A 1,153,433-nucleotide genomic window follows, 5' to 3' on the forward strand; every position below is an offset into this window, starting at 1 on the left:
TACCCTCTACAGTGATAGGGGAGGGGAGGAAGGGGTGAGAATTTAAAGGGAAATACAATGATTTTTTTTGATATAATGAATTTAAGCTGTCTTAACTGGACACCAGGATTATCCAGCTAGTAAATGTCAAAAGCAAAATTTGAACTTGAGTCTACTTGACCCCACTCCACTCACCTTCCACTTAACTGCCTCAAACACACAAGGAAACTGAGATTGAGAGTGCTTAAACAATTTGCCTAAAGTCACACAGCTGATAAATATCTAAGATGGGATTTGAACTTAGGTTTTCCTGAGTCCAGATCAGAACTCTATCCACTATACCACCCACTTATCTCTAGAAATTTCTTCAATGCCCTTCTTCTTCCATTTCTTCATACCTTGATTATCTTCCAAGGTCAGCTGAAGTTTTATCTTCTCTGCTAAATCTTCCCTAAGGTAGCCACCTGATTGGCTCTTTGCCTTTACTGACACTTCTCTTATCTGCACCAAGCAATCTTCAATAATATACAATCAAAGATGTGTCCCCCCAACTGATGTCAGTTGGAATCTTGCCTTCAATACCTCAGTTTAACTTCTGATTGCCTCAAAAAAAGTATCAAATATAAAATATGGGAACTGGCTATCCTATGCCATTGCCAAGCATTCACCAATGAGTCTCTTGACTTGGGTCAACCATTTTTCTTTAAAAATCATGAGTAGTTCACAAATCACAATTTCTTATAATCACAATTATACCTTTTCATGAAGTACTTTAGTGAATAGACTCTCTGCTGTTGCCATTCAGGCAGTTGTTTTAATAATGAGGTTTGTAATACAAGAGTTGGGAAAGGCTGCAATTAGTATTTGACAAGTACTTTGTGCCCACAATTTAAATGTCGATGGTATTATCATTCAGTTCCCTAAGATGCAAATATGATACTAAGCTCATCTGAGCTGCTCAGTGAAATGACTTATCACATTTATGGTCTTTTACATGGCTTAAGTGGGGAGTTGAATTTCATGGGCTTTCCCACCCACAAACTTTTGACAAAACTTTTTCATTAGCAACTCATAAAGGTTCATGTTCATAATCTCATACTCACTAATTCAAAAGACAAATATCTAAGGTCAGATTTGTCATGAAGATTTTATTTTATTTCAAAATAGTTCAGTGAGCCTATAAGTATAACCTTCCTATAGTACCAGTTATGCATAAAGTCCAATGATAAATGAACTTCTGAAATAATATTAACAAAAAATAGTAAATGCACATTTATTTCAATAATATAATCTGAAAACACCATATGTTTGTCTCCAAAAGGAGAAAGAAGACAATTCAGATTTGTAGTATGCTCCTTGTTAAGTGAAATAGAGAAGACTAAAGGAAAAAAAATATATATATATATATATATATAAATTCATATTAGCATGAGACAATTTGGGATATTTTTGAGATAAAGATATGTTTATTAGTCAACCTTTGGCATCTCAAAGTTCTTAATATAAGAACAACAAGATCAGTGTAGCAGAACCAGGAGTAAGAAGGAGGCATATTTGAACCAGAGAAATTTTAGAACTTTGCAACATTATCACTCAGCTGTACTATGAAAAGATCTCACAAGGATATCTTGTCCTCCCTCTTTCCAAGATAGAGAACTCTGAAACTGCAGTAAAATGAGACAGATTCAAATACCAGGCCAGAGGTTCTGACTTTGAAATTTGGGGTTTGTTTTTTTTTTCTTTGTTGGGTTTTTTTGCTGCCTATAAAATGTAAGAAAAATCAATGCCATCATTTGGTCCCTGGGTATCAACTACTGATTTCCTGCTTCTATAGATCAAATACCTGCCTCCCTGATTCTGACAATAGTGTGCATTATTGGAAGATTGACCTTCCAAGGGAAGCTGACAAGAAAACAAGAGATCTGAACATTCCCTTACAGGGCAACTTCTTATCGATAGCTAACGTTGCATTAGCACAGTGGCAACCTCTGGAAATGTCCTACGATTTCATTAAATTCAACAAACATTAGTTAACTACCTATTATATTCAAGTATTGTCCTAGGGACTGAGGACAGAAAACAATAATGATATAGTTCCTTTCCTCAAGAAGTTTCCATTCTACTGAAGGAAAATAATATGTACACAAAGAAGTAAATACAAACTGATTTCAGTGGAGAAGATACATGTATCAAAAAGATCTTATCTAGTGGGTAGAACTTGCCAACTCCAATATGGGAGATATATCATCATGTATTGGGAATAACAAAAAAGTATGGTTTTATTGTAGGGTGGGTAAAAGAGAATAAAGAGAAATAAAACTGTAGATCAGGGTGAGAGCCATATTGTAGGACTGAAGTGCCAGACTGAAGACTTTATATCCTAGAAGCAATAGGTAGTCAATGAAGATTTTTGACTAAGAGAATGGCATGATCTGATCCAGGAGAATGCAGGCAAATGTTTAACAATCAACTCTTCAAAAAAAGTGTGTGTGTGTGTGTGTGTGTGTGTGTGTGTGTGTGTGTGTGTGTGTGATAATATACATAAAGGACACACTTTAGTGTTTAGTCAGTATTCTTAATATTTTCTCCATCACTTTCTTAAGTCTAAACAATTAGCAAAGTACTAAATCCAACCCTGATTTTTGTATTTTCCCGTTTCCAAGGTGCAAATGTTCACATTGAAAATTTAGTAATTGGGGGTGGGGGAAGGGAAGTAAGATTGGGGAAAAATTGTAAAACTAAAACTAAATAAAATATTTAATTTAAAAAAATATAAAGGAAGGAGGCCTAGTAGTACCCAGATCTTTAACTGAATTATAAAGTTGTAATTAGCAAAATTATCTGACTAAGAGATAGAATGGTGGCTCACTGAAATTTAGAAAGTTACACAATATACATTTATAAATGAAGATAATAACCTTACGTTTAATAAACATAATTTAAAAACAACAAAAAAAGAGAATTTAGTAATTGACTCTCACAAACCAGTTCAAGCTGTTTCAGCATAGCCATGAATTCAGATCTGTACAAACTGGCAGCAGTGTATAGAATGGGTTGGAGAAAGGAGAGGATGCAATTAAACCTTGATATGCGAGGTTTTTTGTTTACCTGTCAATTGCTATAGAAGATAACTTCCTCCATGGGCATACGCATCATAGGGATGTGGCATATATCATCGCCATCATTATCATAGCCCACATCTATACAGCATTTTAAAATTTCCATCATGACATATGAACAATCACATTTATCCTAACAACAGTCCTATATGATAGATGGTAAGAATAGTATTACTCCCATTTTATAGAGGGAAAAAATAGGCTGACAGGTTAATTAATTTGTACATGGTCATTTGGCTCATAAATGTTTGGTGTGGGAATTGAATTCGGATCTCTCCTGACTCCAAATCCAGTGCTTTTCATCATAATGCTTAAATCTATTAGAACCAAATCCATTTACGAAGACATGACTTGAATAGCAGATCTGGGCCTTGCCAGACCATGACTAGGGCATACTTATGCTCTGATGCAAGAGGATGAGAGACGGAACCACACACACACATATTTGGGTTACAAAACCAGTCTGGAGTTGCATTCAAGGTCAGAATCAACCCATCAACTACTATTAATGGTATGGCTACCATGTACAAAGTCCTATATCACCTGTAATAGATACTGTGGCTACATTGAGATATAATTTATGATCTTTGTTATCAAGGAATTTACAGTCAAGATGAGAAGACAAGGCACAAACACAGGAAAAGTTATGTGACAATACAAGAATTAAATGCCAATACAATAGATAGCCATACAAGATATGTCTCAAAGTACTACATACATCATCTAGGACCATAGACAATTAATGTGATGGATTCAGGGGAGAGAGAAAGGGAAAGGCATATAGGAAGAGAGACAGAGAGAGACAAAGAGAGATAGAATGACAAAGGACAGAGACAGAGAGAGAAATGGATTAGTCAGAGAATCCTTCACAGAGGAGGAAGAAATTTTAGTTTGTCCTTAACAAATGTGAAAGATTTGAATAGGAAGGGAGAAAGGAGGGAGAAAGAGGGGGACATTCCAGATGGCATGAACAGCATGAAGAGAATAGGTATGTCAAAACCAAAGCACTTGGGGGGGTGGGGTGGGGAATATGAGTTTCAGAGGCAGTTTCAGAGGCAATGTGAACCTGGTGGAAAGAACACTAGAAAAGCAAGAAAACCTGAGTTTGAGTCTTACCACATCCTTATTTGTTATATGACCTTGATCACTTAAATTTATCAATCATGTATTAAGTAGCTATTGTGAGCAGAGCCCTGCTTTAGAATATGGGATAGGTATTCAGTATTTGAAAATGGAGTGGACAGGGGGCAGCTATGTGGCACAGTTGATAGAGCACCAACCCTGGAGTCAGGAGGACCTGAGTTCAAATCAAACCTCAAACCCTTGCTAATTACTTAGCTGTGTGTCCTTGCGCAAGTCACTTAACCCCATTGCCTTACAAAAAGGAAAAAAATACAAAAAGAAAATGGAGTCGACAGAAAACATAAATTAACAATGCAATAAATTACATTTACATAGTACTTCAAAGTTTACAAAGCATTCCAAATACATTATTTCATTTGATTCTCTTAGTAGTCCTAAGGGATAGGTAAGACCCATTTTACTATTCCTACTATAAAACTCAGGTTCATAAAAAAAAATAAATGACCTTGCTAATCTCTCCTGCCCCATCCCCTTATCTTATGAGAAAATGATTATAGGTAGTATTAGCCTTATTTTGAAAGACAATGAAATGAAGAGTTTGAGGGGTTAGGTGACCTCCTCTTGGTCAAAAAACTAATAGGTGTCAGAAGTTAAATGTGGAGTCCAGGTGTTCTGACTTCCAACCAAGTTCAACACATTACACATTATGCCATAATAACTCTCTAATGGCTCCCTTGGAAGTGCCCCCTCCCCTTCCTTAAAGATTGTGTGTTATAAGGAAAGAAGAGAGCTCTACTATCTATAGTTGTAGAATAGTTGTAAATTGTGATTTAAAATATTATCAGTATTTTCCCTGAAAACTAGTCATACTCCTTTTAAAGATGCAACTTTGAACTTCTTGCTGCAACCTTATGATGTGATTCATCCTATGCTGATGAGCCAAAATCCTTTCCAATTTAATTTCATTGACAGCAATTGGTTAAGCTCTTCTTATGTGTGTTTGGCACTAGGGATAAAAAGATAGAAAATGACACACAGTTTATAATTTAAGGATTGTACTTTAAGAAAGGATTTCCAATTTTATAATGGAAATCTATGGGGGAAAAGTTACTTAGTTTTAAGAAAATTTTTGTTTAGCCAATTTTTCTGAATTACAGCTAGTCCATAAAGTGATACTTCTGTTTGCCAATCAAACAAAGAATACCTTTATATGTTCATTTTTATTTCTTTTGGTATCTGCACTGGGCATAATAGCAGTTTAATAAAAGATGGGTGTGGGACAGTTGACCTGAACCAGGACTAGGGTCAGGGATGAGTGTGGTCAGTAAGTCCCGAATTCTCTGGAATTATATAAAAAGTCCTGTGAAAAATGCTCAAACTCTAGAGAAGGATTGATTTTTGCCCTTTTTATGACAATTTACACAATGCCTGGTACATACTAAGCATTTAATAAATGTTGACTGACACAAACTAAGGGTCCTTATAATTGTCATCATCATCATCATCATCATTATAATTAACATCTGTGTAATGCCTACTGAATGCCAGGTACTCTTACAACTTTATGAATACTATCTCATTTGACCCTCACAACAAACCTAAGAATTAGCTGATATTATAATCCTCATTTTATTGTTGAGAAAATTGAGGCAAATAGAAGTTAAATGGCTTGTCCTGGGCACACAGCTAGTTGGTATATGTAGTTGGATGTAACCTTAGCTCTTTCTGATGCTAGGTCCAGCATTTGATCCACTTCATCATCTAGCTGCTCTAAATTATATTTAAAGTTAGACACTGTAACTCTCATTTCACTCTACTAATGGAAGTCTGTACCTAACTCTGCAACATATAGTCTTATGGAATTTCACAGAGCTTAGAAAGGGTAAGATTGATCAAGGATGGGTCAGAGTCAGAAAGACTCAAGTTAGCTCTCTAATCAATATGCCATGCTGCCTCTTATCACTTTTATGGCAAAAAAAGTGTGATGAACGCCAATGAAACAGCGAGACTCACAAACCAGACAAGTAAGTGGGTGGGTTATAAATCAGAAGGAAAATAAGATAAGGGAGTAAATTGCCCAAATTAGTCAAGGATAGAGAGGGAAGACAACTAAAATTCAGAATTCCTCAGAAGGGGTTTTAAATTACAGAATGGACAACTGATAAATGTTAGGTGCTTACCAGTAAGACTGGTCAGCAGTGAATAGAGTGTCAGGCCTGGAGTCAGGAACACCTGAGTTCAAATCTGGTCTCAGACATTTAACAGTGTGATCCTGAGCAAGTCACTTAATCCTGTTTGCCGCAGTTTCCTCAAAAGCAAAAAGAATTGGAGAAGGAAATGGAAAACCTCTCCAAGAAAACCCCAGCTGGAGTCACAATTGAATAATACCAAATGTTCCACAATGAATAAATAATAAAGTACTTCAGTGATTACTATTATGAAAATACAGAATTAAGTGTTATGATATAAAAAAAGAAAAGTAATAGAACTTGATCACATAGAGCACATTTTCTTTTTTATCTTTTCTTTTTTAATTATTTCCCCCCAGATACATGTAAAAACAATTTTTAACATTCATTTTTAAAACTGAGTTTCAAATTCTCCTTCTTCCTCCCTTCACTAACCCCTAATTCCATTGAGAAGGCTACCAAATCGATATAAGTTTTACATGTGTAGTCAAGCAAAACATTTAAATAACAGTCATGTTATGAATGAAGACATTGATGGAAAACCCCTCTATAATAATAAAGTAAAAAAAAAAAGAATACTTAATCAGTATTCAAATACTATCAGTTCCTTCTCTGGGCATGGATAGAATTTTTCATCCTAAGTTCTTTGGAGTTGTCTTGGATCATTTCATTGCTGAGTATAGCTCACTCATTCATAGCTGATCATTTTACAATATTGTTGTTACTTTGTACATAGTACATTTCATTGTAAGTCCTTCCAGATTTCCTTTGAGAGTATCCTGCTCATCATTTCCCAAAGAATAGTATTCCATCACAGTTACATACCACAATTTGTTCAGTCATTCCCCAATTTTTACCTCAAAATTATTTTAATTTCCATTTCCCCAATTAATAGTGAATTAGAATATTTTTAATGTCTATTGATAGCATTGATACCTCATTTAAAAATGTCATCTTTTTGATCAGTTGAGGAATGACTCTTATTTTTTATAAATTTGACTCAATTCTTTTTTGTTTGAGAAAGAGGTTTTTATTGGAAAAACTTGTTTTAATATTTTTTTCCACATTTATTCTTGCCAACTCTATTTCCTTCCATTCTATTCCCTCCCATCCTCATTTATTCTATTCACTTTCTTCATTCACTTTGTCCCTTCTCAAAAGTGTTTTGCTTCTGACTAGCACCTCCCCCCAATCTGCCCTCCCTTCTCTTATTCCCTTCCCCTCCTACTTTCCTGTTGGATAGGATAGATTTCTAAGTGCAGTTGAGGGTGTATGTTATTCTCTTTCTGAGTCAGTTCTGATGAGTGTAAGGTTCATTCATTCCTCCTTACCACTCCACAGAAAAACTTTTTCTTGCCTCTTTTATGTAAAATAATCTACCCCATTCCACCTCTCCCTTTGCCTTGCTCCCAGTACATTCCTTTCTCACCCCTTAATTTTATTTTTTAAGATATTATCCCTAGGGGGGGCGGCTAGGTTGTGCAGTGGATAGAGCACCAGCCCTGGAGTCAGGAATACCTGATTTCAAATTCGGCCTCAGACACTTAATAATTACCTAGCTGTGTGGCCTTGGGCAAGCCACTTAACCACATTCATTGCCTTGCAAAAACCTAAAAAAAAGATATTATCCCTTCATATTCAACTCTCACCTGTTACCTATCTATATTCCTTCTAACTGTACTAATAAATGAGAAAGATCATGAGTTATCAATATTATCTTCCCATATTAGGATATAAACAGTTCATCATCATCATCATTATTTTTCCCTTTCTCATTTTTTTATGCTTCACCTGAATCTTATATTTGAAGATCAGATTTTCTGTTCAGCTCTGATCTTTTCAACAGAAAAGTTTAAAAGTCCTTTATTTCATTGAATATCTATCTTTCTTTCCTGAAAGAGTACTATCAGTTTTGCTAGGTAGTTTATCCTTGGTTGTAATCCAAGGTCTTTGGTCTTCCAGAATATCATATTTTAAGTCCTCTTACCCTTTAATATAGAAGCTGCTAAATCTTGTGCTATCCTGACTGTGACTCCATGATTATTGAATTATTTCTCCTGGCTGCTTGCAAGATTTTCTCCTTGAACTGGGAGCCCTGAAATTTGGCTACAGTATTCCTGGGAGTTTACATTTTGGGACCACTTTCAGATAAGTGGATTCTTTCAATTTCTATCTTATTCTCTGAGGCTAGAATATCTGCACAGTTTTCCTTGATAATTTCTCAAAAGATGATGTCTAGGCTCTTTTGTTTTGTTCATGGTTTTCTAGTAGTCCAATAATTTTTAAATTTTCTCTTCTGTAGCTATTTTTCCAATGAGATATTTCAAATTGTCTTCTAATTTTTCATTGTTTGGGGTTTTGTTTTAGTGTTTCTTGATTTCCCACAGTTATTAGCATCCATTTGCTCAATTCCAAATTTTAAGGAAATATTTTCTTCAGTGAGATTTTTGTGCCTCCTTTTCCACTTGACCAATTCTACCTTTTTTTGGTCCAGTTTCCTTTTTAAGTCATTCTTCTCTTTGTTGACTTCTTATAACTCTTTTTCCATGTGATATAATCTGATTTTCAGAGTGTTATTCACTATTTTTTGTGTCTCCTTTACCAAAATGCTGATTTGTTTTTCATGATTTTTGGTACCATTCTCATTTCTGTTTCCAATTTTTCCTCTCTCTTACTTGACTTTAATAATTCTTCTTGAGCTGCTCCATGGCCTGAGACCAATTACTGAAAATTTTGGATGTTAAGAGCTTTGACTTTTTTTTTTTTTAGTTTTTGCAAGGCAATGGGCCACTCAGCTAGGTAATTATTAAGTTTCTGAGGCCAGATTTGAACTCAGGTACTCCTGACTCCAGGGCCAGTGCTCTATCTACTGTGCCATCTAGCCATCCCCCCACTGCACCACCTAGCCGCCCCAGGAGCTTTGATTTTTCTATCATCTTCTGAGTGAATGTTTTGTTCTTTTTTGTCATCATAGTAACTTTCTATGGTCAGATTTTTTTCCTTTCTATTGTTTTCTCACTTCCCCATCCTGTGACTTGATTTTAACTCTTTGTTAAAGTGGGGTTCTACTTCCAGATTGGAGGGCACACTGTCTTAAACTTTGGGGGGTTTTGCAGCTGTTTTCAGACATTCTTCTAGGGATCTGCAAGTTTTCAGTTCTTCCAAAGTTGTTATGATCTTTTTTATTATTATTATTATTATTACTCTCCTGGCCTGTGCTCTGATCTACAGGTGATCACAAACATTCCTTTCTGCCCTGGAAGTATGAGGAGGGTCCCTGAACCCCTAAAGCAGCAATCTCTCTTGTGTTACTGCTCCTCCTCTTCTTGGGACTGCAGCTCAGGATTGCCACCCACATCAAAGTATAGGCAAAGTTCTGACTCAGTGATAGAAAAGAAACACTATAATCTCCTTCTGATCCACTTACCCTCTGTGGGTCAAGAGCTCCAGAAACAGCCGCCACTGTTGCTGATTCAGTGGCTCCCGAGGACCGCTCTTGGTCCACTGTGACTGGGTTTATGCTATGAAGCCTGTGCTAGACTATGTTCCATCTTACCCTGTTGCCACAGACTTGGCAGTCTCTGGGCTGAGAGGTCTGGAAACCATCAGTGCTGCCACTGACCCAGTTGCCCTGCTGCTTGATCCTGGATTTCTGGGGCTGCTCTGCAATCATTTCTCACCCTGGTGCATCAGATCTTTTCTCCTAATTTTCTAAGTTCTCTTGGACTGGAAAAAATTGTTTTATACCATCTTTTGGGTTCTGCTGGGAGTTCTACAATTTGTTTAGAGTCTTCCTTAAAGATATTTGTAGGGATCTGGGGGGAGAACTTGGAGCACACTTTCTAATAAAAGTGACAAGACAATAAACAAAAAAAAGAGAGAACAAAGTCCCAGGGATCTAAGTCAATGATCAGAAAAATAAAACTCTGAGAACAGGAATCATATTTGCTACTTTTCTAGTAAGTCTTTCAGTATTAAGTGCCATATACTACATTGACTAGGTATTGATAAATATCCAACAAAAACCCATTTTTATTTATGGATCAGGACCAAGGTACTTCCACACAGAATAATGCTCTGTAAAGCTAGAAATGAATGATTTAGTCTAAGGTGATACAACCCATCATTTCAGCATGAGGCTAATTCTGACTTTCTTTCTAGATGTCTATTACAAGGAGGGAAAGAAAGAAATCAATAAACTCCTGGAAAGAAGGAAACAGTGGCTTCCTAACCACCTGTGAGAAGGGGATAATCAGGTGGGTGACAAGAAAGAGAGAAATCACCAGAAAGGAAATTCTGAACAGGTTTCTGAACCACCTGTCATATTTGGGAATGGCAGGGAAAATAAAACTGACATTAGTGTAGTAGTTTATATGTATTATTATTATTGGCTCATTTGAGCCTTAAGATAACAGTAATAATACTAACACTCATGCACTTGCTTAGAGCTTTACATAGGCTTTCTGATTTGATCCTCACAACAATCCCAGGAGGTAGGTACTGTTACTATCCCCATTTTCAGAAGAGGAAATTGAGGCTCAGTGTGGTTAAGTGACTTGCCTAGGATCATACAGTTAGAAAGTGTCCAAGGCTATATTTAAACTCACATCATCCTGATTCCCAACCTAGTATTCCATCCACTACAAGATGGTGATCTAGGACATATCCAGAAGTTTTTGTTTTGTTTTATTTTGTCTCAGGCTTTGCTCTCTATCCTTAGAATGTCTTCCCTCCTCCCTTTATTCAGTGTGAAAAATTATCTATCTAATTTTTAAAGCCTAATTCAAATTTCACCATTCCACCTCCCCAACCCTCTTATGTCTTCCCTACCTCTGCCTGTTGGTAATGACTTTTGCCCTAAAACCTCACATACCATTTTGGGAGGAAAGGAGGCACTTCTGGTGATCTAGAGGAGTTCAGTGCTTCTTTTTAGAAAGTAGAGTAGAAGACCTTTTTTGGGTTGGTGTTTAGGTTTCAAACTGCAGATAAATTTATGAAGCATCAAAAAATGTCTTCAATGGACATTGAAGAAGTCCCACAATGATTGTGGTGGCAAACAAACTATGAAATTCAGTAAAATGTCTTCGTAATTTCCAGCATAAGCTGGTAATATGATGATTCACAGCATAATTATAGACGCTCTATAGCATGAATATCTAACCTTTTAGCTTTTCTGGGTGACATTATCCAACAAAGATTTGTCTAGGGTCACATATAGAATTTAGTATTTATTTATGATTACAATGTAACCCAAATTACCAATAAGTATACTAATAAAATATAATAATATAGTAAAGTATAATAAAATACAATAAAGTATAATAATAAAAATGAGTATTATAATAATAGAACATTTGCTTTTTAAACAAAAATTACGAACATGCCATTTTTAATGTGAACCCTGAGTCTGCTTTTTCAATATCAGTGCATCTATATCTGGTTTGATAGAGGTTGTAGCAATGCAAAGAATATTTTCAAGATGCTCGTTTGAAATTTTTGTTCTATTTTTATTTTTTGTATGCTTCATATGGGAAAAAGTTCTCTGTTGCAATTATGATGAATCATGTAACATTTTAAAATAAAGATCTTTTTTCCTATATGCATGTATTTTGTAAGATAAAAAGGAAAAAAACTCTAGAGGTTTGTGAGACCACACAATGTTAGTTATGTGAAAAAGTTGAGCTGTGTTAGTTAACAGTTGTTGAACTAATCTATGATGTTGCAATGCTGGCACATGCACTCATTCCTTTATTTTCCCATTACATAAAGTGGGCCTTTGAACCTATACATGAATGGGTCTGAGGCTCACACATATGGCCCATGGGCCATGGGTTGGACTCCTGCTCTACAGCTTTTGGTCTGAGACCTCAACAAGCAAATTCTTTCAATCCAGCAAACATTCCACAAACACCTACTGTGGGGAAATGTTTAGCATTGTGGAGAAATATAATATGTAGATGATGGATATGGTCCCTGATCTTTTAGAACTTTTAAGGATAACACAAACAGAGATAAGTGCATTCTACAGTAACACAAAATAGGCATCCCAGAGAAGTGCCTCCTTTCCCTAAAAAATGGTATGTGAGGTTTGAGGGCAAAGGTCACTATCAACAGGCAGAGATAGGGAAGACATAAGAAGGTTGGGGAGGTGGAATGGTGAAATTTGAATTAGGCTTTAAAAATTGGATAGATAATTTTTCACACTGAATAAAGGGGGGAGGAAAGACATTCTAAGGATAGAGAACAAAGCCTGAGACAAACAAAACAAAAAAAGAAACTTCTGGATATATCCTAAGGACAGTCATGTTCTAAGGACACTTGAATATATGGAAGAGAATAAGACTGGCACCTTATTGTTGGATGATCTTTCTGCAACACAAGCCTCAAGTGTAATCATAGGAGGAACAAAATCCCAGTTTGGAGTTTTGATAGAAGAACTCTGGACCCAGCAATGCAGAGCTGCTAACTTAGCCTTCTGTGAAGTGCACTGATTTTTGAGCTTGCAAGCAATTAACAACTCCCCAGGGATCATGGTACAAATCTTGAAAAATTTTGTCACAGACTTCTTTCCAGTTCATTAATATGCTGTAATTTAGAAGAGGCAGAGAGCACTGGGTGGGGGGGTGTGTTGGAGAGTACTGGTTTTGGAATAAGGAAGATGAAAAATTCACATTTTTACTCTAAACACCTAATCACTGAGAGCCCAAAGGTGAGTTCTTTTACTTACAAATTTGAGTTTAAGCCTCTTCATTTGTAAAATGGGGCAATAATATTGGCACTTACTACCTCACAGGGCCATTGTATTTTGTAAATGTTAAAGAGCCATGTAAAATCTGAGTGCATTTAGTTGAACAACAAACATATGTAAAGTTCCTAAAATGTGTAAGGCATTGTGCTAAGTACTTGTGATGTATAGACAAAACTAGAGTCCACTCCTGCCCTCAAATTCAAGATTAGCTAGAATTTATGGTATATAAAGAAGGAAAATATCATTGGATCATTAGTGGTGGTTGATTTTTCTATTAAGGTGCTGCATTTTCTTATAGTTCATTCCCTCCCCATATCCTTGCTTCCTCATCATCATCATTAGGGTATGGAATATTCAGATGGTTCAGCTGTTAATCTTCATCCTCATCATATGGTCAAACCAGTTTTTCTACTACTTTCTCAAACAAATTATAAAATGAGAAAGGGAAGAAAGGGAAAAGAAGAAAAGAAGGAGGAGAAAGAAGAAGGGAAAGAAGTTTAGTAATACATGACCCTCTTTAAAACTCATCTATTAGAACCTAAATAACTGTTATTCAACAAATCTTCATGTTGACTCCCAAGCAGATTCTTCAAATACCTTCAAAAGCAATCTTACAACCCTTGATGCTCAAACCATCTCAGGGAAATCCCCTCTCCAGGAAGGAAAGGAAGTATTGAGCACATCCTTCATTGGAAGAGGATTCAGGACCATAGCTACCACCCGATAGACTAGGAAAATTGCCAGTCAGAAGATATCTCTTTTGCACACCAACATAGCACATATATGTCCTCACCATAATGCAAGCTGTACATTCTCAGACAAACAAGGCCATCAAAGGAGGGTAGGACATTCCCTGAGAAAAATGAATTTTGTTTTCTTCCTGAGATATACTTTCTTGATGATAGAAGAAAGGGAGCCTCAGAGCTGCATAAAGAGTCAAATTAGTTTTTCTGACCACAACTCTTTCCAATCTGATCCCTCATTCCAGTCCCTGAACTCCTCAGTCATCCATAGTCAAGACAGTGACCAGCAGAAGATGAAGACTGCTCACACTATTCTAGGGACCTTTGACATCTCCAAATGAGATTCCCTGTTTTCTGTAGTATGTATCTGGCAGACCCAAGAATCATTGATGTTGACAGATATGGCAGCCTGTTTTAATAGAATGTACCCCAAGAAATGACACAGTTTCTCTTTAAAATGGTGAGGGATGAGGAAAAGAGGACACATATATCCAAAAATGCACAGAGATAAGATATACTTATCTCTTTGGGAAATGTTTAGTTCAAAAACAAATATGACAGCTTATGAAAAATATCTACTAGAAATGTATCATTAGTGTTTTTAATTAGAATATTCTCAAACTCATGCTGTAATTCTGCAACTTGAATGTAGAAGAGAGGCCTGTTATTTCATTGGTATGGGGTACTCCTTAGTAAGAAAATTCCTTTTATCAATTCAAGTCAGTAATTCTTCATCCTAAGGGTTTTTGAGAGCAATCCAGAGTACCAAAAAGTTAAATGAGATGCCCAAGGTTTCACAGAATTTTGAGTGAATGGCAGGACTTGAATCTACGTCTTTCTCACTTTAAGGCCAGCTCTCTATTCTCCATACCATTTTCAATTAACAAGTATTTTTAAAAATTAATCTCTTTTACTAAATCCCTACATTAAGTAATTAACCCCCCCAAAAATCCCTTCCTATATCTATATATATGTATTATATATATATATATATATATATAATATATATGTGTGTGTATGTGTGTGTGTGTTTGTATGTAAGCATCATAAAGCAAAAGAAAACAATTCCTTTGTTAACCATGCCTGAAAATGCATGTAGAATTTTAAAACTCATTACATATTGGAATGGTTGAATTTTCATTCTTTTTTTTTAAATATCACATTGATGAGAGTTCTGAGAACTTTTTTCTCTACAATGTTATTGAATAAATTGTTGTCCTAGTTCTGCTCACTTTGCTTTGCATCAGTTCTTCCTAGTTTCCTCTTAAATATTCCATTTCATCATTTTTATGGCACACAATTGTATTCTGTTATATCCATGTCACAATTTTTAGTTATTCCCCAAGAAGAGGACAGTCCCCTAGTTTCCAATTGTTGCCATTTGAAAGAAGTTGCTAAACATGTTTTTTGCACCAAGATAAATTTTCTCTTCTTTTGATTTCTCTAAAGTGTAGATCAATCAAAAGGAGGCCACTTATCAGGTATATTGGAGAAAGGGATGTAAGGCAACATGGAATACCCTCTGAGGTTCCTTCCACATCTATAATTCTAATAAAGGAACCTTCAAAATCTATATCCTAAGGGAGGCTTGGTGGCACAGTGGATAAAGCACCGGCCCTGGAGTCAGGAGTACCTGGGTTCAAATCCGGTCTCAGACACTTAATAATTACCTAGCTGTGTGGCCTTGGGCCACACTTCATGTTGACTCCCAAGCAGATTCTTCAAATACCTTCAAAAGCAATCTTACAACCCTTGATGCTCAAACCATCTCAGGGAAATCCCCTCTCCAGGAAGGAAAGGAAGTATTGAGCACATCCTTCATTGGAAGAGGATTCAGGACCACTTAACCCCGTTTGCCTTGCAAAAAAACCCCCTAAAAAATCTATATCCTACATACATATAAAGAAGATGGGGGCATAGATTAAGGACTTCTCATTCTAGATAGATGAATATGGGTCTGAAAAAGTCATAGAATCTATGACTCTAAGCTATAAGTTCAATACATTCCCAGTATATCTTGCCTTAAGTACTCTCTTCTCCCTCTCTTGATTTTCTCTCTCCTGCCCCCCACTAGCACCCCTAAAAATAGGCATAACTCTGGAAAGAAAAAGAAACCTGTGAGCAATTATCTTCCAAAGGGCTAGAAGTGATTTAAGTTTCAAACAGAAGGTATCCACAATCACTGGTAAGGGAAGGAAACCCACTTATGAAGAATACTACAAAGGAGAAAAATTTTATGTACCTCAAGTTTTTACTAAAATATTAAAAAATACTAAAATACAGATGTTTATTACTTACCTATTCTTGACCTCTCCAACTCACCTGTAAAATGAAGGGGAGTTAAATTTGATTCTAAGCACAGTGCCTGGTCCATAGTATGTGTTATATAAATGGCTGTTGACCTGACTTGATGGCCTCCAAGGTCCCTTCCAGTTCTAGACTTATCTTTGTAAAAGGTCATGTTCTCATTGGTTCCTTTACAACCTAGTTCTTTCTCTTTTCTGAGGTTGTGCACTCTATCTCCTTAAGATCAGATAAAGCAGTTATTAGAAAAAGATTGCTTCTTGTTGCTTTGCAATTTCAGTTTATTCTGCCAGGCTTATGATACTTCAGGATCTGTTGGGTGGGTGGGGGTATTGTGCCCCTTCCACGGTCAAGGTCAACAACAACTAGAGAAATTCTGCTCTTTGAATCACTGAAAGTCATCTTGCCAATTAAATCGCACTGTCCAAGATATGCCCTTCCTGAGCCCTTTACTCTGGCTTAGTTTGTTCCCATGGAAACACATAAAGAAGTTGGAATGAGACCAGTTATCAATTAGCTATACTAGATATTTAGCAGACAGACTGTAAACATGGGACTCTTTCATCCTGGGGTCTCTTCTCTCCCAATAACACAAGGGCATGGTGTCTCCCTCCTACCTGACCTTGAGGCTCTAATCAAGAGCAAGACACGCTGCTTTACACAAAGGATCAACTGAGGAAATGATTCCAGACATTATAGAGATTTAATTTCTCAAGGCCCCAAAACTTTCATAAACATCCTTGCTGCTGAGTCACACAGTCACCACCACTCATCAACGCTGGAATTATCCCTGATGCTGGCAGACATAAAACTAGCCTAGCTATTTCAAGTTGGGTCATTGGCTAGAAAAATAGAATACTTCTGGATTTGAAGTCAGAGGGATAGGTTCAAATCATGACTTTGCTGTTCTACTATCTCAGTGACCTGGGGCAAATAACTTACCCTTTCAGAGTCTTAGTTCTTTATCTAGAGATCAAGTTAGATGAACTCTTAAGTTGACTTCCAACTCTGTGGTCCTAAGACTGTCTTCTGCCAGCTACAAGTCTATGACTTTGCTTTCCCTCCCCACCATGACAACCAGTCTCCATTATCAATTGCCAATTGGTGAAGAATGCTCTACTTTATTTGCTTTCTATTTCCTCTGCAATCTTGAGCCCCAGAATTTCTTAGCTAACTCTCCCATCAGTAATGTAATATAAACCCTAAACAGAGGTTACTGCTAAAACTATGAAAACTCCACAGAGAAACTTCTAAACTCCTCCCATCTCATTCACTCCATTTATCCAATCCATTGCCAAGTCTTGCCAGCTCCACTTTGATGATAGCATTTCTTTTATACCTTCCCTTTTCTCTGTTCATATTGCTATGACCCTACTGATATAAGGTATAAAGCCTTCATCTTTTTACAAATGGCCTTTTGCAATAATCTTTTCATGATCACCTGCCTTATCACCCCCTCCCCTGCCCCACTTCAATCATCCTCCACACAGCTGCCAAAAAGTCATTGTCATAAAGCACAGTTCTTACCATGTCCTCAACTCAATAAATTCAATAAATTCCAGTGGCTTTCTATTACTTCTAGGATACAATAAAAAAAATACTTCTACTTGACAATTAAAACTCGTCCCAACTTGACCATTTCCTACTTTAACAATATTCTTACTTTATCACCTTCCACACATTTTTATAATCCAGTTACATAGTGTCCCACTTACTGCTCCTCATTCATGAGACTCCATATTCTATCTCTGTCCCTTTATACGGACTTTCCTCCATGACTGGAAAACTTTCTGTCTTCACCTCTGCCTCCTGAATTCCTTCAAAATTCATCTCAAATCCTACCTTTTGCAGGGGAGCTTTTCCTAATCCCTTGCCACTTGTAGTGTGTCCCTCTCAGATAATTTTCCATCTACTCTGTGGGGAATGAGATGTTTGGGGAAGACCAGCATTTCTGGTGCAAGCTCTTTTTTGGGCTGCTCATCCACCTTTGGTGTCTCCCTTTCACACAACTCTCACCTGTGATTTCAAGAAGCTGCAGCATACGAAAGTGCTACACCCCAGTAAAACCATTTAGGCAGACAGGCTAAACCAGGTAGTTGGCAAGTCTCCAACCCAGAGACCTTCCTCTGTGGGATAGGGAAAATGAAAAAAATTTGTTCCAATGACCAAAAAGGCAGCTGAAGTAGGAGCTATGGAATGCTTACAGTCAGTCACACAAGAAACCCAGAGTTTCCGCTGCATCTCTTTTGTCATGCCACTGGACTTCAATGACTCTGTAAGAGAGTGAGACTGTTGACTTTAGGCAATTCCACTTTACTTCAAACCACTTCATGAGCAAGTGAAGACACAGCTCAATGATATCACTGGTCCTTTTCACAAATGAAGGACAAACAGCAATATCAGTCCTCATATGAAACAATGGATAAACAACAACCCTATATGTATCTAGTTATTTAAGTGTTTCTGTCCCCCCTCCCATTGGAATGTGAATGGGGGGGGGTCAAGGATTAGCCACCTTGGTAAATGTTTATTTACTGACTGACATATTGACTGGCTAAGCCTCTCCTGTAATCTCCAGAAAATGCAGAATCCTGGCTTCTTTTCCGGAGAACAACACTCATGGCTTAAACTGCTTAAAGTTAAAGCAGAGAACAAAAGCAGTTCCTGCCCTGGGAACAACAATCATGCCTTCATTGTACTGTGATAGGGATCCATCTAGTCATTTGTGATCCTGGAAATTTCCCAAGACCAACTTAATCCCCAATGTTTTTCATTTTCATTTTCTAGACCCCAAATACCAGCTTATGTCTTCTTGTTCACTTAGCCTCCATTTCTGTTTATCTCTTTCTCCTGTCTGGCTTAGATCTCAAGATTGACAATCTCAATAAAATAATCAGAGACAGCTTTCATTTTGCATCATAATAAGATTCCTTTCAAAGTGTGTTGACAGTGTGGTCAGTGATATGGTTACTAGATTGAAGATTCAAGGTTGGTAAAATGATGCATTTCTAAAATTAGATACTTGAGAAATAAACCACTGAAACCAAATACACATGAAAGAGTTACAGAGATAAATCCCTTTATCCTATGGAGAGACATTTTTATTATAAGATCATGCATGGCATAATTCAATTCAATTTCTCAAATACTTATTTAGGGAAAAGAAGAAGCATTTATATAATACCTACTATGTGCCAGGTCTTGTACTGAGTATATTTTACCAAGGACCAAGTACTTTTTTAATGCTAAGTGCATTGTACTAAGTATTTTTTACTTTATTATTTCATTTGGTCCACACAAGGGGGAAGGGGAAATAGTAACAGTAAGAATAATCAACATTTACAGAACACTTTCTATATGACAAGTGCTTTACAATTATCATACCATTCTATTCTAACAACCACCCTAGGATGATTAATTATTCCCAATTTACATATAAGGAAACTGAAACAGACAGCAATTAAGTGACTTACACAGGGTCACATAACTAGTAAATATTTGAGGCTAAATTTGAACTAAGATCTTTCTGTCTCTATACACTACCCCATCACCTACTTCCATAAGTACCTGAATGGAGCATCCGGGGTCCTTTAATAAAGATATTCAGCTGCCGTCTTCATGGAGCATAGTTCAATTTAATAAACATTTATATATCTAGCACTTATTGTATACAAAGAATAGTAGGAAAGATAAATATTATCTTTCCATATTGAATATTATATTTATGAGCAATACATTTATGCTTTATTAAATTATCTCTAATATACTCATTCTATCATTTGCATAATTTATGTTACTTAAATATTAAATAATAACTCAGAATTAATACAAATATATTTGTAAGTTTTAGAATGTAGGGAGAGCTTATTTCCATTTAAGATGGAAGATTTCATGTCTTAAGCTTAGAGAGGATTTCAATAGGTGGGGTGATGGAGAGGATGTGTATTCTAGGATATTTTTTGTATTTTCTGTAACCAAAATCACAGAGGTCAGAAAGTACAGATTGTATTGGAGATAGGAAAAAGAATTGAATTTGATAGTAGTGTAGAGTAGATGGAGAAGAAGAATTTTAAATGAGGTTGAAAAGGTAGGCTAAGAGGCAAGTCAAGAAGAACCAGGACAAAACCTTTGGACTTTAGTCAGTAGGAAAATGGAAATTATTTTAAGATTCTGAGCAGAGAAATGAGGCAATCAGAGCTATGCGCATATAGGTTAAATAAACCTTCAGGCAATCAAATCAATTCAAATAACCAGAACATGTCATTCTCTAGCCAAGTTTGAGCAAATGAAATAGCCCTCCACTCTCCTTTAGTTGTACTTCCCTTACAGCTAGGAGTGATCACAAACCCCTCCAAGGCTGGTCATTCAAGTTGATTTTTGTCCATATGTGCACATATCTTCTGTCATAGATTTCCTTGTGCTCGATAGAGTCCATCCTCTGCTTAAAAAAATGATAATGCTGCTGAACTACATTTGATTTATATAACATTTATCTTCTGAGACATTTAAGTGTCCTCCACATGTGATATAATTCAGATAGGTACTGGACTGTAGTCTATTTATGCTTAAACAAAGCATAAATTTTAAACAAAATTGCAAGAAGAATGAAAGATGTTGAAAAAAATTGGAAACAAGTACTTTAGAAACACCATTTACATGCTAATGATTTCAGTGCTAATTGCAAATCATTTTACTCTTCCACTTAAACCTGCTGGATATTGCTTTCTGGGGGACCTTTAGACATCTCAGAATCAATATATCAAAAAGAAAATTCATTAACATCCCCCAAAAAAACCTATTCCTCCTCCAGACTTCCCTATTTAATTTGAGGGCAGCATCATTTCATCATCCTCCAGTCATTCAGGTTCATAACCTCAGAACCATCCTTGACTCTTCCCTCACTCCTCCCCCAACATGTCTATCAGTTGCTAAATCTTCTTGATTACACTGCCTTAGTGTCTCTAAAATCCATTCTGTTCCCCCCACTCACACAGCTAGCACCCTAACTCAAAACTTTCTAGTTCCTCACCCTGCTTCCAGTCTCCCCTCTCCAATTTATCGTACTCACAGGTGTACAAATGTTCTATGCAAGGTACCACTGAGACCATGTCCCTACTCTGCTCAGAAACCAATCTTGGTTTTCCATTGTCTTTAGGATAAAATTTCTAGTTCTTAACCCAGCATTTTCCTTTCATGCCTTTCCAACCTCATTTTAGTTTCTTGCCCTTTGTGAACTCTACTCTATAGATAGCCCAGGCTACTCACTGATACCTGAAATCAACATTCTATCTCTCATGCCTCTGGGCTCTTACCAAGCAATGCATTCCCTTATATTCTCTCTGATTCCAAGAATTCTTGTCTTCTTTTAAGAGTCAGCTCAGATGCCACCTTCAATAGGACCTGACCACCCTCCTTCCCTCCAGTTGTTAACTCTCCTTTCCTCCTCAGTTTTCCTAATGGTTACACTCTAGTTCCAGTACATGGGATGTTCCATGAAGGCAGGAACTATTTTGGTTTTCTCTCATAGTGGGAACTTGATATATGTTGCTTTAATTGAACTGGATTGAATTATATCAGGATTTCCCAAATTGTACTTCATGGAATCCTGGTGTTGACTGTGATGTGAATAGGGGGTTCTGAAGAAAAACTCCAGGCTAGTGATTTTTTTCCTTTATAATATTAAAAATGAATTATTTAGCTATCAAAAATACTTGTTATGTGTAATAATATATAGAGCATAATGTAATAACATATAAAGCATCAAAATAGGCTTAATTTCCTCTACTTTTACCCCCAATTTTTTCCATCCCTGCTTTTATCCTGAGACTTCTAGGTTATTTCCAGTTCCCTAGGTTTCAGTAAATTCCTTTTAATTATGGAGTCATTAGTCATAAAAAATCATTTTAATATACAAAGCTCATTTTTAAAATTTTGATAGAGTAAGAATAAATAGCAATTGTTTTCTGTTTTGGCAAGAAATTTTGAGGGTCTTTCCCTTATAGATTGATATTTGTATAATGGTAAATTTGGCCATCTTTTATCTCAATTCTTGCTTAGCTCATAGTCATTTATTGGATGTTGCCTCAGACAAAACAAGTTCTGGCAAGCAAGTCTATTTTAGAAAGACAAGGTCATCTACCACATTGGGGCCACCACCATCCATCTTGTCTTCTGTGTAACCACTGGGCTTTGATAACTCTGGATGAGAGAGTGAGGCTGAAAACCTTTCACAATTCTGCCTCACTTACATCCAATTCACTTCTATGTCAAAGACATCATCCTCATGATGTCATTGGTCTGCTTTGAAAATGAAGGACAAACAATAACAACAATAGTACAAAGAATCTTTAAAAAGGATTGTATGTGAAACCATCATCATTATATTTCAGACACCAGGGTATTCTATGCCAACGTGTTTTTAGAAGCAACCCTTAAACCTAGCGGCAGTTAATTGGTACAATGGGCAGAGCACTAGACTTGGAGTCCAGATATATCTGAATTCAAATGCAGCTCCAAGACACTCACTTGCTGTGTGACTCTGGGCAAGTCATTTAATCTCCATCTGCTTCAGTTTCCTCAATCATTAAATGAGGATAATAGTACCTACTGCCTAGAATTGTTTTGAGGATGGTAAATTGTTTACTTAACATAAAGAAATTGCTTAATAAATTGCTTATTGTTGCCTTGTTTTCTCCCTAAGCAAATCTCTTTTCTTACTTCTACCAAGGACCTTTCTTTGGCATCATTGTTAAAAAAAAAATATGACTTTTAATATTCTTCTTCTCTAGAGAGCTGGCTTTCAAGTCTTGGATTCCAGTTCTGCTTAACACACAATAGGTATATAACTATGGGTGAGTTACTCAGTTTCTCATTGGCAACTATTTATAAATTGTGGGAATTTTCACATCACTAGTTCTCTACATCGAAGAAATAACAGATCTGTCCTCCTTCTCTAATCCCCAAAAGTACTTAAAAATAGTATCATAAAATTTACAAGGGCTTTAGAAGTAATAATCCTCTTCCTTTAATGATGACTCTCAAGCCTAGATAAGGAAACAGATCAGTCCAAAATTATACAGGTGGTTTACATCAGAATAAAAGCACTACAATTTGTTATGATGAATGGGAGGCCAAGGGGCAAGTCTGTCCAATGCCCACAACAGCATAATTATCTACTAATTATAGGTTACTTTTCAGGAAATGGTGCTAACTTGAGATCAACCACAAGTTCTTTGATCTGATAAAATTTTAAATACCCCAAACCTTCTAGAATTTTCTGGAGAACTAGCTTTACTGTCACAAAAATATGTGTTCCATTCAGAGAAAGAACTGATGGAATCTTAATGCAGATTCTAGCATACTACTTTCATACTTTTTTGTGTACATGGTGTTTCCTTTTGTTCCTTTTCTTCTTTCATAACATGACAAATATGAAAATGTTTTACATGATTGCACAAATATAATCTATATCAAATTGGTTACCATCTCAGGGAAGAGGGAAGGGAGGGAAAACATTTGAAACTCAATTTTTCTTAAATGAATATTAAAATTTAGGGGGCAGCTAGGTGGCATAGTGGATAAAGCACCGGCCTTGGAGTCAGGAGTACCTGGGTTCAAATCTGGTCTCAGACACTTAATAATTACCTAGCTGTGTGGCCTTGGGCAAGCCACTTAACCCCATTTGCCTTGCAAAAACCTAAAAAAATGAATATTAAAATTTGTCTTTACATATAATTATTAAGAATAAAATGTTATTAAAATATACATATATGCTCAATTCCTTTCTCTAGCACTTAAGGTATGACCTTGGATAAGTTGCTTTCTCTTTCTTGGCTTCAGTTTCCTTCTCTGTAAAATGTAAGAGGCTACACTACAATATCTTTGAGTCCTCTTTGAACATTGACATTACGGGAGTTATCGCTGGGTTCACAACTTATAGTGAATAATCAAAATAGCACTTATTAAGTGACTGATATATGCCAACCATTGTGACAGCTAATTGTGTAACCATTGTCACTTAACCTCTCAGTGAAAGTCAATATCATTTCACTATTATGTAATAGAGGATCATAACCCAGATGTCCTATAAGGAACCCGAGGTTCCTTATACTAAGCCATACAGCCTCTCAAGCTTCTTAAACTATGGGGACCTTAGCAGTTCCAGGAAATAAAAAATAAAAATATAAACAACCATTAACTCTGACTACTTTAAAAAAAAACTTCAAAATCACCATTTGGATTTTTATTTGAAAAGTTCCAGGAGAAGATATCTTGTTGCAAGAACTATTTAGAATCTGCTTTTTCTTGGTAGGTCCCAAACTTTGCCATACTATTTGTTCTAATTGGGTTTCCAGGTGTAGTTCCCTCATAAAGTACACAAAAATACAACCTATACCAGAATTTAAAAAGTGGCCTTTACCTGCTGCCTAAACTAGACAAAACATGGCCCCAAAGGATAGAGCCAAATTAGAATGTATTTGGGAAATATTTAATGAAATAAATAAAAGTATAATCTTAAAACTAAGCCAGCATGCAGCCCTCAGGAATCCTTAAGTATGGATGAAAAGCTTGTTATTTCTATTTCAGTTTGATACCATTGTCCCACAGCACCTTTAGAAGGGCAATTTGTCTTCCCTGAGTTACAGGATTTTCGCCTCCCTCCAACTTCTTGAATAGCCCTGCAATAGCTAGTTAGGTAATGAAAGAGAGTGGATAAAGGGTTAGGGATTGGAATCAGAAAGACCCAAGTTCAAATCCTGCCTCAGATATTTAGTAGCTGTGTGGCCTTGGGCAAGTCACATAACCTTTCTCAGTTTATCTTCACATCCACAAAATGAGAATAATAATAGCACCTTCCTCCCAAGGTAATTGTAAAGAACAAATAGGGCAATATATGAAAAATCATTTGCAATCCTTGCTTTTGAAAGGCTAGCCCTTAGCAGCAACTCATGCTAGCTTTCTTCTCTTAAAAACTTCAAGCCTTAGTTTTCTGATCCAATATATTTCATGAGGAACAAGGTTTCAGGTATTACAACTCATCCTATTGCTGATGACTGCTAATGGGTCCCATCTCGTCAGTTAATAACTTAAAGCTTTTTTGCAGCAGTCTTTGACTTAATCAGGCTTTAACTTAATAGACAGAAATGGTTTGTGGACCAAATTGGACAGCATCAATATAGATCCTAGGCCATTAATGTCTCTTTGGGTGCCCTATCATAACACTGCTGCTAAAATCAGAGTTGGCATAAATGGTCTTGGGATATATTTGATCTCAATTGAAAATAGTGTCAAAGACAGCCTGTCCTGACTCTGCTTATCTACATTTGAAAGTGACCTGAGAAGACATGTAGCCCAACATCCTCATTTTATAGATGAGGAAACTGAGGTTTTGAATAGGGAAATGATTTGTCTGTGTCATCACAGCTACAAAAATGGAAAACCCAATGCTTCAACTCGGGTCTCTTAACTCTAATGCTTTTACCATACAAAAATTTATATTTAAACAATAATATTCTACTAAATAGATAAATGAGATGCATGCCTCCCTATAAACAAGTCAACTCAGTGAACATTTGCTAAGATCTTATATTGTTAAAGATACCTTAGTAGGTATTGGAAATATAGAAACAAAAGAGAAAAAAAAATCCCTGATCTTGAGGATTTTACATCCTACTTGAGGGTTTGAAAGAGAATGGGTGACATGATCTACTAGAAAGCTCTGATGTCTGTGAGCCAGATTAAAATCTTGCTTTGATCATTTGACTTGCTGTTTAATCATGGGCATGTCACTTAACCTCTCTTGGTCTCAGTTTTCTCATCTATAAAATCAAAAAGGTTGGGGCAGCTAGGTGGCAAAGTGGATAGAGCACTGACTGGAGTCAGGAGTACGTGAGTTCAAATGCAGCCTCAGACACTTAATAATTACCAGGCTGTGTGGCCTTAGGCAAGCCACTTAACCCCATTGCCTTGCAAAAACTAAAAACTAACTAAATAAATAAATAATAAAAAGGTGACCCTAGATGCCTTTTAAGGTCTTTCCCGTTTGATCTTAGAATTCTGTGGACACAGATAAGTTACAATATGTAATATGAGGAGGGGGAGAGCATTAACGGGGTTGGGGGGAGAGGCAGGACAACTGAGGAAGTTTGCATGGGGGAATATATTTCTGAGCTAAGTCTTGAAGAAAGATCAGCACTAAGAATTGGAGAGAAAGAAGAAGCATTTACCAGACATGAATAAACAAGCTCAGGGAAGAGGTAGGAGCTCAGTGTAGCTCAAACATAAAAATGCTTGAAGAGGAATGTTAGATAAAGTTCTATATTGTGGAGGTCTTAACTGTCCTTGAGATAATAGAGGTCCCTTTAAACTTTTAAGCATGACAGTGACATAAACCTATTTTAGTACTATTATCTTCCTCTGTGTTAATGATATGATTGGAAATATCTATGATGGTCTTAAAATAGACTTGTTAGCTAGTTACTGAAGTGAAAAAAAATCAAGAATCTGAGATTCAGATGGAGTTAAGTAACTTTCTTGGGGCCATCATGCTAATAAGCAGTCTGGTTGGGAAATATGTAACTGCTGCTAAGTTCCCTGTCCATCACACTGAAGGATAAAGGAAAAGATCAAGGAGTAGACTGTCTTGTAATTACCTCCAGCTGAAGGGATGTGCATGGCAGGCTAGCACTATGAGTAATGAGTGTGAATGCCTGCACCAGATTGTGAGGATGATCTGCTTAGGTTGCCATTATCCTCCAGAGTGGAGTGAACACTTAAATACACGGTCTTTTCTAAGCTGATTATTCCAGAAAAGAAAAACAAATGAAGAACAGAAAACTTCCTGAACTGTGTTCTTGAGAAACTGAATTTGGGACCTCAGTCCACCCTAGTGCTATTTTTTAAAGGTATGAATTATAGGGAAAGCTACAAGTGCAGCTTAATATGGACATTATTTGCATTGGCAGTGAAGTCACAGGAGAACACATATACACAGTTATATAAAGCATCTTTGTGAGGCGATTGTTTTATAAAGTTCAATTATAACTCAATTAACAAGGATTTATTAAATCTTAGAGGTAAAAAGAGTATATTACTGGCATGTTGTTTTTCAATTCTGTCCAACTCTTTGTGGCCTCATTTGGGGTTTTCTTGGCAAAGATAATGGCGAGGTTTGCCATTTCCTTCTCCAGTTCATTTTAGAGATGAGAAAATTGAGGCAAACAAGGTTCAGTGACTTGCTAAAAGTGTCTGAGGCCAGATTTGAACTCAAGAAGACGCATATTCCTGACTCCAGTCCTGGTACTCTATCTACTTCATTACCTAACTGCCCCATTAATGGGCATAAAGGTCAGCAAATGCAAAACACAGAAATTAGAGATGAAACATCACATGTGAGGAAAAAAGAGGACTATTTCACCAGATCTCAATAATGAGATGTTATATTTGAAACCCTAGTTCCTATGTGGTTTAGCAAGAATTTGAGGTGATTCTGAGAAGACATTTAAATACAAGAAAGAAAAAAGAAATGAAGCAAAGACTCAATTAGGATTTCTAATTTTAAAGACAGAATTTCTTCAGAGGTCCACCTAAATTATACTCATAAATTTTTATGTAAGCAGGATATTTGTCACTTTTGCAGGAATACATGAATCAATAATCAACATCAGATGAGTAATTTATTTCTGTGAACTCATAGAAATTTGATTGGACAGTGGAACCTGCCCTGGCTTAGAGATAATTTCTAAATTAGAGTATAAATTTTAATAGAGAAACTTTTTAATATATTTTAAAAACTAAACATAATTGGTTTCTGAATTAGATTTTATACATACAAAGATATTTTTCTGAGAAGGGAGTCCATAGGTTTCACCAGAGTGCCAAAAGGGTTCAATACACAAAAAAGGTTAGAAACTCCTGGTCTAGAGAGTGTCTGTGACACTGAGCTGTATTGAGAATGACCCAATGGAGTTGTCCAGAACTACTAGGAAAAGTGTTGTATTTCCATGTATGATCATATTTCCATGATGTAGATCTTTGTAATGGCACAGAATCCAGGCACAGGACAGAGATTCTTTCATGTTCCTATGTCAACCTTCTTAACATTTCATCAGCCTTTGCTATATTGACCACCCTCTCATTCTTCCTCCCTACTCTTCCATGATACTCTTAATTTATAGTTCCCTTTCTATCTATCTGATCAGCCTTTCTCAGACTCCTTTTGGTTCATGTTCCTCCTCCCACTCCCCTAAATTGAGTATTCTCCAAAAGTTTGTTCTTAGTCCTTTCCTTTTCTATGTTCTCTCACTAGCCAACCTCATTCATTCTCATTGCTTCAGTCATCACTGCTGACTCCTCAAACTCTATGTCATTGGGAACTTTCCCTTATCCCAAATCCAACTGTTTGTCCCAATGTCCAAATGGATTTCTCATGGACACCTAAAAATGAATGTATTCAAATTCCAGCTAATGTCTCACCTACAAGGAGCCTTTCCCAATACACCTTAATGCTGATTCCTTCCCTCTGATGATTATTTCCAATTTGTCCTGCCTATATTTTGGTGGTATATATTTGTTTTCATCTTGTCTCCCTCATTAGTCTTCGAACATCTTGAGATCAGGGACTGACTTGGTTTTGTCTTCTCAGCACATAATAAGCCTTTAATAAATGCTTGTTGACTAACTGAATTTAATCTCTTTTATTCCATCCACTTAATTTTTAGATTAGGAAACTGAGTCCTAGAAAGATTAAGTATCTTGCTTAAGATGGTTTCAGAGCTGCGGGTTTGCATTCAAGTACTCTGATTCTTCCCTATTCTAAATATCCTACCTATTTCATAGAATTTTTGGAGAGTGAGTACTATATAAATTTTAAGACATCATAAATGTTGTTGTTGTTATTAACATAATTGCTTTCACCTTAAGGGAGCAAGAATAAAGGTACCTGAGCTGTGACCTTTATGGGCAGGAAGGAGTCCAACAACCTTATGGTGAGGGAATGTCTTCAGGATATAAAGGCTGTTCTTTGTGAATATTTGGGAGAGAACAGATAGGGTCTGGCTAGTAAGTTGTTTGAATGGTACATAGACTGTGTTAGATTGTAAGGTCCTTGAAGGTAGGCACTTTATCAAAATTATATTCCCGATTTCATATTCTCTGGAATGCCAAGGAAAGAATTTCTGTTTTGTGTTCCCAATAGGATATTGGGAGTCTTTAAAGGTTTTGTCCAGTGTTGTGACTGCTCAAACTTGCGCACTAGGAAGATTATTTTGGTGATTGTGTGAAGGATAGACCAGAGTGGAAAGAGAATGAAGGACCAGGTAGAATTTATTCCAGTACTGAGTCCTTTGGGTTTAGGAACTCTTTTTGATTATTCCAGGTCAGGTACTCTTTATTATAGCATGTTCTTCAAATTATCTTCTAGAACTTTGTCTATATCTTTCCATTTTGCACATGCACAGACACACAGAAACACACACACACATATTTATAAATACATTCCTATATACATATATGTATATAGAAATATGTGTACATTGTGCATATTTGTATATGTATAAATATACACACCATATATGCATGCCTATATAGATTAAACATACATGCATGCATATAGGCCTATGATTCTATCACTTTAAGGAGTTCTCAATGAGGCACTTCCTTTGTGAATGCTCTTTATCTGCAATTTATAGTCTTAGAGAGTTGTGCTAAACATAAAGAGATTAATTGACTTTTCCAGAGTCACACAGAAGGTAAATACCTTTGGTACACCATTCTAAGGCAGCTTCCAATCATTTATGTCATATTTTTTCTTTGACCTTTTTATCATGATTATGGGCATACATATTAGATTCCTGTTCATTCCTCCCTGGCCTCCTATATGCTCCCAGAAGGCAGGAACTGTATAGGTTTTCATCTTTGCATTTCTGGCATCCAAAATGTAGTATTCATTAAAGTTAATTGATTTATCTGAAGAAACAACTCAAAAATCTGCTCATGCCTTTCTATTATCTGCATAAAATAGAAATTTGTTGTGGTTTAGTCATTTTCAGTTGTGCCTGACTTTTTATGATCCCAATCATGGTTTTCTTGGCAAAGATACTGAAGTGGTTTGCCATTTCCTTCTTCAGTTAATTTTACAGATGAGGAAACCAAGGAAAACCGGGTTAAGTGACTTGCCCAGGGTCACACAGCTAGTAAATATCTGGGGCCAGATTTGAACTCAGGAAGAGAAATATTCTTGATTCCAGTCCTGGCTCTCTATGAATCGAACCACCTAGATGCCTGGTGAATTATCAAAGATCATTGTAAATTGATAGCTGTTCCCCATCATATGAAAGTGCATCTTAAAAAACTTCATTCAATAGGTCAACCTATTCAATATCTTGGGCACGTTTTCCCAACCAACTCCTCTTGGCAAACCTTTCCAGAAGTCATTCTCCTTAAGAATAAAACAAAAAAGAGTTCCATAGAGGCCATGCTGAGGTTCTTCCATGAAACAACTAGTCATATCCATACTAACAAGTTTGGAAGCCCAGGAGATATCTCTATTCAAATATTCCTTCTGAATGCACAGGCTTACTTAACCCAGAATAATAGGGTCAAAGTGTGATAGGAGAAATATTTCTCAGTATAGAATTTTCTCCCTAATAGAAGCAGCATGGTCCAGTGGATGGAGGACTAGGTTTAGAGTCAGTAAAACTCAGAATTCAAATCCTGACTATGTTATGATGAGGGGAAATTTTCCTAGAAACTAAAATACTAGTCAAGAAACTAGATTACCTCAGAGCTTCTTTTTTCACTTCTAATCATCACCTTCTAAATAATAATTTTTGTTTTCCTTGAACTGGTCAATCTAAGTTATGGAAGCTCAAGGTTGGCTCTTGTATTTGCATGCTCCAATCACTGCATGCATCCAGTCCTTCCCACATGAACAAACGAAACCCCCCAAAACTTCTGTGATTCAGGCATCCAAGCCCTTTATGTAAAACTCTCCCACCCTATTTGTCTTGTGTAATTGTCTCATCCAAATAGATTCATGTGAACTCATTTTCCCCTTCACTTATATACTTCTATTAGGTATCTTTATAGCGACATACATGGGTGAAGTGAATAAAGCACCAGGACGTGCAAATTCAAGTTCAGCTTCAGACATATACTAGTTCTATGACCTTGAGCAAGTCAGTTAACCTCAATTACCTTTTCTGGGGGTCCCTTCTACCTTTAAATTCTCTGAAACTCCCAATTCTATTACTGTCATTTACCAGTTATATGTCCACAGGTGAATCACTTAACCTCTCTGAGACTCAGTTTTCTCATTTATAACATAGACACAATAAATTGGAATCTCCAACCTTAAAGATTATATATTGAAATTCTCATTTTTTACAAATAAGGAAACTAAGACTCGGAAAAGTTAAATGACTTACCCAAGGACACACAAATTGTGAGTAGAAGAAGAGGGTTTGAAACTAGGTCCCCTCACTCCAAATTTCATGTTGATTTCTTCATGATTATAACTTCAAAGCTACCTAGAACACTCTCTCAGAGGTTTATTGGGAAGAGTAAATGAGAAAATGAATATAACACAATTGACAAACCCTATAAAGATGTCAAATATTGCCAATATGTTACAAAACAATGATATCAAGCAAATCCTTATTCAAAACCTTGGAAAAAATCAAAATCTCTTATTAAGGAAAACATTGGTTCTCCTTGCAGACATTCCTGCTCTCTGTGCCTAGATTAGAATCATTTTGACCTTTTAGTGTGAACAAGTGCTGCTCTAAAACTAAGAACCTGGTAAGTGATGCATACAGGCTTCACTTGCTTTATGCTAGATATTGTACTAAACTCTAAGAATACAAATAGAAACAGGAAGAAAGATAATCCTTGCCCTCATAATGGTTACATTCTAATGAAAAAAGACAAAAGATTAGAAAAAAGTATGTGTGGGTATCCCTAAGAGGCATAATGGAGAGTCAGGGGTAAAACAGAATGACAAACAATATGGCTAGTCTGAGTTGTCTTTAAAATAAAGGGTCTAGGAGCAATAGTCAATGAGAGAAAAGGGTCCTGTGGACAGAGTCTACCTCCAGTGAGAGAAATCCAGAGAGGTGAAATAAAGAGACTTCTGGAATGAGATAGAGAAAGTATGATGAATTTGTCTACTTTCTTTTGTTATAGACTGGGAAAGAATGAGTCTTTTGCTAGATTCAGCAGTAATCAAAGACTGCAGTTTGAAGATATCTGAGAGAAATGATTTGATGAACATATCAGCTTTCCATTTATCTTGACATTTTGGGTACTATTTCTATATAGATAGAATTTTTTAAAAGAGATAATATTTGAACCACTTAATCAAAAGGCAAACATGTTTTAATTACCTATCATGTGTCTAATACCAGCTCTCACTCTCTCAGATCATTGCAAAAATATCTTTACTGAACTATAACTTAAGTTGTCCTATCAGTCATAACAAAGAAAAATATTCAGGAATCACATCTGAAAGAGCACCTGTATCTTCTGCAATGATGCATTATCACAGGATATTCTTTATCAAAAGACTCAACTACTAAATCTCTACCTAAATTTAATTCTAGAAAAACCATTGTCTCAGAGAAATTTGTCTACTTTCTTTTGTTAGAAAGTAAAAACTGAATAAGCCAGCAGGTGCCTCTTTTTGTCTTAACTGCCAGGAAGTTGAGTCAGATTCTATGCCCAGTTCTAACTTTTAGCTCATCTCAAGAAACAGATAGCTTTTACTTTCTATCCTCTCCTGAAGATGAACTTTGCTTGTTTTTTATTTCCTCAATGAGCTGTTTTTTCTTGATGTTAAATTTTGATCCCATCAGAGCATCAATGAATAAGGAAAATTTGTTCTATAGTATTTTTAAGGTTTACATAGCACGTTCACTCTCTGTGAAAGTTATCCTTATTTTGTTATCCTTATTTTACAGGTAAGAAAACATACTCAAGTTATTCAAATATAATTTAGGAAACATCTATTAGACAACCACTCCATGCAAGGAATTGATGGTCTCAAAATATAAAGACAAAAATGCCAGTCTTTTGCCTCAAATAGCTTTTACTCTATTAGATGGATAAAATTTGCACACAGATAAGTAAATGGAATTTAAAGGGAGTTATATTGCATGGGGAAATGCTACAAGAAGATGATGAAAAAGGGTAAAAACATCACTTGTACAAAAATATTCATAGCAGCTCTGTTTGTGGTGTCAAAGAATTGGAAATCAAGTAAATGTGCTTTAATTGGGGAATGGCTTAGCAAACTGTGGTATATGTATGTCATAGAACACTATTGTTCTGTTAGAAACCAGGAGGGATGGAAATTCAGGGAAGCCTGGAGGGATTTGCATGAACTGATGCTGAGTGAGATGAGCAGAACCAGAAAAACACTGTACACCCTAACAGCAACATGGGGGTGATGATCAACCTCGATGGACTTGCTCATTCCATCAGTGTAACAATCTGGGACAATTTGGGGCCCTCTGCAATGGAGAATACCATCTGTATCCAGAGAAAGAACTGTGGAGTTTGAACAAAGACCAAGGACTATTACCTTTAATTTAGGGGGGAAAAACCTGATATCCTATTGTCTGATCTTGCTATCTCTTATACTTTATGTTTCTTCCTAAAGGATATGATTTCTCTCTCATCACATTCAGTTTGGTTCAATGTATGCCACAGAAACAATGTAAAGATTGGCAAATTGCTTTCTGTGGGGGGTGGGGGGAGGGAAGTAAGATTAGGGGAAAAATTATAAAATGCAAAATAAATAAACTCTTCATAATTAAAAAAAGCTACAAGAACTTAAATGTGTTAATAAAAGAGTGAGTCTGCCTTTTGAATCATAACTCTGAATGTGAAGGAAGAGGTGCTGAGTTAGTTGCTTCTGCTTTATGGTCACTAGCTAGTAACCAAACTGTAGGATTACTCTGAAAGGAGTCTAACCTTGGGGTGTCAGGAAATGGGAGGGTATTAATTTCATTTCTTATTTATCTGTATAGATATTCACAAGTTAGGTTAGAAAACCCTCTTTTTTCTTCCAATTAATCTAATATTTGATCACAGGATCATAAATTAAGACCTGGGACCCTAGGAGTTATATTTTCTGGCAGCTAATTATCCTAATTTTCTCTCTCTCTCTCTCTCTCTCTCTCTCTCTCTCTCTCTCTCTCTCTCTCTCTCTCTCTCTCAAATGGGATTAAGTGGCTTGCCCAAGGCCACACATCTAGGTAATTATTAACTGTCTGAGGCTGGATTTGAACTCAGGTACTCCTGACTCCAGGATCAGTGCTCTATCCACTGCACCACCTAACCGTCCCTCTCTCTCTCTTTCTTGATCAGCATTGTGTATCCCATGTGTATGTGGAGTATAATATACATATTTAATATCAATATAAATACATTATATAGAGAAAGATAATAAATATAAGCATGTATATAATATAATTAAAATTAATAATAATAATAATAATAGTAGTAGTAGTACGACCTATCTCCCAGGGACATTGTGAGCACAGTCCTTGACACATAGTAGGCACTTAAATATATGTTTCCTTCCTCCTTATCAAAGATTCAAATACCACTATAAGGAACTCCAATAGGCACTCCCTCCTGCTGAAGGAGCATTCTGTTAGGAACATTTTGCTAGAAATAAAGTAAAGTGCAAATGCTAATGGCTGGTCTGTATGAATCAGCAAATGAAAAGAAATGGCTTTATCCAGAGAAGAGAAAGGAGGAAGGATCACACCTACTCCTTTTATCACTCTAGATTTAGATGTGTTTGCTCTGCTTAGGTTTGTTGTTATTGAGTAACCTCAGTTATGTCTGACTCTTTAGAACCTTAGTCAGGGTTTTCTGGCAAAGATTCTGTAGTGATTTGCCATTTCCTTCTCCAGTTCATTTTACAGATAAGGAAATGGAGGCAAATAGGGTGAAGTGACTTGCCCAAGATCACACAATTGTGAAGTCATGCAATGTCTGAGGTCATATTTGGACTCAGGAACTTCCTGACTTCAGGTCTGGTACTCTATCTATATATCCCCTTCTTAGGTTTAGGTGGGACTAAAGTGGATCTTCTGGTCATCTCGAAGAGAAAAGAGAGAGGACAATTTTCCATTAGAGTAAACAAGAGTTGGGAAGACATGGTTCAACTTTGTCCCTTCAGCATCTAAACAGACATTTTTGTTACTATGAGCCAAGGAATTATTTTTGTTATTGAATAGTGTAGGGAAGAAGCTAACCTGAAAAACAATTTGACCTGATCTTACTCACAAGTACTTAGCTGCTGGGCTTGAACTATAAGTGTGTGTGTGTGTGTGTGTGTGTGTGTGTGTGTGTGTGTGTGTTCCTAATATATTTGCACACATATATTGATATATACATATTAGTGTATATATATATATATATATATATTTACACATCTTTGTACCTACATATATGCTTATTTATTGTCTTCCTCTGTAATTTATAATATCCTAAATATATATATATATATAATTTTTTCCTTCTAGATTAAATGTTGATCAAGAAAAAGGACAAAAAAAGTTAGAATGGGTGCCAGAAAGTTTTTTCCCCTATGAATTCTCTTCATTTTGTCCTGATCAAGCCACAGCTTGATATACAGATATACACTGGAAAAATAACACTGTTTATAAGTCACATTTGGTCTTATGCAAGACGGAATTGGGAAAACATTGCTGTCTATATTCAAACCAACATAGGCAGCATTTTTTTCAGTATGGAAATAGGCTTAATTTCTTCTATTTTGCTCCAACATTCCCCTGACTGCCCTTTTATCCCAGAAGTATTCCATATGCACAGACCCTGCCAGACCCGTATTTATGGTTTCCAGCAACATGTGCCAGGTCCCAAAGAGTTTTGTTGCCAAATGAGTTTGGAAAACGTTTGACTACAGCTAGGCCAAGCAGCAGGGAAAGAAATCTTTCAGCCATCTAGCTCCTGTTCAGGGTGGCCACTGATCATGACAGCTGAATCATTTTTTGAATGTCTTCTATTTATCACAGGCAATATGGTATAATGGCTAGACTCTCAGATTTAGAGACCAGAGGACCTGGGTTTACATTCTGTTACTAATACATACTACCTATGTGATTTTTCTTGTTGTCAGCCATGTTCATGACCCCATTTGGGGTTTTTTTGGCAAAGATATAAAGTGGTTTGCCATTATCTTCTCCTTCATTTTATAGATGAAGAAACTGAGGCAGAGTCACACAAGTGTCTGAGGTCTGATTTGAATTCATATCTTCCCTATGCCAGGCCCAGCACTCTATCCACTCGGCCAACCAGCTGCCCTGTTGTGGGACTGACTATCGGCAAATCATCAAACCTTTCATTGGCCCTCAGGTAACTTGAGGTTACAGAAGAGTTCTTAATCTATATCTGTTGGTAGAAGTTTCCATACTGTGAATTCCCGACAACAATGAAAATAATAAATCTAGACTAAAAAAGTATGTATATAATTTCAAGTCCTAAACACATCACTTATATACTTATTGGACAATATAAGCCATTCAGAACACAGCTGCAAGAGTCAGAGAGAATGCAAAAACACTTGGAGCAACCATAATAGGTGTCATAAAACCCATGCACTAAAGCTCAAGATGTTTTTTCCCCTGAAAGAGCCCTGTGAGTTCACTCAGAGCCTATTTACTCTTATTTTACATACAATTCTCCAGCCCTTTCTTTATTATTCAATATCCACAGTGATGACATGAAATGATGGAATATAGATTTGGTCATAAGAAAGCTTTAAAGATGGAAGAAAATTTTGAAGTCATCTGGTTCAAGTCTCTCATTGTACAGTTAATGAAACTGAGTCCCAAGAGATTATGTGATTTGTCCAAGGCAAAATGTGTAGTAAATGACTGAAGCAGGATATAAACCCAAAACCTCTACCTACAATCCAGCCTACCTTTTATGCATCAATATGGCATTCATACCCCTTCTAGCACTATTCTCACAGTTTCCTTGACTGCGCATGAGGATAGTGACTCCCATGAGGATAGTGATTTCCATGAGGATAGTGACTCCCAATTGTCCTATCTCTATCTTAAATTCTGAAATTTACCTTAATTTATCTGTTCTAAAATAGTACAAGATAACTATCACTAACTAAAACAAGAGACTATCACTAACTAAAACAAGAGACTATCACTAACTGAAACCTAAGTAAATATACTCTGTCAATGGTATTCCTCTGATCTATTCTAAGAAAGAAGTGAGGAAACTCTGGTATCACCTAAACTTGAAGAAGCCATTTTGACTATAGGGGAGCACATCTACATTGTTCACAAAGTATTCCTTTAATAATATGTGTTAATTTTTTAATTTGTCAGGAATGAAAATATGAAGATATCCATCTTTTTTCTCTTATAAAAATGGAGACATTAGCTCTATGGCATCTTGCTGGTTTCCCAAGATAATTCAAAGATCACCAATGACAGATAGATCAGCAGTCATATCTTCCAGTACATTTGCAACCCTAGAATGTAATTCATTTGAATCTGATAACTTGAAGTCCCTGAAAAGAGTTAGCTCTTCTTTTCTCACTATTGTTTTATCCTTCCCATCTTCTGTGTCCTCCAGGACCTTGTTCCATTGATCATTCCCTCTCCCTCATCTTTATTCTCTCTCTCTTTACAGGTTCCTTTGTTGTCTATGAATATATTCAGGTCTTCCTATCTCCAAAACAAAAATAAAACATCCCTTAATCTTACTAACCTGCTAACTCTCTCCACCTTTTTATGGTCAGACTTCTATGAAGAATTATCTCTAATCATTTACTCATTTCTCATCTCTTGCAATCTGGTTTTCACATCTTCCACTCTACATGAACAGATCTTTACAAGGTAACTAAAGATCTCTTTTTCATTGAAAAATATATGGGTTTTTTTTTCTCTTCTGCCTTCATCTTGCTTATCTCCATTGTATAAAACACTTGTGACCCCCTTTTCTATTACTCTATCTTGGTTCTTCCACTTCTCTGAGCATCCCTCCTATCTCCTTTGCTACTTCCTCAACTTCTCCCCATTTTCCTAGTAGAATTTTAGGATTTAGAGATAGAAATCTTCTTAGACATTATCTAGTCAGGGCTATGAACCTGCTTTCTTAATATTCTGAGTCATGTCAAATCAACAAGAATTCATTAAGCATCTGCAATGTGAACAGTATTTCAATAGAAGTGGTTTTTTTGTAATCCTAAGTATTGTAGTTTATACTTTTAAAAACCTTATTTTGACAAGGAATCCATAAGCTCCACAAGACTGTTAAAGGAGTCTGACATACAAAAAAGCTAAGAAACCTTGATGAAGTCCAATTCTTTAATTTTACAATTGAGGAAACTAATTTACCTGCTCAGAGTGAGATAGGATGTCAGGAGGGTAATACCAGCATTTGAACCCAGATTCTCTGCCCCTACATCCAGTGTTGTTTCCATCCATTGTACCACACTGCTCATCACCTTAAATCTGGGTGTCCCTTATGATTTTGTGACTAACTGACTTGGACTTCTCTTCTTTTTCAGTGCTCTCTCCCTTGATGATTGCTTCTCTTATAGCTTTTAATTATCACTTCCATGCTTATGTGTCTCAAATCTCTATTTTTACACCCAACTTCTCTCCAGAGCTATAGTTCCACATTTCCAATTGCCTGCTGAATATATCTACCTGGAAAGTCCAGCCAGCACCTCAATCTATGTCCCAAACTGAACTAGTCTTCCTTCCAAATCCTGCCCCTTCTGCATACTTCTCCATTTCTATTGATGGAATCACCACCCTCCACTAAACCTTGAAACTTTAACATTATCTTTCAGTCTTCTCTCCTAACACCCAACACATATAACTAGATACCAAGCACTATAATTCTACAACAGCAAAATCTCTTACACCTGGCCCTTTTTTCTTTTCCAAAAACAACTATTTTATGTCAGTTCTCATCTCTTCTTGCCTTATACTACCTCAATAATCTCCCAACTGACTTTTCTGCCTCTATTCTCTCCTTTTCCAATCCACCCTCTACTCGCTGCCTGAGTAATCTTATGAACATAGAACCCATCACTTCAATCCTGTACTAAGAAAATCCTTGAAAGTTCCCCCCTCACTACTAATACAAATGTCTGTTCCTAATCTTTGATATCCTTCACAATTTGACTAGAATCTACTGACATAGCTATCTTAAGTTCCCTGCTGGACCTCCTTGTTGAACCTCCAACTGCTAATGTCTGAAATTACCTCCAATCTTTCCTTCCCGATTTTGTATGTCTCTAGCTATGGGTGTGTGTGTGTGTGTGTGTGTGTGTGTGTGTGTGTGTGTGTGTGTGTGTAAAATGTTTAGCTGCTTGGGCTCAGAGATTATTTTTAACCTTTGTTTGTAACTACAACAGTTAGCACAGTGCCTGATAAATAGTAAATATTTAATAAATGGTAGGGGTTTTTTGGATCACTTGGTTACTCAGATGAATGATACTCCCTTCACATGTTTTATATTTCACATCAAACTAGACTATTCTCCATACTCCATACCCCATTCTCATCCTGCACTTTGCTATTTCTGTAGGTTTGTTCACTGCTTTCTATGGCTAGAATACACTCTTCCTGACATCTGTCTCTTTGAAATCTCTCCATTCCTTCATGGCTCAGCTCAGATGCTAACTCTTCCCATATTCTTTCATGACCACCCCCAAAACCAGTTGAAAGTGGTTTTTCCCTCTCAATTATTTATCATTAAATCTGCACTGATAGACATCTCTTCTTCACTGATTACATTCATCTGTGCATATCATTTCCCCCATTAGACTTTATCAGTTTTAGAGAATGATCAATATCAAAACTATCTCTAAGCACAATGTGCTTAGCACCAGAGGAGCCAATTCACTTCCCCAATTTAGTGCATTTTCATACCATTTTCTTCAACATATGTAGGAAAAGGATCCTTGAACTAAAAGTCAAAAATGTTAGTGCTACCTGACTAGATCATAGAATAGAAAGTTAGAAAGGACCCTAGAACTCATCTTAAAAAGCCCTCTAATTTTACACATAAAAGGAAGTACAAAGAAGTGAAAGAATTGCCTAAAGGAGCATGCACACACGCACGTGCACGCACACACACACACACACACACACACACACATGAAGTGACAGGATTAGATATTTGAATCCAGTTCCTCTTATTCTAGATGTAATGCTTTCTGTTAAAGCACTTTATAATGTTATTGTGAGAAGCATGTTGTGTAAACCTTAAAGAATTATTAAAATGTGAATTATTATTAAACTATAAAATCTTGTTCAAGAAACCAGGAAAGTGCAAATGAGTACCAACATGATAGAGCTAGCCAAGATCTAATAACAAGCCAGGATCAAAGGGGTCAGAAAAAAGGTTCTTGTAAGAATTGCTGCTTGTCTTAAGATTTGAAGGAAACTAGAGATTCTAAGAAGAAAGGGTGGGAAGGAAAAATATCACAGGTATGGGATATTACCTGAGCAAATGTGTGAAAGTAGAAAATGAAATTTTACATATAAAAAACTTTAAGTAGGCCAAGAGAACAGCAGGACTTAGATAAAGGGTATTGAGGCAAGTTAAAGGAAAGGAGAGTACAGACTAATGGAAAGAATAATTGTTTCAATATAGGGAATGAACCTAAAAGGATAAGCTCATATATTTATTGAACCATTCAGCTTATAAAGCATTTTCTTCACTATAATCTTTTGATCTTCGTAGTGCAAATATTCAATACTTCAGTACTTTTGTAATATGGATAGCTAGATAGTTCACTGTCATTCATTCTCAAAGAAGACCATAACGTATGGAGTGTGATGTCGTGGCTTGCTAATGAATTGAATTCAAGTAAGGAAGGGTTGTTCAAAATCCAGCCTCACTTTCTTCTCTTGAGCTATCTGGGTTCAGTGGCAAGATACAGATCAGACAAATGATGGTCCCCAGACAGTTAAGTAACTTGAAAGAGATGTAGGATTTGGATCAGGAAAACCTGAGTATGAATCTTACCTCAGACATCATCGAGCTGTGTGACAAGGTACCGAAAAAACTCTCTGATTCAGAGTTCTCTCATTTGCAAAATGGGAATAATAATAACTCTATCCTATCAAGGTTGTAGCGAGGATAAAAATTTAACTGTGAAAAGAACTCTGTAAACCTTATGTTGCTACATAAATATTAGTTAGGATATTTTCTACTTAATAAAAATCAAAATCTCTCTATATTTTAGGAGATAATCAATGGAAGTATTATTGTACTCATTTTATAGCTGAGGGAACTCAACAACAGGCTTGCACACTGTCACACAGCTAAAAGGTAAAGAAGTTGGAATTGGAGCCCATATCTACAAAAGACAGGAGCTATGTGTTATGTAGCATGATAAGGGTTTTCTAAATAATGTGGCATGCCCTTAGAGGGAACATGAAACTGTCTTGGAAAGAGGGTGGATCTAAAGCAGTGATAAAAATTATCAACTTTTTAAAATACAACTCTTGCAAAAAGATAAACAGTTTTTCAATGAGAATAAAATTCAAATAAGGGTAAACAAAAGCAAGACTAGCCTGATAAATTTTCATCAAATGATAGTGAATACAGTGTAGCAATTATTTAATATCATATAAACAGATGACATCAAATTTGAGTCAATAAGCAAGGGTGGGTGGGTGTAGGTTAATAAAACAGATAAGTTGCATTGTTGGTTGCCTCCTGCATTGGCATGTAAAGTGTATATAACTCAAAGTGTAACAATTGTTTTTGAAAGTTTAAAAATAATGTTATCTGATATACAGTTCTCATCATATTCATTTTGATAAGAACTATAATATATATTGAACTGGTTTAAAAAACTGCCACCTTTAAAATTTGAAGTAATCGAAGAATTATTTTAGACAATTTGTGATAGAGACATTGGACTAGATGGCCTTTACAATTCTTTTCAGTTCTCATACATTATCATTTTCTAGACCTAAATAATGTCCTCAAGATTAAAAAAATAACAAGAGGAAAGCCTCCAGAACCTCAGACAGCTCCTGCACATGAGATTTATGAAGAGACTTGGAGGGGCTTATAATAAGAATGTAAGGATCACCTTAATAAAACATATGAAGTTACTGAAAATGTATTTCAAAAAACACAGAAAAGCAACAAAATAAGTGCCCAGAGAAGAGCAAAACAATTGCAAGGTAATTTACGATTCATAAGCCTTCATAATTTACCATCCAGCTTCCCTCAGGCTAGAATAAAATGTATATATTTGTTCAATACTTTTGTCTCTATCTGCATCATTGTGGTCATTTTTTAGACAATTAACTCCCAACCTTTTCTATTCCTTTGAATTGTATCCGAAATCATTGTTTTCCATTTTTTTTCCCTAAAAGAAAGTCTATATAGTATTGGTTTAATCTTTTTTCTCTCCATCCCACCCTCTACTCAGTCATCCTTCTTTCCTTCTGCTTTAATGGAGGGAATACACATTATGGGAGAAATTTTTCTGAAAAAGTTTTTCTATTACTGGAGTTTGGGGGTGGAGGAGGAGCTGAGTCAGGGAGCCCAGCTGGAACTTGATTGGTGGGGGGGATGATAAGTACTGTGATGAGGAGATTAGTACTAAAGCAGGTGTAGTCAATGAACCGATAATGTAGGCAGTTTATTTTAGGCTCAAATTGTTCTATGTGGCTTCAGTGGTAGGACTAGGACCAATAAGTAAAAGTTCCAGAAAGGCAGATTTTGGCTCAGTGCAAGAAGAAAATTTCTAACAATTAAAGCTGTCCTACAAAATAGAAAGGATGGTCTAATGGAATAATGAATTCTTCTTCCCTGAAAATTTCCAAGTGGAGGATGGATGGCCACTTGTCCAGAATATTATGCAGGGGATTCATGTTTCAACAGGAGGCCAAACTAAATGATCCAATTTCCCTTCCAAGCTTCTAAGTCACTGTAATAAGGACATACTAGTGCTAAAATAACCAGACATTTGCTCAATGGTGAGATGATATTCTCCCATATCTGGAAGTACTCCTTCCTCATCTGTGACTTTCATATTTCCTGTTTTTCTTCAAGACTCCTTCACCTTATGATCCACCTCTTCTTTGGAGACTGCCCCCCCACACACACTCAGGTATTAGGATTCTGTCATTTAAATATTCCTAGAGTACTTCGTTTAATCTTTCCATCTGCCCCTTTCACTCACTACTTTGTGTTATGCTTCTCTCTGTATTTATTATACTTATCTTCTAGGCCTCTAGTAGAATATGGGCCCTTTGAGAACAGAACATGTTTTATCTTATTTTTGTATCCAAAATGCTCCTTATAGTCTTTTTTGTGTCTATCTGCATACAGGTTAGAAGTAGGAAGTGAAGCCAAAAAGGAAAGAACACTCATTTCTTCCCTTGGTTCCTACCTTTGGAATGTGGTCATTGCCAACTATCTCCAGCTAGATCTTTTCTCTTCCCACCAGTCACCCATTCCCTAGTAGAGTCACTCTTGATTCTATGCTTGGGAAAAGTTTTTTGTGTGCAAGTTTGGACTGGAGGAACAGGGAAGGAGTAAATGAGGTGCACATCTCAGGAGCCTGACTTTGTCCCCAAAAGGAAAGAAAATATAAAGATTCAGTTTAGTTCTGCCTTTTGTGAAGTTAATTTTTAAAATGACAAGAAATCTAAACCTTATATAAGAATCAATTCTTCTTTCTGAATTTGACTAGCCTCATGAGCACTTTTGGACCATGGCTCAATTCCTAACCCTTTCTGTATTATCAGTTTCCCCTTGTGGCAGCCCACCCATTTGCATATAGGTCAACATACATCAACTGCAGTTAGATTTGTCTAGCCAGAAATAGAAATTCAAACTATGTAACCAGAAATTCAAAAAGTAACTTTTGGAAAATAGAATAAGCTTGAGAATTAGCTTATGCCCTTCTTGGGGAGAGAGAGAGGAGAAGGAAAAGGAAGATTATCTTTCACAGTCAGGTGCTTATTTTCCCAAATGGAATTTTAGCAACCACCATCTAATTCTAGTCACTGAAAGCAGAGACAGCTGCAATACCCAGGGATCTGGCAGTAGCCCTACAAGTTGCTGTGTCCAGGGTTTAGGCAGTAGCCCCAAACTCAGCTCTCTAGTTTTCTATGTGCCTGCTTCAGCTACCATTCAATTTCCATACTCTCTTGAAATGCATTATCATCACAACTGCTGCTGCTGTCACAGCTGACTGCCTTTCCCACTGCCACAGGCTCAGTCTGAAATTCCCAGTGTGGTGGAATTTCATCTCATAACTCATGCTCCCACATCCATGCTCATTCGAAGATTCATAATGGTCTCAGAACCTCAAAGGAGAGGAAGAAAATGGCTGTTGGTCCAAGACTACATCTCCCAGAAATCTATGCATTCAGACTCCAAATAGCTCCCTGCCATCACAACACTAGCCTGGTACTTTTCACCTAGCAGGCACCTGAAGATTATCTGTTGAAGTATTTGGTTAATTATTCCAGAGTATATTAATTTCCTCAAAATTTCTAAGTCAAGTAAAGGAAATATGGCATAATAGAGTTTGAGACCTAACCAGGAACACCTGAGTTCTCTGACATGCACTAGATCTATGGCCCTGGGCAAGTCACTTTAACTCTGTCTAAGGCTACTCTCTAAGACTGCAATAGAGCAGTTCATAATCTGAATTGGTAGAGAAAATTAACTCACTTGGGGTTCTTTGCATCAGTGGAAACAAAGGTTCGTACCCAAAGGCAATTAAGATTCTACTCTATGCATCTCAAACTTGGAATTCACCTGAACACAAGTGTAAGAGTCTGATAATCAAGGTGAGCTCTATGCCTATAGAGAAGGTATAATTGCTTTAAAATACTCTCTTTTTAAAAAAAAATGGGTTTTTGCTTCCCCTGTTCTAGACATGGAGAAAGAGGAGGTAAGGTTTCTTTCTTCATTTGATAAACAATAAAGCCTATAAGTTCCAAATCACAGCCTGAAAGTGGTGGGATGAATGTTAGAGATTTCTGGAAGCTCCAACAAGGATTCAAGTCACAGCTGCTTTCTTAGCAACAGGTCATTCTGTATCGCTTAGCATCCTGCATCTTTCTTTAAGTTCAAGAAAAGGAAGTGAAATGAACAGATGGATAGAGGCAAAGGGCTCATGGAGTCAGAAGCCCACCTCCCTGAACAGTGCTTATTCTCCTGGAGCCTGGCTCATACCACTAACCTTCCATGACCTTCATAGTGCCCTGTCTAGTACTGAGTCTCTATTTCTCTTAAAAGTTGGGAATATTTTTACTTGTCTCTTTAAAGATAATTCCAGTTAGATTTATGCCAAGAGGAAATCAATGGGATTTCAGAAAAACACACACTAAGAATAAGATGTTCATAAACAGCCCAAACAGATGGGGCTTAGTCATTTTGCTCTCCATGTTGTATATCATCCATCACTGCAGCAGAAACCAAGGAAAAGCAGCCTAGAATCATCCTCCTTTGATGTAGTGGACATTCATGTCTTCTTGAATATTGATCTTCTCTAAGCATCTTAGTGACCTCTGGAGAAGAAGATGCCATTTTCTAGGGAAACAAAGACTCCCACCACAGACAAAAAAAAATGTTCTCTTGATGTGGGCATGCTGATGGTTTCAGTAAAGAGGCCAGCATTGGACTGGGATATGAAGCTTTAGCAAGCAACCTGTTCAATCTTAAAAGCAGCTGGTCAAGGGTGGGAGTATTCACACACCTGTTGGTGGATAGGTAAAAAGTGTAAAATAGGTACATTGTCTTTTACCAGAAGGTGATATAGGAGGAAGGAGGTAGATGCGATGATTATATTGATGTACCATATTGATTTTAATATTGGCTACTCCTAAATATCATACTCATATATAGATGTGTGTGTATGTATGTATATGTAGGTGCATTTATATACACATACACACACTATAAAAAATAACAATTATCAGCATTAAAAAGCATTAAAAAGCATTAAAAAATTATCAGATTAAAAAGCTGATCATGAAGCTGAGTTCAAGTTGTGTTTCTATCACTTATTTTTCTGAATGACCTGGTGAGGCTGCTTAACCTCTAAAACTGCAGACAACTCTAAAACAAGGCACCTCAGAGAAGGCACTTATCTATATTGTTTGAAGCAATTTCATCATCTGGAAAATCTGTATATCAATGAAATCATGGGTCCAGTTCAATCTCTATCCCTATTCTTGAGTTTAATACAATTAAAATTTGTGGGAGGGGAAAATGAAACAGATATTCATATGATCAGAATAGAATACTGTACATGTGTCTGAATTATATACTCTTAAAAGCAGCTGATCAAGAGTAGGAGAATACATATATTGCCTAGACCAGTTAGAAGTAAAGTGATTTGCCCAGGATCACACAGTCAATATTTGTCTGAGGTAGGTTTTGAGCTCAGTATATTCTATATTTAAAATCTGTTCTCTACCCACTATACTATACCATATTGCCTTTCCCTAAGAGAAGAAGCCAATCTGAATTGGTAGAGGGAATTTCTTATTATATCTAAGCAACAAAAGAACAATTCCAGTCCCTATCTCTATGATTCATATATGCATTATGTGTGCATATATATAATGTATGTATGCATATGTGTATACATACATGTAATTTCATGGATATAGGAAACTCTCAGTGAAAAAAATTTCCTCTACCATTTCTGACTATCACCTTCTCTGTTTCTTTTAATTTTAAGAGATGCCTGTATATACTGGACCACAGCAACTTTTTGTGCTGAGTAGATATACATGTGTGAGTACATCTCTCTCTCTCTCTCTCCATATGTGTGTATGCATGTATGCATTGTGTATGTGTGAGTTTGTATATGTGTGTGAATGGACACATTGGAAATATGTATGGCATTTCCCCCCTTAAATTTTTTGCTAATAGGCTAATGATAAAAGAAAAGGAGGCAACATTAGCAATTTTGAATATTTTGAAAGAATTTATTTTAAATTATTTCATGAGCTAAGGAAGGTAAGAAATAAGGTTCAATTTTGTGACTCATAATAATAAACTGGAAAAGATAACAGAAGATAGAAATGGTGTTTAGGAGGTTATGGAAAGACAGGGACATGAATACAATGTTGTCAATTACTTCAGAGATTCTGGGAATCAATTTAGAGGAAGCTAAGAGGGTGAAAAAAATGACCATACTCTTTGAAGGAGGTTAATGATAAAAAGGAAGATCCAATAAATTCACCAAAATACTTGTAGAAACACTTTTCATAGTAACTAGATGCCCACGAAATAAAGAATGATTGAGCAAACTGTGATACAAAAATACAATGAAACATTACTGAGCTATAAGAAACTTAATATAATGAATACTGGGAAGCATGGAAAGATAGATGAACTGATGCAAAATGAAATAAACTGGAAAAGGAAAAATACTTAAAATGACTATACCGATGTAAAAATGAAAACAATAGATATTGAATGCTGTGAAATTATAATGATCCATCTGGTTCCAAAGAAGAAGTATTAGAATATGCTTCCTTCTCTTCTTTGTAGAAGTGAGCTATGGCTATGGAACACTATATTCATTTATTCAATAAATATTTATTAAACATATATTATGTGGCAGGCACAATGCTAAGCACTGGAAATGAAAAAAAACAGACAAAAGACAATCCCTGTTCTCCAGGAATTTACAATATAACAGAGAAGACAACATGCAAACAAACTCATACTCATATTACATAAAAAGAAAGAGAGAGCTACATGTAAGATAAATAGGAAATAATTAACAGAGGGAAGGCACTGGAATTACATAGAATGGTAGATTTAGTTAATAAAGTAATTAATTTGGCTTAAAAATCTCTCTCTCTCTCTCTCTCTCTCTCTCTCTCTCTCTCTCTCTCTCTCTCTCTCTCTCTCCCTCCCTCCCTCCCCCCTCTCTCTCCCTTTCTCTCATATTTTTGGTACAAGGGATGTTCCTATGGGAGGAGAGTGGAAAAGATATTTGATGATGTAGGCATAAAATCAATACAATTTTTAAAGGAAAAAAAGTCAGTTTATACACTACATGTAGAATATTAAGCTTTAAAGACATTAAAAATACCTAAGAAATCATTGTATCATCTTCTTGAACTTGAATTGATGATTGATTTAAAGACATTAAAAATACCTAAGAAATTATCATATCATCTTCTTGAACTTGAAGTGATAATTGATTTATCTTTGCTAGGAAGGATAGAGCTATACACTAATGACAAGGTCAAAAGAAGATACTCATATATCTGTATTTGATATGCTATGTATTCATTTCAGGGTCAATTTTTTTAAGAGTTGAAACATGTAACATAATGCCTTAAGACTGGCTTTGGAGTAATTCCCCAATATATATTGTTTGCTGGTATGTAAAACATATAGAGGAGGGGCAGCAAATTAGTGTAATGGATATGAGGTGCTCAGGAAGACAGAAAGACACACGGGTTTAAATCCAATGACTAGCTCCATAACCATAGAAGAATAAGTTAATCCCACAGTGCCCTAGGCAACTTTTCTCATACTATAAGTTAAAGATGAGATGTCAATTCAGACCAGTGGAAGGAATTTTCACTCTCAACACCAATTACCTAAAAAGGCGAAATACAGAAATACAGTACATACAGGAATATGATTTAGCAAAAGAGAATTTGCAATATGACTTAGAGAAGAAGGTCATGGTATTAACAGGGTATAAACTTGAAGGATTTTGTCATACTTCACTATACCTCCCATTAGTAAAAGATGCCCAGTTTTCACTACACCCTCCTCTCCATTGCAGAGAGATAATACCTTGAAATTGCTTGCTATAGAGTTCACCTATTGATTACATTGAAGCTGTTTCTACATCTATCATAGCCCTGGTCATGCATTCATCTTCAAAATATGTTGTTTGTGTTTTTGAGTCATTGATTATGTTTTGTGTTATTTTGTCCAGTTTGGGGGCCATTCCAACCTATCCAATATGGTACAGTTAGGATCTGCCTTTTTATATAAAATCCCTTCCCACTACTACTGATGCTAGGAGGTTCCTTTACTGCAGTATTTTGAAATCTACCGGGCTGTCCCCAACAGACCTGATAACAGAGATAGTACAAAAATTATTATCCCCATTTTACAAAGGACCATACTGAGATCTCTGCAAATTTAGGTTAACTGACCCACAGCCACATGATCAGTGAGTGGCTGAACTGGGGCTAGAGCCTAGGAAGGAAAGAAGGGAAGAAAAAAACCCAAGCATTTATTAAGTGCTTGCTTAATTACTTACTCAATTTATTAAATGTTTACTACATGCCAGGCACTTTACAAATATTATCTCATTTGATCCTCACAACCCTCAGAGTTAGGTCCTATTCCTCTAATCATTTTACATTTGGGGAAACTGAGGCAGATAGCAGTTAAGTGATTTACCTAGGGTCACACAGCTAGTACCCAAAGTTGGATTTGAACTCCAACTAGTTGCATCTAAATATGCAGTCTAGTACTTTTTGCCCTCTACTAGTAGTGTTTCTGACCTTCAGCCTGATTAACATTGAATATAGCACTTTGAGCCCATTAATATCACAGGCACCAGTTTCACCCTTATATTTTGAGTGCTTATGATGTAAGCTCACAGAGTGTGAGTTTACAGTGGAGAAGTAATGCTTCTATGATCTTTCAATCTGGACCAAGAAGCAAAAAGTTCATTGGAAAAGAGATATGATGATTCAGTGCATCCAGGCCAAAAACACTTGGGATGAAGTAAAACTGGGTCGTTCCACTTTTTCTTTAATTATCCAGATAATTCCCTTGACTTTTCACTTTACTTCTAATACACAGATTCAGCAAAGTAGAAATCTGACATTTATCCAGATTAACAATGTTAGTGCTGAAAGCATCCTTTGTGAGCTACTTCCACCCATTTTATAGGCAAGGAAACTGAGGCCAAGAGACATGAAATAAATTGCTCAAAAACACAATTTTAGTTTATAAAAACAAAAAGGCAAGGGGGTGGACTCAAATCCAGATCCATGGGAGTGTTCTTTCTGTTAATTCATGCTACCTCTCATTCTAGACTGTCAGATAATTTATCCCCCCCCCCATAGTTATTTCTACTATATTTTTGAGATTGGCTATCTACACTGGTCAACTTGACTAAACCATTGCTAAATCTCATAGAATTTGAGGATCATGAACTAAAAAACAACCTAAAAAACAACCACCTAATTTTCCATGTGAGGAAACTGAGGCCAAAGAGAGGTTAAATGAGTTGTTCAAAGTCTACTAGTTGCTAGTAGTAACAACAAAGATAGGATTTGAGCCCAGATCCTTTGACTCTATATGTAGCATTCTTTGCACTGTCCTGTATATCACTTAGGTTACTCTAAGCTTACACAAAATGAGGAGAGACTGAGTGTATAATGCAAGAAACCAATGTATAAAATCAGAGGTTCATGGAATCAGAAGAAAATTCATTTCATTTAAAGTTTCATTTGGGGCAGTACAGATGGAGGTCAAGTCTATATGCCAGAATTAAATGGACCATGGCAGGGCAGAATCCCTCAGTACAATTTGCCAAAGCCTGAACACTCTATCCATCCAATGCATAAAGAAGGATCCAACAACATTAATCAATGCAGACAGCTGATCTGAATTTTAAAAAAGGCCTAAATTTCTATGATTTTTTTCCTCAAAAGCAATTTTTTGCAATGAATTATTTGAATAATTCTTTGCTTTGCTTTGCTTGTAAGAGCTTGTCTGTCTGCTTTGAAGAAACCAAGATTTTAAAATTTTTATTTTAATTATATCATCAAATCTCCCACATTCTCTACTATTGAGTTTTCATATCTATTAGCTGAAGTTTATTTTCTAGACCAAAAAACTCAGTCTTTGCTGAATCATATCAAGAAGAAAAGTCAGCATCCCATTTTAAAATTAGGTTGTGACACATCATCAAATATAAATTCACTTGTGTTTCTATATCCCACCCCCACTAGAAACCAGTTTCATGAGATTCTTGAGTTTTTGAGACACAATTTAGATATAAAAATGTTTCCACACAGCTAGGCACTAAAGCACCAATACCAAAAGTGTTTGCATTCTGCTCTTGCAAAGAAGCAACCTTAAATAAATATTTTAAAGGATGTCTTCTAATCCTATGGTTTAAAAAATAATATGGAAAACTGAATTGCTCAATTCATATTTTGTTATGATGTGTATGGGGTAAACCTTGTTTGAGCATACATGTTGTCAATACATAATTTTGTGAGTAGACAATCACCAGCTCTTAAAGAGATCAATTTAAACTAGAGGGGAAAAAAAGATGGGTGGAAGTCACAATAGTACAAATTAGGTATTTTCAGTTCATTGTGCAATTTATATGAACTGTGTGTCTTTCAAGGGGAAAAAATGCATTTAGCTCTCTTCTAGCCATTTCAAACCCTATTGATATTAATTTTATTTGGGCAGATGATGTCTTTTCCAGGAAAACAGTTTCTGCATTGGCTTTCAATATGCAGCACACAAACCTACCCCATCGGGAACTACCCTAATGATATTTTCTTACTATTTTTATATTACTAATCTTAATCATCTTCTTATCCATTAATATATCTTTGGGGGATATGTAGAAGTATAACCATAAATAGGTATTTTAAATAATATAAAACATTTTTATAATATTAACATTCATATAGAAATAAATCACTGCCTTTCCATAAATAAAATGGGGCAACTGGGAACTGGAGACTGGCCAGTGCTGTCCTTTTATTTTTCTTTTTGCATCTATTAGTTTCTATCTAAATTGGAGGTTATATAGAAACAGATTGGGAAGCAAAATGAAAAGGATTGAAAAGGATTCTTTAACGACAAATGATAAGAGTGACGGTCTTCCAATAGTTTCACCAAGGTTGCTGTGGAAATGTTTATCGAAAAATCTTGTCTTTTTCTAGAAATTACCGCCACCTTCAGGTCGAGATTTCAGTCCCTGCCAGGGTTTTCCTTTTTCAAACACACTGAAATTCTTACTAAACTCAGAGATCATTCCACAAGACACTTTTAGAGCCACAATAGCCTTCTAAGAAATGAGTCTGATGACAGTAGAGGATTGGACCAGGCCTACTATGAGAACTCAAACATTTCTCTCCCTAGGCTATCAGCCGAGGCATGTGAAACTGGCGGGATTTTCGTGTGACCTGCTCTGACGCTGCTCGGTGGGACAGCCAGGGCTCTGCTGATTCTGCCCACACGGTCAACGTCCCCGAGGGAGTCTTCCGAAAGAGAAAGAGAGGAATTTTTGTAGCTCCACAAGCCCTTCATATTCAATCCAATGACTGCATTTGGCAAGTCACACAGTGGAAGGGAAAGAACAAGGCGACCTGTTTGTGTGTTCTGCAAGAAAACCCACAACCTGCCACAAAACCCTGGATGAGAAGGATGGATCCAACCTCATCCCCCAAGGCCCCCGCCTTTTTTTATCATTCCCCTTAGCAAGGGCACCTGCCCCTCCCTCCCATCTCTCTGGAGGGAAAACGATCGATGAAATGGATGACATCTGCTCCCTTTTCACTTCCTTCTACAGTTACAACTGAGTTACTCAAGGGCTGCATGTGGACTCTTCCCCTTGCCTCGGAGGCTCCCTAGAGAGAAACAAAACTCCAACCTCCCTCTACTGCTACATCCGTACGGGCTGCATTTCAGGATAGGGCTGCTGAATGCAACCCAACAATGAGCCAGAGACACAGACATAGACCTACCCCCACCAAAAGCAGAAAATCAAGATCAAACAAAATTAAAAAAAAAAACTTCCATTTAAATCAACCTCTGCGAATCGATGTCAGAAACACACCTGTCTCTGGACACACATATCCAAACTCCTCCCTAGAAGCGAAGTCCCTGACCTCTCCGCGCATACACAGGGCAGGACAGCAGGCTCCTTCCTCTCCATCTTTATAATACAGTGACTCCTATGACACCTATTTCTTCCTCTTTGTCCCCCCTTCCCTCTTCTTTGCCCCCACTTTTCCTTTCCCCCCTTCCTCATCTTTTCACTCCTATTTGCCTCAGTAAAGCGCTTCTTCGATCCCCTACCCAATCTCCTCATCCCTAATCCCTCTGGCCCAGTTCTCACTGCAGGGACGACGCCACGGGGCACCTAGAGAGCTGCTGCCCCTCGAGTGCCGGCCCCGGGCCACAGTGGAAACCCGGCTCCCTACGATTCCCTTCAGAATGTCAACCACACGGCGCGGCCGGGCTAGATGGGGGAAACTGGCCCCAAAGGCCCGGGGGTGGAGTGGGGGGTGGGGGGCCAACAGGACCCGAGAAGGCTCACAGAACTGAGAGGGAGGGGAAGGCTGAGCTTGGGGGGCGGGGGTGGGGGGGTGCAGCCGTCGCACTCACCTCAGTGTCGTAGAGCCGAAGGTCCAAGAAGTAGGGATACAAGAGGGACTCGTTGCGGATCTGCTGGATCGCCAGCTCCACGGCAGGCAGCACCCCTCGCCCGATGCTGCCCTTTGCCACGTTGTCCGTGAGTGGCATCAGACCCATGATGGACAGAGGTGGACTGTTGACCGGAGGCCCCGCCGCCCCCCGGGGGGAGGCCCGCGACCCTCCCGAGGCTGGGAGCAGCAGGAGCAGCAAGGGCAGCATCGGGGCGAGTCGCAGTCCCGGTGCAGCCCGGCTGGCCGCAGAGCCCGAACCCGGGCTAGAGGCCATGCCGCTCCCGCCGGAGAGACCCCGGTCCGACCTGCCCAGGCTCCTGGGCTGCTGCGGGCGCCGGGGCCACGAGCACCTTTTCATTGCGGCCGCATGGCCCGGGGCCCAGCGAGGGGCAGGCGGCAGCACCTGCGCTGGCTGAGCCTCCGCCTCCTCTTCCAGCCGAGTTCTCTGTCGGACGCGTAAAGGGCTTCCTTCCCCCGCCCGCCCGCCCGCGGCACCCCCGACAGTCGTCCTGGCAATGGCGCCTGCCGCCTCCCAGCTGTGCCAGCTGCTGTCACCCTCTGCCGCCGCCACCACTCACAACGGCAACAGATCAATCATTGCGAGGATCGGGGGAGACGGAACCGGAGCCGCGGAGGACCGGCCCCTCCGGCTGCCCTTTCTCCGGAGCTGGGGCTGCGGTGCTAGCACGGCTGCTGCCCCTGCCCCTGCCCCTGCCCCTGCGGCCACCGCCGCCGCCGCCGCTGCTGCTGCCCCTGATGCCGCCGCCGCCGCCGCTGCAGTCGTTGCTACCTTCTCCAGGCAGCCGCAGCCGCAGCCACCCAAGCTGGGACCCGCAGCAGTCAGCCCCTTCTGAATTCCGCCTTCTCTTCCTTCAGCTCCAGCTCCTAAAGCTGCATGATGGAGCCCCAGGCCCGAGGAAGGAGCAGTGGGCACGGAGCGGGGGGGGGGGGGGGGGGCGGGGGGAGGAGAGGAAGAGAATTAAAAATCACCCTCGAAATTTAGGCACAGGAAAATCTGGTCAGAAAATCCTGCCCCCGGGGACAGGGTGTGAGTCCTGGGGGTGGGGGAGGCTCCGGCGCTCCCTCTGTCTGGGCTTCTGCTGCCTCGGAGGCTTCTCCTCCCAAGCTAGGGGGAGAAGTGAGTGCCGCATTCCCCCCGAAGCCGAAGAAGCCGGAGGAAGCGCGAGGCCTCCCCGCGGGAGAGCCCGCCTCGCAGGAAGGCTGGTTCGGGAGCGCTCGGCCGGCCGGCTCCCCGCGTGGAGGAGGTGGCTGAGCCCCAGCGCCTCCTCCGCGCTCCGCGCTCCGCTCAGCCCCACTGAGGATGCGGCTGGGGCTTCTTCATTAGAGACGTGGCTGACGGTTACTGCTAGTAACCGGCGCTTGCACGTCGCTCGTGAGCTATCAGATGCTGAGCAGGTTATCGGGTAGAAGTGTCAGGAGACGGGGTTTGGGCAAATCCATCAACCAGCGGGGAAGGGGGAGTGTGTGTGTGTGTGTGTGTGTGTGTGTGTGTGTGTGTGTGTGTGATAGCAAGGAAGAGAACCGGCCCTGGCACACTCAAATGGCAGCAGCAGATGCCATATCAAAGTGTTTCCTGTGGCATCTGCATTGTTCCGGGTGGTCTGTGGATTCACTATCTCCAGATTCGGAATTCCAAGACGGTTCCATCAGGCAAGCATTTAAAACCCCTAATGGGTGTGAGTTCCACATTCTACCTAAGCTTCCTCTCATTCTGCTCAACACCCATTGCATTTGCTAGAAGAAAATCTGTCTATGTTATGAAGAGGGAGAGTTTTTCCCCTTTCCGCCAGTCAGAAACCAGAATACCTCAGAGCTTCTTTTTTCCACCTCTAGACAAAATTTTATGGCATCAACATTCTAAAGAAGAATTTTTGTTTTCCTTGAACTGGTCAATCTAAGTTATGGAAGCTCAAGGCTGGCACTTGTATTTGCATGCTCCAATCACTGCATGCATCCAGTCCTTCCCACACGAACAGACGGTACCCCCAAAGGCTTCTGTGATTCAGGCATCCAAGCCCTTTATATAAAACTCTCCCACCCTATTTGTCTTGTGAAACTGTATCATCCAAATAGATTCATGTGAACTCATTTTCCCCTTCATATAATAAAACTGAATACAATTTATATAGTTCTTTAAGGTTTGCAAAGCTAATTTCATGCTCATAAGAACCCTATGAGTTAACATTTACTGGGGTTCAGAGAGCTTAAACAGTACTTGAACCCAGGTCTTTTTAAATCATTTCCTACACTATCTACAATGCCCCCCCTTCTTCATAAAGGCCCCACCCAACATACTGGAGGTTCTACTTGTAAATCTCTTAAAATTGTCTAGTTTGCAAGCAAAACACATGGACTTTCCATCAGTTATTACTCAGTCTCTCTATGCCAATGGCCTATTTTTCTCCAATCTTTCTGATGCCATCCTTTATGCTTCCTCATGGATAAGAATTGCACAGAATAGGCATCCATCTCCAGCTACATTATTTGAGGAATCACTTAAATAAATGAGATTACAGATTCATTGAAGTATACATACATTGCAAGGAAACAATCTTATGAATACATAGTGTGTAAACTGACCTATAAATTCAATTCAAGTGAATGAAAAATATTTATTAAGCACCTACTCTGTACTCAGCGATGTACTAAGACCTAGGAAAGGGTCTTATTAAAGACAGACAAAACACAAAGCCTGCTTCCAAGAAGAAAAGTAAAACACAAAATAGATTATATGGTAAGTGGCATAAGAAAGTTATAACCACGTTTCTAGGGGGGGGTGTTTCAAAGAGGTTATATGAGCACTAAATTTCAAGAGAATATACATTCAAATGTGATTTTGTTCTGTGCTTCATTTTCCTCATCTAATATAAAGTGGTTGGATCAGGTTTTCTCTAAAGTCCCTTCTCATTCTATATCCTATGGTCCTACATACAATTAATGTTGTGTGTGGGGGGGGTGTAAACTAGGGGGGAAATGAAATAGGGTAACATTTAATATGGAACCTGAAGAGTTTTGAAAGGAGAGATGGGAATACAACAGTTTAGGTTAAGGGAATAACATGTACAAATGCACAGAGACTAGCATACAGAAAATGTTTGGAGAATTGGGAGTCAATATGAATTGTACTGAAATATAAGCCTGAAAAGACATTATTTTGATGTGGACCCTTGAATGGCAGGGAGAGGAATTTGGACTTGATTCAGGAGGAAACTATTGGAAGATTTTGAGTTGAGACATGATGTTAATTGAGAAGGGTTCCAAGAAAATTAGTCTAGAAGCTTGGTGTAGACAGAATGAGAGTGGGCAGAGAATATGATCAAAAACTCAAGTCAACAGGCATTCAAGTGCCTACTATGTGTCATCCGACTACGCGTTTGTGGATACAAAGAAAGTCAAAGCAAATAAACAGAATCCCAAAGGCAAAAAAAAACCCTCTCTTTCCAAAGAGTTAGAATTTGGAGTCAATTATAATTATATCGGGAGTTCTTGAATTGGGGACCATAGGACAGACTTCTAGGAATCTGGGAACTTTGATGAGGAAAACACCCTTCTATTTATGAAGACAAATTTATTTTTGTTTTTATTGACATAATATTGAAATTAAGCCATTTTCTTTCATTATGAATATAGGCATCAGATATTCTGAGGTGGGTCCCAGAGGCTTTATCAGACTAATAAAGAATCCATGGCATAAGAAAGGTCAAGGACACATGGTCTTAAACACACAAGCTTAAAGAGGAAACTTCAAAGTTTGTTAGTCCAATTACAATCTTTAGCATGAATCCTCTGCACAAAATTTCCGAAAAGTGTTTATTCAGTCTCTTCCTGAATACCTTCAGGAAAGGGAATAGCCAGTATTCCTAAGGCAGCATCCTTCCTTTTTCACACTAGCCATCTCCTTTCCAGATTCCCTTTTGCCCAATTTTCTGGACCACTGAAAACACTTTTAATTCTTATAATTATGTCTTGGGGCCTCTGACCTTCTGGCTGATGAATTCATGACCCAAACTCACTCTGTCTAGCTGACCCCAATCAAATTTCATATTCATAGGGTAAGTTTATCAATTAAGTGGTTAGTAGAGACTACAAATAACTCTTCACAATAAAACCCTGTTCCTATCTATTTTTATGATCTATATAAGCAACATGTCACACATATCCTCCATCTGACCAGATGGTTTGTAGAATAGGGGTAGGCACTTACAATTTCATCCATATAAGGTACTTACAGGAGAACAACTTCCCATTCTGATACTGTTCCTGATTTTCTCTGGACTTTAAAACCATTCACTCTCCATTGCTTACCCATCCTTGAACTTCCCTCAATGTCTGAAGCTTCTTCACTCTGTAACAATGTAGCACCCTTTCCCTTCATCATGGTCTATTCATCATAGAATATTCATCATCTTACTTTTTCCTAGTGTTGAGTTTCCCTTAAGCCTCTGTTTTGTGGAATGACCCTAAGTCTGAATGCCTTGTTTCCCTTCTAGCACTGATTCTGATTTTCTCTGGATTTCAAAACCATTATGCTTTATTCCTTGCTCTCATTTTCCTTTTCATCTTCTTTCTATATGTTTTCCTTATTTATAATGTAAATTCCTGAAGACAGGAACTAATTACTTTGGTTTGGATTTATATCTATGGTGCATAATAAATATATAAAAATGCCTGTTTTCTTCCTCAATACTTTCTCTATCAATGTAGACTGGCAACTTCTCTGTGATTTGCCTAAAGTCACATAGCCAGAATGAATCAAAAGAGGAATTGGAATCCAGGTCTTCCTGCCATAAAGTCTAGGTCTCTACAATATGTTCTCACTCTAGTTTGAGACACCTTCTTAGCATATTGTCAATTGTTTCTCCTTTGTTTTATCTTCACTCATATGCTTTCTTTCCATCACACTTTACCTTTTTTCAGGCTTTTAGGGTTTTCATGGTATTTATTTATTTGACAAAAAATTGCTACTCTCTTGCCTCATCTGTCAAATATGTTCTTTTGAAACAAAACTTGAGGGCGGCTAGGTTGCGCAGTGGATAAAGCACTGGCCCTGGAGTCAGGAGTATCTGGGTTCAAATGTGATCTCAGACACTTAATAATTAATTACCTAGCTGTGTGACCTTGGGCAAGCCACTTAACCCCATTTGCCTTGCAAAAACCTAAAAAAAAAAGATCTATCTTAATGTGACTTGTAATATAGCATTCCTTGTCACATAAAACATATTGGGGTGGCTAGGTGGCATAGTAGATAAAGTACTGGCCTTGGAGTCAGGAGTATCTGGGTTCAAATCTGATCTCAGACATTTAATAATTACCTAGCTGTGTGGCCTTGGGCAAGCCACTTAACCCCATTTGCCTTGCAAACAAAAAAAACCTAAAAAAAAAAAAAGAAACAAAGCTTGACCTCCCATTGTCATAATCTAATCATGAGTCCTATTTCTCAAAATATTGCTGTTTACTTATATATAGATGATAAGGAAGTGAGAGGTCCAAGAGAATGATAATAATGTATAGGATTGTGGATACACACATGCACAATTGTATGAATGCAAGAAACATTGTGAAGATGGAGTCAATAAGATTTAGTGACTGAATGAATGTGAAATTAGGATGAATCCCACCCTGATATTGCATGATTTTCTGATTTCAGTGGTTTGAATTTGGTGTCTGAAAAGATAGTGACATTAATAGAAAAAAATGCAAAATTAAAAGTCATTCTAAGGGGAAGATATTTTGGATATAGTAAGTTTAAGGTACAAGTGCGTGCTACAATCATTATTTTTAAAAAATACTAAGGGAGAAGCTGTGTGACATAGAAAATAGAGTACCTACTTGAAATCAGTAAGACCTGAGTTCATATCTTGCTTCAGGTACTAGTTATGTGATCCTAGTGAAGTCACAATTGCCTCCTAAAATACTAAGAACATCACTATGAGCATGGATGCCCTAAGTACAAAAAATCAAATCAACATTTATTAGATCCAAAGCCTGTGCTAAAGGAGGGTACAAAGATGACTTTATATAATATCAGAATTGGTCTTATATTTAATTTTATTTTTATTTAAGCCAATAGGGTTAAGTGACTGGCCCAAGGTCACACAGCTAAGTAATTATTAGGTTTCTGAGGTCAGATTTGAACTCCGGTCCTCTAGAGTCCAGGGCCAGTGCTCTATCCACTGAACTGCCTAGTCTCATATTGACTAGTTAAGGGAGATAAAGCATCAATTCATGTAAACTAATGCTACAGAATTTAATGCACAGTTCAAGACAAGTAATTCAGACTCCCACACCTGGGACTCTAGACTCTGAATGTTAAACTTTCCCCTTGGCTAGCTCAGTCCTTGGCTCCCTAAAAACTTCTCAGACATCTCTAAGCCATACAACTTGAATCACCCCCTCCCATACCACTGCACCTCTAGTTCCTCTTCTCAGTCTTGTCTTTCTCTATTATAATATCAACTCCTCGAGGGTAAGAACTATCTTTCTTTGGTTTTGTATCCAAGGTACTTTATACAGTTTCTGACATGGGATGAATGCTTTTCTCTCTCTCTCTCTCTCTCTCTCTCTCTCTCTCTCTCTCTCTCTCTCTCTCTCTCTCTCCCTCTCTCCCTCTCTCTCTCTCTCTCTTTCTCTTTCTCTTTCTCTCTTCCTTTTCTTCTCCTTCCCTGCCTCCCACCTCCTCTTCCTTCCTTCCTTCCTTCCTTCCTTCCTTCCTTCCTTCCTTCCTTCCATTCTGACAGTTGAAAGGTTAGAGAGGAAGACTATGAGCAATAATAGATGGATGGAAGGAAGGAAGGAAGGAAGAAAAGAGTGCTGGTAGTGTCAGAAGACAGCAGGGTAATATTGAAGAGATATTGTAAAGGTAATATTGACAGAGTTTGACAACTGAATATGGAAATGAGAGAGTAAGAAACCCATGATGATTACTAGGTTTCAAGCCCAAGGGACTTGGCAATTACATTGTTAATTTATTATAACTGTAAATTTGTGAAATTTCACCAAAAGATCATTTGACTATTCATCTATTTATAACATTTTCAAAATTAGCTCTATATTTAATAGTTCCCTATAATATCATTTTACCTAGCATTGGATTTTCATGGAACTAATTAACAATTTCAGGTAGAATATGATGCTAAATGATGAGAATATAAGAGTGATAGGTTGTCAAAATCCCTTCAAAGGAGGAAAAAGGACCTGCTACATTTCTTCTCTTTTTGCACATGCTTGGGCCTTACCTTGGGTAGAATGTAATTTAAAAAGGAAGCTACCAAAGACATCCCTGACATAACTCCCACTTTGAACTGCTAGTATACCTGAAATTCTCATTAAGAGGCTCCTTGGGAGTGTCAATTTGTCCTTGTGTTATAGTGTTCACTGACAGTATGGGATGCAGAATAGTGATTTTAATTGGATAAGAGGGAGGAATAAATCTTGAAAAAGGAGGCATTATGAAGGAGGGAAGGATTGGGGTGGGTGCCAAGGTCATAGGATCATAGATTTAGAGATGTAGAGATCCTTAAAGGCTATTCAGTCCTAGCTGGGAAGTGTCTGAAGAACCCAGGTATTTCTGACCTCAAATCTTTGTCTCATATGCTATACTAGGCTGCCTCCACCAATTCATGGCAAGTGTGTTTTGTTGGGGAGTGGAGTGAGAAAAAGTTGGGTATCTAAATAGTGTCATTAGAATTATGGGAATTTGTAAGAGAGGGAGGGGTTTTAGAAGAGTCTGTCGTTTCAATGAGAGCCCAAAGTGGAATGGAGGAGGGATGGTAGATAACCAGATTGGCCCAGGATCTCATCCAAACTATGCTGTGAAAACTACCTTACTTTATAACTGCTCCCACAGGATCCTGTGATTTCATTGTTTGAATATCACACCCTTATGCAAAATGAAATTGTAAACACAAGAGTTTCAGGTAAAATACTGAACCAAATGAAATTTGTCTTTATCACCCTCCCATTTGTTCATTCATTACATTTTTCTGAATCTGGATCCCCAGTCTACCTTGTCCCTACCCACTCCAAGATTCTTTCATTTTCATTTGTTCTCAACTAGGAGGCAGTCTGGTAGTAGTGTGTCAGTAAAATGTTAATGACTGACTAGGGGAGGGGAGAACATGGGGGATTATGCAGGGCACATTTTTTAAATTTTATTTATATATATATATATATATATAAATTTATTTTAATTTGCATTAAGATTTTCTCAATCATTTTCTTAATTCTAGAAATCAACAAAATAGTAAATTAAACCCAGATTTCTAGGCATTTGCTAATTTTTGAGGTAAAAAATGCTCATATTGAAAATTTAACAATCCATTTTTAAGAGCTTTTTCAAACTGGCTCCAGCACAACCCTTCTCCCTTGCTTCAGGTTCAACACCTACATTTGAAAGACTATGGACAGTACAAATTTAGACTATTTTGTTGATGATACACAGAGTTGAAAGATTAGTCTAGAATCACTCAATTACCTAAGTGACTGGACCTGTTTTAAGCACTCAGGATAAGAAAAAAGTGAAAACAATCCTTACCTTCAAGGAGTTCACAATCTAATCAGGAAGGCAATATGCAAATAACTCACATAAACAAGATATATAGATATAGGTATATAGATGTACATTGATAAATATATTTACACATTATACATATAGAAAAATACATATGTAATGATGTGAGGTATATAAAACACACACATTACATATCTATATATATTATAAATATATATATGTATATACATATTATAAATTAGAGATAATCTCAGAATGGAGGGACTAGCATTTTGGGGGTCTTATATTAGAGCTGTTAAGTCTAAAGATATGAGTAAAAACTTTTTTGAGATCTTCCAAAATATGTGATATTTGTCATTTTCAAAGATATCTCAGCTTCAATATAGCCAGATCATAACTTAATGGAAAAGTTAGGTCTTTATCCAGCCTTTTCCTCCATTTTAGCACATGAGAAACAATGTATCATGGCACACAAAAAGTCAGTTTTAAATTTATCAAGATCTGGCTTCAAGTCCCACTCCTAACAAAGACTAGCTTAATTTTCTTGTTCTGGACAACTCTCTTAAGACTATAAATTATAGATCTGCATTGGTAGTTGGAGTTTCTTCTTTGGTAATTGCCCATACTAATGAAATCATAGTCTAGACATCTGCTAGTATTCTCCCTTTTAAATTACCATGTGGTTTTATGTAGTTATGTAGTTTATGTCTGTTTGCATTTACTCCCTTATTACATATGTGTGCATGGTAGATATATTTTTTGAAGTAACAATAACTAACAAATATTGACTTTTATTTATATCTTTAGAATTTATCTTAATGAATGGCATGTAGCAAGAATTTAATAAATGCTTATTTATTTGTTCATTCGTTCACCTAATAGAATGTTAGCTCCCTGAAAGTAGACTGTTTCATTCTTTGCTTTTATATTTACAATACCTAACATTGTATATTTAATAAATGACTATTGACTGACCAATTAAAACAAAGTGCTATTCAGATGCTTATTCTTGTGTGGAGGTGATCCTGGGTTCTTTGATAAGGCAATAAAGTACAAGGTTAGACAATTCCTGCTTTCTAGAGACCCCTCTCCGATCACTACCTTGTTATAGTGGAAGAGCTTACATAAATTAGCGAAACTATCTAGCTATGATGTCTGGGGTTGTCCAAAATAATCATGGTGGAGAATTCTAACAAAAGGTGATACACTGGAGAAGGAAATGACAAACCATTTTAGTATTTTTTCCAAGAAGAACCATGAAAATGAGTTTGGCAAATTTTGGAAGCTAGATGACAGAAGAGCCTGAAGTGCCACGGTCCACAGAAAGATTCAGACAATAATGAATAAGAAACCAGCCAAGAGAGATTTTGAATATAGGATGAAAAATGCCCAATGTTTGACTCCACTTTCTATTCTTTCTAATCAATTTTTCAGAAAATATAAAGTTTCTTATACATTGATCCAGTGTTTTGGTTTGCTTTTTTTCTGACCTCATCTTTCTTTATTCAATATTCAATCAAAAAACATTTGTTAAACAATTACTATATTGCTGACAATGAACTATTAAGTCCTAGCCATTCTCCCCCTTCTTGACTGGTATTCTTTCTTTTTTATCCTGCTCCTTCCTTGAAACATCTGCCCCACCCACCATGTATACATGCATGGAACGCTTCCATACTTGGAACCTTCCAAAGTAGAAATGTTCAGTTTCGTAGCTAATTGAGGTCTCTCTGCCTCTTTGGTCAAGACTGAGAAAGCAAACACACAATCCCTGCCCTGCCCCATAGGATCTTCTCATTTTCTAACTAGAAAACATATGGGGCAGCCCTTTTCTGCTCAGGTGGTGCAGCATAGAGGATGGTGAACTCAGACAGGAAGATCTGAATTTGTTTCTTGCTTCAGACATTTATTAAGCATTATGACAGTGGGCAAATCATTAGCCTTTCTGTATCTGCATTCTCACTTGAATTGATTGCCTCTTGACTCTAAATCTATGATCTTGTGACCATAGTGCCTGAGGAATATATAGAATGGGATATAGAAGCAGGAAAGAGAGTCAAATGCATACAGGAGAATAGTGTTTGGTAAACCTAAAATTTCAACATATTGGGGAAAGGAATTCAATAAAAATTGTTGGGCAAAATGACAGTAACATAGTTCAGCACTCTGTACCCCCTCAGGATACTCTGTCTTGGAAGGAATATCCTCCATCTCATAGCTTTTATTATAAGCTTCATAACAGCCTCATCAAAAACTTGGAAATAAAATCATAAAGAAAAGTATGCACCCCAAACTATCAACATTTTGATAAAATAAAAATGCATATGAAGTCAAAATAATAGCAATAATATCTTATTTGTTCTTTGTTCCTTCCTGATCTCTTTTCCTTCCGTGCACTCCTAGGCTGTGATGCTATTATTTTTTATGACCCTAGTCAGCATTTGTATTATTCTAATCCTGCTTTCTTTTCTCTACTTTGTTTTGAAGGTTCCCTCATATTTTTTCTATTCTTCATATTTGTCATTTTGAGTGTAAGAGATTTGTACATTACATTAAACTACCATAATTCATACAGCCTTTCTTCAATCATCAGACTTTTTAGTTATTTCTAAATATTTTCAATCAGATAAATAGATGAAGAGATGTCAGGCAAAGTCAGAAACACAGACATACAGACACACAGATGATAGATAGATAGATAGATAGATGATAGATAGATAGATAGATAGATAGATAGATAGATAGATAAATGATAGTTAAAGCTTTTGTTAAATATGTATCCCTCCGGGCAGTTTAGGTGATGCAGTAGATAAAGCACAAGCCCTGGAGTCAGGAGTACCTGAGTTCAAATCTGACCTCAGACACTTAATAATTACCTAGCTGTGTGGCCTTGGGCAAGCCACTTAACCCCATTGCCTTGCAAAAAAAAAAAAAAAACCTAAAAAAAATATGTATACCTGCAAAGTGCCCCTTTAAAACTTACTGTTCTACATCCCATTCTTTCAATGGACACTCTAACATAATGACAAACTGACCCTCCCAAGGGACATCTTCAGCAATAAGAATGTCAAGTATACTGGCAGTTCAAAGTGGGAACTGTGTCAGGGATACATTTTGGTAGCTCCCTTCTTAAACCATATTCTACCTGAAGTAGGGCCCAAGTACATGCAAAAAGGAGGAGAAATGATGCAGGTCTCTTTTACTCTTTATAGGGGAATTTTGACAATGTATCACTCTGATATTCTCATCATTTATCAGTCTACCCTACTGAAAATTCTTAATTAGTTCCATGAAATTCAAAGTTTGGTGAAATGGCATTATAGGTAAATATTAAAGATATAAATGATTTTCAAAATGTTATAAATAGATGAATGGCCAAATGATCTTATGGTGGAGTTTCACAATTTTACAGTTATGTTGAGTTAACAATTTAATTATCAGGCACAGTCCTAGGCTAGAGATACAAACAAGAACAAATAATTCAATCCCTGGCCTCGAGGAGTTTTCATTCTAGTAGGGAGAAAATAATTTTTGAAATATAGCTAGAAAAAATGTTTTGTAGAGATACACATGGTATTTTTGATGAGGTGGAGAAAAAGTTGGGAGAGTAAATAGAATGTGGAAGAGAACATTTCTGTGGCTCCTCCTGAAATGGTGATCTGGATGATGGAGTAACCAATTAAAAAACCCAGAGCCTCAGGGTGGAGGTTTCTTCTTGATGGAAAGACAAATGGAATGAAGGTAGAGACATCTGAAGAATGAATGAACTGAGCATAGAATGAGGTAAATGTGAATATTTTTGTGCAGATAATTATTCTCCTTTCCCTCCACCACAATCTTCGAATATACTCATAGCAGTGGGGTCAATTCCAGAGTATTATCACTTTTGCAACATTTATAAATTATTGCCAGACTATTTTCCAAAAAAATTCAAAAATTTACAATTTCATTAATAATGTAACAACATGCCTCTTTCCTTTAGGACTCAACAACATTTAATTCTATTACTTTAAATGATTTTTTGGTAATTTGGTGGGTATGAAATGGTACCTCAAAGTTATTTTGATCTGAATTTCTCAAATAATGAGAGAATTACAGCATTTTGTCAAATGATTATAACAATTGAGAATTGTCTTTTCATATCTTTTGGCCATTTATTCATTGAGGAGTGGATAATAAGGATTCTGGATGTCAGTTTTTTCTCAACTATAATTACCACAATTTTTCCCCTACAATCTGTTTCTTTCCCTTTAACTTGGATACATTGTTGTTCAGAAAGCTATTTTTATTTTTGTATACTGAAAGGAAATATGACAAAATGGATAGAGAACTAGTCTTGGAAATAGGAAAACCTAGGTTCTAGTCCCACCTTGGTCATACCCTGGCTGTGAATGACCCTGTGCATATAGCTTCTCAATGCTTTCTGGGTAATTCTCTAAGATTGTCAATTAGAAGAAGGTGACTTGTATTGGTAGGAAGAGTTTTCTCATATGATAATTTTCAACACAAATTAAATCACAAGTTCAAGACTTATACCTAAATTCATTATTTTGTGAGAAAGATATTTCTCCTCTTCACATTGAGAAAAAGATAGCATGGTTCCATCTCCCCCAATTTTAAATTTTAAAAAATGTAATCATTGATCCAATTGGAAATTATTAAACTGATCCAATTGAAAATTATTAAACTATATGTTTAGTAATCTGAAATAATATCTTTACCATACTTCTCTCCAGTTTTCCCAAGGATTTTTGTTGACTTCCTTCCCTAGTTTTATAAATTACAAATACTAATATCTCTCATATGCATTTGGCTCTGTTTCTAGGTCCTAACCAGTTCTATTGCATATTTTTCCTTTTTTATGCAGCATAGAATAATTGCATAGTATATTCTGAGATTTGGTAGAGTAAGTCTCCTGTCATCACTATTTTTTCATAATTCCCATGTTGCTGTGGGCTGTGTTTCAAAAGGAAATCACTTGATAGAACCTGGAAACTATTCCTTCTTTCTTTTATATACCCAAGAGCAGGCAATTCTTTGAGGCTCACTTTAGCAAGGGATCATTGAAAGAATGGGGGAAAGGACCTTTCCTCCACCCTAGCAGAAACAGCAAACCATAGAAACATGGTGACTAAAATATGGTCTAGAAGGGTCTCTTACTGGACATCAGGATAATAGCTCCCTCTTCTGCTTCATGTTTCTTTGGCTGAATATGTGAGATTTGAGGTTAAATCTTGAGATGGATACATCCAGAGTTGGAGCAGAACTTGAGAGTTCAAGAATTCCTGGATCTGTCAGGTAGAAGTGACTGGTTAGAAGTGAAGTTTCTGTACTGGAGAAGATAATCACTGATGTGGTATAGTATATTCAGTAGTCTTGGAAATGTTCTGACAAAATTTAACTAACAAATTCCTGGAAACATAATAATTGTTTAGAAATCAAGCTACTGAATTGTGTCATTGTGTGCTTGTGAATGTGTCATTTCATTTTCATGTAGGAAAATTAGTTATCCCATACCTGATTTCAAATTGTACTTTATTATCTATTTACTTCCCTGACTCTTTGGGGAAGTTGTAGAAATGAGCCAAAACTTAAACCTTAATCAATTTTTCCCCCAAAGGTCCTTGGGAGGAGGACACAACAAACCACACATGATAAGAAAAGGGAGTCTAATCCCTCACATTAAAGGACAAGCCCTTTCAGGACTGAGCCATATTGGAATTATATGCATGTTGTTGTTCAGTCATTTCAGTCATGTCTGACTCTTCATGACCCCATTTTGGATTTTTTTTGGCAAAAAACATTCGAATTGCCATTTCTTTTTCTAGCTCATTTAATAGGCAAGAAAACAGGAAAACAGGGTTAAATGACCTACACAGAGTCACAGAGCTAGTAAGTATCTGAGACTGTATTTGAACTCAAAAAAAGGACTTGACTCCAGGTTTGGTGCTCTTTCTATTGTGATACCTATCTGCCCATGCATGGATTCAGAGAAATTCCCTTAATGGAATGCACATTAACACCCTAGTTTCTTGAGTCTAGCAGCTAGATATTACTAATCTCATCTGTTTGTCCATCTTTTGACCTATAAATGAAGGCCTCTAACAAAAAGCATATAATGATTGCAAGACCAAGGCATGAGGGTGCTATAGAAGGAATTTTGAATTTTGGAATTAGGGGAAACTGAGTCTGAATCTTAAACCTGTCCCTTAATACCTAATTGTTTAACTTTGAACAAGTTGCCCAACCTCTCTAAGCCTCTTTCCTCAGCTGAGGGGATATATGATCCTCAGCTCCAGATATGTGATCCAGTGGTACAACTTCCCAGTGCCCCAGGTGACCCTCTAGTTGCAGAGCAGATGTGGAATTCTATTGGCAGAGGTTTCCCATATGCTAATAAAATCATAGCTCTCAAATAACATATGAGTGTTGATGTATACATATAGAAGCTGTATTTTTTCAAAAAACCTTTTCTGCATCTATTGATAAATCATATGACTCACAGTCACCATCAACAGATATAGAAATGCAGTCATGGGTGAGATTACATGCCAGTATATTCCAAAATGCCACTATTACATTTTCATTTAAAGTTGTGAGGCATATAGTCTCTTTATGTGACAACCAAATGATCCATTTCCTATATTGTCCAATGATAAATCTGATCTATTGCCTTATAGATGATAGGGTTACTTACGGGTTACTTAATCCCAACCATCCTATCTCATCACCTTGGAGGCCACCAGCATGTCCATACTACTCTGTCTTGACGCCTTATCCACATTCTGATCATTCATTCCAATCCCCCCCAGATTTAATCCAACTTCTCTAATTCTAGAACATTATAATACTTATTCTTTCCTTGAAAAAAAATTCCCCAACATCCTCACTCTTTTCAATTAAAACTTCTACCATTTAAGTGCTTTGAGAACTGGATGTCTTGACAATATCATATCCCTTGCAGTTCATTCCACACTGTTTCTTCCTCCTTCACAGGGTCAAGAGGAGCAACTAGCATATCCCTTGTTTCCTTTATGCTTCCAGAACCTCCATCAATTATTTCCTCCATAAAGTTTCTTTATTTGAAGTCCATAAAATAGGGATAGGAACAAGCCTGGACTTTTGATTTCATTGGCATAGAGAATTCCCTAGATGATGAAACTTCCCTTTACCAATGCAGGTCCACACCTTCACTGCATTTCATAGTCTTTATTTGCTGGAACATTAGAGGTTAAATGTCTTACCCAGGGTCACACAGCCAGTATGTGATAAAGGTAGATCTTAAATATAAATCCTTATGGATCCAAGGGTAATTCTCTATTCACAATACCAAAATACCATGGAATCCCATTTTCCACATTCTTCCCATGCTTATTGGCATCATCTATCAAAAAACAAGATGCTACTAAATTTGTCTTATTTCAGTACCTTACTTACTATTCTTTTTCATACCATCCCATATTTCTACCCCATATTTTAAAAATCTAGCAAATAGATAGTGTTTTGATATTCATAAAGCACTTTGCAAATATTATCTCATTTTATTCTCACAACAAAACTGAGAGTTAGGTGCAGTTGTTTCCATTTTTGATAGATGAGGAAACTGAAGTAGACAGAGATTAAATAACTTGTTTGCACAGGTAATAAATGTTTACAATCTTCCTTTAAGTGAATTCAGGTTTTCCTGACTACAGGTCTAGAAGTCTGTCAACTGTGCCTCCTAGTTGCAATATCTTTCTGGTATCATCATGGTCTTCAAACTGCCTGGCTACATTATTTCTCAATCCCCTCCCCTCTAGTGACTTCCTTCTCCAACCTGATACATTCATCCACCAACATAGTTACAGCTTAGATGAGGCTCATGATTTCCAGGTTCTTCAACCTCAAAAATCCACACCTGGCCACAAACACCTACATTTATTTTTCTACCAGTTCCTTTCCATCACTAACACAAAAGCTCCTCTTACTTTCACCATAGTTTCTGGTCCTCATCCTCCCTGGTACTCTCAACTCATCTCCTTGTGTCTTCCTTTCCATTAAATCCTATCATTGACCCCAGTATCTGATGCTCTGATGTCAAACAATCTCATTTCCCCTGACCTTCCACTCTTCCTGAACTGTTCATCTCATCCTTGAATAACCCTTGTATTCTATCCTAAGGAGAGGTTCTTGGAAGTGAGTTATTACATGTGCTACAAAATTATGGTACCCAATCTCAGTTCTGTCCTTTCTGCTGCTAGGCAATCTTTCTATTCCTACTTATATCAATACCCTGTCTCATCCCCACAGCAACTGTTCTGGACCTTTTTCCTCTATCATTCAACACCCAGCCACACCCCACTCCTCCACACATATACCAGATGGCTTAGCCTCCTACTTCCCTGAGAAGATTGAGGCTGTCCAAAGGGAGCTCCTTCCTCCAAACCTCCAAAATTCTCAGCTTTATCACCCACTCTCCTCCTTCTCTCTGGCCACAAAAGGTGAAATTTCCTAACTCTCCAAGAAGGTTAATCCCACTACTTTTCACAGTCAAGCTTCTCAAAGAAGATAATGATCATAATTGATATTCATAGAGCTCTATGTGTCAATTATCTCCTTTATTCCCTACCCCCTTTCTCCTCTCTCCTTTTGAAAATAATGACAATTTTGCCTTTCTTTATATCCCCAGCACAGATCATGATGCCTGGACCATGAGGTGTTTAACAAATGCTTTTTGACTTGATTTGATACTCTCAGAAGTTTAATGATTTGTGGATCACACAATGTCTGATTCAAGATTCAAATGCAGGATCTCTCTCTTATTCCAAGATCAGTACTTTATCCACTATGTCCCCAGAGACCCAATACCTCTTCTTTCTTACCTACTACTCTCTCCTTATGCCTTTGAACTTCATGGCTACCATTCAATCAGATCTTTAGCTACTGTAGCCTGTCCTGGTTCTAGACAAACACTCCTTCAAGTGGAATCAAGGGGCAAGCTTCCATCATTATGATAAAATGTCTCTGTCCATCATTGGAGGCCCTCTGCTTTCTTGCTTCCTGTAACACTCAATCAGTGATTCCCCAGAATTTACAGCTTTTGCCCTAGCTAACCATAGATGGACATATTCTTGAAGAGTGTTGCTCCAGTTATATACTTCTTTTCTAGTGCCAGGCATCTACTTCCTTCCTAAAGCCTACCTTTTATGACTTTCATTTTGCCCTCCCATGTTCGTATAAGCTTAATGATTTTCTAGTGCCCCAGTTGTTCACTATGGTGTTATGATCCAGGCTGTTAGCTGGATAGTCATATAAATTGCAATGTCCAAGTATCCAAGTATTGAATGCCTTGCTTCTATGCTCACATAAGAATTTACATAGTATTTTTACCATTACCACCTTCTCCAGACCAATAGATTTAAGTCAATACTTATCCATCTCATTAGGGCTTCAGGATGGCATTAAATGGTTCCTGTCTGCAATGTAGCCCTCAAATGCCCAGGGACCCTGTTTGAAATTGCTGTCCCTTCCAAATCAGGCCCTTTCATTATAAAAGCCATCTACCACTGACTGGTCATAAAAATTAGAAACTATAATTTAAGTGTTAATTTAAGTCTTTTAATAGTGTCTGCTTCCAACTCCAATCCACAAATTTTAGATAATAGGAATAGCTCATATCTATATAGCCTTTTTAGGTTTACAAAAACCCTTTGAGAAAGCTAGTAAAAATATTATTCCCATTTAACTATGACACCCTGTTCACTCTGTCTACCTCTCTCTTTACCCCTGCCATGAAGAAAGGATGGGATTTAACTAATGGAATGCAGAGCAAAAAAAAAGGAATTGATTGCAGAAAATGATGTGGGGGGGAATCACGTTCAGAGCATTTTGAACTAAAGATATTAGGGTAAGAGAGAAGGCATAAAAGTAGAATGGTACATCTGTTGCCAACATTGACCCAAAGGACTAACAATGGTGGAACTTACTGGAGGCCCTTGCCAGTGACATAGGCGGAAAGTATTCTATTGAGTCACAAACTTTGCTAAGAATTTTATATGCAAACACAAGTAAAGACAGTTCTTGCACCATAGCATTCTAATGGGGAAAGATAATACATAAGAGGATTCTGGAAAAGTGAGTGAGTGGGTACCAGAGTTTAAAAATATAGTCAATAAGTGGCATTGAGACCTGGACCCTAGCTAAATAAAATAAAGACTTGCCTCTTAGTACCAGGAGTCTGAGGAGTAGAGTCCAAATTTCTGATGGAGATGGAAGGTGGATAGGATCAAGGTGAGGAGATAGCAAGGAAGAAGAATCAAAAACAAAAAGAAAAAAGAAAGAAGAAACCACTGACCTTCATCATTTCATCAGATCCTGAATTCTTGTCCTGAGTTGGTAAAAGTCATAGGTCTAGAGGTCCTGAGTTCTTGCTTAATGATTAACCTCATCAGGTATAAGCATCACTTTCAAATTGTGTTTATCATCTATATTCCCTGCCTTGCTCAAGGCAAAAATGTAAAGTACAAGGGAGACTTATAGCAAATTTGCCATTATGGTCATTATGTTTGCTAACTAGTGTGAATGAAAAGCCAATTAGAGTTACATTTCTCAATGCATGCTATGAAATTTGATTAATCAATATGTGCTAACAATACAAACATCAGTACCTCTAAGAACAAACCTGCATCTTTGAGGTCTTGGTCCCTGTATCTTATACCAGTGCTCATAGCAAAATTCCCTCTCTGCTCCACTGGAGGCCATATGTCTCCTTCTGAGGTGCTTATCTGTCAATTTTCCATCTAGCAGCTCTACCCTCAAGCAAATGGAAAGTTTAATCTCAAAAGGTGAAGAAGATAAGAGTCTATCCTAGTCCTGACTCAGAAGCAGGTTGATGACTAGGACCTCTAGTGTGTTTCATATAGGTCTATCTATGGGTGGTGCTAATCTGTTTACTGTATAATTTTGTTGGTAGTTCATTACAAAAGTCATTGATAGTTTTTTTCAATAAATATTTTTCATTATGAGTCTGACCTATAAGATATGCTAATCAGTTGTTTATGAACACACATATAAATTATTTACTAGATTATATCTCACAGGAGTTTAACTCATTAATGGGAAAAAACTCATAAGCCTAAGATAGCAACATTGGTGCTCTGTCTAGATGTCTATACTATCTTCTCCCTCCTTTTCTCCTAGGGAGAATAAGGAAGGAAGGAAGGAAGGAAGGAAGGAAGGAAGGAAGGAAGGAAGGGAGGGAGGGAGGGAGGGAGGGAGAGAGGGAGAAAGGAAGGAAAGAAGAAAGAAAAGAAGGGGGAAAGAGAGGATGGAATGGAGGGAGGAAGAGGGAGAGGGAAGAAAGAAGGAAGAGAGGGAGGAAATAAAGAAAGAAGTTTTTATATAATACCCACTTTATGTCAGGCACTGTTCTCATCTCATTTGATCCTTATAATAACCCTGTGAAGGGAGTGATATCATTATGCATATTTTATAGTTGAGAAAACTGAGGTAGACAGGTTAAGTGATGTGTGCAAGTCACATAGCTAGTAAGTGTCTGAGATTTGAACTCAGATCTTCCTGATTCCAGTTCTACCACTTCACTTAGTCCCAAAATTCTTTTTTGTTGGACAGGATCAGGATAGTATCTAGCAATGCCACCTGGTGGTTAAATACCAAATAAGCATTAGATTCAGAGTGGTGGCTTATAGTTTCAGGACTTAAACTTATTTCTTCTTGTTTCAAGTCCAGTGTTCTTTCTAATATTTTATATTTCTTCTTTAAACTGGCATGACCACAGAATCAGCAAAGATTCTGTGTATCTTCTCAAGATCAGGGACATAAATGGCACTTTTGACACAGATCACATACAATACAAATTGAGTTAAACTTTCATTTGATATATGTGCCTCAGAAATTTTCTTCTGTCCATGGTATGTCACTAGGTTTGGGGAATCTTCTCACATACTGCCTCACATACAGTCTGAAGATTAGAATAGACCTGATAATTTATTTCATTTGATATTCTTGCCAAATGAATAAGTTATTTCTGTACTCAATAAGTAGTCATTACACCTCTGGTTGAATGAACATGTCCATTGATAGTGAATTTACAACATTACAAAGCAGTTGATTTTATTTCTAGATTGATTTAATTGTCAAAACTTTTTCTTTTTATTGAACTGACATCTACCTCACTGTGACTTTCACCCACTGATCCTAATTTGCCTCTCTGGCAAAACAGATTATTTAATGCATTTTGTTTCCGAGTTGGGTTAAATGTATTTGACATCTATTTGGAGAGTGATTACTATGGCTAGACAACATGTGGCCAATAATAGGTGTCAAGACCCATGGGTAATAGTTCTAAAGTAGCCATAATGATTTGTGCCCTAAAAACATCCCCAATAGATGACAAAAAAGGCAAGCTCTGGTTGTGTGACATTGATCCTGCTACAGGGGAGATTTGAGGGGTCATCCATAAAATCATCCTTAAAGTGAAATTATCCAAAGCTTGTACCTAACCCAGTACCTTGCACATAATCATTTGGAAGACAAAAGCATTTACTTGAATGAATTATTATTGAATATTCAAAATGGGAAACTAGATGTGTTAATTGAATTGGTTAGAATAGCCATGAAAATGAGCTCAGGTCTGGTGTCTGAAAGGAAATTAGTAGAGAAAAAAAACTTAGAATCTTAGAACTGAAATGGTCTTTAGACTTAATCTATTTTAACTAAGTGACATAGTGGAGAACATTGGAGTCCTGAAATCAAGAGGATCTGAGTTCAAATTTGACCTCAGACACTTACTAGCTGTATGACCTTGGGCAAGTCACTTAATCCTGACTGCCTCCATCTAAAACCATCTACATTCATCCTGATTCATATCTGGCCATTGGACCCAGATGGCTCTGGAGGAGAAAGCAAGATTGATGACTTAGTACAGTGCCCCCTCACTCAAATTCAGTCCATATGCTTATCATGACATTACCTCCCTGACATCTTCAAGAATGAAGGACAAGCAATAGCAACAAATTTAACCCTTCACTTGATACAGGAATAACTTTCATAACACCTCTGACAAGTGGTCATCCTTACCATCTTTTAAAAATATTGTATTGATGTCTTTTGTTATTTTATGCCAATTCAACTTCTAAGTTCCACTCCACCCTTCGTTGTAACAAAGAAAACTAGCTAAACAAAATTGACTGACAAAATGACCAAGTTTGATAATATTCTGATAAATTTACTATCTCTTCACTAAATGCAGGGAAGTATGATACATCATCTGTTCTCAAGGGTCAAGTTTAGTCATTGAAATTAGTCTGAGTTTGGGTGCCTTTTATTGCTATTTTCACTTAGTACTTTAGCCATTTTCATAAGCCATTCTTGTGGTTCTGCTCGCTAATGACAACTTTATTTCATGAATTTTTTTCTCTGAATACTTCATATTTATTTTTTCTTATGGTACAATGATATTTCATTACATTCACATGCTACAGTTTTAGTCATTCTTCAATCATTTGAATATCCCTTTTGTTTCTTTTTGCTGTTGATTTTGTTGGACTACATATTCATTACAATACTAGTGAGCAGTTATTTTTTAAGATGGCAAAGCACTTTATATATATATATTTATATATATATATATATATATGTGATATATACATCTTTTGATCATTGCAATAAGCCCATAAAATAAGTATTATCATTCTCACTTCACAAATGAGGAAACTGAGGCTGGGAGACTTGCCCAAGTCATACAGTCAGTAAAAGTGTCAGGATTTGAACTCAAAGTATCTTGAATTCAAGTCCCATTCCACTACAGTATTTGCTCCAAATTGATCTTTTCCTTGAGAATTTTTAGTGACCAGGGAAATCACTCCTTTGTAATTAATTCCAGTTTTGCTAACAACTTCTTCCATTTATTAAGGGTTCACATTTCTATAACACCTTATAGTTTACAAAATAATTTTTTCTCACACTGCTATTTGAGGTAGTTTAATGTAGGTATTATTCTTCCCATTATAATGTGAAGTTACAGATACCAAGAGAGGGTAAATGGCATTCCCAAAGCCAAGCAGGAGTATTAAAGTTAAAATCAAACTCTCATCGGACTCTAAACCCAAACCTTTCCAGCACTCAAAATTTGACTCCATCTAACATTCACCCCCTGGGCTTAGTTTAGCCCTTGGAAACAACACAGAATATTGATGTCACTGAAAGGGAACTGGACAGATGCACATGATCAGGATAGGATGCTTTTCAAGTAAGAAATTACCCAGGAAAAGTGGTGTAAATGAAGGGTGCCATACAAAAAAATACCCAAACAAAACTCATAATTGAGGAAAAAAGATAGAATTATTTGTCAAGAATAAGGATTGCTTACATACTCCGCATATACTGGTGTTGCCAAAAGAACATGAGGATTCCAAGCATGTCAGGTGGACTCCATATGTAGAATTTAGGGAAGGATATGGCAAAAGGTTACAGGATGGAAAGGCATAGATAGGTGTGATCTACATTGTTGGAAGAAAGACCCTCATTGATAATGGTAATTTTCTGCAAGTAGCAACACAACTAAATTACATTTGGAGTATACACAGTTCTGTGATTGTGTTCAAAGCAGAACAATGTACAATAAAATTATTTTCAGAATTGGCCATCATCCTTTCATCAACATTGCCTAAGATAGCATTTTTTTTAAAGAACTAGAATAGACTGCTGGTTCCTATTAGGTTTGTGGTCACTTAAATCTCCTAACATCATAGGATGTTAGGAAGTCATGTCTTTCCTTTCCTTTTTGTGTTGACATTTTGAGCCTAAATGTAGACTTTTACAGCCATCCCCATTAAATTTCTACTTGTTGATTGTGGCCCAATTGTATAGCTTCTGGACATCATTTCAATCTTGATTCTGTCATTGAATTGAATTAAATTAAATTGAATTGAATTACAGTCTAAGACCTGGCAAGAAGCAATTCACTAAGTTATCATTTCTCTTCTTCCTTGAACTAATCATGGTCCTTGAATAGATAAATGACTGCTATATAATAATCTTTTCCTCCAGACAGCTCTTAAGGGCTTATTGGGAAACCAAAAGTTGAAGAAAGTATAAAGATAACTGCTGCTGAATTTAATAGTCCCTAAAGACTCTTTGATCTTATTCTGCCCATCTTCCTTCACACTAGGACCTGGATTTATCCTAAATCCTTTTTTATGTCATTTGTAGTTATGTAAACAGGTGTCTTGATGGTTAAATGCAGAAGTTTCTCTCTTTCTCATTAAAGGATATTGGTTTACCTCTGGTCATTTCTTGATCTTTGCTCTGTGTTCTGAAAAAAGCCTCTTGTATCCATTACTCTGGTATTATCAATAGATTTCCACCCCTTCCCTAACTCATTCCTTAGCCTTTCTTTATACATTTCATGGTTGATAAATGACATGAAAGGTCAATTAAATTTTCCTCCAAACATTCTCTGTCCCTGACTCAGCCCAGGATAGGTAGGATTCCTTTCTACAAACAATTTATTTGCTTTTGTGGAAAAGAAAGAAAACTGAGAACTCACAGATACCATAAATCAAATTAACAGTCAAGAAAGCTGCACAGTAGACATTGTGAGTGACAGATAACAAAATGTCTTGTATAGCCAGGCAAAGACAAAAAGCAGAGCAAATGTATAAAAAGTCAGGAGCTTGAGGAAGGCAGAAAAGAATATCACTATCATGAGAAAGCAGATCAAATTGTCATTTGTCGACACCCCTGTTTTGGGGACAGAAAAGTCATATAAGTTGCTTTTGCCTTTTGACCTTTTACCATTTGGGGGTGGATACATCTGAAGATAGGAATTGAAGATTGATGATTGCAGCTATGTCTCAGGAACAAATCTGTTGCATCCCCTAGATTCTGAGGAAAAGTGGTGCAATGATATGGGATAAAGAGGATAGATCTCTGTTATGATTCTCAAACCTTTGTGAGTCAGGGCAAGAATAACAGGCAGAGATATTAGAGATGGAACTGTTTCTATGGGCATAACTTGCCAATGCCCCATTCTCACTCTCTAGACTTATAAGAACCCTACCAACACACAGAGTCTTCTAGGAAACTATAGTACCTAGGTTACAATGAACAAGTTTGCAAACTCCTAAACGAGGGACCCTTACTTTGGAGAGACAGAAAGTGGTAGTTCTAGTTTTTTATAGCTGGGACTTTTATCTCTATAACTCAACTATAGATTTTGCCAAATACCAAAATACACTAATCCTACAGGATTCCTATGATCTAGAGGATAGTATCCCTCTACCTGTTAATTGGGTACTCCTAGAGTTATATTAGCAATAAGTTGGAAATACATAAATATATAAAATTTCATGAAAAATTTCAGCAAAATAGAATTGTTTGGAAACATTAGGGATTGTGCAATGGGTTTTCCTTCTGGGTATTGTTATTTCAATATGGGGGGGGAAGATTCTGCATCTTAAATACTATATTATAATAGAGTAAAATACAGATTTGAAACTGCAAAGGCTAATAATATTATCCACAAGAGAATATTGAAATATGCCTGGAGGTCATTCAATTCAATATAATTCAATATTTATTAAGAGCTAATTATACCTTGGACAGCTGGGTGATGAAGTGCTGGACCTGGAGTCAGGAAGAATCATCTTCTGACCTCAGACACTTACTATCTCGATGATCCTGGACAAGTCACCCTGTTTGCCTCAGTTTCCTCATATGTCAAATGAGCTGATGAAGGAAATGGCAGACCATTCCAGAATCTTTGCCAAGAGTAGGATATAATTGACATGACTAAACAACTATATCCTAGTCTTTGGCTGGTAATTGGGCTAAATAACAAATATTAAATAGACTTCCCTGCCCTCAAGGAGCATTGGGGTAACACAGCATGTATACAGATAAGTAAATATGAAGTCTCTGCAAAATATACCACCATGAATCTACTGCCTCTCCTGTTTTTTTTAATTCTTTGGAATAAAATGCCCTTTCTAGGTTCAGTTCTTCACTTCTAATCCCATCAACTGCTAACTCTAATTGATACTACCTCCCTCATTCTTCTCTCTCTCTCTCTCTCTCTCTCTCTCTCTCTCTCTCTCTCTCATTGAAGAGCCAGAGGATAGCTAACTCCTCTCAATACCATCCTTTCTAGAGGGTAGAAACTGGGTCTTTGTTCTTAGTCTGCTATACATCTGCTGCCTTGCCTGGATTTTTTCAACTCCCCAGAAGATCTCCCATGCCAGTACCCCTTAATCTCACCATTACCCACATACACACATCCACACCCAGCCCACACACCCACACACCTACATCCTCCCAGATCCCACTTACACACACACACACACACACACACACACACACACACACACACACTCTGCTTTCCTGCCTGCCTTTATATGTTATTCCTATTTCCCGTTAGATTGTAAGTCGTCATTTTAAAAAGAATTAATTGTATCCCCAACACTTAATATATTGTCTGATATATAGTAAGTGCCTAATAAGTGTTTATTGGCTTAAATTACATAATACCAGAAGGGAGAGAATGTTGAAGACAAGGAGATAGGGAAAAGCTTTTGTAAACCTTGGTACCTAAGATAAGGAGATGAGGAGCAGTGTCTTAAAATGCATAAGGCCTAAAACATAGGAAGTATTAAATAAATACTTGCTCACCTACTTAGTGATTGAATAAACACACATTTTTTTTCTAGGTGCTGAGAATATAAGGAAAAAAGGAATAAAAGCCTCTCTGTCCTCAAGGAGTTTACATTCCACTGTCTGACTCCAGAAAGCAGAAAGGGGAAAATGTTGCCCTTGGGAACTGAGGGGAGAGGGTTTCCTTGGAAAGCTAATATAGATTGAAAATATGAGACTAGTTTGGTTTAGATTAGGAAGAAGAAAGCATTATGATGTCAGGAACATAGAGTTATTAGGGGGAAAAAAGTTTAAGAGAAAACCTAACTAAATGAGAAAAGCTTTGTTGAAAAACCATGTACACAACTGAAATAGGTGAAATACTAGAAACTGGACAAAGGCAGATAATTTCTAAAACTCATCACCAGGTCAAAGTATCGGTCACCTATGAGCTAGGACAGACTGGGAAGACCTGGAGTTCCATTAGAGTGGGTTACTAGAGTACGGAGAAATGTACCAACATCTGATGAAATATCCAGACAAGATTTTTATCATTGACTTGATCATATAGAACAAGAAAAAAGCCTGGTTAGAGGATGGAACCAGAGTGTGAAATTTTCTTAGCAATTTATATAAGAAAAGAGTTGAAAGTACATGAGATTTCATGAAAAATTAAACAAAATGGAGTTGTTTGGAAACAGGAGTAACTCTGTAGTGAATTTTCCTCTGAAGCTTGTGCATATATATATACATATATATATATGTGTGTATATATATTTTAGGGTTCTTTTTGCAAGGCAATGGGGTTAAGTGGCTTGCCCAAGGCCACACAGCTAAGTAATTATTAAGTGTCTGAGGCTGGATTTGAAGTCAGGTACTCCTGACTCCAGGGCTGGTGCTCTATCCACTGCTCCACCTAGCCGTCCCCTATTTCTATATATTTTTTAAAACATCCCTGTATCTTAAATACTGTGTTGCCACAGAATACCTTTAAGAGTTATTTTGAACCAGCAAAGGCTAATGATATTTGTCCATAAGAGGATACTGAATAATGCCTAACAGAGTGCTTTGTATATAGTATGTGTTTAATAAATATTCATTGAATTGAATAGAGGTAATATGTGTACAGGATAGAAAGAACACAGAATTTGGAATCAGAAGACCAAGGTTTTGAATTTTGACTCTGCTGCTTATCACTGTTATTATCTTGAGTAAGTCATTGAACTTCTCTGGATCTCAGTTTCTTCATCTGTAATTGGATGGCTCATTGTAAGATGATCCTTATAGTCCTATCCAGGGTTCAATCCAGTTTTAAATTAGTTGAGCCTATGAGCACATGGATTGAATTAAATTTTCTGGTAGTAAAGCTGATGATACATTTTGAAGTCCCATACAACCACATATTTCCTCAGTCTAGGACTGGTCCTAAAAGAGGTGAAGCAGTAAAACCATTCCAAGCCTCTGAAAATAGAAGAAGTTTCACGAGAGAGGTGGATGCAGGTATGACAACCAAAAGGATGTTGGAGGAAGAATACCTTTTTCCATTGACTCTTCTCATACTTGTAAAGGTCAAATCTCGCTGTATAAGTGCATATGCATAAGTATCCATATATCTGTTTGTGTGTGTGTGTCTATGTACATAGATGTATGTGGAGAGATAGATGCGCAAATAGAATTCTGAGTTAGGAAGCTGAAGCAGTCAGTTGTGAATAAGAATACTTTTCCTCTTTTTCTGCTATACATCTACTGCCTTGCCTGGATTTATTCATTTATATATTGGTTTGAGGTTTGCAAAATCTCAAATATTACTTCATTTTATCCTCACAACACTAGGATCCTTACAAACTCATTTTATGGATGAAGAAACTGAGGCTCAGTTGTTCAGAGTTATAAAGGATGGATTTAATTCAAGTCTTTATGACTCCAAGTCATAAATAAGGTCATATTCCCTAGAACTTCTAGTTCCAAGTTCCACGAGGCTCCATGGGCTATGCTAGTTACCTACTCTGAACTGCTCCAATTACAGCAAGTTTATAAACAGTATCTTTTTGAAATTTACCATTTCAGTTCTATATATATATATATATATATATATATATATATGTGTGTGTGTGTGTGTGTGTGTGTGTGTATACACAAATATACACATACATAAAAATACATGCATATAATCAATGTATATTGTATGTATGCACACACACACACACACATGCATATTCTTCTTCTCATTGACTACTTTTCCTGTCTCAGCAAAAAAGTATATTAGAGATGTCTTAATAATGAAAGAAAATTCTGCAGGGGTGGAGGGTGTGGGATGATGAGGGAGGAAGGTTGACTTCAGAGCCACCTTTAAAAAGGGGGAATAGTGCCCTCTTATGGATTTTCATATGTGGCAATGGCTGAATGACAAAGGACCCTAATTCTGAATAAGCATTTGGGGGGCTCCAACTACTTAACTATATTCTATCAGCCTAGGACAATCTTAAACTCTTAGGATCGGTATATGTTTATTCAGGCCAAGTAGTTTGTGGGACTCTGGTGAATAATAATGTATCCTTTATTTACTCAGTGTTTTTGACTTGAAGTCAAATAGCCTGAATTAAAGTTCCAGTTCTATTGTTTACTAGGTGCATATTCTTAGACAAATCACTGGACCTCAGTTTTAATCATCTATCTCTAAGGATTTTGAAAAGTAAAAGTGATGTCAACCTTAATTAGTTGTCACAGTGGATAGAATGTGGATCCTGAAATCAGAAAGACTCATCTTCCTGAGTTTGAATCTAGCCTAAAAAAGTTACTGTGATACTTTGGGCAAGTCACTTACCTCTTTTGCCTCAGTTTCCTCATGAGTAAAATAAACTAGAGGAGGAAATGGTAAACCACTCTAGTATTTCTAACAAAAACAACAAACAAAACCCAATAGCAACCAAATGAGATCACAAAGAGTTGGACACAACTGAAAAAAAAACTGAAGAACAACAATAAACCTTTAAGTGCTGTGTAAATGTGTTTTTTTTAAAAATCATCCCTAGAAAGTGGAGTAACATTCATTTGCCACATACTTGAAGTTATGTTCCTTTCCCCAGGGTACTCTTTACTACTTTCATATTATTCCTGTCATTAGGTAACCAATCAAATAACAAGGCACTGTTCAACTCTACTATCGTAGTGCATTAAGAAACTATTGAGTAAACTAGGGAAATATCACAATTTATACCTATAATTCATCACTTTTCAGGTACAAATACTATATCATATTTGTTATTATTACATTTGCATAGTTCATACATCATATCAGTTCAATAAACATCCAAGCGTGAAAGTGGCTTTCTTGTGGAAAGACAGGAGAAGAATTCATAGCTAGGACATGTTGCAACACATTTCAATTTGCAACAGAAGTTATTTCCAAGGTTGACTGTCAGTTGATTGTTAGTAATTGTGCTGAATACAAGTGTTTGTTTATTTTCATAAATGCAAAAATAAGTGACCATTATTGAAAGCAAAGGATTTCAGTCAGAAATGGTATAAAATTACAGATTATGTAAGTGAGATGCTTGAAATGTTAACAGAAACTTATGGGAATGAAAGCATGTCAAGAGGAATAGATGGTGGATGAGGCTATAAGAACATGGGTGTTCTGAGCCAGGTCTGACTTGGGTCACTTAGACATTCAGACTCGGGACTGAAATGAAACAAGACACTCAAGGAGCATATAATGTTTAAGAAATTTAAATTTATTTAACAATATCAATGAAAGAATGTTCATCAAGGATGCAACATTGGTAGAGGTAAACATAGCTTCTCTTATCACCTTATTTGCCTTGATAGGTCAGAAGGTTATTTTTGACTTGCAAGGAAACAACCAGTCAGAGGAGCTCTGACTCCATTTAGGTGACTAGAAAACTGTCAATGGTTCAGTCCTTATTCTCCAGAATCAAGTCTCAAATGCTTTTTAAGGTGGAAAAAAAATACTATGCTAGCCTAAATGGTTTAGTAAATGTGAGCAGCACCAGTAGAAGTAGTAGTGGTAGTGGTAGTAGTAGTAGTAGTAGTAGTAGTAGTAGTAGTAGTAGTAGTAGTAGTAGTAGTAGTAGTACTCCTAGTACTCCTACCACAATAAGAAAGATTCTCATGACCATGGAATGGCCATGATCCAGAGAAGTCCATGGAGGAACCAATCATAAGAAGACTTTTGGAAACAGATTACTCCTTCATTATTTTTGTTCCTTCAGCATCTTCTGAACGTGATTGTGCCACTAGGTTATTCCTTGATATCATGTAGATGCCATGTTATTGCTTATATAACCCATGCCTTTTTGTAGTTGAACAAATCTCTGATGTTATCTTTTTGTCATTTTGAGTGTGCAATTCTTCATTGGACACTGCAAACTATTTATATCTGCCTTGCCTTTCCATTGAGTTTTAGGACATCCACAAATCTAATTCTTTGTGTCTTGTGGTATTCTATAATCTGCAACCTAGTAACATCATTAGAAGAATTACATTGTTTAAAAGATGGTACTCATCTTTAAGGAGAACTGTGGGATCATTGAGAACAATACAATCTATTCTCTTTTTCTGCTTCTATTAATTGTCCCTCTGTAGTGGTTGCCCACAACATAGGTAGTGATGAACCACATCCACATGATGTCCTGCTAACTGAGTATCATAGTCTGGGCAAAAGATATTTTCTATCCACTTATTTGTTTGTTTTTCCTCCTGTGTAGATAATTAGACCAATCTCTCTTGAGTGATTATGGCTCTCATTTAAGAGGCTCTGGAGTGTTCCCAAGTTTGAAATGTCATCCACAATTTATGTGGGGAAAGAAAACTAAATTGTTTGTATTTTTTGATCCACAGGGCCTATTGATAGGCACATGCCCTAAGGAAGTCAAGGAAAATATTAATAGCCTTCAGTGGTTGCAAAGAATTAATCTTGTATTCTTCATATTTTTCAGCCAATTATGTCATTGTTTTTCCTATAGAATATCTCATGGGGGCAGCTAGGTGGTATAGTAGATAGAGCACCAACCCTGAAGACAGAAGAACCTGAGTTCAAATACAGACTTAGACACTTAATACTTAATTAGTTGTGTGATCTTGGGTAAGTCACTTAACCGTGTTGCCTTGTGTAAAAAAAAGTTTGCTCATTCTCTTCTCATGCCTTCATTAAGAATGTCCCTCATACCTGTGGAGATTATTGTCCTAAAATTTTTTTCTAGAGTTGAGGAAGTAATTATGTGGGTCAATTAGTTCTTAATATATTCTTGATTGCCTTTTTTCAGTTATTATGATTCCTATGATTGCTCTCAAGCATTTGGCATTCTCTCAGATACTTTGAGAATGTGCGATCCCTTAGGCACATTTGGGATAGGCATTTACCTTTGAGCATTTGAAATACCTCCAACATGAATAACCTCTAGTACACTTGGGATGATCCAGCTATTTTTCCTTTTGGGGTTCTTTAGTTCTATTTCTACTTCCATGATGGAGCCTAAGAGAGCAAAGAACAAATGTATGGGCTCCACTTGTCATTGGTAGAGAAAAGAGTGTGTCTTAAAAATCTTGACACATCTCCATTTTGCCTCCATTTGTTTTCCTCCTTTCAATTTCATTTTTAAATGCCTTAGGTATAAACTGATTGAATTATGTGTCTCTTGCTATCTTCAAGTATTTCAAAGACTCTGATGTAGAAAAGAAATTTGATTTGTTTTGTTTATCTCCAAAAAGGATAAGAACAATAGTTGAAAAGAGGAAAATTTAACCTTGTGGCAAAGAAAAAGCTTCGTGGTAATTTAAATTATCCAAAAGGGATAATCACCACTTTCAGTGGTAGTGGTTTCCCCCTCACTGAAAGTTGTAAATCAACAGCTGGCTATTTATATGAAAGCTAAATTATAGTAGGAATTCTTCTCCAGGTCCAGTTTGTACAAAATGATCTCTAAGAGACCTGCCTGCTGTGATATTCTGTTGATTCTGTGTCTGTCAGGTATATGACTTCATGTTTCTCTTGCCTTCCTGCTGGGTAGGTTCTGTCATATGCCTATACATGTTTTATAATGGTTATTTCTCCATCCTCAATCTCTCTAGTATGTAAGTTACCTGCATTAGTGAACTCTTCCTTCAGAAATGACTTTTTATTCATGTATCTATATACATGTTGTATCCTCCCTATAGAATATAAACTCCTGGAGGGAAGGGGCTATTTCTATTTTTTGCTACCTAGAATGGTGCTGTCACACAGTAAGTCCTCAGCAAATGCAGAATTGAATTGAGTGGCATATATAACTTGGTTCTTCTTCTATCCAGGTCCTTAGTCCTATAAATTTTTTATGTTTTTGTTCTCTGTTCTCTCAGCTCCATAGGCATATGTACACATGTAAATATATGCATATATACATAAACATAAATGTGTAAGTATATATGCATATATGTCCATGTGTGCAAGTATGTGTACATATGTATGTGTGTGTTCATTTGCATGAATGTCATTTCAAGGGATGAATAAGGGGCAGCTAGATGGTACACTTGCCCTGGAGTAATGAGGACCTGATTCCAAATCTAACCTCAGACACTCACTGTCAGTGTGACCCTGAGCAAGTCATAACCTTAACTGCCTCAAAAAAGGAAAAGGGATAAATAATACCACAAAGTTAATTTAATTAGAGTACTAGATAGAAATCTAAGCTCCAGCCTGTCTTTGCTTCTGGGTGTATGTTACCTTAGACAAGTTCCTTTTCCTCTCTGTGCCACTACATAATGAAAGGGCTAGAGTGGGTGATCTCTAAGCTCATTTCTCGATCTTATATTCTATGTTTATGTGAACTCTTTTTTTGGCAAGACAATAGGGTTAAATGATTTGCCCAGGGTCACACAGCTAAGTAAATATTAAGTATCTGAGGTTGGATTTGAACTCAGATCCTCCTGACTCCAGAGCCAGTATTATATCCACTGTGTCACCTAGTTACCCCCTGTGAACTCTTGAGAGCCTTTTAACTAGAATTCAATTTCCCTCTCATTGAGTTGCCAGTCAATGTGGGACAAAGTTGCTCCTTTTGAGACCAGGTTGACCATTACATAATGACCCCAAAGGGGCTACCTGTTACCATGTCATCTTTCAAGAATGACGAGAGTTGTGTTTTCCCCCAGAGGTATGCTTACTCACTCAGGACCAAGGAGAGCTGCTGCTGCTTCCTCTAGACTTAGAGTAGGTCCTTAGACCCAAAGTTCATGCTTAGGTAATGGGACAGCTGATCCTCATATATTCTGAATGGTGATGATAATGATGATAAAAGTGATCATTCACATTTACAGTATGTGGCATTTTATGGTTTACAAAGCATTTACCTTGTCAGCAGATTCTCAATGAGCAGTACTGGGTTTCCATCTACTGGATCTGATTATAACTTCAGGAAAAGGAGAATGTTCAATTCAGGGCTAAGACAGGGATATTTTTACTGTCTTCACATATTCTTCTTTGGTGATTTCAACATTTTTTTTGAGCTCAATTATCACCATTGAATAGATAAACCTCAGAACTGGAGACCACCCTACTGTCTCATTAACTGCAGCCTTACATCATCAACTGCTTCTTGAACATATCCACTTGGGTGGCCATCATGGAGTAAAAACAATGTGGTATGGTGGAAAAAATGAAGGTTCTTCCAGAAGAATTTTGTACGCATTAACAGCAACATTATGTGATGATCAACCATGACGGACTTGCTCATCTTAGCAATATAATAATCAAAGACAATTCTAAAGGACCTGTGATAGAAAAATACCATCCATATTCAGAGAAGAACTAGGGAGTCTGAATGCAGACCAAAGCTTACTATTTTCAATTTTTAAAATTTATTTTATGTTTTTTCCCTTTTTTTTGATTCTTCTTTCACAAGATTAATATGGAAACATGTTTAACATAGTTCTATGTGTATAACCTATAATGGATTGCTCTCTGTCAGGGAAGGGGGCTGGAAGGGAAAGGAGGAAGGGAGAAAAATGTGAAATTCAAAACCTTACCAAAAAATGATTGCTAAAAATTATCTTTGTATGTAGTTGGAAAATAAATAATTTTTTAAAAAAGAAAGCAAAAGAAAAATAAAAAACAAAAGTTCTATAGTTAGAGAACCTAAGTTCAAATCTAACCTCTGAAAATGATTTACATTGAACTAATCACTTAACTTCCTTGGATTTGTTTTTTCATTTAGAAAATCATGGATTTGGACTTCAGTGGTGTTAAATTCAAATAGAAACTGATCCTGAAAGCCAAATATTAGCTTAGAAAACCCCAAATTAACATTATTGTATTTTTATTTATTTTGTTGATCATTTCTCAATTACATTTTTTAGACTTTGTAGCATAAAAATGATTTTTAAAAAATTCTTGTTTTAATTGATATACATTAGCAGATCTAAACTTTTTGAGTAGGATGCATAGGCTAGAAAAATTCTCTTTTTATCTAATTTTTATTTAAAACAACATGTTTTCACCAATCATCTTTTTTAAGGTTTTGACTTTTACATTTTTCTCCCTCACTCACTTCCCTCCCTTCTCTCCCTGGCAGAAAGCAATCTAATATAGGGCCAATCTAACATAGAGCCATATTACTCATGTTGTGAAAGAAGAATCGAATCCAACAGAAGAAAAGACAGAAGAAAAAAAATTAGAGAGGAAAAAAATAACAACACATAGAATGGCCGGTTTGGATTCCTCTAGGAATTTTTGTGGAGAGTTTGACACTTCCAGACTAGATGACCTATATAAGGTTTCTAAATCTATGATCAGTAGGTTCTGTTTCCAAAACAGAACTCATTATATTTCCCTCAAGTACATATCACACTCAAACTTTACTATTTCTGTTGAAATCACCACCATCCTTCCAGTCACTGAGTTCTGCAACCTTGGAATTATTTTCTTCATTTTCCATAAGTAATCAATGACCAAATCTGTTTGAGTATATCCATTCCTTCTCTATTCACATAACCTAAGTCAAGTTTGCTGAATAACTTTGGTTAAGAAATATCATTTCTCATCTGGGCTATTATTATAGATTTCCAATTGATCACCCTTCCTCCAGTCTCTCGCCTTTCCAGTTCCTTCTCCATGTTGCCCAATTGATACTCCTAAAACTCAGATCTAACCATATTATCCCACAACCCTCTTGTCTAGTCAAAAATATTTTTCCTTTGGCTTCTAGGATAAAAGAACAAAATCTTTATCATAACATCTATAGCCTTCCAGTCTTATTTTATATTGTTATTTAAGTGCATCATATTATATATATATATATGTAATTATATATATAATTATATATATAGATGTATAAGTATATGAGCACATTTAACCTTCTTGTCAAATTGACTTGTTAATTATTTCCCCCATATGACATTCCATCTCCTGTTCCATGTGTTTGGGTTTTCCCTTTTGCCTCTTATATTTCATTCTTCTTCTTTTGGGGGCAATTGGGGTTACATAACTAGTAAATGTCTGAGACCACATTTGAACTCAGGTCCTCCTGACTCCAGGGCCAGTAGTCTTTCTACTGTGCCTCCTTGTGCCCCACAAATTTGAAAGAACAACTCCCAGGTGTTAGTATTCTCTTCTTTAAATTACATGCAGCCTTTGTATTTACTTAATTTTTGAGTGCCTGTTTTATCAGGTTAGTAATAGTATGATAAATTTAATCCAAATTTTCCATTTAAATCTAATGTCTGGCTTAAAAGTGTTTCTTCTAAGTAGCATAGTGTTGGATTTTTGCTTTTAAAGAATTTCCTAACTCTTCTTCATTGGAGATGGCAATCCATTTATATTTAGTATTATAGTTATGAAATGTCTCTCTATGTAGGAACTTTTGATAAAATAGTAGAGTGATAAGTTGTAAGATAACTCAGGTCCCACTTTCTAGGCCAGGAGTCCATTTAACTAGAAAGTCCATTTAATTATGTATTCCTATCCATAGTGTACCAAGCGTTTGACAAGATCCACCATTAAGCTATTTCTAAATTTCCCTTCTATTATGTCAAAATTGCATCCTACCCTTCTATAATATAAAGTGAATACTGTCTGCCATTGATTGCTCTGTAGAAAGAATTCTTATCTTACAAATGACCCTTTCTCTATTGGTTGTCTAAATTGATTTTAGAGTTATTGACCTACCTTCAGGGTATCCTTTTGATGCATAACCTATCTTTCCATTTTCCCTTTAAAAAATTATTTAATTACTGAATTAAGCCACCACAAGCACCTAGAGTTATCTGTGAAAAAAGTAGTTTATATTTCTCCTACTTGGTCATTTTCAATTCTGGTCTCCCTTTTTATGTTGTCTGTTCAACTGTTGTTCAATCATTTCACTTGTGTTTAAACCTTCATTACCCCATTTGGAGTTTTCTTGGCAGAGATATTGGAGTGGCTTGCCATTTTCTTCTCCAAGTTTATTTTACAGATGGAAACTGAGGTGGAGAGGTTGAAGTGACTTGTCCAGGATCACACACACCTAAGAAGTGTCTAAGACCAGATTTGAACTTGGGAAGATGAGTCTTCCTGACTCCAGGTCCAGCATGTTATTCCCAGTACCACCTAGCTGTCCCCTTTTATGTCTACTCTTCCTCTCACAAACCTAGAGAAAAGTTTGTAATTAATCCTGCTTTTCCAAATTCAGGAGTCAGAGTAGAAAAAAAGAAGCCCTGCACAGCTGTGTGCAAAGTTTAATTTGATTTAAAAAAAGACTATCACAATTATTGTCTCTTCTGATTTCATGAATCAAGTTCCTTTTTGTAAAGGAGAATGTCAAGTTAGAAATGCTTTATGAAGCATTTCATATATACACATACTTATGAAAAAATTTTGCTAATACACCAAAAGCACATTTTTGTTTCTCTTTTGCTGCCCTCTGTAAGGCTAGTTGAAGCAAGAAAAGAGTCCTTTATGGATATCTCACATTCATGAATATAAAAGATTTGTCTGAAACAGCCCTAATGAAAGGCTTTAGTAAAAATAAAGACCAAATATACCAACTCTATAACTGATTATCCCCATAGGGAAACTATCTGGATATCAACATATATCAGAGATGAGAAATTTTTCCTATATAAAAGGAAAGTATATATTATACTTATTCCCCTCTCTGGCCTGCCTGCTACATGCTAAGTAAAATTTTCAGATGCTGGTATTTGTACATTATCAGATGCTTTGTGTTAGAACTAATCTCTATGCCTGGACAAGTCTACATCTCACTGCCAAAAATGTCTTAGCAAGTATGTTCTATTTCTTGATCATCACTGAAGACTCAGTCAACTATATATACTTGCTTCAATACTTTTGCTAGGATATGAGTTTTGTTGTCTTCTCCTTTTTCTCATGTGTTGGCAAATTTGCCACGTAACAATGTACTTCTAGAACATTTTGTTACTAAATGGTAGGGAGGCAACTTATCACCTCCCTAACCTCCAAATTTCTCAAACCAAACTGTCCTCATTTATGAGCCAAACCCTCTTCCATAATCTTCTCTCCTAGGCTGTATACTCCTTAATAACTCTCCCTTTCTTTCTTTCTAACATAAAACTGATTTGATTTTTCCTCTGCTTGTTACTGGTGATTATGCTGCATTTGGGGGTGCTTTTATTATTTTGAGGATAATGAAGGAAGAAGCATGACCAAGGTTGTCTTCCACCCAATAAACAATTTTTTATTAGGCATCTATTGTGGGTCAAGAACTACACTTGATAGTGAAAACAAAAGAACAAAATTAACTTACACTGTAATGGGGGGAAATAACATGCACATTATAATATAGATATAAAATAGGTATATGCAGAATATATTCAATGTATTCAGAGTAGCCTTATGGGTGAAAGTACAAATGATTGGGGAGAATCAGGAAGCATATCATGCTTGAAATGAGTCTTAAAAGAGTTCAGGAATACAAAGTGATTGAGATGAAGTCAAAATATAGGGGACATTTTCCTGTGAATATATAAGGTAGAGTCTGAGGTATATGATAGGACAGCAAGAAGACCAAGTTCATTGCAGTGTGTGTGGAGGGAAATAATGTATAATAGTATTGGAAAGGCAGAATGATGTTAGGTTATAAAGAGTTTTAATTGCCAAAGAGTGGAACTTATATTTGATCACAGAAGTAATAGAAAGTTTATTGACAGGGGGTGAGGGTAGGGGAATAATATAATCAAATTCTTACATTGAGAGATCACTTCCCAGTGGGTGTGGAGGATGGATGAATTGATATATGGAGAGATTTGAGGCAAAGAGATCAATAAGGAGAAACTGTTGCAAAAGGTCAGGTAAAAGATGATAATGGTCTAAATCAGGTGGTGGTTGCAAGGGATATATGAAATTTTTTAATGTAGAAATGATAAAGTTTGATAATTGATTGGATATGGAGGACGAGTAGAATGAAGAATGAAACTAAAGTTGCGAATTTGGATGAGAGGAAGGATGGCAGTAACCTAGAAAGAAAAGGGGGAATTCATAGGAAAGATGCATTTGGGATGTTCTGTGTGTGTGTGTGTGTGTGTGTGTGTGTGTGTGTGTGTGTGTGTGTGTGTATGTGTGGAGAAAAATGAGATCTATTTTTATATCTTCTTAATTTCATGTGCTTATGGAGTATACAGTTCAAAATATTTAATAAGCATGGGTGGACTGATGTTTGAGAGACACTAAGGCTAGATATATCTCAGTGAATTGGGAGTCATCTGCATAGAGATGACAACTGAATTTACAAGAGCTAATGAGATCACCAAGTGAAAGAGTATAAAAAGAAAAGTAAAGTGGGTCCAGGATAGAACCTTGGGGCAGGACATAGATAATTACTAGATAAAGGAGACTGAAGAGTAATTGTGCATGTAAGAGAATCAAGAGAAAACAGTGTCATGAAATCCACAGAGGAGAAAGAATCCAGGAGAAAAGGCATTCAACAATGTCAGCTGCTTCAGAGAGGTCAAGAAGGATGCTGACAGAACCAGAAGAACATTGTACACCCTAACAGCAACATGGGGGATGGTCAACCTTAATGGACTTGCTCATTCCATCAGTGCAACAATCAGGCACAATTTGGGGGTATCTGCGATGGAGAATACCATCTGTATCCAGAGAAAGATTTGTGGAGTTTGAACAAAGACCAAAGACTATTACCTTTAATTTTTAAAAAAATGTTATCTTATTCTGCAATTTTGCTATCTCTTATACTTTGTATTTCTTCCTTAAGGATATGATTTTTCTCTCATCACATTCAACTTAGATCATTGTATACCATGGAAACAATGTAAAGACTGACAGACTGCCTTCTGTGAGGGGTGGGGGGGAGGGAAGCAAGATTAAGGGAAATGGTAAAATTCAAAATAAACAAAATCTTTCTTTAAAAAAAAGAAGGATGCTGACTAGGGAGGGAAAAATCCATTAGATTTAGCCATTATGAGATCATTGATGATTTAGAGAGAGTACTTTCAATTTATTAAAATACCAGAATTGTGGGAGAGGAGAGTAAGAAGAACATGTAGTCCAGATAGCTTTCTCAAAGAACTTAGCTGAGAACAGAAAGAGAAATGTAGGATGATAGTGAGAGTTTTCTTAAAGATAGGGGAGGTAAGAATGTTTTCAGCAATCAGGAAAGGAACTAGTAGATAGGGAGATATTGAAGTTTAGAGAGAAGGAATAATAGTGAAGGCCATTTGCTGGAGAACATCAGAGGGCATAGGACCAAGGACACATGTAGACAGGTTGGCCTTGGCAAGAAATGTCATCACTTTATCAAAGACTGGAGTAAAAGAAGAAGATAGTGAGAAATGATGTCAAGGGGTTGTGAGTTGAAGATAAGGAGATAAGGAGAAAAGAGAGAGACCATTATTAATGGCCTTCATTTTTCTTAGTAAATATGAGGGAAGGTCCTCAACTGAGTGGATGAAAGTAGGGAATGCAGTGTAAGACTTGAGGAGAAAAGAAGTTTGTCACAGTTGCTATGGTAGGTTAGAAAGAAGATCAATTAAGGAGGAATAAAATCAGTCCCTTGCTGCAGTGAGGGGCCCAAATTGAGATTATGTAAAACAAATTTGCAATGAATAGGAATGGAAAACACAGATGATAGGAATAATTTAGGGCAAGGTATAGGGTATAGGACAAGAAAGCCAAGGCTTTAAAAGTAGTTGTTGTTGAATCATTTCAGTTGTGTCTAATCCTAATTGAGGTTTTCTTGGCAAAGATACTGCAATAGTTTGCCATTTCCTTCTATAACTCATTTTATAGATGAGGAACTGAGACAAACAAGGTTAAATGATTTGCCCAGAGTCACACAGCTAGTAAGTGTCTGAGATCAGATTTAAACTCAGGGAAATGAGTCTTTTGGATTCCAGTTCCACTGTACCACCAAAGTATCTTTTTCAAAAAAAAGAGGATGGGGGGCTAGGTGGTGCAGTGGATAGAGCACTGGCCCTGGAGTCAGGAGTACCTGAATTCAAATCCAGCCTCAGATACTTAATAATTACCTAGCTGTGTGGCCTTGGGTAAGCCACTTAACCCAATTACCTTGCAAAAAAAAGAGGATAGTGCTGTTATTTGTCCTTTGTTCTAGAAAGATGTCAGGGATGTGATGCCATAATATGGAAGTGAATTGGATTTAAGTGAAGGGTGTGTTTGTTTGTGTGTGCAAAGTCATCAGCTTCACTTCATCCTCTGGAGTCATCTAGATCCAGTGCCTAGATATAGATTGGGAGAACTGGAGGTGTGATGCTGTAGGATAGTGTAAAGTTGAACTTAAGGGTCAAGAATGGGAAGGATGAAGGTTACACAAATTCAACCAGTTTCCCAAAATTCTCAAGCCAGGAGTCATTCTTGCTTGAATGATCTAAATGTGCCATTTAATCATACCTCTTAAGTTATCTTACTTTGTTTCCTTGATCTTGGTTGGTTTGGGTATTTTAGCTTTGACAATTTCTCTGATGTGTTTTTGTGTGGTTTTTAATTGTATCAATGCCTTTCACTTTACTCACCTTCATTTTAGGACTACTGGGCTCTTCTCAGGATATTGATTCTCTACTGGACAACTTGATTCTCTGGCCTCAAAGATGTACTCTTCAATGGCCAGCTGCAGTATTTTTCAGTTCTTGGTTTGGTTGGGTGATGTTGCACTCTCTTTAGTTGGAAGGTTGCTGAGTTCTTTTCAATTATATCACTGCAAAGTTCAAGGATAATGATCCTCAGCTAAGTATCGGCAGAGGTCTTTACCATATGACTCCTTCAAGGCCTAACTTTTGCTGATGTCTCTTCCAGGCAGGGGATAGGAGATGTCTTACTTATCCTATTGAATATTCTGAGAAATTTCCAAAGTATATACTTCTAGGACTGAGCAAGACCTATAATTACATCTATAATTTGTATTTAGTTCTAGGAACTGTATTTTGACAGATTTTGATATCCTGGGTTATATGCAGAAGAAGATGATCACAAGACTGAGGGGATTAGAGAACATGATATTTGCTGAACAATTCAAGGAACTGGGTATATTTAATCTGGAGAAGAGAATCTTTAAATGAAATATGATAGCTATTTTTCAAGTTAAGGTCTAGCAAATGTGTATCACAATAGGATGTAAGTTCCTTGTCACAAAGAATTGTTCCAGTTTTTGTCTTTGTATACATTGCAATTGGCACATACTGGAGGATGAATAAATGGTTGGTTGATTCATTATTGGTTGCTTGATTCATTTTTTGATTCTGAAGAGTAAAACTAGGAATAATGAATTGAAGTTGCAGAGAGACAGATCTAAATTCCATTTTACAATCATACATGCTCTCTCTCCAGCTGGAGATTTACTGAGTTCTTTTCAACTAGAGGACTGTAAAGCTGTTTAGAAAAGGTACAGATTGCTGCAGGGGGTTGTGGTTTTCCCTTCCTCCTCCCCCACTCTGTCCCATTGAAAGTATCCAGGCAGAAGTGGTATAACCACATGCTGGGGATATTAAAGAGGAATTCTTTTTTCCCAATAGGCTAGATGCTGCTGATCAAATCATTTATTAAATACCTTCTCTGTACAAGTTCTGAGCAGACAAAGACATATTTTTTTTAAAATTTCATCAAAATGAGCTAAACAATAGAAACTTATTTCAACCTTTTAAAATTATCATGAGTTGAATCTCTCTATAATGTGGGGAGGTGTTAAGTCAGCATCTTTCCATAGGTACTTTTTTTTAGGAGTGATGTGAGTCACATATAGCCCATGGGATGTGTATCTGATGGAAAGATCACCGGCAATGGCGTCAGAGGACTTAGGTTCAAGCTCTGTCTCTGTTGCTCACAACCTGTGTGACCTATCACTTAATCTCTCTGGGCCTCAGCTTCCTCTTTAAAATGAGGAGGTTAGGGGTGGCTAGGTGGTGTAGTGGATAAAGCACCTGCCTTGGAGTCAGGAGTACCTGGGTTTAAATCCGGTCTCAGATACTTAATAATTACCTAGCTGTGTGGCCTTGGGCAAGCTACTTAACCCCATTTGCCTTTCAGAAACCTAAAAAAATGAGGAGGTTAGACTACTTGACTTTTTTCTTATTTTTATTTTTTCTTTATTGAAAATTTTTTATTTAATTTTTCCAAATACATGCAAAAATAATTTTCAAATGAATCACATATTACCCATGGGATGTGAATCTGACTTACCCTCTGAATTGAAGTTTACAAAATATTTATACACATTACCTTATTCTATCCTCAAAACAATCTTATAAGGTAAGTATTGTAGATGCTATTACTCTATTTTACACATGAGAGAACTGAAACTCATTTTACAGATGAGGAAACTAAAATTTCAAGAGGAGAAGGCAGTCAACAATGTCAACTACTTCAGAGAAGTCAAGAAGGATGCTGTCTAAGGGGAGAAAATCCATTAGATTTAGCAGTTATAAGATCATTTGATGATTTTAGAGAGAGTAATTTCAATTGAATGAGATGCCAGAATTATGGAAGAGGAGACTAAGAGTAACGTTTAATCCAGGTAGCATTCTCAAGGAACTTAGTTGAGAATGCAAAGAGAAATATAGGATGATAACTAATAGAGATACTACTAGCAAAATTTTATAGCCAATAAGTGTCAGAAGTAAATTTCATCTGGCACAAATTAGATTTAGAATAACACCTCACAACTGCATACTAATTTAAGCTCCAAATGGAGACATATCCTAGATATCAAAACTCATATCATAAACAAATTAATGAAGTAAGGAAGAAATTAATATGGATAGAAGTAGAGTTCACAATCAAAGGATAGTGAATATCACAAAAAGGTAAGGTGGACAAATAGAATCTAGAAATTTTTTGCATAAACAAATACAAAGCAGCTAGAATTGGAAGTTAACTGAGACAAAATTCTTTGTTGTAAGTTTCTCTAATAGAAGTCTCATTTTCAAGCCATTTAAGAAATTTATTCAGATATATAAGAATAAGAAACATTCCTCAAGTGATAAATGACTCAAGGATAAAAAGAGACAATTACCAGGGGAAGAAACCCATGCTCTTTATAGCCACAAGAAAAATGCTCCAAATCCCTAATAGTGAGAGAAATGCAAATTAAAGCAACTTTGAGGTTCATCTCATTCTCAGACTGAAAAAGAAAAAAAAAATGACAAATGTTGGAGGGATTGTGAGAAACAAGGCACAGTGATATATTATGACCTGGAACTATGACCATTCTGAAAAAATCTTGGAAATACAGCTCTCAGATTGCCAGGTTTGCATATCCTTTAAGCAGCAATACCACAAGTTTTAAAAAACTTAATAAATATCTCTTATTGAATTGAACTGAACTGTTAAGAAATGTTGAAAGGGACAGTTTCAGAGAAAACTAGATAAACTGATTTTCACTGAGAAAAACATGTAAAAACAAACTATTTTGAAAGACTTACAAATGATCAGCCATGATTCCAAAGGATCAGTGATAGTGAATGCTACCTACCTCCTGCCAGAGAGATGATGGATTAAATATGCAGCATGAGATTAAATTTCAACATGGCTAATAGGAAAATTAATTTTGCTTGACTATGCATATTTGTTGTAAAATAATTTGCTTTTCTCTTTTGAGAGGCAGAGATAAGAGGGAGAGAAAATAAATGCTTGCTAGTGAAAAAAATTATTTAAAAAAAGTTCTCAAACTCAGATCTTTACTGATAGATCTTGTACACAAGAAGATTACATCTTTTCCATTCCCTTCCAACTCTGATCCTCTGTTTCTCTAATGGATGTGGATCATTTTACCTACAATTTGTTGGATAGTTTGGAAGTATTTGAGTTTAAATCCGGCCTCAGACACTTATTAACAGTGTGACCCTGGACAAATCACTTAGCCCTGTTTGCCTTAGTTTTTTGCATCTGTCAAATGAACTGGAGAATGAAATGACAAACCACTCTATTGTCTTTGCCAAGAAAACCTCATTGGGATCATGAAGAATCGGACATGACTGAAAAGATTGAAGGACACCATTTGAAACAGTCTAATGGTAGGAACTGAGGACAGGTGGAAATGTATTTATTAAATGAGAGAATAAATTAATGGCTTCAGAGAAAGGGGAAACATTTGGAGAAGCATTTGTACAATGTCCTCTGCAAAGTCATTCAATAGCTCTAGCAACAGTTTGCTCCCTTTCCCTAGTCTCTGCTTCATAAAGTGCTGAGGCTCAGTGGGTGCTAGGAAACCAAATCTCTCGTCAGCAGCAAAACTGGCTGTATACTTCCAGGACTTTATTTTTTCCCAAGGGAAAAGCTAGGGCTCTCTGATCTGTGTGGGAGATATTTGTCCCCTCACTGTGCCAGCACCAATTGAAGAACTCACTAGGAGTAAGGGCAACAAGAAGAAAACCTATTTTATCTTTTCTGGAGTAACCACAGAAACTTCTTAGTTCTATTTGGGAAAGAATGAAAGGGAAAAGGAGGTGAGGAAAACATGTGTTTCCAAATAGAACACTAGTGAACTCAGCAAGAAGCAGGTTGGTTTGAATGAGAAGAGGGAGGCAGAGAGGAATCCCAGGGCTATTGACCCTTTCAGGTGACTACAGTCTATAGTTATGTATTGGTTACTAGCTGCTTTGTTACAGAACTGGTACCCAGTATCAGTCCTAGCAGCCTATTGTAGTGGAGGAAGGGAACCTTGGATAGAGCAAGAACTGGATTTGGAACTAGCTTCTGACACTTAGCTGTGTACTAATAAATCGCTTTAATCTCTATGAGTGTCAGTTTTCTCAACTGTGAAATAGAGACATCTATATTATCTTACTTTGCAAGACTGTCTTTTGGATAGAGTGGTGACCCTGATGTTAGGAAGATCTGATTTCAAATTCTGCCTCCATTACTAGCTGGGTAACTCTAGGCAACTTGCTTGATGTCTTCATGCTTCCATTTCTTCATCTATAAAATGGGAATAATAATAGTACTTTCTACTCTGGATTGTTATAAGGATAAAATGAAATAATTTTTGTAAAACACTTTTTCAAGTGCTAGCTGTTATTTTGGATGGAATCAGTATGTGTTTGTGGAGTTCTTTGTAACTATCATATTGCTTTATAAGCATTCACTATTTTATCTGCTTGATATTTTTTCCCAGGACATTAAGGGCATCAAGACCTATGGGATCTCTGCAGTTACAGTCTGGACCCCCATAATGCATAGTAAAAAAGTTCAGTGATATGGAAAGATTTGATGTGCTCTAATCCTGAATTCCGATTTATATTTTAAAAGTTAAAATATAAACCTATCATTTAAATCATGTTTATTAATACAAAACTTCATATCATTGAGATGTTTTGTATATTAAATAAATATTATAAAAACAAAATATTACTTTTTGATTGCAAACTCTCAAGTTGGCAAAAATGATTAAGAATGGCATGAAGTCATTTGCCCAATTTGAATTGAGGGTACTCCAACAAACCACATACTCCCTCTAGTGGTGCATGCAGGACTTAACTGCATCCTAACTGCATTCTGTACTATTTGAGATATAGGCAAAGTATAGATTTGGCTCTTGAGAAATTCAGGATACCTATACGCAGGCACACACACACACACACACACACACACACACACACACACACACAAACACATATACACACACCAGCCATAGCCTTGGGAATACTCTCTGATAACTATTCCTTAACAGAAAATGTAGTTCCAACTCCCAAACAAAAGCAGAAATTCCTTTGATGCATATGTAATCTCTATCAACCCTCTCCACAGCTTCCTTGATCCAGACCCTTCCCTGTGAACATGCAAGTTTCTATAGGTTTCCTTTCCTTAAACCAAACTTAGTTATGATTATATTGCTATCATTTCCTCTCATAATGCTGTCATTGAATAGGTATCAAAATTATTCCCTCCCAATATCTGTCCAACTTCTTTTTTAAAAAATTTCCACTTCTACCCACAGTTTTCATTTTCTTTCTTCTCAAGGTCCAGTTCTCTCTTAGTTAGACAATAATTCATTTTTTTCCTAGGTCATCCTGTATAGTCTTTGGTATATGTTAAGTCTTAAGCACTTATCACTGTTCATGGTATGCCAGGCAGGCACTGTGCTAAGTACTGAAAATATAAACTCAAGCAGAAGACAGCCATCAAAGACCTTATATTATAATGAGAAAGACAACAAATGAAGAAATTGACATGAGGTTCAAGAGAAAGCAGAGAGATTCAAGTACATGGCCAGGAGCATGACCAAGAAAGTCTAATGGGTCAGGAGTACAAGAATTAAGATGTGGTTGGCTTAGGCATCCTCCTTAAAAGGTTCTAGGAGGAACAAGCCAATCAGAGAGAGAGGCTAAGAGAGGACACTTTCAGTTTGTAAAGTCCAGGGGTGCAGAGAGGAGCCTCATAAAGAATGTTCTATGGCATGGTGGACAAAGTCCAAAAAAAAAATACAGAATGAATCCTGGAGAATAATGTTAGTAGATGTATTGCTTCTAGTGAGTACTTCATAACTTTAAATACAAATGAATTACAATTCATCTCAGAATTACAATCCCTAGGCACCAATTGAATTGAAGAAAAGCCCTTGATTAATTCTCATCACTGACAAGAATCCACTATATCATGACTACCTTCAAATCAGTCTCAGATTCCTTCCAGCTTCCTAAGGATGTATATAGAACAATTAGATTCCAGACAGGAATTCTGTTATCACAGAGATACAAGAAATAAGAGAACTCTCCTGAATAGCAAAGCTTGCCCCCCCACACACACATACCCCTCACTAGGATAGAAATGTATCATTACAGTATATATGACTGGAGTTCTGACAAGAACTTATATACAATAAATACTCCTAAAGAAATTAATACAATAAAGTAGTAATATGAGATCAAACATCAGAAATCTGATTAGAAATGGAGTGTAAAGGAGAGAAGAGAAAGAAAGAAATGATAAGTGATTAGAGTTGGATTTCTATTTAAGTCATCAGAGACAATAACTGAGGGTAGCTTCTAACTACCTTGGAGATTGATTTGTCAAAACTTTGTCAAAACTATTAATTATGCATCCATGGAAGCAAAGTGAGAATCCAATCACAAACCAGTAAGAGTTAGAAAGCACATTAATTAAAGCCTCTATGGGGAACTTCCATTGAACAAGTATAATGTTTGCCATTGAAGGCCACAAGTTAATGACAAGAGCAATGAAGAATAAAAGATCTCTCTTCTAGAAAGTTTGGAGGGCAAGGACAATTTTGCAGTGATATATAGTGATTATTTATTGGTAGGATTTGCCTCAGAGCTGGAAGGGACTCAAAGGTCACTGAAACCAACTCCTTCATTTTACAGACAATCAAATATCACTTTTGTTTAAGTCAAGTCACACAGGTGACAAGCATGAAAGGGAGGATGTGTTTGAGGTCCTTTGAGACTGTTATTTCCACTTGTACCACATTGCCTCCAAGGTATTTTAATAAGTTAATACCATTCTGCATTTCCTCCATCCAACTGCATTTTCCATGATGCTAACTTGAGGTTCCTACAACTGAAATCCAGTGAGAGATGCACCTGGACCCAGAGGATTTTATAATGAGAATAGGTGATGAGGAAGGAAGAGGAAGAAGCTAAAAAAGGCTCATGGAGCAAGGTTATAGCAGTGTTATCCAAGAATGAAGCAATTCTAATGTGTTTTTGTAAGATCTCTTCCTTCTCTCCCCATATCCCTCAAAGACCAAGTAGAATTGCTAGGCGTGAGAAGCTAAAACAAAGCAACCTAATGTAACTGATCATTACTGGGTGAGTGAGTGAGCTTAAATTATAGCTTGATCTTTTAATTTTTCAAAAAATATACATATATATATAATAAAACAGTTAATTTGTATAGGTATAATCGAGGGCAAGAATCCTTATAAGATAACAACAGATGGTTGAGTTCAACAATCCTCTGATCAAAGTAAAGCATGAAACAAGGAAACATATATCTGTCCAAGTTCAAACTGAAGAAATCTTCCCTGGAGATGATGACATCCTTCAGTTGTTCATGCTTGTAATTGGCTTACATGGATGACATCAAATATCAGAAAGCTGTAGAACTTCCTGAATACAACCCAGATCTCCTCATAAAAGTTTGGTCTGGAGTAGCTATGTGGTACAGTGGGTAGAGCAGAGTCAGGAGGACCTGAGTTCAAAACTGGCCTTAGACACCTAATCATTACCTAGCCATGTGACCTTGGGTAATTCATTTAACCGCATTGCTTTGCGAAAAAAAAGTTTGACCTGACCCATATACTCAGGAAAAAGCAAAAGCAAAAGGAATGCCTATTGTCCAGATTTGAATATGCAATTAGATAAGCAACATAAAGTGTTCATCCACCAGAACACTATACAGATATAGAGATATACAAATGTACATCTATGTACATATCTAGAGATGTCAATGTATATATTTCTATATCCACATTCCCCAAAATCTTAATTTAGCTTCAAACTTTAATAAATTTAAATGAGCAAATGATGTGCTGTGAAAAATGATGAAAAGGATGGTTTAAGAAAAACCTGGGAAGACATGAATTCAAAGTAAAGTGAGCAGAATTAGGAGAACAATTTATATAGCAACAGCAAAATTATAACTGTAACAGTTAGGACTCTGATTAACAAAATGACTCACCATAGTTCCAAAGGATTCATGATGAAAAATACCATTTCCTTCCCAATAAAGAACTGATGCATTTAGAGTATAGGTTAAAACAAGTATTTTCTCTTTTTTTTTTCTTTCTTCCTCCCAGGCTATTTTGGAAATATGTTTTGTATAACTTCATCTGTGTAAGGGGTAACTCTTGCCTTCTTAATGAGTAGGGGAAAGGGTGGAGAAGAAGAGAATTTGCAACTGAAAAAATAAAATGGAATAAAAAATAATTTTTAAAATAACTTTAGAAGAATGAATGCTAAAAACTTATGGAAAAAATATTTGAAAAGCTGGATTATTCAAAATTTTTAAAATAGTGGAATGCTTCTAATTAAAATTCAACATTAAACATCATCTTGCTCTTTATTTTGCTTGACATTTATTAAAAAAAACATTCATCAGTGACTGCAAGTGACTGAAAGGATTGCATTTGTATTGAAGTCATCTAAAGAACCAGATTTTAAACCATAATTCACTAAAAAAATCTAATGGGCATAAATCAGTGGACTGAGAAGATCAAGCAAAAAGACCTACTACTATCACTTCATAGGTATAAGAAAGTAGGGCAGTTAGATGAAACAGTGGGTAGAGTGCTGACACTTAAGTCAGAAAGATCTGAGTTCAAATTTGGCCTCAGACACTTACTAGTTGTGTGACTTAACCTAGATTTCCTGACCTCTAGGACCATCTCCAGCCCTACTGATTCATATCTAGCCACTAGACCTAGATGACTCTGGAAAAGAAAATGGGTCTTATGACTTAGCACAGCATCCCCTCATTAAAGTGTGCATGTCAGAGAATTACCTCCCTGATGTCAGTCTTCTTTAAGAATGAAGGACAGATACATGAGACAATGTCTTCAGAAACTATTGAAACTAAAAGAAATTTGAATCATTAAACTTTCACATGATTTTTTTGTAAATTTATAACAGTTGCACTTATGTGATTTTTAAATTTTAAAACTTCATGAAGACTTTTGTGATACTATATGCACATATGTATACCATCTATAAAGATATTTATAGAAGGATAGTATATAGATAGAAACATACATATACATACTCATACAGGTAGATTTCTTCTTTAGATATGACAAATTTTTAACAAGTTCAACTTAGAATTGAAAAGAAGAATAGTCTTTGGGAAATTGCAAAGATCCTTTAATGACCTGAAATTTCTTACTGAAACAAATACTCATCTTTTTAATACCAATATCCCAGTGGTTCTTTGTTCCATGAATCATAGTATATAACGATTTTTACAAAAATTTCAAATGTCTCACTCATATGGCAATGAAGAGGTAGGTGTATGGGTATGAGCAGTTTATACTTCTCTGAGAATCAAAGCATTTCACACCTATTACAGTTAGCCCTCCCACACTGCAACTTCCCCTATTGAGGTTTTGATGTATAACAGGTCAGCATAAGAAATTAAATTGAAATTTCTGGGAAGTTTTATAAAAGCCACAAAAGACACATGAATGCAAATAGAAACTTTACAAAAAATTTTAAAACTCAGAAATGCATAAATATATGTATAATATTATATAATGTCAATCCAATTTTATTGTAAGGTGCTGTAAACACTCCATAAAAGAAAAAGAAAAAAAAATCAGACTTCTTTGCTGGTAGGAACAAAAAATTTTATGTGGATTTTCCAGATGGCAGGAACATTGCACCCCAACCCCTATGTTGAGGAAGGGATACCAATATATCACTTATTTTCACAAAGTCTTTATGTTCAGTTTTGATGCTTACAGTATTTTCAAAAATCTCATTCTTCTGATCTTTGTTCTCACTAACAACATATAATAAATAAGGACACTTAGTACTGTTATTTTTCTTTTTTAAAAAGTAGATTCAAATGGTGTCCATATATATATATATATTTAAATATATAAATAAATATGTAAATAATAAATAAATTAAAATATAAATACAAATGAATATATAAATAAAATATATATTTTAAAAATCAATTCATATAATACAGGAGGAAATTGTTTCTATTCAAATCTCTATATCCTTCTTTGATAATTCTGAGATGTTGGGCTTAGAAGAGTTGAGAGAGCTTCTCAGCCTCATGGTGCTTCTCTTGTCACATACAGGAATACAATTTTCTAAAGCCTCTCTCAGTATTTTATAGTTTCAGAATAGAAAGAGAAAGGAAACCCAGAAACTTGATGCCATGTGGGAAGATCAAGAAATTCTCAATACAAGAATGAGTCCTTTGTAGCCAGGTACCAAACCAAAAGGAAATATAGAATGATTTGCTCTTCTGCACCACCACCTCCCTCCACAATTTGACCACCAAAACAGATTTATTCATACAGATAAAGTTTTCCAAGGATAGCATTCATGGATCCTTTTATCCTGGTACCATTCAATGAGAGTTAAGTGATTAGATTATAACTTTTGAGAAAGGTGTATGAAATAGTTTTTATTTTTTGCTAATCAATTTTCCCTTGATTAAATACTTTACTTTAAAAATGTATGTTTCCAGTCTTTTCAATAATTTTAGAAGTCCTAATATGTCTGGAATGAGTACTTTAGTTAGTTAAGATGAAATTATCATACAAATTACCTCATATAATGAGCTAAATCTGTGGAAATTTTAGAATAAATGGAAAATAGGTTTATTTAGAATCCCCATGAGAGGGATTATTTAGTAGTTGTCAGAGGAAGAGGATTTAAACAGTAGCAGGATTTGACTCTGAGAAAGATTAAAGTGAATACATGTGAACCAGATATGACTAGTGTCAATTGGCAGGTGTTCTATATTTCAGGATGTAAATCTGGAACATGACAAAAACTTGTCCACAATGGGTCAAATCTGACAATTACTACCTATCTCTGGTGATTCATGTTGAAATAAATGATATTTATAGCCAAAAATAAATCTAAAAAGCATTGCTGAAATATGGAGCTAGGCTCAAAGAACAATAAAACTGATTATACCCTTTAACCAAGCAATACCAATACAAGGCCTATATCCAGAAGAAATCCAAAATATTTATAGCAGCTCTTTTTGTGGTGGCAAAGAGTTAGAAATTGAGGGGTTACCCATCAAATGGGGAATGGCTGAACAAGTTGTAGTATATGAATGTTATGGAGGACTATTTGCTCTATAAGAAATCATGAATGGTTTAACTCTAGAGAAGCATGGAAAGAATTCCAGGAACTGACGCTAAGCAAAGGGAGAAGAATCAAAAGAACATTGTACCCATTAATAACAATATTGTAAATTGATCAACTTTGATGAATGCAGCTCCTCTCAACAGTTCAGAGAGCTAGGACTACCCTGGGAAACCTGTTATGGACAATGCCATCCACATCCAGAGGGGGAAAAACACAAAAGAACTATGGAATCTGAATGAACACAGAATTTGATTTTTTAAAATTTGATTTATTTTTTTCCTTCTTATCCCATGGTTTTCTTTTTTTCCCCTTAGGCCAGTATTAATGGGAATTATGATGACCTATTTAAGAAAAAAGAGTGCTTAGATACATTGGTATTATTTTTATCACTAATGCCAAAGGTACTCTACAAAAGAAATTTGGAGAAATGAGCAGTTAGTTAAAAAGAGAATATCTGAAAATGTAATATGGATTTCTGGGTTATAACTTAAGATAAAAGAGTGCCGGGCTCTTGGCCAGCACTCTTGTAGTTCAAACAATGAAAAATGGAGGGGTTTTTTTAAGTTTAATTTGAATCTTGCAAATCTGATCTAAAAGCTTTTAAACTAAAAATAGACAGTAGAGGCAAAAACTGCCCACAGTCAGTCAGCCAACATTTATTAAGTGCCAACTATGTGTGTTACAATACCGTGCTAAACATATCTCCCAAGTAACTGAGAAAAACAGGTACAACAAAGGAATAAGATTTTCAGCAGAGAGGACCACTAATTCATAGGAGGCAAAATTCAGTGACAAAACTAATTGTCCCACATAGCTTTACAAAAAATGTACAAAGTGAGTTATAAGGAAGGTAAATTATATAACAACACAAAAAGATAGCTATTCAACATCATTGTTATCATTTATACTTATTGTAATAAGACTTTTGAAGGGGCATACTTTTTTTCAGAAAAGAGAAAACTAGACAAACAGTGTAGTAATACTATATTAAAATGTTAGGCTTATATGAAGAAATCCAGAAACTAGAATGGGAAATAATTATAGAGAATATTTGGGCAATGGCAGGGAGACAATGCCATGGAAATAAACTAAAGAACACACAGTCAGAAGGAGAAAAGCAATGAGTGTGGGAAAAAATGAGGGGCCAGTGATCAGGGATTTCCACATGCAGACCTCTGATAGAATTTTTTCTCTGACAAAATTAAGAGTCCCTAATAAATTCTTCCCCCTACTCTAATTATCATTTCCTTTATCAAAAGACAAAGCTGCCAGTGAATAGAACTCCCATCCAGACTTTATTCTGCCATAACATTTTGCTGGAGTAGAAATGATGGGAACCCTAGAAGGTATTTCTAACTCTACCTTCAAACCAAAGTTAGAGATGGAGAGCAACCCTGGTATGTTTTTATTCCTACTCTAGATTTTTGTGGAAATATTTTCCCAAAACTCGAGAAAAAGATGGGTAGTATTTTATGATCTAAAATTCACATTACTAGCCTATTGTAAAAAAGAATGGGAAGTTTTTAAGAATAAAATTTTGGTGGATCTTGCTTTGGTGTTCATGCTTTCTGAGCTGCAGTAGGCTAAGCTGAATGGGTGTTCATGTTGTTTGGTATCAATATGGCAAGGACTTGGGAAGTAGCTGGATTGGGACTCAGAATAGCCCCTGAATTTTCAACCTGAATGATGAGAAAGGAAGGAAAGAAGGAAGGAAGGATCCATAGTCATATGAAAAATTGCTCTAAATCATTACTTATTAGAGAAATGCAAATTAAAGCATCTCTGAGGTACTACTGCACATCTCTCAGACTGGCTAATATGACCAGAAAGGACAGTGATCAATGCTGGAAGTGATGTGGGAAATCTGGGACACTAATACATTGTTGGTGAAGCTATGAAGTCATCCAACCTTTCTGGAGAGCAATTTGGAATTACTCCCAAAGGGCAATAAAAATGTCCATACCCTTTGATCCAGCAATACCACTACTAAGAGAGCATGAAAAAGGGTAAAAACATCACTTGATAAAAATATTTATAGCAGCTCTATTTGTGATGGCAGAGAATTGGAAATTGAGTGAATGTCCATCAATTGGGGAATGACTCAACAAATTGTGGTATATGTATATTATGGAACACTATTGTTCTATTAGAAACCAGGAGGGGGCAGAGAGGTGGTGCAGTGGTACTGAAGTCAGGATTACTTGATTTCAGATCTGTCCTCAGACACTTAATAATTGCCTTGGGCAAGTCACTTAACCCCATTACCTTAAATAAATTAAAAAAAAAAAGAAACCAGGAGGGATGGGAATTTGGAGAAGCCTGGAGGGATTTGCATGAACTTATTCTGAGTGAGATAAGGAGAACCAGAAGAACATTGTACATCATAACAGCAACATGGGGTTGATGATCAATCTTAACAGCCTTGTTCATTCCATCAGTGCAACAACTGGGGACAATTTGGGGGTATCTGTGATGGAGAATACCATCTGTATCCAGAGAAAAAAATTGTGGAGTTTAAACAAAGACCAAGTCTATTACCTTCAATTTAGGAAAAAACCTGTTATCTTATTAGGTAGTTTTGCTATCTCCTATACTTTATTTTTTTTTCCTTACACCTATGATTTCTCTCTCAAGACATTCAACTTAGATCAATATATAGCATGGAAACAATGTAAAAGACTAACAGACTGCCTTCTGTGTGGGATGGGGGGAAGGAAGTGAGATTAGGGGGAAAAATTGTAAAATTCAAAAATAAATAAAGGAAGGAGGGAAGGAAGGAAGGAGGGAGGGAGGGAGGGAGGGAGGGAAGGGAGGAAGGGGGGAAGGGAGGGAGGAAGTTACCAGAATGGCTACCAAGTTGTTGTAGATAATCTAAGTGATGATAAGAAAGCACCTAGCTACTTTCAATGAGTTCAAATCACTAGGGCTGAAAGAATAAGTATATGTGATTGCTGAATTATTTTGCTAATAATCCTTCAAAAAACACAGAGAATTGGGAGGTGCTACAGTATTGGGAGTGGTTGAATATTCTAATTTTTTAAAAAATCGAAAAGAATAGTTCTAGAAAAATTTAGATGAGTAAGCTTGATTCATAGTAGAATTCTAGAATGTATTCTTAGAATAATGGTTTGTAATCATTTAGAAAGGGAAGCCATGATCATTAAAATCCTGCATAGTTTTAACAAAAGCAGATCATGATAAACTACCTCATTTTCTTTTTTGATAGGTAAATGGGGGTATACCATAAAAACAACCTATATTTGAATAAAACATTTGATGAAGTTTTCTATGTTTTTCTTGTGGACAAGATGGAGAGATATGAATCTGAACAGAACTGGGCACTGACTCATCAATAAAATATGAGCATTGAACTTGTTTAATCTCAAATACTCTTCCTAACTCTAAATCTTTAGTGTCTGTGAGCTCTGGGTAGTTTATGATTGAGAATCTCAGAGGAAAGACAAAATAGCCATGTAGGAAAGACTATATTTGCCCAGCTATTCAGAGTCAGTATTTTATTCCCACTCTCAGATTCTAAGAGTGCATCAAGTCATTCATACTCCTGATCATTAGTCATGTAGGTAGTGAAAACTATCTCTTTGTTATGTTTGTATTGAGTCAGGAGTAATTATTAAATGACTAAAGGAAAATGATGTGCAAGAGAGACAAAATGGAGGATGTGAATTACTTATTCGGTTTATGCTGGATGAGTAATTAATACTTGAGAGTGAATATAAGAAAGGAAGAATCTCCAAATGTGTGTCCTTGAAGTCAGTTCTGTGTTAGGTTATAAAAACCAAAGCAGAGGATTTCTGCCTAAGGAACTAACTAGTTAGACTGTGAGTCCTGTACCAATTCTTAGAGAAACATATCAGCATTTTGCTGACCATGGGTTACAAAGTCATAGCAGAAAGGAATAGGAGATTGGTTTATTTCTGTCTCTATAGTTTCCACTTAGGAAAAGAAAGAAGCTTCAGAACAGGGACTTGTGTTTTGCTTTTTCCTGTAGTCCCAATGCTTAGCATGGTAGGAATTTATTAAATAGTTATTGATTTGACTTGGATGTATATGTAAATCTCAGGGTCTCTGATATTTATTGGGTTTTTTTTTTTGCAAGGCAGTGGGGTTAAGTGGCTTGCCCAAGGCCACACAGCTAGGTAATTATTAAGTGTCTGAGACCAGATTTGAACCAAGGTACTCCTGACTCCAGGGTCAGTACTTATTGTTTTAAAATAATATATCAAAGTGTATGAGAAAAGAGGGAATGACTTGTTGGGGAGAGGGTGGGGGTATCATATGAGATTACTGTGCTGATATGCTTAATTGTTTTACTTAACTATAAGTATCATGTGTGAACTCATTCAACCTTTCTGGAGAGCAATTTGGAACTATGCCCAAAGGGCAACAAAAATGTGCATACCCTTTCATCCAGCAATACCACTACTGGGTCTATAATCTGAAGAGATGATGAAAAAGGCTAAAAACATCACTTGTACAATAATATTCATAGCAGCCCTGTTTGTGGTGGAAAAGAATTGGAAATCAAGTAAATGTCCTTCAATTGGGGAATGGCTTAGCATTATATGGTTATATGTGTGTCATGGAACACTGTTGTTCTATTAGAAACCAGGAGGAATGGGATTTCAGCGAAGCCTGGAGGGATTTGCATGAACTAATGCTGAGTGAGATGAGCCAGAACCAGAAAAACATTTGTCTTTCTGGATACCCTAATAGCAACATGGGGGTGATGACCAACTGGGACAATTTGGGGCTATCAGCATTGGAGAATACCATCTGTATCCAAATAAAGAATTGTTGAGTTTGAACAAAGATCAAGGACTATTACCTTTAATTCAGGAAAAAACTGATATTTTACTGTCTCTTATACTTTATGTTTCTTCCTTAAGGATATGATTTCTCTCTCATCACATTCAATTTGGATCAATGTATACCATGGAAACAATGCAAAGATTGGTAAATTGCCTTCTGTGGGGAGTGGGGGGGAGGGAAGTAAAATTAGGGGAAAAATTGTAAAACTCAAAACAAATAAAATCTTTATAATTCAACCAAAAAAAATATAAGTATCATGGAATGGGAATTGTATATAAATGTTCATCAAAATACATCAATAAAACTTCTTTTTTAAAGAGAAAATGGAGGAGGAGGCAGCTAGGTTGGTACAGTGAATAGAGCACCAGCCCTGGAGTCAGGAGGACCTGAGTTCAAATCCCATCTCAGATATTTGATACTTACTAGCTGTGTTATCTTGGGCAAGTCACTTAGCTCTATTGTTCCACAAAATCCAAACAAAATACAATAGGACCTAAATCAAAGAAGAGGAAAAATAAATGGAGAGAAGGGGTAGGATATAAAAGATTGAAGAGGTATAAATAACAATTTAGGAATAAATTGTGAAAAACAAGAAAAGGAAAGTCAAAGGTTGAGGATTCAGTCCTAAGTAACCAGGAGACTGGTGATAACTTTTAAGAAGGAAATTAGGAAGAAGAGGTGATTTGAAAGGAAGATGATGCATTCAGTTTTTTACACACTAGGGTTGTGGCATTGACTGGATATCTGCATGAAAATTTCAAAAAGAGTAGTTGGAAGTGCTGTACTGTACCTTAGAAGAAAAATTGATAATGGAATTAAAAACTGGGGAGTCATCAGCAGAAACATGATGACTGCGCTGAAGAGATGAACAAGGTGGGGAGGCTAGGTGGGGCAGTGGATAGAGAACTGGCCCTGGAGTCAGGAGTACCTGAGTTCAAGTCCAGTCTCAGACACTTAATAATTACCTAGCTGTGTGGCCTTGGGCAAACCACTTAACCCCATTGCCTTGCCAAAAAAAAAAAGAGAGAGAGAGAAAGATGAACAAGAGCAGAAATTCAAAAAATTCAAAAGCAATTCAACAAATATCACATAGAAATAGAAAATTTCAGAACTGAAATGGATCCATAGGTCATCTTGTACAACCTGTACCTTCATAGTATCTCTGAAAATTGCTTACTCAGTCTCTTCTTGAAGATGTCTAATAATAAGGGAAATTACTAGCTCCTATTCTACTTTTAGAAAATTCCAGTGCTTGGGAAGCTTTCCTTTTCCTCCTGAGAAGTCACAATTTACCTATCTTTAGCTACTATCCATTTCTCCAATGCATTCTAAGACCAAATATGATTAATATTTTATCCACATAACTGGTCTTCAGAAAAAAAGGTGAAAAAGTCCATCAGTGCCACACCTAAAATTTTTTCCTTTTTTAAGCACTCCTTATTTCTTTCCCCTGACATTCGAATGATATGTTTTGGGTCACTAAATGGATTTTCCACTCAAAATGCACTGGCTTATCCTCCCAAAAATGAAGCGCATGGTAGTGAACATATTTCAAATCTGGTCAAACCAAAATAGAGTTTAGAAGGACTATCACCTACCTCATTCTGGGCACTGTATGTCTTTTTTAATGCAGTTTGAGATTACATTAGCTTTTTTTGGCTGCCATATCAGTGTTGACTCTCACTGAATTTGCAGCTCACTAAAACTTTCAGATCTTTTTCACAGAACAGTTGTCAAGTCTCTTCTTTTCCATCATGTATCTGTGCAGTCGATTAAAAAAAAAACCAAGTGTAAGGTTTTCTGTTTATCCCTATTAAATTTCATCTTCTTGGGTTTAGTTCATCATTTCAGTTTGTTGAGATTTTTTTGAATCATAATTTTGTCATTCAATGTGTTATCTATTTCTTCCAACATTTTATCCCCCACAAATTTTATAAACATACCATTCACATCTTCATCCAAGTAATTGATAAAAACATCTAATAGAAGACAGCCAAGAATAAAGTCCTATGGAATTCCATGAAAAATCTTGTCTAGGAACACTGTGGAGGCTTGTTTTTTTCTTTAAAACTATTGAAGCTATCTGTGTTGATTAGTTAAGTGCTCTTAATTAAGTAGGAAGACTAAGGCTTGAACTCTTAATGTAGTTTCCTTGGGGACTAAGTATAAAAGCAATGCATGGGAAATTAAGAGTTTCGCCTTTTAAGTTTTTAACTGGAAGAACAGCATAGGCAACAAAGAGTCTTAGAAGATGGACCAAACTGTATCAGTGCTGCATCTTCTTGAATATTCTTTCTTCTTATACTAGGTAAATGTCCTCTTGGAAAATGTTGAATGATATGAATGTCTCATTTCCTTCTCATTCTAAACTTGAAGCACTGGACCAGTGCAATATCAGACCTGCAATATCAGCCTTCAGATTGACATTGATCCATATTCAATTCTTTTTCATTCTTTATAATAAGGGATTATTACTTATATGTTCTAGTATCATGTCTGTTCTCCTAGAGATAACATATATTGACATTATCTGTTATCTCCTATAGGTATGTGTGAATATGAGGTGATGGTTTATAGTCTCCACTTTGCCAGACACAGCACCTCACATGTAGTAAGCATTATTAGCTCTTGAAGAGACTGGGCCAGGAATGCTAGCACACTACTGCCCATACTCTACACACTCCTATGGTAGGTATTCAAATGTTTATTGACTCAAAGAGTGATTCACTATAATAACCTTTATCATTGATAATATCAGCTTCTGTCCTATGACAGCTCTGTAAGACCCAGTCATACTAAAAAGTAGCTTCATTTGTAGCAATGTCTAGGATCTCTGTTTCCATCCAATGTGTATGTGTGTTCCCAGAGATATCCTGGAAAAGGTATAATGGTCATCTCCCTGGGAGGAAATGTATGCGCAGTACTTTTAAGTTTAATTTGCAATACGTGATACAATTTATAGAACACTAGCCCTAAAGTAAGGAGGACCTGAATTCAAATTTGACCTTAGATCCTTAGATCCTGGGCAAGTCACTTAACTCTGATTGCCTCAAAAAAAAACATGTTTAATCTGCATTAGTTACATTTTCTCCATGATTTTCTTAAGAATAGACAGAAAATTGCATGGACTGATGCTGAGTGAAGGGAGAAGAACCAGAACAGTAGACATACTAACAGCAATATTGTGTGATGATCAACTATGATGAACTTGCTCATTTTAGCAGTACAATAAAAGGCAGTTCTAAATGATTTATGATGGAAAATACCATTCATATCCAGAAAAGAAACTATGGAAGTTAAATAGAGATCAAAGCTTACTATTATCAATTTTTAAAGGTTGCCTTATGGATTATGTTTCTTCCTCTAATTTTTTTTCCTTTTTTGATTTGATTCTTCTTGCACAACACCATTAATATGGATATATGTTTAATATATAACTGTCAGGGCGAGGGAAAGGGAAGGAAGAGAGGGAGAAAAATGTGAAACTCGAAAACCTTACCAAAAATGATTCGCATGTGGTTGAAAAATAAATAAATAAAATATTTTTTAAACAATAAAAAGAATAGACAGTCAACAAAACAATAAACTAAGATCTGATTTTCTTTTTTCTGAGGTATAAATCCTCACACCTAAAACTAAACAATTAGTTCTTGAGGTCTGTCTGAGCTGGCTCCAGCACAGCTCTGTGTATATCTGTCCAGCCCGAGCAAAATGGAATGTATTTTTTATCTGAAAATTGTTTTTATAATGAAAAGACTTCAGTTTATTAACATAGATTAAACATGGTTTGTCTCGCAAACTGGAAGTGATAAATGATGGATGGTGCCTGATATGACTAAGAAAATCAAAGAAAATCTCAACAGATTGATTTGGACTGGGACACTGAGAATAGATGATATTAATTCTGTTGCTTATAAAAGTAACTTCAATATGAAAAGGGGGGTTGTGGGTGGGTGTGTTTGTTTTTAAAACCAGATGGTGTTTCCTGCCTGTATCTGCTCCTTGTACTTGTTTCCATGGAGATGGACAATAAGAGGCTCCAATGAGCTGTTCCACATAGATGGCACATACACACTTGCTACAACTGACCAGACTGTGTTTCACTCTTCAAGACGTTATGCCACTGTTAAGGTTCAGAAAATCAATGATCTTTGCTCTGTGAAGAAATCTGTTTTACTTATAATGTATAAATGATTCATTTTGTGTGCACTAAAAATAGTTTTTTTCCTTTGTAAAAAAAAAGCTAAACGTCAAGAGTTATTTATCAGATTTCCCTTCTGGATCATGATGGTCAATAGTGGAGGCATGCTTTGATTTCTAGACAAACTTATAAAATCAGAGAGACAGCCAGCTAGGTGACCTAGTGAAAATAGTCTGTTAGACTTAGTTCAGAAAGGTCTTAATTCTAATCCTGCCTCAGATTGCTCTGACCATGGGCAAGTCATTTAACCTCTTTCAGGTTCACTTTCCCTATCTATAAATGGGAATAAGAATATCCCATGCCTCATTGGGTTTTTGTGAGTATAGAATAGTTTTTTTCTTGTAAATTGCTCCCCAAACCTTATAATACTCCAAAAGTATTTATTATTATTATTATTATTATTATCATTATCATTATTATCTCACAGAAGAGACTCTCAGTAAAGGTACAGAGAAGTGAAGAAAACCAAATTCTTCTAGAACCTCAGAGAAGAAATTGATGATGAGACATTTCTGACTCTGTGGTTTTCAACTACAGTAAGGGGGAAAAAGTAATTGGGAACAATGGATTCGTTATCACAAATTCTGGACTTGCAGTCCCAATTTTGCCCTGAGTTTGACCTTGGATAAGTCAGTGTATTTCCCTCAGCCTGGGTCCTCATATCTGAAAGTTAAGACAATGCTGTTTGTGTTGGCCGCCTCGGAGTATTGTTCATTTAATTGATGAACATTTATTAAGAGCCTACAATGTACCAAATGACACACTAGACCCTGAGAATTTAGAAAGACCAATAGGAAACAGTCCCCACCCTAAAGAAGTCTTCATTTCCTTGGTAGAAAACAACATAAACACAAATTGGTAAATCTTGCCTCCAATTTTACAGAAAAAAAAAATTGAGACCATTTACCGAGAGTTCCCTCCTCCCTCTTTCTTGCCTTCCTCATTCAATATTTCCTCCCTAACCCATTTCACATGATGAAGTGACCTTATTCCTTACTGAGGATAACTCCTCTATTCGTGTAAATAATTCCTTCTTCTTCCCCTAGATTCCTTCTCCACCCCATTCCCTACCCCTGTCATTTCCATTCTTTTACTTTTTTTTTCAATCTCTCCCTTTCCACTGGCTTATTTTCTACTGCCTACAAACATGCCCAGATCTTCCCTATCCTGGGAAAAAACCCTCACTTGATCCTCTCATCCTTACTATCATTCTATATCTTTTTTTTGGGGGGGGGGGGGTAGGGTTGTAAGGCAATAGGGTTAAGTGACTTACCCAAAGTCACAAAGCTAGGTAATTATTAAGTGTCTGAGGTTGGATCAGATCCTCCTAACTTCCACTATGCCACCTGGCTTCCCCTCCTCTATCTTTTTTACCCTGTGATGCTAAACTCAAAAAGGCCATCAGAAAAGTCATTAAATGCCTCCATTCTCTCTCTTCTCTCCCTCTTCTTAACTTCCTACAATTTGGCTTCTGACCTTATCATTCCATCAAAATTTCTTTCTCCAATATTGTTAATGTGCCAAATACCATGACCTTTTCTCAATTCTCAGTCTCCTTGACCTCTCTGCATGACTTTGACACTGCTGATACCGTTCTCTTCCTTGATATTCTATTCTTGCTAGGTTTTGGGGACACAACTCTTCTGGTGCTGCTTCTCCTACTTATCTGATCATCCTTTCTTGGTCTCTTTTGCTAGATTCCTTATGAGGATCTTTGGTGTCCCTTAGGGTTTAGTCCTAGGCCTTCTTCTTTCTCTGTACTACTTCAGTTGGTAGTCCTATGAGTTTAATATAATTTTCAGGCTAATAATTCTCAAATCTACCTTTCCTACTCCAGTCCCTCTGATAATCTCCAGTCTTTTATTTCCAACTGCCTTTCAGACAGTCTTGAAGTAGACATCTTAAACTCACTATGTCCAAAACAGAACTTATTATCCTTCCCCCGCTGCGTCCTCCTCTCTTCCTATTTTCCTATCTTCCCAATTACTATAGAGGACAATACCATCTTTCTAGTCTCTAAGGCTTACAATCTAGAAGTTATCCTGGATTCTACAGTATCTCTCACCCCTCATACCCAAGCTATTATCAAAAGTCTATCAATTTTACCTTCTTAAGCAAGGTCCTCAAGCAAATTGAAAAGATGAGATCTCTCAAGCAAGTCCTCTTCTGTCTTCTGACACTATCACCAGTCTAGGGCAGGCCCCCGTCACCTCATGCCTGTTGGTGGGTCTGCCTGGTTCAAGTCTCTCCTCACTGCAATCCTTTCTCCATTCAGTAACCAAAGTGATTTTACTAAAGCACAGACCCAACCATGTCCTCCCCTGCTCAGTACACTCCAGTGGTTTCCTAAGGCTTCAGGATCAAATACAAAATGCTGATTGGCATTCAAAGTTCTTTGTAATTAGTCCTCTCCTGCCTTTTAATTTTCTTTCACCTTAAACTTCAACACATACTCTTTGATTCAGTGACACTGAACTCCTGACTGTTCTTCAAAAAAGACACTCCCTCTCAGCACCTGGTATTTTCCTGGCTATCCTTCATGCTTGGAAGGCTCTCCCTCTTTGCCCTGACTACTGACCTCCTTGGCTTTCTTTAAGTTCCAACTAAAATCCCACTTTCTACAGAATACCTTCTCCAATCCTTCTCAATTCCAGTGCCTTCCCTCTGTTAACTTTCCTGTTTTATCCCTTACATTGCTCATTTTGTATATATATTTGTTTACATAATGTCTTCCCTTTTAGATGATAAGTTCCTTAAGAACTTTCCCATTCTTTTGTATTTTGAATATTTAACACTGTGTCTGGCACATAGTAGGCACTAAATAAATGTTTGTTGATTATTAATTGATTTTATATAAAATAATTTATTGAGTAAGGCATTAATAAATACAGAGTTCAAGATAGGAGCCTATGTTTGATTTGAACTTCTGATATATCTAAAGTTTCTTGGAAGGTTAAGTCTGAAAGGGCTGTTGCTGTTCATCTTTTGTTCTTACCAGTGACATCACAAATATGATGTCATAACTTGCTTCTTAGGTCTTCAAAGGGCAGATACTATTACTTCTATTACTGCAATTAGAAAACATGGTGAAGACAGTTCATGCAAAACTTTCTCCTAAGAATCTGATTCACTCAGCATCCATACAAAGATCAGCTTTTAACTTAGATTCTAACACTAGTGAAGTACATGAATAGGAAATATGAGTAACAAGGTTTAACCCATATCATCTGCTCTAGAAGTCCTTCCTTCTGTGTGAAGACCTCATGCAGAACTGGAGGGGTAGGCTTGAGTTACATTGTGAAGGATTTTAAAAGTCAAACTCAAGTGTTTGTTTTTTAATGTTAAAGGCAATAGGAGTCACTAGATATTCTTGAGCAAGAGAGCTACATAGTCAAGATCTGTTCTTTCAAAACAACATTTTTTGGCATCCCAGGACAGAAACTAGAAATTAGAGAGACCAATTAAGAGGTAGTTGCAAATATCTAGACAAGAGATGAAGAGGGTCCTATATCAGAGTGAAGACTGGGTATAGAAAAGGAGGAAAAGGTGAAAGATCTTGCAGAAGTAGAATCAACAAGCCCTAGCAAATGACTGCATCTAGATACTGAGGTAGAAGAGGATGTTGGTTGAACATGGACAATGATTGGTGGATAGTGAAAGTCAAAAATTCATATGCTAATATTTTGAAACTGGATGATTGAAAAGATTGTTGTACCTTCAACAAGAACAAGGAATTAGGGTAATGAATTGTGCTTTGGACGTGTTTGGTTTACTGGTCTCTAAGATATGCAGTTGGAAATGCACAATTGGTAGTTGCTATAGAACTGGGACTGAAGTGAGAAACAACAATTGGATGTAGATCTGGGAGTTGTCTACATAGACAAGAGCACTGAAACACTTAGGAGCTGATGAGACTACTGAGAAAGTGTAGTGAGATGAGACCCAGGACAGAACACTGAGAAAAACTTGAACACAAGGAGAAGACAAGGATAACATTCCATCAAAGGAGACTCAGATAAGGAGAAGGGGAACCAGGAGAGATCAGTGTCATGAAAAACCTTAAGAAGAAAAAGTATCCAAAAGGAGGGGTGATCTACAGTGTCAAATACTTCAGGATGGTCAAGAAGGATGAAGACTGAAAAAACTTCATCAGATTTGGCAATTAAGAGATGACTGGAAACCTTGAAGAGAGAAGTTTCAGTCAACCAATGACATCAGAAACCAGGTGACCAGGCATTAAGAAGAAACAATAGGACATAAAAAGGAGACAAAAAAAAGAGAGTTATCTTTTTTCCCTCCTTAGGAATTTGGCTGTGAAAGGGAGGAGAGAAAGAAAACAGTAGGTTGAAGGGATGATAAGTTCAAGTGAACATTTCTCAAAATAAAAAAGATCTGGTTTCATAAAATGAAGATCTTTACTTGTTTACTGGGGAAAAGCTAGTGGATGAATAGTGAAAGACTGAAAATAAGAGAGATGAACAGAAGGACAAACAGCAAGGTTTGGAATTATAAGCAAAAATTAGAGGGGTTGATGTTGAGGAGAAGGACCAATTCTTGTTATGAGCTAAGCAATTTGCAATGATTTTAGAAATATAAACAACTGCTACTACTGGAATTAGGACCCAAGTCTGAGCTCTGACTCTGTGGTTATATGATCTGTCCTAGAGGAAGTCATTTCAACTCTGAGTTTTAGTTCCACCATTAATAAAAACGGAGATAACATTTGTTCAGCCTACTTTCAAGAGTTATTGGGAGGAAAGTACTTAGCAAATTATACAACTCTCTAAAAATAAGAGCTGTTAACCCTCCAGTATTAATAAGTGAGTGAAATATAACAGGACCATTAGTGGTGTGTATTTCAGTATTGGGTTTAAAGTAGTACTCTTAAACTAAAAAAAACTATTTTTTATTTTATTGAATTCAGAAAGCATAAACTCAATTCTTATTGTCTCTCTATCAGGCACATTTACCCCACTTCCAGCAAGACAAAAACATTAAGACCTTTTTATCTAAAGAAGGGCAAAACTTATCATTCTATTTCTTTTTTATCTCAATCTTTGTCCACACTTTCTTTTAGAGCATGAACAATGAATCAGAAAGAAAAATATGATTTTTTATTAGGTAGTTTTCTAATTATATGTTTGGTTTACTGGTCTCTAAGATATGCAGTTGGAAATGCATAACTGGTAGTTGATATGCAACAGCAAAGTTTTCTCCCTACCATGCTTCCCGTCCTCTACATATGTACAATTGTGTTATACTTATTTCCACATTAGTCACTCTATGAAAGAAGAATCGGGAAAAAAAGGGAAAAACAACAAGAAAGAAAAGGCAAAAAAAAGCAAAGCAAATTTTAAAAGATGAAATAGTATGCCCTGATTTGCATTCATATTCTATAGTTTTTTTCTCTGAATATGGATGGAATTTTCCATCACAGGTATGACCTTAATGATGAAAGAATCTATTTAAGTCTAACTTATTTGGGACTGCATGAAATGATGAATCTACAAATAGGAGGACCCCGAACCTTATTTGTCCTACAGTAGGCAGGCTATGTGACTGTGTTTTTCCAGGTGATAAGTTCAATCAATGAGTTTCTTTACAAATGTGAATGTTGTTTTTATTACTGATTTCATGACAGATGAGTGTTTATGGCATTAGAAGTTCAAGTAGATCACTCTAAAATTCTCTACTTCCTCAGTCAAACCAAAATTTATCTTCCTATAATTTCTTACTGGTTTCCTTCTTCTCTCTACCTGGAAATTTATCTCATGCTTTTCCCGTCCTACCCAGCTTAGTTGCTACTTTTTCTAGGGAACTTTACTTGATCCCCCCCCCCCCCCCCATTGGACCGGATTACTTTCCTAGTTTTCATAAAATTTATCACATTGCCTTTAAAGGGATCTATTCTTTTACCATCCTTTTTAGAATTAAGTCCAGTGAGGACAAGGAGCATGACTGGTTTATCTTTCTATTCCCATAGTACTAGCAAACTGTGTTGCATATAATGAGAATCTAAAAAATATTTATTTGAATAAATGGAACAAGGGGTTTAAGTACTCTTATCCAGAAAGTGGCAGTAAAAGAATATTGTCATTGTTTTGATAGGACATAACTATCATTCATCCTGCAATATTTATAATTTTTGTTTTATTCCAGATACTCATAAGATATCACTTATATAGGAAAAAAGTGCTTCTTAGAGAAAAGAAGGAAAGAAAAATTTGGGTAGGACCACAGTCAGCAAGTAAATTTAGAGAAGAGACATTGGAGAAGCAAGTATTTTTTTAGGGTTTTTTGGCAAGGCAATAGGGTTAAGTGGCTTGCCCAAGGCCACACAGCTAGGTAATTATTAAGTGTCTGAGGTCAAATTTGAACTCAGGTACTCCTAACTCCAGGGCCGGTGCTCTATCCACTGTGCCACCTAGCCGCCCCAAGAAGTAAGTATTTTTAAGAATCAGGAGAATTGTAAGTCATTCATTTTTGCCATTAATGTTTGACTAGGGTGAGTCTGGCAAATCATAGAAATATTGAACTAGAATACAAAGGAACCCAGATGGCATTCAGTACAACCCTTCATTTTGCAGATTTGGAAACTAAAGTTTGGGAGATTTCTTTAACTTGCCCTAGTTCAGACAAGTAGTGTTAGAGTTGAAGGGGGCAGGAAAAGAAACTCACATATCACACCCAAATATGCTTGGTCAACCATGCTTATTGCTTATCTCCCATTACTTCAGAAAAATTGTCTTTTCATGTTTATTCAACCAAGAATTTCTTCATTGAATAAAATGTATGTATGAGTAGACATAGGACCATATATCTGTAGTTGGAAGAATCTTTAGAGGCCATCTAGTCCATCCCTACCTCCATCCTATCATTGAGGAAATTGAGTTGCTGAGACCAAAAGACCAAGAAAGGCCTTATGGGGAAGAGTTCCACCTAAGAAACCCTTAGCATTATACGTGACTGCATAGATTTATATACTATTAGCATGGCATAATGGAAAGAACACTGGCTCTGGAGTTAATCAATTAATAATTTTTACATGCCTACTATGTGCCAGGTACCTACTGTTTTAAGGCAGCACACTTAGGTTTAAATCCCCTCTTATCCCTACTTTAATGCTTACTGCCTTTGTGTTTATAAGGAAATCACTGACCCCTCACTGGGCCTCAGTATTCTCATATGGCACATGTGAAAGCTGAATTGAATGCATACTGAAGAACTTTCCAGATCTGATCCTATGACTTATGGTTAATTATTGTTTATTTTATGAGATAGAGAATCCTGCCCCAGCATATTTTCCTCATTCACCCTCCAACTTTCTTTCCTCACCTCTCACTTGATCCTTCCATTTGCAAAAATTATAACAAACAAACAAAACTACCCAAGAGATGCCCAAGTTAGGAGAAGCGAGATGGTGGGATGAAAAAACATTGCAAAATAATTCAACTTTTGATCTTCGATACCTCCTTGACTCCCTCACTTGCCTCTCCTTCTGATTGGACAGCGCCAGGGCAGAGTGATAACTCCTCTCAAAGCCTTCTTTTATAAAGGGCTCCAGATTTTTTATGTAACTCTTCATTTTCCTGTCAATGGGTCTACTTAGTGTGACTCCACAGAACATCATTTCTCTTGCACTAGGTACTCCTTCATGACCCTTCCTCCTACAGCTTCCCTTTATGTATTGCCTTCCCCCATTTAATTCTAAGTTCCTTGAGGACAAAAACTGTATTTTTCTTAGATCCCCAACTTCTAGCTCAGTGTTTGCCTCAAAGTAGATCCTTAATAAATAAATTGAATTGCACATGACTTTGTGTTGAAATGGAGATACAACCATGTAATAAAGAAAAATATTTAAGCATAAAATGGGAATGAAACAGTCAGTAAACAAGAAAAGTTAGAGGACCAGAAGTTTCTAATTGAAATTAACAGAATCCATAGAGAGATGAGATTACAGATATTATTTATGTGAATCAATGTGTTTTGATATATTTTCTTATGTAACAATGTTTGATTTTTAACAATTGTTTTGTTTCAAAATGGTCCTCCAAGAAGTCATAAAAGGAAAATAGGTAAAAGAGGTTAAAAGACTTGTCTAATGTCACACAATTAGTGAGTACCTGAGATTGGGTTTGAATTCAATTCTTCCTAACTCAAGACCCAGTGCTCTAACCATTGTACCACCTAGCTGCCTGATACTTATTGAAAATGTATAGAAAGAACCTTTTATTTATTTATGTGTTTATTTATGTATGTATTTATTTATTTATTTTAAGATTTTGCAAGGCAATGGGGTTAAGTGGCTTGCCCAAGGCCACACGGCTAGGTAATTATTAAGTGTCTGAGGTTGGATTTGAACCCAGGTACTCCCGACTCCAGGGCTGGTGCTCTATCCACTGTGCTACCTAGCCGCCCTGAAAGAACCTTTTAAATTAAATAATAATGCATATACCCCAAACTCACAGACTTTTTAGCAAGTTTATTTTGGTTATTTTCACTCCTTCCCCTTTGGATTTTCCCATCCCTGTCTTTGACACCACACAGGAGGCAAAGAATAATTGATTCACTCACCAAATACTTATTTGATAGCTTGTTATGTAAAAGACATTCTAGGGGAGATTCAGAAATGTATGTCACATAATCCTTGAACTCAATTATTCACCATTTGATAGAATATGACCTCTAATTGCAGACCAGGTGCTATTCTACATCTCTGGAGGATGTTTCCTCAATAGGAATTCCCTCCATGGAAGATCAAAGATTCTATTTTTTAAAAAAATTGATATAGATTACAAAGACTTAAAGATAGACCCAAATCTGATTTTTCCTACCTTGTGAATGATCTAATGTCTTTCTCATATATACTATCCATTTCTTTAGTCATTGAATACTTTCAGTCAAATAGTCTAGTATTAGCATAATTAAATGTTCCATTTCTCTCTAGAACCCCCTCTTGAATTTGCCTTCTCCAATTGATTATGACCTATTTACAAATATGGTTCCAGGGCAAGAAGAAAAGCTATAGGAATGACAAAAGTACTCAAGCAAGTTGATCTCAAGATAATTGTTGGGGGGGGGTGGCTAGGTGGTTCAGTGAAGAGAGCACCGGCCCTGGATTCAGGAGTACCTGAGTTCAAATCCTACCTCAGACACTTAATAATTACCTAACTGTGTGGCCCTTGCCTTCCAAAAACCTAAACAAAAAAATAATTGCTGATTAAAAGAAGGGGGGGAAGCAGTTGCAAAACAAATGGTACCCAAAAGGCATAGTATACATATATCGCTTAAGAACGTAGCACAGAGTGATGAAATATATGTATCTTGGGCATTAACAAAATAGCATGGAATTAAAGTAGATCATATAGTACAGAACTGTCTACAGGTATAATGTTTACTGATCAGAATAGAATCCAAAATACTGTCTGCAGTGATTTATACATTAGAATGTTGGTCCATAATAGAACAAAAAACTGACAAGTCACCCAGCATGTGATGGACAAAGCACCAAATAACTCTTAGGAATAGCCTGACACATGAACAACTCTTTAGAAGGCTAGAAATATCAGATGTATTGGAATCAGCCTATTATATGAAAAGAACAAGCTCTTTCTGTAGCAAGGAGTAACACAGAGGATTACTTAGCTAACTGAATTTGCACTACTGCTTCTGTTAATTATTATTATTATATTCATAATAATATTTGTATATAAAGATATATTTATTTGTATTTTATACCAATTATATAATCATATCAGTATTACTATTATAACATTTTGAGTTTTATAAAGTATTTGCATATTTTATGTCATGTGAACTTCAGAACAACAACTCTGAGGAAGGCACTCGTATTTATTCTTTTTCAGATGAGGAAACTGAGGTTTAGAAAGGTTAAGCCACTTGCCCAATGTAATGTAACTGGTATGTATTTGAGGCAGTTTTTAAAGCAAGACCACAAACTGGGACCAGGAGACCCAAAACACAGTGAGAATCAAACATTCAACTCAATTAAACAAATCTGGTTTAGATATGAGGACAGAGATTGTAAATTGCCTCTCTTTGTATTTCCAGCAGGGGCAGCTAGATGGAAGATCAGATAGAGAATCAAGCCTGGAGTCAAGAAGACTTGAGTTCAGATCTAACCTCAAATACCAGCTATGTAATCCTGGGCAATTCACTTAATCCTGTTTGCCTCGGTTCCTCATTTGAAAAATGAGTTAGAGAAGGAAATGGAAAACCATTCCAACCATCATTGCCAAGAAAACTTCAAATGGATGAGATATGACTAAATAGCACTATCCCAAGTATTTGGCTCATAGTAGGGATTTAATAAATATTTATTGACTTAATTGACAGACTGAAGAGTTGCTTGCTAGGCACTGGAAAAACAGTAATAAATAAGATAATCTCTGCCCCCAAAGTTGTTTTAATCAAATATCAAGGATATAAGAAGTATGTAAACATACCTATCATTCAAAGTAGACAATCATATAGGCCAAAGAGACCAGGCACTATGAGGAATTTTAAGAGAGCAAGAAAACTTTTAGAGGCTTCATGGAGAGGGTGACACCAAAATTGAATACTTAGGAGAATTAGGGTTTTAAAATGAGGACCACCGTGGAAGGGGGAAGGATCTATTCTACAGATGGTAAGACAATATGAACAAAGACAGTGATATAGGAGAAAGTAGTACATGAAGAAATGCCTAATATAGTCCAGTTTGAGCTAGAATGCTAATGCCTGGAAGATAGATCAGAGTCAGACTACAGAGGATTCTGAGCAGCAGTTTGAGGATTTTCCATTATTTGGTCAGTAGTCAGGAGTCACTGACAGTTTTTGAGAAGTTTTTGAGTGATGTGATCAGGACAGTGTTTTAAGACGATTTATAGGTAAGGTATATTGAGGTTTTCAGTTCCAATACAGGGTGAATTTTTCAATGTGATGATGTAACACAGATCCAAATGTAAATTTCAGAAAGGTTTCTCTTTCTCTTCTCTAGGTCTTCTCTTCTTTCCTTCCCTTCCATATCTCTCTTTCCCCAAGCTATGATTCTAATGTGAAATTTAGGAGTAATGAGACATTACTCAGTCTGTGGTTAATAGACTTTGGACGTTTGCCTACAAAAGAATAGAATTTATCTAGGGCACTCTGGAAAGCCTGGGGTAGAACAGCAATGAGTTGAAGAAGACTAGAGGCAGAGGTATCCTCGAGCCAGCTTCCACAAGCTCAGGAAAGTCAATTGTTAAATGTTTTCAATGGGAACATCAATACCTTGGAAATTGGCAAGCACTAAAACTCAGAGTTTAGTTTTTATTGTTGTGTTGATTGACTATTCTTAAGAAAGTGATAGAGAAAATGATAATAATGCAGAATAAATTTAAAAGTGTGTCATGGACATTTGTGTCCATGTGTCCATTATTTTTTTCCTCACATGACTCTAATTGGAGTTCAGTGGCAATGAAAATCTTGATGAAGACAACTAGAAACAGCTGGAGTAGAAATTAAGAATGAGGTTTAATCAAACAAGGGGCCTAAGATATGTACATGACTAATGACAATAAAAGTTAATGACATAGGAAAATTCGGAGATCCAGACAAACTGCTATAAGAAATTTGAAGAAAGAGAACTTTTAGCTAAGGGGGAGTTCAGGAAAAGTTTCAAGAATAGGTGGCGGGTGGCTAGGTGGCATAGTGGATAAAGCATCAGCCTTGTAGTCAGGAGTACCTGGGTTCAAATCCAGTCTCAGACACTTAATAATTACCTGGCTGTGTGGCCTTGGGCAAGCCACTTAACCACATTTGCCTTGCAAAAACCTATAAAAAAAAAGAATAGGTGGCAACAGAGTTGGACCTTTAAGAAATGGAGGGATTTTCAAATGTGAAGTTCATAAAAGAAGAAACCATAGCAAGGATTTTGGAGGATCAATGGGAAAATATATGTGAGAAGTGGAATTCTCTCTCTCTCTCTCTCTCTCTCTCTCTCTCTCTCTCTCACACACACACACACACACACACACACACACACACACACACACACTCATACTCAAGAGCATACATAGAGATACCTTATTGTTCAAATGTTTCAACCATTTGGGGTTTTCTTGGCAAAGTACTGGAGTGGCTTACCATTTCCTTCCCCAGCTCATTTTACAGATGGCCCTGTAATTTGAATCCCGTAATGCCCAATCAGCCTTTATTCCACTGAATCACGCTGAGACAAAGTAATAGAGAGAGATAGAGAAATAGAAAGAAAGACAGATGGATAATCTGCCTAAATATATAAGTACAGATGAGCAAGCAGAGTGAAGTGACTTGCCCAGGGTCACACATCTAGTAAGTGTCTGTGACTAGATTTGAATTGAAGAAGATGAATCTTCCTGAAAGAAACTTTACATGATCATCATCATCATTGATTTAGAATTACAAAGGTCCTATGGGACCAAACCCTTCACTTTATGGAAGAGCTCAACAAAGTGATGTGCCCAAAATCACACATATAAGGGACAGCTGGGTAGTGCAGTAGATAGAACACCAGCCCTGGAGTCAGGAGTACCTGAGTTCAAATACAGTCTCAGACACTTAATACTTAACTGTGTGATCTTGGGCAAGTTACTTAACCCTATTGATTTGCCAAAAAAAAATCACATATGTAAGAAATGTGAGAGTTAGGATTTGAACTTAGGTCCTGAGACACTAAATCTAGTCCTCTTTCCACTGCATCATGCTGAGAGAGATAGACAGGCAGAACATCCATCTATGGACATACATATACACACACAAAACACATATGTATTCATTTAGTGTGTAAACATATATGTATATATGTATGTGTATGTATATTTGTAGCTAAGGCATCAAAGTTCCAGATAGGTTGTTCACATAACCATGTAAAAATATAACATCAAGGTAGCTAGATTTTTTTGAGCAATTACATTCAAACCAGAGGTCACGATACACCCAAGATACTGGAGGCTATACCAATGGAAATTAATAACTTGCATTATATGATCTTTATCTCAATTTTTTCTTCTTATAAAAGACAAAAAGTCATGTTTATGTCATTGGTTGTGACAAAATAACATATTATAAATCTCAAAGTAAAATCTTATAAATTACTTATTCTGGAGTAGGTAAATAGTTCATCTAGTCTTACATGGAAAAATATGCACTACAGTAAGAACTACTGTAGTTTTTTTTTTGCTTTAAATCTGTTTGGACACTTTCAATTTAAGTTGACATAAAACTACTTCTAATCTATGTTAAAAAAAATCTTGGTTAAATTTTCTTCAAAGTTTGCAGTATTTGCCTGCACTTAAATAATATTTTCATCCTAGCTGTGGAGCTGAGATAAACTTCTGACTATTGAAGAAAGGGAGGCTATCATTAGAAGCAAGATGGTTGTGTTCAAATATAAAAATGACAAACTTTTGTGCCTCAAAATATTATAAAAAATCATAAGGAAAGCAACAGAACAGGAAAACTCTAACAAACATAAGTAATAAAAGTATAATATATAAAATTTAAGAGGTTAATATTAAACATATGAGATTCTGGAGGGCAGAACATTGGTCCAGATGGTAGGATCTAATGGAACTCCATCTTACAGAAAGTTGTTGACTTGTTCATTCAAATAATGTGAGTGGTTAGGTCTGCCCCTCACATTCTGTGGAATATAGATGTGGTTTGGGAAAGAGAGACTAGGTCTAAAGATTGGATTATTATTGAGCACCAGATTTTTCATGAAGAAGTGGGTGGTGGGATAAGATAAATATTAGATTGGAGGGGAAAGGGAAAAGGGGACATTAGCAGGAGGTCTGAGGTTATAGCTCTGTTTGACTTTCTAGTATTTGGCAAGGAAGGATGGGTTAGCAGCCAAGATGGGTTACTCTACATTCTGGAGGTCACATAAAATAATTACTTCAAATTCTTAAAAGAAAGCTAAAACAACACCTCTTAGTTTCTATAATCAGGTTTTCTAGTTGTAAAAAATTCCTTGTGAGTTATGGCAGGAACAAATTTCATCTACAGGATCCTATGATACTTTCCCCCCTAAAACTGCTCAGGTTACTAGACAAATTTGATTACATATCTGCTCACACTCCTGTTTTCATAGCATTCCAGAATTTTTTCTTTCTTTCTTTTTTTTTTTTTTTTTTTTGCAAGGCAGTAGGATTAAGTTTCTTGCCTACAGTCACACAGCTAGGCAATTTAAGTGTCTGAGGTCAAATTTGAACTCAGGTCCTCCTGACTTCAGGGCCAGTGCTTTTTCCACTGCATCTCCTTAGTTGCCCCCAGCATTCCAGAATTTAAGATTTGAATGAGACTTTAGAAGTCATGAAGTTTTAACTCATATCAAACTTAAATTGCTCTTCAACTTCTACTAATCAGCTCTAGGTCTGTCTCCTGGAACTGAAAAGAATAAATCTAGTCAATATTCTAAATGAGAATTCTTCAAATACTTTTATATCAGAGTCTCAAGTGATAGAAAACTACATTTCCTCTGAGACTCTTGACTTCATTGATAGCCCTGTTTTAAGTTCATAGGACTTCACTTTTCATGGAATTGTATACTTAAGTCAGGGTTATTGTGTCTTGAGAGTGATAGAAACATTTGGACAGATAGTTTAAAAGATCCTTGATAAGAGTCTTAGACCATGTGGAAATATCTGTTTAAGGAGATCTACAGAGAGAAGTATCTGAAACTCTAATGGTCATATTCAGATATCCAGGCTTCCTAGAGTTCTTAAGGTTATGTGGATAGAGGTGAGCAGTCAACTACAAACTTTAAAGGAGCTTCAAGATTTGTTAAGTACAAGCAAAGATCTAAGTGTAATATAGATAGAAGATGGTTAACCACAGCAAGGACTCTGCTATGCTTTCTACATTTCAGGGAAATGAATCTGAAAGAGATAATTTTGATGAGAATCAGGGATAAAGTTGTATTCATTCAGGAATACGTGCTAAGATGCATGTTTTCCTCTTGCTATATTGTGTAATTCAGTTTTGATTAAAAAAAAAACCCTACTCAAGGTAGATGGGGGAGACCCTGAATTCAAATCTGGCATCAAACACTTGATATTTACTAGGTGTGTAATCCTGGGCAAGTCATCAATATTTCCTGATATGATACCCAGAGTTTTCAAAGACTATGTCAATAGAACACAATCTCTGGTAGTTTCTATTGATAAACTGTTTGCCTAAGACCTGTCTAGGTAAGTATTGAGTCTCAACAATAGTTACGGATAAGTGGTGATGAATTCTTAAGCAAATGCACTCCATTAAACAAAGAAAAATACAAAGTAAAAATGGCAATTATTTACATAACACTTTAAGATTTGCAAACATTTTGCAAATATTATTTCATAAATTTTTACAACAATCCCATTGTAGGTGCTACTATTGTCCCCATTTTACAGAAAGAAAATAGAAACTGAGAAATTGTGACAAGACCAGTACCACACAACTAGTTAGTGTTAGAGCAAGAATCTGAACTCAGGTCTTCATGAATCTGAGACCAGCATTTGTATGGCAGATAGATACAATCTATCTGCTTCATTCCTTTGTGGTCTTCATCTGCTTTGTCAGTGATAATGGCAACAGTAGAAAAAGGGATGCTAAGCATTCATAAACTTTTAGACCATCTATAAGACATGTAAAACTCAGAGAATGAGGGAGAAATAAAAAAGCTGTTATATTGGGCTATAAAGGAAGTTGTTGGTAGCTTCTAAGAGGTAAGCTTTATTAGTATTGCAGAGACAAATTATAAAAAAGAGGAAATTGAGATAAAAAATACATACCATTCATCCTCACAGTTTAAGAAGTTTATCAAAAGGAGGGAAGGAAAGAAATAGGACAATGTCTAGTGAAGTTTTTTGGTGAATTGGATTTTGGGTTTAGGAAGGATTGGGTGTTGGGAGATGAAGAAGGGGAGGCTCAATATAAGAGAATTCAGAGCAGAAGATAACAATGGAGAGGGAAAGGATGAAGATATTGAAAGAGATGTTAAATAAAGGGAGCAAGGGGCCTCAAAGATGGAAAAGGAATGGGATCAAAGGCATATAGGCTGGAATTAATTTGATGCTGGAGGAAAGGATAAAGCATATTCACAAATCAAATATGTTGAAGTAGGAAATGGACTAAAAACAGATTCTAACATTGGAAGACCCAAGAGCTTTAATTGAAGCAGAAAGTGATGGCATTTGTTGTCAGTAGGAAGTGATTCAAAAAATTGTTGAAAAAAATGAATTTGTAATGGTTCACATATCTTCTTTGTTGTCTAAGAGCACAAATTCAATTTGACAGACATAATAGCAGTATGATCCTGGCCAAATCATTCAACTTCTCTAAGACTCAATTGACCATTTGAAAAATGAAGGATCTGGAATTGATAATTTCTAAGACCAGACAACTAGCACTAAGTGCCTACTATGTACAAGGCACTATGTGAAGCACCATGAATTCAAAGAAAGGCAAAAATAAATAACAGGTCAAAACAGTCCCTGCTCTAAAGAAATTCATAATCTAATGCAGAGACAACATGTTAGCAATTGTAAACAAACAAAATATATGTAGGCTAAATTGGGAATAGTCTCAGAGGGAAGACACTAAGATTAAGGTGGACTGGAAAAGATTTTTTGCAAAAAGTGGGACTTTAGGCAGGACTTAAATGAAGCCAGGAGGCAGAGATCAAGAGGTGCAATGTTCCAGCATGAGAGATAGTCAGTGAAACTGATTAGTCTTTTCCTATCAAGCTATGAAGACTTCCAACAATTGAGAAGAATTCATTTCCATATGATGAAATTTACTGTGAATAACCATGAAATTCTGCATTTGGATTCTCAAATACTCAACTTTACAAATTTAAGACAAGGGTAGACATGACTAGACAAGAATTCATGTGATAAAAACTTGAGAAGTGTGGACTTAGTGGAATATAAGCCTCAATAAATGCCAGTGGTATGACATGGCAGTCAGCAAAGTTAATGGGATTTTAGGCTACCTGAAGAAAAGTACCAATGAAGGATATGTCCTTTACCTATCACTTGGTCAGACAGTTGAAATATCATATGAGACTGGAAATTATTTAGTGCAATATGCCACTGGAAATACTTTGTGAATAGAAAATAATTACTACTAAATTTATTATGTAGTTCCTAAATTTGGAAAACATTTTGAATAAGATGAATATATCTTTCAGTGTCTTAGTAATTAGATCAGTGGTCTTCCAGAAGCAGACCAGGATAAATGGTTTGGAGCAGGTGTGAAAAATCTGAAAAAGTGCCATTTTGCCTTATTCATTCAAGCTGTGGGCAGACTATTTGTATTTCCCTATTTGTTTGGATGGTTGAATGAGTCATGTTGACCACAAACTGAAGGAGCATATTTTGACTCACTTATTAAAAATAATTATTCTACATGTACTTTCAATAAAAATGAGCATTCACATACACAAGACTAAAAGAAAGCTAACCATGAAACCATTTAATTATTTCAGTCAGTTTGTTTTTTATCTTTAGATTAACTTTGACAACATAGTAGGGATAGGGCCTGGATCTTTTATTTGATCAGAATAAGAAACTTTCTTTTACCAAAGTAAGTCAACACCTTCTCTTCGAAGTATAGGCTTAGAAATTTGCCTTGACTCTGAGAGCATGTGAATTGCTCAGTATCAAACAACCAGAGCATGTCAGAGGTAATTTAGGAACTAAGAGCTTTTTGGTTTTGAGGTTGACTCAATGCAATAGATCATTCTGCCTCAGTAGCACAGTTCAGTGGTAAAAAACATTCCATTTGCTTTCTTATCTCTTCTGAATGCTTTCATTTCTGTATTCTTCTGGATTTTGCTGCTGTTGTTCTTTGATAGAGGGCAGCTAGGTGTCACAGAGTAAATAGAGTGCAGGACTTGGAGCTAGGAAGATTCATCTTACTGAGTTCAAATGGGTTCTCAGATGCTTGCTAGCTGTGTGACCCTGCACATGTCATTTAAAACCTGTTTGCCTCAGTTCATCATCCTCAAAATGAGTTGGAGAAGGAAATGGCAAACAACTCCAGTTGGGGACCCCAAATGGGGTCATGAAGAGTCAGATGCTACTGAAAAACAACTGTATAGCAAAATATATTTGTTTGAGTACCTAAAGATTATGTTTGTGTGTGTATAAACATATTTATTCTTATTTAGAAACATGACTGAGTATATGAGCCAATTATTCTGCATACTTCCTTTATGAGAGCAAATTACACCTTCTCAGTGCCTTCCCATCCTGTATGATATTCATGATTCTCCAAAATCTTATGGGGTCTAATAGAAGTCACTCATAGGTTAAGTGAACAGTTGCAGGAATTGCAATGGATGGGTGGCGGCTAGGTGGCGCAATGGATAAAGCACCGGCCCTGGAGTCAGGAGTACCTGGGTTCAAATCCGATCTCAGACACTTAATAATTACCTAGCTGTGTGGCCTTGGGCAATCCACTTAACTCCATTGCCTTGAAAAATCTAAAAAAAAAAAAGGAATTGCAACGGATGATCACTCAGTTTCTGACTTAGCAGAAGCATCTCTCACAAATGACCATTAGAACATCATCCACACCCTCAGCTTTGGAGACATTGTTGCTATTTAAGAGGTCTGCTATTGTTTCCCCAGCCAGGTCTTACATAGGGACCATAGTAAGCTAACATGGACCATCCAAATATTAACAACAGATCCAACAAGAGTAGTTCTCATTGCAGGAAGATTAGAGAATTTTCTAATGGAATCATAGAATTATAGTATCTCAGAATTGAAAGGGAATTCAAAAGTCATATAGTGCCACTTGGTTCTGAAAAAAAAGTCCATTATATAACATATGCAATTAATTGTCAGTCTGTCTTTGCTAGAACACTCTAGTGAGAGAAAATATACCACCCCTGGAGAAAAACCATACCACTTTTGGATAGCTGTTAGAAAATGTTTTTCTTATATTAAAAACTTCACTTGTCTTCTACCTTTCCTCCTATTTCTGCTCTCTAAAGCCAAGCAAAACAATTTTAATGCCACATGACAGCCTTTAAAGAATTTGAAGACAGCTCTCATATCTTCCCTTATTTTCAGTCTAAAGATTCCCAGTTCTTTTAGCTGATTCTCATATGTCATGATGTTAAAGCTCTTTACTGTCCACCTTCCCCTGCATGCTCTTCATTTTATTAAAGTTCTTCCCCAAAAAAAGCACTCAGGACCAAATATAATACTACAGATATAGTCTTTCTGGGAAAGAGTACAAAATCTCTATCACTCCTTTCATTATTATAGACTCTACTTCCTGAAATGGATCCTAAGAGAATACTAATTTTTTGATTACCAAGTAATGCTGTTGACTCAAAGTGAACATTCAGTTTTAATACAGCTCTCATCTTCACATGTATTGCAATTTAGACACAACTCCTCCTTGAGAGGTTTGATCCCCAGTATAATTACATTTATCCCTATTAAATTTCATTATCATTTGATTCATATTACAATGTTCTGACTTGTCTAGATCTCTTTGGATCCAGACTCATATTTGGAGTCAGCCATCATTCTCAGCTTTATGTCATCTGAAAATCTAATATGCATACATACTAATTTGACCTTTATCTTACTCATTAATTTGGATATTCTACTCTTCCTCCTCTGCTATGGAGCTTTCAATGATTTAAGACATAGTCTTCAATCATTTGTAGGGACATCAGTGCAAGGAAGATACAGCAGCTACCATACTGGATTCTGACATGAAGGATAGATTTTGATAGCCTACAAAAATGCATTCTGCCTAGTCAGAACTACCAAGGACTAGAAGTAGATGAAGCTGAGGGAAATGTTACAGCTACATTTGAAAATGAATTCACCTCTATGACCACTTAGCAGATTATCCCCACTTGAGGATTTGGTGGCTTTAGATGATATAATCATTCAATTGAATAACACAAAGACTAGGAAAAAGGTTGTGAGTTTGGACCTGGGAAGACCACATGGACCCTCCATGGCAATCAATAAAAGTTCAGTAAGAAATGTCAGACCACTAAAGGTTGAGGTATTGAATCACCCTATCCTATGAATCCAGTGTGGTACCCCAATTGCTCATAAGTGTCAATGAGTCAGGAATGAGAATATAGAAGGGAAGCTTAGGAAGACAGGAGAGATATAAAAATATAAAATAAGAGTCTAGTCAGAGGCCTTAGTTTCCTAAAGTATGAGTATAGTGAAGGCCCTTTAATCTACAATGGTTCTTACTATCAGTGAAACTCATGCACCCCTCCCCCCTCACTTTTCTGCTTCCCCTGCAAGCTCTTTGAGGGCAAGTCCTTGCTTCTTTCTGTGTCCCAATCCCTTAACATAGTACTTGGCACATTATAAGCTCTTGATAAATAAGATTTATCTACCTATCTATCTGGCCTTGTAGTTCAAGATGAAACTTCTGCAAGGATGAAGACCAGTTAGAGCCTGGGAAGGTAGACCTAGAGGTAAAAGATAAATATTGTATTTCCACTAGTTTTAAGAGAGTGTTTCCTTAGGCTCAAGGATACTGAGGAAACTAAAAATCAAGAAAAGCTTAATGGAAAGGACCATCTGCCTTTACCAAGTCTAGATCCTATTCTCCCATACACTCACAACTTTAAGATTTACTGACCCAGAATCAGCTCCTAGGTGCATACTTAGATGCCCTTCCTTTCTTACATTTATTGCAAAATATTCTGTTCTAGTTATCCAGAAATGAAATTTTTTAAAGTTTCATACTCTTTCTCTTTTCTCATATTTACATTCTACTTCTCTCACTTATCTACCTATCCCTATTCCATTACAAAAACACTTGAAGAATGGCTTTCATACCACTATGCCAGACAACAATCACTAGCTTAGAGATTAAAGACTTTTTTTATACAGAGGGAAAAAAACAGATGTGAACATTATATATTTTACATCTCAACATTAATTGCAACATAGCCCTGTGAGAATCTAATGGAGAAAAGCATCACAAATGCCAGGAAATATGGTTACCTTGGAGGCTTTCTCTATGTCTCTTATATCTTTACCTGCTTAATGCTTTATCAGATTTAACCTGGGAGGACCATGGGACAGGTGGCAGTCAATCATCTTGTACCTTAACCCTTGGTTCATAACTTTAGCTCTAGGAATGCTTATTAATGATATCCCTCATCACTCATCTCTCAACAACTAAAGGCCACTCTCATTCCTTCCAAATACAGAGTGGTACTTCATTAACTCATATCACAATGGTAATGATTAAACCAACCATTTAATAAAATTAATGATAAATGATAAAATCAAAGGATTAGTCACTTGTATCACAACATGCTATATTCCATGTATATCCTAGCTCTAACTCTTAAATCAACCTCTTCTCTCATGTTGGAGTCCATGTTTACTCCTTTCAGATTCCTAAGCTGAAACCTCCTATCCCCAACATCAAGAACAAAGAGAGATTGGATGTGTTTAAAATTTATTCATGGTACTTGCTAGGGAAGCACATTACTGATCATTCAAGGAATTTTCATAGTCTCTTTAGCAGTGGTTAAGTTCTGGACCTGGAGTTGAGCTGCTCCAGGAAATTCTTTCTGTTTTCAAACATGTTAAATATAGGGGTTCTTAAACCAAGGTATTGAACTTCTTTTACTAATTTTTTTGACAATTTCATTTCAAAATAATTGGTTTCCCCTTTCATCCTATGTATTTTACTCTACAGAGCATTTATATTGCACAGCATTGGACTTTTGAATCAGGAAGACTCATCCTCATGAGTACATGAAGAAATCATACTGTGTGACCCTGAACAAGTCATTTCCCTCATTTGCCTCAGTTACTCATCTGTAAAATGAGCTAGAGAAGGAAATGACAAATCACTCTAGTATCTTTGCCAAAAATACCACTACAATGGGGTCACAATGAGTCAGATACAACTGAAATGATTCAATTACAAAAACAATTTTACTATAATGCATTTAAATCATTATTCTGAAAAAGGGATCTTTGAGCTAAACCAGTCTGTGAACAGATTCCAGGATATAAAAAAGTTAATAATGTGCTAAAATGACAAATATGGCTCCAAAGAATAGGCATGAGAATTTACCTCCCTCTAAACCTTTTCAAGTGAGTGAGGGGAGTTTATGAGTGTGGAACATTGATTTTATTTTCTTTTTTTATGTAATAATCAGTTGAGCTGATTTTTGCGTTCTCTTTTTAAAAAATCTTTTTTACATTGGATGACTTTCTTGGAGGTGGAAGGTTTATAAAGGAAAATTTAGTATATATATATATATATATGTATATATATATATATGAACAATAGATATCAACAAAATTTTATTAAAAATAAAGACTCCCTGTAGTAGAAGACTATAATTACCATCTCTGTATTTCCCCAGTTTTTCTGTGTATTGCTCTGGCTCAGTATGGCAGGAGTTTTCCTTCCATTCTCAGGATTGGGCCATGACACAGAGGAAAGGCAGGAAAAAAACCTTTATAGTTTTTTGATCTACAGACAGTACTGTCTTCTGTAGCAATCTTGATTGACATTTCTGTATTTAGTCTCCAAAATCTTCATGTACTTTTCTGGGTTTATTGTCATATCCACACTAATCTGAGCCATGCTGCCAATAAAGTCAACTAAAAATTTCCAAATATTCCCAACAGAAATATTATCCCCAACAAATAATAACCATAAATTATGGGACTCTAAGGAAAATATCATGTTTTCTGCTTTTTTTTTTAACTTTTTGAATCCTTATGTACAAAGTATATTACAAGGTTTGGACAATGATAAATCAGTGTTACTAGTGACTGCTGTGAAGAGAATCTTTGGAGACCTTCCCTATTCTTTTCGATTGACATGGGATGCCACACTGACTGCCAGGATCAGTGGTCACAGAATATTGATGTTAATGCTACATTGTTATTGTTCATCCTTCATTTTCTTTTCTTTTTTACTTTTTTTAGGTTTTTTTTTTTGCAAGGCAATGGGGTTAAGTGACTTTCCCAAGGCCACACATCTAGGTAATTATTAAGTGTCTGAGACCAGATCTGAACTCAGGTACTCCTGACTCCAGGGCCAGTGCTCTATCCACTGTGCCACCTAGCTGCCCCTATCCTTCATTTTCAAAGAAGACCAATAATAACAATCATGGGGTAATATCTTGACTTGCCAGTGAATTGGATTTAAGTGAGGTAGAGTTGCACAAAGTAGTCAGCTTCACTCTCTCTTCCAGACTCATTCAAGTCTCATGGTAAGATGATAGAACTGATGATGGCCTAGGATGCAGAAGATGATTTTGTCAGCTTCATCATCTGACTAAGCTCTAACCAAGCTCCATAGCACCTGCTTCAGATACCTTCATGGCTTTTGGAACAAATTTTTCTTATCCACCCATTCAACTGGGAGAGATGCTTGGGGTGGACATCCCCTTATTCATCAACAGATTTGAGGCCTGTCATTTGCCCTAAATTTGGTTTAGACCATCTGCCCAAGAAATTTCTACTAGAAGGTGACTACTGTGCATGCTACAATTTCTTGAAGAGTTAGGAACAGGTGGACACCAAAAGTGGATGAGCAGCCCTGAAAAGGGCTTAGTAAGCCCTCACACCAGAGATATTAGTCCTCTCTCAACACTCCATACTCCCCTTATGCTACCTTATTGGCCTTTGGAAGTCATCCATGGGCTTGGTGTTTTTTATTCTACCTCTGGAACCTCAGCTGCAACATTACTTCCATCCCCTTATGTTTTTCCATATTTTAGCTTCTACTCTACATAATAAATTATTTGTATAGAAGAAATTTCACCAAATTAGAAAAAATTTAATATTTTTCAATTAAAAAATATTGACCCTGAGTCTTTAATATGTTGCACAACATGGAAAGGAAGTTTCTCTGAGTTCCCATCCAGGTTCTCTCTGTTAGGTGATTTAGTACAAATCTGGAATTAGAAAAACCTGAGTTCCAATCTAGCTTTAGACATTTATTAGCTGTATCTTATCCTCTGTGTGTTTCCATTTCCTCATTTGTAAAATAATAATAATAAATAATAATAATAATACCTACTTCCTAATATTGTTTTTTAGGGGTTTTTTTTGCAAGGCAATGGAATTAAGTGGCTTGCCCAAGGCCACACAGCTAGGTAATTATTAAGTGTCTGAGGCCGGATTTGAACTCAGGTACTCCTGACTCCAGAGCTGGTGCTCTATTCACTGTGCCACCTAGCTGCCCCCTAACATTGTTTTGAGAATAAAAATAAGTTAATATTTGTGAAATATTATAAGACTTAAAGTTATATATAAGTGCTAGCTTTAATTAAATATACATCACCATCACAACAGAATAAATGGCATAGTAGAGTACTCAGTCTGCAATCAAAAAGAATTGGATTCCATTCTTGCTACTGGTATGATTTGGGGTACATTGCTTAACTTTTCTGAGCCTATTTCCTTATCTTTAAAATGATGAAGTTGAATTAGGCATTCTCTAAGGTCCCCTCCAGCTCTAAATCTATGATTTTTCAGATTTTAATTCAAGCTCAAAGAATTATAGGCAGACAATTAATTTGGATTCATTGAATAATGGTATTTATTAAAATATGTATACCAACCACCATGCATTTATTAGTCATCTACTATATGCCAACAACTATTCTAGGTTCTAAGGATACAAATACAACAATGAAATAGTCCCTGCCCTCAATGGTTTGCATTCTGTTGGGGAAGATAACATATAAATAGAGTGCACTCTAGAGTATCTGACAAACTCCTGCCTCTCTCAGAAAAGCAGGATTAGTGTCACATTAATGCAGAGCAGTAAACCGAGCACCTTGAATGGTGGAATATATAGTTTGCTTAGCTGTGGAGATAAGAATAAAGAACAATGGATGGAATTTGCAGAAAGATAGATATAGGCTCAAATCATGGAAAAACTTTGGATAGAGTAATTCAAAAGTGGATCTTGAAGGATTTCCCATAGTTGGAACAAAGGAAGATCAGTATTTATCAAGTATGTTGTAATGCAGATTTCTGATCAGCAATGGCTATAAGAGGATGACTTCTCAAGTCTCTTCAATTATGAGATTCTGGGATTTCAATTTGACATGGTAAAGCTTATCAGAGAGATTCTTGTCTCTTTGAGACCTCAGGTCTTAGATATTTCCTTTCTCCATTATTGAGTGCTGTTTCTAGTACACAGATCACTGACTTACCAAAAACTTTTCATGTTTCTCTCATGCTTAAAAAAATAACCATTTAGGCTCTTTGCAATTTGACTCCCAATCTCCTTTTCTGGACTTACCCTACCCAGCTTCCTGTCATGCAAGCTTCTTCTAGACCACCAGAAGGTTTCACCATACCTTGATCCTATCTTAGACTTTTTCCCTCGACACCTTTTTGCCCATCATCCCAATGTTTAGAATGAAGCTTCCCTCTGGAATCTTTCCCTTTTTTTAATGGCCTAATTCAGCAGCCATCTCTTCCATGAGCTAAATTTGTTCTGATCCTTCCAGTGATCCCTTTTTTACTCTCTCTCTGTTTAGCATTATGGTTTACTAAACTGTCAGTTATTAAAAGGCAAGGAAGGTACCTCATTCCATTTTTGTAACCTAGCCCCTTAGCAAAAGTGCATTGTGCAGAGTAGGCATTTAAATGATGCTATACTGAATTCAAATCAAAATTTTTGATGTTATGGTAGACTACCTAGATCTTTCAGCTGTCCTTTTGTTTTATTTTTAAGATTCAAGGAAGAATATTTTTTGTTGCTTTTCAGTCATTTTTGAGTCATATCCAAGTCTCCACACCCAATTTGGAGTTTGCCGTTTCCTTCTCCAGATCATTTAACAAATGGGGGAACTGAGCAAACAGGGTTAAGCAATAGGGTTACACAGCTAGTAAATGTCTGAGGTTAGATTTTAACTCAGGTCCTCCTGAGTGACCAGCATTTCATTGTGCCATCTGGCGGCTTCCTAGGGATATTTTACTGTCAACAAAACTAACAAAAGCAGCTGATTGTAATTGAAATTTCTGTAGTCAAACTAATTTTGATCTCATTTTCATGGCATTAAGGATCCTTTTGAATTTTAGTCAAGTATGCTGCAAGTTATTTTATCTTTAAAACTATTTGACATAGAGGCATTAGTAAGAGAAATCATAAAATAAAATCAATATTTTATCTTTTTTCATAGAACAAATGTGGATGAAATAAAGTTAGATTCTGCAATTTTGTGTTATAGTCATTTCTTTAGTAGTGAAGATTCTGTTATTCGTTAAAATTTGTTTTAAGTCATGTTAACATGTGGGAGGCAGAGGAGTCATAATAGTGTGGCAAGGATGGTGATGAACTCAGACTTCAGAAATGCGTTTACCATGTAGGAATCCATATAGCAATCAAAAAGTCACTCTTGGGGAACCAAATGTACCACGGTTACCCTGTCAGAATCCAGTAAAGTTTATTACTATCAACAGATAAGATGCAATAAGTTGCACAAATGTCCATTGTAGAAAAAATGGGACATAATGGAATAAATATTCATGGGTGTAGGATAGGGTCAGCAAGAGAGTGCCCCATGAGACTATGATGAATAGTTCTAATCTTGCTAAAGGTTTATAATATTAATAGCTGCTGGAGACACAGGGAATATTACATTTATTTGTCTCATTCCCCCTTTTGACATTGTTGTAGTGATCTCAAGTAACTGGGGTAGTGTGCTACTCTCTTCTCTACTAAGAGTGCTCCTTTGTTAGGCACCCACATGTAATTTGGAACAAGTTTGGTCCTGGGAAGAGTAGTATCTAATGACAAAGTTTAGGTTCCCTTTTTCATAGTCTTTGACCAATTAAATTTCCATCCTGCACCCTGGGATGGAAATTTAGTTAATACTTAAATGATTGTGCCTGTCTAGAGTTTCTTCAAAAGAAAGAGAAAGGGGAGGCTAGGTGGAGCCCTGGAGTCAGGAGTACCTAGGTTCAAATCCAGTCTCAGACACTTACTAATTACCTAGCTGTGTGGCCTTGGGCAAGCCACTTAACCCCATTTGCCTCGCAAAAACCTAAAAAAAACAAAAAAAAAGTTATTCCATATATAAATCAGTTATGATACAGTACTTACTTGCTATGCACAAGAGGAAAGCTAAACACAACCCTTATCCCTTATAAGCTCATATTTGACATCCTCATTCAATAACCCAACTTAGTGCTACAGTTGTTGTTGACTAAGATGTTAAACATAAAGCAACTTTCAAGAATACCAGTAAAACATTTTACTTATCTCCTGGGCTCTGCACTGACTACACAACTTCCAGCATGTTAGTGCTGGCAAAATATCCAGAACTGAACTTATCCTCTTATTGGCAGCCATGCTTGAGGCTTCTCTCATATTTCCAATGAAGAATTTTTGGATCTTGTGAACGTATAATGTCACTATTGAACATATTAGTCTTGTGATAAATACAAATTTGTTTAAAATCAGGAAAGTACAAACATACACAAAAATGAACCTTAAACTCAAGTTCAGTCAGGCTAATTAGGACATATATTTTAGATACCATATACTCACAGTTTCAAGGAGGCCACGGTGAGGGGATGGCAAGCTACCCCTTCCTCAAACAGCTCTATGGAAGTTATTGAAATAATTCTTGAAGAGTCTATAGAAAAGGTAAGAGATTATGACACAAAGGATAGAGAGGGCAAAACAGACATTTTTTATTAGATAAAATGTAAAAGGTTTTATACAAATCAAAATAATTTAGTTAAAATTAGAAGAGAAACAGGTAAACAGAGAAAAAAAATCTTTGTAGCAAATTTCATTGATAAGGGTTTCATTCCTAAGATATACCAAAATATATCAGCTCTTAATTTTTCATTCACTCTATAATTATGGGGGAGGAAGGATTTCATTTTAGTCATTAAAACATTTTCCTTCATATTTGAAATTTTTGAAGTATTACTTCTAACCCAACCACTCAACTGAAACTATTCTCTCAAAGGCTACTAATACCTAAATCTGCTAAATCTAGTGTTATTTTCATTAGTCTTTATTCTTCCTGACATCTCTGAATCTTTTGATACTGTTATCTACTTCCTCCTTCCTGAACACACTCTCTCCCCTCTGATCCTTCCTGACATTGACCATTCCTTCTCATTCTCCTTTGCTGAAATGTCAGCTATGTCCCATTATATTTAGTTGCTCACAGGTTTCTTTTCTATGGCTTATTTTCTCTATCTTGTCAAGTATATTCTGTTGATTTTGTATGGGTCTTGGTCCCCTATGACAGTATAGTCAATCCCAAGGACTTTTCAGCATTATGATTTTCTGATTTTTTTTGTAAGGCAATGGGATAAGTGACTTGCCCAAGGTCACACAGATGGGTAATTATTAAGTGTCTGAGGTCAGATTTTAACTCAGGTCCTCCTGAATCCAGAGCCAGTGCTCTAATCACTGAATCACCTAGCTGCCCCAGCATTATTATTTTCTCTTTAAAAATTGTTCTTGAAGAAAATTCTAAATTTCAGTTAAAAAATAATAAAAATTGGGGTGGCTAGGTGGCACAGTAGATAAAGCACCAGCTGTGTGGCCTTGGGCAAGCCACTTAACCCCATGTGCCTTGCAAAAACCTAAAAAAATAATAATAATACTAAAAACTAACTTTTTTTTGCTATTTGAATTCTTTGATCCCATGAAATCTGTTTAAAGATAGAAATCTACCTCTTGCCTATGGATCCCAAGGTAAGATGGGATCATATATTGCTTCTAGGTAGATGATTACTTAACTAATATATCCAGTCTTCAGATTTCCCCTAAATTCCAAACCCATACTATTGGCTCCTTGCATACACCATAAATATACCTTAAATTTAGAATGTTCGAAACAGAACTCATTATCATCTTCTCCAAATCTTCCCTTCCTCTTTAGTTCCCTCTTTCTGTGTGAGGCTTCATCATCCTTCTAGTCACCCAGTTTTATAACCTTTTTACTTTTCCTATTTTCCCCTTATCTAATCAGTATGCCAAGTCCTGTTAATTCAAAAATATTCCAGGATATCTTTGTTATTTGACTTCTTTCAGTTCCTACAGCTACTACCCTAGTTCAAGTAAAGTAATTCGTCTACCTGACTACTATTCTTTCCCTCACCAATCCATTTTCCATCCAACCTCTAAATTGATATTCCTAAAACACAGATTTGATCATGTCATTTCCTTTGCTCAGTGGCCACTATTTCCTTTGCATAAAATAGCAATTCCTTATCTTGCATTTAAAGTCCTTCAAAATTTGCCTTCAACATATCTTTCCAGTTTGATCTCTTTATTCATTCCACATTGCAGCCTGACCAATCAAATTCTACTTGGGTGTTCCCTATACACAAAAATTCCATCTTCTATCTCATTGTCTGTGAATAGGTTTTCCTCCATCCCCTCTCCTTTACCTCTTAGAAATCCTAAATTCCTTCAAAGAAGAACTCAACTGCCACTTCATACCAAAGACCTTTTCTCATCTCTCAAGTTATTATTGTTCCCTTATACAAATTAATCCCTGTTTATCCTGTAACCTTATCCTATCAAGTGCCTTTCTCTCAAAGATAAAAGATGTTATATCCCATAGCACAAGTTTTCCCCCCAATCCTATGGATCACCTTAAGGTTCTTTGAACAATATTATGTCAGGAAGATAATACCACTATGTTTCTTCTAGCTGTCCTTTGGTAGCTTTTCTCTTAATGGAGGGTTTTAAACTAGTTCAAAATACAGTCAATGACTTTTGTTTGTTGTCATAATTTTTACCTAGTGAAGACCATGGCATACTTCAGGACTTCAGGAAACTGAGTCTCCAGCTTTCTGCATTGAATGTAGGCTGTCACTTATGAGCTAGTAGCAATGGACTACAATTCTATTGATTTCTAGCATGTTCTATATTTCCTTCAACTTTGTAATCAGTCCAAGAACTGATAAATTGGTCTCTTGGATCACTATATTTAGCAAAATGGTTTTATTTTCAATTCTGTGGAAGTTGTGGAGAATATAAAGTTGCCCATTATTATTCTGGAGAGTTTTATTTTGACATATAATTTAGATGGAGAAAGGTAATAAAATATCTGCTCCCTATATAGTTCATCATTCTGAGAAACCTTATTTTCCCCCAATCACCTTATTTCATTGACTTTTTTCAGTGATCTTTTAGAGACACTTGAGAGCATCATCAGTGTAAGTAAATATTCATTTATGTAAGTACAAAATATGTCCTTCCTTCTGAAAATGAATTCTGTTGATCTTGAAATAAGTGATAAGACACCACCTTGTGGACAACAGTGGAGCTTGGACAATGAAAGACCAATTTCAAAGATAATTTTTTATGAAAAACAGTGGTATCTCAAGGATGTGGATATTTTAGACCAAATAGCCCTGACTTCTCCCTAAAAATTTCTTAAGCAAGACTATTTGAGTTTAACACATTGATTGGAGAGTTCTCATCTGTAATGTTTGAGAGTAGATTAATAATATTACTACTGTTTTGGGAGTACTTACTCAGGATTGCCTGTCAAAGATGAATACAGTGACTTTTTCCTTCAGTCATATTGCAATATTATGTATATCCCAAATCAAAGTCTATGAGGGGACAAAAGAATATTTTCCTATTCTCCCATACCAGGGCAGAGTATGTACAAGTAAGCAGTATTCCAATTCTTTCTTGGTTTTTAACACTGTGAACTTCTGACTTGTGATTTATAACAGTTTCTTGGTATTATGAAAATCAAGGAATAGACATTGGAACAACAGTCTTTAAAGTCCTTGACAAGGGCTCACTATCCCAATTCTTGCCCATTCAAAGTAAATAATGCTTAGTTGATATATCATCTGAATTAAGCCCTTATGGAAACTCTCAGTTGAAAATAATAGGAGGTGGGAGCAACTAGGTGGTTCAGTGGACAGAGCACTGGCCCTGGAGTCAGGAGGACCTGAATTCAAATCTGATCTCAGACACTTAATACTTACTTAGCTGTGTGATCTTGGACAAGTCGCTTGCCAAAAAAAAAAGAAAGAAAATAAGAGGCTTATTAATTCATGGTTGGTAGATTGTGAACTGGTTTTGGGTGATGAAATCACTAGACTAACTCGGGGATGTAAGGTTTATGACTTTAATTCATAGGTTGCACAAAAGGTTTTAAAGTTATACAGAAAGTCCACAAGTTAAGTTCTTTGGAGAAGCAGAAAGATAGTGATTTCAGTATTGCTGAGATTTAAAAGATAAAAGAGACTAAAGGACAGGCCATGGTTAGCAGAAACTGAGGAAAAGAAAGCTAAAGTGAAGGCAGGAAACCAATGACCCTTAATAAGAGAGTAGCTACGTGGGAATCATGATTTGGTTCTTTAACAAGGTAAAGAAAGTGAGTTTTTAAGAGGATAGTAATGTTAAGCAAAAAGAGACAGTTAAAGGGAAAAAGGGCAACAACCATAAGACATGGCTGGGCTTAGATACAGCTGCATTGAGCTGGGATAACATGGGTCCAGCAATATGGAACTGGGATCGCAAGAATCCACCATGGAGAAAGGAAGGCAAAAGGAAACTGGGCAGCAGTTACCTGGCCAAGGGGCAGCATTTAAGGATTGATTAACACCTGACATAGAAATGGAGTCTATTGTGCATACTCTAAGGGGTTTAATTAACACCTGGTATAAAGTAGCATTTACTGTGCATTGGCGAGTCTGCTATGTCAGCCCCCAGGGTATGACCAAGGTCAGACACCTAGCCACCTACTGTTAAATCCAGGATAGATTAGGGATTAAAGTCATAGAGATACCTAAGGAGTGTTTGTGCTAAACAGAGTTTACAAAAAAAAAAACAATTTAGAATCAAGAACATTTTAAATGAACAGAAAAATTACAAGATTTCTTTCCAATATAAAAGGGTTACAACATTTTTCTGTGACCAGAGTCCCCTTGCTTCAAAAACATAGTATAATCATCTCTCTTATCCTGAGTACTCATAAAAATGAGGAAATGTTAAGCTGATTTACAGTCACAGATTAGTATCAGAACTTAGAATGGAAGAATCTTCCATATATATACTACACTGAAAAATGAAATTCTATGAAATGAAAACTCTATGATCAAGGCATCAACTTGATTAAAGAGGCAAAATTCAGAAGAAAAGATTAAAAAGTTTATTAGCACATCAAGATGGTGATCTGTCCTGGACCAACCCAAGATTCACACTGAGCACTGCTTTTATAGCTAATAGTGCCACATAAAAATATCAAGGAGGTGGACTTAGTACCCCTCTCAGTTACTCCCTAAGTATTTTTATTGACCCATCTTTGAAGAGGAATTAGTGAACAAGCAGTAGCTGCAGCCACATACACAGGAGAAGATGTGCCAAAAGTAACCAAAATCAAGCATGTTAAAACAGGGTGTCACTTCAAAATGACTGAAAAAGTGACCAATTTTACATAACACCTTTTCCTAACTTTGAAGATAACCTGGAAGTTCTTTTATTCGTTTCTTGGTGATTTCCTTCTGACAACAGTGGTTCTTTTGGATTTTCCATTTCTCAAGTTCCCCGAACCACTCCATCATTTCTCATCCTCAGGAGATATCTTGCCTTGCTTCAACTTGAAAATTCAGTTCAACAGACATTTATTAAGTATGTGCTATCAATTGGATTTAAGTGAGTGGGGGATTGTGCAAAGTCACCAGTTTCACTTTCTCCTCCAGAATCATTTGAGTCCAGTAGCCAGATTACTGGAGATAGCCCCAGTGCAGTGGGAGATCTAGGTCTTTTTAAGCTAGAGTCTAATCCAATTAATATTTATTAAGTGCTTACTATGTGCCAGGGCCTAGGGATGCAATTAATAAAAAAGATAATCCCTACCCTCAAGCATCTTGGGAAGGGTATCTTGATGAAATCCAAAGCAGAATTGTATATGTAAGGTGGAAAAAACATAAACAACCTAATTGGGAGAGGATAGAAATAACCCAAAAAAGGAAGCAGCAAAGTGGAGGGGGAAGGGGGCATACCAGAGGGAGGAGGTCCCTACAATAGGGGAAGGGATTTGGAGGAGTCTGGTATTTTATCCTGCAATCCTCTGATTGTACCAATGCAATCTCAGAATGCTCAATCACAGGTTGGGCACAGGGTAGCTAGATGGCAGAGTGAGTAGGGCACCAGCTCTGAAGTGAGGAGGAACTGAGTTCAAAATCCAACCTCAAGACTTACTAGCTGTATGAACTTGGGCAAATCACTTAACCCTGATTGCCTCGAATCCAGAGCCATCTCCAGTCATCCTTATCCTTATCTGGCCACTTACCCAGATGATGCTGGAAGAAAGTGAGGCTGTTGATTAAACACAGCACTCCTCACTCAAATCCAATTCACATGCATGTCATGGTATCCCCTCTTTGATGAATCAAGGACACCCATCATCACTATAGGTTGGGCAGAACTGTCCATGTGAACACCTGGGCTAGGTTCACATTTCTTTTGGGGGCTTCAATTCTGCCTTGCTCATAGAATACAGCACTCTCTCTGATGAGGGCATACCATTCTGGGTAGTCCTGTATCAGTCTAAAATATGCTACACAAGCAATTCCAAAGTTTTTAAGAGAGACCTTGAGGGTGTCTTTGTATGATTTTTCTGAGGGGTAGGAAGACTGAGGCTAAGGTTATTAATCAAAGCTTAAGTTAGCATCCTAATGTTGAGGTCAGAAGTGCTGAACTTATCTTGGGAAGGGTATCTTGTTCTGTGGAGATGAAATCCAAAGCAGAACTGTAGATGTAAGATAGACAAAATATAAAGGTTATAAGCTCAAGCTTCTGTAGCTATCTTTATCTTTAATATATTTCTATCTTTTATCTGTTATCTTATCATTCTGCTTAGTTTTAAGGAAGTCTATACCCCTCCTCTTCTATCAGCAACAACTAACATTACTAAGTGCCTACCACATGACTGTTAAAGACAATGGACGTTTTATAAGGTGGTATCAGACATAGTCTGGTCTTCAAGAACCTTACATTCTAATTGAGAAAGAAACAATATGTAGTGACTATACCCTGGACCACTCTCCCAGATCCACTTCTTAGGGTTTTCCTGAGTGCATTCGATATTATCTACTCCCATGGAGAGCCTAGAGAAGCTTTTCTGTTAGCACAGAGAACAAGTACCTTAGAGAGACTAGGGAGCATATGTAAGACATTCTGAACCTATTTTGGTAGGCTAATTCCATAGGAAATAGGTTCTTCGATTTTGTCAACTGGATGAAACTAGACTAACCTGTGAGTGACTGGAGCCAAACAGAGCAGAATGGAAACAGAATGGAAAGCATAAGATTCAGGAATCAAACAGAAGTTTAATTTCAAAATGAGGGAAACAGCTTTCAAACAAGGACACCCCCCCAGTGGGGGAGGGGACCTGCTTTTGTGTGTGTTGGGGGAGATCTCAATACTTAAATCAATGATTGTACAGTGTGCCGTACCCCATCAATACTGGGTAACTGCAACAATGTGGTAGGTTTGATTCATAGCAGGACTTCATGACTACATGAATACTTGTCTGAGTTTGTCAGGTGCTTTTCTGAGCTCAGAGAACTTCTGGTGGTGGTCAAATCAGTACAATTATGAAGTGCTTTACTGAGGTGAGTTCAAAGGTTTGTTATGCCAAGCTCAGGGTACAAGCTTGCTTCCTGGAAAACAAGGTGTCTCCCAATAGCTTGACAATTTGATTCAGAGGCATTCAATCAACTTTATCTCTTCTACCTTATTTTTTCTGCTTGTGCTCAAACTTTTTTTGTGTTTAATTAGTCTAACTTTTGTTAGTGGGGAGCTACAATGATATTAAGGGAAAGGTTTCTAGATGAAGAGATTAGAGATTGTAAAGTTTTGAATTTCAAGTGAGGAATATCTGGGACTCTCAAGTATCTAAAGCATCTTATTTTTGCAGCTAGTTCAGCATTATTGATGCCAAAAAGAAAGTAATGATCTTCAAAAGTTGTCTTCCAGACCCAGACCAACTGCAGAGGAGCCATGTGAGAAGTCAATTACCTGGTTACCTTCCTAGCATGGTCCATTAGCAGCAGAGATTTGAGAAGATTCAGGACAACTAAAGAGTCTTGCTCAATATAACACAGCAATATAGTGGAGTGAATCACAGCTAACTTAGTTAGGATCCTCTAGAGACAATTATTGATAATAGCTAGCATTTATTTCGGTGTTTAAGGTTTATAGAGTGCTTTACAAATATGTCATTTTATCCTCACAGCAACCCTGGAATAAAGCTGCTATTATACCCAGGCAGATTTCAGACCAATGACTTGCCCATATTCACGCAAAGTGTTTAAGGATGGGTTTGAACATAGGCCTGACTCCAGGCCTGGCACTCTATCCACTGTACCACCTAGCTATCCACCTAGTTATACTGACTCTAGGTCTAGCATTTATCTAAGAGAGTTAGTTGACCACATATATTCTAGATATACATATATACTAGAAGAGTTGACCTTGACCACATATATTTTTCCATACATGTGCTGCACTATGATGGTATTTTAAATTTGCACCTACTATTCCCCTATCTAGGATCATTTTTTACATTCTAAAATGGGTAGGGAGATAAGGATAGTTAATAGGGACTAAACAGAAGGCAGGAGAAATATCTCATCCTATGTAGCTGTCAACCTGAAATAAAGAAGACTTAAACAACAATAAAAACTAGGGCTTATAAGCTGGTTAAGGAAACAAAATATTAGATGGAAAAGGTGCTTTAAAACAAAAAACACCAGATATAATAAAAAAAATTCTGTTTGAATATCCTATTATAAAATAAAACAATCTTCCTATATGCTTTTCTATCATTCTAAGAAAAGTTTCCAAGATATTTAATTTGTAATACTCTTTTGCACTTCTTACTTTAAAAGTACATTTTTGAGAAAAGATGTTTTATTGAATTATTTGCTCAAGTACATATCATTGAAAACCTCACTCACCCATCCAGAGGATAAGATGCTGCTAAGGATCTCATAACAACATTCTTTGTAAGTAGGTGAATTCTATGTGCACAAATGAATTCATCCAAAAAATACTTATTTTAACAAAGGTCTGTGGCAGTGTGTCTGAATAGAGAAAGTAAATAATGTTAAATTGAATCAACTGAGTTATCTATAACAAAACATGTTCAGTTCTTAACCATGCTCAAATGAACTGCATATTACACCCACATAGACCACTACTGTCAAATCTTCTTTAAAACCTTGGGCAATTTGCTTACATTTCAGAGCATCCTCAATATAGCAGTGTTAATTCTACCTTAAAAAATTAACCCAAGTTAAAATCTGGAATTCCTTTTGAGGCAGCATAGATCTCATAAATTATTCTCCTTTAAGGTTAACCCTTTAGAACAAAACTGACAAGGTTTTAAATTTAATTATGAAATAATTTTAATTGTATATCTGTATCTACAAATATCCCCATAAAATTTTGAAAAAACTTAAGGACCCTATCATATATGTGAATATATAAATATAAACAGGCAGATGACAAGACCAAATGCTCATTTACTTAGTTGTTCAGGGTATAGAATCTCAGAATGTAAACAGTACAAAGTGCTAAAGTATTGCAACAACTATCATATGAAGAAGGATTTGCCCTGGTTATAGAGATTTTGCTCTAAGAGGAAAAAGCAAGTTGGGACTTCAGGTTGAAACCTAGAACGATCAAAGCTCCCTAGTTCCAGGTAAGAATAGAATAAGATGACAAGATTCTAACACCAGCTTCAGAATTAACTAGATGGGAAGATTTCTTGTATGGGAAGCTGAATCAAGAGGACTTTGGCAGTAGGTCACAGACTCTCATGGAGCTATTGATATTTGCCCTGAAGTGATGGTTCAAAGGATTCAACAAATTTGAAAATGAATCCTAAAAAAGAAAATTCAGTTCCAAAAGATTTTGCCTTAGATAGCAAAGTCTCATGAATCACAAAGGGATTGGATACAATTGTTATCAACCCTGACAAGCTCTTGCAATAAATTAGCTAGAGGAAAAAAAAGTTATTAGACCTTCAAAAAAATTTCATGAAAGATTTTGCATAACATTCTTTTCTTCTAATACTCTTTTTTCAAAGTAAAGTTTAAAATTCAATTTGATATAAAACAGCAGTTATTTAAATTTAGCAAAGTTATTAACCCTTTAAAATAAAAATACATTTCTAAGACTAGTCTGTTAAGACTAAGGTAGAGGGGGCAGCTGGGTGGCGCAGTGAATAGAACACTGGCCCTAGAGTCAGGAGGACCTGAATTCAAATTTGACCTCAGACATTTAATAGTTACCTAGCTGTGTGGCCTTGGGCAAGCCACTTAACCCCATTGCCTTGCAAAAACCTAAGGAAAAAAAGACTAAGAGATGTAAATAAATTCCTACTTCCTACTTCCACTTTCATCATCCTCTTATTAAGGAATGTTTGCAATTGGAAATCAGTTTTCTAAGGGATTAACTTTTCTTAGTGGAGCAACACACAAATTCTTTCACAGAGCTGTACAATTTTTCTAAATGCTAGATTTGAAACTTCAAGCAAAACCCATTACCAGTTGGGTGACCTCAATCTAGTTGAATGAATTCCTAAATTACCTTACAAAGAAAATCATACACTATGAAGACTTGGCTGCCACAAGTCAGTTTCCCCTGTGTTAACTTTTCTGACACCTCTTCTTAAAATCCCAAAGATTAGTGGGTGAATAATCTAATATTTGGATGAATTCTGTTTCACAACTTAAAACATGTCACCAACAGAACCAAAACATACTTATAATCTGCCAAGATAGTATCACACTTCGTACCAAATAAGAGATTTTTTCAAGTAATTAATAATTACATTAATAGTACTAAAAATACATATAAAGTTTTATCAATTTAGTTCCATAACTGCTATTACTAGGTTAACTTAACTTGGATCAAGTATTATATGTCATTACCATTAGAATTACTCTAGGTGGAGGACTGGTTTTTGACTCAAGTAAAAATTCTAATGGTCTGATGCCTTCTGAGCAACCCATCTTTAAGTCTTTGAGAGTTTTCACAAAGAGAATAGAGAGAAAGGAGCATTGAAAGTCACATTTACATAGTACTTGATAGAATAATATGGGCAGGACCTGTTTTTAAGTATTCTGTAAACAAAAATTTAAAATTTCCTTTTATAATTTTAGCACATATTGTTAAACAAAACTAAAGACTTACTAAAGGCTTTTACTCTGTGTGTTTTTTTGGTGAGGCAAAATGGTTAAGTGACTTGCCCAAGACCACACTGTTAGAAAATAAGCCCTAGCATGATTTTTCAGGATGCTTGTAATAACTCCCCCCAAAAAACCCAGTTAAGATTGTCAGCCAGATGGACACTTTTATTACGTCAGCTGTAACACATAACAGATGTATTGAATTATAAATTTTTATAAATATAATTGACATTAATACTTAAAATGATAATATAAATTTGTAAATATCCAAGGGGGTGTCTTTGGATGAGAGATAAATGCCTATGTAAACAGATGAATTCAAAACTTAAAATTGAATGACATAGAGATGACTGAATAATGTACACACTTTATAAGGTCTGGATGGAAAGACTAATCAATAAGGATAAGACTGAAATGTGCTTCAGGCATTTATATTCTTAAAACCAAAAAAAAGCCTGGTACAAGGGCAGCTAGGTGGCACAATGGATACAGCACTGGCCCTGGAGTCAGGGGGAACTGAGTCCAAATCCAGCCTCAGACACATTACCTAGCTGTGTGACCTTGGGCGAGTCACTTAATCCCACTGCCTAGCAAAAACAAAAACAAAAAAACAAACAACCTGGTACACACAAGCAGTTATAAATGGGTTGATTTAACCCTGCCAAATGTTTTGTGAGGTGGTTAAAGAAGTCTGCCAGTCCAGGATTCAGCCAGTACTCACTGCACTAAAGACATGAATGTCCTTGTTGAGAAGATTAAACGATGCCCATAGGAATGACTACCTATCTCCTAGCATCCCCTGAAAAGCCCTAATGCTTTTTGGGGGAGCAAAAAGATATAAGTCCTGGTCTTATTTTTGCAGAAATACAATATCAAGTGTCTGAAATCACATTTGAACTCAGGACAGGTGTCTTATCCACTGAGCCACCTAGCTACTCCAAGGCTTTCTCAAGTTACAATATTGACACTTAATATTCCTATAACAATTATAGACTGTTGAGTTATGGCCAATTAATTGCAGTTTTGTTATTCACTAAAAGTCATCAAAAACCCATTAAGAGGTTCTTTTAGCAACAAAGCTTACAAAAACAGACTATTCTATTAAGTTCTGCTATATTATTCACATAAGTATTACAAAGCATTTTTCTAAAATTATTTCAAATCGCTTTCTTAAATAAGCTTTTTGGGTGTTTTCAGTCATTTTCAGTTGTGTCCAACTCTTCATGATGTCATTTTGATTCTTCTTGAACTGGAGTGATTTGCCATTTCCTTCTGAAACTCATTTTACAGATAAGGACCTGAGGCAAGCAGGCTAAATGATTTGCCTAGATTCATACAGATAGTGTTTGGGGGAAGATTTGAACTCATGAAGATGAATCTTGTGATTCTAAGGTCAGTGTGTCATCCAGGTCTTCCTTTGATGTTTGTGCAATTAGCAAAAGTTCTCAAAAATAAAAATACATGACCTTATCAACCCTAAAACTAAGAATCTTAAAAATATAAAGTTAAAAATGACAGAAAATATGTTAGACATTTTTATTTTTAAGTTTTATTCTCTATGATCTTAGCTTTTCTTTTTTTAGGTTTTTGCATAAGTGGCTTGCCCAAGGCCACACAGCTAGGTAATTATTAAGTGTCTGAGACCAGATTTGAACCCAGGTACTCCTGACTCCAGGGCTGGTGCTTTATCCACTACTCCACCTAGCCACCCCTGTGATCTTACCTTTAAACTTTAAGGTATAGGCCTTTATTGTAATGACCACCCTTTGGACTGGGAAACTTGTTTATATAGAAACAGAATAAGGAAAATAATTAGATTCCTTTGTAGCCTAACATAAAAGTTGCACAATATCTCTGCCCAAAACTGTTCCTCAAAGACTTTCATCCTTGTATAATACTATCAGGTCTCTTGTTGCCTCTTCCTCAGGAAAAACTTCCCAGCTTCCTGATCATAGTTCTAAGTTTGTAATTAACATAAAGAAAGATACTCAGGAGGCTTAATTTCTTATTGATGAGACTCTAAAGAAGTTTTTTACTAGGATATATAGTTTTGAGAAATTAATGCTTTGACTATTCCCCATTTGAAGCCACAGAACTGCATCAAAAAGGACTCCAGAAGAAAGAAGAAATGAAATCAGAAGTTTGTTAATGTTTACTTTCTCCTTTTTGTGTTAATCAAAATGATGTCACTAATTAATTGTATTTTTTTTGTATAGACATTCATTTTCATAAAGTTTTCTCCCTCCTACTCTTGCTATTCTAGGGTGGGTGGAGGGAAGTCATTTAATATAGGTTTGTTTTGCAAGTAAGAAAAACTGTCAATGTTTGACAGAAATGTGCAATGATCACATTCCACAGATCTCCATTCCTATTCTGCTTCAACACTCAAATTCATTAGCTGCTAAGATTCTATCTTCTCTGCAACATAAGACCAGGAATAGCATTGTGTTATGTCCTCCTGACTTTCATAATTACGCCCAGGCCTCAGTAGTGTGACAAGTCTGTAGATATTGTTCTACTATGTCAAAAAAAAAAAAGATGATGAACTGTCAAGCAATGGAAAGATCTGGATGCAGTAGCTATATTCATTCCCCTGCTCCAATCTCTCATCTTTCCCCAATACATTTACATGGTAAAGTCAAATTAAAAGGCTTAATTGTGGTTATGGCACTGAGTTGGAAAGACATAGGTTCGTATTCTTCCTCAGATACTATGTTGGCCCTAGGCTATGTCAGTTATAGAACAACCAAAGAGGTCCAGAAAAAATATGAGCAACATAATGGAGGGAGAGGTAGCATTTCTTAGAGACCTATGGTTCCTAGAATGGGCGGGCAACAAACCTGAAATCTATCTATGAGAGAGGGGAAATGAGAATGGACTATGCATTTAAAGAACCAAGGAGAAAATTACAGAGATCAAAAGGAGGCAGTCTTTTTTGATTAACACAAAAAGGAGAAAGTAAACATTAACAAACTTCTGATCTCATTTCTTCTTTCTTCTGGAGTCCTTTTTGATGCATTTCTGTGGCTTCAAATATTGTTTCCAGAGAACCTCTTCAATTCAGGTTACTTTAAAAATTGGGTTAAGAAACTGTTCTACTTGAAACAGTCAAAACTCATTTTCATTACAAGGAAACATCTTTGATTTGCCAATTGTCACACATAGACCTTACTTACAAATAGAAAATTTTGAAAATTAAACTAATTTTGTTGCTGACCTTATCTTATTATTTATTCATTCCCTCATTTGGAGGATGCTAGTGCATTTAATAAAATAAACTTCCATAAAAATGAGGAGTCCATTGCAAAAGTGAATTCCTTAAAGATCTTATAAATTTTGAGTTTGTAGCATATACATTCAATAATCACTTTAGAACAATAAGTGATTTACAAATAATAAAACAGTTAAACCTTTTGCTTATATTTAAAATGAATCAAAAATCCTTAAATGAATAACTATCTATCTAGTTTTCAATACTTTAAAATAGACTGCAGCAAAGCGTGGCTGACAACAGATGCCAAGGCTACATATTAACTTCATTGGCAATTAGAACATGTCATAAATTTTTACACTTGATTTTAATATTATCACAGTAATTTTAATTGTTTTGAATATTAATCTAATGACAAAATGTTTCACAAATAGTAACTTTGAAAAATAGAAACTTTAACAGCTATAAGTAATATCACATTATTGAAATAGATTAGCTTATAGATTTGATAACTCAGTAGATCTTATAGAAATCACATTTTAAAATAAGCTTTTATAAAAGTCTTTTTCTGAGTGTTTTTTAAAAAGCAGCAATAAATATTCCAGATGTCAAAAAGACAATCACAAAAATATTCATGAAATACATTAATTGTGAACTTATAAAGTGATGGACATCTTATTCAATCTTAAAGCCCCCCCAAAAAAAACTCTTTAAAGTTCAAACCTTAGTATCAGTTCCCTTTGTTTTAAGATAAAGGGAAGATACCCACTTCACTCACTACAATCCTCTTTGTCTTAATTTAATCACTAAAAATAATCCCACTTTAAACCCTTAATTTATAGTTATAATAATAATAATAATAATAATAAATACATAAGCTTTTATCCTTACTAGTAATCATGGCTTATATAATTATTGACCAATATTTCTTAATATTAGAACAAAATTTTAATAACTTCTTAAGTTTATATAATACATAATCTAGTAATATACAGAAAATCAGTCCACATATATGATTATCTAGTTTAAAAATGAGCATATAGTTTAAACTTCAAATTTCTTAATTTATGTAGTCCCAGTTCCTTTTCCCTTCAGAACAAATTTTGGATGAAATCAAACCAAATCTGGACTTAGAAGTCTTTAACTCCTAATATATTCCTCCCATTTTTTAACTGATCAGATTGGCCTCTAAAATACACAAAACAATTTTTTCTTTCTGCAATTTCTAAGTGAAAAGTTAATATCAGAACAGAATTTTTGGCTTCTACATACTTTATTTCGGGAAGCCAATTATGGATCTTTTGTTTAATATGTTTATAAATGTAGAACCTATTGCTTTCTCTTAGGGTGGGGGGAGGGGGGAGGAGGAGGAGGAGGAGGAGGAGGAGGAGGAGGAGGAGGGAGAAAAACATAAAACTCAAAACCGTGCAAAAGAAATGATTGGTAAAAATTTACTATTGCATGTAGTTGGAAAAACAAAATATTTCTGAAACCAAACACTTATTTCATGAGAACTCACCGAACCAGTACTGTGTTCATTTTCATAATACTAGAATTTAGTCTACCCTAAACATGAGCATATCCTAAATCGTTACAAATCTGGGTTCCATGCTCCCAGAAAGAGTTCATAACTTTTCTTTTGATTTAAAGTTCTAATACATACACATATACACTCATACCTTTTACTTTTTATTTTACTCAATATATTATATTTACTTCTTCACATGCTTAAACCTATCTTATTATTTTTAATTTACTGTCCATTTAACCACATTTCAGATTATTTATTCTTTCTAATAACATTTCTTTTTTATGTTTTTAGCACATATGATTAATAACAGTTTTTACTCTTACAGTCAAATGTAATTAAATATTTAAACTTCTCCATCACATGAAAATTTTTCTTAAGTATGTTTTTAACCCTTTAAATTATTTGCAACAAAACATTTTTCAATTTATGGAGAGGAATAGGACATTTTAAAGTTTAAAATGCAGATTTTAAAAATGTATTTGTTTCACATATATTTTGAATCCAAATTCTAAATGTCCATAATATACCCTTCAGATCAACAGAATTTTATAAAGAATCTATAATTTGTAATCTTTAAAATACCAAATTAAGTCCAAATATCTATTTCTTAAGACAAACTTTTTGAGTTCAGAAGAGAGCATATTTTCTTTTTTTAAATTTAGAAAGAGGTGGACATGAGGGATCGAGGAGAAAAGCCAGCAATGTGAATGAGATAAAGAGAGGTAAGAAGAGGGGAGCTATAGAAGAAGCTATATAACTTCGTAGCCAGTTATCAGAGCAGAATTTTAAGAATTGATTGGACCATTTTTACCTAAGCTAGGAATAGGAATAGAGATCCCATATCCAGAATTGTTAAAAAGTAATCTACCCCATTTCCAAGTCAAAATTTTCTAAACTCACTTCTGTCAACTAAAACACTTTCGGAATGGGGTGGGATTTGAAAAGTTACAGATCTCTTTCCTGCCAAGAATCATGTCTGAGTACAGACCAAACAACCTGTCCCTCCTCAAAATTCTCATCTATCCTAGTAATACCAGCATTAAAACTGTCAACCCCTAAAACTATAAGAACTTTAAAAACAGAATTAAAATTAAATGACAGAAAATGTAGGTAAGCCATTTTTAAGTTTTATTCCCTATGATCTGACCTCTAAATCTTAAGGTTTAGATCACCTTTTGGACTGGGAAAAAGTTGATTTTAATATAGAAACAGAGAATAGAGAAAATCATTAATCTCTTTGTGACCTAACCATGAAAGTTGTACAATACCTCTGCCCAAAGAACTGTCATCCTTCCTGGCAGGACAAACCTCCCAGCATCCTGATCATTGTCCTCTTAAGTTTGTAATTATCATAGGGAGAGTAATTCCTTACTTACTGGTATGCAACTCTCTAAAGAAATCAATCTTTTAAACAGGATATGTAGTTTTGAGAAATTATGCTTTGACAACCTATTATTGAAAATAGATAGGAGTATCTATATGTTATAACGCAAATTTTCAAAATTAAACACAGCATTTCTAAACAGTTTCTACTATCACTTTAATGTGTAAAGTTCTCAAGTATCCAATTAGATTTTCTAATGAAATCCTATTTACCTTTTTAAAATATTTTTTTACTTTTGTATAGTGATTTTTATACATTACTAAAATATTCTTGATTAAGAGTAAATATAATACCCCTATCCCTCCAAAAATATAGACCTTTATGAGAAATAAAGTAAAAGAAAGAGAAAAAAATATGCTTCAATCTGGGTTCCAACACCACCAGCTCTGTCACAGGTGGATCACATTCTTTATGATAAGTCCATCACAAAAACTACTTCCATATTTTTCCACCCCTTGCCATTGCTGATTGCAACTTTTTCCATCTATACCTCCCCACTACCATATAGTATATTTTCTCTCTCCTTTCACTCTGTCCCTCTTCTAAAATGTGCTATAGGGTAGCTGAGTGGTGCAGGGGACTGATCACCAGCCCTGGGGCCACGAGGCCTAGAGCCCACATACCACCCTTGAGACCCAGCAACCACCTGGCCCAGTGGTCTCGGACAGGCCACCCAATCTGAGCCCCTTGCAAGAAGTAAAAAAGAAAATGTTAGCTCTTACTATTCTCTCCTATGATCGACCCTCTCCTCTTTCACCCACATTCCCCCCTTTCCCAGTCCCCCTTCTCCTTTTAACTCTAGATGTCTATATCCTATTGAGTGTGCATTCTGTTTCTTCTCTGAGCCACCTTTTGATGAGAGTGAAAGTTCCCTCATAACTCCTTGCCTTCCCCCTTCCATATCATTGCAATAGCTCATTGCAATAATATACATATATATATATATCTTTTATATGAAATATATTAGCCTATTCCACTGCTCCTTTCTCTTACTCCCAGTACATTTCCCTTTTAGCCGCTGATTCCATTTTTACATTATATTTTATCTTCAAATTCAGCTCCTGTGCTTCATCTATATAAGCTTCTTCTACCTACTGTATTAAATGAGAGGTTTCATATGAGTATTATCAGTATCATTTTTCTATGCAGGAATACACGCAGTTCATCATCATTAAGTCCTTCATATTTTATCCTTCTCCTCTGCTCTTTATGCTTCACCTGTCTTGTGTTTGAAGGTCAAACTTTCTGTTCAGCTCTGGTCATTTCAAGAGGAACAATTGAAATTCCCCTGGTTCATTGAAAGTCCATCTTTTCCCCTAGAAGAGGATGTTCACTTTTGCTGGGTAGTTGATAATTAGTTGCATTCCAAGCTCTTTTGCCCTCTGGAATATTATATTCCAAGCCCTACAAACTCTTAATGTAGTTGCTGCTAAGTCCTGTGTGATCCTGACTGCAACTCCACGACATTTGAATTGTGTCCTTCTGGCTACTTATAATATTTTTCTCTTTGACTTGGGAGTTCTGGAACTTGGCTATAATATTCCTGGGGGTTATTTTCTGGCTCTCATTCTGGGGGAGATCAGTGGATTCTCTCAATTTCTATTTTTCCCTCTACTACTATATCTGGACAATTTTCCTGTAGGAATTCTTTAAGAATGAGGTCAAAGCTCTTTTCCTGATCATGACTTTCAGGGATCCCAATAATTTTTAAAGTATTTTTCTTGAATTTTTTTCCAGATCAGTTGTTTTTTTCAATGAGATGTTTCACATTTTCTTCTAATTTTTTATTCTTGTGTTGTTAAAGCATTGTGTCTTGACTTCTCATTAAGTCGTCAGCTTCCTTTAGCTCTATTTTACATCTAAGGGATTTGTTTTCCTCAGAGAGCTTTCTTCTCTTCTTTTCCATCTGGCCAATTCTTCTTTTTAAAGCATTCTTCTCAATAACTTTTTGAACTGTTTTATCCATTTGACCTCTGCTGGTTTTTAACATGTTATTTTATTCAGCATTTTTTTGGATCTCCTTGACTAGGCTGCTGACTTCTTTTTCATGATTTTCCTGCATCTCATTTCTTTTCCCAATTTTTCTTCTATCTCCCTTACTTGACTTTCAATTTTTTTTTATCTCTGTCATAGCCTGAGCCTAACTTCCATTTTTCTTGGAGTTTTTAGACGTAAGAGTTTGTGCTTCCTCATTTTCAGATTGAGGATTTTGATCCTTCTTAGGATCATAAACAATGTATTTCTTAATGGTGTCCCTCTTTCTTCTCTGTTTACTCATTTATCCAGCCTGTGCCTGATTTTAGGGTGCTTCCTGAGCTTTTGAGTATTACTGGGATACCCCCCTACACACAAGGATCTCAGTGTGTGAAGCTCTAACTGCCTTCCTGGTCTGTGAATGATCAAAAGCACACCCCTCTGCCATGGGGCTGAGGTGGGGGGGGGGGGCTATTCTATAGGGAGCCTAGACTGTAATCAGGATCTGAATGTGATCAAAGCCCTAGAGTTCTGTTCCAGGTACAGAGGACAAACCTCGGAAGTCTCCCCACCTTTGGTGGGCCAATCACTCAGGGTTCAGCTGCCTGGCGGCTCCTGCTTGCCAGCTTCAAGCCTGCTTCCATTTCCTGGATCTGGGCTGCTGGGGCCACCAAGGGCCTTGCTGACCTTGCGGACTGCTGCAACCTCCCTGAGGGCCTGGGTTTTGCATGCTTCCTCTGGCAGAGATCTCCCACTGATCCTCCAAGTTGTGCCCAGTGTTCCCGGGGGTGTAGGTCAGGAAACTGCCCCTGCTGCCGTGAGCCACAGCTCCCAGACACCTTGGAGCTGCCTCCATGAGGTCATTCTAGCCCTGTAGAGTAGAGCCTTTCCACTGTTTTCCAGGTTACCTTGGTCTGGAGAATTGCCTCACTGGATCTTTCTGTGGGTTCTGTCTCTCGAAAATTTAGTTAGAGTCATAATTTTAAGATTTTTTGAAATATTATGGGGAGAACACCTAGGAGAGGCTCTTCTGTCACCATCTTGATTCCACCCCTCTATTTACCTTTTGATGAGCCATGTTTCAGACTTATTTTCTTTTCAATGAGTTAGCACTTATAAATTTTTTTGGTGGCTCAGAAGCCAGATAGTTCTCCAGATAAAAACTGAACCTAATCTACAAACCTTAATTTGGGGGTTCAATTAAACTAGAATTTACAATTTCTAATATTCAATATCAATTACCAATTAAAGTTTTCATTAATTAGAAACAAATTACTTAAAAAACAAGGTGTAAAAAATCAAGCTCTGATTCTCTGTGTAAATTATCTTTCTGACAATTTTGTTTGGCAGTGAGATTTGCATAGCTTAGTAAGTATCATTATCAAAGGAAAGGGACTTATTCAAATTGCAAAAACATCCTTTCTCAAACTGTTTATCATTGCTATTTTTGTTATTATTGGTTCATTAGTGCCAATACTTTCTCCTTTGTCCTTTCTTTTCCTTCTTTTTCTTCTACTAATTTTATTTTAAAAATCTTTTTTTTTTGCTTTTTCAAAAAAATTTTCTATAGTAATTTTAGAAATTCTTGTTGGGTTTCTATCAAATCTGCATTTTTCTTATGTACTATTACCACACCACCCTCTTCCTCCATCTCAAATCATGAAGGGGAGAAGGAAAAATAGCTTTTTAGTCAACAGAACACTTAACACAAGTGGCACTCCACAAAGACAAAATATATCCCTGACAGCTGTACTTTTAGTGGGAGCTGAGTGGTCATATATGGTCCATAATTCTGCACAGCAGCAATACAGACTCAGAGCTTTAACAGACCCTTGATTAGAGCCAGATGAACTTTGAGTGTCTCATTCATCCAGGCTGAACCCTGCTGAGTTTGAATTCAGATTGGAACAGAAGGTATTGATGGAGTTGAAAGAGGGGCACAAAAAAGTGCCTGGTTGGGCAGTACATCTTGAATCCCATCTTCCCAACACCTGACTTGTCAATCTGAATTTAAAGTAAAAATTAGGATCTTTTTAGCAGAGACAAAGGAATTGCAATTTGGGGCCAGAACTCAGAACCAGGGTGTAGCAGTGCCCTATTGGGAAAAATTAGGGGAGAGTAAATTACATTTCAACAAGGGAGGGAGTCTCAGGGAAGACACAGACTTGAGAAGCAGTTACTAAATTGTTTGAGTAATAAATAACTGAAAGTCAATGAGAAGGAAGATGGGTTGGGGAGGTTCTGATGTCTGGTTTCTATACTCAAGAAAATTGCATTCCCATAATTATCACCATGTGCTTGCCTTTTCTTCAGGAATGCTTAAAAATCTTCTGTTTTCATTCCCCAAAGGAATATACTCAAATTTTGTTGGGTAGTTTATTTTTAGTTATAATCCTAATTTCTGTCTTCTTGAATATCATATTCTTATTCTAAGCTCTCTTCTAGTTTATATTGGTGTCTGTTAAATCTTGTTTGATCCTAACCATGACCCCATGGTATCTATATATTTTCTTTCTGGCTACTTCTAGTATTTTCTCCTTGACCTGGAAATTCTGGAATTTGGCTAGAATATTTCTGCAAGTTTTCATTTTGAGATCTCTTTCAGAAGGTGATCCATGAATTTTTTCCAATTTCTAATTTGTCCTCTGGTTCTAAAATATCCAGGGAATTTTCCTTATAATTTCTTGAAATATTATGCCTAGGTTCTTTTCTGATCATTTGTCAATAATAATTAAATTATATCTCTTCCAATTGATTTTCAAATGGAAATCAGTTGATTTTCTAATGAGATAATTCACATTTTTTTCTATTTTTCCTTTTGACTATTTTACTGTTTCTTGATGTCTCATGGAATCATTAGCTACCACTTGCTTTAGATTTCCATTTTTTTTTTTTGTTTTTGTTTTTGTTTTTTGTTTTGCAGGGCAAATGGGGTTAAATGGCTTGCCCAAGGCCACACAGCTAGGTAATTATTAAGTGTCTGATGCCGGATTTGAAGTCAGGTACTCCTGACTCCAGGACTGGTGCTCTATCCACTGCACCACCTAGCTGCCCCTAGCTTTCCATTTTTTTAATGAGAATTTGTACTTATTTTTCCATTTATTTAATTCTGCTTTTTAAGTTATATTCTTCAATATTTTTATAGTTTTTTTAACCAAACTGTTCTCTTTTCACAATTATCTTACATTACTCTCAGTTCTTTCCTCATTTTTCTACTACTCATTCAATTTTTACTTTTGGTTTTTATTTATTTATTTTGTTTTTTGCAAAGCAATGGGGTTAAGTGGCTTGCCCAAGGCCACACAGCTAGGTAATTATTGTCTGAGGCTGAATTTGAACTCATACTCTTGACACCAGGACCAGTGTTCTATCCATTGCGCCACCTAGATGCCCCATACTCATTCAATTTTTAAATCATTTTTTGCTCTAGTTCTATAACTCTTCTAGGAATTCTAGTACTTGTGTCTAATATGCATTTTTCTTTGAGGCTTTACTTGCAGTGTTTTCTTCTCTGCATTTGTTTTTTGAACTTTCCTATCACCAGAGCAGGTTTTCTCACCCTGTTTTCACAGCTAATTCTTGTGGGGGGTGGTCTGTAAAGTATCAGTGCTTTCAAGGTGGCATGAATTGGGATGAGGTTTGTCACTGCTCTTCTGGTCTGTGTTGAGGTCCTTTCCTAGGAAGGCCCCTGCTCCCTTGCCACCACAAGCACTAGTGTTTCTCTCTCCTGAAACTGCAATCAGGCCCCTACTCCCTTATGACTGTAAGCTTCCTCTCCACTTTGGAACTGACAACCAGTACAATAGAGTTGCCAAACCATACTTCATTCTGCACCAAAGATCCACAATGAAGGTTCCTATAATGTCTGACTAGTTGTCCAATCTCATCTCTGGGCTCCTGGGGCTACTATTACTTTTGTTTGTGGTTCCAAGGCTCATAGTTGATATTGCCATCTCTATCTGGTCGTTTCTTTTTTTTTTTTAGTTTTTTTTTTTTTTGCAAGGCAATGGTGTTAAGTGGCTTGCCCAAGGCCACACAGCTAGGTAATTATTTTGTTAGGCCGGCCTTGAACTCAGGTATTCCTGACTCCAGGGTGGGTGCTCTATACATTCTGGCACCTAGCTGCCCCTGGTCCAATTTCTATCCTAAGTAAGATAGACTTCTTCCAACCTCCTAAATTGTATCTTGGTCTAGAAAAATGTCTCATTCCAGTCTTTTTGTTAACTATGTCACTTTATAATTCATTTTGACAGACATTATTTTAAAGTTGTTTATAGGAAAATATTGGCAGGGTTTGGTTGAAATGCTCCCTCTATTCTGATATGTTGACTTCTACTCTACCACTATTTTCTTGTCAAGCCAAACAGAATCTTCTCAGTTCTAATTTCCCTTGATGTGCCTAGAGCATCTGATAATTCTGACCAAGCTCTTCTCTAAATTCTCTCCATTTATGGCTTCTTGCTCCCCAACTCTTTTGCTCCTATTGTTTTATTTTAGTTACCTTCCTCCTCCTACTCTAATCTAAGCATCCATAAAGATTCCATTTTCAATCCTTTGTTCTCTTTTTATATCTCAGTAAGTCAATTTATCCATTCTCAGTCAGATTGAAATGCTCAAATGGAGAGCAGGCATCATTTCTTATTTTGAATCACTTACATTACTACTATAGGGACTTGCAAATAACAGTTGCTCACCAACTTCAACTAGGCATTTTCATGCATAACTGAATGCATTTTCCATATTTTCCAAAATGCAATTTCAGCAGAGGACTTTTATTTGAACTCTAGTCCCAAATCATTAACTACCTACAGGAGGACATTTTCATGTGTAAGTCACTATTACTTTACTTTGTATATCTTCTTCTCCCACAAATCAATTATCCCTCCTAAAGTTTTCCTACTCAATCAGTATTGAAATCTTGGATTAATTTTTATCTCTTCTTTGTCCTTCTTCATCCAGTGGTAGGATTCAAATAAATTAACAACTGGTTCTGTGCCCTAATGAGCATTTTTAAGTATACAAAAAGATATACTGAAATACAGTTTAATATTTAATGCATTTAACACTCAAATAAGAATAAAAGAGGTACATAAAACTAGATTATATTACTTACAGTAAGCAAACATATCCTTAAGAAGCAAAAACATACACATGACTATAACTGACAATATTGGGACATATGCAAAACCAAAACTCATTTTATCTATTCTTTTTTTCTTCTACTTCCATGGCTTCCAAAATGGGCAATAAGATAACTTTTGAAATCTATATTTATATTGGTTCACTGTGTCCCAGCTTCCTATTTATTTCACCTTTCGAGAAATACTAGCATACTCATATTTCAGGGGAATTTGGGGTGTAACACAAAGCAAAAACAAATGATAGCTTGTCACCCCCTGGTTGTTTGGCATTTTTTCTCTTTATGTTATGTTTGTTTACTGAAGTAACAAAAATGAAGGAATTAAAATGTAATTAAGAAATGAATAAATAAATATTACAAGCATAGTTCTGTTTTTTACCCATGGACAGAATGAACATTAGTACAGACACTTAGAAAATGATGTTGCACAGATGAATGTTAAAAAAGAGTAAGGAATGTAAATTTGTGATTTCCATAATGGACAGCTGCCCAGGAACCCAATTTAGAGAGAACCCCAATTACAAATGTCATGTATTAGTCCTGCTGAACCAGTGCAAATTGACTGAATCCCACCACTGCTTTCACCTTTATTGAACTTGTCACCAAATTCTGTCTTTTCTTTCTAAATGTCTTTGCTGCCATAGAACCACCAAACAATTCCAAGCATTACTCATCTTACATTTGCATTATTGCAATGGCTTCCACTCTATATACTGTAATACTATCAAAAAGTAAATATTGTATGACCAGAAAGGCCAATGATCAATGTTGGAAGGGATGCGAGAAATCTGGGACACTAATACATTATTGGTGGAGCTGTGAGCTCATCAAAACTTTCTGGAGAGCAATTTGGAATTATGCCCAAAGGGCAATAAAAATGTGCATAACCTTTGATCCAGGAATACCACTACCAGGTCTGTACCCTGAGGAGATTATGAAAAAGGGTAAAAGCATCACTTGTACAAAAATATTTATAGCAGCCCTGTTTGTGGTTGGCAAAAAATTGGAAATTAAGTGAATGATCTTCATTTGGGAAATGGCTTAACAAACTGTGGTATATGTATGTGATGGAACACTATTGTTCTATTTAAAACCAGGAGGGATGGGAATTCAGGAAGCCTGGAGGGATTTGCATGAACTGATGCTAAGTGAGATGAGCAGAATCAGAAAAACATTGTACACCCTACCAGCAACATAGGGGTGATGATCAACCATGATGGACTTGCTCATTCCATCAGTGCAACAACCAGGGACAGTTTTGGGCTCTCTGCAATGGAGAATACCATCTGTATCCAGAGAAAGAATTATGGACTTTGAACAAAAACCAAAGACTATTACCTTCAAATTAGAAAAAAAATGATATTATGTAATTTTTACTATGTCATACTTTATTTTTCTTCCTTAAGGATAAGATTTCTCTCTCATCATAATTAACTGAGATCAATGTGTACCATGGAAACAATGTAAAGACTAACAGAATGCCTTCTGGGGTGGTGGTAGGGGGAGCAAGAATGGGGGGGAATTGTAAAACTCAAAATAAATAAAATCTTTCTAAAAAAATGAATATTGTAGCATTTAAAAAAACCCTACCACTCCCTTACTCCCAAACTTTTCGAGGCTCATTACTTTGAGAGGATACAAATGACACAAACTGGCTTTTCAGGCCTATGTAGTCTGGCAACTTAATCTCTTACTTAAACATCCTATCCATCTATACCTGTCTCATTTTTTAAAAGAACATGTGGAACTCATCTGTACCTTCTTTACTTTTGATCATATTTTGTTCTGTCCTGAACACCTAAGGGGTAGTCTTCATTTAAAAACAGGTATCCTTTGATGCCTGGTTCAAGCCCTACTTCCTCCTCAGCTAACATTCATCTCTTCACTGAACTCTTATAAATGACAGTATGCAATTGATATTACTCATATGCTTTGTACACAGTATAAAAGCTTTTTCATTCATTTTTACCGTTTGAGTAATGCCTCATATTATTTATCTTTGTGGCATAGAATGTATTTGGATATATAGCTCTCAAATTAGAATGTAATTCTGTAAGTTGAGACTATTTCATACAACCTTTCTATCACTCAGGTGACTTACAATATCTTACTAATAATGACTCAGTAAATGTCTGCATTTATGGAGCAGGAGAAAGGCAAAATGTGCCTGTAAGTAAACAAAATCAACAAAAGCTGACAGGAAATAGGCTATGAATTTTTTAATTGAAATTTTGTTTCCAATTATATACCATGGTAGTTATTATTCAACATTCATCCATTTGCAAATTTATGAATTACATATTTTTCTTCCACCCTGATTCTTCCCTCTTCCCCATGGTGGCAAATAGTCTGGTAAAAGTAGTACATGTACATTTGTGTTTAACATATTTAGATATTAGTCATTTTGTGTAACGAAGAAAGATTAGAATTAAGGGGAAAGAAAGAAAACCATGAGATAAGAAGGAAAAACATAAGAGAAGATTTTTTTTTTAAATGAACACAGTATGTATTCAGATTCCATGTTTTTCCCCCTCTGGTTGTGGATGACATTGCCCATAGCAGAGGTCTCAGTGTTATCCTTGATCTCTGAACTGCTGAGAGGAGTTGCATCCATCATAGTTATCTTATAATGTTGTTACTGTGAACAATGTTCTCTTGGTTCTGCTCCCTTTACTTGGCATCATGTAATTCTTTCCATGCTCCTCCTAAAGTCCTACCACTCGTGATTTCTTATAGAACAATAGTGCTCCATAACATTCATACACCATAAATTTCTCAGTCATTTCCTAATTGATGGACATCCCCTCAATTCCCAGGTTTTTTAGGTTATGAATTTGTAAGAAATCAAGATGATAAAATGTCTGCACATCTTGAAATTTCAGTTTTGGTAAAGAATATGGAATAAGTGATTTTCACCCAAATTGAAACAACAGAATTTTCTCATTTTTGTCAGCTATCAAAATTCTGTAGGTCAGAATTTAGTAGAATATTGCCTCAATAGAGATCAATGTATACCATGGAAACAATGTAAAGACTAACAGACTGCCTTCTGCGGGGGGTGGGGGAGGGAAGCAAGAATAGGGGGGAAAAATTGTAAAACTCAAAATAAACAAAATCTTTCTTAGTAGAATATTATAGAAAAGTTTAAGGGATTTTAAATTTAGATAATAGATTTTTCTATTCCTGAAAGTTTGTTAACTTTCACTTGTTCCCTCTCCTGAAAGTTAGTTCTCATTTTAATTATTCTAGATGGTCTCCAAATGCAAGAAGTATGGAATTCAAAATTGGTAAATGTTTTATCCAGGTAAACTAAGAAATGCATTTAATTAGATTGATGTTATTTGACTGGCAGTATCTTTTGTTTTGGGTCTATGCTTTGTCAACCAGGCCAAAAATGATCTCCAATCTGTCTTTACAGAGCAGACCAAACAGAGTAGATAAGAGACAGGAAAGTCAGGGATCAAAAAGAAGTTTAATTTCAGAGTGAAGAAAATGCCAATTGCAAAGTTAGTCAAGAGCTTATCTTGCTGGAGGAAAGGCAGAGATTATATACATAAAAATCACAAGTGGGTTGGACCATAACAATCATTCTTAGGTCTTGAGTTGCTGTTCCCATAGCTGGTTCATGTGTGGACAATGGAGGCATTTTGGGGTCCTGTGGGAACAGTCTCCAAGTTCATTGTCTCAGAGTATAGAGTACAGAGTAGAGTACAGTGGGAATAGGAGTGCAATGTGAGCACATCAAAGAATGTCATAGAGGTTAATTCTCAGGTTTCTGAGATTAGATTACAGATTCCTAAAATCATAAATCCCTCAGTGAATACCTGGTACTGGCCAAAACAATCTACTTTGTCAGAGGTTAGATGATTCAGAGTGCAAAGTATTGTTATCCTAAGCTCAAGGAAACTGTTTGCTGAGCCTTAAGCTTTAGGAAACTGTCTCCAAAATATTTTTACAGCTTTGAACCTATAATATCATTTTGTGTTACTATCATATTAATTCTTTGGATGGTAATTTTAGGAAACCATTGTATGAGAAATGTTATTTTATAACTATTATTACTCTTTGGAGACTTCAGTCAAGTACTCTACTGACTCTTCTGTATTTATATAGGTATTCTTTGGTTTGCCCAAGTAAACTTTGTTATCTTGGAAAGTCTTAATGTTTATGAACCCATGCCAGATTTTTTTTCTGATTTTTTTTCTGATAATTAATTCTTTTAGTAGCCTTAAAAATTGTGCCAGTTTATACAAAAACAAAAGACTAAGTAAACATTATGACTCTAAATGAGATTTTAAAAATTTGATCCTGGAAGTAATAAACATGTCTGAAAAAAAGTAGAGCAAAGTATTGACTCTTGAATACATTTGAAAACCCACAGATATTTAACACAACAAATACCTAAATTCATGAGCTTTGGATATGGTTTAAGTTGTTTAGAAGGTTTGAAGTAGATTGAGACAATTGTAAAAAAAAAATTTGAATTATGATTTTTAAGATACTTTCTCTAGCTTAGAGTTAGAATTATTGTCCATGTACTGTATAGATCCCAAGGTAAGAGAAAGAACAAATATATGAAAACTGAAACTCTTCAAATTTCCAGATGTATTATATAGGTAGTTTGTTTTGTTGCCTTTCCTAGAACCCTCATATACTGTTTTTGTAAGAAAGGCTTAACTCTTAACTCACAAGCTAATGCAAAAGTTGACAGGTTATTACAAAAAGTTCACAGGTTACTACATAAAGTTTACAAGTTACTACAAAAAGTTCACAGGTTAAGTTCTTTGGAGAAGCAGCAAGATAGTGAGTTCAGTAGAAGAAGAAGGTGGGAGTGTTTGGGGAATCATGTTCCCCAGAACAAGATGACTTCCCACAGAAAATAAGCAAGCAGGGGATAAGTAGTAGAGAAGAGCAAATGGAGAGTGGGGGGGGGGGATATGGAGATTACATGCCTCCATAGTGGGCTACCTTCACTACAAAACAAGCAGGAATAGCAGTAGATAAGTAGTAGAGAAGAGTAAAGGGATCTAAGTATCATACTACTGGAAAGCATAGTCCCTATGTTTGTAAGAATTCGACTGGCTTTCACTACAAGAACTATACACTGGAAAGCTGTTGTGATTTTCTTAGTCTTATTACTAATAACATTACCTAGGAAACTTCTGCAAGTGGCTTGGAATCTAGAAATTCAATCTGTTAGAACAAATGCTTCTGCAAAATCTGCAGAAACAAGGTGGAAAACTTACACCAAGTATTGTTAACTGATACTTTTAGACACAAGATGTTGATTCAGAGATGTATGTCTCTGAGTTTGAATGAACCAAGCCAGACAATTTGTGAACCATAGTCTAGGACAGACCCCTTTGACAAATTCCAAGGGAAACTATTTCCCAGAAATAGACCACTTCACAAATTAGAAAACTAATGGAAGAAGCCTAAGGAAATGGACATTGTTATATCCCTTTCCCCTATGGTTTTTGTCTTTCTCAAAATACTTGTGTTTATTATCCATTTTTTGTTAAGATGCCATAACTCTCATGGAAAAATACCTCAGTGTTAGATTTAGAACACAAATCAAAGTTTAAAATTCAAGTTCTCTATGTTACTTCCTTATACAATTGTTCTTAATTATAATGAATGGAAGCAACTTAGATCTCTATAAGATCCTACTCTTGAGATCCTGCTCTTGAAGTCTGGGTTCCCTACCTCTGTGTGTGGATAATTTTGCCAAGTAATTGCAAATGTTTAAATCAATAGCTTTGGAAGTTGTATTGGATGCTATTGAGTTTTGCAAATGACTATGACAGTCCAATCTTATTGAGTTTTATTGAATGCTAATTTATATTTTAAAAAATAAATTTTAATCCAGGTCAAGAGGAGAATTGCTGAAAAGTTTGGGAGAAACTATTTTGTACTAAATTTGCTCTTATATAAAAATACAACTGAATATTTCAGAAGTTCCAAAAAAAATTTTCAGGAACTCTTCTTCATCCCAATAAAGAACAAAGCAGAAGCTTAATAAATGCTAATTGTCTGATAAAGAATAGTTTTCTTTGGTCTCTTGGGAATAATAGCTATCTCAAAACTGCTTTGTTATCCTGCTTTTAGAGGATAAGTGGTCATGGCATTCTTATGGTTCATGAGATCATGAAGAGCTGGACATAACTGAAGAACAAATTTCTCATGCAGTAGCTAGGCAAGGACTAGGAACATTTTTGGAACAAGTTCTCAAAGCTCTGCCCTCATATTCCCTGGATAAAGCAAATTTTCCCTTGGCAAGCATAGCTTCAATCACTAAGTTTATGTAGACAATCATCCTTAAATCTATTTTTATTTCTGGCCTTGACCTTACTTCTGAGCTCATTTCCTAAAGGAAATTTCCACCTAGGACATCTCCACTGGTAACTGAAATTCATTGTTAAGAATGGAATTCACCTTTTTACCTTTGGCATTTTTGTCTGGGACACCATCATTTATTTACTGATCTCCCATAATTTTAGACTAGAGGTTATTTTTGACTATTACTGGTCCCTTACCTCTATATTTCTCTGTTCAATACCTCTCCACAATATCTCTCAAATGTACTCTCTTCCCTTCTATTCCCACTGCCACTCCAATATGACCCATAGCACTCATATGAACTACATGGTAATTGTTGGAAGTTCACACCCCCAAAATAATGAGGTGGGACATAAGATGTCAGAAAGAATTCACAAGAGATATGGGCTCTCTCATAGGCAAGCAAGCATTTTATTGGGCAGGGTGATGGCACATTAGACTGAGAGCTGGAAGATAATTTAGCAAAAAAGTGGTCTGACACTCTCATAAAGGGAGAGGAAAAAGAGGGGGGAAAATGATCTTGTATAAATTTAAGTCTGTTCATGTCAAAAGTTAGAGCCACCAAGGGACAGGAGGTTTAGAACTAATAAATTTGTCTAAGAGGGTTTTTGGATATCAAAGAAGACACCAGGTATTGATAAGAAGGAATTAAGGCTCTAGGCAGACCAGGCCCCAATCCTCATGTTAAAGGTAAAAAGGGTAACAATAACCCTAAGCAGTGGACACTGATAATGGGTAACTAGGAGACAAAAAGACCTTGAGAAAAAGCAGAGGTAGGAACTGAAGTACCAGTAATTAAGTCATAGCTAGAATTTCTGGTTCTAGCAAAGACTCAGGAGGAACAGTCAAGATCTGAACGTTGGGCAGGGGGCTCATTAATTAGGACCTCCATCAGTAATAAATTAACATTTCAATTCTTTTCACTTTTAGCTAACAGAAGAATCTATAGTGGCTCTGGTGTATAATTTAGACTCCTTGCATTGTATTTAATTCTAACAGAATTCTACTTTTCCAGTCTTTTCTCAGATTATTTAATCTATGCTTTCTGTACCTTTAATATCTCTCCCCCTCTCTGAATCAAATGTTTCACTCATTCTCAGGCTTCTTTGCCTTTGCTCCAGTTATCTCTTTTTGTTGTGTTGCTTTAAGTGTGTTTTGTGAGTCACTTTGAAGACTGGAAAATGATTTAGGGGAAAGGGGAGTGCTTAAGGATACATGTGGATTCATTTGGTGAAGAATTCACCAGACTCTCAGACTTGGAGGAAAGAAAAGGCTTAAAATTTAATTCACAGGTTGCACAAATGGGTTTACCAGTTGCTACAAAAAGTCCAGAAACTACTACAAAAAGTTCACAAATGACTAAAATTTACAGGTTAAGTTTTAAGGATAAGCAGCAAGATAGTGTTTTAGTTAAAATAAAGAAGGTAAGTAAAGAGGAAACAACCACAAGTTGGGCTGGTGAGAATATCAAGAACAGTTGAGGAGGAAAGAATGTGAGTGGTTATTTGGGGGATCGTGTTCCCCCAGAGCAGGCTTCCTTTACAGGAAGACAAGTAATAAAGGAGGGGTTCATGCTCCCCCAGAGTGGGCTCCTCCAAAGCAGCTCACCTGAGGAGTGAGGTGAACTTTTAAGGAGAATATAGTTTGAGGGAAGATGTGTTGATGAGGGGTTGGCAGGTCAAAGACTTAATCCTTTCAGATTAAGACTGGGATCCCAAACCCTGTAGGACAGAGGCTTGTTTTGGGCCTGGGAACAAGGATTTCCTGAGTCCTTGCCAAGGAAGAGTACCTTACTAAAAGTTCTTTGACATTCTCTCATAGCAATGACAAAGGGATGGGGGAAGATTCATGGTCAGTACAGAAGGTTCAGTTTAATTTAACATTTCTCTGTCCAATAATTCCCCTACTTCAACTTCATAGAGTACTTTGTGCAGTTTTCTAAGGCACTAATGTAAAATTTTATTTCTAATTTAACTTTTCTCTTTTAAGATTCTTTTCCCTCTACTAGTCTGTATCACAGCGATTGTATATTGGCAAAGATACTGGAGAGATTTGCCATTTTCCTCCTCCAGATTATTTTACTGAGGCAACTGTCAGGCTGGATACTCTAATTCATTGAGTCCCCAAGATCTGCAACATTCCTCCCTTTTAACCTATGGAAGTATAAAACTCAACTTAAATACTATTTCTTTTTTTTTGTCAGGTTTTTGAAAGGCAATGGGGTTAAGCGGCTTGCCCAAGGCCACACAGCTAGGAGGTCGGATTTGAACTCAGGTACTCCTGACTCCAGGGCCCATACTCCATCCACTGCCCCTTAAATACCATTTCTTCCAAGAAACCTTATCGCTCCCCTTGTCGAGCAAGAGCTTCAGGCTTCAAAAAATTCCCCACCTGGCTCCTTTGGTGCCTGTGCCTTGTTCCTCACGCTAGCTGTGCTGGCCAGACCTTTCTTTGTAGTCTTCCCAGACATCTGGCCCAGACCTCCTTGCTGAATCTGGCCCAGTGCTCCTTATTGCATCTGGCCCAGTGCTCCTTACTGCACCTGGCCCAGTGCTCCTTACTGCATCTGGCCCAGAGTTCCTTACTGCATCTGGCCCAGAGCTCCTTACTGCATCTGGCCCAGAGTTCCTTACTGCATCTGGCCCAGAGTTCCGTACTGCATCTGGCCCAGTGCTCCTTACTGCATCTGGCCCAGAGCTCCTTACTGCATGTGGCCCAGTGCTCCTTACTGCATCTGGCCCAGTGCTCCTTACTGCATCTGGCCCAGAGTTCCTTACTGCATCTGGCCCAGTGCTCCTTACTGCATCTGGCCCAGAGTTCCTTACTGCATCTGGCCCAGTGCTCCTTACTGCATCTGGCCCAGTGCTCCTTACTGCATCTGGCCCAGAGTTCCTTACTGCATCTGGCCCAGTGCTCCTTACTGCATCTGGCCCAGTGCTCCTTACTGCATCTGGCCCAGTGCTCCTTACTGCAACTGGCCCAGAGCTCCTTACTGCATCTGGCCCAGAGTTCCTTACTGCATCTGGCCCAGTGCTCCTTACTGCATCTGGCCCAGTGCTCCTTACTGCATCTGGCCCAGTGCTCCTTACTGCATCTGGCCCAGAGCTCCTTACTGCATCTGGCCCAGTGCTCCTTACTGCATCTGGCCCAGAGTTCCTTACTGCATCTGGCCCAGAGTTCCTTACTGCATCTGGCCCAGAGCTCCTTACTGCATGTGGCCCAGTGCTCCTTACTGCATGTGGCCCAGTGCTCCTTACTGCATCTGGCCCAGTGCTCCTTACTGCATCTGGCCCAGTGCTCCTTACTGCATCTGGCCCAGTGCTCCTTACTGCATCTGGCCCAGAGTTCCTTACTGCATCTGGCCCAGAGTTCCTTACTGCATCTGGCCCAGTGCTCCTTACTGCATCTGGCCCAGTGCTCCTTACTGCATCTGGCCCAGAGCTCCTTACTGCATCTGGCCCAGTGCTCCTTACTGCATCTGGCCCAGTGCTCCTTACTGCATCTGGCCCAGAGTTCCTTACTGCATCTGGCCCAGTGCTCCTTACTGCATCTGGCCCAGTGCTCCTTACTGCATCTGGCCCAGAGTTCCTTACTGCATCTGGCCCAGTGCTCCTTACTGCATCTGGCCCAGTGCTCCTTACTGCATCTGGCCCAGTGCTCCTTACTGCAACTGGCCCAGAGCTCCTTACTGCATCTGGCCCAGAGCTCCTTACTGCATCTGGCCCAGTGCTCCTTACTGCATCTGGCCCAGTGCTCCTTACTGCATGTGGCCCAGTGCTCCTTACTGCATCTGGCTCAGTGCTCCTTACTGCATCTGGCCCAGAGTTCCTTACTGAATCTGGCCCAGAGCTCCTTACTGCAACTGGCCCAGAGCTCCTTACTGCATCTGGCCCAGTGCTCCTTACTGCATCTGGCCCAGTGCTCCTTACTGCATCTGGCCCAGTGCTCCTTACTGCATCTGGCCCAGTGCTCCTTACTGCATCTGGCCCAGAGTTCCTTACTGCATCTGGCCCAGAGTTCCTTACTGCAACTGGCCCAGAGCTCCTTACTGCATCTGGCCCAGGGCTCCTTACTGCATCTGGCCCAGTGCTCCTTACTGCATCTGGCCCAGAGTTCCTTACTGCATCTGGCCCAGAGCTCCTTACTGCAACTGGCCCAGAGCTCCTTACTGCATCTGGCCCAGTGCTCCTTACTGCATCTGGCCCAGTGCTCCTTACTGCATCTGGCCCAGAGCTCCTTACTGCATCTGGCCCAGAGCTCCTTACTGCATCTGGCCCAGTGCTCCTTACTGCATCTGGCCCAGAGCTCCTTACTGCATCTGGCCCAGAGCTCCTTACTGCAACTGGCCCAGTGCTCCTTACTGCATCTGGCCCAGTGCTCCTTACTGCATCTGGCCCAGTGCTCCTTACTGCAACTGGCCCAGAGCTCCTTACTGCATCTGGCCCAGTGCTCCTTACTGCATCTGGCCCAGTGCTCCTTACTGCATCTGGCCCAGAGTTCCTTACTGCATCTGGCCCAGAGTTCCTTACTGCATCTGGCCCAGAGCTCCTTACTGCATCTGGCCCAGTGCTCCTTACTGCATCTGGCCCAGTGCTCCTTACTGCATCTGGCCCAGTGCTCCTTACTGCAACTGGCCCAGAGCTCCTTACTGCAACTGGCCCAGAGCTCCTTACTGCATCTGGCCCAGTGCTCCTTACTGCATCTGGCCCAGTGCTCCTTACTGCATCTGGCCCAGAGTTCCTTACTGCATCTGGCCCAGTGCTCCTTACTGCATCTGGCCCAGTGCTCCTTACTGCATCTGGCCCAGTGCTCCTTACTGCATCTGGCCCAGTGCTCCTTACTGCATCTGGCCCAGAGTTCCTTACTGCATCTGGCCCAGAGTTCCTTACTGCATCTGGCCCAGAGCTCCTTACTGCATCTGGCCCAGTGCTCCTTACTGCATCTGGCCCAGTGCTCCTTACTGCATCTGGCCCAGTGCTCCTTACTGCATCTGGCCCAGTGCTCCTTACTGCAACTGGCCCAGAGCTCCTTACTGCAACTGGCCCAGAGCTCCTTACTGCATCTGGCCCAGTGCTCCTTACTGCATCTGGCCCAGTGCTCCTTACTGCATCTGGCCCAGAGTTCCTTACTGCATCTGGCCCAGAGCTCCTTACTGCAACTGGCCCAGAGCTCCTTACTGCATCTGGCCCAGTGCTCCTTACTGCATCTGGCCCAGTGCTCCTTACTGCATCTGGCCCAGAGTTCCTTACTGCATCTGGCCCAGTGCTCCTTACTGCATCTGGCTCAGTGCTCGTTACTGCATCTGGCCCAGTGCTCCTTACTGCATCTGGCCCAGTGCTCCTTACTGCATCTGGCCCAGAGTTCCTTACTGCATCTGGCCCAGTGCTCCTTACTGCATCTGGCCCAGTGCTCCTTACTGCATCTGGCCCAGAGCTCCTTACTGCATCTGGCCCAGAGCTCCTTACTGCATCTGGCCCAGAGTTCCTTACTGCATCTGGCCCAGTGCTCCTTACTGCATCTGGCCCAGTGCTCCTTACTGCATCTGGCCCAGTGCTCCTTACTGCAACTGGCCCAGAGCTCCTTACTGCATCTGGCCCAGAGCTCCTTACTGCATCTGGCCCAGTGCTCCTTACTGCATCTGGCCCAGTGCTCCTTACTGCATGTGGCCCAGTGCTCCTTACTGCATCTGGCTCAGTGCTCCTTACTGCATCTGGCCCAGAGCTCCTTACTGAATCTGGCCCAGAGCTCCTTACTGCAACTGGCCCAGAGCTCCTTACTGCATCTGGCCCAGTGCTCCTTACTGCATCTGGCCCAGTTCTCCTTACTGCATGTGGCCCAGTGCTCCTTACTGCATCTGGCCCAGTGCTCCTTACTGCATCTGGCCCAGAGTTCCTTACTGCATCTGGCCCAGAGTTCCTTACTGCAACTGGCCCAGAGCTCCTTACTGCATCTGGCCCAGGGCTCCTTACTGCATCTGGCCCAGTGCTCCTTACTGCATCTGGCCCAGAGTTCCTTACTGCATCTGGCCCAGAGCTCCTTACTGCAACTGGCCCAGAGCTCCTTACTGCATCTGGCCCAGTGCTCCTTACTGCATCTGGCCCAGTGCTCCTTACTGCATCTGGCCCAGAGCTCCTTACTGCATCTGGCCCAGAGCTCCTTACTGCATCTGGCCCAGTGCTCCTTACTGCATCTGGCCCAGTGCTCCTTACTGCATCTGGCCCAGTGCTCCTTACTGCATCTGGCCCAGAGTTCCTTACTGCATCTGGCCCAGTGCTCCTTACTGCATCTGGCCCAGTGCTCCTTACTGCATCTGGCCCAGAGTTCCTTACTGCATCTGGCCCAGTGCTCCTTACTGCATCTGGCCCAGTGCTCCTTACTGCATCTGGCCCAGTGCTCCTTACTGCAACTGGCCCAGAGCTCCTTACTGCATCTGGCCCAGAGCTCCTTACTGCATCTGGCCCAGTGCTCCTTACTGCATCTGGCCCAGTGCTCCTTACTGCATGTGGCCCAGTGCTCCTTACTGCATCTGGCTCAGTGCTCCTTACTGCATCTGGCCCAGAGTTCCTTACTGAATCTGGCCCAGAGCTCCTTACTGCAACTGGCCCAGAGCTCCTTACTGCATCTGGCCCAGTGCTCCTTACTGCATCTGGCCCAGTTCTCCTTACTGCATGTGGCCCAGTGCTCCTTACTGCATCTGGCCCAGTGCTCCTTACTGCATCTGGCCCAGAGTTCCTTACTGCATCTGGCCCAGAGTTCCTTACTGCAACTGGCCCAGAGCTCCTTACTGCATCTGGCCCAGGGCTCCTTACTGCATCTGGCCCAGTGCTCCTTACTGCATCTGGCCCAGAGTTCCTTACTGCATCTGGCCCAGAGCTCCTTACTGCAACTGGCCCAGAGCTCCTTACTGCATCTGGCCCAGTGCTCCTTACTGCATCTGGCCCAGTGCTCCTTACTGCATCTGGCCCAGAGCTCCTTACTGCATCTGGCCCAGAGCTCCTTACTGCATCTGGCCCAGTGCTCCTTACTGCATCTGGCCCAGAGCTCCTTACTGCATCTGGCCCAGAGTTCCTTACTGCATCTGGCCCAGAGCTCCTTACTGCATCTGGCCCAGTGCTCCTTACTGCATCTGGCCCAGTGCTCCTTACTGCAACTGGCCCAGAGCTCCTTACTGCATCTGGCCCAGTGCTCCTTACTGCATCTGGCCCAGTGCTCCTTACTGCATCTGGCCCAGAGTTCCTTACTGCATCTGGCCCAGAGTTCCTTACTGCATCTGGCCCAGAGCTCCTTACTGCAACTGGCCCAGTGCTCCTTACTGCATCTGGCCCAGTGCTCCTTACTGCATCTGGCCCAGTGCTCCTTACTGCAACTGGCCCAGAGCTCCTTACTGCAACTGGCCCAGAGCTCCTTACTGCATCTGGCCCAGAGCTCCTTACTGCATCTGGCCCAGTGCTCCTTACTGCATCTGGCCCAGAGTTCCTTACTGCATCTGGCCCAGAGTTCCTTACTGCATCTGGCCCAGAGCTCCTTACTGCATCTGGCCCAGTGCTCCTTACTGCATCTGGCCCAGTGCTCCTTACTGCATCTGGCCCAGAGTTCCTTACTGCATCTGGCCCAGTGCTCCTTACTGCATCTGGCTCAGTGCTCCTTACTGCATCTGGCCCAGTGCTCCTTACTGCATCTGGCCCAGTGCTCCTTACTGCATCTGGCCCAGTGCTCCTTACTGCATCTGGCCCAGAGTTCCTTACTGCATCTGGCCCAGAGCTCCTTACTGCATCTGGCCCAGAGCTCCTTACTGCATCTGGCCCAGTGCTCCTTACTGCATCTGGCCCAGTGCTCCTTACTGCATCTGGCCCAGTGCTCCTTACTGCATCTGGCCCAGTGCTCCTTACTGCAACTGGCCCAGAGCTCCTTACTGCAACTGGCCCAGAGCTCCTTACTGCATCTGGCCCAGTGCTCCTTACTGCATCTGGCCCAGTGCTCCTTACTGCATCTGGCCCAGAGTTCCTTACTGCATCTGGCCCAGAGCTCCTTACTGCAACTGGCCCAGAGCTCCTTACTGCATCTGGCCCAGTGCTCCTTACTGCATCTGGCCCAGTGCTCCTTATTGCATCTGGCCCAGAGTTCCTTACTGCATCTGGCCCAGTGCTCCTTACTGCATCTGGCTCAGTGCTCCTTACTGCATCTGGCCCAGTGCTCCTTACTGCATCTGGCCCAGTGCTCCTTACTGCATCTGGCCCAGTGCTCCTTTACTGCACTTGCTTTCCTTGCACGGAATGCTTTTGGGAGCCTGTAGGTGTCCTAACTCATCTTTTCCAAAACCAGACCAGTCCCGGGACAAATCCAATTTTCTGCTCCACTATGACACTCCATGCCTGAGGAGAACTGGACTTGTATTGGCTCTTAGGGCCCCGAGGTCCTGGAGGGTCCAGGGAGCCCTGGGGAGGGGGTTTTTAGTGCAAGGTGCGGCCTGCAGCAGAGGCTAGCCCAGGTGGGGCCAGAGGGCAAATTCTAGCACCGCCCACTTCGTAACTGAAGGAGCAGCGGGAGGCGCGGGGTCGCGTCCTCACGCATGCGCCGCCCGGCCCGGGCTGGGCCGGTCCATCAGACCAGAAGGGGGAGGGGGAGGAAGTGAGAAGAAGAAAAAGAGCGAGTGGAGACGGGGGCGGGAGAAAGAGGAGGTCCCGCCGCCTGCCCAATGGGAGCGCGCCTCTCGGCCCTTCCGCCCGCCTCTCCCCGCCCTTCTCCCGCGGAGATTTCCGCCTCAGCCGGCTTAAATGAGCTATCGCGGCTTGTGCGCGCTGCGGGGCGCGCGGAGGTTGTGTGGCCCTCCCTGCATCCGCGGCCTGGCGCTGCGGGCCGTTGGCCGCCTGCCCCCCGTCGCCCTCCCGCCCAGCGCCCCCGGGATTCTCCCCCTTCCTTCTCCCCGAGCTCCGGGCCGGCCGCGGGGCGCCGCTTCCCCGAGCTCCACGGCGACGCTGTCCAGCTCTCCGCCCGGGCCGTTCCCCACGGCCGGCTCCAGCGCCGTGATGAAGCACCTGCCCTACTTCTGCCGGGGACAGGTAGTGAGGGGCTTCGGCAGGGGCTCCAAGCAGCTGGGCATCCCCACAGGTGAGCGCTGGCGAGGGCCCCGGGCGCGGGGGGACGCTTCCTGGCCTCAGGAGTCCCCCTTGTGCTCGCGCGGCCCCGAAACCCAGGCCACATCCGGGGCCCCGGCGCGTGGGCTGGAAAAAACGGTCCGAGCCGCGCCACCCTTCAGGATCCTCGCCTCGCCCGGGCCTCCCCGCCCCCTCCGCGGGGCCGTAGTCACGGAAACCGCGGGCTCGGAAGTGGCGGGGCCGCGGCCCCGGCCGGCCTGGGCCTTGCCCTCCCCTCCGCGGGGCTCTGGGATCGCCTTGCTCCCGACTGCGCCGCGTTGCCGGCGGCGCTGGATCCCGGCCCACTAATTGCCCCCCGGATGTGAGATAACCTTTGGTTGTTTCCCTCCCACACCTTCCACAAAATACCCTGCCGGCTTGTTGGAAGGCTCGGCTGTGGGGAAGTCCCGAAACCCCGAGGTCATTTTAAATGATCGACTTCTGGGCTGGGTTTGCTCCCTGGTTTTTAAGGACCCTCGTTGAGGCCATTCAGAAATATTCAGTAGTTGCAGCAGAATGGTTCTTAAATGTTATGGCCGGCTTTGGGTACATTAAGAGCAGGAATAACTGACATTCATAAAATTCAAGGTAGATTTTCAGGGCGTTTTACATAATTTACATACACATAACACATTTTACATACATGATAATTCCCATTTTTATTGATGAGGAAACTGCAGTTAGGTAATGACCTTGGTTATACAGCTAAGTTTTGGCGAACTCAAAGTCTTCCAAGCCTTCAAACAAATGCTCCTACCCTTAGGCTTTACTGTTTCTTAAGGAAAGTGAGTCATTGAGGAAAAGAAAAATACCAACAAGTAAAAACATTGTTAATCATTTCAGTTCTGTTCATCTTAATTATTTTGAACAGAGATGGTGGGAAACCCACAACTTACTTTCCATGCTCTCCAACCAGGACTATTTTTAATATGGTCTTGGTACCTTCCCTTTTCTCTCTCCTCTTCTGTTCCTCCAAGTTATTTGAGTTGTAGGAGCAGCATAATAACAAGATTACCCAATTAGTAGATTACCTACTCTGCCAGTTTACTTTACAGCTTTTAAATCCAGAACTTCCAGAAGTTCTGGTCTGTTAAGACTTGATTCAATTACACTAAGCCTGAGGGTAAATAAGAAGGCGGGGAAACCTTCTTAGATTACCAAAAATGACCTTTGGTCTCCTTGATAAACTAAAAGTCAACTAACTTTAAATCATTAAATTGTATGTCAGCTGTGAAGCAGTATGTTTAATGTCATTTTTGAAATTGAATATCTAAGTCTGTAATGCAGAATTTATTCCTTCTTGGGCCCAAAATTACTTGAATATTCACCTGTTTTTAACTAGAGATCTGGTTAATGAAGGAACATATCTTGTTGATACTTAGAGGAAAAATTGATTTTAACATTACTGAAAGAAGAATGAGTTTAACAGAGTTTTTGATAGTTTTTAATCTTGATAATACAGATGAGAAGTCAGAGAATAGTGAAACTCAGTCTTTTACTTTCTGCATACATTTTTTTTAAGGTTTTATTTTTTTTGGTAAGGCAAATGGGGTTAAGTGGCTTGCCCAAGGCCACACAGCTAGGTAATTATTAAGTGTCTGAGACCAGATTTGAACCCAGGTACTCCTGACTCCAGGGCCAGTGCTTTATCCACTTTGCCACCTAGCTGCCCCTACATACATTTTTAAAGATCAGGACTTCCACAATTATATCTTAATTTATTAGTTGGAGAAAAGCATTGTACATGGTAATTCAGCCACAATCCAAATGCTTCTAAATTCTTTCCACATGACTCTCCCATCACTGATTAATCCTTAAGTAAAGCATAATTTTAATGAAGCAGTACACCAAAATCATTTCATTAAATATTTAAAATATTTAGGATACTGGTTTCACAAGGATAAAAACAACTTTTTTGTTTGTCAGATAACTTGTTATAAAAGTGACCCTGGATTCTCTAAGATTGGTCAGAGGTTCATGACCAGATGATTGGTGTGAATTGGAACAGGATTGGGGGGGGGGGGGGCTAAAGGCAATTGAAAGAAGGAAGAACCATTTTATCCATAGGAACATTGTTATGCATGGAACATAACTTTCTGTAATAGCTTAAAATCTCAATAGATGAATTAGTAGTCTTAAAGACAGATGAAATTCTATCATTTATTAGTTCCTGAAAACTCAACTTATGAATGTATTCCTTTAAATGAACCTACCTGCCTTTGAAAAAATATAATATGATAGAGCTAAGTGTTAACTCTTTTGGGTTGTTTTTTTTTTTAGGTTTTTGCAAGGCAAATGGGATTAAGTGGCTTGCCCAAGGCCACACAGTTAGGTAATTATTAAGTGTCTGAGACCGGATTTGAACCCAGGTACTCCTGACTCCAAGGCCAGTACTTTATCCACTACTCCACCTAGCCACCCCAAAGTGTTAACTCTTAATGGAACTAGAGGATTGGAGTTGGGATACTTACTCACTCATCTGGTTAGGGGGAACCCTGAAGTTTGGGAATGATTTTGAAGAGAGCTAACTGCTTCCTTTCCAGAAATTTTCTGTTGTCTAGTTTTAAGATCTACTAGAAATGATAACCCAGATAATTGGAAATTGTATTTCTTTTTATTTATGTATTTGAATTTTCCCTTCACAATGTTTCCCCTAATCTCACTTCCCTCTCCCCACCCCCAACAGAAGGCAGTCTAATAGTCTTTACATTGTTTCCATACTCTACATTGATCAAAATTGAATGTGTTGAGAGAGAAATCTTATGTCCCTAAGGAAAAAAAAATAAAATAATGAGATAGCAAAATTACTAAATAAGATAACTTTTTAAAAATTAAAGGTAATAGCCTTTGATCTTTGTTTAAACTCGACAATTCTTTCTTTGGATACAGATGGTATTCTCCATGGAAGATAACCCTAAAATTGTCCCTCATTGTTGCACTGATAAAATGAGCAAATCCATTAAGATTGATCATCAACCCCATGGTTTTTTTTTTTATAGTGTACAATGTTCTTCTAGTTCTGCTCATCTCACTCAGTATCAATTCATGCAAATCCTTCAAGGCTTCTCTGAATTCCCATCCCTCCTGGTTTCTAATAGAACAATAGTGTTCCATGACATACATATACCACAGTTTGCTAAGCCATTCTCTAATTGAAGGACATTTACTTAATTTCCAATTCTTTGCCACCATAAACGGGGCAGCTATGAATGTTTTTGTGTAAGTGATGTTTTACCCTTTTTCGTGTTCTCTTCAGGGTATAGACCCAGTAGTGGTATTGCTGGATCAATGGGTATGCACATATTTTTTGCCCTTTGGGCATAATTCCAAATTGCTCTCCAGAAAGGTTGGATGAGTTTATAGCTCCACCAACAATGTAATTGTGTCCCAATTTCCCACATCCTTTCCAGCATTGATCATTGTCCTTTCTGGTCTTATATTGGCCAGTCTGAGAGGTATGAGGTGTGGTACCTCAGAGATGCCTTAATTTGCATTTCTCTAATCAGTAAAGGTTTAGAGCAATTTTTCATATGACTATGGATCACTGTGATTTCCTTATCTGTAAATTGCCTCAGCATATCCTTTGACCATTTGTCAATTGGGGAATTGCTTTTTTTTTTTTTTAAATTTGACTCAGTTCTGTATATATTTTAGAATGAGTCCTTTGTCAGAAATACTAGTTGTAAAAATTGTTTCCCAATTTACTACATTTCTTTTGATTTTTGGTTACAGTAGTTTTGTTTGTGCAAAAGCTTTTTAATTTAATGTAATCAAAATTATCTAGTTTGTTTTTAATGATATTCATAAATTGCTTCCCTTTCCATAGATCCAACAGGTAAACTATTCTTTGATCTCCTAGTTTGCTTATAATATTATCTTTTATGGCTAAATCCTGTGCTTATTTTTCTCTTACCTTGGTATAGGGTGTGGGGTGTTGGTCTAATCCAAGTTTCTGCCACACTAACTTCCAGTTTGGAAATTGTATTTCTAAAAGAAGTAAATTCAGGGCGGCTAGGTGGTGTAGTAGATAAAGCACTGGCCTTGGAGTCAGGAGTACCTGAGTTCAAATTCCGTCTCAGACACTTAATAATTACCTAGATGTGTGGCCTTGGGCAAGCCACTTAACCCCATTTGCCTTGCAAAAATAAAAATAAAAAATAAAAAAGAAGTAAATTCATAATTGGAGACTACCCACCTTTGCCAGGGGAGAAGAGCTATGAGTAAGCACTAGCATAGGATTTGAGAGTATACATCTTTGTAAAAAGACCTGGTCATTTGATCCCTCTAGTGTAGACTGTTTAACCTAGTTTTGGAATTGGCATCTTTAACAACCTAAGAGAAGAAGAGGGGTGTTCTCATTTGGGAAGCTCAGTTATTAAGGTGGGCTGATTTGGTTCCTGCTTCAGAGATTGAATGGTCTTAAGAGTCTGGAATGTCTAGGGTAAGCCTTGGTGATAATGTCTAACTATCATATTGATGATGCATTTTAGTTTTTTGTATTTCTAAGACTGGTGTAAATATTTAATATAGAATTCTTCTCAACATTCATATCATATGCTTTTATTTAGCTAACTTTCCTGAGCAAGTAGTGGATAATCTTCCATGTGATTTATCTACTGGAATTTACTACGGTTGGGCCTCTGTAGGAAATGGAGATGTCCATAAAATGGTTTTAAGCATAGGATGGAACCCATACTACAAGAATACTAAAAAGTCTGTGGTAAGGTTTTTTTTTTTTTTAATACTGTAAAGTTCTGAAGACCTTGTTTGTATGCAAAAAAAAAGAAAAAAGAAAAACCAGTTTCCTTATTCATGACTGTTTAGTTTTTAAAGAATGAAATTCATATTATCAACACTATTTTGTAGTAGTAAAAAAAAATGGAAATTAAGAGACTATCTGTAAATTGGAATGGTTGAACAAATTTTGATATATAATTAACAGCGGAATTATTTTGTGTTAAGTATAATTCATTATGCCTCAGTACTTTGTACCATAAGAATATAAAGCCAAAACCAAACAACTTTGAAAGTCTTACCAGCTCTCATCAATGCATATACAAACCATCATTCCAAAGGACCAATGTTGAAGTATACCTACTAATCTACTGAGAAAAGATGTTATAGACTCATGTGTACGTAACGTGACATTTTTGGAGTTAACCAAAAGCAGAATTTTTTTATATATTTATACATATTTCTAGGGTGTCTTTTAAGAATTTTGCTTAATGGAGGAAGGAGAGAATTTTTGATCATAAAACATTTTTTAAAATTCTGTTTGCAAAGTACAGATTCTATTGCCCAATGATCTCTAATAATGCTTTTTTGGACTTCCTAGGAAACTCACATTATACATACCTTCAAAGAGGATTTCTATGGGGAAATGCTTAGTATAGTCATCACTGGCTACATCAGACCAGAGAAAAACTTTAGTTCACTTGGTAAGTTCTTAAATATTGTCATTCTATTTTTTGCTCTTAGAAGGATTTCTTTTCAAGAGAATAACCATATATTATGGTTATTTTACACCTCTTAATTACACAGCAAAAGATCTATTCCAGTGGGTACTTGCTCTTTATACCTGAACCTCAATTGATGCTAAAGAAGGAAAATGATTATTTGATATTATGTGTGTGTGTGTGTGTGTGTGTGTGTGTGTGTGTGTTGCCAAATAATGTTTTCCTACACAATATAAATTGGAAACTTAGGAGAACAGAAGTGAGTTTTAATGCTAAAAGCTAACATTTGTTTTACAGTTTCAAAGTATTTTGTATGCTTTATATTATTTGAGGAATTCTAAGAGATTAAGTACTATAGGTATTTTTTGACTCCATATTATACATGAGGAAGTTATTAGTAAGTGGCAAAGTTGAAACTAAAGCCCCAGGTCTTTATTCCAGATCCTTTTAAACGATACAACATGAAAGACAGTATGTTAATTAATCTAAGCATGACTTGATTAGATAGTATCAAGGAATATCTCATCTCAATAAAATCTTATTGATAAAGTATAAATTTATAAAATTATGATAATTTCTTCATGAATTTCTCATTTTGTGATAAATTTATATAGATTATATCAAGTATGACTTTCATTCTTCTTTATCTCTTCCCCTCACAGATGCCCTTATTTCAGCAATTCAGAGTGATATTGAAGAAGCTAAGAGACAATTGGATTTGCCAGAACATTTGAAACTCAAAGAAGATAATTTCTTCCATATGCCAGAAAGCAAAATAATGAATGGCCTCTGATCAAAAGTCATTTTATTTACATGCATTTTTTCCCTTGTATTCCACTACTTTTTTATCATTGCTGCAGCCTTGTATTTGGTTACCATAAGAAAATTTTCTTAATAGCTATGAATTACTTTATACAATACAAAGTAGTTGCCATTTTATGCTTAAATTAACGATGTTACATTAAACCCATCATGAAGTAGTACCAAAAAGGTTCATTTAAAAATCAAGATTTTTTAATATATATACAGAAGCTTCATGAAACACCACAGTTAAAGCTGAAAGCATAACAGGATCTTTGAGGTTTTTTTTATGATGAAAATATATGTATATAAGAAAACACCAATTGTAAGTCATTTGCTGATAAGAGATTGTTCTAGTGGCTAGGGATACTGTATAATGCTTCTGATTTCCAACTTCTAGACCTAGATGCCACGGAGAAGTAAAATGTGTGTTGTGTAAAGCTTTGGCAGTCTAATACTCTGAAAGGAAGAAATGGTAGAATTTGTGTGTTTGAATATGTAGTATTACATTTTGGTAAACTTGTGATTTTTTTTTTTTTTTAAACTTCATTTTATTTGAGATTATTTATTAAAAAGAAATTTATTAGGGTCAGATTAATGTACTGTTTTCCATTTTATATTTATTTTCATGCCCTGAATTTTTAGGGGTTTTGAATTTGAAAAAAAAAGTTCAGAACCATCCATATCTTTCAAATTTCCGTGCTTTTTTCCTGTTCTTTCATCATAAATGATAGTTTGTATTCGAAACTTTGAACCTTCTCTTAGAGCTCCTTATAAACTTGTTTCTTTCTATTCATAATATTCTTTTACATTTATGATTTTTATGCATAATTTGTATAGTATATAGTCCTTTCTACTACCATTAACTCTGAATGATAATAGATGTGCAAAGGTCATTCATTGGATTCCACTTTAGAAAAGCAAAACTTTAAACATTGCAACAACCTCAGTTTTTTAAAGTAACTCATTAAATGGGGGGGAGTGGGGAAAAAAGTCAGAATTAAGCAGTTGGATAGAAAAAGCCAAAGTTAAGTTAATTTTTCCCAGAGGGAAAACATTTGAAGGGCCAATTAAATTATAGAATATATTTTTAAAGTTATTTAACTTATTTTATTTGTAATTATGTATGTTAAACGTGTAAGCCTTTGCTGTAGTTGTGTAAATGCCAGTCTGACTGATACTTAGAACTTGAAAAAAATTTTAGATGGTTTACAGGTTAAAAACTTAAGAAAAATATTATTACAAGCATTTTTTTTTAGGAAAATGTACTTGGAAATAGTTTGCTTTCAGCCCTCAAATAACAGATTAGTTCTAGTTCTAGTTCTAGTTTATAGATCAAAATAGAAAAGAGTTTAGAAGAGATCTTAAGCCATCCCTAAATCACTTCCATTAACTTTTTAAAGGGAACTTCATTGTGTAGTGCCTTAAAAGATCAAACTGTTCAGGAGTAGACATTCTAAGAGTGTTAAAAAGAAAAGCAAAAGTTCAGGCTTAATAAACAATGATATTCCTTGAGGAAAATTTGCTGTTTAAAAAAAAGGCAAAAACTAATGGCAGTTGACTGGATGACTCACTTAAATTGTTTGATTACTTTGTAGAGGACTTGTTTGAACAAAGCAGTTCATGGGATTGCTTTTTTTTCCATTTTAATATTTAACAACATTTAATCAGCAACCTCATAATTTGTGTAATGATAAAATGTTAGTGACTTTGCAAATTAAAGATTAAAAGCAATTATTAAAAAACATGAATTCATGTTGTGCTTTTTATTGTTGGAATAACTTGGAATGAACAGTACTCAAATCACTTCTTTTGCTGTTAAAACATTTTGTGAACTAGTGTTTTGTTAGGTGTCAGCCATTTGATGTTTGGACTTTTAGGCATTGTAAAACATTGACAATTTAATGTAGTACAAAAAAATTGTTACTTGGAGGAGGGTTGATTTTGGATAATTTAATGTTTTTAGAAATTAAAATAAAACTTAATTCATTGTTCTTTTTCCTTTCCTGGCTTAATTTGAAGTTTTTAATCTCTAACTTGTGTATTTGTTCATTGTGGTTCTTTTAATTGAAACACTATATAACTTTGACAAAGTTTGGCAGCCAGCTAGCATCTGGTAGGAGTAATGAGTCTAACTTCAATGTCTCAGAAAAAGGGACTTCTGATATAGTTTCACCAACCTGGGGGCTGCTTCTTAGAATTCTGCTCCATTCTAGAATCCTGTCAGATTGAATACCTTGGCCTTTTTTGGTTAGGAAAAGTGTCAAGGTGAAGAAACATTAAAGGATCATTGTGTGTCAGTGGAATTATTCTAAGCCTTTAATATACAATGACTTTAACTTCATTCCTCAATCCACCCTCTATAAAGCTTTAAAATTAGTATCCAGCAAAGTTTTGGCTATCTTTAAGGTAAATCACAACAAACTCTGCAGTCCTTTGCATAGGCAGTGACCCTTGCCTGAAATTTTTTCCCTCTTTTCTCTATCTTGGAATCCCTAGGTTTCATTAAGGGTCATCTCAAAAGCTTGCTTTATTTTTTTGATTCTCCAGATTATTGTACCAAACCAAAATGTTACTATACAATCATATTACTTTGTAGTTATTTCTAAATATGCTACTTCCTCTATTGAATTTTAAGTTTTATGAGAGCATGGATTAAAATTTTTCACATAAAAGATATAGCACAGTACTTGATACTAAGGACACTTTCTTGGGATAGTTTAATTGGGAAAGAAAATATACTCAACCAAGTTATGAAAGAGATAAATGCAAAAAGGATTCATTTAAGGGGAGGTAGTCATGCCTTGAAAAATGGATTTCAACCTTTTAGAAGGCCATCCCAGTCCTGTCTTCCTGAGAAGTAGGAAAACAGGTGAAGGAACAGTTAAGTCATTTGCCTAGAGCCGGAAACTTACAGAGTTGAAGTAAGGGGAAGAACAGATGGGACTTTTATACTATTGATGCCTATCTTTGTGAACAATAATTTTGATTCTAACACAAAACACCAAAAGCATTTTATTATGTGAATCAAAGGACTTAGTTTCACACAAGTTGTAATGATTCTGAAGAGACTGACCAAAAATTTGAAGGTGTTTAAATGGAATGTTGGCCTTCTTGAAATGTCAAATGTATCCCTAATTCTTGCTACAAGGTCTGAAATAGAGTATATGCTACCTGTTTAATTGGTACAAGTTATTTTTATGGTTGGCACATTGTGTGACATTGCCCTTTGCACTTATTTCATGGAAGTTTGTCATTTTGAGATATCTACTTGTATCAACTTAGCAAAGTCAAACACGGTAGAGAAGTACTATTAGGGGGGTAGCTAGGTGGCACAGTGGATAGAGCACTTGGAGTCAGGAGTACCTGAGTTCAAATTTGGCTTCAGACACTTAATTACCTAGCTGTGTGGCCTTGGTCCCACTTAACCCCATTGCCTTGCCAAAACAAACAAACCTTTATGGTTATTAGGTCATTTCAGTCCAGTCTGACTCTGGATTCCATATGGGATTTTCTTGGCAAAAATACTGGAGTGATTTGCCATACCCTTCTCCAGCCCAATTTACAGATGAAGAAACTGAGGCAAACAGGGTTAAGTGACTTACTTGCCCTGGGTCACAGAGCTACTTAAGTATAGAGTCTTAATTTGAGCTCCAGTCTTTCTGATTCCCAAGACTGATGTATTTTCCATTGTATCACCAAGTTCTAAAACTTTCCGTTTTCCTTTATTGTTACTACAATTGGATCTTTTTCTCCAAGAATGTTCTCATTTCCATCTACAGGATTTCTTCAAGTCTCAAAACCCCATCTACAGGAAGTCTTTCCTAATCTTTAATTCTGGCATCTTCCATATTATTTCCTTTTTATGCTTATATAGCTTGTTTACATATATATATATGTATGTATATGTATATACATACATACATATATATATGTAATTTGTTTCCACAATAGATTATCTATCCAAGATTGCATTACCTCTTTTATTTTTTATTTTCTAAATTTTTGCTGATACATAATAGGCTCTAAATGCTTTTTGCAATTCCATCCATATATATGATTGCTTTAAAATGGCTGGAAATCATGCTCAAAATGACTAATACGTAAACATGTTAAACACAAATGTACATGTACAACATTCACCACTGAGGGGAGGGTGGAAGAAAAGTGTAATTTATAAAAATGCAAGTGGATGAATGTTTAAAAAAAACTTTCATATGTAATTGGAAAAAGAAAATAGCCCCCCCCCCCAAAAAAAGACCTTAAAAAGATTTGTAAAATTAAAAAATATAAAATGCTTGGAAAATTACTACCTTCTACCACATTGAATGAAGATTGAAAGTAGCCATATGGCCAAAGTTAATGCCTTTTGAAGTGCAGTGATTTTAAAGTAGCTACTCACTCTTGTTTAATTTTCAAAAAGAGCAGTGCTAAACATTATGAAGAAGTTTGACATCAACCTCCCCTGCCTTTCCTTCACCTTTTATTTTTGGTCATTAAGAATGGTATGTTTGAATGTTGTGTTGAATTTTCCATAGCTAACATTATCACATGTCAAACAATTGACTTCCTCCTACCCTCCCCAACATGCAAATTTATGGAAATTATTTTATTTTTTTATTTTTAGGTTTTTTGCAAGGCAGATGGGGTTAAGTGGCTTGCCCAAGGCCACATAGTGCTCTATCCACTGTACCACCTAGCCACCCCTGGAAATGATTTTTTAAAAAACCTGGTATTTCATTTGTGGGATTACTCAATTTACCATTGCTTATCTCTACCTTTGTGTAACTATGGAGGTGCCTTCTTAAGGTGTGTCAGCAGTGAATTTGGTGCATACACACACACACACACACACACATGATACATTCATGTTTATTATAGAAATATAGAACATCTACGTCTATATGAATTATTCTGGGTGTTAACAAAATAGGGTGAGCACAGTTTGGTTGAAATCACCTGATTAAGTCAATTGAGCAATTGACTAAGGTACTTAGAAATCCCTTATTTATAAGCAGAATAAAAGCTTCCTTTTTTTTTCCCCCTCTGATACCATCAGCTCTGCCTCTGGGGTGGATTGCATTCTTTATCATGCCATCAAAAAAGTTACTTCCATATTTTTCCATAGTTGCTGTTGCTGATTATAATTCTATCCATTCCTCCACACTCCCATTTATTATAGTTTCTCTTTCTTTTCACTCTGTCCCTCTTCAAATGTGTGCTATGGGGCATTCCATTGGTAAAGCAGACAGAGCACTGGCCCTGGGGCCAGAGGCCCCCAAGTACACATTCCACTCCAGAAACCCAGCCCCATGGTCTCAGTCAGGCCATCCAATCTCACCACCTTGCAAAAAGTAAAAAAAAAAGAAAGTGTGTGATGATCCTTTCCCATGATCCCCCCCCTCCCCTCCACCGTCCAATTTTCCCATCCCCTTTCCTTTTTTTCATCTAGATTTCTATGCCCTATTAAGTATGTATGTTTTTTCTGTCATTTCTGATAATGAAGGTTACCTCATTTCCCTTCACCTTCTACTACTTCCATACCATTGCAAAAGCTATTTCTTGATTCTTTTACATGAAATATCTTAGTATATCTTACCTCTCCTTTCCCTTTCCGTACATTCGTTGACTTTTCACCCATTGATTCCATTTTTACAATATATCATACCTTCAAATTCAGCTCCCTCCTGTGCCTTGTCTATAGATTCTTCTTTTAGGTGCTCTAATAAATGAGACAGTTCATATGAGTATTATCACCATCATCTTCCCAAACAGTAATACACACAGTTCAACATCATTAAATCCCTCTTAATTTACCCTTCTTGTCAACCCTCTCTATGCTTCACCTGAGTCCTGTACTTTAAAGATCAAACTTTCTGTTCAACATTTGAACATTTCAACATTTGAAATTCCCGTTTCACTGAAAGTCCATCTTTTCCCCTGGAAGAGGATGTTCAGTTTTGCTGGGTAGTTGATTCTCAGTTGCATTCCAGCTCTTTTGCCTTCTGGAATATTATATTCCAAACCCTACGAGCCCTTAATGTAGTTGCTGCTAAATCCTTCAGCTCCACGATATTTGAATTGTGTCCTTTTGACTACTTGTAATATTTTCTCTTTGACTTGGGAGTTCTGGAACTTGGCTATAATATTCCTGGGTTGGGGGGTTGTTTTTTTGGGATCTCTTTCAGGAGGAGATCAGTGGATTCTCTCAATTTCTATTGTTCTCTCTGCTTCTAGGATATCAGGGCAATTTTCCTGTAGAAATTCTTTAAAAATGAAATCAAGGCTCTTTTCCTGATCATGACTTTCAGGTAGCCCAATTTTTAAGTTGTCTCTCTTGGATCTGTTTTCCAGATCAGTTGTTTTTTCTTTTTTTTGTTGTTGTTGTCTTTGAATTTATTGGGGTATGTGTTTTAACAGAAGGATTTATTGTGTCAAAAGTATGAACAGTGATGCCATATTTTTGCAAAATTCCATATAATCAAAATGGATGGATCAATTCAGTGTTTTACCAACAGTGTATGAATGCTCCTTTCTAACCACAACTCCAACACTGACTATTCTCATTTTTATTATCTTGGTCAATTTTCAGGGTGAGAGTGAAAACTCAGAATTGTATTTACATTTCTCATTACTATTGACTTGGAGCAAGTTTCCAAATGTCAATGCAATTTATAATTTGCAATTCTTTCAAAAAAACCATTCATATCTTTTGACCACTTATCTATTGAGGATTGGCTCTTGTTTATTCTTTTTTTGTTTTCTTGCATGTCAAGGTAGTACTGGGAAGACAACTGGCACTTCATAAATTCTTCCTGTTGATTCATTTCAGAAAATGTTTTTGAAAATAATTGTGATGGGGCGACTAGGTGGTGCAGTGGACAGAGCACCGGCCCTGGAGTCAGGAGTACCAGAGTTCAAATCTGGCCTCAGACACTCAACAATCACCTAGCTATGTGGCCTTGGGCAAACCACTTAACCCCCTTGCCTTGCAAAAAAAAAAGGAAAATAATTGTGATATTCATTTATATAGAGAGAAATCTATCAGGGCCTGTGAAACTAGGTGTGAAAGTACTATTATCCGCACTGAAATTGAATATTCTCTTTTGCTCCCCTTTAAAAAGCAAGCTGAATCTTATTTCAAGACTCTTTCCTTAATTTAGGAAACTGGTAGAGTTTGATAGTCTTGCACATGGAGTCCCAAATTTCATGCCTGTGGGTACTTGGATTCATCAGGTGTTATCTTTCTGAGTTTATCCACACAGAGCAAAATGAGTGTGAGAAACCAAAGACTCCAACCGATAGCTGCTGCAATCCAACCATCTTCATCCATTCCATGCTTACAGCACTGGGCAGCCTCAGAACAGAAATCCAGATTGGAGCACTGTGCTATGAATGCCGAGTCTGACAGAGAAGAAGTAATGGATGAGGAGTTGTGTGTTTCTGCTAAGCAAGTTGTGAGGAAGGAGGCAGACAGGAGGACGAGGCTGATGGGACCGTAGATTACAGAGGGCAGCTGCTTCATGGTGGAGATGGGAGGCACCTCAGTTGTTTTTTCAGTGAGATATTTCACATTTTCTTCTAGTTTTTCATTCTTTTGATATTGCTTGTGTCTTGATTCCTCACAAAGTCATCAGCTTCCTTCACCTCCATTCTACATTTGAAGGAGTTGTTTTCTTCAGAGAACTTTCTTCTCTTCTTTTCCATCTGGCTAATTCTGCTTTTTAATGCATTCTCCTCATTAACTTTTTGAACTGCTCTTTCCATTTGACCCAGACTGGTTTTTAACATGTTGTTTTCTTCAACATTTTCTTTGCATCTCCTTCACCAAGCTGCTCCTTTGGTTTTCATGTGTTTTCCTACATCTTTCTTACTTGATTTTCAAAATCTTTTTTGAGCTCTATCATAATCTGAGCCCAACTCCTATTTTTTCTTGGATGTTTTAGATGAAGAAGCTTGGACTTTCTCATATTCTGTGTTTTGATCCTCCATGGGACCAAAGTAATTGTCTATGATCAGGTTCCTTTTTTTTCTGTCTACTCATTTCCTTAGCCTGAACCCTGGTTTTGAGGTGCTTCCCAAGCTTTTGAGTTGTTATTGGGACACCTCCTGCAAGGACCTCAGTTCCTTCAAAGTCTGACTGTTCTCCTGGCCTGTGCTCTGGTCTGTGGATGACCACAAGCCCTCCCCTCTGCCCTGGAGCTGTGAGGAGGGTCCCTGCTCAATAGCAGTGGGGGGCCTCAGGCTACAACCATGGTCTGAATACAGACAAAGCAGCAGAACTCTGTCCCAAGGATAGAGGAGAGACCTCAATCTCCCCCCACCCCCTTACTTTCCATGGGCTGAGCACTCTGGAAGCATCTGCTTGGCGGCTCACTTCTGGGTGGCTCTTAAGGCCTGTTTCCATTTCTTGGGGTCTGGGCTGCACTGATGGCTGCAGCTGCACTGAGGAGGGCCAAGTTGGCCTGGGCTTTGCACCTGCCCTGTCAGAGGTTTCTCCACTGACCTTCCAAATTGTATTTGATGTTCCCTGGGTTGGTAGGTCAGGAAACAATTTCTGCTGCCAGGAGCCTGTGCTCTCAGGGACCCAGGGCTGAAACTCCTCCTCTCCAACCCAGTGATCATAATTGCACTAAGGCCCCCTCCAACCCAGTTGAACAGAGCCTTCCCATAGTCTTCCAGGGTACCTTGGGCTGGGGAATTGACTCTCACTGGATCTTTCTGTGGGTTCTATCTCTTGAAAATTTAGAGTCAGATATTTAAAGTTTTTGAAATATTTTTGAGGGAGATCCTAGGAAAGGCCGTTCTCATGCCACCATCTTGGCTCCCTCAAAAAGCTTTCCTTCTTAACCCTTCAAGACCCCCTGTAATTATTTCCATTACTTTGAAGATCCTTTAGGATAAAGCACTCCTTTTACTAGAATGTCTGAAATCAGTTCTCCTGCCACATTCTCATGACCTTCCTTTCTGAAACTCCCCTTCCTACCTTGTCCCTGCTTCATCCTGGGTTGTGGAAATAGTATCCTTTGATTGGACAAGCAAAAGGTGATGTTTCAGGTCATACCTTCTGTTGGTCAAAGCTATTTAAAGCTAAAATATACCTCCTCTTTGGGGAGTCTGGCTCTCTAGCTAGACCACTCCCCTCATACAAGCATGCCTGAAGAATTCTCAGCTTAGAGAAATATCAATAAATGTGCTTGTTAATCTGATTCTGTTTTGCTTTTAAGGTCAAAACCTTTGGTACCATTTGTCCTTGGTTAGGACAAACTCTGGTTTTTGTTTTTGTTTTTGTTTTTGCAAGGCAATGGGGTTAAGTGACTTGCCTAAGGTCACACAGCTGGGTAATTATTAAGTGTCTGAGGTCACATTTGAACTCGGGTCCTCCTGACTTCAGGGCCGGTGCTCTATCCACTGCAGCACTTAACCTCCCCTGGTTAGGACAAACTCTTGAGAAGGTTAACATTTATTTCCAATGGGCCAAAATTCAATGAGGACCCTCTCATTTGGGGAGACATTTCACCAGTGCTACAGTTAAAGACAAAACTCAATGACCAACTTGCTAATGAACTTCTTTGTACTTTTAAGTTTGTCCTCTGACAAGAGTCTGTCACCTGGCCCATGAATTCTTTTTTTCCTTCCTTGTAAATGATACCAACACCAAAAAACTAATTTTCAATCACTTGTCACCTAATTTTTTTTTTAAAGAAAATCAATACTGAATATATTTTCCAATGATACATATGAGTGTTTTCTTTGACTTCCAAGTTACTTTTTTTTTTTAGTTTTTGCAAGGCAAATGGGGTTAAGTGGCTTGCCCAAGGCCACACAGCTAGGTAATTATTAAGTGTCTGAGGCTGCATTTGAACTTAGGTACTCCTGACTCCAAAGCCAGTGCTCTTATCCACTGCGCCACCTAGCCACCCCCAAGTTACTTTTTAAAAATAATGGATTGTGAGTGTGTTCGAGGTTTCTAGGAGCTGCAAAATAGAACAATAAATTTTTGTAATTAGAATAAATAGGTCAAAAATTTTTCCCCCAGCCAAGATATTTTAGAGAGGATAAAAGGGATAATTCAGTAAATTCTCCCAAGAACAGGGGGGAAATCAAGCTCATTAAGTGCTGTTTGGCTTGTATAAATGTATAAACCATGTTAAGTGGTAAAATTTTTCTGTTCTGTTTTGAAAATACATTGAATCCCAAACTTCTCAAATACATATTCTCAGCTAAACTTGCCCCAATATATTTATTATTACATTCCAACTATTATTAACAAATTCATTACCACTAACCTAAAACTTCCAGTCACATGAGTATTGGTCAATTAATTATCCTTTCTCTTAACCATGCCTACATTCTGAGATGCCTGAATTCTTACAACCTTAAATGGTTAGTAGTTTTGCTTTTCCACAGCAAGATTTATGAAAAGAAAAGTTGGACAATAAAAGGTGTCTAAAGGATTGATGCTTCCAGATTTAATCCCTTTCTGGTACCAATAATTTTCTTTCAGAAGCAATGAAATTACAACTATTGTGTATCAACCTCATCCTCTTGTCTCTTCCTAGTAACCTGGTTAACTTTCACCTGTCCTCAAATCTCCCTATTCCCAGATGTCTGAGTCTTTTTTTCTTAATGACATCAAGTACAGTGTAGTGGAAAGAATCCCTGGGTATCAACTTTTGCAATGACATGTGCTTGTTGAGATACCTTAGGCAAATTATTTAAGTTCTTAAGCATCTATACAGGGAATATTTGTACTACTTGTCTCACAGGGTTGCTGCAAGGTTCAAATGTTTCAATACACAGTTTTTGTGGTTGACATAAAGTGAGACATTGAAGTAGAGAACCCTGAAATAACTGAATGACAATGTTGAATTCATAGTTTAGATCAACATAAATTAGTGTAGAATGGGATTGTATTTTTTCATGATTTTTATTTTATTTCCCCCAAGTTACATGTAAAAACAGATTTTAACATTCATTTTTGTTATGAATTTGAGTTCTGAATTCTCTTTCTGCTTCCCACCCCATTCCCCCTCATTGAGAAAGCAATTTTATTTTGATGAAGGCTAAAAATGTAGTCATGCAAAACATTACCATAATAGTCATGTTGTGAAAATAAACATATAACCCCCTCCAAAAAAAGAGAAACTTCAAGAAAAATAAGGCAACATAAATATGCTTCAGTCTATATTCATACACCATCAGCTCTGTCTTGGAGGATGCATAATTTTCTTTATCATAAGTCCTTCAGAGCTGTCTTGGGGCACAGCATTGCTGAGAAAAGGGGAGTCATTCACAGCTGATCATTCTGCAATGTAGCCGTTACTTTGTACATAGTACATTTCCCATTACATCCAATATATGTCTTGCCAGGTTTTACTATTCATCATTTCTTTTTTTTTAGAAAGGTTTTATTGATTTTGAGTTTTACAATTTCCCCCCAATCTCACTTCCCTCCCCCACCCACCACAGAAAGCAGTTTGCTAGTCTTTACATCATTCCCATAGCAATCTAAGTTGAATGTGATGAGAGAGAAGTATCCTTAAGAAAGAAACATATAGCATGAGATATAGCAGAATTACATAATAAGACTTTTTTTAAATTAAAAATAATAGTCCTTGGCCTTTGTTCAAACTCCACAATTCTTTCTCAGGATACAGATGGCATTCTCCATCACAGATACCTCAAAATTGTGCCTGATTGTTGCCCTGTTGGTATGAGCAAGTCCATTGAAGTTGATCATCATTTCCATGTTGCTATTAAGGCATACAGTGCTCTTCTGGTTCTGTTCATCTTGCTCAGCATCAGTTCATGAAAATCCTTTCAGGCTTCCCTGAATTCCCATCCCCCCCGATTTCTAATAGAACAATAGTGTTCCATCACATACATATACCACAGTTTGTTAAGCCATTCCCCAGTTGATGGACTTTCCCTCAGTTTCCATTTCTTTCTCACCACAGAGCTGCTAATGAAAATTTTTCTACAGGTGGTGTTTTTACCCTTTTTCATAATCTCTTCATGGTATAGACCCAGTAGTGATATTTCTGGATCAAAGGGTATGCATGTTTTTATTGCCCTTTGGGCATAATTCCAAATTGCTCATTCCCCAACTGATGGGCATCCCCTCAATTTCCAGTTTCTTGTCACCAGAAAAGAGTTACTATAACTATTCTTAAGCATATAGGTTCTTTTCCTTCCTGTTTTTCCACTCTTCTAGAATATAGATGTGGCAGTGGTATTGCTAATTTAAAAGGTAGGCATAGTTTTATAGCCCTCTGAGCAAAGTTTCTAATTGCTCTACAGTTGTTATATCACAACTCATCAAAGAGTGCATTAATGTCTCATCTTTCCCTTCAATAGTTGTCATTTTCTCTTTCTGTCTTTTTAGCCAATCTGATAGGTATAAGGTAGTTCCTCAGAATTGTCTTCCAATTGTTTCTACAATCAATAGTGAGTTAGGACATTTTAAAAATATGGTCATAGATAGCATCGATAACCTCATCTGAAATAGTTCTTATCTTTTGATCATTATCAATTGGGGAATGGCTCTTAATTTTATGAATTTGACTCAGTTCTCTATGTTTGAGAAATGAGGTCTTTAGCAGAGAAACTTTGTTTCAATACTTTTCCCCCAAAGTTACTATTACTAACTATACTTCCTTCCATTCTATTTCCCCCACCCCCATTTATTTGAATCTCTCCTTTCATCCTGTCCTTCCTCCAAAGTGTTTTGCATCTGACTAGTCTCTTTCTCACTCTCCCTCCTTATAACCAACCTCTCCCCACCTTTCTACCAGTCCCTTCCCCTCTTTTCCTCTGGGATAAGATAGATTTCTTTACCCAATTAAGTGTGTATGTTATTTCTTCTCCAAGTTAGTTTCAATGAGAGTAAGGCGACACTCACTCCTCCTCACCTTCCCCCTCTTCCACTTACTGCAAAAGTTTTTTCTTATTTCTTTTATGTGAAATAACACATTTTACCTACCACTTTCCCTTTTTCCCAGCACATTCCTCTCTCACCCCTTAACTCCATCTTTTTAATATATTATACCTTCATATTCAACTCCCACTTGTGCCTTGTCTATATATGCTCTTAAGAAATGAGAAAGTGCAGGGCACAGTAGATAGAGCATCAGCCCTGGAGTCAGGTGGACCTGAGTTCAAATTGGGCCTCAGACATTTAATAATTATCTAGCTGTGTGATCTCGGGCAAAGCACTTAAGCCTGTTGCCTAGCAAAAAACAAAAAAAAAAAGAAAAGAAATGAGAAAGTACATATGAGTTATCAGTATCATTTTCCCATGCCGAAATACAAGCAGCGCAGCATCATTAACTTCTTTATGATTTGCCTTTCCTGTTTTCATATTTTTGCTTCCCTTGAGTCTCATATTTAAAGATTAAATTTCTGTCACCTCTGGTCTTTTCATCAGGATTTTGAAAGTCTCCTATTTCATTGAATATCCATCTTTTCCCCAGAAAGAGTATGTTCAGTTTTACTGGGTAATTGATTCTTGCTTGTAATCCAAGCTTTTTTGCGTTCTGGAATAATTCCAAGTCTCATTATCTCATAATGTAGAAGCTGCTAAATCTTGTGTTATGCTGACTATGATTCCATGATAATTGCATTGTTTCTTTCTGGCATCTTGCAATATTTTCTTTTTGACCTAGGAGTTCTGAAATTTGGCTCTGAATTCCTGCAAGGTTTCATTTTGAGATCTTTCAAGAGGCAATTGTTGAATTCTTTCAATTTCTATTTTACCTTCTGCTTCTAGACTATCAGGGCAATTTTCCTTGATAATTTCTTGAAAGATGATGTCTAGACTCTTTTTTTTTGATGATGATTTTCAGAGTCCAGTAATTTTTAAATGATCGTTTTTAGATATATTTTCCAAGTCAGTTCTTATTCCAATGAGATATCTCACATTTTCTTATAGTTTTTCATTCTGTTGGTTTTCTTTTATTGTTTCTCGATTCCTCACAAGTAAAAGTTATCCCTTCGCTCAGTTTTATATTTTAAGGAATTATTTTCTTCAGTGAGCTTTTATATCTCCTTTTCCTTTTGAACATTTCTACTTTTTAAAATATTATTCTCCTCATTGGCTTTTTGGACCTCTTTCTTCATTTGGCCAGTCTGGTTTTTAAGATGATATTTCCTACGTGTGTGTGTATGTGTGTGTGTGTGTGTGTGTGTGTATCTCCTTCACTTAGCTGCTGATTTGGTTTTCATGATTTTCTTACATCACTCTCATTTCTCTCCTCAATTTTTCTTGCACCTCCCTTATTTGACTTTCACAATTCTTTTTGAGTTCTTCCATGGTCTGAGACCAATTCATACTTTCTTGGAGACTTTGGAAATAGACACTGTGACTTTGTTATCTTCTTCTGAATGTATATATTGATCTTCCTGATGACCATAGTAATGATCTATGGTTGGATGTTTTTTCTTTTGTTGTCTACTCATTTCCCCAGTCTATAACTAGATTTTTAGTCTTTTTTAAGGTAGGACTCTAGTTTGAGAAAGGAGAGTGCACTATCTGAAGCTTTGAGTGTATTTTTCAGCTATTTTCAGATGCTTCTTAGGGATTTACAAGATTCCAATTCTTCCAAGTTCTTATAATGTAAAGGGAAGTTTGTGCCACTCTCTTGACCTGTACTCTGATATGTGAATGACCACAAGCACTCCCTTCTGCCCTGGAACTGTCAGGAGGGTCCCTGTTCAGCTGCATCAGTAAGCTCTCTTATGATTCTGCTCTTTTTCCTGGGACTGCAACCTAGATCTGAGTATGGGCAAAGCAACAGAGTTCTGCATCAGGGATAGCACTGAGTCCCCTGTAATCTATTTCCAACCTCCTTACCATCTGTGGGCTGTGAGTTATAGAAGCAGCTGCCACTACTGATTCAGTGGCTCCTGAGGGCTCTTCCTGATCTGCTGGGGTCTGGTCTGCACTGCTGAGGCCTGTACACTCTGGTACAGCACACTCTTTTTGCTGACCTTTCAAGTTGTCCTTCTTAGGAGCTCTCTGATAAAACTCATAAACTAAGGACTCTAACTAAACTTTCCAAAGACAGAACCCACAAAGGGACCCAGTGAGGCAGTTCTCCTACTCAAGGTAACCTGGAAAAGAGCAGAAAGGCTCTGCTCCCCGGGGTCGGAAAGGCAGCCTGCCAGAGGGGTGGCACGACAGGGCCAAAGAATTTCAGCCACCCAGAGGCAGCCCCAGGGCACTGGGAGCCGAGGCTCACAGCAGCGGAGTCTCCTGAGCTGCACCCCAACAAACACCGGGCACAAAGTGGGGGAACAGCGGGGGACCTCTGCCAGAGTGAGCACGTGGAGCCCAGCCCTCAGGGCACACAGAGAGCAGCACAGCCACCCCAGCCCAGATCCAGAAACAGAAGCAAGCTGAGCAGGTAAGCAGGAGCCCCCAGGGCATGAGCCCATTGAGCTGAGGGAGGGGAGTGAAGAGAGACTGCTGAGCTCTGTCCTCTGCCTCTGGAACAGGACTTTGGGGCTCTGACCACATTCAGATCCTGATGGAAGTCTAGGCCCCACCATAGAACAGCAGGCCCCCCCCCCCTCAGCCCCATGGCAGAGGGGGGCACATATAGTCATTCACAGACCAGGAGGGAGGACAGAGCCTCACACACTGAGACCCTTGTGGGAGTGCCCCAAAAGCTCAGGAAGCACCCCAAAACAAGGCCCAGGCTGGGAAAATGAGCAAGCAGAGAAACAAAAGGAAGACTATTGAGAAATATTTTGCAAATGAGCCCAAGAAGGATCAAAATACTCAGTCTGAAGATGAGGAAGCACAAGCTCCTACATCTAAAGACTCCAAGAAAAACAGAAATTGGGCTCAGGCATGACAGAGCTCAAAAAAGACTTTGAAAATCAAATGAAGGATTTGGAAGAAAAACTGGCAAAAGAAAGGAGAGAGATGCAGGAAAAACATGAAAATGAAGTCAGCAGCTTAGTAAAGGAAATCCCAAAAAATGCTGAAGAAAATAGCATGCTAAAAACCAGCTTAGGTCAAATGGATAAAACAGTTCAAAAAGTTATTGAGGAGAAGAATGCTTTAAAAAGCAAAATTGACCAGATGGAAAAAGAGATAAGAAAACTCTCTGAGGAGAACAAATCCTTCAGACAAAGAATAGAATTCAGGGAGATTGATGAATTTACCAGAAATCAGGAATCAATACTTCAAAACCAAAAAAATGAAAAATTAGAAGAAAATGTGAAATATCTCATTGAAAAAACAACTGATATGGAAAACAGACTTAGGAAAGATAATTTAAAAATTATTGGAATACCTGAAAGTCATGATCAGGAAAAGAGCCTTGACATCATTTTCAAAGAATTACTACAGGAAAATTGCCCTGATATTCTAGAAGCAGAGGGCAAAATAGAAATGCAGAGAATCCACCAATCCCCCCGAGAAAGAGATCCCAAAAAACCAACCCCTAGGAATATTATAGCCAAGTTCCAGAACTCCCAAGTCAAAGAGAAAATATTACAAGCAGCCAGAAGGACACAGTTCAAATATAATGGAGCTGCAGTCAGGATCACACAGGACTTAGTAGCAACTATATTGGAAGCTTGTAGGGCTTGGAATATAATATATTGGAAGGCAAAACAGCTTAGAATGCAGCCAAGAATGAACTACCCAGCAAGGTTGAATGTCCTCTTCCAGGGAAAAAGATGGACTTTCAATGAACCAGGGGAATTTCAAATGTTCCTTTTGGAATGGCCAGAGCTGAACAGAAGGTTTGATCTTCAGAAACAGGACTCAGGTGAAGCATGGAGATTGGAGGAGAGGGGAGAAATATGAGAGGCTTAATGAGGATGAACTGCATGTATTCCTGCATAGAAAAATGACACTGATAATACCTATATGAACCTTCTCAGGTAATAGAGCAGGTAGAGGGAGCTTTTATAGTTGAAGCACAGGAGAAAGCTGAATTCGAAGATAAAATATGGTGGAAAAATGGAGTCAATAGAAAAAAGGGAAATGTAATGGGAGAAAGAAAAAGGAGAGGGGGAATAGGCCAAGATATTTCACACAATAAGATTTTTTTTTTATTACAATGAGCTATTGCAATGATATGGAAGGGGGGGAGACAAGGGGGAATGAGGAAACCTTTGCTCTCATCAGAGGTGGCTAGGAGAGGAAACAGCATATATACTCAATGGAGTATAGACAGCTGGAGTAAGAAGGAGGGGGGAGCAGGGGGAAGGGGTGGGGATGTGAATAAAGGAGGAGAGGATGGACTATGGGGGGAGAGTGGTCAGATATAACACATTTTCTTTTTTACTTCTTTCAAGGGGCTGGGATTGGAAGGCCTGCCCAGGACCATGGGGCCAGGTGGATTCTGGGCCTAAGGGGTGGTATGGGGGCTCAGGGCTTCTTGGCCCCAGGACCAGGGATCTGTCTGCTGCGCCACTCAGCGACCCTACAGCAGAGTCAGAGTGAAAGGAGAGAGAAAATATAGTACATGGTAGTGGAGAAATAAGAAAGGAGGGAGTTGTGATCAGCAATGGCAATGTTGGAAAAATATGGAAGTAACTTGTGTGATGGATTTATCATAAAGAATGTGATCCACCCATGACAGAGTTGTTGGTGTTGGAACAAAGACTGAGGCACATCTTTTGTTATTATTATTTGGGGGAGCGTGCAGGACAAGTGGGGCTGGGTGGCCTGCCTGGGGCCACATAGCAGGGTGATCTTTGGGTGTCTGAGGCCAGATTTGGATCCAGGTGCTCCTGGCTCAAGGGCCAATGCTCTGTCTGCCACCCAGTCACCCTTATTATGATTACTATTTTATTTTATTTTAGGTCTTTTTTCCCCCTTCTTTTTGGTTTTTGCAGGGCAGTGGGGATTGGGTGGCTTTCATGTCACACAGCTGGGTGATTGTTGGGTCTATGAGGCTGGATGTGGGCTCCGGTGCTCGTGGCTCCAGGGCTGGTGCTTCATCCATTGCTCCACCTGGCCATACCTACAATTATTACTATTATTTTTTTAATGTTAATTTTTTTTCTCTCCCCTTTACTTTTTTCATCCAAGCAAGTCTATCTATATTCATGGGGGGAGGGGTATTTTGTTTACTTGTAAACAAGAACATTTTATTAATGTAAAAAAAATTTGTGCAAAATGAGAATAAAAAAATAAATTAAAAATGGAAAAAAAAACCTCATTATGTTTTAAGCCCTGAAAATGACTTGATCAGATTGTAAGCAACTGGAACAGAGTATTGTTTGTCTCTTTTTGTATTCCTAGCACTTTGCACAATGTATTTCTTAATAAATGTTGTTGGTATTTAAAAAAAAAATTTAAGGGGTCGCTAGGTGGCATAGTGGATAGAGCACTGGCCCTGGAGTCAGGAGTACCTGAGTTCAAATCAGACCTCAGACACTTAATAATTACCTAGTTGTGTGACCTTGGGCAAGCCACCTAACTCCATTTGCCTTGCAAAAAAACCCCTAAAAATAAATTAAAATATTTTTTTGACAAAAAAAAATAATGAGGCACTTACAAATCAAATCAACTTAGAGATTTCATATCACACCCAGCAGACTGGGAAAGGTGTTAGAAGGTGAGAAGAGTTGATGGAGGTATGAGATGATTGAAATATTTTGAAAAGCAATCTGTAAGTATGCAAAAAAAAGAGATGCAAATATCCTTTCTTCCTCAGATCCCACTTCCAGGAAGACTGAAAAAAATTGATTCCCCTATACACTCAACTATCTGTAGTAGCATTTTTTTAATAGCAGAAAAGAAATAAAAACAAAGTACATAAACATTGACTAGGAACTAGTTAAATAAATTGTAGTACATGCAATTGAATGTATGTAATGAATTAATGAGGTGAATGGTTTTAAAATTTTATGAATAGAAACAATAACATAAATAATATAAAGACTAAGCTTAGTGCAGTGATGGGCACATAAAGAACCTGAGCTAAAATAATTTTCAGAGGCAGGGAAATGGGCAGAGTATATAAAGTGTTGAGCCAGAAAGATTGGAATTAGAATCCAATTTCAGGCACTAGCATTGCGGTCTTGGACAAATCACTTAACATCTCTGAGTTTGCTTCTTCATTTGAAATGGGCTGTTGAAAAGATCATATGAGACAACATGTACAAAATATTTTGCAAATTTTAAATTGCTATATGAATGCTAGCTATTATTATAATATTGGTTTCACATGTTAAGGCTTAGGAGAGTTGTATTTTGAGTTTTGAATGGGGAAAAAACAGGAAAATGGACTTTCCCAAAGCATTCCATAGAAATTGTGACATCTCTATTCCTAGAATAGAGGGAAACATTGTGAATTTTACATAATTTTATGATCTATCTGTGGTGTTATCCTTCCCCCGCAGATAATTAAGAACCAATTTTATTAAGTATGGTTAGCAGATAATTTTTTTTCACTTTTTAATAATGTTTATTTCAACATACCTATGCATAGGGAAATACACTCATATCAGTTAATATAATGCAATTTAGTTTAACTTTACACTACAATTTGGACCAAAGACTTGTACATGGTTTAGGTTAAAAAAAAACAGGATTTGCACTCTGGTTTATTTTTTATCTATTACAAACGTATAAAAGATCCTCAAGTGCTGCTATAGCAGGCAGCAAGAACCATGAGAAATTTACCTTTGGTTTATTTCAGAAAATAATACATTTATTGCACTGTAAAAGCTTCAAACATGGTGCAACAAAACATTATAAAAAATGTTTCAGTGCCAGCTTACAAAAGTTCATTAACTAGTGTAGTCTTACAAAAACAAAGCATATGTACATGTGAAACAACTGCATTAGCTATCTGGATTCAGTTAATATTGTATGTAGATTGTGGATCTACACAAACCAATATTCAAGGATTTCCTTGAATTTGAGTAACACTATAAGCTCAGTTATTCTGCTGAGGTCAGCAAGGTGACAACATATTGGCTGTCAGTTTTCACCGTTTTGCAATTTATATATAAAAAAGAAAAAAACTTCAGCCTTTGAGTCTCAGTCCAGAATTGAGAACTACACTAACAAGTTTGAAATTTCTCAATCAAAACACACAGGACAATATGCAATGGGCTCTGCTTCTGTTTAAGATTATGAACCTTCAAATGCCAATCAATACATCCTCCCCACTCCCAACATAGTTCAAACTGAGAAGTGGCTCCAGAAATGGGCCAAGCATGAAAGACAAGAGCAGATTTACATCTAACAAGAGGCATCATCAACAAGCCTCCAAGAAAAATAAGCACCTATGACTGAAACCAAAAAGAGAAATAAGAAATAAATTGAAAATACTGAGAAAAGAAACATTGTGGTACACATAAGTTTAAAGAGCAAATACATATTTTAGAAGACCAACAGTATAAGTTAATTAGGTTCATACACTATAGTTTTTCAGTAGTTTGTTACCAATAATACAGAAGCATCAACTTACATATATGAATATAGAATGTTACTTCTTGTTACTTTCTCTTAATATATTGCCCAAAATTCTAGATTCAGTTCTATTCAAGTAAAAAATTGAAAGATGAGATTTTCATGCAAATACTAAATATTCCTAATAAAATTTCTATTTACTGGAAATTTGTATTTGGAATTATTGATTTACTTTAAATCAAAAGGCAAAAATACATAGCAATAAAGACAGTACCTAATATAGGCCTGACTGTCACAAAGTCCTTACTTGCTGAGAGAAGGGTCTTAAAACTTCCACTTTCTATGCAGTAAAACAAAAAGTTATCTTGCAGCAACATAGGTCTTGATCAGTTTAATGATCAAGTTATTTGTTAATTTGTTACATTTAATTTTTAAGTTTTTTAGACTAGTCTTAAAACTGGATTAGAATATTGCTAAAGCTCTTCAACATCTTTAGAGATGGCAAATTTTCTTGCTTAAAAGATTTGAAGGGACCTAATGAAGCCTCTTTCCAAAACTGAGGTTTCTGTAAGTCTCAGTTAAACACTTACCAAAAGATGGCAATTTTTATATTCATATACTATAAAAGAAAACCCAATAAAATGTACCCATGAATATTAAAACTAGGTGTTTTTTAAAGGAAGACATAACTAGTTTCATTATAAAAAATTTAAACATAAATATAGTTGCAACTTGATCTTATGTTGACAATGATTGTCAGAGCCTGGTATTCAACACCATTTAATTATACTCATTCATGCACACTGAACACATGCTACATCACACAACTTACTCCTGCCATGAGCTTTTTCTGCTTCCTTAAATCTTTGGCCTCCCAATACCAAGTTTCACACCCTTTAATCTAAAACTCATCTTTACATCGCTGCCAAAAGAAGCATCTCCCCTATCCGCTTGTCCATATTCCCCCCCACACCCCCACCTTCTACCCAAATTTCCCCATTCATTCAAGTTGTACTGCTGCACATTTGGGAACATGGATGAAATATGACCAGAACTCATTTTCCATGATCTGGTCCATGTCTAAGGATAACCTAAACAGTAAAATGACTTTCCAGAAATTCAAGATTAGGATTTCTCAAGGTTAATTTTCCTCATTGTGCTCAAACCCAATATATCTACCATGAAAACTTTTCAGATTAAAAAAAAATGGAAAAAAAACCCTTGAAGTCAAATTTTTATTTATTGTCTTTAGCAGCTTGCCAAAGAACCTATGAAAAAAGGACCACTAAGAAGAACTTGGTCCTAAAAAGATATCCCTTCTAGTGTCAACTGCCCATGACGAATCTGAATCGTTGTTTTTTTTTTAATAGCCTCAAGTTGGTACAAGGCAAGCTTGGACACACTCAGTGCAGGAGCTAGCAAAATGTGTCCTGAGAGTATATTGGGTCTTTTTTTTTTAATCTGGAAAGCACCTAAGTTAGAGTTAACTGTATTGGATACCCTGGTCACTCTCTTCATAGGGAGCTGGGGTGGATCTACAAACAACTATAAATGCCTTATCTTACCCCAGCTGAAACCATGGAGTATCCCAAGGTTTTGTATAACTTGAATGAAAAAAGGAAGAGGCAATTCCTCTCTTCTTTTTTCAATCCCAGGTTTGCTACTTACCAGCATATTATACTTATTTATTTGGATTAATGGCTATATGGACATTAGCCACTTAGGAAAAAATGTTTATATGAAAGGTTCAATTTATACTATGCAGTTTTGGAAGTAGCCATACCAAAATGGACTCAGGGGAAAAAAATCTATTGATGTTTTGGTTAGCAGATAATTAATAAAATGATGATCATTTAACTTTCTCACATAAAGTGAAGACCTGTATTTAATCTTTTGAAAATTAACATTCCCTGTCCAAGGTAATATTTCCTAAATTGTCCTCCTTCTGGTATTAACACTTTTTTAAATGATACAAGCAGGCACTGTGGCAGATGGATCAAGGTATCAGCATTCAAAACATTGCTCATCTTATACTTGGAAGCAGATGGATAGCCATAAGCATGGACCAAAGAGGTTACTGCATTGCCTTCAAAACTAGTTATTGACCGCAAGGCCATAGAAATAATTTTGAAACTTCATAAATTCCATGGTTCATTTGATATTTCAAGCTTCACTGGTTTTCTGAAAACATTATGTTTGCATCTTTTTGTAGTGACAAAAACCGGAAATTAAGGAGATGCCCATCATTTGGGGATCAGTCGAAAAATTATGATATATGAATGTGCTGTTCTTCTGTAAGAAAGCATAATTGAGCAGATTACAGAAAAGACTGGAAAGACTTGTATGAACTGATGCTGAGTAAAGTAACCTAACCAAGAGAACATTATACACATTAACAGCAATGTTGTGAAATGATCAACTATGATTGACTCAGCTCCTCCCCTTCAATGATCAAGGACAATCCTAAAAGATTTATGATGGGGGCAGCTAGGTGGCATAATGGATAAAGCATCGGCCTTGGAGTCAGGAGTACCTGGGTTCAAATCTGGTCTCAGACACTTAATAATTACCTAGCTGTGTGGCCTTGGGCAAGCCACTTAACCCCATTTGCCTTGCAAAAACCTAAAAAAAAAGATTTATGATGGAAAATGCCATCCATATCCAGAGAAAAAACTATGGTGTCTGAATGCAGACCAAAGTACATTAGGTTCATTTGTTAAAACATTTTTATGTTTTTATGCTTTTTCTCCCCCTCCCTTAGTTCTAATTCTTCTTTTCCAAAATGACTAATATGGAAATATGTTAAACACAATTTTACATGTATACCTTATATCAGTTGCTTACTGCCCTGGGGAGGGGAGAGGAAAGTGAAGGTGGTAGAAGAAAAGCTTCCAAAAAGATGAATGTTGAAATCTAGCCTTGCAAAAAATTGGAAAAAATAAAATAAAATAGCATAAAAAAAGAATTATGCCTGCATAACAAGCAAGTGGTACCTTGGTACTGTTTGATGTTTTGACCCTAGAAATATCAGTAACTATATTGTTGGCTTGTTAAATTAAAACCCTGGACTGACTTGGTTTATCTTCTAGGTGGCCTAGACTGCTTTTTAAAAACTTTGTTTTTAATGTTTATATTTGTCTTTCTCAGAGATCAGTGTTCCTTAGCATTTATGCTTAACTTTTGGAGAGACGGCAGATAGGAACTTTCCTAGTTCTTATCACTCTCCCTTAACAGGGACAGTACAGTAAGGAAGTAGCCACTGAATCCCTGTTTTTATTGATGGATCATGTGATATGCATTGCTGATATCTTAGAGCATGCCACTTTTCCTCCCCATCCTCACTTAATAAACCCAAGGGACTCCCTATCGCCTCCAGGAATAAATACAAAATCCTCTGTATGGTGTTCAAAGACCCTTATAATCCAGCTGACTTCCCCTTCTCCTCCATTCCTCATGCCTTTCCAGACTTCTTACACTTTATAGCCAGTCTCACCCCTGCCCCACCCCATCCTACCCCATTGAAACTCTTTTATTCTGACACTGACTTTCTGGCTATTCAAAGAACAAGATTCTGCACCTTCTGATTCTAGACATTTCTCTGACTGTCTTTTATGTCTGGAACACTTTCTCCCCTCATTTCTATGTTCTGACTTCTTTCATATCTCAGCTAAAATTTCATCTTCTGTTGGAAGCCTTTCCTAGTCCTTTCTAAATCTAGTGCCTTGCTGGGAGTCATTCCTGAAACAACTTTTGAATGAAGCTTCTAAATAGATCCTAGGGTGACAGAAACACCAAAAAAACCCATAGTGAAACAACTTTTCAGTGACATATCTTAGAGAAACTTCAGGAAAAAGTCAATTGCATGGGTAAAAGGGGAATACAGCCTAGTGGAGCTGTGAGAGCTGGAAAGCCAGCAAGAAGCTTTTAGCCACTGAATACAACTCTGCCAGCTGTGATGGTCACAACTCCATATGAGAAAGCAAGGTTTCAAGCTATGGGAAGCTGGTGCAGTGTTGGGTTGCCCTAGCACAGCAAGTACACTGTGAACACTGTAAACACCAGAGCAAAAAGTCCAGAACCAGAATCCCAGCCCCCAACAAAAAATAGGAAAAAAAAAACAAAAGCAAAACATTGGGACTATATACCCTATACTATAGGAACAGAGTTCAACTAATAAAATGATCAGAAAAAGAAAACCAATGCTAACCATTGACAGTTAGTGATGATATAAACATCATCTCAGAAAAGGAAAGCAGTGACAAAATGTCTACATGTGAAGCCTCTATGGGTTGATGAACTAGTTTTACTTACAAAAAGACTGCTTGGAAAAGCCCAAAAAAGGATTTTAAAAACCAAAAAAGGAAGAAGAAAAATTGAGAAAAGATATGAGAATCATGAAGGAAAATTATGAAAAATGAACTGAAGAAAACAATAATTTTAAAAGTAAAATTGATCAGTTGGAAAATAAAATTAACTAATTGGGAAAAAATCACCAACACTAACTGAAGAAAATAAAATCATAAAAACTAAAATTGGACAAATGGAAATGAATGACTATGTGAGACCAAGATTCCATCAAACAAAACCAATGGACTGAAAAAAAATAGAAGAAAATGTAAAGTACATCTTAGGAAAATGACCAACCTGGAAAATAGATCCAGGAGAGATAATTATGAGTTATTGGTCTCCCTAAATGCCACAATCAAATAAAGAGCTTGGATTTTATCATGCAGAAATTATGTTGAAAAACTACCTGAACATGCTAGAACTAGAATGTAAAATAGTCTTGAAAGAATCCATTGATTATCCCCAGAAAGAGATCTCAAAATTAAAATTCCATGGAATATTATAGCCAAATTCCAGAATTTCTCAGGTCAAAGAGAAAATACTGCAAGCAGTCAAAAAGAAGCTATTTAAGTACCAGAGTACAACAGTTAGGATTATGGTGGATTTATCAGTTTCAACATTGAAAGATCGGGGGTGGGGGGTGGAGGGAGACAAGATAGTGGCATGAAAGCTGGAATTCCCAGAAACTTGTTCCCCTCCAAACTCCAAAAGCCATCAATTATGACTCTAGTCAAAATTTAGAGGGGCAGAAAGACTGAGTGATATAATTCCTCAGTCCAAGACAACTTAGAAGTTCCACATGGAAAAGTCTGTTCCACCGGGACTGGGGATTGGAAAAAGCCCAGTGCAGCACAGCCAGGCTGGGCACCTAGGTCCATGGCAGAAGGGGCAGTTTCCAGACCTCTTGGCTCAAGGATCATGGGACAACTGGAAAGGGTTCTGAGAATTCTGCTGCACCAGAGCGAATGCAGAGTGGCACCAGCCTCAGAGCAGCTCTACGATGAGAACCTGTAGCAGGAGTTGGCAGAACCACCCAGCATGTCCAGAGCTCTCAGTCCATAAATGGCAAGGGAGTCAAGAGAGACTGAAGACATTTCTCTGCTCTCCCTGGGGCAGGACTCAGCTGTTTGCCCATATTCAGATCCAAGTTGCAGCCTGAGCCCCACAACACCACCATAGCTGAGCAGGGACCCTCCTCACAGTTCCAGGGCAGAGGGGAGGGCCTGAACACAGCAAGAGAGCAGTCAGAGCCTCTCATAAGACCTTAGAGGAATTAAGGTTCCTATAGGTTGTCCCCAAAGCCTCCCAAAGCCTTGGAAGTGCAGTAAATCAGTCGTAAGCTGAGGAAATGAGCAAACAACAGAAAAAGAAGAATCTAACCATAGAAAATTACTTTGATCTCATTGAAGATTCAGAAGATGACAAAACTGAAGGTTTTGTACTCAAAACCTCCAAGAGAAATAAAAAATGGCTCAGGCTATGGATGAGCTCAAAAAAGACTGTGAAAAGCAATTAAGAAGAAAAATTGGGAGGAGAAATAAGAGTGATGCAGATAAATCATGAAAACCAAGTCAGCAACTTGGTGAAAGAAATACAAAAATACTGAAGAAAATAACATATTAAAAACCAGTTTAGGCCAAATGGAAAAAGCAACACAAAAGGCAAATGAGGAGAAGAATGCCTTTAAAAAGCAGAATTGGCCAGTTGGAAAAGGAGATTAAAAAAACACTCTGAAGAAAATAACTCCTTCAAATGCAAAATTGAACTAAAGGAAGCTGATGACTTCGTGAGAACTCAGGAAGAAATAAAACTATGCCAAAAAAACCCCAAAATTAGAAGAAAATGTGAAATGTCTCATTGGAAAAACAACTGACCTTGAAAACAGACCCAGAAAAGATAATTTAAAAATTATTGGGCTACTTGAAAGTCATCACCAGGAAAAGAACCTTGACTTCATTTTTCAAGAAATAATATAGCAAAATTGCCCTGAGATCCTAGAAGCAGAGGATAAAATAGAAATTGAGGAATTCACCAATCACCTCCTGAAAGATCCCAAAAGAAAAACTTTCAGGAATATTTTAGCCAAACTCCAAAACTCCCATGTCAAAGAGAAAAATACTAAAAGCTGCCACAAACAAGTAATTCAACTACCATGGCTCCATAGTCAGGATTACACAGGATCTGGCAGCATCTACATTAAGGGCTTGTAGGGATTGGAATATGATATTCTGGAAGGCAAAAGATCTTGGTTTAAAATGGAGAGTCAACTATCTAGCAAAACTGAACATCCTTTTTCAGGGGAAAAGATGGACTTTCAATGGAATAGGGGACTTTCAAACCTTCCTATTGAAACAACCAGAGCTGAACAGAAAATTTGGTCTCCAAGTACAGGACTTGAGGAAGCCACAGTGGGGTAGATGAGAAGGACTAACTGTGAGGAATTTAATGATGCTGAACTTGTTGAATTCCTGAATGGGAAGAAGATACTGATAACTTGTTGGGAGCCAGGGTCTCTAAGCTGCTTGACACAGTTGTGGCAAGAAGACTCAAGGTGGCCACACTGCCTGATGGAAAATTTTCTTCATATAGGTATAGATATATATATGTATATATATATATATATATATATATATATATATATATATATATATATATATATATGTATGGATTTCATGTATACCAATATTTATAAGTCTAATATTGATTGCAATACTTACTCATCCTAATAGCAGAATGACTATAAAGGAAGGATTCCAGAGAAATTCCCTGAATAAAACAGATTGTAAACTCTGTACAAATTTAACAGGACTGCCTCCCCCTGAGGCATACGAAAGATTCCAACTTTATGAAATCTCTGGAAAACCCAACACTGGGAATTCCAAGGAGATGTCAGAATATATACAGGGAAAACAGATACAAGATGGGTTAGGTAGAATTTCTGGGAAATCAACAGTTTTGCCCCCCCTTACCATACACAGGAATATATGATAAAGATGGTGTAAGAATAGTCAGTATAGGTAACTGATATGTGAACTCTAACAGTCTTAGTTTATTAGGAAAGAATAAAAAAGTCACAGAAATTGTGGTTTCTACCAACAAGGGCTGAAAGGAAATTGGTTATTGAAGGAGTCAATGGATGAGTGGACAAGCACAACTACCCTTACTATAGGTTGTTAAGGGAGTGTATCGAAAAACATTACATATACAGAAACATAAAAAATATTCCATTAAATGAATTGCTTAATTAATAACTTTAAATGATTAATAATTTTACAATGCAGCAACAAACTAGGTAGCAGACAGGTTGAGGTCATCACAGTCTGAGCAGGGATAAAAATTAATTAACTACATGATTGATAATCAAACTTGTAACCACTACATGATCAAACTTTTAACCACATGAAATATATGATTAATAATGAAAATTGTAAACTTTTTTAACCAAGGAAATGATCTTAGCTTGCTTGCTTGATGCATACATGATTCTGAGACTATAAAAATAAATCTAAGCAGCAGACAGTCAGTCAACCTGCTCCTGCCTTTAACCCCTGTGTTGACTCAACTCATTTCGCCAACTCTATCCCTCCTGTCAGGTTCCAAGGACCCCGTGGAGGCTGGATCCCTGTAATAACTCATATGAACATTATCATTTATAAGAGTAGTTAGAAGGAGCATATATAGACAAGGTACAGGAAGGAGCTGAATATAATGGTATAATATAGTAAAAAGATGGAGTCAATGGGTGATAAAGGAAAGTACTAGGAGGAAGAGAAAAGAGAGGAAGAAGGGGCTAAGATTTCACACTAGAGTCAAGAAAAAGCTTTTACAATGGGAGTGGAATGGGGGAAGGTGAGGGGGTGAATGAGTGAGCCTTCATTTTCATCAAAAATGGCTCAGAGAGGAAATAATATACACACTTAATAGGGTATATAAATCTATCTTACCCTAGAGAAAGGTAAAAGGACAGGGATTGGATGGGGAGGGAATGGGGAAAGGGAAGGGGGGGAGTAGATGATAAAAGAGAGGGAAGATCGTGGGAGAGGGTACTCAGATACAACACACTTCTGAAAAAGGATAAGATGAAAAGGGAGAGAATGGAATAGATGAGGGGGGGGATAGAGGGGAGGGAAATACAGCTAATGATAACAACTGTGGGAAAAATACTAAAGCAACTTCTCTGGTGGCTATGATGGGGAAGGCTACTCATCCTAGAGACAGCCATTGGAATCTGAACAGAGACTGAAGTGCCCTTTTTTCTCTCTCACTATTCTTGAGGTTTCTCATCTTTTTTTGGGGGAGAGGGTTTATGATTACTCTCACAACAAGATTATTGTAATAATATAAAATAAGTGAATAAAAAATAATTACCTAAAAAAAAGAAAGATCAGGGGACCTGGGATATGATATTCCAGAAGGGAAAGGAGCTTGGATTGCAACCTAGAATCAACTACCCCTGCAAAATTCAACATATTCTTTCAGAAGAAAAGATGGTTTTTTAATGAAATAGAGGATAGAAAGACCAGAACTGAATAGAAAATTTGATCTTCAAATATAAGACTCAAGAGATGCATAAAAAAAGTAAATGGAAAGGAGGGGAAATGATAGTTAACTTTTGTGAACATTATTTCTCTTAGGTTAATTGAAAAGAACATATTTAGATAAAAGGTGTGAATATAAATTGTGATATGATCAAACTTTTAGATATTGATTGATTTTGCTTTACATGATACTTTAGCTCATATTTCCAAAAATAGTACTTGGAAAGAGGATCATAATTTGATGATATTATATGACTCTTGAGAATTGCCTTTCTAATGGGACAGTTGAGGAGAGTGTACTTGGACAGAGCAGTTATGGGTGTGACTATGAGGTAATGTTGCTCATGAATCAATCAATCAATCAACCCTTGAGACCTCATCAGGACTGACAGGAATTTATCTTGATAGAGGTTGTGGGTTTAAAACAGGTTTAAGATACTCAAGACATAAAAAGGATTATGCTAGGAGAAGGTGAGGCATTAGAGAATAAATAACTCCACATGAAGAGGCCCAAAGACCCATTAAAGTAGAGGGAAAGAAGGCAGGGTATGAGCACTGAATATATCTTACTCTCAAAAGATTTAGTCCAAAGAGGGAATAGCATACACTATCAATTTGGTTTAAAAATTTATTCTACCCTCTAGGGAATTGGGGAGGAAGGGGAAAGAAAGGAAAGGAAAGGACTGATAAAGGGAAGGGTAAAAGTAAAAGTAAAGGTAAAATTAAGATAAAAAGAAAAGTTAAAAATAAAAGGGAAAAGGACTGATATTAAAGAAGGGCTGATAGGCAGAAATCAGAAGCAAAACATTAGTGAGGATGGATAAGGAGAAAGGAAAGAAAAGAATAAACAGGGGAAGATAGCATGAAGGGAAATACAGAGTTAGGGAAATACAGAGTTAGTAATCATAGCAAAAAATGTGAATGCAATGATTTTTTTTCTTTTTCATGATTCCCTCACCTTACTTCTAATTCCTCTTTCACAACATGATTAATATGGAAATATGTTAAACATGAGTGTACACATACAACTTGTTCATTATCATAAGGCAGGGTGAGGGAAGGGATGATGGTAGAGAAATGTGGAACTCATAACTTGCAAATGGACGAATGTTGAAAACTACCTTTGCATGTAATTGAAAAAATTAAAGAACTTTTTAAAAAAGAAAAGAAATCATGTGGGGATGTGATTTCAGAAAAGTCTGGAAAGATTTCCATGAACTGATGCTGGGTGAAGTGAGCAGAGCCAGAACATTGAATACATTAACAGCAATGAACTTACTCTCAATAGAACAATAATCAAAGACAATTCTAAAGAACATGTGACAGAAAATATCATCCACATCCAGAGAAAGAACTATGTTGTCTGAATACAGACATATCATTTTCCATTTTTAAAATTTGTGTATTATATTGCCCCCTTTTTCATTTATACTTCTTTCACAACACAATTAATATAGATATACATTTAATATAGTTATTCATGTATAACTTAAAATAAATTGCTTTATATCAGAGAGAGGGAGGAGGGGAGGGAGGGAGAAAAATGCGAAACTCAAACCTCACCCAAAAATGATTGTTGAAAACTATCTTTGCATGTAGTTGGAACAATAAATAAAATATTTTTTAAAATAGCTAGTGCCTTCCTTTCTATACTTTGATACATATATATATATATACACACACATATGTATATGTATGTATATATTCCTGTATGATTGGGATGATGGAATGACCAGGTTTTGCTTTGTGCAGGAAATTTGTTTCAGGAGGGAATTTTACAAGGTACCCATTCCCCTAAGGAATAAGTCCCAGGCACAGGTCCATATTGGGATGGATCTGTTTTTGAACTCAGTTCAATAATAGGATGGTAAGAAAAGAGATAGGAGGAATAGAATTAAGGTATCTATCTCATAGGAATCCCAGGAAGAGTTGAAGGATGACCAACTATAGGGAGAAGCCCAGTTCTAGACCAACCTCCTTTTCCTCACCCCCATCCCACCTCAACCTCCCAAGCTAATAACTTGGTGCCCTAGTGCTCAATTGGCTGGTAAAGGATGAGTGGAGGTAGGGTCTTGAGAGACAATGCCTACTCACCCCTCACCCATGAAGGACAGGGTACACTTGAGAAGGGATCCTCCCAGAGGGTTCCCTTTCAACTTCTATGGTTATTCTCATTCTGAGACTAGGGGACAGTATTTGAGAATGTCCAGGAGAGCTGGGTTCTAGTTCTTCCTCTAATAGAGGCTCTGGATATCTATAAAATGAAGATTTGGACAACATAGTTTCTAAACTTTCTTTCAACTTTAACTAACTGTAAGTCTAAGAGATTGGAGCCCCCTTTTCTGTACTTTTGCTAAGTTTCAGTTTCATTATACTGAATGCACCTCAACTCTATGACCTTGGGCAAGTTATTTCTTCATTTTAGGGTCTTAGCTTCCTTTTCTGTAAAATTTCCATTTCCATGATTGAACTAGTTGACTAGCCTTAAGGTCAATCAATCAATCAATAAACATTTATTAAGCACCTGCAGGTACAGTGTTTAGCACTCAGGATACAAAAAGAGGTTTAGACCATATCTGCCCTCAAAGAGCTCAAAATCTAATGGGGGAGACAAAAAAGCAAAAAAAAAATCACAAATAAGTTATGTAGATAATGCATAGGAAATAATTCAGAAAAAGAAGGATCCTTCCAACTTGTTAACAAACTCTTTTGCAATAGGAGAATTTGCTTTTATGAATTCAAGTTTTTATGAACACCAGAAACTCTCATCATCAATGTACTTAAAGAGGACAAACTTATAAATCTGGATGACTTTAATGCTAGAGTAATCACAGACTATCCAAATACAGTAGGGAGTCCTTGAGAGGAATAGAGTCAGCAATAGCAATAGAAATGGTCACTTACTGCTGAAAGCCAACATTATAGAAATTTTAAGCTATTTTTTCCTGGGTAGTGATTAGACTTCACCTGGGTCAAATTGGGTTTAGTTTGGAGGGAGGCATTTTAAGAAGGACATTGATCTGGTTGGTTGGTTATTGTTGTTTGAGTTTGAGGAGGACTAAAATGACATCACTATGATGGGGTCAAGATACATTGTGTCTTAACTGTCACTGATCAGAGCAAGAAGATCTTGGAAGGTTCTATCACAGCTTGGGTGCAAAGAATCCATAAGAATATTTGGAATGAAGATGTCTCTAACTGCACATTTAACATTTCTTTTGAGCTACTGCAATTCTACTTTGTCCATAGTGCACAGCACCTTCTTTGATGCACCCAAAAATGATTGTTGAAAATTATCTTAGAATGTAGTTGGAAAAATAAATAAAATATTTTTAAAAATATCTAGTGCCTTCCTTTATATACGTTGATACATATATATGTATATATATGTTAGGTGGATTGATGCCCCTGTCACACATATCTATTGATTCCAAAGTTCTTCAGAGAGACATTAAGTGCCCTTATATTAGTTTTTCTGACCTCCGTGTGAGTATTTGTCTTGTGTAAGTTCTCCATAAAACAGTTTTTTAAGTAAACATGCTTTTGGCATTTGAACAAAGAAGTCAGTCCATCAGAGTTGCACTCTCTGCAATAGAGTTTAAATGCTTTGCAGAGAAAGGACCTCAATAGACAGTAAGCATCTTATCTTTCCAGGAGATCTTCAGACTCTTCTTAAGACAATTTGAATGGAAGCTATTCAGTTTCCTCGTTTGTTACTGATGTAACTGTCCAGATTTTACAGGACTACAACAATGAAGTCAGCACAACAGTTCTGTAGATCTTCAACTTGGTAAGCAGTCTAATAATTCTTCTCTTCCATGATTTCCTTCAGAGCTTCCCAAGCATTGAAATGCATTTGTCAACCTCATCAGCTAAGTGAACTTCCCTGGAAAGTATACTACCAAGGTAAATGAACTTATACATACAATCAAAATTTCTCCATTTCTTGTAACTGATATTTTCATTTGTAGATGGTGTGGTGCTGGTAAGTGAAGAACCTCTGGTTTCTTGTTGTTAATCCTCAGACCAAAATTAGCACCAGCAGCAGGGAACTGATCTATACTTTATTGCATCGCAGCTTCAGGATTGAGTGTACAATCATCTACAAACAAAAAAGTCACATACCAACTCTACCTCCACTTTAGTCCTAGCTTGGAGCCTTTTCAAGTTGAATAATTTACCTTCAATGTGGAAGCCGAACTTGATGCCATTTTTGTCCTTGTTGAAGGCATCTAGGAACATTGCTGAAAATATCATGCTATAAAGCATGGGAGTAAGAACATATAGTTACTTCACTCCATTGATGACAGGGAAAGTGAGAATATTATCCATTATCCAGAACCCACTGTTAAGAAACTGATAAGCAATAGTGATAAATTTATCCAGGCAACCAAATTTTGCCATAATTTTCCACAAGCCCTCATTACTGACAGTATCAAAGGCTTTGGTTAGATAAATGAATGCTTCCTTACAGACTGCTGTTCTGTTCTTGATATTTCTCCTTTGGTTGTTGACATCAATCATTCCTCGGCCATTTCTGAAACCACACTGGATCTCAGGTAGATGATCATTTTCTAGGTAGAGAATTAGACCAGTAAGGAGTACTCTGGCAAGAATCTTGCCATCAATGACTAAGAGAGAGAGAGAAACTCTCTTTGTGATTGTCACAGGGAAATTGTTTTCTTTCCTTTCCTTTATAGAGATGGACAATGGAGACATCCTTGAATTCTATGAACTTCCTCTTGTCATATAACCCAGAAAATTTCTAAAAGTTTTTGCATGAGTACCTTGTAAATTTCAGCATAGGTGTTTTGTCATATGAGAGGAGCCTAATAGCATTCAAAACCTCTTCTTCAGTTGGAGGTTTGACTACAGAGGAATTGACTTCAACCTGAGATGTATGGTCAATGGCATCAGCATCAATTGATGATGGCCTATTGAGAATACTATGAAAGTGTTCAGCCCAGCTATTTATCTCCTTGTCACTAATCAATGTGACTCCATCAGTATTGTATAGTTGAGACCCAATGGATTTTTGGCTCATAAATAGCATTTGGGAATCATAAAAATTCTTTGGATTGTTACTGTGAACATAAAACTGAATTTCATCTGCCTTCTTTCTTCCTGAGCCAATAATCCTGCATTTCTCTAAATTTCATTTGCCCTTTATTTTTTTTTTTAGGTTTTTGCAAGGCAAATGGGGTTAAGTGGCTTGCCCAAGGCCACACAGCTAGGTAATTATTAAGTGTCTGAGACCGGATTTGAACCCAGGTACTCCTGACTCCAGGGCCGGTGCTTTATCCACTGCGCCACCTAGCCACCCTTGCCCTTTATTTTTGATGGGGTTAAATGTTACTTTCTTAGAGAAGGATGAACTATCTTCCTGGTAAACCCTGTGGAGGTCTTCTTTATTTAGTAGGTTGTGAATTTCCCTTCAACAAACCAATTTTGATATTTATTCTGGTCCTTATGAGTACTGGTATTGTACACCAAATCTCTGACAGCTGCCCACTCCTTTTCTGCTCCATAGTTGGAGTTGACAACTATGTATTGGCTCAGCTTTCTTTCCAATTTAGTTGTTCATACTTGGATTAGAACTTTTATCTGTTGACATTGTCTTCCAGTAGTCATCTTGCTTTGGGGCTGCTGCTTTTATTGAATATCAATATTATAAGTTTATGATCAGTGTACACTCTTTTACATATCACCTTTGTCACTCTCACATCCTATCTCTTCTCTTTACAATGATATAGTCTATTAAATATCTATATTTGCTGTGAGATTGCATCCATGAAGCTTTATTGCATTTAGGTAAACAGATAGCAGTATTAGTGATGTGAAGGTTGGGAGACATAAAAATCTTCAGTAGTATGTGACCATTGCTACTGCTGTTGCTGACCCCATTCTTCTCAAGAACTCCTGACTTTCTGATAGTCTGTACCTACTCTGGCATTAAAGTCACCCAGAATTATACATTTGTTCTCTTTAGGTACATTGTTGATTAGAGTTACCAGGTCTTCATTAATTTTTTCTTTGCTTTCATCTGGGTTTGTCACTATGGGAACATTCTCACTAATGATGGTGTCATGGTGCTTTCCTGGAAGTGGCAATAATGTTAAGAGCTTGTCATCCTTTCTTTTTTGGGAGGCATGCAAACTTGTTGCCTAGATTAGTTTTGATTGCAAAATCTACACAAACTTCATGATGCTCTCTGTACTGCGGCCACTCTAGGAAAAAAAATGTGTCTACAGCTCCAACTTCCAGAGGTTGGCCTTCATTTGCCTACCATGTTTCTCTCAGAATTGTTATTTGAATGAGATACATGCTGAGTTTTCTCACAACAAGAGCTGTTTTTCATTCAGTTCTACTGGATTTGGGGGGTTGTCCATAAGTTTGTGCATATTTCATGTATTGATAGTGAGTAGAATTATCTTTGCAAAAGTTTTTGTACTTTGTCTTTTGACCTTAGGGTAGGCTCTGTGCTTACCTCAGCAAGCAGGTCAGGTAGGGGGAAAGCAGATAATTTTAGGGCACCTTTTCTAGCTACTTCCTCACACCAAGAAGTGAGAAGTGTGGCTCTTAAAAAAAAGAATTTGGAATTATGCCCCCCAAAACAATAAAACCGCATGCCCTTTGATCCAGAAATATCACTGCTAGATCCATTTCCCAGAAACATGCAAAAAAAAGAGGAAAAGGACTTGCTTATATGAACAAAAATTATTTAAAGATGTTCTTTTTGAGGTGGCTAATACTTAGAGCTGAAACTCAGAAAAGATGCTCATTAGTTGGTAGATGGCTAAACAAAACATGATATATGCTTATGATGAAATATTATTGTGCTATAAGAACTAACAAGTTGGTTTCAAGAAAATCTAGAAAGGCTTCCATCAACTAATAGAAAGTAAAATGAGTAGACCCAGGGTAACAATGTACAAGGTGAAAGCAAAATTGTACAAGGAAGAACTGTGAATGATTTAACAGTACAAAGATCTAAGACAATCCCAAGGAACTCATGATGAAGCATGTTATCTACCTCCAGAGGAAGAATTGATACTGCCAGAATACAGACTGAAATGCTATTTTTTCATTTTCTTTCTTTCATTCTTTTTTAAAATTTGTGTCTTCTTGTATAAAATAACCAAGATGATTGCACATATTTAACATATCAGATTGCTTACTATCTCAGAGAAGTGGGAAGGAAGGGGAAAAAAGAACAGAATTTGTTGCTCAAAACTTTGAAAATGTTTTTAAAAAGGAAGTCTATATTTGTCTTTTTAAAAATAGGCACTTCCATATATGATTATTAATTAATTCTTAACCCTTAGGAAAAAAAATCTTCTCAGATGCTCAGTGGACAGCCAAATCCCACTGTTGCTTAGTCCAGTGAGAAGTTGATATAATGGCCTAGACTGCTTATGTACAGAGTTTGTGATTATAGAAGATGCAATGTATCTACAGCTACTGTTTATTTTGTCACTTGTCTGTTGTCACAAGACTTTGAAAGACAAAATGGTATGGGCAATATCTTTTGACTAGCACAGAAAATGGATTTAAGTGAGGCAGAGTTGCTTGAGCTCAGTCTAACGCTTCCAGAATCATTGGAGGCCAGTGGCAAGACAAAAGTCAAGATAACCAGTTGTAATGGGTGACTAGAAATCACACTACAGGAGGAATGGTTGGTTTGCAAAGGATAAATTATTATAGTATGGGACAGATAAACAGCAATACCACAAAGGTACACAGGCAGAGATTTGGGAATGTTGTAGAGGAGTATCATGTTCAAATCAATGCAATAAACATTTAACTACCTCCTGAATTTAAAGGACAGCACTATTTTCCTACCAGTCATACTCCTTTGGACTTTGTCATGGACAGGAACGTCTTAATCCTGGCAGATCACATTAGCCTTGTAACTCACACCTCATCAGTATTCTCTATTAGAAGGGGGAGAGAGCCTTTTAGAACTTTCATTTAAGAAGGGTGTCAAAGATGGCGACAAGAAGGGAACCAGTCTTAGGCGCTCTGTGATAAAACTTGAAACTAAGGACTCTAACTAAGCTTTCAAGAGACAGAACCCACAAAGGGACCCATTGAGGAATTTCTCCCACTCAAGGTAACCTGGAAAAGAGCATAAAGGCTCTTCTCCCCGGGGTCAGAGGGGCGGCCTGCCAGAGCAGTGGCCCACCAGAATGCAAGAACTTCAGCCTCCCAGAGGCAGCCTCAGGGTGCTGGGAGCCACGGCTCACAGCAGCAGGGGAGTCTCCTGAGTTGCACCCGACAAGCACCTGGCACAAAGTGGGGGAACAGCAGGGGACCTATGCCAGAGCGAGCACGTGGAGCCCAGCCCTCAGGGCACATGGAGAGTAGCACAGCCACCCCAGCCCAGATCCAGAAGCAGAAGCAGGCTGAGCTGGTAAGCAGGAGCCCCCAGGGCATGAGCCCATTGAGCTGAGGGAGGGGAGTGAAGAGAGACTGCTGAGCTCTGTCCTCTGCCTCTGGAATAGAACTTTGGGGCTCTGACCACATTAAGATCCTGATGGAAGTCTAGACCCCCCCATAGAACAGCAGCCCCCCCCACCTCAGCCCCGTGGCAGAGAGGGGCACATATGATCATTCACAGACCAGGAGGGAGGACAGAGCCTCACACACTGAGACCCTTGTGGGAGTGCCCCAAAAGCTCAGGAAGCACCCCAAAACAAGGCCCAGGCTGGGAAAATGAGCAAGCAGAGAAACAAAAGGAAGACTATTGAGAAATATTTTGCAAATGAGCCCAAGAAGGATCAAAATACTCAGTCTGAAGATAAGGAAGCACAAACTCCTACATCTAAAGACTCCAAGAAAAACAGAAATTGGGCTCAGGCTATGACAGAGCTCAAAAAAAGACTTTGAAAATCAAATGAGGGAGTTGGAAGAAAATTTGGCAAAAGAAAGGAGAGAGATGCAGGAAAAACATGAAAATGAAGTCAGCAGCTTAGTAAAGGAAATCCCAAAAAATGCTGAAGAAAATAGCATGCTAAAAACCAGCATAGGTCAAATGGATAAAACAGTTCAAAAAGTTATTGAGGAGAAGAATGCTTTAAAAAGCAAAATTGGCCAGATGGAAAAAAAGATAAGAAAACTCTCTGAGGAGAACAAATCCTTCAGACAAAGAATGGAATTCAGGGAGATTGATGAATTTACCAGAAAACAGGAATCAATACTTCAAAACCAAAAAAAATGAAAAATTAGAAGAAAATGTGAAATATATCATTGAAAAAACAACTGATATGGAAAACAGACTTAGAAAAGATAATTTAAAAATTATTGGAATACCTGAAAGTCATGATCAGGAAAAGAGCCTTGACATCATTTTCAAAGAATTACTACAGGAAAATTGCCCTGATATTCTAGAAGCAGAGGGCAAAATTGAAAGGGTGAGAATCCACCGATCCCCCTGAGAAAGAGATCCCAAAAAACCAACCCCTAGGAATATTATAGCCAAGTTCCAGAACTCTCAGGTCAAAGAGAAAATATTACAAGCAACCAGAAGGACACAGTTCAAATATAATGGAGCTGCAGTCAGGATCACACAGGACTTAGCAGCAACTACATTGGAAGCTCATAGGGCTTGGAATATAATATACCAGAAGGCAAATTAGAATGCAGCCAAGAATAAACTACCCAGCAAGGCTGAATGTTCTCTTCCAGGGAAAAAGATGGACTTTCAATGAACCAGAGGAATTTCAAAGGTTCCTTTTGGAATGGCCAGAGCTGAACAGAAGGTTTGATCTTAAGATACAGGACTCAGGTGAAGCATGGAGATTGGAGGAGAGGGGAGAAATATGAGGGACTTAATGAGGATGAACTGCATGTATTCCTGCATAGAAAAATGACACTGATAAAACTCATGTGAACCTTCTCAGTTAATAGAGCAGGTAGAGGGAGCTTTTATAGTTGAAGCACAGGAGAAAGCTAAATTTGAAGATAAAATATGGTATAAAAATGGAGTCAATAGAAAAAAAGGGAAATGTAATGGGAGAAAGAAAAAGGAGAGGGGGAATAGGCCAAGATATTTCATATAATAAGATTTTTTTATTACAATGAGCTATTGCAATGATATGGAAGGGGGGAGGCAAGGGTGAATGAGGGAACCTTTGCTCTCATCAGAGGTGACTAGGAGAGGAAACAGCATATATACTCAATGGGGTATAGACATCTGGATTAAGAAGGAGGGGGGAGCAGGGGGAAGGGGTGGGGATGTGAATAAAGGAGGACAGGATGGACCATGGGGGGAGAGTGGTCAGATATAACACATTTTCTTTTTTTACTTCTTGAAAGGGGCTGGGATTGGAAGGCCTGCCCAGGACCATGGGGCCAGGTGGATTCTGGGCCTAAGGGGTGGTATGGGGGCTCAGGGCTTCTTGGCCCCAGGACCAGGGATCTGTCTGCTGTGCCACTCAGCAACTCTACAGCTGAGTCAGAGTGAAAGGAGAGAGAAAATATAGTACATGGTAGTGGAGAAATAAGAAAGGAGGGAGTTGTGATCAGCAATGGCAACGTTGGAAAAACATGGAAGCAACTTTTGCGATGGACTTACCATAAAGAATGTGATCCACCCATGACATAGTTGTTGGTGTTGGAACAAAGACTGAAGCACATTTTTTACTATTATTATTTGGGGGAGGGTGCAGTGCAAATGGGGCTGGGTGGCCTGCCTGGGGCCACATAGCAGGGTGATCTTTGAGTGTCTGAGGCCGGATTTGGACCCGGGTGCTCCTGGCTCAGGGGCCAATGCTCTGTCTGCCACCCAGCCACCCTTATTATGATTACTATTTTATTTTATTTTAGGTCTTTTTTCCCCCCTTCTTTTTGGTTTTTGCAGGGCAGTGGGGATCAGATGGCTTGCATATCACACGGCTGGGTGATTGTTGGGTCTATGGGGCTGGATGTGGGCTTGGGTGCTCGTGGCTCCAGGGCTGGTGCTTTGTCCATTGCGCCACCTAGCCATACCTACAATTATTACTATTATTTTTTTTTAATTTTAATTTTGTTTTCTCTCCACTTTACTTTATCACCCAAGCTAGTCTATATTCATGGGGGGAGGGGTATTTTGTTTACTCTTAAACAAGAATATTTTATTAATGTAAAAAATATTTTGTGCAAAATAAGAAGTAAAAAAAAATATATATATATATATATATATATAAAAAGAAGGGTGTCAGACTAGTCATCTGGTACCAGTCATTTCTCAATGACTGCACTCCTCTGGACATATATATAATACTTCCTTTTCCTACCCCTCCACCCACTCCTTTTCAGCTTCCCTTTATGTGTTGTATTCCTCCATTTCACTAAGCTTCTGATGGACAGGGATTATTTTTTTTTAATTTGTGTTTCTTACAATTTACAACTGTGCCTGTCATTTTTTTTTTTTTTTTTAGGTTTTTGCAAGGCAAATGGGGTTAAGTGGCTTGCCCAAGGCCACACAGCTAGGTAATTATTAAGTGTCTGAGGCTGGTATTGAACACAGGTACCCCTGACTCCAGGGCTGGGGCTCTACCCACTGCGCCACCTAGCCACCCCTGTGCCTGTCATATAAAAGACACTTAAAGGTAATAGTCTTTAGTCTTTGTTTAAACTCCACAATACTTTCTTTCGGTACAGATGGTATTCTCCATTGTAGATACCCTAAAATTGTCCCTGATTGTTGGGACTGATGAAATGAGCAGGCTTCTCTGAATTCCCATTCCTCCTGGTTTCTAATAGAACAGTAGTATTCCATAATGTACATATACCACTATTTGTTCAGCCATTCCTCAATTGATGGACATTCACACAATTTCCAATTCTTTGCCACTACAAACAGAATTGCTGAATATTTTTGTATAAGTGATGTTTTTATTCTTTTTCATGATCTCTTCAGGGTATAGATCCAGTAGTGATATTACTGGATCAAAGAGCATACACACTTTTATTGGCCTTTGGGCATAATTCCAAACTGCTCTCCAGAAAGGTTGGTTGAATTCATAGTTCCACCAACAGTGTAATAGCATCCCAGATTTCCCACAACCCTTCCAACAATAATCATTATCCTTTCTGGTCATATTGGCCAGTTTGAGAGGTGTGAGGTGGTTCCTCAGACATGCTTTAATTTGCATTTCTCTAATCAGTAAAAATTTAGAGCAATTTTTCATATGACTATGGATCTTTTTAATTTTGTCAATTGGGGAAATGGCTTGTTTTTTTAAATAAATTTGGCTCAATTCTCTATATATTTTAGAAATGAGTTCTTTGTCAGAATTATTAGTTGTAAAAATTGTTTCCCAACAATTTACTACATTTCTTTTGATCTTGGTTACAATGGTTTTGTTTGTGTAAAAGCTTTTTCATTTAATGTAATCAAAATAATCTAGCTTGCTTTTCCATCTCTTCCTTGGTCATAAATTGCTTCCCTTTCCATAGATCTGACAGGTAAACTATTCCTGGATCTCCAAGTTTGTTTATAGTATTGTCTTTTATGTCTAAATTCTGTACCCATTTTGATCTTATCTTGGTATAGGTTGTGAGATGTTGGTCTAATCCAAATTTCTGCCAGACTAACTTCCAATTTTCCCAGAAGTTTTTTTTTATCAAAGAGAGAATTTTTATCCCAGAAACTGGACTCTTTGGGTTTATCAAATAGCAAAAAAAAAAGTTATGTTATTCTGCTACCTCATATTTTATTTTTTTCCTTAAGGATATGATTTTCCTCTCAAGACATTCACTTATGATCAATGCTTTGGTCAAAGCATAGAAATAATATAAAGACTATCAGACTGCCTTCAGTGGGGGGGGGGGGTTGGGGGAAAGGAAGCAAGATTAGGGGAAAAATTGTAAAATTAAAAAAAAATAAAAATAAGAAAAACAAATAAAAAATAAAAGGCACTTAAAAATGTTTATTGACTGACTGATACTGATATAAAAGGAACACAAAAATAATCCTTGTCCTTAAGGAATTTACAATCTATTGGGTTAAACTGGAAAACCTTTCTAGTTTTGAGACTCATTTGTTTATTTCAGAGACTCAGGATAAGGCAATCATATAATTCAGTCTTTAAAGCACTAAAATTCAATGAATGAATGAGTTTTCATTTGGAAAGCATAGGTCAGGAATGATGACATATCTGTAATTTCTGGCCAGTGGATGCCTTGAGCTGTAGTTCTAATTAAGAAAGTCATATCGAGACTATCACCAATATGATGAGCCTGTGATATAGGATGTGTGGGCAGAGAAGGAATGGTTGAAACTCATTCCCCAATTGAGAAGTGGTCAAAAGATATGGAAAGATAATTCTCCAATGAAGAAATAAAAGCTACTATAGTCATATGAAAAATTGGTCTAAATCATTATTGATTAGGGAAATGCAAATTAAAATAACTCTGAGGTTCCTCCTCACATCTATCATATTGATCAACATGACTTAAAAAAGAAAATGATAGATGTTGGAGGGGATCTGAGAAAACTGGTATACTAATGCATTATTGGTGGAGTTGTGAACTGATCCAATCTTTCTGGAGAGCAATTTGGAATTATATCCAAAGGTCAATAAAACTATGCACACCCTTTGATGAAAAAGGGTAAAAAAATTTACATGTACAAAAATATTCATAGCAGTTCTTTTCCTGGTGGCAAAGAATTGGAAACTGAGGGAATATTCATCAACTGGAGAATGGCTGAACACTCAGACACTATTGTCTAGAAGAAATCTTGAGAGACAGGATTTCAAAAAAGCCTGGAAAGAATTATATGTACTGATGCTGAATGAAATGAGCAGGACCAGAAGAACATTATACACACTAACAATAACATGGGATGATAATCAACTAAGATGTATTTGTTCATTTCATCAGTACAATAATCAAAGACAATTCCAAAACACTTTCAATGGAAAATACCACCCATATTCAAAGAGGAAAGTTGATGTGGAGTTTAAATGCAGACCAAAGTTTACTATTATCAATTTTTTAAAAGTTGTCTTATGTATTAGGTTTTTTTCTCTCTAAAGTTTTTTTGCATTTATCTGGATTTGATTCCTTTTTTACAACATGATTAATATAGCTCTATGATTAGCATAATTGCACATGTAGAGCCTATATTAGATTGCTTTCTATCAGGGGAAGGGGGGAGAAAGGAAAGGGAGGGAGAAAAATATAAAACTCAAAACCTTGTTAAAAAAATGATTGGTGTGGGGTGGCTAGGTGGTGCAGTGGATAGAGCACCAGCCCTGAAGTCAGGAGTACCTGAGTTCAAAACCAGCCTCAGACATTTAATAATTACCTAGCTGTGTGGCCTTGGGAAAGCCACTTAACCCCATCTTCCTTGCAAAACCCTAAAAAAAATGATTGGTGAAAACTACCATTGCATGTTATTGGAAAAATAAATAAATTAAATCTAACCCCCCGCCCAGTAAAGAAGAGATGGTTGAGTGAATCATCTCAGATTAGACATAAAGCAGATCATAGGACCTGTGACCATCAATAGTGGGACTGACCTTTTGACCAGTAGCAAGACAGTAGGGAGAAACAGTCACATAGAAAAAAAAAACATAAAACATATATGTGGTTTTTGTTTTCTTTTGTTTTTGCATTTTTACTTATTCCTCTAGAGTTCATAGTTTTCAGGTAAACCTTAACCAAGAAAGATGTAAGGAGCATGACAAATGACCTTAGAGAAAATATTACTTGGTTTTCTTATTGAAAAAACTTTTATTTATAACCATAAGTATATGAAAAATTCTAGCAGTGACTATATACAGATCCTCATGACACCAAGGTCAATGGTGACCTCTGAAGTAGCTCAACAATTTCTATAACTGAATCATAAGTTCTATTTTTCCATACCCAAAATAAGTATATTGTATTAAGAGAAATTGGCTTTTCTGTTACCTCTTCAATTATAGAAGGAGGAAACTTAAAGAGAAGAATGGTATAGAGAACAAAGCAAAGATTTTAGCCCAGGAGTCTTTTTTTATAGATATTTTTTTTCTTCCAGTTATTTGCAAAGATACTTTTCAACATTCATCTTTTTTTAAACTACTCAATCAGTTTTTTCTTTATTATTTATTTTTATTTTTCCAATTGCCTATAAAGGTTGTTTTTTTAATATTTTGTTAACATTTTAACATTTGCAAGTCTATGAGCTCTACATTTTTTTTTACCACCCTCCTTTCCTTATTCCTCTCTATGGCATTGAACAATCTGGTAAAAGTTGTACATGTGCAATTCTATTTAACATATTAGTCATGTTGTGAAAGAAGAATTAGAACTAAGGTGGAAAAAATATGAGGAAGAAAGAAAAAAACATAAATGTTTTAAAAAGTGAACAAAGTATACTTTGGTCTGCATTCATACTCCATATTTTTTTTTTCTGGATATGGATGACATTTTTCCAACAAAAGTCTTTTTGTGGGGAGGCTAGGTGGTGTAGTGGATAGAGCACAGGCCCTGGAGTCAGAAGTTCAAGTCTAACCTCAGACACTTAATAATTACCTAGCTGTGTGGACTTGGGCAAGTCATTTAACCCCATTGCCTTGCAAAAAAAAAAAACCTAAAAAAAAAGAGTCTTTGAATTGTCCTTGTTCACTAAACTGCTAAGAGGAGCTAAATCCATCATAGTTAATCATCTCACAATGTTCTCCTGGTTCTACTTTCTTCAGTCAGCATCAGTTCATGGAAATCTTTTCAGTGTATCCCAGGAGTCTTAACCTTTCTCTGTTTGATTGTCTGTGTGTGTGTGTGTGTGTGTGTGTGTGTGTGTGTATGTGCTTCCTTTTGGAAGTTTGTCAAAGCATATGGAATCCTCCTCAGAATGATATTTTTAAATCCATATGTAACCTGGATTGGTCTGAGCATGTCTAGTTCAGACCTGAGTCATCTACAAAGTAGGTAGGACAACTTCCTTTTATTGACTATCTATCTATAGCTTTAAAACTCATGAGACTGAACCTGTTATTCTTTTTTGTTTATACTCTTTTCCCCACCCTTTTTATGCTGTTATTTTCTTCTTATCTGCTGTTCTCAGAAGCATGGATAACATGAACTGAACTGGTGAGAAGAGAAGGAATCTCTTTCCCCTGCTCCCTTTCTTACCCAGTCTCTGAGGAATGGATCTAGGAGTGTTTATTTCAGTTTTATGATGTTTGTCTTCAGCTTCAGGTGCTGGAGATGATTTTTGCAGACCCAAAGTTCAAGCCCTAATGATCTTAGAACCCTGAGAAGCTAGAGTTCCTGGAATTTGAGCCAAGGGTGGGGTCTGGCCTAGGAGCTCAACTAAATCATGAACCTAATCCTCCCCTCTTCCCCTGCAATTCAGGGGAGAAGAGGATTATGCCACCCAGGAGTTGGAAGAGTAATTTTTTATATTTGTCATTAAACCTTTGAAAGTAAATATTTCAGTGTAAAAGTTACTCTGACAGTGGCTAAATGGAAGTGAGGAGCACTTTCCCTACATTTGGGAAAACAACATTGGTAGGGGCTGGAAGAGATCTTTTTAAGAGTTCTATAGAATCCTGTGGGAAGAGTAAAATCTTTTTTTTAAAACACATAGTAAATTTATTTTTATTAAAGATATTATTTGAGTTTTACAATTTTCCCCCCATCTTGCTTTCCTCCCCCCCCCCCCACGGAAAGCACTCTGTCAGTCTTTACTTTGTTTCCATGTTGTACCTTGATCCAAATTGGTTGTGATGAGAGAGAAATCATATCCTTAAAGAAGTTAAGTCTAAGAGGTAACAAGATCAGACAATAAGATATCTGTTTTTTTTCTAAATTAAAGGGAATAGTCCTTGTACTTTGTTCAAACTCCACAGCTCCTTATCTGGATACCGATGGCACTCTCCTTTGCAGACAGCCCAAAATTGTTCCCAATTGTTGCACTGATGGAATGATCAAGTCCTTCAAGTTGGCACTCTCCTTTGCAGACAGCCCAAAATTGTTCCCAATTTTTGCACTGATGGAATGAACAAGTCCTTCAAGGTTGAACATCACTCCCATGTTGCTGTTAGGGTGTACAGTGTTTTTCTGGTTCTGCTCATCTCACTCAGCATCAGTTCATGCAAATCCCTCCAGGTTTCCCTGAAATCCCATCCCTCCTGATTTCTAATAGAACAATAGTATTCCATGACATACATATACCACAGTTTGTTAAACCATTCCCCAATTGAAAGACATTTACTGGATTTCCAATTCTTTGCCACCACAAACAGGGCTGCTACAAATATTTTTGTACAAGTAATGTTTTTACCCTTTTTCATCATCTCTTCAGGGTATAGACCCAGTAGTGGTATTGCTGGGTCAAAGAGTATGCGCATTTTTGTTGCCCTTTTGGCCTAGTTTCAAATAGCTCTCCCGAGGGGTTGGATGAGTTCACAGCTCCACCAACAGTGTAATAGCATCCCAGATTTCCCACAACCCTTCCAACAATAATCATTATCCTTTCTGGTCATATTGGCCAATCTGAGAGGTGTGAGGTGGTACCTCAGAGAAGCTTTAATTTGCATTTCTCTAATAATTAATGATTTAGAGCATTTTTTCATATGGCTATGGATTGCTTTGATCTCCTCATCTGTAAATTGCCTTTGCATATCCTTTGACCATTTGTCAATTGGGGAATGGCTTTTTGTTTTAAAAATATGACTCAATTCTCTGTATATTTTAGAAATGAGTCCTTTGTCAGAATCATTAGTTGTAAAGATTGTTTCCCAATTTACTACATTTCTTTTGATCTTGGTTACATTGATTTTATCTGTGCAAAAGCTTTTTAATTTAATGTAATTGAAATCATCTAATTGATTTTTGGGGATGTTCTCCAACTCTTCCTTAGTCATAAACTACTCCCCTTTCCATAGATCTGACAGGTAAACTAGTCCTTGATCTTCTAATTTGCTTATAGTATTGTTTTTTATGTCTATGTCCTGTAACCATTTGGATCTTATCTTGGTAACGGGTATGAGGTGTTGATCTAATCTAAGTTTCTTCTATACTAACTTCTAATTATCCCAGCAATTTTTATCAAAGAGGGAGTTTTTATCCCAATGGCCGGACTCTTTGTGTTTATCAAACAGCAGATTACTTATAATCATCTCCTGCTTTTACACCTAGTCTATTCCACTGGTCCACCACTCTATTTCTTAGCCAATACCAAACAGTTTTGATGACTGATGCTTTATAATATAATTTTAGATCAGGTAGGGCTAAGCCACCTTCTTTTGCACTTTTTTTCATTAAGCTCCTGGCAATTCTTGACTTTTTATTTCTCCATATGAATTTACTTACAATTTTTTCTAACTCGTTAAAGTAATTTTTTGGAATTTTGATTGGTAGGGCACTAAACAGATAGTTTAGTTTTGGTAGAATTGTCTTTATTATATTAGCTCTACCTATCCATGAGCAGTTGATATTTGCCCAGTTATTTAAATCTGATTTAATTTGTGTGAGAAGTGTTTTATAATTGTTTTCAAAAAGATTCTGAGTCTGCCTTGGCAAATAGACTCCCAGGTACTTTTATTGCCTGAGGTTACTTTGAATGGGATTTCTCTTTCTAGTTCTTCCTGATGTTTCTTGCTAGACATATATAGAAAAGTTGAGTATTTATGAGGGTTTATTTTATAACCTGTAACTTTGCTAAAATTGCTCATTGTTTCCAGTAGTTTTTTGGATGATTTCTTGGGATTCTCTAGGTAGACCATCATGTCATCTGCAAAGAGTGAGAGTTTTGGCTCTTCCTTCCCATTTCTAATACCTTCAATTTCCTTTTCTTCTCTAATTGCTGATGCTAACATTTGTAACACAATATTGAATAGTAATGGTGATAATGGGCATCCTTGTTTCACCCCTGATCTTATTGGGAATGCCTCTAGCCTCTCCCCATTGAATATAATGTTTGTTGATGGTTTCAAATAGATACTGCTAATTATTTTAAGGAACAGTCCATTCATTCCTACACTCTCGAGTGTTTTTCAGAGGAATGGATGGTGCATTTTGTCAAAAGCTTTTTCAGCATCTATTGATATGATCATATGATTTCTGATAGGTTTGTTGTGGATATAATTGATTATACTAACAGTTTCCCTAATATTGAACCTACCCTGCATTCCTGGAATAAGTCCTACTTGATTATAATTTATTATCCTAGTGATGACTTGTCATCATTTTGCCAAGATTTTATTTAGGATTTTTGCATCTATATTCATCAGGGAAATAGGTCTATAATTTTCTTTCTCTGTTTTAACTCTTCCTGGTTTAGGTAACAGTACCATATTAGTTTCATAGAAAGAGTTAGGCAGAGTTCTATCTTTCCCTATTTTTCCAAAGAGTTTATATAGGATTGGAACTAATTGTTCCTTAAATGTTTGATAGAATTCACTTGTGAATCCATCAGGCCCTGGAGATTTTTTTTTTAGGCAGTTCAATAATGGCTTGTTGAATTTATTTTTCTGAGATAGGGTTGTTTAGGTATTTAATCTCTTCTTCATTTAACCTGGGGAACTTATATTTTTGTAAATATTCATCCATTTCACTTAGATTATCAAATTTATTGGCATAGAGTTGGGCAAAATAATTTCGATTTATTACTTTAATTTCCTCCTCATTGGTGGTGAGTTCACCTTTTTCATTTATGATACTAGCAATTTGGTTTTCTTTTTTAATCAAATTGACCAGAGGTTTATCAATTTTATTGGTTTTTTTCATAATACCAACTTTTGGTTTTATTTATTAATTCAATAGTTTTTTGCTTTCAATTTTATTAATTTCTTCTTTAATTTTTAGAATTTCTAATTTGGTATTTAATTGGGGATTTTTGATTTGTTCTTTCTCTAATTTTTTTAGTTGCATGTTTAGTTCACTGATTTCCTCTTTCTCCAATTTATTCATGTAAGCATTTAGAGCTATAATATATCCCCTGAGAGTTGCTTTGAATGAATCCCATAGGTTTTGGTATGTTGTTTCATTATTATCATTATCTAGGATAAAATGGTTAATTCTTTCTATAATTTGTTTTTTGGTCCACTCATTTTTTAAAATGAGGTTATTCAGTTTTCAATTTGTTCTGGGTCTATATCTCCTTGGCCCAGTATTGCATATGACTTTTATTGCATTGTGATCTGAGAAAGATGTATTCACTATTTCTGTCTTTCTGCAGTTGATCATTAGGTTTTTTGTGTCCTAGTACATGGTCAGTTTTTGTATAAGTTCCATGTACTGCAGAGAAAAAGGTATATTCTTTTCTATCCCCATTCAGTTTCCTCTATAAGTCTACCATATCTAAGTTTTCTAACAATCTATTTACCTCCTTAACTTCTTTCTTGTTTATTTTATGATTCAATTTATCTAGATCTGATAGTGGGAGGTTGAGGTCTCCCACTAGTAGAGTTTTGCTGTCTATGTCTTCCTGTAGTTCTTTTAGCTTCTCCTCTAAGAATTTGGGTGCTGTCCCACTGGGTGCATATATACTCAATGTTGAAATGACTTTATTGTCTATGGTACCTTTTAGGAGGATAAAATTTCCTTCCTTATCTCTTTTAACACTATCTATTTTTGCTGCTGCTTTGTCTGAGGTAAGTATTGCTACCCCTGCTTTTTTTACTTCAGCTGAAGCAATATTTTGCTCCAACCTTTTACCTTTACTCTATATGTAGCTCTCTGCATCAAATGAGTTTCTTGTAAGCAGCATGTTGTAGGATTCTGGTTTTTAATCCACTCTGCTATTTGCTTACCTTTTAAGGGAGAGTTCATCCCATTCACATTCAAGGTTATGATTACTAATTCTTTATTTCCCTCCATGCTATCTTCCCTCTGTTTGTATTTTTCCCAGTTCCCCCCTTTATCCATATTCCCCAGTATTTTGTTTCTGAATACCACCCCCTTCAGTGTGTTTGCCCTCCTATATCACCCCCTCCCCTTTCTTTCCCTTTTCCCTTTGTCCCCTATATCCTTCCCTTCCTTTTGTTATTTCCCCTTTTCCCTCCACTCCCCATCCATTTCTCTGTCCCCCCTCCCCTTTTCCCCTTTTAATACTTGAAAGGTTAGGTGTTTTATAAGTTAACTGAGTATGTGTAGGTTGACTTTAAGCCAAATCTGATGAGAAGAAGATTCAGGTGTTTCTCCTCTGCTCCCTTCTTCCCCTCTATTACCATAGGTTTTTTTGTACCTCTTAGTGTAGAGATTTACCCCATTCAATCCCCTCCCTCCTCCAGTCTCTTTCCTGTCCCCCTTTTTAAGGAGGTAGTGTTTTTTAGATCATTCTATCTAAGTCATAGAAAATTCTGAGTGTCTGTCCCTTCTAGCTCAGTATATTCTATTGAATAGAGTCAAAATTCCTGAGAGTTATTACAGTCTTTCTCCCAAGTGGTGTTAAAGCCAGTTACATCCCATTAGATAGCAGTCTCATGGATAGGTCATGAATGTCCATCATTTCTGGCTAGGTGTATTCTCTCTCTGTTAGAGTTACAATTCTCAAGATTTATGAGAATCTTTTTTCCCCCCATGCTGGGATATAGCCAGTTTCAACTTACTGGATTGCATTTTTTTTTCCTTTTACTGCACCCCTCCTTTTTTTAACCTTTTCATGTGTCTCTTGAACCTCCTGTTTGATGTCCAAATTTTCTGTTTAGCTCTGGTCTTTTCATCAGAAATTTTTGGAATTCTTCCAGTTCATTAAATGTCCATCTTTTTCCCTTGAAGAGAAGGCTCAGCTTTGCAGGAAAGTAGATTCTTGGCTGCATTCCAAGCTCCCTCGTTCTTCAAAATATCTCATTCCAGGCCCTTCGATCCCTTAATGTTGATGCAGTCAGGTCCTGCATGATCCTCACTGTTGCTCCTTGGCATTTAATTTGTTTCTTTCTGGCTGCTTGCAGGATTTTTTCTTTTATCTGATAGTTCTGGAGTTTGGCCACAACATTCCTTGGTGTTTTCATTTTAGGATCTTTTTCTGGTGGGGATCAATGTACTCTTTCAATAACTACTTTGCCCTCTGATTCCATGATATCAGGGCAGTTTTCCATCACTAGATCCTGTAATATTAAGTCCAGGCTTTTTTTCTCTTCAATGTTTTCAGGAAGTCTTATAATTTTCAGGTTGTCCCTCCTCGATCTATTCTCGAGGTCAGTGGTTTTGTTGATGAGGTATTTTACATTTTCTTCTATTTTTTCTATATTTTTGATTTTATTTAACTGACTCTTGCTGTCTCATGGAATCATTAGTTTCTGTAGACTCCATTCTTTTTTGAGGGGGAGGAGTTTTCTTCATTAACCTTTTGCAACTCCTTTTCCAATTGGTCAATTTTACTTTTGAAAGAGCTTTCCATTTGACCAATTGAGGTTTTGAGAGAATTAATTTCTTTTTGCATTTGCTCATTTGAGGATCTGAGAGAATTATTCTCATTTTGTATTTGTCCAATTGTACTTTCTAAGGTTTTGTTTTCTTGTTGCAAGGTATTAATTGTCTCTCCCAAATTTTTAAGCTCCTTATTTCTTCAAGGAAATCTTCCTGTGCTGGAGACCAGATTGTATTCTCCTCAGAGGTTCCATTTCTCTCTGAGTTAGGGTCTTTCCCTTCCAGGAATTTTTCTATGGATCCACCTTTCCGCTGACCCTTCTTCATTTTGCTAAGACCTTGAGTCCGGCGGGGGGGGGGGGGGGGGGGGGGGGCTGGTTCACCGGGGCTTGGGATCGCTAAAGGCTTTACTCGAGTGCAGTTTCTCTGGATGGCCAGTAGGAGGTGTTGGTTGCTTTCTCTGGAGTGTCTGTGACCTTGACTGAGGCCTTCTCCTTTTGCTTGAAGGGAGGGGTTGGAGCTATTGAATTCTTTTGCCTTCAATCAATGGTGGGCTTTACCCTGGTCTGAGGTCATACCTCAGCTGGGCTGGTTCTTCTGCTCACAAACCTGGGCCTGAGGCAGAAGTAGTTTGCATTTGTTTGTTTGGGAGGAGGTCTGAGCTGCAAAGGGACCAGAGGAGCCCAGGATGGCATCCGCAGCTCTCCTGCACCAGAACTCTTCCCCCAGCCCCGTCCCCAAGCTCCAGGAGGACAGCATCAACACCAGCACCCGTCATCCAACCCTACCACTGATCCAGCAGTTCTGGCTCTTGGGCCCCCAGAACCCCGGCTCCAACTCAGCTGTCAATCTGGTCGATCCTGGGCTGATTCTCCCTCCGAGCCCAGACTCACCCGCCTGAACTCGGCCAAAGCTGCTGCCAGAGACAAATCCCAAGGTAGATGTCTTTCTCCTGGCTTTTCTTTCTGGGTTTTGTGGGTCGGATTTCTTTTAAGAGGTTTATTTCATATGATAGATGGGAAAGAGATCAGGAAACTTTAGAACTCTGCCTGTCTTCTCTCCACCATCTTGGCGGAAAGTCCAGGAAGAGTAAAATCTAATCTACTCTAGACTTTTAGAAAGTGGGAGTCAGGGTTGTGTATTACACTTTATAAAAAATAAATGGAACTGCCAAAGAAACCTATTATATTGGAGGGAAAAGATTAAGCATTTGGCAGGTGGTGGTTCCCTGGAGAGAGTGCAGGGCTTGAAGTCAGGAAGACTCATCTTCCTGAGTTCAAATCTGGCCTCAGATGCTTCCTAGTTGTGTGACCCAGGGCAAGTCACTTAAACTTGTCTGCCTCAATTTGTGGAGTTGTGTACTCATCCAATCTTTCTGGAGAGCAATTTGGAATTATGCCCAAAGGGCACCAAAAATGTACATATCCTTTGATCCAGCAATACCACTACTGGGTCTATACACTGAAGAGAATATGAAAAAGGGTAAAAACATCATTTGTACAAAAATATTCATAGCAGCCCTGTTTGTGGTGGCAAAGAATTCAAAATTAAGTGAATATGCTTCAATTGGGGAATGGCTTAACAAACTGTGGTATATGTATGTGATGTAACACTATTGTTCTATTAGAAACCAGCAGGGATGGGAATTCAGGGAAGCTTGGAAGGATTTTCATGAACTGATGCTGAGTGAGATGAGCAAAACCAGAAAAAGATTGTACACCCTAGCAACAATATGGGGGTGATGATCAACCTTGCTCATAATATGTACAAACCATCTTTAAAAAAACAACTAGAGGAGTACCTGGGTTCAAATCCCGTCTCAGACACTTAATAATTACCTAGTTGTGTGGCCTTGGGCAAGCCACTTAACCCCATTTGCCTTGCAAAAATCTAAAAACAAAACAACTAGAGCATAAATTACATTGATTAAGAACAAGAAGTTCATTAAAATATTCTTCAAATCAAATTCATTTGGCTGTTCTGCTTTGGAGTCTTGCTCATTCCATCAGTGCAACAACCAAGGACAATTTTGGGTTATCTGCAATGGAGAATACCATCTGTATCCAGAGAAAGAATTGTGGAGTTTGAACAAAGACCAAAGACTATTATCTTCTATTTAGGGGGGAAAAAGCCATTATCTTATGTAATTTTGCTCTCTCTTATACTTTATTTTTCCTCCTTAAGGATATGATTTCTCTATCATCACATTCAACTGAGATCAATGTATACCATGGAAATAATGTAAAGACTAACAGTATGCCTTCTGTGGGGGGATGGGGAGGGAAGCAAGAATAGGGGAAAAATTGTAAAACTCAAAATAAAAAAAAAATTTTTGCCTTAGTTTCTTCACCTGTTAATTGAGCTGGAAAGGAAATAGCCAACCACTACAGTTATCTTGGTCACCTAAATTGGATTCCAAAGATTTGGACATGACTCACAGAAACAAGAAAAATAAGCCTTTATTAAGCACCTATTATATCCTAAAAACTATGCTAAACACTTTATAAACATTATCTCATTTTATCCTCCCAACAATCCTGTGAGATAGCTCCTCATTTTATAGTTGAAGATTGAGGCAGACAACAGTGAAGTAATTTGCTCAAGCTCACACAGCTAATGTGTCCGAGTTCACATTTGAACTCAAATCTTCATGACTCTAGATCCAGCACTCTATTAAAATATATATATATATATATTTTAATAGAGTGCTGGATATATGTATTTATATATATATATTTATATATTTAACTCATCCATATTCATGGATTCCCTTGTAATGTCAATTTAAAGAACTCAGAAAACTAGGGTTCAAATCTCACCTCTGATACTACCTAACTGTGTGACCTTGTGAAAATTGTTTAACCTCTCCAAACAGAATGTCTTCAAGGATACCTTCCATCTTTAGAGCTATGAGACTATATTATAACTTTTCTGCAGCCATCTGCTCTAGTTTTAGATTTGAAGGAAACTCATTCTATCATACTTTAGGTCTATTGGTAAGTAGTTCTTTAGTCAGGTGGGTTTTATAGAAAGTCTTGTTTTAAGTCATAATCACACAAAACATGAACAAGAAACTCAATGATCCCAAAGGTACAATTCAACCTACCTTATCTGCCTTTCCTTTCATGTTGCCTTGACACCACTGGGGACTTTTTGGCATGTTTGAAATAGATTTGGAGTTACTCAGAGAACCTGGCCGTGAATCCTTACTCTGAAATTTGCTGATTAATTGGACAAATCCTTTCCTCTTTTCTGTTCTGTTTCAGAGGATCATACATTTAACCTTGGAAAGGTCCTTCAAGGTCACCTAGTCCAACTCCCTCATTTTACAGTTGAGTAAACTAAGGCCCAGTGAATTTAAATGAAATGCCCAAGTTCATGTATGGGATTTGAACCCAGACCCTGTGACTTCAGACTTTCCTATCCAAAAAAAGTATAACTTTGCTCTAAAAAATGACATAATCACTAAGATCTCTTCTCACTAATTCATGATTCCAGAGATGACTTAATCTGATCATTCTTTTTTTTTTTGTTTGTTTTTGAGGCAATGGGGTTAAGTGGATTGCCCAAGGCCACACAGCTAGGTAATTATTAAGTGTCTGAGATTGGATTTGAACTCAGGTACTACTGACTCCAGGGCTGTTGCTCTATCCACTGCACCACCTAACTGCCCCAATCTGATCAATCTTCTGTTGCCCTTCACATAGAATTCCTTTGACTTTCAGGTCACAATGCAAAATTGAGTCAGGTAAGTGATTCTGAGTTTGCATTCCCAAACAACTGGACAGATTATTGTAGAGTGGTAGGGATAGGCAGTGGACTTGGATTTTAAAAATCATGAGTGTTCTGGAGTCAGCTGAGTTCGAGAGAGCCAGTTGCTAAATTTTTAGTGTTGTCATTCACATGTTGAAAATCTACTCATGCTTCAAATTAGGACTTGATTTACTGATTTTTTTTAGACTTAATTGTTCAAGAAAAATGTTAATATTGCATATTAAATCTAAAAGTATTTCCTGTATATATTTTCCCCCCTGTAGAGGCTGTTATTAAACATTCATCAGGAAACCACTAAGTTGATCTGTTCTAAAATCCCCATTTTGTGGGTGGAAAAATTGGGTCCCAAAGAGGGGAAAGGGCTCTTTCAAGGTCACACACAATAAGTAATAGAGTCAGTATTTGAATCCAGGTCTTGAAACTTCCAGTTCAGTGTTCTTTTTAATACCTCACAATACTTCCTGTGTTGACATGGTTAGTAAAGGGACTAGGATCTGGAAAATTGTGATTGATAGAAGTTAGATAAAGTTGGAGTGGGAGAGGTTTTCCCATAAAATGGAAGTGTTGAGGGGAGATAGGTGGCACAGTGGAATCAGGAGAACCTGAGTTCAAATTTGACCTCAGAGATTTACTTGCTGGGTGGGTGGTCCTGAGCAAGTCACTACTCCTGGGGAAAAAGAAAAAGAACTCTTTCTTTTTCTTTCACAGCCCAGATTGTGCTTAGAAAAACAATATCTCTTACTTCCAGGACATAGTACTAGCATTAACTGCTATTCCTCTATTTCTTAGGAATCTACATTCCTTCTCTGATTTACAATGCTTTGGGAGAGGAAGGCTAGATCACATTTATTGAGGTATTTTCTTTTTACATGCAGTCCTTGCTGGATATTTCCCACTTGTAACTCCCCTTTCCCCCATTTTCCCCCACCAGGGGAGTCTTCCCTTGTAACAAAGAAAATCAGTTATAAGCAAAACCAACCACCATCATAGTGACATCTGATAGCATATACAACATTCCATACCCATAATCCCCCACCCCTCCTACAAAAGCAAACACATCTTTGTCTCTTTTTCTAGTTTTGTTTAGATTGTTTTGTTTGTTTGAATTGTAATTTCTGCCTTAAGTCTCTTTTCTCTTTAAGTCCTTCTCCTCACATCTATCACATTGATAGACTTAAATTATGGCTCTGATCCTGTGGATCCCTGCTTAATAAATTCTATTGACTTCCTATTACTTCTAGGACTAAATACAAACCTTCTGTTTGGCAGTTAAACTTCTTCATAACCTGACTACACCCTATCATATATATATATATAAGCACTCCACAGTCCATTATGGGGGATTAGTGAAGTTAATAGAATGCTTGAAAAGATGGGCAAATTGAAGGATCAATATTTGCCTCCACCAATTGTTTTGAGAAACTGCCTGGTGTGGTAGTTGATAATTATCCCTTCCAAGTTGAAACTTTTCCTCTCCCTATTTTAATAAATCACTGGTTGGCATAAGAAATTAAATGGGAATGTTGGGGGAAGTTTTGCAGAGGGGGCAGCTAGGTGACATAGTGGGTAGAGCACGGGTCCTGAAGTCAGGAAGACCTGACTTTAAATCTGATATTAGTTGTGTGACCTTGGGCAAGTCAGTTAACCCCATTAAATAAATGGGGTTAAATAAACAAACAAACAAGCAAAGAACAATAGAAGATATAAAAAAAGTTTAAAAACTCAAAAATGCATAAATTATATGTATAGTATTATATAATAACAATGTATCTTATCTTTTAATATCATAATAATTCAGACTTCTCTGACTTGAAGGGATGAACAAAAAGTTTTATGTGGATTTTCCAGATCATGGGATCCAGAGCCTCTAACCCCGGGATGTAAAAAGTATAACTATACTTTCCTTGAAGCTCCCCCCTTGGATACTAGCTGTGTGTCTTTTGGAAACTCACCCTGTTTTTGACCTCACTGGTAAAATGAGAGGATTGAACTAGATGTATGGTCTAGATTTTGAGACCAAGGTCCCTTACAACTCTAAATATATGAATGAATTAAAAAAGTCTTCTTGTTCTTTCTTTCTTTCTTTCTTTCTTTCTTTCTTTCTTTCTTTCTTTCTCTCTCTCTCTCTCTCTCTCTCTCTCTCTCTCTCTCTCTTTCTTTCATTTTTTGCAAGGCAATGGGGTTAAGTGACTTGCCCAAGGTCACACAGTTAAGTATTTATTAATTATCTGAGGTTGAATTTGAACTCAGATCCAACTGAGTTCAGGGACAGTGCTTTATCCCACCTACATTTTAATTTCCATTTCATTTCCCTGGCTCAAGTTATTGCAGTAAATCTGAAATGAGATCCCACCTCTAAGAATCATTTATTCATTTAATAAACATTAATTAAGTACCTACTGTGTGGACATACACCTTGTGAGGAACCAAGAGAGACAAAAGACCGTCTGCCCTCAAGGAGTTTACAGTCTAGATAGCAACCAAATATATATTTGATAAGAAATCTATATACAGGATAAATAGGAAAGCACTAGAACTAAGAGAAATTGGATAAGACTTTCTGTGTAGGTGAAATTTGATTTGATTTGTTTTTTTAATATATATTATTTTATTTTTTCCCATTACTTGGAAAGATAGTTTTCAACATTTTTCTTTTTTTCAAGTTTTTGTGTTTTCTACCCCCCCTTCCCTTCTCCCCATAGCAGTGAACAATCTAGTATAGGATGTGCCTGTACAATATTTTTTAACATATTTCCATATTCATCATGTTGTGAAAGAAGAAATAGACCTTAAGGGGGAAAAAACTATGAGAAAGAAAGAAAAAGCATAAAAGGAGTTTCAAAAGTGGACACAATATACTTTGGTCTGCATTCAGACTCCATAATTTTTTCTTTGGATATGGATGGTATTTTACATAGCAAATCTTTAAGGGTTGTCCTTGTTTACTGAACTGCTGAGTAGAGCTGTGGCCATCATAGTTAATTATATCAAAATGTTGTTGTTAATATGTACAGTGTTCACCTGGTTCTGCCCATAAAGATAGGATTTTAATCTTGACTTAAAGGAAGTCAGGGAGAGTCAGTAGTTGAAGTAGAAGAGAGAAAGTATTTCAGGCTTGTGGGGTAGTCAGAGAAAATGGTCAGAATTGAGAGATGGATTGTCTTATTAATAGAATAACCAGGAGACCAATGTCATGGAACCAAAGAGTGCACAGTGAGGAATAAGGTGTAAGTGAACTGAAAAAGGGGGGGTGGGGATGTTAGATTATGAAGGGCTTTGAATGCCAAACAAAGCATTTTTCTATATGAACTACTGGAATTTGTTGAGTAGGAAGTGACATGGTGCTTTAGAAAAATCACTTTACTGACTGAAGCAAGGCAGGCAGAACCACCAGGAGTCTTGAAATAATCCAGGTGTGAGGTGATGAGGTCCTACATTAGAGTGGTGGCAGTGATACAAGAGTAAAGGGGAAATGTCAAAGAGATGCTGCAAAGGTGAAAATGATAGACCTTGTAACAGATTGGGAGAGTGAGCAGTACACCGAAAGTATGAGGGATTGAGAGCATGGTGTTGCCCTAGGGACTGTGGGAGAGTACAGTTATTTTTTATTGTCCAAGCAAGACTCATTGCATTTACATACAAATACTATATCAAGTAAGAAAATATGTGTAGGGGTGGCTAGGTGGTGCAGTGGATAAAGCACTGGCCCTGGAGTCAGGAGTACTTGGGTCCAAATCCGGTCTCAGACACTTAATAATTACCTAGCTGTGTGGCCTTAGGCAAGCCACTTAACCCCATTTGCCTTACAAAAAAAAAAAACCTAAAAAAAATATGTGTAAATTACTTAGCACAATGCCTGGTTACATACATAGTAAGCTCTTGATAAATGCTTGCTCCACCATTTTGTTTCTACTTTTTGCTAAATTATATTTTGGTATATATGGGACATTTCTTTCTTTCTCTGACTAGCTTTTGAAGTGCATGCCCAGGCATGGGAGATTTGAATCAAAGTTTTCTTGAACAATCTTAACAGTTTTCTTGTACAATTCAAAATTGCTTTCTAGAATGTTTGGATCAAATCACAGTTCATCAATAGTGGATAGTGTATTTGTCTTCCCCAAACTTCTTCATTGTTGATGATTTCTTTTTGTCATCTTTTTCTATTTGCTACATGAGAAGTGAAAATTCAGAAGTTTTAAAATTTATATTAATCTTGTTAGTGATTTGAAGCAATTTTCTACATGTTTTGTGCATATATACATACATCTATAGTATACACACATGACAATTATTTGATTTTCTGGGACAATTACAATTTCAAATATTTGAAGTGTATAAATAATTTTTAACTGACATTTTATTTGTCTATAATCTAAATTTGTTCCTGTGTTCTCTCATTACTCCTCCATTTTAAAGAAGAAAATATGAGGAAAACAATGATCAAAATATTGAAAAAATATGAAAATACATAATATTCCATACCTCTCAACTTCACAAAGGAATGGTCATGCATGCTTTTCCTAATTTTACCATATCTTAACATCTCAGAAAGAGGGGGAGGGAAAGAGAAACTCTGGAACTTAAAAAAAAATGAATGGGAGGTGGAGTTACGATGGCAGAGTGGAGGTGGGATCTCCTGCAAACTTTCCCCCAACTACTTCAAATACCTTTAAATAATGACTCTAACCATATTCTAAAGTGGCAGAACCACAAAAGACTGAAACAATTTTCCAGTCCAAGAGAACTTGGAAGATCCAAGGGAAAGGTCTGTTACACTGGGTTAGAAAGGGCCTACACCTCAGTCCAGGTGTAGTCAAGTCCTGTGGGGCACCTGAGTCCCTGGGGTACCTGAGTCTGTGGAAGTGCTGTCTATTTTCCAGATCTTAGTCTACAAATTGCCAAGTTAATTGGGAAGCTCAGCAGGAAAACTCTGCCACACCAGAGTGAGAGGAGAACTCAGTTCAGCTCAGGTCTCAGGGCAGACCCAGCCTCAGGGTCCCAGGAACAGTCCTGGGGAGCCACCAGGCAGTGGCTTCCAGAGTGCTCAGCTCACAGACAGTAAGGGGGTCAGGGGAGATTGCAGAGATATCTCTGCTATCCCTGGAGCAGGGCTGTTGCTTTGATCATACACAGATCCAGGTAGCAGTCTGGGGCCCCAGTATCAGGAAAAATTTTTTTACTGTCATAGCAGAGTAGGGACTCTCCTCACAGTTCCCGTGCAGAAAGGAGTGCTTGTGGTCATTCACAGACCAGAACCCAAATCAGAGTCTCTCATAAGACCTTGGAGGAATTGAAATCCCTGGTGGGGATGTCCCTGAAAAAAGCTGTTAAAAAAACCCAAAAGCTTGGGACAGTGCTTTGTCTACCCTGGGAGCAGTGCCCTATCTTAATGAAGAGTGAAAATCAAGTCATAGACTGGGGAAATGAGCAAACAACAGAAGAAAAAAAATTCAACCATGGACAATTATTTTGATCCTATGGAGGACCAAAATACACACTCAGAATACAGTAAAGTCAAAATTTCTGCATCCAAAGTCTCCAAGAAAAATATGAATTGGCTTCAGGATATGGAAGAGCTCAAAAAAGATATTGAAAATCAAGAAGGTAGAGAAAGGATAGCTAGGTGGAACTGGATAGAGCACTGGTCAGGAAAACCTGAGTTCAAATTTGACCACAGACACTTAATAATTGCCTAGCTGTGTGACCTTAGGCAAGTCACTTTGTAAATCACTCCCAGGAGCTGGCCCTCAACAGATTCCCCCTTCTTAGGCATGTTGAAGCTTTAGATAGTGTGTTAGGACATCTATATTTTGTCCCAGAGGAAAAAGACATCTGAGACAAATGGGAATAATTCACAATATCAATAATAATGCAAAGATACCAGGAAGCATGCTCACTAATAGGTTCATAAAATTAAAAGTATGAAATCTATTAACAAAGTTAAACAAATTATCAATACTTGAGTCCATTTCCATTCTAGGTGCCAATGCAATATCATTAACAATTTCATGCAATTGATTCATATCCATAGTTATAGAATCATTATACCATATTCCATTCAAATAACTTTATATATTATCCAATGAAATATAATGCATTAATCAAACAATAAAGATCTTCATTAATTCTCTCCTGAGCATTTTCTGATAATTCTTGAATATATTTAGCTTCTATTTTTTCCTTATTCCTCACCTGTGCAGAAATAACTGTAGAGGTTGCTGCCACAATGGCCATCACAACATTAATATTCTAAACATAATGCAACTAACACATCTTTTTTGCCTAATTCTCTTTAATATCTTTTCTAAGAACTCATCAGCAGGAGACATATACCAGCTTTCTACCTTGGTGGATATTATAGCAAATTTTGGTTCTCTTATCATGAAAACAACATCATTATCCATCACTTCCTTATTTACACATGCTTGAATAGTGCAATTGTAACAGTTAACATTATACTTCCCTTTTCCTCTGATAATATTGACATCTTTGAAAGCTCCTATCATGAAAGAAATATCTGATCCTGTGCATGCAGTCACAGACAATTTCTTTTCTGAATAAGATATTTTGTCCAACGTCTTATTCCATTGTATATACTTTATCTCATCTATAGCTGCCATAGCCTTCCATATCTCTGAATTAGCTTATCCTATTTCTTGGTATATAATTGGTTTAATATAGCCTGGAATACCCCGTGGAATAACTCTATCAGGAGAATTCCACACTTGTAGCAAAATAGAATGATCATAAATTCTTCTATTTGGGATATGACAGGCAACCCAGGGTAGAAAATGTTCATATCTGAAATCCCAAGCATGTAAATTTAAACAAGGAGGTACTGTAGGAAATACCTTTTTAGCTTTAATATTTTCTACAAATGGAATTCCTGATATTTCTAAGGTCCTAAATGCTCCCATGTAATAAATATTTGGATGAGCTGAATGATTAGTTGTACTTAATTTAACACATGGTTCAACAGTAGATGTTTTACAAAAACATATAGGTGGGGGCGGCTAGGTGGCATAGTGGATAAAGCACCTGGAGTCAGGAGTACTTGGGTTCAAATCCAGTCTCAGACACTTAACAATTACCTAGCTGTGTGGCCTTGGGCAAGCCACTTAACCCCATTTGCCTTACAAAAACCCTAAAAACAAAAAACAAAAAAACCCATATAGGTGTCACAGTATTTAAACCAGAAAAATTATGCCTAACTTCTCTTCTCAGTATCTCTTCTTTGATATCTCCAGTAGGAACTTTGTTATATCCCCCAAAATTTGCAGCTCACTCTATTAATACATTTTCAGCCATACTCTTTCCCCATTGTAGAGTAGTGACCCATGGAGGGTTTTGAACATAAGTCCAATATTCAATTCCTTTTACAATCCCCAAATTCTTCATGAGTAATGTAAGCATCATAAATTATCCCATAAGTCCATGATGTACTCTCCTTTTGCATGATCCATCCTTCCTTCTTCTCTGATCTTTATCAATTTCTTAATTATTCATTTTCTGTATTACTTGATTCATCTGGTCTACATGGTCTGATGTTTCTTTCTGGTACCCAGACAGTTTCTCCATCTGTGAACAAAACAGAAGCATAGCCTCGACCCCAGGAATAATCATTTTCTTTGTTGATGCCTTAGGATCCTTCCATGTGACCATGACTGAAATTCATAGTTCTGGTGTGCATTTGAACATTGACTTGCAAGAGTCAGGTCAAGTAGAAATGTACACATGCAAGGTCATGATACAAAATCTACTGATTTATTTTTGGAAACTCAGACTTCTTATAAAAAAAACTTATCTCAGGAATGATGGGTTAAAGGAGACCTAGTTTCACAATTTCCTGGGTAAATTTACAATATTTATTCTTAGAAATCTGCATACTTCTTTATCAGAATAGCCTTTTACAACCACTTCTGGAGCCACAGATTGTCCCAGTTCAGGGTTCACTGGAGAGACAACAATTCCATTTAATGAGGAGACATGTGTAAATCACTCCCAGGAGCTGGCTTTCAGCATCACTTAACCTCATTGTTTTAAATAAATAAAAAGTTAAAAAATTTAAAAACAAGTTAGAGAAAAAAAATTGAGAAGAGAAATGAGAGCAATGTAGGAAAATCATGAAAGCCAAGTCAGCAGCTTGAAGAAGGAATTACAAAACAAAACTGAAGAAAATAATAATTTAAACTCAGTTTGGGTCAGATGGAAAAAGTAGTCCAAAAGGCTAATGAGGAGAAGAATGCTTTAAAAAGTAGAACTGGCCAGATGGAAAAGGAGATACAAAAGCTCTCTGAAGAAAATAATTCTTTTAAAAGTAGAATGGAGATAAGAGAAGCTGATTTCATTATGAGAAATCAAGAACCAATAAAACAAAACCAAAAAAACACTAGAAGTAAATGTGAAATATCTCATTGGGAAAAACAACTGACCTGGAAAACCGATCCAGGAGAGAGAATTTTAAAATTATTAGATTAAGTGAAAATAATGAACCAAAAAAAGTTTAGACTTCATTTTTCAAGAAATAATCTAGGAAATTTTCCCTGATATCCTAGAAGCATAGGGTAAAATAGAAATTGAAAAAATCCACCAATTACTTCCTGAAAGAGATCCCAAAATGAAAACTGCCAGGGATATTATAGCCAAATTTCAGACCTCCCAAGTCAAGCAGACAGAAAGAAACAATTCAAATATTGCAAGCAGACAGAAAGAAAATTCAAACCTCATGGAACAACAATGAGTATAATATAAGATTTAGTAGCTTCTATATTAAGGATTCATAGGGCTTGGAATATGATATTCCAGAAGAAAAAGAGCTTGCATTACAACTGAGATCAACTACCCAGAAAAACTGACCATACTCTTTCAGGGGAAAAAGATGGTTATTCAATGAAATATGGGACTTTCAAACTTTCGTGATGAAATGACCAGAGTTGAACAGAAAGTTTGATCTTCAAGTATAGGACTTAGGTGAAGCATAGAGAGGGTTAATGGGAAGGGCAAATTATGAAGGACTTAATGATGTTGAACTGCTTGTAAGGCAGCTAGAAGGAGCATATATAGACAAGGCACTGGAGGGAGATGAAGTTAAAGGTATAATATATTAAAAAGATGGAGTTAATGGGTGAAAAAGGAATGTACTAGGATATAGGGAAAGGAGAAGTAGTATGAGGTAAGTTACTTCACATAAAAGAGGCAAGGAACAACTTTTGCAGTGGAGTAGAAGAGGGTGATGGTGAGAGGGAATGAGCAAGTTTTCTCATCAGAAGTGGCTCAGAGAGGAAATAACATTGGATCTAAAAATCTATCTTACCCTAGAGGAAAATAGGAGAAGAAAGGAATGGGAGAAAGGGGATGGGGGAGGGAAGGGGGGATTGTAGGTTATAGAAGAGAGAGAGAGGGTAATCAGATACAACACACTTTAGAGGAGGCACAGAGTGAAAGGAGAGAGAATAGAATGAATGGGGGTAGGGAAAATAGGATGGAGGGAAGTTTAGCTAGCAATAGCAGCTATGGGTAAACAATATTCAAGTAATTTCTCTGATGGACTTATATTAAAGAATACTATACATCCCCAAAGAAAGAACTGATGATATCTGAATACAGACTGAAGCACACTATTTTTTTCCCTACTTTATTTTTCTTAAGGTTTCTCTTTATTTGTGTGTGTGGGGTTATGTTTACTTTTACAACATGACTATTGTAGTAATGTGTTTCATGGCCACACCAAGTAATTGGCTTGCTCAATGGGAGGAGGGGGATGGGAGGAAGGGAAGTGAATAATTTGGAAGTGAATAATTTTTTTGTCATAGAATAATACATAGTGCAGTGCCTTGCCAGACTTGTGAGGAGAGATAGACCTGTGCAGCTCCCCAAAACCCTTCTCCCGAGCTGGCAAGAGGGCTTCATGGAATAGCCTCTGCGCTTGACTGTATGGTGAAGGTGAGGCAGAGGAATACAATGATCACATCTGCACCAGTGGAAGTACAAATACAAAAAAACCTTATTTTATAAAACAATTCTTCAGTAAAGAAAGTGACTTATCCAAGATAATAGTTAGCTACTGGCTGAACAGGGATAAGACTCAAATTTCTTAATTCCCTATTCAATTCATTTTACTATCAGCCAACTATAGCTACCTTATATCAGTTCCTAGTGATTTTTCCTCACATGAAACAAACAAGTACTCTGGACACTTTATAAAAATCTCATTTTCATACTTCTGATACTGTTGATACCAGCTTCTTGATAGTCATTGATTCTGATTACTTTTTGATATGGTGCTTTGTATAAATAATCCTAACTAAAGAAATTACCAAATAAAAGCATTTTTTTAATTTGTATATCTGGGAAGGTTTATTGCCTTTTACTTTCCATTGACATTTTTTTTAGGAACTAATTCTGTCTGGGAAAAAAGCTGACCACCTATTTCATTCACACACACACACACACACACACACACACACACACACACAATAAATATATATATATATATATTTATATGTTTATTATTTTTGTTGGCTCTATTGTTTTGTTTCCTTGGCTGGTGCCAGGATTATGGGTCCAGTAAGGTAGAGTTGAACTAAGTAAGTTAAAGAGAAAGTCTGTTTTTGACCTCCATGCTAGGGAAATGGACCAAGTGATGGTAAAAATTCTTACTCAAACACAGATTTTTCCTCTTCAGAGAGAGCATAGTGTAGATCCAAGGCAATTGTTTAGTTTAATAAAGGGCAAAATACAAGTTTTTGAGATATGATACAAGGGATACAAATTTCCTATCTTTATTCTGGATAATCTCTTCTCACAGCTCTTATAGACACTTTTAGAAAACAGCAAAATCTCTTTGCCCAAGATTCTTTCCTTTGGTTGCCATCTTGCCTCCTGTGTTGTTTCTAACTGTTGTGCCCATGAAACCTGCTTTTCTTTTATATAGAATATACATTTATGTAGCATATAGTGAAAATGTTAATAAAATAAGTATTAAACTGCAAAAAACCCAATTCTTCAATCAAGTGTAATTTTTTTTTTGTGGCATCTAAACCCTTTGTGTCCCACTCTGCCAGAAGTGACCAACTGTAGATCATAGCAAAAAAATTTGAGAAGTTTGGCCTTGCAACCTGAATTAGGAGATGAAGAAAATTTGTCATTATTTTATGTGCCCAGTTTCCAGGTATGGTTGCAAGACCCATTGGAGAATTCAGAAGTAATGCTGACTATCAATGTCAACTATTGAGATGTAATGTGTACTTGCTAAAGATAATTGAGCTTGGATTGATATTTTTGAATAAACAAGGAGAATACTCTCCAGGAACTTCCACATGGCATTTCAACTTCAAGTTTAATTTAATAAAGGACATTTATGCCCAGGAATTCCTAGAGCTCCTAACAATCTCAGGAATCCAGTTTAAAAAAAACACAAGGAAGAAGAGATTGAAACCCAAGTTTTGTACCTCACACCTCTTCCCCCTATTCCCAGATTAACAAGCACTGACTAATTTATTGCCTTATTTCATATCTTTCCCTTCCAGTATGCAAAAGTTTTAGCTATTTGAGATTGTGGACCATAAATTTTGCATTTTGGAGAGGGATTCAGACCCACTACTTTAGTAGAAGTTTGGATTTTCCTTGCTGTTAGCCTGAAAGTTGATCATTTGTCAGTTTTACACAGCACTCTGTTGTTTTGTTATTGTTCTGCAAGTTGTTGTCTTGGCAAAACTCTCTAGAAAGTGAAAAGAGGCTCCTAAAGAGGTGAATATTTTCTTATATCTTAAAAAAATAAATCCTTCAGAATTGTCTTTCATCCTTATATTATTGCAAATAGCTGTCATTCACAATTCATCATCAAATAATATTACTGTTACTCTATACAATGTTCTTCTGGTTCTTCTCTCTTCACTTGGCATGAGTTCATATAAGTCTTTCCAGGTTTTTCTGATTCCTTCTACTCATCTTTTTTCAATATTTGATTTTTTCAATGAAATTTAATTGCAATTTTTAACATTCATTTTTAAAATAAAATTTTAAGTTTCAATTTTCCTCCTCTTCTTCCTACCTCCCTCCCCTTCCCTAAAGCAGTAAGTAATTTGATATTGGTTTTATATATATGTGTGTGTGTGTGTGTGTGTGTGTGTGTGTGTGTGTGTGCAATCATGTAAAACATTTCCATATTAGCCATGCTATAAAAGAAGAAACAGAACAAAAGAAAAAGCACAAAAAATATAGAAAATAAAATTAGTATGCTTTGATTTGCATTCAGACTCCATCAGTTCTTTCTCTGGATGTGAATAGTATTTTCCATCATGAATCTTTTGACATTATCTTGGATCATTTTTTTTTGTTAAGAAGAGCTAAGTCAATCATAGCTGATCATCTCACAATTTTATTGTTACTGTTATACAATGTTTTCTTGGTTCTGCTTACTTCACTTTGCATTAGTCATATAATTCTTCCAGGTTTTTCTAAATTTGCCTACTCACCATTTCTAATAAAATAGTATTCTATTGCATTCATATATCACAATTTGTTCAGCTATTCCTCAATTGATGGACATCCCTCAATTTCCAAGCTTTTGCCAATACAATAAGAGCATTAGAAATATTTTTGTACATGTAAGTCCTTTCTCTCTCTCTCTTTTTTTTAAATGATTTCTTTGGGTTACAGACCTAGTAGTGGTATTGCTAATTCAAAGGATATGCACAATTTTATAGCCCTATGGGCATAGTTCTAAATTGCTCTCCAGTATGGTTGAACCAGGTCATAGCTCTATCAGTAATGCATTACTGTCTTAATTTTCCTACATCCCATCCAACATTTGTCATTTCCATTTTCTGTCCTATTAGTCAATCTGATAGGTATAAGGCAGTACCTCAGAGTGGTTTTAATTTGCATTTCTTTGGTCATTAGTTATTTAGAGCAAGAGATCACCTTGAAAGCTAATATCATATAAGTGTATATAGAACTAAACTTCTAGTTCATTTTCTGAAACTAGAGATTTTTTTCTTTGAGTGAAATTAGCTCTTATTTTCTTTTCACTATTTCATGGAAATCTATTATTAATTATTATTATACAACTTTCTCAAAAAGCAGCATCTGGTTTCATTGCTTACATTAAGTTGAGCAATCAAAGGAAACAATCCAGTTGATCACACAGGTGCAGAGAGAATATTTGTTACACAGTGAAAGGAGAAAAAGAAAACTTTGTCAGAATTTTTGTCTTGAACTAAAGGACCTCTAGTCATGATAGTAGGAATAATATACAAAAATGAATCTATGATCTCACTGATTTTAAGCATTTCCTGTGTTACTCTTATCTATTTCTTCCTATTTTTGCTTTGCCCTAGTCCTTTTGTACCTAGTTCAATGGTATATTGAAAAATGTTTAGCAACAATTTAATCTGCATGTTTTATTTTCTCCATGACTTTTTAAGTCTAGACAATAACCCAAACAATAAAACAAGACCTAATTTAGAGCATTTGCAATTTTTTTTGGTGTAATGTTTTAACAATGAAATGTTATGTTTTAGGGAGTCAGTTCTAGCAGGCTTTAGAATGTGTCAACTAATAGGTTACCACCCAACACATACTTTTTCTTTTAGGTTTTTTGCAAGGCAAATGGGGTTAAGTGGCTTGCCCAAGGCCACACAGCTAGGTAATTATTAAGTGTCTGAGGTCAAATTTGAACTCAGGTATTCCAGGGCTGGTGCTCTATCCACTGCCCTACCTAGGCGTCCCAACACATACTCTTTCCAATTATATCATATCTTCTTGACATCTCAAGATTTCAAGGCAGTGCCCAAAATGTTTATTGGTTATTCCTTATATTCACTATATCCAAGTTGGTTGTCTTTACAATGTTGTTATTATATGAATTATTCTCCTACTTCTTCTCACTTCATTCTACTTTCTTCCCAAGTTTCTCTGAAATAATCTTTTTCTGTCATTTTCTATAAAGCTATATAATTTAATATATATTGATAGACAAAAATATATTGATATATTGATTAATATTAATATAGCATAATTAGTTCAGCCATTCTCTAACTGAGAAACTCTATTAATTAAAATAATGTTTGTGTACATCTGGGTCTTTTTCTTTTTTCTTTGACATCTTTTGCATATAAAATTAACTGGGTCATTATGAATAGTTTGTTGACTTTTGAGGCATAATTCCAAATTGCTGTCTAGAATGACTGGACCTGTTTACTGCATCTTCAATTGTGTATTACTGTGCCTATTTTCCTGTGGACCATTTAACAATTTTACTTTTCCTTTTTGTTAACTTACCATTTTGGTGTGAAATGAAATCTCACATTTGTTTTGATTTGTATTTCTCATAATAGTAATTTCAAGTATTTTAAAAATTTGTTCGTTGACAACTCGCAATTCTTCCTTTGAGAACTGCCAGTTCATATGGATGGTCACAAAGCATTTCAACATGATTTAAACACCAGCCCAGAAATATTAAAAGTAATCCAGACTTGGATGCGTTTTCAGAACCTGAGTATTTAACCAAAGTCCTTAACCACTGCTATTGTAATTGAATGTCTTAAAGCTTCAGGGAATGGTTAGAGTGTCATTAACAAGAACAAAAAAAGCTGTGAAGGGAAGCTATTTTTTTGGGGGGGGGTCAATCAAACAATATTTATAAAGTAATTTTGGGGGGAGGTAATCATTTAAGATAGGAGATGTGAACATGAGACAAGTTGAAGAGGGAATTAATATAGCCTGTAGAAAGAGGAAACTATCTGGTGGAAGGAGGAGAAATAATGAAAATGATAGAGAAGACACAAAAAGAAAGAATGGAGAGCGAGAAGAAAGATCTGGAATTGCAGGTACACAGTAAAAGTTAAAAAAATACATTTTGATCCAACAATTTTTATTGTTGGGGATATACTTCAAAAGTATTAACAAAAATAATAAAAAAAAGATAGCTATCTGTACAAAGATTTTCATAGCAACATTATTTACAGTTGGAAAAATAATTTAAAGTAACCTGTGCCCCCAAACAGGTAAATGATTCTATAAATGTGTCATATGAGAGGCAGCATGGCATGGTGAATACAATACCAGTCTTAGAAGTGGGAGGAACTGATTTCAAATTTGCTTATGATACATGCTAGCTTTGGGAACATTGGCAAATCATTGGGCCTCTCAGTTTTTCAGGCAATTCTGTATATTTACTCTGACAGTCAATTAAGGTGCTCAGTGGTTAGAGCACCAGACCTAGCGTTAGTGAGCGTAAGATGAAATCTGGCTTCAGACATATATATTTGCTATGTGATCCTGGGTAAGTCATGTCACCTCTGTCGAATCAGTTTCTTCAAGTGTAAAATAGAGATAAAAATATCACCTACTTCTCAGGGTAGTTATGAGGATAAAATATTTGTAAAATTCTTGACAAACTTTAAATTCCATGTATTGTTATTTTTATTTATTTATAGAAAAGTTGTTGATCTGCATTATTTATTGAAAAAATAATAAAAATGGTTTTTCTTAAATATTAAATGTCACATATTAAATTTCTAACAAATTATGGTGGATTCCCCCCTCTCCCCCAAGTAGAATAGGTGACAATGTGAAATGTTTTCAAAATCTTTAGACTGAAGGGGTGGCTAGGTGGCATAGTGGATAAAGCACCGGCCCTGGAGTCAGGAGTACCTGGGTTCAAATCCGGTCTCAGATACTTAATAATTACCTAGCTGTGTGGCCTTGGGCAAGCCACTTAACACCATTTGCCTTGCCTTAAAAAAAAAAAAAGAAAAATCTTTAGACTGAGATATGAGAAAAGACCATAGATTTGATTGGGAGGGGTCATTGATCACCTTTATTAATTAGTCTCAGGATTGTTACTTTACCTCTATGTGTTTCAGTTTCCTTATCTCTAAAATGAAGACATTGGACTAGATGGTTTCTGAAATACTTTCTAGTTTTAGAAAACTATGGATTTAGCCTGACCTCACAGGTTAACTCCAATTCCCCTTTTGCAATATGATTTTGTTCCATATTCTAGACCTTTGGTTCCTAAGTTCAAGGCAGGTGTGGGGGAGGTAAGGAGAACAAAAGGTGAGAAGTCAGATTCCACATACTGAAAAACCAGGACAACTTTCAAACAGGCATGTCATGCTTATATTTTTTCTGGAAGAAGGAAAAAAATGTTAATAATAAATTGAATATTAACCTTGCTTTCACTTAATCCAAGATGGTATTTTTTTTGCCATGTCACATTCTAGCATTCTACTAACATTCTACTCCATGACATATTCTATAGATCTGTTTTTTCCTAATAATTTAATAAGAGACACTTTTTTTACCATCTTAATGAACAGAAATCTGTTTTTTTTCCTTTTCCCACTCCTACCTCATAAGGAAGAAAGATAAAAAAAGAAAAAAGAAAGAAAATAAAGCATTTCTAGTAACTATGCATAGTCAGGTAAACACATTTCCTCTGGCTGTCTTCAAAAAACGTTGTCTTATTTTGCATCCTAAATCCATCAACCTATCTTTCAGGAGATTGGTACATTTCATCAGTACTCTGCTAGATTCATCAATAATCATTGAACTTATTATAGTTCTTAAAGCTTTCAAAGTTGTTTGGCTTTATAGTGCTGTTATTGTGTACATTTTTCTCCTGGTTTTTCTTCATCAATTTTATAAAAGTCTTTAAAATTGTTTTTTATGATATTAATATTATTGTATAAAAATATTCTTCTGGATATGCTTACTTCCCTTTAGAGCTCAAATAAAATTTTCTATATCTTTGAAGGCATGCATTCCTTCAGTCCTTATAGTACAAAAAAGTATTTTATCACATTCCTATTTCATGTCTTATCCAGCAATTCTTTATGGGTATTCCATTAGTCTTCAGGTTTTTTTTTTAAAAACCACCATATAAAAAATTAAACATGTCTATCTGTCTGACAGTTTATCAACATAAAGAAACCTTAAGACCTTTTTTTACTTCTTTGATCTCTTTTTTGCATATAGGCCTAGTAGTAGAGTAACAGGGTAAAAGGGTATGTGCTAATCAGTAATTTTTTTGTACTTAATTTAAAATTTTTTTTCCAAAAGTGGTTGTACTCATTTACACAGCCACCAACAGCGAATAAACAAACCAGTTTTTTTTTACAACATTTGAAATGTTTCTTTTTTTCATTTTTGTGAAGTGGAATGTGAGATTTGCTTTAATTTACATTTCTCTAATTAGTAGATTCTAAAGTATTTTTTTCATATGATTATAGATAAACCTAGATTTCTTCCCTTCTAAACTTCCTATTCACATCCTTTAGCCATTTATAATTGGGGAATGGCTCTTGTTTTTAAAAATTTGAATGAGTTCCTTATGTATCTTTGATGTTAGAGTTTTAACAGAGAAATGCCTCTCTTGAGCTAAGAACTTACTATTTGATTAAAAAAACTGCTGGAAAAATTGGACAACAGTATGAAAGAAAATTACATTTAAACCAAAAACTCCTACCTTGTTACCAAAATAAATTCCAGATGGATATTTAAATTAGATAAAAAGTAATAATATAAACAAATTAGAGAAGTATAGAAAAATTACCTATTAAATATATAGGTAGAAAAAAGTTCATAACATAGCAAGGGATAGAGAAGATCAGAAAAGATAATTGGGTAATTTTGATTATATGAATCTAATTTTTTTTTGTAAAACATTGAGACATTATTCTAATTCTATTTTTAAGCTTCATCACTGCTTTGCAATTTTTAAATGGCCTTTATTAAATAATGATTCATTTCTCTACTATTGTGTCAACTTGCATTCATCAAATTATAATTCAGTGTTTAATTCTGGTTCTAATTCTAGATTATTGATTCTCTTTCATTTATCTTTTTTTATAGTTTAAATCCAATACCATGGAGTTTTGCTACTTTTACATTTTTCTGTATAATTTGACATCTGATAGTGTAAGTTCCCCTTTCTCTTCCAGAATTTTTATATATTTATTCTTTTTATATTGAACTCTGTGAATATTAGTATTATTTGCAATAGCATAAATCTTATATAAACTTGAAAGGTATTGCTATCTTTACTCTATGGGCTATCCTTCTCTTCTTCCCGTCATGGCTTAGTACAGTGCTTGAGACATAGTAGGTGCTTTATGACTGAGTAACTGGTTTGATATAACCAAGCATATTGGCTATCTTTTCTGTTGCTTCATTTCTCTTTTATTTCTGCTTAAATATTTTTATATTTATATATATTCAATACATGTCTATATATGCTAATGTAAATAAAGTACTTGGTACATTTTTTTTATTATTGCAAATTGTATTTATCTCTATCCATTTCTTCTGCTTTTTATTAATGAAATATTGACATGATATGATGTTGATGAGGTTTGTTTTTTTCCTATCCAGTGATTGTACTAAGTGATTACTTCTCCTTAATCATTTTTGTTGTGATTATTGAATGTCTTTAGTATTCTAATATCAAACTATCTGCAAATAAAAATATTTTTAATTCTTTTGCCTTAGACTAGCCCTTTATTTTCTTTTTCTGGAATTTGTTATAACTACCATTATTAAAATGGTATCAAGTATTAGTGGTGAGTCTAGAAGTGCTTGATACTTGTTAGTGGGAAAGACAAATATTTTACTACTACATATAATGTTATCTCTTGCTTTTAAATAAATCCTTTTTAATATGTTGAGAAAAAGTTGTCCTACTCTAATACTTTTTACTCTATTATTTATTTATTTAGTCTGAGGATTTATGAATTTAGGGTAGGTATAATGGTTAGAGTTCCAGTATAGGAGTAATTTTTGTTTGAATTCTAATTATGTTTGCTCCTTAACTTGTCAGTGCCCCGAAGAAATACTCTAAAATTATGAATTATAAACTCCCATCAGTGGATTACAGGTTTATTGTTTTGAACACAGATAAATATATTTTATCAAAAAAGGTTTTCTATACCTATTGACATAAAGCTTTGATTTTTATCATTTCTCCTATTGACCGTTTCTTACATTGATTGTTTTCCTGATAGTGAATTTCCATACAAATCTAAATACTACTAGATTGCAATGAATAACTTTATATACATATATTTATATTTTAGGTTTTTGCAAGTCAAATAGGGTTTAAGTGGCTTGCCCAAGGCCACACAGCTAGGTAATTATTAAGTCTGAGGTCAGATTTGAACTCAGGTACTCCTGACTCCAGGACCAGTGCTTTATCCACTGTGTCACCCCAAGTTTTTATATATTGACATATTCTATTTACTAGTATTTTATTTTTTATTTTTATTTTTATGAATTATTGGCTAATGGTTCACTTTTTCTTAGGTTTATTGCACCAATTAAGATATCAGAGCAATAGTTGCCTCAAAGAATTAGGTGTGATAATGTACTAACATATTTTTTAAATTATATTTTATATGAGGTGGGGATTATTTATTTTTTAGGGCTTTTTTTTTTTGCAAGGCAATGGGATTAAGTGGCTTGCCCAAGGCCACACAGCTAGGTAATTATTATTTTTTTTTGATGGTTGTTAGAATTCATTTATGAAATTATCTGATTCTGATGTATTTTTATTGTGGTAGTTCAATAATGGTCTGTTTAATTCTTCCTTGTGAGATTGGTTTATTTAAATGTTCTATTTTGCCAATCTGAACATTTTATATTTTTTCATGATATTTGTCCATATTTTTTATATTTTCAAATTTTTTTGCATCTTTTTTGCTTTTATAATGTGAATCATTAAAAATATATAACAGACTATTTTATACCACCATATATTTTCAATTGTCCCTTGTATGACCCTCAATTTTGATATTTGATATTTTCTAAGCTGATTAGTAGTTTTGTTGTTGAAATATTTCAATACTTCAAGAATTCCAATATTGTATATAATATAAGTACTCCCTCCAATGATTCAGATTGCAAACTCTCCATGTCTTCTCATCCTATGTGATTATTGTCCATATTCTCCCCAAATCCTTCTTTAGTGGGTCAGCTAGAACACTAGCTCTGGAGTCAAGAGGATGAGTTTAAATCCGACCTCAGACACTTCATAGCTATGTGAACTTGGGGAAGTTTCTTAACTCCAGTTTCCTCTGAAAGAAAAACCTTGTTTGGATCTGCACCCAATGGGTCAGAAGTTTTTTGTTCTGTTTTTTAACAATGTATCAATTCTAGTATAACATTCAGGCTAACATATAACATCCATTTCCAACCAGTTTTACCCCATATAGTATCACCAGAAGAATATTGACATTAAAAAGGTGAGTTTGTTTTCAAGAATGACTTGGTGGGGGGGCAGCTAGGTGGCACAGTGGATAGAGCACCGGCCCCAGAATCAGGAGGAGCTGAGTTCAAATGTGGCCTCAGAGACTTATAATTATCTAGCTGTGTGACCTTCCGCAAGTCACCTAGCCCCACTACCTTGCAAAAAATAATAATAAAAAAAAAGAATGACTTGGGATCATTGAAAAGCCTAATAGACTTTTTTTTGTTTTTATTTTTGTGAGCATGGGATTAAGTGCCCAAGGTCACAAAGCTAGTAAGTCTGATGTTGGAATTGAACTCAAGTTCTACTGCCTGCAGAGTGAGAGCTCTATCAACTGCACTACCTACCTTGCCCAAACTGAAAGACTTTTAAAGATAATTCAATCTTTCTCTCCTCTCCTCCAGTCTTAGATTGATCTATTTATGGATACTTGGATTGTTCATTAGATATGCTATACAATAGATGTTCTGTAGTCATTTTATTTTCTCCATGTGGGTTGTTAAGTTGAATTAATTTGAATGAATATGGATCCCATTTAGGAGACTTCAAGATTTAGTCAGAGCAATTACATATAAAGAGGATCATTTGAAAGACCTGCTCATCTTTAGGAAATATTTTTCCAGGTACACTGTACACTGGTAGTTATTCATGGTACAGTGGAAAGTAAATGATTTGGAGACAGAAGAAATGTGTTTTAAATCCCACCTTGCAATTTGTGAGATGTAGACAAGGCATTTACCATCTCTGGTTCTCAGGTCTCTAAAATGAAGGAGTTTGATGAGATGGCCTTTGTGGTCCTCTCTCAAGTGAAATCTATGATCCTTCAAGTTGGAAGGAAGCTTTCAGGTCATCCAGTTTAATTCATACCCTTAGAAAATTCCCACTACAATTCCTAAGAAGTGGCTGTCTGTACTTTCTTTGAAACCGCAATTGATGGAAAACTTACAACCTCCCAAGGCATCTCATTCAATTTTAAGGAAATTCTAACTTTTGCCAAGTTTTTCCTTATAAGTCTAAATCTGTGTAGCTTCTATTCTCTGTTTCTAATTCTCCCTAAGGTGGCCAAGAAAACCTGATATAATTCCTCTTTCAAAAGATAGACTTTTAAATACTTAAAAACAACTTTTCCTCCCTTCTCTGCTCCAATCCTTGCTTCTGAGTCAGCCTTTTTTCTTCTGACTTTTCCCAAAAACTTGAAGACTGATGTTTCTCAAGAATAGGGAAACACCCTATCCAATGTCTGACCCTGAACCTTCCTGGCAGAGCCTCAGATTGTTGTGAAGACAAGAAGAGATAATATTTGTATAAGGCTTAGCATAATTTCTAGAGGATAGCAAGTCCTTAATAAATGCATGTTTCTTTCTCTTCCATTCCCACCCCTTGTCCACAACAGTTGGTCTATATGAGACTCTATTTCAGTCCTAGGAACTCAAAGTCATTGTTAAAACTCAAAGCTTCTTTGACAAGAACAGATTCTGATATTGCATTTGATTGTAACCATCTCAAACTAGGATGATAAGGCTTTGACTGAGAGGTGAAATTGTAGTATTGATTCCTCCTCAACAGATAAAAGTCTTGGTTTCTTTGGTTTATTATTTAGGAAGTACAGAGGAGATAATCACCCAAATTTTGAATGTGCTTTTAAAAGACAAAGGAGAAAGGCTTTAGTCTCGATTGATACTATTTATTATTGCTTTGAAGCTAAAAGGACTGGAGAAATTTCCTGCAAAGTTATTTGATGCTTTATAGACAAGAACTTTAATCTATACATATTATAGGTATAGATTGGCAATGTACCATTTGAGAAATATGAGTAAATGCTGGGTATGATAGTGGGTGCAACTAAGCAGCAGATTGTGGGGGCCTGGAGTTAGGAAGACCTGAGTTCAAATCTAATCTCAGACACTGTATGACCCTGGAGAAGTCTCTTAACCCTGTTTGCCTTAGTTTCTACATCTGTAAAATGAGCTGGAGAAGGAAATGGCACTGCTCCAGTATCTTTGTCAAAAAATTTCCCCAAAGGGGTCACAGAGAGTTGGTCATGTCTGGAAAATGACTAAAACAACAACAAAAGCAGGTGTTTTGGTAGAGTTCAGGACTTGAAGTCAGGAAGACCTGAATTTGAATTCTGCCTCAGATGTATTAGCTATGGGATCCTTAGCAAGTCTTTAACCTCTCTTGGTCTCAGTTTGCTTATCTGAAAAAATGGAGATCATAATATATAATTTACCATGGTTATTGTAAGGATCAAATTATACTCACATAAACATATACATATGTGGCATATGCATATATAAAATTAATATTATCTATTATCATTATGGTTGCAAGTTGTCATACTTATTACTTATTTGCTGTGTGTCTTTGGAAAAATACCTTCCCATCTCTTGACCTTAATGGACCTGACAGATGAGGGAAAGGTGAATTAATATTATTTCTCTAAGTACATAAAATTTTGTTACATATTAAAATGAAGGAGAAATCTGATCAAGTTCTCCTACCCATTTAAATTCCTATATTTGCTGACCAAGTCTTCCCAAGTGAGTAATTTTAATGTGGCATAGATTCTTTTTTTTTGGTTGGTAAGTATCAAGTGTCTAAGGTTGGATTTTAATTCAGGTCCTCCTGACTACAGGACTTGTACTCTATCCACTGCCACCTAATTGCTCCCCAACATGGATTCTAAGACAAGGAAAAGGAGGAAGATCACTTGCAAAATATAGATCAAAAATGACATTTATTGATGGATATTCTTTAAAACTGATCATAGACTCAGAAGGGCTGGAGATAGAGGATTCTACAAATTGAGAAATCTGCATCAGATCAATGGATATTTATTTGTGTATTTAGGGAGGTGTTTGGGGGAATAAGGGAGGGATAACTGCTCTTTAAAATGACTTTTCAGCTTATCTCTTTTATACATAAAACATCTTATTTCTGATGCGTATTAGTTTTTTTTCCTTACCAGGGGTTCTAGGACAGTGATTGGTGAAGAAACTATGCTATTACATGTTATTTTTGTGCTCTTATCATATTTTGAGATCTTTGAGCATCATAATTAGTTGAAATGGTGAAGTAGAGAGAAATGGAAAGGATGGAAGAGAAATTGAGTCTACTTTTTGTGGTTTTTGCTGAAATTTCAAAACAGTCCCACAGTTAAGTTGTCCACAAAGCTTCAGAGGTCATGGGTGCATAAAGAGCAAAACTGCCAAATATTGTGTGAATTTCTCATTGAATTTCTTAACGTCTCCAGTAGATTATTGCTGCAATAACATTAACATTCATTTTAGAGTTTTTTGTTTGATACTTCATATATTCAGATATCTTACATCTGATTGAAATATGAGATGGCCCAATATATATTTTTTAGCTGAAATTGACCCATGTTCAAGTTAAAGCAAATCAAATCTTAATATATGGGAAACTTTATATTCTTAGGAAATCAAACTGAAGAACTCAAACCCCTCCCCCCCATCTTTGAGTTTCACAGAACTACAATCTCTTCTAAATACTCACCCTACCCCCAGAAATTACTAGTAACTTCCCAAGTGGCTTAAGAACAGGCATCCCTTATTCCTTGTCTTCTAGGTAGAGAGTGGAAATTTCCTGGGCAGTAAGATCCCAAAATCTAAGGTTCTAACAGAGAAGCAGATTTGTACATCACCAGTCTTACTTATTGCCTCACAAATGTTGAGAGAAATTCTGTATATCTAGAGAGGCAAAATTTATCAGTGTTCTGAGAAAGTGAGGAGAGTTATATGTGTAGGACCCAAATATAAAGAGGAAACAGCAACATGGTATGCAGGGATGGGGAACTTTTTTCTGCCAAGGACATTTTGGATATTTATAGTATCATTTATTGGTTATATTTGATCAAACAGTTAATTCACCCCTAAAAAGCTACTAGATCTATTGAATTTTGAGTTCTGCCTGCAGGTACCTTGACTATGCCAGAGGCCTCTAATTATTAAGGGAAGAACCCAGAGAAGCAAGGGATTGAGACCTCTTTCTCCTTTACATATTTGCATGATGCAGATTTTAGAAGGAATAGTTTGCCTCTCTAAAAGTTTCAAATATGTTTTCCTTCTAGATGGAGTTCAAAGTCTTGAGGTAATGGATGGGATACATCTGTGGGCTAAAAAATGAACTGACTGGTATATTGCTATATGTTAGTGTTGCAGATGCAAAATGTATTTATTTTTAGGATTCCAAACTATAGGATTGTATTCATCTTGTGATGGGAGGGGGGAGTTATATAGGCCTTGTGTAAAAGTAGAGGTGACTGAAGAGAAAGAATTGGGTTTTATAAGATATTATTCATCATTTTATATCTTTTTTTAGTTGTTTGTGGGATCCTGTGAGTCTTTTGTATACTCTGTATTTTTGATAGGTTGAAATAAAGGCTCTCCTTTACCTAACATTCATTTATTACCTTGAGTGCTTATATGGGAGCCATGGATCCTGCTGGCAATACTTGTGGAATACACTTACACACACACACACACACATTATAATCTAAACAAGTTTTTTTTTAAATCGTCTTTATTTTTTCTCTTTTTTGCGTGTGTTTTTTTGTTTTTGTTTTTTGCCAGGCAATGGGGTTAAGTGACTTGCCCAAAATCACACAGCTATGTAATTATTAAGTGTCTGAGGTCAAATTTGAACTCAAGTCCTCCTGATTTCAGGGCTGGTGCTCTATCCACTATGTCACATAGCTGTCCCCTAATCTAAACAGCTTTAATAATAACTGATATATTTTTAAATTTTGCAAAGCAATTTATGAATGTTATTTCATTCAATCCTTAAAAGAGCTATATTGGATTGGTACTGCAGCTATTAGTATCTGCAATTTAGAGGTGAGAAATGAAGGATAGCTAGATGGCACAGTGGATAGAACAGAGACCTGAAGATCAGGATGACCTGTGTTTAAATCTCAGGCACTAGCTGTGTGACCCTAGACAAATCACTTAACCCCAATTGCTTCCAAAAAAATAAAAATAAAATAAAGATGAGAAAATGAAACTTGGAAATGTTAAGAGTCCATAGTTAAATAGCTAATAATTGTCAAGAGTGATTTAAACTCAGGTTATTACTTGCTCAAAGCCAGTTCCACCTACTTTCCCACATTATCCCTCCTGCTCTTAGAAAATTTAAAAGCAACTAATTTATTATTAAGGAGTATCTATCATTTTTATGAGAATCCAGTTTAGAAAATGGTAGAGCAATGGCGTACATTTGTAGTTTCTGTTGCAGGGGAGGCTGAGACTGGTCACTTGGTTTGGGGAGTTCTAAAATTGTCATAGGCTAAAGGTGATTGACTGGACTCAAGGTAAACCCCTAGGAATGGAGGGCCACTATCCTGCTTATAGAGGAATTAATCAGCCTATATTAAAAAAATGAAACATGTAAAGTTTCTGGATTCCTCAGTTTTGGAATTGACCTATGAGCAGCTGCTTGATTTGCAGTCTGGAGTAAGATAGGAAGATCTAATGTTACAAAAAGAGGAAAGAAGGGCAGAGTAGGGTAAGGGAAAGGAGAGGAGAAAGAGAAAATAGTGATAAGCCATAATCTTTCTGGACTTTCTAGACTTTCTAGAAAGTCTGAAGGTCTTCTGTCCCATTTCTTGACCTCATTCCTGTCCTGTCTATCTGCTTTTATAGAAATTAGTCCAATAGGAAGTAATAGCAATTAATGTTAAATGTGGTTGACAGCAAGCCACAGAGTCTAACCCCCTTGATCTTGAGCCTAGCTAATGTTTGTCTTAGCTATTTTCTTTTTTATACTAACTTTCAGAAATGTTCTGCAGTACTTTCCTAATCTTCCTGAGCTGCCAATTTTTCATTTAGAACTATTGAACTAAGATTCATATAAAGCTCAGATAGCTATAGCATTTATTATATTTTTCCACAGAATCATGTTTTTCATGAATTAAATTATAAATGAAATGGGAGCTACTACTTATTTCAATGGATAGTATCTAAATGTGACACATCATCAATATTGAGAAGCATATTGAACTATTTTATTTGCTATCAGCTTAGGAAGTCATGGAAAGATCTTGTTGTACCTTGTTTATATCATTTTAATCATCCACAAACATATATTAATCACCTTGGGTATTTTTCTTAATTCCCTGCCTGAGGTTACTATAAACACCAGTGCCATCATGCCATATCAACTGAAATCTTAGATTAGCTTGGAGTTAATTTTTTTCTTTTAATTTAGCATATCTCCCACATTTATATTTTTATCATTAAATGGAAATTATAACCTAATTAAATTGGATTGTGTTCACATATTATAAAATGATCCTCTGTCTTGAAATTACTTCCAAATCTATTTTCATTCTGGACCTGCACCTTCTGTCATGTGAGCCAATTAGACCAGGGCCTTTTTAGCCAAAGATGGTTCATACATAAAGGAACAGGATCCTGATGAATATCCATGAATTGAGGGGTGACTTCAAAGGATTCTCCTCATCTGTTTACCTGTGTCTATTTACCCTAGAACAGTTTCATTAATTGAACCCCCCCACACACAGACACAGACACACATACACATCCCACCCCCCCACAACTCCCCCCCCACACACATATAGACACATACCCCCAAAAGATACACACACACACACACACTCACACACAAAGCATCTTCTAGCTCTGCCCTGGCAGAAAATCCAATAAACCTTCCTAATCACCATGGACTATGCTGAGTCGTATGACTGCCTTCACTGAGTTGGTTTCCTGGGATTCAGTTATAATACCAAAGTCTGGAACTTTGCTTCCCTGAATCAGGTCAAAGTAGGTATGTCATTGATGGGAAGATCACAAACTTTCCCCCCTTTTTTGCATGAACATATAAATTTGCATAATCATGTAGATAAAAATAATAACAATCACAATCTGGATTCTTTGTAATTATAATGACCAAGAAGGTTGGTGCTTGAGTAGGGAAAATGCACTCACCACCCTTTTTTGCCATCGTGGAGGAATATGGATATAGAATATTCTATATGGTTTCAGATTTGTCTACAATGTTCGTTTTTCTAAGCTATTTTTCTCTTTACTTAAAAAAAATTTGTTATAAGGGATAATTCACAGCACAGGAGAGAATGAAAGATATAGACAGAAAAGAACATGATAGGAAAACAAAATATATCAATAAATAATTAAAAATCAGTTTATATACTGTGACTACACTTTATAATTAGAACTTAACATAAGGCTTTGTTTACATTCTTTAACCTTTCCATACTTTCAGTCCCATAAATCTAACTTCCCATTGCACTTCTCTACCTTGAGAGCCCAATCCCATTGTAGATTTAACATGTCTAATTATCTTCCTTTCCATGCCAGCTATTTTTCTGGTTTTCTCTATTTTTACCAATTGTGTTATTCTTCCTTAGTTACCACAACCTTATAGTCATGCTTGAATACTACTTTCTATTCACCAGATCTTCTGAATCTTCTTTTGCTCTGTTTTTTCATATCCATTTAGAAAGAAATCCCTATTATTTATTATAGAGACTGCTATCAGACATAGACCCTCTTCCCTAAGGACATCAACATCCATAAATACCATCCATAAATCCCTATTATGCCATCCCTATTACTTTCCTCTGAACCCAGGCTCTTCTACTTCCTGCTAGGATACTATAATATTCTCCTTTCTGTTTTCTTTGACTTCTGCTCCATCCAAGATATTCATGTCAGATTAATCTTCTTTAACAATCTTTTTTTACATGTTATCACCCTAATCTAAAGATTCCAATGGCTCCCTAATGCTTATAGGTTAAAGCCCAAACTTTTTGAATGCATTGGGAAGTTAAGGCCCCTCACAATCTATCACTTACTTGATTCTCAGATAGTATAGTTATCTTTTCTACATGATTGGGATTAGGGTGCAGCACCCCTATGATCTGGAAAATGCTCATCCCTTTGTACCAGAGAAGGAGTCTAAATTCTTATGGCATTAAAAGATAAAATATGTGATATTATATACCACTATACATATATTTTATGCATTTCTGAGTTTCTAAACATTTTCTACTGCAGGTTCCACAAAACCCCACACAAATTCCCCTTTATGCTTAATCTTATGCTAATCTTCAATATATCAGAACTTCAATAGGGAAAATTGTGATGTGGAATGTATACTTCTTCTATATATATACTCCAGTAAAACAGGTCTCATTTTCCCTGATCACACAGAATCCTTTTTTTTACTTTTGTGCTTTTTATTATATCATTCTTCTTGCCTGCAACTCCTTTTATATTGTATTTCTTTTTTGTAAATCAAAACTTTTCTACAAGGCCAAATAGGCCTAATCATGTCTTTGTGGACTGGTCCAGCTCTCTGTTCTCTGAGCTCCTATAGTACACATTATCTGTGTCTTTGTCTGACAGTACTCATGACTTCCTGCTGTTGCTTAAATTAAAATTCTCAAGGTCAGGAATCAAGTCTGATAACTCTATATTCCTACAACCTAACAAAACAGAGGCCTATTTTGTTGTTCAAGAACCTTCCCCAATAGATAAGTAGTCAATGGCTGAGAATTTTTCAAAAGCAAAATTGCATGCCATCACAACATATGAAAAATTTTTTTCAAATCACTAATAAGAAGAAAAATACATATTAGTAGCAATTATAGCTAGCGTTTATTTGGCACTTACTATTTCTCAGGTACTGTGGTAAGTACTTTTCAATTCTTATGTCATCAGATCTTCACAACAACCATGGGAGGGTTATTATTATTATTATTCCCATTTTAAAGTTGAGGACACTGAGTTAACCAGTGGCTCAGGGCCACAAGATGGAACATCTGAAGTTGGATTTAAACTAATATCTTCTCCAATCCAGGTTATCATTTTAGTCACCATGCTACCTAACCATGCCACATGTCCTAAAAATGTTAAGGGCTTTTTTTATATCATCCATTATTATTTCTCAAACTGGCAGTAGTAAAGAATGGAAATAGTATTAGAAGAGCTGTGGGAAGATAGGCATACTGTTGGTTAAGCACTGAAATTTTCCAACTATATGGGAAAAACAATTTGGAATCACCCAAGAAATGTTACTCTATAGTCTGTGACTTTTGACCTTCAGAGACCGCTATCAGACATAGACCCTCTTCCCTAAGGACATCAACATCCATAAATAGCAAAACATTCATAGAAGTGCTCTTTGTATTGGATAAAAATAAAGCCATCCAAAGAAGTAGATTCCTGTTAATTGGGTGAATGAATAAACAAAGCATAATTTATGAAAGATAATTGAGTAATAATACAATTTAAGAACCGAGACATAAGAAAATTAGAGGAAACAACTGAAGACTTTTATGAAATAATATAGAATGAAATTAAACAGAAATAAGAAAACAATATATAGTAATAAAAATAGGTGAAAATAAAGCTGAAAACAACCTAATTAATTATAATGATCAACATCAGTCCTGGAGAACAGATAATGGAACATGCTCTACTCCTTAATAGAGAGGTGGGGAATATTTGGACACAGAATGTAGGCAGACTATAGATTGCCAGGCAGGATCACTGTGTTAGTTGGTTTTGCTTAATAGTTTTTCTTTGATATTAGGGAAGATTCATTGAGAAGTGGGGGAAAGGACAAATATAAAAATAATGACTGGAACAAGAAAAGAAGACAGTAATAAAAGATGCCTTTTTCCCTTTTAATATTTTCTGTTGATCATGATGATTGCCTAGCAGCCAAGAGTGGTTTACATTAGGTCTTTTTTTCATGGTGGGAAAAGAGACTAGATGAATTCTCAAAATTACTTTTATCCCTGACACTGAGAGACTGCTTATTGTGAAACCTGTAAAAATATTTTTCACCCTTTCAAATTTTCTGAGGGAAAAATACTTGCTTCTAGAAAATCCTACTCCCATCTAAATCTGGAGGAATAAACAATGTTAGATTATGGTAATTATTTCCAGCCCCTTTGGGATGAAGTTTTTTTCCTTCCATAACAACATAGGCAGGGCCCCATTTTCTCAATCAATGTGATTCTCTGCAGTTCTCATCTAGTGCCATCTTGCCCTACTCTCTCTTTTCTCCCAAATCATAACCATCCCTTAAAGTCCATCTCAAGTCCCATATCTTCATGAAGCAACACTGAAAGGCATTCATTATATACTGGATCTGGCCTAGGATTATAGATTTAGAACTGGAAATGATGTCATTTTAAGGATCAGGAAATTAAGGTGAATGACATATTCAAAGTCAAATAGATATATGGTAGAATTTGGATTTGAATCCAGGTCTCTGACTCTAAAGTCAGTCTTCTTTCTAAGTACATCAACTGTGAGGAAGTGAGCACATATCCTGGTTCTATTACTGGCAAGGTAACCATGCAATCCTCATCAAGGAATTTAACCTCTTTCAGCCTCATTTCCCCCTACTTCTAAGTTTATTTCCACTCAAAATCTATGTTTCCATTATTAGCCTTCTTTCCCTAATCTAGTCACTGTAGCTGTCTCACTTTCTAAAGTGTCTAGTCACAACCATGCAATTTAATGACTTACTTAAGTCTCCAGTGTCTAACTTGAATCTTTTTTGTATTAATCTGTGATTTCATTAATTAAGGGACTCCCTGGTATGGAAACTCTTGATACTTATACAGAGTAGTGCCTTATCTTCAATTTATAGGTTAAGAAAGCTATCTGTGTCCCTGCAGTCCTTTCTCTGAGACAGTTACTTGGAACTTAATGACATTTTCTCCTATATGCTTACTTTTTACATACAAAAAAAACCTCTTAAAAAAACAACAATGTAAGCCTTCTTGTGTTTCTTGTGCATGTAAGAATGTGTTGGTGAAAGGATTGTGTAGTCAACAGTAGACTTTCATATTGCATTTATTTTAACCCTTTTTATAATTTCTGGTAGCTTCATTTCCCCCCCTTTCCTTTGGAGATAAAAATGCCAAATAATGAGATTAAAACAAAAAAAAAAGAAAGCTATCTGTGGCACTGAGAATTAGGGTGATTTGTCTATAGTCACAATGCAAGTTTCTATTAGAGGTAAAACTTGAACCCAGAACTTCTTGATTCCAAGACTAGCCTTCTAATCATTATATCATACTGTTCCTCACTGTTATGTGTTATTCTGTAATTATTATATGTACCTCTAAGTTTTACCTGTTCAAATAAACAAAAAGATTTAGGATCGTGGGGATCATGCCTTACATTTCTGTAATTTAGAGATCTAAGAACATAATAAATGCCTAATAAATGCTTCTGGGTTGATTGATTGCATCTCCATTACAGAGCAAAGTCCCCTTGTCCTTTAGCATTTATTTCCATTCTCCCCTCACATTTATATTCATTATCTTGAACATCCCAACGTATTATGCAGTCTTTTGGTATATTCCCAGGGCTCTTTGATTCATCAGAAAATTGCTAAGACTATTGCAAACAGAAAACAAAACAAAACAATTTATTTTCCCCTAATGTAGTTTTATCTATTAAACATTGTATGCATATTGTTGCAAAGCAACCTGAATATAATGTGACATTTCTTTTAACAGCAGATACAAAAAGCAAACTCTTTCCCATTGAAAGTTATAGCAACAACGTATTCTCCTAAGAAATCGAGGGTCTTACTAACTTTAAACAATGTATCATAAACATCAGTTCTTTTTACATGGGAAACAATGTCTAGATGTCTGAGGATCCCTGAAAATGCTTCAAAAATATCAAAAACAAGAGACACTATATCAGCAATATCAACAATGTTGGATGATCTCAGAGGGGTCTTCAATAAATAGGGAGAAATCCATTCTGGAAAGGTGGTTGATATATTTATATGCTCATATTTAAATATTGGATTGGAGGAGAAGCAATACAATTTTAAAAAGATTTGTGTAGTTGAAGAGAAAGTGTGGCATTAAGGATAGAGAAATGACCTTAGTATCAGAAAAACCTTTGTTCAAGGGGCGGCTAGGTGGTGCAATGGAATGAGCACCGGCCTTTGAGTAAGGAGTACCTGGGTTCAAATCAGGTCTCAGACACTTAATAATTACCTAGCCATGTGGCCTTGGGCAAGCCACTTAACCCCATTACCTTGCAAAAAAAAATCTAAAAAAAACCCCTTTGTTCAAGACTTATTAATGCCATATACTGACTGTATGACCCTGGGCAAGTCACTTAATCTCTTAATGCCAGAGGCAATTTATCTAAGACTAAAAGTTGCAAAGTAGGTGTTTATCCACACTTCTAGTGAGAGTTTGCTCATTTTTTATTCCTTACACATAGGAAATTGCAGGTTGGATGCTCTGCCCCTCAACCCTCAGTGGAGACAATTTTAGTTGATGCATGATTCCATGTAATATTGTGTGCATTTATGAGTCGGGGGGATATAAATAGCTGAGATCTTTTTAATCTTGGGTTCATGAACTTTTTAAAAAATATTTTGATAACTGATTTCTTTTATAATTCTATATATTTTATTCCCTTAAAAAACATTGCTTTAAAAAGGGGTACACAGGCTTCAATGAGATGCCAAAGGGGTCTAAAACACAAAAATTGTTAAAGCCTTACTTTTTTTTTAAAAGAGAGTTCTCTCAGACACTTAATAATTACCTAGCTGTGTGGCCTTGGGCAAGCCATTTAACCCCGTTTGCCTTAAAAAAAAACCTAAACAAAAGAGGGTTCTATTAAAGGAACATAGGAGTTTCAAGAAAGACTTCTTTACCATGAATGTAGGTGGTTGCACTTTCTATTAAGAAGATGCTTGCTTTAAAGGAAGGTAATTCAAGTATCATAAAAATAATGATTTCTTTGAAAAGTCACACAGAGACTTTTCACTACACATTATTTCCTTCCCTCCCCCACCTCTGCCCCACTGCACATAACTTGCAGAGTATCCAAACATAATTCATCTACTTCCTGATATTCTTATCCCTTCCTTTAAAAATAAACTTCTAAAGGGAAGAACAGCAGCACCATCTAGATCTGGCCACCATGGTGGGATGTAGTTTTTCTTAAGGGAACAATTTGATGGGAAATCTAAATAGCATCACTACTGTCATTTCTAAAAATAAGAGTTATCTCTATTTTTTAAAATTTTTTTTTACAAGGCAATGGGGTTAGGTTAAATAGCTTGCCCAAGGCCACACAGCTAGATAATTATTAAGTGTCTGAGGTCAGATTTGAACTCAGGTACTCCTGAGTCCAGGGCTGGTGCTCTTTCCACTGCCCCATCTAGTTGCCCTGAGAGTTATCCCTATTGAAAGTCTCTATGAAGAATTCTAGTTTGGCAGCAGACTTTTTTCAAAACAAGCCAACAATTAAAAAGGACTTTGTTTTAGTTATTTTTATAGTAAGGGTTGCTCTTTCTTCCTTATTTATTTCAGGAAAATACTCCCTTTTTGAAAGAATTCTGAAACTTGAACTCAAATATATTTGACATAAGTGTGGAATTCTATAGAAACAAAAGTCTTACAGGAAAATATTGAGAGGGGGAGGAGAGAGAGAGAGAGAGAGAGAGAGAGAGAGAGAGAGAGAGAGAGAGAGAGAGAAAGGGGGGGATCAATTTATTTCCTAAGAAATCAAATGCTGGATCTTTCTTTTACCCTTAGACTATTTCCAAATGCTCTACCAAGAGTCAGCAGATCTGAAAGCCTGCTTTGAAAAGCCTCCTTGATTTTGTAGCTAAAACTGTTTTGAGGAGAGAGGATATCTTTTTTAAAAATCACATCTGTTTGGGGGGTTGTAAATGCCAATTATCTTTTATTTCTTGATGTTTTTAACTGTTTCTCCAGAATAGTCTTGAGCTTTTGGAGAAAACAACCAAACCAATACAAGAGAGACAGTTATGCTCCTTTGAAACCTCATGGCTTTCTCCTGCCTGTGCATCCCCAACCATACCATTTGTGGTCCTTTGGTCCCTATTCTTGTCAGTCTTTAGCATTTCAAAGAGCTTTTAAGCCTAAGAAACCCTCTGTTGGTCATTGGTCTCCCTTGACACCACTTCTCTAAATTTATGAGAATATAAGCAATAGCTGACAACTTCAGCAGCAAATCTACTCCACCCATTGTATCATGTGCCAAATGCTAATATGTGTATGTGTGAAAGAGAGAGAGAGAGAGAGAGAGAGAGAGAGAGAGAGAGAGAGAGAGAGAGAGAGCACAAGCGCATTTTGGAAAATGTAATTTTTGTTAATCCTCAGAGTTTGACTATAGGCCAAAACTAAAACAGATTTTTAAAAGTAAGGGGAAAATAACAATACCCCAGAAAGTTTTAGAAAGTCCCAGAAACCACTCCCAAATCCTTTGTGTAGTGTGGAAATGGGAGACCTGTGGAGATATCTGATCACATGTAACTAGTAGAAAACTCACTTATTTTCACTCTGGCCTTTTACTGAAGTGAGGGTTGTGGTGCCTTGAAATATTACTCAGGGGAAAGATCTATTAATATTTACTTTTCTCTTAAATTCTGAATAAATATGGAGTGATATTTGAGTTTAAATATTCAGAAGAATAGAAAAAAACATTTGAAGATGTCTACAAAAGTCTGAGTCGGGTTTGCCAGCAATGAAATTACTCCCTAAAGTTAGTAATTTGGAGTGGAAAAAACAATTCTATCAATATACTGAATTTACTTAAATGAGTAGCTTTCATCATCATATTCCAACTCATCTTCATCATCATCATCCAGCAGACCATACTTAAATTTCCGATAGACTGTACCATCCTGACCCATGTAGACAATGTCATCATCTTCATCTTCATCATAGTCCCGATCTCTGTATTCAATAACTTGGTCCTCCTGGAAGTTGGTGCTCTCTCCAAAGCTGCTTTTATAGGAAGAGAAAGTCTTGTTTTGATTTGACAGTTTCTCATATCCAGCCTTGTGCATCTTTTGGGATTTGGCCCGGGACCTCTTCCAGACATAGATGGTGACCCCAAAGAGGAGGATCAGCATGATGGAGGAAGTGATGAGTAGACCTGTCCTCATTGCCTTCTCAGTCTTGGGTATAATCACACCATGTCGAAAGCTGCATTCTTCTGGAGAATGATAGAATCAAAGGAAAGCAAAACAGGACGAAAAAAAGGAGAATAAGTTTTGAAGATTGACTGCTTGTAAATTATATTCCAACTGCTAGAGGCACAAACTATGACTCTAGTTCCCATGGAGGTATTTATCTCTGGATGTTCAAAGAACTGAATTTTATTTTTCTGGACAAGAATTTCCAGGCCAGAGAGGGCCACAAAGATTTTTCCATACCATTTCCCATACCATTAGGGGTCAACTCAAAAAAGACTTTCAAATAGTCACCTGTGTTCTTCTTCCACCATGGGAAATACTGGAAAAGTCTATTCATGTTCTTAATTCTTACTTTCTTGGCATATAGATAAAGCCATTCATAATCTAGTTCCTACCTATTTTTCTGTCTTCTTTAATATTCTGTTCAAGTAAGAAAGATTTAAATCATGACTTGGGGTGGGGATAAGAATTATATTTTTAAAAATTTGTTTCTACCATCTGTCCTTATAATTTTCCTAAGTGAAAGGTTAGTCAGTCAACAAAAGATTATTTCCTTATTCCTGATTCTCAGAAGAATGGAAACTACCATACTGCTAAGGAAAGAATAGGAGTCAACAAAAGACAAATCTTTGTTTTTCCATCATCTGGAAAGTTGTAATTTGGAGTCAGTTGTCAGGTAATTTGTGGAGACCTCATCTTTATTCCTAAAATAGGGATGTTGCCTAAGTGAACTAATATGAAATAGAGAAAAGATTTCTTCTCTGGAAAGGAAACAGGGAGGGATACTTGAGGAAATTATGGTGATGTTAAAAAAAAGACATCAAATCAAGTTCATTTATTATTTTATTAATGCAGCCTAATATCTTAAGAGGTTTTTGACTTCTAGTTCATTTAGTTGACATATTGAGCTTGAAGTTACCTAATAAATGGACTTAGAGTCAGGAAGATCTGAGTTCAAGTTTGACCTCAGATACTTACCAACTATATGTTCCTGGGCAAGTTTAAGTTTTATCTGCCTCAGTATCCTCATCTATAAAATGGAGGTACTTATAGCATCTTTCTCCCAGGGTTATTGTAAGGATCAAATAAAATATTATTTGTAAGGTACTTAGTATGGTGCTTGACACATTTGTTGTTCAGTTGTGTCTGACTCTTTATGACCCCATATGCCACAATGTCCATGGAGTTATTTTGTCAAAGATAATAAAGTGGTTTTTAATTTCCTTCTCCAGCTAATTAAAGTAAACAAAGATGTAAGTGACATGCCTTCAAAGTCTGAGGTTAGATTTGAATTCAGATTTTTTCCACTCCTGGCTATGTGCTCTATCTACTGAGTCATCTAGCTGCCCCAGTTAAATGTGCCTGTCACATTATGGTACTTAGTATAATTTAAATTAATTTTTTTATATGTACTGTTTTCTAGCCAAACTTCTACCCCTCCTATCAGTGAAGCTGCATTATCTTTAAATAATAATTCAAATATTTATGTATTAAATAATATGTTTGCAAAATGTGTTACACAATTTGATTTTTGAAAGTCTAGCTCTCTCTCAAGCCAGGACTTAAATTTCAATCTTTAAATACAAGACTATTACAACACAGCTGCTCCTAATAATAATAATAATAATTATTATTATTATTATTATTATAATAATGATAATGATGATGATGATGATGATGATGATGATAAACAACCATATTTTTCAGCAACAGGAGTTTTGTAACCATTGTGTCAGTCATTATTTACTGTCAGCTTTCATGGCACCAAGTAGGCACCTGGTCATTATCTTTAATCACCCTTAAAGCTTCAGAGATTTATGTTTCCAACATGTTTTATTTTTAGGTTTTTACAAGGCAAATGGGGTTAAGTGGCTTGCCCAAGGCCACACAGCTAGGTAATTATTAAGTGTCTGAGACCGGATTTGGACCCAGGTACTCCTGACTCCAGGGCCAGTGCTTTATCCACTGCATCACCTAGCTGCCCCCCAACATGTTTTAATTATCTTTTTTCATCCCTTGTTAGTTCATTTCTCTTAGGGAACTATCCTAACCTTAGGAATGAAGATGAGATCCCTACAAATTGCTTTGCAATTCCCCAAGTATATTGTATCAAGGGTGAGTGTCCTGGTAAAGTCAGTAGTAGTTAGTTCATAGAAATTTATTAGGATTCCATAGAGTAGCCCCACAAAACTCAGTGACATTCTGAATGATACTAATAATAAAAGTGAAGCACTTAGCTGGCAGGTATTCACTGATATATGGAAATAAAATTCATCATCGGTATTGATATTACAAGGGTGTTTATTATTAATTGAAATACCAAATATGTAAGGACAGTGAGGTCTACACAAATATGTGTATGAGGAGTGAGGAAACTGTCTATTGTTGGAAGCAAGAAGGATTGATCAGTGTTTGGAACTGCAAAAGAGTGCTGTTGACAAAGCTGGTAGCAGTTATTCCATTCCATTCAATTCAACAAATTTTTTAGTAAGCACCTTCAATGTTTAAGGTTTTATGCTAAGTTATGGAGATACAAAACAAATAAAATACAAAACAAAACAAAATACATTCCAAGCCCTTTCTGAAAGGAGAGAAATATCTCTCCTTACCCTCTCCTTTGAGATAAGGGTGGGGCAAGAATTCAAGAAGATAGAGAAGCAAATGCAAGAGAGAGGGATATAGACTAGAAGAGATGGAGAAAGGGACAAGATGTGATTTCACTGTGATAGGAAGAAGTCCCTTTCCTAAAGTAGGTCAGTACTTCTCTGCCTAGAAAGCTAAAAGGATTAGAGACTTCTCCAAGGTCACAAATAAAAAGAAAATATAAATATAATTTTGAGTGAGAGAAAGTACTAACATTTGGAGGAGTCAACAATCTCTCTTCCCATCCCCCCCACCATAAGAAGTAGCACCTGAATTATACTCTGAATGAAGTTATTCTGGAAGTTGAAGGGGAGGAAGGAATGCATTCTAGATACTGGGTGGCCTGTGCAAAGATATGTACATAAGAAATAGATTAGCCTAAACTTAAATTTTCTTCATGTTCCAATGGAACAGATTTAAAGTATTTTGGTTGTACATTGGTAAACCAGAAACCCAAGTAGTGAGATGCTTTGTAAGCATAAATTTGCTTACAGTCTATTTTGTTGGAGAAATGCCACTTGAGACTTTCTTGAATGTTTAGTTGATTTGGCCATAGTCAGAGACTAAAGACACAGATACTGGTGGTTTGCTTGTGGGATTGGGATGCTTTTAAAATGTATATAGATGGGGCCACTAAGTGGTGCAGTGGATAAAGCACCGGCCCTGGAGTCAGGAATACCTGGGTTCAAATCTGGTCTCAGACACTTAATAATTACCTAGCTGTGTAGCCTTGGGCAAGCTACTTAACCTGACCCCATTGCCTTGCAAAAACCTAAAAAAAATGTATATAGACATATCTCACAAACAACCCCAAATGGACCTGTGATTTCAAGAGCGGAAAAAATTTCCAGTGTTGGAATTTTCTCTGCAGATAAAGATCTGTAGTTCTCCAGTAACCTATGGTCTGAGTTGCTTGAGGGTACTGAGAAAATAGGTGACTAATCCAGGATCACACAACTGGTATGTGCCAGACAATCAACACAAGGTCTTTCAGACTTCAGAAACTTAGGTGGCATAATGGGTAGAGCTCAAACTCTAAAATCAAGATAACCTGAAATCAAATTTGATCTCAGACACTAACTAGTTGTATGACCTCAGGCAAGTCACTTTACCCTGATTGCCTGGAATCTAGAGCCATCTCCAGTTGTTCTGATTCATATCTGGCCACTAGACCCAGATGACTGGTGACTTAGCACAGCTCCCCCTCACTCTAATCCAATTCAGGAACATGTCATGACATTACCTCCCTGATGTTATGGGCTTCACGACTGAAGGACAAACATTATCATATTATTATTATTCTGACTTCAAGACTAGTTTTTCTCCTTGGTCTCCTTTAGACATCATCCATTAATACCATTAATTAGTTCCATTAAAAACATGACCAGGTAAAACAACTCAATTTATTACATAGGAGCAACACCTCAGGCAATCAGTAAATGATTTCATAGTAGGCTTTGTGATATTACAGGGTTTGCTTTTTATGTTAGTCATATGATTAAGAAGCAATTTGGTCAGGGCAATGTTGGTCATACAAAATAGGGGGAATGAGGGTGTGGTGGGGAGGAACAGTTAAGTATTAAGGATCAAGGTTTCTCATTTGGTAGTTCTATCTCAACTATATCTGCTGGGTGACTCAGCGAATAAAGCTTTGGGCTTGAAGTCAGGAAGACCTTAGTTCAAATCTTGATGGAGTTAATACTATTTGGGATGAAGATGAGATTACACAGATTCATAGGATCATAGCTCTTGGCGGTCATTGAATCCAATCCCCTCATTTTAGAGATCCAAATCTGACCTCATATATTACTAGCTATAAAATCCTAGGCAAGCCACTTAACCTTATTTGCCTCAGTTTCCTACTCTGTAAAATGAACTAGAGAAGAAAATGGCAAACCACTCCAATATCTTTACCAAGAAAGCCCCAAAAAGGTTCAGGAAGAGTTAGACATGACTGAAAACAAATAACAATATCCCAACATTAAGACTTTGTTGACATCTTCCCTGAAGAATAAAGTAACAGAAAAAGAAACATAAAATGAAGTTTTTAGTCAAGGAAATCATCTCTGTCCATCCCTCATTCTCATCCTAACCAGTGAAAATTTCTATTTCTACTTATATTATATGCTTTCGTATACTCACCTGTGGTCTCTTGGCAATCACAGCAATCCTGAACATTTGTAGAATTTGAGCTGTTGCAGCAGTGAATACAGCGATAATCCTCAACATATAGCATCATATTAGCTGGGCACACAGTGCAGTTCTGGGGGCCTGGGCCCTTACACTCAATACAGCTCTCATGACATTTGTCACATTCAAAATTTTCACCCTGAAAATAACCACCAAGAAATTGATTTTTTTTAGATGCATGGGCCAGGGATGGGGAATAGGGAGGAATTCATGGAAGGGCACTTTCCGGAGGGCTTAGACTTGTTAATTCATAAAATCATATAAGGTTAGAGCTGAAAGGGGCCTAAAAGGTCAAATAATACAATTCCTCATGTTCAAAGGAAAGAACATTCCCCAAGAGGTTGACTGGCTTGCCTGAGGTCATATAGTGTACCAGATGGTTAATGGGAGAGTCCAAGTCCCCTGATAATTCAGTATTTCTATCACAGCTTATTACAGAATTTGGCAGAACTGGGCTCTGTTATCACAGCTAGGAAGTCAAGACATTTGAGCTATATAATACTATTGTATTGTATATAACAGCCCAGAAAACTACATCAATCACCTTCTTTCTCACTCTATGGTTACTTCTAATTCAGCTTTGTTTCAGTTTTTCAAGTCTCTAGGTTTTTTTTTTCCAAGCAATAGATAAAAGTTAGGAGAACCAGAAATTTTGGTTATGTTTTTGTTAACCTATCCTACTTTATTACTGATGTTGCAAAGCTTTCTTTCTTGAAAGGAAAGAGAGAGACACAGTGAACTCTCTGCAGCAGATCAGGGATAATCTGTTATTCCTAAATGACATTTTTCTTGTATTTGTGTCATTCTTTATTTTGAGTACTCTTGGAGAAGTCTTAAGCCATGCTGAGAATTATTCAAGGTGTTACACACTGTTACACACAGTGTAACACACCGTGTTACACACTGTTACACACAGTGTAACACACCGTGTTACACACTGTTACACACAGTGTAACACACCGTGTTACACACTGTTACACACAGTGTAACACACCGTGTTACACACTGTTACACACAGTGTAACACACCGTGTTACACACTGTTACACACAGTGTAACACACCGTGTTACACACTGTTACACACAGTGTAACACACCGTGTTACACACTGTTACACACAGTGTAACACACCGTGTTACACACTGTTACACACAGTGTAACACACCGTGTTACACACTGTTACACACAGTGTAACACACCGTGTTACACACTGTTACACACAGTGTAACACACCGTGTTACACACTGTTACACACAGTGTAACACACTGTGTTAATGGTTTGGAGCATTTATAAATTTGTGTCACAGACTTCAGTGGTTGCAGTATTGTCTTTGACAATATTTTCCAAACTTTTCCCTATCTGTTGGACATGCCTTGATCAAAGATTGTGGGACCCTCTTAGTCAGGACCCTTTTAGGGACAAAGGATCCTGGCATATAATGTTATCATCACAATCTTTTTACCCCAATACAATCATTATCTTGACTTTCCTCTTAGTTAAGGCAGTAAAGTGAAGAGAAAGACAATCTTGGAGTTAGGAAGAGCTGGGTTCAAGTCCTAATTTGCACTAGAAATCATTCTAATGATCAATGTTTCCTCTGAGTCCTCTGGCTAAGCCATAAGGGCCTACTCAGAAGGAAGCCTAATGTCACAGAGTGGAGTCCTTATTGGTATACCAGCTCCAAATGGTGTTGATTTCTTCCTCTATAATCTCTGCTATCTTGCCCTCTCTATTCACAATGCCATCATTTTAGTTCAGGCTCTCATGTCCTCTCACTCAGATTATTATTATTATGAAATCCTAAGTGATCTGTCTGTTGTCAAATGTGTTATTCCCTTTTCTTTTAGATGGCTATTATTTCCGAGTTTACAAAATCCTGTGAAGAATAAACATGGGTTAAGGAGTTGAGCTGTGGCCGCATCGATGAAATTCCACTCAGATTCATTCAATATTTAAGGCAATTTTTATGATGATTGTTTTTCAGTAATGTTTTATTCTATTCTGACCAGTCTGACCCTTTCAGTATTGAGAGTGAAGTGAATAGCAGGTAAGGCTCTAAGAAGCTTGCAGAGGCTTAAACTTGACCTAATTTCATAATTTTGTGTATGTGCTTTAACTTTGTTTTAGAACACAAGCTCCATGAGTCATATTTTCTCTCTCTGTGTGAGAGTGTGTGTGTGTGTATATGCTTTAAATCTTTGTATCCTTAGGAGCTGAGATAAGGCAGCAAATTTGTCTCTCTCTCTCTCTCTCTCACACACACACACACACACACACACACACAAACACACAGAGAAAATTGCAGTCACCCAGATAATAAATGTCTGAAGACAGATTTGAACTGAAGCCCTCTTTTTTTTTTTTTAGTTTTTACAAGGCAATGGGATTAAGTGGCTTGTCCAAGGCCACACAATTAGATAATTTATTAAGTGTCTGTGGCCGGATTTGAAGGTACTCCTGACTCCAGGGCCAGTGCTCTATCCACTGCATGACCTAGCCACCCCATGAAGCCCTCTTTATTCCACTTGTTGGTGCTCTAGTCACTCTGCCATCTAGCTATCCCTGCAGGAACTCAAAATGTCTTACCACAGAGAATGTGGAAAAAGCCATATATGTCAAAATTTCAATACCTTGCCAACTCTGTATTCTCCCGCAAGACAATCTGAACTGCAGATTCCTCCTAAGAGGTGGTAGCTCCACATGCAGGATAAGCAGTTCAAGGGTCCCTTTCCTAAAATAAAAGGGAAAAAAAAGACTTGCTTGTCAATATGTACATTCATGTCTTTGCTTTTAAAGAAATCAGTCTTTGAGAATCAGAATATGGAACAGGACAGAACCTTTGAGATCACCTCATTCTACTATTTTATTTTATAGATGAAGAAACAGAACCAGAAAGTGTCCAAGGTCACACAGGTACTCTGACTCCAAATCCACTGATTTTGGGGGTACTGTGTCAAGTTACATTGAGTATGATGGAGAAGCAGAAAGAGGATCTCTGTTTCTATGATCTGAAGTAAAATGGAGATTTAGAAATAAAGGCAATCCACATAGGCCACCAAAATGGGAAATTCAGGCTTAGATTATAAAGGGGGGAAAAAACTAAATAAATGTGTGTGTGTGTGTGTGTGTGTGTGTGTGTGTGTGTGTGAGAGAGAGAGAGAGAGAGAGAGAGAGAGAGAGAGAGATTACTCGTGATGGAAAAAAGAAACAATATCCTTCCCCTCCCCCCAGCATATTTTGTCCACTATTTAAGGAGTTTTTAACCTGATTTTAGGAGCAAAGATGTCATACTGAACCAAATGGCAGTAGTAGAGACCAATAACTTTTACTCTCCTCTCAGGTTTATGACAAATCTTATTTTCTTACAAATGGTTGTACATTTGGAGTTCCCATTTACTGTCCTTACCCAAACACAACAATGAGGACCACTATCCTCCCCAATGTAGGACACCTGGAAAATCATTCATCTAAAGAATTCCTAGTTAGTAATCAACAATCTACTTAAGTAAAACAGAGCTTACTATCAGTCCAAATCATCAAAATATTAAAATATAAAACTGAACAAATTCCTGTCTCTTTTTCTTTTTTTCAAACAAAGCACTGTACCTTCATTTACATACATGCAAAGCATTGCCATCTGGAGATTATCAGATCAGGTGACAACACATTTGAGTTTTAGTCTTAGCTCTGTCATTAATTCCTTCTTTCACTTTGGATGAATCATTTAGTTTCTCTGAGCCTTAGTTTTTTTCTCTTACTGAAAATGAAGGAACTGACCTATTCCTCTTAGGCCCTCTTGTAGTTCTCATTCTTTGGTTTTCTTATGAAGGCTGTTATAATTTAAAAGAAAGAATACTGTGTATCAAGACAGAAGACCTGAGTTCAGTAGTTTCCTTTGTCCTTCCTACTTGTGTGATTCTGGGTTAGTTTTAATCTCTTGGCCTCAGTTTCCTACTTCATAAAACAAAGGGTTTTGATTAGATGACCTCTGAGGGTTCTTTCCTCCTCTAAGTCTGTGAATCTATAATGATATATGAAGTTGTCTTTATTTTTTTGATAGGAAGAGTTTTTTGGTTACATGGCTACTTGTTCATCAAAATATGTACAATGTTATGGAGAGGCATAGATCCAAATCAGTGGAGAAGTTACCATAGAGATCAAATCATGATCTTTGAACTATCAAAGAACTGAAGTATACAGAGCTATTGTTTCCTGGGTGTGTTTTCTCTGCTCTCCCCAAACAGAACACCCCACCTCTCCCTTGATGTGCAAAATCAGTGCTAGAAATACTGGGGAAACATGGGCTTAACATCCTGCACTTAGAACTCAAAATACCTTTTATTATAGTCACAGTGCAATCAAGAGTGATCTGATGCAGGTGAAATAGTCTTATCATGTGTTAAAGAGACTTTTCAGGCTGGTCTGGGAACTTAACCATAGCATTGTCTCCATACTATGCTTCAAATAAACCAAATTGCCCAAAGGTTGTCATTTATACTTAACCTGGAGAAGAAAAGAATTAAGGGATCATGCCTGCTATGTGAAAAAGTATTTCCAGGGTAATTACAGGGAAGAGGTATTAGATCTGTTCTGTTTGGCTCCAGAAAGTAAAACTAGAAGCAATGAGTAGAAAAATCGAGATGAAGTCAGGAAAGTTTTTCTATTCTAGAACTTTTCAAAAGTGGAATAAATTTGTACCTTCTCATAAGAAGTGTATGAACAAGCTCAAAGACTAAAGCTTGCTTCCTTTTTATAGGGGGAATTCTTTTGGCTAGGAGTTGGAGTGGATGAGTAGATGAGACTTCTCCAAATATCCCTATTCTGTGATAAATTTAGGACATCAGATTGTCTTCTGAACTAATTCAAATTTTATTCTGAATGAGTTTTTTTAAATTCAAAATGCAGCAATATCATTGTGATATCTGGATTTACACATGATCTATCACTTTGATTCTTTCTCCTTTCACCTTCAATCTAAAGACTGTTTAAACAAGTATTTAATAAATGCTCATTATGTAACTGTACTAAGGACTGTGGGTACAAAGAAAAGCAAAAACAGTCTTGGTCTTCAAAGAAGAGGTAACATGTAAATAATTAGTTTCACACAAGATAAAGACAGCAAATTGGAGTATCTCAGACTTGATGGAGTATATGAGACCCATAAAAAAACTGGATCCTAGGTTTTTTCTTTCTTTTTTTCTTTTTTTTCTTTTGCAAGGCAAATGGGTTTAAGTGGCTTGTCCAAGGCCACACAGCTAGGTAATTATTAGGTGTCTGAGACTGGATTTGAACCCAGGTATTCCTGACCTATAGTAAAGCACTTAATAAATGTCTTTATCTCTTTATCTAGATCATATTGCACTTCCTTCCAGCAAAATGTAAGCTCCTTGAGGGCAGAGGTTGTTTCATTTTTGTCTTTATGTACCCAGTCCTTAACACACAATAGTTACTTTACTAGATGATAGTTGAATGGAGAGACAAAGACAATAACCTCCCAGCCAGTTCTGAGGGGAATGCATTTTCTTAAGATGTTTATTCATAAATCGTTGCTCCTAGGTGGCCTCTAAGTAACAGTCTAATTAAACTAACCCTTTCTTCTCAGAGAGTAATTTGCTCTTTTTTGGAAGAAGATAGGTATAAGTTTATGAATTCAAATGTGAGTTGCATCCCAGATGTGACTCTTTTCATTTGCCTTTGATGTTTGAGGAAGCTTCAGTTCTGACAGCTCTCCAAATCTAACACAAGTCCTGGATTCTTTTATGAGGTCTTTTCTTCATTCAAAGATGATGACATCAGGATGGTGATGCCATGAGAAGCACATGAATTGGAAGAGAGGGAGGGGATGCTATGCTAAGTCACTAGTTTCACTTTCTCCTCTAGAGCCTTCTGGGATTCAGTGGCCAGATACAGAATTAGGACAATTAGAGATGACCCTAGATGTAAGGCAAAAAAGTTAAGTAACTTGCCTAAGGTCACTTAGCTAGTAAGTGTCAAGTGTTTTATGCTGGATTCAAACTCCCATCCTCCTGACTCTAAGACCAGTGCTCTATCCATTGTGTCACCTAACTGCCTGTGCATTCCTTTACAGACTAGGATGAAGTCAAGCTGGAAGGTACTTAACTTGGCTAAACTATGTGACTTGAAACCATCAGGCCACTCTAATATTGACTGACTGACTGACAACCTCTTTATTACATGATGGGATCAATGCTGATTTCTCCCTATATTCTCTCTCCATGGGGTTGCCCTTTTAAGCCTATCCAGTACTCTGCTTAGAACAGCTCCAAAGGGAGTTTAAAAAAGATGAAAAATGAACTCTCCAAGGGGAGCCTTTTCAAAGACATCTTGTCTCAATTCATTTCTAAGTTTCAGGTTTTAATAAGATCTTGGGATTAGAAGAGAGGGATCTGGATGTAATTTCAGATGATCAAGATCCAAGAATTTTGCAAGTTCTAGTTTATACTAGAAACACACACATCACAAAATCCTAGGAAATTAGAAGATAGCTAGAAGCCAGATGATAATGCTAAATATACACAACATATGTGTGTGTGTGTGTGTGTGTGTGTGTGTGTGTGTATTGCAGAGAGAGGAGATAATTGATTACATTAGCCTTAAATTATTAAATTGATGAGGTCTTGGTGGTATTCCAAGCATGTAGGCCTCCTTGTTGCTTTGTGTTATTCATTTCTTTATCAAGTCAATGCAAGCCAACAAGCATTTAATAAATGCTCATTATGTAACTATGCTTAGGACTGTGGGTACAAAGAAAGGCAAAAAAAAAAAAATCCTGGTCCTCAAAGAGGAAGCATCATATAAATAATTGCTTTCATTATTTACTACCCAGAACTAGAATTGTTCAGTTGTGATTGTGTGAGAATCAACTACCATCTGGATGACATAGCTGGGTGCTAGAGTGAATAGAGAAGCTGTTTAAGATGTAATGCTTGCCCTTCAGGAGTTCTAACTAACCATGGAAACAAAATTAATACACACAAAACAAACAGAGAATGAGCAATAGTTAAATTTCATTATGCTAACTGGTTTAATAGACATTCAGAGGAGAGAGGGAAGGCTAAATATGAAACAAAAATAAATAAATAAATAAACAAACGGATGAATGAATGAACAAACAAATAAATAAATGATGATAAAAAAACACTGAAGAGGACTCCCTAGAAGTACAGAGAGTTGAAAACTTTGAAAGATGGGCAGAATTTGAAAAGCCAAGGAGGAAAGAGGATATTCTAGGGTGAGAGAACCACTGAATGCAAAAGCTTAATAGCAGGAAATTAGATAATAAATAGGAGATTTCAAGTGCTATTTAAAAATAAAATATTAATATTGTTCATAATAATAGCTCACATTTATACATTTTATAAAGTACTTTTCCTGGTATGAACCTTGGAGATTATTTTCTTAATTATTATATCTTGATTTTACTGATACAGAAACTGAGACTCAGAGTTTAAGTGATTTGCCAATGGTTACACAGCTATCTAGTATCAGAAATAGGATTTGAACCCAGATCTCCTAAATGCAAGACCAGAATCTTTCATAGTAAATTTAAGGGACAGTGAGATGATGATGTGCCCCCAAATGAAAAGCAGGAATCAAGCACACTTTTCCCTAGATGGCACCTCATGTCAAGATGTGAGTAATAAGAAATGTGGGTGGGTGGGCTTGATTTTTAAGGGCCTACAAAAGCAGGCAGTGCACAAAAATGTTGCTAAAATATCACAGTGGGAAGGCTTCTTGGAGATTAATAAGGAAACTGAGTCCCAAAGAGAGGTTATAACTTGTCCAAGTTACATGATGAGTTTGAGAAGAGTTGGAACTAGAACCCAGGTCTTCTGATTTATCACTCCAATAGAGTAAACTCTCTAGTACCATCAGATTAAGTATAAAAATCCTTTGCTTTTCAGAGTCCCTCAAACTGCCTTCCCTCCTTCATTTCTCATCTTTTTAAACCTTAAAGCCCACTATGTATTCAGAGACCCAATGACACTAACCTTTGACCTTTGTTTTATGATATTACATGATATTCCATCTCTCAGACAGTTTTTGTTGACTTCCTTCAAGTCTCAACTACTTTCTTTTAGAGGACTTTCTTCTCTGCCAGTGCCCTCCCTCTTTGATTATCACCAGTTCAACCTGTATTGACCTTATTTGTATTTGAGACTTGAGAAAGATCTAGCTTTAAAAAAGCCAGGGTTTTCCACTTCACCTGCGGCCATCTCCATTTGTCTTGAGCTATATCTTGAAAATGGAGCCAGATTATTCCAGGAAAGGAAAGTGAGGCTGGAGACTGCTGGGAAATCCAACTTATTTGCTAGTCATGACATAACCTTCCTGATGTCATGGTCCCCTTTGAGAACAAAGGACAAACAACAATCTTGTTCGTATATAGTTGTTGGCATGTTGTCTCCCCTTTAGACTGGGAGTTCCTCAAAGGGGGGGACTGCCTTTTTCCTCTCTATCTCCAACATTTAGCCTGGCACAAAATAGGTGCTTAATAAAAGCTAGTTGATTGACTGGCTACAGAAGTTTGGATTTGACGCAGGAGGTGACAAGAGGTCTTGCTGACTTTTGCATGCCCATATGATAAATTCCACTTAGAGACCACCTTTCTCACCTTTACACTCATTGCAGGTGGGATGACATCTCTCACAGGTATGTGTCCTGTTTTCTGTGTAGTAATGTTCAGGGCAGATACGATGACATTCTCCTTTAGAGTGGAGCAGGAAGAAATACTTGTGACAAGATAGGCAGTCTGTGGGGTGAGGACCCCAACACTCTCTGCAGTCTTGGTTGCATTTTTTACATAGTCCACTGGAATTATCTGCATAATATCTGAAATTAAGGAGAAAATAATGACTTTCAAAAAAATTGCATAGCTAAAAAGATCATTCATCTCTTTACTCTTTAATCACAACAATTCTATTTTCATATCTTTTTTTTATTACTATGTAACCTAGTGGTAGGGAGTAGTCAAATTTTCACTTAAAAGACTGGATTTTTCCATTTCCTGATTAAGAAGTTTTCCCACTTGAGGACTTTTTTGGTAGCTGATTCTTTTAGGGTTTTCTTTTTTTAATTATCCTGAGAGAGCTTAATCTGACCAACAGATTCTACATTTCAGACTCTGGCCTTGAGCCACATTAAAAGTAGAAAAGGAAATGGAGAAAATTGTGAATGGGTCTCTGAGTTATTTTTCTAGTCATTGCACAATTGGCTCAAAATGGGTGGCGACATTATAGAGGATGAGAATTTCAACATTAACAGATGGGTTCCAATGAAAGAACAACAAAAACATATTTTTAAGCCTCTCATGAACAACTGTAAGTCTAGTGTAACTCTAACCTACCACTTGAACTTGGAAAAATGGTAATTTTGGTAGGGTGTCAGTTTTGTTTTCTAAGTAATATGAGAGGAGGGGGATTATTAGCTAGAAGGAACCTCAAGAGATCATCTGGTTTTTCTCTCAATCTGGAGGACAGTCATAACTAATAATGTTGGTGGTGGATAGAGCACTGACCTTTGGAATCAGGAGATAACAGTTTGAATCCAACCTCAGATCCAACCTCAGATACTTACTAGCTGTATGACCTTGGGCAAGTCACTTAACCCTAATTGCCTCGCATCCAGGGCCATCTCCAGTTAGTCTGATTCAAGTCTGGCCACCGGATCCAGATAATTCTAGAGGAGAAAGTGGGGCTGGTGACTTCACACAGCACCCTCTCATTCAAATTCAATTCATGTACTTGTCATGGCATCATCTCTTTGACATCATGGTCTTCTTTGGGAATGAAGGACAAACATCAATAATGTTGGCACATAGGGCACAAAACCCACTCTTGGACAAGCACCATAAAAGAAGTCTCCACTTGGATTAGTCAGTATAGGGGGCAGCTAGGTGACACAGTGGATAGAGCACTGACCCTGGAGTCAGGAGGATTAACCAGCATAAAATGGGCAAATACCCCTCCAATCAACTTTAGGAAATTATGTTAAATAAATATATCAATTAAGTTAATTCAGTTGAGTGGGAGAAGAAATTAGTTATCTAGTGACTTCTAGCTTGTGAAGCATGGCACATGTTATATTTTTATAATCTTGAATTTCAGTGCACAAAGTACTAGTTACTCCTTCTGAGTCTGCTTCTATTTGGCAGAAATATACACTTAAACTATATTAGAAAGAACAAGGTTCTTGCTAGATTTCAAATATAGCAAAAATAGCGACAGATCAGCTTAGCATTCTCTTCTTAAGTGTCAAGATGAAAGGGAATATTCTTATAAACTAAGTCTGTATCTAGGAATTTCTCAATTTATTACATAGATGTATTGCATAAGCTGCTCCATTCAGATTCTATTAATGTTACTTAGGCAATATCATTAAGCTCCCAGAAGAAGACTTAGACATGGGAATCATCTTTGACTTACTGCATAGATGGTTGAGGGCTCCCTCAAGTTAATCAATCAAGACAAGTCAATTACCAAATCCATAATGTATTTGAAAAGTACAGAGATTAACAAGAATGATGTAAGAAAGGGTGATGGAGGGATTGTAACCCCAATGCCCAAATTATTTGGTCTATATTATATATATGTATATTTTGGATGAGAACTAGTATGGTGTAGTAGACCTGTATTCAAATCCTGCTTCTGACATAGACTAGTTATATGTATTTGGGCAAGTCATTAAATCTTCTTATTCTAGACAATTCTAAGAGATTAAGTTACAGCAAAGTAGCTAAGCAGTATTGATAGAGGGAGCTTCCTTACTGAAAGTTCCCTAAAGCAATGAGATGATGGGTTCAGTTCCCATTTCCTATTTTGTATACACTTATATGTACATATTGTTCATTCCTACTATGTTTAGTTCCACTCCCTCCACCTCCCACCTCCCCCATACCAAGAGTAGGAACTATTTCACCTCTGTTTTTATAACACCGACAATTAGTGCAATATCTGGCACTTAATAATTAAAACTGACATTTATACAGGGATTTGAGATTTGCAAAGTACTTTATAATTTCATTTAATTCTCCCAACAACTATGGGAGATAGATACAAGTATTCTATTCCCCTTCCCCTTGTCCCATTTACAATTGAGTTGAAAATGAGGCAGACAAAGGTAAAGTGACTTGCTAGCTTAGGAAGTGTCTAAGACCAGGTTTGACTTCCAGGCTTCCTGGCTCCAGGTCCCCTGCTCTATCACTTAGATGCATAGTATCACTGCTTAATAAATATTTGTGGACTATTACATTGATTAAGGGACTTAATTTCTTTGACTAGTAAAGCTTTCTTTTAAATTTGTCTCCAACTCATTTCAACAAATTACAATTACACAAACATTTATTGAATCCTCACTAATGTGTAAGATGAGAGTCAGTTGTGACATAATAGAAAGCTGGCCTTAGAGTTAAGAAAACCTGAGTGCAAATCCTTCCTCTGATCCTGTGTGACCCTGGGTAAGTCACTTAGCCTCTTAGTACTCTAGATAACTTGAGACTACAAGTGGCAGAAAAAATGCAATACTGTGTTGGTAGAAGAAATTTCCTCATTCAGGACTTCCCTATAGCTATGAAAGCTCAGGTATAGGTTTTATCCTGATCGAAAGCACTTTGGTATTTTCTGAGTTGGGGTAGCATAGTGGATAAAGTATGGGACCTGGAGTCAGAAGGACTCATCTTTCTGAGTTCAAATCTAGCCTTAGATGCTTATTAACTCTGTGGTCATAGGTAAATTACTTAAACCCGTTTGAATCAGTGTTCTCATCTGTAAAATAAACTGGAGAAGGAGATGGCAAAACATTTTGGTGTCTTTGCCATGAAATACAAATGAGGTCAGGAAGAATTGCATATGACTAAAAATATCTAAATCACAACAACATATCCTGAGCAGAGAAAGATGAAAACAGGATAGCCCTTAACCTCTAGGAGCAAAAAATATAACTGTAGGGCGAGTGGTGGAAATGACATTACATAGATAAGTATGAAATAAGGTAAAAAAAATGATACAGTAGGAGATATAAAATATTTAAGTAAAAAATAAGAGAGAAGGTAGATGCCACTGGGGAAGGCTTCATGGATGAAATGGCAACTGAACAGGGCTGCAAGGAGTATATAAAACATTTCAATGGGTGCATATGAAAAGATAGTGCATTCCAGTCATGTCCAACTCTTCAAGATTCCTTTTGGGTTCTTGGCACAGTGATTTGCCATTTCCTTCTTCCATGGATTAAAGCAAATAGAGGTTAAATGATTTCCCCAGTGTCACATTGCCATTAGGTATCTGAGGTCAAATTTGAACTTGGGTCTTCCTGAGTCCAGTGCTCTATTCAATGCCATCAGTTGCTTCATTCTAGGAATGGGGGTGGCCTTTGTGATGATTCATAGGTGGTAGAAGGCAGGGAATGAAATGGGTGAAGCAATGAGTACTCTGTGCCTGGAACACAGAGTATATTAAGGGAACCAAATAAAAATCAAGTTAAAGAAGGCAGTCAAGTAAAAGAGGGTTGAAGTTCAATTACTGATGGTCTTGAATGTCATTTAAGAGTTTGTAAGACATTCTTAGAATCATATAAACCTGGAAAACAAGTTTGGCAACTAGGTGGTACAGTATATAGAGCTCTGGGCCTAGAATCAAGAAGACTTGAATTCAAATCTGCTCTTAGAAATTTACTAGTTGAATGATTCTGGGAAAGTCATTCTCTTTTTCAATTTCCTCAAATGTAAAATGAGGATAATAATAGCACTTACCTCCTACTATGTTGTAAGGATCAAATGATATAATATTTTAAGTGCTGAGTATATTACCTGTATAGAGTAGGTACTTAATAAATGTCTGTTTCCTTCCTTCTGGATAGACTTGAATGCCAGAGAGAAACAGTATGGTGTACTAGATGAAGAGGTGGTCTCAGAATCATGAGGACCTATGTTCAAGATCCATTTCTGACATACTGACTGGCCTTGTATAAATCACTTAATATCTCAAATTCTTCTCTCTGTGATATTCTCTTAAGACTATAGTTAGAGAAGATTAAACTTGGTAGAAGTTCCTTATTTTCATGAAATCTCAGGTCCAGACTGAAAGCCCTTAAATTCAAGGGTCAAGAGTTTAAAAGGCACTCTTCATATCAAATACACCTGAAGAGGAAGTCAGAAGCCAGATAGCCAAACTTGAGTTTGTAAGACATTCTTACCCTTCCTCACATTTTAGCAGACACTTGTTTCCTGAATCAGCCTGAACCATCCTGAACCAGCCTGGGTGGCAGGATTGACACTGGTTGCTATGCTTCCCATCACATGTCTTGCAAGAGCTATGGCAGGGGAAACATTGGTGATTCTCTGTATCTGTGTAATAGTCATCAGGGCACTTTTCTACACAAGTTGTATCTGAAAAGGGGGGGAAAAAGAATTAGTATCATTCTCAGCATTCATTGACATCTATGAAGTGCCTACTTCCTCAAACCCTTGGAGTCTTCTCCTCTCAAACATAGGAAACATGTTCCCTTATTGCTGATGTGTACTGATATTTTTTTGTATGATAACAAATTTATATTAAAGAATGAAATTCTTTAAAGTGAAGTCAGAATTCTGAGATGAAGGTCTGTGTAGGGGGCAGTGGACAAGGAAGGGTCCATGAACCACTTTGGACTTATGGTAGTCCTTGTGGAATGGCTAGGATTTGAGAGGAAAGATGAGCAAATTTTCAAGATGAGAGGATTTCATAAGTAAAAGCTCTTAAGACAAAAATAAGGACATGTGTATGGCAAAACTTGGTGGCATTTTCCAAGATGAAGTGGATAGATCACTGCAGTTGGATTCAGAGTCATCCAAAATTATTTGACCTTTCTGGGTCTTAGTTTTCTCATCTATAAAAAGAGTGGATTGGACTGAATGATCTCTATAGTCTCTTCTAGCTCTAAATTTATGCCTTTTTAAATTCTCTCTTGGTCAAAGATCCTGGCATGGAAAATTCTGTCTTCCCCTCATCCCCCCCACCATAGACAATGGGAAAAATAGAATATGAGCAGTTTTTCAACCCTTGAAAGATTCTACTGCAAGATCTCCTTAGTCTATATGAAGGCAGGAACATTTCTATTTCACCACATATGATAGAATGTGGTGTGGAAGAATGTAAAGATTTTCTTCTTTTTTTTCCTTATTTTTATAAGTTTAATTATATAATTTTTAGATACCACATTTCTCTCCAAGCTTGGCTGGAAGTACTTGAGTATTCATAAATATGATCAACAGTTCAAATATTAGTCTGAAGCAGAAACAACATTGGTCTCTATTGCACTGTATAGTGCCTGAGTTACATACCATTAGGTGAATTTGATATTATGATTACTTCTGCCTGCCTGCCTTCCTTCCTTCCTTCCTTTCTTCCTTCCTTCTTTCCTTCCTTCCTACACTCCCTCCTCTCTTTCTCCCTTTCCTATATATTAGATTTGCTTATGACATCCCCACATACTACTTAGCTTTGGTGGTATCACTCAGGGCTAACCACACCAGATTTGGTTTCTGTCTCAGATAGTCAGATCCATTTGCTCTGCCTCAGAGAAGAGACAGATACTCACTGAGAAGAAGGCCATCATTGAGACAACTGAGGCACTCATCTTCAGCAGGTCCTGTGCAGTGAAAGCATTTCAGATGACAAGGTTTACAGGTCTGAGTCTTCTCATCTTTGTACTCAGAAAGGCTGCACTCCTGTTGGGTCACACAGGACCCCAACCATGTCCTTACCATGCCTTCTTTACAGGAAGCACACATCCAAGAAGAGGAGCAAGTCTTACAGGTCTCATGGCAACCTGCAGCAGGATAGAAGGTAAACTTTGGACTTCATTGTTTATGGTAGTATCTAAAGAAATTATTATCTAGTACATTGGGAAGATCATTGACTTTAGTGTCAGAGGCCCTTGATTCAAATTCTGTCTTTCTCACTATCTTGTCCTTTGTAACTCATTTAACTTCTCTTGACCTCAGTCTTCTCACCTTTAAAATGGGGGATTGAACTAGATGATCTCAAAGGTCTCATTGCTCTAAATCTATGATCTTTTCATCCATACTACCACCATATTCCCTAAAAAGATACTGCAAGAGGGTGAAACCAGTTTTCCAATTTAGACTGGGACATTTCTGGCTTGAATTCTAAGGCTCTGAGTAGAGTATAAGACCCCTGGGACCAAAGGGGAAGGGGGAAGTGACTTTGCTGTTACTTTCCTTATCCCAGGATAAGAGTCTCAGAAATATGACCTTTCTCCAGTCAGTTTTGGTGAAATGGAAAGAAGTCTGACCCTTAACTCAAGGGAGCTGGGTCATTTATATCTTGGCTCTACCACTAACTACCTGGGTGACTTTGGTCATAGCTCAGAGCATCACTTTTCTCATCTCTAAAATAGGCATAATACTGCCTATATAATTTACCTTACAGGGTTATTGTGATCATTTGTACTTTGTAAATCTTGAAGCACCACCTATATGTCATCTATTATGATTACCAATTTGATCAATAGCAAAGTACCATAGTGTCAAGGCTAAGCATTATGATTCCAAACAAAATTATTTTACCATGGCAAAGGGAAGTTTTGGGCAGATTGGTGGTGCAGTGGATAGAATACTAGACCAGAGACAGGAAGACTAATTAACTCTAATGGAAATAATTCCTGCTTCTGTTCTCTCAGACTTTCTAGGCTAGTAGGACAAATCAGAGTTTGGCAGTCATCTCTTTTATAGTAGTTATTGCTTCTCAAGACCTCAGTTTCCTATGATAAAACAAGAGGATTGGATTAGATGATTCCTTAGGTCTCTTCCAATTCAAATTCTATAATTCTTAGGAATTATAAAATCATAGCTCTAAAGATGCAAAGGGTCCCAGTGGTCAATTTGCCTAATTTCTCTCATTTTACAGATGAGGAAACTGAGGCCAAAAAAAGTGAAACCATTTTGCTGGATGTCACATCGTTTGTAAGGAATAGGTCTTTTGACTCCAAATTCATTTTTTTTGTCATAAAACAGGGTAAGGAAGTAGCAAAGAACCCATTTCTTCTTCTGCCAACAAAATTGGAATAATGGGAACTTTGCTTAACACTCAGTGTCTCTTTTATATTTTGTTAAGACTTTGGAGGGGTCCTTTAGTAGAGTTCTATTTGAAACTTCTGTAGTATCCTTCTCACAGATAGATTAAGATAAGATTATGAGTGGAAATGTGGAGAGTGGGGTAAAGCCAGAGATGTCTAACTAATTTTTTAGGGTCATGAAGCTCTGCTTGGTTGTTGTAGAACCAGAAGTTTTTTGTAGGGAGAACAGCAACATAAGGATCCCCACCTAAAAGCACACTCCTATTTCTCCATCTTTCCAAATTCCTTTCTGTATTGCAGAATATCTGAGATTCCTAAACCAGGGCATACAAATGTATTCCATAATTAGAGATTAGATTTAAAATGCAATAGTCCAAGAGGTAATATATAGAATTAAATTCACTCTGATACATAAATGACTGATATCAGACCCTTACCTGAAAATAGGAGAGATCATAGGATTATAAATATAGACTTGAAAGTCATCTAATCCAATGCCCTTCATTTTTCATGTGAGAAAATTAAAGCCAGAGAGAGATTGTTTCTTGCCCAAGGTCACATAGATAGTGTAGGACTGGAATTTGAATTTAGATCTTGAGACTCTAAATTCATTGTCCTTTTTACTGGAGGAAAGGCATAAACATTTTAAATAGTGTCTAGAATGTTCCAGGCACTATGCTATTCTCTCATATTATCTTCACAACAACCTGGAAAATCAGTACTGTAATGTTCCTTATTCTTACAGTTGAGGAAACTGAGGCAAACAGAGATTAAGTGACTTGCTCAAGAACACAGCTAATGTATGTTGAATTTGAACCTAGATCTTCCTAATCCTGGGGCCCAGCACTCTGTATCCTATGCCATTAAAAAGAAGGGAAAGACTAGTAGATTTAGGAGGCATCCTGGGAAAAAAGCTGAAAAAGGATGACTGATGACACTGAAAATAAACTTGATCACTTCCATAATGATACCTAGGACTGGTCAAATTTAATATTCTGAGGACTTATCTTTCATGGATGTGAAAATTTCCTCCCTAAAGCTCATTTAGACCTATCTAAAACTTATAGTTAAGAAGTTTGTTAAAAAGTTAAGACTTGTTTTTCTACTCTTCTCGCCCTCAATACATCATCTGCCATAGTATCCCATAATCTTTACCTTTACAGCCTTTGGAAGCTTTCTCATAATAAGTCCCATCTGGACATGCATCAAGACACCATCCATTAAAGAGGACCAAGGAATCAGGGCAAATTGTACAGTCCTGATCATCGGGACCATTGCATTCCTTACAGTTCTCACTGCAAGGGGAACACTTGTCGAAATCTTCATAGAAACCAGAGGGACAGTCCCGAATGCACATTTCATCATGCAAGAGGAAAGGGGTCATGCATTCTAAATCAGAAAAGAGAGGAACAGGTTATCTACCTTAGGAATTAGGGAATATATAAACTTTCCAGAGACATGTTCTTTCTCCCTAATAAAGCATGAGTTCCAAAAGGTCAAGTCTATATTTTTACTCCTGTGTATGGTCTCAGTCCCTAGCATAATGTTATCATTTAATACACACTTCTTAAATTGAATTTAACTGTATGCTTTAGGAACCTAAATAAAATGTTTACTTGATAGGTGAAAATCTTCCAGACAGAATCAACAAAAGTCTGTTTAATTCCATATTAGGGAAGGAACAAACTGTTTTAGGAATCTAATACTAGGTATCAAACCCCTCAGAGCCTGGATATGTTCTGTTTGTTTGTTGTAGACACCATCCACTTTTTGCCTTGGATTGAGAGCCAGGTTGATAAAATAAGCTCTATAATATAGTATATATTCTCTCTCTCTCTCTCTCTCTCTCTCTCTCTCTCTCTCTCTCTCTCTCTCTCCCTCTCTCTCTGTATATATATATATATATATATATATATATATATATGTATATATATATATATGTATATATATATACATATATATATATATATGTGTGTGTGTGTGTGTGTGTGTGTGTGTATGTATGTATATAGTACAGCATACTCTAAACTCAGTAGATTTCTTCAGCTGGCTAATATACATAGAAATGAAATCTTTTCATTCATTATTGGGAAACCCAACTGGGATATGCCCAGCTCTTTCTGGATACATGAATTGGTTGTTCCTCAAAGTGTCAATTTTTCCTTCCATCTCTCCAACATACCTTTACATGTTTTCTCATGTATACACTCTTGACACATCTCTGGACAATGTTTGCACATTCCATCCACAGCAATGTGCTGCTTGGGGCAGGATTTCTGGCACAGACCTTGGACCAAGACCAGGTCCTTTTCACATGAGAGGCAGATGGTGGCATTTCCTTCACATGTTTTACAAGCTAAGTCACAGGCTCTGCAAGTGCCATTTTCTGCATAAAATGCCCTACAAAGGGAAGAAAATAAGTGATGAGTTTGGGGATGTTAGCCATACTTTGTGCCATCTGGTAGTAGAGATATTTTAATAATCCAAAAGATGCAAATTTTTTGCCAGGATATGCAAATGACAACCTTTCTATAATTTGATGGAGAGCAGTAGCTGGGAATTGTTGCATCTTAGGTAGATGACATTAAATGTGCACAGGAATACTATAGATTAAGTGGGGCTAGTGAGGCCAAAGCTCAGAGAAGAGCACTCATTAGTCAAAGCTACCAAACTTCACATTTCAGTACTACTGTTAGGTTTTTCCTTTTCACTCTTCACAGATTGTCATTCTTCCAAAACAAAGGAATGTAGAATTTCCTTAAGAAACACATGTTTAGGGGCGGCTAGGTGGCGCAGTGGATAAAGCACCGGCCCTGGAGTCAGGGGTACCTGGGTTCAAATCTGGTCTCAGACACTTAATAATTACCTAGCTGTGTGGCCTTGGGCAAGCCACTTAACCCCATTACCTAGCTGTGTGGCCTTGGGTAAGCCACTTAACCCCATTTGCCTTGCAAAAACCTAAAATAAAAGAAACACACGTTTACAATTTCTTAAAAAATGGTATATATCCCTGTAAACTTGTAACTTATTTTGCTTCCAATTAGTACTGTACATTGTTATATGTTACATAACTTATTTAATTTGTCCTGAGTCTTTGAGAATAACCAATTCTGTTTCACTCTGACAAGTCAACAGACTTCTATAGAGTTTAAATTTACTTTAAAATTATATTAAATACTTAATTAGCACTTGATTCATATGCCAACTTTCAAACTTTCCTCCCCCCATTATTTTGGTCTAGGAAAATCCCTTTACCAACACAGATCCATCATTCTTGGTGACTTGTATAGACTCTACTGGGGGCACTCAGAAGTTCCTGGTGGATAGACTACTGGCCTTGGGGTCAAGAGGATGGCAGTTTGAATCTAGCCTCCGACACTTGCTAGCTTTGTGACTTTAAGCAAGTCACTTAACACTGATCACCTTGCATCCAGGGCCATCTCCAGTCATCCCGATTCATATCTGGTCACTGACTCTGGAGGAGTCCTCCCTGATGTCATGATCTTTGAAAATGAAGGACAAAATCATCTATTTGCTTAAGGTCATACATTAAGTAAACATCAGAGAAAGGTTTTGAACCTAGGTTTTCCTGACTCCTGGGCCTGCTCCCCATCCATCATGACATGCAGATAGCTTCCCATTTTCACTATTTATTTTTTTTTTTCTATTTGTGTGGGGCAATGGGGCAAGTGATTTGCCCAAGAACACATAGTTAGCAAATGTCAAATGTCTGAGGCTGGATTTAAACTAGGTCTCCTGATTCCAGGGCCCTGCTCTGTCCAGTGCAGCCCTTAGCTACTCCTTCACTATTTATTCTTGCCAACCAAATGCTAATTTGTACTGTAAAGGTTGTTAGAGGTCTCTAAACTTCAGTTGTCTATCTGGGACAGCCCTAGATCCTGCTCTGCTTTAGTAGATTACTGTATCCACAGTAATGATTTATTGTGACCAGAACAATCCATCATCACGTGCAGATCCATCTTGCCATGAACTTTTCCAAATGAGTAGGCTTTCCCTGGGGCCACCCATGAAATTTTTCTTGCTTGGAAGAATTCAGTGGAACTCACATTCAGAGGGCAGATGCTTTCAGAACTCAGGTTACCTTCCCTCCATAATGACACAATAAAGTTGGAACATAGTGGAGCTATGGTAATAACTATGGTAATTAGCACTAAAAACAGAAAAAAGACTAAAAATTAAAATTACAGTAAATATTTGCTAGAATCTAAAAGAATTATTTCCCTTTTTTCATCTGATCTGTATAGATTCAGAATTAGAGGAAATTTAGAGCTCATCTAATCTAATTCCCTCATTTCACGTATGAGGAAATAGGCTCAGAGAAATTGTGTGATACAGCTCTCTAATCTGCACCTTTGGTTCTACCTAGTTTCAATTCTAAGAAGCAAATTACTCCCAGGTTTAAGTTCCTTACCTCTAATCTCAGCTATGTTGCAAATTTAAACCTTAATGGATACCTTCTTCCTCATTCTTTTTTTCCTTTTTATTGGAGGGTTTGGCAAATTCCTTCCAATGCTTTCCTTTATAGAAGGAAAATTCTTCCTTTTCTGCCTCCATTTGTATATTGTTTCTCTTCTCCACCATTCCCCCCATAAGGTTATAAGCTCCTAAAGGAGGACAATTTTTTTTTTTTACCAACTGTATCCTTAGTTCTTGGGGGGGCAGTAAGATGACACAACAGACAGAGTACCAGATCTGGAATGAGGTAGACTCACCTTCTTGAGTGTTAATCTAGTCTCAGATACTTATTAGTTGTGTGAGCCTGTGCAAGACACTTAATTACCCTATTTGTCTCAATTTCTTCTATAAAATGAGCTGGAGAAAGAAATGGCAAAACCACTCCAGTATCTTTGCCTAGAAAATCCCAAATGTGGTTATGAAGAACTGGACATGACTGAAAATAAACAACAGCAAACAGTGTATTTGGAATAACAAATAGAATATATTTATTGGGTACCAAGGCAGAGGTTCACATTCAGTTGAATATATAATTCTACCGAATAGTCATCACAATTTGATTTGGGGATTCCAGTGAGACTGGAGCTCCCAGAGGAATAGGGAGGAAAGAGGTGGTGGTGTGCTTGGTTCCTTTTTTTTTTTTTAAGGTTTTTGCAAGGCAAATGAAATTAAGTGGCTTGCCCAAGGCCACACAGCTAGGTAATTATTGTGTCTGAGGTAGGATTTGAACTCAAGCCCTCCTGACTCCAGGGCTGGTGCTCTATCTACTACCTCACCTAGTCACCTAGCTGCCTCATGTGCTTGGTTGTCACTGTAACTTGGTTACATATGGAAGGAGGATAAGGGAGTTTGGAATGGGGGAACTAGGAAACAATCTGCTTCAATTTGCATTTCTGAAACTATTCAATTCTATAAACATTTATTGAATGTTTTCTATTTCAAAGGCACTTGGGATGCAAAATAAAAATTTAAATAGCTCCTATCTTCAGAAAGCTTAAATTTTATTATAACACAATGGGATAAAAGACATTCTTACTATTTTTTTATTCATGTACTTTTCTGAAACTGACTTCAGATGTAGTTCTGTATCCAAAATAGCAAAGTTCTTTCAGAATTTCCCACACTTGTAGAGGCTATGAAGGGATAATAGGATAGAAAGTGATATACATTAATTAGAAAGTAAGGAAGAAGAAAGGAGATTAGGGAGAAAAGTTAGAGTCAGATGCATAAATAAACAGAAGTTGTGAACAGATTGAAAAATACCTTTCCAATAGAAAGGAACTATAACTGCTTTGGGCCAAATAGATCTAGAGGATATACTTGGGAAATATAGCTATTATGCTGTCAGTTTGGTGACTCCATTTTAAACCTAGTTTAAAAGTTTCTCTTTGGACTAGGCAGCCCATAGGAAAGGATGACTGCTTGATGATCAAAGAAAGGAGGGGCTGAGGCAGCTCTAGTCTATCCCCTTTTAGATATGCACACCTGATATGTTTAGCCTTCATCAGATTATTCTTTCTTAGGGAGGGAGAAATAAAAATGTGGAACTCAAAAACTTACAAAAAGATGAATGTTGGAAACTATCTTTTCCTGTAATTGGAAAAAAATAAAATAATTTAACATAAAAAAAGAAATGAGCTTCTATCAGAGACAACTAGGTACTGCAATGGACAGAGGACTAGGCCAGGAGTGAGGAATAATTAACTTGAAATCTGGCCTTAGACACCTATAAGTTGTATGATACTGAGCAAGTCATTTAATCCTTATTCCCTCAGTTTCTTTGTCTGTTAAATGATCTGGAGAAGGAGATGGCAAACCATTCCAGTGTCTTTGTCAAGAAAACCCCCAAAGAGATCATGAAGACTCTGAAATGACTGAATAGCAAACACACCTATAAGATTGTCTTGTTCTTATTACAAAACTTGTCTAGAAAAGTAGCTAGGATGGGGATGGTTTGAGGGGAAGAAGAGTGTTGAAATTGTTCTGCTTGCATATACCACTTTTTTGACTTGAGTGCTCCAATAAACTCCTTTTTCCCCTTTCACATTTGCCTTATTCTTTCCTGTGAAGCACTAGCCAAGATTTTTTTTGACAATACTTCCTCCCCAGGAGGAAAGTCCAAAGTCCAATGCTGTCCACAAGTCTTACTTTGAGGCCCTCTGCTGATACATGCCATGCTTATTTATGGGTCGCCATTCCTAGGGTCTTGCCACCATGGTCATCTTTCCATGGTCCATTTTCCCCAATCCTATTCAGGCATAAATAAGGAAAAGACTCTCTGGGGTCAAGCAGCCCCCTTTACCAGTCCAGTTCCATTCATGTCCTCTGCACCGCTACTCCTTCCATCAACTGAGTTTTATTTTGGTGAAAATATTCCTCATTACAGTTCAGAAAGAAATGCTTTTAGGTGAAACTAGATGAACAAAACATCACTAAACTGTGGAACCAAGTTTGCATTCTCTAACTGAATTTCACATTAAAATTTAAAGCATAGGACAGCAAACCTCATCGATGGTGCCAGTTTTCATAGGGCTCTCTAGCTAAGAATGATTTCTACATTTAGCTTTGAGACAATCAAAAGCTGGTTGGGGCAAATATGCAGGAGAAACTTGGGAGAAAGAAAATAAGGAAATATGAAGAAAAAGCAAGACCAACCAGAAGGAAACAGACAAGTAAGACAGTTTTGAAAGTTGCACATTCAATTTATTTATATTTTTAATGAAATTAAAAATTTTAAAAAACATGCAAGCTTCATGTAATAGTGATTCATAGTTTCATGGACAGTTCTTCTGTATTCTATAATATCTGTGGAAATGCTTGGTTTCTGTTTATGAAATTTAGAATCCCTTTTTTTTGATGTTTGTTCTTCATTCTTTTTTTTTTAAGGTTTTTGCAAGGCAAACGGGGTTAAGTGGCTTGCCCAAGGCCACACAGCTAGGTAATTATTAAGTGTCTGAAACCAGATTTGAACCCAGGTACTCCTGACTCCAGGGCCGGTGCCACCTAGCCACCCCTGTTTGTCCTTCATTCTTGAGGAGGACCATGACATCCAGAAGGTGTTGCCATGACAAGCACATGAACTGAATTTGAGTGAGGGGTGCTGTGCTAAGTCACCAGCCTCACTTTCTCCTCCAAAGTCATCTAGGTCCAGTGGCCAAATATGAATCAGGAAGACTGGAGATGGCTCTAGATGTGAGACGATCAGGAGTAAGTGGCTTGCCCAAAGTCACACAAATAGTAAGTGTCAAGTGTCTGAGGCTGGATTCAAATTCCCCTCCTCCTGAGTCCAAGGCCAGTGTTCTATCCACTATGCCACCTAGCTGCCCTAATACATTTTTAAAAAAATAATAAATAAATAAATAAATACATAAATACATAAATAAAAGAAGACCATCTCCCAAGTATTTTGTTGTTATTGAGTCAAAAAGACAAAATGAAATCAGCCTGTACTCTCAAGTAACCTACATTCTACTAATCACCCATTGTTATTGTTGTTGAGTCATTTTATTGGTGTTTAATTTTTTTGTGACTCCATTTGGAGTTTTCTTGGTAAATATACTGGAGTGGTTTATCATTTCCTTCTTCAGTTCATTATATAGTTGAAGAAGCTAAGGGAAACAGGGTGAAGTGACTTGCTCAGGTTCACAAAGCTAGTTAGTATCTGAAGCTGAATTTTGAATTCAGGTCTTCATGATTCCAGCCCTGGCACTCTACTGCTACACCTAGGTACCCCTCAAATATTTACTATTTCTAGTTTTTCTATTAAGGTAATATAGTCTTTATTCTAGTCCTATGAAGAAACCAGAACCATTTTATTTAATTTCAGATTGGCTGTGTGACCTATTTTGGGGGTCAGTTATAGTTAATTTATTGAAGGTTTTCCAAAAGTCAATTTGAATTCTCAAGGTCCAGACTGCCTTTTTTAATAGACTGACTTCATGCAAACCTGTGAGGATTATTACTCTAAGGACCCATTTAATGAGATTGGTTTTGAAAGGTGGCCTTCACCTCAATATCAGGTGAATAGTTCCTGAGCAGTGAGGTCAGAACAGCCTTAAATGCTGGAAGAACAGGGTGGAGTTGGAAAAGGGGAGGCTGGGGCCACAGTCTAAGATGAAGGAAAACATAGTTCAGGCAAGTCATAGATCTCAGGAAGAGAGCTGGAATGAGAGATTTGGCAGATTTTGGAAGAAACTGCAGTGAATAGTATGTGTTCTTGCCAAAACCCTATTTGTGATCACAGCTAATTCAAAGATAAAGCATCACCTACTCAAGCTGAGGAAGGAACCACCCAGAAAGCAAGGTCAGGAGAGTATTGTTCATAATGGCATTAGGCTAAAAGAAGCATTCTACATCACACTGATCCAATCTAAATTCTCTTTCTATTTTCTACTTGAGTCTAAGGAATTTACTTTTTTTTTTCCAAAGGGAAATGAATGAGGAAAAATAATAGTCAATAATCTACTTATAGAGCTATTTTCCCCTTTTGGGGGAAAAATTCTCCCAATTAACTAGGGGAAAAGATATTAGGATTTGGTCCTTGCCTATTTTCCTAATTTCAAACCAATTTTGCAACATTGGGAGCTATGTTTTAAGCATAGCTTTAAATTCTTACTCTGCTTCAAGCTTGTAGATGAAAACCCTGTTTTGGGAGTACCTTTACTCAGTGACCCAAACCAAGGCTGCCATGATTTAGGGGAGAAAAAAAAATTCTCTGGTGGAAAGATGGGTTAAATGTAGTAAGGGATAGAGCTAACATATAAACCACCCAAGGGCTTCTATTCCCAACCCATCCTACAGTTTGCAAGGTCATTAAACTATTTTGTCCTCCTTCACATTGCTCTGGAAAAGTACAATTAGGTTTTCTGAAGGCCATTGGCATTCATTACTTGGGTGTCTAATTACTCTCCAAGACTGTTTTGACTTTAGTCTTGATCTAGGAAGGATGCTGGGAAAGGTAGGTGGTATAGTAGATAGAGAACTAGGCTCAGAATTAGTGACATACAAGTTAAAATCTTGCTCCAGATACTCACTAGTTCTTGGGTAAGTCATATAACCTCTCAGCCTCATTTTCCTCAATAGTAAAAATGAGGGGCTTGAAATTTATGGCTTTTACAATCCCTTCCAGCTCTAAATCCACAATCCTATAATTGGTAATAGAATGAAGGAAATACAAAAATAAAGAAATTCTAAGTTAGAAAGGACCAAAGAAGTCATTTTGACTATACTTGCTCAAGAGTCCCATAGATAACAATCCCTAAAAGTCTTCATCCAGCCTTTACTTAAAGTATTCAAGTGAGGAGGCACTGCCATTTTCTGAGATTCTTTCTAGTTGTTAGGAAATGTTTTCTAATATCAAGATAAAATCTTTCTTTCTCTGTAACTTAAATTTTGGTCCTTTGGGACCAGACAGAATTAGTCTTATTTCTCCTCTACCAACAACAATTCCATTAGGTGAAGATAGCTATTTTATCTCTTGGGGTAGGGAGGCAGTGCAGCCATAGAGCATTGGACCTGGAGTCATGAAGACCTTAGTTCAAATGAGAACACAGACACTTTCACTAGCTATTTGACTTTAAGCAAGTCATTTCATCCTGCTTGCCTTGGATTCCTCATCTGTAAAATAAATTGGAAAAGGAAATGGCTTCTCCACTCCACCCCAAATGGAGTCTTGAAGAGTTGGATGTAACTAAACAATATTTTACCTCTTCCTACCTCCCCATCCAAGTCTTCTCTTATTCAAGTCAACCACCTCCTTCAATGATCTCAAGGACATTCATGATCCTAATCAATCAATAATAATAAATAAATATGTAATTAAATATTAAATACTCAGCATTATTGCCCACCTTTGGATCTCCTCCAATCAATGTGTTTCCTAATGTATGATGCTCAGAGCTGAAGAAGATACTCAAGATATGGTCTGACCATGTCAGTAGAATTATCTCTTTCCTTATTCTGGACACTATTCCTCTTGTCATCTTTGTCTCCTAATCCCTTTTCACCTTCCTCCCCCTTTCCATCTAATCCTTATTCCCTCCCTATGTATATCTAGAGAATCAAAGGGACAAAGGGAAAGCAAGGCAGGAAAAGGAGGTAATGATTAGATTAAGGTTCTCTAGGCTAAGTAACAGGCAAATTCCATCTTGATAAAAGTGAACAGGAAGGCATTCATAAAAGTTACCAAGAAGGCTGAAGAAATCAAAGGCAGGACCTGATAGGGAGACAAGTCACACACAGTCCCTTCTCTTTGCTATTTTTCTCTGCTGATTATGTCCCAGATATGTTTTGGGGTTAAAACTGTATCTTGTTTCCTTTTTCAGTTTATAAGTAGCTAGTTAAAAGTAACAATAATAGGAGATAAGGTTGCAAAGGGGAACCTGAAAGTCAACCACAATCTGCCTGAAAGATCAATGGAGCATAATTTGCAAACTGTAACAATTATTCACCAAAAATCACATTCTGCTAATATGTGCTAAATTAGGTGAAGTCATCTATGTCTGGGCCTTTTGATCTTGTGATACATAAATCTCAGATAAGCTCCAGATGTCTGCAGTAAGACTAGCAGAGCATCAAATGATAGTGATAATTTTGAAATGATATGGATTTGTTTATCTTTAAACTGTGTCATCAGGGGAGGTGATGTCATGACAAGCGCATGAACTGAATTTGAATGAGGAGGTGCTGTGCTAAGTCACCAGCCTCACTTTTTTCTCCAAAGTCATCTAGGACCAGTGGCCAGATAGGAATCAGGACTACTAGAAATGATCCTGGATGCATGACAATCAGGGATAAGTGACTTACACAAGGTCACACAGGTAGTAAGTGTCAAATGTCTGAGACTGGATTCAAACTCCCTTCCTCCTGACTCCAAGGCCAGTGTTCTATCCACTATGCCACCAAGTACCCTAATACACTTTCTAAACATAATAAATAAATACTTAAATAAAAGAAGACAATCTCCCAAGTATTTTGTTGTTATTATTGAGTCAAAAAGACAAAATGAAATCAGTCTGAACTCTCAAGTAACCTGCATTCTACTAATCGCCCATTGTTATTGTTGTTGAGTCATTTTATTGGTGTCTGACTTTTTTGTGACTCCATTTGGGGTTTTCTTCGTAAAGATACTGGAGTGATTTATCCTTTCCTTCTTCAGTTTATTATATAGATGAGGAAACTGAGGGAAACAGGGTGAAGTGACTTGCTTCAAGTCTTCTTGACTCCAAGCCTGGTACTCTATCTACTGTAATACCTAGCTACCCCTTAAATATTTACTATTTCTAGTTTTTATATTAAGGTATTAAAGTCTTTATTCTAGTCCTGTGAAGAGACCAGGAGACATTTTATTTAATTTCAGATTGGCTGTGTGACCTATTTTGGGGGTCAGTTACAGCCAATTTGTTGAAGGTTTTCCAAAAGTCAATTTGAATTCTCAAGGTCCAGACTGCCTTTTTAAATAGACTGACTTCATGCAAACCTGTGAGGATTATTACTCTAAGGACCCATTTAATGAGATTGGTTTTAAAAGGTGGCCTTCACCTCAACATCAGGTGAATAGTTCCTGAGCAGTGAGGTCAGAACAACTTTAAATGGGGTGGAGTTGGAAAAGGGGAGGCTGGGGCCACAGTCTAAGATGAAGGAAAACATAGTCCAGACAAGTCATAGATCTCAGGAAGAGAGCTGGAATGAGAGATTTGGCAGATTTTGGAAGAAACTGCAGTGAATAGTGTGTATTCCTTGCCAAAACCCTATTTGTGATCACAGCTAATTTAAAGATAAAGCATCACCTACTCAAGCTGAGGAAGGAACCACCCTGAAAGCAAGGTCAGGAGAGTATTGTTCATAATGGCTTTAGGGTAAAAGAAGCATTCTACAAACATCACACTGATCCAATCTAAATTCTCTGCCTTCTACTTGAGTCTAAGGAATTTACTTTTTTTTTCCAAAAGGAAATGGATGAGGAAAATAATAGTCAATAATCTATTTTGAGAGTCATTTCCCCCTTTTTGAGTGGAAAAAGTCTTACAATTAACTAGGAGAAAAGATATTAGGATTTGGTCCCCACTTATTTTCCTAATCTCAAACCAATTTTGCAACATTGAAAACTTTGTTTTAAATAGGTCATCTAATCATCTACCTCAAAATCATGCCCTCCCCAACCCCTAGCATTGTTCCATCTTCATCTGGGTCCATAGTTATATGAATTACTTCCTTGTGACTTTTCTTCTTCTCATTCTCTTTCTTCACTACCCTATCCCCATTCTCACTTTAACTGACTCTCTATTGCTTCATTCCCCTTTTCTATATGTGTTTCTGTATTTTCTCCACCATTTCCCTCTTCACCCTCTGGGCTTTATTAAAGCCTCACTTTCTGCTGCCATGGTGATCTTTCCTGAAGAATATCCAAAGAACTAGACCTACATGCTGCATTTTTAAATTTCATAAATTAATTAGTAATTCAGTTTTGATATTTTAGTTTTACAACCTAGTTGACTCTCTTGCTTAAGTCTTATTTTCCTACAACTAAACTGTGAACTTTGAGAATGAGGATCAAATTTAATGGTTTTCCCTCTAGTAGCTCCCATAGGAATAAACATATAGTACGTTCTCAGTGAAAAGTTATTCAGTTTAATCAGTACTTTCTCTGCTTTTTCCTATGGTCCTTTGTAAAATGAGGAAGTTAAATCACAAAATTTCTAAGATACTTTCTAGTTCTAACATTCTATGATTTTGACTGTAAATATTACATAGAAGCAAAAAAAGAATACAATGCTACCCTCTGGATTAAAAGGAAGGAATGAAGCAAAGATTTATTGTGTGTACTACATATCCAGCTACTATGCTAAATGTTTTATAAATAATATCTCATTTGATTTATACAACAATATTAGTAGATAGGTACTCATATTAATCCCATTTTATAGTTGAGGAAACCATGGTAGACAGAGGTTAAGTGACTTTCCCTGAGCCATATAGCTAGTAAGTATTTGAGGCAAGATTTGAACTCAGATTACAGACACAGAACTCCCATCTCCTATAGAGTAAAGAAAAGGAGAGAAGTGATAGTTTGACCCCATTAGATCACAGGTAGAATGTTAGATCTCCATATTAGATTTCATTTTTCAGGAATAATTTTAAATAAGCTGAAGAATATTCAGAAGAAAGTGATTGGGTGGGAGATGGTGTCATAGAAGGATCAGTTGAAGGAAATGGGGATGTTGGCTTAGGAAAAAGAAAATTGAAGGAGGACATGATAACTGTTTTTAACTATTTGGTATGACTAGTTCTGCTTGGTTGCAGAGAGCAGAGTTAAGAGTAATGGGAAGTTGTAGAGATTCAGATTGAAGTATTGAAGTAAAGAATGCCTTAAGTCTTGATAGTGGAACACTATCCTTTGGGAGTTGGGCAGATTTCTTCTCACTGGTGATTATCAAGCAAAGAGTAATAGATCATTTGCCATATCATATTTGATATCAAGGAGAGGTTCCTTGGTTGAAATATGGGTTGGACAAGATGGTCTCTGAGTTACTGCAATTTTAGATTCCGTTCTGTTCCCCTGTCCCATTCAGAAAATGAGAGACTAGTCCCTTCACCTAAAAATGGAAGCATAGTGCCTAGCACTTAGTCACTTGATGAATGGTCATTAATTGACTGACTCGATTGACATAAGTAGCATCACCTGAAAAAATATCATTAAAAGGAGTAGAGCTTCTATTTGGACCAACAATGAGAACCATGATGAATTGAATGGAAGACAGCATCAAGAAAACACATTCATTTGAACTTTGAAGGAAATTATCTGTCTTATGTTGTCTGTAGAATCATCTGTATTATTACTGATTTTCTTTTCTAAGGAAAAAAGTTTAAATTAACAAGAATCTGGAACATTCTGGGAAACTCACATCATCATGAGTCATCAAGGAGAACTTGGGAAATGAGGGCTGAAGTTTTGAATTTATTTATTCAATGAACTCAAAGTATATTTTGACTGTTAAATCTATTTTTATTATTATTAATTATTATTATTATTTTTGCAAAGTAATGGGGTTAAGTGATTTGTCCAAGGTCACACATCTAAGTAATTATTAAGTGTCTGAGGTGGGATATGAACTCAGTTCTTCCTGATTCCAGGGCCTGTGCTCTAACTACTTTGCCACCCAACCTCCCCTAGTTTAATCTGTTCTTGAACTAATTGAAAACTAAAAGCTTAACAGCAACAATGGAAGATTTATTTGAGAGTTTGGTAACAGGAAGAGAAGGCAATCTGATTATGGCTTTTAAAAAATTACTATTAGAGGGCTGATGGAGTTCCTGAACAAAGATGACACTTAGAAGAATCAACCTAGATTAATGACTGGAAAAAAAATAAGTCCTTTCTAAAATATTATATTATGTTAATTGCTAGAGATACAAATAGAAAAAGTGAGGCAGTTCCTGTTCTTAAGTATCTCCTACTCAAAGGACACATAAGAAAATTTTACTGCAGGGTATTTAGACAGACTCTGAAATCCTAAGGGTTCTTTAGTGTGGTAGATGGCAAGGTCTGGGGACTTTAGATTTAAGTGCTGAGAGTTGAACAGTCTCCTTTCAAAATTGGGCAGATTTCCTCTTACTGGTGATTAATGAGCAAGGAAAGGTAGAAGATCATTTGCCAATGATATCATAAAAAGAATTCTTGTTGTATTATTGACTGGACAAGATGGTCTCTAAGGTTTCTCTAACTGTAGTTATATGATTCCATTCTGTTTTTAAGTCTCAGTTTCCTGACTGCTTATTTGAAAAATGAGGGATCAGTCCCTTCACTTAAAAATAAGATCAGACAGTTATAGGAACACATTTTGTGGTATCTAAGGATTGGAAATAAAGTAGGTGTCCATCAATGGGGAATTAACTAACCAAATTAGGGACATGAATATAATGGAACATTACTGTGCTGTGAGACACAAAGAACACGAGCAATACAGGGAAAGAAGACAAGACTTATGTGAAGTGATTCAAAGTGAAGTAACCAGAGTCAAGGAAACACCATGTCCACTAATAAACAGCCCCATAAACAATCCAAAACAAATGATGTAAACATTTTTAATTTATAAACTTGACCCCAAAGACATCTCCCCCCCCCCCCACTTCTTTGTGGAGGTGAGGGATCCTCTTCTGTGGAACATTACATAAAAACTCATATTTCTGATGTTTTGATTGATTTAGGTAAAATTTTTCACTTATTCCTTTTAAAAAAAATTATTATGAGGGATGACTGGAATGGGGAGAAGGAAAGATACCAAAGGAAACTTAGGTGACATAAAAACATAAGTTATCCATACAAATCCTTTTTTTTTAAATGAGGAAGAAAGAAATAGCTCTGGATTGAAATGGAACATTCAAGAGATAGTTTCTCTAAGACTTATAGGAAGAATCAATTGAGTTCAGCATCAGTGTGAAATCTGAAGCTCAGGGAAAAATGCTTGGGGCCAAATAACGAAATTACATTCTATACCAAAAGATTCATTCCAAGAGGTCAAGCTAGAAGAAAAGTTCTCAGAGGTGCTAAGAATCTTAGCAGTTTCTGCTATCTATCTGAATATCCAATGTTCTTTGCATCTGGAGCCTGAAATCTTGGTCTAGCATCTAATCCAAACAGGAAGGGGGGTGGGGTATGACTCCCAGGACTAGAAATACATGATTAGCCAATGAAAGAAGGAAGATGCTGAGAAAGATAAGGGCTAACTAGTCTCCTACACAGATTTTCTCAAAGAATGACATTTTTAATCTCCTTTCCAATCCCAGATTGCACCTTTTAAAAACTATTATCTATTTCCTTGGGGCATCTGGGTAATACATGGGATAGGGTCCTGGGTTTGAATCAGGATGATTCATCTTCATGAATTAAAATCAGGAGTTAGACATTTAATAGCTGTAAGTCACCCTGTTTCTCCTCTAAAAGGTGAACTGAAGAAGGAAATACAAAATTATTTCAGTATGTTAGCTAAGAAAACCCCAAAATGGGGCCAGAGAGAGTTGAACAACAACAACCTATTTCCTTTTACATTTTTTAAAATTGAAAGATGAATTTTTTGTATTTGTTTCCTAGAAATAAAGATAGGAGAGAAGTGGGAATCCTGTCTCTACTACTGCAACAATTCTAGGATTGAATTACACAGGTTGAATTACACAAATTGAAGAAAGGGTTGCAATGTTGACCAAAGGGAGGCTTCAAGAAAGCCTGAGGGTCTGTTCATAAGGGGGAGCTAATTTGAACTTCAGAAATGCCTCTAAATTCTTAAGAGAGTCTGAAGTCAAATAGCTGCTCAATACTGCCACAACTTTTCATGTAGGGCCTTAAGACTCTCAGACCACTTGGCTTTACCTCCAGGAGTAATCATGATTGTGCCAGGGATGTGTTAGGGTCAGAGTCAAAATAACAGGATCTTATTCCAAAGAAGAAATCTTTTTAACAGGAAGCAGGTTTTCCAAGTCATAAACTGGGTACAGTGATGAAGTTAAAGGATGAAGGGGTATCATTGAAAGAGATAAAAGGCAAAACTAATGCCTCCCTATGAGTTTAATTTGCAAATGAAGGAACATTTGATAACTTAAAAGTGTCTACTTTTTCTGGCACTAGAATGAACTATATTTGCTTAGTTTAGTGGGATAAGTGCTGCATGTGAATCCAGGAAAATTGGGTCAGAATCCTGCTAAATAACAGATACTAGCTATGTGACTATGGACAATTCACTATATCTCTCAAAGCTTCAGCTTCCCCTTGGAAATTAGAGATGATAATACACATACCAACCTATCTTAGGTGAGGAAGGAAGTTAGAAAAAATGTTAAAGTGATGTGCAAGTGTGAGTTATTGATAATGATAAGGACATAGGAGTCAAGGAGACATATTCTGTTGCTTAACTTTTTGATGTTCAAAAATTCTCTCTAAGAGTATAAATCACACAAGTACCAATCCACAATAGAGGAAAACTAACCTTTAAATCTTGCCTGATATATATATATATATATATATATATATATATATATGTATCTATGTATATGCATATATATGTTATGTATGTCTATATATATATCTGCATATGTATGTATATATATAGTTAATGTGTTGCATGACCTTGGATAAGTCATTTAACTTCTCAGAGGTATTAAACTTAAAAAGAAATAGAGACCACTGAATTGTACATAAGGACCCCTGTGGCCTGCATATTGATTTAGAAAATCACATATTAGCATTATCTATATGAGATGATAGTATTTTTTATTTATTTTATGAAATATTTATCAATTACATTTTAATCTAGTTGGTACCCACTGAGCTATAACAGGTATATGTTTGACACCTCCACTCTAGGTAACTCCCTCAAAATGTCCATTGGAGAACAGTTGTCAACATACATTTGCACAGGGAACCCCTCTCTGAGATCTCCCTTCAAGGATGGAATTGCAAAGCTGGTAAAAAAAAAAGTCCAAATCAAATTCTTGCCCCTCCAACTATTATCATCACTTCTACTCACCATATTGAACTGCCCCAGGGGTTCTAATGTTTCCATGATAATAATAATAACTCACATTGTTATTGTGGTCTAGGGTTTATAAAGCACTAGCCCAAGGGCCACGCTTGCCTGACAACTGAATAACTCTGGTTGGCAATGGAGAAAAAAAAAGACTGAAAATGTTTGAATGAAACTTTAGTTCAAAGTGGAAAGAACCCAAGATTTTGAGAAATACAATGGCACACTGTCTATGACTCTATGATGTACTTGCATTTCTGAAGGACCACAGTGTGTCTAGCAGTGATGATGTGGGTGGCCTTTCCCAGGGAGACAAAAGTGTGGAAGAAAACATTTTTCAGGAAGAACCTTAAGTGAATTTTAAAAGAGGGATGTGGGAAGACAGAGAAGATTTACTTACAAGACAGAGACAGATAAATACACAGACACAGGTACAAGCAGTTAATGAGAGAGAGAGACAGAGAGAGAGACAGACAGAGGCAGAGAGAGCGAAGAGAGACAGAGAGAGGCAGAGACAGAGACAGAGAGAGAGACAGAGACAGAGAGAGAGACAGACAGAGAGAGACAGTCAGAGAGACAGACAGACAGACAGAAACAGAGACAGAGAGACAAAGAAACAGAGACAGAGAAGACAGAGACGGAGAGAGGCAAAGAGACAGAGAGACAAAGAGGGAGAGAGAAGGGGAGAGAGAAAAAGTAGGAAGAAAGAGGGATAGGACATAGAGGGGGGGGAGAAAAAGAGGGGAAGAGGAGGGGTGGGAGATAGAGAAGAAGCAGGGATGGAGAGAGACAGACTTACTCAGGGCACTGTGTATAGCACCTGCCATGGTGCAGGTAGAGTGGGTGGTCTGGCTGAGACAGACACCTTAAGCAATTGTTCATCATCGAGCAATCCTCACAGTCATCTGTGCATTTCTCACATTTGCCACTCTTTTCTGAGGGCCAAGTTCCTTGGGGACAGGAAGGGATGCAGGACTGAGAGAAAAGATAGGCTCCTGGAAACACACCAAAGGGAAAATGTAAGAACATTTGAATCAAATTAGTCAGGTTTCTCTCTCTCTAAACTAGGAGTTCTTATTTTTTTTAAAGGAAAATTTTATTTATTTTGAGTTTTACAATCCCCCCCCCATTTTTGCTTCCCTCCTCCACCCCCACAGAAGGCATTCTGTTAGTGTTTACATTGGTTCCATGTTATAAATTGATCTCAGTTCAATGTGATGACAGAGAAATCATAACCTTAAGAAAGAAAAATAAAGTATGAGATAGTAAAATTACATAATAACGCTTTTTTTTCTAATTTGACAGTAATAGTCTTTGGTCTTTGTTCAAAGACCATGATTCTTTCTCTGCATACAGATGGTATTCTCCATTGCAGATAGTTCAAAATTGTCCCTGGTTGTTGCACTGAAGGGATGAGCAAGTCCATCAGGGTTGATCATCACCCCTATGTTGCTATTAAGGTGTACAATGTTTTTCTGGTTCTGCTCATCTTGCTCAGCATCAGTTCATGCAAATCCTTCCAGACTTCCCTGAATTCCAATCCCTTCTGTAAACCAGGAGTTCTTAACCTAGGGTCCAAGAACTTAAAGCTTTTTTTTTTTGAAAAATGTATTTTGATTTTCTTTGTCATCCTCTGTGTTTTATTTTGTTCATTTAAAACATTATTTTGAGGTTTCCCTAGAGACTTCCAAATGGTAAAGAAAGCTTATTAGTCTAAATGATATATTTATCTATACAAAGAATATAGGAACCAGAACCATATCTTTCAAAGTTCTGTCAATTCTCATAGTATCTGGGACAGTACTACCTAAGATACACCAAAATATCTAATAAGGATGTTCATTTCTGTCCAATTGGCGAAAACTACTGGAAGCTTGTATCCAGAAGAGTTCTAACTGGATGCCAAGAACTGGTCTGATCTTGGAGAAATAACTTATCTGACCCATCCAGTTATTTCACAGTAATAATTGAATTGTAGGAGTAGAAAGAAAATACAAAAAGGGTGGAGGAGGCCCAGCGACGCAAAGACAAACTTCATATTTCATAATCTTGCTTGAGGGTAGTTCTGTTCTTAGACATCAGATTAATTTCCTTATTGACTTTTACCAAAAGAACACTTCTCATAAGCTAGACCAGAAAGGTGCTTCACCATTGCTTACGTGCATGATTTATCAAGCCATGGCAAAGTATTCCAAGAACGACCATGGCAAGAGTTGAGTTCACATTACAAGGTTTGTTTATTTAACACCCTAGGTAGCCCCTTGCCAACTGCCCTGATGAAGGTATATTTTCCAAACCAGAGGCCAAGGGTTAAGCTTAAAGACTTAACCCTTTAAACTCTGAAATCCCACTAAACTTGATTGGATAGTGCTTCTCATGGCCCACTGTATCTAGGCCAGCTTTAGCCATGCTTCATTATATACCATCACAGTAGATAAAGTTGGAAAGTGTATTGGGCCTGGTATCAAGAAGACCCGAGTTCAAATCCTACCTCACACACTTATTAGCTCTGAGACTCTGAGCAAGTCCCTTAACTTCTGTCTGCCTCAGTTTCCTTATCTGTACAATAGGGATAAGAGTATATACCTTCCAGGTTTGTGGTGAGAGACAAAAGAGTTTTATATGCATACATTCACACACACACACATACACAGACACATATGGTATTCAATAATACATAGTAGATACTCAATAACTGCTTGTTCCTTAATGCCTCTCATTTCTCAACATCTACTATCAGTATATGACACTATCCCATTCCCTAAACTCATTGCACCTTTCCAATGCCTGGAATCATAAATGAATTCATACAGTTCTAACAACCCCTTGCAAAGGGGGTTAAGAAAGAGAGGGTAGAGGTTTTCCTCTTTGGCACTCTCCATGGGAATGAGGAGAGAAGGGAGAACTAGTTTCTGTGCAATGTGCAAACATACGCAAACATATTAGACTATAAGAGATGGCAAAATAGACAAAGGGAGAGAAGTATGACCAGGCATTTTTATTTTCACTCAGATAACAGAAGTACTGTGAGAAACAAGCTTTTCCCAGAGGAACAAACTATTAATCTTTAATTTTACAGAAGAATAAATAGACTAAAGACATGGAATGACTTTTCCAAGGTCATACCAGTTGTAGCACAGGCTAGAATTCATTTCCTAACTATGAATTTGACTGCTCAGCAGATCACTGAGTCACTCATAGAATCATTTAGATGAATATTAAGGAAAATGGATTATTTCAGAGGCACCTGCTTAGGAAAATAGCCTTGTGGAGTGGGAAGAGTTCTCTCAGTCTAGATTTGGAATTGAAAGATCTGGGTTTGATTTCTGACTCTGCTAGAAACACTGGATGTCATTTAACCTCTAAGACTTAAAGGGTTGAAGTAAATACTTTCTGGGGTCCCCTTTTATGATTTAAAATCCTTAAGATCATATGATTTTTGGTTTGTAGGGCTATTTGTTCAACAATAACAAAACCAAAATCTAAATAAACATTTTACAGCCCAAAATGAAGGTGTCTGAATTTTGGCCATTCATGATTTTGACCTCCCAAAAGAATGCAAATGTAGGAGCTGCCCTCTGCTGTCAAGTTCTTTCGAACAGCATCACCAACCTTTATGACAAGAAGTACACCCAGTGGCTGATTCATTACAGGTTTTACAAGAAGGATCACAAAGTTGATGTTTTCTCCAGTTACCTGTAAGAGGAGAAAGGGGGGAAGTAAATTAAATAGCTTACATGCAGAATGAGATATTTTTTTCATTATGCCAATTTAAAGCAAATATTTAATTTTCCAGAAAAATAATCACATTTGTTTTTGTTTGTGATACAGAGAAAGGACAGTACTCACTTCTCTCCCTGCATTCATATTCTAATATTCAGAGTTGGAATGGAAATAGGGACTAAATTTGCTATTTTCTTCAATTTAGTTTTTAAATTAGGAAACATTTATTTTCTCTCAATCCAAAATTTTAAAATTTCATTTCCTCCAAACCCAAAACATTTATAACAGATATGTCCAATCAAGGAAAACAAATTCTCACATGGGTTATATCATATATATATATATATATATATATATATAATATATATATATATCTTAAACATGTATTGATATAATAAAGAAATACATATATTATATATAAGATATATATATAATATATATATACATATAATATTTTTTGTATTGAATTGATCACCTCTCTTGACCCTGTGGAATGATGATTGTCATTGTATTGAACAAAGATTTCAATGAAATAGATAAACTTCAGATAACACCCTTTACCAATGCAAATTGCTACCTTCTTTGCAACTTATACTCTTGGACAGTTGCTTATGATTGAGCGTTGACCAGACTTGCTCAGGGTCTCAGAAACAATAGATGCCAAAAGTAGGATATATATGAATCCAGGCTTTCTTTCAATCTAAGGCAGTTAGGTAGTGAACAATGAGTCAGAATGGTTCTGTGTTCAAATTTTGCCTTAAATAGCTGGCTGTGGAACCCAAGAGAAGTTGCTTGATTTCTTGAAGTCTCAGTTTTCTCATCTCTAAAATGGGGATATAGTAATAGGACCTATCTCACAGAGATGTTGTGAGGATCAAATGAGATAATGTATATAAAGTGGCTATTAAACAACTCTATAAACGGTAGTTATTGTTGCTGCTGTTGTTGTTACTCTCCTCTATTCCATTCTCTCTCACAGGTATCTGTAAAGCCCCAAAACTTACAAGGTACCTCAGATGTGATTTTTTCAAACTTTCCCTGGACCCAATCTTTGCTCCAAATTTTGGTCCTTTAATTATGATGAACTCTCCCCACTTTAGTCCATAAACCAAAATCTGTCAACTTGATCTTCTTCAGGTACTACCATGACTTTCTCCTATTCAATAAACTCCAAGGCTCCCTATCACTTCTAGGATCAAATAGAAAGTCTTATGCCCTTCATAACTTGGCTCCCCCCCTTCCAGTCCCCTTAACCCTTGCTCCCTATAGATCAGCTCTACAGTTACACTGGTATTCTTGCTGTTCCTCAAACAAGACCCTCTATCTCTCAGCTCTGGGAATGTTCTCTGACTGCCACCTATTCCTGGAATGATCTACCTCCTCATCTCTGCCCCTGGCTTCCCTGGCTTCCTTCAAGATTCAGACAAAAATCCCATATTTCACAGGGAGCCTTTCCTGATCTCTCTTAATATTAGTGCCTTCCTTCTGTGGATTATTTCCTTTTTATACTGTATGTAGCTTGTTTGTACATAGCTATTGGCATGTGATCTCCCCCCATTGGATGATAAATTTCTTGAGGTGAGGGTCTTTCTTGCCTTTTTTGGGGGGAGGGGATTTTTGCAAGGCAATGGGGTTAAGTGACTTGCCCTGGGTCACACTAAGCAAGTATTAAGTCTCTGAAGCCAAATTTGAACTCAGGTCCTCCTGACTCCAGGGCCAGTCCTCTATCCACTTTGCTACCTAGCTGCCCCCTTGCCTTTCTTTATATCCTCAGCTTTTAGCTCTGTATCTGGTCCATAATAGGTACTAAAATATTTATTTATATGCACTGACTAGTGCATTTAGATGAGCTTTTCATTGTTGGGTCCCCAAGACATCCCTCCAAATGTTCTCATTAATGAAGTCCTGAAAGAGTTTCTTGGGAATAAGAATGGAGTCATACACAAAATGATGCCATGGATCTAGGATTTAGCCATCTTGTAATCTCTTAGAGCTTTTTCTATAGTATATAGTATTTCAGAAATGGCTGTATTCATATAGGGAATAAAATTTAGGTATTAGAATGAGTTTTGGAAGTAAAGGTATGTTTCACAAGTCCACAAGAAGTACAGAAGTGGAGAATGGTTCCCTTGTTCTCACTGATTATATTTATTGTATTTGAGGTGGTGGCCCATAGCTCCTTCCTCTTGGTATCATCACTCTGTATGTGTTGTCTTTCCCATTCAATAAAATGTCCTTGAGCAGGGACTTCCTTATGTTTGTCTTGTATTCTCTAATACCTAGCTTAGTTATTTTTTTAGCATATCATTAGGCATTTAATAAATATATTTCATTCATTTGAAATCTTCTCCATCTAAGTGAGTATCTTCAACTATGGACTTGACAGCAAAGATATTCAGTGGTTATGATGGAGACACTGAAAGAACCACCTCTAAAGTCAAAGTTCAACATTTTCCCTTTGGTATTAACCTTCTCATCTAAACCAAAATAATGGCAGCAGTAGTTGATTCACTGGTTATTTGAAGTAGCATGAGGTCAGTTAGTGGTGTGGCCAGAATTTTGGGGTAGTTTGATATTAGGAATCGTGAAAATAGGCTATTACTGTAATTAAAACACTGTTAACAATTTTTCTATGATAAACTGCAGCAATTTCTTTTATCTTTGTCAAGACCATAGAAACTACTTTTTTCTGAATTTTAGTTTATTCAGCATCAAGAAAAGTCATTGTTTCATGTCTACTACATTATCAAATCTGTGATCTATCAAGTTCTTGACATGAAAAATCATTTTAACATAAAAAAATCAGCTTGATTATTTTACATCATCAGCCAATTTTTTTGTGCCAGAGAAGAGCAATATAGCTAGGCCTGGTCCTGTTTTTTTTTTTTTGGTTGGTGCTGACAGATTAGGATTTAACAAGAACTAGTTTTTAGATTTGAAAAGGTTCCAAAAGGTTATTTAATTCAATCTCCAAACTTTTTAATAGTATCTCTGAACTGTTTGAACAATTTCAGGAATAGGAAGCTCATTTCCTCAGAAAATTAAGTCATTCTATTTTTAGATTAGCCTTTTTGTTAGAAAGTTCTTCCTTGTACTGATTTTTTTAAAAAGTTATATTTAATATTTTTTAATGACCAAGTATTACTCCACATATAACCCACCCTACCTTTCTAGACTTAGCTCATTTACTCTCCTCCATATATTATACAATTCAAACAATTGGATTAATAACTCCTTTCTAATACCGAAAATAACTACTTGTATGACTTTTCTCATACTATTCTTTCTTCCAGGAGTGCTCTTCTTCCCCTTTCTTCTAATCTGTGAAATTCCTACTCATTTATTAAATCCCAATTCAATTGCTATCTCATCCAGAAAACCTTGTATGATCCCTCTTAGGAAACATGTGTCTTTTTAAAAATCTCTCTAATCTCTAATTTGATTGATGTTTACAAGTTGTTGTATTATTAGTATCCATGTTTGGCTCTCATCTTATTCCTGGAATATAAGCCCTACAAGAGGTATTTGTGTTTGTTGAACTGCATAGAATAGAATAGAATTTGAAAATTCTATAAATACTTATTAAGTGCCTAATGTTTGAAAAACACTGGAGATAGCCTAAAGTGAATGTATTTGCCTTCAATAAACAGTGCACTGGGTCATATCTAGCCAGGTTTCAGTATTCTTTACATAGTTGACATTTAATAAATGCTGGTTGAATTGAACTCAAAAATTAAATGACAAACATGGTTTTCAGGTAGAAGGACTCTCTTTCAGTATCAGTATAAACCATTGCTTACCAAAAGGCTGGAAGAAAGGAAAAACATATAAAAATGATTCTTGTGTTCTCAAATTGAGACAGAGACTGAAGGACTGAAAAGGCATGAAGAATTGGTCAAGAGTAGTCTAGAGGACCCTCAACAAGACTGGCCTATGAATTCTTCCGAGGACTGCTTAATTTCAATGAACTGAGTCCAGAACTCATTTTTTTCCTTTCTCATTTGTTTTCCTTTCCATTATGAAAGAATGACTGATTGACAGACCACTTTTGCTTACTTCTCTATTATATCAGATATAATTGAAACTCATTTTCCAGCACTCATTTAAAATTCTGCAATATGCTCAGATGTCCACTAGAGGGGAATATGTACTAACATTTGAGGCTCCAAAGACTAAAGGAATTTATCCAGTTCAGTCTAAGGATTTTGAACACTAAATATAAGAAAGATTGTCTTTGTTATTTAAAAAAATGAGATTAAGGGTTTAATTTTAACAAGTTCACAGCTTTATATTTATTTCCTGACCTCAATCATCATGTCCCTCTTTTTCCTTATTCACCCATGGACTCATAGAATAAGAAAGGTCCTTGGGAAATGAAGTTATTTAGTCCAATTTGCTGCCTTTGGCCAAGATCACATCAAAATGATTTGAAATGGATAATTCTTGATTCTGTTCTTAAAGAATTCCAAGGTCGAAAAATTTCCTTTCTGGTTGGTACAAATCTCTATTGTTGCATTTCTTTGAGGAACTTTTATTCTTCATTAGTTGATCCCCTCCTCCCCCATCTGTATTTAACTCTTGAACCTCAGTTATACTTTTATCCCTCCATCACCCTTTCCTCCACTTTTAATGTTGATCTCTAGACCTTTCTTTCCATTATTCTGGTTATTTTTGACTCTTATCTTTATCAGAGGTACAAGGAAAAATTTTGTTTAAACTTAAGAGAAGAAACACTTGTGGGAGCAGTGTGGAAGGTTTAGAGAAAACAGTGGTAGTGAAGAGGGCAGTATGAACAGGATACTCAGCTCATTCTCACAAAAATTGATTGGTATCACCATAGAGAATAGGGTTTGGGAGATAGATTACACCTACAAAACAAGGCATGGTCACATTCTGCCTATGAGGGAAGAACACACAGACTTTACAATTCTTTGTCTGCTATGGGGAAAGAGCTCCAATCACCCCATTCTAGTTATAGTCTGGTCAAGTTCCTGACTAAGGAGGGTCTTTTAGGGAATATGCCTGCTTCCTGGACCTGACTTTTGCTAGTCTGTATCCCTGGGTTGACTCTTTGTCTGCCTGAAATGTCTAGGAATTAAAAGGACTTTTCCATTATGGTATATAATTAGAAAAAACACTGTGACAAACAGGATTAAGTGACTAGACTGGGATCATACAGCTAGTAGGTGTCTAAGGTCAGATTTGAATTCAGGAAGATGAGTTTTCCTGATTCAGGTTCAGCACTCTATCCATAAGGTTTGTAAAGCACTTTCTTTAAAAATGTCTTACTGTGGGGTGGCTAGGTGATGCAGTGGATAGAGCACTGGCCCTGGAGTAAGGAGTACCTGAGTTCAAATCCGGCCTCAGACAATTAATAATTGCCTAGCTTTGTGGCCTTGGGCAGCCACTTAATGCCATTGCCTTGGAAAAAACCTAAAAAAATAGTCTTACTTAAATTTGTCATTAAAGCTAGTAAGACTTCTAAAATTTCAGGTTTTAATATTTTTTAAAAAGTGAACTTGGAAATAACCTTTTTCTGCTTCCCCTCCTCTTTCCTCTCAACAAAAATTTTCTAAATATTTTCATCAAATACAAATGAACTTCTTTTTCCTTATTGTCTAGGCAGTATACAGTAGAATGTGATAGACAATTGAATTTGGAGTCAGGAAGACTAGGGTTCAAATCCTGACTTAGACAGTTACTAGTTGTATTACTCTAGACAAGTCCTTCAAACTCTCAGGGTCTCAATTTCTTCATCTATAAAATGAGAGGGTAAGACTTGATGACCTCAAGTATTCCTTCCAGTTCTAAATCTATGATCCTATGACCTAAACTTTTTTAAATGGGTATTTGACCTTCATTATAGTTGGCATGGAAAGCCCTGTTCAAAGAACCATGTCCATTGTTATGATAGGAATTTCAGAATAGGGACAAGGCTTATAGTAAATTGCTAGGATGTAATCAAGGACAAAAATGTAACTCAACTTAATCAGACTCTATGCTATGACTAGAGAGTTCATTAGAGCCAACTGGGAATATGGTTTTAGGATGTGCTGGAAAAACCCACAATTTTAGGATGTGTGTAGGGGAAATGTGAAAGAGATGGGTCTGTGACCTGCTAACCCTACCAGTAAATCATTTAACAGTATACAAATGATTTAACAGCCACATGACTTCTCTTCCCACTACTGCCTTTAGGAAACTGGCTGAGACCACCTTCTTCTTCAAAAAGCCAGTGGCCACACCTGAGCATTTTTACAGCTGTTTTTTTTTTTTTGTGTGTGTGTGTTTGATCCGGGTCACTAGGGAGGGAGGCCCTGATCTATGTGTTTGGTTATGCCTGCATTCATATAAACTAGAAGGAGCTGGAAGCTTTTTCTTCACTTGGGTTTAGGAATCTTCACCATCTCTGTGTATTTATGCTCCCAGGACCCAGCACAGTGCTTTATTCAAATACACAGGGAGTATTTCATAACTCTCAAAGGGAATTGCATAAGTATCTTTTTTTTTTGGTGTTTTTTATTTGTAGAGAAAGGGGCACAGGAAAAGCTAGGATAAGAGGAGGGAAATAACAAAATGCCTTGTTCTCCCTAGAAAGTGTACAGTAGTAGTGCCATATTGAGAATTTCTTAGACTTGACCTATCATATGATCCAGATTACAAATTGTCTCCTTTGGAAGATCTAATCCAGCAATTCAAATCAACAAGTATTTTATTAGCTGTGAATAAAGCATTGTCCCAGGCAGTTGAGGATAGGGAATGGACCTGTGATTTTATTGGTATTGGAAGGAAGGAAACAGACATTTATTAGGTGCTTATTGATCTGCTAGACACTTTGCTAAGCACTTTACAAGTATTATGTCATTTGATGGTCACAAAACTCTGGGTGGTAAGTGTTGTTAATTATCCCCATTTTGTAGATGATGAAGCTGCGGTAGACAGAGTTTAAATGACTTCTCAGAATTACAAATTGACAAAAATCTGGGACAAGATCTTTTTTCTTTTTTGAGGTAATCAGAATTATGTGACTTGTCCAGGATCACACATTTAGTGTTTGTGGTTGGATTTGAACTTGGGTCTTCCTTACTCCGGAGTTCATGATCTGTCTATGTACCACCTAGCTGTTCCTGGGGCCAGATTTGAAATCAGATCTCGAATCCAGTCCTGGGGTGTCATCTAGTTGCTCTAGAACTCCTGTATATAGGTACGATCCCCATCAATTCAGAGCAGCTCCTTCTCTGCAACTCAGCATGTGAGATAGTTGACTAAAGCACTGAGAGGCCAAGTGATTGGTTGGTCCATGGTCATTGTCTGTGATAAGCTTAACCAGTGAGATGGGGGGGTGATTGCAAAGGGGAGGCAAGACTTGAGCTCAAGCTCTACTGCTAAATCTGTACCCACTCACCATGCTATTTACCATATTGGGGAACAGAAGGATAAAAATTAAATGGACTGTGTTCTCAGGAAGCTTCTATTCTATGGGAGGAGTGGGGCACTCTTATAATCAGATAAACATATATATGATGTTTGTCCTTCATTGTCAATGAAGACCATGACATCAAGGAGGTGATGTCATAACAAGCATATGAATTAGATATAAGTGAGGGGGATGTTGTGCTATGTCACCAACCCCACTTTCTCCTCCAGAGTCATCTGGGTCCAGTGGCCACATAATTTGCAAAGGGAGAGAAGACTAAGGGGAAAGTCTTCCCAAAGGAGGTGGCTCATGACTTGAAATTTGGAAGAACACAAGAATGCTAAGAGGCAGAGAGGAAATTGGAATTTATTACAATAAACTGGGGTGGCTAGGTGGTGTAGTGGATAAAGCACTGGCCTTGGAGTCAGGAGTACCTGGGTTCAAATCCGGGCTCAGACACTTAATAATTACCTGGCTGTGTGGCCTTGGGCAAGCCACTTAACCCCATTTGCCTTGCAAAAACCTCAAACCCCCCCCCCCCCCCAATAATCTGAGTATATACCAAGTATTCTAATATATTCTGTACAAAATCTAAGAGGCAATAAATGGAGACCTGGGTTTAGAGAACAGCAAGGTCAGTTTGACTAGAATAAGATGGTGAAGGGGAGGAATGTGCAGTAAATCTGGAAAGATAGGATGAATCCTAGCTAATTACAATGACTTCTTTGTGATAAGTGATTTGGTTATAGAAACCCATGATCCATGCACATAAATAGTCCAATCCAGGAAATGGGGCAGGCATTCTCCCCTACCCTGGGTTAGTGAGAAAACTTATGGTGGTTTTTTGGTATTTTATTTTTGTAATTGCCATTCTCCCTCCCATCAATTAACCATTTGATTAAAAGTTCATTTTAGTCATTGGTGAGTCTGATCACATATGTTGATTATTTAAAAAAGATTCTTTGTTTAGAATGATTATACTATTAGTAGTCTGTAATCCCAGACACAGACAAGAAGCAATTATTTCCACTGGGGTGCAGCATGGGTGAAGGAATAAGTTGATTTTTTCCCCCTTACCTTTTACACAGGAATTCATCCAAAGAGAATGTTCATAACACCTAGACAGCTATAACTTCCCTTATTCACTAGGTCATTTGTCTGGACTGCCTCTACATTATTTCCAGTTCCATTGAATTCATGCAGGGTGACTCAGGTTTGCCTCCTCTAATCTCCAAGAAGTGACAGACTATGACTTGTTCTGGAGTAACCTCTGTCATTGTCTTACAATTTTAACTTTATTTTGAAGAAAAACAATAAACAGTGGAAAGACGGATGCTGGGGCCCACATGATCCTGAGACTTAATTTAAAAATTGACTACATGCATTTTCCATTCAATATCTAGCTCAATGTGTAAAATATGGTTTGTAGGCTCTACTAGGTTCTTAGTTTATTCAGTGAATAAACCTTTTTTTTTTTTTTTGGTCTGTTTGTCTAATGTCGAAGAAGATAGAGGTGAAAGAAACCTTTCAGGCCACTAGTCTCATCTTTTTGCCAGGTCATGAGAAATAATACTGTCTGCTTCATATAGACCTGATTAGTACCATACCTCACAGATGCTCTAATTCTCCTCCTCTTTCCCCTCCCCCCTACCTCCCCTTAAAAAGAAAAAAAAATCCTAGCTTTGGGTGGGAGAAAATTAAAGAGAGCTGGGTGTGGCACTTAAGCAAAGAAGAACAATCAAGACCTGATTTCAACTTGCAACATGCGTAGTCCAGTTGAAAGGATGTGTACTCACTTGGTGAATCAGGACTTCTCGGTCTCCTGGCTCCTTGCTTCATTTCATCATCTGGTACGCCAGATAAAATACAGATGTTCTCAGCTACAAACACAGACCTAGACCATTTCCCCCCTGGCTTGCACCTCCTTTTAAATGCCTGAATGCCAAACAAACTCATTTTCATCACTTTGGGCTCAGCTACACAGCTCACTGAAGATAACCCACTCTGAGTTGAGACTGATTTCTCCCTAGCTATGTTTCCAAAATAGGTATAGACGTAGAAAGCACCCCAAGTCCTCCTAAATATTGCCAATGGAATCACAGAACTCCTAGGTCCATTCCACCTTTCACTCACATGTGGGGGACGGTAGTAGGGAAGACCATACATGGGAATCCTTTCTGGACTCCAGAAAGAGATCTTAAGGCTGACCTAGATAGATCACTTCTGCAAGCTGTTGGAAAACTCATCTGTTCCCTCAGCTGCTGTTCCTGGACTGAAATGACCCCTTTAAAAAACCATTGCCTAGAAATCAAACTGAGAACATCTCTCATTTCACAAGCCTCTCTGGGTGGAATGTGAATCAGATTTTCCCAGCCGGATGGGTCATTGTTTGTGATAAGCTTAACCAGTGAGATGGGGGGAGGGAGGGGGCTTGCAAGCTAGCTTGCCTACAAGCCAGGTGTTCAACCCCACATAAGGAGAATTGAAAGAACAGTCAGAGCCTGGAATCTCACCTCTTCTCTATTCAAGTCAAAAGTTGGCCTGGACCTATTCTTAGAAAAGGATCACTTTTTTGTTTTAAAGGAACCACTCCAAATTCAATGAGATGAGTTAGGAGCACTGTTGGTAGCTCTCTTAGGATAAGCATACTCATGCATAAAAAATGGAAAGAATGCTGAATTTGGAGTCAGAGGACTTGAGTTTTACTCCTAACTCTGAGACATATCACCTGTGGGATCTTGGGCTAGTCTCTTCAACTCTAAGCTTCTGAGAAATGAGGATGTTGGACAGAATGAGCCCCATCTAATACTCTAGGGAACTACTGTTAACCTTAGATAACACCTCACTTAGTAAGAAAGACTTGGGGAAGGCTCAATTTTATCAAGGTAAATTTCCATCTGAATTTGGCAGATGTCAAATCTGGGAGGGGATAGGTACATCTGTCTGTAGCACTTTATTGATATCCAGAAATAGCTGGCCTGCTTTCATAAAATAATTTGAACCAGTGGAAAGAATATAACTCAGAATCCTGGAATGTAAACCCTGCCTTTGATGATTAATCTATGTGTGACTTTGGACAAATCACCTATCTTCTCTGGTCCTAAACTTCCTTATCTATAAAATGAAGGGATTTCACGAGATGGTACCCCAGGTAACTCATAATAGTCCCTATAAAATGAGGGACTAGATAGTCTCTAAATTCTCTTTTATTTCTTGATATATGATCTTATGTGCAAAACAGATCTATAAATTTCTCATGGTATCGGGTCATCAGGCAGAGCTTTCATCAATTTCTTTGTTGTTCCCTCATAGCACAAACCCTAGGTTCCTTTGACAAAAACTGTACTCAAGCAGTTGTCCAACCTGGATTTTCACCATTTAGCTTTTGGTTCATTGCCCAGGTCTCTTCTGTATGAGCTCTTATTTTGTTCAGAGTGGGGGGTAGAATAGGGTCCTAAAAGAAGTAGATGGACCCCTGCTGTTCCACCACTGAAAGGTACATACCGCTCCCGAATGTGTCCTGTCCGGAGGTCTTGGATGGGTCCACACACTTCCCATTCACCAGCTGTAAATCTTCTTTGCAGCTGCTGCACTTATCACAGCCAAGCCCTGTGCAGGTTTTGCAGGTTTTGTGACATGGTTCACATTCTCCAATTTCAGTGTCACTGTAGAAACCAGGACCACACTCTCTGACACAGATGTCACCTGGAAATGTAGAAAAGAAGCCATCAAGAACTGGCATTAAATGGTTTAGTTTAGATGAGATGATGAAGACAGCCCATGGCAAAAAAGATGTTTTGTCTTCTTTAGGTCATAAGAAAATAGAGTCAAAGTCCACCCTTAAACACAGGGGTCACTACTATTGAGGAACACTGTGTACTTTCCCACCCTAAACATTAGCTTCTTGGACCATTAGGAATCCACTGGAAAGACCTGTATTTTTAGCCACACAGCTTCCATCAAAATCAATGGGCCATCACAACCATCATTTAGTGGGATACTGTTGCCATTTTACAAGGTCACTTGAAAATTCCTGCTGTAGGACTGAATCTTGAGAGAAGATTTATGGGCCCTATATGATTGCCATTCCAGAGACCTAATTTCTGCATTATTCCCATAAGAATAAAGACATTTAAGAATAATAAATAAATAAATAAATAAATACTATGCTTAGGCAAAAAGAAGCCTTGGCTATAAAAAAGTCCCTTTTTTTCCTAACCAGATTAAAATATGCTCCATACTGCCAGGACATGGAGGATAAATCATAGATTTAAAACTGGAAGGGAACTTAGTGGTCATTTGGTCCATTTTTCTTCAGATGAGGAAACTGAGGTCCAAAGGAGTGACTTGCTCTAGGTCATAAAGGTGTTAAGTAGAACTGAGACTTGAAACCAAAACTTCTGTCTCTAGATCTACATTGAGAAATATCATAATCATTTTCTATATGATTCTTCCCTGCTTACCAAAGAGATAAAAGCCCTCTTCACACCAGTAGCATTCATTTTGGTCACAGTCCCCACAATATTTGCCACATTCTCTACATTCAAAGTCTTCCATGTAGGTCTTCTCAGGACAAGTTTCATAGCAGTGCTGCTTGAACCTATTGAGAAAGAATTTGAAGTCTTTCATTAAGTAACTTTTTCTAGTGACTTTTCTAGCAGGGCTATACACATTGTAGCCTGAACAGGGGTCTTCTGGAGCTAGCTTTTACTTGATCTTGAAAACAAATTGCTAAACTTTTAGTGAGCGGTGAAATTTCAGAATCAGCAAACATCACGAAGCAGGACTTGATTTATCATTTTGTTGATTGTCTAGATCTAAGTGTTACACATACTATTGCTTTCTTCCTCAGCCTACCAATCCTGCCTGGCTAGTTGGAAATACCAAAACAAAGGCTTTGGGATCTTTCCTTAACCTTTGGAACATCTTAAAGACATTAAAAATTGGGGCAGCTAGGTGGCACAGTGGATAGAGCAATGGCCCTGGAGTCAGGAGGACCTGAGTTCAAATCTAGCTCAGACACTTAATAATTACCTAACTGTTATGACCTTGGGCATGTCACTTAACCCCATTCCTTTAAGTATATACAAAAAAAGACATTAAAAACCAAGTCTTTTTTAAGTGGGTGATGCTACCCCTGAGGAACTTTTGTTTTATTTATTTATTTATTTTTAGTAAGGCAATTGGGGGGGGTAAGCAAGGTCACACAGTTAGATAATTATTAAGTATCTGAGGCTGGATTTGACTCAGGTCCTCCTGACTCCAGGACAGATACTCTACCCACTGTGCCACCTAGCTTCTTCCTGAGGAACTTTTCTATGAAGACTACAAATTGAACACAAATTCAATATTTATATTTCCCAGACTCTCAAATGTTTTAAGAAAGATGTCTCATATGAAGCACTATGACAGTCAATGATACAGTGGGTTTATTATGAATTCTAAAGGGGAGTACAATTGAAAATAGAAATGGGTTTGGATCTTTGCAGAAACCAATACTAACTTACATTTTCTACTATTAAAATGCTGTCTTCCCTATTAGAATGTAAGTTCTTTGGGAACAGGCACTGATATCAATTTCTTTGCTTTTATATTCCTAGCACTTGGTGAATGCTTAAGTGCATAATACGTATTCCTTCATTTATGGCTCAAAATAGTCTTCTGGAGGAGGGCACATGATAATAGTTTTACTGAATAGATGAGGAAGCTAAGGATCAGAGAGATGATATGGCATTTTTGCTAATGGTCACTTCACTCCAAGGCCCAGAGAGACCTTCCCTGCTCCAATTCCTAGAGATGTATCTTGTGAAGCACAGATTCCATGACTTCTACTCAGAGATATCTGTTTTCTTAATGTATCTCTGTAAATGAAGTTTGTAAAGTAGTTGAGGATCCTTTAGCTGACCAACTGCTATGTAAATGCCAGCTATGAGCACCATGACAAATTAATTTCCGTTCACTAAATGTCAACTGGCATACCTTATAATTATCAAACCTCAAATCCAGTTTGATTTGCATGTCTTTGTGCGTATGTGCTTTAAAAATGTAAAAGCAATATAAATAAGTAGCATAAGAGAATATCAGGTGAGGAGATGTATTCACCAGATTAGTACAAGATAAAATATTAACCAAGAGATGCCGGAGGAGAATTGTTGACATTATGTGAACTTAGGGACAGATAAGTTGACTATAGGAGAAATTGAGTGAGGTTTCCAGCGGTACTTCTTTCTTTCAAAAGAAATTTAATACTATATTTTCATAGAATTATAAAACTTTATAGAAGAGACCTCAGAGATATCTAATTAGCCATTCTCATTTTAAAGAGGAGAAAATTTGATGCCAACAGGTAAAGAGCCTTGCGCAAGCTGACATCATGGGGCAGGGCTCAAACTCAGGATTCCTGTCCTTTGCTCTGTCCACTACATAAAGCTTTCCTCTTATCACAAGAATCTTTCCTAAATCTGAATGATATACTACTTATACGATTTAGTCATTGGATTAGGACCAGTGATTTCATTGGTGTCTGGACCTCCTGGCAGGTTAATTCTTCTGCCATGTAGATATGCAAAACTTCTTGATCTTAAAGGAAACCAAGAAGTGAAGGGATTTGTCTAGGGTCACACAACAGACAGGTGATAGTGGCTGAACTTGAAATCAGGCCAATCTGATTCTGAGACTGGCTTTAACCATTTTATCAAGCTGCCTTTAAAGAAATTTGGCAATTGATGAGGTTAACTTAAATTCTAGCTTAATAAGAAGAAATTGTTATATCACAGGGGCTTTGCTTGATCCCACACAAAAACCCTGAGGTCTCCCCTTATTTTTGTGTGGGGTCTCAAATACTGTACAGAATCTTTGGTGTATGAATAAATTTGCACCTTTTCTTAGCTCTGGAGAAGATTTTTTCCCACACTCTGACTGGGTAATGTTACAAGGTCCTTCTAATGCCTAACCTGAAACTATTTTGCTGCCCTTTTAAGTACATTTTATACATATTATTTTGTTTTGCTAGTGGAAACTAAAGACAACTATTCACCAGGACCCAAATGATGTTCTTGAGAACTCACATCAAGGTTTCTCCAAAAAAAAAGAAAGAAAAGAAAAAAATTGGACAGCTAGGTGGTGCAGTGGATAAAGCACTGGCCCTGGAGTCAGGAGTACCTGGGTTCAAATCTGGTCTCAGACATTTAATAATTACCTAGCTGTGTGGCCTTGAGCAAGTCACTTAACCCCATTTGCCTTGCAAAAAACCTAAAAACAAAACAAAGAAAAGGAAGAAAGACAAAAGAAAAAAAAGAAGGAAGAAAGAAAGACAAAAGAAAAGCTTCCATAAACCAGGTGATCTAGTTTCTTGACCTATTATTAGCCTTGGGAAAATCACAAACTCTCTATGATTCAGTATCCTTCTCCATCCATGGTGGGAATAATATCATTGAGGATGTTGTCTATCATAGGTATTGTAAGCAAAGAAAGCTAAAGAAGACAGAAATCAAGATTGAATTCTGCATTCTTACTGGAGAAAGGAATTTTTTTTTTAACATGGGTTTAGGGGAATATGTTTTCTATTGGTTTTATTATTTTAAAGTTATCTAAGATGGAGGTGAATGGGAGAAAGGCATTTTGTAACATGATCAAGAGAAAGAACAATGCATGTCTATGTTCATGTTTTGATGAATTACATTAGAAATACTTAATGCTCTTGTGGATATGTGAATTTTAACATGTTTGCCAAAACATCAATTTCTCAATATGGTACCTAGATACTATTAGAAAAGAACATTTATATATGCATTTGTATATATATATATATATATATATATATATACATATATATAAATACATATATTGTATTACTATATATGATATCTCTCATATAGGACTATGTACTAGGCCTACAGTCTCATTGATACAGGGAATACCTAGATAAGGAAACTCTCTGCCAGTGTAAATCAACCCTGTCTCTACAACCTTTACTCTTGGAGAATTGTCTATAACACAGAGAACTTTTTTTAACTTTTTAAAAATTTTTATTTTTGCCAACTGCACTTTGCTTATAATCCTCCTGAATATTGTACTTTTAAAATAAGGGGCAGGTGACTTAGATAACATTAAAATAATAAAACCAATAGGAAACATATTCTCCTAAATCCACATAAGTTTACTTTCTTTGAAAACCAAGTTTTAGCAATATATGCAATCACTGAACATATTGCTAAAACCCTCGGTGTTCTAGACAATGTACATATCAGAAGCAGAACCTAGATCCAGGTCTTCATGATCGAATCTCAAGTCATTAGGCTATATTGCTTCTCACGATATATCATATTCTGTTATATGTATTATATATAATGATAAACTTTCAGTTATTCAAAGTAAAATTATCTAGTTTATGAATTAACCAGATCACATGTTTCTTTCTTCTTCCTTTTGCACTTGCTAAATTCCTCTGAAAGAGAAAGATTTAGTAGAAAGAGAGAAAGTGGCATTAAATTAGCTTTGTTTCCTACTGATGGCAAAGGGTGACAGCCTGTTGACTTGTAGAACATGTATGGAAGGGAAATGGAAACCAAAGTAGTAAGGTTTCTAGATTTTCTGTTAAGTTCACCTTCTCTCTCTCTCTCTCTCTCTCTCTCTCTCTCTCTCTCTCTCTCTCTCTCTCTCTCTCCCCCTCTCTGTTTTTTTTTGAAAACCTCTCATTTGTTGAGGACAGTTAAGGGTAGACTGTAGCTTCTGACCTCAGAATGGTCATTCTGAATTCAGGCCAGAAGCAGGACTCCATGTAAACAGTTTGGAAAAGTTTATTTAGGGGACTAGCATGATATTAGCGTCTGTCCATAAACAGGGGAGGTCCAAATCTTGGGAATGGACAACAAGGATTCCTAGACACCAGTGTCAGGCTGGATGACTTCCAGAATCAAGAAAGAAAGGGCCTCCTTCTGAGTCAAGAAAACAGCTGGACTATTATTTCTAAATCCAAAAAAAAAAAAAAAAATCACTCATTAATAGCCTGACAGTACAGAGTAGCTCCAGGCTGCTAGGCCTATTTGCTTTAATCATTGGCTATGGGATTAGGTCAGCATTGCTTAAATTGCAGAAAAGTTAGTGACAGTACTAGAATATGATGGAACTTACAAGTAATATCCCACAGCACAGGACGTGCAGGTTCCTGGATCATCTGAAATAATAAAAATAATCATTTATAAAGCACAATGAATTTCCCACTTAGAAAAAAATGGCCATTTAGAAGAAAATGACATTTGTTTTATTTTTAATGCTTTACCTAAAAAGAAAAATCAGGAATGTTTTTCTCACAAAGTGACAATGTCAAGGACTAGAACTTGAAGTCATATAAGTCATTCCAGGATGGTTCTTTCTAATCAACAAAGATCACCTTGACATCTGTTCTTCATTCCCTTATTAATTTCTTAATTTTAATATTAAAATAATTTCAGTGGTGCCAGGAATCCTAGTGTGAAAATTTCCTCCACCAATACAGACCTGCAAATCAATAGTAACTCAAAGTCTTAAAAGAGTAGTTTAGTAAGGAGACTCAGAGATTACAGGACTTGCCCAGGATCACATAGCAAGAATGTCTCAAGTCCTCTAAACAAATGCAACATGGATTAGTTACATTTGTTTTTTAAAAAGGCAAGTGAAATAAGAGTGCTCAAAAAAAATTGGAAACCATATTGGACACTGACTGCCCGGAAAGAGCAGGTTCAAACTCTTAAACTGTTAAAATGAGTTTAATAACTTTCATAAATTCAGATTCTGCTAAGGTCTGAAAGCACCTGTGTGTTGCATGTGTTGGCATTGACAAGTGCTTCTATACACATTTATAAAGGCTTCTGAGTATGAATGAGCCTGCCATTATGCCTTCTTTACTGGGAACAATATTCCTCCCCACTATCCCATACAGGTTAGGCTAGTTTTTCCTTAGAAGACATTGAAACTATTCTCAAGATAGTTCAGGGAACTAAAGGCTCCAGCTGTCGACATCAATTCTTGATATATAAACCAGTCCGAAGGAGCTCCACATGTTCTCTAATACTTGAATAATAAATGAAAATGAGCAACTCAAAGGGAAAGGAGCTTGATTCAGCAGAATAATCTTGTGGCATCCTTGATGCATATTCTTGTTGAATATCTTTCTCTGCCATGACTAAATAAATCACCTTTTGTTAAGTATTGAATGACATACTTGTGTTTTATTTCATTTCAATATCAGATTTAAATTATCAGAGGACTGTTTTAAGTCAGTCCTATCCCAGACCACTCTCCTTTTTTTTGGTTTCTGCAAGGCAATGGGGTTAAGTGATTTGCCCAAGATCATACAGCTAGGCAATTATTAAGCGTCTAAGGCTGGATTTGGACTCAGGTCCTCCAGACTCCAGGGCCAGTACTCTATCTACTGTACCACCTAGCTGCCCCCCAAACCACTTTCCAATGTCAGAGGTATCATTCAGAATGCCCCTTTGAAATGTAGACATTTGTTCTTAGTTCAAGTAACCACTGAAGATTCTGTACTTCCTAACCCTCTTGAAGAAGCTCTCTGTTCTCTTTACCCACAATGATTAGATGTATCTATGGTGTGATTAAAATGATCTTTTTCTTATAAATCTTAGAATTTGAAAGAAAGAGTAATGGAGAGACCTTGAAAAAATTCCTGAACATTTATCTCATTCCCTCTTTGTACTAACAGATTACATTTCTAAAGTGCAACAATTTATATTTCTAGAGAGAATTCAAGTTTACAAAGTGCTTCTTTCAAAACCACCCTGTGAGGTAAGGTGTGTAATTCCATTTTTCCGATAAATGTACTGAGATACAGAGATATTTCTTTTTTATTCTTTTCCCCTAGTTGATCATATTTTATTTTTTCAATTACATGTAAAGATAGTTTTCAATATTCATTTTTGTAATATTTTAAGTTCCAAATTTTTCTCCCTCCTTCCTTTCCCTCTCTATTCCCTAAGACATCATTATCTGATATTGGATATATATATCCAATATATATATATAAATATTTTTAATATGATTGTACATATATATATGTACAATCATATTAAAAATATTTTCAGATTAGTCATGTTATGAAAGAAGAATCAGAATAAAAAGGGAAAAAATATGAGAAAAAATTAAAAAGTGAAAGTAGTATGCTTTGATCTGCATTCAGACTTCATAGTTCTTTCTCCAGATGTGAATGACTTTTTCTTTTTTCTCATGTGTTAAATAATGTTTATTGTTAGCATTATTGCCTATAGTCTCTAAGATGCAGTTTTATTGTGCCTTTGCAAAGATACATATATTTTTTTAAAAATGGATCAAATTTCATATATATAGCTCTATATAATACATTGCAGTGCAACACTATTTTTGTAACATAATTATAGAAACTCTATCGAACCTCATAGCACAAAAGCAAAAGAAATATAGTCCTGAGTCATATGAACAAAATGATTGGATGATATTGCTTTCAACATAGGTTTGAATAAGAAAACCTAAAGGTGGGGGGGGAGAAATACCACACAGGCATGCTGTTTGCAATCCTGAGGAAATCAGTGGTTGACTTTTTTTTATCAAGTCTATTAGACTTGATAGATTTCTATTAAGTCTCTTAGAACTGTGATTACTATGAGGTACAGACATATTAAGTGAAGTGTCCAAGATCTATGTGTATGATAAGAGTCAGATCTGGAACTTGAATGCAAGACTTTTGGTTCTAAGACCAATGCATCTACCACTACATCATAATATTTACAAGGAGATCTGAGAAGCAATCCTATCTTTAAAAGCCTCAAGGGAATTCTTTTGCCAACCACTTGATTAGGAAACAAACCTCGTTATTAGTGGGCTCTTTTTTACAACTGGTTTCCATGACTAAATCTAACACAAAATGGAGAATTTCTATCTCTCTCAAAATCCTCTAAATACCTTAAGATAAACAGGTCATCCCCTTCTCTCATCTATGGGCTTACTGATGATATTTCCATTAAACTATGCCAAGAGAGAACATTTCTAGATCTTTAGGCTTTTTTCTTATTTCTCGTTGAGCTCTCCTTTGAGATAGTCTCTACACATTTGATTGAAGAACCATTCTAACATTATTTTGTATTAAAATTTTTGGTCAAACTCATTAGTGTCTTGGTAGGTCTTTTGGCAGAAAGAAATTTCTGCCAGCTATACAGAAGTTAAGGTTGAAATATTATTAGGAGAGTATCAACTGAATGTATAGATAATCTACATCGAATATAGTATCTAATCAGTCTCCTACCAGTACTGAGTTGAGTAACTGTGCATTTTTCCTAATTAAATCAAATTGGTTTCCTGCTTGCCTTTTTAATTGAGCTGTCTTTTATCCATCATAACATCCACATTTCATGTTTTTTCCCTAGATACCTAGATGATTCCTTTTATATATATATATATATATATATATATATATATATATATATATATATATATATATATATATATACAGGTAACTTAAGAATAACATATGAAGGGGTGGCTAGGTGGCGCAGTGGATAGAGCCCCAGCCCTGGAGTCAGGAGTTTGAGTTCAAATCCGGCCTCAGACACTTAATTACCTAGCTGTGTGGCCTTGGGCAAGCTACTTAACCCTATTTGCCTTGTAAAAACCTTAAAAAAAAAAAGAATAACATATGAAGACAGGCCTGGACTTTGAGTCAGGAGAGAATTAGGTTTAAATTCCAGCACTGACAGAAGAGACCTAGATTCAAAACTCAGTTATATGACCACAGGCAATTCACAGTCTCTCTGAGACTCAATAGTTTCATTTCTTAAACAAGAATAATAATAGCTATTTCAAAAGTTTGCTCTGAAGATCAAAAGGTATAATATACATAAAGATGGACTATATGAATGAGAACTGTCATTATCATCACATTACCACCACTGCCACCACCACCACTATTACTCTCTTCCTCCTCCTCACAGACCTACTGTGAGGAAAGAATTAGTAAACTTCAAAGACCAATTTAAATTGGGGATTCAACTGCATTGACTTTTTCAGTCTATTTCTCTAATTTGACAATATCCTTCCCCCATCCCCCAAAATCAAATCTTGTTCTTCAAGGTGCTAATCATGATTCCCTCCCAGGTTAATGAACTTATTCTCTCTTCCTTTATGCAGGTCACTGATGAAAATATAAGATATTATCATGTCTAAAAAAATGTATCCACCAACATTGTTTTGAGTTCAGGGACTTTTCCTGCTCAGTTGCATGGTGAACTGAGAACAATGGTTTCCATAAATGAATAATGCATAGAACAGTAATAGTTTCACATAACACCTTATGAATGCACATTCACAGCTCTCATTATTGCTAATTACTCTAAAGAATAATTAGTTTATTTTTAAAAAGTCTTCCTTCTCAGAAGACCCATAAGTTGCATGTTAGTTATATTGTACAGTAAAAGCAGCTTGAGTTAATCCAGAGATAGAAAACTGACCTTAGGAACTTGAACTTCATTCTAAAGCAGGTTTGGTTGATGAAAGATGGTATTTTCCAAAGGATGTTTCCTGGTTATATACCCACCCACCCACATATACACATACACACATAAACACACGCACATAGAGGCACACACAGCTTAGTCAAACTAAAATTGTTAGCTATTTTAAAAGTTGCTGTATAAACAATCTTTTTCAAATATTGTTAAATTATTGTCCTGATCTGACACATATTGGTTGAATAAACCTAGGCAAGTCATCTAATCTCTAGGTATTCTTCAGGCAACTTCTTTGCAGAGAATTTGTCAACCTACATTGGTAGTTAGAGTTTTCTTCATTCAAGAGTTACCAATATTAATGAAATCACAGGCCTGGTTCCTATCCCTAGCCCCAAATTATCAAGGAAACAGAATATATCTTGATAAAAATGTGGGCAGGGGGTTAGGGGTGTGTGTAGAATAACAATGTCTATTAGGATTCGGACAGAGCTTTATACAACTGGGGGGGGAGGTCTTCAGAAACAGTCACTAATTTCTATTTGTTTACATCCTGTTGCAAGAAAAACGTGTGAGGAGGATAGAATCTTTCTTTTTTGAGAAAGTTCACATTTACTATGTCCTTTTAGAGAAGAGGGTAGATAGGTTTGCAACATTGGTAAGTCTTTAGAGTTATTGATAATTCATGTTTCATTTCAAAATTTCTGTTTTCTGTCTGGAGGCATCAGTTATGAAAATACACAATGATCTCATGGAAAATTGACCCATGTCACCATGGAGATTTTGACTTCTCTTTGACTTTTTGCTTACTTCCAAAGTCCAAGTCATCCGCAAGTCTTCTTCATTCTACCTAGATCATAGAGCTAGAGTTTGAAGAGATTTCAGAGAACAAATGGTCTGACACCTTTAATTTGTAGGAAAGTGAGACCCAAGGGGGTTAAATGACTTGTCTAAAGTTTGTCAGATTGAATCCAGATTCTTTGAAAAGCATTAATACATTACCTTATATGTAGTAGAACTTAATGTTTATTTTTTTCCCTCTTTGACACCAGAGACACATCTCTCTCTCTATAGCGCCACACTTCCTTATTCATCTTCTCTCTATTCCTACTACCATTGTTCTTCTATAGATCCTCATTACAACCCTTCTGAGACTATTATGGTAACCTTTTAATAGGTTTTTCTGCATCAACTCTCTTTCCCCAGTAATAGGTCTTTTGAACAGATACCAGATAGTTTTTCTTTTGCATAGATTTTTTTTTTGTCACTTCTGTCTGTACACAAAAACCTTTAGCAGTTCCCCGTTGATTATCAAGTAAAATTCAAAAATATTTTGAGGACTTTTCACATTTTGGCAACATTATAAGCCATATTGTTATATTACTCACTCTAGCCAAACTCTGTTATTTGCTGTCCCTTACACATGGCCTGAATTTTCCAATCTCTGTGTCTTTGTTCATACTATTCTCTTTGCCTGAAAAATGCTCCTCACACTTTGCTTGCTGAATGTCTCTTCATTTAAAAATCCCAAATCAATGTCCCTTTTTCCTAGAAACCTTCTTTGATTCCTCTTCTTGGTAATAATCTTTGGCCTGCACTTCACTTAATATTTTGGTTTGTATGTATCTAATGCATTTATTATATAGCAGTGTGTATTATTACAATTACCTGCTTTTTATCTAATTGATCGTGAGCAAGTACCATACTTTACTAAACTTTGAATTCCCCTCTCTCCATTAGCATAATATACTCTGCATATAAAGGAAGTTTTATAATAATTTGTTGTTGGATTATTATTGTTATGATGATGATTTACCATCTCAGGACTTAAACATTAGACTTTGTGTTAACTTCTTTTTGAATGACCATTTCTGTTGAATGAACACTGTGGAAAAATTAGTACTTAAATCCCTCTCCTCAATAAAACAAACCAGAAAGATTCAGTTTGAATCAGAGAGAATCACAGAATTTGAATTAAAAGGGACTTCAGTGACCATCCAATCTAAGCAAAAATGGAATTGTTCAGACAAATGATTATCCAGACAGGACATGACCTTAGTTCGTGAACTCTAGGATGTCATTACCTTTTCATTATAAGAAAGAATTTTTTTAAATCATAGTATGATAAAATAATTCATAATGGGAGGATTGGAAAACTTTTATTTTCAGTTTTCCATTTTCCCTTCCTAAGCCCTTAGACTTTCAGTGTCCCTCCCCAGTGGCCCTTCTATTTGCTGTCCCTTACACATGACCTGAATTTTCCAATCTCTTTGTCTTTGTCCATACTATTCTCTTTGCCTGGAAAATGCTCCTCACACTTTGCTTGCTAAATGTCTTTTCATTTAAGAACAATCTCTGGGGGCAGCTAGGTGGTGCAGTGGATAGAGCACTGGCCCTGGAGTCAGGAGTACCTGAGTTCAAAACCAACCTCAGACACTTAATTACCTAGCTGTGTGGCCTTGGGCAAGCCACTTAACCCCACTGCCTAGCAAAAGCCTAAACAAGCAAACAAATGCACAAATAAATAAATAAATAGATAAATAAATAAAAACAATCTCTGTTATTCTCTAACCTAAACTCCCTGACTACAAATCATCAAAACTAAAGGTTTTTTTTTTTTGGTGTCATTTCTCCAAAGTCATGTCAGGTGAATCACACAGTCAATCTGAAAGGGTGAACACTTGGGAGTGTTCAGGGAGGGCTTATTCTAACTCTTACTTGAAAGTCCAGGAAACTGTAGCATGTGCATAAAACACATCCTGGTAAATTATCTTGCTAGTCTAGTTGAGGCTAAGTGACAGGCCCCAAATGTGTTGGTGAACTGGTGGAGGGTCTGGCCCAAACATGTGTAGACTTTCCCTGGTAGAAAGGGTGGAAGAGAACAATGTTCTAATATTGATATAGACAGTTGAACTATGAATTACGGAGCACTTAGAGTTTGATCAGACATCAAAGATGCCTAGGTCATCTCCTGAATCCTGGGCCTTCACCAGTCATCTTGACTTTTGTCTTGCCAATGGACTTTAGTGACTCAGGAAGAGAGAGTGAAGGCGATGACTTTGTGTAACTATCTCACTTCAATCTGATTCACATATAAATCAAATCATCATTCATAATATCATTGGTTCTCTTCAAAAAATAACATCAATAATCTGAAGAAATATTATACAACAAGGTATCCATGGATTTAAGGATTATTTTACCAGGTTAATTTTTTTAAACTGAGGGCTTCTGAATGGACTATTTCTTATTTGAAAGGAATGTGATTATATCTAAACAAGGTCAGAAAAGCAGAATCATCAACCTAGAGCTGGAACAGGGATATCAGAGACTAATTAGTTGAACTCTTTTATTTTCCAGGTGAGAAAACTAAGATGTAGGGATCAAGAGGTAGCATTATATATGGTGTCCCAAACATCTTAATACAGGTTTTAAACTATTTTAGTGATTAAAGCTTAAAATTGCACTAAGATTTTTAGGAAATCCTGTTCAATGGAAAGAACATTTTTCTTGGAGTTATAAGACTTAGACTCAGATACTGACTGCCACATAGCCATTTAATAGCTATGTAATCTTGGATAAGTTGCTTAACCTTCCAAGTCTCATTTCTTCATTTCTAAAATGGGGCTAATATTTGGACTAGCTATTTCATAGATTTGTTGTAAGGTAAGTCCTCTTCACAGCTTATGGTGTAAATGATTTGATTAAGGCAACCTTCCTTAGGTCAAACCCAAAATATTTATAAATTTGTAATTAAACTACTCCATCTAAAAATAATTGAAAAAAAGTTTGGGGTAGAAGTCAAGTGATGTATAGGGATATGAGACTATTAAGATCAAAATTTGATAATTTATGTTCTATCCCTTAGATTTCCATATTTGGGTAAATAAATTATATTCTTCTGGAGAAATTTTCCAGGTGAAAGCTATTAATGAGCAGGCTTCATATTGAGGTTTTAGCTGGGTGGGTAAAGATAATGCGGAGGTAGGTATTTTACATAGGAAATCTCTTAGATCAGATATTTGGGAACATGCCACTATAGGACCTAACATACAGGGTTGAGGGGGGCAGATAACTTGATTGCTCTGTTTTCTTTTTACTTACTTTTGAATGATTCTCTTTTTCCTTCTTTGCAAGTTTTTTCTATTTTAAAATTTTTATTTATTTAAGGCAATGGGGTTAAGTGACTTGCCCAAGGTCACACAGCTAGGTAATTATTAACTGAGGGTAGATTTGAACTCAGGTCCTGCTGACTCCAGGTCCAATGCTCTATACACTGTACCACCTAGCTGCCTCTCCAATTCTTCTACTTTTTTTCCCCTTAGGAACACCAGTCACGAACTAAAACCTTATCCTTTTCCATGGGGTGTGGCTGAAACAGTGGCAGATATTTCTAAAAAACTTTTTGGAATAATGCATTTGTTCATGCTTTTGGTGATTCTATCTCATAAAAGAAATGGATGACTTGGAAATGGAATTGTTCTTGACTTTATCATGATCTTGCTGAATAATCTTGAGCAAATTGCTTAGGGTTAAATTTTCTTAAAACAGATTCTTGTTCTCTTTATTAACTCTTGAAGTTTTGATAAAATATCAGTAAAATATCTTGTGTGTATGTGTGTGTATGTTTATGTGCAAAAGAGAGAAGCAAAGGCAGAAGGACAAGATTGAGAACAAATGAGACAGAAACAGAAATGAAGCAAATGAATCAAGAGACCAGAGATGGGGGAAGAGAGAGAGAGAGAGAGAGAGAGAGAGAGAGAGAGAGAGAGAGAGAGAGAGAGAGAGAGAGAGAGAGAGAAGAAAATGTAGCTTCTTTGTCTGGGAATGTCTACAATAGATATAGTTATTTCTAGAACTGTTTTTGTAGGTAATTGAAAAAATGATTAGTGATGCATATTCTCCTTGAGTAAATATGTATTTAGTTATGAGATGATGCCATCCAGATTTGAGAGAAAGTCACTGACACTTTTCACCCCACCCTGAGGATAATGACCTGGGTGAGAGATTTATGAGCCCCAAAGCTGTAACTAATTATAAGCCCCTAAAACACATAACTCAAGCAGACACTGAACTTACAATCCCTTTGAACAATTAGCAATCACATAGAACTTACTAACAGTTTGGTAATTTGGCCAGAAAAAAGACAGAAGAGAAAAAGAGAAATGTGATATGGTGGCATAGATACAGAATGATAGTGGTGTGTGTGTGTGTGTGTGTGTGTGTGTGTGTGTGTGTGTGTGCACACATGTGTGTGCGTGCATGTGTGTATGTAAGGGGGAGTCACTTACTCATCCTGTCCTTGCTGATGTCCAAGAACAATGAATAAATATTATTTTAATTGTTTGGCAGTACAATGCATGCAAACTGACAATTGAGAAGCATCCCCTGTAGAATCATGTGCTGGAAAGGACTTTCTAAAGTTATCTGAGGCTGTCTACATGTTGGTCAAAAATTAATTGAAGAAAGCAAATATATTGGAATTATCTGATTTGGTGATCTACCAAAATCACCATTGGACTAATATTGACCATATTCATTGATCCTGACTTTTTTTTATTACTCAAATAATATAAACACAAATAAATTATGGCTTTTTTCCCCCTTCTCCTACCTTAAGTCTTATAAATGATACCTAATTTACTCATAGGTAAAATCATCTGGATTGATTGCTATATGGACTAATAGAAATTGGGTTGCTATGGGGACAGCCTGAATGAATTCACTCTCATAATGACTGCTGGCACCATTCAATGACTCAAACATTCATTTTATCAAATCATTTATTGAATATCTCCTATATGTAGATCACTATATTAGATGTTTGAGGAAACACATTACTTGAAAATAGCTGAGTCCCTACCCTGGTGGAACTTACATTCTAGTAGTAGCACAGATTCTTATAATACACAGTAACTACCCAGTAGGATCATTTAATAAATAAAAAAAAAACAAATTTCAATACCACTTGCAAAGGAAAGGAAACATTGATCTGGAAGAGAAAGGAACCTCATTTGAGTTGAGTTTTAAAGGATATGTAATTTGTGATTAGTATTTTGAGGAAATGAATTTTATTAGGTTCATTCTTATCTTTCTATGTGCTTCTATATGTCTCTGGCGTAGGAGACAGGTCACTGGAATCGGGGAGACCAGAATTCAAATCTAGTCTCAGATTCTTACTATCTGTGGTACTCTGGGCAAATCACTTTATCTCTGTCTACCTCAGTTTCTTCATCTGTAAAATGTGAATGATAATAGCATCTACCTTCCAGGGTTATTGTGAGGATTAAATGAGACATTTTTAAATAAAAAGGGCTCTGCAAATCTCAAAAAAAAAGATACTTGTATATAAACAAATCAAGAGGCACAGTTGACAAAGGCACAGAGACGAGAGAACATAGGGCATGGTTGAGCATAAAACCGTCAAGTTTGGTTGAAACATGGAATCCATGGAGGGGAATAATTAACTGATCATCAAGAAATAATGAGAAATAATTGAAATGTTGAGTGGAGTCAGATTGTAATGGGCCTTGGATATGGGTTTAATTTTTATTTGTCAAACAATAAGGAGCCACAAATGTATTTTGAGAAGAGCAGTGTTGGGATCAGACTAGTACAGAAGGAAATTAGTCTAATGACTATATAAATGGTAGACTAAAGAAAGAGTGAGTGCTGAAAGATCTGTTAGAAGATTGTCATAATAGTTGGCAATGAGGATGCTGGCAAGGGGAATAAATTGTGTCAGAGAGGAGAGTGATAAGACATAGTAACTGAACAGTTGTGGGAAAGAGAAGGGAAAAAAGTCAAAGCAAATGAGGTTATGAACAGGAGAAAAATTAGATTAGTTTCACAGAAATGGTGATGTCAAAAGGGTAAATGGATTTAGCAGGAATGATAGGCTTCTTTTTTTTGTAAATGTTGATTTTGAGATGTTAAGAAAATATTGACATCCTATAGGCAGAGAATTTAGAGAAAAGATTTGGGGGACTTCTGAATAGAGGTGGTAGTTAAAGCAGTGGGAGTGAAAGCAATTGCCAAGGGAGTGTTTACAAAGAGAAGAGAGCCAAAGACAGACTGTTATGAAGATCCAATTAATAAATCAAGAAGAGGTTAAGAAGTCAACAAAGAAGGCAGAATGAGTGGCTAGGGAGTCAGGGAAAACCAGGAATGTGGGAGGTCTCTGAAGCTAAGGAAAGAGAAAGGAGACAGTAGGAGACAGTGGTCAAAAATGTTAAAAACTGTAGAAAAGTCAAGACAGATGAAAAGTATATGTGTGGGGGGAAGCCATTAGAATGAGTGATTAGAAGATTACTGATGATCTTTGGAAAAAAAAAAACATTTCAGTAAGGGGTATAGCAAGGAATTCAAGGAATAAAAAGGGGTCACAAAAAAGTTGATATAGAAATTTTTTTAAGACAATTGTCAGTAAAGGGTAGGAGAAATAAGGAAATATCTAGGTGACCGAAAGAGGCAATGCTAAGGCTTTCTTCATTTTTTGGTAGGGGGAATGGTTGAATGTTTATTACCATTGGATAAAAAGAGAATGGACTCAATGATTGAAGGAGTCGATCTCAGAGGTAGGATGCCTAAACTATTTCATTAATTTTCTAGTTTTTTTCTCTACCTCCTTCAAATCTTTCCTACTCCATTCTATGGTGTTCATCACTTGACCTATGTCCTACCACTAGATTTTGATTACTCTTGTGAAGAGTGAGGCTGATGACTTTGCACAGCTCTGCCTCACTTAAATCCAACTCACTTGCAAGTCAAGATATTAGCTTCCTGAAGACATTGTTCTTCTTCAAAAAAGGACAGAAATAAAAGCTGGAAGGGACTGCAAAGGGATTTAGTTTAACATACCCATATAAAAATCTTCCCTATACAAGGGAAATAGTCTTCAAACCTTTGCTTAAAAGACCTCCAAAGTGGGAAATCTCATTATTTTCTAAGACAGACAATATTTTACTCAACTAATTGCTAGGATATTTTGCCTTATATCAATTTTAAATTTGCCTCTTTGTAACTTTCAGCTGTTGTTCTTATTTCTGCCCTCCAGAACTAAACAGAATGAACATAATCCCTCTACCTGGTAACATCTTTTCCAAATATTCTTAGATAGCAAGCATCTTTCTCCTGTCCCAAGGCATTCTCTTTTCCAGGGTAAACATTCCAGTTGCTTGAATTAATTCTCATATGTCATGACTTCAAGACACTTCACCTCCCTGGTTGCTCTCCTATAAATAATCCTAGCTTATTAAAGTTCTTCCAATGACATCCATCACTAAACATAGTGCTTCAGGTATGTTTTGATAAGTGCAGAGTATATCAAGACTTTCAACTCCCTAGCTTTGTACACTGTAACTTTCTTCTCTCTCTCTCTCTCTCTCTCTCTCTCTCTCTCTCTCTCTCTCTCTCTCTCTCTCTCTCTCAACAATGGGGTTAAGTGACTTGCCCAAAGTCACACAGCTAGTATGTATTGAATGTCCAAGTCAAATTTGAACTCAGGTTCTCCTGACTTCAGAGCTGGTGTTCTATCCACTGCGCTACCTAGCTGCCCCACCTCACTACAACTTTCTTAATGCAACCCAAGATTACATTAGACTTTTTGACATCCATATCATACCATTGACTCATACTTGTCAAATACCCAAATACTCAGATCTTCCAAGGAACAGAAAGAAGTAAAGCACTCTTCCCGCCCCCCCAACCACACAGTATTCTGAATGCAAGCATAAGTTATATTGACTGACTTTGATATGGAGGATGGATTGTAGTTAGGAAGACCTGAGTCCAAATCCTTCCTCTAGCACTTATTAGTTGGGTGACCATGGTCTTAATTTTGTTGCACAGTCATTTCATTCATAACTAACTCTTCATTGACCCCATTTGGGATTTTCTTGTCAAAGATACTGAAGTATCTTCTTCAGTTTATTTTACAGATTGGAAAACTGACAAAAGGATTAAATGACTTGCCAGGTCACACAGCAAGTAAGTGTCTGAGGCCAGGCTTGAACTCATGTCCTCCTGATTCCAGGTCTGACAGGTTATCCATAGCACCACCTTTTATCCTCTTTCAAATAAAGATAACACCTGCCATATTTATCTCATGGTTTTTGTAAGACTAAAAAAGTATTTTGCATAGCCCTTCGAAGGGTTAAGTTTCAGTTATTTTTTATTATTATCATATTTGCTCTAATTTGAAGGCATTGCCAAAGGAGAGATACTTAGAGCAAAAATGAATTACTCTTTTGTATTTTGAACATAATATAGAGGTTCTAAGTTGGATTTAAGGGGGTGAATCAGAGGGAACTGAGCATTTGAGATGGTCATGTCCCATTTTCTATGTATAGAGGGATAGGACCTTCACCTGTGGTAGAGTAGAGGCAGCATCAAGATGAGGAAAGTCATTCTACCAGTGCAGGTTGGTACCTTCTCTGTGATTTATAGTCTTTGAGAGTTGCCTAAAGTGATGGTGTCAAACTCAAATAGAAATGGATCATTGAATCAATGATCCCTGAAGATCATATAATAAATTAGAAAACCACAGATTAATATTAGGTGTATTCTGTTGCATTTTTATTTTGTTAAATATTTCTCAATTATATTTAAATCTAGTTGTTGCTCTCTGAGTGTTACTAGCTTCAATGGGGCCCAAGAGCATGTTTCTTTTCCCCAATGATATACTTTAGTTAAAGCATTTCCTAGGATGCTGAGACTGCGGAATGTATCTAGTGAGGGTCAGAAAATGAAAGGTTGTATTTTTTTTTGTCTGAAAGAAGTGTGCATATGTGTGTGGGGGAATAGATAGATAGATAGATAGATAGATAGATAGATAGATAAAAAGATAGATAGATAGATGGATAGATAGATGGAGTCTGGAGCACTGGGAGAGTAAATGACTTGCTCAGGGTCACATAGCCAACATGTGTTAGAGAAAGTACTCGAACCCAGATCTTCCTTACTCTAAGACTAGTTCTCAGACCACTATTCACTATTGCCTCTAACATGAAATAATATAAATATTTGAATAAATTATACATAAATCAAAAAAGCTATTCATCCCTTCTTCCCTCCCTCCCTCCCTCATTCATCCATCTATCCATCCATCTATCCATCCATCTATCTATCTATCTATCTATCTATCTATCTATCTATCTATCTATCTATCTATCTATTCCCCCCACACACATATGCACACTTCTTTCAGACAAAAAAAAAATACAACCTTTCATTTTCTGACCCTCACTAGATACATTCCGCAGTCTCAGCATCCTAGGAAATGCTTTAACTAAAGTATATCATTGGGGAAAAGAAACAAAACACAACCTGCGTTTATCTCCCTTGCTGCCTAAACAGAAACACAACTGCTGAGAACAAAATTTATTCCCAAACAGATGCATTCACTGGTCATTACTTTTGCCCAAATTGCTAGTTTCACTCAAGCTTGTGTAAACAAGTCCTGTTATCTGAAAAATCTAAGAGGCATTCTCTGTGATTAACCTCCAAAGGAATATTTGCTCCAAAAAAAAGCAGATCCTTCAGTTTTATGTTTTTTAATATTTTGAATGTCTCTACCCATTCATCATCAAGAACATTTTCTTAAAGAAATGATGTTTTCCTTCATGTTTCTTTATGTTGCTATGGCAGCTAGATTACTTTCTACTCATTAATCAGAAGGCACCAACAAGATATTTATCTTTCCTCATAGGTTTGGATCTTTTGTTCATGGCATTTACCATTTATAAACTTCATAAGTTCTTGAAATAATCTTCTCCAAATGTGTTTCCTTTGATCTGATTGGTTTTCTATATTCAATGTGTTATTTTTTATCCTGTTTTTTTTCATTGAATTATTTGACAGATTTCATAGAAAACTAAGGATACATAAGGAAGCAGGCTAGTCTGAAGAGGAAGAAGACCTGAGTTCCAGTGTCAGTGGGCAAATTGCTTCCCCTTTCTGTTTTAGTTTCCACCTCTATAAAATGATGGGCCAGGGATGGGGGAAGGAAGAAGGGTTTGGAAAAACCTAATCTTCAAGATTCCTTCCAGGTCAGACAGATTATTTTCGAAGGTTTCTTTCAGTTCTGACATTCTGTGTTTTGACTGGGATGGCTAGGTGGATCCGTGAATTAGAGTCCTGGACCTGGAGTCAAGAAGACTCATCTTCCAGGGTTCAAATCTGCCCTCAGATGCTTACTAGCTGTGTTATCCTGGGCAAGTCTCTTAACTTTTTTTTGCCTCAGTTTCCTCATCTGGGAGGATGAGAAGAAAATTGAAAATTACTTCAGTATCTTTGACCAAATAGGTGTCATGAAGTTGGATATGAGTGAAAATGATTGAAAAAGGTTACTTCTAGGTCAGATACTTAATGTTCCAAGGTGCTTTCCATCTCTAATATTCTATATCTTGTAAATCCTTACAGTAATGAAGTTTTTGTGATTTATGTATGTGATTGATTTAATCTTTATTTTTCTTTTGCTCTTTGTAAACAAAGACCAAATTTGTTGATTCTTGAGTGACAGATGTCATATTATAGAAGGTGTGTCATATTGAAAAGTTGAAATTATTTTTGCATGTAAAAATGAATTTTTTGTTTTCTATAATATCTTTGAAACATTTTTTTCCATTACAAAAATTATCATCACTATCCCCATTTTAATTTATGGATCTTGGAGTTATTGAACTTTTGATAAATGAAAATCTAAGAATTAAGTGATGGCAATTCTTATTTTGCATCCTTCACTCAGCTGTGATTATACTAAACACAGGTCTCATAATGTCATCCTCCTACTAAAAAAAATTCCTGTTAACTCCAGATTAAGTATAAAATTATGTTTGGTAATCCAAACCCTTCATAAGCTATCCCATTTCCCAAAAGTGGCATAGTGAATAGAGTGCCAGACCTGGAGTCAGGAAGACTCATATTCCTAAATTCAAATCTGACCTTAGACACTTAGGTTTGTGGTTTTAGGCAAGTTACTTTATCTGGTTTTTGCCTCAATTTCCTCATCTGTAAAATGAGCTGGAGAAGGAAATAGCACAAACCAGTATCTTTGCTAAGAAAATTTCAAATGGAATCACAAAGAGTTGGACATGACTGAAATGAATCAATAACTCTGCCCCCCCCCCCACAGCTACACATACCTTTCCAGTCTTCTTACATCTTACCTACCCTACCATTTTCCCTGTGATTCCAATGACACTGACTTCCTTGCTGTTCCTCAAATAAGACATTCCCCATCTCTCAACCAGGTCTTTTCATTAGTTGTCCCTCATATCTTGAATGCTCTCCCTCCTCATTTCTACTTTCTAAATATCTGAGGTCAGATTTGAACTCTGGGTCCTTCTGACTCCAGGTCCAGCACTCTATCCACTGTACAGTTTATTTGTCAATGCAGATGATAGTTGTAACCTTTGGCAAGTAACTTAACCCTGACTGTCTGGCATCCAGGGCCATCTCCAGTTATCTTGATCCATATCTGGCCATCAGACCCAGATGGTTTTGGAGGAGAAAGTGAGGGTGGTGACTTAGCAAAGCACCACCCCCTCCCTCACTCAAATTCGATTCACAAGTATGTCAGGGCATCATCTCCTTGATGTCTTGGTCTTTTTTGGGAACAACAACAACAAAAATAATAGATGATAATGAGGTGAAAATTAGACAATACTAATCAAAGTCTTCTTTTCCCCAACCATACCTTATAAGTTTAAGGTAATGAGTGACTTTATGTGTTTTTATAGAATAATTATAACACTTTAAGGTTTATCAAACATTTTATGTAAATTATTCCATTTGATCCTCATGACAATTCTGTGAGATAAGAGCATTATTATTCCCATTTCATAGATGAAGAAACTGAGTTTCAGAGAAATTAAATAATTTGTCCAAGGTCATACAACTTGTATTTGCAGAAGACATCAAACTCAAGTCTTCCTGATGTTTCTGTCCTCTATAGCAAAGAAGTATCAAATATTATACCAGAAACACATTAAAATGTAACTAGGAAATATTTAACAAAATAAATAAAAATACAATAGATGTGGTTTTCTGAGTCAATATGTGGCCCATGGAGATTTTTATATGTGGTTTAATGGTCTTTATTTCTATTCAAGTTTGACACTACTTCTCTATGACCTATTGCTTCTCAGCCTAGAACCAACAATGTATTTTTGTGTGTTTATTTGAAAGGGATGGAGTTTAAGGGTGGGCAGTGAAACAGAAGAGAAGAAGTAGGGAATGAAGAAAAGATTGCCAATCTGTCTTCCCTTCACAATTCTCTAAAATGATTAAGATTTTTTAAATGTTTTATTGCTGAAGAATTTTGCATTAGTTGAAGTCAGGGTTTATACAGCCATACCTGGAGTGGTCACTGGTCATTACTGGTGAATTCAGGTTGTGCAGATACCTAGTTTTAATAATTCATGGAGAGAAAGCAGTTCATTCTAAAAATCATAGCTTCACACCTGCCAATAAGATAAACTGCAGGAGGCAATATTTCCTGGAGGGCTATAAGATGTTCTTTGCTCTAGTTGGCACAATGGTATTATAACAAGGAAGTCTAAGAGCTGAGGAGTCCAGTGAACAGTAAGATATATTACCTTTATAAACCTTAAGATTGATTTGAAATGAAACTTATGTGACTGTCCTAATACAGCATTCCCAGGACATTCAGGGCTGAAAGCAAGTAGGATTTCACAGTCTTGTCAAGCTGAAGTACAGAGAGAGCTAGTAATGACCTGGAGAATTTGTTTCTCCTTCCTACTTCATTCCCAACCCTCCCAATCAACCCAAATCATCACAATATTGAAATTGGCTGAATAGATATTTGAATTTCATCAAGTCATTTCCAGTTTTCTCTCCTCTTCCCTTCATGCTTTGTGAATATGGAAATAATCTAAAATAACCTTCACTTTCCTTATGCTGTGGAAATGCCACAGGACAGTTCTGTAAAGTTCACTGAGATTAGGATTTTGGTTTTATAATATTTTGCTTTGTGGTCTCCACTAGATTCCTCTCTCACTTAGCATTAAATTCTTTGTTAACAATATAATTGCATTAAAATCAATCAATAATAATTCAGTACTCTATATGAGACATTCTGCTTAGTTTTGGGAATACACAGATAAAATCAAAGTGGTCCCTGCCCTTAAGGAGCTTACATTCTATGCAGGAAACAACTTAAACATTTTTCAGTATAGCTCTGCTAAATAAATTCATGGTATTTCTGGAAGAGATTCTAGAACTGCAGGAACCAGAAAAGTTCTCCTGAAGAAGGTGGTACTTGAACTGAGTATCAAAGAAGATCAGAAATTCCAAAAAGAGGAGAGCAGCAAAGATACTGGAGGGGTTTGACATTTCATTCTCAAGTTCATTTTAAAGTTGAGGAAACTGAGGCAAATAGGGTTTTTGCCTGTTTGCCAGGGCAAACCAGTTAGGGTCACACATCTAGTAAGTGTCTCCAGAATGGGAGCCAGTCAGAGCACAAGTATAGTGATGGTAGAGTTGAAGGGTTAGAATGCAGAGTGGGAGGAAGGGAGTAAAATATAAGAAGACTGGACAGGTTGCAAGGGGCTAAGTTGTGAAGAACTTTAATTGATCCTCCAGTCAATAGGGAGTCACTGAAATTTGTTGGGGGGATGCAAATCAATAAGATCTGATCTGAGCTTTAGGGAAATCATTTAGGCAGCTGTGGTTTCTAGAAGAACAAATAGGAGGCTGTTGTAGTAATTGAGATAAGAGGTAAAAATAGGATAGTGACTATGTTGTAGAAATAGAAATGACAAGATTTAGTAGCTGATTGGATATGTGGGGTGAGGAAGATTAAGAAGATGAGGATGATACAGGGTGGTAATCTGGGTGATTAGAATAATGCGGGGTAAAGTTTGGAAGGGGTAGGTTTGAGAAGAAAAGGATGAATTCTATTTTGGACATAATATGTTTGTGATGCTTCTAGGAAATATATATACAATAGGCAATTGGTGATGAGGGTCTGGAGATCTGAAGACTAGGCACACACATGTACACACATACACACACATGTACACACACGTACACACATATATACACGCCAGCTAGGTACTGCAGTGGATAGAGTCCAGGATACAAGAAGATTCATCTCTAAGTTCAAAGCTGGCCTCAGACCCTTACTGACAATGTGATTCTGGGCAAGTCACTTTACCTTGCTTATCTTGGTTTCTTCACTTGTAAAAACAAACTTGAGAATTAAATGACAAACTACTCTAGAATCTTTGCCAAGAAAACCTCAGATGAGGTCATGAAGAGTTGGACATGACTGAACAGCAGAACATGTAAGTATGTGTGTATATATATATCTAATACAGAGCCATATGTATACATATATAATAAAAACATACATAATATGCATATATGTATATATTCCAGTTTATCCTGGAATATCATCTCATTTCAGATGCCATATATAAAATATTTATTCATATGTAATATATAACATAAATATATACAAAATAAAATATATTTTCAAACATAAAATTTATAATATATTTTAATATATCTGTTCATCTGAGAGGCATCTGTATTGTGATGATAATTGAATCTGCAGGAACTTATGAGATTGCCAAGAGAAATACAGTAGAAAGAAAAGAGAAGATATTTTCTTGGGTTACACACAAGTAGTGGATATGATATGCAGAATGAATCAGCAGACAGGAGAGTGGTTTGATATGTAGGAAGAGAACTAGGTGAGAGCAGTATCTTAAAAGTCTCAGGGAGAGTGAAGTATCCAAGGAAGATGAGACTTGAACAGAGGCTATTACATTTGGTGGTAAGGAGAATTTGCTAATTTTGGAAAGACTAATTTCAGTTAAATGATTGGATGAGATACTAGATTGCAAGGGGGTTAAGAGACTGAAAAGAGAGGAAGTTGGAGCACTGGTGAAAATAAGTGACATTTTCAAGGAAAATGTCTGAGAAAGGGAGGTGTGATAAGGATGGAGATACTGGTGTCAGAGTTTTTGGAAGCTGGAGAAACTTGAACATGTTTGTAGGAAACAAGGAGGGAACAAGTAGAAAGAGTAAATGGGATAGTAGTAGAAAGAAGATAAGAGATGATATATAATTAAGGATACAATTGGGGAATTGAGTGTGAGAAGGAGGTCACTTCATAAGAGACCAGACTAAAGGAGGAAATAGTGGAAATGATGATAGGAGGTTGGGACATGAGGAAGAAGAGTTGTCAGATTAGGAGGAGGAGAGAAGTCAGCCTCAATTTTTTAAAATAAAGGCCAGGTAAGGGCCACAAGTAAGAGTATCAGGGGAGGTGTGAGAAGAGAAGAGCAGGCATGAAACAATTGTTGTGAACAGACTAAAGAATTAATTAGGGAAGAGTGAAAGGATCATTTTCTTCAGAGCCCCCAGGAGCTTTCTAATTTAGATATAGCTTTCCTTCTTAATTGCCAGAAAGAAGTTATTGCCAAATTAATGGGGCAGCCTGAAGGAAAGAAGATTCATCTATCAGAGTTTATGTCTGACCTCAGAAGCTTACTAGCTTTGTGAGCCTAGGCAAGTCACTTAACTCCAGTTGCTTCAGTTTCTTCATTTGTAAATGAACTGAAGGAAGGGCAAACCACTCCAGTGTCTTTCCCAAGAACACTCAAAATGGAGTCCTCAAGAGTTGTACTTGACTTAAATACCTGAACAACTACAGTATGGGTATTTAGTAAAAGATAGATTCTGGGGCTGCTAGGTGGCGTAGTGGATAAAGCACCAGCCTTAGAGTCAGGAGTACCTGGGTTCAAATCTAGCCTCAGACATTTAATATAATTACCTAGCTGTGTGGCCTTGGGTAAGCCACTTAACCCCATTGCCTTGCAAAATCCTAAAATAAAAAAGATTCCTTGAGAGCCAGGAGTATTGTTTCATTCTGTCTTTTATTTTTAGAGCTACGCATAGCACCCTATACATAATGGGATGCTCAATATATTGGGTTAGACTGAATCTGAGAAATTCTGCAATTATTCTTTTATTAGCACCTCTGAATAAAAAACAATATGTATAAAAGCTGCTCATCAAAGCATTTCCTTTTTTCTTTTTTTTTTTTAAATTCAGCCTTTTATTCCCTAAATGAGTTATGGAGACAACTTTTGTTGTCCTCTGATACTTCTTAACTGACACTAATTATGTGCGTGAATTGAATTCCTTCCTTTACATTAGTTTCAGTATTTTTAGATCTAAAGATATTGAGAGAGAGGTAACATTGAACCTTTGGTCCAATCCCCTCATTTTACATATTGAGGAATCAGAGACAAAGGAAGGAGAAGTTACTTTCCCAAGATCACAGGCATAGTAATGATCAGAGAGGGACCTGAACCCCTCTCTTTGAAAGTTGGTGCTATTTCCATTTTTTCATGTTGTCTCTAGCTCTAATGATCAATGATGAATGCAATCTAAACTTTTCATTTTACAGATGAATAAATGACCCAGAGAAATGAAGTGATTTGCTTGGAACATATTGACCCAACTGGGCTTTTAGGATTTTCTGGATATTTCTAAAAACTTTTACTGGGAAGTAAAATCCCAGCCTGGACTGAACAAATTTATATACTCAACTAAAGAACAGAAATGAGCATGACCCAGTTACCATAACAACCCAAAAGAACACCAATGTTCCTTATCAGTTTTGTAGAAGATGAAAAAGCAAATTTTGAAATAGGACAATAATTAGCCATATATTTAGAAACATTTTGAAACCCCTGTGATTCATTCAGGACACCATGATTGCTTCTCTATACCCATTATAGTCAATCAGGTCTTCATGTCAGTAAGAACATGTAATTATCTTTTACAATGGTCTATTTGCTCCACATATCTAACAATTTTCATCGACAAGTTTTTTGGACAAATTTATTTATTTAGCCTTTTATCAGGATATTTATCATACATCTGCAATTGCAGAGTCTCAAAGCTGTTGAATGTAGTGTTCCTATTGTGTCCATTTGCAAGCATATTTCTTTTAACAACATTAATTTTATATATTCAGTACAGTATGATTAAGACCTTATTCCTCTTAGCTGGAGATATCAATGATATAGTAGAAAGAATAATGATTATATCAGAAGATTTGCCTTCTAATGCAGGCTTTGCTATATATTATATCCATTATCTCTATATGGTAAGTCAAATAATTTCTCTGGATTCACTGTTCCCATAAATATATTTAAAAAGTAGACTAGAGGACCATCAAAATCTCTTACAGATCTAAAGTTATAAGATCTTATGAGTATGAAAATCTCTTGCAGCAGTTTGGACTAGTAGTTATTGAGCACTGGACTTGGAAACAGAAAGATTTGGGATTAGATCCTGTTTTAGATGCTTCTTAGTTTGGGACTGTAGATGAGTTGGTCAGACTCTCTAAGCCTCAATTTTCTTATTTAAAAAATCTATAAAATCAGAATAATCGTATCTGTAGAATTTTTTTGACAAAGTTGCTCTGAGGTCCAAAAAAAGTGAGTTATAAACTTTGAAGTTCAATATAATTTTTAGTTCTTATTACTTATCACTATTAGGGACAGCTAGGTGTCATAGTGGATAGAGCACCAGCCTTGGATTCAGGAGGCTAGGAGCTTGAATCTGGCCACAGATACTTGTCACTTACTAACTGTGTGACCTTGGGCAAGTCACTTAGCCCTGATTGCCTCACATCCAGGGCTGTCTCCAGTTGTCCTGATTTATCTCTGGCCACTGGACCCAGATGGCTCTGGAGGAAAAAGTGAGCTTGGTGACTTAGCACAGCACCCCACCCCCCACTCAAATCCTACTCATGTGCTTGTCATGGCATCACCTCCCTGATGTCATGGTCTTTTTTTTTTTTTTTTAGATTTTTTGCAAGGTGAACGGAGTTAAGTGGCTTGCCCAAGGCCACACAGCTAGGTAATTATTAAGTGTCTGAGACCAGATTTGAAACCAGGTACTCCTGACTTCAGGGCCGGTACTTTATCCACTATGCCACCTAGCTGCCCTATGTCATGGTCTTCTTTGAGAATGAAGGACAAACATCATCAATTATTACCATTATAAATATTAAAAGAAAGCTTCTTATTCTTTATCCTTCTATGAAAAGCTTTCTATTCTGAGAGTTTGGGAAATAAATGAATGATATAGGGAAATAATTAAACATACAATAGAAACACAGGCATCAATTATGATCATAAATTTAGAGATGAGAAGATCTCAGTGGTTTTCTAGTATGACATCTTTTTTTCTTTTTGGTTTTAGTTTTTCTAAGGCAGGGGGGTTAAATGACTTGTCCAAGGTCACATAGCCAGGTAATTATTAAGTGGAAACTTTCATTTTTAAAACAGGGGAAAGTGAGGCTCAGAGAAATGGAATGATGCACTCATCACACAGATAGGAAATAACAGAGCCAGTACTTTGGACCTCAAATCAAAAGATTCATTAGCAGGTAGTGCTCTCACAACTTTCTTCTACATAAACCAACATTGAAGGTTATAGTTTTGAGAACTGAGTCTGAAGAAATGTCTCTTTTTTTCATGAAGCCTTATCTTTAGAAATGAGCAGTCCCTTCCTCTGAACATGCACAGACTCTGAATCTAAAGCTCAGAAGTTTTTGTCATGTTTCATTTTCAGTCAAATTTGACCCCATTTGGGATTTTCTCAGCAGAGATACTAGAATGGTATACCATTTCCTTCTCCAGCTCTTTTTACAGATAAGAAAACTGAGGAAAACAGTTAAATGATGACTCAGACTAGCAAGTGTCTGAGGCTGGACTTGAACTCAGGAAGATGAATCTTCCTGACTCCAAGTCATGTACTTTGTACTTGCAAAAGCTCACTGAATGGATGAATAAATGAAAGTCAACTCCTGATATTCCTCACAGGGGCTTTGATAATAGACCTGAGTGGTCTGGTGGCTAGCAGGGTTGATTCTGATAAATGGCTAGTTATATTGGATTTTTCAACATCATCAACGACTATCTTGCCTTCCTTACTAAGGATCTGACTACAAGTTGCAAGAAACTTTTGATCAAGTTCACATGAACAATAACTTGAGTCAGATCCAAAATTCCCAAGTAGATGATCAGCCTTAAGGTTGCACAGGATGGAGGTTTTTAGGTGGCACAGTGGATAGAACATCAGCCCTGGAGTCAGGAGTACCTCAGACACTTATAATTACCTAGCTGTGTGGCCTTGGGCAAACCACTTAACCCCATCTGCCTTGCAAAAATATAACAACCCCCCCCCCAAAAAAAAAAACCAAGGTTGCACAGGATCTCAGCAAAACAGTTTTCGCTCCATCAAAGGAGGAAATTGGTCTGAGTGACCTTGGAGGTCCTTTCCAGCACTAAAATTATAGAAGCCTATGAAATGAGGCACTGTTAATTGCACAGTCTTTCCAAGCTTACAGTATTTCTAGGCTGGAATCTCAAGGGTTTATCAGCTAAGGATGCATTTGAGCAAAGTAGATAGACAGTCAGGCAATGACTTTAGGGAGGTATTAGCCATGGGTGCCATAGTAGCTGGAAGCTGTCATCAACTTCAGTTTGCCTTCCACCATAGAAGGGACAATTATTGAACCCTGTGATGGATAATCATCATCACATTTTATCTCTGAAATCTCAATAGGTCAGTCTCTCCTGTTTGTTTAATTTTTTAAGCTATTCCTTAGTCAAGGAGCATAAACCAAATTTACTTCTGGACTGAAACCTTTGCTGCCAAATTTTTACAGCCCTAAACATAGTACTTTATTACCACTATAAATAACTTTTTCTAGTTCTGTTTCTATAGATCCTTTACTGCTGGGGGCTACCAGGTACTATTAATATACTTTAAAAAAATTCATATAGGGTTTTCAGGATGAAACTGGGCCACTTGGATAATGTTGCAAAAGTACCCACAATATCTCTGCTAAAGGTTATAAGTCTCCAATGCAAATACACAATTGGTTTGGGCAGTTAGGAGACTTAGCACATTTTTATCAGGCCACCTTTAAAAAATATTTTGTGTGTGTGTGTGTGTGTGTGCGTGTGTGCATATATATTATTCTTCAAGATTGGCTTTAAATAGTGCCAAAAATATGTCATCATTTGCAATGTTAGGGAGAATACTTTAGACTGGTGGTGATCTTTGTTTTTAAGCCCCATTTTCTAGGGATTCATGATGTTTTTTAATTTACATTGGCTCCATTCTGCTAATTAAATGGTTGCCAGCTGTCCCTGGTCCAGTTTAAGAATTTAAAAGACTGGGAAAGCTTCTTCTCCAATGTTCAACTTTTCCCAGTACTAGGTTACACTCATTACTTTTCTAGTGAAGGAGGTGAAGGAGGAGGTGGATAAAGATGAAGACTGGATATAAATTTCAGTTTACTCCTGTCTTGGTGAACTTGTTGAACTGTGATTGAGCAAGGAGGAATATTTTCATCCCACTCCTTTAACTCTTCTTTCTCCTTGTCCTCAATGATCCATAGCCTTCTAGCCAGCTGATACAGAACATTATTCACTTGTTTAGTTCAGATGACAGTTTCTTATTTATTTAGAATATTATTTTAAAGTTTTTGTTTTATTTTTTTTTAAATAGGATACTACAGATGGTTATGGATGGGTGAAGCTAATTCCATTCCTGATAGAAAGGTGATAGATTCAATGGTGGAGAAAAAGATAGGTACTTTTAGACTCAGCCATATAGATAAGTGTCTTGCTTGACTGCATATTTTTACAAGAATTTTCTTTTTTTTCAATTAGGGAGATAAGAGAGATAAGGGAGGCAGAAATAGGGTTCCCTTCCCCCATAAGAAAGAACAAGAGAATTGTTAAAGTGAAGAGAGCAGAAGGAAGACCACAAGAAAACACAGATAAGCAGGATAGCTTTGAAAGCAACATGTTGAACTTATCATTTATTATATACTTTTAAAAAAGTAAGCTGTATCTAATAGAAATTTGTAGTTTTATGGACAATCCTTTATTAAATAAAAATACTATTTTGTGTATTGAAATGCTCATTTTATTTGGTGTTTGATGTTTGTTGTTTAGAATAAAGAAAATTAATTTCAATTCTCCTTGGAAAGATATTCTGTTGTTCCACTGATAAGATTAATGTCTATAGCTGTTAAGGCATAGAAATATAGGCATGGAATTCATTAAAAAATGACTTACTCACATGTATTTTATGACTTAGAAAACTTTTTGCTCACAACCACCCTACAAATTAGGTAGTGAAATAGAATGGAAAACTATGTACAAGTGCTTCTAGGGATATAATGAGAAAAGTGAGACAGTCCCTTTTCTCAAGGAGCTCCCATTCTAATTATGAGATAACCCATCAAGGAGGGTTCAGTTGTGTGATAGACAGAAAAGCTCTTAGAGTTCAGCCTAGCATTGGTGGATCAGATGGCAATGCCTGGGGTTCTGTGTCAATGATAAGGCCCAGTGGCCTACCAGCTTACCAGGTGGTTTAGGAGACAGAGTTCTGAGCCTGTATTCTTCTTATCATTTTTTGGTAAGGTTTTTGAATTTTACAATTCTCCCCCTTTCCCTCCCTCATCCCTCCCACAGAAGATAGTCTGATAATCTTTACATTGTTTCCATGCTATGCATTGATCAAAATTGAATGTGTTGAGAGAAAAATCATATCCTTGAGGAAAAAAATTAAATATTAGAGATATCAAAATTACATAGTACATAAGACAACTTTTTTGAGTCTATATTCTTGAAGACCTGAGTTCTTACTGGTTTTAGACACTATGTGGGTGACCCTAGACAAGTCACTTAACCTTGTTTGCCTCATTTTCCTCAACTGTGGATATGTGATGATGATAATAGCACATATCTCCCAGGACTGTTGTGAGGATTAAATGATATATGTATAAAATGCTTAGCACAGGGACTGGGACAAAGTAGATATTATTAGAAATGCTAGCTTTTACTATTGTTGTTGCCATTATTATTAGAAGGATTCAGTTGATGGCTCTTTGAACATTTAAATGATGTAAAGAGGCATACTTGTTTGCATCATCTTAGAAATGGAGTAGTTCTTTAGAGTGATGAAGTATAGTAGTTCCCTGGGGCAGTAGCCTCAAATTCAAATGGAATGTATCCTTGCAGACTGCATATTGACTTAGAATTAATATCAATGAATTAACATTATCTACATTGAATTGCATTTTTACTTATTTTATTAAACATTTATGATGTGCATTTTAATCTAGTTGGGGCAGCATTCTAAAGTTTTATGGCCAGAGAATTTGACATTTTTACTCTGGGGTAACTCCATTAAGGATGGGAATAGGGGTATGCCAGGAAGGGGCTTCCAGCCCATGATGGGAGCTAGGCATAAGAGGCTGGGATGAATGAGAAGAAGGTGCTTGGCAAAGTCCCTGTGGAGCCTGGTCTGAGTAGGTCCTTGGGCTGCCTACTGATATGCACAAATATTATTGTTTCTGTTTACAAGGATACCCAGCTTAGAAAGGTAAAGAGACTTGTCCACAGTCACATATGCAATGGTAAGGATAAAATTCAAACTCAGCTCCTGCCTCTGAATATCATTCTCTACTCTACCACACTCTACTTTTCAGGATAGTTCTTCATCCAATTTTACTATTTCTGCCAGGTGGAGGAGAGGGACAATGGGATCTGTGCCTGCCTCCTTCTCCAACTTGTTGCCCTAATCACCAGAACCTGGCTATGCTTCTGATATATCTGCTCAGAGCCTGCCAACAGTGGTGGAAACCCAGCTGGGAGGAGACAGCTTTTATTGTTGAGGGTTCTATTTCCATTCCACTGTGAGGAAGAGATTTCAGAGAAAGGATGAGTTTGGCTATTTAATGAATTGTCCTCCTGTTCATTCCTGAAGGACCAACATTTTAGGCTCCCTGGATATACAGGCAATTTATTGTCATTCATCATGGGTTCAGCTCTAACTCAGATAGCTGCCTAAAGGACAGACAATCTGGGTCTCAACATTTAAGTGATTTTCCACCCACTTGGTTTAACATATTTTCATCTTGTTCGGGTTCCTGCTCTGTTACTGCCCCCCCCCCCAAAATATGAGAGATCTTCCTATTAATCATTAGATCATGTCCTGCTGTCCAACCTTGAAGCATTTTGGTGGTGGTGGTGGGCCAGGGAGGATCTGGCTTAAGCTGGCTTAAGGAATGGAAAAGAGAAGCCAGGTTGCAACTTTAATTTTGGAAGACTTCCTTGGGGGAGCTTCCAGATATTAGAGAATACTCAGCAAAGCATTCATCTAATTCTGTAACCAAAAGCAAGACCTAAATTGTTTGTTTGGTTTTTTTTTTTGCTACAGAAGAGGCATTATATTCAAAGCCGGATGGAAGTTACCATGGATAATTTCCTTTTGTTGTATCAACCTACTCTCTTCCCTATAGACTTGTAAGCTTTTTTCTCTCTTATCTAATATATATATATATACATATATTGATATATTAAGCCTAATATATTGGTTGTTATAAAAATATTGTGAGAGGATCACAATGGTGCAATATTCACCTATTATTTTGAACAACACTGATTTGTTCATATCTTTATTTTTTGCATATGTAGATAGTTTTATCTCCTTTGCTAGAATGTAAGTTTTTTTTAAGAGTAGGGATCACTCCATAAAGTCTAGCTGTAGGGAAACTTATCTCTTCCACATTGTGACTTTACCCATTGAAGTTTCAATATACCTCAGGTTGGCATAAGAAATTAAATAAGAATTTTTGAAAAGTTTTGCAGGAGCTACAGTCATGTGAAGGCCAGAAAGAACACAGAAATATTTAGAAATTCAAAAATACATTTTATATAAATTTATATATATATATGTATATATGTGTGTGTGTGTGTGTGTGTGTGTGTATGTATATTTGTGTTGCATATCAGCCTAAATTTTACAATGAGGTACTTAAGGAAAAAGAAAAAAATCAACCTTTTCCTCTTGTACAAAGGGAGAGTCAAACAATTTTACATGGAGTTTCTAGTTTGGGGACAGGGGAGATGATATGCCCCAACCCCTGCAATTTATTTCTCTGGGCCATTATCGAATTTATGAAGGACTTCCATGAAGTGTCCTCTATAAGTAAAGAACTGTGAGAGGAATTATTGGGAACAGAAAAGAAGCATCTGTCCTCAAAAAGCTTACTCTGTAGTAGAGACTACTCAATTTAAAAAAAATCCATTAAGTACCTACCACATACCAGCTAGGTGGCACAGTAGATGGAGCACCAGGCTGAGAGGAAGACCTGAGTTCAAATCCACCCTCAGACACTGTGTAAGCCTGGGCAAGTCATCAAATTCTGTTTGCCTCAATTTCTTCATTTGTAAAATGAACTAACTGGACAAGGAAATGAAAAACTACTCTAGGATCTTTGCCAAAAAAAAACCCAAATAGGGTCATGGAGAGTTAGACATGACTAAAATGACTAAACAACAATAACCATATGCCAGACATTGTGCTAGGCAAAAAAGATATAAATAACATAAATGAAACAATCTCTGCCCCTTCCTTCTCAGCAAAATTTAAAATTATTTTGTTTTAGTTTTTAACTTGGCAAAATCCAATGGGAGTACAGTTTCTTGTACCTGGGAGACAGTCACTAAATTTACTGAATGGAGAATTAGTGACAGTGTCATAAGAAATGACAAATATAAAAAATTCAGAACATCTCGGAAAGACTTATGTAAACTGATGCAGAGTAAAGGAAAATCAGGAAAAGAACATACCTAATGTCTTTAATCAAGTGAATGCAAGGACAAGAAAGAAAGAAAGAAAGAAAGAAAGAAAGAAAGAAAGAAAGAAAGAAAGAAAGAAAGAAAGAAAAAGAAAGGAAGGAAGGAAGATATAACATGATATAATAATGAACAAAAAGACTCAGAGAAGCTTTGAGGAAAGTTACCTTCCACCTTTCAGTGAAGAGGGACAATGAGTCTATAAAATATATAAAGACATAATATTTAAACACATATGTATATACAGTTATACACATGTACATGCACATATTTATACCTATAGCATGTAATAGTCTATCAGACATGATCATTGTTTTGGTTAGTTTTGATGAAAATTTTCTCTCTTTCAATCTTTGTTACAAGGAATAGCTTACTGAGTAAGGAAGGGGAAAAGGGCATATTCAGAAATAAATGTTATGTAAAAACAAAAGGCATCAACAAAAATCAGATCTCTGTTAAAAAAAAAGTTAGGGGCACAGCCAAGACAAGAACCCAAGTCTCCTGAATATTCCCCTCAGCCTATAGACAGTCCACCATAGAAAGTCAGTTTCCATAGTAAAGCCAGTATGGCTGATGATTCTCTATTGCCTTCTCACTTATACCTTCCTTTGGTCACAAGATCATTTCTCTCCCTCTCCTTCCCCCATAGTGGGCTGGTTACCAAATTGTTTGGCTCAGTTCTACTGCAAGAAGACGTGACCCAGACAGGCTTGGCTGGTAGTTCTACTTTTCAGGTCACTTATGAAATGAGGGGGAACTTCAATTATACCAGCTCAGGGGGAAAAATAGTGTAATAATCTAAGGAGCCAAGGGGATGAGCTAATTGTTCTAGATGTGAATTTAGGATGATGCCTCTTGGCCCTTTTCTTCTCCCCAAACAATAAGAAAGTGATAATACATGCAAAAGAAAGAGACTTTAAGAAACCCCTGGAGTTATATTTATTTTATTCCATTCCCCCCCAGGCTACTCCTGCCTAAAAGAATATTAATAAAACTAAGAAAAAATGCAGTCGCCTAATATACTACAGATTTAGTTTTCAAAGACTGTTAGCACTGGGAAGATCATGTCTATGGAAGTAACATGGTAGAATCAGTAAAGGACAAAAGAGCAAACCATCAGAGTTTATGTGGAGAAAAAAAAACTTGGAGGTCTTAGTGGTCTAATCCACTAAGTCATTTCTGGAACTTTACTATATTATATGTTTAGAAAATGAGAGAAAGAAATCTAAGCTTCTCAAACCTTCCAGTTCATAGGTGAGACCACTACCTGACCATTTTTGGATCCTGTTGTCTTTCAAAGATATTTATGACCTTCAAATTTGTCCAGAGAATGGAAGAGCAAAAGAAGGTGGTTAGGTAGCAAAGTGGATAGAGCCTTGGACCTGGAATCAACTAGCTCTATGACCCTGGGCAAGTCACTTCACCTCTGTCTACTTCAGTTCCTCAACTGCAAAATGGGGATGTTAATAACATTAACCACCCAAGGCTGTTGTGAGGATCAGATTAGATAATATTTGTGAAGCATTTAGCACAGTGTTTATTCAACTCTTGTTCCCTCCCTCTCTCTTTCCCATCTGACTCATTACTGAGAGGAAACTAGAAATGTGAGAAAACAACTCATGTTTTTGTGACCCAAGAAGTCTTACAAATCTCTCTGCTTCTAGTAATCCTGTAAGGTGGTCTACAATGGGACAATTAAAATGATTGTGCTTGTGTGTCTAGGATAATGTGGTTGAGGGATTCAATCTGTGATTAGTTGGTATTAGAGCTCCCAGGAAGGAAGATGTATCTCTCTATCAAGGCAGGTTGGCATTTTCTCTGTTGATTTATAGTTTTAGAGCATGGGTGTTAAATTCAAATAGAAATTGGGCCACTAATCATTTAGCAAGATCCCTGTGGGCAGAAAATTGACAGTTTTAAAATGTAATGTTATCCATGTTATATTGTATTTTTATTTTGTTTAATATTTCCTAGTTTTATTTTATTCTTGTTGGGGTCCATTCTAGAGTGGTATGGACAGCATGTGGTTCTCAGAAATGTGTTGACACCTCTGTTTTTTAAATGATTGTTCAGAATCCTGAGAGAATGCTATTTATCCATGGTCACACTGTCAATTTATTGGAGAGAGGAAGGGACTTGAATCCAGGGCTTCCTTGCTTCAAAGGCTCTCTATCACTATCTCTCTAACATCAGTAAAGAATATCAATTTCAAAAAATCAGCCAGTGCAAAATAGAGCACAATATGGTGTTTTGTTGAATTTTAATAAGAAATATGTTAATTTTAATTTTTAAAAATATAATTGAACTTTCAGATATTAGGCTTTTTTTATAATTTAGTAAAATTTATTATACTTCAGAGGTAACTAGATGGGGCAGTGGGTAGAACCCTGGTGGAACCAGCCACACTCATCTTCCTGAATTCAAATATGGACTTAGATTCTTAACTAGTTGTGTGACAGTAGATAAATCACTTAATCCTTTTTTGCCCAGTTTCTTTATCTTTTAAATGAACCAGAAAAGGAAATGGCAAGCCATTTCACCATCTTTTTCCCAGAAAACTCCAAATGAAGTCATGAATGATCAGAATGACTGAAAATGACTGAACAAGGAGATTCCTGACTCCGGACCCAGAACTCTATCCTCTGAAACATGGATCTGCCTTTATGAATGCAAAAGCACAAAAGTCATAAGATTATAAGATCTTAGGGTTAAAAGTAGAATTTTTAGGAGAATATATATAACTGACTCCATTTGGTAATATATTTGGTATTAGTACATTTCCCCCCACCCCACCTCTGTTACACAATGTTACTGAATTTCTTCTTTAGTATTGTCCTTCCCCAAACACTTTGCAGTTATAAAAGAAAACTCATAGGACTTCAAATAGTTTCAGGAACTCACATCCTTCCTTTTATCTTATCAAGTAAAGCACTTAGTTGGAGCTTAACAAATGCCTGATAAAGAAGCACATTTCTTTTGTCTGATGATCATCTTTTGTCTAAAGATCATCATAATCCTTTAAGGATCCATCTTCTTTTACTATAAATGGATTCCTTTTTTATCTACAGTTCTATGTGTACCTATTCAAACTTTTGGATCATGTAGCTCAGGAACAGTCTAGTTATCTACCTACCTACTATCTATCCATCTTTCTTTCTTTCTTTCTTTCTTTCTTTCTTTCTTTCTTTCTTTCTTTCTTTCTTTCTTTCTTTCTTTTCTTTCTTTCTTTTTCTCTCTCTTCTTTCTTTCTCTCTCTTCTTTCTTTCTTTCTTTCTTTCTTTCTCTCCTTTCTTTCTTTCTTTCTATCCTTTCTTTCTTTCTTTCTTTCTATCCTTCCTTCCTTCCTTCCTTTCTTTCTTTCTTTCTTTCTTTCTTTCTTTCTTTCTTTCTTTCTTTCTTTCTTTCTTTCTTTCTTTCTTTTTCTTTCTACTATCTAACTAGCTATGTCATTTGTAGAATTGGGAGACACAATGTCCATCACCACTGTATCACACTCTTGAGTAGATAAACTGCAGCATACCTGTCTGTAACCTTATTTGTTTAGCAGCTATCAAAAAAGTTGAAAATTCTCACAATAATAAATTTAGAGTGTGGGAAGTGATCAATTTAGATCTCTATTTTATTTAGACTCCTGGTTAGTTGAATTTGATTCCACAGGAGCAGTGTTTACTTCTCTTCTAATATATAATTAGTCAATCTAGTGAATCCACTCCCTTAACGAGGGCCTGATGAGTAAATGACCAAGCCCAGTGCTGTGGTGGTGACTCAATGACGGAAAGTTCCTGAGCTATTTTTGTTGTATCTCCACCCTTGTATCCTTTCACTAGGGGAAATAGCCCTTTGGCACTTGACCAACAGGTCCTATGAGTACTTGATCAATAGGTGACCCTGTCTTCATATTGCAGGAACTGCCTAGGAATCTATTTCCCAGTCTATTGTCCAACTTGGAGCCAATGGAAGACCATTAGCTTTGCCCAAATTTGAATAGTTTCTACCAGCTAATCTATTACAAGCATTAGCTGAAGGTTTTTTAAAAATGAGACTATATGTTTTAACTTCGTCTCTTCTGTATCATCTGGGCAGCAAGTACTATAAAACTAAGACTTTAAGGAAAGGAGGCATATCAGATCATTAGGAAGATCTGAGGTTCAATTCATTAGAGGGGACCATGGATGCTTTAAATAAAGTTCTATTGGCTCAGAGCTCTGCCTCAGTTTCTTTTATTATGGATTTAAAAAGATTGGACCCCACAAGAGTTGTAAAGGACCTTAAAGGTTATTGAATCTAATTCTTCCCTCCTCCCCCTTCTCATTGAATTTCTTAAAAGGCAATATGGGGGTGACTAGGTGGTGCAGTGGATAAAGCACCAGCCCTGGAGTCAGTAGTACCTGGGTTCAAATCCGATCTCAGACACTTAATAATTACCTAGCTGTGTGGCCTTGGGCAAGCCACTTAACCCCATTTGCCTTGCAAAAAAAACTAAAAAAAAAAAGGCAACAGGGTATTGGAATACAGAACCAGGAGGACTGACAGAGGTTTTGTAATATCCTAGGCAAGACATTTAATTATTCTGAGTTTCATTTTCCTCATATATAATATGAAAAAGTTTGGACTTGATGAAATCTCTAAGGTTCTTTCTGCAGCTAAGTGGCACAGTGGATAGAGTGCTGGTCCTAGAGTCAGGAAGACCTGGGTTCAAATCCAGATCAGATGCTTACTAACTGTGTGATCTTGGGCAAGTCACTTAACTGTTTGCTTCAGTTTCCTCAACTGTAAAATGAACTAGAGAAGGAAATGGTAAACCATTTCAATGTCTTTGCCAAGAAAACCCCAAATGGGGTCACAAAAGTGGGACAAGAATGAACAATATCAGCCTAAGGTCCCTTGGATGTTTGTATGCTTAAATCTATGCTATGATGAACATATGTTTGGATATGGAAAACACATGTTGTTGCTGGAGAGGTTTTTATGATACTAGGTTAACAAGGGTAGTAGACAAGGGAAAAAGCCTCATTGAGGGGAGACATGGTTTTTAATCTGATAATACATTCCTAAATTATAATGTAGGTGTAGTATCTCCTGTCATCTCCTTTCAAACTAGGTAAACTCTGGAGGTCTTCCCCTCTATAGCAGATGGAGATGATTCCCAATGACAGAGGAAAAATTAACTCTGACAGAGGGCTTGATCATACCTGAAAGTCATATCTTACATTCCCTTATGGAGATGGAAAGCAGAGAAAGAGGATGTGGGATGAGGAGCAAGTGAAGTAACATAGCTGTAGGGGTCACAGTGGGACTCTGGGGATCCATCAATAATGCTTGATTCTACCAGAATACTGTGAACTATGGGAGGAATGCTGGGAGATCCACAGCAGGTAATCTGCCTCCCATTGTCTGCAAGTGACAAAAAATTTATACAGATATTCAGGAAAGGATTTATCTTTGGAAGGTACATTTAAGAACTTGGTTGTAAGTTACTTTTTCTATGTGCTATAAATGAAATCTGTTTCTTTTGTGACCAGTTGATTTTGCAATTGGTGTCTATCTCAATATAATGAAAGATACCAGCTTTTTTAGATGAGGGATAGGAGCCAAGAAAAAGAGAATCCCCTCAGGTGGGCCTATATCATGAGAGGATTTCTGACATGGGGGTTATATGTTTTGAAAGTAAAACCCTCTTATCTGGTATTTATTCATTAAAAAGCCCTCTATTAACTAGTGCTTCTAGCCCATCCACAGCAGTGATAATTGATGTCAATAATTATGTCTCCAAGGCACTGTAAGGCTATGAAGGACTTCCTATATCTTCAAAGATTTAATATTATTCAGCATAGTTTGAATGTTGTATTAGATTCTGATTCTCTGAAAGTTGGTGATTCATAGGAGAAGTACAATGGTATAGTTGAAAGACACTATCCTTGGTGTCAGAAGACCTAAGTTCAAATCTTGCCCATGACACTTTGTGACCCTAGACAAATCTTCCCTTACAGTTGCCCCATCTGTAAAATTAGAAAGTTGCACTAGGTGGCTTTTGAGGTCCTTCTTGTTCCAGATCTATAATCTTGTTTGGTATAGATGGTAAATCTCGATTAAATCGATCTGGTTCCTGATCAGTGCTCTTAAGAATGAGTATGATATATTGGATGGAATGTGAGTAAGGTGTCCTGGAAGAAACTAGGTAAAGTTACAAAACAAGTGTTTTCTATTTTCTTCTGTTCCAGAGAAATAGATTTCTCTTCCCTTTCTGCCTAGCAAAAAGGTCCAATTCCTTAAGGATTTAATCCATCTTAAAACTTCCCTGGAAAATCTCCTTAATTACTCAGACCCACAGAGATCTCTTCCTCTACTTACTATCTCTATTCATTTGACTATTAGCATTTGTTGTTTTGACACATATCTCATGCTGTTGCCTCATGTTATTATTTAACTTTTTAGGTGTATGTATCTTGTCTCCTCTTCCATAGTAAGGGACTAGGATCATCTGGGATCAAATTTCTTTGTAGCCCCTATAGTAACAGTAAAAGGATGGCAGGGAATCCACAAATATTTGTCATGATGAAAATTCATAGGATCATAGATTTAACGTTAAAAGGGACATTAGCAGTCATTACATTTTGCACCTAAAGAAGCTGAGATACAAAGAAATTCAGTAACTCACCCAGTATCACACAATTTGGTTAAATAGGTGAGGCAGTATCTGAATCAAGGTCTTCATGACTACAAATCCAATCCAGTTTTCCTTTTCAGTATACTATAGTACCACTGTCTATTCATTCCTATTGATCAGGTTATAGGTATAGCATTAATCAAGAATCAACTGATAAGTCACATTGACACTTTTAAACTTTTAAACATGTTTCCATATTACTCATACTGTAAAAGAAGAAACAGACCAAAAGAAAAAAATTTCATGAAAAAATAAAGTGAAAATAGTATGCTTTGATCTGCATTCAGATTCTATCAATTCTTTTTGCAGAGAATAACTTAATCATTCATAATTGATCATTTTACAATGTTGCTGTTACTATGTACAATGTTCTCCTGGTTCTTTTCACTTCATTTTTCATCAGTTCATGAGTCCATGTAAGACTTTTCAGGTTTTCATGAAGACTTTTCTAACCTTCACACCCAACCCTTTGTGTTATCTCCCCCAGATGCTTTGTTTCAAACCTTTCCTTTGATGCTGATCACATTCTCCCTAATAATAAAAGTAATAATATTAATAATATTTATATTGCCTCTGCTATGTGCCAGAACCATGCTTTCTTTTGCAAATATCTCATTTGTTCTCTTTGGATTAAGAAATTTGGTGGTAGAGGGGAAAGAATGCTAGATTCAGTCAGGTGGACCTGGGCTCAAATCCCATCTCTGTTACTTCTTAGCTATATGACCATAGACTAATCATAGCATCTGAGTTTCTACTTCCTCATGTATAAAATAAGTATAAGAATATCTTCAGAGCCTATCTTAAAGGATTGTTAGCCTCTATAAAATAGCTTCTTGTAAAGCAATTTTAAAAATGCTATTCACATGCCAATTTTTATAATTATTTATTTTCCTTCCTTATTTCTAGTACTAAAATGTGAGCACCTCGAGGGCAGGAATGTGTCTTGCTCAATTTTATTACCCAGGTCTCTGCCTGGTGCCTTGATTCCTAATATGTATTTGTCTAATTGCATACTAAAACAACTTCATCCAATACTCTCCTCTGTTAATGAAGAAGAATGCTATATAAGATATTTTGCTTTAGCTTAATAAACTTATAATTCAAAAAATCTTGCTTAATAAAGAAAGGAATTTTTCATCAGAATATTTTGGGACTAAATGATATTTTCCAAAATGCTACAAGTTAACAGCTTGGAAGCAGAAAACTCTAACCAAATAGCAAATTCTAGATGGAATTTTTTTGTTTCCCCCTAAATATATCAAATTCAATATTTTCTGCATAGGCAGAGAAATAATCTTCTAATGTGCATTTCATGACATTTATTCACATCCTTTCTGTTCATCATCCTTTGGCAAGACCTGTAGAAAGTCCAGCTGTTTGCTCATGAAGGATCACTGTTTATTCAAGAATTGGTACAGAGTAAGAAATGTTCTGTATCTCTTATATAATCTGCTTTTTCTTTGTATCCCCAGTGCCTAGCACAGTGCCTTGCTCTTTGTGTCTATTGAACTATACAAAATATCCAGATGGAAATGGAAAATCCCAAGTTTAAAATGTCAGATGTTTCCAAACATTTGGCAAAGCATAGACAAAACATCTGGATTCTTGACTAAATTTTTCTACTTCCAGCCTCATCTTTGGTGTTGGGTAAAAATAGTTTGAGATTGAATCTACATATGAAGCTAAATTGTCATCAAAGGATTACAAACAAAGGCCATGCTTGAATCACCCAGAAGAGCCCCAAGAGAACTGGCAGCAAATTGCTGATAGTATGGGATTCCATGAGACATAATCATATCCTTCATCTCAGTGTTCCCTAAGAGAATGAGAGCTTCCTTTATGTTGCTGATTGTCTCTTTGCATATGAAAAAGGAAAGTTTGGTTGGAGAAAAGCAATATATAAATGAAGTACTAAGTTGTTTGTGTACCTTGCTCCCCATATGTCTCTTTTTTGGCCACAAGACTTCTTCATATAAATTCAACAGAGAATCTTTACTTGACCTTGGCTTAAGCCCCATTGAGCTCCACCACTGGGGTTTGGAGCATGAGATGATAGATACAGAGTTAAAAAAGATCTAAGAGGTTATTCAGTCAACCCCGTCCCCCTTCTGCCATTTTATAGCTAAGGAAACTGAAGTTAAATAACTTCTCTGATATCCCAGAGGAGGCAAAAATCAGAGGCAGGATTCAAAAGCTAATTCTCTAAGCTGGAATTAAAGAATTATTAATAGAATTTATTAATTTGGGGATGAATTTGGGACTATTGTTATTTTTTATTAGTTTTTATTTTTATTTAGTTTTTTCAGTTTATTTATTATTTATATATGGTTACTTATTATTAGTTATAATATGTGTATGAATTGTATAATATTTTAAATACAAGTATTTAAATACAAAGTCAACTAAATAAAAGAAAATAACTTAAAGGTAAGAGAATTCTTTCTTAAAAGGAAAAAATTGTGTTGTTTTTCTTTCTAAATAATATATAACTCAATTCATAGGAGGCTGTAGGGTGAAGAGAAACAGGGAAGAAAGTAAGGAAGAGAAGAAGGAAAAAGAAAAGGAATCAATAAATATTAAAAATACACAAGAGAACAGAAGTAAATTCAGAAGAAAAGAGACAATCAGGGAAATATTTCTATTATATTGAATTTAAAGTGCCTTATACCTTAAAAAAAACAAAACTATGCAAAATGGCTATTCACAATTCAATGAATAAATCTCTTTTATGTTAGTTGTACACAGACAGGTTCAAATCTGAGAAGTTCATAATACAATTTTAAAAGGATTAGAGGATTCAGTTCCTATAATATACATATTATATATATATATATATATATATATAATACATATATCCATCTCAAGTTCACTGTGCAAAGTTATCACATGCAAAATACCAAATGTTAAATTAATGTTCATAGATTCTCTAAAACTGATTGATTCTCCATGTCTTTTCTGACATTTTGCTACCATTGTTGTCAGAGAGGAAGACGATGCCCAGAACTGAGGGGTCATTTTGCATTTAGGTTTCTTCCATGTGTTGGTCACCATACTAGAAATATGCTTTTCTAGACTTGGGTTGGTTTTTAGAAAGCAGATGCCAACTATTACTAGACCATGAATTCTCCTGAAATTCTTTCCAACTAAGAAAACAACCTGCATAGCTTGTGTTCCATTAATAATGGCCTTTAATAACACAGGGATACCTTTGGGCCATCCTGAAGCTTTGCTATCAATACCTTATGACATAGAGTAAGGACAGCCTGGGACTATGGAAAGCATACTGCTTTAGAATCAGGGAACCTGATTTTTAGTCCAAGACCTTTGTACCCATGTGATCTTAGGCACTTAATTTAACCCTTCAGGTCTTGGTTTCTCCTCTTTGGGAAATAATAGGACTTGTCCTAGATGATTTTTTAGATCCTTCAACGTTTAAATTGATGCAACTATAGGTAATAGGAGTTAGAGAAAACAAAAGTCCATGCAGAGAAATCTCATCTATAGGTATTTTCAGAAGTATGTTAATACTATTTTATGGTGGAAGTATTTGAAGCATGAACTTCTATCAAATCATACACACACACACACAATTAAAATATGATTTTCAGGGGCAGCTAGGTAGAATACTCCATGGAGTAAGGACAACCTAATTCAGACATAGGATTTCTAGTTGTATGATCCTGGGCAAGTCACTTAAACCCCAAATACCCCTAAATATATACAGACACATGCATATATTTATAAACATATGTATAAATAAATCAGCTCAACCCTATGAGTTAGGTTCAATAAAGAGAATCATCATAGGACCATAGGTTTAGAGCTGGAAGGAATCTTAGAGACCATCAAGTTCAATTTTCTTATTTTACAGATGAGGAACCTGAGACATTCATAGGGTGACTTACCAATGGTCATACAGATAGTAAGTGTCTAAAGCAAAATGTAAATTCAGCTCTTCCTGAACTGAAATTCAATGTTAAATATTCATTCTACTATACTTCCTTTTATTCAATCCAGTCTAGACACCAGGTGATTTCCATTCCTTGTGACTCATAGAATCTTCTAATGTCCCTCACAAATCATTTAGGAACTGTCCTCCCCAACTAGAAAATCAGTCTTGTTGAACCCCCCCTCCAATACATTATTAGTGACTTAGTTTAGTTTTATTTGAGAGGTCCAAGATTCAAGAAGTCAAAGATGTTCACCTTGGTCTAAATTGACACTCATATTGATCCCTGAACATGTCAATTTCTATGGTCTTTACTTTGCATTCCAAACCTATTGACTTACAGAACTTCAATGAGTATTAAAAAATATATTTTTCCTTGGTCTTTGTTCTTTCTCAGGATACAAGACCAAGGACTATTACCTTTAATTTAAAAAAAAATGTTGTCTTATTATGTAATTCTGCTATATCTCATACTACATGTTTGTTTCTTTAAGGATATGATTTCTCTCTCATCACATTCAACTTAGATCAATCCATACTATGGGAATGATGTAAAGACTAGCAAACTGCCTTCTGTGGAGGGTGGGGGGAGGGAAGCGAGATTGGGGGAAAATTGTAAAACTCAAAATAAATAAAACCTTTCTAAAATTTGAAATGTATATATATATATATATATATATATATATATATATATATATATATATATATATAATTTCCTCTGTAGAAGAAGAGAGAAAAAAATGTGTTAATTTGAATTCAACAATTCTCTTGAAGCATAACAGGTACTTCTGCCTCCATAATAGAGTTTTAGACTTCACAGATAGCATTGTGCTGCCTGCATTTGAGGATTTCTAAGATTCTGAGCCTCAGGGAAGGTTTTATCAAGGAAAATCCCCAATCTCTCCCCTTTTGAGCTTTATCTTTGACATTTTCATATTGTTTCTAGTTCAAGTAGGCTTCATGAATCCAAGCGATTTGAGGCTGCCTTGCCTGAATTCATTTCTTTATTCATTATTTTCCAAATTCAGGAACTTTCTTCTCTCTTTTTTCACCTATTAAATTTATTTTGTGGTATAAGCCAAGAGAGGGACTGACCAGGGCCCAGGAGAAGAGTCCCAGAATCTTCCACCTGGTGCTAACCTCAAAGCACAGTTTTAAGGGGGGTACTAAAAGTCTTTTCTGATCTCATTAGCTATTGGTAATCTCTCCTTGTTGAAATTATTTTTATATGCTTACTTGCTCTATTCAGACTTTTTTTTTTCAGTCACGTTCCAACTCTTCTTGACCCCATTTTGGTTTTTCCTTGGCAAAATATAGAGAGGTTTGGTATTTCCTCCAAAAGTTCATTTTACAGATGAGGAAACTAAGATAAATAGAGTCAAGTGACTTGCCCAAGCTCACACAGCTAGTATCTGAGAACCATCAATGCTATAAGCATTGTGCCACTTAGCATAACCCCATGCTTACTTGTAGGTCCACTGTATCTCTTTACTGCCCTCCTCCGGTAGAATATGAGCCCCTTGAAGGCAAATTTACTTTCTTTCCCCCCTTTATCCTTAGGACTTATAAAACATTATGGGTCTTAAAAAGGGTATATTGATAGGGGCAGCTAGGTAGTACAGTGGATAGAGCACCAGCCCTGGAGTCAGGAGGACCTTAGTTCAAATCCAACCTCAGACACTTAACAATTGCCTAGCTATGTGACCTTGGGCAAGTCATTAAACCCCCATATATTTTTTTTTAAAAAGTGTATGTTGAACTGAATTGGACTGAATGATATTCAGAGAATCCTTCTAAGCTCGTGAAAAGCTAGTCTTGCCTTGGGTCCTAGCTCTGTAACACTAGCACACACTCATGTTTTCTTCCATGGGCTCTGAAAAGGATGAATGTGGAGCCAAGTTATAGATAAAGAGGGTAAGATGAAATGAGAAAGTGACATACCCAAACTGCAGCCCAGACATCCTTCTTCACAAGGCATGCAGTCTTCATAGTCTGGATCTTTTACTTCCCCTAGACAGTGAAGGAATTGAGAGCACTGAACTCATTTTTAATCAAAGGAAAGGACACTAATGGTTTAGAAAATCTATTGTTAAGTAATTTATTTTTTAGCAATCAGCCAAGTAATTAAGAAGTTGATAACTCCTTTCCAGGTTGTATATGTTACTCCCTTTTTTTATTTCCTTATATTAATTTAGTAGATTAGATCAGCTGTATCAAATAAAATGGGGGAAGAAAGTTTAAACTTTTGCAAGACAACTGGACTTAAAATCTAGTTGGTAGACTTATTTAAAAAATAGACACGCCACTGGGGATTGCAAAAGAACTCAGTATGAAAATGAACATTTTTATCTATCCCTTCAAACAAGAACCTTTTTATTGGCTTTAAATCCTCAAATACATAGGAAAAAAATAACTTCCTTAATAATTCTTACTAGAATGCTTTTCATCAAGAGAACTCATAGTCATTATTCACTGAATTGAAGATATTCTTAGTACAAAGGAAAGAAATCACTTCAAAAATTAAAAAAAAAAGACTTTAGTCTCCCACTTTCCCTGGGACACAGAATAAACTATAAGTTCAGTTGACCAGAGCTGCAACACCAAGCTGGAATTTATAGGGTACTGACAGTACTGAGTTTGTTCAATTGTTTTTTAGCCTCATAACACTGAATGTTTATTGTTCAGTTGTGTCTGACTCTCCATGACGCCACTGATGGGGTTTTCTTGACAAAAATACTAGAGTGGTTCGTGCCATTTTCTTTACCAGCTTATTTTACAGATGAGGAAACTGAAGTAAAGAGGGTGAACTGACTAACCCAGGATCAGTACTATAGGAAGTCACCAGATAGGGTACTTCTGCTTGGAGATTATACCCCAGGAGAGTTCCTCCAAGGCATTGCCCCAACCTGCTTTCTCTCCCAGAGGTAACTTCCCCAACAGGTTGCCTGGAAGATCTTCTTTTTATGGAGTTCTGTGTTTCAAGATGTGAAGATCTCCATTTACATACTCTTAATCTCTACTAAAATAAATTTGTCTTAGCATGTTCATTTGAGGTCACCTTTTTTTGCCGTTTACCTTGGGAAGTCAAAATTGCTCATTATTAACATGGGAAGCAGTTTTTTAATGAAGGTAGCCTCACTTATCTAAGTGTGTGATATATACTAGCACCTCATTAGAGAAATTCAGGTAGTTTTGTGAGCATTAGTAGAACATAAAGAGAAGTAGAATGTGGAAACTGAATGGTTTAATAGATAATATGTTGGATTTGATAGTGGGGAGAGTTGGGTTCAAATCCTGACAAAGCCATGTACTAGCTCTATGACCTTGAGCAAAACTCTTATCCTCTCTGATCTTGTTTTCTCATCTGTAAAATGAGGATAATAATAATAATAGAAACTACACCATAGAGCTATTGTAAAGATCAGATGGGATAATATTTGTGAAGTACTTTAGAAATTTTGTGGTGATTGTTTAAATGGGAGGTGTTACTATTTATTAGCTCCTTGATGATACATGTTTATTTTTTGTTTTTGTATCTATAACACCTGATAGAGTACTCTGCACTCAATTAATGCTTATTGAATGAATGAAATGCTTTTTCTCCAAAGACTCGGTCCTAGGTAATAGAAGCCAAGCCTTTTGATACCTAGTAAGTGAGAAAGATATGTACCTGTATGGGGAGGGAGGAGAGATTTGAAAGAAAAGAGAGCAAAATCAACATCTCCACTTTATATAGAGGGTAGCAAAGTGTGGTGAGGCCCACGGTCATCTGAAGTATCAGCCCTTGGGTTAATGAACAAGAGCTCCCAGTAGAATCAGCTTACCTTCTTTACATTCTAACTTCTGGCAGGTGTTGTTTGTGGGTAAGATGTAGTATCCTTGCAAACATTGAGTGCAGTAAGAGGAGCTACTGCAGAATTCACAGTTCTCAGGGCAGGAAAGGCAGGTATTGTCAGAATGGTGGTACCCAGCTGGGCAGCTTTCCCAGCATTCACCCATGTACAGAAATCGCTCCTTCCCAAGCTTGTCTGAACAGCAGAGAAGAAGAAAAGAGAGGGCAAAGATGAGAGAAGGCAAGGAAATAGTCACAAAATTAGAAAGAGAAGCTTTACCTCCAAGAGATAAAAAAAAATAAAATTGCTTTAATAGCAATCTCATTATTTTTTAGCCTGTAGATGTTGTATAACAGAAAGAACAATGAGATCTGAATTCTAATCCTGCCTCCAACATCTATTATCTTTATGACTATGAGTTAATCATTTAATTTTGCTGGACCTTGCATCCTTTTCTATAAAATGAATGGAATAACATCTGTACTAACTACTTCATAGGGTTGTTATGGTTTCAAATGAACTAATGTATCTAAAGTACTGTGCAAAATTTAAAGTACTCTGTTATACTCAGGTAGTAGTAGTAGTAGTAGTAGTAGTAGTAGTAGAAGAAGAAGAAGAAGAAGAAGAAGAAGAAGAAGAAGAAGAAGAAGAAGAAGATGAAGAAGGGGAAGGGGAAGGGGAAGGAGAAGGAGGAGGAGGAGAAGGAGAAGAAAGAGATGGTGGTGGTGGTGGTGGTGGTAGTGGTTGTGGTAGGAGGAGCAGGAGGGGAGAAGTTGTAATAGTAGTAATAGTAATAGTTGTAGTTATAGTTGTAGTTGTAGTTGTAGTAGTAGTAGGAGGAGGAGGAGGAGGAGGAGGAAGAGGAGGAGTAATTCTTATCCAAAAGATCTTTTATGGCATAGGGCAGAGAATGTTATATTTCAATATATATAATATATTGTATGTATGTATGTATGATAATATATAATATATTCATATAAAATAGGCATTCAATATATTCCTACTATTTGCTAGATGCCAGGTCAAGCATTGGGGCTGCAATGAGGAAAACTGAAGCAGTCCTTGTCCTTAAAGAACTTATATTATATTAGAGGGGAAATAACAATATATGTGTTGTTGTTGTTGAGGTATAGTTGACACTTTGTGATCCTATTTTGCATTTTCTTGGCAAAAGATATTGATGCAATTTGACAATCCTTCTCCACCTCTTTTTACAGATGAGGAAACTGAGGCAAGCAGGGTTAAATGGCTTGCCCAAAATCACACAGCTAGGTGTCTGAGGCTAATTTGAACACAGGAAGGTGAGTCTTTTTGATTCCAGGTCTGACCTTTTATTCACTGCAACCATATAACAAAAATAAGCAAATACACTAAATATACATATATTTGAAAGTTTCATTATGAATATAATACATGTAACATTATGCTACACATTATGATTTTTATATCATATCACATCTGATATAATTTGAACTCAGGAAGATGAGTCTGGCAGATTCTAAATCCAATGCTTTATCCACTGCACCACCTAGTTCACTCAGAAGTATAGTAATGTTCCCAAATTACAGAAAAACTAATATTTGAAAGGTTATTTAAAAATTTTTTAAATTAGCATATTTCTTATTAAAATTCAACATTAAACACCTTGAGCTTTAGTCAATTTTTGAACTTGGTATACATTCTCATCAACTAATGCTCAGTAACTAAAAGGATTCTATTTGTAATCCTAGCTCTAAACTCATCCAAAGAACAATATTTTGATGCACAAATGACAATTTTGATGAGATTCCATAAGAAAACATCGAATGGAACTAGGTTGGGGGACCAAGGTGATCAAATAGAGGATCTACCTCTACCTATCCATAGGTCTGAGAAAAGATCACCCAGATACTGCATTATATAATGATTGCCCCATCTTATTAAAATTGAAAATGTATTATGCAAAGTTTGCAAAACTAAATAATTATAAAAACAATTTAAATAATTACATTTTCAAATTATGTTTTTTACAAGTTTGGAAGATTTCTACTTCTAAAGTTTTTAAGGTTTAAACTTTTGGGACTTGCTGTGTTTGTAATTAAGTATTTGTATATCTATACCTATAATCAAACCTGTGATTTCATTGTATAGGCAACTTTCATTGAGGAATCATCCTTCACCAGTACCCACTGGGTAGCAGTTAGATAATTTGCAAGCTCAGCAAGATATCCATGGATTACAGAAAGATTGAATGGATTATCAATGGTCACATAACTAATCTATTACAGGCAGAACTTGAACTCAATTATTGAGTCTAGCTCTCTTCACTATGTCAAGCTGTTTTTTCAAAAATAAGATATATGCAAAATAATTTATGCAAATAGACTGAAGCAGAGTACCATGAAATGGGGGGAAAAGGATAAATATTTATTTTGGTTATTTTTTGGCCCATAGTCATATGGTTGCTAGTCTGGGTTAGAGACAGGATTGGAAAGCAAGTCTTTCTGAAACCAATATCAGTCCTTTAGTCACAATACTATGCTTCCTTTTGTACAGTGTCATTGGAAAAATGATGATTTATTTATAAATATCTCACAGGAAACGTGAAAGAAAAAATTCCACATATATACTTGTATTATGGCTGTTTTTCCAATGGTCTCTTTCCATACACAATATGAGGGCTTTGTGCGTGTGTGTGTGTATGTGTGTGTGTGTGTGTGTGTGAGATAAAGAGAGAGAGAAATATTTCTTCTTCATGAACTCACATATTAAAAGATTAACAAAGGGCCTAGATTACATTGCTTTATAAAATATCACATAACTTCCAGGAAGTTCTATAAGAAGTATGGCAGTACCACAAATTCATCATACATAATACAAAATACATTTTTAAATGAATTAAGAATGTATTTTGCAAAAAAAAGAATATATTTCAAAGAGAATTTAAAAGCATCTTAAGCATCTACATCTAATGTGTAGAAATCCAGTATTAAAGAACTTAAGTTTTTAAAAAATTATGAAATTGGGGCAGCTAGGTAGCATAGTGGATAAAGCACCGGCCCTGAAGTCAGGAGTACCTGGTTTCAAATCTGGTCTCAGACACTTAATAATTACCTAGCTGTGTGGCCTTGGGCAAGCCACTTAACCCCATTTGCCTTGCAAAAGAAAAAAACAAAAAACAAACAAACCTAATGAAATTGATGAACCTTTAATGCATTGGCTATAATTCATCACAAAGAAATACCATATTTCAATAATAATAAAAATAATATTTATATAATACTTTAGGATTTGTAAAGTTTTTGCCTTTGTCATTTCATTTGATCCTGACAGCTCTGAAAAGTAATTACTCTTTCTATTTTTCATATGAGACAATTAAGCCTAGAAGAAGTTGTCTCTTATTCAAGGCTCCAAAATTAAGTAATTATCTGAGTCAATACTTGAACTCAGGTCTTTCAGATTCCAAGTTTGGTGCTCTAAGCATATCCATGTAGATAAGATACTACAGTGGAGATGATGACCTTGGTGCTCTAAAGGAATACTTTCTATTTTCTTTAAAGGACTAGCAATGGGAAGCCAACATACGATTATAAAAAGTTGTGCTAATACACTCTTCAAGTCAGTTGACTGATGTTCATTATCAAAGAGCAACTCAGTGAGACTACAGTCTATTCAGTGAAAAGGGCACCCATGCTGACAAAATCATAAGCTTTTAGAATCACCCAAGATTTTAGGTCTCCCATTTGTCTCTAAACCTGTAGTTCCAAAACTTGGCATACACTCTTGTACATTTGTTGTTCAGTTCTGTCTGACTGGGTGACCCCATTTTGAGGGTTTTCTTGGCAAAAACACTGGAGAGGAGACAAACCTGGAGAGGTTTGTCATTTCCTTCTCTTAGTTCTTATACTTAGTAGTTACTTAAAAGTGTTTGTTGTTGGATACAAAGAGAACTGCTGATAATGTAAGATGGGAGAATGAAATTTAGGATTACTAATATATTCAAATCATGGGTGTACAATATTCATTTCATTAGAGAATGTATTAAGTAAGAGTTTAAATTAGTAATTAATACTTTCAATTTTATTAGTTAATATTTTAACTTTTAGACATTTTAAATCATTTAAAATATCTTGATATTTAAAAATACATTTTTTGAATTAGATATTGTATTTAATGTTAATCATAAAAAATTAACTTTAGCCTTCAAGTCATTTCAAGGCATCAAAGAAACTGAAATTAAAACTTAATTTTTTAAAAACTTAGAAAAATTCAGATTATAGAGTGAAACACAAAATATACTTTTTGTTTTGATACATAGAGGGCATTTACATAATAAGTACTCTTTGATTAATTGATGTTTGGGCATGCCCAGCACCCATCGTTCACATCTATAATTTTTCTTCTTCATAGCAAGATGTCACATAAATACTGTCAGATTGGCAGTAGAAGTATGTTTATCTCTGGTTTAAATTGAGTTACCCAGGATTATTCACCCAGTATCAGAGGCAGGATTAGAATCCAGGTCTTCTAATTCTATAATCAGACTCCTTCCATTGGGCAAAGGAATTAGTTTAAGTTGAGCATTTAAGGTATGATCTTCCTGTCAAACATCTTAGAGGCTGGTTCCTTTATTTAACTCCAAAGTGAAATGGCATATCTATCCATAGCTACCTTCTAATTGCAAAGAAAAAAAAATACAGTTGAATACATGTGCTAATCGAAGGTGATACACCTCAAATTTAATTTCCTTGTTGGGCTCTGTTAGAAATGCTCTTATTTGGGGCAGCTAGATGGCACAGTGGATAGAGCACCAGACCTGGAGTCAGGAGTACCAGAGTTCAAATTCGACCTCATACTTAATAATTACCTAGCTGTGTGACCTTGGGCAAGCCACTTAACCCATTGCCTTGCAAAAAAAAAAAGAAATGCTCTATATTAATTTTGATTTTGCATCCAAGGAGATCCAGTCCTCAAGAGTTTTGTTTCATCAGACACAAAGTTTTTATTCTATGATGACTTTTTGTCATTATTCCTAGAGTATGACTATACATAAGAAATATGTTAGAATGAGTACTCATTGCTGAGATTATTATTTTCAATTATTATTATATGATCATTATTCATAATTATTGATTAATAATAATTGGCATAATATAATGCTTTAAAATTTGCAAAATATTTATACAATATCTTTGTTTCAGCCTTTCAGCAATCCTGTCAGGTGGGACTGACAGATATTATTCCTGTTTTACAGAGAAGCAAACTAAGCCTTGCATCAGTAAGGTGTCTTGCCCAGGGTCATACAGCCCTTAAATGTCTGATGCAGAATTCTCTAAGTCTAGTATTAGACCATTAGGGTCACAATCAATTATAATGAAGTTCTTTTGACCAGAAACAGATGTTGTACATATACATACTTGGGAAGTTTCATTTAAAAACATTTCTGTTGTCTTCCCATTGTATTCTACCAAGGAGAAGAAAACAGAATAGATTGGAAGGGTGTGGGTATCTAAAATATTGAATCGATTTGGAAAGATTAGGAAGATATGTTGCCCTTGGTTTACCGATAAAGGTGCTTGTCCTGCTTTCCTTAGATATCTACCACAGGCCACTGCTCATTTATGATATCTGTCAAGCCTTGGCCCTATTTACAATGATCTAAGCATCCTTCCTTACAGATGATAATTGGGATCGCCCACAGGTTTAAAATGTCAGCTTTAAATCTTTGAATTTCTTGCCACAAGCTCATGGGACTTAAATCCATGTAATACCATAAAACCCTGGAATGACTCTAGACCAGCTTTAGATGTAGGGAGAGAGGGCAGCAGCCTACTCAGTGTGGTTTCAGAGGACAAAGCCTTTCATTCCAAACTCAGAGAAGAGGCTTAATATTCAGATTCCCCTGTGAGACAAAACTAGCAAATTCATACTCACATGGGGAAAGACTGATGAGATCGCCAAGACCCCGATGTCAAAGGAAAGGAACCAGGAAAGGGAACTACACAGAGTATATAGGACACAGAGTATAAAGGACACAAAAGTAGAAGACTGGGAAAACCTCAAAGGATAAACTTCGCCTGCTTCCTACGTCTATCACCTGCTATCTTTAACATGAATAAGGAAAAGGAGTGCAATAAGGTCATATAACATATGGTCCTGCTTTGTGACTGGATGAATTTATCTTTATATTCAGCAAGTTAGAGGGGAATATTTTTTTTGAACTTTTCATCCTCTATTTCATACAGTGCCAAAAAAGATTTTTTACTGAAACTTAAAGCAGCTTACTGTGTGTGTCCGTGTGTGTGTGTGTGTGTGTGTGCTTTTGAGAGAAATTCATGTTTTCGAATATCACCTGGTTTTTATACCTCTTCATCTTTGATGTTCCCCTTTGACCTAGTGACATACTAATAATAGAGCAGAGAGCAAACCCTCCACACCTTTTTCATTTTCTCTTTAGTAGCTTCTTGAAGGTAGTCTTGTGATCCCTGTCTCTTAGCAATGTGGAGTTTATAGGTTGTTTCAAAGTGACTTCTCCATCCCCATTGGATGCTTGGATTGGGGGTGGATTTCAAGTTGAGACACACATAAGATAGTATAAAAGAGTCTATGGTCCACTCTCACCTTTTTGTAGAAGGGTTGTCCAATACAATGTCATAACTAGAATAAGGCATACTGGGACTTTGTCCCAGAACACCAAAATTTAGAGAGTACCAACATTCAAAACATGTACTTTTTTCAACTATGGAAATAAAACTAGGTTTAGTACCTAGTAAACAAGAATAATTAGATAAATCAGGAAGCTGCCAAATGGGGAACATTGTCAATAATCACCATCTGTGAACCACAATCATAACTAATTCCTTCTCCTGCTGAATTGAATTTTTCTTAATTATTGTCATTAATTTTCATATTATGGATTATATAGTTGATTGAGGGTATCCTTGGGTAGCTTACTCCCAGGTTCTCTGTTGATGTGTAGGGAAGGAAGGAATTCACCAGCAGAAGGAATCTTTTTGCAGATTTCTCTGGGTCTTTGCTCTTTTTTGGGGGGTGGAGGATGTGGAAAATTGGACTACTTTTTTTGTAAAGCTATTCTAAATTTGTGGATTGGGGATAAAGGCCAGGACAAGGTTTAAAAAGAACAGTCCTTTATGTGACCCAAGGATTGCAGTGTGCCTATTACATTTCTGACACTTGATGAATCAGAGAGATCTGACCTACCCATCCATTCTCTTTTTAAAATTTTAAAATTTATTTTTAGCATTTAAAAAAAAATTTGAGTTCCCATTTCTCTCCCCACTTCCCATCTTCTAAGAAGGCAAGCAAAAAATCATATCAGTTAAGATCCCTTCAGTTACCCTTTCAGAGACATAAGCCTGTTATTAAAGGCTTCCCACAATCTAGTGTTGCTCCTCTTTTCTAACCTTATCATATCCTCTTCTCTTTCTATTCAATACTTCTGTCACATTAGATGATTTGTTATTTTTTGTATAAACCATGAACTTGACCCCCACCAGGTTTTTGTTCTCACTCTTCTTTATGTCCATAATGCCCATGGTTGAAATTCTTCCTACTCCTCTTTATAATCCAACTTAAATATCACTTTCTTCAGGAAACCTACTGTGATCCTCCTAAGTAAGTTCTCCTCAGGAACTCAAGTATGTTACTTGTAACTCTCTCATTTTTTTATATTAATATTATAGGTCTCTGCATATATATCCCATATTCCTTTTAGAATATGAGAGAAATGATTATTAGTAACTAATAATCTGGGAGATTTAGTTTCCTCTTTTTCTATTTTCAAGATCTTGGTCTCTGAAGTTTGAGTTAACCTTCTCTATCAGATCCTATGGAACTTTCAAGGAATCTCTAGTTCTGGGTGAATTCCTTCCATTAAGCTTGGGTGATGACAGACTTTTTGTCTAAATTGCCCAAAGTTGGGGAGTGGTCTGAGAATAGTGATAGACTTTCTTTTTTTCATTGTAATATTCATTCTCTCATTAATAGTTTTTTTATTTTAGGTTTTTGCAAGGCAAATGGGGTTAAGTGGCTTGTCTAAGGCCACACAGCTAGGTAATTATTAGGTGTCTGAGGCTGGATTTGAACTCAGGTACTCCTGACTCTAGGGCCGGTGCTCTATCCACTGTACCACCTAGCTGTCCCCTCTCTCATTAATTATTAACCAATTAGGGTTTGATTTTCAGGCTGGAGAATACCTATTCATTGAAGGGTATATAAACTGTGATCCTACTACTGTGATTGTTTTTGGTCTAAGAGAGAATTGGCCAAATGACCATTCTTTTATAAAAGTGCTGGAATTAGAACACCCTAACAGCAACACGGGGGGGGGGGGGATCATCAACCTTAATAGACTTGCTCACTCCATCAGTGCAACAATCAGGCACAATTTTGGGGTATCTGCAATGGAGAATACCATCTGTATCCAGAGAAAGAATTGTGGAGTTTGAACAAAGACCAAAGACTATTACCTATAATTTTTTTAAAAAGTTATCTTATGTAATTTTGTTATCTCTTATACTTTATTTTTCTTCCTTAAGGATATGATTTCTCTCTCATCACATTCAACTTAGATCAATGCATACCATGGAAACAATGTAAAAGCTAATGGACTGCCTTCTGTAGGGGGTGGGGGGGGAGGGAAGCAAGATTAGGGGAAAATTGCAAAATTCAAAATAAATTTTTTAAATGCTGGAATTATTAATAAAATAACTAATTCCTTAGAAATTATTTCTCTTCAAACTTGCAATTTCCATAAGTGTAAGCTCTATCTTATCTGAATGTTTTACATACTTCGGGTCCTAGGAAAACATTCTATACATAGTAAGCATTTAATCTAATTAAAATTAGGCAACATTTATAGATTTAAATCCCAAGAACTAAGTAACTCACACTTCTTGGCAGGTCCCCTACCAAAGGCAGGTCTCCCTATAAAAATATAAGGTTTTTGAGAACAACTTTCTTATGTTATATTTGTATCTTCAAAATTAGCATAGCATCCAACACTGAAATACTTTCATTCATTCATTCATTCATTCATTCATTCATTCTGAACTCATAGTTTTGAAGAATACTGATGAATCCAGGCTCACACCTTTTGTACAAGAGACATTGCTCCTAAATAAAGCTAAATGGTAACAGTTGAGGGAATAATCTGAGACAATAACGTATAAGCAGTTATCAGCTATTCTTACCTGTGCCACAAGCGGTACAGTTGGAGGGTTCAGGTCCTTGGCATTCTTTGCAAGTGTGGTGACATGGATGGCATTGGTTCTTAAATTCAAATTTCCCTGAGGGACAAGTCTGGACACAATAGCCATTGTCAAGGAATCTGGTGCAACAGGAGGAAGAACATGCAAGAATTACAGAAATCACAAAGGAAGAATTTTTTTACAACAGAGTACTAAAGTAATACTTGGCTTATGTCTTTTTGTTCCACACTGACTTTTTTTGTTTTATGATTCTACCACACTACTGAGTTCATACTTTACATTGATTTCCTACTTATCCCCCTTCCCCTTTTACCACTCCCTTTCCCTCTTTTCTAGATTTCTCAGAAAGCAACCCTGAGTAATTTGATTAACTTGGCTCACCTGCCTTGGAAGATCTGCGTGAGGTAAATACTCAGATACTAGCTGTATGACTCTGAACAAGTCACTTAATTCTGTTTGCCTCAGTTTTCTCATCTGTAAAATAAGCTGGAGAAGGAAATGGCAAACCATTCCAGTGCCTTTGCAGAGGAAACACAAAGAGGCAGATGCAATTGAAAAATGACTGAATAACAATAGTGACTGCCTGGGGGGAATATGGGGATAGAGGAAAAATTGAAAAGAAAGAAGGGATACTGTCCAGGGAACCCTGAGGTCCAGGGAGAAGTAATGATGTGAGCAGAAAATTTACCATCCAGATCCTGGGAAAGAGAGAAGGCAAAATGATAATATGCCATCATAAACTCATAATGGATTCAAGATAGAAATTTATTATACAATACAAAAAGGAGGGATTACTATCCTTTCCCCTATACACACAAACTTTCCTAGACCCCTCTTATGTTTCTTGGGATTATAGAGATCATATATAAAAATGAATTTAAGAACAATCAACGTGTGCCATTTTGAATTGTAAAAACAGTGTTTCTAAGCCCCTTCTTGGCCTGTTAGAGAACTGGTCTTTAGGAAAAAGTGGCGAGTATTCTCAACTAGAGAAGAACTGCTAATGGAGTGTGGGAAGAATGGCAGAACTCAATGAACATCATTTGCTGGAGGAGAGTAGAAATGCCAAACAATGGCAGGCACAATAGGGAACCTGGGTTGGATAGGAAAACTGAGAAACAAGAAGGGGCAATGAAAAGACAGTATAAGAAAGGAGATGATTGCCAGCTTCTTGAAGAGAGTGGAACTACCAAACAATGGAGAGCAATCAGCAATATCAATTAGAGAGGCAGGAAGTTAAAAAGTATTAACAATTAGTCATTTAACTGGCTCCCTTCATTCAGCTACCACTATACCATGGCCACTTCCTTATTTCTCTCCCCTACTTTTCATCTCTTGCTTTCTCAACAGTAATAAAACCAATGCCATTGCTTCTAGAAGACAGAATTTGATAGATTGACCTATGACTCCACTCATCCTTATGACTTCCCAGACCAAAACATCTTGGCCACCATTCCTTCCTTGAGAGCATGAACTGTTTTGTTTTTGTATTTGTATGCTGGAGCTTATCACAATTTTGTCATCACTGTGGACCATTTAGCCATGAAGAGAAGAAATCTAGAGGGGGAAAAATGCCCTAATAATCCTAGGATTTAAGTCTACCCAGGGAAGTAATATAAGTCCCATGAACTATGTAAGTTCCATATGTTTTTTACTACTTATATATAATACTATTAATATGTTGAACTTTGTTGATCTGTGTGTTTATAAGGGGAGCTGGTGATTACAACTGAGGTAGTGTCACATACTGAGACTCTCATGATAGAGATAATAATGATCACAGAAGTGAGAAATACTTCAATTGTACTTGACTTCTTTGGGTGAGGAAGAAACCATTGTCAGAGGTCTTATACTTTTCTTAGGGAACAATAGAGAAACAATCATTTTTCTCCTTCAAATTCCTGAAAAACTTTTCCTGTCATTCTCAAATGGCTCTCTTTGATTATCAAAAAATTAATATTATTTTTAAAAACTATCACATTTTATGGAATAGATATTTGTAGTTTACTAGGTGGTGTAGTGGCTAGAGCACTGGCCTTAGAGTCAGGAGGATGGGAGTTTGAAACCAGCCTCAGACAAAAACTAGCTGTGTGACATTGGGCAAGTCATTTAACCATGCTTACCTCACATCTAGGGCCATCTCCAGTCATCCTGATTCATATCTGGCCACTGTATCTTAGATGACTCTGGAGGAAAAAGTGAGGCTGGTGACTTAGCACAGCCCCACCCACCCCCAAACATGAAATTGATACCCATTTATCTGGGAGGAAATGTGATTGTAGTGAGGAGCAGTGTGATATAGTGGATTGGTTTGTTTTTCTTGGACTCAGAAAGACCTGTGCTCCAGTTCCATCTCAGACATTTATTAACTTATAAGAAAGTCACTTCACTTTTTTATGTCTCATTCTCCTCATTTGTAAATTGAAAAGGCTAAACTTGAAGGCCTTTAAAGACCCTTCTAGTCTAAATCTATGATGCTGTGATCCTCATTGAAAGAGATCTAGTCTTAAAATCAGAAGACCTGGATTCTTCTGTGCCATATACTTTGTGACTTAAGGTGAATCATTTCTAGACCTCAGTGTTCTCATCTAAAGAATTTGAACTGGATCAGGATCAATAAACTTTGAGCCAAGGGTCAAATCTAGCCTGTTGCCATCATAGATCACAGATCATAGTCCTAGTATAAGAGACTAAAGAGACCAAACAGTTCAACTTCCTTTTTTTTAGGAGGCTTAGAGAAAGAAGTCAATAATTTGTCAAAGTCCCATAGGTATCAACTTGTAGAACTAAGATTTGAACACAGGTCCTTTGATTTCTTTATTCTGCACTATTTTATAATGGGATCAGTGAGCTTCTGTTCCTCTCCCCCTCTTTGACTATCAAACACTACTCTTTCCATACAGTATCCTTAATGTAAGCAGCAATACTTCAGACTAGCTGCTGACTTTGTAGATTCCATTCGGGGCATACTCACAAACATCTGGCTACCCATGTCATCTAACCTCCACACCCAAGAAAAGCAAATTATCCTATCAACCCCACTATGCTTATAAAGAGAAAGCATCTTTCAGTGGTCAGATAGTTAATTCAAGTCAATGAGGAAAAACCCAGTTCCAAACTGGCTATGATTTTCAAGCATGAGATTTATCAAGGAAGTATTTGAGTTAAAGAAAAAAAATGAAGAAATGACATGTATGACATGTCCTCAGTATATGATGGTGATGGAAGGAATGGAAAGCAAGTACTAGATAAGAGCTTTCAAGGTTTCCAACCAAAAGCCTACTGGAAGATGAATTTAACATGAAAAAAGGAAAATGGGGGTACATTTATCCAATTTGCTCATTTTCTTATTAAATCTAATTGGAGGAAAGTGGGAGGGGGAAAGAGAACATATAAAATATATCATTACTTTATCTATAAAGGCAACAAAATGAGTTCTAGCTGAAAAATTATTTATTTCTGGGGGCGGCTAGGTGATACAGTGGATAGAGCACCGGCCCTGGAGTCAGGAGTACCTGAGTTCAAATCTAGCCTCAGACACTTAATAATTACCTAGCTGTGTGGCCTTGGGCAAGCCATTTAACCCCATTGCCTTGCAAAAACCTTAAAAAAAAAGGAAGAAAAATTATTTATTTCCCATTTGGGCTTCTCTCATGACAGGGTTATTTGTGAGTATCCTCTTTTCTCTTCTCTTCTCTTCTCTTCTCTTCTCTTCTCTTCTCTTCTCTTCTCTTCTCTTCTCTTCTCTTCTCTTCTCTTCTCTTCTCTTCTCTTCTCTTCTCTTCTCTTCTCTCTCCCGATTTCTTCCCTCTGTCTCTATGTCTATCTCACTTGGTCTCTCTGTCTCTTCTTCAGTGTCTTTGTCTCTTTCTGTCTCTTGACAGTCTCCATCTCTCTGTCTCTGTTTCTCTCTCTCTCTCTCTCTCTCTCTCTCTCTCTCTCTCTCTCTCTCTCTCTCCAGCTGTCTATCTATATCTCAATGTCTATCTCTGTTTCTCATTAAATTGCCTGGAAACTGTTGGAAGAGTCACATTCACATTTCCAGTTGCTTCTATTTACAAGGAGAGCAACAAATCTTCCTGAGAAGAGGAGGATGGATGCTTCCTTTTGGGCTCCAAGGAGACTGAGGGATATTCTCTTTAAAGTCATCTGTGGGACAGCTAGCTGCACTGCTCACATCACAAGGGCCCCAGGCCAAGTTTCCTCACTGCAAATCAGGAAAATTAAGAACTTCACCACTACCAAAATTCAGATTGTCTTGACCTTTTCATTACCAAATTGCAATGAGCCATTCACGATGAACAGAGATCTTACAGAGCAGAGGAAAAGTCAGAGCCAAGACCTTTAGCAGCTGGGCAGATGCAGTGTCCTCAGTGTTGGGGGTAAATATACCAGAACCCCCTAGGGTAACGTTCCACTCTGTGGTGTGTTTGATATGTGCTGGAACATATGATCTCAGGATAGAGTTATTATATCTTTTGTTTTCCTTTGCTGGCTTTCCCTAATTAAAGCCACTCATAATAATACTTAATGTAATTTCTTGGTACATAAATGTTCTAATGGAATCAAAACCAGGGGAAAAAAGTCCACAGAAATGGACCAAAACATTTTTGGATTTGAATAAGAGCAAAAGTAGCTTTTGAATGCTTTTTAATAAGTTGCCTATCTTTAACTAGGAAGGGGTGATTGGGGCTTTGACCCAGGGTATTACACTTAGAGAGTACTAATGAAACTTGCAATCAGTCCTTCAACATCATAGCAATAACAGCACTTAATACCTAGTCATAAAGGGTAATCAGTTAACAGTTGAAACACTAGATGTTAAAGTGAAATAAATTCTTTCCTGTCACCAGCCACACTTAAGAGTATACTTTGTACCATTTTCACTACATACAGTTTGTTGTACAAGTCCCAGTTTCAGAACTTTTTACTTGCAACTCTAGTCTTTAGGTCTTAATCCAAAATTCACTTTATTATCTAAAAAACCTTCAGAGTACAAGGCATACTATACAATTAAAAGTTGCTGCCTTTGTATTTCCCAATATCTTTGCAATTTTTAAAATTTTATTTTTAACTTATGGGATCAAACATTTCCATAATATAGTATAATTTTTAAAATGATTGAATATGAATCTGCAAATCTATTATATGCAATTTGCTATTCCATTTAAATATGTAAAATTTCTTTTTTCCTTTTTACTTTCTGCCCCTTCCACCACCCCCAGGAGATGGCTACCAATATCTTTAAAAGGGGCTTTTTCTTTAATTTTTAGTATTTTTGCAGGAAATATAATTAACCCAGTGAAATGGAAATGGGAAAGGTACAGATGTTACAGACCAGAGTTCATTTCCCCCATTCATTGTAAGGCAACTTACTGGTTTCAAGTTTACTAACATGGTCAGTGTTAGTTTATAATAATAGCAGAAGACCTAGTACCTCAAAAAGGGCAGAATTTTCACCTCCACTCAACATAAGGTTTAATTATTTTAATGACTAAAAAGAGTCCCTGTTTGGTTTCTTCCAAAATAAAAAAAGACCCTATTTTATTGCTGGAATAAGAGAGTTTTAGTGTTCATTTTACCTCTATTATCCCCTTCAAAATAGATTCTGAAAATCAAAATGGAAAGAGTTGACCACGATGAAGTGTGGATGAATTACTTGTGATGAACCAGGAAAACCTGGGTTCAAATCTTGCCTCTGAGTCTGCACAAATCATTTAAACTTCTTCATATATAAAATCAGAGGTTTGGATAAAATGTCTGTTCTAACTCTAAAGCCCTGGTCCTGCCCATAACATGTTAGAGGTATTCCAAGTTAAAGGAGAGAAAAGGGGTCTCGGTGGTTTAAAACATTCTCTCTGAATCTGATCTAACTTTAAGAGATCCAGTTTCAAGAGATCTAACTTCAAGAGATATCATTTTCCTCTCTCTCTAAAACCCATCCCTCTTCCCAACTTTCCTATTTCTATACTTGACCTCACTTTCCTCCCAGCACTCAGAAACCCATCAAGTTATCTTTGATTTTGTTCTCTTCTTTACATCTGATTAATTATTACATCTGTTCTCCCCCTCTGGAATCTCTCACCTCCATTTTTACTTCTCTCCTCACCTCTCTTTAGTTAAGGATAATATTTCTCACCTAGATCATTTTAAATAGGTCTAATAGGTCTTCCCACCTCATTGTCCATATAGGTGCCAACATAATCTTCCCATGACATTCCCTTACTCAAAAACTGACAGTGGTTGCCTAACTGTGCAGTTATGGTTCTTCAGAACCTAGTTATAACCTGGAGGCAGTGTCACAAAATAGTCAATAATTATTTTTAAGCTTCTACTTGCAAAGCACTGTGCTAAACCCTGAGGATACAAAGAAAGACAAAAGAGAGTTCCTGCCCTGGGATATCTTACAATCTAATGTAATAGAGAGAAAACTGAATCACTTGGAATCAGAAAAACCTGATCCTTTAGGACTCCCTCTCTAATACTATGCCTGGAATATACTCTCTTTATATCTTGACTTGATGATGGACTTCCCTTTTTTTTCCAAGGTCCATGCCAGGTGCCACTTTTCCCATTAAGCCTTTCTTAATCAACCTCAGTTAAAAAGTGATTCTTCCCCTCTCAAATTTTCTGAGAGTTCTTTGTTTAGACCTTTCCTTTGTCCCAACATAATCTACCACGTAGTGATTTTACTGATAACTGAGTATTAAACTGATTTTTCTATGGGGAGAGAAAAATTCCAGTATCTAACTGCATGAACTCCTGGGAATTGTAGTTTGGATAGATAGTATGAATCACCCCTCCCTCACCCCTTCTGTTCCTCTTAGCAAGAAAGTGAGACTACAGGAGAATATTTAGGTGAAGACCCTGACTGTGAAGCAGCTTCCTTCTGATGTTATATGATCCTTCTCCATCTTGGGTCTGGAGGAGACTCACAATATCCACTATAGTGGAACCTGTGCCACCATGTAACATCAACATATCCTAGAAAATCAGTCTACTGAATGCTACAGAAACCCTTTACATTATTGACCATATTTTCTCAATCTATTGCTATAACATTGAAAATCATAAAGCAAAATTTAAGAAACTTCTAAGGCAATGAAAAGATGCCTTATAAATTTAAGTAGATTAGATCATATTATCAATAATGACTTGCATGTGAAAGATAGTGCAAAAGATAGTGCCAAGGACATGAAGGACCCACTAGAAGAATAACCCCATTCATATAATGAGAATTTTCTTTTTAGAAGCTATATGGGATGACTTCTTAGGAGAGAGAGAAGAATGGACAATGGGGGAAATCCAGGAGATATAAAAACAAAATATAACATGAAGTTTTATTTAAAAAAAGCAAACTAACAGATAAACCAACTAAGGGATATTGCTACAAAATATTAGACATGAGAGACAGACCTCTAGAGGGATAGATAACTTGATGAATATTTATGAATTTTAGATGATAGAGGTAGGACTGGAAAGGACCTTAGATATCATTAAGTTAAACTGCCTCATTTTATAGCTTAGGAAACTGAGACCCAGAGAAGTTAGGTGACTTTTCCAGAATCACACAGTAAGTACCTGAGGTAGAATTGGAACCTAAGTCTTCCTGTCTTTAAATCTAGTGTTTTATTCATAAGAGTCATGGAGAAGGGGCACTAGGTGGTGCAGTGGATGGAGCACTGGCCCTGGAGTCAGAAGGACCTGAGTTCAAATCTAGTCTCAGGCACTTAATAATTACCTAGCTGTGTGATCTTGGGCAAGTCATTTAACCCCATTGCCTTGCAAAAACCAAGGAAAAAAAAGAATCATGGAGAACTGGAGAGGCTACAACCTATACTAGTGTAGGGAGCCCCTAAACTGATGAAGTCATGTTATGGAATCATCAGTGTATGGATTCCCATTTTTAGACTGAGGGTCCTTGAGGGAAGGAAATAGTATTTTTTCCCAATGTTGTATCTCCCACAACCTTTAAAAGGCCTTGAAAATAATGTTTGTTGAATTTTCTTAAAAAGCTAACAGATTCTGGCCAAGATGGCCTGGTTGATAATAGAATGAGTTGTGCATTTGGTTTTATGACCTCAGTGAAGTTAATAGAAAAGGACTGCTAAACTGACAGAATTCCATCCTTTGGGATTCCTTCCCTGGGTGAACCTGATGAAGAATAAATAGCTGGTGCCACATAATAGATGAGTCATTTAACCTCTCTCTCTCTCTCTCTCTCAGTCTCAGTTTCCTTATCAGTTAATGGGGATAATTAGGATCATCCACCTATCTCACAGGATGTTGTAAGGATAATTTATGTAAAGCATTTTACAAACCTCAAAACATTATATAAGTGAACATTATTATTGTTACTATTACCTTGTAATAGGGCAGCTAGTGCAGTTCTTCTGAGTTGGACCCTGGCACGTGGAACACGAGGTTTCACAGGGTAGGCAATGACCCAGGTCATCGATGTATTCTCCTGGGGAACAAAAGTTAGTTGTTTACTTCAGCCCCACAAAGCCATGCACGATGACTGCCTTGTCCTTCTGAGGGCAGCCAGACTTCATAGTGATTGCTTGCATAAGAAAGAAAAAATGGAGACACTCTAGAGAGACCCTGAACTCCTCCAGCTGCCAATTCTAAATCCTAACCTTACAACAACAACTTCTCCTCTCCCAGGGGCCCTCAGACTTGGACCCTTAGAAAGTTATGAGGCAATGACATATTTTTGGATCTGGTCTGTATGTGTTACAGATTTTAAAAGTCAGGGAAGGCCCAAGGGGCTTCCCAAGAGGACCCCTTCCTTGACCTCCTACTGATTTGCCTGTTAAAAATGAAGATTTGTTGTTCCAAAGGGGCTGTCATCTGGGATGAGGCAAAGTGCCAAGTAGGACCCATCTCAGAGCATGCCCACCATGAACAAAAAGCTCTGTGGATTGGCTAGGATAAGGAGGTAAGTCTAGGCTGCCATTTGGCAGTTGTAAGCTACATCTCACCCTGAAAGAGGAACAGCACTAAGATGGCTAGAGAATCCCTGACTTAATTTTTAAAAATTATCTTTTGCTAAGAAAACAACAACAATAAAATAACACATGAGGCTTTTTGACAGAAGCAATCAGTTGGTGCTGATTTCTAGTGACCCTACTCACTACAGAGCGAGTTGGAGGTAAAGAAGCAAAACAACCACCAACACATTGAAAGATACAGAATGATTCCATATTTATTCTTACTTCCTTAAAATCTATGTTCTTCTCTAAACGGACTGAACAATATAAGCTGAACTAAATGGTCTATTTCTTATTTCAAATGGCTCTCTTCCTCCATCTCTGTCTGGCTCTGTCTCTCTCTCTGGCTTCCAACACTCTATCCGCTACCTTTTCTCTTTTTGTTGTTTTTGTTTATTTTTTTGCAAGACAATGGGGTTAAGTGACTTGCCCAAGCTCCCACAGCTAGGCAATTATTAAGTGTCTGAGACTGGATTTGTCTTGGGTCCTTCTCATTCCAGGGCCTGTTCTCTATCCATGGCACCACTCAGCTGTCCTCTCTTTCCTGTCTTTTCCCACAGTATATACCTCCATACAATCTAGATACCTGGTTTAACTTTTTTTTTTTTTTTGGCAATACAAATGGGGTTAAGTGGCTTGCCCAAAGCCACACAGCTAGGTAATTATTAAATGTCTGAGGCCAGATTTGAACTCAGGTACTCCTGACTCCAGGGCCCGTGCTCTATCCACTACGCCACCTAGCCGCCCCATGCCACCTAGCTGCCCCTACACTGGTCTAACTTAAAAAACCTAAAAAACAAATTCTATCTTCCTATGCCATGACTTTGCCTGGATATCCCAGAGATTGCCTGGAATGACTTCTCTTCTAGCTTTTAGTTTTCCCTCATTTCATTCAAGACTCAGCGCAAAGCCTTGTAGGAGGTCTCTCCTGGTCCCATTGGCTATGGATACTTCTTTTAAATTATCTTCTATCTATTCAGAATAAATTTTGTATGGATCTAGTCATTTATATGATGTATAATCCTATTAGAATGTGAGCTCCCTGAGGACTATTTTTGCTTTTTTTTTCTCCCCAATGGTTAGCATAGTGCTTGCTGACAGATTGATTTCTCTTCTCCATTCATCTTTACCTCAGTAAGTAGGTGTGAGGCACTACCAGTTGTCTCACAAGACCAAGATCATGATAGGTAAGGGAAGATGATACAGACTTGGGTGGACCAACATAAGAGAGCAACTCTGCTTTGCTTGAGCAATCCATATAGTCAATACTCATCAGATCAGAATTAGGTATACAGGAATGATTTAAAGGATTAAAGATCCCAGTGTTAGCATCCCAGAGAGTATCTTTCAAACAGTCTATAATAATAACTCATATTTCTATAGGGTTTATGGCAATTTAATGGCCACAATTAAACTTGGCCCCCTCCAAGCTCTGGAGTAGAGCAGCAATAACTACCATACAACTTGACCAATTCTCTATTTTAGAATTGGCTATACCCTTGACCTTAACCTGGAACCTAGTTCTATGATGCCAAGGGGAGAATCTTGGATATCCTGTTTACTCTGGGGTCTGGCTTAGATCTTAGGAGATAGTTGCAGAAACTACCACTGGGTCTAAACTAACTTCCACCATATTTCCTGACCCCTTCTCAGGGGGAGGTACTTTTCAACTGTACCTGGCCCAAACTGCTCCCATGAAATGGGTGGGTGACCCCTTAGTTCTGCCAGGACCTCATCTAGATCTACTCACCTGTGATACCAACCATAGAATCCTGATAGTACAGATGTCCACGCATTGAGGCAGACCCAAGAGTAGTCTATCATACCACCTACCACCTTGCTGATACTGATCTATGTTCCCTTCAGAGAAGCCTAAAGTTCTTCTTAGCCTGCCCTCTAGAAGGACTTAATGGGCACTGACTGGACAATTAGATAGATAGATACATAGATAGATATAGAGACAGAGAGACAGATATAGAGATATCTATCTGTCTCTTTACCCATTATTATAAATCATTCTACTTTACATGGGTCAGTGAATTTTGTAATACATATTTAAATTGTTTATATAGAGAAGACTCCCTGAAAAAAAATTTACCTATCCTTTCACCCTGGAGGCTGCTCTGATCAATGGTGTCAAGGCATTTTTCTTCCAATAACCATATGGAGTAGTTGATAATAATATTATTCTCCTAATTTTACAGAATGAGGGTCTCATAGAGACAAATGTGGCAACATTCTCTAGTCAAGCTAACACAGATGCTCAAACTGAATGACCTACTGGAAAGATTAAAGGAGATCAGGTCCAGTGCTAGGGTAGGAGTCTAAGTTAAACATAACTTGCCCTGTCTGTCCCAGCAAAGGGGAGTCAAATGACTCTGAGGGTTGTACCACACCCATACCAGAGTCTCTGCTTTAATTATAGGCAGGGTAGAGAAAACAAAAGTGGCCTGTTGGAGGTCACTGAGAGGTTGCAGTGAGACATGGAAATTAATGTGGCCTCTGCACACCTCCAGATAACTTCATATGGCATTTGGGGGTTGTTAAGGGGTTCCCTGTCCCTCATATCCTGTTGTAGTAGGTCTGCCAAAGACAACTCTCCGTGGCAAGAAGAACTAGTGCAAATAGAGATGTAAAGTGGTGACATGTTTGTCCAACACCGTCTTTGGGAAAAGAGAGTCCCCCAGAAGCACATTTTCCAGTTAACTGAAATAGACTTATTTCAACATCAGAACTTTGAAAAGAAATACAGACTCTCTTAAAGCAAAATGGAAAGTGTGCTGCCTATTATATAAGCAAGGAACTTTGTGAGCCAACTCCTAAACCGTGCATCTCTCTCAAGCATGCCTGCCTCTTGACTTAAAAAAGAACTCTGGCCAAAGAACAGAGAGGAGTGAGAACCTGCCCCTGTCTGCATTTTCATATTTATGTGAATGTCCAATTAGTTACATAAACAGCTGCCCACAGGCCTTACAGGCACAAGTTTTCCACTGCAAGCTTGGAGATGAACAAACCAGATTCCAGGGACATAGTGATTTTTCTTTTGAATTGTTTGGGCAGCAAATTCTCATTGTCTGTCTTCATTGCATAATGAGTATGAATGATTGTGACAAGACTTTTAAACTCAATTCTTAGAAGGAAGTTGCCTTTTAATAGCAGCCTGGGGGGTCCAGTCTTGGGTTCTCTGGTTATTTATTCAACCTTCTGTATGATTGTTCTTTCTGTGGATTAGGCTCTTTTGGATTTACAGATGGAAGGGACCTTTCCATGATAGAAGGAAGCCCAGAGGTTATCTCGACCCATACTCTTCATTTTACAGAGGAGAACACTGTCCAAGAGCACATAGATTGCAAGTGGACAAACTGGTTTTTAAACCCAGGTCTTCTGATGCCAAATCATTCATGATCATTCTCTTCTTTTCAACTCTCAAAGTTCTATTCCCTCCTTTATCACCTTCTTCTTAACTCTATTTTTCCTCCCATTTCCAGTAATAAGGATAGGGTAGAAAAAAGGTGGTGGGGGCAGGGAATGGATAAGGTGGGCGAAGAAATCACCTCTAAAAATTGAAGAAGCATGGTGGTACAGAGGAATGAATATGAGATTTAGAATCAGATGATCTCTGGCCAAATTCTGATAGTACTTATTGCTTATGAAACTTTGTTCAATTAACATAACTTTTCTGGGCCTCAGTGTCATCATCCATAAAGTGAGAAAGCTGAACTAGATGACCTTTTAACATTCCTTTTAGCTCTAAATCCATGATCCTATCAACCCTCACCATTGAAAAATTTGAAATTAAATGACAGGGTATTTTTTTTAGGTTTTTTTTTGCAAGGCAAATGGGGTTAAGTGGCTTGTCCAAGGCCACACGGCTAGGTAATTATTAAGTGTCTGAGACCGGATTTGAACCCAGGTATTCCTGACTCCAGGGCTGGTGCTTTATCCACTGCGCCACCTAGCCGCCCCTGGGTATTTGTTTTTAAGTGAGAGAATATTTGTAAAAGATCTTAGCAGAGTTTCTGGCACATAAAACAAAATATAAATGTTTATTCCTTTCTCTCTTCCCCTTCTGTGTATGTAAAAAACAAAACTAAAGTCAAAATTCAGAAAAAATGAAGTCTATTTGAATAGATGTTAATTTTATAGTTCTAGCCTTTATTAGTATTCTTCTATTCATTTTAGTATCAAAGTATTCAATTTAGAATGTAAACTTACTAAAGACCAGATCAAACAAAAGCTTTCTTTCATTAACTTATTTTACCGAGCCTGTAATATAATTCTTCAGATATAAACTGAATATTCAATGGATAATAAGGAATGGGGTGAGTATAGGAATTCACATTAACTTCCCAGACAGGGAGAAGAGAATGGAAAAGTAGACTGAACACTCAACTCATTTGACATCTTGATTAACTCTTTTAGTGACTAATGATAGAACAGAACTCTATTTCTTTAGGAAGCCCCTATAATAGACTTGTAATAATAATAGTTCGTTTTTTCCTTTCTTGTTTGCTTATAATTTTACTGGTATGGGGAACTCCCAGTAAGGCAACTTCTTCAACCAATTCAATTGCAAATACTCTGCTACCTTTTGATTTAGAGAATTGCCCGGATAACTGAAAGGTTAGGTCATTCTTTCTTATTTTCATCTCCAATCTTATCACAGCTTCCAGCATAAAATAAGTGCTTAACATTAATTCATTTGATGACTTGTAAAGGGTCACACAGCCTATATCTGAGGCAAGATTTGAATTAAATTTTCCTGAGTCTGAAATCAACACTCTGTCTTCTATGATTTTTAATAATAGTATTAGTAATCACAAAAACTGACATTTATGAATTACTTTGAAGTTTTCAAAGGAGTTTACAAAATCTTATTTAAGCCTCGTAACAATCTTTTGAAGTATTATCACCTTCATTTTACAGATGAGAAAACGAACTAAGAGATCAAGTGACTTGCCAGTGTCTTCACACTGGAAATAATTTTTGATTGCTCAGTTTCTCCAATGTTCTTCAAAGTTTAGTCAAACACTGCCTCCCTAAAACCTTTTCTTCTAGGTTTCAGTGTTATCTTGAAATAATCTAGCATATATGTTGTATGCATTAATATGTGTATGTGTTATAGAATGATAAAAACCTGATAGAATGCAAGTTCTTTGAGGACTAGAATTGTTTCACTTTTGTATTTGTATCCCTAGCACCTCACACAAAACCTAGGACATAATATGGCTCATAATAAATGTTTGTTCATTAATTGATTTGGAATAGAGAAGACCTGAGTTCAGATTCTATCTCTGCTACTTACCACTTGTATGGTCTTGGGGAAGTCACTTCATCTCTTTGGTCCTTGTAATATGACATATATTGAACCAGGTGGCATCTAAAGTCCCTTGCAATTTTAAGCTTATGATTCAATGATCCTAAGTTTCAGCAGCAGGATCTGAATGCAGTTCTTCCTGAGCTGAGTTCAACCCTCTATCTACTAGGGCATGCTACATAGAGGCCAAAAACTCACTTAATATTCATCTTCTAAGCATCTCTCCATAACTACAGGGTGCTAATTAAAAACACTCCTGGCAGAGATGCCAATGTCTAGTTACCTACTTAAGGAATCTGCTGTTGTGATGACCTCATTAAAATAAATCTATAAATTCATTACTTTCCACCAGCCACAATAATTATGTACCATATTAATCCTGAAATGCCAACGCTCAACACTTTCAATGAGATGGGTGCTTATGAATTAAACATCCTCAGGCTTGTTTTTTTTAAGCACCTGCTAAGAAAATGGCAAGACATAGAGTCGGTAAGAAATTAGCACCACTATAGGTAACACTCAAATTAAGAGGCCATAAACCCAGACTGAATACTCAACATTTAAGCAGTTATACATAGAATTTGGCAGATCAGTATTTAATTTTAACTGAAAAAGACCAGAACCCTCTTTGCTTTATCTAGAAAATGGTTGCCTCTCTTTATGGGATTGGCCCAGATATCATCAACCATCTTGAACAGCCAGTTTGTTGGACTGAAGCTTGGCCAAGCTCCTAGTAGGAGCCTTGTTCTCACTGAGAAGTCTGGCAGATGGAGAGCTCTGTTGTTTCCATTTCTCTCAGGAATCATAGAAGGCAGAATGATCATTCTTAGCCCCCGGGGCTAAGGGGACAATCATTTCTCCATCATATTGCCTCACTCCCTTCTCCCATGTGTCCCTCCCATAGATTCTTTCTGGACTGTTGAGACAGAGCTTCCCTATGGAACTGACTGCTTTTGACCTGATAAGGAAGGACGCACTGCTCTTCTGTATGGTTTGTTCAGTAATACTTTGAGGAGCTGCTCTGGCACCCCTAGGGGTTGGCATCAGAACTGAAAGGATGGATCTTCACTTGTGGATCCAGCACATATGCAAATTGTTAGCCTTGTTCAGACTGCATATTGCTCAAGCATGAAAGAATTAGGAGCTGATTCTTTCAGCTCCCACTATCAATCTGGTTTTTGTCAGCAACCAGGCTGCTTAGCTTCACTTGGGCTTCACGGGGCACCTGCAGTAAAGGTGGCACCTGAATTTGTTTACTTTGGTAGCAATATAAATAAATGATATGGAGAGTCAGCAAGGAATACAGGGAATAAAGGGATGAGACTGAAATCAAGAAGACCCACATTCAAATTCTCAGATACCCACTAATCATGAGAGCAAGGGTAAATCACTTCACAGTTACCTGTCTCAGTTTCCTCATCTATAAAATGGGAATAATAATAGTATCTACTTTCCAGGGTTGCAGTGAGAATAAAATAAATAAATGTTTATGAAGAAACACCAGCTATTATTATTATTATAATGCCATTGTTTCCTCTTTCTTCTTCTCCTCCTCCTCCTCCTGCTGCTATTGCTACCATTGCTACTTTGTTGTTGTTTAGTCATGTCTGACTCTTCATGAGGCCATGGGCCATAATAAGCTAGGCCCTCTCGTCCTCCACTACTTCTCAAAGTCTGTTCAAGTTTACATTCATTGTAAACTAGCTATCCTTTTCCTCTCCCATCTCCCTTTTCCTTTTGCCTTCAATTTTTTCCCCAACATCAGGGTCTTTCCAATGAATCCTATTCTGTAATTATATGAATTAAGTATTTAATCTCCAGTTTCAGTATTGAACTTTTCAGAGAATTCTCTGTGTTAGTTTCTTTAAGTATTAACTGATTTGATTTACTAGTTGTCCAAGGGACTCTCAAAATTCTTCTCTAGAACTACTACTAACTTCATGTTTGGGTAGTATTATATGATTTCCAAAGTAACATGAGGTAGGAAGTGTAGTGATTATTGCCCCCATTTTACAGATGAAGTAACTAAAGTTCAGGAAGATTAAGTGATATAAATATAAATATATATATATATATATATTTATATTTATATATAAGGTTACTTAGCAAAGGAGTGAATGAATCTAGAATGAGAGTTCAATTCTTCTATTCCAGTTTGAGAATTGGTAAATGGCTGAGCATTGGTCTGTTCTTGTATAATTTATAGGATCATAGTGATAGAATGGACATTAGATGTCATAGGACTGTATATGTAAAGATGGTAGACAGCTTAGAGGTCTAGTCCAACCTCTTCATTTTGTAAATAAAAAAACAGAGGTAAGTCAGCTGAATAGCAAATCTGAATCAAGATTTTCATGATACCAAGTCTATTGATCCATCCACTATACTCTACTACCCCTCAGTGTTGCGACTTGCTTTATATCATATAAAGTAAATAGGCATAGGTATAGAGTAGAAAAGCAAAAATTAGAACTGAGGTCCTCTGAGATTTGGTGACATAAGTGGGATACAAGACTTGCACTTTATAGGGGAAGAAGAGTGCAGCAAATTGGGTAGCAAATAACACATTCAAACACTGTTTTGGTTCACACTATTATTTTTGCTGGGAAGATCATGCTACACTAAGGATTCTTAACCTGTCCTATGGCATGGACACTTTTGGCAGTCTGTTGAAGCAATGAATACCTTCTTAGGATCTTGATCCTAAATGCATAAAATAAACTACACAGGATTACAAAGGAAATCAATGTTATTGAAATTATCAAAATATTAAAAAAATCTTCAGAGACCCCAGGTTAAATACATCTATTCTATACATTTATACTCAGTTATAGTTATTTTGCCACAGATGTGTTTGTGTAATCTGGTAGCAGTTTCTTCCTGAGATGACTATACACACAGAACATTCCACTAAGAGAAGAAGAACCCCAGCTCCCATACTGTTTGTTTCCCCTTGGCATTGATTAAACACACTCCTAAAAATAGCTCCATCTGAATAAACGGGAAAAATGGTTCTGAATGAGGTGCTGATTGACTTTATTAAATGAATACTCATAATTCTAACCAAAAACAAAAATTAAAGCATGATTCTGTTGTTAAAATTGATTCTAGAGGAGACCAGCTTGGGAGGACAAGATGAACCTCTGTAAATACCAATGCGTTCTTCAGTCACAGTTTTGAATGAGAAGGTTTGAAAAGACTGCTCAATAGAGGCCCAGTGAGATTCTCAGCATATAATAGGAAGGGATCTCTTGGTATCAAATGAGAAAACATTAAATGGCATTAACTATGACTTTAAAAAGTTCAATGAAAATGACAACTTAGCCTTTTCCTAAAAATTACAAGCTATTAATAACCACATGAATATATGTTCTAAATCATGAATAAGAGAAATTCAAATTAAAATAATTCCACACCTCAGGTTTCACAACTCACATATTGGAATCAACTCTGCTTGATTGTTCACTCATTGAGGAATTCTTGGAAGGCAAGCATCTGCCCAAAACCTGGAGGCATGTACAAATAAATTGCTTTGCTTCCAAAGCAGTCCATTGGAGATAGATTGCCCAGGTACAGAGGTTAAGTCAGTGTCCTGGGTGATTACCTGAGTCTGGAAGTACAGATCTCATGACTATTATGATACAGAAATTGGACATGTAGTCTGTTGATAGGTCCTGCAAGTTGGAGAGTGCCTGGATCTTAAAATAAAACCAAATAATGTAAGTTTAGATCATTCCCATAAAGATTTTACAGGAGAAATCAGGAATCTGTCCTCATGATCACTTTTTAGGGGGGGGGGAGGAGAGGAAGAACAACATCATCAATTGTATTTTCCATTCTTTTGATATCTTTCTCTCTCTGAGACATTTTGTAAAGTTATCCCTTGATGCTTTGAAGATTGTGTTGCCTACAGCAAAGATTTCCTCAGTGTTTATTTGGCCTGTTCTTTCTGACTATATCTTCTTCAGTATATATATGTATATATACTTTCTTCATTTTGCTTAAAGGTATTTCTCACAAAATTGGGTCTGGACCACAGTTGAAACCATTGTGGCATTCAGAGTCCTAAGTAGTTTGAGAGGAGAACTAAACCTAGGGAGAGGAGAGTAGCCAGGAGGAAGAGAGAGTCAACATTGTCATGCTACTGTTAGGTCAAGAAGAATGAAGGCCATCATATTTAAGAGATAATTGGAAACCTTGCAGGGTACAGTTTCAGAGGAGAGAAGAGTTCAAAAGTCAAATTATAAAGATTTAAAAGTAAGTGAGAAGGAAAGAAGTGGAAGCAATGAATGCAGATTATTTTATCCAAGAATTTGACTGAAATGGAGGAGAGACATAGGATAAATAAGTACTTGGATGGAATGGCAAAATCAAGTGGAAAAAAGTAAACAAAAAAAGTCAAGAGAAGGTTTTGTTTTTATTTTAAATGATCTTATAAACCCAGACATGTTTACAGATAGCAGTAAAAAGAGACAACAGATCAGTCAAGAAGTATTCATTAAGGTCTCATTGTATGTGTGCTTGGCACTAAGCTTAGTACCTAGATAAAAAAAACAAATTTAAAATTGTTATTTGTTGTTCAGTCATGTCCAACTCTTCATGACCCTATATGAGCTTTTCTTGGTAAAGATCTTGGAGTGGTTTGCCAGTTCCTTCTCTAATTCGTTTTGCCGATGAGAAAACTGAGGCAAATAGGGTGTGTATATGTATGTGTGTCTATCTAAATCTATACCTATATCTCTCTAAGTATCTATCTTTAAGTATCTGAGGTCAGATTTGAATTCAGGAAGAATCTTTCAGATTCTAGATCCAAATTAATATTATTTTGTAACATAAATATCTACTATAATATAGATACAATATAAAATAAAATATCACATCATATAAACATTTCTATAAATACAATACATTATTTTACAATATGATAGACATATTATTTATTTTTTGAAAAAAAGAAAAATAGTACTTGTCCTTAAGCAGCTTATATTCTAATAGAAGAGATAACATAAATAATAGCTATTTAGGGGCGGCTAGGTGGAGCAGAGGATAGAGCTCTGGCCCTGGAGTCAGGAGTACCTGAGTTCAAATCCAGGCTCAGACATTTAATAATTACCTAGCTGTGTGGCCTTGGGCAAGTCATTTAACCCCATTTGCCTTGCAAAAAAAAAGACTAGCTAGCTATAAGCTACATAATGATAATAGCTAGTATTTATATAATTCTTTAAGATTTTCAAAGTGCTTTATTAATTTATTTCATTTGATACAACAACCCTAGGATATAAGTGGTTTTATTATCCCCATTTTTTACAGATGAGGAAACTGAGGATAAGTGACTTGTTTATAAGGTCACATCAGTAATAAGTATCTGAGGCTAGATCTGAACTCACTGCAGGTCCAGCACTGTATCCACCAAACTGCCTAGCTATAAGTAGGAAAAAGAATTCTGAGAAAGAAAGACATTAGCAGCTTTTGAAGTGGGAAAAGGTAGAATTTGAGTTGAAAGAAACCAGGAAAACTAGAAGGAAGAGTTATGTGTGGAACAGAATATTCACTGAGGACAGTCAGTGGAAAGATACAGATATGAGAAATATAAGTAAAGTAAATACAGAGGGCATGGGAGACTGTATATTGTGTAGGAGAGATTTGATATTAGAGGAAAAAGAGTATATGATGAAGGAGAGTAACTGCCAAAGGAGATGGGATAAACTGGGATTGAAAGTACAAATAGAAGGATTGACCCTGGTGAAGAAAAGGGCCATTCCTTTTTGTCACCCCCCCACCTTTTCTTTTTCTTTTTTTGAAACTTAAAAAAAAAATTTTTGCAAGGCAATGGGGCTAAGTGACTTGCCCATGGTCACACAGCTAGGTAATTATTAAGTGTCTGAGGTCGGATTTGAACTCAGGTCCTCCTGACTCCAGGGCTGATGCTCTATCCACTTTGCCACCTAGCTCCTCCCCCCCACTTTTCTTAACAGTCAGGAACTAATAAGGAAATAATGGGAGATGATGCTATAGGAGATTGAAATATATGCTCTATAAAGATGAAATATAGGCTTCATAAGATGTATAAGAAGAAGAGAAAATGGTCTCCATTTTCTGGGTAAACTAGGAAGTGATGTCATCAGTTAAGAAGGTGGGGGAAGCAATGAAGGAGGGGAAAAGAGAACATATGGAATAGCCATTCAGGGAAGGGAAACAGAGAGTTAATTAGGGAAGGGTAAAACATTTCCCCATTGCAATGAAGACCTACTTGAGATTAGACAAACTAGCTAACTAACATTTATATAGTGATTACTATGACAATTGCTTTGCATTTGATCCTCAAAACAATTCTGAGAAATAAGTAATTTTGCATATAAGGAAACTGAGGTAAACCAGAGTGAAGTGAGTTGACTAATAAATGTTTGAGATTAGATTTGAATTAAGTGTTCCTGAGTTCAAATAGGAATGTTATTCCTGAAACATTAATATCATTGTTTTAATTACTTCAAAGACTTTAATGCTTTTCCATCTGTTTCTTTTAGCCTCTGTTCCCCTCTGGTTTCTAGTTAACCTGCTATACATACATACATACATACGCACAGTATATACACATATAGTATACATGTACAAATATATGTATTAAATATATGCATACTACACACAATACATGTATGGGTATTTCTGAGTAACTCATGACATGTGTACATAGGAATGTGTATGTATGTTTCTATATCTAAATTGTCTATCAATCTTTGTCCTAGTCATAAACATATATTAATCAAATATGTGAATATATTTTTATATATATATATGTAATTGCACAAATATGTGTGTTTATATATGTGTATATATTTGGAAAATAATGTATTGATGGGGGGGGCTCTGTGTGATGGTTCCTTATGCCAAATTCTTTCTTGAAAATTATTCCATGACTTCATTGATTCATGTTTCCATGTATGTCTGCCTCTTTCACATACAAAAGAACTCAATGAAGAATAGGAAGGTGCTTGTCTGCATTTTCTATTGGCCAATCCAGGGCTTAAGGACTATGTCTTGGAGTTTGGATAAACCTAGAAAGGTAGGTTGGATCTTTCATTCATTCTCTACAGGAATAAGAAGCAAAGCAATTATATCCTGACCAAAAAAGCAGCAAGAAGGGCACTAGCCAGAAGTTTCCCTTGAGGATGAGTCTGGGAGATGTGCATCCTGGGCAGAACTTATCTAGGAGGTCCAGGGAATGTCTGACAATCTCTACTGGAGGAGACTTCCAATTATGGGATCTCAAGATCATTCTATGTCAATTATTTCTTCTTGCCAAGAGTTTCTTTTTGAGGGACTTTCTGAGAGTTCTTAGGTTTGCAGGAAAGACACTTAGAGACCATCTAGATCAATTATTTTACAGAAAAGGAAACTGAATAGTCTTCCAAGGGACAGGAAAATGTCTGAGGCAACAGGAAGAGGAAGGCAAGTATGAGTCTATGAAGTGGGACAAAAACAATGTCATTCTAAAGGATAGATATCACTGAGATAAGTCAGGATAGAGGAACAGAGGATGAAATAAGCAGAAATATAGAAAATCAAGATGTTTCATGGAACAAATACTGCAATTGTAGTCAGAACTCTTGAGTTAATTTCTAAGGACCTTTTAGCTCAGTGAAAACCCAATGTGGGTCATGCATTCAAGGAAGAGATTTGACTTTGGTTGTTATTGTTCAGTCATTTTTCAGAATCTTGCCCAACTCTTTGTGACCACTTTTGGGGTTTTCTTGACAAAGATACTGGAGAACTTGGTCATTTCCTTCTCCAGTTCATTTTACAAATGAGGAAACTGAGGCAAATAAGGTTAAGGGATTCACCAGGGTCACACAGCTAGGAAGTGTCTGAGATCAGATTTGAACTTTTTGTCACCTAACTGCTTTCAAGTTTAGTCAAGGATCATAGTCCGGCATCTATGGATAGGTTTCAAAAGTTTTATGAGCTTAGATGTAGAAAAAAGTATCCATCCTTATTTTACTTAACCTTTGTTTTCCTTTGTAATCGTGTGTATTTTAGTTCATGCATTTAAAGATGTTATTCTAATAAAGGGATAAAGTAGAATTCATGAGACTGCCAAAGAGATCCATGACACACACACACAAAAATGTTGGTTCAATCATTCTTTCTTTCTATTCCCCCTTTTGCCCAAAAGTGAGAGTACAGTACCATAGCACCTATACTCCTGGTGATGTGAAGAATAGTCAGTTTCAATTCCATTCAACAAAGACTCATTATACCACCAACTGGGTCCAGTGCTCACCACTGGGTCTCAACTGACACAGTGGGGTATGTGAAAGTCTGGGCAGCTGCAAGCCTTTGATGTTTTCCAGCAGGGTGGGTGGGTTCATTTACCCAGCAGCTGCTATCCCACTGCCAAGGACATCTGGAGTTCTTGAGGCCCTAGGTTTCCAGATTCCAAGTTCCTAGTCTTTTAGTCCCAGGGAATTACCAATTAAGCTTTCCTGTCACTTAGTTATTTCAGAACCCAAATTTCTTGGACATATCAAAGGCTCTTCTCTTTTGGGTCAAAATGTAAGACTTCCTGAAGATCACCCCCTGGAATGGTTTGAGTCCTGAAATGCAGACCCAAGAATAAAAATTAGTTTAAATCCTTTTAATTAACAAAGCAACCAGGGCAGCCAAGCACTAGGTTCTTTGTAAGCCAGGATCTGCCCTTGATTCGTCATTCCTCCAAATCCAGTGTTCCACATGAGGAAGAAAAAAGTTATAATGGTCATTACACCCTCTTGTTCCAAAATACGAGTCACAATGGACAAAACAGTCTACCTTCCTCCCTTTCCTTTTTTTGTCTCTTCCCCTTCCTCACTGAATACTGCAGAGAAGGTTTCTCTGAGCTTTTCTTCCCCCTCCCTCCTCCTCTTTCTGCTGAGGCTGGCTGTAAGAAATTTCAACCTAAACACTAATTAAAAGAAAAGAAGAGCCTGAAAGTAGGAGGAATTTGCATTCTAAGCCCGGAAGCCATAACCGCAACACTGTTGAGTACTATGCTGGAATTGACAATTTAGACTTTTATTGGGTCATCATTAACTACGGCCTATCTCTCACAAATGCTACTTGACCTAGAGGATTCATTCTTTTGACAAGTGACATGCATTCCCTATCAGTGCTGAGCTCAGAACACACAGGGCATCAATTCTCTTAATGATTGTGGAAGGCACTTGATTAGGTCAGGGTGCCATGCTTTATTCTGTCTCTGAACAATTTAAAGTTGTTTGGGAAAATGAGGAGGCTGGAAGGTTTTGGTTGCTGTGGTAGATAATAACAAGGAAAATAGACTTAATGGCCTCAGAAGCAGAGTAGAATAATTTTCCAAAGCTGAGGATGGGGTAAGCTGTGGTCATTTCATTTTGTTTGTATCATTAACCCCCTCCTAATTTGTCCTTTCATTTTTGGATTCTGGGGGTAATTTCTGAAATGTCAGATCATAAATTTAGGGAAGAAGGTATCTTCACAGTCATCTGGTTCCTACTTTTCAATTTAATAATTGAGGAAACTAAGGCTCAGGGAGGATAAGGTTCATTGCCCCACAATGGAATAAGTAGAATCATAGATTTAAGCGGTAAGTGGCCTGAGAGGTTATTGAGTCCAACTTTATCCTTTTATAGAGGAGGACTCAGACCCAGAGAGTTAAGGAACTGATCCATTGTCACACAAGTAATAAATAGCAGAAGCCGGATCTGAACCCACATCTAATGCTTTTTCTACTGTAGATAACTGACTGTCCTACTAAACTAGAAAGCCTGCAAATATGGACCTGGAGATAGTCTATATGTCTATCCCTGATGATTAGATTGGTTAAGAGATTCATCATCAGAAGGTTAGCTGCTAGGTGATTCAGTTCAATTCTGTGAGCACTTATTAAGCACCTACTATATGGGAACGTGGGATTAGGATTTAGAAATACAAATATTCCAAGTAAAAAAAAAAAGGGCTTCTCATTAAGGAGCTTAAATAAACAAAAAGATGTTTTATTGATGTGTTTTTAGTCATTTTTCATCTGTCACTTTTCACTAATTCCTTAAACCTTTTATTTCAAACAAGTGAAATCAGACAAAAAACTCAGTAGTCTTATCTAAAAAATATAGGATTTAAACTATTCTTGAAGTCGACTACTTATCTACTAAGAAATGAGAGGTCTTCTGAAGTCATGATTGGCCCCTGCTTTGATTAGAGTTCTGCAGTCTTTCAATGTTTTCCTTGATGTTATTTGTTATAATTTAATAAATTGCTTTCTTAGTCTTGCTTACTTTGTTTACATGCTTCACATGTCTCACCAAATTTGCCTAAATTCTTAATCTCCCCTTATTATATTACATTGTATTTATATTGCATGTATACATGATATTATATTTGTGTGTATATACATATATGGGGAGGAACTATACATATGGTTTTATCTTTATTCACCATAATGCATATACATATTACATATACCCATTATCTTTCTTGAAAGCAGGAACTTTCTCTTTTCTTTTTTTTAATCCCCAGAATCCTATCACAAACCACAATGCCTTAAGCAGAACAGGTACTTAATACTTGCTGGTCTTGTAGAAATCCTAAACACACACATCTAAAAATCAACTCATTACCCCCCCTCCCAAATTTTTCCCAAATACCACCATTCTTCCATTATCTAGGCTCCCAAATAGGTATAATTCCTAACACCTCGCTTTCTCTTAACCTCCATATCTACTCTATTGCAAAGGTCTGTTGCTTTTGCCTTCACAGCATCTCTTACCTAAGCCCTTCCTTTTTATTTATTTATTTTTGACATGATCACCACTTTAGTACAGATCCTCATTACCTCAAACATGGATGATTGATTGGTCTCCCTGCCACAAGTTTCCCTATTCCAAACCATCCTTCCCTCAATTGTCAAAGTAAAATTCCTAAAACACATGTATGATCCTGTTACTTTTCTATTCAATAAACTCCAGTGCCTTCTCATCACCATTAGGATCAAAGATAAAGTAATTTGGTATCCCAACACTTTCATAGTATGTTCCCTTACCTACTTTTCAGTTTTCTTAGACCTGACATTCCTCCTCTTCTTCCTTCCCCTACCATCACCACCACCACTAATTTATTCAGTGAGTCTGGCCTCCTTGTCATTCCTGAAACAAGATATTTCATCTCCCAAATCTGAACATTTTCACTAGTGGTCCCGATGCATGGAATGTTCTCCCTCCTCATCTCTGCTACTTGGCTTGCCCGGCTACCTCCAAATTTCATCAAAATCTCATCTTCTACAGGAAGCCTTTCCTCTTAATCTAATGCCTTCCCTCTTTTAATTATTTCTATTTTGTATGATTGTTTGTACATAGTTGTTTGCATGCTGTCTGCCCCATTAGTCTGTAAGCTCTCTGAGAGCAATAGCTGTCTTTTACTTTTCTCTCAGGGACTTAGTGCAATTCTTACTCACCACATAGTTGTTTTTTGCCCTTTATTTTTGAAAAGAACTAACGATATCACAGGGTGTTGTCTTGAATTCTGCATGAATTGGATTTAAATGAGTCAGATTTGCCCAAAGTCATCAGTTTCTCTGTCTCTTCCAGAGTCATCAAAGTCCAGTTGCAAGACAAAAGTCAAAATGACTGGTGATGGTCTGAGATGCAGTGGATTGCCTTGGCTTCTTTGATGTCTGACCAAACTCTAAGCATTTCACAGAATCTGCTACTTTAACATCCCATACACTACCACATAATAGAGTTTAATAAATGTTTATTGACTAATTGATTTATGACTCCTTATGGTGCAATGATATTTTATTACATTCATAGGTCAAATAATCATTTTCCAGTTAGTGGGCACCTACTTGTTTACAGATATATTATGGTATAATGAAAGGAATTTTCAACTTGGATCCAGAAGACTTGAAACTGGGTCAAAATTCTGCCATTTATTAGCATGGTCTAAGTACATAACCACTTTGAGTTTCAATTTTCAACACAATAAATACTCTCATATAATCCACCTCTCAGGGTGGTAGTTAAGAGAATGATTTGTAAAATACTAAGGAAGTATGAGCTGTTATCAACATCATCATTATTATCCTATTTAAAGGAAGAAATGAGATTTGAGTCGGATTGTGAACACTGAGTAGAATTTGGATAGATTAGAATAAGAAAGGGAATAGATGAGAAAAAAACTTCGATGATTATATGGGCATGGAAATGAATATGACATGTTATAGGACAGTGGGGAATTGGAAAGCACATGGTGATGAGTAATAAGAGAGAACTGAATAAGTAAAGTGGGGAGAAGTTATAAATGGTCTTAAAGCCAGGCAAAATAATTTGGATTTGATGCAGTCAGTAGACAATGGGGAACCAGTGAAAAATTTTTAGATAGGGAAAGGAATGTTTTAGTAAAATTATTTGGAACAAACTGAAGGGGGGGGAGGAACTGAAGGGAGAGAGGCCCATGTAGAAAGCTGGTGCAACAATGTAGATGTGAGATGATGAGGATTTGAAGTAGGTAGCAATAGGACTAGAAAAGGAAGGATAAAAAATGAAGTACATTTCAAAGAAAGAATCCACAGGACTTCCCAGTGCAGTGGAAAGAATATTTAATTCTAACATTATGGAATCTTAGTTTAAATTCATTTTCTGCTTGTTTGATCTTGAGATAGTCATTTAATTTCTCTGAGCCTCAATTTTCTCCTCTGTAAAATGAGGGGATCTTTTCTGGCTCTATAACTATGATCCTTTGATGATTGAATGGATGTAAGGGATGAAGGAGAGTGAAGAGGAAACAGATTAAACCCCATGGTTTTGAGCCTGGTGATTGGAAGTTTTGAGGTGCCAATGGCAGAGACAGGGAAGTTGGGAAGGGAGTTGGCTTGAATTTTTTAAAACCATTGGAAACTTGGCAGTATTTGTTATACACGTGGCCACAGATTGCTGGCAATATTTTGACAGTAGCTCTTAGATGAGCCTACTAAAAAAAATTACACTTCTGAGTCACTATAGACACCCAAAGGAGCAGAGTTGATGGAGGCCAAGGCATTGCAGGTTTTCCATAGCCCTGTATTTCCTAGAGTGATGCTACAAACAGTTGCAAACAAAATTCATCGTGACCAGATAATGGCATGTTTTGAAGGCACAATGAGGAAAGGAATGTCATTATCCTAGCACTCCTATGGAGTATGCTATTCAGACTGCCAGGTAGGAGGTTTGGTAGGAGAAACATGAATCTATATATGTTCCATGCAGAAAATTCCACCTTTAGTGAAGGTGGAAATTGTGACAAGTACACAAAGGATAGATAACTCTGATGTTAATAGTTTTAACAGGCTGACTTATGAGAGATAAAATCTCTAAAGCACTGTATCAAGTATTCTTGTTTGTTTATTTGTTTTTTGGCAAGGCAATGAGATTAACTGATTTGCCTAAGGTTGACATATCGGTGCCACCTAGCTGCCCCTACTATATCTAATTTTAAAGTCATCCTGAGCTCAGTGTTTTCTAATTTGTAATCCAAGCTGGGTGAAACAAACTGCAGGGGGTTATATACCTGGCCTGTGACCAATGACAGCCCTGGATGTGAGGTAATCAGGATTAAGTGATTCAGGATTATACAACTAGTAATTGTCAAGTGTCTGAGGTCAATTATTAGTTGTGTGACTCCAGATTTGGTGCTCTATCCATCTCTAGACAACCTGATCCATATTTAGTAATTGGATCCAGATGGTTCCAGAAAAGAGAATGAGGCTGGTGACTTAGCACAGCTCCCCCTCACTCAAATCCAATTTACATGAATATCATGACATCACCTCCCTGAAAGTCATGGTTTTCTTTGAGAATGAAGGACAAACATTACTACCAGTGATAGAGTCATTAATATTTCCAAAGACAATATTGGAGTATTTCGTTGTTGTTTTTTTTTAGTTTTTTTGCAAGGCAAATGGGGTTAAGTGACTTGCCCAAGGCCACACAGCTAGGTAATTATTAAGTGTCTGAGACCAGATTTGAACCCAGGTACTCCTGACTCCAAGGCCAGTGCTTTATCCACTATTCCACCTAGCCGCCCGGAGTATTTCTTAATTGAACTAAATTTCAGTTTTGGGTTTGTTCTGGGACTTTGCTTGTGAAGTTCATGATGAGTTATTTGTGAAATTTATTCAAGCAGCTAGGTGGCACAGTGGATTGAGTACCAGGTCTGGAATCAGGAAGATTCAACTTCCTGAGTTCAAATTTGGCCTTAGATACTTACTAATTGTGTAACCTTGGTAAGTTACTTATCACCGTTTGCCTCGGTTTTCTCATTTGGAAAAGGAAATGGCAAACCACTATTGTATTTTTACCAAAAGAACTCCACGTAGGGTCACAAGAAGATGAACATGACTCAGCAACAAGAAGGACAAAATCCATAGAACAACAGAATTAGAGACTGGAAAGGGACCTCAGAGGTCATCTATACCAACCCAAACATTAAAAGAATCCTCACTATAAATACACCTGGCAGGTGGATGTTTTCCTGAAGAACTTCAGACAAGGGAAATCTACCACATTTGAAGGTAGCTCACCTACTTTTGACAGTACTGATAGAAAGTTTAGAATGCTAGCATGGGAGCAGCTAGGTGGTGCAGTGGATAGAGCATGGCCCTGAAGTCAGGAGGAGCTGAGTTCAAAACTGCCCTCAGACGCTTAATTGCTTAGCTGTGTGATCTTGGGCAAGTCACTTAACCCCACTGCCTTACAAAAAAAATAGAATGATAGAGTGAGTAAGCATTGAGTACTGGATAGAGGGTGAGCCTTGTGGTTAGAAGAATCTGGGTACAAGTTCAATCTTTGAAACATATTGGCTGATTGACAATAGACAATCATTTAAGTTTCATTTAACTTTTAAAAAATGTATTTATTTATTTATATGATAAAATAAGCATTACCATAAAATAACATAATAAAAAAAATGATGGCATGTGAAATTGCGAATCTATTATGTACAACTTGCTATTTCTTTTAAATATATAATAAAGTTCTCATGGAAATTTCTTTTTCTTTCTTCCCTTTCACCTACCTTAGAGATAGCTACCAAGAGATAAAAATATGTATAATATGGATAAAATCATTCTATACATTCTCCTATTTGTCAGTCCTTTCTCTGGATAAAGATAGCCTCTTTCTTCATATGTCCTTTGCAGTTAATTTGGGTATAGACTTTTATGTTATAGACGGGTAACTTCACTAGGGCAGGGAGTTATTATACCCCAAAGAATTCCTTATACTGATAAAATCATAGGAAAAAAAGGGAAAATTACTTGTACCTCTTCATCAGCTCTTCAGCAAAAAAAAGAGGGTAGTCTATTTGTACGAATCAAGTCTAATATTAGAAAGTCTTGATTTTTTGTGTGTTTCTTAAGACTGACTTTTCACTTCCTTTTCACCTCACCTTTCAACAATCTTTTCTCATCCATCTGTTATTCTAGATCTATAACTCTCCATATGCTCTCCAATTCTCCAGATGAGACTATGCTTTCTGAGTTTGAGAGTCCATTGTGTCTAGCTAATGCCAAATCCAAACTATGCTCCAGACATTTCTTGTCATTCCTCTGCCCTTTTCAAACTCCTTGAAGGAACTAAGCCATTCATTTAAACCACCTTTCCCCCACCTCTCTCTGAGACAAATAATTAAATCAACACTAATTTTGCTTCCTAAAGGGATATGCCAATTGACTTTCCTCTGGACCAATTTATCATCCCAATGATTTCCCAGAACAAAACACTCTTCCATGTATATGTGGTCTCCACTTCTTAAATGGCAAATTCCTTCAGGATAATAATTGGGTTTTTTGTTTGTTTTGTTTTATTTGGTATTTGTATCTTTGGCACTTGGTATGGTATCTAACAATCCAGGGGTTTATTAAATGATTTTTAATTCATTCATTTAGCCATTAGCTCCCCATCCTGGAGAAAGTATTTCTTGGGAGGAGCATGAGGTTCTGAGAAAACACAACTCCAACCACTGTGCTAGTTCATATGGTTAGCATGAAACTGTCATTTCCTGTTTAATACTCAACCATTTCCTTCTTCCATTTGATCTTCCATGTAGCAAGATGTTACCATGTTAAAAAAAACCATTGGATTTCAAGTCTGTGATGATTTATCTATATGCTTGAGCAAATCACTTTACCACTACCCACTTTATTTTAATCATCTGCAGGTAAAGGGACTAGAAGGCCAGTTAAGTCTTTCCAAACTCAAACTCTATTATCCTATGAAAAGCATTTCAGTTGGAAAGAGGTTGCTGAGGAGGGGAAAGGAGATTCAAGGCAAAGATATGTTTAAGGAAAGACCATGGCATTTTTAACTTCCCAAACAAGAGAAACTCTTAGGCAATCATCAATCAATCAGTAAGCACTCAGTAAGTTCCTACTGTTTGAGCTTTGTTGTGTTAGCCATTAGAGAGGTAGATCTATAAAAATAAAAATTCTTTTCTCCAGGATCTTGAATTCTGACAGGAAAAATAACATGTATACAGACACACACACACACACACACACACACACACACACATATACAAAGTAGAATAAATGTAGATTTAATACATTAAAAAAATACAAGATAACTATATACAAAGGGTTAGGAAGAGAGTTCACTAAGCAGTTGGGGAAATGAGGAAAGGTTTCCTAAAGAAGGTGGTACTTTATCTGAATATGAAAGGAAGAGAAAGGTTCTATGAAATATAAGTAATGAGGGAGTGAATTCTAGGAATGAGGTACAGCCAGTACAAAGGGAAGGCAATAGGAGATGAATTATCTGTGTAAAGAACAGAGATACCAGTTTATCTGGACCAGAGTGCAAAAAGTACAATGAAACTGGGAAGGTAAGTTGGGGATCTGGATTTTTGCTGCCTGCAGGAGACAGAGAGATCTCTGTGCCTGTCTGAAGAAATAAAAGAGAAATGCTATTCCATTAGGTCCCTCAAAGGTCCCCTCACTAGAGCTGCCTAACAAACTGAAAGGATACCACTCTGAAGCAGAACCCCTACTTCTAAGTTATGATTAACAAGCTTTACATTGGGACATGTCTATCTCATCCCAATGATCCTGAACCCTCCCTTAGTTTATTATTCCCCACTGTGTACTCCTGCATTCCTATCTTCCTCAATCACACTTCCACCCCACCCCATTAAATATTGCATTATTAAGTTACCCATGCTCTCTGGAATACATGCTCCATAAGGAACAAACTTGCTTTCAGCTTTTTTTCCCCCTTTTTTCATTTCTTTCATTTTCAGTCTTTCCCTGAGATCTGCCTCTACCAAGGGAGTCTCACTGAAAGAATCTTCTTTCCAGAATTGGTTGTCCTTCTACAATTTACCCTAAGTCACTGGTAGAGGTAGGGGAGTTTTAATCATCCTTGCTCCCCATTGCCATTTCCAGGTCCTTCCTCTACTTCCATCACTCCACTATAGAGTGGAAAGGGGAGCTGTCTCTTCTCTGTCATGTTCTTGCCTAGAAATACTTGTGTCCAAAATCCCAGCTGTACAGTCCAAGAGTGATTTTCTGTTATTGTTCAGTCATTTTTCAGTCATGTTTGACTCTTCATGTCCTCATTTGGAGTTTTCTTGGAAAAGATCCTGGAGTGGTTTGCCCTTTCCTTTTTCAGATGAGGAAACTGAGGCAAACAGGGTGAAGTGACTTGCCCAAATTGTTACACAGTTAGTAATGTCTGAATCTGGATTTGAACTTAGGTGTTCTTGACTCCAGAGTTGGTGCTTTATCCTACAATGTACCTTCTAGCTGGCCTTCTGATTAGCATCCCTTCCATAGAAAATTTACTGCTTTTCTATTCTTGTACATTCATTCTATTCCTTTGGGTCTTGAAGGCACTTCTGACTTCCAGATCCCTTTAAAAGATAATAGTACCCCTAGGAAAAATAATATTCCAAGCTCTTGCTACCATCATAGTAATCTCTTCATGCCTATTAGCCTGGTCACTATGCCTCATACACAGCATTTTTCCATTTCAATTTTCCATCTCTATATTATTTCATTGACTGCCCCTGCATGCCTAGAATGGAATCCCTTCTTACCCCAGCTTCTTGAAGTCCCTAGTTACCCTCAAGATTTCTCTAGTGCTACCTTTTCAGGAGGCATTTCCTCACACTGCCCCCCCACCATTCTAAATGTCTTCCCATCTAAATTTACCTTGATTCTGTTTGAGTCATATGCACCAAAATGTACTGTTTCTCTCCTATTAGAATGTAAATATCTTGACATCAGGGACTGACTTTCATTCTTGTTTTTGTAATCACCTGTGTTTAATTGCTTGTTGTTTGTTTAATTATCAGTTATCAACTGAAAACTAGAAAATGTGAAGAAGTAAGAGGATAGGATTCTGACTAAAGAGAGCATTTGAGGAAGGAAAGGAGAAATGGCAAGGAAGGAAGAAGGGCATCTATTTTACAATTTTCCTGTATTTCCTAGAATGGGAAACTAGTGGATAGAACACTGGCCTTGAAGTGAGGAGGACCAGAGTTCAAATCCAATCTCAGACATTTGATACTATCTGTGTGACCTTGGACAAGGGTCACTTAACGTTGATTGCCTCATATCCAGTCATCCTGATTCATATCTGGTCACTGGACCCAGATGGTTCTGGGTCCAGAAAGTTAGGCTTGTGACTTAGCACAGCCCCCACCACAGCCCTCACTGAAATCCCATTCATGTGCTTTTCATGGTACATCATCATATTTTCTAGAATATTTTCAACTCCAAAATCAGCAAATGCAACAAATCTGGACTTTATTGCTTTGTTGATTGTCTAGAATTAGTAAAGTAAGGAGGAAATATCTAGAAAATGCTAGCCTAGCCAGCATGTCACAAAATTAATTATACCATTGTTGTAGAAGTAGGATTAAGGTTAGGCAGGTAAGGCAGTTGCAACACACAGTGGAAGAGGCAAAAAAAGAGGAGAACTTTTAATTCTACCTTATACAAATCCAAAGGGTTTTTCTCTGTAAGTTTCATGAGCATTCAGTTTTTTAATTATTATTTATTAAGGCAATGAGGTTAAGTGACTTGCCCAAGTTCACACAGCTAGGTCTGAGGCTGGATTTGAACTCAGGTCCTCCTGACTCCAGGGTCGGTTCTCTATGCCACTTAGCTACCCCAAGTATTCAGTTTTTAATAAATTAAGTAGTAAGTTTATAAGGAAGACTGAAAATCTTCAGAGTACAGGATATCAGTAACCCAGGTCATAAAATTCTATGTCCTTGGCACATGTCCTAAATTATCAAACCCTATGTAATGCATGTATATGAACTGAACATATGTGAGTCCTTGTTCTGTTGCTAATTAACTTCTTGGAATGACCTTGGTTGGACAAATCATGCAACTTCCAGTTCAGCCATAAAATGAAAGGGGGATTAAGGACATCAACCAATTCAACTTGAAAGTCTATTCAAGCTGACAGTTTTCTCTTTGTAAAGCAAAAGACAGGGTGGTGTGTAGGGGAAGGAACACTGGAGTTGGAATCAAAGGAGCTGAATTCAAATCTTATCTCTGTTACTACTTATTTGACTTTAAGCAAATTTTATTTTACCCTTCTATGCTTTATTTTTCATGTAGCCTACTCATAGGCTTCACTGTGAATATTTACAACTCCAAAATCAGCAAATGTTACAAATCTGGACTTCATTGTTTTGTTGATTGTCTAGAATTAATAAAGTAAGAGGGAAATATTAATCATGTAAACTTAAAGATATGTCATCTGACCACTTTCGTCCTTGTCTCCTCCCCTGTCTGATTAAACATTGACTTGCATACCACCGTCCAAGGTTCTTTTGCAAGTTCAAAATCAATAGTTTTATGAAAAGAAAAATTAAAATAGAAGAGATAGTCAATAACCATAGCTAACTCAAGTACATGGAGTAAAGATGGCAGTACTACTGAAATTAAATATTTTCCTCTATATGTAGATAAAAAGCAATGTCTTTGGATCATTTCTTAAAAATAATGAGAATACAATTTCCACAGAAGATTATATAAGAATTTCAAGGTGAATTATGAAGAGGAAGAAGTAGATTGGGTTCCTGTATCATGAAATAAAACAGTAATTATCAAAACTATCTGGTACTGGAATTAAAAATAGATCAATGGAACAGAATATATAATTCAGCATGTGAACCAAAGTTATTCACTAGACTAGTGCTAGAGAAATAAAAAAAATTTTAGAAGGGCTTCATTATTCAATTAAAACTATTAGAAAAATTAAGTAGAAGGATGGTTATAAAAAGTAAGAGTAGATCTCATATATATTTCAATAATTCCAAGTAGATCAATGATACATATATTTTTTAAATCTTTTTTAAATAAAAAAAGATGATATACTTATTAAATATGTGATGAAGAAGAAAGTTTTATCTATTGAGCAAATAGAAGAAATTATAAAAAGCAAAATAGTTTAATCTAATTATATAAAATAGTATCTATTCATTTAAAAATCAATGAATCCAAAATTAAAACAACAAAATAGATCAGAAAAATATTTTCCTTTAATTTATCTGATAGAAATTTGACATAAAAATCATAAACAGTTTACATAAATTTATAAGAGGAAGAGAAATTCCTCCAATGGACAAATGCTTAAAGGATTTATCAATAAATGGTTTTGGAAAAAAACCCAAACAAATTGTCAAGTATCATCTAAAAATGATTCAAATTCTATAATAATCATAGAATCAAACAACTCTCAGCTACCAGTTTACCTTCTTTCTACAAATAAATTGGCCAGGATCATTGGATCATAGACTTCAGAGCTAGAAATACATTTACCCTCCCTAAATTTAAGGTGAGGAAATCAAGGTTTGGCAAGGTTAAAATAACTTTTCCAGGATAGCACAGGTAAAATGCAGTAGAGACAGGATTTGAACTTGAATTTTCTAAGGCCAAAGTCAGCATCATTAATGAAAAGTAATAAAATTCAACAATGGTCAAGTAGTGGAAAAGCAGGTCATACTGCTGATGTTAGTATAATGTTAATCATACTCTGTTAATATCATCTTTTTGGAAAACAATACACTAAAACAAAAGTTCTTGGCTTGGGGTTTATCAATTTAAAATAATCATAATCATTGCACTTCAAAATAATTAATTTAATTAATAGTTTTAAGTATTTTATCTTATGCTTCAAAAATACTCTGAGAAGGGGTCCATAGACTTCACCAGTCTATAAGAGGTCAATGTCAAAAACCAAGAATCTCTGCTCTGTTCTAAAATTGTTTATACCTTTTAATTAAAGAATGAATAATAGAGGGTTATGTTAGGATTGTCCTATAAGGATGAAGATGGGACCCAATCTCTACAAAAATATTCCTAGCAGTTTTATTTGTGATAGCAAAAGACTAGAGGAAAATCCAGATATACAAGGATTGGGGAGTGAACGACTGAACAATTTGTGGTAATGATTAGGTTGGGAACATTAATGCCCATGAGAAATAAATGACAAACATGAAGGTTACAAAGATTTTGGCGAGACTCATATGAAAGGAGGGACTATAAAGAAAGCAGAATAAGGAAAAAATGCAACAAGGACTATGTAAATAATAACAGCCACAATCACAACAATAACATTACTGATTACACATAGGAATGAGAAGAAAAACTGATGATAATATTAGTAACAAAACAGAAAAATGATCAGGAAACATGAGAGCTATTTTTGTTGTTTTTTGTGTTAAAATTTACATCTAATTACCTGATAATCTAATACCTAAAATCTAATCTAATTAAGTAAATAATTTTGAGTTTATTCATTCAATTTGTTCGTTTTAAGTTCTTGTAGATGGTTAGGAATGGGAACTAGAGCTATGATTTCAGTGATATAGAAAACTTCCATTTGAGGAAATTCCCTCTCCAGGTCTGTACCTCTTTATAGATTGTTTTACAGTTGGTGCGTATTAAGCTTAAAATAAAATTTTCTTGTAAAAATAAATCCCCAAATCAATTAAATTAAGAGATATCTAAGGTCCCTTTCCTGTTTTTATTTTAAATTTAAGATCTTTGTATTTTCCCAGCACTCAACTCAGGAGTGGCTAAATAAATGTTTGTCAGATTATATGGAAACTCAAGAAAAGGAATAAGTTATTAGGATTGGGATGTCTGAACCTATACAAAAATCAAGGATGAGTAAATCTGATAGTTGAAAACTCCATAGAAACCAGATAAGATGAATGAAAATAAGATTTCAGAATCCTAGAAAGTCATGGATCTGGAGGTTAAAGAAAAGAGATGTCCATTTTAAATAAGTTTCCAGGAAATTACATGCAAGGCCCATTATCAATTTTTCATGCAGCCATATATAACAGCAAGGTATTCTTGGGCATATGTGGGAACTCTGGGAAGGGGATGGACTGTAACTTGAGTACTGGTGTTCCTTCATATGAAAGTGTCTGTTCTCCTCAACATGTGGTCCCGGAAGGAATGTGGGCTGCTCTTCAATTCTGAAGCTCCGGAAATGTTTCAGCTGCAGAAATCCATCACCAACTTGTCAAAGCTTATAGAGAAAACGTTTTAGTTGATGAAGTTTATAAAAATGGAGAACAAAAATTCAGGAATGAAGGCAGAACATGAAGGAGGAAACTTCCTCTGGCTACCACATGTCTAGAAACAGACATTTTAAACCAAGGGTCCATGAAGTCACAGTTATAACCAACTCACTATCATCAGCATCATTGTTGTTTTTATTTTACTAATGCCTTTTATTTTTATATCACAGTCATCCATCCCTGGTATATAGCCCATTCTCTCTCATCACACACAGAGCAAGACTTTCTTGTTCATAATGAAAAGCAGTTAAGCAAAAGGAACTGATATAACAGCTATATCAAATGATATATGCAGCATTCTATATCTATGGTCTGCACTTCTCCAACAAAAAAAAAGGGTGGAAAATTTCTTCAGTTTCCCTAGGACCACAAATGTATTATAATTATAGTATACAGAATCCAATTTCATTTTTGCTGCTTCTTTCATTTATATGATTCTGGCTATTATATATTATTTTCTAGGTTCTGGCTTACTTTGTTCTCCATGACTGTACCAGTTTTTCCACTGAATTCTTTATAATTGCCATATCTTTCTATACAATAATATTTCATTATGGTCATGTACCATTTTTTTTCAGTGATTAAAATCAATCAATCTACAAGTATTTTTCAAGAGCCTTCTATATGTAAGGCAATAAAGATAGAATTTCAGAAAATGAGACAATCCCTGATAATCAAGGGCTTACATTCTAATGGGAAAGACAAGAAGACAGATATATGAAAAACATACATAGAATAAACACACATAAATTCAAGGTAGTTAAAAATACAAGTTAAGCATGGAAGAGCACAGCATATAGAAAAAAAATCATAAAAGACCATGTAGTATATGGTTCTAGAATTGAGTCTTTTTTTTTTAGAATTTTGTCTTAAAAGATGAAGGGTTCTGTGGGACAGAGAGAAGAGAGTGCTTTTCAGCCATGGGAAGATCGACAATGAAAAGGCTAGAGATGGGAGATGGAGAGTAATGTTTGAGCAATAGCAAGAAAGAGTTTGTGAAGGACAATAATGGAAAGACAGATTGGGGTCAGGTTGGAAAGGGCTTTAAAGATAAACAGAGGGGGTTTTTCAGTAGCACAGGACCAACTATTACCTCTGTGCAGATGGTTTATAGGTCTATAATTCTAGCCTTATTCTCTCTCCACTCTCACATGACCATTTATCTATTGCACATCTTCAATTGAATGTCCCTTTGTCATTTCAAATTCAGTATGTACAAAATGGAATTCATTACATTTCTCTCCCAAACTCTCCTCTTTTCTTGACATCACAGTTTTAGTGGAAAGTACCATCCTTCAGTAGTACTCACTGAGGTTCACACCCTTGGAGCCAAAGTCATTTTCCAAAAGCACAAGCCAGATCACACTCCACCTTCTCAAGAAGCCCTGGTGTTTTTTCATTGCTTTTAGAATTAAATATCTTTTTTCCTGTGTGGAATAAGAGCCCTTTCTTATTTGTCCCCAGTCTACCTTTCAGACCTGTGGTAGCATATCATTCTTCATCACCCAGCTTGTTGGTGCAAAAAAAGTGGTCTAAGTCATCCCATCTCCATCTCTGGGTCTTAGTAACTGGAGGCTATCCCTCATACCTGAAATCCACTGCCTTCTCACCACCATCTCTGAGATTCCCTAGCCTCCTTCCAGGCTCAGCTCATGGACCATTTCCCACATGAATCTTTTCTAGGGGCTCCCTCTTGCCTCTAGCATCAAATACAAATTTCTCTTTCTGACTTTGACTTCAGTCCACATTTTCCAGGATTCTCACAAATCACTTTCATGCACTTCATTTCAGCCAACCTGTCTTGCTTGAACTTCCCTATCTTTTAGATTGCTCTCATAAAAGGAATGCTCTCTCTCCTCACCTTTACCTTATAAAATCCCCAGCTTCCTTCAAAGTACACTCTAGTGTCTTTTGGGAATATTTTGTATTTAATTTTCAACTTATATTTTTCTTTTTAAAAATATTTTATTTTTAATTTATGGGGAAAAAGAATTTCCATAGCATAGTATAATAATAAATGATGATTGCACATGAAAGTGCAAATCTACTATACACAACTTATATACTATTTCTCCCAAATAGAATATAATCTCTTTGAGATCAGGGATTGTTTTATTTTGTCTTCTTTTATTTGTTTTTCAAGAACCTGGCACAAATGCAAATATACAAATGGATCAGTGATTTTCTAGATTTAGTTCTCTTTAATGATGGTTTTCTAGGTCTGCTTGCTCCTCTTGAGGTTTGTTCGTATTGTCCCATAAGGGGGACCTACTTTGCTTTCTCCTGGCTTATAACCATCAAGCACTCTGATTGCTAACCTGTCATCATTCATCCTCACCATGTTGGTAGTCCTTCTTTTCTTCTCATGGAATTCCTTGATGACAACTTTTACTCCTCCTCATCCTTGGAGTTCCTCATTCATTATGTATTGCTCACACAAATAGTTATGAAAACATCTTAATGTATTTTTTTGTTTTTCATCAGTTGTTTCAGTTGTGTCTGACTCTTCATGACCCCATTTGAGATTTTCTTGGCAAAAATACTGGATGGAAATGATTTGCCATTTCCTTTCCAAACTTATTTTATAGATGATGAAAGTGAGACACACAGGGCAAAATGATTTGCTCAGGGTCATACAGTTAGAAGGGAAATGAGGTCAAATCTGAACTCAGAAAGATGTCTTCCTGTTTCCATAGTCAGCCCTCTATCCACTGTACCACTACCCAATGCAATTTTAGGTTGTATTAATAGAAAAAAAGATTACCAGAGGGCATTTTAAGAAATAACAATGAAAAATGTGAAGAATACAAAGAAATATGGAAAGATCTCTGTGAATGAAACCTTCCTACATTTTACACTAATCAGACCATACATATATGGAATCTTGTACCTCTATATGTAATAATTTTTATAGACATATATGAATTAGATTTCATCCAGAGGCAGCTAGGTAGCCCCATGATGCACAGAGCATTAGAATTGGAGTCAAGGAGATGTGAGTTCAAAACCAATTTTAGACACTTATTAAATTTGTGACTCAAGCATATTACCTATCCTCTTGCTGCTTCAGTTTTTAAAAAATGTAAACTACAGATAATTTTAGCATATGCCTAACAGGCAGGGAAAAGAATGTGATAGGATTTTTAGAGCAAAATTATTTGGAGGAAATATCGAGAAGAAGCCTGGAATATATTTAAAGGACTTGAAGTTTAGACTGGAAAATTTAGGTTTGAGGGGAGAGGAGAAAGGCTGGAAGACATGATAAATATTTTGGAGGGTTATCACATATAGACAAGACAATACATATTTTATCTTGCTCCAGAAGATAGAAGTAAGAGCCATAAGTAGAAATGATAAGGGAATGAATTTTAGTGTAGTATGAGGTAGACTTACAAAAACTTATAGTTATCTAGATATGAAATGACTGTCTTGCCAGTGATTATGGGAAAATAAATTTTTAACTGGAAGCAGGAGTATGCTGGTAAGTGTTTAATAGTTGGTTCTCTGAAAAAAATAAACATGACACACTTTTAAGTTTAATCTCCATTATAAACACTTTATCACTTTTTTCAATCTCGATGATCAACAAAATAATAAATCAGTATTTACTGATTTTTGATGTATAAATACTCACACTGAAAATTTAGCCAAGAAGGGCTGGCTCTAGTACACACCTAACTGGAAGGGATTTTAGAGGAATCTAATCCAACTTCATTTTATGGATGAAGAAACTGAGGTCCAAAGAGTTTAAAGGACTTGCCAAAATTCACACAGTAAAAGGCAAACCTGGTTCTGACCGCAGATCCTCTGGATTACCAGTCTCACATTCTTTCCATAGCACCATGAGGCCATTTGATAAGAGAGAAAGGATTAAAATAAAGGCCTCTAAATATCACTTAGAGTATAACAGAAGCCTTTATTACTTTGGTTAAGTGATTGGATGACATGACTTCCAAGGTCCCTTCCAACTTTTAGGTGTGTGGTATCAAATAAAATACAGCAACATGTCTGTTAGGGCAGGAAAAAAGTTGATCATGACTAAGGGGAAAGAGATACATTCTCAGCAATCCTCTTTGTTTGGACCCTTTGGCATTTGATGTAATTTTTTTTAAAGGATTACTAGATAAGGATTCAAAATGCAAATGCATTCAGAGAATTCAGAATGATCTGAATGGGACATGTGTGTGTTTTATATATTTTTGTATTTGTATGTCTTGGACACTTTTTTTCTAATAAAAAACTTACAATAAATGAGATAAGGTGTGTGAAGTGCTCCCTTAAAGCAAGGCTTGACATACAATATTAAAACTGTATCTCCAAGAGCAAAGCAAGCAGAGCTAGGAGAACAATTTATACAGTGAATATGACAATGTAAGGGGAACAATACTGAAACACCTTAGGACTCTGACCACTTTTGATTCCATAAGACGTGTGTGTGACATTTCCCTTGCCCCTGCAAAAAGAAGTCATATGTTGATACACATGGCCAATATGTTGCCTTGTTTGACTTTGTTGCTCTTTTTATTACAAGATGGTGGAGAGATAGAAGGGAAGTACTTGGGAAGAAGCAGTGATGTGAGAAGTCCTGTCATGTGTAACATCTTTTGTATACTCCCCTTTCTCACCTCTCATACTGCTACCATTCTGTTGCAGGCCCCTTATCATCTCACACCTGAACTACTGCGATAGCTTCCTCATGGGTATCCCTGCTTCAGGTTCTTCCCACTCTAATCATTCCTCTGCTCAGTTGTCAGATTGTTCTTCTTAAAGCACAGGTCTACCCACAAATTCCACCCCTATTCAATATACTCCAGTGGTTCTCTAACTCTTCTAGGATCAAATACAAAATTCTGGTTAGCTTTTAAAGTCCTTTATGACCTACCCCATTCTACCTTTGTTGGTTTCTCATACCTCAACTGCCTCTGCATACTCTTTAATTTATTGACAATGGCCCTTTTGCTGTTCCTTGCACACAAGATACTCCATTTTCTGATTTGGGTTGTCCTCATACCTGGAATACTCCTCAATACATTATCTCCAATCCTAGTTTAAGTCTCAACTAAAGTCTCAGCTTCTGCCAGTTCTCTTTAATTTTTGTGACTTCTGAGATTTCTCCCAATTTATCCTGTGTATATCTTGTTCACACATGATTGTATGAATATTATCTCCTACTGTGAACTCTTTAAGGGTAGAGTTTTTTTGGTTTTTCTTTGTATTAGTAGTGTATAGCACAGTATTTTGCCCAAAGATCCTTGTCCTTGAATCTTTAAGAGGATCAAAATATATTATTATATTAGAATTAATTGCATTGTGTCTAGGTATGGCTGATCAGACCAATAAAGCTTAGAATTCTCTCCCACAGATTGGGCACAAATAGACCATGTGAGCATTTGGAGGTGGGTTCTCTAAATTTATGCATCTTTGAAGTGAAACAAAGAGGATGGCTGAAAATAAAAAATAGCATATAAAATACATGTTTGAAAGGAGAAAAAATAGAGAAGAAAAGAAAGACAAGAAAGATATAATAAAAGAGAAAGAGAAAGAAATAATAAAAAGGAAGGGAAAGAAAAGAGAAAAGAGAGGAGAAAGAAAAGTGACATCTTACAGTATATCTTCCAGGTATACAGAACCTACTAAAGATGTTCAGTTAATATATTCATTGCATCCAGGAAGATGGAAACCACATGAGAACCATTATGAACTGTTTCTCCCATCATCCTTTGCAACTGATAGACCCCCCCCCAAACTAGTAATCTTGACATAAAAGTTTGTACCATAAAATGGACAAGAAGCAATAAAAACTAAAAGTACCCACAAACCAACCTTGAAAGACAAATTCAATTGAGCTTGGGCCAAAGGAACTTTCTGGCACTACCTGAGTGCAAAAGGGAAGGGCTCTGTTCTAAATGGGGGAAGGGTTGAACTGAGTCACAGCTGAACTCATCTGAGGTGTGATTGCCTAAAAAAGATGGCTTCATGTTTGGAAGCTTCATATAGACTAAGTAATTAATCTTGTGGAGTAGATGCTAAGTTTAGTTATTTCCACTTACTGAAGGAGGGGTTACAAGGCTGACGGTACTATCTAGATTTCAGCACCTGGAGCAAAGCCCCAGTCACTCCACCTTAGTTATGGCTCTGACAGGTTAAACAAAACTTCCATACCAAGTAAAGACTTTTGTTTTTATATAATTTCCGCTACCTCTCATTATGTGAACATAGCCTTGATTATAAGTCTTGCTCATTCTTATTCTTTCAGTAAAACTATGACCACAGTATAATTACACTCTAATACATGGGTGTCCAGCCTTTTAGCTTTTCTGGACTGTATGGCCCAACAAAATCTTGTCAAGGATTGCATATAGAAGTTAATATTTATTTATAACTACAATGAAATCCATATTTCCAATGAGTATAATAACAAAATGTAATAATGCGTCATAACATAGGCTTTGAAAGCCATATGTGATTTGTGGGCCATGGGTTGGACACATCTGCTAGTGGATTAGGGCATCACTACCGAATTTCCTTTGGGTATTAACTACAAGGCAATTTTGTAGGTCAAAGAATGGACAAGCAAAGTCAATCAATCATTGTCTTTCTTCAAGAACTTAAGCAGTTTGCCAATATCTTAAGTACCAGGAAACCCTTGATGAATATCAAGTGCTGAGACTATGGGAAAGAATGTAACCTAATTCAAAATCCATGGACATGATGTTTAAAGGAAGTGGGAATCAAATAAAGGGCTTTCCTTTTTTTTGGCTAGGCAGGTCAAGAATTTTCATATCCAGTTACATGAAAGAATTTGCCCAAATTGTATAAAAAAATATTGTTTCAACATCGGTCAGTTCATCAATAAGCATTGATTAAATAATTTCTATCTGCCCAACATCATGCTAAGTGAAAGAGATGGAAAGAAAGACAAAAGCATGGTCCTTGCATTTAAGGAGCTTAAATATTTATGTAGAAGTTATATATAAGATGGAAGAGAATCAAAGGGGGAAATAAATGGGGGAAAGGTAGACTAGGAAGAAAAAATATTATTATATTTTAAACAATTAACTTTGTAAATAACTCATTTGCAAAAATGAGGAACAAAGAGCAAGAGGGATAGGAATGAAATTAAAGACAGAATTATTTCTGCAATGAAAATTGGTTCTGGTGGCTGAACCATGTCCAGTAGTGAACCACAAAGGGTTCACAATGTATGTTCCTCCTCTTCCGACCTTTCTTTTTCATTTTTTTGTCTACCCTTGTGATTTAATCAGTGTAGGGAATCCATTCCTTTTTTTTTAGGTTTTGCAAGGCAAATGGAGTTAAGTGGCTTGCCCAATGCCACACAGCTAGGTAATTATTAAGTGTCTGAACCCAGATTTGAACCCAGGTACTCCTGACTCCAGGGCTGGTGCTTTATCCACTACGCCACCTAGCCGCCCCAGTGGGAATCCATTTCTTAATGTGTTAATACCCTCTGTCATGAGTAGTGGGAAAACATTTACATTTTATGATAGCAGAAAATTGTCTGGAGATACTGAAAAATTAAGGTATTTGCCTGTGGTCAGACAGTTAAAATTTGTCAGAAATAGATCCTGAGTTCAGGTTTTCCTGACATTAAGATTCAGAATGTGCTGCTTCTCCCTAGATTTTTTTAAATATGAAAAATGTAGTCATTATGAAAATCCTAGACAGCAGAGAAGTAGAAAGCAATAGGGAAACAAAGTCATTCCAAGAAAACTTGAAGCCTGAGGGGATGGGCAGAGAAGGAGGAGATTTTGCCTTGGGAATATTTGCAAGGTGGAATTTATGGGCTGTAGATGACTGCTAGACTTCATTTCCTATTTAGGTAGTGAAGATACTGCCTTCTCCCAGGGCAGTTTGCCAAGGTCCTCTGGGACTCCCAAAATGCATTCACCTAATATGCATAAAAATAACAACATTTATAAAACCCAATAAATAAACATTTATGAAATTCTTTCTTTCTTTCTTGCTAAAAACCTCCAGTGTGTACAAACATACCTTATGTGTCTCACTTTGTAGTCTCCTTGCTAAAACTCCCTCTAGATGAAATCTAGTTTGTCTCTATAGTCTAATTAGAATAGATAAGAAAATAATTCATTCATTCAATGAAGTTTTTGCATTATTTTTATACTCTTCATATTTGTCATTTTTTTTACATTGCCCTCCATTAATCTTCATCCTTCTAGCACTATTCTAAGTTCACGGGAGAAAAAAATAAAACTGAATCAGTTCCTGACCTGAAGGAACATACATTCTAGTGGTGAAAACAACATATACATATATACAGTTATTCCTTCTATAACTCAGAGGTAAGGGGCACAGCACAACCCTGCATCATACCCTTTCAGAGAGACCAGGAAAATTCATGTAACATTTTTTGGCCCTCCCTTCATATCAGAGAAGAAGTATGAATTTTTTCTTTTGCTTTTATGGAGTATTTATAGTACTTCATTATAAAATTTAGATTAAGTATTTGACCACAGGCTATATGTAGGTCAATATTAAGTAAAGATTAAGTAAAGATACTGAATGAGAAAGATCTTTTCATGTGTCATCTACTGATCTTTGCATGTCATTTGAAGCTTCCACAAAACTCCCCTTAAACTCTCCTCCTTTCTTCCCTACCTTCTGTCACTCCCTCCTTCCCTTCCCCAACTCTTTCCCCCTCCTAATGTCTGAAGGGTAAGATAAATTTCTAAACCCACTGAGTGTGTTAGTACCTCTTTGAGCCAAATATAATGAAGGTGGGACTCAAGCAATTTTCAAGCTTTTCCCTCCACTTTAATAAGTCCTTTGTACCTCTTTAAGTGATATAATTTACCCCATTCTGCCTACTCATTCTTCCTGTCTTACCACCATCCTTTTTTTATTTTAAACCATCCTATCAAAATCAACTCATGTTCATACCTTCAGTCTTAGTATACTCCCTCCAAAAGAGTTACATTTCTCAGTAGTTTTTAGTATCTTTTTCTTTTCCCTTATTTAGATTTCTAGGTTCACATATCTTGAGTCTCTTGTTTGAAGATAAAATTTTCACTTCAGTTCTGGTTTTTCATCAAGAAAATTTGAAAGTCATCTATTTTGTTAAATTTCCATTTTTTCCCCTGAAAACATTTGCTCAGTTTTGCAGGGTAGTTGATTCTTAGATGTAATCCAAATTCCTTTGCCCTCCAGAATATCACATTTCAGACCCTTCTTTTTTTTAAGGTTTTTACAAGGCAAATGGGGTTAAGAGGCTTGCCCAAGGCCACACATCTAGGTAATTATTAAGTGTCTGAGACTGGATTTGAACCCAGGTACTCCTGACTCCAAGGCTGGTGCTTTATCCACTATGCCACCTAGCCGCCCCCCTTCTATTTTTTAATGTTGATGTTGCCAAACCCTGCATAATCCTGACTGGTTCCTTGTTATATGAATTGCTTCTTTCTGACAGTCTGCAGGTTTTTCTCCTTGATCTGATAGTTCTGGAATTTGGTTGCAATATTTCTTGGTATTTTCATTTTGAGATTTCTTTTAGCAGGTGCTCGGTGGATTCTTTCAATGACTATTTTACCCTCTGGCTCTAAAATACCAGGGCAGTTTTCCTTGATGATTTCTTGAAAGATGTTGTCCAGGCTCCTTTTTGATCATTGCTTTCAGGCAGTCCATTAAATCTTTTTTTGTTTGCTTTTGCAAAGCAATAGGATTAAGTGACTTGTCCAAGGTCAGACAGCTAAGTAATTATTAAGTGTCTGAGGCTGGATTTGAACTCCAGTCCTCCTGACTCCAAGACCAGTGCTGTATACACTGATTCACCTAGCTGCCCCCCCCCCCCGCCCCAGTCCAATAATTCTTAAATTGTCTCTCCTAGATCTGTTTTCCAGGTTGGTTATTTTTCCAGTGAGAGATTTTACATTTTCTTCTATTTTTTCATTTTTTAAATTTCGCATTACTGATACTTGATTTCTCATAGAGTCATTTTTAGTTAACTTTTGCAACTCCTTTTCCATTTGGTCAATCCTGTTTTCTTTTTTAAAAAGAATTTGTTATCTTTTCCCCAAGCTTCTTGTGTCAGAGGAGAGGTTCTTTGCATCTTCTACATTGACAACCCTAGAGGTTTGCTCATTGGCTGAATGAGGGTCTGGGACAGCTGTGTTGGAGATCTTGCAGCTGGTTTGTTGTGCCATTGGCTTGCTGAACCTGGACTCCAGGGTTCTCAAGCTATTCTTTCTCTCTGGTAGCTGAGAATTTCTGTCTTGTTTTTGCCTTTCCTGCCATTGACCACGTTTCAGTTTCCTTCCCTGGGCATATTCCCGCTTCACCTGAGACAGACCTTGCTGGAAAATGCTCCACTCTCTTCTTTTGTGGGTACTGTCATTCCAGAATCCATTTAGAGGCTTGATTAATGTTGTTTCTGAGGGGAAACCCAGGAAAGATTAAGGAAATTCTTGGCTTCTCTCTTCCATCTTGGCTCCACCAAATTCTCATTCAATTTCTTATGCTTATTTGAGATATATTAAAACCACTATGGGGAAAGTTATTGCTTCTGATGTAGAGAATTTTGAATGTAGCAGAAACAAAATCTGTTAAATGGGTGGAGGTTCCTGCTCTTGAAATTCTGCTTTCATTGGACACTGTTGATTGATATCTTGTCCCTATTTTCCCTTTCCACTTAACTTTGGCTTGGACACTGGCAGACAGGAAATGACTTGTTAAAATTGGACATCAAGTACCTTGAGACAGGAAGGACCAGTGTGTGGTTTGCCATTGAGAGGTATCTGGCTCCAAGGTGTAGGGCCACTCCCAAGCACCACCCTCTGTCCAGAAGGATGGGACTTTCTTTGGCTCTTTAATCCATGTGGAGCTCCATGGGCCTCACCATGTGGCCTGGTTAACCAAGCCTCAGGGCTGCCTGGCCTTTTCTCTGTCTCTCTGTCTCTGTCTCTGTCTCTGTCACTCTCTGTCTCTCTCTGTCTCTGTCTCTGTCTCTCTCTCTCTCCCTCCCTCTCTCTCCCCCCACCTCTCTCCCCCTTTCCAGCCTGCCAGTCTTAGCTGACCTGCTAATATTAATTAGCAATCCATGTAGCTTTGCCTTAAACTCTTCTTAACTTTTCTATTACTTTCTTTTGTTCTGTAACTTCTTTTAATAAATCTCTATTCTCTTTTGCACCTGCATTCCTGGGTCAAAAGTGTGATTCTTCACAGTGGATAATCGAACAGTTGGCAACACTTCTATATTTATATCTTTATTTAGGAAGGCCGAGGTCATCCACTGCATACTGACCCATCACCAGTTATAATGACTTTTGTCTTATAATGGACTTTGATGACTCTGGTAGAAAGAGTGAGATTGATAACTTTGAGGAGCTCTGCCTCACTTAAGGACAGCTAAGTGATACTGTTGATAGTACTCTAGGAAGGAATCAGGAAGACCTGGGTTCAAATTTGATCTCAAAAACTTGTTACTTGTGTGACCCTGTTAAACTCTCTTTTTGCTCAGTTTTCTCATCCATTAAATGAGCTGGAGAAGGAAATGTTAAACCACTGTAGTATTTGCTAAGAAAATTCTAAATGGAGTCACCACTCAAATAACTAAACAACTATAGGGCTCATTTAAGTGCAATTCACCACAAAGTCAAGATATCATCCTTGGTGATGGTAATCACATCTTTGAGTTCCCTTTGAGAATGGACAAACAATAACATCAAAAAAGATATCGTACTAAAACATTATATAAATTTCAGTTATTATGAAAGTCAACAACAGCCCTTATGAGTAGATAATGGAGCTTCTAAAGATCCCCCCTTGAAAGTTATTTTCCAACTATTTTATATGCATCTGGTGTGTCCCTGTTTATTTACACATTGTCTCCTTCATTAGAATGTACATTTCTTGATGGTACAGACTGAGTTTGCTTTTTTATTTGTATCCTTACCTCTCAGCATAGTGCCTGGCATGTAGTAAGCCATTAAATTTTTTTTAATTTAAATGTTTTTAAGTAACTATCAAAGAGGATCATCCTTGATCTTGGTTTATGTTTTTGTAATTGAGAGTTGAGATGGTTAAATTATTTGTTAAATGGATTCAGGTGTTATAACTACACCTTAGGTGTAATTCTGCCTGTAGAAACTATACTCTCTGACTTAAAGCTTGGGTTTTTTTTCCTCCTTTTTTTGCACTTAATAATATTTTATTTTTTCCCAATTATATGTAAAGATAATTTTCAGCATTTTTTTGGTAAGATTTTGAGATCCAAATTTTTCTCCCTCCTTCCCTTCCCTTGCCCCACACCCCAAAACAGCAGGTAATCTGATATAGGTTATACGCATTCAATCAAGTTAAACATATTTCTATATTAGTCATGTTGTAAAAGAAGAATCAAAATAAAAGGGAAATATCATGAGAAAGAAAAAAGAATTAAAAAAGTGAAAATAGCATATTTTGATTTGAATTCAGATTCCATAGTTCTTTCTCTAGAAGTGAATGGTATTTTCCATCATGAGTCTTTTGAAAATGTCTTGGATCACTGTATTGCTGAAAAGAGCCAAGTCTATCATAGTTGATCATCACACAATGTTTGCTATTCCTGTGTACAATGTTCCTCGTACTTGAATACAATTTGCTAAGGATATCAGAGTAAGGCAAGAAATTCTATTTTCTGCTTTGAATGTTCCAGTGAATGAGCAGGATGTGGTAAGAATTTCTAGTTTTTAATGATCTTATAAAAACATCAACAGAGAAATGCACAAAAGCCCCTGTCATTCCTTAGAGACATAGAGTTGTCTGGAGAGTTAAATTGAGAAATAGCCAGGAGACATTAGATTCCTATTATTTGTGCTTATTAAGAACCTATTGACATATTCTTCTAGGCATCAATAAAGGCAATTAAACAGGCAGAGCTCATACCTTGAGGGAGCCTACATGTGGGAACAAAATAGTGATGTGATCGAACAAAAATTGTAGAACTGGACAAATACTACAGGAGAACACAGAATAGATAGATAGATAACATATATGCCAGTGTGAGATTTCTCACCTATTTGTGCCTTATTTATCCCCCCTTATTTGTTTTTTTTTTGGTATGGCATTGGGTTAAGTGACTTGTCCAAGGTCACACAGCAATCATTTAGTCTTCTGTAAGAAACACAAAGCAATTCATAAAGTTTCAAATTCACAAAGTTTCTAGGTTTAAATTCATAAATCTAAGATCATGAGTGGATCTAAGAGGCCATATAGTTCAGTCCCTTATTTTACAGAGATTCTCAAAAGATACATACATATATATATATATATATATATATATATATATATATATATATATATATATATTCTAAAACAAGAAGTATTCCCTCCTCTAATTTTTGAGGTCAGAGATCTAAGGTCAAATCTTTAAAACTCAAAGAGGTAATTTCTTTATTTTTTTTTAGGTTTTTTGCAAGGCAAATGGGGTTAAATGGTTTGCCCAAGGCCACACAGCTAGGTAATTATTAAGTGTCTGAGACCAGATTTGAACCCAGGTACTCCTGACTCCAGGGCCGGTGCTTTATCCACTACACCACCTAGCTGCCCTCAATTTATTCTTAAACTAGTTTCCTTATCTTCCCCAGGCTGAAAGGGTGATAGTTACCCAAAGGTCCATCCCACTACTGATCAGCATAAGAATTTTGACCTGTTTGGTTTACAAATTGGACTCATTTACTTCTCCTTAGACATCCTCGATAGCCTCTGTTTCTGGGGCTCACCCTATTGCTGGTTGATGTAATATAGAACCTCTTTAGCTAAGCTATTACAACTCAAGAAATCCCAGCCTCAACCTCTGTAGTATAGAGATTACAGGTGTGCACCATCATGTCTGACTTGGACCCATTATTATTAAAAAGGTTCCTGAGATATGGAAGTAAGAAGTGAATTATTGTATAGATAATTATTGAGATAACAAAAAAGAATGCAACATAACAGGCTCATAAGATTTTAGGTTTAGACCTAAAAGGAATCTTGGGGTTCAATGGATCCAATCCTTGAATTTTATAGACGAGGACATTGAGGCTCAGAGAGTTTAATTGATTTGCCTGAGGTCATATAGGTTCTAAGAAGCAAGACAGAGATTTAAGCTTAGGCTGACTATTTATCCTGTACCCTTGTCATATGGGCACCATGATACCTCACTCCTCAATGTTTGGGACATGTGGGTTAGGGAGAAGGAAAACGACAAGGATGAATTTTTTGGAGCACAGACATTTACATAAAAGAATAAAATACAAACTAATGATCTTGTGAAATGCCACCATGAGGCTAATTTAACCCTGCACTTTGACCTTTATGGTGTTTACTGAAGTATGTTGAAGGACTCTTTTATTTTCATCAAACCCTCTGCAATTTGATATAAATTCAAGTTTTCTGATAAAACTTTTTATCCATGCCTTTATGTCATGCCTTTAAGTCATCTATTAAAAAATTGCAACTTATTCCCCAGTTTTATGCACCTGTTATCCATTCTTTGATTTAAATAATAAATGCTTCACAATCACCATTTGATGTAGGTATTATCATCTCCATTTGACATATGAGGAAACTAAGTCATATAAGGATTAAGTTACTTACCAGGGTTACAAAAACATTAGGCTATCTGAGGCAGGTTTCAAATCAGGTCTGTTTGACTGAATGTACAATAGTTTATGCATTATACTATTCTCTCAAAAAAGTAATCCATTAATCAGAAAGTCAGTTGCCTTTGGTGTGTGGGATAGCCAAACTTGTTGAGTCACAGAGGCTTTCCTAGTTTTTTCCTCTTCCTAGGGACCAGCAAGTTTTGTCAGCTATTTTAACATTCCTTTTTATGAACTCCAATACTTCACAGGTTCCTGGCTTCAAGTAGCCAGTAGGTCCTGGAGGTACCTGTAAGTAAAGCCAACCCTTTCTGACCAACTAGGGCTTCTCTGAAGTCAAACTCCCTTCTAGAATGACCAAAGAAGATCGAAGTTCTTCAGAGTTCTCATAGATAGAATTAAATGATTAGGGCTGACAGTTCACAAATGAGTGAGTCAAAGAATTATAGGTTTATAAATGTCATGGTATAATAGGTTCATAGATTTAGAGTTTAAAGTCATCTATTTCTTTATTTCACAGATTAGGACTGTGAGACCCAAGGGTCACTTAATCAGTCAGTCAAATCAAAAGTATTATTTATATAATGTGTTATATGCTTGAGATAAAATGAAAGGTAACAGATAATCCCTGCCCTCAAAAAACTCACAATCTACTGGGGGGGGGAGATGACATGTGTTGACAATGTAATACATGAAATATTTAATGATATGATAAATTTGAAATATGTATAAACAAACTACATACAGGATAAGTTGGACAAAATTAACAGTAGGGAGTCACTAATATTAATCAAGTAATTGACCAAGATGTCCTATGTCAGTGAAGATTGAATCAGTCATATGAAAGATGGAAGTTGCCCCTTTGAAGTTAATCTAAACACTTCCCTGTGTATGAAACATCTATTGTCTTAAGAAGACAATTATTTAGCCAATTACATTATTTTTCAGTCATATTTGTCTTTTTATCTCTGGTACCTATCTGGCTGCAGAGAAAAGCTTCTAAAAAACAAGCCTGGGGACAAACCCAATCAAAGGTAGTCTCACAACTCATTAAAACAAATATAGTTAGTTGTTCATATGGTGGAACTCCCTGGGGTTCCAAGGCATAATAGGAAAGGCAACCCTAAGATGCAGTAAGAATGAAGGTAAGAACTCATCTGAAATAGAACCAATATAGGAAGTGAGCCATTTGAGAGTTTCTTTTTTTTATTTTGTTCTTGTTAATTAGATACTAAACTAAATTGTTTCTGTGTTACTGAAAAAAAAGTTTGAGTGTCTTTTCTCACATTTTTTGCAGAGATGGTGGACAGAGGCTGTTGAACATTGTACATTCTATGTGACTCAGTTGTTTATAAGATCCAAAGATCTAGAACTTGGAAATCATCTAGTCCAACCCTTTCATTTTGCAGGTGAAGAAACTGAGACCCAAAGTTCATATAGTTCTATATGGTATAGGAAAATTAAGGAACTCATCCAGAGTTACATTGTATTTGCTTTAATAGGGAATTATTGCTTCTTGAAATATCTGACCACTCTTCCTTCCCTCCGTGTACCAAGTGCATGTAAGAAAAGGTAAATTCTTAAACCACAGACTCTGAGAGTTCCTTAGAGCACAGAAAACACAAAAGCGACTTCAAAGACCACCTATTTCAACCAATAAACATCAAAGGAAGAATTTTCATTTTGGTCTTCTTATTGAAGTGCATTAAATGCTTCTTCCACTAAGACACTGCTGAATTCCTTTTTCTTTTTTTATCATTTGCTAGGGGGAAGGGAAACCATGATCAAGTTGTTTAGAAAATGGTTATGTGAAAACAAAATTTAAAAAAAATTTTTTTAAAGAATAAAGTGAAAGTGATATCTGATGAAATGTGATGTCCCAGTATAGAGCTTTGATCATCCTACCCTTGTTGTGGCTTTTCCAAGATGAACTGAGGACCATGACATCCAGAAAGGTGATGCCATTAAGTGAATTGGATTTAACTGGGGGAGAACTGAGCAAAGAAATCAGCCTCAATTTCGTCTTCAGAGTTGTCTTGGGTTCAGAGGTCAGATATGGATCAGGTTAGTTGGAAATGGTACTGAATGCAGTAGGAAAACAACTTGGCCTTGTGGGGGGATTTTTTCAAGGCTATGGGGTTAAGGTCTAGCTCAAGATCACATGGCTAAGTAAGTATTAAGTATCTGAGGCTGGATTTGACCTCAGGTCCTCCCGATCCAGGGCTGGTACTGTGCCACCTAACTGCCCAATCTTGGGAACACTTACCAAAGTCATCCTCCCTGCCTTTTCCTTCCAACATTTTTCTACTCTTTCTTCTCCGTTCAACTAGTTTAGAAATTGTGAGCCTCCCTCTCTTACTGATAAAGATTTCCTTGAAAGCCAAATGAAAAAGATAAATATTTATAGATGTTTCCCCATTGTGGCTATACTTTTGTAGTCTTTGCCTCTATTCTTCTGATAAGAGATCTCCTCTCTTTCTCCCTCACTACACACACACACACATGAGGGAATGGTATGCCATTTCTTTATCTATCACATTTACAGATGAGGAAAGGAAAGCAGGGTTAAGCAACTTGTCCAGAATCACAGAATTAGAATGTGTCTGAGGTAAAATTTGAACTCAGAATTTCTTGACTTCAGACCCAGGACTCTATTGACTGTGCCACCTAACTTCCCCTAGACATGAAGGACTGTCACTGAAAATGTATGAATGAAGAAATGGAATGTCTTGTGGGAGGAAGATCAAGGAGGTCAGTGTTGCTGCATCATGGAGTAATTGAAGGGTAGTGAAGGGTAAGAAGACTGGACAGTGAAAGGGGTAGGTTATGAGGTGGGTTTTAATAAGCCAGTGGATTTTTTTATTTACTCCAAGAGGTAATAGGAAGTGACTAGAGTTTACTGAGTAGAGGTGAGGAGTGACCTAGTCAGATCTGAACTGACTACAGTCAGGAAGATCCGGGTGCTCCTGGCTCAAGCACCAGTGCTCTGTCCGCCACCCAGCCACCTCTACTATTATTACTATTTTATTTTATTTTAGGTCTTTTTTTTCTTTTTTCTTTTTTTTTTGGATTTTGCAGGGCAGTGGGGTTGGGGTGGCTTGCATGTCACACAGCTGCGTGATTGTTGGGTGTACCAGACCGGATATGGGCTCGGGTACTCCTGGATCCAGGGCTGGTGCTCCGTCCACTGCGCCACCTGGCCATACCTACAATTATTACTATTATTTTTTTCATTTTCATTTTCATTTTTTTCTCTCCCCTTTACTTTATCGCTCAAGCGAGTCTATATTTTTTGTGGGGAGGGGGTATTTTGTTTACTCTTAAACAAGAATATTTTATTAATGTATAAAAACATTATTTGTACAAAATGAGAATAAATATTAAATTAAAAAAAAAGAAAGTTGAGGGGAGAATGGACTAGAGTAGGAAGAGACTTGTGGCAGGCACTGCATTCAGTACCATCTCCAATATTAACCAGCAGGTTAATATTGCAATAATGTAGATATGTGGAAATGAGTGTCTGTCTTGGGGGGGTGGCATTAGAAGACTATTCCAGGTCCCTTGACTCCAAATTAAGCATTCTTTCATCTGTACCAAATTTCTTCTACAAGCAAAGTTTTATATGGGCTCTGATATACTACACTCCCAATTGAACATCGGTCATTAATCTTGGTCTCACAAACTAAGCAATTTGGTCCTGCTGCCCCAAAATGACATTGCCAAGAGATCAGAATCACAATGGGTCATTTCCTGGTGTTTAGCTATTTCAGGTAAACACTTTATCCTTTGTAACTTTGTCTCCTCCAGGTTAATGGAAAAGAGAGATGTGGTGCCACTTACAGTCTGTGTGGTATTAGATAAATCATTCTCTCTGAAACTCAGTGATCTCATCTGTTCAATGAGGGTCTGTGGTAGGTGGCCTTGGAGGTCCCTTCCAGCTTTAAATGTTTGATTCATGGATTAAATTGAAGGAGGAAAACAGAATAAATGAATTATTGACCCAGAGTATTCTTTCCACAGCTACAATTCACGCCAGTTTGATATGAATTTAAGATTTTCTTTTGATTTAAGAATGGCATTCTTTTGCTTAATAAATTCCATTGCTTCCCTGTTTCTTTAGATTCAAATACAACTTTCTCTGTTTAGTTCTAGAAGCCCTTTAGAATGAACTCAATCCATCTTTCCAGTCCTTTTGCATATTACTCTCTCTCCCCTACACTATCCAACCCAATTGGTCTCTTGACTCCTTTGTGCCTTTGCATTACCATCCCCAAGTCTCTCCCTTTAATATACTTCAGAGATCCTCTCCCCTTCAATATGCAGGTCCAAGCAGCATCTTCTACATGAAACTTTTCCTGTCTTTCCTTCCCCAACTTCTAGTGTCCTCCCTCCCAAACTGTCTGACATTTTTCTCCTTTTTTGTATTTAGTCTTTATATTTAAATATGCCCTTGTTGTCTTCCTCATTAGAAGATAAAATTCTTCAGAGTAGGACTTGTTTCATTTATTGAATAAATCCTCAGAGCCATAATGTCTGGTGCATAGCAGGAACTTTCCTAGGTAGCTTGGTGGCATGGTGGAGAAACTTCTGGACTTGGAAATAGGAAGACCTAAGTTAAAATCCTCCCTTAGGTACTTGTGTGATCCTTAATAAATCACTTAATCTCTAAGGTTGTTTCATAAGGTGGTTGTGAGGATCAAATGAGATAATATATGCAAAAGTGATTTACAAACATAAATATAATTGATAATTATTTTTAATTTGTCCATTAAGAATCTGTTATTTTAAAATACTTGCTGATTACTCCATGCAAAGCACTGGCTATTTTCAAGGACGGAAGATGGAAGGTGAAGAGAATGTGTTTGATGAATCTCACAGCCTAATTCCTGTCTTGAAAATGGACCTGTTAGCCCAAACTTCCTCTTGTTCATGTTATTGCCCTTGGAACTGTCAGCTGAGTATAGAACCTTGTACCTGTGCCAGACACAGCTGAGGTCAGGTCAGCAACAAACCTGAAGAGGAAATTTGGACAGCCTCTTGCAGTGCACACCTTATCCTACAAAGTCAAGCCCCAGTGAGACTTTTCATTTAAGGCCTTTCATTAAGCCGACTAAAATGGAGCTGTCACTTCTTTAGCGGAAATAACCGCTCATTGCTTTTGTTCCATCTGAATGCCTCCTGGATGGGCAGATGAAAGAGGCAGCTTAGTTCTCAGGCTCTCATTCTTTGTGAAGGGGAAGAAGAGAGGAAAGGGTGAGGACCTTGGACAGATCAGTTAGCCTCTGGGAAAGGAAGATGAATGGCCTTCTTATAAACCAGGACCGGATAAATGCAGATTGGTAGAGTTAAGCCAGGGCCTCCAAGAAGAGGAAATATAACAAGGGAGGAGCCCTGAATGACCACTTAAAGGGGGACAGTCTTATCATGGACAGTTTCATTTTTAATAAAAACATGATGTGCTCTCTAGGGAAAATAATGCTGGTTCTTTCAATCTGTATCAACCCCAATGGACAAGATGGTTATTGAGGGAAAGAAATCATTTTATGATGTGGTCTTTGGAACTGCTTCATCAAGTTAATGATCCTGTCCTTGCTGGTACAAAATGAGAAGTGATATGATGTAGTGGAAAGAAAGCTAGCCTTAAAGACCTGGTTCAAGTCAACTGCTGTTACCAGTGACTGTGTGACTCAAGGCATTACTCAACCTCTCTGGACTTTAGGCAGATCTCTTACATTGCAGAGAAGGTACTGACCTACCTTGCCAAGGAGAGTTTCTTAATCCATGAGCTTCCAGTATCAATGAAATCACATTCCTAGTCACTATCCCTATCCAAATATGAAGCACATGTTTCTGGTTTTTAATTTTCTTTTTAATTTTTTAAAAATATTGTCAAAGCTTTTTACAATCTAGTTCAAGTTTCTTTCTGTGCTAGTTTCATACTACTCTCCCTTCTTCATCCTATGGGCCAGCCTAACTGGTTTATTTGCTCGTCTAACTATTCCTGTCTCTGTTCCTTTGCATAGGTTGCCCCCCATACCCTGAATAGACTTCCTCCTCAACCCTATTACTTCAAATCCTTACTTTCCTTCAAGGCTGATCTAAAATTCCACCTCCTATAGGAAATTGTTGCTACTTTCTTTATGTAATTACTTCATATTTCTTAATATGTGTATTTTCCCAAGTAGAAAGTCTTCATTTCTGCCTTTGTATCTTCAACACCTAGAACAGTGCTTGGTGCGAGTAGGACTATAACTGAATGGAAACTCCCTCATGGTTTAGATGAGTCTTCCTTTTTTCCCCAAAGCCATGCCAGCAAGAGTTGCAGAGTTTCCATTTCCCCAAGGTCAGGTGGTAACAAAGATTCTACAGCACTGTGCTGATTAACCCCATATATGGAAGGATTCAGAATTATCTCTCTGATAGGATAAAAATGAATCTGAATAATTATGCAAATAGGGCTCGAAATGCTTTGCTTGGATTAGCTAGATACTCCGGGAAAGATTGTGAGCCCATCTAGTCAATAGGTAGCAGGCCCGTAGGATGGGGCTGCATTAGGGACTAAGATAAAAGGGGGCTTGCATGCCTCCACACTCTGCACTCCTAGAGCTGTAACTCATATATTATGGAGGTTGTGTCCTCTTCTTGAAGAGTAAATTAACTACTTTTTGTTCTCTGGTCCAGGTCTTCTGATTATTTTGAGAACCAATGCTATAATACACAGTTCTTGTCCCATACAGTGCCTGGAATGTGCTTAATAAATCTTGAATGAAAGAATTTTAGGTACATGTAAGACCTTAGAGATCATCTGACCCAATTACATTTTATAAATAAGAATGAAAGCCAGAGTTACTTGCCCATAATCACAATGGCTACTTAGTAATAGAGCAATATTAGAACCTGGAGATTATGTACCAGTCCTCAAAAAGGAATATTTCCAACAAATAATTTGGAAGGATTTATAAAGTAAAATCTTAGAAAAGATTTGAGTGACCCATTAAAGGGAAAGTCCTTAGGCAGAGGATAAAAAGGTAGGGCATTATATTCCTTCTCTAATTTTGAAAGGAGCATTAAGAATGTTGTGTTTTGCTGATAATAGAAGTAGGTAATGCAGAACTCATTTTCTCTGATATGTAAATTTTACAAAGGGGGCAAGTCTAGGGACTTGCAAAATAAAACTTTTTTTTCCCCTCTTACAATGTGCACAATAGTCATACAGGCCTAACATTGGGCATCTGAAAGACGAAAGACGGAATCTAATTGTTACTCCTGGATCTGCCAAAACTCACTGAACTAAGCAGAACCAAAAAAGGAATTGGTGGTCCAAAAGGATTCTGACAGGCCAGAATAATGGGTTAAATTTTAATAAGATGAAATTTAGAAAGATAAGCCTTTGAATCAAAAATTGACAAAGTTCATGTTTAAAAAAATACCTTGGAGGCTTCAAGAAACTACGAACTCAAAATGAGTCCATGTTGTAGCAATAGACAATCTGATCCACTGTGTAATTACAGTAAATTTTATTTTTGTGTCAAACTTAGCATGTTTAAGATTTGAAGCACTTGTAGAGTGTTAGATTCTAAGCATTTCCACATCAAATATTGGTATCAGGAAGCTAGAAAAACATTAGATATTTTACTGAAACCACAGATTGATGGTAGCTGGTGTTGTTTGTGGAGATAATTTTACTGTAATACCATAGTTTGGTAATGTTAAACTGTTTTTTATTAAAGGCTTGAGTGAAATCATGGATGTTGTATTTATCAGATTTTACAATGATCCAGAGTTCTGGGAGAATGAGTTAAAATGAGGAAAGAGATAAAAAAGAGATAAAATGAGAAAACTGGAATCTAAGGGATAGATAGGCTAGACTAATGGGTTAAAACCAAGAAAGATCAAGTTTAACTAGAATAAATGTAAAACTTTGAAAAAAATCATCTCTACATGCAGGTTTGGCAAAACATGATTTAAAGATAGTTCATATGAAAACAAAAGTTTTATTTTAAAATCTTAATTTTTATTAGACTGTAAGCTCCATTCCAAAATGGACATGGAAGTGGAAAAAGCTAATAGGAATTTATGACATATTAACAAACTTTATCTATTTATGGTATCACTATATTCTTCCCTAATCAGATCACAACTGGCATATTGTGAGCAGTTCTGGGAGCAACATTTTTTGGAAGGAAGATAGAAAGCATAAGGAAGATGTCGATTGGGATAGTAAAGAGCTTCCAAATCAAGTCATATGAGGATGGTTTTAAAGAACAGGAAGTATTTTGTTTTGAGAAGAATAGTCTTAGAGGAAATGTAATCACATCTTGTAGATTTAAAAAAACGAGATTGTGTGGAACCTCACTTTGGGTGGCCCTACTGAGTAAAATTAGGACCAATGGGTAGAAGTGTTAGGTAAACAGATTTTTGGAGCACATAATTTGACTGTTCTAGAAATGAAAGGGTCTGCCTTAGGAGGTGATAATTTTCCTTTTACTTGATGTGTTTAAAGAAAGGCTAGATAATTATTTGGTGGAATCAGGGAGGATATTATCAAAGGGAATTTGTGCTACAGGTTTAGGGATAAGGTTACCTAATCTTTGACGTTCCTTTTAAGTATGGAATTTTGTGATTCTGTGGATGTCAAAACTATCTTTAATGACAGCCCATGGAATGGAGAGAAGAAAGGAATCATTACCTATACTGTGAATGGGAAAATTAAGTTACAATTCTGCTATGACTCCTTTTAAGATTCCACAGATGGCCAAGAATTGATTAAGAATAAAATCCTTACTGCCTGATTCTGATTAGAAGATAAGTTCATTGTCTTGCTCTACATTCTCTGAGGCTCACGGTTTAGCTACAGTTTAGAATAGTGAAAAGTTTTGGACTTGGGAGTCAGGAAGACCAGAGTTCAAAGCCTCACACTTGCTTACTGTGTGAACCTGAGCTAATTACTAAATCTCTTTCAGTCTTGGTTTTCTCATTTTCAAAAGAGAAAAAAATGTAAGAACAGAACCTATCTTATAGGCTTGTGGGGATCAAATGATATCTGTAAAAGTACTTTGCAAACATTAAAGTATTATAAAAGTGTTCTTGCTATTCTTTTTCCCATCTTACCATTCCTACAAATTTCAACTATTACCTTTAAATGATGAGTGATGGACAGGACTTTACCTCTAGCTCAAACTTTTCTCCTGAACTTCAATCTTGCATTTTCATGTTTTCAGTCTCATTTCTCAAAATTTCCTATTAGCACTTTGAGCCCATTGATACATGGATAGAACACTGAACTTTAAGTCAGGAAAGACTTGGGCTATAATCCTGCCTCACAAATTTGCTAGATGTATGAGTCTGTGCAAATCACTTAAATCCTCCATTTCTAGATCAGTAAAATGAGAGCAGTAGACTTAAAGACTCTACTCCTTTTTAGCTCTAAACCTGTCATCCTATAACATTTGTCAGTAAGACAGCTGACAGCTATTTGTAGCAATTGACTTTTTCTCATTTTTCTTCCCCAACAAATATATTCTAGTTTAAAGGTCTCAAACTTGTACCTGCAACAACTTTCTAGTACAGCCCAAACCAGATTAAAATATAATTGGGAAATGTTTAACAAAATTAATGAAACATAGATAATGTTAATTTGTGGTTTTCTGAGTCAATATGTAACTGCAGGGATCTGTTTCTATTTAAGTTTGATACCACTGGTTTGGCAAGAAGTTTGATAGAAGTAAGAACTGAAATAAAAGATCCTTGTCTCTCTCATTAGACATTAAACCCTAGACTAGACTGATTTCCTGAACCATATAATAGGGTCTATATTAGAGCTGCATTTCATATAAAGCCTACATTTGATTATCCACTGTTAATCTTTGAATTTTACTGGAAGTTAATGTTTTAACAAATAAGTCAGATGCTAGGAAGTATCAAAATAACTTGGCAATATTTATAAACATCCTTTCTCCCCATATACACATATATAATGTTAATTTTGCACTATACATTAACCTATATGTATATGTTATTTGATACTTCCTAGCAACACACACACCTATAAATAGGCAGATAGACAACTAGACATATAATTTCATATTCTGCCATATTCTGATGGTGATGATTAAGGACAAAGGAATGTACTTTAAGCAGCACCCAGGAGGGGTAGATGAAAGAAAATTAAAAAAACTCACAGAAGTTTTATTGAGTGAACCTTCATTTCAAATCCAACTAAAAGAAAAAGGACTTTCCTATCCCCCCAAAAACATACCCCCTAAACACATGGTTTATAAACAGATCAAATGAACAGGAACTCAGGTTAATTTAATAGAAAAAATAAAATATGGAAATAACATTGATTTTGGCCAGTATCAATTACAACATTTCTGCTATATTTTACAAAAAACAACTGAACATTTTACACATGTACAGTATTTTGTTTCTCAATAAAAATGAATTTGGATTTAACAATGGGTCACTAGTTTAAAAAAGCAAAAGGAAACAGTGGATACGAATTTTTGACTCTATAATAATGTTAGAGGCATTTGTTAAGAATCCAAACAAACTTTTTGCTATTCATTACATAATTATATCTCAATTATGAATATATATATTTATACATAATATATATATATATAAAACATTAACTTAAACTTTGAAAGCATTATGTTCTAGGTATTAATGTTATGTAGAGAAATGAGGCAGTAACAGACTAGTAGTTAAACCAGTATAAATATACTCAAAGTCTGAATGGCCAATGGAAAATGAAGGGGGTATGGGTGGGATTCCATAGCTTTCACAGTGACTGTGCTTTACCCCCCAAAACAGTCATAATTTATTACCTTTCCAATCACATCAACTTTGAGCTCCAGATGATTATAAGTTATTCTAGCTAAATAGATTCTTCAAACAAAACAAAACTATGTTGGGTTGGGATATTCTCTTGACCTTATTTTATGCTCCCAGTTATATTTGTCCATAGTACTAGACAGGTGGATACCTGCAAATTTAAGCCTGAGTTCAGTTCTTACAAGTTTCATCCCTGCTTTCCTAAAGCCAGGCATGGCCTACAGTGTTATAAAATGGAAAACAAGTTAATTAAACTCATTGCTTCTCTAGCTCCTCATAAGTTGACATGTGGCTCCATATAATTTTAATGCCATTGAAAAATATACTGGTGGGTTTTTTATTTGAAATGTGATTTAACAGTGATAAATCACTACAACAATGGACTGATTTTTGACTCCTTTTTTATTTCCTCCTCATAGATATAAATGCCAATTATTCTAAGGATGCAAGGTACTACAATGCAGAGAGCAAAATAACTACCCAATAGCTCCCAGGTTTAAAAAATACTTCTTTCACCCCAATTAAAAAAACCCAACAATCACAAAAAACCAAGTGCATCATCTGATTTTGGTATGTTTAAAAAAAAAAGGAGAGAGGATCCAGCTATGTTCCCTGATATATATCCCTCTTTCAATGTGTAGAGATCTCTTCAAACTGAGAAAGTTGGAACTGACAAGAAGTTGTATTTGGCTTCTTTTAATTCTGCCAACTGATCCAAAATAATTTTTCTCTGATGTTTAGTTTGCTTGTTACTGTAATGTGAAAAGGAAGTGAGAGAAAACCACAAGAGGGAAAAGCCCAGAAAACTGGGGACCATGAGAGTCTAGATCATGACAAGTTTAAAGAACAGATATAAGTAACAGAATAACAGAATTAGTAGTGGTGGGGTACAATTATGCCACCAAAATACTATTTTCCAGATGTGTTTTCTTCAGATAACAAGAGAAAACAAAACAGCACCATTAAACAAATTACCTGGCCAACTTGGGCACAAGCTTGAAAATGATTATGCCATTCATTAAAAATACAGGAAGTTAAAAAAAACAACTTGTTGATTCTAAGAAGAAAATCCTTCCATCACATATCTTCTAATGTGTTTGGCCCAACCTGGAAAGATAACTTTTTCATCCCCACTAGCCCCACTCCCCAGTAGTTATTATAAACAAATTAGATTCTGAAAAAAACTTATGCCAATGTGATAATGTAGATAGCATGGTCTACAATGCCAGTATTCTGGGACGGAGATGTGATGCTCACAACTCCTAAAAGTTTCTTCTTTAAATGGCGAGGGTGACCTTTGTTTATTTGATAATGAAACATGAACACCAATCACTCAATTCAATGACATTTGATGGGTAGAATGAAATGGAATTTGTATTTAAAAAAACTCCTAAATAGATATAGTTAAACCAATAGCAGCCAACCTGCCCTTGGTGAAACCCAGGCAGACTATTCCATTCCTTTGTACCCATGTTTGATTCCCATTTCCTTCATAAAGGAAGCCATAAGCAAACCTTTCAAGGAAGTAAGTTCAAACAAAACAAAAGAAAAAACCCAGCACATATCCCATGAAGTAAATGACAGTGGGTAGGTGTCAGTTTTCAACTTGGAAAGACTCTGGCCAAGAAACATGGGTATAGTTCTTGTGCATGATCATCATTCTCTCTTGTTTTTTATTTTTCCTGAAGTCTCCCTCCTCCCCTGACTATGGACACATGCACACAGAAGGACCAATGGGAGCATTTATTCTGTTTTAATCCACGTCAACCTGTCGAGTACTCTGGAGACACGTCTTTCATCATCTCAGAGGGGAAACAGGCAAGGAAAAAGAGAGGGTAGGGTGGAAGGAGGGAAGGGCCTCCAAAAACAAGGAAACCCTGAAGTTGACAGGAAATCAAATCGTTAGTTTAACCTTCAATTTTGGCATCAAATGCTTTGGTCACCACACAATACTGACTCTGTGATTCTGGACGCTTAGCACCAAGTGCCCAGTTATAAAAGGTAGGCTTGTTGTAGTTTTTTTTTCTTTTTCATTTAAGTTCTGACAAAACAGTTCACCATCTCCCTGCACAAACTTGAGAGAGAGACAAGAGCGAGAAAAGAGAGAGAGGTGGCTTTCTTGTTTTTCTTTTTCTTTTTCTTTTTTTTAATAATAATAATATGGAATAATCTAGAAGTCTACAGGAACAGAGGGATTCTGGGAAGAGGCCTGCTCAGCCTTGGTATGTACAAGTTTTACAACAGAGTTGCTGAAGGACCTTCCGCTGACAAAGGTTGTTTTTTTTAACTAGCATACAAAAGCTGCCCTCCGCCCATGATTCTTCCGTTGCTATTCCAGGAAGGGCCAGCAAGAAAGGGAGGGGAGTTGGAGACGTAGACAACATGGTGGACACCCATGGAAGAAGGTTTTGATTGGTCAGAGAGGTAGATTTGGGAAGGGAGGGTCGGAAGAAACCATTCAGGAGCAGTCAAGAAGGAAATTTGGTCCACCCCAAGTGATTTCAATCAACAGCATTGTTTCAAGAGGAGATATTGCAGTCCGACAGGGAGTGTGATTGGTATCCATTTTATGAAAAGAAAAAAACAACAAAAAAACAGATTAGAGAAAGGATAAATCAGAAATCAGTGATAAATACAGCAAAGAAATTTCATATTTTGAATTATCTAGAGTCAAAGAACATACAGTCAGTCATTCCTGAAAGAAACAAAAAACCCTTATGAATGCCAAACAGCAAGTGAATTTGTTTTGGAATATCTGATGTGTCTTCAGTGTTGTCAGCTCTGAATGGTTCAACAATATCAAATGGTACAACTTCTTTCACTTTCATCTACACAGTGCCCTCTTGCCTAAGTAAGGACCTTACCGGTCTATCAAGATTTTCCCAGCCTGGTTCATATGCTTACCAGCAGGGGTGCTTTCAATGGCGAGGACAGCACAAAGGGTATAGCTTGGATTTTAAAAATCTGTTAAAATTTCTGTAGCCCCAAATCACTTGAGTTTGTCCCAGAATGGCGTGAGATGTTGGCCTCTTCGAATCTCTGTGATTGTTATGGCACTAGAGTTCTTTAGAGAAGACAAGAGTATCTTTCTCCATACTTTGTGGACGGAGATTCACCTTTCCTGCCTTTTTAAAAGCCAAGGATGTCTACTTAAATGCCTTTGGTAAACATATAACTTTTGGGGACATATATATATATATATATATATATATATATATATATATATATATGCCTTCAAGTCTCTGCCACATATCTCTCACCACAGTACTGTGTGGGCAAACATCAAAATCAACTCTAGAGATGGAACTATTAGTAAACAATTCCAAAGTGATAGTTTGGGGAGGATCATTTTCATTCCTTCCATGTTCATTTGAATTTTATAATTCTCAGAGCCAAGGGACATACACTTACAGAGGGGTTAAAGGACAGACTCATTAGACTATGAGTTTCTTGAGAGCAGGTACTGCCTTTTACCTTTCTCTGTATCTCCTGACTATCTGGCACATAGTAGCAAATTACTAAATTCTTATTGAATGGCTTTGCATTTTCTGTTAATTTTTGCCTCTTCATGAAAATTCCAGGTGATTCCAGAGGTGAAAAGTAGTCAAAGGAAGGGAAAGAAAAAAGATACAAAGTCTTAATTATGATCAGTTAGGATTGTCTTTCAAAGTCACAATTTTTCCCCTTCTATAAAAGCTGTGACTTGTTTCTAGGATGACATAAATATATGCTATATGCCTGCAGGTAAGAAAGTTTGAGACCACTTATTTCTACACTGAAAAAAACTGGAAATAAAACTGTATTGGCACAAAAACAAAGATCCAACTTAGATAGAACTTGTCTGTATAAGAGATTAAAGGATCATAGAATGTTAAAACTAAAAAGTACAGTCTAAACACTTTGTATAGAGGAGAAAACTGAGGCCAGAGAGGTGATGTTACTTGTTCAAGTTCACACAGTCATATCTAATATTTTTATTCAGAGAATATCATGACTAAATGAATTAGATTTCAACCTCTCCTATTTCCATTGATTTGCCCTTTGTGCTGGGTAACTGTCCACTAGTCTGGCTTGGCAATTGAAGATTTTTGTAGCCTATTCCTTAGGCATAAAATATTGCTGAATGTAAATCATTCAATAGGACAGATAAATGTCCTAAACTAAATACCTGAGAAATATTTATTTATGACATTTTAAAATATGCAAATAAAGGGACCTGTTTTCTCCATTTTCTTGGTTATACAAGAATCAGCTACCATCACTCTTTCTTCCTTATAGAAGAAATGTTTTCTATTTCTAGGTAAAGGTTTTCATTAATTTTGTCATTCTATAGTTTATTTTTTTTTTTAGTTTTTTTGCAAGGCAATGGGGTTAAGTGGCTTGCCCAAAGCCACACAGCTAGGTAATTATTAAGTGTCTGAGACTGGATTTGAACTCAGGTACTCCTGACTCCAGGGCGTGCTCTATCCACTGTGCCACCTAGTCGCCCCCATTCTATAGTTTAAATAATTACAGGATTATGAATGGAAGGTAAGAATACCAGTAGAAAGCTTGTGCTAATTGCTGACAGTACTCTTTCAAACCATCAAAAGCCCAAATCTTACCAACCCATCACCCCCTTTAACAAAATTTAAACTACATGAGGTTTCCCCATAATCATGATCACAATTGATTAAACAGAAGATCAAATTAAAATTCCAGCAACTCACCATCCTTACAGATTGCTCCAAGGATGCAGGCCCCTGTATCTAAGAGATAATTACTAGGGCAACTGGTACAGTTTCTGTCTCCAGGACCACTGCAAGCCAGACAGCTGACAGCACATCTAAGAAACAATATAACGACTTTTTATCATTTTATCTCATACTACTCTTAGGAGAAGGCAAGCATAATAACATCTATTCCAAATTCCCTACTTGGAAATGACACAAAATCTTTTCTTAGGAGAATTGTTTAGTTCAACAATATTACAGAAAACACAGCAAGTAGAAATTTCCTTTAATGTTTTCTAGGTCTTGTACATTTAAAAGAGAGGAACAGTATTTCAAAGACTTCTGAGGATCATAATTCAGATCACATTGCAAATGTTACATTTTAATTCATAAATCATCCCCTCCCAACCCATTTGATCACATCGGCAGAATTAGAATAAAACTTGTTTCTCATTGTTCCTACCAGGCTCTCCATCTGTCACCATCAGTTTAGGTTTTAAAAAATACTTTTCTTGATTTTATTTGCTTCTTACAACAACCCTGTGAAGTAGGTGATATTATTAAATAGAAGGGCTTAATAAATTTTTAATACTTGATTAGGCTAAAAGTTCTCAACCAATATTTCTATGGCAAATATTTGTGACTAGTTTTATCATTCAAAAATTCTGGTTCCCATTGTATTCTTCAAGCAAAGAGTTCTAAGAGGAATATGGTATCTGAATGCTCTTTGAAGGAGAAAATGGACTTACCTTTTACAGGATTTGTAGCCACTCTCTAAAGAGTGGTCTAAATAATAGCTATTACTGCAGGTTTGCACACATTTCCCATCCTCCATGAAGTAGCCCTCACTGCAAGTAATGCATGTATCTGCTCCTGCTCCTTAAAATCAAGAGAAATAGGAAAGCCATTATTAGGATAGCTTCATCAAAGTTTCCAGAGCAGAAACCTCTTTCAAATGATTAGTAAAAATAACCCAAGAATATCCAAGTTCTGCCACAGAATTTTGGATATTGCATGCTTTGATGAACCTAGGTAGAGCTATTTACAAATCTCAGTGAAAGTTTGGAGATCAACTTTTAAATATTTTTTAAACTGGAATTGAAAACAGTTCCAGTTTAAAATAAGAACCACAACCAATATACATCCCTTTACAAAAACACACTTTAGAAAAGAGGAGAGCTACATAAAATTGCTAATTCCTTATAGAAATATAGGGAGGTTGGGGCTAAGTGACTCTCAATGAGAAATTCAAATTTGATGAATTTATGGCATTTGTCTTTGAGTGATAATTGGGAGAAAAGTGTACTTTACACAGAGACTATCCATGGATCATGAAGTTAAGAGTTTGAAAGGTTGGTAAATATCCTCAGCTTCATTTATAGATAAGGGAGACTAAGGAGGAAACAAGTGGAAATGAGGAAAATAATGGGCAAAAATCTATTGACTCTCAAATCCAGTATGCTTATTTATCTCTGTATCATGAGACCATTAGACATCTCCAGCATTGACTGTTTTTCCAAGACAATTTCCTATATTATACCTTAAAAAGTGGCACATAAAACCAAAGATGTACCAGAGGAAGGATGACCAAATCCACTGTCTCAGGAAGCACTTACCTGCACAAGTGGCACAGAAACGATGACATGGCTCACAGTCCCTTCCACTATAGAATTTCCCATCTTCACAGGTGACAGTACATTTAGATCCATGTAGGCTGGCACAGAAATTAGAGGTGTCATTTTAAAACTGGCAGGAGTAAGGTAAAGATGTGGCAAAGGAAAGACCTTGTTTTTATGAAAGGAAGTTCATCCAACAAAGACAACTAGATCCATTGAAGTTTCGTTGTAGGGAAATTTTGCTAGTATCCTTCTCTGCTTCCTAACATCTTGTATTTCAACTTATAATGACATTCAGTGCATATATGTGGCAAGTGAGCTTATCTTAAGTAAGCTTTTTTTAGAAACACATTTCTTTTTTAATGTTATTTTATTTAATTTTTTCCCAATTACACTTCTAAGTTCCACATTTTCCCACTTCTCTCTCTTACTTTTCCCTTCCCCAAGACAGTGAATAATCTGATATAAGTTATATATTCACGATCATGTTTCACTTTTTAGAAATACCTTTCATTAGAGGTAAGAAGAAATTAGTTAACATCTTTCAACCCAGAAATTTTTAGAAGATAATGGGGATAGAAAATTCTGTTCTGAAGAGCAGGAGAGAAGGAAAAGAAAAAGAAAGAAAAAGGTAGAGTATGCTATTAAAATTTTTACATGTGGCAATAATATACAATCAGAGGAAGGGCTATGGGGAGCAGGTATCTGATTTGATACAGACAAAGGAGGAATGTACACATATAAACACACACAACTTGGTGTACATTAAAATCAACAGGGAAACAAGTGGGGGGTGAAAATTCAATAAGAATGAGACACTTAAGAGGGAAGATATCTAGGGAAGGAAATCTTAACAATCTTTCTTGATCTGGAAGGAAAGATTATAAGGGGGAAAGATGGAAAAAAAGCATAAAAATGAAGGGGGAAAGATGGTGGGGGTGGGAAACTGTGTATTAAGAGATACCCTAGATTGCCTTTTAGGCAATTGAGGAATAACTGAAAAATCTATCATATAAAAAAGTAATGAAATATTATTATAAGAAATTATAAAAAAATAGTGAAAGATGGGACAGCTATGTGGCTCAGTGGATAGAGCACTGGCCCTGGAGTCAGGAGGACTTGAATTCAAATCCAACCTCAGATACATAATAATTACCTAGCTGTGTGATCTTGGGCAAGTCACTTAACCCCATTGCCTTGCAAAAACAAAAGAAAAATAGTGAAAGATAGAATGTTGGAGAATCCTTGGTAGTATGAACTGATACAGGGTGAAATAATTAAAACCAGAGAAAAGTGAATGCACGGACAGCAATAGGATAAAGAAAAACAACTTTGAAAGACTTAAGGACTCTGATGAATTCAATGATCGATTATATCTCTAGAGAACCTGTAATGAAGTATCTTATCCACCTCCCAAGGGAAGAGAGAGTATACTAGTGAAAAAAGATACCCATATCTGTCAATATAGACACTATGGGGATTTGTTTTACTTTATCATGTTTATTTGTTACATTTCTCCCTTTTTTTCCTCTGTTTTTAATGGGAAGATGGGTAATATGGGGGAGAACCACAATGATGCCAAAAAAAGACATCCATTGAAACATTCTTTTAAAAACATATTGAAGAGAACATAAAGAAATTAAAAAAGAAATTCAGATTAAGGAGGCCTTTTTGAAAATAACATAAAATTATAAACATTTTCTTAAATAGTATGAAAAGGAGATCTATGGTTTCCTCTAAAATTCTCTTTTTGTGTTCTCTTGTTTGTGAGCAATGGTGTGTGTGTGTGTGTGTGTGTGTAGTTCAGAATTTTATAAAAGAATCACTAAAAACACATGCAGCAATCCCTACCTTCAAGGGGATTACATTTAATTGGGAGGAAAATAGCAAATGTGGATAAAAAATACAAAGTAATTTCAAAAGGAAGCTCTAACACTCAGGAGAAATTTACAGACACTAATTCTGAAATTGTGCCTACTTTTACAAATTAAGAAACTAATGTTCAGAAAGGTGGCATAAGTCAGCTAAGGTCATACAGCTAATAAATGGCACTGTTGTAACTTAAGACTTCTTTCCACTGTGCCACACAGCCTCACCTAGAAAGAAGTTAAATCTTGTTCTTTTCTATTTGGTCTTAGAGAATAGGAAAAAAAAATCTTTCCCCTCCCTTTCAAAATACTCTAAAAACAGAGGTTATATTTTATTTAATACAATTTCTCAACCTGGTATTTTAGGCTATCCAAAGCCTGGCACCAGCCTGCTTAATTTCACTTTATTTGCAGCCTTATTTAGCTTTTTTTCCCCTTTAAATATCTACATTCAACTTCCTTTTTGGCTGACTCTCTTGTCTGCCTTCCCTCTATACTGGCTGCCTTACCCTCCAGAGAATGACTCCACTCCAGGGTTAACTTGATGACTTTTGAGCCCCCTTGCCCAGAACCACCATCTTGTCAGAAGCCCCAGTCCCACCACTCACTTCCTTTTTGGCTCCCTTTCAGTCTGCTCCACCTCCACACTGACTGCCTCAATCCCTAATCCCTCCTTTTCTAGCTACCTTCTAAGTGTTGTCTTCTTCCATTAGAATGAGACTAGTGAATGTCTTTATTTTTCTATCCCCAATGTTTTCCACAGTGTCTGGCATATAATAATTATTTAATAAATGCTTTAGGTTTTTTTTTCTCTCTCTTTTCTTCTTCCTTCCCTCTCTTCCCCCTATTTCTGCCTCTCTTTGTTGCTCTTCCCACCCATTCAGCATTTTACTTTCCAATTCTATACAATCTCCAACAAGAAATGTGATCTGCTGTCATCTCCACTTTTCAGAAAAAAGTCTTTGACCCCTTTCAAGACTTAAGATGATATCTCACCTGAAAAACCTTCCCTTGAAGTTCTTCCTTGAATTAACATATTTTATAATTATTGCTACATATATGTTTAGAAATATATATACATCTCTATACAAACACACACATATGTGTATATATAAAATCCTCACAGAAGAGAATAGAGTTTTCAGAGGATAGAGACTCTCACATTTTTTTTTGTTTTTGTTTTTGCAAGGCAATGGGGTTAAGTTACTTGCCCAAGGTCACACAGCTAGGTAATTATTAAGTGTCTGAGGCCAGATTTGAACTCAGCTACTCCTGACTCTAAGGCCGATGCTCTATTCATTGCTCTACAAAGCTGCCTCCTCACACATTTTTTTTTCATTGTATTTCCTTTGCCTTACAGATTTAATGAATGTTAATGAAATGATAATATTCTTGATAGTATATTAGTAAAAACTGTGTAATCTACTACTCACCCCCCCCCCCCCAAATTATATCTCTGGATCTCTGCATTCAAAGAAATTGACCTACGGCTGTTAATTACATGGTAATATTTCATTTGTCTCCTGGTTTTTCCATAAGGTATTCCTCATGTTTGGAATTTTCTCCCCTTTATACCACCATCCCTTCAGGGCTTAGTTCATATGTAATCTTCTACAGGATCCTTTTTTTTTTGACCCTTCTTAATTGTTAGTGCTTTCTTTTCTCTTTTCATATTATATACATATACATATATATATATATATATATATATATATATATACATATTATGTATTAGATTCTATCAGGAGAATGTAAGTTTTTTGAAGGCAAGGACTGTTTTTTCTTTTTTTTTTTTGTTTTTCACTTAATGAGACACGGTACATTGACACATTAGTGTTTTAGAATTTAGATTCAATTGGGCTACTATTTTATTAAAAAGAGCTTTGACTTCTCCCTTCAATTCTGAAATATATTGATTATGTGTTCTGTCTAGACTCTAGAGTACACCATACTGTAGAACTCTATGGAACAGAAAGAATAATATTCATCGTGTCCTACTCTGGGCAGTGTAATAACCAATGATACTTTCATGAAAATGCAATTTAAGTATGACTAAGTACAGTGCATTGGAAAAAATGTTCAAGTTGGAGCTATATGATCTGGGTTCAAATCAGAGCTCTGCCACTTTCTACATGTGGGGATGCAATGTTTTTGGCCCTCAGTTTGCTTGTTTTTAAAATGAAGGACTGGATTAGATCTCTAAGGCTCTTTCCAGATTTCATTATATGACCCCAAGACTTGAGTTTGAATCTCAGCTCTGCTATTAGCCACCTATGGGATCTTGAAAATTTCTTCACTTTTCTAGTCTCAGTTTCCCCATCTATAAAATGAGGGGCCAAATTAAATGATATTTAAGGTCCTTTTCAATTCTCAATCTACAATTCTATGTAATGAGAACAGAAGAAAAAAGGTTATATGGATTTATTGAAACCAAAAATTGGTTTTCTAATGCCAGTTCATTTGGATGTCTTCTTGCTTAAACACGTCCTTGGAGATGCACATAAGTGAACACTCTTTAAGCAAAGACTCATCTTTTGAAAACACCCACCTAAAAAAAAGTAAATTACAGGCATAGGAGGATGTCTTGACCTAAAAAAAGCTAAAACCTAGGACAGTTTGATTTCCTCTATTTAAATATCTTGATTGCTTTGTTCATTGGTAACATCTCTTATGGATATCACCTAGGCAAAAATTACCTACTGAAGAAAAAAATATCCAATGATAACAAACTTTTGTGTATACCATCTGATAATGGTACCAAGCATGGGGTACTTAAGATAAACAGCAATTGATATATGAAGGGTCCATGCTTATAATACCCATAATATTTCACAATTATCTTTGGATTAAAAATATCTTGTAATCTTTAATAAGAACTCAGTTTCAAGTGATAATTTCTACCAAGCATCTACCAGACATGATTGTCTATCATAGCATACAATCACAGGAGGGTATCAAAAGGATTAATGCAATTTTCTGACTTCATTTTTATAGTAATCTTTGACTTTTTGCTACAAAAGAGTAAAGAATATCTTTTAAATGTTTCTATGCCTTATTTACTCTTTTTCAGTGTATTTCTTTATAATCCAAATTAAATGATATATGCAGAACCACTTTGTAAACTTTAAAATGCTGAATAATGATATTTATTATTAAATTACATCCTTAAAGAAGATAGTATCTCCTTAGTCAAATAAAGCACCAGAGGTAGCGTAATGGCCACAAGGTGCTTTAATACTGAAGAAATGAGGGTATGTATATAGAGGGAGATTGTAAAGGTAAGAGCACGCTATAAATTATCTTTTAAAAAAAGTATATATACAGCTACTGAGTTCATTTGGTTCTTTCTTACCTTAAGCCATGTCTGCATTCGGTACAGTTCTGAGAATCAGTACATGTCCTGCAGTTTTCATTACATTTCCAGCAAAGGTTCTTATCTGATCAAAAAATAAAATAAAATTGAAGTTAGAAATCAATCAAGGGGTGGCTAGGTGATGCAGTGGATAGAGCACCAGCCCTGGAGTCAGGAGTACCTGGGTTCAAATCTGGTCTCAGACACTTAATAATTACCTAGCTGTGTGGCCTTGGGCAAGCTACTTAACCCCATTTGCCTTGCAAAAAAAAAGAAATAAATCCATTAATTTGATTCAACAAAAGTAAATGTAAATGTTCTAATACCTGCCATTTTCTCAATCTACCACATCAATATAAATAGGAAAAGGGTATATAAAAAACCAAGAAGATTACTAATTTCCTTGATAATTACTAAAAAACCCCAAACATTTAAAAAATTTTAATAGGATTTTTGCCATCCAAGAATCCTGATTTTGGAAAGGCAATCTTGGAGTGAGTCTTTTGTGTGTGTGTGTGTGTGTGTGTGTGTGTGTTAAAAGGAGGATAAACAGTTGTCCAAGAAACTGATGTATCAGGATGTTGTTAATGATTCTAATATGAAACTTAGGTTATTGTTATTTAACTTAACTATAATCATATATACCTGGGAGAAAAATTATGGTCTTAAACTGGGTTTAAATTACAAGATGTATTTAATTCAAACATATTCATAAAAGGTATAGTATTACTAATTACACATGTAGGCAGATAATGTGAATGCATGCTTATATTTACATTATTATGGAAAGTTATGTTTACTAAGCAGTTTCCTTTAGATTATGGTAGTCAATTTTAATATCAACAAATAATTTTCCTAATAGAATGCAGTATAAATTTCAAATTACTGATTTTCTCTAGAAGGGGACTATTTATGTATCTGTTGTTTATGAGGTAACTACTTAGATATATCATAGTATAATGGAAAGGTCTTGACTCCAAGCTCTGAAATTAGTTTTTTAATATAGCTACATGTTTTGAAATTTGTTTTGAAATTATTTGCATGATTATGAAAATAATTGAACTGTATTGAGTCTCAATTTCTTCATCTTTAAAATGGCAATAATCTATAATATTTTCCCCAGAATTAAATGAAAATGAAAAATTGATGATTCATATTTATGAAACTCTCTAAAGTTCATAAAAACAAATGAGAAAATATATGTAAAGAACACTAAAGTTATAAAAATGTCAGCTATTATTATTAGTTGTCCTTTCTCCACTAAATCACTTCTCTAATTCTTCTCTTTGTCATATTGTCTCTCTGGCCTAGTCTACCAAGTCAGAAAGATTTTCAGTAGAGTATAAATTGTGTATCCATCAGACAACTTCCAGTTTCACAAAGTGTGGAGAGCTACATCACCAGAAAGTTGAACACAGCAACTAATGAAGATAATTCTTCTTCAGCATGAAAAAGCTGTGATCTGCATCCATGGAGTTGTATTTAGGAGGAAGCCAGGGAACTTAGTAGACAGAGTGTTGGATCTTGAGTTAGAAGGCCTGGGTTAAAATCTAGTCTCAGATGCCGAATAGCTATGTGACTCCAGGCAAGTTCCTTAACCTCTGTTTGCCTTAATTCACCTTAAAGGAGACAGCAAACCACTCCAGTATCTTTGTCAAGAAAGCTTCATAAAGTATATGGTCAACCTGGTCATGAAGGTTCAGACACAACTGAATTATAACAAATTGTACTTATACTGAATATATAATGCACCTTTTGGCATAGTCAAGAAGTTTCTATATAGACCTTACTTAAATAGGAAGATTAATAAAACAAATATAAACAAGAATCATAAAGTAAGAAATACAATAACCAAGAATGTGAACATGGATGTTCAAATAAATTTTATTTTAAATTATTTGAATCTATCTTGTTATTTCTCATACTTTGGAAGATTGGTCAGTTTCAGCTCTGGATGTTATCACATAATGATAATGATCACCTTCCTCCTTCAAGACTCTGTTTCCCTAAATGAACAATAATTCTGTGTAGCTCTCCTTTCCCCCTAACTTAGTGTTTCCCCCCTTCTTTACCAAGTACTTGATTGTAGTTCCCACCCAGTCTTGGATGGAACCAACAAGAACTACTCAGGAGGCAAAAGAGATCAATGTGGTTTTTTTTTTTTTTGGTATGAAAATTTTTAATAGCCTTTGAAAACTATCATGTTTAGATAATATGCAAGCCTGGTTTCCACTTTAACATTTTTAGATATTTGTGCACATATTCTGCCACATTTTTACCCCCCTCCTAAAGTCACAACCAAATAAACACAAAAAACAACCCAAGGGTCTCAAAATCCCAACAATGATCAAATTTTGATTAATATTAACTAGAGTCTAGAATTCAGGAAAGAGGAATTTTCCTTCCTTAAAACCTTCCTTTAAATATAAACCCAACACCTTCTTTCTCAATTCCAAATAGAAGAAATGAACTTACTCATATCCTGATAAAATCCATCTGGGCAGGTGGTTAGACAAGAATTAGTTTCTTCATTCAGGAAGTAGCCGTATTTGCAAGACAGGCATTGGTTATGATGGCTTCCAATGCAAGACTCACAATTGGGGGCACATTTTCTACAGCGTTTCTTGTCTGCATGGTAGTGACCTGGAGGACAGCTTGAGACGCAGATTCTGGATTGTTGGGGGACACAAAATCGAAAGGTTGAATTAATCACTGATTCTTTCTTGTTACTCTCCTAATATATGAGAAACAACTAGCCACCTATCTCAGCTTCAAAATTCAGTTTTTACTTGTGTTTCATTTGTATCTTCTGTCCATGAATTCATTTGTAGTCTCTGAAGTCTTCTTCATCCTGGTGTTTTAATATACTGAATAGAAGAGAAGAAATCTCACCCCTTTGTTCTACATTGCTGTTTAATTCTTGCCTTCAATCAACAAACACTTATTAAGAGCCTACTATGAAGGACCTCTCATGGATATAAGCTAGCTAGAATGTCAAAGGGAATTTGAGTTAACCAGAAATAGATAAAGGAATGTTGTAATTTCAAATTCCAGTTATGTCATTTATAAGTTATTTGATGTCCAGCAAGTTACTTAATCTCTCTAGGCTCATTTTCTTCATCTGGGGATACCTGCACTATCTCTTTCACAAAATTTTTATAAAAATTAAATAAAACAATGTACATGAAGATCTTTGTCAAAATTATATAGTTATAAGCTGATATTATTAATAACATATTGGGAGTTATTGCTTGGGATGAAAAGAGAAGCTGAGAGGAGAAGAGATAATGTGTTTGAATCTAGATATCCTGATATTGCTCAAGAGGGAACAGTGAGTGGGGGGAAAGAATGAAGAGGAATTATACTCTTAGCCTCATTTTTCAGATCTGGAAAATAAGAGCATGTAACTCATAGGGTTGTTGTTAGGATCAAACACACACATGTGTATGTTGTAAACCTTAAGGATCATATATATCTTGATGATAATGATGTCAATGATGAAGATGATTATAATTTCCCTATAATATCTTTGGAAGTTAAGGGGTCAAATGGATAAAGTAAGCCTAGAGTCAGGAAGTCCAGAATTCAAGTTTGGCCTCAGACACTTTTAAGTTGTGTGACCATAGGCAAGTCGCTTGATCTCTATTCATCTTCATCCATTGGAGAAGGAAATGATAAACCACTCTAGTATCTTTGCCAAGAAAACACCATGGACAGCACTGGTGTGCTGTGGCCCCTAGGTTCACAAAGCACTGGACACAATGAACAACAACAGAATCAAGCCTTCCTTTTGAGAGGAAGATAGAAGTGAAATATTTTCAAAATTTTCCATGTGAACAAGCTGAACCAAAGTTTATGAACTGAACAGCATAAACAATGAAACTTACCGTGTATTGTTTTTCAGTTTGTAGTAGTAATGCAGACAATCATTGCAATGGTCTGGCCCAGGTCCATCACATCCTACTTTACTGCACTCAGGGTCACAAGGACCTTTGAGAATCCAAAAAGAAAATAAACAACATATTTTTAGAAAATGATTTTTTTAAAATGAGTTTGTATTTCTATTGCTTTATGTAGATCCCCTAGAAATAAATAAGACTGTTTAGTCAAGAGATGAATTTTTGACTTTCTTGAGAGGACATCTGATGCCTAAGACTATTCCCCTATAGGATAAAAACAAATTACGTTATGCATTGGCCATGAGAGTCAATGTGGTACAGTGGCTACTTTTGGAATCAGGAGGACTTGGGTTCAAGTCTTGTCTCTAAAACATTTAGACTTTTGGTGCCCCAAGTAACTCTCTAGGATTGAAAGTTACAGATGAGTTGCACTCTGTATTAGTAAAAGGAATTTTCATAGCAATGTCACTGGATCAAAAGCACCAACATCAATAACTATTCAGGACATAAAGAATGTAGAAGAGAAGTAAAGCCAGTGTTAGAAGAGAAATACAACTATTGCACAATGCTCATCTCCTTTGAGGTTAGCAAAGCAACACAATAAGCTTCAGTGGTACTGTGGTGAACATAAAATGTTACCATGACATTTGGCACAAACTTATCAGTATCTAGTCTTGGATTACAAAGCAGGAACTTTAGGCACAGATAATATTATTAACAATTATATCCTTGTCCACAGGCTAGTGGGCAAATCAACAAAGGAAAAACTACAAATAAAATTAAAAGTAAGGCAGTGAGTCCAAAACACCTCAAGACTTGGGACTGGCTCTCTATGAATCTACTATGTGTATATATACATACATATACATATATATATATATTGCCTGGCAGTGAATAAAAGAGAACAAACAATGAACAATAGCACTAGGCAGGAAGATGGGAAAGGTTTCATGTCTTTCCTATGGAATTTGAACTACTTCCTGATTGATGGTAAAGAGTCCAAGCTCTTGAAGTAGTGATAGAAAAGTCTGTCTTCTGGCCTCTTTTACTATTGTTTATAATTTGGAATCTTTGACCTTGTGATCTCTAGAGCCCTTCCCAGATCTAAAATTTATAACTCCACAATTCCTACCAGCAATATATCATACCCAATGGAGAGAAAGTAGATCTTAACAGTGATACGCTAAATCGTTTACTTCAAACAAAAATAGGGTTGTAAGAGGAATCTCTCTCTCTCTCTCTCTCTCTCTCTCTCTCTCTCTCTCTCTCTCTCTCTCTCTCTCTCTCTCTCTCTCCCTCCCACCCAGATAACAATGTTCTTACAGAATTGCAAAACTTCTTAGTTGGAAGTAATCACAGAGGCCTCGTAGTCCGAAATTTGTCCAAATACAAATTCTTTCTACAGCACACCCACATAGTCATCCTGTTGTGCTCAAAGACACATGCTCCTCCTATTGAGCAGCACAAACAAGGACATTTGTGATGTATTGTTTTTCAATTTGTACTAGTTATGCAGACAGAACATCTATCTATAATAGACAAGCTATTCCAACTTTTGTAGAGTAGGCCTCTCTGTAATTTCTACTTATTGTTCCTAGTTCTGCCTTTTGGGACCAAAAAGAACAAGTTTAGTCTCTCTCTCTCTCTCTCTCTCTCTCTCTCTCTCTCCCTCTCTCTCTCTCTCTCCAGAGGGACAGTCCCTCAAATACTTGAAGATGACATTATTTACTCTAAGACTCTTCTTTCCTTAGTTACTATGATTGAGCTTCATATGATATAATCTTGAAGTCCATCTACATTCTAGCTGTTTGCTTTTATAAGCTTTCTAGGATATACATGTTCTTCCTAGAATGAAGTAGCCAGAATATAACCACTGAGTTCACAGAGGATTTGTAAGGACAGTCTGAAATTTAGCAAGAATTATAGAATTATGAATATTTACTCTCTTTCATTTTTTTCTTCCCTTCCCCCTTCTTTTTTATTTTCATTTTTTTTTATTTCAGAGGCAATGGGGTTAAGTGACTTGCCCAGGCTCACAGAGCTAGAAATGTCTGAGTTTGAAAATGAACTCAGATCCTCTTTACTCTATCCACTGCATTTCCTAGTTGTCTCAACTATTTTTTAAATTATAAGATGAGTTCTAGATTGAAAGGAAAGTACAGTCATACCTTCCATGTCATAGGAACTAGGGGGGCAGTGTCATTTTGATCTGGAAAATCTTTATAAAATTTTTTGACCCTCCCTTCATAACAGAGAAGAAGTCTGAATTTTTTTCTTTTGCTTGTATGGGGTATTTGCTGTACCTTATTGTAAAATTTGGATTGATATTATATAATACTCTATGTATATTTTATGCATTCCTGAGTTACTAAACTTTTTCTGTGTCATCTGTTGGCCTTCATGTGTCATCTGTGGCTTTTACAAAACTCCCCCAAAATTCCCCACTTAATTTTTTATGCTGACTGGTAATATATCAAAACCACAATGGGCAAAGTCATTGTGAGGAAAGGATACTTGCAGTCATTTATATATATATATATATATATATATATATATATATATATATATATATATATATTAAAGGGCCTAAATAATGTTATACTAATTAATGACTGTAACTGCTTTCCACATGATGCAGTAAATATAATGCTGGAACAAGAGTCAGGAAGACTCATCTTCCTCAGTTCAAATCTGGCTTCAGACAATTGCTGGCTGTGTAACCCTGTTTGCCTCAGTTTCCTCATCTGTAAAATGAGTTGGAAAAGGAAATGGCAAACCACATCAGTATCTTTGCCAATAAAACACTAAATGGGGTAATGAGGAATCAGACATGGCTGAAAAATAACAACTACCTTCCTACAATGTTAAGTCTCACCATTCTAAAACTCTTAAGTATAATGCATGCTATTCCTATTTTTGAAATAGCTTATGGGGACTGATAAATAATATCTTTGTTCTATGGAATTGAATTTCAGCTTAGTTCTCTGTCTCATTGACTTGAAAAGCTTGTAGAGGCAGTGTGATTGAGACAAAGTCTCTGGGATAAGATTAATCGCTAAAGAGATCTATATGAATTCAGGTTAAAAGCCTGAAGCTTGGTTGGCTTCTGAAAAAAAAAAGGAAAAAACCAGATTTAAAATTTAAGCACTAAGGAGACTTTAGAGGAAAATGGTTCCTCCAATGGACATAATTTTTCACCAGATGATTGAAAAAAAATAAGGGAAAAAAAACATTTCTTCATCTTTGTTATGAGAAGTCTGCATAGTAAGTTACTTCAGTACTTTCCCTGAATTGTCCACTCTAATGTCAAAATAACCAGAGCTTAGCTTATATAACTCTTCTTTATGGATTATATGGTTCAGTAAGCTCAGTTCAAGTCCTAAGAAGAAAGAACCAAGAATAACATGATAAAGCAACAGGAAGATATACTTAAGTATAAAGTTATGAAAAATTTCCTAATAATTAGAGCTGCACGCAAGATGAATAGATGTCCTCAATAGTTAGGACAGTACCCTTTATCAGGTTCTTACCAAGGACCATTTGTGGGGATATTAAAAGAATTTTCTTTTCATGTATGATTTGGACAAGATGCCCATTAAAGTTCCTTATGACTTAAATTCCAAGACACTCTGGTCAGTTACAAGAGTTAACATGGAAACTATTCATGAATAGATGATGAAGGAGCTTATCTTTACTTAGTAAACCAACAGTAATCAAAACCATCCTGGAAAGAATAGCACCATAGAACAGACAGGAACATTTAAAATATACCTCATATATTTCTTTGTTATTTTTTTGATAAAGATGTGGGGGAAATCCTCTCTCTTTTTCTACAATAAAGATAATAAAATGGCCCATTGGATTTCTACTTGCATAGGAAAACCACATTGCCAAAAATAGAGAGCTTGGATGATTTAGCCAATTAGGTCCTGATTTAACTCAGTAGGTTTGGGAGCATTATAATCAAAGTTTACAAATTACTCTGAGACAATTCTTGGTGAAACTAGATTTGCAGGGATACCTAAAGATATTAGATTATGAGACATATCAACAAAGGGTTTTTCTCTTAATTCCTACAAGGATATTGGCATGAATTATAAAAAATGTGGTCTTCCCAAGGGTAATGTTAAGTGTGTAATTTAAGAATAGTTCTCTGATGTGAAAAGCTTATTTTCTGTTATGCAACAATTCCTTAATATATATATACAGGCATTCAAAGGAAAAGACATATATAAGTTAAAGTGAATTTGGAACATACTGAGAATTCATGGATCGGTCTTAGATTTTATCCCAAAGGGTACAATGACATCAAATCTTGTAAGAAGCCCAAGTCAGAGTTGATATATATTGTTTACTCAGAAATCAGAGATCCTCATTTTATATCCTACTTTTTTTTAGTTTTTTTTGCAAGGCAAATGGGGTTAAGTGGCTTGCCCAAGGCCCCACAGCTAGGCAATTATTAAGTGTCTGTGGCTGGATTTGAACTAAGGTATACCTGACTCCAGGGCTGGTGTTCTATCTATTGCACCACCTAGCCCCCCCCCCCATCTTCTTTTCTTAACTGTGATCCTAATAATTTTCTCAACTATGATCCTAATAACAATCTGCTCTGGATATGGGATGGGGTATGGTAGATTTGCTCAGTTTTGCTCTATGTACAATTTCTGACTTACCCGCATAATCATCTGTGATGTAGTCTTCTGTAGGGTCCTCCACTCGACTAGAACGTACACGTTCCACTCTGGGAAAGTCATTTGCTGGAGAGTAAGGCTGGATGGATGTTCCATAGAGGACCAAAGACCATTCTTTCAATTTGCCTTGGGAAAAAAAATCACAAAATCAGAGAATCACCAAATAGATTTTTCATCTTTTCTTCTGGCCATTTCAAAAAAAGATGAATAACTTTGGAAAATTAGTTGGAATTTGAGCTTGACATTTCTATGAATCATTGAAATAGTGGCCAGTCTTGAAACTGTGGATATGTGTGTACTCAGGGTAAACTTTCATCATTATGTCTACACTAGGTTTTCCCTACCATGGAGGTAAGCCTTTTTATTTTCAAACAAATATGTATGTATATTTACATATATATATATGTATGTATATATACTCTTACATGCATATATATAAATATAGTTGATCCTCCTACATACCTATCTCCTCCTCTCTTTAATGAATTTTATCCTATCCTTATGTTATATATTATTCTATCTCCTCACCCTGATACCTAAACAAGAACTTGTGTTAGGAAGTAATGTCAACAGATGTGTGCAAGTTATAGAAGTAACTTTTTATAAGGGGCTCATATGCCGTGAATTAGAGTGATTTTCCAAGAAGTATGAGAGTGAAGAGTCAAACCAGTCAATAAGCATTTATTAAATGATTACAATGTGCCAGACACTGGGCTAAGGAGTGAATATTTATATATTCTACAACTGGGAAAATTGGGAAAGCTGAGGGTGGAGAATTCCTTGCATTTAATAGTTCTGAGACATAGTAAGGATAAAGTTGATTAGGTGTCTGATTGAGTTTGTCACCAATATAGTGAGCTCCTGTGAATATAAGGCTAACAGGCTAGTTAAAGAGAGGAGCAAACTACTCCAGGAAAATGGTACAAATTAGAGACTTCATGCCAGTCAATAATGGAATCAGGTCCATGAGTAGCTACTGCATTTCCAGTCTGGATAAGACAGGAAGATACATTATTTAAAAAAAAAAGAAAAAGAACATGGAGGAGAATAGGGAAGTGTAATAGGGGAAGGAGGAGGATGAAGATGAAGGGAATCTAAGATTTAAAATTTCTGGATACCAGATTATGTGCCATCTCAGACAATCCCTGAATTTTAGTGAGGATTTCCTTTTCATAATGCATAAGAAACAATCATAAGAGAAAAAATTTCTATGTCAGTTGAACTACTTATTTTCTAGGTCACTTACTGAACTTTGCCTGACTATCCCCTAACATAAAACTTATCTGGTCATTACAACACACACACACACACACACACACACACACATATACACATATACACACATAAACACACACACACAATCCCAATTAATCTAATTCTGTCAAGTCTTTTCAGGAGAGTCAGATTGAACATTTTAAAAATTAGAACAGACTTGATGTATCACCTTCCTTGACAAAATTTCAAAAAATTTTTCTTCAGGAGAAATCTTTCTTACTTGTTTATTCATTTATATCTTGGTTTTATTGAAGTCCTTTGGTTCAAAAATAGTTTTTTGGCAAGAAGTATTATAAAAGGGACTTGCCATTGATTAGTATTCAATGATGAACTAAATATGAACTAAATAAGATGAAATAGCAGAAAGATAGTAAATGTCTTGGGCCATGCGCCTTTCATGAAACATAACATTTGCCTAAATACTGTGAAAATTAAAGCATTTAAGTTGATCCAAACTACTGCATATAAAGAACTGCGAGTGTGAGCTCTCCTCTGGCAATGTTTACCCAAGTGAAAACTTGGGAACCTAAAGAAAGTGTATTTTTAGGAGTATAGAATGCTGAACTTCTAAGAATAAATAGTGAAAAAAAGATAGTCAATAAGCATTTATTAATTGCTTACAATATGTCAGATGCTATGTTAAGCCCAGGGAATACAAAGAAAGGTAAAAAACATTCTTCTGCTTTTAAGCATGCCACTTATTAAATACTCTTTATTTTCCTATAGGGTGGTAGAGTGAAAAGAGCACTAAACATGGGATCCTGGGTTCAAATCCCCCTTCCAGAATTTACTAGTAATGTGACCATGGAACTGTCATTTGTCTTTCTGGATCACAGTTTCTTCAGTTTAACTGTATTATAATAATATGAGTTCACTTGAATATTGAGAGGAAAGTATTTAATACAAATTAGAACTATTATTTTTATTGCTATTATTTTTTCACTTTACCTGTTCCTCTTTTGAAGCCCCCTTGCTATCAGATGACTTTTTAAAGTCTATAGAACATCCAGAATTCCCAAGTACTCTCCAGGTTTAGTCTCTCACTTTTGTCATGTAACCCATATAATTTGTACTTAAGCGATGAAAAGTATTACTGAGAGATTGCAAGAAACTGATAAATAGATTGCTTTTATTCTTAAATGGTGGTATAAACCAGAGTAAGTTTCTTATTCATTTCATTCACCAAGCTCAGTAAAAGGACAGGAAGATGGGATAATGGGGCTGTTTGTTTTCCTACCTATCAACCACACTGAGATCTATTTCTTCTGTGTTAGTTCACAGCATCTCTGATAACCTCCCTCTAAGTTCTTTGGTGAGCACTGCTGCCTGATATATCTTGTTTCTTTCCCTTATGCTATTCCTTAAGTGCATAACAGACAAAACAGAACTGCGCTTGTCTTGTCATTCAACTCCATTTCCTCTCTTTGGGGTACTTTATAGGATATTATTTTGAGATTTGTAACCAGTACTATGATTTTCATTGAACTACTATCATGTTGGGGACTTCATTTTTCTCCCACTCTGGAAACAAATAGCCATGGGAATGGAGAAGGAGACAGGAGAGTCCATTACTGAAGAAGGGACATTCTGTTAAGCAATTGCTGTTCAAATAAGGAATGAGAAAATCTATGCAACTTGCCAGTATATAAATGTCATTTGCCTCCAGGGCAGCTTTAATGTGTAAAATGAAAATGCTTCACAAAACATATATTTTAATAATGGATAAACACAAATTCCAAATGGGGGCCAGCAACATTTCTATTCTGGACTGATTCCTCTATTTAATTTGGCCTGGAAGAACTCTATATTTCCAACCAAGCACCCAATAAAGATTTTCTTCTTCTTAAAGGTAGAAATCTATACTCCAAAGAAGTATCTACAGAAATGTAGTAGGTGTAGTAGTTTTTTCCCCTCTTATTAAAATCACTCTATCAAGAAGTATAAAATCTCTAAATATCATAGGATTTAGGGGCTATTGCACATCAACTATTAATAGCCATATGTTAATACTGCCTTAGTAAGGAAAAAAGCAAAAAAGAAAACTATACTGTTTGGAGTTAATGGGTAATAGGGTTGACAATTGAACTTTACCTTTGTGTGCCTGAAGTCAAAATAGAATCGATTTCATTTATATAGCTCTTTAAAAAACATTTCACAAAGCACTTTTCTTTTTTTTTCTAATCATGAGATTAGGACATAGCACAGTGTCTGTTACATAGTAGGCACTTCCTTAAAAATTTGTTTGATTGAGGTCAATTTTGCCAATATCATTTAGTTCTGTTTTTATAGATAAGTGAAAAGGTTCATCATTCTAGTGACTTGCAGGGTCTTGAAGCTAGTAAATGATTATGTCACTTTAATAAAATCTTCAATCTAACAACTAAAGAACTAAATATCTGTTATGTAAGGTACCGGTGATTTAAAGAGCTTATCTTCTACTATGGTAGCATAGTGGTGACTATAGGGATTGCACCACAGAAATATGTCAAATTATACATGATAATCTGAATAGGGGAAAGCTGTAAATCAATATTTATTAAACATTATCATGTGTCCAAGTCTGAGGATCCAAAGAAAAGCAAAAATATATTCCCTGCCCTCAAGAACTGTACAGTCTAATGGAGGAGACAACATGGAATAGCTAGGTGACTAGAGTTTTACCAGGCATCCCACTAGTTCGGTAGAGTTCTGTACAGCAACAACTCAGAGGAATAGCAAAGTCATAGGAAGTGCTTCAGGAGTCTCAGAGCCTATTCAATAAAGTATATAGAGCTGTGACTCTAATCTTCAAGGATCTCTAGTATGTGACTCCTACTTCTTTGACTAGTCTTATTTCAGAATCTTCCCTTTCATAAAAATTCTATTCTCTCCTGTCTACATTTGCTCACCTCATACCCCATGCCAAGAATTGAACTTTCTCTCTTTTCTACCTTTATCCCCTAACCTATCTATGGCTGTTGTAACTGAATCAGAAACTTGAATCCAGGTCTTTTGATTCAACTCTCTATTGAGCCACTATCATGTTATGGACTTCATTTCCCCCCCCACTATGGAAGCAAATAGCCATGGGAATGGAGAAGGAGACAGGAGAGTCCATTACTGAAGAAGGGACATTCTGAACACTGTAGTCAACCTGCTATGTACATGAAAACTATAGTCATTATTTCTTACTCTATGGAAGGGAAGTATGTTGAGATTCATGGGTCAAATAAAAGAGATTTCCTTGAGGGAGGGGATGAGGTCTTGGATATTGAGAGGTAATATAGTAAAGCTGATACAAAGCTATACTTGGAAGACAGGAAAACTTGTCTTCACATACTACCTCTGATAGCTACCAGTCATGTGATCCTGGGCAAGTGACATTTTTTTCTGAGCATCTCAGTTTCTTCATCTATAAAATGGGGCTGATAACAGCAATTACAGTGTCTACCTCATAGGATTTCTGAATAGCTTAAATGAGGTATACTGAAATGTAATGTACTTGTCAAGCTTCAAGCAATATAGAAATTACTACTACTACTATTATTATTATTATTATTATTATTACTATTACTATTACTTTGTTGAATTTTGCACCATTACAATGCCAGGCATGTAATAAGCCTTCAATGTACTCTGTTTGCCTGACAATTGTCACTTAGCTAGGGACCCTTTCTTAATTATCTAAGCATCAGCCAATTTTAAAATATCTATTATGATGAAGTATAGTGGTACAATGGAAAGGGTCTTTGATCTAGAATTGCAGACCTTGAGTTCAAATCTTATGCCTCACCTTTATTACTTATGATATATTAGGCAAGCTGCCTTAATCTCATTGCTTCTCAATCCTTCATCTATAAAATGAGTGTTAGAATTTATAATATTGTAAGGTTCTTCTCCCTCCAACTAGTCATCTTAAATGTCACCACTGTGTTCTGTGTAGGAGTCTTTACCCCCCACAAAACTTCAGGTAGCTGAGTCTAGTTTTCCTTCAAAACATGGAAGATGAGATCTGTGATCTGTACTTTTTTGAAGGATCAGATAATGGGTAATGGCAATATGGATTGACTCAGAGTTGCTTCTTCCCTGGATGACTATATGAAGAATGGATAAGATATTTGCCAATATAAGTTTACTTGTGACCTGATTGCAGAATGGTTGAAAAAACCATGATGGTGGGTGAATAGAGCATAGGAATGTGTATTAGTCTGTGAGACATGACCAGAACTGACTTTTACATTTTTTTAAATTTTTCCAACTATATGCAATGATACTTTCAACAATAAATTTTTAAAAATTGTATCCCATGTTGAAGTTGTATCAGGACTTACTTTATTCTATAAATTAATATCCCATGTTAGTGTGAAGACTGTTTGCCCAGTATCATCAGAGGGGCTTGAGTCATCCTGAAAAAGCCTTTGTTCTCATGGACATTCCCATGCTCCATGCATTGAAAAGGTTTTCCTACTTTCTTGGTTTTCAGGTTCATGTCACTCAAGAAAGAGGAGAATATCATCATTCATGCTCTCTACTGTGAACTCATTTAGTTGATATAGGAAAAATTCAATACCTTGCTTAAGTTCACAAATATAATTTATTAGGAACTCAAGGTGGAGTCACCTAAAGAAACTAATTTCCTTCCATCAATCATGTAAAGAAGTGAAGATCAGACATTTTAGTTTCTTTGTCTTTTCCCTATGAAACAAAAGGCAGATTTTGTTGGGGTAAAGGAGATAGTAGCTCACACTCTGCTGTGGGTCTGTTCTCACTACTACTGACTTTCTTAAATTGTGAGTTCCTAGTGGGCAGTTTCTGCATCTACCTAATTTACAGCCAAGCTCAGCTTGATGGTAAATATTTTGTACCCTACCTTATTTTTGATGATGGTAAGATAAGAGTCAATGTGATGGCTATTACAAACCAGAATACCATTTCATGTTCTTCCAATTCAGAAAGCAAGATTAGGAGGAAATTAGTGAAGACAGGTTCCTACCTGGGGTCTTGAAGTTCCTCAGCTGAGATGGAGTATCATAAACTTCCAGCACCCAGTCACCAGCTGCTTTTTCTCCCCAGCAATGGATGGTCATAAACTCCCAATTTTTGAATCCTTCCATAGAATGATCAAATAACCTAGAATAGAATCACCAAACATTTAAAATTATATTAGTTTTAAAAACTGTTGATGTATATCATCAATATTATTCTATCTGTAATTATCAGTACTCTTTACTGATACATGGAGAAACTTTATCCCTTCGAGAAAGGGCACCATCTCATAAATGGTACTAGTAGAGGATAAGGGTTAATCCTCATGCCATTGGTAAAGGGGCTCAGAGCTAAATGTTTATGGGAAGTTTTCCAGGCCAACATCAAGGAAAAATCAATGCAGTTTTAGGATGATGAATAAACGCAGACGAATGGTAAGTAGGCCTAATCAAGTATCTACCCACTAACCTCCTCCCTTCTCAGATTATGAAAAGATGCTTGTTCACCATGGCCAAAAGTGAAAGCTCTTAGTATCATAGATGAAGAAAATTTCATTCTATCAATGGTGTGCTGGAGGCTGATATGAAAGACACCCATATTTGAATGGAAAAACCATTTAATTTGGAGTTAGATGCCTAGGATTAAATTCTGTCTTAGATAATCATTACCTGTGTGACCCTGGGCAAGTTATTTAACCTCTCTATGCCTTAGTTTCCTTAGGAGTAAAATGAGAAAATTAGCTCAGTTGGTTTTCAAGGTTCCATCCCAATCTGAAATTATATTCCTATAACATAAGATCTTTGTTAATATAAAAAGAGAACTATCCAAGTAAATCAACCAGGATCTTCAAGGAATGAATGTTGGCAGTGTTTCTGTTATTAAAAGTCATAGTTTCCAGAGGAGAGCAATGAAACAGAAAAATAAGTCTTGGCTATTTATCTATATTGACTTTGAAAGAAAGAGAAAAGGAAGTGATAGGATGAATTAAATTTCAAATTTTTTTGTTTTTTTGCAGGGCAGTGGGGTTAAGTGGTTTGCCCCAGGCCACACAGCTAGGTAATTATTAAGTGTCTGAAGCTGGATTTGAACTCAAGTCCTCCTGACTCCAGGGAAGGCACTCTATCCACTGTGCCATCTAGCTGCCCTCTTCAGGTTCAATTTAACAAACATTTTTTTAAGCTGTTGATAATGCTTTGAATACAAAAACAAATATAATACATTTGGGGTTTCAAGAAGTTTTCATTCAAGTAGAAAGACTAGATTCTGCTAGATAAAGAGTTCTTCATTGGATAAAATATCCTATTTCAGTGAAGACTATATGAATTAGAATACTTTGTATTCTGTCCATGGGGGCTAAGTCCTGGGAATATGCTAGCAAACATTAAAAAAAAAAGCTCTCTGTAATAAAAAAAAATTACACATGACACAGTTTTAAATTTAATCTGCATTATTAACATTTTCTCCATTACTTCCTTAAGTTTAGACAATTTAAAAAAATAGCAAATCAAATCCTGATTTGTAACATTTGCCAGTTTCCAAGGTACAAATACTCACACTGAAAATTGAACAATTAGCTCTTAGAGCTGGTTCCAGCACACCACTGGAACTATATCCTAACTACATATTCATGTTTTCTACTTGATTTAATTTTTGTGCAAATAAAAAATATATTTTACTTGCAACAAATTTAAATGAACTTTTCCTAGGGAAGGGGAAAGGATCTTATTTCCCCCCAAAGCAAGTAAAAGTAGTTTTATTTTTAAATTAAAAAATTAAGTTCATAACATTAAAAGGAATTTCTCTGTTACATAGCATAAAATTACTATGACCTAGAGGGAAGAAAAAACTCAGTAAGGCTGATGATAGAGTAGAGGATTAAGGATAAATGAACCTTTGGCATATCAAGCTTCAAGGACTAACTTGAAATAATGTCCAAATTTTTGATAGCACAGTTTGGAGACTAATTGGCAGATGGAGATTTGATTTTCCTAATAGTATTATGGTAATTGAATTATGGAAGACCAGAGTGAAAAAGCAGAAACTTAGGTCTAAATCAGAATTCTGAATGAGGGGCTTACTTTATTAAGTTCTTGAAATCCAACACTGACCTAGGGGAATTGACTTTAGAGTTTACTACCTTGAAATAGAATTGACTAACAAGAATTTGGTAGGGCGTGAAAGAGTATATACTTTATTCTACAAGTCACCCCATAAAGAGTTAGATTTTCTTCCTGCCTGAACTATTTCGTGGTTGTAACTTAGACACCTTTGCAGACTTCCATCCAACAACTCCTTCAGGTCATGGAGAAGTCACTCAATACATCGAAGCAATAACTTACTGAATGCAACCTTTCCAAGTGTCTAATGTACACTCTGGGAGCAGCTGAGGTAATGGTAAAGTTTGGCTTAGTGCCTCATCCCTCAAAACTACAAAGGAGACTCCTTGAGGCGGCTATCATATGCTGGCCACACTTCTATTTTTGCAACTACGGCCAAATCTTGATTATTCAGGGGTCAGTTGTCCAATCTGTAGTTTAACTGACCCCATATTTCTTCTCTTTCAAATTTTTCCTTCCCACCTGACTGCCTTCATCTTAGTCATTTTTGCTATTCTCAAGCAACTGCAAGAATTTATACTGGAGATCTGACACTTCTAAATTCAACTTAAACCTGGCAGGAGTGGGATGGGGATGGGGAAAAAGAAAACAAAAACATTTTTAGAATTCTAACAAACGTCTCAGACTTCCGAATGCAAACAGACCTTGTCTACTAGGTCAGGAAGCAATGAATTATATAAGCCTCCTCATTTTGGCAGCCAGAGTTTGAATGTGGATATAAAGTAGGGAAAGCAAATCTCAAAGTGTCAATATTGTTATATATTCAAAGGTTTGATGGTGGAAAAGGTTGATGCTAATTTCTTTGGTTATCTGAGAATTTAGACCTCTGAAATTCACCCTGTTTCCCAAATCATAAGCATGTTGGTCAGATACAAAATCTATCTTTATAATATTTACTTGTAATTTGGACACAGTATCATGATCTACTTCCTCTTTATGAAATTATGGATTGTTAGCACTATAGACAGTTAGATGAACTAGTATGTAATGGAGAACAGGATTCTAGAATTTTTTTTTTGGAAATACAGAAGAAAAAAAAAACAAACCCAGACACAGTAAGAAGAAAATCAATGAAATGAGCCCCCCCGTGTTAACTATTGTAGGATCAAAATTTTAAGTTTAAACTAACAAAAATAATCTATGCCATAAATTCCCAAAGCCATTCAACATATTCCCAGATTTTAACTATAGATTTAGCAACCATTTGCTAATTTTTTTAAAGTAGTCTTCACTTCTGAATGTTGGCAGTGTTTCTGTTATTAAAAGTTTCTGTTATTAAAAGTTCTGTTATTAAAAGTAAGTTACATATCAGTGTCAGGAGACTACCAGGGTTGAGAAGGGGAGGGGAGAAGTTTCAATAGGAAATACAAGCAAGAAAGGAAGTAGATTTAAGAGAGATGGCTTCACAGCCAGAACGACTAAGGCCTAAGTCCAGCCTCTAACAATTTTTTCTTTTTTTGTTTTAAATTTATTTAAGGCAATGGTGTTAAGTGACTTGCCCAAGGTCACATAGCAAGGTGTCTGAGCCCACATTTGTACTCAGGTCCTCCTGATTCCTTGGCCAGTACTCTAACCACTGTGCTACCTAGCTGCCCCTGCAGCCTCTAACATTTAACTTGTTTGATAGCCCTGGACAAGCTCCTTAACCAGTCAGTGACAGTGTTGTCAAATCAAATAGAAATGGAGACCATATTAATCTATTCATAAATATCTTTGTGGACCATATATTTATTTAACTTGAAAATATAATGTTATCTAAATTTTATTGTATTTTTATTTTTTATATTAAATATTTCCCGATTACATTTTCTAAAAAAAATATTTATTTAAGGCAATAGAGTCAAGTGACTTGCCCAGGGTCACACAGTCTGAGGCCAAATTTAAACTCAGGTCCTCCTGACTCCAGAGCCTATGCTCTATCCAGTGTGCCACCTAGCTGCTTCCTTCAATTAAAATTTAATCTTGTTTGAGTTGTAGTCAGGAGTGTTAGGTGTTTGACACTTCTCTAAGGAAATCACTAAGACTACAAATTGCAGAGAAAGTTATCAAGTTTCATTTGTAAATGATTTCCTTCTTTTGGAGTTCTCTATGCTGATAAATTTATAGGTCTAATCCCCTCTCTTCTCACTCCCCAGTGCCCCCCCCCCCAATTAAAAGCATGGGCAAAGAATCAGACAATGTTTTATACAAATAGAGATATTTTATCTCAAATTATCCAAATTACCATACAAGTATAGGGCTATGCCAATCAAATGGATATTCTATATAATTATGTAAAATAACAAAATTCTTTTGGAAAGATAAAGGGTTAAATATATCAAGTGATATACTGAAAAAGGAGGAAGAGAAAGAAAGTCATTGTCAAAACTATTTGGTATTGAATTAAAAAAATATAAAAATAGGTCAATGGAACAGACCAAAAAAGCAAGACCTCTAACTACATGTGCAGCGTACTTTCTTAAATCAAAGAACATAAACTATTGAGGGATACACTGACAAAAAAAAATGCTGGTAAAGTTGAAAAGCAGTGTGAGAAAAATATTTCTAGATTCTAGATCTTACACAGTGTACAATAAATTCCAAATAATTGTTCAAATATAAAAAGGTATAAAATTATTGAAGAAGAGATAGTTGTTGGATTTTTTTACAATTATGAATAGGGGAAAATTGTACTTTGGGCATGGAATAAAAAAGACTTTAAAATGAAATATATAGTTTAAATTATATAAAATATAAATTTTTTTAGCAGAAATAAAATTAACTTAGCCAGAACCAGAAGAAAAGATACATTTTGGGGAAAATATCTTTTCATTGATATCTGACAAAAAGTCTTCCATCCAAAATCTATAGAAAATATATAAAATCAAGAGTCATTGCTCAGTAAGCTGGAGGTACAAGTACATGAGCAAATAGTTTTCAAAAGAAATAAAAGTCATAAATAATCATCTGAAAAATTCAAAATCAATAATAATCAGTTAAATACAAATTAAAACAGCATGATGGCAAAAGCTAGTAAAAGTTAATAAAAGATATGAAAATTAAATTTTTTAAAAGATATGAAAATATACTCCATTAATTCCAAACTATCTAGTATCAGATATTTGCCTCCTGCCAGTCTGAAACTTTTTTCTCCGTCTCCTTTCCTGCCCTCTTTGCTTGTTTTTAAATCTGTCTATCTATTCATCATTTTTTTTCTCTTGGTGATCTTATCAATTTCCATAGCTTCAATTAATAACTATGTATATGATTTCCAGATTTACATATCCAAATCTCATTTCTCTCATGATCTATGTGTATTATCAGCTTCCTTTACTTGAATGTTCCATACATCCATATTTCTGCCCCCAGGTTCCCTATTTCTACCAAGAGCACCACCTCCACCTATTCTTTTTTCATCCCTAGTAACTCAAGTGCCCAATCTTGGAGTCATATTTATATTTTCATTTTCCTTCATTCCTCATATGTAATCAGCTGTTAAGTCCTGTTGATTCTACTTCTACAATATTTCTCATATGCAGCCCCATTTCTCTATTCATGCAGGTATGACCATTGTTTAAGCTCTGATCACTTCTCATCCAGATATTTCAGCAATCTTAATTAGTATACCTTCTTCCAGAGACTTCTACTCTTCAATCCTTCCTCCAACCAGATACAAAAATGATATTCCTAAAATGCAAGTTTGGTCAAGTCATTTCCCTAGTCAGCAAGGTTCACAGGGAATCCAATGCCTTTAGGTTTAAATGTAAAATAGACTTCTACATTACATATTGGTACTGAAAGTCCTGTCACAAAAGTTAGTTTAGAAGGAGGGAAATCTGATCACATGAAGCAAAATGAGATCTTTTTCTAGACTCTGTGGGGACTAGACTATTGTGGAGTGGTTCTGGGAGAAAGCTTCCCCTGGATCCCAAACCCCATGGGAGATCATTTGAAAATGAACTGGGGCTCAGTGGGGAGAGGCTGAGACTTTCTACATCACCTCTGCTTTCAGACTAGGATCTTACCAAGGATGGGAGAAACTGAGGTCACAGGTATAAATCCAAGTTCTTTTCTTTTTTTTTGCAAGGTAGTGGGGTTAAGTGGCTTGCCCAAGGCCACACAGTTAGGTAATTATTAAGTGTCTGAGGCTGAATTTGAACTCAGGTACTCCTGACTCCAGGGCTGGTGCTCTGTCCACTGCGCCACCTAGCCACCCCCAACTCCCAGTTCTTAACAGTTATTATCCATGTATATTAAATAATAATAAATAATAAATAAAATAAATAATTTTAGAGAAGGGGTTATCCATTTCTACCAAGTGCCAACCAGTTGCTACTGTTAGTAAGGCAAGTCAGCCTAGCTGAAGCAGCAGGGTGCCCTGAGGGAAAGAGGGGAGGTAATGTGTGCAAGGCAAGTCAAAACGCAGCTACCATCTTCATATTCCTTTTTTTTAAATTTAAGGTAATGGGGTTAAGTGACTTGCCCAAGGTCACACAACTAGGCAATTATTATGTGCCTGAGGCTAGATTTGAACTCAGGTACTCCTGACACCGGGGCCAGTGCCCTATCTACTTTGCCACTGAGCTGTCCCCTATCTTTATATTCTGAAGGAGACAGGCTAGGATACTGAACCCAAGAAAACTGTCAAATCATCCTTCATCAGAAACTGGTGCCATTTTATCAGGGAAATGACATTAAATATGAGACATTAACATCTTCTTTGCCACTGCATCCTGGAGACTGCAGGGCCATTGTTCTTTTAAATGTGTTGTCTCCCTTTTGAAATGTGAGCTTATTCAGAAGAGGGACTATCTTTTTCTATTTGTGTCTTCAGTGCTTGGCACAGTGATTTGCACATGATAAGCACTTGGAAGATGATTTATTCTTTAAAAAAATTAAAGCTCCTTATGATATGATTCCAACCTATCTTTTCAAATGGATCTTACATTATTGCCATTCACACACACTCAATGATTCAGGCAAATTTGCTGACTTGCTGACTTGCCATAAATAAGTCTCTGAGTCTTTTCCAAATCCAGGCATTCCCTATGCCTAGATGGCTCTCCATCCTCATCTTTGCATCCTAAAATCCCTAATTTTCTTAAAAAACATAACTCTAGTGTCACCTCCTACAGAAGACCTTTTATGATATCCTCAGTTATTAATGTTTTTCTTCTAACCCTGAAATTATTTAGGTTTTACTTTGTTTTTATTTGTCTTTATACATGCTGATTTTTCCTAATTGGAACCTTGAAGGCTATAATGAATTTATTTTTCTCATTCTATTGACAACACCTACCACAAAATCTAGCATTATGGTTTTTCTAGAGAAGTTGTGTCAAGAACTGGTAGAAACATCAGTTGAATCAATTGATACTCTGGAAAACAAGAACTCTGAGGAAAATTACTAAAGAGATGGTACCCTTTCATGGTAAGATCACTATCCTAAGGCCCTACTCTTAGGATACATGGGGCTAGTTTTTCCTTAAAAAGTATTGAAACCATCCTTGAGATTAAATTGGCTCAGAGGACTAAGTATTAGGTCTTTGATATAAATTTCTATTGGCTATGTTGTGATTTTTCCTTCAATCTGGATGAAGACCAAAGACATCAGGAGGATGATGTCTTGACTTGCAGGTGAAGTAGATATAATTGAGGCAAGGCTGTGCAAAGTCATCAGCTTCTCTCATCCAGGGTCATCTGAGTCCAGTGGCAAGACAGGACAGAAAGCTTGGAGATGACTCCCAGATGCATTGGGAGACCTTGGTCTTTTGGAGCTCAGGTACTTTTTCAGGTCTTAGTTTGTCTGAAGCAATTTCCACTCAGTTATTTTAGGCTAGGTAAGAAATAAAGCAAAAGATGGCCTAATTTGTCTATTCTCGCCCCCCCCCCCAAAAAAAAACCCAAAGGGGAAGATCTTCAGGGTTCCTGGTCAGAACAGAAACTATTGCTATGTACACTGATTCTGAGGCAACAAAACCCAAACAATGACCAAGTGAAGATCTATTAAGTTTTCTAGTAACCTAGATATAGCACCAGCAATCAAAAGAACAAAACAAAAAGCATGAAGAAGCAGACTCTCCTCCTTTAGGTTTCTGTCTAAAAATTATTATGTGCAAAGCAAGGACTGAGAAGTCATGTTCAATTAAATCCATTCTATATCTCCTGCAAAATGTCCTTTTCTTGCTAAATGGTCTATGAGTATTTCATTTTATTCAAATCTTGAATCTGAACTGCCAGACTAGCCTGAGTCAGGCTGGTATATCTTAGATCCAGATACTGGATTGGTGAGGAACTTAAATGATCAAAAATATTCAGAATAATCTTATTCATGAACACAAAAGATTAGGAATGAAAAAAATTAACTTACCTAAAGATGGGGGAATACTTGAAAAATATGACATATAAACGACTATTTTAACAATGTAAGATATAAGAAATAAGAAGAATTCAGACAAAAATGAAGAACCTTGTGTAATAGGATACAGGATAAAGAAAACAGAGCCAAAGGTATGTTATATAAAATGGCAAATACAATCAACAGAGAGTCTATAAAACTTTTGTCAAAAACAATGGTCAATGTTAACACTAGCTTGACCAAATAAAGAATAAAACTTCTCATCTTTCTGTGAATAACCAATAACTAACATTTTTTGGGGGGAGGGAATGGACTTTGTTTCAGTGTTTATTAGGAAGTGTCTATAATGCCAAAACAAGAAGAAAAGTAGTGACTACTATGACTGAATAAGACTTGAAAATTCATGCTACAATTATTTTTACTTCTTTTATTGTAGAAGTCTTTGGATTTATAGAAAATACTAGATGTAGCCTAGCTGGATTTTTATCAAGGAATTTGATAAAATCTCTCCTAATAATTATGGACAAGGAGAGTTACAAGGTGAAATTGAAAGAAAAAAACTAGTAAGGATTGGAAATGAAAGGAAACTAAAACTCCTTCACACCTTTAGATTCTGTGAATTGGAGTCATAGAGTGGCCATTAAGGGATGACTTCAACCCAGAGGGGAGTCTATAATAAATGTGCTTCAGTCCTTAGCCCTATTATTTTGCATATATCTCATGACTCAGATGAATGCATAGAAGACATGCTTATTATATTTTTCATGTAATACCAAGCTTATATATTAAGTTACAAAATCAAGCCCTTAAACAATCTCAAGAGATTAGAAAGATAGGCAGATCTATTAAGAGGATACCTAAAATAAATGTACATAAAATTCTACATTTGTGTTCGAAATTAAATTCACAAGTTCACAATAAAGAAGAAACAGGTAAGATAATTATTGAGACTAAAATTGGGACTTTTGTAGATTACAAATTCAAAATGTTATAGGATAATGTAATTTTAGGAAACATTCAAAGACGTAGTGTCTTCAACTAGAAAGGCTAATGTTTCCCTACTTGTAGTGAGCTCCCCATTGATAAGAAGGATAAATAAACGTTAACCTAAGAGCAGCTAAGTGCAGTGGATAGAGTACCAGCTCTGGAGTCAGGAGGACTTGAGTTCAAATGTGACCTCAGACACTTAATAATTGCCTATCTGTGTGACCTTATATATTAAGTTACAAAAACAAGCCCTTAAACAATCTCAAAAGATTAGAAAGATAGGCAGATTATTAAGAGGGTACCTAAAATAAACCTACATAAAATTCTACATTTGTATTCAAAATTAAATTCACAAGTTCGCAATAAAGAAGAAACAGGCAAGATAATTATTGAGACTAACAAACTAAAAAAAAACAAACCTAAAAAGCCATCAACCTAGTCAGGTCACATCTAGAGTACAGTGCTCAGTTTTGGACACTACATGGTAAGAAAGACAATGATGAGCTGGTGTGCTCCCAGAGGAAGGACAGTAGATGGAGGACTAACTCAAAACTATGTCACAAAAGATAAGTAGAAGGTCCTGTGAATAAATCAATTTTGGAGGGGTAGAGACATAATTGTCTTCCACTATATGATTGGTTACCAGAGAGCAGAGTTAGGAGCATTAGGTAAGAGGCTGAAGAGAGGATATTTGTCTCAATATAAGTAGAAACTTCATAATAATGATATATATACATATATATATATATATATATATATATATATATATATAGAGAGAGAGAGAGAGAGAGAGAGAGAGAGGAAGAATAAAATAATGAATAATGTCAAAAAATAGAATGAATGAGTTTTCATCAGTGGGGGATCTTTTGGCACAAGCTGAATGGAGTACATATAGGGATAATTCAGTGGATATCCCTATTCAGGTATGGAATCAGACTGTACAACAATGTTTTCTTCCAAGTCTGAGATTCCATGAATTGTCGATGTCATTAGTTTGAGCACACTAAAATCAATACTAGATTAATTTTATGCCACTGTAACCATTTCCTATTAAATAAACAATGACTAACTCAGTTTCATAATTATATACTCAATGGAATGATCTATGCAAGGGTGACAAAAATGAAACAACTGGTTATCATAGTCTCATCCCTTCTAATAGCTTTCATCTGAGCTACTTTGGAGGAAGTTTGCAATAAAAGACTGTCATGAAATATAGTGCAGCTTTCAGAGGAATGATTTCAGCAAATAATTCATACTATTATTGTAAGAAGTGTTGGTTTTTTAAAAAAAAAAAAGGATCCTGCCAGCTCGTCAAGACAGTAACATTCTTCTGCACTGTTATTATGGTAACTAAAAAACTACAACATTAAAAAAATAAATCCAAGTATGTAGTTTAACGTGATTATTTCCAAATTGGTAAGTAGCAATTTCAGTCTCATCAGTTACTTCTCAAGTGCTATTTATCAATTATGCTCACCATGATATTTGACCGAACTGTTTAGAAGTTTCCGTTCCCCATTCCTATTTAAAGAGGATGTTATATTTCATTCTTTAACCTTCAGGTCAACTGTTGAGGTTTTGCTCCCTTAAGAGGTTCAGTCTTCATACTGTTTACATAAATTCTTTCCTAATGTGGTATTTTAAATATGCTATTAGGTTTCTATTCTTATCTAAATCTAGTCTTTTTATCATGTCATAAACAGAAATAGATTTAATCACAGTGATTTGGGATTTTGGAAAAATACTCAAATGGGTAAATTCTAGGATTTGTAGGTATCTCCATTTTCTGTCTGTTCAGATGAGCTCATTTATTTCAGTCCAGTGTCTCTGTGCCCCTTGGGCATTACTTTCTCCAGAATCTCCAAATGATCTCATCCCTGCTGTGTGTACAGGGTGAATATTTAATATTGACTCCCTGAACATTTATCTACTGCTGTCTGATTTTTGGCACATTTTACCCTAGTTAGATCAATATCAGATTGCAAACTCTTTTGGTAAATCACCATGCTACAACACTGAGCTCTTTGTAAATGCTTTTTGATGATTATGAAGATATAGAAATAGTGACTAGACTTGTGATTTAATTGATCTTGTGAACTCCCAGGTGAACAATATAGATTGGCAACATCCTGGAAGCTGAAAAATTGACTTGCCCTATCAGCTATGTCAGGGGCAGGATTTGAACCCAGGACTTCCCTGTTCTGAGGTCAGTTCTCTATCCATTACTGTACAGCTTTCTTTTTTGAGATTATGAAAGCTGTTTCAAAGATGAAAAGAGAGGAGGGGGGAAAATTTCCCAAGTTTTGCAAAGATCCATATAGTGCTTTGAACACTGTTGCTGGTTCAGTAGTGTGGAACACTTCATGATCCCATTTGGGGTTTTCTAGGCAGAGACACTGGAGTATTTTTCATTTCTCAAACTCATTTTATAGATGAGGAAACTGAGGCAAACAGGATTAAGTAATTTACCCTGGGATCACTCAGCTGATAAGTGACTGAAGCTGCATTTGAATTCAAAAAGATGAGATTGCTTGACTTCATGTCAAGTCCTCTATGCATTATGGTGCCACCTAGCTATTCAACCTTTAAACATGAGGATGTGAAAATTTGGGAACCTTCTCCTTATGCCTCTTAGAATTCCTATTTTTCTTTAAGACTCAGCTCAAATATCACCTTGCACAATCTTCCTGATCTTCCTAGGAGCTAGAACCCTAACCCTAAACCATTATATGTTTTATATCTAGGTGAATATATTTTAAATGTTTTAAATCTATGTGAATATACATGCCCACTTATAATTAAATAGGAATTCTATATTATATATAAAATATATATTACATGCATTACATATTATATCATACATAATGATATAAATTATCAATAAACATTTATTAGAGGTCTTACATGTGCTAGCTATTGTGTTAAATCTCAGATGATGATATTTGTCTTTCATTCTAGAAGAAGACCATGATATCAGGGAGGTGATGCCATGACAAGCACATGAACTGGATTTGAGTAAAGAGGTACTGTGCTAAGCCACTAGCCTCACTTTCTTTCCCAGTGCCATCAGAGTCCAGTGGCCAGATATGAATCAGGATGACTGAAGATGGTTATTCAGGGTTACATGATTTATCCAATGTCACACATGTCAAGTGTCTAAGGTTGTATGCAAGTCACTTAAATGTCTGCCTCAGTTTCCTCATCTGTAAAATGAGCTGCAGAGGGAAATGGCAAACCACTACAATGTCTTTTCCAAGAAAAGGATACAGAAAGAGACAAAAGATAGCTTCTGCCTTCAAGGAATTTCTAATCCAATGGGAGGAAAAACATGCAAATATCTTCAAAGTAAATTATTTATAGAATAAATAGTAAATTATTAATAATGGGAAGGTTATTAACAATGGAAAGTTAACAATGGGAAGGTACCAGAATTAAGGTTAGGGATGAATTCCCAGTAAAAGATGGAATTTTGAAGGGAATTTAAAAGGAACCCAGAGAAATCAATAGGTGGAATGGAAGAGGAAGAGCATTTCAACCATAAAGAATTATTGAAGGAAATATCTAGAGGATCTTTCATGTGGAATATAAAAGGCCAATATCACCCCACTGTGGTGGGAAGTAAGGTATAAAAAAGACTGGAAAGTTTGGAGGAGATTAGATTATGAAGGGTTTTGAATATCCAAGAGAGAATTTTGTATTTGATCCTGGAGGTAATAGAGTTAATGAAGTAGGAGTATGGAAGTTTAGATCTGAGCTTTAGGAGAATCACTTTAGTGGTTGAATGGGAGGATGGATTGGAGCAAGGAGAGAGTTGAATCAGGGAGATACACCAGCAGTCTACTGCAGAAATGAATGTGTGAGGTGATGAGAATCTGCATAGATTGTAAGAAGAGAAGGGGGTATATTTGAGAGATGTTTCAAAGGTAAAATCAATAGGCCTTGGAAACAACTTGGATATGGTGGGGAGTGAGGAGTCAAAACCTAGGTTTCCTGACTAAGGAACTGAGAGTATGATGATGCTCTCTACAGGGAAGATAGAGTAGGGAAGGTTTAGGAGAAAGCATAAGTTCCATTTTGGACATTTTGAGCATAAGATATCTCTTGGACATTTAATCTGAGATGTCCAAAACTCAGTTGGTGAGATAAGATAGGAAGGCAGGAAAGAGTTTGGGGCAAGATAGAGAGATTTTATGTATTGTTATCATTACCCATAGAATTATAATGTTGTTTCCTTAAAGAATGTTTCCAAAAGGAGGTTATTCTATTTTGCCTTTGCATCTATCATTAGATCCTAGCACTCAATCAGTATCTATTGATTAATTGCCCAGACAGTGAAGAGCTTACAATATTGTAAGATTGTTTTATGTATTTCACTGATATAGTATAACAGTATGATATCAATCCATTTAAATACATTACAGATTCTATCAGTATTAAGAACCCATCAGTGAACTGGAAAAGGCAATAATTAAGAAGTCATTAAAGCCTGAAGAATGTATTTGGAAAAGGATGATTTCCAGGATGCCATGGGTCTCTTTGATCTCTACCATTCCAACAGGAAATGGTACCTTTTCTGTACTGAAAGCCATAATTAGAAGCAGAAATATATGTTCATGTGTAATCAAATTTAGAAGTGGAGGCAAAGTATCAGCTTTCACTAAAGGGCCAGGATTTTTAAGTAGAGGATTAACATGCCTAAATCCAATCTAAAATAGGGATGGGGTAGATCTAAGAGGGGTAATGGAGTAGGGGGAGGAAATGGAGTAAAAATAACTTTTCATTTTTCCAGGGAATATCTCATGGCTGTGGAATGAAAAACAGGATTCCTAATAACTCTAGCCAGTCCAGGGAATAACTTTGTTACAGAACCCAGAAGTTACTGAATTTGAATATGGAGGATTCATCACAGAAAATGTTGCTTCTCTTTGTCATTGACTTTACTCCAAAATTTTGAAAAATGTCTGATACCCATCTAGCTTTCTGCTCTGCCCACCCACACCTCTTTCCAATAAGCATACCATTTGTGCTGAATATACTGTTTTTTCCATTAGGGCGGGAAGGTAGACAGGCCAAGGAGAGGACTGAAAGGGTGGGTGGGAGAAGAACAAAGGGAAGGGAGGAGAAGGAAATAGCCATTTGCCCATTCCAACACAGTTCTTTGTTTATCTTTCGATCCGGCCCACTAAATTAGCAACCTGGCATGCCAGTGGTGCTTGACTGCTGGGTTAATGGGGCACAAAAGCTTAAGCTGAACCAGTATTTTGAACACTGCAGATTTGCCTTCCAGGGCTCTGCACCTGCAAAGGCTTGAATAAACTACTCTCTTTTGAACAGCTGGTCTCCACAGGGGTTCAAGCAACTGCCTATCAGCTGGGAGAAGGGACTGCTGAGAGACTCCAGACTACCTAGACCTGACTTCTCAAAGACTTCAATCTATTCCTACTTACTGCCCATGAGTTGTGGAAAAAAATGGAATTACCTGGGATCGAGGAGAGAGACATAAGGAACCCAGAAGCTGGTGGGGGGGGGGGGGAGGAGAGGAGAGAGAGAGAGAGAGAGAGAGAGAGAGAGAGAGAGAGAGAGAGAGAGACATCCAAAGACTTCCTTACTGAATGGGGGAATGGCTAAGCAAATGAGGATACATGAATGCAATAGAATATTATTTTGCTTTAAGAAACAATGACTGTGATAAATACAGAGATATGTGGGAATACTTGCATGAAATGATGCAAAGTAAAGTAGAAAGAACCAAGATAACAATATTCACAAAACCCATGTAAATGGAAAGAATAAAAGGAGATAATAACAATTGAATGCTATGAAATTATAGTGACAAAGATGGACCTCCCAGAAAAACGTGAAAATACATCCCCCTAAGACCTGATTCTTTGTAGAGATGGAAATATAGGTATGAACCATTGAATATTACATCAGACTTTTTCTATTATTTTCATTTTGTGTCTTTTTTTCCCTCTTTATTATAAGAAATGGCTTTCTAGAAAGGAGTGGAAGGGTGAGAAATTTAAGTGACATGAAATATCAATAAAAAAATAAAAGTTTAATTTTAAAAAATCAAGCATTGTAGTTGCCTTTTATCCTAAGATATATATAATATATATTTACATACATGCATATATATATTTGCATGTACATATGTAATGATGCAAACATACATGTATTTATTTGTAAAACCAACCCTTAGCATTATACTCTTGTACATTAAAAGAATAAAGGGGAATCCAAGTTCAGCCTTCTCTGAATATTTGAATCTCTATCAAACTCTTTCATGGCATGGTTTTTCATTGTACCTAATAGCTAGGTTGCTGGTTTCTTACTATCCCCTGGGAGAGGAGGAGGAGGTGAATAGGATATCCTCCATATTACAATATGAAACCTTCATATTAGCTTGCTACTATGTTGATATAGGCAAAGGAAATGCCCAGTTTTGATTGGGAAGAGCCAGTCATCAGTAAAATTTGGGATAGGACAAAAAGGAAGCAACTTGAGTATGAAAACTACTATGATGATACACTGTACTTGAGAAGTCTACCTGGAAAAAGAATTCTCCAGAGTCCAATGTGAGGATTACCTCTTAAAAAATTTAAAGTTTTGAAAGAGGTTCTTTTGCTTTTTTATCTGTACTCTCTCTCCCTGATGCCTGGACAATTTTGTTTGTTTTTTGACAGCATTTATTTTTAAAAGCATTGTCATTAATACAATATCTTAGCAGCAGAATTGTTCATCAGATACTAGAGATAATACTGGAGGAGAACTTGGAGGTTAATTAGTCCAACAATTCCCATTTATAAGCAAGAAAATTGAGATCCAAAAAGAATAAGTGAGTTGCTCAAGGTCATAAAGGTACCAGTTGTCATAGGAAAGATTAGACCCTTGTCCTCTAAATTTACTCAATGCACCTTTCTCTATTTCTTAAAATGTAGGATTTTTTTAGTCACTCTCTCTGGGCCTCAATTTCCTTATCTGTAAAATGAAGGGAGTTGGACAAAGATGACTTTTAAGACAACTCTTGGCTTTAGAACCATGACCCTAAGTATTGCTTTTGAAATCCAGTCCATAGAAAAGCATTCTTTGTTCTGAATGCAAATCTCATCACAGGAGTAAACTAGAGTTTCCTTTCAATACTATCTATACCTTCTTTCCTTAGTCTTTAACATGGAGAACATATTTAAAAAACAGTGCCAAATGAAAGCTAATGAAATTTCTGTGTAACAGTTGTATTAGATAGATATGACAAAATGTTAGAGTTGGAACCTCCTCTTATAAATGAACACTATGGAATTTCACTGGTCAGTGAAGATGCCAAAAGAAGCAGACTCTCTCCCTTGCCTGTCACATCAGTAGGAAGGATCCGACTAACCTTTAGGGACATACAATCATAGGGAAATAGGGAATTGGAATGTTGCAGCCATGTGGTTAAGAACTCAGGCACTTAGGTAGTTCTAAGAGCCAGCAGCTGTTTTACATTTAAAGGGTCAGGAGTAAGTACTGACTTTCTCCCCCTCTCCCCACCCCCCACTCCCTCTCCCTCTCCCTCTCCCTCTCCCTCTCCCTCTCTCCCTCTCTCCCTCTCCCTCCCTCCCTCTCCCTCCCTCTCCCTCCCCCCTCTCCCCCTCCCCCCCCTCTCCCCCTCTCCCCCTCTCTCCCCCCTCTCCCCCTCCCTCCCTCTCTCCCTCTCTCCTCTCTCTCCCCCTCCCCCCTCCCTCCCATCATATTCTTTTTTTCCTTTCCTTTTTTCCCAATGAGAGACAAATGAGTCCAAGGCTTATTCTGCATCACCAAGTGCCAACCTTGCCCTCGTTTTTTTCTTAAAGAGTACAAATTATTCCCTTTGGGGGTAGTTAATTTATGGGCTCATAGATCTCAAAAGAGAATCAGAGTTCATCTACTCCAACCCCCCACTTATTTGACAGTTGAGAGAACTGAGACCCAGGGAAGTTAAGTGATTTTTCCCAATTTTCCCAAACCTCAAATAAACATTATTGTGGGATATGAACCCTCAATCTCTGACCAGAGTCAGTGCTCTTTCTTCTTTCTGTTTCACCTGAGCTTAATTTTTCCCATGCAGTGTATCAAGGGGATACCATTCACTCTAGCCCGAGGAGATCCTTTTAGGATGCCACAGGTTGATGCCCAGATGGATCCTAGTTCTTAAGACTGGGTTGGGGGAAAAGAAGGAGAAAGATCTTTAGAGATATATCCCCTGACTTTCTGGAATCTGTTGCTCTTCTCTCAAAGGCCATCACCCTGCACATTCATATTCAGCACTTTGGAAACAACAAAGCAGATGTTCTCTGTAAGACTGCTTTCTGAAGAATGCTCAGACAGATTGAAGCCAGTGACGATGTCATCTGCCAAATGTCTGTGATAGAATCCATAGAGCCTCTGACTCACAAGTTTCCTCGCTGAAGTCATTTTAGGGGAAGCCAGCATTGAAAAGCAAAATATGCAGGAGGGGGCTCCTGAGTGCCAAGGGGGCTCATTGGCCTAAGCAAACAGCAACAGTATGAGGAGGGACTGCTTTTGTCTAGAAGCAGGGGATAAGATCTCCACATGTGTAAAGCATACCTTTGTTCTTTAACATTTTACCAGCATACTCTTTCAAATGAAACCCAGATGAATAATGAATAAAGAGGGGAAAAAAGGAAGAAAGAGCCTTTACTGATGGGTTCAGTAACAACAGCTGGTACAACCCCCATTAATCATATAATCCTGAATCAGAAGGTCTTGCTTGACTTGAAAAGATGTTTTGGTCAGGTAGCCACAGTCACACAGGGGCAGCTGAAAGAACTTTTTCTTTTGAGAATGGGGAGCAAGGGGAAACCCCCAATTGATCTGATGCCAGAGTGTTGCTGTTTTGCACCTGCATGCATTTATTTTGGCAAGACTATAGTTCCTGTTTAAAAAATTAGGAATTGGCTTCTCACTCCTTGCACTGACAGCAAGAAGAATTTAGGTTTTTTTGTTTTTGTTTGTTTTTTAGGTTTTTGCAAGGCAAATGGGGTCAAGTGACTTGCCCTAGGCCACTCAACTAGGTAATTATTAAGTGTCTGAGGCTGGATTTGAACTCAGGTTCTCCTGACTCCAGGGCTGGTGCTCTATCCACTGCGCCACCTAGCTGCCCCAAGAACTTAGTTTTGAGAGAAAAAGGAGAGTTCTTTTACCCAGCAAAATAAAATGCCACTTGAAAACTCTAACTTGACATTCCTTGTCACTGTCACCCAGAAAAATTGATCTTTGCTTCCCTGCTCTATTTCCATTCCATTCCTTTCCCTTTTCCCTTTTCACCTCTAGTCTTATACCCATCTCATCTCTATCTTAACCTTCTCTATTTCTATAATATTACCTCTCATATAATCTTACATTTATACAAATACATATACATATATAGACTTAAAAACTATAACTTGTTACTTTTTGAACATGCTTACAATTACACATAGGTATATAAACTATGCATATATGTATGTACACATACATTCTCATACATGTGTTTTTAAGGTCACCTGAGGATTAGTCTAGTTAGGTTTGGAGAAACTCATCTGGAAGTTGGATACATACCAATGAATTCTTTGGCCACAGAAACTCTCAAAGACCATTCCTTTCCTAAAATCTCTGCTTCTGGGGCAGGCTTAACCATCCTTCTAGTCATTAAAGAGTGTAACCTAAGAACTACCCTCAACTCTTCACTCTCTCTCCCCTTCAGCTCTCTCCAATTGACTGCCAAGTCTTATCAATCAAAGGTTTGCTTCTATTCATTTTTCCTATTAGGGCTACCAACCAAGTTCAAACCCTTCATCTCTCTCACCTAAGCTACTGTAGCAGCTCCTAACTCGGTTCCCAATGGCATTCTTTCCTTTTATCAATCCCTTCTCCACATATTGGCCCCCTAACTTTTTGAGGTTATAGGACTGGTCACATTCATGAGTAAAGCAGATGACTGCTTAAGAATCTCCAATTACTCCCTATTGCAGCTAGAATAAAATATAACCTCTCCTACTTGACATTTGAATCTCCTTTCTTCACATTGTGGCTTCTTTTGCCTGTCTTTCCATCTTACCCCCATTGTGCTACATTTCAGGCAAACTGGTTTTCACAATGTGGGTGTTGAAGATGGGAGTGGGGATAATGGGGAGAGAATGTTGAGGTCAAGAGAAAGAATATGTGCCACAGGAGAGATTCTGTTAGAGCAAAAGGAATTCAGAGACACACAACTTTTGAACTAGAAGTCACCTTAGAAGAAATCTAGTCCAACCCTCTCTTTTTAATGTATCTCTCTCTCTCTCTCTCTCTCTCTCTCTCTCTCTTTCTCTGTGTGTGTGTGTGTGTGTGTGTGTGTCTGTGTGTGTGTGTGTGTGTGTCTGTGTAAGGAAGAGAGAGAGAGATAGGCAGACAAACAGAATCTTGCTCCAGATTACCCAGGTAGAGCTGGGGTTTAAAACAATGTCCTCAGATCCCCAAACTATTTTCCTTGTACCATTTTGGACTTACCCTATATTCAGAGAAAGCTTGCACGTGGACTGCACTATTTCATTAAACTGCTCCAGGCAGTTTACTAGATTTACTTGAAGAGAAGGGAATAAAGAACAAAAAACTTGGAATATCGGGATCCAATGGTCTTTCTAAACTAGAAGGAAGGACACAAAGGGCCTTAAGTAAAAGGAAAGTCCATAAGGGGAATCTTCAATTTTACTGTAACATTTTTATCTCATCATTCCAACAAACTGCATATTCTTTTATGCCTATAGATTACTCCCTTTGGAGTAGGTAGAAACTACTTAAGTAAATAAATAATAATTCCAATTCCCCTTATTCCCTACTCCTTCAAAATCTCAGTCAACATTTTTCTTTGTATGACTACCTTCCAAGTGATCTACCTATCCAATATCACCTTCAAAGATATATTACTTTCAGTCTGTTCTTTTGAATGAAAATGCTGCTTATTCCTATCTCTAAAGCCAGGTTGAAATTTGTCATGAGCACTATATTAAAAACTCACATGTATATAGCCCTCTGGGTTTCATAGGTTCAAAAGGTTAGAGAGTTCAAGCTGACCCCAAAAGCCATCTAGTCGAAATTCCCTTATTTTAGAAAAAAGAACAATGAGGTACAAAGGAATAAAAGAAGATCATGAAGGTATTAAATGGCAGTGGCAGGATATCAAACAAATGATCTAACTCCAAAGACTGTACTCTTTTCTAATGCATTTTCCTCATAGCAATTTGTAAAGTCGTAGCACAAGTATTATTGTTTTGATTTTACAAATGAAGGAAACAGGCTCAGATAAGTTGAGGGAGACACAGCTAGGGTCAAATACAATGTTCAAATTAAATCTTCTTTCTCCAGCAGAGGTTGTATTTTTACACATTACCAGTTTATGATCATAGGATGAAAGAGGTGGAGGCAGAGGAACCACAAGCCTACCTGTTGGCTAAAAGCTGAGACCTGGTTCCTGATGGTGAGGTCAGATAGATGGCCAAATCTCCTCTTCGAGGGTGGGTGATGGTGATGCGTACAACTACATGCTCCAGGTAGTTCACATGGTGGTTGGGGTTGTCAGAGCAGCCAGAAGCTTTGTAAATGGAGCGAACAGCACTGCTGGGTCGTATAGTTCTGGAATAGATGGAAAGCATCAAAGCCAGTTACTACCCCCATAGAACCAGAATCAGCACCACATCAGGCCATCAGCTTCCAAGTATGAAACCTGTTTTTGACTGTTCTCAGTCTCAAACTTAAGAAATACATTAAAGTGATAAGGAACTAAAGAAAAGGGAAGCACTAGATTTAAGAATGACTTGAGATTTCCAGGAAAAGGTGAGATTTTATTTGAAATTCAGAGGAAGTCAGGGAGGTCAGTCTTCAGAGGAAAAGAGGGAAAGAGCATTCCAGACATGGCAGACAGCCAGAGAAGATGTTTGGAGGCAATAGAAAGTCTTGTTTGTGGAAAAGCCAGGAAGCTACTGGATCAAAGAGTGTATTGGGAAACAACTTGTAAGAAGATTGAAAATGTAGGAGGCAGGTAGGTTATGAAGGGCACTGAACATCAGACAGCATGTTGTATTCAGTTCAAGAAGTGATAGGGAGGCACTGAAGTTTATTTAGTAGAGGGGGGTAACATAGTCAAATTTGACCAGTTTAGGAAAATCACTTTGGTGGCTGAATCGAGGATGGGTTAAGGTGAGGAGAGACTAGAAACAGAGACTCAACAGTAGGCTACTGCAACAATGAAGGTGTGAGGTGATTGGGTCTCACAAGAGTAGTGACTGTTTCAGATGACAGAAGAGAACATATTCAAAAGATGTTATAGAGGTGAAATAAATAGATCTTGACAAAATTTTGCATAGGGAGGAATGAGAGATAATCAGAAGCTAAGGATAATACCTAGGTTGGGAACCTGAGGGAATGGAAGGATGGCATACCCCTTTTCAGTAATGGGGAAGTTAGGGGGAGAGGGCATAAGAAGAAAAATAATGGTTTCTGTTTTAGGTATGTTGAGTTTAAGAAGTCTTCTGGACATCTAGTTTGAGATGTCTGAAAGGCAGTTGAAGATGTAAGATTGGATGTCAGCAGAGAGGTCAGCAGAGAAGCTAAGGAGAGAATCAAATGAAGCTGTATAGCAGGAGAAGAGGGCATGGGATAGACACTTGAGGGATACCTATAGTGGACATGATTCCTCATAAGAAATCTAGTAAATGAGGTTGAAAATGAAATAGAAATCCTATTATAGAATTTCTACTCTTATTGTAGACATTCTACAAATAGTAATAAATGCAAGATAATTTGAGGAGGGTAAGAATCTTAACAGCACCTTTGTAGCATCTGACTCCATTGACCATAATCTCCTGATGGATACTCTTTTAGCAAGATTTTCAGACAATGATCTTTCTGGATTCTCAGTTTTCTTTGGTGGTTAATAATCCATATCATATCCCCTGACTGAAAGGATATCCCCCAAACAAAAGCTTGGGCCCTCTTCTTCTTTCTCTTCCCCTGCTTGGTGACCTCATCTACTCCCATGGATTTAGTTATCAATTATATGCAAAAGATTTTGCAAATCATAGATTTATGTGTTCTGTTCTAGTCTCCTTCCTGCGTATCAGTCCCATTTCACCAAATACCTATCGGATGTTTCAAACTGGATATCACATAGACATCCAAAACTCAATATGCCCCCCAAAGAATTCATCTACCCTCATCCCAAACCACTACTCATCCATCTCTTTGGAGGGAAATATCCTCTCAGTCTCCCAAATTTACAGCCTTGCTTTTTATCCTTGAGTCCTTATCCTTACTTACTCTACCTATTAAATCTGTTGCCAGATCTTGATTCTAAGATCTTACTTATTATCCCTTCTGTTTACTCATCCAGTTGTCACACTACTTCAGGCTCTTATTATCTCTTGCTTAAATAATTAGACTGCTAATTGAGCAAAAGTTTCCTTACCTTATAAAAAGTTTTCTTGGTCTCTTTACCTGAAGTCTCTTTCCTTCCTATACATCCTCCACATCAATTCCACAGTCATTTTCTTTAATGCAGGATCATGCTACTCCTCTACTCAATAAACTACAGGGGCTGCTTATTACCTCCAAGATCAAAGTATTTCTCTCTTTGCTACTGTTTTACTTTCTACTTTCCGTTAAAGTCAATGAAAATAAGTAACAACTAGTTAAGTCTTTAGAGAATTCTTCAATATGTGAGTTGGAGGGAGTCTCTTAACATCTGCAGAATCTCATTTGTTGATCAGATAATCTAGTTTACCCCTCTGCCTATTTTCTCCGAGTATAAAAGGAAGATAATAGCTTTAAAGATGAGGAAACTGAAGCCTAGAGGTTGCAACCTTTGTTAGGTCTCTCAGATAGGAAGCAGCAAAGTTGAGATTTTTGTTCTTATTCCAAAGGTAATAACTTTTCTACTAGCATCACAATGAGATCAAATTGTGTACACTGCAGAAAGGGAATGGTGGGGACCTTTCATCACACAGGTTAATAGTTGGATCTTTTCATTAATCAAGTTAAAACTGGAAGACTTCTTAAGCATTCATTGAGTTCAAACCTCTAATATAAGAAAGGATAAAACTGAGGTCCAGAGAGTTGGAATCACTTGCCTAAAGTTGCCCAGATAACTTGGATATGAAGCCAGGTCTGCTGTTTCAACAGGTAGCTAGATTCAGGGAAGACCAAAGTTCAAATCTAGCCTCAGACATTTAGTAGTGGTTGTGTTGTCTTTGGCAAGTCTTTGCCATGAAATATTTTTTTGTAAAGTACTTGGCATGGTGTTTGGCATAGGTACTTCATATATGTTTGTTTTCTTCCTTCAAATATAGTGTTCCTTGTACAACATCTATGGCATGGGAGACTAATAGCTTATATACCACTGAATAGAGCAAAATTCCCAGGAGGGATAACTACAAAGGTGCCTGGAAATCCCTTCTGTACTGCTGAGACTGAGAAAGAAAATGATAAGAAAAATAAGAATGCTTTTCATTTCATCCTCTCCTGCTTCACTTAGTGGGTCAACATATTCTCCTGCAACTATGAACTGAACTTCTGATTGAGCAACTTAGAGAAGAAATCTCTACAGTACTTTTGGCTTGCATGGATTTAATTTGCATTTCAAGGATTTAATCACAGGATGCTAACATTACAGAGGAGAAAGGTTCTTTGCATGCCTCTTTTACCTAGATAGGTTGACTTGGTGACAGTTATATAGTTTAGTTACCAGTCTCTTCTTTCTTCCTTCTACATCTAAAGATCTTCCCTACATGAACCCTTTCCATCTTTCCAGACTTCTCAATTCCACCTCTTAGTATCCTTGTCTTCCTTGTAGACTTGAGTCAAACATCTTCTACAAATGACCTTTTCTGCTGGGGTCTTTCCCTTTAAGATTACCTTCTATCTAGTCTCAAAGCAATTTGTTTATATCTACCTATGTACAGATCATCTCTCCTATTAGAATGTAAGTTCCTTCTCCATAAGCTGCAGAGTGGGAAGAACCAGAACCATTTATATAATAACAACATTGTAAAGGCAAACAACTCTAAAAGACTTAAGAATTATGATTAATGATAAATATTAATAAATTATGAAAATTGTAGAAGACCAATGATATCTACCTCCAGACATAAAGAAATGAATTCAGGATGAAGAATCACCCACATATTTTCAGATATGAATAAATTTATTTTATTTGACTATGAATTTGTTAAATTTTCTTTCTTTTCATTTTTTCCTCCTTTATTCCTTCATTCTTTCTGCCTTTCCTTTTCCTATCACCTTTCCCTCCCAGACCCTTGCTCCCTGTCTAATTCTGTCTCTCTCTCTCTCTCTCTCTCTCTCTCTCTCTCTCTCTCTCTCTCTCTCTCTCTCGGTGACGACAGAGAAAGAAATGTTTGTTAATTGAAATTTTTTTTAAAAGAATGTAAGTTCCTTGAGGGCAGGGACTATTTCCACTTTCTTCATCTCCAGTGTAATACACATAATAAACATTTACTAAATACTTTGTTGATTCATCAGTGGCTTCTCTGTACAACCAACCAAGACAGATACTAAAAGTCAGTATATGAGGAATAATTGAAGATATTACTTGATTTGCCGGTCGGTACTCTCCACACAGACATGCTGCTGGGGGACAGTGGTCCATTTTTCGGCTTCCATCACCATGGCTTCTGCATCCATCAATCCAAATCCATAGAGGTGGCTCACTGTGGAAGGTGAACAAAATGTTGAAGCTCACACCAGGGAAGTATGGTGAACATTTATCTATTTTGAACATTGTCATTTAGATGAGGATTCAGATACCACCTTTGTCACCATGGCTCCCCTCTAGGCTATTTGGATTTAAGAATAAATTGGGGAAAGATATCAATTGACAGTATCTCTTCATTGATCATTTAAATGTTTTTTTCACTTAAGTGCATTTAGTCATGGAGCGGTAACTTCTTTCTACAGACCCACAAGTTGAAACAGTTATGTAGTCTGAAAAGATAAATCAATACACACTACTTTTCATAGGATAAATATTCACTATTAAGAACTACTTGATGGGGCGGCTAGGTGGCGTAGTGGATAAAGCACCGGCCTTGGAGTCAGGAGTACCTGGGTTCAAATCTGGTCTCAGACACTTAATAATTACCTAGCTGTGTGGCCTTGGGCAAGTCACTTAACCCCATTTGCCTTGCAAAAAAAACCTAAAAAAAAAAGAACTACTTGAGGAGCAGCTAGGTGGTACAGTGAATAGCGTACCAGCCCTGTAGTCAGGAGGACCTGAGTTCAAATCTGCCCTCAGACACATAATAGTTATCTAGGTGTGTGACCTTAGGCAAGTCACTTAACCCCATTACCTTACCAAAAATACCCTAAATAAAAAAGAATTACTTGGAAGCAAGACAATCTACTGAACTTTTTGGTTATACCTAAGTGGTTAAACTGAATGCCTCCAACAGACAAACTATTATTTTTCCTTTTTTCAGGAAAAGAACTAATTCAACTTCATGCATGCAAAAGAGGAAGGCTTCTAGATTTCTGTGAGATAATAATATTAACAATAATTCATTTATTTAGTCTTTTAAGGTTTGTGAAGCACTTTGTAAACATTGCTATTTCTCCTTTGCAACAACCCTGTAAAGCAGGTGTTGTCATTATTATCCTAATTTTACAAGTGGAAGTACTGAGGTTCAGAAAGATTAACTGCCTTTACCCTAAAACACTGTATGACAGATCTCATTGATCTTAAGATGAATTTGATATCACTTCCAGGATAACATATCTACACTTTTCTAAGTGTTTGGTTTTTCATTCAATTTAATTTTTAAATTATATATTTCATGATTGTGGAAGATTAACCTGTCCTTAACTCTCTGTTCAAATCCACCCTTACACTACTGCCAAACTAAACTGATCACCTAAAACTTGGCATTTATCATCAACACTCCCATGCAGGAAACCCTTTAATAGTTCCCACTGCTCACAGGATAAATTCCTTACTCTGCATCCCGGATTTTTAAGGTCCTCCATAATTTAGCCCTAATTTTATTTTTACTTCTCCCTCATGCAAATTCTGTGCCAACCAGGCTCATCCATTCAAAATTTCCTAATCCCATTTTGCTCATTTATTGCATTTTTTTCTTTCTGCACATTGTTATAGCCCTGCCTCAGTATCCTTCTCTTCCCTCAAGATTAAGTATTCCCTTCTCTACATGCCTATCCTGTTTTCCAATATCAGCATCCTCTCTCCTAACTAATTTGGATTTAACTATTTTGCATATATTATTTTTATATTTATTCTGTATATACCTATAGGACTTGTCCATCAGTAGAATACCTGTGCTTTGAGAACAGACATTGTTACATTGATATTGTTACAATTTCTATTGCCTAGCACAATGCCAGGACCTTTGTAGGTTTTTAAAGGAATGTTTGTTGGCTGATTCATCTCCTTCCTGAATTGCCTTCTCTGTCTCTCTTTATTTTCTAATCCCACTCATGAATCAGGGTCTAGCTCATTACTAGTGGGTTTTATTATTTTTCAAGAGGAAAGGAAATAACTCACAATTTAAACTTTGTAATGTAATTTCCCACACAACTCTGCTGGTAATGTTATTATTGTTGTTGCTGTCATTCTTTTATTTTATTTGATCCCTGAACCTGTGAGTCTGTGATTCCATCATTCTGCTAGGGATACTCCATTCACTGAAAAAGCTGCAGATCTCCTAAAATCAGTCAGCCAGTCCCTTAATAAACACGAATTAAACATCCCCATGTAAGATTTTGTTCCATGGTTTTATATAGCTTGTCTGTGTGGGTCAGAAGACCAGTATTCTAGCTACACACTATTGCCTCCAACCCTTATCTTAGGGACGAATGTAACTGAGGTTCCTAGAAGTAAAGTGGATTCATTAATTGAAGTAAAGTGACAAGTAATAAGTGATTAAAGGTTTTTTTGTTAGTCCAATCTTTTCAGCGTACAACAGCACAACTTCTAAATATCTTACTTTTATCTATGAACCTGTGAGACCTTAGGCAAGTCACATTTAAATCTAATAGTTTCTCAGGTTTTCATCTCATTGAGATACACATTACAATGTACCAGTTTCTTAAAATGCACTATATTTTATCCTCTTTTTGCACTTCTACTTGAACCAATCAAAGCAACACTCCCTAGCCAAATTTCATTAATCATATAATGTTATAGGTATATATATATATATATATATATATATATATATATATATATATATATATAACTGCTTAGAATGGCTGCCACAAAATTAAATCTTTGCATATTGGGATGTATTTCAGAGGGGGTGAAGAAGACAAGAAGGGCATAATTAAGAGGGAGAGACCTTTAAAACCTCTAGAGGGTGTGTATTGATAAATCAATATAGACTGAAGCATGGCACTTCTCTCAGGAAAATGTACATGCATTGTGTTTTAAAAGTATCCTTTAAAAGAATGGAATGAATCTTTCCATTCAGACTGCTCAGAGGGTCTAGGAAGAATTTCACACACTCTAATGGGTGTGAACTTCACCATAATCAATGTCAAAGTAGAACAGCATACAGGAACAAGCATTGTCATGTAGACATTTATTTATTCATTCAACAAGCATTTTATTAAACACTTACTAGAAGACAGACACTTAATAATTACCTAGCTTTGTGGCCTTGGGCAAGCCACTTAAGCCCATTGCCTAGCAAAAAATAAAAACCCCTAAAAAAAAAAAGGAGGGATTGAGAAAGCTCTTATTTTAGAGATGGCTCTCAAGCTGAGTCTGAAAAGAAGGTAGGGAATTTTAGAGAGTGAAGTGAAGAAGTGATTGTATTGTTCTTATACAAAAGGCTTAAGAGCTGGATGATAGAATACCATAAAAAGTGAAGACATTTATTTCTCTTTATTTCTAGAAATTATAAATCCAATAAAATTAAGGCATATATGAAAAAAGTTACCAGATATTATAGGCATGTTATACTTATTAAAACTAACAAAGAAAAAGGAAGTTTAGGGGAAAACATTATGCATTGTTTTAAAAAAAAGGAAATGCATTGATTTCCTTTCCATCTCATCTCTTTACTGTTTTGATTTTCCATCTGTGAAGTAGTGAATGAAGAATTTAAGAAGAGTATGAAGTATACTTGCATTACAGATAATAATGTTTAGCAGATGAATTAATGTGGAATGCTTTGAATGAATATCTCTTATTACCAAATTTTGTTCTCTAAAGCTTGAACTATAGACAAAAGTCCCTAAACCTGATCCAAAGTACATTGATGGCATGTTCTTCAAGGAAGTCACTGGCAGAAAATATGGACCTAAAGGAAGTATTGATCATAGTCGGTTTTTTTTTTTGTGATATCAGTAAAAACTGGAAATAATATGGGTGCCCATTGTTTGAGGATGGAATAGTTTTCCCTTCATTACAGTCTTTAATCAAAAGATAGGTAATCATGTTATATTTACTGTTATATTTGAGATTCCTTTTTGAGTATGGGGGTGGACCAGATGTCTAGGGAGATCTCTACTAACTCTAAAATTCTGGGAACCTGTGAATTGTGATATGTGAATATGCTGGAATATTAATTTTGCCATAACAAATGATAAATGAGATCTGAGAAAGTGTTCAAAATGATAAAAAATTGCCCAAAGCAGGGACATTTCTGCAAAATTTCAATGCACAAATTTGGATTTGGTGGACACATAATGAAATATATCTTTTCTTTATAGTAAGAACAATGTGGGTTAGAGAAAAGGGTGATCAAGGGAAGTGTTTGTTTTTGTCCCTGCATGAGAGTTCCCACTCTTTTGTACAAACCATGTTTCTAACCCCCAATATCTACAGCTTTCATGATTTCCCTTCCTCAAAGTACCTATGGCCTTTATGCTGAAGTTTTTGTGGTTTTTATTTTACTCCTAGCACAATACCCAGGACATAGGAGGCACCTGTAAGTACTTGTTGATTAATTTATCTTGGCTCCCTTCTGAAATCTAGTTGTATCACATGGGTTGGCAGCCTGTGCAACAGCTTTATCTGTGAGGTCAATGAGGGGTCTAGGTATAGAAAGGGATTATTGAGGGGAGGGGGAGGGCAGAAAGGGTAGAGCAATAACTGTTTCTTCTGGTGGCTTCCTTTGTTCTTTCCTTACCTTTTCCTGCCCTACCTTATAATAAATTTTCTTCCTATGTAAAATATTATCATTGCACTATTGATATTAGAAGGTAGACAGGAACAAAAAGTTTTGTCATGTACTATTTAATTATAAGCTTAATTAATGAGCTTCAATTGGCACCCAAGGTCCTCCTGCAGTTCTTGGAACTGCATTGATATAAAAAATATACAATATATGAGTTGACAAAAAAGGACTACTTATTTCACAAGTGTCAAATGTCTCTTCAGTGTATCAATGAGACTTGGAGATCATTGAGTGTGACCCCTTCATCTGAGAGAAGAGAAAAACTGATGACCTATCACAAACTTTCCAGTTCTTTGGTTCTTTTTGTGCCTTTTGACTCCTGAATTGGAGTTAAAAACAAGAGTAGGGTTTTACATAAAATAAATGCTTACTAATTGTTGCACATAATAAATGCTTAATAAATAGTTCACCGATGAGTGAAAAATAGAAGAATGATAAAGCATTATGTGGGCAAGAAGTCTACTCACAATGTTTGAAATAAATGATTTCCTCCTATTACCAGGAGAGGAATTAAAGAGGGCAGGTAAATGACTTATTTGATCTTCCCTAGGAGAGAACTGAGAAATCAAATCAACAAGCATTTAAGGGAATACAACTTGCCAGGCACTGAACTAAGCATTGCAAGGAAAGACAGAACTAGTCCTTACTTTCATGAAGCTCAGTCTAATGAAGGAAACAACATGCAAACAGTTATGTCCATATAGAGTGTATATAAAAGATAAACTGGAGATAATCTCAGGGCCAAGACTTTTGTATTAAAGGGTATAGAGAAAGCTTCTTTTAGAAGATTAGACTTTATAGCTATGTAATTTTGGACAAGTCACTTAATCCCATTGCCTTAAGTAAATAAAAATTTTTAAAAAATAGAAGATGAGACTTTAGCTAAGACTTAATTGAAGCCCAGGAGAAAGAGGAGAGAAAGAAGAGATTTCCAGTAAAGGATACCCCCAGTGAAAATAATGGAGTAGGGATTATCTTGTGTAAGGAACAGGAAGCAGACTAATGTCACTGTATTAATGAGTATGTAGAGATGATTAAAGTTTAAGAAGGCTAGAAAGGTAGAAGAGGACCAGGTTATGAAAGGCTGGAAGTGTGTGTGTTGAGGAAAGAGGGATTGGATTTGAATATATTATCCTTCAGGTTTAGAGTTGATCAGTTTCTTTCAATTTAAATGTTTCTTGTTCATTATTTCAATATCTTCCTTTCTCTCCATCCTTAACCCAAAAGGTTAAACTCTCCTCTACAAAAAAATTAATACACTGATCTTTGGAGTTCCTTGTAGTTGAACTGTCCTAATTTACATAGATATGTGTAAACTTGCCTCATTGTATCTTCCTAACTTCAGACTGTTCTATCCAACCATCATTCCAGGAAACCAGGGACTACCTATTTCCATTACCAATCTGTGTGTACCCTTCTATCTTTTGACCTGGGAATAGTAATCAATTCAGGATTATCATTGTTATTAGAAAAGGAATGATAACCAACTGCCCTATGGCAGAACTTAAACTCTGCAAGTTCTCAGTTCCCTTCTTTGACTCCCCATTTCCCTAAATGTGTTGTTTTGCTCTATTAGAATGTAAGTTCCATGAGGTCAGGAAATGTCTCTTTTTTGAATTTGTATCCCCAGGTCATTGTATAGTTTTTGGCACATAATAGGCCTTTAATGAATGTTTTTTCCACCATCCATATACACAGAAGGAACCTGCAGTTTAAATGAAGCTTTAAAAGTTATCTTATTCATTTTGTTTTTTCCCCTTTATGATTTGATTCTTCTTCCACAACATGATTAAAATGGATATATGTTTTAAATAGTTATGCATGTATAACCTATATTACATTGCTTTCTGTAGGGGCAAGAGAAGAAAAGGATGGAAGGAGATAAATGTGAAAATCAAAACCTAACAAATAGAATGACTGTTGAAAAATATCTTTGCATGTAGTTGGAAAAATAAATAAAATACTGTAAAAAATAAAATGCTTTTCCACATATACATTTCATTTGCAAACTTATGAATTCAGAGATGAAGGTGCTCCCTCTCTGAATTCTATTGGCAACCTCCTGACAACTTAGGAGATAATCTTTGAGAGTTGTTTTGACCTGAATATTGGTCATCTAGTGGCCAATCTATTTGAACCTTGCTAAGATGCTATTATAAAATCCTGCTTTAATATCTCATCATAATGTGGAGTTCATCCTGTACTTACCCCCTCCTCCCAAATCAAATGAATTTGCCTCAGGCACTAGAATTTCTAATTGGATTTTGCTTCCTTATGTGGCAAGTAGGGGGAGGGAGAGAAGAACCATGGGTGTGGAATACAGAAGCAATTATTGTGTCAGATAATTGTGTAAATGAAGGAAGGAGGAAGATGGGAGCATTAAGGGAATAAAATTATGTTATAAAAAACAAAAGGTAGCAATACACACATATGTGTATATATGTATACATATATAGTCAGTCACACATTCCTGCAATTTATTTTAAAATATTTTAAAGAGAAAATATATTTTCAATTAATGGAATTGATCCATTTTTGAACATTAGCAAAAGGTTAAAATTTTTATTTGTTAATAATTGTATTTGTAATTTATTGTATAATCTCTGTTCTAAGGTGATTATCAAATGTTTATCAAATATTATCAAAGTAAATTATCAAAATTAACTTAGTAGATCTTTAAAGAATTCACTTATGCAGTAGAATCCTGATTTTTATGGAAGTATATTTTTAAGTGGAATAGAATCTTCCAAATGGGGAATGAATGATTACAAGGAATAAGATAATGTCAAAAACAAAACTAGGTTAATTTCTACTTGTAACAGAATTATCTGTGTATAGTAACATGACAGTGGTCAAGTCAAACTGTAAATATAGATATAAATATATATTTAAAAACAAAATATCTATAAATACTTGTTAATATTAATTACTAAAACTGAGTGGAGAGAGCATGTGTTCAAAAATCTACATGTCTTAAAGGGAATGAGAAAACACAATAAAGAGTTTTGAATTCTCCTTATTCCTGCTTTAAGGTTTACAAAGCAATCCATATATATACTTTATTTTGAGCCTAGCAATGAGGTTATGAGGTTGCTCTCCTTAGAAGTACTACTAATCCTATTTTATAGATGAGAAAACTGAGTATCAGAGAATTAATAGACATATAGAATTATAGGTGAAGGGACTTTAGAGGTCACTGAATTTATTTTTTTTTTAAGGCAAATGGGATTAAGTGGCTTGCCCAAGGCCACTCAGCTAGGTAATTATTAAGTGTCTGATACCAGATTTGAACCCAGGTAGTACTCCTGACTCCTGGGCCGGTGCTTTATCCACTACACCACCTAGCCACCCCAGAGGTCACTGAATTTAAATCCATTAGTTGACATGTTGGGAAATTGAGACTTAGGGAGTTTAAATGACTTGCCCAGGGCTACAAGTCCTCTAGGAAATATAGAGATTTTAGCATAGGTCTTCCTAAGTCCAAGTTTTATGTTCTTTACATTAGTTTATGAGATGAACTATCCAGAAAAACACAATTTCAATAAAAAATGTGTGGGAACAATACAATATATCAATTCAATTTAGTTTGTATAGATTTCTAATCTATTGCCAATGAGTTACACATGTGATGTCTCAAAAATAAGTTCAATTTCACCATCTCATGATCTATCAGTTTCTGCCAAACAAATTAATATGATCCATTCTGGATTCTGTATTTTCTGAAGCACTTGTGGTTAAAAGTCATTGAAGCTTGTCCTAACCAGGCCCAGGTATGGCTTAACTGACTTAGGAGAAAAGACTTTCCAAGTCAGAAGGATATATCATTTTAGCACATTCTCCTGATTGAACTAAAATTGTCACGAAGGTAAGAAGACATGAAAAACTATACAGGCTCTCATTAGTTTTAGTTGAGTTTGAGATGAAAATAGAAGTCCTGACAACTGACCTTTAAGCACAGTTTCTATTTGGGGGAGTCCAATTCACTTCAGAAAAGCAGTTATAATTTAGCTAAGGCACAGTCCCAGGTAGGATGCTTAGTGGAATAAACAGAGCCAAAGAAAGATACTGATTAAAGGAATTCTCTAAATATCAGCTCTACAGAACCATCTATTAGACGTTTCAATATCTCTGAGGGACTAACAAGGATCTTAGCATAAAGAAAGTGTTTGACATGGCTTCTACTTAAGTTATAAATTTTTACATTAAAAAAGAATTATTTTTCTTAATCGTTAGCTCTCCCATCTCTCTCTTTTTACAGGTTTCCCCATCCTTGGAATGCATTCCCTTCTCACTTCTTGGTTGAACATTATTTCCCAAATAAACTCTTTCCTGATGTCCTTGATTATTGGAGAAGAAATCAGCTTTCTCAAATTATCTTCTATATGTATTATCTGTGTACATAATGTATCTCCCAGTAAAATGGAAGCTTCTTGCGGATGGTGACTGGTACCATCTTTATTTTTGTACCCACATCACCTTATACAATGCCTTGTATAATGTAAGCATGAAATAAATGTTTGCTGAATGAATGTTGGATTGTCAGATATTATTTATAAAGTTATTTTAACAAAGAAGGAGATGATTCATTAATGATACTGTCTTATCTTTTCAAAGCTTATGAACTTGACATGATCACCTAGCAGGGACACTCAGTCACACTACAAGATACCACCTACTGGTGAAACATAGAAACAGCACTTAGAAAGGGATCTCTGGTTTTAATAATATAGTCAAATTATTCTACTGAATAAATAATTTCTTGAGACTAAGGTAGACAGAGGAACTTGGAATGGTATATTGCTAACTTGGTCAGTGGATAGAGGACCATCAGACCTGGAGTCAGAAAGACCTGAGTACAAATATACTCTTAAACACTTTCTATGTGACACTGGACATGTCACTTAACCTCTGCCTGCCTCAGTTTCCTCAACTATAAAAAGAGAATAATAATAATAACATATACCTTGAAGGGTTATTGTGTTTATTGAAAGGGATGTTTTTAAAGTATAGTATCCAGTATATAGCTGGAACTTAATAAATGCCCATTTTATTTCCATTTAATGAACAATTTCCTAAATGAAACCTTTGTATTTATGGGCTCATAGATTTTAATCTGGGATGAGCTTAGAAAGAAAAGGGAAAGCAATACACACATATAGACCCTCTACTAAATGCAAGTACTATGCTGAGCATTTTATAAATGGAATCTCATTTAATCCTCGAAATAATCCTGCAATTTTTATCCCCAGTTTAAGGTTTAGGAAACTGAGGGAAACAAAAATGAACTGACTTGTCTGGGGTCTTTTTAACTAGGTAAGCAACTGAAACAATATTTGAACTCAGGTCTTTCAGATTTTAGGCCCAGCATCCTATACATTGAGCCACTTAGTTGCCTCTAGAGGTCAGAGAATCCAGCCCTTCCATTTTTATAAATAAGGAAACCAAGGCTGTGAGAAGCTAACTTGTCCAAAGAATAAGATAGTAAATAGAAAATCAAGGATTTGAACCCAGGTCATAATCCAGGGTTCTACAATGTTTCTATGAAAAGTACCAGACATCAGAAATAACAGAAGAATAATTTGGTAAAATTATTTGATGTAAAACAAATATTCATTTTCTATATTGTCTTCTATTATGTTAAAGTAATAATTGCTGAATTTCAGTCTACCAACTATGGCAAAGATACTAGAGTGGTTTGCCATTTCCTTTTGTTTATTTTACAAATGAAGAAACTGAACAAAGTGACTTCTGTAGGTCACACAGCTAGTAACTTTCTGAGGCTAGATTTGAACTCAGGACCCCCCCTAACTTCAGGTTTGGTGCTGTAAAATCTTTTGGTTGGATAGAGTGAAGTCAGACTCTATAAGGCTTTGACGACCACACAAAGGAGCTTCATAATGCTAGTATTAATGACACATTTCATTTCTGGCATTCATCTCAACTATTGAATAAATCACATTTCTCTTTATTATGTTTACAACAGAAATGGAGAAGAGGCCAGCCAATTTGAGGGGGGTGTTTACTAAGTATAGCGTAAGACATCAAAGAGATGCCTACACCTTTTGAGGTCTCTTTGATTCTTGGACAGCCACCTCTTCTGCAATTAGGGCCATCACTTCAAGCTTTTGACTCCTCTTCACCTACTAATTAAACCAGGTCAAATGTGGAGAGTATTTCTTAAGGCTTTGTCTTCAACACTTTCTTCCCCTCCCTACAGAAATCTCCTGGACTACTTCTATACAGATATGAAATCTATGCCTGACCTTTATTTTAAAGGGATCTTTGTTTTTAAAAATATAGTCGAATTATTCCACTGAATAAATAATTTCTTGAGAATAAGGTAGACAAAGGAGCTTGGAATAGTATATAGCTAACTTGGTCAGTGGATAGAGGACCATCAGACCTGGAGCCAGAAAAAAAAAACAGACTTTAAAATCTATGCCTTATTTTTGTCCTGCCTGAATTCCAGGCCCATATCTCCAAGTAACCACAGGGCATTTTTCCCTACTCAGTTGCCCCACTAATACCTCAAACTCAATGCATTGAAAAATAAACATTTTTATATCTAAACGTCCCCTCCTCTTAAACTCACTATTTATATCACCTTCATTTCTTCTTTGCATCTTATATGAAATCAGTTACCTTTACCTTTTGCAACTGTACCCCCTCCATTTACATAGTACAACCCCTCATTGAAACTAACTTGAATTTCTATCATAACTAACAGCTCTTCTTATCTTTGTACACTAACCTTTCTTCCCTTGACATAGACTTAGCCCCAGGAGCCCATTCTTTATATACCACCAAATTAATTTTCATAATGCATACATTTGGCTTTGCTATTTTTTCTGATGGAAAATCTTCAGTGGCTATCCATTGTCTAACATTTACTGTCACACTCCTTGTTCTAACAATCCAATCTCAACTCATTTTACTCTTTGCTATACATTCTACACTACAATCAAATGGATTATAATCTCTCTTAAATACAACAGCTAGATTCCTATCTCTATGTTCTTTCTCTCTATGCCTGAATGTCTTCTCAGTTCCTCTTTATAAACTAAATTTCTTCCATTCTTGTGGGCCATCACTAGTTGTCTTGACTTGCGTCATTCCACTGGACTCTCCTATAATTCTGGAGGACAGAGTGAGGTTGATGACTTTGCACAGTTCTGCTTCACTTAATCCAGTTTATGTTCATGATAAGACATTACCCTCATGATGTAACTGATTGAATTTGAAAGCCAAGGACAAACAGTGACAGCAAAAGACAACAATATTCCTTTTTTATTTTGGGGGTTAAGTGACTTGCCTAAGGTCCCTAGCTAGGTAAGTAATATATGTGTCTGAGGCTGGATTTGAACTCAGGTCTTCCTGACCCCAGAGTTGATGCTCTATCCACTGTGCCACCTAGCTAACACCCCCCTCCCAATCTTCCATTCTTAAAAGTCTAACTCAAATTCCAATTCCATGAAGGCTCCCTTTGATCCCTTAATGGATTCACCTGGTGAAAAAAGAAAAATAGAATTCATACAGAGAGTATGAGATATTTAGCATGTCCTGTAGTCATCTGTATATGTATCTTATCTTCCCATCAAAATATAAGCTGTAGGATGGCAGGATTAGCGTTTTATCTGAACTTCGTATTTCCCTGACACGATGTTTCTGAAGTTTAATTGAAGTGGATCAAATACTTGGCAGGTAATGAAATGCCATAATGCTCAGATGGAAACATCTTTACAGAACACCTTCAAGAGAAAGTCAACAATTCCTAAATTTTAGAATAAGATATTAGTTCATTGGAATAGTTCCCTTTAAAGACCAAATAAACAATTAAGGCTAGAAACAGAGAAACTTTGATTTCCTAGGGCTGAAAAAGACATATAGTTCATCCTCTTGGCCCTAGACATGTCCACACCTAACACATTCCAGACAGATGAGACTCTGTCTTGTTTTGAAGGCTTCCAGAGAATATGAACCCTCACCTTCCTTACTCCCTTTCTCCATCATCTCTCTCTTGCTTTCTGTTTTCATTTCATTATTAAATGAACACTCCAAAGATATGACAGAGACAAGATTGCTACTCTAGCATCTGAGAATTCAAGTTCCAGGCCCAGCATTCGTAACCCTATAGACTAAATTTCACAAGGTGCTTAGGATATAGAAAGCAAGCAATTGAATTCCCAGGGAGAAATGCACCTGTATTTTTATGCCTCTGTGTTTTGTATAAATCTCCAACACAAGTAGCAAATATGAGCCAAATCCCCACATGCCAGCCGTCACCAGGGCTGCTGAAGACTTTGCATGTGGGAAGCCTTCCAGACAGCTGATAGTTGGCTGTGTGCTGTATCTACACTTCAAAGCTCTTCTAGGGAAGGGTTTTGTCAGCAGCTGCAGGTAGTCAGACAAGCCCATCATTTATAGGGACAAAGTAATGATAATTTAGGAAAACATGACAGAGTTAACACAATTAGGAGATTCCCCTCCTTTGCCCTAGGCTCCTTTTCCACTTTGAGGAGAGAAAAGAGAAATGTCAGATCTAGTGTATTCCCTTCCTCCACCACTGTCTTAAAATCCCACACCTCCACTCACTTGCCCACTGTTAAACAAATGTCTAGGTTTCCTCAGCATAAGTGTGTGGTGACTCTTGAGAAGGGGTGGAAAGTTTTTTAGTCGTTGGTTTGGGAAAAGGTAGGCTTGCTTTTAAGAGCATATCCAGAATTGTCATTCATCTAGTTTTCAATACATCAAGAATACAATACACACACACACACACACACACAGACACACACATGCACATACACACACACACACACACACACACACACAGACACACACACATTTATTTACCAAAGTGGAATTCAGATTACGGAAAGTCTTTTGGCAAAAGCTAGTTGAAAGACAGAGTAACAGCTCTTGGGTATCTGTTTGGTAACAACCATATTCATTCAGTCTCTTGATTATCCAGGGGTCAAATGTGCTATTAGTTCATCATCAATAGATTATTCATAAACAATCCTCTACTCCAATTCTTCTCACATGGAGGGAATCATAGATTTAGAGTTATATGGGATCTTACCAACCTTCATTTCTTTATTATTTGATTTTTTTGACAAGGCAATGGGGTTAAGTGACTTGCCCAAGGTCACAATGCTAGGTAATTATTAAGTGTTTGAGGCTGGATTTGAACTCAGATCCTCCTGACTCCAAGGCCGATATAATATCCACTTTGCTACCTAGCTGCCCTTGACCTTGAGTTCTTATTTAAAGGTAAGAAAACTTAGAGATTTGAACTTTTCCACTGTTCCACCCACTATGACATAGTGCTTCTAAAATTCAAATCATTTATTTTTCTCTCTGATAGTGACAATTTCATTCCTAATGTCCTATCTACTCTTAATGCCTCATTAGGATATTGAAGCAACCTGTAACCTTGAGTTCTCATAGTTCTATGCAAATAGAACAAATCTGGTAGAATCAATCTAGAAAGAATATGAATATGTCTAGTAAGAAGGGAATAAAGAAGACATTCGAATTATAGGAAGTTCCATTTTACATTTGTAGCATGGTTGAAATGAACATAACATATTTGGGGACAGGAGAGAAAACAACTAGGAAAGAAAGAGAATGCCTCCTTGCTCCTTTGCTATTGTGATGCTATTGCTTCCACAATAGGAGAAAATATTTGATAGAGAGAGCCAGATCAAGAGTGTCTAAAAGACCAGATAGATAAGCCTTTATATTTAGGTAGCCAATATAGGCTTCTGTGCAAGGTCATATCATGATAAAATTGACATTTTGGGAATATTTGATAGAAATGCAACAGGATTGGAGTGGAAAGTCTAGAGGAAAGAATAATAATTAGATGGCTATTTCAGTATACAAAGCACAATGTAATGAGAACCTTGGCTAGGAAGGTAAAAAGAGGAATGGGAAAGGGTAGGATGAAAATCAACTATTAATTACAAAAGAAAAATTAGCAAGTTCTGTGGATAAAGGAGAAGGGAGAGCAAAAAAGAAAATTAGTTAAAAGTTTGCATAGTAGAAGGATCATAGTGCCATTGATGAAAATAAGGAATTTAGATTTGAGGAACTAGTTTGGGAGGAGAGGAAGATGAAAATAAGTTTTGTTTTTTTATATTTTAAATTTTAGTTAATGGTAGGAACATCCAAATGAAGATTCACTGATAAAATTAGATATAAAACTATAGCTTCAGTAAAGGTCAGAAATAATGTTTTCTACCTGGAGTCAGAGTCAGAGATTTAGATTTGGCAATCTTGATTTAAGCTAGAAGAACTATTCACTGGGTGTTCTCATTTCAGGAAATTTATTTCACTGAACTAGAAATGAAAAGATTGTTCATCAACTGGGGGAAATGTATAAACAAATATGATAAATGAATGCAATGGGATCTCATTATACCATTGTCATAACATAGGACAAAATAGACAGTATCAGAGAAACTTGGGAAGATTTGTATAGACTGATGGAGGATGAAATGAGCAGAATTAGAAGAAAAAATTATATTGCCACCCTGTTTTTTAAAGACAAAGGACAATGAAAGATATAAAAACTCTAATTAAGGCAATGACAGACAAATCCAAAGGACTAAAGATGAATCCTGCTATCCAGCTCCTAATGAGAGAGAGTGTGCTCAAAATGCAGAATAAGATTTTTAGATATGGGTAAGGTGGGGATTTTTTTAATAATTAATAATAACTAACACTTATATACTTATCATGTGTTAGACACTGTGCTAAGAGCTTAATAATCATTATCTATCATTTTCTCATTCAATCCTTATAAAAATCCTGGGGGGTTGGTATTATTATTATTATCCTCATTTTACAAACTGGAAAAGTGAAGTCAACAGAGATTAATTGACTTTTCCAAGGTCACACAGCTAGTAATGTTTGAGCTCACATTTGAACTCAGTTCTTCCCAACTGTGGGTCCAGCATTCTATTCACTGTGCTATCAAGCTATGCCCTCTTCATTCAACTTCTTACTACAATTTTTCCTACTACAACTTTTGTTGTTATTTGTGTCTGACTCTTTGTGACCCCATTTGGGGTTTTCTTAACAAAGCTACTGGAGTGATTTGCCATTTCCTTTCCCTACTCTTTTTACAGATGAGGAAACTGAGGCAAACAGGATTAAGTAACTTGCTCAGGGGCAGACAGCTAGTAGGTGTCTGAACTTTGCTACTTTGTTCCAGAATGCTCTACTACTTTTATCTTTTACCATTATCACATTCTATCTTGCATCATACTTATCTATGTGTATATGACTGTAAGTACCCTACGACTGACTGCGATTACCTTAAAAGGGCAGGAACTGAGTCATTTTTCTCTCCTTTTAAACTCTAGCACCAAAACACAGATTTCTGGACATAGAAAATACTTAAATATCTATTGAATTAAGGAAGCATTCTCATATAAGAAGGGAACATCAAATTTCCTTTGCTTTCTGAAAATCCCTTATTTACAACAAGCTCTCTTCTATAAAGAAACTCACTAAAAGTATCATAAACAGAAAGAAATATGGAGGGATTGGAAAAGAAGGAAGTGTCTAGCTTATGAAAATTTTTTCCCCTATTCTTGCAGAGAAATGACCCTTGGTTTTTTTTTTTCTAAAAGGAATTCTCTTTGAGTGTGAAGATACAAGTAATATGGAAAAGATTCTTTTATAGTCATACTTACTCTATTTTTTTTTTTGGTAGAGACGACCAGGAATGCACATATGGAGGAATGATACTGAGTGGCAATTAGCTTATTCTCATTTGTTAATTTGACAGAAATCACAGTATTCTTCATTGGATAACTTTGGAAATTTTGGTATCGCAATAAAATGATGCCTTTTCATTGAAGGCATCATCCTGATTCCCCAGTGTGTGAAAGGAGTTTAACTGCTTTTAAATGCCATACGGCCAGTGAGTTAATAGCAAATGTAAAAATTGAGAATTCAGATTCTGGGCAAAGGGACAAATAGTTCTATTCAAAGCAGGAGGGATGTTTCCAACTTTAAGGCAATGTCCTCGAATGCCATTCATTGTACCTCTTGTATGTTCTCATGACCTTATGATGAAATCACAAGGAGAACTGGGAAAACAGTACAGCTTGAAACGTCTCCTTGTATATTTGAATTTGCTTTATATTGTTATGGGTTCTGGCACTGATATCAAGATCTCCTGTATTTAAAATGAGGACAGATGAATACATCTGCACAAAAATCCTGTTTTTTAAAAGATACAACAACATTAAACTTTTCTTGGATCATGCTGGAAGTCCTGCTAATTCCTGGACTTGTTTCTACAGCTGGTGCAGGCCCTATTTACCACGCATGAAGTCTAAGGGTATTGAGTTTGCAGGTGGTCAAAGAAGAACATTCAGGCATTTCTAAAAAAACTGAGAGACACTATGGCCTTGGATTCTGAATGATCCTGTCTAAGCCCAAATAACATAAGTGGCCATTTGTTGGTTCTAACCCAAAGGGAAGAGTCTGAAATCATTCAAGGGAGTAAAATTAGAGAGCCATGTCTATGAAAACAATAATGATTTTTTTTTAAAAACAAACACAAATATTTCACAGTTCCATCACTAAATACTGTTTTCACTTATTTTGGAGCATACATGATGTGTTGGAAATGCATGACTGATGAGTCAGAACTGGTCATTTCAGTCACCCATTTGCCTGAGGTAAATCATGAGAAGTAGGGTGGTGATGTTTGGAAAAGAAAACCAAGTCTGAGGCAGGTAGCATAAAGAAATCAAATTTATGCTAATAGGATAGGATAGGGACTATACATTTGACTTGAGAGATTTAGAGAACTCCCTTGTGAGACTTCCTCTGAAATGCATAGGAAAGGGTTGGGAGTATAACTAACTGCTTATAGGAAGCAGAGATAGAAGGGAAGGGGAAAAGGTGGTCTCAGATAGAGATTTCTTTATGAAATGGAGAGAAAGAGAAAGAGAGAGGGAGAGAGAGAGCGAGAGAGAGAAAGAGAGAGAATGAGGAAGAAAAGAAGAGAGAGAAAAACAGAGACAGAAAGAGAGAAAGAGGCAGAGAAAGAAATAGATGAGGGGAGAGAGAGAGAGAGAGAGAGAGAGAGAGAGAGAGAGAGAGAGAGAGAGAGAGAGAGAGAGAGAGAATAAATATAGGAAAAATAGTCTTCAAATCTCTGTCCCTTTTTTCCTTTTTTGTTCATTCCTCTGCTTTCCTTCCTATCTCTGCTATTTACTACCTGCTTAACCCTGGGCAAGTCACTTATAAATTCTTAGAGTCTTGGTTTCCAATTCTGTAAAAAATGGGAATTAGACTAGATCATTTCTAAGTTCCCTTATAATTTTATATCATTGCTCTTTTGATAGCCCTATTTCCTTCAACTCTTCTGAAGGAATACATGTGCTAAATCCTTGCAAAAGTTACATGTCCTTAACTCTATTTCATTCATTCTACCCCTCCCCCCGACATACACCATCCTCATGGTTCATGCAGGTTATAAATCTACATGTCTTCTCGTCAGCAGTCATGAAATTATATAAATGAAATAGCATCTTCAAATCTTCTTCCTCAGGCTCATAAACTACCTCTCTCCCTGAGTTGTTTTGAGGAAAGTACTTTTTATCCTATGTAGTCATAAATGTATAAGGGCCTTCTTCCCAAAACATCAATAGCAATAATTATTTTAATCATTATAATAGGGATGGGGGATCCTTCTACCCACAAAGGCCAGCACCTTGAGGAGTTGTTCAGGGAAGAGGTGCCAAAAGCAGACCACTTATAGCCTACAACGCTCCCAAGGGCAGCTGAAGCAGGTAATTGGGAAATATTCAACAAAATAAACAGAAAATATAATAAAATAGATAATAATATGTTGTTTTTTAAGCTGAGAGGCTGCTAGTAAGAATCCTTATGTTCAGGTTACTGGCTCCCTTTTCTATATGAGCTTGATACTACCAGTCTAGGTTCCTGAGAGAATTAGGTGTTAGTACATCTCAAAGGCCACACACATGCATAGAACTTTATGGTTTACCAGCTTATTTTTTTTCATGATCTTATGGCCTATTTGAATAAATCTAAACTTCCCTCAATACATATGGTTCTTCAATCACGTTCATTTGTATGACAAAAACAATGAGAGCAAAGATAATGAGAGGGCACTGATATATTTCTATTTAAGCCTCACTGCACATTCTTACATTTTCTTTCTATCAACTATATTTGAGATTTTGAGACCCAAGTTTATTATAGTGTGATCATACTCAGTCCCTTGGTTGTGTTAAGAAAGCCAGGAATTTGGGTTATCGTAGATGATTCCTAATAATTATATGTGAAAAGGACATTGAAAAAGAAATGTATTTTGGGAAAGTTCAATGAACATTTTGGGTTAAGGTATATCAAGCATGAACTGAAGAGGCATAAATAAAACTTTTCAAGACTTTCAAGACCCATCTGTCCAGCCACTACCAGTTCACCAGGCCTATTTACCATGGACCTGTCTATCCTAGGGTTCTCCCTTTCCCTCTTGGTCTTAGAATAATAATCAAATTCATATTATCATTGCTAATGGCCAGAGTACAACAATCTCCTACCCTGCACAATCCATATAACGACCCAGACAAAAGCTCCTTTTCTAAATCACACCATCTTTCTTCTATATTTGTCTACCCAGAGTCTTAGGTAGTGAGTTGCATACAATATGAACTTAATAAATGTTGTTGTTCAGTCATATTTTCAGTCATGTTGAACTCTTCATGATCCCATTTGAGGTTTTCTTGGTGAAGATACTGGAGTGGCTTGTTATTTTCTTTTCCAACTCATTTTACAAATGAAGAACTGAGTTAAACAGGGTGCTCTATCCACTGCACTATCTAGCTGCTCCAGGTGATTATTTGCCAATTGTCTAATTGATTGATTCTCTTCTTTCTAATTGCCAGACCATTCCTACTTGAAAGAAGTGAAGTAATTTTGTTGTATGCTTTGTTTTATTTTTCTTCAGATCTGTGACTTCATCCCATAAGGATCTGTGAGTGTGGAAAGGTCCTCCTTTTTCAAATGTGGAATCTTTATAATAATTCTTTTGCAACTTATAGTCAAAAGAAGCAAAGAGAAAGAGGATAGAGGGTTAAATCTAGAGTCAGGAAGATATAATTTCAAGTCTGACCTCAGATACTTATTAGCTATGCGACTTAGGACAAGTCACTTAACCAAGCATCTACTACCCAGGCTTGTGAGGAAAAAATGAGATAATCATTGTGAATCGTTTAGTACATACAGTAGCTGGTAGATAATTAGAGCTTAATAAGTCCTTCCTTGCCAAAATGTTGAAAAAGCTACTCAGCCTGTTTATATCAGAGGAGGGACCTGAATGAATCCAGAACTTCCTAACTCTTAGGCTGTCTACTAACTTCTCCATTCTTCCACAAAAAGCTTAAAAATGTAAAATAATTTCTTAATTCCCTTAAATGCTCATGCCCTTTCTCTCAAACCATGTTTATTTTCCTATTTAGTATTTATTTCATTTTTAAACTCTTTATATTTGATCTGGATACATATGGGTAGTTGCCATGTCTCCTGTTAGAATGTAAAGTCGTTGTAAGTAGGTCTTCCTGCTTTGCCTTTTTATCCCATCACCTAGTACAGTGACTATCCCATAATAGGCACTGAATAAATAATTGTTTGTTAATTAAATCATGCTTCTTGCATTTTGTTCTTTTTCTTAGCAAGATATGTTTGGAATTCAATAGATATTCCAGGCTCCTAAGACATACAGGATTGGAGCCTTTGCTAAATATAAAACTGGACACATACCTTCATTTCTGCTCTGCAGCTATTTTCTAAGGGTGAAACATAAAAAGAAGGCAAATGAATTCCATATGAAGTCAGCAAGCACAGGACATAAAGAAGGTATGCCTTGTCGCCTCTGTCTGGCAACACAAAAGTTGGATTGATACAAAAGAGTACTGACAATTTGGAGTCGACTATGTTAGAGAGAAATGATATTAACACAAAACTGAAGAAAACAGGTAAAAGATTTAAATTGATACATAATACATGCTTCTAGTACCCCAGGGATGCACGCAATGCTCTATATTCTTAACTATCACCTATGAACATTTCAAGGTACATGCCAGTTGATAATAACTGTCTTTCATTGAGCCTTTGACAGACCAAATAACAAATGTTACTATTTCTATTGTAGAGTAAGAGAAGAAAGAGAGAGGTTAGTGGCTTCCCCAAAATCACATGGTACAACAGCATCCCGAAGAGAAAGTTCAGTCAAAGAAAATTTGCAAAAATCTTTCATGGCAATTTCTGGTCTAACATGTTTCAAAGAATAATCTTGTGTTAACATCCATTAGCTTGGATAACTTGAATGGTTTTTTTCGGAGACATCTTTTTTCTTTGGTTTTGCTTTTTTTTCAAGAAAAAAAGAAAATGGTTGCAGCAAAATGACAGAATATCACATCTTGCAACAACATAAATTTCAGTGTTTGAAAGGAGGCCAGAAGATGATAACAATCTATTAAATATAACAGATCTGAGGTCAGAAATAAATAGCTATGAGTCAAAAACATGTGTAAAATTATTATTGAATGACAATTTGAATCCATATTAGCACACTCAAATTTTTATATATAGGGAGTAATGATAATTACATATGCCAGGGCTATCAGTTAAAAAAGGAAGTTGTTTTTGAAATAAATGCTGAAAACATTTTCCAAAATTTAAATTTGCTACCCAAAGATCTAGAATTAGGCAAGGGCTCTTAGCCTGGCTCCATGAATTTAGTTTTAAAAAGTACTTTGATAAGTAATTTCAATAAAGTTTGTTTTCTTTATAATTCTATACATTTTAAAATGTTATTTTGAAAAAGGTTTCAAACACATTACCAGATTGACAATGGGATTCATGATGTCAAAAGGGTGTTGCTTAGAGACTCTGCTTTAAACCATGTGTCATACTGTAGGTATCATCTAGAATGCATCACCTGCTCCTTCATGGCAAAATGTAGCCCTAGCTCTTCTTCCAAATGGCTCAGATCAATTTTCTCTGGGAAATTTCTTTTAACCAAATCGGTTTTGATTCCAAAAAATACAATCAGCAAAAATCACCAGTAAATCATCTTCCTATTCCCACAAATACATAACAACATATGTATAAAGATAATCCTTAGGACTCAGATTAAGCATCACCTTCTCCAGGAAGTCTTCAAAATTGCTAGTGTCCCATTCCTCATCTTGCCGATTACTTTGTGTTTATTTTATCTATTTCTTTATATGAGCATTTTGTTCAGATAGAGTGCAAACTACTTAAATATAAGGTCCAATTCACCTTTGCATTTGTATTCCCATTAAAGCATATAGTAAATGCTTAGGGATTTACACTGATATACACGTATATGGTATGCAAGCAAAACTACAAATCTATCTGTATCTAAAAAAGGATACATGCATATACAGCCACCTTTTCAGAGGTTTTTGTTGTTTTTAAGAAATTGGAATTGAGACAGATGTATTTCACTAATATTAGGAACTTCTGGCACTTAGAGACTGCATTCACTAAATACAGATCATCAACTCATCTGTAAACAAGCATCTTAGAGAATTAATCAAGAGGTTTAGACACTTATCCATGACTCTACACCTAGTATATATTAGCAGCAAGACTAAACTGAGGGATTTCTGAATCAAAGGCTGACTTTCTACTGACCATATCATAATGACTCTCACCTTCACAGCCAACTATGTGAAAATACTTGTGGTTGTTCATAAAGAACTGAACAGATAACAAGCCTCAATACATTCATATTGTTGGGCAGTTAGGTAGCACAGTAGATAGAATGCCAGACCTGGATCTGGGAAGACCTAAGTTCAAATCTGTCCTCAGACACTGTGTGACCCTAGGCAAGTTGCTTACCTCTGTTTGCCTGTTTCCTCATATGCAAAATGAGCTGGAGAAGGAAATGGAAAAACACTCCAGTATCTTTGTCAAGAAAACTCCAAATAGAGTCATAAAGCCTGGAGACAGGATGATCTAAGTTCAAGTCTGATGTCAGATACTCATTGTGTGAACCTAGGTAAATTATTTAACCCTGTTTGCCATAGATTCTTTGTCTGTAAAATGAGCTAGAGAAGGAGATGATAAATCACTGTAGGGTCTTTGTCATGAATGCCAAATAGGGTCATGAAGAGATGGACAACACTGAAAAATAACAACATGGTATATGCACTATTTCTTCACATGTCATGATTGTAATCTATCAGTAAGGCCCATATTATTAATAGTTTAGACGCCATCTAAAATTCTTTTCCAAACATAATTTTTAAAATATCAAAATCCAAGTAACTCCAAAATAAAGACAGAAAAAAGCAATAAGTGACAGTACAATATTTCATTTAGAGTTGAAAGTTATGATGGTACCCAATGAAGACAAAGCCCTTCAGTTATACTAAAAATAAACATAATTGCAACTACAGAATACAATCCTTATCTGCTCATTACTGATAGACATCTGTCAATTAGAGATGTTGCCTATATTCCATATGATTTTTGGAATCTATCTCATTACATGATGGCCATAGCATATAGACAGATGAGCACATCCACAACTCACATAGATACAAATGCAAACATTTGTGTTCATGTATCTATTTTTTTAAGGTTTTTTTGCAAGGCAATGGGGTGAAGTGACTTGCCCAAGGACACACAGCTAGGCAATTATTAAGTGTCAGACCAGATTTGAACTCAAGTACTCCTGACTCCAGGGCCAGTGCTCTGTCCACTGTGCCACCTAGCCACCCCATCATGCAGCTTTATATTATTACCTATTTTATTTCTATACTATTGTATGTTGAAATATGGCAATAAGTTCTTTATTTTATTTAACAAGCATGCCAACAGTAACAAGTAAAAATGAGTGCTATCCTTTTAAGTCTGCTCACATATGCTCCATTGATGCTAGATGGATTCAGAACATTTGTGGATCTTCTTTTTAAAAAATGCTTTTAGAAAACCATATAAGAAGACTAGTCATGTTCATCTGTAGCCATATTGTTTTCTAATGCTGTAAAGTATTGAATTGACTTGATCCTACATAATATTTGACTGTAAAAAAAACAAATCAAACTTCAGAGGGCCAAGATTTGCTACCATTGAAAAGATTCCAGTGATATGTTGTAGACTCTGAAGGCAATTCAATAGAATTCTTTGAAAAATGAGTGTCCTTGAAAAATTGATAGTGTCCATCAAAAGACATGGTTTTGAACATGACAACATATATTTGAATATCAATATTGAGATGTAGTTATTAAGAAGCCAGTCACATTACTTTTATTATCACACTTTTCATAATGACCATGTTCCAATAAGTAAAAACAAAAAACCAAACTCACTAGCAGACTTAATTTAGTTTGACTAGCATACCTTCAACAAATTATTAAAAATCAATTTTGTAGGTCAAATTCAAACTAATTTGAAATACAGAATTTAAAATTAGCTAAATAATGAACAGGGACAAATTATAGGCATATTAACAGGCAAAGATCCAAGTTGCAGGAGATAAAAAATTATATTCAATACAAAAAAAATTTATAAATGCCTACTATGTATTAAGAATGTGTCTAGTGCTTGAATATTAAAACTGAATTGCAAAAAGCTCAATAAAGCATTCAGTGCTTTTATCTCATTTTAGGATAGGGGTAGAGACCAGACCTATGATCACATTATTAGGGATTCTTAACAGGGGGTGCATAAACATGTTTTTGCAAAATTTTTTGATATTTTTGATATTCAGTGTTATTTACATATATCTAAACATAAATATTTAATATATTTCCATGTAATCAAAGTATTTAAATATAATTTGTTCTCTTTACAATTCTGTTTTTGATTTATGCATTTAAAAATTATTCTGGGAAGGGGTTCATGAGTTTCACTAGATTGTCAAATACATCTCCAACAGACACAAAACAAGATTAAAAACATTTGTATTGGCATAATGTACCTTTCAGTGAGAAAAGTCTCCTTAAAAATGCACCTTATAGGGGTGGCTAGGTGGCGCAGTAGATAGAGCACTGGCCTTGGAGTCAGGAGTACCTGGGTTCAAATCTGGCCTCAGACACTTAATAATTACCTAGCCATGTGGCCTTGGGCAAGCCACTTAACACCCATTGCCTTGAAAAATCTAAAAAAAAAATGCACCTTATAGTCATAGAGACTTGCCTAGAGCAATGAGATGTTAAGTGACCTGTTAAGGATCACCTAGCCAGGAAATGTCAGAGGCAGGTCTGAACTCAGGTCTTTCTCACTTTGATGCTAGCTCTCTGTCCATTCATTATGCCATTGAAAATCCAACAAATAGCACTCTCAATTTGGAAAGAGCTTCTGTATATTCCATACCAAATATGTCACTTGGTCCTATTTTCCCCGAGGTTTAAGACATATTGTGGCATGTAGAGAAGTACATTCACTCTACAGTCAACCATGGTACTATTTATCATAGAAATGGCAGGCTGGTCAGTTTTGGGAATGTGGTTTTAAGATCACCTTAAAGTGTAGTTTTCATCTTCAAAGCACTTTGAATATCAAGTTGATAGTATTCCTCTTATAACAGGAATTAGTTACCCACGTTTTGCATGTTACAGACATAAAGTGGTTCATTGGTTTTTCACAAAGGCCACAGAAAATTTCAGTGGCAGACCTAGTATTAGTCTACTAAAGCTGTGGTAACACCACTAAACCACTCAGGGCATAACTGTATCTATATTAACTAATTGCATTTCATATATAGATAATAAAAAACACAAGCATAAATATTACTGTGTTATATAGAGGGTAGGTATTTAGCAAGAAATCAATCTGTACTCTAGGGGAAATAACATACCATCACTGAATTACTGAGCAGCATGAAGAAAGCTACAACTCTCTTATAAAAGGTTTCTTTCTTTTCTTTTCTTTCTTTCTTTTTCTTTCTTTCTTTCTTTCTTTCTTTCTTTCTTTCTTTCTTTCTTTCTTTCTTTCTTTCTTTCTTTCTTTCTTTCTTTCTTTCTTTCTTTCTTTCTTTCTTTCTTTCTTGCAAGGCAATGAGATTAAGCGACTTGCCAGAGGTCACTTTTAAGGTCACTATTAAGTGTCTGAGGCTGGATTTGAATCAGGACCTCCTGACTCCAGGGTTCATGCTCTATTTACTGTGCCACCTAGCTGCCCCAGAAGGAATATTTCTAAGCTTCCATTATTTAAACATGTGTTGAACCCTCTGTCCATAATAGAGTGGGAGGGCAAAGGTTGCATTGCAAATAGAGATAAAGATTATAGTTACAGATATTGCTATGGACAGATTTTTTTTTTTGCATAGTATATTGTGCTAGTATGTGTGTGAGTATGTATCTATTCTATTAGATGTTTAAGCAAATCATAGTATAAGAAAAATAATTTAAACTATTCTTAATAGAAAAACTCTGTTTCATAGGTAATGTAACACTCTTTGGAGCAAGGAGGTGTGTGGGCTTTCAATGCATACCAAATGCTAAATTCATTCAAGGTAATATATTAAATAACTATGATTATATTTTTAAAATTATGCAAAACTTTAAAAAATTATGCAGGATTTAAAAAATATAAATATACAAGATGCCTCTGTTCACAGACTTAATAACATAAAGCAGGCAGCAAGTAGTACAGTGGATAGAGAACTGGGCTTAGAATCAGGAAAACTCATTTTCCTGAGTTCAAGTTTGGCTTTAGACAAGTACTAGCTGTGTGACAAGTCATTTACCCTTATTTACCTCAGTTTCTTTATCTGTAAAATGAGCTGGTGAAGGAAATGACACATCACTCTGACATCTTTGCCAAAAAAATCCCCCAAACAGGATCACAGAGAGTTAGATATGACTGAGCAATGACAGTTTATAACACAATAAAATCTTGTTTCCTTACAATTTTTAGTCAAATGTGTAGCTATTAAAATGCAGGATGTGGTAGAAAACCATCTAGAATGTCTGTCTGATGGATGATTAGCCCATACATTTAACACCATATGGATTTAAAGACAGACATGACTGAAATGACTGAATGATAAAAACAACAGCCTATTTAGAGCTGGAAAGGACTTCAGTGGCCACTAACCCCAGCCTTTTCCTTATAGATGTGGAAATTGAACCACAGTTAAATGACTTGCTCAGATATATATAATAAGTATCAAGACAGGATTTGGAATGTGATTTTAATAATGAATTGGGTCTAGTAATTAATGAGAAGGGAGTAGACTAGATACTATTTAGACAGTTTCTCAGCACTCTGATAACCTTCCCTTAGAACAATCCAGAGGCAAGAAAGACAGCAGGTGCACATACAATGGATACAATGTGGTATTAATGATGATTTCAGTACTAGAATTAGCATAAGAAAAATCACCAAAGCCATTTAAAACCATAAAAGGAGGTAAGTCAATAATATAATGAGAGACCATGTATCCAAGAAATTTAGAAAGATCAGAAGAAGGATTCTAGAACTATTGGGAAGATCTAATAGAAGGAATCGTAGACAAAAATCACATAGGAAGGGAAATCATGTTTAGGTTGTAACCTGAACAGTTAAAGATAATAGTAACATTCTGATCTAAAAAATAATGAAAGAATTTTCCAATTATCTTGTTATATTGGGTAGAATAAGTATATCTTTCTCCCTCTGGGTAACTTATAAATAAAGATATAAATAGCTTTTTTTGTATGTGGGACTAAGGTTTTTCCAAGATGGGTAAATTGGTTCTAATTTCATTTCTATCTAGTTTATGGACTAGTTCACCTTAACCTTTCTCCATAAATGCATTGTGCATATTACTAGGTGAAATGATCTGCATATCTTTAATCATAGTTGAATTCCACGGGTACAACCTATGATAAAGCAAGTGGACAAACCATCTTATCTAGATGTCAAAGGGAGAACATCATTTGTACAAGGATATAAAAGAAAATAGGGAATTATGTCCATTCAAATGTCAATGCATCAGAAATAATTTTATAAGCTCCTGTTAAAAATGGAATACATTTAAACACTTCCAGATTCAATTCAACACGTGGCATGCTTAATGATCTCAGCACTTCTAATTATTTTTAATAAGTGTTACAAATTGAAAGCAAGTCAGGCAGGTATTAAAAATATATTGGCACATCTTAAAATGATCAGTCCTACCAGCTGAAATAAAATGATGGCAATTAAAAGTAATAAAGGTTGTTAAAAGTTAAGGCCTGGGATACTAAGAAGGCCTGTTAGACTGTCAATGGTTTTCCCTAGGCAAAGAAATCAGTTAGAAAATAAAAATATCTAGCAGTTTAGTGGTCTTCAAAGAAAGAGCTGGGGACTTGCAGCAACATGCTGGTAGTAAAAAAGAGACTTACATAGTCTGGGAGGGCAGTGAAATGGAAGGCGTGGTAAACTTGTTCACACTTAGTTGTCATTTTTGATTTTCAATGACATTTTTTTTCATTCTTTCGCCTAGTAAAGATGACAGAAGGTCCTAATTTATTATCTGACAGCTATTCCTGTTTCTTAATTAATACCGTTTAACTGCATACAGTCACAGAACATTTGAACATTTAAAAATATTTAGAGTGAAGATTTTCTTCATTTCATGCTATCAACTCATTATGAGTTCATACCCAGATCAAAGGGACAAACAGGTGGTGCAGTGGATCAAATATTAGACCTGGAGTCAGGAAGACTTGAGTTCAAATCCAGCCTCAGAAAATTACTATCTAGGTGACCTTAGACAAGTCACAACCCTATTTGCCTCAGTTCCTCATCTATAAAATGAGCTAGAGAAGGAAATAGCAAAATACTCCAGGATCCTTGCTAAGAAAACCCCCAAATGGGGATCAGACAACAACTGATATCAAAGATAAGGGTTAAGGAAAAAGTAACTCAGTAATTTAGCTTCCATATCCCTATATAATCTGGTGGGAATGGTAGTCATGACTAGGGCAAAGTATTTAGGCTCTAGTTTCATGGGTCCAGATTTAGTGAGAACTGGCAATATAGCAATCTCTCAGTATTAGAAATAATGGAGTTTAGCACCAAGGTATCAAGAATATTACAACTACTTAAAATAAGATATTCTTGATGAGTTTTTCCTTAGACTAGTCCCCTATCCCTTTGCACATACCTGAGGCAACATCTCTAGTGGGTTTGGAGGATGCATTTCAGGTTTCTTTTCACAGGCACAAACTTTGCTAGTTAGGACTCAAGGGGTTTTGCAGTTTTTCTCCATATTAGAATAATTCAAGTTAACCTTCAAGGAATACCTTAAAATGACCTTTAATGTCCTTAAAATATCCTTAAAAATGACCTTCCTCTTTGGCATTGATAGCATAGGATGAATTAATGGCTTTCACAGATTTGATTTCTTTGACCTCAGTAGCCAAATCCACTTCCCAAATTACATTCTGCATATTGAATTTGAGAAAGATTTTTAAAGTGCCGATTATATTGTAAAGTGATGTTTGAGGGGTTCTATGCTAAGGAGTGTTTTCTTTTTGTTTTTGCCACTCTAGTTAAGCTGTACTTTTGGTAGTCAGGGAAGGTTTAACCATATGTCAAATAATTTGAGACCTCAGGGAAAAGAAATGGAAATAAATTTTAGTTTCTAGATATTAATCATCAATAATAGCTAATAATTATGAGAACAGCTAATATTTATTTAGTGCTCAAGGGTTTGCAAAGAGTAATGAATACATTATTTTATTTTATCTTCACAATAATCCTGAAGAAGTTATCCTCATTTTACAGAAAAAGAGATTGAGGCAAAAAAGGAATTAATTGCTTTTCTTGAATCACAGAGCTAGTACATGTCTGAGTCAGAATTTGAACTCAGATCTTACTAATTCTCATTTAGCATTTTATTCAAGTCATCAACTTTCTACAGTCAAATCAGGTAAACTACACTGTTTAAGTGCACATATTCCACCTCCTTATCCCTCTCTTCTGACGTTCCATGGTCACAATCTAATGTATTATTTGTCAATAATAATCATTTAAGGGGCAATTAGGTGTTGAAGTAAATAGAGCACCAGGTCTGGAATCAGAAAGATCTGAGTTCAAATGCAGGCTCAAGCAATTACTAGCTGTGTTACCCTGGGGAAGTCACTTACCCTTGTTTGTCTCACTTTTCTATCTACAAAATGAACGGGAGAAGGAAATGGCAAACCACTTCACTATGTCTGCCAAGGAAATGGCAAACCACTTCACAATGTCTGCCAAGAAAACCCCATTTGGGATCATGAAGAATCAGACATGACTGAAACAACTGAACAACAAATCAAGTAAAGAAGACTTAGCTTGTCTTTCCAAAAATTGGAGACTCACTGACTTGGATTTGAATGTACTTAGGGTTGTAACTGGTTATGATAATAGCAAAATAATATATGTATAGAGAGGAAATAAAGGGAGAGGGGAAAAAAGAAATAATATTATAGATATTAATTGCAGTCACTTCTTAGAGTTTCAAATATGGTTCAGTGACATAATATTAAAATTTAAGATTTAGTCCTCAAAAGGCAAAATGTCATTCAATTACCTTTTTTTTATACCCCATCTGAGCCCTGAAAGATATGACCCTTTCCTTGACTTGCTGTATTACTAGGCTTCTGACAGTCTGTAAGCTTTCTTCCTCATATTAAGAATATAACATTTACATTTTTTATATTTTAAATATAATCCTTATATCATATATATTGCTATGGAATAGGATGGAACTGGATCTGTGATTTAATTAGTGGAGGGAGCTTGGGAGAGGGCATTATTTCTGATTTATATTGTACTTTCTCTGCCACTTCGAATCTTGAGTTGATGTCTGGGGCATTACGAAGATGTCAAACAATTAATCAACAATCACTATATGAATCACTATATGAAATGCCCTGGATATACAAAGAATAAGTCAGTACAAAGGCATGGGGTTAGGAGATGTAGCTTCTTGTGTGAGGAACAGTAAATACTGTGAAATGATTGGGCTATAAAATTCAAGAAGGGAAGGCAAGCAGAGTTTGAATGAAATATTAAATTGGTATTAAATGAACCCTCAAGGGGAGGGAGGCTGATAGGAGATATCAGGAGAGTTTGGAAATGGTAATGGGGAAGTTGGAAAAGGTAATGGGAAGCCCAGGACTGCTGACAACCTTTAGACAATGAAAAGGGGTGGTGATGGTGAGTTATGTATTAATGAGAATGATGCTCAAACTAGATAAAATGCTTAAGGTCACTCAGCAGGTCCAGGGCAGAGATAGGATCAGTGCTTCATTTAGTAAGATATTCTGCCTCTCATCAGCAGGATATAAAATGAACAAACAATTAGTGGGACAAATCTTAGTAAAAAATAAACAATAAACAAACAAATAAATAGATAAAGGAACAAATAAGGGCTACCTAAAATGAGAATTTCTTATTCCCCTATCAGGTGCAAAAACACTTTTGTCAGGATCTATTTATGTTTTTGTACATTTGGAAAATGGATCTACTTTGGGACATGCAACATTACATGGTGGATAAAGAGTGGACTCAGAACAATCTGGAGTCATGTCCTGACATATTGACTGGGTGACCCAGGCAAACAATTTCAATTTAAATGTCTTAAATGACTTCCTAAAGTTCCTAAGGAGCTTCCAAAATTCTTTGGTAAGGAGTTTCATTATGGAGAACTAATCTAACTGAATTATAGTTGGATCAAATTGGTCTAGAGAGTCAGGGGTCTGGATTGTGAATTTTGTCACCCGATGATTTTTATCTGAGAGCTATTATTTGACAATCAGGAAACAATATGTGTATTGAATATATTTGTCTCTATGTATAATACACATATATGTGCATATATATGTATATATATATATATATATATACATAGACATCTAAATATATTTGCATATAGTATATAATAATCATTCAGTCATTTCAATTGTGTCCAGTTTGCTGTGTCTTACAGTGTCTAAGATTGTATTTGAACACAATTTTTCCTAACTCCAGATCCAGCACCCTATATACTATGCCACTTAGCTGCCCATAGTATATAATAGGATTATATATGTATATATGGATGCATGTGTATAATATACACATATATTATCTTCATATAGATGCCATAAATTCTAATTCTATATGTCTATCTCCACATTCACATCTATATTCCTTGTTATATCTATATGCCCATATCCATCTCTCTATCTCCCCACATCTATCTCTATACCTACCTACCCCTCTACTTATTTATGTATTTGCACAGGGACTACCCCAGGGGTGTTGTGAGACTCAAATGAGATAATGGCTACAAAGCACTTTGAAAAATCTTAAAATGCTATGTAAATGTAAGTAATTATCATCATCATTATCAGATCCAGTCATTAGATCTTTGGTTTTGTGATGATTCCATTCTTTCAACCTTCTACTGAACTCTTGCTGAATTCAAGCCATACTTACAGAGCAATACCTGGGTGTACTGGTTTCTATTTATTTATCATTTTTAAATTTTATTTATATTTAACAATTGGCAGTGGAATTAGTGCTAAGGAGGGTAGGATGTAACAGGTATTAATAATCTGCATTATTAACACTTTTTTGAGTAGAGATAATCGATATCACAGAAAACCACATCTTGATTTGCAAGATTTGCAGGTTGCTTTGATTGTCACACTGAACATTGAAAGTTGGGCAAGTCAGTGTGACCTGTCTATGAGACTCCTAGACTTGACCTATAATTTCATTGATATCTGGAACTCTACAATTTATAATCTTAGAGAATTTCCTATATTAGTGAGATGTTAAGTGACTTTCCCAGAGTCATATAGTCAATACAAGTCAGAGGCAACACTTCATCCTGATCTCCTAGTTTTAAAGTGTTTGGTTGTTTCTTTTCTTTCTTTTTTAATCTGTGGTACTCCATCTCTATATTTAATCTTAGGATCATGGATTTAGGGTTAGAAAGTTAGAAGACATATAGTCCAGCCCCTTCATTTTACTGATAAAGTAATTTTCCCAAAATCACATTTGTATTAAGTGACAGAATTTGAATTCAAATTCAGAATCTTTCTGCTATAGCACATCAGTATCAAAATTCAGGAGTTCTTTTCTATTTTTTAAATTTTTATTTATTTAAGGCAATGGGATTAAGTGACTTGCCCAAGATCACCCAGCTAGGCAATTGTTAAGTGTCTGAGGTCAGATTTGAACTTCCTGACTCCAGAGCTGATGCTCTATCCACTGGGCAATCTAGTTGCCCCCCCATGTCAAGTTTTGTTTTGGGGCAGCAATGGGTTAATTGACTTGCCCAAGTCCACATAAGTAGTAAGTATTAAGTATCTGGGTACAGATTTGAACTCAGGTCCTCCTGACTTCAGGGCTGGTGCTTTAACCACTGTACCACCTGACTGTCCCTCAGGATTTCTTAATTCAATAACTAATAACTCCTCTACCTCAGCTTATCTTTTTCTCTTCTTTCTATGTTATGACTTTATTACTTAAGTGGCACACTCAGAATTTAAAATTTTAGTCCTCTGACTATAAATATAGCATGTTCCCTGCTATTTCACATTTTATGTAATAATTTAGATTCTTCTAACAGTCTATCTACCTAATGACTGCAATGTTATTAAGATATAGGAAATGAATCCATCCATCTATCTATCCATCCATCAATCCACCTCTCTATCTATCCATCATCTGCCTACCTATTTGCCTACCTACTTACTTATCTAACACTATTTTTCTCTACTAGTTCTAAATTTATTTATTTTTTGATTCTGTGGCACAGAGGTACAAAAGAAAAGTTGTTTGAAATGTAATAGACAGGGCTTGGCTAGACTGAATGTTCTTTAGAGTTTTCACAATTATTAATGACACCAAAGGATGCTAAATCTACCACTTTCTTACCCACAAAAAAAAAAAATCACAACTTCTGGTCTAAATGGTTTAGGGAAAATATATTTTTTTGCATAATTTGGGGAACTATTTTGAGCTGCTGGATGAGAAAATAATGAAACAGAGACTATATATTGTTTATCCAAATGTCAAGGGCTTAATGAGCATTGCTGATATGATTATAAAGTTATGAATAGCAATCTTAAACAGAGTCTTAGTATTACAAAATGATGGAAAAGCATAGGTTGTCTTAAGTTGTTTTGATTGCATCTAATGTATTCAGTGCCATAAATGTAGGGTGTGCACGGAGGCTTAGGGTGTGGAGGGAGAGAGAAGGGAGAAGTGGAATGGGGATGGGGATGACCAGCTGTGGGGGGGGGGGGAGGTGGAAGTATATGTGCCAAAAGTCCACATTTGTGAGAAATTGTTTTCTACATGTTAAAAAGATCAGAAAAGAATCAGAGGGGACAGTGGTACTTGGGTTCAGCAAACCCTTGAGAAAGTCTACTGACTTCCTTCTAAGTACCAGTTCCTGCTGAATCTTTGTTGAATGAACCCTTCCAAGTTTTTGCTGTTTTTTCAGCCTTCCTGGTTCATCTTCCAAAAGAAGTCAGCCCCTACTCTACTTTCAGTCACCTTCTTTCTCTTCTTTTCCTCCAATCCCTTATATTGCTGGAAGAGAGGCTAATAGTTTCCCATCTCTTAATTTCTGTTATTTAAAGGTGGGGGTGAATTGGGGAAATAATTTTGGAGTTTTTGGAATGGACAAAAAGAGATCCTCTTCTTCTCTCCCCCACTTTTCATCTTATGAGCATGGTTTAGATGACATATTGTCCTTGTCATCAACAAAATTACAATGCAATTCCACTGAGGACCAAGCCTGTTCAGAGTAATTCATCTATGAAAATGTGTACTTTAATTGTTACTCTTGGCAGCAGTCAAGGAGGAGAGTGAAATATTATGCTAAATATTGCCACGTGCAATAGTAATATGAAATTTCATTCTTGCCAGAAATGGTACACAACCCTACTGTCCCCCACCCTCTTTATGCTCAGGTTTGGATGTTGTGATTTAATCTAAATCTTGTGCTTTTCCCCTCTCCAAAACCAACAGAGGTTTAAAGAGAACTTCATTTCTTTATTGGAAACATTTGCTCTGGCTAAGCTGCCAAAAAATAACTAAAATTGGGGCTTTTATTTGGGTTAAAGTTGATTCCTAAGCTCCACAGAGGTTGATGTGTTTACTTTAGATTCTTTCCCCAATAAAGTCTGCTTTCACAGGTAAGGTTATGTTCAGGGGCACCTTTTATTCATCCTAATCTTCATGGAAATATGAAATTTACATACAAGTTGTAAATATGGAATCATATATATATATATATATGTCATTTTAAAATATTAATTGTAGTCTACCCTACATCATAGTATAGTCAATCTAGCACACTGGGGAGTGAGTATTGTCATAATGATCAAAGACAAAGACTTATGCCTTTCTTAGGAAAGTGTTTAAAATCACTAAATTGGAATATTTTACAAATGCAGATTCAATCAAAAACTATGTTTTTTTAAATTTAATTAAGGCCTACATGTCTCTAAAGTTTTGATTTACATTCACTTCTCATTAGTGTGAACAATGAATCCTATATAGTGGTAACGTATATTCAAATTTGTACTATTTGAAATTATGATTATATAGAATATAGTCATTGGTTCCAGTCTAATGGAAATAGGTCACGAAAATTCACATGATGTGACTATTTCAGGGGTTTCATTATTTGCACTGATCTAATTATACTCTTAATTTATTCATATTTCATATTTTCCTGTTTATTTTCTATATGTACATTTATAAAATTCAGATGTAATTTATAAAATGGGGTCCTGGAAGCATGTGAATAAAAAGATGTGCTAGCTTATCATAGAATTACAAACCATGGAATCTAATCATCTCATTGGAGAAACTGAGACCCAGAGAGGTCAACATATTTGTCAAAGGTCATACAACTAGTCAGTAGCAGAGCCAGCACTGAAATCCAAGTCTCCTAATTCCTAACCCAGTGTCATTCTATACATATTGCCTATGTATGAACCTCTAGATACTTTTAGAATTTTCTAATCATTCTTAAGCAATTTAAAACTTTATAAATGAGATTGTAGATATGGTTTAAGAAACTTTGAAAAATATTTAAAATTAAAGGTATTAAATAATTGGTCAACTACTTTCAAATAATGTACATAGAATATTCTGAGTAGAAATCTCACAACAAACACAAATATAGCAATGGTTAATGAAATGAATTATTGTCTAATGATTATCACACTAGATCAGCTATAGGAAGTATCATTCATTGCGAGGTTGCTTTATATGATTTTAAAAATCATAACTGAAATTATCTAAATTTTAAAAGTTTCAAACTTCAAAGAGGTTTTAAGAAAACCTTGATCTACTATTTCATGACCATTCAAGGTATCTTTTTTGTGAATGGTTCTTTTTGCATTCTTAAGGAAAGTTTGATGCCATGTGAAAACAAAATCTTTTGAAAAATAGCCAGCATAGCCTAAAGAGAGCTATTGTGAAGTTGGGTTAATTGGTAAGGCAACTTATACAGAGAGTGTTGCCTGAGAATATTCATCAGAAAAAGCAGGTTTATAAACATGCTCCAAATATTCCTCCAAAAATTATTCAAATAATGTCAAAGAACACTAACTTAGATGGAATTCTCACAGGTTAGCCATTATTTAAAATTTTTTCTGATTATTCTAAACTTGACTTCAAGAAGGAATTAAAAAGGGAAGTTGTCTAAAGTTTACTGAAAGATGAAGAACTCTAAGTGTCAACACTAAATTAAAAGTGTCAATTTGAGGGGTTTGTTTCCTACTCCCCCTTTAAAATTGGGGAAAAATTTAAAAATATATTTTGCCTGTGACAGTGAATATGAAAGAAGTTCTCACCCTTAAAACCAGCAGCATTGGTTTTCCAGTCATTAGCGCTCAAATGTCCTGCACGGGAAGTCCTTACAATAACATGCTGCACATCTCTCCAGGTCAGAAACGGACTGGGAAAAGACAAGGTAAGAATCATTGTACCAAAAAAAAAAAAAGATGGGGGAAGCAGAGAGTCACAAGCAATTCAAAAAGCAAAATCAAAATGGCGGAAGGACTGAAAACAATGGATTGGGGCTTTCTTTTAAAATTAACATTCTGCTAAATTTTCTATCCATTCTCACTCAACATGGAGAATGATTAATAACTTGTGAGTAGGCAGAAAATTGACTCATGGATTTAAGAAGTCACTGCATATCATTTGATAGACCCTAAAAAAAAATTAAAAGAAAATGCCTTATTAAGTGTATCCAACATTAACCACACAGACCCTGAATGATGCATCTTTCAATCATGCATAAGGGTTCGTGAAAGTCAGTGGCAAATTATATCAAAGTTTTCTTCAAGGCATTTCTATGTAGGTTGACAATAGATTGTCTTTTTGTAAGCAATTGCCCAAACCTGCTCTAGTTTAGTGGGTAACCAGGCAAATGGATTTATACTGCCATAAGAGCTTTGTATTATTTATTTGTCCATAGTGATAGATAAAGGAAAAGGCCCAGTTGTTCCTTCTTGGCAGGTTGGTAAGTTTTATTCAGGAACAGAAAAGTTTAGTATCAAACTCTGGCATGCAAGGCACAGGTCTATATTTTGGGGAAGGTTACTTTACAATCAGTTATCTACTTTTTCTTATTATATTTTATACCCATTTGCCATAACATGTAGATCTAATATATTAGACAAATAAACTAGTGGAAAGGAGATTATTTCTATTATAACCATCAAGTAACTCCACTACTAATAATAGATATCGAGGGGGACAGAAGTCATATTCTCATTAATGGACCTTATTTCTACAGATATATTTAATTTATTTTTTTCCTTTTTTAGGTTTTTGCAAGGCAAATGGGGTTAAGTGGCTTGCCTGATGCCACACAAATAGGTAATTATTAAGTATCTGAGACTGGATTTGAACCCAGGTACTCCTGACTTCAAGGCCGGTGCTTTATCCACTATGCCACCTAGCCACCCCAATTTATTTTTTTAAGTAAAAAAATTAACATGTTTTTATAGACACATCTGAAAGATGATACAAATTCAGAATACTTAATAATTTATTTTTCATTGATCTCACGGTGTCCTACAGAAATTTTACAAGTAATTCTGACATCTGTAGAAATTCAATTGGGTATAGGGTCATAACACAAAGATAGCCCTTTCTCAAAAGCACAATTGCACTGGAAGAGGGGAAGGCCTGTCTCCTGGAAAGTCTGGCCCCATCCCTCTTGGCATGGTTAACAAAGAACTCTCTTCCCTCCCTTCTCCCCACAACCTATGGGGCAGTAGGTAGGGTAAAACTGAAGGGAAAAGCTTGATGAAGGAGACAGTGAGATCCTCAGGAATTCACCATGTGGATTGGGGTCAATCTCCATCTGTCCTGTGTGGCATGAGGAGAGAAGGCTGGAAGAATGCTTTCGGAAAAGGTAATTCCCAACCCACTTCAGATATCAATCTTAGGGCAAAACTTCAATAATTCTTACTTTGTTTCAATTCAATTACTTTCTCTCCTTAGAGATCATAGCAGCTATAGATTTAGAGCTAAAAGGAATTTTAGAGTTAATTAGGTCCAATGTTTTCATTTTTGCAGACGAAGAAATCAAGCACAGAGAGAGTAATATAGCTGGATCTTTCTGACTCAAGTCCAGCATTGTATTTCCTATAATACTCTGGTGCCCTGATTTGTTTTTAAATAAAGGGGGGGGGGGAGACGGAGAGGGAGGGAGAGGGAGAAGGAGAGAATATATGGCTCCCATTCTCCCAGTGTTTGATTAGAGAATTAAATTTGATTATAAAAGAAGTGACTGAGATCTTAGGGAAGAGTAGAAATTTACTAGTCTAAGACATCTTAAGGGAATGAACTATAGTTTGTGCACCTGGATAGGGAAACATATCTTTAGGTACTGAAAAATCCTAAGTATTTATTTCATCTCTATCTCACATTGTTTTCTTGTTGATTTAATATTCAACTAAAAAACAATTTTTACCACTTCACATATGATTTTCATGTACTTGATATATTGACTATATTTAACTGTAGTGATTATAACCATAAGGGTTACATGCCTAGAGATACAGGAATACAGAAGTAAGATTATAGAATAGAATGGGTGTTGGGCTAAGATTCCCAAAGACTTGGGTTTGGAACATAACCTCTATACTTAACTATTTGTGCAACTTACCTTTGATAAAGTCATTTGATTTCTCTCTACCTCAGGCAGCTTCCTAGTACATATCTACTCATCAGAGTTCCCTAGGATATTCTCAATTATGTAGTTCATAGATTCAGAAAGGATCTCAGGGGTCAGGTCACTTGGCTTAATGCTTCATTTTTTTGAGATGAGAAATATGAGTTTAAGAGACATATTAAGTGACTTGCCCAAGTCTACATAGGTACTAAATGACAGACAAAATTTGAACCTGGATTCTCTGACACCAGAGTCTGGGTTTTCCTCACATTACCAAAGGTTACCAATAAATAGAAATTGAACTTTATTTTACCTCTCATTACCTCTTATTTTACCCTCTTATTCTGTCTGGTATGATGTCCTATAGAAGAGAGAACTAGGGATTAAAGGAATGCCTTGAGAACTGATATCTTTTCTTTTTTTAAGCTTTTCTGTGAAAAAAAATTCATAGTAGAAACCTTCTGTTTCTTTAAATATCTTTGAAAATATCTTTAATTTTTTTATTTTGAACTTAACACCAAATGAAATGTGTTTCAACATAAATAGTGGAACAGAGAGGACTATATTACACTACAAATTTCTATTATGTACAGTTTTTCTTTTAAAATATATATAATAGATTTAACATGTAACTTTCAAAAAGTGGTTATGAATTTCAAGACTAATAACTTTATGATAATACTAGAAGTAAAACTCACAAATTTGAAAAGTAAGGAGAAAATTCCTAAAAGAGGGCACATTTGGTTAATTTACTCTGTCATAGTTTTGCCATTAACCTATTCTAGAATTAAAAACAAGTAAGTCTCTAATATTCTTAGGAGAAAGGAAAGTAACTTGGAAGTGAATAGAGTACAGGAGTTAGAAGGGAGCATTAGTATTTTATTCTGTCCCAGCTTTGCCATTAATGTTTTAGAATTAATAACAAGTAATGCTCTTTCTAATTTTATTAGGAGTAAAACAGGTAATTTGTAAGTGGATAAAGAACAGGATTTAGAAAACTCTGGGTCCAAATCTCACTATAGGCACATAGTAGATTATTACTCTGAACAAGTTGTTCAACCTCTCCATCCCTCAGTTCCTCATCATAAAATGAAGGATTTGTATTTGATGCCTTCTAGGATCTCTTCAAGTTTGCTCTAAAGGTGATGCTGGGATGATCCCATACAGGACCACTGAAGGGTTAATCAAACAGGAGTCTTGCTCCAGAAAATAAATGGCTTGTTTGGAATTTTTAATGATTAATTCAGAATGCATTTAATAGATTAATCACATTAATGCCATTAAAGTTGGAAAATAATTGGTTCTCACCTAGTGATCCAGTCCCCTTTGAGATAACCTCTTTCAATTCCCCTACCTCATAAAAGTGTCTCCCTTCATCCATTTAAAAAAAAGTCAGTTTAAGATGTAATGAAAGTATATTATAAATAAGCACATTTCAGGCATTGTCTTATAATAGAACAGAATCCCCTTAAACCAAGAATAATACAATAGTTTAATGTACTTTTTCCAGTTAGGATTGGTTCAAATACAGTAACTTAAAAAAAAGCACTCCTGGATTAATCTAAGGGTTATCAGTTTGAAAATCTCTCTTTCTAAAACCAACAGTAGATAAGACCTAGGGAACTATATGAGACACATTTAACTTTAAATGACATGCTTGGGGTCATATGACTTGAAGCTCAGCATCCAGCCTCTATATAGAGTGTATACCATGCTTCTCTGGTATTTTCTACCATGTCTAGCTTTCATTAAGCTATACATATCAAGATTCACAAATTAGGAATTTATTCCTTAAGAAAAAAAAATCAAGCCCTATAATGTTACAAAGCATCCTACAATTAGAGTTATTGGAGGAAAAAAGTTGCTGGCTATAGTGCTTTGCTATCTAAAGGGAAAAAAAATAAAATAAGAGGGTCTTTAAATTTCACCTCCAACCCTTACTATACATGTGACTTAGGTAAGTTCTTTTTCTCAAGTCTCAATTTCCTCATCTATAAAATGAAGGGGCTGGATTAGATGGCCTCTGAATTCCTTTCCAGCTTTTGATCTATGCTCCTATTAATTCTTACATAATTACATCTGAACTAAAGATAGTTTAATGTACCTAAGCACCAAATGAAGAATAATATCTCTCATAATTTAAACAGCTACAGTTATTTAAATTTGGGACATCTCCTGTATTCAGCTTAGCTTGGATAAATGAGTCACATCCTTTCAAGCTAAGTTGCATGAACTTGTTCATAGAGTACATGCAATTGGAAAGGAGAAATGAGGTTTAGGAAATTGAAACTGTGGAAGGAAAGCAATAAGAATTCAGAAGGGAATAAACTGACATCATAAACTCCATAGAATCAAATATGCTTAAATTGCATACTATCTAAAGAAAAAGAAACAATGAGAAAAAAAAAAACCAAGTATCAAAGTTTCTGCCTTTTTGAAGTCAATCCATTTGCTCAAATAACATCAGAAAATTGTCTTTTCATTCTATTTCATAAGTACATATATATGGGTGGCTAGGTGGTGCAGTGGATAGAGCACCAGCCTTGGAGTCAGGAGTACCTGGGTTCAAATATGACCTCAGACACTTAATAATTACCTAGCCATGTGGCCTTGGGCAACCCACTTGACCTCATTGCCTTGAAAAATCTAAAAAAAAATTAATAAATAATATATATATATATATATATATATATATATATATATATATATATATATATATATATATAAGGTTTTTACAAGGCACATGGGGTTAAGTGACTTGTCCAAGGCCACACAGCTAGGTAATTATTAAGTGTCTGAGGCCAGATTTGAACTCAGGTACTCCTGACTCTAGGGTTGGTGCTCTATCCACTGTGCCACCTAGCCGCCCCAGTACATATATATAATTAATGTTTGGAGGAGATCCTTGTCTCTATAGTTATTGGATGCACAATTAGAGAGTTCCTTTATAAGGTCTCCAAAGTATCCAAGTACATAGCTGTTAAGTTTCTACCTATCTTTGCCCCCACAATCCTCAGGGAGCTCAAGATGATATTCAAGTAGAAATTACTATACATCTCAAAAAAATTAAGGATTAAAGCTGTTACCAATCCCAATTCCGAGAGACTAATCATGAACATGCTACCTACCTCTTGACAGAGGGTCAAAAGATCCAAGTTGCAGATGAGGCATATTTTCAGAGAGAATCAAAAGATGAATTTGTTTTGCTTGCTTTTATTTGTTGCAAGAATTGTATATATATATATATATATATATATATATATATATATATATATATATATATTGTATATATATATATATATTCTTTTGAGGAAGGATTTGGAAAAAAAAAGAGGGGAGTTGGCAATAATGTTTACTGTCCAAAGGGGGGGGGGGAGAAATAAAAGAGATTCTTTTAAGTACCTTTAGAAAACATTAGGGGCAGCTAGGTGGCGCAGTTGGGGCAGCTAGGTGGCGCAGTGGATAGAGCACCGTCCCTGGAGTCAGGAGTACCTGGGTTCAAATCCGGTCTCAGACACCTAATAATTACCTAGCTGTGTGGCCTTGGGCAAGCCACTTAACCCCGTTTGCCTTGCAAAAACCTAAAAACAACAACAACAACAAAAGAAAACATTAAAAGGTTGGCTGTGGTGGCACATACCTTTAATGTATGCTACCTGAGAAGTTGAAGTTGGTGTATCACTTGAGTTTAGGAATTCTGAATTGTAGAAGGGCTAAACTGATTGGGTGTCTGCACTAAGTCCAGTTTCAATTTGGAGAGGCTCTGGGACTGAAGGATCAGCCAGTTCATCTAAAAAGGGATGAATCTAGTGCTTAGCAGAATAGGTACTGGTATATAGTGGGTGCTTAATATATGGTTGTCAATTGACTGAACAGACCAAGGTTGAAAATAGAGCAAGTGGAAACTTCTTTGACGATAAACAAACAGAAAGGATTTATATGGAAATGCATTCAAGCAGGGCAAATTTGAAAGGAACATATTTATTTGTTCATTTTTTAAAAATTAAGCTATATGTAATAGAGATTCATGTTTCACATATTTTTCCTAATTTTTGACATGGAAATAATCTTCCTTTTTTGATGTTGCTCAAATACAACAGTTTGAAAAAGACACTTGAATTTAAAATTAAATTATAAAAAAATTAATTTTAAAAAAGTTAGGGATTAGTCTAATATATGAGAAGAGAGAGAAGTAGTATGTTGTAGTAGATAAAGTGATAGTTTCTGAAGTAGAAAGATCCTTGTTTATTTACAGTTCTCTGATATATATTGGCAGTGTAGTTCTGAGAAAGTTATTAAAACCATAAATTTTTAAGAAAGTACCAATTTGTATTTTCCTATGGGACATTAATTATATTGCAAAAATCATTGATCAGATTGTTTTTTTGTTGTTGTTGTTGCTAGGCAGTGGGGTTAAGTGGCTTGCCCAAGGCCACACAGCTAGGTAATTATTAGGTGTCTGAGGCCGGATTTGAACCCAGGTACTCCTGACTCCAGGGCCGGTGCTCTATCCACTGTGCCACCTAGCTGCCCCACAGATTGTTTTTTAATGTGAAAAAGAATGAAAAGAGGGAAATGGAGAGGGCCATAGGCATGCTGTAGAAATAGAAAGCATTCTGAAGCCCAGTTCCCCAAATAGATCTAGACTAGACCAAGATATCAGTATTCAGTCTTGGTTTCACAAATAATAGGTTGCAGTATGGAGAAATCAAAGACTATCAGAAAAGATGAAAATACTAGAAAGGTAAGAGAACTTAATAAAGCCTTGTAAGCCATTACACTACACACTTAAAAAATCTAAACTAACACAAAATCTTTTTATTGTTGTCTACATATTTTGGGTAGATTCTGAAAAAAAAAAAGATTAAATGCCTAATCTATATCAGGCAACGTGCTAAGTTCTGGGAATATAAAAAGTGGCAAAAGACAGTTCCTGAACTCATGGATGCACAATCTATTGATGCCAAATTAGGGCTCCATATAAAGTTAATCAGTTATAAACTTGGGAACTCTGAGTGTATGGAATCATAGCTTGAAAGAAATGAGCTTTATGGGTCATTTAAGACAATTCTAGTTTTTCAGATGAAGAAATTCAGGCCCTCAGAGGAAATATGAGAGACAGTTGGGTAGCACAGTAGATAAAGTATGGGACCAGAAGTCCACTAGACTCTAGTTCAAATATAGCCTTAGATACTAGCTTTGTGACTAGGCAAGTCACTTCACCTCTCTCTCAGTTTCTTCATCTATAAAATGGGGATAATAATATCCCCTCCCTCACAGGTTGGTGTAAGGAGCAAATGAGTTAACATTTAAGAACTTTGTAAATGCTGAATCACTATATAATGCTAGTTGAAAGTTACTACTATATATACAAATAACTAACATTTATATAATGTGATGAGCCAGTTCCTCCGTTAAGCACTTTACATTTATTATCTCTTTTGATTCTCACAATCACTCTGAGATGGAGGTGTTATTATCACCATTTAATAGATGAGAATCTTACCCAGGGTCACACAGGTAATAAGTGTCTGAGTCAGAATTTGAATTTAGGGTTTCTGAATCAAGGTCTGGGTACTCCTTCGGGTGCTCAGTTGCACCACCTAGTGGTAGTGCTGCCACTGCTGCCTCCACCACCACTACAAGTCACTACTATAGCAGTAGCCCAGTGATTTGAATCCTGCCATTCCACTGTAAATTCATTACCCATCCCCACTTATCCCCTTTGCTTTATTTAGGTTCAGAGGATTACAGATCCAGGATGACTAGAGAGGACCTCAGAACTCATTCCTGTCCAACCTTTTCTTCTTTTTTTTTTGAGAGGTGATGAAACTGGGGTCTGCGGAGGTTAAGCAATTTGTCCAAAGGGAATGCTGGTAGTATATCAGTCAACAGTCAAACAAGCTATTGTGAAGAGCTAACAATGCATTGGGTAGTATGATAAGCACTGGGGATATAAAGAAAAAGCAAAAACATGATCCCTGCCATCAAGGATCTCACATTCTTTTTTTTTTTAAGTTTTTTTTTTTTTTTGCAAGGCAAATGGAGTTAAGTGGCTTGCCCAAGGCCACACAGCTAGGTAATTATTAAGTGTCTGAGACTGGATTTGAACGCAGGTACTCCTGACTCCAGGGCTGGTGCTTTATCCACTGCGCCACCTAGCCGCCCCAAGGATCTCACATTCTAAGGAGAAGTGACATCAGAGGAAAGATTTGAATCCAGATCAGCTTACTCCAGGGTCAGGGCTAAAGCCACCATACTGTACAGGAAGGTCTATACTTTGCTTAAAAGGATCCAAATAAGAGAGGGGAAAAAACCACATGGTAAGCTATCTAGGCTGCTAACTGTTGGGGAACTGACCCAATAAATCACATATAACATATTATGTACTCTCCCTTGTTTCATACATTTACCTTGATATATTTTGACTTACCATTCACTCATACATTTTTCCACAGAATTTATGGGCAGTCTATCTTTTTTGGTCTGCTTTTAGGCACTAAAAGTCTAACTTTAAGCACATTATAAGAATAAAAGAGTAATTATATATATCAAGAAAATCATAGTAGCTATATGTGTGTAATCTCCCATGGTATTCTTACAATTTTGAATTGATTTACCACCATCATTTTCCTCTCCTCATTGAACCTTAACTGAACTGTAACCCCAAACACTTCCAATTTCCACCTACAAAAACAGGACAATTGATGGCACTATCTTCATCTCATATTCATGCAGCACTTTTGTTCTGAGCAGTTTATGGACCTTAATTCTCTCAGTACCAGGTCTAGAGGAACTAAGGAAAATCTCAAGAGAGGTATTTTGCATAGGATTTCTTTCTGCATTTATCAATGAAATTGTTGAGTTTTATGAAAAAGAATTATCTCTTCCTGAGAGTTGTTCAACCTAATCTTGCACAGTTAAGAATCAAAAGTTGGTAGTAAATCTTTGTTTTTAAAACCTAGGAAATTCATACATCTTAGCCTTCTCTATTGAGATGGATCTCTAATCTTATTTATTTCACTACATCCTCAAGATAATGATGCCCATTTATATTTCTACATTCTGTTCTACTCCTATTTATGTCCTTCATCAAATCTTCCACAGGGTGTCCACCCAACAAGGTAGTTGTCTTTCTCCGTATTTTTAAATCATATTTTTTCATACTTTTGGGGGGGGGGTCACAGGGAGTAGGAATTAAGGATATTCCTAGCCTCTTGTTGTTGTTCAAAACTATGAATTCATTTTTTTTTCCTGTTTTGGAAATTCAGATAAAGAAGCTCCCTTCACCAATGGAAATCTAGAACTCCTTTGGAACCTAAAAGCTTAGTTAGTGAGTTCCTGGGGGCCCTAAGAGTGACTTAGTCATGGTCATATAGCTTTTTTTTTTTTAGATTTTTCAAGGCAATGGGGTTAAGTGGCTTGCCCAAGGCCACACGGCTAGGTAATTATTAAGTGTCTGAGACCGGATTTGAACCCAGGTACTCCTGACTCCAAGGATGGTGCTCTATCCACTGCTCCACCTAGCCACCCTGGTCATAAAGCTTTTATGTGTTATAGGCAAGACCTGATCCTGCAATTCCCTGACTGCAACAACTCATTATATCATGAGGTATTTGCAAATTTATTGGAAAAAAAAAGAAATAGAAAAGTCAAACACAAATTCCTATTTAAAAAGTAAGCAAATATACTTTTCTCCCAAAATGGAATAGTTTTCACAATAATTCCAAACAACTGATTAATATGGAGAGAATCAGAAAGTTAGGTGATATGTCCAGAGTTATACAACCTCTAAACATTTAGCAATGGAAATTGAGCTCAGGTGTCTCTATTCTTCTGAACTCTATGTCTAGGTCTTCATTCACTATTCTCAACTTTATTATATATACATGCACACACATCTATGTATGTATATTATGTACAGAGTGTACATAGTTTTTATATAATACACGTATATACATACATACACACACACTATATATATATATTACTGTATTTTTATACTATGTATCTACTTGTCTCTTCTGAGCCCTTAAATACTGTGCCCTGAATGATTAAGACTATATTAAGCATGGGGCGACTAGGTGGTGCAGTGGATAGAGCACCGGCCTTGGAGTCAGGAGTACCTGGGTTCAAATCCGGTCTCAGACACTTAATAATTACCTAGCCGTGTGGCCTTGGGCAAGCCACTTAACCCCATTTGCCTTGGAAAAACCTAAAAAAGAAGATTATATTAAGCATACAGTAGATGCTAAGTATACTGGGTATTAAGCATATAGGAGTCATTTAATAAATACTTGTTGCTTAACTGATAACAGAGAATGTTCTCCCCTCCCCCAAGCTCTAAAGAAGAATGAAACTTGCATTAAGAAAAGCAGGAGTCACAATTCCATATGATGAAAAAACATTCTAAATTGAGTAACTATCCTGAATAAAATAATTTTCCAGCATCTAATGAAATTATCAGGACTTATCCATACCAGTTATAATATTGGACACCACAACAATAAACAGGGAAGAAAATTAGATTAATTTTTTTTGACCAATTCGTTATGAACTAAATATCTAACTTCCTGGTTCTTCTACAGCAATTGGAGCCTACATCAGTTACCTTTTATGTTTCTCAAGAATGAACAAAAAAGAAATGGGAGCAAGTAGCCATGAAGTGAATCTTATTGTACTGATGCCATAAAATCAGTAATCATATGAAAGGATTCATGTTGAGTCAAAAATGAAAAAAAGAAGCAAAACCAAGATGAATGCCATCTGAAATTTGTAAAAATTCCTGGAGTTCAAATAATTCTATGCTAATAAGTAGAATTGCAAGAAAAAGGAAAGAACATTACAGGAAGGATGAGGAATCTCCTTTGTCAGTAGATGGAGTTGATAATTAGAAAAGATCAATAGAATGTCATTTCTCATTACCACTAGCAACTGAACTCTGATTAAGGGGGGGAGGGAGGGAGGGGGAGAGAGAGAGAATGATGTGTATTTGCACATGTGCACACACGTACATGAGTGCGTACCTGAGTACATGCATTTAAAAATCTTTTTGCAAAAGTTTGAGACCTGAGATTAGATTTTGGCTAAAGAAATTACACTGCTATGTACTCCAGATGTGGAAATGGGACTTTGATATTCAGTAGAAGCAATTACTTGTGATCCATTCCATACAGGAGGCAAAATGAGAAAAAGGAAAGGAGCAAAGAGATAGAAAGTTGTTTTGGTTCTACCTGGAGATATAAATGTGGCTTCAGAATCTTGTCAGATTCACTCTCAGAACCTCCAGCCTCCAGTGGAAGGAATTTTCTCTTTATACACTTAAGGAAAATATTAATACCCTAAAGTGTGCAAAAACTAAATGACATCATATAATCTGAGGGTGTCAGAGTTATGAGGATTTTTTGGGTAAACCCTAGTTTATTTAGATATTTTTGTTGCTACAACCCAAAAGGTCAGAAATACATTTTTCTGAAAGCTACAAAGAAAAATGATATTTCTTGGTCAAACTCATCATTTCTCCCAGAATTCTTATTGTATAAGTCCTTGTCAGATAGTTTGATATTCAGACAGATGTAATTCTCTCCCTCTCTCCTGCTCTTTTTCTTCTCTGTCTCTATCTCTCTGTCTCTGTCTGTCTGTTACACACACACACACACACTCCATTCAGATTTTTTTATGGTTTATACTCAGCAACACCCTGATCTCTAATCTTTTTTCAAAAAAAAATTTTCCTGTGAATAGTCCATGATACTGAGGTTCCTCCAGAATTTCTGATTTTTTTCAACTAGCTCAAAGGAATCCATTTCTGGCCCTCAACTGCTATTTCAAAGTTTGTAAATCCTTGAAAAGATGAAAAGCATGACAACAAATGAGCTATTACTCTGGGCTCATCTTCTGTCTCACCATGAATAATAATGAACATGAGCTATCAAAATCCATGGAAACAAGTCTAAGTGCCTATGTGGCACTTTTCTTTCCAGCTGCTAGTACCTTTCTCTGTTTCACAAATTCACTTTTTTTTCTATTTTGTAAATAGTTTTGTATATCCTTACTTATGTACCCGCTCTTTCCACAATAGAATATAAATACAAGATGCTCCATCTCCTAACTCTGGAACTCACTGGTTTTTCCCTGTGGATAGTATTGTCTCTTTCCTCATCTCTTCTTTCTGACTTTCTTGATTTCCTTCAAATCTTAGCAAAAGTCTTGACATCTCTAATAACATTGACATTCCTCATCCTGAAGGCTTTCTCTCTGAAATTATCTCCCATTTATGATGATTATAGTCATAGTTTTGTATGTCATAGTTTTGTAAACACAGTTGCTTATATTTTGTGAACTCCTTGAGACCAAAGACTGTTTTCCTCCCCTACCTTGGAAGTACCTTGAAAGTACCTTGAAAGTATACAGAAGGTACTTATTGTTATAGATTTGCTGGTTCTTTATTTGCTTTGTCCCCAGCACAAAGGTACTTAATAAAGACTTGTTGAGGATTTTAGGTCTTAGGCAGAACTTGTTCCAGCTGTGTTATTTGAATCATTAAGTGCTATTGTTATTTTTGCTTTTATTTCCCTGCCAAACCTGGTCTAAAAAAAATTATGAAATGGGTATTCAAACCTTAGTCATTGGTTTATCATCCATTAAATTGATGAAAAATTTCATGATAGATAGGAATCAGGAAATGCCAGTGAGAGTGCTGAGACTAAGTACAGAATGCCCTGAATTACATTTTCTATCTCTAACAGATTGCCCTTTTCATCACTCCTCCTTCTCTCTAATCTTTCATTTCTTCCTATCTGTTCCTCTTCTACTACATTCAAACATTTTTAGGCTCCCTTACCCTTAAAAAAATCTTCATTCGGCCCTACCATTTCCTCAAGATATTTCCCTCAACATTTCCTTTTTTTTCCCTAGTTGAAATTCTAGAAAAATCTATCTATTCTCATTGTTTCTCTAAATTCTCTCATTCATTCTTTGTAATCTGCCTTCTAATTTCATCACTCAATTGAAACTTCTTTTTTCAAGTGCCAATAATTTCTCAGCTGCCAAATGTGGTAGTTTTTCCTCTGTCATTATCTTCTTGTACTCTCTACTGTTAAATACCCTTTCTGGATATTTTCTTTTCTCTCAATTTTTATGACAATCCTTCCTACTTGTTCTCCTCCCACCTCTATCTTCTCTAAATCTCTTGCTCATTCAGCATTTATATCAGGGCCCAATTAGGGTTGAACTCCCAAGTCTTCAGCTTGTGCCCATTTCCCTTTTTTCTCTATAATTTCTCTTTTTTTTTGTTATCTTCACAATTTACATGTGTTTAATTATTATCTCTATGCAGATAAATAACAAATCCATATATCTAGCCCCAGCCTCCTTCCCAAGCTTTAGTTCCAGATTTCTAAGCACTCATTGAATATTTCACTCAGCATGTCCAAAACTAAATTCATTATTTTTTTCTTCCAAACTCACTGCTCTTCCAAACTTCCAACAAAATAAGTATATTTAATTGGATGTTCCTTGATTTTATCTTTCATTAAAGTTTCTCTTTCAAGTTCAACAAAATTATGTTTATTTTGCAGCAAGTTGTAATGAAAAGAATCCTGAGGTTGGAGTCATGAAGACCCAGGCTTAAATTTCATCTCTGATACTTACTAGCTATTTGATTATGGGCAAATAATTTAATCTTTATGTGTCAGAAGTATCCCATTTGAGCTCAGTTAATGAGTTCTGGATGGGTTACAATCTGAGTTGTGGAGGAAGTTCACACAATGGCCATGATCACAAATGTTTCACATTCATATATCCCTATTCTTCGGATAATTTTGCTCAATGAAATAGTAATATACTCTACCAAATAACAGATTATCCAATTTTAATGAGCAATATACATAGTTGACATTGAAATTACTGCCTTTAGGGTTGTTGAAAATAGTACAAAATCTGACTTCTAACCTCATTATTTAAAGGAGCCTTATTAGACTTCATTCTCATAGTATATCTCTGCAGCATTTGAAACTGTTGAACACTATGCCTCTAGTAGTCTCTCCTCTATGGGTTTTTGTAATTCTGTTTCCTTGATTCTCGTCTCTTCCTTGCAGCAGCATCACCTATATCCAAGGCTCCTGAGTGCATGTCAAGTCCCTGAATGAAGTCATCTTCTTCTCATTTTGCCTTTTAGTGACTTCCTTAGATTATAGCTCAGATGGATTTTTTTATTTATCAGGTCTAAACAACCCTAGTTTCTTACCTAGAAATGTTTAAATAGAAGTCTAAATTTGCTATTTCTATTAAGGGTACCATTATTTTTCCATTCATGCAGGTTCACAGTCTCAGTTTTTTTTTGAACTCTTCATTTTTCCTCACTCCATATATCTAGTCAGTTGCCAAACCTCATCACTTCTATCTCTGCAACACCTCTTATGACTGTCTCATTCTCTTCATTCACATGGCCACCACTCCATAACCTCTAGACGGGGCAATTGAAATAGCATTTTAATTGGTCTCCTTGTCTCAAGCCTCACCCTAATTCACTCAGCCTCCATATAGTTGCCAAAAGGATTTTCCTAAAACATAGATTTGTCTATGTTACTCTACTCAGTAAATTCGCATGGCTCCCTAACGCCTTTAGAATCAGATATAAAAGCACAAACTTTTCTGTTTTGTATTTAAAGCCCTCACAAATTAGCCCCATCCTCCATTTCCAGGTTAGTTAAACATTATTACTCACAAACTAAGTTTTGTGAGTACTAACTAACCAAATTAGTTTTTTTTAGGTTTTTGCAAGGCAAATGGGATCCCAAAGTGTAACCCAAATTAGTTTTCTTACTATTCCTCATACATCACAATACACCTTCCATTTCTCTTCACATTCACTTGCTGCTCCATTCTTGAAATTTATTCCCTTCTCATGCCTACCTGTTAGAATCACTAATTTGTCAAAGCACAGCTCAGGTGCTATCTTCTGCCTTTCTGGTTCTCAAACTCCCCCAACCCCATTGTTATATTTCTTGTATATGGACATTCAAATATCTATGTATTTCCCTTAACAGATATAAAATAGCTTGAGGATAAAGATTGTTTTGCTAATCTACTCTTCCGTATTTTAACCAGTGACAAGAAGTTTTGATGACTACTTTTTTGTAATGGATAGAGTATTTGTCTTAAGAATTAAGAAGACAAGTTCAAATACTACTCAGGAACTAGTCATTATGTGACTTGGGACAAATCATATAACCTTGTTCTGCCTCAGTGTCCTCATCCATAAAAATGAAAATGTTGTTTTCAATGGGTTCTTAAGCCCTTTTCTGTTCTAAATCTAATTGCTGATTCTGTGAAGGCATTCTCCATTCTTGCATTTTTTTTTTCTTATGGCCCTTGAGATTCCTAATCTAGAAATACATTTTGCAATTATTTTACCTAGTTTTATAAATTATCCTTTTGAAATTTTAACCATATATCAATAAAAGTATGAATTAATTTTGGTAGTATTCTTATTTAATCATATTAGCATGATCAGCCATGAGCCAAATATTTAAGTTACTCGAAAAATTTAAGGAATATTTTATAACTTTATCTATACAATTTTTAGTGTGGATTTTTGTTCCCTGATATGTTACTAAGTTATTATCTCAATTAGTTTCTAATTCAAGCTAGGTCAAGCAATGGAAAGAGAACCATGTCAAGAGTCAGGAAGATTGATCTACCCAAGTTCAAAACTGGTCTCAGACAATTACTAGCTGAGTGACCCTGGGCAAGTCATTTAATTTTGGTTGCTTCAGGTTTCTTTTTGGTCTGTAAAATGAGCTAAAGAAGGAAATGACAGATTTGCATCTTTGACAAGAAAATCCCATATGGAGTCACAAAGAGTTGGTTATGACTGATGATAGTACAAGTAAGCCATAATATCATCAGCAAAATGGAATTCTTGTTCCCCCTTTTTGCCTATCTTTATGCTTTTAATTTCTTTTTCTTATTACTATTGCCAGCATTTCTAGAACTATATAAAATAGTAGTTGAGAATGGAGACAGCCTCAGTTTACGTCTAGATTTATTGGGAAAGTTTCTAGCATTTCTCTATTGCACAAATGATAATATTTGTTTTTATATATTTTCAATATCTATTTTTAAAAATGATTCTTTTATACTTATACTTTTTAGTATTTTTGCATAAATAGGGGTTGAATTTCTTAAAGGCTTTTATATTTTACTGATAAAATTATGTGGTTTTGGGTGTTTTGGTTTTAATAAGTTACATTATTTTCCTGAATCTTCCTCACATGCCTGGTATAGTGAATTTAATAAAAAAGTGAATTGAGATGGTTAGGTTGTGCAATGGATAGAGCACCGGCCCTGGAGTTAAGAGGACCTAAGTTCGAATCCAGCTTCAGATACTTAATAATTACCTATCTGTGTGGCCTTGGGCAAGCCACTTAACCCCATTGCCTTGCAAAAAAAAATGAATTGCTATAATAAAACATTTTATTTAAAATTAAATAAATTAAGTGATTAAGATTTCAGCAAATTTAAAAATGTTGACTGAAATATTCCCCCACCTCTATTCCTTATTTATTATTTTTTACAAGGGATTTCTGTCTTGTAAATATTAGAGAAAAAGACACGATGGGAAATTATAAGATATAGAAAATGAACTGTAACAAAAAATATATTTAAAAATAAATGGGAGCAGTTAGGTGACACAGTGGATAGAGCAGTGAGGCGGACCTGAGTTCAAATTTGATCTCAGACACTTAATAATTGCCTCACTGTGTGACCTTGGGCAAGTCACTTAATCCCAATGACTTGCAAATCCCACCCCACCCCCACCAAACAAACAAAGGAACTAAGGAATAAATGAATGAATGAATGAACAAACAAATAAACAAACAAACAAACAAACAAACAAACAAATAAATAAATAAATAATTGCAGTTGATTGACTAGGCAGAATTATACTAGTCCTGCTCTCTCAGGTGCACTGTATTACGACTTTGAAGAAAAATGTTTGATGCCTTATTAGGAACACTGAGGTAACATGGAACAATGAGATAGTGTTTAGGCCATTTGCTAATGGGATACATTCTTTTGTAACAAAAAATACTATTTAATTTTACAGGTAATGTATTTTAGTAGAGCTGACCTCAGAGTTAGAAAATCTAGGTACATGTTGCATTTCATACTGCTTCCATTCCCTGTACGTGTCAGTTAATTTCTTACTGTCCCAGACAGTTTTCTAAACCTAAGACTCTTATTGTAGAATAGGTGGCAAGTAACATTGGTAAAAGACATCTACCAATGAAATCTTAGGCATAATTTTCAAAATGAATGAGTGAATATGTTGGAAATAGCACTATGAAACACATCAATAAACAATGAAATTGTGTTTTTCACATATTTCTTCACACAAGTAGCACAATTTTCTTCCTTTTTTTCCTTATTCTGTCATTATAGTGCAAGCAGCATGTAGAAAGTAGTGTCATAATTGATATTACTATTAATCCAAAATGCTTCATAAAATTTTTATTCCATGAATTGACTAAAAATCTTACCAAAGATATACATTTTTTAAAAAACTCATTGTGTTGAGTCAATGATCATGTTGTTCAGAAACATGGAAACTTCAAGCATGTGATTATATTACTGGTACATCAATCAATCAATCAACAAATATTTATTTAGCCTGACACTGTGGTATGAAGAGCTGGGGATAAAAGTACAAAGAATAAATTCCTACTCAGAGTGAACTTATATTATAATGGGGAGAAAAAAAACACGCATCTATATATGCTAATAAATAGAATATCGAACAAGGGCAAATCCAAAGACACCAAAAATATTTTGAATCTCTTTAATTAAAGACAATTTATTTTTAAAAGATGTCATAGTAAAATCAATATTCACATTATATAGAATTATACTGTTTCCAATTACAGTATCATCTCTATTACTGATGCTGATAGGGGAGCTCAAGTCGAAGAGGAGCAATGGTTTTTCATAATCTATGACTCATTTATTCTTGGCTTTAGAATGAATTTTTAACTTCCTCATGCAGCTCGACAGAACCATAGTGCACAGAATGCTAAATTTGTCAGGAAGACAAATCTTGAGTTCAAATCTGGCTTCAGACACTTACTAGGTGGGTGACCTTGGGCAAGTCACTTAACCCTGTTTGTCTGTTTCCTCATCTGTAAAATGAGCTAGAGATGGAAAAGGCAAATCACTTCAATGTCTTTGCCAAGAAAATCCCAAATAGAGTCATGAAGAGTCAGATATGATTGAAAATGACTGAACAACAATGAAATCAAACAAATTTGGAAAGATAAGTAGGAGTCCTATTGCATTGGCCCTAACAGGCAATAGGAAGTCACTAAATATTATGGAGAAGGGAAGTGAAAGTCAGATTTCTGTTTAAATTTGGTATTTGTTTGGATGATGGTTTGAAAAAGTGAGAGAATATATGAGTAAGGAAGAACAATTAGGAGACTGACCCTAATATGTTGTCTATTAAAAGAAAAACTAATGTCAAAGTAAGTGCTTAGAATAAAGGGATAGGTGGCCTAGAGCATTGTTGGTTCATTCATTCATTTATTCAACAAGCATTATCCCTACTACATACAACATACTGTAATAAGCTCTGGGGACATAAAGATAGACAAATAGAAGTTCCTATTCTCAATGAAGATTTGCTGTCTAATGAAGGAGACAATATGCAAACAATCATCTACAAACTAGATATACACAGATGACTTGGGGTTAATCAACAGAAGGAAGAGACTAACATTAAAAAGGATCAGGAAAGACTCCTCATAGAAGATGGTGTTTTAGTTGAATTTGAAGGAAATGAGGAGGGAGAAAATTCAAGACATGGGGAGAATCAGAGAAAATGCCTAGACTCTGAAGATGAAATGTCTTGTACTAGGAACCACAAGGACAACATTGTCACTGAATTTCAGAGAACATAGGGTGAATGAGGTATAAGAAGACTGGAAGCAGCCACTAGAGTGTTTTAAATGGGGAGGTGACATGGTTAGATCTAAGCTTTTGGAAGACTAGGGTGACAGCTGAGTAAAGGAATAGAAGACTAGGTGTGAGGTGATAAGACTTGTACTGGGGTAGTGACAGAGGAGATAAGGAGATCAAAGCTGTTTAAGATGAAAACAAATTGTATTTAAAATCTTTGCTTGATATGAGGGATGAGAGTAAGGAATTAAGGATGGCACCTAGGTTGGAAACATGGACAGTAGGAGCTACCCTCAACAGAAATAGGGAATTTAGGAAGGGGAATGAGTTTAAAGGGGGAAAATGATAAGTTCAGTTGTAGCCAAGTTGATTTTAAGATATCCATGGGACATCCAGTTAAGATGTCCAATAGATGGGTAGAGCTCAACAGAGAGATTAAGGGTAAATAGACCTGAGAAGCATCAGCATAGAGATAATTTAATCTATGAGAGTTGCTTTCTTTAAATGTTATAAAACAGTGTCATGAAGATTAGAATATTTCTTTAAATTAAGTAGGATCTAAAAAACAAACTGTCATTGGTTTGAATATGTTGGTGTGTTAAGACACAACGAAGTTATATGTCTTGCTCCTAAGGAAATTTCCCATTCTTATCAGAGCAGCAATCTATTAAACCAAAAAAAGCACCCTATCCTTCTTTGCATTCTGAGATGACTCCTGAGTCTATTTCAACAAGTTTGGGGTTTATGGCAGCTTCCTCACAACTAATTTGCAAAGGGCTTACATCTGAGAAAGCTCAAAATGACATTTTAAGGGGGATTAAAATCCATGGAATATCAGATTTTACTAATGAATGAATCAATGACAACACAAGAGATCCCAACAAGTGAAGGAGAGATGAGGCCACCAACCCAGTTAGCTCAGAGGAATTTTATTTATCTTTAAGAAAAAAACAAACCCATAAATGGACATTAAAGTAGACACCATGCTTGTTCTAGTTGAACCTGGACATTGCCTAACAGTCAAAGATAGCAACACTAGAGAGCTCTTCAATCAAAGATCATTTTGCACCTGGGCAAAGGGAATACAGAAGAACAAGGGGAGGCAATGGGGGGGGGTTGTCCTCTACAGGAGAAGGTTTGGATGCAATGCTTCAAGGACTTGAGTAGGAGAGTGGAGGATGCTTTGATGACAATCTGCAAAAACTAGAACTGGGGGCAGCTAGATGGTGCAGTGGATAGAGTATCAGCCCTGAAGTTAGGAGGACCCAAGTTCAAATCTGACCTCAGAATTTAATAATTACCTAGCTGTGTGACCTTGGGCAAGTCACTTAACCTCATTGCCTTGCCAAAAAATAATAAATTAAAAACAACTGTATTGGATTTTCCACCAGAGGTTCAGAGTCATCTTGCCAAAGTAGAGGTTGGTTTGAGTACTCTGGTTCAGTTTTGGAGTTTAAATATATCTCACAAAATTAATAGAAGCTGTTGGGAAAGTGAACAGGGAAGAAACAATTTATATTGTATTTAAGGCTACCCAGAAAAATCTGCAAAAAAAATGATACAAAAATTACATCTGTTAAGCAAGGAGATTCTATTTCCAGAATGGTCAAAGGAATCCATGCAAGATCACAATGGAATTGTGCCAGAAAGAGTGATCAATGTGGTTTTCTTTGAACCTTCTCTGTATCCATTTGATATGATCAGAGGCAGGGCATCATCAATAGAAGCAACTTACAGCAACAGCACTATTATCTTTGAATAAAAAAAGTTCATGAGTGATGGAAGCAATTCCTGCAGTGCCATGGCTGGGGCTTCTTAGAGTCAGGCTACTTGGGTATGCAGCCCAAAGTGTGTGGTAAGTGCTACCTAAGACTAAATACCATACAAGACCAATAGTCAACATGTACTATAAAGAAAGTTGGAAATAATTTTGAAGTGAGTTGAAACCATTGAGGGGTAAGCTGGTGGGGTCCACACTGTCCTGGAGTCTTCAATCCAGAGGTCCCTGACCATTCATACAGGTAGTTTCCCAATGGATATTCTCTTTTACTCATTCTTCTGGACCCCTCTGCCCAGCTGGACCAGGGGTAAGGTGCAGCCAGTGAAGAACAGCATGCTGGAGCATTTCTATCTCCACCAATGGGGTAGAGCAGGGTAGGGGTGGGGAAATGGGGCCAGGTGGCTGTGCAGTATTAGATTCTGTGGTGGTGCCAGGGCAGTGGGAGGAGCACTCAAGATTTGTCTCTGTCTCTGTCTGTCTCTGTCTGTCTCTGTCTCTGTCTGTCTCTGTCTGTCTCTCTGTCTCTCTGTCTCTCTCTCTCTCTCTCTCTCTCTGTCTCTCTCTCCCTCCCTCCCTCTCCCTCCCTCCCTCTCCTTCTCCTGGTCTTATCTCCCCTCCAGAGTTCACCCCTTGTGGGTTACAGAAAGATGATCCCCCACAGAACTTTTCCTTGCTGGACCAGTTCCAAGGGACTGGTGGTCCCTCTCCGGGTGTGACCACTTTCCCAGAAACCTAGATGGATTGTCCTCTATGCAGCCCAAATGTGGGGTGCTGCTGCCCAACTCAGCACTATTGCTTTTGCTGTACCAGGAGCCCAGGTTCAGCAATACTGGCACCACTCACACTACCCATCTTGAAACACGGAAATAATATAGCATATCTATATAGCTATGAGAAGCATAAAAATCATTATCTTGTCACAGTGAAAACAAAGTTGAAATTATGTAACAAATTTGTAATGAACCAATTAGTATAGTTTAACGTTTTTCTTCGTTTTGTTAAGTGCAGTAGGAGCAAAGGCAATGTACATTTTAAATAATTCAAGATAGGCTTGGCAGAACAATATCAGTGATTGGATAAGTGGACAAGAGAATTGAAAGAATTGTCTGGTTCATCAAGTAATAAAGACAGGGAAGGGCTGACAGTGTATCTAGTACAAACATGATGGCCTGAAAAATAAATTAAGGATCAAGTTATTGGAGATCATGGTTAAGCAGAAGAATAAGAGTTGAGGTTGCACAGCAGAGAGGAGAGGTAGAATGCCAATAGACTGTAAGAAGATAAGGTAATTTCAGAGTTTATAAACAAGGAATGATGCATTTGTGCATGATGACAAGGCCTTTGTGTTTAGCAGATTTGGGATGAAGGAATAGGTTATGTGAAATGAATAATGAATATTGAGAAAATGTGAGGTTAGTATGAGGAAGTATCAATAAATATGATGAAGTTCCTTAGTATAAAGTCAGGAGTTGAGGAGGAGAGAATGACAGCCTAGCACTGAAGATATAGGAGGGGGTAAAAAGAAAAGAAGGGTCGTTAGATAATAGCTACCAGAATTTTGTTGGGTGATAGATATGAATTGAGGGGAACCTCAAAGGGAGAGAGCTTGCTGAGAGATACTGGAAGAGGTAGAGCCTGCAATGTGGAGCAAGAAGTATTCTAAATCCCCTATCTTGATCAGTGAGTTGAGGTGGGGGGAGGAATGATTTCAATTTAGGCTCCATTGATATGATGATAGTATACAGAATGGATGGAATGAATTAGATGTTTTTATGGTTAACTTTCTAATTTTGATTTCCTAGATGCTAGAATTGGAATGATAATCAACACAGATAAATCATTGAATCAAATTATATACAACACAGTATTAATTATTGCAGTGTACATACTCTCTTTAAGATGGAAACTCTTAGTTTTCAAAGCCATTTCAAAAGATTCCCAAGTTATTTCTTTCTAGTTAAACTTTAATCCACTTCTCTGAGTAAACAGACTTACTTCTGGTCCCTGAAGTGGTTTTTGGAACTGGGGTGCAAAGTATACATATCAATCTAGAAATTGTGATTTATTATAATCTTCAGTTTCTTATTTTTAAATAATACATAGAACTATCTAATATAATACATGTGCTATCTAATTAATAAGAAAATTCTCCATACAGGTATTAGAAAAAGAACAGATTCTTTGCTATTTATTGATTTTCTTTATTCTTTCATGATATTCCCTGTGAGTGGAAAGGTTTTCAGTCTTAACAGAGAGTACATTTCAAGGTAATTGAGCATCAAATGAGAGTTGTAACTAGGAATTCATGTGCATGAGGAAAAAATTAGTGGAAATAGAAGGTGGGGGAGAGGTAGGTGATGGCAAAAGACAGTCCAAATCAATCAGATGTTGTTATGCCAAAAATTTCTTAAGAGGATCTGACTAATGGTGAAGGTTCAATGGATGAGGAAACACTGAAGGTTTGAACTAGACTTTCTGAGGCCAAAGCCTCACAAATGGATCATTACTTAGAGCTCTAAGTGTTCATCATCTTCTCTTACAACAACTAATTGAGAATTAAATATGCTTTATTTTTTAGACAAATTCCAGTACTATTTTCTAACTCTAATTGTAGTGAATATGGTATAGAATTGAATTCAGAAGATCTGGTTTCAAACTCTGTCCTGATACTTATCAAATGTGTGACTTGAGGCAAATCAATTCACCTCTATGGCCCTTAGTTTTTGTCTTTAAAATGGTTGATAAGGGCTGCTCTATATGACCTTTAAGGCACTTTTGGACCTTATGGCTCTAAATCTTTGATCTTTTGATTCCCAGAAACAAAGATTTATAAGATTCTTTTATGCTTTAAATCTTTTTTTTTTGCTTTTTGCAAGGCAATGATTTAAGTGACTTGCCCAAGGTCACAGAGCTAGGTAATTATTAAGTGTCTGAGGCTGGATTTGAACTCAGGTCCTTTGGACTCCAGGACTGGTGCACTATCCACTGCGCCACCTAATTGTACTTTATGCTCTAAATCTTATAAACATATGTTAAGGCATTTAAAGAGATTTTAGAAACAATATATATTCACTAGAAATTTTGCCTCTATACCATGATTAATTATGGATTTTTCAATTCTCTAACTCCTTTTGCATCAACCATCCATACTAAACTGTTAACATCATTATGTCCATAGCCCTGTTCTCTAATTATCTTTGCTACACCATTAGCACTTAGTCATTTTGTATGTGACTCATGATTCCTCCAGCTGTTAGCACTTCTGCCCGTCACTATATATTTATTTGGGTTTGCATTCTGTTTCACCTCTGAATATTATGCCCCCTCAAAAGAATGTGGACTCTTTGGCCCTTCAGCTAAGAATGTTAATACTTTTATCTTACTCCTAGGATGATATGGCACAGTAACTGTTCTGTAAGGGGAATTTACTACATGCTTATTGATTGATTGAAGTGATGAATTCTAAGATCTCTTTCACTCAGAATCTGTGATCCCCATAAAAGAGAATTCACATATCCACATAATAAGCACAAACCACTCCACACTAGACACAAGAAAAGGACTAGAAGCAAGCTCTGAATTTTGTAATGGTTTTGATATGGGATTTACTAGGATAAGAGGGAGTCATTTCAATACTTTAAATACAAAAACAGGAATTTTTTTTAATGAAGAAGTCAAATGAAGCATTTATAGAATGCATTGAAATATGATTTGGGGAAAGTGACTACTTGGCAGCTTATGTGAAAACATAATCAACTTTTTTGGGGAAAAAAAACCCTCCCTATTCAGCTAATCTTTTTCTAAAAATAAAAGAGAGAAAGGAAGCTCAACAAAATAGTGTTTTGTATGTTACCATAGTCACTATCACAAAGTTACAAGAGAACAAAAAGTGCTTAAACCAACTGAACCTTGGCACCGAGTGAAATGCCAGAAACTTTAAATAACTTTTAAATAACTAAATAACTAAATTCATAAATTCGCCACCTTTCCTATAACACAACTGGAGCACTGGTATAAATTTCAACCAATCTGAATCTGTTATTATATAAGGTTCATTGACAATCAGTACACTAATCAAATGAAAGGGTATCAAAATATTATTTTTATATATATTCACATTTACATATTTCTATATAAATATAATTTCTAAAATCCTTTTTCAAAGAGGAAGAAAGAGAGATAAGGAAAAAGAGGAAGAAAAGAGAAAGGAAAAGAGGGAGGAAAAGGAGAAGGGGAAAAAGGAGAAAGAGAAAGATGTACAGTTTACATTGTTTTATAGCTATTAATACAGTAGAGAAAAATGTTTCTGGAGAATTTTCCAGGTGGTGGAACTGACATAACAGCACAATTATTAATGTCTTGAAAAATCCATTGATTATTTACCATTTAAAACAAAACATGTACCCTCCAGAGATCTAGTTCAGGTGTATTTCCTCAATCTTATTTTCTTTCTTTTTTTACTATTTCATTCAATATCATAGGGAGAGCTCAGAATTTGCTAAGTTATCTCCCTTATCTTCCCGGATTACTGCTTAATGGAAAAAATGTAGTTAAATAGTTGAGAGAAGGCCCTAAATATATTTTTTCCAACATATGTTATTGATAATACTTCCTCAATCCCTTTATACAGGTTGAATTCTCCCTAATACCAATATATACTTTTTGGGGATTGAAAGGAAAAATGTATAACTATTTTCACCTCTCACCTAAATATTATTCCACCTAGCTTTTATTAAGTGTATAGAGTTTTCTGAAAATGAAGTCATTCCTTTACTGAACTGTACAACTCATTGTACAGCAACATTAACAATCTTGGAGAGGATAGAAAGTATAGAATGCAATCTTCTTGAAGACAAAAATTGCTTCAGCAATGTTATATCTCTAATGCAGTGGCTGGCATATGATATAAGTAGATAGTTAAATACCTATGGATTGATTAGCACTTCAGAAAGTAATGATATGATTGTTATGAAGTTAATCATATCATAAGTATTTATTATCAAGATTTTCTCCTCCCAATTTTCAAGATATATCACCTTAGATTAAATGCATCACTCATTCTTTAGATCATTTATTACTTAGCAAAGCTACTTAATAAGTAATGATAGAAATTCCTCCATTCAACTTCCTGGTTCTTCACTGAATAGGAGAACATGTTCCATCTTCTTAGATTCAGTAGCAAAAGAACAGAATAGATAGGTTCACAATAAAGGATCACAGATTTTGCTCTGGAAAGGCATTTCAGGTCATCTAGGCCAACCCCTTCATGTTATAGATGATGAAACAAAAGCCAAGTTAGGGGACATAATTTGCCTGAATTGTTACCTAAGACATATAGATAGGAAATCTTGCAGGGCTAGATCCTCTGGCTCCAAATCCACCTGTCAAGTTGGAAAGGTTTTGATTGTGGGGTTAATAATTGTATAGCTCTATAGTACTCGAGGTCCAGCCTAGGTAAGGTAAGAGAAGATAATCAGCATAACTTTGACCACTGTGGGATAATTTTGCCCAGCCATATAAATAATGAGTCACCTACTTAGGTGAAGCTGGATTTCAATCTACTTCAAAGGAACAACAAAAATCATTAGCTACCAAAATACTTAAGTTGTTAATATAACAATGCATGGAGATTAAAGAGGAATTGCCTTTAACAGAGGTATCAAACAAGCACCCTATTGGCCAGTGTGACTAGAAACATTAAAATGTAATTGAAATATATTTGTACTTCAGTTAAGAGTCCTTTGCATCTCTTCAATAACTTTTCAATTTTTGTCATTTTCACTTACCTCACACTACCTAACCACTTCATCCAGCAAATTCACCCTCACTTTCAAACTATCCACTAAAACAAATCGGCACAACAAACCAAAACAATATAGGAGAAAAGGGTTGAAATCTAATTTGGGTGCCAAGACTTCACTGTTTGTTCTACTTTTCTCATTATAATTCTTCTCATTTACTAATACATGATATAAAGGGTGAGGCTTCATTCTTTTTTAGCTTTAGTTTTTCTAGACCAAGAATGTGATTTTTTTAAAACTTTGTTCTAATTACAACAAACTTGCACTTAAGAAAAAGAATTTAGCTGTTTCACAAAATTGATTATAATATGAATTTTTCTTCAATGCATAAATGTATTCAATATCATATATTTCATATTGCTGAATATGGGAAATTTCTAATGGAAAAATAATGCATTTTAATATATCTTTCATTAAAAGTAGAAATTAGAAAAAATATGAAAGGAAAAGGAGGGGAAGAAGAAAAATAGTAGGGAGGAAGAGAAAGAAGAAAAGGCGATGGAGTTATTCATGAAATCAATACTAAGTTGTAAAGCTGAATGTTTAGACTTCTTTATTTTAACCAAACTCCTTTATGTGATTAAGTAATTAATACCTAAAGAGCTGAACTACTCCAAATTAGCTAAAGCTTCAGTATCTTGGGGTCAAACTTTTACAAGTTCAAAAGTGAATCTCAACTTACTTTGACCAATAGCTTCTATTTTTATTTAAATACTTTGTAATTTTCCCCTCAAAAATGTAAAAGCAAATTATGAACACAAGAAAGTGATAAAATACCAGCGTCAATGGGAAGCTGGAAATTTAATAGAAAAGCAGTTTAGATAATGATTTAAGTTTTGTAAGAATACACCCTCTGACATACTCTCCAAATTTGAACACAGGTTTGGGCCCCAGAGGAACAACAGCAATACTACATGACTCTTGTGTTCTTTTTTCTATTCATAGAGTTTGCTCTTTTTCACTGCACAACTCTTGATTACTAAGGCTAGTTCTTTTGAGTCCATAGCTAAACTCTCTTCTGAACTATCAGTGGTTTAGTTTCTTAAAACTGCTTATGACCTAATGTATCTTCTATTTCCATATCTGTTTGAAGCATATGTCTGTTTCATCAATTAGGACTTAAACTCTCTTCAAAACTGAAAAACCTGTTAAAATTTTTCTCAAACCTTTCTATGAGCAAGTTGGGAAGTAGAGAGAGATCCCTTTCTTTTTCCTCTGAAGGACTATATTCTATAGAAAGCTCCCAAACCTGAAATGCCAATCAATTGGCAAACTAGGTCTTACAAAAGTCACCCAGAGGCATCCAGCCAATGGCATTGCCCCTTTGATTCACTCAGAAAAGAGTATTCACCAAAATACAGAAAAATTTTGCTGTGTGAATTATTCAATAGTGAATCCATTTTCAGGCATTCCCATGTCCACATTACATTCTTAAGAAAATTAAATAACCTTCAGAAATGGTTAAGTGCCTTCCAAAACTATGATATTTTTAGCTTGATTGTCAAAGTCAGTTTTGGGTGAACTTATATGAATTGCTATCTACAAATAAGCTTGTTTCTGTCTCTATGATCTTTGTAGTGTATTGAATGGAACTCTCTATATAAAAATTGTTTGCATTTCTTTTTGTCCCTTCTCTTAAATTACTGTACTCATGTCTTTATATTTATTGCACTAATTCCTTTATTTAAGAGCTCAGTTTCCCTTAGGCCCTTTTAGTTTGGAACCTTCAACTTCATGCTGTGAAAAATACATTGTTTTGAATTGTTAAATGGCCCATGTGATAATTATTTCATTTGTAATCACCGACTAGGTAGTCCCTTCCCACACAGCTGGAAAACTGCCAAGAAGAAAAGAGACTATATTATCAAACCTGACATATCAATGAATTTATGAGAAGAGAGCAACCATATATATATATATATATATATATATATATATATATATATATGTATATGTATATGTATACACACACACACACACACACACACACACACAAAGCATTTTTCTTGCCTCCTCCCTCTGATACCTGTAGTCTCAGTCAGTCCAAAATTTTTGCTTTGTCACTTATTTAATGATTTGTTATGACAAAAAAGTGAACAATGTGAAATAATGGCAAATAATAAAATAATGTCAAGTTTGTATTTTGTCTTTGTATTTCTTTGTATTTATTTGGTTAAAATCCTGCAGACTTGAGTGAAGTAAGGTAGAGTAAATTCTTGATTCTTATTTTCAACCCTTGAAAGACATGATTCAACAATAAAGCATTCAATAAGCATTTATTAAGCTCCTACTTCAGTCAAAGCCAAGTGCTGATGTATTGGGAGAGATAGGAAGATAAATGAAATATGGTTCCTGCCTTTCTTTGAGATTACAATCTATTTTATCTGTATGCACTGATCTTCTCAAACAGCTCTACATAGAAGCTTAATGAGAAAGGGGAAAAGCTTACATTATACCTCAATTCTTTTCTTAGTAGCTAAATCCTTTTCTACCTCACATTTGTGACCCCAGGAGAGAGAGGGCATCTCAGCCTGCAATGTCTGTGAAGTGAGATTTCTCCAAAAAAAAAGCACTAACTAGTCTTGGTGGTCTTTAGGGAAATTGACTACAGGCTGCTTAAGGCTAAGGATTTGTTTTCATCTTTCTACCCCACCCCCCTCCCCTCTAATAGGGTACCTTGCCTAGAAGACAACAGCATGTTTAAATTTTTGTTGAATTCAAGGAAATTGTGGCCATAAAAAAAGGAACTTGGACCACCTATTGTAATAATCAAAGCAGTCAATTCTCATGTACTTTGCATGCCTCAGTACTCGGCACACAGTCCTTGGCACATGAGCACTCAATATGTTTGTTGACTAACACTCAGCACAAGAAAGCTAATAACCCTAAAAGAGAATTATATCATAATGATAAAGTCGTCATATTATTAAAGGTACTGACATTTGTCCTTTACAAATCATTGATTAGAGGTCAATAAATGTTCTGATTTTCATCATTCAGTTTTTCTTTAGGAATTCTGCATTGTTTGAACTAGTGGGATGAGGTTATTACTTTAGACTAAATTTAGGAGAAATACCATTATTGTGTGCAAGAATTTGTCTGTAAAGTGAATTTTTTCCTACTTAAAATATTTTGAAATATTATGTACCTTAAGACAAGAACACAATTCAGGGTTAAATTTTGGAAGTGAGGCCAAAATGCTTTGGAATGAGGATTTAAGTCTACCAGGGCCACTGATAGGCTCAAGACTATTCATACACATTTAATCCAGAGATTACCTAGAAGAGAATCATGTTTTTTTCATGTCTGTTTCTTTGTGATTTTTCATGTCTGATTCTCTGTGACTTCATTTTGGTTTTCTTGGTAATGATGATGAAGTGGTTAACCATTTCTTTCCTCAGTTCATTTTTATAGATGAGGAAACTGAGGCAAAAAGGAATAAGTAATTTGCCCAAGGTCATACAGCTAATATCTGGGGTCAGATTTGAGCTCATGAAGATAAGTCTTCCAAACCCAGCACTCTACCCACTCTAGTGAATCTAGCTTACTTAATGGAATCTTACAGTATCTTAGTAGTGAGGTAGGAAGGGCCATTTAAAAAAAAGTCTTAACTCCCACCTTTCAGCAGTGGAGGAAATAGGGTCAAAGAGAGTAAGGAACTTATCCATGATCACATACTAGTAAGTGACAGGGCTGGGAATACAATTTGGGAATCTTCTGACACAAAACTGCATGTTTTCTACTTCTATAAACTAAGGGGGAAATAATTTACTGTAACACCCCCTTCCACACCCCTCAATTATTACTACATTCTGAAATCAGTGATGGCTTTGTCAACAATTGTAAGCATTCAGGGGTTCTTTGTGCACTTCTTTATGATATCTCTGATGACTTGCAGCTGCCTCTTGGAAGGAAAGAGCCCTCCTTCCGACTCATGGAAATGATGATGATGTCTATTTTTTTTTTGTTTGCATGTTTTTGCTTGCATGTACAAACTAATTTTTAATATTTTTAAAATGGCATGATAAGCATCTTACAAATCATTTCTCTTTAGGGTCAATATTATTGTTTCTATTCATTTATAGGATTTGGATAAAAATAGCCTATCTTATGTGGTCACTGGCGTTTTTGGCACCTGGCCTCTCAGAATCTGAAGCTACCTTAGGTATCAGTTAATATTAGAGAAAGAATCTCCAACTCTCCTGAGTTAAAGGGATTGGGGATATTTAGTCTTAAAGCAGAAAAGGCTGTGGGGAAGAGTATGATAACAGTAGATAATCTGAAAGGTTGTTCATATGGAAGTATTTGTTTTGCTTGACATTTCAGGAGAACAAGGAATAATGATTAGAAGATGCAGAAATGTTAATTTTGATTCACTTTAAAGATAACTCACTGTCATGGATGAGAGGGAGGGAAGGAAGACAGAAAAATATGGAACTCAAAAGCTTACAAAAAGATGAATGTAAGCTAATTTTGCATATAATTAAAAAATAAAAAATAACATTAAAAAAGTGTTTGTAAGGACTTACAAGGTTTTATTTTAAAAAAAGCCACCAGAATGCTAAAACACACCTATCAGAAACTTCATGAAGGTCCTCAAAAATGAAAAGAAAATAATATCAAAAGGAATTCAAGAAGCTGTTTTAACCCATCCATCACATGTAGTCTAAGTCTGAAATCATGATCCTTAGTCTTTATATATGCACTCTTGGGAATGTATCTGAGCTGTGTCTTGTACAAAATCAGTTTAGCTAATATTTTTTCTAAAAGACAATATACACAAATACAGAGTAGGAGTGTTTGAGATGGAGATTTCATGTGGAATTTTGGGGGTCCAATGTTTTCAGTGATATTATGTGGAGTGAAGAGGAGCCTTATGCAAACATTCTCCTGGGAATAAAGTACTGAATCTCAGTCCTCACTCTCATCCTCATCTGTTGTCACTTGGATATGCACTCTTGGCCAAGGTTTGAACTTGTTAGGTACAGCAAATCTATGGGAAATTCTTAGGTAGATTAGAAAGGTTGTACCCCTCCATGAGGTTGACCCTCATTCCCTTGAGTTGTTTCAGACTCTTTGTGACTCAATTTGGGGTAATTTATTGGTAAAAGATATTATCAATCTTTTTCTTCCAACTCCTTTTACAGAGGAGAAAACTGAGGCAAACAGGGTTAAGTGACTTGCCCAGGGTCACACAGCTAGTCTGTGCCATCTGAGTTCAGATTTCAATTCATGAAGAGGAGTCTTCCTGGCTCCAGGCCCAATACTCCATCCACTGCACAGCCTAGCTTCTCTATTCAGATTTTTATCTCTAAATTAGCTTTAAATCTGGAAGTTCAATGGGCTGGTCCAGTATATAGGCACTAATACCAACACTTTTTTTTAAAGTTCATCTTGAAATGTTTTTAAAGTGCCAAGAAAAAAAGGAATGAGAATTAAATTGTTTCCTAAAAAATGCATTATTTTTTAATTTATTGGTCAGCTCAATTATAATCTCATCTGTGTAAATGAGTCATTTAAGAATGAATTTAGGGCAGTTAGGTGGCATAGTGGATAGGTGGACTAACCCTGGAGTCAAGAGGACCTGAATTTAAATCTGGCCTCAAACACTTAATAATTATCTAGCTGTGTGACCTTGGGCAAGTCAATTAATCCTATTGCCTTGCAAAACAAAACAAAGCAAAAGAGTAGATTTAAAGAGTATTGCATGTGAGATTAAATAATGATATCATTGTTGCAGATAGGATATTATAATAAATTCTCAAATAATTGAGTTCCTCAGACTCAAATGAAGAAAACTTGATTATGATGTGTCACTATGTTTATGATTCTAGCATTTTTTTCAATTATAGGTTGTTTTCACACACACACACACACACACACACACACACACACACACACAATATATTGAGGACTATATCCCTCTTCCTATCTAAACACTACTAAAGTGTGAGCAGATTCTGTCCTCCCTTCCCTTGTTCATGTTTAAAAATGTTATTGGATATTTTTTAATATTGTAAACGACTTAAACTTAGCAAATTGAAAATGGTCAGGAGATATATTTGCAGGACTTATCTGCATGTCTATAATATGCAGACAATTCAAGGAGGCTTTTTAAAGTTGGAATAAATGCTCAACCTAATGAAAATGAGAGGGGTCTAAATTTACATAACAGGTTTCAATTGTTCTCTTTCACCCACGTTCTTGCTTTTAAAGTTCGAAAACTTCATGTTTAAATGACAGTGTTTGATATTTATAGTGATATAATATCAGAATTAAATAGAAACTTGTTGATATTGTTTAATCATGTTCAACTTTCTCTGACCCTGTGAATCAATCAAAGTACGCCCATACCATCCATCATATTTTCTTGGCAAAGTTAATGGAAAGGTTTGCCATTTCCTTCTCCAGTAGGTTAAGATAAATAGAAGTTAACTTACTTGCCCAGGATCATCCAGCTAATAAGTATCTGAGGTCAAATTTGAACACAGGTCTTCCTCAGTCCAGTCCCTCTGAGCCATCTAGATGCCTCAAAAATATAACCTTATTCTAATCTAGTTTTACAAAAGGAGAAAATGGGTATAATTATAGAATCTTAGAATTAGAATGTTGACAATCTTCCTCAAGACTTTTTATCTAGGGCTCATGAATTTATTCTTAAAAATACATATTTTGATAACTATATGTCCGTATAATCTTTGTAATTCTATTTAAAAACATTATTCTGAAAAATAATTCACCAAACAGGTCCATGACACAAAAAATGATAGGAACCATTATTCAATTATAATTCAAATGATTTGTTTTATGAATGAGACCCAGAACAGTGATTATATTCCTGCAAATTCCTTAAGGACAAGAAGAGTGATTTTTCCTCCCTCCCCTCTTTTCTTTTTCCTTTTTTTTTGATTTTTTTTTTTTGCAAGGCAATGGGGTTAAGTGACTTACCCAAGGTTACACAGCTAGGTAATCATTAAGTGTGTGAGGCCAGATTTGAACTCAAGTTCAAGTCCTCCTGACTCCAAGGCTGGTGCTCTATCCACTACACCACCCAGCTGCCCCTCCTTTTTTTTTTTCCATCTCTAATGTCTTTTCCACATCTCTAATGTCTTGCACTTCCTAGGCAATTAACAAAAATTTCATGAATTGTTCAAGGCCTCTAGTCAGAGGTTATATAAAATGCAAACATTTTTTGGTCCTTGATCATAGAAATTTCTTTTGAAAATTTAATTTCAAGTTTATAGTTTTATTTTGATTATTATTTCTACACAAAATCAATTACATTCTTTCATGCAAATCTTACTTTTAGATTTCTTCCAAAGGCAAGGAATTGAGATAAGGCATGATTCCACAAATCAAATATGTCACAATATCTAGTTATATCTCACTGAAATTTCATTTTCCCCCAAATTGATGCCTTAGATTATATAAACTCATGTTCCACAGTAAACTGCTCTCCTAAAATAAAGGACAGTGATTAATCACTCTGTGTGTGTGTGTGTGTGTGTGTGTGTGTGTGTGTTTGTGTGTGTACATATGTACGTACACATAGTGAGGGGTTGTGTTTGCACAGAGTATGAATTTGAATTTACTATTTTAACAGCTCAAACTCATGATTACCCTCAAATTTCTTCCCACTTATCTGTCTTCTCTCATCCTGTGAGGGAGCTAAATGAAACTTTGCTTTCTTCCCCAGTGGGATTATCATGATTCTTTGGGAAAATGCTTGTTTATTATTCAAGGTCAGCTGCAATGTCCTTGACATTCAGTATATCATTGAAGGAAATTATAATATCAGGCTTGACAAATTATACTGTTCATATACTAAGCTGTTGAAAGGAGAATGAGTTGTCTTATAATAGGTCAAATCTTGCTAGAGTTAACCCCAAGAATTTGTACCAAGTGCTTATCTTATGCCAAGAATTTATATACTGAAAATAATGATAAATAAGTAAGCCACAAGCTAAGTCTTAGAAAGTTTTTAACCTAGAGATTAGTTTCATGTATGATGACATCATTACAGCAGAAAATTCTAATGATTTGAGATATCTACTCATAAGTAACAATCTAGGAGATGAGTAAAATTAACTGTAGATTTTAATGCAGTGTTAAACTGTACCTCCCAGGGTACAATATGTCACTCGTAATTGGTGTGCCACAACAGATGATTTATACCCTATTTAAATGGGACAAATGAGATAAAAAAAATGGGAAGATAAGTAAAATATGTTCTAGTTTGTACATCTAGGCACTGGAGGGGAATTTAGAAGCTTCAAATAAATGAAAAAACAGGAACAATATTATTATGGATAGGGAATATGCTAAAGGCTATTTAGAAATGAATGATAATTTCAAGAAGCAAGTGACGCAGATTTTAAACCATCCAGACATCTGTTAAAGATCTATTACTCTGCCATGAGTAAAATAACTGATAAAACATTGATAACTAGCTTGTAACTTGTATTCTTTAAAGATGGAAGAAATGACAAGACAAATTGTTATTCTGCACATTAATATGAACAATAAATTACAGAAGTAGAAATGGCAAGAAACTTTTAAAGAAGAGATCACTCCATCTTAGAAGTCTTCATAGATGGACAAAAAAGAAGACTGACACATATCATCTGATTCTGGAAGAATGACTTTCAAAGAATTCAGAAAAAATAAAGGATAAGAAGGTCGCCATTCTGTAAGATTGTAAAAGGAAAGTGGTCTCAAGCAGGATGGGATCCTCTTAAGAATAAAATTCTGACAAAGAAAAGCCAGAAATGTTTCCAATGAGGAAGAAAAGAGGAAACTAATCTAAAGGAACCCAAGTGACCACACAGGGACCAACTCATATTTTTTAAACAACACATAAAAAGAATAACACAAAGATAACCAACTGATGACATTTACAAGAAATATGAAGAATAACAGACCCTAGAACATATTAAGTCTTGTATTTAGACCCAAGAATAAAGCAAAAAGTCTTTTTTTGGGGGGGGGACTAATAGAGACAAGGTCATTGAAGAGATAGGATGATTGATCAAGGTAGATAGGACAATGATAACTAGGAATAGAGAGATGTAATCTTATTGTCTTTACCCTCCCTCTACCATGAATAATTATCTGACTCTAATGTATAGACTAAAACTGAATAACAGGGAAATGAGATCTAAGAGATGGGAAGTGATAAGAGAAAACTAGCTTTTCAGTAAGTTCAGGTTACAAGGTCTGGGTAACCTATTTCCTATGAAAGAAAAGAAATTGCTAATAAAATTGCCAAACCACTTCCTGTGATCTTTGGAAAAATCTTGAGGAAAAAATAATTTAATATTTTTTAAATCCTAAAGAAAAGATAAGGCACTGCATGGAGCTGGAAGGGATGCCAATATCTCATAGAGAAATGGAATACGAAAAATATCAAAAGTTTAGAACTAACACACTAAAGCAAATAAAAGTAAATTAAATGGAGTTAAGGATAGAGGCCTTCATATGGGTTAGAAAATCTGAAAGGAAGGACTAATGACTTTTCAACTGTCTAGACCTGTGACATCAAATCAAATATAACCAAAAGCCTTGAAACCATTACAAGAATGTCTGGGGCGTGGGGGTGGGGAAGGTACTCAGCTTGATGTAGAAACCTTTTTGTTCATATTATCTATGTTTGACCATATATTTATTTATTTGTTTGTTTATTTATTACATTTTAATCTTGTTTGGACTACACTCAGGAGTGATATGGCTCATATGTGTGATATTTTTAGTTTAGACAGCATTTCATGTAACAAAAGTCAAAGGTGTTTTTATGGATTGCAAGAACTCTGGTGTAAAAGCAAGAAAAGTTAACAAAAGGTAAATAGCCAGAATGAGGAAACTCAGAACCCTTTGTTCTCCTCAAATTGACAATATTGTTTTCATTTTTGGGGTAACATATTTTATGATGAGCATTGAGAAATCAAACTACCCAGAGAAGGACAAGTATGGTAGGAGGCCTTGGAACATAAAAGGTTAAGTTAAAAGAACTTGGGATTGTTTACCTCAGAGAAGAGAAGACTTCAATAGACCAACTAGTCTTTCAAGTATATGAAGGCCTGTCATTTGAAAGCAAGATGAGACTTTTTCAACTTGACCCAGAGGGCAGAACTAAGAGAAATGAATAGGAATTCAAGAGGCAGATTTCATTGGATATAAGGAACTTGCTTACAACTTAACAACTTAAACTTTCCAAAACCAGAATGAGCTCCCTAGGAAAGTAATTGAGTTCCTAACTACTGAAAAGCCTTAAGCATAGGGTAAAGGATGAATTGTTAGGAATATCCTAAAGGAGATTCTATCTTGGGTATACTGGCATTAGATGTCCTGATGGGCCTCTTCCAACTCTGAGATTCTGTGATTCTAAGGAACAGTTGATAGCAAAAGACAAACTCCCTAGGTTTTACAAGCATATACTGAAGTATGTTGATATATGTACAGGAACTAATCTTCATGGCAGTCAGGCAGGTAACTCCAGTAGCTTTTTGATATTACAAAGATCAGAAACAACTACTTCCCCTACATCTCTAACAAAAATCTTCCAATCCCAGATAAAAACAAAATAAACCAATTGTGGGGGAAGTCATGAAAATGGGGAATGATGACATTCTGAGCCGCAGGGGAGGGAGGGTTGTAGAAGCACTACAGGAGAAGTGTCACCCATTAATAGAAAGTACAGATCAAAACTTACTTGGCTTCCAAGGCCAGGGCAATGATGCCAGCAGCCATTGGGGCTGAGGCTGATGTTCCTGTATGGTTGTCTGTGCAACGCTGCCTCAGGTCTGTGGTGATCTAGAAAAGAGGAAAAGAGAATTTTAGGGTGAAGGTGAGTAAACCCCCAAATGCCAAAAGTAAACTGTTTTCTGCAGCTAATAAGAGTCACATGTGAGAGAAGAAATAAAACCTTGAATGGGGGGGGGAGAAGAAATATCATCAAAAATGGAGGGAGGGGCAGCTAGGTAGCATAGTCGATAGAGCACCAGGCCTGGAGTCAGGAGTACCTGAGTTCAAATCTGACCTCAGACACTTAATAATTATCTAGCTGTGTGGCCTTGGCCAAGTCACTTAACCCCATTGCCTTGAAAAATACCTAAAAAAAGGAGGGAAAGAGAAGAGAAATGGAAATGGAGAGGAGAGAACTTTGAAAGCACTAGTTTGATGATTTTCAAAAGAATTTTAAATAATTTACACTCCTATGGAAAATTGCTTCAAATTGGTAATAAGAAAAATCAAAATCAAAATAAACAGTACTTAGTTCAGTTTCTGATGCATTGTTAAGTACTTAATGAATTCTGATTTGAGTTTTCACTTCACATTCAGAAAATTAGCAAATATGATCAACAAAGAATGGAAGAAGGCAAGGGTAGATGGCTTGTAGGAATGCATTACAGAATTAGTGGAGCTATGAACTGATTTAAAAAATTAAGAAAGTAATTGGGAATCTTACTTTTTTTTTAAACAACTGAAATGGAATTATCCTTATTCCAGAGGTACCATTTCTATGTATATAACCCTAAAGAGGTAAAAGGCAGAGATTCTAGCAGAACTTTTGTGGTAGCAAAGAATTAGATACAAAGTAATTGGTTATCAATTTGAATGTCTTACAACTGTACTTTAAGAAAGAACAAATTTGAAACAAATTGTGAGAAATGATCTATGTGTTGGTTAGTTTTACTAAACTAACTCTTTCCTTAAAAATCTTATTACAAAGGATGGATTTGGATGGGAAAGAGGGACATATTTAGAAATGAGTATGGTATAAAAACAAGAGATATCAATAAGATTTTTAAAATAAGATAAACTAAGATTTTTTTTAAATACTAGTTTTAATCTTCTACTTCAAATGCCTCTATGGCCAACTCATCTCCAAATAATCGTTTGAGTTGCACCTGTAAAGTGAAGGATCTGAAAATTGTGCTTAAAAATGAATTATCCATCTGTTGAAACAAAAATAAATACCAAGAGAAGCTTAGAAAAAATTCTATTCACACCCACATATTTTAGTCATAATTATATATGCAGTAGAAAACGTGTGGGGGGGGGAGAGAGAGAGAATAAGAATTATTATTAGAATGGAATTCAATGATTCATGAGAGTATGAACAAAGATCCCCAAAGACTTAAAAGAGCAATACAAACAATCTATGAATTAGCCTACACGTAACACAAATTTGTGGTATTGTTTTGTATACTTGTCATTATGAGTAGATTCAATGTTGTTCTATTTTCCTAGTAAAAATATAGGAACTAGATAAATAATGCCTGACCAGTATGAATCTATCTCAGTGCAGGAATGGTTGAACACCATGGCCATCCAATAAGTATTCAGTGGTTTGTGAGATGAGTTAGTGATCTCATTCTAGTTCCTAGTGGAAATCAGTAATGCAATTGGTTCCTTTCTTGGCCAACACAGCAGAAAGGTGAAGGCGGGTGGCAGAAAAACAATGACCCTTCTCTCTAATCTCTACATGTGGTCCCTGCAAGACAAGCTTGAGGATTAATGGGATTCAGTTTGTAAAGTGCACTTTAGCTACCCAGAAGAAAAGTACTACATAAATCCTTAATAAACTAACTGTGGAATTTCTTTTAAGTCCTACTAGAAACAAATGAGATCTTTCAAAGGAGAGGATCCAAAGATATCAGAACCAATTGAGAAGACCATATGCATGAAATTGGTGATTCTTTGCTGAAATCATAGAATTCTGTTAGAGCTGGAAGGAACCTTTGAGAGCAACTGGTTAAACATTCATTTTATAGAGAGCACCATCAATTTGTAGGACCATTCTTATTTTCATGTATTCTTTCTTTCTTTTCTTCTTTCCTTCTGTTTCATGCACAATAATTTACCCAGCTTTCTTGCCTCATAATATATATATTTAGAGAGGCACTGAAATACAGACTATGAAGAAGAAAAGATGGGAAATGGAGAATGTTACAAAAATCTATAGCCTGGCCACTAATAATCTAGCATGCATTATGAGCTAATCAAGATTCAAGTGCAAAAGACCTTGAAAATAGTTGAGAAGAAAGGGGAAAAAATTATATGTCTAATACAAAATGTTTATCTAGAAACCAGATTTGTATGTTTCACCTGGGACTAGATTTAGAAAGCAGTCTCTTCCAAATTGGTTTTAAAACAGATAAATTTGCCTCATGTGAATGTATACATTCTAGAAAGCAAAAAAATCACTAATCATGGGATTCATTTTAGAATGCACCAGTGATCAACTCTTTTATGGTCCTCGCATGTGTTGAAGTCCAAAGACAAGGTCTGTCTACATTTTTTTAGTTGACTTAATTCATATTTACCAAGTCTTACAGTCCCCTCTCTCTTCCCAGCAACATAAGAAAAGACTGAAGATTTTGCAGGATGTTTCCCCAATGGGCATTCACTTTGCTCATTCCTCAGCTGGGCAGTTGCTCTCAACCCTCAGAAACACATTTTGATAAAACACTATATCAAGAGTATGTACCATTTATGAACATATCAAATAAACACTATGATCATCCAAGACCAGGATTCCCATTTTTATAATGCCCAGTGCCAAATGAAATGACTTTTCCCATCCAATACTCTCATTTTGTGTACCCATCACTGACATAAATAAATTTAGGCATATCTTCTGATAAATCTGAGGAAATTGTTACATTATCTATTTATGTGTTTTTGTATCATCTATCTTCAAAAAGTCATCTTTACATTTTCATTCTCTAAAGTGATAATAAATATGCATCTACCACATTTCCAAAACCTGTATACACTTTTTTTTTCTTTCAGCAACTCTTCTTAAGGAAACTTGAGCCCATTCTCAATCTCCCCTCCCCCTCCCCCCTCCCCCAGGGAGAAAGAAAGAGACAAAGACTGCATCCTCATTCCCTTCTCTACTGGTTTCAAGTGGAAACTCCTGCAGGGCTATTTCAAAAGGCATTTACAGACAGTGGTGAAGATATTTAGGTGTAAATTACGGAAAGATCTAAGGCAGGGTTTTCATCATTAAAGGAGCAGTGCCTCATCAGAGAACTCTTGAGTCTCTTCTTGGAAAGAAAAGGCATAATAAGACCACCAAGGAACAAGCAAATTTCAAGAAGAAAAATGACATTCCCAATTCTGGGACCACATGAGGGTAGCCTCATTAATCACAATACATGCATAGAAACCTGATGGAGTCACAAAGCATGAGTTAAAAGGATGGTTAGCATTCAGTTGTCAGTTGGTTCCATGGGGGCAGGGAGCAGGGAGAATCTATATGCATCACCGAGATAAAGATAAAAAGGAAATTAAAGTGCTGTGTTTAAGACTATCCAAAAGTATATGGGTCTTAATTTCAGTCCTGGCTACATTTTTTTTTTTAGAGAACTGTAAATTCCTTGATCTCACCATTCAAAATGAAGGTTTTTTACCAATAGGCCTCTTAGATAACTAAGCAAATCCTATTTGTACATCTCTGAGTGAAATAAGCAGGGTAATGACACTAGGTCCCTGATAAAAGTTATCCCTGCTATCTCTAGTAGCAAAATTAGATGATCATCCACAGTAAATTCAACTAAAGATGTAGAGAGCTGATTAGTGAATTTGTATTAACACAGAAAGATTCCTTTGGAATTTTACTGGGGTCAGGTGCAGAGGGTAGGAAGGAATGTCTATCAAGTCTATTTGTCTTTATATGTTTAGAACAGAGATTCTTAAACTTGGGTTTGTGAACTTGATTAAAATATTTCAATAATTTCAATTCAACATAATTTATTTTATAATTCTGTGTTTTAATTTCTACATTTAATGATACTATTTTGTCTCTTACCTCCCCCTCACCCCCAAAGAATAAAAAAATTTTAGAATGTTTTGTTGAGTAAGTGAAAAAGGACAGGTGTAGAAGATCCAAATAGGATTTCCACTAAGAATAACGTCTGAGGTGATCATTATAGCTTTTAAAAGTTGTCTTATTTACTAGTATTTCTCATTTCATTAGTTGAGCCTTAGTTAGTGAACTAGAGTATTTTTATCTAGTGATTATATTTCTTGGTAGTAATTTAGCTCAAATGACTCATACACTCAAATGAAAAAGATTTCAAAGTTTTGCTGCATATGCTTTAGGTTTTCTGACATCATATGATCACACCAATTTCCCATATTTTGAGAAGACCATATAGTACCATATCAACTAAAAGAGCAACTGAACCCAGGGGGATTTTCTTTTAAAGCAATAAGTAATATTAGTTTGCTTAGCTGAAACAATTTCTACTATTATCTTTGTTTTTAAATATTGGTCAAGAAAAGTTGCTCTAGATGCCCTTGTGAAGGCTAATGGTAGAAATGAAAACCTAAATGTATTAATGAATAAAATATGTGATGATGATTTATTTAGTACAAAAGGATTAAAAAATAAGGAGACCATTTCCTTTTTAATGCCTATAGCATCAGCAAAGGTATAAAAACCAAACTTCTTCTGAAATAAACTTGAAGTGAGACACTCTTGGAGCAGTGAAGTCTTTTCACAATTGGCTCTCATATTTGATGTATTACTGTAATGTCTAAAAGGTGTCTATACATTTCTATCCATGAGTTTAGCTTACAAAAATTCTTTATCAGAAAAGACTCTCCCATCTTTTTCCATGTTTAGAATTTAGGAAAGATAATTAAATGGGTAAAATTGCATTTAAATTAGTATCATTGTAAAGAGGCCTTTGTGATATAAGTTTAGCAAATGGCTCATACAGAGCATGCTATAGTGATTTGGCCTTGGGGATTTTTGTGCAGTCAACAATCTGCTCCCCACCCCCCCATGTAATACCTACTCTATAATGAAGGAACTCATACATTTCTTGAGGGCATGGACAATCCCCTACTCTCTCTTTTTTTTTTTTTATCACTCCCTGCCATAGTGATGGACCTTGAACATAGAAAGTTCTCAATAAATGTAGGATAAATGAATCAATGACAGACCTATATCGATCTCTTCTTTCTCTGACTTCTAATGGCACTTTCTGTCTGGCTGATACATTTTGCCACTGAATCATACACTGGCTTGTGTTGTTTCACAATGCGTCTTACCTCTCCCAATGATGTATTTGGTAGAGGAACAATAAATACTTTTTAAATTTCATTTCTCAAGGACTGGAGAGCAGGAATACAATTTACTTTAAATTTTTAAATATAATTCTTATGTTCTGTAATTATATGACAATTATCCTTCAACTCTTCTTATCTTGTGGCAGTATCCATCTCAGTCTCAACTATTTGAGTAAGAATCATGTAAATGTTAAAACTATCTACCAAAACAAAATGGAAAAAAAAAATTTGTAAGTTCAGAGGCAGATAGGTGTTCTGTATACATGGGAGCTCCTATCTCCCATTAAGTTCAAAATAGTAGTTTATTTACTATGTCACTTTAAAAAATTCTTAAAGGAGTTATTGAATTACTTCAGTCATGTCCAACTGTAGTTTTCTTGGCAAAGATGCAAGAGGTTTGCTATATCCTTCTCCTGTTTATTTTAGAGATGAGAAAACTGAGGTAAACAGGGATAAGTGATTTGCCCACAGTCACATAGTTAACATGTGCTTGAGATCAGTTTTGAATTCAGGTCTTCCCGACTCTGATCCCAGCACTTTATCCCCTGTACTACCTAGTTGCCTTTTTTTAAGGTGGTGGTGGTAGGGAGAACTTATAAATAATGCAGTATAATTCTAAATAATAATATATGCATATATGTATATATATGATTTTAAGGATGCATATCATTACACTATTCCTGTGAGGTAGATATTATTATTATTATTATTATTATTATTATTATTATTATTATTATTATTATTATCTCTATTTTACATATGAAAAAAACTAAGTAATAGAGAAATCAAGCTATTGGCCTGGGGTCATACACTTAAAATATGTCTGAAGCACGATTTGACATCAGATCTTTTGGACTCCAAATTCTACTCCGTAAGTCCTTCACCACCTAGCTTTTAGCTTTATAACTTATAATCTAATGAGAGTTACATGAGGGACTTGCCCAAAATCACACAGTCAGTGGGGATAAGATTCTCAATCTGAACCCAAATCTTTCTGATTCCTAGGTTATTTTTGTCTGCTGGGCTGCATTGCTTTCCAATGCAAGTGTACTCAGGCTTAATCCTTTGACCCAGTAGCCAAAACAAAATAGCATATGATAGATTATGCTAATCATTGAATATAGATACAACTGTGTCAGAATGCCAGAGACCATAATGGGAGCCAAGGCAACCAGGAGATGCATTTGGCACATAGTAGGTGCTTAATAAATGTTTGATTAATCAGTTCAAAGTGCTATACAATTTTTTGAATGCAATCTAGTCAGATCTCAAGCTCCTTTAACTCTGGGACCAGTTCATTAACAATCTGAGTGACCATGCTTCTCATTTAGCAATGTAACAACATCATCTACAAAGAGGAGCCTCTTGCCAACAAGGGGAATCTATTGGGATTCTAGACATCTTCCAAAACAATTGCAAACCTAAGTATCTTTCAAGGAGCTCACATCTCTCACTGTAATCATATATATGCTTATTAAATACATTAACTTTTTTCTCTCCCATATGTGACTCCAATATGACTATGAGATTCTATATAGGAAAAAGGTTAAGTATACTTTATGAGAACTTAATTTATGTGCTGTATTCTGTATTATAGTCTATATATAAAAATATTAGCCTACTTGCATCTGTTTGAGATTGACCTTATTTCATTGTTAAAAGTAATTAGGATTCCTTCTAATGAGGGATCTCTTATCTACAAACTGCAAATCTGCAGTCATTTACCCAGGATCATACAGACCATATGTGTCTGTATCCCCAGAATTCTTTGACTGTCTATCTTATATTTCCTAATAGATGAACAGTGCTTATTAAGTGAATGTTTAAGTACCCAGGATATCAAAGTAAGAAGAAGTGTTAAGAGGAAATTAAAGATTAGGTGAGACATAAGCAGTCAAGCAGATTACAGTGAAATAGGAGACTAGCTTCAATATTCCACAGACAGGCCCACATTCAAACCACAAATGTACCCCTTGAATAAATAATCATACCAAGAACATTTGGAAAGTTTATAAACAACAGAAGAGAATTAATGTCTCTGAGAAACAGGACTGAATACAAAGGGAAATAATTCTAATCTGATGAAAATAAATTGATGACTTTATAGACAGAAAATCCTAAAAAACATACTCTTGTCTTTTTAATTTCTGTCTACAACCAGCCACCAAGGGACCATGGACTAAGGATCAAAGTCTATTGAGCAAAAAGAACACTATCTACTAGTATGAAATTAGGTCTCATTTTGAAGCCTAGAAGAGAGCTAGAAAATGAAAGGTTTGAGCTGATGCCTGATTACAATATATATAACATAAATATTGCTAATATAAATAAAAGTTTTGTTATATAGATAGAATGGATCACAATATCCCTCTGAGGTTAAGTAAATTGCCTACAGTCACATAGCTAATAGGTGGCAAGGTCAGAAATCCAAGCCAAGCCTTCTGATTCCAGGTCCAGACAATCTCTCCTCTATGCATATCCTATAGAAACTATGTCTCTTGGCTACCTGAACACAAAAACTACATGGCCTTAGGCAATTTGGAATGAAAAAGACCAATAATTTGAATGATGTACTGAGAAAAATAACCAATGAAATGGAGTAGGAAATAAGGATAAGAATTCTAAAAATAAACAAAAAACATTATTAACAGGAAAAAGAGACCAGTCAAGATTTACAATGTAGATTATGAAGACTGATGACACAGATTTTATTAGCCAGCTAAATATCACTGTATCCATTTTAACTCTCAAGCAACCCCCAAAAGGATGTATCTTTCATTCCTCCGAAGCAACCTATTGTGGAGTTAAGCATTTCTCTATGAGCAGACCATCAGATAGTGTTAGCCCATGGTATTGAAAGTACTATCAGTAGGATCTCAACCTAATTGCTTGGCAGCTGTTAGTTTTTTAAAATTCTCCCTCTGAGTTTTCACATCAAGTAAATAAACTCAGAGAGACAAGGTACAAAAAAAATAAACTGTGACTAGTTGTTCCAAAGAGTTAGGGGATCTGGAGTGCAAGTATTGGCTCTGAAACTAACTGAATGTGTCCTATTGCATGTCACATCAGTTTTCTGGAACTTATCAGGAAACTGGATAGGGACATGATCTTTCAAGGTCTTTTTTCAGCTCTGTAATTCTTTGAATATAAGAATGGTGATTACAGGGAAATCTAATGATCTCCTTGCACTTTCCTTTATCAACAGGAATGGGGAAAACATACTAGGTACCAAGATAAGAATTTAATAAAGGAAAAGCAGAGAAAACATGCAGAAAAATTACTGGAATGAAAGGTTAAGTTCAGAAGGAATGAAAACATCCCACCCAAACAAGGCAACCAAAAATAGCTAAAACTTTGGGAATGGATGGCCAGCATCCCAGGGCATAGAAAACCCACAGATCTTTTCAAGATAAAAAGTATATTTAAGTGCACAATAAATAACAAGTAACATTTTTTTAAAAAGAAAATTAGGCAACAAGTTTAAGTTGTCTTTGGATAAAATGACATAGGCAACATTATTTATATGTTAAATAAAGGATTGAAAGACAATATGGAGTAACTGAGAAAGGTTAGCCTTAGAGTCAGGAAAGACATAGGTACAAATCCTGCCTTTTAAACAAACTAGTTGGATAACACTAAGCAAGTCACTTAACTTCCTTGGATTCCCAAGCAACCCTCTAAATTGCAGACAAAGTGCTGATCTCTGCTCCCATACCATAAAAAAATCACAGATTCTCTCCCTTAAACCTCCAGTTAGATAGAAGGACCCAATTATATCTTTATATTTTTGTTTGTAGACAGCTGATGGACCTATGGATACATTGCTGCACAAGGATTCAGAATGTTCTAAGTTCAAATAAGACATCAGATAATTACTAACTGGGTAGCTCTGGGCAAGTCATTTAACTTCTGTTTGTCTCATTGGTTCCTCATTGGTAAAATGAAGATATAATGGCACTTACTTCCTCTGGTTGTTTTAAGGATAAAATGAGATTACATATGCAAAGCACTTTGCAAATCTTCAAGTGTTATATCATGATCCTCATTATTAACAAACTAACATGGTTCTTATATTATTGGACTTGAAGAGTCAATCTGGTCTAAACTTCCCTCTTCTCAAATGTCCCTTCTTGGAATGGAGAATTAAAAAAAAAAACCTAACAACATTCTAATATGGACTGCTGTTGTTGCTGAGCTTTTGTTCTTTTATTTTTTTAAGGATTTTGCAAGGCAAATGGGGTTAAGTAGCTTGCCCAAGGCCACACAGCTAGGTAATTATCAAATGTCTGAGATGGGATTTGAACCCAGGCACTCCTGACTCCAGGGCTAGTGCTTTATCCACTGTGACACCTAGCCACCCCACTTTTGTTCTTTTTGAAAATCAATGACATCATGAATGATCTTTTGACTTGTGCATTAATTGCATTTAAGGGAGGTAGAGTTGCACAGATTATCAGTCTTTGAAGTCCCATGGCAAGACAAAAATCAGGATGACTGGAGATGCTGCTAGGGATTCAGGAGATAACCTTGGTAATTTCCATGTCTAACTCTAAGCATTCTGCTGTGCCTACCTCAGCCACCTTTATGGTTGTTGCAAAAATTGTTCTCATCTACCCATTCGACAATGGAGAGGTCTTCCTGTGCTTGAAGGAGATATTACCTTAATTCTTTAATGGGTTTGAGGCCTGTTATCTACTCTCAACCTGATTTAGTCAATCTTTTGAAACTGGGATGCAGTCTCTGTACAAGCCACAGCTTCTCGGAGCCACAGTTGAGATTTAGGGGACAGATGAACACCAAAAGTGGATGAGACACCCTGAAAATGGTTCAACAAGCCCTTCCAGCAGAAATACGAGTCCTCCCTGCACACGCTACATACTCTAGTATAAGTAGAAGCAATAACTATGTAGGTCTTGAGTCAAGACTATCAGTTCTATAAGGCCTGAGGTCCTTGGTGGCAGAAGAGGAAATTTTTCATATTTTTATTTTGAATTTTTAAAAATAAGAATCAGAGTATGGCTCTTGAAAATATGAAATGATTCAGAGAATGATGTCTATTTTTTCCCTGTGTACCAGGTCAATCAGACAGTTTTATATATAGCCTCATCTGCTGGCAGGTTTATTATCAGTCTAAAAAATAAACTTAGAACTCTAAAAACATGCATTCATCAAATAGTTGTAAATAAATCTTGATACATGACTATTAAAAATACAATAAGTATAATCAACACATAAGCAAATGTATCTCAGAACTAATAATCATTTTTCTTCTCTGCTATGTTCTTTAAAATTAGAGGAACAAGAAAATAATTTTCAAGGCTATATAGTTACCAAAAGAAGAGAGGGTGAGATGGGACTTATAGGAAACATCTGAATATAGATTTAAGTTCTCATGCTCTTAATCTAGTTTTGATAAAAAAAAATCCCAAGAGAGAACGTGACATTAAAAAGGGAGTATGGTATTCATTTCATTTGTTCAAAAACTGAAATTAAAGGAAAAGGATGTAGTCTAGGGTTTAGCCTCATTCTACCATTTGTATACTAGATATCTAGGGAAATTAAGGTCCAGCAATTTTGAAATGACCTAAAACAAGGAAGGTAACCAGATCCTAGTGAACCCACAGGAAATTGGGGCCCAGGGTCTGACAAGTGACTATGTCAACTTCCTGCTAAGAAGTGTCAGATAACATGGCTAAACAAAGTGATAAATTTACACCACTAGACAGTTTACAAGCATGGCTTCAGGAAAGATAAAGGATGAAAAGGTGTCATAATGAAAAATTGTCAACACAGTGCTGGGCAGAAGAAAGAGAAGGCTGGGTGTTAAAATCTAGCAATACTGAGATTTAGAAGAGAGCTAGGAAGGCATATTGATGATTGACTGGAAAAACACAATTGAACATCCAAGTTACAATTGGTGCTGCTTATTTGAAAACTCACATCTATCTAGCTTTTGTTTTTAAAGAACACTAAAGTAATAGTAGCTGAAAACTTATTTGACTCCTTCATAGACTCATAGATTGTTAGAACTAAAAGGGATCTCGGAAATCACTTAATAAAGATATTCTTTTTCTTTTTGTGTCATGGGCCCCTTTGGCTATCAAGAGAAGCCTATGAAGGCCTTTTTAGCAGCATGTTTTTAAATAATTGGAGGAAAAATTTAGTAAAAATAAAGATGTAATTTTTTTAATCCAAGTTCATAAACCCCATGAAATCTATCCAAAGACTTCTCTAGCACAAACCCTATCATTTTATAGCTAAAGATGCCAAAGAGAGGGAAAACAATGTTGGCAGAAATCATATTAATAGCAACTAATAGTTGCATACAAAATTTATAAATGTTTTTACATATATTATTTCAGTTGATGTACAGAGTAAAATCATATAAGATATAACTATTATTATCCCCATAAACCATGGGAATGGAAGGCAGGGGCTATTTTGGCGGGGTAAGGGGCTCTTTTTTGTCTCTTAATAGTCAACACTTGGCATAGAACCTTGCACAAAATCAAAGTTTAACTAATGTTTGTTGAATTGGATTTTACAATAAAGAAGTGACTTGCAACATAGTGATAGAACTAATTAGAGGCAAAGATGGGAGTAGAAGACAGTTCTTCTGACTCCTACTAGTTTTCTTTCCATTCTATTACCTGACTCAGGATGGAATGCATATTTACCCTGAATCTGGCACTTGTGGAAGAGAATACAAGAGCTCTAGCTCTGAAATCACAGGAGGTAGATTCAAGTCCCATCTCTGTCACCTACTGCCTGTGTTACCTTGGGTAAGGCATGTCATTCCCCTGGGCCTCAGTTTCCTTATATAAGAGAAGATAGTGTAATTAGATGACTTCAGTTTCCTGCTAGTTCTAGCTATGATCCTCTGATGCTCTGAGAAATTAAATATAAGTAAAAAGACCTAAATACATAGTAAATTATTTTTTTTCTTAAAAAATGGTGAAAGTTAGGCAGCTGATCAACTTTCTAAGTCAGGGCTTATATGCATCTACTTATTCTTCCTCATGCAATACTGCTAATCAATTTTTCTTTACCTTGATATAAAGGAATTTTTAAAAAATAGACATTAGATTTAAAGACATACGATTTTCTTATCATAGGATTCTCCACTGCTATATGTTGTGGCCAGTGTAGATGAACACTCTTCAAGATACCATGGTTTCTTTCCACTTTCAGCAGTACTACTTATGGAGATAGTGTAGATACTGTTGGTGTATCCATCACAGGAGCAATGGTCTTTACTTCTTCCTCCATTTCCAGATGCCCAGACAAAAACAGAGCCAAGACCTCTTCGTCCCTGTTTGAAAACAATATATAATGAATAAACTACTTTGAAGAAAGACAGAGTTCTAGATGCTAGGTCTAAATTAAAAACAAAACTAGTAATGACAGCTAGGTGGTACAATGGATAAAGCACTGGGTCGGGAGTTGTCAGGAAGCCCTGAGTTCACATCTAACAGCAAACATTTATTAATAATAATCTCTGTCTACCTCAGTTTCCTCAATGATAAAAAATGGAGATAACACAATCTACCTTACAGGATGTCACACACACACACATACACACACACACACACACACACACACACACACACACACACACACATATATATGAGTTTAAGGTTTACAAAATACTACTTAAGGTATTTTGTTTACAAAACAACCCTTTTAAGGAAGATCAGGAAAACATTGATATCCTCCTTTTATGAAAGAGGAAATTGAGGCTGAAAGATTAAATCAAAGGCTTATAAATTTAAGTCAGGAAGTAATCTTACGGGTCATTAAATACAAACCCTTAATTTTGCAGATGAGTATAATGGTTCCAAAAAGAGTTAATTAATTTGACCCAGGATCATATAGCTAGTACATTTGAACCTAGGTATCCTGGCCCCAAGTCCGGCATTCTTTCCATGTTACCATGTTGCAAAATCTAATTGCATCAAAATGAATATAATGCTCGTTCTTATCAGGGTTTAAACTGCTCTCTCAGAGAATGGTATTCACTTTCCCAATCTAGAGTATTCCTGACACAATCATCTATCATACAGTGTCCCCAGTGGAATGAATCTTGCACAATAATTGTCATTAAATTTTCAGTACAACTGTAAGACATAGGTTAGGATTATTAATCCTATTTCCCAAGGATGTCAAGAGAGTAGGATAGGATGGGTAAAATTATCCTTGGACCATAAACCACATAAGTAGTTGAGTTGAATAAGAACATAGGTCTACTGAGACTCTGTATAATATATGACCCAGTAAAAATGTCTTTTCACTAGAAAACAGAAAACTGAACTTGGTGTCATTTTCTACTGGCCCATTTTCCTTTGAAATTCTCCATTATGACTAAAAGAATCTCATCATCTTACAAGATCACGTCACCTATTGGACTCATACTTCAACAGGACCCTCTGTCCCTTAGAGCTCTTTTAACTGGAGGGCAGAGAAGAGGGCTTCTCCCAGCTCCATTTAAGGAGTGCACCCAGGCCAGATGACTTTTTATTTCCTTTGAGCTGCAAGTCCCATCATGACCCCTCCCCATATTCCATGGCCCCTTCTCTCAGTTTTGTTGTCTTCCCTCACTGGATTGTAAGCCTCTTAAGGGCAGAGACTGTCTTTCTTTTTGGAAACTGTATATTTATTAATTTGCACAGTGCCTGGCAGTATAGTAGATGCTTAATAAATGCATTAAGATAAAGAATTCAACTACAAGATTATATGTTAGATAACCTAATTTTAAAGGAACCATAGTAGGTGAGAACTAGAAGGAGACTTAGGGGAATTACCTAATTTAATTGTGCAACTTATGTCACCAATCATTTCCATAATGAAGGACTACTTGTAATAATCTAGCATCATAACTTCCTAAATTAGGAAACTGATTCTCAAAGAAGTTAAATGACTAATCCAAGGTGACATGGGCTAATTAAGGATAAAATTGGGATCTCTAGTTCAGATCCCTAAGGAGCAACTTTTTTTTTCTTTGGTAGATTATTCTGTTTACAGTTTCAGGTACAATAACTATTTTACTTCTTTTAGAATATTATTTTGGAGATTCTGGAAAATATTATCTTGGGAAGAATCTACAAGAGAGAACACCCAAAATCTAGAGCATGTTTATATCATGGATCCCTTTGGCAGTCTGATGAAATCTATAAACTTCTCCTAAGAATAACATTTTGAAATGAACACAATGATAATAAAAAAATGAATAAACTACTTAGGGTTTCCAAGTTCTAATTATTTTGAGATACAGTTACTAAAATACAAGTTACTAAATACAAATTCTAATTATTTTGAAATACAGTTACTAAAATACTAAAATACAACTGAAATACAGTTCCTAAAATACAAGTTACAAATGCTTGATATATTGTAATTTAGACTAATTCACTCCAGAATTTGTACTCCTCCTCATACCAGGGAACATTTTTGTTAACTGAAACTCAAATATGTAAAGCTAGAAGAAGGCAACGATGACTTTAAAGAGATGGGTATCAAAGGATATGACCACAATTTTCAGATGCAGACATCAAAGCTATGCATAGTCATAAGAAAAATAGTCTAAATCACTACTGAATAGAGAAATATAAATTAAAACAACTGAGGTGCTACCTGATACCTAACAGAAAAGGAGAATAATAAAGGTTCAAGTAGATGTGGGAAAACTGCAACATTAATACACTCTTGGTGGAGTAGTGAAGTGCTCCAACCATTCTGGATAGCAATTTGGAACTATGCCTAAAGGGCAAACTGTACATACCCTTTGATCTAGCAATATTATTTCCAGGCATATCTCAAAGAGAATATAAACATTGGAAAAGGGGTTGCATATACAAAAATATTTATAGCAAATCTATGGTGAAGACCTGGAAATTGAGGGGAGGCCTATCAGTTGGGGAATGGTTGCAAAAGTGGCTTATGAATGTAGTATTGTGCTAAAAGAAATGATGGACAGGTAGATTTCAGAAAACTAGGAAAATTATGCACAGTTAGAGCAATATTGTGCGATAAATCAACTTTGATTGACTTAGCTCTTCTCAGCAACACAATGATCCAAGACAAACACAAGGACTCATGATGGAAAATGCTATTCATATCCTGAGATAAAACTTATGGAATCTGAATGCAATTGGAAGCACAAAATTTTTCCCTTTTTGTGGTTATTTTTTCATTTTATCCTGTTTCTTCTCTCATAATTTGAGTAATATAGAAATATGTTTTATATTATTGTACATGTATAAGCTATATCAGATCGCATGCTATCTTGGGAAGGAACAAGAGGAAAGGGGAAAAGAGAAAAATTTATAACTCAAAATCTTTCCAAAAAATGAATATTGAAAAATATCTTCCCAAAGCATAATGTAATTGGAAAAAAATAAAATATTATTAAAATTTTAAAATAATAAAATAGAAACTGTTACAAAAAAGAAAATGGGGAAATTCATTAAAAGAGCTAAGGCATGGAATTAGAAACTATATAACAGGGGTGGCCAGGTGGCGCAGAGGATATAGCACCGGCTCTGGAGTCAGGAGTACCTGGGTTCAAATCCAGTCTCAGACACTTAATAATTACCTAGCTGTGTGGCCTTGGGCAAGCCACTTAACCCCATTTGCCTTGCAAAAACCTAAAAAAAAGAAACTATATAACATATTCCTTATTGGAGGTTGTCAAAGAAACAAAGGGACTGGAAGATCTGTGAAGCCTCTACCAGATCTTTAGGAAAAAATGGTATTGTGCTTCATATCAGATGGTTCAAATTCAAATCCTGGCTCTGTTCCTCACTTGTTGTGGGACCCCTTGATAAGAAAATCATTTCTCTTGCTTTAATTTTCTCACCTGTAAAATAGGGGTTAGACTAAATCACCTCCAAAGTCCCTCTTGACTATTAACAAGTCTGTGATTCTGTATAACCCAACAAGTGCTTCACAAAACTTCACTCATTCTCTTAATGTCTTTACTGAAGATTGTTAAGAAGTGAGTATTTGATTACAATGTCACACAAAGAGATGAAGACTGGGCAAGGCTACCATTGCTATACAGCAGCAAGTCTCTCAATATAATCCTTTTTTTTCTTTGTATGCTCTCTCTCATGGCAATATATATATATATATATATATATATATATATATATATATATATATATACACACATTATTTGGTGGAATATATACAGTATTTAGTAGCCAAACTTGGTGTCAGGCAAATTTGAGTTTGGAACCCATCTCAGACACTAAAGGTCTGGCCCTTGGCAAGTCACAATTTATTTTTCTGGGTCTCAGTTTCCTTACCTATAATATTTGTGTTCACTGATCCTTAAGGTAATTCCTAGTTCTAAGTTTATGATTCAGTGATCAACTCCTTGCAGATGGTTTAGATAGCTCTGTCTAGATAGTCCATTGGATGTTCAAACTCATTGTCATGAAATGAATGTATAATCCTAGATTTTTCCCATCCTGCTTATGATACCATTATAAGGCACCTTAGCTCAAAATTTCCAAATCACCTTTGAGTTTTCTGTCTTCTTCACCTCTAAAATCAAATCAGGTTCTACTTCATATTGATTGTTCCTCTGTAACATTAATCTATTCATCCTCATCTTTCAGCTCTCACTCTTCCTGTCACATTAATTAAGGCACCTGCTACCTCTCATCTATGTACTGTAACAGACTTCTCTGTCTGGTCTCCTTATTTCTGTCTCCCAAACCTCTGATGATTCTCTCTTGGTCACTGATGTAGGGAATTCTGGATAAGGAAACCAAAACAGATTTGCAATTCTCCTGCTATCTGCTAAGACTGCTAAATAGTCTTAGAGAGTTACATGGGATAGAGAGAGGTTGAATAATTTGCCTGAGGTCACATATCCAGGTATGTATAAAGGTGAGATTTAAAGTCTGAGGTCTACCTTCTATCCATAGCATATGCTCAATAAATGTTTGTTGAAGTGAATTAAATTAATGTTAAGTATTTCCAAGGATTCTTCTAGAGGAAATATGACCCAAAACTGTCTCCCCACACATGCCCTCCAACCAGTCCTGTCTAAATGAATGAATGGCAACTAGGAAGAGCTCTGTTTCTACATGTGTTTATTGATGGATAGGCTCACAGAAGCAAATGGGACTGAAAATGCTGAAAAAAAGATAGCTGTCAGACATCTATCAAATCAATCTGAATCAATTAACAATTCAAAGTCATTTCATCAAGATGAATAGGTACCCTTCATTGATGTGCAGCATTTGGTGAGAGACAGAACTTTAAGGTGAGTGGAAAAAAACACTGAGACATCACATTTTCTGAAATTTAGATGTGTGTTTTTTAAATGTATGTCTTAAAAGAGGCAGAGGGAAAAATAAATTTTATGTGAATTCCCCAAAGCATAAGAAATTATGACATTTTCTAGACTAATATTAATTTTTTAGGTTTTTTTGCAAGGCAAATGGGGTTAAGTGTTTTGCCCAAGGCCACACAGCTAGGTAATTATTAAGTGTCTAAGGCTGGATTTGAACCTAGGTACTCCTGACTTCAGGGCTGGTGCTCCATCCACTTCGCCACCTAGCCACCCCCAACTAATATTAATTTTGAAAGCATTATGATAGAAAGAACAAAGTTAATAAGTACTCCTATAAATAGAGAAAGTACTGTCATGGAAAACTCACATTTTATCTCACACACATATCCAAAAATCAATTTTATAAATATCTGAAAATTCTGTTCCCTACCTAAATAATATTGTGAACTAGAAAAATATTCAAACATATAATATAAAAATAAAATTAAAAATTTGTTGTTGGTGATCCAGATTCATCATTTCAACCATATGAAAAAAAACTTACCACATAACAGTTCCCTCCATTTTATCCACATCTTATTGACTTCAGCAACTGTCTGAGGCACTGTGTCAGTCAACTTTCATGATAACATAGCTAATAAGTTTCAGCAACAGGACTTGAATCCAGGTATTCCTGATTCTAAGGCTAATGTTCTGGCCACTCTGGCATGTGGATAATAACTCATTATAAATTTAATTTTACACAAAGTTTGTTTGACCCAAAGGATATTGGAATTAGTATTCTTATTTGTCTATTTTGTTGAATTTGCCTTTATCTTCCCTCTCTGGAATGTATGTAGATGCACAATCTCTCACATTGGCCTTAAAGAATCTCAATCTCTCTCTCTCTCTCTCTCTCTCTCTCTCTCTCTCTCTCTCTCTCTCTCTCTCTCTCTCCCAGACTGAAGTTTAACTTAACCTTCCTATAGATTTATGAGTTTGAAGACTGTCAGTTTCCTGCTGGATGAACCATCAAACTGTAAGGTTTCAAAAATACTTAGTTTGAATACTAATATAGCTTCTTTAAAAATAGGTCAGACTGGGGGTAGGTGAGGATGCAGTAGATAGAGCACTAACCCTAGAATCAGGAAAATGTGAGTTCATCATATCCAGTCTTAGGCATATACTAACTGTGTGACATAATAAAAAAAGTCACAATCCCAATTGCCTCCCAAACAAATAAACAAAAGAATATTTGTATTCTCTCTAATATCTCAAATATTACCTCCACCCCTTTTTTGGGGGGGGGGGAAATCTGTGATCTCCTCAAGGGAACATGTTTGAGTGAGGTACTAAATCTTATTCACTTTTGTAACTTCCCCATTGCCTAGCATCAATAGATAGTAGTTTATTATATATTTAATGGTAAATCCTATTAAATAAAATAAAAATTAAAAATACTAGTTGGTGGAATGGATAGATAAATGAATGAAAATATTAACTCATGAAATGATGTTTTTGGTATCTGCAGTGTTTCTGTGTGTGTGTGTGTGTGTGTGTCTGTGTGTGTGTGTCTGTGTCTGATGTCTTTTTGTGCATCACAGTAAGATGACTCTCCATATCACTGAGGGAATCTCTCAATTAGCACACCATTTGCAATATCTTATCAGATTCAGAATGACCTCTACAAAATATAAAGCAAGAAACCTAAACAAATCCTTCTGTTAGCTTGGAGTTGAATGGTAGGGTGCCTTTAATTAATTATTAATTCTTTCCAAGGAAAGACTATGTGACCCAATCTTCCTCTCTTCTACCATTTAAGCTTTTCTCTTTTCTTTTTTTCTTTTTTAATGTGACAAGTACTTCTGTTTGCTTCATAAGATGTTCCATGCATCTAACAGAAAATGAATGAGGCTGTCTCAAGGGTCAGGATGTTCTTCCAAAATTACCTGCCCTGAGGTGGAACCAACAAGAACTCCTACTCCTTTCCAACTGCAGAATTATGAGGAGAAAATTGCCAATACTTTCAAGATTAGAGAATGTTATGACTAATGCATTTCTAAGATAAATTAGTAGAAACACTTTCACATACAGAAACTGGGTTTAAGATGATTTCAGACAGACAAAAAGTACCAAAATAATTTTTTTTCAAAAATTAAAAAGCAGCATACAATAAAAGAGAAATTTATCCTACACATTCTTTGTTAAAGTTTTAAAGAAAACTAAGAAAGAGAGCTCAGTGGACTGAAGACAGTCAATCTTTTATACTTGGATATCCTACAACAATATCCATCCAAGACTCTGAAATAAAAGTTGACAAATGATGAAATCATCCTTATTGAAAAAGCTTTTCATGTTCCTTTAAAAGGTTAAAGTACTTTTCTTCAAGTTAGTCTTCCACATTCTGCTTCTTTTCACCAAGATACAAAATGTGCACTCTCTATTCAGCTAATCAATAAATTTTTGTTTGGAATTATTACTGTATACAAGACCTAAAGCTGTATATCAAGTCTAACAGGGATTTAAAAAGTGACCTGCAAGGCTTGCTCATTATTCCAATGTGACCTAAAATAACAGCAAAGACTAGGTATATTTTCATGTAGATCTTGATGTTATTTAAGAATAAAGTGCTGTAACTTGGAGGATGATGACTTAACTTTTTTTTGGAAAAGATTAAAGATATGAGGTTATGGTGAGTAACAATATCCACCCCAACCTCTAGAATTTCTGTGCAGAATTAAGAATCATTATCTGAAGCAAATGAAGTGATAGGAAATTTAGATCATAATGAACATTCATTACAAACATTATGTCCTCTCTGGGAGGACACACACACACACACACACACACACAATGTTAAAACTACTTCAGAATTGAAGTTTAACTTAACCTTTCTATAGATTTATGAGTTTGAAGACTAATTATCAGTTTCCTGCTGGATGAACCATCAAACTGTAGAGTGTGAAAAATACTTAGTTTGAGGACTAATATAGATTCCTTTAAAATAGGTCAGAATAGGGGTAGGTAGGTGGTTCAGTGGATAAAGACAGATAACTGAAGGCAGTATTTATTCCACCATATATCCTTCTTCTCATGGAGTCAGAACTAGAAGCATATAAATATATATCTACTTATTTATCTTCTTTTGTTTTCTTCCTCATTCTTTCCTTTTTTTCATTATTTTACTTCCCCTCTTTCTTTTTGATTCTTTCTTTTTTCTTCTTGCTTTCTTTCCTCTCTTCTTCCCTCCTTTCTTTTCTTCCCTCCTCCCTTCCTCTCCTTAATTCCTTCCTTCCATTCTTTTTTTTCTTCATCAATCTCTGTCTCTCTTTGTTTTTGTATCAGTTCAGTTAACAATTACTTATTAAGAATTTAGATTAGAGACTGAAAGGCAAAAATAGTTCTACTTTCAAGAACTTTACATTCTAATGAGAATGTAAAATAGAAATAAATAGCTACATACAAGGTACAGCAGAATAGATGGAAGGCAACCTTGGAATTGTAGTTTTACAGAGAAAAGCCTATTGCAGAAAGTGTACTTTAGACTGAAAATGTTCCTGGGGCTAATTATATTGGAGGTTGGCGCATGGGGGTGCTATAGCTACAAAAGCAGAACTAGAAATAGTTTTGTATGGGGCAAAAAGACGTGTGTAGGTGAGGTAGTGGGTAATAAGAGAGAGAATAGTCTCTACTGTCTTTGTAGTTTCAGTGGGAAGAAGTGGTGCATTCAGGAGCTCTTCAAAAGTTGAGGGGAAAGACTAATTTCAGTAAGAAACAGAGAGGTGGAGAGGACCAATCAATTAATAACATTTATTAAGTACTTATCCAATACCTGGTACAGGCCTAAACATGGGATATGAAGGAAAAAAATGAGTCTCTGCTTTGAAGGCCCTTACAATCTTTGGGGGAAGAGCTAAATGGTTTCTGAGATTCTTTGCAGTTCTAAATCTATCATTCTAAAAAAGAATGCCATTCTGTGAGGCAGAAGGGCGGAGAGCATATTGGCATGGGGGATGTCTAGTGTTAAAGAACAGAGACAAAAAAAACTAAGCACTATGCGTAAGTTCATTTAATTGAACTATAAAGTAAGAGCAAGGTAGTAATGTATCATGAAGTGGGACAGCTGGGGCAGAGTTGGGGTCTTAAAAAAAACCAAACAGAATCTGCATTTTATTCTAGAGTATGCTTACCCAGGGATCTGAGAAATGTTTTTTTCTCATTTGATTTGTTGTTTAGTTGCTTTTCTCTGACTCTTCATGATGCCATTTTGGGTTTTCTTGGCAAAGATACTAGAGTGGGGTGCTATTTCCTTCTCCAGCTCATGTTGTTGAAAAGAAAACTAAGGCAAACAGGGATTTTCCCAGGGTCATACAGTTATTAACTGTCTGAGGTCAGATATAAACTCAGATCTTCCTAACTGCAGGGCCTTCCATTCTATTCACTGTGACACCCAACTTAAATTTCATAATACTTTCAATATAATAGTTTTCCTTTGTAATCCTATATATTTTAATATATGCATTAAAAATTTATATGAGAAGGTACCCAGAGGCTTTACCAGACTGCCGAAGAGGTTTAATGCATAATAAACTTAAGTTCTTTTTTAAAGGCAATAGGGAATCAGTAGAATTTATGGAGTTGGATGCCTGGAATTATGGTTACCAAAGGGAGAGGGGTCACCATGGGGAGGGCTCTCACAAGGAGGATATCTCCCTTTGATATCTGTACCCTGGTCAAAGCCCTACTTTCCTATGGCTGGAATTCCTCCTGCTAGAATGTGAGATGAGCTAACTACAAATTGTACCAAAAGGTTCAGTCAGATGCCTGAAGAGCTAAACTTTGACATACAAGAAAAACCTGGGCAAATGGGCTATTGTGAATGGCCAAGAGATAGAACATATAACTCATTGAATTTTTCTCTACTGTGGATAATGATCTATAAAATACAGAGAATAAACTTGATTAGGACGAAATTGAAGAAAAGGTCAGCAAAATGACATGAAGTGAGATGCTTCAAATGACCTTATGTTTCTAGTCCCAAGTCCTAGGTACTGAAAGAATTTGCAGAAGAAATCATGAACTGCTTTCAATAATCTTTCAGAAACTGGAGATCAGTAGAGGTGGTAGAAAAATGGAGACAGGTACAACTTGTCCCAATTTTTAAATAAAGGAACAAAAGACTACTCCAAATACTATAGACTAGTAAGTTTGATATCAATCCTTGACTTTGGAAAGGCAATGCATATAATCAAAAAAGCATCTTGTAGCTTGTGTCACCCAAGGCAAGCCCCTTTAACTCTGAATCTCTAAGGTACCTTTTAGGTTTAGAATTTATTTTCTATTGCTTCCTAAAAATACAAGAATGGGCTTTGCAATCACTAGTTTTTGAAAAAGTAACAGGGATTGTTAGGAATAAATATGTATATTAATAGTCATAGCTAACTAACCCAGAGTCTTGATTAGTGGCCAACTTAGAAGAAAATCTCTAGCAGTACACTTACTTTGGGGTTCTGTCCCTATTCAATTCTAGCTATTCAATTTTTATTTTAATCAATGACTTAGATTAAAATATACTTATAAGTCTGTGAATTACTTAAAGCTAGGAGGAATAGTCAAGAAGTGGGAAGGCCAAATAAAGAATATTTAAAATCTTAGCAGAATGACAGAATACTAGAAAGATAAAACTAAAAAAGAGGACAAATATAAAGGTATATAATTAATTTTAAAAATCAGCTATACAGGGGCGGCTAGGTGGCGCAGTGGATAGAGCACTGGCCCTGGAGTCAGGAGTACCTGAGTTCAAATCCGGTTTCATACACTTAATAATTATCTAGCTGTGTGGCCTTGGGCAAGCCACTTAACTGCATTGCCTTACTAAAAAAATAAAAAATGAAAAACTATACAAATAAAGAATGCATATATGTTATGTGGCTTAATGGTATTATATTTTAAAAAGACTAAAGGATTTTTAAAAAATTGGAGATTCAATATATATTAATAATGTGATGTTTCCAAAAAAACTTAATTTGACCTTAGACTACATTAAAAGACTATATTAAAATATAGTACATGCTATATAGTACCATATAGTTTTCATTAATAATATATAGAATTCTTATAGTATATTGAATTTACTTTTATATAGGATAAGATATAATATATCTACTATAGTCAGGCCACAACTAGACTATTAAGGTCAATTCTGACCACCAAATATTGAGTGGGAAGGAAAAACTAGAATATTCTGAAGAGGTCAAGTAGGAGAGTGATGAAATAGTTTCATCTTAGTAATACTATCAAGCAAACAAAGCAAATGGTTTGGCAAATTCCTCCCGTAACTTCCTGTTAGCAGTTTCTTTGTCCTAACCTTTCCTGACCTGTGCTGTAGCCTGCTCATTGCTTGCAAGAATTGATAGTTAAATTTTCAGTAGGAGTGTTTATTACATCTCAGAAATTTGCAAAATATGACTTGATTTATTGTTTTGTTAGCTGTCTAGATTTTAAAGTGACAGAGAAAAATGTTGATAATGAAGAATACATTTAAAAGTATATAGTACAAAAACCTACCTCTATCACCATACACTGGGGAACTCATTGTTAAACATTTGTAAATGTACCACAGTTCAAACTTGATGGAGAAGCTGGGTGCTGGAAGCCCAGCATGGCTGCTCATATCACTTGGATAACCTGGGAGTCACCAAGTATAATTCTTTACTGAGAAGGAAGGGTCTACCAGACCTGACTTGATATTGCTACCTCCACCTGATCTACTAATGTACATTTAGGACTTCTGGACCTTTCCATTTCCCCTGTAGAAACTCACTTGAATGTGTTGTCTTCCACAAATAGTGAGCTCTGGGAGAAAAGGTATTCTCTTTTTTTTTTTTTGGTTGTTTTCCTATTTGTGCTCCAGTACTTAATTCAGTGCTTGGGACAAAGTAAATGTTTAATAAATATGCTTTCATTCAACATAGATGGAGATAAATACTTTTTAAATTTTTTATTTAAGGCAATGGAGTAAAGATTGACTTGTCCAAGGTCACACAGCTAGGCAATTATTGTCTGAGACCACTTTTGAACTTAGGTCCTCCTGATTCCAGGGTGACACTCTATCCACTAATCAACGAAACCATAGATATTTTGAAATCCTGAATAAAGTCATCTAGAAGAAGGATATGGCTCATTCTGTGGCACTTTAAAAATTATTTAGTCTAACCCTTCCATTTTATAGTAGGGGAAAAATTGAAATTACCTGCTTAAAGTTATCATTTGAACCCAGATGTGATTGACTTCAAATTCTGCATATTCCAAGCTGCCCATGCCGTCTCCCTATCCATCATTGGTCAATGGAATCATAAGACTGATAAGATTTAGTGTTAAAAAGGACTCAACAGATTATCCAGTCTAGCCTCTTCAATTTAGAGATGAAGAACTGTGTCAGAGGGGTGAAGGGACTTGCACAATTTGTGACTACATAACCCTCACACTCCTCTACCCAGCATTAACTCAGAAGAAACCCTAACTTTCCAGCCCCTGAAAATTCAGATTCACATAACCAAAAAATCCAAAGGCCAAGGGCAAAGACAAAATGGCAGAATATAGAAAGACAGTGAGCTCCCTACAAAAACTACCAAACAAGAAAAACAACCTCCTCCAAACTGAACTAAAAAAAGCACTAGAATAAATTCTGATCAGGAAATCCAAGAAAAAGTCAGTGAGTCTTAAGTTCACTTAGGAAGAAGGAAAGTAACTTGTGGATACTGGGGAAGGGGTCTAAGGCATGAGTGAACTTCAGGAAGTACTGCAATGCAGGGAGAGGCTGTGGACCAGATCAAATAGAAGTTCTAGATATACATAAGACATTGCAAACTTGTACAGGATGCAGAAACAGGTGCCAAGTTGCAATGTTGTCATTCTGAGGGTCACAGATACAAGAAAGATTGAGGAGGGGAACTGTATTTAGGGATGTTTTCTTAGCTTTTGTATTTGTTGTTGTTCTTTAGGCATTACAAACATGTTCAACTCTTCATAACTTAATTTGGGGTTTTCCTGGCAAATTTACTTGAATTGTTTGTTGTTTTCTTCTCCAGCTCATTTGATAGATGAGGAAATAGGTAAACAGTATTAAGTGATTTGCCTGGGGTTGTACAGCTAAAAAGTATCTGAGGTCAAATTTGAACTCAGTGCTCTATCCACTGCATCACCAGTTTTACAGTTCAGTTTGCATGAAGTTAAATCATGACCTCCATGTACATGACTTCATTTACTATTATCTCAAACACAAATAAAAAGAGTGCTATTCTTTGTACTTTATAAAAACCTTGAAATGGCATGAGTTCTTCATATCCCCCCCCACACCTACCCCCTTCTTTCTTAGAAAAATAAAGCTGCCTAAGGAATTTGGCCCCTGGAGTCAATTATATTATTCAGAGAGATACAATTATTCACACACACACACTCACTAGTAAGAATTGTCCCTTATCCTGCATAAATCCACCATTTAACCATAAACACAAACAAACATCAGGTTCATTGCCATGTCATGGAAAGAACGTTGGATTTAGAAACAAATATGAATCCTGATTTAGTATTTTACTATGTGAAACCTTGGGCAGATAAATTAAATTTTCTCATCTGTAAAATGAGAAGATTCAATAAGATGCTCTCCAGCTCTAAAATCGAGTTCATAACAATGAATATTTTAAAGAAAATAATTCCATTTCTACAAACATGGCATGGAGGCTTTAATACTTGGCATATAGTAAGCATTAATAAATATTTATTGAATGAATAAATATTCAACAATAAACATTTATTAAATGCCTGTTATCTGTTATGTCAAAAATGGTACCCTCAAGAAATTGACATTCTACTAGGGATTATAATGTATACAGGGCTAAGTAAAATCAAAACTTGAATAGGAAGAAATACATAATAACTGAGCATGGGAATGATACTCTTAAATTTCATATGGTAACATGTTTTTGAACTGTTAGAACGGACTGCTGTTGGTTTCTGAAGAAACCAGACAGCTCAATTTCTCCATTACAAGAAGAGAGGCTATCTATGGCCCAAAGAGGGTAGGAGACTTTGCCAAGGTCACAAAATTAATTAGTGGTAGAATCAGATCAAGAACTCAGAATCTCAATGCTATCCCATATTCTCATGCTGGCTCTTATGAATTCTTATATATTAGTTAACTAAACAAATAGATGCTTAAATTCATCATCTCTCCCTTCCCTCAATAGGTTCCAAATTAACATTTTTAAAGCAATATACAAAAAAAACACATTTGTTCTGATTTTCTTCCCCCTCAACTTTTTTCTGTATCCTGCATTTATTTAATAATATAGATGTGTGAAGCAGCATTATCTAATAGTCCTGGACTTGAACTCAGCACATTTTTGTTTCTTCATCATCAAAGGTAGAATTTCCCATGTGCATCTTGGGATCAAAAAAGTATTATGTCTAAACAGGCATTTACACACACATACATATATATACATATATATATATATATATATATATATTTATACATATCTCTATATATCCACATACATATAAGCACATAAATATATGAATATATATGCCCACAAATGTGTGCAGATTTAAGCATTTTCTGTGTAAATACTTATTTATATATGTATATATTTAATATATATTATATATATATATATATATATATATATATACACACACACACACACACACACACACAGAAAGAGAGAGTGTATATGTATACATATGTGTGTGTGTGTGTTTTATTGGACTGGTAATTTCATCAGCATGAAAAACTCCAGGTGTAGAAACTCCAAGGGAGCCAATGTAGGTAGAATGGCAACTTCATAACTTACAGTCCTATAAAGATGCCTGAAGCACAGAGAAATTTGCAACACAGTCCAGTTCATTCAGTCAGTATACAACAGAAAGAAGACTTGAACTCAGACCTTCCTGACTCCAAGGGTGAGGGCAGATATACCTTATTATCTGACCACCTCTTCCTTTATCTGTTGGCAATGACAATGACCTTCCTTTTGTATGGAGGTGGATGATAGTGGTTTGGAGAATGTGGGTATTTCGTTTTCAAGTTTAATTAACTTGGTTGATTTAGAGAATAACCTCTTTTAAAGAATTAGTTCTTTGGGAAAAAGTATTGATGCTCTATTTCAGTTGTTGTTGTCATTTTTCTTTTGTATCCAACTCTATATGACCCCATTTAGGATTTTCTTTGCAGAGATCCTGGAGAGATTTGGCATTTCCTTCTCTAGCTCATTGTTTAGATGAGGACCTGAGACACATAGAGTTAAGTGGCTTTCCCAGGGTCACACAACTAAAGTGTCTGATGAGTTTTCCTGATTCCAAAGTGTTTTATCAACTGCATCACCTTACTGCCCATTAGTGCCATACCCTATCTCTTAAATATAGTTTAGTTTTGTTTAAAGTTGAGTGAAGGTGCTGGATCCTACATGAGCCAATGCTTAAACACCTTTAGTGTATTGCTATGTCTTTTTTGAAAGTTCTTTGCATAATTTTTTACATATTTTGATTTTACTTATATACATACATAGTATATCCTTCTAGATAAATTTAATCTCCTTAAGGGCAGAGAGTTTTCTGGTGAAGTCCCAGGACCTAGTAGAGTGCTTTATACATACCAAGAGAGGAAAAGAATAAGCATTTATTGGGTGCCTGCTATTTACCAGTCACTGTGCTAAACACTTTACAAATATTTTAACATTGAGCATTAGATGCTTAATAAATGATGAATTTAAGCAATCTTAATTTTATCAGTGTAGATACCCTCTACTCTGAGTCAAGAACTCAGGGTCACCTCCATAGCACAATAGACTTTAAGTGGTGAACCCTTTAAATATCCATAATAAATAATGTACAGTGCCAAACAATATGTTCTGAACCCTTCATTTATCACAAGCAAACCTGCCATCATTGAAATGAAAAGCCAATTTCCAATCTGCCAAACATTTCTTGCGTCTTTTATTATACTAAAACAGAGAGTATTTACAGAGCAAATAATCAACAGGATCCTGAGAAGACTAAAATTCTTGTAGGCTGGAGTGAACAAAAAGGGTATTTTTAGTGTTAATATTCATGACCTCTCTTGACATTGCACAGAAATGTGTCGTTAATTTTCAATTCCTAATGGGGAAACATCTGGAAAATTTCTTATCTCAAAAAATATTCACTATCAACAAAATCTATTTTTAAAAAGAACACAAAATATTTCTTATCCAGTAAGGCACGCAAAAAATTACTCTGTTTTGAAAGGTATCTGGAAAAGTAAGAAAGAATAAATCAACCATAATATAAAAGTTTATACAATGTTCTGAAGTTAACTTAGCATGAAAGATGGACTCACAATCAACAGGTTAATATTTCTAGCCTGACTTTCAAAGAAGAAAATATCAGTTGCAGTATTCTCATGTTACATTGGATTTCTAATATAACAAGGGTGATAGTCAAAAAAATGAATGTGACTGAAAAGGAATCAGATAAATTTTATTTTATCACTTCAAATGTAATAACTGCAATGATAATAATGAAGTGATTATTATGTCAGAAATTCTTTCATGGACTGACTGACAGAAGGCGAATTCCCATACTACAAATAGACACACTTTAAAATGAACTTGAGAGCTCAATGGAAAAACTGTATAGAAACTGGACCATTATCTCTGAGATCAAACAGGTACTCTTGATCACCTAGATAAAATTGATCAATAAAATCTTAATAACAGTGTTTTGAATAGATGTCACCATACCCAAGATTCATTATCTCCAAGCTAAATGGAATGAAAAGCTCTAAAATAATATGGAGTCCCAGCAAAACAAATTGATATCCTGTTGGAGGAGTTTAAATGGCTTATTATTCCCATTTCTCTACTGGAATAGTACTAAGGATTTTTTAGGGAATGTTGAGAGAATGAGCTTACATGATGTGCTGGTATTTTTAAAAATTACAAAGAGAGTAGTCATTTTAGTTACTTGTACTATAGTTTGTATAACATTAGATATGAAAGAATAATAGCAGGATAGTGAATTTTCCCAGGACTATTTCCATCTGAATCTCATCAAAAAAAGATGAGAATAAAAGAACAAGGAAGAGAGGTATGATGAAAATAGTAACTGACATTTATCTAGTATTGTGTTGTTCAGTTCTGTCTGATTCTTTGTGAACAACACAATACTAAATAGTGTTTGAAGAATAATTGTGAATGACAAAGTGAATTGAGTAACAAAAATACTCAAATCATTCTCAAAGGACCTATGAAAGAAGATGCTAGTCCCTCCAGAGAAAGAATTAATAAAAAGAAGTATAAATAATAATTCTAATAATAATAAAAGTATGGTTTTAAATAAAGAATAAATATGACAGATAGATAAATAGAGGCATATATCTATACATAGAAGTCTCTAATTATATACATAGAGATAGAGATATAGTTCTATATCTTTCTACCCATCTATCTATCTATCTACATTTGCATCAAATGGTGACCTTCTCTGGTGCAGGGTAGGAGGGGAGAAAATTTGAAACTTACAGAGTAAAAAAAAATTTAATTTAATTTAAAAGAATAATACAGAGCAATAACAGATTAGATGATTTGCCTTCAGTGACACAGTCATTGTCAGGGATGGAATTTGAACCCCATTGTTCATGTTTTTGAGTGACCTCTTTATTCAAACACTATGGGCAAGTATCATTATGAGTCATACATTCTCACTTCTTATTAGAACATAGCTTTTATTTATTTAAAAAAAATTAAACCTTATGCATGAATGGATAGCCGAAATTTCTCCCTGAAAAAAAGTAGATTGAATGTGTACTGTTTCCTATAAAAATGCAGATATTTGCATTTATACAGCAATCTTGCTTTTGTGATTTGTGTATCCAGTCACACCAGGTTGCAGATATATTCTATGGGAAGGACATTTTGAACAGATTCCAGTTAAAATCAATTTAACTTAGGTAGGACTAGTTTTTTGAAGACCTTCTTTCCTCTTTATGCCTACTCATAAATTGTTTCAAACTTTCAGAATAGTGCCAAACTAATTTAATAACAACCCATCATTTGTTAACAGGCTAACTGGTACCAGTGTTCCCCCCAGGTTTCCAGCTTATCAGATCCAAATACATGCCTCCCTAGTGGAATTGGTTAATATCATTATAGCTATTACTGATACTTTTATTATGCAAGCCCATTCATCTCCCCCTTCTCTTCCCTCCTGGTGAACATATGCCTTTGATTTTTTTGAGTGAAGAGAGATGTGTGTATATGAGTGCATGTGTAAAAGAGACAATGTGTGATTATAGAGACACTGCTTGCTTCCGGCAAACACTCCAAATATATACTCAGCAGCCGAAGTTGGTGAAGCAAAAAAGATGAAAAGGGACAGGGATGATGGGAGGGGAGGCACCAAGCAGAGTTCTCACAAGAGACTCAGCAGCCCAACATCTGATCATTAATGTCCATCAAATGTTTTGGCTTCCATCCAGTTCACTAGCATATGGGGAGGGACTGGGAATGGGATAAAGGCCACAGTGCCGACAGGGAAGCAAAGAGCCAAAAACTCTGACTTTCAACTCCACTATTCCAACTCCTTATACTTACAATGTCCAGCTGGGTATTCCCTGGCACAGCAGAAGAGATGATTCCAAAATGCAAACCTAAAAATAATACAAGGGGGAAAATGGAGTGGAGTGACCCTTCAGGGCTTCATGGACTCCATGGAGAAAGAATTCATTAAGCCTTGGCCAGTCTTTTGGTGGTGAGCTTCTGCAGTCTTTTCTCATCTAGTCTTTGGACAAGAAGCAAGTCTGCCACTTGGACCACACATTAAGACTTTTCCAACATAGAAGATTCTACAATAGTTCAATCTCCTTTGGTATAAATTTTTGAAGGTCACTTCCATGTAAAAATTAGACTTTGGAATGAGAAAATGATACTTTAAAATTTGTCTTCTCTGAAATATTTTCATCTTTTCAGTAAAGCAAGCTAGATAGGAGATAATTTTTTGCCTACCAGTCTTTTAGTATATGAATCATATAGGGGATCCTCACCAATTGTTCTTCTAACAAGATTGGAAATCTTTAAATGAGTTTCTACTTTATTAAGCAGATTCAGATTAGAGACAGGAGGCAAATACTAAAAAGGGAAAACTTTGTAACCTGAGGGATGAATTAAAGTGAGAGAGAGTGGGTTTTTTAAAGACATCTACAGGGATAACAAAAAAATTGCCAATATGGAAAAAAAAATTAAATAGAATTTTGTCTGGACAGGACTTTTTAAAATCTCTTAACTTTCAATCATGCCTTGACTTATTTTTAAAATAAGGTCACCTGTTATAGCATATCGGTACTTGGAAGCAAACCATTGTAATTTTGCTGCTACAACTGAACCTCACTACTGTGTCAATGACTGACAGTCTCATTAAGGTTCAGACAACAAGCAAGTTATGACAAACAGAAAGGGAGACCAGTTGATCTCTTGGGGAACAGGGTGGCATTAAACATGAAAATAAGGCACTATTACTACTTGAAATATTTATTGAGATTTGTCATCTTTCAAACATGAGAGTATTTTTAAGTTGATAGTAACTGCTCTTGTTAATGGATCTTATTTTAGAAAGGTTGTTCATACTTGAAAATAGTAAGTAGTTAGTCACAAAGACTTGATAAACATGGTGGAAATGGAAGACTCAGGCTGTCAATAGGTCCTAAAAGACTTCTCTTCTGGTTTATGATGTCTGTAGATACTTTGCAAAAGCAGAAATAAGCCATGTTACTTAGCAAGGATTCACAATTCTGAATGTATTGATGGCAAGAAGAGTAAGACACACACATTCCCTAATGAATTCCTCAAAAGATATAAATAAAAATAAATTTTAAAAGAAGAATTTAAAACTACTACCAACTATTTGAAAGACTGCTCCATATATATTAAGAGAAACTACAGTTCAAACTGACTCTAAGCTTTTATCTTTCGTGCAGCACACTGACAAAGAAAACAAGATGAGAAAGATTAAAGTTGGATATGTTGTGGAAAGTTAGGTACATTAATAAACCAGTGGAGTAGAGCTATGAAGTGTTCCAATCATTCTGCAAAACAAATTTGAATTATGACATGGATAATGAAAATATCCCTACCCTTTGAACAACACACACACACACACACACACACACACACACACACACACATATATATATATATATGTATATATGAATATGTATATATAAAGGAGGAGAATACAAATATCTCAAACTATTTAAAGATGCTTTTATAGTATCAGTACTATATACTATAGTATTTATAGTATCAATTTATATAATGCTTTAGGCATTTATATAGTGCTTTAAAGTTAACAGGGTACTTTACAAACCTATCTTCTTTGATAACTCTGGGAGTTATCATACAACAACCCTGGGAGGTAGGTGCTGTTATTATCTCTATTATATAGATGAGGAAACTGAGACAGAGACTGAGTGATTTTCCCAACATCACACAGTTAGTAAGTGTTTGGGACCAGATTTGAGCTCATATCTTTCTCACTTTAAGTCCAGTGTTGAATCACCTAGTTTCCTATAAATAAAATAGCTGTCTTTTGATTGGGGAAGAGTTAATAAAATTTTGCACTTGAAATTAATGAAATATTAGTGAATCATATAAATGATGTATACCTGGAAAACAGACAAACAGAAGATTTTAGTGAACTAATGGAAAGTGAAGGAAGAAGAACCAAGGAAACAATGTGTTCAAGGACTACAAATATGAAAATGAAAAGGTGAAAAGATATGAAAATTAAATGCTGGCTAATTAAATGAAAAAGCTTGGTTCTTGAGAAGATATGATAATGTATCTCCTTTTCAGAAGTGGAGGACTGCATGTAATATTAAGCTTGGTTGATTTATTAGTTTTTTAAACTTAATTATCTTTTATTTCTTTTTATTTATTATAATGATATTTATATGAATGTGTGTTTGTGTGGGTGCGTGTATATTTATATCTATCTAATCAGTATCTATCTATGGGGGAAACAAACATTTTTTAAGCTTTTTTATATGTCACTCGCTATGCTAAACATTTTGTAAATACAATCTCATTCAATCCTCACAACAACTTTGTAAGGTAGCTTCTATTATTATCCCCATTTATAGTTGTTGAAACTAAGGCAGGCAGAGGTTAAATAATTTACTCAGGCTCACAGAGATACTAAGTGTCTAATGTATTTTGGCAACAGATCTTAAAGATTCCAATCCTAGTGCTCTACCCAACTGTGCCATCTTGCTACACATATATCTATGTACGCATGCACACAAACACACACACACACACACACACACACACACACACACACACAAACACACATACAAAGCCAGTCAACACCTGTGGGCAGCTAGGCAGTGGCACTTTGAGGAGGTTACCTTTCTATGATTTCCTATCCATTCATTGTATCGATGGAGAAAGTGTATTGTGTTATATTATGAACTGCTTGATGTCTTAGTCACAGAACTCTCCCAAGGACTGGACAGTAACAATTTCATCCCAGAATAAGCATCAGTTGTATTCTAACAATATCTTTTGAGCCCTTGACTAATTTCTTATATATTCCTATATCAACAATCATTGGATATTGAGAAAAATCTGAGAAATTCAATACTAAAACCATAAGGCAATTAGATGGTATTATGTTTTGTTGTAAATATCCTTATTATTCTTTATTGTACTGTACTCCATTTCCTGTCTCCCTGCCTTTGCAATGTTTGTCTCCAGTGTCTGGGAAGTAGTTTTCTTGCTCTATGCTGCAGAATTCCTTTCTTCCTTCAAGACCCAGCCTAGTTGTGATCTTCTCCATGAAACCTTTCCTGACTTCCTCAACCACTACTGCTTTTCCTCTGAAACTATCTTGTATTTTATGAACTTGCACTCATCTAATCTCTTTTTATATGTTCTGTATATACTTATATATGTCTTTGTTGCATTCCATTAGAATACAAATTTTTTGGAGTAGAAATCACTTCATTCATTGTAATGCATCTATTATTGACCTGGCACTTAGTAGCTGCTTAATAAATTCTTATTGAATGATTGGTATCTTTCTTTGTCAGGTAATTCTATCTCTTTTGAAATACTAAGAATATTTAGTCATTTTTTGAAATCACTCAGCATTGACAATTCAAATAGCCCAAGGGACTTAAGAAAATTGGAAACTTTAAAAGAAGATTTAAATGCTTACCTAACACTTAATTTTCATCAGTTTATATACTTATGTATAGCAATGCTACTTCCTTCCTCATGTACTCAATATTACTTTATATTTTTTTTAAATGAAAGGAAATTGCAGAATTGGCTTGGAATATCTCTACTCAGTTTGGTTCCAGTTACCAATCTACGTGACCATTAAATTATAAATAGTAAAAATATGACTGGATTTTTGAGATTCCTTGGAGCATTGACTTTCTAAATCACTACTACTTTTTTTTAGGTCCTTGGTATCTGACCACACATTCAGTTTTGCTGATTTTTTTATATCCCCATTTCCCTTGGCTGAACTTATCTCTTGATTTATTGATTGACTGAGTCAGAAGGAACAAGGTGATGAAATAGTTTGCCCAAGATTTCACAAGAAGAGAATAGATTATCTTTATCCCCTTATCCTACTCCATCTAGCCACAAAACAACTCAATAGCACACAATTCTTTCGCTAAAGCATAATATTTCTGCTTTGGTTTGCTCCTCCTTCATTGTCTTAAGTCTAGACAATGTGACTAGGTCAGCAAACCTATGGTCCAAGGACCAAGTGAAGTTTGCTGCTTGTTTTTATAAATCTACCACGTATTTTTGTTTTAAGAATAATTCCTACCTTTTAGGGATATATTTGGTCCTTGAGGTCATATTTGGCTGGTCTGGTCAACCAACAAAACATAAAAGAAGCCCTGGTTTATAGTGTGAGTTGTAATCCTCACCCCGAAAATGTAACAATCGGCTATTATAATCTAACTCAAAACAGGTTCTCTAGAATATCCTAGCTGTGTGAAGAGTGGCAAGTAACTTAACCTCTTAATGCCACAAATAACACTCTAAAATTATAAACTGAAGGTATGCCGCCTGCCCATGGTGATGGAGTTTTCTTAAATTGATAAAGCTTCAGATCAAAACAAAATAAAAACATTGATTTTTGAATAAAAGTAGGATGTAAACTTCCTGAGAGCAGTTTCATATTTTGGGAGTTGATTGAATTAGACACTCATTGTCTAATCTTTTTTTTTAGAGTTTTTTTTTTGCAAGGCAAATGGGGTTAAGTGGCTTGCCCAAGGCCACACAGCTAGGTAATTATTAAGTGTCTGAGACCGGATTTGAACCCAGGCACTCCAGGGCCGGTGCTTTATCCACTACGCCACCTAGCCGCCCCACTCATTGTCTAATCTTGAACTGGTATTATAGACCAATATTCTGATAATAAAGTGATGAAGTCAAAATATTCCTATATTTTCATTGATTTCTAGAGGTTATTGAAACCGTATGTCTTTAATCTTTTCCTTAAATGATCTTGACTTTCTAACCAATGTGACACATGTTTCCATTTCTTTGCCCCCCAGATTTCTGAACCATTTTGTATATGCCATTGATCCACTTTTCAGGTTGTTTTAAATGAATAAAATGAAATATGTGGCATTATAAATGAAATCAATTTGTTGAAATGTAGTTATTAAAATAGTAAACTCCAGAGATCTTATGTTAAGAACTTTTGTTTAACCACTTTTACATTAATTCTAGAAGTGCTTCAGAACAATATCTATGAATAATCCATTTTTTACTTCATCAACTTTTTATTTAACATTTTATTTGTTTTCCAGTTATATACAATAGTAATATGTACCCATCATTTTTTGCAAGGCTCTGAATTCTACAATTCCCCCCCCTTCCCTTCCTTCCCCTTCCACAGAAGGCTGTCTGACAGTCTCTACATTGTTTTTATGCCATACATTGATGTAAATTGAATGTTATAAGAGTAAACATAAGAATAAACATAACCCCCCCCCCAAGAAAATGGAAATCTCAAGAATAGAGAGAGAGCGAAAAAAAATGTACTCAGATTTCAATGTTCAGATTTCAATGGCTCTGTCTCTGGGGTTAGCTGCTTACTTTACCATGAGTCCACTGGAGAAGTTGGTTCAATATTTTTCCCTTAGTTGCTATTAGTAGCTGTACCTCCACTCTATTTCTGTCCACTCTCATTTATTCTATTCTCTCTCTCCTTTCATCCTGGCCCTGTCCAAAAGTGAGTTGCATCTCCCTAGGTCTTCCTTCTCTTCTATCACCTATTCCCCCCTTCCCTACCCCCATTCCCCCTCATCCCATCCCTTTTCTCCCATCCTTCTCCAGGGTAAGATAGATTTCCTCACCCTATTAAGTGTGTATGTCATTTCCTTCCTGAGCCATTTCCGATGACAATGAAGGCTCACTCATTCCCCTTTGCCTTTCCCGCTCCACTCCATTGAAAAAGCTTTTTCTTGACTCTTATGTGAAATCCATCTCCTTTTCCTTCCTCCCAGTACTTTCCCCCATCGCCCATTGACTCCATCCCTTTACCACATCATACCATTAGATTCTTCTCCTTCCTATGTCCTGTCTATATATGTTCCTTCTAACAGCTCTTATAAATGAGAAAGGTCATATGGATTATCAATATCTTCTTCCCATGCAGGAATACAAACAGTTCAGTATCATTAAGGTCCTCATAGTTAGTCCCTCTCTTCCATTCCCTCTATGGTTCACCAGCATCCTGTACCTGGAGATCAAACTTTTTGTTCAGCTCTGATCATCTGGATAGGAAAGTTTGAAAGTCCCCTGTTTCATTGAAAGTCCATCTTTTCCCCAGAAAGAGGATGTTCAGTTTTGCTGGGCAGTTGATTCTTGGTTGTAAACCAAGATCTTTTGCCTTCTGGAATACCACTGAATAATACATTTTGCTATTTACAAATTCATCTGTAGTTCATAATGTGATAGCACTTTCAATTATAGAATTTTACTTTCTAGTCCTCAAGTCTGGTTTGCAAATGTCACACAATCCTAGGAATTGTGGGGACCATGGAGAAAAATAGAATATGGAATATGACTTCTATGTCTATTGTAATATGAACTATTAGGATTATTTGAATTATATAATTGTGCTATATTAAATAGCAATAACAAAAAATGAAATACTGTGAAATTATAACAACCTAGGTTGTTCCCAAAGAAGAAACATGAAAATGCACTTTTCTCTCTTCTTTGTTAGAGCTATTGTACACTATGACTCTACAATATACATATAATGTGCAGGCTTAGTTGCTTTCTTGGTCAGATTTGTCAAACAATTCTTTTCCCTTTAAAATTTCTGTTAAATGGTTTTGCTTTCAGGGAGAGGATGGAGGACTATTTTGAGAAATGAAGGCACTAAAAAGGCAAGATATATCAATAGAAAATTTAAAATTATGCTACATTAATCCCATATCTATATACATTTGATCAATCCTTTTTAAAGAATATTGAGGGTTGGGGCGGCTAGGTGGTGCAGTGGATAGAGCACCAGCCTTGGAGTCAGGAGTACCTGGGTTCAAATCTTGTCTCAGACACTTAATAATTATCTAGCCGCGTGGCCTTGGGCAAGCCACTTAACCCCATTTGCCTTGCAAAAACCTAAAAAAAAAGAATATTGAGGGTACTATTAAATTACTATGCATTGAATAATTTCATGTAGAGAATAAATAGGACACAGATTGGAATTCAGTAGTCTCTGTATTTTCCTGGTAGTCAGAAAAAGGAAAGGGGGCAGAATCATACTTACTCACTGCTAAAATGTCTTCCTTGATGTAGTTTAGTATGACTGACATAATCTCAGCATATTTGGGAGAGAATGGTTATTAATTGGCAATAATTCTGAAGAACTTTTGAATCTAGTTTCTTCAATGGAAGCAGTTACTGCCAATTATACTTTTTTTTTTTTTTTTTGCAAGGCAATAGGGTTAAGTGGCTTGCCCAAGGCCACACGGCTAGGTTATTATTAAGTGTCTGAGGCCAGATTTGAACTCAGGTACTCCTGACTCCAGGGCCGGTGCTCTATCCACTGTGCCATCTAGTTGCCTCCTTCTTGTACCTTCTTTACACACACACTGCAACTACTATCATTCAAGTCCTCTCACTTAAACTTTTATAATAGCTTTTCCTAACTGGTCTTCCTAATATTAAGCAATCTCCTCTTCAGTCCATCCTTCCTATTCCTAATAGATTAATCTCTGACCACATTTAATTAGTCTATTCCAAAACTATTTCATGGTTTCTCATTACCTATCAAATCAAGAATTAGGCAGTTATGTGGCAAAATGAACAGAATACTGGATGTGGAGTCAGGAAGATCTAAATTCAAAAATAGCCTCAGATAACTTACTATTTGTGTAACCCTGAACAAATCATTTAACCTTTTTCTCCTCAGTTTTCTCTTCTATAAAATGGAAATGATAATAGCTTCTACATCTCAAAACTGTTGTGAGGACAAAATGAAGTAATAATTATTAAGCTCTTTGTAAATTTTAAAGTACTATATATGTTCACTATTATTGTTTCTAGAGCTTTGTTACTATATAAGTATTAGATAGAAAAAGATAAGTAAAGTGTCTTGCAAACCTGAAAATATATATGCAAATTAGCTTTTGCTATCATTGTGATTATTATTATAATTATGAGTATCATTGTTATTGTTATTACCAGCTCTCAATCTAGATATTCAAGGCCTCCACTACAATTGATTCCAAGCTTACAACACCTCATCATAGACAGACAATAGCTACAGGCAAACTATTTTAATTGACACTTGTTTTGAACTTTTGCTTACTTCATCATTCATCATTTAATTTCAAATCCCTTTCTATTTTGATCTTGCCTCTATGGCCCAATTCGTATCCCATCTTTTCCTCAAAGCCTTTCCTGATAGTCTTTCTTTCTGCACAGTTATACTTTCTTACAGTGCTTTGTCTGTATGTCTTTGTTCTTACCTGGCAAGGCATTAGAAAGACATCTTCATGAGTTCAAATCAGACTCCATATACTTATTATGTATCTTAGATTCTTACTTGTGACTCTGGGCAAGTCACTTAACCCTATTTATCTCAGTTTCTTCATCTATAAAAATGAATTGGAGAAAGAAATGGAAAATAACTCCAATATCTTTGCCAACAAAACCCAAATGGGATCAGAAAGAATCATACATGACTGAACAAGAACAAATTCTTCCTCTCATCAGGGCTATTTACATACACTTCTCTCCCCGATATTAGATTATAAGATTCTTGAGAACAAAATCTGTGTTTTACCTCATCCCAGAGCCTAGCTTGGTGGTTTGTAGGGAATGGAATCTTACTATAAAGGTAATGAAAGAAAGAATATTTTTTAAATCTTTTTTTTACTTTATTGGCTTTATATATTTCCTGTCATAGGATATTCTGGTTAAATGTTATATAAACCAGGATATTTTGTGTATTCATGGAATAATCCTTGATAAACTTTTTCAATTACATGGTTGGCGTCTTTAAAAATAAACAGCAACCAAAAAAAAAAAAACCCTAACTTTGCTCCTTGCCATGTTCTTCTAAGGATAAACAGTGATATCCTGAAGAAATCATTTCCAAATTATCTCTGGGACTAGTTCCAAATTTATTCATGGTTGAATATGGCCACTTTAGATACAATTTATATTTATAACACTATGAGGTTTGCAAAACACTTTCTGTAGATTGTTTCATTGGACCATGATGTAGATTAGAGATCATTATAGAAATGTTTGTATAACTCAGTCACATTGGCTTTTGTCCCCTTTATTTTTTTAGTGTCACTGGGATACTTGATTTAAATTCTATGTTGTTCACTCTGTTCATTATCTCCTTCCTTAGATCTACTTTTCTTTTGCTTCCTCCTAAAGTTCTTATAGTTTTCTTTAAACCCTCTACTAAATATTAGGCAGGATTCATATTTTTCATCACTTCTACCTTCAATTTTCCCAGGATTCTTCTTGATTAATTTTCATATTTTATTTATTAATTTTTCTCTACTAAGATACAATTAGAGGCTTCTAGAATGATACTTATGAAAAACTGTCTTTCATTTGAGGATCTATATGGCTAAGTTCAGAGACAATAATCACTGGAAGTTTGGTAGGATTTTTGGAGGAGGGGAATGAGGCAGAGCACAGGCACACTCACAAAGACCTGTTAGTGGGGAGAATCCTTGGTAAAATTAGAGGGGTGGATGAGAAGGTCTCTGAGTTCCCTTCCAGTTGTACATCTATGATTTATAACAGATCCTGAACTTGAAGGGACACAAAAGGTCAAAGAATCTAATCTCTTTATTTGATAAATGAGGAAACTGAGGAAGTTTATGGGATTTACCTCAGTTTACACAGTTAGTAAGCATCATAAGTAGGTTTTGAATCATGTTCCTGGATGCATTCTCTCCTTTTTCTACTTTACTACAAGTATACAAGGAAATCACAAATTCTTGAAATATTCCTTATTTCTATAATCTTTCAGATAGTGCTCATTTTTGCCCTGCTGATTAATAATAATAATTGCTGACATTTGTGGATCATTTATTTTAACCACAATGTATTTTGCAGACATTATAACTTCTGCTTTGCTGAGCTAATTATATAAGGAATATTCCAAACTGCCTATTCCACTTTTTTCTTTTGTAGTCAGAATATCCCCCCTTCAAAAAAAGAAAGAAAAAAATATAGTTCATTTAATTGCTGCTTCTATTTTCCTTCTGCTTCTATTTTCACATGATATGATTTTATCTTTCATTTTGATATCATTTAACTTTAACTGATGATAAGCAACATTTTTATCTATTATTAATCATATTATTTAACCATCAAGGAATTTGCTGTTCATATACCTCGGTATAGTAATGATATAGCTCAGAATGACTCTGGGATTACCTGCTACCTAATTCCCTTTGAAAAGACATACATATAATTTACATGTGCCTGGTGATGTGATGAGTTCCCCATCTATCCTATTCCATTTGTCTCTAAACATTCTACGTCACTTTCCACATGTTTAACAAATGTGCTAATCATTTCTTGAAATAGATATAAACATAAAATATATGAAAATATATGTGTATGTATATAAAATGATATTCCCTGTAGTATATTCTCTAATTTCTCTCTTCTTTTATTTCTTAACACTAGAGACACCTAGAAGTTCACAGGAGGTCAAAAAAAATCCCAGAAATGAACCAGGAATAAAACTCAAAAAGAAGCCTAGGTCAGAGAAATTACATTCTAATAAACTGAATGAATGTGCAGATTTGATTTCTAAGACACTGTAGGGCATATTTAAAAGATCAAGGGGGTAATCAGAGAGGCATTATAGCATTCAAAAGGGGCCAGTGTTCCAATTCTCAAAAAATGGAAAAAAAGATGGAAACTGTAAATTGCAATTAGTGTGCTTAGTTGTGATTTTTTGGAAGGTCATGATTCCTGACTTTTAACCAAAAGATCTTATGACAAGGAGCCAAATCAGACCTCACAGATATTGATACTGGGTAGGACAAGATTTGGCACTAGAATATAGCACTGCATAATATCTCTAATTAAAAAAAAAGATTGCAAAAAAGGCAAGTAGTAAGGAATACTAAGTTGATAAACTCATTTTTAAGGAGAAATGGAGGGGATAAACAAGATAGAGAACATTTGGGCAAAGATCTTTGGAACTATAATTAAAAACTGTCATTAGAATGCAAATACCACTTAGAAAGAAGAAACAGCTCACAAGCCTGGCATGGAGGCTTAGTATAATAATTATAGTATTGATTGGTTATTAATCAATTATATTGACATCTGCTGGAATTCTCTGTCAAATGCTATAATGACAGTATCATCCTTTAGAAAGTGAAGAAATCAACAGGAGAAATATTCAGAAACTAATTCTCACCAAAAAAGCAGCAGCTAATCCATGTAAGTGATGAGAACCATGGGGAGATGTGGTGACTGAATCTTAGAGTGTGCATAATAATAGAGGAGAAGAGGAAAGTCAGAAATAGCTCAAAATGTTATATTTTATTTCAGGAGAGTAGGTTTTTGAAGAGTTAAGAATAAAATGGGTAGAATCACATGACTTAAAATTCTACAAAGGAAATCAACACAGAAGTAATAAAATGCTTCAAAGAAAAATCTCAAGGACACAAAGAGAAATAATTCTCATAAAAGGGAAAAGGGGAATTGCCCAAAGAGTTTGATAATACACAGGAAACTCCTTAACAAATATAATTTTTAAAATATGTATAAAAGTGAGGACAGGGAACTAAGGATGATGATGATAATCCTATCCCAAAATTATAGTGGTAGGACTATTCAAACCGAGAATGAGCTGAGATTGGGGGTAGGGGAATATTAAGAATAACAAGAAGAGGAACAACTAGGTGGTACTGTGCATAGAGTCAGGAGGCCCTGAGTCAGGAGGAGTTCAAATCAGAAACTTAATAATTGTTTGGCTGTGTGCCCTTGGGCAAGTCACTCTTAACCCCATTGCCTTAAATAAATTAAGAAAAAAAAAGGATAACAAGAAGAGGTTTTTGTTTGTTTAAGCCATATTGCGGGGGGGGGGGGGGGGGGAGAACTTATAAGACTACTGCTTTGAAAGGAGGAGATAGTAAAGGATGAGGGAGAGAAAATAGAACTACTCAACTTACTTCAAGAGAAGTAAAAAGATAGCAAGAGAAGACCTAGCTGACTTTTATGAGTTCAACAAGCCTGAGCCATATGAATTACATCCTAGGATACTGAAAGAATGTGAAAATTTGGATTTCTGAGTCATTTTAGAATGTATTTGAAAAAAAATCAAGGTTAATGAATGAGGCCCTAAAAAAGGGGTCAGTATTCCAATTCTCAAAAATAGAAAAAGATGGAAACTGTAAACTACAAGCATGTGCTTAACCTTTATTCCTGGAAAAAAATTCTAGAATATACTACTAAAGGGATGGCTAATAAATATCTAGAAAGGGATGTAATAATCATAAAAGTTTCAGTAAGGTCTCATCAAACAGAGGTCAAGATGGGACAGTAATTCACTTTTAGATGTAATCATTTTTTCAGTTTGTTTTGCTTGTTATTTTTCTTTAATAAAAGGAAGGTTAAAATGCTGACTGGCATACCAAATATCATGTGAAAAGTAGAAAGCATCAATAATTTATTTTATAAAATCTGGTCATACTATACTAACCTCATTCTGTTTTTCAGTGTTTCTAGACTGGTAGATGAGAGGAAAGCTGTAAATATGCTATAGTTTCCCAATAGAACTGACCTGTGGGATTTAATGAAAATGTTTATTTTATTCTTGGGGCCAGTTAGGGAGATATGGGCTAGAATACAGGACAGTCAAGTTAACTTAAATGTGGCTAAATAAATCATTCTACATCATCTTATTAGGAAGTCATCAAAGGAGTGCCCTGCAAAAACTGTGCTTACATATGTACTGCTGAATTCTTTTGTATTTTCTTAAATCAGACCCAGATAAAGGCTTAGGAAGGAAGGCAACAGGTAATTTGTTGGATGACAATCAAGGTTTAAGGAGATGTTGATTCATAAGAACATTGAACTAAATACATTAAAATAAATTTAACATGGATGGATGTGAAGCATTACACTTGGGTTCAAAAATTAACTTCGCAAGTTCAAGAATAGGAATTCTTGCCTAAGTAGCAGTTTTGAAAAAAAATCTGCATCTTTTAGTAAAGGGCAAATTCAATATTTGCAAATGTGAAGTATTTTAAAGGATTCATGGTGTCCAGGACTAGAAGGCAGCCTCCTTTTAAAAAAATATTAGTTATAGGGGGTTGCTAAGTGGTGCAGTGGATAGAGTACTGGCCCTGGAGTCAGGAATACCTGAGTTCAAATTCGACTTCAAACACTTAATAATTACCTAGCTGTATGGCCTTGGGCAAGCCACTTAACCCCATTGCCTTGCAAAAAAAATCTTAGCCAGACTTTATTTGGAATATCGTGGATATATTATATTATATTATATTATATTATATTATATTATGAAGGGCATAATTTGAAAAGTATCTGAAGTGGGGAAAGAAGTATGGTGAAGAATCTCTTGTTATACTAAAGATGAAACACAGATTAGGATGCTTTGTTATCTGATACACATCACTGGATACTATTACCCTTGATGAGATAACAATCACAACACTATTAATAGAACTAAATATTTTCATTAAAAAATGGAAAGTACTATTTCAGTTTTGTTACCCTTTGCTTTCTCAAGGACAATGACTTCATTTGATATCACTGACACACACACACACATACACACAAACACACAGACAAACATTTTCAATGACTCCATTAGTCTAATTTTCAAAGACCTCTTCCTTTAACCTTATTTTCCCAGATTACTTAGTAACTGATTACAACATTAGCAGCCATCAATTCATTTTCTACTATATTTAAATTTGGGTGCTAGCTTCATTCCCTTTACTGTCCCTCTGCTCTCCTCTATAATCTATTACCAAATTCTGTTAATTCCAGATCACAGTGTTTTACATACCCTTCCTCTATATTCCTATTGTTTCTACTTTAGTTCAGGTCCTCATCATTCATTACCAGTACAATCTAATAGCATTTCAGTATAATTTGTTAAATTATATTGAATTATAATTTTATCCACTTTATCTCTTTTCTCCAATCTATCTTAATACTTCTGTAAACTAATACTCCTTTTGCATAAATCTGGTCATGCCATTTGATAGTTTAACACCCTTCAATGACTTGTTTCCTACCAAGTTTAAATATTTATCCTAATGCATATTAGGATTCTCTAGGATTTGTTATCAATCTACCTTTCCAGCTTGATCTCATACTTCTAGTATATATATGTATGTATGTATATATATATATATATATATATATATATATATATATATATATATAGTAGGCAGTTAATACATGTTATCTGGAATACCTATACCTATTACTTCTATTGAATTTCTACTCATCCTTTAAAACCTACTTCAAATGTCAAGATTCCCTCCTCTTATTAATGCTTCCCTGATTCATCCAATTATTGATAACTTCTCATACACTAGACATCACACAGTATTTAAATTTTTTTCTATCTTTGATTAAATTGAAGAATTATCCTACCCTTAATATTAAATCTTATCAAAAGCTGGGGGGCCAGTTCCTAGGCCTTCTTAGGGACTATTGTAAATTTACTGTAGTTTATCTAGGATTTAGTAAAGATTTAAAAAGAAATTCTCATTCTATTCTTGGAGAGATGGAGAGATAGGGGCTAAAATATAATACAATCAAGAGTAGACTAGAATATGAAAGAAATTCATATTCATATTCAGACTCAAAGAAAAATCATAAATGCATTCAAATCCTGACCTCTATCCACCCTTCCAGTTATGTCATATAATTAACCTTCATACATATTTTGGTCCAGATCAAATTGGTCTTATTGTTATACTCTCATACCTGGTTCTTCATCTTCCAATCTCCATACTTTGGTGCCAGCTATATTCCATTTCTCCCTCTTCTTCTCTTCCTCTTAGAAACCCTAGTTTTAAGAGTTAGCTTAAGAACCACTTTGTTAATGAAACCTTTCCTCATCTCAACTGTTAGTAACTCCCATTTTGTATGTACTTTATGTGTAATTGCTGTCTCTACCATTTCTTTTTTGAATTTTAGAAAGGTTTTATTTATTTTCAGTTTTATAACTTTTGCCCCAATCTTGCTTTCCCCCCACCCCCAAGAAGACAGTTTGTTAGGCTTTACATCATTCCCATAGTATGCATTGATCTAAGTTGAATGTGATGAGAAAGAAATCATATCCTTAAGGAAGAAACATACAGTATGAGATACAGCAGAATTACATAATAAGACAATTTTAAAAAATTGAAGGTATATAGAATTTCTTAAGAGGTAGAGATTAACTTTCAATTTTTGTTTTTGTAACCTAGCACTTGGATCAGTAGCTGATACAATATTAATTCTATGTATATGCTTCCTATTTGATCAATGTGATATAATTTATAGCATTTGCTTTGAGGATTTAATTGGTCTTGTCATGTGCCCTGGCTGTCTTAGATGACTAGCATGAATATTCTCACTTGTTTTCTAGTTCCATCTTGTATATTTTTGGTGAGTTTTTTTCAGGCAACAGGTTTAGATTGTCATTATATTCAACATCACCCTTTTCTTACAACTTTCTACAACTTTCCCTATGAAGTGTTGTTTTTACTCTGTTCTTGAAGAGGACCATGAAGAGGATGCCATGACTTGTAAGTAAAATGGATTTAAGTGAGTCTGGGGGATTGAGGAATTGGATTTTATCTCATAGTGAAAATTGTGACATTAACATTCACAGAATGTTTGAATTCATAGGTTTTAAAACTATCATTACATAGTGTTTTCAAACATTCCAAAGATTACCTTACCCCAACCATAGCCACTCCCCTCACACTGTTCAGAAAGTATTTAAGGCCCACTTTGTATTTATTCTGGTAATCACCTTTAGTTTCATACATTGGAAATAAGAACAGATCTTGCCAATTTTTCATCCTGAGAGAACACTGTCTTGCATAATGACTGTTAATTGTTTCATCAATTTTGGTGCATGAGTAGCATAATAAGCATCTTCATGAGGTCAAAATGTTTGCAACAAACATTTGAGTGGTGGGTTTTTAATTGTTTAACTTGGAGAAGAATAAATTGCCGCTTGCTGACTTGAGTCTGGCTTCATCTAAGGAGTTTCTAATAGGGTCAAAATCCTTGTACTAGGAAGGAGAATAATGGCTGCAGGGCATCATGATGGGTAATGTAGTCATTGACCCATTAACAATCCAGGAAGCACAAGATTCCTATACTCTATGTGGTAAATCTATGTGAAGGACCCCTCCCCCCCCAAAAAAGAGAGTTTGCCCCTTTTTTGTTCAGTGAAAACTGTGGTGTTCAACATTAACTAAGTGGGAAGGTCTTTATAAGAAAATCTCCATAAAATATGAGCTATTATTAAAAGCAAAGTAGTTTTTATCTTCATTCTGACTACAGGTTTGAATATCAATATCAAGTCTGAAGATGTTTCTAATATGTGGATATGGTTAAATATGTTTAATTTTTAGAAATAATTTTTTCCTTTTTCAAAATATGTCCCATCTTATTCACAAAAGGATTTTAAATGTACAAATATCTCAGTGGGATCTTTCTTCATTTAAAACCACCAAACCAAGTAAACAAAAGAATCCTTTATGCAAACTATTCCCTTCTTGTTTGCTAACAAAAGATATATATCAACACTCCCCAGGACAAATAAAGCAGCAGCCCAGAGTGCAAATGCCTTTTTGTAGATAGTCCTTGGAATCACTTTGTTACCATCAAATGAAAAACAAAAGAAAATAAAGACACAAAAGTATGAGAAAATTGTGAATTTCTTTGGGAAGGATATATCTACAAGGCTCTCCAGCTTGGGAAGAGCTGGGGGCAGGATCAAATGTTTCCTGTTTTCCTTTATAGGCATGTTTAAATTTCATCCCACTTTTGCCTAGTATATGAATTGAATTTAAGATGACTAGGATGGCTCCTCTCCTCCTCCTCTCTACTTGACATGTAAATACAGGGATGAATAGTGATAAGAAGAATAGGAGAGGTAGGATCAAGAAAAAATGAATTGAGAAAAGTGAGTGTGCAAATTAAAATGACCATACCATTCCTCTTCTCTTTACCCCACACAAAGTCTTATATAATAGTGACTGTGCTTGAGAATGTCATTAAAGAGAGTACGTTGGGAAGGCAGGTGTTACACATCTATTGAGCATTACCCTCTGGCTAACAAGCACTCAGTTTCCTATTATCCCCTTTCTATATGGTCTATTACTCACTCCAGGAAATGTTTGATGTTCCAAATATCACATGTTTTTCTCTTCCTAGGTGCTAACAGCTCCAACATGATTTGGAATGAACTGAATCTAACAAAAAGCTAACTGGCCTTGGGTTTGATGTGACTATTTACAGGAGCATTTAGAAAATACTTGAAATAGTCTAGAGACTATTTAGTCAGTTAAATAAAGTTAGGAAATATGCTTTGTTGGGGAGGAATCTGGAAAAGATATTTTATGACCTATGAACAATACACTGGCAAAAGTATGGTGGAGGAAACCCTATATTACCTTTATTGCTCAAATGACTACAACATATTTTTATGGGTTAAACTTAAGACTCAGATGCTAGTTATTGCTGGCTCTGAATCTACCCTTGGCTGATGCTACTAATTTTATTCAACAAACACTTCATTGTCTGTATTCCAGGCACTTGTAGGTATTGGGATATAAATATGTACATAAAACAGACCCTGTTCTCCAGTTTATAATGCAATTTGGAAGGAAAGACATTTACATATGTGGGATGGAGTAGTCAAAAGAGCACAAAATTTGTAGAAACAATGCCCTTGATTAGATTTCTCATTCTGATACTTTTATATCCTATATGTGCCTGGGTAAGTGATTTTACCTGACTTTCAATTTTCTCATGTGTTAAAATTAAGGTATTGGATAGGGATTCAGGTTCCTTCCAGTTTTCAAGCTATGGTTTAATAAGGGAGCAAGATGAATGTATTGGAGAGGTTTAGGCAAAAATATGGATAAAAATTTGTGGAAAAAAAGAAAGATCATCCGAAGTTCTGATGAGTCATTAGAAGGCTTCTTACTGAAAGAACCTAAAGCACCTGAAGGACTTGAAACCATTTTCTCTCTCTTCCTTAGTTGTAAAATCGTGATTATTTTATATCATTTATATGTTGATATTTTGGGCAAGAATTCAAAACCTAGTTTATGGAGGGTCTGGAGGGTCTGTTGTTTGTTTATTCCAAGCTTTGATTTTTTGAGTATTTGGCAAAATACTTAATCAAATTTGGTTAAGGGAATTCAGCATATTTCCACCTAAGGTTTGAACTCTTTTATCCCAATAATATTCCTTAGGTTCCTAAATATTTAAATTTGAAGTTGAATGTAAATTTTTAACAAATGGGCTATTATTGATTAAATTGTAGGGTATATTATATGATTGCAAGAAAGATATTAGGAATAAATATTTGAACTGTTCTAACTTAAATGGCTCATCTTTTCAACAGCAACCTACAGAAAGAAGAATATGTTTTAATCCAAGGGCTAGCCTAACAATAATCACATCATTTAATTTTACAATCATTTGTTTTTTAGGTAGCTCCAGGAATGAGAGTCTAATTAACTATTTAAAACTTGATCTGGGGGCAGCTAAGTGGTGCAGTGGATAGACCACCAGACTTGAGTCCAAATTTGACATCAGACCCTTACCTAGATGTGTGATCTTGGAGAAGTCCTTGGATGTAACCCTTTGCTTGCAAAAAGGCAACCCCCCCCCAAAAAAAAACTTCATCTCAAGCTGTAGAAGGACTCTAAGATAGCTGTAAATTGAAATAAGAAGAAAAGTTCTCTTTCAAAAAAAAAGAATAAAAGAAAAGAAACCCAAAGTATCTTTTGATCAGGAAATAGCTATAGAACAAATACATTCACTTTTTATTCCATTCCCAACCAGTATCATCAGAGGACTGTAGTAATGACTGCCATATTTTCACTTGGGGTTTTATGACATAGCCATAACAATTTACCTGACAAAGGTGGAGACAAGCTATACTATTTTTTCCACACTGTTATTTCAATGACTAGTTTTGCCCACACATTCTCATGAATTCCCCCTCTCAGAATCCCAGCTGATTATGTAAACCTATCCCTTCACAGTAGATAGTAAATAAATCCCCCACAAGTCCATTTACACTTGGCAAGAGAAAGGTGCCAGAGCTAAGTTAAACATGTTTTTCCCCCTATTTTAACCTATATATACACAGATACTATATGTCAGCATAGGGAACTCCTAAACTGGAAATTCCCTTCACTGATGCAGGTTTCAATATCCTTTGTAGGTATTACAAACTTCCAGAAATTAACTTGAGGCATATAGAGGTCAAGTAACTTGTCTAGGTCTAAATGTCTTGTCAGGGTGGGTTTGAAACCCAAGGTTTTCTGGACTCCAAACTTAATACTTTGTCTAGTATATGAAAATTGACCTGAAGGCATATAGAACTGCAGAACTTTAAAAAATAAAAGGTCTTTGGAAATCCCCTACCACCACCACCATATTTTCCGACCTCTACAAAATGAAAAGAATGAGACCCAGAAAATTTAAATTAAATTAAATTCCTGATGTAATACAGGAAGTTGATGACATGGTCAATGTCTACTTCAGTCTACAATATAACAACACCTCTTAAGATTTAGATAGTTTGTTGCTATTTTTCAGTCATTTTCCCCCCAGTAATATCCTTTTCTTCATGACTCCATTTGGGGTTTTCTTGGCAGATACTGGAATGTTTGCCATTTCCTTCTCTAACTCATTTTTTACAGATCAGTTTTAAGGCAAACAGGGTCAAGTGACTTGCTTAGAGTCACATAGCTAGTAAGTGTCTGAGACCAGATTTGAACTCAGAAAAATGAATCTTGCTGCCTCCAGGCTCAGTACTCTATCTCTGAACCACCTAGCTTCCCTTTCTACTTCTGTACCATTATAAATTAATATAATGGACATATTTTATTTTATTTATGGTATTTCTGGGTATATGACTAGAATTCTGCTTTTTCCTCTGGAGGACTATATATATATATATATATATATATATATATATATATATATATATACACACATATACATATATGCACTCTCATCAGAAAAACATCATAGGTCAGGCAAATGCTGTGGACATGTGGTCATGCTGATGTATATCTCTCTGCCTCTACTCAATAATGCACATACATCCTAGTGATAATTTTCAGATGCTTCAATTTACCTATAACCATTTCACAGGGTTATTTTGAGGAAAATAGTGTTAAATTTGAGTAATAATAATGATACAATATAGAGAAATAGGATGGCTTCTTTAATTGAATTGCTTCTTACTGCTCTCATTCTTAGTTTTTAAAGAAAGGGATATAAAAACATGGGTATATATATATATGTATATATATATATGTATATATATATATATATATATATATATATATATATGTATATGTATGTGTGTGTGCATATGTGGGGCTAGGTCAGTATCCTCATCTGTAAAATGAGCTAGAGAAAGAAATGGAAAACCTCTCCAGTCTCTCAACCAAGAAAATCCCAAATGAGGTAGACTCTTAGAACACAATGAAAAATGGCTGAAAACCAACAATGTACCTATCTAAAAAAATAAAGAAAATAATAAGCATGATGCAATGAGGTTGCTTGCTAATATGTGTATAGTACTTTCTATGTGACTTGCACTGTCATAGGCATTTTATAAATATTACCTCATTTGATCCGCTAAACGAACCTGGGAGTTAGGTCTATGATTTTCTCCATTTTATTGATAAGAAAACTGAGGCTGAGAGGTTAATTGACTTATCTAAGGTCACACAGCTAGTAAATATCTAAGGTTGGGTCTGAGAAATCTAGGTGTTATAAAAAAACAGCAATATTTTTTTCCAAAGAAATGCAGTATCTACTTGAGTTAAAGAAGGAAACTGGCATCTTACCACACAACCTTATCAAAGAATCCTTAGTCAGGAACTTTCTCTCTGACACTTCTGGCTCCAAAAGTTCCAGTTTTTCATTATGGATATTGTTTTCTGTTTAAAATGCCTAAAGCTTATTTGATATAACCTTTACATTATTACCATTCCCATTGAAGGACTGCTTAGAGTTCTTCATTATGTAGAATAAGTTGACAAATATAACCTGACCCCAAGGTATACTTGATACTCCATTTTTTTCTCTACCAAATCCTGGATCATGTTGCCATTTCTTCAGCTGACAATTCATCTCTCAGGGAAACATTGTATTATTGTAACTGAAATAGTTAATCGTGTGTGTAGTTTTATAGTGGAAAAACAATTGAAAATGCTATGAGGTAAACATTAATATAATTCCCACTAAGGGAAAGTGGAATTCTTGAATTCTTGGAACTCAGTAACAAATATTCTTTTCCTATGAACCAATTTAACCCACAATAAGTGTAGGTGTGTGTGTGTGTGTGTGTGTGTGTGTGTGTGTGTGTGTGTGTAGAGGTGTATAAAATAAAATTTGAAGGTCCAATATACAAAAGACAGTATATATATATATATATATATATATATTTATAACAAATACAAATATTACAAAGGTAAGACAAATAAAATGTTAGTAAAAACAAAAGCTTACCAATCTCACACCAGTTTCAAAGGCTTGCCGGGTTAGAGGAGCAGGTCCATCTACTGTCTTGCCATCATCATCTGGGCCCCAGCTAGCACTGTAGATGGCCACATATTGGGGATTGAAACCAACTGATTTTGCTTCAACCATATCTGTTACATCTCCATCTAGCATTCGTACTCCTTTGATAAAAATACAAAAGTCAAATGAAAACCAAGATAGTATCTGAAGCTCCAAGCATAAAATGATGTTGTGACTGACTTTTTCTTTGGAAGAGGAAAAAGAAATATCTCTTTATCTGCATGTACATATTTTGTTTTTCTTGGTTCTTTTTTGATGACATTATCTAACTTCATATTTTCCCATCAGGGATTCAGGTCTTAATATTCCTACAGAATTTGGAAAGTCCTTCATCTACCATGCTATCTCTAAACTTAGTAGGCTGACATAATCTTAAATATGACTTCATTGTTGATTTATTTGCTTAATAAAGTAATTAGTAAATATATTCTGTATTCAGGAGACACTTTCCTTCTAAGAATCTCAGAGGATTTGACCAATGTTCAGTCATTAATCTTCATTTTAGTATATCCTTCTTGGACAAGTGGGAATTATTATTAACACCATTTTGAGAAGAAGAAGCCAAGCCATCCATATCATGAATATTAATGAATGGTATTAATTAATATAACTCGATGTTTTTCTCAAATAAAATATGTTCAAAATATTAAATTAATAATAGGTCATCATATAAAGAGATACTTTCAATGATATGTTTTGCCACTAAATTTATAATTTTAGGATTCTAAAATATATGTTACTGGGAGAAGAAAAAGATTCATACATATTAAATAAATCTAGCAAATTAACTCCCTTGAAGATCATGTTCCCTAGTAGGACATTTTTGAATTTTGTCTAATAATAATAATGATAGAAACAACAATAAGATCTAGTATTTTTATAGTGCTTTAAGGCTTTCAAAACAGTTTTCAGCTATTATCTCATTTGATTCTCATCAACAACCTGGCATTTATGTGCTATTATTGTCCTCATTTTAAAAATAAGGACATTGAGGCAGATAGAGATTAAGTGATCTGCACAGAGTTATAAATGTCTGAGGTTGGAGTTGAATTCAGGTGTATGGGTTTTTTTTTTTTAGATTTTTGGAAGGCAAATGGGGTTAAGTGGCTTGCCAAAGGCCAAACAGCTAGGTAATTATTAAGTGTTTGAGGCTGGATTTTAACCCAGGTACTCCTGACTCCAGGGCTGGTGCTTTATCCACTGAACCACTTAGCCACCCCAATAATTCAATTATTAATAATTCTTTTTAAAAGATAAGGACACAGTGATTGAAGATAGGTTCAACAGACCAAATGATCATAAAGATAGAAGAAATCTCAGTCAACATCTGGTCAAATCCTCATCCTATACTTGTCAAAAAACTAAGAGGTTAATTAAAGAAAATGATTCAAATAGATATTAAAAACTTATGCAATGTCATACAGTATTAATTGATCAAACCTGAATTGAAATCAAAATTCTCTGATTGCAAATCCAACATCCTTTCTACTACACCATGCTACCTCTCAATCATATGTCTAATGAATATCAGAGGCAATAATTTCTCCTTCTGCTATACATCATTGGTAATGCTCTGCACATAATAGTGGACAGGTATTTGCTGATTTAAGTATTAAAAATCTGTCACTATCAAAGAAAAAGATAGACTATTAAACTTCCATTTTTATATATATTCAGTATTCTTTTTTTTAGCATCAAGAAATTTCTTAGACCCTCAGTTAGTAGCAGGTATAATGCAAGTATCTCCTGTTTGATAAAATACCTAATGACAAAAAAGCAATTATTAATTCATAATGCTTTTAAAATAAATTGAATCTTCATTTTTTTTTTTAGTTTTTGCAAGGCAATGGGGTTAAGTGGCTTGCCCAAGGCCACACAGCTAGGTAATTAATACGTGTCTAAAATCAGATTTGAACTCAAGTACTTCTGACTCCAGGTCTAGTGCTCTATCCACTGTGCAACCTAGCCACTCCAAATCATCATATTTTTTGAAAAATGATAATACATATTAATTATTCAACCTATAGAAGAAATCAATAAAGCATTTAATAAATATCTACTCTATGTCATGTAGGTGGCAGTGGATACAGTGCTGACCCTGGGATCAGGAAGACTTAAGTTCATATCTGACCTCAGACACTTACTAGATGTGGGAACCTTGGCAAGTCACTTAACGTCATTTGCCTCAGTTTCTTCCTTTGTAAAATGAGCTGGAGAAGAAAATGGCTAACCATTCTAGGATCTTTACCAAGAAAACCCCAAATGGAGTCACAAAGAGTCAAACATGACCAAAAATGAATGAATGAGTTCTGAGTTAAGTACTGAGCTCAGAATGACAGGAGATTCAGAAACAAAATCATCTCTCCCCTGAAGGAATTCATATTCTGACAGTGGTATCTTCATATATTTTATATCTATCTGTCTATCTATCTATCTATCTATCTATTCCACATGTGGATTTACAAACTTGTTGTAATAGTGAGTTGAGAACCATTACTGTTGATTCAGAATATGAGCATTAAATGGTCTAAAATATCTATTTTACCAGGTAGCTACTCAGAAAAATATCTAATCAAACATGGCAGTTAAGAGATCTTATGTGATCTTAGGCTCTATTTTAAACAACAAAGTACTCAGAGCAAAAAGAATTCTAGCCCTGCTGTATTTTACTTTAGTGAGACCATATCTGATCAGACTACATGCATTCACTCATTTCTGGATACCAGAGTTTTAGAAGGTCAGTGTCAGGTTATAATAAGTTCAGGAATGGAATCATTCCATACAAAAATCAGTAGAAGGCACTTGGGTTCATTTTTCTTCTAATTGACTTTAAAAATTATTTTTTCCCCATTACCTTTTTTTCTAAATACAATAATAGCACTTATATATTAAAGCATTTTACAAATGTTATCATATTTATTCTTGGGGTTTTTTTTAGGTTTTTGCAAGGCAAATGGGGCTAAGTGGCTTGCCCAAGGCCACACAGCTAGGTAATTATTAAGTGTCTGAGACCGGATTTGAACCCAGGTACTCCTGAATCCAGGGCCGGTGCTTTATCCACTGTGCCACCTAGCTGCCCTCATATTTATTCTTACAACAACTGAGGAGGTGGCTACTATCATTTTTCCTTTTGCAAATGGGGGAAATGAGTCAAACAGTGGTTAAATGACTTAACTAGGATAATAAAGCTAATAAAGTATCAGGCTGGATGCGAATTCAGTTCTTCCTGACTGAAGATCCAACACTCTAGTTGCTGTGCCACTTAACTGCCTCTATTTTTTACACCTGCATAGATCTTTTGTAACAAAGAATTTTTTTTAAGAAGGGGAAAAACCCTAAGACCATCAACCAAAGCTGACACCATACTCTAATGTTCTGCACTCAGCCTTAACCCAGAGAAGTGGTCTTTAAGAATTTGAGGCAAAGAAATAGCAGGTGAAAGAGTGATACATTTGCTTAGTTAAGCTCAATAGGACAAAATCATAATGGGTCAAGTTTCCTAAGAATCTTCCTTGTATTAAATCTTCATACAGACTTACTGAAAATAAAAATGAGCTGTCTCAGAGTCAGTGATTTCTCCATTACTTGCAGGATTTCAAGAGAAGGTTGCATATCCACTGACAGTATTCATGTTGTCAGAGATACTCTAAAACAAAGTATACCTCCTTAACCATAGATTAGAATGGAGGACATTGCAAATTGTTTCTAATTCTGAGTTCCTTTGATTCTATAATCCCAAAATTGGTGGTCTAAGGTAGTGGAGTATCAGCAAATGTTAACCACTGTCTCTTCTTCAAGAATGCATACAAGACATACTTTTAAGTTTATTTTACATTATTATGTCAATCAACAAAAAATAAATAATTTGTTAATTACTTCATTAATTAAAAAACAATTATGTGCATTTGAAAAAATTGTAGTACAGTGTTTGCTGGTATAAATGTTCACATTGAAAATTTAACATTTGGCTGCTGGTTTGAATTCTAGTACCCTCCTAGGAAAGGAAAAGAAAAAGAAATATGAAAGTAAATATAGATTAATGTGACTAAGACTATGCTGAAGTCAAGATAAGAGAATGTTAAGTTCAGAGGATAAAAATGCTTTTTTAATCCAGGAAGCTAAAAAACTATATTGAGATTCAGGTTGTTTGGTACAATGGTGGGAAAAGAAGAGGAGTGCGATAGAGTCACTCAGATATCTGGTCAAAGGAATAGCCCACAGGTGGTGGGGGAAGCCATTCCAGAGATCGAATTCAAGGAACCCACCCCCACAAAGAAGGAAATAGGCCAGGTGGACATATCTGAATGCTGTCAACAGCAAGGAGGAATTAGGAAGACCAATGATTGAACTGAGAAAGTAACTGATATGTGATATGGAAATGAACTTGGCAACAAAGAATGGGACTTATCAACAAACTAATTAATGGGGCTTGAAGAGGCCCATGGGAGTTGTAATAAATAATAGCTAATATGAGGACAGAGAGAGAGAGACTCTTAAGGACAATCGAGAGAGGTGATATCTATATCAGAAGAAGGATAAGGAAGAAAGTATTAACAAGAACCACATATAAAGATTTTTATTTCTTGTAGTAGAGGAATCAAGCAAGGCTGCTGGGATTAGCCCAGCACTTCCCTGATGCAGTTTCATTCTTCTTACCCATAACATGGGAAGTCTTAACCTATAAGAACACAAAGGAGCTCATTGACCTATGTGATTGGCCTGGGAAAGTAAAGCCTGTACAGCATGTCTGTTTCCTCTAAAGTTAATAGGAAGGACATGTAGATACAATAGTTTTCAAATAAGATCCAGATTCCTCTATATGTGGATAGAGAGGGCGAGGGTAAAGATAATAATACCTATTCAGCTACTGAATGGCTGAATTTTTTTTTCTGTTATTTAATCCGTATTTGGATCATGCATTTATTTTTTGTTTTTATTGCCTCTGGGAAGGAGGGGTGGTATTACATATATATATATAATATATATATACACACACATATATTCATATATGGGCATATATATGGGCATATATATGCATACACACAGTATATGTCTATAAATACATATAGATAAACCTATAAATAGGCAGTTTAAGAATTCTCACAGTGTGATTTTGGAAAACAGAATGGTCTTTGATTTTAAGCAATATTAAAATGAAAAAAGTAAGCCCCCAAAAGATTAAAGACATTTGAATAGAGTAACAGCCACATGAACATGGCCTGGCGGTAAGAATTATGACTTTGGAGATCGCAATATAAATTTTAACTTTATAACTTATTTTTCATGCCACCATGGGCAGGTCTTAACCTCTTTGAGTATTAATTTACCCCTGTGTAAAATTAAAAGATGAGTAATTGACATTTGAGCCCTTCCAGCTCACGACTTAAGCCATAAAATCTAGACAACTATAGAGTGGTGCTTTTAATCTTATAAAAATAAATATATGTAATTCATGTTGAATGTTGACATATTTTACTCATGCAATTTAGAATGTGCTTGTCATAAATATGGATGTCATAGTCATAAATTTATTTTTGCTGAGATTTTTTTTTTAGTTTTTTGCAAGGCAAATGGAGTCAAGTAGCTTGCCCAAGGCCACACAGCTAGGTAATTATTAAGTGTCTGAGGCCGGATTTGAACTCAGGTACTCCTAACTCCAGGGCCAATGCTCCACTGCATCACCTAGCCACCTCTTTTGCTGAGATTTTAAGGAAGAGTGGTCAGTCATACATCTTAGTATCTTCCAATAGAATCAAAAGTAAGGGAAACTTTCAGAGAGTGATACTATTCTCAAAGTTTGAGTAAATTTAGAGCAATTACCAACAATCAGGTATGTATAGCAAAAATTTTGCACTTTGAGGGATTTTTATAGTAATAAATGATAGTAATAAGGAGGAACAAATAAAGCATATCTGTGTATTAGGATATGGTATAGCAGAAAGAGAAGAATTTAAGGGCATAGGTGTTGTTTTCAAAACAGCAACCATTTATTAGCATAGAATTCAAAAGACAAAAAAGTATATGCCAAGTGAAAAGTTGATTAAGATAATAATGTTAGGTGATAACATCAAAATGCTTGCTTTTCAAATAAAGGGGAAGGAAAAGAGAGAATTTGAAGCTCAAAAATTTTAAAAATGAATGTTAAAAAATTTTGGTTATATGTAATTTAGAAAAAATAAAAATAAAATGTTAAAAAAAATTTATGTTGGGAAATGGGACAAGAAGTGGCATGACCCTAAGTGTCAATAAGAATCTATTTGTGCTTCCATTCTAGATGAGCAAACAGATTCAGCATGCAGAGAAAAGAAGGTTTTGAAGTAAGATGAATTCAGAGCTTGCTGACTCTCGGTTCTTTATCACTTAGTTACAGAGGGTGGGGCTAATGGCTGCCAAGAGGACCTACAAAGAAGATCTTGTACTTGCTGACACCAGAAGGAAGACTCTTTGCCCATTTCTAGACTTACACGCTGTAGATTAACAATCATAATGTATCACTGTAGATGCCAGACCACAAAACCCTGAATGAGACCGGCTCAGCCAAGAGAAGAATCAACACAACATAAGGAAAAGGCCTCTGTTTACAAGGCACAAGCTTTTCCTGGAATAGCAGCTGTGGACAGACTGCTTTGACTGTACTGGTATCTTCCCCTTGAGTTGAACTAGAGAAGTACATATATCCCCACCCCTAAGGTGCTCCTGTGTGCTACAGTGGTCAAAGGGAACTAGCTATATGAATTATTATTGTATTTTTCCCATATTATATTATTATTATTGTGTTAAATTATATATAATATTAATATATTAATACAATATTATATTATTATATTATATATTCTCCATATATTTTTGAGTTATTGCTGATGCCTTTTTATTTGAATTCTTCACTCTCTTAAGCTACCAACTCAGAAAAATTAATACCACTAAAAAAAGTGTCACACAATTTTATACTGATTTTCTTGAGTGCTTCTAATAAGCTTTCCACACACATATTGGTCCAAATCTAGGATACATTTCCCTCCAAATAAGACTCATAGAAAACCTATGTGATGTCTAAAAGAGGCTTTTATTAGTAAGTTGTTTGAGAAAGTGCTTCTCAAACTTTAAAATGTTGCAGAAAAGTAAACATTAAGTTCTTGCATGCTAAAACCATTTTTGATTTCTAGAAAAAAATAGGTTTCTCTCTAATCAGTCTATTTGTTATCATCATAATTTTGTATATTCTTTTTTGTTCTTCCTTAAGGACATCCAAATATAGACAAGGTCAGAATGATGCAGGGGAAAGAGAGCTAGATATAGAAGCAAATTGTTCTGACTTCAATTAAATACTGCCTTTAATACTTGATAGCTATATGACTAAGGGCAAGTCATTTAACCTTTCTAAGTCTTAAACAAATCTCTAAGGTCTTAAATTATAGACATGTAGTCTGATCTGCCTTCCTTAAAAGAAGGTACCCTATCTACAAATTCCTTGACATATTGGCACAAATACAGAGATATGCATACAAATTATTCTTTTCAGATAGATGTCATTTGAGAAACATGGGCTACATGTGGACCAATGTGGCATTTGTTGTTGTTTATTGTTGTTCATTTGTTCCGTTTGTGTCTGACTCTTCATAACCTCATTTGGAGTTTTCTTGGCAAAGATATTGGAGTGGTTTACCATTTCATTCTCCAGCCCAATTTACAGATGAAGAAACTGAGGCAAACAGGGTTAAGTGACTTTCCCAAGTTAAAATATTTAAGCAAACCCATAATATTGGGGTTGAATAATTAAATAATTCATAAATAATTTACAGTATTAGTTTGTTGTAACCTTAAAGCTGAAAATAAGTGAACATCTGTATAAAGTTGGAGCAGAAAGATCAGTTAAATTCTCCTCCTGTTTGATAGATTAAACCAAATCTTTCCACTGCCTGGCATACTTATTATTGAAACTTCCCACCCAAGCACCAGATGTAATGTTTCAGCACTGCAAGGTCAAAATTACTACCTTCACAGAGGGCACTGACAATCCCTATGCCAATTAAAGAGACAAGTTTCTGAGTGACCACCCCTGAAGGCTATAATTGCTTTTAACCGCATGCATATCATGACCATTTAATCCTTGGCAAAAGTTGAAGACTGTTATGCAAACAGATTTCTACCTCTGTTCAAAAAAGCTTGTTGAATGTCTTTAAGAAAAATTAAAAAAAAAAGAAAAAAGGAAAATAAGGTTCTTTGGTCTTCACATACCTCCAATCTTGGCATTGAATGCAATCCCTACTGTGCAGTGTGAGTTGTTTGCTGCAGCTGCCACTTCTCCGGCACAACGCGTCCCATGTCTGCAGGCAGAACACACACATGTTTTCTAAAGTAAGTGAAACCATCCACGTAGACCACTTGAGCTTAACCATTTGGATTCTGGGTATTTCTGGATGTTCCAGATCCAGGAGGATTACTTATGATTTCTATCACACAATTTTAATGTTTAATTATATGTTTCTTATCATTCAGTTTCATATTCATTATTCTTTAGTCCTAGGATAAACTGGGTAGGCACTCAATAAAATTTTATTGACTAGCTGACAAGGGAGCTCTTTAGGTCATCTCCTTGACAGCAGGAATCATGGGATTTATTCCTCTTTCGCGTCACCCTGTAATTTCATAGTGTTGAGCATGAATTAAACAATCAAGGAATATTGATTGTTTGATTGGTGTTGAAATCAAATGAGTATTTCTTTATATTTCAGATGAGCAAAATTCTTTGTACCTTATTAATAACACTTCAAAATACTGCTCCATCTTGCAGTTTCTCATACCTCAACTACTTCACAACCCTCTGTTATGTTAACCTCTCTGAACACAAAATCTGATATTTCCCTGAAGAAAAGCCTTTGCTTCAATTAAAGAAAATATTTATTATTAAGTGCCTATTGTGTGAAAGGTGCCATGGATACAAAATTAAATAGCAGGATCCATGACTTCAAGCAGTTTATATTCCATTTGGAAGGTAGGAAGTGATGACGTCAATGGAGAAATCTACAAAGTGTGCTCGAGTAACTGAGATTTGAGCAAGTCCATGAAATCTTTACCATGGAAGCAATCAGCTTGAGCTAAACCCTTAAGGAAGAGAATCACTTGCAATGACAGAGATGAGAAGTGTATTCTATACATGGGAAACAGCCTATGAAAATGCAAAGTGGCCAGAGATGTCAGTAAGTTTAAGTTTGGGGACCAGCCTGTAGCACTAGTGAGGCTAGAATTTAGAGTGTGCAGAGAGAAGTAATATGCAATAAGCCTAGAAAAGTAGAATGGAACCAAAATGTAGAGAGTCTTAAATGTCAGAATAATAACATTTATGTTTATTTGATCCATAATAGGGAAGCCATTTTACGGCTTTTAAGAAAGAAAGAAATAATCAAACCTATAGTTTAACAATTTTAATCTTCCCATTGTTGATTGAAAAAAGTCTACACTCATCCAGCTGACAGTCAAAGTGTTAAGAATCTTGTACCCACATGACTTTCTAGACTTATCTCACACTAAACCTTCATGATTTCTCTATGCTCCAACCAAAATGGACTGACTATATTCCCAAATAGATTTCCCTCTAGCTAAAATGTACTCAATCTCCATTTCCTATTTTTGAGTTGTCAAAAATCATACCTATCCTTCAAGGTTACCTCATATTTGATAATCTCCACATCTGGAGAACCATTTGTCCTGGATATGAATATGAATTTCCCTTAATCACAATGATCTAGCTTGAACGGATATAAGGCCAGACATATAGTCCATATTTGGATATGGAAGCAGTTACCATTATATAAGTTGTTTATGCTTGATGATACCATTTAAGTCTCAGAATTGGATGATGCAAGCTTTGTCCTAGGCCCCTACAACTGTCCAAGCTAGGGGGGCAGACCTCGCATTGCTTCCCAATAGGAGATAGAAGCTTGTGGTTAGAGCTTGCTTGTTTGTCTATTTGTGGGGCAATAGTGGAGAGTGGACAGGCGGACATAGAGTCTACCAGATAAGGGGGAGAAGGAGACTAGGAACCTGGGGAACTTCTAAGCAGATTTGGGCTATGCAGACTGAAATATGTGTGGGCTTAATCTTGTACAATAAAAAAGTTATATATCTCTCCAAGCCTCCTCAGCATCTAGCAAAGCAGACCTCAGGAGAAGAGAAAAAACCCCCAGAGCTCCTGCCTTACAATTGATGTACCTGGTAGAATTTGTCTAAGGCTAAAATCTGGGCTTGTAGTGATTTGATTTGACTTATAATTGGTGTCATGATCAGGATTGGTATTTGATTTGCAATAGCCTTCCTTGATTCTCTATGGTCAGAAAATTTTTTTCCCCTTTATTGAACTCCAGTTACATTTTATACTTCATTTATGGCACATGGTACATATTTTTATCATATTTTAAAATTAAATATATGTATATTTTTATGAAAATAAATAAAATTTCTTGTAGATTGATTTTTTTTCTTTAGTATAAAAGCCCCCTTAAGGGAAGGGTGCATTTATTATCCATCTTTGGTTTCCTGAGAGCACCTATGACAGGCCCATCAAATGGGTTTTTCTTACCATCAACTGTTTTTTCTCCTATTCATGGCCTGTTGAATAAAGTTCAAGAAAAAAATCACAAAACCTTGCTGCATGGGCTCACTACAAATTTATGTCCTGTTTGCTCAACTGGGCCCTCACTAAGACAAGGCAACCTTTTTTTTTTTCCTCATGTCTAATTAAATTATTATCTCACTCACCACACTAGCTCTTAAACCTTTTCAACCCTTCTTTATCTTCCAGTAGCTCTCTCTCTCTTCCAGCCTTCTCAACTGAGAACCTTGCTTCATGTTTTACCGGAAAAAAAAATAAGGTCACTCACTAAGAGCTCTCTTCCTTTTCATTTCACATCATCAAGATAACTTCAATTACTAACTCCTCCTTCATCTCTGTCTCAAATGGAGTCATAGTCTGACTCCCTACCAAAGCTAATAGAAGCAATTGCAGAAGCAATCCCATTTCATCTCATCTTCTCCCACAGATTGCCTGCTCTATCATTACTACTCTCATTTATTTTCCATCTCTCCTTGTCTACTGGCTGCTTCCCAATAGTCTACACACATGTTCATGTCTTTCCTACATCCAAAAAAACTTTCAGTTGATTCATTAATTCCCACTAGCTATCATCTCATTTATCTCTTCCCTTTTGTGGCTAAACTCTTTGAGAAGGCCATCTATTTTAGATACTTCTACTTTCTCTTGTCTCAATCTCTTCTCAATGCTGAGCTATCTGATTTCCAACCTCATTAATAAACCAAAACTGTTCTCCCCAAAGTTACCAATGACTTCTTAATTGAATGACCTTTTTCTTCACTCAGTCTTTATCCTTCTTGACCTCTTTTCAGCCTCTGTAACTTTCAATCACCCTCTTCTCCTTAATATTCTCTTTTCTCTAGATTTCCATCACACTACTCTATTCTAGTTCTTCTCTTTCTTTCTGACCAGTCCTTCTTCTCCTCCCTTGATGGGTTTCTCTCCACCCAGATTATGCCCAAAAACCATGGTTGCTATCTTCCAAGACTCTATCCTGGGTCCTATTTGCTTTTCTATCTTATATTTTTTCCCTTAATGACATCACTAGCTCTCATAGATTTAATTATTAATGCTATGCTGATAATTCACAAATCTACTAATCTCACCCTAACATCTCTCCTACGCTCCAAACTTTCATCTTGAGTTGCCTATGAGATATCTCAAATTGTATTTCCCATAGAGAACTGAAATTCTAAATGTAGGAAACAGAAATCTTTCCTCCCAAACTTTTCCCCATTCCCAACTTCCCATTACTGATGAAAGTACCACTAATCTTCCAGTCACTGAAGCTCACAGTCTAGGTATTATCTATCCTCAATTGCTCAATCACCTATCACTTCTTCTTTTACAATGTATCTTTTTTTAAAAGGTCTTTTTTTTTGCAAGGCAAAGGGGTTAAGTGGCTTGCCCAAGGCCACACAGCTAGGTAATTATTAAGTGTCTGAAGCCAGACTTGAACTCAGGTACTCCTGACTCCAGGGTCAGTACTCTATCACTCTATCCACTGCACTACCTAGCTGCCCCCCCCCCCACAATGTATCTTGTATACACTCTCTTCTCTACTTTGATAGAGCCACCACATGGGTGCAGTTCTCATTACCTCATGCCTAGATTGCCATAATAGCCTTTTGATTGGTTTCTCTGCTTCAAGTCTCTGTCAACTTCAGTCTATCTTACACTCCACTATTAAATTAATTCATAATACACAGGTCTTACCATGTCATCCCTCTATTCAATAAACTCCAGTGTTTCACTATCACTTCCAGGAATAAATATAAAATCCTCTGCTTAGCATTCGAACCCTTTTACAGTCTGTCCCCATCTTACTTTTCCTATCTTCTTGTATAGTTTTCTATCCAATAATACAGAATGTTATGCTCCCTTAATGTTCCCAACATAAGACACTTCCTATTTCCTGACTTTAGGCATTCTCATTGCTGTTTTATGTGTCATGTATGCCTCCTGGACCAATTGATTTCATTCAAATCTCAGCTAATTTTCTACAAGATGTTTTTTCTGCTCCCCATTATTGCTGACATCTTCTCTCTCCTGATCATCTTCAGTTTTTCTTGTATATTGTCTGTTTGCACATGGCCATTTGCATGATATCTCAGCCATCAGATACTGAGCTCCTTGACTGCAGGGGCTATCTTTTGGGGTTTTTTTTAGTAGGGGGGAGGTTGGTGGTTGTTGTTGGTGGTGGTAGTTTGGCTTTGTTTCTGTTTTTTTGTTTTTTGGTATCCTCAGTGCAGTATAGTCCCTGGTACAAAGCTGGGGGTTAATAAATGCTTATTCACTGACTGTCTTGCAAAAAGTAGATACTCAACATATATTTGTTGAATGAATGAATGAATGCAAGAAGAGAGGGCTTTAACCAGGTATTTCAAGTACAAGCAGGTATCTGAAAGGGAATTTAAAAGGATCATTTAGCCTGATTCTCTCATTTGACAGATGAGGACACTGAAACTCAAAGAAAATGTCATATATCTTATATTCAAATTTGGAATTGGAGGAACTATTTGAAATGTGTCTGAAGGCATATTTGAAGTAAGGAAGATGTCTTGCTGACTACAGGCTCAGGATTTTATTCACTATATCATTTAGCTGCCCTAAAGATGTCCATGTGCAAATCCATAAATAAGTCCATAAATTTGTCTACCTTTTGTAGACAAAATAAGAAATACATCACACACACACACACACACACACACACACACACACAGACACACACAGACACACACACATATATGTATATATATAATTGTATTGTGTATATGTATTATAGTTAACCCTTCTGCATCACAGGAGTTAAGGACCTGGCACCTCTACAATCTGGAAAATTCATATAAAATTTCTGACCCTTCTTGCATACCACAGAAGTCTTTTTCTTTTCTTTTTCTTTTCTTTTTCTTTTTTTTTAAATTTATTTAAGGCAATGAGGTTAAGTGACTTGCCAAGGTCACAGAGGTAGGCAATTATAAAGTGCCTGAGGTCAAATTTGAACTCAGGTCCTCCAGACTCCAGAACCAGTGCTCTAACCACTACACCAGTTGGCTGCCCCCAATTTTTTTCTTTTATAGGGGGGTTTGCATAACCTTATTGTAAAATTTGGGTTGATATACAATACCATACATATATTTTGTGCTTTTCTAAGTTTCTAAACTTTTTCTGTCATCTGCTGGCCTTTGTGTGTTGTCTGCAGCTTCCACAAATTCCCAAATAATTTCTTACATCAGCCCATGATATATCAATGGGGCTATCATGAGGAATGTGGAAAATTGGGAAATGGGAAAAATCATGGTATGGAAGGGAGAACTTGCTAGTTTTCAAAGGTATATAAGATATAACTATGATTTTTACAGTAGTCATTTAATGCTTAACTTATAGTAGCTTTTTTCTCTTTATGTATTTTCTCAGTCAACAGATATAAATAGCAATCACTAAAGGGAAGAAGAGTTCCCCAGAATGGTCTCTTTTGTTACAAAAAAAGGTCTTCCTATTTGAAAATGTGGGGAATGGTGAGTTAAATGAAATAACCAAGGTCATACATCTAACTAATGGCACAGCTGGTACTCATCTCCCAGTCTGTTTATTACAACCATGATGCCTCAATACATGCTGTCCTCTGGTATGGGATTTTGCTGATGAGGGTACCATTTTTGTGAAAAAGGAAAATATCTGATTCCCAGTCTCAGTTGCTGATTCATGCATTTTAAATATCAGTTAAGTAGTATATTATAGTCTGCAGTAGTAGCAGGTTCAAAATGCTGGCTCCAAAGTATTTAAACAACCCACAGTCTTCAGATGACAATGTTCATTTCTCTCTGAAAAGAAGTACCAGTCATCTTTGTTAAAAAATTTATACTCCTATTTGCACTGATTTGGCTCAGTGTTTTGACTTGGATTTAAAACAAAGTATGGAACAAAAGGATAACAGGGCAGTCCAATTGAAGTTCAAATGAATGAAAAAATTTCCTTTTATTCCTAATTCATGGAGAAAATGAGTGGTCAACAACAGCTGTACCAAGGATGCTATTTTAGTGTGAATCAACAAACAAAAAATATCCAATTCAGCATGTTTACCCTCTGAAGAGCAGGCTGACCCAGAGCATTAGAACCATCTGGGACTCGGCATATGGAAAGCCTGGATACAGCTAAGTGACAGAAGGTGAGGAGGGTAAAGAAAGTAGATTTCTGGTACCTTCCCCACCCCAAAATTAAGGACATTACAAACCCATAGCTTTCAGCTAAACATAACCAAGGTGCAGCCTAGAGAGAAGTAGGATTGGAGTAGCAAAGTCCTAGGTTCAAGCCCTGACTCTGACATGCCCTGGCTGTGTGACTGAGCAAGTCACTTAACTTCTCAGTGGCCTGAGACAATTCTCTAAGACTCTTAGGTGTAGACAGTTGCCAATTTGTATTGATTGATAAAGGGATAAATTCCTTAACCAATGAAATAAAAAATATGAAAACAACAACAAAAATGATTTATAGTTAGCCTTTCCCTTTCTCCCTTTGTCCCTCCCAGAATTCTACATTTGGTCAATAAATCATCTTTTAAAAATATCTTGTTATCTTTTTCACAGTTCTTTAACAGAGATTTCCAAGAGATGGCAACAGAAATAACAGACATTTAGTATGAACTCACATTTCCCAAGTTTTAAAGAAACTAGACAGTAGACAGATTCAGATCTTATTACAATTTTGGCTTAGAATATGACCATATGATTCTAGTGCCTGATAATTATAATATTTATTATAGTTAATTTGCTAAAAATTCATTAGTTATACAATTAATAATTACAATTATTTATTTTGAATATAGCTTGCTTTGGGCATTTATTTGCACGTTGTCTCCCTCATTATCTTGTAAGCTCCTTGAGGGCAGGGACTATCTTTTGCTTCTTTTCATATCCTCAGCACTTAGCATAATATCTGACACCTATTAGGCACTTAATAAATGTTTATTTGATGATTGATAAATTCATGAATGAGGCATAAAAGTCATACAATATGAAGTCCAATGGAAGAGATTACAACTGAGTAGGACAAAGGAAAACTCAGCAGATAGTGTCGGTCCTGGAGTCAGTAAAACCTGAGTTCAAATTCAGCCCCAGATACTAGTTGCATGACTGTGGCAAATCATTTAACCTTGCTTACCTCACTTTCCTCATGTGTTAAATGAGCCAGAGAAGGAGATTTCAAAATATTCCAATATCCCTGCCAAGAAAATCCTACCCCCCCCAAATAATAGGATCACAAAGAGCCAAATATGATATAGAATGACTAGACAAGAAAAATGAGCCATCACAAGATTTAGACCAAAAATCAGCTGGGTTTAATTCACAGATTTCTTATGCCCAAAGAGCAACCAAACTGTGCAACTACTAGGTTAATATATACCCAAAGAGATTATAAATGTGCAAAAGTCTTTATAGCAGCTCTTTTCTTGATGGAAAAATATTGGAAATTGAGGAGACACTCATCAGTTGAGGAATGGCTAAAGAAGCTGTGATTTATGAATGTAATAGAATACTATTGTGCAATAAGAAATGATGAGCAGGCAGATTTCAGAAAATTTTGGAAAGACTTGCATGAACAGAAAGCAAAATGAGCAGAACCAGGAAAATATTTTACATAGTATCAGCAGTACTGTGTGATGATTAACTATAGATGGCAGTTCCTCTCAACCACATAATGTACCAAAACAAGTAAAAAGAACTCATGATGAAAAATGCTGTCCACATTCAGATAAAGAAAGGATGGGCTCTGAAAAACAGTGGTACACTAGAGAAGAGAATGGCAAATCATTCTAACATATTTGCCAAGAAATTCCCAGGGACAAGTCCATGGAGTCACAAAGAGTGGGATGTCTGAAAAACTAAACAAGAATGATAACAAGGACTTGAGAGTCCTTATGGAAAAGTAAATTAGCTGACTTCAGACTCAGAATACCTGGGTTCAAATTCTACCTCTGAAATATATTAGGTAATTTATTCAACTTCTCAATGTGCTTGACAACTAAGAACATAAATTGTGAAGAAGTTAGCAACCAATTTGACAAGAGAATTTCCTCATATAATATTTCCCTCTATCAATTAAATCACAAAACCAGTCCCTATCATTTAGCAAGCAAGGACATAAGGGATCAAGAATTTCAGAAAGCAATGCTTTCTTGCCCACAAAGATGTCTGAGTTAATTGCTGAATAGAATAGAAGAAATGTTGAAATTAGCATCAGAAGATATGATTTACGGGTTAATTGTGAGCTAAGTCTGATGGTCAATAACCTAAAGGATCATTTTGGAAGGGTAGCAATCATTCCTTGGGGACAAAGTCAAAGTGACTTTCTAGGGATTTTGGAAAACACAGGATTTTAAAGAACCATTACCCAATATATTTCTCAGCTACCAGGTGACATTCCTAATTGACATAGGGTCAATTGTTATTGAATATCCATCATATATGAGAAGTTTTCATTTTGGAAGGTGTTTGAGTATAATTTGCCCTTTTAACTGAAATTATATTTGTCAAAGAATTTTGTTTAGGATACAAAATATTTGGGGAAGAAAAGAATATAGAAGTTTATATGTATATTTGCTAAAAAGGGATCTAAGTGATGCAGGAGATAGAGTCCAGACCTGGAGTCAAGAAGATTCATCTTCATGAGTCCAAATCTACTCTCAGACACTTCTTGTGAACTTGGGCAAGTTACTTACTCATATTTACCTCAATTCCTCCTTTGTAAAATGAACTGGAAAAGGAAATGGCAAAGCAATCCACTATTTTTGCCAAGAAAACCCCAAAAGGGCTTACAAAGAGTCAGACAGATGAAAAAGGAATGAATAAATAATTTTATAAAGGTCATTTTAAGTAACAATTTCTAATTGCCCATGCTTTGCAGTCTCAAATCTTGAATGCAAACTAGCATTTTTGCATCACAATTTTGGGTTTTTTTTAGTTATGATCCTATTTAGTTTGACATTGAGTAAGGGAAATGGGACTTTATTCTTTTATTACTATTGATGACAATATATTGTTCCATACTTGCATGATAAATTATTCAACTGGAGTTGGAAGGAAGAAAACTGATGGGAATCTTAAAGATGAAAACTAAGAAAGAAGGGAGTACACCCTTAAAACTGGAATGATACCACATCTCCTATGCAAGAACTTACTGAAGCTCATTAGGAAGGAAATAACTTACACAGTGAGACACCTTTAGGAAGCCAATTAAGATAATGCTTTCTGAATGATTGTAGTTACCCATACTCTGTGGAGTCTTGGCATCCATAGCCTATTCATCCTTTTGATCATTGTAGAAATAGTTTTCCTTCAGCATTAGACAAACCTAGTTTCAATTCAATCCAATGAAAAGCAGTTATTCATCACCCCTTATGTAACAGACACTGAAGGTACAAAGAAAACAACAAAATTATCCTACCCTCAGGGATGTTGCATTCTAGTGGGGGGAAACAAATGTATACATAAATAAGAATAGGCAGAACATAAACAGAATAAATAGAACATAATTTTGGCAAAAATTAGGGTGATAAGAGCACTAATGAACAAGTCTAGAAAAAAAGACCTCTTTATAGGAGATGACTCCAGACAATCATTAAGGGAAACTTGAAACATAATTACCATTATTCAAAACTGTAGTCAGAAAAAATGGTACAATACATATACAATACAATGCAATATGATACAATACAATACAGTACAATACAATACAATACATAACACAACATAATACACTCTCAAGTCTGTTTTTTGGGAACATGGTAGTATTATTGGCAAGGTGGAATGGGATGTGGAGAAGGGTACAATAAAGATGGGGAGGAATGTCAATAAAGCAGGTTAGAGGATGGATGCTGTTAAGCCTTTAATTTTGCTCCTCAGGAAAAGATGAGAAATAGTCTATGGAAGATAAAAAACAATTACCTAGTCTAAATATTCCAAGGCTAATTTAGCAAGATTGTAATGTAGTGGAAAAGAACACATGACTGGGAGTGAAAAGACCTGGTTTTGTTGTGGTACCTTGGGTAAGTTTTTGTTTTCTTGGAGTCTCAGTATTCTAAAAATCTCAGAATCCTAAGATAAAGTTCAAACATGAAAATATATTAATAAAAATTGTGTAACAGATTATATGTTTATATGTTATATTATATGATTATATGTTTAACTCACTGATATTAACATTAGTGTATCATATTAATGTGCTAGAAAATATGAAAAAATATAAAATTAGTGTATCATGTTAATGAGCTGAACAATGTTTTTGCTGACTGATTAAAATCGTTGTGATCCTAGATACAGGTAGGTACTCTTAACTTGGGGTCAGAATTTGCTGTTTTAAGAATATATTTTGGGGCAGCTAGGTGGCGTAGTGGATAAAGCACCAGCCTTGGAGTCAGGAGTACCTGGGTTCAAATCCAGTCTCAGACACTTAATAATTACCTAGCTGTGTGGCCTTGGGCAAGCCACGCAACCCCATTTACCTTGCAAAAAAAAAATCTAATCTAAAATCTAAAATTATATTTTGAGACCTATTTAAATAATGTCTTTTGTGATCTTACATATTTCAGGCTTTGAATTTTAAAAGTATTATTTTGAGAAGGGATTTATAGGTTTCAGCAGATGCCAAAGGGATTCTTGACTCAAGAAAGGTTAAAAAAAATCAAAAACAAAAACAAAAACAAAAAAATCTCCTATCCCAGAAAATGTTTTTTAAGCTTGATGTAAAACTTCTCAAAATCAAAGTATTTTTCTTTTCTCTTTTTTGGCATGGATGGGAGAGGGAAGGAAAAGTGGTTAGTGAATTGTGCCTAAAAATATTTCCTTATTTTTTGCCTTAAAGTTTGGGGTATCTTAGACAAAATGGTTAACAATATTCTTGTTCATTTGGTTCTAGAACTCTAAATAACTTGTAGAAAACCAATTAAAAATATAGTTTTCATCAAAGCATATGCCCATATAGCTGTGTCTATAAAAAGAGAGAGAAAAAATTATGTCTGATATCTTCCAGAGACCTGTGCTGGAGCACTATGACAGTAGAAAGAATAATGAGTCTGGTGTCAAAGGCTCTGGGTTCAAATTCTATAAATGCTAATCTACAGGGATTTTTCACAAAGACCTTCATCTTGTAGGGCTAAGCTACCTAACCTGAAAAATGAGGATGCATGGGTGAGAAAACCTCTGAGGTCTCATTCAGTTTTAAATCTATTATCTTATGGTCATATCCTAACATATTCCAGCCCTTAGAACAGACCAGGAAAAGAGTTTTCTGAGGTATAAAATGATTGTAATAAGAAAGACTTTTCCAGGAAATATTTATGCTTGCCTATAATGCCATGGGCTGTATGGTAGAACAGATTGGAAACTAATAGGACGTCCTTTTATACTTCATTTTGTATTGGAGCATAACCTGGAAAGGGTGTTAAGAGGTTATGAGGGTCAAAAGGAGTTAAGAGCTAGTCTAAGACTCCTTTATCCTTCCGAAATGATGACTATTTTGACAAAAAAGAAACCAAAAATCCAGTTTCCCCTTCATCTGATTCTTTCCCTCATTTAGTGACAATTTTTGTTCAGGTTCTCATCATCTCTCTCCTAGATTAATCCAATAGTCTTCTTCCTACTGGATCTCTGGAGAGAGGAAGGAACTAAAGTTATTTAAAGTCTGCTAAAACATTTCTTCCTAATAATCTGAAAAAAATAAGTAGGATAAATTATTATTCCCATTTTATTGATGAAGAAACAGACTCAAAGAGATTAAATGAATTTTCTATGCTTATAAAGTTATTTAAATCCATATCATCTAATGCAAAGTTAAATATCTTTTTCATAATACTGAAACATATGCATAAATATCTATCCATAAATAACTCTCAATATAGATTAAGGTCTTCACTTTTTAAAACCTATTGGCTTTTATACTGAGATTTATGCAAACTTTTATCTGACTCCATATTACCCAGAGAATTCAGGCTATCTCTATCATATCTCCCCTCATAGAAAGCAAGTTCACAGTATAAGAGGTTTAGAGTTGGAAGAGACCTTAGAGTTCATAAAGTCCAACCCACTCATTTTACAAATAAGAAAACTGAGGCATGGGGAGGTGAAGTGATTTTTTCCCACTGTCATAAAACAGCTGTTTGAGGCAGGATTTAAACTCAGGTCTTTCTGACTCCAGGCCTAATGTCCTCTTCACTGTTATCCAGGTAGGTGCCTCTTATCCTCCCCATAGTCTTTTGATTTATAAAACAATGTGCTGAAAATCATGCATTATATAACTAAGGTTTGCTAATATACTTCCAGAAAACCAAAAACAAATAAAAAACAATCTGCTTTTTTAAAGAATGTCTTTTCCATAAGACATCTGTCTGATTCTCTGAGATGAATGTCACCTGAAATCCCAACAAACAGTAGCAAATGAAATTTTTTCTTTTTCTAGTAGTAGAAATATCAACATTTTCTTTAATAGCTCATAGGATTCAGTTCTTAAAAGAGATTTTAATTCCATCTAGTCCAAATTCTTCATTTGACAAATTAGCAAATCCCAAAATATTTAACTGATTTGCCCAAGGACAAAAAGGTAGCAAAATGAGAACTAAAATATGACTTCTCTCAATCCATGTTTAAAGATCTTTCCATGAAACACAGCTAATTTTGTTATTTCTTTCAATATAATATGTTGTTGTCTCTAAAGAAATACTTTCTATCATACATATGTCATATCCAAATACTCCAGGCCGAAGTTTCTCTCTTCTAAATTGATTTGCTTATAATGTGATATTATTTTAATTAAAAATGAATCTAATAATTAGAGCTCAACCAAGCATAGTAGGTACTGAGAGGCCACTACAAATCTAAAGATAATGAAAGAAATAATGACCTGTATCAAATTGCAGTTTTGATTTTTTTTCAGGTCTATTTCTCCTCAAAAACATTTCCCTTTTCAAAGCTGTATGCTGAAGAAACATAATACTGCCTAGATAGTATAATTTATTTTATGAATTCACATAATATTTCAACCTGATATATACATGTATTTCTAGGTGGATTTCCATTTTAACAAATATCATGATGTCCAATTTGACAAAATGGGGTTATTACCATGTTCTGACCTAGACTAAGATAGTTTTTGTGATTTAGATATACCAAGTTCTCTTGAATTAGAAGTCTGGGTTATAGTTCCTGCACATTTAGCAATCAATCTATTGAACAGAAATATTTCCTTTTGGTAAATTATTTAGGCATGGTGATTATTTTGATACATGCAAAATGCTCTGTAGTGCACAGTGGGGAGAATGAGGATATGTAGTCACAGGATCTGGATTCCAAGTTCAGTTCTGTTACTTTCTAACAACCTGTGTAGCCTTGGGCTAATTATTTAATATCAATTTCTTCAGCTGTAAAATGAGAAGGATTTGATTGCCTCTAAGGTCCATCCCAGAACTAAAACTTTGTTCTGTAACATTTCACTAGATTTATGGGCCCTCCTCAACAATATGTATTACTACTCCTCCACATTTTCTCATGCTGAGGCACTGTTGCCTCAGTTTCCTCATAGAAGAAAGTGGCCTTTCTGTGATTCCTTTAATATATCAAGTATACCAATATACAAAGCAAGCAATCTGAATGTTGTTTCTCATTCTTGCTACATGACTGGCCCTTATCTTTATTCAGGTATGTTTGTCCCCAGATGACTTTGATATAATCCTACTGCATTTGTAAATCATAACTTGGTGCAGTCTACTTATAACTATTTGCATTTTCCACTGCCTTTTGGACCACTTGCAATTTTTATTCCTCTAAGGTTGTGCTATTCCATGGTTCATGGCCACATAGCATCAAAAGGAAAATATTGCTATTACACATATGGACATAGCAGCAGTGGAGAGTTTGGGATCATTGAAAGCATAGCATAATTTCCCAAATGACATCCAGCTGGATTTCATCTTTCTTTACAATACTATACCTAGCTCACCCTACATAGGCAGTCCCTATTCAGGATACATAGACCAATGGGCTGCTTTGCCAGGCTTTTCAGACAGCTGCATGGTAAAAGTCTCCATAAAAAAATCTAAGATAATGAGAACAATTGTTAACAAGAAAGCCTTGAGGACACACTAGAAAGAGAGAATTAAGTATTTTAGGGCTTGAGAAAGACTCCAGGTGACCTAGATAGGGATAGAATCTGTGGGGAAAAGTGGTTCAAAAGGTAAATAGGTCTTATGAGAAATTATCTGACTAAAGTAATAACAGGAAAGGGGGAAACCTTCTCACTCTTCTCCCCTATTGCCTTTTTTCTTAGCCTTTCACATAGCCATCTTTGCCAATGACCCCCTAAGAAACCACTGGTTGGTATAGTAGAAGCAGGAGAAGAAAGAGGGTAACCTTTCAATATCATTGGCACAAGTCTGTCCCTCCCTAGAACCAGCTAATGCCTATCACAACCTTATTTTGTTTTTGTTATTTTTTATGATTTCTATTGATTTTTAAAAAATATAAATTTATTTATTTTCCACCTATGTGCAGTGATAATTTTCAACATTTTTTGGTAAGATTTTGGGTTCTACAATGACAGCAAGTAATATGATATAGGTTATACATATATAACTATATTAAACCTTTTTCTATATTAATCAGGTTGTGAAAGAAGAATCAGAACAAAAGGAAAAAATTCATGAGAAGGAAAATTAAAAACATAAAGCAAAAACAAATTTTAAAAACAAAAATAATCTGCCTTGGTCTGCATTCAGACTCCATAGTTCATTTTCTGGATGTACTACCTTATTTTGTGATATAGAGACAAGCAATTTTATTTAACATTTGACACAGATTTCATCATCTTTTAAATGAGGGATTAGTTTAGATATTCTCCATACTTTTGTCTTCAATTTTAATAGTTTATGAGATTATCTCCTTTCTATGTCTTATCAAGTGCATTAAAGTGGAATTCTACCTGTAAGTATATGCTGTTTTGAAAGCAAAAGTATTTGTTGATTGTATGTGTTAGAGTGAATGAGTAAATATGTTTTTGTTGTTCAGACATGAATGACTCTTTGTGACCCCAATTGGAGGTTTTTTTTGGCAAAGATATTGGAATGGTTGCAATTTTCTTCTCCAACTCATTTTACAGAGAGGAAACTGAGACAAATAGTGACAAGCTTTGCCCAGTGTTACACAGCTAGTAGGCATCTGAGACCAGATTTGAAATCTGCTCTTCTTTACTCCAAGTCTGTACTCTATCCACTGTACCACCAAGCTGGCCCTGAGTGTGTTGAGTACAGATAAAATCATATTTGTAAATAAGACAAAGTGACAGTGTCTTGAACTTGTTTCAGAAACAACCAGGAAAAAATCCCAACGTAATTATGCACATTACTGTGACCTTTGCCAAGTCCCATACTCCACCTTTGCAGGTCAGACTATAGGTTGGGGAAGAAAAGGTAACAAGAGCAGTTAATCTTTTTCTTGAGTCATTGAAGGAGATTGGGAGATTTGTTCATTGTCAAGAGGATCAATGATCAGAAAACTTCTCTTGAGAAAGGAAAGAAATGTGCAGGGAAGGGCTAAATTACTAACACAATGATGGAATTTGTGCATCCTTTCCTCATAGCCCCAGTACAGTCTAAGTTAAATTTGTTACCCACCTTAAATATTTCTCTCTCAAGTCTTTGTCAGGTACAGTTTGTTAACAAACTATTATTACTTATTTAGTAAAGGTGATTGTTCCTCATGGGAAGAATTTGATAAGAGAAAAGATGTCAAACTCTGACATGCATGCTAACCATCGGAAACGCTTCATTGAAGCATTTCTGCAATTTCACAGGTCTGTGATGGGGATTTCATTTCCTCAACTGATAAATTATTTACTTCACTTGCATGTGAGACAGCACTTATATAATAGCCTAGATACACATGTGCCCCAGATGTATAACTCTGGTCCAGAGAAGATATTTTGCCCAATGAGATATAACTTTAGGTAAGACACTGGTGTGGAGAAAAGATCTTTAAAGTACAAATAGGAAAACAAAGGGTAAATTGAATTGTTATGGCTCTTCCTTCCTTCACAAGTGAATATCCAAAATGAATACTGTTATTTCAGATGAACCAGACTAGCTTTGCCACTTACTAGCTTTGTGACCCTGAGTGAAGCATTTAGTCTCTCTGGGTCTTAATTTCCTCTTCTATAAAATGGGCTGGATATGACTAGATGTTATCGAAGGCCCATTTTAGTTCATACAGATCAGATTATTTTCTATATGATAAAGGGTCAATAAAGTATCAGGAAAATATATATATATATATATATATATGTTTATAAATATGACATCTTCTGATGCCAAAAAGCAATGTTTAGATTGGTATTTAACCTTGAGATATCCCCAGAAAGAACATAAGACAGATAATGTATGAGAACATATCATTAAATCAAGATGGAAGATTTATAAATGGAAAAATGTCCTTGGCAAAATGGCTGTACTTTTTTCATGAAAATGGAAATTGCTCTAGAATGGCTCAATATCAACTATTGCTTATTCAGTATAGGAATATTTGAGTTATGGAGTCTTAGCTCCTATATTTTCTGACTTTTTGACCATGTCACTGCTTCTCAGAATTTTCCACAATGGGTCAGCAGAAGGAAGATGGAATTAAAGTAATAATTATAATTAAACTAGCCTTTAGTTAATACTTTAAGGTTTTCAAAAAGCTTTACAAATATTATCTCATTTGATCCTCATGATAGCCATGAAAGGGAGGTGCAATTGTTATTCAAATTTTAAATGTGAGGAAACTAGGTTAAATAAAAGTTAAATAACATGCCCAAGGTCATATGGCTAGCAAGTATCTGAGGCTAAATTGGAAAGGTCTTCTTGACTTTAGGCCCAGTATTCTATCCAATGTGCCATTGAACTTCCTCTATATAGTTCAGACCATATTGAAACTTCTTCACAACCATTCTGATGGAATGAAAAGTGATTGAACCAATTGGCAAAGAGTGGGATTCAATTATTTAGAGATTTCATGTACGTATACTATATTTTAAAGCAAATTATAATTTCTAAAATCATAAAACTGTATCTCATTTAAAGGGGAAAAGGATAAAATAGGTTGGCAAGTAATTTTTTTCTCTGCCTCCCACCCTGGCCACTTTAAAACTGGAGAATTCTGGATCCTCGCTGTTAACCAAATGGTATTCACAGCTCTCAGCTGGCACTGGGCAGCTGAGAATCTAAAACTGAGAATGCTTATTCCATTTCCATTTCCATGGCAACTAGTCACCAACTGGTGAAAACAAGGTAGATCAAGTTTTTGAATAAGAATGTTGAAATAATTGTGATTTTATAACTTCCTTTTTGCCTTTGGGATGGGGAGGGTAGCTGGTGATCCCAGAAGTACACAGAAATGTCTGTGCAGATAAACAATTTGCTACTTTCTAGTTGTCAAAGCTTTTATTTGTGTTCAGAGGAAACTATTGGGATCCCACTAGAATTTTCTGTCACTCTTTGGAGAAAAGTGGCCATATAAATCCAATAAATAACGTATATAATAAAAGGAGTAAATAAAACATAAGGTTTTATGGATTTCTGCCAGGAAACCTTGGGGCAGCTGAGCAAACTTCAGAACCTCTTTTGATTTTTTAAGAATGTTCCCCTTTCCCTCATGTCTCACAGACAGTGTCTGAAGGAAGAGAAATGTATTGAGGTCAGAAGAAGACTCATAGTCTTGTGGGGACTTCGAAGCATCCAAGTATTGGAAACTGCTATGAGCAGAAATACTACAAAAATTAAGCACTTAAATAAATGAGACAAATTAATTTTCATTGAAGGCATATGACCATTGATACCCATCCTTTATAAACACAAACCATCTCCTTTTGCTACCTTCAGGTATTTGACTGTAGAAATCTTGCCTTTACCTTTTAGATTTTTAAGAGACTCCTCATGGAACAGGGACAAAATTTTTGTTACCTGACAGATTGCAAATTAAAAATGAGTCTGCAAATAAGTCCTGACAAAGTTGTATTTAGTGCCACAGACCTCAAAAGGACCATTAAGACCTATAACCACCCATCTGTCACAAGGCAAAGGCAGGCACTATATCCCTTAGAAATATAGGTAGTGTCTGTCTTTTTTTTTTTAAAGGAAAGACTTTCTGATGTCAAAAGGAGAACAGCCAGGCAGGAGAGGTTGCTCTATTGGTCAATTTTGGTTACATGGTTTTTAATACAAAGGAGGGTTCTGAGAAAGAGTGGGGGAAGGATATATATTGGAAATGACTATGATGTTTTTAAAGTAGACATCAATAAAACTTTCCCTTTTAAGTCAAAAAAATACAAAAAAGCCTTCTAGCTGCTCAGCCTCATACTCTTGCGACTCAGAAACTTTTTTTTTGGACCTATCTGTGATTTCATTGGAAATTCTCAGTGAGGTAATTCCATATAAACACAGATCAGCTCCTTCTCTATAACTTATAACCTGAGAGTTTTCTATAGTGCAGAAAGATCAAATGACTTGCCCAGGATCAAACAGTCATCTTGTATTAAAGTATATATTAAATGTTTTATTATATTAGAATGTATATGATATGCTTATTATATAATACTATTTTATACATTGAGATTTAATGTATGCATATTATATTTCAATGTCAGATTATAGCTTTTAGAGTCATAAAACTGTCTCATTTAAAGGGGAAAGGGAGAAAATTGGTTGGCAACATTTCCTTCTCTACTTCTACCCTGATCACTTTAAAACTGGAAAAATTATATATAGTATTATAAATGATAATATATAATATTTATATGTTATATGTATATGGAGATATATACAGGTATACCCTCATATAAATATACATAATTGCATACATACATAATATATACGCATGTATATGTTTGTATATGTGTGTATAAGCTTTCATTAATTTACAAGTCTTAAATACATGTCTTCCTGACTGTGAAGACTTAAACATCTATTATACCATGCTCCCTCTCCTCAGAAACTAATATGCAGGAAATTCACTCATGGATAATTCTTGTAATTTCCATTGCCCAAACTTTGTTTTCTTCTGCTTTTGTTTCCAGAGAAAAACCTACAGAGGAATTTACTTATCTTTCCCTGAGAGGAACTTGGAGGAAACAGGGAAGATTTTTTTTAAATGTAGGTAAGAGTCAGAAATCTGAACATGATAGATTCACACTCAGATGTAGAACCTGATTTTTATCATTAAGATGAAAACAAGAGTAGTACCTGAAAAAATGGTGGGGAAGGGATAGTAAATATCTCAGAAAACTTCTCCTGTCTACTTCATTCCAAGTCAATTGAATTAAACTGAATTCAAATCAATTAATAACCACTAAGGATACACTGCTATAATGTAGGGTATACTTGAAAAAATGTTGAAGGGTCTTAAGTTAGAGGCAGCTAGATGGTAGAAAGGATCTGGACCCAGAATCAGGAAGATCTAATTTCAACTCTTGCTCCACAGAGTTATTAGTTGTATGAAATAGTGCAAGTCTGAAACTCATTGTCTTCATATATAATCTAACAGCACTTAACTCAATATATTGTGAGGATGAAATGAGATGATGTATTGTAAAGTAATTTGTGAACTTTAAAATGCTATGAAAGGTCATCATCATCATCATCATCATTGTTGGCAGTGTCATCAGAACATTCCATTTTGAACTGAAATTCTGACACCTGGGTACTTTGTGATCCTGGCTAGGTCACTTCATCTCACTGTCTCAGTTTTCTCATTTATAAAAGGGGGAAAATATTGCTAATGCTATATAGGTACAGTTAGGCAGCATGGTAAAAAGGAGTGATGGATTAATCAGGAATATCTGAGTTCAAAATCTCTCCCAGATACTTCCAATACTAGCTATATGATCCTGAACAAATCATTGAACTTCTCTCAATCTCAATTCTCTTATCCATAAGTGAAGATAGCACCTATATAAGGTTATTATGAGTCAAACCAAATAATATGTAAAGTATTATATAACTTTTCTTCTTAACTATCTGAAGGATTAATGTGAGGAAAGTATTATGAACACCTTAGAGTATATATAAATGTGGATTGCAAAGAAAAATTGATACTCCAGGTTTAATGAAGAAGATTCTTAAAAAAGAAGAGAATCAGATAAGGTTTCATGGAGAAGATAGCATGTAATTTGGGTTTTAAAGGATGGGTAAACTGTATTTCAGAGAGGTTGGAGAGTGAAGATGGGAAAACCTTTTACGAGGTTATTCAGATAGTCTAGATGAGTTGTAATGAGGACCAGGAGTGAGAGTGATGTCAGGGGGATAAAGTGAAAGGGAAGAATTTGAGAGATGTTGTGAAGATGGAATCGACAGGATTATGGATTTAGAGTTGGGAGGAAGTTTAAATAGAAAACAGTCTAATTCCCTCATTTTATGGGTAAAGAAAAAAGAAAGTTTAAGTAGTGGTAGTGGCAAATCTGGAATTTTAAAGTAGAAGGAAAGAAAGTAGAGAGAAAAGAGTCAAAGATAAGCCCAAAGTAACAACTTTAGGAAATGGAGTAAGTATTGTAGAAAAAGAAATAATCAGAAACAGAAATGGGCTTAGGGGAAAACTTGAGTTTTGAAATATTATTTTTGAGATACTTTTGGCAATCTGTCCAGATGGAAATCCTGGGAGCAGATTAAGGAGAAAACAACTCAAAAGAATGGTCAAGACTGGAAATATTAGGACTTGGAGTCAACTGAAAGATTTTAGAAGTGCATGTGATTTCCAAGGGAGACGACTGCTAAATTTTCATTGTGAGCATTTGTACCTCAGAAATCAGCAAACTCTACAAATAGGAGTTTATCATTCTATTGATTATCTAGATTTAAGGAAGTGACCGAGTAAATGATAAGCATGCAGATTTTTCTTAAATGTGTGCATTTTACCATGCATTTTACCCTGAGAGTTGGTTTTTAAAATATCCCAGCATACCACTGCAAATTGAAGCATAAATTCTTCAGTTTAGCTTTTTAAGCCCTATACTGGCTCCAACTCATCTTCCTGAGATCCATGGACATCACTTACCCTGCTGCATTTCACAATCCTTTCTGTTCCTTACATCACCCATCTCCAAGCTTTTGCTTCTTGCCTTACCTAAAGCAGGAAATGCACTTTCTTCTTACCCCCACTTCCTAAAGTCCTTCTCTTAAGACTCCATGACAAAATGATCTCTAATATCCCATTAAGCTGTAATATTCTAATACTTTTCATGATCTGGGGAAAAATAGAATAAAATATCCTAGGGGAGTGGGGGAAGGGATGACATTAAAACAGACATGGTGTTAGTTCTCTGTAATCTTAGTGCAGATCAGATTTCTTTAAATTTTCTCCTTGTTTCTTATTTTAACCCCCTGTATGTTTCCATCTTGTAATTAACAGGAAAACAAAGTAAAGGAAACAGAACCCATAAGGAAGCTATGTGATATTATTTCAGAGACAAAGCAAGGCAATTAATGGTGAAGTGAAAAGAGAGTTGGATTGGGGGAGTATCATGAGATTTGGAGACCTAACACTACCAATACCCTATGTGAACAAGGAAAAGTCATTTCCTTCCCTCTCCTACTGTCAGGAGTTCAGATAAGGCCATGTTTCAGTTCATGATTTAAGTGGACAAACATTACTGTTCAATGTAATGAGGCATCTGGTCATCATTTCCCTCAAGACAGTCAATCCTGATAGTCTGGAGGTTACTTTAGACAGAATCTCATAAAATTAGACATAAGTCTACCCCTTTAATACATTAATGGTATTGCTGCTAGACTTTGTAGCTGAATAAAAAATATCTTCACATAAATCATTTGTCTTGCAGTTACCTTTTTTCTCCATCTCCTCTGCCCACAAACCCTTGTAAAAAATCAGTTCTCTTTCATTACAACAAATTCAAAGGACAATGTATCATCCCTCTCAATAGTACACTGCTGCATAATAGCTTTAATGAAGTTTTTTTGTCATCTCTTTGAAATTATCTAAAATTTGAATATTCTTGCCTTTAAAATTTTAGATATATATTTTTCTTCCATAAAAATCATTTAAATGGATATGTCATAAAATAACAGTGGTTGGAACAGGATATAACAAACTGTTCACAAAGATTTAATGGAAACTGAAGCAAAGGAAGCCTTCAAAGGAAAAAAAAAACTTTGAGAAAGAAAGTTGGGCTGATAACATAATGGGAGTGAGGGATGAGCAATTGACAGTGCAAGTGATTTAAAGTCAGACAACTCAAGGAGGACTCTCAGAACAATGACTGAACTCACCATGATGAACTTATGGAATTACAGACAAGTTACACAGACAATGGAAGGGGACAATCTTGGGAGAGAATATCTATGGGGTGAGATAGGTCTACTCCCTTTATTCTCTGCATATATCTTTTGTGTGCTGTTTTATTTACAGGCTGTTTCCACCATTAGGGCAGGGACTGGTTGTATTTGTTTTTCCTTGTAACTGCAGCATTCAGCACAGTGTCTGACATATAGTACATACCTAATAAATGCTTACTTAATCACTGGAGCTAGTAATAAAATAAAGTGTTCCATGCTCTGAATAAATATTTTGTAAAATATTTTAATTAATTCATTAATTAATATGAAAATACTTCTTAAATTTGTATCAGTCTTCCTGGTAGTGTCAGATATTCACTGAACCAGTTTCTTCAACAAAAACATAGGGGGTTGAACTAGTCATTTCTTTTGTCTTTTGCAGCTTAAAGATCATGCACTTTCTAATTAACTTTCTAATTAAATCACTCATGATTTGAAGTAAAGGAAGATGTCTGCCATTTATTTCAGAGTCCAACATCTATTTATTTGTATGAATATTAGTCTTCTGTAAATTATTTTCCTTTTTCCTACTTATATGAACTGTGCCCCATAGATTTTCCTTTTGTGATTAAGAGAAAAGGGGTGGAGAAGAAGAAAGATGAAAAAAAGAAGATAGAAAAAAGAAGGAGAAGTAGAGAGGAAGAAGGAAGAACAAAGGAGGAGGAGAAGGGAAAAAGTGAAGAAAAAAATTCTAAGAGTTATGTGGCCTTATTTTAGAGCTCAGTCAAGGAGACACCATATTTTTAATGTTGAAATGTAAAGAGAGCTGGATTAGCTAGGAATCATTAGACTTAGGGGCCTAATTACTACTAGTTGATTACTAAAAAAAAAAACCAAAAAACTAAGATTACCGTGACAGTCCAAAAAAAAACAAAACCCTGATGTGAAACATAGAAAAGTCTAATTTTTTTTTCTAACAATGGATGCTATTCTGGGCACTAGATCTGTAAAATCTGAGAATCACAGACAAACATTTCAAAAGATTTCCCAATTCCTAACCAGCTGTCTGTTGGCCATTCCCATTTTCTCTCCCTAGCTTTACCTAGTTAAAGCTACCACAAACCTGTATTATGTTACTTGAGTTGCCTTCTTATTTCAGGTGAAGGTTGGCACACCACCTGGAAAAATGCCTCTCATCTAAAGGTTAATTAATTCATAATTCCCTTTCAGATTTTTTATTTAGAGTAAGAAATGGTTCAATGTTAATGAACACAGCTGCAGGTGATAGGCAACATTCCTCACCTTGAGAATTGATCTATTATTTTTAGTCTAAACTGATGCTAGTCTTTTGATCTGTAGAAACACTTTGAAAATGAATTTCTGTACCATCTTTTAATTCTTTCTAGTCTGCCAAGTCTTTTATAATACCAAAAAACTCAAGGGACTGGTTGACTTAAAGCCCTTCAGCTCTTCATGTCACTAATGCTACAGTCTAATCCATTTGAAACTGTCACTACTGAATCTATTGAGATGATAAAGTTTAGGGGAACAGCATTAAAGGCCATTTTACTATATGCCTGTTTCAAATATCTCAAGAAACATCATTATCTTGTTATGCTAATAATTCACAAAACATAATCTTTATACAAATGGGAAAAGAATAATTTCTCATTTGGAAATGTTCTCAACAAAAGCAGCTCTCATTATCTAAAGATATGTTCAAGTTTTGAGACTCTGGGGCATTTATTAATTCTCAGGTCAAACAGAAATGAAAAAATAAATATGACCACAGGTAATTGTACATACTAATGGGAAGAAAGAAAAGCAAAGATAAACAAAATTCCATTTAAAACTAACGTTTTAACTCCAACAAGAATCATAGAATCTCAGTATTTGATTGGGTAATTATGTATTATATACCATAGTTGCAACATGAATCAGTAAAAGCATGTTTTCCTTCTTTTTTTCTTTGTATTCCTAGTGCCTGGCACAAAGCAGGTACTTAATTACACACACTATTATAAACATTAAGGAATGCTTGTGAATTGAATTGAATTGAATTAATCCATATCTTTCTTCCAACTGATCCTTGATAAAAGAGGCCAACTTTTACTTGACCAACATACTTAGATATTTTGAATTTCTAACCTCCCTAATCCACTTAGGAAGATACAAATGAATTGAAATACATGAATCAGAAAGGGATCTTGTTGCTTCCTTTAGAAAGCTGCTGGAGTTGTGATATGGTATCAGAGGGACAATGTAATGCAATAGATAGGGCACTGAACTTGGAGTCAAAATAGACCTAGAATCAAATCATCTGCCTTCTCTTTGCCTCATTTTCTTCACCTATAAAATGAAGGGGTTAAATTTGATGGTTTTGTAAGGTCCCTTCCAGATCTAAATTTATGATACTATGAAAATTAACAACCATTATGAATTTATAGTGAGAATGCACCTCACATGCAATGAATTACAAGTCACTTTAGAGTTTTAAAGCAAGTGATGCAGGGTGATTTGACTAGCAAAGGATCAGTGCACACCAAGATGGCATTACAGAGATCAAAGGGACCCAACTAGTAGATAGAAAGAACTCTTTAATCAATCTAAGAATAGTAATGATGGCAACACTGAACTTTGTCATTGAAAAAAGAGATCTTACAAGTGAAACTGTTCAGAGAAGCTCCTAACATGGCTTAGACCAGCATCTTTCCAGATTTGATGAAGTATTGAAGTTAAGAAGACATTTGATTTTCCTCTCCCACGTCTCCTTTCAGAGGTGAGGAGACTATGGAAGTAGACCACTACTAGTCAATCAGTTGATAAACAATAAAATGAGTCCTAACATATCAGGTGATATACCACATACTGGGGAAACAAAGAAAGTCAAAAGATAGTCACTCCAATCAAAGAGCTCACCGTTTAATGGGGGGAAACAACATGCATAAAAATATTCAAACAATATATTTACAGGAGAAATAGGACATAATTAACAGAGGAAAATTGCTAGAACTAAGAGGGGTTGAGAAAAAAACTTCTTGCAAAAATTACGAGATTCTATGAGTCTTGTTGGAGTTAAAACGTTAGTTTTAAATGGAATGTTGTTTTATCTTTGCTTTTCCTTCTTCCCATTAGCTTGTACAATTACCTGTGGTCATATTTATTTTGCATTTCTGTTTGACCTGAGAATTAATAAATGCCCCAAAGTCTCTTGGTTGTTAGTTGAAATTAAAAGAAGGCATGGAAGCCAGTAGAGATAGGACTACAGGTATGAGAATAGTAAGGAAAAACTCTGAGATTGAGAGGTAGGATATTTTGTTTGTGAACTAGCCAGGAGGCCACTAGCACTAGATTGAAGAGTATACTATGGGGAATAAGGTGAAGGGGACAGAGGTTATGAAAAACTTTGAATGCTAAACAGGAATTTATATTTAATCTTAGGGCAATAAGGAGCCACTACAGATTATTGAGTAGTTAGAGTGATATGATTGAATCTGCACGTTAGGAAAATCATTTTAGTGGCTAAATGGAAGATGGATTAGAGTAAGGAGAGACATGAGAAAGGAAAATTCAATAGTAGATTATTACAACAAAGCAGGCATGAGATGATAAGGGCCTGTACCAAGATGGTGGTGGTAGTAGTAGTGGCAGTATTAGAGGAGAGAAGAGGGCATATTAGAGATATTGCAAAGGGGAAATCAACAGATCTTGGCAACAGATTGGAAATTAGGGTAAGAAATAGCAAGGACTTTTAGATTGAGAACATGAAGAATTGGGAGGATGGTGACACTCTCTACAGTAATAAGGAAGATAAAGATAGGGGAGCTATATGGGGAAAGATAATATAGTGACTTTAAGATGTCTATTATATGTTCAATTGGAGACATCTGAAAGGTAACTCTTGACTGAAGGAATCTTTCTCTCTTATGAACATTTATAAGTTGCATTGCCTAGACCAGTAACTAACCACTTAACATTTGCTAATTTAACCATCCTAAAAAACTTGTGAAGGAAAATGCCATCCACATTCAGGAAAAAAGCTATGAAATCTGAACGCAGAGCAAAACATTCTTTGTTCTTTTTAGAAAACCTTTTATGCTTTTTCTTTCTCATGATTTGTTTTCCTTTTTGTTCTAATTCTTCTTTTATAATTTGGAAATATGTTAAACACAATAGTAATATACAATCTATATCAGATTTCTCACTGACATAAGGAGGGAAGGCAGGGTGGTGGTGGTAAAATGTGGAACTCAAGAGCTTACAAAAGAAGAATGCTGAAAGCTACCTTTGCATGTAAATAGAAAAAATAAAATAGCGTAACACAATTTAAAAAAATTTACTACCTTATCCTAGAACCATAGATTTAGAGCTAGAAGAGACCTTTGATATCATTGAATTCAACCTCCTCAATTTACAGATGAGGAAACTGAGGTTCACTAAGGATAAGTGATTTGTCCAGAGTCACAAAGCTAATCAATGTCTAATGGCAGAATCTGATCTCAAGTCTTTCTGACTTCAGGTCCAAGGTCCTATCCCCTGTATATTTTCAAATGTACTTTAATTTCCCCCAATTTAATTTTAATTTCCTGAGTTTTTAAGGGACCATGATTAACACCTCTTTGTTGCTTCCACAATGTCTCCTGTGGGGACCTAAACACCACATGTACTCAATGAATATTGATTGATATAATTCCTGAACTCTCATTAAATGGCCCCTTTCAGTGCAAACAGATACTTGAGAGATATACTTTCTCTTCCTTGATGGAAAGCTGCTATGTCCCTAGGGTGTATAATTTTTCAACCAACATTCCCTTTAAAGTAATCAAATACACAAGATATAGAAATAGGCTAGATAGGCATTAGACATATTAGAAAAAATAACCCAGTCAAATGCATACACATAATGGAAGAACTTTTTCTGGAGTTATTAAATTTTAGTGTTTATTCAAACTGATATATGGATTAAATAGTAACAAATGCACAATCTTATTAATATGGGTTCTGGGCCTGTATCTTCTGATCTTGTGTGATCCTTTTCCATGACCTTTCATAGAATTCTTATCTCTTATTTTCCATAGATTGATTCTATCCTCTCTGGAAAATCTTCCTTTAAGTCTCTTAATATTCCATGAGTACCAAGATAGCATTTGGACTATCTGCTGACCTTTGTTCTTGCTATCACAATGTGGCATGCTACCTCCTGTTCCAATTAACTTTTTTCTTTCCTTTTTTTAAAATTTTCTGGTATCATGGTTAATATTTATTAAATGCCATGTTTCTGTTTTTAATCAAACATTTGGATCATTGAACTACCTCAGTATTCTCTATTTGAGTTCTCAAATATTTAGAGGTTGCCTAAGTTTTGTTGAACTCAATGGAAATTCAATGTAAATAGATAATGCTGCAAAATAAAAATGTGGTGGGAAGATTGTTTTGCACTGAGTATAACCTATTTCTTAATATTTAAATATATTAAAATAATGAGGTTTTATCATTCCTGGTGTAAAAGTTATAGTTATTGATATGCTGCAACCTATATATATTCCACCCTCCACTATTCTTGGGGTCTGGGTTGGCTCTTAAATCAGAGGAAAAGAAAATCTAGATTAATTAAATGGTTTGTCCAATGCCACACATTACAATGGTATTTACTTACTACTTATGTGGTAGATGATCTCTAAGCTGTCTTTCATCCCTAACTCCTATGATAAGAGGAAAAGTTAGGATCCAAACCTACATCAAACAACCACTGTCTTTGGACACAAACATTCGTAAATAGTTTATAGTAAACTAGACTCTCTCTAACTGAAATTTTGTTGTCATTCAATTGTTTCTAACTCTTTGTGACCCCTTTGGGGTTTTCTTGGCAAAGATGAGAAAGGTAAGGCAAAAAAGGTTAAGAGCCCAAGGTCACACAGCTATAGAGTTCCTTGAAGTCAGATTTGAACTCACATGGAGGAGTTTTACTGACTTCAGACCTAGTATTCTATTGACTGTGCTACCTAGTTTGTAAGTGAAATTTTTCTAACCTATTTAAATCCTATTCCTTCTTCTGCAAGGAATTCCTTCTTCTCCTTTTCCATCACTGACTCTCCCAGTCCCATATATTTTATATATCACCCACTTGTTCCTTTTTGATAAACTGCCTCATGATACAGCTCATAGGACTTTGCATTGCTATTTGGCACTTGAACTATTATTTAACTTTCAAGTCTTATTTCTCCAATTTGATTTTTCACAGCCATACAAATTGGAAAGATTGAAAGAAAGTATAACCAAGAAACTATCTAAAATTCTCATTTTATCCATTGACTTAAAATTTTTAAGATGCATGGAATTTTAAGATTCAGAAGAGACCTTGGTCCAATACGATAGACAAATTCTTTCTACCATATTTTTTTCCATTAAGCCTTGATTTTAAAAACAAAACCTACCAACAAGCAAAGATACTGATTCTTTGTATTTCAAGATCTGCCCTTGAAGGTATCGGTTATGTATTGTAATTTGACCCCTGCACAGGAATAAGAATATAGTAGATTCTCAATAAATGTTTTTGTTGTTAATGGGGAAAAAAACATTTTCATCAAATGGCCACATAATAAATCTGTCCATCGACTGATAATTAACCCTTCCTTGGCTAAACTGAAGGGAAATGACTTTTATCCACAGAAAGGTATTTCATAATACTATGTAAAAGTTGATTCTCTTATGGAGAATTAATGGATAGTTCAGTATGACTCTGAAGATCAGCACTAGAATGCACAAGACTGCTTCCATCCACATCTGGTCCTTTTTTCTTCATCTCCCAAATAAGACCTAATATTACTGAGCCTACTGAACCCATAGTTTAAGGAATAAGCAGTCTGAGATGTTTTTTTTTGACATTGATTTGGTATGTAGGTACTGGTCTAATCTACATAATAAGCTACTAAGAGCTATAGAACTATTCATAGGTAGGCAGAGAAAGCAATTTGAGCTTATTAAAATTTTAAAATTAATATAATTATAGCAACAATATAGTTCCAAATTCTAAGAACACATAGGATTTGTATATGTATATGAAAACTTTAATTATTTAACATTCCCTATCTACTAAAAGACTATAAAAGGGGGAAGTTAGGTGGCACAGAGAATAGAGCACTGGCCCTGGAGTCAGGAGGACCTGGGTTCAAATCTGCCCTCAGACACTTAATAATAACCTGGCTGTGTGACCTTGGGCAAGGCACTTAACCCCATTACCCTGCCAAAAAACCAAAACAAAAAACAAAAACTAGAAAAAATATTTTTTTCTTGAAACCAAAGACATGGTAAAACATGAATGGGAGTTATTATAATTTATTAGCTAAAACAATATATCTATATGTGAATGAATATATCCATTTATATGCATCCACCTGCATATGTATGTGTGTGTATGTGTATAGGCATATAAATGCACATGTAAACACAATTTTATCAGTAGTTATCTATTGATATAGCTATAACATAGATATATTTATAATATGCAGAAATAACAACCTATATTATAATAATCTATCTAATATATTTATGATACATAATTATATTATAGATGCAATAGATTTAGATATAATATATATACAAGATATATATACATATAATATGATGTGTAGATATATTGATAAATGTAGATATAATATATACTCATAATATATAGATATACTATGCTATAGAGATATAGCTTTAACATAGATATATCTATAATATATACATAGATATAACTATCTAGCATATATTTTTTAATAATCTATGTTTCACAGTTTTGTCTGGTTTATAGATCATAGGATCATAGATTTTAGAACAAGAAGGAGCCTCAAAATTTACCCAGGTGGAGCTGACCTTATTTTATAGATTAGGCTAGGAAAGTGAAAGGACTTGCCCAAACTACATAGCTTATTCATGTATTGATTAAGCACTTACTCAGGATCAGGTAAACTGGCTAAACATTGCAGATAAAAAGAAAGGCAGAAAGAATCTCTTTTCTCAATGAGCTTACATTCCAGTCTAGGACCCATATTGTAATGAAATATATTCAAGATACATACCCTAGAGCAGGAGTGGGGATCTTTATTTGTTTTTTGCTAATGGTCATTTGAATATTTATAACATACACAAGTCAAAAAAGAATGATCAAGTTCCAAATTAGTCTGCTATATTTGGACAAAAGTTTAATTAATTCATCCTTAAAAGCTCCTACATTTATTGAATTTCGAGTCCTGTCTGTGGTTGCCATGGCAGAGAAGGAGGATATTCCTTGCCCCTGCCCCAGAGGAAAAGACACTAATGGAAAGTGTCAGAGGTTGAGTTTGAACCCAGTTGTTACTTACCCCAAGTTCATGTTTTTCACCATGCCATAATGTCTCCCACAAATTTATATTTATGCATCTATACATATTTGTACTAAAAAAAGAAACAACATTCTTATTCTGATCTAAGACAAGAGAATAATCCTAAGGGGCTAAGTCATTTGTTCTTTATTTCAGCCAGACAGAATTAACCATTAGGTTATTTACCCCTGAAAATTGAAAAGATTGTAATGGGAATCCTGATAGCAACTCTTCTAATAAAAATAAAATGAGGAAATAAGATGAAGAGAAAGTAGAATGAATTGATCAGTCAAAAAAAATCTCATGTAGAAATATAAAATATGAAAGAAGGATATTCAGATCCATTGTAAAAGGATCTGATGAACCTCTCTGAATGGAGATTTTTCCCCCCCTCTCCTACCACCTTGGAATGTGATTGGGGAAAATTATAGCTTCAGTGTCCTTCCTTACAGAGAAGAAAAGTTACAAGCTTCTTTTTAAGCAGTTAACTTACAACCCTAAACTAGCAAGGGCTACTTTAAGAATTTCATTTTGGAAAATTCATTAATTCTTCATTTAAATCAGCAAATCAAATCTGTAAACATGCAATGACAATCACTGGAAAGTTGATAAATAGGAGCATAAACCGGAAAACAGAGAAACTGTAGTAAAAATGGCCAGAGGCAGTCTGTCTGAAGTAAGGTTTCAGTAATTCAGTAAAGGAAAGCTTTGAACCAATTTCTCTTGTTAGTCATAAACTGGAGCACCTCACTTACTATGGCAACAATTTTCCAAGCCATCTAGACCTTGGTACACAGTAGGCATTTATTAAAAACTTGTTGATTGATTGTCTGGCCCAGAGGAGAATTCAGTCACAGGTGTTTAAGACCATTGAAGTAAAGAAATCTAAAGATATTAAAGACACTGGCAAATGATAAACATCCACTGATTTACAATTGTTTGCCTTATCTAACTAAGTATCTCAGTGTATAGAGTGTTGGGTGTAGGGTCAGGAAGATCTGAGTTCAAATCCAGTCTCAGTCACAAATTGTGTGACTGAGCAGACACCTTTCTTTGCCTTAATTCACTGAAGAGTGAAAGAGTAAATCGCTTCAATATAATTTCCTAGAGAATCTTATGTACACTTTGGCCCAGAAGGTCACAAGAGTCAGATACAACTGAATGGCAATGAGAGTTGTAATTTATCCACATCTATACGTTTATTTACAAATCGCTCCATCTATCCAGTAGCACACCCACTTTGTGAATGACTTGGAAAAATCTTGCTGTAAGTGAGGCACTCCAATTCATGATTCTTAAATTCTGATTCTTTTAAGAAGGAAACAGTGAAAAATTCTGACCCTCAATTAAAGAAGGTCTTAATGGGAAATTCTAAATGTTAATCAACCTACATTGATAATGAATAACTGATATAATATGGTGCAGTAGATAAAGCAAGGAAGGCTGATCCTGAGGTTTTTAAAGCCTCGGATACTTACTAGTTATGTAGCCCTGGGCAAATCATTTAACCATGTTTGCCTCAGTTTCTTCATCTGTCAAATGAATTGGAGAAGGAAATGGTAAACTACTCCAGTATTTTTGTCAAGAAAACCCCAAAATGGGATGATAAAGTCAGATATGATTGAAACAGTTCAATAATAACAACAAAACCTAGCCACAAGGTAAATGGGATGGTTTGCATTTTGAATTGGGGCAAATTATAGAGATAGGGGTATTTTTTCCCTTTAGTGTACTTATCCTTCAGAAATAGAAGAGTAAATAACTTGGAAAATATAGAAATCAGGCAAATGGAAGAGGGGATCAGGTAGTGAAGTGAAAGTAAAGTATGTACTGGGGAACCACAGATGGGGAAGAACTTGGGATGAAAGATATATATATATACATATATACATATATATATATGTATATATGTATATATATATATATATATATATATATATATATATATATATATGAAAGATGAAAGGAAGAAGTGGCATGGAATTCCTGAAACAATCCATTAATCAAAAGCAGGTTGTTCTTATGCAAAGAAGAGTGGACAAGAAGTTAGGAGACCTGTTTTTATTTTTTATGTTTTTCCCTAGTTTTGCCATGAACTAACTAGAAAACCTTGAACAAGTTTTTGTTTTTTTCCTTTCTCTGGACTTCAATTTCTTCCTCTCCAAACTTGCACCATTGAACTAAATGATTTCTACAGTTACTCTTCAAATGCTTTTACCACTATTTAGAGATATGTATGAGGGTTCATGGCTATTTCATGGCTAATGGATAAAGCAAGGGGTATCAATTTTCTGAAACTGATGATACAGTAAGCTGAAATGAAGTGATCAAACAGAGTTCACAGTAAATGCTTAACTTAACCAAATTCCAGTGAAGACTACAGGAGAACTCAGAGCAGACAATTCCTCTCTAACACACCCAACTAAAATTTTAATGCTTGTAATGTATCCATTGCAGAAGGTTTCTGTTTCCCTTAAAGGTCAATGACATTTCACCTTTGTAGAGAAATTCATATCCTAGGGTATAGGACTTCCCCGAGTGAAGAAAGGAAAGGATTCTATTATTCTCATATTCTCACCTAAGGTTAGGTTTAATATTTGGCTCTGGTAAGAGAATATTTCTTAAATAGTCTCCAGTTCCTACATTATTTTTCATGGCATTCAGGTTGTTGGAATTATTCCAAAAGAGCAGGAATCAGTCTTGCAATTCTGGGAAAAAGTCTAGTAGCACACTTGGCTAACCTCCAGTCCCATCAGTATTTCCCCAAAGGAAGTCATACAAAATTGGAAAGTTAAACTTTCTCCCCCTTCAACCATGTGATACTACCTGCTCTTTGAGAATAAAGAAAAGAATAACATAAGAAGATAAGAAATAAAATAAAAATAGGAAAAATAATAATTTAACATTACAATTATAAAGCATTACACTTTTCCATAATGTTTCCAATTCCATTAAGCAATCAGTTTGTGTCAACTACATAAGCAACAACTGAATTATTTCCTTTGCTTAAGTTGCAATGAAGTGATGGAGCAGAGTCCACAGTGTGTGCCTAAAGCTACTAAATCTCTATTCCAGAAAAAAAAAAAAAAGACTGGACAACTCAGTAACAGAAAATTCTTTTCCAGTACTTACAGTTGAAAATTTCAAATGGTTATGATGTATTTATTGCAAAGAGTTTCTGTTTCTTTCTTCCAAAGTCAATGGTATCTTATCAGTATAAGGAAGTATATAATCTAAGGAATATATAGCATCCTTTAGTAAAGATCAATCAAGATGAAAGGTATAGAAAGAATAAAACTCACTTAAATCATTCCCTTTGTCATATCCAGTTTGTCCTAATAATTTTCTGTGGTAAAGTAGATAAAATATGGGGTCATGAGTCAGTAAGACTTGTTCAAATGTGATCTCAGACATTGTCTAGCTGTGTGACCCTTTACAATTAATTTAACTTATGTCTGCCTCATTTTCTTTATCAGTAAGATAAAACTTATAAGAGTACCTACATCCCACAGTTGTAAGGATAAAATATAATAATAATTGTAAAGTGGCTTACAAAACCTTAAAGTATGTATATATATATATATATATATATTATTCTTCCTCTTCTTTTATCATCATCATTATTATCATTATTATTATTGTTAGACATGATCTATTTGTTCACATTCTATCAGCATATGATTTGTTCATGTGATTATCACACATTATTTAGAATTTCAAAAGCTACCTGTAGCAAACAAATTTAATGATGGAGATGTCACAGTGACTAACAAAGAGTTTCTTTATTGGTAAAATGGGGATAATAATGGTATCCCTCTCATAGGGTTGTAAGAGAGGAATAGAGGAGATAATGTATATATAGTGCTTTGTGAATCTTCAATCACTACCCCTATGAGGGCTGTCATTATTCCTCAGAGCACAACTATACAACACACTAATAGATAGCTCAATATTATGTCCAATCACCACTTAGTAAACAACTTTCTAATAATCATTTTCTAGGAATTTTGAGTCTGATCTTGAGAATTTAAGAGATTAGGGTTAATGCTTTCATCAATGTTCCCCAAACTCTCCAGAAGAAGCAGGATTCAGCTCCTTATCTTTCTCGAACAGTCAGTGACCAAGCTGAACATAAGATTCAAATTGTTTGACTCTTGGCCTTGTGTGCAGCCTTTCTAGGTTTCATATGAGCCAGTAAGCTAAGCTTTTAATTCCACTCTTTTCTACCACCCTCTCTTCCCTCCCCCCTCCCCATGGCAGCAATATATGTACAATCATATTTAATATATTTCCATATTAGTCATGTTATGAAAGAAGAATCAGAACTGGGGGAGACCATGAGAAAGGGGAAAAAACATAAAAGAAGCTTTAAAAAGTGAAAACAGTATGCTTTGGTCTGCATTTAGACTCCATAGTTTTTTCTATCACAAGTTTTTGAATTACCCTTGGTCACTGAGCACCTGAGGAGAGCTAAATCATTATAACTGATCATCACACAATGTTACTGTTAATAATGTGGAAAATGTTCTGCTGGTTCTGCTCACATCACTAAACATCAGTTTATGCAAGTCTTTCCAGGCTTTTCTAAGAAACTATGAGTTCAGTCATTCCATAATTAATGGACATGCCTCAGTTTCCAATTTTTACCACAACAGAAAAAAGGTTCTATATTTTTGTACATGTGGGTCTTCTTTTCCTTTTTTATGACCTCTTTGGGATATAGAGCTAATAGTGATATTGCTAGATCAAAGGTTATACACAGTTTTATTGCCCAAATTGCTCTCCAGAATGGTTGGATCAGTTCACAATTGGTGTCCCAGTTTTCACATTCCCTCCAACATTGATCTTTTTTTGGTCATTTCTTCCAATCTGAGAGGTGTGACATGGTACCTAAGAGTTGTTTTAATTTGCATTTCTCTAATCAATAATGACTAAGAGAATTTTTTCATATGATTATAGATTGTTTTAATTTCTTCAACTGTTCATATCCTTTGGCAATTTGTCAGTAAGGGAATGATTTGTATTCTTATAAATTTCACTCAATTCTCTTTATATTTTAAAAATGCATCCATTATCAGAAACTCTAGCTGTGAAAATTGTTTCCTAGCTCTTTGTGTTCTTTCTAATCTTGGTTGCATAGACTTTATTTGTAAAAAAAGCCTTTTTAATTTAAAAATAGCTGAAATTATCCAATTTGTAATTTATAATGTTCTAGTCTATCTCTTATTTGGTCATAAACTCCTTCCCTCTTCATTGATCTGGTACATAAGCAATTCTTTAATCTCCTAATTGAGCCAAAACTATTTAGGAAGGAAGAAGCCATACTCTTTTGCAGAACATCAGACTGCAGAAATCTTGCCCTCTCACATTTGTAAGAGTTTGCAAATACATTGTATAACTATTGATTATTTTATACAAATGAACAAAGAAACTACACAGTACAATCCTAAACTGAACTAAAGCAATAAATTTTGATATTCAATGGCTCCTTTTGTTAAAAAATTATAATTCTGGAACTTGTTAAAATGACATTTTGCCTACAGGGCATCTTTTATTCAATATGGATTTGTGCTTTCATAATTGGATATAGCTTCCAGTGAAGAAAATCCCTCTATCAGTGAAGATCATAGATTCTTCTATAACTTATTATAATTTTGGTGAAGTGTCTAAGAACACTGAATAGTTGTCAGTTACATTTATATAAAGATTAAAGTTTTCAAAGCATTCTATAAATATTATTTCATTTTATTCTCATAATAATTCTGTGGGGATAGAAGCTATTATAATTCTCATTTTATATAAAGAAACAAGTATAGATAGGTTAAGTGACTTGCCCAAAATCACATGATTAAGAAGGGTCTGAGACTAGATTTACACTCAGGTCTTCCTGACTTCAAATTCAGCTTTCCATTAGCCCTGCTATGCTGCCCCTGAAAAATAACAGAGACAGACACTTTGGTTGACGACAAGTTGAGCTCCCCCCCCCCAAATGTACTTCTTCTGAGAAGACTTCTGAGAAGTCTCTGGGCAGCATAATATAGGAATTAAGATCACCTTACTCTTCAAATGACATCTTTTGGACAAACTGATTAAATAGTTACTATATGCTATAATTTAGGTCCTGATTCAATAAAAGAATGACTTTGATTCCTTCAAAACCTGAAGAGATCTGGGTTCAAATTTTTCTCTGACAACCACTAGCTGCAAAAGTTAATTAACTTCTCTGGCCTTCAGTCTCTTCATCTGTATAATAGGCACAATAATGCCTACAAGTATCTACCTCATGGAGTTGCTGCAGTAGATAGAGCACCAGCCCTGGAATCAGGAGGACCTGAGTTCAAATCTAGACACTTGACACTTGATACTTGACTTGACACTAGCTGTGTGATCTAGGGCAAGTCATTTAGCTCTAATTATGGCATATCTAGGGCCATCTCTGTTCTAGATCCATATCTGACCACTGGCCCTAGATGTTTCCAGAGAAGAAAGTGAGGCTGATGACTTAGCACAATACCCCCCTCACTCAAATTCAAATAATATATGTGTCATATGGCATCATCTCCCTGATGTCATGGTCTTCTTTGAGAACAAAGACCAAACATCATAATTATTGATTTTAATATCCTATGTAAACATAGATTATAAGAAATGTGTTTTTGACTGCCCTTATGGATAAAGGATTAATAAACTCCTAAATCATCAAAAGGAAGAAAAGAACAAAAAGTTCTTCAGATTCCACTGATAGAATCATTAACCTCAGAATAATGAAGAACTATATTTTCATTAGCTATTCTTAAAAATAAAGGGGGATGAAATCTAAAGACATTCTAAGTAAAAAAAAATTCTTACAAAGATTCAGCTTTCATTTGTGAAATGCATATACATGCAGACAACCCTTTCTTATCTAGTATCCTTTTCCTGGAGGACTCTGCCACCTTCCTTCTAATTTTAGACTGGTAAAGGGATTAAGATGGAAGCCCTTGAAAGGAATTCAATCATACCAAACTTGGATTCATTATAATCAAAATGATCTCATGTGGGTTCAAATTTTCTCTTTAATAAAAAATGCAGAATTAGTGAGAAATGAATTCAATATGTACCATAACAGAAGTCCAAGTGAATAATGCTAATTCTTTAAAGAGATTACAATGTGAGCTCCTAGAGTTAATTAATCTGTGTATCCTACAATTTAAATAAGTACAAAATTTGTCAGTCAAGTCTTTTAAACATAATAATCTGTGAAATGGACCATTTCTTCTGTGATCATAAATTTCAAGTTTCTTATTATCATTAATACTACTAATAAATGGCATTTATATAGCATTTCTTTCTTTCTTTCTTTCTTTTTTAGTTTTTGCAATGGGGTTAAGTGGCTTGCCCAAGGCCACACAGCTAGGTAATTATTAAGTGTGGGAGGCTGGATTTGAACTCAGGTACTCCTGACTACAAAGCCAGTGCTCTATCCACTATGCCACCTAGCCGCCCCTTAAATAATTTGGAGGGGTAGGTAAATACCCCCTTGTGGACAGGATTTTTTTTTAGATTTTTCAAGGCATTAGGGTTAAGTGGCTTGCCCAAGGTCACACGACTAGGTAATTATTAAGTGTCTGAGGTCGGATTTGAACCCAGGTACTCCTGAATCCAAGGCTGGTGCTCTATTCACTGTGCCACCTAGCTGCCCCCTATATAGCATTTCAAAGTTCACCAAAAGCTTTACATACATTATAAAATTGAGACCCATAACAACATGCCTAGATAAAATTACAGGCACTATTATCCCCATTTAAGTGGATCAGGAACCTGAGGCTCAGAAAAAATGTTTTGTTCAGAGTTACAGTTACTAAATGTTAAAGGAAGAATTTGAAAATGGCGCTTCCTAACTTTAAGGCCAGGATACTTACTCTTTACTATTCAGTCTTACATGTTTGCCCACAAAGAGAGACTGATTACATTTCACCACTGCCTGTTTGGTACTCACAAAGCCATCTGTGTTCATAAATGTTGAGGTTATAAAATAAGTTACAAGCAAATGTAGACAACTGATTTCTGAAACCTAGTGTAAGGTGAAGTATGAATTTTCTTTGACAGTGCTGGACCATTTTACTCCAGGCTGAATTTATCCAAATCTATTTGGTTAAATTCTATGCATCAAGGAATGAAACTCTGCTTATTTGGATATTTGGTTAATAGTTCTAAGTGTGGTCTGGCTCTCTGACATTGTTAAAATAGTTCTCTTGTTATGATAAATGGGATAGAAAACAGTATTTTCAGTTGCTTTGCTTCAGAATACTTTCTTCATATAACTTTTTATAGTTAGTTGTTGAGAGAATAAGAAGGCTGCAGAAAAGTATATGTCCATTCAAACTTTTGTTTCTACATGGCTAGAATTTGAAAACCAAAAATTATATTATTTGAAAGAAAAAAATTCCAGTATAACAGCTCTAAAATCAGAAAATGGGAACAAAAGAGGATGAAAAATCCACTTTTTTGGAAAATTAATCTTTAATCTGTGGGTCAATTTATTTTTCAAAGTAATTAGATGCTGCACCCATTAGACATATACAAACAACTGTGTGGTATCATACCACACTCAATATGTTTCTTTGACTTTTAAGAAGGAAGGGCTTTCAATCAGATGCATCCTAGGGAAGGGATGATCTAACCTAGTCATCAATAATTCATTTATCAGAAATAGAAGTCGTGGTATGAAATGCCAGGAGATTGTTTCATTTGCAAGGAGGCATTTTCTATTTTAAACCAAGAACAATTCAGTCAGTTTTACTTGGCAGGCTGATGTAAGTGGGAGAACTGCTAAATGTGAGGCCAGGGCTTTATGGTCCCCTCTAAGAAGGCTATTTCTCCAATATCAATTATTCAAGTCTGACATGACATGCCACCATTCAGGAACTAGCACAACCCATGAGAAAGGGATTTTTATAACTTTTGCAAATGAAAGGTCTTTTGTTCACGTCAAAGAGTCAATGTAAATAGAAGCATTTAGATGAAAGAGGTTATTTTCATAAAAGTTTGTAGGGTAGTTTGCTCTATCCTTGGAAAACATTCAAGGTGCCTGTGCCCATTCTACTGGCCCTTAAGGGACCACTCCCCAGTTCACACAGGATCACAGAATTAGAGTTGGTTAAAGGCATTTGAGTCAATCCCTTCATCAATAAGCACTTACTATGTTCCAGACACTCTTCAAAAACCTGGGGATATAAACAAATGCAAAAAGAGTCTCTGTTCTCAAAGAATATACATTCCAGACCTTTTCATTACACTGGAGAGACACCATGTAAACGAATATGAGCTGTGAAGGCACTGGCAGCTCAGTAGGGAAGAGTAGGGGGGACTTTAATATGAGGGTGGTGGAGAGAACCTTTTTTTCTGTCAATGTCCAAAACTCAAAAATTAGTCCACTCTATTTGATTAAACATTAAATTGATTCACCATTCAAAAGCTCTTAGATTTATTGAATTTCCAGTCTCCCATAATGTTGCCTAAGCAAAATGATTTTTGGAATGCTTTCACAGGACATTTCCCCCAACTTGGGTGAATTTTAGTTGATTCTTGAAAGAAGTCTGGGAAAGGAAGAAATGGAAGTAATGGGGAGAGCATTCTAGGTAGGCAGGACAAGCAGTTAGTTGAAAAGAAAAGGATGGAAGATGCTAGAGTAATGCTGTGTAAACCAATATAGCAACATCATAGAGTGAGTGAAAGGCATCCAAGTGAAAGAAGACAGGGAGATCATTTAGTCCAATGTCAGGCCTGGAATAAGGAAGGTCCCTGTTCCAATCCAACCTCAGACACTTGCTGTAGGAACTTGAGCAGGTAGTTTATCTATAGAATGAGCTGCAGAAAAAAATGGCAAACCACTCCAGTATCTTTGCTAAGAAAATACCAAATGAGGTGTTCATGACTGAAAACAACAATAGTCCAAGTCCTTCATTTAACACATTAAAAACTGAGACACAGAAATATTAGGTGACCTAGAATCAGAGATCTCAAGATGGAAATGACTTCAGAGGCCATCTGGTAAAATTCCCTTGATTTATAGCTCAGGAAACTGAGACCCTTGGGGGTTTAAGGATACCAAGGTCACATAGGTAGTATATTAGACAGGGACTTCTTTTCCACTCAAATGCATGGTCTCTAAGGTTCCTTCCAGCTATGATCCTTTGATGTGAATTTACATAGGCAGTGAAAACTTCTCTGCCTTCAACTCCAGTGATCTTTCCACAATGCCATACTAACCAATTGGGAAAGTGTGCCTAAGGGCACTAAAGACTAGGTAATATCCTCCTAGTCCTGGCCAATGAGAAAAATCCTTTGCTAATACCATCTTATATCAAGGGTATAAACATAAAATGAGGAAAACACCAACTTTAAAAAAAGCTACCATTACCTACTAGGTTTTTCATCTGTAAAAAGTGTATATATGGACCCTGATGTCCCTCTTAGCTCTACATTTCTAATTTATCACGTGATCTACTCAAGAGGGAGACTGGGGTCAGTTTGTACTTGCTGAGAAAAATCCACTTAAATTCTCACTGTAAGTAATAGATTTGCAAATGCTACAAATCATGCTGAGTCATTTAAGAAAATGTTAATAATCCATTAAACTTAAAAGTGTATGATACATATGGAGAATTGATCGTTAAATTTTTACCAACACATCTCTCTATCTATGCTTGAAGTATTCTGATTTATAGTACTTGCCTCTTAAAGGAAAGACTATATCTGTGTCTGAATAAGTCAGTGCTAATTCTAAACTTGAATAAAATAATTTCTATAACCCTAAAAAAGCAAAAGGGGAAAAATGTATCCACTTATTGGGTTCCTTGTGATAAAATGTTTTAACCTGATTGTTTAATAAGCAATAGCTATGAAAACAAACATACCTATAAGCAATAAACATACCTATAAGTTTACTGTTTTATATTCAATTAGTGGACTCCTATAAGCTTAGGCTGTTTTTAACCTAAATGCCTGAAATCAAGCCCCCTTCTCAGCAGAAATAAGATTAATCAGCACTTTTAAGAATGAAAGAACAACAAAATGTCTTAGAAAGTAGGATGACTTCATCCACAGCTGATTGCCTTCTGCTCAGTGGAAAAAAATAAGTTCTATTGCAGCAAACTCCCAATGAAATATTCTCTATTTCACTGCCAGTGTATACCAGTCTAAGCACAATTGTACTAGAACTCTTTATACCCCACAGTAAACAAGACTGCATTGAAATCATGAAACTGGGCACTATCTTTCTGGACAGATGGGTGGGGGGTGGAGTATGGAATTGGTAAGTCAGACAGGTAGGTAGCTACTGTGAAATGCAGTCAGCAGGAAATGAGTGACTTTCTAAGCAAGGGCACTGGGAAGGTTCAAAAAACTATTTGCAAAATTGCAGCTGAAGCCACAACTCATATGCAAGGTGGGTATTGTAGATGCATCCATCTGTCAGCCACACCTTTCTTTAGCAATGATCATCAATCCTTTCATTTGTTGACATTAATGATGTAACAATGCATAGACATTGGCAGTGAGGCTCTAAAAACCAACTGATTATCTGGACCTACCTTCTTTCCCTCAATGTCCTTGGACTTTATGACTTATTTTCTATATATTCTTTGGGACTTTTCTTCCTCCCACTGTTCAGATTAAGAATTCTGTGACTAGTAAACACAAATCATTTAACATCTAAAAACCCCTTGGTAAATCTCTAATATGCTAAATTTTACATGAGTTGTTCATCTACAACTGTGGTGGGAGTTTCTATGTCAAGAATTTCCTAAAACAATAAAATCACAGGTTCAAAAACTAATAACAGCAACACCAACAACTTTGGATCATTATTTAAAATGACTTGAGACAGAGAACTGAACTTCCTGCCAAGATGGTAGAGAGAAGACAGGCACTGTGTTAAGTGCTACTCTTTCCCCTCAAAAATAACATGAAAGAAACCTCTTAACAGAAATTAAATTGACAAAACCCAGAAGAGAAACTAGGAGAAGAACACCTACCAACAAGGTCTGTCTCAGGAGACCGTGGGTGAACCCTGAGACAAGAGCAAAGGGTCAGCACAGGGATAGCAGGGTGGGGGGAGGAAGCCAGAAGACCACCTCAGGTTCAGACTTTGGTGAGCACAGAGTTTCAGAGCACACCTGGAGAGCAACCAGCTGGGCCTGAGACCCGAGCTCCATACTTTCAGTGGAGCCCTTTGCCTAGAACAAACAATAAACAACCCCCCACCCTCTCAGGTTCAGGAGTGGGCAAGAGTTCACTCTCTCCCCTAGGGCTCAGCACATTGTTCAAGGTCAATTCAGACCCTGCTGTTGAGGACCTCAAACTCTCCAGAGAAAGCAACCAGCATTTCCTACTGGCCAACCCTTGGAATTACTAAGCCAAATGAACAAACCCTCTAGGATCTTTAAAAGCAAACCTCTGCCCAACACAAGATCCTAGAAAGATGAAGGAAGGCCAGTGTACAGAGGGGGGGCATGGAGAAATACTTGGAAGGAATAGATTCTAACCCAGAGAGATCTAGCACTTCTGAGGAGAATATGAATTGGTCTCCAGTCCAGAAAGACTTCCTTGAAGAAATCAAGAAGTTTAAAAATCAATTGGAAAAATTGGGAAAAGAATCTCAAGGGAAAATTAATACCTTGCAAGAGAAAATTAACATCTCACAACAAGAAAACAAATCCTTGAAAAATACAATTATTCAGAGGTGGCTAGGTGGTGTGGTGGGGGGTGGCTAGGTGGCGCAGTGGATAAAGCACTGGCCCTGGAGTCAGGAGTACCTGGGTTCAAATCTGGTCTCAGACATTTAATAATTACCCAGCTGTGTGGCACTTGGGCAAGCCACTTAATCCCATTTGCCTTGCAAACCCCCCCCCCGAAAATACAATTATTCAAATACAAATTGAGAATAATTCTCTCATACCTTCAAGTGGGCAAATACAAAAAAGAAAATGATCCTCTCAAAACTAAACTTAGGCAAAATGGAAAACTCCTTCAAAAATAGAATTGACTAACTGGAAAAGGAGTTGCAAAAGGTAAATGAAGGAAATTCTTCTCTTAAAAAAAGAATGGAATCAGTGGAAACTAATGACTTTGTGAGTCAACAAGATTCAATCAAACAAAAGCAAAAGACTGAAAAAAAGAAGAAAATATAAAATACCTCATCAGCAAAACCACTGACCTCAAGAACAGATCAGGAAGGGACAATCTGAGAATTATAGACCTTACTGAAAACATTGAAAAGAAAAAAAGTCTGGACTTAATATTACAGTATTTAATGATGGAAAATTGCCCTGATAGCATGGAACCAGATGACAAAATAGTTATTGAATGAATATATCAATGCCACCTCCAGAAACAAATGCTAAAATGAAAACACCAAGGAATGTTGTGGTCAAATTCCAGAACTATCAGTTAAAAGAGAAAATCCTGTGAGCAACCAGAAAGAAACAATTTAAATACCAAGGAGCCACAATAAGGATTACATAGGACCTGGCTGCATCAACATTAAGGGATCAAAGGGCTGGAATGAGATATTCTGAAGAGTAAGGTGCTTGGAATGCATCCAAGAATCTATAATCTGGTATAGCTGGGTCTTCTCTTTCAGGGGAAAAGCAGAACATTTAATGAAATGGGAGACTTTCAACATTTGCTAATGAAAAGACCAAAGCTAAATAGAAAATTTGGAATCAAACAGAAGGCTCAAGAGACACATGAAAAGGTTAAAAAAAAGGGTAAAGAAAAAAACTGCTATCCAGTAAGTTGAAACTAGCTATATCACCACTTGAGAGAAAGATTCTCATAACTCTTGAGAATTGTAAGTGTATTAGAGAGAATATACTTAGCCAGAAGTGATGGGCACTCATAACTTTTCTGTGACTCAGACAGAATGATTTGAAAACAATACCTCCTTAAAAGGGCAGACAGTAAAGAGATGAGGGGATGGAGGCGATTGAATAGGATAAATCTCATTACATCAAGAGGTACAAAAGACCTATTGTAATTGAGGGGAAGAAGGGAGGTGATGAGAACCACCTGAATCTTCATCTCATCAGACTTGTCTTAAAGTTAATTTACATACATTCAGTGAAGTAAAGAAACTTATCTTACCTTTCAAGTATTAAAAGGAGAAAAGGGAAGGGGGCAGAAGGGGGGGAAGGGGAAATAACAAGAAGGTGATGAAGGGGAAAAGGGAAAGAGGAAAGAAAGGGGAGGGGTTGATATAGGAGGGCAAACAGACTGAAGGTGGAAGTATTCAGAAACAAACCACTGGGGAATATGGATAAAGGGGGAAAAATGGGGAAAATATAAACAGAGGGAAGATAGCATGGAGGGCAGTAAAGAGTTAGTAATTATAACTTTGAATGTGAATAGAATGAACTCTCCCATAAACCTTAAGTGAATAGCAGAGTGTATTAAAAACAAGAATCCTGCAATATGATGCTAACAAGAAACTCATTTGAAGCAGAAAGATACATCTAGAGTAAAGGTAAAAGGTTGGAGCAAAATATATTTGGCTTCTGCTAAAGTGAAAAAATCAGGGGTAGCAATCCTTACCTCAGACAAAGAAGATACAAAAATAGATACCATTAAAAGCAATAAGGAAGGAAACTATATCCTCCTAAAAGATACTATAGACAATAAATTAATTTCATTAATAAATATGTATGCACCCAATGGTATAGCATCCAAAGTCTTAGAGGAGAAGTTGAAAGAGCCACAGGAAGACATAGACAGCAAAACTCCACTAGTGGGAGACCTCAATCTCCTGCTCTCAGATTTAGATAAATCTAATCATGAAATAAACAAGGAGGAAGTTAAAACATGTAGATATGATAGACTTATGGAGGAAATTGAATGGGAATAGAAAAGAATATTTTTTTCTTTAGTACATGGCACTTACACAAGAATTCACCATGTACTAGGGCATAAAAACCTAATGATCAATTGCAGAAAGGCAGAAATAGTGAGTGCATCTTTTTAAGATAATAATACAATAAAAATCATATGCAATATTGGGCCAGGGAGATATAGACCCAGAAACTAATTGGAAACTAAATAGCCTCATTTTAAAGAATGAGTGGATCAAGCAACAAATTATAGAAATAATTAATTATTTCATCCTAGATAATGACAATAAAGAAACAACATACTAAAGCCTATGAGATACACTCAAGGTGGCTATCAGGGGATATATTATATCTTTCAATGCTTACATGAATAAATTAGAGAAAGAAGAACTCAATGAACTAAATATGCAACTAAAAAAATTAGAGAAATAACAAATTAAAACCCCCCAATTAAATATCAAATTAGAAATTTTAAAAATTAAAGGAGTAAGTAATAAAATTTAAAGCAAGAAAACTATTGAACTATAAAATAAAACCAAGAGCTGGTTTTATGAAAAAAACCAATAAAATTGATAAACCTCTAGTCAATTTTATTTTAAAAAAAAGAGAGAAGAAAACCAAATTTCTAGTATCATAAATGAAAAGGGTGAACTCACCACCAATGAGGAGGAAATTAAAGTAATAATTCAGAATTATTTTCCCCAACTCTATGTCAATAAATTTGACAATCTAAGTGAAATGGATGAATATTTACAAAAATATTAGTTGCTCGGATTAAATGACGAGGAAATTAAAAACCTAAATAACCCTATCTCAGAAAAAGAAATTAAACAAACCGTTATTGAACTCCCTAAGAAAAAATCTCCAGGGCCAGATGGATTCACAAGTGAATTCTATCATACATTTAAGAAACAATTGGTTCCAATTCTATATAACATTTTTAGAAAAATAGGTGAAGATGGAACTTTGCCTAACTCTTTCTATAACACCAATATGGTGCTGATACCTAAACCAGGATGAGTTAGAAGAGAGAAAGAAAATTATAGACTTATCTCCCTGGTGAATATAGATGCAAAAATCCTAAATAAAATCTTAGCAAAATGATTACAACAAGTTATCACTAGGACAATACATTATGATCAAGTAGGATTTATCCCAGGAATGCAGGGTTGGTTGAATAATTAGGAAAACTTAGTTTAATTAATTATATCAATAACAAACCTATCAGAAGTCATATGATCATATCAATGGATACTGAAAAAGCTTTTGACAAAATGCAGCCAACCATTCCTACTAAAAACACTAGAATGTAGGAATAAATGGATTGTCCTCAGAATAATAAGCAGTATTTATCTGAAACCATCAACAAGCATTATATGCAATGGGGATAGGCTTTCCCAGTAAGATCAGGGGTGAAACAAGGATTTCCATTATCACCACTACTATTCAATATTGCATTAGAAATGTTAGCTTCAGCAATAAGAGAAGACAAAGAAATTGAAGGAATTAGAATTGGGAAGGAAGAGACAAAACTCTCACTCTTTGCAAATAACATGATGTTATACCTAGAGAATCCCCCAAACTATCTAAAAAACTACTAGAAATAATTATCAACTTAAGCAAAGTCCTCATAAATCCTCAACATTTCTATATATGACTAGCAAGATACAGCAGGAAGAGCTAGAAAGAGAAAGCCCATTCAAAGTAACCTCAGACAATATAAAATACCTGGGAGTCTACCTGCCAAGGCAGACTCAAAAACTTTTTGAAAACAATTACAAAACACTTCTCACACAAATAAAATCAGATTTAAATAACTGGTCAAACATCAACTACTCAAGAATAGGTCGAACTAATATAATAAAAATGACAATTCTACCATAACTAAACTACTTGTTTAGTGCCCTAACAATGAATATTCCAAAAAATTACTTTAATAATTTAGAAAAAGTTGTAAGTAAATTTATATGGAGAAATAAAAAGTCAAGAATTTCCAGGGTTTCAATGAAAAAAAGTACAAAAAAGGTGGCTTAGCCTTACCAGATCTAAAATTATATTATAAAGCAACAGTCATCAAAACTGTCTGGTATTGGCTAAGAAATAAAGTGGTGGATCAGTGGAATAGACTAGGTACAATAGCAGGAATGAATATAGTAATCTGCTGTTTGATAAACCCAAAGAGTCCAGCCATTGGGATAAAAACTCTCTCTTCAATAAAAACTGTTGAGAAAATTGGAAGTTAGTGTGGAAGAAATTTGGATTAGACAAACACCTCACACCCTATACCAAGATGAGATCAAAATGGATGCAAGGTTTAGACATAAAAAACAATATTATAAGCAAACTAGAACATCAAGGACTAGTTTACCTGTCAGGTCTATGGAAAGGGAAGCAGTTTATGACCAAAGAAGAGATGGAGAACATCATTAAAAACAAACTAGATAATTTTGATTACATTACATTAAAAAAGATTTTGCATGGACAAAACCACTGTAACCAAGATCAAATAAATGTAGTAAATTGGGAAACAATTTTTACAACTAGTATTTCTGACAAAGGACTCAAAGGACAAAGGACTAAAATATACAGAAAAATGAGTCAAATTTTGAAAAAAAACAAGCCATTCCCCAATTGACAAATGGTCAAAGCATATGCAAAGCCAATTTACAGATGAGAAAATCAAAGGGATCCATATTCATATGAAAAATTGCTCTAAATCATTACTTATTAAAGAAATGTGAATTAAAGTATCTCTGAGATATCACCTCACACTTCTCAGACTGTCCAATATAACCAGAAAGGCCAATGATCAATGCTGGAAGGGATGTGGGAAGTGTGGGACACTAACACATTGTTGGTGGAGCTATGAACTCATTCAACCTTTCTGGAGAGCAATTTGGAATTATGCCCAAAGGGCAACAAATATGTGCATACTCTTTGATCCAACAATACCACTACTGGGTCTATACCCTGAAGAGATGATGAAAAAGGGTAAAAACATCACTTGTACAAAAATATTCATAGTAGCCCTGTTTGTGGTGGCAAACAATTGGAAATCAAATAAAAGTCCTTCAACTGGGGAATGGCTAAGCAAACTGTGGTATATATATATATATCATGGAACACTATTGTTTTATTAGAAACCAGAAGGGATGGGAATTCAGGGAAGCCTGTAGAGATTTGTATGAACTAATGCTGAGTGACATGAGCAGAACCAGAAAAACATTGTACACACTAACAGCAACATGGGCGTGATGATCAACCTTGATTGACTTGCTCATTCCATCAGTTCAACAACCAGGGACAATTTATCTGTATCCAGAGAAAGAACTGTGGAGTTTGAAGAAAGACCAAGGACTATTACCTTTAATTTAGTAAAAAAAAAAAACCTGATATCTTATTGTCTGATCTTGCTATGTCTTATACTTTATGTTTCTTCCTTAAGGATATGATTTCTCTCTCATCACATTCAACTGAGATCAATATATACCATGGAAACAATGTAAAGACTAACAGAATTCCTTCTGTGGGGGTGGGGGAGGGAAGCAAGAATGGGAGGAAAAATTATAAAATTCAAAATAAATGAAATCTTTCTAAACAATAAAATGATTTGAAAATAAGGTGTTCAGAGTCAGTATCTCATAGGGATCTAGGTGGCACAGAAGGGCTAGAAGATCCAAGATCAGATCTTACCTTAGACATTCTCTAACTGGTTGACCCCAGATAAATCACTTAACTTCTGTTTGCTTGAGTTTTATCAACTGTAGGGTTAGGATAGCAATAGTATCTACATCATATTATAATTGGGAGTATCAAATGAGGTAACATTTGTAATATGCCAGCCACGGTACTTGGCAGAGAGTAGGCCCTTAATAAATAATTTGTCCTTTCTTCCTAAAAAGATCTGAATGGATGCCTTCTCAATTTTTTTTCTTGATAAACAATGACCAATGACATAAGGCTGGCCCATAGATCCACCATTTGAAATGTACCATCTGAGCCTTGCTTACATTTCCCATACTTTTCTCCAAAAAAAAAAAAAGAGAGTTGCTTTTAGGGGTAGCTAAGTGGTGCAGTGGATAGAGCACTGGTTCTGGAGTCAGGACCACCTGAGTTCAAATGTGCCCTCAGATATTTAATTATTACCTAGTTGTGTGACCTTGGGCAAGTCACTTAACCCATTGCCTTGCAAAAAGAAAACCAACCAAAATAAAAGAGTAAAGGACAAAAAAGATACTTTCAAAATGGATTCAAATAAATCAGTAATTGTGATTAGAAAGTAACTTCCCCCCATCCCCACCTTGTGACTGCTGTAGCCTGAGTACTATAAATTGATAATCAGGGTTCATATATAAGCTATAGGGTCACCAACCTTCAATTTGGACCCTTGTCTATGGTGCTTTCAAGTAAGTGTTGCATACTAGCCCTTTCACCAATGACACAAGATTTACATTTGACTCATTTGACTGCTATTGTCAACAGTTTCATAAAGTTTTCTGCAACCAGTCTATTATGATTCTCTGTGGAAAGCAGGAAACCATATTACTGTATTTCTCCATGTATAAGCCACCCTTTTTTCAAACAATACATTTTTTTTCAAATTTCAGGCCCCAAAATTAAAGTATTTCTTATACATGGGGAAATATGTTATATACAAAATTCCTGAAGTAATATGCCTTCATTCAAAGTTATTGGACTATCATTATATGTCTTCTAGTTACTTTTTTGTAAAAAAGGGCAAGTATTATTCATATTCACTATATGAGTTTGAACATTTAAAAGAATGTAATAGTTACACATAAACATTTTTGCTACTGCCTCCAACATCCCTAAAGAAGACATAGATACATAAAATCCAATGAGAAAATCTAGAGAAGAGCATAATAACTCCACAAAAATTCTTAATGGTAAAACCCCAAAATAAAGACCTCTCGCAAGACAAACAACTTATGTTCTGAAGAGTTATGATGAATATGAAGATTCTTTGATCATATATGTAAATTCAAATTAGATTAGAATGGAAGTTCGAGTGAGAGATACATTGTTTTCTACTTATCCTCATTGTCTACCATAGAGTCTAGCACACAAAAGGCAACTGATAAATGCTTGTTAATTGCTATATTATATTTTAAACAAAAATTAACCAAAAAAGGAATGACAAAATCAAAAGCAACAAAACAAAAACAAAAGATACCATAAGATTATCAGCAAAATGACCACACTTTTTTTTGTTTCCCATTAACTATAATTGTATTACCAACAAGGAAAAAAAGCAAAGAAAATGAATGGGCTTTCTAGAACAGAGATTAGGTGGGCAGCAAAGGTCCTGTAGTCTGTATTAAGACTAAATTTGAGAACTTTGCATTAATCTTAGGCATTTAAAGTATTCAGATAATTGATAACAGATGAAACTTCAGTCCACTGTCACTCTGGTACAGAGGGAAAGAACAATGACTTTGCAGGACCTCTGTCACACACCATCTGTATGACATAAGGTAAATCATGACTCTTCCTGGGATTCAGATCCTTCATCTATAAAATGAGAGTCAAACTAGATTATTTCTGATGTAAAAATCTATGATCCTATGACCCAAATACAGTGGGGGAAGGGGGAGACTATGGTATAATGGGGAGAAGAAGAGAAAGAGAATGGAAAAAAAAATACTTTAAAAATAAGTAAGGCCTATCTATGAAAGTGGGCCAGTAAATAATCAGCTCTGACTTTTTGCTTCCCTAAACCACCAAACTGTCATTTAGGGTCCTAAAAAAACGTTCTACTTGGTTTGGGTTGGTGTCTTCTTCAGAGCTGCATAGCTATATAATAGTTCTGTGTTGTGGCCAACCTAGCATAAAAGGTGAATTCTAGTAATCAAACAAGAGATAGGGTTGATTGTTGTTCTAAGATTGGGTTGGGTGGATGAGGTGTGAGGGTAAGAATGGATCTGTAATTTAAAGGGTTTGGAGAACATCCAGTATGGAATCTCCCTCTATTAATAGAGAGCAGAAAACTACCTATAATTTAAAGTAGTTTTAAATGAGTAAATTTTTTTGTATCATGGACCCCCACCCCCACCCCGGCAGTCTGGTGAAGATTGTTGACTCCTCAGAAAAATGCCTTTAAATGAGTACAATGAAATAAAAATGAAATCAATTATATTAAGATAAAGATGATATATTCCCCCCCCCATCCAAGTTCATAAACTTCATGAATTCTATCTCTAGATTCAGGGAGGTTCAAGAACCTCAGGAAAAGACCCCCTTTCTTACAGAGTTGCATATGACACTAAGAGATTAAGGAATTCTTTGCATCTCTCTACCCCCCAAAAAAGGTTTGTTTTCTAAAGACCCATGATAATAGTGTGTTGGAAATAAAGCTTGAAGCCAGGTCTTCCTAACACCAAGGCCAGTCCCCTCTCAGCTGTGCCAATCTGTCTTTCTAAGATGAAGATTAGACTTTTTTTCAAAAGATTCCTATGAAAATACTTCCCATAAAATGAGTAGAAGGGAAAAGTTCTACTTGAAGTAGGCAAATGTCAGACACACCAAGTCACCCTGCACTCGGCCTTACTTGTTCTCATTGCTGGCATCATAACGAGGCATTGGGTCGAAATCATTCCCATTCACGTCAAAACTTGCCTGAGAATCCTGGAGCCAAAAAAAGAGAAAGAGAAAAAAAAAGAATGATGGAATCTCATTAATTATCCATTAACTCCCAAGGTTCATGCATTGTTTAACAAGATCCTACAAATGAGTAATTAGGTTAACTAACATTCTGGTAGTTGGTTGATGATAGTGTTTTAGGAAAGGGTAGTTAATTCAGTAACAATTACAAAATTAGCATTCTTGATTTTCCCTTGTACAGAGAGGAGGAATTTCATATAGGATGTCAGTAAAGATATACCATGAACAAAGACAAAATTGGAGACTATTTAATTTTTTTTAAAACTAGTGCCTCTCTTCTCCTTAGAAAACAATCCAGTCTTTTGCCTACCATTATCAATATCTCCAAATCTCCATTGCTTTTGTCTATGTATTCCATGCTCACTAGCAAGTCCTTTTTATACCCCTAAGTTACTTCCTTTTCAACAGGTCAAAGATATCAATAATTCCAACTTGCTGAAATCCTATCTCTTCATGTAGTCTTCCTTGTCAAATCAGAAATAAAGGTAAGTTCCTATTGATAGTCTTCCAAATCTCAACATCCTTACCACATTCTCTGAGGGCAGGAAGTCTGTCTTATCTAAAGTTTGTATTTCTCCCAGGACCTAGAACAGTGCTCTACCAGTAATTGCTTGATAAAGGTCTGTTGAATTGAATTCAGTGTGCAGTTCACTCAACACATCTCGGATTACAAAATCACAAATAAGGGATGTACCAAATAAAGATTGTGCATAAATATCCATTAAGTTATGTTCCCTTAGAACCACTACTCAGCAGAATATATTAACCTAGTTCCAAATATCACACACTTTAAAAAGAATTCATATACTTTAAAGTAAGAAAATAATTTCTATTTTGAAATAATTTATAAGAGCAGCTCTTTTGTGGTGGTAAAGAATGAGAAACTAAAAGTTGTTCATCAATTAAGGAATAGGCTAAGCAAGTTACAGTATGTGAATATGATCAAATAGTATGATACTGTAAGAAATATGAAGGAGAAACTATATGCATTACATATATATATATATATATATATATATATATATATATATATATATGTCCATAATGCATAGATGGACATAGTCATTGAGTATTTGTTTTGCTTAATTATATACTATACATTTTTTAAATGAAGTTTGGTTCTCTTTCTCATTGGGAAGGGGAGAAGATGATTTTCATTGCTTAAAAAAGAGTTAAATTTTTAAAAGTCTAGAATTTAGTTAGACATCACTAATTCATATTGTCTTTTATCATCCCACCCCCACCAATTAGTCAAATTAATAAGGTAATATCATAGGTGCCACATTCCATATGTAAGGTTAAAAAAATTTTAGAACTTTTAAAAAAAATCTTGAAGAATAATATGTTCTAGATCTGGTGAAATATGATAACCTGGATTTTAGAATGATTCAAATTTCCATTACTGAAAGTTTCCTCAAAATTCATAAAAATAATTCTAAACTTTCCTATATATTATAAATATTTCTACTTTAAAATACTGGTGAAAATATGGAATTATGTTTTTCAAGATTATACATTTATAAGCTATATCAAATTTACCATTTTAGGAAGAAGAGAGGAGAGGGAGAAAATTTGGAAGATAAATATTTTAAATGCATTTTAAAATTATCTTTATATGTAACTGGAAAAATAAAATACTATTAAAAATTAAATATGGATGAAAATACTTTTTTTAATTCTTATAATTATTGTTTCTGTCATCACTCAAGACTCTTCCTACTGAATGCAATTTCCAGCTCAAGCATTCATTTCTATTCATTTTTTATGACTCAGTCCAATTCATATGACATGGCAAGTCTTCCTTTTCATGTCTTCAAGGTTCAAAGTCACCACTTCCAATGCTTTATTTTGATATGAAGTTCCCTCCCATAAGAAAAAAAAGAGTGATCAGATGAGTAAGATTGAATCAGGTAGAAGTAAAAGTGATATAGAGTGATGAACTTGGAATCACAAGACCTTGAATATGTCTCTTTTCTATAAATCTTCATTTTTTCATCTGCAAAATTATATGGTGGAGTAGATGACATGTAGGCCCCTTTCATCTCTAGTTCTATGATTCTATCTTACATAATAACCTTGTCGAAACAAGGCAACAAGATGGAGACAGGAATAAACTTTTATTTGGAGATAAGAAATGCTATGGGGCAAAAGTTTTCAGGTCCTGACTTTATTGTTAACCATCTCCAGCTAAAAAGAACTTTCCTGAAGGTATTCAAATGGAAGATATCCTTGAATCTCTTAGTCTCAGTTTCTTTACCTATAACATGAGAGAGTTGTACTAAATGATTTCTCATTTTAAAAGATAGGTTTTAAAAAGATGAGTTTGGTATGAGGGATGTGAACTAGATGATTTTCTGTGCCTTTCCTCCTCAAAGAAATCAACTGATTAATTTCACCATGTTCCTTGGACATTGGTCATTACTATTCCCCCTAGTTTAAAGGAGAGGATAAGAGACCAGACCTCTGAGGGTACAACTAGGAACAATGGAATTAAGAGATAGAAAGGCAGATAAAGACTTTGAATAAGAGAAGACATCCCAATAGAACTAGTCCAAAGTGGAATGAATGGGCTGCTTTAGGAATTAGGGGGTTCCTCCTTCTCCAGATGGCTTCACACAAAGAGTGGACTGCCTCATTTATCAAAGTAGAGACTTTTTTTAGGTACAATTTGGACTAGATGGTCTCTAACATTTCTTCCAACTCTGAAATATTTGATTTTTTAAAATAAGGATTACCAATGTAATATAGCTTATATTTACATTGACATAGAGAAATGATAACAGAAAGACTGAGCCAAAACCCAAAGTAATCCCGCCTTCAAGAAATGAGCTAGGAAATTATCATGTCTAAGTGATTTAAATATAACATAGCTTTTCTCATTCCTTTGCTCTCATAAGAGTAGCTTCTGTTAGGAAGATAATTATCTGTTTGTATGTTTCCATTGGACAAAGCGAAAGAGGAAAATGCCTCCTCCAAAATCTTTTTTCTCTTTCAAACCATGATTCTTTTCACTTTAGAATGAGATGTTGAAGACAAATGTGGAATGAGTGGTGGTGCATTTGAGTATCTTGGCCATTTGTTGCCAATGGGAATTGGGGTCACCAATTAAAGACAGAAATTGAGAGTTACTGAAAACTAAGGAATTCACATACTCCCTGGGATTTTAAAACTGCTCAGGATTTATTACAAATTAATATAAAGTAAACAGGTTAAAACTTCTAGAAAATCAGTAAGCACCTGGGGGGGTCCATGGTGAACCACCAAGGCCTAGAATGGGAGACCGCATGGCCTAGGAAGGAAAGAGATATGCAGACATCCTGCAGGGTGTAAGGTAGAGTCAAAAAGAAGCAAATGCTTCCTCTTAAATATACTTCTGTAGAAGGCTGCACAAAGGATGGCACTTGGGGAGTGAGTGGTCTAGCACCTGGGCCAGGTATACTGCAATGGGCAATCTACATAACTGATCCTTACTGTCCCAAGGTACATAACTTCCAAGTTCAACATGTCATTTCCTGTTGCCAATATCAATGGGAAATGGAAGCTGGGGGTGGGGGAGGAGACAGAACATAAACAACAGGGGTCAGTTTACATTTCAGGAGCAGTCTTCCATAATTAACAAACTTTAACAGCATAAAAGATTATAAAATTTGTTTCTAATTATAAATTTCCTATATTCACAATTCTCTGCATCACATTTGGGCTTGAAAAACAAATGATGACATGGACTAAAAAATATTCTACATGAAAATGGGGAATAAAGGTGATCTTTTTATTAAGAAACCACAATGCAAAGCAATGAGAAAATAAAAAACAGAATGCTTATATCACTTTGGATTCACTTAGGCTATATGAATGGATATTTACGGGATTCTTTATTTAAAAAAATCAAACATCCAAGTTTTATTTTTGTTTACATGGCATCAAGTAACCATTTAACCAATCTGTGTTTTTTAGTGGGCTGATTGTTTGGCAGAACTATACCAAATGAATCGTTGCTCTGATAATATCAAGAAAAAGCATTGTAATGGTCAATTTTTTGGATTGGATTACATTAGTTAATTTTAAAATCACATTTTCTGAAAACTTGGTTTCTGAGTTGCTAAAAAATAAACAACGTAAATCTAATTATGCATGCTCAGAGAAATGATTGCATTTGAGAAACTGTACATGATGTTCTATTTTAGATGCTTAAATGGATCATCCCTCAGCAATAACAGGGTTTAAAAACAGGTACTCAAATCATAGCATTAGGAACAGGGCAGTAAATGGATAGAAAGCAGAAAATTAAAAAAGGAAAGTAGATGATAGGATAGGGATGGAGAGAAGAACTGATTAATGTGCTATAAACTTTTATTTTCAGAAATAACAGCAAGGTAAAGTAGATAAATATGTCTGTTCGTGATCAATGAAGGTCTGAAGAAAATATCTCATATTTCTATTTTTACAGAATTAATATTATGGTATATTCATAGAGGGAGTCATCCTATACTAATGAAATCATAACTCTGGATTAATCCACATACAGTTTTCTATATATGTTTGTCCTTTACTTGCAGAGAAGATCATGAAATGCCATGACAAGTACATGAATTGGATTTTGAGATAAGGGGGGTGCTGTGCTATGTCACTAGTCTGCTCCAAAGTCATCTGAATCCAGTTATATTCACATACGTATACAAATTCACATGTGCAAGTGTATATGTGTCTGTGCACACATATGTGTGTGCATGTATGTGGTATGGGGAGTTGATCATGAGACTCATAATAAAATAAATACCATCTACCCCCCCCCAGTCTAGGAGCTGAAATCACAGAATATAAGACAACAACAAATGCATTAGGTTTTTCAATAAAGCATAAAGAAATCAGCCATATTTGGTGAAATTAGAGGTCAATTTTATTACCCCTTTACAAACAAAGAAAAAATCTTCAAACTTTATTGAATTACAGGACAACTGACAAGCCTGAACACTTCTTTCGAAATAAATGGTCACATCCTTGGTAGACATCTAAAAAATATCTAGACAGTTAACAAAGATAGGATATAGTACTGAGGAATGTCTGTCTCACTTGGTAGTAGAGGAGAGTCACCTTAAGCTGACTCTTAAGAGAAAATCACTCTTGGCCTTTTTTCCTTGCTCCTTTCTCAGAAGGGAATAGTAAGTTAAAGGAATTCTTTCTCCTCTCTCTATACTACATCAGAAATGGATTTCTGCAGGGAAACAATTCACCCAGAGACATTGTACACAGGAGGGAGTAGACTCAGGGAGTCCCACTGAGCAATCTGCTCACTAAAAAAAGATGACTGTGTCCAGGAATAGAGCTGTGTGAAAACACATTAAGAAGAGAAAGTAACCAAAGTCATATTACCAGAAATGCTTCTGCCTTTTGTGCTCTCCCTACCATACTGTCTATATGTGTCCTTCTTTTTTTTCCCACTGAGTGCATATTGGTGAAAGAGCAAATTCCATGGTCACAGGAGAAAAATTTTTGATACTATTGTTCCAACAAAATGTCTGTTTTAAGTAAATCAGTAAATGTGTTTTAAATAATATCTTCAATTTTTAAATTAAACTCTAAAACTAAGTCCACTGATTGACTCTAATAACCTATAGTTTAGAAGTACAGACTCACAAAGCATCTTGAATCTGAGGTAGAAATCACCCACTGGAAAACCAATCTTTGAAAACTGAATTGGGGAAATAACCCAGATATGATATTATATATTATATATATTTGAAAATATATCTATTACATATTCTATATCTACTCTAATGGTATGTATATATATATATATATATATATATATATATATATATATAACAAAAAAGATATGTGGAAAATATGTAATTTAATATCTGGGCTATAATATATATTAAACATTTGGATTCTAGTATATATTTTAATATATAACTTGATTATTATATCAACTATTATCCATATCACTATTTATCAAATATGTATTAAATTTTATATATACATATCTATATATAAATGCTTAGATTATTTGGGCTATATATAATATCTGGGCTTTTTTATTTCTAGCTAGCTAATATTGGGTTAATTCCCCAATTCAGTTCTTGAATATGGTAGGTTAAATCTCTAGAAAGTGATTACAACCCCCCCATTCAAGATATTCTGTGAGAGATAGACAGATAGAATAAGATTAAATATAGATATAATATATATATTCATATATAACATTTTGCTTTTAATTCTAAAAATTACTGTTTATCAGAGTTGAATCCACCTAATATCATTAGATATTGTATAGTGATGATGATGACAGACAGAATTTATATAGCCCTTATAAATCATGAAGTGATATACATAGAAACTTCGATCTTCATAATCATGGGGTAGGTAGTACAATCATATCCATTTTAAGAGGGAAGAAATTGACTTAGAGATTAAGTGCCTCATATAAGATATACAGAGAGAGAGAGAGAGAGAGAGAGAGAGAGAATATACACACATATATATATATGCATGCATATATATGTAGTAATACTAATTTATTTATGTATTTTCTCCTTCAATAGTTTAGTACTTTGAAAGGAGGAACTACTTTTTCTTTCTTGCTTTTTTCCATTTTTTGACATTCCAGACACTTAATCCAGTACATGGTACATAAGATTCTCCTCATAAATTAATATTAGTCAACAAGCAATTAATTGATGATTTAATCATTGATTAACTCCATTTGTTCCTGATCCCAAGTGCAGTATTGATTATTACTGCAAATATCCTCCTCATGTTCATGAGTTTAAATCTGACTTCAGATAGATAGTGATGATAGAACTTTGGTGATCAAGGTTTTCAAGAGAAACAAACAAAAAATAAGCAAACAATTTTTCTCCCCTGCCCCCGAACCAAGGACTCCCAGTGCCTAGTCCCTCGGATTATGTTGCTTTCATCATATGACAAAGATTTCAACAATGGAAAGGTACAAAACTGCAGCAGTTAGAGCCTTTAACTCCAAATAGATCCATAGGAAAGACACAGAAAACACTTACGTAGTTCTTCACCAAATCTGGATGAGTCCTTTCGATGCCATCATCCAAGATGGTGACCACAACATCTCTTCCAGTGTAACCTCTCTTCCAAGCCCCTTCAATGTTCATATCTGACTGACAAGGGTGAGTATTATCACTGCAGTGCTGAAGGGGAAAAAGGAGAGAGAGAAAAATAATTGGTCTATGGAGATTCCTGGATAGTCAGAAGAAAAAGTAATTAACCTGCTTCTTGGTATAATATATAAAAGTTACAACAACTGAGGGGATTAATTGGTAGAAGTGATACACAGTTCAGCATCTTCATGAAGTTAGCAAAGGAGGAAAGGGAAACATAGCCCAAATGAAATGATTTGTTCTGAGATTTCTTTCCATGGATACAGAACATTAAACTAACCCTTTGGCAGAAGAATAACAGAAAGTATGTCTGAGCAAATGTGGTGCAGATGATAGAGGACTGACCCTAGAGTCTGAAAGAATCATGTTCATGAGTTTAAATCTGACTTCAGATACTTACTAGTTTATGTGATCCTGGACAAGTCACTTGAACCTGTTTGCCTCAGTATCCTTCTCTATAAAATGATCTGGACAAGAAAATGGCAAACCACTCTTGTATCTTCGTCACCCTCAATGGGGTGACAAAGAGTGAGACACAAATGAAATGACTGACCAACCACTCATATCTAAGCAAAGGAATCATAAGTAGATCTTATATTTCAATGATATTAGCTGCATGCAAAATGAATACATAGGCACCTATAGCTTAAAAATACTACCCGGACCAAAACCAGATGACAATTAAAACTCTAATAATTTCTATCCTGGAAACTAGTTCAGAATCATATCTATCTCTAAAAGAGTTTTATCAAAATCAGGAGATGTGCTACTGTCAAAAAAACATATAGCCAGGAGAACAAAGAGTCTCTCTAAAATGTGTTCAATGAATCATGGGAAACTGTAGTCCTCTGATTTGTGAGTACAGAAACAGTGAGAAGGGGCGGCTAGGTGGCGTAGTGGATAAAGCACTGGCCCTGGAGTCAGGAGTACCTGGGTTCAAATCCGGTCTCAGACACTTAATAATTACCTAGCTGTGTGGCCTTGGGCAAGCCACTTAACCCCATTTGCCTTGCAAAAACCTAAAAGAAGAAGAAGAAGAAGAAGAAGAAGCAGCGAGAGATTCATTCCAGGGAATAAGATTGTAGGAAGAAAGGCAGAAGACAAAGGGGCAATAAAATGGGGATAGAAATCTAAGGGAAGTAAAAAATGATCTGCTGGGACAGCTAGGTGGCACAGTGGATAGAGCACTAGCCCTGGAGTCAGGAGGACCTGAGTTTAAAGGTGGCTTCAGATGCATAATAATTGCCTAGCTGTATGATCTTGGGCAAGTCACTTAATCCGATTGTCTTAAATAAATATAAATTAAATACATAAAAAAGTGATCTGCAAACATTCAATTTTAGAGGCTATATAACCATACTTGTTTGCCATAGACCTATAAGATAAATAAACAAATTTGGGATCCTTATGCTGCCATGTGCTCCCCTCTCTCACAAATAATTGTGTCCTAGGAGTCTATCCTTTTCAAATAGTCATTTTTTGATTCTTTAAAGATAAAATGTTTTTAGGGTTTTTGGTGTGGGGAGCAGGATGGAGCTGAAAAAGAAACATGGAGTAAAGAGAGAATCTGTAAAATAATAATCATAGTAACACTAACCATGCTCTAGCTTTTGCAGTTCATTTTCTCATTCATTTTCATAATAATTTAATACTTTATCCAGCAAAAAATATGTAAATAGAATCCTTTTAGGAACTTCTTTTCTATCTATCTTCATTCTTCTACAAATTCACTTTGGTAGATTCCTTGTGTTTTCTTTTTCTTTTTCTCTTTACTTTTTGAAATATTTTATTTATTTTGAGTTTTACAATTTTTCCCCTAATCTTACTTTCCTCCCCCCACCCCCCACAGAAGGCAATTTGCCAGTCTTTACATTGTTTCCATGATATACATTGATACAGATTGAATGTGATGAGAGAAATCATGTCCTTAAGGAAGAAACAAAGTATAAGAGATAGCAAGATTAGACAATAAGATATCAGTTTTTTCCTAACTTAAAGGTAATAGTCCTTCGTGTCTGTTCAAACTCTGCAGTTCTAGGGGCAGCTAGGTGGCGCAGTGGACAGAGCACCTGGGCCCTGGAGTCAGGAGTACCTGAGTTCAAATGCAGCCTCAGACACTTAATAATTACCTAGCTGTGTAGCCTTGGGCAAGCCACTTAACCCTATTGCCTTGCAAAAACCTAAAAAACAAAAACAAAACAAACTCCACAGTTCTTTCTCTGCATACAAATGGTATTCTCCATTGCAGACAGTGCCAAATTGTCCCTGATTGTTGCACTGCTGGAATGAGCAAGTCTATCAAGGTTGATCATTGCCTCTATGTTGCTGCTAGGGTGTACAATGTTTTTCTGATTCTGCTCATGTCACTCAGCATCAGTTCATACAAATATCTACAGGCTTCCCTGAATTCCCAACCCTCCTGGTTTCTAATAGAACAAGAGTGTTCCATGATATACATATACCACAGTTTGCTTAGCCATTCCCCAGTTGAAGGACTTTTACTTGATTTCCAATTCTTTGCCACCACAAACAGGGCTGCTATGAATATTTTTGTACAAGTGATGTTTTTAACCTTTTTCATCACCTCTTCAGGGTATAGACCCAGTAGTGGTATTGCTGGATCAAAGGGTATACACATATTTGTTGTCCTTTGGCATAGTTCCAAATTGCTCTCCAGAAAGGTTGGATGAGTCCCTGTGAGTTTTCTTGATGGTTCCTAAAACATGCATTTTTTTTTCTTGGACATGGTGCATACTACATTGGGAAATGTATAACTTGTAAAAAGAAACAATAACAACACATTATTTTTTAAAAACAAAATAATAAAATAATTATACATTGTGCACTTAAATCTGCTTCAGATGAATGACAGATTTGATGCTCTTTACTTACTTTTCTAGGCACATGTTGGTTGGTTTTTGTTCTCAAAAAGGATCAAAATAATGTCACTATGTGGTGATTAAAGTATAGTGTGTCTGACTGTGACTGATGAGACTAAAACAAGCATGGAGGATCCTACCACATATTGGATACAAATAAGTCATAAAAACATTTGGAGTGGAAACGTCTCTAAATTTGTATATCTGGGGTCAGCTAGGTTGCATAGTGGTTAGAGTGTTGGCCCTGAAGTCAGGAAGACCTGAGTACAAATGCAGCCTCAGATGTTTAATACTTGTGTGACCTTGGGCAAGTCACTTAACCCCAATGCTTTGCAATAACCAAAAAAAAAATGATGTAGCTCACATTTCTTCTGAGTTACTTAGGTAGCTATAGCAGTAGACACATATATGTACATATACATATACATGAGCATCATGCATATACACACAGGGTATCCAAAAAGCTTCAGTGTAGTGTTGTCTACAAATGCATATACATGTGTATGTAGACATGTCTATATAGTCATATTCTTCCCTTTTTTGCACTTGACCATCAAGTTAAAGTGATCATATCTCAAATATCAAAATTTGAATAGGAAATTAAGGCATAATGTCATCCATTAAATAAAACTACATAAAGGAAGAGGAATAATTTTACATCAAAAACTTCTTCCTGAATTTTATTATTATAGTATTACTATTAAAAATTGGCATTTATATAGATTTAAGATTTGCAAAGAGTTTTACAAATAGTATGTCATTTGAACCTCAAGACAATCCTGTGAGCTAAATGCTGCAATTATCCATACTTACAATTGAGGAAACTGAGGTGAAGAGATTAAGTGATATTTCTAGATTCATATAGCTACTGAGTATCTGACTAGATTTGAACTTCAGTTTCCCTGACTCTCTGTCCAGTGTGCTAATCACTGAGCTACCTAGCTATCACAGTAATTTATTTTTACTTATTATTTTCAGTTCACAGAGTAAATATCAACACACAGAGAAACATGAGACTTATTGAAAGATATAATATTCATTGACTATTATGAACTATTATTTAATTGCTGTATTGTATCTTTAATTAGTAAAAGTCTCTCAAAAAAGAAACATAGCTTCATTGATCAAATGAAATTAATAATTGATTACTCACAATAAGAAAACAATTGATCCTGTGATTTCTTAATGGAGAATACTTCCTCTCCCAGTGCTGGTCAGTAGCTATTCTTCCACTTGCTGGGCACCAAAATGAACAATAGGATGACTTTATATTGGAAACCACTGTTGATTTCAAATTTTACCGCCTTTTTTATTTCTATTTTTGTTTATTTAAAGAAAATTTTGGGGGGGCGGAGCCAAGATGGCCACAAGAAGGGATTGAGTCTTAGGCACTCTCTGATAAAATGCATAAACTAAGGACTCTAACTAAACTTTCAAGAAACAGAACCCACAAAGGGACCCAGTGAGGCAGTTCTCCTACTCAAGGTAACCTGGAAAAGAGCAGAAAGGCTCTGCTCTCTGGGTTGGAGGGGGCGCCTGCCAGAGGGGTGGCCAGCCAGAACAAAGGAACTTCAGCTTCCCGGAGATAGCCCCAGGGCACTGGGAGCCATGGCTCACAACAGCGGGGTAATCTCCTGAGCTGCACCCCAAGGAGCACTGGGCACAAAGTGGGGAAACAGTGGGGGACCTCTGCCAGAGCAAGCAGGTGGAGCCCAGCCCTCAGGGCACACAGCCAGCAGCTTGGTCTTTCCACAGCCCAGATCCAGAAACAGAAGCAGGTGGAGCTGGTAAGCAGGAGCCTCCAGGGCATGAGCCCATAGAGCTGAGGGAGGGGAGTGAAGAGAGAGAGAGTGCAGAGCTCTGCCCTCTGCCCCTGGAACAGGACTCTGGTACTCTGACCACATTCAGATCCTGATTGCAATCTAGGCCCCCCAATAGAACAGCAGGGCCCCCCCACCTCAGCCCCATAGCAGAGGGGGGCGCTTATGGTCATTCACAGACCAGGAGGGAGGACAGAGCCTCACACACTGAGACCCTTGTGGGAGTGTCCCAAAAGCTCAGGAAGCACCCCAAAACAGGCACAGGCTGGGAAAATGAACAAGCAGAGAAACAAGAGGAAGACCATTGAGAAATATTTTGCATAGGAGCCCAAGAAGGATCAAAAAACTCAGTCTGAAGATGAGGAAGCACAGGCTCCTGCATCTAAAGACTCCAAGAAAAACAGAAATTGGGCTCAGGCTATGACAGAGATCAAAAAAGACTTTGAAAATCAAATGAGGGAGTTGGAAGAAAAACTGGGAAAAGAAAGGAGAGAGATGCAGGAAAAACATGAAAATGAAGTCAGCAGCTTAGTCAAGGAAATCCAAAAAAAATGCTGAAGAAAATAGCATACTAAAAAACAGCTTAGGTCAAATGGATAAAACAGTTCAAAAAGTTATTGAGGAGAAGAATGCTTTATAAAAAGCAAAATTGGCCAGATGGAAAAAGAGTTAAGAAAACTCTCTGAGGAAAACAAATCCTTCAGACAAAGAATAGAATTCAGGGAGATTGATGAATTTACGAGAAATCAGGAATCAATACTTCAAAACCAAAAAAAATGAAAAATTAGAAGAAAATGTGAAATATCTCATTGAAAAAACAACTGATATGGAAAACAGACTTAGGAAAGATAATTTGAAAATTATTGGAATACCTGAAAGTCATGATCAGGGAAAGAGCCTTTACATCATTTTCAAAGAATTACTACAGGAAAATTGCCCTGATATTCTAGAAGCAGAGGGCAAAATAGAAATGGAGAGAATCCACCGATCCCCCCCCAGAAAGAGATCCCCAAAATCCAACCCTTAGGAATATTATAGCCAAGTTCCAGAACTCCCAAGTCAAAGAGAAAATATTACAAGCAGCTAGAAGGACACAGTTCAAATATCGTGGAGCTGCAGTCAGGATCACACAGGACTTAGCAGCAACTACATTGGAAGCTCCTAGGGCTTGGAATACAATATACTGGAAGGCAAAAAGAGCTTAGAATGCAGCCAAGAATGAACTACCCAGCAAAGCTGAATGTCCTCTTCCAGGGAAAAATATGGACTTTCAATGAACCAGGGGAATTTCAAATGTTCCTTTTGGAATGGCCAGAGCTGAACAGAAGGTTTGATCTTCAGATACAGGATTCAGGTGAAGCATAGAGATTGGAGGAGAGGGGGAAAATATGAGGGACTTAATGAGGATGAAGTGCATGTATTCCTGCATAGAAAAATGACACTGATAATATTCATATGAACCTTCTGAGTTAATAGAGCAGGTAGAGGGAGCCTTTATAGTTGAAGCACAGGAGAAAGCTGAATTCAAAGATAAAATATGGTGTAAAAATGGAGTCAATAGAAAAAAAGGGAAATGGAATGGGAGAAAGAAAAAGGAGAGGGGGAATAGGCCAAGATATTTCACACAATAAGATTTTTTTTTATTACAATGAGCTATTGCAATGATATGGAAGGGGGGAGGCAAGGGGGAATGAGGGAATCTTTGCTCTCATCAGAGGTGGCTAGGAGAGGAAACAGCATATATACTCAATGGGGTATAGACATCTGGAGTAAGAAGGAGGGGGGAGCAGGGGGAAGGGGTAGGGATGTGAATAAAGGAAGAGAGGATAGACCATGGGGGGAGAGTGGTCAGATATAACACATTTTCTTTTTTACTTCTTTCAAGGGGCTGGGATTGGAAGGCCTGCCCAGGACCATAGGGCCAGGTGGATTCTAGGCCTAAGGGGTGGTATGGGGGCTCAAGGCTTCTTGGCCCCAGGACCAGGAATCTTTCTGTTGTGCCATTCAGCTACCCTACAGCAGAGTCAGAATGAAAAGAGAGAGAAAATATAGTACATGGTAGTGGAGAAATAAGAAAGGAGGGAGTTGCGATCAGCAATGGCAACGTTGGAAAAATATGGAAGTAACTTTTGCAGTGAACTTATCATAAAGAATGTGATCCACCCATGACAGAGTTGTTGGTGTTGGAACAAAGACTGAAGCACATTTTTTGCTATTATTATTTGTGGGGAGGGTGCAGGGCAAATGTGGCTGGGTGGCCTGCCTGGGGCTACATAGCAGGGTGATCTTTGTGTGTCTGGGGCCGGATTTGGACCCAGGTGCTCCTGGCTCAAGGGTCAATGCTCTGTCTGCCACCCAGCCACCCCTACTATTATTACTATTTTATTTTATTTTGGGTCTTTTTTTTCCTTCTTTTTGTTTTTTGCAGGGCAGTGTGGGATTGGGTGGCTTGCATGTCACATGGCTGGGTGATTGTTGGGTTTACGAGGCTGATGTGGGCTCGGGTGCTTGTGGCTCCAGGGCTGGTGCTTTGTCCATTGTGCCACCTGGCTATACCTACAATTATTACTATTATTTTTTTAATTTTAATTTTAATTTTTTTTCTCTCCCCTTTACTTTTTTCATCCAAGCAAGTCTATATTCATGGGGGGAGGGGTATCTTGTTTACTCATAAACAAGAATATTTTATTAATGTAAAAAAACATTTGTACAAAATGATAATAAATTAGTTAATAGTAGTTTAAAGTAATAAAAGTTAATAAAAGTAATAAAAGTTAAAAGTCTTAAATAGTAAAAAAATAAAGAAAATTTTGTTATGTAAATAAAAAAGGGCAATAGCTCTGAAATTCAGTGATCTTGGTTTGAATTGTAGGTCAGCTACTTTTCATCTATTCCACTTTAGGCAAGGAATCTCACCTCTCTGAACCAAAACATTGCGAAATTGAACTGGATAATAACTAGGACCTCTTCCAGTTATAAGTCACACTTGTCAGGGGTCTCTACTGTACAGAGAATTGCATTATGTTATATAAGAACATGATCCTTTGAATTCAAGGAATTTATAGTCTAGTAGAGGATTAAAAACTTTGGTTTTCCTATTCTTTCTACTGCTGCCCTTCCTATCCCATCTTGATATTTGATGATATTTGAAGATATTGATTTGATATTTGAAGATCTTGATTTGTGAGTAAGCTCCTTATAGTCATATCTTTTCTACTAGGTCTTTGTATTCACAGTAGCACATGGCAGCTTGGTGGTAGAATGGACAGAGAGATGAATTTGGAGTCAGGAAGATCTGAGTATAAATCCTGCTTCAGATACTAGTTTCTGACTATGAATAGATTACTTAACCTTTCTCAGTTTCAATGTTCTCTTCTGTAAAATGAGGATGAGAACAGTACCTAACTCAAAGAATTGTGGTTTATATCAAACAAGTTCACTCATGCAAAATACTTAGCAAACCTTAAAGTACTGTATATCTATATGTATACATATGCCACTTATTCTCACTTATTGGGTAGCACAAAGGATAGAGCACCAGGCATGGAATCAGGATGGCCTAAATTCAAATTCAGCTTTAGACACTTACTAGTTATGTAACTCTAGGCAAATCACTTAACCTTGTTTGCCTCAGTTTGCTTATCTATAAAATGAACTAGAGAAGAAAACAGCAAATCACTCCATTACCTATGCAAGAAAACTCCATTTGGGGTCACAAAGAGTTTAACATAACTGAAATGACTGAACAATAAGAACAAAAATTTTTATTTATTGGTATTTTAATATTTTGTGCAGGGTAAATATTTAATAAATATTTCTAACATTAAATATTTAATGAAAAGTATATTTTTAAGATGTACTAAATGAGGTCCAAGGGGGAAGGATGTTACCAACAAGGATCACAGATTTAGAGCTACAAAGAAACATGGAGACCACCAAGTCCAATGTCATTTATTTTACAGAGTAAAATGGGAAATGGAAAATTCTGCTCTGGCCAAGGATTCCAACTTCTCTCCCTACCAAATCCTTTACCAGAGTTGCTAATATGACCAAGAAGGAAATTTAACTGATTGGAGTTTCATTTTTAATTTCCTTTCATTTCCTCTGCCCATCTGTGGTAGAGATGCTTACAAGTGGAGACCTGGCCAAAATCAGAACAAGAGGAAGAAGGAGAATGAAAGGAAATGGATAATCCACAAACTGGATAACTATACTGGGAACAGATGATGCCTGAATTTATAATTATAACTCTTTGAAAAAAAACAGTCATCTCTGGAAAACATGAGAGTTAAGAGGACAAAAATTCCAGTTCTTCATTTTACCCATGTTTATTACTCTGATTTTAGCATTATAAATGAGAGCATTGCTTTTTTTCCCCTTTGTATCTTAAACAAGTATCTTGTCTGTCCTTATTCTAGTCATACTTTTAAGATTCAGATAATATTCTTCCTTTTTCTTGAGGATGCCTCTAATAAACCAAAAATGACTCCATAAGTGATTTTATTCTTTCATAATCATTATCATGGCCATCACCATGATGTAATTTCTATAATTTGAAAATGAAAACATGAATATGAATTCCATTACAATTGTAAGTTCTACTGTCATAACACTTATTTTGCAGGCAAAAAAAATTAGAAAGATCAAGTGTAGAGCTGGATGGCACAATTCATAAGCACTTTCCTTGGAGTCAGGAAGGGACTGAATTCAAATGTGACCAAAGACACTAGCAGTTCTGGACAAGCCACTTAACTCTGATTGGAAAGGAAAAACAAAGAAAAGGAAAGAGAAAGAAAAAGAGACAGACAGACAGAGAGAGATAGAGAAACAGAGAGAGACAAAGACAGAGAGAGATAGAGAAAGAGAGAGACAGAGAGACAGAGACAGAAACACAGAGACATAGAGACACAGAAAGAGACACAGAGACAGAGACAAGGATAGAGAGACAGAGAGACAAAGACAAAGACAGTGAAAGAGACAGAGACAAAGAGATAGAGAGAGAGACATAGAGAGACACAGTAGAGAGACAGAGACAGACAGAAACAAAGACAGAGAGACAGAGACACAGAGAAGCAAAGAGAGACACAGAGACAGAGAGAGAGAGAGAGAGAGACAGAGAGAGAGAGACAGAGGGAAGGAAGGAAAAAGGGTAGGAAAGAGGGAAGGAAGGAAGGAAGGCAGGAAGGCAGGCAGGTAGGCAGGAAGGAGGAAGAAGAAAGAAAATGCCCAGATTTTCCTGACTCCAAACTCAGCCCCTGATTCATTATACCATACAAACTTTCTACATGCATATGTTCCCTTTTGTTCATTTGTCAGTCCCTGAGTGCATGAACATGTGTTCCTGTCTTAAATCTCCTACTATAACACTGGAAAGAACATGCACTTTGGAATCAGAAGACCTGGGTGTGAATTTTAGCTTTGACAATTACTCAGGGTGTGAATATGGGCAAGTCATTTATCCCCTCTAAGTTTCAGTGTTCTTCCCTGGCAAATATGGACAATATTACTTACTAGTATTGCCTAGTTCACACGATAGTTTACAGGCAAAGCATTTTGTAAATATTCATACTTTAGCGTAAGCTCCTTAAGGGACTCTGTCTTATTTATCTTTCTATGCCTCTCAGACACAGTACAGGTGCTTTGCACATAGCTGGTATTTAAAAAATGTTTTTGAATGAATGAATGAATATATTAACTACTGATTGTAAAAATGGAATTCTTTTCATTTAAATAATGTAATGCACACAAGAGTCAGAATTTTCATGGTAAGATGGACTGCTTAGATGATTCTGAAAAAACTAATTAACAAAGGCATCCCCCCCCTTCAGAATGTATTCAGATTTTTTTTAACAGTAACTCTAAATCCTGACTGTTAAGTTTTCTAACACTGCTTAGCAATGGAAAGGAGAACAAGCATTGGATTTGATGTTCCAAGAACTAAGTCTCAATCCTAACTCTGCCATTATCTGTGTGAACTTGGGCAAGTCACAACCTCACTTTGCCTTATTTTTCACATCTCTAAAAGTAGATTAGATTAGATATAAAGTCTGAAGTGACTTCGAGCTCTAAATGTCCCCAAAATCTACTGTTTCTCTGAGTAAAGTTGGTGATTTTTTTCCCAAAGGCATTCAGAAATGAGCTATTGTAAAATATAATGCACTCACTCAAAATTAATTGATGTTAATTGGAATCAGTCTATTTCAGAATCTTTCAAAATGTCATTCGTTGCCTGGAAGAAATGGTATGTGAATTGGGCCCTCCCTTTTCTTTTGACAAAAGAATCTTTTAGCACAAATATCAACCACCAGCAATAGTGAAAGGCATTAGCAATGAATATCAAGAATACTATATCAAGCCTTAATCTGTTCCCCAAACTCTAGGTCTATGTAATTGGGTACTTGTTTGACATTTCCACCTGAGATATGTACTGTAGGCAACTCAATCGCAATATATGCCAAATGGAACTTACTATCCTTGCTCTCAAAATTCTCCCTCAAAATCCTCCCTTTTCTTAATCCCTTTTCTATTATCCTTCTAGTCATTGAGCTTCATTACACTGGAGACTTTTCCTAACTTGCTCCCTCCCACCCCCTACTACTGAACACATTCAAATGACTGCCAAGTCCTGTAGATTCTATATTCATACTTCTTGCATTACTCTCTCCTCCCTTCCCCACCCTCCTTGATACATATACCCTTCTCTCTACTCTTGTATCACCTGTCATTATTTGAGTCCTTATCACTTCCTACCTAAATTATTGCAATTATCTCCTATTTGCTCTTCCTGTATCAAGTTTCTCCCCTCTTGAATATATCCTCCATAATCTGCCTAATTTATATTCCTAAATCTGTTCAAGTTGATCTCCTTCAGTGGTTCCCTGGTCCATGGGAGTCATGTTCCCCATCTATTTCATATTATGCCATATCATATGCTATCCATATAAGTCAAATAGATTCTAATTATTCTCAACTTACTGTTTTATTGATTGATTGATTGATTCATTTATTTTGCAGGGAAATGGGGTTAAGTGACTTGCCCAAGGTCACACTGCTAGGTAATTATTAAGTGTCTGAGGCCAGATTTGAATTTAGATCTTCCTGACTCCAGGGCCAGTGCTCTATCAACTGCTCCACCTAGCTACCCCCATACTATGTTTTATTGCTTGATACTGTGCCTTTCTACAGGAAACTCCCAAACTCTGTCCTCACCTTCACTTCTTAAAATCTCTAGTTTCCTTCAAATCAAAATTGGGTAGCCAGATCTTATTCCATCACTTTTTAACTCTTCTGGCTTTCAAAATTACTTATTTTCAAAATTTACTTATTTTAAATCTTCTCTTCCCTTCCCAAAGCTCCCATACCTCTCTCTTCCCCTTTTCTTTCAACTTAAGGCCTTACCTCGTCAAAAAAATCAGATCATCCTTTCCTCTTCTCTTTTCACCCCTGATCATTACTACTTTTTCCTTCTTTCCACCAGTCTCTGTCAGATACTACCTTTTCCTTGCCAAGGCCAATCCCTCACATGTGTGCTTGATCCCACCCCTCTATCCTCTCCAGCAGACTGTATACTCAATTATTCTCTTGCCCAAATTGTCCACCTCTCCCTACCTACTTGTCTCTTCACTATTGTCTTCAAACATTTGCAAGACTTCACCATGCTTGAGGTGTTTGCTATGCTTGACACTATTGACCATCCTAATAACTATTCCCTTCTCTGAGTTTCCCTAACCCTACTTTCTCTTGGTTCTTTCATTTTTTTCTTAACATTTTCTTGATAACTTCATTAGCTTCTGTTTTACTATAATGTCTATACAAATGACTTACATTTGTTTATCTAGCCCTAGAATTCCCCACAATACTAATTGCCTACTGAACATTTTAAAGTAGTTATCTCAGGAACATCTCAAACTCAACCTGTCCAAAATTTAATTCATCCCCACCTCCAACACTCCTCCACCTTCCCTAATTCTGTCAAAAATAACATTTTTCTACTCTCTCAGGTTCATAATGTAGGCACTAGTTTGGACTCCTCTCTCTCTCTCTCTCTCTCTCTCTCTCTCTCTCTCTCTCTCTCTCTCTCTCTCTCTCTCTTTCTCTCTCTCAACTCATATAACCAATCATTTGACAAATCTGTAGCATCTCTCACTTCTGACTAATTCTTTCTATTCACACAGTGGCCACTATCATTTAGGTCCTCCCTCCTAAATTATTGCAACAGCTTTCTAATTGGTCTCTCTGCTAAAAGTTTTCACCACTTCCAATTCATCCTACCCACTGTTACCAAAGTAATTTTCTTTAAGTATAGATATGTCTATGTGACTTTTCTATTCAGTCAACTCCAGTGGCTTTCTATCACATCTCATAAGCAATACAAGCTCTTCCATTTACCTTTTTAAATCCCTTCAAAAACTTGATCTCAACATCTTTCCAGCATCATTAAATATTACTTCCCCTCCTTCACTATGATATAAGCTAACTTCCTTCTCTCTCTTTTCAAGATACATATGTATGTATTTATGCAAAGACACATTATAGTGAGAATAAGTTTTATTACCTTAAAAAAGATAGTAGGAATAAGTTTTTCAACTTCATACTACCTCCATTTTGTTTTAAACTTTCATTTTGTGACTGAATTACTTTGAGAAAAGGTGATTTCTAATAAGTTGTTCCTCCATAATAAAATAAATGCTTGTATGTTGTTGTTCAGTCATCTCAGTCGTGTCTGACTTGTTGTGACACCATTTGGGGTTTTCTTTGCAAAGATGCTGGAGTGATTTACCATTTTCTTCTCCTGTTTATTTGACAGATGAGGAATTGAAGCCAACAGGGTTAAGTGACTTTTACCACACAGAAGTGTCTGAGGCCAGACTTGAACTCATGAAGATGAGTCATCTTGACTTCATGTTTTGACCTTATCTACTCTACCACCTAGCTTCCTTTGAGTATTATGAACTAGGAAACAACATGGGTATGTTTTAAAATAATAATATTAATTATAATAAATATATCATATAAATATTTATAGAAATATAAATATTATAATAAATTATAATAAATAAATGATTTAAATAATAATATATACTCTATTAGACAGATCATCAATGGAAAAAATAAAAACTTTTTAAAAAACAATCGAATTTGCTGTAAACAAATTAAGAATACCCATAGTTGGAACGATTCAAAACACAATGGAGACCCTTGCCAAGAACTTGCCCTTGAGTCAAGGGCAGACTCTTATATTTCTTTCACTTGAGACCTAAGTGTCTCCTGTTAATTTGAGGACTGTGTTAGTGGAGACTTGACAAGTTACTACCTTCTAAAAAGGACAGGCTCTTTTTCCTTTTTTGTTCTCCTAGCAATTATCACATTGCTTGATACATAATAGGAGACTTAACACATATTTATGGACTGATGACATTCACACACACATGACTTCTTTTTTGGGGGGGGTGGAAATAAAACAAAAATTTATTAAAAAGGTTACAAGACACAGTAAGGGCGAGAGAGAGAGAGAGAGAGAGAGAGAGAGAGAGAGAGAGAGAGAGAGAGAGAGAGAGATAAAAGAATAGCTAAGTAGCCTTGTCTGGGCCATTGTCAGAGAAGACTGCAGGCCACACACATGACTTCTGAGTACCATGTCTGCCTGGAATGTACTTCCTCTTCACCTTTGCTTCCTAGAACCCTTCCTTTCCTTCAAGATGAAAGCTCAATCACTGGTCTTTCCTAATCCTCCAGTTACTATTGGCCTCCCTCCCAAATTGCATAGTATCTAACTAATTTCTGGTTATTGTGTATATGCTTATGCATACCCTTGTTTTCTTCCTATTAGAATATAAGGTTCTTTGTCATAAGGACCATTTCATTCTTTGCTTTATATTCACAGGTCTACTAGTACAGAGTCTGACATTTGTTGCCCATTGATAACATTTTTAATAGAATATCTATTTCTTAGTATTGTTTTGTTTTAGTCTTTTGTATTTGAGAATATAAAATATAATCTTTTTTTAAGTTTGTTGAATAATACAAGCAATTTTGTTTTGAAATTTTCTCTCAGTAATGATGCTGAGGACCAGTATAGAAATTCACTTAAGTAGATCCCTGATACTTGCATATGAAGGCAATGGTGAGAAAACATAAATTTATTTGGAGCTCCTAAAAACCATTCAATTTTTTTAAGAAAGATTTTATTTATTTTGAGTTTTACAATTTTTCCCCCTTTCTTACTTCCTCCCCCCCCCCCCACAGAAGGCATTTGGTTAGTCTTTACATTATTTCCATGGTATACATTGATCTCAGTTGAATATGATGAGAGGGAAATCATATCCTTAAGGAAGAAAAATAAAGTATAAGATAGTAAAATTACATAATAAGATAACGGTTTTTTTTCCTAAATTGAAGGTAATAGTCTTTTGTCTTTGTTCAATCTCCACAATTCTTTCTCTGGATACAGATGGTATTCTCTTTTGCAGATAGCCCAAAACTGTCCCTGGTCATTGTACTAATGGAATAAGCAAGTCCATCAAGGTTAATCATCATCCCCATGTTGCTGTTAGGGTGTACAGTGTTTTTCTGGTTCTGCTCATCTCACTCAGCATCAGTTCATGCAAATCTTTCCAAGCTTTCCTGAATTCCCATCCCTCCTGGTTTCTAATAGAACAATAGTGTTCCATGATATACACATACCCAATTTTGTGAAGCCATTCCCCAGTTGAAGGACATTCACTTAATTTCCAATTCTTTGCCACCACAAACAGGGCTACTATGAATATTTTTGTACAAGTGATAGAAAATCATTCACTTTTACAAAAAAGGAAGTTAAATATTAATTAGATTCATGTATTTTCATTAGAAACTAATATATTTAAATGCAAGCTGTAAGCTAAGCTACACAGCATTGACAAAGTATTTAGAAATTTAACTTCACGTACACATAGAAATCTTCACAGAAATGATAATCTGCTGCCCTTGATCTTTCATTTCCACAGCCTCTTTTTTTCTGTAGGACTGAGATTTTAAGAAAGAGTTGTGCAAGCTGCCTCTATCCATACCAGGGTTATAGGCTCATCCTCTTATAAACTCCTATGGGTGTGTCTACTTCTGTAGTATCCACATAAACACTGCAATGTTTGCTCAGTGAAAGAACAATTTATTCCAAAAATAAACACCTTTGTTATATAGTCTAACCATCATTTTCTTCACACTGGGGGAGAAAACACCACCCACTTCAATGTTTTCTAAAAATTTCTGAGGGATTCTATTGAACTGCCAATTAACATTGCTGCCAATAGTTTGCTTAACTTTGAAACCATCTGTTGTCCATTACTACCCATTCCTATTAGTGGTAGCAGCTCACAGAATGAATTTCTGATTTTGTTAAATAGGAAAATGAAAATCAATATATGTATATATATGCATATACATTTGTTTTATAAGCAACAATAGAAACAATTCTATTCCATGTATTAAGGGATACCTGTACCTTTCTATCCTCAGAACAACTTGGGATAAACTAATTCATAACTGGACTTCCCTAGATGTATGCTAGGGGTTGGGGGGGTGGGTAGGGTAAACAGAGCGGGGGAAAGGGTTAGTTTTTGAGGGAAGGACATGGGTCATGATTATGGTCAAGAAATATTATAGCAGGGCAAAAACACATGCAAATCCAAAAAAAGAAAAAATATGCAAAATCTAGTGAAAGGACAAGGTTCAGATGAAACTTCAGAACAATGAAGTCCATGAGTCTTAAGTCCCTGAACTTAAGTCAAAAGGTAAAATCATAGAAACTCCAGGTCAGAAGGATCTTTGAGGTTATCTAGTCAACCTACCAAACAATGTAATACAAACATGCTTGACAAAGGGCCATTCAATTCTTTGTTTAAATAACTCAATTGATGGGGAAATCACTACTTAACAGAGCAGTCCACTTTCTCACTGGACAGTTCTGGCTTTCTTATATTGATCAACCTGCCTATTTATCATTTGTAAAAACTTATGTCCCACTGCTCCTGTTTATGAAGCATTGAAAAAATAGGTCCCTCTGCATTGGACCAGTCCTTCAAATATTCAAAGATATCTCTAAATCTTCTCTTCTGGTTAAACATTTCTAGGCAAATGATCACTGCAGAACAACATCAACTCTGGAACCCAAAGTCTGACTTGGAAGTTTTTCTGTCTTAACTAGGGAGGGAATATTTTGTAGAAATGTTACAAAGAAGAAAATTTTCATTAATAGGCATTAACTCAAGTATGTATACCTGCTCCTAATAACTGTAATTCCCTGCATTATGGAAAGTCATAATTTTAAAACAGTATTTTACTGATTCCATTCCTTTCATTGATCTACCCATATACCAGACTGATGGCTCCCATGGATTAAGAATCCTGAAACCCTGACTCACAAATAAAGCTCATAGACCATGAAATTTCAGTGGTGGAAAGGATCTTGAAAATCACTTTATTGTCTAATTTTACATTTTATAAATTAGAAAACTGAGACCAAGAGAATTTAAGTAACTTGCCTAAGATCACATTGTTAAATGAAATCAAGTCTCAGTCATCCAGAAATCCTGGTTTCTATGACTATCCAATCTATGGATTGTCCCAGGATGTTGCAGTATACTAAAAAGGCCTTTATAATGGATCAAACATTTCAATGCAATGGTTAGGAAGCAATGTGCTAAGGAAGGGGCATGAAAATCATGCTATTCCATCATTTATTATAGTCTTGTGTAGTTCCTGATCTCTGAATTATAAAATATAGCATGGAGTTTATATAGTTTTCTTTCTATCACATTAGTTAACTATATACACACACATATCAGTAAATACACAACAACCATATGATTCAGTGGATAGTCAGGAAGACCTGAGTAAAAAATGCCACTTCAGTCATATAACTAATTTTATGTGATCCTAGACAATTCATTTAAATACTCTGAGACTCAATTTCCTCAACTGTAAAAAGAAGATAATCATAGAACCTACCTCCAAGTATTGTAAGGCTCAAATGAGATAACATATGTAAAACAATTTGCGTAATGTTAAAGCACTATGAAAATGCCAGCCATTATAAGGATATTTTGTCACAATGCCTAACCACATAAGAATTGTTAGTAAGACTTTACTGATGTTTTCTCACCCATTAGCTCTGCATGAATGATTTCATTTTTTTGTAAAGGGCAAATTCTTATTCTGAGATACTTAATTGAAAAATTTTATGGAAATCAAGGTCATCACCAAAAGCAATAATAAATAATTAGAAACCAGGAAGAAGGGACTGCTAAAAAGAGAAGCTGTCTGAGGTGGGTAAGACATAGTTTCAGACAGGAGAAAATGAGAACAAATTCAAAACTTTACTCATTTGAGGATCAAATCATCCAGGATGATTATCCAAAGGATCATTGGGTGGTCTACTAGATGTAGCCAAATAAGTAACTGTTAGATCAAGAGCAATGATTCAAATACAAAATATTTCTTTTATTCCTCTTCTTCCTACATATTGTGATCCTCAGTGGATCTTACCCCTCCAGACAAATCTTGAATTAATAGTTTTAAATCTCCCTTAAGTGATCATCACACTCTTTATCTCATCGTGTAAGAATCTGGTTTGAACTGTAGTCAATTCTTACTGCATCTATCTAATGGTGCTAAATGATATCCAGGCTCTATAGAGTCTGCTAGATACCATCACTTGGATGTTCCACTGCCACAGAGTCCTGTCCATGTTTCTTTCTATGACAGTTACTCTTCTCTCTTCAATAAATCTTCAGGCATTTATTAAGAGTCATGTCTTGTGATAATTTGAAGGGGTTAGAGGGGAGAGAGGAGAGAAGATACAAAGAGGATAAATGGAATCATGTCTATTTATAAGGAAGTTATACACTTAGACTGATCTTCATGACCCTTTTCTTTAACTTTTCTAATCAATCCTCCACATCCTGCCAGATTAATTGCCCCCAAATTTAATTTTTCATTATTTCACCACTCTACTCAAAAATTTTTAATGATTCCCAAAAATCTAACCTCCAAGGTATTTAATTTCCTCTATAATCAAACCAAAGTCACTCTTCTAAACAAACACCCCAGTTCCATTACATTAGTCTATTCATCATCTTCCAAGGATATGTTGTTTTCTGTCTGGCTCAATGCTCTCTACATTTTGAATGCCCTTTGTTTGCCTTCATGGTTATCAAAATCCTTTCATTCTTTTCCATACCAATTCAAAAAGCACAGAACCCAATTTGGTATTTATATTTTTTAAAAAAAATTATTTAACACACACTTAAAGCAAACTGATGGAAATAGCAAAGTTGTAGTTGTTCCCTCCAATGATGAGTAGATGGATGAAAAAAATTCATTAAGTGCTTATTATGTGCCAGATATGCAACACATTGGAGATGAAATAAAAAAAATCATTAAAAGAGACAATCCTGACCTCAAAGTGATTATAATCTAATAGGAGTGTTATAATAGAATTTGAAACCCATTAGGGTTTCACTTATTTCCTGCATATTATTAAGCTGCTTTTTTTGCAGATATATGTTTTATTTCTTTGTATAACTGGAAAACCCTAAGTCCAAGACAATTCACTTTTCATTTCAATTAACATGTGTTAATTGAATTACATGTTAGACACTATGCTAGGTTCTGACTCTGTGTGTGTGTGTGTGTGTGTGTGTGTGTGTGTGTGTTTAAAATAGCTTTTTTACCTAAAGGAATTTCCTTTCATTTTGTATATCACTTATGGTGCTTAGCATTATGTCTTAAAAATATTGGCTAACAAGACAGAAAAGGAAAATGATGAATGCTGAGGAGATGTGAAAAAATAGGAAATACTAATTCATTCTTGGTGGAGTTGTGAACTGGTCCAACCATTTCAGAGGACAATTTCAAACTATGTCAAATGATATATATATATATTATATATATATATATATATATATATATATATATATATATATATATATATATAAAACTATGTGTACCCTTTGTCTCAGCAATACCATCTTAGGTCTGTGTCACAAAGAAAATACAAAAATATTTATAGCAGTTCTTTTTTGTAGCGGCAAAGAATTGGAAATTGAAGGAAATGTCCACCCATTGAAGAATGACTGAACAAGTTGTGTTATATGATTATAATGAAATACTATTGTGTCATTAGAAATTACAAAGGAAAAAGTTTCAGAAAAACTTGGGAAGACTTACATGAATTGTTACAAAGTGAAGTGAATGGAAGGAGGAGAACATTGCTCACAATAATAGCAATATTGTAACTATTGTGAAAGACAAACCTACTCTGTTCAAGACAATAATCCAAGGCAAATCCAAAAGACCCAGGAAAAATGCTGTCTACCTCCAGAGAAAAAGCATATGAACTCTGAATGCAGATTTAATCATCCTTTTTTTAACCCTTCTTTATTTTTCTTGTTTTATTTTTTTTTACCACAACATGGCTAATATGGAAATGTATTTTGCATGGCTTCATATGTATAAAAGATATCATATTGCTTGCTTCCTAAGTGGGTTGGGGAAGAATGGGAGGTAAAGAAAAATTCTGAAATGCCAAACTTTTAAAAAAGAAAATTAAAATTAAAAATAAATAAAAGGAATGTTAGTTGCTCAACATTTGTTAATTATTGGTTACTTGAAAGCAAAATTTAAAGGAAAAAAGGAGACATTCAGAATGATTGCTTGGTTTTTTATTTTTTTTTCTTTTGCAAGGCAATGGGATTAAGTGACTTGCTCAAGGTCACACAGCTAGGTAATTATTTATTAAGTGTCTGAGTTTGGATTTGAACTCAGGTCCTCCTGACTCTAGGGTCCATACTTTATTCACTGCGCCACCTAGCTGTCCCATATTGCTTAGTTTATATGAATGAATGAATGAATGGATTAATTTAAGGTTTTTACTTTTTTTCTGTGCAAGTGAGTATGGTCATAAACTTCAACCATTTAAATGACCAAAGCAAAAGGTCCAGGAGAGAATATGTATGTGTGTGTGTGTGTGTGTGTGTGTGTGTACATATATATATATATATATATATATATATATATATATATATATCTTTGATTAATTTATTTTCTTTCCATCACAATTATTGAATGAGAAGAAAAAATTTATTTTTGGGCACTAGACAAGCCAGGTGGTCCCAAATATTTAATATTCTCCACAGATGTCAACAGAGTTGTTAAATAGACACATGAGATCACTGACTTACAAGTTGGAGGGGAGGTGGGGATAGAAGGGAAGGGAAGATAATTCTCCTGACTGGTGGGAGAGGCACTCAGCAGTGCTGTGGTTTGTTTTTCTCTGAAATGACACAGTGCATTGATTGAAATGAACACTTGCCAACTGTTTTCTGAGTTTGAGGATATGTGACTTTAGATGCATATATAGTCCCTTTCAAAACAGTGTTGTGCAAATTTCCATGGATTGAAGAAGGGTAAGATGGACTTCCAGACTGACTGTGAACCAAGAACAAAATTTTCCTTAATTGAACCTAAATTATTCCACTTTCTCCCTAAATTGAGCAATTGGGAAACTGTTTGCATAGGGATGATCTCTATTAAAATCTTTCCTTTAAGTGCCTTCAATCTAAGAAGCAATTCCTTCACTGGAGCTTGTGGAAAATGGATTTTAGAAGCAATAGGGTGGCATTACTTAATAATTATGGGGAACATTAACAGGAAGTCAGACTTTTTCTTTTCTAAATGTAATTTATTTGTTTGTGTCATTCAGGAAATTCTGTTTGCATAGAAACCTTTTATCCTCTTGGTCCCCTCTGTGAATAAATCTGTCATGGTGTTGCCTGAGGTTACCTCTCATCTCTTTCTTAAAGGCCTCTGGGACAACAACTAATAGAATAATTGTTTTCTTTTTTTATCATGAGTAGGAAGCTATTTCAATGTGGAGAGCTAACTAAATTCTGAACTTATCTGCTTCAGCAATAATTCTGTTTTTCCAAAGGCCCCAAGGTAAGTTTGAGGAAAAATGATGGGCAAAGATTTTCATTAAAAGTTTACTTCCAAATTGGAGAAGCATGAAATCAAAAGGAGATATAGTCAGTTAAGTTTTAACAAGATTTTAAAAATATTCTTTCATATACCACTTTAAATTTATGTAGCACATTTCAAAAGAGCTTGAAGTGTTCTGGGCATACTAACTCATTTCTTTTCACAACCTCCATTGACTTCTACCCTGGTATTGTGTGTTGATATGAAGCTGACTCTGAGCTCTAGAATGCTATGCTAATGTAACATAGCTCTGACAGGTCCTACCATGATGGAAAGGTTTGAAATAATATATTGGTATCTATATTTCCAATCCAGGATTTAAAGGAATAGAGAAAAGAATTGACTTCAGTTGACCTAACTGTAGGGTTTCTTGATAAGAGATTTATGTTTTTGGTTTTTTTTTAAGGTAATTGGGTTAAGTGGCTTGCTTAAGGTCACACAGCTAAGTAATTATTAACTGTGTGAGGCCAAATTTGAACTCAGGTCCTCCTGACTCCAGGACTTGTGCTCTATTCACTGTACCACCTAGCTGTCCCATAAGAGGTTTTTAATAAAGGCTTAATGAATATAATGAATAATACACAAAATGATTTGGCAGACAAAAGATACTTGATGACACCCTGGGTTTCTTAATCCTGTTCTGATCCTGAGAAGTGATATAGCCTACATTCCAGAAGAAACTATCCCATCCCCAAATAGCAGACTTGATTTGAATGATTCACACTATTTTATACTCAGGAAGACAAAAAGGGAACTAGAGCCTTTTGCAAGTGGACCTATCTATGATAAGGAGGCCCAAGGACTTTTGAATACATGAACATGAGGAGACAAGATAAAGATAAGTACAGGGGTTTGTTAGAATAACAACTATGATGTTTATTCAGGATCTGTATTAATAGAATTTTCAATCATTCTAGATAGTGCAGTAGATAGATTATGAGACCTTGAGTCAGGAAGACTTATGTTCCTGAGTTAAAATGTGGCCTCAGATACTTAACTAGCTATATGACCTTGACCAAGTTACTTTACCCTGTTTGGTTCAGTTGCTCATCTATAAAATGAGCTGGAGAGGAAAATGGTAAACCCCTCCTGTATCTTTCCCAGGAAAGCCCCAATAGAATCACAAATGAAACAACTGAACAACAAAAATATCCAATACATCTGCATCAGGGCAAATGTGTCTAATCTGATAGAAGAACATCAGTCTATGGGTTTGTCATCCAAAGAACAGTTAAAGTACATTTATAGTAGCTTATCTCAGAAAGACTAGCCACTAGGTGAATTTTCCAATTTGCAGCAATACATGGAAAAACCCTTGTGCAGTTCAGATCATTGATGGTGAAAGGACTAGCTACACACTCAACAATTACTTCATGAATCCTTGAAACACTAAGATATTTTCACTTCTCTTACATCCAGAGCCTGTTCTACTGCCTCTTCCAGTGGCAGTCCTCCCTACTCACAATAGCATTACCATAAATTTTTTGCTGTGATATTTGTCCCCCCCCCCCCAAACTGTCCTGGGGCCTGATTAGCCCAGGAGATTAAGAGTTTAAGATAAACCTCCTTTGGTTTTCCTAAAGGTCTCTGGTCATACTTGATGGCATATAAAAAGTTCATTCAATTAAGAGTCAAGGCACCTCAGACTTAGGGCATGTCCCAAGAACAAAGGAGTCACCACCCTCAGACTTACTGATCTAATATATTTCCTCATAGATGCTAAGGGTAACATGGAGTATGTCTACTCAAGCTAAGTAATGGAGAATATTTTTATTGAATAGCTTTTCTATGCAAGTAAATCACCTTTTGCAACTCATGAATAATGAGTTGAATAATCTATAAGTGTCTCCTTTAATTTCAATGTGGAAACTAAACTAATCGGGTATAGGTTTAAGTGTAAACTCCTTTTATACCATAATGATCATCTACACTGATGTTATTGTGTCCCAAGATCTTTCCCTACAAGAAATCTTTCATTTCTAAATTTTCCCCCCTCCAACCATTGAAGTAGTTCGATCCAATTAAATCCAGTTCAATTCAATGAGCATTTAATAAATGTCTACAATAAATAAAGACCCTACTGTTGTTAGGAATACAGAGAAATAAAACCAGAATTTCTAACTACAAACCTGTTGTCATTTGGCAGGTCTTAGCTGTTCTAAGATTCTTCCCATTCACTGACCCCTTTCTTTCTTTCTTTCTTTCTTTTCTGTCTGCTTTTATATAAATTCTTTTAGTATATTATTATATTTACATATATAAATAACCTAAAGACAGATGCATAAAATTACAGAAAAATAAAACTTCCATTTACAAATAAAAAAACAATTCATTATAAATAGTTTTAATCTTCATTGAGAATTTTGTTTCTTGTTATAATAGTATATTATGTCAATGTAATACTTAACTACAATTTCCTAATGCCTTCCATGGATTCTCTCTAATTTAATTTGTGACCCATTAAGGTGTATCATATAAGGATATAAAAGGTATACTGTTGACTCAAAATTCCAAGAGCTCCTAAGAGAATTCTTCTATTTTGCTTTATTATGCCAAGCTGTCTAGTATGTTTGTCTAAAAGATAATAAAATCCATGGATTAAAGAGAAAGTTTCTCTGTATATACAGGTGCAATTCTTAAAATTGAGTAAATCAAAAATGTTTAAAATAGATACATTGGAGATATAATAAATAGAACAGGCAGTGTTTCACATTAGACCACACATTAAAGGGGGAAAAAAAGTCATTGATGTTTCATCTTTCAGCTGTAAAAATGAATTACCAGAAGCCAACAGATTCTAGCAATTTTTTGAAAAAGGTCCAAAAAGCAAAAAAACTGGAAAGATTGATACTACTTAAGTACATGGAAGCCTAGGGGCAGTAAAGTTAAATTGAAAGTAAGGTGTCCTAGTCAGAGAAACAGGAGACTCAGATTTTAATGCTGCCTCTCCCAAGGATATATTGTGAAATACTGAGGAAGTTACTTATTCTCTCTCTGTGCCTCAACATTCTCATCTGTAAATGGGAGAATTGGCTTAGATGATCTCTAAATTGCTTCTATTTGTAGCAGAAGATAGAAAGAGGCATGGAGAAGGAAAAAAAATCTAAAACTAAGAATTTAAGCCTTTTACTATATTTTTTGTAATGCCTAGCACTTTGCTGGACTTATGATATAGGTGGATGAGTTTGTGAGTTTAATTATCTTATCATCTAAACATATAAATGTGTTATTATATGTGTGTGTGTGTGTGTGTGTGTGTGTGTGTGTGTGTGTGTGTATTCTATAATTAGTATGAGAGCAGCTATATGGTACAGAGAATAGAGTGATCTGCCTGGAGTCGGGAAAACTCATCTTCCTGAAGTTCAAATCTAGCTTTAGACATTTACTAGCTGTATGATCCCAGGTATGTCACTTAAACCATGTTTACCTCAGTTTCCTCATCTATAAAATGATTTGGAGAAGGAAATTATAAATCACTCCATATCTTTGCCAAAAAATCCAAAAAAGGGATCATGAGATCTGAAATAACTGAAAATATTCTGATATATTATAAATATAAAATTAGAATCATAGTGTGATATATGGTGATGTGCATATACCTACAATGAAGCTGTATCTTCAAGAATATCTTCAATAGAAAGAATTTGAGAGAAAGCTGAAAACACAAATATACAAACACTACTTCTCTATGAAATGTTCTATTCATCTTATGTTTCTTCAGTTACTTCTTTTCAACTCTTAAAGCAAGAATGAGCTCCATTGGGGGTGGCTAGGTGGCACAGTGGATAAAGCACTAGCCCTGGAGTCAGGAGTACCTGGGTTCAAATCCAGTCTCAGACACTTAATAATTACCTAGCTGTGTGGCCTTGGGCAAGCCACTTAACCCCATTTGCCATGCCAAAAAAAACCAACCAACCAAACAAACAAACCTAAAAACCTAAGAGTGAGCTCCATCATATAAAACCCTCTGATAAAAATCAGCTCTGACCACTAACCCTCCCCCTGGCAATATCATGACCTTGCTACCAAGCTCCTCTTGCCTGACTTCATAGTTCCCTCTTCATAGTTCCCTCTCAGAATAAAATGAGAAGCTTATAAGTCATTCAACAGTTTTACAAAAGGGGATTTACTTTCCCTTAGAACCAGAGGTTATTTAACAAGAATTGTTGTGGTTTGATCAGATCCAATTCTTCATAATCCTAGTTGGAGTTTTCTTGACAAAGATACTGGATTGGTTTGCCATTTCTTATTCAGCTCATTTGATAGATGAGGAAACTGAAGCAGTGACTTGCCTAAGGTCACAGCTAGGGCATGTCAGAGGAAGCATTTGAACTTAGGAAGACAAGTCTTTCTGACTCCAAGCAGGATGATCTATCCACTGCACCACCAAGGTGTCCCCCAAGAAGTATAGCCATTGAAAAAAATCTTGATTGAAAGTCAGCTAACTAAAGGATACCATTAGTGAATTCAGTTGAGAGATGCCCCCTTTCCATTGTAATTGACCAGCTAAATCTCCAGTAGCTTTATGCTCTCTTTCCCCTCCTCCTCAGGTGTTCATAGCCCTACTTGTATCAGGCTTCTTTGACAATCTGGTGGTCTATGGAGTCCTTTTAGTAAAATATTCCTAAATGTATGAAATAAAATTAATAAGATTATTAAATATATCAATTATGTTCAAAGAAAAATTGAATTTTTTTCTTCATCCAAGGTCAGAGATCCCCTGAAATTTTCAAGTATTAAGAATTCCTATGCCAATTAACAAAATGCTAATGAGACTAAGAACAATCTGACAAATCTGGGGGGAAAACATCAATGTTCTGATTATTCACAGTTTTTGTATTACTCAATTTAGTCCTTTGTTATTTCATTTTACCCTCAGGTGATGCATCTCATTTAAAAGAACACTGACTGTAAACCAGAATCAAATCCTTCCTCTGATGCTTGTTAACTCTATGATCATTGGCAAATTATTTAATCTTCATGGGCCTCAGTTTCCTTATCTGTAAAATAATAGAGTGGAACTAGAATAAATATACCATCCTATGAAAGAAGTAGGGGTGGAAAAAGAAACTCAGAAATCCTTTTGTTCTGAACACGATAAAAAGCAGTTTGACTTTCTATAGTTTTTTTTTTCATTAAATAGTCTTTCCAATCAAAGAACAGACTGACTTTTCAGTAACATGACTATAAAATTAGTCAACTATTTCCTTAACTAACACAATAAGACTAGAAAAGTGGATTCCAAAAGTATCTGAATGGGATAAAAATGGATCATATTCATTTTTAATCCATATTCAAATCTAATAAAATTAAATTCAAAAGAAATACTGAAGTTAAATTGAAAACCTGGATTCAAAAAAATTAACTCCACAGGTCAAAAATGTGAGAGATATAAATATATAAGAATCCTATGTTTAGTTCATATGATAAGGACCCAGGAGTTTTAGTGGATTTAAAGTCATTGAGTCGACAAAGGTGATGTAGACTAAAAAAAAAAACAACTAACATGATCTTAGGCCAAATTGATAGAACTATTGTGTGCACAGGAAAAAAGGTCATTATCATATTCTATATTATGCTCTGATCAAATCAAATTCAGACTATTGCATTCAGTCCTTGCTACATATCAACCTGTGTATCTACTGATAAGTTGGAGATTATGTGAGGAATATCAAAACTATTTCTTGTGAAAATCAGTTGAAAAAGGTGAGGATATGGGGCGGCTAGGTGGCATAGTGGATAAAGCACTGGCCTTGGAGTCAGGAGTACCTGGGTTCAAATCCGGTCTCAGACACTTAATAATTACCTAGCTGTGTGGCCTTGGGCAAGCCACTTAATCCTATTTACCTTGCAAAAAAAAAAAAACCTAAAAAAAAAGCTGAGGATAATTAACCCATAGAGAATAATGGAGGAAGATGATGCCAATAGCTGTCTTTAAGTATAGAACAGCTTCAAGCACTGAAGTATAATGTCTCACAAGGGACAGCCAGGATCAGTATATAATAATGTCATAGAAACAGATTTTTGCTCAATATAGGAAAAACTTTTTTAAAAATATTACTTTGCCTCAATAGTGAAAGGAAGAAGGAAGGAAGGAAGGAAGGAAGGAAGGAAGGAAGGAAGGAAGGAAAGAAAGAAAGAAAGAAAAAGAATAGAAAGAAGGAAGGAGAGACAGGAAGAAAGAAGAAAAGAGGGAGGGAGGGAAAAAGAACATCTATTAATCATTATGTACAAAGCACTAACCTACTAAATGTGGATTAAAAAATATTAATAATCTTGCCTGTAGTAAGTGATGCTTGTTGTATTGAATTGACTTTTAATGTGGTTAGTTTCACAGATGAACACTTAATCTACACACCTTCAGCAGGAAGGAAAATAAGTTTTACAAAACTATTTGTCAGAAGTCATCACTAATATATATTGGAGCAGGGTGCAAAGATTTCTTTTTCTAAGGGAAAGTATATATATATTTTTAAGAAATAATAATTCAGGTCCTCAAATTAAGACTTTAACATTGAAATGTTAAATGAAATTATATACTAAGGATATGGTATAGTTCTAGATAGTATAACTCATCAAAAACCAAAGGTTAGGTTGACATGAAAGTGAAGTGGAGAATTGAGGTAATTATTCTGATATTTAGAGAAAAGTACTGACACAGTACTTTTAGTGAAAAAAGGATTGGGAAAAAATGATGGGAAATTCTTTCCATGCAGATGCCAATGATTTTTCCCTTTCAATTTTCTCCCACCTAATGTGTACCAGGAACCTCCAGGCAACCCAGGAGCTCATTTTTTTTTGTCTGCAGATAACAAGGCCCTTTAAGTGACCTGTGCTTTTGACAACCTCACTCTTTTATAAATTCGCTGGCATGTCCCAAAGAGATGGATGGCAGGCCACAGTTTGTTTTTCCATATTAGATTGTGAGAGAAATATGAAGAGTATGTTGAGCCTGTCCAATATTGAGACCTCACTTAAGACTTTGGCCCTGTTACAAAACAAATCACTGCAATAATGCCTCAATTAGAGAATGAGGTAGAAATGGAGGAAGAAACCTCAAACTCAAATACTTTTCACAGGAATATGTTAACCTAAGTATCCATTTGGACTTGGGTGGTCCTTTCTTAATCTATTTCTTCCTTTTAACAGAAATATCATTCTCCATGGTATCTTCCATTTCAATTCAAGAAGGTCCCCACTAAAGGCAAAATATTGTTCTGGGCTAAGGATACAATAAAGAAAAAGCAACATAGATAGACCCTTCAATTAATTTATAAGCTAATAGGGAATTAACACAGCAGATAAGTGGTACAGCAGATAGTATGCCAGGTCAACTTGTCAGGAAGACTCATCTTCCTGAGTTCAAATCTGACATCAAATACTTACTAACTGTGTGTCTCTAGGCAAGACACTTAGCCCTGATTGCCTCAGTTTCCTTACCTATAAAATGAGTTGGAGAAGGAAATTGTAAACTGCTCTAAATCTCCCACAAAGATTTGAACAGAATTCAACAACAGCATCCATTTTGTTTCAAATATCATAATGAACCTGGGAAGAAATATAGATTACACCCAAATATGGTATGTATAAGATGAAGATAATAATGGTAACTATGTATCATGATAGTACCTTTGTTATGAGAGTAAAATTAGTTAATCCACATAAATTATTCTGAAACTATAAAGCATCATATAAATGCTAGCTATCTTAATAATAGCTATTACTATTAGTTACATTTTACAAATTATAAAGTCATGAAATAAATGCAATTCATTGTTTATACCCTAAATCTGAGAAATCAGTGATGAAATCTTGATTCCTCTTTGTGTTCCAATGGGTCATTCTTAAAATATGCTATGTCTATGAGGGTCATTTCTCTAGTTAAAGGGACAGCTAATTGCAATATTAATGTCAGCAATGTGAGGCATAAAAGACATATATCACTATACAATGAAAAAGAGTATTGATTTTGGAGTCATAATTACATAGGTTTAAATGTCAGCTCTGCCACATACTAGTTATATAGATGCAAAACTCATTATGAAGCTCCCTATACTGATGAAATCATATGTGTCTATGTTATACATTTATATAAATATTGTATGTGCATATATCTGGCATATATAAGGTTTAGTAGATAGAATGCAGACTCAGAGCAGATCCCTAATTAAGACTTGTTGATTGAATGCTGACCCATAGTCAATTCTTAATAAACACTTAGTTGAGCTTATAAGAAGCAGGAAGACCTGGAATCAAAATCCTGCTTTTGATATTTACTAAATTTGTGATCATAGGCAAGTTGTTTGACTCAATATTATTGTTCATTTTTGTCTGACTCTTCATGACCCCATTTGGGGTTTTTTGGCATAGACACTGATATAGGTTGCCAATTGCCTCTCCATTTTATAAATAAGGAAAGTAAAGCATACAAGATTAAGTGCCCAGGGTGACATAGTTAATAAGTGTCTGAGACAGATATGAACTCAGAAAGATGAGTCGTCATGAGTCCTGGACCTATCCCATCGACCATTTAGCTGTCCCCTCCAACCTTGATTATTCAAAGATAAACCTATGTGAAATGGAGATAATACCATCCCAATATCTACTTTTCCTAGGTTATTGTGTCATGTCTCCTCTGTTAAATCCATGACCTCCTAAATTCAAGTATCTGACAAGTGTCTATTCTCTGTCCTCTTCTTTTTTTTTCTTTATATTTTTTCTCTTGGTCGTTTAATGGAAGGAACTTTAATGGAAGAGACCAAGGGGATGTTTGAGGCAAATGAAAAAAAGAGAAATCAAAAGTGCCTCCAGGGTATCAAGGATTTCTCTTGGTTTAGTCTTTTCCATACCTCACATTTTTCCAGGGCCATGACTTTAATGCAATATACTTTACTTACTGATTGGACAACTACAATAGTCCCTTAATTTGTCTCCTCGTTTTCAGCCTTTGTAGTCCTCAAAACCCTTGTGAGATTAATCTTTAAAAAGTCACAACAAGATAAAATAATTGCAAAGCTTGAGAACTTTTAGTAGTTGAATAAAATCCCAATTCTTTACCCCTGACATTCAAGGTTCTCCACATTTCAGTTCTTTCCAGCATTATTCTTCCTCTCTATTTCTTTTCTCCCCCACCACATGCTCTGTGGTATATCCAAGTTGGGAGAATCCTGCTTTATCAGAACAGTGACTAAGAATGTTCATTCCTGGGGAAAGTACCACAAAAAATATGCTGAAATCATATAGCAGAAGAAGGGAGGACATTCCCCTCTGGGATGGGGCTTTAGGTATGAAGAAAGAGATCCTGGGACACTGTCAGAAAGGTGCTAAAGGAGAGGTTGCCATTTTAGGAAATATCAGGGACAATAGATCAAGGAAAAGAAGATGAATGCATACTAGCCAACCATCTGATAGCTTCTGATATTAACTAATTATTCATTCTATTTGGACCAAGATTTGTGGATGACTGCAATTGCTATGAGTACCCTCCAAGCAAAGCACCCTAGTTACCATGCCCTATTTGCATATCCAGGGATTATAATTTAGGGTAAGTCAATTAATAAAGGCAGAAAATTATACTCAAGAAAAAAATAGAAGGGGGTGGTGGGTTGACAGGCAAGTGGGAAATAGACACAGAGAGAAAACAAGAAAAAAATAAACATGTGTTACTGAAATGAAGAGGATTGTATGTACCATAATAGTCCTTTGACTTGTTGGGAGCAAGGACAAAGAAGAGTACTAGACTGTTTATAGTGAGTGCAGTAAGAAAGGCAGTTTGACCAGTCAACAAGCTTCTACTAAGGAGCCTACTATGGACTAGGAATTGAATTGTTCAGTCCATCAAACAACATTATCAAGGACAGTTTTATATTCATAATAAGACTGAGTGAAACTAAATAAGCAGCAATTAGGTAGGAGGAGAAAGCTTTTTATCTTTGTTTCCCTGCAAGCAAGATTGGAAAAGAAAGATCAGGATATCTTGCCTTGATCTTATACATTTAATTTGATCCCTTTTCTCACAAAATATAGATAATGATAATTTATATAAATTCTGACTACATTAAAATTAATTGTACAATCAACTACCCACCTAAGGTGAAAAAAGAGGTATGATTAAAAATTCTGGGAGTTGATAAATTTTTAAGTACCGTTCAATTATTGATGTATATTTGTCTGCACCAACTAATTTGTAAGTATATCAGGGGCAGGATACAAACAACTATTCTATAATAGCCTCATCCCAAAGTACCCAAGCAGGTTGCCAGATTTACTGCAGGTAACTAATATTTTTAATTAGATGTTGATTTAATGATGAAAGATTTCATAGATTTTATAGCAGAGAATTAATGGATTGTCTTTTGAAATCTTAGACAGTCACATCTCACTTCAACATTCTTTAGTGTCTACTTTAGTGTCTACAAAGAAATGCTTTGTGCTTTGTGCTTTGGACTATAGATAGCCCCTGCCCTCAAATAGCTTATATTCTACTGGTGTGGAAACAACATGCACTTAGACAAGTAAACACAAAAGAATATATATATATATATATATACACACACACACATATATATGTACACACCTATATACACATACATATACATGCATATGATTATATGTATATATGTGTATGTCTATAAATGTATATTGAGAGAGAGAGACAACAAGAGAGGCAGATGCAGAGAGAAAAAGGTGGTGAAGTGGATAGAGCACATCTATCTTTCTGAGTTCAATTCTGGTCTCAGATACTTTCTAGGAGAATGTCCCTGGGCAAATCACTTAACCCTGAGTTAGAGAAGAAAACAGAAAACCACTCCAGTTTCTTTGCCAAGAAAACACCCCAAATGGGGTTACAGAGAGTCGGGATATAACTTAAAAAACAACAACAAAACTAAAGTTATTTTAGAGGAAGGAAGAAAAAGCTAATTGGAAGGAATCTGGAAATGTCTTACATAGAAGGTGGAACTTAAGAAACAGGCTTGATGGGAATCATAAATATACTTATATTCTGTTCCATTGGATTTTGCCTCATATATATTGAACTGACCTTTCTATAGTGAGCAGAGGAACTTCTTAAAACGAGGCATTTACAGATATCACGTAATACACCCAACTCATGAAACAATATGCTACAGCAAAATTGAGATTTCAGGCCTGTTGCCATTTAAAACAAAAATATTTTGTCATTTTAAGTAGACTTCACAAATGTATTCTGTCATGTCCTGAGACAAAATCAGGGATAGTAATAAGCAGAGGTCCCTTCATGTATTATTACTGTATGCTATATTCTTGGAAAATAAATCTAGTTGAAGCAAAAAAGAAATCTTACCTCTGATAAGCAATAAAATCAGTCCAGATAACTACAAAAGAGACCACTTTTTATTCTCCCTTCTAAGCCAAATAAAAATAATTGCCAAATGTTACCTGACATCTTGGCTTTTATTGGTTCCTTTAAGAGAAGAGCTTACATATGAAATTTGCAGATATTGCTCTGAGGACAAAGACACATAGATATTGTCATACCTTTGTAGTCCAATAATATATCTCAGCCTGTCTTCCACTGGATCCAACAAATGAATGTTAGAAAAAAAATAAGCATTGTAGAAGATACTTGATCAACTACTCAATAGACTATCCTTTAAAGAAGATTGCCTCCAGAGTCTGGGAGAGATTTTTCATGTCCCAAAGTATAAAAAAAAACCCCAAAATAACTGAGGAATCCATTCCATTTTTATGCTGCACCAGTCAAATAAAATTTCAGGTGCTATTCTTAGTTTTAAAAAATCTTCTTTCAAGAATCTAATGGAGTATTTTCCTTAGTAAACATTCTGCAGAAATATCTAATGACTATTAAAAACTATTTCTTCTAAAAAATTTGCATGCCACCCTACAGAAGGCTTACATAACTGTGGTATATTCTAGCAGCCAGAAATTCACACTGAATTTGTCTCACATCAGTGAGAGAGAGAATGAAAATAAGATTGGTGAGAAGAGCTTTGCCATTTATAAGATAAAGGAACTACTTGCTTAGTTATCCTTGACAGCAGTATTTTATTTCTTCTAAGTCATACATAGAGACAATTTGGTACAGAGGATAGAGTTTCAGACCTGAAGTCAGGATGAGCTGAGATCAAATTCTGCTTCAGGCATTTAATTCTTCTAGAACCTTGAGCAAGTCACTTGATCTGTATCTGCCTTGGTTTACTTATCTATAAAAATGAGAATAATAATAGGACCTACATCCCAGGACTGTTGTGAGAATCACAAGATAATAATTGTAAAGTGCTTAACACAGTGGCTCCACATAGAAAATAACTATCATATTTTTCCATTTATAAGATACTCTGATGTATAGGACACATTTTAATTTTAGGGCCCGAAATTTGAAAAAAATGTGTTACATAAAGTTATTGAATTCAAGTTTTATTCATCATAAAATTCATATAACTCCTCATCACTGCCATCCATTAGCTTATCCTCATCTGCATTTAATGACAAATCACTGTCTTAGGAGAGGCTCTGCCTGCTCTCCTGCCTGTGCTCTGGTCTGTGGTTGACCACAAGCTCTCCCTGGGCAAGTCTGGTACATGGATGTATGCTCAGTCCATTCCATTTCATGAACCTGAAGCAGCACTTGTGTCCTTTGAAATCAGTAACTTCTTTTTCATAGTAATTCTTCTTGCCTCTTGCTGAACCATCTTTGTTGACAAAGGAATTCCAATGGCCTTATGCTCATCAGTCCATATCTTCAATTTAACTCAGGCCGTTTTGCTGACTCACCTCTCATGGTCTTCTGCAGGGGTGGGCATTTTCAGTAGGGTTTCTTTTTCCTGTAGCCAGTCTTGGATTGTTTTCTGAGTTGGAGGAGGACCAAACTGACATTCAGCAGCACAATTTCCATTCACTTTTGCAAACTGGATCACTTTTAACTTGGATTCAGCACTGTACAAAATTTTTTTCTGAGCCATTTCTGGGCAGAATATGGCAAAATGTAACCTAATATACCAGTAACAAATGTGAAACAATGAGTGCAAGGACAACAAGTGCAAAAAAGTGGGAAATGCAAGTAAAAAAAATCCACAACCATTGTATAAGATGCTCCCAGGTTTTAGACCCCCAATTTTTCGATAAAGGGTTTGTCTTATACATGGGGAAATATGGTAAATAAATGTTAGCTATTGTTTTTATTATTTGTATATATGGGTTTGTGGGATTGTTCAAATAAGACAGCTTCCTATAGCTCACTAGTCTATCACTAGAAAAGGAATATTAAAGCTCCTTGTATATTGGAAGAAGTGGCAATTTTTTGTTGTTAGATAGGACAGATTCTTTCATTTCAAATTGAACTACTCCTTAAAAATGATGGCACCCTTATTTGAAGACAATATCCATTAGTTCAGTTCATTAGGAGAAGTCATGTAGCTCAAGGAATAATTCACTGAATTTTGGAAGACCTAAGTTTACATTCGACCATAGACACATAATAGTTGTTTTATCTTGGACAACTCAGTTAAACTGTTTCCTAAACTAAAAAAAAGGATAATAATAGCAACCTTCTTAAGGCTATTATGAGGATAAAGTTATAGGACCAGAGAATTATCTAAGAATTATCTTTGGATTTGGAAAACAAAACTGAAAGAATGGAATCCAGATGAGGAGATGATAAGGGAGTACCTCATTCTTTGAATTAGATGAAGTCACTAGCCTTGGACAAAATAAGAGTACAAAGAACAAAAAAGCCAACAATGGGCACATGTGAGTACTGAGCTACTATCAACAGAGAACAGAAGAGGTGAACCAAAAGAGGAGATATGCAAATGGTTATCACATTGTTTTTTAAGGGGAAAAGGGCAGTCTTCAAACAATTTGCCAGAACATTTCAAGCAACTTGAGATGATTAACTTAAGAAATTTTAGAGGAGACAGGACAGTAACCTATTCTGAAGGCACAAGTATCTGAAGCTTTTCAGGGATGCTTTCACTCGACAAGCTTTTCTTAATCTGCTACTTTGTGTACATCCCTATGATAGCAGCTGAAGAAGTTATGTAATTCAAATAAGACACCCTTGTGGTGCTTTTAAAAGAGTCAGCTTAGAGGTGGTGCAGTGGATAGTCCCAAAGACTAGAATTCAAGTTTGGCCTCAGATACTTTCAGTTGTGTGACCATGGACAAATCACTTCATTTCTCTCTGTCTCAGTTTCTCTACTTTTAAAAGGGGGGGGGTCATTACAGCACCTACTTTTCAAGGTAGTTATGAGGAAGAAATGAGGAAACAGTTTTCAAATGCTTTGTAAATGTTAAAGGACTATATAAATGCTAGCTATTCTTATAATTACAGTTCAGAGGAATAATTCTAGAATTCCAGTCAACTGCTTAGATGTGGTTAATTGCAAATTTACTTGCCACAATTCCATTCTGTGGCAGAGAGGAAATAGCATACAATTATAAAGTGCCACTCTACGTAAGATGGATCTCTCAAATACATCTAGAGTTGAAGAAACAGTATTTAATTTTTTAAACATGATGGATTAATATTTACCCATGAACCTCTTTTCTTGCTTGTTGTATCATTAGCTTTATTCATTCATTTCTAAGAAGTACCTAAGAAACAGTGGTGTGCTTAAAAAGGAATAAGAGGAAGAGTAGAGAGGACCTGAAATATATTCATTCTGTGACCCTGGGAAAATCATTTAACCTTTTAATTGTTTCTTGATTCTACTCACCTTTCTGTCTTGACCAACTAAGGCTAGAACATTAGTGCTAATTTGAAGTTCTGCTTCTATGGAATTTCCTCATTTAATCCCATGTGGATCCCTGCTTTTTTTTTTTAAGTAGATTATTCAAGGTGGGGAATAGGTGATCACTTAATTCATTTTTGGTTAATACCAGGGTTATTTCCCCAGAGTAGAAGCTAAATTTCAAAGACTGTGGTGTTTTCACACATTTCATTAAGGAATGAAAGATATTGGGTTCACCTTTATAAACTAATTTATTCTCAAATAAATTACTTTTTTCAAGTTTGTCTTCCTTTCTCCTATCCACCTGGAATGTATCAAAATATTCAGAAATGGACCTAAAATATCCACTTACTGTTTGAGTTACCTCATTTATCCCTTGGGTGTAATCCCAGAAATAACTTTAAGTAGTCAAAGGCAGGTCTCTTCAAAGCAAAACACTAAATAAGTTTGTGAAGCTCAGCAAAACCTTCTTATCCTTCCCTTGTACTAAAAGTTGGAATGGAATAAAGTTCTCACTTTTTTATTCATTCATTCAAAAATTTTCTTCACTGTTGTGTAGTTGGATATAGATTTGGTCTAGCAGCTCAACATTATGTTGGAAGGGTGGTAACATGATTTTTTTGTGCCATTTTAAAAGTTTCTTCTTTATACTCTAGTGCAAAACTTTCTTGTCTTGTTTAATAAATAAAACTCTCTTTTTAAATAAATAATTTAATAAAAATCTTTTTAATAAATAAAACTCTTTTATTTGACTATTTTACTTAAGTCTAAGAGGGAAGTTAGAGGAGATAACTAATCAGAAGTCATGTTTTAAGAGAATTGATATATATCACAGTGTATCTGATCACAACTCTGTCACCATATCTAAAACCAAATTTTTTCCCCAAATTCCATTTCTCAACACCCAGACTTGAAAACTTTGTCACTTTTTACTCCTCTTTCTCCATCTGCCTCACCTTCCCCCATCCCAGCCACCCATGCTACCAGTTATTAGGTATTGTTATTTATAGCTAAGCAATGTATCTTACACACACACACACACACACACACACACACACACACACACACACACACACACAGAGACATATAATTCAGGGTTTTGCTGGAACCAGCTCAGGCTGGCTAGCAATAGTCAATTTTTAAATGTTCAGTGCCAACTAGTAGAAATCAGCAAATGCTCTAAAGCAGGGCTTGATTTATTATGTTGATGTTTGTCTAGGAAAAAATGGCTAAGAACCCTTGACCTATTATAAGAACATAAGGGTAGTACAGCAGCTATCTGCTGAAGGAATGAAAGAATTAATAAATGGATTACCACTTTACTCTTTTTCCCATTGGGACAAACATCTTTCTCTATTTCTTCCCCATTAGTTGCACATTAGGCTAATGCTTCCATTGAGTTGTCTGAGCTGAATACTAGATCTTTTTTCCCCTCCTGATAGGGTAGAACTAATTCACAGCTCATTAGAGTAAAAGACTAGTTTAAATTATTTGATCACAATGTGTGTTCTCTTTCATTTGTTTGGAATGAATTTCATCAACTTTGTTTGTTCCTTTGGACCACTAATCTTTCCTGGCTTAGGGGACAGTGGGAAGTAGGATAGAAAACTGCTACAGAACAAACAAGATTTCTTTTAACCCATTTTCCTCACCTGCTCCTTTCACCAAATAATGAAAGGACTTTTTTAACCTATCCATTTCCTGATTTTTTTTTCCTTTGGGGGGATTGGCCGTGCTTCAAAGAATTTTCATCATAGATCTTGAAGTTCCTTCAGCTGAGTACCAGTTCCAATGCTTTAGCCAAGAATAAGTATCTTTGGGATCCCTGAAGACAATTATGATGCTCTGTTTTTAGGACAAGGCAACCATTATGGCAAAGTGAATGCCTGTTTGCATTCTTCTCAAGCTACCAAGTGCTTACCCTACAATAATAATTGAATCCTTCTCTTTTGACTTGGATCTGACTCCTAGGTGCTAAAAATGTTAAACATTGAAGGACCTTTTCTATATATCAAATTATAATTATGATCAATCAACTAACAAATATTGAAGCACATACACTATACTATTGTTGGGCCATGTCCTTCCTAAACCTCATTCCTATAAGGTATTATAGACTCCATCGACTGAGAAAAGTGAAACTAAGATTTTGAATTACTTTTTTAAAACTAGTTCAATCAAAATAAAGAGAAAAGACCCAAAATCCCACCTCACCCCACAAAATTGGGTAATGCACTTGACGTATGACTTATGCTGAAAGCTGGATGCACATTCTCTAGTCCTGAAGAATAAAACTTATTTTCTGATGTTTCTCATCTTCCTCTTCACCCTTAGAATTACAACTTGATTTAAAAAAAAAGACCTGACAGCCAACCCATTGAAGCATTGTTCAAACAACTGGTGGTCCTTATACCTGCAAATATTTCTAATATGGGGATCTTTTTATCCACAAGCTAAAGACAACAAGGAATCCTTTGTTGGCACACTTGTACTCTCTGGTCCAGTCTCTGCCAGGCCTTCTCTTGAGCAGATATGCCAATTAAGTTCAATCTATCTCAACCCAGTGCATAAACATACAGAGGCAAAAACTAAATCATCCCTGACCCCAAGGAGCTTACATTTTATAAGAATAAATAGGATTCATAAGATCTTAAGCCCAATCCTCTGTTTTAGAAACTGAGGCCAGAGAACTTAAATAGCTAACCCAACATTCCACACAAATAAAAGATGACAAATCTAGGATTCAGAACCAAGTCTTTCGCTCCAAATCCAATGTTTTAAATATACATACCAAATAGTAAAGGAATCTACCATTTTATTGGTATAGAGAGCTCCCAATAGGGAAACTTGTTCTAGGAACAAAGTTAGGGCAACTCTTTTGCAATTTGTAGTCTTAAAATGTTGTCTATGATTATGGAAATGTTAAGTGACTTTCCCAAAGTCACACAGTCAGAATGTATCAGAAACTGGACAGGAACCCAGGTCTCCCTGACTCAAGGTCAGCTTTCTGTCCACCATATTACATTGCTGATCATACCAGGTATGATGATCATGTTCCACCCAGTCCTTCCTAAACACTTCATCTTATTGTAGAAAAATTAGGTTCTCAAAGGCTATTACAGTGAGAGACAAGCCCCTTCAATGTTGAAAAGTTTCAAATACAGGCTATGAGGAGCTTTACAATCTTACAATCTTCCCAAACCCACAATTCATATAAAAAAGCTGCCTACTTGGATACCGAACCCAGTTAAATCCTTAAAATATTCAATAAATATATGTAGGTGACTGATTTTTGATACTGAATTTGTCATTGGTGGTACCAGTAATGCAATGGTAGGTAATGAGGGCCATTTAACCTGTCAATCATGGGGTAATTACCTTGTTGTCATCTTTAACCCTGTCAAAGTCCTTCCAGGAAGGGAAGACAATTATGTACTATTTAGAAGAGAGATTCCCAAATTACTTCCTTTATAGGATGATAGATTTAGAGCAGGACAAGACCTCAGGTCACCTAGTCCAACCCTCTCCTTTCATAAATGAGTAAACATAAACCCAAAGGTGAAATAATTACCAAGGTCACTTAGCTAATAAGGGGTTGAGCTGGGATTAAAGCCCAGGTCCTTTGACTATCTCTGTTTCCATTGCAACACACCTTCCAACCAAGTGGAGATAGTTGTAACTGTAGATGTGATTAGTTAACTCATTTGGGTAAATAGATTTGTGGAGTCTTTTCAGCCCTCATTGGTTGCTCTGTTAGTCACAGCTCCAATTTGGGCATTGAGTCATCTTTTACTAGAAATCATGTTGTTTTTTTGTGAAAGTAATAACACATCCTTGGGCAAAGATTTTCCTTAATGAATAACTCATTTACTGATATCAGTGTACCTTGAACTGACCTAATCTCCTCTGGCTATAAAGTCTCAGATTTGTTGATTTAAGTCTTCATCTAAACTTATCTATTAAGCAGTTTTTCTAGGTCCTAATTTCTGCTTTCTCCTTCACTTCTCACCTACTATTTAAAATAATTGATCAAGATTATACTTTGGTTTATTTTCACCTATCCCCTGCTCAGCTGGGTGGTACAGTAAATAGAGATCTACTCCCTTTGTTATCATGTACAAGTCACTTGATGTCCTTCTGCCTCAATTTGCTTATTTGTGAAAGATGATAATAAAATCACCTACCTCCCAGAATTGTTGCAAAGATAAAATGAGATAATATTTATAAAATGTTTAGCAAATCTTAAAACACTAAATGAATGCTAGTTATTATAATTATTATTTATAGGAGAAGAAATATTAAAGAATGAGCTTATCCAATGCTAGGGACCTCAGAAAGTTTCAAGTTCAACATCTTCAATTTTCAAACAGAGAAATTAAGGTTCAGAAATGTTAAGAGACTTGTCCAAGGTCACATAGGTGACAGAGACAGAATTTGAACTCAAGTTGTGGGATTATAGGATCAAAGATTTAAACTGAGAAGGGCCTTAGAAGGTATCTAATCCAACCTCTTCATTTTATAGATGTGGAAACTGATACCGAAAGATATTAGAGTCTTACCCAAGATTATACTGATGGTGAATTGCAAAGTGAAGATTCAAATCCAGGTTTCTTGTCCCCAAGGTCTTTTTACTAGGCCCCATTGCCTCTAGTCTCACTTTTGAGATCTCAAGAAGTTGGATGATTTTCTCATCATCACTAAGGTACTAAATAGCAGAAAAAACCATTCAAACCCAGATCCTCTATGTCTAGACAAAACATCCATTCCATTAAGATATGCTGTTCCCACCTAATAAAGTCAGTTTATGGAGAATGGATCAATTCCAGAAAAGGAATTTTGTCATTTTACAACAAAATGCAGCCAATCAGTCAACAAACATTTTATTCAGCCTCTGCTAAGTGCCAGATATTTTGTCAAATACTATTCTTAATAATGGAGGATGGGGGAAAGAAGCCAAATTGTTTTCTTTTTCTTTTCATGGATTTCAGCCAAAATAGAGGGAACTCATGAAAGATCTGATGCTTTCTTATCAAGAGAAAAATGAATTAGTCAGCAGAGCTCATCTTGAACTACGTTTCTCACATATTTCCTTTGAACTTGATAATTGGTGAACACTTTTAAAAAGATGGCCTAAAGGCCAAAGAGAGAAACTGCTTTTTTTTTTCAGGTTCCAAAATAGGGAGGGTTTGAACATTGACTCCTCAACTTTTGCAAACCCTATTTTTGATGTGGTCTGAGTGGAAATGAACATATCTAACAAAAAAATAAAGAAATGACATAGCAGCATGTTTCTAGTCTTATGGAATTGACTAATCTCAAAAGAGAGGTCTAAAATTTATTTTTATGGGTGTTAGCAGAAACAATATGTTGCTCAGTAGTTTAGATATTTTTTAAGGGTATCAGAGAACTTGAGAACTAAAAAAGAATGATACAATTCATTAAGCACACTGTTGGTAGAGTTATAAGTTGGTTCAACTATTCTGGAAAAACAATTTGTAGTTATTTGAGAAACACTAACCTGTTTAAATCCTTTGACTTAAAGATCTGCTACTGGTCGTATACCTCAAGGAGGCTGGTGATTTAAAGAGAGGTCATACAAATAAGACAAAATGGGTGTCCTAATGATTGGCTGACTATTGTATTGTATATTTGTATTGTATACAAATATAATATCACTGCAATGTTAAGAAATGAACATCAGAAATGCAGAGATATATAAGAAAATTTGTATTAAGTATTATAGAGTTAAGAACACAGAACCAAGAGAAAAAATACATGACTATTACAATATTAAAATATCATTTAGAAACTAGGAAAAATATATTACACTTTCTTTTCTAAATGGCTCTATCCTCTTTCAGCCTCCCTCTTTCCACAAACTCCACCTTGATAACTGCTTTATTAACACTCTATAAAGGGTAGATATGGAAGTCTATATTGAAAATAATGGAGAACTTGGTGATAATGATGTTTTGTCCTTCATTCTCAAAGAAGACCATGACATCAGGGAGGTGATATCATGACAAGCACATGAATTGGATTTGAATGAGAGAGTGCTGAGTTAAGTCACCAGTCTCTCTTCTTCTCCAAAGTCATATGGATCCAGTGGCCAGATATGAATCTGGATGACTGGAGATGGTTCTGGATAGGAGGCAATCAGGGTTAAGTGACTTTCCCAAGATCACATAGCTAGTAAGTGTCAAGTGCCAAATTTGAACTCCTGTCCTCTAGACTCTATAGGACAGTGCTCTATCCATCTTGCTGTCTAGCTGCCTCTAGAACTTGGTAAACTGGGAATAAAACTACATTTTGGGAATCTCAGGTGAGGATACTCCTTCTACCAATGTAGATTGGCACCTTCTCTGCATCTTAGTATGTTGCCTAGAGCATTGAGAAGTTAAATGAATTTTTCAAGGTCCCAAAATCAGAAATGAGATATGAACCCAGGTTTTATTGAGATGGAGGTTGGGTCTCTATTCACTATGGCAGGCTGCCTCTCATGTTTGGGGTATTTTTTTGACACTTTAAAATTGTTTTTTTTTTTAAGGAGATATATGTGTTTTTTAAATGTGAGCATTTCCATAAATATCTCAGAGGTAATAGAAATTAGAATTCTTTTTCATCTGTGAGAAAGAAGAGGAGAGTACAACCATGTATATAGATTTAATTTTTAATGGAAGTGTAGGTAGTCTAGTTTTTGTACTCTTGGATATTTCCAGAGAAAAACAGTTCTAGGAAGACACTATGGCAAAAATATCTTAAGGATGATAATCCCAACAGCCCAAGAAAGACCACAAGGCAAGATACAAAAAGGTAGTTTCTGTGGGAAGAAACAAGCCTATCTCGAAAAAAGTCAGAGGCTTAGAGTAAATTCATATTTACTTCGTGCTAGTTTGAATTCTAGACTCTATGTCACTGAAAGGAAATACCTGGCCTTATTGAAAAGAAAACTTGAATCAGAGAAGAAAAAAGAGAGGAACATAGCAAAGTTTTGTTTTAGGGGTATGCTTTTTGGGGGAATGTTAATAGAATTAAAAGATCATATTTTAGTTTAGTCATTTTCATTCATTTCCAACTCTTCATGATCTTATTTGGGGCTTTCTTGGCAAAAAATACTGTATTGATTTACCATTTCCTTCTCCAGTTCATTTTACAGATGAAGAAACTAAGGCATTCAGGGTTAAGTGACTCACTAAGGGTCACCCCAGTAAGTGTCTGAGTCAGGATTTGGACTCAGGAAGATGACTTTTCCTGATTGTAAGCCCAGTGCTTTATCCATTGTACCACCTAGCTATCCATTATAAAAATCACAAAGAGGAATGTAGAACTTTTATAGTTCAACCTCTTCATTTTTTCAGTTGAGCACACTGAGATAGTGAGATCAAATAACATGCTCAAGGTCACATGTATAGTAAATGGTAGAGTGAAGATTCAAAAGCATGTTTTTTGACTTCAAATATTAAATTCTTTTCAGTTATTTTATATTGAGGTTTTTGTTTTTGTTTTGATTTTTTAAAATTTGCTTGTTTAACATAGTCACTGAGATTCAATTTACTTGTTTAACATATGCTAGGGCAAAATTATGACAAGTGTTGAGGTTAGCTTGATAACTTCAATGTTGGGCTTAGCCACTATATAATATTTATTTCTTTCCCTGATAAAGGGATTGGACATTTTAGAGATGAAATAGGCTTTAGAGATGTCTAATCCAACTTCCTCAGTTTACATGAGTAAGCTAAGGACTGGATAGAAAAGAAATCTTCTTCAAGGTCACAAAACTAGTTAATGATAAAATTTGGATTAAAAACCTCCTATCTCTTGACTCCCTATCCAGTGATCATTCCACTACATCATTCGCTATCCTGCCTTTTGTCTCTGCTCTTTTTTACTGAGGACTCTTGATTCCGTCCGGCTGTGCCACATGGTTATATATTTCTACCATGTTGCATTTTCAATTTAAAAAGCTAAATGGGATGTTTAAAAAGGATGATTCCAAAGCTGCCAGGCCAATAATACCGTAAACTCCACCAGTTTTTATTAGAGTTAAGTGAGAGTATAAATCATCAGAAAGGCTCAAGCGCGCCAACCACAGAAACAGCCATGTTCCACACTCTTGGAGCACTGAATCCCATCCAGTTGGCTGAGAAAGTACCATGTGGCTTAAAATCATTTTTCACAATTACTGTCCTAGTTAGTCAATCGTTTTTGGCAGATAGATCCCCCCCCACACACACACACACAAACACAGCAGAATTCAGTTAATTCTCACTCTGCTGATCTGCAAATTTGAAAAAAATTTGCAAAAGAACTAACCAACATGCCATCATGAAACCCAGTGTCATTGATTTAAAGAAAGAGTCAGAGACAGAGACAGAGAGTGAGAGAGCATAGAGGGGAAAAAAGTTCCCCCATTCTACAACTTTATTTTAATAACTACATAGTTTAAGCATGTCATCATGTGATGAAGTTTTTAATGGATGGAACATTAGACTGAAAGGTCAGGAAGGCCTGAATTCAAATGCAGTCTCAGATTCTTACTTACTGTGTGACTCTGGGTAAATCACTTTACCTCTATCAGCCTTAGTTTCTTCATCTATAAAATGGGAATAATTATAGCACATACCTCTAAGGGATGTTGTCAGGACAAAATAAGATAATATTCTTAAAGAGTTTCCTAAACTTTAAAATGTCATGTTAATGTAAATTTTATCATTAATACTATCTGCCTTCATTTCCTTTTCTATAAAATAGGGATAATAATAGTACTTGCCTTGTAAGGTTGTTGTGAGGATAAAGAGTGAAAAATTTTGTAAAATACTCTGAAAGCTTCTTTTTTGTTTTTATTTTTGCAAGGCAATGGGGTTAAGTGACTTGCCCAAGGTCACACAGTTAAGTAAGTATTAAGTGTCAGACTGGATTTGAACTCAGGTCCTCCTGACTTTGGGGGCTATGCACTGCACTACCAAGCTGCCCCTATGTAAATTTTCAAGCATTAAAAATGCTAGCTACTATTAATAATATTAATATTATCCTCAGTTGAAAAGACAGAATCTCTTAGCGGGTATATTTTAATGAAATTGTTCAACTTTTTTAAGATGGCATTTGTGGTCAACTTAGTATAGAGAAATAATTCCCATAAAGAAGGGACAAAGGTACAGATATACACCTACTCTGCAATTTTTGGTCTCAGAGAACTGTCAAGGCCCATAGTCCAGAAACCCCTAAGGGTTCTCAAGAGCTTTTTAGGACATCCATATGGTGAATACTATTTATTCAGATATTTTAATTTCAAAAAACAAGTAAAAAAAATGCAAAGAAAAAACCCACTTAAACAAAAGTTGTGGAGAGTCCTCAACATTTTTTTAAAGTTTAAAGAGTTTACATAGGCAACAAGTTGGTTTATGGATAGATTATTGGACTTTTCCCCCAGAGTTCAAATCTGGTCCCAGACATTTACTAGTTGTGTGATTCTAGACAAGTCACTTAACCCTATTTGGTTCATTTTCTTCATCTATAAAATGAGATGGAGAAGAAAATGGTAAATCACTCTACTGTTTTTGTCAAGAAAACTCTAAATAGGGTGCAGAGAGTCAGACAAGATTGAAATGAATAAATAACAAAGTGAGACCAAACTTTTTTGAAAACAAAAAGTTTGAGAACTGCTAGCCCAGAACATCAAGAGATTGAGTGATTTGATCAGTCATAGAGTCAGTATGTGTCAGAAAAGAAACTGGATTTTCACTCTGGTCAATAAACATTAGAATTTTGTCAGTTTCATTTTAAAAAGTATTCATTAAAATGACTTGCCCATGTGATATTATTTATTATGAATTTTTTATCAAAATCATCACTGGTTCTGATGAGGTAAATAATTTCATACCAAGGTAGTTTACTAAATAATAATTGTTATATAAGGGTATAATTACTTATAGTAATGATTAAGATATTAATTATATTATTATTATTATTCTTTAGTAACTAAATGATAAAAGCACTTTCATGGTATTGTATGGTTACCATGTTAATATAATTTCCAAAATTTTATTCGAAGGGTCTTCCATAAGAAGCTCAAATGCTAAATTCCAACAGTTTGTATTAGATCAGTAAATTCCTTAGTAACTCTGATCAATGAAAACTTAGAACTCTCATTAATATATACAGCAGCCAAGATTCCAGAGGTCTCAAGATGAAACACATCGCCTACTAATAGAGAGGAAATAGACTGGGAGTGGCAGATTGAGACACATAGAGGGTTTCCTCATTAGAATATTCTCTGAACTAAGAAAACCAAATATCTGGACCAAACTTTAAAAAAATCTAATAGGCTTTTGATCGTTATTTACATAAAATATATAATATACATATAATTTTGAATTATCTTTTAGGAAGAAATGTTTCAAGTTTGGTCATCCTTAATTTTGGACCCTTAAGGTTCTTTATTAATATTTTAGAGGCTTTTCCAAAAGCAAAAAAAGAAAATGGCCAGATAGACAGATTGCCTAATTATGTTAAAGTCATCTATATTGTGAGCTTTCAGTGACTTCTCAAAATGTTGAGTTATCCCTAGTGTACTTTCCTGTCACCCACAGTCATAATTTCCTGCAGCACTCAAAAATAGCATATAATCAGAACTTATTTTCACTCTGAGCAAGAGCAGTGACCCTATAAAAGGAAAACAACTTTGAATGTTAAAGGGGCCAACCAACCAAATGGAAAAACTGTCAGTGAGACCAGGTAACTGTCATAAAAATCAAGCTTAAATTATCCAGGATAGGTTCATGTGAGCACTTAGCAAATGAAATCTAGGTTTTAACTTCAGACTTTATTTTCTCTAATTATAGTTTACTTTTTTCAATAAGCAAAAACCTGACATCTCCCTCCCACCCATCACCACTCTGCATTGAGAATGATAACCTCATTCTTTAAAAGTTCTGCTTTTGAAGCAGCTAGGTTGTGTAGTGGATAGAGCACCGGCCCTGAGTCAGGAGTACCTGAGTTCAAATCTAGCCTCAGACACTTAATAATTATCTAGCTGTGTGGCCTTGGGCAAGCCACTTAACCCCACTCTCTTGCAAAAAAAATAAAAAAAAGTTCTGCTTTTCTGTCTCTTTTTTTGGGGGGGAGGGGGTACTTGGTAAAACAATGGGATTAAATAACTTGCCCTGCTAATTAGTATAAAATATCTGAGATTCTGCTAACTACAGGGTCGATGTCTGTTTTTTTCCCTCTTACAGACAACTATGGAATGGTCAGAATAGCTTTCTGGAAAAATATCAAGCTGTTGATATCAGGCTTTTTTAGAAATTGTACCTGGTGGTCACTGGAGACCTAGAAATTCTGTGGATCCTACTCTTACACACATCTCAAAATAAAACAAAAACAGCTTATATTAAAATCTACATGGAGTAGTGAGAAAGACTCAGATTCAAAGACTCTAACCTTCAACATACATTAATTGTCCAAATCTGAGCAAATCCTAACTTCTCTTACCTACAATATTTATAGTCTGCAAGAATACAAATTGTAGAAGGCATGCCTATCTGTGCTGGTAGTAATTCCTCACTGAGATAGCCTCATGCCAACGAAATCACATATCTTGCCTTAAAAGGTTCATTAATGATAAATAAATCAATCTATTGATTTTTCTTCCTTGGTTTTGTTTTCTGATTTTTCACCCCTTAATTGGAAAGCTAGAGTGATCTCTCTCAAGAAAATCTCAATCGTTAAACCTTTCACTTTTTCTCTCTTGGTGCTTACTGTTATATAGAGCTAAATTCAATAAAGTAAAAAAATATAATTAACAGGGTTCTATTCTCTTTTAGCACATTAATTAATCTCCATTAATTGACTTTGGAGAAAAAACAACACTCCCTCCCACTATTTGAATACAATGTCTAGTCCCAACAGAAATTCATCAAACAGTAAGGATTTGGACTCTATGAATTAGAGTCAATGGTTTTTATTGTTACTGTTTGTACTCACCATATACCACATGCTCGGCCACTTGGGATCATTGAAGTAAGTAGACTGGGCACCACTGAGTTCAAAGTCCCTCTTTATCCTTCTTTTAACTACTTGTTGTTGTATCCACTCCACCTGCCAGGGAGAAGAACATGATAAATATTGACATTCCATAAAGAAAATTTGTTGAGGTCATTTATCATTGACCAAACACAGTCCATGTTCCAGGCTTCTTTTAAGGGAATTTATATGGATCTTGGATTAGGGATTCTTGGCAATCCAGTCATTTTCAGTTGGTATAGTGGAAAAATCAAGAGACAGCTGTGTTCAAGTCCTGGCCTTCATACTGGCTATTTGTGTGACCTTTGGTGTGTTACTGAAAGAATCTGAGTCTTACACACCACCAACCTCATAAGATTAGTTGGGATGAGGTAGGCATTTTGCAAACCTTAAGATTATTTTTAAAAACTACATTTTATTTTTTGACACCATAAATTACAGAGAAATTGCTGATCTGCATTGATGAAGGGAGTTTCCTCATATAAAAGAACTGATAATAATAAATTAATAAAAAATCAATAAGCCATAAATAAATTATTAATAAAATCCTAGGTCCAGTCCCTGTCCTTATATTTCATTAACAGTTTATTATAAATTGATGTTATTAGTAAAAATATTATTTTTATCATTTATATTTGTATATATGTCCTTCAAAAAAGCTCATAAAACCTTTTATAATCACTCATAAATTTTCTGTATTAGAGGAACCTAGCCTGGTTTGTCAAGAGACCTGACTTTCCTCGAAGAAGGCCATGACATCAGGGTGGTGAATTGGATTTGATTGAGTGAGGTGCTGTGCAGAATCACCAATTTCACTTTCTCCTCCAGAACTATCTGTATCCAGTGACCAGATATGAATTAGGATGACTAGAGATGGCCCAGGATGCGAGGCGATCAGGGTTAAGTAATTTGCTCAAAGTCACACAGATGATAAGTATCAGGTGTCTGAGTCCAAATTTGAACTCTGGTCCTTCTGACTCGAGGACTAGTGTCCTATCCACTGCACCATCTGGCTAGGTTGTAATTCAGATGGCATAGTTTTCCTTTCTGCAGCTAGCTGGGGCTTATTCTAGACAAAGCATTTTTGACATGGGATCTAAAGTTCCTGAGGGTGGGAGACTTGGGAGGACAATTCCTTTTACAACAAGCTTAATGACCATAACAGAAAGAAAGTAATCTCATTTTTCTCCCCTCCTCCCCCTCCTTGAGGACTCTAGATCCATTTTAACTTTTAAATTACCAGCCAATGTGGAAAACCTTTACAATTTTTTTTAAGTGCCCCCCTTTGTTAAAAGATTTTTCCTGTCAATTACTAATTTAGTCATAATGCATTCAAAAGATTAGTACAACCATTACCTATCTCATCTCCAAGAGAAGAAGGGAGAGAGAAATCAGAAGTCTACTGTTTGGTGAGTCAGTTTTGATGGACTCATTCAGGGAAGTTTTTAAGACTGCTATTGTCTGCATAATTGAGGCATTAAATGGGGGAAAGAGGCCAAGGTACTGATTAATAGATTAAATTACTCTATGCTTCAAATACAAGGCCAATAGGATATTAAGGTCCTAAGCGAACTGCCTGAGCTACAAGAAACATAAGACAGAATGCATTCACAGATATCTTCCTTCATATTTAATGCAAAGAAACATCTCCAACTCCAGTTCAAAACAAGGATAAGGACTTTGATTTAATTTTACCAATTAGTATACCAGCATGTATTAAGCAATTATAGGCCAGGCATTGTGCTAAGTACTAGGAATACAAAGAAAGATTAAAAAAAAGTTCCTACTTTGAAGGAGTTCACAAAGTAGTAGGAGAGAGAACTTGAAAACAACTATTCATAAATAGGTAACATACAGGATAAATTGAGGGAAAAGTAATCTCACAAGGAGGGCAGCTAGGGCAGTGGATAGAGTGTTGGTCCAAGACTCATCTTTCCTGAGTTCATATCTGGTCTCAATCACTTACTAGATGTGTGACCTTGGACAAGTCACTTAATGCTGTTTGCTTCAGTTTCCTCATCTGCAAAATGGATTGGAGAAGTGTTAGGGACTGTTGTGTGTGGGAATACTGTAAATCTTCATCACCTGGTGCCCTTGAACACCAGAACATTGTTTTACTAAGTGCCACAGGAGTGGGAGTGTATTAGAGACTGGGAAGGATATTTAAGCACTTGTATTCTGGCAAATAAACTGAGACCTTGGTGTACAAAGGGAGAACTTGTTTTCCTTGTCTCCTGCCCTTTCAATGTTCACCTGGGGAAAGCTAAGGGAGTCCAGAAAGGGACCCAACAGAGAAGGAAATGGTAAACCACCTTGATACTTTTGATAAGACAACTCCAATTGAGGGTCACAAAGAGTTGAATATGACTGAACAACCTCATAGGGAAGGTATTAAGATTAAGGAAGACTGGGGGTGGCAAAGTGGATGAAAGTGTTGGCCCTGGAGTCAGGAGGACCTGAGTTCAAATCCAACCTCAGACACTTAATAATTGCCTAGTTGTTTGACTTTGGATGAGTCACTTAATCCCATTGCCTAAAATAAAAATAAATAATAAATAAATAAAAGATTAAGGAGGGCTAGGAAAGGTTTCTCTCAGTAGAAGAGGTTTTTCACTGAGATTGATGGGAGCTATGGAAGTTAAGAGGCAGAACTATTCTCCTTGAGAAAATTCTCTCTTCCAATACAGGTCAGCATCTCAAGAGCAGCTGAAGTAGAAAGAGAATGTGAATCTATCTTTCATATCAATTAAATCAAGAATCCTCTCTGCTCTCTGTAATGCAAGCACTTCATTATCCTAGCTAGGTGTTGTAAGCATAGACTCTGGACCCTCTGGAGGAGTTGGGAAGGTTTAGGTTTGAATCTCATCTATGATACTTATCTCTGTGACAAGTGACAACTTTCCTCAACCATGTTTCTTATTCTCTAAAATGGGGATAACAATAGCCGAAGCATTAACCTCAAAGGGTCCAAACACAATGAATATTTTATTGTTTCAATAAAAATGGCTAGCTTAGAGATCATGGCTCTTTAAGTAAATATCGCAACCTCTTTGTGGTTAAGGCCACAGCTCAGCATCATACTTGCGGTTTCACTGACAGCTCATTTTACCCAGATAATGGGACTAAATAAACAAATTGGAAATCATGTTCTGGCAATGGACTCTGGGTCTTCCCTTGTGTAAATTTGTACTAAAAATCTCTGCTTTGCCCTCTTCTTTCCCCTTCTTCACCATACCCTTAGCCCCCTCTACCCTCACACTTAGCAATAAAATACCAGTTTCACTTTTTCCCCCTATTCTTACTACTAATGGCCTATTGCCAGAAATGATCTAGAAACTGAAAGGATTTATTTTTTTCCTATCTACATCAAAATCATATATTGTCACATGACATAGCATTTCTCAAAGAAATGTCTTTTGAAGCACATTGTCATCAAGAGAGGACTTTCCAATTCTTTGCCATCACAAACAGGGCTGCTATGAATATTTTTGTACAAGTGATGTTTTTACCCTTTTTCATAATCTCTTCAGGGTATAGACCCAGTAGTGATGTTGCTGGATCAAAGGGTATGCACATTTTTTTTTTGCCAACAGTGCAACCATCAGGCACAATTTTGGAGTATCTGCAAAGGAGAATGCCATCTGTATCCAGAGAAAGAATTGTGGAGTTTGAACAAAGACCAAGGACTATTACCTTTAATTTAAAAAGAAAAAATACATGCTATCTTATTATGTAATTTTGCTATATCTCATACTTTATGTTTCTTCCTTAAGGATATGATTTCTCTCTCATCACATTTAACTTAGATCAATGCATATCATGGAAACAATGTAAAGACTAACAGACTGCCTTCTGTGGGGGGTGGGGGGGAGGGAAGCAAGATTAAGGGAAAAATTGTAAAATTCAAAATAAATAAAATTTCTCTTAAAAAAGAAAAGTACAGTGGCAGCCAAGTGGCACAGTGGATAGAGCACTGGCCCTGGAGTCAGGAGTACCTGAGTTCAAATCTGACCTCAGACACTTAATAATTACCTAGCTGTGTGGTCTTGGGCAAGCCACTTAACTGCATTTGCCTCACAAACCCCTATAAAAAGCACAAAAATAATAATGATAAATAAATGTTAATACTTGCTCAAAAAAAGAGAGAGAGAGGACTTATTCTTCAATTAATATATTAGAAATGATCTATGAAAATCACCTGAAACTCTCAAATACTGGTCTTAGCAAGTTATGTTGTTGTCATTTTTTTCCCTTAAGAAGAAATACCTAAGCTCTACTTTGCAGCACTTTCTCCCAGCAGTCCTTAATTAGATTAATTAGAGAAGCAGAATACTGGATTTAGAATTAGGAAGAACTTCTTTTAATTCCTACAGTTGACACTCAGTTGTGTGACCCTTGACAAGTCTCTCAACCTCACTTATCTTCAGTTTTCTCAGCTGTAAAGGGTTAATAAGACCTTGCTACTTATCTCTAGAATTCTTTTGATGAAAAGGCAATGTAAGTATCTATAGGTTTTAGTGCAGTTTAAACTATTAAAGCTTTTTCTTTTCTAAATGTTTTAATAAATTGAAGAAGGCCTTTCTTGTACTCTCCTCATCCTCCAGTCACTAAAATATCTTCATAAAAATACCTCTTCCCATCTTTCCCAATCTTCTTTACACATTACAGCTAGGTCCCAATTAAAGTAAATAATGAAAGCTTGAGGTGTTCTCTTTACAGTTATTCCTTTTACCTGGAGACTTTCCCCCACTGTGGTTTCAATGTATCATAGGTCAATAGAAGATATTCAATGGGAATTTTGGGGAGAGTTTTTCAGAAGTTATAGACAGATGACAAAGGTCAGCAGAAAACACAGAAAAAGTTTAAATGTGTAGTATTATGCAATATCAAACAAAATTTTACAGTAAGGTACTATAAAAGTTCATAAAAATTCAGACTTCTTTAATATGAAGAGAAATTCAAAAAAATTTAAGGGAATTTTCCAGTTGTGAGGACACAGTGCCCCTAACCCCCTCGATCGTGAAGGGGATAACTGTATTTGATATCCCACTACATATTTCCCTAGGGCTGAAAGTAGTGACCATATTTAAATCATTATAACTTTGAATAGTATGGGTTTGAATACATACAAACATTTCATAGAATTGATATGTGTGTATGTATGTATGTACTAAATTCTATACCTGCTACAGTCTAGACAGACTAGACTACTAATTGATCCTTATGAAAAACATTCTATCTCCTCTCCTTTGCTCTCACTCTATCTCATGCCAGAAATGTTCTTCCTCCTCATGGTACCTTTTCAATCTCAATTTTCCTTTAAGATTCAGCTTAAATGCTACCATTTCTTGCCCCTGGGACCAGCAATTGATATAGAGTCTCCCTCTTCAGGGTGCATATATCTTGTATGTGTTGTTTTGCTTCATTAAAGCTTTCTGAGGGCAGGCACTGTTGTTAGGGTTGCTTTTCTTTGAATCCCTCACACTTAGCAGAGTGCTGATATATGGCAAGTACTTAATAAATGTTTGGTGATGTATAGATGACTTTCAAATGTATAATTCATAATTTATATTGATATGAATCAGTCCAAAAGGTTGATATTCATTGTTCATCTTATAAGAAGTTAAAAGGCAAAGACTACATATTTGACCAGTCTAAATCCAATGAACTAGATCCCCACTTAAATAGGAAGCAGTCTTAGAGGCCAAATAAGCCAAACAGATGAGGAAACTGAATCCTAGATAAAGAAATTTTCCCAAAATTACAGAGGTAGTTAAATGACAAAACTGTGAGGTCATTCTGTGCATTGGCCACAGCTTTGAGCTAAGGTATGGGCAATAGCATTGGACAAAAATAGAGTTGAAGGTTTCTTTATAAAGAACTCATTCCACACTGCCCTAAATTCCAAACTGCCAAAGGACACATGCACAATCCAAAATAGTGGTCAGGTATGCCTTGAAAAGCAAACAAAGTTAATGAAGAGGCTCAGATTCTGATAACTTATATTTTGGAGGTATAGCTGCATGTGGATCTTGTTAACAAGTCAGTTATATCAATATTTGTTCAAAAATGATTTTCATAATTTCACTGAAGACTCCCTCTGCCTTTGCATCTCTTTCTCTCCCTCCCTCTCTCACTCTTTCTCTCTTCCTCCTCTCTTCCTTGCTCTCTCTCTTTCTCTCTCTCTCTCAGATATACACACTTACACAAACACTTATATAAATACATGATTTTTCCCCCATATGAATTAATAGATTTAGGATTGGAAATGACCTTAGAAGTATTCTAGTTTTACTTTGTAATTCTATACTTGACAAAATGGCAATCAAAAGAAGCCAAGTGATTAGCTTAAGATCACACAAGTGGTACATAATAGAATCTAGATTTAAACCAGAATTCTAACAATTCAAGTTCCACTTTCAATAAAATTCTTTCCCAATTGCAAGTGTCTTACCTCTTCCTAAATTACACTGCATTTATTTTATATTTTCCTATGTATAGTCATATGTGTACATGCTTTTGCTTCTAGAATGCAAGTTCCTCAAGGGGAGGGGCTGTTCGTTTTATACACAACACACACACACACACACACACACACACACACACACACACACACACACACACTGCCTCATATTATGGGTACTCAAAAAGGATAAAATTGATGTCATAATCCCAATAGCCTTTGCTGCTTCCACAGAAACTGCTCACTCTTTTCTGTACCTGCATTTTTCCCAACCATTCTAACCTTTCTTCAAGATCCATCCATTTCCGACCATCTGAAAAGAAAGTGATGTCTTTCTCTTCTGAGCTCTCAATGAATGTATTTTGTTTGCACCTCTAATATATATACCGAATCTGTTCTGTATTACATTTGTGTGCCTATCTTCTCCTTTCTCCTAAAGAATTCTTAACATGGGTTCTGCTACCTTGTTCTTCCAAAATATATTTGGATAATTGTCTTACTATAGAATAAGTTTCCTCTGTAATCCTTTGTATTCTATACTGTATCTTTGAAACCATTATTCTGGCAGTGGATCCATAGCTTTACCAGATTACCAAAGGGACCATGATAAAAAAAAAAGTACCTCTATTCTATTCCCCATACAGGCTGATGTGTATCTTTTTACTTTATTTTTCTTGGGGTTTTTTGCAAAATGATTAATATGGAAATATGTTTTATGTGACTTCACATGTATAATAAGTATCATATTTTCAAATACACAAATGAATGTGGATTTATCCACAGTTGGAATTTCTTCAATACAGGGAGAATTTTTCTAATAATATAGTATAAATTGTGTTGCAAAGAAACTGCAATATAAAATATTTTCTCATTACCCTTCTAAATAGATGGGGAAATAGCTAGAAAGAGAGAGGGAATTTTAAAATCAGAGCTTTACAAAATAAATTTTAAAAGTAAATCTTTATTTTAAAAGAAATTTCAATATAAGAAAAAGAATCCACCTTTTAAATAATAATTTTCTTCAGATAAGGGATTTTTATTTCATTTATATATATATATATATTATATTTATATATTATATATCTGTGCATATGTGTGTGTGTGTGTATCCTCAAAGGCTAGACAAAGTATATACAGAATATTTAACAACTAAAGTATTTTGCAGAAGTGTTGTCATTTCTAAAATTTGTTGCATACTCATATAATCACAGAGTTCAGTAATTGTTGGGTAACAAGGAATTTTACCTCAATGTCCTACCTCTAAGTTGCTCTGTCATAACCTAGGGTTATAGTATCAAAGAATATCTCAGTGATCATTTTAGTACCAAAATATCATGTGCACCAAGGATGGTTGGCCACATGTAACCTGAAACTTTTGTTCTTTTCAAAAACACACATTCTGGGATTGGGAGAATTCCATGAATGGAAAGACTTCATTTATATTTTAAAACTTGTATTCTTTCTCCTGTGCCATAGTCCCTGAAGGAAAAAAAATCTCAGGAGTGATGGATTATACAGGTTTCATTCCTTGCCAGAAGGGTCTGTGACAATAAATGATATATTTCTGACATCTCAATGAAGCCATGTTTAACTATGGGGCACAGAGAAATAGTTTCCTTGTTTTCACTGATTTCATTTCCCAAAGTTCCATTTCCTAAATGTCGAGGAACAAAAATTAAGCCTGAATGGAAACAACATAATTATTATTTTGTGTCTTCATTAATCTCCTTACCTACTATATAACAACCACATTTAGCTACCTGCTATTCACAGAGCCCTTTTTCTTTGTTACAACATGGTATACTGGAGAAGAAAATAAGCAATTATTACATACCTACTCTGTGCCAGGCAAGTGTGTTAAGCTCTTTACATATCACAAAAAAGCACTTTACAAGTATCCTTTCATGAATCCTAGGAGGTAGAGTTTTATTTCCCGCATTTTACAGTTGAGGAAACTGAGGAAGGCAAAAGTGAAGTGATTTGTTCAGTCCTCACAATTAGTAAATATTTTTATTTTTATTTGAATTCATCTTCCTAATTCCAGGTCCAGGATTCTATCAACTGCAATACCATGCTGCCTCAATTGATGTGAAGTCAGAAACTTTATTTGGAATCCTAACTCTGACCCATACTATCTATGGGAACAAAGGCAAATCAACTAGACTCTCTTGGCTTGAGCTTTTTTATTTACACATTATGGAGTTTGGACCATATTAGGCACTAAAGATTTTTCCAGCATAATGTCCTGAGGTTATATAATCTGTATCAAGTACCAGTGGAAAAAAGTATTAGTGATATTTTGTGGTCTTTCATTTGTTTCAGTAGTGTCTTGATTCTCTGTGACTCCATTTGGGGTTTACTTGGCAAAGACACTGGAAAGATTTGCCATTTCCTTCTCTGGCTCATTTGATAGATGAGAACACTGAGATAAAGGGTTAAGTAACTTGCCTGAGATCACACAGCTAATAAGTGTCTGAGATGAGATCTGAACTCAGACCTTCCTGTTTCCAGGCATGACTCTCTACTCACTTTGCTGCCATACTGTCTGAGTGCCATTTAAATTGCCACAAATCCTCCCAAAGTTATCATATGAAAAGAACTTTATAAATGTTATTCTAAAAATGTTACAATTTCTGGGGCATCTAGGTGGCATAGTGAACAAAGCACTGGCCCTGGAGGCAGGAGTACCAGAGTTCAAATCTGACCTCAGACACTTAATAATTACTTAGCTGAGTGGCTTTGGGCAAGCCACTTAACCCCATTGCCTTGAAAAATCTAAAAAAAAAAAAAGTTACAATTTACAAACACACCAAACTCTCTTAAATTCCTCTCTTAAACAATTTGGTGTAAAGATAAGCATAAAAAAGGGAATAGACAATTTTGAAGGAATTTGGTTCTAAAATCAGAAGTTGTTAAAAATGGAAAGCTCTCAATTGAACCAAGTGTATGGGGATATGTGGGTAAGTTGAGATAAACAATAATTTAGTTTTATTTCATTTTGTGTTAACAGTGGTTATGCACGTGTAAATGTATTGATATCAGGCTGATTCAAAATTATTTAAGTAGATTAAACTGAATTTCTGTCCTTCGGTTAGGCCTTTGTCAGTTGAGTGGATATCATGTCAAATACATAATTCATTGTTTACTTTTGTTTTGCTTTGAAGTTTGTAGATTTTTAAGAATGAATATTATTCCAAGGAAACATGCAAAAGTTATGACCCTTAAGGAGCATACTTTAATAACTGTAAGAGATATTGTAGAGGCTGTTGGTGTGAGTTTTTTAAAATTTTCTTTTGAGAGAATAAGTCTAGGAAGCTTGGGCACTGGATCTGGAATCAGCAAGATTTTAATTCAAATATGTCCTAAGTCACTTACTAGCTGTGGGACCCTAGGCAAGTCATTTAACCTCTCTGCCTCAGTTTCCTCAACTGTAAAAAGAGAATGATAACAGCACCTTCTTTGCAGGGTTATAAGGATCAAGTGAGATAATATTTGTGAAATTCTTAGCACACTAACTGGGACATAAGTACTTAATAGATAATTGCTGATTGAATGACTGGGAAAAAATCAAGAAGACAAAAGAATTTTTTTAAAAACAGCTATTAAACATTGTTAGGGAGGGGAAAAGTGCTCATTATGGATAACACAACACAAAGACTGGAGTATCAATAACTGTAAGAAAGAAGATAACTTTTACTGTTGAGACTTTAAATTTAAATTAAATTAAAAATTAAATTTTTACCAGAACTATGACAGAAGTTCAATTGATTTGGACATCTTCAGAAAAAAATCCCATTTGCATAATGATTTGGCTGCAGTTTTGTTTTGTTTTGTTTTCTTACACTGGAACTGGAAGTTTTATCTTAACTGAAGCAATGATAAATTCTAACAAATACATTGAAATACTAAGAAATACAATTGTTTCAGATTTACAGAAATTTCCAAATGGAAATAGAATTGCTGTCTGACCTTGATTCATGCTACTTATCACAGAAAGTGGCTTCAATGGCCTGGGAATTCTCCTGATTGGAACTCCTTTGAAATTCTAGGAGCTATATACATCAGTGCTAGGCTTAGGGAGAGAATAGTTTAGCAAAAGAACACAAAATATCAAATGTGCTAAGTATGGGTTCATGATGAAAAATTAAAGAATTTGTGTAAAAAACAAAAGTTTTTAAAGTTATAAAATAATCATAAATTTTAATATTCTCATAAAATTTATTTTACTTTGTTCCGGCTATTCCAACTTCACTCCTCATTTAGTTAGAACCATTCATTCCACAAGATTGCTGACAAGGCAAGCAACCTAAGTCTTTTCAGCAACAAAGGCTCATGTGAAGAGTTGCTACTATGTCATTAAATACATTCTATCATGTTATGGAATGACAGGAGTACACAGGTTCATGTGGTTTTAGAGGTATCACAGTGAGCAAGCTATGACAGTAGCATGAAAAATGCATGAGGACAAGTTGCCTTTCCCTGAGATCTCCACTCTGCCTTCCACCATCCACTTCTCACAATGCTTATGAATAAATGAATAAACAAAATAACATTTATAAAATGTTTAGCATGTGTGCAAGGTAAGTTTATTTACAAAAAAAACACCAAAAAGGGTTTTTTTTTAAAAAAAGTAACACAGTCTCTGGTCTCAAAGATTTCAAACTTTAATTGAAGGAGATGGCACATCAAAAAATATCAAGTTAGTAAATTATTGGAGAAACCCAGAAGTCCTCTTCTCTCTACCCCCACCTAAAAGAGCTGATGGAAAGATCCAGGGGTTCTTGAATGAGATAAGTAAAGCTGACAGAACCCTGATTCAGAGACTGATAAAAACCTCAAGGACCTTGACAGCCTATCAAGGAAAGTTTTGTGGGTTTTCAATTTCATCAAAAAAGAATTAGAATAACGACCTCATCTAATGGTGGGAGCAACTGGGGCTGAGGGACAAACTAAATGAAAGGGAAGGGTTGAGTCACAGAAAGGGCAAGAAAGGAGGGTGAAAGGGAGGTAAAGTGAAGAATCATTTGAACTTTACAATAACCTTGAGATTTTTATTATGCCTATTTTATAGTTGAGGAAAAGTGAGGCAAACAGGGGTTAAGTGACTTACCCATAGTATCTAAAGCCAGATTTGAATTCAGCAAACAGAACCCAGTCCTCTATCTGCTGAATTATGTGAGGACTTCTCAAAGGATAGGGTAGGAAAGAGGCCTACTTTCTGTGTCCTGAAATCCATTCTCTATCTTCCACCAGTGTACATTTGGACACGAAATATTCTGTACCTGGAGAATGTTTTCCCTCTTCAGCTCTACCTTCAGCTCTACCCTTATCTTTTTTTTTCAGGGAAGAATACAGATGCTACCTCCTCTGTATAGTTTCTCCTGACCTTCCCAAACTTTAAGATTCTCTCTCATGCCTCAATTTTCCTATCATCACAATTATTGGCGTACATTTTATATTCTACTGCTGTAATCTCACCCACCCATCCCTACCATCACCACTGATAGAATGAGGCCAGAGATTGCCTTACTTTGTCTTGCACATACAAAAATTAGCATCGTGGAAATCAGTAAAGTTTTTTGAATTTTAAAGTGAATTTAAGTTTTTTATTCCTTATGTTTGAAATGAATTGAATTTTTTATCACTTACATCTGTATAAGCAGAATATGCGTAAAAACCAAAAAAATTTTCATATTTTTACACTCCTTAATTCATTTGCTCCTTAGGGAAGAAGAGAAAGATAGAACAATGGCTTGATGCTGGAAAGATTTGAGTTTAGACCAACATCAGATACTTACCTATGGTTCTGGGTAATCACTTAACCTCTCTCAGACTCTGTTTACCCATCTATAAAATGAAAGGGCTGAATTTGATGGGCCCTAAGGTCCCTTTTTTTAGTTTAAAATCTAAGAACCTATAAACCATTGAGAATGCTATTATTCCCATTTTGTAAAGAGGGTTAATGAGTTCTGACATGGTAGAAGATTTGTCTAAAGTAAGAGAAATTTGAGTTCAAATTTCTCCTTAGTCACTTATCAGAACACTTATGTGTTCAAATTAATTTGGAAAATTTATATGTTTAATTTAAAAAAATAATTCAGGTTTCAAAAATTTTCATTTGCCTAGTTTGATCAGGGAAATTTTAAAAGGACTATGTAAATAACAAAATCTTTTTTTCTTTTTTGCTAACATGAAAACTCTTCTATCTGATACCCCTCCCCCCTCTATTTTGTAGACACTAAAATCCTGCTTTTCTCCCCTAAATAATTTCAACATGATTTATTTGAAAAACAATTTCCTGGTTTCTTTACTGCTTCCTGAATTTATTTTCCCCTTGAAAATAGGATGTCTGAAAGGGATAGCATAACATCACTAGCTATAACTATTGAGCAGGCAAATCTACTATGAAGGATGAATGTCTAAGAACCAGGAAACCAGATGTACTCAATATTATTAGTTCAGTAGCTCTGAACATGTGGTATTATGTACTATGTGCATGGAACTGGACCAGTTATCATATAAAGAATTTTAAAAGAAAGAAATCTAGGTTCAATACCAAAAAATCATATAAAGAAATCAGAGAATATTTAAATATTTCATAACATAGAAGTCACATGTACAGAAAAGGTTTTATTGAAACAAAGGAATGGGTGAAAAGAAAATTTAATTTATTGCAGAAGTATAGAGAGAAGATTGGACAAGCAGATAAAAGGTCTCAGTTCTTGGCCCTGTGACATTAGACATTAGACATGGGCTTCTTTTACCAAGATATATTTTCATTTTAAATATGGCTATAACACAGTCTGGTCTGATCAAATACCATCTATGTGCAAGATATTATAAGGTCAAAATGAAGAAAAATAGAACTTGTCCTCAAGGAGGTCACATTCTATTAGTGGGGTGGATGAACATGGATCAGGGGTATTAAAATCTGCAAACTGCTAAGTTTATACTTAGGCCAATTCTTTACATAACAAGCGGACTCTGTCTTTAATAAAGGTGTGATTTAGCTAGGCTTGTCTATACCAAAAATACTATGCTATGTTGCTCAGACTTGTAGACTTCATGATATCGGTGGTGCTGGTAGCTGTGATCCTGATGATTGTTGTTATGATGGTAGTGCTGGTAATAAAATGCCAGAGATTTGAAGTTAAGCATCATTTATAGAATTGACCCTAAAGGTATAAAGGAGCTCTAGCCTGAAATATATGATGAGGATTCAATGGCAGCAGTGCTGATGATAATACATAAGCTTACATACTTTATCCCAGTCTCTTTACTTCATTACAAAAAAATGCCATCAATCATTAAAAATGAAAAGAAAAAGGGTAAGAGCAATCTAAGACCATTTCTATCTAATCTCTAGGTAATGTAATGTAATATTTAGAGCATTAGGCATGGATTTTAGGAATCCCTGAGTTCAAATCTCTCCTCAGTCATTTATGAGCTTCATGATCCTGTTCAAGTCACTTAAACTCTCTGAATCTAAGTTTCCTCATCTCTCAACCCTTCCAGCTCTAAACCTGATGATCTATAATATGAGCTATAATATCAAAAGACCACAAAAATAACCTTATTTTTACATAAATTTTATAGTTTAGTTTTTTATATTTATTGTGTTAAAATATTATTATTAAACATGATATCAGATAATTATATTATGTGACATATTATTATTGTATATAATGTGATATTTATATAATGCTTTATAATTTAAATTTTCTATAAACACTATCTGATTTCATGTTTATAGCAATCATGTAAGATATATAGGATAAAGAGCAAATCCCATTTTTCCACTTTATGGAGAAATAAATATATTTAATACTTTATAATTTTAGTAATTTCATAATTTACTGTTATAATTTATAATTTTATTAATCCTATTTTATTTAATGTTTATGACAAGCATATAAAAATAACTAGAGCAAATTCTATTTTCCTATTTAATAGATAAAGAAATGGAGATCAAGGAAGTCTGTGATTTGCCTAATAAAAGATTTTACTAATTTAAGGTTTGCAAAGCATTCTACATGTATTACTCATTTGGTCTTCACAATAAATATCCCTGGGAGGTAGGTGCAGTTATTATCCTCATTTTGGAGATTAAAGCAAAACAAGACAGTAAGAGGTACCCATGGTCACAGGACTGATGCCTGCTTGAGTTAGGAATTGAACTCAGGGTTTTTGATGCCAAGTTCATTTCCTCTTCATTGTACCATCTAGTTAGTAAGTGGTAAAGATGAAACTGGAACTCATGTTCCTAAGTCCAAATTTAGTACTTTTACACTAAATCACATTATCTGGTAACAACATATACCTAATTTTTCTATTAATGAAAACTAATTTCCATGGTGTAATTCCAATGTATTTTCTCATCATAGGGCATCAAAGAGAGCTGGAAAAGACCCCAGAAATCATGTAGTCCAACCCCTTCATAACGTCTAGAGAGATCACATGACTTGCCCAAGATCATACATGTACATCATACAGGGTTCGATCCTCTGCCCTTTCTTCAGAAATCTTTCTATAGCACCTCAAAGACCCTAATGGTCTCCTTCTCTCTCAGTACTCTCTTCATCCTCTTCCTTTTACCTCTCGCTTTCCTAATTTGTTTTGGTTTTGAAATGGACTTGTTTCTTTCACCTTAGCCACTTCAATCTCACTAGTACCAAAAGTTAATCTCTAGATAGATATGAAAGAACACTATCTGACAAAGTAGCTGTTGACACAGCTCAAGAGCCTGGGAAATTATTCCAGATACCAGCATTCATTTCTCTAACTGCAGGGGTCTAAAGTTGGATAAAAGTCAGTGAATCCCACAATTATAAGTGATGCATTCTCATAAAAAAAAGGCAACATACTTCTACAGTGGCAAGTCCACAACAAAGTGGATGACATAACCATACTAAGGGAATATGATTTTAAAATCCAGATGTTAGTGAAGACTATGGAAAGGATCATGTTTCCTTCTACCAGTATACTGTGATTGAGAAAGACCATGAACAACAATGGTCTTTCTAATTTTTATCTATAATAAAGAGAAAGAAATAATTTGAAAAGCTTGTTGAAATCTTCTAAATGCTAATTGATCATTTCAGTGTGAAAATAGGACTAGAATATGATTACACAAAATGTTGAACATATGAATTAGAAATAAGACAGAAAAATTTCTCTTATCAATCATGAATAATTTTAATAGTGACAACATTGTTATATGTGATAAGCAACTAACATCATCACAAGAAATAAATAATTGAGAAACAAGTGATTACCCATATGATAATCTTTTTTTTCCCTTTTTAAATTTTTTCCCCCCTTAGTTTATGGAATAAAACAAGCATTTCTATAAATAGTAAATAAGAAAGATGGCTGCAAATAAAACTATCATTTCACTATTTATAACATGCCATTCTTTTTTTTTCAGATTTTTGCAAGGCAATGGGATTAAGCGGTTTATGCAAGGCCACAAAACTAGGTAATTATTAAGTGTCTGAGGTCAAATTTGAACTCAGGTACTCCTGACTCCAGGGCCGGTACTTTATCCACCATGCCACCTAGCTGCCTGTAACAGTACTTTCTACAGAAATTTAGCCAATATAGAACAATAACCACAAGAAGGAGGTCAAAACTTTTTAAATTCATGGGAGGCAGGTTATTTAATTTCCATTTACTCAAAGTGATTAAAAATTGTAATATAAGAAGTATGTAGAAGAGACCTAAACAAAAGAAACTTTACAATTCCTGATTCCAGTAAAATGACAATAGTGGCAACTTTTATTCTTGTAGCACTTTTTTCTAATCCTTTAAGATATATAATACCCCTGCTTATAAAAATCATTGTAGATTTATTTATTTGTGTTTTGTCAATATTAAGGTCTTAGCTGGAAAGTGTCATGATGATGATTAAGACCTTTACATAGCGATTGCCCCTGACAGTGTTGAAAAGAAGGATGATGATCCCTGGAAGATGAACATAGGGGCTTATGAAATGTTTATTGAATTTACCAATTAATCCAATTAATCTCCAATTTTCTGATTAAGACCTTAAATTATTACGTTTGAAGGCAATGATGTCTTTAAGTTTTGGAAATAGTTAAGTTATGATAAAATTTTGATTCCTACTGCTTAAAACAATAATTTCTATGGTTGTAGTATGCTATCATAGAATCACAGATTTTTTTTATTGAAAGGTACTTCAGTATCCAAAATGTCCAATCCATTCCAAAAAAGTAATTTCAGCATATCCACCAGCATCTATTTGTCATGGAGAAACAGCCATTTCCCAAAGCATCCCCTTTTTCTTTTAAGCAGTTCTAACTGTTGGAAAATTGGCTTTGTACTAATCTTAAATGTTTCTTTTTAATTCCTCCACAGAGCTTTTAAGAGTTCCTGCATTCTGAGGTCAAATGAACATGCCCAATCCCTCTTCCATGTTAAATTAAAGTCCTTCAAATATTTTAACACAACAATGGTAGCTTACCTGAGTTTTCTCTGCTGACCAAATATCCAATTCATTCATCACAAGAACTCAAGATGTTTTACTATCCTTCACTAAAAGAATGCTCTCGGCAAGTCAACATTTTGATTAAACATTGGAATCCAGAATGAAACAAATACTTCAGACATGATCTGATGAGGATAGAATACCAAGGAACTATCACCTCCTGATTTCTAGAAACTATGTCCCTCAGTACAGTTCAAAATCATATTTACTTTTTCAATGCCACTATCATAGTAATGACTCATATAGAACTTTGTAATTCATTGATTATTCTCTAATCAAGCCTCTTCTCTCATATATTTGTAACATTCATTTTTTGAATACAAGAGTAAGATTTTATACTTATTTATACTGACTTTTGTCTTATTAGATTGGGCAGAATCAAGATAAATACTTTCTCCAATAATACCTGTTACATTCAGATCTTTCCATCCTGAGCAACCTACACCCATTTTATATAAGATTCCAAAAGATTACCCTTTCAAAGAATAAAAATTAAAGATAATCCAAAGATTAAAAGATGTATAATGGGTATAACAGGACCACCATCACCAAAAGTGACTTGCATGTTTGAATTGATTTAAAAGATATCAAAACCATTGCTGAGTAATAATGAGTTAGTCATATAACAAAAAAAAATGAGAGGCATATCAGCAGTTGGTGAGCTCCACTCAAAGTCTTTGCTCAATCCATTAGGGGAAGATTATAGCAGAAAATAGACAAATTACCAAAGACAGAAAAGTTTCCATTTGTATGGGCAAAAGAAATATCCTTCCTAATAAGATCAAGTAATTATGTAAATATCTTTTTAAGTAGTAAGACAGAATTCAGAAAGAATTGAATTCTAAAATACTTAAAACCAATTCTAATGTCTATATGCCCCCTGAAGTTAAATTTTTCATATTTGATTAAATGCAATATTAATGCAATGATTGATATGGCAAAATACATAATCCTTTATTGCTTTCCTCAAAGATCAAGATTAACATTAATACTGAATTCAAAATAAAATGTCATGACTTCAATTTGTAAAGTATTTGCTTTCAGAGTAATCTCTTTTTAAAGAAGCATAAAAATTGAAGAAATATAATTAAACATCCATCTATTCACTATTTAGAACAGATTTAAGTTACAGTTCTTTCTGCACATTGCATGGTTAGAGTTTTTGATATTCCTAAGAATGGCAATTGTAGCTTAAAACCAAAAGTCTGTCACTTACAGGATTCTTTACTCTGTTTCTTTTACTGTCTTTCAATTCTCTCATTGAATGAATCACTAAAGATCCTCCTAGATCTGCATTTGGAAATATTGGATGCCCTCAAATTGTTTATCAAGTTACTACAAAGAACTACTTTGTTTTTGACAGATGCTAGAAATGTTCATTTAAACACGGATTAATGCAATAAGAGGCAAATGCTGGCTAATTGGAGGGCAGTCCTTGCCATTCTTCCCCCCAAACAGTGTTCAGCATGGGCAGAGCTGGTAAACAAGAGTCAGGGAAAAGAAATGTCTTGTAGAAAAATTCTTCAGCCCTCTGCTCTTCAATATCAAACACTCTATTGTCTAGCTCCACAATGAAGACTAAGATAGTCATAGTCATATGAGGTGGTGGAGAAAGAATCTCTTTTTATGAATTCAGTTAGAACACCTTAAAAAACCCCAACAACTAACACAGTGTGATTAAATTGGAACTTCCTAGTTTGACTGTTTTTACACTTCTAAGCAGCTAAAAACTTTGACTTTTAGATTCCCGCACCACTTCTATAAATTTGAAGAAAAAAAGATTCAACTAGAAGCATGTTAGAGTCAGTTTGATTTTGGTCCAGAGAAGAGATTGTTAAATTTTTAGTTTGAGTATTAACATCTCAGAACTCAGTAAATACTACAAATCAGGTCTTGATTTACTATTATCTTGATTGTCTAGATTTAAGAGAGTAATGGAGAAATTATTTTTAAATCCTCATCATAATATAAATATATAATTACATATCTGTAATTATATATCATATCACATCATAATTATCATTTCAGCATCTAAATTGGTTCTCTGGACACTAGATATTAATTTTCTCAAATAGTTAAATTTCTTAAATAGCTAAATCAGCAGTCAAGTTAACTGTTTTGAAACCTGTATGATGGTTATCCTTTTGAAAGAGTAATTATATGTGATATTTGTAGACAGTTTGTAAATATTTTTTAATAGTATTTCGTATTTTCAATTGAAAGGAATGTGTATTGTGTATACATTCTTCCCCCCAAAGAGCAGCTGTGATATTTTAGAAATAAGTTCTGAATTTTCCTTTTATATTGTTTTAGTCTCAGAATAATCAACACCACTAGTAGGGAGTAAGTTCAGGAGATGCCTTACCCAAGTCACATCTCAACATGGAATCGCATCACCAACAAAAGATCATCTATCTTTTTCTTGAAGATCTCCAAAGAGATGGAATATATTACCTTCTTTTTTTAAATTTATTTATTTTTTTATTAAAGATATTATTTGAGTTTTACAATTTTCCCCCCAATCTTGCTTCCCTCCCCCAACCCCACCCCCATGGAAAGTAATCTGTCAATCTTTACTTTGTTTCCATGTTGTACATTGATCCAAATTGAGTGTGATAAGAGAGAAATCATATCCTTAAGGAAGAGACAAGAAGTCTAAGATTTAACAAGATCAGCCAATAAGATATCTGTTTTTTTTCCCTAAATTAAAGGGAATATTCCTTGAACTGTGTTCAAACTCTATGGCTTTTTATCTAGATACAGATGACACTCTCCTTTGCAGACAGCCCAAAATTGTTCCTGATTGTTGCACTGATGGAATGAGTGAGTCCATCAAGGTTGATCATCACTGCCATGTTGCTGTTAGGGTGTACAGTGTTTTTCTGGTTCTGCTCATCTCACTCAGCATCAGTTCATGCAAATACCTCCAGGCTTCCCTGAATTCCCATCCCTCCTTGTTTCTAATAGAACAATAGCATTCCATGACATACATATGCCACAGTTTGCTAAGCCATTCTCCAAATGAAGGGCATTTACTTGGGAATCTATTACCTTCTAAAGGCAATCATTTCCATTTTCAGAAATTTTTAATAATTCATACGTTTTAGTAGGATGGGAAGGGGAGATTTTCCTCCTCCAATCAATCTTGGAAATATTGCCTCTCAGCAACTTCTAACCCATTCACCCTATTTTTTGCATTCTTAGATTCAGCAGAATAACTTTAAGGCTTCTTCCTCAGGTTAGTCTATCAAGTCTTTGAAGATAAGGATCATGTTCCCCTCATATTCTTTTCTCTAGTCTAAATGTCCAGAGTTCCTTTGGGATCATTTTTTAAAATCCTCATCATAATATATATATATATATATATATGTATAATTACATATTCATAATTATACAATATCATATCACATCATAATTATAATTTCACCATCTAAATTGGTTCTTTGGACACTTGATGCTAATTTTTTTCAAATAGTTAAATCAACAATGTGGTTAACCATTTTGATACTGGTATCCATGGTCTACATTCCTTTTGATTTCCTAATCACATTCTTATGGATGCTTTGGTTCGGCACTGTCTTTCCTAAAACACAACTATTAAATCTGAGTACCAGTCTCCAGAGGTTAGAAGCAGTATAGAACACGACATCTTTCTTGCTATTTATGCTTGCTTCTCTCAGGGTGTTTCTATTTAATAGTCTTTCTGTCAAAAACTTGAACTGACTAGCTTGCCAAGGGGCTAACTCACTAAAAAAGACTGAGAATTGAATACTTTATCAGGGAAGAGAAGATTCCACATTATAGCTCTGATTTTGCCTTAGTTTGCCAGAGCTAGGAAGAAATACAATTCTTAGCACCTTATCAACTTAGACCCCTTCTCAAGGCAATCCAGTCCAAGTTCATGTTGGCATTAACTGCCCATGACTATCAACATATTGAACCTACAGTTTACAAAAACCCCAAGACTGATTTTTATACTTTCTCACATACATTTAAAATATAAATAGAGTCATAGTCAGGGGTCTTGATTTCAGTCCAGTGGTACTTTGATTTTCTGGAGTGAGAGGATGGGGAGTGGACTTCATCAGTTAAAAAGAAGAGAGTTTTCAACTTGACCTCCTGTTCCCAAGTTTTTAGGGTGTCTACAAGATCAGAGAAGCAGTTTGCTCTGGCTCCAGACCTTCTAATGGTGTAGGAGAGGTGTAAATGTTCTCTACTACATAAAACTTTCCCTTTCTCCTACAGAAGACAAGAAAATAATCTCATCATAACTTTGCAGTTTAGTAGGGGAAAGAAAAAAAGGAGGAGATACTATGGTTTCTTCTTTCCAATGAAATAAAAATAGAATTGTGGGAACCTTAGAGTTTTTACTTTGGAATAATAGGAATGAGAGAGGCTATGTGCTTCTCTATGTGTGTGAGTATGTGTGTTGTATGTGCTTTTGCAGATGTGTGTTCAACATGTATGTGTTATATGTGTATATACAAACACATATAAACATGTATATAAATATGTTTAGGTTCATGCTCAATTGCTTTTTTTTTACTTTAAAGAAACATGGGGGGAGGAGACAGATGTGTGTGTGTGAGAGAGAGAGAGAGAGAGAGAAGAAGAAGAAGAAGAAGAAGAAGAAGAAGAAGAAGAAGAAGAAGAAGAAGAAAGTTAACTTGGAAGACAGCAAAAGCTTAGGAAACTATAGAGAGTTACCTGAGAAATCTGCAAAGAAGAGGGCATGCCAAATTTTCCAGAAATCATCACAATTAGAAATTGGAGCTATGATGGTGTGATTGGTGCTATGGACTGGACAGACCTAAAAAGTACAAGGTGGGCCCTAACTGACAAACTACTAATGTAGGTTTTCACTGGGCTTTCTTTTATCACCACTCTTATCTTTCAGTTTGGGGAAGGGGAGAAACTAATTAAATTCTAACATACAGAGGCAGTGTGGTGCTCTGGAAAGTCAATGGATTTGAATTCAGAGAACCTCAATTCAAAGTTCTGACTTTGGAAATCTCTGGTCCTCAATTCTTCATATGTAAAGTGAGAGGCTTTGACAAGATCATGTCTATGGTTCCTTCTCACTCTAAATTTGTGATTTTATGGTCCAGTTCAAACATTTATAAAGCATTCACTATAAGCAGAATACTGCAATAGCTGATGGGGAAGACATATATAAAAATAGCATGCCTGTTAATGACCAAAATCATCACCATTATCATCATCATAAAAATTGGTGTCAATATAGAATTTTTTAACATTTAGAAATTCCTTTTCATTATACCTCACTTGAGTCTTGCAACAAGCTATAAGATAGATAATTCAGTCATGATGAACCCCATTTCACAGAGGAAAACTAGGTTCATAGAGTTAAGTAACATGCCTCTGGTCACATAGTTGATAAATGTCAGAGTCAGAATTTAGACCTAGTTCTTCCTGACTCCCAGTCCACCATGCTATGCATGATGACACACCCCTATACTGATGTATATACAATCAGTCAAGAGACATTTATTAAATGACTACTAAATGCTCACTATAGATTGTTTCCATTGTTTTCAATCTATATCTTATCTGAACATGGGTTTTTTGCATGTTATCGCCTTCATTTAATTGTGAGTTCCTGCAGAGTAGGGATTCTCTTGTCTTTCTTTGTATCCTTAGTATTTAAAAGTGTTCATATATAATAGGTGCTTAATAAAGGCTTATTGATTGACTTCCAGGAACTGTGAAGGACACTGGTAATACAAATACAATTAATGAAACCATCATTTGCCCACAAGAAGATTATATTCAAATGAAGAACAAAAACATCATTAGATAGATGATAAATAGATGCATGGATAGATAAATGCATAGCTAAATAAATGAAAGCACAGACAGATATATAAGTAGATGAATGCATAAACCATAATAATAAAGATATATACACAAATCTATATATGTATTCAGGAAAGTGTGTATGTGTGTGTGTGTGTGTGTGTGTGTGTGTGTGTAAATAACCATAATGCCAACTAAGACAGGATAGGTATGTAAGGGAGGTATTTCAAAATGCTCTCTTGCTATCAAAACAATAGAATTATGGTCATTTTAAAAAACTGCCATCATCCATTGATTTATTTAATGAAGAGCTACCCTGTAGGGGCTAAAGATACATACCTTTCAGCTTCAGGGGAAAAATGTAATCCCACATCCCTAGGCAAATAAGAAAGGAATTGAAATGTACTCTCCTAAATCCAGTTGCCTGAGGCAAACTAAATGTTTTCTCAATTGGAGAACTATTTCTACACCTCAGAAACCACTGACAGGCCTTCCAGCAAGGTGTTATTTCACCTTCATTTCAGTCCTGCAGGTCTGAGCACATGGAAAAAAAAAAAAAACATGGAGCAGAGAGTGATGAATGAGAGAAACTGCTTGGCATGAACTTTCCAAAACCCCATGTGAAAACAAGCACTTGCCATGGCTTCCAGCTCCCTGGCAGCCTTGGTCTGTGTCTCGGTCCAAGAAGAGCACTAAGACCAGCCACTTCACTGGAGTTCTCTCTTTTCTGGACTCATAATTTCACAATAAACAATAGGAGAGCTGGCTTTGGGGGAAAGAGAGAGAGAGAGAGATTGAGACCATATTTTCATCATTATCATCAAATCAGTTGCATTTTCTATTAGAACACCCAGAAGCTGCAGATTTCTTCTTATGCCCCTTCTTCAGGATGTGTATGCTCTGAGTGGCATGCCCAGGGCCCTCATTTTTTAAAATTTTGGGAAATTGGATATTATTTCTCCAGGGGACTATGAGTAGTTTTCTGCTTTCCTTCTTCCCTCTACCCTTTCTTCCTCCCCCCTCCCCCAAAAAAGGAATTATTCTCTGGCAGTTGAAGGCTGCCAATACAAGACAAATAAATGTTTGTTGAATTGAGTATGATTTGGCCTTCACTATGGCTGATGGCACCCTGTTGCTTCTTGGCCATTTACAAAAGGACCTCCAAGATTCTAACACCTGCTATATCAACTCCTTAGAGACCCCTTTCAATCTGGCACTTTCTAACTTAAAATTCAACACAGAATTGACATAGTGCTAATATAGAGAGAGGCTGGGGCAGCTAGACCAACCAGTGAAAAGAGTACCCAGCCTAGAGTCAGGAATACTGATCTTGCTGAGTACAATTTTGACCTTGGACATTTATCAGCTATGAAACCCTGGGCAAATCACTTAATCCTATTTATCTCAGTTTCCTCATTTATAAAAATGAGCTAAAGATGGAAATGGAAAGCCACTCCAATATCTTTGCCAAGAAAACTACAAATAGGGTCATGAAATATGACTGAACAAAAACAATTAAGAATATTATCAAAGGATGAGTAGGAAATCAGATCTTTGATTTCACTAGAATTAAGCACTTCTAAATGAGAAAACTTTTTCTACTAATGCAGACTATCATTTGTTCTACAATGTATAGTCTGAGAATTGCCTGGGGTACTGAGAAGTTAAGTGAGTTGCTCAGATAATGCAGCCAGTTTGTATTAGAGAAGAAACTCAAATCCAGTTAGATTCTGAGACTGATCTATCTACCATACTTCCCTGACACCCAGGAGATATTTTGGTAGCTTTGGTTAAAAGGAAAGTTGAACACAACCATGTATTTTTCTATTTAAAATTTTGACAATAAATCTTTGTTTTATCCATCTTTTCAACCTCTGTAGGTAGCTCCTATTAGAGTATGTTGTGCATAATCAATATCCAATAAATAGTTATTGAGTAAAAACTTATGAATGCCATCTTTCATTAAAAGAATCCTGGGGAGTTTGGATATATCTATAGTGTTTAAGTTTCTAAGTATGGCAAGGAAAGAAGAGTCAAACCTTATAGCTTCATACAATTTTTAGATTTCTCATTTTAAAATTGTGGGAAAAGTCTAAAGGAGTAGTATCAAATTTACCTTATATCTAGCACTATTTGGGGGATAGCTAGGAGCAGCCTTGGTTTGGGAAAGGAATACTTGTTGACAAGAGATAAACAAAATTCTATAATTAGTATCCATATGAAAAAGTCCAGTTGTCTCTCAGTTCAGGTCTATAATGGATAAAGAAGTTAAATTTTGGAGAGAAGTTAGTTTCACATGAAACTGACCAAATGCTGTCATTTGGTAACTTTCTTTTTCTCCCAAGGACAGGATTAGTTCATTTATTTTTTGTCTGTGTAGCCCCATTAAAAAGCACCATTGATTGATTTATAGCAAATATGAAAAAAATTATGATACTGGTAACTAGCATTCATTTAGGGCTTCCATGGGGTTAGGGGAATATGGGATAGATTTTGGGAAAAAAAATTCCATGTTTTATCCCATTTAATATATCTATAGGTTCATATATCTAAAGTTGGAAGGGACCTCAGAGAGTATATGGTCTTCCCCTGCACACACATTTTGCATATGATGAAGGATCAAGAGATTAAATGACTTGCCCAATGACATGCATGTAGTGAAGACTAGAGGCAAAAATTTGAACCTAAATGTTCTGACTTTAGAACGAATACCCTTCCAAAAGTATCTCAGAAATCATCTGCACTTTACACATAATGAAACAAAAGCAAAAAGAAGTTAATTGTCTTGTCCAAGGAAACACAGAGATAATGATGATGACATAAAGCAGGCTACCTGATTCCCAGAAAATCATTCTTTCTGATTCCCACAGAGAAGAGGAGTTAATAAGGGATAATTGAAATAGCAAACCAGCAACAATAATGAGGATACATGTGGATTGAGGGATTAGGGAAGAGAAAGAAGGAAGAAACCCAATCCCTAACCCTATTAAGTGGAGGACTCTTAAAGTGCACCCATAATTGATTATTCAGAGGGAAGGGGAAAGGAATATGAATTTATATAGTGCTAAGAGCTTTTACAAATACTCATTTAATTGAGTCCTCAGTCCCTGAAAGTGAAGGCATGTAAAAATGTTCCCAGCCCCTAGGATGAGACTAACAGCCTGAGGACTGAAGGCAAGCTGCCAGGTGTGTCAGAAAGAGAAAGTCGCCACAAGCTGAGGAATCCTTTAGGCACAGTCCTAGCAGCAATAATAGGATTTTTCTTTTTTTTTTTCCTGCCAAGGACTCTTTATGGCTTACAAAGTTCAAGACATGTTAGTTTCTTAAAAAAAAAAAAGCTGACTCTAGAATGCTGGGCTCCTGTTTAAAAGGGCATTCAGGGTACTCAGCTCTCCAATCACATCCACATTGGGGCACCAGATGCCCTGGATATACAAAAAAGCCAAAGGAGGCACAGAATGATTTTTTTACCCAGCCTCAGGCCATTACAAACAACCCAATCAAGAGCAATTCCTTCTCTAGCCCTTCAGCACCAATCAAAACAACAACAAAATTACATCTATACCCAGGTGTCTGAGATAATACACTGAACACAGACGGTGGTATAGACTTAATGGAAGACAGACTTTTGAACTTCACTCTTTCTTCTGCCACTGTTCACTGTGTGATTTCCAATAAGTCATTTAACCCCTGAATTTCAGTTTTCTATTCTGTTAATCACAATCTATATTCATTGGATTTAGATATGGAAAGGACCTTAGAGTTTATCATATATAATCCCCTCATTTTACACATCAAAAAAAACAAACTGAGGCAAAGAGAAATTAACTGATTTGCCCAGTGTCACATAGCTAGGATTATGAGATTATTGACTTAAAATTGAAAGGGATCTTAGAGGTGATCAAGTACAACCACTAATTTTAAAAGGAGGAAACTAAGGCACAGAGTATTTAAATGATTTGTCTGAGGTTGCACTATTAAAAAAGAATCTGAGAAAGGATTCAGATGCATGTCTCCCTGACTCCACATTTAGCATTTTAACAACAGGACATACTGCTAATTCTATATAATTCAAATTTCGAGGTCACTTTAAATCCAACTTCCAGGATATAAATCTAGATTAACTAAGACAAATCAATCAGTCAACAAATATTTAAGTACCTATAATGTTCCAAGCACCATGCTAAGTTCTGAGGATACAAATATGCAAAAGAAATAGTCCTTGTCTCCAAGGAGCTTACAATCTAAAGGGGGAAGACAGCACACCTATGATGGAAAAGTGCAAAGTGCAGTCTGGTGAGAAATGATAAAATAGTCAACTTGGATGCCCTTATAAAATGAAGAAAGTACTAGGTCCTTCCTATCTGTCTCTAATTCATCTCAAACTGTCTATAAGAAATCTCCATTCATGTTCCCCCTTCACTTGAAATCCAACATTTTCAAAGCTGAAATCATTTCTGCTCAAACTAACTCCCTTTCCCTTTTTTCTGACTTGGAATTTTGAGATTAAATGATCTCTCTTGAGGTTCCTCCAGCTCTATGATTTTTATGGTTGTCCCTCAAGGTCAAATCCTATTACAGCAAATTCCATAGAATAATCATTGTAGTGGACTTGTGAAGGTTTAATTGGTTTGTGAGGTAGCTATATATGTAAAGCCTAAAAAAAAATTATGTTATGATAAATGTTCAAGCAAGAAGGTGGCAGTGGCTAGAGCTCTCAGACTGGAATCAGTAAGACCTGAGTTCAGACCTGCCTCCAATACTTGTTGTATGATCCTGGGCAAATCACTTAACCTTGTTTGCCTCAGTTTTCTCATCATAAGAGGTGTTGGAGAAGGAAATGTCAAACAATTCCAGTTTTTTGGCCAAGAAAACCCTAAATCAGGTCACAAAGAGTAGGAAATGATTGAAACAACTGAGCAACAACAATGATAAGTGTCAGCTATTGTTACATCCTGGCAGCTTGGTGAAATGGATAAATTGTTGACTGGAGTCTCCAGGAAGTTCTACGCTGAAATCCTGCCTGAAGGTATCCTTTATAAAGGCATCCAAGTTAACCATCTTATTATTTCTCACCAGACTGCACTTTACACTTTTCCATTATATCTCCATGTGTTAACTATTTCTCCCTTTCTACTTCGCTTGGTGTGCTGTCTTCTCCCTTTAGATTGTAAGCTCCTTGGGGACAAGGACTGTTTCTTTTGCATATATTTATATCCTCAGAATTTACCATGGTGCTTGGAACATTATAGGTACTTAAATAAATATTTGTTGACTGATAGATTTGTCTTAGTTAATCTAGATCTATATCCTGGAAGTTGGATTTAAAGTGATCTAGAAAGGACTGAGGTTAAATGACTTGCCCAGGGTCACAGATAGTAAAAGAACTGAAATGAGATTTGAATGCAGGTATTTCTGACTCAAAATTGATTACTCTATTCATTAGAGCAGATTATGTCTATTCATTATTCATTTTTGCCTCCTTCACATCTCTACCCCATAGTCAAGCACAGAGTTCTTGTGCTGTAGATATTTACTAGCCCTGTGGAATTCAGAGTCTCAGTTTCTTATCTGAAAATTGAGACTAATATCACCTATTTTTGTAAAGAACCAAATATGAATAAGAAATAATATGTATGTCTTCATTCACTATATAAAATTAATTATCATTATTATTTCTCTGATTTTTCCAGAATATTTCTTCCCAGAAAAGAAAACGTACTTTTTAATAAAATTTGGGAAACAAATCTTTTGTCAGGTCATGTGTTCTCATTTTGTGTTAAGAAAACTGCATTTATAATGAAGTAGTGAAATATGGAATAAACACAAAGGGATACCATCATTAGGAATTCAGAGACAAAGGAACTATGAAAAATACATTCCTGACAGAATGAGGATGATGTGTTGCTGTCTTGCTTGTTGGCAAAGAGATACTCCATTTATGACTTTTTTTTTAAAGGAGCGCTACAAGTGGCAATGATAATGATGTGATTCTTTTACATTTCTAGCTCTTCTAAACAGAGCAAAACCTGACTGTTGGTTACATTGTCATGGTCTTTGTTCTCCAATCACCAGTCTAAGAAATCCCTGACAGACATTTGGGTCATTTCCCAGACTATAAACAATCTGTCTAGACTGATTTCCTTAAGAACTTCCTGAGAGATAGTCCCTTTCTCCAATATACCTCCAGGGTGAAAAGAATTGTCTGATCTTCAATCCTACTCAGCCTCAAACACAGGAATATACACATATAAAATATACAATGCATTAAACATTATTATACTTAGCAACATAATCACTTATTATCTAGGTCTTATATTAGATATCAAAGCTATCTGCATTTTTGTCTTATTCCCCTACTAAACTATAAGTTTCCTGAAGACAGGGATTAGGTTTTATAATAACAGTGAACATTTAGTCCTCATCTGTAAAATAAGATGGGTGAGGGAGATTTGGACTAATTTAGGGATTCTTAATCTGGAGTTGTTAAATTTAAAAAAATATGGTAACTACATATATTTTAAATTTTATTTCATTTTTGATTTATAAAATAAATATAAATAAATAAAATCTTTTTAAAAAGTTTTTTGCAAGGCAAATGGGGTTAAGTGGCTTGCCCAAGGATACATAGCTAGGTTATTATTAAGTGTCTGAGGCCAGATTTGAACTTAGGTACTCCTGACTCCAGGGCTGGTGCTCTATCCACTGTACCACCTAGCTGCCCTAGTTCCATAACATAGTACAATAAAAAAAGATGATTGATTGAACTTGAAACTGCAAATCAACTATTCACAACTTACTATTCCTTTCAAATATACAACAAAATTATTATGTACAGTTCTTTTTTCTTTATTTTAAAATAATTGGTTTCCTATATTTTTATTTTATTTTATGCTTTTTAAAGACATTCTTCTGAGAAGGGGTCCACAGGTCATGCACAAAAAAATGATGTAAATAAGGTTAATTAATGGTTTATTCCATAGAATAAATGAACTGAAAAGTTCCTCATACATAGTCTCTCTAGAACTTTAAACTTTGCCAAGTGCTTTACCTATATTTTTTCCCATTTAACAAGGTAAAGTAAGTATTGTAGGTATTCTTATTTCCATTTTACATATGAGGAAATGGATTAAGAGAAGTTAAGTGATTGCTTCAGATTGCTACACAACTAGCAGGTGCTTGAGAAGGGATTGGATTTCAAGTCTTTCTGACACAGTTCTGATACCCTACCTACCCATTGTGCTATATTGCCATTGGTAGTTCAAATGATACATTGATAATTGTAATGGAGACAACCAGAAGCCATATGTGCTTCCCAGACCAATTCTTCTGCTAAAGGATTTGCATTTATAGATGTGACAAAGCAATCCTTTTTCTTGGTTCTATGATGGTAGCAAGCGGTGCCTATGTCAAAGAGCACTAGACATCGAGCTACCAGAAAATCATCCATCTGTAGTCTTTAAAGGAGCAGCTAGGTTGTTGAGTGGATAGAGTGCTGTCCAGAAGTCAGAAAGACACTTCCCGAGTTCAGATCTAATCACAGACACTTGCTATCTGTATGACCCTGGACAAGTCATTTAACCCTGTTTGACTCAGTTTACTCATCTGAAAAATGATCTAGAGAAGGAAATGTCAATCCATTCCAGTATCTTTACCAAGAAAATTCCAAATGGGGGCATGAAGAGTCAGACACACTTGAAAAAAGACTGAAAAACAACAATCTTCCAGAAGACTATAATAAAAATTAAATGGTATTATTTCACATTTTAAGTCATTGTCAATGTGCATTTATAAATCACTGATGCTCTGAGAATTTCTTTTATAATAGAGAAAATAGATACATGTCCCATCCTTGAACTATCCTGCACATTGCATACCTTTCAATTTCCCTTTGAGGAGAACATAGATATAACCTAAATCTAAGTTTTAAGTGATTTTCCTAAAGACCCTAAGATATGAGTATAAAGAAGTAAAGAAGATGAAAATAAGCCTTAAAACACCAGACTCTCCCAGGATAGAATCTGGTATTTATGTACCTTCACAGAGTGAAGTACTCCTTACAGGAGAAAGGCATCTTCATTCCTCCAGCCCAGTGCTGGTTACCAGACTTTGATGAGGATAAGGAGAACTACAGAGATTAATTAAGAGACTGACCCAAGGCAATGCAAGATGTAACTTCAAATCCCAGATTATCAGACCCCCAAACCATATTTGGGCCACTATAACAATGCTATTCATTCTGTAACAAAACCCACCCTTATTTCTTAATCAGCAATTAGACTCAAGAAATCAGTCTGATCTGTCCTATGTAATTGTTTGGGTTTTGTCTTCATTTCCCCCAGGGATGCTATAGGATGGGTCAAAAATTGAAGAGAATAACCAGTCATTCATCAGTCATTTAATGAGGAGCCATACGTGCCAAGTAAATGCAAATCCAGTCCAACCTTAAGGCTAGATTTCCCTCAAGAATCTTCTACTCTACAAGTTCAATGTCAAAATTCATACACATTTATTAAAAGCCTACTTATTTGCAAGTTCTTAGGGACACAAAAGCAAAAACACAGTTCCTGTCCTCAAGGAATTTGCACAGAGGGGTGGGGAATGGATGAAGAAAACATTTTTCATGATTTCTAGATACCATAATGAAAAGTAAAAACAAAGTCATTTAAATTAATAATAGTGCTAATGACTGGGGAGGAGCAGAACTGAGAATACTTCACATAGGAGGTAATCTCTGAACTATAATTTGAAAAAAGTTAAAGATTTTAAGAATGAAATACCCTGGAGTTGGGGCAGATAGGTGGCGCAGTGAACAGAGCACCGGCCCTGGAGTCAGGAGTACCTGGGTTCAAATCTGGTCTCAGACACTTAATAATTACCTAGCTGTGTGGCCTTGGGCAAGCCACTTAGCCCCATTTGCCTTGCAGAAACTGGAAGGAAGGAAGGAAGGAAGGAAGGAAGGAAGGAAGGAAGGAAGAAAGAAAGAAAGAAAGAAAGAAAGAAAGAAAGAAAGAAAGAAAGAAAGAAAGAAAGAAAGAAAGAAAGAAAGAAAGAAAGAAAGAAAGAAATACCCTGGAGTAGAAGATGGTGAGTCTATCTCAGAGTCAAGAAGGGTTGAATTTAAGTCTCTTCTCTGGCACATGGTGGCTGTATGACTGAGCAAGTCATGCAAACTCTCAGAGCCCTATAGGATGAGTTGTAGAGAAGATGTTGACCTGAATTGTTAGGGGAAGTCACTGTGAGAATACCAATGAAACTACAGAGTTAGTTTAAAAAAATAAAATAAAATAAAGGGAGATTCTAAGAGGTACAGATATTCAATGCAACCTGACTCATTCATAAAAAGAATAAAAAGGAATCTAAAAGAAGGTTTCTTTGAAGAAAAGGTTGAAAAGAAACCATTAGTCAAGGGTAAATAAACAGAATCCATCAAGTGGTTTGCTCTTCAAACCATGTCTATTACAAGAGTTAGTCTCTAAAAAGCTTAACTGTTATGGGGGTGCCATAAACTACTAGCTATTGGTGATAATGTTATTTCTACCCAATTCCTGAGTCTGGGAAGTATCTATAGAACAATGTACTTTCAGATAGAGAATACCAAAAGAAAGATGGAAAGTACAGCAAGAGAAGGCAGATCATTTTATAAGCACAAATTGCAATGTAACTGGCAGCATTAATTGGCTCTATTTGAGCCAAAAATATTTCCTAGATGGTAAAAAGGGACAGAGAAGTGAATAGAGGAAGAATCCAAATGACTGTTGTCCTGGCCATCATTTTGGGAGAGATTGACTGTTATATTTGTCTTTTCAGTTAAATTTGTATGTATTCCATTATCAGCAACACCATCTTCAAAGAAAAAAGGAATAATGATAGACTCCTGTGTGTTTATTATAATCCTGCAGATTTCTGTTTTTAGGAAAGCACAGAGACCAGGTTTTAAACAATGTGCCATGGGCTGCTGGCAGCTGGACCACAACAGCTGAAGGCAAGCCTGCCTTCTGTACTGCAATCAGGAGAATTGAGCTAAGTCTGAGTAAAGACCTTGGGCAAATTGAAAGACTGCTAATAGGGATAAACTCTGCAAAGATCTGTAGAAACACAAACTTTACTAATTACTTTTACATCCTTACAAACACAATTTCCCCCAAGCCCTTTCTCTCCCACCCCAAGATTGAGGAAAAACACCATCAACTTTGGGAGGAAAAATACCACAAACTGTTTGATTTGAGGAATTATTTCCATAGGAATGTAGACCAAGAGCAGTAAGAATCTTTGAAGGTTATTTATTCTATCCCCCTTCATTTGCAGATGAAGATACTAGGACCCAAAGAGTTGACTTGTTCAAGTTCACATAGGTAGTTAGAATTTGAGCTTGAATTTGAGCCACATTTCTGACTTCAGAACCAGTGTGCTATATCAAGCATTCAAAGTTATTTGACAAATGTTCTTTCATTATTGAAAGTGAACCCTGAATGAACTACAATTAGAAAAGGCATACCTTATAAATGAATGCATAAAAACAAATTAATTAATGCTTGTATAGATAGATAAATGAACAAAAGAATGAATGGATAGATAAAATAAACACTAAAAAGATCAGTAAGGTAATGTTACTTTCTGCTACCACTAAGATCTGAAAAGTTATTCTTAGATGTTAGTAGACAAGCAGAAGGCTCTCAATAATATTTGTTGAATCAAAATAAATCATAAATTATAATTCAATCATTAAAATTGAATTCTATCCATGTCTACTCATTTACTAGAATTAGTCTTTTTAGGTTTTATATCTATACATATTCCTTTGTTGTCATTTTTTCAGTCATCTCAGTCATGTCCAATTCTCCATACTCCATTTGGGGTTTTCTTGGCACAGTTAATGAAGTAGTTTGCCATTTCCTTCTCCAGTTCATTTTACAGATGAGGAAATTGAGGGAGCAATGATTTGCCCAGGGCTATATATATCTAGTAAGTGTCTGAGACTATATTCCCTAACTCCAGGATCAGAATTCTATTTACTGAATCACTCAACTGTCATGTACACATACTCACACAAATACACAAGTATTTATATACTATATCTATATCTATCTCTATATCTATATATCTATATCTATTCTATATCTCTATCTCTCTATCTCTATCTCCACTAGAGATAGAGATAGAGATAAGTAGATATTCTCACACTCTGAAGTTGTTCACTTCAAAAACTAATATGCCCTCTCTTTATATACTCCAGCATATCCTCACTTTAAATTTGCCAGAACTGTTGACCTAAGAATCATGTCAGTAGAAACATGTTATTTCCTCAGCCCTGTCAGAATCTGGTTCTACATCAGAGCCAAGGTCACTATCTCCTCCCAGAGCACAGTATAATCAGAGTCATACTAAAACAGGTGTCTGTCTGGCTTACTTTCTACAATGTTGCAAAAGAATGAGCCTAAGTCATGAGACAGTGATTTCGTCATTTGTCCATCAGTTGACTGTTTTAGGTAGAGTAATCCCTTCTTTCCAAATTCTACTGTACAAAACATATACTAATGGACATGTTACTAATGTTGCTTTACAGATTTTATATCATCTGTTCCTTGTAAGAATCCTGCATTATAGGTAAAACAGCTATTATTTGCATTCTCTAAGTAAAGAAGATGATACTCAAAGATTTGCCTATATATGTAAAAGAAAAGATTTGAATTCATATATTTCCTGTCTGAGTCCAACATGTTGCTTCTTAAAAGTAGCCTTCTACAAATGATTTTATTGATCATTGAAGATTTGAGGGATTTAAGACAATCTTAATGAAAACATATTATATGGCTAGAGAAATTACCCAACATTTCAGACTTCGGTTTCCTCATTTGTAAAACAATAGGATTGGAGGATATGATTTTTAAAGGACCTTTCCAATTCCAAACCCAATAATACATAATAAGACTGGCCTTGGACAAAACCCAAAGGGGAAAAAATACCATACTCAAGTAAAGCTTTTCACTTTCTCTGACCATAAACTTCTAAATGCTAGAATAAAGTACAATGCCTTACCCATCTCTCCAATACCTCCTAATGCTATCACTCACTCCAGATGAGCCCAATTATATGTACCATTTAGGAACCACTAGCTTTTTGCCTGCTTCTAAATATCTGGCTAACATCACTGAATTATAATCATCATCTTTCCCCAAAAAATATGACAGCTTCTCAGGGTTACAAAACCTGTTGGAGACATGTGCCACTACTCCAGGCTTTTAAGGGATAGCTATGGTTTAAAACTTAACATACCATTGCTTTGAATACCCTGCCCTCCACAGGAGAATCAACAACAAATGGAGATAGATCCCTATTGGAAGTGTTTTCTCTATTCTTGTCAAAGAGCTACTCTGTCACATTCCTATTCGTCAGAATCCAGCTGGCACTGGGATGCATCATCCCAAAACAGTTTCTCTGCCCATGTGTTAGCTTATTGCCTGGCCCCTGGCCCAGCTGTACTATTAGCTTCTCCCAGAATGCCATCTCTCTTTGGTTCTGATGCCAGGATATTGTGATCCACATCCATCTCTGGTTATGGTGCAGTGCAAAGAACTCTGGATTTGGAATCAGAGGAATTGCATTCAAAACCTGATTCTGCCGCTCATTATCACTGGTGTGACTTGAAGCAAGGTACAACTTCTCTGGTCCTCAGCTATCTCTTTTGTAAAGTGAAGGGGTTAGACTAGACTAGATTAAATGACTTTCATGGTCTCTCCCAACCCTAAAATCCTTGATCAATCTGAAAATGTCCCAAAATTATAATCTAATAATCTCTTCATACAAACTGAACAAGGCTGAAACAGTGAAGTTGTTAATGATTTATACATTACAACAAAAGCATTTAAGTGACCTTTTTTTGGATTTTAATACTTTCTTCCTTCTGTCTTTACTTCATAATAAAACTTTTCTACAATTGAATTTCCTTTTTAGCCTGAATGATATCATTTGTCTCTTCTAAAAAAATTTTTTCCTGGATTTTAAAGATTCTTAAGGCGTCAATTGTTTTGATCTTTAGAGATCAGCTAAAAGGTGAGATGATCAATCCTCATTGTTTCAAAGCTGACCGTGCCCTAGCTAACCAAGTTGCTGGAGCCAGATCAAACTAGAGAACTGATAACTAATTTTTCAACATAATTTATACCTCAGAAATCAGCAGATGCCACAACTAATGATTAGATTCATTCTTTTGTTGATTGACTAGATTTGAGAGTAACAGAGAAAATATTAATAATGCAGATTCACCTTCAAAGTGTGTATTGTAAACATCTTTTGGTTTTGTTTTGATTTCTTAGAGAACAGATAGCAGATCATTTAATAATTCCCAGAATACTCCTACTTTTAAAGTTCTTTGATTCTCAAGTTTATTAGAAAATTACCATTGTTCATTTAAGACTGGAGTTTTGATCAGATAGAACATAAAAGGAATTTATCAGGAATAGTTTTGGGATGTATATATGTATGTATACATATATATATATATATATATATATATATATATATACGCACACACACATGTCTTCAGAGTTTGCTATTTTTGCTCAGACTACTCTATGATCCAGTTCTTAACCTGGGATATGTGAACTTTAAAAAACTTGATAATTGTTTCACTGAATTCCTTTATAACCCTCATTTTATACATTGAAAAACCTTATTCTTAAAAGGGATCCACAGGCTTCACCAACCTGGTAGATTGGGTTCATCATGATACAAGAAAGGTTAAGAACCCCTATTCTAATCTTATCTTGCTTCCCTAAATCCAACTTCTTCCAGATATAGGCTGGTTAGTTCAGCTGGTTCCTAATAAGAACACACTACAATTGGATTCCCATTTGGATCAGAGAATTTGCTTAATACAAAAGAAAATTATATTCCATGGTCAAAAATTCACTCTATCCTTATTTCTTCTGTTTAGAAATATGCATTGGTAATTTTGGAGAGGTCTAGTAGTGGATGGTTCAAGAAAATAATACCTTTACTGAAAAGAAACTTAAAAATTATGTTTAACTGATGCTGAGCTGACATTATCAACATATCATATAGCATTACTATTTCTCAAACTGCTTTGTACAAGGTTAACATCCAGAAAATACTTCTTATTGTCTATAGAAAAGCAATTAATTTACTGAAAGTACAGAGCAAAATGTTCTGGTGAACTCTGCCTTTGACTCCACCTCTGGAGTACAGGTCTAATTTAGTTGGCATTATAGGACTGGACAAAGTAGTCCATAATATCTTCTAGTCTAGAAAGGTCCAGTAAACCACCTGAAGTTGAGTTGATACTGGTGTTATTTTAGGATGCAAAAGAACAGTACTTAATTATTGTGTACAAGGCAAAAGAGAACTCACAGTTAGATTCAGCCATAGACCAGTATGGGTTGGAAGGTTAGGTCTGAGATAAGGTATTCTTTCTAAACAAAGTTGCCTATACTACTAAACATTCCCATTCAATTTAAGGGGATAAGTTTTTTTCTCCTAATAGCTAAGGTACTTATTAAACCAGTTAGGAAACAAGACAAATAAAACCCCACATGAATTTTCATTCTTGCCCAATAGTTAATGCAAATGTTATTGCAGTTGAATTTTAAAGGGCATTATAAATACAAAATAAGAACTTTATAATCAGAATTTTTGTTTATTTAAAAAAGAGGGGAAGAAGTTAGAAACCTTCAGAAAGTTATTAACAAGCAGACCAATTACGAGGATAAAGGTTTTAGACATATAACAGACAGGAAAATAGAGGCAAACTATGTTTCTCAACTAGTGACTATTGTGAGTTAAAAAAAAAACCCTAAAAATTCTGTTTCTGAAGAAAGCTTATCAAGATGACTTCTTTCATTCTTTTCTAGTAATAATTCTAGTAAAAATTTCATTTACATTTCCATAAATCATTAAAAATAAGTTGAAACAAGAGTCACTAATTTGTTATTTTATTTTAAAAACACTCTTTTTTTTGTTTACATGCCACATATAATTCTATGATCTGCAAGTATTTCACAATCTTTGCAGTTAAAACAGATGGAGAAACTAAGGCACAGAGGGACTGCCAAACAAAAGCAAGGCCACACACACAAAATCATTCCCACAGAGCTACTGAACCCATCTCATCCATTTTCAAAATCACAACTTCATCAATCAAAACATGTTTCTTTGCTGATACATATCCATTTTTTCTTTTTAATCATAAGAAAATATACATTTTAAAAAGCATACAGCTTTTTACAAGCAATGGTTTTCTGAAAAATTGGAGTATAATGCACATTTCTGGGATACTAATAATTATGCCTCATCTTTGGGAAATAATGTGATCTAGTTAGTTATCCAAAGTTTGAATCCTGGCTTGGGTAATCATTTGTGGTTTTAAGATACTTTGCTCTTTCCACTATCCTACCAGAGTCACCTTTGTTAGACCATTGCCATGGATTTACATGATACTTTCAGAGGCTCGATTAAACATATGGGGAAGGAAAAGAGCTGTTGAACTTAAGAGTCACCTGAAAAATCCAGGGACTTCTTAATTCTTCTCTCACCTTCACAAAAACTCTCAAAACAACTCAACCAAAACCTGTCCCCAAGAATGGTGACTGATGCCTGAAATTCCACCATTAGAATTTTATCCTTTTAACTTTTAAAGGTTTTGATCCTCTGCATGTCACAGGCCATTGCTGTGCTTAACTCTTTTTTTGTTACCAGGGAGGGTAAGGGATGATGATGCAATATAAGGGGAAATAACTCAGATATCAAAAAGGAAAGACCATGGAAATTTCATAATGAAAATTCTCCTGTGAAGTCACTTAAAGTGGTTATCCATCACCTACTCATGAGTATGAATGAAGGATTGGAGAATATATATATTGCTCTCAGGAGAAACAGGTATTTAGTCATACTCAGGTAGTAATGGAGGAAGCAGTGAAAATCAAAAGGAAATAAAACGAAGGAAGAGAATTTCAGGAACTAGAGAACATTATTTCATAATTTTATGTAGGATTAGAAATAGATTCCCTTTTGTATCCAAACATTTAAAATTTCTCTGTTTTCCCTTTATTTCATTTTATTATATTTCTTTGAATCTGATCTCAAAGGTTCAGTTCAATTCAACTAATATCAATATGGAGCCTTCTCTTTCTCCTCCTCCACAGATTCAATGTAATAAAAACATTTGTATGAATTTTTAAAACATTTTGTGGGAACCCCTCTGACTATTCCCCTATAAACCCCCATTCTCTCACTAATAGCCAGGTGATCTTTTCTAGTTGTACATTTTTTCAGAGATAATTCCATAAGCCACTTCTTGAATATTGGAAATAGGCTAAAGTTTACTTGAACACAATATTTCTCCATTGTCCTTTGGATCACATACAAGTTTGATTCCTTGAAGACTAGGATGGTCTATGATTCACAAACATTTATAGCAACATTTGGAGAACATTTGTATTATAAAGATGGATCTGTGCACCAGAGATTACTAAAAGTACTGCATAATTTTCCAAATATAATACAGTCCACTCTTCGTCCTGTTCTATTCTGGACCTAATTCACTTCCCATTTGCAACAACTATCCCAAATATATTTAATTAGGACTCAATGAACTGAACATCTAATAAATGTCACAGTCTAGCAATACACATTTTTTCTCCATTTAGTTTTGCTAATACATGTATTGTTAAGCTGATTACGGCTCATTAAGAAAGACCTATAATGTCCTAGGGTTTGATAGAATCGTTACAATAGTGAATAATATGGACAGACAAGGCCATCTTGAGGATCTCTTCATTTATAATGAATCTCTCTTCCATTCTAACCTTACACAAAAAAGATAACCTTAATTACAAGGTCAAGAATTAATGACCTATAAATTAAAACAATATAGAAAAACACTATTCATTGACATGATTTATAAACTAGGCTGTTCATATTTTTAAAGGGAGCATGTATTTTAACTTTTTTTTTAAGAGTATAATAAAAAGCCAAATTCAATGCAAGCCAGATGAAAGGAGACCAACCACCACTCCATCTAAAGTGTTCTAATTCGACAAACTGTCTTCAAATTCAAGTGGCCTGTAGATTAAAATACATGAAAAAAAATGTGGTCTTTGAAGTAAATGCCCTTTCCAATAAGTGTTCTTCTGGATAAGTTTTGCTGTATGAGGAATCAGGCGTCACTTTATTATCCCCATGTATCTGAGATGAGCTCAAATAAAATTTGGCATGGCATTAAAACAAACATATTCAAAATGTGCAAAGAGATTTTTAAAGCACACCCCAAGTCTGAATTTCCATGTTGGGAAGGATGAGGTATGAAAATCCATCTGCACTCAGGCTGATTTGCTGCCAGAATTCATATCTAAAGCCTAAACAAGGGAGTTGCAAGCAGGATACTTCTATCAGATATTATCAAATATATCTTGGATGATCACAGACCTTCATTCTGGATGATCAATGTGTTTGTGAGCATGCAGCAGTTGGTGCAAAGATTTAAAGAGCTACATTCTTACTCTAGCCAAAACTCAGATCATACCCCAAATTAAAAATTGAAGTTATTAAAACCCAGTGAAAGTATTCAGATGACTAAAGATGTCACCAAAAGGGGGAGGGTTTATAGAATATATTTTGAATAACCAATAATTTCTACTGAAAATAATTCATGATATTTATCTCCCCCTTCCCCCATTTTACCTAAAAGCTCTCCTTCATTATTGCCTTCTGGAAGCTCCTTCCTCAAATCAGAGACATCTACAGTGAACTTTTTCATTAATAGAACTGCCACAGGTGTTAGTTCTTTCAAATCTTTTTTCTTTGCATATGGATATATATATATCCACAGAACATATATCCATATATTCATTTGTTTATGCTACTTGAACCTTTGAAAAATGATGCTCATTCAAATTCATCACGTACTACTTTCAGTTTTTGAGAACACTGGCTAAAGACTCTACCTCTACACCTATCCAAAGTGTTCTGACTTCTGGGTTTTTATTCTCACTTGCATATAATGAAGACTATCACTGATAGGGTGATAATCACATTGACAGTGTAATAACAAATATATATATATATATATATATATATGTATACATATATGTATTTATTTATGTATGTTTATAGATTTATTTATATAACTGTGTTATTTGTGTGAAGTGAAATAAAATCAAAAGCACTTTTAAACTACTTTCCAAGAAGAAAAAGCAACAGACAAATGAATTTGAATGATAATCTTTGTTTCAATGGTTCAAATACCATATTTACAGTGCTTTTCTAGACCATGTATAGGCAATATATCCTCAGTTGATTTGACCTAAAAGAGGCCCTGAACCAAGGCATTTCATGCTAAGTTGGGGAGTCAGTGAAGGGCACACATTGAACTACCTCTATGTGGGGGGGGGGGGGGGGGGGGCGGAGCCAAGATGGCGACATGAAGGAATCCAGTCTTAGGAGCTCTCTGATAAAAACTCATAAACTAAGGACTCTAACTAAACTTTCGAGAGACAGAACCCACAAAGGGACCCAGTGAGGCAGTTCTCCTACTCAAGGTAACCTGGAAAAGAGCAGAAAGGCTCTGCTCCCCGGGGTTGGAGGGGTGGTCCGCCAGAGGGGTGGCCCACTGGAGCCAAAGAACTTCAGCCTCCCGGAGGTAGCCCCAGGGCTGTGGGAGCTGCGGCTCGCAGCAGCGGGGGAGTCTCCTGAGCTGCACCCCTAGGAGCACCAGGCACAAAGTGGGGGAACAGCAGGGGACCTCTGCCAGAGTGAGCAGCCCAGCCCTCAGGGCACACAGCCAGCAGCTTGGTCTTTCCACAGCCCAGAGCAGGGAAACAGAGCCGGTAAGCATGAGCCCATTGAGCTGAGGGAGGGGAGTGAAGAGAGAGAGAGACTGCCAAGCTCTGTCCTCTGCCTCTGGAACAGGACTGTGGGTCTCTGACCACATTCAGATCCTGATCCCAGTCTAGGCCCCCCCTATAGAACAACAGGGCCCCCCCACCTCGGCCCTGTGGCAGAGGGGTCGCTTATGGTCATTCACAGACCAGGAGGGAGGACAGAGCCTCACACACTGAGAACCTTGTGGGAGTGTCCCAAAAGCTCAGGAAGCACCCCAAAAAAACAGGCTTAGACTGGGAAAATGAACAAGCAAAGAAATAAGAGGAAGACCATCGAGAAATATTTTGCAAATGAGCCCAAGAAGGATCAAAATACTCAGTCTAAAGATGAGGAAGCACAAGCTCCTACATCTAAAGACTCCAAGAAAAACAGAAATTGGGCTCAGGCTATGATAGAGCTCAAAAAAGACTTTGAAAATCAAATGAGGGAGTTGGAAGAAAAACTGGGAAAAGAAAGGAGAGATATGCAGGAAAAACATGAAAATGAAGTCAGCAGCTTAGTCAAATCCAAAAAAATGCTGAAGAAAATAGCATGCTAAAAACCAGCTTAGGTCAAATGGATAAAACACTTCAAAAAGTTATTGAGGAGAAGAATGCTTTAAAAAGCAAAATTGGCCAGATGGAAAAAGAGATAAGAAAACTATCTGAGGAGAATAAATCCTTCAGACAAAGAATAGAATTCAGGGAGATTGATGAATTTACCAGAAATCAGGAATCAATACTTCAAAACCAAAAAAATGAAAAATTAGAAGAAAATGTGAAATATCTCATTGAAAAAACAACTGATATGGAAAACAGACTTAGGAAAGATAATTTGAAAATTGTTGGAATACCTGAAAGTCATGATCAGGAAAATCATTTTCAATCATTTTCAAAGAATTACTACAGGAAAATTGCCCTGATATTCTAGAAGCAGAGGGCAAAATAGAAATGGAGAGAATCCACCGATCCCCCCCAGAAAGAGATCCCAAAAAACCAACCCCTAGGAATATTATAGCCAAATTCCAGAACTCCCAAGTCAAAGAGAAAATATTACAAGCAGCTAGAAGGACACAGTTCAAATATCGTCGAGCTGCAGTCAGGATCTCTCAGGACTTAGCAGCATCTACATTGGAAGCTCATAGGGCTTGGAATACAATATACTGGAAGGCAAAAGAGCTTAGAATGCAGCCAAGAATGAACTACCCAGCAAGGCTGAATGTCCTCTTCCAGGGAAAAAGACGGACTTTCAATGAACCAGGGGAATTTCAAATGTTCCTTTTGGAATGGCCAGAGCTGAACAGAAGGTTTGATCTTCAGACACAGGACTCAGGTGAAGCATGGAGATTGGAGGAGAGGGGGGAAATATGAGGGACTTAATGAGGATGAACTGCATGTATAGAAAAATGATACTGATAATATTCATATGAACCATCTCAGTTAATAGAGCAGGTAGAGGGAGCTTTTATAGTTGAAGCACAGGAGAAAGCTGAATTTGAAGATAAAATATGGTGTAAAAATGGAGTCAATAGGAAAAAAAGGGAAATGGAAAGGGAGAAAGAAAAAGGAGAGGGGGAATAGTCCAAGATATTTCACATAATAAGATTTTTTTTTTATTACAATGAGCTATTGCAATGATATGGAAGGGGGGAGGCAAGGGGGAATGAGGGAACCTTTGCTCTCATCAGAGATGGCTAGGAGAGGAAACAGCAAATATACTTAATGGGGTATAGACATCTGGAGTAAGAAGGAGGGGGGAGCAGGGGGAAGGGGTGGGGATGTGAATAAAGGAGGAGAGGATGGACCATGGGGGAACAGTGTTCAGATATAACACATTTTCTTTTTTTCTTCTTGCAAGGGGCTGGGATTGGATGGCCTGCCCAGGACCATAGGGCCAGGTGGATTCTGGGCCTAAGGGGTGGTATGGGGGCTCAGGGCTTCTTGGCCCCAGGGATCTGTCTGCTGCACCACTCAGCGACCCTACAGCAGAGTCAGAGTGAAAGGAGAGAGAAAATATAGTACACGGTAGTGGAGAAATAAGAAAGGAGGGAGTTGCGATCAGCAATGGCAACTTTGGAAAAATATGGAAGTAACTTTTGTGATGGACTTATCATAAAGAATGTGATCCACTCATGACAGAGTTGATGGTGTTGGAACAAAGACTGAAGCACATTTTTTGTTATTATTATTTGGGGGAGGGTGCAGGGCAAGTGGGGCTGCATGGCCTGCCTGGAGCCGCATAGCAGAATGATCTTTGGGTGTCTGAGGCTGGATTCGGACCCAGGTGCTCCTGGCTCAAGGGCCAATGCTCTGTCTGCCACCCAGCCACCCCTACTATTATTACTATTTTTTTTTATTTTGGGTCTTTTTTTTTCTTTCTTCTTTTTGGTTTTTGCAGGGCAGTGGGGATCGAGTGGCTTGCATGTCACATGACTGGGTGATTATTGGGTTTACGAGGCTGGATATGGATTCGGGTGCTCGTGGCTCCAGGGCTGGTGCTTCATCCATTGTGCCACCTGGCCATACCTACAATTATTACTATTATTTTTTTTAATTTTAATTTTTTTTCTCTCCCCTTTACTTTTTCGCCCAAGCAAGTCTATCTATATTCATGGGGGGAGGGGTATTTTGTTTACTTGTAAACAAGTATATTTTATTAATGTAAAAAAAACATTTGTACGAAATGAGAATAAAAATTAGAAAAAAGTGAAAAAAAGAGTAAATCTCTCACTGAAAAACATACAATAAAAAAACTTCTGCAAATGAAAAAAAAAGAAATACCTCTATGTGATGTCTTTGTGTATTCTTACTTTCTTGGTTTCTTTTACCTCTCCATCCTATTTATATACAGTACTCTAAGTCTCCACTGCTATTCTCTAATATTATAGCTGTGATTTTTTGGCAGGGAGTTCAAATGTAAAAAGCTAGCAGTTTTAATTATAACTTCATTTGATCTAGACAAGAACCAGGACATTAGCCATGCAATAAGTTTGTACTAATCACAGTGATCTTTATAATAAGAAAATGGCAAACCACTTCAGTATATTTGCCAAGAAAATCCCAGATGGAGTCACAAAGAGTTAGACAGAATTAAAACAGCCAAACAACAACACAACATTGTTTGCTTCCATTCTTCCTAAACTTTGACTAATGCTTGAGTGGAAGTGGCAGTTATGTCAAGGATGTATCTCTGTTCAACCCCTTAGGATTCAGTTACTAACAGGGCCCTGGAAAGTTCACAGGCAACACAGGTATTTAAGAATTTTAAAAGGACAATTTTAAATTGACTTAAATTAAATGTAGATATGAGCAGTAAACCTAATTTGCACAGGAATAGGACTAGGAAGATGAATGATCCATATTTCTGGTAGTTCTTTCTGTAAGTCAGAATGAACAGGGTAGTTTCTTTTAACTAAAATGTTAGATGAATTAGAAAACTTCTTTGTCATCCAAAGGTCAATATAATTGCTGGCCCTGTCAACAACTATCAATAACCTACCTGCTAAGTTAGCCAACAAAATCTTTTTGATCTCTAATGCAGTTTATCGGCTTAATATCTTCAGCTACCAAAGGTGAAAATAAACTTTCCTACAGTCACACTTTCCCCTTCCTAAGGCTATAAACTCAATGTCCAAAGCATTTTGATGGAAATCTTAAAGAACAAAAGAAAAAAGGAGGACATTATTCCTGTTTTTAAATAAAATCCTATGTTTAAATAGAATCTGTGGCTTCTCTACACATTGTCCAGAGACAATAGGGAAAAGGCAGACTTTTCCTTTTCTTCTACTAAGGTTAAAGGAAGTATTGCACAAAGGAAGATCAGGATTTAAATTCTGCTATTTATTACTTGTGTCCCATAATGTCAATAAGCATTTATTAATTGCCTACTATGAGTCAAACACCATTGTAAGCACTGGAGATAGAAAGGTTAAAAAAAATCCATGATCTTAAGGATCTAAGAGATAACTTTGCAAATAACTTTGTACAAACAAGGGCTAGAGAGGATAAACTAGAAACAATTAACAAGGCAAATCCACCAGCATTAAGGGCAATCAGAAAAGTTTCTTGCTGAAGGTAAGACTTAAACTGGAACTTGAAAGGAGTTAAGGAAAGCACCCTATGGAGATGAGGAAGGACAATGTTCTAGGCATGGGGGAGCAGTCAGGAGTTGAGAGATAGTCTATTATGTGTGAGAAACAGAAAGGAGGCTGTCTTTTGTTATTAGATCACAGAGTGAGTGATGGATAGTTATGTATGAAGCCTAGAAAGGTAGGAAGGGTCTCAGTTTCCTTTTCTATAAAATTAGAGGGAGGAGATGAACTCAATGTCCTCTAAGCCTATTTAGAATTCTGCCTGTGGTGCTGTTCAAATTATCAAATGTTAAGTCTTTTTATCTTTTCTCCTTACTTCTTACAAGTTCCTGCACATGCCCTCAGCAACCCTAAAAAAGTCCCTAAACATTGCCTTTGTTTGAACAAAATGCACCCTGGAAGCAGGTTCCCCTTTCCAAATGGCAAGTGTCCAGGGTTGTGGCTTCTCAAATTTTGTACCAGAACTCTTGCCAAAACAAAACCACAAGCCTGTGGTGAAATTTATCTCTTCACCAACTTCTCAACTAACTAGACCTTGTATCAACCTGAATTACTCTTAAGCAATTTGAACTGGTGGAACCACTGCTACATAGCAACAGAATGAAATATTTATTGGTAGTTGCTACTATCTATTCTCTTTCCTGTCCCTCTTTCCTAATCCATTCTTTGTCCCTTCCTCCCCATCAGAGCATACCCATATCTACATTTGTTAATGTTTAGAAAAGAATGATGGCTTCCAAAAATGAACTCTTTCTCTTTAAATTTCTTTTTTAAATTATTTTGTATGTTACTTTATAATAACTTTTCCATTTACTTATCTGATTACATGTATATAATTCCAATAAAACATAAACTCCTTTATAACAGGAACTATTAGAATCCATCTCCCTTTTGGGGGGCCACCAGGACTTATCATACTTCCTAAATTTACTGAATTGAATTGATTCTAGCCTCTGAAAATAATGTGGAAATTTAAATATTTTCCTGTTTTTGAAGTGGAAAATATCCCTACTCACTTGGAAAAAAAAGTAAAAAGAAAAAAATGCTATGAGACTGAAATTTGAACCATGAAATCTAAATGGTGAAATAACTCTCAAAGCAACAAAGCTAAAACAAAAAATAATCCAGACTGCATAATGTTTTATGGAGCAGAGATTTCACAGGAGATAAGTTACTGAACAATGCCTTTCAAGCCCATTCATTCTAACAATGAGTTACACTTAATTTCTTCTGTTTCTTTGGCCATATGATGTCCTGGATATTTTACAAGTAAAACCTAATTGATTATATCTACCATAATATACTAGAAAACAAAACATCATACTGTAACCTCTTAGAAAGATGTGGATTATGTTTTTTTTCCCTTATGATTGATTTTTAAATATTTTTTAAAAAAGTCCAACAGTGTGGTATTTAAAGCTCCAAACTTCCAAATTACACAGCAAGTGTGATGGTATGCCAGCTTCTCTGAGGGGTTTTCTCAAACACAAACTTGAAAACATGGCAAATCTGAATAGGGAGGTCTCCTGATTTCTTAGTTACAAGGGGAAAATCAAATCTGAAGAATATAAACATTTGAATTTCTCAACTGAGACTCCTTCAGAATGTCTATCCAGTCAATCAGGTTTAGAGAAAAGGAGTTGCCCCCAAATTGGCTAACAAGGGGATAATAACAATTTTTGACATACTTTGGAGTCAAATTTGGGTTAGACTAGGAATGCTCTATTAATGATTTATTTTATCTTCTTTGACTCTTGAATAATCTAATCTCAAAATTCTTTGAGAGGTTTCACTTCTGACCCTGTATCTTATCAATTAATAGTTCTAGAGAAACTGGTTAGGTCATACATAGTCATATCCCTCAAAATGAGTTCTGTGAAGAAAAATTTGAAGACAAGGAAATAAATTATGGAGCTTCTAAGCTATACAGTACCAGTTTAAAGGAGACTTTTTTCAATCACTACTATTCTCAACCATTCTCAAGCCATCACTTTCAAATTCTTCACATTGATCTTCTTTGTTTACCAGGCAATCTGAAATCTAATAGCCAGGAAAACTAGAGACATAGAAGCAGTATAGTATCAAGGGAGACCACTGAACCTGGGATCAAGAACTCTGACATTTAATCTCATTGCTGTTGCTGTCTCACTTCAGATGGGTCATTTAATCTCTCAGGAACTCACTATGATTACTAGTAACTCTCTACTATCCCTGCCAAATCAATTAGAATTTATTAAGTATCCATTATGTTCCAAGAATTGTTCTAAATTCTAAGTTTACAAAGATGAGCAAAAAACAGTCCCTGATCTCAAGGAAAATCACATGAATGCAAATGACTATTTTCAAATATGCCAATGAGGGAAGGAACTAGCATTAAGAAAAATCAGAAAAGGGTTCTTGCAGAAGGTAGGATTTCAACTTCATAAAATACTCCATTAGATAATATTGATTTCATTACCTTTTGGGAAAGATCATTTGCTGAAAATTAGAATTCCTGACCACTTTTCTTTACTTTTTTCTTTGACTCATGGAACAAACTATTTCATGAATCTGGGTTTTGGTTTTCCTTTCTAATAGGGTGACCACATCTCTATTTTATTTTATTTTATTTCAATTAAATTTTATTTTATTTTCTCATCTGCAAACTCTCCCCCCCCCAGGTGGAAAACAAAGAAAAATAAACCCCCTATTAAGCAAAACAAGATCTCACTGATTTCTTCAGAAAATGTGTTTCAAAATACACTCTGATTCCATCACCTCTCTAACAGAAGGCAGCATGTTTCATGAGGCTTCTGGAATTATAGTTGGTCATTGTGTTGATAAGAGTTCCAAAGCCATTTCTCCTTACAAAATTGTTTTATAAATTGTTCTTCTGATTCTACTCTGTATCAGTTCATACATATCTTCCCAGGTTTCTCTGAATCTATCTCCTTTATCATTTCTTACATGACTTAGAATTCCACCACATTTCTTATACCATAACTTGTTCATCCATTCCTCAATTGTTGGGTACTCTTGAGAGCTTCTAATTTTTGGCCACCACTAAAAGAGATACGATATGTTTGTGCATTTTGGTGCATTTTCTCTGTCTTGGATCTCTTTGGGATATAGACCTGGGAGTGGTATCTCCAGGTCAAAGTGTATGCACAGTTTAATAGATTTTAGGGCAAAGTTCCAAATTGCTTTACAGGCTGGCTACCAGTTCACAATTTACCAATGGGGTACACTGACGTACCTGTTTTCCCATAGCACCATTAAAATTTGTCACTTTTCTTTTTTTTAATTAACTTTGCCAATTGGATGAGTATGAAATGAAACCTCAGAGTTGTTTTAATTTGCATTAACTAATTATTATTCAGAGCATTTTTTCATGTAACTATCAATGTCTTGGGTTTCTTTCTCTGAAAACCACCTTTTCATATCTTTTAACCATTTATCAATTGAGGAATGACCAGATCTCTAGGAAATTGTGTCTTTTTTTCAAACTTTCTTCCCAGTATCCCATGATGACTTCTAGAGAAAACCACTCTCTCCCTTCATTTATAAGTACAAGAAAAGAACATATCTCCATTAAGAAGGATTCTCATGAGGCCAGGCTGGTCAGATATATATCCTGACTAGCTAATGAGTGTTGTTTAAAATTATATAAGAAGCAATGTGGTATATTGTGAGAATGTACTTTGGAGTCAGAAAAACCCAGGTTCAGGTCTAAACTCTGACACAAATTATCTAATCTGGTCATATCCGCTGACTTATAGATGCTTCCGGGAAACCTTAAGACTACAAGTTTCAGAGCAATTTGCATTTATGTAGAGCCTTTCTTCATTCCCTACATCAGTGACATCCATCCCCACACCTTCTCCCTCCCCACATATCCCCCAAAATGTGGCATACAAGCTGATTTCAATACTAGTCAATGAATGAAAATAAAAATCTCTTTTTCAATATCTCCCCTTCCTATATCCTTCTATTTCATAAAATTTAGGAACCCACCATAAAATAACTTACTACCTGAACTATCCATCAGAGATTACAGTATCCTTATAGTTTTAAGTATTTTTTATATCTATCTATCTATCTATCTATCTATCTATCTATCTATCTATCTATCTATAATATCACTTTGTTCCCCTTCCCCTACCCCTGAGTTCTTGTTTTCTATTAACCCTGTCCAATGCCAGGTGGTAAGTATGTATGGAGAGAGTATGTAGACATTTTTGCTAGTCTAATAAATACATATATGCAAGAGCAGAAAACAAGAAGATCAGATCATACTGAACCTTAATTACAACATGGTCAGATTTTTAAATAATTAAAATAAAATTGGCATCTGCCTTCTATTCAAAATTTAATCAATGCCTGATTCCCCCTTCTCCCCCAAGCAGTTTAATTGTCTGAATCCTGAACTCAGCTCTTTATATGATTGCAGTCTTTCCTTGTGTTCTTTTTGAAGACTGCAACTGAGAAAGGTCTTCTGTTAAATGTGATGGTTGACTATTATAAGCAAATTTTGGAGACTCTAAAAGCATTGATAATTGTCAGTTATTAGATTCACCATCATTCTCTATGCATTTTAATCAAAACATAACCCAAGGGCTATTTCTTGACCCTTGTTTATCATTTATGACTTAAGGAGAATCAAGTATTTGTTTCTGTCTCATGATTAAACTCAGCTCTGATTACCAAGTCATGGGGCAACAACCTCCTTAATCTGGACTATTATCAGTGCTGCTGAGCAATGTACAAGAGGGTCAGTGGAAGGCAAACAAAAAGAGTGAGAAGGACATAGTAAAATAAGAAAGAAAGAAAAGGGTTAGCTGGTAGTGAAATGGTAGTTAGCAATTTCTGTACTTGGGGGCAAGTTTAGGGTGGGAGAGAGGACAAGGGATTTTGAGAAATGGAAGAAAATCATAAGAGCTCTTCTACAAACCAGTCATGTTTTAATTGTGCCCTCTCTCTTATTTTCTGATTTATCCTGAATCGGTTATTATGAATACATGATCTCTTCAGTCACTTTTGATTGCCTCAGTTTTGCACAGTTTTCTTTCATTCCCTGGGTATGCATACTTTTTTTTCTTTGCCTGGAGAAACCAAAGTTATAACTAGGATAGGACAACCAGGCCTTGGCCCCAGGGTCCTTAAATTTAAAAAAAGATTTGAAAAATACTTGCACTTCTTCAGCAAATAAAAATATCCAAGTTTAGAACCTAGTTATTTAAAACTGAAAGCTAACCTTCTTTCACTCTGTCCCCTGAGACTTTATATCAGGTGATCTCCTCCTTGCCCTGCTCTTTTCCCATCAGTGTCTTCCCAAGAGGCAGCCTCATGATGTTAGGTGTCTCCTCATAAATCCCTGTGGCCCATACTCTGAAGTCTCTCCCTGCCCCCTCCCAATTGTCTTTTTTCTTTTAAAGTCTGTGACTCGTATCTTGGGCATTGCTCTTTTTGTAGTTATTGGTGCATACTAGAGGGAGGAACCTTTTCCTGCAACCTTTCTTTGCTACTAAAAAGAAAGGGCATAGGCCCCTCTGTCCTTCAGTCTCTGTTAGCAGCACCCTCTTCTTACTTGTAGGATGATTCTATCAATCATTTACTCCCATGAAGCACCTCCATTTAAATTTAAAAACTGAAGCATGGAGATAAAATCACTCTGGTCACACAAGTAGGTCAGGTCAATAAGGACTAAAAACAGGTCAGGAATAGCCTTTGGCAATGAGGTCAAGTAGATGAGGTATATTTTGTGTGTTTATCTCTCTGTGTATTTTAAGGCCACCAAAGTCTAAATTTATTTCTGCCATAATATTATCTGATAAACACTTAAAGCAAGGATTGACTGTCTTCCCAAAGGGAGCTCCACTTATTCTGGGCCAGAGGTATATGGATGAAAGATATTCATCACCTGACGGGGAACATCCCAGGATTAGTTCAAAGTCTCATGTTGGGAAGGGAAGGGAAGATCCAGGATCATTCATAACCTTTGAACTGGAAGGGTTCTCAGTGATTATCTAGTTCAATTCCCTCATTTAGATTGAGTCAGGGATTTAAGTAACTTTCCCAATGTCAAATAGGGAGTAAACATACCTACTTAAACCCAGTCCACAGATTTTAGAGGCCTGTCCTCTTCTCCCTAAGCCATATTGCTTCTATAAGGTGGGCTTAGTTCCCAATTTTGGATACCCACGTGCTTTTCTTCACAACATGGCCACTGTGATGATAAAAGTCAGGTGCTAGAGGTTGCCAGTTCTTGACTTAAAAGTTTTCTTTTCCTATTCATCTTTCAAAACCCAATTTTAGTAGTATCTTTCTATTCTCTTTTACTAGAAGGTCTGTCTCTCCAATAAACTCCATACTTGCCATGTATTTTCACATCCTATCTCAGATTATGATACAAAATTATAGATTTAGATCTAAAATAGACTTTAGTTAGAAGTCATTAGGCCCAACTCATTTTACAGAACAGGAAACTGAAAAATCACAGACATTGAGTGATTTGCCCAATATTATATAAGTAATAAGTAGCAGAATTAAGATTTAAATCCCAGATATTCTAAATTCACAAACTCTTAGAAGTCAGAAGATCACAAATTCTTGAAGTCAGAAAACATAGGGTTTATCCCTGCCTCTGCCACAAACTTCCCCTAAATAGAACATTTAATACCTTTGGGCCAAAGTTTTCTTATAAGTACAATAAGGAAATTGGAATGTCATCTACATGACCTTTGGAAAGTTATCTGGTCTTTCTCGGTCTCTTATCTCCTATACTAAGTGAAAAAGACTGAAACTCATAATCATTCCCTGCCTTAACATCATATCATAGATAATCTCCAGACTAATTGTCCATTTCCTTCAACCACTTAAGCACGCATTTATTAAATATTTACTGTGTGCAGAACAAAGTATCCTAGAGGTTGTACAAATGAGAACTACAGGTAGGTTCCAATAAGTATGACTAACAAAATCCCCTGAAGTGGTCATAAGTATTTGAATTTTTCACTATCTGAAGTCCTAATTATTTAAAGTATGGTCTTTGGTTCCAGTCCAGTGAAAAGAGACAGTATGAATTTCAACAATGTGACCATTATGTGAGATTCTTCAATTGGGCTAATTGGGTCCCAGCTGTGGCCCATGGAGCTTCTAGTTCAATGAGAGAAATATAACATATCAAATTACAATAATACAATATAGTATTCACACAGGTGCATAAGATATTAACACAATTTTTTTCTACAGTCCAAGGGTATCAGAAAGTTTCATGGAAGAGACTCCATTTAAATCAGGAATGTCTAGCTCTCAGCACATTTGGATAGCAAAGATGAAGGATAACATCAGAATCTAATTATTGGTGATGTGAACATACTTTCCCATCTCAGATTAGTAATTCTTAATACATTTAAAAATGTTCTCTGGTGACTCACTCAAACAGCTTCCCACTACTCTCACCTCAAATGGATTTTTTGAATTTTATTACTATAGGTTTTGTTAGTGTTGACAAGAGTAGTTAGCCATTCAATCAATCAATTTTCATCGATAATAAAGGAAGTTCAATTTTATACATCTTTTAGCTCAAAGTTTTACATTGAAGGAAATATAAGTGAAGGAATCTTGAGCACTTCAGAGAAAATGAGCTCTACATAAATCTAACAAATATCTATTATTTTTTATCAGTTTTATCATTCTACCACTATGGCTACTGGTGGTTTTCCAATTACATTTATCTTAAATGAAAAGCCAAAAATTTTACCCATTCAGATCTATACCTGCTTTAATCAAACATTCATAAAATTGTCAAAGAATTAAAAATATAAAGTATCCTTTTATTAAAATATCAGAATCCATTCCCACGTAGGCACTCCCTGCCATAAAGTTGTTTCTACTGCATGGAAACCTATAGCGCCTCAGACAGCCCCTTGTATGAATACTTGAATTCAGTAATGATTTGTAGAGAAGACCTAATATTAATTTACATTACTAAGTGTACTCCAGTCTGTTTTGTTTTGGAGAAAGGTTAGTAAGCAAAAAGATAGCAAAACAAGGTTTTTTTTTTAATTCTGTAAAATAAAAAGAAAAACAAAGTCTGCAAAACCTTTAGTGTAGAATTTTGAGCTCTGCCAGGCTGCTACAATGCTACAAAGCTTTTTTCACTTGTGTTACTACAGCATAATAATTCTCTCAGGATGCTATTTGTTCATGTCATTTCAAAACATAATAAAAGCATAGAGTTAAAATATAGGAACTCTTTTTTTTATTCTTGGATATTTCTCTCATATGATATTTCTGACCCCAGAACTCTAAGATGGTTTGGTTTTAGTTTTATGTTTTTAGTTGTTGTTATTATTATTCTGTTATTGCTTTGAATTTATTTAGGGTATACTCAGGCAGGACTTAAAAAGAAAAAAAGGCAAGGAGCCATGGCATTAACTGAAGTGAGTAACCACCCAGTCAGTGAAATGTTCATTGTGTGAACTTCCTGAAGGACAAGGGTGGGTTTACTCTTCCTTTAGACTGAAAACAAAAACACTTTGGGATTTTTTTTTAATTTCATGATCCTTCCCAGGCTCCCACCAAGACATCCCACATTCCCTATCTGATTTCTCCCTTCTACATTATCTTTTAAATGCACCATTTTTTTTCTTGTTGGCTCCCTTCCAGTAAACAAGAGTATATACATGACTTGCTTCAGAAAAGCAGCTCTTAAAATGGGATTATTATAATAATGATAATATTATTAATTACAAATATATATATATATATTAACCCCAGATTAAAAACTTCTCTTCTGAAGCAATTTATAAATTATTTATATTTATATATGTATGCATATACATACATATATATCCCTTTGACCTCAAGTAGTTTCCAGAACAACACAACGCTTTCCCAAAAAGCAAGAAAAATGAAAATACAACAAAACCCAAGAAAACCAGATTTTTTTCTGAGTTGCACTGCTCTTTCACAAAGACTAGTTCTCTTTGTTTCCTCCTTCTGAAACACATCATTCAACCAATAAGGAATTATGGGACAGTCTAACACCAGCCCAGAGGTTCAAGTTCTCATGCATAGACAACTCAGAGTGGGACAATTTGTGTCCTCATTAAGGACAATGGCAAAAGCTGATGCCTTCCTACCCTATAGATCAAATGCTCTACTTTCATGAAAGCAGTAGTAGTAATCTCCTTCTAAGGACCACATTAATCCTCTTCCTTTCAAGAAGGGATTTCAATAACCATGGTTCTTCTTTTTGTTTGTATACTGGACCAATGCTAATCCTGTCTGAATCAATGGTAACCTACAAATGCCTTATGATCTCTTCTCCAATTATTCATCTTTTCAAGGGTCTGACTGGAGGTGTAAACTTCCAGTTTCCTTAACACCATCTTTTTTCAAGACCTCCTAACCTCTGATAGAGGATGAACCTAAATAGTCTAATCTCCTGGGAGGATTCTCCCCTGTCAACAAAGTACATTGGTCATCTTCATGGCAAAAAGGACATTGATTGGTCCATTCTTCCAAAGATCTTAAACAGTTTCTATAACAGAGTGTGGGGATCATTGATTTTTTTGGTCTCTGATGAGTCTGGTTTAGGCAATGTTTATTATTGACCTAAGATCCAAAACCCCTGCATCTCAAACATTACCTCTGAGCCCTCAAAATTCCTTAATGTGAGTCACCACCTACCTGTCAAATCAATGGAATTCTTTCATTATATACCAACTCTCCTAACATTGGACTCTCTCTAAAGGAATAGTCTTCCTCAGAGGACAATATAATCTCCTAAGACTTTGATATTGCTGAGGCATATAATCACTTGCTCTGCCCAGGCCCTAAGCAAATGCTCCCTGGAAAAGGAGCTACTTTTCCATTCCTCCCAGATCTTTTTCACTTCCATTGAAGGCCAGACTCCAGCATCCATGGTCATCATACTAAATGCATCAGTTCCAAAAGCTCATCATAGCTATACTTTGAAATGCTGAGGCCTCTAGCTATTCTTGTTCATTATTAATATTCTCATGACCACCTAAAAGCTCTCTTCTAGAGTCTCAGTCAGAGGTCTAGTGTCACTGCAGAACAGATCATCAATGATCTCAATTTGTAGATGACAATTCAGATCAAGAAAGATTTAAGAGAATTATCCAAGATTAGAATTTGAATCCTGGTCTTCTGACTCTCAGTCTGATACTCTTTACATTGTAACTTGCTGCCTGCTCTAAAGAGATTAGTTTCCTCCCAGAATTTGTTTCTTCATCCTCACTGGTTCTGCATATCCCTCTCGGTCTAAAAATTTCCCCTCCTTCCAGTTGTGCGGTATTTGAACAATTTGAACTGTCAGTCGGGTTCCCCTGTGAGGCAGCCATTACTATTCACACGTTATTGCTTTCCTTTGTCCTTGAAGAAGACCATGACTTGCAAGTGAATTGGATTTAAGTGAGGGAGGACTTTGCAAAGTGACCAGTCTCACTACCTCCTCCAGAGGCTTGGGGGTTCAGTGGTAAGATGTAGATCAGGATGACTGGAGATGGTCCCAGATACAATGGGAGACTTTGACCTTTTTAAGCTAAGATCTTTTCCAGGTCTCAGTTTGTCTGAGGCAATACTCACTCCACTTAATCTCTTCCTGCATTTCAAAGTATAGCTATAAGGAACTTTCTGGAACTGATACATTTAGTGTGATGACCCTGGATCCTAGAAATTACCTTTCTGATGTCATGGTCCTCTTGAGAAGGAAGGATAAACAACAACCTGTTTAAACAGTACATTTTAGAAGGAGGAACCTTGGAAGAGTCAGAGGAGGCTTCTTTTTGGCAAGGCAATGCAGATCTAAGAAATCTGATTATTCTGATGGCTTTCTTTATGTCTCTATATTCCTATGTGTTGTGTAAATCTTTGGCAAAGGTCTTGTGCATTGATTGTGCTATAAACTCTCCCTTAGTCAACAGTTAATAATTAAGCATCTACTATGTGCCAGGCTTCATTGGCACATAATGTAAGCCATCTCTCTTGTGTGTAGTCATATTAATTAAGGCCTCAAGTCTGCTGGAATAGGATGCTCTGGAGAGTTATCCTTTAACTTTTCATCCATGCACTTTTAAAATATTTCCATTACACATTGTTTACCAAAATTTTTATAGTTTAGAGACTTATGTATATTGTGGAATTATGTCCTTCTAGTCAGAATATGGGTATGTCCTTTGCAATAGGGGTATCCCCAACCAGAAAGAATCCTATTGCTTTGAAAAGAAATTATATTAAAAATAACTCCTTTTGAAAAAATAGTTAAATTTATTGATGTAGTTTATTTTGGAACAAGAGACTTCTATCCAAACTCTTCTATTCCACTACTCAACAAAGTGCCCCTTCCAATGTTTATTGGTTATTTACAGAAAGAAAGCAGTTGGTCATGAACTTGATAGTATTGCCATAAACTTATACCTCTCTTTCCCAAGCAGAAGTAATGACCTATTTGGAATCTCCTGCAACTACCCTCACCCCCAATTTCCACATAACTTACCCTGACAGGTCTATGAAATAGGTATTAAAATTGAGCCTGCACTAACCTAGGAAGGTCAGAGTCTGCTCCTATTACCCCTAGAACATAAGAAGGGAAACAATGGCAGACTCAAATAACAGTAGAACTCCTGGAAGTTCCCATGGGTTTAATTACCATATCTGAGCTGACCTATCCTTCCACAACCTCTCTGCTAACCTGCAATCTTGCATCTCCAGCTTTTTTTTCAGATATTTCCACCTGGATGTGCAGAAGACATCTCAAATTCAACATATCCAAAATAGAACTTATCTTTTTCGCTGTATCCTCCTCCTCTCCAACTGCTATTACTTCAGAAGGTAGCACCATCTTTTCAGGCCTTCAGGCTCACAATCTAGGGGTCATCCTCACTGTCTCTCATCCTCTATTATCCAATCTGTCATCAAGACCTGTCAATTTGCTTTTGTAATGTCTCTTGAATATACCCCATTACTCACTCATTCACACACACACACATACACACACACATTTACTTTTCCTTCCTCTGACACTGTCACCACTCTGGCACAGGCCTTATCACCTCATGTCTAGACTGCTGCAATAGCCTGTTAATGGCTCTGCTTGTTTCAAGTCTCTTCCCACTCTAATCCATCCTCCATTGAGTCATTAAAGTGAATTTTCTAATTCACAGATACATCACACTCAATAAACTTCAGTAGCTGGCTCCTTAGCATCTCCAAGATCAAATACTAAATTCTTTGTCTGGCATTCAGTTGCTTCATGACCTAGCCCCCTGCTATCTTTCCAGTCTTTGCACACCTCATACCCCTACAAATACTCTTTGGTTTAGTGAAACCAGCCTCCTCATTCCATGAACAAGACTCTCCATCTCTCAACTTTGGTTATTTTTTGTCTGATGATGTTCTCCCTCCCTTTTCATCTCCTCCCACTTTCTTCCATAGCCTCCTTTAAGTCCCAATTAAAATCTCATTTTCTATAGAAAGACTTTTACAACCCCATTTAATTCTAGTGCTTTTGCTTTCTTAATTATTTCCTACTTATGCTATTCATAACCTGTTTGTCCCATTAGATTCCAAGAACCTTGAGGGCAGAGACTATTTTTTTTTTGTATCTTTACCAATAAGCAGTACCTGGAACACTGTGGACACTTAATAAATATTTATTAACCTATCAACAATTTTAGAACTGGCACAATTACCTAAATAGGGCCACTCCTGCTTTATCACAAACCAAGCAACAATTCCGCTGCAATTCATAAGTCTGTACATTAATTCCAGGAGACCCTTAAAGATAGTGGGTAGAGGGAAGGAAAATCAATTCTCCATTATTCTAGAGTTATCTGCCAGGTCCCATGTCCACTAAATATCCTGCAACACAGGCATGCCAGAAAAAAAGAGGGGAAGTCTAGAATGTATTGTCCAGGATGTGGCTATGGCTGACTCTTCAATGACACAGGATTATCCTTGCTTAGCCCTTTAGTATAGTCTATGCATTAAGCCTTTTCTTTCTTTTTTATGTGTTGTCTCCCCACCATGAGATTATAAGCACTTTGATGGCAGAGTGCCGTTTTATTATTTTTTTTTAGGTTTTTTTTTTTTGCAAGGCAAATGGAGTTAAGTGGCTTGCCCAAAGCCACACAGCTAGGTAATTATTAAGTGTCTGATACTGGATTTGAACCCAGGTACTCCTGACTCCAGGGCTGGTGCTTTATCCACTACACCACCTAGCCACCCCTAGAGTGCCTTTTTAAAAAAATATTTGTGTGGCTAATGGTTAGTATGGACTTGGCCAATAGTAAGTGCTTAATAAATGTTTATTGGCTATAGACTAAGAGAGATTTAAAAGCACATCTCAACACATAAGACTTTTTCCAAAGGCATACACAACACACAGGAATATAGAGATGCATAAAGAAAGCCATCAAAATAGTCAGACTCCTCAGATTCATGGTTCTGCCACAAATGAGCCTCATGATACCAATCTAAACACTAGCCCAAAGACCTAGACTATCTTTACTTTTACTTTTTTCTTATAGGCAGCCTTAGAATAAAGGAAGACTAGAGCCACTTTTAAGACTATTGGTAACAGCCTCTGCCTTCTTATACACTCCATCATTTGCCATGAATTCCTGGTTGTGACAACACTTTTAGACTATATTTGAAGTATTTGAGACTTTGGTTCACAGAATCAGGGGGGAGGTAAATTAGAAAGCCCAAAATATAAAAAAATACAGAAATCTGTCCATATTCATAAATCCTAGATCCTGAAAAATAGTATAATTGTGCTTTTTAACTTCTTAAATAACTTGTGTTTGATTTATAATAATTCCACATGAGGTCTGAAATGTGAATCATCTTAATTACAAAAGATCAAATAGGCCTTGGAAAGTTAACCAACAGACGAAAAACATGATTTTGCTTCAACTATTTGGCTAATTCAGAAATGGCCCAGCAGATTGCATTTCCAGAAATATTCAGTTCTGAGTCAGAAACAAGGGTGAGAAATTTCAATCGACTGGCAACTTTAGGATGCATTGCTGTAACCTCCAGAAAATTGGGTAAAGAAAATAAGGTGTCTTTTATATCACTGAAATACAATGGTGCAAACATGTATATTGTGTCATAATATTTTGGATAAAATTAAACAAGGCAAGGCATGGAACATAACAGAGGGCAGGACTCCAAGTTGTAAACCCAATCTGCACATTAATTAAAAAGACTGTCTTTTGCTTTAATAAATAAAATCTTTAAATGATTCCTTCCCCTCCCCCAAAAAAATCAAAACCCTCTGGGTCCTCCTCATTTTAAAACTACTCCTTTCATCATGTCCAAACAAAATTGGAAAAGGAGTTATCAGGCTAATAAAATAATATTGCAAAAAAAAATAAAGAAATCATGACAAGTAGGTATAGTCACCTACTATTCATATGTTTACTAAATTACTTCTCCCTAGTTGGTTCCTTCCCCAAATAGAGTGAATGGGTGAGAAATCAATTTTTAAAACAAACTTCACAAATGACAATAATGATATTATGTCACATTTGAAAGTTTGTAAAATGTTTCATGTACCATAATTTCATTAAAGCCTCACAATCTCTGGGAGGCATGCATGATAGGTGTTAATTTCATCATTTCCAATGAGGAAACTCAGATTCAGAGAAATAAGGTGATTTGCTCATGATTACTGAGAAAGAAAATGCCTGGGGTGAAATCTGAGCACATATCTTCCTGATAGTAGGAGAAAAGACATGGAATTGGAATTAGAAAAGCCAGGTCCAAATCCTTCATTATCATCATAGCTAACTTTTATAAAGTGCTTACTATGTATCAGACACTGTGTAAATAAGCACTTTAGAAATATTTTTCATTTAATCCTCATAACAACTCTCAGAGGTGCTTTTATAATCCCCATTTTACAGATAAGGAAACTGAGGCAAAGATTAATGATTTGCCCAAGGTCACATAACTACTAAATAACTGATGTTGGATTTGAATTCAGGTTTTCCTGACTCTGGAGCTTCTATCCACTGCTCCATCTAAATCACTATGTGACATTGATCAAGTTGCTTAATTTCTCTGAGTCCAAATATCCCCATCTATAAAATAAAGATATTAAGACTAGATGGGCTCTGAGGTTCTTTCAAGCACTCAGTCCTATCCTATTACTAAGTGATATAAGATCCCTTTCAGCTTTAAATCTATAACCTCCTATTATGTACTTCCTCTTAGAAGTACAAAAGTATTAACAATTAGCTTTTCTCCTTGCATCCTTATTCCTCCCCCTTATTATCCCTGCTCCCACTGTAGAATGTTGTGAGATATTCCATTAATAATATCTTCACAAATTCTGGAAGTGATGTGAGAGGAATGAGGTATTATTTCTTGCATCTTTATTAGTAATATTTGGGATGGAGAGAGAGGCCAGGTATATGAGTCAAGGATTTCCTCTCTGGTACAACAGATGACAATATTTTTGTCTTTCATTAGTTTCTCAGAGCTCTTGTCTCCCCACAAGCAGCAAGAAATCCTCCAGGGCAGTAAGGTTTAAACCAAACACTGATACTTAAATTATGGTAGGGATGTTAATATATATGAGACAAAGAAACTCTTTCATTTTCAGTGATGTCACAATCTAAACTGTTGTCCCTTATGTTGACCTGAGGCTTGCCATAAGGATTCCACATCAAGCTCTATCCTTGTGATTTTCTCCTATAAAAGTAGCATTAGTCATTTTTTTCTCAAAAATACAGATACAATGACTATAGACAGATCTCCAAAGTGCAAACTGAGGTTCAGAATCAAAATAAATTCCCACAATGACCAGTCTCTGTGGACAACTTAAGGGTTCCATAATTTAGTTATATGATAAAGGCATATCAGTTAAAATCAAAGTACTGTTGAGCACTCACCTGACTAGTAAACCAAGACCCTAGATAAGACATAATACAATTCAATTCCTGAAACATTAGACTTCCCTGGAGCTATCATCTCTAAGGATGACATTACCAATGAAAAATGGAGAAGTTTTGACTTCTGGTTTGCATCCAACAGATTCTTCTTACCTTTGGTTCCATTGAAATGAAACTGTGGGTTCCTCGGCTTGAGAGAACAGATCTTTTAATTGTCCTGCTATGGTAAAAGTGATAGTAATCTTTCAGTGCACCAATCTGTAAATGGGAGAGAGAGAGAGAAAGAACAAGAGAAAAAGATAGTTTTAATTTATGAAGAAGTTCTATGCCCTCTGTAAAAAAAAAAACAACAAACCTTTAAATTATACAATTCCCTGCCCTGCTGATATGTTACTTGAACCTTGGTGATCACCTTTCAAAAGGACATTCGATATGAAATGGATGGAGTGTGTGTCCTTGAGGTAGGAACTGTGCACAATCCAAGATTATAATGGAACAGCTCAGCCTGCTTGTATCTCTCTTTTTTAATGTTTAATTTATATGCAGCATTTTAAATAATTCTATATCAATCTATATGCACACTGTCTTCATGTAGGAAGTCAAAAAATCATCAAATAGCTATATGGTTATTAAAAAACATTCCATCTCCCTTGCTTATAGATATGGACTTTAAAACCCTATTGTAAGATTATATCTATCATTAACTTCAGCAAAAAGAAGTACTAGGCAACAGGCCATTCATAAAGAAAATGTCACTCTGAATTTGTTCCCTACCTTCAGACAACAGGATCTGTTATTATGGTGTTTATTCATTTGATGAGTTCTAATGATGGGCTCAAAAAGGATGAGGTGAAGGACAGAGAATGGAAATGAGAATTACTCATCTAACTTGCCTAATAATCTGTTTCTATAACATTACTATTGTGCCCTTAATCTATTATCATCTTTACCTATTTTAGCCACCATTTTTTCATACTCTTGCCAAAGTTAAAAATCATAAAGACTATTTCATATAAACTTGTAAATAAGTAACAGTATACCCTTAAAAACAATCAAAACAAAAAATTAGCCCAACTTCAAATCCTAAATAGTAAAACTGAAAGCAGTTAGCTTGTACATTGGAAAAAAGACTTGATAGGGCATCAAGGAACTTGATTCTGTTTCTGACTGGTCACCATGTAACTTTGGGTGAAGATGGTTGCAAAACCAGTACTTTTTAAAATTTTTATTCAAGGCAATGGGGTTTTTAAGTGACTTGCCCAAGATCACACAGCTAGGTAATTATTAAGTCTGAGGCCATATTTGATCTCAGGTCCTCCTGACTCCAGTGCCAGTACTCTATTTACCACTTAGCTGCCCCCAAAACCAGTACTTTAAATATGAGCAGTACTCATTATCTTCTCTTCTCTTCTCTTCTCTTCTCTTCTCTTCTCTTCTCTTCTCTTCTCTTCTCTTCTCTTCTCTTCTCTTCTCTTCTCTTCTCTTCTCTTCTTTTTGCAATGTGGCTTAAGTGATTTGCCCAAAGTCACATAATTGTTTGAGGCTGGATTTGAATAATAGTCCTACTCACATCAAGACCAATACTCTCTCTCTACTGCCCCTTCTAGCTGCCCTATCACTACTGTTTCCAAAGAACTTTCAAATGCATTATTTCATGGGAGCCTCATGTTAACTTAAGGATGTGAGCTGCTAGTTATGGATTTTCACTCCATTCTAGGCAAGACACTCATTCCCAGAAAGTTACCTCCCTATAGATTATGATTTTTTTCTTGGTCAAACTAACTCATTTACAATAGTAGTGGTAATCTGTGGAAAAACTGCCAACAGCAAAGAAAACACAAATCTTTCAAGTGTAGATGGAGAAAATTTGACAACTCAAGGAAATTCTGTGACATGTTCAAAATTACACAGCTAATTAATGGTAAAGAGGGATTAGAACAAGGTATGTGCTAGAGCCAGCTCTATTCTGCTCAGTAGATACTACTGTTAAATGTTAAGTGTGAGAATTTACTCAGAAATTGGCAATTGACAAAACTGATTTGTTTGTGTGGTTGGTTGTCTAGAATTAAGGAAATGTTACTGAGAGAGACTAAACTTTAAATAGAATATGAATACTTTTTTTCACTCAGGAGAAACTGATTGTTAAATAATGTACAGTATCCCCTAATTAGAACCCACATCTTTTGAGTTTGGGTACTTTTAAGTGCTACACTAGATGATCTTTTTAGAAGTCAAGTCACTTAACTTCCAAGTTCTCAGATTTCTTTTCTGAAAATGAGAGAACTATTTGTCCACTGTTCTCCCCTTCCAGAATTGGCATGCTATGATTTAAAATTCTGCATTTTTTCTTTTTCTTGTCCATTAACTATCCAGGATAAATAGGCAAATGTTGAATTTCATAGCTCAGTTTAGTGATAGAAATTCAAAACAATACAATACAATACCACTTGCTGGTCCCCATAGGATAATACCAATGAGAAAAAGGTTTTGCTTGTATTGTTCAAAAGTAAGGATCTCCTAAAAAAAGATAACCTACTGAGAAAGTAGCTTCTGTTAACATTTAACAATACCTCCTTTGCAACTTAAAGTTTTAGGAAGGAATAAATCATGCTCAACGAATTAATAGAATACCATTATGCTGAAAGAAATGACTAGAAGGATGGGTTTTGAGAAACCTGGGAAGGCTTGTATGAATTAATATGATACAGAGTGAAATGAGTAGAATCAGGAGAAGAATTTATGCAGCAACAACAATATTGTAAAGACAAACAACTTGGAAAGATGCAATTAGGTGGCCAACAAAACCTCCAAAAGAACAGTAAATGAAACATGCCAGTCATCTTTTGAGAGGAAGAAACTGAAACAGATATTTTTAGACATGGCCAAAGTGGGGATTTCTTTTTCTTGATCATGTAGAGTTGTTACAAAGCTTTTGTTTTATTTCTTATATGTTTTTCTATGAAAGAGGTTGTGGAAAGGAAAGAAAATAAATACTTGTTAAAATTAAAAGCATAAAATAAAATTTAAAGATAATGACTTAGTTGTCAAGGTTAAAGGCTGAGGTTAAGGGATCCATCCAGGATCGTGCAGGTAAATGAAATCATGTACACAATGCACTTTTCAAACCTTAAAAAATTATCCAAATTTTAGTATTATTATCTACAGAGTATATTTCTTTAACTGCATACCCCTCTGTTCTATTTCTATCCTCTGTCATACACACACACATACACATACACTCATATCCAGAATAAAAATAGTCATCAATGTCATTTTAAGACTTTTTTTAATTTTAAAAATCATTTTAACAGTTGACAGAGAAGTAGGAAGCAGAATAGTGTATGAACTGAATGTTTTAAAGGAAATACTCTACTTGACTTTGGACAGAAAAGCTGGTTGAGTTCTGAAAAAAAAGTCTGAATTAAATCTCCAAAAAGGAAGGAGTAATAACAATTTAAACCCCTAATCTCAATGATCTTAGGCACTGAGACAATAGCAAGCAATAAATGCAGCTACCCAAGTGTCCCACAGTGTATTTCAAGAGGGGATTTACTGTCCAGTTCTGAGATTCCAAAGGGCTGCATAGACTTGGAGAACATCCCCATAATCCTTTAAAAATCTTCAAAACCACAACTAGACTAAGCATTCAATCAATATAGCTTTTGTGGAGAGTTCATGATTATTTTTTTCCTAAGGATTTTTGTATAAGTTGGGCAAAGTGTAGGAGAAGCTGGAAATAGGGAAAAGAGAAGGAAAGGAAGTAGCAGCCTGAGGATGAACCTAGAACTAGGAGGGGGGACCTTTGTTATTCCTGATAGAATGGAAAGCTCCTATAAAAAATCTCTCATACAAAGATTTATCTAAAGTCTATACTTTGACTTATCTGCTGATACATTTAAGGCCCAATTCATACTCTTACACATAATACTTTTTCAATCAATTTATAAGCACTTATTAGTCACCTATTATGGGCAGGCTAGGGATACTATGACCTTAAGTGATTTGCCCAATGTTACAAGGCTAGTAAATGGCAGAGACAGGATTCAAATCCAAGTCTTCTTGGATACATGGAAATATGAAACCTGACCAAATTTATTATTCTTGAACTTTCATTCCCCTCCTGTCTCAGTTTCTGTCTCTACAGACATTGCCACCATAACTAAAGCTGCCTTCTCACCTTGGCACATCTCTCCACCATGCTGGCTCCTTTGTTATTGATGATATCCTCCTGGGCCTCCACAATGGGGAAGGAACCAACCAGGCCAGACATCCTTCATTCCCCTCTTAGTTCTGCTTTTAACTCTTTAATCTTCCACACCATCCCCCTTCATTACAGTAACTCCTTCTAATCTGTTGTCTTCCCCATTATAATATAAACTATTTGAGGGCAAGAAATGTATTTCTTTTTGTTTATATTCATATTTGTATCACTAGCAATGAGCTCATATATAAGTGCTTAATAAAATCTTATTGCCTCACTTTGCCTTGGTATGTCATTTGATCCTATAGAGATATTCTAAGCCCTGAGATTCTCAAAAGCATAATCCTTTTTCAATTGGGACTGGGACTCTGCAAGTTTGGTAGGCCGCTTACTTGTCCTACTGGCTAGTAGGTGTCATTGAATCCTTTATAAATCTGGACAAGAGCAATATTCAAATAGTTCCACTGCTTGGCACAAGTCATTTCTATTCCAAGAATATCATTTTTTTAAAGGCTGTCGATCTCTCTTGCCTCTTTAATATGTGTATTCCTTAAGGACAAAAGTTGTACCTTTTAATATGCATTCTACTGCCCCTAGCATTCCTTGATCATTTAATAAAAACTAAGAAGAAAAATGCTGAAACATATGTAAAGAGTCATTCCAAAGAAAGGCATTGCATGAAAACACAGCTCAGTAACATTATCTGTAACCCAGCATTCTATTTGTCTCCTCTGCAGTTGGGCAAAGCAAATGATACCTCTATTTAGATGCTGTACAACAGCAACCAGGACTAAAACAAGGAACAATATATAACCAGCACAGAAACATTTTTTAAATAAAACAGGAGCTCTATGAGTAGATGAAGCACAAAAAATCAATAAAAGATAGATCAAAACACAACCATTTCCTCAATACTACATAAATAAAGAGGATGATTCTCTCTATTCTGAGCCCTCAAACTCTTCTTCACTAATACACATACACATAAATAGAGTATGAACTTTTTAGATCTGTAACGTGGAAGAACTACCCTATGAAAAATTACCAAGAAAAATTGGTCTTCAGATCTTTTCCCCCTTCCTGTCTTAAAACCACTATCCCTGGCTTCTCTTATTTATTCTCTCTAACCCCAGTAGATCAAAATTACACTCATAAATTAATTTGCACAAAGGTGTAAATTTGCACAAAGGTCTCATTTGCATTTCAATTGGGAGAAAAATTAGAAAATAATTGATTTTATATAAGATTTTCTACATACATTTATGTACCTATATGTGTATATAATAATAATAATAATAGCTACTATAGATATAGAACTTAAAATTTGCAAATAACTTTATATATGTTAACTCATTTGATTCACACAACAAACCTGGAAGGTAGGTTCCGTTATGATTCCTGTTTTACAGATGAGGAAACCGAGAAACAGTGACATTAGGTATCTTGCTCAGGGTCACACAACTCATTCATGTCTGAGATAGGCTTTTAAACTAAAGTCTCCTTGACTCCATGTTCTGTTTTCTATTCACCACATCACCTAAATGCTTACATTTATCTACATCTAAGTCACTTGTGCCTCACAGTATCTCTGTAAAGTAGCATACAGGTAATGAAACTGAGGGTCAGAAACAGTAAGTGAGCAGTTCATAGCTAGTAAATATCTAAGGCAGATTCAAAAACCCTGCTCCTCCTGATTAAATCCAAAATGCTATCTACTATATCACACATAATGAATCTGAATGGCAAAAATTGAGGTGCCCATGGTATAAGAAATCTGGTGAAACTAGGGATCTTTTCCAGTTCACCTGAAATTAAATCACATAAATCTCGTCATAAATAGTCCCCTTTACTTCTGTCTTTATTCCTCTCCCTCTCCCCTACCTTTAATATTCTCTTCTTCTCTTCTCTCCTCCTCTTTTCCCCCTCTCCCATGCTTTCTCCTCCTCCTTTCTCTCCTCTCCCTCTTATCTCTCTTCCACTCCTGATATCTCTCTCTCTTCCCCACCCCACCCCCATTTCTCTCTGTCTCATATCCGTCTAAGAATAAAGTCCCCTAACCTCTTTGGTCCTTTTGATCAATATCAGATCATACAATCTCACTACTTCCATGTTACTGTTTTCTGCCCTTTCAAACATAATCTTTCCTACCTTACATCAAGTCACCTCTAAGACAAAGATCAGTAACAATAGCTCCAAAGCATATTTCGTTTTCCTCTATTTTATTTTTATTTTCTGACTTTTTCTGCTTGTCTTTAAAAGCAGCTGAGAGACTGAGAACCTAAAAATATCAATTTTTTTAGTTAAAAAATATATCTTCAGGTAAGACCATTGGATGCATTAGATGTACATTCTACTCTCAAAAAGGTACTTTTTATTCTAACTTCCAGAACACTAATAATGAATACTGAGGAAGAAAGGAGTCCATTTATTAAAGACCTGCTGCTCCAAAGTCATTACCTACTATTTTCTTCTCTCCTTTTGTTCCCTTCTTTTCCAACTTCTCCCAATTTTCTTGCTTTCAGAGCCCAATCATTTCTATCCAACAACTATTTTCACTGAGAAAACATACAAAGTAGGGAAGCACTAGACAAAGTAAGCAATACATATGAATGACCTGCCCCTAATTTTTAGATGTACTTTAGAATAATACCTTAGTACCTCCAAAGTGCTCTGAATTATGAGATTCTTCTTCCTCAAAGCAAAATTAAAAGGTAGCTAATTGGGCATTTCCCAGAGGCTTAGAGAGGGGAAATAACACTTTTTCCCTGGTCATGAACACTTTCCACTTTCCCCATGCCTCTCTTTCTAGTCCTCTGAAGATATACTAGACACTACTCTGAAGAAACCTCTTTTGGAGGGTCCACCTTACCTTCAAAACCCTCTTCCTGATTTGAGAAAAGATATGATAAAATTTCTTTCTGTTCAGCTGCTGCTGCCAAACTCTCCCTCTCATTAATTTAATACCAAGAGTCACTATAATTATGAATTTGTTCCTTCCTAATCATATTGGGATAGAAATATAGTTGGAAAAACAGATAATCATTCCAAACCAAAAGTTACCAGAGTAGGACTTTAGACTTGCACAACTGATAGAAATTTTCACTTTTGCCTTTCTTATTATTCAGTCATTTGTCAGTTGTATCTGATTCTTTGTGAGCCCAAATGGGTTTTCTTGGAAAAGATACTGGAGGGAGAAGCTAGATGGCACAGTGGATAGAGCACTAGCCCTGGAATCAGGAGTACCTGAGTTCAAATCCGACCTTAATAATTGCCTATGTGACCTTGGGCAAGTCATTTAATCCCATTGCCTTAAATAAAATTTTTTTAAAAAGAAGATACTGGACTGGTTTGTCATTTCCCTCTCTGTTTCATTTTACAGATGAAAAAAGCTGAGGCAGAGTTAAAGGACTTGCCTATGATCACACACCTAATAAGTGTCTGAAGTCTCATTTGAATTAAAAGAGTCTTCCTAACTATGGGATCAGCACTCTAACTATTGTGTCATCTAACTGCCTATCTTGTCCTTCTACTCAATTATAATTTTTATTCTTAAATCTGACAAATTATTCTCCTAGAAGACGTATTCCATAATATCTCCCCAATCAGGAACTCAAATATCTGGTAGCCTCATCAGATACACAATAATGAGAACCTTGTTAAGTGATTCCAAGAGAAATGATAATGCATTTACATACATCATTCAGTCCTAGAGTAGGCATTTGGTCATATGTGTGATTTTACCATCGTATGAAGGTAATCCTTCAAGTGGGAAGGGAACTAATTCCCTGCACTGGAGTTACATTGAAATTGCTGACACTGCCCAAAGGTTAATACAAAGAGACATGTCTTGCTAATAATTAAGATGCTCGAGACTCAGTGTTTGAGCTCTTCAGAAGAACTATGTAAACTCTGAACAAAATCCATTTTAATCATAATACTGCCTAAAAGAGAACTCCAAATAGAATGTTAGGGCAGGACCTATTATCTCCCACCCATCTTCCTCCTGTTACTGAATTTTCTTACAACTTCCTTGGGATAAAATCATTTGCATGGGTAGACCCGACTTTACCATCTTCAAAAGTTGATATATCTATCCTTCTTGACTAAGAAACAGCTGGAATAAAGCACAGGAAGATCACTGACTATCTTTTCAGGTCTATATAATGCCCAGAATATTTTAGAATCACCAAATTTTAGAGCTGAAAGAAACATCAGTGTTTGAATCCAATCCATTGTACCTGAACAAAAATTCTCTGTGCAAAATATTTGATAATTTTCCTTTCCCAGTGAAAGGAAATGCCCTATCTCTCAAAGCTAACCATTCTAATAGTAGATTAGTATAAGTGTAGGAAGTATTTATTGTACTCTATAAATTTGAATTTATTTCTTGGCAATTTCTATCCATTGTTTTGTGAACTGAATTCTGGGTCTGAACAGAGGAAATCTAATCAAGGACAGCCTTTCAAACATTAGAACTGAGTTCACCTCTCTGAGTCTCCTCTTCTCTGGACCCAAAATCCCAGTTCCTTTAATTGATCATCACCAGACATGAATTTGAGGTCATTGATTCTGTAAGTGGCTCTCCTCTAAATGGTCGATTTTAGCAGTTGATTCTCCATTTTCTACACCATGAAAACAAAAATGTGTGGCTAATGCAAACCATTGTTCTATGCAAAAGTCATTTATATTTAGCTTTGAGATAAAGGTAGAAGAGTGTGCTTGGAAATGTAGATGTACCCTCAAATGCTCAACCCCTTTGTGATAATTCCAAGTCCATGTATCACCTGAAATTTGTTCAACTGAAAAATGCTGGGAGAAAAGTCCAGATCATTTTATTTGAACCCATAATCAAGTAATCCATTCTAAAGTATTTATGCCTTGACTATAAATGCTAACAAAGCATGTCATAAATGCATATCAATGATTTGGTTGAAGGAATGGAAAACATTGAAAATTGAGTAGAACTCCATTCTGATGCTGGTATCAGGAGATAAAAATAATATCCATGTCAAAGACTCTGTGGGATAATCAAAGAGATAGAATATCTCTGAGGTTAGCAAAAAAAAAAAGTATAATGTATTTTTTTAAACTCATAGATCTATAGAATTTTAGAGTATCAAAAAATTGCAAAGAGTATCATCTAATCTGTGCCCTCATGGAATTCAGGAATATGCTCCACAAATCTCTGACAGATGGTTATGACCTTTTCCTTGAACACTTCCAGGAAACTGATCCCTTTGAAAATGGTCCATTCCTTTTGGGAACATTCTGGTTGTTGGAAAGGTCTTCCTTACATTGAATTTAAATCTATTCCATTTATAGCACCCTAAGATCATAGATTAAGAGATGGAAGGAACCTCAGATGTCATCATAGCCAATCCCACACATTTTAAATATGAAGAAAATGAAGGTCAGAATAATGAGGTGATTTCCTCAAGGTCACTGGAAATTACTTAGCATATGTTTTGAATTTAATTATGCATGCATATATATGCATATATACCACATATGTACACATATATACTTTAAAATATAATAAACACTATGTATAATATATCATGTATAAAAATGTTACATGCAATAAGTTATATTTTGAATTGCTTAGATAAAAACATATTTTATACTTAATGTCTTCCTTTTAATATACTTTAATAATATATTGATATATATATATTTTAATAAATATTTTAAATATATTTTAATGATGTATTAATAAATATTTTAAAATAAAATATGGGCAGTTAGGTGATGTAGAGGATAGAGGGCTGGTACTAGAGTTAGGAAAACTCATCTTTCTGAATTCAAATCAGACCTCAGACAGCTGTGTGACACTGGGCAAGTCACTTATGCCTATTTGCCTCAGTTTCCTCATCTGTGAAATGAACTGGAGAAGGTAATAGCAAACCTCTCTAGTATCTTTGTCTAAAAATAATAAATGAGGGGATGCTAGGTGGCATAGTGGATAAAGCACCGGCCTTGGAGTCAGGAGTACCTGGGTTCAAATCTGGTCTCAGACACTTAATCATTACCTAGCTGTGTGGCCTTGGGCAAGCCACTTAACCCCATTTGCCTTGCAGAAACAAAAAAAAAGTACCATAAATTAAAAATAACAAATGAGACATTGAAATGAATGAACAGCAACAATAAAAAATAAAATAATTTTATATGTTAATAAATATGTTGTTATATTAATGGAGCATAACTAAAATACATTATGTAATAATAATAAAATTAAAATTTTTATAATATATAAATATAAAATGATAAAATCTATATGGAATGACATAAAATACAATAAATAAATATTATATGTAACATTATAATCCAAATCTATTTGAGTCAGCACCTAGTGGTATAACAATTCTGAATTTTTTGTCCTCACCACCTCTTTACACTCATAAAAATTATTGATGACCACCAGAAATCTTTTGCCTATGGGAGTTATAATTATTAATATTTATTATCATATTAGAAATTCATGACCTAGTATTAATATAGAAACAGTTTTGACCTCATAGAAACTCTGAAAGGGTCTTGGATTACCTGACCACACTTGGGGAGCTGCTCATGTAGTGTACAGGGTTCTACCCAGGATCTAACAAGTTTTAAGTCAAAGTTTTGTCTTTAACATACTTTCTATGTGATCTTGGGCAGGTTATTTAACTACTTACAGCTCTAGGCATTTCTCTGAGACTGTAAATTATAGGAAAAATGCAGATCACCATTGGCAAAGGAATTTTCCTCACCTGATAATTGTCTATATCAAAGAAATGATGGAGCCCTATTGTTACCCTATACATATCAATAATAATGTTTGTCCTTAATTTTCTTTTTTTTTCTTTGCAAGACAAATGGGTTAAGTGGCTTACCCAAGGCCACACAGCTAGGTAATGATTAAGTGTCTGAGGTTGGATTTGAACTGAGGTACTCCTGATTCCCGGGCTGGTACTCTATCCATTGTGCCAGCTAGCCACCCCTTGTCCTTAATTTTCAAAGAAGACCACACCATCAGGAAGGTGATGCCATGATAAGCATGTGAACTGGATTTGAGTGGGAGGGGCTGTACTAAGTCACCAGCCTCACTTTCTCCACCTGAGTCATCTGGTTCCAGTGACCAGATATGAATCAGGACAACTGGAGATTGACCTGGATGTGAGACAATCAGGGTTAAATGACTTGCCTAAGGTTGCATATCTAGTAAGAGTAGTGTCTGAGGCTAGGTTGGAATTGCCCTACAGGATCTGAGTTCAAATCTGTACCAGATATTTAATAGTTACTTAGCTGTGTGACCTTGGGGAAGTCACCTAACTCATTAACCTACATGTTATTTCTCCCTAAAAGGACATAATTAGTTAACATTTTTATAGCATCTACTATGTTGAGCTAAATGTGTTACAAATATCTCATTTGTATTATAGCCTACATACTGTATAACGATCTTGGTAAGTAAGGACTTTTATTATTTCCATTTGCAAAAGTAGAAGAAACTATAACTATCTAAACTTGAATTTGTGTCTTAGACCAAGCCCAGCATTCTACCCCATGTACTACCTAATTGCTTGTTGAAGGCAGGAATTATTTCTTTTTTTATCTTCGTATCTCAATCATATATGGCCCTAGTACTACATCAGGAACATAATATGTTTTCAATAAATTCTTGTCACAAAAATATGGAGAAAGAGTCAGACAGTATCTTTGGGGTCAATTAGCCCAACCTTCTCTTTGGAACTTAAATTTCTTGCTTAAGTATTGGTAGTATCAAATGGGAGTTAAAATGTGGACTTGGGTCCTCTGACTCCAAGTGTTCACATTATTTTGCTGCCTCTTTTGTAGAACTGAATAAGAGGCAGACCCAGGATTCAAACTCAGGCCCTCTCACTATGAATCCAGTTTTCCTTCTGTTTTCCACATTCTACTTGGAACAAAAGAGAAGTTTTAGCCCTTTTCCATATAACAACCCCTTAGGACACTGAAGACTCACATGACTTTTTCTCCAGGGTAGACTTTCTTTATTCCTTCAACTGTTCTTTCTGTGTTGTGATTTCAAATGTTCTCACTAGTCTAGATGCTATTGCAGAACACTTCAATATCAATTTATTGACAATATCATTGATCTAAGCTAAGAACAACTTTATAGGCATTCTGTTACAGTATGTGTGGTATTTTAGATACATCATTTCATTTTTAAAAAAAGAATTTGAAAGACTTTCATCAGAGGGGCCCCTACTGTATTCCAAACACTTCCATTTTATTTGACTTTCCTCAGACCACTTCATGTGGCAGACCTGCATTGAGTAAGGATTGGATGTGCTCAGGTCTGATGGCACAACCTGAACATTAATTTTGGTCCTTTACCTCAGGAGTGATTCCTTCCCTTAGGGGGAAAAACCTATGGCACTGCTCATCCCAAGATGGGCTGGCATACATAGTCCATGTTTTAGACAAGTGGAGGAACTTCATATATTTACAACTTCCTGCTAATATGGCGAATCTCTTATAGCTCTAAATCTATGCTATTATGATCTTAATTAATAGGGAAAAATACTAGGAAGTAGAGAATATGAATTCAGAACAAAATTCCTCATTGTGATGATGACACAGAGTTTTGTGACATTTCATAAAGTCTCTTTTTAAGCTGTCAGCTGGAAAGGAAATTGGGAGTCAGATTCCCCAGTTACCTCTCCCCATAAGAGTTTTGACAATATAGTGAATATGACCATATTGAACAGACAAGAAAACTATATACAATATAGACTATCGTTGACTTAGAGTGATGCAAAACTATTTCACTAGGGTAAAGTAGAGTAACTAGGGTAAAGTAGATTTTTCCAAAATGATCTTCCTATTGGGTAGTGGACTCCAATAGGGGCAGAAAACAGGAATGAGCTTCTGGAGAGATAAGGCTATATAATAATAACTATAAAAATAATTTATGTTTTAAAATTTGTAAAACTTATAAATATCCTCACAATATGGGGTTGCTAGATGGCACAGTGGATAGAGCACCAGCCCTAGAGTCAAGAGTACCTGAGTTCAAATCTGGCCTCAGACACTCAATAATTACCTAGCTGTGTGGCCTTGGGCAAGCCACTTAACCCCATTGCCTTGCAAAAACCTAAAAAAAAAAGTAAATATCCTCACAATAACCAGGGGAGATAAGTGCAATTATTATTCATATTTTATAGGTGAAGGAATTGAGGCAGGCACCAGGTTAGATTTTAATTTTGACTCCAGGACCAATTAGCAACTTTAGAGATGTGATTTCCAGTGGGTTTTTTTTTACCTTAATCTATAATACCCTAAACTACTAGGGCTTGATTATTAAAAAAAAACTGCCCAGTTTTCATTTTCCAATGTGAGGCCCTCTTCCCCTATAATATAAGGTTGCACTAGCTTATTTCCCAGCCCTCAACAACAGAATCTAAAGAGGACTCACTCCCTGTAGCACACGGGTTCATGAACACTCGGATGGTCAAAGGTCAAAGACTAAAAATTTACTATTTTTTCTACATGGGAGCAGATACAATTATTCCATCACAACTTGGCCTTCTGCTTTCTTACCTACAGGGATCTGTGTTCCTCATTTTTGTTTTTCTCTACTTTCTTAGTATCCTAACATTGTATATATTTGTTTATCTCACTGTTTTGGCCCTGGTCAGATTATGCAAGACATTCCTATATCTTTGTCACTGACAAAGTCCCTTATTGATAGCAATTCTACAGAATGATTATGTTTGTCTCTTTTCTATAACTTTTTGCCAAAAGTATACTAGTTCATGGGGTCCCAAGACCTAATGGGGAGTGGAGGTTACTTGGAGGCCTTTAGCTTTTTGCACAAAAATATCCTGGTTCATGGGATTTTTGACCTACTGGAGGCTGGAGGCTAGCCAGACTACCCACCAACTTGGGGATTGTAAGATTAGATTCTGTACATGAGGGAGGAAATGTTATAGAAGAATTGGGAGTCTATTTATAACACCAGAGAGATAAAATCAAGAAACTTATCACTGCAAAGATAAATAAATTACTAGAGATCAACCAAAAACTTTAAGAGGAGAGGCTTAGGGGAACAGAAAAAAAGATTCACAAGTCAGCAATCACTGATAAGAACTCAAATGAATTCCAGGGTTAGGTAAAAAGTCAAAGGGTAACAAAAGGAGATGTATAACAGTGTCAAAGGGTATCAAAGCAATTTTCTCCCAAAGTCACATAAGGGAATGTTCTGACTCTTTCCAGATTATGGTTTACATACCCATCATGGTTTCCATTCTCTAGATGCACCCAATTTTTCAATGGCCCTTGGAGGATGCTCCCAGAACATTATTCTAAATGTGGTCCGATAACAGCAGAATACTATTTCCCTTGATTTGAACACTTTAAATAATGTACCCTAAGTTTGAATAAATTATTTCAGCTGCCATGTTGGCTTATATTTGGTCAATTCAATACTCCTATATCTTTTCCCTACAATTCTCCACAACTCTAAACCTATAAGACTGATGCTTTTTAAATCAGACTAAAGGACTTCTATTAGAAAAATTTTTAGATTTGGAGTCAGATGACCCTTTTCAAATCTAGGCTCTGTCATTTACTACCTATATGACCTTGGGGAAAGTATTTAATGTCAAAGTTCTCATGAATGAATGAAGCATTTTTTACTATGTACAAATCACTATGTTAAATGTTGGAGGTAGTAATAGAAAAATAAGACAGTTTTTGCTCTCAAACAGGGTGTTAAACCTAACTCTCTCCCAGCTCTCATTCTATCATCCTGCTGTTTGATTCTGATCCCTAGCAAATTTTCTCTTGTTAGTTTGGACTCATTGTGTCAGCTGTGGTGATATTTCTGGATTCTGGTTTTGTCATCTATGCATTGGCCAAGTCATCTCCCAGTTAATATTCCTGAAAATTTGATAAGCATGTATTTTGTATTGAGTCATATTTTCTTCCTAGAGAGTTCTGCATAACATTGATTTCTAACTACTATAATAGATAGGTAAGGAGCAGATAGGGTGGTGCTAAATAATGTATCATTATAGTGAGATACTTGGATAAACAGGTCTGATTGGAGAAAGGTCTGATTTTCAACTGAGTTAGATAACTGTTACTTTTATTTTTTTAATTTGGAAAATCAAACCCTCTAATTTCTTATCATGATACCATGCCCTAGCAACCTAATATACTTCAATTCATTTCAAATTTTGATAGTTTCAGTTTAGATTTAAATTAATATACTTTCTGCCTTATTACCTAATAATGAATTAGAAATGTCAGACCAGTAAACTGCTAAGAGAAGCAGCATAACTACTAGCATCTAGCAAGTACTTAATAAATGTTTGATTAGATAATAAATGAATCTTTTTTTTTTAAAGTAAACAGAGCATTGGAATTTCAGTCAGCAGACTGAGGTCTGAGTTTCACCTCCAATAGGGAACTAATGGTGAAAGCAAAGGCAAGTCAATTAACTTCTCAGAATTACAGTTCCTGTAAAATGGGTACAATTAGATATATATCTTTTAGTATGGTATAGTAGCTAAAGCACCAATCTTGTAATCAGGATGATCTGGGTTCAAATCCTAAATGTGTAACTCTGGGCAAGTCACTTAACTTCTATGCCTGCTTGTTCCTTTATAAAATGAGGAGTTGGAATGGCCTCTGAGTCTCCTTTAAACTATAAATCTATAATCCTATGAATTAACAAAATTGTGGATGAAGATGCTTTGTAAATCTTAAAGCTCAATTTATAAATATGTTATTGTTTTCTATTAGAATGCAAGTTCTTCTATGCCCAAAGGGCAACAAAAATGTGCATATCCTTTGATCCAGCAATACCACTACTGGGTCTACACCCTGAAGAGATGATGAAAAAGGGTTAAAAACATTACTTGTACAAAAATATTCATAGAAGCCCTGTTTGTGGTGGCAACAAAATTGAAAATCAAGTAAATGTGCTTCAATTGGGGAATGGCTTAGCAAACTGTGGTATAGGTATGTCATGGAACAATCTTGTTCTATTAGAAACCAGGAGGGATGGGAATTCAAGGAAGCCTGGAGGGATTTGTATGAACTGATGCTGAGTGAGATGAGCAGAACCAGAGAAACAACAGCAACATGAGGGTGATGATAAACTTTGATGAACTTTATCATTCCATCAGTGTAACAATCAGGGACAATTTGGGGCTGCCTGCAATGGAGAACACCAGCTGTATACAGAGAAAGAATTATGGACTTTGAACAAAGACCAAAGACTATTACTGTCAAATTAGAAAAAAAAGCATTATATTATAATGTAATTTTACTATCTCATACTTTATATTTCTTCCTCAAGGATATGATTTCTCTATCATCACATTCAACTGAGATCAATGTATAACATGGAATGAATGTAAACACTAACAGAATGCCTTCCGTGGGGGTGGGGGAGGGAAGCAAGAATGGGGGAAAATTGTAAAACTCAAAATAAATAAAATCTTTCTTAAAAAAATAAAATAAAATCTTTAAAAAAATGCAAGTTCCTTGAGATCTAGGACTACTTCCTTTTTGACTTTGACTTTCAGCTCCTAGAACAATTTCTGGCTTTGAGGAGACAATAAATTATGAAGGGATCAAGGAATGAAAAGAACATATGATAAATAATCAAGACTACTAGTTTCAATTCTACCAATATCTAATTGATTTGCTTTCATACCTTTAGGGTTGTGTTGTCATATTTTAAAAATTCACTTAAAAGTAATTCCTTAGATCCTTTTCACTATCTAAGAGGTAGTGTGACATGATAGCAAAAGCATAGATGGGGCTTTGAATCAGAAGACCTGAGTTTGAATTCCAGTTTCTAAATTGTATGGTCAAATTATATGAAGTCACCAAGTCTCCTTATCTTTAAAATAGGGATAGGAATACCAGTATTATCTATCTCACAAGGTATGTGATAAAGCATTTTGGATTCAGTTTCCATTTTTCAAACAGTTGATGTCTGAAATGTAACATAAAAATACCATTATATTATCTTTCTTCAGAAGAGAACTTTACCATGACTATTTACATTCAATTATCATTGTGAAAAGTTAAAAAGAAAGATAAACCTCATCTGTAAGTGATTCCAAGAAGTTAAAATAAATCCTCTTTAATATTTAAATTATTCCCACCTGTAGGTAATGCACAAGAAGAAGACAAAGTATTGCAATCCAAAGCAAACCAGGTGCTTTGCATCTGTTTTTTTTTTCATCAATCACTATCTTGGAAATTTGGGGTGTTTCTCCATTTACCTGTGCATAAAGGGTTGTAGGATAAAAATTGCACAAATTAGAGGCTGAACTCCTTCCCAGCATTCTCTTGCCCAGCAGTTTGAGAGCATCATCAAGATACAATGTTTAGTAGTTTTTGACTTTATTAAAAAAAGGCCAATGAACCAGACTTTGTTGACAAAATTAAATCATATATTTTCTTTTTTAATAGTATTTTTTCAATTACATGAAAAGAAAATTGATAATATTAATTTTTATAAAATTTTGAGTTCAAATTTTCTCCTTCATTTCCTACTCTCCCCCTCTCCCTAATATAATATATTTTCAAAGAAGTCAGGAAAGGGAAAATGCTATTATAAAGAACCAGGATGACTTCCCCAGAAACACATTATGTCAGACTAGCTCCCATTTCCTTTTTTGACAGAGTTACTGGAATAATTTATATTTCAGCAAGATAATTTACAAAGTCTCTGATAATATGACAAGATAGATATGGGTTAGACAGCAATACAGTTAGATGGTCTTAGAACTGGTTGAATGTTTGGACACATAGCATAATCATTAATAGTTTTATGTCAGTTTGGAAGAAGATATCCATTAGTCTAAGGGCCCTAAGTGGTGCAGTAGATAGAGCACTAATTTTGGAGTCAAGAGAAACTGAGTTCAAATCCTACCTCAGACACTTGACACTTACTAGCTGTGTGACCTTGGGCGAGTCACTTAACTCCCTGATTGCCTCACATTCAGGGCTACTTCCAGTGGTCCTGATTCATATCTGTCCAGAGGAGTCAAATGGCTTCAGAGAAGAAAGTGAGGCTGGTGAATTTGCACAGCATCTCTCACTCAAATCCAATTTGATTGCATGTCATGGCATCACCTCTCTGATGTCATGGTCTTTGAGAATAAAGGACAAACAACATAACAGGACCCTATGAAGGTATCCTTTTCCCTATGTGGTTTATCATTTTTATCAATCACTTGATTAAAAATATAGATAGCACATTTGTCATATTTAATAATTTCATAGATAGCATTTTTGTTGTGCTTCAAAGTTTTCAAAGCCCTTTGCAAAAATGAGCTCATTTTATCCTTACAACAAGCCAAGGAGATAAGTGCTAATATCTGCTTTGTACAAATATAGATGTTAAATGACTTTCCAAAGATTAAGCTGCTATTAATTTCTCTGAAGCTGAATTTGAACTCAGGTCTTACAGTCTCCAGGGTCAGGGATATATCTACTGGCCAAGATCAGGAAGTGAACATTCAAAAATAACTCTATAAGCTAAAATGTACAATAAATATAGATTAAATCTCAAAAGATAAAATTGCAAGTCAACAGCATCATATAGCAGCTAAAAAAGATATCTTAGGTTGTATTAAGAAAAGGCTACTTGGGCAGCCAAGTGGTGCAGTGGATAGAGCACCGGGCCTAGATTTAGAGTACCTGAGTTCAAATCCTGCCTCAGACACTTAATAATTACCTAACTGTATGGCCTTGGGCAAGCCACTTAACCCCATTTGCCTTGCAAAAACCTTAAAAAAAAGGATACTTCCTAGATTTAGCAGAATGGATAGGTAAGTGGTACAGCAGATAAATTGTTCAGCTTTGGAGACAGGAGGACTTGAGTTCAAATGTGACCTCAAATACTCACAAGATTTGTGATCCTGAGCTAGAGAAGGAAATGGCAACACACACACACACACACAGAGAGAGAGAGAGAGAGAGAGAGAGAGAGAGAGAGAGAGAGAGAGAGAGAGATTACTTTAATCTGGGGTAATTTTAATTTAAGAAATTTTGAAATGGTGAAAATGATGGTGACCAGGATGAGAAATAGTCATTACTGAAGGAAGTATGTTTATCCTGAAGAAGAGAATTCTTCGTGAAGCTATGATAATTGTCACCAAGTATTTGAAGTGTTTGTCATGTTCTGTTTATATTTTAATCTACTTAGCTCACTTTTAGTGGCCATATTTATTGTAAAGTGCAAAAAAGAAATAAAGTAAAAGATAGTATTAAAGTAAAAATAGTATTTGGAATACAAAATTTGAAATAATTTCACATTATTTTTCAATAGGGGAAGGAAGTTATAAAAGATTGGTTTGGATACAAAGTCAATCAATGTCACACTGTTGATCAATAATCTTTTATTTGATTGACAAGGCATTCTTGCAACTGTTTTCATATGGAAATGATGCATAATCTGTGCTTTGGGGAAAATTAAGTGTTTTGATAAAAATATCATCAATTCAACATTTGTTGACCATTTACTACATACAAATATGCAAGTATGCTAATACAAAGACAAAAAAGTCCTTATTGTTAGAGACCAGATTTCATCTATTCAATTGTTATATCTTTATAATGTGCCCAGCCATCTTATCTTTGCCAATACCTAGAATATAAGTAATTGAAAATGGACACAAGGTGTGTGAAAGAGAAGAAAGAATATTGAATTTTACTACTGATATTCTATAATTCTTCTAGATTTCTTTCTATCTCCCAGACTCCTTGTCATAATAAATTCACCCATTTACATACTGGCAATGAATCACAGAATCACATAATATATATTTTAAGATGCAAAAAGTCTTAAATATTTTTATCTAATCTTTTTATTTTATAGAGAGTAAAACTGAGACCTAGAAATTATGCAATTTACTTAGAACTAAATTATCCATTTCAAAGAACCTCTCTGCTACTTCAAAATTTTGAGTTTACACTATTTTATATAACAAATATCAAATGAATGAAACATCTGTTGCTTTTACTTTTTTTCACTCATTTGTTTCCACCTCACTAATTTAGAGCATGAGAAACTAAGAAAAATTGAATTTATGTCAATAAAATTCATGTTTTCACTTTTGACAAATAGAACAAGCAGTTAATTTGAATTATGAATCATTTTAAATAAAGCCTGCTTCTCAAACAGAAAAGTCAGGAACCCTTTGGATATTAAGGGATTCCCAGGAGGTTCCAAATATTATAATTGGCACTGGCTTATTTAGCATAACTTTCTCCCTGCATCTGTGTCAACTCTGAACAATGGAACTGGCTTTTCTCCTCTGTGCTTCCTCTGGTCAATTCTCTCCCTTTCAGTAGTACATAGTTCATCTCCCTAGGAAGATTAATCAAACAAACCAAACAGGAGTTAATTAGTTCACTTCCTGCCCTCTCTTGCCAATTTGGATCTGTGATTTCATCAATATAGTAAATTCACTGTGTGAAAATTCCTGCCACCATGTTATGTGTAACTTATAGTCTTAGAGAATTTTCTAGGACACTGGGAAGTTAGGTGACTTGCCTATGGTCATTTAGTATGTATATATCAAAGGCAGGCTATAAGCCGGATTTTTCTCAGAACCCAATGCCTCTATCTCTGATGTCACTGCAATCACATTCTATATGAATATAATTGTATTAGTCATTATGATAAATATAAAAATTAACAGTTTCTGCCTTCAAGAAGATTTTATTGTGGGGGTAAAATATGCATACAAATAATTAATTGTAATGCAAATTATACTATAATCAATGTGCAAGAGAAGTTCAGACAGACTGATAGGAAAAATTCAAGAAAGGAAAGACTTGTGACTTCATACAGGTAGGGGTGTTTGAACTGGGTCTTGAGGAGATGATAGAATTTCAGTAGGTAGAGATGTAGGGAAGGACCATTTCAGGCATGGAGAAATCAACATGAAGGATCAAGAAATGGTCAACAGCTAATTGTGGTTGGGACATGTAAGGATGAATGGGGAGTTGGCAAGTAAAAAAGTTTAAAAGGTATGTTGGGCCTTGAATGCCAGAATAAGTAGTCTTCTTCCTTTTGTTCAGTTAGCAATAGGGAGTCACAGATAGGTTTTTGAGTAGAACAGGAATATTGTCAAATCTGCGAATAAGGAAAATTACTCTGTTGATCATGATGGTACTTGAGACCTCTCAGGATTGTTGGGAGTGAGATAACATTTGAAAAGCACTCAACACAGTGACTGTACCATAGTGATGATGATGATGATGATATTTGTTCTTTATTCTCAAAGAGATCATGACATCAGGGAGGTGATTCCAGGATTAGCACATGAATTGAATCTGAATGAAGGGATATTGTGCTAAGTCACCAGCCTCACTTTCTTCTTCAATCATCTGGTTCCAGGGGCCATATATGAATCAAGATAACTGGAAATGGCCCTGTATGTGTGGCAATCAGGGGGTTACATGACTTGCCCAATTCCACACAGCTGGTAAGTGTTAAGTGTCTGAGGCTGAATTTGAACTCCCATCCTCCTGATTCCAAGTTCAGTGCTCTATTCACTGTGCCACCTAGCTTCTCCTCTATAACATAGTACTTATTTAATAAAAATTAATTCCCTCTCCACTTTCCTTCTACATGAAATCTTTCCTGATGGTCCAATTTACAAGTAACTCCTGCTCCTAAAAAATTATTTGCATTTTTAATATATTTCATACACTTTTGTATATGGTTATATCTGTAGGTGATGCATTAACTTTTAAATTATCAGACCCTGGAGAGCACTTTCATTTTTGTTTTTATATCTTTATTGGTAATTATAGTGTCAGATATATGCAAAACATTTAAATGTGTGTTGATTGTTTGAATAGAAAGAGAAGATACAAGTTACAGAGAGAACAGTAAAGAAGTTTTTTATAATAGTACAGGCAAGAAGTAATGAAAGATGAATTATGAGGATGATTTTAGGAATGCAAAGGGAAAAAGTTAATAATGGAGATAGCCAAAAGACTTTGCAACTAACTACATGTGGATAATGAGAAGGAAAAAGTTAAAATTAATTATGAGGGTTTAAGCCTATGTGACTAGGAAAATGTGCAACTAATATGAAAATTAGAGAGAGAGAGAGAGGTCAGATTTGGAAGAGAAGATGATGAATTCAATTTTGTATGGGTTGTATTTGAAATGTTAGGAGAATATTCAGAGTATGAAATCCAGCAGACATTTGGAAGCATATGATTGGAGAAAGATCAGGACTAGAGATGTAGATTTAAAAAAAATCATCTGCCTACAAGTGACCATTGAAATCACAAAACTAAGATTCCTAAAGGAAAGACTGCAGATAAAGAAGAGAAGAGGGCCAAAGTTAATCTTGAAAAATTGTCAAATTTAAGATATTAGAAGAAGAGCCAGCAGAGACTAAAAGCAAACAAAGAGATGAGAGGGGCCTGACATTGTCCTCAAGGAACTTACAATCTTGGAAGAGAAGACAAGCAATCAGAGAATATTATGAGTTAAAATTATGTATTACAAGACTCTGGAAATAAATACAAGTGCTGGGGTGGCTAGGTGGCACAGTGGATAGAGCCCCAGCCCTGGAGTCAGGAGGACCTGAGTTCAAATTTGACCTCAGACACTTAATAATTGCCTAGCTGTGTGACTTTGGACAAGTCACCTAACCCCATTTGCCTTGCAAAAATAAATAAATGAATGAATGAATGAATGAATGAATAAAAAAATAAATGGATGAAATAAATACAGGTGCTAATGGACCTGGCTTTGGACTCAGTATAGATAAGGAATGGCATTTCTTGGGTAGAATTGTCTCCCAGGACTTAATGGCAAACATTACTGATAAGCATTCAAGAAGGGTTTTCTCCCTCCATTGGAGTTATTCTTGGTAATCACTTTGAGGCAGCATAATTAGCATTTGTGCAGAATGGCAGCTTATAACTTCAAAGATTTAGAGCCAGAAAAGACCCATGGATATCATCTAGTCAAAGTCTCATTTTATAATTGAAAAACTGGAAGTCCAAGGAAATTAAATGGCCCACCCAGTATTATCCGGAGTAATAATCTTGATCCATTGCTTTCAAATTCAGGGCTCTTAATACTCTACTACATGACATCTTAATCATCTGGTCAAAACAAAGGGGATAGGAGAGGGGACAGAAACACCTGTGTGATGGCCAAAAAATGGATGGATTTACAAGTCAAGTTGTAATGTCACACCCCAAGATAGATATGGAGCTAGGCTCATTTTGTGTAATATGTGACTACATACTATTGATGTACATTTCAGTCAATCAATAAACAATCAATCACATCTATGATGTGTCATAGGTAAGAAAAGGTTGATGCACTGCTTGGGGGGTGGGGGAGAGAGGAAAAATCCAATATTCCCTAACCAGCATAGTAATTTAGGAAAGATGAAAAACATATAAATTAGAAAGCAATTTGGAGTTCATATATATAAAAAATATTAAGCCTACTCTCTTCAACACAAGTGTTTCACTAAGAACCTAGCGACTATATCCAATATCTAAAATTACATAGTGAGAACAGAAGCACTAGGATTCATTAGCAACATGGACAACTTTTGTTTCATCAAATTCAGTAATAAGACATGATTTCACAACAATTTTGGCTCAAAAGAAATATATTTGATTATCATGAAAGGTCATCATTATCATCATCATTAAGAAGTACAGGGGCAACTAGGTGGCGCAGTGAATAGAGCACCAGCCCTGGAGTCAGGAGTACCTGAGCTCAAATCTGGTCTCAGACACTTAATAATTACCTAGCTGTGTGGCCTTGGGCAAGCCACTTAACCCCATTTGCCTTGCAAAAAAAAAAAAGTACAGTAAAAAGTAAAAATAAATATATAGCTGATCTTGTCAAAATATAGATTAATAGCATTGAAATTATTTTTTTATGAAGAGATTCATCATTATTTTTAAAGAGTTAATTTTAGGGCTGTTTTACTATATGTCAGATACCAAAGAATCTAACATATAGTAAAACAGCCCTAAAATTAACACTTTAAAAATAATGATTTATCATGGACCCCTATTTAACATAGTGGTCACATGATGTCAGAGATATAGGAATATTATAGGGAATTTTAAGGAATGTTGTAACAAAAGCTATTGCTTGCAGGAAGAAACAACAAACCAGGACTGAGCTAAGAGATTACCTGACCAGGAAACACGAAGCAGGGCTTAGATTCTGAAAGGAATCAAGACAACCAGGTGAACCAGAAAGTAGGATGAGAAATATTAGGAAGAAAATATTGGATGAAAAGGGGAACATGGACAGATTGAGAGGAAAGATTTGGCAGAAATCTCACGTGCTCTGTCTGGCCCAGTGGAATCACGTGGGTTTTTTACAACAGGTAACTAGGGTGAAGAATACAGAATTCTTAAAAATGTCAAAAAAGGGACTTCAGTCTTGACTAATCTGCCACTGTAGTTAGTACTATCATCCTTACTTCAATTAGCTTGATTGTTCATTTTTTCTGCTCTTCTCAAAGTAAACAAAATACGTATACATTTCATATTTTATTATTCACCTTTATATATATATATATATATATGTATATATATATATATATATATATTTAATTTAGTTTGGTTTTTAATCAGACTTGTGATTCCATTGGTAAAGGTAATTTTGGGGATGAAAAACTCTTCACTAATATAGATTAGCAATTGCTCTGCAACTTATAGTTTTTAAAAGTAGCCCAGGGCACTAAAAAATTACATGTCCATAATTATACAGTCAGCATATCTCAAAAACTTGATCTAGGATCTTCTGGACCCCCCAAAATAGTTCTCTAATGACTATACCACTCTAATATATAGCTATACAAAAATACATATTTTTTGTGTAATACATATATACATATACTTGTATATAACACATAGGCTTTGCATTGTGCATGTAGGTGATGCTAATGGTTAAGATTTGCAAAGAATTCACTCCCACAATATCTATCAATAGTTCTGTGTTACAGATGAATAAATTGAAGTTAAGAGTAGCTATATTGGGGAGTCTAGGTGACATAGTGGAAAGAGCACTGAAGTCAGGAGGACCTGAGTTCAAATCCAGTCTCAGACATTTAATATTACCTAGCTGTGTGGCCTTGGACAAGTCACTTAACCCCACTGCCTTGCAAAAAAAAACCCTGAAAAAAAAAGTGGCTATATGATATGCCAATTAGTGGTACAGTCATAATCTGAGCCAGGTTACCTGATTCTGAAACCAGGTTAGGGCATCTCAGATATCCTCTAACTGTATAATCTATCTACAATTTGCTATAGGAGTTCATATTTGGTTTTTTCCCCCTTAATTAGAATGAATGCTCCTTTTGAGTAGATATTGCTTCATTCTCTGTATTTTTGTGCTTAGTGTTTAGCACTGTATCTGGTATTTAATAGGTACTTACTAAGTATTTGTTGACTGTGACCTTTGAGACTTTGGTTGAGTTGCAAGATATGAACAAATTTACAAGGGTGAAGGATTTCCGGTGACATTTTGTTTTCTTTTGAGCATTTAGACACATTTTTATTATTTGTTGAATGTCTTTCAAAAATGTCAATGACATTATGGTTTTCTGGAATGGTATACAGAATCCCACCTTTACAACTTCTACTCATCCCATTCCCTCTGCTCTCTCTATTCTTGTCTAAATCCTTTCCATTAGATCATAAATAAAGTTAAACTGGGTAATATATATAACCTAATACAATCTAGTCATTTCATAGAAAAGGAAATTAAGACCACACTATGGGAAGTAACTTATCTAAAGACACACAAGTAATATTTCAGAATGAAGATTTAAGACAAGGTCTCCTGACTACAAAGCTATTATACTTTCAACGACAAAATATTTATTTTATCTTCTACTTCATACATAAAGCCTTCCCTTATCACCACCCCTTCTTTGATGATAAATTTTATTTTAAACCCTGTTACATTTATTATATCCATCGGTCACTCTCTGTATATACACCCATATGAAGAAATGTGTACAGGTGTATATGCATATTTATGCATCTCTGTTTCTCCCTCTTTGTTTCTCTCAGCATTTGGCAATTGCTACCTTGTATTGTTTTCTTTTTTATATGCCTCTTTGTATCTCAACATCCACACTGAAGAATTATTACACACACACATATGACAGCATCATCATTTCCTGATTCACTTGGGGATAAAGTGTGGGGAGGGAAGGGGAATGTGTCTAGAAGAATAGTGGGTTTAAGGAAAGAAGCTAGTCAAGGCATCTGCCTAAAGGAGATCTCCCCGGTCAGAAATATCTATCTACCTAGGGCCTTCCAAGTGTAATTACACACAGAATCCTAAACTACCTCAAAAACTCCTTGCTCTTGCAAAAGAGATAATGCAGGAAGCATCAAATAAGAAAGAAAATACCAAGTATGGAGTCAGAAACTGTTTCCTCTTCTCAAATCTGATCTTGGCAATAATGATGACAAATGAGCCCCATGTTCAGTTTATCCAAGGATGCAATTGGAAAAACTCTGAATTTTAAGTCAAGCCTGAGCATCTGGGTTTGAGTCCCAACCCAACACTTGCTACACATGAGATCTTCCACAAATCACTTAACATCTCTAAAACTCAATTTCTTCCTTTGTAAAATAAAAAGAAGGGTTGAAATGACTCTAAGATCTTCCCCAGATGAAAAATTTATGATCCTATAAGCCAAAATGCAGAAGATTGTTAAACTTAGTTGCTAAGTTCTGCTGGTTCTATCTCTAAAATGTCTTACTATCCATTCCTTTCCATTTATATTGCAATTCTCAGGTTAAACCTTCCTTTTGCATTTAAAAACTATTAGAATCATCTCTGTCCTAACTCTATACTTCCTGATTAATCTTTCTAAAGTATATTGATCAACTTAAAAATGCTTCAAAGCTTTCCTATTACTATTTCTCTATTACCTAGAGAATTAAACTCAAACTCTCCACCTGGCATTTGAGGTTCATACAATATGAATTTTTCCTCCTACCACTCCCCTACTTATACTTAGGGCTTTAGTCAATATGAACTGGTTAACCAATCTTATTTCCCTAAAATGGATGATGAAATATCCTTCCCTCTCCTGCTAGAAATATGAAAGAGGATCATAGGATTGGAATGCTACCACAAATGCTATGTGGTTCAGGTTCAAACATTGTGAATTAACTATTTTGCTTTTTTTCAAGGAAAGGTTCAGGTAGAGGGGAGGAGTTTTACAGGAAAACAATATCTTTAAAGACAAAAGTTCTTCATACATACTATTCTTAATTAATCTTTATTGATTTGTTTATGAAGTTATTTTAAAAAACAAATTTTAAAATGACATTCATTTCTCTTCAAACACATCCCAAGCTTTCCAATGAATATGACTTTTGAAATTGCTTTTCCTTTAACAGAATTTCCATTAGAGGCACCAATCAAACTACTATATCTTTTTAAAAGTCAAACTCAAATGTCCATCTCATTCAAAAAGACTTAATCTCTCCTAATTTTCCACATCCAAATGTAATACCTCTTTCCTCTAACCTTCCAAAATGCTTTCTTTATATTTCTGTGTCACTGATTACATCCTATTTTGTCACAGCAAGAATCCTAGACTTGGAATCAGAATACATGGAAATAGTCACTTTTTAACAGCCATTTGACCTTGGACAAATCACTTTGTAGTGGAAGCTCAGTGTAACCATCTACTAAATTGGCACAACTACATTAGTTATATATGGATAAAATCTACTAGTACTTTCTGTGCTATAGGAATAACTGAGAAAAACATTGAGTAAAACTTGAAGCCCTATATAAATGAAAATTGTTAATCTTAAAACATTTATATACTTGTCTTCTCCTCTACTAGATTGAACTTCTTGAAGGTAGAGGCTGATTCAAAATTTCATCTCTGACAGTACCTACATGACATGAAAACCTTATATATAATTAGAATTCAGTTCAGTTTTCATTGCATTTTGTAAGGTTTTTAATTTTTGTAGAGTTTAAACTTTTATGATGCAGCAGGGGCCAATCTATATTTAAAATTAAATTGGATTTTATATAGGATGATATTCAGTGTTCATTTCTAGGAGATTATTAACAACATTAATAATTTTCAAAATGTTAAAAGAAGTACTATGTTATCTTTGACATAATAGCTTGGTAGATATTCAAAGCTCTTTGGAGACAAGAAAACTTGAAACTAAAAATCCATAGGTGATTTAAATACTAATGTTTTAAACTAAAGTTTAAAAGGATTGTCTCATAACCTCTTAATTATTTCACATCCCAGTTCATATAAAGCTATCTTTTCTCATCTTTTTCTGCTTCCCCATTCAGAAAAATAGAAATCAAAATGCTGTCTATACCTCTATACATTCTAAAACTCAGATCTGTGATTTTGTTGGGATAGTGAATTTTCCATAAGAATTCTCTTTTGGGGCGGCTAGGTGGCACAGTGGATAAACCACCAGCCTTGGAGTCAGGAGTACCTGGGTTCAAATCTGGTCTCAGACACTTAATAATTACCTAGCTGTGTGGCCTTGGGCAAGCCACTTAACCCCATTTGCCTTGCAAAAAAAAAAAAAAAAAGAATTCTCTTTCCACACATGGAAAAACACTTTTGTATTTTTCTCAACTCAGTCTTAGAAAGTTGTTTGGGAAACCACTGAGAGGTAGGGTCTTGCTAGGGTCACCAACAGAGGGCATGCCAAAATTAAAACTATGAACTCAGGTCTTCCTTAACTCCAAGATTAGCTCTCTAAGAACTATGCCAGGATACCTCTCAGAGCAGAAGAATGAAAAAGAGTTTTATTCCTTTTCCCTAGTAAGATGTTGCTATATCTCAACAGATGACTTGAAAGAAAAAAATTATTTTCAACTTTCTTTTGGGGTGCTTGTCAGTATTGTGAAGATGTATAAAATCACATAATTCTGTAAGCAGATGTTTTTCATTTACAAAAAAACAACCCCCTAAAAACAACAATAACAATAAACTAAGTCTTATCTCCAATAGACTTAGCATTGTTTTCTCTAGAAGTCATGGTTTTATGTACTTGATCTGCCTTCAAAATTTAATTTTAAATATACAATTGGCATCAAGGTAGCAGAGTAGATAGAGTGCTCAGGACAACCCATATTCCTGAGTTCAAATCTGACCTCAGACACCAACTAGCTGTGTGAAAATGGGTAAGACACCTCACACTATTTGCTTCAATCTCATCTATAAAATGAGCTGGAAAGGGAATAAGCAAATCACTTTAGTATCTTAGGCAACAAAATCCCAAATGGGGTCACAAAGAGTCAGACATGTCTGAGAATGACTGAACAACAGCAACAACAATGTATGTGTTTGTGTCTGTGTGTATAAATATATCCATATATACAATTTATATGCCTCCTTTCTCCAAAAGAAAAAAAAGGTTTTTGAGCATTGCAAATAGCCTTAGTGTGAATGAACCTCACATCAGCAAAATGGAAATTGAGTTGTAGAATTTGTTCCAGATTTTGTTTAGATCTCTCTTTCTTTCTTGCAGCTCCTGGGCTTGGGATGATCTGGAAAGTTAATTACTCTCCTTTTTACTTAAAAGGTCCATTGAATCCACAATGTTTTCTGTGCTCGCCAAACAGTTTGAAAGAAGGTAGTTTCATTACTGTCACCAAGTAAATGTTTTCTCTATCTACAAAACTGAAAGTCAACAGATAAGTTTAAGCAAAAGATTCTATATTATTATTATTATATATACATATATACAATACATATATATATATATATATATATATGTCTAGCATGCAAAATTGCTATAAATGATGCCATGGGAGCTACCTCAGTATGGAACAGTAGCCTCCTTTCTTTAGGGAACTGAGCTCTGGCAATGACTCTGGGTAGGCCCTCCATACCTGTTCCCTTCTTAGGGAGGCCAGGGCCTTCCTATTGATCTGTCTGTATATTTAGGTGTGCCATAGCTACTTGCATCTTATCTTCCCCATTAGAATCTGAGCTTTTTCAAAGGCAGGTACTATTTTTGCCTTTCTTTTTTTAATGCTAGGCTTGGAATCCCAGGCATACCTGAATTCAATTGTAGCCTCAAACATTTACTAGCTGTGTGACCTTAAGCAAGTCACTTAACCCCTGTCTTCCTCAGTTTCCACAAATGCAAAATGGGAATAATAATAGCTGCCTCTTCAAGACATTGCAAAGATCAAATGAGATAACTGTAAAATGCTTAGCTCTGTTCCTCCCATAAACTAAACTCTATATAAATATTAGTTAGTAATAGTAGGAGCTGTATTAGTAGCAGTGATAGTAATAGTTGTAGTATCCTTGGTCCTTAGCACTTAATATATGAATATTGACAATGAGGCTACCACCCTATCTTTCACCAGGTTTCCTCTCACTCAACTCTCTGTAAAAGAGAGAAAAATTTCTAATTTTCCCACTATCCTGCTGTCTCTGAGAGGTGCACACAGTTTTCCCTCAGGCTTTCTGAAAAGTGGCATGAGACCCACAAAGGCCAGCAAAAGTAAAAATGAACAAATACATTATCTCTTAACCTCTTAGGAGTCAATGACTTTTTTTTTTTACTGACCCCATTTTTTACTTTTCATAAGGTCAGTAAGACCCTATGCCATCTGGACTAACACATGCTTGCAGTCTTCTAGCTAGGATAGATTCTGATTGAACACATCAATAAGCTACAAGAATATTCTTTCTTTTAAAAAATTATGGACAATGGTAATAGTAGTAGTTGTAGGTTCTGGACACTGACTCCAGAGTCAGAGGACTTGGCTTCAAATAGCATTTCTATTATTAGTAACAGGGTGGAACTTGAGAACCTCTTAGAGTCTCAGTTTCCACAACTAATACATAAGATGACCAGACAGGATGGCCTCTGAATTCCCACCTACCTAAAATCTATGATCCTATAAATTTTTTTCCTAGGGAAGGAAACTTTGGTTTGAAGAAGACCCTTGATTACCTACCATTGCTACCATGGATAGGTTTCAGGCTTCTCTGTAAGACCTGTCTTCCTGGAAAATCTTAACATCTCTGGGCCATCTTGAAATCTTATCCTTACCCTTATGCCCTGGCTAAAAAAGGTACTTTCCCATCTAGTATCCAAGGAATTAAGTCAACTGACTTCAGATGTTACAAGGAATATTTTTCCCTTTGAATAGAATAATGAAAAAGAATATTCACTCAAATTTAAAAACCTTGATTTGAATTTTGCCTCTGATGCTTAAAACTAGATGTGAGACCTTCGGAAAGATATCTAAAAATTCTAAAGTCAGTTTCCTCATCTACAAAATGAAGCAAGGGTTCTGAATCTTTTATGTATAGTAGATTCCATGATGGCAATCTGGCAAAGTTCATGAACCCCTTATCAAAACAATCTATTAAATATAAAGTTCATGTTAAATTAGAGATAATTCTGTATCCAAACCCTAGGGAATCAGCAAAGATTCTAATAGAAACAATTGGAAACAATGGTAATGATTGTAAAGTTACAGGCTATAAAATAGCATATCCCCATAAAATAAATAGCATTTCTTGCATCATCATCATAATAATAATGAAATTCAATAAGCAAAAATACAAAGGGAATTTCCATTCCCAGTAACTAAAAATGCACAAGATATCTAGGGGTCACTCTGAAGTACACAAAAACCTGATACAATTCCATTATAAAGTACCCCCTTAAAGAAATAAGAACAGCTTTAAAAGCTAGAGAACTATTTAATGTTTATGAATAGACTGTGTCAACATAATAAAAAGACAAAGCTATCAAAGTTAATTTGCACTTTTAGGGCTATACCAATCAAATTATCAAAGGGATACTTTAAAGAGCTTGATAAAATAAAACCAAAATTCCTTTGGAAAAATAAAAGATCTACATATCCAGGGAAGTTATAAAAGAAGTATGGATGAAGGGGAAATAGCACTTTCAGATCTCAACTAAAAAGAAGCAGTCATTAAAACTATCTAAAGTTGCTTTAAAAATTGAGAGATAAAACAATTGAACAGACTAAGAAAGAATTAGAAGCAATGGAACTCTATAAATCTCTATTTTATTAAAAAATAACTTCCAAGAAAACTGGAAAGCAATCTCAAAGAAATTAAGCGTGGAGCAACATCTGACACCAATGGTAGGAGACCAAAATGAAAAAAAATTCTTGCAGTTGTATATTGGCTTGTGAAACAATAAATCAACATTATCTATGTTGTATTGTATTTTTATTTATTTTGTTATCTACTTCTAGTTACATTTTAATCCAGTTCAGTACTCAAGTTTTGGTACATGATGTCAGCTGGTCTCTTCCTAACACTATATTCTATAATACATTCTAAATGAATATGTGACCCTACTAATAAAGATCAAACAGAAAAAAAAATTAGAAATGAAGATCATATATCTCTCACAGTGATAGGTAGGAAATGTATTCTTAACTAAATAATGGATAGAAAACAATTAAAAAAGACAAAAATAGATAACTTTGATAATATTAAACTGAAAAGACTCTTACAAATGAAATCAATGAATATAGGATAAATAGGAAAATGGTCAAATGAGGAGGGGCATCTTTGTATCAAATTTCTTTTATAGAGGTTTAGGAGACAAGAAACTAATATGTCTGTGTATATGTGAGTTTATGTATGTGTGTGTCTGTGTGAAAAACCAAATCATTACTCAATAGATAAATTGCCAAATAATATAAAAACCCCATACTATTAATTATATGAACCCACACTCTAAATCACTACATCAAAGCAACCTTGAGATTTCATCTCACACCCTGCAAATAAGCAAAGATGGGTAATAGTTGAGACTAGTCAACATTGAATAAATTGTGAGAAGATGGGTACACTAGTACATTGTTGATGAAGCTCTGTATCAGCACAATTATTTTGGAAAGTAATTTGGAATGATGCAAATAAAGTGATGAAAATGTCCATATTCATTCACCTAGGGATTTCATTACTGGAGTTTTCTGACTATTTCAATATATTGATTAATTATACCTATTTTTCTTCTTTTTCCTGAAATAATTTTGTTACTGGGATAACCCTCTGAAAGACGAGAGGGAATAAATGGTACAAAAGAAAAAGTAAGTAATATTTAAAAATATCAATACTTATTTTTAAATGTTTTACTAACTCATATTTATATAGTACTTTAAGGTTTGAAAAATACTTTTTACTCAATCCTATCCACATCATTTTTACAATATCAAAATTTCCTTAAATCTGAATAATGACAATAAGAGATATGCAGGTGTTTTAACTACTCAGTGATCTCTTTGAGAGTATTAATTATTAATTCCCTCTACCTTAATTGGTAGAGGGAACTGCCTCACTTTAGAAGTTCCCAATATCAATGAAGCCTCAGGTCTAGTCTTAACCCTGCCCTCCTCTTCTCCACAAAGATCTACATCAATGATAATAGGAAATTATTCTGACAAATGAAGAAATAAGTCTACATCATGCATTTTGGACTTATTCTAGAGGTTCCTGTAGTCTTGAAACATAATGTATGCATTGTATTAAGATGCCATAAATTAATATTCCAAACATTCAGCCTTGCTGGATTGGTGTGCATGTGCATCTCTCAGATAGATGATCATAATTTGTAAAAGAGCTGGGCTTCACAAGGTTTCTCCCTGTTATTTCAATCATGCCAGTGCTGAATAGCCTAGCTATGAAATATATTTTAAGCTTTAATAAAGTGAAATGATAAAGCCCCTGGGATAGAGGGGTAGGGGTGGGAAGGAAAGAATCCAGCATTTACTCCTATTTAAAATAGATCATGTTAATTTGAATTCTTACAGTGACTGAGTTAGATATGCTGATATGTCAGTATTCTTTTATTTTAGTTCCAGCATGAGAGCTGCAGAAGAATAAAGGGAACTTCCAATGCACAGAATGATTGATGCCAGAATTTACAGGCCAATCAAACTGTTTCAACAAACTCTTAATATTGCCAGTGATAACCTAGGAATTCAGTGCTTAACCAATTGACTGGAGCTGAATGCTGCTCTGATGGGTAAGAATATAGTTATTATAACATGTCACTTAACTGTTAAGAGTTGATTAATTTTTGCTCTTTCCCCCATCATCTCATCTCCTACCCCCACCCTAAGATGCCTTCTTGATTCTGGCTCCCCTCAGGAAAGAGTTCAGCTATTCAAGGGGATAGAAAGAGATATTCATACTTTAGTCACTAGTGATAATTTACTTTATCCACATGATTGTTCCTATGATGGAATTATCCCACCCCTTAAACTTTGTACTGTGTCCTTGCCTTTAACAAACCAGTTTCATGAAGGATGAATAGAAGTCAGATTCAATCAGAAGCAGAAACATAGATAGGGGGAAAATACAGTTCTGGAATTGTGTTCCTCAAAGTTCATATAAATGAGAGATGGAAAGGGAGGTGGAGAGAGAAGGAAAGGAAGAGGAAGAAAAGGGAAGGGGGGTGAGAGGAGGAGGTAGAGAAAAAAAGGAAAGTGGAAAGGAGAGAGAGAGAGAGGAGGCGGGGAGAGGGAAAGAAAATTCATTCTGCAAAATACCCTCTAAAGAAATATGTAAACCTAAAGAATTTGAAATCCGTTTCTGGGTAAATATTTGAATCTTTCTGAGGCCAAAAATAATGGATAGAAAGGCACATAACTAGAGAGAACCAAGATTTATTGAAATATTTCTTTTGCTTTAAGCTTTTTTCCCCCATTTTGTTATAGGGTACCAATAAGTATGGAAAACATGGTATAATGGAAAAATCCATGATTTTGGTGAGAAGTGACCTGGAATTATATCATGAATATGCTAGTTGCTGCCTGATGATAAGGACATTTATAAGTTCCAGGCACTCTGCTAAGCACTGTACAATTATTATCTCATTTGATCTTTAAAACAACTCTGGGATGTAGGTGGTATTATTATCCCCTTTTTATAGATGAGGAAACCCAGAGACATAGAACTTGGAAGTATTTGAAGTATCTGAATTCTGGTCTTCCTGACTTTAGGTCTAGCACTCAGGTCACTGTACCACTTAGCTGTCCAGCAAGTCACTTTCTAGACAGTTACCTTATCTGAAAAATGATACTAGATGACTTCTATGTTCATGTAGGTACAGTTAGATGGTTCAGTGAAAAAAGAGCCAGAACTAGAATGAGGAAGACCTGAATTCAAATCTTGCCTGAAATATAAATCATGTGACTCTGGACAAGTAATATAACTCTGTCTCAGTTTCCCTATCTGTCAATTGAAGAAATGATAAATCACTCTAGTATCTTTACCAAGAAAAACCCAAATGGGGTCATGAAGACTGGGACAAACTGAATGCAATTAAACAAAGTTTACATGGAGTCACAAAATCTATGGTTCTGTTACAAGAAAAGTCATTTTCTCTTTTTTTTAAGAGTTAGAGATCAGAAGCTCACAAATAAGAAAACCAGCTCTATCAAAGCATTGAGCATTTCTCTTTAATTTACAGTCTCAGAATTGCCTAGGATACCTAAGAGGTTAAGTGATTTGCTCCAGGTCAAAGAAAATATTCTGAGTTCAAACTAATACTTCCTGGTTTCAAGATAGATTTCTACACATATTGCCATGATTCTCTTTAATAGACATATCTGTACATTATTGAATATAGGCATAGTTCAAATGCACACTTCTATTATATGTTATCTCAGATACTAATTGACAAAATCTTAGAATAAAGATATTTCCTCTTTCCTGGTAATGAGGACACGAAGCTCTAATATAAGGGCAAAAGTCAGTATATAAAAGGAATACAGATACAGTAGGATTCAAGCAATAAATTTTATGGAACACTGTCATGCTGTCACAACTCAGAGCCCTTTATGGTAATACTAAAGCAAATCTATCCAGTAGAGTTAATAATTAGTTAAAATCTGTTACAAGTTAGTGATGCACAATCAAGTCATTCAAGTCTCATGATGAGATAGCAAGTTCATAACACAATTAATTATACAAATTATATATAGCTCATTGGAATTTTTTCATTTTTCTGGAGGTTCTTACTTTAATATAAATTATATAAAAATCTGTATAAATGAAAGAAAAATGTTCTTTAGGAAGCCCAGTTTCCAGTTACAAGCTTGAAATTTGTTAACAGAATTTTCAATTCTCAATTGTTTTGTATATTTGTTATACTATTTAAGTATCTGGCAGTACTATTGGTTACATTTATAGAAAGTCATATTTTTTAGTGAATGTTATTGAAAAAAGTGAAGTATAGTGGATGGAAGGTTAACCTTGGAATCAGGACTAGATAGCATCAAGATCCACTCTGACACATCTTAGCTATGTGACCCCAGGCAACTCCTTGAATTAGCCCAATCAACTCTTTAAGACTATTAGGTGAGAATCTACATGGATAGAATGAGTTTCCCAATCAGAAGTTCCTGGTACCAGGTTCAGTTCCATGCTATACCATATAAATTATGTCAAGATATAAAGTAACAAAGTGACAAACTGAGACTTAACATTCAAAGTCTAACAACTGTCTCAGTGATAAGATCTTAATGCAAATCAGTAACCAAACCTTAACTGATCTACTTATTTTCATCTGAAGGAAAGGAAAAATATCTTAGGAATTATTAAGAGGTCAAATGGTAAAGAAGAAAAGATCCCTCACTAACTCAGGAGTCAAAGGCCAGGGGTTTGAATTCTGAATGAAGCCTCCTATTTGCTAGTTGTGAGATCTTCTGAAGGCCAAGCATTTCATTCATTCCTTCCTTCATTTATTTCAATAGACCTTCATTTATTTATTATGTATATAAACAAAGGAAGGAAGGGAATGAGAAAGGGAAGAGAGGAAGAAGGAAAAGGGGGGGGAAAGGGAAGGGAAGGGTAGTGTTTGTGAACATTTGGAGTGGATTTTCTAAATTTTTGCATCTCTAACACAGAGCTAAGATTTCACATGAATACCTGTATGTAGGAGACTCAAGAGACCAGAATATGAGAGCCAGAGAGAGATAACTTCCCAAGTTAGGGTATTGTTGATATTTTTGTTTGAGGAATGGTAATTATTCTCACCTCTAACATTTAAAATCAACTGTATGAATATGAGCAAGTCAATTAACTCTGAGTCTCAATGTCTTCTAAGATCCTTTCTAACTCTAAATCTGAATCTGTGAGCCTTCAAGTAACAAAGACACTTGAACCCTTGAAAAATTGTGGGTGAAGACAAGGCAGTCCATGAACTTAACTATTGAACTTTCCTTTTATATTAGGTAATAGGAAGGCAAATACTTAGTTCAGGTTAATTCTGTGGGCAGAAGCTAGAAGAGTCCTGAGATTCAGGAGAGTTGGCAGGAGGACAAACTTGACCTGGTGCTGAGGGGGTATCTGGGGCTAAAGAGAAAGGATGTTGATGTCCCAGGAACCAAGGAAGCTGAAATAAGCAACTCTGACTTTTTATGGAAGTAGAGATTAGCATGTTAGGAAAGGGAACTGGAAATTACTATAAACTCTAGTATATGTGAATTCACATTACCTGCTAAACTGAGAAAGTGGTTATGTATAATTTACTTAAGATACTCCTTACATAGTCTGTTCTCAAGAATTTTCTCTATAATAACAGTTTAAATAGTTGAAATAGATGACTAGTTTGGTTGTACAGCAGAAAGAATGGTACAAAGAATCAAGGGAGGAGAAATGAAAGAAGGTTATCCTCTCAGAGTATATCCTCTCAGAAGTAACCTTGATTCCTTAGGTGGTAATGATAGAAAATAAAGCTTTAGAATTTCTAGCTGAGGGGCAGCTAGGTGGCACAATGGTATAGAGCACCAGCCCTGGAGTCAGGAGTACCTGAGTTCAAATATGAACTCAGACACTTAACCCCATTTGCCTTGCAAAAACATAAAAAAAATTAAAAAAAAAGAATTTCTAGTTGAGCTCCATCTTGCCATGATCTATAGTAAAATCAGCTAATAATTATTTAGTTTTAAATTTTACAAAGTAGTATAGTTTTTAAATTTCCCATAAGGAAATTGAGACATAGTGAATTGTCTGAGGTCCTATAACAAAGGTAAGAGAGTCAGAAGTTGAACATCTCTTGATTCTAAGTCCTGTCCTTTCCATAAGCACAATATTTCTCACCAACTGCCTATCATTTTTCTACCTACCTAAGAGGAAAAATAAAATAATGAATAGTCATATTTAAAGATAGTCAGTCTTGGGACAGCTAGGTGGCACAGTGGATAGAGCACCAGCCCTGGAATCAGGAGGACCTGAGTTCAAATGTGATCTGACATTTAATAATTACCTACTTGTGTAACCTTGGGCAAGTCACTCCTATTGCCTTGCCAAAAAAAAAAAGGATAGTCAATCTTAAGACCTCAGTTCAGGTTTCACCTTTAATAAATGAGTATATTATCCTGGGCTAAGTCAATTAACCTCTTGGAGCTTCAGAAAACTCTCTAAGATTATAAATAGGTGCCTTGCATTGGTAGAGGGCATTTCTTTACTAGGAGTTGCCTACACTAATAAAATCAATAATAGGTCTAGAATGATCTCTATTTCTATTTCTATGTCTCTCTACATACCTGTATCATCTATCTCCATGTCTTTTTTATTTTTGGATATTCTGAAATATTCTAAAATTAACAAAATTTTATTGTCTCAGATAGTATGGATATGTAGTTTGCTAAATATTCTGACCAAATTCTTCCCCTTCTATTTGCAAGCTGGGAGATCTTCTGAAGGTCAGACAATGTCTCAGTTACTGTGGATTTCCAATGAAGCATATGGTGAAGAAATAAAATCATGAATATAACACACTCAACATTTCACAGGTGGCTGTTTATTATGTACATACATAGAGGAAGGAAGGAAGGAAAGAAGAAAGTTAGAAGAAAGGAAAAAACCCTTCTGTAATAACATAGGTATTTTATATCCATTAGAGGTGTGCTGATAAATGCTGAGCAATCAGCTCTCTGACTGAGACTGAGAGGGGAATGTTCATGATACACTTTCTTTTTTTTTTCCCTTAGGTTTATGGGAGGCAATGGAGTTAAGTGACTTGCCCAGGACCACACAGCTAGGTAATTATTAAGTGTCTGAGGCCATATTTGAACTCAGTTACTCCTGACTCCAGGACTGATGTTCTATCCACTGCGCCACCTAACCGCCCCCATAATGTACTTTCAAATTTAATCAGCATTATTATTTTTATAGGGAAATATTGGTCAAAAGCTCAATAGTTAGGCTCATGTTCATCCTTACCCTTTCTCCATCCATCGTTTTTTCAAGGGTAAAAGTTTCTTCAGAATTCAAAAGGTCACAGACTCAGATTTAGTCCTGGAAGGGATCTTGGAAACTAATTCAACTAATCATTTTCTCTATTATCTTCTTAAGTCTGGATGCAGTCAACAATAAATCAAGCATTTGGGCAGCATTTGTTGATTTCTAGGATTTAAATGTTCTCAATGAAAAATCTAACAATTGGCTCTTATAAGCTAGTTTCATCTGGTATTAGCACATCCCCATAATGATATGTAGATTAATATATCAGTTGCTACCTGCACTGGAGTTTCCTTTTATAGACTGAATGTTGAGTTTAGAAATAAAGACACATTTTGTATATGTACTCACACATATATGTATGTCTGCATATGTATATACAATATATAAATACATATACACATATAGAAAGAGACTACAACTGCATTTGTCTCCATTAAATTAGTAGCTCATTATTTGGGGATGTAAAAGCACTACTTGGAGAAACTATGCTCCCAGATAATTGAATTTCCTTTTAGATAATACTGTTGCCCTGTGATTATATTTTTAAAACTTTAACATGTATGTATGTATGTATGTGGATATATATACATATATTCACACATATACATTCAAACACATATATAGTATATATGGATAATATGTGTATATATACATGCACACATGTAAAATATCTATTTGTCTAGATCAGCCCATGTAAACTATGCAACCGCATACATTTGAGAAATTGAAAATGAAATCTAGCAAATTCTAGAATCTTAAGGGAAAAAATTCATATGCTAGAGTAGAACATTTGTAACATTCACATTAGATTTAATTTCATACTATTTAGTATTTAGCATCAATGAAGACACAATATGTGACTTTCATAATGTTTTTTACATTTATGTCACCCTTAGGTTCCTCACTAAAATGATTTCAACTTTTAGCAAACAACAAATCAGCGAACCCTTCCTTAGGACATTGTTATGTCATTCAACAAAGGAAATCTTCCACTTTGGCTTTATTTCAAATATATAATTTGTTAGACAGGTTTCATATCTCAATTGATATTCATCATGTACATAACAAATAAACCATTGATCTTACTTATAAACCTGTGCTACCCAAGGCTTAAAACTAAATGATGATAGACCATAAATTGAACATAAGATCTAACTAAACTTTTCAATTGTGAAAGTCACTATTTAGAAACTTTAAAAGTTAGGGTTAATCAAGAAGTTAACATCAATCAAGGATGTGGTCTAACAGCAAAAAAAAAAAATGTTTTCCTGTAGGCAAGGGAAGTACTGTTCTCAGGGAGTTTACAATCTATTTCAATAGACTATGCTATACATGTGAAAAAATAAAACAGTTCATAGTCCAGTGCTACATTGTGTGATATTTATATCTGTGTATGATATATACTATTGACAAATTGTCAGCTCCTTGAAAACAGGGACTACAGCTATTCCTTCCACATCCCAACTTTCCCAATTAATACATTGTGGGTCAGCATAAGAAATTAAATGGGAATTGTTTGAGATTTTTGCAGAAGTTTCAGAGAAAACAGAAAAAAGTTTTTTCATACAGTAGTTTTACTTCATATTGACTTACACACAACCTATGACCTAATGTTTAACCCAAATTTTACAATAAGAAACTGCAAATATTCCATAAAAGAAAAAAATTCAAGTTTCTCTGATTGAAAGGAGTGTCAAAAAATTATATGAGGATTTGTCTAGATCATGGGGACACTGCATCCCTAACCTTTGTGATAACTCTATTATTGGGAGGGTATTTATAACCCCAAGTGCCTAGCACAAAGGCATTGTTTATTGAATTGATTTGAATTGTCAACAAACTAAGTTTTTTAAAAAACTTTGTTATACATTATCATCACTGTGTTCTGGAATAAAAATTATTTTTCTAACATGGTCTCTGAGTTACCAAACTTTGGATTATAAATTCATAAATTTAGAGCTGCAAACGACTCTATAGGTCTATTTCAACCTGATTTTCTAGGGCTAATCTAGATGAAAACTGGGCCCAATCTTTAAAGTATATAAAGTCAGACAGAAGAGTCAGGAGAGATAGGAGAGCTAACACTGTGTTTATTCTCATTTAAATTTGTTACTTATTTAGGGATGAAAAAGCCCTGCTTGAGGCAACTTTTTCTCCCAGACAATTGAATTTCCTTTTAAGAAATTCTGTTTTCCTGCCCCTTTTTTAAAACTTTAATTTAGCATCACCAAGGGGCATGACAGGTAAATCAGAGAGAACAACATCTAACCCAGGGCTTCCGCCTAATGCTTTTTTTCTTCTTCTGTCATCTTGTTCCACCTTGTTCAGGAATTTACAAAGATCAAATTAGATAGTGCCTGTTGCTGGACTAATGATTCCATCAAGATAATGTCCCCCCCCCCCACCTTCACCTGACCCAAATTGATATGCTGAATACACTCTCCCTTTATCCAATTTGAATATGGAGAACTCCAGGCTCAGAACTGATAAAAAGTGACATAGGTAAGTAGAAGACCCATTCTCGAAAACATGACCAAATTAATCAACTGAAAAAGTCTCTTATTTTAAATAAGAAGAGACTTTTTTTGCCAATGCATGGTGTGATACTGCTTGACCAATTGAATATTTCAGATGATATTTCTGAAATGCTTTAGACCTGGAAGACTTGAGTGATCACCTATTTCAGACCCCTCATTTCATTAATTAGCAACCCTGATGCTCTGAGAAATAAAATAACTGATCTAAAGTCACACACAACAAATGTCAAACTCAGACCTGAAACAGAATTTGGCACTCTTGCCGCCATACCACAGCATCTCCATAAGTGAACATAACTTCTGCTCAGTTTGTAATCTTCAGTCATCTGTAGTGCAAAGATAATCACTGATGTTTCCCAAGTTCTATACTTTCATAGTAAGTACCTCTATTGGTTGTACCAAGAGCCTTCTGAAAATGATTGAGTCACCACAGACCTTTATGAAAGTCAAATACTGCTTTACTGAGCTGAATCCTCATTCCGAATACGCTTTGGCTGTGCTGGAATTTCGCATTAAATTGGTCCTTTTAGGGGACCCTATTCTTCCTATTTCTCATATAGACCTATACCTAAATTCTTGCCTGGGGATGTTTTCCCCAAGATTTAGAAATGGAAGGAACTTTATAGGTCATCTACTCTAAACCCGTAATTTCACATAGGAAGAACTTGCCTGAGGTCACCCTTGAAAGTAAGTGTTAAACAAAGGTGGAAATAAAGTCCAAGTGCTTTAGACCTTGATTAGAGAGTTCTTTCTACAATACTATACCTACTCAATGTCTAAATGTTCCCTAGGGAAGGTAGCATTCAATGAGGTGAAGCTTGAAGGATCAGTGGATACTCACACTATGAATTCTTATTTTCACCTTACAAAAAAAGGTTCTTTTCCTTAGGCTTACCTGGAGTGATCATGCAAGAGTCCCAAGGTTGGATGTCATAAGCAATAGAGGCAGAATATTTTCCAAAAAGGCTTGGACTTTAGAATCTACTCATTTAATGGAACAACTGATTTATTGGTCTTTATGAGCTATAATGTAAGATAACATACTTTAGGACTTTCTTTTTAACTAAGAGAAACCACCAGAAAGACTATTATTAACAGAACAAATGTGGGATGAGTCATGTTGCTTTTTTATGGGTTTGCATTGTGTTCTGTATTAATGTATGTTAATATTTTGCATTTACAAAGTAATTTTATGCCAATATCTAGGAGAAAGGGGAGAGGGAAATACTTAAAAAATATGTCACTACCCCTGTAAGGTAGATCAGTTGAGGGTGTACATAGGGCAAGGAGACTAAAGCAAAGATTGACTATGACTTGTCCATAATTATAATGCAAATTAGATGCAATTGTAGGAAGCAAACAGCAACAAGAGTGCCCATTTCACTGTTCTATCCAACAATTTTCAAAGTTTTTTAGATAGACTAGAAGCAAAGACAATGAGGTCATTAGGCAGCGGATGGTGCAAAGGATAACATGCTGGGCCCATAGTTAGGGATACTTAAGTTCAAATGAGGCTTCTGACATTTATTAATTGTGTGAGCTGGGCAAGTCATTTAACTTTTGTGTCTCATTTTCCTCTACCATATGATGAAGATAATTGGATTTTAGTAAGGATGCAATGAGATAATATTTATTTTTTAAAAATTTTGGCATATAGCAAGTGCTATGGCAATGCTTTTTCCCTTTCCTTCCTTTTCCTATATCTCCCACAACTAAATAGTGATAGCTTTTTACCTTAAATAAAGGTGGCATTGAGTGGCAAAAAGGAAAAAAGGGAATCCTTTTATTTCGCAAATAGCCAGTGTTCTACTGACTAATAAGAACTAATCATGTAAGATGATCCATAGCCCATTTCCAAAAATATGATGAGTCTTTGCCGGGAGTTACTGAGTAATTATTTCTAAGTGAAATGGTTTGGCTTTTCCTAGCTCTGTACCAGAAATTGAGAAATGGAATCCCATATAGTACAATTACATGTACTAGTGGATGCCTAGGGTGAATGCACTGTAAGTTTCTAAACTCAATTGTTGTGCACATTTTCCTATAAGACCCCAGGTCCTCAGATTATTGTTCTTCTCTGCAATATGTTCAGACTAATTCAACAATGGTCAATTTTATTCATGTTGAATATTCTCATTGCTCCAGAAAGTAAGGTTTAGGCATGGACTAAAAGATATGGAGAGATTCAGCATATTTTCATAGCTAAAAACTTCTTATCACAGGAAAAGAAGGGTTAGTAAAATGCAACAGTCTTTAAGCATTTATTATTCATGTCTATATGGTATAATAAATAACACTTTGGTCAAACTGGTAAAAGAATCAATCCAAGGATTTGTTATTGTTGTTGTTTTTATAAATCTTCAAAAACTTCAATCTTGGCATGAAGATCAAAGTATATTTTCCCAAGAAGGAATCACACCACACATAGCTGAGTGGATGGAAAAATCTAAGAATATATCATTCAAGATACCTCTTTGATGCTAACACCAAATCAGCAAAATGCTGATATTAATGTGACTGGGATAGCAAGTGAATATTGATAAATAAACATGTCTAATATAACACATACTAAGAGTGGATAAACTCAGGAAGATCTACCTTTGACACAAAACGGTTATGTGACTGGATAGTTCATCTAGCCTCTCAATGCTATAAGCAGCTTTCTGAGACTAAAGTTGCAGAGTGTGGCAATCCACTTTAATAGACAGCCTTTCCTCACTCAGGAATTCCCTGTACCAATGAAACCACAAGTCTAGTTTTTACTATATAATATATATATATATATATATATATATATATATATATATAATTTGAATATAATATATAATTTGAATATAATATATATGAATACACATATACATATGCTTATACACATAGTAGATAGAAGTGATTGGTTTTGAAGTCATGAAGACTTCATATTTCTGACACATCCTAGTTCTTACTTATAACACATCCTTCTCAAATTAAATTATCAGTTTTCTAAGAACTGAAACCATAAATTGTAGAGAAGATGCTTCATTGGTAGAAAGGGTTGTCTCACTCAAGAGTTTTAGTCTCTATCACTTGAAAAAAATCTAACCCATTTATTTGACCAACTTGTCACTGGGGCCTAGAGGATGTTGGATGATTCGCCTAAAGTCACACAGGTAGCAAGTGGCAAAGCCAGGATTTAACACTATGTTTTCTGACACCAAAGCCAACACTCTTTCTTCTAGTCAAATAGGCAGGGAAAAAAATAGGTGCCACTTCAAAGCATTTGTTGTATGCCAACAACTACCTGTCTCTGGACTTCACTTCCTTCCTCTAAACCCAGTCTACACACTTTCCTATATGATTTTTCTTCATTCATTTTATGTAAGCTCTTTGAAGATAATTGCTTCTTGTATGTCTAACATTTAGCACAGTGACTGGCACATTGTAAAGTTTAAAAAGTACTCTATTTAACATCTCCTATATATTGACATATTTTTAAAAAGTCTCAATTAGTACAAATAATAAATCTCCCCAAAGTGGTCATGCATTATTCAAATTTGCACTACATATTTCCATTGGGTTAGAAGTAATTACCATATTTTATATAATTATAACTTTTACAAGGAGGAATTGAAATACATGGAACCACTTCAGGGGATTCATTATTCAAAGTAATCAGGACTTAGATATACTCACAATAATAGCATTCTAGAATACAGGGAGAAATGTGGAACACCTTACAACAATGGAAGAAAACATTAAATTAGAGGTAAATACAAAACATTATAGAACACAAACCATTTAAAAGTCATGTTGTGATACATTACTCTAATTTCAGGTATATGCAAGGTTTTCTTCTAAGTTCTAGATTCTTTTCCTTCTTCAGTTTTTGAGCCAAACATTTCCTGGAGGGCATACTTGTGGAGTTAGTGAAACTACCAGTAAAACTATCATTACATCAAAATAAAACTGCAAATATGGTGCAAATAATTGACAAAGTATGTGCAAAATCATTGTGGTGTAGTGGATTAAAGGCAGACCTTGGAATTGGGAAGACCTGGATCAAAGCTTACATCTCTGATGCTTTCTGATTATTATTCCTTCTTCTCATCTGCCACCTCTTTCCTGAGATCCCCAACTCCTCCCTGGTGACTCCTCCCTGGTGACTCCTCAAAACCACTACATTTAGAAGATTCTTAGTCATATCTCACTTCACTGACTCTGATCCTTTCCTCAGACTTCTTCTTACTTTCTTCCTTCCCAAGCACTTACCAGTGGCCTAGTATTCCCTAGGGAGTACCATCCTCTATCATTTCCAACTTACCTTGTCTTCTATTAGAATGTAGTATCTCTGAGTTTCTCTTGAGATTTGCCTATATTTGCATACAATGCTTAGCACAATGCTATGCATATAGCAGTAAACATAATATACATATAATAAGCACTTAATAAATTATCAATCTGTCACACTACTAAGCAAATCAATTGAACTCTTTATGACCCAAGAGATTCTCTAAGGCTAAACTACAGTCTAATTGAAGATATATTATCACTGAAGGAAGTTTTTCCACTAGGGGTTCCCCACAAGGTTAAAATCACAAATGTGTACTAAGACTTTGATGATGATGATGATGATGATGATGATGATGATGATGATGATGATGACAATGGAATAAAAGGAGGAAAAAGATGTACAAGAACAAGAAGAGCAAGAAGAAGAAAAAGAAGAAAAGGAAGAGAGGAAGAGGAGGAAGAGGAGGAGACAGTAGGATAGAAGAAAGTTTTAGATTTTTTTCTTTTGGAAGTCATTCAGTAAGTTGGTTCATTCTGCTGACCTTTTCTTTCTCTCTTTTGTATTCTTTACTCTAAGGGATTGTTTTCTGGGAAGGAAGAACACTTTAAGAAATATAAGTGATACGTAAAAAAAGAAAAGTTATATAAGAGTCACAATATGGCACAATTAGAATGAACCCACTTATCATTGGGAAATCTAGTTTTTTAATCAGTTACCCTATCAGTTTGTACACTCTCCACATTGACTTGTATTTTTTTAAAAAAGCCTGGCACTGGTCTTACTGGATCAACCAGCAAAGCTTCCTAATCTCAAGCCAAAAATACTTCACAATTAATTTGAATTACCTGTATCTAAGCATCTCAGATAAATTGAATAAACTCTAAGTTATCTGACATTCTATTAAACTGGCATTTCCAAAAGAGATGAATACTAATTCAAGTAGTAGTTCACAAACATATTATCAAACAGATTATAGGATTTTTTTTTAAAGAAGATGCCAGGGTAAGCCTAGATAAAATAGTAGAAAGCACTGAAACTGGAATTAAAATTTAGTATCAGACACTTACTAACTGTGCCACCTGAAAAAGTTCACTTAATTGTTTCTCCTGTTTTCTCATTTGCAAAATGGACAACAATAGTACCCACCTCCCCTCTAAAGTGCTCTGCAAATTGAAAATATTATTTATAGGTATTAAATAGTGAAAATATTGATGAAATGGTGAATGTTTGATAATAAATCATTCAAATCTATGTTCTGCTTTCTTTCTCCTTCTTTCTCCATTTTTAAAAACTTTTGTGCAAAGAAAAAACCATTCAGGGAATTGGACCATATAATAGCTTTAATTAACCATTCTTCAACAATGGCCAAGCCATAAAAATATGTAAAATGAAAGAGATTGGTTCAGTTAGCACAAATCTAATTATATGAACAGTAAAAATAATTCAGAATACCTAGTCTACTAATCATCAATCAGCATCCTCTAGGCCTCAGGTGTTAGGGTGATCAATAGTTATGATCATTATTATTACTTGTTGTTGCTATTCAGTCATTTTTGTTTGTATCCGTGACATCATTTGTGACTTTCTTAGCAAAAATACTAAATGTTTTGCGATTTCCTTCTTCAGCTCATTTATAATGAAGAAAACTGAGACAAACAAGCTTACACAGCTAGTAAATATCTGAAGTTGGAGTCTTCTTGATTCCAAGACCAGTGCTCTATTTCACTGTGCCATGTAGCTACCTTCTATTATTATTATTATTATTATTATTATTATTATTATTATTATTATTATCATCATCATCATCATCATCATTTTCTAGGTAACATTCTAATCAGAGATTAAAGATGACCATGCTACGATCATCACCCTTAATATAAGCTCTTAAAGTATCAGATGATTCAAAGTTCAGCAGATTTAAATTTTGTTTTTAGTACATTTGACTTTAAATTCTTTGAAAAACCGTGTATGTGTTTTACTTACATGATTATTAAAATGTATGTATGTTTATACAAGAGAATAACTTCAAATATTAAAGAATAAATTTATAATTAAACAAAAACTAGTTCGCAATTAATTCTGATCCCCCCGCCACTATGGACACACACTAATGTTAATTCATATACTATCTTTACATATTGTTTTCATTTTCCTTTTATCTTTGTAATTTCAGAAAAACTTTAATCATCAAATCTTGACTATTATCATGAGGGACAGAGCCAAGATGGCGACAAGAGCTGATCCTGTCTTGGGCACTCTCTCATAAAACTTCTAAACTAAGGACTCTAAATTTTTGAGAGACAGAATCCACAGAGGAACCCAGTGAGGCATTTATCCTACTGAAGATAAACTGGAAAAGAGCAGAAAGGCTCTCTCCCCAGGGTTGGAGGGGTGGTCCGCCAGAGCAAAAGAACTTTACCTCCCAGAGGCAGCCCCAGGGCACTGGGAGCTGCAGCTCACAGCAGCAGTGGAGTTTCCCGATCTAAACCCCAGGGAACACCAGGCACAAATTGGGGGAACAGCAGGGGGGATCTCTGCCAGAGCAAGCATATGAAGCCCAGCCCTCAGGGCACACAGGAAGCAGCAAGCAGCTTGGCCAAGGCAGTTCCGATCCAGGAAAAAGAAGCAGGCAAAGCCTGTAAGCAGGAGCCCCCTGAGCTCTGTCCTTGGCCCCTGGAACAGGAATCTGGGGTTCTGACCACATTCAGATCCTGATCCCAGTCTAGGCCCCCCCATAGAACAGCAGGCCCCCCCATAGAACAGCAGGCCCCCCCACCTCAGCCCTGTGGCAGAGGGGGCTGCATATGGTCATTCACAGACCAGAAGGGAGGACAGAGCCTCACACACTGAGACCCTTGTGGGAGTGTCCCAAAATCTCAGGAAGCACCCCCAAAACAGGCTAAGGCTGGGAAAATGAGCAAGCAGAGAAACAAGAGGAACACCATTGAGAAATATTTTGCCTGTGAGCCCAATAAGGGTCAAAACACTCAGCCTGATGATGAGGAAGCACAAGCTCCTGCATCTAAAGACTCCAAGAAAAAACAGAAATTGGGCTCAGACTATGACAGAGCTCAGAAAAGACTCTGAAAATCAAATGAGGGAGTTGGAAGAAAAACTGGGAAAAGAAAGGAGAGATATGCAGGAAAAACATGAAAATGAAGTCAGCAGCTTAGTCAAGGAAATCCAAAAAAATGCTGAGGAAAACAGCATGCTAAAAACCAGCTTAGGTCAAATGGATAAAATAGTTCAAAAAGTTATTGAGGAGAAGAATGCTTTAAAAAGCAAAATTGGCCAGATGGAAAAAGAGATAAGAAAACTCTTTGAGGAGAACAAATCCTTCAGACAAAGAATAGAATTCAGGGAGATTGAAGAATTTACCAGAAATCAGGAATCAATACTTCAAAACCAAAAAAATGAAAAACTAGAAGAAAATGTGAAATATCTCATTGAAAAAACAACTGATATGGAAAACAGACTTAGGAAAGATAATTTGAAAATTATTGTAATACCTGATAGTCATGATCAGGAAAAGAGCCTTGACATCATTTTCAAAGAATTACTACAGTAAAATTGCCCTGATATCCTAAAAGCAGAGGGAAAAATAGAAAAGGAGAAAATGCACAGATCCCCCCAAGAAAGAGATCCCAAAAAACCAACCCCCCAAGAATATTATAGCCAAGTTACAGAACTCCCAAGTCAAAGAGAAAATATTACAAGCATCCAGAAGGACACAATTCAAATACCGTGGAGTTGCAATCAGCATCTCACAGCACTTAGCAGCAACTACATTGGAAGCTCATAGGGCTTGGAATATAATATACCAGAAGGCAAAAGAGCTTAGAATGCAACCAAGAATCAACTACCCAGTAAAACAGAATGTCCTCTTCCAGGGCAAAAGATGGACTTTCAATGAACCAGGGGAATTTCAAATGTTCTTGTTGGAATGGCCAGAGCTGAACAGAAGGTTTGATCTTCAAATACAGGACTCAGATGAAGCATAGAGATTGGAGGAGAAAGGGAAAATGTGAGGGACTTGATGATGAACTGCATGTATTCCTGTAAAGAAAAATGACACTGATAATACTCATATGAACCTTCTCAGTTAATAGAGCAGGTAGGAGATTTTATAGATGAAGCACAGGAGAAAGCTGAAATTGAAGATAAAATATGGTATAAAAATGGAGTCAATAGAAAAAAAGGGAAATGTAATGGGAGAAAGAAAAAGGAGAGGGGGAATAGTCCAAGATATTTCACATAATAAGATTTTTCTTTATTACAATGAGCTATTGCAATGATATGGAAAGGGGGAAGGCAAGGGTGAATGAGGGAATCTTTGCTCTCATCAGAGGTGGCTAGGAGAGGAAACAGCATATATACTCAATGGGGTATAGACATCTGGAGTAAGAAGGGGGGGGCAGAGGGAAGGGGTGGGGATGTGAATAAAGGAAGAGAGGATGGACCATGGGGGGAGAGTGGTCAGATATAACACATTTTCTTTTTTTTACTTCTTGCAAGAGGCTGGGATTGAATGACCTGTCCAGGACCATAGGGCCAGGTGGATGCTGGGCCTAAGGGGTGGTATGGGGGCTCGGGGCCTCTTGGGCCCAGAGCCAGGGATCTGTCTGCTGTGCCACTTAGCTACCCTACAGTAGAGTCAGAGTGAAAGGAGAGAGAAAATATAATACATGAAAGTGGAGAAATATGAAAGGAGGGAGTTGCGATCAGCAATGGCAACAGTGGAAAAATATGGAAGTAACTTTTGTGATGGACTTATAACGAATGTACTCCACCTGCGACACAGTTGGTGGTGCTGGAACACAGACTGAAGCACATTTTTTTATTATTATTATTTTTGGGGGGTGCAGGGCAAATGGAGCTGGGTGGCCTGCCTGGGGCCGCATAGCAAAGTGATCGTTGGGTGTCTGAAGCTGGATTCAGACCCAGGTGCTCCTGGCTCAAGGGCCAGTGCTCTGTCCACCACCCAGCCGCCCCTACTATTATTACTATTTTATTTTATTTTAGGTCTTTTTTCTTCTTTTTTTGGTTTATGCAGGGCAGTGGGGTTGGGGTGGCTTGCATGTCACACAGCTGGGTGATTGTTGGGTGTATGGGGCTGGATATGGGCCCGGGTGCTCCTGGCTCCAGGGCTGGTGCTCTGTCCACTGCACCACCTGGCCATACCTGCAATTATTACTATTATTTTTTTAATTTTAATTTTAATTTTTTTTCTCTCGCCTTTATTGCTCAAATAAGTATATATTTGGGGGGGGGGGGAGGTACTTTGTTTACTCTTAAACAAGAATATTTTATTAATGTATAAAAAATTGTTTGTACAAAATGAGAATAAATAAATATTAAATTACAAAAAATCATCAGATCTTCCAGTGGGAAAGAGTCCCAAGGGGGTCTCCTGACAAAACTTCCCTCAATAGCTGTGAATGGAAATCTGATGAAGCAATTCATACCCTCAGAATTCCCCATGTCTCAGTCTACTTTCTACATCTCCCCACTAATGAATATAAGAGGTGGAGGAATCAAAACTAGTTCATCAGGAAATGGTTGGAGACCTCTGGTTTTCTGATAGATCTCAATTTCAGAATGATTATCATTAATTTTTCTAAATATTTTTGAGAAAGCCAGCCAATGGCACACAAATCTGGTATCAATTAAATCTACTAGTCATATTCAGAGCTAAAATTTTTGCCAAGGCTAACTATATTAAGCTATAGAAACTATAGTAAGCTAAGTAAAACTGGAGTAAACTTTTTCCAATATTAGGAGATGAATGTAATTATCAATTCGTCAGTCAGTCAGAAAGTATATACTAAGCAACTAGAATACCAGACACTGTGGTAAGTATAGAAGATACAAACACCAAGGAGGATGCATTCTGATCAAGAATGCAACCTGTATATACATGCATATACACATGCACACACACACACACATACACACATATATATACACACATATATACATATACACATACTTACATATATAAATACATAAATAAACAAGATATGAACAAAGAATCTTAACTTGGAAGAAAAGTCAGATTGGAGGACAAGCAAAGGTAACCTGCAAAAGGTGGCACTTGAGCTCATTCAAGGAATGGGGGCATAGCTGGGTCCAAAAATAGAATTTTAAGTGTGATAATTGACAAGTAGAACAGTAGGGTTAAAATGGAGTAAAATGATGTGTAAAAAGACTAGAATGGGGGCAGCTGGGTGGCGCAGTGGATAAAGCACCAGCCTGGAGTCAGGAGTAGCTGGGTTCAAATCCAGTCTCAGACACTTAATAATTGCCTAGCTGTGTGGCCTTGGGCAAGCCACTTAACCCTATTTGCCTTGCAAAAACCTAACAACAACAACAACAACAAAAAGACTAGAATGGGAAGAAAGGTCCAGGCTGTAAAGAATTTTGTATCAATCAAGAATTTATGTTTCATTCTTGATAGAGAGCCACTGAAATTTGTTGGTGATATGGTCAAATATGTAATTTAGGAAAATCAATCCTATAGCTATATAGAAGATGAGTTACAAAGGGAAGAGATTGAAGGATTTCAAAATTATCATCAGATTAAACTTTTGAAAGTTTCCTATCAATGGAACCACAAGCCACCTACTTTTCATACTTGTCATTTGTTCATTCAGCATATATTTACTGAGCACCTTTGATGTTTGAGGCCCTAAATAAGGTCTCAAATAATATAGAAAAAGAAAACTTATTCAATATTTTCAAGAAGTTTAAAATCTGGAAGGGAAATGATGCATGCACACAAATAACCATAGTATTAAGTAGAAGAAATGACCCCCTCCACCAGTATTCATATAGGTTGAGTTGGTTTCATAATTACAAAAAAAGTTGCAAGCCTATTATTAGTAGACTATGTATTCTGAATTATTTTTACCATTCATTCAATTAGATTTGTGCTAATTGAACTAATCTCTTTCACTTTATATATTTTTATGGCTTGACCATTGGTGAGGAATGTTTAATTATAATTATTATATGGTTCAGGTCCATGGATGGTTTTTCCTTTGCAAAAACTTTTTTTTAATGGAGAAAGAAGGAGAAAGTAAGCAGAACTTAAGTTTGAAGGCTTATTATCAAACATTCATCTTCTTATTAATTTATTAATCTTTGTGCTTACCAATATTTTCCAGTATTTAATACCTACATATATGCTAGGATAAAAGATGCTTGGGATAGTAAATCAACTTCTCACCATCTCAATACCCATTAATTCAGCCATGTCTATAGCAGTCTTTTCCATCTGTAACCATATGAACATTATTAAATGAATATGCACTATTCATTTTGTCTTTCTTCTCTTAGGAAAATGACATCTCAATTGTACCCCAGGGTTAAAATAAAATTGTTGGTGGGGAGTAAGGAAATTCTATATATCTCCAAATATCAAAGACTTCAAACTAAAATGTTACTACGCTTAAGAAACTCTTTTAAATTTAACCCATGAACTGACCAAATAGTTATAATTAAAATGCTATCTCAAAGGTATTTGATATTAAATTCAAATAGCAATTCAAAGTTCATCATGATTAAGTCCCATCCCCAAGAAAAAATATTATAGCTATTCCTTGTTATAAGTTGATTTACCAGGAAGAACTATTTATAAAACTATACCTTTACATATTATTTTTTCTTTCTAGTTCTAGCGAAGTCAAAGGCATCTTTCTAGGATTCAGATTAACAGTTTCAGCATCATCCTTAATACTTCTATTTCCTTTACATATTCTCCATGTCCAACCAACTGTCAAGTGTACTATATTCTACCTCCATAATATATCTCTCATTTGTTCTCTTCTCTCTTAATACCATGGGTTACAAACCTGGTTTAGAGCCTTCATTAACTTTCCCTTGAACTATTGCTCTATATTTTTAATTGGCCTCCTGACTTTAATTTTTTCCCCTCTCCAGTCAACCATTAACATAGATTTCAAAGAAATAAAAAGTGTGACTCATGTTACTTCTCTGCTCAAGAAACTCCAATGATTCCTTATTACCTTTTGAATCAAATACAAATTCTTCTGTTTTCAATTTAAATAACTCATAATCTAAATTACCCTTACATTATATCCCTTACCATATTCTACTTTCTAGTGTAGTTAATTTATTTTCTCTTCACAACATAAATCACTCCATCTTCCACCTCTGCTTTTGTGACATACCTAGAATGTACTTCTTCCTTATCTGATCCCCCCAAGTTATTTGTGGTCACATACATAGCCTAGAATTACTATTTATTTTTGTATTGAATTCCACGTTTACATTTTGTTTCCTCCTAATAGAATGTAAGAATCTTGAAGAGCGACTGTTCCATTTCTAACTTTATTTCCCCAACAGAATGCTTAATTCTGTTGATTCAGTCATGTCTGACTTTGTGATGCCAGGTGAGGTTTTCTTAACAAATATATTAAAGTGGTTTAGGAAACTAAGGTAAACAGGATTAAGTGACTTGCCCAGATTTACACAGTCAGTGTCTGAGGCCAGATTTGAACTTAGGAAGGAAGATAAGTCATTCTGACTCCAAGCCTGGCATTCTGTGTACTAATACAAAGAAGGTACTTAATGAGTACTGTTGAAAAAATTGAATGGATGAATTCTTACATGGATTAAACAGTTTCAACCAAGTATCTTGGGGACGGAGAATCAAATAGTTTGAAAAATAACATTAACTTCTTGGAAAGACTGATGATTTTATCCTTGTGCTACTACTTCTACCAATTCCTCCCTATTTCTTGAGTTTTCAGCATATAACAGGTAAGAAGTTAATTCCTAAGACTTCTTGTTTGAAGCTTTTCTATCTTGATAGGTTATATACTCTTTTGGAATAGCCTTAGAGAACCAAGAGACACATTCAGGTCATAATAAGGCATCATATTAAGGTTTTGGTGAAGAACCATTACAGGATAAATATTTGCTCAATTTAAAACCTCCAGTAGCAGCTAGGTGGCACAGTGGATAGAGCAGCACCACTGGAGTCAGGAGGGAGTTCAATTCTGATCTCAGACTCTTAATACTTACCTAGCTGTGTGACCCTAGGCAAGTCACTGAACCCCATTCACTGCCTTTCCAAAAAACAAAAACAAAAAAGAAATTAAAAAAATAAAGGCTCCAGCTAAAATGGCATCTTTTTCCTGGGTAGGCTTTGACCCTGCCCCCCCCCCAGCCACTCCCCATCTCCAGTAAAACAGATTCCAAGGTTGGTTTTCCTACTTCTTCCTTCTAACTATGCATCCTTGCTTTCCTTTCTCCATATCAAAGCAATGTATGATTCTGCTCACCTTCAGCTTTTCTACACCTTCTAAAGACCCCTGCTTAGTCTTGTTCCCACTAAAGTTTCATCTGATACCACTGCTTATCTACTGCAGAAAGAAAACTCAGAAGCTCTTCCATCCAAACCCTTTCTTTTACAGATGAGGAAAATGAGACTAGTAGCTGTTAAGTGATTTGTAGTCCAAGGTATGGATACAGGAACTATCCGATACAGGTAGTAGCTATCAGAGAGAGGATTTAAAACTGAGAAGATTGCCTCCAATGTCAGTGCTTGATCCTCTGAACTACGAGAGTAGTATTTTTTTTACCCACTTTAATTCAAATTTGGAATCAAGAATTATAAACTGATAAAGGAAAAAAAAGCATAGCTATTTCTCATGAGGAATCTGTCCATGATAAAGTCTCAATGTTTGTGTACAATTTGTCACAGGTTCAGTCTAAACAAACATTGATGATTCCTCTTGAGAGGCAAAATATACAAATTAAGCTTCCCCCCCTTCCCCCCCTCCAACTCTTTCTTTCTGCTGGCCTGTAACTGGTTAGCTCAGTCTGTTGGAGTATTCTGCTAATGAGGTCAAAGTCCCTGGAGTTCTCTGGTTTTGGCAGTCTAATGAATGCCTGCACTCACACTCACCAAAGGAATCTTCCAGGAGTGAACTGTCCTTTTTCCTGAGGGGCAACAGATTCTATAGGTGACAAAGACTTATCAGGTAATGTAAGAGTGTGACCACGAACAAACAAATAAGTGAAACTCGCTAGGGCCTCAGTTTCTCCATCTGTAAAATGTAGGGTTTTTAGAACATCTTTGAGTTCTCTTCCAGCTTGAGATCTGTGATCCCGTGATCCTACAATACTATGAGGTAATGGGAGGTGTCAGCAACTAACCAAGGTGATGTTGTTAGTCCCTCTTTTAGAATCTAAAGGAATGAAGGCCTTCAAATGCAAATATTCCACTAAAAATACAAATTGTAATCTTCATAATGAGAAGAAAACACAGATATTCTTCTCTTTTTCTTTTGAGAATGTTAAGCTTTTTGTATCATCTCTGATTTTTATTTTGACTTGCATAGTCTACCTTTCTTCAAGTCCAATTCTTAGTGAACAACCCTATCCTATTACTGCATGTCTCTTCTGTTATACAATTTTCCAAAGTGAAAAAACAAGCAAAAAAACAAATCCGAGCCCTAATATAAGCCAAGTCTTGCTTCCCAAAAAGTCAAATATATATACTCTAGTGTTAGGTCTCACTTCCTACAGATACTTTGGAAAAGGTTTACCAAAGCTGTGACTTCTCCCAATTTGTGCTGGGTCAACCTATACCTTTAAGAGTTCACTGGGAAAAGACCATGAATACTTCCAAAAGAGCTCAAGTACAACTTCAGAAACAGCAAAAACAGACAAGTGCATGCACCCGTGTGCACAGGCACACGCGCGCACACACACACACACACACACACACACAAAGAGCCTGGGTCCTAAAGGAAGAGCAATGATTCTAGGTGTTTCAACATGGTAAAGAAGATTCAAAACAAAAAAAGTATTAAAGAAGAGAAAGACAAGTCCTTGTCCTTCATTGACCAAGAGGAAATGACTTATTGGCATGTCTTTATTTTTTCCTTGTGGGTTCATGGATCAGAGCAAATATGAGGCAAAATTTACCAATGGAACCTATATCCTGGTCTTAACTAGCTCCCCCCAAAGAATTATTGATGTCTTATTTCAATCTTATATACTAATAAAAGTAGCTGAAATTGTTAAAAAGTTAATAATAGCAACTCATTTATAATAAACATTTTGAGGTTTGCAAAGTGATCTACATATATTATCAATGAAAGTAATTTTCTTTTGCTAAAGTTATTTTATATCTGCAACTTAATTACTTGGCTTATAGTGAACAACTAACTCTTGACTTGAGTGAGACAAATAAGTATTAAAAAAAGGCTAAGGTCATGTTTTTAATGGGATATCTCAACTAAATGAAAGCAAATGAAGGATGACTAAGTAGTACATTTGGCCCTGCCAAAGCAATGACACTGCATGTGTGAATTGATTTTACTACCCCCAGGACTACTAAGATAGTGTTACACTCCTTTGATCTGTTGAGGAAATGATTTACACTGTAAGTGAGCAGAATTTTTTCCAATTCCTATTGCATCAGTTCCAGGGGGTCCCATCCATAACCTCAAAGGCTCTGAACTTTGTAATTAGTGCCATCAAAGCTACTGGAAATAATGTTTTGGAGAAAATGGTCATGGTGTTAGTTACCCTCTACTAAACAATTCTTTGTTTTAAAGAGAAGTATTTGAAAAACCCCGATCATAGCATAGAACTTCATTTTAAGGCTCCTCATAAAGGCCAGGAAAGTCAGTTTGAAATGGCAGTGTACATATATTTGAGAAAGTAGGATTTGGTGACTTCTTCCACTTGCTGTGCCAGGATACGGCAGAACTCCAGTCCTGTCTAAGTAACTGTCTGTGACTGGATCCAGCAGGCCCCAGGTGTTTCCTCAGCTTGCTATTCTTGAGGCTGCTTGGATCCAAATATTTTCTCACTCCCTTTGGATCTAGAAAGGATCCAGGTGCTTTTGAACTAAACATCTGTAGAATTAGAGCAAGCCAGGTGTTTCCTTACAGGTTGAGCAAGGATGGAGCAATGTGTGCTCAAGATGAATCAGGATTCAAGGTAACCTAGTATATGATGTGCCTTTGGAAAGATAAATCTATACTGGATAATGAAACAACTAAGTTCAATGTTAATCTCCACTGGTTTGTCATTAGCAGTTGTTCTGTGAGTGCATCTGAAGACACTCTTTTAAGAGTGAATTTCGAGAAAAAGATTTACCAGAGTTTCAAGCAAGCCTCTAAATGAATACTCACTCCCTCCCTCCCTCCCTCCCTCCCTCCCTTCCTTCCTTCCTTCCTTCCTTCCTTCCTTCCTTCCTTCCTTCCTTCCTTCCTTCCTTCCTTCCTTCCTTCCTTCCCAAATTCTACACTTCCTCTGTTTCTCCAGAGGACCTGCTCCACTGGGGGACTTTTCAAGAGCCTGGAGGCTGCTGCTGCTGCTGCTGCGGCTGCGGCTGCGGCTTCCGCTGCCTCTGCTGCAGTCTGGTCAGTGCAAGTAGGACAGTGCCGAGCACAGGCGAGCTGGGATACAAAGAGCGTGACCTCTCTGCGCCGCCTCCTCCTCTGGCCTCGGTTAAGGATGGGAGCCAAACTAGGTTTGGATTGAAACTCCCTCCCTTTCCCTCCCTTCTTCCCCGCCACCCTGGCAGGGTCTGCGGCCGTGGCAGCAGCATTGCTCGCAGCAGCAGTCTCAGCCCGCCGGCCAGCCAGCCAACCCGAAACCCCACGGGTTTATTTTTTATTTTTTATTTTTTATTTTTTATTTTTTTTTTTGTCCAATGCCAACCGTAACCGACCTCCTCCAATCTCGTTGTTCGGTCACAAGTGGCTTTGTGAAATAGCAGCCCCAGGTTCCTATTCCCTGGAAATAGCATAAACGGCTTACGGATGTGCAACCCTGGAGACTTTCTAAGAAACCCTGTGTTCTGGGGATCTCTTTATCAAGGCAGCAGCAGCAGTATCCTTTCACCCCTCAGATCCGGCGTCCCCCCACCTCCCATAGTCCCCAAGGCCAAGCCACAAGAACACTCTGACTGTAGGAGTGGGGAGTCCCAGAGCGAGAGGCCTGGGGCGGGGGGAGTTCCCATTCCTCTTGGAATTTTCTCCCACCTCCACCCGCCTTCAGCTCCGGTAGATCCCGTACGTGTCTGGGGAGACGCGTTTCCCCAGCTCCTCCCAATTCATTCGGTTTCTTGGGGGGGGGGGAGGTTGTAGTTTGTTTTGTTTTGGTTTAGTTTTGATTGTTGTTGATTCAAAGGTTGGGATGAAGGAGTGAGGAACAAAAATAAGAAAACTAAAGAGATGGATCAAGATTAATTATCCCTGAGTTACCTGGGGAGGGCTTGGGAGCTGGGGAAAAGGGGAACACGTAAATTTCACGTAATGCAGGACTTTAGCTAAGCTGTCTTGTTCTGCTTCCTATCAGTCATCCCTACAGAATCACCTAATTTTATCTATATTTTTAAATGACTGGACAGGTTGGGGGGGGGGGGAGACGAAGGAGGAGAAGAGATTAAGGGGGTGTAATCTGCATCTGTGAATGGTATAATTATTATTTAAAAATAAAATAAATCCCCTATGAATATGATTGAGATTGAGCAATATCTTTTTACCTGATGCACTCTGAACTCAGTCCGCCCTCCCCTAACCCGCACCGGGTAGCCCCAACACAAGACATAAAACCTTCCCAGACCAGACCTCGCTGGCAGTTCTTCAGGGAGAAGTTTCCAGCCTCCACCCTCATTACCACCCCTACATCTAGACCCTCCGTTCACTTCCACCCCTCCAGGGAGCAAGACAGAAGAGGAGAGATTCTTCCAAAATATGCCACAGGGCTTGCACCAAGGGAAAGTCCTCTTCCAGCACACACCCCTCCCGGCCCCGTCTTCACTCCCCACTCCAAATGTCCTTCTCTTCTGCGCTCCACTGTGTGCAATCTCCAGACTCGGAAACTTCTTTCTCATCTCTAAGTCGGTGCTACCTAATTTACCCTCTTCCCTGTCTGAGCCAACAAACGCTTTATTTCTAGACACTCCCCTTTCAATAAGATCCAATTATTCACACACACACACACACACACACACACACACAGACACACACACACAGGAGGAGGAATGTTCAAGAGGACTAGAGTTGAAGGAAAGCACCACCCTCTCCCTAACTGCTCCGAACCACTTGCAAACAATCTCGAGAATTTTGTGTAGTGTGTGGCATGCGTACGGATTGTGTGCGTGTCCCAGGATCGCACGGGGAGGGGGGGGTGTGAGGGGACGACCCGGGAAGGCAAGCAGCAGCACATCTGGAGGTAGGGGAAGTGGAAGGCTAGGGGGCGGGGAAGTGAGCCGCTAGCTTAGCTTGTTCCCCGGGTCCGCTGCCAGAGTTATCTCCACTGCTGAGGCTACAGCGGGAGGCGGGATGGGAAAGTTTCAAAGAGTCCGGGGTGAGGAAGGGGAAAGAGGGAGATAACAAAAGGGATGGGGGGGGCGAGGAATGTTGCGGGTTACCTGTCCAATATTGATGAATCCGTATTTGCTAGCTATCCTGTTGGCCTCTGGGAATCCCCCGGCGATCTTTACAGCCCAGTGGTTAGTGTACACGCGCGTCCTACACACGGGCAGCAGGCAGCCCAAAAGGAGGGCCAACACACAGAGCAGGTCCAGTCGCCCCAGGCAGCAGCGACTCCTCCAGCCCATCGTCCTTCCTCTTCCTCGAGAAACCACACCAATCAACGCAACTTCTTCCCTTCAAAGCTCCCTTCCCCTAAGCTCTAGCGGCTCCTTAATGTTCACCTCTTCCAGGCAGACGATCCCCAGCCGCAGCAAGAAACCCTTCCAAATTTAGGTGGAAGAAACTAGAAATAGCTTGGAATATTGCATTGGACCTTGTGCTGGTTTTTTAGACCATTTCTGATTGTTAAGGTGAATTAGCCTGTCCTCTCCTCTTCAGATGAAGTGAGCGGATAGGGGCTGCTCTCCCAGTTTTTTAAGATTCGTTAGATTTTCTCTTTACAGATGAGTGTTTTGAGTTTGTCTTTCTTCTTCACAGCAGTTCTTTACCTCCTCCACACTCCTCTTCTTTGCCCCCCCCCACTTGATTCTCTTCCCTCTTCTTCCTTCTTTTTCCCTAAGGCCCAGAGAGCAGCAGCGGCAGCAAGCAGCAAGCAGCAGCAGAAACAGCAGCAGCAGCAGCAGCAGCAGCAGCAGCAGCAGCACAGCAGCAGCAGCAGCAGCAGCACAGCAGCAGCAGCAGCAACAGCAGCAGCAGCAGCAGCAGCAGCAGCAGCAGCAGCAGCAGCAGCAGCAGCAGCAGCAGCAGCAGCAGGCAGTGTGAGTGTTGGCAGCTGAGCGCCTCTTCGGCTCGTCAGACTCAGAAACCTCCCTCCCTCCCTCCCTCTCTCTCTCTCTCTCTCTCTCTCTCTCTCTCTCTCTCTCTCTCTCTCTCTCTCTCTCTCTCTCTTTCTCTGTCACTGTCTCTTTCTCCTCTCTTCTCTTTCTCTCCCTCCCTCCCTCTCTGAGTAGTGAGTGTGGAGTGTGAGTTGAAATGGCAGCAGCGCCTTCTCTGCATAAATGACTCTCTCCCCCCACACACACCCCCTACACAACCCTTCTTTCCCACCTCCCCCTCACCCCCTCCCTCCTCCCATCCGAAAGGAGTACGGATCCAGGCTCTAACTAGGTCCTAGCGCCGACTGTTTTCTCTAAACCTCCGGAATCCCGGGCACGAAGAAAGCGCACCATGTTATCTGCCAGAGAACCTGGTGGGTTCCGGGGTTTGAGGTTCGCCCTCCTCCACCTGGTACTACTTCCTGAAAGACTGGAGAAACATACAGCCGAGTGACCTAGAGTCCTTCATCCTTGGTCTGAACGTCCCTTAACTGCTAGCAGTTAAGAAGGTCAGCTTCATGTCAATTGCCTAAGGAATAACCTGAGATTTTCACTTCATTAATTCTTCATACTTTTCACCAACTGTTTATTTTACAGATTCTATTCCAGAGAAGGAGCATCAACTCATTATAATATCCTCAAAGGCAAGGAAAGTAATGGACTTGGTGACATCTAGAAAAGCAGTGCATTCCAAACTACGCAATTCTTTGGGAAAATAAAATTCTTCAATTTAGGTTTTTTTTAAAAAATGAACATTCCTTTTGAAATAAGGTAGAAGTTGTCCGGTCCAAAGGGAATAAGGGTCTGCTCCTTGCATTGTCTAAATTTTTAGTTTTTTTTTAAACAAAGTAGGGCAAAAGTTGTCCAACTTTTCAAGTACCCCCTGTACTGGAAAAAGCAAATGATTTCAATAAAAGGGCACAAAATGTAAGGTTCTGAATAAATATACCTCGCCTGCCAACTCTAAGTCTTTATATACAATAATACTTGCACACACAAAAAAGCACAGAAATAGTTTGTCGAATGCCCTTCTACTTCAGTTCTGCCCCTCCCCCATCTGGCCAAGTGATTTCTCAGCAAAAGAGCAAAATTGTCTCTTCTGAATTATATTTATAGGTTTTCGGAATATTGGCTCTCCTTCAAATCAGGACAAGGATTTCTTTCTCTTTCTAAATCCTATATTACCATTAATATATTGTAGAAAATTAATTTATCTCAATCCACAGCTTTTCAAAGTATTTTGCCTTAACTTTCTCTTTAAGGGATTTTCCAATAGTGAACTAGCACTCCTATGAGATTATTATAGAGCATATTTGTTTATTTCTTCAATGTATAGATTGAAAATATAAAGTTGTAGAGACTACTCTGCATAGATGTTGAATTTTAATACATTCCCCTCCCCCCCCAACCCAGTAATTTTCTATTGCAACAAAGACAAATGAGATTAGGTAGTCAACTCCAATACTGATCATTGGCATATATATGTATATGGAGGCTGTTTAATTTCTTTACATAAACTCAAAAGTAAATCAAAATCAAACTGAGAAGCTTTCAAAGGGAGAGAGACAAATAGTCTTTATGTCTTGTGGATATTAGTCTGTAGAAATCAACTCACACTGTCCTCAAAGAAGGTTAATCACCACTAAATCAGATTAAACCACCACCTTATGAGTCAAGTTTTTAAGCATTGATCTGTGTTTGCTTCAGCATTCTTATTCTCTAATTGTTGAGTTCTGTGATACTTCCTTTTGAAAAGAAAATTACCTATGACTTTTAAATTTGGAATGCAACTTAGAAGACTAGCTATATCTCCACAGAATCTAACTCCCTTATGGTTTGGGTTGTTGTTTCCAAGGACTAGTTGTAAAATTGTTCATTGATTTTTTTTTCTCCATGGACTCTTTCTTTTTCTTCTTTCCAATAACAGTTTTTCCTTCTTGCACCATGCCCTTATTGGCATGCGTAACAGTTGCTATGTTGAACAGAAGTGAGAATTTCTAAGTAAGGTAGGAAGTAGACAACCACTTTTCTGCTTTGTAAACCAATACCTGGACCAACATTTAACTTACTCAAAAGACATATTCTTCCATTTGAATGAAAATATTTTAGGAAAGGGAAACCAGTTCTGGAAACCAAACAGATTTGGAACCACCATTTACTTCTCAAATGAAACCAAATCCTTATTTTAGGTCTTGACTCATTCATCTTATTCTCCATATTTACCATAGACACACACACACACACACACACACACACACACACACACACACACACACACACACACATAAAGACCCCTTTCTACTTTAATTTTCTTTCCCATTCCTAGAATAATCCTCTAATGGAATAAAATCTCCAAACCTTCTTCCCTTGGTTTACATCTAGGCATCCTTTATTTCTATTATTCTCGAGTTTCATTTGATGAAGCTGATTAGCTTAATTGATGAAAGTTTATAGTCTAAAGTAGAAAGGTCTTCAGGATAGTTTAACTTAAAACCAATGGAGGCCAGGGGAGAGGTCATGTTGGAAATCCAACTAGATCTATTATATATAACCCTTTTTATATGGCAACTATTAGCATTTTTCTCACTTAAAAAACGGAGCATTGTTATTTTAACTTAGTAAATCAATGTCTGAATTCTTGTTTCTATGATTACAGTGACCTAGGCTATTTCATTTTTATCCAATATCCATTCCATTTAACTAGAGTGAGACACAAAGAATGGAGAGTGGGCCTCAGGAAGAGTCCAAAAGGGTTCAAAGCCTACTTCTGACTCAGACTGACTGTGTGGTCCTGGGCAAGTCATTTAAACTTCCACTGCCCCCAGGCAATTCTCTCAGACTGTAAATTGCAAAACAATTGGAGTTTGCCCCTGTGCTAGGAGCTTCCTCTGTGGGAGTTTCCTATAACAAAGAAAGAAAAGGTACAGTTTTCCACCCCTGTCCCCAAGCACATTTAGAAAAAAGCTTCTATTGAAGATATTGAAACCAGACCAGTGTTAGGCAACTGTGTGGATTTCTCCCCATGCAGATCTCACTAAAAATAAAATAAATGAATGAATGGATAAAAATTCATAGAAAAAGAAAGAAAGAGAGAGAGAGAAAGATAAAGAAAAAGAAAGCGAAATGAACACCACTGAGCATCTTAAAACCCTATAAAGTAGCCCCTAACCCTCCAGAATCCTGAGAGAGGTCTCATTCAATTATTTTTCAAGTTTCTTAGCTAGAATTCAACTTAATAAAATAAAATAAAACCTTACCAACTACATGAAAGGAATTACACCAGCTTTTGTGGATACAGAAATAAAAGAACAAAATAATTGCTTTCAAAGAGTTTATACTCTTAATATATGAAAATAATAACCAATATTTATATGCATTTTGTTTGCTATGTTCTCTATAAGAATGTATGTAATATACACATGACATTAATCCATCTTTTGCAATAACTCTGTGAGGTGGGTGCTATTATCTTTACTTTATAAATGAGGAAAGCAAGATTGAGAGAGACTTTGTTATTTGGTCAGGGTTATATAGCTAGTGAGTTTCGGAGATAGAATCTGAACTCAGGTCTTACAGTAGGCTATCTACTATATTACCTAGCTTCCCATTTTACAACTATGTGGAATGGAAAACAGTTTGTGATATTTATACAGTACAACAAGGTAATCAAAATCATATAGAAACAAGTACCACTAGACTATGTATAAGCATCCTCTTGCCTGCTGCATATTGACTTAGAAAACTATTTATTAATATTATGTTTAATTACATATTTTTAACTCCAAATTATAGTTTAATCTAGCTTATGTAGAAACTGAGAGTGTTACAGACTGCTAATATAGTCCTTGCCTGCCTTATCTGATACATCAGCTATAGGGGTTTAGAAAAGGTCCTTCAAGAAAATTTGAAAGGAGAGATCATGTTCAGTTAGGGCATATTTAGGAAGACTTCTGAAATGAAAAGTAGCCACCAGATTGGACTCTGAATGAAGAAATAAATTTGGAAGAAAAAGAAAAGTGGGATTTCTTAAGAGAATTCATGAATGAAAGAATGAAATATCTGGTGTTTCCCTAAGCTCTAGAGATACAAATTTTTCCTTTGTTAACCCTAAAACCAATTGTGATGCTAGAACTCAGTGAAAGACTATTCTTTTCCTGTATCCAGGCAGAATTACAAAGTCTTTGGTGATATTAGATTTTTAAATTTTTTAAATTTATCTTATTTTATTTTTTAATTTATGGGATAAGACAAGCATTTCCATAACAAGGTATAATTAAAAAAAGATTGCACATGAAACTGAAAATCTATTCTGTACACCTTGCTATTCCATTTACATATGTAATAAATATACATATAATAAATTTATTTACTTTTTTGTTCTTTTTTCCCCTTCCTTTCCCTCCACTATTAGACACAAATAGGTCAAAATTATTTTAATCATATTTTATTTATTTGGTAGATTTTTTTAATGTTTGTATCTGAATCAGAAGCTCTATAGGGTTGGGAATCAAAGCTGTGATTTCATTAGTAAAGGAAACTCACTCTATCAATGCAGCCTTCCCCTTCCTTTGCAACTTATGATCTTAGTGGAGCTTCCAAGTCAACGGTGTCAGACATTGCTGTCAGAATTCATTGTAACTTCAAATACACCCTAGAAAGACTTGGATCATATTAAAATATAACTGGGAAATATTTAAAATAAATAGAAATAGAATAAAAGTTGTTATTGTTATTCAATCATGTCTGACTCTTTGTGACCCTATAGACCATTTTGGTAAAGACCATCTTGGTAAAGATGTTGGAGTGGTTTGTGACTTTCTAGTTCAGGTAATCAGAGGTTAAGTGACTTACCCAGAGTTACACAGCTAGAAAATATCTGAAGCTGGATATGAATCAAGGTTGTCTTCCCAAGACCAGGCCTAGAGCTCTATCCACTGGTCTACTACCTGCTCTTCAAAAAGGACACAGATAATGATGGATATACCCACTGGTATCCTTATATATGGCTTAGTGTTATTTCCCTCCCCATTTCTACTTGAGCCTGACACCACTGATCTAGAGCATTTAGAAGTTAAGAAGCTTGCCTTGAGTCACACAGCTACAATATGTTAGAGGTAGGATTTGATTCCAGTTCTTCCTGCTTGACTTGAAGACCAGCTAGCTCTCTTTCCTTTCTGACTCACCAGCTCCTCTTTCATACTCCTGATTTCTCATAGTAGCATGCATTATGGAGGCAAATTTGCTGAATTTAAGAAAGAGAAACTCAAAAAGACTTTAAACATATGTGTTTCAACCCTCCTCGCCTATTTTTTGTTATTAATTGTTTCAGTTTTATCTGACATTTTGTAATTCCATTTGGGATTTTCCTGGAAAAGATAATGAAGTGTTTTACCATTTCCTTCTCCAACTCATTTATTGATTTGCCCAAGGTCACACAGCTAGTAAGTTTCTGAGGTCAAATTTGAACTCAGGTCTTCCTGACTCCAGGCTCCATCCACTGAGTCTTCTAGTTGCCTCGTGCATTATTTTTGCCAAAGAGAAAATTGGGAAAGATGGAAATTCATCAGTAAGAACTCCTAAACTTAGGTGCCCAGGGTATTTAACTGCTCATTGTTTTTTTTTAATTTGGTCCATCATGAACAGGACTTGGTACTTGGTAAATTTTGTGAATAGTATTTATGTAATCAAGTACAAAAAAAACTCTAAAAATTTGCCTCAATAATTGACTTTCAAAAATTATTTATTTTTTATCAGTATAGAAAAATGATCTCCAGATTTGAATGGTCTACAGACTGAATTTTAATTGTCTCTTTACTATCCTGGAACTTCACTAAACAGTGATTCCTCAATTTGCTATTTCTTAAAATGAGAATAATACTTAAACAACCTATTTTACAGTTGTTGGAAGGAATGGATTTTGCAAGGTCTTAAGGTGTCATAGAAAAGTGAACTACTACTATTATCATTATTACAGAATGACTCACACCAAAGAATAATGATCTGAAGTCAGGAGAGACTAGTTTTGCATTCCTGTACAAGTCTATTAATCTCACCGAGTCCTGGTTTCCTCATCAACACAATAACTGAAAAAAATATTTACATTTAGTACATACCCCAAGAGTTGCTAATGAGGAAGATGGTTTGTTAAACTTTAAAACATTATAGAAAGGAGCCACTAGGTGGCACAATGGATAGAGCACCAGATCTGGAGTCAGGAATATCTGAGTTCAAATCAGACCTCAGACACTTAATAATTACCTAGCTGTGTGATCTTAGACTAGTCACTTGACCCCACTTCCTTGCAAAAAAAATACCATAGAAATATATCATTAAAATTAAAAGGTGAGTAAATCTCTTTAATTTTGATATGTAAATTTCACCTGTCTTCAGGTGAAGAACTGGATACCAGTTGCTAGTAGTTACTTTTTATTTGACCATATTGATATTTATTTTGTATTCACACTATATATTCTTATATAAGTATATATTTATTCTCCACTAGAATGTAAGATCCTTGAAATTATGGATTTTTTCCTTGTTTTATCTTCTTTATATTTGTATTGCCCTGCAGTGTGCCAGGCATATAATGATGCTTAATAAATGCTTTGTGATTGATTGGTTAGACCTGTGATTCTATTCCACCTTTTATCTTCATCTCCCTTTCTAATAAAGATTATCAGATTTTTCACCTCTCTTAATGACTTTAAGGAGGCTGCAAGCCCAAGTTATGATAAACAGTAAACTCCTATTATTAATATCGATAAGTAATGCTGTCTTCAAACAAAAAGTATATTGAAATTCCCTGAATACAAGAACTAGGATTGGACCTTATATCATATTTTAAAGAGATTTTATAAATTATCTAGTCCATCCCTCTCATTTTACAAATGAGGAAATGTGTCCAGAAAAAAGCCAAAGAAGACAATTTGACCAAGAATGCATAATTAGAAAGTAGCAGATACAGATCCAAAATTCAAACCCAAGTCTTCTGATTTCAAGTTCAACATTCATTTCATTATATTATGCTTACAAAGCTCTAGATCACAGCAGACCTTAAAATCTAATAGAAAAATGAAACCAGACAAGTACTGGTAAAGGCAGGCTTAGTTCATTATTCATCCCATAATTCGCTACCAGTATCACACAGTTTATAATCCTATAACTCATTGTCATGATCCCACCATCACCATGACCCCTTGGAAGAATGATTATTCCATCTCTCTTCATTGTGTCATTTCTACTTCCTTTATTTTCATCAAATCATATCTGTGTTAAAAAAAACTACAAGATGGAAGTTCTTGTAGTTGGGAGAACATTGTAAAATAGTTGGAATCTGCAGATCTGATCTGAATCCTCCTTTTTATTTTTAAGACTATAGTAAATTTCTTTACCTCTCTAGGTTTTCATTTCTTTATCTATAACTATGATAAATCAAAGTATTTTTAAGGTTCCTTACATTCCTTAACATTCTGTGATCCAACTTAACTTCCCTTTTCCTCTCTTAATCTCATCTCTAGTTCCCTCCCCCCTCACTGATGACAACTTTTTATTCCTACAATAGATATCTCAGAACATCAGGGAATCCATAATCCCATCATTGGAGCATTCTCTATAACTATGAAGATTGTAACTCAGACATATTAACTCCTATGTTATCATTTTTTTTCCTATCTGATGTTAGTCTTGCATAAAGAATCTATGATCTGGCACATAGAAGATGATCAATAAATGCATTTTGATTGACTGATTGAAAGGAAAAAATATTAGTCTTTCCATCTAGACTTTTTAATATTCAATTGGTACCAGGGCAGCACTCAAGTCACCATCTCTTATCCTTCAGTCTTAATTAGCCCACCTCATTTTCTGATCATATGGATGATGACTTTTCAACCATTCTATTTCTATTAAGCTGTGACCTAAATATCTCTCTATTGTTCATTGGGTTGCTATGTAATATCACTGCTGTTGGTGTTAAAAAAATTATTTTGTGTATGAGGGAGCTTTTGAGGATTGATGAAAGCAAAACATGGTCTCCCAAATCAAATCAGTGCCTTATATAAACCAAGAAAACAAACATAGTTTTCAGGGTTCTGAGTGGTCAATAATATTTTTCTTTATTGCCTGCAACCTTGTGAAATATGGACTATTACTACTGTGCAAATTTTTTTATTTTTTAATCTATTTGAAGTTGACTTTGATGGGGCTAGTTGTTCATCTTCCCAGGCAATTTATTTTAAAATATCTTTTCTTTTTACCTTCATTTCCAAAAATATCCTTCCTTCTTCCCTACCAAGACAGCCAACCTTGTTACAAGAAAGGAAAGAAATGAAACAGCTCAGGAAAATTAACCATCATATCTACTAAATCTTACTTTACAAAGGAAGCTAGAGCTGAATTTTCTCATTGCATTTTTGAGACTAAAGTTGATCATTATAATTATACATCTTACATTTCTTTTTTTTGGCTTTTATTATTTGCATGAGCATTGTTATAATATATATAATATTAATATAGGCACAGTATTAATAAGTATATTGATTATAAGTGCATGAATGGATATATTTAGGTTCTGCATACTTTATTCTGCATCAGTTGATATACTAACCTTGAATTCTGAATAGTCATTATTTCTGATGTTAGAATGTATATTCTGTTTATGAACCTCAATTTGTTTAGTTATTCCCTAATTGTTGTCATATACTTTGATTCCATTTCTTTCATCCTATAAAAATGTGCTTCTATGAATAGATGGGACCTTTTCCCCATGTTAGAATGACAAGATAGGTCAAAAGTATCTTTTCTCCTTGGCATCAGTATAGTGTTGTAAGGGAAAGAGTTCTAGATTTGGAATCAGAGGATTTGGATCCTCATTCTGCTACCAAAAATCTGTTTTATTTATCTGGAATTCATATTTCCGACATGTAAAATTAAAGGATTGATCTGAGGTTTCACCTCAGAATCATGAATGTTAGTGAAGTTGTAGAAAGATATACTAATGAATTATTAGTAAAGCTGAAACCAATTTGGAATTATGGGCATAATGTGACTAAAATGACTATATCCTTTGACCAAGATGTTCCTCCCAAAAGCTCATCACAAAAAGAAATACTTAAACTCTGAAACTCAGTTTCCTCACCTGAGATGAAATGAGGGATTTTTGGCTAGATAATCTCTGGGCTACCTTCCAGCTCTAAATCTACATTTTTTGCTACACACTATTGTTAATATGTAAATATATTACATATCTTATAACATATGATATTTTGTATATATTATTTATTTTTAAGTTGTTCACTTGTTGACTACCAAGGAAACCAAAGTTCATTTCCCTGAAAACCCCAAGACAATTTCATTGGTGGAAAAAATACTTAGAAAGAGAGGATATGATTTCCAACTCCTGTTTCATGATTTTCTAGTATAAATGTGAATTCCTTTTATTTTTTAACTCCAGCTTCATTTTTTTAAAAGACCACGGGATCCAGAAAAACATAGAACCAAATGTGATAGTCCAGTAACATTGTGCCCACTTAAGTCCTATGACTTAAGAATTACTTGAATTGCTGTTAATTCAAGACCTGTGAAAGTTCACTAACTCTTAAGAGACTTTGAGACAAACACTTCTTTCAATTTTCTCAGCTATGAACTATGTGAGTCTATCTAATAAGGCATCAGGAACAAGAATATTTATATTGACCACATAGTTGCTTCATGATCCATCCTGTACATGAAATTTTTACAGTAGTTATTCTAATACTATGCCAGAGTTAGGATTTGTGTGTGGGAGAAAATTATTGAGTACTATATATTGATTTTTAAATAAACTCTGGCATTATTGAGTCTCAAGTACATCTTGGTCTAGAAAGAGTAAGTCTAGGTCAAATTCTGAATAAAAGAATAGGAAGTCAGTTTGATCTTATTGTTCTTCTAGTGTTTCTGTAATATATTTTCTTGTGCCCAATCAGATATGAGTTGGCAAATGTATAGCTCGTTGTATTTTGACATTTTGACTGTAAGTTGAAGAATGGGAAGAACTTTATCTAGAAAATGTCAATAATTCAGATATCAGATACATATTATTCAAATCAGCTAAGCTTTATTGGAAAAAAAAGACAAGCCAAAATATGTTTTGGTCAATGGAAGAAAAACAGTATAGAATGAATAGAGCTAGGAGCTGTAGAGGTAATATATGAGGTAAAGGGGTAGGAGATCTGCCAGTCTTTCAAACAATGACTATCTATCCTCATTTCTATTTTCATATCTGTTCTCAAAACCATCCTTATACCTGTACCTCTTTCTATCCTTGATCTATCTTCATATTCATCTTCTTATCTATTCTTATGTACATCCTCCTGTCTATCTTTATTTATAACCTTTTATCTAAGGACAAGGGAATGAAATAGCAACAGTAAACTTTGCTATAAGCATGAGGATCAAATGGAATTTTACCCATTATGCTCTGGACACCAGTAGTAAAAAGCTGCTCTTCTTACAAAATGGGTTTAACAGAGTCCAAGGTATGAAGAAATAATTGGAAAGATCTGGGACAAAAGTAAATGCTTATCAGTTGGGGAACAGAAAAAACATTGTATTACATGAATTATATGTAATGGAATCTTAGTGTGCTGTAAGAAATGTTGAATGTAATGGATACGAAGAAGAGCAGAAAGATTTACAAAAGCTGATGCAGTTAAATAAGCAGAGCCAAGAAAGAATATATACACTATGACTTAAACAATATAAATGGAAAGAACAACCACACAAAAATTGAAAAATGAATGTTGCAAAACTACAAAGAATCAATTTGTTCCCCTAAAGAAGAGTTAAGAGAAGATATTCCCCTCCATTAAACTAGGAAAGTTCGGGCTCCATAGGTGTGAAACATAACATAAAATGTCCTATGTTTTTAAAATTTGTGAATTAGTTTTGCTGAATTAGTTTTTTCTTCTACTTCCCTCTTTTTTACACACACACACACACACACACACACACACACACACACACAGAGCATCTTTTGTTATAACGACTCTCTGGGAAGAAGGGGTTGGGGAAGAATATAAAGAGAAATCTCAGCAATTTTAAAAATAGGATTAAAAAACTTATAAATTCACTCTTCCCTTGGGTTTTGTTTATCTAGTGCTGATATGGCAATGATCTCCTTTTCTTTAATTTAGATATCTTCAGATCATTGGGAGTCTGATTCTACTTTTGACCCATTCCTCTCTGTTCTAGGTAATTTGCCTAAAGCAAATCATAGCTTGTTGTTATAGATGGTTTTCTCACCCCATATTCCCTTAAGGAAAAATTAATTGACAACTGAACATCTGCTCAACAGGCAAGAGACCAATCACCATAAGAACTAGGCCACCATCATATTGTCTCCTAAGAAGGTTCCTAGTATACTATATTTATTTTCATTATAGTCAAAATTTTGGATGCATGTTCACATTTCCCCAGTTCACATATCTTCAGTTCACATTTCTAGTGAGAGTCCCAAACCCTACTCAATAGAATGGCAGAGCTATGATGAAAATTAGTTCATACACTCAAAGAATGAATATGTTGCCATCACTCAAACTCACTTGAGAGAAATCATTCAAGTAGACTTCTCTTTGTATAATATATAGAGTATATAGAAATGTTAATGATTTATTCAGTTTTATTTGAAGTCCTGTAACTTTGCTAAAGTTGTTGATTATTTCATCTAGCTTTTTAGTTGATTCTCTAGGGTTTTCTAAGTGTATCACCATATCATCTATAAAGAGCGATAATTTTGTTTCCTTATTTCATATTTTTATTTTAATTTATTAATTTTATTTTTCTTATTTTATTACTATAGCTAACATTTGTAGTACAATATTGAATAATAGTGATGAAAATGTACATCCTTGCTTCCTCTATGATGTTATTGGGAAGGACTCCAGTTTATCTTCATTACAGATAATGCTTGGTCTTGCTTTTGAATAAATGGTACTTGTCAATTTTAGAAAGTCTCCATTGATTTCTCTGCTTTTGGGTATCTTTAATAGAAATGAGTATTGTATTTTGTTAAAAGTTGTTTCTGCATCTATTGATAAAATCATATAACTTTTGTTTTTTTTTACTAATATGGTCAATTTTACTGATAGCTTTCCCAATATTGAAGTATTCCTAAATTCCTAGTATAATTTACCTGGACAGAGTGTTTGATCTTTGTAATATATTGCTATAATCTCTTTGCTAGTATTTTATTCAAATTTTTTTACCTCATTAAAATAATTAAAAAATTAATCTATAGTTTTTCTGTTTTTATTCTCCCTGGTTTAAGTATCAAAACCACACCTGTGTCAGAAAAGGAATCTGATAGGATGCATTCTTTACCTATTTTTGGAATAGTTTGTATAGTATTTGGATGAACTGTTCCTTAAATGGTTGATAAAATTTACTTCTAAATCCATCTGGTCTTGTAGGTTTTTTTTTAACTTAAGGAGTAACAATTTATTTTATTGTTCAGTTTATTTTTTCTAAGATAAGGTTGTTTAAGTAGTCTGCTTCCTCTTCCATTAAAAAGGAAGAGGAAGCAGATATTATATGCCATTTAATCTTGGCATATAATTGGGAAATTTACTGGTATATAATTGGGAAAATAGCTCATAATTGCTTTAATTTCATCTCTATGGATTGCACATTCATCCTTTTAATTTTTGAAAATAGTAATTTGGGTTGCTTTTTTCTCTTTTTTTAAAAAAATGGTATTAGTGACTATTTTTATTTATTTATTGGTTTTTGCAAGGCAGTAGGATTAAGTGACTTGCCTAAAGTCATACAGACAGGTAATTATTAAGTGTCTGATGTCAAATTTGAACTTAGGTCCTCCTGACTCCAGGGCCAGTGCTCTATCCACTGTGCCACCTAGCTGCCACCCCCCCTTTTCTCTTTTTAAAAATCAATGAAAGGCTTATTTTTTTATTATTCCCCCCATCAATAAAACTGACTCCTACTTTAATTTATTAGGTCAATGTTTTTTGTTTGTTTTCATCTTTATTAATCTTTCCTTTGATATGCAGAGCTTCCATTTTGGTGTTTAATTGGGAATATTTATTGTGTTCTTTTAAAAAATTTTATAGTTACATGCTCAATTCATTGGTCTGTTCTTACTTATTTTAATCTACATGTTTAGACATAAATTTCTCCTTGGTATTTCTCATTGTTGCAATTCTCTTTAATAAAATTATTCATTATTTCTTTAATTTGTTCTTTGACTTATTCTTAAGAATTAGATTATTTAATTTTTAATTAATTTTTTATCTGCTTCCACAACTCTTTATTGACTTTAAGATCTGAAAAAAAGTACATTTACTATTTCTGTTTTTCTACATTTTCTTAGGAAGTTTTTATATCCTAATACATGATAGATTTTTGTCAAGGTGCTACATACTGCTGAGAAAATTATATATTCTTTTTTATTCCCATTTTATTTTCTCCAGAGGTCTATCATATCTAATTATTCTGAAATTCTGTTTGTCTCCATAACTTTTTTAAAATTTGTTTTCTGATAAGATTTATCTAGCTGTGATACAGTAAAGTTGAGTTCCTCAACAAGTACAATTATGCCATCTGTTGCCTTCTAAGTCATTTAACTTTTTTCTTTAAGAATTTGGATGCTATACTATATGGTGCCTATATGTTTTGCAAGGCAATGGGGTTAAGTGGCTTGCCCAAGGTCACACAGCTAGGTAATTATTAAGTGTCCGAGGCTGGATGTGGCTGGATTTGAACTCAGGTATTCCTGACTCCATGGCCAGTGCTCTATCCACTGCACCACCTAGCCACCTCTCCTTCAATGCTTTAAACAAGATTGTTTCCCTGCTTATTTCTTTTAGTTAGTCTATTTTTCCTTTGCTTTGTCTGACATCATATTCATTACCCCTGCTTTTTTAAATTGTAGCTGAAGCATAATAGGTTGTGTTCTAGCCTCTTATTTTAACTGTTTGTGAACTCTGAATGCAGCTTGAATCATGCTCTTTTTTATGTATTTTTTGCAAGGCAATGGGATTAAGTGACTTGTCTAAGGTCACACAGGTCAGTAATTATTAAGTGTCTGAGGTTGGATATGAACTCAGTCCTCCTGACTCCAGGGAAGGTACTCTATCCACTATGCCACCTAGCTGCCCCTGCATCCTTTTTTTTAATCTTTATTTTTTTTAGTGTTAGTATGTATGTTTCTTTTGTGACATGACCAATGACTTCAATATTTCTTGTCTTCTTAAGGGGTGGGCAAGAGGTAAGAGGGAGAATTTGGAAGACTTTTTTTTAGATGAATGAATTTTTTAAAAAATGAATGTTAAAAATTTTACATGTACTTGGGAATTTTTAACAAAATAAATATGCATAAATAAATAAAATACACTTGAATTTTTAAAAATATAAAAGAGAAACTTGTGCAAGAATCACTTTAAACATGTACAGCCTTCACTTTGAGAAAATATTTTCATGAGTATGTGATTTTGTATGTGTGGGTCTATGAATGTGAAATGTAACAAGGTAGTAATAAAAGCACTCTTTTTGTTTCCTCTTACATTTTTCTTCTATATATTTTAGAATATTTTTGTTGCAACTCTTTTAAAAAATTATCTACTACTTCCAAATCCTACCCACCCTACTTCCCCCAACTCCCTGTATAAGATCCTTCTTGTAACAAATATATATAATTTAGAAAAACAAATCAACTTATTGGCCATGTCTGAGAAAGCCTATCTTTTTTTTTGTTTTCTTGACCATTCCCTTTCTGTTATGAAGTGAGAGTTGTGTTTTATCATCAGTGTATTAAAGTCACACAATAGGTGAGAGAACTGAGACTAAAATCCAAATCTGAATCCTAATCTAATAACTCTTTCTTTTACATCTTTCTGTCTCTCTTCATTACCTAACAAAAAATGATTATTACTTCTGTCTTTTCTAGTCTCTTTTGGAATCATCTCTCTTTTGCTGTAAAGCTTTAAAATTTCCCTTCTTCTGCTCTCTATAATCTAATCCCTCGGTATATTCTTTAATTAAATGCAACAACTGTTTGGAGATAAAGTATTTTTTAAATAAATATTTTTGCAGTACCAAAGAATGCTATGGGATATGCTATAATGTAGCAGGAAAAAATAGCATAGAGCTTTATTTGGGGGCAGGGCTCCTCTAATTACTATCAGTCTCAGTTTCTCTAATTGTAAATTTGGGATTAAAATTTTTTTTCTTTTTCTTTGAGTGTGGAACAGTAACAGTGAGCAAATGCCAAGAGGTGGAAGAAAATCAATAGTATGGCAATATAAAGATAATAAGAAAAAAATGTAAAAAGCATATATTCTTATCCCTATATTGATTAGCAAATTTGTTTTTTCCTTTAAAGGTACTAAGAAATGGGGGGGGTAGATTATCTATATCAGCCATGTTATCTATAATTATGATTAAACATAGATAAATATATATATATATATTCATGAAATGTATTATTTGCATATATTTATATAAATATATTATTCTCTTCAATCAAATATCACAAGTTTACTTTCACCTATGACTTAGTTGCTTTTATATGTTTAGGGCATAATTTTGTGGGTAATATTCACAATGAAGACTAAGAGAATTTAGGAGCCAAGTTTGGTTTTCCCCTTAAAATCACCAGACAAAGGCATCCTAGTGGAATGATTCTGATTCCACAGTAGAAACATTCATATCAATCATTTTTTAAAATAATTTTTCATAAATAGTTACTACACTTGATACATATTTTGATGCATATTTGATACAGTTTTGATATATGCAATATTTGATATATATTGATACATATATTCAGTTAACTTGATCTATTGGATTCTCTCTAGTTTTGAAAATGAATTATTCATGTTAATTCACTAAGCCCATGTTTATTGACCTAATTTATGCTATAAAGGTATAGATTCATGGGGAACACACAGTGTATAGAGTACCAGTCCTAGACTCAGGAGAGCCTGAGTTCAAATTTGACCTTAGACACTAGCTATGTGACCTTGAGGAAATCACTTAACCTGATTACCCTTCCCTTCTATCTATCTCCATTTATCTAGATTAGCAGAATGAGAAGTCTTCTCATTCAACCATTTAATTTTATATTAAATGATTTACCTAAAGTCACATACATAGTAGCTTAGGTGGAATTCAAACTCAGGTGCTTGGGCTCCAAATCCAGCTTCTTCCCATTTCTTCTAAGTTAAATGTGATATCATTAAGCCTAGGACAGAATTTTTACATATCTTAAGTAAATGATCTATATACCCACTCAGTATCACAAACTTGCTTTTCTTCACTATAACTAAATTTTAGTTTTCAAGTTAGAAAGGATTTTAGAAGTCACCACGTCCAGCTATTTCATTTTAGAGATGAGGAAACTGAGGCATAGAGGAGTAAAAGTGACTTGTGCAGAATCACACAGCTAGTAAGTGCCTGAGGTGTGATTTAAATGCAAGTTGTCCAAGTCTGGTTTCCTATCTAATGTCATTTCTACCTTTTTCATCTTGATATAATCATGACTTGATTACTGCAATAGCCTGCTGGTGAATGTGCCTGCCTCAAGTCTCTCCACATTTCAATCCATCCAGTCTTCAACCTCTGGAGTTATTTTCTGAAGTTCAATCATGTCATTACCCCTACTGAAGAAATTCTTTTGGTTTTCTATTCCCTTCATAGAGAATGTCCCTCTGACATCCAAAGCCCTTCATAACCTACTCCCATCCAACCTTTCCAGTTTTCTTACCCCTTCCTCCCTAATATGTTTGTTTTGATCTGATGAAACTGACCTCCTAACTGTTCTTTGAACCAGATAATTCATCTCTTTTATCTGGGTATTTTCTCTGGTTTTGCCTTATGCCTTGAGGACTCTCCCTCTTCATCTCTGACTGCTAACACCTGGCTTCTTTTAAGTGCCAACTAAAATCTCATCTTCTAAAGGAAACCTTCTCCAGTTCCTCTAAATTTCAGCACTTTCAATCTTTTCCTTCCATTAATCATTTTCTACTTATTCTGTTTAAAGCTTGATATATATATATAATACATATATATACATACATACATATATATATATATGTATACATTTATGTCCTCTCCCCCATTAAACTGTAAACTCCTTGAGGGCAGAGACTGTTGTTGGCCTCTTTTTGTAGCCCCAACACTTAGTACTATACCTTGCACAAAGCATTATTAATTTTTATGAATTGAGTATTACCCCAAGGTATTTCTATTAATTATTCTGTTTTCTCTTGTAAGCATATGAAATTGCAAACACACAGTATATTATATAGGAGAGAAATGGATATTTAAATGAATTGGATAGAGAGTTGGTATTTTTAACATATTTTTTTTGTAATTTCTGAGTAAACTGCCTATAACTCAGAGAGAAAGTTAACAAGATGGGACTGGGGTGGTACCTGAGTAGCACTGCTTCTAACCTAGCATGAGTATGCATCTCCACACCTTCAAGTCAAATAGTAGCCTCTGTCATTTATATAGTGGTGGACAGCATGTCAGATACTCTACAAATGTTATCTTGTTTGATCCCTAAAACAGGAATGTAAATCACATAAGTATTATTTTCCCCCATTTTATGCAAGAAGATGTTTAGTCCCCCCTCAAAGTAAAATGAACTGGTCTATCTCACACAACTTATCAGAAGTAATCAGTATTCAGATCAAGCTCTTCTGACTCCAAGTCTATTCCCCTTGTGCCCCCCCCATCACACTGAACCTGGTCCATATGGGGATCCAAGGTGGGGGGGTTACACATGCTTCGAAGAAGTTTAAGATCTAAACTGAATTTCAATGCAAATTTTTTTTCCTCCTATACTTCCATTTCAGGCATAAATCAGTGTTAGAAGATCTTTTTAAGGCTACTATGCATAATGACTAATTCAAGTTATCATGCATTTGAGGGTTGGAGAGAGGGAAGAGGACCTTTTAAGTCCTGAGGAAGCTTTAGCATCTTGTGACAGAACAGAAACCCAAACCATTATGTTTGCCTTTCCCCTCTATGAATCTTTTATGTTTTTAAGGATGCAATTTGATCTTTTTTTAAAACAAGGAAATGAGGTTAAGCCCAAGGTCACACAGCTACACGATTATCTCTGAGTTTGAATTTGAACTCGGGTCCTCCTGACTCCAGGGCCAGTGCTCTATCCATTGCATCACCTGGCTGCCTCACCGATTTTATCTTTAGTCTATCCAAGTACATGTAAAAGTAACTCCTGATATAAGAATGCTACTGTAATTCATTCAGCACCAATATGATTGAAAGAAATACCTATAAAAAGTAAGGCAGATGCCCAACCAAAAGTCCGAAGAAAGAGAAACAAACTATCAACTTAGATTGAAAAAGAAACAAACTATACATTTTAGAATTTTATAATCCAGTCCGTAGAATGTATTTGTTACATCCTAGGTGACATCTTACAGTCTAGAAGATAGTGTGTATATTTTTGTTTACTGTTTTTAGCCCCTAAGCAATATTGACATTTTAAAATTAATCCCCCTGGAGCAGAAGTGACTGGAATCCACAATCCAACAACCTCATTCAGAGTTAATAAAATATCTGGAGACACTGTGCATACATATTAAATGACACCACTCTTTAAGAGATTTATGGTTTAATCTGATCATACTCAGGCAGTTAAAGCCAACTCAAAATGAACATCCTCAAGGATCAAGCCTAATGACTGCTCTTACAACTTTCATATTGAAGAATGACCAGAAGAAAAATTGCAACTGGTTACAAAAGCTTTGGTTGAGATGTTGCCTAGCGTTAGTTTAAATTCCTTCTGCCTTTCATAGACAGAAAACTGATTCTCTGATGTTTGCTTTATTAAGTTTGGTTTACAAAATGGACTATATATATGCAGTTTTTTTTTTCGAAATAATTTATCATAGAGAGAGTGAATGGACAAAGAATCCTGATGGGGATTTACTGGGAAAGTCACCAAAATTGTTATGGGTGATAATTAACTAATTTGAATGTAAATAGTTACTAAGTGAGTTTAGTTGGTTGCACTGATGTCCCTTGAACACACACAAATACATTTTACCTTTTGTTAGTTTCATTTTTATTTGGCTTATACCTATATATCTATATTTATATCTATATATCTGTATCTATACACACACACACACACACACACACACACACACACACACACACACACACACATTATCCTCTACCTTCTCCCCCTTAGAAGACAAGCTCCATGAAGTTAAGAATTTGAATGAGCTGATACACAATATCTAAAATAATATAAGTGAAAACTACACCACTAAAATAAAGCTACACTTAGAAAAAGATATAAGGAAATGTATCTCCTTTCTTTAAAGAAGTGGGGTGGGGGTAGGGTGGTGGCCTATGGATACAGAATTATTGCATTTGTTGTTAGTAGCTTATGAATCAATGTGTTTTGCTTAATTGTTCTTTGTTACTTGAGAAGACCCTCTGGGCTGTGGGGGTGGAAAGGGGAAGTATATTCGGAAATGACTGCAATATAAAAACAAAGGCCATAAATAAAATTTTAAAAATTTAAATAGAGGAATTAAACATTTATTTTTTTTAAATTAACAAGCATTTATTTTCTTTTCCTTCCATTCTTTCAAAAAAAAAAGTTGTAACAAATAAGTTTAGTCAAATAAAACCAAAACTTGCTTTTGGCTATATCCAAAAATGTATGTCTCATTCTATATCTAGAGTACATTAGCTGTCAAGAAGTGGGTAGCATTCTTCATCATCACTTTTCTGGAATCATGCTTGATCATTGATGAATTGATCAGAATTCCTGAGAAAAAGAAAAGAAATTTTTAGATAGATCAGAGGTTTTTTTTCCAAGAGACACATACTAGATTTGTTGACCTTCATTCCTTTTACATTCAAAGACAATAGAGACATCCTTCCGTGATTTAATTGATTGCCTTGTCTTATAGTTCACATGATGGGCATAAACAAATAAAAGAAGAAGATAATTTCATTTCATGGATCAACATATGTTGAAGAAAGTCGAGCAGGATTTCTATAAATATTTTGACGATTTTCTCCAAGTAAACCAAATCATCACATATACAAATACATAATGACTTCAAAAAATGTTTGGAATTAAGGAAATGCAATAATTCAAAGACATAGATAATAGTGTGGTTACATTCTTGTATATCATAAATGCCATCTTCAGTGAGAGAGATGGAAAAACACTGGACACGAGCATCTCATAGAAGGGCAAAAGGAAACTGACCAGATCTCAGAAAGTAAATTAATTTGGAATAATGTAAAAGTCACTGTAGGTTTGGTTTTTGGTGTACAAGAGATCACCAACTACTAAAAACAAGGGTGGACCAAACTATTTTTATAGGACCATGAAATAAGAATAGTTTTCATATCTCATTTGGGGCTGTATTTTGCCAGTGTTATTCAAATTTATTTCAATGTGACTGTAAAAAATTTCCCAAGAAACTAGATGGTGTCTGAGTTTGTATTGTTTCTAGTTCCTACTCTTGGTTTTCTTCATCTTCATCTTCATCTTCCCCTCCCCACTATATTTCCCACATTGCTCTATAGGAAATAGTGAAGTTAAGGAATTTTAGAGATTTGGTTGTGAAAAATGCCCTTGCCACTAGGGGTCATTCTGTTTCAGAAATTGTCCTCTAGTCTAATAACAGGCCTACCTAATTAAAAAGAACTCCTCTCTCCCCCATATTAGCCATGTTGGAAAAGAATACAGGATAAAACAACAAAAATAGAAAAAGTAAAAAAAAAGTGAGCTTCAATATGCATTCAGAGTTTATCAGTTGTCTTTCTGGAGGTGGATAACATTTTTCATTATGGGTCCTTTGAAATTGTCTGGGATCACTACTGATTAGAGAAGCTGGGTTTTTCATAATTTGACATATTTTCAATATTGCTTACGTCACTTTTTCTTAGTTCATATAAGTCTTTCCAGACTTTTCTGAGACCATTCTTCTTATCATTTCTTCTAGTACAATAATATGACATCACAATCACATACCACAACTTGTTCAGCTATTTCTCAATTGATGGGTGTCCCCTCAATTTCCACTTCTTTGACACTATAAAAAGAACTGCTATGAATATTTTTTGTACAAATAGGTCATTTAAAAATTTTCTTTAATTTCTTCTGGGATACTCCAAATTGTTCTTTGGAATGACTGTATTAGTTCACAGTTCTACAAACAATGAACCAATGTCCCAGTTTTTCCACAGGACCTCCAGTTTTTGTCATTTTCTTTTTCTGACATGTTAACCAAACTAACACGTATGAGATAGTGCCTCTAATTTTCATTTCTCTAACCAACAGTGATTTTCAAGGGACTATTAACAGCTTCGATTTCTTCTTAAAACTGTTCATATTCTTTGATCAGTGTTATTAACTGGAGGAATGTTTCTTTTTTTAATAAATTTGATTCACTTCCCTAAATATTTGAGAAATGAGGCCTTAATCAGAGAAACTTGTGGCAAAATAATTTTCCTAGTGTCCCATTTTCCTTCTAATTTTGTTGCATTAGTTTTCTTTGTGTAAAAACTTCTGAATTACTTGAAATCAAAACTATCTATTTTACTTTCTGTAAATCTCTTATTTGGACATAAACTCTTCTCTTAACTATAACTATGACAGGTAATTTTTTTCTTTGCTACCCTACTTTATTTAGGACATCAATTTTATATCTAAATTATCTGTTCATTTTAACATTATTTTGGAATATTATATGAGATCTTGGTCTATATCTTTTTTCTTCTAAATGGCTTTCCAGTTTTCCCAGCAATTTTTGTCAAATATTGAATTCTTTCTAAAGCTTTGATCTTGAATTTATCAAACAATAAATTGTGTACCTCCAGTATTTCTCTGATTCATCACTTTTCTTGATCAATTTGGTGATTGTCACCTTGTAATATAGTTTGAAATCTAACTGTGAAGTTGCTTAGCCGTATATAATAATAATAATAAAGAGAATTTTGGGCCTATTCTATTTAGAATCCAGACAAAAAAGAAGTTAAGAATGGTCTTGTATCAGTCCTCAAGCTGGGTGAAGAAAATCCCTTTTAAACTATGTGAGACATTTTATTGAGAGTAGATTTCAGACAAATCCCTTGCTCAAATAAAGAAGAAAATGTTACAAACTCTTCTGATCTGGAAAGCATATAAAGGAAAACTTAGGAAGAAATTGGTCAGAGAATAAGAAGAAATTATAGAATTAAAAATCTAAAAATATAGTCCAAAATAAGACCTTTTCCCCATTTTCAATGTCACTATAGCAACAAATAATTTACATTTATGGAAGAACAACTCAAATTTCTATATTAATTTTGTTTTGCATCATAATACTGTATATGTCTTGTATATACACTGTTGTTTGTATGTTGTTTCTCCCTCCCCTGTAGAATGTAAGATCCTTGAGAGAACCATTTTTTTGGCCTTTCTTTAGGTCTCTAGCTCTTAATATTGGGTCTAGTACTTAACACATAGTAAGTACTTAATACTTATTCAATGACTATCTATAGTCATTGTCCACTTTAGGTAGACAGTATAGCTATTCTTTTTTTTGGGGGGGGGGGTAATCATTTATTTATTTATTTTTCCATTTACATGTAAAGATAGTTTTCAACATTCATTATTCTGCAAGATTTTGAGTTTCCCATTTTTTCCCCTTTCTTCCCTCCTCCCCCTGTTAGAGAGAAATCTAATATAGGGTTCAGTATAGTTATTCTTACTGGAATTCCAGAAGGATCAATCAAGGTAGGAAATTCCCTTACAAACTTTCAATCTATCTCTGACTTGGTCACTAAATCCTAGAGAGGTGCCTGAAGCACATGAAAATTCATCAGGTGAGAAAGCAAATATTTATTAAGTAGTCAACTATAACATGCCAAATACTGTACTAAAGCAGTTAAAGTTATAAAGATAAATGGAAAATAATGCCTATTCTCAAGGAGTATATCATTAATATCTGTATGTATATATGTATACATGCTTTATATATATATATATATAAATATAAATATATATATATATATATATATATATATATATATATATATATATATATATATATACACATCTAAGTATAAATATGGGGGTGGGGGAGTTAGCTCCAATGTGTCAAAACAAGAAATAACAAAAAGGGGTAGATAAGAGAAATAACACGGTGTTAATGTGTTAAACAAAGTGCAAAGCCAAGTCTATGTCCTATTATCCCTTTACAAAGTGTGAAGCAGTTTCCTGATTAAAGTAAAAGAATAGTTTGTCTTTGGCTGCCTAAAGATTGGTCTTTCCCTTGATGATTTGTTTTTAAGATACTAAGCTGACCAACCCCAGGAACAGCTGGGACAGTCAATCCAACAAACAACTGGGTGGAATGTGACCCCTGTGTCTCTTCTAGAGAGCTGTAAGAGGGTAGGAGGGGATTTGTGCCTCCTCATTGCCTTTGTCCCCACCTCCCCTCACATCCCCTCCCTCTACCCCCTGCCTGGCATCTTGTAGGGGATCTACTTCCTCAGTAGAAGACACTGCTTCCAGCAGGGAGCAGAGAGAGTGTAAAAAGACAGAGCAGGAAGTTGCTTAAAGGAATATGATCCTTGGAATCAGAGGAGTGAGTCAATTGTGGATTCAAGGGAGAATTAGCCATAGTAAATAGGGGTTGAGCTATATAGGGGAATAGGCCCCAGGGGACCTAGGATGTAGCTCCGCTGAGTTACAGTTCCCAGAGGGTCACAATATGGAGACACCTTAAGAGAAAGGCCATCACTTATGATAAAGAATACTATTCATCCTAAAGACAATTGATGGTGTCTGAACACAAATTAATACATACTTTTTTTTTTTACTTTATTTTTCTAGAAGTATATCTTTTTTTTGGGGGGGTTATGCTTATTTTTACAACAATGACTATTGTAGTAATGGTTTTCATGACTACACATTTTTAACTTATATCAAGAAACTTGCTTTCTCAATGAGAGACTGGAGTAAGAGGATGACAGAGAATTCAAAACTCAAGGTTTTAAAAGTGAATGTTCACACTTGTTTTGGCCTGTAATTAGGGAAAAATAAAATAAAATAAAATAAAATTTTTAAAAGGGAAAGAAAAAGGTCAACAGGGCCCTGAGGTGTGATAGACATGTCTCGACCATATATTGTTTCCCGAGAGGATGCTTCATTATCAGTGTTGTGACAAAGTTGGGCCCTCTTTTTTTTTTTTTAGATTTTTGTAAGGCAATGGGGTTAAGTGGCTTGCCCAAGGCCACACAGCTAGGTAATTATTAAGTGTATGAGGCTGCATTTGAGCTCAGGTACTCCTGACTCCAGGACCAGTGCTCTATCCACTGCACCACTTAGCCACCCCGGGCCTTCTCTTTTTGCTAATGTTACATGTATTTGTAGGAGACTATATCCCAAGTCTATAGAGGAAATATTTATAGCTACTGTTCTTGCTCTGTTGTTTTAGTAAATGCCTTTGCTTTGAGTTGATTATGTCTTCTGGCTTGCTATTAAAGTTAACCATATTAGTTGGCACTCATGAACTAAATCTCTGGGATCCAAAATGCAAACCTGTGATTGCTAGATGTAAAGAGAGGATCCAGAAAAGATACTACACTGAAGGGTCTTCCTCTTTGAGAAATTTGTTCTTTTCATGCAGTTTCAGAGACTTTTTTTAAGCTAGATTCTCTACTTGGTACTCTCTTTAAATACTCTAATTTTCTAACAATAACATCAACCCTAGGTTGTTTTTTCTTTTTCTTTTCAAATGTAAGCAAAAATCAGGGTTTTTTTTTTGTAATTTCCTTTACAAATGAGACCAATTTCTTTAAGATAATTAAAAAATTTTTTCTCCCTCCCTTCTTCCCTCCCCCCCACAGAAAGCAATATTATAATGTTATGAATAAAGAATCAAATCTGAATGCAAGAAAAGAACATTAGAAAGAAAAATGACATAATGCATAAGGAAACTTAAAGAGAAAACTTTTTCAAGGCTGAATCCTTAAGTTTGAATATATATTTTGTATTTCTGTATCCATTATGAATATGAAAATCACTATGAATAGAATGAATGCTATCTTTTGAATACTGAAGCCTATTGATTTGCCTAAAGTTTGTTTGTTTGTTTCATTTGTTTGTTTTGTTGTTATGCAGACCTAAATTCAGGATTTCATTGAGTTGATTTCTAGTCTCCAGAAAGTATTATCAATCAAGTCACTATCCAGCCTTTCCAAGACAAATTTACTTCATACTTGGCATGGATATTTGCCATTTAGCTTTAATGTGGTCCTTAAGACAATTTTTTTTAGATGGAGATTTGTATCACTCCTCCATTCATATTTGCTACACTAGTTATTTACTGTTTTCACCATAAGTGACAGTGTACTCTATTTTTCATAGTGCAAATATGGTATAGATATGATTCTTGTTGTCATATGATATGAAGGGAGAAAAGTATGGAACAGCTCTTACTCACAGATTGCTTTTGATTTATTCTTGGTATCAGATAATAAATGAAGTGGTTCTTAGTGCCACTTACTGGTGGAAATAAGCAATGACCTGGTGCAAATAAGAATTTCTAATTAATTCTCATATTAGACTGATGGAAACACTATACATTCTTTGAAGGGAAAATAAAGAGTGAGATTGCAGGTTTCATACCCCAAAGATATGTCAGGACTCATTAAATCTAAACCTGGAGAAAAATGAAGTCTAGAAGAGGCCAACTGACTTGCCTGACCTACTCAAGAAGCTTTAGTGGCTTCCTATCACCTGTTAGATAAAATATGGATTCCTTTGATTAACATGTAAAACCTTTTTCAGCTCAACTCCAATCTACCTTTCGAGACTAATTTCATGCTATTCCTCATCTTGCATTCTATATTTTAGTCAAATTGTTTTATTTGCTGATCATTATACAAGACATTTAATTTCCTAACTCCATACCTTTGCATAGAGTAGAATGCTATCCTTTCTCATTCCTTCCTTTTAGAATACCTTTTTACTTTCAAGATTCAGTTGAAGGATCACATTATTCCCAGACAAGATTTTTTTAAATTATTCTGAATTATTTTGTATTTCTTTTCTGTATGCATGTTGTTGTTTTTTTTTCCTAATAGAATGTAAGGTTCTTGAGGGCAGGGATTGTCTAGTTTTTCTAAGTCTTCCCCCAAATCTAACACAGTCTTGATATAGAGTTGGCCCTAATTATATATATTTGTTATTGCCAGAATTTACACTGAAAATAAGATGCAAAGCTGGAACCTAAAACCAGATCATTGGTTCCAAATTCAGGGATCTTTTTTATAGCTTACTAATTCAATACTTATTGATATATAGCTTAGAATGTTTTAAGAAAATCTTCAATTGAATAAATATTGCTTTAATTATTTTAAGCTAATCCAAATACTCTTTGGAATTTCTAAGGATAGTTTTGGTTCAATTCAATTCAATAAACATATAATTTAAATGTCTATTCTGTAATATACTGGATTAGTGTAATATACAGTATAAGGCACTGAAGGGGACTAAAAAAAGTTTGAAATAAACAGTTTCAGTTTTCTCTTCTGTAAAGTGGGCAGAATGGTTTTGATGTCTTCTAAGGTACATTTTATATCTTTGTTGCCATGATCTGCTGTAGCCCATTGCTATGTTTTAAAAGTATACCATTTTTGAAAAATGATCAAAGCAGATTGTATTTCCTTAATTTCTTTTTTTTTTTTTGTTTTTTGGGATTTTTTTTTGCAGGGCAATGGGGTTAAGTGATTTGCCCAAGGTCACACAGCTAGGTAAGTGTTAAGTATCTAAGGTCACATTTGAACTCAGTTCTTCCTGACGTATCCACTGTGCAACCTCACTGCCCCTATTTCTTTAATGTCTAATAACTATTCCAGCTCCTGATGGAAACTAGTAAATAGTTTTTGAGGTTGGCAAATTTAACAGTCTCAATGAGATTTCCCAAGTTTCCATTATCCCTTTCCCCATTCTAATCCTCCACCCATTTCTATTGGAATATTTCATTGCAGACAAGGCTTGTATCAAATTCATTTTTGGATCACCCATGACATCTACTCACTATGACATCTTCAGCATAGTAGATTCTCAATAAATGTCGTTAAATAAATGAATCTTTTTGTTTTACATAGCACTTTGCTATGTTTTCTGCTATTTTGGTCTTTATGATATTTCCTCTTAACTCAGTTGTCATAAATTTAAAAAATCTTTCTCTACCTTCTTTTCCAATCCCCCCACCCCCCTTCCCATTATTAGAGCTTTTGACTGAAGCCACTAGAGGGGGACATGATAACACAGAGATGAGTAGGATAATACTCCCTATTCCTAAGAAATCAGATTAGGATGGAAAACAAACATAAAGAAATGCATTACTTTATGATAATGACAGGTAGACTTCAGATGGGAGATGCAGAAATAGAAGTCCAGAGATTACTACTGGTACCTGCCAATCAAGACACATGAACCTAACTGGTCTTAGTTCCTCTATCTGGAATGGGAATGTTCTTGGGAGAGGCAGCTAGGTGGCTCAGTGGATAGAGCACTGGGTTGGAGTCAGGAAGAATTAAGTTCAAATCTGACCTCAGATGTTCATTAGCTATGTGACCCTGAACAAGTAATTTAAGCTCTGTTTACCTTAATTCATTGGAGAAACTATAAACCACTTTAAAATCAGTCTGCCAAGAAAACCTCATATGAGATCACAAAGAATCAGACATGACTGAACAACAACAATGTTACATAGGAAGAACTATGGAAATGGAGAGAAGATCTGGGTTTGAAATTCAGCTCTGCTCTTTATCAGCTATGTGACTTTGGGGGAGAAATCAGTTAACTATTCAAGACTTGAGTTTTTTCATTTGCAAAGTAAAGGACCAGATCAGGAGATTTTAACCTGGGATTCATGAATTTTTAAAAAATGATGTGTATTTTAATGAAATTGGTTTCCTTTTTAATCCTATGTATCAAAAACATTATTCTAAGAAAGAGTTAATGAATTGTCCAAAGCATAATGCTAAAAAAAGGTTAAGAACTCAGACTAGATGATTTCTTAGATACTTTCTGATTCTAAATCTATGATATTATCATATTCACATTTGCTCTTTCATTCCGGTTAGGGACTAACTGGATTTAATGAGGGAACATATAAACAACACCTTTAGTATACAAGAAAACAATGTATAACAAAACAGTAATTATTTTGATAAGCACTCAAATAAATTAGAGTTCTAGCACAAATAAAGCATAATTGACTAAAGCACAAATCTTAGTACAGTAATACTCTCATGAGCAAATTTTTTAGACAATCAATCTTTTAAAAAACAATACTTCCAATAAAACAGACTTGTAAATCATAAAACCAAGAAAGTCTCTATGAATCATGCAAAGGAGAGCTCTTTTCTTATAGCTAGGTGACAAAATGCTTCCTCTCTGAGCTGAGTACAGGAATGTGGTACTAAAGGGGGCCCTGGAAGAGTTTATAGGGTATAGACCCAAAGAAGAAATAGTAATGATGGGGTGAGGGCATGAATTCCAGATAGAATTTTATTTTGTGGGGGGAAACATTGGTTAAAAATCCACTCATTGGGGCAGCTAGGTGGCATAGTGGATACAGCACCAGACCCTTGAGTCAGGAATACCTGAGTTCAAATGCAGCCTCAGACACTTAATAATTACCTAGCTGTGTGATCTTGGACAAGCCACTTAAACCCCATTGCCTTGCAAAAACCTAAAAACAAAATCCACTCTTTGGAAGGTTAAAATACTTAGAAGTTCTCCACAGTGTAGGGTAGAATTTTTTTGGAAGAATTTGAGTACAATTTGTAGGGTACAGAAAACAATTTTAGGAATGTTGAGGCAAGGATTCTCAAGAGCTATGAAGAAGAAAAGATGTAAAGTTTTAAAAATAAAATATTGAACTTTATTATTGTCCCCTAAAAAGAAACCATAAAAGTAACAACTCTCAGTCCATATGCCTACCTTTCCACCTCTACAAACATGTTTCTGAATCATCTACACATATATTGATAGCATATGGCAGGTAGTTGGTGTAGTAGAGTACTGGGAGGAAGACTCATATTCATGAGTTCAAACCTGTTCTCAGATGCTTACTGTGTGACCCTGGACAAGGCCTTTAATCCTGTTTACTTCAGTCTCATCTGTAAAATGATCTACCACTCTGATATCTTTGCCAAGAAAATCTCTCAAAGAATAAGACCTGACTGAAAATGACTTTAAAAATCCCAACAAAATTGAGAACATTCTTGAAGAATGTTTGAAGAGAGGAAACCAGGAAAAGTGTTGAAATTGACATTCTGTAATAGATCAGTCCTTTAGAGTAGAAAGTTGAAGAGAACATATAATCCTACTGTATTTATTGGTTTGTTGGGTATTAAAAATTATTTAGGACAACAAAATGATGTTTTTGTGGGTTACCCTCCAAAACTTTCTCCCATGCATATATTAAAATCCTAGATTTCTTGAAAGTTGTAACAATGTAGGGTTTTCCCTGAGTCCTATGATTAGAAATTTCAGAGTAGTATGAAACTAAATGTCCAGACCATCCCCATCCATATATTCACCAAAGATGTTTCCACTCCCATTTTCATGATGCTTTTCAAATTGAAGATTTACCTCTCTGTGTGTGTATTTCGTTCTCTCTCTCTCTCTCTCTCTCTCTCTCTCTCTCTCTCTCTCTCTCTCTCTCTCCACTCTCCCTGCTCTCTCTGTATATTTCTCTTTCCCCACCTCCCTCATACATTAGATCAAAGCAGTGTGATACAGTAGAAGAGTACTGACTCTGGAGTCCAAAGACTTGGATTTAAATCTTGCCTTTTTCACTTACTTCTTCTTTGACTTTGGGCAATTTGTATAACCACTATGGCAATAATTCCCTAATTATCCTAAATTTTAGGGAATTAATCTAGGTGATCTCTGAGATCCTTCCAGCTTTAGATGGAAATTTATGATGAAGTGCATTAAAATGAATCGAAGAATTAATGATTCATTTCCCTCCCTCCCTTATATTGAACCTTAAGATTCTAATCCAGTGACAGTGTATGATTAAAAGTCATTTGGAGTTTCCTGTACAACTTATGGAAAACCATGTATTTCTTACTGAATTTAGAGTTGGAAGACACATTAGATAAAATTCAATCCAATCTTATTTCATTAGTGAGCAAACAGGTCAAATGAAGTATAGTTACCTCCAGCAGAGCCAGGACTCAAATTTGGGTCCTAGGTCTCTGTTGTCATAACTAATACTTTCTCAAGACACTCTTCTGTCCCCTGGGAACCATAATACACACATTTTGCACAAACTAATAATAGTGGCATCGATAAGAAAAATATTTAGTTTATTTAACCTTATATTACATGAAAAATTTATTATTACATAATTGTATAGTTATTTTAAGTTTTCATAGTCCTTTTCTTATACCTTGGAAGAAAATAGGGCAAGTATAATTCCCATTTTTACAGTCAGGAAAAGTAAGGTTCTCTAATTTGAATGAATTGCCCAAGGTCATAATAAGTATATGAAGCAAGATTCAATAAATTTCAATTGTATGTGAACTTTGTATCATGATTGTTTTTTTTTTTAGGTTTTTGCAAGGCAAATGAGGCTAAGTGGCTTGCCCAAGGCCACATAGCTAGGTAATTATTAAGTGTCTGAGACCCGATTTGAACCCAGGTACTCCTGACTCCAGGGCTGGTTCTTTATCCACTGTGCCACATGATTGTTTTAATGAGTGGGGAGTTAAAGAATGATAATACTTTGATTTTTTCAGAAGTTCAAATTGTTTTCTTTGCCCAAATGTTAAGACCATAGGTATATTGCAGGAAGGATGTCATTAACCTCTATTACATTTCATGGGCTTTAACTTGTTCCATAGTTTCTAGTGAGTCTGAAATGAGCAGTCTAAAATGGAATTTGGCTTGGTATTAGTGTCAAATCCCCACGGTATTTGGAGAAAAGAGATGTATTTGAGGCAAGAGCATGATCTTTCTTCAACTCCTGGCAAGCAGTCCAAACTGATTCCAACCTCTAAGTTGAAAGAGACCTCAGAGTTCAAATAATTCAACCCTCATATGTACTAAAATATTCAAAACAAGACAGCCCATTCTGATTCTGAACATTTCTAATCATTGGAAGGTAGGAGATGGGATTTTCATATCTGATCAAATTACTGGCTTTCTGAAACTTCTCATTGTTATGAGTTCTTCATTTGGACGCAAGCAAATGAAGTCTACTTCCTTCTTTCATAACACAAATCTAAAAATAGTGAGTATCATATCCTTCCAATGAATACTCTTTTCCAAGCTATGTATCCTAAGTTTCCTTAATTGACTGAACCATCAAAAGATAATTTTAAGTCTCCTCATTATTTCTAATACCTTTGTTGGATACATTCAACTTTTTAAAAGTCTTTTTATTATTGGAATATCTATAATTTGTGTTATTTTTCTCCATCCTTATGCTAGATGAAAAAAGATTTAATGCAATGCATTCCCCATCTTAACCTCAAATCCCATTCTATAACAGTTCTTGTATTGATCTTTTTTTTTCTGGCAGAATTGTACTTGGATACAAATGTATCATTATAGGGCAGAGGTTCCTAATCTGTGTCCCATAGATTCTCAGGTTTGTGGATATATTTCAGGGAATCCATGAACTTGGATGGGAAACAAACCAATTACATCTTTCTTGCAATATACGGTAATTGTTTTCATCTGTGATTTAATGTATTTTATTTTATTCATTTAAAAACATTAGTTTGAGAAAGGATTTCTAACAATTACTAAAAGGTTCCACAACACAAGAAAAGTTAAAAACTCCTGCTCTAGATGAAGATAAAAAATTTGAAGGTAAAATACAAAGCAGTTGGATACTGAAATATTATCAAATGAGCCTGAAGTTTAGCAAAATTAAATTTTCACAAAATATCTAAAGTTCTGTCCTCATGAAAGTTATACTCTGCATGTACACAGGTAAATAATAACAAGACAATTTGAAGGAGAGTACATTAACAAGAAAGGGGGGGTGTTGATATTCTTTTTACATAGTATCTTTCCATTATACCCCTGTAAAAGTTCTTTATCATAATCAAAGCAGCATTCTCACATATATGACACTCTCTCGGTTTTTTTTTTTTTTTTGCAAGACACTTATTAGTTCCTAAGCCTGGAATTCACTTTCTCTTCATCTCACAAAATATAGCCTAAATAAATATTAGGCATTTGGGGAGGGGAAAAGCACTTGCATTTGAGGAGATAGGAAAGCAGGAGATGGTGTGTGATCTGAGTTTTGAAGGAAACAAGGATCTGAGTAGGTGAAGGTAAAGATAAAATGTATCCTATGCACAGGGTACAACCAGGGTAAAGTCATACTGGGAGACAAAGTATCATGTGAAGGTTTAGCAACAAAATTTGTCTTTTGAACCACAGAATATATGAAGAAGAGAACTGATATATTCTGATCTCTCTCTCTCTCTCTCTCTCTCTCTCTCTCTCTCTCTCTCTCTCTCTCTCTCTACCTACCTATCTATCTAAAGAACATGGAAAAGTTGATTGAAATCAAGATGTGAAGGATTTTTAAACCCAAACAGGAGGGACTATGAAAAGATAGGCACACTGAAGCTTTGTGGCTGGAACTGTAAATCTATGCAATAATTATGAAAAATAATTTGAAAATATGCAAAGTAACAAAATAGACATATTCTTTGACTTAAAGATTTTAGTGCTGATTATATATTCCATTGACATCACTGATGAAGAGAAAAACAGCATCAAAAATTCATTGACAGTATGTGTATGGGAGGATCTGGTAGCAAAGAATTGGAAACAAAAATAGATGCTCAATGATTGGGAAATGTCTAAATAAATCATAATGTATGATTTTAATTTGTTTTATGACTTACTAGAAATGACAAATAAGTTGACTATAAAGAAATGTAGAAAGTCTTATGTTCTCTCTCTCTCTCTCTCTCTCTCTCTCTCTCGCTCTCTCTCTCTCCCCATTTCTTTGCTCTCTCTTTATATTTCTCTCCCCCCCCCATTCTGTCCCTCTTACATTAGATCAAGGCAGTGTGATACAGTAGAAGAGTACTGACTCTGGAGTCCAAAGACTTGGATTAAAATCTTGCCTTTTTCACTTGCTTCTTCTTTGACTTTGGGTAATTTATATAACCACTATGGCATTAATTCCCTAATTATCCTAAATTTTAGGGAATTAATCTAGGTGATCTCTGAGATCCTTCCAGCTTTAGATGGAAATTTATGACAAAAATACATTAAAATGAATTAGCAACAGCAAAGTAAATAGAGTAATCTCAACAATACAATTGAAATTTTTTTTTTGGTAGATTATCATGGTGGAGCCAAGATAGTGGTAAGAAGCTAGGAAGCTCCCAGAACTCTTTCCAAAATAACTTTTAATGAAGTCTCTAAACAGAAACATAAAATGTCAGAAACCCCCCAAAACAGAATGAAACAAGTTCTTGACTCAAGATATCATGGGAGCTTCAGAAGAGCTCAATTTCATGTGGATAAAAGGAGAGTATAGTTCAGTGTTGGCAGGAGAGCTATGCAACAGCACAAATGCAACATAACTCCTAACTCATCAGGCCAAGAATGAAGGTTCCAACCCAACTCAGAAGGCAAGGTTCCAGCCCAGTGTAATAGGCAGGACTGGATTGGGGAGCCTTATTGCGGGGGAACAAACCATGAACACCTGAATTGCCAGTGAAGAAAGAAGGACCAGACCCCCTGATCACAGCACAAAAAACTTGGGACTATACCACCTGTGCCCCAGGAGCAGAGCTAAATTATCAAAATGGGCAAAAAAAGAAGAAAAACCACTCTAACCATAGATAGCTACTATTCTGATAGGGATGATAAAAACAATATCTCAGAAGAGGAAAGCTGAGACGAAATGCCTACATATGAAGCCTTAAAATAGGTTATGAATTGGTTACAATTTCCAAAAGACCTCTTGGAAGAATTCAAAAAGAATTTTAAAAACCAAAGAAGAAAAATAGAGAAAAGAAATGAGTCATATAGTAGAATTATGAAAAATTGACTGAAGAAAACAAAATCTTTGAAAGTAAAATTGGCTAAATGTAAAAAGAAATCAACTCCTTTAAAAAGTAAAATTGACCAAATGAAAAAGGAAAACTACTCTTTTAAAAGTAAAAATGACTGACTGGAAAACAAATGTAGCTCAACAAAAAGCAAAATTGACTTGGACATTGAACTGGAAAAGGAAATACAAAAACTAACTGCAGAAAATAAAACACTAAAAATTATAACTGGACAAATTGCATTGAATTATTGGTGTAAATGAAAGTCATAATCAGAAAAAGAGCCTGTATAATAAAAGAAGGTTATTATGGAAAACTGTCATAATATCATAGAAGAAGGCAAACCAATTCTTGAAAGAATTCATCAATGACCCCCAGAAAGAAGTCCCAGAATAAAAACTCCAAATTTCAGAATTCTCAACTAAAGGAAAAAATACTGCAAGCAATCAAAAAGGAGCAATTTAAATATCAGTGAGCCACAGCCAGAATTATACAGAACTTATCAGTTTCAGTCAGTCTGATAGGTGTGTGATGGTACCTCAGAGTTGTTATGATTTGCATTTCTCTAATGGAAAATGATTCGAAGCATTGTTTTTTCATATAACTATAAATAGCTTTAATTTCTTGAATTGAATGCTGCCTGTTCATAGCCTTCTCCATTTATGAATTGGGGAATGACCTATAATCTTATAAATTTGATTCATTTTTTAATATATTTTAGAAATAAGTTCTTTATCAGAAACTCTAGCTGTAAAAATTGTTTTGCAACTTTGTGGCTTCCTTCTAATCTTAGCCACAATGGCATTATTAGTGAAAATCCTTTAAATTCATTTTAGTCAAAATCATCTATTTTGCAATTTATAATGTTCTCTCTTATTTGGTCATAAATTTCTCCCCACTCCATAGACTGGACAGAATATTTTCTTGTTCTCTTAATTGGTCTATGGTATGGTAAAAGGTGTGAGATGTGGATCTGTGCCTAATTTTTGCAATACTGTTTTCCAGTTTTCCTAACAGTTTTTGTCAAATAGTGAGTTCTTATCCAAGAAGCTAGTTTCTTTGAGTTCATCAAATAGTAGAACACTATAATTATTTACTACTGTTTTTGAAGCTACTCTAATACACTGATCCATTACTTTATTTCTTTTTTGTTGTTGTTGTTGTTTTATTTTTAAATTTTATTTATTTAAGTCAATGGGGTTAAGTGACTTGCCCAAGGTCACACAGCTAGTCAATTATTAGGTGTCTGAGGTTGAATTTGAACTCAGGTCCTCCTGACTCCAGGGTCAGTACTCTATCCACTGTACCACCTAGCTGCCCCCCAATTACTCTATTTCTTTTTTTCTAGGTTTTTGCAAGGCAAACGGGGTTAAGTGGCTTGCCCAAGGCCACACAGCTAGGTAATTATTAAGTGTCTGAGACTGGATTTGAACCCAGGTACTCCTGACTCTAGGGCCAGTGCTTTATCCACTACACCACCTCTATTTCTTAACCAGTACTAGGTAGTTTTATAGTTTTAGATCTGGTACAGGTAGACCACCTTCCTTTGCATTTTTTCTATCAATTTATTTGATATTTTTGACCTTTTGTTGCTCCAGCTGAATTATTACTTCCTTTTCTAGTTCTGTAGAATAGGTTTTTGGTAGTTTGTTTGGCATAGCACTGAATAAGTCATTTAATGTGGGTAAAATTACCATTTTTATTATACCAGCTTGACCTAACCAGAAGCAATTGACATTTTTCCAATTGGTTAGATCTGATTTTATTTGTGTGAAAAGTATTTTTCAATTGTGTTCATACAGTTTCTGAGTTTGTTTTGGGAGGCAGATTCCCAAGTATTTTACATTGTTTACAATTTCTTTAAATGGAATAACTCTTTCTATCACTTGCCCTTTGGCTTTACTATTCATATAAAGAAATGTTGATGATTGATGTGGTTTATTTCACATCCTACTACTTTGTTGAAGCTATCAATTGTTTCAAGTAGGTTTTGGGGGGTTGATTTGGGTTGATTTTCTAGGGTTCTCTAAGAATGTTATATTATCTGCAAAGAATGAAAATTTTGCTTACTCACTGTCAATTCTAATTCCTTCAATTTCTTGTTCTCATTGCTAAAGTTATCATTTCTAATACTATATTGAATAGTAGTGGTGATAACTGGTATCCTTTCTTCATCCCTAATCTTATTATAAATGCTCCTAGTTTATTCCCATTACATATAATGCTTGTTAATGCTTTTAGATGAATACTGCTTATTATTTTAAAGAAAACTCCATTTATTCCTGTACTCTCAAGTGTTTATAATAAGAATGAGTGTTTTAGATTAGAATATAATCTTCTTGAGGACTTCTGGCCAAGATGATGGAGAGAAGATAGGCACAGTTCTAGTCTCCTGATCTCTTTCCCATCAATCACATGAAACAAACCTCTTAAAAGAAATCTGACCCACAAAACCCAGAAAGAAAAGCCAGGAGAAAGAACATCTACCTCAGGATTTGTCTCTCCCAGCAGCACTGGACAAATTCAGGTGGGTGACTCTGGGCTCAGAGGGAGGATCAGCCCCAGATCAGTGAGATTAGCAGCTCAATTGGAACTGGGAGTCTGAGGGCTGGAGAGGTGGACCTGCTGGATCAGTTGTGGGGCTAGACAGCAGGGGCTTGTGTCAACTAGGGAGCAGAGGCACTGGTATTGGTGTTGTCCCCTGGGAGCTTGCTGACAGGGCTGGGGGGAGAGTTCTGGTGCAGGAGAGCTGCTGACACCATCCCTGGGCTCCTCTGGTCTGAGCAGCTCAGAGTCCCATTACAACTCAGACCTCCTCCCAAACAAAGAAATGCAAACTAATTCTGCCTCTGGCCCAGGTGTGTGAGCAGAAGAACCAGCTCAGCTGAGGAATGACCTCAGGTCAGAGTAAAGCCCACCATTGATTGAAGGCAAAAGAATTCAATAGATCCAACTCCTCCCTTCAAGCAAAGGGAGAAGGCCTCAATCAAGGTCACAGACACTCCAGAGAAAGCAACCAACACCTCCTATTGGCCAGCCAGAAAAATTGCACTCAGTGAGTAAAGCCTTTAGCGATCCCAAGCCCCTGTGAACAAGCCTCTCCCCAACTCAGGTCTTAGCAAAATGAAGAAGGGTCAGCGGAAAGGTGGATCCATAGAAAAATTCTTGTAAGGGAAAGACTCTAACTCAGAGAGACCTGGAATCTCTGAGGAGAATATGATCTGGTCTTCAGGACAGAAAGACTTCCCCCCAAAAAAGAACAGAGTCTACAGAAACTAATGACTCCATGAGACAGCAAGAGTCAGTTAAGCCAAATCAAAAAGTAGAAAAAATAGAAGAAAATGTAAAATACCTCATCAACAAAACCACTGACCTCGAGAATAGATCGAGGAGGGGCAACCTGAAAATTATAGGACTTCCTGAAAACATTTAAGAGAAAAAAAAAGCCTGGACCTAATATTACAGGATCTAGTGATGGAAAATTGCCCTGATATCATGGAATCAGAGGGCAAAGTAGTTATTGAAAGAGTACATTTATCCCCACCAGAAAAAAATCCTAAAATGAAAACACCAAGGAATGTTGTAGCCAAACTCCAGAACTATCAGATAAAAGAGAAAATCCTGCAAGCAGCAAGAAAGAAACAATTTAAATATCAAGGAGCCACAGTAAGGATCATGCAGGATCTGGCTGCATCAACATTAAGGGATTGAAGGTCCTGGAATGAGATATTTTGAAGAGCAAGGAAACTTGGAATACAGCCAAGAATCCACGATTCCTCAAAGCTGAGCCTTCTCTTCCAGGGAAAAAGATGGACATTTAATGAAATGGAAGAAGTCTAAAAATTTCTGATGAAAAGACCAGAGATAAACAGAAAATTTGGACATCAAACAGTAGGTTCAAGAGACACATGAAAAGGTTAAAAAAGAAGGGGGGGCGGTAAAAGGCAAAAGAATGCTATCCAGTAAGTTGAAACTGGCTATATCCCAGTATGGGGGAAATATTCTCATAAATCTTGAGAATTGTAACTCTAACAGAGAGAATATACCTAGCCAGAAATGATGGACATTCATGACCTATCCATGAGACTGCTATCTAATGGGATATAACTGGTTTTAACCCCACTTGGGAGAAAGACTCTAATAACTCTCAGGAAATTTGACTCTATTCAATTAGAAGATACTGAACTAGAAGGGACAGACACTCAGAATTTTCTATGACTTAGATAGAATGATCTAAAAAACACTACCACCTTAAAAAGGGGACAGGAAAGAGATGGGAGGAGGAAGGGGATTGAATGGGGTAAATCTCATTACACTAAGAGGTACAAAAACCCTATGGTAATAGAGGGAAAGAAGGGAGCAGATGAGAAACACCTGAATCTTCTTCTCATCAGACTTGGCTTAAAATCAGTCTACACATATTCAGTTAACTTAAAAAACATCCAACCTTTCAAGTATTAAAAGGGGAAAAGGGGAGGGGGATGGAGAAAGGGAAGGGAGGAGAGGGGGGGGGGGAAAGGGGGAAATAACAAAAGGAAGGGAAAGGAAAAGGGAAAAAGGGAAAGGGGAAAGAAAGGGGAGGGGGTGATATAGGAGGGCAAACACACTGAAGGGGTTGGTATTCAAAAAGAAAATACTTGGGAATATGGATAAAGGTGGGGGGGAAGGGGAAAAATACAGAGGGAAGATAGCATGGAGGGCAATAAAGAATTAGTAATCATTACCTTGAATGTGAATGGGATGAGCTCTCCCTTAAAACATAAGCAAATAGCAGAGTGGATTAAAAATCAGAATCCTTCAACTCAGTTGAAGCAGATAGATACATATAGAGTAAAGGTAAAAGGTTGGAGCAAAATATATTTTACTACAGCTGAAGTAAAAAAAGCAGGGATAGCAATCCTTTTCTCAGACAAAGCAGCAGCAAAAATAGATAGTGTTAAAAGAGATAAGGAAGGAAACTTTATCCTTCTAAAAGGTACCATAGACAATAAAGTCATTTCAATACTGAATATATATGCACCCAGTGGGACAGCACCCAAATTCTAAGAGGAGAAGCTGAAAGAACTACAGGAAGACATAGACTTCAAAACTCTACTAGTGGGAGACCTCAACCTCCCATTCCCAGATCTAGATAAATCCAATCATAAAATAAACAAGAAAGAAGTTAAGGAGGTAAATAGATTGTTAGAAAAATTAGATATGGTAGACATATGGAAGAAACTGAATGGGGATAGAAAGGAATATACCTTTTTCTTTGCAGTACATGGAACTTATACAAAAATTGACCATGTACTAGGACATAAAAACCTAATGATCAATTGCAGAAAGGCAGAAATAGTGAATACATCTTTCTCAGAGCACAATGCAATAAAAGTCATATGCAATACTGGGCCAAGAAGATATAGACCCAGAACCAATTGGAAACTGAATAACCTCATTTTAAAAAATGAGTGGACCAAAAAACAAATTATAGAAAGAATTAACCATTTTATCCTAGATAATGATAATAATGAAACAACATATCAAAACCTATAGGATTCATTCAAAGCAACTCTCAGGGGATATATTATAGCTCTAAATGCTTACATGAATAAGTTAGAGAAAGAGGAAATCAATGAACTAAACATGGTACTAAAAAAATTTGAGAAAGAACAAATCAAAAATCCCAAATTAAATACCAAATTAGAAATTCTAAAAATTAAAGGAGAAATTAATAAAATCAAAAGCAAAAAATCTATTGAATTAATAAATAAAACCAAGTTGGTATTATGAAAAAACCAATAAAATTGATAAATTTCTGGTCAATTTGATTTAAAAAAGAAAGAAGAAAACCAAAGTGCTTGTATCAAAAATGAAAAAGGTGAACTCACCACCAATGAGGAGGAAATTAAAGTAATAATTTGAAATTATTTTGCCCAACTGTATGCCAATAAATTTGATAATCTATGTGAAGTGGATGAATATTTACAAAAATATGTTACCCAGGTTAAATGAAGAAGAGATTAAATACCTAAATAACCCTATCTCATAAAAAGAAATTCAACAAGCCATCATTGAACTCCCTAAAAAAAAAATCTCCAGGGCCTGATGGATTCACAAGTGAATTCTACTAAACATTTAAGGAAAAATTGGTTCCAATTCTATATAAACTCTTTGGAAATATAAGGAAAGATGGAACTCTGCCTAACTCTTTCTATGAAACCAATATGGTGCTGTTACCTAAAACAGGAAGAGTTAAAACAGAGAAAGAAAATTATAGACCTATTTCTCTAATGAATATAGATGCAAAAATTTTAAATAAAATCTTAGCAAAACAATTACAACAAGTTGTCACTAGGATAATACAGTATGTTCAAGTAGGATTTATTCCAGGAATGCAGGGTTGGTTCAATATTAGGAAAACTTTTAGCATACTCAATTATATTAACAACAAACTTATCAGAAACCATATGATCATATCAATAGATGCTGAAAAAGCTTTTGACAAAATACAGCATCCATTCCTATTAAAAACACTAGAGAGTGTAGGAATAAATGGACTGTTCCTTAAAATAATTAGCAGTATCTATCTGAAACCATCAACAAGCAGTATGCTCAATGGGGAGAGGGTAGAGGCATTCCCAATAAGATCAGGGGTGAAACAAGGGTGCCCATCATCACCACTACTATTCAATATTGTATTAGAAATGTTAGCCTCAGCAATTAGAGAAGAAAAAGAAATTGAAGGAATTAGAATTGGGAAGGAAGAGACGAAACTCACTCTTTGCAGATGACATGATGGTCTACTTAGATATCCCAAGAAATCATCCAAAAAACAACTGGAAACAATTAGCAATTTTAGGAAAGTTGCAGGTTATAAAATAAACCCTCATAAATCCTCAACTTTTCTATATATGTCTAGCAAGATACAGCAGGAAAAGCTAGAAAGAGGAATTCCCATTCAAAGTAACCTCAGACAATATAAATTACTTGGGAGTCTATTTGCCAAGACAGACTCAGAATCTTTTTGAAAACAATTATAAAACACTTCTCACACAAATTAAATCAGATTTAAATACCTGGGCAAATATCAACTGCTCATGGATAGATAGAGCTAATATAATAAAAATGACAGTTCTATGAAAACTAAACTATCTGTTTAGTGCCCTACCAATCAAAATTCCAAAAAAATTCTTTAACGAGTTAGAAAAAATTGTAAGAAAATTCACATGGGGAAATAAAAAGTCAAGAATTGCCAGGAGCTTAATGAAAAAAAGTACAAAAGAAGGTGGCTTAGCCCCACCTGATCTAAAATTATATCATAAAGCATTAGTCATCAAAACTGGTATTGGCTAAGAAATGGAGTGGTGGACCAGTGGAACAGACTAGGTGTAAAAGCAGGAGATGATTATAGTAATCTGCTGTTCAATAAACCCAAAGAGTCCAGCCATTGGGATAAAAACTCCCTCTTTGATAAAAACTGCTAGGATAATTGAAAGTTAGTATGGAAGAAACTTAGACTAGACCAACACCTAACACCCTTTACCAAGATAAGATCCAAATGGTTACAGGACTTAGACATAAAAAAACAATACTATGAGCAAATTAGAAGATCAAAGACTAGTTTACCTGTCAGATCTATGGAACGGGGAGCAGTTTATGACTAAGGAAGAGTTGGAGAACATCACCAAAAGCCAATTAGATGTTTTCAATTACATTAAAAAGCTTTTGCACAGATGAAACCACTGCATCCAAGATGAAAAGAAATGTAGTAAATTGGGAAACAATCTTTACAACTAATGATTCTGACAAAGGACTCATTTCTAAAATATACAGAGAACTGAGTCATATTTTTAAAACAAAAAGCCATTCCCCAATTGGCAAATGGTCAAAGGATATGCTAAGGCAATTTACAGATGAGGAGATCAAAGCAATTCATAGCCATATGAAAAAAATGCTCTAAATCATTAATTATTAGAGAAATGCAAATTAAATCTTCTCTGAGGTACCACCTCACACCTCTCAGATTGGCCAATATGACCAGAAAAGATAATGATCATTGTTGGAAGGGATGTGGGAAAAATGGGACACTATTACACTGTTGGTGGAGCTGTGTACTCATCCAACCTTTCTGGTGAGCTATTTGGAACTACACCCAAAGGGCAACAAAAATGTGCATACCCTTTGACCCAGCAATACCACCACTGGGTCTATATCCTGAAGAGATTATGAAAAAGGGTAAAAACATTACTTGTACAAAAGTATTTATAGCAGCCCTGTTTGTGGTGGCAAAGAATCAGAAATCAAGTAAATGTCCTTCAATTGGGGAATGGCTTAGCAAACTGTGGTATATGTATGTCATGGAATACTATTGTTCTATTAGAAACCATGAAGGATGGGATTTCAGGGAAGCCTGGTGGGATTTGCATGAACTGATGCTGAATGAGATGAGCAGAACCAGAAAAACACTGTATACCCTAACAGCAACATGGGAATGATGATCAACCTTGAAGGACTTGCTCATTCCATCAGTGCAACGATCGGGAGCAATTTTGGGCTGTCTGCCAAGGAGAGTGCCATCTGTATCCAGATAAGGAGCCGTGGAGTTTGAACAAAGTTCAAGGACTATTCCCTTTAATTTAGAAAAAAAAAACCAGATATCTTATTGTCTGATCTTGTTACCTCTTAGAATTCTTGTCTCTTCTCTAAGGATATGATTTCTCTCTCATAACACCCAATTTGGATCAAGGTACAACATGGAAACAAAGTAAGGACCGACAGATTGCTTTCCATGGTGGGGTGGGGAGACAGAAGTAAGATTGGGGGGGAAATTGTAAAATTCAAATAATATCTTTAATAAAAATTAATTTAAAATACAAAAAAAGAATGAGTATTTTATTTGTCAAGGTTTTTTTCAGTATCTATTGAGATAATAATATGATTTCTCTTAGTTTTGTAATTGATATGGTCAATTATGCTGATTGTTTTCCTAATATGGACCCATCTCTGCCTACCTGTTATAAATTCTACCTGATGATAATGTATTATCCTAGTAATAACTTGCAATCTCTTACAAAATTTTATTTAAAATTTTTGAATCACTGTGCATTAATGAGATTGGTCTAAAATTTTGTGTGGTGTCATAAAAGGAATTTGACAGAATATCTTATTCACTTTTTTTCAAATAGTTTATATAAGGGGTCAATTGGGTGACACAGTGGATAGAGCACCAACCCGAGAGTCAGGAGGACTTCAGGTCAAATCCAGTCTTAGATACTTAATAATTGCATATATGTGTGTTCTTGGGTAATTCATTTAACCCATTGCCTTAAATAAATAAAAACTTTTTAAAATAGTTTTTTATAGAATAGGAATCAATTGTTCCTTAAATGTTTGGCAGAAATAACTTGTAAATATATCTGGGTCTGGAGATTTTTCTTAGGGAGTTTATTGATATTTTCTTCAATTTCTTTTTCTAAAATGGGTTATTTAAGTATTTTTTTCCTCTTCTGTTAATTGGAGTAGCTTATATTTTTGTTAATGGTCATCATTTAACTTAGATTTTGAAATTTATTGGCATACAATTAGACAAAATAGCTCTGAATTTTTATTTTAATTTCCTCCTCATTGGTGCAGTTTCACGCTTTTCATTTTTGATACTGATAATTTGGTTTTTATCTTTCTTTTTTACTCAGATTAATTAAATGTGTATCTATTTTATTGCTTTTCCCCACAAAATCAATTCTTAGTTTTATTTATTCATTCAAAGGTTTTTTACTTTCAATTTTATTAATTTCTCCTTTGATTTTCAGAATTTGTTATTTTGTATTTGATTTGGGACTTTTAATTTGTTCTTCTAGTTTTTTTAGTTGCATGCCCTATTCATTGATATCTTCTTCCTTCACTTTACTCATTTAAGTATTCAAAGATATAACATTTCCCCTTAAAACTACTTTGGCTGCATCCCATAAGTTTTGGTATGATGTCTCATTGTTTTAATTGTCTTGAGTGAAATTGTTGATTATTTGTATGATTTGCTGTTTGGTCCATTCATTTTTTGAAATTAGATTAGTTAGTTTCCAATAAATTTTTGCTTTGCCTTTCCATGATGCCTTATTACATGTAATTTTGACTGTATTATGATGTGAATATTTAATATTTCTGCCTTTCTGCATTTGATTGTAAGATTTTTATGCCCTAGTACATGGTCAATTTTGGTACTGGTGCCATGTACTGCAGAGAAAAAGATATATTCCTTTCTATTTTCATTCAGTTTCCTCTAGAGATTTAGCATGTCTAGGTTTTCTGCAATTCTATTCAACTTCTTAACTTACTTCATTATTTTGTGGTTAAATTTAGTTAATTCTGAGAGGGGGAGATTGAGGTCCTCCACTATTACAGTTTCATTGTGATGTCTTCCTGTAATTCTTTTGGTTTCTCTTCTAAGAATTTGGATTCTATGACACTTGGTATATATGTTTAATAATGATATTACTTCATTGCTTATCGGTCCTTTTAAGAGGATACAGTTTCTCTCCTTTTCCCTTTTAATGAGATCTAGTTTTACTTTTACTTTGTATAAGATCAGTATTGTTTCCTCTGATTTTTTAACTTCCACTGAGATATAACTTATTTTGCTCCAGCCTTTTGCCCTTACCTTGTGTGTATCTTTTTGCCTCAAATGTGTTTCTTGTAGACAATATTTTAGAGGATTCTGGTTTTTTATCAGTTCTTTTATATGCTTCTGTTTTATGGGGAGTTCATACCATTCACGTTTACAGATAAAATTAATAACTGTATTTTCCTCCATGTTATCTTTCCTTGCTTATACTTTTCTGTTTCCTTTTTCCATGTCCCTCCTCACAAATGTTTTGCTCCATTTCCTCTTTAACTTTCTTTTTAAGTTTGACTTTTTTACTTTTCCTTCAACCTTCCCTTTTTTCAGTCCTTTTTCTTTTCTTTTATCCCCCTACTTCTCTGTAGAGTGTGATAGATATTAAACGCAATTGGGAATATATTATTCCCCTTCTTGGCCAAATCTATTGAGAATAGGATTTGCTCAGTGTTCACCCTTACCCTCTTTACCTTTACTGTAATAGGTCTTTGTGTTTCTTCATGTGGTGTTCTTTATCCTTTAATAGCTATCCTCCTCCTGGTATAATTCTTCTTTTCGTATCTTTATTATTTTTTGATTTTGTTTTTAATGAGATCTATTTTTGTAGTTGCTTTATCTGAGATAGGAATTGCTACCACTGTCTTTTACACTTCAGCTGAAGCAAAATATATTCTGCACCAGACTTTTACATTTACTCTATATGTATCTCTTTGCTTCAAGATGTTTCTTGTTAGGAGTATATTGTAGGATTCTGTTTTTTAATCCAATCTGCTATCTACTTCCATTTTATGGGAGAATTCATACATTCACATTCAAAGTTATAATTACTAACTCTTTATTACCCTCCTTGCTATCTTCCCTCTGTATTTTCCACCCATTTTTACCTTATTCCTATTCACCAGTATTTGGCTTCTGAATACTACTTCCTCCAGTTTTTTTGCCCCCTTTTATCCACCCCTTCCCTTTTCTTTCCCTTTCTCTTTATCACTTCTTGCTTTCCTTCCTTCTGTCAGCACCTCCTTTCCTCCCCTCCCTTTTCCCTTTTTATCCTTGAAAGGTAAGATAAGTTTCTAAACTCAACTGAGTAAGATTCAGGGAGTTCTCAACTCCTCCCTTCTTCCCCTCTATTGCAATAGGTCCTTTACACCTCTTCATGTGATGTAATTTACCCCATTAAAATTTCCCCCTTCCTCCTTTCTCATTACTGTCCCCCCTTTTTAATGAGATATTATTTTTAAATCATTCCATCAAAGTCATATATATGTCATGAATATCCATTCCTTCTAAATATGTAAGTGACTTGCCCAAGGTCACACAGCTATGCAATTATTAAGTGTTTGAGGCTGCATTTGAACTCAGGTCCTCCTGACTCCAGAACCAGTGCTCTATCCACTGCACTACTTAGCTGCCTCTAGATTTACAATTCTCAACAGTTATGAGAATCTTCCTCCCAGGTGGGGATATAACCAGGGTTATATCTGGTTATATATAGGGTTGATCTTATTAAATAGCATTTTTTTCTTGTCCCCCATTTACCCTTTCATATGTCTCTTGATCTCCACTTTGAAGACCAAATTTTCTGTTTAGCTCTGGTTTCTTCATCAGGAAAGATTGAAAATCTCCTAATTCATTAAATTTCCATCTTTTCCCTTAAAGAGAAGGCTCAGTTTTGCTGGATAATGAATTCTTGACTGCAATCCAAGCTTCCTTGCTCTCTAGAATATCATACTCCAAGTCCTTCTATCTCTTAATGTTGATAAAACCAGGTCCTGTGTTATCCTGACTGTGGCTCCTCTGTATTTGAATTATTTCATTCTGGCTGCTTGCAGGATTTTCTCCTTTATCTGATAATTCTGGATTTGGTCACAATATTCTTTGGCATTTTCATTTTGGGATCCTTTTAGGAGAGAATCAATGTATTCTTTCAATGACTATTTTACCTTCTGGTTCCAGGATATTAGGGCAGTTCTCCTTCACTATATCCTGAAGTATTGATCTAGGTTTTTTTTTTCCTTCAAGGTTTTCCAGAAGTCCTGTGATTCTTAAATTGTTTCTTCTTGATCTATTTTCCATGTCAGCTCTTTTTTGCCAATGAGATATTTTACATTTTCTTCTACTTTTTTCACTTTTATAATTCTGTTTAACAGATTCTTGTTTCCTCATAAAGTCAGTTTCAACAGGTTCCAATCTTTTTTTAGAGAAGAGTTTTCTTCATTTACCTTTTGGATCTCCTTTTGTAATTGGTCAATTATATTTTTGAAGGAATTATCTTTTTCCATTTGCCTAAACTGTGTTTTCAAAAGATTTTTTTCTTATTGTAAGATGTTAATTTTCTCTTGCATAATGTTAATTTTTTTCTTATGTTTCATTTCCAAATTTTTTCATTTTATTTTTAAACTGCTTTCTGATTTCTACTAAGAAGTCTTTGTGGACTGGACACCAATTCATATGCTCCTCTGAAGCTCCATCCCTTCTGTCCTCCTTTTCTGAGCTAGTATCCTTATCTTCAAAATAACATTCAATGGATCCCACTTTGCGCTGGCCTTTCTTCATTTTGGGTCTTTTCCCTAGAGTTTTGTCTTGGGGGAGGGGCTGGTTTTCAGACCTTCTATGTTAAAATTCCTAGAAGCCTTGTTCACTGGGGTTAGAAACTCCATGGCATTACTCAGTGGGCATACAGTAAGGAATGCCAGAGATTTCTTTGGATTGTCTGTATTGTAGATATTAGTAGCCCACTCCCTAGGCCTGGGGCAGGATCACACAATCTGGGATGGGTCTGTAATCAGCACTGGGGGAGAGCTGCCCCCTGTACCTGGGCCTTAGGGCAATGTGCCAATATCTGGGCTGTTTTGATATTTGTTCTGGAGAATGTCAGACCTTCCTATGGGACAAGGAGAGGGGGCTCAGCTAGAAACATAGGGACTCCTCCACTGAAAACATGAGGAACTCAGAGCCCTGGTCTTCCAGACCAGCTGTGGACCCTCTTCTACCACTGTTCTCAGGTTAGTTTCTCCCCTCAGGCTGTTGCCCCTGTACTGGGTCTCTACTCTCTGCCCCTGGCACAGCCACGCTCCTCTGTGATGGTCCTTACTTGGAGATATTCCCTTCAGTTCTTCTGTGGGTTTTGTGGATTCAAAAATCTATTAAGAGGCTTGATACATGTTGGTTCTGAGGTAAAGCCAGACGAGCTTAAAACAGTGCCTGACCTTTCTCTGTCAACTTGGTGGAAGTCCTCAGTAAACCTTTCTTTGTTTAAAAAACCTGGACTGAGGAGTTTATATCCCTAAGGCAATAGGTCTAGTGTTTTAGGCTGAGGCTGGGAAAATGGAGAGAGAAAGAGGGGAATCCATTTGAATTACTGTATTTATTCTTTTCATACTTTAATGAAGGTTAATTTTTTGATATTATGGTTCACAAATGTTGTATTTATTTAACCAATAAACATTTATTTTTTTCAGGTTTTTGCAAGGCAAATGGGGTTAAGTGGCTTGCCCAAGGCCACACAGCTAGGTAATTATTAAGTGTCTGAGACCAGATTTGAACCCAGGTACTCCTGACTCCAGGGCCTGTGTTTTATCCACTGCGCCACCTTGCTGCCCCCCAATAAACATTTTTAAAGGTCTAATATATATCTATACATATCTATAAGATATAAATATATAGTTATGTCCATAAGAGAAAAATATATATCTATAAGATAGTCTATATCTATATCTATATCTCTATATATCAATCTGTCCATATATATACATATATATATGTATATATATATATATATACATATATATATGAACAACTAGATGACACAGTAGATAGAGCACTGGCCTTGGACTCAGGAGTATGGGAGTTAGGATCTAACCTCAAACACTTGATACTAGCTGTGTGACCTTGGGCAAGTCATTTAACCCTGATTGCCTCACACCTATGACCTTCTTTAGTCTTCCTGATTCATATCTGGCCACTGAATCTAAATGTCTCTGGAGGAGAAAGTGAAGTTGGTGACTTAGCACAGCACCCCCTCACTCAAATTCAATTCATGTGCTTTTCATGGCATCACCTCCCTGACGACATGGTCTTCTTCAAGAATGGACAGACATCATCACTATATAGTAGGTATAGATGTATCTTTATCTATAGCTATATAACTATACATTTATATATATCAGACTCTTTGCTAGATACTGGGAATATAATCAATGAAATTCACAATGAACTTTCTAATTGAGCAAACAGCAGATACTTATAGAAGCATATGCAGAACAAAGATCAAGAGAATAAATACAAAGTAGTGAAATACAAGATAGATTGGGTGGTAGGAAATTAGCAAAGGCTTTAGCTACAACTGGAAAGAATTCTAAGAAGATGAGGAAGAAGGGCAAATTGAAATCCTGAACCTGAATCAAGCAAGAAGTTTTGCGCTGGGCCTGAACTTGATTAAGCAGGAAGAGAGAAAGAAACCATACAAATAATGCTGAAGATATAGAAAAAAACATGACTTGGCAACTGATTGAATGGCTTACATGGATTACTGGAGGGTGAGAAGTTCAAAGCTAGGAACTTGGGTAATTGAAAAAAGTAGAGATGCTCTGGATAGAAACAGGCAAGTTTGGAAGCACTCAACTTTCTCTTCTTCTTTTGCCCTTTCAGGTCATGCCAATTCTGATGATTTTTACTGGAACTTTGTCTAAAGGACTATTTTCCATAGATGTCCTTTCCTCCCTTCCCCCTACCTTCCTCCTGACTGAAGGTTTTGCAGCAGACCTACTGGAATGGTTTAGCTTTTATTTACTTGATTAATTACAAAAAAAAAATCTGCCAGTCAACTGATTTCCTTATTATGGTGCCATAAGGAACCATTTGCTTATGAGAATGACAAAGTTTAAAAGGAGATCACATGAATTTTGGGGACTTGGCAAACATGAGATTGGAATGAAATTCAATCACTGTTTGCATCATAAGTAGGAGTGATTCTGGGCCCAGATTCCTCACCCAGGGCCTTATAGAATAGAATACTAGAATACAAATCAATGTTCATTATTGTTTTAATTAATTGGTCAGGTTAAAGATGAATGAGAGATCTTATATATTTTATAGTATTTTAATTAATTTTTTTCTAATTAGATGCAAATATAGTTTCACCATTCATCTTTTTATAAGCTTTTGAGTTCTACATTTTTCTACCATGAGAAAACTTTTATCTTAACATAGTGGTTAGATGACAGGCATTCATTTGTATTATCTTAAAAAATCAAAATTTATCCCAAATGTAGGCCATCAAAATGGAAAATATTGATTATATCTACACCTTAAATTTTCACATATCAGTCCCTTAGAAGAGAGCTAATTCTGAACAAAGGATGAAAACAGAGAGGCCAAAAGGGAAGAGCCTTTGTAAGGAGTCTGCATTTTGGTACTACATCTCAAGAGCTATCATTTTTTTAAATTTTTTTTGCCAGGCAAGTGGGGTTAAGTGGCTTGCCTAAGGCCATACAGCTAGGTAATTATTAAGTGTCTAAGGCCGGATTTGAACTCAGGTACTCCTGACTCCAGGGCTGGTGCTCTATCCACTGTGCCACCTAGCCACCCCAAGAGCTATCATTTTTGTTGGACAAGGAGAGTTTTATTTGATTTCTCTCTTCTCTCCAGGGTCAAGTTCAAACTACTTTATCTGGCAATACAAACTGGTTCAAATCTACCTTCCTATCCTCATTACATATTACTTGTCTTCATTCACTCTTTGATCCAGTCAAAATGGTATCTCACTTATGATACTCTTTTTTTTTTTTAGGGTTTTTTTTTTTGCAAGGCAAATGGGGTTAAGTGGCTTGCCCAAGGCCACACAGCTAGGTAATCAGTAAGTGTTTGAGACCAGATTTGAACCCAGGTACTCCTGACTCCAGGGCCGGTACTTTATCCACTGCGCCACCTAGCCGCCCCTATGATACTCTTTAAAAAAAAATGTTTAGTATTTCATTTCCCCTTAGTTACATATAAAAACAATTTTTAACACTTGTTAATACTTTACGTTTCAAATTCTCTTCCTTCCTCCCATCCCACCCCATCCCTTAATTCAAAAGCAAGCAATTTGATACAGGTTATAAATATTTAGTCATACAAAACATTGCCATAATAATCATGTTGTGAAAGAAAACATACTCCCCCGAAAAAAAAGAAACCTAAAGAAAAATAAAAAAATATGCTTCAAACATTCAGACATCAACAAACTCCTTTTCTGAGAATAGATGGCCTTTTTCAAGTTAAGTCCTTCAGTGTTTTCTTGGGTCTAACTTGGGTTAGGATTGTCTATTGCTGAGAAATGCTAAGTCATTCACAGCTGAGCATCTTGCAATATTGTTACTTTTTTCAGTGTTTTTCACTTTGCACACCTGATATTCTATTTCAGTGCTTTTTCCACAGAGTGCCTCTTAAATCTGTAATTTGCTTCCTTCTCACCTCTGGTTTCTTAGGAAAGCAATATACACAATGACTACAATAATGTAAATGGAGAAAATGTCAGTAACAACACAAACAAAATTGATTGTTTAAAAATTGCATTGATTAAGCTTGACCCCAAAGAAGAGTTATAAAAAAGATACTTGCCCCTTCCCTGCCTTTGCAAAAAGTGGGAAGACATGGCCCTAACACACTGCATATAATTTCAGGTGAACTTTTTTCAATGTGGTGATTAATATAGAAGATATTTTTTTTATTTTATTGCCATGAGCTATTGCAATGATATGGAAGAGGGGAAGGCAAGGGGGGCGGGGTGAGGGAACCTTCACTCTCATCAGAAATGGCTCAGACAGGAAACAGCATGTACACTCAATAGGGTATAGGCATCTAGAGTAAAAAGGAGAGAAGGGGGAAGGGGGAAGGGGGGTGTGGGTGATAGAGGAGAGGGTAGTTAATAGGAGAGAATAATCAGATATAAAACAATTTCTTTTTTACTTCTTGCAAGGGGCTGGGATTAGGTGGCATGTCTGGGACCACAGGGCCGGGTGGTTGTTGCTCAGAGGTGGTATGTGGGCTCACGGTCTCTTGGCCCCAGGACCAGTGATCAGTCTGCTGTGCCACTCAGCTACCCTACAGAACATTAGAAGAGGGATATTGTGAAAGGAGAGAGAAAATATAATATAAGGTAGTGGGGAGGTATGAATGGAGGGAATTACAATCAGCAACAACAGTGGAAGTAACTTTTGTGATGGACTTATCATAAAGAATATGATCCACCTGAGACAGAGCTGATGGTATCAGGACACAGAGTGAAACACATTTTTTTCTCTTTCTTTTACTTTATTTCTCGCGGGTCTATGTTTTTTTGGGGGAGGGGGTATTATGTTTACTCTTAGGCAAGAATATTTTAGTAATGTATAAAAAAAATCACTTGTACAATGTGGTGATTAGTTTTGCTAAACTTTTCCCCCCTTTCCTTTATCTTTTAAAAATTTGTTGTCATAAGAAATAATACAGGGGAAATAATGTAAAAGGTAAAAATAAAATGTAATGGGGGGGACTAGCCAATGAGACTGCAGACCTTACTCTCTGATGATTCCCAACAAACATGTAGAACTTTGGATGGTGCTATTAATAGAACAATGGGCTTCAGAAAGAATTTTTTAAGTTATTTTGAAAAATTTTTGGCATAGGAGTAGGGAGCCTTCATATATATCTTTGTAATTGCCAGTCCCTCAAAAGAAACAGGGTTTGAAGGAAAGAACCTTAAATTTGGTATCAGAGGGCCTCAGTTCAAATTTGACTCTTCCACTTACTGTGTGTTACCTCAATCTTTTTATCTATAACAAGGTGTTGGTCTCAGTATCCAAGGTCCTTTACAATTCTAAAATTATATAGAACATAGATTAACTCTAAAATATGAAATCTGGATACTTTTAAACCCAGAGCTAGTTTCTTGATACTTTGGAGTTCCTTGTAGAGGATTTGGGGGAGAGAAGATCACTTTGAGTAATTTTATAAACTGTTGCAGGTCCATTTCTTGTAATCAGAGAAGCCAGAGTTGGTATCTTGTATAACAAAACGTCACAGATAGCTTCCTCTAGATGCCTCTATTTATCTTAATAAAAGCAATAACCTTCTTGTAGATGACTCCAAGGTCAATGAGAAACTCATATGCAGAATACTTAAATATATCAGAATATTTAAATATTTCTCACCTACCTATGTATTTAGAGTGCTAAGCCCTTCATATAGATTCGCACAATGAGATGATTTGGTCTATATTCTACAATTGCATAAAATAAGTATATTTATATCTTCAATTATTTTTACATAATTTTTAACACTTTAATTTTCATTGTATATATCTTGAACGTATATAGTTGTTTGCATATTGACTGTACCATTAGAATACAAGTTATCTGAGAGCAGGCACCCTTTTTATCATTTTCTTAGTAAAGCAAGTGCTTGATAAATATTTTATGATGATGATGATCTTATTTAAAAGACTTATAGGAAAAAAGTTTTCTAATCAAAAAAGTTTTTATTTATTTATTATTTATTATTTGGTGATTTTATTATAGAACATATTTTACTTTTCTTTAATATGCTAGTTTGTATCAAGATCCAAGTTTCACTAAAATGGAAAGATAAATGAATAAGTAAGTAAATGATTGAATGAATGAAAAGGCATTTATTAAGTATTCACAATGTTACAGTTACAGTGTTAAATGTTAGGAATACAATACATCAAAACAAAACAATCCCTGAGAAAAGGGATAGCTATGAATATAATTGCAAATTCTACTCAAACATTTTTCACTAAAGATTTAAAAATAATTCCTTGAATAATTCTTTGAAAAACTTGACTTGATTCTCCTAAGCAAGTCAACATAGAGATTAACACTATGTAATTTGATGTGAAAATGGGCACAAGGCAGATAAACAAAAAAGATTTGGGAAATACAGTCTGCAATTAAAAAAATGTAAAAGGCTAAATGTTTTCTGATTACTCAGAAACCTCTATCTGAATAAAATGAATACTTTTTTAAAAAAGTAAAAATCAAAAAGTGCTGAACATGGTCAGTACTAAATACTATGACAAAAATGAAATTGTCTATGTATGAGCAGATTGGATTTAACTACTTGCCAACCTGAGAGCCATTTTTGAATAAGTTGAATACCCCAGTTCAATCATTGTGAGAATCAAGACCAAATTAGAGAAAAGGATGAAGATGAGAAGATAATGTAGCATGTACTCACACCACCTTCAATCTTATGCATTTAAACAAATTGTTAACTCTGAAAATGGGAGAATAAAGGTCAAGATATTTCTTAGAGAAACTTAACTTTAAAAACAGAAGACACATCAAAAATACCAAAATAGATCTAACATTGCTTTAGCCTGCAAACACTTGATCTCTTTACTGAATAGAGAAACATGGAAGCCAGTGGGGTATCCTGGTTTACAACAAAATTTCATTCTCAAAATCATATATATCTGAAGGATAATTGCAGATAGCATCACTTTAAAAATAACAAAAAAAGGGTAAAGGGAAAAAAAGGAAAATGGGAAAAGCTTGGCATAAAACCCAATTGGGGCAGACAATTTTTAGAGTATATATAGATGAAACCAGAAAAAGAGCAAGAAATAGGTTGAATTCAACAAATAAGCTGAATAGATTTGCTCTAGCTATATATTTGAATTATTGATGACAGTAGAACCACCACAATTGGGTTCTAATACTCAAGTCCTGCATTATTTGAGGAAGTAATTGAAAAGATTAATTTGGGAAGAGTGGTTGGGCAAAATAAATATCTTCAGAACAAGTTTCTACTGGAGGTGGCAATTTTAAAGGCATTCAAGAATCATTCTCTTTTGTATTAACTTTATTTTTTAAAAAATTAATGATGCCTTTTTTATAGAACTCTTTTTGTAGCCTTTACCTCCTTCATATCCCTGCTCTAATAGAATCTCTTCTGATAACAAGGAAAAACAGTTAAGCAAAACCAACCAGCACAATGGCCAAAATATTATAGCCTATGCAGCATTTCTTAGCTTATAGTTAACAAATCATTAGCTATGTGTGTTTTATTATCTGTTCAAGTGAAGTAGGGTTCTTCAGTGGAAAGAGCATTGAATTTTGAGTCTTGAGGACTTAGGTTTGAATTCTAGTTTTGTCAGTCATTGCTTAGATAAATCAACTAGCCTTAAAATGAAGATGATCTTTGAGATTCTTTTCAACTCAAAATCCATGATCTTGTACCTATGATATTGGTCAGGAATCAAGTTTAAAGTATTTATAAGAAAGGAAATTTCAAAATTTTAGAAAAGATCAGAAACAGTATTTTAGCCAAAATTTTAGCATCTGCTGCCCAGAATCCTATTTAATATAGAATATAGAAGTCTGACACATAAAGAGAATATGCTTGATAATAATATGGTAGCAAAACGAGCATCCTTTCATAGAAAACCTTTAAAATAGACTATATAATCATATTCACAAGTGACTAACAAGTAAAGAGAATATAATATCCAGACTTGTTTATTGTTTATTGACTAAAAACAATGACAATGGAGAAAAAACATTTATTTTCCTTTATAGATCCATCTCCTTTGGACATCAGTATGAAGAGAGCTATAAAAAAGATTATCAATACCATATGCTTTCCAAAGCTGTAAAAATCACTGTAATGGGAAGAATTCTGAACAAATTTTAAATGGAAGAATCGAGGTTCTCTTTATATTCATGTACATTAATAATATCATGCTGCTGGCATGCAATTCTATGACACTATGGATTTTCTCAAATGAAATTTTTGACCATTCAGAAGACATGGCTTGGTCATCTACCCCCGCATCCTCACCCCCACTCCCAAGTCCCCTAAAATCTAAAACTAAATGAGAATACATACTAAGAATATATAATGTTTAAGGTAAATTCAGTCAATGTGTGAAAGTCCATTGAGTTAGTTGATTAATACATGTCTCTTGGATAGACATGAACTGGGCCTAGAAATTAATAGAAGGAAAGCATCCTGGATTGCTTTTAAGAAAATGTTAAATACTTTCAAGGATCTCAAAATGTCCCCTGCCACAAAACACATCTTTTTTAAACTAAAGATTTTCCTATTGTTATAAAGCAGTAGAAAGGTATATCATGACTATAATCTAGACTGCAATCTTTTACCAATGATCTCCACACATACACATACACACACACACACACACACACACACACACACACAAATGAAAAAAATACTGTTGAGGACACAAAATCAAAAGAGGTGAACTGTTCATGAAGAGATGGTGAAAGGAAATGTGGTATTAAATAAAATGTTAAGTGACCTAGAAGAGGCACTGTCTCTGAAGTCAAAGACCTTGATTCAAATTCTACCTTTGTCATTTACATTTTTTTAACTTTTAAGGCACCAGGGTTAAGTGACTTGCCCAAAGTCACACAGCTAGGCAACTACTAAGTGTCTGAGGCCAGATTTGAAATCAGGTCCTCCTGACTCCAGGGCCAGTGCTCTGTCCACTGTACCACCTAGCTGTCCCAAACTTTTATTTTTTAGCCTATGTGACCTCAAGCAAATCATTCATTCTCTCTGTACCCTGGTTTCTTCATATGTAAAATGGAAGAGTTGGTTGAAGTGTCTTATAGGACCCCTCCTAGATTAAAAACTACCATTCATGATTTATGGGGGAGGGAGTTAATAAAAAACAGAAAAAAAACTGAGAAGTTGATATTTTCAGTGATGGAGAGATGGAGGAATTGGTCATAGAGATGAGATCATGAATCCATTAAACTACTGAAGCATAAATTAGCTTTTCTAAAACTGGCTGAATTGGAAGAGGGGAGTAGGAAAGAGAAGCAGAACAAAAAATGGTTGAATGAGAAGGTAGAACTTGTAGCAGTTAAGGGATGGTGGGAAGGGACAACTATATGGAAAATGGGAAGAATAAGGAAATAAAAGCAGATATCTTTTTTATATCTAGGATATAAAAAAGGATATAAAAAAAAAGCTAGGAAAGACATAGAATTTTAAGAGTGAAAAAAATTGGTTGATGAAATTAGCCCAAAGGGTGAAGCATAATGGATAGATGTCTTCCTGGAAGGATATCTCTGGTGGAGAACAGCCCAATGAAGGAACTTTTATCATGGTTGCAAATGATTAAAAGATAGGAGTATATTTAATATATTGAATAATAGTATCAAGTTCCAAAAAGATCTCAGTAGGGTATAAAACAATAGGCCACATCTAAAAGATTGAAATTTAATAGAAAACAATGTGGGTTATTTTAATTTTTAATTTTATTTTTTCAATGAACATAAAGCTGGTATCTCTGTCCCACTTATAACCCCTGTCCTCACATGGTTAGATATTTAATAAATTATTATTTAATGACAATATGGAATTATTAAATATTTTCAAACATGGAAGTGACATGACTTCATAAATTCTTATTCAGAAAGGTATTTTGGGAACTGTGTGAAAGTTGTGCTTGAGAAAGAAGAGACTAGAGTAAGGGAAACAAGTTAAAAAGTTATTTCTGTAGTCTAAGGGAAAGGGTGAAAGATTTTGAATCAGCCTGGTGACAAGGTAAGAGAAGATAAGAAGACCTTTCTAAGAAATGTGATGGAATCAACACAACTTAGTAATAAATTGGATGTTTGTCAGGGTGAAGAGAAAAAAAGAGAGTGAAAAGTGAGTAAAGTTTCAAGCTTCAGTGATTGGGAGAATGGTGGTACTCTTAACAGAAATGGAAATGTTGAGAAGAGAAGCAGTTTGGATGGAGAAGGACTTAATGAATTTAGTTTAGTCATAATGAATTTGAGCTCTAACTGAATATTTAATTAAATTGTCTATAAACAATTGGAGGGAGCTAGAAGACTGGAACTCAGGAACAAGATTAGATCTGAATGTGTAGATTTGACAATCATCTACAAAGACATAAGAATTAAACACAAGGGAGAGTACAAAATCATGACAGGAGAGAGTGTAGACAGAAGAAAAGAAGACTTCTCTCTTTTTTTTTTAAGGTTTTTTTCAGGCCAAATGGGGTTAAGTGGCTTGTCCAAGGCCACACAGCAAGGTAATTAATTATTATTAAGTGTCTGAGGCCGGATTTGAACTCAGGTACTCATGACTTCAGGGCCAGTGCTCTATCCACTGCACCACCTAGCCACCCCAAAAGAAGACTTCTCACATATATTTGGGAAATTGTCACTCTTAGAAAGTAGATGAAATAGACTGAAAAGTTCATTGCAACAGGAAGAGAACCAAGAGAAAATAGAGTCATAGAAATCAAATGGTGGAAATATTTGGAAGAGGGAATGATCATCAGGATTGACTGTTGAGAGAGAGAGAGAGAGAGAGAGAGAGAGAGAGAGAGAGAGAGAGAGAGGAGAGGATAATAGGAATAATGAACTGGAAAAATTGGAAGAGAGTGAGGGGTCAAAGATCATGCTGAGAATGAAAAATCAGATTTTGGAGGAAAGAGGCATAAGAAGTGGTAGAAGGACAAGAGTTTATGTTTAGGAAGAAGAATTTTAGAATTTCATATCTTAGAGATGGGAGTTTAACTAATTTTTATGTATTTTTAAGTATTGGTGAGGTCTAATGTGTGATCATGCCTGTGAGATAGAGTTGAGCATCATGGATAATGATACTGTGGGCATCATGAAAAGATGGGAACATAGGAAAGGAAGGTAAAAATCAAAGAAGTTGATTAATTTGAAAAACCAGGTTGCTTAAGGTGTTATCAATATGAACATAGAAGTCACCAAGGATGATGGGAAGTGATAGGAGGGAGAGGAAAGAGAGTCAGAGAGACAGAGGAGGGAGAGAGAGAGAGAGAGAGAGAGAGAGAGAGAGAGAGAGAGAGAGAGAGAGAGAGAGAGAGAGAGAGAGAGAAACAGAGACAGAAAGACAGAGAGAGAGAGAAATTGGAGAGAGAAAATGAGACATTATTGATATTTGGTAAATTATAGGAGGAAAGACCAAGACTGAATATTATAATTGGGAAATATGAACTTTAAAGGAATGGAAGTTACAAGGTTTCCAGGATAAGGTCATATTCCTTTGAGGTCCAAAAGATGGAAGGACAATGAGAGCAGGGATCTGGGGTGAAGATGAGTTTGTTAATAACAGACCTAGGGGACATAGTGAAAAGACAGAAAACGGAAAGGATAAGTTGAGATTGGGAAAAACCTGAACTGAGCTGAATAGGAAAAGTAGAAATAGAAAGTGGAAGAAAAAAAGTGGTTTGGAATAATGAGGGTTTGAAAAGCAGAAGGTAGGATTCAATTAGTCATGAAACATCACTGTCTCTAAAGAACTAAAAATGAGGGCAATGAAGAGTGATCACACCAGCTAATCAGGTGATCACACCAACAGGTTGCAATATATATATATATATATATATATATATATATATATATATATATATATACACATATATAAAGAGGCAGCATGGCTTACTGGAAAGAACGCACAACTATTCAATTTGAGTTCAAATTCCCACTGACATTTGGGCAAGTCCTTTAAACTCACAGTCCTCAGTTTCATAGATCATAAAATTACTGTACATTTAATTTATCTACTTCATCTGAAAGAACAGAAAATAGGAAAAGATGGAATGACTTTCACAAGATCAAGTTGCTAATTTGTAGCAAAGGCAAGACCACAACCCAGGTTTCCTGATTCTCACTTTTTAATATATTCTATTGCTTTTTGTTCAGGGCTTACTATGTGCTATGTAATGGGGGTAAGCATAAGATACAGAAATCTCATTTTTTGGTTAATCTCATGCTAATAATTTCCAGTTTAACTTCTATTTCTCTCCTATGAACATAATGTAAGCATCAGAAGCACCCCAAAATGACATGACATTTTTCAGCTTACAAAATTATCCAATTCATTAAAATAATTTGGGTCCTTACCTTTCATGGAAAGTCATTTCATCCACAAATGAGGATAATTGAATGCATTTCAGTAGAGAAACAAAGACAGCTTTTTGCCACCTTGCCCTGCTGTTGAAAAATTAAACCCTATAGTACATGAGGAAATTAGATTACTCTGAGAAAAATGTCATTTGTCCTGGCAGCCATCCAAGTCAATAGTTCCAAAGTCTGTCAAATCACCCCTTTTTCAACAGCACAATGAAATGGATGATCAATTACCATATACAATGTTGAATTTTAACATTCTCAATTTTTTAGTGACTTCTATGTAGAAAATATTGTCATTTAAAATCTGTTTCCAAGTTAGTATAGAGAACTAAAAATGGACTCAGAAGTAAAGGAGAAAAAAAGTAGGCTATTCAAATATATATATTAATGTAATCAAATATATTATTGAAATATTGATATTAAATTGTTATTGAACATATGGATATGTAAATATTTATATGTATCTTTTAGAAGTATGTAATCTTGATATGCAGTTAATATTTATTAAAATGACTGTTGATAGCATCTGAGCTTAAGAAGTTCTCCCTCAAACACATAAAGTAAAAATGATTTTCTTAAGCTATTCTTTCTTGAATCATGCCAAAATAAAGTTATGTCAGCAATGGTTACCAGAAGGGGAGGGTAAATGATATCTTTGATAATGAAGTTGACTTTGTGAATTCTTTTTCAGGCATATTTGGATTTAGATTCAGAAGACCTGGGTTCAAATTTCAAGATGACTATTTTTTTTACATGTAGAGCAAATAATATTATCTTTGGGGGTCTCAGTTTTCTCATTTGTAAAATGGCCAGTTTCATATAGTAAGTTTCCTTTGGACTCTAAATCCATTATAATATGTTTAGTTGTTTGTTGTCTATTATTGAAGAGGACTAAAATGATATCACTATATTAGAGAAAAGTTATAGTGTGTTTGACTGTAACTGGTCAGACCAATACTAGCTCAGAATGCTCTGCTACTGGTTGTACACAAATAGTCCATGTGAACACCTAGAGTGGGTTCTCTAAGCTTGCACATCTCAAGTTTCTTTTGAGTTACTTCAATTTTACGTTGCTCACAGAGCACAGAACCTTCTCTGATAAGACATACCATACTGGGCAGTCCTGTGCCAGGGTATTCCATCTTACACAATCATTTCCAAAGTTCTTTAGAGATACTTTGAGAGTGTCCTTGTTTTGCTTCTTCTGATTTCCCTGTGAATATTTGTCCTGTGTGAGTTCTCCATAAAATATTCTTTGGCAATCATACTTTTGACATTTGAAAAAATTGACCAGCCCACTGGAGTTGCACTCTCTGGAGGAACATTTAAATGTTTAGTAGTTTAGATTGAAAAAAGATCATGGTGTTTCATATCTTATTCTACTGGGTGATCTTCAGAATCTTCCTATGACAATTTAAATGGAAGAGATTCAGTTTCCTACTATGATTCTAGGAGACTGACCAGTTTTCACAGTCATACAACAATGAGATCAGCACAATAGCTCTGTAGACCTTCACTGTTGTAATCAATCTAATGCTTCTCTCCCACACTTTCTTTTAGACTCTCCCAGACACTGAACTAGTTCTGCCAATGCATGTGTCAACCTCATTATCAATGTTTACTTCATTGCAAAGTATATTGCCAAGGTAAGTGAATTAATCCACAATATTCAAAACTTCTTTATTTGCTGCAACCATTGATTCTTTTGTAGAAAATTAAACAAAACAAAACAAAATCCGCACTATCCACAAAGTGCTATGAATTGGTCATAGGGACAGCTTTACCAACTCCAAAAATCACATAATTTAAGAGAAGAAATTATATAGCTAGCTTCATTTGCAGAAAAAAAACCCACTATCCCATGGATATTGAGCTTGGAATACTTATTCCTAAAAAAAAATCTATCTGTGTTGAGTGCATCTCCAATTAGAGTATGGATAAGAGAATAATGTTTGTTCTTCATTTTTGAAGATTATGACGTCAGGGAAGTGTTGCCATGATAAGCATGTGAACTGGATTTGAGTGAGGGCATACTGTGCTGTCACCAACCTCACTTTCTCCTGCAGAGCCATCTGGGTCCAGTGACCAGATGTGAATCAGGATGATTGGGGATGGCCCTGGATGTGAGGCAATCAGAGTTAAATGACTTGCCCAAGGTCACACAGATATTAAGTGGCAAGTATCTCAGTCTGTATTCAAACTCCCATCCTCTTGACCCCCAGATCAGTGCTCTATAAACTGTGCTACCTAGCTGCCCTCAGATAAGAGAATAGGATGCTGTGAAAGGAGGTTTTAACATGTAGAAGCCTCCTATAGATACTAGGAATCCTCCAAATCTTGCTTTTTACATAGTAGGATCCATTCTCAGGGATTACCATTGAAATTTTAGCTAACTGGAAGCATGGAAAAGACATAATCATGTTCTTTCATGGAAAAGCAAGAGATAGAAATGAAAAGATTTGCAAATTAAAAAAAAAGATAAAAAAGCTCTAAGTCCTTCCAGATTGTCTAAGTATGAAGTAGAGGGTATTATACTTTTTTTCATGACTTAAATGGAAAAAAAAGTAAATGCAAAGCAGAAATGACATCAAAAGGAATTCTAGTTTATATAAGTCACTGACTGAAGTCAAAATGAAAAGACAAAAGACTTTTTTTTTTTACTAATTTTAGAATTGCCGACAGAGGACATCTAGTGGCTTTCAGTAGCAACTCTACACATGTCTCTGTGATGTCTGGATCTGTTAGAGTAAGGACAATAAAGTTCTCATTCAAACCGTGTCTAATTATAGAGTTCTATGAAGATAGACTTTTATCCACCTCCACAGACTAATAAATAGCCTTATCCTTTTCTGCTTGCATTCCCAGCTTTTCTGTTCATTTTCTCATTTGCCATTGACAGGGGGACAGGTTGAAGTTATTCTTGCTCATGATTAAACACCAGCCTCATTGGGACTGTCTCTAGGTAAAATTTCATTTTGTAGACAAAGTTTTCAATTTCTCCTACTTTTCATTTTGGGTGCCTCCATATATTCAATTGGAATGTCTTCTCATTGTATTGTGGAAAGAGTGTTATTTTTAGAGCTAAAATTCAGATCCCACTTCTGCTTCTTACTATCTATGTGGCCTTGGTCAACCATTCATGTTCACTGATTGTTGGGGTCATTTATTTATTTATTTGTTTGTTTGTTTGTTTATTTGTTTAGGTTTTTGCAAGGCAAATGGGGTTAAGTGGCTTGCCCAAGGCCACACAGCTAGTAATTATTAAATGTCTGAGACCAGATTTGAACCCAGGTTCTCCTGACTCTATGGCCGGTGCTTTATCCACTGTGCCATCTAGCTGCCCCTTTTTGGGCCTTTAATCTGAAATGAGGTGATTGAACTAGATGACCTTGAATAACCCTTTCCATTCTAAATCTGTGATGCTATGATCCTTGAACTCAGTACCCTTACACTGCTTCCAGGCCCTCATTTGAAAATGTCCTAACGAGATCTGTGAACCATCCTTTTCCCATAATATGCTACCTGGTTATCCCAAGATTATTTTCTCCTTGAAACCACAAAATTAATTATTATAAGATTATTCATAATAATAGCTAGCATTTTTTACATAACATTTATATTTATATAATAATAGTTACCATTTAGGTTTATAGCCATTTATAAATATTACCACACAATAATCCTGGAAGTTAGGTTCTATCATTTTCTCCTTTTCATAGATGTAGAAAGTGAAACAGTCAGAAAATAAACATTTATTAAGGGCCTACTATGGGGCAGACACTGTGCTGAGACCTGGAAATGTAAAAATACAAAGGAGAAATACAGTCCTTACCCTCAAGCAGCTTACCAACTTTTAAAGCAGACACAAGTTAAGTGACATGCCTAGGATTACAGGGCTAATAAATGACTAAAACTGGATTTGAACTTAGGTCTTCCTGTCTTCGTGTCTAGTATTCTATCTGCTATAGCATTTAATTCTCTCTCTCTCTCTCTCTCTCTGTGTATATTTGACCTTTTCCACATATGCTTAATCATATGAGATAATTAGTTAAATCAATTAGTTAAATCCATGCTCATGTGATAATCTTAAATTCATAGGGTCACTGACCTATAGTTGCAAGGAGCCTCAGAGTCTATCTAATCCAATCTCTTAATTTTACATATGAAGAAATTGAGCCTTAGGGAGGTTAAATACTTTGTCTTAGTGATCATATCACTCACAAGCATCAAAGGTGATATTTAAAAACAAATTCTCTGACTCTTGAAGATGTAACCTATTTACACTAAAAAATGAACTTTAAGGAAAGACCCCACCTAGACTCATAAATACACATAAATATACACACTGAGATTAGTACTTATCTTTTAGTAGCAGAGAAATAAAAGCAAAATAAATATTCATTGATTAGGAGAATGGCTAAACAAAGTGTGACACCTGAATACAATGAAATATTAATGCATTGTAAGAAATTATGAATATGATGAGTTTGTGTAGCATGGGAAGACATAAACTAATGCAAAGTGGATAAGCAAAAAAAAAAACAATACAAGAGCAAATAATGAATTCCCCTTTAGGTGGTCAGATTATTCAAACATACAGCGCCTCTTTCTACTGGATTGGAGCTGTATACACAATGAAAACAATAAAGTAAAGGGAAAGAGTAATAGCAAATGAATGTCATGAAATGATCATGACTACATTTATCTCTAAAGAAGATGTTTCTCCTCTTCCCCCAGGGGGGAGTTGTATATAATTTCAAATTTTGCACTCAATGTATAGTATAGTTTGAAAAGTTTTTTCTCATCTTTTTAAAAATTTCCTTGTTCTAGGAGTAGTTTACTTGTCAGATTTATGGAAAGGGAAGCAGTTTATGAACAAGGAAGAGATGGAGAACATCATTAAAAGCAAAGTAGATAATTTTGATTACATTAAATTAAAAAGTTTTTGCACAGATAAAAACTACTATAACCAAGATGAAAAGAAATGTAGTTAATTGGGAAACTATTTTTACAACTACTATTTCTCACAAAGGACTCATTTCTAAAATATACAGAGAACTGATTCAGATTTCCCCCCAAAAAAAGCCATTCCCCAATTGACAAATGGTCAAAGGATATACTAAGACTATTTACAGATGAGGAAATCACAGCAATCCACAGTCATATGAAAAATTGCTCTAAATCATCACTTTTTAGAGAAATGCACATTAAAGCATCTCTGAGATACCACCTCATACTTCTCAGACTAGCCAAAATGACCAGAAAGGACAATGATCAATGTTGGAAGTGATATGGGAAATCTGGGACACTAATACATTGTTGGTGGAGCTGTGAACTTCTGGAGAGCAATCTGGAATTATGCCCAAAGGGCAACAAAAATGTGCATACCCTTTCGTCCAGCAATACCACTACTGTGTCTATACTCTGAAGAGATGATGAAAAGGGGTAAAAACATCACTTGTACAAAAATATTCATAGCAGCCCTGTTTGTGGTGGTAAAGAATTGGAAATTAAGTAAATGTCCTTTTACTGGGGGAAATGTTTTAACAAACTGTGGTATATGTATGTCATGGAACACTATTGTTCTATTAGAAACCAGAAAGAATGGGAATTCAGGGAAGCCTGGAAGGATTTGTATGAACTGATGCTGAGTGAGATGAGCAGCACCAGAAAAACATTGTACACCATAACAGCAACATGGGGGGTGATGATCAACCTTAAGGGACTTGCTTATTCCTATAGTGCAACAACCAGGAACAATTTTGGGCTACCTGCAATGGAGAATACCTTCTATATCCAGAGAAAGAATTGTGGAGTTTGAACAAAGACCAAATACTATTACCTTCAATGTAGAAAAAAAAAATCCCATTATCTTATTATGTAATTTTGCAATCTCTTATACTTTATTTTTCTTCCTTAAGGATATAATGTCTCAGGGGCGGAGCCAAGATGGCAACAAGAAGGGATCGAGTCTTAGGAGCTCTCTGATAAAACTCATAAGCTAAGGACTCTAACTAAACTTTCGAGAGACAGAACCCATGAAGGGACCCAGTGAGGCAGTTCTCCTACTCAAGGTAACCTGGAAAAGAGCAGAAAGGCTCTGTTCCCCAGGGTCAGAGGGGCGGCCCCTGGAGGGGTGGCCCACCAGAGCGAAAGAACTTCAGCCTCCTGGAGGCAGCCCCAGGGCGCTGGGAGCTGTGGCTCACAGCAGTGGGGGAGTCTCCTGAGCTGCACCCCGGGAGCACCAGGCACAAAGTGGGGGAAGAGCGAGGGACCTCTGCCAGAGCAAACACGTGGAGCCCAGCCCTCAGGGCACACAGCCAGCAGCTTGGTCTTTTGGCAGCCCAGACCTGGAAACAAAAGCACATGGAGACAGTAAGCAGGAGCCCCCAGGGCAAGAGCTCATTGAGCTGAAGGAGGGGAGTGAAGAGAGACTGCCAAGCTCTGTCCTCTGCCTCTGGAACAGGACTCTGGGGCTCTGACGACATTCAGATCCTGATCCCAGTCTAGGCCCCCCCTATAGAACAACAGGCCCCCTCCACCTCAGCCCCGTGGCAGAGGGGGGCGCTTATGGTCATTCACAGACCAGGAGGGAGGACAGAGCCTCATGCACTGAAACCTTTGTGGGAGTGTCCCAAAAGCTCAGAAAGCACCCCAAAACCAGGACCAGGCTCGGAAAATGAGCAAGCAGAGAAACAAAAAGAATACTATTGAGAAATATTTTGCAAATGAGCCCAAGAAGGATCAAAATACTCAGTCTGAAGATGAGGAAGCACAAGCTCCTCCATCTAAAGACTCCAAGAAAAACAGAAATTGGGCTCAGGCTATGACAGAGCTCAAAAAAGACTTTGAAAATCAAATGAAGGAGTTGGAAGAAAAACTGGGAAAAGAAAGGAGAGAGATGCAGGAAAAACATGAAAATGAAATCAGCAGCTTAGTCAAGGAAATCCAAAAAAATGCTGAAGAAAATAGAATGCTAAAAACCAGCTTAGGTCAAATGGATAAAACAGTGCAAAAAAGTTATTAAGGAGAAGAATGCTTTAAAAAGCAAAATTGGCCAGATGGAAATAGAGATAAGAAAACTCTCTGAGGAGAATAAATCCTTCAGACAAAGAATAGAATTCAGGGAGATCGATGAATTTACCAGAAATCAGGAATCAATACCTCAAAACCAAAAAAATGAAAAATTAGAAGAAAATGTGAAATATCTCATTGAAAAATCAACTGATATGGAAAACAGACTTAGGAAAGATAATTTGAAAATTGTTGGAATACCTGAAAGTCATGATCAGGAAAATCATTTTCAATCATTTTCAAAGAATTACTACAGGAAAATTGCCCTGATATTCTAGAAGCAGAGGGCAAAATAGAAATGGAGAGAATCCACTAATCCCCCCGAGAAAGAGATCCCAAAAAACCAACCCCTAGGAATATTATAGCCAAGTTCCAAAACTCCCAAGTCAAAGAGAAAATATTACAAGCAGCCAGAAGGACACAGTTCAAATATTGTGGGGCTGCAGTCAGGATCACACAGGACTTAGCAGCAACTACATTGGAAGCTCATAGGGCTTGGAATACAACATACCAGAAGGCAAAAGAGCTTAGAATGCAGTCAAAAATGAACTACCCGCCAAGGCTGAATGTCCTCTTCCAGGGAAAAAGATGGACTTTCAATGAACCAGGGGAATTTCAAAGGTTCCTTTTGGAATGGCCAGAGCTGAACAGAAGGTTTGATCTTCAGATTCAGGACTCAGGTGAAGCATGGAGATTGGAGGACAGGGGGGAAATATGAGGGACTTAATGAGGATGAACTGCATGTATAGAAAAATGATACTGATAATATTCATATGAACCATCTCAGTGAATAGAGCAGGTAGAGGGAGCTTTTATAGTTGAAGCACAGGAGAAAGCTGAATTTGAAGATAAAATATGGTGTAAAAATGAAGTCAATAAAAAAAAGGGAAATGGAATGGGAGAAAGAAAAAGGAGAGGGGGAATAGTCCAAGATATTTCACATAATAAGATTTTTTTTTTATTACAATGAGCTATTGCAATGATATGGAAGGGGGAAGGCAAGGGTGAATGAGGGAAAATTTGCTCTCATCAGAGATGGCTAGGAGAGGAAACAGCAAATATACTCAATGGGGTATAGACATCTGGAGTAAGAAGGAGGGGGGAGCAGGGGGAAGGGGTGGGGATGTGAATAAAGGAGGAGAGGATGGACCAAGGGGGGGGAGAGTGGTCAGATATAACACATTTTCTTTCTTACTTCTTGAAAGGGGCTGGGATTGGAAGGCCTGCACAGGACCATAGGGTCAGGTGGATTCTGGGCCTAAGGCGTGGTATAGGGGCGCAGGGCTTCTTGGCCCAGGACCAGGGATCTGTCTGATGCACCACTCAGCGACCCTACAGCAGAGTCATAGTGGAAGGAGAGAGAAAATATAGTACATGGTAGTGGAGAAATAAGAAAGGAGGTAGTTACAATCAGCAATGGCAACGTTGGAAAAATATGGACGTAACTTTTGCAATGGATTCATCATAAAGAATGTGATCCACCTGTGACAGAGTTGTTGGTGTTGGAACAAAGACTGAAGCACATTTTTTGTTACTATTATTTGTGGGAGGGTGCAGGGCAAGTGGGGCTGGGTGGCCTGCCTGGGGCCACATAGCAGGGTGATCTTTGGGTGTCTGGGGATGGATTTGGACCCAGGTGCTCCTGGCTCAAGGGCCAATGCTCTGTCTGCCACCCAGCCATCCCTACTATTATTACTATTTTATTTTATTTTGGGTCTTTTTTTTCTTCTTTTTGTTTTTTTCAGGGCAGTGGGGATCGGGTGGCTTGCATGTCACATGGCTGGGTGATTGTTGGGTTTACAAGGCTGGATATGGACTTGGGTGCTTGTGGCTCCAGGGCTGGTGCTTCGTCCATTGAACCACCTGGCCATACCTACAATTATTACTATTATCTTTTTTAATTTTAATTTTTTTTCTCTCTCCCCTTTACTTTTTTCGCCCAAGCAAGTCTATCTATATTCATGGGGGGAGGGGTATTTTGTTTACTTGTAAACAAGAATGTTTTATTAATGTAAAAAAACATTTGTACAAAATGAGAATAAAAATAAATAAACATAAAATATAAAATATATATACTTAAAAAAAGGATATAATTTCTCTCTTATCACATTCAGCTGAGATCAGTGTATACCATGAAAACAATGTAAAAACTAACAGAATGCCTTTTTTGGGGGGGTGGGGGGAGGGAAGCAGGAATGGGGGGAAAATTGTATAAGTCAAAATTAATAAAATATTTCTAAAGAAAAAATGAAACTTCCTTGTTCTAAAGAATGACTCCATGTGTAGAGTAAAGGATAAGGTATATCAGAGGATATTATATTTAAGAAAAATACAAATAACAATAAATTTATTTTTAAAAAGGAACAGTACTTTTAAAAATTTGGTAATTCAAAGAAGCAGTTCCAGTATTAATTTCAGGAGATATTTCAGCAAACCTTAAATCTTATTATGCCCCCCCCCGTAATTTATAATTTTAGAGATTTGCCTAGAACAAAGTTTAAATGCTTTGACCAAGGGGTGTCAGAGGTAGACTTTGAACATAGCTCTTTTTGGCTTCAGATTTGGCTCTCTATATATCCTATGCCAGGCTCCCTCTTTTTCAACCTGTGATCTTATGAATAAGTTAACATTTCCAGTCTTAATCTTAGGAGATATTTCAGCAAATTTTAAATCTTATTATCTATGTATCTAAACATAAAACTGACTATGAGTATGATAGAATGGAAAGAATAAGTCAGAGAATCTGGTTTCAAATCTCACCCTTACTACTTTCTACCTAGGTTGTGCAGTGTATAGATAGATAGTGCATAAAGTTTGGAGTCAGTAAGACTTCAGTTCAAATCTAGATTCAGCTAAATGGTCCTTGGGCAAGTCACTCAATCTTTGCTTGCCTCAATTTCTTCAACTGTAAGATGTAGATAATACTAGCACATTCTTCCAAGGAGTTTTGGGAAGAATAAGTAAAATAAAAAGTTATCTCTTTCACATAATAGGAATTAGGGGTGCTCAATCTTGAAAATCCATGTAACATTTTTGACCCTCCCTTCATACCAGAGAAGAATTCTGAATTATGATGGCATTAAAAGATAAAAATGTTGCTATTATACTAGACAAATAATTTATGCATTTCTGAGTTTTTATACTTTTTCAGGGTTATCTGCTGGCTTTTGTCACATATGGCTTTCACAAATTGTCCCACCCCAATTAACAGTTAATTTCTTATGCTGACTCCTGATATATTGAAACCACAATGGGGAAAGTCATAACTTTTTCTGTTAAAAAGACCAAAACAGCACAAAGTCTGACATATAGTAGGAATTGTGTAAATCCTTATTCTCTTCTCCTTCCCATTCCCCTTATTCCCCATGGGACCTTAGGTGGTCACTTGTCTTCACTGATTCTTAGGTTTCTTTGACTGTACAAACAATAGGACTAGCTTAGATGACTAGATGCCCTTCCAGTCTTGAGTCTATAGGGTTAGGATTGGACCTTTGATTCTTTGGTACAGGGAATTCGTGGATAAAGAAATTCTTTCCAGTGACGCATATTGTACTACCACCCCCAATTTATAGTTTTAGAGATTTGCCTAGAGCAACTTTTAAATGCATTGGCCAAGGGGTGTCAGAGGACGACCTTGAACATAGCTTTTTTTGGCTTCAAGTTTGGTTCTCTATATCCTATGCCAGGCTTCCTTTCTTTGAATCTATGATCTTATGAAATGAAAAGAGTTGGAGCATCATTGCCACATAAAACTGCAAAAATAGTAGTTGAAGAAAAAATGGGAAAGTCTGGAGAGGGACATAATTATGTCATCCTGGTAGGATTTCTCATTGGCATAGGAAAGGTAGCAAATAAAAATGAAACAGAATGGCTTTCTCTGTTCTCATTGATCAAAGAAGCTGCACATTTTAACACTTAATAGCCCAGAATCTGATTCACTTGATCAAGAAGAAATGAATCTTAAAGTGCATAATATACTACCTGTTGTTGTCATTGTTTTATTGTTATTATTATTATTATTATTATTATTATTATTAATGAAGAAAACTGGATCTGCCAAATGAAAAGAGAAGAAATTCATTCTAGAGGAAATATGATCTTCAAGCAGCTTTAAGGATCATTCTTCAACATATCACAAATTGGGAAGAATGCAGAGCCGGGGTGGGTTAAGGGAGGAGATCATAGCAATTCCTTTTGGTACAGCTAGATGGCAGAATGGCCATAGTAGACTTGATGTAGGATCAAGAAGACCTGAGTTCAAATACTATCTCAAACACTCAAAAGCTGTGTAGTCTTAGCCAAATCGCTTACCCAGTTATCTGTAAATGGGGGTGGGAGGGATTGGGAATGGGCTAGTTTCCACCTTTCAGTTTGTTATAGGAATTAAATTAAACTTATAAAGTATTTTGTAAATCTTAAAAATTATGCAATTATTAGCTATAATTTTCATCATCATTATTATTAATGATGAAGAAGTAGCTATCAGCAACTGCTCCACTAGTAGAATAATGAGGCTCAGTGGAAAAAATGTTGGATTGGAAGTCAGGAGAGATCTGGATTCAAATCATACCTTTGATATTTACTGTATGCTCATGGAAATGTCCCTTCTTTGTGTTTATTTCCTGATCTTCTTAAAATGCATATAATGATATAAGATTACTGGAAAAATCAAATGAGGTAGTATTCATGAAACACTTAGAAACTCAAAAAGTTTTAAAGTCAGGTACTATCATTTTAGTGAACCATAGGATTATCTTTCTCCAAGGAGGTCAGGGAATGAATGGCTCAGGAATTGTCTCCATCTATATGGATGGCCCAGATAGACAGTATGGTTTTCTTCTCATACTCAGACATCTATGATATCCAGCTCCTTCTGTCTGTCCAATTCTAATACCTCTCCCACACTGAGGGGAAGATCTGATGTCCCAGTATCTCAGTCAACATGGGACTGAGTCCTTGACCAAAAGTCTTAAGCATGACTTGATTAACCTTGATGGACTTGTTCATCTCATCAGTGCAACAATCAGGGACAATTTTGGGCTATCTGCCATAGAGAATACCATCTGTATCCAGAGAAAGAATTGTGGAATTTGAACAAAGACTAAAGACTATCATCTTTAATTTAAAAAAAACCCTCTGATAACTCATTATGCAATTTTGCTATCTCTTATACTTTATTTTTTTCCTTAAGGATATGATTACTCTCTCATCACATTCAACTTAGATAAATGTCTATCATGGAAACAATGTAAAGACTAACAGACTGCCTTCTGGGGGGGGGGGGTGTGGAGGGAAGCAAAATTAGGGGAAAAATTGTAAAACTCAAAATAAATAAAATCTTTCTAAGAAAAAAAGTGATCTGATTCCCTATCCATTCAATGGATCATCTTACTTTTTTATTCCAAGTTCTAAATAATGGGGGCAACTCACCCTTTTCTCAGGAATTTTAAATCTAGGGTAAGTCAACTTGATTTTAAAGATATTTTGAAAATTGCATTTCAATACAATTGATTTCCTTTGCAGTCTCATATTTTATTTTATGCATTTAAAAATATTATCCTGAGAAGGTTAGTTTAGGTTTCATCAAACTTTCAGAGGAGTTGATGACACACAAAAAAATGAAGAGCCATTGCTTATGTCAGTAATGCCCCAAACTCAGAGAATTTCTAGGCTATTTTTGTCCAGCCCCAATATATTCAGAAAACAGTATGATTCTAGTTCCTCATTCCCTCATCTTCTTTTCCCTCCCTATTAATAGTGGTACCAGGAATCAACTGATTTCTAATGCTCCTCTATGCCTCTGCTCAATGAAAACAGCCCTAAGTTAGGTATTAAAAGAAAATGAATTGTGTGTCCCCTTCTAGAAAGCAGAGAAGCATCTCCAGAGAAGCTGAACCTTCAAAGTTAAGGGAAATGTAGTCTACTTCCTTTCACTTTCATCAGACACATCATAAGGCACCCACTATCTCCTCTCCTGAAGTGGACAAAAGTTTCCCATTGATTAGATTACATCAAGTAAAAGAATAAATAAAATTTGACATAAAATTAAGAAAAATTTAGATTGAAACAAAAATAAAAACAATTTATGAATATGCCAGAGAAAGTGACAGATTTTGGAAGTTGAAGTAAAAAATATAAGACCCTAAAAATAAAGAAGAAAAGTGGACCACTATCCAAGGACATAGAAGAAAACTTTCTAAAGAACAGACCAAGTAATACTATTCATGTAGAGAGAATATAACTACATCTTCATGGAAAAGTCCATGATTTATCAAAGTACACAACTGTTAACTTAAAGAATTACAAAGACTGGGTCAGCTAGGTGGCTTAGTAGATAGAACTGGCCCTGGAGGAACTGAGTTTAAATCCAGTCTCAGACACTTAATAATTACTGTGTAATTATTGTAGCTGCATAACCTTGGGCAAATCACCTAACCCCATTGCCTTGCAAAATAATAGCAACAAAAAGAATTACAAAGACAAATAGTAAGCTTTGAGGGGGAAAAACAGAAGCTTCATTTAAAAAACCCAATTAAAATAACATTGGACTTTTCAAAAGTAATGAAGGAAAAAAGTTAAAATTTTACAAAATATATATAAAAGCATTCAAAATCGACCTAATCTTCCAAATTACACTTGAAAAGGGAAGAATTCACATTCAATGACTGATAACATCTGGAAAAATTTGTCACCTCAAAGTCATCTTAAAAGACCCTAGAGGGCCTTCATATCTGAAGAAGCAATAGAAGAAAAATCCAGTCATTTACAAGAGCTTAATAAAAAATAATGATGTGCTGCAAGCCTGCTAACAAACATATTTTGTATATATGTATATAAATAATTTAGTCATCTCCTAAAATGGTAACGCAATAATCAATTTAGAACATGGGTGAAAATATGTCATGATTAATGTTGATATCTTGTATGAAACATAGTGGTTTCCAAAAAAATTTAAAGCAAATATAACAGAAAGTACAATGGGGAGGTGTAAAGGATATGATCAAGTTGCAACATAAAATTAATAGAAATTTTGAAGATTAGGGGAAAAAGATGTCATCAAGGGAACGTATCATAGGAAAAGAAGAAAGCGATTAGGCATGGTCAAGAGATAGCAACTGGGTAGCCAAGAAATAGCAAATGGGTAGCAGATTATGTCAAGAGGAAATGAAAAGGCATTCAGAACACTGAATTTTCAATTTGTGATGAATTTATGGGAGGAAATGGACAAGAGTAGATGAATTTCAATCTGTATCATTGAAGAGTTTAACATAATAAGATGATGAATATATTTTAGCATTATAATTAGAAGAGTGAAAAACACAAATATGCACCCATTATTTTTCCTCAAAAGGTAGTTTTATTGTTATTACTGGATATATTAGGAATCAATATGTTGTTTGAAGAAAACACATTTAATGTAAAATGATATAAATTTATTAAAATTTAAAAATTGGTCAAATATATTATGAAACTGTAACAGAATAGGCAACACTGGTTTCTAAATATGGAATATGGAAGGAGACAGAGTAGGGCATTACAAAATTGTGAGAGAAAAAATGTATAAAATATATACATTCTTTCCATATGGCAAATAATGCAAATTAAATTTAAAAGGTTATGAAAATTAGAAGAAATATCAATAAATATAGTAACAATAGAAGTAGACTTCAACTACTTCACTACTACATAATTAGAATATAATGAATTAAATAAAAAAGAGTAATAATAAATCAAATATTTGAACTGCTTATTTAATGTTAGAATAAACTAAATGGGAGAATCAGGGAATATACATTATTTTCAAGAATACACAAAATTCTAAAAATTAAGAAATATTAGTTCAAAGAGAAGTTAGATACATTTTAAAAGACAGTGATAATATATACTTTATTTTCAAGTCACAAATAAAATTAGAATTGAATAAAATCAAAAGTATAAAGTTTCATGAAAACTCAAAAACTATTAAACAATGATTGAGTTTTAACTCTTCTTTTGTTTTAACTCTTTAGAAGAAATCATAAAAATAAAATATTTAAAGGATAATAAGACTGATATTAACAAATGTAAACCTAAGTTGCATTAGTCAAAATGATTCTGAGAGGTAAATATTCATAGCTGAATTTTCACATTATTAATAAAAGGTACAAATTAAATGAATTAAACTTTCACCCAAAGGCATTAGAATAGAAAAAGAACAGTTAGCCAAAAATAAAGAGTGAGGGAATTTTGAGAGTGTCTTTTTGTGTGTGTGTGTGTGTGTGTGTGTGTGTGTGTGTGTGTGTGTGTGTGTATGAGGGGGAGGAAGGAGGGGGCAAGAATAACTTGAATTGATAAATAAAACTAAGAGGCAGTTGTTTGAAATAGCCAACAAAATTTACAAACTGTTATAAACAATAAAAAAGTGAACAAAACAGATCAGTAAACTTTGCAAAGTCATTTCATCAAACACAAAGAAAGTGAAGGTTTTTGTTAGGAATGCTATTAACCACTATAGTCCTACAAATTAAAAAAATGAACAAAAATAGGATCACAAATTGACTATTATCTAAGAAAATTCTAAATTAACTTAATAGAAAATTCATTAGTTAAAATAAATAAATTTTGCAAGAAGAACAAGTCATTAAAGGATTGCTCTGTTTATCCTCATAAGGATCCTTTCTAGATGGATTCACAAGTAAATTCTTTAAACTGTCCAAGAACAAACAATCCTAATATTACTTAGATTATTCATAAATCCAGATTAAAATGAAACTATAGTACTTAAAATCTTTTTGGAAGAAAATATAGTGTTGATTTTCAAACTTGGCAAAGATAGAAAAACAAAAAAGCATGGTTGTAAACTAATTCTCATAATGAATATAGATGAAAAAATAGTAAGTAAAATATTGGCAACAAAATACAGCAACATATTAGAAACAATATTTCACATGATCAAACAGATTGATTCAAGCCTGTCCCAAAAGCAGAAAAACATAACACAAGGTGGAATCAACAGGGACTCCAAAAAAGGAAGATTTCTGTTCAAATTCTTTGATACTTATTTTCTGTCAAACTTTGGTCAAGTCACTTAAATTAGCTATTATTTTCCTTATCTGTAAAATGAGGACATTGAATTAGTTGATCTCTAGGGTTCCTTTCAGTTCTAAATCTATCATCATATATAAATCAATACCCCCCTAAAGATCACATCAATAGATGCAGAAAAAATAACTAAACTAGGATAATATCTGGCATTCATCCAATAATGACTTTTAAAAATCTAATAAAAATAGGAAAGAGAGACTCTTCGTAATCTATCCAAAAATACCTACTATAATCCAAGAGTCAATATAACATGCAATTGAAAAATATTAGAAATGTTTCCACTAAAAAAAGATACAAAGTATTGTGTCCAAGTTCCTTTATGCAGTAAATATCACAGTTCGGATCCTTTGATTACAAAGGCAGTGACCATTTTGCAATAATGATGACTAAATGCATGAACATTAGTAAGTAATTTGGCATTTGTAAAACAGCAATGATTAAGCCTATAGTGCATATCTAGCAGAGTTGTTATGAGATTCAATTGAAATTATATAAGTACTACTCTATCTAAATGTTAGTTATTATTATCTGTGTCCATGAGAATTTCAAACCATAGATCACCAAAACTGATAAAAAAAAATTAGAGAGAAAATAGGACAGGCATGTATATTTTGCAGGAAGCATAGATTCAAGTCCTAAGTAAATGAATGAATGAAACAACTATTTATTAAATTTTATTAAAATTGCCATCTTCATTGCACTGCGCTAAGTGCTAGAGATAATATGGAAAATCAAACAGTTCCTCTTCTCCAGAAATTCATATTCTAATAAAGCAAGAAAACACAAATGATAACCCAAAAGGACTTCAATGAAGGTGCTGACAAAGGTAAAATGATCTTCCTATGTCTTTTAATGTTACCAACATAAGTGTACTCCCTTAGTTTATGATGGTCAGAGACAGAGAGTTGGAACAGATTCATCGGCAAATCAAGTTTTTCTTCCTCCATTCCCATATACCTAAAGGCATGCTGGTAAATGTTTAACAATTGGCTCTCCAGAAAAAAAAAAGATATGAGCACAACCCACTTTTAAGTTTAATTTGCAATAGTAATGCTTTCTCTATGGTTTTAAGTTTAGATAATAAAAAGATTGATAAACTCATTTATTGATATAAAAATGCCTTCACTGAAAATGAAATAATCATGTCCTTCATGTTGTTTTGAGCTTGGCTCCAACATCCCCCTGCATATTTCCTTCTTGCAATTACGTAAGAATATGTGGCTTAAAAATTCTTCTTTCCTACAGTAGTATGACTTCAGTTACATCCCTGCTGAGAGTATCCTACTTTGTCTCTGTGTTCAGAATTCCTTAAACAATATTTTTCCTTACTAGTTCCTTTTTGCAGTGAGAGTCCCACACTGACTCCCTGTTAAGAAACCATGGAATCAATCCTACCTCTTGCAAATAGAAGAAATGATAAAGGGCAACTCTGGTCAATCCCTAAAAATACAAGTAGGGTATGGGGTAACGAGAACAGAATTGATAAGACCGAAACTGTTTCTGCAAAATACAGCAATATTGTTCAGGGCCATAGCATCCATGTTAATGAATGTTTTGATGAGTCATATGAAAAAAAGAGATAGAAAAGAGAGATGCAGATGTGAGTCTGAGAAAGGTATTTGGACAGTTTCATTAGCAATTTGATAATGTGTTCATACAGAGAATAAGAATACATTATTACAAGGAAAAATGTTATACAACGGCACAGACTCCTTTATACATTCATGAAAGAGGCAAGTCCTTGTGTGTGTACAAGTTTAAGGTCCCCAACTACTCCTGTGTCTTAGAAATCAATAAATAAGTAGTCTTTATAATTTAAAGAGCACTGTACCTAGGGTCCTCCTGAATCATGGGAATGGGGCAGATCCTGCTGGGAGGTTGCTTTAATAATAAAAACTGCTAACGTTTTTAAAGAGTTTACTGTGTCAAGCATTATGCTAAGCACTTTACAATTATTCTCCTTTGATCCTCACAATTATCCTGGGTGGAAGGTGCTGTTATTACCATTTTATGTAAGTGGAAACTGAGGCATCTAGAAGGTAAGTGATTTGCCCAGGGTCACGCAGTTAGTAAGCGTTTGAATTTCTCTTCCTGACTCTAGACTCAGGCTTTCAAACTAATGTACAACGTAGCCAATTTACCCAGATTAGGATTTCTGTTGGAGTTAAGAAATCCATCTTTTGGAGGGAGGGAGTATGTGGTTACATAGGAGCATAACTGAATCTTTTGAGAAAATTTTGGGTCAGGCTCAATCTGGTCGAGGTGCTGTTTAATTTGCAGAGGGCTTCTCCAACCTGTAAAATACTCAGCATATTTCAAACCACTGAGTGATAGAAAATGATTTAGGGAATGGTTCTTGACCTGGACCTACTTCTGTACCAGATATTCCAAGACAGACTTCTAATTTGGCATCAGCTAATTTTTTAAAAACTATTTCATAAATCTAGATATTTAAACAATTTTGAATCCACCCAAGTATGCATTATCTGGGCTAACTGCTTTCATTTTTTACCATAAGGAGAGCACTAGAGACTGTTAAATGTTTTACCAAAACCCAGGCATATGGGGCAGCTAGGTGGTGCAGTGGATAGAGCACCAACACTGGAGTCAGGGGTATCTGAGTTTAAATCTGGCCTTAGACACTTAATAACTACCTAGCTGTGTGGCCTTGGGCAAGCCACTTAAACCCTTATGCCTTTCAAAAAAAACTAAAAAACAAAACAAAACCCAGACATAGTGTATTTATGACAGTCTCTGCTTTATCTAAACTAAAAGGAAATTAGATTATTTTGGCATTACTAGGGTTAAATATGTTGATGTCAAGTATCACTTCCTTTTATAAGGACTGTGAGCTTTTATAAAGGTTGTTTTGTGAAAACATCATTTAATAAGAGATTTATATATAGAAAAACTCCCCGTGGGGGCACATATTCACTTAGAAAATGATATATTATCATTATCTATATTTTACTGTTTTTTAAAAAAATTATTAAATATATTCCAATTACATTTTAAATAAGGTTCATATTGAGGAATGATATGATTTTGTTTTTGACACCTTTGTTATAGTTTATATATTAATATTCAGGAAATAACTAGTTACTGTTATGTAATGTTTGTCCTTCATTTTTTTTTTAGATTTTTGCAAGGCAAATGGGGTTGAGTGGCTGGCCCAAGGCCACACAGGTAATTATTAAGTGTCTGAGATTGGATTTGAACTCAGGTACTCCTGTTTGCAGGGCTGGTGCTCTATCCACTGTGCCACCTAGCCACCCCTTGTCCTTCATTTTTGAAGAAGATCATGATATTAGGGAGGTGAAGCCATAACAAATATGAATTGGATTTGAATGAGGAGGTGCTGTACTAAATCATCAGTCTCACTTTCTCTTCCAGAGCCATCTGGGTCCAGTGACCAAATATGAATCAGGACTACTGGAGATGGCCCTGGATGCAAGGCAAGGTCATATAATTAGTAAGTGGTAAATTACTAGGGTTAAATATCCAGTCCTGAAGCTGGATTCAAATTCCTACTCTGCTGACTCCAAGGCCAGTGTTCTATCCACTGTGTCACCTAGCTGCCAATATCAATGACTTTATTCACCATCATCAGTTATTTTGACTTTTAACTTGCTATTGGACTTTGATGATATCTTTATTACAGTCAGGCTCACTTATAGCCAATTCATGCATGAGTAAGACTTCACCCTTGTGATTTCTTTGGTCCTCTTGAAGAATGAAGTATCAACATCATCAACAAAAACATGAATTTAACATCACTGGTTTACATAATTCTAAGAACATTGATGAATAAACCTTACAGAAGAACAGCAAACACATTAAATTGAATAAATAAAAAATATTTCCATCCACAGTAACAGAGGAATACTATATTTAGATGTAAAAAACATGGTCTCTGTTGTGTTATACAAGTAGTAGTAATTGTGCTTAGAAAGAAGAAACTGGGGTGACTAATTGGTGCAGTGGATAGAGCACCAACCCTGGAGTCAAGAGGACCTGAGTTCAGATCCGGACTTAGGCACCTAATAATTAGCTAGCATTATGGCCTTGGGCAAGACACTTGCTTTGAAAAGAAAACCCTAAAAAAAAAAAGAAAGAAGAAACTAGGCAAAAGGGTTGAATCAGATCAAGTATATACTGAGGAAATCTATGTGAGAGGAAGAATTCATGAATTACTTGGAAGCATTCATGAATTACTTTCTAAGGGATCTCAGGAAGGGAACAATATCAAATGAATGGGGAAAAAAAGTCACAGATATGAATCTTCCAGAAAGAGAACATCAGTATCTACTGATTCATATGCTTATCTATTTTTCTCATATTTATAGATTCTATGAAAATGATCTGCATGTATATCAAAGGTATTCATGGTGAAACAATGAAAAGGAAACAGGTGACCATCACTGGCCACCACTATATACAGTTTCCCCCAATAGGAAGGAAGACTAACTTCTTTTTTTTTTTTGGAAGACTAACTTCTAAGAGGGAAAGGATTCTCTTTGCTGTTATTTTCATGTTATCAGCCCTCAGATACACCTTGGAGCTCAGTAAGTATTTAATGAAACCTTTTTCACTCATTCATTCATCCAGATAGAAAATGCATGCTGTTAACTGTTATGGAATGGACAGAATAAGCTGATGCCCTCTCTAGTCTCTGAAATAAATTGCTCAAATTCAGTGTTCAGGTTCAAGTTATGTTATTAATTGTTAATGTGACATTAGACAAACTGTTATATCCAGGCCTAAATTTCTTCTTCTAATTAAGAGTTGATAACTTCTAGCTCAACCATTCTGCTATTTCATGTGTTTAAACCAAGAAACATCAGGATTTTAATTTAGATTTAGATATGATCATGCATCAGAGAAAGGCCAGCTCCTCCAACAAAGCCAAAGGAAATCCAGAAGAAATGGATGAGGGGACACAGATTGAAGCAGAAGCCAGAGATGGATACGGGCAGTTTAAAGAAAAAAAGAGGATAATCTGTACTAAACCAGAGCCATCATCCTAAAAACCTACTTCCAAATGGAGGAGCACAGTGGATTTTTTTCTAAATGCTTTACTAGTTATATAAATTTTAGAAGTTTCTCAAACAAACTTAGAAAAAAACACTTTCTAACATTTCCAATATAATCCTCCTTAGTCTCTGAATCTTATTTCTTGCAAAGATAACGACAAATTTCTCTCCATTTTATCAATCATTCTGCCATTGATTGAAGGACCTTTGTTAACTTCTAATTTCAAGATTTGACCTTTACTTATGAAATTTTCAGTACTGTTTTAATTCTGAAAAGCGGACCTCATTAAAAGCAGATGTATCAGTTAACTGAACACTGATGCATACTCATCATGGAAGAAAATGCCAAAATTATTCCTAGTGGGTTTTTTTAAGGGACAATTTTCAGGAACAAATTCAGGAAGTTGGTATGATAGGGACAACCTTTGCTTTGCTATCACTTCATTTAGGGTTTTCATCTTCATGATTCAGGCTATATGAGAATTCACAATAGAAACAATCCTTTGGAGTTCTTCCAAAAATCTTTTTTTTTTTACTTTTAAAACTTCTAATGTATTTCTTTATTTCTTTATTTATTCTTATTTTGTACAAATAATGTTTTCTACATTAATAAAACATTCTTGTTTAAGAGTAAAGATAATACCCCCTCGCCTCAAAAAATATAGACCCGCATGCACAATAAAGGGGAGAGAAAAAAATTGAAATTAAAACAAAAAAAATAATAGTAATAATTTTAGATATGGCCAGGTGGTGCAGTGTATGTAGCAACAGCCCTGGATCAAGGAGCACCTGAGTCCAAATCTGGCTTCATACACCCAACAATCACCCAACTGTGTGACCTCATGCAAGCCACCCCAACCCCATTGCCCTGAAAAAACCGAAAAAAGACCCAAAATAAAATAGTAATAATAATAGTAGGGGCAGCCAGGTGGCAGACAGAGTACTGAACCTTGAGCCAGGAGTGCCCAGGTCCAAATCTGGCCTCAAACATTCAACAATCACCCAGCTATGTGACCCCAGGCAGGCCACACAGCCCCATTTGCTTTGCAACCCCCCAAAGAATAATAATAATAATAATAATAAATGTGCTTCAGTCTGTGTTCCAACACCTCCAGCTCTGTCATGGGTAGATCACATTCTTTATGATAAGTCCATCACAAAAGTTACTTCCATATTTTTCCACCATTGCCATTGATGATCACAACTCCCTCCATTCGTAATTCTCCACTACCATATATCATATTTTCTCTCTTCTTTCACTCTCACTCTGCTGTAGGGTAGCTGAGTGGCACAGCAGACAGATCCCTGGCTCTGGGGCCAAGAGGTCCCAAGCCCACATACCACCCCTTAGGCCCAGCACCCACCTGGTCCTGTGGTCCTGTACAGGCCATCCAATCCCAGCCCCTTGCAAGAAGTAAAAAAGAAAATGTGTTATATCTGACCACTCTTCCACCCATGGTCCATCCTGTCCTCCATCACTCACATCCCCCCTTTTCCCCTGTCCCCCTTCTCTCCTTCTTACTCCAGATGCCTATATCTCATGTAATAAAGAAAAATCTTACATGAGATATTTTAGCCTATTCCTCCTCTCCTTTTTCTTTCTCCCATTACATTTCCCTTTTATCTATTGACTCCATTTTTACATCACATTATATCTTCAAACTTAGCTCTCTCCTGTGCTTCATCTATAAAAGGTCCTCCTACCTGCTCTATTTCATGAGAAGGTTCATATGAATATTATCAGTATCATTTTCCTATACAGGAATATATGTAGTTCATCATCGTTAAGTCCCTCATATTTTCCTCTTCTCCTCCACTCTTTATGCTTCACCTGAGTCCTGTATTTGAGGGTCAAACCTTCTGTTCAGCTCTGGCCATTCCAACAGGAACATTTGAAATTCCCCTGGTTCATTGAAAGTTCATCTTTTTCCCCGGAAGAGGATATTCAGTTTTCCTGGGTAGTTGATTCTCAGTTGCATTCTAAGCTCTTTTGCCTTCTGCAATATTATATTCCAAGCCCTATGAGATTTTAATATAGTTGCTGCTAAGTCCTGTGTGATCCTGACTGCAGCTCCACAATATTTGAATTATGTCATTCTGGCTGCTTGTAATAGTTTCTCTTTGACTTGGGAGTTCTGGAACTTGGCTATAATATTCCTGGGGGTTGTTTTTTTGGATCTCTTTCTCAGGGGGATTGGTGGATTCTCTCCATTTCTATTTTGCCCTCTGCTTCTAGAATATCAGGGCAATTTTCCTGTAGTAATTCTTTGAAAATAATGTCAAGACTGTTTTCCTGATCATGACTTAAAGGTATTCCAATAATTTTTAAATTATCTTTCCTAAATCTGTTTTCTATATCAGTTGTTTTTTCAGTGATATGTTTCACATTTTCTTCTAATTTTTCATTCTTTTGGTTTTGAAGTATTGTGTCCTGATTTCTCATAAAATCAGCAATCTCCCTCAGTTCTATTCTTTGTCTGAAAGATTTGTTTTCCTCAGAGAGCTTTCTTATCTCCTTTTCCATCTGGCCAATTCTGCTTTTTAAAGCATTCCTCTCCTCAATAACTTTTTGAACTGTTTTATCCATTTGACTTATGCTGATTTTTAGCATGTTATTTTCTTTAGCATTTTTTTGGATCTCCTTGACTAAGTTGCTAACTTCTTTTTCATGTTTTTCCTGCATCTCTCTCATTTCTTTTCCCAATTTTTCTTCTATCTCCCTCACTTGATTTTCAAAGTCTTTTTTGAGTTCTGTCATAGCCTGAGCCCAGTTTCTGTTTTTCTTGGAGTCTTTAGATGCAGGAGCTTGTGCTTTCTCATCTTCAGATTGAGCGTTTTGATCCTTCTTGGGATCACAGGCAAAGTATTTTTCAATGGCGTTCCTCCTTTTTCTCTGCTTACTCATTTCTCCAGCATGTGCCTGGTTTTGGGGTGCTTCTTGAGCTTTTGAGTGTGTGAGGTTCTGTCTTCCCTCCTGGTCTGTGCATGACCACAAGTATACCCCTCTGCCTCGGGGCTGAGGTGGGGGAGGCCCTGATTTTCTGTGGGAGGCCTAGACTGTGATCAGGATCTGAATGTGGTCAGAAGCCCAGAGTCCTGTTCCAGGGACAGAGGGCAGAGCTTGGCAGTCTCTCTCAACTCCCTCCCTAGGCTCAGCACCCTCATGCCCTGGGGGTTCCTGCTTACTGACTTCTGCTTCCTGTTCCTGGATCTGGGCTGCTGTGCCCACACTGTTCACTGTGTGCCCTGAGGGCTGGGCTTCATGTGCTTGCTCTGGCAGAGGTCCCCCCCTCTGTTCCCCCAAGTTGTGCTTGGTGCTCCCTGGGGTGTAGATCAGAAACTCCCCTGCTTCTGTGAGCCCAAGCTCCCAGCACCCTGAGGCTGCCTCCAGGAGGCTGAAGTTCCTTCACTTTGGTGGGCCAACCCTCTGGTGGGTCACCCCTCTGACCCTATGGAGCTGAGCCTTTCTGCTCTTTTCCAGGTTACCTTGGGTTGGAGAATTGCCTCACTGGATCCCTCTGTGGATTCTGTATCTTGAAAATGTAGTTAGAGTCCTTAGCTTACAAGTTGTAAGAGAGAGTACCTAAGAGACTACCCTCTCTTGTCACCTGCTTGGCTCTGCCCCCTCTTCCAAAAATCTTGCTTTTTTAATGTATTTTCTATGAATTCCACCTTGTTCTGTTTCAGGACAACAGAATAAGGTACAGTGGCATGTCCAGCTTTCAGACTATTAACTTGAATTAAACATTTGATGAGTTTGGCAAGTGATTTGACCATAGCAGTAGTGAAGCAAAGTCTCCACCTTCTCCTGTGAATATCAAGGTCAGTATCTTGGCAAATTGTTCATAACTACATCCATTATTGTTTGACCAGAAGCTTGACAATGGCAGGAATGTTCTAGCGATACTTTATATTTATCCTCTAGTACCTCATAAAGTGTTCTATACATACTAGATGCTTTATAAATATTTGCTGAATGGGGGAGGCTAGGTGGCATAGTGGATAAAGTACCAGCCTTGGAGTCAGGAGTACCTGGGTTCAAATCTGGTCTCAGACACTTAATAATTACCTAGCTGTGTGGCCTTGGGCAAGCCACTTAACCCCATTTGCCTTGCAAAAAAAACCTAAAAGAAAGAATATTTGCTGAATGAATGAGTGAATAAACATATGATCATCTATTCAGATTCATGACTTAATGAGGGGGGATAAGTTTGCAAAATGTCAAAATAAGAGCTGATTGCTTTTTCTTGTATTTTGGGTGATAAGGTGATTTAATATTTGTAGAAGATCTCTCAGATTTATGACTGTTTATGCTCAAAGAATCATGGGCCCTGGAATAGAAAGAGATCAAAAAATCAAACTCTTATCATCTTATAGGTGAGGAAACATGGTGAACACACCAGAGGATCAAACAGTCTGTTTACCAACTATATTTTACTATCATCACATTGCAAAACCTCTTTTTCACACTTCTGACTCATAAATATATGGATTATGATCTTGTCACCCTCTTTTGAGAAAAAAATTTTATATCTTGAGTTTTGATAATGGTCCCTCAGAGCCAAAAAGTTTCTATTGTTCATTGTTAATTATTATTATTGTTGTTATCAATTGCTATTTGATAATGTTCTATTCTCTGTCTTCTCTCCTCTCAATGTTTCTGCAGCTTTTGATAATGTTGATTACTCTTTTCTCCTAGATAGTCTTATCTTTCCTCTCTCAGTTTCCATGATACTGTTCTCTTGGTTTTCCTCCCACCTTTTAAATACCTCAGTATATATTGCTAAATAGTCTCCATTTCATACATAAGAACTGTTGGTGCATCCTCAAGGTTCTTTCCTGAGACATATGTCTTTTGTTTCTACATTCTTTCTTCATGACCTCATCAGGTCCCATGGGTTAAATTATCATATCTATAAAAATGACATCCAGATCTTAAAATTTTCTTGTTTCTCTACTGAGTTTCAATTCTACATTGACAACTAATTTTTGTTGGGCATTTCAAATAATATGTGCTATGGGTATCTGAAATTCAGCATGTCCAAAACAAAACTCTATTTTCTCTACCACCCTGCCCCATTTCTATTTTTTCCTATTTATTTTAAGGAAAAGGGCATATAAATAATCATCCATTTCTATACACAAAGGGCAATAAAAATGTACATATTCTTTGATCTAGCAATTCCACTACTGGATTTGTATCCTGAAGAGATTATTAAAAAGGGTAAAACTCCCACATGTACAAACATATTCCTAGCAACTCTTTTTTTTTGTAATGGCAAAAATTGGAAATTGTGGAGAATCTCCATCAATTGGGGAACAAATTGTGGTATACATATATAATGGAACATTATTGTTTCATAAGAAATCATAGGGGATGAGATTTCAGAAAAGCCTGGAGACTTGCATGAATTGGTATTGATTAAAATGAACAGAACAAGAAGAATATTATACATACTAACAGAAACAAGGATAATGATCAACCATGGTGAACTTGTTCATTTCAGCAGTATAATAATCAAAAACAATTTTAAAAGACTTGTGATGAAAAATGCCATTCTATATCCAGAGAAGGAACTGTGGAGATTAAATGAAGACCAAAGCTTATTATCTTCTATTTAAAAGTTATCTTATGTATTATATCATTTTTTTCTCTTTAAAGTTTTCTTCCGTTTGGATTTGAGTCTTTTCTCAAAACATGATCAATTTAGATCTATGTTTCGCTTGGTTATAAATGTAGAGACTATATCAGATTGCTTTCTGTCAGGGGGAGTGGGGAGGGAAAGGGGGGGGAAGGAGAAAAATGTTAAACTCAAACCATTTCCAGAAAATGATTGGTAAAAACTACTGCTGCATGTAGTTGGAAAAACAAATAAATAAAATTTATTTTTTAAAAAAAATCTTCCATTTCACTTAAATTGTCAAAATTTTTGGCATATAGTTGGACAAAATAGCTATGAATTATGTATTTCTTTCTCATTGGTGGTGAGTTCCCCATTCTCATTTTTGATACTGATAATTAGGTTTTCTTCTTTCTTTTTTATCAGATTAAATAACATTTTATCTTTTTTTTTGCTTATTTTCCATAAAACCAACTCAGTTTTAGTCACTAGTTCAATGATTTTCTAACTTACAATTTTGTTAATTCCTTTTTTGGCTTTCAGAATTTCTAATTTGGTAGTTAATTGGGGATTTTAATTTTTTCCTATTTTTTTTAGTTTTGTGCCCAATTCACTGATCTCTCTTTCTCTATTTTATGAGTGTTTAGAGATCTAAAAGTTTCCCTAAAACTGCTTTGATTGTATCCCATAAGTTTTGGTATGATATCTCATTATTATCATTGTCTTGGATGAAATTGTTGATTATTTCTATTATTTGCTATTGTTCCACTCATTTTTTTTAATTAGACTATTTGCTTTACAATGAATTATTAGTTTATCTTTCCAAGGCCCTTAATACATATAAGCTTATTGTATCATCATCTGAAAGCTATGCATTGAATATTTCTGTATTTGTGAGAATTTTTTTTACTCTAATACGTGAAAAATTTTGGTGTAGGTGTCATGTAATACAGAGAAAAAGATAAATTCTTTTCCATTCCGATTAAATTTTCTTTTTTTTAAATTAATTTTTATTAAAGATGTTATTTGAGTTTTACAATTTTCTCCCCAATCTTACTCCCCCCGCCATGGAAAGCAATCTGTCAGTCTTTACTTTGTTTCCATGTTGTTCCTTGGTCCAAATTGGGTGTGATGAGAGAGAAATCATATCCTTAGAGAAGAGACAAGAATTCTAAGAAGTAACAAGATCAGGCAATAAGATATCTGTTTTTTTCTAAATTAAAGGGAATAGTCTTTGAACTTTGTTCAAACTCCACAGCTCCTTATCTGGATACAGATGGCACTCTCCTTTGCAGACAGCCCCAAATTGCTCCGGATTGTTGCACTGATGGAATGAGTGAGTCCTTCAAGGTTGATCATCACTTACATGTTTCTGTTAGGGTATACAGTGTTTTTCTGGTTCTGCTCATCTCACTCAGCATCAGTTCATGCAAATCCCTCCATGCTTCCCTGAAATCCCATCCCTCCTGGTTTCTAATAGAACAATAGTTTTCCATGACATACATATACCACAGTTTGCTAAGCCATTCTCCAATTGAAGGACATTTACTTGATTTCCACCCATTAAATTTTCTACAGAGGTCTATCATATTTAACTTTTCTAAAATTCTATTCATTTTCTTAACTTCCTTCTTGTTAATTTTGTGGTTAGATTTATCTAATTCCAAGAGAGGGAGTTTGAGGTTCTCCAATTTATAGGGTTTTTTTGGGTTTTTTTAGGTTTTTTTTGTAAGACAATGGGGTTAAGTGACTTGCCCAAGGCCATACAGCTAGGTAATTATTAAGTGTCTGAGGCCAGATTTGAACTCAGGCTGGTGCTCTATCGACTACACCACCTAGCCACCCCCACCCAATTTATAGTTTTGCTGTCTATGTCTCCCTGTAATTCATTTAGAACCTTTTCTAAGAATTTGGATCTTATACTACTTGGTGCATGAATGTTTAATATCGATGTTACTTCATTGCCTATGGTACATTCCTTCTCTCTTGTAATGAGATCTCTTTTGCTTTGCTTTGTCTGAGACAATGATTGTTACTCCTGTTTTTTATTACTTCAGTTGAAGCACCATATATTCTTTTCCAGCCTTTTAGCTTTACCCTTTGTGTATTTCCCCTGCTTCAGATGTGTTTCTTGTAATCAAGACATTGTCGTATTATGATTTTTAATCCATTCTGCTATCCACTTTCATTTTATGGGAGAGGTCATCTATTCCAATTTACAATTAGTAATCCTAACTTTATTTCCCTCCATCTTATCTTCCCCCATTTTTACTTTTCTCTTTCCTTTCCTCCACCTCTCCTTGCCAATGTTTTGTTTCTAACTGCTGCCTTTTTAAATTATCAATCCTTTTCCTTTCCTTCTCCCTGTCCCTTTTCATTTTTCTTTCTATATTATTTTACCTTTACTTTCACATACCCTTCTTCCCCCTCTTTTCTCCCCACCTCCCTCATCCTTGTAGCATAGGATAAGTTTTTATACCCAATTAGGAATATATGTTATTCACTATTTGGGTCAAATCTGCTGAGAGAAAGATCTTCTCAGGGATTTCACCTTCCCTTGTTTCCTTTAGCTATAAGCATGTTCATGTGGTGTAATTTATCCTCTAAAGTCTTGGTTTCATCTAGTATAATTCTTCTTTTTAATGTCTTTATTGTTTTAACCTTGTAACCACAACCTCAGTCAAGTTATGCTCCTTTTATCTATTCTAAGAGAAGTACAATTTTCAAGGGCTGATTGATTGATTGAGTTTCATAAGTGACATTACCTCATAGTCATCTCAGACACAAAATCTCTGTCCAAGTACATTCCCCTCATCTGAAAGGGGATGTGTTTAGATATATACTTCTTAAGAGCCATAAACAGCATCAAATTTAATCAATTTATATCATCCCCTCTTTCTAAGTACCATCTCTAGAAATACAATCCTCATGAGCTAAAGTATTATGTAAAGCAAAATTATTTCATGATCCATATATGCCCATAATCTTTAATTATAATTTCTATTATTGTAGCTAATTATCAAGTAAAGCAAAATTGCTTCATAGTTAATTTATGTCCAAACTCTCTAAGTACATTTCTTCCCCTGTCCCTATATAATATAATCCTCATTAGCTAAAGGATCAAGTAAAGCAAGATCACTTCATGATCCATGAATATCAACAATATCTAAGGTCATTAACTTCAACTATATTCAATACTTGAGTTAAAGTATCAACTAAAGCATCTTCCCTTTTATGGTTAATCTACAACCATATTGTTTTTCTAATTATATTTCTTTTAACTATCCTGAGAGAATTAAAATTCTCAATGATTACAAATATTATCTTCTGATATGGTGATATATCTGGTGGTTTAATGTTGTTAGCTAGCCTTTTTTACTTTTCTTTTTAGCTTTTTATGTATCTCTTGAGTCTGGCTTTAGAAGGTTGAATTTTCTATTCATTTCTGGTCTTTTTATCAGAAAATTTAAAAATTCCTCCACTTTACTGAAAGTTCATCTTTTCCCCTGAAAGAATATGCTGAATTTTGAAGGGTATTTGATTCTTGCTTCTAATCCAAGATTCTTTTCCCTCTGGAATATCATCTTCTAGGAATTCTGATTCTTAAATGTTTATGCTAATAAGTTCTGTGTAATCTTGCCTATAGTTCCTTGATATTTAAATTGCATCTTTCTTTTGACTGTTTGCAGTATTTTCTCCTTTATCTGAGAATTCTTAATTTTGACTACAATAATCTTTGGAATTTTTATTCTGGTATCTCTTTCTGGACATGATTGGTGCATTCATTTAAGCACTATCTTAACTTTGTCTTCTAAGATACTAGGGCAGTTTTCCATGATGATTTTTTTAAGGTTTTTTTTTTTTTTCAAGGCAATGGGGTTAAGTGGCTTGCCCAATGCCACACAGCTAGGTAATTATTAAGTACCTGAGGCCATATTTGAACTCAGGTACTCCTGACTCCAGGGCTGGTGCTCTATCCACTGTACCACTTAGCTGCTCCTCCATGATAATTTCTGAAAATATATTTTCCAAATTCTTTTTTGATTTAGATTTTCAGGTAGACCAATAGTTCACATATTATCTCCCTTGAATCTATTTTCCAGGTTGGTAGTATCCCAAGAGATACTTTGCATTTTCTTATATTTTTTCAACCTTTTAGTTTCATTTGCCAGAATCTTGGTATCTCCTAGCATTATTAATTTGCATTTGTACAATTCTAATTTTTAGGACTTTATTTTCTTCAGTTAACTTTTGTGTTTTCTTTTCCAGATGGTTAAATTTACTTTTTGATAAGTTTCATTTCTTTTCTAGTTGGTTGATTTTGCTTTTTGATGATTTATATTCTCTTTCCATGTGGTCACTTTTACTTTTTAAAAGATTTGATTTCTTCAGTCAATTTTTCACCTGCATGGTTCTCATTTCTTTTCTCCATTTTCCTTCTAACTCTCTTCTTTGGTTTTTAAAAATACTTTTTGAGCTCTTCCAGGAGATCTTTTTGCATTTGAGGCTAGTTTATGAGCTCCTTTGAGGCTTCACATGTAGGGATTTTCTCAATCCTTTCCACTTCTGAAATGGTATTTATAGCATCCCTTTCAGAATAGTAGTTTTCTATGTTTTGGGATTTTTTTGACTCATTTTGGTAGTTGACCTCTGCTCTTGGGGTTCAGGGATTATAGTCTTAAGTTTTTTGGAACTGGGAATGGATTCCAGTCACTGGTTTATCACTTGTCAAAATGTTGTCTATGATAACATATTGCTTATTTATGGCAAACTATTGCTTATTTCGAGATTTGTTCCCAACCCAGTCTGTTGTACAAGTTTTCCCAGGACTCAAGTTTTATCTTCCAAACTAGGGTTAGGACGCTCACTACCTGCCTTCTGCCATGCTGGCTTTTTGATCTGGGACCTGAGCTGCTCTGACTAAAAGCTTCACATAGGTTTTCCAACTCTCCAACATTCTGGGCCAAACTTCTCTTTACTGAAGTTCCACCATGATATCTTGAGTTGAGAACTTGTTTCCCTCTTTTTTGTTGTTGTTGGGATCTGTAGCTTTATGGTCTGTATAGAGGTTTGATTTAAATTTTTTTCAGGAAAAGCTTGGGAAGCTTCATAACTTTGCACTGCTATCTTGGCTACTCCCTGGAAGTCTGATTATTTATAGGAATGAGAAAAGAGGGAATAAATACTTAAATAACCCAATTTCAGAAAAAAAGAAATGGAAAAATCCATCAATAAACTCCCTAAGAAAAATTTCCAGGGTCAGATAGATTTACAAGTGAACTCTACCAAAGATTCAAGGGACAATTAATTCCTATTCTATATAAGCTACTTTTAAAAAATAAGAGAAGGGTGGCTAGGTGGCATAGTGGATAGAGCACCAGCCCTGGAGTCAGGAGTACTTGAGTTCAAATCTGGACTCTCAGACACTTAAAAATTACCTAGTTGTGTGGTTTTGGGCAAGCCACTTAACCCCATTGCCTTGCAAAAACCTAAAAAAAAATAAGAGAAGAGTGAGTTCTGCCAAATTCCTTTTATGATACCAATACAGTTCTGATAACTAAACAAGGAAGAGCCAAAATAGACAAAGAAAATTATAGACTCATCTCACTAATGAATACTGAAGCATAAATTTTAAATAAAATTTTAGCAAAGAGATTACAGGAAATTATTACTAGGATGATACACCAAGATTGGTTGGATTTATACTAAGGAGGTGGGGATGGGTCAAAATTAAGAAAACAATCATCATAATTGGCTATATCAATAACAAAATTAACAAGAATCACATGATTATCTTAATAGACTCTAATAAAGGTCTTTTGCAACATACAGTATCAGTTCTTATTAGAAACATTAAAAAGAAAAGAAATAGAGTTTTTCTTAAAATGATAAGTAATATCTATTTAAAACAAGCATTATATGTAAATGGAATAAACTAGCAACATTTCCAATAATATCAGGGATGAAACAAGGGTGTCCATTATCACCACTACTATTCAATATTGCATTAGGAATGTTAACTTTAGTAATAAGAGAAGAAAAAGAAATTAAACGAATTAGAATAGCAATGAGGAAACAAAACTTTCACTCTTCGCAGATGATATGAGAGTGTGCTTAGAGAACCCTAGAAAATCAGCTAAAAGCTACCTGATACAATGAACAAATTTGGAAAAGTAACAGGTTATAAAATAAACCCATATAAATCATCAATATTTCTATATTTGAAAACAAAGCTCAAAAGCAAGAGATAGAATATGAAATTCCATTTAAGTAATTTTAGGCAACATATGATACTTGGAATCTACCTCCCAAGAGAAATCCAGTAACTGTCTGAACACAATTACAAAATACTTTCCACACAAATAAAAATGTCAATTGCTCATGATTAGATCGAGCTAATATAATAAAAATGACAATTCTACCCAAATTAAATTATATACATATACATATACATATACATATACATATACATATACATATACATATACATATACATATACATATACATATACATATACATATACATATACATATACATATACATATATATGTGTATATATTCAGTGCCATACCAAAAATAGTAACAAAATTCATCTGGAACATCAAAAAGTTAAGAACATCAAGGAAAAATACAAAGAAAGGTGGCTGAAGTGTTCCAAATCTAAAAATAGATTATAAAGTAGCAGTCAACAAAACTATCTGGTACTAGTTAAGAAACAGAGTAATGGATTGGTAGATTACATTAGGTACAAAAGAAATAGTAATAAATGGTTATAGTACTCTACTGTTTGATAAACCAAAAGATACAAGTTTCTGGGATAAGTACTCAGTATTTGATAAAAACTGCTGAAAAAACTGGACAATAGTATGGCGAAAACTGGATGTAGACCCACTTCTCACACCCTATACCAAAATAAGGTTAAAAGATTTAGACATAAAGGGAGATATGATAGACCAATTAAGAGAGAAAGAAATATTCTATCCATTGAATGTATGAAGAGGGAAGAAGTTTATGACCAATCAAGAAATAGAGAACATTATAAATTGCAAAATGGACGATTTTTACTATTTAAATAAAAAAATATTTTGTACAAATAAAACCAATGAAGCCAAGATTAGAAGGAATACAGAAAGTTGGGAAACAATTTTCACTCCTACAGTTTCTGATAAAGGATTCATTTCTAAAATAAATCAAGGACTGAATCTATTTTATAAGATTACTAATACATGTCGAATTATATGAAAAGGCAGTTTTAATTTATAGAAATAAAAGCTATTTATAGTCATATGATAAAAGCTCCAAATCATTATTGATTAGAGAAATGCAAATTAAAACAACTGTGAGATACCACCTCAAACCTATCAGTTTGAAAAAGATAACAAAAAAAGGAAAATGGTCAATATTGGAAAAGTTGCAGGAAAATTGGGACACTAATGCATAGTGCATGGAATTGTGAATTGATCCAACCACTCTTGAGAGCAATATGGAACTAAGTTTAAAGGGCAATAAAACTGACCATGCCATTTATTTCAGTAATACCACTTCTAGGTCTATATTCCAAAGAAATCATCAAAAATGGATAGTCTCACATGTACAAAGATATTTATAGCAATTCTTTTTTAGTGACAAAGAATTGGAAATTGAGGGGATGAGCATCTATTTGGGAATGACTGAACAAGTTATGGTACATGAATGTCATGGAGTACTTTTGTTCTGTAATAAATAGTGGATGGCTGAACTTTAGAGAAGCATAGAAGGACTAGCATGAGCTGATGCCGAGTGAAGTGAGTAGAACCAAGACAACACCGGACACAGTAACAACATTTTAAGATGATCAGCTATGATGGATGCAGCTCTTTTCAAACATTTGGAGATCAGGGACAATTCTGAAAGACCTATTATGGACAGTGACATCCATATTAAGAGAAAAAATAACTTCGGAGTCTGAAAGCAGAACAAAGAATATTATATTCACTTTTTTGAAAAACTACTTTTATGTTTTTTCTCTTTCACATGATTTTTTTGTCTTCCCTTTAGTTCTAATTCCTCTTTCACATGACTAGTACAGAAATATGTAAAGCACAATTGTAAATGCACAGTATTTATCAGATTGTTCACTGATATGGGGAGGGGGGTGGAAAGAGAAGGTGGTAACAAAATGTAGAACTCATAAAACTTGCGAATGGATGACTGCTGAAAACTACCTTAGCATGTAAATGGAAAAATAAAATAAAATTTCAATAAGGAAGATACCATGTTTCCTGTCACCCAGGATCATATGCTTGGTGTCATCCCTGACTATTCACTCTCACTTATACCCCCCCATATGTAAACCTTTGCCAGATCTTGTCATTTCTAACTTTTCTACTGAATCCCTTTCTCTCCACTCTCCCAACTACCATCTAGTTCATGTATTCATCACCTTTTGACTGGTACAAAGCAATGAGCTGCTAATTGATCTCTGTACTCTAATCTATCCTCCTGACAGCTTCCAAAGTAATTTCCCTAAAGTACAGGCCTGACCAAAAGTCCCCACCCCAGAGAGTTCACATATCACTCCTTATCACTTCTACAATCATATAGAAACTTCTTTAATTGACATTTAAAGCTCTTCACAAACCTACACTTATTGTACCTTTTGAGAGTCAGTCACATTACTCTCCCAGTTATAAATGGTCCGATAATAATGAATTTTCTGTCATCCTCACACATAATACTTCATTTTCCAACAATATACCTTTTCATTGCCTAGACCTTATGCCTGAAACTTTCTTTCCTCCTCACTGGGTATTCACTGTTTCCTTCAAAACTCAGCTCATATTTTTTTAAGAATTCTTTTTAAAAATTAAACAATTAAATTTCGTTTAAACACTTTTTGAAATTTTGAATTTCAAATACTCTGTCCCTTCATCCACTCCCTCACTCATTAAGAAGACAAGTAATATGATATCAATTATCATGTGAAGTCATGCAAAATAGATACGTTTATTGTACATGTTGCCTAAAAAAAAGGTAAGAAATAAAAAACAAGTGAAAAAGTTACTTTTTAATTTTCACTCAGAGTTAATCAATTCTCTCTATGGAGGTAGATAGCATTTTTTATAAAAAAAATTCTTTGGAATTGTCTTTGATCATTTTATTGATTAGAATAGATAAGGCTTTCTCATTTGATCATCTGTACAATATTGCTATTACTTAGTACAATGATTTCTTGGCTCTGCACTTCAATTTGAATCAGTTCATATGAGTCTTCTTATGAATCAGTCATGTAAGTTTTTTCTGAAACCATCCCCCCTCAACATTGTTTATAGTAAAATGTTATTCCTTCACAATCATAGCCCATAACTTTTTCAGTCATTTTCCAAATGATGCATGCCTTTTTCAATTTTCAACTCATTGCTACCTCAAAAGAACTGCTATCAATATTTTTGTACATATAGGTCCTTTTCCTTTTTCTCTGATATCTTTGGGATACAAAACTAGTAATAGTATTTCTGGGTTATAAGATAAGCAGTTTTATAGCCCTTTGGGTATAATTCCAAATTGTGTTTTTTTATATTGGATGAACCAGTGCACAATTCCACCGACAGTGCATTCATATAATATTAATGCATTAATATAGTTTTTTCATATCCTCTCCAGCACCTGCCATTTTCCTACATGAGCAATAATTCCTGAATGAATTAGCAATTTGATATCAGTTCATTCTGAATAATAATAATAATAATACAATCAATTGTAATTTCTTTCTATTTGTGTTTTTCATTATCAGTGAACAGAGGACTGCAAAAAGAGAAGTAATGATTGGTCTTGCTATACAGGTGCAAAAAATTCCTCGATAAATTTAGAAATCCATTTGGTAGATTAAGATGAGATAAAGTAATAATGATATTATTTTAATTATATATTTATTATTATTGTATATTTATATCACATATAATTATGATAATTATAATAATATAAATAATTATTATAATATTATGTATTATATATTTATTATATATACATTAAATAAATGTCCAAGACTTTTTTGCCTTTCTGTGAAAGTGAGTCAGTTGCTGTTGCTGTCAAGGAAGAGTATAAGTTGATTCAATGATGGTGCCTCTGTACTTAATTGTTCCTTTTTTTCTCTACACATACAGAGAAAAAACTTTCTGTGGTGGTGGTGGAGTTAAGGATAATGACTAGAATGTAGGAACTAAATTATGGTAGTGAAAGGAAATGTTTGAATCTGAAGAATGATGTCCATATTCTACCTGGATAGATATATACTCTAAAACATAGATAGCAGAAGAAGCAGAAAATATATTTCCATTTTATCCTTTATCTTTTAAATATGGAAGTTAAGAAGATCATTCATCTTCTGTTTGCCTCAGTTTCTTCATCTGTAAAATGAGCATTATATGGATTAAATGAAACAATGATTGTAAAATACTTAGCATAGTGACTGCTCACTAGTAAGCACTATTTAAAATATTGCCTAGTATTAGTTATTTTTATTCCAAACTGAGACAGTATAAAAACTATATGCACCCATGTAAAAATACAGGCAAGTATTCATGTTATATACTTGCTCCTTGAGGGAAGGTACTATTTTTTCTTTTTATTCTAAGCATTTAATATGGAGTCTAGTGGTAGGCACTTGGTACTTATTTCTTTATTGCCTAATTATTATGTGGTAGACAAAAGAGATTTCTGCTATTGTAGACAATAGAATGATAGAGAGATAGAAAGCTACATGGGGAGATAGATGTTTGCTAAGATGTACAGATGTACAGATAGAATCAGGAAATGTTGAGCTTAGATGTAGCTTTAAGACACTTATTAGCTGAGTGACCCTGGATAAGTTACTTAAACTCTCTTTACCTTGATCTAAAGAAGAAGGAAATGGCAAACCACTTCAGTATCTTTGTCAAGAAAACCCCAAGGATGTTATAAGTGTACTATTTTGCCCAGAAGGTCATAAAATATTTAACATGATTGAACAAAGAATAAAAGATAGTATTAGATGCTATTTCAGAAATGTATGGAATCCTTAGACCATTGCAAATTAGATGGATTATCTTGTACCTAAAAATAAGGAAAAATTTATTCTTGCACTAACACACTTTTAAAATGTTTCCCATGGAAAAAAAAAACAGAACTGATTTTCCCATTTGAGTGACATGAGCATAACTTGAAACTATCCTAATCATGGTATTGTCATTTGAATGATAGCATGACCAGATCAAATATTGAGAGTAAAGTCAATGAAATGGGAGAATTGGATGCAGATATATGAAAAGTCACTGAAATAGTAGAACTGGATATAAATATATGCTTATCAAAAGAGCATAAGTTGGTTATTTTAAGTTAGAAAGTTAGAAGATGTCTTCAAGTTAGAAGGTATCTTACAGGGCATTCCTTTGGAGAGATATGAGACACAAGGTAGAGATTTTCTGTTGGGGGAAGAGTAATAAATATTGTACAGCATCATTTTTATAGAAGATATTAGTAAAGTTAAATAATTCCCCAAAGTTATTAAGAGGCAAAAGTCAGAGTTAGAGCCTGTGGACTGAAATCCCAGATTCTTCTGGATCATCATAGCAGAAAATTCAGGAGCATTAAATCTCAGAGCAAAAATTGCAATTAGAAACTTTAAGATGGTTTAACTCTGAAGACAAGAACATGGAGTTTAAAAATACTATGTCCTATCTTTTTTACATTTCAATTCAGACAAAGATACTGCTACTATAAGCTTTTAATACTTACAACATTTCCATTTTGTTTATTATTTAGACCTCTGTATCCTGAAGTTTGTTAATTATACATAATATAAAAGGAAATTAAATTATGTTGCAAGTTTCAATTTACATCTAATATTAAAATGATACTGATGTTTAATGAAATAAAGAGATTTGCAAAATAACAACCTTGAGAAAAGAGAAAAAAGGAATTTCATTAGATTGAAAAATATAGTTATCATCTAAAGTATTTTCTCCTCAAACTTCTAAGTTCTTTATTCTTCATACCTATAATAATTTACATTACATTAATGAAGATAGCCAGTCAGTCAAGACATTTATTAAGATCTTATTGTGTGCTAGGTTGGGGATACAAAGAGAGGCAAAAGACAGCTCTGTCCTCATGGAGCTCACATCTATTAAAGAAACTAGCAAGATGCCTGTAGGCTAGAGTGGATCACAAATATCAGCGACTGTTGCTGGCTCATATGCATAGAAATGGCAGGCCTGGGGAACAGGTATGTTTATGAAACTGTAAGTTCTGCTTAACCATGTAGTTCTTATCCCAAGTTTATTTTTATGCCAATCAGGCAGCATTATAGGAACTGAGAAGAATTTTAACCAAGTAGCTCCCACATAACTCCTGTGAAGGGTTTTGGACTGGAGTCAGCTAAATGAATTTTGGAGTCAGAGAGACAATTAGGGCTTTAGAAGTAGATAAAAGAAATTTTCTTATCCTGTATCAGATGGTTGACTTGAAGCAATTCAAGTGAACACCTGGAGACAATCAGTCATAAAGTAAATCTTAGCCTGGAGCACTGTACTGGATTTCATTGGCAGCCTGATGGTGGCTTATATCTCTCATCTCTGGCTAAAAGAGCTTTAAACCTACTTATGCCAAAAAAAGGTGTACACTCCAGCAAATGGCAACAGAAGGCCTTGAAATGACTGAAGGTTAGCAAAATGTACAATTAGAAATCTCCAGTAGAGAGTGTTCCTGCAACTTCTGAGGTGATGCCCAACAGATCTACACAATGACATTATAAAAAAAAAAGTAGTATCTCAGGAATATTGTAAACCTAAATTACCCTGTGAGTCCTGGACATGGGTCCCTATGGGTATGGCCTTTACCGATATTCCTTGGCCTCCTGTTTTGTTTAATTGTTTGTTTCAGATTTTTTGGCAGGTGTTATTTCCTTTTGCAATTTACCTAGCCACAAATATTCTCTTTATGAGTATGCCTCATGTATATATTCTTTGATCACATAAGTTCTTTGTATTTGTTTTTTCCACCAGTAATTTTGGCTGAATGTGAGAATCTTTTCCTATCTTAATTTAATATCCATCTTAAGTGTTTTTCTTTTGAACTTATATGTCCTCAAGGATCATAAAAGTAAATAAACATATAGTGAGGATAGGAAAAAAGAGGAAATCTATAATTCCTTTTCTGTGTAAGAAGATATGTGGCACAAAAGGGAGCAGTTAAGGAAATCAATAGAAAATTTTGGAATTTGGAGGAAAGAAGGGAAGTGAAACTTGGTTCCTACAGTACAAAAGCAAACTTTTGGGGGGCCAGAATCTGTTTTAAATGTCCCATATTGAAAATTAGTGAACTCTAAATTGAGACATGGGTTGGCTAAGGGGAATAGTGTACATACAGAATGTTGGGTCTCCATTCAGAAAGACTCATCCTGAGTTCAAATTTGACCTCAGACACTTACTAGCTGTTTAACCCTGGGTATGTCACTTGATTCTATTTGCCTCAGTTTCCTCATCATTAAAATGAGCTGAAGAAAGAAATGGCAAACAACTTAATATTTTTACCAAGAAAACTCCAAATAGGATCACAAAGGGTTGGACATGACTAAAAAAATGACTGAACAGGAATAACAATAAACTGATGTTTTTACAGTGTCTACTGATAAATGACAGCCCCTTTTAATTGTAGGTTTAATCTTTTTAAGTTTATATATTTTAAAATTACCTTTACGAGTGTGACCTAGAAGTAATATAAAGATGTATATTCAAAGTTGACTTTTTTTCTATTAGTTTTTCCTTCTTACTTTATTAGTCACTTCAGCATTTCCTCTTTCATTTATCATCCTGGAAACTCTTGGTATTCCATAAGTCTCAATGACTCAACCTACATTTGCATTTCATAGGACATTAATAAAATTAACTAAGAATTTTCCAATTCAAAGCCTGACTATAAAACCAATGTGAATTTCATTCAATCAAGTATGTAAAAGTTTTTCATAAGGGAAAATTGCTTGTCCATAAAAATTTGTAACATTTGGACTAAAAATGATTGAAATATATGTTACAGGTAATATGGTGATGATTATTTAAGGGTGCCAAAAGGAAGAAAAAACCCAGGCAAACCTTTTGGAATGATAAAACATATGTGTTAAATAGGTAAAAATGAAAAATTTGACCCTGGAAGTAAAAATCACAGATATGATGTACTGGAAGCCAGCTGTGCTTTTAGAAACAAAGGGAGCAACAGCATTGAAATAATTATGTTTATCTTCTTCTTTTCCTTGAAACTGTTGATTGTCAAAATGTGTCTAAACTTAACTTTATACAATGATTTGGGCCAGATTTGGAGAGGAGGAGACAAAAGCTAAAAGTTTCTTCAATTGCCTTTTTTCTGCAATTGATATTCTATTTTATTTTTCCAATTACATGTTATGAAAGCTTTCCAACATTCATCCTCATGCATATGCATATTTATAAGTTGCATAATTTCCCTCCACACTCCCTTTCTACCTCCCTCCCTTCAATGGTGAACAGTCTGGTGAACATTGCTCATATACATTTGTGTTTAACATGTTTAAAGATTAGTCATTTTCTGTATTAGGAATTAGGACTAAGGGAAAAGAAAGAAAATGATGAAATAAGAAATAAAAAACATAATAGAAATCTTTATTTATTTATTTATTTTGAATTTTTCGATTTTTTCCCTAATATTGCTTCCCTCACCTCATCCCCACAAAAGACTGTCTGATAGTCTTTACATGATTTCCATGATTTCCATTGATCAAAATTCAATGTGTTGAGAGAGAAACCATATCCTTAAAGACAAAATAAAATATAAGAGATAGCAAAATTATATAATAAGATAATTTTTCATTAAATAATTAAAGGTAATAGTCTTTTGTGTTTGTTTAAACTCCACAATTCTTTCTTGGGCTACAGATGGTATTCTCCATCACAGATACCCTAAAATTGTCCCTGATTGTTGCGCTGATGAAATGAGCAAGTTCATTAAGAGTGATCATCAACCCCATGTTGCTGTTATAGTGTATAATATTCTGGTTCTGCTCATCTTGCTCAGCACCAGCTCATGAAAATCTTTCCAGGCTTTTCTGAATTCCCATCCCACCTGGTTTCTTCTTTATTCTTTTTTAAGAAAGATTTAATTTATTTTGAATTTTATATTCCCATCCCCAATCTTGCTTCCCTCCACCAACCCCTGAAGAAGATAGTCTGTTTGTCTTTACATTGTTTCAATGATATATATTGATCTAAGTTGAATATGATGAGACAGAAATCATATCCTTAAGGAAGAAACATAAAGTATAAGAGATAGCAAAATTACATAATCAGATAACAGTTTTTTTTAAAAAAATTAAAAGTAATAGTCTTTGGTCTTTGTTCAAATTCCACAATTTTTTCTCTGGATACAGATGGTATTCTCCATTACAGATAACCCTAAATTGTGCCTGATTTTAGCACTGATGGAATGTACAAGTCCAGTAAGGTTGACCATCACTCCTGGTTCATCTCACTCATTGACAATTCATGCAAATCCTTCCAGGCTTCCCTGAATTCCTATCCCTCGTGGTTTCTAATAGAACAATAGTGTTCCATAATATACATATGCCACATTTTGTTCAGCTATTTCCCAACTAATGGACATTTACTCAATTTCCAATTCTTTGCCACCACAAACAGAGCTGCTATGAATATTTTTGTACAAGTGATATTTTTACCCTTTTTCATGATTTCTTCAGGGTATAGACCCAGTAGTGGTATAGCTGGATCAAAGGGTATACACATTTTTATTGCCTTTTGGGAATAATTCCAAATTGCTGTCCAGAAAGGTTGGATGAGTTCATAGCTCCACCAAAAATGTATTAGTGTCCAAGATTTCCCACATCCCTTCCAACATTGATCATTGCCCTTTCTGGTCATTGGCCAGTCAGAGAGGGATGAGGTGGTACCTCAGAGATGCTTTAATTTGCATTTCTCTAATCTGTAAGGATTTAGAGCAATTTTTCATATGATTATGGATCACTTTGATTTCCTCATCTGTAAATAGCCTCTGCATATCCTTTGACCATTTGTCAATTGGGGAATATCTTGATTTTTTTTTTATAAATTTGTCTCAGTTCTCTATATATTTTAGAAATGAGTCTTTTGTCAAAAATGCTAGTTGTAAAAATTGTTTCCCAAATTACTACATGTCTTTTGATCTTTGTTTCAGTGGTTTTGTCTATGTAAAACCTTTTTAATTTAATGTAATCAAAATTATCTAGTTTATTTTTAAGGATGTTCTCCACCTCCTCCTTTCTATCTCCTGCTCCATCTCCATCTCCTGCTTTCCTTTCCATAGATCTGACAGGTAAACTATTCTTTGATCTCCTAGTTTGCTTATAATATTGTCTTTTATGTCTAAATCCCAACCCATTTTGATATTATCTTGCTAAAGAGTGTGAGATGTTGGTCTAATCCAAGTTTCTGTCTTACTAACTTCCAATTTTTGCATCAATTTTTTATTGAAGAGAGCATTGTTATCCCAAAAGCTGAATTCTTTTGGTTTATCAAATGGTGGATTACTATAGTCATTTCCTGCTATCTCTTTTGGCCTAGTCTATTCTACTGATCCGCCAATCTGTTTCTTAGCCAATATCAGATAGTTTTGATGACTGATGCTTTGCAATATAATTTTAGATCTGTTAGGATTCAAACTTTTTTTTATTAAATCCCTGGAAATTCTTGACATTGTATTTCTCCAAATGAACTTACTTACAATTTTTCTAAATTATCAAAGTATTTTTTTTGGAATTTTGATTGGAAGGGCCCTAAATAGGTAGTTTAATTTATGTAGAATTGTCATTTTATTATACTAGATTGACCTAGTCAAAAGCAGTTGATATTTGCCCAGTTATTTAAATCTGATTTTATTTGTGTGAGAAGTCTTTCATAGTTGTTTTCATAGTTTCCTTGTCAGGCAAGCTCCCAAGTATTTTATATTGTCTGAAGTTACTTTGAATGGTATTTCCCTTTCTGATTCTTGCTGATGTATCTTGTTAGTAATATAAAGAAATTATGAGGATTTATGAGGATTTATTTTTATATCCTGCAACTTTGATAAAGTTGCTAATTGTTTCTAGTAGTTTTTTAAACTTTTTTTTAGGATTCTCTAGGCATATAATCAAGTCTTCTTCAAAGAGTGAAAATTTTGTTTCTTCCTTCCCATTTCTAATTCCTTCAATTTCTTTTTCTTCTCTTTTTTTGCTGAAGCTAACATTTCAAACATCATATTGAATAGTAGTGGTGATAATGAGTTTCCTTGTTTCACCCCTGATCTTACTGGGAATGCCTCTATCTTATCCCATTGCATATAATACTTGTTGATGGTTTCAATTTTTTGTATGTGTCATGTGCTGCAGAAAAAAAGTATATTCCTTTCTATCCCTATTCAGTTTTCTCCAAGGGTCTATCATGTCTAGGTTTTCTTACATTCTATTTACCTCCTTAACTTCCTTCTTGTTTTTTTTTTATGGTTAGATTCATCTAAAGCTGAGAGTGGGAGGTTCAGGTTTCCCACCAGTAGAGTTTTGCTGTCTATGCAACTCCTTCAACTTCTCTAAAAATTTGGATGCTATTCCACTTGGTTCATATATATTTAGTATTGAAATTGCTTTATTGCCTATCATATCTTTTAGGAGGATATAATTTCCTTCCTTTTCTCTTTTAATGAGATCTATTTTTGCAGCTGCTTTGTCTCAGATAAGGATTACTATCCCTGCTTTTTTCACTTCAGTTGAAGCAAAATATATTTTGCTCTAATGTTTTACGTTTACTTTATATGTATCTCTCTGCTTCAAATGAGTTTCTTGCAAGCAGCATATTGGGGGATTCTGGTTTTTAATGTATTCTGCTACTCATTTACATTTTATGGGAGAGTTAATCCCATTCCCATTCAAAGTTAAAATTACTAACTCTTTATTACCCTCCATGCTATCTTCCCTCTGTTTGTATTTTTCCTCTTTTTCATTTTATCCATATTCCCAAGTATTTTGTTTCTGAATAACACCACCTTCAGTGTCTTAGCTCCCTTATATCCAACCCCTCTCCCCTTTCTTTCTCCTTTCCCTTTGCCCCTTCTTTCTTCCCTTCCTCTGTTAATTCCTCTTTTCTTCCCCCTTCCCCTTTTAATACTTGAAAGGTAAGTTAAGTTTCTTAACTTAATTGAGTGTGTGTATGTTAACTTTAAGCCAAGTCTGATGAGAGTACGATTTAGATGGTTCTCACCTCCTCCCTTCTTCTCCTCTATTGCAATATGTTGTTTGCACCTCTTTGTGTAATGTGATTTACCCCATTTAATCTCCTCCATCCTTCCACCTTTTTATTGTCCCCCCTTTTTAAGGAGATATTGCTTTTAAATTATTCTATCAGAGTCACAGATAAGTCATGAGTATCCATCACATCTGGCTAAGTATATTCTCTCCATTAGAATTATAATTCTTGAGATTTATGAGAATCTTTCCCCGAGGTGAGGATATAACCAGCTTCATCTTAATGGATTGTAGATTTTTTCTTTAACCTTTTTTTTACCTTTTCTTGTATCTCTTGAATGTCCTGTTTGAAGTCCAAATTTTATATTTAGCTCTGATCTTTTTATCAGTAAAAGTTGGAAGTCTCCTCTTTTGTTGAATATCCATCTTTTCCCCCGGAAGAGAAGGCTCAGTTATTTTGCTGGATAGTGAATTCTTGGCTGAATTCCAAGCTCCCTTGCTCTTTGGAATATAACATTCTAGGCCCTTTGATCCCTTAATGTTGATGCAACCAGGTCCTGTGTAATCCTTACTGTGGCTCTTTGTTATCTGAACTGTTTCTTTCTGACTGCTTGTAATATTTTCTCTTTTATCTAATAGTTTTGTAATTTGCCACAATATTTCTTGGCATTTTCATTTTGTGATCCCTTTCAGAAGGTGATTGATGTATTCTTTGAATAATGATTTTGCTCTCTGGTTCCATGATATCAGGGCAATTTTGCATCACTAAATGCTGCAATATTGAGCCCAGGCTTTTTTCCTCATCAATGTTTTCAGGAAGCCCAATCATTCTTAAGTTGTCTCTTCTGGATGTATTCTAGAGCTCAGTGGCTTTGCCGATGAAGTATTTTAAATTTTCTTCTATTTTTTTCAGTTTTTTGGTTTTAACATATTCTTAGTGTCTAATGAAGTCATTAGTTTCCACAGATTCTCTTCATTTACCTTTTGCAACTCTTTTTCCAATTGATCAATTCTATTTTTAAAGAAGTTTTCCATTTTTCCAATTGAGGTTTTGAGAGAATTATTTTCTTTTTGCATTTGTCCACTTGAATTTTCCAAGGATTTGTTTTCTTGTTACAAGGTGTTAATTTTCTCTTGAGTTTCTTTTCTCTATTTTTCAAATTGATTTTTAAACTCCTTCCTGATTTCTTCAAGGAAGTCTTTCTTGGCTGGAGATCAATTCATATTCTTCTCAGAAGTTCTAGATCTCTCTGAGTTAGGATCTTTGTCTTCAGGGTGGTTTTGTATGTAGCCCCCCCTCTATCACTGGACTTTCTTCATTTTCCTAAGATCTTGTGTTGGGCAAGGGGCTGGTTCATAGATCTTTGGTGTTGAAATTCCTAGAGGATTTGCTCACTGGATTTAGTAACTCCAAGTGAGGCTTCCATTAGGGGGGTGCTGGTTGCTTTCTCTGGAAACTCTGTGACCTTGATTTGAGGCCCACTACCTAGGCCTGGAGTGAGTAGAGACTACTGCTGGATACTGTTATCCTTTAACAATGTGGGCTGTGCCTTGCACCTAGATAGTTAATCTTTTTATTCAGCTGAGGGAGCTCTGCTGCCCATGCCTAAACCTGGGGGTGGGGTGGGGTTGTTGTTACTGTGTTTGTTCTGGGAAGAGGGTTCAGTTGAAAGTATGGGGCCCAGGGCCTGAGCTGAGCTGAGCTGATTGATGTCCAGTTGCACTCTGTAACTCTGTTTTGGAACTCCCCCTCCAGCTCCCATACTACCACTCCCACAGCCAATGCTTCCACAGATGACCTTAGGTTTGTCCTTGGGCTTCACCCCATTGCCCCTGGGCTGACTCTCTGTTCTCTTCCCCCAGCTCACCCACACTCCCCTGAGAGAGACCTTGTTGGTAGATGTTCTTCTCCTAGCTTCTTTTCTGGATTTTGTCAATTGAATCTCTGTTAAGAGGTGTGATTCATATTAGTTCTAAGGGAAAGCCAGGAGACCCTAGCACAGTGCCTGACTTCTCTCTGCTATCTTGGCTGGAAGTCAAAAGTAATTTTTAAAAAGTTAATGTAGGGTGCAGCTAGGTGGCGCTGTGGACAGAGCACTGGCCTTGGAGTCAGGAATGCCTGAGTTCAATTCCGGATTCAGACACTTAATGGTTACCTAGCTGTGTGGCCTTGGGCAAGCCACTTAACCCCATTGCCTTGCAAAAATCTAAACAAAACAAAACAAAACTTTAATGTAGTGATTATTCAGAATCTGTAGGTTTTTTGTTGTTTAGTTTAGTCTTGTTTTCTTCCTCTGAATGTGGATAGCATTGTGCACAATAGATCTCCTAGGATTGTACTAGCTCTCTGGAATGCAGAGAGTAGCTACATCCTTCAAGGGTGATAAACTCACAATGTTGTTGTTAATGTGTACAATATTCTCTTAGTTCTTCTCCCTTTCCTCAACATCAGTTTATGTAATTTGTTCCATGCTTCTCTATAGTCTGAGCATTTATGGTTTCTTATATGACAAAAAGTTCTCCATCCATATTCATTAGCATTCATATTCCATAACTAGGTCAGTCATTCCCTAACTGATGGGCATCCCCTCAATTTCCAATTCATTGTCACAACAAAAAAGAACTGCTATGAATATTTTGGAACATGTGGAACTTTTCCCATTTTTAATGATTTCTTCTGGATACAAGCCTAGTATTGTCATTGCTAGAAAAAAGGGTTTGATCAGTTTTATTTCTCTTCGGGTATAGTCTCACATTGCTCTCCAGAAGGTTTGGATCAGTTTACAACTCCATCAGCAAATTAAAGTTACAATCTTCCCACAACCTCTTAAATATTGATAGTTTTGCCTTTTCTGTCATCTTAGCCAATCTGATAGGTGTGAGCTCATAGTAGTTTTAAATTGCATTGCTTCTAATCAGTAATGATTTGGAGCGTTTTTTTCATATGATCATATATAGCTTTAATTTCTTCATTTGAAAACTATCTCCTCATACCTTTTGATCATTTATTAATTGGGAAATGACTTCATTACCTTATAAATTTAATTCAATTTTCTATATATTTTAGAAACGAGATCTTTATCAGAACCACTAGCTGTGAAAATTGTTTTCTAGCTTTCTTTTGTCCTTATAATCTTGGCAACATTGGTTCTATTGGTGCAAAATTGTTTTAATTTAATGTAGTCAAATTCATACATTTTGTATTTTATAATGTACTCTGTTTCTTGTTTGGTCATATATTTCTCCCTTTTCCAAAGATCTGACAGAGTATTTCTTGATCTGTCAATTGATCTATGGTATTGCTATTTATGTCTAAATCCTGTATCCTTTTTGACCATATTTTAGTATAGTATGTGAGATATGAATCTATGTCTAATTTTGCCCTACTATTTTCCAGTTTTCCCCAGAATTTTTGTCAAATAATGAGTTTTCATCCCAGAAGCTAATGTCTTTGGGTTTGTCAAACAGTGGTTTATTGTAGTTGTTTACTACTGTTTATTTTGAGCCTTTCCTAATCCACATTACTCTATTTCTTAATCAGTACCAGGCAGTTTTGATGACTACTACTTTATAAGATGGTTTTAGATGTGGTAGAGTAAGGCCAAATTCCTTTTTCATTTTTTTTTTGTATCAATTCCCTTGACATTCTTGTTGCTTCATATGAATTTTATCTACTATTTTTTTCTAGCTCGGTAAAATAATTATTTGGTAGTCTGATTGGTATGGCATGAATAAGTAATTTAATTTGGGTAGAATTGGCATTTTTATTATATTAGCTTAACCTAATAATGAGCAATTGACATTTTTCAAATTGTTTAGATAGACTTTACTTGTATGAAAAGTGCTTTGCAATTGTGTTCACATAGTTTCTGGGTTTTTCTTGGGAGGTAGATTCCAAGTATTTTATGTTGTCTGCAGTTACTCTTTCAATCTTTTGTTCTTAGACTTTGTTGTTCATATATATGCTGATTATTTATGTGAGTTTATTTTATATCTTGCTACTCTGCTGAGTAGCAATTGTTTCAAGTAGTTTTTAAATAATTTTCTCAGGTTCTCTAAGTTTACCATCACAATATTTGTAAAAGAATGAAAGTTTTGCTTCCTCATTGTCAATTCTAATTCCTTTAATTTTTTCTTCTCTTATTGTTAAAGCTAACATTTCTAATACTATATTGAATAGTAATGGTGATAATGGGCATCCTTATTTCACCCCAGTCTTACTGGAAATGCTCTTGGTTTATCCCCATTACATATATTATTTTAAGGAAAACTTTGTTTATTTCAATACTCTCAAGTGTTTTCAATAGAAATGGATGCTATATTTTATCAAAGGCCTTTCCAGCATCTTTTGAGATAATTATATGATTTTCTATTGGTTTTGTTATTGATATGTTCAATTACATTGAGAGTTTTCCTAATATTGAACCATCCCTGCCTCCCTGGTATAAATTGGCTGTAATAGTAACAATAATAATAATAATTTGCTGTAATCTCTTTGCTAAAATTTTACTCAAGATTTTTGCATCAGTGTCCATTAGGGAGATTGGACTATAATTTTCTTTGTCTTTTTTGGTTCTTCCTAGTTTTGGTATCAGCACCATACTGGTGTCATAAAAGGAATTTAGTAAAACTCCTACTATTCTTTAAAATAGTTTAAATAGAATTAGAATTAATTATTCCTTTAATATTTGGTCAAATTCTCTTGTAAATTCATGTGGACCTGGAAACATTTTTTAATGAGTATATTGATGGTTTTGTCAATTTCTTTTTTCTTCAAATGGTTTTATTTAAGTGTTTTATTTCCTCTTCTGTTAATCTGGGCAGTTTGTATTTTTTGTAAATATTCATCCATTTCACTCAGATTATCAATTATATCATTGGGAAAAATAACTCTGATTTACCTCTTTAATTTCTGATTCATTGGCAGTGAGATCACATATTCATTTTTGATATTGATAATTTGGTTTTCTTCTTTCTTTCTTTTTAAAAATCAAATTAATTAAAGTTTTATCTATTTTATTAGTTTTTCATGTAAGCAACTTAGTTTTATTTATTAAGTTAATGGTTTTCTTGCTTTCAATTTTATTAATATCTCTCCTGATTTTCAGAATCAAATTTGGTATTTAATTGGGGATCTTTAATTTGTTTTTTCCCTAGCTTTTTTAAATTGCATATGCAATTCATTGATCTCCTCTTACTCTTTTTTTATTCATAAAAGCATTTGGAGATATGAAATTTGCCCACAAAACTGCTTTGGCGGCTGCACCCAATAAATTTTGGTAAGATGCCTCATTATTATAATTTTCTTGGGTGAAATGATTGGTTATTTCTATGTTTTTTTGTTTTATCCACTCATTCATTAAAGTTGTTATTTAGTGTCCAATTATTTTTTGGTTCATCTTTCTTTTGTTTTGTTTCTTTTTTTAGTTTTTTCAAAGCAATTGGGTTTAATGACTTGTCCAAGGTCATATATCTAGGTAATCATTAAGTGTCTGAGTCTGGATTTGAGCTCACATCATCCTGACTCCAGGGCTGGTGTTCTATCCACTGTGCCACCTAGCCACCCCTTGGTTTATCTTTCAATGTCCCTTCATTACATAAAATTTTTATTGTATCATGATCTGAAAAGTATACATTTATGATTTCTGTCTTTCTGTATTTTATTGTAAGGTTTTATGTACTATTATATGGTCAATTTAGGTGTAAGTACCATGTACTACAGACAAAAAGGAATATTCTTTTCTATACTCATTCAGTTTTTTCCAGAGTCTATCATACCTAAATTTTCTGAGAATTTATTCACCTTCTTAATTTCCTTTTTGTTTATTTTCTGGTTTAATTTATCTATTTCTGAAAGAGGGAGATTGATATTCTCCATTATTATAGATTTACTGCCTACATTTCCTTGTAAGTCATTCAGCTTCTCCTCTAACAATTTGGTTGCTATACCACTAGTTGCATATATGTTTAAAAATGATATAACTTCATTGCCAATGGAGACTTTTAAGAAGATGCAGTTCTTTCCTTATCCCATTTAATGAGATCTATTTTTGCTTTTGCTTTATCTGAGATCAGGATCCATACCCCGAGTTTTTTTCTTTGATGGAAACATATTATGTTTTGCCTCGGCCTTTTATGTTTACCCTGTGTGTATTTCTCTGCTTAAAATATTTTTCTTGTAAACGTATTGTAGAATTCTGGTTTTTAATCCATTCTGCTATCTGCTCTCATTTTATAGGAGAGTTCATCCTGTTCACATTTACTGGTAAGATTTTTAATTATTTATTTCTCTCTATGCTATCTTTCCCATTTGTATTTTTCTCTTTCCTTTCCTGTTATTTGTCCTCACCAATGTTTTGTTCCCTTTCCCCTTTAACTTTTCTTTTAAATTTTAACTTTGTTTACTTTCAATTATACCTTCACCTTTCCTTTTATCTATACCTTTTCCTTTTCTGTTCCCTTACCCCCCCACTTCCTGATAGAGAAGGACAGATTTTTAAATCCATTTGGAAATGTATTTTATTCCCTCTATGGAACAAATCTATTGAATAGGATTTACTTAGTTTTCACATCTTCCCTTTCCTCTATTTTGTGGCTCTTCATTTGGTGTTATTTATCCACTAATGACTAGCCTTCTCCTTCTTTTTATGTTTTTATTGTTTTCAAAATACTATCAAAGTACAATCAATCAAATTTTGTTTGCTTGATTGTTTGACAAACAGTATTGCCTTATAATCACTAAGTACCCTCCCCTCTTCTGTCTCATTAGAAAAATATATCTCAAGAGTCATGAAACAAATCAAATTATGAACATTTTATACTTTATCCCCTTTTCATGTACCCTCCATGGACACACAATTCTTATGAATTAAAGCATCATTTAAAGTCTAAACATTTTATGAATCATTTGTACCCCACCCAAGCATACTCCCTCTCCCTCACTCCCCCTCTTTAACTCTCCAACCATGGAACTTAAATCCTCCTTAACTAAAGTATGGATTAAGGCAAGATCTCTTCTTTATCTCTACATGCCCAACCATTCTAAGTAGTTCCCACCCACCCCCCCCATTGTACTACAAACCTGTAAATATCTAGAAAAATCACTTCTAATTTATTTAGCTATAGAGTCTCTAAATACTCTAAGTACTGGGACCCTCCCCACTGACTTGCTATCTAGTTTCTGGGACCTGGCCTGCACTGTAGGTAAAAGCCTCCAGCTGGCTTTCCTTCTCTTTCATCTAGCTAGACTTCACTTCCTCTTTTCCCCTGAAGAGACAAACCTCCATGATGTCTACAAAACTTGTTTCGATCTTGTATTATTTTGGTGGGATTTGTAGCTTTTACATTTGTATAGAATCTTCATTTAATGTTGTCTAGGGAATATCAAATGTTCTGAGAGCATGCTAGTTTCATACTGCCAACTTGGCTTTGTCTGAAAAGTGTCTTCAATGGCTTAGTGAGTCTAATTCTCCCTGAAATAAAAGCCTGGTTTAAAAAACAAACAAAACAACAAAACTCTACCAATAATCTTTGATAGTCATCACCATATCAAATTTATTATTCCAATGACATTAATAGGGGTGGCTAGGTGGCGAAGTGGATAGAGCACTGTCCCTGGAGTCAGGAGTATCTGAGTTCAAATCTGACCTCAGACACTTAATAATTACCTTGCTGTGTGGCCTTGAGCAAGCCACTTAACCCTGTTTTCCTTGCAAAAAAAAAAAACCCTAAAAATTTTTTAAAAATAAGTTCCAATGGCAATATATTTGTTGATATTTTTGATGATGATCCCAAGGTACACAACTGTCTTACCTTTCAATTTCTGACCAGTTAGGGAAAATCTCATATTGTTTTCCTCCCTCCTTTCTGAAGATTCAGTCCAGGTCATTTGCCTAAGCCAAACTTCTAAATTCATTCACCTGAATTTTTTTTGAGGGGGAGGCATTGTTTTGCTTTGAGAAATGAAGGAAAAAAATGGTAGTTACTTAGTCCAATCCTCTCCCTTGGACAAATATACTCTAATAGAAAACAATTTTTTTCCTGTTTCTTTGAAGTCTTAAATAAATATGGTAACAGGCATCTCAAGTTGTATCAAGTTGAAATGTTTCAAGTTGTGGCAGTGATTGGGACCCAAATGTTCAGGAGCAACATAGAAACCTTTAAGACTGAATATCAATGTATTTGAAAAGTCTCAAGTTGCTATGAACGGCTTAAGTATGTGCAAAGGAGTATCAATGCAATTTTAAAATTTGCTATTTTGGTGTTATTCTAGGGTCCAACAGAAATTTCACTGATGTTGGAGAGTTTTCATTATCTGTCAAGTAGGCTGTCCAAGACTAGGATACCTTTTGCAGTCCTTTGCTTTAGTCACAATTTGGCAGGGATAGGTAGTGTTGTCAAAGGGATCTTTAGGCAGGAGTTGACAATGGTCTAATAATGTACTATTTGGTCACCTATATCAAACCTCAAGTCAGCTGTGAAAACAAACCTCCTCACAGTTTATTTCTCAGTAGGAGATATTGTCCAATTCATTTGATGGGAATGTATGTATTATCTTTTTTTAATTAAAGATGTTATTTATTTTGAGTTTTACAATTTTCTCCCACTCTTACTTCCCTCCCCACCTCCCCCACAGAAAGCAATTTGTCAGTCTTTACATTGTTTCCTTGTCGTACATTGATCCAAATTGAGTGTGATGAGAGAGAAATCATATCCTTAAAAAAGAAACATAAAGTTTAAGAGATAACAAGATCAGACAATAAGATAGGAGTTTTTTCCCCCTAAATTAAAGGGAATAATCCTTGAACTTTGTTCAAAATCCACAGTTCTTTATCTGGATATAGATGGTATTCTCCACTGCAGACAGTCCCAAATTGTCCCTGGTTGTTGCACTGATGGAATGAGCAAATCCATCAAGGTTAATCATCACCCCCATGTTGCTGTTTGGGTGTACAGTGTTTTTCTGGTTCTGCTCATCTCAATCAGCATCAGTTCATGAAAATCCCTCCAGGCTTCCCTGAATTCCCATCCCTCCTGGTTTCTAATAGAACAGTAGTGTTTCATGACATACATATACTAGAGTTTGCTAAGCCAAGGGAATGTATGTATTATCTTAAGATATTCCAGTCATATCTCCAGTTGCAACTCTTTCACCAGCAACAATTGGTTCCCCAAATTTTTTAATGATACACTGTATCAGAAGGTTGATCTTGGAAGTCAGTTCTTCCTTTAGTTGGATCAGATCAGTTGACTTTCCAAACTACATGACTGAAATTAAATTTTATCACCTTCATGTTCTGAAAATATTCAAAGGTGGTAATTGTATTAGTTTTCATAAGGAATTAGTACACAATCTCCTGGGCCAACAATGTTGTTACAGGACACATCTTTAATAGATATGATAAATCAACTCATCATTAGAATTATCCTTCAGATTGATCTGAAATAGAAATCCCCTTTCTTCCCAGGATCCCACTTTGATCCCTTGATTCTGACCTTTAGACTGGTGGAAGCAAATATGATTGACCTTTTTCAAGCTGACCTCATTTTAGATGCAGGAGATCTTTGGGCTAGCAACTTTTAACAGCTATAGTAGCTTCTGGTAGAGAGTCAATAGTGGACTCCTTTTTGATCCCTAAAGTTTGTAGCTGTATTTCCGAACAGTCACAGAAGAACAGAAATGCAAAGTATTATTTGAAGTACATCTCTAAATGACTGTCAATACCTCATCTTAATCTTTAAAAGTGCTTTGCCTTCTTTGTCTTTGTTCTTACTCTCTGGTTTGATGCCAAGTTATTTAAATCCATTTCACTGAAGTTGGTAGGTAATTAGAGAACAATTAAAGGTTTTGGACTTGGAGTTCACATGGTGAGAGATAAAACTTAATAGGGTTAAATTAGAATAGTAAAAGATAGTCAGGAAGATTGGTCATGGCTATCATTAACATCATGGTCATCAACATCATCATCATCATCATCATAACTTTTATATAATACTATAAACAAAGCACTTCACATTTGTTATCTCATTGAAATCTTCAAACTATAACTAAATAAGCTTGTCAAAGAGCTGGATAATTTCCTTAATGGTTGGTAAAAGTGCTCCAACATATTTTTCCACATATTTTAGATTTTACCACAGATTTCAAAACCTGAATGGCTTCAACAAGAACAGATCAGTCAGTTATTCAATAAGCACACCGTCTTTGTGCTAATGGCTAAGAACTAGAAATACAAAGAAAGACAAAAAATAATTCTAACTCTTGAGTAGCTCACAACCTATCTTAAAGACAACAGGAAAACAACAAAGTAAAAACAAGTGATAGACAGTTTTTGTTTTAGGTAAATTTACATTATGCAAATTTTTCTCCAGCTGGTTGGTGGCAGGACTCCAGCAATTGTAGCTCTGGTGCAGTCCTATGCCAAGAGTCTTTGGCTCAGACACTAAAACTGCTACTCACTCCTACACTTAGCTGGCTCATTGTAGGGGTGAGGCAGGCACTGAAGAAGCTCAGGCTGTGGGAGATGAAAAGTTAAGGAGAGGGCAAGACAACACAATGACCCACAAGGAGAGAGGGGCAGATCTGCATAAAGATCTTCTCTCAAGTGGGCACTGACTATAGATCATTGGTTTAGGAGTCAAATTGCCATTATAGAGAAACCATTCATCTGAGTTCTTCCAACATTCCCCTCAAAACAATTTTAGAATAATACCTCAAATCAAATTCTGAAGTGGCAGAGCCAGAAAAAGGTCAGAATGAGACATTTCTTTCAATTTAAGAGGTCAGAAGGAGAAATCTGTGAAGAGAGTATGGAGGCTTACTTAGAGTTCATGTGGATGACAAACTGGTGGTGAAATTTCTTAATGGTGACAGATGAAGCAGCAACTTCAGGAGCTCTCAAATAACAGGCAGTAAGAGCCTGTCAGTTGGTCAGGAAGATTACAGAGGACTCTTGGGTTAGCACTGGACAGAGGATCAAATGTTTGGAATTTTTTTGGCATATTCATTGATATATTCATTGCCTATACCTACTTCTTATTTTCTCATCAATAATAATAAAAAATATTTATTGAGAGCCTACTCTGAGAAAGGCATTGTGTTAAGGCTTGAGATAGAAATACAAAAGAAAAAAAAGACCCTGATGTCAATTTTTTCTGTCCCAAAGAAAAAAATAAAATAAAATACTTGAGTCATAGTTCAAAAACAGAGAGGAGTCCTTTTGTTCAAGAGAGAGAGGGAACACTAAGAACCAGTATTCCTTAAGGGCTCAGAGCATCTGAGAAACAGTATCATTTCCAGTTAGTTCCAATGGAGCAGAAACCTGAGGAATAGTATTGATTGCAATTCCAAGAAGTGAGGGGTCCCTTCCTAGGTTAAAAATCAAAATACAGAAGAGGAGAGCAGTGACCACTTCTCTTCCCAGATCATATCATCTTGTATGCACTAAAAATTTCTATAATCCTAGAATAAATTCTGAAAATAGCAATGTGAAAAACCCTGAAACTTAAGATAGGATAGAAATATTAAATATATCTTTTTTCAGATCACAATGCATTAAATTATATTTATTAAAAGGATATGAAAACACAGATAAAAATTAATTGGAAACTAAATCCTAAAGAATGAGTAGGTAAAAGAACAAGTCATGGAAACAAAAAATAATTTCATTAGGGCAACTAGGTGGTCCAATGGATTAGAGCACTGGCCTTGGAGTCAGGAGAATGGGAATTCGCATCCCACCTCAGATACTTGACATTCAATAAATGTGAGGCCTTTGCAAATCACTTAATCCTGATTGCCTCACATCAGAGGGTCATCTCCAGTTGTTCTGATTCATATCAGGCCACTGGACCCAGCTGTTCTGTAGGAGAAAGTGAGGTTGATGCCTTAACAGAATACCCCCTCACTCAAATGAATCCTTCCAGGCTTCCCTGAATTCCCTTCCCTCCTGTTTTCTAATAGAACAATAGTGTTCCATCACATACATACACCACAGTTTGCTAAGTCATTCACCAATTGATGGACATTTGCTCAGTTTCCATTTCTTTGCCACCACAAACAGAGCTACTGTGAACATTTTTGTATAGGTGATGTTTTTACCCTTTTTTGGTAATCTCTTCCAGGTATAGACCTAGTAGTGATATAGCTGAATAAAAGGGTATGCACATTTTTGTTGCCTTTTGGTCATAATTCCAAATTGCTCTCCAGAAAGGTCAGATGAGTTCACAGCTCCACCAACAATGTATTAGTGTCCCAGATTTTCCACATCCCTTCCAACATTGTTCATTGTTCTTTCTGATCATATTGGCCACTCTGAGAGGTGTGAGGTGTTACCTCAGAGATATTTTAATTTGCATTTCTCTAATAATTAGTGATTTAGAACAATTTTCCATATGACTATGGATTGCTTTGATTTCTTCATCTGTAAATTGCCTTTGCATATCTTTTGACCATTTGTCAATTGGGGAATGGCTTGTCTTTTTTTTTTTTAAGTTTACTTAGTTCTCTGTATATTTCAGAGAGGAGTCCTTTGTCAGAAATACCAGTCATAAACATTGTTTCCCAATTTACCACATTTCTTTGTATCTTGGTTACAGTGGTTTTGTTTGTGTAAAACCTTTTTAATTTAATGTAGTCAAAATTATCTAGTTTATTTTTAATGGTATTCTCCATCTCTTCCTTGGTAATAAACTGCTTCCCTTTCCATAGATTTGATAGGAAGACTATTCCTTGTTCTCCTAGTTTGTTCATAATATTGTTTTTTATGTCTAGATCTTGTATCCATTTTGATCTTATCTTGGTATAGGGTGTGAGATGTTGGTCTAATCCAAGTTTCTTCCATACTAACTTCCAATTTTCTCAACAGTTTTTATTGAAGAGAGAGGTTTTAACCCAAAAGCTGGACTCTTTGGGTTTATCAAATAGCAGATTACTATAATCAATTCCTTCTATTGCACCTAGTCTATTACACTGATCCACTTCTCTATTTCCTAGGCAATACCAGACAGTTTTGATGACTGATGCTGTATAATATAATTTTCGATCTGTTAGGGCTCAAACCTTTTGCACTTTTTTTTCATTAAATCCCTGGAGATTCTAGACTTTATTTCTCCATATGAATTTACTTACAATTTGTTCTAACTCATTGAAGTAATTTTTTGGAATTTTGATTGGTAGTGCACTAAATAAGTAGTTTAATTTTGTTAGAATTGTCATTTTTATATTAGCTCAACCTATCCATGAGCAGTTGATAGTTGCCCAGTTATTTAAATCTGTTTTTATTTGTGTGAGAGGTGTTTTGTAATTGGCTTCAAAAAGTTTCTGAGTCTTCCTTGGCAGGTAGACTCCCAGGCATTTTTTATTATCCAAGGTTACTTTGAATGGGATTTCTCTTTCTAGCTCTTTCTGCTGTATCTTGTTAGTCATATATAGAAATGTTGAGGATTTGTGAGAGTTTATTTTATATCCTGTGACTTTGCTAAAGTTGGTATTTATTTCTAGAAATTTTTGGATGATTTTTGGGGATTCTCTAGGTATACCATCAAGTCATCTGCAAAGAGTGAGAGCTTTGTCTCTTCCTTCACTATTCTAATTCCTTCAATTTCTTTTTCTTCTCTTTTTTGCTGAAGCTAACATTCCTTTTTTTCTTTTTTTTATCACTTTATTATTATTTTTGCTTCCAAAGGGAATTGAAGGCAAAGAGGTGCTTGGGGAAGCACCTTCTATCACATGAAGTAAATTCATTTGTAAAAATTACTGCCCTAGAAAAATACACATTGCTAATTTGTGGGCTACAACTCACCCATTTCTGAGGACATTGGAGAGGGGGGTGTGTTCAGAGGAGGTTGGACAGGAAAAAGGGAAAATGCATGTCAGACTGGTTCACATGGATGTGTGTATGGGAGGCAAATTGAATACACTTTTGGGGTGTAGAGTCTTTTAAAAAAATTCTTGTGTATTTTTCTTAAAAATGAAACCTAAACTGCCTTCTGTCAGGTTTACTGTGTACGTTATGTGTGAGAAGGGCAGTTTGAGGATTTTGTTGTTTCATGCAGTATAGTAAAAATGTGGTGATGATTTTTATCAACTGATGAGTTTTAGTGGAAAGATTTTGGAGGCTGGGGGTAAAAGGAAGAGGAGAAGGGTCACTGGAGATAACTAGAAATCCACTTACTCTTCATTTCCAACCAGAACCTGGTGAGTCGGTGGTGTGGGGCTGGTGATAAAAATGAAATTTCTATCCAAACATGACTGCTGTCATATGAAAGTCAGGGTAGTAATGAAGCTAACATTTCTAATATGATATTGATTATAGTGGTGATAGTGGGCATCCTTGTTTCACCCCTGATCTTATTGGGAATGCCTCTAGCCTATCCACATTGCATATAATACTTGTTGATGGCTTCAGATAGATATTGTTCATTATTCTAAGGAACAATCCATTTATTCCTATGTTCTGTAATGCTTTTAGTAAGAATGAGTGCTGTATTTTGTCAAAAGCTTTTTCAGCATCTATTGATATAATCATATGATTTCTGATAGGTTTGTTATTGATATAATTCATTATAATGACAGTTTTCCTAATATTGAACCAACCCTGCATTCCTGGGATAAATCCTACTTGATCATAATGTATTGTCCTAGTGATAGCTTGTTGTAGTCATTTTCTAAGATTTTTATTTAAGATTTTTGCATCTATATTCATAAGGGAAGTAGATCTATAATTTTCTTTCTCTGTTTTTAACTCTTCCTGGTTTAGGTATCAGCACCATATTGGTGTCATAGAAAGAGTTAGGCCTATTTCTCCAAAGAGTTTATATAGAATTGGAACCAGTTGTTTCTTAAATGTCTGATAGAATTAACTTGTGAATCCATCTGGCCCTGGAGATTTTTTCTTAGGCAGTTCAATAATGGCTTGTTGAATTTCTCTTTCTGAAATAGGGTTATTTAGGTATTAATTTCCCCTTCATTTAATCTAGGTCATTTATATTCTTGTAAATATTCATTCATTTCATTTAGATTATCAAATTTATTGGCATAGACTTGGGCAAAATAATTCTGAATTGTTACTTTAATTTCCTCCTCATAGGTAGTGAGTTCACCTTTTTCATTTATGATACTAGAAATTTGGTTTTCTTCTTTCTTTTTTAAAATCAAATTGACCTGGGGTGGCTAGGTGGTGTAGTGGATAAAGCACTGGACCTGGAGTCAGGAGTACCTGGGTTCAAATACGGTCTCAGACACTTAATAATAATAATTACCTAGCTGTGTGGCCTTGGGCAAGCCACTTAACCCCATTTGCCTTGCAAAAAAAAAATCAAATTGACCAGAGGTTTATCAGTTTTATTGGTTTTTTCATAAAACCAACTCTTGGTTTCATTTATTAGTTCAATAATTTTCTTGCTTTTGATTTTATTAATTTCTCCTTTAATTTTTAGAATTTCTAATTTAGTATTTAACTGGGTTTTTAATTTGTTAATTAAATTAAATTCTTCTGTTTGGTTAATATGAAAGTAAATTCTGAATTCTAAGGATATTTCAAAATAAGTGGGGGGGATCTACTTGTATAAAAATATTTATAACAGCTCTTTTTCTGATGGAAATTAATTAAAAATTAAGGGGATGTCCATCAGTTGGGGAATGGCTAAACAAGTTCTGGTATATGAACATAATGGAATAGTATTGCAGTATAAGAAGTGATGGGCAGGCAGATTTCAGAAAAACCTGAAAGACTTTCATGAACTGATACAATGTGAAGAAAGTTGGGAGAGTATTGTATATTGTTACAGCAACATTGTACTATGGTCAGCTATGAATGGCTTAGCTCTTCTCAACAAAACAATGGTTCAAAATAATTCCAAAGTACTCATGATGAAAAATGCTATCTGTACCCAAAGAAAGAACTAATGGAGTCTGAGTACAGATCAAAGCATAATTTTTTCACTTACTTTTTTCATTTTTTTCTTTTGGTCTTTTTCATCTATTACAACCTGATTAATAGGAAATTATATATTACATGAATATATATATATATATGTATATATATATATATATATATATATATATATATATATATATATGTCAAATTGCTTGCCATTATTGAGGGAGGAGGTAAAGGAGAAAGAAAACTTGGAATTCAATTTTCTTTTAAAATGAATGTTAGAGGCAGCTAGGTGGTGTAGTGCATAAAGCACTGGCCCTGGAGTCAGGAGTACCTGGGTTCAAATCTGGTCTCAGACACTTAATAATTACCTAGCCATGTGGTCTTGGGCAAGCCACTTAAACCCGTTTGCCTCGCAAAAACCTAAAAAAATGAATGTTAGAAGTTATCTTTACATGCAATAGGAAAAATAAAGTACTATTTTAAAATAATTTAAATATGTGACATTCCAAATTATGGTTTGATGAATTCCTGTTTCCTTTATTTCATCCTGCTGATCAATCTGTGATGTTATTTTTTTATGTAATCTGTGATCTTAATGTGGCACTCTTCTTTTCAATGACTTAGGCCATAACTCATTGTCTTATTATCCTGTAAGACTCTTGACACTTCCCAAATTCCTGTAAATATACTACAGGTTTCTCCAATGTCAGTGACTTCCATTAAATCATTCACTGGGGGAACAGTGCTGTAGAGAATTGAATACTTTCAGGGGTATTTCACAATGATGGCCCATTGTGGGGATCTTAATCACTTTCTGAATTCTAGGCTTGCTGCAGAGACATATTCTAAAAGAATGAGAAATAAAAGGTACCTTTCTAGGAAGACTGGAGGGCCTCAAGGTTAGAAGAGAAAAAAGAGCTTTTGTTAAGAATTGAAAATGATTATTATATTTTTTTCTGAGTGTTCTGGATATATGTTTGTTGCTTGTTTATGGTAGTCTTTAGTTTTCATTGTTCTGGTAGTGGTGTCCCTTCAGCAAATTAGGTTACTGAAAAGAAAATTATAGCTTACATCTACATATTGACTTACTTCCAAGGATTCAAGATCCTTGAGTGAAGTGATGGCAACTGCTTCCAGTTGGTTATAGGCTGTGTCCCCAGGATGGCTCTGAGACATTTAAACAATCAGTCCATTTAGTCAATGCAGGAAAGCAATTGTGTAAGAGGTAGAGTTGAAAAAATTATTTGACATTGTGTAGGAATTAAACAAATTAAACCTTAGTATAAAAACCATTGTACAGCAAAAATCTTAGTACCCCAAATTCTTTTAAAGGATTAGGCTTAGCAAACACTATGCTGGTATTCTATCCAGTCTGCTTTCATTTTCCTTTTGTAGTCATAGTTCAAACTTTCTGTACTCATTGCTCTATGCTTTGAGAAGAAATGTGGTATGGTATAGCATCATCAACATCATCATGTATTATTATTATTATTATTAATATTATTATTATATGTTCAAAGGTTTGCAAAATACTCTAAATATTAACTTATTCTATCCTCAGAATAGTCCTAAAAAAAGAAAAAAGAAAAAAAAGAAAAGTCCTATGAGAGAACTGCAATTATCCCCACATTTTATGTAAGGAAACTAAATCTCAGAGAAGCTAACTGAATAGTTTGGGGTCACATAGTTAATGTGTCTGAGGACTATAAGTTTGAAGTTGTGCCATGCCTCATCTTGGAATCAGAAAGAACAGAAAGAACAGGGTTTCAAGTTTTGCCTCTGACATGTCAATCAAGTGGCAAGCATCTATTAAGCATCTATTATGTTAGATAATGTATTAAGTGCAGGGACTAGAAAGACAAAAATGAAACCATCTCACATAGTAATTGAGTAACCATGATCAAGTTCCATAATCTTTCAGTGCCACAGACAACTCTTTAAGATTATAAGTAGGGACAGTTAGGTGATGCAATGGATAGAGCACTGATCCTAGACTCAGGAGTACCTGAGTTCAAATCTGGCTTTAGACACTTGATACTTACTAGTTGTGTGACCTTGGGCAAGTCACTTAACACCATTGCCTCACAAAAAAGAATATTAGTAATAGAGAGTAGCTGACCTGTATCTGTGGAAGGAATGTCACAGCCCCATTTTAACCACTTAATTTAATTCCCATTTGTAAATTTTATTTTATCTTCTACTGACAAATATGCAAATTTAAATACATGAAAAGAACCAAAACAGTAGAAATAAAAACATAAGAACACCAAAGACTCAACCCAAATTAATCACAGAAAAAAAATAAAATCCAAAACCAAATCCCCAAGATGATTAAACAACAATGTGGAAGAAATTGTTGTGTATGATTGTATGTGAAACTATATCTTTCAGTTATTTATTAATTGTTTAGAAAACATGAATACTGGAGATATAAGATATAAACGATATTTTCTATTGTATTTACCATGAAGTCTGATGTTGTTTGATATTATCTTTCTTGATATAAAGTTAAGTATTTTTTGGTTCTTCATTTTTGGTCTTTATCATCAGATATCCTTCCACAATTTTGCATTATTCATTGTCATCCTAAATTATGTATAAATGTCCCATTACATTCTTGTACAACAATTTCTTTAGACATTTCCCAAATGTTATGCATATAGTTTGATTCCAGTTGCTTGATGCTTCAAATAATTTTGCCATGAATATTTTTTTTTGTTCAAATGGTTCTTTTCTTCTTTTTACTCACCTTTTAGGCTATAAACCCAAAACTAAGATGGCCAGGTCAAAGAATATGAACAGAGTATTCTTAGAAGAAGAAACAGAAGCTATCAACAACTACTTGAATATGTCAATCTAGACTTTTGGGTCATGGCACCAACATTAGTATGGACAAGACACTTACCTATTCCGCAATATCTCTCAAAAAAAATCCACAAGAAAACAAAGACATAGAACAATTGCAGCTGAAACCACATAGCAAGAGAGACCCTTAATAAGGCAAAAATCTTTGTGAAATAGTATCAAAGAATGTTAATCTTTAAAGTACTTATATGGTTCATTTGCCCAAAAATTCACCATCATTCCTGGAAAAGAAGTACATATTTTGAAGACTTATATCAGGGCATCAAATTGAGCTTCCCGTTTGCTGCTGAGTTTATTTTGTATACGTCACTTCCTGCTTACCCTAAAAATCAGTAACAAGTGGTAGACATGAAATCTGCCTAGTAAGTGAGAAAAGGTATGGAAATTCCATTGCCTCCTTCTGGGAGAAAGAAAGGAAATGGAGGACTTTCAGGGAGGAGCCATTAGAGATCCCACTCCTGAAAAAGAACAAAACAGATTCTCAACTCTAGACATCAGGGTGGATATTCAATGGAGGTCTGTCTCTTGGTGGAGTGGGGGTAGGGGAAGTAGAGACAGCTGAGATCAGAAAATAGAAAAGCTAGCAGGAAATTTCTAGTCACAGAAAAGCCCAGGTCCCAGCAGTTAGGAAGTAACCCAGGTCCAGGATCAGCTAGATAGAAAACCAGTAGGAAAGGTCCCAACCCCAGAGAAAGTCTGAGCATGAAGAGCACTGGGGAAACAGATAGGATTTGGTTGGGAACAAACCACTGCATAGGTAGAACCTGGACGCAAAGGAGGAAACAAACTTTTCCATAGGCAAGTCTGGACTGCATAGACAACACCTTGGATAATGATTGGCAGAGGATCAGATCCCAGTCCCACCACAAAAAGTTCAGGACTACACTCCTTATACCTTAGGAGCAGAATTCAACTATCAAAATGAGCAAAAAACTCAAATAAGCACTTACCATAGGAAGCTACTCTTCAGATAGAGATGATATAAATGCCATCTCCAGAAGAAAAAAGGGAAGTCTATAAATGAAGTCTCAAAGGAGTTTATGAATTTACTTCAAATCCAAAATCTCATGAAGGAACTTAAAAAAGATTTCAAATGCCAAAGGAGAGGAAGAAGAAAAATGGAAAAAAGAAATGAGAGTCATGCAGGAGAATTATGAAAAATGACTGAAGAAGCCAACTTCTTTAAAAGCAAAAATGACCAACTGGATAAAAAAATGTAAGTCATGAAAAATAAAATCAGTTAATTGCAAAAAGAAATGTGGCGGGGGACTTCCAGCCAAGATGGGGGAGAGAAAACGGACATGGTTCTAAAGTCTCCTGATATTTCCCCACCTATGGCATGAAACAAACCTCTTAACAGAAATCTGATCAACCAAACTCAGAAAGAAGAACCAGGAGAAAGAACATTTACCTCAGGATTTGTCTTCTGCAGTCATGGGTGAGTCCAGGGTGCAGAGGGCAGATCAGCTGTGGATCAGCCTGATTAGTGGCAGGGTTGGAGCCCGGGAGCCTGAGGGCCTGAAAACTGGAACTGCTTGATGAGTAGTGGGGCTAGAGCCTGGTTGACCACGGGGGCTTGGGCCAATTAGGGAGCAGAGACATTGGTGTTGGCGCTGACCCTCCGGAGTCTGCTGACAGGGCAGGGGGGAGAGTTTGGTTGCAGGAGAGTTGTGGACATCATCCCTAGGCTAATCTGGTCAGGAGGAAATCCAAATCTATGCCTCCATTAGGGCTGAGTCCTCTTCCCAGAACAACACAATTACAGACTACTTCTGCCCCAGGCACAAGTATGTGAGCAGAAGAACCAACTCAGCTGACAATAGGGAGAGGGATGACCTCACCCCAGCATAAAGCCCACCACTGATTGAAGACAAAAGTATTTAACAGCTTCAATCACTCCCACCAGGCCAAGGGAGAAAGCCTCAATCAAGGTCATGGGCAATCCAGAGAAAGCAACCAGCAATCCCTACTGGCCAGCTGGAGAAATTACACTCAGTGAGCAAATCCTCCTAGCACTACTGGCCAGCTGGAGATATTGCACTCAGTGAGTAAAGCCTCTAGGAATCCCAACACTAAACCTCTCTGAACCAGCCCCTTCCCATTTCAAGGTCTTAGCAAATTGAAGAAAGGTCAGTGGAAAGGTGGATCCATAGAAAAATTCTTGGAAGGAAAATACCATAACTCAGAGAGACCTAGAACATCTGAGGAGAATATGATCTGGTCTCTAGCACAGAAAGACTTCCTTGAATAAATAAGGAAGGAGTTTAAAAATTAATTGGAAAATTTGGGAAAAGAAGTCCAAGAGAAGATTAAAACCTTCCAACAAGAAAACAAATCATTGGAAAAACAATTGGACAAATACAAAATGAGAATAATTCTCTCATATCCTCAACTGGATAAATACAAAATGAGAATAACTCCCTCAGATCATCCATTGGACAAATACAAAATTAGAATAATTCTTTCGGATTCTCAATTGGGAAAATGAAAAAAAAGAAAATAATCCTCTCAAAACCTCAATTGATCAAAAGGAGAACTCATTCAAAAAATAGAATTGACCAATTGGAAAAGGAGTTGCAAAAGGTAAATGAAGAAAACTCCTCTCTTAAAAAAAGAATGGAGTCTGTGAAAACTAATAACTTCATGAGAGAGCAAGAGCCTCTTAAACAAAACCAAAAAAAAATAGAAAAAATAGAAGAAAATGTAAACTACCTCATCAGCGAAACCGAGAATAGATTGAGGAGGGGCAACGTAAGAATTACTGGACTTCTTGAAAACATTGAAGAGGGAAAAAAAAGCATGGAAATAATATTACAGGATCAAGTGATGGAAAATTGCCCTGATATCATGGAACAAAAGGGCAAAGTAGTTATTGAAAGAATACATCGATCCCCTCCAGAAAGAGATCCTAAAACGAAAACACCAAGAAATGTTGTGGCCAAATGCCAGAACTATCATTTAAAAGAGAAAATCCTGCAAGCAGTCAGAAAGAAACAACTTAAATATCAAGGATCACCAGTAAGGATTACACATGATCTGGCTGCATCAACATTAAGGGATCAAAGGGTCTGGAATAAGATATTCCAAAGAGCAAGGGAGGTTAGAATGAAGTCAAGAATCTACTGTCCTGCAAAGCTGAGCCTTCTTTTTCAGGGGAAAAGGTGGACATTTAATGAAATGGAAGAATTACGAAAATTCATGATGAAAAGCCCAGAGCTAAATAGAAAATTTGGACATCAAACAGGAGGTTCAAGAGACACATGAAAAGGTTAAAGGGGGGGGGTAAATAAAAAAAACTTGCTACCCAATAAGATGAAACTGGCTATATCCCAGCATGGGAAAAGATTCTCATAACTCTTGAGAATTGTAACTCTAACAGAGAAAATATGCCTAGCCAGAAGTGATGGACATTCATGACTTATCCATGAGACTGCTATCCAGTGGGATGAGACTGGCTATAACCCTACTTGGGAGAAAGACTCTACTTACTCTCAAGAATTGTAACTCTATTAGTTAGAAAATCCTTAGCTGGAAGTGATGGATACTCAGAATTTTCCATGACTCAGATAGAATGTTTTAAAAACACCTCCTTAAAAAGGGGGAGAGAAAGGATATGGGAGGAGGGAGGTGATTAAATGGGGGTAAATCTCATTACATTAAGAGGTACAAAAGACTTATGGTAATAGAGGGGAAGAAGGGAAGAGATGAGAAACACCTGGATCTTCCTCTCATCAAACTTGGCTTAAAGTTAACTTACACACATACTAAGTTACCTTAAAAAATATCTTAACTTTCAAGTATTAAAAGGGGGAAAAGGGAGGGGGAACAGAGACAGGGGTGGGGAGAAAAAGGGGGAACTAACAGAAGGAAGGGATGGAAGGGTAAAGGGAAAAAGGGAAAGGGGAAAGAAAGGGGATGGGTGGATATAGGAGGGCAAACGCACTGAGGGGGTGGTATTCAGAAACAAAATACTGGGGAATATGGATAAAGGTGGGTAAAAGGGGAAAAATACAAACAGAGGGACGATAGCATGGAGGGCAATAAAAAGTTAATAATTATAACTTTGAATGTGAATGGGATGAACTCTCCCTTAAAAATGTAAGTGAATAGCAGAGTGGATTAAAAACCAAAATCCTCTAATGTGCTATTTACAAGAAACTCATTTGAAGCAGAGAGATACACATAGAGCAAAATACATTTTGCTTCAGCTGAAGTGAAAAATGCAGGGATATCAATTCTTATCTCAGACAAAGCAGTTGCAAAAATAGATAGCATTAAAAGAGATAAGGAAGGAAACTACATCCTTCTAAAAGGTACCACAGACAATAAAGTGATTTCAATACTTAATATATATGCACACAATGGGATAGCATCCAGATTCTTAGAGAAGAAGCTGAAAGAAGACATAGACAGCAAATCTCTACTAGTGGGAGACCTCAACCTCCTGCTCTCAGATCTAGATAAATCAAATCATAAAATAAATGAGAAAGAAGTTAAGGAGATGAATAGATTGTTAGCAAAACTAGATATGATAGACTTATGGAGGAAAGTGAATGGGGATAGAAAACAATATACCTTTTTCTCTGCAGTACATGGCACTTATTCAAAAATTGACCATGTACTAGGGCATAAAAACCTCATGATCAACTGCAGAAAAGCAGAAATTGTGAATACATCTTTCTCAGATCACAATGCAATAAAAATCATGCAATATTGGGCACGAGAGAGATACAGACCCAGAACTCATTGGAAACTGAATAATCTCATTTTAAAGAATAAGTATATCAAGCAACAAATTATAGAAAGAATTAATATTTTATCCTAGATAATGATAATAATGAAACAACATGCCAAAACCTATGGGATTCACTCAAAGAGGCTGTCAGGGGATATATTATATCTTTAAATGCTTACATGAATAAATTAGAGAAAGAGGAAATCAATGAACTAAATATGCAACTAAAAAATTAGAGAAAGAACAAATTAAAAACCCAGTTAAATATTAAATTAGAAATTCTAAAAATTAAAGGAGAAATTAATAAAAGCAAAAGCAAAAAAATACTGAATTAATAAATAATACCAAGAATTGGTTTTATGAAACCAACAAATTTTTAAACCTCTGGTCAAGTCAATTAAAGAAAAGAAAGAAGAAAACCAAACGTCTAGTATTATAAATGAAAAAGTTGAAATCACCACCAATGAGGAGGAAATTAAAGTAATAATTCAGAATTATTTTGCCCAATTCTATGCCAATAAATTTAACAATTTAAGTGAAATGGATGAATATTTACAAAAATATCAGTTGCCCAGGTTAAATGAAGAGGAGATTAAATACCTAAACAACCCTGTCTCAGAAAAAGAAATTCAACAAACCATCATTGAACTCCATAAGAAAAAAAATCTCTAGAGCCTGATGGATTCACAAGTGAATTCTACCAAACATAAGCCATCATTGAACTCCATAAGAAAAAAATCTCTAGAGCCTGATGGATTCACAAGTGAATTCTACCAAACATTTAAGGAACAATTAGTTCCATTTCTATATAAACTCTTTGGAAAAATAGGGGAAGATGGAACCAATATGGTGCTGATACCTAAACCAGGAAGAGTTAAAACAGAGAAAGAAAATTATAGTCCTATCTCTCTGATGAATATAGATGCAAAAACTTAAAATCTTAGCAAAACAATTACAACAAGTTATCACTAGGATAATAAATTTTGACCAAGTAGGATTCTTTCCAGGAATGCAGGGTTGGTTCAATATTAAGAAAACTGTTAGTATAATCAATTATATCAATAACAAACCTATCAGAAATCATATGATCATATTAACAGATGCTGAAAAAGCTTTTGAAAAAATACAGCACCTATTCCTACTAAAAACTAGAGAGTGTAGGAATAAATGGACTGTTCTTTAGAATAATAAACAGTACCTATCTGAAACCATCAACAAGCAGTATGCTCAATGGGGAGAGGGTAGAGGCATGCCCAATAAGATAAGGGGTGAAACAAGGATGCCCATTATCACCACTACTTTTCAATATTGTGTTAGAAATGCTAACTTCAGCAATTAGAGAAGGAAAAGAAATTGAAGGAATTAGAATTGGGAAGGAAGAGGCAAAATTCTCAGTCTTTGTAAATGACATGATGGTATATCTAGAGAATCCCAATAAATCATCCCCCAAACTACTGGAAACAATTAGCAATTTTAGGAAAGTTGCAGGATATAAAATAAACCCTCATAAATCTTTACCTTTTCTATACATGACTAGCAAGATACAGCAGGAAGAGCTAGAAAGAGAAATCTCATTCAAAGTAACCTCAGACATTATAAAATACCTGGGAGTCTTTTTGCCAAGGCAGACTCAGAAACTTTTTGAAAACAATTATGAAACACTTCTCACACAAATAAAATCAGATTTAAATAACTGGGCAAACATCAACTATTCATGGATAGGTAGAGCTAATATAATAAAAACGACAATTCTACCAAAACTAAACCACCTGTTTAGTGCCCTACCAATCAAAATTCCAAAAAATTTCTTTAATGAGTTAGAAAAAGTGATAAGTAAATTCATATGGAGAATTTCCTCGGATTTAATGTAAAAAAACAAAAGAATGTGGCTTAGCCCTACCAGATGTAAAATTATATTATAAAGCATCAGTCATCAAAACTGTCTGGTATTGGCTAAGAAATAGAGTGGTGGACCAATGAAATAGACTAGGTGCAATAACAGGAAATGATTATAGTAATCGGCTGTTTGTTAAACACAAAGAGCCAGCTGTTGGGACAAAAACTCTCTTTTCGATAAAAACTGATGGGAAAATTGGACCTTAGAATGGAAGAAACTTAGATTAGACCAACAGCTCACACCCTATTCCAAGATAAGATCCAAATGGTTACAGGACTTAGACATAAAAAAACAATACTATAAGCAAATTAGAAGATCAAAGACTAGTTTACCTGTCAGATCTATGGAAAGGGAAGCAGTTTATGACTAAGGAAGAAATGAAGAACATCAATAAAAACAAACTAGATGCTTTTGATTACATTAAATTAAAAAGCTTTTGCACAGACAGAAACCACTGTAACCAAGATCAAAAGAAATGCAGTTAACTGGGACAACTAATGTTTCTGACAAAAGACTCATTTCTAAAATATAGAGAACTGAGTGAAACTGAAAAATAAGCCATTCCCCAATTGAAAAATGGTCAAAGGATTTGCTAAGGCAATTTACAGATGAGAAGATCAAAGCAATCCATAGTCTTATGAAAAACTGCTCTAAATCATTACTTATTACAGAAATGCAAACTAAGGATTCTCTGAGGTACCACCTCACACCTCTCAGACTTGCCAGTATGACCAGAAAGGATAATGATCATTGTTGGAAGGGTTGTGGGGAATCTGGGACACTATTACATTGTTGGTGTAGCTGTAAATTCATCCAACCTTTCTGGAGAGAAATTTAGAACTACTTCATACCCTTTGATAGAACAATACCACTACTGGGTCTGTACCCTGAAGAGATGATGAAAATGGGTAAAAACATCACTTGTACAAAAATATTCATAGCAGCCCTGTTTGTGGTGGCAAAGAATTGGAAATCAAGTAAATGTCCTTCAATTGGGGAATGGCTTAACAAACTGTGGTATATGTATGTCATGTAACACTATTGTTCTATGAAACCAGGAGGGGTGGGAATTCAGGGAAATCTGGAGAGATTTGTATGAACTGATGCTGAGTGAGAAGAGCAGAACCAGAAAAACACTATACAACTTAACATCAACACGGGGGCAATGGACTCGCTCATTCCATGAGTGCAACAATCAGGGTCAATTTTGGGCTGTCTGCAATGGAGAATACTAACTGTATCCAGAGAAAGAATTGTGGAGTTTGAACAAAGACCAAGGACTGTTATATTTAATTTAGGAAAAAACCTTGATATCTTATTGTCTGATCTTGCTATCTCTTATACTTTATGTTTCTTCCTTAAGGATATGATTTCTCTCTCATCACATTCAATTTGGATCAATGTATACCATGGAAACAATGTAAAAGACTGACAAATTGACAAAAGTAAGATCAGGGGAAAAATTGTAAAACTCAAAATAAATAAAATCTTGAAAAAAAGGAAAATGAAATGCAAAAGATAACTAAAGAAATAAAACTCCAAAATTAGAATTGGACAAATAGCTTCTATGAGATACCAAGATACCATCAAACAAATCAAAAGACTGAAAATATTGAAGACAATGTAAAATAGCTTAAAGAAGAACAAATAACCAGGAAAATATAGCCAAGAGAAATAATCTACAAATGATTGATCTATACGAAAACCTAGATCAAAATAGTTATTGGAAAATGTCTTGCAGGAAATTATCATGAAAAGCTGTCCTAATAAACTAATTCAAGACAAAATAGTCACAGAACACCTCCATAAAGAGACCCCAGAATAAAAACTCTAAAGGCTATCCATCATAGCCAAATTCCGGAATTCTCAATTAAATTGCTTGCAGCCAAAATGAAGCAAATACAAATATTAAATTAACTACAATTGTATTAAATACAAAGGAAGCACAGTCAGAATTACACAGTACTTATCAGCTTTAACATTAAAAGATTAGAGACCTGTAAAATGATATTTTAGAGGGCAAGGGACCTTGAATTATAACCAGGAATTAATTACTTTGAAAAATTTACCATTCTGTCAGGTGAAAATGTGAACTTTCATTGAAATAGAGGAGTTACAAAATTTCCTGATTGAAACAACTGGAGTTGAACAGAAAATTTGATCTTCAAATACAAAACTGAAGAGGTGCATTAAAAAGATAAATGGAAAGGGGGGAAAAGAAATGCTAGTCAAGAACATTTAACTGTATACATCTTTACAAGAGCAGATAACACTTGTAACTCAAAGGAATTGTATTTCTTTTAGGACAGTTAAAAGATTGAATATTGTTGAAGAAATTGTATTTAGAGGTTACGGGTATGTTTAGTACTTGTTCTTGTCCTTCATTATCAAAAAAGAACAAAATGGCATTACTATATTTGAGACAAATTACATTTTGACAGGGACTGATCATACCAATAAGTGCTTGAAATGTTCTACCACAAGTCAGGAACAAATGAACCTGTGAACACCTGATTGTTTACTCTAAACTTATGTATCACATACTGCCTTTGAACTGTTTTAATTCTGCCTTGTTCATAGAGCACAGCACTCCCTCTGATGAGGGCATTATATGCTGTGTAGTACTGTGCCAGTGTCTCCCATGATGTACAATCAGGTTTTTTTTGACAAGACAATGGAGTTAAGTTACTTGCCCAAGGTCACACAGTCAGGTAATTATTAAGTGTCTGACCTCATATTTGAACTCAGGTCTTCTTGACTCTAGGACCAGTGCTCTATCCACTTTGCTGACTAGCTGCCCCTCCTTCTAAAGTTCTTTTTTTTTAGGTTTTTGCAAGGCAAATGGGGTTAAGTGGCTTGGCCAGAGCCACACAGCTAGGTAATTATTAAGTGTCTGAGACTGGATTTGAACCCAGGTACTGCTGACTCCAGGGCCAGTGTTTTATCCACTGTGCCACCTAGTTGCCCCCTTCTTCTAAAGTTCTTAAGAGAGACCTTCAGTACTCAAGAGAGACCTAAGTACGGGGACAGTACTTAGAATACTTAGATGCTCTCTATATAACTAAATCACAAAGTGACCTTAATTTACCAGGTACTTTAGTTAAGGAGTGTTGCAGGATGACAGGGAAATAGGGTAGGAGCATATTTAGGATTGGTCAAAAATAGATTAGGATATGATCTTGCCTTAATTTATACTTTAGTTAACAAGGGTTATAGTACTATGATTGAAGTGCTAAAGTGACAGACGGAGAGAGTGTATCATATACTTTGGTTTGGGAGAGCTGTAGGATTATAGTTGAGTACTATAGAGACAGAAGAAAGAGTCTATTTAGAGGGACTAGATATGAAAACATCATGAAGTGATTTTGTTTTGCTTGATGCTTTGGCTATAATTGCAGAGAGTGTGGTCAAGGGGAGAGGGAGTAGGGGAAGAGAGGGATATATAAATGGTTCGTGAAGTGATTGGACTTTTCATGATGCTTGGGCTCATGAGGATTATGTATACATGGAGGAGATCAATGAATTGGTCATGCAACTAAAAAAGCTAGAAAAAAGAGCAAATTAAAATCTCCAATTAAAACCCAAATTGGAAATTCTAAAAATCAAGGGAGAGATTAATGAAATTGAAATCAAGAAAGCCATTTATTTAATAAGTAAAAGTAGGAGTTGGCTTTATGAAAAAAATACAATGAAATTGATAAACCCTTGGTTATTCTTATTAAAAAAAGAAATAATATCAAATGAACTGTATCAAAAATGAAAAGCGTGAACTCACCAAAAATGGGGAGGAAATTAAAGGGATAATTTGGATCTAATTTGCCCAACTATATGCCAACAATTTGACAACCTGAGGAAAATGGATGAATATTTATAAAAATATAAGCAGGTAAGATTAACAGATTAATAATTCCATTTCAGAAAAAAGGAAATTGAAGAAGCCATCAATGAACTCACTAAGAAAAAGTCTCCAAGTCCAAACATTTAAGGAACAATTAATTCCAATTCAATATAAACTGTTTCAAAAAATAAAAGGAAGAGTTCTACCAAATTCCTTTTATGATACCAATATCATGTTGATAACTAAACCAGTAAGAGTCAAAATGGACAAAGAAAATTATAAACCAATCTCCCCAATGAACATTGATACAAAAATCTTTTCTTTTATTTCCAATTATAGGTTATGAAACCTTTTTTCAGCATTCATCCATGTACATATTTATAAGATGTACATTTTCTACCACCCTCCCTTCTCATTTTCCTTCCCTGAGTGGGGAACAGTCTAGTAAAAGTTGTACATATACATTTGTGTTCAATATGGTTACATACTAGTCATTTTGTGGATGGGGAGTTAGGACTAAGGAAAGAAAAACACAAGAGAATTTTTTTTAAAAAACAGTGAACATAGTATCTATTTAGATACTGTGTTTTGTTTGTTTGTTTGTTTGTTTTCCTCTGGATGAGGATGGTGTTGTCCATAGCAGGATCTCCTAGATGTCTGAATTGTATCCATCATAGTTGGTTAAGTGACAATGTTGTTGTAATGTGTACAATTTTTTGGTTCTGTTCCCTTCACTTATCACTTTTTTTGTAATTCTTTCCACGCTTCTCTAAAGTCTGACCATTCATGGCTTCTCATAGAGCAATCATATTCCATAACATTAATATATCACAATATACCATGATCAAGTGGGATTTAAACCAGGGAAGCAGGAATGGTTCAATATTAGGAAAACACTCAACATAATTAAACATATCAATACCATAACTAACAGAAAATCATATGATTATCTCAATAGATGCTAAAAAAGCCTTTGATAAAATGCAGCATCCATTCCAATTAAAAATAATAGAGAGTATAGGAATAAATGGAGTTTTCCTTAAAATAATAAATAGTATCTGTTAAAGCCATCAACAAACCTTATATGTGTTAAGAATAAACTAGGAGTATTTTCAGTAAGACCAGAGGTGAAGCAGATGCCCATGGGAAAGGAGAAAAGGAAGCATTTAAACTCAACCAAATTTTAAACTAAAAGGGAAAAGAAAGGATGTGAAGGTAGCAAACTTGTTAACTTTGAGGTCCCTTCTAATTTTGAAAATCTATTATTTTATGATTCTAACTTTGAGACTTCTGAGAACCATTGGTAAAATGAGCAAGTAGGACTAGATGATTTCAAGTCCCATTTCAGTTTTATGATTTTGTGAATCTTGGTACCTAGGGTCACTTGTGGAAATGGACTATAAAAAAGTGAAAGTTACACCTGGCAGTTAGCCAGTTTTCCATTATTCCCATTTCCACTATTCCATTATTCCTCATCATTTAAAAAATATCTGGTGCCATTCTGATGTGCAACTCATTCAGTCAAATAAGGCACATGCTTTTTTGGTCTAGCTTAGATGGCAAATTGAAAAGGACCCCTCATACTTTGGCTCCAGCTTCTCTTCCCTAACTTTTTACGTTATTACCTAGCACATATTCTCTTCCCAACTTTTCTATTTTTGCTCAAGATACATTTATTTCTATTGTTCTTGATTTTGAGTTGTCTATTCTGTATGTTCTACTGGAGGTATCTAACAGTAAATGGTAATGAGGAACTGACAATGAATAATTGAACATAATGGAGTTTATAAGATTTCCAAGAAAGGATGCAGAGAGAAAATTAGAGAGGAAAAGAAAAGAGAATAAAAGAAGAAAGAATAGAAAAATATTAGAGTGATTCTGGAAGAAATCTATGAAGTACATCTCTGCATAAAGGTTGCTATTGTTTTTCCTCCATTCTCAAAGAAAACCATGACAAGAGGATGTTATGCCATGGTATGCAAGTCCCTTGGATTTAAGTGAGGGGATGTTGTATACAGTCACCAGCCTCACTTTCTTCTTTGGAGTCATCTGGGTCCAGTGGTCAGATGTGAATCAGGATGACCAGAGAAGGCCCTGGATGCAGTGGGAGACCTTGGTCTTTTAAAGCTAGATCTTTCCCAGACCACATTTTTAATGAGGTATTTTGACTTCTGTCACTAAAGTTAGGCAAGAGAGAGATGAGGGAAAGAGGCCAAGAATGAACTTCCAAAAAAATTAACTTGGGAGGGTAAGACTCTCAGGGTTTCTGACCTTAGCAGAAACAATTGCTATTTATATACACTCTGAACCAATCTGGGCTCAATGACCAAGTGCTCTTAGTCTGAAATCAACTGTTGGCCTATCAAGAAGAGCAAGAAAGGAAGGAAAGAAAGAAAGAAAGAAAGAAAGAAAGAAAGAAAGAAAGAAAGAAAGAAAGAAAGAAAGAAAGGAAGGAAGGAAGGAAGGAAGGAAGGAAGAAAGAAAGAAAGAAAGAAAGAAAGAAAGAAAGAAAGAAAGAAAGAAAGAAAGAAAGAAAGAAAGAAAGAAAGAAACAAGATAACAAGGAAACAAAGAAACAAAGTCTACTGCCAAACAGTCAACATAAAGTTCATTGCATAGGTATCTGACTATTCAGGAAAAGGGTTAAAAGTTATAATAGACAATTAAGAGGATAATGTATAGGAGATGGAAAATATGTTTATTTGCTGCACAGAGGTCAAGAAGAATGGGAAATGAGAAAGGATCATCATATTTGACAGTCTAGAAATCATTTGGTAACATAAGGAAGAGTAATTTCAATGGAATGTTTTGGTCAGAAGTCAGTTTTTACAAGGGCTTGAGAATTAGGTGAAAGATTAGTAATATTAGTCAAATTAGGGACTTAGGCTGTGAAGAGGAGGAGAAAATTGGACAGCAACTTAAGGGGAGAGATGACCTAATCAAATCAAAATATATACACTATACAAAAATATTTATAACATTTCTTTATGGGGTCAAAGAATTGGAAATTGAGGGGAGGCCCATGATTTGGTGAGTGGCTGAATGAGTTGTGGTATATGAATATAATGAAATACTATTATGCTATTAGAAATGATGAACAGGAGGCTTTCAGAAAAACCTGTGAAGATTTATATTAACTAATACAAAGTGAAATGAGAAAAACTAGGAGACAGAATAGCAACAATATTGTATAATGATCAAATGTGGATGACTTACCCATTCTTATCCATATAGTCATTTAAAGAATTTAGGATGGAAAAATGCTATCTCCAGAGAAAGATTTTATGGTGTTTGAATGCAGATTGAAGCTTATTTTTTTAAAGCTTTACTTATTATTCCTGTACTTTTTGGTCTTTGTTTTCTTTTATAACATGGCTAATGTGGAAATGTTTTGCACAACTGTACATGTATAATTTATATTAAATTTCTTGCCTTCTCAAGGAAGGAATAAGGGAGGGAGAGAATTTGAAATTCAAAATTTAAAAAAAAGGAAGAAAAAAATTTGTTTATATATTACTGAGAAAAAATAAGAATAAACAACACATGTACAAGGAGAAAAAAACAAAACAATTGTAATTCCCCAGATGGAAGCAAAGATTTACTTTTATAGTTTCCATATTAATAATAGGATTCACCAAGTCAATAGCAGGATTAAAAAACAGAGAAGAGTAAATTAAAGAGGAAGGGAAGGAAGATGAAGGAAGGGTAAATTATAAAGAGGAAAGGACAGAAGGAGAGGATAGGGAAGGAAGGAGAGGATCCTAGCTAGAAAGAACTCTGAATAATGATCAGCCAACGTATGTCTTAACAAAGTATAAAATATTCTATACCCATAGTTTACCACATCCTTAGTGAAATGAGGAAGTTGCTATTCCACATCTTTATTCCTGGGTCAAAATTGGTTGGTATAATTACATAATCTTCAGCTTGATACTGTTCTTTTCCAAATTCTATTATTCTAATAATCAAGAAGGAGGAGGATAGTTATAGCATATGACAATAATTAAATGATATTAAAATAAATGAATAAAGTGATTCTTTTAATAAAGGCCTAAATTTACTCAAAAGGGAAAGAGTTACCTAGGCAAACTCTAAGGAGCCTTCCAGCTCTGAATCAATGGTCCTATGATTTGGGGACAGAGAAAAAGGACATTGGCTCAAGTCTCATTTGACACTAATCTCTCCACATGATTCTTTTGCCTTTGTGCAATTTTCTGTTCTGTCACATATGGTATGAACACCCCATGTTAGTGATATCCGCCTTCATCAGAACTCATCATAGAGTGAGCCTCACAGTATCTTTTTGAAAAGTTAATTCTTTAATTGACCCCACAAGCATCATAGGCTTTTAAAAATCCTTTCATCTTTGCATAAATCTTTTCCCCCAGTCAGAATGTTTTATTTTTCTCTTCCGGCTTCATTTTTTTTAAAAGGAGTATTCAGACAGCCAGTTCTCACACTTTCAAATTGTGAAATCTGAAACATGACAGGCAAACCCTACTCACCTCAGGGGGCAAAAATAGCCAGGAAAAGAGAAAGGAATTCTTATTTTCCAAAGTGTTAGTGAAAGCTCTGTAGTTTTTCACAGACAGATGTTCATATGTTGGTGTTTTTCAGTCATTTTAATATTGTTTCAATTATTGCTGCTGGGAGTTTTTCCTCTTTTTCACTTTAGAATTCACTAGGCCTTAAACATAATAGGCATTCAATAAATATTTATTAAATGTTTAAAGCCCTTCTTAATAATCTCTCATCAACAAGAATATAACAGAATTTTAAATTTAAGAAACTGATGGATTAGGTTGAAAATTTCCACTAATATGGTACCTCCCAAACTTGGATGGGGGAGGTATAGAGGAAAATATGTAATTGGAGTCAGTCATTCAATCAATATGTATTTATTAAGTACCTACTATGAGATAGGTGTTAACTTAGGTACAAAGAATATAGATAAAAAAATGAAACAATTCTTATTATCAAAGACCTTCTGCAAAACACCAAAATGAACCTTGACTCTGGAATCAGAAGATTCAGGTTCAAGTCCTATTCCTGATATTTAATACCTGTATCAAGACCTTAGCCTCCCTAGGTTTGAGCTTCCTCATCTGTAAAATCAAGGGGACCAAATGGCAACTGATGTTCCCTTCTATCTCTGTTTTTATAAACCTGTGAATTCTATATGTGGAAAACAACATATACATATTTATATAAATGCGAAGTAAATATAAAGTAACTGGGTAAAATTAGAGGCTGTGTTTGTAGTATGGAAGATTAGGTAAGTCCTGGTTCAGAACCTGGCTCCTGTATCTTTTGACCTATATTATGAGAGAAAAATAATTTTATTGTTTTGGGCCTCAGTTTCTTCATCTGTCAAGTGAAGTTAATTTTTACATAATTTTCCTCATCGGGTTGTTGTAAGGAAATTGCTTTGCAAGTCTTAGAATTTTGTATAAATGTATACTACTAGTTTAACATGCCTTGGGGTGGGGGTGGGAGTCAAAATACCTCTCTTATTATCTTCTAACTCTTTTCTAGGCCTACATGTCATTATTTTGATGATTTGGAACTAATGATTTCAAGTGAGGATAATTGTTATCAGACAAAAAAGTAAATAGTAGATTGTAAATAGAATTATTAGCCTAAATACAAACTCATTTTATTATATCTAGGGTTGATTCCCCACAATGTCCCCTTCCTACAAATGAGTTTTGCATGAGAAGCCAGTGGAAAAATTTAATTCACAGAAGAGAAATTCATTTTTTAGCAGTCATTAGTGGTACAAAGCTAATCTAGGCACATTGTGCCTTAAACATAGTAGACATTCAATAAACATTTATTAAATGTTTAAAGTCCTTCATAATGTGTATTCTTTCTAAATTCCCATTCTTTCTCAGTCTCAATCCATCCCCCTCTCTCTTTATACTCTAGAATCCAGTGACACTGACCCCCCTATTCTTCCTCCCACACTCTACTTAATCTCCTACCCCCATACCTGTTCACTGGCAGGCCCTCATGCCTGAAATTCTCTTCCTTCTCAACTCTGATTTCTGGTTTTCCTAATATCTCATCTAAAGTTGCATCTTCTGTAAGAAGTCTTCCCCAGTCCTTCATAATCAGAGATTATCTCTAATTAATCCTGATTATTATTTGTTTGTACATAACTGTATACATGTTTTCTCCCTCAAGAAAAGGGACTGGTTTTTCTCCCCCTTTTTCTGTATTCCACAGTGTGTGGAAAACAAAGTTTGGAATATAAAACTTAGAAAGTTTCACAAATGCTTCTTGACTCAATTAGTTGAATTGAAATATGTGAGGGAGATTTATATTTAATAGCACAGAAACCCATTTTTTAATTTTATAAATGGAAGATGTTATGTTATATCCTTTACGGCTTAGGTTAGTGAACTAGAATCTCAATTTACTTAAATGGGAACTTTAATGATGAAAGTCTTAAGGGACTGGTTAGTTTTGCTCTATTACTTTTTTAAAAATCTCTTGCTTTCTTGCAAAGGATGGTTCACTGGATAGTGGGGTGGAGGAAAGGGATACAATAGGAGATGAAGACTGTGAAAACAAAAGCTATAATAAATATAAAAATGTTTAAAACAATGAAAATATGGGAGCAATTTGAAACAATTTAAAGAACACTATATTAAATAGAATTGAATTTGAATACCAAATCTATCACTACAAAACAAAATGACTAAGTCATTTTGGCTATTATAAAAAATAAAATCAAAGGACATTTAAAGAAGTATACTAGGCATTCAGAGAAGACTGATAAATAGAAGTATGTATAGAATAATTTCATACACACAATCACACAGATACGTATGAATCAATGAATGAATACATGTATTTGTATCTAAAGCTACCACATCAAGGGTTGGGGATGATGGAAGAAGAAAAAATTTTACCTGGCAACTTTGTTGTATATTTGGATTGGAATAGCAACCAATATATGGTAGATTTGTAGTTTCATATGTCATTTTTATTAATTTTGGGTTTTTTTTTGTTATAAGTGATTTGCCCAAGGTCATATAGCTAGGTAATTATAAGATGTCTGAGGCCAGATTTGAATTTGGGTCCTTCTGACTCCAGGGATGGTGTTTTATCTTATCCGCTTTGCCACCTAGCTGCTCTATCATTTTTATTATATTGTGTTTTAAAATATAATAAATATTTATTAAATGCTTACCACTTAACAAGCACCATGCTGATTTAAAAAAAAAATTAAAATATGTGCTTGACAAACTTGGCATCGTGCTAAGCACTGGTAATGTAGATTAGATAGAAGATAACTCTTGTCCTCAAAGAATTTACTATCTAATGAGGGAAAACAAAAGGCAAAGAAAGTTGAAAGAATTTCAACTAAGATTATATGGCTTAAATGGCTGAAGGTTTTGGTTTCCTTTTTGGTTTTCTTTTCTGTTATAAATGTAAAAAAGACTATTTTAGAGCTTGGTATTATTATTATTATTTTAGAGATGCTTATTAATGACATCTTTCCACCCCCACCCCCAAACAAAGTATTTTCTAAAGCTCAATCTAGACAGTTTAGGAGGAATTGATGATGGGTAGAATCTAAAAGAAAATGAAAATCCTCCCTCCCCTATTCATTGTGACACCAATGGCAAAACAATTTAAATTAAATATCTTATCCTAATTATTTAGTGCTCTATTAGACTGTATATATATATATATATATATATATATATATATATATATATATATATATCTTGCTTGTTCTCATTTTCATTGCTCTTTGAAGTCATCTCCTTTACCACAGAAGAACTGAATCAACTATGAACTTTTATAAAATGGACACTAGAATTGTATGACATGACTTTTGTTGGTCATAGTCAGGGTCTGTGATTACAACTGTTTAGGCAATGTCCAGTGTAGAAGTCCCTTTATCAATGCAAATCAGTGCTCTGTCTGTAAATGATAGCCTTTGAGAGTTGTTTGAGACATGGAATATTTGAGGACAAGACTTCTATCTATTATATATTCTAGCTCTTTTACTATGAATAACAGACTTTACCAATTATGACCAGAAGATGCTGCTGCTTCAAACACTAAATCCTGGAAGACACATTCAAGGTCATCTCATCTGATCCCCTCATTTAATACATAAGAAAATGAAAGTCCAGAAAGTAAATAATTTTTTACATGATCACACAAGTAGTCAAAGAAAAAGAGGGGTTTGAACCTAGTTCTTCACATTCCAGTTATGATGTTCTTTCCATTGCAACATTTGTAAAGTACTTCAGTGAATTTTAAGGAAAAAGGTAATTATAAAATCATTATAGAATAATAATAATAATAAAATATAATAAATCAAAGAAAAATTAATGCTGACATTATAAATGAGGAAAAGGCTTGCTGGACATATTATAGCATACTCAATGAACAGGTCAAAAACCTAAAGAAGTCATTTTAGAAGAAGTAGATACCACTTTACTAAATAAACTAATATGACTTAATAATAATCAAAAGGCTGATAAACCAGGCATATGCTCTTAGATTTTTTATTAACTAAAATTGAAAATTATTTACCATTGGAAGAAGTCTATGAAATGACCAAGATTCAAGATGGGATTCAAAAAAGTGACAAATACATAAACTCAGTCAATAATTTTTGGACAAGGAAATGGTGAATGACAACTTTGAATTTATTTTTGGAAAAATAAAAGTTTATGGTGGTAATTTATGACAAGACTATTGCCACTGGAAACCACAGACAGTTTATCCTTAAGGAGTCTGGACTTAGTGATTATTGTAGATTATACTAGCAAACAGTGAGACTGGGCCATACATTGCAGTGCACTGTAAATGTTTAATTTCTACTGAATACTCAGTGAGGCATGACCTGGCAGTAAGAATTAGGAATCAGAAACTCTCTGATTTTTATAGGTGGTAAATGAAAAATTCCCATACCACAAATACAGTCCCCAAAATATCCTGGTGTTCTTGGTCAATAAACTACTAGAACCCTTATCTTATTATAGATCAAATTATTGCCCACAGTCATTTGAAAATAATTATCTTATTTCTCTCAGGAAGAAAGGAGAAGATAAAGAGGAAGGGGAAAAAACATGTTTAGCCTTTCCTGACCCAGTTAATCGCTTGATAATATTTATTGAGTGATAACTCTGCATGGAACATACTGTACCAAGTGTGGCAGAGAGTTATAAAACAAGATACAATATCTGTCCTGAAAGGCATCGTAATAGTTTGGTAGCCAGTCGAGGAAGAGAAGGGAGAACCAAAACTCTCAAGAAATAATCAGTAGCCTAACACACACACACACACACACACACACACACACACACACACACATGCATGCATGCACACACATGCACTCATTCATTCAAGAAAGCATCTCAAATTTGTTTGTTAGGTTATTGACTGGGAGTTTTGACCCATTATAGCTATATGTACAATTACACATATTTATGCATATACATAAGTGTCATATATGTATATGTTTACATATGTCTGTGTTTTTGTTTATGCATATATATGGATGTGTTTATAATTGTCAGGCTAGCAACCACAACAACAGTAACTCCAACTCCAACAACAACAGCTGTATTTTCATAGTCAAGCACTGTGCTAAGTTCTTCACAATTAATACCTCATTTGATCCCCAAAACAACTCTGGGCAGTAGATACTGTTATGGTCTCTAACATATATTGATCTTAGCTTCTCTTAAGACATTTTTCTATTGAGAGAATGACAGGAGTTAGAGTTAAGAAGATAAGTACGGTACTGAACTCTCATCAATGCTACACCAGTTACAGGAAAACAGCCATTATTTCTAGAGATCTACTGATTTGTACACAGAAATCATCCTTGATGACTTATGACTTGAGCAAAAATGCCACTCCAAAGCTATTGTGAAATAGGTTTTTTATAATAGTATTTTATCTTTATAATTACATGTTAATACATTTTTATATTCATTTTTTTAAAGTTTTTGGTTTTTGCACAGGTCACACAGGTAAATGTTAGGTATCTGAGGCTGGATTTCAACTCAGGTCCTCCTGACTCTAAGGCTGGTGCTCTATGAATTGCATCTCCCAGTTGTCCCTTGATATTCATTTTTGTAATTTTGAGTTCCAAATTTCTCTCCTTCTCTTTCTTTCCTGTTCCCTTCCCAAGGCAGTAAGCAATCTGATATAGACTATACATACACAATCATAAAAATCATATTTCCACAATAGTCAGATTGTGAAAGAAAAATCAGAACAAAAGGAAAAAAAATGAGAATGAAAAAAACAACAAAAAATTAAAACAGTATTCTTCTATCTGCATTCAGACTCCATAGTTCTTCTGGATGTGGATGCCATTTTCCATCCCAAGACTTTTGGAATTGTCTTAGATCATACTGCTCAGAAAAGCTTAATCTATTGTAGCTGATGACTGCACAATGTTGCTATTACTGAGTATAATGTCCCCCTTGCTCTGCTCACTTTACTGAGCATCAATTCATGCAAGTTTTTCTAGGTTTTTCAGAATCTACTTTTTCATTATTTCTTAGAGGACAATAGGATTCCTTTACTTCATATACTTATTCACACACACACACACACACACAACTTATTCAGTCACCCCCCCCACCGCCAATTTTTAATTCACTGCTACCAGAAAAACAGCTAGTATAAATATTTTTGTACATGTTGCTCCTTTTCCTTTTTTAATGACCACTTTGAATTGTTTTACTGGCCCAATGATGTTTATGAAAAAGTCTGATACATCTTCTCTTCAAAGCATGCTTTGAAATTAGACTGTTGATTTAGTGAAAATAATAAGTAGGCAATCTTTTTATTTGAATTATGAACATCTTGCCCCTTTTAGGAAATAAGGCAGCGTCCAGTTCCTTTGGGAGGCACAATTGTATCCAACTAGGGACAGAAAACAGTATCAGAGGTATTGCAAGAAAAGTATTTTTAGTGAAAGCATGCTATTCAAGGAGGTTCTAACTTTGGCAAGAACAAATTGATCTCTTAACTTTTCTCCATGCATAACCATCTCACCTCCCTCCTTTGAGTCTTTATATTGGTGGTCCACAATGTCTAGAATGCACATTCTTTTCCATTTCTCACACACTTCTCACTTCTTATTATGGGTCGCTTTGAATTCCTAGTTTTCTTTGAAATATAGCTCAGGACCCAGCTCTTATGAAAGTTAAAGCTTTTATTTATACTACGCCCCCCCCCCCCCATTTTGAGCATTTTCCTTCCTCAAATGACTTTTTATATATTTTGTATTTATAATCTATATAATAACAATAATAGCATTTATATAGCACATAGTATATTCTAGGCACTATGATTGTTATTTAGTTATTTTTCTCACAACAATTGCATGAGGTAGATGTGGTTATTATCTCCATTATACATTTGAGGAAATTGAGGAAAATAAAGGCTACATAACTTTCAATTTTCACACAGTATTTGAGGTTAATTTGAAAGTAAGTCTTCCTGAATCCAGGTCTAGTTCTCTAACTACCGAAACACCTGACTGCCTGAATGATTTGTTCCCCTCAATAGACTGTAAGGTCCTGGAGAGTAGTCTTTTTAATCTTGCCTTTGTGCCTCTAGCAATTATCCCAGAGAAGACATTTAATAATATCTGTTTCATTGTTTTATAACTCTGTCCACAATCACTGCAACATACACGTGTGCTTTTTCTAAATTCCTTTTGTTATTTTATCAGTTTTATATGGGGGTATATACCTCCCCTTCCACACTTCCTGAGTCTTCCCTTATAACAAAGTTTTGAAGATAAGGGGGGAGGGGAACTGACTTAAAAAAGCACCAACCATCACATTGAGTTTACCTGAGAGTATATACAATATTCTACACTCATCTTTTCCATTTCATCAATGAAGGGAGAATAGAAGTATTTTCTCAACTCTTCTCTATATCCAGACTTATTGACTTCCCATTTTGATAGATTTTTAAAACTGATACAGATTTCTACATGGAAATTTTTTGCAAACATTTAGATTCTGAGTTTTAATTCTTAGAAGAAACAATATACAATTGGAACCTTTGACTAAAGAGAGAATTTGGAGTACTGGGAACCATGACATTATTTCTCTTTAGTCAGAGAGTTGAATGTATATCAAAACTTCTTTGAGACTTGGGACAATAATATTTAAACCAATCATAGTATATTGGATTTAGAGTTAGGAGGAAACTCAGAGGTCAGTAAGTCTAACCCCTTCTCTAAGATTCAGACTTAGAGAAGCTGTCACTTGTCCAGGGTTGCATAGTTAATAAATATTTTGGGCATAATTATATCCAATCTTCCTGACTCCAAGATCAATGCATCATTCATTATGGCATTCTGCCCATACCAGAAATGCTTGATGGTGCAAGATTCCATTGATAAAACAGTTGGGATCTTTGAAGATTAGAACAAAATTTTCCTGATTGTTATTATTAACAAGTATGAGAAAGTATTCCTTAATTATATTCTCCTATTTAGGGATGAGAGGGATAGCCTCAATAGAATACAGTCTTTGCACAGCATGAAAATTTTAAAAGCGTATCTCCATTTTAACAACCTTCACTAGTTTAGAGGTTATAAATAAAATGTGCTTATCCCATTCCACTGAGGCTCATGTCTTAATTCTGTCAGTCTAATAGTAGAATTCAAGATGCTGATTTAAACTTCTTTGTCTCTTGGTGATGAGAAAAGATGTGCATTCTGAATGACATCCCAACTGGGTCTTACTGAATTAGAAATGAGTATTATTTAAACAAAAATGTCTTATTAAGATGTCAGATGTAGAAAGACAAAAATAAGACAAATTGATAGATAGACCTCTTTTCTTGGGAATTGATAAGGCATTTTAGGATAGATCTATCTTTCATCTAGAGAGATTTTCATAGTGTTTTTATCTTTATGTGTTTGTGTGGATTTTTTTCCATTAATAAGGATCCTTGCTGAGCATTCAAACCAAATTTTCTGTTCTGAAACTCATTAGATCAGGGTGAATAAATCAATAACTTTATCTTTTCCATATTTCCAATTGTCAATGACAGGGGTAGTTGATGGAAGTAACTGAAGATGGTGTTTTTGACCTTCCTTTGAGGACTGATGTATGCGTTTCTCTCTGTGCATATCTCTGGAGGTGTTGATTAGAGAGGAAAAAAGAACATTTTATTTAAATCCTATCTGCCAGTCTTGAAAAAACATACTAGTTGCAGAAATGAAACTATATTATATGTAGGAATGAGTAGAAGAAACTGTCATCTCTCAAGTTAGCATATTCCTGTGTGCTAAGAAGTTATATGTATATTCTATCTTAAGGCTCAAATAAAATAAAAAAAGTGTTTAGCAGAATGTTAGAACTGAAAGATACTTTTAGAGCTCATAGGCCAACCTCTTTATTTTATCTGGAAAGACACTGAGATTCTGAGAACTTTAGTGACTTATAGATTCATAGGCTTTCAAGTGAGAAGAGACTTCAGAGAACATCTGGTTCAATCTCCTTTTTTTATAGGGAGAACTTTAGAAATTAGTGTTTCCAAAGGATCATAAATTTAGACATTACAGATGTCTAGTTCAATCCCCATCTAGTTCATATTATTAAATAGATGAAGAAATTGAGACCTGATAATTTTGAGTGAAGTACCCAAGGTCACACACCAGGAAATTATTGCAAAGCCAAAGTTCAGTTACCAATCTTGGCTCCTGTTTTTTGATCTTTCCACTGGATCTATTATAAGAAAATAGATCTAGACATGGAATGTATTTCAAAACTCAATTAGTCCCATTCTCCATTTTACAGAGGAGGGAATTGAAGTTGAGGAAAGTAAAATGACTTGTTCAGCCTTGTGTAGGTAGTAAGGGGAATTTAACCCAGGTCCTTTAATTCTAGATCTGAGACTGCTTTGTGACCTCATGAAACTATGAACTCATATCCAATCTTATCCTGAGTTCCATGCCTATGAGACACCTCTAACTGAATATTTCATAATTAACACAAATTTTATCATGTTTAAATGGAACTTGTTTGTTTCAGTTGTTTCAGCCATTTCCAACTCTGTGACTCCATTTGGGTTTTCCTTGGCAAAGATACTGGAATATCTGCCATTGCCCTCTCCAGCTTTTTAGAGATGAGGAAACTGAAACAAAAGGTGACTTGCCTAGGATTACAGAGAGATAAGTGTCAGAAGCTAGATCTGAACTTGGGAAGCTGAATCTTCCTGACTCCAGGCCCAGATCATTGTCCACTGTGATACCTAGTTCCTCCTATAACCTGTGATATTTTTCCTTTTAACAACCATTCTTCTTGACTTTGTTATTTCTGCTAAAAGTTCCACTATTTTTCCAGGCACATTCAGGTTCAAAACCTGGGAGTCATGCTTGATTCTTTATTCTTCTTTACTCCCTACCTGATCCTTTCCCAATCCAAGCAGCTGTCAAATCTTGTCAGTTTTACCTGGAAAACATTTCTTCTAATTCTTCTTTTCTCTCCATTTCATAATGCTACCACCCTCATTATCTTTCACCTAGACTAATGTGACCTTATAATTCATATCTCAGCTCATTGATGTCTCCCCTCTCCAACCTATCCTTCACATAGCTGACAAACAAAAATTTGACCATATAGTTTCCTAGCTCAAGGAACATAAACGGCCTCGTATTATTTTGAGTGCAAAATAAAACTTTTTAAGCCTTTTATAATTTGACTCTAGACACCTTTGCAAACATTTTTCACATTACCTCCTTTTATGAACTTTGAGTTCTGTTGAAATCAGTCTTCTTATTTTTACACAGATTTTGCTTTGTCTGTCTCCCAACTCTGGAATTCACTCTGCTTTCATATAATTTTAAAATTTTCACTTCCTTCAGATATCTTCTCCTATAGGAACTCTTTCCTAGTCAGCTATTTGTTTTTTTATTATTTTTCTCCCTCAAGATATATTGTAATTTTAAAATTTGTTTTCATAAGGGATACTACCTTAGGGTTACTAAGTTTGTTTAAAAAATTGTTAACTACATTTCAGTATAATTGCTTTCCTTTGTGATCCTGTGTATTTTATTTTTATCTGTTGAAAACATTATTCCAAGGAGTCCACATGCTTCCCCAGACTACAAAAGGACCCATTCTATATAAAAGGTCAAAAACCTCTGGCTTAGGTGCTGAAAGAAAACTCTTTAGGGAAAGGCTGTTTTAGTCTTTGTAACCTCAGATATGTTAATATGTGTTTAACGAATGTTTGTCTCTTGTCCACTACCTCTGAAATATCTTCTCTTTCCCTTCTACCTTTTCATACCATAATTTCTGATGCCTTTTTTGTGGTTGTATTTGGTAGCCAATGGCATAGCAAGAATTATTTGTCTCCTTCAACAAAATTTCAAATAGCATCCCTTTTTGTTGATTTTTGATACAGTGGAAGTGTGAGAGATTTAGAGCTGGAGATGTAAGTTCAAATGACCAGTATAGCCACCTGTGTGAGTTGGAGCAAGTTTTAAATTCTCTGGACCTCAATTTGCTCAACTGTTAGATGGGAGAATTAGAAGAGATTGACAATTTCTCTTTTGGTCAAACTTCAAAACTAACAATTTCTAGTGCTCTTGAAATTTAAAAGCTATTCAAGTAGACTTGTGCCACTAAGCAGAAAGAAGTGGCATGTTGGAAGGGTCTAATTATGCCTTCAGTTTCAGACTAGATGGTAGAGGAATTAGGAAGATACTATTTTTTCTGGAATATCCTTGCTATTTCTCTCAAATCATGCAATATTTATTGACTTCCTATACTTGGTCCATTTCTGTTATGACCATCTGCTAATTCATGACAGAAGAGTCTTCATTAATTATTGACATAATAATGAAATCAGAGTCATATATGTTTAAATATATATATATATATATATATATATATATATATATATATATATATATATGTACTGTCAACCCTAAAACTGTAAAAACTTTAAAAATATAGGGTTAAGCAAAAATAACATAAAATATAGGTTAGGGATTTTTAATTTTTATCCTCTAAGATCTTACCTCTAAATCTTAAATTGGAGGCCATTAAGGAAATGATCATCCTTTGGACTGGGAAAGGGTTGATTTTTTTATTCAGAAACAGAGAAGAGAGAAAATCATTAATCTCCTTTGTGGCCCAACCATGGAAGTTGTACAATATCTCTGCCCCAAACTTGCTTCTCAAAGACTATCATCCTTGTACAATACTATTGGATCTCTTTTTGTTTCTTTCTGGCAGGTCAAGCCTCCCAATATCCTGATTATTGTCCTCGTGAGTTTGTAATTAAAATAAGGAAAGATACCCTGGAGTCTTAATTTCTTCCTTACTGAATTGTGTAGACTGAGTACTCTCTAAAGAAATAAGTATTTTACCAGAATTATAGTTTTGACATTACATAATGTATATTTATGTGTATACTCTTAAAATAGGAGATATTCTTGCCTAATTTCCTTATTTTACATATGGAAAGATAAGGTTTAATCACTGAAATTTCCCTCTCTTAATAATCTTTATGACTCATTTCCTTACCCAAGATAAGCCTTTGGAGAGGTTAAAATTTGATTTTTGTCACTCTAAAGGCCTAGCTACTCTGAAAACACCAAGGTTAATTATACAGAACAAAGGACAGGTTCATTACAAATGGAAAGAAATTTTTAAAAAAGTAATAGAAATAGATTATTTCATCAATCATTCAATAAATATTTATTAAGTTTTTTTCTAAGGGTCAAGTATGGTACTCTACCAGATATACCCTCACTGTTCTCCCTACCTATTGATCATTCCTTTGTAACAAAATGATAATACTCTTAGTTTTATTTCTTCTATTTACCCACGAAGTGCCTTACAGATGGAAATAGAAGAAAACTGGGTGTATCTCCATCAACTAATTATTTTTTTTTCCTTCTATAAGAGGAAATGACTCTGGTTTGTCTCTCTATTCAATCACTGATAACTTTAGAGATATGAAGAGATATTGAAGAGAAAGGAAGTTTAGCAGCACTAACACATCTTCGATATTGTATGAAATATGCAACATTTGACACATGTATTTCCCCACTTCTTCAAGAAATGGAAGCAGAGGCATTTAGTCTTCTCTTTAAGCATTCATGCTTAAAGAGTTTATATAGGAAATGGATATCATGTACACATTATGTATACATTTCCAATGATTAGCACCACATCCCCAAGCTCATAGCTCACTTAGACAAACATTAATACAGAGAATAAACTACAGGGCCTCAGTGGATAGCATCTATCTCATAGGTACTTTTTTGAGTTTGCCTTGGTCCCCTTCCACAGAAGTTGCTGCTTTCACCAATGCTACACTGAGTACCTCAATTTTCTCTTCATCTATAGTTCATAAAGCTCTTGGCCCAGATATCCAGATGTTACCCCTCTCTTAGGAGCACTATGATATTCAGCAGGCTGATTTCCATACTTCTTATGGCAGAAGCTCTATTCATCTTGGTACATCTTGGAACAGTGGAATGAGTATCATCTCTGGAGTCAAGAGTACCTAGGTTGAAATTCCACCTCTGATGTTTATTCTTTGAATGTCTTTGGGAAAGTAAATTGACCCCTCTGAGCCTCTATTTCCTCAATTAAAGGGCTTAGACTGGAGGACTTCTGAAACCTTCTAGATCTAGATTTGTTTGTTTTCTTTCTAAAAAACAATAGGAAAAGAAGAGGAAATTGCTTTAGTGACTTAATTGGATTTCTTCTTTGTCACATATTACATATAGATAAGAAACTAAGGCCCAGAAAGCTTAGGTGACTTGCCCAATATCACACTGGTCCAGTAGGTCAATAATCATTTAAGTGTACTATGTGCCATACAAAGTCATTCTCCTTATACTCCATTTAGTTTAACTTCTTCCATTTACTCATGAAGTGTAATTCAGATGAAAACAGAATAAATATGGCCACTTCATCAAGGAGTTTAGACTTTTTATACTTCTAGAAAAAGGAATGATTTTTGTTCTTTCTTTGCCTCCCTTCCCTCTACTTTATTTAACCATTGGCATCCTCAGAGAAACTAAAAAAATTAAAAACCAGGAGTTGTCATGATTGAGTATGATTACAGGATGATAGACATAACATTAAAAGGTACCTTATAGATCAATAAGTCCAACTTCCTCATTTTACAGATGAAAAAATTAGTGATTAATCCAGAGCCACTTGGTTAGTCATTGTGTGATGGAAAGTTCTTCTTTACTCTTAGTTCAAAACTCAATTCATCATAATATTCTACCCCTTGGATGGTCTATGTACACAGCCTCCTTAAAACAGAGTTATTGTCCTTGGTTATGAGACTTCAAACTCTTTTGAGGAATCTTATTTACTGCTCACCTGGATCAATTATGATTCAATTATCTTAGATAAATCTTCAACTGACTATGATATCATATCAAATATATGTAAACTTGTTGGCTTGGGAATGCTCATCATTGTTGCAGATTTCAACCCATTTGTAAATTAGAGTTTTTGAAATGCTTAGAGAGGTTTCATGACTAATCTGCAATCACATAGGATTTTCTTTTTTTAGAAATATTTTATTTACTTTGAATTTTACCATTTCCCCCCATTCTTGCTTCCCTCCCCATCCCCCACAGAAGGCATTCTGTTAGTCTTTACATTGTTTCCATGGTATCCATTGATGTTAGTTGAATGTGATGAGAGAGAAATCATATCCTTAAGGAAGAAAAATAAAGTATGAGATAGCAAAATTACATAATAACATTTTTTTTCTAATTTAAAGGTAATAGTCTTTGATCTTTGTTCAAACTCCATAATTCTTTCTCTGGATACAGATGACATTCTCCACTGCAGATAGCCCCAAATTATCCCTGGTTGTTGAACTGATGGAATGAACAAGTCCATCAAGGTTGATCATCACCCCCGCACATAGTATTTTCAAATGCAGAAAGTATCTGATGCAGAATTTGAAGATAGATTTTACTGATTATAAGTTCTTTACTCTATTCTTTCTGCTTCTAAGTGTAAAGTTCTTAGGTTGGATTTGAAATTAAGACCTCCTGACTTCACGGTCATCTTCACTGCTCCACTTAGCTGTCTTGTACATTGTAATTTCAATAGAAACACTGGAAACACAAACCCTAATTTTGTTTTGTATAGTCACATAATTTACAGTGTACTGTACAGTCATACTCTTTCCAGACTATATGTTCTTTTTCACTTAGACACATATGCAAAGTGTTTCCTGTCAATGTTGAGTATTTTGAGAGAAGAGTTTCCTGAAGAGTATCAGGGATCTGGGAGGTTTGTCATTTAAAATGTTGGAAAACCATGGAAAGGTGATCCTTTCCCCAGGCTTTGTGCCCCAAATGATTTCAATATATTCTACCTCTTAGACCTAGAATTTTGCTCTCAGTGCTTGGACAGTAGAGACACCTTTAAAGTTAAAATGAATCCTGCACTCAAGAGGCTGTTGTTTGCATGGTCCCAATATTAGCTTCTAGCCAGTCTTTGACTTGAATTAGTGCAGTCCAGGAGGCATCTTGATATCAGTTTCTTTGAAAAAAATATGTCTAAACTTCAGAAATTAAACAATTATATCTTTTTTTGCTTTTTTCCTTCCAAACTTTACATGTGATCAAGAGCCTTTTCCTTAGGTATTGAATTTTCTGACAAAGAGAATACTTAACATAAAATCAGCATTTCTCTTGCTTTATACTGTTAGCAAGTTTCTAACATTACTGGGCAATTAAAACAATTTATATCAATAGGGTGGAACACAGTGTTCCATATTTAAAACTCTATCTGTAGAAAAAAAGTTATTGAAGGCATGGAAATTGAACTTCTATTTTCTTTTTTAGGTTTTTGCAAGGCAAATGGGGTTAAGTGGCTTTCCCAAGGCCACACAGCTAGGTAATTAAGTGTCTGAGGCTGGATTTGAACTCAGGTACTCCTGACTCCAGGGCTGGTGTTCTATCCACTGTGCCACCTAGCTGCCCCAAACTTCTATTTTCTTTTTTTTAAGGTTTTTGCAAGGCAAATAGGGTTAAGTGGCTTGCCCAAGGCCACACAGCTAGGTAATTATTAAGTATCTGAGGCTGGATTTGAACCCAGGTACTCCTGACTCCAAGGCCGGTGCTTTATCCACTACGCCACCTAGCCGCCCCACAAACTTCTATTTTCAAGACACTACTTTGAAACTAAATTATGATAATGCAATGATTTAGCACTTTGAATGGAAAAAAGGTTATGCACTAATTTTCTTTTTATTCTTCTCAAATGTTTTCCACAACAAATTCAAAACTTGTTTAGTTTAGGTCTCTGATGAAAAATTTGTTGGAAAAACTACATAAAAATTGTAGAAATTGAATTCAAGGGGTGGCTAGGTGGTGTAGTGGATAAAGCACCGGCCCTGGAGTCAGGAGTACCTGGGTTAGGGGTGGCTAGGTGGCATAGTAGATGGAGCGCCGGCCTTGGAGTCAGGAGTGCCTGGGTTCAGGTCCAGTCTCAGACACTTAGTGATTGCCCGGCTATGTGGCCTTGGGCAAGCCACTTAACCCCATTTGCCTTGCAAAAACCTAAAAAAAAAATGAATTCAAGTTAGAGCCAGACTTTTCTTTAAAGATCTTCTTATCTGGTTCTCTCAATTTGCAGAAGAAAATTGAGGGACAAAAGAATTTAATGAGGTTTACAGGGCTAAATGCTAGTAACCAATCTGGAACTAGAACATAGGTTTCCTGAATCTCTTGAATTCTTTTCACTCTAACAATATATCTTCTGTACTTATTTCTAACTCCCTGAGCATCCAGAGTATCCAAAGATCATAGATTTTGATCTAGAAAGGGTCTTGGATGATTGATTGACAGATTTAAGTTCCATTTGGTCTAAGGTTTTTCTGGTTGTATGCATTTTTTAAAAAATATCTTTGGCAAAAGTTTCCTTTTCAGGTTGTCATAATGTTTCAGCATCCAGATATGAGGCAACATATACATTGGAAGAAATATGAGAAATGAGACTCAAGAAACCCAAGTAGATATAAACATCTGTAGGCCCTATGTTAAATTAGAACAAGTTCTGAATATTTTAATTGTACAATACTCTAATCATTTTCAAGATTATCTCCGGAGTGGCTCCCTAAATGACATTCTGCTAACCCCAGTAAAATAAAGGAGAATTATTTACTCTTTACCTGATGAGATCTGTGGCAGGCTGGCTGACTATGGGTTACATAGAGATTTGATCTTTCCCTTTGGCACACAGTTATATTTAATCACTTAGGAAATTAAAGGAAAGAGAAAAATTTAAAGAATATTTTCCCTCAGCTATATTCATTTTGTACCCTGTGCCAGAAAAAAAATATTTTGGGGTATATGTTTTCTTGGCTAATATGCATGCTTTGGAGTGATGAAGGTGTGAGCTATAATAATTTTCCTTTAGGTTATTCATAAAGTCTTGGCTTTTCCATCAAGTTCTGCCCTCAGAAAAATACAACTTTCAGTAAAGGAGGAAAAAAAAGAAACGGTACATATGCCATTATTTGTTGCCTGAGGGATGTTTGAATTTTGTCTTGTCTTACAAAAATAAATGAGTTTCAAAAGTATTAGCACAGGGGTACTTTAGCAACTATGTGAGAAGAGATCATTTTTCTTTTTTGAAGAATGAAGTCTATGACTTTCGAGAACAACCAGCCATGATATACCTGGACTGTAATATAGTGTGGGAGAAATGACAGAAAGTTTACTAAGTAATAGTACAAACTAACATCCTGTACATTATTAATACCCCATTTTCAAGTGCCTTAAGAAGTTTATTTATTTTTGCTGTAACAATGGAGTCAAATGAGATAATCTCAGATTTCACCTAATGTTTTATAAAAAAAGCCACTATAGAATAAGAAAGGAAAACATTCCAAATGAAATATATCAGGAATTGAAGACTATTATAAAGGAGCTAGCACAAAGCCTATCATTGCCATCTGCACATAGTTATCAAAAAAGGAAAGGTCTTGAAATAGTTTAATGAGATAACCCAAGAGGAAGAAATTGGTTTATGTTAATATGTGTGCCCAAATTGGAAGGATGTTTGTTCTCTATATTAAATTACAATATATTAATGAGATCTTGGAATTCCACTAGGTATATTGTGGAAATACTATGATTACTAATACTATGATTATCACAAGTTATGCATTTCCTGACTTTTTTTTAATTTGAATTCAAATCTGTGACTTTAATGCCACATTATCATGGGTTCTGGTTTTCAATTTTCTATATAGTTTATAAAAAAAAAGTCACACATCAGCGCTTTTGTTAAATCTTCATTTAATTAAGTATACTTCTAAAGCTCTTCACTGTCATGCAGTGATCAAATGATTGGGTAGATACCCTTGCAGTTAGCAACAATTTCTACTCTGCAGTCTCTGAATGGAACTTGCAAAAGATTTATAACTTGTATAATTTGAAACCAATGGACCAGATTCTTCTACCACAAATTTCTGTCTACCATGACTATTTAATTCAAGTTATTCACTAGTGGAAGAACAATATCAGAAAGTGGGGCATAATTTTAATTTCCAAGGTACAGAATCCATCTATATTAGAAAGTGGCAGAAATTCCATAAGCAGTTTTTGGCCTATGAAAAAAGAAATACAGTGAAAACCCTTTATAGATTTTTGCTGCTGAAGCATGAAATCCACTATCATTTTATGTGTTAATTGTACTTATTGTACATTATGAGCTAATTGTACATTCATCATAACATATATGTGCATCTATTTGTGTATATATATACAGCCATGACAATACATAGTATATATGTATGTTATGTATACTTACCATGCATGTACATACAATGCATTATAATTTGTGTTTACATAATGCTATCATACTTTCAAATCAATTCAAAAAATACTCATGAGGTACCTACTATGTGTCAGGTATTTTGCTAAGGATTAAGAATAGGAAGGGATAGAGGTGACACTTTTGATTTTATTGCCATAGAAAGCTTCCAGATAAGGAAATTTCCTTCAATTGTATGTTTTCTGCATCTTAAATTCTTTGACTAAATGGTTAAGAAGTTAAGTGACTTGCCTACGGTCATATAGTCAATAGATATCAGAAACTGGGTTTAACCCTCTTGGACAGAGGAAAATTAAAGATCAAGTACTTTCTATCCTCTAAGAAATTACATTCTACCTGAAGAAAATTGATCAAAGGCAATCTCCATCTTGAAGTGAAGGTTAAAAGTTGCATCTAGGGTATATTCAGTTGAGGTGGCAGCAACATATTTGATGAGAGATACTTTTAAAAGATTGAAAAATGTGTTATTGGATAGTAGGAGAGAAAACAGTTATGAAAATGCATTCCCTTCTGAATGATTAATAAATGAAGCTCTTCCATTTCTTTAGTATGACCTGAACAAAAACAGTAAAACAAGTTAGGGGCATCATGACCTTATAGTAAAACACTTGTATAACTGGGAAGGAATCCAGTCCCTGATAAGGAGGGGCATGTTTATTGGGAACTTGGCCAGTTTTGTAAGTGAACTCCTTTTTCCTCAATTACTTGGAGCACTAGTCATTCATTCTGAAATTTGAACAATTTCAGAATCACATCAATAACTTGATACCATTCATTCTTTGTTCAGAATCCTATAATGAAACAAACCTTGCTTAGAACTCTTTAGAATCTCACCCATGGTGAAGACACTTTGACTGGAACCACTCTGATTGGGACGGTGAAATGTCTGAATTCTTGGGGTTCCCCAGCCTGAGGTTTCACTAGTTGGAGTTCCCCCTGGTCATTTGATTAATTATCTATTGGTAAAACTTTATTTCCTTTGATTATCTTTGATAATGTTTCCTATCTCTTTCATTATTTAATTGTAATTGTTATATTTATAATCCTCTTAAGAATCATTAGTTATTGTGTCTTAAGCTTTCTGTGACTTTACCTTTGCTGTAATAATAATAATAATAATAGTAATAATAGTAATAATAATAATAATAATAAACAACTGCCTTGTGTTTTTCTCTTTCTGGAGTGTGTCTTACTGTAGGCACCAATTTGAAATAAAACCATTAATGATACACCTTCTTAATTCTAATCCCTTCTCTCTTTTAATTACTTCCTATTTATCTTGTATTGCCTTATTTGCACATGTTTGATTGTTTTCCCCTTCATTAGATTGTAAACTACTTGAGGACAGGATTATCTTTTGCCTCTTTTTGTACCTCTAGTGCTTAAAGCAGTGTGTAGCACAGAGTAGGTGCTTAATAAACACTTATTGACCAATTGATTGACTAAATTTTTGAAGAAAATTGAGGAAGAAAACAAAAAAACTAACTATAAGAAGCAGAAAAGGTTTCACAGAAGTGACATGAATTGATATTTCAAAGATGAAAACATTTTCTGAAAGGCAGAAATTGATTCAAAGTCTAAAGGAGCCTTAAAAGGCCATTAAGTCTAACTTTTTCATTTTATAGATGAGGAAACTAAGGCATAAAGTTCCTCAATGTCTGAGACCAATTTTGACCTCAAGACCACCAGACTTTAAGTCTGCTACTGTAGAGTATCAGTTCTGTTCTACTACTAGTCCTTTGATATAGAAGAGGATCACACTAACCAACGAAGTTATTGGAGGCATAAATTGCACTATTTTAGTGAGAGGTTTGTCTTTCATTTTTGAAAAAGACCATGACATCAGGGAGATGCTTGCACAAGCATGTAAATCAGATTTGAGTGAGGAGGTGCTGTGCTAAGTCACCAGCCTCACTTTCTCCTCCAGAGTCATCTGGGTCCAGTGACCAGATATGAATGGCTGGAGATGGCCCTGGATAGGGGTGGTGGCAATCAAGATTAAATCACTTGACAATACATTGTGAGTGTGTGTGTGTGTGTGTGTGTGTGTGTGTGTGTGTTCGATCCTCCAGAATCCAATGTCAGTGCTCTATCCACTCTACCACCTAGTTGCCCCATAGTGAGAGAGGTAGGTTGTGCAAGGCATTCTTCTCACTTGTATTTACTAGACTCATTTCATCCATGGCCTGATTGATAGGAAACAGTTCTATTTGTGATGGTCTGGCTGCTGTGGGAGTTTCTTGACCTTGAATTGATTTAACTTCATCCCTTATCAGCAAGAAACCACAATGCTTAATCAAGTAGTATAAGCACCAGATTATATCTGGCAACAACCCAGTATATCTTAATTTGTCTCTCAATAGGCTATCATCAGTTTGACCTTTCCTTTCAGACCTTCCATGTTTTTCCTTTACTTTTTTTCCTCCTGTGCTGAGACTGTCATCAAGAAGACTGATCCTTGTGAGTTAAATCTGATCTTAAACACTATGTGACTCTGGGCAAGCCACATAACCCTATTTGCCTCAGTTTCCTCATCTGTAAAATGGACTGAAGAAAAAAATGGCAAACCACTTCAGTATCTTTGCCAAGAAAACCTCACATGAAATAATCAATGTAGTAAAAATGGTACACAAATGGATTGTTGGTACATTAGCTGAGGTTACGAACTGATTCAGCCTTTCTGGAAAGCAATTTGGAACTATGCCAAAAAGGTAATAAAACTATGTATATTCTTTGATCCAGTACTAGGTATGTATCCCAAAGAGGTCATAAGAAAGAGTTAAAAAGCCCCCATGTACAAAAATATTTGTAGAAGCTTTTTTATAGCAAAGAATTAGAAATTTATGAGATGTCCATCAATTGGGGAATGGTGAAGCAGACTAGTATATGAATGTGATGGAGTACTGTTCTAAAAGAAATCATGAGCAACTGGACTTCAGAAAAACTTGGAAAGGCTTGTCTGAACAGATGCTAAGTGAAGTGAGCAGAACCAAAAGAACACTATACACATTAATAACAACATTTAATAATGATCAACTATAATGGACTTGCTCTTCTTAGCAATACAATAATCAAAGACAATTCTGAAGGACTTATATTGGAAAATACCATCCACAAGCAGAGAAGGAAATATGGAGTCTAATGCAGACCAAAAAATACTATTTTCAATTTTTAAAATTTGTTTTATATTTTATTTTTTTACTTTTGCTTTTTTCCCCTTTTTGTTCTGATTCTAACTTCACAATTTAATTAATATGGAAATATGTTTAACATCTACATGCATAATCTGTCTTGGGGAGAGGAGAGGAAAGGGAGGGAGAAAAATGTGGAACTCAAAACCTTACCAAAAAATGATTGTTGAAAGCTATCTTCACATGTGGTCGGAAAAATAAACGAGTAAATTTATTTAAAAAAAAAGAGAACCCCAAATGGGGTCATGGAGAATTGGAGACAGTGAATGCAATTATCGTTATTAGATTTAACTGTTTCCCTTCTGTCAATTGGAGGTCAAATCTTTGTCTCATTTTTCACCAAATGCTTTACAAAAATCTACTAGTTATATTCATACTCTGATAGAGAAAGTAATTTCAATTAAAATATGCTCATAACTGAACACTAATAGCAAGGAAGCCAGGAGAAAGGGTAGACTTTTGTCCTGTGTATAATAGGTGCTTAACAATCCTTAAGAACTATGACCCTCCAGTCACCTTAGTTCAATTCTACTTTTCCACTTTTCTCTACTTTTTCCCTTGTTCTGTCAGTTGTTATGTCCTACTGATTCTCTCTCCTTGGCACTGATCATATCTCTCTCCTTCTCTTTACTCACATTACTACCACTGTGATTCAGGTCTTCACTTCTCATCTTGGCATAGTTTTCAGCTAAAAGAATCCCCCCATTCCTTTTGCATCTAGAACTCCCTACCACCACCCATTGTGTTGTTAGAAATGGTAGTTATAAATCCTCCAAACATGACATGTGGTTAGCAACATTTTCCTCTCATTGTCCAGAGATGATGGTCTAATCAATCTCCCATCATCTTTGTGGTCAAGGGACTTTCCCTTAAGCAGCAATCACAGTTGCTCTCTCACCTAAACAATAGTTATTTTTGTGATGTTTCACCCTTCATTTCTCTTCCTCTTTCAGGCCCATAAAAAGACCATCAATCCTAAGACCACTAACCAATTAGCCCCATTGGTTCCATTTTACTTTTTTGCATTAATAAAAGCTTCACTCACTGAAAAAAGAGACTTGGCTCCTTGGGCAATTTTTACCACCAAACCAGCTCTCTCCCACTGGAGACTGACTACTATAATAGCCTCATTATTGTTCTCCTTGCTTCAAACTTTTCTCTTTCCAATTCACTGAGTATATGGCTGCCAAAATAATCCTGCTAAGGGAAAATATCTGACCATATCACTCTTCTACTCATCATCTGTAGGACAGAAGGCAAGTTCATCAGACTGGCATTTACCTCTCTAATCTAGGTGGTGAGGTGGATGGAGCACTGAACCTGGAATGAGGAAGACCTGAGTTCAAATCTAGCCTCAGACACTCATTATCATGTGACCTTGAGCAAGTAATTTAATCTTGATCTTCTTCAACTAGCTCATTTGTAAATAGGGGATAGTAATAGAACCTACCTATGAGGATTGTTGTGAGAATACAATGGGATAACAGTTGTTAATTGCTTTGCACAGTGCCTGCTGTATAGTAAATTATATATAAATGCTAGTCATTTATTATTGTTCTCATTCTCTTCCTGCTTCTCCTCCTCCTCTTTCTCCTCATCAACATCAGTCTAGTTTCTACCTATCTTTACTACCTATTTGTGTGTATGTTATGTGTGCATTCTACTTCCTTTATATTTCCAAAAAGCTAATTTACTAGCTATTCCTTGAACTCAACACTCTATTTCTTATCTCTGTGTATTAAAAAAAAATGATATTCAGGCCTTCCATTCACTCTCTCTTGTCTAGATGGTTAGGCGAAGTATAATTTCTTTTCTCATTAAACTAGTTGAGTGGTTAGAATGCTGGATTTGGATTCAGAAAGACCTGAGCTGATCACAATGCAATATTACTTTTATTCTGTACAAAGGTTTCCCACTTCTGCTCACTTCACTTTGCATCAGTTCATATAAGTCTTTCCAGGTTTTTCTGAAACTAAACACCTTTTTGTTTCTTATAAAACAATAGCATCCCATTACATTCATAGAACACAATTTGTTTACCCATTCCATAATTGATAGGCATTTCCTCAATTTTTAATTCTTTGACACCCAAAAGAAATCTGCTACAAATACTTTTGTACATATGAGCCTTGTCCCTTTTTTAAAATCTCATTGGAATACAGACTTATTAGTGATATTTATGGGTCAGAAGGCACACACAAATCTATAATCATTTAGGCATAGCCAAAAATTGTTCTCAAATTGTTGGACAAGTTCACAACTCCACCAAAAGTGCAATAGTGTCCTTATTTTTCCAATCTCCCCTCCAACTTTTGGCATTTTCCTTTTCTGGTCTTTTAACCAATCTGATAGTGATAAGGGTAGTACCACAGAGTTGTTTTAATTCACATTTCTCTAATCAGTGGTGGTTATCCAGAATATTTTTATATGACTATTATGAGCTTTGGGTTTTTATTCCCTTCTTTAAACTGCTTGTTCATATCCTTTGACCATTTATCACATGATGAATGAATTGCATTTATTATAAATTTGACTCAGTTTTTTTTTTACTTAAGAAATGTGACTTCTTCAGAGAAATGTTCTAAAATCTACTCCTCCACATCATTTTCTGCTTTTCTTCTAATCTTGGTTGTATTGGTTTTGTTTCCACAAAGCCTTTTCAACTTTATGTGATCAAAAACCATTGATTGTACTTCTGTGATTCTCTATATTTCTTGTTTGGACATACATTCTTCTCTTTTCCATAGATCTGAGACATAACATTTTCCATACTCCCCCAATTTGCCTATGATATCACCCTTCATATGTAAATCATGCACACATTTTGACCTTATTTCAGTAAATGATGTGAGATATTTGTCAATTCTCCAAACTATTTTCCAGTTTTCCCAGGGATTTTTGTCAAATAGCAAGTTTCTGACCCCAACAGTTAGATCTTTTGTTTTATCAAACATGAAGTTACTAAGATCATTTACTACTGTGTAATAAAAATCTATTTTATTCTCCTGATCCACCACTATATTTCTTGGACAGTAATAGATTGTTTTGATGAATGTTGGACCTGGAGTCAGAAATACATCTCCCTGAAGTAAAATCTGGCCACAGATACTTAGTAGCTGTGGTAATTTTTGGCAAGTCCCTTACCTATATTTCTTCAGTTTCTGTCTCTATAAAATGAAGGAAATGGCAAAATATTCAAGTATCTTTGTCAAGAAAACCACAAATATGGTCAGATATAGTTGGACATGAGTAAAATGCTTGAACAACAAAATGAACAACGAATTTTGTAATATGATTTGAGAACTGGTGCAGACTGCCTCCCTTTGCATTACTAATTATCTTTCAATATCTGATGGCATTTGTAGCAGTTGAGTGGTTTTCTGAGCATATTATCTGCCTAGTTATAAGACTAATCAAGGAGTTCACCTTCATGATATTTACAAGGAATTTGATAAGCCCCAGTTTCAAGAAGGAATTCATAGATAGAGGCCATCTAGCCCAACTCCTTCATTTTTCCAGGTACAAAAACAGGTCCAGGGCTTTAAGTATGCCTCACAGATAATAAGGGAGCAGAGTCAAGATTTGACCCAAATCCTCAACTCCCACATCAAACATTCTTTTTCAGCATGGTGATTAGTGTCAAGAGTTGGGCTTTTCATAGAAAAAGGGGTTTCTGAAACCTCTTCATGCTTCTCAGAGAAAATGGCCATGAACTAAATTGAAAACAAACAGAAATATGTGGAAATAATAAATAAAACTAGGAATTATCTTTTTGAAGAGAAAGAACAATGATAAATTATTCAGTGATTTGGAAAATAAGCAAGTTAAATCTACAAAATTAAAAAGAAGGGGGCGACTAGGTGGCGTAGTGGATAAAGCACTGGCCTTGGAGTCAGGAGTACCTGGGTTCAAGTCGGGTCTCAGACACTTAATAATTACCTAGCTATGTGGCCTTGGGCAAGCCACTTAACCCCATTTGCCTTGCAAAAACCTAAAAAAAATTAAAAAGAAGAATAAAAACTGTAAGATTAAAAGGAAATTATTAAAAATTATTTTTTCTACTTATATGGATACTGTTAACAAATTTTATAAGATTCAGATCAACAGAACAAGAAATAGATAATTTAAACAACCTAATCTAAGCAGTGAAGAATAGTGATTTTGAGATGAGATATGCATTATCAGACATAATGTGTTCATTTCTTTTGTTATACTATATTTGCTGTTCCAAATGTCATAGTTCAATTTTAAACTATTAAAAGGATGACCTTTGCAAGGGAGGAAGTATGGTAAGTGGGAAAATTATTGAGTAATGTAAAAAATGCAGTAAAACATTTTAAAGATTTTTGGAAACAAGCAGAAAACGTATAGAAGGGTATGCAAACAATACTTTTGCTACTTCTTTGTTAAGTGTAATACATTAAATATATAATTTAATATTAAGTCAAACTATTAAATTGTTCATGTTTGTTTATTTTCTTGGTATGTTAAAATGTTTATGATGATTATTATGTTCACCATAAAATGCAATATTCTATACATACCTACATACATACATGTATATGTCATCACCATGATGTCACTGATCCTCTTCAAAATGAAGGACAAACCCTAACAATATAACAAATAATAACAGACATGTACATAGGGGCACAAGAATGGCAGAGGGATCTCCATTGATTAGGAAGGCATGCTGGAGTTGGGTTCATACTTAGGGTCTCCTTAGTGAGCTACAGAACCTGCCCTTGGAGTGCTACATTTGTCTGCTGGGCTCAATAATAGTTAGGGGATTCTCAATAAGACGCCTAGAATGTGCCAGATCTATCCAGATTCAAGGGAAATGAATCTTTTAAACTTGCTGATCCTGGCTGTACTGGTATGATCAATTCAAAAAGGTGAGGTAATTGTGATATTTACATTCATTGCCAAAGTACATCCATGGTGTTAGTGTTTTGGGGGCTTGACAGACACTTGAGAAGATAAGATGAAATTTAGTGCTGGATAATATGAACTTTTGAATAATATATTTGGAGAAAATAGGAATGGTGGAGAGTTCAATAACATCTTGTGTTTTTTTAAGCCTATATGTCCCCTGGGGCAAAGGGGTTTTGACTAGAGAGGGCTATGACAGTTTTAGATCTGACCCAAATCCCAGGTTGTTCTGAAAAATACTTTAATATCTCTGAAGTTCTATATTTTTGAAAATTTACCTTTTATCTCTTAGAGGATGACTCTTTATATTGTGAATTTCTGTTAGTTCCTTATAGATTTTAGATAACTGGTTTTTAATCAGTCATTTGTTGAAGAATTTTTCCCCCCTAATTCCCAGTTTAGGTCCTTAGTTTCATTGATTTTATTTATGAAAAAATAATTTAAGTCTATTTTTATGTTTTATAATCATCTCTAATTTTTGTTTTGTTAAGAATTCTCTTAATATTGTACACAGTTGTAAACAATATTGTGTGATCAGCTATAAACAACTTCAAGACAATTCTGAATATCTCATGGGAATCCATATACATGTCCAGAGAAAGAACTGCTGGAGTCTGATTGCAGATCAAAACATACTATTTTCACTATTATTTGGTTTTTTCTTATTCCTTTTTTCACAACATGACTAATATGGAAATATGTTTTCTATTATTTCACCTATAATAATCATTATTAAATTGCTGTATTAGGGAGGGGGAAGTGAGGGAGAGAGGGAGAAAATTTGGAAATCAAAATTTTTTTAAAAATTGGTAAATTAAAAAAAAATCTCCTCCTAGCCATTCTCCTTCCAGTTTTTACATTTGCTAATTTCCATTCCCTCCCTCCCCCAAATATGTTAAGTCACATATCTACTTGAAGCTAAACCCTTTTATTTAGGTTTTTCCAAATGATTTCTAACTCCCCCCAGCAGTTTTTATTGAATTTTCTGGAGTCTTCTAGACTAGGAGTCTCTGGAGTAGTGATCACATAGAATGAGTAGACATGGATGGATTGTGCTCTGAATTGCAACTTTCTCTATTATTTTCTATCATTCTTTTTCCAATTACTAAGGTCTTCACAACTTTAGTGTCATTTTTTTTTTTTACCAGGCCTAGGAGAAATTAAGCCTCATGAATCCACATTCTTTGGAACAGTAGGTGTCCTCATTTTCACTGCAGTAGTTTCCCCACCCTGTCCATTGTTGGGACTGTTCTACCCTTTAATCCGGACCACCAGAGATTATGCCTTGAAGGAGCAAAGTCCTGTGGTTCATGCACCCAGTCCTCAGTGTCTGCCCCTGGATATGAAGCATTTGTCTTCCTCTCTCCCTTCAACGTCTCACTCTGATGATTATAATTGAATCAACTGGTGGCTACCAGGGCATGTCAATGGACTTCCCTACTGTTCCACTCATCATAAATCTCTTCCCATTTCACAGCTCTCTTTGTATTCATCAATATAATGTAAACTCCTTGAGATTAAGAGCTAGATTATTTTGGTAACTGAATTCCAACATTTTGGATAGCTTAATAAATGCTTTTTATCCATTTTATTCCATCCATTTTCATATCTAATTAATTACTAAACCTGATTAGTTCTATCTCAGTGAGTCAGAAAGTATTTTAAAAGCAATTAAAAATACAAATAGTATTCTGTTTAAGGTACTATGCTAAACACTGAGCATGAAAATTAAAGCAGAAAGAAAAACAGTTTCTGTACATTGTAAGTTTACATTCTAATAAAGACAGAAGACACATAAAAAAATTTGAAAAACAAAAGAAGTGTAGAGAAAGACAAAGGCACCCAGTACTGGGGCATGGTAGAAAAGTTTAATATAAGTCATGCTGAAAAGGAAACTGATCTGGGCCAGCCCCTTAAATGAATGTTCTGAAAGAATCCATATAATCAAGGTAAAGGCTACAGACACAAAGGTTACTTCTTATTTATGAATTTCAGAGTTGAAGTGAGATTCCAAGATAAAGAGTTTCCTGGGAGCACGGCAAAGGAAATTTCTAGTATGGAGCAGAAATCTCTTTTGTCTCTCCTCTTCTGTCTATTCACACAAAAATCATAAAAATCCAAGTCTTCATTATTTCAATAATCTTCTAGTTAGTCTTGTCCCAAATATCTTCTCACTTCAATCCATACTGCTTCCAAAGTGGTTTTCCTAAAGTGTAGGTCCAGTCACATTATCCTTTTACTTGATAAACTCAAGTGACTTCCTATTAACTCAGGCATCAAATATTATTCAATTTTTATTTCATCTTCTTTTGTTGTAATTTTGGTGTAAGTTTTTAATTTAAATTTTAGTATGATATTCTATTCTTTATCTTCTCATTCACAGGAAAAGAATCATAATGACTATGACAGTCTTTTGATGATAAATCAAAATAGGGAGACTCCAATGGCATGCTGTCATTTTTTCAGTTATGAGACTCTTAATTCATTCTAGCCCTGCCTCAAACTTGTAATGCATTGACCTCTGAAATAAAGTAGTATCCTTTTCAAAGTACATATTCAACTTATAGAAATTAACGTCCAGACATCATACATGGAAGAAACAGTGTTGGCAAGACATTCTTTTTCTGTTGTGCCATCCCATCAGCAACTATCAGAGTTATTCACCAGCTCATCATCTACACTATCAAAGATCTGTTTGGGCATCACTGTGGGGTGGACAGAGTTAGAAAAGACTCCACACTTAACTGTGATGGATGTTGGCCTGTTGACAATTTCTGCCAACATATCCCTTCATCATTCAGTGGAAATACAATCCTGAGTGCTCAATAATTCCTCTGAATTACTATACCATCACTTTCTAGACTGCTAGTCAAAGATTTCATTTGTCAGGGTTGCATTTGGAAAGCTTTCTTCACTCTCATCTTTTTGTTCCTTTCCTAACTCACACCAATAATTCTAGTGATATATTTTATTTCATTTTTTCTCACCATTTTTTTGGATATTTTTAAGGAAGCTATCTCTATACTCTCCCCTGGTAATCTTAGTCCTTCCTATAGGTTCATCTGTCAACTTTACAACTGGTTCCCAAATCTGTGACTAATTCCGGCCTTCTCCCCCAAAACGTCATTCCTGTTTTGTTAAATGCCCTTTAAATATGAATGTTGCATATGAATCTCAAACTGAACATATTTCAAATAGGATATAATTCCCACTAATCTTCTCTCTGCTCCAGATTTCTCTATTTCTATTGATGGCATCAGGATCCTCCAGACCCCAGGCATATAGCTTTGGACTCCTTTTGACTCTCCTCTCTTTCCCTTTCATCTCCATAATCCAATTACATGCCAAGTTCTATTAATCCTATTCTGTAACATCTTTCGTATCTGTACTTTTTTTCTACTACTACCATGATAAGTCTCATAACTTCTACTACACTAAAAAAATTATCATTTTACCCATTCCTATAATTTCAATCTATTTTCTACACTGTTGACCAAGAAATCTTCTTAATGTACCTAATGACTTACTAAAAGTCAACTTTGATGACTTCCCATTTCTTTCTTTTTTTTAACATCCATATGTTTTTTAATATATTTCTTGCCGACTGTACTAAATATTTCTCAATTGCATTTTAATCTTTTTTTAAATTTATTTTTTAATTCTCATTTTGTACAAATGTTTTTTTACATTCATAAAATATTCTTGTTTACAAGTAAACAAAATACCCCTCCTCCCCCATGAATATAGATAGACTTGCTTGGGTGAAAAAAGTAAAGGGGAGAGAAAAAAATTAAAATTAAAAAAAATAGTAATAATTGTAGGTATGGCCAGGTGGCACAATGGAAGAAGCATCAGCCCTGGAGCCACAAGCACCCGAGCCCATATCCAGCCTCGTAAACCCAACAATCACCCATCTGTGTGACATGCAAGCCACCCCATCCCCACTGCTCTGCAAAAATCAAAAAGAAGAAAAAAAAAGAAGCAAAATAAAATAAAATAGTAATGATAGTAGGGGTGGCTGGGTGGCAGACAGAGCATTGGCCCTTGAGTCAGGAGCACCTGGGTCCAAATCTGGCCCCAGACACCCAAAGATCACCCTGCTATGTGGCCCCAGGCAGGCCATCCAGCCCCACTTGCCCTGCACCCTCCCCCAAATAATAATAACAAAAAATGTGCTTGAGTCTTTGTTTCAACACCAACAACTCTGTCATGGGTGGATCTCTTTCTTTATGATAAGTCCATCACAAAAGTTACTTCTATATTTTTCCACTGTTGCCATTGCTGATCAAAACTTCCTCCTTTCTTAATTCTCCACTACCATGTACTCTATTTTCTCTCTCCTTTCACTCTGACTCTGCTGTAGGGTCATTGACTGGCTCAGCAGACAGATCCTTAGTCCTGGGGCCAAGAAGCCCTGAGCCCCCATACCACCCCTTAGGCCCAGCATCCACCTGGCCCTATGGTCCTGGGCAGGCCATCCAATCCCAGCCCCTTGCAAGAAGAAAGAAAATGTGTTATATCTGACCACTCTCCCCCCATGGTCCATCCTCTCCTCCTTTATTCACATCCCCACCCCTTCCCCCTGCTCCCCCCTCCTTACTCCAGATGTCTATACCCCATTGAGTATATATGCTGTTTCCTCTCCTAGCCATCTCTGATGAGAGCAAAGGTTCCCAATCATTCCCCCTTGCCTCCCCGCTTCCATATAATTGCAATAGATCATTGTAATAAAAAAAAATTTATATGAAATATCTTGGACTATTCCCCCTCTCCTTTTTCTTTCTCCCATTACATTTCCCTTTTTTTTCTATTGACTCCATTTTTACACCACATTTTATCTTCGAATTCAGCTTTCTCCTGTGCTTCAAATATAAAAGCTCCCTCTACCTGCTTTATTAACTGAGAAAGTTCATATGAGTATTATCAGTGTCATTTTTCTATGCAGGAATACATGCAGTTCATCATCAAGTCCCTCACCTTTTCCCCTTCTCCTCCAATCTCTATGCTTCACCTGAGTCCTGTATCTCAAGATCAAACCTTCTGTTCAGCTCTGGCCATTCCAACGGGAACATTTGAAATTCGCCTGGTTCATTGAAAGTCCATCTTTTTCCATGGAAGAAGGCATTCAGCCTTGCTGGGTAGTTGATTCTTGGCTGCATTCTAAGCTCTTTTGCCTTCTGGTATATTATATTCCAAGCCCTACGAGCTTCCAATGTAGTTGCTGCTAAGTCCTGTGTGATCCTGACTGCAGCTCCATGATATTTGAACTGTGTCCTTCTGGCTGCTTGTAATATTTTCTCTTTGACTTAGGAGCTCTGGAATTTGGCTATAATATTCCTAGGGGTTGGTTTTTTGGGATCTCTTTCTCGGGGGGATTCTCTCCATTTCTATTTTGCCCTCTGCTTCTAGAATATCAGGGCAATTTTCCTGTAGTAATTCTTTGAAAATGATGTCAAGGCTCTTTTCCTGATCATGACTTTCAGGTATTCCAATAATTTTTAAATTATCTTTCCTAAGTCTGTTTTCCATATCAGTTGTTTTTTCAATGAGATATTTCACATTGTCTTCTAATTTTTCATTTTTTTTTGGTTTTGAAGTATTGATGCCTGATTTCAGTTAAATTCATCAATCTCCCTGAATTCTATTCTTTCTCTGAAGGATTTGTTCTCCTCAGAGAGTTTTCTTATCTCTTTTTCCATCTGGCCAATTTTTCTTTTTAAAGCATTCTTCTCCTCAATAACTTTTTGAACTATTTTATCCATTTGACCTAAGCTGGTTTTTAGCATGCTATTTTCTTCAGCATTTTTTGGATTTCCTTGACTAAGCTGCTGACTTCGTTTTCATGTTTTTCCTGCATCTCTCTCCTTTCTTTTCCCAGTTTTTCTTCCAACTCCCTCATTTGATTTTCAAAGTCTTTTTTGAGCTCTATCATAGCCTGAGCCCAATTTCTGTTTTTCTTGGAGTCTTTAGATATAGGAGCTTGTGCTTCCTCATCTTCAGACTGAGTATTTTGATCCTTGTTGGGCTCATTTGCAAAATATTTCTCAATAGTCTTCCTTTTGTTTCTCTGCTTGCTCATTTTCCCAGCCTGGGCCTGGTTTGTGGGTGCTTGCTGAGCTTTTGGGACACTCCCACAAGGCTCTCAGTGTGTGAAGCTCTGTCTTCCCTCCTGGTCTGTGAATGACCATAAGCACCTCCCTCTGCCTCGGGGCTGAGGTCCGGTGGGCCCTGCTGTTCTATGGGGGGCGGGGCTAGACTGTGATCAGGATCTGAATGTGGTCAGAGCCCCAGAGTCCTATTCCAGGGTCAGAGGACAGAGCTCAGCAGTCTCTCTCTCTTCACTCCCCTCCTTCAGCTCAATGGGCTCATGCCCTGGGGGCTCCTGCTTACTGGCTCTGCCTGCTTCTGTTTCTGGCTCTGGGCTGCAGAAAGACCAAGCTGCTCCCTGTGTGCCCCAAGGGCTGGGCTCCATGTGCTCACTCTGGCAGAGGTGCCCCATTGTTCCCCCACTTTGTGCCCGGTGCTCCCTGGGGCATAGCTCAGGAGACTCCCCTGCTGCTGTGAGCCTTGGCTCCCAGTGCTCTGGGGCTGCCTCCAGGAGGCTGAAGTTCTTCGGCTCTGGCAGGCCACCCCTCTGGCTTACCGCCTCCCCGATGCGGGGAGCAGAGCCTTTTTGCTCTTTTCCAGGTTACCTTGAGTAGGAGAACTGTCTCACTGGGTCCCTTTGTGGTTTCTGTCTCTTGAAAGTTTAGTTAGAGTCCTTAGCTGATGAGTTTTATCAAAGAGCTCCTAAGACTGGATCCCTTCTTGTTGCCATCTTGGCTCTGCCCCATTTCTTTCTGAATAAAGGACATATTATTGACCATCCTATTGTTCAAGACCCTCTTTAATCTGACCTTTTCTTTTAAGGTGACTGGTGGTGTAGTAAATAAAGGGTTGGACTTAGAATCAGGAGGAACTGATTTCAAATCCAGTTAGAGAAACTATCTGTGACCCTGGGCAAGTTACTTGTCCTCTGAGTCAGCTTCAAAGAAGTGAAGTAGGTATAAAAACAGCATCTACTTTGGTGGTTTATTGTGAGGATCAAATGGGATAGTTGTAAAAAGCAAAACCAATTGCACTTACTGAGAAATAGATAGGTAGATCAGTATAATATCATAGAAATGCAATCTTAAGCAGCAGATGACTACAGCAACTATGCATTTGACAAGTTTGATGAAAAGAATTCAATATTTGATAAAAATTGTTGGGAAAGTTGAAAAGAATTCTGAAAGAAATCGGACCTAGACCAATTTCTTATGTCATTTACCGAGAAAAGGCTAAAACAAATGACCTAAGATATAAAAGAAGATATTACAAGAAAATTTGAAGAACATGAAACATATTATGTATCAGACTTATGATGGGTAAGCAAGTTATGAATAAACAAGATATAGAGAGCATTGTTAAGTGTAAAATGAATAATTTCTATGACATTAAATTAAAAATGTTTTTGTATCAAAAACCCTACTATCAGAGCAGCTAGGTGGTGCTGTGGATAGAGCACCAGCCTTGGAATCAGGAGTACCTGAGTTCAAATTCATTCAGACACTTAATAATTAACTAGCTGTGTGGCCTTGTGCAAGCCACTTAACCCCATTGCCTTGCAAAAAAACCCCAAACAAACAAAAAAATCCTACTATAGCCAATATAAGTATAAAATAGAAAATTGGAGGAAATTTTATAGGTAGTTTCTCAGATAAAGATCTCATATCTCAAATATGAAAAGCTTTGTCAAATCTACAAGATTATAAGTCATTTTCACCTTCTCTTTCTAAAAAAATTATTTATTTAAGGCAATAGAGTTGTGACTTGCCCAAGGTCACACAGCTAGACATTATTAATTGTCTGAAGTTGGATATGAACTCAGGTCTTCCTGACTCCAAGACCGGTGCTCTATCCACTGTGCCATCTAGCTGCCCTATATGAGTAATTTTTCAATTGATAAATGATCAAAGGGAATGAACAGCCAGTTTTCTGATAAAAATCTAAACAATGCACAATTATATGAAATAATGCTCTCTAAATCATGATTGCTTAGAGAAATGAAAATTAAGACAACATTGAGATATCATTTTATATTAACTAAAATGATAGAAGGGGAAAGGACAAATATTGGAGGTGAAGTAGAAAAAACTGCAATGATTCACTGTTGGTTAAACTTTGAACTAGTCCAACCATTTTGGACAGTAATTTGGAATAATGCCCAAAGAATCATAAAACTACCAACACCCAACAGTACCCATATTACCCAAGATGATTAGGGGGAAAAATAACCTACATATTCTAAAACATTCATAGTAGCTCTATTTGTGCTGGCAAAGAATTGGAAATTGTGGTGGTGCCCATCAATCGGGGAATGACAAGTTGTGATATCTGATTGTAATGAAATACTACCATGCTTCAAGAAATGATGAGCTCAGTTTTAGGGGGGAAAAGTCATGGAAACACTTACACAAAATAATGAGGATCAAAATGAGCAGAGTCAAGAAAACATTGTATACAGTAATAGCAATATTGCTTTAAGAACTGCTTTTGAGGGAATAAGTCATTTTAACTATTATCAAATTAAATCTAAAGGACCTATGAAAGAAGAGACTATCTACATCCAGAGAAAGAACTGATAAATAAAAATAAATACAATATACAATATAGAATATATGTATATATTTACACATATAAACATATATGTATGCATATATATTTGTGTTTAATGGTAATAATCTGGGGAGAGATGAAAAATGAAAGTGACATGATTAATTATCTTTTTAAAAGGAAAAGCCAATTCAGTAATAGTTTTGCAGTTTCATGTGTAATCTTTTTTTCTATTCTTTTTTTTATTAAGATCAGAACAAAAATTGAAAAAAAAAGTTAGTACAGGGTTTTGTCCATAGCAAATGCTTATTCTCTTCCCCTTCTACTCTTTCTTATTTCTAGAAAGATTTATTTTACAGAGAAATTAGACATTCTCTGTTTTTCCCTCCAGAGAAGATCAAATAGTTTTGGGTGAATATTGGAAAAAGGTGATTTCAGACTTGAAATAAAGAAAATTCTATTTATCAGTTCTTTATACTTTACATTATTTGATGCATACTTCCATTTATTAGTTCTGCCTTGGATACAAATAGTATCTTTCTTCATATGTCCTTTATAGTTATTTTGGGCATTTATAATAGATAAAATAACTCATTCACTCAAAGTCATTTTTATTATTATTAATTTTATTTTATTTTCCTCAGTTGTATAAAAAACAAGTTTCAACATTCAATTTTAAAATCTTAAACTCCAAATTCTCTCCCTTCTTCCCCTCCTCTCTCCCTCTGATTGAGAAGGAAAGTTATTTGATATAGGTTAAAAATGTGTAGTTATAAAAAACATTACCACAATAATCATGTTGTAAAAGTAAACATAACACCCCCCCCAAAAAAAAAGAAATTTCAAGAAGAATAAAGTTAAAAAGATTTTCAATTCGTATTCAGATAATCTCAGCTCTGTTTTTGGGATGGATAGTATTCTTTATCATAAATCCTTCAGTGTTCTCTTGGGTCACAACATTACTGAGAAAAGATAAATATTTGCATCTGATTATCCTTCAACATTGTTGTTACTTTGTATATAGTACATTCTCCATTGCTTCTATTCACGTAACTTTCTTTACCAGAGTATCTTGTTCATCATCTCTTATAACAGAATAGAATTTCATCTTAATCACACACCACAATTTGGTCTTCATGTCCTAACTGATGGGTATCCTCTCAGTTTCAAGTTCCCTGTCACAAAGAGTTGCTATAAATACCCTTATAAATTAAAGTCCTTTTCCTTCCTATTTTTCTTCTCTTTAGGAATGTAGACTGGATAGTGACATTGCTAAGTCAATGAGGGTAGCATAGTTTAATAGCCATTTGGGCATAATTCCAAATTATGGAATTATTGAATCCTTTTTTTTTAAATTAGAAATGTTTTATTTATTTTGAATTTTAAAATTTTCCCCCAATCTTGCTTCCCTCCCCCCACCCCCATAGAAGGCAGTTTGTTAGCCTTTACATCATTCTCATAGTATGCATCTAAGTTGAATGTGATGAGAGAGAAATCATATCCTTAAGGAAGAAACATATAGCATGTGATATAGCAGAATTACATAATAAGATAACAGTTTTTTAAAAAATTAAAGGTAATAGTCTTTGGTCTTTGTTCAAGCTCCACAATTATTTCTCAGGATACAGATGGCATTCTCAATAGCAGATATCCCAAAATTGTGCCTGATTGTTGCCCTGCTGGTATGAGCAATTCCATTAAGGTTGATTACCCCCATGTTGTTGTTAGGGTGTACAATACTCTTCTGGTTCTGCTCATCTTTGCTCATGCAAATCCTTCCAGGTTTCCCCGAATTCCCAACCCTTCTGGTTTCTAATAGAACAGTAGTGTTCCATCATATACATATATCACAATTTGTTAAGCCATTCCCCAATTGATGGACATTCCCTCATTTTCCATTTCTTTGCCACCACAGAGCTGTGATGAACATTTTTGTACAAGTGATATTTTTACCCTTTTTCATAGACCCAGAGTAGTGGTATAGCTAGATCAAAGGGTATGCACATTTTTATTGCCTTTTGGGCATAATTCCAAATTGATCTCCATAAAGGTTGGATGAGTTCACAACTCCACCAACAATGTCTTTGTGTTTCAGATTTCCCACATCTCTTCCAACATTCATCATTGACCTTTCTGGTCATACTGGCCAGTCTGAGAGGTGTGAGGTGGTACCTCAGAGATGTTTTAATTTTCATTTCTCTAATAATTAGTGATTTAAAGCAATTTTTCTTATGACTATGGATTGCTTTGATTTCTTCATCTGTAAATTGCCTTTGCATATCCTTTAACCATTTTATAATTGGGGAATGGCTGGTCTTTTGTAAAAAAAAATTGACTCAGTTCTCTGTATATTTTAGAGATGAGTCCTCTATCAGAAACACTAGTTATAAAAAATTGTTTCACAATTTACTGTATTTCTTTTGATCTTGTTTACAGTGTTTTTTTCTGTGAAAAAGCTTTTTAATTTAATGTAATTAAATTATTTAATTTATTATTTTTTTAGATATTTGCAATACAACTTTATTATGAACCAAATGAAAAAAGAATGGGAATGACAGTAACAAACCACATTCATCACTAAATATTGTGATAGGACTGCAGCAGTTTTATATTTGAAATTTAAGAGTAGGTAATTGTGGTCCAAAACAGCTAAATATGCAGGTCCAAAATATGAATTATTTTTTTAAACAGCCTCATTCACTCTAAAACCCATTCATCTCCTTCAGCATTCCAAAGACTAAGCACATGTACTACTTGGCTATATAATAAAGTGGCAAACATGCTACACCACTGACATCCTAGGACAGATGCTTATAAAACTAGACTTCTGATGCTGGGCTCTACCTTCATTCCCTTACAGGTCATCATCTTCATCAAGGTGTGCAACTGTCTGCGCAATCTGTAAGTCCCATTTATACTGAGCTTCCAGTGCTGGCTCCATGACAACCTCTGGAGGTGCAAGATCAGGCATGGCAACAAACTCCAAATTAGGGTCTCCAATAAGTTTTCTAGCAAACCAAAGGAAGGGCTTCTCAAAGTTGTAGTTGATCTTGGCTGAAATGTAATGGAACTGGAGATTTTTCTTCCTATGGAAGACAGTTCATTTTGCCTTGACTTTTCTGTCCTTAATATCCACTTTGTTGCTACACAACACTATAGGGATATTTTCATATACTCATAGCAGATCTCTGTGTCAGTTAGGTACATTCTTATAAGTAACTCGATGTTATATCAAACATTATAATAGCACACTTAGCTTGGATGTAATAACCGTCTCTCAGACCACCTAATTTCACTTGGTCAGCTGTATCTCATATGATGAATTTAATGGGACCCCTGTTAGTATGGAACACGAGGGGATGTACTTCAACTCTGAAGGTGGCTACATACTTCTTCTCAAATTCACCAGTCAAGTGACATTTTACAAATGTGGTTTTTTTCCAGTACCTCCATCATCAACTAATACAAATTTGAACTGCACTTGGGGTTCTTCTTGGGTGGCCATTATGATGGTTCTTCCAGAAGCATCTCCATCTCCGCCTGACTGAACCATGGAAAGATGGTGGAAGTGAGATTCAAATACCCAAAGAAGCAACTGTTACTGCTGCAGGCACGAAATAGGTAGGAGCTGAGGGGACTATCTAGTTTATTTTTAGTGATGTTCTACATCTCTTCCTTATCATAAACTGCTTCCCTTTCCATGGATCTGATAGGTAAACTATTCCTTGTTGTCCTAGTTTGCTTATAATATTGTTTTACATGTCTATATCCTGTATCCATTTTGATCTTATCTTGTTATAAGGTGTTTCAAGTTTCTACCATACTAACTTCCAATTTTCCCAACATTTTTTATCAAAAAGAGAGTTTTTATCCCAATAGTTGGACTCTTTGGGTTTATCAAACAACAGATTACTATAATCATTTCCTGCTATTGCAGCTAGTCTATTCCACTGATCTACCACTCTATTTCTTAGCCAATGCCAGACAGTTTTGGTGACTAATTCTTTATAATATAATTTTAGAACTGTTAGGACTAAGCCACCTTCTTTTGCACTTTTTTTTATTAAATCCCTGGAGATTCTCAACTTTTTATTTCTCCATATAAATTTACTTAAATTTTTTTTCTAACTCATAAGGAATTTTTTGGAATTTTGATTGGTAGGGCACTAAACAAGTAGTTTAATTTTGTTAGAATTGTCATTTGTATTATATTAACTTGACTTATCCATGAGCAGTTAATATTTGCCCAGTTATTTGTCTGATTTTATTTGTGTGAGAAGTGTTTTGTGATAGGTATCAAAAAGTTTCTGAGTCTGCCTTAACAGGTATTTTATATCATCTGAAGTTATTTTGAATGGGATTTCCAATTCTAGCTCTTCCTGATGCATCTTGCTACTTATATATAGAAATGTTAAGGATTTGTGAGAGTTTATTTTATATTCTCTGATTTTGTTAAAGTTTGTACTTATTTAGAAATTTTTGAATGAGTTTTGGGGATTCTCTAGGTATACCATCATGTCATCTGCAAAGAGTGGGAGTTTTGTCTCTTCCTTCACTATTCTAATTCCTTCGATTTCTTTTTCTTCTCTTATTGCTGAAGCTAACATTTCTAATATGATATTGAATATAGTGGTGATAGTGGGCATCCTTGTTTCACCCCTGATGTTACTGGGAATGCCTCTAGCCTATCCCCATTGCATATACTGCTTGTTGATGGTTTCAGATAGATACTGTTTATCATTCTAAGGAACAATCCATTTATTCCTATGCTCTCTAGTGTTTTTAATAGGAATGGGTGCTGTATTTTGTCAAAAGCTTTTTCAGCATCTATTGATATAATCATATGATTTCTGATAGGTTTTTATTGATATAATTAATTATATTCAACCAACCCTGCATTCCTGGGATAAATCCTACTTGATCATAATGTATTATACCATTCATAACTTGTTGTAGTCATTTTGCTAAGATTTTATTTAAGATTTTTGTATCTTTATTCATCAGGGAGATAGATCTATAAATTTCTTTCTCATTTTAACTCTTCCTGGTTTAGGTGTCACCACCACATTGGTGTCATAGAAAGAGTTAGACAGAGTTCAGTCTTCACCTATTTTTCCAAATAGTTTATATAGAATTGGAACCAGTTGTTGTTCCTTATGGATTCATCTGACCTTGTAGATTTTTTAGGGAGTTAATAATGGATTATTGAATTTCTTTTTCTGAGGTAGGGTTATTTAGGTATTTAATTTCCTCTTCATTTAACTTGGGCACCTTATATTTTTGTCAATATTCATCCATTTCATTTAGATTATAAAATTTATTGGCATACAGATGGGCAAAATAATTCTGAATTATTCCTTTAATTTCCTCCTCATTGGTGTTGAGTTCACCTTTTTCATTTATGATACTAGAAATTTGGTTTATTCTTTCTTTTTTAATCAAATTGACCAAAGGTTAACCAATTTTGTTGTTTTTTGTCATAAAACCAGCTCTTGGTTTTATTTATTAGTTCAATAGTTTTCTTGCTTTCAATTTTATTAATTTCTCCTTTAATTTTTAGAATTGTTAATTTAGCATTTAACTGGGGGTTAATTAGTTCTTTCTCTAATTTTTTAGTTGCATATTTAGTTCATTGATTTTCTCTTTCTCTAATTTATTCATATAAGCATTTAAAGATATAATACATCCACTGACAGCTCCCTTGAGTGTATCCCATATTCATTATTATCATTATCTAGGACAAAATAATTAATTCTTTCTATAACTTGTTGCTTGATCCACCCATTCTTTAAAATGAGGTTATTCAGTTTCCAATTAGTTTTGGTTCTATATCTCCCTGGCCCAATATTGCATATGATTTTTATTGCATTATGATCTGAGAAATATGTATTCACTATTTCTGTCTTTTTGCAATTGATTATTAGATTTTTATGCCCTGGTACATGGTCAATTTTTGTGTAAGTGCTATGTACTGCAGAAAATAAAGTATATTCCTTTCTATTCCCATTCAGTTTCTTCCATCAATCTATCATATCTAGGTTTTCTAACAATTAATTTACCTCCTTAACTTCCTTCTTGTTTATTTTGTAGTTAGATTTATCTAAATCTGAGAGCAGAAGTTTGAAGTCTCTCCTTGGTAGAGTTTTGCTGTCTGTGTCTTCCTGTAATTCCTTAAACTTCTCTAAGAATCTGGTTGCTATACCATTGGGTGCATACATATTCAGTATTGAAATTACTTTATTGTCTATGTTATCTTTTAGGAGGATATAGTTTCCTTCTTTATCTCTTTTAATGATACCTATTTTTGCAACTGCTTTGTCTGAGATAAGGATAGCTACCCCTGCTTTTTTCACTTAAGCTGAAGTAAAATATATTTGGTACAACCTTTTACCTTTACTCTAGATATATCTTTCTGCTTCAAATGAGTTTCTTGTAAGCAGCATATTGTAGGATTCCTGTTTTTTAATCTACTCTGCTATTCACTAAGTTTTAATGGAGAGTTCATCCCATTCACATTCAAAATTTTAATTACTAACTCTTTATTGTCATCCATTTTATCTTCCCTCTGTATTTTCCCCTTTCCCCCTTATCTGTGTTCCCCAGTATTTTGTTTCTGAATAGCACCACCTTCAGTGTGTTTGCCCTGCCCCTTCTTCCTTCCCTTTCTTCTGTTGAGTCCCCATTTCCTCCACCTCCTGTTTTCATATTTTAACACTTTGAAGGTAAGATAAATTTTTTAACTTAACTGAGTGTGTGTATGCTAACTTTAAGCCAATCTGATGAGAGTAAGATTCTCACATTCTCCTTTCTTCCCCTCTATTGCAATAAGTCCTTTGTACCTCTTAATGCAATGATATCTACCCCCATTCAGTCTCCTCCATCCTTCCATCTCCTTACTGTCCCCCTTTTTAAAGGAGGTATTGTTTTGAAATCATTCTACCTGAGTCACAGAAAGGTCATGGGTGTCTATTCACTTCTAGCTAGTCTCTGTACTAAAATTTCAATTATTAAGAGTTATTAGTCTTTATCCTAGGTAAAGACATATATGTATATATATATATATATATATATATATATATATATATATATATACAGTTTCATCTTACTGAATAACATTTTCTCAACTAAATCATGCATGTCCATCTCTTCTGGCTAATCAAATCTCTCTAATAGAGTTACAGTTCTTGAGAGCTGTTTAAGTCTTTCTTCCAGGTAGATATATTGCCAGTTTCATCTTATTTGATAACAGTTTTTTTTCCCTTCCCCCTCCCCCCCTTTTCTCAAAAATTTTACCTTTTCATGTATCTCTTGAGTCTCCTGTTTGAAGTCCAAATTTTCTATTAATCTCTGGTCTTTTCATCAGGAAAAGTTGGAAGTCTCCTATTTTATTAAATGTTCATCTTTTGCCCTGGAAGAGATTAATCAGTTTTGCTGGATAATGGATTCTTGGCTTCATTCCAAGCTCCCTTGCTTTTCAGGATATTGCATTCCAGGCCCTTTGATCCCTTAATGCTGATGCAGCCAGGTCCTGTGTAATCCTTAATGTGGCTCCTTTGTATATAAATTGTTTTTTTCTGGCTGCTTGTAGGATTTTCTACTTTATCTTATAGTTCTGGAATCTGGCTACAATATTCCTTGGTTTTTTCATTTTGGGATACCTTTCTGGAGGGCATTGATGTATTTTTTCAATTTTTGCCCTTCAGTTCCAAGATATCAGGTCAGTTTTCCAACACTAAATCCTGTAATATTGAGTCCAGACTTTAGTTCTCTTCAATGTTTTCAGGAAGACCAATAATTTTAGTTTATCTTTCCTTGATCTATTCTTGAGGTCAGTGGTTTTGCTGATGAGGCATTTAACATTTACTCCTATTTTTTCAAATTTTTGGTTTTGTTTAACTAATTTTTGTTGTCTCATGAAGTCACTGGGTTTCCATTGACTCCCTTTTTTTAAGGGAAAAATTTTCATCATTTACCATTTTGCAGCTCCTTTTCCAATTGGTCAATTCTACTTTTGTAAGGGTTTTCCCCTTTGATCATTTGAGTTTTTGAGAGAATTATTTTCTTTTTGCATTTGTCCATTTGTATTTTCCAAGGATTTGTTTTCTTGTTGAAAGGTGTTAATCTTCTCTTGGGTTTCTTTTCCCAAATTTTCCAATTGATTTTTACCCTCCTTCTTGATTTCTTCAAAGAAATCTTTCTGTGCTGGAGACCAAATCATATTCTCCTCAGAGGTTCTATGTCTCTCTGAATTAGGGTCTTTTCCTTCTAGGAATGTTTCTGTGGTTCCCCCCCACCTTTCCACTGGCCTTTCTTCATTTTCCTAAGATCTTGTGTTTAGGGAGGGTCTGGTTCACAGAGGTTTGGTCCTGAGATCCCTAGAGGCTTTACTTACTGAGTATAATATCTCCAACTGTCTGGTAGGAGTCTTGGAGACTTTTCTCCCTGAATGTAGTATCTCCCCCCAGCCAGTAGGGGGTACTGGAGGGTGGAACTTACCCTCTAGCCCTTCCTTTAAGTCCCAGGCTGCCAGTCCAAGGGCCATGCCTCCACTCTCTGGTTGTTTCTGAGAGAGAAGTGGTTCCCACAGCAAAAGCCCCAGGGCTGATCTTAGATTAGTTTGACTCTCACCAGATCCTGGAAGACAGGCTTTTGAGGTAAATGTTATTTTCCTACATTCTCTTTGTGGGTTTTGTGGATAGGACTTCCATTAAGAGGTTTGTTTCATATTTTTTTTGTTTTGGGTTTTTTTTTTAAATTTTTGCAAGGCAAGTGAGGTTGAGTGGCTTGCCCAAGGCCACACAGCTAGGTAATTATTAAGTGTCTGATACTGGATTTGAACCCAGGTACTCCTGACTCCAAGGCCAGTGATTTATCCACTATGCCACCTAGCCGCCCCTGTTTCATATTGTTTATGAGGGAAGATCAGGATACTTTAACACAGCACCTGGCTTCTTGCTACCATCTTGTCCCAAAGTCCAAATTGTTGAATCTTTCACAACTCCTCCAACAGTGCATTAATGACTCATTTTTCCTACATCCCTTCCAGCATTTGTCATTTTCTTTTTCTGTCCTATTAGCCAATCCAGTAGGTATAAGGTAGTAGCTCAGAATTGTTCCAACATTCATTTCTCTTGTCAATAGTTAATTAGGACATTTTAAAAATGATTTAAATACATAGCATAGATAACTTCATTTAAATACTGTCCTATCTTTTGATCATTTATTAATTGGGTAATGGCTCTTATTTTTATAAATGTGACTGAATTCTCTATGTTTGAGAAATGAAATCTTTAACAGAGAAACTTGTTTCAATATTTTTTTCCTACAGTTGCAATTTGTATTTCCCTCTATTCTATTCCCTACAGTTGCTATTTCCTACAGTTATTAATTGTATTTCCCTCCATAATGTTCTCCTGCTCCATTTGTTCTATTCTTTCTCTTTTCTCCCTTCTCTCCTCAAAAGTGCTTTGCATCTGACTGCCCCCTTCCCACAATCTTCCCTTCCTTGTATCACCTACCTTCCACCCTAATCCTTTTTTCCCTTCCCTTTCCCCTAGGGAAAGATAGATTTCTCTACTCAATTGAGTGTGTAATTATTCCCACTCTGAGACAATTCCATGAGAATTAGGTTTACCCCTCTCCTTGCCATCACCCTCTTCCACTCCAGTGCAAAAGCTTCTTTTTAACTCTTTTAGGTGAAATGACTGACCCCATCCTATCTGTCCCTTTCCCTCTGTCCCATTACATTCTTCTCTCACCCATTAACTCCATCTTTTTAATATATTATCCCTTCAAATTCAATTCCTACCTATGTCTTGTCTATGTATGCTCCCTCTAACTGACACAGTAAATGAAAAAGTTCATATGATTTGTGAACTTCCCATGCATTATCTTCTCATGCAGGAATATAAGTTCAACATCATTAAGTCCCTTATGATTTGCCTTTCTTATTTACCTTTTTTAATGCTTCACTTGAGTCTTGTATTTAATGATCATGCTTTCTGCTCTGCTCTGATTGTTTCATCAGGAAAGTTTGAAAGTCCCCTATTTCATTGAATTCTTAGCATTTTCCCCTGAAAGAGTTTGTTCAGTTTAGTACAGTAATATTCCATGCAATCATATGCCTCAACTTGTTCAGCCATTCCCCAATTATGGGCATCCCTGAAACTTCTATAATAGAAATTTCTATTTGCCACTATAAAATTATCTGCTATATGCAAGCAATTTGATATATATTATACATGTGCAGTAATACAAAACATGTTTTCTCATTAGCCATGTTACAAAAAAAACAAGCCCCTTTCCCTCAAAAAAAATCAAGAACAAGAAAGAAAGTTATTTTTTTAAAAAGTATGCTTTCATCTGCATTCAGACTCCATTAGTTCCTGCTCTGGAGGTAAATAGCATTTTTCATCATAAGTAAAAGGGAATTCTTCTAAACAACATTATGGTGAATAGAGAGTTCTTTTACCTACTCACTTGATTATTGTTTCCTGAAAAGACATCCAAGATTCATGCTCCCATCAGTTATCTGTCTGCCTTCAGTCTGTGCTTCTTTGCCCTTTGAGTGATAATAGTCATTCTCATTATGGTTTTGTTCATTTTAACTAAGGTTTCTTTTTTTTCTTTGCTCAGGTGAGGGTTATTAATTCACTCTGTAATCAAATACTATCCTCTCTGATTAATACTATTTATACTATACTCTAACCCCTTCAAAATAAAGTTCTATCAGATTTTTAAAACATTCCTTTCCTTTTTCAATTGTAGTATATTCTTAAAATTCTAATATAACAATAAGCTCTAAGATTGAACAGTTCCAAGTGTCTCCTGGAACCTGAAAAGAAGTTCTGCTTCTGACACAGCTCTTAATGACCTTGGATGAGCTACTTATTCTTCCTGGACTCAGTTTCCTTGCTGTAAAATGAAAGGATTGTTCTAAGATGGTCTCTGAATTATTTTCCAAGACTAGAGCTTTCCTTGATTCTGCCAGTCTTGGACTTCATTTAACATTTCACTTTCACCTTTCATATTATTTTACAGTATAATATTTGTGTGAGACAGAGCAAAGTAGAGAGCCAGTCTCAAAGTCTGGAGGACCTTTCTGACTTTAAAGTTATCTTTGATATTCACTAGCTATGTGAACCTGGACAAATCATTTACTCTCTTAGTGCTCTAGGCCTTTCTTTAAGAAATTGCTAACTTGTATTAATAGAGTTTCCTCCTTCCCGAGTGCCTTCTCTGTCATTGAAATCCTAGGTTCACATAGGTTTATATTTATCAGAGTTCTTTTTGTAGTGGCAAAGAATAGGAAATTGAGGGAATGTTCATCATTTGGGGAATGATTGAACAAATTGTGGTATATGAATGTAATGGAATACTATTGTGCTATAAGAAATAATGAGCAGGTGGATTTCAGAAAGACCTGGAAAGGTACACATTAACTGATACAAAATAAAGTGAACAGAAGTACACTGTACACTGTAATAATAATAATGCCATACAAGATCAATTGTGAATGACTTAGCTATTCTCAACAATATAATGATCACAGACAATTCCAAAAGATTCATGATGGAAAATGCTGTTCACATCCAGAGAAAGATCTGTGGAGTCTGAATGCAGATCAAAACATATTATTTCCACTTTTTTCATGTTTTTTCTTTTGTTCTGCTTCTTCTTTCACAACATGAAAAAATGGAAAGTTATTCTATATGATTGTACATAAATGACTTAAATCATATTGCCTGCAAGTTCTTAGGGAGGGAGGAAGAGTTGGAGGAAGGGAGGAAAAATTTGGAATTCAAAATTGAAATGTTGAAAATTGTCTTTATATGTAATTGAAAAAAGTAAAATGTTATTAAAGAAAATCACAGGTCTAATCCTTTTCCTTATAGTCATTTGTGAATTTGTCATATTCCTATTTCTCTTTAGAAACACTGTTAGCAATCTCTTTAGCTTCCATGGCTTTATATTCATTTCTATGCAGGTGACTCCTAAACCTAATCAAACTCTAGTCTCTCTAGTTTCTGTGTTCTATTCTCATGTCACCAAATGTTTATTGGATATTTGAACTAGATAAACTGTTGACATCTCAAACTCAACATGCACACATCCTTCCAAAAAAAAAAAAACTCAACCCTTTTCCATATTTCTTTATTTCTGTTGAGGGCTCAACATAATTCTAATCACATAGTTTCACAATCTGAAAGTTATTCTTTTTTATTTAATATTTATTCTCATTTTGTACAAATAATTTTTTACATTAATAAAATATTCTTGTTTAAGAGTCAACAAAATACCCCTTCACCCCCATAAATATAGACTTGCTTGAGCAATAAAGTAAAGGGGAGAGAAAAAAATTAAAATAAAAAAATAATAGTAGGTATAATTGTAGGTATGGCCAGGTTGCACAATGGATGGAGCACCAGCCCTGGAGCCATGAGCACCCAAGCCCACATCTGGCCCTGTACACCCAACAATCACCCATCCATGTGACATGCAAGCCACCCCGAACACCACTGCCCTACAAAAACCAAAAAAAGAAAAAAAAAGACCCAAAATATAATGAAATAGTAATAATAGTAGGGGTGGCTGGGTGGAGGACAGAGCATTGGCCCTTGAGCCAGTAGTACCCAGGTCCAAATCTGGCCTCAGACACCCAGCTATCACCCTGCTATGTGGCCCCAGACAGATCACCCAGCCCCATTTGCCCTGCACCCCCCTCCAAAATAATAATAATAAAAAAATGTGCTTGAGTCTTTGTTCCAACAACAACAACTCTGTCGCTGGTGGATCACATTCTTTATGATAAGTCCATGGCAAAAGTTACTTCCATATTTTTCCACCGTTGCCATTGCTGATCACAACTCCCTCCTTTCATATTTCTTTACTACCATGTACTATATTTTCTCTCTCCTTTCACTCTGACTCTGCTGTAGGGTCTCTGAGTGGCACAGCAGACAGATCCCTGGCTCTGGGGCCAAGAGGCCCCAAGCCCCCATACCACCCCTTAGGCCCAGCATCCACTTGGCCCTATGGTCCCGGACAGGCCATCCAATCCCAGCCCCTTTCAAGAAGTAAAAAAGAAAATGTGTTATATCTGACCACTCTCCCCCCATGGTCCATCCTCTCCTCCATCACTCACATCCTCCCCTTCCCCCTGTCCCCCCTTCTTACTCCAGATGTCTAAACCCCATTGAGTATATATGTTGTTTCCTCTCCTAACCACCTCTGATGAGAGTGAAGATTCCCTCATTCCCCCTTGCCTTCCACCCTTCCATATCATTGCAATAGCTCATTGTAATAAAGACAAATCTTATTATATGAAATATCTTGGCCTATTCCCCCTCTCCTTTTTCTTTCTTCCATTACATTTCCCTTTTCTCTATTGACTCCATTTTTACACCATATTTTATCTTCAAATTCAGCTTTCTCCTGTGCTTCAACTATAAAAGCTCCCTCTATTTGCTCTATTAACTGAGAAGGTTCATATGAGTATTATCAATGTCATTTTTCTATGCAGGAATACATGCAGTTCATCATCAAGTCCCTCACATTTTCCCCTTCTCTAATCTGTATGCTTCACCCGAGTCCTGTATCTGAAGATCAAACCTTCTGTTCAGCTCTGGCCATTCCAACGGGAACATTTGAAATTCCCCTGGTTCATTGAAAGTCCATCTTTTTCCATGGAAGAAGGCATTCAGCCTTGCTGGGTAGTTGATTCTTGGCTGCATTCTAAGCTCTTTTGCCTTCTGGTATATTATATTCCAAGCCCTACGAGCTTCCAATGTAGTTGCTGCTAAGTCCTGTGTGATCCTGACTGCAGCTCCATGATATTTGAACTGTGTCCTTCTGGCTGCTTGTAATATTTTCTCTTTGACTTGTGAGCTCTGGAATTTGGCTATAATACTCCTAGGGGTTGGCTTTTTGGGATCTCTTTCTCGGGGGGGATAGATGGATTCTCTCCATTTCTATTTTGCCCTCTGCTTCTAGAATATCAGGGTAATTTTCCTATAGTAATTCTTTGAAAATGATGTCAAGGCTCTTTTCCTGATCATGACTTTCAGGTATTCCAATAATTTTTAAATTATCTTTTCCTAAGTCTGTTTTCCATATCAGTTGTTTTTTTCAATGAGATATTTCACATTTTCTTCTAATTTTTCATTTTTTTTTTGGTTTTAAAGTATTGATTCTTGATTTCTGGTAAACTCATCAGTCTCCCTGAATTAGAATTCTTTGTCTGAAGGATTTGTTCTCCTCAGAGAGTTTTCTTATCTCTTTTTCCATCTGGCCAATTTTGCTTTTTAAAGCATTCTTCTCCTCAGTAACTTTTTGAACTGTTTTATCCTTTTGACCTAAGCTGGTTTTTATCATGCTATTTTCTTCAGCATTTTTTTGGATTTCCTTGACTAGGCTGTTGACTTCATTTTCATGTTTTTCCCGCATCTCTCTCATTTATTTTCCCAGTTTTTCTTCTAACTCCTTCATTTGATTTTCAAAGTCTTTTTTGAGCTCTATCATAGCCTGAGCCCAATTTCTGTTTTTCTTGGAGTCTTTAGATGCAGGAAATTGTGCTTCCTCATCTTCAAACTAAGTATTCTGATCCTTCTTGGGCTCCTATGCAAAGTATTTCTCAATGGTGCTCCTCTTTTTTCTCTGCTTGCTCATTTGCCCAGCCTAGTCCTGTTTTGGGGGTGTTTCCTGAGCTTTTGGGACACTCCCACAAGGGTCACAGTGTATGAGGCTCTGTTTTCTCTCTTGGTCTGTGAATGACCATATGTGCCCCCCTCTGCTATGGGGCTGAGGTGGGGGGGCTCTGCTGTTCTATGGGGGGGCCCAGACTGCGATCAGCATCCAAATGTGGTCAGAACCCCAGAGTTCTGTTCCAGGGACAGGGCTTGGCAGTCTCTCTCTATTCACTCCCCTCCCTAGGTTCTAAGGGCTCATGCCCTGGGGGCTCCTGCTTCCTGGCTCCACCTGCTTCTGTTTCCTGGAACTGGGCTGGTCTTGCTTCTCTCTGTGTGCCTTGAGGGCTGGGCTTCACGTGCTTGCTCTGGTAGAGGTCCCCGCTGTTACCCCAATTTGTACCCAGTGCTCCTTGGGGTGTAGCTCAGGAAACTCCCCTGCTGCTGTGAGCCACTGCTCCCAGTGCCCTGGGGCTGCCTCCGGGAGGCTGAAGTTCTTTCGCTCTGGTGGGCCACCCCTCTGGTGGGCCACCCCTCCAACCCCGGGGAGCAGAGCCTTTCTGCTCTTTTCCAGGTTACCTTGAGTGGGAGAACTGTCTCAATGTGTCCCTCTGTGGGTTCTGTCTCTCGAAAATTTAGTTAGAGTGCTTACCTTATGAGTTTTATGAGAGAGTGCCTAAGACAGGATCCATTCTTGTCACCATCTTGGCTCCACTCCCTGAAAGTTATTCTTGACTGGGCTCTTAATTATCTCTCTGCCTCAACCATCTCCTCTTTCCAATTCATCCTCTATATCAATAGTCAATTGGTTTTCCTAAAGCACAGTCCCTGCTACTCCTTCATACATTAAACTCTGCTGATGCAGAAGTAAGGAACAGACTATTCTCCCAGAATACATTCATCACTTCTAATCTCACCAGCTTGTTGAAAGCTCAAGTCTTCTCTTAGCCTCCACCTCCCTTAGACTTCACTTCTCTGTGATTGGAGGGCTGGAGATTGGAACTAAAACTCCTCCCAATTCTTTCCTTTACAGAAGACTCATTCCATTTTCTGGTCATTCCACTTTGCATCTACTGCTCTTCCTGGTGTTTCAATACTATGGAACAAGATGCCCTTGTATGGGTTAATTTCCCCCATTCCTTCTTATCCCAATCCTGCTTTTCTGCTTTCTTTTGTATGTTGTCTACCCCTTTAAATCATTAGATCCTGGAAGTCAGGCATTGTCTCTTTTTTAAAAAGAATTCCCAAAACTTATCACAGTGTCTGTACATAGTAGATGCTTCATAAATGTCTATTGGACTGGATTGATTCTCTTCCTTGCCTCAGAATCAACTACAAATTCCTGTGGTTGTCATTTAAAGACCCTCACAAACAGTTCCAAATATTTTTTCTATGGTCAGGGATATAGATATAGAAGATAAAGTTACAGAGACAGTTGCAAACATAAATCTAGATATAGATACAGGTATAGATGTAAATATAGTTAAATATATTTCATACATATAGGCATACCTTCATATATATATATGTATATATATGTATATCTATATATATATGTTCAAGACCACCTCAATAAAGTAAAAGTAAATGTTTCAGTAACCTGAGTCATGTGAATTTTTTGTTTCCTAGTGCATTTATAAAAATTATGTTTATATTATATAGTAGTTTTTAAAGTATACAATAAACATAAATGTACATACCTTAATTCAATTTACTTTATTACAAAAAAGGTAGAGGTTCTTGCCTTAATGTTGATGGCTGCTGACCCTGAAGACTGGGGTGACTGTGGCAATTTCTTAAAATAAGACAGAAATGAAGTTTGCTGCATGGATTGACTCTTCCTTTTATTTGAACAATTAGAGGTCATTGTAAGGTTATTAATTAGCCTAATTTCCATATTATTGTGTTTCAGGTAGAGAAGTCCTAAGAAAAGGAGAAATAAGGAGAACCACCTATCAGTGGAGCAGTCAGAACACATATATTTGATTAAACTCATCACCTTACATGAACATGGTTTGTTGTGTCTGCTCCCCCAAAAAACAAATTACAATAGTAACATCAAAGATCACTGATCATAAATCATTACTGCAGATATAGTGATACTGAAAAAGTTTGAAACATTGTAAGAATTGTAAAATTTTACATGGAGAAATGATGTGAACATATGCTATTTAAAAAAACAATACCTATAGACTTGCTCAGTGCAAGGTTGCCACAAGCCTTCAGTTTGTAAAAAAATTCTGCAAAGCATAATAAAATGAGGTATGCCTGTACCAGTGCCCATATAAACATATATCTTATGCACATAAATATACATACATGCAGAGCTGGCGCTCAGTTTTTTCATCCACAAAATGAAGGGGTTGTATCAGTTGATCTTTGAGATTCTTTCCTATTCTAAATCTATGATCCTATGAAGAAGAGAAGTTGGACTAATTAATAGAAGTAATAGCAATGGATAATTCAGGATGACTGAGGTTTGGAGTATGAGTGATTAGAAAGATGGAGGTAGAACGATGGAGGTATTATAAACAAAAATAGGGAAAATTAGAAGATGGTCAGACTTAGGGGGATAGACGATGAGTTTAGCTTTGATCATGCTGAATTTGGGATTTAGAGAACCTTCAGGTCAAAATGCAGGATCAAGACTCAGGAGAAATTGTGGCTGCATAGACTGGAGTTATCTGTATGATGAAGATCATTGAAATCATGGGAGTAAATGACATTGAAAGCTTTGAAAGAGAAAATTTTAAAAGGTTAAAAAATAGCGTTGCAAGACATTCATTCCTGGTGGGAAGGAAGAGTACAATGAATCATTTAAATTAATTGAAAAACAATGGTGAGATGCAAAGGAACAAAACCAAGAAATAGCAGTGTCAAGGATGTTAAGATATTTTGAAAATATCAGAAGAATCATGTATTCTATAATTTCAACAGCTGGAAAGAAGTCAAGGAAAATGAAGATTGAGAAGATCATCGGATTTGTCAATAAATAGATATCTATCAAGAATTTAGTATCTCCATAAACAGTGCTAGTTGTGAGATACAAGAAAGAAAATGTTATTGAATGCAATAAATGCATGTTCATTAATTATGGCAATTATTAAATCAAATATGGCAAGTCTAGGGTGGAGACTAATAAATATGGCAGACAGTTGCTAAGACTGCACCGTTGTAATATAACACAAATGGAGGGACCTATTTCATCTTGTGAATATTTTGGCTAATCCTTGCTTAAACTATCCCAGGCTTTCTGGAGAGCAAGGCAGACCTCCTGAATGTTTTTTATTTTTAATGAATGGCCCCCAAATCCCTTCTAGTGTCGAGTCTATGAACCAAAGTCTCCTTGGTGTCTAATCTCTCTCTTGTTGTCTGAAATTTGTTAGTCACTTAGAAAGGCACATTCACTCACTACTAAAGTAATACAGTCATGATATACTAAAGCAAAGATACCAGATACACCCTGCCATAAAACATGCCATTTATTCTGAGGAATATTTTTAACCCGTGACACTATTCATTCAAAATAGCTTGTGTTCAATTGCTAGGTGTTTAGTGAAATAATATTAGTCTGGCCAGTGGATATTTTCCTAAGAAGAGAAATTTTGCCTTACAGGGAAATTGAGTTTTAATGTTCCTTCACTAAATCATACTCACAGGGTCCGGAAAAGCTAGTGTGTTTCTGAAACTTCCAGAGTGCCAAGAGAGGAGAAAGACAATGATTTGAATTCTGTACAAACTAGGCAATTTTTCTTCTCACTTCAAAGGTTGAAATGGTTTACTTAATCCTTAGTCCCTAGGGAATCTAAAGGGAAAAGGCATGGAGAAAAGTAGACATGACAGAATGACAGTCAAATATGGAATATCTATTCCTTTGAAGTCGAATTAAGACATTTTTTAAAAATGTAAAAAGCAGAGACTACAATCATGCTAATAGAGCTTGTTTGAAAGGAAAGCTAAAATCCAAGATGTTCTATAAATCCAAGTATAAACTGAAATCTCTCTGAAAGGAAAAAAGTTCAAATAAATGATCATTTATTAAACACTATTTATAAGGTAGTATGGCAGTTAGGTGGTGCAGTGGATAGAGTGCTAGGCTTGGAATTAGAAAGATTTATTATCCTGAGTTCAAATTTGGTCTCAGATAATTTTTAGTTGTGTAACCTTGAGATTTAATTCTGTCTGCCTCAGTTTCCTCAACTCTAAAATGAATTGGAGAAGGAAATAGGAAACCATTCCAATATCCTTTCGAAAAATACCCCGAAAGGGGTCACAAAGAGTTGGACATGAGTGAAAATAACTCATCAGCAACAACAAAATAAGGCATTATTGTAGGTGCTGAGGAAACAAGTAATCAAAATGATTCCTGATCTGAGGAAGCTTACTAGCTATTGAGGACACACTAAAGGAGAATAGGATCACAGACTTAGAGTTGGACCATTTAGACCAACCTTTTCAGTTTATAAATGAGGAAACTGAGGGCTAGAGTGGATAATTTGTTTGAGGTTAGTTAGACAATTAAATAATGGAGGTGACATTTGAACTTAGATTCTTAGACTCAAATCCAGCTCTTTATGTTATATTATGCTGCCTCATACATGCACATATATACATGTAAGCATGTATATACATGTATGTGTAACAAATCATGTGAATAGAAGTAGCTCTATATACATTGGATGTTTATATTTTGAAAATTATGGTTTCATGTAGGTTTTAGGGGAAAAGTTTAGGGGAATATTTGACATGATAAAAAAAAATAGCAGCTATTATACTGGAGAGTTCTGAATTCCATTCCTGATTCTATTCCCTGTTGCTCAGCTGCATGATCATTATCATGTCACTTATCTATCTGGGTTTTAGTGCACTGCTTTGAACTTGAAGGCTTTAACTAAATAATCTTTAAATTGAATTGAATCTTTCAAGTGTCTTCCTACATATAATACTGTATTACTCCTACAACATGAAGAATGAGGCCCCACATATGACAGGAAGGCATTTGACAAGTAATGTTTTTTGATGGCTTTTGAATGAATGTATTTCTCAGCTTCATCCTTGCTCTTTCCCTACATTGTCACTTGTTCCTTGCTCACATAGAAGGCATTTTTATTATTATTTTTGATCCTTTTACCAGTTTCATAATTCTCATCCCTTTCCTTGTAAACAGAAAGAAAATTCAATCACACCTGAACAAGACACTATGATACCAAACAGTAGCTTAGAAGTTGGGGGGGGAATCCATCTTGTCAACACATCAATGAAATTAAATAAAGGTTGTTATATAGAAACAAAGAAACTCTGAGGACAATGAAAGGTTTCATACCAAGTCTGGGTAAAATATATTTAGAGACACTGGTTCTTGTAAGGAGACTTTTTAAAAATAAAGATCACTTGTCCTCAGTTGTATTCTTTGCACTCAATATTTCATGTATTGGAAAAACATTCATGGACTGACTGAATAAATTAAGCTCCCTGTGTGCCTGACGCAAAATAAATGACCTTTGAGAACTCTCAGACTATGCAAACTTTACTCCTAAGGTGATGATTCTCTGCAATTGTCTTTCTCAGCCATGGGCAGGAGGAGTGGGTGTTGGTGAGACACTTTGGATGGGTGGAGACTAGATTGGCTATTGAAAGGAGAGTGGTTTCTGTGGTTACCTCATTCTGCACTTATAAAATGCATTTTTTTTAATCCAGAGAAAAGATCATAGATCTGGGAACCCAGAGGTTATCTTGTATATTCTTCTGATTTTCAGTTTAGGAATCTAAATTTGAGGGAGATTAACTGATTTCTTTTTTTTTTTTTTTTTTAGGTTTTTGCAAGGCAAATGGGGTTAAATGGCTTGCCCAAGGCCACACAGCTAGGTAATTATTAAGTGTCTGAGACCAGATTTGAACCCAGGTACTCCTGACTCCAAGGCCGGTGTTTTATCCACTATGCCACCTAGCCGCCCCTGAGATTAACTGATTTCACAAACATTTTACATATTATCCTGAATGATGACCTCTTTTTGGATCCCTATTGGTTACCTAATATTAACTGTTGATTCTAGATTTTTGTTAAAATAAAGTTTGCCTATCATGACACATATTCCTTTGTCTAATTCAGTCAGGAGATATTTGACTACCATAGGAATTTAAATTGATTCCTGGGGAGCTACACAAGATATATATTTTCAAATATATCAATTTCAGATTAACATCAAGCTATTATATACTTTTCAGATCTTTCCATTAAACTAGCTTTGAATATAGAGAACCACATTATCATTTTGTCTAGAAGAGCAGGTCTTTGTCAAATAAGACAAAGAAAGTCATAATTTTATAGACATATCCATTTAATCAAGTTTGTAAATAATAAAATATACCTTTATCCACAAATAGAACTGGGACACATTATTTTATCATTACACTCAATGTTTCTGGGGACAGGTAGGCACACACAGGACTCTGGCAAGAAATCATGTGAAGGAGAAAAATCTATGTGTCTGGAATAACTCACAACTCACAACTTGATGTCATTGTTTTCATCAGGAAATCTGCCTCACATAAAACTGTTTTTCTGATTACTGCTTTTCTCTGTAACCTCACTGCTCTTCAGCTGCGCAAGTTTGCTTCTTTTCTCTAATGGAATTTATATTCATAAGTTTTTTTTAAAAAAACAACCCTCAAAGTGGCATTTGGAAATTATCTTTTAATGTGAGTAGCAGTTTCCTCTATATCAAAGAATTGCTAAGTATCAGTCTGGATATTACTGGGTAGTCACCCCATTCTACACTGTTCAATCAGAACACAACCCACAACAAACAACTCAGGTTGACTTTTTTATAAGTTAAACATTCATGGACAGCTCCCTAGGATACAAAAAATGATGCAAAGCTTGTCCAGGTAACTAGATGGTGAAGTCAATAATTAATAAAAATAATAATATCTGATATTTTTATTGTACTTAGTAATTTGCTAGGCATTGTGCTAGATGATTTACAAATATCACCTAATTTGAAATTCATCTGGGAAGTAGGTGCTAATTTGAACAATCCTGGGAAGTAGATGTTATTATGAGTCAGATTTTTACAGATGAGGAAAATGAGTTAAAGAAAGATTAAATGAATTGTCCAGGGTCACAAAGTTAGTAAGAGTCTGAGGCAGGATTTGAACTCAGGTCTCCCTGACTCCAGGTCCAACCCAATCCTCTTTCCATATTATCATTAGTTGCCGCTAGTCTTAAATAGCTAAACTTGGAATCAGGAAGACCTGAGCTAGTGTAGTTTTAGGCTTTTATAGCTTAAACATTTCTCATTTTGTTATACAATTTGAATTTGTGAGAAAGTGAAAGACATTGAAAGAAACTTGGTGATGGAAAAACAAAATGTATGAATAAAAAAGTTATTCTAAAAATAATGGTTTATAACTCACAAGGTTATGGTGAAGAACAAATGAAGATAAAATACGTAACAATACACTTCAGACATTAAAGTACTACATAAATGTTAGTTACTGTTAAGGAAAAAATTTTCATTTTACTTTCAATTTCAGATGCTTCTTTTTTGGTATTTTTTCTGGTCATTTGAAGTCCCTCCTCATTATAATATTCTTCTAAACTATGATTATTATATATTTCCTAAAGTCTTCATCTAATTCCACCTTATGTCCTGGTGGTTTGTTGTATATACAATGCCTATTGCTTCTTCTGGGAACCTCAACCAAATGTCCTCTATTTTGTTCTCTATTCTGGCTTCTGAATTTCCTCATAGCAATATGTCTTCTTGATATACCAAGCTAACTTTTTATTTATCCTGTTGCTTTCAAAAAAGTTTGACATTCCTCAGCCATAATTCAGTGTTGAATACCAACACATCAAGGCTCAAACAATGATATCTTGTTTGCTTGTTTTAATTACACATACTTTGTTCATTTATAGATGAACATCTGAGTCCATGGATTTTATGACTAATTTCTTCTTGAATATTGTCCCTCATAAATTAATGATCTTGCTCTTCTTTTTCCTACTATGTAACTTATACTCCATAAAAGAACCAGACTTGGCAGATTTATGGCAGCATTTTTTTCCTTCTCTTCCTCCATTTTAAGGTTAATGCCCTCTTTATTAAATTCAAGATTCCAAACAAATATGTTTTTATGGTCCCTTGGTAGGTGTGTTCCCATTATGCTATGGTATGTAAAGACAATTCTCATTTTAGACATCTTCCAAAATTTGTGTTTCTCTTCTAAATTTTCCACTTTAATTGACAGATGTAATTAAAATACTAACTATTCCTCTAATTCTTTCTAGTGGGTTTGTCCCCCTTTTGCTCAGGACTTCAGAATCCTTAACAAAGCATTCTAGTCTTCTGATGATAGAAATAGTAGGTCATGGGCAATAGGATTGACAATGAAGAGATATTGTTCAGGAAGGAAGACTCCTGTACTTGTGAACAGCAGATAGTGGTGGAGATAGTTTAATGAAATCAGCATGGATATTTAATGATGAGGACAAATGCAAGTAAAGGGTGGACAGTTGGTCCATTCTGTGCCTGCTTATAGATAAGAAGTAGAAAAGGTGCATCCCACTTTTCAGGCTTACTGTTTAAATGATCTTGGGCAATCTATTAACTTTGCTGGGTCTCAGTTTTTTCATTATTTATAAAATGAGGGGACTGGGTCAAATATTCTTTGAAGCCACTTTTAATGTTTGACCAATGTTATTATGATTCTAGGGTCATAATATATGGATTAGTACTGGTCATCAAGATAGATAGACAATCCTCTCATCTTCCATTAATACTGGTCTTAGCGTCAGGAAGCAGAGAACTTAGCAGAGTATATGACACATAGTAGGTGCCAACAAAAATAATTTACTGAGTTTGAGTAACATCTCAGATACTAGTTAAAGAGATTCTGGACAGGTCACTTGACCTTTCTCACTTCAATTTCTTCATCTGTAAAATGGGACTATCTCCTACCAGAGAAGTTGTGAGAATGAACTCAAATGAGGGAATATATGTAAAGTACTTTCTGAATATTTTTTGTTTTAGGTTTTTGCAAGGCAAATGGGGTTAAGTGGCTTGCCCAAGGCCACACAGCTAGGTAATTATTAAGGCTGAGATGGATTTGAACTCAGGTACTCCTGACTCCAGGGCCAGTGCTCCGTCCTGTGCCACCTAGCCACCCCTGTACTTCATAAATCTTAACACACTTGATGATGATTAGGATGAGGATATTGGTGATATTGATGTTATTGATGATGTCAGAGGAGTGGGATTAGGTGAGTCAGGTCTTCTGGGGAAATGTTTGTGATAAAGAAAAGGAAGAATAGATTTGGGATTAAAGGGAGACTGATTTGCTCACAAAAGTTAATTGGTGGGACAGTGAACTAAGTCTAATGCTTGAAAGACCTAAGTTCAAATCTTGCCTCAGATATTTACTAGTTGTATGACCCTAGGCAAGTCACTTAACCTGTTTGCCTCATTTTTATTATATGTAAAATTGTTATAATAATAGTATCTATCTAGGTTGTTGTGAGGATCAAAAGAGATAATATTTGTAAAAATCATTTAGCAAAGTATCTGGTATAGAATAGGTGCTATGGAAATGCTTATTCACTTCACACCCTTCCTGCAATGGTACAGAACTCAGAAAAGAGGGCAAGGTTATATGGGTACATGGAGGGAGCAGAAATCAAATACTTGTTTGGGGAATAGGAATGAAAGAACTCCTGGAGTGCTAGAGAGAATGGAGGCACATGTTAGAAGCAATGAGAGCCAGTTTCTCCAGCTATAAAATGGAATTATAGTTAATTTTGCACTGACATAGCACTGTGTCATTTGTTCAAAAGCTCAGTGAGAATAATACAGTAATAGCCTGGGCCTCTGATCTACTACCAGGGAGTGACAATTCAAAGCTTCTCACATATCCCATTTATCTCAGTGACATCTCTGTGAGGTCAAGAAAGGGACAATATTATCATCCCTGGTTTATAGATGGTTAGATTTTAGTCCCTGGGAGATGACAGAACATTTCGAATACCATGTGCCAGCAGTGGAGTTAGTGCTGATCTCCCTCTATATCTCACCTTTTAATCCTGTATTTCTCTGGAAGGAGTTTTCTCATGCTAACTTGGGGTTGCAGGCACTAACCATGTGATTCAAGTTCTAATAAGGGAGTTCTATGCAGATTAGCCTGACCCAAACTAGTCTCCTGAACCACACAGGACAACTCACAACTACAACTGGATGCCTGTGAAACATAAGACCTGAGAAACACAAGGTCAACAATCATTGAGGATTTACAAGCCCTGTCCTGTGCATTAAGGGGCTATGTAGGGGAAACAAGGATAGACATACTACCCTGCTCTCAAGGAGTTAAAAATTGAGTGGGGCTACAAAAAGCAACTAGGTGGCTCAGCAGCTAGAGCCAATATGGATTTGAAATTCATATAAGTTTTCCCAGGTTTTCTGAAGCTTTGTTACCTTATCAAAATGGAGACATCAGGGGCAGAGGGAGGGTCAGGTTTGAGGGAGTAGAAGAGTCACCTTGGGACATGCTAAGTTTGAAATCCCGAGCAAAACTTCTAGACAAAGACATCCATCTGACAGCTAGAAATATGGGACTGAAGCTTTGGGGAGAGCTTGGGTGGTGGTTGCATATGTAATCTTTTATCTGGTAATGCAATTTTTGTTGATTAGAAGTAGAAATTGAGGGAAAGATCAATTTCCTCTTCTAAACCCATGTTTCTCCATCTGTGGAGAAACTTTCAAAATGTTTTTTGATCTCAGGGCAACTAGGTGGCACAGTGGATTGAGCATAGGCCCTGGAGTCAGGAGGACCTGAGTTCAAATCCAACCTCAGACATTTAATAATTATCTAACTGTGTGATCTTGGGCAAGTCACTTAACCCTACTGCCTTGCCAAAAAAAATGTTTTTTGATCTCTGTATTCAAAAGGTGCAAAGAATTATACTACTTTCTCAAGATCACTCTTTTCTCTCCCTCCCAACTCCTGCTGATATGGGGTATCCCAAAAGTCTTAATGCAGTTATTAAGTTTTAATATATTAAATCAGCTTTAAGAGCTTAAAAACCGAACTAAGACTTTTGGGACACCATATATATATATAGACTACTTAGCAGCACTGCCCAGAGGGTTTGCCCTGAATCTTATAGTACAATACTGTAGGAAAATTGCTAGTCTTGGAATTTGAAGGTTCTATGTTCAAATCCTGACCCCGATCCTTGAAAGCCACATGTCAACAGGTAAGTAGATTTTTGTTTTGACTCATAAAATGCATTTATGAAAGATACTTTTACAGTCTTTCTTTCCTTATCTGTAAAATGAGTGAGTTCATGAGAGTATAGGGTCACTTCCAAATTTATCATTACAATCCTGTGATACCATAACTGAGTGACACTGGACAAGTGGCTTAACTTTTCAGTCCTTTCAAGAACCTTTCCATCATTATATACTGCAGAGAAAGGCCTGGTCAGCTCTTGTAGAAGAAGCTCCTCACCAGATGTTCCCCATATCAGTGAAGTCTCAGGGATGTTTAAAAAAGAAAAAAAGTAACATGACTGTTTACTTGCATTCTTTTAGCTTTTCTTATGATACAATTTCTCTAGCCAAGTTCTTCTATCTTCAGATTCAAACAAAAAGAAACAGCTGCAGGGACAGCTAAATGACACAGATCTCTGGCCTGAAGTCAGGACTCATCTTTTTGTTCAAATGCAACCTCACACATTTCCTAGTTGTATCATCCTGGGAAAGTCACTTAACTGTGTTTTCTTCAGTTTTCTTATGTAAAAAATGAGCTGGAGAAGGAAATAGAAATTCACTTCATATTTTTGCCAAGAAAATCCTAAATAGGTTCAGGAGCAACTAAGTATTGCTGTGGATAGAGTACCATTTGATCTCAATCACTTGACGTAATAGCTGTGTGACCTTGGGTAAGTCACTTAAACCTGATTGCCTCATATCCGAGGATATCTCCATTTGTTCTGATTCCTCTAAGGCCACTTTTCCCCCGATGGTTCTGGAGGAGAAAGTGAGGTTGGTGACTTAGTGCAACACCATTTCACTCAAATCCAATTCATTTGCTTTTCATTTCATCAAATCCCTGATGTCATGCCCTTTTGAGAATGAAGGAAAAACATCATCATCATCAAATGTTTATGAAGAGTCAGATAACTGAAAACAACAACAGCATGTTATTGAGTGCAAGGGGCAAAAGACTCAAGGTACAGTGCTTCTATTCCTAAATCTGTCACTTACTGACAGGGTGACCTTGGGCAAGTTTGAAAACCAGTGTTTTCATCTGTGAAATGAGGAGCTTATATAAAGTGAAATGTTAACAGCTAATGAAACTTCCATTTCCTATTTGTTTAGGTAGCTATTCTTGAGGTCCAGGAATATTAAGTCTTCTCAGTCAGAAACCAGGTGGCATAGGATCAGCTTTCACAAACTTTACCTCAGTGTTCTAGTTAAAATAAGTTACTGCTATTCAAATGGAAATATTGCTGACCATTCTTAATTTTTTTCTTCTGAATTCATAAAGAAGACCCCCCTCCTTCCTATATATACACATCCTCAAAGAGATCATTCAGGTATCTTAATACTGCTTCTCATATCCAAAATGTGCCTTCTAGCTTCTTACCTGATATCCTAGGAGAAAATGAAGAGATCTTATTTATTTGTTATTTTTGCAGTAATATTGTGAAATATGGCTCCCTGAGAAAGAAAAACACTTTGTGAAAAATATCTTATTGCTCTAATAGGTGCAGCTTTGTAATTTTAATTTTATTTCAAGCCACAAACTGAAATTGGCATTTAAAATGTCATAATGTTGTGATTAATATAAATTGCAGGGATAATAATCCAAGTACCAAAAGATGGCAGGGAAAGAAGAGTCAACAATTCCTATACAGGATATTATGTTAAAAACCATCTGTGACCCAGGGAGTCTTGTTGTCCCTTAAACAATAGTCAAATTTTTTAAAAAAAGATTCCTCTACTTGGCATTGGATAGACAAGCTGGTCTTTGAATCAATTAATCTGACTTCAGATCCCAGTTCTGCTTAATAAGAGCACCTATCAGGGTTGTGGTGAAGATCAAATGAAATAATATTTTTGCGCCAAGTGTAATACAATGTCTGGAATTTAATTGGTACTTATATCTATTTCTCCACCCTCTTCCTTATTTCTTTCTTTCCCTTCCTTTTTCTTTTCCTTATTTTCTTTCTTCTTTCCTTCCATGAAGTTTCTTTTTGTTTTTAGGTTTTTGCAAGGCAAATGGGGTTAAGTGGCTTGCCCAAGGCCACACAGCCAGGTAATTATTAAATGTCTGAGACCGGATTTGAACCCAGGTACTCCTGACTCCAGGGCTGGTGCTTTATCCACTGTACCACCTAGCTGCCCCTCCATGAAGTTTCTTAATCCTAACAAAGGGCATAGTTGATGGAGTTTTTTATCCTTGTTTTTTTCTCCCCCCTTTATAAAATGTTTGTGAAGGTAAATCCATAGAGATAGATCCAAAGAAACATATGCTTGTAGCTGTCTTTAAGTCTCAAAATGGAAAAGAAGGATGGGATTGTGAGATTGCAACTCCCATTTAACTGATTTATTTATACATCAAAACACTCAATCATCAATTTAGTGCTGCTTCCACTTCATAGAAGAGGCAGGAAATGGGAAAGCAAGGGTTTGGCATATCATCTTTTTTTTCAATCCTGAGTAATTTAGCAGTCTATAGTATTTCACTCATGTATGGAAACTCTTTCCAAACTATTTAATCTAAAGTCTTGAAGAGTTATCTGGGACACTGAGTTTTTAAGTTATATGTCCAGGGACAAACAGTTATTGTATATTAGAAATAGGACTTGAACTCAAGTCTTCTTTACTTTGAAGAAAGCTCACTATCAATAGATTATAATTTCATTATACAATAATACTATTATACCATTCTGACTCTTATCAAGGTTAAATAGGAGAAATTGTTATTGTAATAATAGCTATGTGGCTTGGTGCTGAGCTGGAGTCAGGAAGTCCAGAATCCAAATTCAAATTTTTACATTCGAAAAGAGCTATATGAACTCTTACAAATCACTTAACTTCACAGTGCCTCATTTTCCTATAAAATGAAAGGGTTGGGATCAGTGATATTTAAGAATACCCCTTTTATCTCTAAATCTTTGTTACTATGAGCAATGATGGTGACAAACATTTACATATTACTTTTGTCCACCAAATTCCTATTATGATGCTTTATTACAATGTAGATATGACTCCATATTTTCATAAGTTTTACTTGTATATGGCAGAAAGACCACTGACCCTAAAATCAGAAGATTTGGCTTCAAATCCCACATTATATTTGTAACGTGTTGAACAAATTCCTTAATATCCCTTGACCTCATTTTTTTAAATATATCAAATGATGAAGTTTCTTCTTATCAGTGGTCCTATGATCTGAAAAATTCTAGAAATCTACAAAAGCTTTGAGTAATGACCTTTTGGTAGACTGTTCCAGGCTTAGCATAGTTAAATATGGAGAAACAGATCTCAAGAAGTTTTGTCAATAAATGGGGAATCTTATGTTCATGGAAATCCATGAACCTGGATTTTCCCAGTAATTGTGATTAAGTTAAGTTTCAGAAATTATTGAAACTCATATCATTCTAACCACGAGTTCTTAACTTGGAGTCTTTGAACTGAAAAAAATGTTTAGATGACTTTATTTCAATAAAATGAATTTCCTTTACAATCTTATGTATACACACACACACACACACACACACACACACACACACACACACATATATATATATATATATATATATATATATATATACATTATTTGGCATTAAATAAGTTATTCTATAAAGGAGTTTTTGAGATGAATGAATCTACCTCTCTATCTGCTTTCTCAGTACCAACAATGTTTCCTCTCTATTCACTGCTCCTTCCTACTCATTCAGTCCCTGAGACCATGGACAGGGGTCCATGCACCTTTAAGGAATCTATACATTGATTTCAAGGGATCCATGAACTTTTATGGAAAAAATTCATCTTTATTTTCAATTGTGTCTAACTGAAGTTTAACACTTTCTTCAAATATGAATATTGGCAACAAAATGTTATTCTGATTAGATTGTCAGAGATGTCCAAGACACAAAAAAAAGATCAGGAAACTCTGGATTAGACACTCAGTGAACATGACCTTAATTCATGTGATTAATACATGATTTTTGTCAGTGATGATACATTGCTATTTTCACTATAAATGAAATGAGAAATAATAGAGTTGCAGCTAATTAAGATGGCTCAGAGGTACTCCACTGAGAAGTTAATAAAAGAATTCAAGAAATCAATCAAGCAATCCACAAGCATTTATTAAATATTTAAAGCTAGGCCCTAATTTGTAGGAATAATGAATCCCCTGAAGTCTTCACATGTATTCACACTATTCAAAGTTATAATTTTGTAAAAATATGGTAATTGAGCTCAGTCCAATGGAAACATTCAGTGTAACTTTGAATAATATGATTATTTGGAGGGAGGGAGAGAGATGTTCAATATCTTCACTAATTGCAACCTAGTTGTACTAAATACTTGTAAGTCACCGTGCTGAGACCTGGGAATATAAAAAAGGGGGAGAGGGGGATGGGGGGGGAAAGCAACAATTTCTGTTTTCATAGTGTTTAAATTCTATTGAGTAACATACACATAAATAATTATATATATATAAGATATGTGATATAAAGTATTTTAGAAGGGAAGGCACTAGTTTCTAAGTGGAGTGGGGAAAGGTTTCATGCAGAAGGTGTTTTTATGTTGTTGTTGTTGTTGTTCCTGCTGCTGTTTGTCCTTCATTCTTGAATAGGGACAAAAAAACAGGGATGTGATGCCATCGACTTTAGATTAGATTCAAATGAGAGAGGGCTGTGCAAAGTCATAAGTCTCACTTTTTCTTCCAGAGTCATCTGGGTCTAGTGACCAGATATAGATTAGGATGAATAGAAATAACCCCTGATATAATGGGAGACCTTGGCCTTTTTAAATTTAAGTCTTTCCCAGGTCCCATTCAATAATTAAAGCTAGGTAAAAAATTAAGCTAAGAATGGTCTCTTTTATCTAGTCAAAAAAAATTTAATCCAAGAAGGGAAGATCCTCAGGGTTACTGGACAAAGCAGAAACAGTTGTTATTTATACTTTGATCACTTTGATCAACCCAGATTCAAACAATAATCCTATGGGGCTTGTCCTGGGATCTGTGATTTTTGAGCTGAAGGAAATCAAGATCCTAAGGGGCAGAGATGAGAAGGGGAGAGAATTTGATGCTTGAAGGACACCAGTATAAAGATATAATGACTTTATGAGATGAATGAATCTACCTCTCCATCTGCTTTCTCAGTACCAACAATGTTTCCTCTCTCTCTCTATCCACTACTTCTTTATGCTTATCCAGTCCCTGAGACAGTGCACCTGGGGTCCATGCACCTTTAAGGAATCTATAGATTAATTTCAAGGGATCTATGAACTTTTTTTTTGGTTTTTGCAAGGCAAATGGGGTTAAGTGGCTTGCCCAAGGCCACACAGATCTATGAACTTTTATAGAAAAATTCATCTTTATTTTCAATTGTGTCTAACTGAAGTTTAACATTTTCTTCAAATATGAATATTGACAACAAAATGTTATTCTGATTTTTGTCTTCTCCAGACTTCCAGAAGGGTCCATAACAAATAAAAGGTTAGGAACCCTGATCAATTCCAACATCCTCATTGCATAGATGGAAAAATTGAGACCCAGGGAAGTTTTATTAGGACTTGGTGTGTGAGAATTCATTATTGAAGAGAGATTAAGTAACTTGCCTAAGGATAACAAGAGATTAAACATCAGAGGTGGATTTTGAACCCAAGTATTTTGAATAGAGAATCAATACTCTTTGCATTAAATTCACTGCCTTGGTACAGAGTGAATTTAGTATAAAGGTGGATGTAGGAAAAGATGGTGGAAACTGTGTTGGAATATGTGATCTTAATAGAGAATGGAAGAGCCCTACTTATTCTTGTGAAAGAAGACTATATGCATCTGCTAAATGATGTCAAATTACCAAGGGATACCACCTCCAGTATGAAGGTTTGCTGAGCTCTTTTCAAGGTTGCTCATCCACCTTTGGGTGTCGACCTGGCACTCAACCTTCACCTGTAACTCAAGAAATTGTATATACACAGTAGCTACCCCTATTAAAACTATTTAAGACAGATGGGCAAAACCAGGTTGAAGGTAAACAACAGGTCAAACCCATCAGTGAGTTAAAGGGGGTGTCTATTCTAAGAGACTTCCCCTCCAGCAGAATGACCAGATGAGAACCATTTGTTCCAATGACCATGAAGGAGGCTGAACTGGATGCTCTGCAGAATTTGTCAAGTACCAAAGATGTATCCTGGATTATCACCAGTTGTCTTGACTTTTGTTTTACCATTGGACTTAGATGACTCTAGAAGAGAGTGAGATGGATGACTTTATGCTACTCCAAGTCACTTAAATTCAATTCACAAGCAAGTCAAGGCACTTAATAAAGGAGAAATAACACATATGAACCAGATAAGCACATTAGAACTATTAATTCATTTGATTCTTACAATAATCCTGGGAATAAAGTGTCATTATCAAAGGAAAATTAAAAATAAGCCTTACTAGGGTCAAACAATTTATGACTTCTGAGACCAGATTTGAATTTAGGTCTTTCTGACTGCAAGTCCCTGAGGCCTACTGTGCTGATCCATCTTGGCAAGAAAGTGATCCTATATTCTCAAAGGTCTACACCAGAGAACTGCAACCTCATAAAGGTCTTACCAAATTAAATGATTCTTGGGAATAATTTGTCAAACACAAGCTCCAAAGGCTTAGTGTAGGAACTTAGCAATGGGCTATACTCTTTCATTCTAGGACCAGCCTATTAAATTTAGAGAGGGTTATTACCAGATTGGTTGCAAAGGAATGAAGTTTTCAGCCAAAACAATTCCTGAAGGGGCCTACCAAGTCTGAAAGAGAATGTGATCCCTATGGAAGAAAGACCCAAATAGATAAAATCACACCTCCTTGAAGCAGGGAAGAAATTGATGACTACTGTATGTCCTAGAACAAATCTGTTGTGCTTAGTGCTAGAGGAGACACAAAATGCAGCTTAAAATTGTAGTGGAAAGAGCATTGTACTTGGAATCAGAGACTCATTGATTTAAATCCCCATTCCTGCTCTTTGCTTACCTGTGGGATCTAGAACAAATCATTTCACCTTTCTTAGTCTCAGCATTCTCAGCTGCAACATGAGGGGGTTGGACAAGTAGAATTCTAAGATCCTTTTCAGACTCTAAGTCTAGTGATCTTCTGGGACTACAATCTTTGCTCTTCATAGAGGGTTACAGGCATGTATGAAATTACATCTTATATATACATTTTTAATTATATAAATTCATAAAGTTAACTATTGCTTATCATTATGTAATAATTGTCTTAGAGAATTCCGCATAGAAAATAAGTGCTCACAAAATTTAAAAATTGTCCTATGTATTTTGAAGAAACAAAATTTAGACTCTAGAAAAAATAAAATAAATCATTGTTTAAAAAACATATTTTAGAGATGGAATGCCTAAGCCTATTTTAAAAAGAAGATTCAGAAAAACCTTGAAATACATTGACTTTCCTTTTTTTCCTTTTGTATACCATAGAAATTCACCATTGGGTAGAATTTTGATAGGGTGGGTGCTGGGGAAGGGGGCCAAAATCAAATTTACAGCTTAGTAATTGGGGCCTGTCCGCACAATCTTCCGCTGGCACTCCTGAATGTCAGCTCAATGATTCACATCCATCTTTTATATCCAGAGAGGAGTCTTCTTGTCAGCTATAGCATTTCAAGTAGATATTGCTCAGATATTGCTCATTTTTATAGAAAAGGATGAGATACATAAGGATTGTCATGAGTGGAAAGAGCTCAGATCAACTAGTACTTCACCATAACAGGAGCTAATTCAAAACAGACATTCATCATCTTTATCACTTGGCCCAAGAGTATCGCAATGCCACAAAATCTGTTGACAACAGGAGATGGGGTGGGGACACCAAACCACAACACAATTGCTTCAGTAACCCTTGGATTATTTGATAATGTTTTATGTCAGGTGCATTCCAAATATAATTCTACTTCCAATATCCCTTTGAATGAAATATATTGCATTGGGTGTTAATGTAAGACATAATCTATAGGCTTCCAACAAGATATACTTACTGCTAGCCTCATTGTCTTCTGTTCCTTGGAAATATTTGTGCTAACTTTCCTCTTGAATATCAGCACAGAAGAATAATATTTGTTCTCATCCTATTCCCAAGAATAATTTAATTGTTTTTTTAAGTCTTTCAGAGGGAAAAGTAATAATAATAATATAGGTAATCAAAGCATGAAGCAAGGTTCAATTTCACTTCCATTCCCCGAGATTACTCTCATTGTAATGCATGCCAAGAGGGACTAATTCAATAGATAAACCCAACAACAGTGTTGTATATTAGAAACATTCAAAACAACATTAGTTTGCAAATCACTTCTGAACCTTAATGAAATCCTTCCTATTAATGGAATATAGAACTTAAGATGACTTCTTTCAAAAGTATGATCTTGTCTATGCAGATTAAGACATTTCTCTAGTTAGTTGTCAGTGAGAATTCATTTATAATGAGTGTTTTATATTTAAATATATATACATATATATGTATGTATATTAAAAAACTGCAGCAGTCCCTCCTCTGAGAGGACTTTTTATGGATGTATTAGCAGAGCTGAGCAGTTCAAAACCTATGCTACTGCATTGGATTCATAATAAATGACAAGCAAGAGAAAGATTTTTTCCCCCAATAATTTCCAGCTTGAATTTAAAACATGTTTTCATATAAAATTTCTTCCATTCTGTTAGTCCTTATTTTTTTCATCTTTGAAGATTTAGGTAACATTTTTTTTCCTCTGAGTTTCCACACTGGATCAAGTTAGACCTAGATGGGACCTCAGAAGCTATCCAAACCAGCATCCTCACTTTATAGAGAAAGGGTTTGGAGTACATGGGGTATTCAAGGAGGACTAAGAGCTCCAGTATGAGGGTTTACCAAGCCCCCTATTCAGGGCTGATTATTGACCTTTAGTTTTACAACTTATGCTCAATTCTCACTATGGCTTCAAGAAACTATAGTAGGTGTAGTGGTCATGACTCTGTAAACACTCATGATAGATGGGCTAAACTAGGTTAAGAGTAACCAATGGACCATAGATGAGTCATGGTAATGTCTTCCCCATGTATGTGAAGATTTCCATCTATGAAATGGACAGATGAGAACAATTTGTTCCAATGGTCATGAAGGCCAGGTGCCATGGAGTTCTTAGAGCTGGTCAGACATCAAAGACACCATGGTCATCTACTGTATCCTGGACCATCATCAGTTCTCTTGACTTGTGTCCTGCCGTGGGACTTGGATGAATCTGGAGGAGAAAAGGAAATTAACAATTTTGTACAACTGTTACTCACTTAAATCCAATTCTTCAACAAATTAAGACATCATGATGTCATTGACTCTCAAAAATAAAAAAAATGAAACATAGGGAAGGAAAGTAAGGCTCAAAATGCTTAAGTAAGATTTGTACAAGGTCACATAAGTAGAAAATAGCAGAGGTGGGATTTTAATCTGCTTTTTTGACTCTAAGGCAAATGTTCTTTTGCTTGTATCACAATTTGCTTTTCCTTGTCCTATCTGAGAGTTATCAGAATAAACAAACAAAAATACCTCTAATTAATGCCCTAAATCAGTTATCTCTGATAAAAATGTCTACTGCTCTAGGATTTATGACTTATTCTTCAGCATTGCTTTGTAAGGGGTTGGAATCTGGAGAAGATTTCAGAGAATACATCTATATCTACAGAAGTGTAGAATTCTGTATTTGAAATTCTGCACATATTATAAAATATGTGAATATATTGATCTTTTTCTTTATTTTTATATTGTTACAAGAGATGAATCACTTGGCAGAGATAGAGGGCAAGATATAAAAGATGTCCCAGAAGTTTTAGTGTAGTCTAAATGTAAACAAAATTTAATAATAAAAATCAAGGAAAACATAGCAAGGGAGACAGAACATTCACAAAGAATGAATTTTCTCTCTTAACTTGAATAGGTTAGAGCACTGCTTGTGCCCTAACGGACAGAGAAAGTCTTCTAGGAAATCCATAGCTGCTTCTGTCTTACCTGGATAATGTATATACAACACTACAGAATATTTGGAAGCCCATTAAAATTCCAAAACCATCTGAAGAGATTATTTTCCTTACTTCCCTTAGCACAGTCTCCTTAGTTCATAAGTTCATAGGAACTTTTTAAATAAGTAATTTTTTTCAGGAGGTAGGATAGGAAATATTTTCCTCAAGAATTAAAATTAATTTTTAAAGCCTTGCTAGCAAGAGTACATAACATAGGTCTCTATGAATGCAAATAATGAATCCCCTGAAGTGATCACATTATTTGAATTTGCACTGCATATTTCCAATGAGCTGGACCCAGTTGCCATATTTTACATAATTATAGCTATGAAGAATGTCAAATCAAATACATCCAGTCACTTAAGGAGAATCATTATTTATACTAATGGGAATCTAGCTGTAAAACAAGTAAAGGAAAAACTGTGGAGGCCTCATTCTGCTCTCTGTGGTTAACCTATGCAAAAATCTCTCTAATGATCCAAAGGTAAGAAACTACTTACACATTCAACATGTAAACTTAAGTCAGGACACAGTATTATACTCTTACCTCCTGATCAGTGTCATGGAGCCCAGCAAAAAGAGAGGTGGACAGTGCTGTTGTGAGATTGTAAACTCCTTGAGGGCAGGAACCACATCATTTTCCTGCTTAGAAAATTTCATTGATTTTGTAGCTCTTCTGGGATAAAATATGAAATCCTCTGTTTGACCCAAGTCTATAAAGCCTTTTATAATCTGCCTTCAACTTATTTTTCCAGGATTTTTTCAAAGAACTTCCTTTCATATATTTTTTGGTCCAATCCAACTTGGCTGATTTTAAGTTTCTAGTCTATAGTGGGATACTTAGTAAATGCTTAAAAACAAGTTCCTGAAGAATAAAAAAAGGAAATTCAACACACTTTTACATTTAATCTGCATTTTCACTTTTTCTTTAAGACCAGACAATCAACAAGACAATTAGATCAGGCCCTAATTTATTGTGGCGGCTGATTTCCAAGGTATAAATGCTCACACTGAAATTTAGCAAACAGTTCTTGCAATATGATTCAAGATGACTACAGCACACCCCTGCCTATATATGACATTATATCTCCTTCCTCTACAGTTGGAATATTCTCCCATATCTCTGTCTTCAGAGAAGCTTCTTAAATTCCCTTTATCTTTGGTAAGATCATAAAAAAATTATTCCTCTGTAGAAAAAATTTGGTTGTCTTTTTGTATTTCATTAGGACTTTTAGCCTGCCTGCATCATTCAGCACTGGGAAATGAACATTTTCATGTGTAATTTCAAACTGTATAATGTAATCAATAATCAATGTTATTGAAAACCAATTTGGTGGAGTCATTGTTGCTAAATTTTTTGGAATGTGTCAGTAAATTGACCTGTCATTGAAGGCTACATAACCTAGGATAGTACCATTACTCTGGTTATTAGCAATGATCTTACTTGTTCATGTTGGAAAAAAGTACCTGCATGAGTAGGTAGTACTAAGGTCAATATCAACTACAGAGTGGGGAGCATGTCACTGGTGACTATGTTGGAGAAGCAAGAACTGCTACTGTTTGGAGTGGTTTTTTTTGTGTGTATGCCTGATCATTTATTAATTGCTTACTGTGTACAGAAATCTGCATTAGAAAATTAGGAGAAAATATAATTTATATAAAAATAGTTCTTGTCCTTATGGAATTTAAAAATTAGGACAAAATTTACATAGGAATGTTGCCTTTCCTGAAAGAATTTAACCTTTCTGAGGGCATGGAACCTTGATTTTTCCTCTTTATATGACCAAAGCCTAATAGCTTTTGTCTTCTATATATCATAGATAAAAGTTTCGTTGTTATAAGTGTCTGGCACATAGTGGGCCCTTAATAAATACTTGTTGATTAATGGCAGTCATAATGTGCTAAATGTGGAGCAAGGATGACTTGAATTTGAATACTGTCTCAGTTACAGACTAGCTGTGTGACATTGAACTAGTCATTTTACTCCTCTGAACCTACATTTCCTCATCTGTCGAATGGAAACAAAAATAACACAACCTCATAGGACTGTTATAATGATTAAAATGATATGAAATGTAAGGTGTTTTACAAATTTTAAAGGACTATATAAATGTTAAATATTTGTTATTATATGATACAAATGTAAATCTTTAATACATAGTATTATATAATAAATGCATTCAGGAGTTTTCAAAGAAAGTGCTATGTTAAGTCCAGATGGAAGACTTTAACCATTTTGGAAGATCAGGGTCAACTACCTTGAGGTGCTAATATTTGAGTTGGTCCTTGAATCAATGAATTTAACAGGTAAAGAGAGGAAAGGTGTATATCAGACATAAAGGCACAGAGACAAGAAAGGACAAGGCTGTATAAAGCAAAGAGTGTTGTCTAGTTTTCCTGAACTAAAGAAGACATGGAGAAGGGTGATATAAGAGAAGACTGGAAAGAGAATTAGCACCAGCATAAGGAGGGTTTTGAATGTAAGGCAAAGCAAACTGAACTTTGAGGTAAAATGGAACTAGGAAATGTTTGACAAATGGAAAGAAAAGATTAGATCTATGCATTAATTAATATATTATTCTGGTAGTTTTTGAAAGGTGTATTGAAATGAGAGGGAAATGCTGACAGGAAAATCTTTTAGGAAGGTAGGTGCAATGAAAATAGGGAAGAGTGAATGAAGATATGAAAGTTTTAGTCTTTCACCATCTCTTACAGATAATAAAAATTTATTTATTATCGATGAATTTTAGTGCCTATAATTAGAGACTCATAACTAAAATATGGGGAGGGAAATATTTCTAGCAAGTGATTTCATCTGAGTGTAATGTTTCTTAACTGAGAATTGGATTGACCAATAATACTCTATTCCATTTCTAGATCATTTGAATGAATGTCCCTTTCTAGTCCAACTTAGTGATTTGGGTAAATCACAGAACATAACTTTTTGGGTGGAAGGAATATTAGATATGGAACAAGGAATTTGTTCATTTAGTCAGTCAGTCAAATGCTTAGAATCTCCTGCACACCTTGAGTTCAGTGTTCCTGGCAAATCTGGCAACTCAAAAGAATATTTAATTTTAATTTTTCCACAGATGATTCTCAGATCTGTTTATTCAGTCCTAGCCTTTCTCCTGGCCTCCAGATCTTACACAGACATTTTAAATTTAACATGTCCCAAACAGAACTCATTATCATTTCTCCCTAACTCTCCCCTCTTCCTAACATTCCAACTACTGTTGAAGGCACATCTTCCTCCAGTCACTCTCTCTCTTTTATAATAATTATTATTGTTTTATTTAGTATTTTATTTTTCCCTAGTTACATGCAAAAACAATTTTAACATTCATTTTTTAAAAATTTGAGTTTCAAATACTCCCGTCTCACCCCACCCCCCTCATTGAGAAAGCAAGTAATTTTATGTAGGTTATAAATGCATAGTCTTGCAAAGCATTTCCTTAATAATCATGTTGTGAAAAAAAACAGATCCACCCACAAAAAAGAATACCTCAAGAAAAATAAAGTAGAAAAAAGTATCCTTCAATCTCTATTAATACACCATCTGCTCTTTCTCTGGGGATGGATAGCATTCTTGTCCTGGGTCATATAATAACTGAGAAAATCTAAGTCATTCACAGCTGATGATCCTACAAAATTCCTGTTACTTTGTACAGAGTGCATTTCATTTTGAATCAGCTCATGTACATTTTCCAAATTCTTCTGAGAGTATCCAGTTCGCCATTTTTATTGCAAAATAGCATCATAGGATAATCACATAATTTGTTTGGCCTTTCCCCCACTGATGAGCATTCCTTCAATTTCCAGTTCCTTTCAATAGGAAAAGAGTTGCTCTAAATATTCTCATACATATAAGGCTTGTTCCTTTTTGTTTTCATCTATTCTGGAATACAGACCTCGTGGTGCCATTACTAGGTCAAAGGGTATCCATGGTTTTATAGTCTTTTGGGCAAATAGCCTTATAGCTAAATTGCTCTACAGAATGGTTAAATCAGTTTACATTACCAACAGTGTATTAACATCTCATTTCCCTTACATTCCCTCCAAAATTTGTAATTTTCATTTTCAGTCCTATTAGTCAATCTAATAGGTATAAGGTAGTACTTGAGAATTGTTTAATTTGCATTTCTCCAAACAACAGTGAGTTAGAACAGGTTTTAAAATGTCTAAACATAGCATTGATAACCTCATCTGAAAACTGTTCATTTATATTGATCCTGTATCAATGGAGGAATGGTTCTTATTTTTATAAATTTGATTAAGTCCTCTATTTGATAAATAATCACTTATCAGAGAAACTTGCTTCAGTTTTTCAGTTACTATTGCTAACTGTATTTCCCTCCATTGTATTTCCCCATCCCATTTATTCTATTCTCTCTCTCCTTTCCTTCTATCCCTCCTCAAAATTGTTTTACTTCTAATTTGAATGAACTGATGCTGAAGGAGATGAGCAGAACCAGAAGAACATTGTACACCCTAACAGCAACATGGGAGTGATGATCGACTTTAATGGACTTGCTCATTCCATCAGTGCAACAATCAGGCACAATTTGGGGATATCTGTGATGGAGAATATCATCTGTATCAAAAGAAAGAATTGTGGAGTTTGAACAAAAACCAAAGACTATTACCTTTAATTTAAAAAAGCAAACAAATTGTCATCTTACTATGTAATTTTGCTATCTCTTATACTTTTTTTTTCTTAAGGATATGATTTCTTTCTTATCACATTCAACTTAGATCAATGTATACTATGGAAACAATGTAAAGACTTACAGACTGCCTTCTGTGGGGGATGTGGGGAGGGAAGGGAGACTAGGGGGAAGAATTGTAAAATTCAAAATAGATAAAAAGAAAGAAAAAAAAGAAAAAAGAAAAAGCTTTTCTGACTAGCCCATCCCCCAATCTGTCTTCCCTTCCATCACCTACCCTCTTTTTTTTATTTAATCCTTCTCCCCACCTATTTTCCTGTAGGGAAAGATATATATTCGTATTTGAGTGTGCATGTTATTCCTTCTTTGAGCCAATTCTGATGAGAGTCAGGTTCACTCACTTCCCCCTCACCTCCCCTTTCTTCAACTCCACTACAAAAGCTTTTTCTTGCCTCTTTTATATGAAATTGTTTGCCCCTTTCTCCCAGTACATTTTCTCTCACCCTTTAATTTTATTTTTAGATATTGCTTCATATTAAATTCATACTTGTTCCCTCTGTCTATATAAATTCTTTCTAATTGCCCTAATAATGAGAAAGTTTATATGAGTTATCACTATTTTCTTTCCATGAAGGAATATGAGAAGTTCAATACCATTATTTGCCTTTCCTGTTTACTTTTTATATTTCATTTGAGTCTTGAATTTGGAGAAGTTTACTGTTCAGTTCTGATCTTTTCATCAGAAAAGTTTGAAAATCTCTAGTTAATCGAATATCCATCTTTCCCCCACCCCAAAAAGAATACACTCAGTTTTGCTGGCTAGTTGATTCTTGGCTGTAATCCAAGCTCTTTTTGCCTTCCAGAATATCCAATATATTCCAATCCCTATGATTCTTTGATGTAGAAATTGCTAAATCTTGTGTTATCATGACTGTGACTCCATGGTACAATTGTTTCTTTCTGGTTATTTGCAAAATTTTCTCCTTGAGCTGAAAGTTCTGGAATTTGATAATATTTCTGGCAGTTTTCATTTTGGGCTCACTTTCAGGAAATGTTTGGTGGATTCTTTCAATTTTTATTTTACTCTCTGATTCTAGAATATTAGAATAATTTCTTGATGATTTCTTGAAATATGATGTCTAAGTCTTTTAAGGATGCAAAGGGGAGGGGGAGACAGAACCAAGATGGTGACACGAAAATAGCATATTCCCGGAGCTTTTCCCTACACAATATTAAATGAAGCCTCTACCCATGCATTAAAGTTACAGATCCCACCAAAAAAGGATTAAAAGAAGTTTTCAAATATAGACATCATAGAGGATCTTCAGTGAAGATCTGTTTCTCCAGGGAAAAAGAGGAAGTAAAGCCCAGCTACCCAGAAGAGCAACAAAGCCAGTGGGAGGCTTCTAGATACAGTGTAGCCCAAGTCCTGGCATTTAGAGAGCAGCACAGATCCTGGTAGCTGCATAGCAAGGCAACAAGGAAGGTCCCAACCCTAGACAAAATGTGAATCCTGGGAATACTGGGGTGAAAGACAGAATTGAGTTGGGAACAAAGCACTACATAGTCAGAATCAGACATAATGAATGAAAACAAACTGCACAGGCAATACCTGGACTGCATAGGCAACATCTTGGCCAGTGATAAGTCAAGGATCAGATGCCAGTTCCATCACAAAAATCTTGGGACTACACTCATTATACCCCAGAGGAAGAACTCAACAATCAAAATAGCAAAAAAAAACCCTAAAAGAGTGCTAAACATAGAAAACTACTATGCAGATAGAGATGATAAAAATGCCATCTCAGAATAAGAAAGCAGTGAAAAATTTTCTACATGGGAAGTCTCAAAGGAGACTATGAATTGGATTCAAATTCAAAACCTCATAGAAGAGCTTAAAAAAGAATTTAAAAACCAAAAAAAAAAGAGAGGAAGAAGAAAAATGGAAAAAACAAATGAGAACTATGAAGGAAAAATATGAAAAATTGGACAAAGAAGTCAGCTCTATTAAAATTAAAAATTATCAACAGGAAAAAGAATGTAACTAATCAATAAATAAAATTAATCAGCTGGAAAAGGAATATAACTCATCTAAAACTCAAACTGACCTACTGGAAAGGGAATGTAACTCAGCAAAAAAGTTAAATTAACCAACTGATGAAGGTAACATGAAAGCTAAATGAAGAAAATAAAACCCTAAAAATTAGAATTGAACAAATAGAAACTAATGAATCTATGAGACACCAAGATTCAAACCACCAAGAAAATAGACACAGAAGAGATAATTTATGAATTATTGGTCTACCAGAAAGACTAGATCAAAAAAAGAGCCTAGAAATCAACCTTCAGAAATTATCTGGGAAAACTGATCAAAACTTGATCAAGAAAACTAGATCAAGGCACAGTTAGGTGACTCAGTGTATAGAGCACTGGCCCTGGAGTCAGGAGTACCTGAGTTCAAACCTGGCCTCAGATGCTTAATAATTGCCTAGTTGTGTGACCTTGAGCAAGTCACTTAACCCCATTGCCTTACAAAAAAAAACAAAAAAAAAAAGAAAGAAAGAAAACTAGATCAAGAAGACAAAATAGGATATACAGAACATCTCTAGAAAGAGACCCTAGAATAAAAGCTCCAAGGACTATTTTAGCCACATTCCAAAATTCTCAACTAAAGGAGATAATACTAAAAGCAGTTAAAAAGAAGAAATTTAAATACAAAGGAAACACAATCAAAATTGCACAAGACTTATCAGCTTCAACATTAAAGGATTCCAGTGCTTGGATAAAGGACTTTGGATTACAACAAAGAATTAACTATCCTGGAATATTCAACATATTCTGTCAGGGCAAAAGATGAAAGTTCAATGAAATAGAGAACTTCCAAAATCTCCTGATAAAAAGACTAGAATTGAACAGACAATCAATCTTCAAAAATAAGACTCAAGAGATGCATAAAAAGTTAAACAGAAAGGGAAACAACAACAAATGTTAGTCAGGAACATTAAATTGTATACAGTCCTACAAGGCAAGATAACATTTATAACTCTTGAAAATTGTATTTCTCTTAAGATACTTAAAGGGTGGAACATGTCTGAAGAGACTGTACTTAGAGGATATGGGTATGGTTGGTTCTTGTTCTTCATTATTGAAGAAAGTCAAAATGAATTCACAGAATTTGTGACAAGTTACAATGCACTTGACTGTGGTTGATCAGACCAATATGTGTTCAAAATGCTTTACCACAAGGCAGGCACAAAAAATTCAGGTGAACACCTGTGGTGTTTACTCTAATTTTATGCATCTCACATTTCCTTTGAGTTACTTTAATTATGCCTTGCCCCTAGAGCTCAGCACTTTTTCTGATGAGGGAACCCTATGTTTGGTGGTCCTGGGCCAATATTTCTCATGCCTTACAATCAATTCCGGTGTGTCACAGTACTTCAAGTACTTAGAGGCTCTATATATAATTAAATCAGAAGTGACTTTACTAGATATCTAGAGGTTTGTGACAATAGGGACAGAGGTGGGAGCATACTTAGAAGGGGTGGACATAAAGAGATTAGAAAATAATTGTGTCTTAATCCATACTTTAGTTAATGAGGGGTTTAGCATTATGGTTGGGGTGCTAAAGGGACAGTGCAAGAATGTGTACACCATCATTTGGTTGTGGAGGAAACCAGGGCAATGATTGGAATACTATAGAGATGGAAGAAGAGAGTGTACTTAGAGGGATTAGACATGAAAACATCATGAAGAATTTTTTTATTGTTTGACACTTTGGCTACAATTGAAGGGAGTATGCTTGAGGTGGGGTATACATTGTTCAAGAAATGATTTGACTTTACAAGATGCTTTGGTTCATGAGAATTACATGCCCATGGAGGGTACTTGAAAAGGGGGGGGTAAGATTATAAAGTGATTATAATTTGACGTAATTCATGATCTTGAGAAGTATATTTCTAATGAGACAGAAGTGAGGAGAATACTTAGTGACTATGAGGCAATGCTGTCTATCAAGCAATCAAGCAATCAACCTTTGAGAGTAGTACTTTGAGAGTCAGATAAAAGTTGTATATTTTGCCAAAGATAATGTAAGTATAAGACATGGTTAAAACAATAAAAACATAAAAAGGACTATATTAGTAGAAGGTTAGACTTTAATGGATAAATAGTACCAGAAAAGGCACAAAGACCTATTAAGGTAGAGGGAAAGAAGGGAGAGTGTGAACATTGAGTAAATACTACTCCCAATAGATCTGACTCAGAGAGGATCAAATACATACAAATACATACAATAGCATACATTACCAAATGGGTTTTAAAATCTGTCTTCCTATTGAGAGGGGGGAGAGAAGGGAAGGGAAGAATGGAATGATAAAAGGGTAGGAGAAAGCAATTTAAAAGAAAATTAAAGATGAAAGGGAGAAAAACATTAGTAAGGAGGAATAAGAGGAAAGGAAAGAGAAAAGTACAAATGGGGAAAGAAAACATGGAAGGAAATACAGAATTAGTAATCTTTACAATAAATGTGAATGGGGTGAACTCTCTCAATACATAGAAGTAGATAGTAGAATGGATTAAAAAGCAGAAGCCTATAATATGTTGTTTACAAGGAACATTTGAAGCAGAGAGATACACACAGTGTGAAAGTAAAAGGCTGGAGCAAAATATATTACAGTTTAACAGAAGTATAAAATCATGGGTAGTGATTTTGATCTCATCAAAGAAAAGCAAAAATAGATCTCATTGAAAGGGATAAGGAAGGAAACTACAATGTCTTAAAAGGTACCTTAAGCAATGAAGTTACATCATTTAAAAATATTTATACACCTAGTGCAATAGCATCCAGATTCTTAGAGGAGAAGCTGAATGAATTGCATGGAGACATACACAGGAAAACTTTAATAATGGGGGATCTCAGCATCCCTCTCTCAGAATTAGATAAATCTAACCATAAAATAAACAAGAAGGAAGTTAAGAAAGTGAATAAAATCTTAGAAAATTTGGATATGATAGCCCTCTGAAGAAAATTGAATGGGGATAGAAAGAATATACATTTTTCTCTCTACTACTACAGTATAGCAAAATTGACCATGTATTAGGGAATAAAGACCTTACTTACAATCAAATGCAGAAAGGCAGAAATAATAAATGCATACTTTTGAGATCATGATATATAAAAATTACATGCATTAAAGGGCCATGGAAGTATAAACCAAAAATTAATTAGAAACTAAATAACTTAATTTTAAAGAGCAAACCATAGAAATAATCAATCAGTTCATCTAAGAAAAAGATATCAATGAGACATCATACCAAAATTTATGAGATGCAGCCAAAGTGGTTTTTAAGGGAAATTTTATTTTTCTAAATGCTTATATGAATAAAATAAAAAGAAAATCAATGAATTGATTTTGAAACTAAAAAAGCTAGGGAACAAAACAAATTAAAGATTCCTCAAATAAAAACTGAATTAGAAATTCTGAAAATCAAAGGAGAGATTAATAAAAATTGAAAGCAAGAAAACCATTAATCTAATAAATAAAATTGAGTTGATTTTATGAAAAAAACCAATAAAATAAATAAGCCTTTTGTTAATCTGATTTTTTTAAAAGAAAGAATAATATACCAAATTACCAGTATCAAAAATAAAAGGGTGAACTTACTACCAATGAGGAGGAAATGAAAGATAATTCAGAGATATTTTGTTCAACTGCATGCCAATAAATTTGATAAACTGAGTGAAATAGATGAATATTTACAAAAATACAAACTATTCAGATTAACAGAAAATGAAATAAAATATTTAAATAGCTCTATTTCAGAAAAAGAAATTAAAGAAAACCTCAACAAGTTTCCTAGAAAAAAATCTCCGGGTCCAGATTGATTTACAAAGTAAATTCCACCAAACATTTATGACACAAATAATTCCAATTCTACCTAAACTATTTCAAAAAATAGAAGGAGCTCTGCCATATTCCTTTTATGACACCAATATGGTACTGATACCTAAACCAGAAAGAGTCAAAACAGACAAAGAAAATTGTAGACCAATCTCCCTAATGAACATTGATACAAAAATCTTAAATAAAAATTTTAGCAAAGAGATTACAGCAAGTTATTACCAGGATAACACATCATGATCAGGTTAGATTTATACCATGTAGCCAGGGATGGTTCAATATTAGGAAAACAGTCAATATATATGAACATATCAATAACAAAACCAACAGAAATTATATGATTTTTCTCAATAAATGCAGAAAAAGTCTTTAATGAAATATAACATCCATTCCTATTAAAAACACTGGTGTATATGGAGTTTTCCTTAAAGTAATAAGTAGTGTCTATGTAAAATTATCAAGAAATATTATATGTAATGGGGATAAACTAGGAGCATTTCCAATAAGATCAGGGTGAAACAAGGATACGCATTATTGCCATTACTATTCAATTTAATATTAGAAAAGTTAACTCTAGCAATAAGAGAAGAAAAAGAAATTGAAGGAATTGAAATTGGCAATGAGGAAGCAAAACTTTTACTCTTTGAGGATGATATGGTATACTTACAGAACCCTAGAAGTTATCTGAAAAAGTTACCTGAAACAATTAACTTTCACAAATTAGAAGGATATAAAATAATCCCACATAAATCATCAGCATTTCTATAAATGAACCACAAAGCCCAAGGGCAAGAGATATAAAGAGAAATTCCATTTAAATTAACTGCAGACAATATAAAATCTTGGGAATCTTTTTTCCCAAGATAAATCCAAATACTATATGAACACTCAGAAAATAGTTTTCACACAAATAAAGGCAGATCTAGACAATTGGAAAAATATCAATTGCTCATGGTTGAGTTAATGTAATAAAATAATAGATTGAACTAATATAATAAAAATGACAATTCTACCCACATTAAATTCCTTATTTTTTGTCATATCAATCAAACTGCCAAATAACTATTTTACCAAGCTAGGAAAAAAATAGTAACAAAATTTATCTAGAGCAAAATAAAAGGTCAAGGGTATCAAGAGAACTGATAAAATAAAGTATAAAGGAAGGTGGTATACCAGATCTAAAACTATACAATAAAGCAGCAGTCATTAAATCTGCCTGGTACTGATTAAGAAATATATAGTAATGGATCATTGGACTAGCTTAGGTACAAAAGAAACAGTAGTAAATGACAAACTCAAACACTTTAACTTCTCTAATAAGATCTCACTATTTGACAAAAATTGTTGGGAAAATTGGAAAAAAATATGGCAAACCCATACTTCACATCCTATACCATAATAAGGTCAAAATAGATACAGGATTTAGACATAAAGGGTGAGACCATAGATCAATTAACAGATCAAAAAATACTTTGTCCAATCTACGAAAATGGGAGAAATTCATGACCTAACCAGAAATAGAGTACTTTATAAATTGCAAAATGGATGATTTTGACTATATTAAATTAAAAAAGCTTTGCACTAATAAAAATCAATACTGCCAAGATTAAAAGGAAAATAGGAAGCTAGGAAAAAATTTTCACAGCTAGGGGTTGTGATAAAGATCTCATTTCTAAAATATATAGAGAATTAAATCAAATTTATAAGATTACATGCTATTCCCCAATTAATAAACAGTCAAAGGATATGAACAGGTAGTTTTCTAATGAAAAAATTAAAGCTACATACGATTATATAAAAAATGCCCCAAATCATTACTGATTAAAGAAATGGAAACTAAAACACCTATGAGGTACCAGCTCACACCTATCAAATTGACCAAGATGACCAAAAAGGGAAAAATGATCATTGTTGGAGAGGGTGTTGGAGGTTTGAGACTGCACTGTTTTTGGAGTTGTGAAATAATCCAACCATTCTGAAGAGCAGAACTATGCCCAGAGAGCAATAAACCTGATCATATTCTTTGACCTAGAAATACAAGAAATAATAAAAAAAATGGGAAAAATTTCACATGTTCCAAAATATTCCCAGCAGTTCTTTTTTAATAGAAAAGAATTGGAAATTGAGGGGATGACTATCAATTGGTGAAAGTTATGGTATATGAATGTTATGGAGTACTATTGTTCTATAAGAAACCATGAACGATCAGATTCTAGAGAAGCAAGAAAAGAATTTCATGAAATGATGCTGAGCAAAGGGAGAAGAACCAAGAAAATATTGTACACATTAGCAACAACATTGTGAATTGATCATTTGTGATGGATCACAGCTCCTCTCAGCAGTTCCAAGAACTAGGACAACCCTGGGAGACCATTTATGAACAAAGTCATTCATATTCAGATGAAGAAAACAAAACAAAACAAAACAAAAACAAACAACAGAATCTGAATCAACACTGTTCATTTTCTCAAAAGAATTCTCTTAACCGTTTTCTTTACTATCCCATTTCTTTCTTTTCCCTTAGTCCTAATTTCTCATACAGAAAATGAGGAAAATGTAAACATTTTAAACACAAATACAATGTTTAAACACAAATGTACAATGTTGACTACACTGCTGCTGAGGGAAGGCAGTGGGAATGGAGAGTGGAAGAAAACTGTGTAAATTATATGTATATGGATGAAAAACTTCCATAATATATAATTGGAAAAATAAAACAAAATACTAATATGAAAAAAGGAAAGATGATGCCTAAACTCTTTTTTTTTGATGTCCAAGCTCTTTTAGGGTGTTAGAACCTCTGTCAAGATTCTAGTTTACAGGTCAGTTGTTTTTCCAATGAAATATTTAACTTTTTAAAATAAATTTTCATTCTTTTGGTTTTCTTTTAATGATTCTTGATTTTTTACAAAATCATTAGCTTCCATTTACTCAATTCTAGGTTTTAAGGGATTATTTTCTTCAGTGAACTTTGTACCTACTTTTCCATTTGACCAATTCTACTTTTTAAGTATTTTTTTTTCCTTCAGTGAATTTTTGTGCTTCTTTTTTCCTTTTGGTCATTTTTCCTTTTTAAGACATTCTTCTACTCATTGACTTTTTGGACCTTCTTAACCAATTGATCTAATCTGGTTTTTGAGATTTTTTTTCAGTAATTTTTTGCATCTCCTTTACCAAGCCGCTGACTTATTTTTCATGATTTTTTTTGCATCATTATCATTTCTCTTTCCATTTTTCTTCTATACTCTTACTTGATTTTCAAAATCCTTCTTAAACTTTTCCAGACCAATTCATATATTTTTTTCAGAGGCTTTGGATATAGGAGCTTTGATTTTGTTATCTTCTTCTGGATATATATTATGTTCTCTTTTTTTTAATCATCATTGAAACTTTCTAGGGTCAGAGTTCTTTTTTTACCTGTTTGCTCATTTTCCCAGTTTTTGATTTTTAATTCTGTTAGAGTAGGGCTCTGCTTCCAGGGTGGAGGGTACACTATCTCAAGTTTCTGGAGTTGTTTTTTTTTTTTTTTTTTGGTAGCTGTTTTCAGAGGTATTTCTAAGGACCAGTAAATTTTGAGTTCCTTCAAGGCAGAATGATCTAGTCATTAGTTTCCATTTCCAGTGGAAAAGAATGAGTTGGATGAGTTACATTCTTTTTCCAGCTGGTGATTTTTATTTTTAAAGGAGTTGATTTCTTCAGGAAATTTTTCATAATTCTCCTGCATTGCTCTCAATTATTTTTTCCATTTTTCTTCTTCCCCTCTTCTTTGGTTTCTATAATCTTTTTAAAGCTCTTCCATGAAATTTCACATGAAGGCAATTTGTGTTTTGCTTTTTTCTTCTGAGATGGCAGTTTTATCATTCCTATCTGAATGATTAGTACTCTTTTTGTTTTTTTGCTCATTTTTATAGTTGAGCTCAGCTCCTGGGGTACAGGGAGTAGAGTCTCAAGCTTTTTGTTCTGGGGTTAGATTCTGATCCTTGGCTTATCACTTTCCAAGTTGTTACCTACAACACTCAGGTGTTGCCTACACAGTGGTTTGTTCCCAATCTAGGCTTGTCTGTTGCCCTAGCATTCCCAGGGCTCAGACCTTGTCTGGATTTCAGACCATCCCTGCTGGTCTACTATTAAGTCGGCTTGCTGAGCCAGGATATGCACTGTGGCTAAGATCCTCTGGCTGGCTTTCCTTCTCTCCCACTTTCACTAGGCTATATTTCCCCTTTACCCCCAAAGAGATAGACCTCTACTGAAGATCTGCCATGATATCTTGAATTGAGAACTTGTTTTGTTCTTTTTTTGGTGGCATCTGTAGCTTTAAGTTCTGTGTAGAGGTTTCATTTAAAGTTGTGTTGGGAAAAGTTCTGGGAGCATGCTAGCTTTGTGCTGCCATCTTGGCTCTACCCGGGAAGTTTCAAGGTGGCATGATCTAAGGAGAATTCTTTCCTATACATCTGATCTCTGCTCTAGTCTGTGAGTGACGAGGAACACTTTTTTCTACCCTGGAACACTCTTTTCTACCCTGGAACACTCTTTTCTACCCTGGAACTCTGAGGAGGGTCCCTGTTCCACTATAGCAGCAAACTCTGGTGTGCTACTGTTCTTCCTCTCCCTGGGATTGTACATAGGATTGAGACCCCAAACCAAGTATGGGCAAAGCAATAAAGTCCTGCCTAAATGATAGCAAAGAGATCCCTTTAATCCTCTTTCAGTCTCCTTATCATCTATTAGCTGAGCTCTGGCATGTACCTATTTTTACACCACCATCTTGGCTTTCCTCACTATTTCCTAACTCAGGTATCTAATTAGTTGTCAAGTCCTGTTGCTTCTACTTCCATAATATCATTCATATATATATCACATTCTCTTTTCTGACACTTTGGTTCAGCCCTCATCACCTCATTCCTGGATTCTTTTTTTTTAATTTATTTTTTTATTCTCATTTTGTAAAAATGTTGTTTTACATTAATAAAATATTCTTGTTTACAAGTAAACAAAATACCCCTCCTCCCCCATGAATATAGATAGACTTGTTTGGGCGAAAAAAGTAAAGGGGAGAGAAAAAAATTAAAATAAAAAAATAATAATAGTAATAATTGTAGGTATGGCCAGGTGGCGCAATGGACGAAGCACCAGCCCTGGAGCCATGAGCACCCGAGTCCATAAGCAGCCTCGTAACCCAACAATCACCCAGCTGTGTGACATTCAAGACACCCGATCCCCACTGCCCTGCAAAAACCAAAAATAAAAAAGAAAGGAAAAAAAGAACCAAAAAAAATTAAATAGTAATAATAGTAGGGGTGGCTGGGTGACAGACAGAGCATTGACCCTTGAGCCAGGAGCACCTGGGTCCAAATCCGGCCCCAGACACCCAAAGATCACCCCACTATGTGGCCCCAGGCAGGCCATCCAGCCTCACTTGCCCTGCACCCCCCCCCAAATAATAATAAAAAAAATGTGCTTGAGTCTTTGTTCCAACACCAACAACTCTGTCATGGGTGGATCTCATTCTTTATGACAAGTCCATCACAAAAGTTATTTCCATATTTTTCCACCCTTGCCATTGCTGATCGCAGCTCCTTCATTTCTTATTTCTCCACTACCATGTACTCTATTTTCTCTCTCCTTTCACTCTGACTCTGCTGTAGGGTCGCTAAGTGGCGCAGCAGACAGATCCCTGGTCCTGGGGCCAAGAAGCCTTGAGCCCCCCCTACCACCCCTTAGGCCCAGAATCCACCTGGCCCTGTGGTCCTGGGCAGGCCTTCCATTCCCAGCCCCTTGCAAGAAGTAAGAAAGAAAATGTGTTATATCTGGCCACTCTCCCCCCATGGTCCATCCTCTCCTCCTTTATTCACATCCCCATCCCTTCCCCCTGCTCCCCCCTCCTTCTTACTCCAGATGTCTATAGCCCATTGAGTATATTTGCTGTTTCCTCTCCTAGCCATCTGTGATGAGAGCAAAGTTTCCCTCATTTCCCCTTGCCTCCCCCCTTCCATATCATTGCAATAGCTCATTGTAATAAAAAAAAAAATCTTATTATGTGAAATATCTTGGACTATTTCCCCTCTCCTTTTTCTTTCTCCCATTACATTTCCCTTTTTTTTCTATTGACTCCATTTTTACACCATATTTTATCTTCGAATTCAGCTTTCTCCTGTGCTTCAACTATAAAAGCTCTCTCTACCTGCTCTATTAACTGAGAAGGTTCATATGAGTATTATCAGTGTCATTTTTCTATGCAGGAATACATGCAGTTCATCCTCATTAAGTCCCTCATATTTCCCCCCTCTCCTCCAATCTCCATGCTTCACCTGAGTCCTGTATCTGAAGATCAAACCTTCTGTTCAGCTCTGGCCATTCCAAAAGGAACCTTTGAAATTCCCCTGGTTCATTGAAAGTCCATCTTTTTCCCTGGAAGAGGACATTCAGCCTTGCTGGGTAGTTCATTCATGGCTGCATTCTAAGCTCTCTTGCCTTCCGGTATATTGTACTCCAAGCCCTACGAGCTTCCAATGTAGGTGTTGCTAAGTCCTGTGTGATCCTGACTGCAGCTCCACAATATTTGAACTGCGTCCTTCTGGCTGCTTGTAATATTTTCTCTTTGACTTGGGAGTTCTGGAACTTGGCTATAATATTCCTAGGGGTTGGTTTTTTGGGATCTCTTTCTCTGGGGGATCAGTGGATTCTCTCCATTTCTATTTTGCCCTCTGCTTCTAGAATATCAGGGCAATTTTCCTGTAGTAATTCTTTGAAAATGATGTCAAGGCTCTTTTCCTGATCATGACTTTCAGGTATTCCAATAATTTTTAAATTATCTTTCTTAAGTCTGTTTTCCATATCAGTTGTTTTTTCAATGAGATATTTCACACTTTCTTCTAATTTTTCATTTTTTTGGTTTTGAAGTATTGATTCCTGATTTCTGTTAAATTCATCAATCTCCCTGAATTCTATTCTTTGTCTGAAGGTTGTTCTCCTCAGAGAGTTTTCTTATCTCTTTTTCCATCTGGCCAATTTTGCTTTTTAAAGCATTCTTCTCCTCAATAACTTTTTGAACTATTTTATCCATTTGACCTAAGCTGGTTTGTAGCATGCTATTTTCTTCAGCATTTTTTTGGATTTCCTTGACTAAGCTGCTGACTTCATTTTCATGTTTTTCCTGCATCTCTCTCCTTTCTTTTCCCAGTTTGTCTTCCAGCTCCCTCATTTGATTTTCAAAATCTCAAAAGCTCAAAAAGCTCTGTCATAGCCTGAGCCCAATTCCTGTTTTTCTTGGTGTCTTTAGATGGAGGAGCTTGTGCTTCCTCATCTTCAGACGGAGTATTTTGGTCCTTATTGGACTCATTTGCAAAATATTTCTCAATAGTATTCTTTTTGTTTCTCTGCTTGCTCATTTTCCCAGCCTGGGCCTGGTTTGGGGTGTTTCTTGAGCTTTTGGGACACCCCCACAAGGGTCTCAGTGTGTGAGGCTCTGTCCTCCGTCCTGGTCTGTGAATGACCATAAGCACCTCCCTGTGCCACAGGGCTGAGGTGGGGGGGGGGGGCTTGCTGTTCTATAGGGGACCTAGACTGCTATCAGGATCTGAACGTGGTCAGAGCCCCAGAGTCCTGTTCCAGAGGCAGAGGACAGAGCTTTGCAGTCTCTCTTCACTCCCCTCCCTCAGCTCAATGGGCTCATGCCCTGGGGTCTCCTGCTTACCAGCTCTGCCTGCTTATGTTTCCTGGATCAGGGCTGGGGAAAGGCCATGCTGCTTGCTGTGTGCCCTGAGGGCTGGGCTCCACGTGCTCACTCTGGCAGAGGTCCCCTGTTCTTCCCCCACTTTGTGACTGGTGCTCCTCGGGGTGTAGCTCAGGAGATTCCCCCGCTGCTGTGAGCTGAGACTCTCAGTGCCCTGGGGCTGCCTCCGGGAGGCTGAGGTTCTTTGGCTCTGGTCGGCCACCCCTCTGGCTGGCTGCCTCTCCAATCCCAGGGAGCAGAGCCTTTCTGCTCTTTTCCAGGTTACCTGAAGTAGGAGAACTGCCTCACTGCGACCCTTTGTGAGTTCTGTCTCTCGAAAGTTTAGTTAGAGTCCTTAGCTGATAAATTTTATCAGAGAGCTCCTAAGACTTGATCCCTTCTTGTAGCCATCTTGGCTCCACCTCCTCCTGGATTCTTAAAATGGCATTTTGGTTGACAGCTTGCTTCAAGTCATAGTCTTGTTCCAAGTACCCACACCAGTCTCAACTAAAGTCTGAAACTGATCTTATTAAAGCCTGACAATGTCCCCCCACTCTCACACCACCTATTCAATAAACACTAGTAGTCCCTTCTTACCTCTAGGTAAAAATTTAATATCATCTGTTTGGCTTTATAAACTGACTTCCTTTCTGTCTCTTTATTCTTCTCATACCTTCTTCCTCTCTTCTAAGCATTCTGCCACCCAGGGACTTGTTTCTCATAAAAAAGTCATTCCATTCCCCATGCATTTTCTCTTGATAGCTCTCCTATGTATATCTTTCTCCTGGCTTTCATGGCTTCCTTCAAGTTCCAGCTGAAATCCTACCCTCTTTAAGAAACCTTTTCTGATGTCCCTTAATATGAGTACTTTTTCTTTATGATTAACTCCAATTTAGATTAGTTGGGAGATGTATCTCTATACAAGATAGCTTGCTTTTACATAATTGCTTGCTTATTGTCTCAACTATTGTCTTCCTTTGTAGTATTCTCATTCCTTAGCACAATACCTGGAAAATAGTAGGTAGTTTTATAAAGTCTATTTTATTTGACTGACTTACCAGTTAAGAGGCTATTGAAATTGTTCAGGTGAGGACTGAATAAGATATGTACTGGGATGGTGGCTATGTGAATGAAGAGCATAAAATGTATATGAGAGATGTTTTAACTGGAGAAATGAGATTTAAAAATTGATTGGATATGTGGGGTAAGTATGAGTGAATAATTGTGTATAATAATGAGGCTATAGGTTAGGGTGACCAGGAAGATGATTATACCCTCAACAGTAAAAAGAGAATAGCAAAGAAGGGAGGGTTGGTGTCTAAGGAACATCCAACTTCAGAGAGAGCCAAAAGGCATTTAGTAATAAGGATCAGTAATGTGAGAGAGATTAGGACTGACAATATATACATATGTATAGTTATATTTATTAAAATTTATATTAATTTATATTTATAGATTCAGGATAATTGAGCCCATGTGTGTCAATGTGATCAACAATAAGATATTATAGATATCCACTCTGCTTCCACTCAGTTCAGTATGATTCTGAAGAGGTCACATAATCTCAGTTTCAGTTTTATTAACTGTCAAATAAAGAAGTGGGACAAGATGATCTTTAAGGTCCCTTTCAGTTGGAAAATTTTAGGATATGCTGTAGTTTATCAACAATGGTTTCCTCCAGCTCAGAGTTAAAATTCTTTCCCCCAGTGAAATGACAATAGTACTCCTGTGTCAAGTTTCCTGATGATGATGATAGATGAATGTAAATTGAACTAATGTTACCTAAGAATATAATGCCTGGTAATTCAATATGATATTAGTGAAGATTAAGGATTTACATAGAAGTACTCAATAATCCTTCAAATTAGAAGCAAAAATATTATTATGTACATTTTATATATTTTGGAACTGAGATTTAGGGAGATATAATTATTTCTTTAGAGTTCTATAACTATGATCATAGTGTCATAGATTTAGAATTGGAGGAGACCTTAAAATGTTATCTAGACAAAATGCCTTGGGTTCTGAATGAGAAAATGAACATTCAAGGATGGCTGCTTACTATCACACAGAACATAAGAAAAAGTTGTTATGTAATTTGCATAATACCACACAAGTGGCAAATGGCAGAACCAGGATTCGAATCCAGAATTTTTGACTCCGAATTTAGGACTCTTTCTATGATACCATGTTGCCCCTAAACAGTAGATCATAAATGGTGGTATAAACATAATTCTCTGTATATGTAGTATAAGTGATCTGAAAGCTGGATTAGAACTAAAAGACTTGAGTTCAAATTCTGATTCTGCCATCTACCATTTGTACAAACTTGGCCAAATCACATACTTGGCCAAATCACATTAGTTCTCTTGTTTTTAATTCTTCCACCTTTGAAATGAGTGGGTTGGAATAAATGGTTTTTCCGTTTCCTTCCAGTTCTATATTCATGATTAGCTATGATTGAATCCAAGTTCAACAGTTTCTACTCCACCACAACTACTTCTAAACATATTAGAAATATGACTGTCAATGGGTCAGAACAAAATTATAACATGAAGACACATTGGACTGCAATAAAAATCCAGACCAGCCTTTGACTTTTAGTAAATAGAACAGTGATGAGGGAGTGACCTAATTGGAGCAAATAAGACCAAGAATTGGAAAGAGAAATTTGCAAATGTCTATAGTTTGTTTTATTGGGACCATGTTATTACTCAAAATACAGAGCAGCTAGGGCTGGCCTTTGACATGATAGTGAATTAGTTATATTTGCCCTTGGCACTCTCAGCCAGTCATTCATAGTTTGTTTGTTTGTTTTTTTTTTTGCCCATGGGAGTGCTGACTAAATCTCTTCAATTTTCTCTCCTAGCCCTGCTTGTTTTAAGTACTCTCTGTGTCCTCACAATCTCTTCCCTCACCTCTTTCCTAAGCTGAAAAGTACCTTGGAGATCACGTACCCCAACTCCCTCATTTTACAGAGCACAGAGAATAGAAGCAATTTGCTCAGTAAGACAACTAATCATCATCAGGGAAGTCAACAAGCATTGATTAGTCACTTACTGTGTCTCAGGTACTGTGATGAAATCTGGGTCTTTCTGACTCTGAGATCAGCTCTCTATCCATTATGCCACCCTGCTTCTTAATAACATTCTAAACGTGATTGATGCCCTAAACTAAAGGGATTAAGCTGCAATGGTAAAAAATATTTCAGACACTAATCAATAGCTGGGCAGATTCTTTTAGGTACCTGCCTTTCTGTTGTCTCTGAACTGATGCCAGATGGTGAATACTTACTCTCCAAATTCTCTTTCATTTCTAAACCCTAGAATTCTACTCCATCTAGATATATAATTAGTCCTTAAATGAATTCCAATGATCTTGTCCTTATTAGACTGGTGACTATGGCTCAGACTGGAGATCAGAGTTCTCTGCCATAAACATCAGAAACCATATAATAAAATCTGTGTCTTCCTATATACTGGAAGGCAGAAGGACATTATTGATTTCTCTCTGCTTTATAAAGAAAAATAATGCTGCCCATATTTACAGTTTGCAGGCCAGAAATCCATTTGCCATGGATGGACTTTTTCCTTCTTGCTTGGTCTTGGACCCCTTCAGTTCAAACTGGATCAATAATCTTCAAGGGGAGGCATAAAGTAGATACAGAGATCAGTAGATCAAGTTGACTCCCAGATACTTTGTATTTTCTCTTATTGGTGTTAAGAATAAATCTTAGAACTGAGACAAAAAAATTAAATAAAACCAACCCCCTCTCAAAAAAACTGGAACAAATAAAAAAAAAAAACCCAACCTGTCATTCCATACAGAACATAACCATATTGTTTCCTTAGGAGATGTGGCTAGTTTAGATGGCTAGTTTCCCCTATTCTTTTATCTCTATTGCCACAATCAGTCAGTTTGATATTGAGCCATACTAAGTATATTCTCACTATTCCCCCACCCAAGGCACATGTGGCAAATACCATTCTCGGAAATGAAGAGAGAGAGATACCACCTAAGAATAAGTTCAATGCCTTGAAATGCATGTTAATTACAGACCTGGGAAGAGTGGTTTTGGAAACCTGAATTTAGTGTCCATTCCTGATCACAGAGCTGACAGAGAATTGGCAGGCTGAGGAGCCATGTGGTTAGTGCCTGAAGGGGAAGGAGGAGAGTAACTTCATGTCATTTAATATAACAGAAGGGTTCAATGAAAGATAGAATTCAAAGACTGTGAGGGAGATTCCAGGATGCTATTCTGGGGCAGTAAGAGGGGTAAAAGGAGATAAGGTAAAATTCCTAATGTAGGTGGAATAGGAAAGACATTGTAAATTTTAGAACTAGACCGGTTCAACTTGGTCAGTTTACAAATTAAGAAATTGTATCTGAGAGAGGTTAAGAGACTGGGACCAGAATCACACAGTTAGTAAAAGGTTGAATTAGAATTTAAATTCAGATCTTTCTGACTGAATCCAGCACTAACCACCTCACTAATGGGGAAGATCTTAGTCTACACTAATTAAGTAATCTCTTATATCTCTCTCTTCCCATTAAAAAATAAAGAAAACAAACATTTGCAACCTTCAATCATTTGCACAAAAGCAAAAGAAAATCATAGATCAGTTATAGGAAAATTAGATTTCTATTTTCATTAAAACATCAGAAAAAAAGAGTGTAATAGCCTATATAGATACTAACTTCCTTCCAGCTGGAAAATTCTATAAAAATCTACTTCAGAGGAAGGGAAAGAGAAAGAGACATAATTAGGAAATTAAGGAAGGAGGAAAGACACACACACACATATACATACACGCACACAAAGAGATTCATTAAAAGAGAGGACACAAAGAACCTATAAGCAGAACTGAATAGGAATATATACATATATATATATATATATATATATATATATATATATATATAACATATGCCATATAGTATATAGTACACAAACATACATGTATATATTTAAATACAATAGCTGTTTATTAATAAGATAACTCCAATGATTACCAGACACAGAAGATGAAGGGAAGGCCTTTATACTTTAAGATATTATCTCATGAGTTTTTACATGCCATGACTTTAAAAAAATTTAAAAACAGAACTATCCAGATTTTTTGAATTGGTGGGCAGAGTCAAAGTGGAGAAGAAAAAAAACATAGACAAATACATTTTCAAAACACCTAATTATTTCAGAATTTCTTTTCCTGGGTCAAGGACTGCTTGGTCCTTTTAATTGCTATACAAAGTGCATAATTCCTTAAGTCACAATTGATCTGCAGTGCAACATCCATGTAAACCCTCCATACAGCCCTATAGAGAATATAATAATCTAACCAGTGTTAATTATTTATATCCATAATTTTAAAGCTTTAACTCTTTTCCTAACATTTTACAGAGTGTCTGGGATATAATATTTACTTGAGATTGTTTTAAGTCATGTTCGAGAGGGATATAATGGTACTTATAAGTCATTCTATCCCACCAGGCACATTCAGGACATTCTGTATCTCCTTGACTCATGCTCAGCACACGGCATAGATACAACCCCAAAATGATAGCTTTCTACACTATTCTGGACTATGTAAACAACAATAAAACTGTCATACCCAAGGTTGTTTCTCTATTTGAGTAGCTAGACATGCCCCTGAGAAGAATTTAGAAATTTTCTTTTCATTTAAGATATATTTAAATTGGAAAATAGGCAAAAAAAGAAAAGACCAGTTATGAAATAAATCCATTGGACACATTTCTTATGGTCAGCATATATAGTAAATATTGCCTTTTGCTCCACTTTGTGATATTTTTTGTTTCAAATTTTTAATTCACCTATAAAGTATTTTTAAAGTGATTGTTTATAAGAACTTTCCCTAAAGTAGGAATTCTTGTATTGTCATGATCAGGTTTCATGAATGAATCATTTTTCCAATTATGAAACAAGATGAAATTTGATATGCCTTTTCCATGAGTGATTTGTTCCAACTTTCATACATATGCATCAGCAGAGTAACTTGAGTGTCAGATATTCCTTACTGATGTGATTTGTAGCCTTCATCTAGGAAATCTTAGAATATGAATGCCTGGTAAACCCAGAAATACTGAGAATAATTCACTATATGCAAATACGTATTTCATATTAGTCAATAAACACTTTCTAAGTGCCCACTTTTTGCTAAAAACTAGAAATATAATAAAAGAAAAAAACACAAAAAAGAACTACCCTTACTCTTAAGAAACTCACAGTCAAATAGAGGGGAAGAAGGAGCTGTAAATTATGAAAATAATTATATACAAACAAGTTTTACACGGAAAAAATGTTAAAATAATACATAGAAATATTAGAATGGGGAGGAGTTAGAAAAGGCTTCCTATAGAATGTAGGAAGGCAGAGAAATGGAAAAAGCTTTTCAAGAAGGAGTTTCTAATTCTAGGAAGAACAAGAAGAAAGTGTCACTTGACTGAAGAGTTGGGAGCAAGGGAGTGGAGGGTGGAGGGTGTAAATAAAAGAATGTTGAGAATTTAGCAGAAATAAGAAGATTATATTTATTTGAAAAATTGAAACATCACTCAAACCAGTACTCTTGAGAAACAAATAAAAATCGATGTCTATTTTCATGATTAGAAGGAATGTAAAGGGCACAATATGAGTTGAATTAAAAATATCTAAAATAATATCTAAATAAAGATATTTTAAAAGATAAAGTAATGAATGAGAAAGAGGAGTACATTGGGAGAAAGGGAAAGGGAGTGATAGAATGGAGTAAAATATCTCATAGAAGAGGTACACAAAAACTTTTACAGTGGAGAGAAAGATTGGAGAGTTGGGGGGAGTGTTTGAACCTTAAAAGCTCTCATTAGAATCAGTTCAAAGAGGGAATAATATACACACTCATGGAACCTTATAAGAAAAGTAGGAGGGGAAGGAAATAAAAGAGGGTAGTCATGTTGGAGAAATAGTAATCAGAACCAAAATACTTTTTAAGGACAGACAGGATAAAAGGACAGAGAAGAGAATAAACAGGTTAGAATAGGATGGAGGAAAATATATTTAGTCTTAATCATTGTGAAAAAATTAAAGTTTCTCCATCTTATTTCTGAAATATTAGAGAAATGAGTCAAATTTACAAAAAAAAGAGCCATTCCCCAAGCGATAAATGGTCAAAGGATATGAACAGGCAGATGAAATAATAAAAAGCAATCTATAGTCATATGACTAGAAAATGCAAATTAAAAAATTCTGAGGCACTACCTGAATTCTGTAACATTGGTTAATATGACAGAACAGAAAGAAAAATTTCAAATGCTAGAGGGAATGTGGCAGAATGAGATACTAATGGTTTTGAACTGATTAAACCATTCTGTAGAGTCATTTGGAACCATGCCCATATGGTTACATAAACCTTTGACTCAGCAATGCCACTACTAGGTATATATCCCAAACAGAAAAAAAAAATAGAAAGAAAAGGATCTATCCAAACAAAAAGAATTTATAGCAGCTCTTTTCTGATGTCAGAGAACTAGACATTGGAGGGATTACCCATCAACTGGGGAATGGCTGACAAGTTGTGGTATATGGTGCTTTAAGAAATGGCCAAGAGGAAGCTCTCATAAAAACCTGGAAAGATTTACATGAACTGTTGGTAAAGTGATAGGAGTAGAACCAGAAGAATGTTGTATATAGTAGCAGCAATATTAATCATTGATCAACTATAAATGACTTACCCATTCTCACCAAGACAATCTGAAAGACTTATGATGAAAAATGCAATGCATCCCCAGAGAAAGAACTGATAAAATCTGAAGGAAAATGAAAGAGTACTTTTAAAAAATAATAAATTTTTCTTTTTGGTCTGTTTTCTTTCACAACAATACTATTATAGAAATATATTTTGCCTGATTGAATGTTTATAATTATTATCAAGTTATTTGCATCTTCTGACTCCAGGTGCTCTAGCCATAGCAGTCCCCATAAAGATCAATTTTTTTTTCCTATTTAACAATATGATTTTTTGAGGGTAGGACAACAGAGTTAAATGACTTGCCCAAGGTCACATAAATAATAAGTATTAAGTTTCTGGAGTAGGATTTGAACTCAGGGCTTCCTGACTCCAGGATTGGTGTTCTATATACTTCACCACAATAGCTGCCCCCAAATTGCTTGCCTTCTTGATAAAGGTAGGAGGGAAAGGAAGAGGAGTATTTGGAAATCAAAATGTTAAAAAAATATTAAGAATTATTTTTACATGTAATTGAGGCAAAATAAAATACTAAATTGCTGTGAATTTTTTTATTTTAGAAGAAAAAATGAGAAATTTTCCTATAAGCTGCTTTCTCTGAACAATCTACATAAATTTCCATTGATAGTCTTGAATAATTAATTCCTTCTTTTTTGATCATTTCTTGATTTTCTCATTATTTCATCAGGTGATTTTCAAGGGAGGGCTCTAGCAGCTGTGCAAGGATGGAAATCAGCAGAAGTTTCTTGCAGAAGATAGTATATAGTTTTAAAGAAAGACATGACCCCTAACAAGACCACTATAAGAGAAAGTGTATTTTTAGCATGTGGGCTAGCTAATGCAAAGATGTAGACATACATAATGGAGTGCTGAGTGGGAGGAAGAGAAAGAAGGCCAGTCTGGTTTGATTGAAAAATGTAAAATAAAGGGAAATATCAAATTTGACTGGAGGGTAAATTTCAGTCAGGTAGTATAGGACTTTCAAAGCTAAACTTTCAAAGCTAAACACAGGAGTTTATAGCTTATCCCAGAGGCATTAGGAAGCCACTGAGTTAGTTTTTACTCTTGAACATATGTAAATTATAAAAGTATAGCTCCTATAATCATATCATCATCATAATCATCAATATAACTGATATTTTTATGGAACTTTAAATTAGCAAAAATTTTTCTGATAGTACCTCTATTAAGAATACAATATATCTAAACACATTATTGCTCCAAATGAGTAACATTTTAAAATAAAAAATGAATTACTTATTTAGTGAATAAGTAGGGAAGTTTAATCAAGGGAATTCTTTGATCAACTTGATAAGCTTATGAGTGGCAAGCCTTTGAGTGCATCTCTCAATGAGGGTGAATATTCCATTGGTACCTTTTTGAGAACACTAGATAAAGTTAAACTTATAAGTACCCATCAATTGGGGAATGTGATTAAATCTCAGTAAAGAGGACTACCTCTAAGGTTAATTATTCATATGAATCCATCTCTAGCATCACCTAGAGTGTGACTTTCACTGAAAGATTTTCAGAGTGCTATCAAAGTAACTACCTTGTGGTGACTACAAGCTTAAGCTTCCTGAATTTGACTTTTCAGTTGCTAGCTCCCCTAAAAGGAGATATAAATGGATTAATTTGTTTGTACAGATCCTTGGCTATTTGTTGTACAGACTCTTGCAGAAGGAACTACTGCTTTGTGCTGACTAATAATAGGGAAAATCATTCATTAGCTTTTGGTCTTTTTTTTTTCCTTTTTTTTCCACCTCCTTTTTTGAGATATCTCAAAAACAAAAGAAATGGTGAAGAGGGGAGAAGTTCAAGGTTTCTGTCCCCCAAAGCCACTAATGGAATGGCTAAATTTCCTATTGAGGCAAATGTATCTTTATTCATATGGTCAAAAAAGTTATTTTCTAATTTCAGATTCCTAATTAGAGGAGGGAATATTTCTCAATTATATTGATCTCAGAATTGAATCATCTAATCAAAGAAAGAGAACTACCTTGGAAGCATCAATATCCAGGACTGTATGCAAAATGTTTGTTTTTACGATGCTGATATTATTGTATAAATTGTTCTCTAGGATATATTCATTTCAGTCTGCATCAGTTCATATATCTACTCAGACTTGTCTGAAATCATTCCTTTTGCCATTTCATATGTCACAAAAATATGCCATTGTCTGTTCAGGCTATCCTCTTAATTTTCAGGGTACACAAAGAAAAGAACTACTATATTTTTTTATTATATATGAATCCTTTTTCTCTTTCTTCCATCTCTTTGAGGGAATGGGTCTGATAGTGTTCTCCAATATAATCTCATTTTAAAAGATCATGTGATCCTGGGAAAATCATTTTATGTCTCTGACCCTTAATTTCCTCATACATTAAAAAAAGAGAGCTTAGTCCTAGATAATCTCTAAATCCCCTTTCAGGCCTAAAGTTAAATAAATTTAAAATTTCCATTAAAATTATAGTAGTAGAATTTATATCCTGTGAGAATTTAAGTGGATAATTGCTTAAGGAGGACTTCCTGGAAACTCCAAATCTCAGCATGTAGTAAATTTCTTATTCTATTTCCTTGTAATGTTGGACCTGCACCTTCCTCTCACTCCAGTCTCTTAATGAGCATTCATTGAACCTGAGACAAGTAAGAGAAAAGTGGAAGAAATTGAGCATTTGGTTTGGAGAAGATATGGGAAAGTTTCCACCCTTTTGAAGTGGAGAATATATATATCCTGAATAAATCTTTGGCCTGCAACTACTTTCCAGAATATGGTCTGGAAAGAGAAGAGGTACCTCTTGAATGGCATTGCCTCTCTTAAATTTTCCATTGTACATTCCCCAATTGATAAATGGTCAAAGGATATGCAAAGGCAATTTACAGATAGGGAGATCAAAGCAATTCATAGTCATATGAAAAAATGCTCTAAATCATTAATTATTAGAGAAATGCAAATTAAAGCTTCTCTGAGGTACCACTTCACACCTCTCAGATTGGCCAATATGACCAGAAAGGATAATGATCATTGTTGGAAGGGTTGTGGGGAATCTGGGACACTATTACACTGTTGGTGCAGCTGTGAACTCATCCAACCCTTCTGGAGAGCTATTTGGAACTAGGCCAAAAGGGCAACAAAAATGTGCATACCCTTTGACCCAGCAATACCACTACTGGGTGTATATTCTGAAGAGATTATGCAAAAGGGTAAAAACATTACTTGTACAAAAATATTTATAGCAGCCCTGTTTGTGGTGGCAAAGAATCAGAAATCAAGTAAATATCCTTCAATTGGGGAATGGCTTAGCAAACTGTGGTATATGTATGTCATGGAACACTATTGTTCTATTAGAAACCATGAGGGATGGATTTCAGGGAAGCCTGGAGGGATTTGCATGAACTGATGCTGAGTGAGATGAGCAGAATTAGAAAAACACTGTAAACCCTAATAGCAACATGGGAGTGATGATCAACCTTGAAGGACTTGCTCATTCCATCAGTGCAACAATCGGGAGCAATTTTAGGCTGTCTGCAAAGGAGAGTGCCATCTGTATCCAGATAAGGAGCCGTGGAGTTTGAATAAAGTTCAAGGACTATTCCCTTTAATTTAGAAAAAACCAGATATCTTATTGTCTGATCTTGTTACCTCTTAGAATTCTTGTCTCTTCTCTAAGGATATGATTTCTCTCTCATAACACCCAATTTGGATCAAGGTACAACATGGAAACAAAGTAAAGACTGACAGATTGCTTTCCATGGGGGGGTGGCGGGAGGGAAGTAAGATTGGAGGGAAAATTGTAAAACTCAAATAATATCTTTAATAAAAATTAATTTAAAAAATTTTCCATTGTAGTGCAAAACTCTAGTGATTTAGTTCTACAGTTTTGTACTTTGCCAAGGGACTAATGAATCTTCTTTACATACTGCCTTATCCTAATAACTTGGAAATTTAGGGAAGCTATGTCTACTGTGCAACAGAACAGAAAAAAATGTTAATATTTTACCTTTTTATAATGCTCACAAAGAAATTGTCTCATAATGAGCAGTATGATTCTGATTTTATAGTTGAAGAAATTAAGACTTACCCACCTTCACATGACTTATAAATTGGGAAGCCAGGTTAAAATCCAGATCCTTAATCTTGGGGTACATTCTCTACTATAATATAGGGATGATATTCTGACTTCTTGAAACTAGAAGGAAGAGAAAGTATAGAGGGGGAATGAAGCAGAATGAACATACTTCCCCAGAAAACTTAGGCCACTAATGCCTCTGACTTCAGGTTTCTATTGGTCTTTTATAGGATATATAAAGAACAGAAAATATCACATTATTAGCCTTTAGAACTGACAATGACTGTAGTCTTGAATACTATTTGCTTCCCTGGACCCAACTCCTTTTGTGCTTTCCTCCTTTTTTAGACCTCTCAGATTCCGAAATCTGTTTTTCTGACTACATATACTATAATCAATTGCATTTCCATGTAAAAACTAAAGCCCATTCTGGAATGTTTTTCTGGCTCCATGTGTTGTAATCAATCGCGTTTCCATTTAAAAACTAAAGCCTCAGTCTTAGTAGTATATTACCTACCTCTGTGTAAGCAGTTAGCTAGTTCAGTGGATAGAGCTTCTGGGCTTAGAAGCAGTAAGACTATCTAGCCTCAGACACTTCTTAGATGTGTGACTCTGACAAGTCATTTCACCTTGTCTGCCTCAGTTTCCTTCAACTGTAAAATGGAGATAATAATCAGACCTACCATGCCTTGTGAGAATCAAATGAGTTAAAATAAAGTGTTTTGCAAACTCTAAAGTATTTTATTGCTATTGTTCAGCCTTGTTCAGCCTTGATTTCATGATTTCATCTGTGGTTTTCTTGGTAAAGATACTGGAGTATTCTGACATTTACTTTTCCAGCTCATTTTATAGATGAGGAAACAGAGGCAAACAGGAAAAACTGACTTGCCCAGGGTCCAACAGCTGGTGTAGTTACAAAGGCTCAGGGAACAGCCAAGCCTGTTGTCTGAGGCAGATCTGGACTCAGGTCTTCCTCACTCCATGTTTAATGCTGGAGCCACTGTACCTCCTAGCTGCCCCTAGTAATAGTGTAGTATTATATAAATATTAGCAATTATAGTTATTTTACAGAACCATCAGTAAGTGGAGTAGCATTAAGTGAAGTAGGTAGTTTTCTATATTGGGATTTGAAGAGCACCAAAAAAGCCTCCTTTACCAAAAACAACTTCCTAATAAGCAACATAGTGCCCAAATTTTGTCATTGAAATACATCTTGAAAATTATAGAATCATGGGACTTTAGTTCTGTGAGGTACCTTAGGGATCACTTAGTTCAAATGTTTCATTTAATGATTGAAGAGAGATTAATAATAGATTTTCCCCAAGGTCATGTAGTCATAAATTAAAACAAACCACCAACTATAATACCACCCACAAACATCTGGGTATTATTCTATAGTCTAAGAATTCATTTTTTCCTGTTAGAAACAGTAAAAACTACCCTATTTCCCCTTCCTACTGCTTCTGCCACTACAGGTGTTCTGTCCAGGATTTGGGTAAAGAGAATTTTATGAATGCTAATTAATCAATCAACTTAAAAGTATCTATGAAGTTCTTTACAGGCTTTGTGCAAATATTGATGATAATAAGGAAGTCAAAACCAGTCAGTCCCTGTCCTCAAGGATCTTATGTTCTAATAAGAGAGCGAGCAGCATGTAAATAATTAGGCAAACATAAAAGCTGAATGCACTGAAGGCTGTACAAAATGAGAAAGTATTAAGAGTTGGCAGGGAAAGGTAACTGGAGTTCTTTCTTTAATCAATCAGCACCTTATCTGGAATTCTAGACCCCAAGGAAGATTGTTAGAGCCTGTCCCTCCTCCATGGTATATTCTGTCAGCTTTTTTGCTAACTTTCTGATTCACTGTCCTCCCCAGTTTTAGGATGCTTTGTTTTTTTGCCAGTCTCATTGTCGTTTCTCCCTCAATTACTCTTCTTTCTGTTTTTGACAAAACAGGGAAGTTAGAGGCATTTCAGTATAATTGGACATGTGTGGTGCACCAGAAGGAGGCCAGAAAAATTCACCTCTTCCATTTATAAGCCTCATATCAGAATATCACAGATAATTAGGAGCCCAGGAGAACCCAAGCATTAACTCAGTTGAGTTAACAACAGAAGTGCTTTGGCTAATGATCTTCTCTGAGCCTTTGTATCCAAGCAAATGTTTTCTCCTTTAACTGAGTCCATCTTGTCAAATGATTCATTGAGGGGAATATAAAGCAGACATTGGAAGTTGGGGTGGTGGGTAAAATAGTTCCTTTGTTCTTGGGGCCAAATTGGGAATTACCTACCTCTCTCAGCTGTTTGTTAGGAAAGTAATGATATGACATGATGATAATGATTCTATAGAGAAAATTTTTTCCTATTAGAGTTCAGACACTTTTCTCCCATTCCCTTTCTAAAAAATAAAGAAAATGGTGTTGGGGAGGAAATCTGTATTATAATCCCACTAGAAACAGTGAGGAAGTAGAAAATTATCCCTCATTCATAGTCTATATTTCTTGGCCTGAATCACACAGTTATTAAATCACACAACATTTTAAATGTCATGTTACCTTATAATAATTGATTTAAAGTTGGAAGAGACCCTTGAGATCATTTAGTCTAAGTTTCTTGGTTTTTCTTTTTTAGATAAGGGATCGAGCTCCATAGGTGATGTGTAGGACAAATGCTACTTAAATTTCGGAGATCTCTCAGTATGAAAGAAGGCTTTAATTTGTTCTGGAGAAATGGGCCACAATCAATTAGAGAGAATGAGGCAAAGGCAAAAGGCCAGCCCCCCCCCCCCCCCCAACTGACCCACCCTTGTTAATGAGGAATGTGATCTTACAATCTAAACATGAAAACTACCCTAGGGAAAGGGGCATAGAATTCAAAGAAAGCAAACTAATCTAGGGAAAAGAGCATAAAATTTAAACTGACACCAGATTATCTCTTTAGTCCTAGGAATTGAATGATTCTCCAGACATCAACAGATAAGATGAAGTAAGTTGACTCTTCAACAATATTCCAGAAGTTGCTTTGTCATGGGAGGAGGGGCACATAGTTAACTAAATTCAATCTATAATATTTTACTGAAGAAATCTCAAAACTTTATCCCACACAGTGAGAAACAATAAACCCTTTTTTTTAGATCCTCGATTTTTAGAAAAGTGGGAAAGATTACTGGACCTCTAGACCTTTCTGAAAAATGGAAAAAGGTTGAGTTTGTGGGGTTGTCAGCTAAGCTGATCCCACGTGGCGTTTGGCAGTAGCCCTGGTCTGGGCCTGTCCTGTTCAGACTGGAGGAATGGCAGTTCTGAGGTGTATTTGGTTAATATCCCACTGTGAGTGAGGGTTGTTAGGAAGGACCTCCAATTAACCTGTTTGCCTACCTATAAATTGATGAGAATTAAAATATGGGGGGAAATCAGGTACCAATATTCCTCTCTCAGCTGTGTGCTTGCTCCTTGGAAGGAATTAGATTTGACAAAAGCAAAACATCTGAGCTACTGGAAATTATCCTTGAGTGGTATTCTCTCTCTCTCTCTCTCTCTCTTTGAAAAGCTCTATCTCATTCTCTGCTGCCCCCCACTCTTTGTGGGGGGCGGGGAGAAGGGAAAATCTTCCTTTTTTTAGAACTTTGAAACTCAGATCTATGTCTCAGATGGAATTCATGCTTCACTGCAGGAAGGGCAAGACCCCCCCCAAAAAAACAAACTTATTTTAGAAAACAAGGGACCTCCATGCTTTCTTCCTGGTTTGGGGAGAAGGGAGGGGTTGGGCAATGACCATGTTTTTCTTAGGCTACAGCTGTTTATCAATTCCAAGCACCATTTAGCTGGACTCAGAAAGCCCCACCCTTTGGAGGGGGAAGGGGAAATGAGCAGATTGATTGGAAGCCTCATGGTCAATTAGTTAAAGAAAAGCAGGGGAAGACTTTTTCTGGGACTAGGAAATTCAGATTTCATCTTTAAATTAAGTCTGTGCTAATAACTAATATTTCTGTAATAGAGTAACTGGGTTTGAACTTTATAAAGTTACTTAAGAATGCATTCAATTTTAACTATTGGTTGGCTATTTCAAAAATCTTAATGAATATATATGAGGTACCTCAAGAAATTCTGATTGATTCTAAAAATTATTTTTTGACGGGTCTTAATTGTTACATTTAAAAAATATATAAATATGTGTGTGTGTATACATGTGTATGTGCATATATAAACATCAATGGGACATTTTCACATCTCTCTTCTGGCCTGGAGAGGTGGAAAAATGTTTCTATATTCTGAGATTTGGTACTGGCCTGGGTATCCAATAATCTCATCTTGGTAAATTTGAAATCTTTATACATGTGCCTGTGTCTGTGTGTGTGTGTGTGTAATTCAGATCTGAAATAGTTATAGTTACCTGAGTTAAATTTTACTGCTTTTAGTTTGGGTTTTGAATTTAATTGTTTAAAAAGATTTGATTTAAAATTAAGTAATTAATGAAGTTAGGATCTGAGCCTATCAGCTTAGACCATTTGATAGTTTGTAAGTGGCAAAGTTTGAAATGATTTCAGGTGTGAGCTAAGTTTTTGTTAACCTAATAATCAACTTATGCTGATGGAGACTTTAAGGTTTAGTAAATTCAGGCTCCCTGACCCCAAGAAACTTTGAAAAAAGGGTGGGAAGGCCTTTGATAGGAAAAGGTCACCACCTTGTGATTAAAGAAAGAAACTATCGGAGAGTAATTTAGTCACCTAAGTTTTGTAACAAGTCTTGAGAATTATTTGTGTTATTAAGAAGGAAAAATATAATTGGAATAAATTGTATGTCAAGGAATTTGGGAATATTGAATTATATAATTTACTGATTTCTTTTGGGAAAGAGATATTGTATTAAATTTTGTAATCTGAACTGTTTTGATGTTAAATTGATATAATTGTCAACAATCTCACAAGGACTTTTGTTGGTAAAGAAAGTTTGTAACCTTTGCCTCATCATTTATCATATGTTTATGGAAGGGAATATATATATATATATATATATACATATATATATATATGCATTTATCCTTTATGTGACATTCTTATGTATCTTCAAAGATATTATTTTAACAGTGTAAGTATGAGAGAGAGCCAGAGGATCACTATTGGCATATTTAATGGCTTTAAAGGAGAGATTCATTCTTCAACTGGAATTTTTGTTCATTCTAAACATGGCTAAAGCCATAGAAAATTTTGTTGCAAATTACATTTTGGACACGTGAAGTTTTAAAATGCTTTTTTCAATACATTTGTTTATACTATTTTTGAACTTTTGCTTACAACTTATGTGGTATTCAACAATGAATCTGTGTTATATTGGAGCCTATGTTCTTACAAAAAAATTTGATATTGGTTTAGGATTATAAAGTATAATTCTTGCCCCTTATAGACCTTCTAGTTTTTTCCTAATTATTAGACTTCTGCTAAATGGCCTTTTTTGTTACAATGTCTGTGGTTTTTTGCTTTCTGATTTTTTCCCTTGAGTTTTATTTCTCTTAGCTGTATAGCTCCAAGCCCAGCTCTGCAGGATGTCAACCAGCTGTGCCAGCCAATCATTCCTTGTACCCTGCCTCAGTGAAGCCCTTGCTATAATGTATTCATCTCCAATTGGACTCTAAAAGGCCCAGAAGAATCTGGTCCTTAATAAATTTTTGAGGGGGGAATGATGCAGGGGAAAAGAACTGTGAATGTAGAACTTGGGTGGAAATGTTTTTGACTACCACCCATTCTTGAGATGGAAATTGACTTGAAGTAGAGAATTATGACTGTAACAGAAACAATTGCAATCCTAAAAGGCTGCTCAAATTGGGTGGAGATCCTCATTATCACTGATTCATTGTTTAATGTAAAATTTGTATCCTTTTCCTTAGGCTTTACCCTCTCCCTGATTCCCAATCCAGTATAGGGGAAGGGAGGTCACCTTTTTCCCTCTGGATGGGAGGTAAGACATAAAAACTTGGATGGTACCCTGGTTCAGGACCGCCTCAATCTTCTCTGACAACGGCCCAGCCAATCTGCTTGGCTGCTTGGCTATCTCTCTCTGTCTCTCTCTCTCTCTCTTTCCCTTCATATGTCTTATAACCCTTGTAATAAATTGTTTTATTTCCACCCATGCTTTCCCAAGTCTGAATAACACTTCCTCATAGACAGAACCAAACTCAAGTAGCCATGGGGTACAAAGTGACTTGCCCAGTCTAAATAATAGACTAAATAATTGACTCAGGTCCTCTTTTCATTGCTTTCACTACTTTACCACCTATCATTTTGCAACTTAACCCAGAGTTTTTTGTAATTTACTCTTCATCTTCACCCATAAATTCCTAGAGAAAGTTGATCCTGAAGAGTGAAGGTCTATTTGGCTGTGAGAAATAATGACTGTTGAAATCTTGCTGATTACACAGGCAATGCTTGGGCACCTGACTAGAAAACTAGATCCCAAAATGGAGTTATGAAGAAGGATTCTGATATAATTCCTCTATCAGAAGTCAGAATCTGAAAAAAGTTGCTTCTGAGTTGTCCATCAAGGGAGAGGCCCTCAGCTCAGACTAAAGCTGGATATCAGACATTCCTATTAGGGCAAGAGGAATGTTCCCTCCCAACATAGGATTTTTGATCCTTATCATTTTTTGCTAAAGACTTCCTCAAAATATGGAATCCCTCCAGAATATTTGTATCATCTAGAGACAAAGGGGAAATTTGTATTATTAGAGAGGAAAAAAGCATACAAAATTTATATTTATTTTTAGTTGATGTAAACAAGTGGTTTATTATTTCTTTTTGCAGTTCATTTTATAGATGAGAAACTAAGGCAAGCAGAGTAACTTGCCCAGGATTATACAGTATGTAGGCATCTGAGAGTGAATCATAAAGATGAGATTTTTTTAAATTCCAAACCCAGTACTCTATCCACTGTACTATCCAGTTTACTTACTCATCTACCTACCTCTCTCTTCCTACCACATTGCAAAGGAGGGAGGTTATTCCTCACATCTCTAAGAATAAGCATGGTCATAATTTCCCAGCATTTTGTTTTAAATACTTTATTCTTTCTATTTACATTGTTGTAATAATTTTATATTCTACCCCCAGATCTGCTTACTTCACTTACATTATATCAATTCATGAAAGTATTCCAGTGTTTCTCCATATTCATCACATTTTTCATTTCTCATACCCAAATAGATTTATTCTATTACATTCATGTAATATTTTAGTCATTCCCCTATCAGTGAATATTCCCTTTGTTTCCAGTTCTTTGCTACCAAAAAATAGTTGATATAGACAGCTTTCTTTTTTATGATTGAACTTCTTGGGACATATGCCTCATAATGGGGACTCTTGGTCAAAAGGAATAAACATTTTAGCCATTTTCATAATAAATCTAGTCAATTTTCCCTAATTTCTGATTGATTTCCAGAATGACTGCACCAATTAAGAATGCTACCAATAGCGTACATTTAAGTGGACATTTACAATTGTAAGGAAACTATATCAAGTAAAATGCTCCTATCTGTAACTTCTTTGATCTACCACTTGGATCCAGTCAAACAAAATTAATCTTCTTTTCATGTGATGATACTGCAGATGTTTGAAACCATTTTGCATCTCCAATGACTTCTCCTTTTCAAAGGATTTCATTATTTATTCAATAGGAAATAAGGAATCACTTAAGATGGTTGAATAGAGAAGTGACATAATCAGATCTTTACCAAAAGAAAAATAATCTTTTAGTTAATAGATTGGAAAGGAGAAATAGAGGAGGAATTCATTAGAAGATAATTGCAATTGTTCAGGCAGATGGCCTAGTATATTGAAAAGAGCACTGGATTTGGAATCAAAAGAGCTAGACCTGGGTCCCAACCTGCCCATCTTTTATTTACTATCAAGTCACTTAACTTTTCTATATCTCATTTTCTTCCTTTTTTTTTTTTTGAGGTCAGGGTCCTGCTTCTCTTTTCTTTGTGGAGATCTTAATACCAAGAAGCTGATACAGAGGATAATAAGATTAATTTTTGGTGATCTAGCACTCCTTCATTGATTATTTTCAATTTATCCTGTTTGTTCATAGTTGCTTGCATGTTGTCTCCCCCATTAGACCAATTCCTTGAGAACAGGGTCTTTTACCTTTCTTTTGAATCCCCCCCAGCACTTAGCATAGTAGGTGTTACACAGTAGGTATTTAAAAAGTGCTTATTGGACAACTAGGTGTTTAATGGATAGAGCACTGGACTTGTAAACAGGAAAACTTATCATGAATTCAAATCTGGTCTCAGACACATATTACTTAATCTTGTTTGACTCAATTCCTCATTTGCCAATTGAACTGAAGAAAGAAGTAATAAGTCCCTCCAGAAAACCCCAAATGAGTTCATGAAAAGTTGAACACAACTGAGCAATATATCACTGAGCTCCTCTATTTAGTTCATGAATCTGAAAAAGGGAATTCAGTCTCCCTTTTCACTCATTCCTTTTCATAAGAAAAGGGTCAGGACTCTTATCTATACCTGAAGATCTAGGAGGGATGAGGAAAGAGGGCTAAGCAAAAGTGATGGTTGGTTGCAACCCTGTCCATATACAAATTTTAGTTTTAATTTTCCTTTCGCTTAATTTTATTCAAAAAATTATGTGATTACAACATGTTATTTGAATCAATGAATTCATTGGGAACTTAATTGGGTTCAATCAAATAAATACAACAAATCTCACATCTCTCATTTCTTGAACAATATTCTATTCAATGCTATAGATTAAATTTGGAACCACCTAGCAAGGGATTAAAGGGAGCTATTTTGGGATATTGCTACCTCTTAGAATAGAGATGTTATTAGAAAAAAAGGTATAAGAGAATAATTGATTAAGAGTGGGGTTGATGGCTCAGTTATTGTGCCATCTGGTGGGAAATTTGGCAGTTACACTCAATTAATGAAAATCCATTTCTGGATAAGCGATATGCCTTGAAATAGTGACATATATTATCTCCCTGTGGACTTAAGCAAGACACCATTCAATCCCCAATCTAAAAATATTGTGTGTGAACCTATGTCACATGTAATAGGAGTGGGTTTATTTAAATTATCTTTAAAAGTTCCTTTCAACTCTAAAATACTATGATCTCATGTTATGAGAGCCTAGTCGTGGCAGTATTAATGAAAAAAATTAACTAATACTAGAAGCACTATGGAAGCAAGATTAATGGAAGTAATGATATCTAAGATATGAGATATTGGAGAAAGGGTAAAATCAAATATTGCATGAATTTTTCAAGCTAAATGTAAGAATATATAGTCACTTAGGAATCTATTTTCAAGATATTTCAAAAAAGGGAACATTCCAAAAGATTGGAAAAGTTCAGGTATAATATTATTACCAAAAATGGGGAGCTGATTAATAAAACTTACCTATAAGCCAATTTTCTCATCTGTATGAAATATTCATGAGAATGGTTTATGCATGTTCTAGAGTTTTTAAATAAAATCTGAGAAGGGATCCAACAGATATTTGCAAATGAGTCTCTACAGATGATCATTTCTTTATAGTAACATTCTAGAAAAGAAAGAAGGGAAGAGAAGGGAAGAAAAGGAAGGAGGGAGTAAGGAAGGAAGGAAATGAGGGAGGAAACAACCATTTATTAAGTGCCTATTATATACCAATTACTGTAGCAAATGCTTTCCAAATGTTATTTCATTTGATACAACTCTATGAATTAAGAGCTATTATGACTCCTTTTTTAGGATTGGGGAAACTGAGTCAAATAGATTTTTAAAGTAACAGTAACTAAATGAGACTGGATTTGAATATAGATCTTCCTGATTCCAGACCCAGAATATCTCTACCTACTGTACTACCTTCTTTGGTATAAAGAATATAATATTCCATTGTGTTTTTATCATTTCCTGATTATAAAAGAGTATCTATTTGACTTGGTAAAAGCAAAGACTCTCCTCCAAAAAAATTTTTTGCCAGTAAATCTTAAAACCATACAAGCTTTTGTTTTTCATAGGATAATCACAATGATAACTATTTCATGATCTTCTCATTTTCAATATCAAATATTGCATAAAATGATCCACATTTCTTCATTTTGAGAGATATTATCAAATGCCTAAATGCTTACTGAAATTCAGACATACTATCCAGATGATATTTCCTAGATCATCCTCTAGTCTAGTAACTCTGAACATATCAGTCTGGTTTGATTTGTTCTCAGCAAACTCTTGATAGTTTGCAGTGAACACTGATTTTCTTTTCAAGTGTTCCCACTAATCTATTTAATGATCTCTTCTAGAACTTTGAGAGGAATCAGTGACAAATTCAATGACTTCCAGTTTGCACAATTTGTCTTCTCTTACAATGGCATATATCCATCTCAACATGGTAAATCTGTTCTCTGAATTTACTCAAAAGATCAGTGATAGCAGTTGAGTCAGAACATCCCCCAACTCATTTTGACCACACCAGTTGACCTTATTTAGGGAGATATGTGATATTCTAATACTCCACTTATCTTGGCTCTCAATTTCCCCTTTAAAGTTTTTTTATTCTCTCCTTTTCTTCCTAAAAGATCATTCTCCTTGATAGATAAATCAGAAAATTTAATTTTAAAATTTAAGTGAAAATTAAATTCAACTAATTAATAAATTGGTAAGAGCTTAGTTCTATTTTGTCTCTTCATCTATTATTCATTTTCCTATGCATCTCAAATAGGTCTTGCTCTTCCTTGTCCTTTTTGTTCCCAACATAGATATTTTTGAAAATGTTCTTTTTTATTCTCATTATCATTTTTTCATACTGGGTATGAATCTTTCCAACACTATTCTTGGCAGATGATGTCACCTTTTTGAAGTATATAGCTATTGGTCCTTATTTTCATTTTTTTCTACATGTGTCTTTATAAATATACATTTATATACACATATACATGTTTATGTATATGTTTGCATGCCATATAAATATGTGTGTATGTATACTTTATGTATATGTATATGTTTATGTATATATATATATATATATATATATATATATATTTATGCTATTAATTTAAAGGACACCACACTGACACAGAACATTGTAGCACAAAACTACAGAACTCAAAGAGATCCACTACTGTCAGCCTTCCAGATTACCTCCATGTCCAGTTCTATGGCCTCTGAACTCAGGAGAGACATACTGATTTAAGTCTATATTTCCCCTTTTCAAATCACTTATCATTTCATCACCAGAATTTTATCACTAAGACTTTATATCAGTTAAAACAACTCCCTTTTGGAGTTCAGACCTTGATATAATGCTTTCTTTTTCTAATTTCTTGAAATCTAATTTCATAAAATCTAGACCACATACCAGACTACATCTTATTTCTAAGAGGAAATTAGTGACAAAGTAAATCAAGAATTTATCAAATGATCTGAATTTAGTAAATAAAGATATCAAGCAGATGTTCAGATAGTTGAAGATGCCCATTATTATTACTATATCCTGCCTTTGTCACTGTTTTGTGGTCCATTCCATGTGGTGTTGCAAAGAAAGGAGTTAGTAAGTTAGTAAGATATCAGGTTTTTTTATCTTATTTAATATTTTATTTTTTCCCAAATGCATGTAAAAAACTTAACATTTGAAATTTAAATTAAATTAAATTTTAAATTTAATTAAAATTTAATTAAAATTTTAAAATTTTGAGTTTCAAATTCTCTCACTTTCACCTCTACCCCCTCCTTGAGAAGGCAAATAATTTGACCTAGGTTATGCATATATTATCATGCAAAATACATTTCCATGAAAATCATTTTATGAAAGAAAATACAAACAAAAAAAAGCTAAAAAATAATAAAAAATAAAAAAGTATATTTGATCTTCACTCAGACTCTAATAGTCCTCAGTCTGGATGGAGACTTTATATGTAATATATATATATATATATATATATATGTATATATATATATATATACATATATATATATCATCTGTAATATTTGTAACATTTAAATGCAATATATAGAAATGGTGATGATGCTGTTGATGATGATCATGATGACTGATAATGATTATAATCATGATCATGCATTTTCCTCATTTGGTGAGGAAAGCAGAAAATAGCATTCCATATGAGATTTAATTGTATGTTGCATTAAGATTATAAGAACACTTTGTTAATTCACCTTAGTATCCTTCCCAAACACTGAACCAGTCAAACTGGATTGTTAGGTGTTCCCCCAAATCAACATGCCACCTTCTGCCTCCTTGAATTCATGTAGTTTGTCAGTCATGCTTGCAATTCATTCTTCCATCCCCCATGCCTAAAATATATGATTTTCTCATCTGTCCTGAATCCTAATTTTCCTTCAATATGCAGATCAAGTATAACCTTCTTCATGTAGTTTTCCATGATTTCATCTAGATAAAAGTGTTTTTGCTATCTTCACATATCCCTAAAATACTGTCCCCCATCAGTTCCCACCTTATATGATACCTGTTTGTGTAGATGTCATATCCCTTTTCTTCTCTCCGCTGATGGAATGTGAACTCTTTGAAGGTATGGTCTATTTTGTTTGAGGTAAACTCCTAGCACAGTGCTTTACATAGATTAGGAACTTAATGAATATCATCTGAATCAAATTTTACCTATAATTCTTATAACTATATAAATTCATAATTATGCCTTTCCCTTTTTTATTTTTTTCCCGCAAATTGCTAGAAATTGTCACAACTATTTTTTCCTGTTTTAAGCTTTCACTGTTCAAGCTACCTCATTTAGAAATTATATCTGAACACTTTTCTCTTCCTCCTCAATTTTCAGTATAAAGCCTTTCTGATGAAATCAGTAAGCCTCCAGGCAAATATATTCTTCTAATATGTTTTTAGATGCATCCCATTGTGGGGCAAAAGCCAATCATTCCTGTGAGCTTAGCCATGGTCCAGATGACCAATTTTCATTCTCTGACAATTTTCTTCTGCTATAACCTTTATAGATCCTCCCCCTCCCCCACCTTTATTTTCCTCAAATCTTTGACATTAATCCAAAGATCCACAAATGCCACCTGGGTCCTGGGTCTTTCAGTTTCCTACTCATGGCTTCACAGAATAGTAACTATGAAAGGGACCTCAGAAATCATAACCTGTACCAAAACAGGAATCCCCTTTACAATATCGGAAGCAAAAAAAGTAACCCAGTCCTACCTTAAAGACCTCCAATAATTGAAGCAGCCCACTCCCCTTTCAGATAGCAGTTAAGAAGTTTTGCATTGCTTCCATATTCTATCTGTCTCTCTGAATCTTCCAGTCACTGGTTTAATTCTGTCTTCTGTTGCGAGACAAGTCTAATGCTTTCCCCACATTCTTCGTCTTTAGAAAATAATTTTCTTGCTCCCCCTAAATTTCTCTTGGTTAAGCATGACCATATTCCCAAATAGATTCTCATTTGGCCCTTTACCATATTAATACTGATCAATCCTTAGAAGTAAATATGATGCTTTGTCTTCTTAACAATCATCTCTTACAATGTGGTACTTAGACACCTTCCTATTAAAAAAAAAAAAAACTACTCAGAGTTTGACCAGATAAAGTGAAACTATTACCACCTTAATTTGATACTCTATGATCCTCTTAATCTAGCTGAATATTATTTTAGCTTTTCTGACTAATCCATCCTTCTGTTCACTCACATTGAATAATTCTACTAAAAGTCCCAGATTTTTTCACATGTGGTATGTGGGGTAACAATCTGGTTTGTGTGTGTGTGTGTGTGTGTGTGTGTGTGTGTGTGTGTGTGTGTGTGTATGTGTGTTTAAAAAACTCCTGGGAAACAAGGTAGATGGGGTCAGATTGTACAACCTCTTGATGGGCAAACTGATAGTCAGTTAAGGATGTCTTAAGGTATATTCACAAGGTAGTCAGTTTTTCAATAAACATTTACTATGTTTCTATTTTATTCCAGTCACTAAGTTAAGTACTGGGGTTGTAAGGAAAAGCAAATGACAGTCTCTGGTCTCAAGGAGCTCACACTTTAATGGGGGTAGACAACATGCAAATAATGATATACAAATAAAAATCTAAACATAATACATTGGAAATGATCAGCAGAGGGAAGAGACAGGAATAAAAGCTTGCTTGAAGAAGGTGGGATTTTAGCTGAGACTTGAAGCCAGGAGGCAGACATCAGAATAGAGAGAATTGAAGGCAGGGGGACAGCCAGCAGACAATTCTGGAGATGGAACATTTTGTGTGAGGAGCAAGGAGGCCAGTGTCATTGGATGACAAGGTTTTATCAAGAATCAGGCAGACCCTATAATCCCATATGAAATTTTCCTGACCCTTGAAAATAATGACTAGGTAGACCACTGTAGTGCAATGAAGAGTTCACTGTAAATGAAGACCAAAAGACTTGGGTTTGAATTTTGGCTTGTTCTTAGTCATCCTCGTACTAGCAATGTAATCATTTCACTTCCCTGAACTTTAACTTCCTCTTGTGTAAAATGGAGGTGATAATATCATTACACACTCTACATCAAAAGTTTGTTCAAAATCAAGAATGATATTAGAGTGCTCTAAGGGGATTTCACAATGCTTTCAATCCCTTCATTTTATACATGAGGAAAATGAGGGCTGTATGTGTGGGTGGGTGATTTACTCAAGGTTACTACTCAAGTCTCAGAGATGAGATTTGAACCCAGATCTTATGACTCTTCAAAAGCACTATGGAAATGTTGACTCTTGTCAATAGATTCCAGTATCTTAGTGAGACTGAGTTAAAATATGAAGTGACTAACATAAAGTTGGAGTTGATAACAGAAAAACTATCTTTTTCTTTGGTTTATTTTGCAAGGCAATGGGGTTAAGTGACTTGCTCAAGGTCACACAGCTAGGCAATTAAGTGCCTGAGGCAGGATTTGAACTCAGATCCTTCTGACTCCAGGGCTGCTGCTCTATCCACTGCGCCACCTAGCTGTCCCAGAAAAGCTATCTTTTAATCTCCTTTCCCAAACCCTATGAATTGAGGGATAAAAGAAAAAAAAAAGAAAAAAGAAAAAATCTTGAGCTTGCAACTGCTGTAGTATTCCACCCATAGAAATGTAAATTATATTTGCTTCTTTAGGCCTATTACAACTCAAGAACAATCTCTCAGAATAATACTTACCATACTCCCTACATGTTATCTCAGCAAAGGAATGATTAACTTCTATCATAATATCATAGTTAGGAGGTACAATGTATAGATTGCCAATCCTGCTGTCAGGGAGACTCATTTTCCTGAATTCAAATCTAATCTCAGATGCTTACTAGCTGTGTGACCTTGGAAAAGTCACTTGAACATATTTGTCTTAGTTTCCACATCTATAAAATGAAATGGAGAAGGAAATGGAAATCTTTCTTGTCAGGATTCTTGCCATGAAAACTCAAAATTGGGGTGATAGAGTGTCAGACATGATTGAAAACAATTGAACAACAAAAATCATCAGACAAGTATAACATTAATAATCCCTCCCCCAATCATTTGGTTGCTTTCAAGTCAACTCTACTTGTAATTTAGAGAAGAAAATACACCATACCACCCTCAGTAAAAGAATGTCAATGTTAAACTGGAAAATCTAAGTTGAGCCTATTTTAATCAAGACAAAGGAAAGTGCTCACTTTTCTTCCAAGGTAATCTCTAATAATAAAGGACAATTCATGATGGTACTTTGAGGGGGAGAGAAAGGGAGAACTTAAGAGAAGAAGTGGGGAGGAGAGAAAGAGAGAGAAAGAGAGAGAGAGAGAGAGAGAGAGAGAGTCCATCAAAAGGTGGGACTTGCTGCATAGTAAACACTTTTGCTAATATTGCACATTAAGTTTAGTTTTGGGTATGTTGTCTTGTACAGATTTTTAGATTTTCAGAGTTTTGTAGGAAATTCAGTTTTCTTTCCATTTGAACTGCATCTGTAATAAGAGAGAAACTGAAAAGATTAAAGCCATGCAATATATGAAATTCAGTAGGCTTGGTTTTCATCTAATAGGCTCAAAAGTCTGCCAAATAGGTTAACAAACTTTGAAAAAATTATGGTGTTAACCTCCCATTGCCTACCCATTACTTTCCTTTTGGTTTTCTCTTTCCCCTTCCATCATTCTTTCTACCAAGTCACTTTGTTTACAAATATGGATCTCATTCAAGCAATTTACAACACCGTGGTTAAAATTGTACTATGTCTCTAACCAAATCTGAGATTTTAATTAATAATTGGATTTAATAGTTGTATGTGGTGGTACATGCCTATAATTCATGGGGGGGTTGGGGGGAGGTTGAGACTGGTGAATTGCTGCAGCTCAGGTGTTTTAAGTTGCAGTGAGCTGCAGATGTGAATCCACATCAAATCCAGTACCAATATGGTAAGCCCCTGAAAGGAGAGATATAGGCCTTCCTTGACATAAAGAAGTAAACCAATCAAAGTCAGAAAAATGGAGAAGGTTAAAATTTCTATGCTGATCTGAAATAGGATGTGACAATTGTACTTCTAGCCTAGGAGAGATAGAGACCTAGTCTCTAAATAAATAAATAGATAAATTTAAAAAATAAATAAATGACTAGATTTATAATGCTGATTGTAATGTTCAAAAGATGAAGGATTGAATAAAGTTAAATCCACTGTTAGGCTGTATCAGTGCAATCTTCAAACCTCAGTCATTATGAGGAGCAGGGGTTAGCAAATATTTTCTTTAAAGAATTAGATATTAAGAGGTGGAGCCAAGATGACAGTATGAAGTCAGTATTTCCTGGGAACTCCTACCCCCCAAACTCCAAGAAAAGAAACAAAGGTTGACTCTAAACAAAATTTAGAGGGGCAGAACCCACAGAAGATTGAGTCATACATTTCCCCAGTCCAAGATAATTTGGAAGTTCCATGGGAAAGGTGTGTTTCACCAGGACAGGGACTGGAAAAAAAAAGAGCTGTAGCACAACCCAGTGCAGCCCAGCCTACAGATCACCCACAACAGTTTGAAGGGGCAGTGAGAGAACTTTGCTCCACCAGAATGAGTGTGGAGTGAGGAGCATCGGCGAATCTGCAGCGAGAATCTGGAGAAAGCAGTTTGCACCCTCAGAAATGGTAAGGGAAGAGATTTCTCTGCTTTCCCTGGAGTAGGACTATGCTGTTTGCCTACACTTAGATATTGCAGCTTGGGTTTCCATACTAAGATAGCTGGATCCCTCCTTATAGCCCCAGGGCAGAGGGAAGTGTGGTGGTCATCCACATATCAAATCACAAGCAAGAGAGCATAAGACCTTGGAGGAATAAAGGTCCCAGTGGGGTGTCCCTCCCCCCCAAAAAACAACCCCAAAGCCTTGGAAGTGCTGTAAATTAGTCTTGAACTGAGGAAATGAGTAAAGAACAGAAAAAGAAGAATCTGACCATAGAGAATTATTTTAGTCCCATGGAAGATCAAAACACATACTCAGATGATGACAAAATCAAAGATTCCATATCCAAAACCTCCAAGAGAAATAGAAAATGGGCTCAGACTATGGAAGAGCTCAAAAAAGACTTTGAAAAGCAGTTAAGGGAGGTGGAGGAAAAATTGGGAGGAGAAATGAGAGCGATGCAGAAAAATTATGAAAATCAAATCAAAAGCTTGTTGAAAGATATACAAAAAAAATACTGAAGAAAATAATATGTTAAAAACCAGTTTAGGCCTAATGGAAAAAGGCAAGACAAAAAGCAAATGAGAAGAAGAATGCCTTAAAAAGCATATTTGGCCAGCTGGCAAAGGAGATTAAAAAAACTCTCTGAAGAAAATAACTCCTTCAAATGCAGAATGGAACTAAAGGAAGCTGATGACTTTGCAAGAAATCAATTAGAAGAAAATGTGAACTATGTCATTGGAAAAACAACTCCATGACCAGGAGAACAGCCTAGACTTCATTTTTCAAGAAACAAGACAGCAAAATTGCCCTGAGATCCTAGAAGCTGAGAGTAAAATAGAAATTGAGAGAATTCACCAGTCACCCCCTGAAAGAGATCCCCCCCAAAAAACTTCCAGGAATATTATAGTCAAATTCCAAAACTCCCAAATCAAAGAGAAAATTCTAAAAGCTGCCAGAAACAGACAATTCAACTACTGAGGCTCCATAGTCAGGATTACACAGGATCTGGCAGCATCTACATTAAGGATTCTTAGGGGTTGGAATATGATATTCTGGAAGGCAAAAGATCTTGGTTTACAACCAAGAATCAACTACCCACCAAAATTGAACATTCAGGGGAAAAGATGGACTTTCAATGAAACAGGTGGCTTTCAAACTTTCCTTTTGAGATGACCAGAGCTGAACAGAAAGTTTGATCTCCAAGTACAGGACTCTGGTGAACCACAGAGGGACTCAATATGAGGAACTTGATGATGTTGAACTGTTCATATTCCTACACAGGAAGAAGATATTGATAACTCATATGAACTTTCTCATTTATAAGAGCTGTTAGAAGGAGCATATATAGACAGGACATAGGAAGGAGCAGAATATAATGGTATGTTGTGGTAAAGGGCTGGAGTCAATGGGTGATGGTGGAAAGTACTGGGAGGAAGGAAAAGGAGATTAAGAAGAAGCTGAGAGATTTCACATAAGAGTCAAGAAAAAACTTTTTAATGGAGTGGGGGGGGAGGCAAGGGGGGATGAGTGAGCCTTCATTCTCGTTGGAAATGGCTCAGGGAGGAAATGACATACACACTTAATAGAGTGAGGAAATCTACCTTGCCCTGAAGAAGGATGGGAGAAAAGGGACAGGATGAGGGGGAATGGGGGGAGGGAAGGGAGGAATAGGTGATAGAAGAGAGGGAAGATTGAGGGAGAGGGTACTTAGATTCAATACACTTTTGGACAGGGCCAGGATGAAAGGAGAGAGAGAAAGAATAGAATAAATGAGAGTGGGGAGAAATAGAGTGGAGGTACAGCTAGCAATAGCACCTGAGGGAAAAATATTGAAGTAACTTCTCTGGTGAACTTATGATAAAGAAAGAAACTCACCCCAGAGACAGAGCCATTGAAATCTGAACACAGACTGAAGTACAGTTCTCTCTCTCTCTCTCTCTCTCTCTCTCTCTCTCTCTCTCTCTCTCTCTCTCTCTCTCTCTCTCTCTCTCTCTTCTTGAGGTTTATCATCTTCTTGGGGGGGGAGAGGTTTATGTTTATTCTTATGTTTACTCTTATAACACGTTCAATTTACATCAATGAATGACATGAAAACAATGTAGAGACTATCAGACAGCCTTCTGTGGGGTGGTGTGGGAAGGGGGGGAAATTGTAGAATTCAGAGCCTTGCAAAAAATTGATGGGTACATATTGCTATTGTTTATAATTGGAAAAACAAAATGTTAAAATGTCAAAAACAGAGAATTAGATATTAAATATTTTAGACTTTACAGACCAAAAGGCAAAATTGAGATAGTCATATAATGAGAGAAAACAAATTTCCACAAATTTGGATTGACAAAAATTCAAAATAATGGTGATGATGATAATGATAATCATCATCATCATAATTTTGGTAATACAGATATACTAATGAGACGATTTATATTCTTTTCTGGAGGATAGCTTCACTTAATGGGGATTCAAAAAAGTGTTCCCTATCATGAAATCTGATTGCATATGTTCATTTGTTAATGCTGATCTATAATGATATTTTACATATTTCATCTATGAAAATGTTTTTTCATGCAGATATATACTGCCAAATACTGATTCCATTCCAAGTGCATGTGATTTTTAACTAAGGATATTTTTTAAATGGCATTTATACTACTCTATTATATTCACTTGTTATTTGCTTTTTAGTATGCCTTATATTCATATTAATCACTTCATAGTAAAACAAATAGAAGCTTTTCAATCACAGCATTAAATGGATTTTGAAACAAGGAAATTTATTTGATATTTTTATTTTTGAAAATTATTTTTGTATTTTGATCTCAATAAAAATATGCTGCTAGAACTGTAGTTTGAGCGCAAGCAGCACATCTGTTGCAGATTTGTGTGGAAATAGAGATCTTACTTCTGACAGCATGGGGAGAACATAAAGTAGTTTTGTATTAGTTGTGCTTCAAATTGACTTTACTGCTACATAAATTTTGCATGTAAGCAATGTTTGGTCTTGTAATTTATGTTAGACTTATTAAGAAACATTATAAATTCTTTACCAAAAACTAATTTCCAAAAACTTTCAATCTTCAGTAATATTGACAAAAGTCACTTCTGATTTAGAAAATTCACTGAATGCAGGGTTGGGAGGCAGAGAGAAATATCTTAGAACACAAAATATAACAACAACAAAAGCAACAAAAACTAAATTAAATTTTTTTTTCAATCTTGGCCCTAAGTTCAAGTAATCATAATAAAACTTTTTTTCTTGTTTTGATAAGATAGTATGAACTGTGGTAAATAATAAAATTGGCATGATATGGCAATATATGTAGCTCTTAAACATCATTGAGTTATAATTATTTCAGTGCAAAATGATGAGAGAATTTCACATGATTTTCACATTTCACAAGCTATTGTTCTTTTCTTTTGTTCTCCAACCACTTAAAACATAAAAAAAATCATTCTTAGCTGGTGAGCTGCACAAAAATAGGTCATAGATCCTTTTCCCTGTCATGGAAGCTTGCCAACCTCTACCATAGATACTAGACTTCCATGAATGAGGGGGAAAAGAGAGGATAGTTATCCAGAATATCAGATATTCCATTAGGGACCATCTTCAGAAGGGTTTATTGTACCCTAATCTCTAGAAAGTACTGGATAAGTATGCTGAGGTCACTGCCAATGCTACTTAATTCAGTCAACCTTTTATGGAGCTTCTAATTTTTCATCAGGGACTGTGCTAAGCACTGGAGACACAAGACAAAATCAAAAGCATTCCTACCCTCAAGGAACTTATATTCAATCAAAAGAAATAACAGGCAAATAAAAAAGTTAACACTGAATGTATATGAAGCAATTTCTAGGGAAAGGGCATTAGCAACCAGGAGGATCAAGATAAACAGTGTGGGGCGGCTAGGTGGTGCAGTGGATAGAGCACCAACCCTGGAGTCAGGAGTACCTGAGTTCAAATCCGGCCTCAGACACTTGATTACCTAGCTGTGTGGCCTTTGGCAAGCCATCTAACCCCATTGTCTGGCAAAAACCTAAAAAAAAAAAGATAAACTTAGTGCATGAGAGCTGAGTTTTGAAGGAAGCTAGGGATTGCATAAGGTGGAGATGAAGAGAAAGATCATTCCAGGTATACTGTCTATGCAAAAAAATAATGGAGACAGGAGTTGAAATGTGCTCATGAAAAAAGTAAGCAATTTGAATGGAATATAGGGTGAACAAAAGGTAATGTTTAATAAATCAAAAAAGTCAGGTGAGACTGAGGGATTTCAAAAGGCAAATGATGGAGGCGAAATTTTATCAAAGAGAATTTTATCAAGATGGAACCACTGGAGCTTCTTGAGCAAAAGAATGAGAGGGTCAGAACTCTGCATTATGAATACTAATCTGGCAGCATTGTGAATGGTAGATTGGAGAAAAAAATTTTGGAAGTAGGGAGATCAATTAAGAGGTCCACTAGTCCAGGTGAAAGATACTAAGAACCTGGTGGCCACAGGTGTGAAGAGAAAAGAATAGATACAAATTATATTGTGGAAATAGAAAATTCAAGATGGAAGAACTATTTGGATGTGAAGGTTGAGGGAGAGAAAAGTAAAAGATGACTATGAAGATGCCACAAGGGATTCTTGGGGATGTAGTGATGGCTATAACTGAAATATGCAAGTTAGGGAGAAAGGATGTTTTTGTTTGTTTTGGAAAGAGTGAATTCTGTTTTCAATTAATAAATAATTATTAAAGGCCTACTTAGTATGTACCAGGCATTAACTATATTAAGATATATTAAGTTTGAGATACCTGTGTGATAGCCAGGTGGAGATATCCAACTGTGGGATTGGAATTAGGGCAAGGACTAGGATTAGCTAGAACTAGGGATTCTTTTTATAGAGGAGATAAATGAGCCTAAATGAACTAATGAGATCACCAAGACAGAATATGTGGAGAAAAAAAGAGAAGTACGCTCAGGGCAGAGCTCGCAGATATGCCTAAAATTACAGATAAGACAAAGTTGATATTACAAAGGAGAGTGAGGAGGAATAGCCAGAGAGGCAGGAAGAAAATGTTCAGGAGCTGGGGTGATCAACAGTATTATGAGGAACAAGGACTAAGCAAAGAACCTTTGGTTTGGTAATTAATGCATCACTGCTGATGGAAAGAACAGTTTTAGTTGAATGATTACTAGCTATAAGCCTGTTTGTAATTATTCAAGGTCAACTTACATGTCCTCTTAACCAAAAATACTTCACTCACTATATTTTCTTCCATTAATTAATCATTTTCAGGAGGATATTAATCCTGAGTGGCACCAAGGAATTGGAAACATAGAAGGAGGAATTAATGTACTTTGATTTGAACTCTAGACAAAGTTTGAGGTTCCTTTTTGAACTAGAAACTTGGAACTCTTTTCTTTTGTTTCTCCCTTAGAACAAAGGTGAGATGACACTTTTAAAGCACTTTTGTTCTAAGGAGAAAGAAGAAAGTCTTTCAATATCCAGTTAAAGGAGGTACTTTCAAACTTAGTACACAACAATTATTCTATTGAGACTAAAATCTGACAGTATGGTGAGATATTTCATAAACTACAATGAGCAGGTAATGAGTTACTTGATAAGTATCTCTATCGCTATTGTTTGTATTAAATCAATTCTTTGTTCTTCATGTTAAATAGAAGATATTTCCAAAATTTACTTTGCCTGAGATCATCAGTATCTGTCTATGGATTAGGTTGTCGTCCAAACAAGAATAACTCTGAGGGTGTCTACTGAATTAAGGACCTTCAGATTAGAATTTGAAGTCCCTGGAAATTTTCTTATACTCTGAGAAGGCCTTCATTTTTCATACTCCAGACCTAGTATACTATTTTAATGCTATACTTAGAATTACTCTCTCTGTCCATACTGATCTCTAGTTGACATTAAACCACAGTTTAAAGATTAAAAGCAACTATTTCTATTTGAGTTTGGCACCACTATTGCAATGTTAAAAAAGTTCTTGCTTTATATAAATGAAACAATCTTATATTACTATAACAGTACATATTAGACACCTGTGACAGGTGTCTTGCATACAATAAGATCTATAAAGTAGGTGTGTCCTATAGGTGGATTATCTGAAATATATTATTTGGAATCTATCTAAGTTACTAGTCAATCTTTGATTCCATCTCCATTTTTGACTCCTCTTTGCTAGATCCAGGTAGCATAATTTGTTTCAATATCATAACCAAGCAAATTGATTTAAATGGATGAGGAAAAATGCATAGTAATATCAAAAACATCTGTGATTTGAAATTAATTCTTACACTTTCTATTTGCATTGGTCACAAACTTTAAATACCTAAGCAAAAATCCCTTCCCCCATTGGAGTATCTGGCATCCCTGCTGAGGGTCCCCAATGCCTAGTGGGTGATCCAGAACCATTCAAAAGTTATCAGTTACCACAGATACAGACTGGACTAATTATAATCAAACTACCATTTGCTTGAAGATTTTAGGAAGCATTACAGTTGATACTCTTCTTTCTTGGGTCCTGGGAAGTCAGGAATCAATTGCCATTCTTTAGAGACTTAAAGTATTCCCTATTAAATTCCTTTGCTGACATTGATAACATATTATGTTAGAAAGAGTCCTTGGCTTTGGAGTTTGAGGACTATGGTTCAAATCTTGCCTCTGGTGCTTGCTACCTGCGTGATCCTAGGCAAGATACCAACTTCTCTGGACCTCAGTTTCTACATCTGTAAAATGAAAATGATTGGAGTAGATCTAAAATTTTCAATTATTTTTGGTCTCAAGACAACTTTACAAATTTTAAAAATTATTGAGAATTCCCCCCAAGAGTTTTGTTTATATGTAGTATATGTGTTGATATTCATCATATCAGAAAATAAAACTTCTTGTTTTTGTGGTTTCTCCTTCATTCTTGAAGAAGACCATGATATCAGGGAGGTGATCCCTTGACATGTGTAAATTGCCTTTGAGTGAGGTTGGGGCTGTATAAAGCCACCAGTCTCACTTTCTTCTCCAGAGTCATCTGGAAACAGTTGCAAAATATGGATCAGGATGACTGGTGATAAGCCTGAATGCTAAAACAACTTAATATTATTATGAAAATAGTTTTGGGGGGCAGATAGGTGGTGCAGTGGACAGAGCACCGGCCCTGGGGTCAGGAGTACCTGAGTTCAAATCTGACCTCAGACACTTAATTACCTAGCTGTGTGGCCTTGGGCAAGCCACTTAACCCTATTTGTCTTGCAAAAACCTAAAAAAATAGTTTTGACCTTACAGACCTCTTGAAAGAGTCTTGGAGACTTTTGGAGTCAGGGTCTCATTTGTACCACAATGTGGTTGAACAGAGTCTCTGTTCTGCCCTGGGTACTCATTAATTTGTCCTATTTACATCAGCTCAATAAAAACCTTTAAGTAGTCTGATGCTCAATTTCAAAAAGTAGTATTCAGTTATAGTATATCAGGAGGTTTCTTAATTCTATTCAAATTTACCTTTTGATACCATAGTCAGAGTAGAATCATTGAATCATTTGATTATTTTTATTAAAGACATTATACAAAATATTACATTTTTATTTTTTTAATTAATATGTCTTAATAGCAAAAAGGATCTCCCTTCCCACAACTGCCCTAGAAACTCAGGCCATAACAATATGATTTTAGTCAGAATCCATATGTAACTTAGAATCTTATGGAATGGCTTGAGGTTCAGAGAGACTGAGTCACACCCCTAATAAATGACAGAACAGGATCAAATCTTATGAACTCTCTAGTGCTGTTCTCTAATCGCAAAATATTAGTCATTTGATCAACCCAATCCCCTTAAAATAAAGCAAACAAAAAAATTATAGTTACCAAAGAAGAAATATGTTTAGTTTTGTATTTGAATAAATTTTGCACTGGAGGACACTTCCCAAAGAATTCATGTTTAATAAATACTCTTTATAGATCCTTGTAGAATATCTAAAATAAATCATCATAAAGTATATCATCTTACTGAAGGACAACTCAAAAATGATTTTAAAATAAATAAATAGACTTCCTTAGACTTTTATAATGCTTCTCTTCATTTTCGTGCTGCCTGTCCTTATAAATTCCTTTTACACAAAAAAGATAATTCTTTACAGCATCCAGAGATGAGGTCAGTGTTCTTGTTACTGTTTTATAGGAAGAAGAAAAGCATGGTGCTCAGAGTAGGGCTAGATAGAATTGCATCTTGGCTTTTCCAAGAGACCCCTAGAGTACAATGAAGGAATAACAGAATACATTCTACTACAACCACTTCACTTTTTTTGAACTGGATTTTGAGCTGAGCTGAAATCAGGTGGCGAATCAAATTGTCCTCTCACAGGGAACTGTGACTAGAAGGGACTTTCTTTATCCCCAATATTTTTGTGCCTGACCATAGGTTGGTTGGGTGAAACTTCCCAAGAAGTTTCACAAAGCCCCAGCCCTCGCTAGGGAAGGGCTTCAAGAGCAAGTTCAAATCAATGTTTGGAATCTTCACTTCCATCTGGATTCCTTGACTTCCTTCAAATCCCAGCTAAAATCCCACTTTCTATAAAAAAAAAACTTTTCTAGTTCTTATTTCTAGTGTCTTCCTTCTAGTGATTATTTACAATTTATTCTGAATATATTTTGTTTGTTGATAGTAATTTGCATGCCATCCTCCCCTTCTATAGTACCAGACTTTATACTTAAGAGTAAAGTTTATCTTTTGACTTTTTTTTGTATCCTCCAGTGTGGTTCCTAGCATATATTAAGCACATAATAAACGTTTATTGACTTAACAATTAGATTGAGACTAAGGAGTGCATGGACTGATAAACCATTGAAATACAAAATTTCCATCCTGTAAATCCCATACTATAAGTTGATTTTTCTACAAGCTTTAGAACATTGTTCATTCTCCTCATTGCCCTTTTAAAAGTATAATGTATGGGGGCAACTAGGTGGCACAATGGATAGAACACCAGCCCTGGAGTCAGTAGTACCTGAGTTCAATTCTGAACTCAGACACTTTATATTAACTTAGCTGTGAGACTTTGGGCAAGTTACTTTCCCCATTGTCTTACAAAAAAAATAATAAAAAAGTATAATGTACCCAATAGGTTATCAGGTCATTCCCATTTAATGTCCATTTTCTAGAGATAGCATTATATCTGAAGTCAAGAAGAACTGAGTTCAAATCCAGAGTTAGATAGTTATTAGCTGTATGATTCCAGGCAAGTCATTTAATCTTCAGTTTCCTCAATTGTATAATGGCAATAATGATATAACCTACCTCAAAGAGTTAATATGAAGGTCAAAGAAGATTATATTTGGAAAAGAGCACAATTCCAGGCACAACATGGACATCAATAAATGTTTTTATTTTCTTTTCCCTTCAATTTAACCTTTTTTAGAGAATTGAGTATTTAAAGTCGAGACCAAAGACACAGTAAAGTGATGCAAAGTGAAATAAACCAACCCAGGAGTGGCTAGGTGGTGTAGTGGATAAAGCACCAGCCCTGGAGTCAGGAGTACCTGGGTTCAAATCTGGTCTCAGACACTTAATAATTACCTAGCTGTGTGGCCTTGGGCAAGCCACTTAACCCCATTTGCCTTGCAAAAACATAAAAAAAGAAAGAAAGAAAGCAACTCAGGAAACTTACCTGTTTACCTATCTATCTATACGATAATTGCAACAATATAAATGGAAGGAGCAACACTAAAAATTGAATGCTATGAAAATATAGTCAACAAACACATCCAAAGGTGAGAAATAAAACTGTAATTCTTACTCTTCCTTGCAGAGATAAGAGACTAGGAGTGTCGAGTCCTAATAACACTATTTAATTTGGCTAATATTTTTGGTTACTTTTCTCCTTTTTATCTATTTTTGTAAAAAAAAAAGAGGGGGGTGAAGGATGGTTGTATGGAAGAAAGTCCAAGGTTTTAGTAGAAAAGTTAAATGATGTAAAATGTTTGTCTTTCATTTCGAAGAATACAACATCAGGAAGGTGATGCCATGACAAGCACATGAATTGAATTTGAGTGAGGGGAATAATATGCTAAGTCACCAGTCTCATACTCTCCTCCAGAGCCTTCTGGGTCCAGTGGCCAGATATGAGTTAGGACAACTGGAAAGTTCCTTAGATGTGAGGCAATCAGGGTTAAGTGACTTGTACAAGATCACACAGCTATGGGGTAGTTAGGTGGTGCAGTGGATAGTGCACCAGCCCTGGAGTCAGGAGAACCTGAGTTCAAATCTGACCTCAGACACTTAATAATTACCTAACTGTGTGGCCTTGGTCAAGTCACTTAACCCCATTACCTTGCCAAAAAAAAACTAAAAAAAAATATCACACAGGTAGTAAGATTCAAAGTGTCTGAGACCAAATTTGAATTCCTGCACCACCACCCCCCACTCTGACTGCAAGGTCAGTGCTCAATCCACTGTGCCACCTACCTGCCTAAAATAAAGGGAAATCCATTAATCTAGAAATCTGGGCAATGGGAAAAGATATCGCAACTGCCTTGAACCTCAGTTTTCTCCTCTGTAAAATAGGAAGATTAAACTTGGTGATCTTTAAGTTCCCTTAACAAATACTGAAATTCTATGAATTAATTCCAGGTTCAGATGGCTTTTTGTCCCAAACTGATACATTCTTCAAGAATTTCTTCCTATGGCAGTTAAGGAAGTGGTATATGAGGAATATGAATATGAGAGCCACAAAATATGGTGGACATGGACCTATGCAATCCCATTTTCTTTCAGATTCTAGGAGGTGCAACTAATTGCAATATCAGGAAGAACTAAATTCTTTGTGAATCAGAACTTCTGAATATATAAAACTGAAGGCTGAAAAGGAGGCTGAAGGGTCCCTCATTTTAGAATTTTAGAATTGCATTTACTTTGCAATTTTTTTGCAATAAATTTTTCTCAGAAGGAAGCTTCAATTGGTGTCATGGTGTGGAATGCAAAGTAGTAAAGGAATTTTGAGCACCAGGAGTCATTCCTATATGTACCCAGGATATGTCAAACTATTTGATTCTTATCCTCTTTGGAAAGAACTACATGTAGAGAGTGACAGTTCATTTGCTATTCTAACATAAAGTTGTACAAGACAAACACTCTCACTCATACGCTTTCCTAGAGTTTAATTTCTGAGAGTAGATTGCTTTGTTATCTGGATCATAGATGTGTTCCTAGGCACCTACAATGTCAAGTCACTAGAGAATGCTTCTGTGCTGTGATGGTTGACATCTCTATTTTAAGAAGGACTGTAGATTGAAATTCCTTTAGTGGGATCCTCATAATTCAATTCTAAGTCGCATGTCAATATAGTTGCATGCTTTAGTAAAAGTGAGTTCTGAGGCTAGGTAACCTTGGGCAAGTCATTTCATCACTCTGTGTCTCAGTTGCTCCATTTGTAAAATGAAGCAGGTAGAACTTGATGATCTTTAATGATTCCTATTCTGTAATCGCAAGAAGGGCCATATTACTAAAGTAAATGCATAATAATTCAGGAATCAATGGTTTAATTATCTCTTTCACAGATACACACACACACACACATATATATACGCATACACACATGTATAGCATCATACTGACTCAATAAGTTAAAAAGAACTGCTTGCTTGGCTCTTGTAGTTTATGATAAAAATGGACAATTAATATAAACAACAGCATCATGCATGGATAATTCCCTTTTTGTTTTTCCTTGCCCCACCTTTTTTTTTGTCCTTATCATGATAGGGATATAAGAGTAAATGTTCTCCCTTTTAATCCCAAGGGGAAAATGAAGAGATAGAATCACAGGAAAGTTTCTTTCAAGAGGTAAAAAAAAAAGTCAAGGGACAGATTTGCCTTTGATAATGTCTGACACTAGATAAGATCTTTTCCATTGGCTCTATTCTTGCCCCCTATCCTGAGAAATTAATGGGTCAGGGAATAAAAAGTCAGACAAAGTAAGTCATGAGATAAAACAAAATAGAGCTTGAGGATAGGGCATAGTCCTAAAACTGTAAGGGACTCAGAGTCCATTTTACAGAGGAGAAAAACTGAGATCCAGGGAAGATAAATCACTTGCCCAAGATTACATAGGCAACAGGGGCAGCTAGGTGACATAGGGGATATAGCATCAGCTCTGGAGTCAATCAACCTCAGACACTTGATATTGCTTAGCTGTATGACCTTGGGCAAGTCAAAAAATTACATAGGTAATATGGAAGGTAGGATTTGAATTCAGGGTTTTTGATTTCTATTCCTGGTTCTTTCCAGTATACCAGGAACCTCCCTTTTTCCAAACTCAAATGAAATATCAAAAGTGGTCATTAAAAGTAAAATAAGTAAACAGCAAGGCCTTTATCCCAAGTGTCAAAATCTGGAGAGTATTGATAGTCTTGTAGTGCTTTAACAGCATAGAAACATTTAGCATCTACTTGGTATGAACAATTAATTCAAATAGGTAATATTAGGTGAACTTCAGGTGACTTCCTCTCTTATCTTGTTTTGCTCTACTTTCTGTCTCAATTGAAGATGCATTTATACTGCTTGTCCCAGTTACAAAAATTGCTAGTTACGTCCTTGGTCCTCATGGACTTTGATTATTCATTTGCCAAACTTCCAAAATCCTGGAAATTGAATATATCTGCTCAAACTGAAAATGATAAAAAATAAATATTATTTCATTGTCTTAGAAGACCTGAGTAATTTTTGATTAGGTAAGAAATCACAGGCCCTCTCTGCTCTCAGCTTGCTTACTTATGTTTTGGTATTCATTTGACTCATTAGACCTTTTTCTTCATCTAGCTTGCTGTTGACTGGGCATTTTTTTTATCCATTCCTTTGTTTAATTGTTTTTTTTTCTTTTCTGTTCTTTGCAAGGTAATGGGGTTAAGTGACTTGCCCAAAGTCATACAGCTAAGTAATTAAGTGTGTGAGGTCACATTTGAATTCAGGTCCTCCTGACTCCAGGGCCAGTACTCTATCCACTGTACCACTTATCTGCCCCTGCTTATTTGTTTATTATTTATTTATTCATCTACATATTTAATGTTTGTTTTTATAAGACTTTATCTCTCCCCTCATTGAGAAGAAAAAGAAAATCCTCAAAATAACTATTCATAGTACAGCAAAACTGACTTCCACATTGGCCACCTTCATAAATATACATCTCATTCATCATTTCAAGATCATTGCCTCTGTGGTATAGCAGAAGGTTAGTAGAATCCCAGGGGTTTTGCTTTTAAAAGCTGTAACAGTTTTGGAGATGTGTGGTCTTGTGTTGTAGGGGGAAGGGAAAAACAGGGAAATAGTTGGCAAGTTGCAATGGTTCACACTGAAAGGAGGCAGCCAGATACAGTAGGAAGACTATTGAATCTACTGACTAAGGCACTGAGTTCACAACCTAGTTTTTGCCATTTATGACCAGTGTAATTTCTAGCAAGTAACAATAAAAATATCTGGTATACATGAATATATATATATATATATATTACATATATATATATATATATATATTTCAAGTTTGCAAAACCTTTAAAAATATTATCTCATCTGCCCCCAATAACACTGGAGGGTAGTTGCTATTTTGATTCCCATTCTACAGTTTAGGAAACTGAGGCAGGCAGAAGTTAAGTGACTTGACCAGCCTCACTGTTGAAGGCTGACTTCAAAGTTCTTTGACTTTTGACTTGCTGTTCTATTTCCTGTACCACCTAACTTCTTAGCTTCAATTTCCTTATCTGTAAAAGGAAGTCAGATTAGATGACCTCTAAGGTTGCTTCTAGTTTCAAATGCTCATAATCTTGTGATAACATGACAGCTTGTTTCATCCTATCAAAAATAGTGAGCTAAGTTTCAAGAAGGACATGAAAAAGAATTCAATTATTCTTTTTTATTTGAAATCTGTTTTATTTTTCCAGTTACATTCTATGGAAGTTTTTCAACATTCATCCATTTACAAATTTATGAGTTACACATTTTTCTACCATTCTCCATTCCCTCCCCCAACCCCATGGCAGCAAAAAATCTGGTAAAAGTTGTACATATACATTTATGTTTAACATATTTACATATTAATAATTGGATCTAAGAGGAATTAGAACCACGAAGAAGGAAGAAAGCCATGTAATAAGAAGGAAAAGCATAAGAGAATTTTTTTTTCAAAAAGCAAAGTACACATTCAGCTTTCGTGAGTCCCCCCCCACCACCATGGATATAGATGGCATTATCGGTAGCATATCTCTCAGGGTTGTCCTTAATCTCTGAACTGCTGAGATCTGCACTGTATTCATCATAGTTGATCATCTCATAATGTTGTCAATGTGTTCGATGTTTTCTTGGTTCTGCTCCCTTCATTCAGCATCAGTTCATGGAATTCTTACTCTGCTCTGTGAAGTCTGGCCACTGATGGTTTCTTATAGAACAATAATACTCCATAACATTCATATACCATAAGTTCTTCAGCTATTCCCCAGCTGATGGGGGAATATGAAACATGAAACTTTCCATTTTTATGATTTCCTTTGCCTATAGGTCTAGTTATTGATATTGATGGGTCAAAGAGTGTGATCGGTTTTATTGCTCTTTGGGCATATTTTCAGAACTCTTTTTTTTAAAGAGCTAGACTAGGCTAAACTATCCTTATTAATTTTTGTATGAAAATCAAAAACCCCATCAGTAACTGTTTATGACCATTTTAACTTCCTTCCTTTTCAGATTTATTTCTCCACTTTAAAATATCTATCAAAAATAAAACCATCTAGATCAAACCACAAGATGTAGAGAAAATGGTTAATATAATGGACAAGTGAATCCAATGTTTTCTTTTTGTTCTCAAGAGAAAAGAAAGCAGAAGCTAGAACACTCCGTGACTAAAAATTGAATAAAGCAAAAACTTTCAACAATGTGTGAGAAAGATGCTATAATTGTCCCTCTCTTGCATATGAGGGACATGAAGTTACTTGCCTGTCATGACAAAGTTAGCAAGTATCTGAGATTGGGTTTGAACCTCAAGTCTTCTTAACTATTGGTCTGGCACGTTAATTAGTAGATCACTCTAGTTTCACTTCCCCAAATTTAAAAGTCAGGTAGAAGCAGTCTGTAGATGTTTTTTACCTTTCATTTTCCTTTTTTAAAAAAATTTTGATTGATATTTAATTTTCCCAGTTACATTTTGTCAATGTTTTTCAACATTCATCCTCTTGCATATTTATGTTACACAATTTTCTTCCATCTTCCTTCCCTCTTCCTTCCAGCTTGCCTTTTATTTTCAAAGGGAAATGGATTGATCCAGGATGAAGAAAGTGGAGATGCTTTTCCTATGATATGATATTTTATTTTTCCCCAACTACATGCTAAAACTCTTTTTTAATTTTTTTTAGTTTTGAGGTCCAAATTCTAAACTTCCCTCCCTTCCTTCCCCTTCTTTCCACTTCTTTCTACCTATAAGATATAGGTCTTACATGTGCAATCATACAAAAAATATATTCTTTCTTATGAAGTATTTCAGATGAGAGATATTATTGGAGATTGGATAGGGAATGAGTAGGATCTCACAACAGATTAAATGTTAGTACCAGGAGTAAGAGACAAGAATGTTTGTATTCTACAATGAATCATTCCATTATGTACAGAAGTTCATGGCTTCTTAAGCAAGTCTCTTGTCCACTGTACAGAAATATAATGGATATTTATTCTGAATAAAGAGAATTTTTTAAAAGCTCTATTCTGATTTAAACATTTTATTAATGTATTCCTTTTTTGCACCACAGTAATTTTCCAATATAATCACCCCTCTGCCCCTTTACAATTTTTTCTTTGATTTCTAGACCTGCACACAACCTACCATCTCTCACTTTGGTACCTTTGTTCAAGTGTTCTCTCCATTCCTCTACCTCCTGGAATCCCTAGTTTCCTTCTGGTAGAGTTGAACTACTCCCACATGAAGTACTGATCCCTTCCAGTTGCTAGTGTTTTTCTCACTCACCCAAAATTAATGTGAATATAGTTTATATTTATTTGTCTGTGTACAGTGGGACTGCTAGGTCACACAGTGGATAGAGCACCAAGCCTGCAGTCAAGAAGTCTGAGTTCGAATCAGATTTCAAATGCTTACTAACTGTGTGACCCTGGGCAAGTCACTTAACCCTGTTTGCTTCAGTTTCCCCATCTGTAAAATAAACTGGAAAAGGAAATAGCCACTCCAGTATCCCTACCAAGAAAACCCCAAATGGGGGCATGAAGAGTTGGACAACTAAAACAAATGAAAACAACAAATACAGGTTATATCCTCTAATAGAATGTAAACTCCTTGAGGGCAGGGACGGTTTTAGTTTTTGTCTCCTTATTCCCAGAAACTCAGAGTCCATGGTAACAAAGAAAAGAAAAACTGATTAACAAAAACCCAGCATCTGACAGCTTGTGTAATATTCTATATCCTCTATACTAATTTGATGGTAGAGAAAGAGTAGAAGAAAGATGAATTACATTTGATTTTTTTTAAATTTGTTAGTAGAGGTATGAACAGTCTATCACCCGTTGTCATTATTTCATCATTTAAAATTGGCCCTCTCATTTTCCCCTTCTCCCTTAAAAGGAAGAGACATGTATTTAAAGGAAGGTACATGGAACTCAAGCATCTAAAGTCCTCCCTGTATGTATGTGGTCTGTGGAATGAAATGAAGTTCAAAAAAAAATCAAAGTAATATTTGCTGCATATGAGGCCACAAGGACACTCAACGTTAAGCATATCACAAATCATCAAGGAAAAATGCTGCAAAAGATCTATGACTTTAGGACAGCCTGCCTCATTTAGTAGATCTAATGCTGCCATTAAAGCTACTCTTAAGTTTTCTTTTTCCTTTGTTCACTGGTAATTGTCCTTCTGCTGGACCATTTGTCTCCCAAGGAGTTGTCTTCTGACTAGGGGATATGCTCAATGGAGTCCTGAATTATGGATTCTCAAGTAGTATATGCCACACTTCACTACTGGCAGGTAGTTCACAGAAAAGGAAGACTCAAACCAAACGGAATGAAATATGCCAATGAAGATATTTGCATCTCTTTTTAGTTTTAATAGTTTTCTTTTTTACTTTTCAAGTAACACAATTTTTAAAAATAATGGTTCTCCTATTACCTACTCTCCTTAACTTGAAAAAATTAAAAAGCAAACAAAAACATAAATGAATCCCTAAATAAATACCAACACAGTTGGGAAAAACAGATAAAAACATAAAAAAGCCTAATCCAAAAGAAGGTAAGTCAATTTCTGAAATTTAAATTTTTCACCTCTCTTCAGGAGGTGAATAGTCACTTTTGGACTAGTGATTTATCACTTATTCTTGTCATTGCATAGATTATTTTAATTTTGCTCACTTTATTCACATCAATTTATAAATGTCTTCTTGTTTCTTCTGAAATTATTCATTTCATCATTTCTTAATGCCTGCACTTTCTTACGAATGCCTGATGCTTAATGGGTCTTAAAGCTATGTGGAGTATTTTCCTCTTTTTTTTAAAGAATAGTAATTGGTAGCATGGTTTGATAATAAAAAGCAAGAAAAATAGCAAAAGTTATTAAGTGTAGCATCATACAGTTCTATCATCAAAAATGGGGTGCAATAAAAACTTCATAGTGCCCAAGGCAGTCAGTCAATTAAAATCATCATATATTTATTTTCAGTACTGTAGAAAAAGTATTCTGAAAAACAATATAAAACCCATTAAATTCCTAAGGATTTTACACACATATAGGGACTGCTCTTCTCAGGAAAGCACCTTTTCTGAAATTTGAAAGCTTTACTTCTTCTTGAGTTGGGAATTTTTACCAGATTTCTGTTTCTTCTCTGTTGCCTTTCTGTCTCTCTGTTTTGGTCTCTATCTCTGTCACACACAAAGATATACACACAGGCACACATATGCACATATGTACAATATAAGTGCATACATTAATCATTTTAGTCAAGCCTTTAAAGTGAAAATGCTAAGTGACATTGACCCCAACTGACCTAGAAAAGCCCCAAGGAGAACTATATGTGAATAAAAATCGAATTACTCTTAAAGTATTGGTTTTATTCTTTTATATCATAAACACCTTGCGAACATTTCAGAAATGCCATGCAAAGAAATGAAAAATTGGTTCACTTCCTGTTCAGAAGTAAAGAAACTAAATGTTGAAAACAGTAGGCTTTGCAAGGGGATTAGGCAAAGTTTGCACACAGCAGGAGACAGCTAGAAATGGCACATACAATAAATATCCTTGCTGATGAGGGTTTTACTCAATCCTTTAGCTGATTTTCAACTACAAAAGTCAGATTAATTTCTTTATTCCCTCTTCAAAGCAGTATCAGATTTAAAAAAAGATAAAATCTAACTTGGCTAAGAAATATATCACAAAGTTTAAGAAAGGTGTTTATCACTCCTATGAGGATGTTTTCCAAAGGATAAAGAAAACATTCAAGTTAGAAAGAAAAAAAAAAAACAACCACATAAAATTAGCAGGTGCTGACCTAAAAAAAGTGAAATAGTTTGGCCAGTTCTCCCCAGTCTCTAGATAAGTAAGTTCCACCCTGTCTCCTATGGAAAGAAGGCAGGAAGGAGGAAAGGAGGAAAGGAGGGAGGAAATGAGGAAATGTTCTTTTTTCTTTCATCTGTTTTTTCTTTCTTTTCTCTTTTTCTTTCTTCTTCTTTTTCCTCTCTTTTCTCTTTTTCTTTCTTCCTTCTTCTTTTTATCTTTATTCCTTTCTTCTTTCCTTCTCTCTTTCTTCCTTTTCCTTTTTTCTTTCTTTTTTCTCTTTTTTCTTCTTCATTTCTTCCTTCATTCTTTTCTTTCTATTTCTTTCTTTGCTTCTTCCTTCCTTCCTTTGTTTTCTTCTTTATCCCTCCATTTTCCTAAAGCTCTTATCCTCAATTTAAAAAAAAAGAAAAATCACTTGTAACAAACATAGTCAAATAAAACAAATTCCTATGTTATCTGTGTCTGAAAATGTGTATTTTATTTTCATCATCAATCCATCACCTCTCTGTCTCAGTGGGCAGTACATCATCAGTACTCTTGAATAGCAGTTGGTCATTGCAGTGAGTAGTTAGAGTTCTTAAGTTTTTCAAAGTAGTCTTACTTTATAATGTTGTTGTCATTATATTAATCATTTTCTGCATCGATTCATACAGATCTCCCCAAGTGTCTCTGAAATCATCCATTTCATCATTTCTTTTGTAGTGATATCATATTGAATTCATATATATCATAATTTCAACAGTATCATCTTTTAAAAATAATATATTATTATTTCCCCAGTTTGCATGTAAAGATAATTTTAGCAATCATTTTTTAAATTGACTTACAGATTTTTCTCTCCCTCTCCTTTTAAATTAATTTTTACTAAAGACATTATTTGAGTTTTACAATTTCCCCCCCCAATCTTACTTCCCCCAATCTTACTTCCCTCCCCCCCCCAACAGAAAGCAATCTGTCAGTCTTTACTTTGTTTTCATGTTGTACCTTGATCCAAATTGGGTGTGATGAGAGAGAAATCATATCCTTAGAGAAGAAACAAGACGTCCAAGAGGTAACAAGATCAGACAATAAGATATCTGTGTTTTTCTAAATTGAAGGGAATAGTCCTTGGACTTTGTTCAAACTCCACAGCTCCTTATCTGGATACAGATGGCATTCTCCTTTGCAGACAGCCCAAAACTGCTCCCGATTCTTGCACTGGTGGGATGAGCAAGTCCTTCAAGGTTGATCATCACTCCCAAGTTGCTGTTAGGGTATACAGTGTTTTTCTAATTCTGCTCATCTCACTCAGCATCAGTTCATTCAAATCCCTCCAGGCTTCCCTGAAATCCGTCCCTCCTGGTTTCTAAGAGAACGATAGTGTTCCATGACATGCATATACCACAGTTTGCTAAGCCATTCCCCAATTGAAGGACATTTACTTAATTTCCAATTCTTTGCCACCACAAACAGGGCTGCTACAAATATTTTTGTACAAGTAATGTTTTTACCCTTTTTCATAATCTCTTCAGGGTATAGACCCAGTAGTGCTATTGCTGGGTCAAAGGGTATGCACATTTTTGTTGCCCTTTTGGCCTAGTTCCACATAGCTCTCCAGAAGGGTTGGATGAGTTCACAGCTCCACCAACAGTGTAATAGTGTCCCAGATTTCCCACAACCCTTCCAACAATGATTATTATCCTTTCTGGTCATATTGGCCAATCTGAGAGGTTTGAGGTGGTACCTCAGAGAAGCTTTAATTTGCATTACTCTAATAATTAATGATTTAGAGCATTTTTTCATATGGCTCTGGATTGCTTTGATCTCCTCATCTGTAAATTGCCTTTGTATATCCTTTGACCATTTTTCAGTTGGGGAATGGGTTTTTGTTTTAAAAATATGACTCAGTTCTCTGTATATTTTAGAAATGAGTCCTTTTTCAGAATCATTAGTTGTAAAGATTGTTTCTCAATTTACTACATTTCTTTTGATCTTGGTTACAGTGGTTTTTATCTGTGCAAAAGCATATTAATTTAATGTAATCAAAATCATCTAATTGGTTTTTGGTGATGTTCTCCAACTCTTCTTTAGTCATAAACTGCTCCCCTTTCCATAGATCTGACCGGTAAACTAGTCCTTGATCTTCTAATTTGCTTATAGTATTGTTTTTTTTTATGTCTAAATCCTGTAACCATTTGGACCTTATCTTGGTAAAGTGTTGTGAGGTGTCTAATCTAAGTTTCTTCCAAACAAACTTTCAATTTTCACAGCAGTTTTTATCCCAATGGCTGGACTCTTTGGGTTTATCAAACAGCAGATTACTATAATCATCTCCTTCTTTACACCTAGTCTATTCCACTGGTCTACCACTCTATTTCTTAGCCAATACCAAACAGTTTTGATGACTGAAGCTTTATAATATAATTTTAGATCAGGTAGGGCTAAGCGACCTTCTTTTGTTCTTTTTTTCATTAAGCTCCTGGCAATTCTTGACTTTTTATTTCTCCATATGAATTTACTTACAATTTTTTCTAACTCATTAAAGTAATTTTTTGGAATTTTGATTTGTAGGGCACTAAACAGATAGTTTAGTTTTGGTAGAATTGTAATTTTTATTATATTAGCTCTACCTATCCATGAGCAGTTGATATTTGTCCAGTTATTTAAATCTGATTTAATTTGTGTGAGAAGTGTTTTATAATTATTTTCAAAAAGATTCTGAGTCTGTCTTGGCAAATAGACTCCCAAGTATTTTATATTGTCTGAGGTTACTTTGAATGGGATTTCTCTTTCTAGCTCTTCCTGCTGTATCTTGCTAGACATATGCAGAAAAGTTGAGGATTTATGAGGATTTATTTTATAACTTGCAACTTTGCTAAAATTGCTAATTGTTTCCAGTAGTTTTTTGGATGATTTCTTGGGATTTTCTAGGTAGACCACCATGTCATCTGCAAAGAGTGAGAGTTTTGTCTCTTCCTTCCCAATTCTAATTCCTTCAATTTCTTTTTCTTCTCTAATTGCTGAGGCTAACATTTCTAATACAATATTGAATAGTAGTGGTGGTGATGGGCACCCTTGTTTCACCCATGATCTTATTGGGAATGCCTCTAGCCTCTCCCTGTTGAATATAATGCTTGTTGATGGTTTCAGATAGATACTGCTAATTATTTTAAGGAACAGTCCATTTATTCCTACACTTTCTAGTGTTTTTTAATAGGAATGGATGCTGTATGTTGTCAAAAGCTTTTCAGCATCTATTGATATGATCATATGATTTCTGATAGGTTTGTTGTTGATATAATTGAGTATACTAACAGTTTTCCTAATATTGAACCAATCCTGCATTCCTGGAATAAATCCTACTTGAACATAATGTATTATCCTAGTGATAACTTGTTGTAATCGTTTTGCTAAGATTTTATTTAAGATTTTTGCATCTATATTCATCAGGGAATTAGGTCTATAATTTTCTTTCTCTGTTTTAACTCTTCTTGGTTTAGGTAACAGCACCATATTGGTTTCATAGAAAGAGTTAGGCAGAGTTCCGTCTTTCCCTATTTTTCCAAAGAGTTTATATAGAATTGGAACCACTTGTTCCTTAAATGTTTGGTAGAATTCACTTGTGAATCCATCAGGCCCTGGAGATTTTGTTTTAGGGAATTCAATGATTACTTGTTGAATTTCTTTTTCTGAGATAGGGTTCCTTAGGTATTTAACCTCTTCTTCATTTAACCTGGGCAACTTATATTTTTGTAAATATTCATCCATTTCACTTAGATTATTAAATTTATTGGCATAGAGTTGGGCAAAATAATTTTGAATTATTATTTTAATTTCTTCCTCATTGGTGGTGAGTTCACCTTTTTAATTTATGATACTAGCAATTTGGTTTTCTTCTTTCTTTTTTTAAATCAAATTGACCAGAGGTTTATCAATTTTATTGGTTTTTTCATAATACCAACTTTTGGTTTTATTTATTAATTCAATAGTTTTTTTGCTTTCGATTTTATTAATTTCTCCTTTAATTTTTAGAATTTCTAATTTGGTATTTAATTTTTGATTTTTCATTTGTTCTTTCTCTAATTTTTTAGTTGCATATTTAGTTCATTGATTTCCTCTTTCTCCAATTTATTCATGTAAGCATTTAGAGCTATAATATATCCCCTGAGAGTTGCTTTGAATGAATCCCATAAGTTTTGTTATGTTGTTTCATTATCTATTATCTATTATCTACCCCATTATCTAGGATAAAATGGTTAATTCTTCCTATAATTTGTTTTTTGTTCCACTCATTTTTTAAAATGAGGTTATTCAGTTTCCAATTTGTTCTGGGTCTATATCGCCTTGGCCCAGTATTGCATATGACTTTTATTGCATTGTGATCTGAGAAAGATGTATTCACTATTTCTGCCTTTCTGCAATTGATCATTAGGTTTTTATGTCCTAGTACATGGTCAATTGTTGTATAAGTTCCATGTACTACAGAGAAAAAGGTATATTCCTTTATATCCCCATTCAGTTTCTTCCATAAGTCTAACATATCTAATTTTTCTACAATCTATTTGCCTCCTTAACTTCTTTCTTGTTTATTTTATGATTAGATTTATCTAGATCTGAGAGCAGGAGGTTCAGGTCTCCCACTAGCAGAGTTTTTCTGTCCATGTCTTCCTGTAGTTCTTTCAGCTTCTCCTCTATGAATTAGGGTGTTGTCCCACTGGGTGCATATATATTCAATATTGAAATGACTTTATTGTCTATGGTACGTTTTAGGAGGATAAAGTTTCCTTCTTTATGTCTTTTAACGCTATCTATTTTTGCTGCTGCTTTGTCTGAGATATGGATTGCTACACTTGCTTTTTTTACTTCAGCTGAAGCAAAAATATTTTGCTCCAACCTTTTACCTTTACTCTGTATGTATCTCTCTGCTTCAGATTAGTTTCTTGTAAGCAGCATGTTGTAGTAATCTGGTTTTTAATCCACTCTGCTATTTGCTTACATTTTAAGGGATAGCTCATCCCATTCACATTCAAAGTTATGATTACTAATTCTTTATTGCCCTCTGTGTTATCTTCCCTCTGTACTTTTCCCCCTTTCTCCCCCCTTTCTCCATATTCCCAAGTATTTTGTTTCTGAATACCAATCCTTTCAGTGTATTTGCTCTCCCATATAACACCCTCCCCTTTCTTTCCCCTTTCCCCTTTCCCTTTTTCTCTTTTCCCTTCCCTTCCTTTTGTTATTTCCCCTTTTCCCCCCTCCCCATCCTTGCTCCATCCCCCCTCCCCTTTTCCCCTTTTCCCTTTTTCCCCTTTTAATACTTGAAAGGTTAGATGTTTTATAAGTTAACTGAGTATGTGTAGGTTGACTTTAAGGCAAGTCTGATGAGAAGAAGATTCAGGTGTTTCTCATCTGCTCCCTTCTTCCCCTCTATTACCATAGGGTTTTTTGTACCTCTTAGTGTAATGAGATTTACCCCATTCAATCCCCTCCCTCCTCCCATCTCCTTCCTGTCCCCCTTTTTAAGGAGGTAGTGTTTTTTAGATCGTTCTATCTAAGTCATAGAAAATTATGAGTGTCTGTCCCTTCTAGTTCAGTATATTCTATTGAATAGAGTCAAAATTCCTGAGAGTTATTAGAGTCTTTCTCCCCAGTGGGGTTAAAGTCAGTTACATCTCTTTAGATAGCAGTCTCATGGATAGTTCATGAATGTCCTTAATTTCTGGCTAGGTATAATCTCACTGTTAGAGTTACAATTCTCAAGATTTATGAGAATCTTTTTCCCCATGCTGGGATATAGCCAGTTTCAACTTACTGGATAGCATTTTTTTTCCTTTTACTGCCCCCCCCCTTTTTCTACCTTTTCATGTGTATCTTGAACCTCCTGTTTGATGTCCAAATTTTCTGTTTAGCTCTGGTCTTTTCATCAGAAATTTTTGGAATTCTTCCATTTTGTTAAATGTCCATCTTTTTCCCTGGAAGAGAAGGCTCAGCTTTGCAGGAAAGTAGATCCTTGGCTGCATTCCAAGCTCCCTTGCTCTTTGAA

The 1,153,433-nt window shown here is 35.7% G+C and overlaps 4 protein-coding genes and 1 pseudogene across 7 annotated transcripts in view; 1 reads left to right on the top strand and 4 right to left on the bottom strand.

Moving 5' to 3' along the window:
- Positions 1 to 53,830, bottom strand: part of GABBR2 (gamma-aminobutyric acid type B receptor subunit 2) — an 879,763-nt gene extending 825,933 nt beyond the window's left edge. Inside the window, exon 1 of the mRNA XM_074207949.1 lies at positions 53,582 to 53,830. Coding sequence (XP_074064050.1) covers positions 53,582 to 53,830 — 249 coding nt within the window. The remainder of the gene's footprint in view (positions 1 to 53,581) is intronic.
- Positions 53,831 to 181,461: 127,631 nt separating this feature from the next.
- Positions 181,462 to 190,010, top strand: RFK (riboflavin kinase). The gene is made up of 4 exons (XM_074200449.1): positions 181,462 to 181,976; positions 186,571 to 186,722; positions 187,338 to 187,440; positions 188,121 to 190,010. The coding sequence occupies exons 1-4, from the start codon at positions 181,643 to 181,645 to the stop codon at positions 188,249 to 188,251; spliced, it is 720 nt and encodes a 239-aa protein (XP_074056550.1). The 5' UTR covers positions 181,462 to 181,642; the 3' UTR covers positions 188,252 to 190,010.
- A 5,456-nt stretch (positions 190,011 to 195,466) lies between these two features.
- On the bottom strand, positions 195,467 to 195,784 carry LOC141498853 (transmembrane protein 213-like). Its single transcript, XM_074201926.1, has one exon. It carries the CDS (start codon positions 195,782 to 195,784, stop codon positions 195,467 to 195,469), a length of 318 nt encoding a protein of 105 aa, XP_074058027.1.
- Positions 195,785 to 277,359: 81,575 nt separating this feature from the next.
- Positions 277,360 to 872,119, bottom strand: PCSK5 (proprotein convertase subtilisin/kexin type 5). 4 transcript variants are annotated; one of them, XM_074206681.1, is made up of 38 exons: positions 871,356 to 872,119; positions 810,797 to 810,901; positions 748,941 to 749,054; positions 700,401 to 700,544; positions 693,272 to 693,348; positions 640,837 to 640,925; positions 632,530 to 632,702; positions 592,022 to 592,234; positions 579,548 to 579,648; positions 541,967 to 542,070; positions 505,511 to 505,628; positions 501,352 to 501,540; positions 480,473 to 480,609; positions 474,208 to 474,351; positions 469,523 to 469,625; positions 468,111 to 468,304; positions 465,636 to 465,720; positions 460,416 to 460,513; positions 459,549 to 459,678; positions 458,797 to 458,912; positions 400,113 to 400,215; positions 391,731 to 391,867; positions 382,531 to 382,734; positions 380,648 to 380,716; positions 338,036 to 338,078; positions 333,367 to 333,503; positions 332,408 to 332,608; positions 330,700 to 330,750; positions 321,376 to 321,459; positions 318,563 to 318,758; positions 301,956 to 302,173; positions 300,929 to 301,162; positions 298,274 to 298,504; positions 296,891 to 297,083; positions 292,317 to 292,534; positions 286,312 to 286,412; positions 283,634 to 283,820; positions 277,360 to 278,868 (listed from the first exon to the last, which is right to left on the bottom strand). In XM_074206681.1, exons 1-38 carry the CDS (start codon positions 871,542 to 871,544, stop codon positions 278,459 to 278,461), a joined length of 5,640 nt encoding a protein of 1,879 aa, XP_074062782.1. In that variant the 5' UTR covers positions 871,545 to 872,119; the 3' UTR covers positions 277,360 to 278,458. The 4 variants fall into 4 exon arrangements, 3 of the variants coding, with proteins under 3 accessions (XP_074062782.1, XP_074062783.1, XP_074062784.1); XM_074206682.1 differs by lacking the exon at positions 330,700 to 330,750; XM_074206683.1 differs by lacking the exons at positions 277,360 to 278,868; positions 283,634 to 283,820; positions 286,312 to 286,412; ... (13 more) ...; positions 391,731 to 391,867; positions 400,113 to 400,215 and adding an exon at positions 451,289 to 456,416 and having other exon boundaries at positions 871,356 to 872,094.
- Positions 872,120 to 1,048,584: 176,465 nt separating this feature from the next.
- Positions 1,048,585 to 1,049,238, bottom strand: LOC141502494 (GTP-binding nuclear protein Ran pseudogene; annotated as a pseudogene).
- Positions 1,049,239 to 1,153,433: the final 104,195 nt, after the last annotated feature.

Source organism: Macrotis lagotis, chromosome X (assembly GCF_037893015.1).
Source record: "Macrotis lagotis isolate mMagLag1 chromosome X, bilby.v1.9.chrom.fasta, whole genome shotgun sequence".
NCBI classification, from domain to species: domain Eukaryota; kingdom Metazoa; phylum Chordata; class Mammalia; order Peramelemorphia; family Peramelidae; genus Macrotis; species Macrotis lagotis.

Bases quoted from the DNA above. Each gene is read 5' to 3' on its own strand.
- RFK (XM_074200449.1), top strand. From the start codon at position 181,643: ATGAGCTATCGCGGCTTGTGCGCGCTGCGGGGCGCGCGGAGGTTGTGT. The intron at 181,977-186,570 runs GTGAGCGCTGGC...GCTTTTATTTAG, and splicing joins GCAGCTGGGCATCCCCACAG to CTAACTTTCCTGAGCAAGTA. The intron at 186,723-187,337 runs GTAAGGTTTTTT...TGGACTTCCTAG, and splicing joins AGAATACTAAAAAGTCTGTG to GAAACTCACATTATACATAC.
- PCSK5 (XM_074206681.1), bottom strand. From the start codon at position 871,544: ATGGGCTGGAGGAGTCGCTGCTGCCTGGGGCGACTGGACCTGCTCTGT. The intron at 542,071-579,547 runs GTAAGTTTTGAT...GTCTTTTCCCAG, and splicing joins GCCCTGGCCTTGGAAGCCAA to TCCGTTTCTGACCTGGAGAG. The intron at 505,629-541,966 runs GTGAGAACTTCT...CACCTTCCACAG, and splicing joins CAATGCTGCTGGTTTTAAGG to TGAGCCACCTCTATGGATTT.
- LOC141498853 (XM_074201926.1), bottom strand. From the start codon at position 195,784: ATGAAGCAGCTGCCCTCTGTAATCTACGGTCCCATCAGCCTCGTCCTC.